Here is a 1,112,890-nt window from a genome sequence, read left to right on the forward strand (position 1 = left end):
AAACTCAAGAACTTTTAAGCAATTTAATAACGAAAATAGAAAAAAAATCCTTAAATTTTGTTGGTACGGCTTGGAAATGGGTAGCTGGTAACCCCGACCACGAAGATTTCCTAACCATTCAAGATAAAATGAACAGTGTCTTAAAAAACAACAACCAGTAGGTAATCATAAATAAATCTTTAACTGATCGATTGAACAACCTTACGTGAATATCAAACAAGATAGAAAAATTTGTACAAACAAACGAAAACTTTAAAAATGAACACTTGAGTAGTTTACAATATAAATTGAAGCTAATCAAAGAAGAACTTATAAATATTAAATACGCCATTAGTTTTGCAAAAATTGGAACTATAAATACGTTAATGCTTTCGCAAAAAGAAATTAAATTAGCTACTCAAATCCTGGATAAAGAAAAACTTCCATATGCTTCACCAGAAGAAGCATTAGAATTTTCAAATGTTAAAATTATAACTAATCACTCCTCACTTTTATATATTGTTAACATTCCAATAACGACGGAACAAACATATGAAAAATTTAGAATAAAGCCTGTCAAGAATAAAAATGTAATTGATGAGATACCGCAAGATTTTGTATTAAAGAATCAGAACCAAATTTATAGCATTTCAGAAAAATGTAAAACTTTTAATAATTTGGCAATTTGCAATCAAATATATGTAAATGACATAAGTAATTCATCTTGCATCTCTAAAATTTTGCAAAGTTTAAATTCACATTGTAACAAGATTAGTATTCAGCACATACCGACCATCGAGCAAATCGCACAAGATATGATTTTGGTAAATGATTTCAAAGGAACCTTAAATATTGATCAAACCAACCGGAAACTTAATGGGACATTTGTTATAAAATTTAGCAACGTTACTATAACAATTAATAATCGATCCTTTTCATCTCAAGAAGTAACAAGCATTGAAGCTCTCCCGGCCATCTTACAACCAACGCCACGAGAACAGCAATATCGGGAAATACTATCTCTCGAAATGATGAAGGAGCTGAGTATTCAGAATACAGATGAAGTAAGACTATTAGAAGCAGAAAACAAACGTGACAAATGGACTAATTACGGACTTATGGCCACAATTTTTTTTATATTTATCATAATATCTCTTAAAATCTATTCCAAAACAGTATTCAGAGATAAAGCACATCTAAAAATCGAAATTGAACCAAACGAACAACAACCACAGATAAACTTACCATCTCCAGATATGATCAACTTCTTAGTTCCAAGTATACTTCAATACCTGCTAAACCAACCTCCAATGGTCCAAAATCTCCACAACAACCATTTTTAACTGACGAGGACGTCAGCATCAAAGGAGGGAGGAGTTATCGCACACGATATCATTTCATACACGAGCGATCGAAGTTATTGAACTCAGGTCAAACATCAGCCGGAATAAGCTACACGCGCAACCGCACCTGTGTCAGCAGATATCTGGGTCATCGCCATCAATTAACATTAAAATGCACAATTGCATAGGTGAAATACAAATTGCATATTAGGCAATTTAAAACATATTGAAGCAGTTATTGTATTAGGAGTAGCTCAGTTCGCTCCGAGCTCTCGAAGCGAACGGTCATTGAGAGCAGAGCTGAACAAGAATCCTAAAGGAAGTATACGTTCTGGACAGTGGTGTCATTCACGTCCGAAAAAGGGTAACTATTATAAGAACATTAAATTAAAATAAAATATTGTTACATTCCAGAGCTGCTGCGCACAACAGCAAATACGGGCTTGGGGACAGGATGTCCGCCAAGAGGTGTATGATGATACACCCCGAGGATATGTCATCGGAAGAAGAAGGCAGCTCCGCAGAGCTGCAAGCAATGAACGCGACCCTCCTCGAAAAAATCGAGGGGCTAAAACAAGAAAAGGCTGCGATGGTCCAGCAGCTGGACTGTCAGCTAAAAATTATAAAGCGGCTAGAGGATCGCTTGGCATCCCTCGAAGGGAGGATGCCAATCGCAACGTCGGAGCAGCAGCAACGACAACATCATCGTGAACAACATCAACATGAACAACAACAACACGAGCAACAACTGAAGGAGCAACAACTGAAGGAGCAACAACAGAAGGATCAACAACATCATCAAGATGGAGAGATGTGCGTCGTCATCCAAGAAGAGGAAGGCGAAGAGTTCAACTTCGTCCAGCGGAGGAAAAAGAGAAACAAAGAAAAGGTGAGTGTAAGTAGAGTTAATGCCCCTCCGGCAAACCCTCAGGCGCCCTCCCCCCGGGCTACCCGCCCAAAAAAGACAAAAATTCCGCCCATCATATTATTAAAAGAGAAAGGGAAAGCAAGGAAAGGGTTAAAAGTAACCCTAAAAAATACGAGGGCCGATAGGACCCTCATTTTTGCTCAAAGTCTTGAGGATCATGCAGCGATCTTCAACCTTATTAAGGAAAAGGGACTGCATGCCACGACCAGTACCCCTCCGGCTTTAAGGACTCAGTCCTTGGTCATCCGTGGTCTTCATAGAGAGACTGAGCCGGCTGACATAATGCGCGAACTCAACGAAGAGTACCCGCACCTAAAGTTGAAAAGTGTTTCAAATCTAGTCACACGAGCCGACAAACTGGCCCACAGCCTGAACCCGGCGCTTCCATTGAAGTCGCAATCGGGGTTGTTCATGGCCACTTTCGAGCCAGAACAAGATCTAAACGAAGCATTTAAGGTGAAATATATCCTTCACCAGAAAATTCCGCTTGAGAAAGTCAAGCCGTTTCAAGAAGTACAGTGCTACAACTGCCAAAACTTCGGGCATATCGCCATCAATTGCTCCATCGTACACCGGTGCGTGAGGTGCACGAAAACCCATGTGCGAGGGGAATGCTCAAATCCCACCGCAAACAAACCAACTTGCTGCAATTGCGGCCAGGCCGGACACCCCGCCAACTACCGCGGATGCCCGGCATACAAGGACATGGTTGCCAGAAGGGAAGCTGGCAGTTCGAAAAAAAATGCCGAGACCATGAAAGCCAAACAGGCGGTGACTCAGATGTCACAAAGTTTGGCCAAACCGGGCGTTTCTTACGCTCAAGCAGCTAGGAATACTCTCCCTAGAGCTGCAGCCCCCCAAACCCCTCTTACCTAAACAACTAGGAACACTATTCCTAGAGCTACAGCCCCTCAAGTCCCTCAAGGCAACAAATTGGCGTTCCAAAACTTGGTCGAAACTATCGCTTCGGCCCAAACAAATGAACAGCGACAATTAGCCGCTATCCAACTTTTGATGAGTTTATGGAGTTAAAAGTCGTCACATTTAACTCCGCGTCCTTGGTCTCACACGCCCAATGTGCCACCGCACAAGAGTTGGTCGATCCCCTGAAAGCAGACTTCTTCTGTGTTTCAGAGACACATTTAAAAAGCAGGCACAACGTTAATTTTACCGGATATAACATTATCCGGGACGACACCAACAGCGGTTCCGCCCTTTTACTCAGAAAAGACTATGCATTTGAGGAAGTCTCCATCAAAAACCTGCAGACCTGTTCCGCGGCAGCGGCCTTAGTTAAAACTAACGACAATAGACGCATCTTAATAGCTGCAGTCTACATAAAATGTAACTCTCCCTCTGAACAACTGGGCCAAGACTTACAAATCTTGAGCGATCTCCAGTCAAAATCTAAATACCTAATTTTTGGTGGGGACTTTAACTCACGGCACACTTCCTGGGGCGAATTGGCAAAAAACCGAAATGGGGTTGCCCTCGAAAAATGGATCCATAATCAAAGTCCATTAAACCAGCTTGAGATGATCTTGCCAGACACACCCACAAGGCCTGCAAGTCAGTCAATACTTGACTATTTTCTAATATCCGCAGGCGCCACTTTCACACTGCAGGTGTTAACGTGCAAAACTTTACCAGGGATGTCCGATCACTTCGCAGTTGAACTTATACTTTCCCTAAACTCTCAACTGCAAAAGCGAGTACCCAGCGCAATAAGATCATTCGCCCATACTAACTGGGATAAATTCAGGGCAGAATTAGCACCACAGCTAAACCTGAAAAAAATCACTGTCTCGCAAAACCTAACGGACAAAGAAATCGATGAGGCCATCATCTTGGCTACTGATGCCATCAACTATGCTACACGCAGAAACACAAAGCTCCTCAAAATCGATGAGATTCAGTTCAATAAACTGCCGCACGAGATAATGAAACACCTGAAAGTCAGAAAAATCTGGCGCAGAAATCTCAAACGAAACTTCCACAAAAATGGCAACAGAACTAACACGGAATATAAAGTGTTAATTTCGCGGATTAACTGCCTTAGTACATTAATCCGTCAAATGGTGGAACAATTCCGTAGCAAGGAACTCACTCGCAAGCTAGCAGATGTGAAACCCGGATCTAATATGTTTGTACATATAAATAGGCTGACAGGCCGCAACAGATCCAAAAACTTCGTTCTTACCAAGAACAATGAAAACATCGGCAGTGACGCTAGGAAAGCTCAAATACTCGCGGAGTCTTTCCTAAATCAACTAAACTCTCCTTCACCTAGTAACAACCGAGCCGTCAGTTCGATTGTAGACACGACAATCAAAGACTTTCTTCATGAGCATTCACTCAAATTAACTACCTTCTCCACCTTTAACCCATCCTGCAAACCAAATGACCCAAAAACCTTTTTGAGCTTATCACAGCTCGCAGCCATCACTAAAAGCCTTAACGGCAAAAAATCAACTGGACCAGATGACATAGCTAATATTGTCATCAAAAACCTTCCTAGGGCATCAATGAAGTTCCTTCTTGCAGTCTTCAACAACTGCATCAATAAGGGTTACTTTCCCACTACTTGGAAAGTAGCAAAGATAATCGCCATTAAAAAAAAAGGCGGCTCCCACGAACCACAAAACTTCAGACCCGTCTCTCTCCTCTCCAACTTGGGCAAGCTCTTCGAAAAAGTATGGACAGTAGGATCAGTCCAACATTGCGATCGTAAAAACATTATTCCGAACCATCAATTCGGGTTCCGGACAAAGCACGGGACCCAACACGCACTAAGCTACCTTCACGATTCAGTGAGTAGCAGACTTAACGTCAATAACAAGCCCACAGTAGTGTGTGCATTAGACCTCGAAAAGGCATTTGATTCCGTGTGGGTCAACGGACTTATCTTCAAATTAATCAGCCTTGATTTCCCTATCCCGGTGATCAGACTTATAATAAGTTTCTTCGAAGATAGGCATTTTTACGTCAGCGTGAGAAATGATTATTCCGATCTCCTACCGGTCACTTCTGGAGTACCGCAGGGATCCATTTCAGGACCTACACTCTACAACATTTTCACGGCCGACGCTCCAATCCCAGAGAGCGGCACAGAACTATTACAGTTCGCTGACGACACGCTTATCTTCTCGTCGAGCCTCCGACCCGGTAAGGCAGCTAATGCTATAGAGAAATACTTAACAAATCTCTGCAAGTACTACCAGACCTGGGGGATAAAAATCAACGAGGCTAAAACACAGGTTATTACTCTTCGGAGAAAATCCAGATACTTGGGATCTAGATCTATCCACAGAAAAGCTAAACGCTTAAAGCTACGCATCGGGAATACCTTAGTAAACAGTTCACAACAAATGATCCCTGGTAAAGTTTTGCACGTTAACACCTGCAGTGTAAAAGTGGCGCCTGCGGACATTAGAAAATAGTCAAGTATTGACTGACTTGCAGGCCTTGTGGGTGTGTCTGGCAAGATCATCTCAAGCTGGTTTAATGGACTTTGATTATGGATCCATTTTTCGAGGGCAACCCCATTTCGGTTTTTTGCCAAATCGCCCCAGGAAGTGTGCCGTGAGTTAAAGTCCCCACCAAAAATTAGGTATTTAGATTTTGACTGGAGATCGCTCAAGATTTGTAAGTCTTGGTCCAGTTGTTCAGAGGGAGAGTTACATTTTATGTAGACTGCAGCTATTAAGATGCGTCTATTGTCGTTAGTTTTAACTAAGGCCGCTGCCGCGGAACAGGTCTGCAGGTTTTCGATGGAGACTTCCTCAAATGCATAGTCTTTTCTGAGTAAAAGGGCGGAACCGCTGTTGGTTTCGTCCCGGATAATGTTATATCCGGTAAAATTAACGTTGTGCCTGCTTTTTAAATGTGTCTCTGAAACACAGAAGAAGTCTGCTTTCAGGGAATCGACCAACTCTTGTGCGGTGGCACGTTGGGCGTGTGAGACCAAGGACGCGGAGTTAAATGTGACGACTTTTAACTCCATAAACTCATCAAAAGTTGGATAGCGGCTAATTGTCGCTGTTCATTTGTTTGGGCCGAAGCGATAGTTTCGACCAAGTTTTGGAACGCCAATTTGTTGCCTTGAGGGACTTGAGGGGCTGTAGCTCTAGGAATAGTGTTCCTAGTTGTTTAGGTAAGAGGGGTTTGGGGGGCTGCAGCTCTAGGGAGAGTATTCCTAGCTGCTTGAGCGTAAGAAACGCCCGGTTTGGTCAAACTTTGTGACATCTGAGTCACCGCCTGTTTGGCTTTCATGGGCTCGGCATTTTTTTTCGCCCTGCCAGCTTCCCTTCTGGCAACCATGTCCTTGTATGCCGGGCATCCGCGGTAGTTGGCGGGGTGTCCGGCCTGGCCGCAATTGCAGCAAGTTGGTTTGTTTGCGGTGGGATTTGAGCATTCCCCTCGCACATGGGTTTTCGTGCACCTCACGCACCGTTGTACGATGGAGCAATTGATGGCGATATGCCCGAAGTTTTGGCAGTTGTAGCACTGCACTTCTTGAAACGGCTTGACTTTCTCAAGCGGAATTTTCTGGTGAAGGATATATTTCACCTTAAATGCTTCGTTTAGATCTTGTTCTGGCTCGAAAGTGGCCATGAACAACCCCGATTGCGACTTCAATGGAAGCGCCGGGTTCAGGCTGTGGGCCAGTTTGTCGGCTCGTGTGACTAGATTTGAAACACTTTTCAACTTTAGGTGCGGGTACTCTTCGTTGAGTTCGCGCATTATGTCAGCCGGCTCAGTCTCTCTATGAAGACCACGGATGACCAAGGACTGAGTCCTTAAAGCCGGAGGGGTACTGGTCGTGGCATGCAGTCCCTTTTCCTTAATTAGGTTGAAGATCGCTGCATGATCCTCAAGACTTTGAGCAAAAATGAGGGTCCTATCGGCCCTCGTATTTTTTAGGGTTGCTTTTAACTCTTTCCTTGCTTTCCCTTTCTCTTTTAATAATATGATGGGCGGAATTTTTGTCTTTTTTGGGTGCCTGAGGGTTTGCCGGAGGGGCATTAACTCTACTTACACTCACCTTTTCTTTGTTTCTCTTTTTCCTCCGCTGGACGAAGTTGAGTTCTTCGTATTATTTATTAGATTAGATTAAGTTAGAATAAGTAAGTAAATAAGCCTTCTTGCGCTCTAGGTGCAGGCGCAGTTTTTTTCAAATATATGTCCAGTTTTTTGAATCATGAATTGTCATGATCTATGCGTAAAGTAAATACACCGAAAAAAGTAATGTCAGAGAAGGTCGGGCAGGCCAAACATTGTAATAGCCACCCGTTTTTAAGGTTTTGTGTAAAACAAAACCTTATTAAAATCTATTCAATGTCTGTCTGTCTGTCTGTCTGTCTGTCTGTCTGTCACACGCATTTTTCTCCAAAACGGCTAAGCCGATCCGAACGAAATTTGGTGAACAGATGGGAACTATGAAATCCCACGCATACAGCGAGTGGCATAAATTTAGGTGGAGTTTAAAGGGGGGCTCCCCATACATGCAAAGGGGGGATTCAAAAATTTTTTTTACCGGATATAGTTGTGTAGGGTATGAAATGAAAGTTCTTGATTTGTACTTTTCGAAACTAATATTAGTTTTGGCATAAATTGCAAAGTGCGTGAGTAAGGAGTCAAAATGTACGCATTTGAAGTGAGACAGGACTCATTTTCGGAAACTACCCAACCCAAAAATCCGAAAAAAGTCAGGGTGGTGCGCCTAGATGAAATCTAGGCGTCAAAATATGTCCTATTCCGATATCTGCTCAAATAAACTTGCTAATAGTATATTACTACTTTTTAGAAATTTACTGAAAAATACCCCTTAAATTCATCCTAGGACTTCCGGATTCTGTACCAGCATAGAGGACAATATTTCGTGTATATGTGCTAAATTTCATGGAAATCAGGCAATTAACGCCAAAGTTATAGCAGTTCAAACTTAGCAATTTCGCGCGAGTTTACTGCTTCCAAAGCCATGCAAATCAGATGCTGACGTCATAATTACCGGCAATAATTGACATTCGCGTGGAATATTAAAGTCACATTTATGAAGAATCTATTTATCTGCAGCCCTTTTTAAGGTTTTGTGTAAAACACTTATGTGAAATCTAATCTTCGAGAGACGTGCCTTTCCGGTATCTGCTCAAAAAAATTACTAATAGTATGTTACCAACTTTTAGAAATAGACTCCCCTTAAGTTCATCCTAAGTGTACTAAATTTTGACAGCCTCGTGCATACACATGCCCGGTTTCATGAAAATCCAACTATTAGTGGGAAAGTTATAGCAGTTCAAACTTATCAATTTCGTGCTAATTAACAGCATTCTAAACCATACAAATATATTCTAAGCCATATAAATGCTGACGTCATAATTAACGAGAATAATTGAAATTCCAGTGAAATATTAAAATTCCATTCAAGAAGAATCTAATTCTCCCTAGCCTTTTTTAAGGTTTTGTGTGAAACAAAACCTTATTAGAATCGATTCGATGTCTGTCTGTCCGTCTGTCTGTCTGTCTGTCTGTCTGTCTGTCTGTCTGTCTGTCTGTCTGTCTGTCTGTCTGTCTGTCACAGCCGATTTATTCGGAAACGGCTGCACCGATTATCACGAAAATTGGTAGGAGTATGTGATCTGCCGTTCCCTTTACATGCAACAACTGACGCCATTTTGTGTTAAGTTTAAGGGGGGGCTCCCCATACATGTGAAAGGAGGGTGCAAAATTTTTTTTCATAAAATGTGGCCATGTGGGGTATCAAATGAAAGGTCTCAATTAGTACTTTTCGAAACTAGTTCAATATTTGATATTGGGTGAAACATAGGGGAGTGAGGGCTCAAAATATGACCCCCAAAAAGTGTAACAGGTCTCGTTCTCAGAACCTATCCAACCGAAAAATCTGAAAAAAATCTCAGTAGTGCATCTCTACAAAATCTAGGCCTCAAAATATATCCGGTTCCGATATCTGCACAAATAAAGTTAATAATAGTATATTTCCACATTTTAGAAATTTAGCCGGCACCCCCCTCATGTTCATTCCAGAAGTACAAAATTTGGCATACGTATAATGAAGAACATAATCCACAATTTGGTCAAGTTTGAAGAAAATCCAACCATTATTAACAAAGTTATAGGGGGTGAAACTTTACAATTTTTTGTGAATTTCGTGCACTCTACAACCTGCATGACGTCATCATGACATATCAATTTGTCAATACCACAACGAAGTAGGTTCGTATGAATTGGGTGGAAAAGAATTATTTTGTTTTAGTTCTTTAATCATTTGTATATGAATATCAATTATTCCAACGAGACATGTGTGTATGTAGGTATATGGTATATGCGTGCTAATGAACTTTGCGGGTAGAGCCTAATTCAGATAGATATGAGAAGTAAATCGGAAATATGGGTGCGATCAATTTATGTACGTGCATATATGTGTACAGTATTCGAAAATAGGCAGTTTGTTTGTTTAGGGTGAGCGTAACATCTACGGCTGTAATATGTACGTATGTATGTCTCGTAATTTTGTAGCTTTATACGGGTAGAAAAATATGCGTTGAAATTTCTTAGATAAGATGAACACAAAACCTTTATACCCGAAGCACGAGCTTCCGGTATTCCGACTTGTTTATATTTGATGTTGGTTAAATTGTTTTCATTCGCTAATAATATTAAACTCAGAGCGTGAAGCGTATGAGGTTGACCATTATCAACACAGGGCTTTCCATCAGATGATTTATTTAAATCGCTTTGTAGAAAATAGAGGAATGGAATGGAATTTTTAGCTATATTACACGGAGCTGTCGGGCACTCCTCGCTCCTCAAATCTTTTTATTTTTCTTCAGCTTTCAGTTCACAAGCGGGGTCGGCTCGTGATGATCGGTTTCGTCATTTTATTTTATCAAATGCCTCATCAGGATGTAATCGCGAGACCTTTAAATCCCCATCCAGTGTATCAAGCCACCATTGTTTTGGCCGGCTTTTTGGTTGCTTACCACTGACCATACCATGGAAAACGCCTCTCTTGCAGTTTTTCCACGATCGGTGCAAACCCATGTCGATCGTGGATATTCTCATTTCAGACGTAATCAAAACGTGTCACGCCACCAATGCAATGCAACATCTTCGTCCTCATTACCGCAAGACGCCGTTCATTGTCCTTTATAGTCGGCCAACACTCAGAACTATAGAGAGTGGCAGACGGACGACATTGCAGTAAATTTTAGATTTGGGACGTGCGCTGACACGTTGATCACAAAGAACACCAGTTGGGGATTTTTTTTTTTTTTGGGGAGTAGGGTAGGTGAATGCGTTTACGCACAGAGTGTTGGACTCCCGTAACAGCACGCTGGCGGACTACCAACTAAACACCTCCCTGTCATCAGAGAACTAGCCTGGAACCGTTTGACACATTACTTCGGGCTAGCCCTCCCGCTCTCCCGGCTTTGGGAGCCTTCAAGTCAGGGAATTCCTTTCACCAACGGGAGGGGAGGGGAGGAAGGGAGTTGTTAGTTCAGGGAACCCCTTACCGTCCGATCCCTCTGCCGGTCGAGTTCAATCTTCTTCGTAGTAAGAAGAGCCCGAACATAATGCGCAATACGATTCCAGCTGCCAGCGCTTTTCAGCATCTCTCTGACAATGTTGTCTGGAGAGAGCTCCCCTGTGTCTGCATAAAGCTACTGGCGGAGGCCGTCCCACCTCTCGCAAGAGAAAAAGGTGTGTTCAGCGTCATCCGGCACTCTATTGCAGAACACACAGTCAGGAGATCGCGCCTTCCCAACCCTGTGCAGGTAAGACTGAAAACCTCCATACCCACTTAGAAGTTGGGTAAGGAAGTAATCAATCTCACCGTGCTTTCTGTTCAACCACGGGTCTAATTTGTCGATGAGCCGCGCAGTCCACTTGCCCCTTGGCTCATTTTGCCAAGAAAGTTGCCACTCGTTAAGGGTGCGTTGACGTTCTTCACGGGCAACCACTTCTCTTAAGTTTTCGCCCTTACGGCGATAGATAGCTTTGCGCTCCTTGGCAAGGAGGGCAACGGGGATCACTCCCGCAATCACCATCACAGCGGTTCGGAGACAGTGCGATAAGCAGACGACACTCGCAAAGCTCCCCGCCTCTGCACTTGAGCGAGGCGTTTACGATGCACCTCCTTGTCAAGGGCATCAGCCCATACCTCCGCACCATAGAGAAGGACGGATTGCGTTGCTCCCATGAGGAGACGTCTCCTAGTTGATATAGGGCCGCCGACATTCGCCATTAGCCGACTCAAGGCCGCGACTCCTGCTGCAGCCCTGTCCGCGGCTGCTTTGATTTGCTCGAAGAAGCTCATCTTCGAATCGAGCATTAAACCAAGGTATTTAACCGTTGGTTTTGACTCTATAGTCAACTCGCCGATCGATATGGGACGCAAGGTCGGGATTCTTCTTCTGGTCAGGATGACTACTTCGGTTTTTTCAAGCGCAAGGTTGAAACCGTGAGCAGTCATCCATCCGCTTACCCGTCGCATCAATATGCCAAGTCTGCTTTGCGCCTGTTCAACAGTGCGTCCGGCAACAAGTGCCGCAACGTCGTCTGCATAACCGACCAGGCGCGACTCTTCAGGCATATCGAGTCTCAGCAGACTATCGTAGGAAGCGTTCCAGAGGTCCGGCCCTAGGATGGATCCCTGCGCTACTCCCGACGTGATTTCCATCCTCCTCTGGCCCTCTACCGTCTCATAGAACAGGGAGCGGTCTTTCAGATAATCCCTCAATATCCGCAAGAGATAGCTTGGCACGTGAAAGGAGTTCTCTAGTGTGCCCAGCATATCTGTCCATCTTACGGAATTGAAGGCATTTCTGACATCAAGCGTTATGAGGAGCACTATCTGTCGAGATCGGCGGCTGTGTGCCTCGGCTCGATTAAACGCATCTACGACCTCCATAACAGCGTCTACTGTGTCCCTGTTCTAAACCCGAACTGCCTTGCGGATAAGTCCCCGGCAGCACGGATCGCTTCAGCGAGTCTACCTCTGATGAGCTTCTCGAGCACTTTTCCGGCCGTGTCAAGCATACACAGCGGTCGGTATGCAGACGGGAGTTCCGGGTCTCCTTTACCCTTACTGATCAGCGCGAGTCTGGCCACCTTCCAGCGACAAGGAAAAATGCCCTCCTTGAAGCACGCGTTGAACACTTCAAGCAGCAATTCTGACCATTGGCGGAACACCAGTTTGTAAACTTCCGCCGGGATGGCATCAGGACCTGGCGTCTTCCTGTTTTTCATAGTGAGAACCGCTTCTTCGAGCTCTCTCATGGTTAAAAGGCGGCAATCCACGACGCTTTCCGCGCTATTTACATTAACCCGTACAGGATGTCCAGGGAACAATGCCCGCACAATGCGGTCCATCTGGGGGGTGCTCATTATGCAGGGCTACCGCAGAGCCCCGATTTTGCGAGTGACAAGCTTATAGCCAAGTCCCTATGGGGCCTCATTCACCTCATTAACAAGATTCTGCCAGCCGCGAGTTTTGCTTTTATTTATAGCGCTGCGGAGTCTCCTTTTTGCTGATTTATATTGTGCCTTTATGGTTTATGTTCATCCTCGCGACATTCCACACGCAGGGGGAACGTCGTGTTGGTGCTCGCCGGCAAGTAGCGTCAAACACTTCGAACGCAATGTACTGATGATCACTTGCCGAGAAGTCTTCTAGGACTTGCCACCCGTCCACCGATGATGCCAGAGATTCCGACGCAAAAGTTATGTCGGGAATGCTTCCTTCACAACCTGAGCGCCGAAACGTTGGCGTGGATCCGGTGTTTAAAATTACGAGCCCGGTTCTCGCCGCCATTTCCAGAATCCGTTTCCCTCTGGAGTCTGATTGAGGCATGCCCCATTCAAGAGCCCTGGCATTAAAATCACCGCCAACCAGGATTCGTCCCTCCGTGCTCGAAACGGCGTCCTCCAAAGCATCAAGCCGGCGTTGAAAGTCCGGAATCGACTCATTCGGCGTCAGGTAAACGCTAAAAAATGTTATCCCTAAACACCGGATCCAGGCAAATCCGTCCCCCCGGCCTTCGGCAAGAACACGAAGTCGAACGTCGTCCCGAACCCAGATGGCAGCGGTGCCCGATAAGTCGAGATACCATGAGGACGGGTCCTTGTTTCGGTATTGCTCGCTAATCAGCACTAGATCAGCATTTACTTGCTCACCAGTCTGCGTTAGCAACTGGTGAGCGGTTGCACTCCGGTGCAGGTTAATTTGCAAAATGCGGATCATGGCGTTCGCACCCTAGCCTTCTCCAATTCCGCCCTGAAGATCGGACACCGTCCCGAGCCCGCAGTGTGTGCGACGCTTTCGCCAGATGCGCCACGATCCCTGCAGAGAACACAACTCTCGCTTTCCTTGCAAGTCTTCGCTTGATGACCCGCTTGGCCGCACCTCCGGCATGCTGCCCTCCTGTCCGGACCCTTGCAAGCTGCTGATGTGTGTCCATAGTCAACACACCTGTAGCACTTGGTGGGGACTATCCGCATTCGTACCCTGCATACTATCCATCCGATTTTGATTCTCCCGCTGTTAAGGAGTTTCCTCGCATATTGCTCGGGGACATCCACCACGGCAAGTTTTTGGCCTCGAGCATTTACAGAGGTAATACCTACCCGGGCATTGGTTACCTCTGGACATTCACGCTTTAGCGCCTCCTCTACTTCGACCTTTTCTGTGAGGCAGTCAAGATCCCGTATTGCCAGAGAGCACATGGGTTCTAGGCTGGAAACAAGGGCCTTCTCCCCCAATAGCCCCTTGACCGCTTCGCAGAACGTGCTCTTGTTGGTCGTCTTTGGGCCCAGTTCGACGAGAACTCCACCACTCCTCGTTTTCCGTATCGAAGACACCTCTGCTCCGTTCTCCTCGGGTTTCATCCTGTAGCGGATTTCACTAAGGACTTCCGCAAATGTCTTGCCTTCCGTCGGCTTAATGAGCAGAGCCGACGATCTAGTCCTTCTTCGTTTCCTCGTTTTTTCCGCTACTGGCTTTGGGTTGGCAGCCTCCTTGTTTTTGGACAGACGTGTCTCTGGCGCCGGAGTCCGTTGTTTCTTTTTATCCTTTTTCGCCTTCTTTTTTTGGGCCTTGGAGACTACTTCGATAAAGTCCCCTTCAGGCACGTCGCCCTCTTTCCGCTTTTTCCCCTCTTCACTTTGCAGAGGGCTATCTGCGGTCCGTTTGACGCAAGCAGCATTCTCAGCGGGGAGTGCAACTGTTTCTGCTCTACAATCGTCTTCCGCTGCTCTCCACGTGCGTCTATAAAAGGAAATGCGGTCCAGTAGTTCCTCCAGTTCCATCAGCCCGTTTTTGGCGCCTTTGCTGACGTTTCTCTGAAGGAACGTTGCCGACCGCATACGTTTCACCACTGCTGCGCACTTTCGGATGAGCCTTTCCTCTTCGGCCAGTTGGGGAATGCCACTTCATCCAGGTTGCATTAATGCTTGAAACAATTTCATTACGCAGTTCTCCATTGGCTGATAGCGTTGACGCTAGATATTTACATCGCTGAGTTCTGGCAATAGCAGTAACCTGCCCTTCGAGATACTTAAATCGCTGAGTTCTGGCAATGGCAGTAACCTGCTCAGAACTGAACGATGTCAATATCTCGGGTCAATGCTATAAGCCAATGGAGAACTACGTTATGCTCCTCACATAGGGAAACACAAAACCTTTTATACCTGAAGCGTCAAGCTTCCGGTTTCCCGACTTGTTTTTAAGGTTTTGTGTGAAACAAAACCTTATTAGAATCGAGACGGTGTCTGTCTGCCCGTCTGTCTGTCTGTCTGTCTGTCTGTCTGTCTGTCTGTCTTTTTTTTTTTTTTTCGGCGTTAGAAGGTGGAAAGGTTCAAAACCTACTGCTGGCTCCTGCCACGCAGTTATGTGAGACTTCTACTCACTAAAACCACCTCCTTCTCATTCCACTCTCCCCACGGAACTCCTATCAAGTATTGCATCGCGGGGCTGGATCAGCTTTTAACTGCGGCTCATTATGGTTCTCTCCCTTCCTTGTTTTCGTCGTAGTTCTTCCTGCCTAAGCTGTTGGTGAATAGCTTGCAGTTCCCTTACAACCTGGTTCCAGGCATCCGTTGACTCCAGCATAAACTCCACAATGTTTTCGGGTGTTAAACGCCTGTCTGCGACCGCTTCCATTCTTGCTCGGTGCGCGGTGAACCTGGGGCAATCAAATATGACATGCTCCGCATTCTCAGCCACGTTACCACATCTTGGGCAGCATGGTGATTCGTCGTGACCAAATCGATGTAAATAGGCACGATAACCTCCATGTCCACTCAAGAATTGTGTTAACTCGTGGCTTAGTTCCCCATGGTTTCGTTCAAACCATCTCCGAATATCCGGAATGATGCGGTATGTCCAACGACCAGTTTGGGACTCGTCCCATCGCTGTTGCCACCGTTCGATAGATTCCCACCGTGCCAGCTGCCGTCGAAATGCGCTAGACTCTCCAGCTGCATACGTTTTGTCGTAGAGTCGCCGACTTTCCTTCGCCAAGATGTCTATGGGGAGCATCCCTGCTAGTACATATGCCGCTTCTCCTGATGTTGTCCGATATGCACTGCATACCCGGAGTGCACTTAATCGATATGCCATTCCCAATTTTCGGCAGTTCACTTTGTTATTCAGAGCAGTTGCCCAAACTGGAGCTGCGTAGAGTAGCACGGAGCTGACTACCCTGGAGAGCAAAAGACGTCGACTTTGTCTTGGCCCACCAATGTTCGGTAGTATCCTCGAGATCGTTGTAGCGATGGAAGACGCTTTAGTTGCGGCGTACTCAATGTGTCTTTTGAAGTTGAGTCTTCTGTCAATAATTACTCCCAAGTATTTGAGCGATGGTTGGGAGTAAATTGTTTTTCCGCCAACTTTGATTTTCACAGTTGTGTTCTTTCTTCTCTTGCTAATGAGAACTACTTCTGTTTTATGCTCGGCAAGTGAAAGGCCAGAATTTCTCAACCAGGAATTGATCTCCCATATCGCTTCATTTGCATAGATCTCGATCTCGTCTTGGTGCTTTGCGACCACCGTTATTCCGATATCATCGGCGAAGCCAATAGTTGTCACGTTGTCCGGTAGGCGTAGCGTCAACACTCCATCGTACATAACTAGCCACAGCAAGGGACCCAGGACAGAACCCTGTGGCACTCCGCAAGTTGTCGGGAATATTTTTAGCCCATCGTCCGAGTCGCAGTAAAGTCTTCTCCCAAGGAGAAACTCGACCACAATGCGTACAATGTACTTCGGGGCTTGTATCTTTTCGAGTGCCTCGATGATTTTATTCCATTTTGCACTATTGAACGCATTTTTTACGTCGAGGGTTATTACTGCACAGCATTTTCCTTCTTCTATTGCAGCCTGAGCCAAGCCAGTCAGCATGCTGATTGCGTCGACAGTTGATTTTGCCTTACGAAATCCGAGTTGTTTGTCGGAAAGGCCTCCTTCCTTTTCCGCAACAGCGAGCAGTCTGTTATATATTACTCGTTCAAAAAGTTTGCCAATGGTATTGACCAGACATATCGGCCTATATGAGCAGGGGTCACCCAATGGTTTACCTGCCTTCGGAATGAGTATTAGCTTCTGTACCTTCCATTGCTCGGGGAATTCTCCTTCCCTAAGGCATGCCGTGAAAACTTGGGCAAACATACCTGGTGCTGTCCTGGCGGCTACCTTCAGGGCAATGTTAGGGATTCCATCTTCCAGCCAAACTTGTCTGTCTGTCTGTCTGTCTGTCTGTCACACCCGATTTATTCGGAAACGACTGGACCGATTGTCACGAAAATTAGTGAGAGTATGTAATCTGGTGATCCCTTTACATGTAGTAAGTGGCGCCATCTTGTGTTAAGTTTAAGGGGGGGCTCCCCATACATGTGAATGGAGGGTGCAAATTTTTTTTTCACAGAATGTAGCCATGTGGGGTATCAAATGAAAGGTCTCAATTAGTACTTTTCGAATCTGGTTCAATATTTGATATTAGATGAAACATAGGGGAGTGAGGGTTCTAAATATGACCCACAAAAAGTGTAACAGGTCTCGTTCTTAGAACCTATCCAACCGAAAAATCTGAAAAAAATCACAGTGGTGCATCTCTACGAAATCGAGGCCTCAAAATATATCCGGTTCCGATATCTGCACAAATAAAGTTAATAATAGTATATTTCCACATTTTAAAAATTTACCCGGCACCCCCCTTATGTTCATCCCAGGAGTACAAAATTTGGCATGCGTGTAACGAAGAACATAATGCACAGTTTGGTCAAGTTTGAAGAAAATCCAATTATCCAACTATTATTAACAAAGTTATAGAGGGTGAAACTTTACAATTTTTTGTGAATTTCGTGCACTCTACAACCTGCATGACGTCATCATCACATATCAATTCGTCAATACCATAACGAAATGAGTTCTTATGAATTGGGTCGCAGAGAATTATTTTGTTTTAGTTTTTTAGTTATTTGTCAGCCAGACATGTGTGTATGTAGGTATATAATACATGCGTGCTAACGAACTTTGCGGGTAGTGCCTAATTCAAATAGATATAAGAAGTAAATCGGAAATATGGGTACGATCAATTTATATACGTGCATATATGTGTACAGTATTCGGTAATAGGCAGTTTGTTTGTTTAGGGTGAGCGTGATATCTATGGCTGTAATATGTACGTACTTATGTCTCGTAGTTTGGAAAAATATGAAGGATTATGTTGGATTTGTAGCTATATACGGACAGAAAAATGTTTCTCACATAAGATGAACACAAAACCTTTATACCCGAAGCGCGAGCTTCCGGTATTCCGACTTGTTTTTAATTATGACACATAAGCTACATTTAGGCTAGTAATAAGAAACAAACGCTATGTATTTAATGTAAGTCACTGGTTTTTAAATAAATGATTTTAAAATGAAATGAAAAAATTTTGTACCAATCACGAAGGGAAGTGTAATAAAAATTGTATTTTTTTAATCATTCGACTTTCCGATTTATTAACTTGTACAGTATTCGGAAATAGGCAGTTTGTTTGTTTAGGTTGAGCGTAATATCTATGGCTGTAATATGTACGTATGTCTCGTAGTTTGGAAAAATATTGTATGAAGGATTATGTTGGATTTGTAGCTATATACGGATAGAAAAATGTGCGTTGAAATTTCTTAGATAAGATGAACACAAAACCTTTATACCCGAAGCGCGAGCTTCCGGTATTCCGACTTGTCTGTGCTGGGTTTGATTCCGTCCGGAATCAATATATGTCCTAGAAATTGAGTGGTTTTTGTAAAGAGTTTACATATTTCTACCTGTATTTTCAGGTTGTATTCTTGGAGTTTTGAAAATATTTTCTGGGTGTTTTGTTCCATTTCCTCCAGGGAAGTAGCGAAGATTAATATATCATCTAGGTATACTACACATATTTTGTTTATGTATTCGGCTAAAATTTTGTTTACCATGAGTTGGAAGGTTGCAGGTGCGTTTTTTTAGACCGAAGGGCATTCTATTGAATTCGAAGTGACCTTTAGGAGTTGAAAACGCCGTTTTATGTCGATCTTTTTCTTCTACCTCTATTTGATGGAACCCTTTTGCTAGGTCAATGGTCGTGAAATATTGTGCTTTACCAAGTTTGTCAAATAGTGATTCAATATTAGGGATTGGAAATTTGTCTTCTATTGTGATTTCATTCAATTTACTGTAGTCTATGACTATTCTCCATTTGGGTAAGTTGGAATTGTCTTGTTTTTTGGGTACTATCCAGATTGGGGAATTATAGGGTGAATTAGATTTGCGGATGATTTTTTGTTCTAACATCTCCGTTACTTGTCTATTTACTTTTTTTACGCGAATGGGTGCAAAAGGTAAATTTTGGTATAAACAGGTTTTTCGGAAGCTAGATCTAACTTATGCTTGGTTTGGCAGGTAGCTGTTAATAATTCTCCGTCCTTGTATAGGAGTTTGCTGATTTTTTTTAGGATTTTGGTGAGAGACTGTTGTTCCCCAAAAGATAAATTTTCTTTTAATTTTTCGTATTTTTGGTCTTTGATTGGTTCAATGGGTTGAACGTTTAATTCTTCCGGGGTTGCGTAATTGAATTTTAATTTCTTCCCATTTATGGCTATTGTGCCATTAGATCTATCGATGATTGCCCCTAATGGGTGAAGTAGATTTTGACCGATTATTCCCCTAAATGATTTTTCTGAGAAGTTCATTATATTCCATAGAGTTTTATGGTTAGATGGCATGTTGAATTCTTTGGGCATCTCCTTCTTTATTTTAAATTTTACATTGAAATTTTCTCCTAATCCGTTTATTATTATTGGGGTATCTAGTTTTATTCTTTCGAATTGTTGTAAGCAATATTGGTCTAGGCTGGATGTTGTAGCGCCTGTATCTATCAGTACTTCGTCGTTGATGGAAAGGTTTATTATTGATAATGGTATTGTTCCGAGGCTAAGTCCCGAAAATTTTGTTCTGATTGGATGGTTTGTGTATCCATTTTTGAAAAATGACTTCCATTTCTGGGGTCTGAATTTGGTCTAGGGCTATATTCTGATATGTATTTGGGATTAGTTATTTGAGTTCGCATACTTGCGTCGGGAGTTTCTGTTATATGGGTTTTGTGGAGTTATTATAGTTGTTCTTTGGTTTATATTTGTACGGTCTAAAGTCTTGTTTTATTGCCGTCGAGTTCTGCTGTTTCCTTCAAATAATTATCAGCTTCTGTAATATTATTTGGTTTTATTAAATTTACTGCCCATGGTTCTGCTCGGGGTATTACTGCTTGAAATTTACTAAGGATAATTTTGTCTACGTTTTTATGATTATAGGCAAGAGCTTCTAGTGTGTTGGGATCTTGTTCACATTTTAAATGAAATGTGTTTTTTCTATTTAATAGTCTGTTATAAGTTTCGTATATAGAGTGATTTCACTTTCGTTCTTCGTTATAAGTGGTAGTTTTTGCTAATTTTAGTAGTAAAGATTCGTATGAATCTGATACTCCAAATTCCTGTCTAAACCTATCTTTTACAGAATACCAATCTTTGTCAGGTAACCTTAAATATAGTTTTCGTGCTAGTCCTTTTATTCGCAGGATGAGGATTCCATATGCAAAGTTTCCTTCCTATTTCTGCCATGTGTAGAATTTTTTCCACATATGTAATCCACATGTGTAAGGCTTGTTTGTCTTCTTCGAATACTGGTGTATTTTCTGCTCTCCTTATGACTTCTAGTATTGGTAATGTGAAGGGTTGAGATTGAATGGTTGTCTCTGAACTTGATGTATTTGGTTGATATGCCATTTTGATTGTATAAGACTATCTGGTGTTGTTGTGTTTAATTAATTCTTCTTCGTTTCGGTGTTTTGGGTTGGTGATGGGTCTCGGTGAAGGTACTTTTGTGTAGATTTACGTCTTACCTTCGTTTTTCGTTGACTGGATCTACTAGGTCGAGATCCGCTGGTAACGGTAATGTTCTCGATGAACTGGGTTTATGATTGGATTTACTGCACTTCAGTGCTCGCGTAGGCGTACTCGCCCCACCAGGTGCTTTCTGAAGGTAGTAGCACTAATAATCACTGTTGGTGTTATTGTGTTTATTTTATTTTATTCCAACTCAGTTTTTTCAAACCTGGTTGGCAGGGAATATTGGGAATATTCTCCTGTGGCAATGCTAGCCCTATTTCTATTAACTGATTTGTAGTTATTTTTATTTTTGGGTAGGCTGCCCGATTATTACGGTTGTTTGTTTGTTAATTAGTTTTGCGCTCCTGTAGGCGTACCCGCCCCACCAGGTGCTGTACCAAAACTAATATCACTGCCCAATTTTATCACTGTTGGTTCGTTTCGCGTTGGCGTTTGTAACCTTGCTTTTCGCTTAGTGGTAACCGGAACCGAAAACCGCACGACTGCGCCACTTTTGTTACCTATTCCCGCGAGTGGGAAAAAAACAACAGAGTTAGAGAAGATAATCTTTATACGTTGGTTGCGTTGTCAAAGTTTCCTCCAGAACTGACTTATCTTTTGAACAATTCTTGCTTAAATAATATTTCTTAACAAAGAGTACAAACTGCTGATCTTGTGATCTTTCCTTATCTGATTTTTCGCAGTAACTCTATTCTTTCAATAACTCATAGCTGAATATGCATTTTATATTCCTTCGTCTCTGAAAGTGTTTATGTTATTTGATAACGACTTCTTGTTTATGCTTCAAGTGTTCGATACTCAGGCTTATCTTATTATGAGTTATTGATGTTTATTTTATAAGGTAAGCGTTACATGTAACTATACATATATATATCCCTGGCCTACCAGGTTTATCCTTACCTGAGTTGCAAACGCTGAGCTGCATGCGACCAGGCGCGTGTCATGCGTTGCGGATAATGACATGACCCACGGGGTCAGCTACGAATATCGCAAGTTAATCTTGTAAATATGTAGCTGCGGACAAGCAGAACGTTTCCCTTTGTGTTCGTCCTCCCTTACCGATTCGTCCCGTTCAGGGGGAGTAAACCTCCTTAACAAATTCGTAACCTGGGGTGAAGGGATCGACACGCCTATCGGATGAATTGCAGTGACGTTACACTGTATTTCAGATGCTGCCCTCCAAATACCTTCCCTACCTTTGGAGGTAACCATGGGGCATTGCAACATTGGGGCTCTGTTGCAGGGTTGACTGCTTCCCCAACGCTCGTGGGAACAAAATTGGGGAAAAAAATTTAAATTCTTTTGATGGGACCCCAGGGACACGAAGACAGTACCCAACACAGTTATGGGTCGTTCAACAACATCAGAGCGGCTCTTCGCCCTTGGATGTTTTGGCGGTTATGCCGTCAATCACCAATGACAGGAAACCTAGGCGTCGTATGGTTTGGACGAACCAACTCAACGAATTTATCTTCCGCGCCTATTACCGTGTCAGGGATTTGGAACGAAATCCATCAGGGTACAGACATCGACTACATGACGCGTTCATAACCCGATTTCCGGAGCTAAGTCATGTTCCGGAACAGAACGTCGTCAACCAGTACCGGGTGATAGTGAATAACAATCGAGTTGCCTTACCAACTAGGCAACAAATATTCCAAGAGGTTTCACTTGAGCTCGGTCTGGAGTCATCAAATTACCGGACTAGTCAAAGGAGTAACACGAGTACTCCGCCTGTAAGGCACTCCATGAATCCAGTAGTCAGGAGAAGCTTAGTAACTGGGGATGTCGACCCAATTTATAATGAGGCTTTGACCGCATTCCAGGTCGCATTCATAGAGTATGCTGAGATTCTCCCAGACGCTAGGCAAAAGATCCCAAAACTGAAGTTTACTTCGGCAACTACTAACATCATTGCTGCCGTTGACAGAATTTTGGCTGATCGTTTGGCTACTATAGAGGTTCACAGCCTGATCTACGTTGCAGCCGCCATGGTTATTCGTCTCCATAATCAACATCTTGGAGCGAATAGGTATGCGCAGAAGGACTTTACCGTTCTGGGTGTTTCGACTCAACAAAAGAGTCGAAAAGTTGAGAAAGGAGATTGGTCGTGTGACGCAAGCACTCCTTGGAAATCCATCACCAAGAGTGCACAGATGCGTTGCGAACATCATTGGAAACTACCATCTGTCCAATGATATGCCAATCGAAGAAATCCTCGAGGTGCTGAAGCAGAAACTTGCGGTATGCTCCAATCGCATTCGTAGGTATCAGAAAAGCTTTCAGCGAAGGACAGACAACACCTTGTTCTTCCCGAACCAACGGGGATTCTACTAAAATCTCACCAAATCAGATAGGGAGAGTAACCTCGATCTGGATCAGGCAGAAGACTTCTAGAGAAGTGTTTGGAGCGAATCCAGCCGTTGCAATTTAGAAGCTGCGTGGCTCCCACACCTTATGCGTTCATGCGAGGCCCTCCCCGAAATGACCCTGCCTGACGTAACTGAAGTCGACGTTGAAGCAACCCTTGATAAGGCAGATAACTGGAAGGCGCCAGGAGTTGACAAGATTCACAACTTCTGGCTGAAGCGGTTCAAGAGCACTTACAGGATATTGGCAAATCAATTTAATCAGATGATTGCCGATCCTGATTTAGTTCCACCATTTTTCTCCAAGGGGATAACTTTCCTCATCCCCAAGGAACAGGGTGCCTCTTGCCCTTCAAAATGTCGACCAATTACTTGTCTTCCTACCATTTACAAGGTCTTCACTTCAGTTCTGTGCACGAACATCTCAAAACATCTTGATGTTCATAAATTGATAGCTGAGGAGCAAAAAGGATGCGCAAAAGGCTCCGGAGGCTGCAAAGAACAGCTTACAATCGATACGGTCGCTGTAAAGCAGGCTGTCCACCAAAAACGAAACATCTCGACAGCCTACATAGATTATAAATCAGTCTTTGACTCCATATCACATTCGTGGTTACTAGAGGTGTTACGCTTGTATAAAATCAACCCGAATGTCGTTCTTCTTCTGAGAACAGTAATGAAGAATTGGAGCACGATGCTATCCGTATCCTCACAAACATCAGGAGAGATACCAATCAGGCGTGGCATTTTCCGAGGCGACTCTCTAAGCCCACTGCGGTTTTGTTTAGCTTTGAATCCGCTATCCCATCTTTTGCATGAAATCAAATACGGGTTCCAAGTCAAGCATAGCATATTGTCGAAACGCACATTAAGCCATTTAATGTACATTGACGACATCAAATTGTATGCCAAAGACGAGAACCAACTTCGGTCCTTGCTGGGCAACACCATCCAGTTCAGCAGGGATATCCGCATGCAAATGGGTTTGGAAAAATGTCGCATAAAAACAATTGTTCGGGGAAAACACACCGACAACGAAGGATACAGCCAAAATAACAGCCGAATTGAGGGTATGGATTAGGACGACGTGTACAAATATCTCGGCATATTGCAAGCAACAACACCTGCTGTGGCAGTAATCAAATCTAAGTTCCTGGGGGAATTTGAACGGCGTCTGGATCTTGTCCTTAAAACTGAGCTGTACGGGAAAAATGAAATCATGGCAATCAACACCTTCGCCATTCCCGTCCTTCTATACACTTTCGGTGTGATACAGTGGAGTAATACTGATTTAGAATCTGTCAATAGACGTGTAAAGGTAGTTCTTGCAAACAATAACGTGCATAATAGAGCTACCGAAAAATTGAGGGCCACTATCCCACGTCATCAGGGAGGAAGGGGGGTACTTTTAAAAACCTAGCACTACAATCAAGTGCTTTATCTCCTTTAAACTTGAGAAGCAGAGAATGGGATCCCATGTCGAATGTTACTTCAGTCCAACAGAAGATCGACATGTGGAAAGAGAAACCCATTCAAAGAGGTCATATCAAAAATTTGTTGTTGTCAGGCATTGATATCAAAGCCTCCAACAAATGGTTAACTAATGGTGTACTTTTCTATGAGACCGAAGCATTCCTAACTTCAATTCAGGATGCTTCGCTCCCAACAAAAAACTATATACCGTACATTATTCACGACTCCTCAAACACCAACTCCAGTTGTAGGTTATGCAACTGTGAAGAGGAGATCATCCAGCACATAACATCTGCGTGCAGGATGTTGAGCAGCACCGAGTACACCAATCGTCATAACTCCGCCTGCAAGATTCTCCACCAAAACCTTGCGTTGAAGTATAACTTAGTGGCAACCTACCATCCTTACTATAAGTATACTCCGCAGGGAATCTTGGAAAATGATCGGGTCAAACTACTGTGGGATCACACTATTGCCACCGACCACAGTGTTAATCATAACAGACCCGATCTAGTTTTGCTTTTGAAGGAGGGACGAGCGTGCTTTATAATCGATGTAGCCGTACCGTTGGACCGGAACACTGTTGAAAAACAGCACGAAAAAATCCGGAACTACGGCCCCTTGGCAGACGATATGAAGCAGACTTGGAGTCTGCGAAAGATCGAAGTAGTCCCAGAGGTAATTTCAGCGACGGGATTAGCCTCGCAGAACTTACACAAAGCACTGCAGACGTTCGATCATAGGGCTGGACTATACATGGAGATGCAAAAAGCGGTTATCCTTGCAACCTGTGCTATAGTCCGTAAGGTCCTGTCCGATAACAATTTGACCTAATGGGTTTCAATCTTGATCCGCACTGTCTTAGATTCAAGATCCATGTCTCTGTAGTGTAGAACAGTTAAGTAACTACACTTAGTGTGTATTTGTTACATATCACTGCACCCTCCCCTTCCGTGAACCAAGTTTCGATAACGAGGTAAACGGAAAAATATCCCAACTCCTAACCCACCCTTCCTACCTCATTCCCCAACCCGCATAAAATCATTTCACCCATGCCCTCGCCGACCCAAGTCAGCGAGAAAATATCCTCCCCATTCACTTTGTCAGCCCAGACTCCGTCAGCGCGGCCATCGCCGCCTCCAAAGACAAGAAATCGGTTGGGCTTGACAAAATCCCCTCCATCGTCCTTAAGAAATGCGCCCCAAGCATTGCAGCAGGCCTATCTCAATCCTCTCCTCCTCCGCCAAGATTTTCGAGCGGATCATCAAAATCACTATCGACGAGCACTGTGACTCCAATCATTCAATCCCACAATTCCAATTCGCCAACCGCCCCAAACACTCAGTCGAGCATGCACTACTCGTGCTCAAATCGGACGTCCTCCTCGGCCTCAACCGTAACGCTCCGACCATAGCCTGTCTCTTCGACATAAAGAAGGCTTTCGACTCCTTATGGCAATACGGAGTCGCATACAAGCTTTCTGAAGTCCTCCAGTTCCATCCGCACCTCTGCAAGCCAATTCTTAGCTTTCTTGATGGGCGGAAATCCCAAGTCCAACTCGGTGAACACCTCTCCTCCCCATATTCTAGCCCGGCTGGCATGCCTCAGGGGTCAGTCCTCTCCGCTACCCTCTTTACCCTGTTTACCGCAGACCTTCCTAAACCAACTCCACACCCAAATCCAATCCGAATTCTTTAATACGCGGATGATCTCATCCTCTACACCTCCACCAGAAACATCCCTGGCGATGAAGCCCGTCTGAATTCCTATTTGGACGTGCTCTACCGGTACTTCACCCGCTGGAAACTGTCCCTAAATCCACAAAAATGCGAAACCATCGTATTCCGTGGTACTGCCAAGATGACGCCGAAAATGAGGAACGACATTTCAACCTTATCCCTGAAGATCCACAACGACACCATCCCAACCGTCAAAGAAGTCACCTACCTTGGGGTGACAATCAATTCCCGCCTATCCCACGTCCCACATATCATGAAGGCACTGAACCGTGCAACAGGAGCCTTCAAATCCCTCTACCCAATCCTAAAATACACTAGTCCGACTCCTCAGAAAGTCAAGCTGTTTTGCTACAAACAGCTTATCCGTCCCCTCTTCGTTTTCGGCTTCATCTTCTGGTCCGATGCTTCCTCTCACCAAATCGAACAAATCCGCTGCAAAGAACGCAGAATGCTCCGCCACTGCACCAACATATACAAGAACGAAGACTGCTCCAAATACATCTCCAACCAGATCCTCTACGACTCCTCTCAAACGCCCCGCATTGACGCCGTCCTGGCCCGTCATGCCCTCAAATTCCTTGAAAAAGCCATATCCCACCCAAATCCACTTATCTCCCAGGCCATGCAGATCGAGACCGTCGAAGAGAAACTTCTACGAACTCATCTGTTCCCCCAAGTCCTCTTATCTCTCCAGTCCCGTAACCTCCTTTTCGACCCCGGCGGTAGATTAATCTTCTACAACGGTATCTACTCCTCATCCCAGTTTTCAAAACCTACCCATCCTTAGCGCCACTCCTAGCTTCCTTTCCCACACCCCTCCCGCATGCCCCCCATCCCAACCCACATCCTAGTTCCTTCCCCGCCCGCCCGCTTTTATAAAAAAATTTAACGAGTGGAGGTTTTTTTTCGACTTTTCCTCCAGATAAAAGTTCATGTATATTTCCATTTATTCTTTAGTGATAAGTTAGTTTAAGCCATAGATTATACCTTAGATTAAGCTAGGCTGTTAAGGTAGTACATAAGTTAGGTTAATTTAGAATTGTATGTTTTTAGGTGTAATAAAAATTGTTGTTTTCGCAAAATTGTTGCTTTCGTGTAGTACTTCCGTACTGTGATGTAGAAACAAGACTAATCGCGTATCGAAACAGCCTTGTTTATTTATATTTCCTTAAAATTGTTTACATAATATATCATACATATGTTCCTTATCTTCTATGAAACTATCTAATACATAACACATATATGGTTCTTATCCACGTAAGATCCTATAAATCCGTAGATTATATTATCTTTTATTAGGGTCATTCTGAGCAGCGAAGATTGCATCATCGTTTATTATTCAGCAACAGGACATGTTGTGAAGGAAAACCTTTGACCTGAGACGAGATATGGAAAATGATAAAGACCGAAATATTTATACGGAGGAAAGAAGATGCGCAGACGCATCTTCGTTTATTATTATTTAGAACCAGGATTTATGCTGGTCGTTAAAAGATGCCGACGGTGCGGACGGTTCCATAACTCGTCCCTCCTTAAGAGTGAAGTTGTCCTCAACTTTGTCTGTTACTGTCTTATTTTTTATGGTTTTTTTAGGGATTTTTTTCTTACAAACAGATTTTGCGAAAAATATTATCATAATGAAGGCGAATACGATTATGGGTGATGATATGGCTACTGATAAGTTATAATTATTTTCCTTAAGTGTTTCCAATTTAGTTATGTTTAACAAATTTAGTGTCTTATTTTCTAAGTTTTGGATATGATGCATGGAAATTGGTTCCATATAACTTATGTTCGTCATAGGATACAATTGAGTTCCAGAGCAGGTATATAATTGCTAATTGTTGTTCTCGAGATGGAGTACTTACTAATCGGGAAATTACAGTTATTTGATTGTAATAAGAAATTTTTAGACTCTATGTATACAAATTTTGATTCGTTACAAAATGTTTGTAAATACTTATCTTTAATATTCATTAACAAAAACATCGTATTTGAAATTTGGGTGATTGATTCTTGTGTGTTTTTAATCAAAGTACAATTGTTTGGTTTTCCAGTGACTATGCTAAGAATATATTTATCGTGACTAGGCAAACTTGATCCAACGGGATAAATAACGTTTGTTTTACTTATGAACTTCGAAAATGGAACATCCATTACTAATTGGAAATCTCCATTATTTGGTATCGGGAATATTTTATATATTGGAAGTTCTGCAAGTTCTAATGGAATTTCAACAAATATAAGTAATTTGCGAGGTTTAATCAAGATATCGGTTTTTAAGGTTTTGTGTGAAACAAAACCTTATTAGAATCGAGACGGTGTCTGTCTGTCCGTCTGTCCGTCTGTCTGTCTGTCTGTTTGTCTGTCTGTCACACCCGATTTATTCGGAAATGGCTAGACCGATTGTCACGAAAATTGGTGAGAGTATGTAATCTGGTGATCCCTTTACATGCAGTAAGTGGCGCCATCTTGTGTTAAGTTTAAGGGGGGGGCTCCCCGTACATGTCAAAGGAGGGTGCAAATTTTTTTTTACAGAATGTAGCCATGTAGGGTATCAAATGAAAGGTCTCAATTAGTACTTTTCGAATCTGGTTCAATATTTGATATTAGATGAAACATAGGGGAGTGAGGGTTTAAAATATGACCCACAAAAAGTGTAACAGGTCTCGTTCTCAGAACCTATCCAACCGAAAAATCTGAAAAAAATCACAGTGGTGCATCTCTACGAAATCTAGGCCTCAAAATATATCCGGTTCCGATATCTGCACAAATAAAGTTAATAATAGTATATTTCCACATTTTAGAAATTTACCCGACACCCCCCCTTATGTTCATCCCAGAAGTACAAAATTTGGCATGCATGTAACGAAGAATATAGTGCACAGTTTGGTCAAGTTTGATGAAAATCCAATTATTATTAAGAAAGTTATAGGGGGTGAAACTTTACAATTTTTTGTGAATTTCGTTGACTCTACAACCTGCATGACGTCATCATCACATATCAATTCGTCAATATCACAACGAAATGACTTCTTACGAATTGGGTCGCAGACAATTATTTTGTTTTAGTTTTTTAGTTATTTGTCAACCAGACATGTGTGTATGTAGGTATATAATATATGCGTGCTAATGAACTTTGCGGGTAGTGCCTAATTCAGTTAGATATAAGACGTAAATCGGAAATATGGGTACGATAAATTTAGATACGTGCATATATGTGTACAGTAGGTAATAGGCAGTTTGTTTGTTTAGGGTGAGCGTGATATCTATGGCTCTAATATGTACGTATGTCTCGTAGTTTGGAAAAATATGAAGGATTATGTTGGATTTGTAGCTATATACGGACAGAAAAATGTGCGTCTCTTACATAAGATGAACACAAAACCTTTATACCCGAAGCGCGAGCTTCCGGTATTCCGACTTGTTATATGTTTAAGCGGACGTATCCGGATATCTGAGTGGTTAGAGCACAAGGCTCAAATCTCGCTGGCGGCAGTGGGATTTGGATCGTGATTTGACGTTGGATACCAGTCGACTCAGCTGTGAATGAGTACCGGAGTCAAGTCAGGGTAATAATCTCGGGCGAGCGTAATACTGACCACATTGCCTCCTACAGTGTTCTGTAGTGTACCGTTACAGTCTTGAATGAAGTGCGCTAACACACTTCAAGGCCCTGATCCAATGTGGATTGTTGTGCCACCGATTTTTATTATTATTATTAATTTAAGCGGGGTTAATTCATACGCTAATAATTCTGGATCGGATAATATGTTTCTGTGGAGTGTGTGGGCTTGATTATTCAATACTAACTCGGAAAGTTTATCAATTTTCTCCTGAGCCATGGGTAAATATTGAGAAAATTGTAAAAAATTCCTTATATCTGCTATTAATTTTTTTTTCTTTCTTTCTTCTTTTATAATCTCCTTTCTTTCTTTTATAATCTTATTGATACTGACGTTGATGATACCATGATCTTCGTTAATAGAATTAGTTATTCTATTTATCTCAGATCGAAGAGTATTTGCTGGCATGAGAATTGTGTTTTCATTTACTCTAAGTTTTTCTTCATTGGACTCAATATTTCCGAAGTTTCTTTGAATCAGCTCTCTGTCTTCATTATCTAAGGTACCCTCTAGCCATTTTCTAATTCTCCCTACAAAATTTAAGATACCTCGTTTCTGCTTAATACTGGGAAATAGTGTTTTGACTTCTGCTTCCAAGTGCTCTAAACTTTGAAAGGAATATTTTGGAATGAAACTGGAGTCGTCTCCATCGATTTTGTATAACGTACCATATAAAGGTGGTACCATATTCGTTAAATCTGTTTCGTATATAGGATGCCCGACGATGAATATCTTTGTTGCCACAAACTGAGTTTCTGTTTTCATATAAATATACCTGTTTTGTTGAGGTAGTTGCGTAATTGTGATTTGTGTTCTACGCAGAACTGGGAATATTGTTAGCATCACCACCAGTATCCCTGTAAATATGGTGATGTTTTCTTAGCTTTTTCTGTCGTTGAGGGTGTGTCTTAGAATTATGTTTCTCAAATACATATCTCAAATCTAACTTATCTTTTGGAATATTCTTTTTATATTTGTCGTCAAGAGGAGCGTGTTTCCTGCTCTGATTGGACCTAGCAATCCATTTTTCCTTCTTGTTTTGGAGGTTTTTTAGTATCTCAGTTTTGCTTATCTCAGTTTTTCCAAAGAATACTTTGAAAGGTGTTTCGTTAGTTACAGAGTGCTTATTATTATTATAGTAATAAAAGCATTGCGCTCGGAGTTTCCTGTTTTCTAACCATTCTTTAGTTTTTATACTAGTGATAGCACCCTCGTTGTCAAAAACTAAGTATTTAGTAGAGCCTATTCTGTCAAATATTGACTGTAACGCGTTGATAATAGTGTCCCATTGTTTGTTTTCTAGTTGTTGTACTGTAAGAAACTTGTGGCGCGGCAGGATTCGCGGCATTCGAAATTTATTTCGAATGTTGCGAATACCAGCGGACAGATGACGTCACCGACGCTGTTCACTCAGTTCAGACCTCGCTACAAGAGTGAAGAGCGGAGTAGGTGACGAGAAATGTCAGATGTCATGGAGAAAAAAGTGAATACGGAAAGAGACAAGACGTGATTAGATTAATAAAAATAACGAGCACCAGTTGTGTCGTTGGATATAGTGAAAGGATTCTATAAAAAGTTTTTATGAAATTCACCCTTTGTTGAAGCATTGCAGTTCCATTGTTTTTAATAAAATAAAATGAAGTGTTGTAACAGTGAACATCGTTGTTGTTCTTAACTTCTAAATTGGTGACCCCGGAACCCGCACCAACAACATCAACAACTAAGGTCCCGAATTCTCAGAACCTGCAAAATAGAAAAGCTCAACAAAAAGGACAATGAACAGCAGACGAGCCACTTTCACTAGCCAGTCGCTTCCTAACGGATTCAATCAACAAGCTGCATTGCAGCTCGAATTTGTTTAAGCCAATGCCAACGACCGCTAAAATTCCAACCAACTGCACAAGCACATCATCATTCCCATCAACAAATCGCAGTCTGCGCAAGCACAATCGTCCGGCAGGCAACCGCAGCAACCACTTGGAGATAAGTAAGAGTTCCACAGCCGCAGCCACCATCGTTGCCGCAGCCACCATCGCTGCCGCACTCGTCTCCACCATCGCCGCAGAGGTCAAAGGCGCCGCAGTCACCGCAACCCCACTGTCGCCGTCGACGCCACTGCTGTCGCTACAGACGCCGCAGCCCCTGCCATCAACACTAGTCCAGCCGAACGCCACCATCGCCGCCTCCTCAGCAGTTATTGTATTTGGAAAGAATAAAAACTAAATCGCCGCAAGAGACGGCGTCGAGGTGTTTGCATCGGCGGATCTCTTTTCACTTGCTCTCCGCTCTTGGCGAGTTATCGTGGTTCTTGTTGGTCTGCGCATCAAGCGTTCACTTCGGGGTGCGTCGTTGGTGTTGTGTTTGGGAGTCTCCTAATAGAGCGCAGATCGCACCCAAGTCTAGCCAAGTATTTAACTTGGCGCGCTTATCCCTTGGGAGCGATGGAGTCCTGGCCCTTTATCCCTCGCTGTCGAGTAAAGCTGTGGAAAGGATAAAGTTACGGTCTTAACAATTGTTTTGGAAGTTCCAGCGGTGCCAATAAAGGTACAAACACTCTTCTCTGGTTTCACTAATGCTTTATTAAACTTTTAATAATATACTAATTTTGCTTATCCACCACTAACTTTCTACCAATCCTAGCTACCCGATCGCTCGTTTACTTTCGATTACCCCAAATTTAATATCCAAAAAGAACTCCGTATCCGATAAAAAAGACTCCGAACACGACTCCAAAAGAACTCCAAGACGACTCGACTCCAACACGACTCGACTCCGAACACGACTCCAAAAGAACTCCAACACGACTCGACTCTAACACGACTCGATTCCAAGACGTTCGACTCCAGGCCGTTTCCGCCTTGCTGCAGTTTAAATACGTAAAGTCCATTAGCAGCAACCCGGAACTTAAGTTTGTTTGAAAGGTCCAATCAAAACAAAAACTGTATACACAGCAGTCAACCGTTGGGCGATGTCGTCAGAATATTCCCATATGCTATGGTGCTGGTGACGACATCGCTCAGTAGCAAGCCGGAACACGGAATCGCTTGCATTTTGCGCATTAGCACATGTGCATGTTGTGCATTAGCACATGGGCAAGGTTGCTGTTGTTTATTGTGATACTTGATCAGTCAGCAACGTACGCTGACCTTGCAGCAGTCACTACCGATGATTGCTGACGTTGTTGATGCGGGCTTACGCGATCGATTGCTTGTGGGAAATCGCTTAAACATTCTCCCACCCGAGAAAGCTTCCTGCTGAGTCGGAGCATTTTGATGACGGTCATAATAACTTCGGTTGATCCTGATGATCTGCTTGTGCCAGATGAGTAATCCTGTGGTCGTTGAACTTATTACCTATTATTACAAAAGATTTTTTTTTTTTCAATTTCGCACTTATTTTCTAACGTTGCAAAGCTATTTCTTACGGAATATACATAATAGTTTTATCAAGCTTACAAAAATCTTTACATGATGCTTATCAGTTACGGTAATGATTGTTTTAAAATTTCCTGTTCATTAATAGCTTCCTTACAGTTTTTTCTTTTTAATGGAAGCTACTTTACAGCGTAACAACAGTTTCTATTTAACTTTCTGTTGATTAGTAACTTCCTTACAAGATTTAGATGGAAGTAACTTTACAAAGTAATAATATTAATTCAATTGAACTTACTAGTAACTGCCTTACAATTTTTTAGATGGAAGTTACTTTACAACTTTTTTTTTTTCTCAACATCGGTTTAATGGCGCTCCCCAAATAACGTTATTTCGTTCATCCACCACTTTTGTTAGTTTAGTAAACTATTACTATTGACTCAGGGGTCGTTAGCGATTTTTAAACGGGTCGCTTACGATACGGGGTGTGACGTCCCCGAGGTGCCCGAGTAAGTAGTTCTGCCCCCTAGCTGGCAGCATACCTGCGTCCTAGGTAGTAGCCTCGAGAAAGCTTCTCGGTGAAGAGCGAACCGCGAATGACCGGTACACGTCGGGACACACTGGGAGTCTCCGGAGCCGTCGACAACTCTCTGTCGGCGTCGACGGGGTGATGTGAGCGTAGCTCTGCCAAGGTGGTAGTTGCGACGTGTATCAGGAGCCAGCCCCTTCGGGACCCTGGTCGGGAAGTGTGCATTGAACCGGTGTTAGTAGACCGCGTTGCCCCGAGCGAGCGCTGATCCGTCCGTGAATTCCGGGATCAGCTAAGCGTAGGTCAGGCCTCAGGGAACTGGGGTAGGGGCTGTGTCCCCGAGGGTATACCCGTTCTTGACTATTGCGGCCCGCTCCCTTGCACACGATGCGCTGGTACCTTTTTCATGGAGAACATTCTGAAAACTATAAAAAAAAACGACGAAACAACAGACAAGGAGGAAGAGCTGGGTGCGTTTGGGCGGAGCACAAAGATGGGTCGTTCACCGCAGCGACCAGTGAAAGAGGCAACGAGGGCTGATATACCCGATGAGACACCGGGGCGCCCAAATAAAGAGGAAGCCTCATCAAGTGGTGCGACTGACCGTGCGGGGATGGCAACTCCATTACCTTGCAGTGACCCTGTCCTGGAAGTAAGCTCAGTGAGAAACGCTAGTCCTGAGCAGATGGATTTGGACACAAATCGAGTGGAAATGCATTCGACCGTCCTCGCTAGAGCCGAAGAGGAAAGGCTCATCCGAAAGTGCGCAGCAGTGGTGAAACGTATGCGGTCGGCAACGTTCCTTCAGAGAAACGTCAGCAAAGGCGTCAAAAACGGGCTGATGGAACTGGAGGAACTACTGGACCGCATTTCCTTTTATAGACGCGCGTGGAGAGCAGCGGAAGACGATTGTAGAGCAGAAACAGTCGCACTCCCCGCTGAGAATGCTGCTTGCGTCAAACGGACCGCAGATAGCCCTCTGCAAAGTGAACAGGGGAAAAAGCGGAAAGAGGACGACGTGCCTGAAGGAGACTTTATCGAAGTAGTCTCCAAGGCCCAAAAAAAGAAGGCGAAAAAGGATAAAAAGAAACAACGGACTCCGGCGCCAGAGACACGTCTGTCCAAAAACAAGGAGGCTGCCAACCCAAAGCCAGTAGCGGAAAAAACGAGGAAACGAAGAAGGACTAGACCGTCGGCTCTGCTCATTAAGCCGACGGAAGGCAAGACATTTGCGGAAGTCCTTAGTGAAATCCGCTACAGGATGAAACCCGAGGAGAACGGAGCAGAGGTGTCTTCGATACGGAAAACGAGGAGTGGTGGAGTTCTCGTCGAACTGGGCCCAAAGACGACCAACAAGAGCACGTTCTGCGAAGCGGTCAAGGGGCTATTGGGGGAGAAGGCCCTTGTTTCCAGCCTAGAACCCATGTGCTCTCTGGAAATACGGGATCTTGACTGCCTCACAGAAAAGGTCGAAGTAGAGGAGGCGCTAAAGCGTGAATGTCCAGAGGTAACCAATGCCCGGGTAGGTATTACCTCTGTAAATGCTCGAGGCCAGAAGCTTGCCGTGGTGGATGTCCCCGAGCAATATGCGAGGAAACTCCTTAACAGCGGGAGAATCAAAATCGGATGGGTAGTATGCAGGGTACGAATGCGGATAGTCCCCACCAAGTGCTACAGGTGTCTGGACTATGGACACACAGCAGCAGCTTGCAAGGGTCCGGACAGGAGGACAGCATGCCGGAGATGCGGCCAAGCGGGTCATCAAGCGAAGTCTTGCAAGGAAAGCGAGAGTTGTGTTCTCTGCAGGGATCGTGGCGCATCTGGCGAAAGCGTCGCACACACTGCGGGCTCGGGACGGTGTCCGATCTTCAGGGCGGAATTGGAGAGGGCTAGGGTGCGAACGCCATGATCCGCATTTTGCAAATTAACATGCACCGGAGTGCAACCGCTCACCAGTTGCTAGCGCAGTTCGCTGCGGAAGTAAATGCTGATCTAGTGCTGATTAGCGAGCAATATCGAAACAAGGACCCGTCCTCATGGTATCTCGACTTATCGGGCACCGCTGCCATCTGGGTTCGGGACGATGTTCGACTTCGTGTTCTTGCCGAAGGCCGGGGGGACGGATTTGCCTGGATCCGGTGTTTAGGGATAACGTTTTTTAGCGTTTACCTGACGCCGAATGAGTCGATTCCGGACTTTCAACGCCGGTTTGATGCTCTGGAGGACGCCGTTTCGAGCACGGAGGGACGAATCCTGGTTGGCGGTGATTTTAATGCCAGGGCTCTTGAATGGGGCATGCCTCAATCAGACTCCAGGGGGAAACGGATTCTGGAAATGGCGGCGAGAACCGGGCTCGTAATTTTAAACACCGGATCCACGCCAACGTTTCGGCGCTCAGGTTGTGAAGGAAGCATTCCCGACATAACTTTTGCGTCGGAATCTCTGGCATCATCGGTGGACGGGTGGCGAGTCCTAGAAGACTTCTCGGCAAGTGATCATCAGTACATTGCGTTCGAAGTGTTTGACGCTACTTGCCGGCGAGCACCAACACGACGTTCCCCCTGCGTGTGGAATGTCGCGAAGGTGAACATCGGAAGGTTCGTCGAAGCTCTTGGAGCAGGTAGGGCCGCACTGGGGGGCACTCCGGGGGGTGGTGGTGTCGCAGCTGACACCGCCGTAAATTCAGTGATGAATCTGATAACGACGGCGTGTGAGGCTTCCATGCCCCGGAGAGGCCCCAGGCGCGACAAGCCTTCTATGTACTGGTGGACGGCGGAAATTGCCGACCTACGGAAGGAGTGTCATAAGCTCCGCCGTTTGGCACAACGTTTGTACGCCAACGAGGAGGCATGTGCCATAAAGGCACAATATAGATCAGCAAAAAGGAGACTCCGCAGCGCTATAAATAAAAGCAAAGCTCGCGGCTGGCAAAATCTTATTAATGAGGTAAATGATGACCCGTGGGGACTTGGCTATAAGCTTGTCACTCGGAAAATCGGGGCTCTGCGGAAGCCCTGCATACTGAGCACCGACCAGATGGACCGCATTGTGCGGGCATTGTTCCCCAGACACCCTGTACGGCTTGATGTAAACAGCGCGGAAAGCGTCGTGGATTGCCCCCTTTTCACAATGGGAGAACTCGAAGAAGCGGTTCTCACTATGAAAAACAGGAAGGCGCCAGGTCCTGATGGCATCCCGGCGGAAGTTTACAAACTGGTGTTCCGCCAACGGCCAGAATTGCTGCTCGAAGCGTTCAACGCGTGCTTGAAGGAGGGCATTTTTCCTTCTCGCTGGAAAGTGGCCAGACTCGCGTTGATCCGTAAGGGTAAAGGAGATCCGGAGCTCCCGTCTGCATACCGACCGCTGTGTATGCTTGACACGGCCGGAAAAGTGCTCGAGAAGCTCATCAGGGGTAGACTCGCTGAAGCGATCCGTGCTGCCGGGGACTTATCCGCAAGGCAGTTCGGGTTTAGAACAGGGAAATCTACAGTGGATGCTGTTATGGAGGTCGTAGATGCGTTTAATCGAGCCGGGGCACACAGCCGCCGATCTCGACGGATAGTGCTCCTCATAACGCTTGATGTCAGAAATGCCTTCAATTCCGTAAGATGGACAGATATGCTGGGCACACTAGAGAACTCCTTTCACGTGCCAAGCTATCTCTTGCGGATATTGAGGGATTATCTGAAAGACCGCTCCCTGTTCTATGAGACGCTAGAGGGCCAGAGGAGGATGGAAATCACGTCGGGAGTAGCGCAGGGATCCATCCTAGGGCCGGACCTCTGGAACGCTTCCTACGATAGTCTGCTGAGACTCGATATGCCTGAAGAGTCGCGCCTGGTCGGTTATGCAGACGACGTTGCGGCACTTGTTGCCGGACGCACTGTTGAACAGGCGCAAAGCAGACTTGGCATATTGATGCGACGGGTAAGCGGATGGATGACTGCTCACGGTTTCAACCTTGCGCTGGAAAAAACCGAAGTAGTCATCCTGACCAGAAGAAGAATCCCGACCTTGCGTCCCATATCGATCGGCGAGTTGACTATAGAGTCAAAACCAACGGTTAAATACCTTGGTTTAATGCTCGACTCGAAGATGAGCTTCTTCGAGCAAATCAAAGCAGCAGCGGACAGGGCTGCAGCAGGAGTCGCGGCCTTGAGTCGGCTAATGGCGAATGTCGGCGGCCATAGGGCCGATATAGGGATATAGATCAACTAGGAGACGTCTCCTCATGGGAGCAACGCAGTCCGTCCTTCTCTATGGTGCGGAGGTATGGGCTGATGCCCTTGACAAGGAGGTGCATCGTAAACGCCTCGCTCAAGTGCAGAGGCGGGGAGCTTTGCGAGTGGCGTCTGCTTATCGCACTGTCTCCGAACCGGCTGTGATGGTGATTGCCGGAGTGATCCCCGTTGCCCTCCTTGCCAAGGAGCGCAAAGCTATCTATCGCCGTAAGGGCGAAAACTTAAGAGAAGTGGTTGCCCGTGAAGAACGTCAACGCACCCTTAACGAGTGGCAACTTTCTTGGCAAAATGAGCCAAGGGGCAAGTGGACTGCGCGGCTCATCGACAAATTAGACCCGTGGCTGAACAGAAAGCACGGTGAGATTGATTACTTCCTTACCCAACTTCTAAGTGGGCATGGAGGTTTTCAGTCTTACCTGCACAGGGTTGGGAAGGCGCGATCTCCTGACTGTGTGTTCTGCAATAGAGTGCCGGATGACGCTGAACACACCTTTTTCTCTTGCGAGAGGTGGGACGGCCTCCGCCAGCAGCTTTATGCAGACACAGGGGAGCTCTCTCCAGACAACATTGTCAGAGAGATGCTGAAGAGCGCTGGCAGCTGGAATCGTATTGCGCATTATGTTCGGGCTCTTCTTACTACGAAGAAGATTGAACTCGACCGGCGGAGGGATCGGACGGTAAGGCGTTCCCTGAACTAACAACTCCCTTCCTCCCCTCCCCTCCCGTTGGTGAAAGGAATTCCCTGACTTGATGGCTCCCAAAGCCGGGAGAGCGGGAGGGCTAGCCCGAAGTAATGTGCCAAACGGTTCCAGGCTAGTTCTCTGATGACAGGGAGGTGTTTAGTTGGTAGTCCGCCAGCGTGCTGTTGCGGGAGTCCAACACTCTGTGCGTAAACGCATTCACCTTCCCTACTCCCAAAAAAAAAAAAAAAAAAAAAAAAAAAAAAACTACTGTATTTTTATTAATCACCCAACAACAATACTAAAATCATACATGCATTAAATTAAACACAGTAAGGATCATGAATCTTAGGCTGCGGCATGGGTTTTATTTACATTGCCGTGAAAGCTAATTCATGAACCTTAATTCGTAACATGGAATATATTTATATTGCCGTGAAAAAACTAGATACTCATTTCAACTACTATATTTACAAATCCAATACATATATACAGTGCACCTTCTTAATAAATTTTCTTATACAATTGAAGTGGTGATTCCTTCACCCCTGGTTTGTTCCCCTGATTCTCGCCAACTCCCTGGCCTTCTATCTTTCAAGGATAGGTGACTCACGAAGCTAGGTTCTTCTTCCGGATTTCTACCTCGTCTTTTAATTACCCAAATTAAACCACCGATAATGATTGCGATTAACGACAAACCTCCCTCAATTAATCCGTGTGGGATGTATCGCCGAAAATTTGATTCCAGTCCAAGTGTTGCTTCTAATTCCTGCCGCAAAATACAAATATCCCTGTCTACAGAAATGTGTGGAGTGAGCCAAGTCTATCAAGGACACTGGAAACCGAAGCTCTAAAGAAGTTTCACTACAGATTATTGGAATTTCCTTCACCTGACCCTTAAACACTGTCCCAAGTTGTGGTTTTAAACGTGCCACAAAAGTGCCATTACTCCACCTCCTAAGAGAACACCACTCTCGCAGATTTTTTGTTCCTTTTGCAATTTCACGCGCGCAGGACGGTCCTGATCGAACAAGCTTAGTTTCAAAGAATCCGGGTAGAATCTCCACTGCATCTTTCTCAAAGAAAAATTTGTCATTTTTCCCAGGCCCCACGAATAAACCCCGAAACGGGACAGCCGTCCCCAAATCCCACGTAAGGGGGGCTTTCATGATCGGGGGTAGTAATTACTGCTACGTGGGCAAACCGTTCTTTGTAAGCCAGAGGGATTAAAAATTCGATAGTAACTAAATCGTCTTTTACCCATGCAGAAGGAGGATGAATGTCAAAGATGCTCTCCGGATGATCCAAATTTGGTAAGGTCATCCCTGGAACATCCTTATTTATTCGCTTTACATATTCTGTAAGCTCTCCTATTGGTCTCAGTTTACTCAACTGTTGATGCTTGGCCCATATCCCTGCTATTAGGGATTGTAGCTCCATTGAGTATTCTGATATTTCTTGTTGGAACATTGCTACTTCCTGTCGCTCCACAACAGCATTAATCTGCCCCTCAACCTGATGGTATTCGAGATCCGTGATATTAAGCATCAAGGATGCGATTTTAGCTTGCTGATTCTGCAAGCTCTGTATCTCATTACCGATCACGACATCTCGATAACCCATGTATACCATTGCCCCCGTGCCGAACACAGCTGGCAAGTACTTAACCCCTAGTTTCACAGCCTCTTTTACCATAAACGGAACCACGCTTGGGGCCCGCTTAGCTCGATTGGGTTTATAAGCGGCAATAAGGTTCTGGTTTACGTCCTTAACCTGTTGCTCGTTAGCGATTATCAGAGTCCTGCAATGTTTCTTGGTGTCCTGTTTGACTTGTCTGGCGCATATTTTTTAAAATTTTTCCATTTGATCTGCTATGAAATCTAAATCGGCGGTTAAATTTACTGAGGTTGCTACCATGTACTTTAACTCGAACACCTTAACTTGAACATCGCCTAAATGAATACTCCTTGATTCTAACACCGGCTCCACCGATGAGGAGGCCAAACTCCCGGGTAGAAAGAACAAACACAAAATCAAGGCAGCTCGAGCCAGAAAACCTCCCTTAACCTTTACGGCTCCACGGGTTCTAGACGCAGGACCATCGATTGCTGCTTCGCCTCCCGGATTAGGCCTGCTATCTGCCGATAAATCCGATTGCAGCTTACCATCCTCCGGTAGTAATGGGACAAGCTGATGCACTGCACGGTTCACGTTATCCCGTTCAGTTGTTTTTAATCTCACTTGCCTCACCACACCGTTGGGATCCGGAAACGTCTCAACGACCCGTGCCCCTGTTCTAGCTGGCGCACTGGATTTTACCATTTGTATCGTTTCTGTAAATGGCCCAAATAATCTTGTTCAAATTTTACCCAAAACTGATGCTGTAATTCCTGGACCTGCAGCCACCGCTTTGTTGCAGGAAGATATTCCCTGAGACCTTTCCCCATCGGAGGATTTAATAATCCCGGCTGGATTAAAAAATGTGCGGGTGTCAGCACCTGCAAATCGTGACTATTATCTGACAACAGGTGTAACGGTCTACTGTTAAGGATGGCTTCCCAAGTACATACAGCGGTATGGAAATCCTCATATGACAGATTAACAACCGCTGGCATCCTTCTCACAAAATGCTTGAAGCTTCCCACTGCAGCTTCAAACAACCCTCCGAAATGGCCTGCCCTTGGCGGATTGTGGTGCCAAACTATCTGCTTTTGTGCTAAACTTTTCCCGACTTCGGCAGACGCCTGCTGCCAAGCATTGGTCAATACCTTAGCTGCGCCGACCAAGTTCGTGTCATTATCTGACCAGACCGACCTCGGCTGCCCCCTTCGACTTACAAATCTACGGAAGGAGGCAAGGTAGGCATTGGTGCTGAGGTCGGAACAAATCTCAAGATGGAGAGCCTTGGTTGCCATACACACAAACTTTTGATTTGAAATGGGCCACAGAGATCAGTCCCAACGTTTTCAAACACAAATTCAGCTGCTGTCCGTTCTACTGGGAGATCTGCCATCCTGGGGGTAACTGTCAGACCTTTCATACGAATGCATTTGGTACACGTCCTTATCCATTTTTTAACGCTTTGCTGTAGGGCAGGTATATAATAGATTTCTCGAATTAAAGTCATGGTGACTCCAATCCCACAATGATCATTGCCCTCATGAACCTGTCTAATGAGGAGATCCACCAAATGACATTTTCCTAAAATGATGGGGTGCTACTGCTCAAATGGTAATGGAGCGTTGCACAACCGTTCTCCCACCATGAGAAGACCACTTCCTTCCTCCAAGAAGGGGTCGAGCGTACTTAGCCAATGATGTTTTTCCACGGGTAGCCCGTGTGCCAACCTCGCAATTTGCTTTCCAAATAGCTCAATTTGCTGCCATTTAGTCGCCGCGACTTCCGCTTGTTTTAACTCCATGGCCGAAAGGAAGCCCGATGACCTGTTTCTCCACCTCAAGCACCACGCAACGGTGTTGATCAGTCTAGTCAACGACGAGAACCGGGTACTAAAATCAGTAAAGCCCATCGACTCCCCATAATCTAAAGAGACGCAACTTATTATTGAATTTTTTATCACAAAGGGAGTGACAGGTAGATCCCCTTGCAAAAAAGGAGGACCCTCAAACCATAGCCTATGGTTTACAAATTTCCGGGGGAGCATTCCTCTTGATGCACAATCAGCCGGGTTTAACTTTGACTGTACATAATGAATTTCGGAAGGAGCGAGAACCTTCCGAATTGATGCGACCCTACGCTTTACAGCCTTATTTTCAATTTCCTTCTGACTTCGGATTCAAGCGAGGGCTACCTCAGAATCAGTGTAGGCTGAGCACTTTAGTAGAATTGCCCCTAAGCTTTTTTAGACATCCCTTAATAATTCGACTAATAATACCACGCTTTCCAATTCGAGCTTGGGAATGGTACAAAGCCCTTCGGCTTGACCAACCCGGGCCTTCAGAGGGGTAACTCGCTCTCTTGATGCAATAAGACGGACGACGTACCCCCGATGTGTCTTGACTCTGCTATAAATAACGGCAGCGTATCCATCCCCCGAAGCATCACTGAAACCAACTAACTCAGTTACGTGGCTCTCATTACCGTACCCAATCCACCTAGGGATTTGGACCTGATTCAAATCTCCTAATGAAGCAAACACTTTTTCTATTTGTTCTTGGGCAACTCCTGAAATCTCTTCATCCCAGCCATACCCTTCTTGCCACAACTTCTGAATTTCGATTCGTAGCTTCATAATGACGGGCAATAGCCAGCCAATGCGATCAAACAGAGATGCACTCACACTCAGGATGTTTCTTTTAGTGAACATAGTAATTTTTCTTATCTTGATACTACACTGAAAGCAATCCTTTTGAGGATTGTAGTGCAACCCCAGGATCTTTAAGTCACTCTCGGCCTTTTGCAATTCTACAAAGGAATCAATTTGCCGCGATCTATCTATGTTTTCCAATACTTCGCTATGGTTACTCGCCCATTTCGTTAGGGACATCTTCCCCTTCTCCAATGTTAATCATTTCCTTGGCAGCACCAATTAATCATTTCCTTGGCAGCACCAATGCTTGTTGCCCCATACAACAAGTCATCCATGTAGAAGGCGTTTTTTACTACCCATTTTGTCTCCTCATCGGGCGCGTTGTTCTCGGCTACCTGATGAAGTGTCCTAATCGCCTGCCAAGGAGCGCAATCAATCCCATAGGTCACTGTTTTCAGAAAATACTCCTGAATAGGTTCCTTCGGGTTAGATCTCCATAAGATTCTCAGTCTTAACTGGTCCTCTGGTTTCAGCAAAATCTGGCGATACATTTTAGTAACATCACTGGAGAATACAAACTCAAATTTCCGACTACGGATAACAATATCAAAGATGTGGGTTTGTAACTTTGGCCCAGGAAGAATTGCTTGATTGAGACTAACGCCATTCGACGTCGGACTGGAGGCGTTAAAAACATTCCTGAGCTTCGATGTGGTAGCATCCTTGCGAATCACACTCAGGTATGGTATGTAATAAACGTCTCCACTAGTATCACCTCGAAGTTCAGTAGGGACCTCTTCCATATGGCCCAAGTCCCGATATTCTGACATGAACTCGTCCGATTTCGTTTTGAGTTCGGCGTTCTTTAACCACCGTTTCTCCTGACCGAGAAAATACTGAACTGCCTTGCTAAACGAGTTTCCTAACTGAATATCCTCCTGATGCCACGGGGTTGGAACAACATACCGACCGTCTTCAGTTCGATAGTGCTGTGATTGGAATAGATGTTCACATCGCTCTTCATCCAATTCAACCCTCTCATTTTTGTCAATGGGCATGTCCCAGAAAGACCTTAGATTTTGCTCAAGTTCCTCCAAGGAAACATATGAGGCCGTAACTTTAGAAGCAGGCAATGCTGCAGAACCAGATACTACCCATCCAAATCGAGTATTTTGCGCTAAAAATCCTTCCACAACTTCCACTCCTTCCAAAAATAATTGAGGAAGGACATTGGAACCTAGAAGAACCGGAACATGCGAAGCGTGATCTGTAACCGGATCTGCCTTGCCTCTTGCCTGGGAACAATGAATTTATTCCCCTAGGTGGACGAGGAAGACCCCCTTTGGTAACTCGCTTGACTACTAGCGCCTTCGTTTCCACGTTTGAGCCATCCTCTAAACTAAGAGTCAACCCGACAATTGAAGACACTCTTCCTGCGGATACTCCTCCCACTCCGGATACTTCCACATTGGTTCTCTTCTTAGTTATTCGCAGCCTTTGAACTAACTCCTCAGTGATATAACTGCTCTGGCTACCCTGGTCGATCAAGCACCGAACTGAAATTACACTTCCATCCTTTGCCTTTATCTTTATTACAGCTGTGGGCAATATAGTTTCGGAATGGGCAAGTTTTGTAGAGTTTTCTGCGTGATGAGAAATACTCCCTTGCATGTATGACCCGCTCGACCGATCTTTGCCGGGATGCAATACTGTTTCATGCTGCCCATGACAAAGCTCGCATTTCAAAAACTTACGCCTTTGACATTCCGTACCTTTTTTGTACTTATGGGAGGCACAGAAGACACATATATCATAATGCCGGAGCAGATCCCCTTTGTCCTTGCTGTTTATTAACCGTGGACATTTTAATACCAGATGATCTTCCATACAAATGTAGCATGGAAAACGCTTTATTTTTCCCCCTTGTGCTTTTGCGGCAAGGGAAATTTCCCTATGCGGTTTTTTTCGACCACCTAAAGTCTCTGCCTTCTTAGCAACTGAATGTTCTTCTGCTTGAACCTTCGCGAGTCCGCCCAACCCCTCCCAATTGGGAGACATAACTATTAAGTATTTAACATTCTTTATTTTAATTATTTATTGAATACTTATTATTTTTTAATAACAAATGAATTATTGAATTCGTTCTATTTTAAACTTTTATTACAAATTAATTGGCATGAGGAATTATTGAATTCATTCTATTTTAAAACTCTAATAACAAATTAATTGGCATGAGGAATTATTGAATTCATTCTATTTTCAAACTCTCTAATTACAAAATTAAATTGGCATGAGGAATTATTGAATTCGTTCTCGAACTCATGGCACACTTTTCTCCGATCTTCCACTCCCGTGGCGTGCTACGCAAAGTGGATAGATCCGCGCCATCTATTCGCTCGCACTCGCAACATTCGAAATAAATTTCGAATGCTGCGAATCCTGCCGCGCCACATCACTCCGCCCCCAGATGAAACCTAGGGGTTTCGGCGACTGATCCCCGAACTTCGTTCGCCGTTAATCCACAAAGCGGACACGACGTTGCTTCGGGGCGCACGCGGGTTTCAGCCTGGACAAAGAGACCGCCTTTTTGTGACCACCGATCTCGAGCTGGAAGAAATGTTCTCCCCGCTCGAGAACGCGGTACGGGCCCTCATATGGAGGCTGCAGCGGCTTCCGGACGGCATCCGTCCTGATCAGCACGTGCGTGCAAGTGTCCAGCTCCTTGGGCGAACAGGCAGGTATGGACGAGTGTCGAGAGGGTGGTGGCGCTTTGATGCGTCGGAGATTGTCCCTCAGCAGACGCACCAACCCCGACTCCGTGAGACCCGATCTCTTGTCGAAGACCGGATCGCTTGGGAGTCTCGGGTTCTCCCCGTATACCAGCTCCGCGGGGCTGGCAGCAAATTCCTCTCGGCGGGTTGTTCGAAGGCCGAGTAGGACGAGAGGCAAGACTTGAGTCCAGGACGGGTCGTCGCGTGCCATAATGGCGGCTTTCAGCGTCCGGTGCCAACGTTCTAGCATTCCATTGGATTGCGGGTGGTATGCAGTAGTCCGCTGGCGTTTAAAACCAAGGAGTTTGCCTAACTCGGAGAAAAGGGTGGACTCAAATTGCATTCCCTGGTCAGTGATGATCACTGCAGGGACGCCAAAGCGAGGTATCCACTCTCGACAGAGGGCTTCAGCACATGAATGCGCCGTAATGTCTTTCAGAGGTATTGCCTCAGGCCACCGCGTGAACCTGTCGATGATTGTGAGGCAATACTTATAACCGTGCGAGTCTCGCAAAGGCCCTATTATGTCGAGGTGTATGGTGTGGAAACGCTTGGTAGTGCGGGGGAATGAGCCCACTTCTTTCCTTACATGCCTGGAGACTTTACACTTTTGGCATGCGATGCACTCTCTGGCCCAGGAATTGATATCCTTGTTCATGGAGGGCCAGAAGTATTTTCCGGTGACTAACCGGTTTGTTGTCCTGATGCCGGGGTGCGCCAAGTCGTGAACTGCGTGGAACACTTCCTTGCGAAATGTGGCCGGAATGTATGGCCGAGGTCCCTTTTCCGAGTCTTCGCAGCAGAGCGAGAGGTTTGAGCCGAAGATGGGCAACTCCCGAAATTTGTATTTGGGGTTGGACATGAGGCTCTGAAGTGCTGCGTCATCCACTTGCGCCTTGGCAATAGCCGAGAAATCGAGTGAGGCGGGGATGTTAACTTCGGAGACACGAGACAAAGCGTCAGCAACAATGTTGTCCTTCCCGGACACGTGCTGGATGTCTGACGTGAACTGGCTTATGAAGCTCAGGTGTCGAAGCTGACGAGGGGACGCTTTGTCGGGCTTCTGTTTCAAAGCGAACGTGAGAGGCTTATGGTCCGTGAACACTGTGAACGGCCTGCCTTCTAGGGAGAAACGGAAGTATTTGATGGACAGGTATGCGGCGAGCAGTTCGCGATCGTAGGTGCTGTAGTTCCGTTGAGCGGGATTCAACTGCTTCGAGAAGAAGCTCAACGGCTGCCAAACTTGGTCCACCTTTTGGTGAAGGGCAGCACCTACTGCGATGTCAGAGGCATCAACAAAAACGGCTAGGGGTGCATCTTGATGAGGAAATGCCAAAAGTGTAGCATCAGCCAGTTGCTGTCTGGATTTATTGAACGCGCAGACAGCCTCTTCAGACCACACAATCTCTCGTGTGTCTTTTGTTTTGGGGCCAGACAAGTACGCGTTCAAAACGGACTGGTGATGGGCGGCCTTGGGCAGGAAACGACGGTAGAAGTTTAGCATGCCCAAGAACCTCCTCAACTCCCTCACTGTTTTTGGACGCGGGAAGCTTGTGATTGCTTGCACCTTGTCTGGGTCGGGCTGTATTCCTTCAGAGGAAATGGAGTGGCCGAGGAATCTCACCTGTTTTTGAAGGAACTTGCACTTCTCAACGTTTAAGACTAAACCGGCCTCAAGGAGACGTTGAAAAATGCACTCGAGATGGGCTAAATGCTCAGACTCAGTAGAAGAAGCGACCAAAACATCATCCAAATAGACGAAACAGAAATCGAGGTTTCGCAGGACTGAGTGAATGAACCTTTGAAAGGTTTGCGCCGCATTGCACAATCCGAAAGTCATCCGGGTGAACTCGAAGAGTCCAAAGGGTGTGCATATTGCCGTCTTTGGAATGTCTTCAGGAGCTACTGGAATTTGGTGATAAGCCTTGGTTAAGTCCAAGGTTGAAAAGATGCGGCAATTCGCGAGGTGATGCGCAAAGTCGTGGATGAGTGGAATTGGATATCGGTCAGGAACAGTCTGTGCATTTAGCCTTCTGTAATCCCCACATGGGCGCCATTCGCCGTTTGGCTTAGGGACCATATGCAGTGGGGAAGACCAACAGCTGTTTGAGGGCCTGCAGATACCCTGTTGAACGAGTTGTTCAAACTCTTTCCGTGCAATTGCCAGTTTCTGAGATGGAAGAGGACGCACCTTCGAGAAGATCGGGGAACCAGTAGTGATAATGTGGTGCTGCACATTGTGCTTCACTGGTTTGGAGAGACTACAGTTGGTAGTAATCTGGCTGAACTTTTGGAGAAGTGCCCGAACACGAGAGTCGGTAATGTCTTCTAAAAGAACGGAAAGATTATTGCCTGGGTGAGATACCATATGTCCCGACGAATTAAGGTTGGTCGTGGAATCTATAAGAGACTTGTTTTGCAAGTCCACCAGCAATCCATAGTGACACAGGAAGTCTGCGCCTAGTATGGGGAAGCTGACATCCGCCAGGATGAAACGCCACGAAAACGTCCTACGCAAGCCAAGACTCACGTCCACTTGCCTATACCCGTACGTGTTTATGCGGGAGGAATTTGCTGCCGCAAGTTTGAGCGGTTGTGGGAAAAGTTGATGTTGCCGAGGTACGGGAAGAACCGAAACCTCCGCACCAGTATCGATGAGGTAGCTGCGCCCGCTGAGGGGGTCGAAAATAGTTAGGCGACGTGGCGCTGCGTTCTGGGTGGCCGCCGCCAAGACCCCCCGCGGACCTAGTTTTTTGCGGTAGGAGAGAATCTACACAGTAGCGTACATCTTGTCGCTTTATCCCCGAATCTGCGGTGGTACCAGCAAATCCCTTGGTCCGTGGACTGTCTTGATCGCCCTTTTCGGGTGCCAGACCGCGAGCGTGCTCGCGATCTGGCGCCCGAACGCTGAGCGTCCAACGTCGCCCGCATCTCGGCCATACTGGCTGTTAAAGCAGCAATCTCGCGCCTCAATTCACCCACCTCATCCGACGGTGGTTGAACGGCCGCCAAGGTTGGGCGTACGTACACCTCCTGGACCTGGTCGGCCGTCGCTGCCAGTTCCTCCAAGGAACCGGAGACGCAAGCGAGGATCGCCTGGGTGCCCTCCGGGAGCCGACGCAGCCAGAGCGACTTGATCAGGTCGTCGCCGATCTTGCTCCCACCCAATTGCCTCATTTCACGAAGCAATTGGCTGGGAGTTCGATCACCCAACGTTAAACCCGCCAGCAAGTGGTCTAATTTTGCCGACTCGCTTGCCGACAGGCGCCTGATCAACTCACTCTTGAGCTGCACGTACGATGTCGACTTCACCACGTCGGACACCAGAAGTATGGACTCTTCGTCCAGGCCGACCACCGCGTAGTTGAAACGGGTCGCGTCCGATGTGATGCCGGACATTTGGAACTGTGCTTCCAAATGCACGAACCACAGCTCGGGGTTCCGTCGCCAAAACGGAGGAACGCGTACGGCGAGGGCGGTCACTTGCGGGTCCGATGGGCCTGCCGCGTCTTTATTGTCAAAAGACATTTTCCTTACTGAGAAGTACGAGATTGAGATGTAAACGCGGTGAGTTTATACTGAAACGCGGTGAACTTTACACCGACACGGCAGGTCGCACCCACAAATGCACGCACGAAACGAGAAAAAACGACGAGCGAAGCGGACGCTCTCCAGCGCAGACCAAAAATACCACCAATGAAAAATGGAGAACTCGCGATGCTAAACACCTCCTCGCCGTCTCTTGCAGCGATTTCAATCTTTTATTACTATTTTTTTTTTAACTTTTAATGTATTGAACAATAATTTCACTTAAAATAAATTACAATAATGATTCGCTGCTGCGGCCTCTTTGGTGAAGACGGCGTCGATGTGAAGGCGGCGGCGGTGGCGGCGGCTTCTGCTGCAGCGATGGTGGCGGAGTCTTCGGTTTCTGCCTGATAGCGGTGGCTGTGGCAGTGATGCTGGTGTCGGTCAGCTGCGCTGATCTTGACGGCGAGGGCTGCAGTGACGGCGGCGGCTTCGACCTCTGCGGCGATGGTGGAGACGATTCCGGCGGCGGAAGTGGCTGCGGCAATGATGGTGGCTGGGGCTGCGTTGATGGCGTCTGTAGCGACAGCGGTGGCAGCTGCTGCGTCTGTGGCAGCACCGGTGTCCGCTGCTGCGTCTGTGATGGCAGCGGTGGTGGTTGCGGCGTCTGTGGCGACGGGGACAGCGGGGCTGCAGTGACGGGGGCGGCTTCGACCCCTGGAAACGACTGCGGCTGCGGTTGTTCACGCAATTATGGTGCGTGCTCCGGCGTCACCAATATGTGTTATTTGCGCTGCTGCTGTTCTTCGCCCGGGCCGTTGTGCCGGTTACAAAAAGACGACCCCTGACGCTGTCGGAATTGGATGGTGTCTGGGGCTGCGGTGCTCTTCGGGGTCACCAATTAAGTATTTAACATTCTTTATTTTAAATATTTATTGAATACTTATTATTTTTTAATAACAAATGAATTATTGAATTCGTTCTATTTTAAACTTTTATTACAAATTAATTGGCATGAGGAATTATTGAATTCATTCTATTTTAAAACTCTAATAACAAATTAATTGGCATGAGGAATTATTGAATTCATTCTATTTTCAAACTCTCTAATTACAAAATTAAATTGGCATGAGGAATTATTGAATTCGTTCTCGAACTCATGGCACACTTTTCTCCGATCTTCCACTCCCGTGGCGTGCTACGCAAAGTGGATAGATCCGCGCCATCTATTCGCTCGCACTCGCAACATTCGAAATAAATTTCGAATGCTGCGAATCCTGCCGCGCCACAACTACGTATCTATTTTGCAGGAATAGATCAACATCATCAATTGTTACGGGAAGTTTTTGGCTGTTTAAGCAATGAGTCAAATTCCCGTCGGGTGGAGACATCCATTTTACGGGTAAGGATAAAAGGTATGAAAGGTACACCTTGATCACAATTGAACCCAGCCTTCCTCAGGTTTTGAACCACTGAGCGCATTGTATCAAGTGCTCTTCCAATGGTACTGGGGTCTTGTAATATTATCCGGGGAAGACCTATGAAGGCCTGGATCTCCTTTTCAACCAGCGCCCGAGGATTACTGTGGCGTCGTTCCAGAAGTTCCTAGGCCTTATCGTAGTTTTCCCCATGCACTCCTGAGTGCTCTACGACTCTCCTCGCATCACCTTTTAATTTGCTCTGCAGCACCATTAGCCTTTCAGCTCGCCCAATATCAGATCCTTCATAAACTGATTGAAAAATACTACGGAAAGACTCAAAGTGACGAAGGTCAAACGGAATATCAGAGGCTGGTGGAACCCTGGGAAACCATTCTCTAGAGAACAAGTTTTCCGACTGTTTTGTCGCGCCCTCCGACTCCCCTTGAGCTTCATTAAGCTCGACTGAAGGTCCGGGGCGCGGACTTGATGTTACCCTTCCACCTGTGATTTCTACATCGACGGGAGAGCTTTCGGAAAGGAGATCGCGATGAACACGCCCAATCAGCTCCTTAGTAGCATTGTAAATACCGATCGTAACGAATAGTTTATTTTCTCGGAAATAAACAATGCCCTTAGACGCGTTTTGGTGAAGAAGTTGGCTGTGGCCGGCGAGGAAATCCCAATAAAGCTGTTGCACTTCATCCCATGCCGCAGCAAAACGCTCTCGCGTCCTTTTTTCTTGCCGGAGTTTGACTAGGGACTCCCGCACACTTTCAAGTTTTGCGATCCTTTCCTGCTGGGCATCAATAATTGCCTGAATCTCCATTCTTGGTAAATTTGAAGATCGCGATAATACCGAGCTCCGCGGCGATAGTATAACTTTGCGCCTTTAATTTGGGCGCCGCAACGGCAATAATTTTACGCTCTTGATTTGAGCGCCGTTACAACAATAATTTTGCGCCCTAAATTTGAGCGCTTCAACAATAAAAATTTTGCGCCCTTAATTTAGGCGCCGCAACAACAATAACTTTGCGCCCTTAATTTAGGCACCGCAACAACAATAATTTTGCGCTCTTAACTTGAGGGCCGCAACAACAATAATTCTGCGCCCTAAATTTGAGCGCCGCAACAACAATAATTTTGCGCGAGAAATTAAGGCGCCGCAGAAACAATAATTAGTGATTTCCACTCCGCAATGGCAATACTCTGAACGGGGCACTGAATACGTGGGAAGCGCAACACTGTAAGGATCTATCCTTTGGTCTGAACGCGCCCACGTAACAACAAAATGGTGCACTGAAAACGTAGGAGACGCAACACTACAAGGACCTTTCCTTTGGTCTGAACGTTCCTATGTTGTTCCAGCACAAACAAGGCACCGATAACTTTATCGATGTACTATATGAACCGTTCAGTATTGTCGCAGCGGAACACTAACACGTTTGTAAACTACGCACTCATTAACAACAATTTGCACAAAAAAATTTTATTAAAATTCACTATTTTATAAATTTTAATTTATAGATACTTACTTGAAGGATCCTAATTTGGTATCCTATCCGGCTCGACGGACCAATTGCTTGGGAGTCTCCTAATAGAGCGAAGATCGCACCCAAGTCCAGCCAAGTATTTAACTTGGCGCGCTTATCCCTTGGGAGCGATGGAGTCCTGGCCCTTTATCCCTCGCTGTCGAGTAAAGCTGTGGAAAGGACATAGTTAGGGTCTTACCAATTGTTTTGGAAGTTCCAGCGGTTCCAATAAAGGCACAAACACTTTTCTCTGGTTTCACTAATACTTTATTGAACTTTTAATAATATACTAATTTTGCTTATCTACCACTAACTTTCTACCTATCCTAGCTACTCGATCGCTCGTTTACTCTCGATTACTCCAAATTTAATATCCAAAAAGAACTCCGTATCCGATAAAAAAGACTCCGAACACGACTCCAAAAGAACTCCAAGACGACTCGACTCCAACACGACTCGACTCCAACACGACTCGACTCCAACACGACTCGATTCCAACACGTTCGACTCCAACACGTTCGACTCCAAGCCCTTTCCACCTTGCTGCAGTTTAAATACGTAAAGTTCATTAGCAGCAACCCCGAACTTAAGTTTGTTTGAAAGGTCCAATCAAAACCAAAACTGTACACAACAGTCAACCGTTGGGCGATGTCGTCAGAATATTCCCATATGCTATGGTGCTGGTGACGACATCGCTCAGTAGCAAGCCGGAACACGGAATCGCTTGCATTTTGCACATTAGCACATGTGCATGTTGTGCATTAGCACATGGGCAAGGTTGCTGTTGTTTATTGTGATGCTTGATCAGTCAGCAACGTACGCTGACCTTGCAGCAATCACTGCTGATGATTGCTGACGTTGTTGATGCGGACTTACGCGATCGATTGCTTGTGGGAAATCGCTTAAACATGTTGCTTTCTTTTTTTGCTCGTGCGGTCATTTGAAGGTGCGGCCTGCCGTGTCGCTTAGGGATTTGGCTAAAGTCGATGTTACCTTCCCACAAGTTCGCGTCATAGTTATTAGTCTTTTGAAATGTCGGTTGACGGCAAAGGCGCGGCAGGTCCATCGGACCCGCAAGTGACCGCCCTCGCCGTGCGCGTCCCTCCGTTTTGGCCGTGGAACCCCGAACTGTGGTTCGTGCATTTGGAAGCACAGTTCCAGATGTCCGGGATCACAGCGGACGCGACCCGTTTCAATCACGCGGTGGTTGGCCTGGACGAGGAGTCCATCGTGCTGGTGTCCGACGTAGTGAAATCGGCTTCGTACTCACTGCTCAACACCAAATTAATCAGGCGCCTGTCAGTAAGTGAGTCAGCAAAACTGGATCACTTGCTGGTAGGCCTAACGTTGAGAGATCGAACTCCCAGTCAATTGCTGCGCGAAATGAAGGGGGAGTAAAATCGACGACGAGTTTATGAACTCCCTTTGGCTGCATCGGATCCCCGAAGGCACCCAGGCGGTCCTCGCGTGTGTCTCAGGTTCCTTGGAGGCACTGGCAGCACGTACGCCCGACCATAGCGGCCGTTCAACAACCATCGGACGAGCTATGTGATTTAAGGCGTGAAATAGCCGCCTTAACAGCCAGTGTGCCTGACATGCGGGCCACGCTGGACGCTCAGCGTTCGGGCGCCAGATCACGAGCTCACTCGCGGTCTGCCACCTGAAAAGGGCGATCAGGTAGCAGGTCGTCAGGACAGTCCACGAACCGAGGGAATTGCTGGTACCACCGCATATTCGGCGATAAAGCCACCAAGTGTACAATCCCTTGTAAATTCGCGCCTACTGCAAAAAACTAGGTCCGCGACGGGTCCTGGCGACGGCCACCCAGAACGCAGCGCCACGTCGCCTAACAATTTACGTCCCTCTCAACATGCGCAACTACCTCGTGGATACTGGTGCGGAGGTTTCGGTTCTTCCCGTACCCCAGCACCATAAACTATTTCCAGAATCCCTGAAACTAGCAGCGGCAAATTCCTCCCCTATCAACACCTACGGGTATAGGCAAGTAGACGTGAGGCTTGGCTTGCGTAGGACATTTTCGTGGCGTTTCATCCTGGCGGATGTCAGCTTCCCCATACTAGGCGCAGACTTCCTGTGCACTATCGATTGCTGGTGTGTCCGGATAGCTCAGTGGTTAGAGCGCTAGGCTGTCATACGGAAGGTCACGGTTCAAATCTCACTGGTGGCAGTGGAATTTGCATCGTGATTTGACGTCGGATACCAGTCGACTCAGCTGTGAATGAGTACCTGAGTCAAATCAGGGTAATAATCTCGGGCGAGCGCAATGCTGACCACATTGCCTCCTAGTGTACCGTTACGGTCTTGAATGAAGTGCTCTAACACACTTCAAGGCCCTGATCCAATATGGATTGTTGCGCCAACGATTATTATTATTATTATCGATTGCTGGTAGACTTGCAAAACAAGTCTCTTATAGATTCGACGACCAACCTTAATTCGTCGGGACAAATGGTATCTCACCCAGGCAATAATCTTTCCGTTCTTTTAGAAGACATTACCGATTCTCGTGTTCGGGCACTTCTCCAAAAGTTCAACCAGATTACTACCGAGTGTAGTCTCTCCAAACGAGTAAAGCAAAATGTGCAGCACATTAACACTACTGGTTCCCCGATCTTCTCTAAGGTGCGTACTCTACCATCCCAGAAACTGGCTATTGCACGGGAAGAGTTTGAACAACTCGTTCGACGGGGTATCTGGAGGCCCTCAAACAGCTGTTGGTCTTTCCCACTGCATATGGGCCCTAAGCCAAACGGCGAATGGCGCCCATGTGGGGATTATAGAAAGCTAAATGCAAAGACTGTTCCTGACCGATATCCAATTCCACTCATCCACGACATTGCGCATCACCTCGCGAATTGCCGCATCTTTTCGACCTTGGACTTAACCAAGGCTTTTCGTCAAATCCCTGTAGCTCCAGAAGACATTCCAAAGACGACAATATGCACACCCTTTGGACTTTTCGAGTTCACACGGATGACTTTCGGATTGTGCAATGCGGCGCAAACCTTTCAAAGGTTCATCCACTCGGTCCTGCGCAACCTCGACTTCTGTTTCGTATATTTGGATGATGTTTTGGTCGTTTCTTCCTCAGAGTCTGAGCACTTAGCCCATTTCGAGTGCATTTTTCAACGTCTCCTTGAGGCCGGTTTAGTCCTAAACGTTGAGAGAAGCAGGTTCCTCCAGACACAGGTGAAATTCCTCGGCCACTTTATTTCCCCTGACGAATACAGCCCGACGCAGACAAGGTGCAAGCTTCGTGAACGATCTGCGGAGGTTCTTAAGCATGCTAAACTTCTAGCGTCGTTTCCTGCCCAGGGCCGCCCAGCATCAATCCGTTTTGAACGCGTACTTGTCTGGCCCCAAAACTAAGGACACACGAGAGACCGTGTGGTCTGAAGAGGCTGTCCTCGCGTTCAATAAATCCCGACAGCAACTGGATGGAGCTACACTCTTGGCATTTCCTCTGTAAGATGCACCTCTGTACGTTTTTGTTGCCTCTGACACCGCGGTAGGTGCCGCTCTTCACCTGAAGGTGAGCTTCTTCTCTTGGCAGTTGAACCCCGCTCAACGGAACTATAGTACACACGATCGCGAACTGCTCGCCGTGTACTTGAGCATCAAATACTTCCGCTTCTCCCTAGAAGGCAGGCCGTTCACAGTGTTCACGGACCATAAGCCTCTCACGTATGCTTTGAAACAAAAGCCCGACAAAGCGTCCCCTCGTCAACTTCGACACCTGAGCTTTATAAGCCAGTTTACGTCAGACATCCAGCACGTGTCCGGCAAGGACAACATTGTTGCTGACGCTTTTTCTCGTGTCTCCGAGGTTAGCAACCCCACCTCACTCGATTTGTCGGCTATTGCCAAGGCGCAGGAGGATGACGCAGCACTTCAGAGCCTCAAATCCAACCCCAAATACAAATTTCGGGAGTTGCCCATCTTCGGCTCGAATCTCTCTCTCTGCTGCGAAGATTCAGAAAAGGGACCTCGGCCAAACATTCCGGCCACCTTTCGCAAGGAAGTGTTCCACGCAGTTCACGACTTAGCTCATCCAGGCATCAGGACAACAAATCGGGTAGTCACCGAGAAATACTTGTGGCCCTCTATGAATAAGGATGTCAATTTCTGGGCCAGAGAGTGCATCGCATGCCAGAAGTGTAAAGTCTCCAGGCATGTAAGGAAAGAAGTGGGCTCATTCCCCCGCACTACCAAACGTTTTCTCACGATGCACCTCGACATAGTAGGGCCTTTGCGAGACTCGCACGGTTACAAGTATTGCCTCACAATCAACGACAGGTTCACGCGGTGGCCTGAGGCAATACCTGTGAAAGACATTAGGGCGTAATCTTGTGCCGAAGCCCTCTGTCGAGAGCGGATACCTCGCTTTGGCGTCCCCGCAGTGGTCATCACTGACCAGGGAATGCAATTTGAGTCCACCCTTTTCTCGGAGTTAGGCAAACTCCTTGGTTTTAAACGCCAGCGGACTACTGCATACCACCCGCAATCCAATGGGATGCTAGAACGTTGGCACCGGACGCTGAAAGCCGCGATTATGGTACGCGACGATCCGTCCTGGACCCAAGTCTTGCCTCTCGTCCTACTCGGCCTACGTACAACCCGCCGAGAGGAATTTGCTGCCAGCCCCGCGGAGCTGGTATACGGGGAGAACCCGAGACTTCCAAGAGATCGGGTCTCTCAGAGTCGGGGTTGGTGCGTCTGCTGAGACAATCTCCGACGCGTCAAGGGCACTCCTCCCACGCAACACTCGTCCACACCTGCCTGTGCGCCCAATTAACTGGACACATGTACATACGTCCTGGTCAGGACGTATGCCGTCCGGATGTCGCTGCAGCCTCCTTATGAAGGCCCGTACCACGTTCTCGAGCGGGGAGAACATTTCTTCCAGCTCGAGATCGGTGGACACAAAAAGGCGATCTCCCTGTCCAGGCTGAAGCCCGTGTGCACCCCTAAACAAAGGCGCGTTCGCCTCAAGGACTGATGGGGAACACAGTTCCGGTTTCGGTCGCTGAAACCCCTTTGTTTTATCTGGGGGCGGAGTGATGTGGCGCGGCAGGATTCGCGGCATTCGAAATTTATTTCAAATGATGCGAATACCAGCGGACAGATGACGTCACCCACTCAGTTCAGACCTCGCTACAAGAGTGAAGAGCGGAGTAGGTGACGAGAAATGTCAGATGTCATGGAGAAAAAAGTGAATACGGAAAGAGACAAGACGTGATTAGATTAATAAAAATAACGAGCACCAGTTGTGTCGTTGGATATAGTGAAAGGATTCTATAAAAAGTTTTTATGAAATTCACCCTTTGTTGAAGCATTGCAGTTCCATTATTTTTAATAAAATAAAATGAAGTGTTGTAACAGTGAACATTGTTGTTGTTCTTAACTTCTAAAAACTTACTAAATTTATCTATACACGTGAGATATGGGTGTTTATTGTCCCGAAACCAAATGTCTAGGTGATAGATTTCTCTAATATCTGATGGAGTTAAAGTCATCTTAAATGGTTCCTTTGGAGGATGTCTGTCGTATTTAGCAGTCGCACAGATAGTGCACTTATTAATATAATTGGAAATTCTTTGTTTCATTTTGGGATAAAAATACATTTTGCGTAGTTTATCGTATAGTTTGTTAATCCCTTAATGGTTTGTTTCTTGTTCTTTAGCAATGATCTCTAACATATCTGAGTGTGAACAATCTTTCAAAACGTAACTACAATTTTCAATAGTGAGTTGAGGATGATTTAGTTTCCATTTCTTATATTCATTCTGAAAAGTTGATAATATAGTTTTACTGGGAACTTGAAGTCCTACTCTTCCTACATCTGGAATGTGGTTTTCTAGTATGTGCTGAGCTTCTTTCGCAGTGAAACGTTTGTAGTAAAATACTATCCTTTCGCCACTTAATAAGGTTTTGGTACTGCTATGGATACGTTTTCCATTTTTTAAAATAATTTGTAATTTAAAACAGTTTAACAGTTTTTCTGAGCTGTATGTTGTGCAGCCATGGAATCTGATTTTTTATGTTCGACGTCTATTGCGTGTATTTGGATTCTTGACAGAGCATCAGCTACGAAATTAAATTTTCCTTTTATGTATTTGATTTCATAATCGTACTCAGCCAATTTCAATTTCCACCTGAAAAATTTAAGGGTGTCTTCCTTCATACTTTGTAGAAATGTAAGTGGTTTTTGATCTGTTTCGAGTACGAATCTTCGTCCATATAAATAAGGTCGGAAATATTTGACGGCCCAAACTATCGCTAAAAGTTCTTTCTCGGTAGTTGCAAGATGCATCTCAGTATCGTTAAGTGTTCGTGATGCTTAGCAGATGGCCTTATTTCCTTGTGATAAAATGGCTCCTAATGCAAAATTTGAAGCATCTGTTGTCACAGTGAACATTTTATTAAAATCAGGATGTGTTAAAATGGGTTCATTCAGAATGTAGTTCTTGAATTTTTCGAATGATTTGATATATTCTGGGTTTGTCAGATTCACTGAGTTTGTTTTCTGTGAGCGTCAAATGTTTAGCTATTAATGCGTAGTCTTTTACAAATTTTCGATAAAAACCAGTAAGTCCTAGAAATGACTTTACTTCTTTCGTGGTCCTTGGTATCGGAAAATTGCGAACCGCTTCAACTTTCTTAGGATTTGGTTTGATACCATCTTTAGTAATAATATGCCCCAAAAATTCGGTAGATTTTTTTAAAAATTGAGTTTTGGACATTTGAATCTTTAAATTAGCAGAACGCAGAATAGATATTACTTTGCGCAGAGCGGCTTCATGTTCTTGCAGTGAAGTGCTAAACACTAAAATATCGGCCATATACACAATACATGTTGAATTAACGTATTCCTGTAAGATTGTGTTCATCAATCTTTGGAAAGCTGCTGGCGAATTTTTTAATCTAAATGGCATTCGGGTGAATTCGAAATGCTCTTCATCAGTCAACAAGGCCGTCTTATGTCAATCCTTGGGGTCTATTTCAATCTGATGAAATCCCTGTATAATTCCTTGTGCCGAATCTTCTTGAATTTGTTTTTTAATAAAGTCTTTAGCATGGGAAGGCAATCTAGTTTCTCTGGTAAATTGGCTCACCAGTTTTCAATTTCAAAGTATGTTTTATTCCATGCGTGAATGTTAGCTTCTTATTTGAATCGTATTCCAAATCATGAAATTCATTTTTAATTCTCTCTATTAATTCTACCTCTTCAATAGAGTGAGTATTAGGATCTGGTTGTTGATCTATTTGGGTCTCAATGTTACCAATAGCGATTTGAGTTGGAATATCAGTCCCAAATGGTATTACATTACCATTAATTTTAAGTTCAGAACGAGATATATGAATACTGGCTCCTAATGCTACTAAAATATCCGTTTCGATTATAGCTTCAAAATTTTGAAAATAAATATTGGCTATTTTCCAATTCATAATAGCTTTAACACCAAACTCTTCTGGTGCAAATGTCCTAATTCAGTGCATTTAATTTTTCCATCAAGTGTTTGGAGGTAAGCTGGTTCTCTCAATTTTTCCCTACTAGAATATTGTACTTCTGCGACTGAATAATACTTGTTGATGATCCAGTATCAATCAAGCAACGAAATAAATGACCATTGATAGTTAATTTAAGAATGGGTAAAACTGTTTTTGACAATCTGAGGCAGGTAAATGAAAATCCTGATTAACATCATGTATATGCAGCGATGTGTTATTTGAATTAACCGTATTCATAGACCTCTCAGTTGGTAATGAATGGTCTACAGGTTGGTTATGATAGTTTCTCGAACTTGAACCTCTATTCCTTGAAGTTATTAGTTTGCGAATTTTTACTCAAACGCGAATTATTGTTTCCCATTTGGTACTGTGGTTGTTGGTTTAACCACTGGGGATTCATAGTATAATTAACAGGCGCACCTGAATTGTGATTTAAATTTCTATTGAAATTCTGGGAATTTGGCTTCCCTCTAAATTTATTCTGTCCAAAATGGAGATAGCCTGTTTCATGAAGGATTACTCTAATATCCTCCAAAGTAGCAGAATTTCTTGCTAAGAGAACACTTTTGAGTGGTTCTGGGCACTTATTTATATATATATATTTTTTGCCATGAGATATCTACTTTTAATTATTTCATCTTTTTGGCTTATAGCGTATGAATTCTCATTTAAAATTTTTTGGCTTATTAAGCAAAGGCACTTACAAAAGTAATCATATAGTCGGCTTGCTGTTGTGAACGTTGCACTACCTAGTCGTTCCTGTAGCTGCAATTCCGTCTCTGCTGTGTCAAAATGAGTGATGGGCGTCCTTTTCACGTCGTTCGACGAGCTCGGATTATACGTCAATATCGCCTCTCTTGCTCTTCCGGTGATTCGCAATAATATCTGCGGTGTCAGCTGCACTGAAATTCACAATGATTGAAATCACTTTTGATGGCATCTATGGCCCTGATAAATGGATACAAATCCGACTGATTTCCATCGAACGGAGGGATGGATGAAATAAACGATGATAACTTGTTGTAGTCCATCCTTTTTAAGGTTTTGTGTAAAACAAAACCTTATTAAAATCGATTCAATGTCTGTCTGTCAGTCTTCTTTTTTTTTCCGATGGAAGGTGGAAGGCTTCAAAAGCTACCGCAGACTCCTGCCACACGGTTATGTGGGACTCTTACCCACTAAAACCACCTCCTTCTCCTTCCGCTCTCCCCGCGGGACTCCCATTTGGTATTACGTCGCGGGGCTGGATCAGAATTTATTCTGCGCTCATGTCAACATTCGTGTTCCTCTCGCGTTCATTCTTTCGGATGACTTCCTCCTGCCTAAGCTTCTTTCCTATGGCTGTAATCACTTTTTCAACTTCAGTCCATATCCCCTTGGCTTTCACCATATGCTCCATGATATTTTCGGGTGTAAAGTGCTTCCCGGTTGTAGCTTCTAATGTAGCCCTTTAGGTTTCGAATCTGGGGCAGTGAAAGAAGACGTGTTCTGCTTCCTCTGGAATGTTAGCACACTGTGGGCAATATGACGAATCATCACGCCCAAATCGATACAGATATGCTCGATAGCCTCCGTGTCCGCTCAAGAATTGAGTTAGGTCGAAACCTACTTCGCCGTGAGGTCGCTCGATCCATTTCCGGATATCCCATATGATTTTGTGAGTCCAACGGCCTTTTTCTGACTCGTCCCACTTCTCTTGCCATTCCGCGACAGTTTCAGCTCGTGCGAACTGTCGCCGACGGGCAGGAGATTCTCCGGTGAGGTACGTTCAATCGTAAAGTCGTTGTATTTCTTTCGCCAGAATCTCAATCGGGATCATTCCTGCTATCACGCAAGCTGCTTCATTAGAAATTGTTCTGTAAACGCAACATGTTCGGAGTACACTTATGCGATACGCAGCTCCAATCTTTTTCTTATTTATCATATTATATTTTCCAGCGCATCTGCCCATACTGGGGCTGCATACAGTAGGATCGAACTGACCACCCTTGAAATAAGGAGTCGACGGTTCGGCCTTGGACCACCTATATTTGGTAGCATTCTCGCAACCAGCGCTCCGATGTTATATGCCTTGGTTGCTGCACCCTCCACATGCAATCTGAAATTCAACCTCTGGTCAATCATTACACCTAAGTACTTAAGTGCAGGCTTCGAATAAATTGTTTGCGTTCCAACTTTGATCTTCATGGAAGTGCACTTTCTCCGCTTGGTAATAAGTACTACTTCCGTCTTATGCTCTGCGAGCTGTAGACCAACATTCTCTAACAAGGATTTAATCTCATAGACTGCTTCATTTGCATAGAGCTCGGCTTCCTCGAGAAGGCGTGCAACAACCGTCACACCAACATGGTCCGCGAAACCAATGGAGGCCACACCAGTCAGTACCCCGTTATACATAATAATCCACAAGAGTGGCCCTAGGACAGACCCTTGTGGAACTCCGCATGTCGTTTGGTAGGATTTCATTCCTTCATCTGATTCGCAGCACAGAGTCCTATCGATTAGGAAGTCGGCAACAATACGCACCAGGTACTTCGCCACGCCCAAGTTAATTAGGGACTCAAGTATCTTGCTCCATCTAGCGGAATTGAAGGCATTCTTCACATTTTAGCTGATCTTCTGTGTGTCTTTGTTTTGTTTGTGTTACAGTTTTTAAATACAATTTAAATTCTGTTGTATTATTCCAATATCGATCGCCTATTTTTTACTTCACCTTTAACCACCTAGTCTTTGTCTTTAAAATAAATTATAAACCGTTTTCTTCTTATTTACAAAAGCATTTATCTAAAAACAATGCACCACACTTTGTTACTATTTCACACTACCTATTTCTCCTATGATATTTTTTTCTTTTAGCAATACAAGTAGTTTATTACTTTAGGTGTTTACGCCGCCGCGGTTGAAAAACGGAAGAGACCGGCTTATTTCAATGCGGTCCTTACTGTCCCAACCAACGGCATTTTTCCACCGCTAATTCTCCACTCCCCTGGTGCGTTCCGAAAATGATTGAGTGGAGAGTTCCGCGCCATCTACCCGTCCGCATCCGAAATAAATTTCGAATGCTGCAGATCCTGCCGTGCCACATCACTCCGCCCCCAGACGAAACCTAGGGGTTTTGGCGACGGATCGCGGAACTTCGTTCGCCGTTAATCCACAAAGCGGACACGACGCTGCTTCGGGGCGCACACGGGTTTCAGCCTGGACAAAGAGACCGCCTTTTTGTGTCCACCGATCTCGAGCTGGAAGAAATGCTCTCCCCTCTCGAGAACGCGGTACGGGCCCTCATATGGGGGTTGCAGTGGCTTCCGGACGGCATCCGTCCTGATCAGCACGTGCGTGCATGTGTACAGTTCCTTGGGCGAACAAGCAGGTATGGACGAGTGTCGAGTGGGTGGTGGCGCTTTGATGCGTCGGAGATTGTCCCTCAACAGACGCACCAACCCCGACTCCGTGAGACCGGATCTCTTGTCGAAGACCGGATCGCTTGGGAGTCTTGGGTTCTCCCCGTATACCAGCTCCGCGGGGCTGGCAGCAAATTCCTCTCGGCGGGTTGTACGAAGGCCGAGTAGGACGAGAGCCAAGACTTGAGTCCAGGACGGGTCGTCGCGTACCATAATGGCGGCTTTCAGCGTCCGGTGCCAACGTTCCAGCATCCCATTGGATTGCGGGTGGTATGCCGTAGTCCGCTGGCGTTTAAAACCCAGGAGTTTGCCTAACTCCGAGAAAAGGGTGGATTCAAATTGCATTCGCTGGTCAGTGATGACCACTGCAGGGACGCCAAAGCGTGGTATCCACTCTCGGCAGAGGGCTTCGGCACAAGATTGCGCCGTAATGTCTTTCACAGGTATTGCCTCAGGCCACCGCGTGAACCTGTCGATGATTGTGAGGCAATACTGGTAGCCGTGCGAGTCTCGTAAAGGCCCTATTATGTCGATGTGTATCGTGTGGAAACGCTTGGTAGTGCGGGGGAATGAGCCCACTTCTTTTCTTATATGCCTGGAGACTTTACACTTCTGGCATGCGATGCAGAGGTTTGAGCCGAAGATTGGCAACTCCCGAAATTTGTATTTGAGGTTGGACTTGAGGCTCTGAAGTGCTGCGTCATCCTCCTGCGCCTTGGCAATAGCCGAGAAATCGAGTGAGGCGGGGATGTTAACCTCGGAGATACGAGACAAAACGTCAGCAACTATGTTGTCCTTGCCGAACACGTGCTGGATGTCTGACGTAAACTGGCTTATGAAGCTCAGGTGTCGAAGCTGACGAGGGGACGCTTTGTCGAGCTTTTGTTTCAAAGCATACGTGAGAGGCTTATGGTCCGTGAACACTGTGAACGGCCTGCCTTCTAGGGAGAAACGGAAGTATTTGATGGACAAGTACGCGGCGAGCAGTTCGCGATCGTAGGTACTGTAGTTCCGTTGAGCGGGATTCAACTGTTTCGAGAAGAAGCTCAACGGCTGCCAAACTTGATCCACCTTTCAGTGAAGGGCGGCACCTACTGCGATGTCAGAGGCATCAACAAAAACGGCTAGGGGTGCATTTTGTAGAGGAAATGCCAAAAGTGTAGCATCGGCCAGTTGCTGTCGGGATTTATTGAACGCGCGGACAGCCTCTTCGGACCACACAATCTCTCGTGTGTCTTTTGTTTTGGGGCCAGACAAGTACGCGTTCAAAACGGACTGGTGATGGGCGGCCTTGGGCAGGAAACGACGGTAGAAGTTTAGCATGCCCAAGAACCTCCTCAACTCCCTCACTGTTTTTGGACGCGGGAAGCTTGTGATTGCTTGCACCTTGTCTGGGTCGGGCTGTATTCCTTCAGAGGAAATGGAGTGGCCAAGGAATCTCAGCTGTTGTTGAAGGAATTAGCATTTCTTAACGTTTAGGACTAAACCGGCCTCAAGGAGACGTTGAAAAATGCACTCGAGATGGGCTAAGTGCTGAGACTCAGTGGAAGAAGCGACCAAAACATCATCCAAATAGACGAAACAGAAATCGAGGTTTCGCAGGACTGAGTGAATGAATCTTTGAAAGGTTTGCGCCGCATTGCACAATCCGAAATTCATTCGGGTGAACTCGAAGAGTCCAAAGGGTGTGCATATTGCCGTCTTTGGAATGTCTTCAGGAGCTACTGGGATTTGGTGGTATGCCTTGGCTAAGTCCAAGGTCGAAAAGATGCGGCAATTCGCGAGGTGATGCGCAAAGTCGTGGATGAGTGGAATTGGATATCGGTCAGGAACAGTCTGTGCATTTAGCCTTCTGTAATCCCCACATGGGCGCCATTCGCCGTTTGGCTTAGGGCCCATATGCAGTGGGGAAGACCAACAGCTGTTTGAGGGCCTGCAGATACCCTGTTGAACAAGTTGTTCAAATTCTTTCCGCGCGATGGCCAGTTTCTGGGGTGGTAGAGGACGTACCTTCAAGAAAATCGGGGAACCAGTAGTATTTATGTGGTGCTGCACATTGTGCTTCACTGGTTTCGAGAGACTACACTCGGTAGTAATCTGGCTGAACTTTTGGAGAAGTGTCCGAACACGAGGGTCGGTGATGTCTTCCAAAAGAACGGAAAGATTATTGTCAGCGTGAAATACCATTTGGCCCGACGAATTAAGGTTGGTTGTGGGGTCTATAAGGGACTTATTTTGCAAGTCCATCAGCAACCCATAGTGACACAAGAAGTCTGCGCCTAATATGGGGAAGCTGACATCCGCCAGGATGAAACGCCACGAAAACGTCCTACGCAAGCCAAGACTCACGTCCACTTGCCTGTACCCGTAAGTATTGATGCGGGAGGAATTTGCTGCCGCCAGTTTGAGGGGTTGTGGATAAAGTCGATGATGCCGGGGTACGGGAAGAACCGAAACCTCCGCACCCGTGTCGACGAGGTAGTTGCGCCTGCTGAGGGGGTCGAAAATAGTTAGGCGACGTGGCGCTGCGCTCTGGGTGGCCATCGCCAAGACCCCCCGCGGACCTAGCTTTTTGCGGTAGGCGCGAATTTACAAGGTAGCGTACATCTTGTCGCTTTATCACCGAATCTCAGATGGTACCAGCAAATACCTTTGTCCGCAGGCTGTCTTGACGACCTGCTACCCGAACGCCCTTTTCGTGTGGCAGACCGTGAGCGAGCTCGCGATCTGACACTCGAACGCTGAGCGTCTAACGTCGCCCGCATCTCGGCCACGCTGGCCGTTAAAGCCGCTATCTCGCGCCGTAAGTCGCTCACCTCATCCGACTGTGGTTGAACGGCCGCTATGGTTGGGCGAACGTATACCTCCTGTACCTGGTCGGCCGTCGCTGCCAGTTCCTCCTAGGAACCGGAAACGCAAGCTAGTATCGCCTGGGTGCCCTCCGGAAGCCGTCGCAGCCAGAGCGACTTGATCAGGTCGTGGCCAATCTTGCTCCCACCCAATTGCCTCATTTCGCGAAGCAATTGGCTGGGAGTTCGATCACCCAATGTTAAATCCGCCAGCAAGTGGTCTAATTTCGCCGACTCGCTTGTCGACAGGCACCTGATCAACTCACTCTTGAGCTGAGTGTATGATGCCGACTTCACTACGTCCGATACCATAAGAATAGACTCTTCGTCCAGGCCAACCACCGCGTAGTTGAAGCGGGTCGCGTCCGATGTGATGCCGGACATTTGGAACTGCGCTTCCAAATGCACGAACTACAGCTCCGGGTTCCGCCTCCAAAACGGAGGAACGCGCACGGCGAGGGCGGTCACTTGCGGGTCCGATGGGCCTGCCGCGTCTTTGCTGTCAAACGACATCTTGTTTAACGAACAGTACGAGTTGTAATGCAGACGCGGTGAATTTATAACGAAACGCGGTGAATTTTACTCCGACACGGCAGGCCGCACCCACAAATGCACGCACGAAACGAGAAAAAAACGACGACCGAAACGGACGCTCTCCAGCGCAGACCAAAAACACCACCAAGGAAATGGAGAACCCGCGATGTGAAACACCTAACGCCGTCTCTTGCAGCGATTTTCAATTATTATTATCACAATTTTAACTTTTACTAATATAATTAACAATTAGTGCGAATATTTCAAAACTAATGATAACAATTAAATTTGATGATTGCTATCTTCTTGGAATGAACGCTTAATTTCGGTGATCGGACGAGAACCGGTGGACCGTTGTGGTATGGCCGTTGACTTTCCTGCGAAACTCCTTGCGTGTGCTAATTTCAAGCCGAGCTGACTGGACCCGTAGACGGACGCAGATTTATGCGCCTTCGACGAAAATTGAAGCGAAGAAAGTTTATTCGAAGTGCCTGCCTGTGCCCGTTGTAGAGTGCTGATGGGTTGCGATGCGGCGTTGTTTACGTCGTCGGCTCGTAGCACTGATGTTTTCGTAGCACTTCGATGGGATTTTGTATGCTTCCGTATTCACAAAATTTTCCAACTTAATATCCACGAGGATGACGATGGCGGAATCACCAGACTTGAGGCCGTTGCTGCGGTGGCGATGTCTGTGGCGGTGGCGCTTGTGCGGGCTCTAGTGTCGGGGTCACCACTTTAGCTGATCTTCTGTGTGTCTTTGTTTTGTTTGTGTTACAGTTTTTAAATACAATTTAAATCCTGTTGTATTCTTCCAATATCGATCGCCTATTTTTTACTTTACCTTTTAACCACCTAGTCTTTGTCTTTAAAATAAATTATAAACCGTTTTCTTTTACAAAGCATTTATCTAAAAACAATGCACCACACTTTGTTACTATTTCACACTACCTATTTCTCCTATTTTTTTCTTCTAGCAATACAAGTAGTTTATTACTTTAGGTGTTTACGCCGCTGCGGTTGGAAAACGGAAGAGACCGGCTTATTTCCATGCGGTCCTTACTGTCCCAACCAACGGCATTTTTCCACCGCTAATTCTCCACTCCCCTGGTGCGTTCCGAAAATGAGTGAGTGGAGAGTGAGTCTACCCGTCCGCATCCGCAACATCCGAAATAAATTTCGAATGCTGCAGATCCTGCCGCGCCACAACATCAAGTGTAATCACTGCACAACATTTGCCCTCGTCAAGTGCGGTCTTAGCTGTGTTAGCTACTAGGACAAGTGCATCCGTTGTAGACCTCCCCTTTCGAAAACCGAACTGATTTTTGGAGAGACCGCCATCCTTTTCGGCAATTCAAATTAATCTCTTATAGATTACTCGTTCGAATAGTTTGCCAGTATTATTTAGAAGGCATATCGGCCTGTAGGACGAAGCTTCACCCAAAGGTTTGTTTGGCTTGGGGACTAGAATTAATTTCTGCTTCTTCCATTGTGTAGGAAATACTCCTTCTTTAAGGCATGTGGTGAACGCCTCGGCAAACATGTTTGGAGCTATTTTTACTGCTGCCTTCAGAGCTTTATTGGGGATGCTATCCAAGCCAGGTGCTTTGTTTCCAACAATTTTATCCGCAGCTTCGAGGACCTCCTTTTCGCTTACCATTGGAACTTCGGCGGTGTCAATCTCGACAGTGGGAAGGTCAGCGGTACTCACATTCTGTGGGAAAAGATCCGTTACTATTTCATCAAGCAGAGTAGGGGAAGAGATCGGTGGGGAGCGTTTGCCTTTAACTTTCGATATTACGGTTTTATAGGCGCCACCCCAGGGGTTCGTGTCAGCTTCATTACACAGTCGCTGCTTAAAGTGTTCGCTTTTACTTTTCATGATGGCCACATGTAGTTTCTTCCGAGCGTTTTTATATTCTTCATGTAATTGCTCGTATCCAGATCGGTTTCTATTTCTATTTCGCTGACTGCGCCTTCTGACCTTGAGGCAGGCCTTACGGCATTCTCCGATTTCAGAATTCCACCAAAAGTTCGAAACTCGCTTCTGTGATACAACATACCTTGGCATGGATGCGTCACATGCTCGTCGCAACTTCTCGCCAATCTGCAGAGCTTTATTTTCTGCGCTTCCTTCAAGCGCTGTATTTTGCTGCAGAACTTCTCCGAAAATTTCCTCGTCAAACCTATTAGCTCTTGTCCGAGACCGTTTCATTCCTTTTCCATGTCTGATTTCAAAAATGATGGCCTGGTGGTCGCTATGTGTATATTCGTCACTGACATACCACTGCAGATCCTTAGCTAAAACATCGCTAACAAAAGTTACATGTATCACGGACCCCATTTCTCTCTTACGAAAAGTGTTCACGCATCCAGTGTTAGCCACTACAAGATTCAGACGAGAAAGAGCTTCGAGTAATATTCGTCCTCTTGCGTTCGTTTCTCGGCTGCCCCATTCGTCAGCCCATGCGTTGAAATCTCCAGCCACTATCTTAGGACTATGGTCTTGTGCGTCTGTTGCTAACCTCTCCACCAAAGAATGGAACTCCTCTGTCGTAAGGCTTGGAGCCGCATAACAGCTGTAAATAGATATTCCGCCTATTTTTGCTCTAGTGAAGCCATTCTCGAGGATCTTCTATGGCCCGATTTCCGCATGTCCATATCGCTGCCTTTCCGCTCTTATCCGCGACCCATACTCCACTGTCTAGGTTTTTGTACTGCTCGCAGATAATAGCAACGTCGATTTTGTTTTCGAATATCGTCTGGGAGAGCAGGTCCAAAGCCACTTGGCAATGGTTCAGATTTAGCTGTAGGAACCTCATTTGCGCATAGTGTTGATCGCCTTCCTATACACCGGACATGTGCTGCTGCCTGTGACATGGGCGCTGTCAATGTCGTTTATTTGCCTGCAGAACAGACAATTGGGTTTTTCTTCGCAAGCTTTTGCAATGTGGCCTTTATTGCCGCATTTACGACACAGGTCGGACCTATCGTGAACGCTAGTACATTTCTTCGCCACGTGTCTGTCTGTCTGTCACGCGCATTTTTCTCCAAAACGGCTAAACCGATCCAAACGAAATTTGGTGGACAGATGGCAACTATGAAATCCCACGCATACAGCAAGTGGCATAAATTTAGGTGGAGTTTAAACGGGGGCTCCCCATACATGCAAAGGGGGGATTCAAAAATTTTTTTTACCGGATATAGTTCAAATGAAAGGTCTCGATTCGTACTTTCTGAAACTGCTATTAGTTTTGGCATAAATTGCAAAGTGCGTGAGTAAGGAGTCAAAATGTACGCATTTGAAGTGAGACAGGACTCCTTTTCGGAAACTACCCAACCCAAAAATCCGAAAAAAATCAGGGTGGTGCGCCTAGACGAAATCTAGGTCTTAAAATATGTCCCATTCCGATATCTGCTCAAATAAACGTGCTAACAGTATATTACTACTTTTTAGAAATTTACTGAAAAACCCCCCTTAAATTCATCCTAGGACTTCCGGATTCTGTACCAGCATAGAGGACAATATTTCGTGTATATGCGCTAAATTTCATAGAAATCAGGCAATTAACGCCAAAGTTATAGCAGTTCAAATTTAGCAATTTCGCACGTGTTTACTGCTTCCAAAGCCATGCAAATCTGCAGCCCTTTTTAAGGTTTTGTGTAAAAAAAATAAGATGCTGACGTCATAATTACCAGGAATAATTGACATTCCCGTGGAATATTAAAGTCACATTTATAAAGAATCTATTTATCTGCAGCCCTTTTTAAGGTTTTGTCTAAAAAAAATAAGATGCTGACGTCATAATTAACGAGAATAATTGAAATTCCAGTGAAATATTAAAATTTCATTCAAGAAGAATCTAATTCTAATTCTAATGGTGGCCATGTCAGCACCAAAAACGAAAGAACTAACCCTATTAAATCATCATCATCATCAACGGCGCAACAACCGGTATCCGGTTTAGGCTTGCCTTAGTAAGGAACTTCAGACATCCCGGTTTTGCGCCGGGCTGAGGTGGAAATCTTCAAAAAGACACTGGTCTGGACACACCAGCGTGTGGGATTTTTACCCACTAAAACCACCTCCGACTCCCTCCCTGCCCCGCGGAACTACCATAAGGTATTACATCACGGGGCGGAGTCAGCTCACTCTAGCTTTGTCCCCTTTCTTCTATACGCGGCGCACGTGACCGCGCTTTTCTCCTTTCCTCTGCCTTTCGCAATTTATCTTGAATAGATGCGATCATGGAGTTGACCGCATCCCAATTCTCTTGATGTGCTAGCATTTTCGGTACCAGATTTTCTGGTACCAGCACCTCTCCTCGAGTCTCCTCTAGGTTCCTCCTTTCTTCCACAAATCTCGGACAGTGGAAGAATACATGCTCTGGGTCCTCTGGGACTCCATCGCAATTTGGACAGTCGGGTGAGGTCTCCAATTTAAACCTGTGAAGGTATTGGAGATATCCTCCGTGTCCCGTGAGAAACTGGGTGAGATTATAATTAATCTCACCGTGTCGTCTCTCCAACCACTCCTTGATGGCAGGAATGAGCCTGTGCGTCCACCGGCCCTTTCCCGAGCGTTCCCACCGCTCTTGCCATCTATTTATGGATCTCTCCCTCTCAGCGTTCTTCGTCCGCGATGAGGAAGAGGTTGGCTTTGCATTGTATATATTCGTCATCTCATCTGCTAAGGTGTCAATTGGCATCATTCCAGAGATGACGAATGCTGCATCATCTGAGACAGTCCTGAAGGCAGAGCATACCCTCAGGGCTGTCCTCCTGTAGACTGAACTCAGTTTGGTAGCATTCCCTGACATCCACAACGCCTCCCTCCAAACTGGGGTCGCATAGAGCATGATCGAGGTCACCACCCTGGCTATAAGCAACCTAGAGGTATGCCGTGGCCCTCCCACGTTCGGCATCATCCTCGCCAGGGCCATACTAGCAGTGGATAATTTATCACAAACATACTGTAAGTGTTGCTTATAGCTGAGCTTCCTGTCTATCACCACCCCCAAGTATTTGATGGTCGGCTACCGTCTGTCTGTCTGTCCGTCTGTCTGTCTGTCTGTCTGTCTGTCCGTCACACGCATTTTTCTCGGAAACGGTTACAGCGATTGACACCAAATTTGGTAGAAAGGTGGGAACTGTGAACGCTCACGCATACAGTGAGTTACATCCTCTTACGTCGAATTTAAGGGGGGGGTCCCCATACATGAAAAAGGGGGGTGTAATTTTTTTTTTCATCAAATATAGTCATGTGGGGTATCAAATTAAAGGTCTTGGTTAGTACTTTCCGAAAACGGTCCTAGTTTTGACATTTGTTGGAAAGGAGGGGAGTGCGGGGGGTTGAAAGTGACCATTCCTTTACGGGGGCCATTCTCAGAAACTATTCAACCGAAAAATCTGAAAAAAATCAGGAGGCTGCCACTATATGGTGCCTGGGCTTCGAAATACCTTCCACACTGATATCTGTACAAATAAAGTTAATAATAGTATATTACTATAATTTTTAGTAATTCGCTGCAAAACCCCCCTTAAGTTCATGCTAGGACGACGAAATTTCGCAACAATATAGGGTGTAACATAGAGCATGACGTTACCAAGTTTGGTGGAAATCGCACTATTGCTAACAAAGTTATAATACGTCAAAGTTGTCGCTTCTTTGCAAATTCAAGGCTATAAATGTCAATACCTTCCGAAAGTGGATATTCTCACATAATATTGTATATGCATATATTACGTGCTACGTACTAAGAAATGCACAAAACCTTTCGTAACTGAAGCGTCCAGCTTCCGGTTTCCCGACTTGTTTATATTTGATGTTGGTTAAATTGTTGGCATTTGCTAATAATATTAAACTCTGAGTGTGAAGCGTATGAGGTTGACTATTTCAATACAGGGCTTTCCATCAAATGATTTATTTAAATTACTTTCTAAACAAGTCGGGAAACCGGAAGCTGGACGCTTCAGGTACGAATGGTTTTGTGTATTTCTTACGTAGCACGTAATGTATGCATATATTATATGAGAATATCCACTTTCGTATGATATTGACATTCATAGTCTTGAATTTGCAAGGAAGCGACAACTTTGACGTATGATAACTTTGTTAGTAATAGTGCTATTCTGACCAAACTTGGTGAAATCATGCTCAATGTTATACCTTATATTATTGTGAAATTTCATGGTGCCAACATGAACTTAAGGGGGGTTTTTCTGCCAATTACTAAAAATTATGGTAATATACTATTATTAACTTTATTTGTACAGATATCAGTATGGAAGGTATTTCGGAGCCTAGGCACCATATAGTGGTAGCCTCTTTTTCTTCAGCCTTCAGTTCACAAGCGGGGTCGGCTCGTCGTGATCGGTTTCGTCATTTTATTTTATCAAATGCCTGATCAGGATGTAATCGCGAGACCTTCAAATCCCCATCTAGTGTATCATGCGACCATTGTTTTGGCCGGCTTTTTGGTTGCTTACCATTGACTTCGATGTTCTCACCAATACTGGTTGTTGAATTCTTGTTAGCGTGAATTACGTGACCACATCATCGAAAACGCCTCTCTTGCAGTTTTTCCACGATCGGTGGAAACCCATGTCGATCGCGATCCGTTCATTGTCCTTTATAGTCAACACTCAAACTATAGAGAGCGACAGACGGAGGACATTGCAGTAAATTTTAGATTTGGGACGTGCGCTGATACGTCGATCACAAAGAACACCAGTTGCGGAATGTCACTTCATCCAGGTGGCGTTAATGCTTGAAACATTTCATTACGCAGTTCTCCATTGGCTGATAGCATTGACTCGAGATATTCAAATCGCTCAGTTCTTTCAATGGCAGTAATCTGCCCCTCCAGATATTTAAATCGCTGAATTCTGGCAATGGTGGTAACCTGCCCAGAACTGAGCGATTTAAATATCTCGGGTCAATGCTATAAGCCAATGGAGAACTACGTTATGCTCCTCACATAGGGAAACACAAAACCTTTTATACCTGAAGCGTCAAGCTTCCGGTTTCCCGACTTGTTTTTATTTGGACTGAATCGAATTTCTTAATTAATTCTTCCAGTTTCTCGATCTTCCCGGTCTCTCGTCGTCGCACAAAGACCAGAAAGGGTTTGGAGAAGACTTCCGAACGAGATTCTTTTTCGCGGCTTTACTGCGTGAAAATGAATTTTCACTTTATCTTTCTAAAACCGCGAACCGACTGCGCCAGTTAAGTAACAACACTTAGTGTGTATTTGTTACACAGTTCTTTATTTTAGTACTTCCGTACTGTGATGTAGAAACAAGACTGATCGCGTATCGAAACAGCCTTGTATATTTATATTTCCTTAAAATTGTTTAGATAATATACATATGTTCCTTATCTTCTATGAAACTATCTAATACATAACACATATTAACATATGGTTCTTATCTACGTAAAATCCTACAAATCCGTAGATTATATTATCTTTTATTAGGATCATTCTGAGCAGCGAAGATGCGGAAATGCATCATCGTTTATTATTCAGCAACAGGACATGTTGTGAAGGAAAACATTTGACCTGAGACGAGATATGGAAAATGATAAAGACCGAAATATTTATAAGGGTCATACGAAGGGAAGAAGATGCGCAGACGCATCTTCGTTTATTATTATTTAGAACCAGGATTTATGCTGGTCGTTAAAAGATGCCGACGGTGCGGACGATTCCATAACTGAACCACCGTGTCATTGGCTGAAGTGTTTGCGACAATCGCGATGTAGGAATACATTTTCGCATGGTCGCACACACTTTGCGTTAAAACGCATCATCGCTGTGATGCGGGCCTTTAGATGTTGCCTTCAGCCCATCCTTAGGTTGGCCGCCCCCGGTCGGGTTGGGCGGGAAGAGGGTCCGTGGGCTTTTTTAACTATATATATATAATTCATACAATTGCTATGCTCTGAGGCGATATTGGTATGGTTTATATGGATTATGGATACAATATTGAACGTAAAGTTCTGGGGTAATCATGTTGATTGAGTGCAAGTGTTTGTAATCTGGGAAAGAGTTTTTGACTTCTAGGCATTTATTCAATTCATTCATTACATTTCAGAAACGTGCTTTCATTTCTATGTTCGAATTCTTCTTCCTTTTCTTTATCTAGGATTTTGTTCCATTTGTCATAGCTGTGTTTTTCTGTTTTGTTATTTGTGATTATTTCAGAGGTTTTTATATTAATTTTTGGATGGATTAGTGTCAAATCTGAGTTTATTAAGTTAATTGTGTGTTTAAGGGGCTCATCCCGCGTATCGGATCGAATTTGGTTTTTGGCATATATTTAGTGGAGAATATATGGGCAAAGCGATTTTTTGATATTCGGAGTTGTTCGCAAATTATAATGTTAAACACGTAATAAGCCACATGCCAGATTTATGTCGATCGCCGTAATAAAGTCCGTATTTATCGGTCCGAATGACGTTCGAATGACTTCGCTAAAGGGACAAGAATTGAAGCCAAGGCTGTAGATGTGCTTTTTCAAGAAACCTAAGGTTTATGGACTAGGTATAACAGATTAATGCCCAGTTAAGGTTTTATGGTTAAAAATCTACTTTTTTAAATACGTTTTTCTCGAAACGGCATGTTGGAAAACGGTTGCCACTATAGCCCAAAATCTATCCAACAAAATTCTTTGAAATTTTCACAACTTATTCAGAACATATTTCTACGGTCCATAATTGCAATTCATTCAGCAGTTTTTGTTTAATCATTGAAGAAGCTGTGAAAAACACCAAAATCCACAAAAAACATATTTTTTAATAATCCTAGTTTACGGACTGTAGTCAAGTCCGTATGTTAAAATGCCGTTTACACTTTTGCTTTAAGATGATCGCAGCGCTCTCTAGCGTGCAGCAGAAAAACACCTTTTTTTTGTAGTATTAATTGTTCTGAATTTCAATAACCAACTATTGGATCGAGCTGGAAAAATTACTATGCACGCTTAGCAGATTGGTAAATCTATGGTGAAAAATTCATATTTGTATCTTTATCCAGTTCTTCACAAAAAATTTCTAAAAAAAGCCAAAACAGACGGCCTCCACACGGGATGACCCTAAATGAAATTATTATTGATTTTCGTAATTTGGATATTATTTATGGCTTTCACATAGGATTCTAGGTTAATAGTGTGGTAGGTTCTACATCAATCTTTAATTTCGCCATGCTATTAACATAGTATGCTGGTCCCAAGCCCTACTAAAGGAGGAGGGTTTGAGGCGACGTACTCTGTACTATCCTCAGTGAACCAAAAATAAAATGCTGAGATCAGGCAAAGAGATAAATAGAGTATAGTTGGAGTTATTCCACTATGCTAAATCCTACCTTGGTGATAGGTCCGGCGATAGGCCGACCAAGAAAATGCATACAATGTCGTTACAAATATGATGATCGGATTGAGTCACAAGCCTAGGAGAAATGCTAGGGCTTCGACCTCAGTTGACGCGCAGGACGGGCCCCGGTCCTGTCGAGAAATGGGCAAGGGTTCTTGAGGCATGGATGGCGTCAGGACGTAAGCAAGTTAGTCCGAACAAAACCAACAAAACAAATACTTTTCTGCACGCTAAATGTTGGTACCCTAACTGGAAAGACCGAGGAACTCGCAAGAGGCCTTCGGAAAAGGCGCATTGATATCTGCGCTATAAAAAAATGGCTATAAACTTCTCTATTTTCGTAACCCACATACTCAATATGGTGTTGGCATTGCCATGTCAGAGGGTTTCCGTGATGCCATTAAAGAAGTCGAACAATTTGATGAGCGACTGATGAAGCTCACTATTATATCAGCTGATCCCACTATTCACTTCTTCACCGCGTACGCACCACAGACAGGTCGACCTGATGTCGAGAAAGATGTCTTCTGGAAACTTCTCAATGAAAAGACTTGTCACGTGCCTACTGACGACTATATTATCATTGCCGGTGATGTTAATGGTCAGGTGGGTGAAAAGGCAGACGGTAACAGGTGTCATGGGGAAGGGGTTCGGAGCGCGCAGTGAGGGTGGCGAGCGTATAATCGATTTTGCGAACACCCATGACCTTGTTCATCAAACGATTGTCTCATCTTCCCACATTTTATAGTGGGAACAGTAAAACGCAAATCGACTATATTCTCATAAGACGCCAACATTTTACCACTGTCACTGATTGCAAAGTCGTTCCCGATGAGACCATCGCACCTCAACATCGGGCGTAGATTGCCGTCCTGCGAATTAAGCCACCGATAAAACAGCGTGAGGAACACACTGGTGCGGAGCGCATTAAATGGATGCGATTTCATGAGAACAAAGAAGAAATGATGTCACTCAGACGATTACCGACCATTACGATTTTGGAAGAATCGTGGAACCATATCAAAGACACGATCCACAAAGCGGCCTCTGCAACCCTCGGGGTCACCAAGCCGGGTAAGCGGTACATCAACCGAGATACTTGGCTTTGGAATGATGATGTTGAAATGAAGGTCCGTAAAAAGAAACGCCTCTACCACAAATTTCTCGACGATAAAACGCTGGCCAATTGGCAAATTTATAAGAATGCCAACCGGGAAGCAAAGAAAGTACTCGCTGTCACCCGAGGGGGCCATTACCAAAATCTCTACGATAAACTGGACAATTGCATAGCGAGAGAGATCTGTATCGACTTGCTAAAAGCCGTAACGAACGCACACAAGATATTGAAGACTTCTGTTGCGTTAATGACAAGAACGGTACTCTTCTTACCAACCCTCAAGCCGTAACGCATGACGAGAATACTTCGAGCAGATTTCAACTGAAAAATTTGCAGATCCTCCACTTCCACAATCATTGCCGACATTTGGACCAGCTCCACCTGTCAACGCAACTGTGATCGAGGAGGCAATAAAACGAATGAAATCGAGGAAAGCCGCAGGACCTGACAACATCGTGTCTGAGCTTTGGAAAGTGAAAAGCTGGGACCCAACACTGTGACTCAGTGAATTCTTTAATCGTGTTATTCAGGAAGGAAGAACACCATCTGACTGGCAAGAAAGCACTACTGTTCCAATATGGAAAAAAAATGTAGTGCAGCAGAATGTTCAAATTACCGTTCGATCCGGTTACTTTCCCATACCATGAAGACTTTTGAACGCATTCTTGACAACCGTATTCGCGAAATCGTTGAAATAACAGTAAATCAAGCCGGATTTGTCAAAAACTGCGGAACTACTGACGCAATACACACTGCGCGGTTACTCATGGAGAAAGACCGTGAGGAGCATCGCCCTCTTTACATTGCATTTCTGGATCTAGAGAAAGCGTTTGACAACACTTAGTACCAGAAGATCTTGTGCGCTGGGTTCAATTGCTCTACCACGATCCGAAAAGTAAAGTTCGAAGTATGGTGGGTGTATCAAAACCGCTTCGTGTCTCCGTTGGAATTCATCAAGGAAGCGCCCTCTCACGACTCCTTTTTGTTCTTTTTATGGACACCGTCACACAGGACATCCAACGTCCAGCGTCCTATACACTGCTTCATGCAGATGATGTTTTCCTAGCATATAATAGTAAAATGATCTCGAGCAACTTATCCAGAAATGGAATGATCGCCTCATGCAACACGGTCTCAGATTGAATCTAAACAAAATTGATTTTTTGACGGCCGATCCCCATGAAACAGGCACAATCATTGTCAGCGGCGAAGACGAAGATGTTACGTTGGACTAGTGGCATCACACGTTTCGCTCACATCCGAAATGAGGATATCCGCGATCGGTATGGAGCTGCACCGATCGTGGAAAAGTTGCGAGAGAGGCGTCTTCGATGGTATGGTCATGCGATTCGTGCTAACGAGAATTTTCCGGTGACTCGTTTTTGGGCTTATCTAGGGATTCCAAATTTAAATAATCCTGTAGTTTCTCTAATGTATAGTTGTTGTTATTTCCAGGAGAATCGTAGTTGGAAATTGTTTTGATTTTATTGTTAATGACGATTAATCTCCAATGGTTGCCTTTTATATGGGTTGCTATCAAGATTGTATCGTAGTTGAATATGTTGACTTTTTTGGTCCATCGTTTAACAGAGTCGTATCCTCGTTCCATATATTTGTTTATGATGAAAGTATTGAATGGATATACTTTATTATAATTTTCTGTTATGAGGTTTAGGTGAAAGTTGATTATACTTTCTTTTTTAAAATGCGCGCCACTCAGTTAGTTGATGTCATAGCGGAGCGCTAGTGGTCTCGTTCAAGAGGGGATACTATAAAGTTTTGTCCCGACACGGTTCAGTCGCCATCATGCGTTGGGATAGTGAGGAGCGTGCCTTTGCCGTTGAGGTTTACTTTTCAAGCGGATGTTCGATTATTGCAACACAGCGTGCATTTCGGAATCGCTTTAATTTAGCCCCATTGGCTCCCGTCCCAGACCGCAAATCAATTGTTACATGGGTCACTACATTCAGACAAACTGCAAGTGCGACAAAAGGGAGAACTGGAGCCCCTCGGCCCGTTAGATCACCTGAGAACATTGAAGCAGTGAGAGCGTCAATGTTGCGATCGCCACGGCGTTCTGCGCGCAAACACGCATCTGCCCTTGGACTATCCGATCGTTCTGTGAGAAGAATTCTTCGTGATGATCTTCATTTCCATCCCTATAAGATGGCGATAGTGCAGGAACTTTCAGAACGTGATTTCAATTCTCGGATGAACGCGTGTGAGCTTCTTCTTGATGTCGTTCCCGAGGGTGCCATTGTTTTTTTAGCGATGAAGCCCATTTTCATTTGTGTGGGTCGGTTAACAAACAAAACATGCGCTACTGGGCTGACACCAACTCCGAGAATTGCATCAAAAGCCTTTGCATTCACCCAAAGTCACAGTGTGGTGTGCAATTTCCTCAGCTGGAATTATTGGTCCCTGGTTTTTTGAGGAAAATGAGGTTACAGTGACAGTGAATTCGGAGCGGTATGTAAACATGCTACAGAATTTTTTTTCCCACGGCTAGAAAATTTGGATTTGGGGGACACTTGGTTCCAACAAGATGGTGCAACAGCACACACTTCAAGAGCATCGATGGCTGTTTTGAGGGAACACTTTCCAGAGCGCCTTATCTCAATTAGAGGCGATTTGGAATGGCCGGCACGCTCTCCCGATCTGTCCCCTTGTGATTTTTTTCTATGGGGTTTTTTGAAATCCCGTGTTTATGTGAACCGTCCAAGAACCCTACAAGATTTGAAGACCAACATCCAAGAAGAAATTGCCAACATAACACCTGCTATGCTAACAAGAGTCATGACAAACGCCAGAAATCGGTTTACGCAATGTATGGAAAATGGGGACGTCACCTAACAGATTTGATCTTCAAAACAATGTAAATAAAAACTTTAGATATGTACCTACATTATAAAAAATAAATAAATACCTTCCGATGCATACAATAGTTTTTATTGAGTTTTGAAAAAAGGAAGTTATGCTGCCGCACCCTGTATTATCATTTAGCCAGTTTTGAATATCGAGGGTTTTTAGGTCATTTTCATAAATGGACATACGGTATTTCTATATTTGGGTATTTTATATGGTCTTTATTTATCAATTCTTTTGTATTAGCTTCTTTATTTTTATAGTATTTGGGATTATTTTGGATTCTAAGAAGATTAATTTTTTTATTAAGGTTTTGTATAAAACAAAACTTTATTCAAATCGATGCAGTGTCTGTCTGTCTGTAACACACACTTTTCTGCAAAACGGCTAAACCAATCCGAACCAAATTTGGTGGGCAAATGGGAACTATGTAAACACAAAATCTTATTCAAATCGGTTTACTGTCTGCCTGTCTGTCTTTTTTTTTTTTTTTTGAGGAGGTGGAAATCTTCAAAAGACACTGGTCTAGACACATCAGCGTGTGGGATTTTTACCCACTAAAACCACCCCCGACTCCCTCCCTGCCCCGCGGAACCATCATAAGGTATTACATCACGGGGCGAAGTCAGCTCATTCTAGCTTAATCCCATTTCTTCTATACGCGGCGGATTTTCTGGTACCAGCACCTCTCCTAGAGTCTCCTCTAGGTTCCTCCTTTCTTCCATAAATCTCGGACAGTGGAAGAATACATGCTCTGGGTCCTCTGGGACTCCATCGCAATTTGGACAGTCGGGTGAGATCTCCAATTTAAACCTGTGAAGGTATTGGAGATATCCTCCATGTCCCGTGAGAAACTGGGTGAGATTATAATTAATCCCTTTCTCGAGCGTTCCCACCGCTCTTGCCATCTATTTATGAATCTCTCCCTCTCAGCCTTCTTCGTCTGCAATAAGGGAGAGATTCGCTTCGCATGGTATATATTCGCCATCTCATCTGCCAAGATGTCAATCGGCATCATTCCAGAGATGACGAATGCTGCATCATCTGAGACAGTCCTGAAGGCAGAGCATACTCTCAGAGCTGTCCTCCTGTAGACTGCATTCAGTTTGCTAGTGTTAACTGATATCCGCAACGCCTCGCTCCAAACTGGGGTCACATAGAGCATGATTGAGGTCACCACCCTGGCTATAAGCAACCTAGAGGTATGCCGTGGCCCTCCCACGTTCGTCATCATCCTCGCCAGGGCCATACTAGCTTTGGATGATTTATCACAAACATACTGGACGTATTGCTTATAGCTGAGCTTCCTGTCTATCACCACCCCCAAGTATTTGATGGCCGGCTTGGAAGTGATGATATGATTCCCGACTCTAACACAGGCGTAATTTAAATCCGCCATGCTATTAACATAGTATGCTGGTCCCAAGCCCAGGTAAAGGAGGAGGGTTTGAGGCAACGTACTCTGTACTATCCTCAGTAAAACAAAAATAAAAGGCTGAGATCAGGGAAAGAGATAAATAGAGTATAGTTGGAGTTATTCTACTATGCTAAATCCTACCTGATCTCTTTTGGTGACAGGCCCCGCGACAGGTCGACCAAGAAAATGCATAGAATGTCGTTACAAACATGATGATCGGATTAAGTCAGAGGCCTCGGAGAAATGCTAGGGCGTCTACCTCAGTCGACGCGGCAGGACGGGCCCCGGTCCTGTCGAGAAATGGGCAAGGGTTCTTGACGCATGGACGGCGTCAGGACGTAAGCAAGTTAGTCCGCGCACAACGAACAAAACAAATACGTGTCTGCACGCTAAATGTTGGTACCCTAACTGGAAAGACCGAGGAACTCGCAAGAGCCCTTCGGAAAAGGTGCATTGACATCTGCGCTCTGCAAGAAACCCGATGGTCTGGTTCCAAAAGCTGCGACATTGAACGCGAACGCGGTAAAAATGGCTACAAACTTCTCTATTTTGGTAACCCACACACTCAATATGGTGTTGGCATTGCCATCTCAGAGGGTTTCCGTGATGCCATTAAAGAAGTCGAACGATTTGATAATCGGCTGATAAAGCTCACCATTATATCAGCTGATCGCACTATTCACTTCTTCACCGCGTATGCACCACAGACAGGCCGACCTGATGCCGAGAAAGATGCCTTCTGGCAACTTCTCGATGAAAAGACTTGTCACGTGCCTGCTGACGATTACATAATCATTGCCGGCGACCTTAATGGTCATGTGGGTGAAAAGACAGACGGTAACAGGTGCCATGGGGGAAAGGGGTTCGGAGCGCGCAGCGAAGGTGGCGAGCGTATAATCGATTTTGCGGACACCCATGACCTTGTACTTATGAATACATGGTTCATCAAACGATTGTCTCATCTTCCCACATTTTATAGTGGGAACAATAAAACGCAAATCGACTATATTCTCATAAGACGTCAACATTTTACCACTGTTACTGATTGCAAAGTCGTTCCCTATGAGACCATCGCACCTCAACATCGGCCGTTGATTGCTGTCCTGCGAATTAAGCCACCGATAAAACGGCGTGAGGTACGCACTGGCCCGCCGCGCATTAAATGGTGGCGATTTGGTGAGAAGAACGAAGAAACGGTCTCACTCATACGATTGCCAACCATTACGAATGTGGAAGAATCATGGAACCAAATGAAAGACACGATCCACAAAGCGGCCTCTGCAACCCTCGGGGTCACCAAGCCGGGTAAGCGGTACATCAACCGAGATACTTGGCTTTGGAATGATGATGTTGAAATGAAGGTCCGTGAAAAGAAACGCCTCTACCACAAATTTCTCGACGATAAAACGCCTGCTAATTGGCAAATTTTTAAGAATGCCAACCGGGAAGCAAAGAAAGCGGTCGCTGTCACCCGACCGAACCCTTTCAAAAATCTTTACGATAAACTGGACACTCGGGATGGCGAGAGAGACCTGTATCGACTTGCTAAAAGTCGTGATGAACGCACACAGGATATCGAACACTTCTGTTGTGTTAATGACAAGAACGGTACTTTGCTTACCAACCGTCGAGCCGCAACGGATAGATGGCGAGAATACTTCGATTTCAACTGAAGAATTTGCTCATCCTCCACTTCCACAATCATTGCCGACATTTGGAGCAGTTCCACCAGTCAGCGCAACTGAAGTCGAGGAGGCAATAAAACAAATGAAATCGGGGAAAGCAACAGGACCTGACGACATCGCATCTGAGCTCTGGAAAGCGAAGAGTTAGGACCCAACACTGTGGCTCAGTGAATTCTTTAACCGGGTTATTCAGGAAGGAAGAACACCATCTGACTGGCAAGAAAGTACCACTGTTCCAATATGGAAAAAGAAACGTAGCCCAGCAGAATGTTCAAATTACCGTCCGATCCGGTTACTTTCCCATACCATGAAGATTTTTGAACCCATTCTTGACAACCGTATTCGCGAAATCGTTGAAATAACCGTGAATCAAGCCGGATTTGTCAAGAACTGCGGAACTACTGACGCAACACGCTGCGCGGTTACTCATGGAGAAACACCGTGAGAAGCATCGCCCTCTTTACATTGCCTTTCTGGATCTAGAGAAAGCGTTTGATCGTGTACCACACGAACTCATCTGGTATGCTTTACGACAACACTTCGTGCCAGAAGAACTCGTGCGCTGGGTTCAATTGCTCTACCACGATCCGAAAAGTAAAGTTCGAAGTATGGCGGGTGTATCAAAACCGCTTCGTGTCTCTGTTGGAGTTCATCAAGGAAGTGCCCTCTCACCACTCCTCTTTGTCCTTGTTATGGACACCGTCACACGGGATATCCAACGTCCAGCGCCCTACACACTGCTTTATGCAGATGATGTTTTCCTAGCATCTGATAGCAAAAATGATCTCGAGCAACTTGTTCAAAAATGGAACGATCGCCTCATGCAACACGGTCTCAGATTGAATTTAAACAAAACTGAATTTTTGACGACCGATCCCCATGAAACAGGCACAATCACTGTCAGCGGCAGTGATCTGCCCAGAACTGAACGATTTAAATACCTCGGGTCAATGCTATCAGCCAATGGAGAGCTGCGTTATGAAATTGCTTCACGCATTAACGCAACCTGGATGAAGTGGCGTCCCACAACTGGTGTCCTTTGCCATCGACGTATCAACGAACGTCTCAAATCTAAAATTTACCGCAATGTCGTCCGTCCAGTCGCTCTCTATGGTTCTGAGTGTTGGCCGACCATAAAAGACAATGAACGGCGTCTCGCGGTAATGGAGACGAAGATGCTACGTTGGAATAGTGGCGTGACACGTTTAGATCACATCCGAAATGAGGATATCCGCGATCGTTATGGGGTTGCACCGATCGTGGAAAAGTTGCGAGAGAGGCGTCTTCGATGGTATGGTCACGCAATTCGTGCAAACGAGAATTCACTTGCAAAGATTGGTCTGAACATCGAAGTCGATGGTAAACGACCAAAAGGCAGACCTAAGCAACGGTTGCTTGATACGCTGGATGGGGATTTGAAAGCCTCGAGATTGCACCCAGATCAGGCATTCGATAGAGCCAAATGGCGAAGCCGATCGCGACGAGCCGACCCCGCTTGTGAACAGGACAACGGCTGAAGAAAAAGAAGAAGAACACAGGCGTAATTTCTCTTCCGGCGCTTCGTAATGAGGACCGCTTCCGTTTTTTCCTCTGCAAGCGTCAGACCAGTGCTCTCCAACCAGCATTTGACAGCACTGATTGCATCGCTTGAGTATAACTCAGCATCTTCGAGATGCTTTGCGACAACAACCAGTGCAATGTCGTCAGCGTAACCCACCACTGTGGCTTCCTCCGGAAGGGGAAGATTAAGTACATCGTTGTAAATTATGTTCCACAGTAGTGGGCCCAATACGGAGCCCTGCGAGACACCCGCGGAAACGACGTACTCCTGCGGTCCGTCATCAGTGTCGTACCAGAGCCTCCTTTCAGTTAAGTAACTATCGATAATTGCGGCGATATAGGCGGGAATACCAACCTTCGCTAGGGATTTCCTGATTAGATTCCAATTGGCCGAATTGAATGCATTTTTCACGTCCAGGGTTACTACCACGCAATATTTGCTGGTACTACCCTTTCCGTGGATTGCATCTTCGGCCAAGCCAGTAACCAAATTGATGGCATCAATGGTTGATCTGGCTTTACGGAACCCATACTGCCGATCTGAAAGGCCGCCTTGGCTCTCAACTACCGGGGGTAATCTATAATAGATTACTCTAGCATTTGCCCCACCGTGTCCAAAAGACATATGGGTCGGTATGAGGATGGTTCACCTGGAGGTTTACCAGGCTTAGGCAGAAGCACCAACTTCTGCCGCTTCCATACCGCTGGAAATATTCCCTCGGACATGCACGCTTCGAACAACTCAGCGAACATGTGCGGCCTGGATTTCACGGCAAGCTTAAGGGCCTTATTCGGTACTCCGTCCAGACCCGGTGCTTTACTGTCTCGTATTCTGCCGCAGATCTCCAGCAGCTCGTCTCTGGTGACTGGCGGGATTGCCGTCACATTCAGAGGTGGTTGGAATGTGTTGGTGTTCTCCTCTTGCTGGGGGAATAACACCTGGATGATTTTCAACAAGAGGGTGGGGTACGTGATCTGCGGAGACGAACGGCCTCTAAATCGTCCCATCACGATTCCATAAGCTCTCCCCCACGGATTTACGTCCGCTTCTGAGCAGAGCTCCCTAAAGCATTTCCTCTTGCTTCGCTGGATGGCGAGCTTGAGGGTTTTGCGGGCTGCCTTGTAGGCGCACTCTTTCTGCCCTTGATCGACTCTACCTACCGCTCTCTGAGCCGCTCTTCTCGCTCGGTGGCAGGCTGATCGAAGGCCGGTCAGTTCATCATTCCACCAGTAGTTTGGTCTTCTACGGGGGAATGCGCACCTCCTAGGCATGGACGCGTCACATGCTTTGGCGATGCATTGAGCCAGATGGATGGCTCTTGCCGTAGAGGCGCCTGCTGTATCAGGTTGATCTAACCACACCTTTAAGAAGCTCTGCTCATCCAAAGATTTTGCAGACCAGCCTGAAATCTTTTTCGGTTTCGGGCATGATAGCTCTTTGCCCTGAGGTTCGACACATGTCTCAAAGAAAACTGCCTGGTGATCGCTGTGGGTGTAGCGTTCGTTGACGCACCAGGACATACCACGCGCCAGCGAAGGGCTGACAAAGGTCAGGTCTACAACTGAGCCTGACCCCCCTTTCTGGAAGGTGTTTACAGCACCTTCGTTAGCCAAAACTATGTCCATCTGCGCAAAAGCTTCTAATAAACTGCGCCCCCTAGCATTTGATTCCCTACTACCCCACTCTAGGGCCCAAGCATTGAAATCACCAGCAATCACCTTTGGACTTCGTCCCTTCGCGTCGAGAACAAGGTTATCAAGCATTTGCTCGAATTTAGACAGTGTCAAACTTGGCGGGGCGTAGCAGCTGTATACATATACACCACTTATTTTCGCCCACACGAAGCCACTGCCTGCCTGACTTGCAGTACATTGTATGGCCTGTCGACCGCAAGCCCATATCGCCGCTCCACCAGTCGAATCTTTAACCCATATGCCACCGTGACGGTGTCTATACGGTTCGCTTATGATGGCGATTTCCATCTCAGATTCGAACGTGGTCTGTTCAAGTAAATCCTGAGCGACCCTGCAATGATTCAGGTTTATCTGAATAAACCTCATTTTCTTATTGCAGTGAGCGCCTTCCTAAATTCAGGACATTTACTACTTCCGGCAATATGCCGGTTATCTTGCCCCTCTTTCACCTCGCACAATAGGCAATTGGGGTCCCTATTGCACTCCCTGGCAATATGGCCCTTCTCCCCACACCTTCTGCATCGATCGGATCGATCAATGCTGCTGGTGCATACTTTGAACATGAAGCATTTAAAGCACCTCTTTAGTGAAGTCTGTTCTCTTAAACGGCAGACAACCCATCCAATCCGAACTTTTCCGGCAGCCAAGAACATCTGCGCTGCCTCCGCTGGTACTCGTATTGTGGCCGTTTGAGTACCGCCATAGGCTTTTCGTAAACTTACAACAGACTCCTCTGTAAGTTCTTCCAACTTGAATTGCTCCTTCAGAGCTGTACAAATTTCTGCTTTTGATGTTATTTCATCGAGATCCTTACATTGTATGTAGATCTCATGTTTTTGGGCACGCACTGCGGCATTCTCCCCAAGTGAGTCCTTCACCCGAGTGCGAAAGTCATCAGCCTTGCCCACGCTGGATCTTTTCAGCTCGAACATGAGATCCCCTTTCTGGGTTCTTCGGATTCGATTCACATTTCCGCTCAGATCTTTTAGGTCGGGATCCGCTTTGACCTTTCTGAGTATCTCCGCGTAGGACAGATTTCCCTTACTGGAGATAACAATCGCATCTGGACGGGTTCGTAATTTTGCTTTTCCTTTCGCTTTTTTGCTCGTAACCTTAGTCCATCCATCGTTTCCGTTCGTCTTGGGCTTCGCAACGCTGGTCGACTTTTCTACATTCGCTGTACGCTTTCCTCCTTCAGAGCTATTAGTGCTGGTTTTCAGAGTTTCCTGCCCGCCTTTTTTTCTCTTAGGTGCCTGCTGATTATTTGAAGGATCCCCCTCTTTTTCCCGTACTCGTTTATTTCGCCGTGTTTCGATGGTAGTACAGCTAGGTGTCACTTGGGTCGCTTATGGCACTGTTGGTGCAGCGGGGTTCGGCGTATCCTTAGTATTCTTTTCCTCCATCTGCGATCTATTATAGAGGACTCTAATGGCCCTCACCATATTCTTTATAGCTTGGTGCACGTTGTGCTTGTCCTTGATGAACTCGGACAGCTCAACTATTTTTGCCCCAAGCTGGATAAATGGTAATTCCTCCAGATCGGGACTCCGCTCCTTATAAGCCCCGACAGGGTTACTCCTTTTATACGCTGTTTCACTTTTGCCAGTTATTGATCTTGCCTGTACTTTTTTCTTCATCGCCTTTAGCATTGGTGGAGATCTCAAAGTTGATGAGCTTCTTTTGAATGGATCCTTATCTTGTTCCTGGAGCACCTCTTGCTGTCGCGCGTCTTGAACATATGCTGTGGGTGTTGTTACAGTTTTTGTCGTCCAACGATCCATCTTCAGTTCATCCTTGGTTGTTCTTGCTACTGGTGTTCTCGGTAAGGTCGTACTTCGCTCTGTCTGTCTGTCTGTCCGTCTGTCTGTCTGTCTGTCTGTCTGTCCGTCACACGCATTTTTCTCGGAGACGGTTATAGCGATTGACACCAAATTTGGTAGAAAGGTGGGAACTGTGAACGCTCACGCATACAGTGAATTACATCCTTTTACGTCGAATTTAAGGGTGGGTCCCCATACATGCAAAAGGGGGGTGTACAATTTTTTTTCATCAAATATAGTCACGTGGGGTATGAAATTAAAGGTCTCGATTAGTACTTTTCAAAACCAATCTTAGTTTTGACATTCGTTGGAAGGGTGGGGAGCGCGGGGGGTTGAAAGTGATCACTTCTTTAAGGGGGCCATTCTCAGAAACTAGCAAACCGAATCTGAAAAAAATCAGGAGGCTGCCACTATATGGTGCCTGGGCTCCGAAATACCTTCCGTGCCGATATCTGTATAAATAAAGTTAATAATAGTATATTACTACAATTTTTTGTAATTGGTTAGAAACCCTCCTTAAGTTCATCCTAGTACCATGAAATTTTACAGTAATATAGGCTATAATATAGAGCATGATCTTACCAAGTTTGGTGGAAATCGCACTATTACTAACAAAGTTATAATACCTCAAATTTGTTGCTTCTTTGAAAATTGAAGACTATGAATGTCACTATCAACCGAAAGTGGATACTCTCACATAATATATGGATATATTACGTGCTACTTACTAAGAAATACACAAAACCTTTCGTACCTGAAGCGTCCAGCTTCCGGTTTCCCGGCTTGTTTATATTTGACGTTGGTTAAATTGTTTTCATTCGCTAATAATATTAAACTGAGAGCGTGAAGCGTATGAGGTTGACCATTATCAACACAGGGCTTTCCATCAAATGATTTATTTAAATCGCTTTCTAGAAAATAGAAGGCAATGGAATTTTTAGCTATATTACACGGAGCTGTCGGGCACTCGTCGCTCCTCACATCTTTTTCTTTTTTTTCAGCCTTCAGTTCACAAGCGGGGTCGGCTCGTGATGATCGGTTTCGACATTTTATTTTATCAAATGCCTGATCAGGATGTAATCACGATACCTTTAAATCCCCATCCAGCGTATCAAGCCACCATTGCTTTGGCCGGCTTTTTGGTTGCTTACCATAGCTTTCGATGTTCTGATCAATGCTGGTTGTTGAATTCTCGTTAGCGTGAATTACGTGACCACACCATCGAAAACGCCTCTCTTGCAGTTTTTCCACGATCGGTGCAAACCCATATCGATCGCGGATATTCTCATTTCGGATGTAATCGAAACGTGTCACGCCACCAGTGCAATGCAGCATCTTCGTCCCCATTACCGCAAGACGCCATTCATTGTCCTTTATAGTCGGCCAACACTCAGAACTATAGAGAGTGGCAGACGGACGACATTGCGGTAAATTTTAGATTTGGGATGTGCGCTGATACGTCGATCACAAAGAACACCAGTTGGGGAATGCCACTTCATCCAGGTTGCATTAATGCGTGAAACAATTTCATTACGCAGTTCTCCATTGGCTGATAGCGTTGACTCGAGATTTTTAAATCGCTGAGTTCTGGCAATGGCAGTAACCAATGGAGAACTACGTTATGCTCCTCACATAGGGAAACACAAAACCTTTCATACCTGAAGCGTCAAGCTTCCGGTTTCCCGACTTGTTTTTTCATGGATGGGGGTGGAAATCTTACAAAGACACTGCCGCGCCAGGTTGCAGCAGCGTGTGGGATTCTCACCCACTAAAACCACCCCCACTTTCTCCTTTTTCCTTCCCCGCGGGACTGCCGTAAAGCATTACTTCGCGGGGTGGACTGCGCTTTACGCGACCACGCCTTCCGTTCTTCGCGTCCACCTTGCGCGCTCCGCTCTTGCAAGTTCCTCTTGTATTCGTTTGATTGCGGTGTTCACCGCACACCAGTTTTCCTCCGATTTCAACATTTCCCCGACGATGTTCTGCGGGCTTAGGGTGGTTTTCGGGGAGTCCTCCAGACTCCTCTTTTCTGAGAGAAATCGTGAACAGTTGAACATAACATGCTCCGGGTCCTCAGGTGTGCAACCACATTCAGGACACAAGGGAGAATCATCCAGCCTGAATTGGTGCAGGTACTTCCTGTAACCGCCATGTCCTGACAGGAATTGCGTCAGATGGTAGTTAATCTCACCGTGTCGTCGCAGCATCCACTCCTCAATACGAGGAATCAAAGTATGGGTCCAGCGACCCTTCTGCGAGTCATCCCACCGTTTCTGCCACTTCTCCAGCGACTCTCGCCTTGCCGCCTTTCGGTATTCTGCATCCTTTTCAAGAGGATTCATTTTCCTTGTCTCGTACAGGCAGCGTGTCTCACTTGCCAGAATGTCTATCGGGATCATTTCCGCAATAACACACGCTGCCTCGCCTGATATTGTTCTGAAGGCGCTGCACACCCTTAGCGCCACTAAGCGGTAAGTCATATTCACTCTCCTACGATTACTGTCACACACTAGTGCTTTTTCCCAAACTGGTGCCGCGTATAATAGTGTGGAGTGAACCACTCCGGCTACAAGTAATCTGCGACTGTACCTTGGACCTCCAATGTTAGACATCATCCGCGCTAATGATACGCTGGTATTTGCCGCTTTCTCTCAGGCATAGTCCAGGTGTCCCTTGAAATTGATTTTAGCGTCAATCATCACCCCTAGGTATTTGATAACCGGTTTCGAAGTGATGACGTCACCACCAACGCGAATATGAACCGTATTCCTCTTCCTACGATTGGTAATCAAGACCGCCTCCGTCTGTCTGTCTGTCTGTCTGTCTGTCACAGATGATTTATTCGGAAACGACTGGACCGATTGATCTGTTGTTCCCTTTACATTTATACATACATACATACAAACATACATACATCTGAATGGGGGGTATAACATTTTTTTTATAAAATGTGACCATGCGGGGCATTAAATTAAAGGGCTCAATTAGTACTTTTCGAAACTCTTTCTATATTAGATATCGACTTAAAAATAGGAGAGTGAGGGATCAAAATATGACTATCAAGAAGTGTAACAGGTCTCGTTCTCAGAACCGATCCAACAGCAAAATCTGGAAAGAATCACAGTGGTGCATCTCTACGAAATCTAGGCCTCCAAAAAAGCACTACCAGTTGGCGCTGTTGGTGTCGGATAATGAAGTATAAATACTCTTACATTTAATCAAGGAGTCATTTCAGTTTTGACCATCGTTGTGATAACAGTAAATAAAAAGGAAAAAAAATATGGAAAAGAGCCAAGAAAGTATACTTTTTCTGTATGAGTTCAAACTCAGTCATAAAGCAGTGGAGGACATTAACAGCGCATTCGGAGCTGATACGGTAAGCGAACGAACCACACGGCGGTGGTTCGAAAAATTCCGGTCAGACGACGTAAACCTTCAAAGTGAGCCACGTGGACATCCAGGACCATCGATTGACAACGACGAGCTGCGTTTGCTAGACGAATCCGACACACGTCAGTTTGTGAGAGACATTGCAGAGAAACTGAGCGTACACTATTCGACAGTTTCCCGGCACTCGTATCAACTTGGAAAAGTGAAAAAGCTCGACAAATGGGTCCCACATACCTTTACGGAGCAAAACATGGCGCTTCGAATGAAAATTTGCGTTCGTTACTGACCGCAACAGAAGCGATCCGTTTTTGTACAGAATAGTGACATTTGATAAAAGGTGGATATTATGCGACAATCGTCGCCGATCAACACAATGGCTAGATGCTGATGAGCCACCGAAACATATGCCGAAACCGAGCCTCCATCCGAAGAAGGAATTGGTGACTGTTTGGTGGTCTACAGCTGGAGTTATCCACTATTCTTTTTTGCCGCCTGGAGAAACAATAAATGCACAAAGAGTTTGTGCCCAATTCGAGGAAATACAACAAAAATTGCGTATTCAACGGCCGAGATTGGTCAACAGAGATGGTGTGATACTCGTTCACGACAATGCACGACAACGGTTCAAAAGTTGAACGAATTGCATTATGAGATTCTGCCTCATCCATCATATTCACCGGACCTTTCGCCAACCGACTACCGCTTTTTTAAGCATTTGGATCATTTTTAGGAACGAAGAGGCTGTCAAAATTGCCTTCGACGAATTTATGAACACTCGACAGCTGGACTTCTACGAAACTAGTGTGCATGATCTTGAATCTCGCTAGGAGAACTGTTTTTAATCGACTGGCACCTATTTTGATTAAATAAATAAATTTTTGTAAACTTTACAGTCATTTGAAATTGTAGTACCAAAACGGCCATTTCATTTGCAACAACCTAATACATATGTATACTTTTGTGCATGAAGTAAACCAGGAATATAGGTAAGATCAATTTCTATACATGTATGGATATGTACAGTATTCGGTAATAGGCAGTTTGTTTATTTAGGGGGAGAATAATATGTAGCAATGTACGGATGGAGAAAGGTGCGCAGAAGTTTCTCACATATTGTAAGATGAACACAAAACCTTTATACCCGAAGCGCGAGCTCCCGGTATTCCGACTTGTTGAATGCTGCTGCAACAGAGTGCCATCCTTTGTCTGGGGGACTTAAATATGCTTGTAAAGCTCTGCCTTGAATTCGTTGAATTATTATGTCATAAACGAACATTCTTTCTTCACCAAAGGGTGCTAAAGCTAGGATCGTATTAACGTGCGATATCCATGTAGTTAACAAGTGTTTCGCCGTCAAATATTGGTACATTTTCCGCTCGTCGAAGGACTTCGTTATATGGAATTGAAAAGGGCTTGACTCTCTAATACTTGGTCCTTGTTACGTAGCCTTTTTATGGTTGGTTTAGTTCCTTAGTCCCTTTCTTTGCGGTGTTAGTACGAATGTCTCCAAATCTGGACGCTGCTGGATACTGGTAATGAACGACAGATGTTCTGGCTTTATAGGTGAACTGATTCTAGCGCTTCCGTGGCCGTACTCCCCCCGCCGGTAGCGTTCTATTGTCAGGATCTGGTGATGACTTTATAATATATCACTTTCACTATTAATCTTACTGGTTTTATATTAGCCATTGCAGTATATCCTTGTTGGAAGAGAATTCCTTTTTTTAAATTCGTCCTTTGAGGCGATGCTAGCCTTTTTAAAGTTTTGTGTGAAACAAAAGTTAATTAGAATCGAGACGATGTCTGTATATCCGTCTGTCTGTCTGCTTTATTCGGATTTATTCTGAAACGGCTAGACCGATTGTCACGAAAATTGGTGAGAGCGTGTGATCTGTTGTTCCCTTTACATATAACAAGTGGCGCCATTTTGTGTTAAGTTCTCCATACATGTGAATGGACGGTGCAAATTTTTATTTAATAAAATGTGGTCATGTGGGGTATCAAAGGGGCTCAATTAGTACTTTTCGAAACTGGTCCCATATTTGATATCAGGTAAAACATTACGGGGTGGCGGCTGAAAATATGACCCCCAGAAAGTGTAACAGGTCTCGTTATCAGAACCTATCCAACCGCAAAATCTGAAAAAAACACAGTGGCGCACCTCTACAAAATCTAGGCCTCAAAATACATCCGGTTCCGATATCTGCACAAATAAAGTTAATAATAGTATATTTCCACATTTTAAAAATTTACCGGCAACCCCTCTTATGTTCATTCCAGAAGTACATAATGTACAACTTGGTCAAGTTTCTACAACGCGCATGACGTCATTATCACATATCAATTCGTCAATACCACACCGAAGGGAGTTCGTACGAATGGGCTCGCAAAGAACTATTTTGTTTTAGTTTTTTAGTCATTTGTATATGAATATCAATTACTCCAAACAGACATGTGTGGATGCAGGTATATAGTATATGCGTGCTAATGAAGTTTGCGGGTAGTGTCTAATTCAGATAGATATGTTTGTACATTAAACCAGCCGTGTTTAATATGTGTGGTATATATGTACATATGTACGCTTTCCTCCACGAAGTATTGGTACGATCAATTCATATACGTGCATATATATGTACAGTATTCGGAAATAGGCAGTTTGTTTGTTTAGGGTGAGTATAATATCTTTTTTTTTTTTCTTTGTGCGTACACGGAGGTGGAAAATCTTAGAAAGACAAGTCCGCCGCAGCTCCGCCGCCCGAACGGTGGAACAACAGCGGGCGCGTGTGGGATTCACACCCACTAAAAACCACCCCCGGTCTCTCCAGCCCCAGCCCCGCGGGACCACCATTGAGGTATTACTTCGCGGGGTAGGTTTTCTCTTAGGCACTCATCCTTCTCCTTCTTTGTTCCTTCAGCAACTCCTCCTGCATTTGGATGATTGCGGAGCTAACCGCAAGCCACTTCTCCTCGGACTCCAGCATCTCAGTAACCAAGCTCTCCGGGGTCCCGCTCCTGCCCAGCACCTGGTTTAAGCTCCTTCTCTCCATCGCAAATCGTGGGCAGTGAAACATCACATGCTCTGGATCCTCCGGTATGCCATCGCATCTGGGACAGTTCGGAGAATCATCCAACCCAAAGCGGTGCAGATACTACCTGTAGCAACCACCGTGTCCCGTGAGGAACTGGATAATGTGGTAGTTGGTCTCCCAATGTTTTCGCTCAAGCCACACCCTAATGTTGGGAATGAGCCTGTGCGTCCACCGACCTTTCGCAGACTCGTCCCATCTGCGTTGCCAGAGATCAAGCGACTCTGATCTTGCCGCATTTCTATGCTGTGCATGCCCCTCCATATGTCTTGCATTGTACAGGACACTCATTTCTTTGGCCAGAATGTCAACCGGGATCATGCCTGCCACCACCAATACTGCCTCATCTGATGTGGTTCTAAAAGCACTGCAAACCCTCAAAGCCATCCGCCGGTAAACCGAGTTCAGCTGCTTCCGCCTCTGAGAGCTTGCAAGCGCCTCTGCCCACACAGGCGACGAGTAGAGCAGGATGGAGCGCACCACTCCGGCTAGCACCAACCTCCGGAAATGTTTCGGCCCACCAATATTTGGCAACATTTTTGCAAGTACCGTGGTGGCACTGGCTGCCTTTTGGCATGCATACTCTAGGTGCTCCCTAAAACTCAATTTGGTGTCAATTATTACCCCCAAGTATTTGATAGCCGGCTTTGATACGACCGTATGTCCACCGACCTCCACTTTTACAGTGTTAATTTTTCCTGCGTTTCGTTATCAAAGTCACTTCCGTTTTCGCGTCCGCCAAGGTCAGCCCGGCCTTTTCTAGCCAGGACTTTACCGCTCTCACTGTTTCCGTTGCGTAAACCTCCACATCTTCTGGGTGTTTTGCTGCAACAACCACAGCCAGGTCATCAGCAAAGCCGACAATCGCAGTCCCCTCTGGGACGGGAAGAGCAAGCACCCCATTATACATGATATTCCACAACAGGGGACCAAGTACCGATCCCTGTGGTACCCCGGCTGTGACAATGTACTCTTTGGGGCCCTCAAACGTCCCGTACCAGAGAGTCCTCTCTGAGAGGTGGTTCTCCAACAAATTCGCTAAGTATCCGGGGACACCTATGTCAGCCAACGCCCGTTTAATTCTATTCCAGTTGGCCGAGTTGAATGCGTTTTTGACATCCAACGCCACCACGGCACAGCAGCCGCCAGAAATTAGTGCACCTTTTGCCAGGTTTACCACCATGCCAATTGCGTCCACCGTAGAGTGTGCGCGTCGGAAACCAAACTGGCGTTCCGACAAACGATTGCTGGCTTCGACGATGGGCAGGAGTCTGTTGTAGATGACTCTCTCCATCATCTTCTCCATTGTATCCAACAGGCAGATAGGACGATACGACGCTGGGTTTCCAGGTTGCTTGCCAGGCTTCGGAAGCAACACCAACTTTTGCTTTTTCCACTGGGCAGGGAATATTCCTTCTTTTAGGTACGCCTCGAAGGCGTTGGCGAAAAGGTCGGGCCTAGTCTTCACTGCCAGTTTCAAAGCTCGGTTGGGGATGCCATCCAAACCTGGGGCCTTGTTGTCACCGAACCTACCACATATTTCCCGCAGCTCCTCCACATTTACAGGCGGTATTATGCCGTCATTTGGCTGGACAAAAATTTGCCTTCCCCTATTTTCGTGGTGAGGGAACAGAGTGGTAACAATCTGTTTCAGGAGGCGCGGACAGGTCACCTGGGGTGATTTCCGCAGCCTTTTCATCACCACTCTGTAAGCCTCGCCCCAAGGGTTTATGTCGGCATGGTCGCACAGCTGTTTGAAGCAGTTCTTTTTGCTCCTCCGAATGGCTTCTTTTAGGCGGCCACGCAATTGCTTGTGCGCCTCCTCTCAACCGTCGCCACCGGGTTTTCCCCTGAGCCTCTGGCAAAGCCTCCTTGCCCGAAAACATGCGGCTCGCAAACTTGCGATTCCGTTGTTCCACCAGTAGTTGGGTTGCCTACTGGGGAGCAATCGCCTTCTGGGCATAGTAGCATCGCATGCTTTCTCTCCAGCCGTACCATTCAGGGATATGTCGGATTTGAGCACCGCGGAAAACGTGTCCCCCTCGAACGCTTTCACTGTCCAGCCAAGCATACCACTCGGTATTTTGCGGAAACTCTTTTTCGAGCTCGATCTGCCCTTGATCTCTGTGCAGATTGCCTGGTGGTCGCTGTGAGTATAGTCTTCACTGACATGCCAAGCGATTCTACTGGCTAAAGTAGCACTCACGTATGTCAGGTCCACTATAGACCCCAGGCCCCTTCCCCGGAAAGTGTACGAAGACCCAACATTCGCCAGTACCACGTCCAGCTCCGCGAATGCTTCGAGGAGAACACGTCCTCTGACATTAGTTATCCGGCTGCCCCATTCAAGAGCCCACGCATTGAAAGCGCCTCCTATTATGATCGGCCAACGTCCTCTTGCATCCAAAACAAGAGCAGCAAGCATCCGCTCATACTCGACGAGTGTATCGCTGGGTGGAGCATAGCAGCTGTAGATGTGGATGCCCTTCACCTTCGCTCTGATGAAGCCCTCCTCCGGGTGCTCCATTATTTCCTGGAAGGCTTGTTCTCCACAAGTCCACAGCGCTGCTTGGCCCGTTTGGTCTTTGACCCAAACGCTACCACCGCGGTTTCGGTATGGTTCACATCGATGTTTTTCTCGCGGATAGTTTGCGCGAGTAGATCCTGAGCCGCCTCGCAGTGGTTGATGTTGATTTGTATCAACCTCATCTGTGATTTGTACTATGGGCTCTCCTGTATTCCGGGCACCTGCTGCTGCCTGCAATGTGCCGATGGTCTACACCCTCCTTTCCTTTGCACAGTAGACAATTTGGGTCAGCTCCGCAGTCCTTGCTGATATGGCCTTCCACTCCGCATCTCCTGCATTGCTTTGATCTGTCATTTGGGTTAGTGCATGACTTCGCAATGTGACCAAAGCCAAGGCATCTAAAGCACCGCTTTAACGCCACCTGTTCCCTAAGGCGACACATAACCCAGCCTGTTCTCACTCTCCCTGCTGCTAACAGTTTGAGTGCGCTCTCCACTGGTAGGCTGATGATGGCAGTTTGTGTTCCCCCATAGGCTTTCCTTAGCGTTTTCACCACTGACTCTTGTATTCCGGCAAGATCGAACTGTTTCTCCAACGCTTCGCGAACCTCCTCCTTCGTCGTGATTTCATCTATATCTTTGCAGATTATAGTGATCTCCGGCCTGCTAGCTCTTAGGTCGGCTTCCTGCCCTAAAGTCTTCCCGATTTGGCTTAAGAATTTGTCCGTGGTTACATCCTTGGATTTCTTAAGTTCCAACATAAGATCTCTCTTCTGCGACCGTCTAATATGGCTGACGTTGTCTCCCAAATTGGTGAGTTCGGGGTCTGCCTTCACTTTCCTGAGAATGTCGGCATATGACCCTTCGCCTCGTTTGGAAATGAAAATCACCTCCGGTCTAATCTTCCTCCGATAATTTCTTTTCCGCGGTTCTATCTTCCTCCAAGCTTCCGCATCCGCCTTTGAAGATTCGATTCCTTTTCTCGAGGTAGCCACTGCAGTATTTTCCCTGGTAGCTTCAGACATACTTTTCATGAACTCCGCCTTTTTGGGAGTTGAGTTCTTTTTTCTTTTCGGGGTTTGCTGGCCTGTTGAGTCATTCAGCTTCTCGCGCAGCCTCTTCCCCGGTTTCTCCCCTTTTGTGTTTTGAACCGGCGTTACTTGAGTTGCCTAGTTCACTTTTCCAATCGGCGACTTCCCTACTCGTTCATCCTGGGCCTTGCCGTACGTCAAACGGATGCCTCTTATCATGGCCCTTATATTTTGGTGAATGTTCCTGCGCTTCTTTATAAACTCACACAGCTCTATGATCTTTTTACCGAGGGCAGTAAAGGCAGCTCCAGACTGATCATTGCCCAAAACATCGCTCAGGTGAATCGGCGTCAGTGATTCTTCCTCATCGAAGACTCCCGCTATACGCTTCCCACTGGGGGCAGCGATCGTGGGGGCTTGTGCCCGTGTGGGAGGGGATCTGTGAAAAATCGAGCTCCTTCTGAACGGATCCATCACTGGAGCCAGTTCAAGTTCCTCCCGTACGCTTGTAATATTAGATGCCATAGTAGCCAAGGTTCCCACTACTGAGGCACTGCGGTCGTTGGATATCGACGGCCGGGAGCCCGCTTGCTCACTCCCAAAAACCGCCGGCACTGGGTTTCCGAAGCCCTGCACCGTAAGTTCATTCTTCTTCTGCTTCTCCATGTTTGGTTTTATTTCTGGGTATCCTTCCCATAGCCAATTTTTATCCACGGGTGGGCGTTTACTTCCCACCTACCCGGCCTGCGCATAAACATGCCCATACACGCACATCTCCGGATGCGTGCATGTGCATGGCCATGACACATTCGCCGAGCATTCCCTTATCCGCACGAAGGGACGCGCCTGATGGGAGATTTGGCAACTCCACACAGGGAGTAAAATATCTATGGCTGTAATATGTACGTATATCTTGTAGTTTGGAAAAATATGAAGGGTTATGTTGGATTTGTAGCTATATAGGGATAGAAAAAAGTGCGTTGAAGTTTCTTACATAAAATGAACACAAAACTTTTATACCCGAAGCGCAAGCATCCGGTATTCCGACCTGTTTATTAAGTTGATTTGACCCGAATTCTTTTAAAATTCTTGAGTATGAACGTATTAATCGCTATTCTTTTAAAATTCTGGAGTCTGAGCGTTGCAATACTCTTTTGTTATATTGGTAGGTTGACCGAAACCACTAACTGGTGTTACGGTCACCATTTGTTTGCAGGTGTCCGATCGGGATTGTTTTTTATATATGTTCCTTACCCTGTCCTCAGGATCGAGTTAGGCTTACCGCAATCTTTTAACTAAATAACGACCGAAACCGACTGCGCTAGTTCCAAGTTTGTTCACCACGAGTTTAGAATAAAAGAACCGGGCTTTAACTAGTAGTAATTAAGCTCTTAATTCGATATAAATGCAGCTACGACTAAAAACTTGGATCAATTCTATCATATATTTATAGTTGATTGAACAAAGGGTGCAAATTGCTGAGTTTGCAAACATGCATCTTCTGTAAGTTGATATCGCTCAATATTCATTTGAGTCATGTTTTGTTTACAGGAGGTGGAGGTGGAAATTTTAAAAAGACGCTGCTGCGCCAGGTTGCAGTAGTGTGTGGGATTCTCACTCACTAAAACCACCCTCACTTCTCCGCCCACCTGCGCAACTGACTCATTCCAGTTCCTGCAGCTTTACCTGTATCGCAGTTACTGACGCGTTTATCCCAACCCAATTTACTGCAGACTTCAGCATCTCCTCCACCAAATTATGGGGTCCGGTAAGTGCGTTGAGAGCGTCGTTTGACCTTCCCCTTTCATTCGCGAATCTCGGACAATAGAGCATAACATGTTCCGGGTCCTCGGGTGTAGCGCCGCGTTCGGGGCAATCTGAGGACTCATCCAATCCGAAGCGATGCAAGTACTTCCTATACCCGCCGTGTCCCGTAAGGAACTGCGTTAGGTGGTAATTTAATTCTCCATGATTGCGTTCGACTCATCTCTCAATACACGGGACCAATATATGGGTCCAGCGGCCTTTTTCGGAATTATCCCGGCGTTACAGCCATCTCCTATACATCTCCTCCTTAGTGGCCTTTCGGAAGCAGTCAGTTCAGCAGGATTCACTCTACTTGTCCGATAAAGGCAGTGGGCCTCATTCGCCAGAAGATTCAAGGGAATCATCCCCGCAATGACACACACTACCTCACCAGATACCGTCCTATATGCACTATACTGCACAGCACGATTGGCCGGTATGCCGAACTTACCCTTCCCTGGTTCACTGTATTATCTAGTGCGCACCTCCATAGAGGAGCCGCATATAGCAGGATGGATTTCATCACCCCTGCGATAAGCAGCTGGCGACTAGATTTTGGCCCTCCAATATTAGGCATCAACCTTTGCTAGAGATGAACTAGCCTTTGCTGCCTTTTCGCGCAAGCACAACCGTCTTATCATCCGCCATTTTCAGTTTCACCATTTGGAGCCATGTTTTGATGGTGTGAATGGTTTCGCCTGCATACGGTTCCACTACCTGGTAGTGTTTTGCAGTTACTACCACTGCCAGCCCGTCTGCGAAACCATTATCCCCAATTTGTTCACAGATATTTCGTAGTTCCTCCTCGGTAATCTTGGGGATTGTGAAGGCGTCCTATTGCACCATTGGTTGAGGTCCACTTTCTTCCTGTTATAGGAAAAGAACTCAGATTATTCTGAATAGGATTCGCGGGCACGTCACTTGGGGTGATTTTTGTCCACGAAACTTATTCATTACAACCTTGTAAGCAGCACCCCGCGGTTTCGTATTTGCCTCTAGGTACATCTACTTGTAGCAATTTCTCTTACTTTCCCGTATAGCCTTCTAAAGGCTACTTCGAAGATCGGGGTATTCTTTCTCTGATTGCCGATGCAATCAGACACGATGCTCTCAATAGCGAAATTTCCCGGTTCTACAAGTAGTTTGGTTTCCTACTGTGGTGAAACTTCCGTCGCGACGTTTTAGAGTCGGAGGACTCAGGTACCCGTTGGCGTAATTGGCTCTCTATTCCCAGCGCCGTTTCCTTCGGGTCGTAATGATAATAATATAATTGGCGAGTACGATGTCCAGCTTCGCGAAGGTTTCCAGCAAGATTTGGCCCCTGGTGTTTGCTACTCGACTTCCCCAGTTTAAGGCCCACGCGTTGAAATCGCCGGCAATGATTTTGGGGCTGTGGTTCCAAGCATCCAACACCAAGCTGGCTAGAATCTCTTCATATTGCGCTAATATTGCACTAGGAGGTGGATAACAGCTGTAGATATGCACGCCGTTGAGTTTTGCCCTTACAAAGCCCGTTCCTGGGAAAGCCATTTTTTCTTGGATGGTTTGCCGCCCGCATGCCCATATGACCGTATTTCACCCACGTAGCACCAACGTAATTTCGGTACGGTTCACATGTTGCCGCCACGTCCACATTCGACTCTCGAATGGTTTGCGAAAGCAAGTCTTGAGCTGCCTCGCAATGGTTGAAGTTGATTTGTATTAACCTCATTTGACGATTCAGCTCCCTTCTATATGCCGCGCACCCGGCACCACCTGCAACGTGGCAGTTGTCCACTCCTTTTTTCCCTTTACACGACATGGATCGTGGGTCTCCCATGCAGTTTTTGATAAAGTGGCCGTCTTCTCTACACTTCCTGCACCTTCTCAACCTATCATGCTCCCTAGGGCATGCTGTCGCAAAGTGACCGAAATCGAGGCATCTGAAGCATCTTTCAAAAGATACTTGCTCCCTAAGTCGGCACACGACCCAACCTATTCTTACCTTGCCCGCAGTAATCAGTTTAACCCCTGGTTCCACCACGCCTTCTTCATCCTTATGATGACACTTTCTTATATTTCGGTAAGGTTGAATTGTTTCCTTAGCACAGCACAGATATCCTCTCGTGATGTGACCTCGTCTAGGTCTTTGCACTCGATTACTATCTGTTGTTTACGAGCTTTCATGTCTGCTTGCTCAATTAGCACCTTTTCCACCTGACCGCGATAGTTTTATCCACCGTTTTCTCGCTAGATTTGGTTAGCTCCAGCATCAGATTCACCTTTTGCGTACGGTTGATACGACTCACACTGCCGCCTAAGTCTGTTCTATATCACCGGCTATGACTTTCCGAAGGATATCGACGTAGGACGTATCTCCTTTCTTGGAAATAATGATTATTTCCAGAAGAATTTTCTTTTTCTCCTTGTGCCGCTTTTTGCCGCCTAGGATCAGATGTAGATCTCATTTCCGCTCGACTAAGATCCCTTGTAGCATTAGATGCTAAAGTAGCCAAGTTTCCTACTAGGCAGTGCGGCCGCTGGATATCGACCTGCTTACTCACTGCCAAAAACCGCCGGAACAGGATTTCCGAAGCCCTGCACCGTAAAAAACTACCTTTCTCTTCTTCCATATTTGGTTTGATTTCTAGGTGTCCTTCACATAGCCAATTTTTATCCACGAGTGGGCGTTTAATTTTCACCTACCGGGCCTGCTCATAAGCATATGTTACGTGTCGCCGGAGCACCAAAATAAATAAGAAAGAAAAGATTAATTATTATTCCTTTCCAACAATCTGGCTACGACTAAGTAAAAGTAACAGAAGCAAGTCGGGAAACCGGAAGCTGGACGCTTCAGGTACGAAAGGTTTTGTGTATTTCTTAATACGTCGCACGTAATATATGCATATATTATGTGAGAATATCCACTCTCGGATGACATTGAATTTGCAAAGAAGCGGAAACTTTGATGTATTATACCTTTGTTAGTAATAGTGCGATTTCCACCAAACCTGGTGAGGTCATGCTCTATATTATACCCTATATTATTGCTGTATATTATGGTGCTAACATGAATTTAAGGGGACCAATTACTAAAAATTATAGTAATATGCTATTATTAACGTTATTTGTACAGATATCAGTATGGAAGGTGTTTCGGAGCCCAGGCCCCATATAGTGGCAGTCTCCTGATTTTTTCCCGATTTTTCGGTTTGCTGTTTTCTGAGAATGGCCCCCTTAAAGGAATGGTCACTTTGAACCCCCCGCACCCCCCCTTTTCTACAAATGTCGAAACTAAGACGGGCTTCGAAAAGTACTAACCGAGACTACCCCGCATGAGTATATTTGACAAAAAAAAATTTACAACCTCCTTTTGCATGTATGGGGACCCCTCTTAAATTCTTCGTAAAAGGATGTAACTCACTGTATGCGTGAGCGTTCACAGTTCCCACCTTTCTACCAAATTTGGTGTCAATCGCTGTAACCGTTTCCGAGAAAAATACGTGTGGCAGACAGCCAGACGGACGGACAGACAGACATGTGATATGAAATGAATTTGCGAATGAGTTGCCTCTGCGTTATGAGTCAGAAAACTATTGTATAATTATTTTAATTAGTTTGTTGCATTTTTCTAGAGAAGTTAGCTTGATAAGGATTTTCGTAATTCAAAGTAACTGTACTATTGTAATAATTGTATTCATGCTTAATCTTGATATGAACAAACAATTTTAAAAGAAAGAATTTGCCCAGAAAAAGACTTTTCCATTAAATTTACCCGGAAAAGGGATTCACTTTAAAAATTTAATGTGCACATAAAATTCGTGACCCCGAGGAACTCGCCCGAGCGGAGCGAGTAAAAGCTGCGCTACATCACGCCCTCATCTGACGAGAAGGAAGCTGCAGGCAGAGCCACGCAGCAGGGACAGAAGTAGCCGCGGCTGCAATAGCCCAAGGATATCAAGTTCCAGCCTTCGCCCCGGTGAATCGAATCACCGACGACTGCCGCCCGCATTCACGCCAGCCCGAACCGGAACACAACCGATCGCTAGAACTAGGGGTCGTCTTTGCACCCGTCACAATGGTCCGGTCGAAAAGTAGCAGCAGCAACAAGTGCAGCGCCAGCCAAGTCAACCGGCTGACTTCGACGACGTCACCGTACATATTTAGCAGTTTGTTTTAATTTATAATTGAATGGGAAATTATTGGAATAATATGAAAAGTTAAGCCGCCGCAAGAGACGGCGTCGATAGTGTTTGAAGAATTTTTCATCGCGGGATTTCCACTCTTTTTGCAAGCTATTTGTGTTCTTTTCGGTCTGCGCATCAAGCGTCCGCTTCGGGGGTGCGTCATTGGTTTCTCTTTTTCGCTCGTGCGGAAATTTGTGGTTGCGGCCTGCCGTGGTAAAATTAGGGCTTTGCACAATTCGGTATCGCCGCGTCTTCGACAGAAACTCGCGTCGTGACATTAGCTTTTGGGGATGTCAGTGGACAATAAAGACGCGACAGGCCCATCGCACCCTAAGGTGATCGCCCTCGCTGTGCGCGCCCCTCTATTTTGGCGGCGTATTACGGAGGTGTGGTTCGTGCATTTGGAAGCACAGTTCCAGATGTCTGCTATCACAGCGGACGCGACCCGCTTCAATCACGCGGTGGTCGGCCTGGACGAGGAGTCCATCTTTCTGGTAGACGACGTAGTAAAGTCGGCCTCAGTCATAAACCAGACCACTTCAGATAAGAAAAATGAAACGACAACGACAAATAGAGATAAATTTGAAACGCGAGAATCACTTTTCTGATTAGGCTTAAAATGCGTATGAGAAAGATGCATTTTAATGAGTCGACGCGATAATGTATTTCAGATAATTCTAATAAGCGTTTCATTTTTCTTATCTAGTCAATAGTTCAAAGGTTGATCTTACGATAATGTTGTCCACATATAAGGACACCAAAAAGACATGGAACGAGCAGTTGAGTTGTTAGAGTTGAGTGTTAGAGTTCAGTTTGTCGAAACAAATAAAATTATATCAATAAGTAAATCGTGCGTTTTCATTTTGAAGGAAACATATATCTGGCGCAGTCGGTAGGATGCGTCTCGTGTAAAGTAAATGAAAAAACGATATGTCTATATTCGGAGTGACAAATTTTGAATGAACATTTTAATTTATACGCGAGTTTTAACTCCTTAGACGCAGTGAAGACTTAATCGATAAGATTTCGCAAAGAAAGTGAATTAACGCATCAATTTTACGTGACACACCGTGAAAAAGTTGTGAAGATATTATAACAATACACGAAACGTGAAAGACCACAGCAATGAATTGTGTTGAAGAATCTCCAAGCGTTATAGAAATGACGGTAGAAAAAACCACAGGTATGAGCAAAGTAATTCTATCACCCTCAGTCTTCAACTCAAAATTGAGTATAACTTTGGATCCAATCAAACACGCTTCACATTTGCCTATATTTGACGGATGCCGGGACCAGCTTAAGAGTTTTACCGACATGGTGGACGTTATGGTACCCATACTTCAGGACTACGATACATCATTGCAAATTATAGTTTCTAATATAATTAAAAGTCGAATAGTTGGAAAGGCGAAACAAATTTTAGATTCCAATCCCCATATAACTAAATGGGAAGAAATAAAAAAAATTTTATATGCCAATTTTTCGGATCAAAGAAATAGTAGCCAACTTCTAAATGAACTTAGATCTACAGAGTTCAGAGATTCTATTATTGATTATATAAATTTAATTCAAAAAAGATTAACCAATTTAAACTTGAAGGTAGAACAGGAGCAAAAATTCAATTTTGTAGGAATCATTCAAGATAATCATACTATTGCTTTAGAAGTACTTAAAAACAATATGCCTGAGCCAGTCAGAACCATTTTGTTCTGTAGAAATCCAACTTCTATTGAAAATGTCATTTTCATATTATCTGAGACGGGACATCTTTACCAAAAGAAAGAAAGTAATATTCCTAAAAACAGAAGCACCAATAGAAATTTTAAACAGGGTTTTCAGAATCTTCCCAATCACACACACACTCAAAATAATTATCCATTTCACCAAAATCAATATGGTAGTCAACATTACCATAATCAAAGTTGGAAAAAACAAAACTTTAATCCATCTTTCCCAAATTATAATCAACATCGTTTTAATCAAAATTCAGTCCAAAGTCGAATTCGTAGATTTGGACCACCACAACCTATGGAAGTTGATGGATCGCGACAAGTGATTAACACTAACCAGCAGGGAAATTTTCGAAAACCTGCCTCGGAAAATCCACAAACTTCAATCTTCCATATATTAGAATAAATTCGAAAGGTATTCCTCTTAGATTTTTAATAGATACAGGTGCTGTAGTAAGCATTATCGACCCAAATATTTGTCACCCAAGTTTAAGAATATCACAAAGTAATTCTGTCATCCATACACTAAATTCAAATATTTTTTATTCACATACCGTCCAAATAAAACCCTTCGAAGAAATTGGAGGAGTAGAGAAAATTAATTTTATTGAATTTAAATTTAATGATTTTGGATTGGATTAATAGGGAATAACATTTTTCAAAATTATGAGGTAAAAATTGATTTATTTAACAGACTAATTAATTTCAATGACAAACAATTACCAACATATTTTTCTAAGGAAGAAGAAGAACTAGATGGATACATTAATCATATTTATATGACTGATATATACAGAGAAAATGATCCATTATCTTTATTAAGAATAGATCATTTAAATAATGAGGAAAATAAATCCTTAACAAACTTATTAAAGACTTATAGAAATCTTTTCTTTCAAGAAGGTGATAATATGACTTTTACCCATGAGATAAAACATGAGATAAAAACAACAAATAGTATGGCAGTCTACTCTAAATCATATAGATATCCTCAAATTCATCGAAAAGAGGTAGACAAACAAGTAATGGAAATGCTTGAACAAGGGATTATACGACCAAGTAAATCTCCATATTCTTCACCAATTTGGGTAGTTCCAAAGAAAGCTGATGCTTCAGGGAAAATGAAGTGCCGTATTGTAGTGGACTATAGGAAGTTAGATAGTATAACTATTGATGATAAGATATTCCAATACCAAATATTGATGATATTTTGGATAAATTGGCAAGATGCATGTATTTCACTACTTTAGATTTGGCTAAAGGATTTCACCAAATTGAAATTGATGAAAGAGATATTCAGAAAACTGCATTTTCAACTGATAAAGGTCATTATGAGTTCACCAGAATGCCTTTTGCTCTAAAGAACGCTCCCGCAACATTCCAAAGACTAATGAATGAAATTCTCCACGAACATATTGGAAAAATATGTTTTGTTTATATGGATGATATTATAGTTTTCAGTACATCTCTAGACGAACATATGCTTTCTCGTAGGAAAATCTTTAATGTCTTAAAAGAGGCAAATTTAAAAATACAAATTGATAAAAGTGAATTCTTGAAAAAGGAAACAGAATTCCTTGGTCACATTGTAACCACTGAAGGAATCAAACCTAACCCTAAGAAAGTAGAAGCAATTCGTAATTTTACAATTCCTGGAACAACTAAACAAATAAAATCGTTTTTAGGAATGGTTGGATATTATAGGAAATTTATTAAGGATTTTTCCAAAGTAGCTAAACCCTCAACTCTTCGACTAAAGAAGAATTATAAAATAAATCCTCAAGATATTGATTATGTTGATGCTTTGAAAAACTCAAGCAATTAGTAACAACAGAGCCTATTTTGAAATTTCCGGATTTCGATAAGAAATTTACACTTACTACGGATGCCTCAAATTATTCTGTAGGTGCTATACTTTCTCTGGATAGTCATGAAGGTAGATATTCCACAATAGAGAAAGAACTTTTAGCTATTGTGTGGGCTACTAAATATTTCAGGCCATATTTATACGGAAGGAAATTCATCATTAAGACTGATCATAAACCGTTAACATGGTTAGCAAGCTTAAAAGAACCAAATTTGAAATTGCAAAGATGGAAGCTTAAGTTGGAGGAATTCAATTATGACATAGAATATATTCAGGGTAAAGAAAATTATGTAGCAGATGCATTGTCTCGTCCTTCACAAGTTGTAAACTTAGTGAATGTAAATGAAGTGAACGAAGACAATAATATTGAAAATGCATCAAACGCAACATGTCATAGTGCAAATGAAGATAGTTTAGAGTATATACCTATTTCAGAAGCACCTCTAAACTTATATAAAACACAAATAATAATTAAAGAAGGGAAAGAAAACAGAATTAAAAAAAAAAAAGATTCTTTGGGAAACTCCGCATAACTTGTATATCTCGAGAAATAAATGGAAAATATTTCCAATATATTTTAAATAATCACACCCCTAGCAAAGGATTAGTTGTAGTCTATATTCCAAACCTAACAATTTACAGAAGGTTTCAAGATGAGTATTTAAAATGGAAAAGCCCTCATACTAGAATTAAATTTATAAAATGTAGTTATCTACTTTTTGACTGTACCGACAAAGGACAAATCCAAGAAGAAATATTAAGGGAACATAAAAGAAATAATCATAGAGGTATTGAGGAAGTTTTTAAAGAGATAAAAACTAAATACTATCACCCTAATTTGAAAACTGAAATTGCCAAAGTGATAAATAATTGCCATACATGTCAAATTGGTAAATACGAAAGAAGACCAGCAAAAATTCCTTTCAACAAACCTCCTATTCCAGAAAAACCTCATGAAACAGCTCACATGGACATATGGTTTCTAGACAAAAATCATTTCTTTTTAACTTTAATAGACAAATTTTCGAAATTTGCTCAAGCCATCGCTTTAAAGTCTAGAAATTGGGTAGATATTAAGTCAGCACTCAATCAGTATTTCGCAACTTCTGGTAAACCTAAACTTATAATAACAGACAATGAAAGTAGTTTCAAAAGTAATTTAGAAAATTTTTTACAAAATGAGAATGTTGCCTTGCACTTTACTACATCTGGATTGAAAACTGGTAATTATACTGGTATAATACATTAAATGAACATGTGCGTATTAAAATAATTGAAACTAAATTCGCACCATCAGCTATCGATGTTCAAGAGATTATGAAATTTTACAATACAACTATTCATTCTTCAACTAATCATAGACCAATCGAGATACATAATGGAATTATACAAGCTTCCGAATACAACCAAATAAGAAGTAGGCTGGTAAGGAAACAGGATAAAAGTATCGAAAATAAAAACAGGAATAGAAAGAATGAGGAAATAAATTCAAAACACATTAAAAATAAATTCAAACGCAAAAAACAGGATATGCCCTTTGTCACGAAACCCAATCATAACATAAAAAATAAGAGGCTCTTCATGAAATTAAAGAAATTTCAAAAATCTATCCCTCAGGTATCTTCATCGTAATATGCTTGCTCTATGTCACATTAGGGCAACACATAGAAATTACCGAGATCCCTCAAGGTAATGGATTCACCTTGATACGAGGAGACCAAGTTCCTATTATTCAGAATTTCTCCAAGGTGATACATGTAATAAATCTACAGAGGTGCGATGACATCATTGCCAGTATCGAAAACACTACTTCAGCACAAATCACCGAAAAGTTTTCAATTATACCATTGTTAATTGAAAAAATCAAAGCAAAACTTTTTACTTTAGAGCCCATAGAATCAAAAGAACAATATTTAGAACGTATGGTTCCTTTTTGAAATGGTTTGGTGGTGTTATGGATGATAATGATAGACAATTCATTGATGGAAATTTTGATAAAATTGAATTGAATATGAAATCTTTTGTAGCCAATAATGAAAAACAAATTGCAATAAATAGTCGGATTGATGAAAGCATGCAGAAATTAGCAAGCCATATAAACGAACAGCAAGAAATAGTAATCTCCAAATTCAATATTTTAAGTAACAGTTTAAACAAACGTTTAGTAGAACTAGAAACTTTTCGAGTCATAAAGGAAAACTTGCAGATGATTTCAGATTCAATAGAGGAAATTGAAAACATTGTTTTATTATCTAGATTGGAAATATTGGGTAGAAATGTTCTTACAATTGAAGAGATACAACAATACCAAATAGATGAACAAAAACTTACAAATATTCGAGCCTCAGTTGCACAAAAAGAAAAGACTATATTAATCGTATTACAAATCCCGAATTTTACAAGCAGAAAATATTTTCAGTTATGTATTGTACCGATACCGAACATGAAAAATCTTGAACTAGTAACACCGTTTAAAAAAGTTCTCTTTTATAAAGATAATGTGTTCGTATATAGTAATGAAAATGTAGAAAATAAATTAATACCTATTCAAGAGGAATGTATAACAGATATTTTAAACGAACCTCAAAATTGCACTATGAAAATGAATGATCGACCAGGCATAGAACAAATTACAGAAAACATAATAATAACGAAAAAATTAAATATTATACTACTAAAGTATATCAAAATTGTAATGATCAGAATATTGTAATTAAAAGGCATAATATAATAAAATTTTTAAATTGAAAAAAAACCTTAGGGGATAAAATATTCACTAATAAAGTAAATTTTGTTCAAAATAACATTATATTACCAAACATACTAAAAAATACATCGTACAACGAAATTCATAATTTGACCTTAAAATTTATTCATGTTCAAAATCTTGAGAATTTGAATCACATAAAACTGTTATCATTGGAACATAATAAAACTTCATGGACAAGCTTAATTACAGATGTCATAATAATCTTTATCATTCTTATAGTTGTTGTAATATTTATCTATTTTAAAGTTCATAAAAAGAAAACTAGCATCAAAGTAAATATAAATTCAATGTGCGAGGACACGCATCTTAGGGATGGAGGAGTCATAAACCAGACCACTCCAGATAAGAAAAATGAAACGACAACGACAAATAGAGATAAATTTGAGACGCGAGAATGAATTTTCTGATTAGGCTTAAAATGCATATGAGCAGAAAGATGCATTTTAATGAGTCGACGCGATAATGTATTTCAGATAATTCTAATAAGCGTTTCATTTTTCTTATCTAGTCAATAGTTCAAAGGTTGATCTTAAGATAATGTTGTCCACATATAAGGACACCAAAAAGACATGGAACGAGCAGTTGAGTTGTTAGAGTTGAGTGTTAGAGTTGAGTTTGTCGAAACAAATAAAATTATATTAATAAGTAAATCGTGCGTTTTCATTTTCAAGGAAACATATATCTCCTCTCACACTCTTGTGAAGATTGAGTTTGTCAAGCACCTGTCGGTAAGTGATTCAGCTAAACTGGATCACTTGCTGGTATTTTTAACATTTGGCGATCGAACTCCCAGCCAATTGCTTCGCGAAATGAGGCAGTTGGGTAGGAGCCAGATCGACGATGAGTTGATAAAGCCGCTCTGGCTGCGTCGACTCCCGGAGGGCACCCACGCGGTCCTCGCGTGCGTCTCTGATTCTTTGGAGGCACTGGAAGCTACGGCCGATAAGGTGCACGCACGGTCGACCATAGCGGCCGTTTAGCAGCTGTCGGACGAAGTTGGCGAACTGAAACGCGATATAGCCGCCTTGGCAGCCAGTATGGCTGAAATGCGGGCAACGCTGGACGCTCAGCGTTCGGGCGGCAGGTTTTTGTTGGCACCATCGCAGATTCGGCGAGAATGGCACCAAATGTACGATGCCGTGTAAATTCGCGCCTACCACAAAAACTAGGTCCGCGGGGGGTCCTGGTGACGGCCACCCAGAACGCAGCGCCACGTCGCCTAAGGATTTTTGATTCCCTCAGCAGGCACAACCACCTCGTAGATACTGGGGCGGAGGTTTCGATTCTTCCCGTATCCCGGCACCATTACCTATTTCCGCAATCATTGAAAATGGCGGCAGCAAATTCCTTTAGTATCAACACCTACGGGTATAGGCAAGTAGATGTGACTCTTGGCTTGCCTAGGATGTTTTCGTGGCGATTCATCTTGTGTCAATATGGGTTGCTGGTGACTTGCAAAACAAGTCTCTTATTAATCCCACGACCAACCTTAATTCGTCGGGGGAAATGGCATCTCACCCAAGTAACAATCTTTCTGTACTTTTAGAAGACATTACCGATTCTCGTGTTCGGGCACTTCTCTAAAAGCGCAGCCAGATTACTACCGAGTGTATTCTCTCTAAACCAGTGAAGCACAATGTGCAGCACCACATTAACACTACTGGTTCCCCGATCTTCTTCAAGGTGCATACTCTACCATCCCAGAAACTGGCTATTGCGCGGAAAGAGTGTGAACAACTCGTTCAACAGGGTATCTGCAGGCCCTCAAACAGCTGTTCTTCTTCCCCACTGCATATGGTACCTAAGCTAAACGGCAAATGGCGCCCATGTGGGGATTACAGAAGGCTAAACGCGCAGACTGTTCCAGACCGATATCCCATTCCACTCATCTGCGACTTTGCGCATCATCTCGCAAACTCCCGCATCTTTTCAACCTTGGACTTAGACAAGGCTTATCACCAAATCCCAGTAGCTCCTGAAGACATTCCAAAGACGACAATATGCACACCCTTTGGACTCTTCGAGTTCACACGGATGACTTTGGGGTTGTGCAATGCGGCGCAAACCTTTCAAAGATTCATTCACTCGGTCCTGCGAAACCTCGATTTCTGTTTCATGTACTTGGATGATATTTTAGTCGCTTCTTCCACTGAGTCTGAACACCTCTCCTTGAGGCCGGGCAAGTGCTAAACGTTGAGAAATGCAGGTTCTTCCAGACACAGTTGAGATTCCTTGGCCACTTTATTTCCCTGAAGGAATACAGCCCGACCCAGACAAGGTGCAAGCTTCGTGAAGGATCTGCGGAGGTTCTTAAGCATGTTAAACTTCTATTGTCATTTGCTGCCCAAGTCCGCCCAACACCAGTCCGTTTTGAACGCGTACTTGTCCGGCCCCAAAACAAAGGACACACAAGAGATTGTGTGGCCTGAGGAGACTCTCCGCGCGTTTGATAAATCCCGTCAACAACTGGCTGAAGCTACACTCTTGCCATTTCCGGCCTCTGACATCACAGTAGGTGCTACTCTTCACCAAAAGGTGAACCAAGTCTGTTGAGCTTTTTCTACAGACAGTTGAACCCCCAACAACGGAACTACAGCACTTACGATTGAGAACTGCTCTGTGCGGCGAGCATTAGGTACTTCCGCTTCTCCCTTGAAGGCAGGCCGTTCACAGTGTTCATGGACCATAAGCCTCTCACATATGCTTTGAAACAAAAGCCCGACAAAGCATCCCCTCGTGAGCTTCGACACCTGAGCCTTATAAGCCAGTTTACGTCAGACATCCAGCACGTGTCCGGCAAGGACAACTTGGTTCCTGACTCTGTGTCACGTGTCTACGAGGTTAATATTCCCGCCTCACTCGATTTCTCGGCTATTGCCAAGGCGCAGGACGCAGCACTTCAGAGCGTCAAATCCAACCCCAAATACAAATTTCGGGAGTTGCCCATCTCGAACCTCTCTCTCTGCTGCGAGGACTCGGAAAAGGGACCCCGGCCATACATTCCGGCCGCCTTTTTCCAACGAAGTGTTCCACGCGGTTCACGTGGCTCGGCTAGCCACCGAGAAATACTTCTGGCCCTCCATGAATAAGGACATCAACTCCTGGGCCAGAGACTTCATCGTATGCCAGAAGTGTAATGTCACCAGGCATGTAAGGAAAGAAGTGGGCTCATTCCCCCGCACTACCAAACGTTTCCACACGATGCACCTCGACATAGTAGGGCCTTTGCGAGACTCGCACGGTTAGAAGTACTTCCTTACAATCATCGACAAGTTTACGCGGTGGCTTGAGGCAATGCCTGTGAAGGATATTACGGCGCAATCTTGTGCCGAAGTTCCTGTCGAGAGTGGATACCTCGTTTTGGCGTCCCTGCAGTGACAAGAGATCGGTTCTCACATAGTCGGGATTGCTGAGTCTGCTGAGGGAAAATCTTCGACGCATCAAAGCCACACCTCCCACTCGACACTCGTCCGCACCTGTCTGTGCGCCCAAGAAACTGGACACATGCGCACACGTCCTGGTCAGGGCGGATTCCGCCCGGAAGCCGTACATTCGAAATAAATTTCGAACGGTGTTAATCCTGCTGCTGGTTTCAGTTTGAATGTTGAAAACTTTAATACCGCTAACATTTATCTTTTCACTTTCATCTGAGCCATTATACACTGTTATTATAATTTCATCGTTTTCGTTCACTTTTGCCAATGTATCAATGATAGCTACATTATCGACATTATTTCTTCCCCACTATTTTTATTAAAATCGGTTCATTGTCTGTCTGTCTGTCCGTCTGTCCGGCTGTCCGTCTGTCTGTCTGTCACAGGCACTTTTCTCAGAAACGGCTACACCGATTGACACGAAATTTGGCGCGAAAGTCGGACCTGTGGACCCCCAGACATGCAGTGAGTGATATCCTTTAACGTTGAGATTTAGGGGGGGTCCCCATAGATGTAAAAGGGGGGGTAAACACCGAATATAGTCATGTGGGGTATCAAATGAAAGGTCTTAATTAGTACGTTTCGAAGCCGGTCTTAGTTTTGAGATCTGAAAAAAAATCATAAAGCTGCCTTCATATAGTGCCCAGCCCTCAGAATACTCTCCATATCAATACCTCCTCAAATTAAGTTAATAATAGTATTACCATTTTTTGGGGGGAAATTGGGTGACTCTACCGACATGCATATACATAACGGGCTACGTGCAAATGGGATAGTCTACACTCAAAAATGCTCAGAAGAAGCAAACAAAACCTTTCATACCTGAAGTGCCTAGCTTCCGGTTTCCCGAATTGTTTGGACACTTCCCCTTATATGTATTTTTGGCAAAACGTTACGGTTTGTGAAGTCCCGATTTTTTATTGGTTTAAACACTTCCAGTCGCTGTTCCTCCTCCTGAGCTAAGCGACTGGCTTCCTCAACAGATTTAGGTTTTTGTGCAACCACATATTGCGTTGCGTTAAGTTGTGATCGTAACCCATTTATAAACACCATTAAAGCTTGCTCTGCAAGATAAGCGTTTTCACCAATTTGATGTTCTTTCCGAACAACGAATTCACTGTTAAAGAAGTCACCTACCTCGGGGTGACAATGAACTCCCGCCTCTCCCACGTACCTCATATAACGAAGGCACTAGGCCGTGCAACTGGTGCCTTCCGGTCCCTGTATCCTATACTTAAATACAACATCCCGACTCCAAAAAAGATTAAGCTGTTTTGTTATAAGCATCTATTTCGAACAAATTTAATACATATTTCAGAATCGACTTTTACACAAAATTTTTGACTCATTAGGTTCTTTTCGAAATTTCACGCTCACTTTTCTTCACTTTGCAGCTTGACGTCCACGATTTTAAATTGATAATATTGATGAATTGATGAATTTCATGAAATTCACTGTTCAACTCACGGTTACTTCGAAGAAATCGATGAATGTACCGGAATCCACGATGAGCTTGAAGAGTCCAACAGTGAATTCGATGATAAATTTAATGACGATTTGGAAGAATTCAAAGAATTAGATCGGATCCAATCGTCGTTGCTGGCCTTTTTCTTTCGTCGTGCCGTCATGTGTCCTTTTTTCGAAAGGAATAGTGCCTTCAATCCTTGGATTAGAGCCTTAGCTTCCGTTGCCACCAATGTTACGTGTCCTCGGAGCACCAAAATAAGAAAAGAAAGAAAACAGTCTGGCTACGACTAAGTCTAAGTAACAGAAACAAGTCTGGACGCTTCAGGACGAAAAGTTTTGTGTATTTCTTATTACGTAGCACGTAATATATCCACATATTATATGAGAGTATCTACTTTCGGGTGATATTGACATTCATAGTCTTCAAAGAACCAAAAACTTTGACGTATTATAACTTTGTTAGTAATAGTGCGTTTTCCACCAAACTTGGCAAGATCATGCTCTACATTATAGCCTACACTGCCTGTTAAACTTAACAGGGGGTTTCCAGCCAATTATAAAAAAAATATAGTAATATACTATTATTAACTTTATTTGAACAGATATCGGTATGGAAGGTATTTCGGAGCCCAGGCAAGATATAGTGAAGCTCATGGTGTTTTACGTGGGCACCTGTCGTGAGACTTAATCCTACGGTCCTCTTCAGACACGGTGTTCAAGAGATTTCACCGGATTTTCTCCAGCAGCCGCATCTTTGGAGCTAGCCCCATGAAACCCAGTCTGCCTGCGCATTTAACCTCTTCCGTCGTTACATCACATGCTATGCAAATGGCCTGATTGGACATCACGAGATTCTTTTCCGCCTTTGCATCAGCATGTTACATACCAAATGGTATATTTGGCCTCGACATGACTTTCTTCCCTGTCAGCAGTTCGCAGCGCAACAGCAGGTGTCGATTTGTCGCCGACAACCAAATTTACAATAATAAACAAGTGTTATTGTGTTGTGTACAAGAACACTTTCAAAGCAATGTGTAAACACGGAAGGGTCAAACACAGGTGATTTTAAGAATAACGTTACTTTTAATTTGGAGTTGTGAACAAGCCTCTGAACAGAGCTAAAGGGTTCTATCCAAGAATACTTTACGCGCGGGAATTACTTTAAATCGCTTTTGAGATTAATTAAGTAAAAATTATTAATAAGAGAGAAATAGAATATTGTGATTAGAAAATAAAGGTATGTCGAAGTGGAGTCGCGAGTGTTCTCATTTACTTAAGCCAAGCAAATCAAGTAAGTATTATTTCTAACCCCTTTAGTGTTTTCTGTTTCAGTGGTGTTTGATTACCCCATCGTTCCGAAGTTAGGTTTCGGCAACCCGGAACGAGAGCAACCACGGTCCTCTAGTAAAACATCCAGGAGCTAGTGCGCGAGCTTGGCCAACGCCAAGCAGGGTAGTTCACTGGAAGAGGCCGTTTAGGAGAATGCTGAAACAGCTGGTCCGTCGAGCCGGATAACGATCCAAAGTAAGTTTTTAAAGAAAATTACTATTATAAAAATAATTTCTCTTGTGAAAAAATATATATATAAAGTGCGGGAAATTATAGTGATTGTGTTTCGTTTACACAACATAAAACACTACTTGAACGTCAACGTTGGTGTGCATTGTTTTTTGTGTTGTTGATCCGTGGGCGCGTTCAAACCCAAAGCAAAGTTCCCTATAGCGTTGCGCCTCCCACGTTTCTCTAACGACATTCTAACATCGTTGGTGTGAATTTTTGTAGTGTTGTTTATTCGTGGGCGCGTTCAAACCCAAGGCAAAGTCCTTTTAGTGTTGCGCCTCCCACGTTTCTCTAACGACACTCTATCAACGTTGGTGTGATTTTTTGTAGTGTTGTTGATCCGTGGGCGCGTTCAGACCCAAGGCAAAGTCCTTATAGTGTTGCGCCTCCCACGTTTCTCGAACGACACTCTATCATCGTTGGTGTGAATTTTTGTGGTGTTGTTGATCCGTGGGCGCGTTCAAACCCAAGGCAAAGTCCTTTTAGTGTTGCGCCTCCCACGTTTCTCTAACGACACTCTATCATCGTTGGTGTGAATTTTTGTGGTGTTGTTGATCCGTGGGCGCGTTCAAACCCAAGGCAAAGTCCTTATAGTGTTGCGCCTCCCACGTTTCTCTAACGACACTCTAACATCGTTGGTGAGAATTTTTGTGGTGTTGTTGATCCGTGGGCGCGTTCAAACCCAAGGCAAAGTCCTTATCGTGTTGCGCCTCCCACGTTTCTCAAACGACACTCTAACATCGTTGGTGTGTATTTTTATTATTGTTGTTGTTACGTGGGCGCGTTCAGACCAAAGGAAAGATCCTTATAGTGTTGCGCCTCCCACGTATTTTGTGTGTCGTTCATATACACTGTCCGTACCAAACGGAAATATTTAATTCAATTAAGTGACAACCAGTTGAAATAGAACCAAAAATGGATATCCAGGAGATCATTGAAGCTCAGCAAAAGCGGGTTTTGAAAGTTGAAGAGGTTCGCGAGACGCTATGCAAACTGCGGCAGGAAAAGCGAACTAAGGAACGCTTTGAAACCGCGTGGAGTGAGGTCCGGCAGATCTATTTAGAGTTCATTGCAGAACATAAACGGCTTCTATTATTGAATCCCTCGGCAGATTTAATATATTTTCGAGAGAATAAGCTGGGACTCATGCAATTAGTTTATTTGAAAACAAAGGAGTTCGTTGAGAGAGTTCATCCCTCTCTTATCCCTGAGGAGAGACAAACAGAGGTCGACCCGTTATCTTTGGGGTCAGTTAGGGAACAAGTCCCTAAGCTCCCGCCAGTGCCTCAAAATTATATAGATCCCGGTGAAGGAAGTTCGAGTAGGGGGGCCGTCCCAAGACAAGTTGAAACAGAGTTATTAGAACGAGACTTGGGCATAGACGTCAACGACAGACTCCAAGGTGAAGCGACAGCTAGGGATCTGCCCAGGAGTTCAAGCAGGTGTGAAGTTGCATTTGGAGGGGCATGGGGGGCCTGTGATAAGGATAGACAAAATTATCCAACGTGGAGAGACGAACCGCGTACATCTAATCTTGGGCCCTTCCCCACCCATCTACGACCGGACTATTTATTAGATCCTAGTCAGCCCCGCCCAGAATATTTGCGGACTCCTGGACCAAACCGCTCAGAATTCTTCTTGGATCCCAGCCAGACCCGGCCAAACCATTTTGGTCCTTCGAGCCATTTTTCCCCTTGGAACTCAGGATATCGTTTTAGACCCGCCCCACCCATCCCAGATATTCCAATATTCAGTGGGTAGTCAATACGAACCATTCAAATGCCTCTTTAACTCTGTATACGATGGTTCTGAAATCGGTTTTGCGGAGCGCTTAATGATGCTTCAGAGCAAGTTAAGAGGCGATGCAAAACGTGTAATCGACCATTTAGGGATATACGGAGAGAATTACCAACAAGCATGGGTTCTTCTTGACCGAAGGTACAGTAATCGTCGGGCCTTAATAGAAAAGGAAATTCAGGCGTTAGTTGACTTACCTCAGATAAACCAAAGGGAGGCTAGAACGCTGGGAAGAGCATTGGATACCATGCGTTCCGCAGTTCAGAACCTACGGAAAGCAGGATTCAATGCAGATGAAGGTATTCCATTCATTCCGTTCGTCCTGACGAGGAAAATGGATATGACAACTCGGAGGGAGTTCGACTTAACGTTACGAGATCCAAAAATGCCCGTTACGATAAACGATATCGACCAATTTCTAGAAAATAGATATGTGGTCATGTCCCCCGGTTGGGATGGTCTAAGTGGGATATCCAAGGCGGAGGATCTTGGGAATAAGAGAAAAACCCAGAAGGAGATAGCCTTGGTCTCCAAGTCGGATGGTGAAAAGAGAAACTGGATTAAATGCTTCTTATGTATGGGGAAGCACTTCACAGCCCAGTGTCCTCAATTCATTGAAAGTACCGACAAGGAGAAACTGCTCCGCCGTTATCATGTTTGCATTTACTGTCTCTCCCACAAATATATCAGGGGGGAAGCGTGCAATAAACGCAAGAATCTCCAATGCGAAATATGCAAAGGGCAACATCTTACTGCCATGCATCCGTGCAAAGGGGATAACCCGTCTTCTGCTGTTCATCATGCCAAAAATTCGACAGCATTGTCATGGTCCGGAACCGTTCTTCCAACAGCTGTCGTTAAGCTAGAGGCAAGAGAAGGACATGCCGTTCCAGTTCGGTGTTTGATCGATCAAGGTAGTCAGAGCAGCTATATAACCGAAGATCTAGTACAGAAACTTCGGTTAAAAAAGAAAAAGACCAATATCGAAATTTCAGGGGTAGGTGGTGTGTCAGCAGGGAAAGTGTCAGCGGTTGTGTGTCTCACCCTTAAATTGGACGATGGTTCCGAGGTCAGCACTAAAGCGTTAGTAGTCAGACGGGTAACTAAAGGTTCCCTTCCACAGGTACCGCCGCAAGTAAAGGCATTGTTTCAAGGGAAGAAGTTGGCGAACCCGTAACGGAACATGCATCTCACGTTCCAGTTTTATTAGGGTCTAGTATCCTTCCACAACTTTTCGTGAATGGAGTAGAAACCGTAGATAGTTTCCTGCTCCAGAACACGAAATTGGGATGGATTGTGTCTGGTCCGGCGGAATCCTCGGTATCGAAGATCACCTCAACACATGTCACTATCAAGGAATGGGAACAGGACTTAAGGGCTTCTTGGGATATGCCCCTAAGTAGAGATGAATCTAGTCGCATAGATGACGAAATTTGTGAGGACCTATTCGTAAAGGGTCATTTCCGAAAGAACGATGGCCGATACGTGGTACCGACCCCGTGGCGACAAGATAATATTAAACTAGGAAACTCGTACCACAAGGCTGTGCAGCACTATCTCGGTCAGGAGAAAAGGTGGTTGAAAAACAAAGACCACAAGCTCAAATCGGATGAGTTTATGGAAGAATATTTTAATTTGGACCACATGGCTGAAGTTCCAAAGGGTCATCAATCTGACACTAGCGGCGAAGTATATTATATCCCGTATTTAAGCGTGGTTCGCCAAGAGGCCACGTCGACGAAATTGCGGAATGTCTTCAATGCTTCCAGTCCGACATCAAATGGTGTGAGCCTTAACGAGATGATCCATCCCGGTCCAAAGTTGCAAAACCATATTTTCGACATTGTCACTAGAATACGCAGGTTTGCGTATGTATACTCTAGTGACATTACTAAGATGTATCGGCAGATACTTTTGAGACCGGAGGATCAGATCAAACTTAGGATTCTCTGGCGGGCGAAGCCTCAAGAACCGATAAGAGAGTTTTACTTGAAAATGGTGACCTACGGGTTAGACTGTGCACCCTGGCAAGCAATTCGAACGCTTCACCAGGTGGCAGACGACAATGCTCCTGATGAGGAGATCAACTGGATCATCAAGAACGCGTTCTATATGGATGATCTGTTATACGGGGCGTCCAGTATAAAAAAAGCATCAAATTTACGGACCACAAAATCTATGAAGGTCTACATAGTGGTCTTCGTATGTATGTCTACTAAAGCGATACATTTAGAGCTCTGTACGGATCTTACCACAAATGCATTTTTGGCTGCGTTTCAAAGGTTCGTAAGCCGGCGAGGCCAGCCGAAAATGGTTCGCTCCGACAACGGCACAAACTTAGTAGGGGCTTCCAAAGTGCTCAGGGAAGCCTGGGGAAAGTTGACCAGTGAATGCGAGGAGAGGTTGGCTCAGCGTCAGATCGTATGGCATCATAATCCCCCAAGAGCCAGCCACTACGGAGGGTTGTTTGAGGCAGCAGTGGGGAGTCTAAAACGCTACATAAAGCGGATGCCTTCAATTTCCAACCTGACATATGAAAATTTTCAAACTGCCATCTGCACATGGGAAGCAATATTAAACAGCCGACCATTGTATCCGCTGGCTGATAATAGTCATGACCTACAGGTACTAACCCCTGCACATTTCATCATTCAAAGAAGCCTATTGTCATCTCCGGCTGGGGAAGGTCTAAATGAAAGTCTCCCAGCAACCAAAAAATGGCTTCAGATCCAGGAACTGCAGAAGCATTTCTGGGTCAAGTTCGAGACTGACTATTTGGGGTATCTACAAAAGCGGTATAAATGGAAGGCCCCCGGTAGGCAACTGAGGCCAGGTGAACTTGTTCTAATCAAAGAAAGTGGTCACAGGCCATTAGATTGGAAGACCGGGCGAGTGTTAGAAGTTTTTCCAGATATGCAGGGCACCATCCGTTAAGTAAAACTAAAAACTGCTGGTAGGGACAATATACATCGTGCCGTGCATCAGCTCGTTCCCCTTCTTCCAGAAGAGGAAGCTGAGCCCTCTCAAGCGCAGGAAGCAGATGATAATGCGTTAGAACCGGACAAGGTTCCACCTAACATTCCTTCCCGAACGCGAAGCGGAAAAGGATGGAAGCCGTGGTCTCTAGCGCAAGAGGCTACTCTGCTGTGTATATGCCTAATGCCCGCCACAGTGGTGTCCTGGGCAGTGGACCCGGTCTTGGAAACCAGAATTTTGGAATTGGGATTAGTACAGGTAAAGGCATTTGACCTAAAATATACTATTGCAACCTCAGTAAACCTCACGCGTGATCTCGACACAATGTCGCAACAGTTGGAAAAGTTCCATAGGATATGTGAGCGGCAGATGGTGGAGGAAGTCCAAGAACATAGCAACGAGCTGAAACTTACAAGCGAACTGCAAGTCGCTGATGTTAATCGACAGTTGACCGCTTCCTATAAGGTCAACCGAGTTAGGCGGGCCTTTGGTATAGTCCCCATTATATCAAGTAGTTTATTGAAAACAGGTGCTAAGTATATCCCAGGTCTCTTAGCGGCGGGGACAGTAGCTTACCTTAGTTACCGAGACATAGCTATTCGCGAGGAAGTGAAAGCTCTTAGACATCAACAGACAAAAATCGCAGCGTTAACGTTAAACATCACGGACCTAGAGTACCATCAGGTGGAGAACCAGATAAATCAGCTAATGGAGCAGCAGGGGAAAGAAATGTTAAGGCAGGAGCTGTCGGAGTTCTCCCTAGGAATTAAAACATTAATTAGCGAAATCGTTGCCAAACATGAGCAATTACGAAACATTCGACCTACCAAGGAACTGGCTGCTTTTATAAGCCAGGTTAATAGGGAGGTCCCTGGGGTAGTCCTGCCGAAACAAGATGAGCCAGAAAGAGTGTTCGAGGTTAATCCAGTGTCTGCATGGCTTCAGAATGATCTCGTTACGATCGAATATACAATTCCTCTTGCGTATAAAGAGGAATTTAGACAGGTAGCAGTTATCACCCCTCCAGATTCTAAAAATAACACATGGGACTTGGGGACAACGATACCATTCCGCATCCTATTCGCTGGGCCTAATGCGGACAAGTTTTTCTTCGAGGAAGAGTCTACAGAGATTCTCCCTCGTCTATATGAGACAAAATTGTTACGCTCTGGACCATCATGTATTAAGGAAATTATACAGGGAGGCCAACAATTAAAGGATTGGTATTCGACCACGCGGTGGAGCAATGAGACCTACATCGGTCGCATTAGCCCCCATGTTGGAGTGATATTCAAAGGGCAAGTTGATAAAATACCAATCACGTGTAATGACACTCAGTTAGAAATTCGGTTTCCTGTTTCTCTAGTAGAGCTCGACTATTGTACCATGGGCGAGGTCCCCTTCCAGATAAAAGAGATTCCACGAGCCATTACAGTAAACTGGACAAAGGTGTATGAAACAGTCACTCCTCGGTTTAATCTTCCATCAACCGAGATCAGTCTCGTCCGGGACAACAAGCACTTTATAGCCACATTAAAGAGAGAACTCGATGGAGTAATTAATGACGATAATGTGTTCAGACAATACATTCCCCACGGTTGTACTTTGGCAGGGTTATTAGTAGGGGCCGTTATCGTAGGAATTTGGGTACGGTTAGCCAGAAAGAAGCGAAAGGGGGATGACGATCACCCTACCTTTATAAGCCATCTAGCAACAGCGGATCGGCAGCATGGGAGATGGGGTCAAGAATCGACAAATCCTATAGGTATCATGTCACCCGCAAATTCCTCAGTCTAGAATTCCTATGTATACATTCCCATGTAAAAAAAAAAAAAACAACAAAACCGTAGTTGGATCCGAAATTGTAATGTAAATAAATGAAATTAAATAATAAACACTAACCTACGTAAAATTCTTGTGTATGAATGGATTGTAAATAAGTGACTAATACAAATTAACAACAGACCGGCGGCAAGAAAGTCACGGTCAAGAACAGTAGCATGGTGTCAAGGTATCAGATTTGTTTTGATTGTTTTTTTTTTTTTTGTTATGTTGGGTGACAGTCGCTGGATATGTGTTGTTGTTGGTAGCATGAGTGCAAGCAAAAATGAATGCAGACGCGTGCAAAAGTGATTCAATGTCTGGGGCAGCCGGCGCTCTGATTTCAAATGTGCAAAGTCAACGCTTGATGGATCACATTTCTTTACCGTGGTACGTCATCGTGAAACTGAGCTGATGAGGTATTCCCTAGGCATTGAATCGCTTTCGAGTAATTTTGATTACTACACGTGTAGTTTAATTACTACCAATAGGTAGCACACTTAAGTGCACAATGAAAAAAAAAACGAAATATAAGTAATCTGAGAACAATTAACTGAGAGTAAAAATATTGCAGAAATAGTAAGCAAAAAACGAAATGTGGTGATCTTGTGAAGTATGAATATTTTCTAAATCAACACTAGAATTAACTATAAACACAAAATGCATATGAACATAATGATAACTACATCATATACAAGCAAAATAGTATCCAATTAAACGATTCAAGTTTTCCAGGCGTTTATAAAAAACGACCAAGTATTTATATTTGTGTAATTATTACATTCTTCATTTTCATCCTCTTGTAACAAAGTCCTAGGGTTAAATAGCCTTTTTTATTATAATTTTTAAAGAGCAGATTCAATTATAAAAGAATAATGAACACAATGAAGAAAATAAGAACGATACATTTAAGAACAAACAAAATTGTGGACCCTTCCGCAAAAAGAAAATTAGGCATAAGCTTTGATATGTATAATACTAACAAGACAATCGACTTCATCGGAAAAAAACAACACATCAACACCCGGAAGACAATTCTGCATCAATCGGAGATCTACCAGGGGACTGGCTATTGATGGAAGGGGTTATTAAGGCGCTACGCACTACTTAGGGGTTTCCGTTTTGGGCGCCATCATTTCGATAGTTAGAGGTAGAAGGATGGCCTTACACCCTTAGAATGCAAGCTGGCAACGAGTGACACTAATACAAGAGTTTCCATATCCACAAACTTGGGACCGTTTGCCAATAGATAACAGTCCAGGTCCAGGCAATTGGACTTTCTTTGCGCGGGAGGATGTTCAAGAGATTTCACCGGATTTTCTCCAGCAGCCGCATCTTTGGAGCTAGCCCCATGAAACCCAGTCTGCCTGCGCATTTAACCTCTTCCGTCGTTACATCACATGCTATGCAAATGGCCTGTTTGGACATCACGAGATTCTTTTCCGCCTTTGCATCAGCATGTTACATACCAAATGGTATATTTGGCCTCGACATGACTTTCTTCCGTGTCAGCAGTTCGCAGCGCAACAGCAGGTGTCGATTTGTCGCCGACAACCAAATTTACAATAAACAAGTGTTATTGTGTTGTGTACAAGAACACTTTCAAAGCAATGTGTAAACACGGAAGGGTCAAACATAGGTGATTTTAAGAATAACGTTACTTTTAATTTGGAGTTGTGAACAAGCCTCTGAACAGAGCTAAAGGGTTCTATCCGAGAACACTTTACGCGCGGGAATTACTTTAAATCGCTTTTGAGATTAATTAAGTAAAAATTATTAATAAGAGAGAAATAGAATATTGTGATTAGAAAATAAAGGTATGTCGAAGTGGAGTCGCGAGTGTTCTCATTTACTTAAGCCAAGCAAATCAAGTAAGTATTATTTCTAACCCCTTTAGTGTTTTCTGTTTCAGTGGTGTTTGATTACCCCATCGTTCCGAAGTTAGGTTTCGGCAACCCGGAACGGTCTTCTAGTAAAACATCCAGGAGCTAGTGCGCGAACTTGGCCAACGCCAAGCAGGGTAGTTCACTGGAAGAGGCCGTTTAGGAGAATGCTGAAACACACGGATTGATTTAATGATCTCAATCAGAGCCCCGCTGAGACAAGCAACAACGATACCAGTCTATACCAAGTGCATGGCTTAGCATTCATACTGGTGGATGCAAGAATTACCTAAATCTCTACCGAACTATGGAGTACGGCACCCGTGTTGATACGCAACACTACGTCGAGGCACGAAGGTCTCTTCTCGCTTGAGCATAACCACAACCACCATGAAACTCCCACTAGGGGGGCCAACCGCAAATAACCGAGCTGTCCTCACATACAACAGGAGTTCACCCGAAGTATGTGAGTCCAGGGGCTTTCCCAGTTCCCATGGTACCAGTATACCCCTGGTAAGGTTTCGTGACCAATTTGCCACTTCAGATGAGTCCCCGTGCAGACTCGGATCTGATCGCCCTGATTAGGCCTTTGGAGCATTCGCCTACTGAATCACGGCCGGCAAACCAAAGTGATTACAGCGTCTCCCGGTGCCACCACTATGGAGGTTCTGAGCGCCAGGCAACATATAGTGGTCGCCTCCTGATTTTTTCTAGATTTTTCGGTGTGGTAGTTTCTGCGAATGCCCGCTTACAGAAATTATCACTTTCAACCTCCGGCGCTCTCCACCTTTTCAACAAATGTCAAAACTAAGACCGACAAAGTACTAACCGAGACCTTCAATTTGATATCCCACATGACTATGTTTGATGAAACAAAATGTTACACCCCCCTTTTGCATGTGTGGGGAGCCCCCCCCTCTTGAACTCAACGCAAAAGGATGTAACCGACTGCATGTGTGAGCGTTCGCAGTGCCCACCTTTCTACCAAATTTGGTGTTAATCGCTATAACCGTCTCCTGCGAAAAATGCGTGTGATGGACAAACACACAGCCAGACAGTAAATTGCTTTTAATAAGGTTTTGTCTTTACACAAAACCCTAAAAAGGCGTCCGCGAGCATTTACATTGTCTTTTTATACTAAGAAATGAAATTGCAATTTAATGCTAACTCATGAATTGCAACTTCATTCACCTGGTTTTCCATTCGCGAAATGCGTATCTATGTAAATGCATTTGGCGTACATAGATTTGATAGCATTTCGTCATTCAATATTTCCGTTCTAAATTTTGTGGGAAATGAATTGCTAACGTGTTACGTTTTTCATGTGGAAGGCAAATTGCAATCGACTTTGGGTGAATTAGATGTAACACATGCCCATACACGCACATCTACTAATGCGTGCATTTGCACGCTCATAACGCATCCACCGAGCGTTCCCTTACCGGCCGGAAGGGACGCGCCTAATCGGAGATTTGACAGCTCCACACAGGTTTATATATATATACCCCGCGAAGTAATGCCTTAATGGTGGTCGCGGGGAGATGGGAAAATGGGCAACTCCCGAAATTTGTATTTGGGGTTGGATTTGAGGCTCTGAAGTGCTGCGTCATCCTCCTGCGCCTTGGCAATAGCCGAGAAATCGAGTGAGGCGGGGATGTTAACCTCGGAGACACGAGACCAAGCGTCAGCAACTATGTTGTCCTTGCCGGACACGTGCTGGATGTCTGACGTAAACTGGCTTATAAAGCTCAGGCGTCGAACCTGACGAGGGAACGCTTTGTCGGGCTTCTGTTTCAAAGCATACGTGAGAGGCTTATGGTCCGTGGACACAGTGAATGGCCTGCCTTCTAGGGAGAAACGGAAGTATTTGACGCTCATGTACGCGGCGAGTAGTTCGCGATCGTAGGTACTGTAGTTCCGTTGAGCGGAATTCAACTGTTTCGAGAAGAAGCTCAACAGCTGCCAAACTTGATCCACCTTTTGGTGAAGGGCAGCAGCTACTGCGATGTCAGAGGCATCAACAAAAACGGCTAGGGGTGCATCTTGCAAAGGGAATGCCAAGAGTCTAGCTCCAGCCAGTTGCTGTCGGGATTTGTCAAACGCGCGGGTAGCCTCTTCAGACCACATGATCTCTCATGTTTCCTTAGTTTCGGGGCCAGACAAGTACGCGTTCAAAATGGACTGGTGATGGGCGGCCTTGGGCAGGAAACGACGGTAGAAGTTTAGCATGCCCAAGAACCTCCTCAACTCCCTCACTGTTTTTGGACGCGGGAAGCTTGTGATTGCTTGCACCTTGTCTGGGTCGGGCTGTATTCCTTCAGAGGAAATGGAGTGGCCAAGGAATCTCAGCTGTTGTTGAAGGAATTAGCATTTCTCAACGTTTAGGACTAAACCGGCCTCAAGGAGACGTTGAAAAATGCACTCGAGATGGGCTAAGTGCTGAGACTCAGTGAAAGAAGCGACCAAAACATCATCCAGGTATACGAAACAGAAATCCAGGTTTCGCAGGTCTGAGTGAATGAACCTTTGAAAGGTTTGCGCCGTATTGCACAATCCGAAAGTCATTCGGGAGAACTCGAAGAGTCCAAAAGGTGTACATATTGTCGTCTTTGGAATGTCTTCAGGAGCTACTGGGATTTGGTGATAAGCCTTGGTTAAGTCCAAGGTCGAAAAGATGCGGCAATTCGCGAGGTGATGCGCAAAGTCGTGAATGAATGGAATTGGATATCGGTCAGGAACAGTCTGTGCATTTAACCTTCTGTAGTCCCCACATGGGCGCCATTCGCCGTTTGGCTTAGGGCTCATATGCAGTGGGGAAGACCAACAGCTGTTTGAGGGTCTGCAGATACCCTGTTGAACGAGTTATTCGAATTCTTTCCGTGCAATAGCCAGTTTCTGGGATGGTAGAGGACGCACCTTCGAGAAGATCGGGGAACCAGTAGTGATAATGTGGTGCTGCCCATTGTGCTTCACTGGTTTGGAGAGACTACACTCGGTAGTAATCTGGCTGCACTTTTGGAGAAGTGCCCGAACACGAGAATCGGTAATGTCTTCTAAAAGAACGGAAAGATTATTGTCAGCGTGAAATACCATTTGGCCCGACGAATTAAGGTTGGTTGTGGGGTCTATAAGGGACTTATTTTGCAAGTCCATCAGCAACCCATAGTGACACAAGAAGTCTGCGCCTAATATGGGGAAGCTGACATCCGCCAGGATGAAACGCCACGAAAACGTCCTACGCAAGCCAAGACTCACGTCCACTTGCCTATACCCGTATGTGTTGATGCGGGAGGAATTTGCTGCCGCCAGTTTGAGAGGCTGTGGGTAAAGTCGATGATGCCGGGGTACGGGAAGAACCGAAACCTCCGCACCAGTATCGACGAGGTAGTTGCGCCTGCTGAGAGGGTCGTAAATTGTAAGGCAACGTGGCGCTGCGTTCTGGGTCGACGTCGTCAGGCCCCCTGCGGACCTAGTTTTTTGCGGCAGACGTGAATTTGCAAGGGATAGTACACTTGGTGGCTTTATCGCCGAATCTGCGGTGGTACCAGCAAATCCCTCGGTTCGTGGACTGTCCCGACGACCTGCTACCCGAACGCCCTTTTCGAGTGGCAGACCGTGAGCGAGCTCGCGATCTGGCGCCCTAACGCTGAGCGTCCAACGTCGCCCGCACCTCGGCCACACTGGCTGTTAAAGCGGCTATCTCGCGCCTCAAGTCGCTCATCTCATCCGAAGGTGGTTGAACGGCCGCTATGGTTGGGCGTACGTACACCTCCTGCACCTGGTCGGCCGTCGCTGCCACTTCCTCCAAGGAACCGGAGACACAAGCGAGGATCGCCTGGCTGACCTCCGGGAGCCGTCGCAGCCAGAGCGACTTGATCAGGTCATCAACGATCTTGCTCCCACCTAATTGCCTCATTTCGCGCAGCAATTGGCTGGGAGTTCGATCACCCAACGTTAAACCCGCCAGCAAGTGGTCTAATTTTGCCGACTCGCTTGCCAACAGGCGCCTGATCAACTCGTTCTTGAGCTGCGTGTATGATGTCGACTTCACTACATCGGACACCAGAAGAATCGACTCTTCATCCAGGCCGACCACCGCATAGTTGAAGCGGGTCGCGTCCGATGTGATTCCGGACATTTGGAACTGCGCTTCCAAATGTATGAACCACAGCTCCGGGTTCCGCCGCCAAAATGGAGGAACTCGCACGGCGAGGGCGGTCACTTGCGGGTCCGATGGGCCTGCCGCGTCTTTGTTGTCGATCGACATCTTGACTAATAAAAAGGAAACTTCTTTTCGACGCGAGTGTTAAAACGAAAACGCAGTGAAACTGTTCTTACTACACGGCAGGTCGAACCCACATATTCACGCACGTACAAAGGAATCACCACCGAAGCGGACGCTTTTAAGCGCAGACCGAAACCACTTCCCAGAACTTCGCCCAGAGAGCGGACAACCAACGATGATCCGCACCTAAAACGCCTGAACGCCGTCTCTTCCAGCGGGCATACTATTTATTGATCTTTTTTTTAAATAAATACATTCAACTAAAACAAATTAAAATTCAAACAACAAAATTCAACAAATTACAACAATGATTCGCTGCTGCGACGGTGAAGGTGACGACGGCTGCGGCGGCGCTGGCGGCAACGGCTGCGGTGTTGATGGTGAAGGCGTCTGCGACGTCGATGTTGGAGACGGCGAGCGTGGCTGCGGCGGCGACTCTGGTGGCTGCGGCGGCAGCGATAGTGGCTGCGGCAACGATGGTGGCTGCGGCAGCGATGGTGGCGGAGTCTTCGGCTTCTGCCTGATAGCGGTGGCTATTGAGATGAAGTCAATTGTGGCCTTATTTGAGTTTAAGGCCGCGGTTGCCAAATAATCGTTCGTTTTCTAGGTTGCTGCTGCCAATGTTGAAAGGTGGTCGCGTTCGTTGAACTTCTGATGTGTCGGCTCTCCGAGTGGTTCTGGATACGTGGCAAATGATGGGTTCGCTGCCGCGAGCCAGAATTGCAACAACGGTGACAGAGTCTCCTGACAGTGTGAATAGCCGACACTTTCAATTTTCGCATTCGCCACTTGTTGAGCGGCCTCAGTCGCTGCAAACGAATTGCTCTTAGTTACACAAGTAATGGGATATGAGAATTTTGTTTTCCTTCATGGACAAATTCTTGCATAGGAACTAACGTGAATTTCCTTTCCTGGATCAATCCAGAGAATGTCAACATGATCCAACTAGGAGTTACAAAACAGTCAAACAACATCGAATTCTCGGCAATGGTTTTTTTTAATTTTTAGATCCGTTACTCAAACTTTTTGTTACGGGGTCACCAATTTCACTAAAATAATCCATTTCTTGCAAACTACAATTTTTAGGTACGCCGGAGCATCGGCTAACAGTTTTTACAATTAATACTCGATAGATGTAATAATTAGGCTTTATTAATTTTAATGAATGAGTTTAAATTAATTAAAAACTGCACCGCGTGATAACCGACTATTTAAACGTTAGAGGCAGAAGAGAATGATCTGGCTTCATGTGTTTCTTTCTGCCCCTAACTCATGGCACACTTTCCTCGCTAGTCTTTCACTCCCGTGGCGAGCTCTACAAAGTGGAAACTTCCGCGCCATCTATTTGTTCGCATTCGCAACATTCGAAATAAATTTCGAATCCTGCCGCGCCACAGATATTATATCGAAGACAGTTTGTTACCGGACAGGACTTTTCGGACTATAGCACAGGTTGCAAGGATAACTGCTTTCTGCATCTCCATGTATAGTCCACCCCTAAGATCGAGCGTTTTCAGCGCTTTATGTAAGTTCTGCGGGACTAATCCCGTCACTGAAATTATCACTGGGACTACTTCGATCTTTTGTAGTCTCCAAGTCTGCTTCATATCGTCTGCCAAGAGGCCGTAGTTCCGGATTTTTTCGTGCTGTTTTTCAACAGTGTTCTGGTCCAAAGGTACGGCTACATCGATTATAAAGCACGCTCGTTCTTCCTTCAGAAGCAGAACTAGATCGGGTCTGTTATGATTAACACTGTAGTCGGTGGCAATAGTGTGATCCCACAGTAGTTTGACCCGATCATTTTCCAAGATTCTCTGCGGAGTATACTTATAGTAAGGATGGTAGGTTGCCACTAAGTTATACTTCAACGCAAGGTTTTGATGGAGAATCTTTCCGACGGAGTTATGACGATTGGTGTACTCGGTACTGCTCAACATCCTGCACGCAGATGTTATGTGCTCTTCACAGTTGCATAACCTACAACTGGAGTTGGTGATTGAGGAGTCGTGAAGAATGTACCGTTTATAATTTTTTGTTGGGAGCGAAGCATCCTGAATTGAAGTTAGGAATGCTTCGGTCTCATAGAAAACTACACCATTTGTCAACCATTTGTTGGAGGCTTCGATGTCAATGCCTGACAACAACAAATTTTTGATATGACCTCCGTGAATGGGTTTCTCTTTCCACATGTCGATCTTCTGTTGGACTGAAGTAACATTCGACATGGGATCATTCCCATTCCATTCTCTGCTTCTCAAGTTCAAAGGAGATAATTTATTATCTGCCATGACGGTAGCCTGATGTATTTGGCTAGAGGATTATTTCTCAAAGAAAAACTCTCGAAGAGAATGCACTTGATTGTAGTGCAATGTTTTCAAATCAAGTACCCCCCTTCCACCCTGGTGCCTTGGGATAATGATCCTCAATTTTCCGGCAGCTCTATTGTGCATGTTGTTGTTTGCAAGAACTACCCTTACCCGTCTATTGACAGCTTCTAAGTCAGTATTACTCCACTGTATCACACCGAAAGTGTATAGAAGGACGGAAATGACGAAGGTGTTGATTGCCATGATTTTATTTTTCCCATACAGCTCAGTTTTAAGGACAAGATCCAGACGCCGTTCAAATTCCCCCAGCAACTTAGATTTGATTATTGCCACAGCAGGTGTTGTTGCTTGCTTTGGACTTCGTCCAAATCCATGCCCTCAATTCAGATGTTATTGTGGCTGTATCCTTCGTTGTCGGTGTGTTTACCCCGAACAATTGTTTTTATCCGACATTTCTCCAAACCCAACTGCATGCCGATATCCCTGCTGAACTGGATGGTGATGTCCAGCAAGGAGCGAAGTTGGTTCTCATCTTTGGCATACAATTTGATGTCGTCAATGTACATTAAATGGCTTAATGTACATTTCGACAATATGCCATGCTTGACTTGGAACCCGTATTTGCTTTCATGCAAAAGATGGGATAGCGGATTCAAAGCCAAACAAAACCACAGTGGGCTTAGAGAGTCACCTTGGAAAATGCCACGCCTGATTGGTATCTCTCCAGATGTTTGCGAAGATACCGATAGCTTCGTGCTCCAATTCTTCATTACTGTTCTCAGTAGAAGAACGACATTCGCGTTGATTTTATACAAGCGTAACACTTGTAGTAACCACGAATGTGATATGGAGTCAAAGGCTGATTTATAATCGATGTAGGCTATCGAGATGTTTCGTTTTTGGTGGACAGCCTGCTTTACAGCGACCGTATCGATTGTAAGCTGTTCTTTGCAGCCTCGGGAGTCTTTTGCGCATCCTTTTTGCTCCTCAGCTATCAATTTATGAACATGAAGATGTTTTGAGCTGTTCGCGCACAGAACTGAAGTGAAGACCTTGTAGATGGTAGGAAGACAAGTAATTGGTCGACATTTTGAAGGGCAAGAGACACCCAGTTCCTTGGGGATGAGGAAAGTTATGCCCTTGGAGAAAAATGGTGGAACTAAATCAGGATTGGCAATCATCTGATTAAATTGATTTGCCAATATCCTGTGAGTGCTCTTGAACCGCTTCAGCCAGAAGTTGTGAATCTTGTCAACTCCTGGCGCCTTCCAGTTACCTGCCTTGTCAAGGGCTGCTTCACCGTCGACTTCAGTTACGTCAGGCATGGTCATTTTGGGGAGGGCCTCGCATGAACGCATGCTTCTAAATTGCAACGACTGGATTCGCTCCAAACACTTCTCCAGAAGTCTTCTGCCTGATCCAGATCGAGGTTACTTTCCCTGAGCTGGTGAGATTTTTGTAGAATCCTCGTTGGTTCTGGAAGAACAAGGTGTTGTCTGTCCTTCGCTGAAAGCTTTTCTGATACCTAAGGATGCGATTGGAGCATACCGCAAATTTCTGCTTCAGCACCTCGAGGATTTCTTCGATTGGCATATCATTGGACAGATGGTAGTTTCCAATGATGTTCGCAACGCATCTGTGCACTCTTGGTGATGGATTTCCAAGGAGTGCTTGCGTCACACGACCAATCCCCTTTCTCAACTTTTCGACTCTTTTGTTGAGACCACCCAGAACGGTAAAGTCCTTCTGCGCATACCACTGTTATTCGCTCTAAGATTTTGGTTATGGAGACGAATAACCGGCAGCTGCAACGTAGATCAGGCTGTGAACCTCTGTAGCAGTAATCTCGCTAGCCAAACGATCAGCCAAAATTCTGTCAACGGCAGCAATGATGTTAGTAGTTGCCGAAGTAAACTTCAGTTTTGGGATCTTTGGCCTAGCGTCTGGGAGAATCTCAACATACTCTGTGAATGCGACCTGGAATGCGGTCAAAGCCTCATTATAAATTGGGTCGACATCCCCAGTTACTAAGCTTCTCCTGACTACTGGATTCATGGAGTGCCTTACAGGTGGAGTACTTGTGTTACTCCTTTGGCTAGTCCGGTAATTAGATGACTCCAGCCCGAGCTCAAGTGAAACTCCTTGGAAGATTTGTTGCCTAGTTGGTAAGGCAACTCGGTTGTTATTCACGATCACCCGGTACTGGTTGACGACGTTCTGTTCCGGAACATGACTTAGCTCCGGAAATCGGGTTATGAACGCGTCATGTAGTCGATGTCTGTACCCTGATGGATTCCGTTCCAAATCCGTGACACGGTAATAGGCGCGGACGATAAATTCGTTGAGTTGGTTCGTCCAAACCATACGACGCCTAGGTCTCCCGTCCCTAGTGGTTAACGGCATAACCGCCAAAACATCCAACGGCGAAGCGCCGCTCTGATGTTGTTGAACGACCCTTAACCGTGTTGGGTACTGTCTTCGTGTCCCTGGGGTCCCATTAAAAAAATTTAAATTGTTTTCCCCAATTTTATATATATATATACCTGGCTATAATCCTCAAGCCAAATACATCAGGCTACCGTCATGGCAGATAATAAATTATCTCGTTTGAACTTGAGAAGCAGAGAATGGGATCCCATGTCGGATGTTACTTCAGTCCAACAGAAGATCGACATGTGGAAAGAGAAGCAAATTCACGGAGGCCACAAAAAAAATTTTTTGTATCCAAACGTTGATATCGAATCCCCCAGCAAATTGTTCACTAATGGTGTACTGTACTATGTGACCGACGCATTCCTAACTTCCAATCAGGATGCTTCGCTGCCAACAAAAATTATAAACGGTACATTCTTCACGACACCTCAATCACAAACTCCGGTTGCAGGTTATGCAACTTTGGAGAGGAGCCAACTCAGCACAGAACATCTGCGTGCAGGATGTTGAGCAGTACCGAGTACACCAACAGAGGATCTTCCAGACGGAGTTATGACGATTATAACTCCGTCTGGAAGATCCTCTATTAAAACCTTTCGAGCTCGGAGCACCATGCCAACGAGATAGTGATCGGAGTCTATATTGGCCCCCCTTTGTGTTCTGACATTCATCAAGGCTGAGAGGTGGCGGCGTTCGATCAACACGTGGTCAATTTGGTTGAAAGTGGTCCCATCTGGAGAGGGTCATGTATGTTTGTGGACCGCTTTCTGCGCAAATAAGGTACTTCCAACAACCGCTTCATGTGACGCTGCTAATTGAATAATCCGCAGTCCGTTATTATTTGTATTTTCGTGGAAGCTATGGGAGCCAACGTATCGCCTGAATACGGGCTCCTTCCCTACTTGACTGTTAAAATCCCCAAGTATGATTTTGATATCATATCTGGGACAGGCTTCGAGGGTTCGTTCTACTGCCTCGTAGAAGGTATCCTTCTCCGACACTGCAGTCTCCTTTGTAGGGGGATGAACGTTAATCAGGCTCATATTTCTAAACTTGCCTCGCAAGCGCAGAGTGCATAGCCGTTCGCTTATGTTTTCAAAGCCAATAACAGCAGGTTTCATTTTTTGGCTCGACTACTCCGAGCGCATGGTTTACTGGATGGCCGCTATAATATATGGTGTAGTGGCTCTTCTCCAGGAATCCGGTCCCTGTCCAACGCATCTCCTGTAACGCTGTTACATCAGCCCTATATTCTCTTTCACATGTTGATCCTCTGTTGGGCTGAAGTAACATTCGACATGGGACCCCATTCTTGGCTTCCCAAATTCAAAGGAGATAATTTATTATCTGCCATGACGGTAGCCTCGCGTATTTGGCTACAAGAACCTCACGAAGAGAATGCACTTGATTATAGTGCAATGTTTTCAAATCAAGTACCCCCTTCTTCCCTGGTGCCGTGAGATAGTGATCCTCAATTTTTCGCCAACTCTATTGTGCACGTTGTTCTTTACAAGAGCCACCGTTACCCGTCTATTGACAGATTTTAAATCCGTATTACTCCACTGTATCCAGACGCCGTTCAAATTCCCGCAGCAACTTAGATCTAATTATTGCTACTTCAGGTGCTGGTGCTTGCAATATGCCGAGGTACTTGTAGACATCGTCATGTGCCCTACATAACGACCAAATCTATGAGCGACAACATGACCGTCAAGTTGTGGATAAAATGCGGTTCAATAGGTTGCGGCGGACGGGTCACTTAATCGGTATGGATGAGGATGATCCGACCCGAAAAGTCTATAAGGGCAATATCTAGGGTAGAAAAAGAAGACGAGGCCGAACCTGCCTGAGATTAAATGATGGCGTAGGCCAAGACGCCAGGCAGCTTTTAGGGATATCGAATTGGTGAACCTCGCCGCAAAAGCGGAATGCCTGCAATTACTTATTAAAGCAGGCCTAGACTGGATACCGATTGTTACGCCCTTGATGATGATGATGAAGATGCTGGGAAATTTGAACCGCGTCTGGATCTTGTCCTCAAAATAGAGCTTTTCGGGAATCGGCAATCAACACCTTCGCCATTCCCCTCCGTCTATTATACTTTCGGTTTGATACAGAGGGGTAATAAGGATTTAGAATCTGTCAATAGACGGGTAAGGGTAGTTCTTGCAAAGAACAACATGCACAATAGAGCTGCCGAAAAATTGAGGATCACTATCCCACGTCATCAGAGAGGAAAGGGGGAACTTGATTTAAAAACGTTGCACTACAATCAAGTGCATTCTCTTCCCGAGTTTTTCTATGAAAAACAATCCTCTCACCAAATACATCAGGCGACCATCATAGCAGACAATATCTCCTTTGAACTTGAAAAGCAGAGGATGGGATCCCATGTGGACATGTGGAAAGAGAAATCCATTCACGGAGATCGTATTAAAAATTTGTTGTTGACATCGAAGCCTCCAACAAATGGTCGACTAACGGCGTACTATTCTATGAGATCGAAGTATTCCTAACGTCAATTCAGAATGCTTCGCTCCCAACAAATAATTCGAAACGGTACTTGCTTCATGACTCCTCAATCACCAACTCCAGTTGTAGCTTATGTTATGCAACTTTGAGAAGGAGCACATGACATCTGCGTGCAGGATGTTGAACAGTATATCGAGTATACCAATCGTGATAATTCCGTCTGCAAGATTCTCCATCGAAACCTTGCGTTGGAGTATAACTTAATGGCAACCTACCATCCTTATTATAAGTATACTGCGCAGAGAGTCTTGGAAAATGATCGGGTCAAACTACTGTGGGATCTCACTATTGCCTCTGACCACAATGTTAATTACAACAAACCCGATCTAGTTCTGCTTCTGAAGGAAGAACGAGCGTGCTTCATAATCGTGTTGCCGTACCGTTGGACAGGAACACGGTTAAAGAATAGCAAGAAGAAATCCGGAGCTATGGCCTCTTGGCGGACGATATGAAGCAGACTTGGAGATTACAAAAGATCGAAATAGTCCAAGTGGTAATTTCAGCGAGGGGATTAATATTGCAGAATTTACATAAAGCCTTGAAAACGCTCGATCTTGGGGTTGGACTATACATGGAGATGCAAACAGCGGTTATCCTTGCAACCTGTGCTATAGTTGGGTAACAATCTGAGGGCGTCAGTATTGATAAGTACCACCCCGGCACTGCTTGTCGGGTTTGTGACAATCGGGGATGTAGCAATGCATTTTCGCATGATTTCACACACTTTGCGTTGAAACGCAACATCGCTGCGATGCGTACCTTCGGATGTTGCCATCCTTAGGTTGGTCGCCCCTTGGTGGTTGGCGGAAAGCCTTGTTTTACTATATTTGTATATTAGCGACTTTTAACGGGTCACTTATGATACGGGGTGTGACGTTTCCGAGGTGCCCGAGTAAGTAGCTGACAGCATACCTGCGTCCTAGGTAGTAGCCTCGAGAAAGCTTTTCGGTGAAGAGCGAACCGCGAATGACCGGTACACGTCGGGACACACTGGGAGTCTCCGGAGCCGTCGATAACTCTCTGTCGGCGTCGACGGGGTGATGTGAGCGTAACTCTGCCAAGGTGGCAGTTGCGACGTGTATCAGGAGCCAGCCCCTTCGGGACCCTGGTCGGGAAGTGTGCATTGAACCGGTGTTAGTAGACCGCGTTGCCCCGAGTGAGCGCTGATATGACCGTGTGGAAATGGCAACTCCAATACCTAGTCCTAGTCCTGAGCAGATGGATTTGGACACAAATAGAGCGGAAGTACATTCGACCGTCCTCGCTAGAGCCGAAGAGGAAAGGCTCATCAGAAAGTGCGCAGCAGTGGTGAAACATATGCGGTCGGCAACGTTCCTTCAGAGGAACGTCAGCAAAGGCGTCAAAAACGGGCTGATGGAATTGGAGGAACCACTGGACCGCATTTCCTCTTATAGACGAACGTGGAGAGCAGCGGAAGACGATTGTTGAGCAGAAACAGTCGCACTCCCCGCTGAGAATGCTGCTTGCGTCAAACGGACCGCAGATAGCCCTCTGCAAAGTGAAGAGGGGAAAAAGCGGAAAGAGGGCGACGTGCCTGAAGGGGATTTTATCGAAGTAGTCTCCAGGGCCCAAAAAAAGAAGGCGACAAAGGAAAAAAAGAAACAACGGACTCCGTCGCCAGAGACACATCTGTCCAAAAACAAGCGGCTGCCAACCAAAAGCCAGGAGCGGAAAAAAACGAGGAAGCGAAGAACGACTAGACCGTCGGCTATGCTCATTAAGCCGACGGAAGGCAAGACATTTGCGGAAGTCCTTAGTGAAATCCACTACAGGATAAAACCCGAAGAGAACGGAGCAGAGATGTCTTCGATACGGAAAACAAGGAGTGGTGGAGTTCTCGTCGAACTGGGCCCAAAGACGACCAACACGAGCACGTTCTGCGAAGCGGTTAAGGGCTATTGGGGGAAAAGGCTCTTGTTTCCAGCCTAGAACCCATGTGCTCTCTAGAAATACGGGATCTTGACTGCCTTATAGAGAAGGTCGAAGTAGAGGAGGCCCTAAAGCGTGAATTTCTAGAGGTAAACCATGCCCGGTAGGTATTACCTCTGTAAATGCTCGAGGCCAAAAACTCGCCGTGGTGGAAGTCCCCGAGCAATAGGCGAGGAAACTCCTTAACAGCGGGAGAATCAAAATCGGATGGGTAGTATGCAGGGTACGAATAGTCCCCACGGATAGTCTCCACCAAGTGCTACAGGTGTGTCGACTATGGACACACGTCAGCAGCTTGCAAGGGTCCTGACAGGAGGACAACATGCCGGAGATGCGGCTAAGTGGGTCATCAAGCAAAAACTTGCAAGGAAAGCGAGAGTTGTTTTCTCTGCAGGGATCGTGGCGCGTCTGGTGAAAGCGTCGCACACACTGCGGGCTCGGGACGGTGTCCGATCTTCTGGGCAGAATTGGAGAGGGCTAGGGTGCGAATGCCATGATCCGCATTTTGCAAATTAACATGCACCGGAGTGCAACCGCTCACCAGTTGCTAGCACAGTTCGCTGCGGAAGTAAATGCTAATCTAGTGCTGATTAGCGAGCAATACCGAAACAAGGACCCGTCCTCATTGAATCTCGACTTATCGGACACCGCTGTCATCTGGGTTTGGGACAACGTTCGACTTCGTGTTCTTGTCCAAGGCCGGGGGGACGGGTTTGTCTGGATCCGGTATTAAGGAATACCGTTTTTGAGCGTTGTGAAGGAAGCATTCCTGACATCACTTTTGCGTCGGAATCTCTGGCATCATCAGTGGACGGGTGGCAAGTCCTAGAAGACTTCTCGGCAAGTGATCATCAGTGCATTGCGTTCGAAGTGTTTGACGCTACTTGCCGGCGAGCACCAACACGACGTTCCCCCTGCGTGTGGAATGTCGCGAGAATGAACATAAACCATAAAGGCACAATATAAATCAGCAAAAAGGAGACTCCGCAGCGCTATAAATAAAAGCAAAACTCGCGGCTGGCAGAATCTTGTTAATGAGGTGAATGAGGCCCCATGGGGACTTGGCTATAAGCTTGTCACTCGCAAAATCGGGGCTCTGCGGTAGCCCTGCATAATGAGCACCCTCCAGATGGACCGCATTGTGCGGGCATTGTTCCCCAGACATCCTGTACGGGTTAATGTAAATAGCGCGGAAAGCGTCGTGGATTGCCGCCTTTTAACCATGAGAGAGCTCGAAGAAGCGGTTCTCACTATGAAAAACAGGAAGGCGCCAGGTCCTGATGCCATCCCGACGGAAGTTTACAAACTGGTGTTCCGCCAATGGTCAGAATTGCTGCTTGAAGTGTTCAACGCGTGCTTCAAGGAGGGCATTTTTCCTTGTCGCTGGAAGGTGACCAGACTCGCGCTGATCAGTAAGGGTAAAGGAGACCCGGAACTCCCGTCTGCATACCGACCGCTGTGTATACTTGACACGGCCGGAAAAGTGCTCGAGAAGCTCATCAGAGGTAGACTCGCTGAAGCGATCCGTGCTGCCGGGGACTTATCCGCAAGGCAGTTCGGGTTTAGAACAGGGACACAGTGGACGCTGTTATGGAGGTCGTAGATGCGTTTAATCGAGCCGAGGCACACAGCCGCCGATCTCGACAGATAGTGCTCCTCATAACGCATGATGTCAGAAATGCCTTCAATTCCGTAAGATGGACAGATATGCTAGGCACACTAGAGAACACTAGGACCTCTGGAACGCTTCCTACGATAGTCTGCTGAGACTTAATATGCCCGAAGAGTCGCGCCTGGTCGGTTATACAGACGACGTTGCGGCACTTGTTGCCGGACGAACTCTTGAGCAGGCGCAAAGCAGACTTGGCATATTGATGCGACGGGTAAGCGGATGGATGACTGCTCACGGTTTCAACTTTGCGCTGGAAAAAACCGAAGTAGTCATCCTGACCAGAAGGAGAATCCCGACCCTGGGTCCCATATCGATCGGCGAGTTGACTATAGAGTCAAAACCAGCGATTAAATACCTTGGTTTAATGCTCAACTCGAAGATGAGCTTCTTCGAGCAAATTGAAGCAGCCGCGGACAGGGCTGCAGCTGGAGTCGCGGCCTTGAGTCGGCTAATGGCGAATGTTGGGGGACCTATATCAACTAGGAGACGTCTCCTCATGGGAGCAACGCAGTCCGTCCTTCTCTATGGTGCGGAGGTATGGGCTGATGACCTTGACAAGGAGGTGCATCGTAAACACCTCGCTCAAGTGCAGAGGCGGGGAGCTTTGCGAGTGGCGTCTGCTTATCGCACCGTCTCCGAACCGCTGTGATGGTGATTGCGGGAGTGATCCCCGTTGCCCTCCTTGCCAAGGAGCGCAAAGCTATCTATCGCCGTAAGGGCGAAAACTTAAGAGAGGTGGTTGCCCGTGAAGAACGTCAACGCATCCTAAGCGAGTGGCAGCTTTCTTGGCAAAATGAGCCAAGGGGCAAGTCGACTGCGCAACTCATCGACAAATTAGACCCAAGGTTGAACAGAAAGCACGGTAAGATTGATTACTTCCTTACCCAACTTCTAAGTGGGTATGGAGGTTTTCAGTCTTACCTGCACAGGATTGGGAAGGCGCGATCTCCTGATTGTGTGTTCTGCAATGGAGTGGCGGATGACGCTGAACACAGGGAGGTGTTTAGTTGCTAGTGCGCCAGCGTTGTTGCGCTGCATAGTTATCGTATTTACTTGTTTGATTGAAATGTCATTATTCTTTTAAAATTTCGGAAAATATAATTAACGGTAAATAATTAATAGGTAATAATATAGTGGTCAAAGGGGAGTATAGGTCCCAGGGCGAAACGTGGATTGGTACGCGAACGGCTATGCACTCTGCGCTTGCGAGGAAAACTTAGAAATATAAGCCTCATTAACGTTCATCCCCCTACAGAGGAGACTGCAGAGTCGGAGAACGATACCTTCTACGAGGAAGTAGAAGGAACCCTCGAAGCCTGTCCCAAGTATGATATCAAAATCATACTTGGGGATTTTAACAGCCAAGTAGGGAAGGAGCCCGTATTCAGGCGATACGTTGGCTTCCATAGCTTACACGAAAATACAAATGATAACTGACTGCGGATTATTCAGTTAGCAGGGTCACACGAAATGGTTGTTGGAAGTACCTGGTTTGCGCGGAAAGCGGTCCACAAATTTACATGGCCCTCTTCAGACGGGACCACTTTCAACCAAATTGACCACGTGTTGATCGAACGCCGCCACCTCTAAGCCTTGATAAATGTCAGAGCATATAGGTGGAGCAATATAAACTCGGATCACTATCTCGTTGGCATGGTCCTCCGAGCTCGAATAACAATACCACCGCGACACCTATAAGAGGGAAATGGATGCCGCAATAACCGCAGTCAACAGAGGACCTGGAGTAGAAGCATCAACAAACGATCTTCACAACCACTTGAAGAACGTTATAATGAATACGGCCACAAACATACTTGGCCCCAGCCACAAAAAGAGTCGGAACGGCTGGTTTGACGATCAATGTAAGCTAGCAACGGAACGGAAGAATGCCGCATACCGAGTAATGTTGCATTCTCATTCATTCTCAGGCACGCGCGAAGACTTATCACGAACTCCGTCGAGCTACACGAAGACAGCACTTAACACGGTTAAGGGTCGCTCAACAACACCAGAGCGGCTCTTCGCCCTTGGATGTTTTGGTGGTTATGCCATCAACCACCTGGACGGGAAATCTAGGCGTCGAATGGTTTGGATGAACCAACTCAATGAATTTATAGTTCGCGCCTATTACCGTGTCACGGATTTGGAACGGAATCCATCAGGGTACAGACACCGACTCCATGAATCGTTCATAACCCGCTTCCCGGAACTAAGTCATGTTCCGGAACCGCAACTCGTCAATCAATATCGGGTGATAGTGAAAAATAATCGATTTGCCCCACCGACCAAGCAACATATTTTCCACGAAATTTCACTTGGGCTCGGTCTGGAGTCACCAACTTACCGGACTGAACAAAGGAGTAACACGAATACTCCACCTACAAGAAACTCCATGAACCCAATAATCAGGAGAAGCTTAGTGACTGGGGATGTCGCCCCAATTTGTAATGAGGCTGTGACCGCATTCCAGGTCGCATTCACAGAGTATGCTGAGATTCTCCCAGACGCTAGGCAAAAGATCCCAAAACTGAAGTTTACTTCGGCAACTACTAACATCACTGCTGCCGTTGACAGAATTTTGGCTGATCGTTTGGCTAGCGAGTTTACTGCTACAGAGGTTGACAGCCTGATCTACGTTGCAGCTGCCACGGTTATTCGTCTCCATAATCAACATTTTAGAGCGAATAACAGAGGACTTTACCGTTCTGGGTGTTTCGACTCAATAAAAGTGTCGAATCGTTGAGAAAGGATATTGGTCGTGTGACGCAAGCACTTCTTGGAAATTCATCACCACAGCTGAATTGCGATCATCATTGGAAACTACCGTCTGTCCAGTGATATGCCAATCGAAAAAATCCTCGAGGTGCTGAAGCAGAAACTTACGGTATGCTCCAATCGTATCCGTAGATATCAAAAAAGCTTTCAGGGAAGGACAGACAACACCTTGTTCTTCCAAAACCAACGGGGATTCTATAAAAATCTCACCAACTCAAGCAGGGAAAGTAACTTCGATCTGGATTAGGCAGAAGACTTCGGGAGAAGTGTTTGGAACGAATCCAGTTGTTGCAACTTAGAAGTGGAGTAGCTCGCTCACCTTATGCGTTTATGTAAGGCCCTCCCCAAAATAAGCATGCCTGACATAACTGAAGCTGACGTAAAAGCAGCCCTTGAAAAAGCAGGTAATTGGAAGGCACCCGTAGTCGACAAGATTCACTACTTTTGGCAGAAGTTGTTCAAGAGCACTCACAGGGTATTGGCAAAACAATTTAATCAGATGATTGCCGATCCTGATTTAGTTCCACCATTTTTCACCAAAGGGGTAACTTTCCTCATCCCCAAGGAACAGGGTGCCTCTTTCTCTTCAAAATATAGACCAACTACTTGTCTTCCTACCATGTACAATTTCTTCACTTCAGTTCTGTACCCAAATACCTCAAAACATCTTGATGTTCATAAATTGATAGCTGAGGGGCAAAAAGGATGCGCAAAAGGCTCCCGAGGTTGTAAAGAACAGCTTAAAATCGATACGGTTGCTGTAAAGCAGGCTGTCTACCAAAAACGAAATATCTCGACAGCCTACATCGATCATAAATCAGTCTTTGACTCCATATTGCATTCGTGCTTACTACAATTATTATGCTTGCACAAAATCAACCCGAATGTGGTTTTTCTCCTGAGAACAATAATGAAGAATTGGAGCACGAGGCTATCGGTTTCTTCACAAACTTCAGGAGAGGTACCAATCAGGCGTGGCATTTTCCAAGGCTACTCTCTATGCCCGCTGTGGTTTTGGTTGGCTTTGAATCCACTATCCTATCTTTTCCATGAAATCAAATACGGGTTCCAAGTCAAACATAGCATATTGTCGAAATGTAGATTAAGTCGTTTGGTGTATATTGGCGACATCAAATTGTATGCCAAAGACGAAAACCAGAAGCGTTAAAAACGCTGAATCTAAGGGTCGGGCTATACATGGAAATGCAAAAAGCGGTTATCCTTGCAACCTGTGCTATAGTCCGAAGAGTCCTGCCCGGTAACAATCTGACCTAGTGGGTTTCAGTCTTGATCCGCACTGTCTTCGATTCAAAATCCATGTCTCTGTAGTGTAGAACCACCGCGTCATTGGCTGAAGTGTTTGCGGCAATCGGGATGTAGCCATACATTTTTGAATGGTCGCACACACCTTGCGTTAAAAGCCATCACTGTGATGCTGGCCTTTGGATGGTGCCTTCCAAGCCCATTATTATGGTGGTTGCCCCTCGGTCCGGTTGGGCGGGAAAGGGTCCGTGGGCTTTTTGAACTATATATTTTTTTTGTTGTGTTCGTACACGGAGGTGGAAAATCTTAGAATGACACGACCGCTTCAGCCCCGCCGCACAAAGTTCGGAGCTATTGCGGGGACATGTGGGATTCGCACCCACTAATAACCACCCCCGGCACCACACGTCTGTCGAATAGACCAGCACATCTTCTAAGTGTTTTGCTGTATCAACTGCAGTTAGGTCATCCGCAAAGCTGACAATCGTATTTCCCTCCGGGACGGGAAGAGGAAGCATCCCATTATATATGATATTCCATAACAGTAATTCAAGTACCTCCTTTCTGAGTATTTTTCTGCCAAATTCGCTAAATACCCAAGGACCCTTATGTCAGCCAACGCCCCTTTAATTCTGTTGCAGTTGGCCGAGTTGGATGCGGTTTTGACATCCAGTGCTAACACGGCACAGCAGCCGCCAGAAATCAGTGCGTCCTTGTACTGGTTCGCCACCGCACTAATTGCGTCCACCGTCGAGTGGGAACGATACAAACCGGCGTTCCGATAAACCATTGCTGGCTTCGACGATGGATAGGAGCCTATTGCAGATGACTCTCTCCATCATCTTCCCTATTGTGTCCTGCAGACGGATAGGACCATACAATACTGGATTTCTAGGTAGGTTGCCAAGTTTCAGAAGCAACACCAACTTTTGCTTTTTCCACTGGACAGGGTATATTCCTCCTTTTAGGCACACCTCGAAGTTGTTGGCGAAAAGGTCGAGTCTAGTCTTCACCACCAGTTTCAAAGCTCGGGTAAGGATACCATCCAAACCTGAGGCCTTATTGTCACCGGTCCTAGCACATATTTCTCGCAGCTCCTCTACAGTTACTGGAGGTATTACCTCCTCAATAATCTGGACAACCATTTGCCTTCCCATATTTTCGTGTTAAGGGAATGGAGCGGTAATAATCTGTTTCAAGAGGTGCGGACAGGTCACCTGGCGTGATCTCCGCAGCCTTTTCATTACCACTCTGTAAGCCTCGCCCCAAGGGTTTATGTCGGCATGGTCACACAGGGAGCAATTGCCGTCTGGACATAATGGCATCGCATGCTTCCGTCACCCATCGGGTGATTTGGTTTTTCTCTAGCCGTACCATTCAAACGTATCTCCCTCGAAAGCTTTCGCCGTTCAGCCGACCATACCACCCGACATTCTGTGAGAACTCTTTTCGAGCTCAATCCGTCCCCAATTTCCGGTCAGATTGTTTGGTTCTCGCTCTGAGTGTAGTCTTCACTGACATGCCAGGTGACTCTACTGGCTAAAGTGGCATTCACGTATATCAGGTCCACTATAGACCTCAGGACCCTTCGTCGGAAAGTATACGAGGCCCCAACGTTCGCTAGTACCACGTGTAGCTCCGCGAATGCTTCGAGGAGAAGACGTACTCTCACATTAGTTCTCCAGCTGTCCCACTAAAGAGCCCACGCATTAAAGTCTCCTGCAATTATTGTCTCTTACACCCAAAACAAGAGCGGCAAGCATCTGCTCATACTCGGCAAGTGTAGCGGTCGGTGGAGCACAGCAGCTGTAGATGTGGACGCCTTTCACTGTCGCTCTGTTGAAGCCTTCCTCCGGATGCTTCATTACTTCCTCGAAGGCTTGTTCTCCACAAGCCCATAGCGCTGCTTGGCCCGTTTGGTTTTCGATCCAAATACAATCACCGTGGTTTCGATATGGCTCACTAATTATTGTCACATCGATGTTTTTCTCACGGATGGTTTGCGAGAGTAGATCCTCCGCAGTGGCTGAGGTTAATCAGAACCAACCTCATCTGCAATTTGTATTAAGGGGTCTCCTGAATTCCGAGCATCTGCTGCTACCTGCAATGTGCCGGTGGTCCTCCCTGTCTTTCCCTTTGCTCCTCACTCCATGGTGATGTGGCCCTCCGCTCAACATCTCCGGCGTAGCTGCGACCTGCCATCGGCACTGAAACATGCCTTCGCGAAATGACCGAGACCAAGGCATCTAAAACACCGTTTGAGCGATATCTGCTCTCTCACATAAAACAGCCTACTTTAACTCTCCCTGGTGCCAACAGTTTGAGTGCTGGCTCCACTGGCAGACTGATGGCGGTTTGTGTCCCGCCGTAGGCTTTTCATAGTGTCTTTACTGCTGACCCTTCAAGTCCAATGAAGTCGAACTCTTTTTCCAAAGCCTCGCAAACCTCCACCTGCGTGGTGACCTCATTTATATTCTTGCTGGCTATAGATTTATCCGGCCTTCTTCTTTCTCTATTTCTTCAGCCTTTGTCCTGTTTACAACTGGGGTCAGCTCGTGGTAATCAGTTTCGCCATTTCTCTTCAGACACGGATTGATTTTGTAGCCACAATCAGAGCCCCGCTGAGATAAGCAACAACGGTACCAGTCTATACCAAGTGCATGGCTTAACATTCATACTGGTGGATGCAAGAATTACCTAACTCTACCGAACTAAGGAGTACGGCACCCGTGTTGAAACGCAACACCACGTCGAGGCCCGAAGGTCTCTTCTCGCTTGAGCACAACCACAACCACTATGGAACTCCCACTAGGGGGGCCAACCGCAAACAACCGAGCTGTACTCACACACAGCAGGAGTTCACCCGAAGTATGAGAGTCCAGGGGCTATCCCAGTTCCCATGGTACCAGTATACCCCTGGTAAGGTTTCGTGACCAATTTTCCACTTCAGATGAGTCCCCGTACAGACCCGGGTCTGATCGCCCAAATTATGCCTTTGGAGCATTCGCCTGTTGCATCACGGCCGGCAAACCAAAGTAAGTACAGCGTTTCCCGGTACAGCCACCATTATGGAGGTTCTCCTCGGCCACTTGGTATTGGTTTGACGGACAGCGTTGCCGCCCCGTCTTCCTCACCACCACTTCAGAGCACTAGTTGCGTTGACAGTTAAATCCTTGGGGCTTTAACGTAGGTACCTGTCGTGGAGACTTAATCCTACGGTCTTCTTAAGACAGGGACTGATTTTGGGACCACAATCAGAACCCCGCTGTGACAAGCAATAAAGGTACCAGTCTATACCAAGTGCATTGCTTAGCATTCATACTAGTGGATGCAAAAATTACCTAAATCTTTACCGAACTATGGAGTACGACACCCGTGTTGATACGTAACACCACTTCGAGGCCCGAAGGTCTCTCCTCGCTTGAGCATAACCACAACCACCATGAAACTCCCACAAGGGGGGCCAACCGCAAATAACCGAGCTGTCCTCACATACAACAGGAGTTCACCCGAAGTATGTGAGCCCAGGGGCTTTCCCAGTTCCCATGGTACCAGTGTACCCCTGGTAAGGTTTCGTGACCAATTTGCCACTTCAGATGAGTCGCTGTGCAGACTCGGATCTGATCGCCCTGATTAGGCCTTTGGAGCATTCGCCTACTGAATCATGGCCGGCAAACCAAAGTGATTACAGCGTCTCCCGGTGCCACCACTATGGAGGTTCTCCTCGGCCACTTGGTTTTGGTTTGGTCGATAGGGTTGCCGCCCCACCTTCCTCATCGCCTGCTCTGAACACCAAATTGCGTTGACAGGTGGAACTGTCAACGCAACTTGGTGCTCAGAGGTGGCGGCGAGGAAGATGAAGATGAGGTTGGGTTGACAGTGAAGCCCATAGTGGTTTACGTAGGCACCTGTCGTGAGACTTAATCCTACGGTCCTCTTCAGACACGGATTGAGTTTGTGACCACAATCAGAGCCCCGCTGAGACAAGTCACAACGCTACCAGTCTATACCAAGTGCATGGCTTAGCATTCATACTGGTGGATGCAAGAATTACCTAAATCTCTACCGAACTATGGAGTACGGCACCCGTGTTGATACGCAACACCACGTCGAGGCCCTAAGGTCTCTTCTCGCTTGAGCACAACCACAACCACCGTGAAACTCCCACTAGGGGGGCCAACCGCAAATAACCGAGCTGTCCTCACATACAACAGGAGTTCACCCGAAGTATGTGAGTCCAGGGGCTTTCCCGGTTCCCATGGTACCAGTATACCCCTGGTAAGGTTTCGTGACCAATTTGCCACTTCAGATGAGTCCCCGTGCAGACTCGGGTCTGATCGCCCTAATTAGGTCTTTGGAGCATTCGCCTACTGAATCACGGCCGGCAAACCAAAGTAATTACAGCGTCTCCCGGTGCCACCACTATGGAGGTTCTCCTCGAGGTTGGGTTGACAGGTGGAACTGCTCCAAATGTCGCCAATGATTGTGAAAGTGGAGGATCAGCAAGTTCTTCAGTTGAAACCTGCTCGAAGTATTCTCGCCATCTATCCGTTGCGGATTGACGGTTGGTAAGCAAAGTACCGTTCTTGTTATTAACGCAACAGAAGTGTTCGATGTCCTGTGTACGTTCGTTACGGCGTTTAGCAAGTCGATACAGATCTCTCTCGCCATCCTGAGTGTCTAGTTTATTGTAAAGGTGTTTGTAATTGTCCGCTCGGGTGACAGCGACCGCTTTCTTTGCTTCCCGGTTGGCATTCTTATAAATGTGCCTGTGGCGCGGCAGGATTCGCGCCATTCGAAATGTATTTCGAATGTCACGAATACCAGCGGACAGATGACGTCACCGGCGCTCTCCACTCAGTTCAGACCTCGCTGCAAGAGTGAAGAACAGAGTAGGTGACGAGAAACGTCAGATAAAAAAAATAATAATAAGAAGAAACACAATTCGCAGTCATTGTGAGAAGAATGAGTTTTGTGCAGAAAGAAAATATTTACAGACGGAAATCAGTTTAATTTCTAATATCTCGGAGTTATAATAAGAGTACTTTCTTGAAATTGTGTATTGAACATTGTAAAATACGAAAAACATGTCAGAAACCTATTTCCAAGAATCTTCTTCTTTTTCTTCAGCCTTTGTCCCGTTCACAAGCGGGGTCGGCTCGTCGTGATCGGCTTCGCCATTTGGCTCTATCGAATGCCTGATCTGGGTGCAATCTCGAGGCTTTCAAATCCCCATCCAGCGTATCAAGCCACCGTTGCTTAGGTCTGCCTTTTAGTCGTTTACCATCGACTTCGATGTTCAGACCAATCTTTGCAAGTGAATTCTCGTTTGCACGAATTGCGTGACCATACCATCGAAGACGCCTCTCTCGCAACTTTTCCACGATCGGTGCAACCCCATAACGATCGCGGATATCCTCATTTCGGATGTGATCTAAACGTGTCACGCCACTAGTCCAACGTAGCATCTTCGTCTCCATTACCGCGAGACGCCGTTCATTGTCTTTTATGGTCGGCCAACACTCAGAACCATAGAGAGCGACTGGACGGACAACATTGCGGTAAATTTTAGATTTGAGACGTTCGTTGATACGTCGATCACAAAGGACACCAGTTGTGGAACGCCACTTCATCCAGGTTGCGTTAATGCGTGAAGCAATTTCATAACGCAGCTCTCCATTGGCTGATAGCGTTGACCCGAGGTATTTAAATCGCTCAGTTCTGGGCAGATCACTGCCGCTGACAGTGATTGTGCCTGTTTCATGGGGATCGGTCGTTAAAAATTCAGTTTTGTTTAAATTCAATCTGAGACCGTGTTGCATGAGGCGATCATTCCATTTTTGAACAAGTTGCTCGAGATCATTTTTGCCATCAGATGCTAGGAAAACATCATCTGCATAAAGCAGTGTGTAGGGCGCTGGACGTTGGATATCCCGTGTGACGGTGTCCATAACAAGGACAAAGAGGAGTGGTGGGAGGGCACTTCCTTGATGAACTCCAACAGAGACACGAAGCGGTTTTGATACACCCGCCATACTTCGAACTTTACTTTTCGGATCGTGGTAGAGCAATTGAACCCAGCGCACAAGTTCTTCTGGCACGAAGTGTTGTCGTAAAGCATACCAGATGAGTTCGTGTGGTACACGGTCAAACGCTTTCTCTAGATCCAGAAAGGCAATGTAAAGAGGGCGATGCTTCTCACGGTGTTTCTCCATCAGTAACCGCGCAGCGTGTATTGCGTCAGTAGTTCCGCAGTTCTTGACAAATCCGGCTTGATTCACGGTTATTTCAACTATTTCGCGAATACGGTTGTCAAGAATGCGTTCAAAAATCTTCATGGTATGGGAAAGTAACCGGATCGGACGGTAATTTGAACATTCTGCTGGACTACCTTTCTTTTTCCATATTGGAACAGTGGTACTTTCTTGCCAGTCAGATGGTGTTCTTCCTTCCTGAATAACCCGGTTAAAGAATTCACTGAGCCACAGTGTTGGGTCCCAGCTCTTCGCTTTCCAGAGCTCAGATGCGATGTCGTCAGGTCCTGTTGCTTTCCCCGATTTCATTTGTTTTATTGCCTCCTCGACTTCAGTTGCGCTGACTGGTGGAACTGCTCCAAATGTCGGCAATGATTGTGGAAGTGGAGGATGAGCAAATTCTTCAGTTGAAATCTGCTCGAAGTATTCTCGCCATCTATCCGTCGCGGCTCGACGATCAGTAAGCAAAGTACCGTTCTTGTCATTAACACAACAGAAGTGTTCGATATCCTGTGTGCGTTCATCACGGCTTTTAGCAAGTCGATACAGATCTCTCTCGTCATTCCGAGTGTCCAGTTTATCGTAAAGATTTTTGAAATGGTTCGCTCGGGTGACAGCGACCGCTTTCTTTGCTTCCCGGTTGGCATTCTTATAAATTTGCCAATTAGCAGGCGTTTTATCGTCGAGAAATTTGTGGTAGAGGCGTTTCTTTTCACGGACCTTCATTTCAACATCATCATTCCAAAGCCAAGTATCTCGGTTGATGTACCGCTTACCCGGCTTGGTGACCCCGAGGGTTGCAGAGGCCGCTTTGTGGATCGTGTCTTTCATTTGGTTCCATGATTCTTCCACATTCGTAATGGTTGGCAATCGTATGAGTGAGACCGTTTCTTCTCACCAAATCGCCACCATTTAATGCGCGGCGGGCCAGTGCGTTCCTCACGCCGTTTTATCGGTGGCTTAATTCGCAGGACAGCAATCAACGGCCGATGTTGAGGTGCGATGGTCTCATAGGGAACGACTTTGCAATCAGTGACAGTGGTAAAATGTTGGCGTCTTATGAGAATACAGTCGATTTGATTTTTATTGTTCCCACTATAAAATGTGGGAAGATGAGACAATCGTTTGATGAACCATGTATTCATAAGTACAAGGTCATGGGTGTCCGCAAAATCGATTATACGCTCGCCACCTTCGTTGCGCGCTCCGAACCCCTTTCCCCCATGGCACCTGTTACCGTCTGTCTTTTCACCCACATGACCATTAAGGTCGCCGGCAATGATTATGTAATCGTCAGCAGGCACGTGACAAGTCTTTTCATCGAGAAGTTGCCAGAAGGCATCTTTCTCGGCATCAGGTCGGCCTGTCTGTGGTGCATACGCGGTGAAGAAGTGAATAGTGCGATCAGCTGATATAATGGTGAGCTTCATCAGCCGATCATCAAATCGTTCGACTTCTTTAATGGCATCACGGAAACCCTCTGAGATGGCAATGTCAACACCACATTGAGTGTGTGGGTTACCAAAATAGAGAAGTTTGTAGCCATTTTTACCGCGTTCGCGTTCAATGTCGCAGCTTTTGGAACCAGACCATCGGGTTTCTTGCAGAGCGCAGATGTCAATGCACCTTTTCCGAAGGGCTCTTGCGAGTTCCTCGGTCTTTCCAGTTAGGGTACCAACATTTAGCGTGCAGACGCGTATTTGTTTTGTTCGTTGTGTGCGGACTAACTTGCTTACGTCCTGACGCCGTCCATGCGTCAAGAACCCTTGCCCATTTCTCGACAGGACCGGGGCCCGTCCTGCCGCGTCGACTGAGGTGGACGCCCTAGCATTTCTCCGAGGCCTGTGACTTAATCCGATTATCATGTTTGTAACGACATTCTATGCATTTTCTTGGTCGACCTGTCGCGGGGCCTGTCACGAAGAGAGATCAGGTAGGATTTAGCATAGTAGAATAACGCCAACTATACTCTATTTATCTCTTTCCCTGATCTCAGCATTTTATTTTTGTTTTACTGAGGATAGTACAGAGTACGTTGCCTCAAACCCTCCTCCTTTACCTGGGCTTGGGACCAGCATACTATGTTAATAGTATGGCGGAGTTCTATTTCCAAGAATAGAAGCTCTTAAATTTGTCAGAAACCTATTTCGAAGAATAGAAGCTCTTAAATTTGTCAAAAGGAGAAGTATAGAAGCTCCTAAATTGGTGACGCCGAAAATCGCGCACAGTGATGATCGAATCATTGCAAACGTATTAAATGTGCACGTGCTCCATCTTGGAAGGAAACTCCGAAGTGGGAGAAGCATTTCCAACTTTCCCCCATTGTCATTGGATATAATTAACCGGATTTACTACGCGTCTTTCGAAAACGATCCATATTTCCGTTCTAACGTCAAAAAGCATGTACAGTCACTACATCAGAATGTAATTCAGTTCCAATCCCAAAACCTGTGGTGCTATCGGAAACAACCACCGCAGTCGTTTCCACCATCGCCGCAAGGTTCGAAGCCGCCGCCGTCACTGCAGCCTCCGCCGTCAAGACCAGCGTCACCGCCGTAGCCGCCGCCATAACAATCAACAAAACAGACACCGCCGCATTATTATTATTCATAATTTCATTAAATTTTTTTGTCTTAAAAAAAGGTGGTAACAATAAAAACATAATCGCCGCAAGAGACGGCGTGGAGGCGTTTACACCGGCATCTTTTCGCTTGCTCTCCGCTCTTTTAGCGAGCTTTTCACTTTGGGGTGCGTCGTTGGTGTCGCTTTCTTTTTTCGCTCGTGCGGTCATTTGAAGGTGCGGCCTGCCGTGTCGTTTAGGGATTTGGCTAAGTCGGTATTACCTTCCCACAAGTTCGCGTCATAGTTAGTCTTTTGAAATGTCGGTTGACGGCAAAGACGCGGCAGGTCCATCGGACCCGCAAGTGACCGCCCTCGCCGTGCGCGTCCCTCCGTTTTGGCCGTGGAACCCCGAACTGTGGTTCGTGCATTTGGAAGCACAGTTCCAGATGTCCGGGATCACAGCGGACGCGACCCGTTTTAATCACGCGGTGGTCGGCCTGTACGAGGAGTCCATCGTGCTCCTGTCTGACGTAGTGAAATCAGCTTCATATTCACTGCCCAAGATCGAATTAATCAGGCGCCTGTCAGTAAGTGAGTCAGCAAAACTGGATCACTTGCTGGCAGGCCCAACGTTGGAAGATCGGACTCCCAGTCAATTGCTGCGCGAAATGAAGCAATTGGGTGGGAATAAGATCGACGACGAGTTGATGAACTCCCTTGGGCTGCGTCGGCTCCCGGAGGGCACCCAGGCGGTCCTCGTGTGTATCTCAGGTTCCTTGGAGGCACTGGCAGCTGCGGCAGACAAAGTGCACGAGGTGCACGTACGCCTGACCATAGCGGCCGTCCAACAGCCATCGAACGAGGTGGGCGATTTAAGGCGCGAAATAGCCGCCTTAATAGTCAGAGTGGCCGAGATGCGGGCGACGCTGGACGCTCAGCGTTTGGGCGCTAGATCACGAGCTCACTCGCGGTCTGCCACCCGAAAAGGGCGATCAGGTAGCAGGTCGTCAGGACAGTTCACGGACCGAGGGAATTGCTGATACCACCGCAGATTCGGCGATAAAGCCACCAAGTGTACTATCCCTTGCAAATTCACGTCTGCCGCAAAAACTAGGTCCGCGGGAGGTCCTGACGACAGCCACCCAGAACGCAATGCCACGTTGCCTAACAATTTACGACCCTCTCAGCAGGCGCAACTACCTTATCGATACTGGTGCGGAGGTTTCGATTCTTCCCGTACCTCGGCAACATCAACTTTTTCCACAACCGCTCAAACTTGCGGCAGCAAATTCCTCCCGCATAAACACATACGGATATAGGCAAGTAGACGTGAGTCTTGGCTTGCGTAGGACATTTTCGTGGCGTTTCGTCCTGGCGGATGTCACCTTCCCCATATTAGGCGCAGACTTCTTGTGTCACTATGGGTTGCTGGTGGACTTGCAAAATAAGTCCCTTATAATCCCCACGACCAACCTTAATTCGTCGGGACAAATAGTATCTCACCCAGGCAATAATCTTTCCGTTCTTTCAGAAGACATTACCGACCCTCGTGTTCGGGCACTTCTCCAAAAGTGCAGCCAGATTACTACCGAGTGTAGTCTCTCCAAACCAGTGAAGCACAATGGGCAGCACCACATTATCATTACTTGTTCCTCGATCTTCTCTAAGGTGCGTCTTCTACCATCCCAGAAACTGGTTATTGCACGGAAAGAGTTTGAACAACTCGTTCAACAGGGTATCTGCAGGCCCTCAAACAGCTGTTGGTCTTCCCCACTGCATATGGTCCCTAAGCCAAACGGCGAATGGCGCCCATGTGGGGATTACAGAAGGTTAAATGCACAGACTGTTCCTGACCGATATCCAATTCCACTCATCCACGACTTTGCGCATCACCTCGCGAATTGCCGCATCTTTTCGACCTTGGACTTAACCAAGGCTTATCACCAAATCCCAGTAGCTCCTGAAGACATTCCAAAGACGACAATATGTACACCTTTTGGATTCTTCGAGTTCACCCGAATGACTTTCGGATTGTGCAATGCGGCGCAAACCTTTCAAAGGTTCATTCACTCAGACCTGCGAAACCTGGATTTCTGTTTCGTATACCTGGATGATATTTTGGTAGCTTCTTCCACTGAGTCTGAGCACTTAGCCCATCTCGAATGCATTTTTCAACGTCTCCTTCAGGCTGGTTTAGTCCTAAACGTTGAGAAATGCAAATTTCTCCAAAAACAGGTGAGATTCCTCGGCCAGTTCATTTCCCCTGAAGGAATACAGGCCGACCCAGACAAGGTGCAAGCGATAACAAGCTTCCCGCGTCCAAAGACAGTGAAGGAGTTGAGGAGGTTCTTGGGCATGCTAAACTTCCTGCCCACGGGCGCCCAACACCAGTCCGTTTTGAACGCGTACTTGTCTGGCCCCAAAACAAAAGACACACGAAAGATTGTGTGGTCTGAAGAGGCTATCGGCGCGTTTGACAAATCCCGTCAACAACTGGCCGACGCTACACTCTTGGCATTTCCTCTACAAGATGCACCCCTAGCCGTTTTTGTTAATGCCTCTGACATCGCAGTAAGGGCAGCTCTCCACCAAAAGGTGAATCAGGTCTGGCAGCTGTTGAGCTTCTCCTCGAAACAGTTGAATTCCGCTCAACGGAACTACAGTACCTACGATCGCGAACTGCTTGCCGGGTACTTGAGCATCAAATACTTCCGCTTCTTCCTTGAAGGCAGGCCGTTCACAGTATTCATGGACCATAAGCCTCTCACATATGCTTTGAAACAAAAGCTCGACAAAGCGTCCCTTCGTCAGCTTCATCATCTGAGCTTTATAAGCCAGTTTACGTCAGACATCCAGCACGTGTTCGGCAAGGACAACATAGTTGCTGACGCTTTGTCTCGTGTCTCCGAGGTTAACATCTCCACCTCACTCGATTTCTCGGCTATTGCCAAGGCGCAAGAGGATGACGCAGCACTTCAGAGCCTCTAATCCAACCCCAAATACAAATTTCTGGAGTTGCCCATCTTCGGCTCAAACCTCTCTCTCTGCTGCGCAGACTCGGAAAAGGGACCTCGGCCATACATTCCGGCCACCTTTTGCAAGGAAGTGTTCCACGCACTTCACGACTTAGCGCATCCAGGCATCAGGACAACAAATTGGCTAGTCACCGAGAAATACTTCTGGCCCTCTATGAATAAGGACGTCAATTCCTGGGCCAGAGAGCGCATCACATGCCAAAAGTGTAAAGCCTCCAGGCATGTAAGGAAAGAAGTGAGCTCATTCCCCCGCACTACCAAGCGGTTCCACACGATACACCTCGACATAGTAGGGTCTTGGCGAGACTCGCACGGTTACAAATATTGCCTCACAATCATCGACAGGTTCACGCGGTGGCCTGAGGCAATACCTGTGAAAGACATTACGGCGCAATCATGTGCCGAAGCCCTCTGTCGAGAGTGGATGCCTCGCTTTGGCCTCCCTGCAGTGGTCATCACTGACCAGGGAATGCAATTTGAGTCCACCCTTTTCTCGGAGTTAGGCAAACTCCTTGGTTTTAAACGCCAGCGGACTACTGCATACCACCCGAAATCCAATGGGATGCTAGAACGTTGGCACCGGACGCAGAAAGCCGCCATTATGGTACGCGACGATCCGTCCTGGACCCAAGTCTTGCCTCTCGTCCTACTCGGCCTACGTACAACCCGCCGAGAGGAATTTGCTGCCAGCCCCGCGGAACTGGTATACCGCGTTCTCGAGCGGGGAGAACATTTCTTCCAGCTCGAGATCGGTGGACACAAAAAGGCGGTCTCCCTGTCCAGGCGGAAGCCCGTGTGCATCCCTAAACAACGGCGCGTTGGCTTCAAGGACTGATGGGGAACACAGTTCGGGATTCGGTCGCTGAAATCCCTCGGTTTCATCTGTGGGCGGAGTAATGTGGCGCGGGAGGATTCGCGCCATTCGAAATTTATTTCGAATGTCGCGAATACCAGCGGACAGATGACGTCACCGGCGCGCTCCAGTCAGTTCAGACCTCGCTACAAGAGTGAAGAACAGAGTAGGTGACGAGAAACGTCAGATAAAAAAAAATAATAAGAAAAAACACAGTTCGCAGTCATTGTGAGAAGAATGAGTTTTGTGCAGAAAGAAAATATTTACAGACGGAAATCAGTTTAATTTCTAATATCTCGGAGTTATAATAAGAGTACTTTCTTGAAATTGTGTATTGAACTTTGTAAAATACGAAAAACATGTCAGAAACCTATTTCCAAGAATAGAAGCTCTTAAATTTGTCAGAAACCTATTTCGAAGAATAGAAGCTCTTAAATTTGTCAAAAGGAGAAGAATAGAAACTCCTAAATGCCAATTTTTCGTCAAGAAATTTGAGGTAGAGGCGATTCTTTTCACGGACATTCATTTCAGCATCATCATTCCAAAGCCAAGCTGATGTACCGCTTATCCGGCTTGGTAGCCCCGAGGGTTGGAGACGCCGGTTTGTGGATCGTGCTTTTCATTTGGTTCCAAAATTCGTCCACATTCGTGATGGTTTGTAATATCGTAAGTAGGATCATTTCTGCTTTCTTCTCACGAAATAACCATCATTTAATGCACGGCGGACCAATGCATTCCTCTCGCTGTTTTATCGGTGGCTTAATTCCCAGGACGGCAATCAACGGTCGAAGTTGAAGTGCGACGGTCTCATAAGGAACGGTTTTGCAATCAATGACAATGGTAAAATGTCGGCATCTTATGAGAATATAGTCGATCTGCGTTTTACTGTTCCCACTATAAAAGGTGGGAAGATGAGACAATCGTTTGATGAACCATGTATTCATAAGTACAAGGTCATGGGTGTCCACAAAATCGATTATATGCTCGCCACCCTCATTGCGCGTTCCAAACCCCTTTCCCCCGTGTTACCGCCTGCCTTTTCACCCACATGATCATTCAGGTGGCCGGCAATGATGATATAGTGGTCAGGAGGCACGTGACAAGTCTTTTCATCGAGAAGTTTCCAGAAGACGTCTTTCTCGGCATCAGGTCGACTTGTCTGTGGTGCGTACGCGGTGAAGAAGTGAATAGTGCGATCAACTGATATAATGGTGAACTTCATCAGCCGATCGTCAAATCATTCGACACCGTATTGCGTGTGTGGGCTACCAAAATAGAGAAGTGTAATGCTGCAACCTTATGTGATGTTGCCAGTCCACTTGATAATTCCTCTTTAACTTACTTTTCTTTTAAATGCAATGAGTTTATGGATAGTCGGAGCAGCTAAATGCCAAACTCCAGACTAACCGGCTTTGGGAGCAGCAATTGCCTGAACTCCACAATAATTTAACCACGTAGCGTGAATTTTGGGAGCAGCAATTGCCTGGACTCCACAGAATAAAACACGTTGTGATTATGTTTGATAGTTCTAACGAACTATATACATATTTTCAATTCATATTTCCTATTTTATACAAATTTTACCTATACTTAGCCTGTACATATGAATTTACAGTATATATATTACGTAGTAAGCAATGATAATGTTGATAAGTTTTACAGTATTTTACAGAAGTTTGTAGCCACGCTTACCGTGTTCGCGTTCAATGTCGCAGCTTTTGGCAGTAGACCATCGGGTTTCTTGCAGAACGCAAATATCAATGCGCCTTTTCCGAAAGGCTCTTACGAGTTCCTCGGGTTTTCCAGTTAGGGTACACGTGTTTGTTTTGTTCGGACTAACTTACTTTCGTCCTGACGCCGTGCATGTGTCAAGAATCCTTGTTCATTTCTCGACAGGACCGGGGGCCGTCCTGCCGCGTCGACTGAATTGGATGCTCTTGCATTTTTCCGAGGCTTGTAACTCAATCCGATTATATTGTTTCTAACGACATTGGACGCATTTTCTTGGTTGGCCTGTCGCGGGACCTGTCACCAAGAGAGATCAGGTAGGAATAAACATAGTGGAATAACTCCAACTATACTCTATTTATCTCTTTCCCTGATCTCAGCATTTTATTTTTGTTTTTTTCTGATGATAGTACGAAGTACGTTGCCTCCTCTACCTGGGCTTGGGACCAGCATACTGTGTTAATAGCATGGCGGAATTTATTGAGATCTCCGGTCTGCTTGCCCTGATTTCGGCTTCCTGTCCCAAGGACTTCCAATTTGGCTGAAGAATTTATCCGCCCTTATATCCTTCTTCTTGATCTCCAGCATGAGGTCTCCGTCCTGAGGCCGTCTAATGCGGCTAATATTATCACCTCTGTAGCATGTTTACATACCGGTCCGAATTCACTATCACTGTAACCTCATTTTCCTCAAAAAACCAGGGACCAATAATTCCAGCTGAGGAAATTGCACACCACACTGTGACTTTTGGAGAATGCAAAGGCTTTTGATGCAATTCTCGAGGGTTGGTGTCAGCCCAGTAGCGCATGTTTTGTTTATTAACCGACCCACACAAATGAAAATGGGCTTCATCGCTAAAAAAAAACAATAGCACCCTCGGGAACGACATCAAGAAGAAGCTCACACGCGTTCATCCGAGAATTGAAGTCACGTTCTGAAAGTTCCTGCACTATCGCCATCTTATAGGGATGAAAATGAAGATCATCACGAAGAATTCTTCTCACAGAACGATTGGATAATCCAAGGGCAGATGCGTGTTTGCGCGCAGAACGCCGTGGCGATCGCAACATTGACGCTCTCACTGCTTCAATGTTCTCAGGTGATCTAACGGGCCGAGGGGCTTCAGTTCTCCCTTTTGTCGCACTTGCAGTTTGTCTGAATGTAGTGACCCATGTAACAATTGATTTGCGGTCTGGGACGGGAGCCAACGGGGCTAAATTAAAGCGATTCCGAAATGCACGCTGTGTTGCAATAACCGAACATCCGCTTGAAAAGTAAACCTCAACGGCAAATGCACACTCCTCACTATTCCAACGCATGATGGCGACTGAACCATGTCGGGACAAAACTTTACAGTATCCCTTCTTGAACGAGACCACTGGCGCTCCGCTATGATATCAACTAACTGAGTGGTGTGCATTTTAAAAAAGAAAGTTATGCTGCCGCACCCTGTAGATGACGTTAGCCTTCCCATTACTTGAATACGCCTGCATTGTATCGAACCCAGCTTACGAGCTTCACAGTGTCATCGAATTTATCCGGAAACAATTCTTGCTTTTTGCATTGTGAGACCGTGATGACTCACGCGATTCTCAAAATCTCCCCCTTTTAAATACAAGCTCAATAAATTTAACGACTATTTCTTCCAGGGGAACACTAATTTCAGCCTGCTTTACCTTTAATATTGTACGTGGTGCAGCTAATGTTGGCGCTCATTCTACTAAAATTATCTTCAGCGACCAACCGAGATGCACTAGACTTACTTCTACTTAGAGAATATCACTGTTTATGGATTTAATGAATCCATATACAGACGCTGTCGTATATTCAAAACTGTCGGTGCGCACTACTCCACCAGCCTATCTAGCTCCCACTTCAAAACTATTCTTACTATGAACCTCTTATTCTTGAGATCTTTCCTGCAACCCCAACGTCTCTTCTTGCTTTTTGCTTTCTATTTTGTAATTCTATGGATTACTTGTAACCTGACGTGTGCTGTATTTTGTATGATTATATTTTCATCTGTCACAATCACGGTAGATGCCCGGTTTTACTTAATACTAGCATTAAGGTCCAAGCATTTAGGCTTGGACGATTCTACCTACTTAAAAGATAAAAGAGCGCTGGTGATGGTGGCTAGTGGAGAATCCGTTGACACCTCCCAGTAACATCGTACGTAACGTATTTCCGTTCAATGTTGCTATTATGGGGGATAGCAACATCAATAATATACCCGGAACGACCCTTCTTGTCAACTAACAATACATCAGGCTTAATGTGCGATATGTGGCGATCAGTTAGAACTTGCCGGTCCACATACATGTTTTAAGCAGAACTATAAGGTGCTGCTTGCGGCTCATATCGGTAAACCAGACATGTTCCCGTGATCAGCCCATGCTTGTATGCAAGGTTTTGATGAATCACCATACATACAGCATTGTGCCTGGTGGTGTATTGCACCTGTGCCACGACAGCCAGAAATTAGATGGTGCAACGTCTCTAACGCCGAACCACACATTCTGCACCGGTCGTCCTCCACCTTCTCTTTCATAGTGACCTTTTTATAAGCTCGGGTGCCGACCACGGCATCCTGAATGGCACACATGAATCTCCACCTCTCAGCAAATAGCTCCCCAGCACATAGCCATCTGTTCGACAAATGCAAATCGACAAAAGGCTGCCAAAGACAATTCACGTGTTTACCGCGCATTGCCTTCGACTTCCATTCATCGATCCGCTCTTGGTGCGACTTCACCCCAATCAGAGGATTAAAAGATCGATCCTTCAAATTTAGTGGAGTCAGTCCACAGTCTGCCTTACAAACAGCCGCGGTGATGTTGTGCCGCCACGTCAACCACGCCCCTACCTCCGATGTCAGGAGGCAGGTTTATCCGCTCCACGGCAGAGTTTGGATGGTGCTTTCGGAACTTGGATATATTAGTCGTAGTTGGACGTTTTCCATATCGGATTTTGTCCATGGCAATATTCCCAATGCATATCTTATTCTTCCTCGGAAGATGCGATTTCATCACCAGCTTTCGGAATTCTTAGGTATTTGTGGAAGTCTATCTCACTCATGGCTTCGATGTGGCGGTCACCAATGCTATGTCCAGCATGCGACTCGTGATGACCTTTGCAGATGGCTTGGATTCGACACTTGTCTAAGCCAAATTCCATCCGAAGATCACTGCTAAATATATTTACAGCAGCAGACTTCTAAGGTGATCATTAGTACCAGTATATAGTATATAGCATAGTATACAGTAACTTAATGTCGTCTAAGTACATCAAGTGTGCCAGCTCACATTTAGCACGTAGGCCATATTTGATTGCGAAACCATGCGCTCCAGCCTCATTCAGTAGCCATGGGGGTTCAGTGCCATGCAAAACCAAAGTGGACTTAACGAAATCCCCCCAGAAGATGCCTCTCCGTATATGAATAGGCTCTGAAGTACTGGTACTGGTGCGGAATCCCCCCAGAAGATGCCTCTCCGTATATGAATAGGCTCTGAGGTACTGGCACCCTCAGATGAACGCACTGATAATGTGGTATGCCACTTCTCCATGACTGTTGACGAAAACTTCATTAGTTTCGGCTGAATGCGGTACAGACGTAGAATGTCGATTAGCCAGGTATGCGGTACGCTGTCGACAACCTTGGCATAATCGATATAGCAACTAAAAACGTTTCTAAGGCCTCTAGCTGTTTGTCTCACAACTACCGAGTCGATAATGATCTGCTCTTTGCAAATCCTTGACCTAACACGGCAGCCCTTCTGCTCCTCGTACAGGATGTTGTTGGTCACGAGGTGCGCATTGACCCTTCCCCTAACGATATACGTTATGAATATGCAGAGGGTTGATAAGTAAGTAACCGGTCTTGTGTCTGTGTGATCCTGTACAGTATCTTTTTCTGAGACAGGTAGGTAATTCCTGCAGCGAGGAAGGGTGGAAATTCCTCCGGCCGACTAATGACCTGATTTGTGTTATGTGTGTACGGCGGTAAATTTCTTATACCACAAGTTTTGCACCCGATCCAAACCTGGACCTCTACAGATCTTGGAGCTGTTTATGGCTCGTCGAACTTCCTCGTCGGTAACATCCGCAAAAGGCATGCCAGGCGTAGTGGCATGGCGGGTGTCTTCGGCGGTTATCCAAAGCCCACCTCAAAATTCTTTCGCTTGCCTCACCAAAACCTATACGGTCTGGACACTCTGTTGGGATTCGTTGAGTGATCTGAAAAAACTCCGCTGGTTTCCCGCGTACGTTACATTCTGGATACGTCTGGTCACTCCGTCATAACCGACTGCATATGGCAGAAATTTTCTGCTTTAGTGTGTCCAGAATTTCAACTACGGGTGTCCCACTGGAGATAGCATAGTTCCTGTAAATCCTCTGCACTTTATTTCTCACCCGTCTGCTGGCATTGCCAGTACCGATTTGAATCAACCTAGCAATGTCCTTAGTGACTTCCGCCGACGTTCTCGACAAATTTTCCATGATGGATCTCTTTGGTCACTCAAACCAAAAATGCTGCAGCAGGCAGAGCAATGCTCCTGGTCATCATGGCGAACCGCCCCACGACTAGTGGTTTCAACGCCGTGCGGTCCATTACGAGAGTCCCAGTCACCCAGTGGACTCCCCTCGGTTATCCGTACAAGACCTCAAGTTTATCCTTCTTCTCATTAGATGGATTTGCATTTTATACCTAAATGCCAGGTGTGGGGATAGTTTCCTCAGTGAGTAATCTGCAAGACTGCTAATTTCCTGCACTTTCTTCACCTACCCCCTGAGGCACTGCGGTGGCATACAGCCACTCACACAGAAGCTATCCATCCCTTCTCCTTTCCCAATCGGTCTTGGGACCCGCCCCGGCAGAGTTTGGATTATTGCGTTTGTATTATATACATATGTATTGTATACCTTGTTTGGTAAAGAAATAAATTTTTTTTTTTTACATTTAAATATTCAGGTTTTCAGTCGCAACTTTTTGAATGTGAGCAGTGGTTTTGGGTGGATCTTCGTAGATAATTCGTACATACTAGAGTCGCCTAAGTCTTTCTTCTAATTTTAATGGCGTCCACTTCTTGGTGCTAGTACGGTTGAAAGAGAGACTAAAAAAAATTCCCCCACGTCTTTCAAATCTGCTCTTTAATTTTCTTCTACAATGAACATTACATTACAAACCTTTATTGATCTTCTTTGAAATACAAGTACATAGTTAGCAACATTCCAGAGTTCAGGTTGATTTATAACATGTTCAACTTTATTTCAAAATCTAATAGTTATACTGAAACAACGCCTTCTACAATGAGCATTTTTACATTACTTGACAACATGTCTGATGTCTGATAACCAAAGACGTCTAAGATAAACACAATGAATACTGATTGTTTATTCCTTTTTTTGACGGGCTAAATTTTTAACTAACTTAGGAAAGCAGTTGAAATTTTTTTTGTGTATGAATGAAAATGAAAAAATCTTCCGATCTTCAAATTGATAATTATTCTGTATATCAACAATAGAACGTAGCAAACTGAATAAAGAAATTAGGTAGTATTTTTTCATAAACATTTGATTTCATATCCGCGAGCAGTTTCCATTTTTAAGGTTTTGTATAAAACAAAACCTTATTAAAATCAGTTTTCTGTTTCTCCATCTGTCTGTCTGTCCGTCAAACACATTTTTCCTCGGAGACGGTTGTAACGGTTGACACCAAACTTGGCGGAAAAGTGGGAACTGGGAACGCTCGCGCACACAATGAGTTACATAGCTCTACGTATACATACATGCAAAAGGGTGGCGTAAGTTTTTTTTCAACACATATAGTCATTTGGGATATCAAATGAAAATTCTCAGTTAGTACTTTCCGGAGCCGGTCTTAGTTTTGACATTTGTTGGAAACGTGGCGAGTGCCGGGGTAGAAAGTGATCATTTCTTTAACCGGCCCATTCTCCCCCAGAAACCTTCCAACCGAAAAATCTTGAAAAAATCAAGAGGCTGCCACTATATTGTGCCAAGGCCAAATAAAGTTAATAATAGTATAACATAGAGCATAATTCTACCAAGTTTGGTGGAAATCACATTATTACTAACAAATTGAATGTCAATATCACCTGAAATTGGATATTCTCACATAATATGTGCATATATTAAGTGCTACGTAGTAATGAGACAAATGCACACTCAAATGTCTTTATAAAGGAAATACACAACCTGAAGGGTCCGCTTTCCGGTTTCCCAACTTATCTCCCTTACTGTAGTTTCGCATCGATTCATTGGGGTATTTGTTTGTCCCGTTCGATTTTGGTTCGGATCCTAATAGATTAGCGAGTTTTTTGGCGTAGACACGCCATTTTTGGTTTTCGCACTCTTCTGTGCTCTGGTTTTTTTTGCTAGTTGGACCAATATCGGTTCTCCCTCTTACGTTATTAGTAGTATTGTGTTGAGACTTAAGTATAATTTGCGTATACTGCTTTAATAATGACGTTTCCACTGTTTTACTCTGGCTTTTTATTCCTCACGTTTATCCTTTTCATGTAATTTTAGCGTATATACCCCTTTTCAAGAACATGATGTCTTCACTAAGTGTTACAATTTCCTTCTTCAGTCCAACTCTGCCTCTCTTTCCAAATCCAGAGACATTTGGCCAAGGTCCATAGATGACAGTGACTTTCATGATGACCGCTTTACTTTTTTATCCGCATTTTGGATGGTAGAGATGGTAATGCCGACACCATATTGAGGGCATATGCTACCATAGTAGAGGAATTTATAATCGTTTTTACCGTGTTCACGTTTTAAATTGCAGTTCCTCCGTTTTATCAGTTAGGGTGCGGACATATAATCTTAGATACTCCATGGAACATGAAAGGGTCATTTCGCTTTTTTTGAGGTTTTGTGTGAAACAAAACATGTCTTTTTGGCTGCCTGTCTGTCTATCACACCCAATTTACTGGTAAATGGCTGAACCAATTGTTTTGTGTGAAACAAAACATTTCTTTTTGGCTGCCTGTCTGTCTATCACACCCAATTTACTCGTAAATGGCTGAACCAATTGTCACGAAATTTGGTGAGAACATGTCGTCTGCGAACCCCTTTACACACAGCTAGTGGCGCTATTTACTGTACAGTTTAAGAGGGTTCCCTATAAACATGTCAAGGGGGTGTAATTTTTTTCACAGAATATGGTCATGCAGGGTATCAAACGAAAGAGATCAGTTAGTACTTTTCTCGTGATGATTTTGTTGATACCGGGTGAAACATAGGAGTGGGGACCGAAAAAGTGTAAGTGTGCATACAAAATGTAGGCCTCATTCCCATTCCCATTCCGATATATGCGTAAATAAAGTTAACAATAATATAGTACTATATTTTAGAAATTTAGCTGAAAATGCCCTTTAAGTTTATGCTAGAAGTACAAAATTTGGTATGGTGGTAATAATATAGTGCATAATCTTGGAAAGTGTGACAAAAATCCAACTATTATTAATAAAGTTACAGAAAGTCCAAATTGTGCATTTGAGGCGAATTAGTCGCACACTAAGCCATGTATGACGTCATCATCATATAAGCTGAACTCATATGAAAGGCGGAGTTGGAGTTGGGGAACACGTATGTATATCATGGAATATTTTGAATTGGAGGTATATACGATTGGGAACACATGAATAGGGTATTTTTCACACAAGATGAACACAACCTTTATACCTGAATGGCCCAGCTCTCGGTATTCTGACTTGTTATATTTGTTAATTAAGCTTGTTTGCCAGAAGGTTAGGGTTTTTCGATTCCATTGTGCGTTTTTCTTTTTCCATAACAGTTACCGAGCTGTATACCTCTCTACAATTAGATTGCTAGCCTCAGCAAGGCTGTCAGTATATTTTGTATTCAGTCCATAATGAGCAGGAGTATTTTCCAAGCCCCCTTTTGTATCTTCATCGTTAGAAGGTCGATCTCCTCCTTGAGTTCACAAGTAGTGTTGCTTTGGTCATTTAAACAAAGGTTTCCTTGGATGTGTGTTAGTCAGCCTGGGAGGATAGAATTTTCTCTCACTTTTTCGCTGATCAGCATCATAGCTGGTGACTGATCGAACATAATATTTTCATTATTGATAACATGGATGTATTTATCGGAGATTCCCTTAGTTACGAAGAAATCTTTGACATGGGGTGTTTTTGTTACGTCGGTCTAGTAGTATGTAGGCTTGCACCTGAAGTGAAAATTGCATTTTTGAGATTACAAATAATGTTCTGCCTCTGGATGTTGTTAACCTAGATCCCCAGAATCCATATTGTGAGTTAAAGTCACCTCCTAAAATGAGGAGCTTCCGATGAACTGTGAAGTGAACTCTTCTTTCTAAAGTTTTGTGTAAAGACAAAACCTTATTAAAATCGGTTTACTGTCTGTCCGTCTGTCTATCTGTCTGTCCGTCTATCCGTCACAGGCATTTTTCTCGGAGGCGGTTATAGCGATTGACACCAAATTTGGTAGAAATGTGGAAACTGTGAACGCTCACGCATACAGTGAGTTACATCCTCTTACGTCGAATTTAAGGGGGGTCCCCATACATGCAAAACGGGGTGTACATTTTTTTTTTCATTAAATATGTGGGGTTTCAAATTAAAGGTCTCGGTTAGTACTCTTCGAAGCTGGTATTAGTTTTGGCATTTACTGGAAAGGTGGGAAGTGCGGGGGGTTGAAAGCGATAATTTTTTTAAGGGGGCCATTCTCCGAAACTACCCAACCGAAAAATCTGAAAAAATCAGGAGGCTGCCACTATATGGTGCCTGGGCTCCGAAATACCTGAGCGCAGTTATGCGATGTTTCCAACGATTAATTATCTGAAATAATAAAAAACTTGTTTCTTTTTCGTTGCTGTAGATATTTATTCTTGCAAACACAGATATTCCGGGAACCATTTTTTCGCTTCATCAGTGCTAACAAAACAAGTTTTTTATTATTTCCGAAATATCTTCCATACCAACACTTGTTCAAATAAAGTTAATAATAGTATGTTACTGTAAAAATTATAGGACAAACGGTTTCGTCCAGGGCAGAGGCAACTCTTCAGACGCTGCCTCACCTCTGCCCTGGGAGTAGCGTGACCGTGAGTGGCATCAGGTGGAAAACGCTCCTTTATATTTTCAGGACGAAACCGTTTGTCCTATAATTTTTGTAATGCTTGGATGCCATGCCCCAAACGAGGGATCCGCGGACCAAAGAGACGTGGGAGTAAGTTGCTCTCCATTTGGTCCGGTCCAACAACAAGTGGTCGTGGACTTAGGATCCCTCACTTATCCTAAACAATTTATTTAGCTTTAGGCAGCTCAGGCTCAAACTATTGGTTTCGATTGGATATAATTCGCACCCTTGGCGTGTTTTCCTGAAAATATAAAGGAGCGTTTTCCACCACCCAGGGCAGAGGTGAGGCAGCGTCTGAAGAGTTGCCTCTGCCCTGGACGAAACCGTTTATCCTATAATTTTTGTAATGCTTGGATGCCATGCCCCAAACGAGGGATCCGCGGATCAAAGAAACGTGGGAGTAAGTTGCCCTGCATTTGGTCCGGACCAACAACAAGTGGTTGTGGACTTAGGATCCCTCACTTATCCTAAACAATTTATGTTACTGTAATTTTTAGTAAATGGCTGCAAAACCCCCCTTAAGTTCATCTTAACACAACGAAATTTTGCTGTAATGTAGAGCATGATCCTTCCAAGTTTGGTGGAAATCGCACTATTATTAACAAAGTTATTATAGGTCAAGTTTGTTGCTTCTTTGCAAATTCAAGACTATGAATGTCAATATCACCCAAAAGTGGATACTCTCACTTAATACAATGTATGCATATTTTACGTGCTAGATACTAAGAAATATACAAAACTTTCGTACCTGAAGCGTCCAGCTTCCGGTTTCCCGACTTGTTCAAGGTTTTGCGTGAAACAAAATCGCATTAAAATCAATTCGATTTCTTCCTGTCCGTTTGTGTGTCTATCTGTCTGCCACACTCAAGTTATTCGGAAACGGTTCGACCGATCGTCACGAAATTTGGTAAGAACTGTGAATCCCTTTACATATAGGGTATTTTGTGTTGGCTCCCCATACACGCGAAGCGGGAGCGCAACATTTTTTCGCAGAATATAGCGATGTGGGATATCAAATTAAAGGGCTCAATTAGTACTTTTCGCAACTGGTCCAATATTTGCTATTGAGTGAAACGTAGGGGAGTGAGGGCTCAGAATATGACCCTGAAAAGTGTAACAAGTCTCGTTCTGAGAATCTATGCAACCAAAAAATCACAGTGGTGTATTTAAATTAAATATGGGCCTCAAAATACATCCCATTCCGATATCTGCATAAAAAAGTTAATAATAGTATATCAGCATATTTTAGATATTTAGCCGGAAACTCCCTTAAGTTCGTGCAAGAAGTACACTTTCATAAGGAATAACATAAGGCATAACGGTAGTAAGTTTGAAGGAAATTGAACTACTATTAAATTTTGTGTGAATTTCGTGCATCCTAAAACGAATATGACGTCACCGGAACATATCAATTCGTTAATATTATTAAATTTTGTACGTCAATAGTAACAGGCTGCATTTTTCATCTTCAATTTTCTCTTCTTCGTGATGTCTGATATCCTCTTTAACGGAGTTGTATTTTCTCCTCTGGCTAGTTGATAGAGATATGTTGCATGGTATGAGCAAAATCTACGGATTTTAGCATGGACTCCGTGAGGTGGCTTTCTGATATATGACATATGAATGTATATATACTCTCAGTATTAAGAACGCCTTCCAAACCTTGTATGTGCTGTTGCAGTCCATTTGCATTCCACGTTATGATTTTCAACACATTTGTCATTGGATTTTCTAATTATATTTTTGTCTCCTTACGTTAACCTTCTTAAGATTGTCAAAAATTGGTTTGTTTCCTATTTGTTCCTCAAATCTTTTTTTCTTGGTTGCTAGACCTTACCTTACAACCTGTGAGTATTTTATTTTCTTGGATCTAATTATAGGCGTTGAGTTCGTTTTACGTTACTCAAGTTTTGGTTTTTCAGGAACAGTCAACTTTGGCCGGAGCGGTGTTTTACGTCTTAGCTTCTGTTATTATTTCGCTGCGCACAGGCTCTGCAATTGACTGGGTGTTAGCCCCTACAATTTACACATTTTGCTGGGGAAGCTCTCTTCTTTAGACATTTTGATAATTCATGGTCACTAGCACATTTCATATTAAGGATAACTCTTAACTCACGCGCTGATTATTGTTTTTCCATTTTCATTGGATTTTTTTTTTCAATGTATTCACACTAGGATCTTAAACCCTTGTGGTTTTCTACAATGTCGTCTTTTTAGCACATTGGAAAGTTCTTTATCGATTAAACTGAATCCCCACACACACTAAGAGTTAAGGTAACACAAACAAGTTGTAAACCGGAGGCTCCGCGCTTCCGTATGAAAGGTTTTGCTGAAACTTTAAGTAAGAATATTTGGGAACACGGTACAAGATTTTTATATTTCTATGTAGGTCGTAGTGTATATACGTTCAATATACCCGATATTCAATTCGATGTGGTGCAGGCACTCTACCTCTTAGGGAGTAGGAAGTGACACGAAAGAGGCAACTTTCAAACAACCAGTGTCAAAACTAATACTTGCCTCGGAAGTGCTCTTTAAAACATTTTATTTGATTCACATAGCTACGTCCGGTTAAAAAGTATTTGCATTCTTCTTTTAGGTGTACAGAGACCGGCTACGTGCAGGACGCCATTGCAAACTAGCTACGGATACATGAAGCTCGGAGAAACAGGAACATGTTGATTTCAGGCCCAGGATTGATACTGGAGGTTTTAATGGGATTTTAAATGAATGAGGTTAAGCAGCACACGAGTGCTTTAGTTGCTTCAATAAAATTTCCCCCATATATTGCCTTAGATGATGTGAATAGTTTGATGCACAACTTATAGCACGGCAATTTGGGTCCGGTTAGCTGAGTGGTTAGAGCGCAAGGCTGTCGTACGGAAGGTCGCGGTTCAAATCTCACTGGTGGCAGTGGAATTTGTATCGCTGCGAATGAGTACCTGAGTCAAATCAGGGCAATAATCTCGGGCGAGCGCAATGCTGACCACATTGCCTCCTAGTGTACCGTTACGGTCTTGAATGAAGTGCTCTAACACACTTCAAGGCCCTGATCCAACATGGATTGTTGCGCCAATGATCATTATTATTATTATTATTTGGGTTTTGTTAGTTTATGTATGAAATTCATCATCATCATCATCAACGGCGCAACAACTGGTATTCAGTCTAGGCCTTAATAAGAAACTCCAGACGTCCCGGCTTTGCGCCGAGGTCTACAAATTCGATATCCCTAAACGCTGTCTGGCATCCCGACATACGCCATCGTTCCATCTTAGGTAGGGTCTGCCTCGTCTTCTTTTTCTACCATAGATATTGCCCTTATAAACTTTCCGGGCTGGATCATCCTCATCCATACGGATTAAGAGAGCCGGATTTTATCCACAACCGGACGGTCATGGTATCGATCATAGATTTCGTCGTTATGTAGGCTACGGAATCGTCGAGCCTCATGTAGGGGGTCGAAAATTCTCCGGAGGATTCTTCTCTCGCACTAGGCTGTCATACGGAAGGTCGCGGTTCAAATCCCACTGGTGGCAGTGGAATTTGCATCGTGATTTGACGTCGGATACCAGTCGACTCAGCTGTGAATGAGTACCTGAGTCAAATCAGGGCAATAATCTCGGGCGAGCGGAATGCTGACCACATTGCCTCCTAGTGTACCGTTACGGTCTTGAATGAAGTGCTCTAACACACTTCAAGGCCCTGATCCAATATGGATTGTTGCGCCAACGATTATTATTATTATTATTATTCTCTCGAACGCCGCGATGATTTCGCAATTTTTCTTGCTAAGAACCCAAATTTCCGAGGAGTACATGAGAACTGGCAAGATCATAGTCTTGCACAGTTAGAGCTTTGACTCTATGGTGAGACGTTTCGAGCGGAACAGTTTTTGTAAGCTGAAATAGGCTCTGTTGGCTGACAACAACCGTGCGCGGTTTTCATCATCGTAGCTGTGATCGGTTGTGATTTTCGACCCTAAGTAGGAGCAATTATCAACGGTCTCAAAGTTGTATTCTCCTATCGTTATTCTTCCTGTTTGCCCAGTGCGGTTTGGTGTTGTTGGTTGGTTTTTGGTGCTGATGTTGCTACCATATACTTTGTCTTGCCTTCATTGATGTGCTGCCCAAGATCTCGCGCCGCCTGCTTGATCTGGATGAAAGCAGTTTGTACGTCTCGGGTCGTTCTTCCCATGATGTCAATATCGTCAGTATAGGCCAGTGGTTGGGTGGACTTGATGACGATCGTACCCCTTGCATTAACGTCAGCATCACGGGTCACGGGTTAAAGAGGACGCATGATATGGCATCCCTTTCATGCGTCGACCGTTGTTGATGTCGAATGGTCTTGAAAGTGATCCTGCTGAAAGTGATCCTGATAAAAATCAGGCCTCGCACATTGGTCAGGGTCAGCCTAGTCAGTCGTATCAATTTCGTCGGGGTACCGAATTCTCTCATGGCCGTGTACAGTTTTACCCTGGCTAGGCTATCATAGGCGGCTCTAAAGTCGATGAATAGATGCTATACCTGGTGTCCATATTCCAACAGTTTTTCCATCGCCTGCCGCAGAGAGAAAATCTAATCTGTTGCTTATTTGCCTGCAGTGAAGCCTCTTTGGTATGGGTCAATGATATTCTGAGTGTATGAGGCTATCAGCCCTAGCAAGATAGCGGAGAATATCTTATAGATGGTACTCAGCAACGTAATACCTCTGTAATTGCTGCAGTGCAAGATATCTCCCTTTTTATGTATGAGACAGATGATGCATTGTTGCCAATCGTCAGGCATTGATTCGCTGTCCCATACCTTGAGCACAAGTTGATGAACCACTTGGTGTAACTGGTGGCCTCCATATTTAACCAATTCGGCTGTAATTCCATCGGCTCTTGGCGACTTATGATTTTTAAGCCGACGAATTGCACACACTGTCCCTCCTAAACTTGGTGGTGGCAGTATTTGTCCGTCGTCTTCAGTTGGCGGGACCTACAACTCGCCGATGTTCTGGTTGTTCAGTAGTTCATCAAAGTACTCAACCCAACGCTCCAACATGTCCATTCTGTCGGAAATCAGATTTCCCTCTTTGTCTTGACAGGATGAGCATCGTGGTGTGTAGGCTTCATCCTGCTGACTTGTTGGTAAAACTTCCGCGCCTGGTGCGGTTGCTCCCTGTACTTTTCTAGTTCACAGACCTATTGGTTCTCCCAGGCTTCCTTTTTCCGTCTGTGAAGTCGCTATTCCGCTCGACGGAGTTCGTGATAACTCTCCGCGCGTGCCCGCGTTCTTTGAGAATGTAATATTACTCGGAACGCGGCATTCTTCCGTTCCGTTGCTAACTTCCATTTATCGTCAAACCAGCCGTTCCGGCTTTTTTTGTGGCTGGGGCCAAGTATGTTTGTGGCCGTACCAATGATAACGTTCTTCAGGTGGTTGTGAAGATCATTTGTTGATGCTGCATCTCCAGGACCTTTGTTGACTGCGGTTATTGCGGCATCCATTTCCCTCTTATAGGTGTCGCGGAGGGCTGTGTTGTGCATGGCTTCAGTATTCACTCTCATCTGATTGTCAGAGGGGATTCGAGGTGGTGTCGTAATCCGAGCTCCGGGCACAATGACAACGAGATAGTGGTCCGAGTTTATATTGGCCCCCTATATGCTCTGACATTCATCAAGGCTGAGAGGTGGCGGAGTTCAATTAACACGTGATCAATTTGGTTGAAAGTGGACCTGTCTGCAGAGGCCTACGTATGTTTGTGCACCGCTTTCTGCGCAAACCAGGTACTTCCAACAACCATTTCGTGTGATAGTGCTAACTGGATGATGCGCAATTCGTTATTATTGGTATCCCTACGTAAGCTATGGGAGCTGACGTATCGCCTGAATACGGGCTCCGTCCCTACTTAACTGTTAAAATCTCCAAGTATGATTTTGATATCATACTTGGGACAGGCTTCGAGGGTCCGCTCAACTGCCTCGTAGAAGGTATCCTTCTCCGACTCTGCAGTCTCCTCTGTAGGGGCGTGATCGTTTATGAGGCTTATATTTCTAAACTTGCCTCGGAAACGCAGAGTGCATAGCCTTTAGCTTATATTTTCAAAGCCGGTAAAAGCAGGTTTCATTTTTTGGCTGACTAACAACCATGTGCTCGGAGCATACCATCGCATCTCTTGTAACGCTGTTACATCAGCCCTATATTGGGACAGGGTATCGGCTAGCAGCTCAGCAGGGTTTGGTCTGTACAGGGAGCGCACGTTCCATGAGAAAATGCGCAAATCGTCAATCCGTTGTCGTTGCCGGGTTCGTCGTTGTAAGATCCATCCTGTCCGAAGCACCTTTCGTGGCTTCGTAACATCAGTTTTCCATGTAGGGTTGTCGGCTCTACCCAACCACCAACCTGGACGACCAGTCGGTAAATTTTGTCCCGTTTTTAGACGCGGGAGACTGGCTTTTATCCTTTTCCATCTGCAATTTTTCATAAAGAAAGAACTCCCAGCGATCATCACGTGGAGGAGGAGATAGGGTTTGGTAGTAGAGCTGTTGGTGCTGGTTCACCAGGTTTTAGGCTCCATGGTGGGTACCAATCCACATTTCGCCCTGTGACCTATACTACCCTTTGAGCGCTACATGCAAAACGCAGAAATTAGCAAAAATAGAAGAAATTTTCAAAAATATTTGTTTCCTAGTGCGATTTTGAGGGGAACTTCGGTAAGCTTATATTGAAGATGGGATTTTCAACACTTTCTCTTTCGCCAAAAAAGGAGAAATTGTTTAGTTGAATCAGCCAAAACCGTGTTTTTGTTCGTGAACAACAAGTCTGTTTGAAATAAAGCTAGTTTTAGTTATTTTGCGGGAAAATATATTCAGGCATTAATTAAACTAGATTGTTTTGGATCTCATCGAATAGAGTGCTAAGTAACTAGGGGGTGTTATCTGTTAGTTTACATAACGAATACTTTGATCGTAATCGTGATATTTTAAAATGTTTGATTGACACAGAAATTTAGTTAGCAAAACAATAGGTTCCTTTTCGTGGAAATAATGAAGACTCCTTATTTAATAATCGTGAAAATTTTATTGAAACGGTAAATTTGTAAAGTATGTACAATCCAATAATTGGGTCCCATATAGATTCTCTCAAATAACATTCTGCATTTTCGGGTTTATGGTATAGAATTCGAAACGATCCTATTTCGCTGCTGAAATAAAATCAATTCGGAAATAAACAAACCTCCATTCGTGGTTGGAATTTGGCAATGATTTGCAGATGGGATTGAAGGAAGATTCATCGGTTTCTTAGAGGTAATTGTCAATCGTACTGCTGCAGCAATAAGTTCTCATACTTTTGGCGCCGATTATAGCCTATCAGAAAAATCATCCTTAAATTTTTCAACAAACTAGATAATATCTTACGAAGTATGTCTTATTAAATGAAAAAAAAACAGTTTCTACGGAGTGAAAAAAATAACGTGAATGATAATACTGGTGGTTCATTCGCTAACGTTCCACTGATGACATGTCATTAAAATTCATCAGGCATAACCGGCTATCTGAAAAATGACAGAAAATTCCACTTCACTTTCACCCAGAAATTTCTTGCTGATTTCCGAACTAGAGCCTTAAAACTATAGGAAAATTTTAATATCAGTAATAAACTGAATGCACAATGTTACGATGGCGCAGCAGCAATGAGTTCTGTAGTTCATGGAGTTTAAACTATAATTCATGAAAAACAGCAATGTTCGTTCCATGTTATGCACATTCACCAACCCTACTTTTATCTATGGTGGTTGAGTTTATCCCAGAAATTAATTTTTCTTTTGCCCGCATCATCAAAATCGCATAATTCTTTAATACTACCACTAAAAGGTCGAAGGCTTTTCAACTATATTTAAGTGCCGTTTCCAACTCTACCATGCTATTAACATAGTATGCTCGTCCCAAGCCCAGGTAAAGGGGGAGGGTTTGAGGTAACGTACTTTGTACTATCCTCAGTGAAACAAAAATAGAATGCTGAAATCAGGGAAAGAGATAAATAGAGTATAGTTGGAGTTATTCCACTATGTTAAATCCTACCGGATCTCTCTTGGTGACAGGTTCCGCGGCAGGCCAATGAATCCAATGTGTTTTTTTTTCCCTGTGAACTTCGAGTCGAACGGACGTGCTACACGGACTTCTTATCGCGATTGCTCTGCAGTTTCCTTTTACCTTATTCTCTGAACCTTTCCCTGAGAAACCTGGTGCTGTGCGTTGTGTCAATACCTCGCGCAAGTGAAACGGCTAATTCTCGCGCTTCTTGTGTGCTCTCGAAGACTCAAAATTTTGTTCCGACAACAATATTTTGCATCCAATTTTGGAATTACTGTTCCCCGGTCAATTACCTTTTGTTTCAGGTGCAGTGATTTGCAAATAACTGTGACTTTTTTTGTATATCTTTAGGCGACCTTCCTTACTAATTCCTGTTTCTCTGTTGTCGAGGAGTCAGAAAGTGTTACGTGGTACTGTGACAACACGCTCGCCTATTGTGCGCTAGATACTGAGTTCTATCGGATGCAATTCAGCTGCTGCATCAACACACGGCGAATTTGGCGTCGATTCAACTTGCTGTTTCAAAATCGCCGACAATTCTGCCCCCGCAAGCTGCTGCTTTATCGAGGACCAGCGTAGTCTCAGTTCCTTAGATGCCGCTGACTGGCTCTGCTTATACCTCGCCGGCGTCTGCAGCCAACAAAACTGGCGCCATACCTAAGTCGCCCCGGTCGACTAATTCTAATTTTCTGCCTTTATCTGCCACGCACTATTCCAGTGTGTCCATAAAAGATGGTATCAACCCGATGACATCCGCTAGCCTACTGAAAAATCCTCCATCCGAGGGACAAATTCCCTACGCAACATCGGATGCGCTACGAAGTTCTGGGGTTTATCCTACAGTCGCTACATTAGCACCACCGCGCGCTTCCTCCTGTGTATCATCGACACCCGCCACCGCTGAACCGCAGGCTTTCCGACCTCATGTCGTCCGAGCGGCCCCCAATTGAACGTCGCCTCGCCACCGAGACAGCTGTTCGTGTCAAGCCTAGCGTACTCCACTACGCCCGATGAAACTCTGGCCTATATCAGAAGCAAAACCAACTCAACTTTGTCACCTCTTTCCTGTGTGAAGCTGACGAAGGATGGCTCTCCTAACCGAGTGGTAGCTTCCTTCGAAGTGACATATCCCCATGACTTCGATGCTATCGTCCAATCCTCCTTTTGGCCACAGGGGGTCTTCGTTAAGCCTTATCAGAGGTCTAAGCTTCGTGAAAATGTCCGGCCCGCCCGCCTGCCTTACCGAACTTGAATGATTCCAATAACTATACGCTATTTTATCAAAATGTAAGGGATCTAAGGACCAAGCTGTCGGATTTCAAACTGTCTGCCTTAGCATTCCAACATCATGTCATCTGCATTTCTGGTGGGAGGAAATCTTAGAAAGACGCTGCTGCGCCAGGTTGCAGCAGTGTTTGGGATTCACACCCACTAAAACCACCCCCACTCTTCCGCCCCTCTCCGCGAGACCACCGTGAAGTATTACTTCGCGGGGGAGGCTCTGGTTCGCTATTCCAGCTCGTCCATGTCACGTCTCCGTCGCGCCGCCTTCCGAGCTCCAACTCCAGGAGTTTTGTCTGCACCACGGCTACTGCCTCATTTACCGCCATCCAGTTTTCCTCCGACTTCAACATCTCTTCCACCAGGTTGGAGGGCTCGATGTCCGCCCCTAAGATGCTGTTCAACCTCCTCGAGTGTAGCACCGCATTCAGGACAGTTGGGAGACTCGTCCAACTCGAAGCGATACAAGTACTTTCTATAGCCACCGTGTCCCGTAAGGAACTGTGTCAGGTGGTAATTCAATTCTCCGTGCTTTCGGTTGACCCATTTCTCGATGCACGGGATCAATGTATGGGTCCACCTGCCCTTGTCGGAGTTATCCCATCGTTGTTGCCACTTGCCACACAACTCTCTCCTGATGGCTTTTCGGAAATCCGCATTCACCTCGGCTGGATTTGCCTTCCGTTTTTCCGTAGAGCCAGTGTGCCTCGCTCGCTAGAAGATCTATAGGGATCATTCCTGCGATAACACACACTGCCTCCGTCGACGCCGTCCTAAATGCGCTGCACACCCTTAGCGCAATTGGCCGGTATGCCGAACATATCTTCCTCCGGTTGACCACGTGGTTCAACGCTCCCGCCCAGACAGGGGCCGCGTTTAGCAGGATCGACCTCACCACTACCGCGATGAGTAGCCTGCGACTATACCTCGGTCCTCCCACGTTAGGCATCATCCTTGCAAGGGATGAGCTGGCATTTGCTGCCTTTTCTCGCGCATAATCCAAGTGTCCCTTGAAACTCAGCTTGGCATCGATCATCACCCCCAGGTATTTGACAACCAATTTTGAGACGACCTCACGATTACCAACCCGCATGGTAACCGTGTTGTTCTTCCTACGGTTGGTAATGAGGACCGCCTCCGTCTTTTCGTCCGCCAGGTCCAGCTTGGCCATTCGTAACCATGACTTGATGGTATGAATGGCTTCATTTGCATAAAGCTCCACGTCCTCGGGATGCTTTGCAATTGTAATTACCGCCAAGTCGTCCGTAAAACCAATCAGCGTTGTCTCCTCCGGCACGCGAAGGCCAAGCACTCCATCGTACATTATGTTCCACAGCAGCGGTCCCAATACAGAACCTTGAGGCACACCTGCTGTCACAATGAATTCCTTCGGCCCGTCGTCCGTCTCGTACCAGAGAAGTCTATCCGAAAAGTAACTCTCGATGAGCCGAGCCAAGTAGCTAGGAACACCCAGTTTGGCCAAAACGCCCTTAATCCAGCCCCCGTTGGCTGAGTTAAAAGCATTTTTGACGTCCAGCGTCACCAGAGCACAGCATTTGCCCATGGCCATCGCATTTCGAGCCAATTCCACGACCTTTGCTACTGCATCGACCGTAGAACGGGCTCGCCGAAACCCATATTGCCGCTCTGAAAGACCACCCGCAAGTTCGATGAACGGGAGCAGCCTGTTGTATATCACCCTCTCCAACATCTTCCCCATGGTATCTAAGAGACAAATAGGGCGATATGAAGAGGGCACGCCGGGTGGTTTTCGAGACTTCGGTAGCAAGACCAGTTTCTGCCTCTTCCGCTGGGCGGGAAACACTCCTTCCGCCATGCACGATTCGAATGTGCTTGCGAACCACCTTGGTCTGGCCTTGACCGCCACCTTCAGAGCCCTGTTCGAAATTCCGTCCAATCCCGGAGCCTTGCTGTCCCCAATACGTCTGCAGATTTCCCAAAGTTCCTCTTCGGTAACATCAAGGATCGAGAAGACGTCCTGCTGAGCTGCCAGTTGGGGTTCTCTTTCGTCCTGCTCCTGCTGCGGGAAAAGAGTTGCAGTTATTTGCAACAAGAGCCGTGGGCATGTCACCTGAGGTGATTTTCGCCCGCGGATCTTCTTCATTACAACTTGGTAGGCTGTACCCCACGGATTCGTATTAGCCTCCATGCAGAGCTTCTGGTAGCATTCCCGCTTGCTTCTCCGAATGGCCTTCTTAAGGTTGCTTCGCAGATCCCTGCATTATTCCTCACGCTCCTGGTGCTCCGGCCTTCCTCTTGTCCTGTGGGAAAGTCTCCTCGCTCGCAGACAAGAGGATCTCAAGGCAGCGATCTCCGTGTTCCACCAGTAGTTTGGCCTCTTGCCGTGGTGCAAACGTCGTCGTGGCATCGTAGCGTCGCATGCTTCGGTTACACGCTGAGACAGCTGTGTGACCCTTTCCACCGCTGTTCCATCCGGATCATGGGCTCCCTCCAATGCGGTCAGGAATGTCTCCTCGTCGAAAGCTCCGATAGACCAGCCAACCGCCTTAGCCTTTCCACCTCCAGAGCGTCGTTGACTGCTTCCCCGGTTCCCAATGTGGAGGAAGATGGCCTGGTGGTCACTGTGGGTGTAGTGCTCACTCACTTGCCAAGCCATCCCCCTCACCAGTGAAGTGCTAACAAATGTCAGGTCGACGATTGAACCCGACCCTCTTCCTCGAAAGGTGGGCACGCATCCAACGTTGGCCAGCACGATGTCCAGCTCCGCAAATGACTCCAACAGAATTTGACCTCTGGTGTTCGTCGATCGGCTTCCCCACTCCAGGGCCCACGCGTTGAAATCGCCCGCAATGATTTTAGGGCTGCGGTCTCTAGCATCCAACACCAGACTGTCTAACATCTCCTCATATCGTGCCAAGGTTGCACTAGGAGGAGCGTAGCAGCTGTAAATATGGACACCGTTGACCTTCGTCCTTATAAAACCGGCTGCCGGGGGGGCCATGACTTCCTGAATGGCCTGTCTTCCGCACGCCCAGATTGCGGCGTTGCCAGACGCATCCACCGCCCACGTCGCACCGCCGTAGTTTCTGTATGGCTCGCAAATAACCGCGACATCGACATTCGACTCTCGAATGGTTTGCGAGAGCAGGTCCTGAGCTGCCTCACGGTGATTGAGATTGATTTGTATCAATCTCATTTTCCTGTGCGGTTCAGCTCCCTCCTATATACCGGACATCTGCTGCTTCCCGCAATATGCCGGCCGTCCACGCCCTCTTTCCCGCTACATAACATACACCGTGGATCTCCGGTGCAATCTTTGATGAGGTGGCCCTCTTCCCCACACTTCCTGCAACTCCTCGACCTATCATGCTGGCTAGTGCATGCCGCCGCAAAATGGCCGAAATCGAGGCATCTGAAGCATCTCTTTAGAGAGATTTGTTCCCTGAGCCTGCACACGACCCAACCTACTCTTACCTTGCCCGCGGTAATTAACTTAATAGCTGATTCCGCCGGCAAACTAATAATAGCGGTCTGTGTGCCACCATATGCCTTCTTCATCCTTTTTATGGCACTCTGGTCTATATCGCCAAGGTTGAACTGTTGCTTTAGCGCAGCACAGATGTCCTCCCGTGAGGTGACTTCATCTAGGTCCTTGCACTCAACCACTATCTCCTGTTTCCGGGCTCTTACCTCAGCTTCCTCTCCAAGTACACTTTCCACCTTCCCGCGGAAGTTATCGGCCGACTTTTCGGCGGATTTACTTAACTCCAGCATCAGATCCCCTTTCTGTGTTTGCCTAATACGGCTCACATTATCCCCCAAATCCTTCAATTCCGGGTCTGACTTCACCTTTCGGAGGATGTCGGCATAGGACATATTTCCCTTCTTGGAAATAATTATTATTTCCGGGCGGAGCTTCTTTTTGTCCTTTTTCCTCTTGTTGCTCACCTTAGTCCATTGTTCGGGCCTTCGGGCGTTGGTTTCTTCCACTTTTGTAGGTGTTGTGGCTGCAATCGTGAGATTACCGACTTTCGCGGGTACTCTCGCCGACTCCGCCTTCTTTGGTGAAGAGGCTTTTTTCTTCTTCGGGGCTTGCTGTGGTCCAAGAGGCTCGCTGGTACCGTCTCTAGCCCGTTTTCCTGTCTTCCCGCCTGCTTTATCACGGGGAGGCGTCACCTGCGTTTCAATTGTGACCTTGCCAACTGACGCTTGGGAATTCTTTTCTTCGAGTGCCCTGATATAAGACATCACATCGCACGAAGGTACGCGCCTGATGGGAGATTTGGCAACTCCGCACAGGCTCCTCCTCCTCCTACGATTCTGTTATCATAGGTGTCCTTCCGCGAAACGTATGTCCCTTTATCATATCGTGTGTTACTCCTGGCCTTCCCTCCCTCCCTAATAACTCGACCCACCATTCCCTTCCTCTATCCACTTTCATGTACACCTGTGGCGCCCTCCAATTTAACCTTTCTAGAAACCACTTAGATCGCACTCTTGACCTTGTCCTCTCTAACCTTCCTACGTTATCTTTCCCTTCATCCCTTCATGCTCCGTCTTACGTTGCCTCTGACGCCCATCATCCTGCTCTCGAGTTCGATGTTCAGATATCCCGACTCCACTCTCCTGTCGCTCGCAAGCCTACCAAGTTCAACCTTTCGTATGGCGAACTTCGAAGGTCTGAACTCAGCCCTGACGTCAATCAACTGGGTCCCCCTGCTCTTTCCATTTGCATGTGACCAAGCACTCAACACATTCTATACCATTTTATCTGATCTTCTTCCTTGTTACGTTCCCTCCTCTCCTAAGTGCTTACGCTCTTACCCCGTCTGGTTCACCACCGAAATTCACAAAAAACTACGTCAAAAACAGACTGCGAGAAAGAAGTGCCTGTCTTCAAGAAACGTTGCTGACTTAGTTTTTTTCAAATCCCTTCGTTCCTCGGTCAAATCCTTAATACGTAAGTCCAGAAACGAATATTTGTCCAGCGTGGAAGACTCACTAAAGCGCGGAAATCTGAAACCTTTCTGGTCCCACATTCGCAGCTCCCGCTGCCCTGCCCAGTTATCCCCTCCGTCCATTAAATTCTCTGGCTTCTCAGCTAGTTCCCCCCAACTATCTTGTGGTTTACTCTGCCGCTACTTTCCGTTAGTCTATGTTCCTCCCCCTTCCTCCGAATCCCTCCCGATAGTAGAGGTTGCCTGCCCCGCATCGCCTACCATTCCCTTTCTTACCCCTATCCTTGTCGAATACCTCATTGGCGAACTTGATGCCAAGGTCGGACCTGGCTACGATGGTCTTCCAAACCTCTTTTTGCTCAAAACTGGTAAGTCCGTCTCCCTTCCCCTATCTGTTATTTTCAACAAAAGCCTTGAAGAGAATCATTTTCCCAGCTTGTGGAAAGCGGCTCTCATTATCCCCATTCACCAAAGTGGCGATCGTTCGCTTACCGAGAATTACCGTCCCATTTCCCTCCTCTCCTTCTGTTCCAATCCTGGAAAGATATGTCTGCGACTGGTTGTCCGCCCACTTTGGCCAACACATAGTGAAAGAGCAACATGGCTTCGTTAAACGTAGGTCCACTGCCTCCAACCTGCTTGACTTTACCAACATTGTCGCCAAATGTCTAAATTCACGGCAAGAAGTGCATACCATTTACACTGACTTCGCAAAAGCCTTCGACACTGCAAATCACAAGATACTTCTATCCAAACTCTCGTCCCTAAACGTTCCCATACCACTTGTTTTATGGCCTGCCTCTTACCTTTCCAACCGATCCTGCCGTCTCTTTTGACGGCTGTACTTCCGCTCCTTCTCCCCCTCTTCTGGCGTCCCACAGGGGTCTATTCTGGTTCCTTTGCTATTTTTATTATTTATTAACGACCCTCCTCCCCTCTTTCTTGTCACTGTTTGCTCTTGGCAGACGACCTTAAGCTGTTTTCCGCTATATCGTCGCCTATGGACTGTGTTTCCCTTCAGAATAACCTGGACACTCTGGTTCGTTGGTGCTCAACTAATGGTGTAGCGCTAAACGTCAGAAAGTGGCACTCTATGTGCTACTCCCTAAAATCCTCACCCACTTCTTTCTCCTACTTGCTTGACGGACATTAATTATCCTGCTTAAATTCCACTCAAGACTTCGGAGTCACTTTCGACAATAAGCTGCGTTTTGACACCCACTCCCTCGATGTCATCAATCGAGCAGCAAAATTGTCAGGCTTTATTCTTCGCTCCTCCTCTGATTTTGACTCCATCCAACCCTCCTTAGCTCTCTTCAATTCCCTCGTGAGGAATAGCCTCGAGTACTGTTCCGTGATCTGGTCACCCTCCCGTAACTGTGATTGTCTTGCCCTTGAAAATGTGCAACGTAAATTCACCCGCTCCCTCTTCTTTAAGAAAAGCTTCCCTCATGTGGATTACCCCTCCCGCCTCCGCTTTCTGAACCTTCCTTTCCTACAACAGCGTAGATCCTATCTGGATCTATGCACATTCTTTAAACTTTCCTCGGGTCTGATGGACTTCTCAGCCGCTGACGAGATCACCTTCCGTCCTGCGTCTTATAACACACGTAACGCAGACATTTTCAACGTCCCCTTCGCGGAGCTCAAAGTCTACTTTCATTCAACTATTCCCAGTCTTTGCTAAAATTATAATGCAAAACAGCTGGTCCTTTTAACTTCCCTACTTTAAGTAGTTTTAAACGTAGGATAAGTTTTTGCTTTCTCCTCCTCCTGAGGACAATAATTAATTGGAATTTTCTCTGTTTTTTGTCCGTAATTAAATAAATGTCATTAGAAACAAGATGATCGGATTGAGTAACAAGCCTCGGAAAAATGCTAGGACGTCCACCTCAGTCGACGCGGCAGGACGGACCCGGGTCCTGCCGAGAAATGGGTAAGGGTTCTTGACGCATGCACGGCGTCAGGACGCAAGTAGGTTAGTATGGACAAAACAAATATGTGTCTGCACGCAAACTGTTGGCTCCTAACTGGAAAGACGAGGAACTCGTAAAAGCCCTTCGGAAAAGGCGCATTGATCCGATGGTCTAGTGCCAAAAGCTGCGACAGTGAACACGAACGCGGTAAAAATGGCTATAAACTTCTCCATTTTGGTAGCCCAGACACTAAATACGGTGTTGGCATTGCTATATCAGAGGGTTTCTGTGATGCCATTAAAGAAGTCGAATGATTTGATGATCGGCTGATGAAGCTGATCACACTTTTCTCTTCTTCACCGCGTACGCACTACAGACAGGTCGACCTGATGCCGGGAAAGATGCCTGACAACTTTTCGCTGAACACAAATGTCACGGGTCTGCTGACGACTATATCACCATTGTCGGTGACCTTAATGGTCATGTGGGTGAAAACGGTAACACGGGCGAAAGGGGTTTGGAGCGCGCAATGAGACTGTCGCGCATATAATCGATTTTGCGGACACCCATGACCTTGTACTTATGAATATATGGTTTATCAAACGATTGTCTCATCTTCCTAGATTTTATAGTGGGAACAGTAAAACGGAGATCGGCTATATTCTCATAAGACGTCGACATTTTACCGTCCCTGATTGCAAAACCGTTCCCTATGAGACCATCGCCCCTCAACTTCGACCGTTGATTGCCGTCCTGGGAATTAGGCCACCGATAAAACAGCGAAAGGAACGGACTGGTCCGCCGCGCATTAAATGGTAGGGATTTCGTAAGAAGAAAGAAGAGATGATCCTGTCTACGGGATTACAAACCATTACGAACGTGGAAGAATCGTGGAACCAAATGAAAGCACGATCCACAAACCGGCCTCTTCAAACCTCACCAAGCGGTATATTAACCGAGATACTTGGCTTTGGAATGACGATCTTGAACTGAAGGTCCGTGAAAATAAACGAACCAACCGGGAAGCAAAGAAAGTTATCGCTGCCACCCGAGCGGACCATTACAAAAGTCTTTACGATAAACTGGACACTCGGGATGGCGAGAGAGATCTCTGCATCGACTTGCTAGAAGCCGTAACGAACGTACACAGGAACACTTTTGTCGTGTTAATGACAAGAATGGTACTTTGCTTACCAACCGTCGAGCCGCAACAGATAGATGACGAGAATACTTCGAGTAGAATTCAACTGAAAAATGTGCTCATCCTCCACTTCCACAATCATTGCAGACATTTGGAACAGTTCCACCTGTCGGCGCAACTTGTCGTTACCACACACTCGAGGAGGGCGATCTGAAGTGGCTCTTGCCACGAAGCCTCACCGGAGGTTATCTGGTACCATTGGAACCAGGATGGCCCTCTGAGAGCATATGCTCTAGGAGAATTCCTGGAGCGGTTGGCCCCCTTGTGGGAGTTTCATGGTGGTTGTGGTTATGCCTACATCGCGGACAGAGCTCCGCGGAGCTCAAGCGTGAAGTTGCGCTGTACAACTCGGATGCCGTACCCCTTAGTGGCGGCAGAGGTGTTAGATAGACCTTGCATCCACTGGTACGAATGCTGAGCCTGAGTATCAACCAGTACCGCTGTGCCAGTCATGGCGGGGCTCTGATTGTGATCTCCAAATCAATCCGTGTCCGAGGAGAACCATGGAATTATGCCCACACGAGAGGTACTCGCGTTGAATCTCCAGGACTTTCATGTCAACGCAACTGAAGTCGAGGAAGCGATAAAACCAATCAAATCGGGGTAAGCCACAGGAGCTGACGACATGGCATCTGAGCTCTGGAAATGGAAGAACTGGGACCCAACACTGTAACTCAGTGAATTCTTCAAACGGGTTATTCAGGCAGGTATAGAACACCATCTGGCTGGCAAGAAGGTACTACAGTTCCAACATGATAAAAGAAAGTTAGTCCAACAAAATATTCAAATTACCGTCCGATCCGGTTAGTATCCCATACCATGATGATTTTTGAACGCATTCTTAATAACCGTATTCCCGAAATCGTTGGAGTAACCGTGACTCAAGCCGGATTTGTCAATGTGGAACTACTGACGCTATACACACTGTGCGATGGCTCATGGAGAAATACCGTGAGAAGTGTGGATCTAGAGACACCGTTTGACCATGTACCACAAGAACTCATCTAGTATGCTCTACGACAACACCTGGTGCCACAAAAACTCATTCGCTAAGTTCAATTGCTCTACCACGAACCGGAAGTAAAGTTCGAAGTGTGATGGGTGTATCAAAACCGCTCGTGTCTCTGTTGGTACTCAACAAGGAAGCGCCCTCTCACCACTCCTCTTTGTCCTCCTAACATCCAATAGCAAAAATGATTTCGATCAACTTGTCCAAAAATGGAATGGTCGCCTTATGCAACACAGTGTCAGATTGAATTTAACAAAACTGACTTTTTGGCGACCAGGCACAATCGTTGTCAGCGGCAGTGACCTGCCCAGAGCTGAGCGATTTAAATATCTCGCGTCAATGCTATCAGTCAGTGGAAAATTGCGCTATGAAATTGCTTTACGTTTAATACAACCTGGATGAAGTGGCGTTCCACTCCATTTAACTTCTCCCGGCATTGGAAGGTCACTAAATTTATATAATATTGGCGGATAAGATTCCGCGCGATCTTAAGGAATGATTTGAACTAAACCAATATGCGATGATAGTCTCCATATCTCCAATAAATTTTGTTGACGCGAGTGAGCAGAAGACTTTTCACTTTTTTGGGCCATTTTATGGCTGCAGTTTCATATCCTTCCATATTATTGCGCTGATTAATGTTAGGGACGACTTCTCCAATTGTACCCAGCGTAAAGTTTTCCAGCTTGAAAAGATAGTGAAGTATTTCCTATTTGGGCAAATTCCTGTCACCTGGCGCAATTATACTATCAAAATCTCTTGGAATTTAAGCCTGTGGACGCCGCTGTCAATAGACAGAAGGGGAACTCTTCGTTCATCAGACAGAACCTCAATAAGGATAGCGTTGTGGTCGCCATCGTACGCTATGTAGTTTCCGTTGAGGATTCCTAAAATTAAAGTTCAGTCGCACGTCAGCCATGTGAAAATCCAGATAGGAATTTGCCCTGGACCAGGTTGGACTCTCTGACCAGTATTTTCTTTTTCTTCAGCCTTTGTCCCGTTCACAAGCGGGGCCGGCTTGTCGTGATCGGTTTCGCTATTTGGCTCTATCGAATGCCTGATCTGGGTGCAATCTCGAGGCTTTCAAAGCCCCATCCAGCATACAAGCCCCGAATGTTGTTAATGCGAGCGGATAGATGACGCCACCGGCGCTCTCCGCGGCTTTTTAGAACTCGCCACGAGGGTGGAGATCCAGCGGTGATTAACTAACTTTGTTGATTTTTGCACTAGACTGTACTTTCGTGAAGTGAAAATGTTCGAGAAGAAGAAAGTGTTATATGAGAAATTTGGATAAGTTTATTTTAAGGTGGAGAATTTACCCGAAGAAGGCATTTTTATGAAATTGGTGACCCCGAGGAACTCGCCCGAGCGGAACGAGTAAAAGCTGCGCCCACGGCCCGAGCTGTCTAAGTCCTTTCTCGCTGCTCGGCCGGTCAAGTGAATCAACTGTCAAATTGCGGATCTCACAAGACATTTGACGGGAAGGAAACGGCAGGCAGCAGGGGCAGGAGTAGCCGCGGCAACGATCAGCAGTAGCCGCAGATCTCAAGTGCAAGCCTCCGCCCCGGTGAATCGAATCGACCGCGACAGCCTCCCGCATTCACGCCATCTGGAACTGCGACATTTTACCAAACCTGGAGTGAAAAAAGAAAGGGAAGGTGAATTAGCATCTGCGAAGAAACCAATAACGGGCACAGCTGCAACTCGCTGAACACAATTACAACAACAGCAACAGCAAGTCATGTTCCTACGGTACAAACAGTTCAATCGTTACACACTCCGCGAACGGTCCATGCGAAAAAAGAACCGGATGGTATGGGATCGGCATCAGCAGCTGCAACACCATTGACTGTAACTGTTCAGCCGCCAGAGACTCAGCAAATTCAAGTACAATAGCAACAGCAACAAACACAACAGAAAGCGCAACAGCAACAAACCAAACAGCAACAATTGTTGCCGTTTAAACGGCGATAATTGACACAAACAGAATATACGAAGGGTACAACATCGCATTCTATAGCGCACGTACAAACTTTGCAAGGCCATCAGTTAACCCTGCAAGATTTTAATCAATTTTATCCGTAAACATTTTTTTTAAGTTCTTGGAATTATGGTTTTCCGTTGATATTTTTGGTAAAAAGTGTTTAGATTATGCATTTTTTTGACTTCACTATTAGTAAAGTAGAATAATGGCTTGAAATGGTTCTACATTGTTACGTAGTACTTTTTGAATGCATTTTATCAACACATCTACAGATAGAGAAGAAAGTTCTTTTTTGAATATTGAGGATTCAGGAAATGTAAATGTTGACTATCTTGAGGAAATGAATTGTAAGTTAGATAGTAGAGCTAGTTAGGTAGTCCTTAGAAATAGAACTGTATAAGATAAAAGTGGAGTAATATTAAAATTAAACCGCTGCAAGAGACGGCATCGACGTGTTTGTGGAGTTTTTCATCGCGGGATTTCCACTCTTTTGGCGAGTTATTTTTTCGGTCTGTCCATCAAGCGTTCGCTTCGGGGTGCGTCGTCGGTTTCTCTTTTTCGCTTTCACTCGGTCCTGCGGAACCTCGACTTCTGTTTCGTGTACTTGGATGATGTTTTGGTCGCTTCTTCCACTGAGTCTGGGCAGTTAGCCCATCTCGGGTGCATTTTTTAACGTCTCCTTAAGGCCGAGTTAGTCCTAAACGTTGAGAAATGCAAGTTCCTTCAAACACAGGTGAGATTCCTCGGCCACTCCACCAATTCGATATCCCTAAAAGCTGTCTGGCGTCCTGACTCTGCCTCGCCTTCTTTTTCTACCATAGATATGCCCTTATAGATTTTCCGGGCTGGATCATCCTCATCCATACCGATTAAGTCCACTCACCGCAACCTATTGACCTGGATTTTATCCACAACCTCACGGTCATAGTATCCCTCATCGATTTCGTCGCTATGTAGGCCCACTATCCATCGTCATGTAAGGGGCCAAAAATCCTTCGAGGATTTTTCTCTCGAGCGCAGCAAAGAGTCCTCAATTTTTCTTGCTAAAAACCCAAATTTCTGAGGAATACATGAGGACTTGCAAGATCATTGTCCTATACAGTAAGAGCTTTGACCCTATGGTGAAAAGTTTGTAAACTGAAGTAGGCTCTATTGGCTGTCAACAACCGTGTGCAGATTTAAGCGTCGAAACTGTTATTGTTGTTGTTGTGATTTCGACCCTAGACCCCCATTTAACCAATGCAGTTTGATGTACGTCTCGGATCGTTCTTCCCATGCTGTCGGTATCGTCATCATTGGCCAGTAGTTGGGTGGACTTGAAGAGGATCATACCCCTTGCATTTACCTTAGCATCAATGGCCATTTTCTCCAGGACCAGGTTAAAGAGGGCGCATGATAGGGCGTCCCGTTATCGTAGACCGTTGTTGATGTCGAATAGTCTTGAAAGTGATCCTGATAAAAATCAGGCTTCGCACATTGGTCAGGGTCAGCCTAGTCAGTCGTATCAATATCGTCGGGATACCGAATTCCTTCATGGCCGTGTACAGTTTTACCCTGGCTATGCTATCATGGGTCGCTTTGAAGTCGATGAAAAGATGTCCATATTCCAACAGTTTTCCATCGCTTGCCGCAGAGAGAAAATCTGATCTCCTGCTGATTTGCCTGGAGTGAAGCCTCTTTGGTATGGGCCAATGATGTTCTGAGCGTATGGGGCTATTCGGCTTAACAAGATAGTGGAGAATATTTTTTAGATGGTACTCAGCAACGTGATACCTCTATAATTGCTGCACTGTATGACATCTCCCTTTTTATGTATGAAACAGATAATGTTTTGTTGCCAATCGTCAGGCATTGATTCACTGTCCTACACCTTGAGCATAAATTGATGAGCCACTTGGTGTGATTGGTCGCCTCCATATTTAACCAATTCGTTTGCGACTTATAATTTTTAAGCCGATGAAATGCACGGACTGTTTCTTCCATACTTAGTGGTGGCAGTATTTGTCCGTTGTCTTCAGTTGGCAAGACCCCAACTCGCCGATGTTCTGGTTGTTCAGTAGTTCATCAAAGTACTCAACCCATCGCTCCAATATGCCAATTCTGTCGGAAATCAGATTTTCCTCTTTGTCTCGGCAGGATAAACATCGAGGTGTGTAAGGCTTCATCCTGTTGACTTGTTGGTAAAACTTGCGCGCCTGGTGCGGTTGCTTCCTGTACTTTTCTAGTTCACAGATCTGTTGGTTCTCCCAGGTTTCTTTTTTTCGTCTGTGAAGTTGCTTCTCGCTCGCGGAGGTCGTGATAAATCCCCGCGCGTGCCCGTGTCCTTTAAAAATGTAACATTACTCGGTGTGCGGCATTCTTCCATTCCGTTGCTAGCTTACATTCATCGTTAAACCAGCCGTTCCGACTGTTTTTGCGACTGGGACCAAGTATGTTTGTGGCCGTATAATTATGATAACGTTCTTCAGGTGATTGTGAAAATCGTTTGTTGATGCTTCATCTCCAGGATTACTGGATGGCCGCTATAATATATGGTGTAGCGACTCTTCTCCAGGAAACCCGTCCCTCTTCAACGCATCTCCTGTAACGCTGTGATACCAGCCTTATATTGGGACAGGGGCTAGTTGCGTGGCAGCTCCATTTCTGTACAGGGAGCGCACGTTCCATGAGAAAATGCGGAAATCGTTATTCCTTTGACGTTGCCGGGTTCGTCGTTACGTTATTCATCCAGTCCAAGACTCCTGTTGTGGCTTCGTAACATCGGTTTTCCGTGTAGAGTTGTCAGCCCTACCCAACCCTCAACCTGGAGGACCAGTTGGTACAATTTGTCCCGTTTTTAAGCGCAGTGTTAAATGTGGTTAATAAAATGTTGATATTAATACGGTTTTCGATACGATTTTGAATGATTCCGAACACTGGGATGCCAATTCCTTGACTTTTTCTAATGCATACTCGTGAAAATCTTCAGAGTGAAATTTAAAGTTTGATTTATTAATATTTTTTGATAAAGAGATCTCCTCGAAGACTCATATATAACTTGCGTCCATTTCCTGTTCGGCGCAGCGCAACGCGTCCGATTTGGACCTAGCTTTGCGCTTCGGCTTATTACATTTTCGACTTGTAACGCACTTTCATGAAACCAGGTAACGTGATAAGTCGAGGTATGCCTGTATACGTTAGTAATAGTTGTATTTGCTGTAAGTACATATATACGCTTTAGATCGATTTGGATGGTAATGTTTGTTTATTTAGGATGAGCACCATATTTAGGTCTTTGATATGTACATATTGTATATATATATCTGCAGTTTAGCAATTAATGAAGGAATATTTTGCATTTTTATGTACGAATGAAAAACCGTGTATAGAGAGTTCCTCACATAAGATGAACACGAAAGCGCCCCGGAAGCTTGTTTCCTTTTAGAATTGCTTGAACCGAATTGTTTTTCCAAATTTAAAGTAAATTTTCAGAAGAAAACCTTTGACTTGCTTATTAAATATGACAATGAATTTTTCAATAGAAGAAAGTTAAATTATGAACTAAATGAATTTATTCGTCAGATCACAAATCAAATTCAACAGTATTTACAAAATTGACCTTATATTTTCAGTTGCTAAAATCACTTCTTTTGGCGAAACTATTAACAACAATTCCAGTCATCGTGGATAATGGTAAAAGGTCCATACATTTTTGAGAAATGGACTTTCCGATTTTGTTTTAATTTGCATTAAAAAGGATATTCACATACAAATGCGAAGTGAGAATGATTTTTTGGTAAACTAATTTAGTGTCCGGATAGCTGAGTGGTTAGAGCACAAGGCTGTCGTACGGAAGGTCGCGGTTCAAATCTCGCTGGCGGCAGTGGGATTTGTATCGTGATTTGATGTCGGATACCAGTCGACTCAGCTGTGAATGAGTACCTGAGTCGAATCAGGGTAATAATCTCGGGCGAGCGCAATGCTGACCACATGGCCTCCTAGTGTACCGTTACGGTCTTGAATGAAGTGCTCTAACACACTTCAAGGCCCTGATCCAATATGGATTGTTGTGCCAACGATTATTATTATTATTATTAATTTAGAAACTTTTGCATAAAGAGCGGCGCCTAGGTTTAGAAAACGAACAAGCAATATTTATTCTAATAATTGATCGAAGAAACATTTTCACCGCACGTCACTTAAGTTCAACTTGCAGCAATCTAATTCAACACATGTGTGGGGTTCACAGTCTGAGAAAAATACGTGTGACAGACAGACGGACAGATAGGCAGACACATAGATAAACAGTAGTCCGATTTTAATAGATTTGAATAAGGTAAGAATTTAATAACTTTAATACTGATAGCCGGGCTGCCGGTAGTATTATACGCGATACTGTCCTTTATGCTGCAGCAACATTTGGTACTCCTAGGATGAAATTAAGAGGGGTTTTTCTGTCAATTTCAAAAAGTTACTAATATACAATAAGTAAGTTTATTTGAGCAGATATTGAGATCGGACATATTAAGAGGCCCAAATTTCATATAAGCGCATCGCTTTCAATTTTTCAAATTTTTGTGTTGGGTAGTTTTCGAAAATCAGTCCTGTTTCACTTTAAGTCTGCTCATTTTCGCCCCTTACTCACGCATTTTGCAAGTAACGTCAAAACTTGTGAAAGTACAAATTGAGACCTTTTATCTGATACCCCACTGGTACATTAGTTGACAAACAATTTTATATCCTCCCTTTCCTTGTATGGGAAGCCCCTTTAAACTACACGTAAATTTATGTTAATCTTTATTGCGTGGGATTCTGGGACCATTTTGTTTTTCAAAAAACCTCAAAAGTTATAATAATTCGCATCTAATAAAAACTACACTTCAAAACATATTTCATACGTACATTTCCCTATGTATATATGTTTCCTTTTCAGCCTTTTGTGAAGTATAGGACATCTACTCAGTTTTTTTCTTGTAATTGTTTTTCATTTTCAAATTTTTATTTGCAGTGAGTTCAATATGTATACGACTCCTAGCTTATATGCCAAGTAGTTCTTCGTTCGAGTTTTTATTGCGGCAGAGTATTTCGATGATAAGGCAAAGACAGTTATTAACGAAGACTTGGAGCTTTCTAGTAACGGTGGCGGTCACATTCCATGTTGTACTGCTCCCACATAGCGTAACAGAGAAAAAGGGGAGGAACAGCCTGTTCCATCGATTAATTTTTCTGTCCCGTGTTCGGAGTTTGAAAATTCAAATTAGAAACTCTGAATTTGAGCCTTTGAAATTCGACTGCGATAGAGGAATTTTATCGGTGTGGCAACGTTACACCGCCTTGCACTGTTTGAACCCCAACAATTAGCATGTGGTATTGTTACGGTCGTCTGCAGTTTCAATTGAAAAGTTTAAATATTTTGTGAGTGCGTAGATGAATAAAGTGATTGGATTTCGCTTGCAGCTCCTGTCGCGTTTTATGTTACGAGCAGGTTCTTTCGGACGTTGGAGCCAACACAATAGGATATCACTAAGCATTTTTAAGGTTTTGTTTGTAAAATAAACGCTTATTAAAATCGGTTCAATGTCTGTCTGCCTGTCTGTCTGTCCGTCTGTCTTTTTTTTTCTTTTTTTTTTTTGAGGAGGTGGAAATCTTCAAAAGACACTGGTCTAGACACACCAGCGTGTGGGATTTTTACCCACTAAAACCACCCCCGACTCCCTCCCTGCCCCGCGGAACCACCATAAGGTATTACATCACGGGGCGGAGTCAGCTCACTCTAGCTTAATCCCATTTCTTCTATACGCGGCGCACGTGACCGCGTTTTTCTCCTTTCCTCTGCCTTTCGCAATTTAACTTGAATTGATGCGATCATGGAGTTGACCGCATCCCAATTCTCTTGATGTGCTAGCATTTTCGGTACCACATTTTCTGGTACCAGCACCTCTCCTAGAGTCTCCTCTAGGTTCCTCCTTTCTTCCACAAATCTCGGACAGTGGAAGAATACATGCTCTGGGTCCTCTGGGACTCCATCGCAATTTGGACAGTCGGGTGAGGTCTCCAATTTAAACCTGTGAAGGTATTGGAGATATCCTCCATGTCCCGTGAGAAACTGGGTGAGATTATAATTAATCTCACCGTGTCGTCTCTCCAACCACTCCTTGATGGCAGGAATGAGCCTGTGAGTCGGCCGACCCTTTCCCGAGCGTTCCCACCGCTCTTGCCATCTATTTATGAATCTCTCCCTCTCAGCCTTCTTCGTCTGCAATAAGGGAGAGATTGGCTTCGCATGGTATATATTCGCCATCTCATCTGCCAAGATGTCAATCGGCATCATTCCAGAGATGACGAATGCTGCATCATCTGAGACAGTCCTGAAGGCAGAGCATACCCTCAGAGCTGCCCTCCTGTAGACTGCATTCAGTTTGCTAGTGTTAACTGACATCCGCAACGCCTCGCTCCAAACTGGGGTCGCATAGAGCATGATTGAGGTCACCACCCTGGCTATAAGCAACCTAGAGGTATGCCGTGGCCCTCCCACGTACGGCATCATCCTGGCCAGGGCCATACTGTCAGTGGATGATTTATCACAAACATACTGTACGTATTGCTTATAGCTGAGCTTCCTGTCTATTACCACCCCCAAGTATTTGATGGCCGGCTTGGAAGTGATGATATAATTCCCGACTCTAACACAGGCGTAATTTCTCTTCCGGCGCTTCGTGATGAGGACCGCTTCCGTTTTTTCCTCCGCAAGCGTCAGACCAGAGCTCTCCAACCAGCATTTGACAGTATTGATTGCCTCGCTTGAATATAACTCAGCATCTTCAAGATGCTTTGCGACAACAACTAGTGCAATGTCGTCAGCGTAACCCACCACTGTGGCTTCCTCCGGAAGGGGAAGATTAAGTACATCGTTGTACATGATGTTCCACAGTAGTGGGCCCAATACGGAGCCCTGCGGGACACCCGCGGAAACGACGTACTCCTGCGGTCCGTCATCAGTGTCATACCAGAGCCTCCTTTCAGTTAAATAACTATCGACAATTGCGGCGAGGTAGACGGGAATACCAACCTTCGCTAGGGATTTCCGGATTAGATTCCAATTGGGCGAATTGAATACATTTTTCACGTCCAGGGTTACTACCACGCAATATTTGCTGGTACTACCCTTTCCGTGGATTGCATCTTCGGCCAAGCCAGTAACCAATTTGATGGCATCAATGGTTGATCTGGCTTTACGGAACCCATACTGCCGATCTGAAAGGCCGCCTTGGCTCTCAACTACTGGGAGTAATCTATTATAGATTACCCGCTCTAGCATTTTCCCCACCGTGTCCAAAAGACATATGGGTCGGTATGAGGATGGTTCACCTGGTGGTTTACCAGGCTTAGGCAGAAGCACCAACTTCTGCCGCTTCCATACCGCTGGAAATATTCCCTCGGACATGCACGCTTCGAACAACTCAGCAAACATGTCCGGCCTGGATTTCACGGCAAGCTTAAGGGCCTTATTCGGCACTCCGTCCAGACCCGGTGCTTTATTGTCTCCTATTCTGCCGCAGATCTCCAGCAGCTCGTCTCTGGTGACTGGCGGGATTGCCATCACATTCATAGGTGGTTTGAATGTGTCGGTGTTCTCCTCTTGCTGGGGGAATAACACCTGGATGATTTTCAACAAGAGGGTGGGGTACGTGATCTGCGGAGACGAACGGCCTCTAAATCGTCCCATCACGATTCCATAAGCTCTCCCCCACGGATTTACGTCCGCTTCTGAGCAGAGCTCCTTAAAGCATTTCCTCTTGCTTCGCTGGATGGCGAGCTTGAGGGTTTTGCGGGCTGCCTTGTAGGCGCACTCTTTCTGCCCCTGATCGATTCTACCTACCGCCCTCTGAGCCGCTCTTCTCGCTCGGTGGCAGGCTGATCGAAGGCCGGTCAGTTCATCATTCCACCAGTAGTTTGGTCTTCTACGGGGGAATGCGCACCTCCTAGGCATGGACGCGTCACATGCTTTGGCGATGCATTGAGCCAGATGGACAGCTCTTTCCGTAGAGGTGCCTGCTATATCAGGGTGATCCAACCACACCTCTAAGAAGCTCTGCTCATCCAAAGATTTTGCACACCAGCCTGAAATCTTTTCCGGTTTCGGGCATGATAGCTCTTTGCCCTGAGGTTCGACACATGTCTCACAGAAGATTGCCTGGTGATTGCTGTGGGTGTAGCGTTCGCTGACGTACCAGGACATACCACGCGCCAGCGCAGGGCTGATAAAGGTCAGGTCTACAACCGAGCCTGATCCCCCTTTCTGGAAGGTGTTTACAGCACCTTCGTTAGCCAAAACTATGTCCATCTGCGCAAAAGCTTCTAATAAACTGCGCCCCCTAGCATTTGATTCCCTACTACCCCACTCTAGGGCCCAAGCATTGAAATCACCAGCAATCACCTTTGGACTTTGTCCCTTCGCGTCGAGAACAAGATTATCAAGCATTTGCTCGAATTCAGACAGTGTCAAACTTGGCGGGGCGTAGCAGCTGTATACATATACACCACTTATCTTCGCCCACACGAAGCCACTGCCTGCCTGACTTGCAGTACATTGTATGGCCTGTCGACCGCAAGCCCATATCGCCGCTCCACCAGTCGAATCTTTGACCCATATGCCACCGTGACGGTGTCTATACGGTTCGCTTATGATGGCGATTTCCATCTCAGATTCGAACGTGGCCTGCTCAAGTAAATCCTGAGCGACCCTGCAATGATTCAGGTTTATTTGAATAAACCTCATTTTCTCATTGCAGTGAGCGCCTTCCTAAATTCCGGACATTTACCACTCCAGGCAATATGCCGGTTATCCTAGGCAGGCACTTGGGGCCCCTATTGCACTCTCTGGCAATATGGCCTTTCTCCCTACACCTTCTGCATCGATCGGACCGGTCAATGCTGCTGGTGCATGCCTTCGCGAAGTGTCCAAACATGAGGCATTTAAAGCACCTCTTCAGTGAAATTTGTTCCCTTAGACGGCAGACAGCCCATCCAATCCAAACCCTTCCGGCAGCCAATAACATCTGTGCTACCTCCGCTGGTACTCGTATTGTGGCTGTTTGAGTACCACCATAGGCTTTTCGTAAGCCCACAATAGACTCCTCGGTGAGTTCTTTCAACTTGAATTGCTCCTTCAGAGCAATACAAATTTCTTCTTTCGATGTTACTTCATCGAGATCCTTACATTGAAGGTAGATCTCATGTTTTTGGGCACGCACTGCGGCATTCTCCCCAAGTGAGTTTTTCACTTGAGTGCGAAAGTCATCAGTTTTGCCACCGCTGGATCTTTTCAGCTCGAACATGAGATCCCCTTTCTGGGTTCTTCGGATTCGGTTTACATTTCCGCTCAGATCTTTTAGGTCGGGATCAGCTTTGACCATTTTGAGTATCTCCGCGTAGGACAGATTGCCCTTACTGGAGATAACAATTACATCTGGACGAGTTCGCACTTTTGCCTTTCGTTTCGCTTTTTTGTTGGTAACTTTAGTCCATCCATCGTTTTCGCTGGTCTTAGGCTTCGCAACGCTGGTCGAGTTTCCTAGATTCGCTGTACGGTTTCCTCCTTCTGACCTGTTGGTGTTGGTTTTCCGGATGTCCTGTCCGCCTTTTTTCTCTTAGGCGTCTGCTGATTACTTAAAGGATCCCCCTCTTTTTCACGTACTCGCTTATTTCGCTGGGATTCGATGGTAGTACGGTTAGGCGTCACTTGGGTCGCTCGTGATATTGTTGGCACAGCGGGGTTCGGCGTGTTCTTATTATTCTTTTCCTCCATCTGTGATCTATTATAGAGAACTCTAATAGCCCTCACCATATTCTTTATGGCTTGGTGCACGTTGTGCTTGTCCTTTATAAACTCGGACAGTTCAACTATCTTTGTCCCAAGCTGGGTGAAGGGTAATTCCACCGGATCGGGACTCTGCTCCGTATACGTCCCGGCAGGGTTACCCCTTTTACATGGTCTTTCACTTTTGGCCTGTACTTTATCCTTCATCGTCTTTGGTATTGGTGGAGATCTCAAAGTTGATGAGCTTCTTTTGAATAGATCTCTTCCTTGTTCCTGGAGCACCTCCTGCTGTCGAGCATCTTGAACATATGCGGTGGGTGTAGTCACGGTTTTTGTTGTCCAAAAAGCTGCTTTTAGTTCATCTTTGTTTGCTCTTGTTATTGGTGTTCTCGGTAAAGTCGTACTTCGCTTGAATACTTCCTTCTCCAGATCCAAATCACTTGTAGCATTATATGCCAAGGTGGCCAAGTTGTCCACCACCGAGGCACTGCGGTCGAGGGATATCGACGACCGGGAGCCCGCTTGCTCACTCCCAAAAGCCGCCGGTACTGGGGTTCCGAGCCCCTGCACCGTAAGTTTCCTCCTTCTCTCGTCTTCCATGGTGGTTTTATGTTCTGGGTATCCTTCCCATAGCCATTTTGGTCCGCGCACCAGAGATGAGCAAACACTAGCCCATGCACAATCAAAAAAGAAAAGTGCATGAACACATTTTTACACATCAATAGGTGTGCCCCTATCCGCCAGCTGGGGTCGCGCCTGATGGGAGATCTGGCCACTCCTCACAGGTCTGTCCGTCTGTCTGTCTGTCTGTTCGTCTGTCTGTCTGTTTGTCTGTCTGTCTGTCTGTCACAGGCATTTTTCTCAGAAACGGCTACACCGATTGACACGAAATTTGGTGAGAAGGTGGGAACTGTGGACCCCCAGACATGCAGTGAGTAATATCCTCCTACGTTGAGATTTAGCGGGGCACCCCATACATGTAAAAGGGGTGTGTAAAATTTTTTTTCACCAAATATAGTCATGTGGGGTATCAAATGAAAGGTCTCGGTTAGTCATTTTCGAAGTCGGTCTTAGTTTCGAGATTTGTTAAAAAGCCGGGGAGTGGGAGGGGTGCAAAGTGATGATTTCTTTAACGGAGCCATTCTCAGAAACTACTCAACCGAAAAATCTGAAAAAAATCATGAAGCTGCCTCTATACGGTACCCAGGCCCCAAAATACTCCCCATATCGACGTCTGTTCAAATTAAGTTAATAATAGTATATTACCGTATTTTTGGGAAAATTGAGTAAAACCCCCCTTAAGTTTATGTCAGAGTTAGTATTATATATAGTAGTATTATAAAATATAATATGAAGCATATTATCTCCAAGACTCATCAAAATCATACTATTAATAACAAAATTACAGTAGCTCAAAGTTGCCTTACCGTGTAAATTTACAACCCGAGGTACTCAATCTGATATGCTATATGCATATTCTTAACGGGCTACGTACAAATGGGATAGTTCTACACTCAAATATACTCACACAAGAAACAAACAAAACCTTTCATACCTGAAGCGCCCAGCTTCCGATTTCCCGACTTGTTTTATTTTAACTTTCGCTCACCTTGAACCTTGATTACATTGGAACTTGCATTGCACACAATTGTCGAAATTGTAGCATTTACCTTGTTGTAAACTACGCCGAAGAACAGAATAAAGATCTAAGAAATTATAACCAAATGAACATTATATGTATCTAGTTGAGAAATTTGAAACCAAGTAAATATAAAGAATATATTTGAAGACGAAGAAACAAATAATCAAAATTCAATCTACTCGTACCACAAATATGAAACCCACTAATCGAAAGATGTGTATTTTCGTGCGTCCTAATTTATCAGTCGGTTTTGATGTTCTAAGGTCTTCTAAAATGTTGAATGATTAAATACGGGGTTTATAAACAAAAGAAAAACTGTTTACTTATTGTTGAAGGAGGCCCGTTTACGCTAAACGGACTTGTTAGAACTCGTTTTATTGACACACGAATTAATTGATTTTTGCATAATGTATCTAACAAGCGCAAAAGAAAACAAGCAAATTTGCACGCAAAAACTATTATCACGTAACTAAACGTAAAAGAAAATAATTAATTAATTAATAATTAATTTACATGGAGAAAAGCATACTTATATGGCTTTAGCATTATGAATATAGTTTTTATATTTTCAAAATTATATGAAGAAAAAAATACTTATTTTGCTTTAGGATTATGAATATAGTTCTTATACTTTCGAACTTACATGTATTTGAAGCGACAGGGGGCAAATATTTAGGTTGGGGTGGAGTCACTATGTCGTGGGCCACCCAGCCAGGAAGACAGAGGCCACTTGTCACGTAAGCGCGAGATTCAACTCAGGGCTAATGCGTTGAATAACGTCGAGCTCATTGCCGTTGTCAGCAGAAGCAACGCTTGAAGGATATATGAGTTGAACGACGTTTTCGATGCTCTGCTCACTAACCAAGATAGGAAGAGTGCGATAATTCTTCAAAATGGTAACCTTGGTTTTATTCATATTTATCTTCAGTCAGACTCTGCTTGCTTCACTATCAAAAGCCGAGGTCCAAAACTCGAGCTAAGTGATCACTGTAGTCGAGGTATTTGAGAGAAGATATCATAGTCGATTGAACCTCTTCAAGTCCTCCGGACAGGGTGGCATGAAGCGTATCAAAGAAGATAACAATTCTTCTGAAATAAATCATTATTAGCTTCTTCAGAATGCCCCCGCCGCCCAAGGCACTTCAAATTCACTCCCTGTTTACCCTATCGAAAACTTTCTCGAAATCGATGAAGAAAAGATAAAGCAGAGATCTGAACTCCGCATAATACTCCAAAATGATCCGCAAGCAGTGCAATAATGCTTCCCTAATTATTGCGTTTAAGACAGGTCCTCTTTTTCGGAATCTTAACCATCACCCCCTTTTTCCAACAACTTGGAAAGATCTTATGTTCTCAGTTAAGTGAAAGTAGCAGCTCTGACAAAAATGTTGAGCACCTTCACATTCAAATAATCCATCATGATTGCAATGTTACCTAAAGGGAAGCTCTCCTGTATTTCACTTCTCACAAAAAGCCCCTTTTTCTTCTTCATCGGTTTCTTCGTTGGTGCCTAGCACTATACTATTGAGATTTCCTCATTTTGCGCCGGGATCACGCAGTTAATATTCCGCCTGATATTGATTCACAAGATATGAAGAGACGCTATGAGGAAGCAACACGTGCTAATGCAACATCAGGTCCACGCATACTTCCGGAATTTGAGAGAGTACAATAAATACAGTCCTACAAGAAGAAAACCAGTACTTCATTGACTTCCATCGACTTACGTTGCTTAATCTCAGAATCTCCAATCTGTATCACTGACGTTCTCTTTGAAGTTGGTCAAGGCACACATTCTGGGGGCATTCGTACGTTTTAGAATGCAGATATGATTGACTGACGGATGCAAAGGCCATAGCCGAAAAAATCTGTTCCAAAACATAAATAAGATTCAAGATTTGCAGGTTGCTAGTGTGCAACAAAGAGTGAATATATACTTTGAATTTCCAAGCGTTTCGTGGAGCAATCATTTTCCGGTCTAACAGCAAATACTATTAAATCGGGTAGGTATACCTCAAATATGTCCTGAAAGGATCTGACTGCAGTGACCCCCTTTCATCCTCCTCTCTAAAGTGGGCTTGAGACCGTTTAAGGCAGAGTTCAAATACGAATAATAGTAGCACATTATTAGTTTTTAGAAATTTACCTCAGAACTCAGAAGCTATAATTAGCCAAGTTATAGAGACGTGACAAATTCCCAAAACTTTTACATAAGGAAATTACAAAACCTTTCATACCCAAAGCGTTTCTGATCTGCTTTCAGATTCCCAGTTTGTAATTTTATAGTCCTCTCTAAAACGCGCTTGAGACCGTTGAAGGCGGAGTTTAAATAAGAATAATAATAGTATATTATTCATCATCATCAACGGCGCAACAACCGGTATCTGGTCTAGGCCTGCCTTAATAAGGAACTCCAGACTTCCCGGTTTTGCGGCGAGATCCACCAATTCGATATCCCTAAAAGTTGTCTGGCATCCTGACCTACGCCATCGCTCCGTCTCAGGCAGGGTCTGCCTCGTCTTTTTTTTCTACCATAGATATTATTAGCTTCTAGAAATTTAAGTGAGAACTCTGCTAAAATTAGCCAAGTTATAGAGGGGTCAGAAATTCTCAAAATTTTTACATAAAGAAATCACAAAACCTTTCATACTCAACGGGTTTGTGATCTGCTTCCAGATGCCCACTTTGTAATTTTATAGCCTCGAAAATTCCTGAGGAATTGAAATTTGAATGGAAAGCTCCCATTGCCATTATCATAGATTTTAATTACCTCCACTAATCCATCAAGGAGTTTATGGCAACAGATTCGAGCATGGCTGAGTAAATTACTTACGGCAGTGCGTCGGTTTTGATATCGTAGGAATACAAAGTAACTTTCCTTAATAAAACCAAATGAATATTCCTCGAATATCCTAGTTGGTTTAATTGAAAAAAATGTGCATTATCACACACTTTCCCTCGCCAAATGTAGCTGATATCATGCCTTTGGCTTATGCGCATGACCAAATCTATTTGAAGCTGTACGGACTACACCTTCTTTACGGTGTGGGGTGCAATAGACTGTGCGTGCTAGCTGTGGCTAGCTTTGCTCGAATCAAATTTCATTTTGCATAAGCCCAATGTCCACATATACATGTGAATGTATATTACCTATATGTGTAAATATAATGCATGGCTTAGTGTCCAGGATTCAGTCTCCCTATGAATAATTTCCGAGTGGCGTTGTATCTTACTTGCATATTTTCTATTCGCGATAATCGGCAATCAACTGATCTCCAGGCAGATCGCTCCTAGTACATTACATAGAAATAATCCGGTGGAAAGCCATCTTTTATAGCACATCATGTTGATACGAAATGCTCTTATTTTTCATCGTATGGCCACCGTTTTCTCTCGGAGCAAATAAGTTTAGTATCTATTTTAAGGCGGTTTCGGTCAGTTTGTTTATTTCGGTATTGTCGCGACAATTGTGTCTAAATTGATAGATTCGTTTGAGGAAAGCTATCGGAACAACTATCAGCTAGTTTCTGTAGTTCGGGTGTGGAAACCGAGGAAACTGTGACTGAAATCGAATAAATATGAAAACTAATTGATTCAATGAGTTCAGTGTTATGTAAATGAGTTTATATACATGCATATGTAGAACCAACGACATAACGTGTGACTAGCCTGCGAATACATATGTATGTATGTATATATATTTTTAATACTACAGGTAGTTATTAGGATTCTCAACAAAATTTCAACTTTCTATCATAAATCAAATATTCATTTTATTGGCGGTAATTGATTGTGTAGGTTTTGCGCACTCGGACACTTGCAATAGTTACCTCTTGAAACAATTTAGGGACATTCCAAAAATGGGCTGAATTACCTGTAGCGAAATTTGGAGACTGCCTTCTGTTTTCTTTTCGTGTTTTCTTCTTTTAGGTTCGAACTTGGAACTCTTATGAGAGGAAGCGGGCGGTCTGGTTTGTAAAGGTTGGAAGAACATTTTATAGAGAGTTTTGGCCATTTTCACTCCAAATTTTCTAGGTAGGAGCGGCAAAATAAAAGGTCCAGCTTACATTAAACATTTATCTGCTTTATTTCATCCCTTTATAAAGTGGTTTCCAGAAATTAGTCAAATTTTTCGTATTCATAATTAAGAAACAAAGTTTTTAATTATGAATACAAAGTTTAAAAAACAGATCGGGAAACCGGAAGTTGATGAAAGATTTTTGTTGAGCAGATTTCGTAACGGAGATTACTTTAAGGCCTAGATACCAATGCACAAACCACAATTTTTTTCAGATTTTCCGCTTCAGTATTTTCTGAGAACGGGTCCTTGTATTAATAGGGCTTCTATTTGAAACCTTAGATGACTATATTCGGTGAAAAAAATGTATACCCCTCTTTTGAATATACATTCACCCTCTCCTCTCTAAAACTCAACGTGCAACTATGTCACTCTCTGCCTGCAAGGGGATTCAGAGTTTTCATCTTTCCACCGAATTTCGTAACAATAGGAAGTGGATGTGACTGTTAGACAGACAGGCATGTGTAGTGGGGGAGAGGCTACAGCTTCGGAGCACTCAGGTCGTGTTGACCCATTGTACTCGCGACAGACAGGCAATAAACCGAATTTAATAAGGTTTCTTCTTCATCAAAATCTTAAAAATATGTCATATTATTAGATGTCTCATATTAGATATTCCTCTTGTGCCATTTGGGTTGGACAAAAGTGTGTGAGAACAGTGTCGGGGCGCGATGAATTGTTCCTAAATTTCATAAAGTAGGAAAATGTCTGGGTGAAATTGCTTTAATACTTGATCCATCCATAATCCAATTAAACCAAGTCGGGAAACCGGAAGCTGGACGCTTCAGGTATGAAAGGTTTTGTGTTTTTCTTTTACAAAGAGATTTGAGTATTCAATTTTGGGGTGATATTGACATTCAAAATCTTGAATATTCAAAGAAATGACAAATTTGACCTTGTTGCTAGGATGCACTTAAGGGGGGTCCTACAGCCAATTACTAAAAATTGTAGTAATATACTATTATTGGCTTTATTTGAAGGGATATTGGTATGGGAGGTATTTCCGCGCCTAGCCACCACATAGTGGCAGCCTCTTGATTTTTTTCAGATTTTACGGTTGGGAAGTTTCTAAGAATGTCCCCGTTAAATAAATAATCACCTTCGACCCCCCGCGCTCCCGGCCTTTCTCACAAGTGTCAAAACTAAGAAAAGCTTTGGAAAGTACTAATCGAGACCTTTCATTTGATATCCCACATGACTATATTTGTTAAAAAAAAATTACACCCCCCTTTTGCATGTATGGGGAACTTCCCTTAAATTTAACGTAAAAGGATGTAGCTCACTGTATGCGTGAGCCCTTACAGTTCCCACCTTTCCACCAAATTTGGTATCAATCGTTGCTATAGTCTCCGAGAAAAAATGCGTCTGACGGACAAACAGACAGACAGACAGACAGTAAACCGATTTTAATAAACTTTTGCTTTACACAAAACCTTAAAAGGGGCTGGGGAGAAGTGGATTCTTCATGAATGGAATTTTAATATTTCGCTCGAATATCAATTAGTCTCGTTAATTATGACGTCAGCATCTTATTTGTTTGGCTTAGGATGCTGTAAATTCGCACGAAATTGATAAGTTTAAACTGCTATAACTTTGACACAAATCCAACTATTTCATGAAACTTGGCATGGGTATACACGATACTGCCATCTATGCCGGTCCATTTAATTTAGTACTCCTAAAATGAAATTAAGGGAAGTTTTCAGTTAATTTCTAAAAGTTGGTAATATGCTATTAGTAAGTTTATTTGATTAGATCCAGGCTTAGATTTCACATAAGTGTTTTACATAAAACCTTAAAAAAGGCTGGGGAGAAGTAGAATCTCCATAAATGCGACTTTAATATTTCACGTTCATTATGACGTCAGTAACTTATTTGATGGCTTTGGAAGCAATAAATTCTGGCGAAATTGCTAAGTTTGAACTGCTATACCATTGGCCCTAACGGAAAGTACTAATTGAGACATTTTCCTACCCCCCATGACTATATTCGATGAAAAAAAATTGTACATCGCTCTTTTACATGTATGTGGAGCCGCCCTTCAAACTAGACGCAAATACATATATCATATATCACTCACTGTATGCGTGGTATTTGATAGTTTCCATGTGTCCACCAAATTAAGTTCGGATCGGTTTAGCCATTTCGGAGAAAAGTGTGTGTGACAGACAGACAGTGACTCGATTTTAATAAGGTTTTCTTTTACACAAAACCCTAAAAAGTATTATTGGCAAGCTTAAGCTTTCAACAAAAGTAGAAAATTGATCGGGTGCTGGCAGACTGAAGCGCCTTTATATGGCCTCATTGTGGAAATACGCTCTTTTAAAAAACGTTAGGCAAGATTCAGCTACCAATGAAGTAAGAAACTCACAAGAGCTCGCAATGATATCCGGCGTCGAAGTTAGCGAAGGGCTCTGAAGAAGAAGCTATTCATATCGAATATCAACCAACAAGGACGGCTAAACTTTTCAAAAAGTATCAAAGTCATAATTTTTACTTTCGGGAGAAGTGAAGTTTGGCGAAGAAATCAAATCTAAAGAATTTGTCAAAAAAACACCCCCAAGATAAGGTGTTTTCTGTTCACTCCTCAGTAGAGTATAAGGTATCCCTACAGTCTTTTTGCCATTATTCTTTTTTTTTTCCACCACTTCTTCAATGAGACTGCTTCAATTTCATTATCAGCTCAAAGCAGCGACACAAACACAAGGCGAACTCAGACATCCATGACGACTGGGGTTCAACTAGTAATGCGCGGAAGATCACCTTGGTGAGAAATAATATGTCTCGTCACTATTATTAAACTAATTTGAGTTAGTTTTGAGAATATTTGTATTTATAGTATTTGGAGTCCTAGACACCGTATAGAGCAAGCTTCTTGATTTTTTTCCAGATTTTTCGTTTGGGTTGTTTCTGAGAACGGATCCGTTAAAGAAATTATTACTTTCATATCAATGGGTATAGCCGCTTCTGACAAAAGTGCCTGTGACAGATAGACATTGAACCGATTTTTATAAGGTTTTGTTTGTAAAAGCCAGACGACATTAACTTATATTATTTATCGTAAAGCACTTTCTATTGCCTTGCTCTGTGTAGATAGAACCGCCATTAATTGTGAATATTGTAAGCGTGAGCCTTTCGGGGGTGCCAAGTAAAGGATAAGGTTGTTGCCGTTATTTCTTCAGTTATGTGTTTTTTTTGGCTTATTTTATAATGAAAAACAAACTCTCTCGGTATATGAGCAATAAAAACTGATTCGGCATTTAAAAAATACAAATTTCGTCCGCACCCCGTGTAGCAGAGTAATTCGTTTTCAGTAAAAAAGTATTTATTTCCTGAGAAAAAAGAAGAAATTATCTCGCTCACACGATTACCGACCATTACGAATGTGGAAGAATCGTGGAACCAAATGAAAGACACGATGCACAAAGCGGCCTCTGCAATCCTCGGCGTCACCAAGCCGGGTAAGCGGTACATCAACCGAGATACTTGGCTTCGGAATGATGATGTTGAAATGAAAGTCCGTGAAAAGAAACACTTCTACCACAAGTTTCTTCGCGATAAGACGCTGGCCAATTGGCAAATTTATAAGAATGCCAACCGGGAAGCAAAGAAAGTAGTCGCTGTCACCCGAGGGGACCATTACCAAAATCTTTACGATAAACTGGACAATCGCCATGGCGAGAGAGATCTGCATCGTCAACTTTCTTCCTCCACATCTGAAGTCAGCTTTCTACTTCCTTTAAATGTTATTCCAGTTGCCAAGAAGCCAGTTTTGGATCTGCGTGTGAGCTTAAGACTGCGGTACCGTCAGTATCGACCGTCGAGATAAGATACAGTACAAGACCGAGTACACTGTGTTGAAGGACTGCTGCTCTGATCTTATGTCCTTCACTGGAAAGATCCTTGAATTTTACTTGGAATTTCTGCTTCGTTAGATACGATATTATCAGATTACAATTATTATTATTATATTATGATTGATAATAAAACCTGCGTGCCAAACCTTGTCGGATTCTTGGATCACATCTAGAAATACTGCTGTATAATATCTTCTACCTTCGAGAGGTTATTTATTTCTGATATAATCCGGTGGACTTGTTCTAATGTAGTGTGCTGTTTTCCAAATCCGAATTGCTGATCAGGTATAACGTTGTGGTCTGCTAGGATTGGCAATTGCTTCTGGAGCACTAGTTTTTGGAATACTTTCGATATTGTCGGAGGAAGGCTTATCGCTCTATACGATTTGATTTGCGTGGCATCTTTTCCAGGTTTTGGAATCATTGTTGTGATTGCATTCTTTCAACAACTTGGGAAATGTCCAATTCTCAAGATTGCATTGAAGATATATCACAGGTCTTTTACTGGCAACTGTTTCAACATGAATAAAATAATTAAATCATACTCTGGAGCCCTGCTAGGGTTGACTTTTCTATTAGTGATGCCTTCAACATATTTCAGCGAAGTTTGCAGGTGGCTTAGCCTGGTGCTCACTTGAAAGCTCAATTGTCATTTGTAAATGGATTGTTTGAAATAATTATTCCAAGTGGGCTGCGAATGCCTTCGCCTTGTCCTCATTACTTCTAGTCAAATTTCCTGCGATTGTTCTTATCGGGGACTCTCCGAATGTTGGCCTATCAAATTTTTTAGTTGCTTTCCACAACGAATAATCACTGGATTCAGAAGCAGACAGCCCGCTCAGGAATGGTTAGACACCTGATCCTCCATAAGCGCCAATTTAAGCTGTTTTGTGGTTTCATTGGGTCTGCTTCTTGCGTAGGGAGACCCATGTAGTTGCCATTCTCTTTTTGCTCTTCTTTTATCCCGTAAAGTCTTTAAAATTGTCGACGAATAGAATTCTTTGAATTCGACTCTCCTCAAAATATTCAGTGTTGCTATAGAGGCAGCTTCCAGCAATATTTTGTTGAAACCCTCAAGCACTTCATAGATGTCGGATTTACTCCTTAATCGAACTTCCAACGAAACACTATTGTTGATATCCTTTCTGAATGTTCGCAAATTGGTGAATTTGTTCGTCAGTCCAGGCTGAGAGTTTTTGAGCGTTAGCTTATTTTGCACCGTGATAATTACGGGAGAGTGGTCTGACGATAGCTCGTAAATTGTTTGCGCTATTGTACATTGGCGTGGGATTCTTTTTTGAGACCTTAAAATCGATTAGGTCTTGAATTTTGTTCATATCAGTCGGCCAGGAAATAGGCTGACCTTCTGATATGCGATTAAGTTTGCCGTCTAGGACTGCCTCATACAGTTCTTTACTTTTAGGAGAGAGTAGAGATTTCATTGCGAAGCAGACTCACTGGGATCAGAGTCTGCTTCGCAATGAAATCTCCAGCGGTGATGAATTTGCTCCCTAAAGTCTTGAAAAATTGAGTAAGTCATTCCCGTGTTATTTTATGATGCCTGAGCAATAAACCGATGATATGACAAGTTCTCCTAACAACATCTGCAGGCATAGCGAGTTTGCTTGAATGAAACCCGTTTTGGTTACTTCCAGCTGGCGTTTAATCAAAAATTGTTGTGCTGGCTTTCGCTCCAGTGTGTTTAATAATAATAATAATAATAATCGTTGGCACAACAATCCATATTGGATCAGGGCCTTGAAGTGTGTTAGAGCACTTCATTCAAGACCGTAACGGTACACTACAGTAGACTGTAGGAGACAATGTGGTCAGCATTGCGCTCGCCCGAGATTATTACCCTGATTTGACTCAGGTACTCATTCACAGCTGAGTCGACTGGTATCCGACGTCAAATCACGATACAAATCCCTCTGCCACCAGCGAGATTTGAACCGCGACCTTCCGTACGACAGCCTTGCGCTCTAACCACTCAGCTATCCGGACACCTCCAGTGTGTTTAGCATCATAAAAAAAAAAAATATAGCCGGGAACATTGAACTTTTTTTTACTGTGAAGTGAATTTACGATTTTAGAAACAGATCAATGTCATAAGTTTTCACGAAGAGGATAACTTCAGCTCTGTGTTTGAAAAGAATCAAACAAAAGTATTTGAAAGAATCTGCAACATCATATTTTGTATTATTAGTTCCTGAATCATGGTGCTGATAGTGTTCATGAACTGTTCAGATCTTTAGGCAGTGCAGCAATAATCGAAGATAGTTCTTCATGTGAACTGTCAACGACTGTCTTAGCCTTGGTTTTTCAATACATCAGCAAATCGCAATCCAGGACGAATAGATGGGGCTGGTAAGTTAACGGAGCTAGCCAGAGTTTGTGTTTTGGGCACAGAGTTAATTTATTGTTGCTCCCGTCTTTGAATAGGCAGCGTGTTTTGCTTCAGGGCTTTATACAATTCACATCCTCTATATTTGACAGTTGCTGCATTTTCTGGCTGTAGCATCTGTTTTATTTTTGCTGCATAGAACTGTTTTATGGAATTCCCTGCATATTACACTCACTCTAGAAAGTGTACAATATCACTTGATGTGGCGGAATTCTTTGCAGTTCATGCACTGAACAGGACAATTGCTTTTACGTGGTTACAGTGACTCTCCTGTGCAAGAGGTAACGAAAATTGTATATCGGGTGAACTTCTCTTTTTCCCAATTTTTGTTTTTAAACTCAACTTTGAATAAGGGTTGCGGTATTCTGTTCCGATTCATTATCACGCTGACTTATTTCATTGCATATCCTATTTCAGGAAGTTTGTCTTTTAGTTCATTGGGTTCAATGCTCTGATCACAACGCAGGCGCCTTTGCAGCTCTTTAGCTGGTAAGTGTAGTACTGCCGTTTTCCAGCAGTGAAATGCTTAGTTATCTTTCAAAATTCTTCCTCAGAATAGATTTGTATTTTCGTCTCGTCTATCTTTCCCTTGTTGATGGGAACAAGGTGGAAATTGTTTTTCCCCAAGTGGCGACGCCTTTTGATAATGGTCACATAGCAATCAATCCCAGTTTGTTTCGCAGTAGCCTTAACTGACGAAGAAGTAGATGCAGCAGACGCTTCATTATTGCCATCAAACTCATTAAGTTTGCTTCTTGTTTGCCTTGGTATCAAGATTTTTCGAACTATTAGCCTTTTCGCACCATTACGTAGGCTGAATGTCCAATTGCTCTAGGTTGCTGTAGAAACGCGGTTGGGCAGAGGTTAAATGTTCTTTCTTTTTTTCAGTTGACCTTCTAGTTTATTTTTTTCATTGTTTTTTTTTTGTAATTTTGAACACAGTATTTATGGCCCTTAATAGCTGTCGTTTGTTGACAGAAAACACTGTCTTTTACTTCAAATAACTATGAAAACTGCAAAATTGCGATCTAATTTCTAATTTATTTTCGCTTTGAGTGGTATTCAAACGTTGGGTCGTAATCTGTACTCGAGAACGAGTGTCAGCGCAAGTTACACGCAGCACCATACGAACAAAACCTAGATTTAGGATGTTTATAAAAAAAAGTTTTGCTCAACTTCGGGCTCGAAACTGAGTTCTAGTTATTTGTGGGGAAATATGAGATACTGGTGGTACTGGTGGTAGAGGCGTTTGTTTTCACGGATCTTTATTCAAACAACATGCAATCAATGACAGTGGTAAAATGTCGACATCTTATCAGGATATAGTCGATTTGCGTTTTACCTTTCCCACTATAAAATGTAGGAAGATGGGACAATGGTTTAATATAGATATCCGCAAAATCGACTATATGCTCGCGACCCTCATTGCGCGCTCTAAATCCTTTCCCTCTATGATATCTGTTGCCTTCTGCCTTTTCACCCACAGGTCGCTTCCAATGATGATATAGTCGTCAGCGGGCACATTATAGGTCTTTTCATCCAGAAGTTGCCAGAAGGCAACCTTTTCGGGACCAGGTCTGTGGTGCGTACGCGGTGAAGAAGTGAATAGTGCGATTAGCCGATATAATAGTGAGTTTCATCAGTCGGTCACCAAATCGTTCGACTTCTTTAATGACGTCACGGAAACCTTCTGAGGTGCTACTTCCAACACCGTATTGAGTGTGTGGGCTTCCAAAACAGAGAAGTTCACGGCCATTTTTACCACGTTCACGTTCACTGTCGCAGCTTTTGGCACCAGACCATTGGGTTTCTTGTAGAACGAAGATATCAATGCGCCTCTTGCGAAGGGTTCTTGAGAGTTCCTCGGTCTTTCCAGTTGGGGTGTCAATATTTTGCGTGTAGGTGTGTATTTTTTTGGTCGGACTAATTACAAGAACACTAGCCGATTTCTCAACAGGACCCGGGCCCGTCCTGCCTCGTCGACTGAGGAAACGCCCTAGCATTTTTTCGCGTGACATGTCATCAAGAGAGATCAGGCAGGATTTAGCATAGTGGAGTAACTAACTATACTTTATTTATCTCCTTTCCTGATCTCAGCTCTTCATTTTTGTTTTACTGAGGATTGTACAAAGTACGTTACCTCAAACTCTCCTTCTTTGCCTGGGCTTGGCACCAGCATGCTGTGTGTATAGTATGACGGAGTTTCACTTAAAGGAAAACAAGTCGGGATGCTGGAAGCTCGGTGCTTCAGGTATAGAGGTTTTGTGTTCATTTTATTTGAGCAACATACATACACAGGCGTGTCTACAGTTATTGATATTCAAATAACTAAAAAAAGCTTAAAAGTAAAAGCAAAAGTGTCTTCAAGGACTCCGCCGTTCATACAAGTTCATTTTATACATATGATGACGTCATTTACGTCCTAAAATGCAATAAATTTACGTGAAATGCAATACTTTCACTTTCAATAACTTTGTTAATATTAGTTACATTGCGTTCAACCTTTAAAAGTTATGTCCTATATTATTGCCTAAATTAACGCCATTCGGTACTTCTAGTATAAACTTAAGGGGTTTCTGGGGAAATTTCCAAAATATGGTAATGTACTATTATTAGCTTTATTTGTGGGGATGTCGGAACGGGCTGTCTTTTGAGAGGTACATCACTGTATTTTCAGATTTTTCAGTTAGTTAGGTTCTAACAAAGAGACCTGTTTCTCTTTTTGGGGCACACATTTTGAGCCCTCATTCCACTATGTTTCACCTAATGTCAGAAATAACATCAGTTTTGAAAAGTACTAATCAAACCCTTCCATTTGATACTCCACGTCACCACATTTTGTGAAAAAATATTGCAACTACCGTTCGCATGTATTGGGGGCCCCCTTGAAACAACACAAAATATCACCACTGGTTGCATGTAAAGGGACACATAGACCACATGTTCAGACCAAATTTCGTAACAATCGGTTCAACCGTTTTGGACTAAATTGGATGTTAGGGACAGACAGATAGATGTACACCCGGCAGACATTGAATCGATTTTAATAAAGTTTTGTTTCACCCAAAACCTTAAAAACACGATTCGCAATTTACGATTATTTAAAAATATTACAAGATCAATTTTTGTTGCATTGCTATTAACATAGTATGCTTGTCCCAAGCAGGTAAAGGAGGAGGGTTTGAGACAACGTACTCTGTACTATCCTCAGTAAAACAGAAATAAAATGCTGAGATCAGGGAAAGATATAAATAGAGTATCATCATCATCAACGGCGCAATAACCGGTATCCGGTCTAGGCATGCCTTAATAAGGAACTCCAGACATCCCGGTTTTGCGCCGAGGTCCACCAATTCGATATCCCTAAAAGCTGTCTGACGTCCTGACCCACGCCATCGCTCCATCTTAGGCAGGGTCTGCCTCGTCTTCTTTTTCTACCATAGATATTGCCCTTATAGACTTTCCGAGCGGGATCATCCTCATCCATACGAATTCAGTGACCCGCCCACCGTAACCTACTGAGCCGGATTTTATCCACAACCGGACGGTCATGGTATCGCTCATAGATTTCGTCATTGTGTAGGCTACGGAATCGGAAATAGAGTATAGTTGGAGTTATTCTACTATGCTAAATCCTACCTGATCTCTCTTGGTGACAGGCCCCGCGACAGGTCGACCAAGAAAATGCATAGAATGTCGTTACAAACATGATGATCGGATTGAGTCACAAGCCAGGGCGTCCACCTCAGTCGACGCGGCAGGACGTCCTGTTGAGAAATGGGCAAGGGTTCTTGAGGCATGGACGGCGTCAGGACGTAAGCAAGTTAGTCCGCACACAACGAACAAAACAAATACGTGTCTGCACGCTAAATGTTGGTACCCTAATTAGAAAGACGGAGGAACTCGCAAGAGCCCTTCGGAAAAGGTGCATTGACATCTGCGCTCTGCAAGAAACCCGATGGTCTGGTTCCAAAAGCTGCGACATTGAACGCGAACGCGGTAAAAATGGCTACAAACTTCTCTATTTTGGTAACCCACACACTCAATATGGTGTTGGCATTGCCATCTCAGAGGGTTTCCGTGATGCCATTAAAGAAGTCGAACGATTTGATGATCGGCTGATGAAGCTCACCATTATATCAGCTGATCGCACTATTCACTTCTTTACCGCGTATGCACCACAGACAGGTCGACCTGATGCCGAGAAAGATGCCTTCTGGCAACTTCTCGATGAAAAGACTTGTCACGTGCCTGCTAACGATTACATAATCATTGCCGGCGACCTTAATGGTCATGTGGGTGAAAAGACAGACGGTAACAGGTGCCATGGGGGAAAGGGGTTCGGAGCGCGCAATGAAGGTGGCGAGCGTATAATCGATTTTGCGGACACCCATGACCTTGTACTTATGAATACATGGTTCATCAAACGATTGTCTCATCTTCCCACATTTTATAGTGGGAACAGTAAAATGCAAATCGACTATATTCTCATAAGACGTCAACATTTTACCACTGTTACTGATTGCAAAGTCGTTCCCTATGAGACCATCGCACCTCAACATCGGCCGTTGATTGCCGTCCTGCGAATTAAGCCACCGATAAAACAGCGTGAGGAACGCACTGGCCCGCCGCGCATTAAATGGTGGCGATTTGGTGAGAAGAAACGGTCTCACTCATACGATTGCCAACCATTACGAATGTGGAAGAATCATGGAACCAAATGAAAGACACGATCCATAAAGCGGCCTCGGGGTCACCAAGCCGGGTAAGCGGTACATCAACCGAGATACTTGGCTTTGGAATGATGATGTTGAAATGAAGGTCCGTGAGAAGAAACGCCTCTACCACAAATTTCTCGACGATAAAACGCCTGCTAATTGGCAAATTTATAAGAATGCCAACCGGGAAGCAAAAAAAGCGGTCGCTGTCACCCGAGCGAACCATTTCAAAAATCTTTACGATAAACTGGACACTCGGAATGACGAGAGAGATCTGTATCGACTTGCTAAAAGCCGTGATGAACGCACACAGGATATCGAACACTTCTGTTGTGTTAATGACAAGAACGGTACTTTGCTTACCAACCGTCGAGCCGCAACGGATAGATGGCGAGAATACTTCGAGCAGATTTCAACTGAAGCATTTGCTCATCCTCCACTTCCACAATCATTGCCGACATTTGGAGCAGTTCCACCAGTCAGCGCAACTGAAGTCGAGGAGGCAATAAAACAAATGAAATCGGGGAAAGCAACAGGACCTGACGACATCGCATCTGAGCTCTGGAATGCGAAGAGCTGGGACCCAACACCGTGGCTCAGTGAATTCTTTAACCGGGTTGTTCAGGAAGGAAGAACACCATCTGACTGGCAAGAAAGTACCACTGTTCCAATATGGAAAAAAAATGTAGTCCAGCAGAATGTTCAAATTACCGTCCGATCCGGTTACTTTCCCATACCATGAAGATTTTTGAACGCATTCTTGACAACCGTGTTCGCGAAATCGTTGAAATAACCGTGAATCAAGCCGGATTTGTCAAGAACTGCGGAACTACTGACGCAATACACGCTGCGCGGTTACTCATGGAGAAACACCGTGAGAAGCATCGCCCTCTTTACATTGCATTTCTGGATCTAGAGAAAGCGTTTGACCGTGTACCACACGAACCCATCTGGTATGCTTAACTACAACACTTCGTGCCAGAAGAACTCGTGCGCTGGGTTCAATTGCTCTACCACGATCCGAAAAGTAAAGTTCGAAGTATGGCGGGTGTATCAAAACCGCTTCGTGTCTCTGTTGGAGTTCATCAAGGAAGTGCCCTCCCACCACTCCTCTTTGTCCTTGTTATGGACACCGTCGCACAGGACATCCAACGTCCAGTGTCCTACACACTGCTTTATGCAGATGCTATTTTCCTAGCACCTAATAGCAAAAATGATCTCGAGCAACTTGTTCAAAAATTTAATGATCGCCTCATGCAACACGGTCTCAGATTGAATCTAAACGAAACTGAATTTTTGACGACCAATTCCCATGAAACAGGCACAATCACTGTCAGCGGCAGTGATCTGCCCAGAACTGAGCGATTTAAATACCTCGGGTCAACGCTATCAGCCAATGGAGAGCTGCGTTATGAAATTGCTTCACGCATTAACGCAACCTGGATGAAGTGGCGTTCCACAACTGGTGTCCTTTGTGATCGACGTATCAACGAACGTCTCAAATCTAAAATTTACCGCAATGTCGTCCGTCCAGTCGCTCTCTATGGTTCTGAGTGTTGGCCGACCATAAAAGACAATGAACGGCGTCTTGCGGTAATGGAGATGAAGATGCTACGTTGGACTAGTGGCGTGACACGTTTAGATCACATCCGAAATGAGGATATCCGCGATCGTTATGGGGTTGCACCAATCGTGGAAAAGTTGCGAGAGGGGCGTCTTCGATGGTATGGTCACGCAATTCGTGCAAACGAGAATTCACTTGCCAAGATTGGTCTGAACATCGAAGTCGACGGTAAACGACCAAAAGGCAAACCTAAGCAACGGTAGCTTGATACGCTGGACGGGGATTTAAAAGCCTCCAGATTGCACCCAGATCAGGCATTCGATAGAGCCAAATGGCGAAACCGATCACGACGAGCCGACCCCGTTTGCGAACGGGACAAAGGCTGAAGAAAAAGAAAAAGAATTTTTGTTGCATTGCTAAACTTTTTTTCTGCAAAATTTGGTGATTTTTTTCAACTTATTTAATGTATGAAAACTGGATGCTTCAGTTTTCGTTTTATGGGATCAAATCAAAATCAATCATATGACAGTAGTCATCCTAAATAAACAAACATTTCTTATTATCACATTTCCTCATTTCATTTATTTATTCAATAGGGGCTTCCAACTAGACAATCATTACTTATTGCTAGCTTAATAACGGCTAATTGATCTTAACGCTATCAAACGGGTGACTATTACATAGTTTGGCCAACCCGACATTCTCTGTAATCTACTTTACTGTGTATATTGTTAGTTATAATATATACGTTGATCTTGACAATTTTGTAATCGAACTTGGCATTTTTAAACTGCGCCCGCGCTAAAGGCGCGAGAAGGTATGAAATTTACTTACTTAACTTAGTTAAAAATAACTTAACCTAAGTTATTTTAACTTAACCTAGCTTAACCTAGCAAATAATTCTTAACTAATATATGCAATGAGCACATTACAGTTTCCTGTGCTTATCGTCTATCCACCCCTACCAGGCAAGGGGTTTCAAAAAGAGTTAGGATTTTGAGTCTGAGAGATGAACTCACGATTTGGCAGGGCCTTAAGAATGTGGCCAATGGGGAGGTTTTACCCTGTTGGTAGAGATGCATTTGGCCATGGCTTGGTTGGAGCATGAGATCCAAGTTGGTGCTCCGTAACAGATAACGGATCTAATCAGGGTCTTATACAGTGTCAGTTTGGTTTTGGTTCTGAGACCTACTGTCTTGCGAAGAAGAGAGTAGATGCCACTGACTGCACCGCGTGTCATGCTGATAGCGAGCTGGAGGTGGGGTTTGAACTTGAGGAGTTCATGCAGGGTAACTCCCAAGTATTTGATCGAACTAGATCTGCTCACTGTAGTGTTCTCGATTCTCATTTTCAAGCGTTAATCTTGATTCCCCAACTACGGTAGTACCTGCAGAGATTTACAATGTATTTCTCAACCGCTTTGGCTGTCCTGTTGGGGTGGAGGTTCGAAGCGAAGATAAGTGTGTCATCGGCGAATTGGATCAGTTCAACGCCGTTATCGGGGATCGGAACGTCAGCCGTGAAGATGTTGTAGAAAATAGGCCCAGAAATGGATCCTTGCGGTACACCCAACGTTACCGACAAGAGATCGGAGAATTTATTCCCCACGCTGACAAAAAGTGTCTATCTTCGAAGAAGCTTAACGCAATTCTAATTATCGGGACTGGGAACTCATTATCGATTAATTTATATATAAGTCCGTTTACCCACACGGAGTCGAAGGCCTTTTTCAAGTCTAACACACATGCTATTGTGGGTTTATTGTTGACGTTAAGTCTTGAGACGACCGTGTCGTGAAGGTAGCTCAGTGCACGTTGGGTTCCGTGTTTAGAGCGGAATTCGAACTGGTGGTCAGGGATAACTTTGTTGAGATTACAATGTTGGACTAGCCCAATTGTCCATGCTGTCTCAAACAGTTTGCCAAGGTTGGATCATAGGGAAATGGGCCTGAAATTGCTTGGCTCGTTGGAGGTTCCTTTTTTCCTAATCACAATAATTTTTGCAACTTTCCACGTGGATGGAAAGTAGTCGTTATTAATACAGTTGTTGAAAACTGCTAATAAAAACTTCAGTGAGGCTCTGGGGAGGTTCTTTATGACAAAGTTCGGGATTTCATCAAGCCCGGCTGACCTTTTACCGTTGAGATTTCTGGTTAAGTCGATGAGTTGAGGTAAACTCAGAAAATGTTGCGATTCCGATGTCGTGACTGAGGTGTTGGTTGAGGTGAATTTAATTAGCTTCTTGGAGTTCTCAGAGACGAAGGCCTTGCTTGTTGAATCAACAATCGACGATATAGCCAGGTTGTTGCAGATGTGCTCCCCGTCCTTGGAAAGAGCGATATTGCGGGACTTATGTTTGCCGGTTAGCCTGTTGTTATGCTGAAACATATCTGGGCCGGGCTTAATATCTGCTAGTTTCCTTGTCAGTTCTTTGTTGCGGAAATTCGCCACTCTTTGCTGAATTATTGTACTCAGACAATTAATCCGGGAAAGCAATGCTTTATACTCAGCATTAAGTTTATTTCCGTGTTTGTGGAAAATCCGTTTGAGTTTCCTACGCCATATTTGCCTGACTTTCATGTGGAGTATGATATTATGAGGGACTGAGTTATATTGTAACTCGTCGACTTTGATAAGCCTTGGGTTTCAGCGTGTAGCAGTATTAATGGTATCTGTGGCCAAGGTGATGGCTTCGTCGATCTCCATGTCTGATAGATTGCGGTCAGTTGCGAGTTTTTTTGGTGCAAGGTCTGCCTTGAATTTGTCCCAGTCAGTATGGGCGAAGGATCTTACGGTGGTCATCACTCGCTTTCGCAGTTGGGAGGACGAGGAAAGTTTAAGCTGTACTGCGAAGTGGTCAGACATGCCTGGTAGAGTAATGCAAGATATCACTTGAAAGTTCAGGGAAGTTTCCTCGGATAGAAGGAAGTAGTCAATGGTTGATTGGCTACTGGGTCTTGTCGGAGAATCTGGTAAGACCAAATCGCCATAGGCTGGCGAGTAAGGGTCTTTGATCTATTTAAGCAGGGTTTCTCCATTTCCTTTGACTGCCGTATCGCCCCAGGAGTTGAAGTCACTACCGAAAATGAGGTACTTGTACTTTAACTGGAGATTGCCCAAGATCTTAAGATCTTGTTCCAGTTGCTCATTTCGAGAGTTGTATTTGATGTATACGGAGACTACCAAAATCCCTCTACCATCAGTAGTTCTTACTATTGCCGCCGCAGCCGAAGAGGTAAGCAGGTTTCGTATAATGACTGCTATTGAGGTGAGTTTCTGAAACGCAATAGAAGTCCGCCTTCAGACTGTCGATCAACATTTGGGCAGTGGCACGTTGGGCGTGTGAGATCAGGGACGCGGAGTTAAACGTGACGATATTTAATTCCATAGGTTCATTATTGGTTTTATTGCAGCGGATTGCCGCTGCTCGTTGGAGGAGGCCGTCGCGAGGGATTGCACCAATTCGCGGAAGGCGTTTAGTGTGGGGGTGGGAGCAGGTTGTGCTGCCACTCTTGGTAAAGAGTTCTAGGCAGCTTGCGCGTACGATAGGCTGCGTCTGGCCAAGCTTTGTGACAGTTGTCTCACTGCGTGCTTGGCTCGGGAGCTTTCATTAGCTCTTCTTTGCTTGGCAACTTCCTTCCTGGCTACCATTTCCTTATAAGACGGGCACCCGCGATAACTCGCTGGGTGGCCTGCTTGACCGCAGTTGCAGCAGAGTACTCCCCCGGCCGTTGTCCTCGTGCATTCCCCACGTGTTTTCGAGCACTTGACACATCTGTGTACAATAGTGCAGTTCTGGGCAATGTGCCCGAAGTTTTGGCAGTTATAACACTGCACTTCTTCGAAGCTCATAACTTTCTGCCAGGAGATCTTTTAATGAAGGATGTATTTAACCTTCATCACTTCGGTGAGCTCTTGAGAGGGCTCGAATGTGGCGATAAATAGTCCCGATTGGGATTTCATCGGGAGGGTAGGGACTTCTCTATGCAGAGCTTTGTCTCTGCCGGTAACTAAGTTCGCCACCGTGTTGAATTTGAACTCGGGGTGATCGGCTTGTAGTTCCTGCAGGATGTCCGTGGGGTCCGTTTCTCTGTGGAACCCTCGGATTATTAAGGACTGATTTCGCAAAGAAGGGGAGGTCCTAGTTGTGGCCTAGAAGACCTGGACGTCTTCTTCCGCCGTCTCCGTAAAAATGAGGGTTCAATCCGCCCTCGTGTTTTTCAAGGATGCTTTCAATTCCCTGGCTTTAATCAATCGGAGGAAATGGGGCCCATTTAAATTGCAGCCGGTAATGACTGGAATTTTTACTTTTTTGGTTTTCGGGGACGGGGAAGGATTTTCGGATGGCTGTGGTGGGGCGGTCACAATTTTTGCACTAACCTTATTCTTTTTTAAGGTTTTGTGTAAACACAAAACCTTATTAAAATCGGTTTACTGTCTGTCTGTCTGTCCGTCTGTCTGTCTGTCTGTCCGTCACAAGCATTTTTCTCGGAGACGGTTATAGCGATTGACACCAAATTTGGTAGAAAGGTGTGAACTGTGAATGCTCACGCATACAGTGAATTACATCCTTTTACCTTGAATTTAAGGGGGGTCCCCATACATGCAAAGGGGGGGTGTACAATTTTTTTTCATCAAATATAGTCATGTGGGGTATCAAATTAAAGGTCTCGATTAGTACTTTCCGAAGCCGATCTTAGTTTTGACATTTGTTGGAAAGGTGGGGGGGTGCGGGGGGTTAAAAGTGGTCATTTTTTTAACGAACCCATTTTCAGAAACTACCCAACCGAAAAATCTGAAAAAAATCAGGGGGCTGTCACTATATGGTGCCTAGTCTCCGAAATACCTTCCATGCCGATATCTGTTTAAATAAAGTTAATAATAGTATATTACTACAATTTTTTGTAATTGGTTAGAAACCCCCTTAAGTTCATCCTAATACCATGAAATTTTGCAGTGATATAGGCTATAATATAGAGCATGATCCTACCAAGTTTGGTGGAAATCGTACTATTACTAACAAAGTTATAATACCTCAAATTTGTTGCTTCTTTGAAAATTGAAGACTATATCACCCGAAAGTGTATACTCTCACATAACATATGGATATATTGCCTGCTACGTACTAAGAAATACACAAAACCTTTCGTACCTGAAGCGTCCAGCTTCCGGTTTCCCGACTTGTTTGTAACTCTTGCGACTCCGGACGAAGTTGAAGGGGTCTTCATCGATGATGACCTCAGGGAAGGCTGCAGGGGATCCCACGCTGTCCATTTCGATAGTTTCATGGCGCTCTTGATGTTGTTGTTGATGATGTTGTTGATGTGGTTGCTGATGATGTTGTTGATACTGTTGTTGATGTAGTTGCTCCTGTTGATGTTGCGGATCCTGTTGTTGTTGCTGCACTGCTGCAGGCCCAGAGCGGACCGTCCCTTCAAGCGACGCCAACTGCTGTTGCAGTTGCTTGATGAGCAGCTGCTGGCACTCTAACTGCTGTGCCATGGCCGCTCTTTCGCTCTTCAGGTCTGCAATTTCCTTTTGCAGACCCAAGGTTACTTCATTGTCCTCTGGGCCCGTATTCCCCTCCTCCTCGGATAACATTTCCCCCGGGAGTATTACTTTGCTCCTCTTGGCGGACATCTTGTCCCCAAGCCTGTCCTTGGGACCTGACATACGTGAGTGCCACTTTAGCCAGTAGAATCGCTTGGCATGTCAGTGAGGATTATACTCACAGCGACCACCAGGCAATTTGCATAGAGATCAAGGGCAGATCGAGCTCGAAAAAGAGTTTTCGCAGAATGCCGGATGCTACGCTTGGCTGGACAGTGAAAGCTTTCGAGGAGAACACGTTTTCCGCGGTGCTCAAATCCGACATATCCCTGAATGGTACGGCTGGAGAGAAAGCCACCCAGATCACTCGATGGGTGACGGAAGCATGCGATGCTACTATGCCCAGAAGGCGATTGCTCCCCAGTAGGCAACCCATCTACTGGTGCAAGTTTGCGAGCTGCATGTTCTCGGGCAAGGAGGCTTTGCCAGAGGCTCATGGGAAAACCCGGTGGCGACGGTCGAGAGGAGGCACACAAGCAATTGCGTGGCCAGGAAGCCATTCGGAGGAGCAAAAAGAACGCAACAATTTCCCACTATCCTGTTAAAAACTGATTGATTATTTCAAAAGTAACAAGTAACAAACACTAATCCGAATACTTTCACATAGATAAAAATTGCTCGCTCCGTGATGGCCCAGTCAATCACCGTGTTTTCTTTTCCACCTTGTGGAAATTCAATTTTTAAACCATTAGCGTTGTGAATTGTTTTTCTTTAAAGGTTACGGCAATTGGGCAAGTGGAACTACTATTTCGGCTTAAAAACATATGGTCATTTTTTAATGCGGGGAGTCTATTAGAGACACATACCCTACACCACAAATCATTCTATTGCATTAACAACTTTTAAAATCATTTTATTATGTGCAAATTGGCTTTGTGGAGGATTTTAAAATTTAAATTAAATTTTAATTTAAATTAAATTTTAATTTAAATTAAATTTTATTTATAATTTAAATAAATGTTAAAATTAGCAACAATTTTACTTAATAACAACCCTTGAACCTTTGAATGTATGGAAGTCTATTTTATTCTGTTTCCACTGCCTAGAGGAGGAAATTTATACATTCTGTCAGTGTATGCAGTGCGAAACATTCGAGCCAAGTTCAAGGAGAAAATCCATTTCCTATTTACAATACTCGAACTGAACAGGCTGCATAATTACTATAATATAGCTGGCGCTTTCAGATCTTGGATAGAGCAATACCAAATAGAGTATAAATGCGAATTAACATAGTATGGTAGTCCCAAGCCCAGGTAAAGGAGGAGGGTTTGAGGCAACGTACTTTGTATATACTATTCTCAATAAAGCAAAAATAAAATGCTGAGATCAGGAGTTGGAGTTATTCCATTATGCTAAATCCTACCTGACCTCTATTGGTGACAGGTCCCGTGACAGGCCGACCAAGAAAATGCATAAAATGTCGTTACATGATGATCGGATTGAGTCACAAGCCTCGGAGAAATGCTAGGGCGTCCACCACAGTCGACGCGGCAGGACGGGCCTCGTCTTGTCGAAAAATGGGCAAAGGTTCTTCACGCATGGACGGCGTCAGGACATAAGCAAGTTAGTCTGAACAAAACGAACAAAACAAATACGTGTCTCGACGCTAAATGTTGGCAACCTAACTGGAAAGACCGAGGATCTTCCGAGGAGCCCTTCGGAAAAGGCGCATTGATATCAACGTTCCACAAGAAATCCGATGGTCTGGTGCCAAAAGCTCCGACAGTTAACACGAACCCGCTAAAAATGGCTTCAAACATCTCTATTTTGGTAGCCCAGACACTCAATATGTTGTTGGTATTGCCATCTCAGAGGGATTCCGTGATGCCATTAAAGAAGTCGAATGATTTGATAATCGGCTTATGAAGCTCATCATTATATCAGCTAATCGCTCTATTCACTTCTTTATCGCATATGCGCCACAGACTGGTCGACCTGATGCCGAGAAAGATGCCTTCTGGCAACTTCTAGATGAAAAGACTTGTGACCACGATATCATCATTGTCGGCAACCTTAATAGTCATGTGGGTGAAAAGGCAGACGGTACCATGGGGAAAAGGGTTTGGAGCGCGCAATGAGGGTGGCGAGCATATAATCGATTTTGCGGACACTCATGACCTTGTACTTATGAATACATGGTTCATTAAACGATTGTCTCATCTTCCTACATTTTATAGTGGGAACAGTGGAACTCAAATCGACTATATTCTCACAACATTTTACCACTGTCACTGATTGCAAAGCTTTTCCTTATGAGACCATCGCACTTCAACATCGGCCGTTGATTGCCGTCCTGTGAATTAAGCCACCAATAAAACAGCGTGAGGAACACACTGGTGCGGAGCGCATTAAATGGATGCGATTTCATGAGAACAAAGAAGAAATGATGTCACTCAGACGATTACCGACCATTTCGACTGTGGAAGAATCGTGGAACCATATGAAAGACACGATCCACAAAGCGGCCTCTGCAACCCTCGGGGTCACCAAGCCGGGTAAGCGGTACATCAACCGAGATACTTGGCTTTGGAATGATGATGTTGAAATGAAGGTCCGTAAAAAGAAACGCCTCTACCACAAATTTCTCGACGATAAAACGCTGGCCAATTGGCAAATTTATAAGAATGCCAACCGGGAAGCAAAGAAAGTATTCGCTGTCACCCGAGGGGACCATTACCAAAATCTTTACGATAAACTGGACAATTGCCATAGCGAGAGAGATCTGTATCGACTTGCTAAGAGCCGTAACGAACGCACACAAGATATTGAAGACTTCTGTTGCGTTGATGACAAGAACGGTACTCTTCTTACCAACCCTCAAGCCGTAACGCATGACGAGAATACTTCGAGCAGATTTCAACTGAAAAATTTGCAGATCCTCCACTTCCACAATCATTGCCGACATTGGGATCAGCTCCACCTGTCAACGCAACTGTGATCGAGGAGGCAATAAAACGAATGAAATCGAGGAAAGCCGCAGGACCTGACAACATCGTGTCTGAGCTTTGGAAAGTGAAAAGCTGGGACCCAACACTGTGACTCAGTGAATTCTTTAATCGTGTTATTCAGGAAGGAAGAACACCATCTGACTGGCAAAAAAGTACCACTGTTCCAATATGAAACAAGTCGGGAAACCGGAAGCTAGACGCTTCAGGTATGAAAGGTTTTGTGTATTTCGTTTATAAGGAGATTTGGACGTGCGTTTGTCCTATTAGCATGTAGCACGTAAAATATGCATATATTATGTATGTGAAAAAAGCCACTTTCAAGTGATATTGACATTCATAGTCTTGAATTTGCAGAGGAGCGCAGATTTGACCTAGTATAACTTTGTTAGTAATAGTGCGATTTTCACCAAATTTGGCAGGATCATGATCCATACTGTAGCCTACATTGCTGCAAAATTTTGTGATTCTAGGGTGAACTTAAGGGGGGTTTTCCTGTCAATTACTAAAAATTATAGTAATATACTATTATTAACTTTATTTGAACAGGTATCGATATGGAGGGTATTTCGGAGCCTAGGCACCATATAGTGGCAGCCCCCTGATTTTTTCCAGATTTTTCGGTTTGGTAGTTCCTGAGAATGGGTTCGTTAAAGAAATGATCACTTTCAACCCCCCGCACTCCCCACCTTTTCAGCAAAAGTCAAAATTAATACCGGCTTCGAAAAGTACTAACCGAGACCTTTAATTTGATACCCCACATGACTATATTTGATGAAAAAAAAATTTACACCCCCCTTTTGCATGTATGGGGACCCCCCCTTAAATTCATTGTAAGAGGATGTAACTTACTATATGCGTGAGCGTTCACAGTTCCCATCTTTCTACCAAATTTGGTGTCAATCGCTATAACCGTCTCCGAGAAAAAGGCGTGTGACGGACAGACAGACAGACAGAAAGACAGACAGACAGACAGACAGACAGACGGACAGACAGACAGACAGTAAACCGATTTTAATAAGGTTTTGTTTTACAAACAAAACCTTAAAAAGAAAAGTAGTCCAGCAGAATGTTCATATTACTCTCCGATCCGATTACTGTCTCATACCATGAAGATTTTTGAACGCTTTCTTGACACTGTATTCGCGAAATCGTTGAAATAACAGTAAATCAAGCCGGATTTGTCAAAAACTGCGGAACTACTGACGCAAAACACACTGCGCGGTTACTCATGGAGAAACACCGTGAGAAGTATCGATTTCTTTACATTGCATTTCTGAATCTAGAAAAGGCGTTTGACCGTGTGCCGCACGAACTCATCTGGTATGCTTTACGACAACACTTAGTACCAGAAGAACTCGTGCGCTGGGTTCAATTGCTCTACCACGATCCCAAAACTAAAGTTTGAAGTATGGTGAGTGTATCAATACCGTATCGTGTTTCTGTTGGTATTCATCATGGAAGCGCCCTCTCACCACTCGTCTTTGTTCTTATTATGGACACCGTCGCACAGGACATCCAACGTCCAGTGTCCTACACACTGCTTTATGCAGATGCTATTTTCCTAGCACCTAATAGCAAAAATGATCTCGAGCAACTTGTTCAAAAATTTAATGATCGCCTCATGCAACACGGTCTCAGATTGAATCTAAACGAAACTAAATTTTTGACGACCAATTCCCATGTCAGCGGCAGTGATCTGCCCAGAGCTGAGCGATTTAAATACCTCGGGTCAACGCTATCAGCCAATGGAGAGCTGCGTTATGAAATTGCTTCACGCATTAACGCAACCTGGATGAAGTGGCGTTCCACAACTGGTGTCCTTTGTGATCGACGTATCAACGAACGTCTCAAATCTAAAATTTCCCACAATGTTGTCCGTCCTGTCGCTCTCTATGGCTCCGGGCGTTGGCCAACTATAAAAGACAGTGAACGGAATGGAAATGACGATGTTACGTTGGACTAGTCGCGTGACACGTTTTGATCACATCCGAAATGAGGACATCCGCGATCGTTATGGGGTTGCAGCGTTCGTGGAAAAATTGCGAGAGAGGCGTCTTCGGTGGTATGGTGACGGAATTTGCGCTAACGAGAATTAACTTGCCAGGATTGGTCTGAATATCGAAGCCGATGATAAACGACCAAAAGACAGGCTGAAACAACGGTGACTTGATACCCCGGATGGGGAGAGATTGCACCCAGATCAGGCATTCGATAGAGCCAAATGGCGAAACCGATCACGACGAGCCGATCCCGCTTGTGAACGGGACAAAGGCTGAAGAAAACGAAGATACAGGTAAGAGAGTCCAACTTGGTCCAGGGCAAATTCCTATCTGGATTTGTACATGGCTGACGTGCGGCTGAAAGTACTTCTTTCGATAGCGACCATAACGCTATTCTTATTGAGGTTCTGTTTGATGGACGAAGAGTTTCCCTTCTGTCTATGGACAGCGGCGTCCACAGGCTTAACTTTAGATTGGAAGAAGTTCCAAAAGAAGTTTATTCGGAGATATCGAGAGGAACGCCTACCTTTTGATACTATAATTACGCCAGGTGACAGGAACTTGAACAACGACGAAAAACTTCACTACCTTTTCAAGCTGGAGAACTTGACGCTGGGTTCAATTGGAGAAGTCGTTCTTAAGATTAATCCGCGCAATAATATGGAAGGATATGAAACTGCAGCCATGAAATGGTCCAAAAAGGTGAAACGCCTTCTGCTTACTCGCGTTAATAAAATTTATTGGAGATATGGAGACTATCATCATCCTATATTGGTTGAGTTCAAATCACTCCTTAAAATCGCGCGGAATCTTATCTACCAATATTATATAAATTTAGTGAACTCCCAATGGTTGGTCTTGTTATTGGTGTTCTCGGTAAGGTCGTATTTCGCTGGAACGCCTCCTTCTCCAGATGCAAATCACTTGTAACATTATATGCCAAGATGGCCAAGTTGACCACCACCGACGCACTGCGGTCGAGGGATATCGACGACCGGGAGCCCGCTTGCTCACTCCCAAAATCCGCCGGTACTGAGGTTCCGAGCCTCTGGGCGGGGAGATCTGGCCTGTCCGCCTGTCCGTCTTTTTTCTTTTTGTTGAGGAGGTGGAAATCTTCAAAAAGACACTGGCCTGGACACACCAGCGTGTGGGATTTTTACCCACTAAAACCACCCCCGACTCCCTCCCTGCCCCGCGGAACCACCATAAGGTATTACATCACGGGGCGGAGTCAGCGCACTCTAGCTTTGTCACCTTTCATCTATACGCGGCGCACGTGACCGCGCTTTTCTCCTTTCCTCTGCCTTTCGCAATTTATCTTGAATAGATGCGATCATGGAGTTGACCGCATCCCAATTCTCTTGATGTGCTAGCATTTTCAGTACCAGATTTTCTGGTATCAGCACCTCTCCTAGAGTCTCTTCTAGATTCCTCCTTTCTTCCACAAATCTCGGACAGTGGAAGAATACATGCTCTGGGTCCTCTGGGACTCCATTGCAATTTGGACAATCGGGTGAGGTCTCCAATTTAAACCTGTGAACCTGTGATATCTCCAATACATATCCTCCAAGTCCCGTGAGAAACTGGGCGAAATTATAATTAATCTCACCGTGTCGTCTCTCCAACCACTCCTTGATGGCAGGAATGAGCCTGTGCGTCCACCGGCCCTTTCCCGAGCGTTCCCACCGCTCTTGCCATCTATTTATGGATCTCTCCCTCTCAGCGTTCTTCGTCCGCGATGAGGAAGAGGTTGGCTTTGCATTGTATATATTCGCCATCTCATCTGCCAAGATGTCAATGGGCATCATTCCAGAGATGACGAATGCTGCATCATCTGAGACAGTCCTGAAAGCAGAGGTATGCCGTGGCCCTCCCACGTTCGGCATCATCCTCGCCAGGGCCATACTAGCAGTGGATGATTTATCACAAACATACTGTAAGTGTTGCTTATAGCTGAGCTTCCTGTCTATCACCACCCCCAAGTATTTGATGGTCGGCTTGGAAGTGATGATATGATTCCCGATTCTAACACAGGCGTAATTTCTCTTCCGGCGCTTCGTGATGAGGACCGCTTCTGTTTTTTCCTCTGCAAGCGTCAAACCAGAGCTCTCCAACCAGCATTTGACAGCACTGATTGCCTCGCTTGAGTATAACTCAGCATCTTCAAGATGCTTTGCGACAACAACTAGTGCAATGTCGTCAGCGTAACCCACCACTGTGGCTTCCTCCGGAAGGGGAAGATTAAGTACATCGTTGTACATGATGTTCCACAGTAGTGGGCCCAATACGGAGCCCTGTGGGACACCGGCGGAAACAACGTACTCCTGCGGTCCGTCATCAGTGTCATACCATAGCCTCCTTTCAGTTAAGTAACTATCGACGATAGCAGCGAGATAGGCGGGAATACCAATCTTCGCTAGGGATTTCCGTATTAGATTCCAATTGACCGAATTGAATGCATTTTTCACGTCCAGGGTTACTACCACGCAATATTTGCTGGTACTACCCTTTCCGTGAATTGCATCTTCGGCCAAGCCAGTAACCAAGTTGATGGCATCAATGGTTGATGTGGCTTTTCGGAACCCATACTGCCGATCTGAAAGGCCGCCTTGCCCCTCAACAACCGGGAGTAATCTATTATAGATTACCCGGTCTAGCATTTTCCCCACCGTGTCCAAAAAACATATGGGTCGGTATGAGGATGGTTCACCTGGTGGTTTACCAGGCTTAGGCAGAAGTACCAACTTCTGTCGCTTCCAAGCCGCCGGAAAGATTCCTTCGGACATGCACGCTTCGAACAACTCAGCAAACATGTCCGGCCTGGATTTCACGGCAAGCTTAAGGGCCTTTTTCGGCACTCCGTTCAGGCCCGGCGCTTTATTGTCTCCTATTCTGCCGCAGATCTCCAGCAGCTCGTGTCTGGTGACTGGAGGTATTGCCGTCACATTCATAGGTGGTTGGAATATGTCGGTGCTCTCCTCTTGCTGGGGGAATAACCCCTGGATGATTTTCAGCAAGAGGTTGGGACACGTGATCTGCGGAGAGGAGCGGCCTCTGAATCGTCCCGTCACTATTCTATAAGCACTCCCCTACGGGTTGATGTCCGCTTCTGAGCAGAGCTCCTAAAAGCATTTTGTCTTGCTTCGCTGGATGGCGAGCTTGAGGGTTTTGCGGGCTGCCTTATAGGCGCACTCTTTCTGCCCCTGATCGACTCTACCTACCGCCCTCTGAGCCGCTCTTCTGGCTCGGTGGCAGGCTGACCGAAGACCGGTCAGTTCATCATTCCACCAGTAGTTTGGTCTTCTACTGAGAAATGAGCACCTTCTAGGCATAGACGCGTCATATGCTTTGGCGATGCATTGAGCCAGATGGACGGCCCTTTCCGTAGAGGCGCCTGCTTTATCAGGTTGATCTAACCACACCTCTATGAAGGTCTGCTCATGCAAAGATTTTGCAGACCAGCCTGAAACCTTTGTCTCAAAGAAGATTGCCTGGTGATCGCTGTGGGTGTAGCGTTCGCTGACGCGCCAGGACATACCAGGCGCCAGCGCAGGGCTGATAAAGGTCAGGTCTACAACCGAGCCTGACCCCCCTTTCTGAAAGGTGTTTATGGCACCTTCGTTAGCCAAAACCATGTCCATCTGCGCAAAAGCCTCTAATAGACTGCGCCCCTTAGCATTTGATTCTCTGCTACCCCACTCTAGAGCCCAAGCATTGAAATCACCAGCAATCACCTTTGGACTTCGTCCCCTTGCGTCGAGAACAAGGTTATCAAGCATTTGCTCGAATTCAGGCAGTGTCAAACTTGGTGGGGCGTAGCAGCTGTATACATATACACCACTTATTTTCGCCCACACAAAGCCACTGGCTGCCTGACTTGCAGTACATTGTATGGCTTGTCGACCACAAGCCCATATCGCCGCTCCACCAGTCGAATCTGTGTCCCATACGCCACCGTGACGGTTTCTGTACGGTTCACTTATGATGGCGACCTCCATCTTAGATTCGAACGTGGTCTGCTCAAGTAAATCCTGAGCGACCCTGCAATGATTGAGGTTTATTTGAATAAACCTCATTTTCTCATTGCAGTGAGCGCCTTCCTAAATTCCGGACATTTGGCACTTCCGCCAATGTGCCGGTTATCCTGTCCTTCTTTGGCTACGCAAAATAGGCATTTGGGGTCCCTATTGCACTCTCTGGCAATATGGCCTTTCTCCCCACACCTTCTGCATCGATCGGACCGGTCAATGCAGCTGGTGCATGCCTTCGCGAAGTGTCCAAACATGAGGCATTTAAAGCACCTCTTTAGTGAAGTTTGCTCCCTTAGACGGCAGACAACCCATCCAATCCGAACCCTTCCGGCAGCTAACAACATCTGCGCTGCCTCCGCTGGCACTCGTATGGTGGCCGTTTGAGTGCCACCATAGGCTTTCCGTAGATCGACAACAGACTCCTCGGTGAGTTCTTTCAACTTGAATTGCTCCTTCAGAGCAGTACACATTTCTCCTTTCGATGTAACTTCATCGAGATCCTTACATTGTATATAGATCTCATGTTTTTGGGCACGCACTGCGGCATTCGCCCCAAGTGAGTTTTTCACTTGAGTGCGAAAGTCATCAGTTTTGCCACCGCTGGATCTTTTCAGCTCGAACATGAGATCCCCTTTCTGGGTTCTTCGGATTCTGTTCACATTTCCGCTCAGATCTTTTAGGTCGGGATCAGCTTTGACCTTTTTGAGTATCTCCGCGTAGGACAGATTGCCATTACTGGAGATAACAATCGCATCTGGACGAGTTCGCACTTTTGCTTTTCGTTTCGCTTTTTTGTTGGTTACCTTAGTCTATCCATCGTTTTCGTTCATGTTGGGCTTCGGAACGCTGGTCGAGTTTCCTAGATTCGCTGTATGCTTTCCTCCTTCTGAGCTGTTGGTGTTGGTTTTGAGGATGTCCTGTCCGCCTTTTTTTCTCTTAGGCGTCTGCTGATTATTTAAAGGATCCCCCTCTTTTTCACGCACTCGCTTATTTCGCTGGGATTCGATGGTAGTACGGTTAGGCGTCACTTGGGTCGCTTATGATATTGTTGGCACAGCGGGGTTCGGCGTGTTGTTATTATTCTTCTCCTCCATCTGTGATCTATTATAGAGGACTCTAATGGCCCTCACCATATTCTTTATGGCTTGGTGCACGTTGTGCTTGTCCTTTATAAACTCGGATAGCTCAACTATCTTTGCCCCAAGCTGGGTGAAGGGTAATTCCACCGGATCGGGACTCTGCTCCGTATACGTCCCGGCAGGGTTACTCCCTTTACATAGTCCTTCACTTTTGGCCTGTACTTTATCCTGCATCGTCTTTGGTATTGGTGGAGATCTCAAAGTTGATGAGCTTCTTTTGAATAGATCTCTTCCTTGTTCCTGGAGCACCTCCTGCTGTCGAACATCTTGAACATATGCGGTGGGTGTAGTCACGGTTTTTGTTGTCCAAAAAGCTGCTTTTAGTTCATCTTTGTTTGCTCTTGTTATTGGTGTTCTCGGTAAAGTCGTACTTCGCTTGAATACTTCCTTCTCCAGATCCAAATCACTTGTAGCATTATATGCCACGGTGGCCAAGTTGTCCACCACCGAGGCAGTGCGGTCGAGGGATATCGACGACCGGGAGCCCGCTTGCTCACTCCCAAAAGCCGCCGGTACTGGGGTTCCGAGCCCCTGCACCGTAAGTTTCCTCCTTCTCTCGTCTTCCATGGTGGTTTTATGTTCTGGGTATCCTTCCCATAGCCATTTTGGTCCGCGCACCAGAGATGAGTTTTTTAGTTTTAAAAATCATTTTTTATTTTTAAGAAATAGGTAACAATAGTATATAGATTGGAAAAATGAACAATAAAAAACAATCTTTTAAAGTAACAAAAATAACTTAAATCTAATGGCCACTGTGGGCTCTCAAAATTTTTGAATAACGATTTACAGACAGAGAAGAGAAACAGTAAGAAATGAAAATCTAATTTTACAATAAGTTGTCGGGAAATGGTCAAAAACCCGACAGAATTCACTTGGCCTTAGTGGCAAATAAAGAAATATAAAAAGTAATAATAAATATTTGATCGCTTCAAAAGACACTTTTAACTTAAATTATTGTTCTTAAAACTATCATAATTATAGATTTTATATTACACATTTTTTCTTTTTTTTTTAAAATAACATCCATACAAAAAAACAAAGAATAATAACGTATGTATTTATAAGTTACAACTGGAGACAAAATCAGCACCCGTTCAATGTATACATATTTACAAAGCCCCACCAAGAAACAAATAGCAGGACTGAGCACGGCCACCGCTAACCGGCATCCCGCAGCCACCAATACCAAGATTTCTCTTTTTCATCCCGCTTAATGCCAATTGCTCTCGCTCTGGAGTATCTCCAGTCGAATCCCGGAGCCCCCACTGTCAAATTCGGGGGGTATTCTATCCTTTTGTCCGTGGCCCGCCTATGTATATGATACATAACCGGATCACCGGCAGAATCAAGAATTAGACCATTCCTGTCAAGATACACGAACGCTTCGGGAGGAATGAAGCCTGTCGTGAGAGTTTTCTCGAAATACCCATCATTTGGGTAGAACGGCTGCGAAACCCAAGGGTTCTCACCATGCGAAGCAGATCGCACTATATGATTCCGAATCAATCTGACGATAACTGTATCGATTCTTGGCACAGCAGCAGCTGCATACATCACTTCATTAGTTACATAGTGCTCATAGTTTGACGAAGCAGTCCTATTAAGCCCCGTGCAAGCACGCAGACATTTCCTTTCAAAGATCCTTATTTTCTCCATTTGGCTAGCACTCAAATTAAACCAGATAGCACACCCGTAGGTAAGCACCGGTCTAACCAAAGTAAGATAGCAAATAATCTTAACCTTCCGGCTAAGATGTGGAGCATAAAAGAGTCTTCGAAGAGACATGAATGCCTTGCGAGCGCTTTCTAGCGCGACTTTAACGTGCTCGTTAAATTGGAGACGCTCGTCAAGACGCACACCCAGGTATCTAACGCACTTCTTATGAGGAATGCGCTCTGAAATATCCTCGTTCGCGACAATGTGGAAATCTCTCCAATTCCTTTTCAAGTTCCTACTGGCATACGCCAAGGAATTTCGAAACAGAATCGTTTCACACTTTTGCGCATTGATTTTCATCCGCCAACTGTTCGTGAAGAACTTAATATCATTGAACATCTTCTGAAGTTCAACTTGCACCTCACACCAGAGATGAGCAAACACTAGCCCATGCACAGTCAGAAAAGAAAAGTGCATGAACACATATTTACACATCAATAGGTATGCTCCAATCCGCCAGCTGGGGTCGCGCCTGATGGGAGATCTGGCCACTCCTCACAGGTCCGCCTGTCCGTGTGTCCGTGTGTCCGGCTGTCCGTCTGCCCGTGTGCCCGTCTGCCCGTCTGTCCGTCTGTCCGTTTGTCCGTCTGTCCGTCTTTTTTTTTTGCCCGATGGAAGGTGGAAAGCTTCAAAAGCTACCGCAGTCTCCTGCCACACGGTTATGTGGGACTCTTACCCACTAAAACCTTCTCCTTCCACTCTCCCCGCGGGACTCCCATTTGGAATTACGTCACGGGGATGGATCAGAATTTATTCTGCGCTTCGAGTAATATTCGTCCTCTTGCGTTCGTTTCTCGGCTGCCCCATTCTTCAGGCCATGCGTCTGTTGCTAGCCTCTCCACCAAAGAATGGAACTCCTCTGTCGTAAGGCTTGGAGCCGCATAACAGCTGTAAATAGATATTCCGCCTATTTTTGCTCTAGTGAAGCCATTCTCGAGGATCTTGGTGGTTCCTTCTATGGTCCGATTTCCGCATGTCCATATCGCTGCCTTTCCGCTCTTATCCGCGACCCATACTCCACTGTCTAGATTTTTGTGCTCGCAGATAATAGCAACGTTGATTTTGTTTTCCACTATCGTCTGGGAGAGCAGGTCCTGAGCAGGCTTTTGCAATGTGGCCTTTATTTCTGCATTTACGACACAGGTCGGACCTATCCTGAACGCTAGTACATTTTTTCGCCACGTGCCCAAATTCCAAACATCTGAAGCATCTTTTCAGAGTTATCTCTCGTAGTCGGCAGACGACCCAGCCAATCCGAACTTTACTGGCTGTGATAGCCCTTTTGGCCGTGTTAGGCTTATGGACGCAGTTTGTGTGCCGCCATATGCCTTCCTCAGCCGTAGAATATCTCGCTCCTGCACCGACTGTATTCCCAACTGGGATCGTAGCGCTTGACAAATTTCTTCCTTTGTTGTGATCTCGTCCAAGTCTTTACACTCAATAACCACACAATTTTTACTGAGCTTCACTTCTGCTACCTCACCCAGTGACGACTCGATTTTTTTCTGCAAGTTTTCTGACTTGTTTTCGCCTGGTTTGAATTCCAGTAACAGCCCTTCTGTGTTCGCCTTATGCGGTTCACACTTTCGCCTAGCTCAATTAACGAGGTGTCTGTTTTGACCTTGCGCAGAATATCAGCGTACGTAAGCTCACTTGTTTTTGTTATTATTAGCGCATCGGGACTGCTTCTCTTCTGCAGCTTTTTCTTCTTTTCCACCTTAGTCCAAGTGGAACCTTGATTGCAGTTACCGTCTTTCACCGTAGGGTCTGGTAGTCTTTCGCGAATTTGCCGTGGAGGCGTTTTCTCCATTTTGCGTTTTTGGCTACGTCGAGGAGATTCCGGTTCCCCATTAGACTCTGTCCGTCTGTCCATCTGTCCGTCTGTCCATCTGTCCGTCGTTTTGTCTGTCCGTCGTTCCGTCTGTCCATCTGTCCGTCTGTCTGTTTTTTTTTTTTTTGAGGAGGTGGAGTCAGCTCATTTTAGCTTGGTTGTCTTCCATCTCTACGCGGCGTACGTAACCGCGCTTTTCTGGTCTCCTCTGTCTTCCGCAGTTTGCTATGGATAGATACGACCATGGAGTTGATCGCATCCCAGTCTTCCTGACATGCTAGCATTCTTCGCACCGGATTCTTTGGTACGAACACCTCTCCTAGAGTCTCCTCTAGGTTCTTCCTTTCCTCCACAAACCTTGGGCAGTGGAAGAATACATGCTCTGGGTCCTCTGGGACTCCATCGCAGTTTGGACAATCGGGTGAGGTGTCTAGTTTAAACCTGAACAGCTCCTGGTGATATCCTCCATACCCCGTGAGAAACTGAGTAAGATTATAATTATTCTCCGTCTCTCTAACCACTCCTTGATGGCAGGAATGAGCCTGTGTGACCACCGACCTTTTCTCGAGTGTTCCCAACGCTCTTGCCATCTATTTAGAGATCCCTCCCTTTCGGCGTTCTTCGCCTGCGATAAACGAGAAATAGACTTCGCGCTATATATATTCGTCATCTCATCTGCCAGGATGTCAATTGGCATCATTCCAGAGACGACGAATGCTGCATCATCTGAGACAGTTCTGAATGCCGAGCACACGCTTAGGGCTATTCTTCTGTAGATTGAACTCAATTTGTTAGTGTTAGATGTGACCTGCAATGCCTTTCCCCAAACTGGAGCTGCATAGAGCAGGATCGAATTCACTACCGTAGCTATAAGCAACCTGGAAGCATGCCATGGCCCTCCCACGTTCGGCATTATTCTTGCCAGGGGCACACTCGCAGTGGATGCTTTGTAGTAGACACACTGCACGTGTGGTTTATAGCTAAGCTTCCAATCTATCACCACTCCGAAGTATTTGATCGCAGGCTTAGAAGTGATGATATTATTCCCAATTTGAGTATGGTACAACCAGTGTTATATCATCGGCGTAGCCCACCACCGTGAAGGGGAAGATTAAGAACATCGTTGTGCATGATGTTCCACAGTAGTGGGCCCAATACGGAGCCTCCGTTCTTGTAAATAGCTGTTGGCAATAGCTGCAAGATAAGCGGGAATACCAATCTTCGCAGAGATTAGGTATTAGGTATTAGGTTCCAATTGGCCGAATTGAATGCATTTCTTACATTCAGGGTCACTACTATGCAATATTTGCTGGTACTGCCCTTTCCGTGGATTGCATTTGCGGCCAAGCCAGTAACCACTTTGATGGCATCAATGGTTGATCTGGCTTTACGGAACCCATACTGCCAATCTGAGAGACCTCCCTGGCTTTGAACAACCAGGAGTAATCTATTATAGATTACTCGCTCTAGAATTTTGCCCACAGTGTCCAAAAGACAAATAGGTTTGTAGGAGGTTGGCTCACCTGGAGGTTTGCCAGCCTTTGGCAGTAGCATCAATTTCTGTCGTTTCCATGATGCAGGAAATATCTCCTCGGGCATGCACGCTTCGAACAACTCAGCGGTCTGGATTTCACGGCAAGCTTAAGGGCCTTATTCGGCACGCCATCTAGACCTGGAGCTTTGTTATCTCCTATCCTAGTGCAGATCTCCAGCAGCTCGTCACTGGTGACTGGCGGTATTGCCGTGTCTTTCAGAAGTCGCTGGAAGCTGTCTATGCCCTCCTCTTGCTGGGGGAATAACCCCTGGGTAATTTTTAGCAAGAATGAAGGGCACGGCATCACAATTCTATAGGCGCTCCCCCACGAATTTACGTCCGCTTCTAAACAAAGTCCCATAAAGCATTCCCTCTTGCTCCGTTGGATGGCGAGCTTGAGGGTTTTGCGGCCTTCATTATAGGCGCGCTCTTTTTGCCCTTGGTCGATTCTGCCCACCACTCTTCTGGCTCGGTGATAGGATGATCGAAGGCTGGCCAGTTCAGCATTCCACCAGTAGTTTAGTTTTCTACTGGGGAATGAGCACCTCCTCGGCATGGTCGCGTCACACGCTTTGGCAATGCATTGGGCCACATGGGCAGGTCTTTCCGTAGAGGCGTCTGCTTTATTAGGCTGGTCTAACCACACCTCCATGAAGGTCTACTCATCCAGAGCTTTGGCGGACCAGCCTGACATCTTTCTCGGTTTCGAGCATGATTGTCTTATGCCCGGTGACTCCATCCATAGCCCAAAGAACATTGGCTGGTGATCGCTGTGGGTATAGTGCTCGCTGACGCACCAAGACATACTACGTGCCAGTGCAGGGCTGACAAAAGTTTGGTCTACGATTGAGGTAAACCCCCCTTTCTGAAAGATGTTTACATATCTTTCGTTGGCCAAAACGACATCCAACTGTGCGAAAGCGTCTAATAGACTGCGGCCCCTTGCATTTGTCTCTCTGCTACTCCACTCACGGGCCCAAGCATTGAAGTCACCAGCAATCTCGCTTGGACTACGACCCCTTGCGTCGAGAACAAGACTGTCAAGCATTTGCTCGAATCCGGGCAGTGTTAGGCTTGGTGCGGTGTAACAGCTGTATTTGTTTGTCTGTCTCTCTGTCTGTCACACCCGATTTATTCGGAAGCCGCTAGACCGATTGTCACGAAAATTCGTGAGAGTATGTAATCTGCTGTTCCCTTTACATGCAGCAAGTCGCGCCATTTTGTGATAAGTTTCAGGGGGGGCTCCCCATACATTTGAATGGAGGATATAAATTTTTCTTCGCAGTGTGTAGCGATGAGGGGTATCAAATGAAGGGTATCAACTAGTACTTTTCGAAACTGGTTCAATATTTCATATTGGGTCAAACATAGGGGAGTGAGGGCTCAAAATATGACCCCCAAAAAGTGTAACAGGTCTCGTTCTCTGAACCTACCTAACCGAAAAATCTGAAAAAAATCGCAGGGGTGCATGTCTACGAAATCTAGGCCTCAAAATATATCCGGTTCCGATATCTGCACAAATAAAGTTTATAATAGTATATTTCCACATTTTAGAAATTTACGCAGCACCCCCCATGCATGCATGTAACGAAGAATATAATGCACAATTTGGTCAAGTTTGAAGAAAATCCAACTATTACTAACAAAGTTATAGGGGGTAAAACTTTGCCATTTTTGTGGATTTCGTGCACGTCATCTTCACATATCAATTCGTCAATTCCACAACGATATAAGTTCTTATGAATGGGGTCGCAAAGAATTATTTTGTTTTAGTTTTTTAGTCATTTGTATATGAATATGAATTGCTTCGACCAGACATGTGTATATATAGGTATATAGTATATGCGTGCTAATGAAGTTTTTAGGTAGTGTCTAATTCAGATAGATACATTTGTACATTAAACCAGCCTTATTTAATATGCGTACTATATATGTACACATGTATGCTTTTGTGCACAGTCAATCGGAAATATGGGTACGAGTTTGAATACGTGCATATAAATGTACAGTATTCGGAAATAGGCAGTTTGTTTGTTTAGGGTGAGTATAATATCTATGGCGGTAATACGTATGTATGTCTCGTAGTTTGGAAAAATAGGAATAGGTTGGATTTGTAGCTATGTACGGATAGGAAAATGTTTGTTGAAGTTTCTTACATAAGACGAACACAAAACCTTTATTTTTCCGACTTGTTGCTATTAGATGCTAGGATAACATCATCTGCATAAAGCAGTGTATAGGGCGTTTTGAGGTTACTCATTGGGCGCGACCGGGAAGTGTGTAACCGATATTGTGATAGTGCGGAAGCTTTGTATTACAGTATGCGAAACATACTTGTCGGCCAGTGTTGTGTTGTGAAATGCTGAGTGTTTGCATAATAGCACTGACCTCTTAAACATGTTTTGAGGTAACCGTGGGTTGGCAAGTATTATAAGAATAGGAAACTAGGTTAACGTGGGTCTAGAATAAGCATAAAGAAATGTTAGAGTTAGTGGATGTTAAAAAGCGAACCCACGACGTAATTAAAGGAGTTTTAAGTGACATAGTGTAATAAAGCGAATTAAGAAAAGCAAATAAAGAGTTCTGGTGATTTACAAGAAGTGAATAGTGAAAGTGGAGGTCACGATATTTGGCGCAGCCGGTATTGGGTAAGTGGTTTCATATTACTTATTTTAAATAAATTTTATGTTAAGTAAATCCTGCGTGGGAAAGTTAGTGTCCCGTTAAATTTAATGTGGTGTAAAATTTATTGTGGCTTTGAATTGTGGGACACAGGCTATTGTACCGTTGTGAAGTCCTGAGGGTGGAACTAAATGACCAGTGTATTGACAAAAGAGGAACTTGCTCTTTTTTAATCGCTAGTTGAGAAAGATTTGTGGGCGGACACTAATGCTCAGCTGAAAAAGGATCAGGCTGATGATCCTTTTTGCGGAGCAAATAGAAACCGAATTAAGGGCTCGGGGGTAGCAAGTTAATATAAAGAGTGATATTCTTAGTGCAGTGGAGGTTGTGGATACTCTACTATCTAGCCTCCTAGAAATAGGGAAGAAGGATTGGGGGGGGGAAATTAGCACGAAGCGATATAGATGTCGAACAGTTAAGCAAGATAGTGAGTGAACTAAAGCGGCATTTAAGGGAAGCAGAAGAGTGCAACGTGGAGTTGGAAAAGCAGCTAAACAGAAAAAGCGTAAATATTGAACAAGGTGTTCGCGGAAGTAAGGAATTGAATAAACAGGAAAGGCGGAGAAGTGTGAGTGGCGTGAGTGGGACAGGAAGTGCTACTTTATCGAAAACGCCCGGAAGTGAAGTACAGGCTAGGTCCAGAAGCGAAATTACCAAAATGGCTCCTGTAGGGAATGATATCTATGATAGGGTCATGGATATGGTGATCAAGTTTGTTCCTTCTTTTTCGGGGGAAAACCACCCTTCCTGGTTACGAAGCTATCTAAATTTTTGGACTACGTGACGGAGCTTAATGAGCGATTACCAGAGGAGCAAAAGGTTGTTTTGTTTAGTTGCATCAAATACAGGTTGACAGGGGATATCCCAGGGGATATCCTACTGTTTGATATCCACCGCGGACTGTAGAACAATCAGAGATTTGGAATTGACTCTGAGCAATGCGTACGTTCCAAAGAGATCATTAGATGAGCTTCGAGATGAACCTAGAATGTGCAGACAGCAGCCCGGATAGCAACTGGAGGAATATGCGCAGCGGGTTTGCTTATTGCTAAAACGTGGACAGGATGCCATTAGCGTGAAGTATCCTGGCGGTGACGAAAGTCTTAAAAAAGAATTTGAGCGCCGTTGCATCGGCGCTTGTAAAGTAGGTGTATTGAATGATGTTACAAGAGAGCATCTGGTGGGTAGAAGTTTCACAACATTGGAACAAGCTAAAGCAGATGCCATTTGTTATGAGGACGACTGCGGAAGGCTTTTAGGTTATTCACGTTTTAGTGATCGCCCCTTGGGACAGTTTCCGGGAAGTAGCTTTGAGGCTACCAACAGGGTTCCTTCCGGGAGTATGTCATATACGACCGGTGGGAACTACAAGCCACATTTTGAATCTGCACAGTACCCGCCGGTTTCTAATAATGTCAGCAGTCACAATAACAATTCAGCGTAGCGTCGGAGTTAAAAACTTGGAAGGTTCCACACGAGGGGAAGCAGAGCTATGGAATATTAGGGTAGGTCTTAAGGAGGAAAGGATCGTTGAGTTACCCGTAGAGTTTGAAGAGACCCGAATTTGTCTGCGTCAGGATGTAGTGCCGGGTGTATCTATAAGTAATGCCGTAGTGAAACGTCGAAATGGGACGGTTTTCGTTGGGCTTATCAACGTGAATGAGAAGGAAGTGAAGCTTAGGAACCTTGGACCTGAGTTTGGGTATTTGTCTGACTATAAACTCTGGCGGTCGGCGGAAGAACGGAGTCGACATCTGAACACCGATAGCAGTCAAAGGAGATACTGGAGTTATCGGATAATCTTAATCAGGAAGAGAGGGATAGCACTACTCAGTTGTGCCTGGAGTATGGGGATATATTCCTACTCCCTGGGGATAAGTTGCCGTACACGGAAGTAAAGCACTTTTCAATACCCCTATTGCCGGGCGCTGCGCCTGCAAATAAGCCACAGTATCGGATACCGCAGGCTCATCGGGATGAATGTAATCGGCAGATAAATAAACTTTTGGAGGACGATATAATTGAGCCAAATGATAGTCCGTATAACTCCCCATTCATTCTGGTACCGAATAAGCAGTTAAAGGGCGGGAAAAGACTTTTCGCCTATGTGTAGATATTCGTCACCTTAACACTAAAGTGGTACTTATGTCATATCCATTGCCACGGATTGAGGATATCTTGGATGAACTTGGGAAGTCAAGATACTTCTCTACACTTGATTTGGTGCAAGTGCTTATCGACCAGGAGGATAGGTCTGAAACTGCATTCAGTTTCTTGTACCAGCACTTTAAGAGGTTACCTTTTGGTATTAAAACTGCTCTTGCATTTTTCCAGTCTTCGTTGAATCAGGTTTTGTCAGGCTTGCAGGGTATAAAATGCATTGTGCATCTGGAGGATGTAGTCATGTTTGCCGGAAACCTGGACGAGCACAACCGAAAATTGAGGGAGATATTTCAACGATTCCGTGAAGCCAAGCTGAGGATGCAGCCAGCGAAGTGTCAGTTCCTTCGAAAGGAGGTAACTTACTTGGGGCATGTTTGCTCAGAAGATAGAATTAGACTCGATCTCAAACTAACAGAGAAAGTCAGGGATTTCCCGCGGCCGAAAATCCCCAAGCAGATAAAGTTATTCCTTGGGTTGGCCAATTAGTATAGAAGATTTGTACCCGGTTTTGTGAATATTGCGGCCCCTATTAATCGCCTGGTGAGGAAAAATGTGAAGTTCGAATGGGATGAAGGCTGCGAGAAGGCTTTTGAGAGGTTGAAGAAAGAACTAGTTTCGCCGCCCGTCTTGGCGTATCCGCAATTCGATAAGGAGAAGCGCTGTTTGCGGTATTTGAATAGGAGGGACGGCCAGTGGGGTATGCGGGTCATACACTGAATCCGACGGAGAGGAATTACTCAGAGAACTCTTGGCACTGACATGGGCGACAAAAAATTACCGCTGTTACCTCCTGGGGAGGCCATTTAAAATATTCACGGATCACAAGCCGTTGAAGGGAATGGTAAAGGCTAGGGACAGCACTAGTCGGATGCTTCGGCTTCAACAGAAGTTGTCGGAGTATGATTACGAATTGCTATAGGCCGGGTTGTAAGATAGGGAATGCAGATTCTTTGAGTAGGGTGGTACAGCGAGAAGCCTCAGCAGAGCCGGGGTCTGATTGTTTAGTGATAACGTGATCAAGAGGACAGGTGCAACTAGAAGGTGAAAGGCTCACTGATAAGGAGGAGTTGGGGCTGCCTGAGGTCCGAGAGAGGCAAGACATGCAAGAAATAAGGAGCCCAGAGGAAGTACGGCTAGTCCTTAGAGACTATCATGACTCACGGTTCGGAGGCCACTTTGGGGCCAGCAAAACTTTCGCTACAGTCAGAAGCTTTTTCAGGTGGAAGGGGATGAAAAAAGACGTCCAGCGACATGTGGCCAAGTGTCTCAAATGCCAGAAGAATAAGAATCATCGTCAAACGAGGATGCCGTTGGTGGTTACTTCGGTGTCGAACAGGCCATTCGATAAGATATATATCGATTTGGTGGGACTGTTGCCTCAGCCCCCAGGGGTCACAAGTACATTCTGTCGATGGTGGACGACTTGACAAGGTTTGCGGATTTCGTTGCACTGCCTGACCAGCAAACTAATAAAGTAGCGAAGGTGTGGTTTAATGAAATAATGAGTCACTATTCGTTACCACGTCCATTGTGACGGATCAAGGAACAAATTTCACAGGCGAGGTTTTCGTCTTTATGTAAACTTTTAAATGTGAAGAAGTTGCAAACGGTGGCATATCATCCGCATTCGAATGCTGTAGAAAGACCGCATTCGACTGCGGATGATAGGCGGATGCTGTAGAAAGACCGCATTAGACCTTGGGGAACTATTTGAGATGTTTCGTGGATGATGCACCTGTTGATTGGGACGAATACCTCAAGACGGCGGCTCACGCCTACAATAACACGCCCCCCTTTGGAACGGGGCTGTGTCCGATGGAAACTCTTTTCGCGCTTGTGTCAGATATACCGAGTAGTCTAAAGAGAACCCCCAAGCCAGCCGGTTTACAATGACCAACTGTACCATAAGCAGCTGCGTAGGAAACTGCAAGTTGCTTTCAAGCATGCCAAAGAAAATTTGATGAACGCTATGGGGGTATCTAAGAGGGGGTACGATAGAAAAATGAATTCAATTCAGGTACACATTGGTGATAGTGTCCTACTGATTGATACGCGAAAATCTAGTAAACTGGATTCTATCTTCCGAGGCCCGTACAAGGTTGTCAATGTCCATTCTCCTGAAAATATATTCATTCTAGAGAATGGGAAGTTGCGAAGAGTTCACGTGAACAGAGTGAGAATTTTTAATGCCTAGAATGTCAAATGAATAATGTGGTTTTCTTAGCTAGCTGAACGGGCAGTCTTCTCACCTAGCTGAACGGGCAGTCTTCTCACCTAGCAGCAAGCGTGCTGTAATTGCGGTGAATAAGTATAATTGTCTCCCAATTGTATTAATCTCCTCTCCAGGCGACCGTGATTTTTCTGAAGGTGTCATAAGCCTTGTAGATCTGCGTGAAAAATCCAAACACGATAGCAGCTGCTAGTAAAATTTTTACCGCACCGTATGAGCAATTTATGGATCTGGATTTTGCCATTTGCACAGAAATGCGATCACGCGGACCGCAATCATCTCGTCCATTACCGAAAAGACAGGTCTAAGAAAGCCGTAGATGCTTCGCTTCGACATCTCTAGGTGTGTTGAGGGCGTTTATTTCCAATGAACAAAAGTAACACTTAACATAGTCCTTCAAATTAGTATAGAAACAAGTCGGAATACCGGAAGCTCGTGCTTCAGGTATAAAGGTTTTGTGTTCATCTTATGTAGGAAATTTCAACGCACATTTTTCTATCCGTATATAACTACAAATTCAACATAATCTTTCATATTTTTCCAAACTACGAAACATACGTACATATTACAGCCATAGATATTCCGCTCACCCTAAACAAACAGTCAATTTCCGAATACTGTACACATATATGCACGTATATAAATGGATCGTACCCATATTTCCGATTTACTTCGTATATCTATTTAAATTAGGCACTACCCGCAAAGTTCATTAGCAAGCATGCATCATATACTTACATACACACATGTCTGGTTGACAAATGACTAAAAAACTAAAACAAAATATTTCTCTGCGACCCAATTCAAAAGAAGTCATTTCGTTGTGGTATTGACGAATTGATATGTTATGATGACGTCATGCAGGTTGTAGAGTGCACGAAATTCACAAAAAAATGTGAAGTTTCACACCCTATAACTTTGTTAATAATGGTTGCATTTTCTTTAAACTTGACCATTGTGCATTATGCATTATGTGCATTATGTTCTTCATTACACGCATGCCAAATTTTGTACTTCAGGGATGAACATAAGGGGGGTGCCGGGTAAATTTCTAAAATGTGGAAATATGCTATTATTAACTTTATTTGTGCAGATATCGGAACCGGATATATTTTGAGGCCTAGATTTAGTAGAGATGCACCATCGTAATTTTTTTCAGATTTTTCGGTTGGATAGGTTCTGAGAACGAGACCTGTTACACTTTTTGGGGGTCATATTTTGAGCCCTCACTCCCCTATGTTTCACCCAACATCAAATATTGAACCAATTTCGGAAAGTACTAATTGAGACCTTTCATTTGATACCCCACACCGCTACATTCTGTGAAAAAAAAAATTTGCACCCTCCATTCACATGTATGGGGAGCCCCCCCTTAAACTTAACACAAAATGGCGACACTTACTGCATGCAAAGGGAACACCAGATTACATACTCTCATAAATTTTCGTGACAATCGGTCCAGCCGTTTCCGAATAAATCGGGTGTGACAGACAGACAGACAGGCGGACAGACAGACACCTGTGAGGAGTGGCCAGATCTCCCATCAGGCGCGACCCCAGCTGGCGGATAGGGGCATACCTATTGATGTGTAAATATGTGTTCATGCACTTTTCTTTTTTGATTGTGCATGGGCTAGTGTTTGCTCATCTCTGGTGCGCGGACCAAAATGGCTATGGGAAGGATACCTAGAACATAAAACCACCATGGAAGACGAGAGAAGGAGGAAACTTACGGTGCAGGGGCTCGGAACCCCAGTACCGGCGGCTTTTGGGAGTGAGCAAGCGGGCTCCCGGTCGTCGATATCCCTCGACCGCACTGCCTCGGTGGTGGACAACTTGGCCACCGTGGCATATAATGCTACAAGTGATTTGGATCTGGAGAAGGAAGTATTCAAGCGAAGTACGACTTTACCGAGAACACCAATAACAAGACCAAACAAAGATGAACTAAAAGCAGCTTTTTGGACAACAAAAACCGTGACAATACCCACCGCACATGTTCAAGATGTTCGACAGCAGGAGGTGCTCCAGGAACAAGGAAGAGATCCATTCAAAAGAAGCTCATCAACTTTGAGATCTCCACCAATGCCAAAGACGATGAAGGACAAAGTACAGGCAAGGTCAACAAACGCCACAAGTGAAGGACCGTGTAAAAGGGGTAACCCTGCCGGGACTTATAGGGAACAGAGTCCTGATCTGGAGGAATTACCCTTCACCCAGCTTGGGGCAAAAATAGTTGAGCTGTCCGAGTTTATCAAGGACAAGCACAACGTGCACCAAGCCATAAAGAATATGGTGAGGGCTATTAGAGTTCTCTATAATAGATCACAGATGGACGAAAAGAACGATAAGAACACGCCGAACCACGCTGTGCCAACAGTATCACAAGCGACCCAAGTGACGCCTAACCGTACTACCATTGAATCCCAGCGAAATAAGCGAGTACGTGAAAAAGAGGGGGATCCTTTAAGTAATCAGCAGGCGCCTAAGAGAAAAAAAGGCGGACAGGACATCCGGAAAACCAACACCAACAGGTCAGAAGGAGGAAACCGTACAGCGAATCTAGGAAACTCGACCAGCGTTGCGAAGCCTAAGACCAGCGAAAACGATGGATGGACTAAAGTAACCAACAAAAAAGCGGAACGAAAGGCAAAAGTGCGAACTCATCCAGATGTAATTGTTATCTCCAGTAAGGGCAATCTGTCCTACGCGGAGATACTCAAAAAGGTCAAAGCGGATCCCGGCCTAAAAGATCTGAGCGGAAATGTGAACAGAATCCGAAGAACCCAGAAAGGGGATCTCATGTTCGAGCTGAAAAGATCCAGCGTGGGCAAAACTGATGACTTTCGCACTCAAGTGAAAAACTCACTTGGGGAGAATGCCGCAGTGCGTGCCCAAAAACATGAGATCTACCTTCAATGTAAGGATCTCGATGAAGTAACATCGAAAGAAGAAATTTGTATTGCTCTGAAGGAGCAATTCGAGTTGAAAGAACTCACCGAGGAGTTTATTGTGGGCTTACGAAAAGCCTATGGTGGTACTCAAACAGCCACAATACGAGTACCAGCGGAGGCAGCACAGATGTTATTGGCTGCCGGAAGGGTTCGGATTGGATGGGTTGTCTGCCGTTTAAGGGAACAAATTTCACTGAAGAGGTGCTTTAAATGCCTCATGTTTGGACACTTCGCGAAGGCATGCACCAGCAGCATTGATCGATCCGATCGATGCAGAAGGTGTGGGGAGAAAGGCCATATTGCCAGAGAGTGCAATAGGGACCCCAAGTGCCTATTGTGCGAAGTAAAAGAGGGACAGGATAACCGGCATATTGCCGGGAGTGGTAAATGTCCAGAATTTAGGAAGGCGCTCACTGCAATGAGAAAATGAGGTTTATTCAAATAAACCTGAATCATTGCAGGGTCGCTCAGGATTTACTTGAGCAGGCCACGTTCGAATCTGAGATGGAAATCGCCATCATAAGCGAACCGTATAGACACCGTCACGGTGGCATATGGGTCAAAGATTCGACTGGTGGAGCGGCGATATGGGCTTGCGGTCGACAGGCCATACAATGTACTGCAAGTCAGGCAGGCAGTGGCTTCGTGTGGGCGAAAATAAGTGGTGTATATGTTTACAGCTGCTACGCCCCGCCAAGTTTGACACTGTCTGAATTCGAGCAAATGCTTGATAATCTTGTTCTCGACGCGAAGGGACGAAGTCCAAAGGTGATTGCTGGTGATTTCAATGCTTGGGCCCTAGAGTGGGGTAGTAGGGAATCAAATGCTAGGGGGCGCAGTTTATTAGAAGCTTTTGCGCAGATGGACATAGTTTTGGCTAACGAAGGTGCTGTAAACACCTTCCAGAAAGGGGGATCAGGCTCGGTTGTAGACCTGACCTTTGTCAGCCCTTCGCTGGCGCGTGGTATGTCCTGGTGCGTCAGTGAACGCTACACCCACAGCGATCACCAGGCAGTTTTCTTTGAGACATGTGTCGAACCTCAGGGCAAAGAGCTATCATGCCCGAAACCGAAAAAGATTTCAGGCTGGTCTGCAAAATCTTTGGATGAGCAGAGCTTCTTAGAGGTGTGGTTGGATCAACCTGATATAGCAGGCGCCTCTACGGAAAGAGCCGTCCATCTGGCTCAATGCATCGCCAAAGCATGTGATGCGTCCATGCCTAGGAGGTGCGCATTCCCCCGTAGAAGACCAAACTACTGGTGGAATGATGAACTGACCGGCCTTCGATCAGCCTGCCACCGAGCGAGAAGAGCGGCTCAGAGGGTGGTAGGTAGAGTAGATCAAGGGCAGAAAGAGTGCGCCTACAAGGCAGCCCGCAAAACCCTCAAGTTCGCCATCCAGCGAAGCAAGAGGAAATGCTTTAGGGAGCTCTGCTTAGAAGCGGACGTAAATCCGTGGGGAAGAGCTTATGGAATCGTGATGGGACGATTTAGAGGCCGTTCGTCTCCGCAGATCACGTGCCCCGCCCTCTTGTTGAAAATCATCCAGGGGTTATTCCCCCAGCAAGAGGAGAACACCGACACATTCCAACCACCTCTGAATGTGACGGCAATCCCGCCAGTCACCAGAGACGAGCTCCTCCGTGAAATCCAGGCCGGACATGTTTGCTGAGTTGTTCGAAGCGTGCATGTCCGAGGGAATATTTCCAGTGGTATGGAAGCGGCAGAAGTTGGTGCTTCTGCCTAAGCCTGGTAAACCACCAGGTGAACCATCCTCATACCGACCCATCTGTCTTTTGGACACGGTGGGGCAAATGCTAGAGCGGGTAATCTATAATAGATTACTCCCAGTAGTTGAGAGCCAAGGCGGCCTTTCACATCGGCAGTATGGATTCCGTAAAGCCAGATCAACCATTGATGCCATCAAATTGGTTACTGGCTTGGCCGAAGATGCAATCCACGGAAAGGGTAGTACCAGCAAATATTGCGTGGTAGTAACCCTGGACGTGAAAAATGCATTCAATTCGGCCAATTGGAATCTAATCCGGAAATCCCTAGCGAAGGTTGGTATTCCCGCCTACCTCGCCGCAATTGTCGATAGTTATTTAACTGAAAGGAGACTCTGGTACGACACTGATGACGGACCGCAGGAGTACGTCGTTTCCGCGGGTGTCCCGCAGGGCTCCGTATTGGGCCCACTACTGTGGAACATCATGTACAACGATGTACTTAATCTTCCCCTTCCGGAGGAAGCCACAGTGGTGGGTTACGCTGACGACATTGCACTAGTTGTTGTCGCAAAGCATCTCGAAGATGCTGAGTTATACTCAAACGAGGCAATCAGTGCTGTCAAATGCTGGTTAGAGAGCTCTGGTCTGACGCTTGCGGAGGAAAAAAACGGAAGCGGTCCTCATCACGAAGCGCCGGAAGAGAAATTACGCCTGTGTTAGAGTCGGGAATCATATCATCACTTCCAAGCCGGCCATCAAATACTTGGGGGTGGTGATAGACAGGAAGCTCAGCTATAAGCAACACGTACAGTATGTTTGTGATAAATCATCCACTGCCAGTATGGCCCTGGCCAGGATGATGCCGAACGTGGGAGGGCCACGGCATACCTCTAGATTGCTTATAGCCAGGGTGGTGACCTCAATTATGCTCTATGCGACCCCAGTTTGGAGCGAGGCGTTGTGGATGTCAGTTAACACTAGCAAACTGAATGCAGTCTACAGGAGGACAGCCCTGAGGGTATGCTCTGCCTTCAGGACTGTCTCAGATGATGCAGCATTCGTCATCTCTGGAATGATGCCGATTGACATCTTGGCAGATGAGATGGCGAATATATACCATGCGAAGCCAATCTCTCCCTTATTGCAGACGAAGAAGGCTGAGATGGAGAGATCCATAAATAGATGGCAAGAGCGGTGGGAATGCTCGGGAAAGGGTCGGTGGACTCACAGGCTCATTCCTGCCATCAGGGAGTGGTTGGAGAGACGACACGGTGAGGCTAATTATAATCTCACCCAGTTTCTCACGGGACATGGAGGATATCTCCAATACCTTCACAGGTTTAAATTGGAGACCTCACCCGACTGTCCAAATTGCGATGGAGTCCCAGAGGACCCAGAGCATGTATTCTTCCACTGTCCGAGATTTGTGGAAGAAAGGAGGAACCTAGAGGAGACTCTAGGAGAGGTGCTGGTACCAGAAAATCTGGTACCGAAAATGCTAGCACATCAAGAGAATTGGGATGCGGTCAACTCCATGATCGCATCGATTCAAGATAAGTTGCGAAAGGCAGAGGAAGGCAGAAAAGCGCGGTCACGTGCGCCACGTATAGAAGAAATGGGATTAAGCTAGAGTGAGCTGACTCCGCCCCGTGATGTAATACCTTATGGTGGTGCCGCGGGGCAGGGAGGGAGTCGGGGGTGGTTTTAGTGGGTAAAAATCCCACACGCTGGTGTGTCCAGACCAGTGTCTTTTGAAGATTTCCACCTCCTCAAAAAAAAAAAAAAAAAAAAAAGACAGACACCGTCTCGATTCTAATAAGGTTTTGTTTCACACAAAACCTTAAAAACCGCTTTTTGCTAACTTGTGAGCCTTCCGCTCGTCAATATTTAAATGATTGAAAGTCTCCAAACGATCGTATTCACTTTTAAGGTTTAACATTTTGACTGAGATAGATAACCTTATACAACGTCTTTTATATTAATCCAGGAGTTGTGGACTGCTGGGAAGCCCAACCATTTAATGAGAACTTTATCCCCTCGTCTTTTTAAAATTTTTTCTACAAGTTATACATTGGGGTACTTGGACGGTGACAATTCTAATTTATTAAACCCGCCTCGAATTAAGTTTCCTTGATAATCCTCGAGAATGTAAGTTCGAGGTTCTGTGTCTTTTACCTCACGCACTTTAAATACCTCTGTGGACCGGTTTGGAGTATAACCCTTCTCAAAGACTTGTTTATGCTTGCTTATTCGAACAAAAGTTCCTACTTTGTATTTTGGTTTAGACGAGACTCTCTCTTTCTTATACACACTGCATATCAGATCTATCTCGTTGGAAGTATTAACGTCTACAGGTTTCATCTTGACAGTTCGATGTTGCGTTGTGTTATATTTTCGTACTATGTTTTTTAATGAATTGATCCATTTGTAGTTTCCCTTCATACTAAATTCTTTCCACATGACACTTTTAAGAGTTCTATTGAATCGCTCAACAATTGAGGCTTTTAAAGAGCTAAACGTTGACTAATGATTTATTTGATATTTTTCATTAGCTGCATAAATTTCGTGTTGAAGAATTCTTTTCCGTCGTCTGTCTGTAAATTTCTAGGAACACGTTTCTGATTTAAAATTACTTGCATAACTTTAGTAACTTTTTAACGGGTACTGCCCAAGCGTATTTGCAAAAAGTATCAATTACTGTAAGTAGAAAACTGAATCCCTGGTTTTCAGATGTATAGGCACTCATGTCAACTAAATCAGCCTGCCATAGATCACCAATCCCCCTTATACTAACACGGCGACGTTTAAAGTTTCTGCGAGCGGGCCTGTGGAGCTCATTAATAATCTGTCTTCTGCTCGTTTTCCTGAACGTATAAATACCGATTGCTTTTTTACCGTTATATATTGATATCTACTGTTAGAGACATTATAAATGGTATCACCATGTTAAAATTTAATCATCCATTTAAAATGATGGTTGCAGGACCATCTGGATGTGGAAAGACGACCTTTATAGAAAATCTTCTGAATAACATGTGGCTTATACAGCCTTAGGTTGGGAAGATAGTTTGGTGTAATGGAGAACAAGGAGAACTGTCGTCACGTATATCATTTAAGAACATTGAATATTTGGAATATATCCCAGATGAGTTCACAAACAAAAATAAGGATCCTACTTTAATCGCGCTGGATGATATGATGTTAAATGCATTTTAAAAGCAGGTGTGTGAACTTTTCACTAAGGGCTCACATCATCGCAACTTCTCTGTGATCTTAGTGACCCAGAATGTATTTCATCAAGGTAAGTTATATATATATATATCGCTTAATTGTAAATATCTAGTTGTATTCAAAAACCCACGAGACAAAAGTCAATTCCTCCATTTAGCTAAACAGATTTATCCAGAGAATAGTGGCGGGCTTGTGAAAATATCATATATAAAGACATCACACAGAGACCACACAATTATTTGCTAGTAGATTTAATCCAGGATATAAACGATATTCTTAGGTTTCGAACCGGTATATTTAATAAGAGATCTCTTACATGTTATTGTTCGTCAAAATGAGACGATTAAAGGCCAACAGGCATATATTATATATTCTAAAGAACGCTAAATCATGCTTAAGAAACGCTATATTCAAGAATGCCGATGCTGAGGTAATTAAAACTATTTGTGAAATAACACTAAACACTTTGAAAGGTAACCATATACCATGCAGGAAAGCACTAAGCAGACTTTGCAGGTATAAAAATAATATGCGTAAGTTGGTTGAGGCAAAACGATCTGTCCCCAGACAGAAGAAAATCCTGATACAGCAAGGTGGATTTGTTCCTGTATTGTTAGGAAGTCTTCTTTCGGGTGCTAGAGGATCTGCTATACAGTGAACATGGAGAAAAATAATACCCTTAATAAAATGCTTTTGAGAGTTGTTTGGGTCTGTCGACGTATTCTGAAGTGTTTAAAGTTTTCAAGGTTTTAGACGAATTTTTCAACTTTATAAATTTTATAACTAGTATTGGTTTTGCTAATATACCTAATTAGTTTTGTGCTCAAATAGTTAAGTTGTCTGAAAGTGGCAGAAAGCGAACAAGGGGGAATGAATCCCCGGATGAAAATCTTCGAAGTAAACTGAGAGTTCTGCGAAGACCACCACCATTACCATCTGAAATGGCGGGCGCATCCAACCGGTTTAGCATTTTACAAGTAGATGAAAATGAAATGGCAGTCGATAGCGATACAGTTAATGTGGTCACCGCCACTCAAAAGAAGGTAAAAATTCCACCTATTGTCTTTCCGAAACTACAGAAAGCTGAAATTGACGAGGCGATGGAAAAACTCAATGTTACTGTATACTATGTCAAGTATTCAGGCATCGGACGGAAACTTTTCTCTGACACTATCGAAGACTTTGACCGAGTTATTAACCACTTCAAAGTAAATAAGACTGAATTCTTTACTTATCGTCGACCAGATAAAAGGCCGATCAAAATTTTATTATCGGGCCTGCACAGCATGGATAATAACAAACTGGCTGAGCTGCTTAAAACCGAACATGGCATTACCTGTCTAGATGTAAAAAAGTTCGAACCATCGAAATCCCGCTACACCGAGCAAACGTTTTACATTTTATATTTTGAAAAAGCTACGATCAAGCTAGCGGATCTCCGTCGAATAAAATCAATTCAGCGTACAATTATCACTTGGAGTTATTATAGTAATGCACGAAGAGGCCCCACTCAATGTCACAACTGCCAGCTGTACGGCCACGGTAGCTCTAACTGTAATCTGCCTACTAAATGCCAAATTTGCAGCATTTCGCACAAAACAACTGATTGCCAGTATGCAAAAATCCAACCTGATCTAATTAGATCATTTCTAAAGTGTGCTAACTGTAATCTTCAGCATTTAGCAAGTGATCCTACTTGCCCAAAGCGTCAAGAGTATTTAAATGCTGTCAGGGGAGCCGCAAGACGAAATCATTCAAGTTACCGTCAGCCGACCAAAACCGCAGCCGTCAATCATTTTAACAATGAAAGCTTTCCTCCTTTAAAGTTACATGGTAATTCGAATTTGCAGCAGAGTGCTTCGAAGTCGAACTTTGAACCCTCACGAATATCGTTTAGTCATGCAGTCAGGAACGGACTGCCTGCGACCAATAGTAGAAATACAATTAATAATGCGAGTAACCTGTTTTCTCCAGAGCAAATGATAGAACTGTCAGCCGAGCTTATCACAAATCTTTCAGACTGCAAGTCTAGAACAGACCAATTTAATGTCATTGTAAACTTAGCTGTTAAGTTCCTTTACGGTCCATAAACTTAAAGTAGTTCTATGGAACGCACAAAGCGTTAAAAATAAGTCCGATAAGCTTTTTGACTTTGCAATAAGTGATCATATTGATATTTTGTTATTAACAGAAACTTGGCTTAAGAGTAAAGATAAGTTCTTTCATCCTAGTTTTAAGACTTATTGGAATGATAGGCAAGATGTAGTAGGCGGGGAGGTTGCCATAAGTTTAAGAAATAACATCAAGCATAAAATATTATACTACCCGCGTTCAAAACTGAAATTCTTGAGACTATTGCTGTAAGACTAGGGGAGTTGGATTTGAATATTGTCGTTGCTTACTTTCCAGGCACGAAGCTTAATGTGCAGAAACTAAAAGCGTTTGAAACGACCTTAAATTACTGATTAGTAAAAATGAAAAATTACTCCTTTGTGGTGATTTAAATGCACGACACCGTCATTGGAACTGTGTAAAAGCGAATAAGGCTGGCAAAATACTTTTTGATCTTGTTTGTGAAAGAAATCTTTTTATTCACACTCCCACAAGATCCACCTTTTTGAACCCTAGGGGATACGACTCTACATTATATATTGTAATTTCAAACGGCCGAATCAGCATCGACCAACGTGTAACAGGGGACAAACTATCTTCGCCTCGTTTACCAGTAGCTTTCCAACTAACTTCTGAGACTTCACTATCAAATTCAGACGAATCAGTGGATAGAATTAGAATAAACTGGTTGAAATTTAAGAAATACTTGAATGATATTATACAGCTTAAAAATTTAAATTTAGCAAAGATCAGCTCTACCGACCAAATTGACTCCCTAATTAGTACCTTTTATTGCCATATTAATAGTGCCATAAAATTCGCATCCTATCCTGAGCAAGCCGATTTATTTCCAAACCAAGTCATTGATGAGGGAACCAAATTCCTAATTTCTTCAAGAAACTACCTACGGCGTCAATGGCAGAAAACTCGAAGCAGAAGCACAAAAACCGTGGTTAATAAGCTTACTAAAGCCATTCAAAGTCGAATCTTCGGTGCTAAAAACAAGTGATGGGGTAGAATGCTTCAAGAAATTCCTAAAAACGGTGATAAATTATGGAAATTAAATAAATTATTAAAGAAGAAGAAAATTATTCCGCCCATGCGGAACGCCGGTGATATTATTTACGATGATGAGTCTAAAGCGGAACTTCTAGCAAATCAGTTCCAAAAAGCCCATTTTGCGTCAGGCCACTTAGGATCGGTTTTGTTCAACAAAATCGTTTAGGAGAGGGTGGAAAAACTGCGTACTTCTCTCTGTGATTTCGATGCTCGTGATCTTTGTTTCCCTAGAGAAATCAAGGAAATCATAAAGCACTTAAAGGTAAAAAAGGCTCCAGGTCCAGATCGGGTAACGAACTCAATGGTTAAGAACTTTCCTAGAAAGGCGATTGTATACTATAATTTCATCGTGAACAGCGGCTTAAAGCTCTCTTATTTTCCAAAAGTTTGGAAGGAGGCTACGGTAGTACCCATCGTTAAACCAGGTAAAGACCCAAAACTGACTGACAGTTACAGGCCTGTTAGTTTAATTTCTAGTCTCAGCAAAATTTTTGAGAGAGTTATTCTAGCTCGTGTTAATAAGATTCTAAATCAAACGAATTTATTACCTGATTTTCAGTTTGGCTTCAGACCTAAACATTCAACTTCGCATCAAGTGTTCACCCTCTCACCAGCATCTAAACGACGATTATCAGCAAGCAGTATGACTAAAAACCTTCAACCAATGAAAGTACAAGAAACTGTCCTAGATAAATCTAACAGGGCGGTTTTAGAATAATTACTGCCGATGACGGATTAACTCAGTATACCGTTCCGACGGAAATGAGTCCGGATGAAGTAGTCAGTGCTATGGAGAGGCTGGAGGAAGGCGACCGGGGAGAATATAAAAGCGATCCGAAGGGAGCTATCAGAAAGACTAACTTAAAACCTTCACGGTTAAATCCTGGTCAATATGAGCTAACTTTCCCAGCGAAAAAATCTGCTCGTCAAAGTGAACGTTTAAAAAGTCGAAGAGAACGACGTTCTAGTGTTCCGGATTTTGAGTGGGAAAGAATATAAAATACAAGAGATGCTCGTCAATGTAGATAATAGTGAGTTTTACTTCTCACTCCTAAACAATAGATCTCTATCTTTCTACCCCGATAATGCACAAGGACGTTTTCGCAATATATTACCTAAACTCTGTAATCTTACCGATACCTGGTGTGTTGGGATTTCCGAATTGGCATTGCCTGCACAAAAAATACGGAAAGAAAGACTTATCCGTGAAACAAATAAAGTGACTAATAAGAAAAGAGTCAAACGCGCTTACCCTAAAGAAGGAATAGCCGGAGGTGAGCCCCTGGCATTGAGAATTGTGTTAAATTTTGAGGATTTTCATGGTTCGCTTAACCAATTAAGCGCAAAAGCAGCTTAGTGAAATAAGCAATGGGGATGGAACAGTTGATTTTACTATGTTCCTTTCATCTTTTTTTAGCAGAATTGAACCTCCGAGTTAAAGAGCTTGGGTGTAGGAAGAGCTAAGGAGAAAATGTGGGAGTGTGTAGAAACCGATCTAGTACATGGAGTCATAGTTGGCGCTTTTTATGAGAAACTTCCGAACGAGTTTATACTGAACATAAAACAAAGCGATGCTATTGTAGAGAAAGTTGTTTTGAAAAATTACACCTACCCCTCTATTGAAAGCTTCACTGATGTGATTACCGGTCAAATTCCAAAGGAGCGGAGAAATCGCGATAGTTTGCAGTCTTAAATCATTTTGGGAAGTTCTTTTCCTGCACCCCCTGAATTTCCTGATCAAACGAAATCTGTTGATACTTTGGGACTTCAATGGCCAGGACTAGGTATTCAGGTGAAAATTAAAAAACCATTGCCTTTACGAAGTAAATTTAGGGATTTTATGAAACTTTTGCTAACGTGCATACAATTTAACGATGAGAAGCTTAGCGATGAGGAAAGGAAAAAGAAAATCCACCTGTTTCAGATCTTATTATTAGCACACATGGAAAAGTTGAAACAAAAATCACTTGATGCAGAGCCTGTAAAATGGCGAAAATCTGAGGTAGACAGTACTATTGTAGAAGCTCCGTATGAGAAGGAGAGCGGTGGTGATTATAAAACCATTTTAAATAGCAATAGATACTGAAACAGACAGCCTTAGAGATTTCTTCACAGACTTCTTTTTACTGATACCTAAAGATAAACGTAATGCGGTTGCTATAATATCGGAAATAAAAGAGAGTTTCGATAGTATGGGGTCTAAAAAAGATGATGAAGATAATGCAGCAATATTGAAGAAGTTCAAAATATTGGAAAAAAATATTATACGTATGATAGAAAAACTAGCACATGAAACATCACCATTATCTGAAAAGATTCATGAAGCATACACCATGATAATAAATAGTAACAACAGTTTGTCGAAAACTATTAGTGAACTTACTGGAAATATTGATAAAAAGTCCTCTGATCATGCTAAAGACTTTAGAAAGAAATTTGGAAGAAGAAGAAGTTAGTGGAGCATCAAAGGATACTTCATCAGAGTCAATTACTAGATCTAGTACATATGATGATGGGGGCTGGTCTTTATCTCCAGTGATATTATAAGACCACGAATAATTGGTAATCGATTAGAGCGATACCTACGTGTAATACCATCGAAAGAGTGTGGTAGAATGCTAAGATTTGAGCATATAGAATATCATCCGATCGAAAATACCTTTATTGAAAGCATTGCTATAGAAGTAACTAAGCAACAAGGTGAAATAGTCGCATTCCATTCAAGCGATGTTCCAATATATCTCACTCTCCACTTTAAACGGCAATAAAGTATAAATATACTGCTTGTTTTTGAGTTTAGCATATAGTAGTTTAAAGGAGCCAGAGGGTTTAATTATTTAGTCATAAAATGAACTCTTTTTACTCACGCTACTATCTAATTCAGAGTGGCGGTAATTTACATCTACATCGAACACCTAATATTAGACAGGACGGTAGAGGGGTTGGTAGCTTCTTTAGAGATTTAGCGAGATATGCAAACCCCGTAGTTTCCGCGGGTACAACAACCTTGAAAAGGCGAGCAGTAAAAGCTGATAAGGCAATACTATCTGAGATAGGTAAGAACCCAATAAGATCAATTCTAAGCAAACAGGGTCAAACTGCTGTACGAGATCTAACCCAAAAAGGTATAAATAAACTCCGGAGAGATTTAGATACTGTTGTTATTATTAATCGGTCAGCATTAAAAAGAACTAACCATTTCAAGGTTAAAAAATCTAAAACAAAATCTAAACGTAGGAAACATTCAAAACGTAAAAGAGTAATTAGAAAATCTCAGTCAATTAAAGGAGTGAAAAAACGCAGAAAAAGTGTGCGAGAGCGTGTGACAGACATTTTCGATAAGTAAAAAATGTCTTACAAAGAATGCATGAAATCTGAATATCTTTTTTCTAATTCTCTCATACAAAGCAATATTTTAAAAACCGAGGAAGTAGCATACAAACCCATAGCATCGCTAGATAGTTCAACTGTTTTAGAATGTATCTTACTTGGTCATGGCGATACATATCGAGATCTGTCCAGTATATATCTTCGACTAAAAGTGCAACTAATTAAGCTAAAAGAAGGAAAGGAAGAATTGTACGAGAAAGGGGCCACTCCAGTTGTTCTTGTCAATAATGTCATGCATTCGCTGTTCAGACAGTGTACAATACAATTAAACGGTAAGCCAATCGCACAAACCGATCATAATTATCAATACCGAGCCTACATTGCAAATTTATTGAATTACGGTAGAGCTAAAACCCATCTCGAATCTGTTGGGTGGTACCTTGACAAGAATGAAATGGATATCATTGAAAATGGAAAACCAGAGGATTCAAACAGTGGTTACATTAAAAGATCCAAATTGCTTGCAAGCAGCAACGTCGTAGAATTTATGGGAAAAGTTCACGGTGATATTTTCAATCAGGATAAATTGTTAATTAACGGAGTAGATCTCCGGGTAATTTTCTCATTAGAAAAACCCGAATTTTACTTGTATTCCAGAGAGGACGCTAATTCACCACGGATCAAAATTATAGAGGCAACAATGTACATGAATCATGTAACTATTAGTCCAAGCATCTTTCTTGGGCATGAAAACGTTCTCCAACGATCCAATGCGATATACCCTTACAAACGCGTAGAGGTAAAAACATATACTTTACCTGCGAATACATTCTCGCTCTCCCTTGACAACGTGGTGATCGGGCAGTTACTCAACTTGATAGTTTTCGGTATGGTAGACAATGATGCTTATACAGGGAAACGCACGAAAAACTCATACAATTTCAAGCATAATAATCTGGTGAGATTCAATCTATCTGTTAACGGGGTGCAAATACCAAACCAACCTTCGATTTTTCAGGTGAAAAACCTATTATTACACGCGGGTATCTGACATTATTCAAGGGCACTGGGAAACATTATTCCGATAGAGGACACCAGATTTCAAAACAGTTTTTCGATAATGGAGCGTTCTTGTTAGCATTCGATCTGATCCCCGACAACTCATACAATACAACATGTGGAAGTCTTTTGAATCAGGGCACAATAAGGATCGAGGGACGATTCAGAGACTCTCTAAAGAAAAGCGTGACATGTATTATATATACAGAATATGATGGTAGCATCGAGGTGGACAAAGCTCGCAATGTGCATTCAGATAAGGTGGAAATGTTCAGTTAATGCTGAATATTTCCCTGGGGGGGATTTGACCTTCATCAAGAAAGTATTATTCTCGAAAGAAGTCATCTTCAGATACCCGAATATAACCGGCAATGCTGCAGGTATAGAGCTGATAGGAAGATGTGGAAACTTGGAATTGAGACGATTGGATGAAGATGTTATAAAAACCCTTGCAAAGTTTTCTACGATTTTTGTTCGAGATGCATACACAAAGGATTTCTTAAAAAACTATGTAACGGCTCACTCAAAGATTACTAACAGTCCATCTTAGATAGATAGATAGATAGCTTTATTAGTGTAAATCAATTCATGTTCAGATACAATCATTATTTAAGTGATACAGACTAAGTCTTTTCAACTATGGTAAGTTGTGCAGTATAAACAACTTAATAAGTGCAATCGCTTCAATTCTCAAAATTCCCTAGGAAAATTTAAAAAAACCTAGCCTGCAAACAGTCAATCTTGCAATCAATCTAAACAGGAATGCGTTACAAAGAAGCAAGGTGACGAAAAAATTCTTTAGAGGCGTATTTCCATTCAATCATCTTCCAGATCAAGTGAAAAAACCAGCCTGTATTATAGCCAATACTGATCCATCATACAAACCTGGCAGCCATTGGGTAGCATTCTTTTTTCCGGCAGAGGGACCCGCAGAATATTTTTGACTTATTCGGAAATTACCCCACACAAAAATTCTTCCGCGATTTTCAACTTCACTAATAGTTTTCGACAAACTGTTGATACTATTTATTATCATGGTGTATTCTTCATGAATCTTTTCAGATAATGGTGATGTTTCATATGCTAGTTTTTCTATCATACGACTAATATTTTTTTCCAATATTTTGAACTACTCCAACATTGCTGCATTATCTTCATTATCTTTTTTAGACCCCATACTATCGAAACTCTCTTTTATTTCCGATATTATAGCAACCGCATTACGTTTATCTTTAGGTATCAGTAAAAAGAAGTCTGTGAAGAAATCTCTAAGGCTGTCTGTTTCAGTATCTATTGCTATTTCAATGGTTTTTTAATCACCACCGCTCTCCTTCTCATACGGAGCTTCTACAATAGTACTGTCTACCTCAGATTTTCGCCATTTTACAAGCTCTGCATCAAGTGATTTTTGTTTCAACTTTTCCATGTGTGCTAATAATAAGATCTGAAACAGGTGGATTTTCTTTTTCCTTTCCTCATCGCTAAGCTTCTCATCGTTAAATTGTATGCACGTTAGCAAAATGATTTAAGACTGCAAACTATCGCGATTTCTCCGCTCCTTTGGAATTTGACCGATAATCACATCAGTGAAGCTTTCAATAGAGGGGTAGGTGTAATTTTTCAAAACAACTTTCTCTACAACAGCATCGCTTTTTAAGGTTTTGTTTGTAAAACAAAACCTTATTAAAATCGGTTTACTGTCTGTCTGTCTGTCCGTCTGTCTGTCTGTCTGTCTGTCTGTCTGTCTGTCTGTCTGTCTGTCTGTCTGTCTGTCTGTCCGTCACACGCATTTTTCTCGGAGACGGTTGTAGCGATTGGCACTAAATTTGGTAGAAAGGTGGGAACTGTGAACGCTCACGCATATAGTGAGCTACATCCTTTTACAACGAATTTAAGGGGGGGTCCCCATACATGCAAAGGGAGGGTGTAAATTTTTTTTTCATCAAATATAGTCATGTGGGGTATCAAATTAAAGGTCTCGATTAGTACTTTTCGAAGCCAGTCTTAGTTTTGACATTTGTTGAAAAGGTGGGGGGTGCGGAGGGTTGAAAGTGGTCATTTTTTTAACGAACCCATTCTCAGAAACAACCAAACCGAAAAATCTGAAAAAAATCAGGGGGCTGTCACTGTATGGTGCCTAGGCTCCGAAATACCCTTCACGCCGATACCTGTTCAAATAAAGTTAATAATAGTACATTACTATAATTTTTAGTAATTGACAGGAAAATCCCCCTTAAGTTCACCCTAGAATCACAAAATTTTGCAACAATATAGGCTACAGCATAGAGCATGACCCTGCCAAATTTGGTGAAAATTACACGATTCCTAACAAAGTAATACTAGGTCAAAGCTGTCGCTTCTCTGCAAATTCGAGACTATGAATGTCAATATCACTTGAAAGTGGCTATTTTCACATAATATATGCATATTTTACGTGCTACATGCTAATGGGACAAATGCACACCCAAATCTCTTTATAAAAGAAATACACAAAACCTTTCATACCTGAAGCGTCCAGCTTCCGGTTTCCCGACTTGTTTTATGTTGAGTATAAACTCGTTTGGAAGTTTCTCATAAGAAGCGCCAACTATGACTCCATGTACTAGATCGGTTTCTACACACCCCCACATTTTCTCCTTAGCTCTTCCTACACCCAAGCTCTTTAACTCGGTAGGTTCAATTCTGCTAAAAAAAGATGAAAGGAACATAGTAAAATCAATTGTTCCATCCCCATTGCTTATTTCACTAAGCTGCTTTTGTATCCAGTTAAGCGAATCATGAAAATCCTCAAAATTTAACACAATTCTCAATGTCAGGGGCTCACCTCCGGCTATCCCTTCTTTAGGGTAAGTGCGTTTGACTCTTTTCTTATCAGTCACTTTATTTGTTTCACGGATAAGTCTTTTTTTCCGTATTTTTTGTGCAGGCAATGCCAATTCGGAAATCCCAACACACCAGGTATCGGTAAGATTACAGAGTTTAGGTAATATATTGCGAAAACGTCCTTGTGCATTATCGGGGTAGAAAGATAGAGATCTATTGTTATCTACATTGACGAGCATCTCTTGTATTTTATATTCTTTCCCACTCAAAATCTGGAACACTAGAACCGACTTTTTAAAAGTTCACTTTGACGAGCAGATTTTTTCGCTGGGAAAGTTAGCTCATATTGACCAGGATATAACCGTGAAGGTTTTAAGTTAGTCTTTCTGATAGCTCCCTTCGGATTGCTTTTATATTCTCCCCGGTCGCCTTCCTCCAGCCTCTCCATAGCACTGACTACTTCATCCGGACTCATTTCCGTCGGAACGGTATACTGAGTTAATCCGTCATCGGCAGTAATTATTCTAAAACCGCCCTGTTAGATTTATCTAGGATAGTTTCTTGTACTTTCATTGGTTGAAGGTTTTTAGCCATACTGCTTGCTGATAATCGTCGTTTAGATGCTGGTGAGAGGGATCTTCTTGGTGGTGTTATTTCTTCTGGTTCAAAGTAACTCTCCTCGGCCAAGAATGGTACCTCTCTGGGGTTGTCTGTGCTGCTAAATCTTTTCGAAAAATCAGTCTTGTCTGAGTCTGGCTATCTCGTAGACTTTTCTGTTGCCTCAATCCTTGACTAGCCGATGATAAATTTGACTTTACGGCTAAAACATATTTCCCTTTTCGCTTCGTATTTAGAAATTTTATTAACTCATTTCTATAGCTGTATCATTTATCCTTATCTGGAAGACTTTTGTCCCTCAGAATTTTACCCATTGCCTTATCAAACAAGGTCTGATTATTTGACTCTTCAATAATTTCACACACCTCGGGTGATAATAAAAGCATTTTATTAAGGGTATTATTTTTCTCCATGTTCACTGTATAGCAGATCCTCTAGAACCCGAAAGAAGACTTCCTAACAATACAGGAACAAATCCACCTTGCTGTATCAGGGTTTTCCTCTGTCTGGGGACAGATCGTTTTGCCTCAGCCTACTTTCGCATATTGTTTTTATACCTGCAAAGTCTGCTTAGTGCTTTCCTGCATGGTATATGGTTACCTTTCAAAGTGTTTAGTGTTATTTCACAAATAGTTTTAATTACCTCAGCATCGGCATTCTTGAACATAGCGTTTCTTAAGCATGATTTAGCGTTCTTTAGAATATATAATATATGCCTGTTGGCCTTTAATCGTCTCATTTTCGATATCATTATTATTTTTCAGATCACTTGACGAACAATAACATGTAAGATCTCTTATTAAATATACCGGTTCGAAACCTAGGAATATCGTTTATATCCTGGGTTAAATCTACTAGCAAATAATTGTGTGGTCTCTGTGTGATATCTTTATATATTTTCACAAGCTCGCCACTATTCTCTGGATAAATCTGTTTAGCTAAATGGAGGAATTGACTTTTGTCTCGTGGGTTTTTGAATACAACTAGATATTTACAATTAAGCGATATATATATATAACTTACTTACTTACTTATACTTACCTATACATTCTGGGTCACTAAGATCACAGAGAAGTTGCGATGATGTGAGCCCTTAGTGAAAAGTTCACACACCTGCTTTTGAAATGCATTTAACATCATATCATCCAGCGCGATTAAAGTAAGATCCTTATTTTTGTTTGTGAACTAACTATACGTGACGGCAGTCCACCCTGTTCTGCATTACACCAAAATATCTTCCCAACCTGAGGCTGTATAAGCCACATGTTATTCAGAAGATTTTCTATAAAGGTCGTCTTTCCACATCCAGATGGTCCTGCAACCATCATTGTAAATGGATGATTAAATTTTAACATGGTGATACCATTTATAATGTCTCTAACAGTAGAGATCAATATATAACGGTAAAAAAGCAATCGGTATTTATACGTTCAGGAAAACGAGCAAAAGACATTATTAATGAGCTCCACAGGCCCGCTCGCAGAAACTTTAAACGTCGCCGTGTTAGTATAAGGGGGATTGATGATCTATGGCAGGCTGATTTAGTTGACATGAGTGCCTATACATCTGAAAACCAGGGATTCAGTTTTCTACTTACAGTAATTGATACATTTTACAAATACGCTTGGGCAGTATCCGTTAAAAAGTTACTAAAGTTATGCAAGTAATTTTAAATCAAAAACGTGTTCCTAGAAATTTACAGACAGACGACGTTAAAGAATTCTTCAACAAGAAATTTATGCAGCTAATGAAAAATATCAAATAAATCATTAGTCAACGTTTAGCTCTTTAAAAGCCTCAATTGTTGAGCGATTCAATGGAGCTCTTAAAAGTGTCATGTGGAAAGAATTTAGTATGAAGGGAAACTACAAATGGATCAATTCATTAAAAAACATAGTACGAAAATATAACACAACGCAACATCGAACTATCAAGATGAAACCTGTAGACGTTAATACTTCCAACGAGATAGATCTGATATGCAGTGTGTATAAGAAAGAGAGAGTCTCGTCTAAACCAAGATACAAAGTAGCATAGGGGACCCATACGTACAACATGCAAGGAAGAGCCCCACTTAAATGGATCTATCAGCTCTCCTGCTTAGACCTCATTGAGATGTTATCACAATGCCGGTATTTCTATGAAACCCGATTGAGTTTAACCTAGGGCGGACGACGTAGGAAGCCTTTCACCATCACCAAGACGTCGTCGGCGGACCTACTAGTACGGAAGCCATACTGTCGGTAAGACACCATATGAGATATTTTCACCTCCAGTCGCTGAACCATAATCATTTCCAGGACCTTGCCAAGAGCTGGGAGAAGAGATATCGCGTTGTTAGGCCAGCAATGTTTCCGTCGCGGCTCGACGTTTGATAAGCAAAGTACCGTTCTTGTCATTTACGCAACAGAAGTGTTCGATATCCTGTACGCGTTCATTTCGGTTTCTGGCAAGTCGATATGGATCTCTCTCGCTATTCTGAGTGAAATTATGCGGTGTTTCCAACGATTAATTAATTAGCGCTCCAGAGGTCCGGCCCTAGGGTGGATCCCTGTGCTACCCCCGACGTGACCTCCATCCACCTTTGACCCACTAGTGTTTCAAAGCGGTTCCTCAGATAGTCCCTCAAAATCCGTTAGAGATAGTTCGGCACGTTGAAGATATTGTCTAGTGTGCCTAGAATGTCTTTCCATCTTACGAATTGAAGGCGTTTCTGACGTCAAGCGTTACGAGGAGCACCACCCGTCGAGTTCGGCGGCTATGTGCCTCTGCTCGTCGAACGACGTCCACGACCTGCATGATAGCATCAATTGTCGATCTCCCTGCCGTAAAACCAAATTGCCGGGGAGATAGATCTCCGGCAGTGCGTATCGCTTCAGCGAGCCTACTTCTGATGAGCTTTTCGAGCACTTTCCCAGCAGTATCAAGCATACATAGTGGGCGGTATGAAGACGGCAATTCGGGATCGCCTTTCCCTTTAGGGATCAGCGCAAGCCTCGCAGCTTTCCAACGAGCAGGGAAAATGCCCTCTTTGAGGCAAGCGTTGAATGCGCCGAGCAGTAGGTCTGGCCGGTGTTGGAATACCAGTTTGTATACCTCTGCTGGAATACCATCGGGTCCTGGCGCCTTCTTGTTTTTCATAGAGCCGGAGCTCTGCGATTTCCACTGTCCACCAATGCATGGAAGGTTTGCCGCGCCTCGATGTTTTCCTGGGCATGGAGGCTCCGCAGACCGTCGTTATCAGGTTCATAACTGAGTTTACGACAGTGTCAGCTGCGGCGCCACCGCCCCCAGGAGTACCCTTCAGCGTGGCCCCACCTGTTCCCAGAGTTTCGACAAATTTCCCGGTGTTCACTTTCGCGACGTTCCATACACAGAAAGATCGCTTGGGTGGCGCACACTGAGAGTTTATGTCCACCACTTCGAAAGCAATGTATTGGTGGTCACTTGCCGAAAAGTCTTCCGGAACTCGCCACCCGTCCACCAGCGGCACCAGTGATTCCGATGCGAAGGTTACGTCTGGAATGCTTCCTTCGCAGCCCGGGCGCCGGAACGTTGGGGTGGATCCGGTGTTTAGAACTACCAGTCCCGTTCTCGCCGCCATTTCCAGAATTCGTTTCCCTCTGGAATCTGTGTGCGGCATGCCCCATTCAAGTGCCCTAGCATTGAAGTCACCCCCGACCAGGATCCGCCCATCCGTGCTTAAGATAGCGTTCTCCAAAGCATCAAGCCTCCGACGAAAGTCCGGCGTCGTCTCATTCGGCGTAAGATAGACACTAAAAAACGTTATCCCTGAACACCGAATCCAGACAAAGCCGTCCCCTCGGCCTTGGGCAAAAACCTCCAGGAGGGTGCCGTCCCGAACCCACATGGCAGCGGTACCTGATATGTCTGGGTGCCATGAAACTGGGCTCTTGTTTCGGTACTGCTCACTGATGAGTACTAAATCAGCTTTGGTCTCCGCAGCGCACTGCGCTAGCTACTCGTGAGCGGTTGCACTCCAGTGCATATTGATTTGTAGGATGCGAATCATGTTGACCGTATCCTAACTCTTTCTAATTCTGCTCTGAAAACTGGACACCGCCCTGATCTCGCAGTGTGCGAAATGCTCTCATCAGTCACGCCACGGTCCCTGCATAGGACGCAGCTTTCCTTTTCATTGCAGCTGTTCGCTTTATGGCCTGCCTGACCGCAGATTGCAGATGTGTACCCATAATCCAAACATCTGTAACATTTGGTTGGGGCGGCCCGAATTCGTATCCTACACACTACCCAACCAATTCTTATTTTCCCCCTCTTTAGAAGCTTCCTCGCGTATTGCTCGGCAACCTCTACCACAGCGAGTTTTTGGCCTCGGGAGTTCGCGGAGGTGATACCAATCCGGACATTGGTTACCTCCGGGCATTCGCGTTTGATGGCCTCTTCTATCTCGTTCTTTTCCGTGAGACAGTCAAGGTCACGGATTTCTAAAGCACACAAGAAATCAAAGTTTTTTCTCCTAGAAGCCCCTTGACTGCTTCACGGAACGTGACTTCATTTATAGTCTTCGGGCCTAATTCGACTAAGACTCCACCACCCTTCGTTTTACGTATGGAAGACACTTCCGCTCCGTTGTCTTCGGGTTTGATTTTGTAACGGATTTCGCTGAGGACTTCCGCAAAAGTCTTGCCTTCCGTCGGCTTAATAAGCACAGCTGGCGGTCTAGTCCTCCTTCGTCTCCCCACCTTTTCTTTTAGCACTCCGTCCTTCGTGTCCGCCTTAGTTTTAGGCAGAGGTTTTTCTGATGGCGCGACGTGTTGTTGTCTTTTGATCCTCTTCGCCTTCTTCTTTTCAGCCCTGGAGAGTACCTGAGTGAAGTCTCCTTCTGATGTCCCTTCCTCCTTTCGTTTTTTACCAAGTTCGCTCTGCAATGGGCTGTCAGCGATCCGTTTGGTACTCGTGGTGTTCTCCTCGGGAAGCGCGGTTGTTTCTGCTTCCTGCGGATTTTGTCTTACTTTCCATGTTCGCTTATAGTATGAAATCCTGTCCAGGAGCTCTTTCAGTTCCATTAGCCCGTTTTTCACCCCCTTACCGACGGTTTTCTGGAGGAACGTCAAAGATCACATGTGCTTCACAACTGCCGTGCATTTCTTAATAAGTCTTTCCTCTTCAACTTGCGCCAGAGTAATCGACAGTCCTCCCACTCGACTAATATTCGAAACCATTTTATTAGTTTCGGGAGTTTCCACTGTGCCTCTTTCCCCAATTATAGCACTGTGCGGTATGGTCTGGGTTCCTATCTGTGTTGCAGGTGCCGCATCACTTTCCGAGTCTTTCTCTCCGTCTGCGCGTCCCGATGTCTCGTCGGGTATTTCAGCCCTTGTTGCGTCCGTCGCTGGGCGCTGGGGCGAACGGCGCATTTTCGTGCTGCGAATAAACGCAGCCAGCTGTCTCTCCATTTCCACTATCACCTCGTTTCGTTCGTTTTTATTCTCCATTTGAGTTGTTTGCTTAATTTGCAAATTTAGATAATGGGAATAAATTTCAAATTCCTAATGCTGGAATCTCGAGAAACAATTTTATGCAACCTTGCATTTTTGCGCCACGGTACAATACAATTTTGTAATCATGTTTAAGTTAGTCTTAGTGCCGGTTGGAAACCTTTTGAGCGTTATTAGTTTTGATGCGATCAGCGAGGTCAATTAACAACCGACAACAACCGATCCATAAATCAACCTATCCAATATAATGGCGAACCCAGAAATAGAAATTGTAGCGCTTCGACAGGCACTGCAGGATTCACACGCCCAATACCAGCACGACATCGAAAGTCTGCGGCAACTACAACAATATCAGCAACAACCACAGCGGTTGCAACAGGGAGAGATAAGGGAATTGGAGTTATCAACGGACCAAATTCTGAACAGATTTAGCCATATTAAAACATTTACTGGCGAAGGAAATTATATGTCGACGGAGTTTATCAACGGTGTGCAAAACATAATTTCTCTATGTAGTAACAACGAGCATTTGATTAGACATGGATTGATAATCATTATCAAAGAAAAAGTACAAGGAGAAGCCAAGCGGTGTATTCAGCGATTAGGCGATTAGGCGATTACGGATGAATGCCGATCTCTTAAAATGAGTACTCCTCGTGAATTATTTGATAACTTTAGAATAATTTGCAATAGTTTAAATGAGTTATATGAGTTCGACGACAATAAACCCACAAATTATTCACCTGAAAATAATAATAAAAATTTAGTAGATGTCGTTAAGGATATGCTTACTGGTAGTAACCGTATTAGCATTCCTCAAAATATGTCCTTAATTGAGGTCTTCAATAAATTTGATGATTTAGGTTTGTTAGACGAGACGGAAGTAATTCATTGTAGTTATCGCAAAAATAGAAATCGTGACGTGAATAGAAAAAAATTCAGAAATGGAAACTTTAAAAATTCTGGAAATAAAAATTTCCAATCGCATTACCGTAGTAACGATCCACAACCAAACAGTGATTATAATAATTTCAAACCAAATCGCTGCAATAACAATTTCAACCATGATAATAATAATAACAAAAATAACTCCCAACGAAACCAATACAACCATTCCAGTCGTACTAAAAATTATAATTCCAAGCCAACCGACGACTATAATCAAAAATATTCAAATTATAATACAGACAACTCAGGACAGTTTCTACGAAACACAAACTCAGAACAGTGCAGAAAGTTCGATAACAATAGCTCTGAAAATAGTAAAGAATCTAACAACAAAAACTCTAGACAATTTAAAACATGACAATACAATTTTGACAATTCAGAACTTATGGAAGTTGGAAATATCCAGGGAGATATAAATTTTCAGGAAGGGCCTCAGGAAAAACCTTACCCTTAGTGTCTTTAACTATAGATAATACCAAACTAAGGTTTCTGATTGATACAGGAGCAGCAGTAAGTATTGGCAAACCAAACATTTTAAAAAAGTACCCACTAGAAAAACTTCCATAATCACTTTGCTGCACAACATTAAATGGTATCAGTGAAGTTCGCAACAAAATAGTAACCCGTATACCCGACGAATTCAATATTCGTTACACTATTTCATGGAAAGTGATGGAGTTAGTAGGCCGCAAATTCGACGGTATCATTGGAACAAATTTTCTTATCCCTCTAAAGGCAAAAATCAATTTAGCCAAGGGTTAAATAGAAATCAGCAACAATAAACTTTATTTCGAGTATAAGGACGACCCTTACATCATAAACGAAATTTGCAACCTAGAATCCGGTACAATCGATAAACTTAATCTCGATCATTTAAATTATGTCGAAAAACGAGCCATATTAAAAACTTTAAAGTAATTTCAAAGCCTTTCTTATAGAGAAGGTGACAAATTAACTTGCACTCATGAAACACAACATAAAATTGTGACAAATGTTAATAACCCTATATATTCTAAAATATATAGATACCCTCAAATCCATGAGGAAGAATTTGGCAAGCAAATTAAAGAAATGCTTGACCAGGATGTTATTACGCACGGCAATTCTCCTTATAACAGTCCACTATGGATCGTTCCAAAAAAATTGAATAATTCCGGGACCCAAAAATGGCGCATTGTTATAGACTATAGACGCCTAAACGAAGTCACAATCAGCGACCGCTTCCTTATACCAAACATTGAGGGCATCCTCGATAAACTAGGGAGAACATAATATTTTACAAGCATTGACTTAGCGAAGGGATTTTACCAAATCCTGGTGAACCTCGAGGACAGAAAAAAACGGCATTCTCCACTCCATTTGGTCATTATGAATATATCAGAATGCCATTTTGATTGAAGATTGCACCATAAACCTATCAACGGTTGATGAATACCGTTCTGAAAGGTCTAATTAATAAAATTTGTGTGGTCTACCTCGACGACATTTTAATCTTCAGTACGTCGCTTGAGGAGCACGTAAATAGTATAAGGAAAGTATTTGATAGGTCGAAGGAGTCCAACTTAAAAATTCAAATAGATAAATGCAGTTCCCTGAAAAAAGAAACTGGATATCTTGGTCATATTTTAACCCCTGAAGGAACCCAAACAAAATCAAAGTAATTCGTGACTTAAAATTACCTACCACCACCAAACAAATTAAGCAGTTCCTGGGAGTAACTGGGTATTATCGTAAATTTATTAAGGATTACCCAAAAGTTGCATACTCTCTAACTAGATACCTCAAAAGGGGAATGACGATAAACAGAAATGATTTCTGTTATGTAAGCAGCCTTCGATAAATTGAAGGAAATCATTACTAATCACCCCATTCATAAATATCCACACTTTACAAAAAAATTTAAATTAGTTACAGATGCTAGCAACTTCGCCGTGGGAGCATCTTATATGTTACGCATCTCGATCTCTTAACAACCATGAGAAAAATTACTCAACGATCGAGAAAGAGTTACTTGCCATAGTTTGGGGAACACGATATTTTCGACCCTATTTGTTTGGTAAGGAATTCGACCTCCAAACAGACCAGCAGCCAATTAAATGGCTCCAAACAAAGTACACTGGCAAGGATATTAACCCAAGCTTACAGAGGTGGTTAATTTCACTGGGAGGGTATAATATGAAAATTGATTACACAAAAGGGAAAGACAACCGCATAGCGGACTTTCTAATCAGAATCTACTGTAACACACAAGAAATCAATTTACTTCAGGAACCAGCTCTCGAAATAAACGACATATTCGGAGATAAGTGGAACAATCCATCTGAAGATGAGGTGAATGCCATGATGAATCAATAGAAGTCCAAACTCACAAAAGGAAAATTTTGATAATCATATACCTATTTTGGAAACAGTAATAAATCGCTTTAGAACCCAAATTATACTAAAACCAAAAAAGTTCATGGTCCTTTCAAAAATCTTCGTGGATACAGAAGATTTCGAAAATGAAAATCTTAGTGATATTCCACGTAGATATATTACCAAAGGAAAAGTAGGTATTTATTCGTATCTTAACGATCACGAATATAATAAACTGCAACAAATCATAATCAATTTATACAGAGGTGCTGACGCAACTAAATTAGTCAAACGTAAAGGACTCCGTAAACAGATATCTCTGTACCACAAAAATGAGTCAGGACATTCTGGGATAATACCAACATACGAGGGAATCAAAACCAAAATGTACAACCCAAAATTGCAGTCCAGCAAATAATCAGTAATTGCGATACTTGCAGCGGAGCAAAATATGATAGGAACCCGATCAAGAAAAAATTTCATCCAACTGAAACCGCCTCAACAATTAATGAAATCAGTCATGCTGATATTTATTCAATCTTCAAACATCCGTTTATAAATTTCATCGATAAATTTTCCAAACATGCAGTCTATTTTGAAGATAAAAATAGCCACACTTTTCTTGAAAAAATAATACGATTTCTATCAATCAGAGGAAATGAAAACAAGTTTATACCTGACAATGGGTTCAATACAATTTATATAAAAGAATATTTTAAAGAACAGAAAATACAATATCATTTAACAAAGCCCAACAGCCATACTGGGAACTCTGATACCTTAAGATTTCACAACACAATCACCGAAAGGTTTTGAGCACTAAATTTCGAGGAAAAACGCCCTATACGGATACAAATGCTACTAGCAATAAAATATTATAACACAAGTTATCATTCCGCAATTAAACTCACTCTTCTGGATGTCATGGAACATAAAGTAAACCATGATACTATCAAAGAAAGAAAATTATACTAAAGAGAAATGAACACCGACAGGTGTACACAGAAACCAGAAAAGAATGATTTAGTAAAAACTATAAATACGTTAGGCACAAAGAGCAGCCTAAATTTGGGAAATATAAACTTAAAAACTTTTATGAGGGTCAATCAAAAGACTGTTCAAATTCAGTAACCATTCAGAAAATGAAAAGAATGGAAATATAAATGAATTTCCAGAATTCACCAATGAGCAAATAGCCGTGATCAATGAGGCAACATCTCAAGGTTCAGACAAGGATGTACTAATATCAAAGTTTGGCATAAATATTACTAGAAGCGACATAAAAACATTAATGGAAAACAATTGGCTAAATGATAATATCATCAATTTTTACTTGAATCTTATTATGGAGCGGAGTGAACAACAAACTCGAGGAGGATTAAAGGTATATGCCATGAGTACATTTTTCGTACCGCAACTTCTACGATTCGACTATAGTGCGATTAAAAGATGGACCAGAAAAGTGGATATCTTTTCGAACGATGTGACTTTAATCCCAGTTCACGTTAATCAGCTACATTGGTACCTGGCAACCATTGACATAAAAATAAGGTAATCAAGTACTACATCTCATTAGGTACGCCGAATTGAGCATTACTCGATACTTTGAAAAATTATTTGCAACCCGAGTCATTGGATAAACGGAAGGAACCATTTGACACATCCGATTTTGTAAAGGAAAACATCAAAGAAATCCCGCACCAAGAAAATGGAAATGACTGCGGCGTACGTAGCTGCATCGTTGCCGAATATATTTCACATAATAGCGAAATAACGTTGTCACAAACACATATCCCATACTTTGCTGTTTTATAAATAAAATTTCTAATGAAATTAAAACGGGAGTTAGATTATACTTTTTTTTGATAATTAAATCACAATCATTTAACTTACGCGATGAAGAAGTGAATAGTGCGATCAGCTGATATAATGGTGAGCTTCATCAGCCGATCATCCAATCATTCGACTTCCTTAATGGTATCACGGAAACCCTCTAAGATGGCAATGCCAACACCATATTGAGTGTGTGGGTTACCAATATTGAGAAGCTTATAACCATTTTCGCCGCGTTCACGTTCTATGTCGCAGCTTTTGGCACCAGACCATGGGGTTCCCTGCAATGCGCAGATATCAATGCGAGTTCCTCGGTCTTTCCATTTAGGGTACCAACATTTAGCGTGCAGACTTGTTTGTTCGGACTAACTTACTTACGTCCTTACGCCGTGCATGCGTCAAGAGCCTTTGCCCACTTCTCAACACAACTGGGGCCGGTCCTGCCGCGTCGACTGAGGTCCTAGCATTTTTCCGAGGCTTGTTACTCGATACGATCATGTTGTTTCCAACAACATTGGATGTATTTTCTTGGTCGGCCTGCCGCGGGACCTGTCACCCAGAGAGATCAGGTAGGATTTAACATAGTGGAATAACTCTAACTATACTTTATTTATCTCGTTCGCTGATCTCAGCATTTTATTTTTGTTTTACTGAGGATGGTATTAAGTACATTGCCTCAAAGCCTCTTCATTTTCCTGGGCTTTAGACCAGCATACCATGTTAATAGCATGGCGGAGTTTGTAGTATGCTGTATCATCAGCAACCGCGCCATAACAGATATCCAGTCTAGGCCTGCCTTATTAAGGAACTGCAGACATCCCGATTTTGCGCCGAGTTCCACGAATTCGATATCCCTAAAAGCTGCTTGACATCCTGGCCTACGCCATCGTTCCATCTCAGGCAGGGCCTGCCTCGTCTACTTTTTCTACCATTGATATTGCCGTTATAGAATTTTCGGGCTGGATCATTCTCATCGATACGGATTAAGTGACCCGCCCACGGCAACCTGTTGAGCCGAATTTTATCCACAACCTGACGGTCATGGTATCGCTCATAGATTTCGTCGTTACGTAGGCTACGGAATCATCCATCCTAATGTAGGGGGCCCAAAATTCTTCAGAGGATTCTTATTTCTCACGCGGCGAGGGTTCACAATTTCTCTTGCTAAGAACCCTAGTCTCCGAGGAATAGATGAGGGCTCGTAAGATCATTGTCTTGTACAGTAAGAGCTTTGATCCTATGGTGAGACGTTTCGAGCGGAACAGGTTTTGTGAGCTGAAATAGGCTCTATTGGCAGCCAAGAACTTTGTGCGGATTTTATCGTCATAGATGTTATCGGTTGTGATTTTCGATCCCAGATAGGAGAAGTTATTAACGGTTTTAAAGTTGTAGTCTCCTATATTTATTCTTCCCGTTTGACCAGTGCGGTTTGATGTTGTTGATTGGCTGGTTTTTGGTGCTGACATGGCTACCATATACTTTGTCTTGCCTTGCCTTGCCTTGATGTGCTGCCCAAGATCTTGTGCGGTCTGCTTGATCTGGATGAAAGCAGTTTGTACGTCTCCCCCTCTTGTCGTAGACCGTTGTTGATGTCGCATGGTCTTGAGAGTGATCCTGCTGCTTTTATCTGGCCTCGCACATTGGTCGGGATCAGCGTAGTCAGTTTTGTTAATTTCGTCGGGATACCGACTTCTATCCCTGGCTATGCTACCATAGGCGACTTTAAAGTCGATGAATAGATGGCGCAACTATTGTCCTTATTCCAACAGTTTTTCCATCGCCTGCCGCAGAGAGAAAATCTGATCTGTTCCTGATTTGCCTGGAGTGAAGCCTCTTTGGTATGGGCCAATGATGTTCTGGGCGTATGGGGCTATCCGGCCTAGCAAGATAGTGGAGAATATCTTATAGATGGTGGTCAAAGGGTAGCATAGGTCCCGGGGCGAAACGTGGATTGGTACCCACGATGGAGCATAAAACCTGGGAAATGCCTGCTGAACCAACACCAACAGCTCTACTACCAAACCCTATCTCCACCTCCACGTGGTGACCGCTGGGAGCTCTTTCTTGACGAAAAGCTGCAGAAGGAGAAGGATGAAGGCGAGTCTCCCGCGCCTAAAAACGAGACAAATTGTAGCAACTGGTCCTCCAGGTTGGGGGTTGGGTAGGGCTGACAACCCTACACGGAAAACAACTTGTTACGAAGCCACAACAGGAGCCTCGGATAGGACGGATTTTAAAACGACGGACCCGGCAACGACAAAGGAACAACGATTTGCGCATTTTCTCATGGAACGTGCACTTCCTGTACAGAGATGAAGCTGATAAGCAGTTAGCCGATACCCTGTCCCAATATAGGGCTGATGTAACAGCGTTGCAAGAGATGCGATGGACAGGGACCGGTTTCCTGGAGAAGAGCCACTACACCATATATTATAGCGGTCATCCAGTAAACCATGTGCTCGGAGTAGGTTTCATAGTCAGCCAAAAAATGAGACCTGCTGTTATCGGCTTTGAAAGTATAAGCGAACGGCTATGCACTCTGCGCTTGCGAGGCAAGTTTAGAAATATAAGCCTCATTAACGTTCACGCCCCGATAGAGGAGACTGCAGACTCGGAGAAGGATACCTTCTACAAGGCAGTAGAACGAACCCTCGAAGCCTGTCCCAGATATGATATCAAAATCATACTTGGGGATTTTGACAGCCAAGTAGGGAAGGAGCCCGTATTCAGGCGGTACGTTCGCTTGCATAGCTTACACGGAAAACGAAAGATAAAGGACTGCGGATTATTCAATTAGCAGGGTCATACGAAATGGTTGTTGGAAGTACCTGGTCTGCACGGAAAGCGGTCCACAGGCATACATGGGCCTCTCCAGACGGGACCACTTTCAACCAAATTGACCACGTGTTGATCGAACGCCGCCACCTCTCAGTCTTGATGAATGTAAGAACATGTAGGGGGGCCAATTTGGACTCGGATCACTATTTCGTTGGCATAGTGCTCCGAGCTCGAATAGCAACACCACCTAGAATCCCCTCTGACAATAAGGTGAGAGTGAACACTGAAGCCATTCACAACACAACCCTCCGCGACAACTATAAGAGGGAACTGGATACCGCAATAACTGCAGTCAACAGAGGAACTGGAGATGAAGCATCAACAAATGATCTTCACAATCACCTGAAGAACGTTATCATGGATACGGCCACAAATATACTTGGCCCCAGCCGCAAAAGGAGTCGGAACGGCTGGTTTGACGATGAATGTAAGCTAGCAACGGAACGGAAGAATGCCGCATACCGAGTAATGTTGCATTCTCAAAGAACGCGGGCACGCGCAGAGACTTATCACGAACTCCGTCAAGCGGAGAAGCTACTTCACAGACGGAAAAGGGAAGCCTGGGAGAACCAACAAGTCTGTGATTTAGAAAAGTACAGGGAGCAACCGCACCAGGCGCGGAAGTTTTACCAACAAGTCAGCAGGATGAAGCCTTATACACCTCAATGCTCATCCTGCCGAGACAAAGAGGGAAATCTGATTTCCGACAGAATGGGCATATTGGAGCGATGGGTTGAGTACTTTGATGAGCTACTGAACAACCAGAACATCGGCGAGTTGGAGGTCCCGCCAACTGAAGACGACGGACAAATACTGCCACCACCAAGTTTAGGAGAAACAGTCCGTGCAATTCATCGGCTAAAAAATCGTAAGTCGCCAGGAGCCGATGGAACTACAGCCGAATTGGTTAAACATGGAGACGACCAGTTACACCAAGTGGTTCATCAACTTGTGCTCAAGGTATGGGACAGCGAATCAATGCCTGACGATTGGCAACGAGGCATAATCTGTCTCATACATAAAAAGGGAGATATCACACAGTGCAGCAATTATAGAGGTATCACGTTGCTGAGTACCATCTATAAGATATTCTCCACTATCTTGCTAGGCCGGATAGCCCCATACGCCCAGAACATCATTGGCCCATACCACAGAGGCTTCACTCCGGGCAAATCAGCAACAGATCAGATTTTCTCTCTGCGGCAGGCGATGGAAAAACTGTTGGAATATCGACAACAGTTGCACCATCTGTTCATCGACTTTAAAGTCGCTTATGATAGCATAGCTAGGGTAAAACTGTACACGGCCATGAGAGAATTCGGTATCCCGACGAAATTAATAAGACTGACTAGGCTGACCCTGACCAATGTGCGAGGCCAGATAAAAGCAGCAGGATCACTCTGAAGACCTTTCGACATCAACAACGGTCTACGACAAGGGGATGCGCTATCATGCGTCCTCTTTAACCTGGCCCTTGAGAAAGTGATCCGTGATGCTGAGGTGAATGCAAGAGGTACGATCCTCTTCAATTCCACCCAACTACTGGCCTATGCTGACGATATCGACATCATGGGAAGAACGACCCGAGACGTACAAACTGCCTTCATCCAGATCGAGCAGGCGGCGCGAGATCTTGGGCTGCACATCAATGAAGGCAAGACAAAATATATGGTGGCAACGTCAGCACCGAAGACGAATCAACCAACAACATCAAACCGCACTGATCAAACACAAACACGAACAAGAATAAGGATAGGAGAATACAACTTTGAGACCGTTGACAATTTCTCCTATCTAGGGTCGAAAATCACAACCGATGAAATCCGCGCACGGTTGTTGTCAGCCAACAGAGCCTATTTCAGCTTACAAAGACTGTTCCGCTCGAAACGTCTCACCATAGGGTCAAAGCTCTTACTGTACAAGACTATGATCTTGCCAGTCCTCATGTATTCCTCGGAAACTTGGGTTCTTAGCAAGAAAAATTGCGAACTCTTGGCCGCGTTCGAGAGAAGAATCCTCCGAAGAATTTTTGGCCCCCTACATGAGAATGGACGATTCCGTAGCCTACACAATGACGAAATCTGTGAGTGATACCATGACCGTCCGGTTGTGGATAAAATCCGGCTCAATAGGTTACGGTGGGCGGGTCACTTAATCCGTATGGATGAGGATGATCCCACCCGGAAAGTATAAGGGCAATATCTATGGTAGGAAAAGAAGACGAGGCAGACCCTGCCTAAGATGGAGCGATGGCGTGAGCCAGGACGCCAGACTGCTGTTAGGGATATCGAATTGGTGGACCTCGGCGCAAAACCGAGATGTCTGGAGTTCCTTATTAAGGCAGGCCTAGACCGGATACCGGTTGTTGCGCCGTTGATGATGATGATGATCTTATAGATGGTACTCAGCAACGTGATACCTCTATAATTGCTGCACTGCATGATATTTCCCTTTTTATGTATGAGACAGATAATGCCTCGTTGCCAATCGTCAGGCATTGATTCGCTGCCCCATACCTTGAGCATAAGTTGATGAACCACTTGGTGTAACTGGTGGCCTCCATATTTAATCAATTCGGCTGTAATTCCATCGGCTGTACTTTTCTAGTTCACAGACCTGTTGGTTCTCCCAGGCTTCCCTTTGCCGTCTGTGAAATCGCTACCCCGCTCGACGGAGTTCGCGATAAGTCTCTGCGCGTGCCCGCGTTCTTTGGGAATGTAACATTACTCGTTATACAGCATTCTTCCGTTCCGTTGCTAGCTTACATTCGTCGTCGAACCAGCCGTTCCGACTTCTTTTGCAGCTGGGGGCAAGTATGTTTGTGGTTGTATTTATGATAACGTTCTTCAGGCGATTGTGAAGATCATTTGTTGATGGTCCATCTTGAGAATTTCTGTTCACTGCGATTATTGCGGGAACCATTTCCCCCTTGTAGGTGTTGCGGAGGGTTGTGGTGTGGATGGCTTCAGTGTTAACTCTCACCGGATTGTCAGAGGGGATTCTGGGTGGTGTTGTTATTCGAGCTCAGAGCACCATGCCAACGAGATACTGATCTGAGTCTGTATTGGCCCCCCTATATGTTCTCACTAGTAGTAGTAGTAGTACTTTTTGTAGTTGAAGTTCAGAAGATGTTCAATGATATAAAGTTCTTTACGAACAGCTGGCGGATGAAAATCAACGTGCAAAAGTGTGAAACGATTCTGTTTCCAAATTCCTTGGCGTACGCCACTAGGAACTTAAAAAGGATTTAGAGCGATTTCCACATTGTCTCGAACTAGCATAGATGTGAGCGGATTCGTCATGAGAAGTGCGTTAGATACCTGGGTGTGCGTCTTGACGAGCGTCTCCAATTTAAGGAGCACGCAAAAGTCGCGCTATCAAGCGATCGCAAGGCATTCATGTCATTTCGAAGATTCTTTTATGCTCCACATCTTAGGTGGACCGGTGCTCACCTAGGGGTGTCGTATCTAGTTTAATTAGAGTGCTAGCCAAATGGAGAAAATAAGGATCATTGAAAGGAAATACCTGCGTGCTTGCACGGAGCTTAATTGGACTGCTTTGTCAAATTATGGACATTATGTAACTAATGAGGTGATGTATCATATACAGCTCCTGTTGTGCCGAGAATCGACACAGTTATCGTCAGATTGATTCGGAGTCATATAGTGCGATTCGTTTCCCATGCCGAGAACTCTTGGGTTTCGAAGCCGTTCTACACAAATGATGTATATTTCGAGAAAACTCTCACAACAGTCTGAGTGTAATTATGCGGTGTTGTTTGTAACTTGTTGTTTCTTTTTCGTTGGTGTAGATATTTATTCTTGCAAATGCCGGTATTTCGGGAACCACTTCATCAGTGCGAACAATTCTGCTGCTGCAGACTCAGATTTCACAACAGACTTCATTCCTGCCGAAGCGTTCATATATCTTGACAGGAATGGTCTTTATTCTTTGTCTCTTTCTTAATATTACAACTGTTGAATTACTTCTTCATTCTATGGATATTATTATTGTAAAAAAAAATGAAAAAGAAATATATAAATCGAAAAGAAAAATAAGAAAACAAAAAATTTGAAAAATAAATGCGAAGTTTTGACTAAAAAAGTACTACATAGAAAAGACATCGAAAGAAAAGCGAAGGTCAACATTTTTTTTCTTTTCAATTTAAATTGCCGGTTGTTTTATTACCCTTAAGAGCGAATATAGTAGTTATAATTGCTTTAAGTTTAAATTAGTCCTTTTCAGCTTACTTTAAAGAAATATTTGTAGTAGTTTTGAATAAATTATTGATTAGATAATGCAAATAGCTTTAATTTTGATAGTTTTAAGAACAATAATTTAAGTTGAAAGTATCTTTCCTAATGATTAAACATTTATTAAGTACCGTTACGGTCTTGAATGAAGTGCTCTAATATACTTCAAGGCCCTGATCCAATATGGATTGTTGCGCCAGGGGTTTTGTTTGTTACATATGTCTTCCGTAACAAAACTGGCTTAAGTGCCACGAAGACCTGATAAGTTGCTAAATGTAGCCTCTTGATCGTTAAACTGAACTGTGGCCTTTATTTAATATCATATATGCTTATATCGAATTCTACACCATCAATGCTGAAATATTTCTGACCTGGCACAATTATGTACAGTTGAGTACGCACATTCCTAAACAATATACAAGTTAAATATGCAATAAGCGACCATATTGTTACACATCTTATATGTAACAAGTCGGGAAACCGGAAGCTAGATGCTTCAGGTATGAAAGGTTTTGTGTATTTCTTTTATAAAGAGATTTGGGTGTTAGCATGTAGCACGCAAAATATGCATATATTATGTGAAAATAGCCACTTTCAAGTGATATTGACATACATAGTCTCGAATTTGCAGAGAAGCGACAGCTTTGACCTAGTATTACTTTCGTAGTAATAGTGCGATTTTCACCAAATTTGGCAGCATCATGCCCTATGCTGTAGCCTATATTGTTGCAAAATTTTGTGATTCTAGGGTGAACTTAAGGGGGGTTTTCCTGTCAATTACTAAAAATTATAGTAATGTACTATTATTAACTTTATTTGAACAGGTATCGGTATGGAGGGTATTTCGGAGACTAGGCACCATATAGTGACAGCCCCCTGCTTTTTTTTCAGATTTTTCGGTTGGGTAGTTTCTGAAAATGGGTTCGTTAAAAAAATGACCACTTTTAACCCCCCGCACCCCCCCACCTTTCCAACAAATGTCAAAACTAAGATCGGCTTCGGAAAGTACTAATCGAGACCTTTAATTTGATACCCCACATGACTATATTTGATGAAAAAAAATTACACCCCCTTTGCATGTATGGGGAACCCCCCTTAAATTCGTCGTAAAAGGATGTAGCTCACTATATGCGTGAGCGTTCACAGTTCCCACCTTTCTACCAAATTTGGTGCCAATCGCTATAACCGTCTCTGAGAAAAATGCGTGTGACGGACAGACAGACAGACAAAAAGACACACAGCCAGTTTTACAAACAAAACCTTAAAAATCAATTGCTGTTCGATTTATCTTATCTTGGTTTTGAAATGTCCGTGGATTTCTAGGGAAGGTTTAAAAGGTGAGAAAAATTCGAATAATTGCCGGTAAAACCCTAAAAACAGCATTACACCCAGCATTCTTCCCATATAAACGTTTTTTTTTCTAAATAAAATTTAGAGTCAATTTGAACTTTATTGATATTCAATAAAGTTCAATCACCCACTATGTTCATCGGACCTCATATTACAACCAAGTGACAATCTTTTATTTCTAAAAAGACAGAAGACATCAAATGTTTCACAGCTCAGAACATGTTGTATTGGAAAATAGAATTTCTGTTTTTAGTATTTTTGTTTCTCACCGTTTAAACCTTCTCTGAATTTCCATAAATATTTCAAGACCAAACTAGACTACCTAGACCTAGACTAGATATTAAGTTTTGTTACAAATTAAATTTCTGAATGCAACGATAATATTTGACATTAGATTTGACAACCAACTAATATGTCAATCCATCCTCTTGCACTTTAGAACACGGAAAGAAGTATTACGATATTCCGTTACGATATCTATGAGTGCGCGAGAACTTTCTTTACTTTGGCGATCCTTTGCGATAGTGACATTCCAGGTAATGTGCTTTTTTTCTGATATTTTGTGATTGTAACACTTTACTGCTAAGTGAGCGAAAAATTTTCTCACTTTGATTATTTACAATTTACGATGCCAAAGAGAAGACCTGACTTAGGTCGTCGCAGTCAATCAAATGTGCGAAGAGTTATCTCACGTGCTAACCGCACTAATGACCAGAGAGAGACAGAACAAGAAAATAGTCGTATTGCTATGTCAGAATTGCGTTATTTAGTGAGTGATAATGAAGTAGATAGGCTTACAATGCAACGAGTTCGTGCACAACAACAGCAATCACGACATAATGAAATTGATCGAATCCGCAGACGGAATGCTCCTGTGATTCTTGAACGAGCTGCATTGCACTATGATCCGGCAATTGATTATAGTGCTGAAAAATCGGTAACAATTGGGGAAATGAAAATAATTTGTAAATATTGTAAGGCGTTAAAATACACTCATGAATCTACTGGATTATGTTGTGCTGGAGGCAAAGTAAAATTGTCACAATTGCTCCCACCACCAGATCCTTTACGATCTTTAGTTTCTGGGATTGAAAATGATTCTAAGCACTTCTTGGCAAACATTCAGAAATATGTCAGCTGTTTCCTGATGATATCATTTGGCGCTACACATATTATACAGGACAATTTCATGCCCACTTTCAAGGTATTATATACCAGAATATTTTTTTATAATATTCAATATGTACTAAAATGTATGTATCGGAAATAATTAATCGACAAATTTTTAAAAATTACAGATACAAGGATAAATTTATAACTTATTGGGGACACTGTTACCAGTACCTGATGCAGATTATCAATTTTTACAAATTTATTTTATGGGGAATTCAGATGCGGAAGTTGATAATCGTTGTGCTCACAATCCAACAGTGAAGAGAACCATTGTCTATGAATTACAAATGTTTCTGCATCAGAATAACAATGCCATCTGATAGCCATAATATTATCGTTCGAGCTGACAAATCGATTGAGGCAGTTCGAAGTCTGCCGGGTCAGCTAGTTGGTTATAGAAATATTTAATTAAATCATCATGTAATCGTACAAACAAATAATATGCAAATTAAGTGTATCGACAAAAAGTACATTACACATCAAGTATTACGTAATCGTACATTCTATCCGCCAAGAACTGCTGTTTCTTCTACTGCTGTAATGGCGGGTTGCACTTATTGGTACCATTTCGTGCTTGGAGTTTGAACTGTGCCAGGTTGTGAGGTACGACCGGCACGCATCTTTACTATCGCGCCAATCAAGATTGTACCGATGATCAGAAAACCTAATCCAGCGCTGGTTCCAAGAAGTATTTTGTGTTTTCTTAGCTGTCGGGGATGCATCTGCGACTGCCACATTGCTTGCCGACTCATCAAGCTTCAGAATCGGCTCCGGGATGAGGTGGACTTTTGCAATGTCTTGTGTGGTATTGAGTAACAGTTGGGTGGGTTTAGCGTATGCTGCCTGAATATGTTGTTGGTGATTAGGGCACTTGCCGTGAGAATAGTGAACTCCCTCCGGGTATTTAACGGTGTAATTGGCTTTTGATGGGATCGAACAGGCGAGCACGGTTACCAACGTGAACATAACCTTTGATATTTTAAAGATACTACCTCTGGGCTGCATCCTTCGTTTTCACTCTTGGCGATGCCTTCGCAGTCGATGGCTCCTGATTGATGTGGCGTCCTTTACTCTGTTGTAGCGTCCAATTGGTGACTTGTTCGTCCTTCGATAGCGGGCACATTTTGGTGATGGGGCGTTTATTAAATTGTGAGTCGTCTTGATGGTTACGACTCTAACTAAGCCATCGCTTCTAGGATGCAACGCTATGATTCTGCCCAGTGGTCAATGCATTTTTAGTTCTGATGAGAACCATTTTGCCCTCTGCTGCAGTTGCGTCAAGTACTCTTGATTTCATCGCTGGCCAAATTGCTTTAATTTCTGCACCAACTGCCACTTATGCGTGATACGACCTTTGGTATTACCATCTGGTACCTCAAACAAACATTGTCCGGTTAAGAAATGTAATGATATTTAGTGGAGATAAGAGATCCAGTCGATCCCTTGAGTGGCCGATAACGACCTAGAGGGCAGAGCTATCCCAAAAAAACTAAACAATTTGGCAAAATTTGACCGTGAAGGTCCGCCCACGAAGATTGCAGCTCTATCAAAGCTCTCGGTCGACACGTTCTTGCACGCCTCTGTGCTAGCCAGGCTCGGGAATGTGGGGGGGTCCTTTGAGCGCTTTGATCCCTCACGCTTCATTACTAAAAATAACGTGTCTTTACCGGTGCGTGGGTCCGCACCGGATTTTAAAATCGAATTTCACGTAAGAATTCGCGACGGCCTATCGAATAAAACCAGAACGCGAGCTAAATTGGAAAATAAAAAAAAAACGGCTCGACCGCGCGCGTGGAGCCGTTTGTCTCCGGACCCGAGTGCCGCGATCAAGTATTGGAAAATCTACGACGGATCACCTTCCCGATTGCCGTCCCCTCCGCCTCAGATCTTGGACGAGGCGCGGCCGGTGAGGTTCCCACCCTTCCTCGACATCCTCCGGCCAGTTATTCTTTTAGAGGATGTCCCTTCTGTAAGAATTCCGCGGGAAAAAAGGAGGAACTAAGGAGAGGGAGTCCTCAAACTACTTCCGATTACGAAAAATTCATTATTTATAAAAAAATTCTAGGATATTATCTATTAACACAAAGTTGACAATAAAATATACAATTATACCAATTCAAAAAAAAGAAATAATAAGGCAAATGAAAAATTTAAAAATAAAAAAAAATAAAAAAAAAGAAAATAAAATAAAATAAAAGAAAAATCCAACCAATTACTTACTCTAGTCGTCACGCCGAGCTCGGTTAACGGCTGGTATAACAGGTTCTAAAAGAAAAAAACAACAAATTATGTCACGTATTCAAAGATACTATGTTAATTACAGCTTTTCTGTTTCACTTTCTTTTTTTTAGTTCCGAATATAGGTACAACTTTTTCAAAGATTTCTTAGATAAATGTATTTATATTGTTCGTCTGATCACACCATTAGCGAAACACTTCACCGATTTCTTAAATAGAGGCACTTATATTGCTCGTCTGATCACATCGTTAGCGAAACGCTTCACCGATCTCTTCCTTAAGTCAATTATGTTTTATTACCTTTCCAATTTTTGCTTTCGGGTGAAAAGTTATCCAGTTGCCTTTGCTTCTTACTTGTGAATCAATTGCCATTACTTCACCTTCCTTCGCTAAGTTCACTAGAACTTCTCCATCTCCAAGAACTTCCTCCTCCACCAAGACGTTCTTCAAACCGCTCCTACAGCTCTTCAACCAAAACTCCTCTTTTCTCAAAATTCACCTTCTCCTCCTAAATTCTCTCGCCCAAGGAAAAAAACTCGCTGCTGCCTTTTACTTCTTCTTCCACTCAACTTCTCCAAAATCCAATCCAAAAATCTCCTCCAACCACTCGCCTCTCGATCTCAAACCAAAACTCTCCCGTTTTTTTCTTCCCGCCAAAAACCTCCTCCCAGCAACATTCTCGCTGCCTTTTCGTGCACCGCTTCTATTCCCGCTACATAGCCTTTCTCACTCGCTAGGCAATGTTGCGGCAACATACGCATGCGCCTGCGGATGCGGCAAATCATTCTCCTCCTGTCAAGATCAATTCGCTTGAATACATTGAATAATGTGCAATCTGCGGCGAACTTTAAGGCAATTGCACACTATTAAATGCATTGTTTAAGCAAATTGATTAAGAAAGAGCCGAATGAAATTCCGCTCCCGTCGCGCAGCCGCGGTCACTACAGGGCAGCTGGGTTTTCGAGACCCGCTCGAGGAAAGAAAGCTGAAGACCAGTGAGGGCCTCACTGCTGATAGCGGCTGGGTGTTGGCGGTTACAGGGAAAGGTAGACCGAGATCCAAACCCACATTAGGCCTTGAGGTCCTTCGCGTGAGCGATGCCCAGGTTACGACCCTCCATGTCCTCCAGCTCGTATTGAACCGTTCCGACTCGACCGATGACCTTCGCCTTCACGAACTTCCGATCCAATTTGGCATTATATCGCTTTGCTGCACTGCTTAAGTTGAAGAGCCGCTTATACACGATATCTCCGACTTGAAATTCACGAGCTCGGGATCGTAAGTTGTAACCCCTTTCCTGTGTCTCTCTTGCCCGAAGGATTCGCCCTTGAACCTCTGCTCTCAGAATAGCAAGTCTATCCTGAGAACAGATCTCCAAGGTCGCATCAGGCAAGGCGTTCAGGCGTCGTAAGAGGGCGTAGGTACTCCCATGGGTGACCATGCTTTGCCCAAAAACGACGTGATAGGGTGATGTCCCTATCGAGACGTGTTTCGCTGAACGCAAGGCACAGTTGATGGATGACAACTTGTTATCCCAATCTCTTTGATCAGGACCGATATAAGCGCGTATAGCAGCCAACAGTGAGCGATTTACTCGCTCCGAGGCGTTTGCCTGCGGGGAGTATAAAGCGGTGTAAATGTGTTGAATGCCATACTGGTTCAGAAGATCGTTGAAAGCCACGGATTTGAACTGTACCCCATTATCAGATGTGATCGACTCAGGGATTCCAAACACATGAAAGATTCTCTTCTCCAAGTATTCTGTCAGCACGTTTGCGGTAAACCGTTTAATCGGCTCCACAAATGAAAACTTTGAGAGAGAATCGAGAACGACTATTGCTCCGATATTTCCGGCGCGAGATCTGGGGTATGGGCCGATCAAATCGATATACAAACGTTGAAATACCCGATCGGAGATGAGCGCTTTTCCCATTAGAGGTTGGAGCGTTTGGTTGGGAGCTTTTGACGTCTTGCACGATTCACAATTGCGGATATAGTCCTTGACCTGTGAAACCATTTTAGGCCAATAAAACCACAACCGCAGTCTACCCAAGGTTTTACCAACCCCCCCATGTGCACTCAAAGGATGATCATGGGCACGGGTGATCACCTCCATCGTCAGCTCCTCCGGAATCCAAAGCTTCCAAGCCTGTTGTTCCTGCATCTCATCTCCTGAAGCATGATTGGTTCGTTTGTATACCAACCCATCGCATACCTGCAGATCAGGGAGTTTGTTGGAATTCTCCCTAATACGCTCTATTAACTGCAAATAGTTCGCAGACCGAAAATGTGGTGAATTAAAATCCACGTCTGCGTTGTTCCCATTTCTCTCCAAAGCATCCACCTCCGCTGGTGAATACATGCGAGATAGAGAATCCGGGACCAGATGTTGTGATCCCTTTCTGTGTTTAATGATGAACGAGAATCCTTGAAGCTTCAGTGCCCATCTGGCCAGTCTGCCGTGAAGGTCTGACTGGTTCATCAGCCATTTGAGCGAAGCGTGGTCAGTTACCACTTCGAATGTTGTGCCTTCAACATACGCTCGGAATTTGCGCACTGCCTCCACCGCTGCCAGACATTCTTGCTCAGTGACAGTGTAGTTTCGCTGAGGCTGTGTAAGCTTCTTCGACATATACGCTATAGGAACTTCATGTCCCTCCTCTGTCTTCTGCATCAGCACCGCTCCTATGCCATGTTGACTTGCGTCACAATGTATGGCGAAAGGCTTGGAGAAGTCGGGGTTGTGCAGAACTGGAGCCGAGGAGAGACTCGTTTTCAGAGCGTCGAAGGCCGAGATAGCTTCCTCAGACCAGCAAAACTGACGCTTCTTCTGCAGCATGTCTGTCAACGGTGCAGTCAGCGAAGCGTAATTTGGCACAAATCGCTGATACCACCCACACATCCCAAGAAACCGCCGCAGTTGCCTGACGGTCTTCGGCCGCGGAAAATCTTTAATGGCGTGTACCTTGTCGGGATCGGTACAAATCGTCCCGTTACCGATGATGTGCCCCAAGTATCGAACTTCCTTCATGACAAACTTGCTCTTCCGGATGTTCAACGTCAAGCCAGCGCGTCTCATACAGAGAGCCACTTCGCTTAAGAGCAGCAGGTGCTGATCGAAGGTCTCTGTAATAAGTAGCAAGTCATCTAAATATACAAAGACTTGATGACGTAAGTGAGCAGGGATGACCTTATCCATCAGTCGCTGCATGGTTTGAGGTGCATTGCAGAGCCCAAACGGCATGGTCACAAACTGATAGAGTGGCCGACCTGGGACGGTGAAGGCAGTCTTATCCTTGGACGCCTCATCCAGAGGAATTTGCCAGAACGCATCCTTCAGATCTAAACTCGTAATGAATCTAGCCTTCGAGAGACGACTGAAAATCCCCTCGATGAGAGGTAAAGGATAAGCGTCCTTCACTGTTACACTATTCACTTTACGTGCATCAAGGCAAAGTCGCACTTTACCAGGTTTCACCACAAGGGTAACTGGCGAAGACCAGGCGCTTTGCGATTCTTCGATGACTCCCAAAGCCAGCATCCTATCAATCTCTTCGTAGAGGAGCTTTTCGATGGCGGGAGAGACTGAGAAGTGTCTCTGTTTAATCGGTTTGTTACCGCCGACATCGATGACGTGTGTCGTGAGACTTGTACGTCCTAAGCCCTCCGACTCGAAAGATGGAAAACTGCCAATGACAGCATCGAGCCTTGCTCGCTGGTGTGTCGTCAACTGATGTTGATTGACGTTCTCAACATTTTCGATTGAACAAATGGAAGGTACAAATAAGTCCTGTGCGAGATCGAACTTGCGCACAAAATCAGCTCCAAGGTAAAGATTTTGCGTTAACGACGGGATAAGGAGGAACGACATCGATTCCGTCCGATCACGAAACGTGATGTCAGCTGACACTCTGCCTACTGTCGAGTGGCTAGTCCCGTCAGCTGTCCTGAGATCGATGCGTAATTTCTCCCACTTGTACCGACCGTCGTTAATAATTTTCCGGGCGAAATCCGAAGCTAAGCAACTTACAGTGGCTCCGGTATCAATCAGTCCTGAAACACGCTCACCCAAGACTGTGACATCCGCATACGGGCGAATATCATTAATGGGCCGACTCGTGAGAATGGCAGAGTAGTAAAGACGACGGTTGCGCATTATTCGCATCCAATAGTGGCGTAAGCGAAGAGTTGAACGCTTCGGTTTTTTCGTCGCCATCTCTGCTACTCCGAAGATCCGTTCTCTGGCCGCTTGATATTGTTGCAGTCTTACGTGCAACGGCCTCAGAACCGAAAGCATCGGTTTCCTTGAAATAATTGGTGGTGGGGTCAAATCCGGGTAGGTCATGTTTGAGTTATCGGACCGCTTCAACACGGTAACTTTCGGAGTTACTATGAAAGACGTTGTCGCAATGCCTACGCAGTCACGTGCGTCCAATGCAGGAACGCCCTGATGACTGGGGCTGGGCTCTGGAACTCGACAATTTGGACATACGGGCTTACGAGTGTTGGGGCGCCCGCAACCGAAACAAAAGACTTTGGGATCCTCCCAACAGTCTTCAAACAAATGTCCAATCTGCCGACAATTCCAGCAGACCAAGTCCAAATCTCGATCATGAATCTCAGACTGAGGATTTCCTGAGATGTCCTTTATGTCAACACCCTCTTCAGATTCAGCAGAATAGCTGTGTAATTGGTGAGAGAGCCTGCTTGAGAGACGCTCCTCTAAAATTTCGCTCTGCTGCACTAACTTACGCAGCTCGCGAACCGTACTAGCCGGAAAATAGAGAAGTTGCCTCTGAACGTCAGGTCTCAGCCCACGACGTAGCAACTCTACCAATTTATCTTCCGTTAAGGAGTTTTCTAGCCTATTGGCTAGCGAACGCACAGCTTTGTAATAACTGTCGAAATCTTCGGATGGGCCTTGCATGCGCTCCCTCATCAGTTCAAGGATATCCCAGTCATCTAGAGAATCCTTAAACTCATGGCGAAGAGCCTCACGAAAAGAGGTCCACTCGATTCGTCCGACAGACTGGTGATAGTCCCAGTACCAATCTGCTGCTCTGCCTCTGAAAAGGGTGTGTACATAAGTACACAGCAGGCCAAAATCCCCCTGTAAGGTTGTGTTGGTCAAAGCCTCCACGCGGAACAGGAATTGGTTGATGAGCAAAGTTTTCGATGTGCCATCAAAAACCAAGTTCCAGGATGCCAAAATTGAATAAACACGATCCGCTGATTTTGTATTAAGCGGTCGTGACTGGCATCCATACGGCGAATCGTCATCGTCAGAAACAGTAAAATCGTACATATAGTCGAGTCCGGATCTGTCGTCATGTCGTTGAAAGTTCTCGGATCCGGACCTATCGTCAAGTCCGTAAAAATCAACGTTACGTCTATGGTCAGGTGTGTAAAAATTATCTTTATTATGTCCATGGTCACGTCTGTCCTCAAAATCTACTGCACGAGTTGAAGCAGGCTGATGTTGAGCTGCCTGATGCACTGAGTGCGTGTTCTGGTTCGAGTCTCGAAGCGGAACACAGTGCTCTCGAACCAATCCTTCAACTCGTGAAGCGTCCGTCGCCCTAACATCCCGCATGGAAGGATCAACCCAACCCACAGGATCTCTCCTCGCCGCCTCATGCCACCGTCAGTCGTCACGGCGTGCTGGCAGGTCAAGCTCAGCTGAGCTCCATTGACCTGGAGGTAACGTGGAAGGAAGGCGATAAAGGTCGCGAGACCCGTGATCTCTTTGATGTGACATATCGTAAAAAAAAAATAACTAAATAAAATCGGAAACTACCAAAAGGAAGTCCAAGAAAAAAGAAAAAGAAGCGAAATTACAAGTTGCAAAAGCAGAAAGAAAAAAAAACAAAAACGAAGTATATAAAAGAAAGCAAAAAAAAAAAATGAAACTTGTCGAATCAATCAAAAAGAAAAAGAAGCGAAAAAAAAACAAGGCAAAAGAAAGAAAACAATGAAAAAGAAGAAAGAAAAAATGTATTACGAGGACTCCTCTCTCTTCAAATGTTCACTCCATAGTCAACTCCCGCAAAACTCTCGGATGACCAAAAAGCCATCCCAACCTCATAAATTTTTTCCATCTGTGTGTTGAACTTCCACACACAGTGTTTTCCAAGAAGAGACAACAATCGAGTTGCTCCCCGTCGCAGAATATTAGATAAAAAGAACAAGCAAAAAAGGAACACGAGAATTCAATCTTCCTCGTCTGGAGTCAGAGAACAAAGTGAAGATGAATCATTGAGGACGGAACGGTACAGCATATAGCCGACTACCTCCGTATTCCATCAAGGATCCATCTCACCCGTCACTTCATCCCTACGAAGAAGAAAGAATATTTAATTTTCTTCAAAATTCCGAAACGAAGAGATAGCCGTTTCACATTAAGGTAGGGAAGGACACTCCTCAGAAGCTCGGACGGCAATACCTTTCAGCTTATAGCCGCAAAGGCCCGTAGATCCAGAGACTTCTGGGAGGCAATCACCTACGAGACGTTAAGTCTCAAGACAAACACAACAAACGACTAGCTCTTTTGGTATTCTACCAAGGATAGGGCAGGAAACTCTACGTTACAAGGTGGGAGAGGAAATTGAGGCTTAGGAACACTTGCTTCCGGGGAAAAAGGCGTGAAACCTAAAACTAGAAATCTGAAGACAAGTGTACGTGGAGCCTAGCCGGGAACAATATTGAGAATCTATTGATTCTCTATCCGACACCACCAAACGAAGTTGTGAGCCGGAATAGGCTATCTTCCACATGATTCAGGAAACCTGTAAATAATAAATTATGCCTGAATCCAGGAAATGTTGGGCCCCACGTTGGGCGCCATTTGTAATGATAAGAGTGGAGATACGAGATCCAGTCGATCCCTTGAGTGGCCGATAACGACCTAGAGGGCAGAGCTATCCCAAAAAAACTAAACAATTTGGCAAAATTTGACCGTGAAGGTCCGCCCACGAAGATTGCAGCTCTATCAAAGCTCTCGGTCGACACGTTCTTGCACGCCTCTGTGCTAGCCAGGCTCGGGAATGTGGGGGGGGTCCTTTGAGCGCTTTGATCCCTCACGCTTCATTACTAAAAATAACGTGTCTTTACCGGTGCGTGGGTCCGCACCGGATTTTAAAATCGAATTTCACGTAAGAATTCGCGACGGCCTATCGAATAAAACCAGAACGCGAGCTAAATTGGAAAATAAAAAAAAAACGGCTCGACCGCGCGCGTGGAGCCGTTTGTCTCCGGACCCGAGTGCCGCGATCAAGTATTGGAAAATCTACGACGGATCACCTTCCCGATTGCCGTCCCTTCCGCCTCAGATCTTGGACGAGGCGCGGCCGGTGAGGTTCCCACCCTTCCTCGACATCCTCCGGCCAGTTATTCTTTTAGAGGATGTCCCTTCTGTAAGAATTCCGCGGGAGTAAGGAGATCTAAGGAGAGGGGTTGGAGGAGATTTTTGGATTGGATTTTGGAGAAGTTGAGTGGAAGAAGAAGTAAAAGGCAGCAGCGAGTTTTTTTCCTTGGGCGAGAGAATTTAGGAGGAGAAGGTGAATTTTGAAAAAAAAGAGGAGTTTTGGTTGAAGAGCTGTAGGAGCGGTTTGAAGAACGTCTTGGTGGAGGAGGAAGTTCTTGGAGATGGAGAAGTTCTAGTGAACTTAGCGAAGGAAGGTGAAGTAATGGCAATTGATTCACAAGTAAGAAGCAAAGGCAACTGGATAACTTTTCACCCGAAAGCAAAAATTGGAAAGGTAATAAAACATAATTGACTTAAGGAAGAGATCGGTGAAGCGTTTCGCTAACGATGTGATCAGACGAGCAATATAAGTGCCTCTATTTAAGAAATCGGTGAAGTGTTTCGCTAATGGTGTGATCAGACGAACAATATAAATACATTTATCTAAGAAATCTTTGAAAAAGTTGTACCTATATTCGGAACTAAAAAAAAGAAAGTGAAACAGAAAAGCTGTAATTAACATAGTATCTTTGAATACGTGACATAATTTGTTGTTTTTTTCTTTTAGAACCTGTTATACCAGCCGTTAACCGAGCTCGGCGTGACGACTAGAGTAAGTAATTGGTTGGATTTTTCTTTTATTTTATTTTATTTTCTTTTTTTTTATTTTTTTTTATTTTTAAATTTTTTATTTGCCTTATTATTTCTTTTTTTTGAATTGGTATAATTGTATATTTTATTGTCAACTTTGTGTTAATAGATAATATCCTAGAATTTTTTTATAAATAATGAATTTTTCGTAATCGGAAGTAGTTTGAGGACTCCCTCTCCTTAGTTCCTCCTTTTTTCCCGCGGAATTCTTACAGAAGGGACATCCTCTAAAAGAATAACTGGCCGGAGGATGTCGAGGAAGGGTGGGAACCTCACCGGCCGCGCCTCGTCCAAGATCTGAGGCGGAAGGGACGGCAATCGGGAAGGTGATCCGTCGTAGATTTTCCAATACTTGATCGCGGCACTCGGGTCCGGAGACAAACGGCTCCACGCGCGCGGTCGAGCCGTTTTTTTTTTATTTTCCAATTTAGCTCGCGTTCTGGTTTTATTCGATAGGCCGTCGCGAATTCTTACGTGAAATTCGATTTTAAAATCCGGTGCGGACCCACGCACCGGTAAAGACACGTTATTTTTAGTAATGAAGCGTGAGGGATCAAAGCGCTCAAAGGACCCCCCCACATTCCCGAGCCTGGCTAGCACAGAGGCGTGCAAGAACGTGTCGACCGAGAGCTTTGATAGAGCTGCAATCTTCGTGGGCGGACCTTCACGGTCAAATTTTGCCAAATTGTTTAGTTTTTTTGGGATAGCTCTGCCCTCTAGGTCGTTATCGGCCACTCAAGGGATCGACTGGATCTCGTATCTCCACTCTTATCATTACAGAAATTACCTATAGTTAACGCTGGCTAGGCTCGCTGCTGGCCGGTCTTAAAGGTCTTGAATTCATGCAGGCTTCAATTTACGCTACCACCGTGCACATTTCGTGTACGTTTAGTATGTGGCTACCGATTGTTTTAGATAAGTGCCACTTCATAGATTTCCAATTTATATTGCTTCCCACCAATGTTATCTGCGCTGCAGCAACCATATTCTTGAAATTCTTCAGCAATATTTTACTTGCTCCAATGAAATTAGTTCCATTGTCACTGAGCAGGGTATGAACCATTCCTATGCGTGCCAGGAAGCGTTTAATGGTCGCGAGGCATGTAGTTGCTGTCAAATCGCTTGTTAATTCGAGATGTACCGCTTTCGCAGCCAAACAGACGAAGACGACGATGTTTCCTTTCAGCGTTTTAGTTCCCCTTACACTGCTCCATTTGATGGATATACGACTAGCATAGTCAATACCGCTTCGAGCAAAAGGTTTCCCTGGGCGAACCTGCTCGACAGGCAATTTCTCCATCAATTGATGGGTCGCTCTCGCATTTCCTTATTAAAGATTTTACCGCAATCAAGCCGTTTATGATCCAATATTTTTCTTGTATTGTACTAAGGACCAACTGCGCTCCTCCATGAAGCGTTAGGTGGTGATGATGTTTAATTACCAGCGAAATGTCCTCTTGGGAGTATAATGGGATGCCTTTTGTTCTCGCAAACTGAACTCTGTTATAAGTTAACACCTGTACTCGCATTTCACCTGGTCAACTTCCGTTCACACGATGTGCGACTAGATGCAAGTTGCAGAGTCAGCTGCAGTAATTAAATATCTATAGAATTAACATTAAATATTGTTTTCAATTAGAAAGTCAGTTGTAATCCAAATTTGAAAAGAGGCACACATGCCCAAAGGAAAAATATATTTTTTTTAAAACATAAATAAATAGTGTTGTTAATTGGCGCCCGAGCAGGGACGCGTCATTCGCTGCACCGCGCATAATACACGAAAAGTACGACGCGACAAAAAGGATACTGGCTGAGCACAAGTCTCCAATTGCTCACTAAGTCGCTTCTTGAGACTGAGAAGTCGAACCAGTTTTACTTCGGGCACGGAAAATTAACGTCAATTAAGTACCGACGCGATTCGTATCTTCCGTAACCGCGCGATAACCAAGTCGGTAATAGTGTAGGGAACGAGGCCCCTCAGTAATCCTTCACCCGCAAGGACAAACCGGAGTCAGTGATATCTGGCAGCCACCTTGGATAGCGAAGCGGTCCCATCAAACAAGGAGAATCAGGAGAATGGCTGTGTTAACCATAATACTATTGTAAGTCGAATCTCTGTATGATTTTTTGTAAAAATTCTGCGAATATTGAATTCATTGTGGATCGATTAAGTCGACCGAAATATAACTAAAGATAAATAACCGTTCAGAATTCGCAGAATTTCCATTAATGTTAAAAATACATTGTGTACACAGAGTTAAGGAAGTGAAGATATTTTGAATTTTTCTCTCAAATAAGTGCATAAAATTTACTGAGTGTTTTGTCTAGTGGTGAATAACGAGTGTCATTAACTCTTTACTGGCATATTCTGAATTTGGTCGTGTCATTTTTTTAGTAAAACCCGGTCGCTACTACGAATTTTGAAAATTCTTCGTATTCTGTTTCTAATCTTTTGCTTCTCAGTACATTCCTTTTTTTAATATTTCAAACCCAAATAACCTACTGAGGCCACCTAGACTTAGGTTAGATAATGCGGGCCCTGCCGAAGAAAATCCACCGCCAAATGAAGGTGGAAACCCGCAAGTATTAGACCATGCGGGGTTAATAAATCTAATAACCGGTATAGTGACTGAAACGATCGAGAATTCAGGGAAGACACATTTTCCATTCCATCATGAATCCCGCGTCGGAGATCAACAACGACGTTGATGTCCAAATTAACGCGGGGGACAATCAGGATCTGTCCGATATGGGCAGAATCCCTGACGTAGTTTACGTGTCTTTTCTGGCGAAGCTGGTGAATTCTCCTCGTGGCAAAAAAGTTTGGACCGAATCCTTAAGATCTACGGACACTTACGAGGTACTCCTAAGTATTATGGAATACTCTCGGTAATAAGAAACAAGATAGTAGGTCACGCTGATGTGGCATTAGAATCCTACAACACTCCCTTAAATTGGGAGAAGATATCTAAATGCCTAACATTGCATTATGCTGACAAGCGTGACCTATTAACTCTAGAGTACCAAATGACAACTTTGGTACAAGGAAACAATACCATCCCAGAGTTCTATCAGGTTGTTTACCATCATCTGTCCCTAATACTAAATAAATTAGGATGTACGGATTTGAGCCAAGAGTCTCTTAACATTATGACTCAATCCTATAGGGATAAGGCATTGGATACCTTCGTGAAAGGTCTCAAAGGTGAATTGCCCAGATTGTTGAGCATACGCGAACCGGCTGATTTGCCGCAGGCACTACACTTGTGCCTGAAGTTACAGAACATGGATTATCGCGCACATCATGCGAACAGCTCACAAACCGTACCTCCCAGGAGAACTAATATGCCTTTACCAGCTCCTATTCCTGCTCCAAGAAAACAATTCTACCCCGAATTACTACACAACCCTCAAAGAACTCAACCTTATAGATGGACAAACAACAATCAACGTCCACCACCAAACTACAATTCCTATCCTGCTCCACCAAGACCCGCACCTAAACCCGTACCGATGGACGTCGATCGCTCAATCCGATCAATGGCCGTAAACTACCAGAATCGACCGAGAGATATGCAACCCATCGACCATAAACGCCAACTATCTCATAGAGTACACCTTCCGAATAAACTACAACGCACCTATCATACTGAGCTAGTTGAACAAAACGAAGACATTCAGGAAAGCAATAACGACATAAGTACCGAAGAATATAATAACACCATCGACAAGGAGGACGAAAATTACGACCAGAACCTAGCGGAATACGCTGACGAACATGACAGCCACAACACCGACAACAACGAATACCTTGACGACGTTTATTTTTTAGGCTAAAACGCTCTTCGCTTCCTTATTTCGAATGTATTACAAGGTGCGGAGAGACTTTAAAATTCCTGATTGATACCGGTTCCAATAAGAATTACGTCCAGCCCAAACATATCCGAAACCCTATTCCCAATGACAATATTTTTTTTGCAAATTCAGTCGGCGGTAATGTAAAGATTACACATCACGCTAATATTCAACCATTCGGCCCATCCACAAAATTACAAAAATTCTTTATACTACCAACCCTCATAACATTTGATGGAATCGTCGGAAATGATACACTGCAGGAAATGCACGCAGTAATCCATACCAAGGCAAGTTATATGACTATCTACCCAAATATCCACATCCCTCTTAAACAACACAATTCCCCAGCTGTGAGTAACATTGAATTACGAACTTCCCACATGACGACCGAACAATCTGAGCAGTTACTCAAAATTATTAATAAGTGCCATCTATTCTCCGATCCCGACGAGAAACTCACTTTCACTACTAGAGTTAAAGGAGAAATTAGGACCACGACCAATGATCCTATTTACTCCAAATCATATCCATACCCGATGGCATTGAAGGAAGAAGTAGAAAAACAATTGAATCAGCTGCTCAAGGATGGAATTATTAGGCCGTCTAGATCCCCATATAACTCCCCTGTATGGGTTGTCCCAAAGACGTTGGATGCTTTAGGAGAAAAGAAGTACCGTCTCGTGATTGACTACCGTAAGTTAAATACCGTAACCATTCTGGACAGGTATCCAATACCCGAGATTAACGAAGTTCTTGCCAACCTTGGCAGAAACGAGTGGTTTTCAATCATCGATCTCAAAAGTGGATTTCATCAGATTCCTTTAAAGGAACCTGACATAGAAAAGACCGCGTTTTCGGTGAACAATGGAAAATTTGAGTTCACTCGCTTACCCTTTGGACTAAAAATGTTCCATCAATTTTCCAGAGGGCATTGGACGACATCCTTCGCGAGCACATTGGCAAACGCTTTTACGTCTACATAGATGACATTGTCATCTTCGGGAAGGACGAAAAGAGCATTTTGAAAACCTCGCTCATGTGTTCAAAACCCTAGATGCCGCCAACATGAAAATACAACTGGACAAATCCGAATTCCTGAAAAGGGAAATTGAATTTTTGGGTTACGTAGTGAGTAGAGAGGGAATTGGGACGAATCCGAAGAAAGTGCAAGCCATAATTGACCTTCCACCACCCAGAAACCTCAAAGAACTCCGTTCATTCTTGGGTATCACAGGGTATTATCGGCGTTTTATATGCGATTACGCGAAAATCGCAAAACCCCTGACATCCCTTTTACGAGGGGAAGATGGACATGTGTCCAAACACCACTCCAAAAATAAGCTTATCGAGCTCGATGAGGAATGTGTGAATGCATTCAATAAAATCAAAAACTCGTTTGTATCAAAAGAGGTGATATTAGCACATCCGAACTTCAAAAACGAATTCGAGCTAACAACAGATGCGTCAGGGTACGCCATCGGCGCTGTGCTAAGCCAGGGGAATAAACCTATTGCCTTTCTTTCACGGACCCTCACAAAAACCGAGGAAAACTATGCAGCCAACGAGAAGGAGATGTTGGCCATCATTTGGTCTTTGAATGCATTGCGCAGCTATCTCTATGGATCTCGAAAAGTGAAAATATTCACCGACCATCAGCCTTTAACATACGCCCTGAGCAACAAAAACACCAACACCAAAATGAAAAGATGGAAATCAATCTTAGAGGAGTACAATTATGAGCTCAAATACAAACCAGGCAAGGCAAACGTCGTCGCGGATTCACTTTCCAGACCACCTCAACCCACCGAGGTAAATTCTATGACCCCTACAGAACATAGTGACGATAGCTCACTTCAAAATCTTATTCCATGCGTAGAGACTCCCGTAAATGCCTTTCGGAATCAACTACTACTAAAAGTTGGAAATGAAGATAGTTACCAAATTTTACACCCTTTTGATAAATACATCAGGCATGTGGTAACTAAACCTGAGTATACCGAAACGGATCTCATAAATATCTTTAAGAGATATTTAAACCCTCATACCATCAATGGATTACTAACATCTGAAGAGATCATGGGAAAAATACAAGAATTCTACCCAAATCACTTCCGCGACTACCGAATAAGGTTCACACAAACATTGGTAGAAAACATACCCGGCGATGTCGAACAAGAGGAGAAAATTCTCCAGGTCCACCGGAGAGCTCATCGGAATGCCGACGAGAACAGAAAACAACTACTACGCAACTTCTATTTTCCTAAGATGTCTGCAAAAATTAAGCGGATAGTTCAGAGATGCGTCACCTGCAAAGAGAGTAAATATGACCGGCACCCCAATAAACCTTTCATAAATGCTACACCTATTCCTACCTATCCTGGACACACTATTCACCTGGATCTATTCTCAACCGAGAAACATAGAGTACTCACCGCCGTAGACAAGTTCACCAAGTACGCAGTCGCTAAACCCGTCAGCTCAAAATCCGTCGAAGACCTCAAGAACCCTCTATTGGACGTACTATTCTTCTTCTGCGTTCCCGAGAACGTTGTGATCGACAACGAAGGAGCACTAAGGCCGGGCTCCCTGACAGCCTTGATGGAAGAAGAACTCCATATAAAAATTTACAAGACACCACCTTACCAAAGTGAGGTCAATGAGCAAGTAGAACGCTTCCATTCGACTCCCACCGAAATAATGAGGTGTCTGAAAAGAGACGGAGTATCGACAGCTCCTCTCATTGGAAATGATTAACGAATTACATATAAACAATACACACAAAATCAGTCTCATCCAAGCAGAACAATTTAAATACAGGATAGCTACTTTTGGAACTTTTTCAATTTTTATCCTAATCTTCAGCATCTTCATAATTCGCAACACATGCAAAAACAACAAGCAAATACAGATAACTACAGAACCATCAAATTTTCCACAACCAACCATTCCATCTAACCTAGTGAAAATAGTGCAACACGAAACCCTACAATCAACATTACCGGAAGCACCACAATTCAACAACATTCCGTATTTTTAACGATCGTGGACAATCGGATTATCGAGGGGAAGAGTTAACACCTGTACTCGCATTTCACCCGGTCAACTTCCGTTCACACGATGTGCGACTAGATGCAAGTTGCAGAGTCAGCTGCAGTAATCAAATATCTATAGAATTAACATTAAATATTGTTTTCAATTAGAAAGTCAGTTGTAATCCAAATTCGAAAAGAGGCACACATGCCCAAAGGAAAAATATATTTTTTTTAAAACATAAATAAATAGTGTTGTTAATTTATATCCTTTCCCCGACTCTAAGCAAATGCTCTGAATCTACAATCTACGGGTTTATTCTTATCACTGGGATGGATTTTGGAAATGGTTTCTTGTCTTGGAGCAGCTTAATTTCCTCGAGAAACGCGTCACGTTGCACTGCTCGTACACATACCTTTTCGGCTTTCCGCAATTCATCTGTACTTAAAAACGTGTTCTCGCCTCTTCTAACCCACCGTCTGCACCCAAAAATTACTCTGACGAGTTTGGTGAGAGATGAAAACTTCCATGTGAAATCGAGTTCTCGATTAATGTTCGTATTCACCAAACACGACAATGAGCTCATCCCAGCCCGTTTTGTTGATATATAACTGTTACATTATCATCTTTTCTATGATGACGCATGGTTGTAGCCAACCGATGGGGTCAAACAGTATCGAAATGCAGCGATTGTCGCTTCGTCATTTTCCCTTCGAGTTCTGGGTTCAAGTTTACTTTGAAAGTGAATGCGTTCTTAACGGGTTGCTATCCTAGACCTAGGGTTTTGATATCTTCCGTAGTATTGATATCTAGAGGCAATGGAACTTCCCGGTGGCACTACTGGATAGAACATCATCATCATCAACGGCGCAACAACCGGTATCCGGTCTAGGCCTGCCTTAATAAGGAACTCCAGACAACCCGGTTTTGCGCCGAGGTCCACCAATTCGATATTCCTAAAAGCTGTCTGGCGTCCTGGCCCACGCCATCGCTCCATCTTAGGCAGGGTCTGCCTCGTATTCTTTTCCTACCATAGATATTGCCCTTATAGACTTTCCGGGTGGGATCATCCTCATCCATACGGATTAAGTGACCCGCCCACCGTAACCTATTGAGCCGGATTTTATCCAAAACCGGTTATGGTGAGACGTTTCGAGCGGAACAGTCTTTGTAAGTTGAAGTAGGCTCTGTTGGCTGACAACAACCGTGCGCGGATTTCATCATCGTAGTTGTTATCGGTTGTGATTTTCGACCCTAGATAGGAGAAATTGTCAACGGTCTCAAAGTTGTATTCCCCTATCCTTATTCTTGTTCGTGCTTGTGTTTGACCAGTGCGGTTTGATGTTGTTGGTTGATTCGTCTTCGGTGCTGACGTTGCCGCCATGTATTTTGTCTTGCCTTCATTGATGTGCAGCCCAAGATCTCGCGCCGCCTGCTCGATCTGGATGAAGGCAGTTTGAACGTCTCGGATGGTTCTTCCCATGATGTCGATATCGTCAGCATAGGCCAGTAGTTGGGTGGACTTGAAGAGGATCGTACCTTTTGCATTCACCTCAGCATCACGGATCACCTTCTCGAGGGCCAGGTTAAAGAGGACGCATGATAGCGCATCCCCTTGTCGTAGACCGTTGTTGATGTCGAATGGTCTTGAGAGTGATCCTGCTGCTTTTATCTGGCCTCGCACATTGGTAAGGGTCAGCCTAGTCAGTCTTATTAATTTCGTCGGGATACCGAATTCCCTCATGGCCGTGTACAGTTTTACCCTGGCTATGCTATCATAGGCGGCTTTAAAGTCGATGAACAGATGGTGCAACTGTTGTCCATATTCCAACAGTTTTTCCATCGCTTGCCGCAGAGAGAAAATCTGATCTGTTGCTGATTTGCCTGGAGTGAAGCCTCTTTGGTATGGGCCAATGATGTTCTGGGCGTATGGGGCTATCCGGCCTAGCAAGATAGTGGAGAATATCTTATAGATGGTACTCAGCAACGTGATACCTCTATAATTGCTGCACTGTGTGATATCTCCCTTTTTATGTATGAGACAGATTATGCCTCGCTGCCAATCGTCAGGCATTGATTCGCTGTCCCATACCTTGAGCACAAGTTGATGAACCACTTGGTGTAACTGGTCGCCTCCATATTTAACCAATTCGGCTGTAATTCCATCGGCTCCTGGCGACTTATGATTTTTTAGCCGATGAATTGCACGGACTGTTTCTCCTAAACTTGGTGGTGGCAGTATTTGTCCGTCGTCTTCAGTTGGCGGGACCTCCAACTCGCCGATGTTCTGGTTGTTCAGTAGCTCATCAAAGTACTCAACCCATCGCTCCAATATGCCCATTCTGTCGGAAATCAGATTTCCCTCTTTGTCTCGGCACGATGAGCATCGAGGTGTATAAGGCTTCATCCTGCTGACTTGTTGGTAAAACTTCCGCGCCTGGTGCGGTTGCTCCCTGTACTTTTCTAGTTCACAGACTTGTTGGTTCTCCCAGGCTTCCTTTTTCCGTCTGAGAAGTCGCTTCTCCGCTCGACGGAGTTCGTGATAAGTCTCTGCGCGTGCCCGCGTTCTTTGAGAATGCAACATTACTCGGTGTGCGACATTCTTCCGTTCCGTTGCTAGCTTACATTCATCGTCAAACCAGCCGTTCCGACTCCTTTTGCGGCTGGGGCCAAGTATATCTGTGGCCGTATCCATGATAACGTTCTTCAGGTGGTTGTGAAGATCATTAGTTGATGCTTCATCTCCAGGTCCTCTATTGACTGCGGTTATTGCGGCATCCATTTCCCTCTTATAGTTGTCGCGGAGGGTTGTGTTGTGGATGGCTTCAGTGTTCACTCTCACCTGATTGTCAGAAGGGATTCTAGGTGGTGTTGTTATTCGAGCTCGGAGCACCATGCCAACGAGATAGTGATCCGAGTCTATATTGGCCCCCCTATATGTTCTGACATTCATCAAGGCTGAGAGGTGGCGGCGTTCGATCAACACGTGGTCAATTTGGTTGAAAGTGGTCCCGTCTGGAGAGGCCCACGTATGTTTGTGGACCGCTTTCCGTGCAAACCAGGTACTTCCAACAACCATTTCGTATGACCCTGCTAATTGAATAATCCGCAGTCCGTTATCATTTGTTTTTTCGTGTAAGCTATGGGAGCCAACGTATCGCCTGAATACGGGCTCCTTCCCTACTTGGCTGTTAAAATCCCCAAGTATGATTTTGATATCATATCTGGGACAGGCTTCGAGGGTTCTTTCTACTGCCTCGTAGAAGGTATCCTTCTCCGACTCTGCAGTCTCCTCTGTCGGGGCGTGAACGTTTATGAGGCTTATATTTCTAAACTTGCCTCGCAAGCGCAGAGTGCATAGCCGTTCGCTTATACTTTCAAAGCCGATAACAGCAGGTTGCATTTTTTGGCTGACTAAGAAACCTACTCCGAGCACATGGTTTACTGGATGGCCGCTATAATATATGGTGTAGTGGCTCTTCTCCAGGAAACCGGTCCCTGTCCATCGCATCTCTTGCAACGCTGTTACATCAGCCCTATATTGGGACAGGGTATCGGCTAGCTGCTTATCAGCTTCAGCTCTGTACAGGGAGCGCACGTTCCATGAGAAAATGCGCAAATCGTTTTTCCTTTGTCGTTGCCGGGTCCGTCGTTTTAACATCCGTCCTATCCGAGGCTCCTGTTGTGGCTTCGTAACAGGTTGTTTTCCGTGTAGGGTTGTCAGCCCTACCCAACCCCCAACCTGGAGGACCAGTTGGTACAATTTGTCCCGTTTTTAGGCGCGGGAGACTCGCCTTCATCCTTCTCCTTCTGCAGCTTTTCGTCAAGAAAGAGCTCCCAGCGGTCACCACGTGGAGGTGGAGATAGGGTTTGGTAGTAGAGCTGTTGGTGTTGGTTCAGCAGGCATTTCCCAGGTTTTATGCTCCATCGTGGGTACCAATCCACGTTTCGCCCCGGGATCTATACTACCCTTTGACCATAGAACATCCTCAACATAAAAGTCTTCTTCCAAGACTTGACATGTTTTAGGAAAATTCAAACGTTCGTCATTCGCTAGCTGTTGCAGGGTTCGAATAACTCGGTAATGGGCGCTGGCTGTTCCATAAGTGACAGTCGCCAATTTGTAATGTTTCAGTGTTTCGGACGGATGTTTCCACCATAAAATGCGTTGAAAATCTTGATCCCTTTCGTGGATACCGATTTGTCGATACATCTTCTCGATATCTACGGCAATCACATATGTACTTAGACGTTCGTCATTTCACTAGAACGTGAGTAATTTTCTTCTGCAACATGGGTTCAACTATCAAGAGGTCGTTTGTAATGCGTTGAACACCGCTCTAAGCTTTGTTGTTCTGCTTTCTGATGCGGCAAGTAATAGTTGCGCATCGAATGGACTTCCTCTCTCATATGACCGTAACTCGTCATTAGCAGTTAAATGCTTTTCTAGTTGCGAAATTTCCGTGAATCGCGTAGCTCGTCGTCTGGTTGAGCTTCCTCTTTGAATGGGTATCGCACAACATACCTTTCCATTGAATCACAATTAAACAGTGTTCGTATATCAAGTAGCAGCGGCTTGCTCGTCTTGAGTCCAGAGTGCTTTTGGCGATTGCTCCTCAATCTCCCAGAATTTCCTCAGCAGCTGCTCCGTGCTTTCTTCGGTACCAACCATGGATATTATGCCTGCGCTTGTGTTGGCCCAAGCAGTAAGCATCCAATTTTGATGTTAATGGCGCATGAAGATCCTTTCTTACGGAGGTCATTTAGTGTATCTAGATATAGTGTAGAATATATGGGCAAAGAGATTTTTTGATATTCGGAGTCGCGGTAATATAGCGCGTATTTATCGGTCCAAATGACGTTCGAATGACTTCGCTAAAATCATAAGAATTGAAGCCAAGGCTTTACATGTGTTTCTTCAAGAAACCTAAGGGTTATGGACTAGGTATAGCAGATGAACTGTCAGTTAAGATTTTATAGTTGAAAATTGCTTTCTACTTTTTAAATGCGTTTTCCTCGAAATTGCACGTTGAAAATCTGCTGCTACCATAGCCCAAAATCTATCCAACGAAATTCTTTGAAATTTTCAGGACTTATTCAGAACATATTTCTATGGTCCGCAAACTAGGATAATTGCGATTCATTCAATAGTTTTTTTTTATTCTTTAAAGAAGCCTTAAAAAAGCACCAAATTTCGCAAAAAAAAGTGTTAAGTCTGTACTTTACATTTTTACATTTTTTCTTTAAGATGGTCACAGCGCCCTCTAGCGTGGCAGCAGAAACACACCTTTTTAGAGATGTGTGTATATGTTGCTCTGTATTTCAATAACGGACGGATGTTATCGTGTTAGAAAAATTACTACGTATGCTCAAGACATTGATAATATATGATGAAAAATTCGTATTTCTACCTTTATCCAGTTCTTCACAAAAAGTTTCTAAAGGAAGCGAAAAAAAACGGCCTTCGCACCGGATGACCCCCTTAAATCCATGTAGCAGTAACGAATTGTACATATCTGCCACTAGCAGCACGTCGATGTTGCCAGGGGTGCCGTAAGCAAGAGTAGCCAGATCTTCCAAGTTCAATCCGCTGGGCTTTAATCTCAACAGCAGGGCAGACATTGGTGATGCTCGGTATGATGAGGGTGGATACATTGAGGATCAAATCACCCTTCCTTGCTTTGATGCACAAGGAAACTCGACCTCTCGTTTGTATTGACGATTTAGCACCCAAACCAAATTTGCTGACCTTAGCGCTATGCCGTTTGACGTTAAGCAATTGCGCAGCTGCCTTCGTGATGAAGCTTCGATGGGACCCGGAATCAATCAATCCTCTGAGGAAGATAAATTGCCCGGTTCTGTCTCGTACTTGAATTCTTACTGTAGTCAGCAGAAGGGTTGGCTCGACGTCCTTCTTGGCTATCAAGGAGTTTGTATCGGGAGCAAACGGCTTCGCCTCGACCGAAAACTCTGATGCCTTTATCGCGTCGACATGTAGCAGGGTATGGTGGTTCCTAGAGCACAGCCGACATCGAGTTTTGGATGGCCATTTATTTATAATACACTATGTCAATTCTTAAGACAGTTGTAACACAAACTCCTTTTCCGTAGGGTGTCCCTTCGCTGCTGGAGGGTTGTGGACTTGACCTTGCTGCATTGATGTATCTGGTGATCCTTTTGACACATGTCGCATTCGGTAGCGTCGTTGGCCACGAGCGCTTCGATCCTCTTGTTCTTCTTCGGAGAACCAAAAACTTTCAATGTTCTGAAGCGACCAGTCAAAAATCCATAAATACTGACAGCTTCGGAATATCGGGTGATGCCCCTTGCAATGTTTCCCATAGACGTTTCGACTCTTGATCTAGATTCTGAAGAATCGTATAAATTATCAGTAGATCCCAGCTTGATAGTTACAGCCTCCCCCTGTAGATGAGTTTTTAGGTACTGCATCTTCTCTATAGGAGAGAGTCCTTCGCTGTTATCCACCATAGACTTGAAAAGGTCGTTGAAAGTCCTCCATTGACTATAGTCCCAGTTGAATAGGAATAGCAATTCGCTCCAGCCGTATCCGCCCTGGGCCAGCGGATGGTTGCTCAACCTTGCGACGTTCGTAGCCGTGAATTGTTGATCCCTGTCTGGAAGCAGGTGGGAAGGTCCATGTAGATGTCCTCCGTCAGTCCATACTCCTTCGTATATTCTTCACATTGATCCGAAGTAAGTTTGGTCTCGGATATTACCACCAAGTGTAATTCCGTGCATGAAGTCCACAATTGCTTAAGGCTTTCCATCCTTGCTTGGAAGTGTGGCGCAGCAGGGTTAACAACAGTCAATCCTGGCTGTCCTTCCCAAAATTGCGACTCAGTTTGGCGATGCTCGCAAAATTGTTCCGTTGGAGATTCCTATTGCAGGTTTCTGCCATTTTCGCTTGCACTTGCACTACAGATAACATATAATCAGTAATTTAATTTAGTAAGTTACAAATTCGTCTGCACCAAATTATTCAGATAATAATTTAACGGTGGAGATTGTGAATCGTACCTTGCACTAAAGAATCCTATTACTTTCTCTGATATCCAAGCTCCACGGACGAAAAATATTTGTTACATATATCTTCCATAACAAAACTGGCTTCAGTGCCACGAAGACCTGATGAGGTGCTAAATGAAACCTAATGATTGTTAAACTGAACTGGGTCCTTTATTTAACATCACATATGATTATATAGAATTCTACACCATTCTAGTTGATCCCGGAACTTATAAGTGTAACGTAAACAAATCAATACGGAAATATTTCTGACCTGGCACAATTATGTACAATTGAGTACCCATATTCCTAAACAATATACAAGTTAAATATGCAATATGCGGTCGTATTATTACATTATGGGCTTTTAAATTTAATTTTTTGAATTTTGGTGTTTTTTTGCGGCTTTTTTTATGGATAAACAAACAAAAAACGTCCCGTCCGATTGCTAAAGAAGTCGTGAACATTTCAAAGAATTTAGTTGCATAGACTTTCAAGATGCAGTTTCGAGAAAAACGCATTTGAAAATTTAAATGTGATTATCAACAGCAAAATTTTAACTCACCATTAATCTGCTATACCTGGTCTATAGAGAGCACCTTCCGTTTCTTCAAAAAAGTAATAGGTAAAAAAAATTGATGCTCTCTCTCATCGAGTACTCGAGCCGCGGCTGTAAACTCCTTATCTGTTTAACACTGTAATTTCTGAACGAGCCGGAATATCGGAAAATCCCACTATATCTAGATACAATTCATGCAAAAAAAATCGATTTCTCCAACCCGACACACGGCATGACCCCCTTAAGTGTACCGACAACAAATACATTAAACATTACAGGTTTTGTATTTTATATAAATTGACTCCAGTCTAAGATGTATACCGCGTCATGATGTCATCATCATATAAAGTGAACTTATCTGAACGGCGGAGCACATGGGGCCTTTTTCGTTTTTCTTTTTTGGTGATAGGTGATAGGAATGTGTATGAATATGTATGTTGCTAATGGAGTTTGCGGGTGGTGTTCAATAAGTTGGACATGTGTGTACGAATGTAGCATATGCTTTCGTGCATAGAGCAAATTTTTCATTGCGCCAACATACTTTAGATCCATTAGATGGAATGTGTGTTTATTTGGGATGAACACCAAAAGCGCCACAAATCAACTGGCAACCCCAGCAAGAGAGAAGTGACGCACCCCGAAAACGCTCCAGAGGATGACATAGTGAAAGAGTTAATTAGGTCATCCGAGAAGACGAACAACGTAGACGGAAAAGCAAACAGATCAACTCAGAGTTTAAATACCAGCGAGAGCAAATCTCAATGTGGACAGAATCGGCTAAAACGCTGGAATTCAAGTTAAGATTAGCGCTGCCATCCTTAAGGGTCGAAGAGCCTGCAGTGGAACTGATCACAGCAAGATCATCTGTGTGAATAGCATCTAGTGACACCATGTGGTCGAAGACTTCGCAAGGCAGGAAGAATCAGGTTAATGGAAAAATTGTGAGTGCCCTACAGGCAGTATCGAGCCGTCCTTGTCAACCTAGTCCAATTAAGCCTAAACAGGTGAAAATTCCTTTATGTTATTTAAATAACATTATCGGAAATAACTTCGACACCGGTGCTACCCTATTAGTTAGAAAAGATTTTGAATTTGAAGAAGTCATCATCGACAGCCTGTTAACCTCGCTGCAGCAGGCAAATAATCGAGATGGGGTAACCCTGTTTAAATGGATGCACAACCAGCTTCCATTAAACCAGCTTAAGATGATCCTAACAGATACACCCACATGACTCACCAGTCAGTCCTTCCTTGACTATTTCCAGCTGTCTGAGAAAACCAGACACTTTTTCAAGGTGCAGTTATGTAAAACAATGTCAGGCATGTGTGACCACTTTCCAGTTCAACTCAAATTGCCTTTCTCCTCACAACTACAAACACGATTGCTCAAAACAATTAGATCCTTCGTCCATACCAACTGGAACAAATTCAAATTTGACTTAGCATCAATGCTAAGCTTGAAAAAAACTGCTTACAACCTTACGGAGTGAGAAATGGACGAGGCTACCATTTTGGCTACTGATATCATCAACATTGCTACACGCAAAAATACTAAACTGATTAAAAAAGCTCATGAAATTATGATGCACCTGAAAGTCAGAGAGCTTTGCCGCAGAAATCTTAAACTTCCATAAATATGGAAATAAAGTAAATCCTGAATACAAAGCAGGGTAGCACAACTTCTTCGGCCACATTCTGCCCTGCCACATTGTGGGTACCAACATAAAACCCGCCATCCTCTCCCTTTTTGATACTCTCTGCTTGGTAGGGGTACATAGAGGTTAAGCACAATAAATTGTAAAGTGCTATTGTAAATAAACACAAAGGTTAAGATGTAACTTAGTTCTAGGTAGTTTTAAGTAAATAATATAAAATCTTCTAGTGCTTATAGTGCGAGCACAGCTCGCTAAAATTTTAAAATTTTGAAGCTGAAATTGTTATGATTGATGTGTAGTGTAAAATATACACAAGTAAAGTAAATTACAGAGACGGACGGGTAGACGAAACAGTTGTAATAGCCACCCATTGCAATAAAGTTAAGCTAAATTTAGCTAAAATGAAATCATATAGTAGAATATGTCTGTTTCCTTAAGATGAGCTATAGTTATGACATATATTTTGCAGTTGGAAAATATATGAGGACTGTTTTGAATTTTTAGCTATGTACGAATAGAAAAACGTACCATAGAAAGTTTCTCACGTAAGATGAACAAAAAAACCTTTATACCGGAAGCGTCCAGCTTAAATTGATACCCGTGATTCCGTGTCTCGGATCTGAAGAATCGTTTGTTTTGCCATCAAATGTATCCAGTATAGTGTAGAATAGTTAGGCAAAGTGATTTTCCGACATTCCAAGTCATTCTGAAATTACCGTGTTAAACAGGTAAAGTGCCATATGTCAGTTAAAATTTTATTGTTAATTTAATTTTATTTTTTAAATGCGTTTTACTGTAAACTGCATATTGAAAATCGGATACCACCATACCTCAAAATCTATCCAAGCAAATTCTTTGAAATGTTCACTACTTATTCAGAACACATTTCTACGATTCGCAATTCATGGGAGTATTAAAAAATATGGCACATGTCATCCCAAGTCCAGCCGAGTATTCTACTAGGTACGCTTATTCCTTTGGGAGTGACGATCTCCTGTCCCTCGCTGCTGAGTATCTGTGGAAATAATTCTTGACTCTAACACCGGGGAGTGCTTCGTTTTCAAAGAAGGAAACAACACTCTTTTACACATTTAATACTTTTTATCAACTTTTTTATTTATGCTAAAAAAGTCCGATAATTAACTTAACCTACTCCTCTACTACTCACTCTTCTGCAAACGATCACAAAACTCCTTCCATGCAAACGATCAATAACTCCGACTTCCTCTGCAAACTATCACAAAACTCCTTCTATGCAAACGATCAATAACCCTGCACTCCTCTGCAAACGATCACAAAACTCCGCACTCCTCTGCAAACGATCACTTAACTTCTTCCATGCAAACAATCAATAATTCCAAACTCCTCTGCAAACTATCACAAAACTCCTTCCATGCAAACGATCAATAACTCCGCACTTCTCTGCAAAGTATTACAAAACTCCGATGATTTCCGCCTCGCTGCAATTTAAGTAGCCTCAGTCGCGAAAACAACTTGCAGCAATCCGGAACTTAAACAAATGTCCAGGTGAAGTTTTGTTGCTTCTTAATACTGCAACAGTCAGCCGACGGGCGATGTCGTCAGAATATGCTCATGTGTGTTCATCACCGGTACTATGGTGCTGGTGACGACATAGCTTGAAAGCAAGCCGGAACACGGAATCGCTTGCAAAGTGAGACATTAACACATGGACAAGGTTACTAATGTTTGTTTTGAAGCATCTGCGACGCTGACCTTGTACAACGATGTTGATACGGACTTACGCGGTCGATTACTTGTGGGAAATCGCTCAAACAGGGTCATTTTTAAGGTTTTGAGTAAAACAAAACTTTACTAAAATCGGTTTACTGTCGTCTGTCTGTCTGTTTGCCCGTCTGTCGCATTTTTCTCGGAGACGGTTGTAGCGATGGACACCAAACTTGTTGGCAAGGTGCGAACTGTGAACGCACACGCATACAGTGAGATAGATAGTTCTAAGGCAAATTTAAAGAAGTACATGTAATTATTAATAAATATAATTTAAAATTTAAATTAAATTAACTTTTATCAAGAATATAAAAAGATATTTATATTACTTAATTAATAATATATAATTTAAAACTTAATTGAAACTAATTTACTTTTGATTTGTTATCTAAGTTACTTTTTCCTTAAAAAGTTTTGAGAAAAAATTGGTTTTTTTGGCTTGGCGGGAATGAGCGGCAAGCCGCCGGCGGGTGGCGGACCAGACCGGCCCCCCACCATAAGGCCAAGGGGCACTCGGATCGGTCGTGGGGTCCGCAAATAGGAGGATCCAGACTTGAAAATAACCAAAGCGAGGATAGCCAATCTTGAAAGAAGAAATGGCGAGCTGGCGAAGACACTCGAAAATTTGAAAAATCAAATGATGATATTGATCAAAAAAATGGAAAGCTTGTGGAGCAGCTACTGGCTGGGGAGGCGGGCCCGCCGTCTCCAAAGGTAGCCAGAAAAAAAGTGAAGCTTTCTTCGACTACTTTTGCAGTCATGTAGGAACCGGACTGCCTTGAGGGCGAACAAGTTTTCGGCAGCGAATCTATCCGTATGGAGGACATAGAGAACAGTAAAGCTGACGATACGAGAGTCAGCGGCAACGGTGGCGATGGAAATGTCCCAGAAGAGGGTGCTAACCAGGCAATTTGTAGTACTGAAGATGGAAAATTGGGTGAGTTTTTGCTCTATGTTTCCAGAAATTTAAAGAAAAAGAAACAAAATTCAAGAAAAAACGTTAAATAATGTAAAAATAATGCAAGTACGAGTGAAAATTTAAAAAATGGTCCGACTGGGGATACAATTAGCACCCGAAATAAAGAAAAGGGGAAAAGGGTGCCCCCCATTAATGTTTATAAATTAGGTGGTAGACATTTAGTCACTCTACTTAATGGGAGCGCGGGGTTCTCGAATTTTCTTATTAAAAAGACGGGGGCCGAGAGAGCCCAAGTCAAATGTAACAAAATTGCAGATTACAAAAAAGCACGGGAGGTCCTCGAGCGAGTGAAGGCTCCTCACTTCACCTATACTCCAAAGGAAGAGAAGGTGCAAACCTTCCTTCTGAAAGGCTTGGATGCGGAGGAAGAGCCCGATGAGGTGGTCAAAATGCTCCGGGAGACGGGAACTGAGGTCAAGTTCCTCTCAATATCACGGTTTAGTACGAGGAGATCCGTTTTGGGAAAACGAATCCTGCCAAACTTCCTCGTGCAGATAAGCCCGGAGAGCCGGGGAAGCGATCTGATCGACATCAGGTCGCTTAATGACCAAGCCATTCGTTTTAAGCGCCTGCTAAGGGGCGAAATAGTCCAGTGTCGAAGATGCCAGCGCTATGGTCACTCGGCAGTGAACTGTCAAATGATCTTACGATGTGTAAAGTGCGGGAAAGGCCATACCGCAGCCGAATGTTCGCTGACTGAAGCAGATGGCAAGGAAAAAACTTTCTGTGTCAATTGCGGAAGCGGGTGGCATCCGGCTTCGTACCGTGGATGCCCTGCATACCGCAATGTTAACGTCACAAGGCAGCAGGCACCGAGATCGGCCCAAAGAACGAAGGTGTCAGCGCCGTTGAACGGTACCGTCCCTTCGGCACCAATCGTCTCGGGGATCCCATATGCAGAAGTAATTCGACAAGGGGGAGCTAAGAAGCCCCAACAAGATGCAAGTGGCGGGATGAACACCATCCTCAATAAAATACTAACCAGGTGTGAAAACATGCAGCATACGCTACACGTACACAATACAAAAATAAATAGCATAACAGAATATTTACACAAACAGCATGTCCGCTGCTAGATCTGCAGTCACAGCGGTACCACTGGATGGTCTCCGGATCTTCGCGATTAATGTGAATTCCATCGTAGGAATCCATCGAAGAGCGGAGCTCCTTGATTTCGCTGCCAGACAACAGCCTGACATAGTCTTGATTTCAGAAACCCACCTCAATCCGAGGCATTCGATAACATTCAAGGATTTTGAATTCGTGAGGAACGATAGACGAAATTGTGATAGGGAGGTGGTACCGGAATACTTGTGGGTCGCCATTATCGTTTCAGGCATATTAATAGGCCTGAATTTGAAACCTTTGACTGTATCGAAATCTCATGTACTCTGTTTTCACTGCCTAGAGGAGGGATTTTATACATTCTGTCAGTCTATGCAGTGGGAAACAACCAAGCCAAGTTCAAGGAGGAATTACATTCTCTGTTTACGATACTCGAACTGAATAGGCTGCATAATTATTATATTATAGCTGGCGACTTGAATGCTAAGCATACCTCGTGGCTAAACGCCACAAACAATCCCAGAGGGGTATTCCTCAAATCTTGGATCGAGCAATACCAGATAGAGTATAAATACGAATTATATTGGTCAGAGAGTCCAACCTGGCCCAGGAAAAATTCCTATCTGGATTTGTGCATTGCTGACGCGCGCTTGAACTTTAATTTTAGGAATCCTCAACGGAAACTGCAGACTCTTCCTTACGATAGCGACCATAATGCTATTCTTATTGAAGTTCTGTTTGATGGACAAAGAGTTCGCCTTCTGCCGATGATCAGTGGTGTCCACAGGCTGAACTTTAAACAAACTATTATAATTGGAAGAAATTCCAAGAGAGGTTTATTTGGGGATATTGAAAGGAATGCCCACCTCTTGATGGGGAAAACGATAGTACAATTGCACCAGGTGACAGGAAGTTGAGCAACGAGGAAATACTTCAGTATCTTCTCAAGCTGGAGAACTTGACGCTGGAAGCAATTGAACAAGTCGTCCCTAAGATTAAACCTCGGAATAATATGGAAGGATATGAAACTGAAACCATAAAACGGTTGAAAAAAGTGAAAAGCCTTCTGCTCACTCGCGTTAACAAAATTTATCGGAGGTATGGGGACTATCATCATCCCATATTGGTTGAGTTCAAATCACTTCTAAAGATCGCGCGGGATCTTATCCGTCAACATTACGTAAATGAAGTGAACTTCCAATGGCGGGAGAAGTTAAAGGATATTTCACCAAGCGATCCAGATTCCATGTTAACTAAAATAAATACGTTATTCCGGAAGAAGTCACGAATAACTGTACCGAGAATTAAAGTCGGTGGCAGCGAGATACAACACCTTATTGACTCAGGTATAGACACGAATAGTGTAACTGCTGATGCGCAAGGCAATTACATCGTGACGGATGATGCTCTTTTAGTCTTAGTACGACTTAATTAAACATACATATTTTACAGAACGAGTATGCTGAAAGTTTAGTAATACATTATAAAATAAACATAGAAAACCCCGCTAAAATAATTTTATTGATATAAAGGAATAATTGGCTCAGTCGAATAATTTCACAAACTTCAATAATTAGTTTAGTTTGTTTGAAAATTACATGTCAAAACTCTTTTTTCTTAACTTCAATTATTATCTTTCTTATCTCACGTTTCTCATCACCTACTCTGTTCTTCACTCTTGTAGCGAGGTAAATTAATAAATTTCGAATAAGAAATAAATTTCGAATGCCGTGAATCCTGCCGCGTCACACTCTGAAACTCGAACTTATAGGGGAGCACTTTGAATTGGTGCATGGCCCAGAACGGACTTAGAGGCAACGCGACTTCCGGAAATTGTAGAACGAGATGTCCACAATTTCAAATATAGCCTGAACGCCACCACAGTTCTCCAGTTTAGCTCTGCGTTGCAGGTTGATCTCATACTGAGTGATAATCTGCTTGATTACTTTGTCCCATGTGTGGAGTTAACTTCCATATTTAGAAGGGTAAACAATACGAGATCATCCGGTATAGATGGCATTCCCAACGTGGTCCTCAGGCATTTACCAGACATTGCCATTCGTAATTATTGCATTTTGTTCAATAATTTATTGAACAATTCCTTCTTTCCAGGACAATGGAAGAAAACCCGAGTGTTCCCGATTTTAAAGAGAGGGAAGGATTCATCCAGCCCTCAAAGCTACCGCCCAATCAGTTTGCTGCCTAACATCAGCAAGGTGTTTGAGATTTTGGTATTGAAAGCCTTGAACGGGCATATCAAGAAGAAGGAATTATTGCCGAATGCGCAATTCGGATTTCGACCTGGACATTCTACAATACATGCAATAACGAAGGTAACGTCTGATATTTGCTGACGGATTAACAATCCGCATGCCTTATAGACATGGAGCAGGCTTTTGTTACCGTCTGGTTGGATGGACTGATTTTCAGGCTCCTGAAGAATGATTTTGCCAGCCACCTCGTAGCGGTGATGTGTAGTATGCTGTATGGCAAGTGCTTTGTCATTACAGACGGAAATCTCACTACCAGCAGAGAATTTCATGTTCTGAATGGATTACAGCAAGGGATAGTGACTGCGCCTACACTTTTTGCGGTATTTGCCGGCGAATTAATCAACTCTTTCGATTTTAATAAATCTTCTAAAAGGTCGTTGGTTGCCTTTGCTGATGATCTGATAGCCTACACGGCGCACAAGAAGGTAACTGAGGTGCAAGTTGAACTTCAGAAGATGTTTAATGATATTAAGTTCTTCACGAACATGAACGATGAAAATCAATGCGCAAAAGTGTGAAACGATTGTTTCGAAATTCCTTGGCGTATGCCAGTAGGGACTTGAAAAGGAATTGGAGAGATTTCCACATTGTCGCGAACGAGGATAGTTCTGAGCGCATTCCTCATAAGAAGTGCGTTAGATACCTGGTTGTGCGTCTTGACGAGCGTCTCCAATTTAACGAGCACGTTAAAGTCGCGCTAGAAAGCGTTCGCAAGGCATTCATGTCTCTTCGAAGACTCTTTTATGCTCCACATCTTAGCCGGAAGGTTAAGATTATTTGCTATCTTACTTTGGTTAGACCGGTACTCACCTACGGGTGTGCTATCTGGTTTAAATTGAGTGTTAGCCAAATGGAGAAAATAAGGATCTTTGAAAGGAAATGTCTGCGTGCTTGCACGGGGCTTAATAGGACTGCTTCGTCAAACTATGAGCACTACGTAATTAATGAAGTGATGTATGCAGCTGCTGCTGTGCCAAGAATCGACACAGTTGTCGTCAGATTGATTCGGAATCATATAGTGCAACCTGCTTCGCATGGTGAGAACCCTTGGATTTCGCAGCCGTTCTACCCAAATGATGGGTATTTCGAGAAAACTCTCACGACAGGCTTCATTCCTCCCGAAGCGTTCGTGTATCTTGACAGGAATGGTCTAATTCTTGATACTGCCGGTGATCCGGTTATGTATCATAGACGCGTGATCCCGCTAATGATAATGGGCGAACCTAACGCTACGCAGGCGCTTTTTCGGAGCAGTCGCCGGTCCGACGAAAGCCTTCAGCCTTGACAGGTAGACTCACTTGAGTAAATGAGTGCTCGCTTCGATCAAGCACCTTAAAGGGGCCCTCGTATTGTGCTTGCAGCGGCTTCCAAGGGGCGTCCACCCTGATGGGGACCTGCTCACATGTCTCGAGATCCCTGGGAGTGTTGATCTCTAATGTTGCGTGTCGGGATGGTGGAGTCGGCCGAATCTTCAAAATCGCGTCCCTAAGCAGATGCAGCATTCCCGAGTCGTTTAACTTTGCTCTGATATCCAGAACAGGATTGGCGGGGAGGCGTAGATTCTCCCCTTAAAACATCGCTGGGAAGGCCGCGAATTCCTCTCGTTGGGCTGTACAGATGCCAAGGAGGATGAAAGGCAAGGACCGCGACCACGACGGATCGTGGCGAGCCATTAGAGCGGCCTTCAGCGTCCGGTGCCAACGTTCCAGCATACCATTGGACTGTGGATGGTATGCAGTAGTCCTATGCCGTTTAAAGCCAAGGAACTTTCCCAACTCCGCGAAAAGAATAGATTCGAATTGCATTCCCTGGTCCGTGATGATGACAGCTGCAACACCAAAGCGCGGAACCATCCGCGACAGAGAGCCTCGGCACATGATTGTGCCGTAATGTCAGACCGAGGTATTGCTGCAGGCCATCGCGTAAACTTGTCTATGATTGTGAGGTACTACTTGAATCAGTGTGGGGGGAACACACCGACATGAACACCCGCGTCTGGCCCAAGAATCTACGTCCTTGTTCATGGACGGCAAGAAATATTTTTCAGTGACTAACCGGTTTGTCGTCCTGATGCCTGGGTGCGCAAGATACTTTCCAAAGCGTCTGCGACAACATTATCTTTACTAGACTCGTGTTAAATATCAGAAGTAAACTGGCTGGTATAACTCAAGTGCCTAAGTTGGCGAGGAGACGTTCTGTCGAGGTACGCGTAGTCTGCGCAGCGTTGCACAAGCCAAAAGTTATCCTAGTGAACTCGAAGAGTCCGGAAGGCGTGCAAATAGCCGTCTTCGGAATGTCTTCGGGAGGTATAGGGATTTGGTGGTACGCCTTGGCTAGATTCAAGGTCGGGAAAACACGACAGTTCGTTAGTGAGCGCGCGAAATCATGGATGAGTGGTATGGGATATCGGTCTAGAACTGTCTGATCGTTCAGACGCCCATAATCTCCGCATGGCCGCCATTCGGCGTTTGGCTTAGGGGCCATATAAAGCGTAGAGGACCAACAACCTAGTAACGTTCCGAAACTTTCGGAGCAGTACGTGAATGCGATTACTGACAACGTACTCCAAAATTATCGAGGGAGTGTCATCTCGGCAGGTAGAAATCTTCCCTGAAGTTTGTAACGAGGTTGCAGGATCTATTAAGGTCTTGTTATGCAAGTCAAACAGCCCCCCATAGTGACACAGGAAGTCTGCACCTAATATGGGGCTGCAGATATCCGCTAAAATGAAACGCCATGAAAACGTTCAGTGCAGTCCGAGACTTATGTCCACCAGACTAGAGCCATTGGTGCCGATAGGAGATGAGTTCGCGGTCGCTAAATGCTGGTTTTGCGGTATAAGGATGTTCGGACGGGGTACAAGGAGAACCGGCACTTCAGCGCCCATGTCGACCAGGAAGCAGCTTCTGCTTAGGGGGTCGAAGATTGTAAGACAATGTGGTACTGCGCTTCGGATAGCCGTCGCCGGGGCACCCAGCGAGCCTAGCTTTTTGATGCGCTAAACGTGCAGCCGGTGTTACATTTAGTCGCTTGAGATCTGTATTTCCAGGTATCAACAAGCCGTCGAGGCCGATGAGGGTCCCGGCGTACGACTACCCGAACGCCATTTTCGGGAAGCAGACCTGGACCGTCATTGCGATCGAGATCTTGATAGGTAGTACCTACCGTCGCAACGAGCTTAGTGACTGCGTCGCTCAATGTGGTCACCATCGATTTGAGCTTGTCGACTTCTCAAGTTATGTCTCGGGAAATTTCCGCGACCACGGAGCGCGTGAACACCTCGTGTAATTTGTCGGCCGTGGCGGACCACACCTCTAGCCATCCCGAGTCCGCGCAGGCTAAGATGGCGCGGGTACTCTCCGGGAGTCGTTGCAGCCAGAGAGACTTTAGCAGCTCCGGGGCGAACTTATCCCCACCCACCTGCTTCATTTCTCGTAGCAGCTGGCTGGGGTATGGTCGCCTAGCATCAGTTCATTCAACAAGGCATTGAGCTTTCCTTCCTCACTCACTGAAAGGCGCTGAATCAGGTGCTCTTTCATGCGGACGTACGAGGACTCCTTTAACACGTCCGTGACAGGTCCAATGGTATCCTCGTCGATACCGTGGTAGTTGAACCTTGTGGTGTCCGCCATAACGCCCGTCAGCGCAAATTACGCCTCCAACTGGCGAAACCACGCAGCCGGATTGTGTCGCCAAAAGGGACCGCGACTGCCGCTAGTGGCGACAAGGCGTCTTGCGCGGATATTCCTCCGAGATTCAAGGAGAGGGGAGAAAAGGGGCGACCTACCGGAGCGGAAAACGTCAGTGACTGAACTGAATTTGTGTCCACCGACCCAATAATTTCCGCAGTCACTCGGAAAGCAGTTTGGCAGAGGCTGGAGGGAGCAAACGACCAGAAAAACTGAAAAACCTCGCCGTCCGTAGCGAAATTAAAAAAATATATAAATGTTAGTACAAAAATAAGAAAATGAAAATAGGAAAAAATAAAAATAAATGAAATTGAATAATATATATAAACAAGTCGGGAAACCGGAAGCTTGACGCTTCAGGTACGAAAGGTTTTGTGTATTTCTTAGTAGGTAGGTCCATATATTATGTGGGAGTATCCACTTTCGGGCGATATTGACATTCATAGTCTTCAATTTTCAAAAAAAGCAACAAACTTGACTTATTATAACTTTGTTAGTAATAGTGCGATTTCCACCAAACTTGGTAAGAACATGCTCCACATTATAGCCTATATGACAGCATGCGTGGTGCTAGGATGTATTTAAGGGGGGTTTCCAGGTAATTACAAAAAATTATAGTAATATACTATTATTATCTTTATTTGAGCAGATATCGGTATGGAAGGTATTTTGCAGCCCAGGCACCATATAGTGGCGGCCTCCTGATCTTTTTCAGATTTTTCGGTCTGGTAGTTTCTAAGAATGGCCCTCTTAAAGGAATGATCACTTTCAACCCCGCGCACTCCCCACCTTTCCAACAATTGTCAAAACTAAGGCCGCCTTCGAAAAGTACTAACCGAGACCTTTAATATGATACCCCACATGACTATATTTGATGAAAAAAAATTTACACCCCCCTTTTTCATGTATACGCACCCCCCTTAAATTCAACGTAAAAGGATCTAATTCATTGTATGCACGAGCGTTCACAGTTCGCACCTTTCTACCAAATTTGGTGTCCATCGCTATAACCGTCTCCGAGAAAAATTCGTGTGACGGACAGACAGAACGGCAGATAGTAAACCGATTTTAATAAGGTTTTGTGTTTACGCAAAACCTTAAAAGAGGGTAAAAAAATAGATGAAGGAATAAAAATAAACAAGTCGGAACACCGGAAGCTCGCGCTTCGTGTATAAAGGTTTTGTGTTCATCTTATGTAAGAAACTTCAACGCACATTTTTCTATCCGTATATAGCTGCAAAGCCAACATATTAATTCATACTTCTTCAAACTACGAGACATACGTACATATTGCAGCCATTATCTACGGTCACCCTAAACAAACAAACTGCCTATTTCCGAATACTGTACACATATTATATATGCACGTATTTAAATTGATCCTACCCATATTTCCGATTTACTTCTTATATATATATGTATATATATATATAGTTAAAAAAAGCCCACGGACTCTCTCCCGTCCAACCGGGCCAAGGGCCGACCAGTCTAAGGATGGGCTGAAGGCAACATCTAAAGGCCCGCATCACAGCGATGATGCCTTTTAACGCAAAGTGTGTGCGACTATGCGAAAATGTATTCCTACATCCCGATTATCGCAAACACTTCAGCCAATGACGCCGTGGTTCTACACTACAGAGACATGGATCTTATATCGAAGACAGTGCGGATCAAGACTGAAACCCATTAGGTCAGATTGTTACCGGACAGGACTCTTCGGACTATAGCACAGGTTGCAAGGATAACCACTTTTTGCATCTCCATGTATAGTCCACCCCTAAGATCGAGCGTTTTCTGCGCTTAATGTAAGTTCTGCGAGACTAATCCCGTCGCTGAAATTATTACTGGGACTACTTGGATCTTTTGTAGTCTCCAAGTCTGCTTCATATCGTCTGCCAAGGGGCCGTAGTTCCGGATTTTCCGTGCTGTTTTTAAACAGTGTTCCGGTGCAACGGTACGGCTACATCGATTATGAAGCACGCTCGTTCTTCCTTCAGAAGCAGAACTAGATCGGGTCTGTTATGATTAACACTGTGGTCGGGGGGAATAGTGTGATCCCACAGTAGTTTGACCCGATCATTTTCCAAGGTTCTCTGCGGAGTATACTTATAGTAAGGATGGTAGGTTGCCACTAAGTTTAATTTCAACGCAAGGTTTTGATGGAGAATCTTGCAGACGGAGTTATGACGATTGGTGTACTCGGTACTGCTAAACATCCTGCACGCACATGTTATGTGCTGGATGGTCTCCTCTTCACAATTGCATAACCTACAACTGGAGTTGGTGATTGAGGAGTCGTGAAGAATGTACCGTTTATAATTTTTTGTTGGGAGCGAAGCATCCTGAATTGAAGTTAGGCATGCTTCGGTCTCATAGAAAAGTACACCATTTGTCAACCATTTGTTGGAGGCTTCGATGTCAATGCCTGACAACAACAAATTTTTGATATGACCTCCGTGAATCGGTTTCTCTTTCCACACGTGGATCTTCTGTTGGACTGAAGTAACATTCTAAATGGCTTAATGTACATTTCGACAATATGCCATGCTTGACTTGGAACCCGTATTTGCTTTCATGCAAAAGATGGAATAGCGGATTCAAAGCCAAATAAAACCACCGTGGGCTTAGAGAGCCGCCTTGGAAAATACCACGTATGATTGGTATCTCTCCTGATGTTTGTGAGGATACCGATAGCTTCGTTACTTCATTACTTTCTTTTTCTTCAGCCTTTGTCCCATTCACAAGCGGGGTCATTACTTCATTACTGTTCTCTACATGTATATATTCTCAATATATATATATACATATATATATCCCTGGCGTACCAGGTTTATCCTCACCTGAGTTGCAAACGCAGAGCTGCATGCGACCAGGCGCGTGTCATGCGTTGCGGATAATGACATGACCCACCGGGTCAGCTACGAATATCGCAAGTTAATCTTGTGAATAAGTAGCCGCGGACAAGCAGAACGTTTCCCTTTCAGTTCGTCCTTCCTTGCCGATTCTTCCCGTTTAGGGGGAGTAAACCTCTTTAACAAAGCTGCAATCCGAGGTGAAGGAGTCGACGCGCCTATCTGTACTGTATTTCAGCGGCTTCCCTCCAAATACCTTCCCTACTTTTGGAGGCAACCATGGGGCATTGCAACATTGAGGCTCTGTTGCAGGGTTGACTGCCTCCCCAACACTCGTGGGAACAAAATTTTCAAATATTTCAAACTCTTTTGATGGGACCCCAGGGATGCGCAAACAGTATCCAACACGATTACGAGTCGCTCAACAACATCAGAGCGGCTCTTCGCCCTTGGATATTTTGGCGGTTATGCCGTCAATCACTAGGGACGGGAGACGTATTCGTCGTATGGTTTGGACGAACCAACTTAACGAATTTATCGTCCGCGTCTATTACCGTGTCACGGATTTGGAACGGAATCCATCAGAGTACAGGCATCGGCTACATAACATAACCCGATTTCCGCAGCTAAATCATGGTCCGGAACAGAACGTCGTCAACCAGTACCGGGTGATAGTGAAAAATAATCGAGTTGCCCTTCCAACTAGGCAACAAATATTCCGAGAAGTTTCACTCGAGCTCGGTCTGGAGTCATCAACTTACCGGGGATGTCGACCCAATTTATAACGGCATTTCAGGTCGCATTCACAGAATTTGCGGAGATTCTCCCAGACGCTAGACCAAAGATTCCAAAACTGAAGTTTACTTCGGCAACTAATAAAATCATTGCTGCTGTTGATAGAATTTCGGCTGATCGTTTGGCTAGCGATGTTATTGCCACAGAGGTTCACAGCCTGATCTACGTTGTAGTTGCCACGGTTATTCGTCTCCATAATCAACATATCGGAGCGAATAACAGAGGTATGCGTAGGAGGACTTTACCGTTCTGGGTATTTCGGCTCAATAAAAGAGATGAAAAGTTGAGAAAGGAGATTGGTCGTGTGACGCAAGCACTTCTTGGAAATCCATCACCAAGGGTGCACAGGTGCGTTGCGAACATCATTGGAAACTACCATCTGTCAAATGCCAATCGAAGAAATCCTCGATGTGGTGAAGCAGAAGCTTGCGGTATGCTCCAATCGCAGCCGTATGTATCAAAAGAACTTTCAGCGAAGGACAGACAACACCTTGTTCTTCCAGAACCAATGGGGATTTTATAAAAATCTCACCAACTCAAGACGGGAAAGTAACCTCAACTGGATCAGGCAGAAGACTTCTGGAGAAGTGTTTGGAGCGAACCTGGCCGTTGCAATTTAGAAGCAACGTGGCTTCCAAACCTTATCCGTTCATGGGAAGCCCCCCCCCCCCCCAAAATGACCATGCCTAACATTACCGAAGCTGTCGTAGAAGCAGCCCTTGAAAAGACAGGTAATTGGAAAGCGCCAGGAGTAGTTTCTGTTAAAATTTGGGGCCACTAAGCCGGAAGCAGGAGAGCAAAATAATGTAGATTGAGGTGAAAGTGATGAAGAAACAGATACTTGGGTGCCGGTTGACGATGTTGTGTTGAAATGTGCTGTCCATACCCTCTCACTTTGCGCCAGCTTTGATATATTTAAAATAATAACAAGTCGGGAAACGGGAAGCTCGGCGCGTTTGTTTGCTTCTTCTGTAAGTATATTTGAGTGTAGAACTATCCCAGTTGTACGTAGCCCGTTATGTATATGCATTTAACATAGCATGTTAGACTACTCACTTTAGTGTGATATTGATAATTGCAGTAAATTTACAGGATAATGTCAATTTTGAGCTACTGTAACTTTGTTAGTAACAGTATGATTTTGATCAAACTTGGAGATAATATGTTTCATATTCCGGATAGCTGAGTGGCTGTCGTACGGAAGGTCGCGGTTCAAATTTCACTGGTGGCAGTGCAATATGTATCGTGATCTGACGTCGGATACCAGTCGACTCAGCTGTGAAAGAGTACCTGGGTCAAATCAGGGTAATAATTTCGGGCGAGCGCAATGCTGACCATATTGCCTCCTACAGTACACTGTAGTGTACCGTTACGGTCTTGAAGGAAGTGCAGTGATCCAATCAAGGCCCTGATCCAATATGGATTGTTGTGCCAACGATTATTATTATTCCGAGTTATCACAATCTCGGCAGATGCTGGATTTTACCTCCTACTTCCCGCGTTTCTAACAAACAACGAAACTAAGACCGGCATCGAATAGCACTAATCAAAAACTGCCTGAAGGTAGTTCTCTCTGCATCGTGCGATCAGCTGATATAGTAGTCAGCTTCATCAGCCGGTCATCAAACCGCTTGACTTCTTTAATGACGTCACGGAAACCCTCTGAAATGGCAACCCCGACACTATAATAAGTGCGTGAGCTACTAAAATAGAGAATTTTATAATCATTTTTATTACTTTCACGTTCTATTATTATTCTGTTAAGGGAAAGTCGCACCGCGTCCTTGAAGAACTATTGTGCCCCTTTTACTGGTTATAGTGTACCTATTGATCATAGTATCTCAAGCAGGCCTGTAACCGTTAGGAACTTTAGTACGTTCCCCATTTCCAGATGTTTCAGCTTATTATTAAGTGGTATTAAGTGTTCTCCCAGATGTCTCGACCTACTTTGCACAAGTGCCGGACACTGTCTCAGGACGTGTATAGAGGTTTCGTCCTCCTCCTCACAAAACCTGCAGGCAGTGTCCGTAGATATCCCTAGCTTTCCTAGGTGATAGTTCAGCCGACAATGACCAGTGAGAATTCCCACTATGATTCGGAGGTTGTTTTTGGTGAGGTTTAAGCAATCCTTTGTGCGCATGGGTTCGTATCCCCCAATAAGCACCCTGGACTGCTCCATCCCTGGTAGGCCCGCCCAATATAGTTCCCTCAACCGTTTCTCTTCATTTAGATTAGATTAGATTCATAGCCATGAAACCGTTTCCGATTCCACAGAAGCGTTCTGGCCCGTGTAAAGGCGTCCCTGCTCCTTTCTTGGTTAATTCGTCCGCTGCCTCATTGCATTCCAACCCAGCATGGCCTGGAACCCAAAGTATCCAGACCTTGTTGGACGAGCCGAGTGTATTCAGTCTCTCAAGGCATTCCCATACCAGTTTAGAGTTCACCTGGTTGGGCCTAAGTGCCTTGATCGCTGCTTAGCTATCGGTGAGAATTGCTATGTTCTGCCCCCTGTAGTTCCTTTGCAGATTAAAGGAGGCACATTTGTCTATGGCATATATTTCCGCCTGGAATATGCTACTGTACCTGCCCATTGGCTCAAAGTACTTTTTCCTTGGACCAATGACACCGGCACCCGCTCCCTCTGCTGTGAGGGATCCGTCCGTATACCAAGTAATCAGCTACTGGTTTAAGCCGTATGTCGCCGCCACGCTCTCCCAGTTTGCTTTGTTACTCCAAAGTGTTTCAAACTTCTTATCGAAGTGGAACCTCGTTGTCATGTTATCCCTCTGTATCAGTAATTCGGGATACCGCCCAGAAAGAATACCAATCTTCCCTCGATTTAGGCAGCTCCCCGCCTCACTGATACTACCGGCCATCCTGAATATTGATCTCCTTGCTTGCATCTGCATGTGCAGATGGAGAGGGGTTAATCCCAGAAGGACCTCCAGGGATGCCGTTGGGCATGTTCTCATTGCCCCACTGATACACACGCAAGCCAGCCTTTGGAGCTTATGTAATTCCCTGGTTTGTGTGCTGAGTTGCGTTCTTTCTGCCCAGATTATCGCTCCATAGGTAATCATTGGCCTTACTATTGCAGTATATATCCAAAGTAGTATCCATTTTTTTCCTGCTATGGATGTGCAAGTCATCAGAGCCCTCGTGGCTTTCCGGCAAGTGTTTCCGACATGTGTCTTCCAGAGTAATTTTTAGTCTAGCGTAATTCCCAAATATTTGACCTCTGTTTCTCGTTTCACCTCCATATCATGTAATGTTATGGTTCTCAGGTGATCTAGCTTACGCCTTCTAGTGAATGGTACTATGGTGGTTTTGGTTGGGTTAATCCGCAGTCCCACCTTCCTGCACCAGGCACTAGTAACCCTTAATCCAGTTTGGATTCTATCACATAGGATATCTTCATATTTGCCCCTACAGATTAAAACAATGTCGTCCGCGTAGCCCTGGACTTGTATTCCAGTATTTGTTAACACGTTCAGGAGTTCATCCACTACCATACTCCACATCAGCGGCGATAGTACGCCACCCTGTGGACAGCCTTGAGTGGTGTTCATGATAACAGAATTTGTACCTGCTTGTACCTCTATTTGTCTGCTTTCTAGCATTTTGCCCATGCAGAGTGCCAGGGTGTTTCCCACTCCTTTGCGGCTCAGGGCATCCTGTATCTCTGTGTGCGATGTGTTGTCGAATGCTCCTTCGATATCCAAAAACGCAGCTGATACAGAGCGGTTTCAGTTGACCGTCCTGCCCGGTAAGCGTGTTGACAATAATGTAGAGGATTACGCTTTAGAATGTTAGTTGTAATATAGTTGTCTATGACCTTCTCCACCGTTTTGAGTACGAACGATGTTAGGCAGATCGGTCTGAAAGATCCTTTTTACCCGCTTTCGGAATAAAGACCACTTTTGCCCGTCTCCATGCCCTTGATATGCAACCCAGTGCTATGCTCCCCCTTACCACCCTCAGAAGAGACTCTAAGATAATTCCTAGGCCTCTCTGGATAAGTGCTGGGAAAATGCCATCTACTCCGGGAGATTTCATTGGTTTAAAAGTTCCCACTGCCCATCTTAGCCTAGCTTCTGAGCATACCTCTTTTGCTAGTTTCCAGCTCTCTTTCCTTCCCCTTTTATTCGTTGTTGGGGTGTCAAGCAGATTGTTGTCGCCTGCCACCGAGGGGTAGGACCCCGGGAAATGAATTCTGAAAAGCAGTTGTACCATGTCCTCCGCATTCTCGGTAAATGTCCCATCTTCCTTTTTCAAGCAGACAGAGGATATTCCCCCGTCTTTGGCTACAGCCTTGTACAGCCTGGTTGCTTCTGTGATCTCTTCAATCCCTTCACAGAATTCCCTAAAGCTGTTCCGTTTCGCTTCCCTGATCGCGTTGCTATATGCAGTCAGTGCATTTTTATACTTCCGCCAGTCCCCGGTTTGTTTTGCTCGGTTAAAGAGTTTTCGTGCCTCTGTTCTCATTCTGGCTAGGTGCTTGTTCCACCATGGTTCTCTTGATGACTTGACTGTCTTGGCCGGACAGCTGGTCTCATATGCGTCAATGACGATTGTGTTGAGGTTTTCCACCACCGTTTCTAATTCCAGTTCGCTCCTGATGTCACCGCCCCCTTGAAGGTGGGCAATGTTGTTGCTCAAGTGCGTTGCGTAGGATTCCCAATCCATTTTCTTGGGATTCCTTATTATTCTTTGTATTTCGGAGTTACCCTCAATGTCGGATCTGATTATCCTGTGATCAGACATAGAGGTTTCATCCGACACCCACCAATTCCTGACCATTCCGTTCATTAGGGTATTTCCTAGAGTTATATCTAGTACCTCCTGTCTGGTGCTGGTCACAAATGTTGGAGTGTTCCCTACGTTGTATATTTCTAACTTATTGCTAAGAATAAATTCGAGAAGGTACTCACCTCTACGATTGGTGCCCTTGCTTCCCCAAACTTCGTGGTGGACGTTGGCATCGCAGCCGAGAAGAAGTGGTAACGCCCTCTCCTCGCAATACTTCGTCAGTTTTGCGACTTTTTCCGGTGGAGCCCGGCTCTCGTCTCCTGGGAAGTATCCCGACGCTACAAATGCTTCTCGAGTGCTCCTTTCGGCTTCCAATGAGACTTGGATAGCCACAAGGTCCCCGGTTAAGAACTCTATTTTAAATTACGTTTGAGAATTATGCAAGCTCTTGGTTTTTCACAAGAGGAGTCCCAAATTACCTGCATGTCTCCTCCTTACGACCCCGGTACACTCAGGGCTCCTGAGCCTGCACTATTCCAATGTTCTCCTTGGAATTTGCCCTTGCAATCACTGCAGATGCAGCTCTCGCATGGTGGAGGTTTATCTGGGCTATTTTAGTGCTGGCCATTGGCTCCGTTATTGTTTGGAGCTCTTCTCCACTGTCGGAGTGTCACCCTCCTCCTCCGACATGGCGCTTTCCTGCGCGTTGCTGTCCACCCTAAGCCCTAGGAGTCCTAAGTCTAGGTCGCTCAGCTTCTGCTCTTCACTGAGCCGCAGGTCTATTTCCCTGGTTGATCCAGTCCTTTCCGCCTCTATGGCTTCCGAGACTTCATAAGGGACCTTGGTAAGTTTTCCACCCAATGCCTCCTCCGAGGTCTCTTTCCTCGGCTTTTCCCTGTGCACATGCACGGGTATGTTTCCAAATCGGTGCTTGATATGACAACTCCGACGTTTAATTGCCTCCAGGGATCGGTCATCTATCCCGATCGTGAGGAGTTTACCCTTCCCTCCACCTTCTGAAGACTCTTCACAGTCGAGTATGGAGATCTTCATTCTGAGCAAGTAGGAGTCTCATAAGGTCTTCTGTTTCTATTGCCGCGGCCTTTGGCAGAAAAACTGTCACCATGTGGGCGCCTGGTATATCATCCCCAGCACAAGTTGACAGTTCCACCCCTTCCCAGTCTTTCAACCTAGGAACTATGATTCTAACCCATTCTGAAGTGTCTTCCGTCGCGCAGTCCACCAGTATAAGGCCTGGTCGAAAGCGTATCCCGGTGAACACCAGTTTCGACGTCCAACCCATGATCATCTGCTTGACGAGAAGGTCCTCAATGATTTCCTGCTCCTCCCGAGTGAGTATTTGCTCGGGAAACCTTTTTGGCAGTATGGCCAGTCGAATTCCCTTGACCGCACAAGTATAGCTAATGGCGGGCTTCCTGGGTCCTGCCTTCACTCCTGACCTGTCCGGGTTTTCTCCCCCGTTGGGTTCAGGTTTGGATTTGTTGGGAGCATTCCCTTCATGCGGGCTGATCTCTGCTGCTCCCCGCTTTCTCGGCTCCGGTAGAGATGGCTTAGGTCTGTCCTGAGCCTTCTTAAGGGCCTCTTCTGGTTTCAGGCCTTCCTTCAGATAGCGCAGGTACCATTTAACCCCGGCGCCACTGAGACCTGTCTCCTCCCTGGCGTCTGTTATATTTATCTCAGACGTGCTTTTGCTGGTCCCGGCTCTTTGAGCAGTGGTGTTCGTTGGCTGTAGTCCACGCAGTATACCAATGCTCACCTTGGATCCACTGCTTGACGTCCCAACTTCTCCCTTCTTGGGTGTAGTCACCTGGTTTTCAGTAATTCGGAGACGTGCCTCCGCCTGATTAGCCAGTTTTGGTGCGGTACGGGGCCCCGCTCTTTTGGTTTTTGTTTTCTTTTCTAGCTTTGTACTCATTTGATTCCCACGAATATGGGGGTTAAGAGGTCCGCCGTGACATAGCCCCCCGTAGCACGGTAAGGTCTAACTTACTCACTGAGGCGACCAGGTATAAGTGAGGCTCCGTTCGAATACAGTCAGTTACCCCCGACTGCAAATTATCCAATGGGCGCGGTTCGCATAACACCCTGGATTGGGGGAGGTGTTTTTCGACTCGCCGTTATGTTAATAGTAGGGTCACCTCGTACAGGGTGTGGCTAGCCCCACTCACTAACGGTCTTGATAGACGAGAGGCTTGGCCCCTGAAAAGGCACACACCGCTCCAGAGGAGAGACAGCTCATCCTCAGAGAGAGATATTTTGGCTTCAGGGAGCTATGTTCCGCATCAGTCTATCCTGCAGTGCACTGCTTGACCCCTTTCACGTTCAATGTCGCAATAATGATTTTGGCAACGGCGCTTAATGCGTTTTCTTGGTGCGGCTATTGCAGGAAATGTCATCAAAGTATCTACAACCACTGAGTTGATATCCCGAAAGAGGCGAATGTGCTAAAAGTCGTCCCTATTTTGACAGTTAAAAATAGCTACACGTTAAGAAAAAGAAGCAAGCAGAAACCAAAAGTTGGATGCTTCAGGTGTCAAAGATTTTATGTTTTCTTGTATGGGAAATGTTTAGCACTAAGTAATTTCTGCATTAGCGTAGCATAAATTTACTTATGTAAAGTATCATCGACCCCACGCTCTCTGGAGGCATCGCAGAGTTTTTGGAAAGCCGCAGAGTCAGTGGATAATAAAGCAGCCCTCACTTTTTCACTGGTCACCAGCACGCTGGCAATATTCCAGTTTGTTTTGCAATACTTTCTTGTTGAAAAGTGTGCACAAACAACTCCGCTCCCGGCTGATGTACTTCGAAGAGAGTCTGTACAGACTTAACTCTGGAATCCATGAGTGTTTCCTACCTCTCGAATAAAAACGAGAAGTAGGGCTTTTCCTTTGGGACAATACACAACGGTCTTCCAAGCTGAAGTGTATGAGATCCTAAGGGCGGCAACCTGGATGATTGACGGGCAGTTGAAGGGCAGGCGCCTCGCAATCTGTAGCGATAGTCAAGCTGCATTGGGGACATTGAGTAGTACTTTGATCACTTCAAAAATCAGGAATGTAGAAACCGATTGAATTCTGTTTCTAGATTCAATACGGTGAATTTACTCTAGGTACCTGGTGATGAAATCTCGGATGCCTTAGCAAAAGAGGCTTCAGTTTTCTCCATGCCCGGACCGGAACCAACAATTGGGGTGCCGGTGGCATTGGCTGATGCTGCTATCAAAAACTGCGAACAAGCTTCCCATAATGACAGGTGGCGAAGTCTCAATGCTACTAGACAAACCAAACTTTTCCTGTCAGAACCAAACAAACTGCAAAGTTTATCCTGTTGAAAAGCAGAAGGGCTTGCAGAAGTATTGTGGGCATTCTGGATGGCCATAATTCACTAGCTGGGCATATGTTCAGAATGGGAATTATTCAAGATGATACGTGTCCATCTTGTAATGAGGAAGGAATCCACGGAACACTTTCTAGGTGAGTGCCCGCCTATAGACGCATCAGACATCGGATTTTTGATCCTGATGTGCACCAACTGCAGCGGGTAGCATCACATCCAGAGGCTTTGTCTTTGCTCAGAGGCTTTGCCTCTCCCCCATCTCAAACACATACAAACATACCATGAGTATCATGAGTGTTCCATCCCGCTATCTAAGAGTGCAACTTGGCCGTCTCAGCCCCTTTAAGCGCTGGCCCTCCGCTCCACATCTCCGGCATAGCTTCGACCTCATCATCGGCACTGGAACATGCCTTGGCGATATGACTGAAGCCAAGGCATCTAAAACAAACGCTTCAGCGACAGCTGCTCTCTGAGGCGACACATAACCCAGCCTGCTTTAACCCTCCCTGCTGCCAACACTTTGAATGCTGCCCCCACTGGCAAACTGATGACGGCGGTTTGCGTTCCACCGTAGTTCTTTACCGCTGACTCTTGAAATCCAATGAGGTCGAACTCTTTCGCCGAAGCCTCATGAACCGCCTCTTTCGTGGCGACCTCATATATATCCTTGCAGACTATAGAGATCTCCGGTCTGCTAGCCGTAATTCCGGTTTTCTGTCCCAAGGCTTCCAATTTGGCTGAAGAATATATCCGCCGTTATATCCTTGGATTTCTTGAGCTCTAGTAGAAGGTCTACATTATGAGACCGTCTAATGTGGATAACATTATCTCCCAGAGTGATTAACATTATCTCCCAATTCGCGGTCTGCTTTCACTCTGTTGAGAATGTCAGCGTATGACCCTTCGCCACGCTTGGAGATGATGATAACCTCTAGTCGTATCCTCTTCCTATCTCTCTTTTTCCGCGGAGCTACCCTTCTTCAGGCTTCCACATTCTCTTTGGGAGGTTCATACCCTCTCCCCGAAATTACGACTACATGAGATTCCCCTGCAGCTTGTGTAGTCCTCCTTACTTGCTCCACTATTTGGGAGTTTAGCCCTTTTTTCTCTTACAGATTGCTGGCCAGTTGGTTTGTTCAACCGTTCTTTTACTGGTGTGTTGGGAAACAATGCCTTTACATCAAACGACACCATCACCTCGTCATCACCCATCCTCTCAATGCGTTGCAGCTTCTCTATTAATTCATGGGAGTTAGCAACTGAGTACTTGCTATTCGTCGTCCCCAGGTTCTGGCACTCATTAATCAACCACTTGGCTATGTTGTACGTCGGTGAGTTCGAGTCAGCAATAATTTCTCGCATCTCATCTCCTTCCTTGTGGATCTTCGGCTGACATCTGATTCTTGGAAGCACAGGATTAGGCATTCGGAGTCGTCCAATATTCGGGAACACCACACTAGCTTCCTTCAATGCTCGATCAACCCTTTTGATGGATTCGGGCAGTGGATTGTTCCTCAGTTCGAAGAAATTTCCACTCTCCAATTTTCGAAAAACAGCCTGGTCATACTTCGTTTTTTCCATGACAACGACGTTGTTCCCCTTGTCCGCCTTGAGAAAGTATAGCGGCTTCTCACGAAGTTCACGTATTATTTTTAATTCGCGTTGGCTTAGAGAGTCGCCTTGGAAAATACCACGCCTGATTGCAGGAACAATTTATGAAAGAGATAACAGCACGACATGACAAAAGGCTAGCAAAAATTACGGAAGCAGTAAAAGAACAGAACGAAGGCATGAAGCAAATCGTGGGAGCTCTCCAGACATGTGTTGAACAGTTGGGAAAGAGTTTAAAAAACAATTAAAGGAAAACATGAAGGAATTTTCGAGAACCCAAGAGGAAGCTAGGCTGCTTTAATGGTCAAAATTTGCATAGCCAAAGTTAATGCGGCACAACAACAGAATCTTCTAGGGTCCTACAAATGTTGATGGTTGTGCTACGGCATAATTTTGGAGCATCATGGAGAAGAAAGCAGTGACAATGTCTCCGAAATTATAACTTAAAGTCAATGTCGGTTTTATTGGACTAAATGCTTAGGAGCAAATTACGTGAGATTATGTGGAATGCATGACTTTGCAAAAGGGCCGGTGAAACCAAGACGGAAGTACATAATTCTATGTGGGATTGGAACTACATTCAGATCGAGTTTTATTGTTAAGGTAAAGCCGTTATCAGAGAGCGGTAAGGAAAAAATGCACTTCAAGTAAGAGAAGGATCAGTTGGTATTGTTCCAAAGTTTACAGCACAAGAAGGGGAAAACACTAAAGTTGCAATCGAAATCGAAAGTACCTCGTTAGGAAATTACGGAATTTAATAATGACGTTAACAAAATTAAACGGACGATTCGGAATACCAGGCAGATAGACGGTGGGCAGTGTGACGAAAATCACTATGGCAAAATTATGTATAACATCAATGTAAATCGCAGTAATGACAATTAGCTAGGACACCAAAATTATATACCAGTAGGACAAATATTTAGTTAGGATAATTGTCAACAGATGACTCTGATACCAGTAAGGGGATATTGTCAAAGGCACAAAGTAGTTTTCTAATAAAGTGTGCATGCCTTTCTGAAATCTTCCGAGGGGTATAAAAGAGCGGGAGGTCCACCCCCGGAGTCAGTCTAGTTCTAGTCTAGACGCGTCGGTTGTAAATACGTCTCGAATTGTACTAGTTAATGGAATTGTTCTATAATTAATTAATGGTTGTACAATTTAGTGTAAAATAAACACTTATACTAAGGTTATAGGATGGGTTTTTGTCTAGTCAACTGAACGAATTTATCGCCGCGCCTGTTGCCGTGTCAAGGATTTGGAACGGAATCCATTAGGGTACAGACATCGACTCCATGACGCGTTCATAACCTGACTTCTGGAACTAAGCCATGTTCCGAATCAAAACGTCTTGAACCAGAACTGGGTGATAGAGAATATCATATAATACCAACTAGGCAACAACTTTTCCAAGAAGTTTCACTTGAGCTCGGTCTGGAGACAGACTAATCAAAGGAGCAACACAAGTACTTAACCTGTAAGGCATTCCATGAAACTTGTAGTTAGGAGAAGCTTAGTGGCTGAGAATTTCTACCTAATTTATAATGAGGCTTTGACCAAATTCCAGATCGCATTCACAGAATATATTGAAATTCTCCCAGACGATAGCTGCTAGTAAAGTTCAGTCTTGTCACCACATGATGCATGCGTACATTATTATAGATATATAGATCTGGTGAGCACCAGAACGATCTGCAGGATTTCTGGTATTGTTGCTGGATATGGTGCTTCCAGGTCAACTTTTAAGTCGGAATGTGCTCCTAAATATTTGACTGCTTGTTCCAGCTGGATTTCCGCCCCTGCAAAGTTGGGTAGCGTGTAACTGCCCTACCTGAAGTTTCTAGTGAACATAACTAGTCCAGCCTTCCTAGCATTCATTGTATTTTCATTACAGAGGTACCAACTGTGGGTTACATACAGTGTTAAATTTAAGCGATCGCATAATGTGTCTGCAAACATGTCGGTAATTAGTACGGCTAGATCGTCCGCAAATGCTTGTGCGCAGACCCCTATCTCCTCCAGGAATCATAGCAAAGTGTCCGTAACTAGGAGCCACAACAGAAGTGAGAAAACCATCCTTGTTATCAACCCTTAAGAGAATGGGCCTTTCTCCACTCTATCGTGTGAAGGATCTAACTGATTAACATCGGATCGATTCCATGTCTTGCCGCGTTACAAACCGCCGTGGATTTGTGTTTCTGTTAGGAATGTTGCTTACAGGGGAGTGGGCATCTAGAGATGAATGTATCTCTCTTGAACCGATCTGCCAGTATTTATTTTAGCAGAAAGGAAACTAGACTGGTCAGTCGAAAGTTTTTTGGGACTGTGTAAGTGGGTTTCTCTGGTTTGGGAGTGAATATTACCTTCACATCACGCCAGCTAATTGTAATATAAAAGTGTGCTTGGCAAGTAGGTATATATTCCGAATATCTAAGGCCTGGGCATTCATTCCTTCTAATACTAGAGTAGGAATGATGCCATCCGGACTCGCAAACTTGTTTCTATGGAACGACTTATATGCTCATTTCACTCATTCCAGTGATATTAATTTTCATGCCTGAGTCCAATCTCTCAGTTGACGGCATACCTGTCGGCACCGAGATAAAATTTTGATGCAACCTGGGAAGTGCACTTCAAGCAAATGATTTGCCGTTTCTTCATCGCTTTCTGTATACCTCCTGATCAGTAAACGTGTGGTAGATAACCCAACTGCCGGCTGAGTTCTTTGACAAGGATCCGCTTCAGCTTTGAGGCTGCCTCCAGAAAGTTACTCTCCTCGCAAACTCGTCTGCATGATGATCGTTTAGCCTCTTTGCATCGATTCCAGCCAGCTCATACTGTAATAAAATCACAATCTAGCGGGATTTAATTCAAAATGTCAACCTTATCTCACTCATTAAAACTGGTGACTATTTATACCTAAGATATCGAGTCTCAGCAGACTATCGTGGGAAGCGTTCCAGAGGTCCGGCCCTAGGATTCGTCCCTCGAAACGGCGTCCTCCAGAGCATCAAGCCGGCGCCGAAAGTCCGGCATCGTCTCATTCGGCGTCAGGTAAGCGCTAAAAAACCTTATATCTAAACACAGGATCCAAACAAACTCGTTCCCCCGGCCTTCAGCAAGAACACGAAGTGGAATGTTGTCCCGAACCCAGATGGCAGCGGTGCTATTGTTATTGGGCCTTATACGTGAGCACAAATAGACTTTATTAAACTTGTTATAAATAATATAAGTTAATAAACCTATTTGATAAAGGCATGAAATAAAATCGTACTAATGGTTGCTAACAAGTTATCCATCTAATAATACAATATAATTCGTCAAAAGGCAAACAAATTGGTTAAAAATTGATTGTCTTCATATAACCGGAAAGTAGGGACGAAACTGTATCAAACCTCCATGTATTCTATCTCCACTCACTATCGCTACTAACACGCGTAACTGGTAAATTCAAAAGGAAGTGTTAAGCTGTGTCGAAATAATCATAGTTGGAGGTAAGTAACTAACGTTCTTAATTAAGTGGCGGTAATGGGCCTCCACAAAAATTATAAGCAGAAATTTACGTCTAAAATTTGAATCTGATAAAAATTCCACCAATCTCTCAATACACGATGGTATTTATTCAAATAACGAAACAAGTCGCAATATCAGAAGCGCGCGCTTCGGGTGTAAAGGTTTTGTGTTCATTCTATGTAAAAAATTTCAACGCACATTTTTCTATCCGTATATAGTTAGAAATCCAACGTAATCCTTCATATTTTTCCAAACTACAAGACATACGTACATATTACAGCCATAGATATTATCCCCACCCCAAAATAATCAAACTGCCTATTTCCAAATACTGTACATATATATGCACGTGTATAAATTGATCGTAGCCATATTCCTGATTTATTTCGTGCACAAAAGCATAGCTTACATACACACACGTCTGCTTGGAGTAATTGATATTCATATACAAATGACTAAAAGTTTAAAACAAAATAATTCTTTCCGACCCCACTCATAAGAATTCCCTTCTTTGTGGTATTGACAAATTAATATGCGATGATGACGTCATACACGTTGTAGAATACACGAAGTTCACGAAAAATGGCATCACCCCCTATAACTTTGTTAATAATATTTGGATTTTCTTCAAACTTGACCAAATTGTGCATTATGTTATCTCTTATCCCCATATCCCCATAATTTTGTGCTTCTGGGATGGACATAAGGGGGGCTGGTTGGCGGGTAAATTTCTAAAATGTGGAAATATGCTATTATTAACTTTAATTGTACAGATATCGGTACCGGATGTATTTTGAGGCCTAGATTTCGTAGGGATGAACCACTGTGATTTTTTTCAGATTTTTCGGTTGGAGAGGTTCTGAGAATGTGACCTGTTACACTTTTCTGGGGTCATATTTTGAGCCCTACTCCCCTACGTTTCACCCGATGTCAAATATGGAACTAGCTTCGAAAGGTACTAATTAAGCCCTTTCATTTCATACCCCACATGGCCACATTCTGTGAAAACAGTGTTGCACCCTCCATTCACATGTATGGGGAGCCCCCCTTAAACTTAACATAGAATGGCAGACAGAGGGACAGACACACATCGACTCGATTCCAATAAGGGTTTGTTTCACACAAAACCTTGAAAAGGGAATATTATAGTATGGAATGATCCGGCCCCCTCTTTTAAAGGGTTCCGTTGGCCATATTCCTCGTGAAGTTGTTATACATATTGAGCATTTGAAGAAAGATTTCAATGCACTAATGCACCCATTTCATATAATCTGAAAAACATTCGAATCCAGGTTTATGATTGATTTAAATACTTTTCATCTTTCCCCGAAAGCTGATATCTTTCTGCACCTTCAAGACCTTTAAGTGTGAATGAAGTTCTGTTTCATGTCAAAGATGTGATATCGTCATCCATTCTTTAATTGGCTAATTATTTGAAGATACTCAAGCGCCCCAAAAAGATAATAGATACTATCAGAAATTTTCGACGAAAAAAATCCCACAAGCTGATACCAAGACAGGTCTCCTAAATAGACTTTTAACATCAACGCGTCCCTACTTACAAAGCTTAAGATGTATTCCGAGAAGAAATAAAGCTAAATTTAGTCAAAATATATAATGCTGCCCTTGCCCACAACGAATGAATAATATACTTACATATGTATGTATTTTCTCTGCAATAAGTAACTTACAATGCATTTGTTACCCTTTATTTCAAACAAACTTATTGGTTTCATGCCGGAAAAAATAAAATCCTGCTAGATTGTTATATTCTTACAGTGTGCAGTGATCGTATCACACTTTAGAGCTCGGTTGAGTTACCCTTCTTTCGCGCCTTGAGTGAAAAACTTCGAAAGCTTCTCTTATGCTAGATGTGATCATCTGCGGTGTTTACTCAATTCCAGGAATAGATTTGAAACGTTTCCCAGGGATCGTAACTCAGGCGCTCAGTGCTGCTTTGTACATTGTCCAATCTCTTCCGCGCATTCCGAAATGGAGTAGCAGGAGGTGGGTCCATGCCCAATATAAAATCAATGCCCATGTGATCCGAGAGTGTGATATGGTTTGATACTTTCCACTCTCCGACCAGAGCCCCAATGTCAGGGGATGGCACCGTGATGTCGATGACCTCCACAAGGCGGCTTTTGCAAGCCCCGAAGTCTCCAAGCCCGGTAAGCTATTAATCAACGTGAGATTTAGGTTTTGGAACAACAATGTCCAAATGAAAACGGTGAATTGCCACTTTGATATTAATCATCAGTATGTCATAGTCATTATTTCCAGGAAGAACGTTATCGTGTTTACTGAAACCCTTTCACACTGCATACTTTTCTATTACGGCCACAAAAGAAACATGTCCCTTCCTGTATACTTTGCGTTTCATAGGCCTCAAGGGCTGTCTAGTTTTGCAATTGTTTCAAAAGTGTAAAAACATTAACGAAGAAATTCAGCTCTCGGAACAACGATACTTAACCGGGAGCTGACCGCTTACGGTATGAAAGATTTTGCGTATCTCTTATATATGTCTTGCAATGAATTTGTGGTGTTTCCAGCAAACCTGGAAGTATTATGCTCTATAATATAACCTATAGTAGTGCACAATTTGATGATCCTTTATCCTAGATACTTAAGGGGGATTTGTAGTCAATTTCTGGAAAATATATCAATAATAAATTATAAATATGCCATCACCAATTTTATTTAAGCAAATATTATTATGCCTAGATATTATATACATGGACCACCATGATTCTTTTCAATTTTTCGGATTGGATAGTTTCTGAGAACAGGTGCTTAAAGGAATTCTGCCCCCTGCATTCACTGCATGCGACGGGATTCAGAGCTCCCACCTTTCCCCCGAATTCGGTATCAATAGTAGTAACCTTTTCTAAGGAAATTGGTGCGAGAAACAAGCAGAAAGAAGGACGGACAAACAGACAGTAAGCCGATTGTAATAAGGGTTTGTTTTAAGCAAAACCTTAAAAATTATCTCTTATTTCCAAAATTAAGATTTGACAGTTCGAAGTTCACCTAGGGATCAAAAATACACCTAGGTGAGTCGACTTTAGTATGTGCTTCCTCTCTATAAACTTTTGATAATATTCGAATTAAGTAGAAAAGCTTTTAGCGTAGTGGTGTTTTCTTTTATTTGGAAGAAATATTTGCTGGCAATTTGTGTCTCTCACAAAACAAAAAAGATTTACACGAGTACAAAACTTCAATAGTATATTTATTTCTTTTTAGAAAAAAAATCCAAACTTACAGAAAAGTAATACAAAATTAAAACATCATCATCAAGAAAAAATCTTTTATGGAATTATTCCGGGAGCTCTATTCTATCTAAAAGGACTTTCTGTTAAATTGACGGGTGATATTCACGTTTAAAAGCATATTGTATTTACAGTTTCTCTTAGGTAGCCAGGAACCGTGACGTCTATAATGGCTAATCACAAAATATTTAAGTGATTTGCGGCTCAAATCCGATGTATCTATGGATAGTTTACTTGTTGATAACACATATGTATCTAGCAAGCGAAAGAGTCTAATTTTTCTTAGAAATAGAGAATATTAGCAGGTTACTTTACACTTTGGAAATATAAATGCCAAATACACTACACCTACTTTCAATAAAATCGTACTGTTAAAAAATCGAACTGAAATAAAATATTTCAAGTTTCCTTCGAATATATTATATTTATTACTTACTTAGTTACTATCTGCAGGCAGAATTTTATTAATTTAACTAATTTTAACTAACTTTAACTAATTTAACAGTTTTTGATAAATCTTTACATTTTCCAATAAACATTCAAAATTAGAACGCAAAAAATCTACGTACCCTCCAGCTTCAGTCAGTAGTTCATTGCCATACAAAACAAAGGAGACTCAACGAATCCCTCTCTAGATGCCCCTCCGTGTACGGATGGGCTCTGAGGTATTAGCACCCTCAGATATACGCACTGATAAGGTGGCATGCCATTCTTCCATGACTGTCGCGAAAAACTTTATTAGTTTCGGATTAATGCGATACAGATGTTGTATATCGATTAGCCAAGTATGCGGAACGCTATCGAAAGTCTTGGCATAATCGATATAGCAACTAAAGAGGTTTCTTTGGCCTCTAGTTGCTACCGAGTCGGTAATGAGTTCCTCTTGACCCCTTGACCCATCTCGGCAGCCCTTCTACTCCTCGGACAGAATGTTGTTGGTCTCGAGGTGGACTTTATCAATTTGTAGAGGGTTGGTAAGCAAATAATCGGTCTTGTGTCTGCGGGGTCCTGCATCGTGTCCTTCTTAGGGATAAGGTAGATAATTTCCGCAATGAGGAAGGGAGGAAATTCCTCCGGCCGACTCATGACCTCATTTATACTGCGTGCCAACCGACTGTGTACGCTGGTGAATTTCTTATACTAGAAATTCTGCACCCGATGCACCTTGGCCTCTCCAGTTCTTCGAGCTGTTTATGGCTCGTCGAACTTCTTCTTCGGTAACATCCTCAAAATGCATGCCAGGCGTATTGCGATGGTGGGTGCCTTCGACGGTGATCCACTCTGCAAGCTGGGAAAATAACTTCCAAAGTCCACCCCAGTATTCTTCCGGTTCCATTACCGAAAACTGCACCGTCTGGACGCTCTGTTGGGGTTCGTTGAAAGATCTGAAAAAACTCCGCTGGTTCCTGGCGTATGTTGCATTCTGGACCAGTCTGGAGTGACTTTCACCATACCATCGTAACCGACTTTCGGCCACCAGTTTCCCCGGTGACCTCAAGTGGAACACGCTCGCCGATGATGGCCGAGATTGTGTCGGTGTGAGTTATAGAGCGGTATTGGTGTGCGACTCGCTGCGCAGTCACGTGCGGCAATTGCAGGAAATGCTCGACGAATCTCTGGTGCAACAAGGAGCGGTAAGATGTTGTACTCGCTCCCGTCGTTATTTCGCAGTAGGGGCGAATGATGAAGAGGTTCATTTCCTCAGTGTACTTCATCCGCTGCCTACGCGAACCTGCTGAAATATTCGCCACAGATTGTGGTGAAACAGCTGCAGCAGGCGGAGCAATGCTCCTGGTCGTCGTGGCGCCTAAATGTTGAACCGCCCCACAACTAGCGGTTTTGACGCCGTGCTATCCATTACGAGAGCCCCACTCTGGCCGGTTATCCGTACCGGACCTCAAACTTCTCCTTCTTCTCATTAGATGGATTTGCATTTTATATCTAACTAGCCACTAGCCAGGTGTGGGGATAGCTTCCTCAGTGAATATTTTGCAAGACTGCAAAGTTCCTGCGCTTCCCTCACCTACTCCCTGAGACGCCGCGGTGGCGTATAGCCATTCAGACTGAAGCTATCCATCCCTCCCCCTTAAATGACTATTGTGCCATTTTAGCTGGTTATAGTGTACGTATTACTCATAGTATTTCCAGCAAGGCTACAACCGTTAGGAATTTTAGTATAATCCCCTACTTCCAGACATTTCAACTTTGCAGCTGGTATTTAGTATTCTCCCACATGCCTCGACCTACTTTGCACAAGTGTTCAAGATCGTGTATCATCACACTCCGCGCAAAACCTGCAGGTAGTCCGTAGATATCCCTAGCTTCCCTAGGTAATAGTTTAGCCGACAGTGACCAGTGACAGTTTCCACTAAGACTCGGAGGTTGTTTTCAGTGAAGTTTACGCAATACTTTGTAGGCTTGGGTTCGTATCCCCCAATATGCACCCTGGACTCCTCCATTCCTGGTAGGCCCGTCCAGTATAGTTATAGTTTTAACCGTGTCTCTTCATTTTTTAATGTCATAGCCATAAAACCGTTTCCAATTTCACAGAAGGATTTTGGCCCGTGTAAAGGCGTCCATGCTCCCTTCTTGGCTATTTCGTCCGCCGCATGCACAGATGAAGAGAAGTTAATCCCAGAAGGATCTCCCGGATGCGGTTGGGCATGTCCTTATTTCCTAACCGATACATACGCAAGCCAGCCTTTTAAGTTTGTGTAACACCCTGGCTTGTATGCTAAGTTCAGTTCTTTCGGTCCAGAATCCCGCATACAGGTAATCATTGGCTTTACTATTGCAGTGCATATCCAAAGCAGTATCTAGGACCTACAAGTTATCAGGGCTCTCGTGGCTTCTTGACAAGTGTTTCCGACATGTGACTTCCAGGGTAAATTTTGCTCTAATGTAATTTCCAAATATTTGACCTCTGTCTCTCGGTTCACCCCCATGTGTTGTAACCTTATGGCTCTCAGGTGATCAAGCTTACGTCTCCTAGTGCAGTCCCACCTTCCTGCACCAGGCACTAGTAACCCTTAGTCCAGTTTGGATTCTATCACATAGAGTATCCTAATATTTGCCCTTACAGAATGAAGCAATGTCGTCCGCGTAACCCTGCACCTGTATTCCAATATTTGTTAGCAGACCAGGAGTTCGTCCACTACCATACTCCACATAAGCGGCGATAGTACCCCGCCGAGTAGACAATCTTGAGTAATATGTTCCCATGGCATCCCATAGTATATCCGTCAGGTGATGCAGAGTAGTTTCAAGTGACACTGATGTAGGGGATTACGATTTAGAACGTTAATTCTAATATAGTTGTCTGTCAGATTTAGGGTGAAAAGGATCCTTTTTACCCGCTTTCGGAATAAAGACCACTTTTGCAGTCTCCATGCCCTTTGCATATATTCCAGGGCTATGCTACCACCCTCATAAGAGACTCTAAGATGATTCCTAGGTGTCTCTGGATTAGTGCTGGGAAAAAGCCATCTACTCCGGGTGATTTCAGTGGATTAAAAGTTCCCACTGCCCACCCTAGCTTCTAAGCATTCCTCTTGTGCGAGTTTCCAGTTCTCCTTTCTTACTCTTTTATTCGTTTTTGGGTTATCAGGCAGAATGTTGCCGCCTGCCGCCGTGGGGTGAGTTCTGAGGAACAGGTGTACTCTGTCCTCCTCATTCTCGGTAAATGTCCCATCTTCCTTCTTCAAACAGACAGAGGATATTGCCCCGTCTTTCCTACAGCCTTGTAGAGCCTGGTTGCTTCCGTGTTCTTTTCGATCCCTTGACAGAATTCCCTGAAGCTGTTCCGTTTTGCTTCCCCGATCGCGTTACTATACGCTTGTTTTTGTTTTTAAAAATCATTTTTATTTTTAAGAAATAGGTAACAATAGTATATGGATTGGAAAAATGAACAATAAAAAACAATCTTTTAAAATAACAAAAATAACTTAAATCTAATGGCCACTGTGGGCTCTCAAAATTTTTGAATAACGATTTACAGACAGAGAAGAGAAACAGTAAGAAATGAAAATCTAATTTTACAATAAGTTGTCGGGAAATGGTCAAAAACCCGACAGAATTCACTTGGCCTTAGTGGCAAATAAAGAAATATAAAAAAAGTAATAATAAATATTTGATCGCTTCAAAAGACACTTTTAACTTAAATTATTGTTCTTAAAACTATCATAATTATAGATTTTATATTACACATTTTTTCTTTTTTTTTTAAAATAACATCCATACAAAAAAAAACAAACAAAAAACAAAACAAAGAATAATAACGTATGTATTTATAAGTTACAACTGGAGACAAAATCAGCACCCGTTCAATGTATACATATTTACAAAGCCCCACCAAGAAACAAATGGCAGGACTGAGCACGGCCACCGTTAACCGCCATCCCGCAGCCACCAGTACCAAGATTTCTCTTTTTCATCCCGCTTAATGTCAATTGCTCTCGCTCTGGAGTATCTCCAGTCGAATCCCGGAGCCCCCACTGTCAAATTCGGGGGGTATTCTATCCTTTTGTCCGTGGCCCGCCTATGTATATGATACATAACCGGATCACCGGCAGAATCAAGAATTAGACCATTCCTGTCAAGATACACGAACGCTTCGGGAGGAATGAAACCTGCCGTGAGAGTTTTCTCGAAATACCCATCATTTGGGTAGAACGGCTGCGAAACCCAAGGGTTTTCACCATGCGAAGCAGATCGCACTATATGATTCCGAATCAATCTGACGATAACTGTATCGATTCTTGGCACAGCAGCAGCTGCATACATCACTTCATTAGTTACATAGTGCTCATAGTTTGACGAAGCAGTCCTATTAAGCCCCGTGCAAGCACGCAGACATTTCCGTTCAAAGATCCTTATTTTCTCCATTTGGCTAGCACTCAAATTAAACCAGATAGCACACCCGTAGGTAAGCACCGGTCTAACCAAAGTAAGATAGCAAATAATCTTAACCTTCCGGCTAAGATGTGGAGCATAAAAGAGTCTTCGAAGAGACATGAATGCCTTGCGAGCGCTTTCTAGCGCGACTTTGACGTGCTCGTTAAATTGGAGACGCTCGTCAAGACGCACACCCAGGTATCTAACGCACTTCTTATGAGGAATGCGCTCTGAACTATCCTCGTTCGCGACAATGTGGAAATCTCTCCAATTCCTTTTCAAGTTCCTACTGGCATACGCCAAGGAATTTCGAAACAGAATCGTTTCACACTTTTGCGCATTGATTTTCATCCGCCAACTGTTCGTGAAGAACTTAATATCATTGAACATCTTCTGAAGTTCAACTTGCACCTCAGTTACCTTCTTGTGCGCCGTGTAGGCTATCAGATCGTCAGCAAAGGCAACCAACGACCTTTTAGGAGATTTATTAAAATCGAAAGAATTGAGCAATTCGCCGGCAAATACCGCAAAAAGTGTAGGCGCAGTCACTGTCCCTTGCTGTAATCCATTCAGAACATGAAATTCTCTGTTAGTAGTGAGATTTCCGTCCGTAATAACAAAGCACTTGCCATACAGCATACTACACATCATCGCTACGAGGTGACTGGGAAACTCATTCTTCAGGAGCCTGAAAATCAGTCCATCCAACCAGACGGTATCAAAGGCTTTCTCCATGTCTATAAGGCAAGCGCCTATGCACTCACCATTGTTAATCCGCCAGCAAATATCAGACGTTACCTTCGTTATTGCATGTATTGTCGAATGTCCAGATCGAAATCCGAATTGCGCGTTCGGCAATAATTCCTTCTTCTTGATATGCCCGTTCAAGGCTTTCAATACCAAAACCTCAAACACCTTGCTGATGTTAGGCAGCAAACTGATTGGGCGGTAGCTTTGAGGGCTGGATGAATCCTTCCCTCTCTTTAAAATCGGGAATACTCGGGCTTTCTTCCATTGTCCTGGAAAGAAGGAATTGTTCAATAAATTATTGAACAAAATGCAATAATTACGAATGGCAATGTCTGGTAAATGCCTGAGGACCACGTTGGGAATGCCATCCATACCGGATGATCTCTTATTGTTCACTCTTCTGAATATGGAAGTTAACTCAACACATGAGACAAAGTAATCAAGCAGATTATCACTCGGTATGAGATCAGCCTGCAACGCAGAGCTAAATTGGAGAACTGTGGTGCCGTTCAGGCTATATTTGAAATTGTGGACATCTCGTTCTACAATTTCCGAAAGTTGCGTTGGCTCTAAGTCCGTTCTGGGCCGATGCACCGATTCAAAGTGCTCCCCTATAAGTTCGAGTTTCAGAGCATCATCCATCACGATGTAATTGCCTTGCCCATCAGCAGTTACACTATTCGTGTCTATACCTGAGTCAATGAGGTGTTGTATCTCGCTGCCACCGACTTTAATTCTCGGCACAGTTATTGGTGACTTCTTCCGGAATAACGTATTTATCTTAGTAAACATGGAATCTGGATCGCTTGGTGAAATACCCTTTAACTTCTCCCGCCACTGGGAGTTCACTTCATTTACGTAATGTTGACGGATAAGATCCCGCGCGATCTTTAGAAGTGATTTGAACTCAACCAATATGGGATGATGATAGTCCCCATATCTCCGATAGATTTTGTTGACGCGAGTGAGCAGAAGGCTTTTCACTTTTTTCAACCGTTTTATGGCTGCAGTTTCATATCCTTCCATATTATTTCGAGGTTTAATTTTAGGGACGACTTGTTCAATTGTTTCCAGCGTTAAGTTCTCCAGCTTGAGAAGATACTGAAGTATTTCCTCGTTGCTCAAGTTCCTGTCACCTGGTGCAATTGTACTATCGTTTTCCCCATCAAGAGGTGGGCATTCCTCTCGATATCCCCGAATAAACCTCTCTTGGAATTTCTTCCAATTTGTTTGTTTAAAGTTCAGCCTGTGGACACCACTGTCCATCGGCAGAAGGCGAACTCTTCGTCCATCAAACAGAACTTCAATAAGAATAGCGTTATGATCGCTATCGTAAGGAAGAGTCTGTAGTTTCCGTTGAGGATTCCTAAAATTAAAGTTCAAGCGCGCGTCAGCAATGCACAAATCCAGATAGGAATTTGCCCTGGGCCAGGTTGGACTCTCTGACCCATATAATTCGCATTTATACTCTATCTGGTATTGCTCTATCCAAGAATACCCCTCTGGGATTGTTTGTGGCGTTTAGCCACGAGGTATGCTTAGCATTCAAGTCGCCAGCTATAATATAGTAATTATGCAGCCTATTCAGTTCGAGTATCATAAACAGAGAATGGAATTCCTCCCTGAACTTGGCTCGGTTGTTTCCCACTGCATAGACTGACAGAATGTATAAATTCCCTCCTCTAGGCAGTGAAAAAAGAATACATGAGACTTCGATACACTCAAAGGTTTCAAATTCAGGCCTATTAATATGCCTGAAACGATAATGGCGACCCACAAGTATTCCGGTACCACCTCCCCCATCACAATTTCGTCTATCGTTCCTCACGAATTCAAAATCCTTGAATGTTATCGAATGCCTCGGATTGAGGTGGGTTTCTGAAATCAAGACTATGTCAGGCTGTTGTCTGGCAGCGAAATCAAGGAGCTCCGCTCTTCGATGGATTCCTACGATGGAATTCACATTAATCGCGATGATCCGGAGACCATCCAGTGGTACCGCTGTGACTGCAGACCTAGCAGCGGGCATGCTGTTTGTGTAAATATTCTGTTATGCTATTTATTTTTGTATTGTGTACGTGTAGCGTATGCTGCATGTTTTCACACATGGTTAGTATTTTATTGAGGATAGTGTTCATCCCGCCACTTGCATCTTGTTGGGGCTTCTTAGCTCCCCCTTGTCGAACTACTTCTGCAAATGGGATCCCCGAGACGATTGGTGCCGAAGGGACGGTACCATCCAATGCCGCTGACACCTTCGTTTTTTGGGCCGATCTCGGTGCTTGCTGCCTTGTGACCTTAACATTGCGGTATACAGGACATCCACGGTACGAAGCCGGATGCCCTCCGCTTCCGCAGTTAACACAGAAAGTTTTTTCCTTGCCATCTGCTTCAGTCAGCGAACATTCAGCTGCGGTATGGTCTTTCCCGCACTTTACACATCGTAAGGTCATTTGACAGTTCACTGCCGAGTGACCATAGCGCTGGCATCTTCGACACTGGACTATTTCGCCCCTCAGCAGGCGCTCAAAACGAATGGCCTGGTAATTAAGCGACCTGATGCCGATCAGATCGCTTCCCCGGCTCTCCGGGCTTATCTGCACGAGGAAGTGCGGCAGGATTTGTTTTTCCAAAACGGACCTCCTCGTACTAAACCGTGACACTGAGAGGAACCTAACCTCAGTTCCCGTCTCCCGGAGCATTTTGAGCACCTCGTCGGGCTCTTCCTCCGCATCCAAGCCTTTCAGAAGGAAGGTTTGCACCTTCTCTTCCTTTGGAGTGTAGGTGAAGTGAGGAGCCTTCACTCGCTCGAGGATCTCCCGTGCTTTTTTATAATCTGCAATTTTATTGCATTTGACTTGGGTTCTCTCGGCCCCCGTCTTTTTAATAACAAAATTTGAGAGCCCCGCGCTCCTATTAAGTAGAGTGGCTAAATCTCTACCACCTAATTTATAAACATTAATGGGGGGCACCCTTTCCCCCTTTTCTATATTTCGGGTGCTAATTGTATCCCCAGTCGGACCATTTTTTAAATTTTCACTCGTACTTGCATTATTTTTTAAATTTTCACTGGTACTTGCATTATTTTTAACATTATTTAACATTTTTTCTTGAGTTTTGTTTTTTTTCTTTAATTTTTTGGAAACATAGACCAAAAACTCACCCAATTTTCCATCTTCACTATTGCAACTTGCCTGGTTAGCATCCTCTTCTGGGACATTTCCCTCGCCACCGTTGTCGCCGACTCTCGTATCGTCTGCTTTACTGCTTTCTATGTCCTCCATACGGACAGATTCGCCGTCGAGAACTTGTTCGCCCTCAAGGCAGCCCGGTTCTTCCATGATTGGAAAAGTAGTCGAAGATAGCTTAACCTTTTTTCTGGCTACCTTTGGAGACGGCGGGCCCGCCTCCCCAGCCATTAGCTGCTCTGTCAGCTTTTCATTTTCTTTTATCAATGTTGTCATTTGCTTTTTGAAATCTTCGAGCGTCTTCGCCAGCTCGCCATTTCTCCTTTCAAGATTGGCTATCCTCACTTTGGCTATTTTCAAGTCTGGATCCTCCTCGTTGCGGACTCCACGACCGATCCGAGTGCCCCTAGACCTTATGGTGGGGGGCCGGTCTGGTCCGCCACCCGCCGGCGGCTCACCGCTCATTCCCGCCAAGCCAAAAAAAACGAATGTTTTCTCAAAACTTTTTAAGGAAAAGTAACTTAGATAATAACTCAAAAGTAAATTAGTTTCGATTAAGTTTTAAATTATGTATTATTAATTAAGTATTATAAATATCTTTTTATATTCTTGATAAAAGTTAATTTAATTTCAATTTTAAATTATTTTTATTAATAATATCAATTTGTAGACACGTCCGTTCTCTACAAATGTCAGCCTACTCCGTTACTGTACGCAGTCAGTGCTATTTTGTACCTCTACCATTTTCCGGTTACAGGGTTCATCCGACACCGGCCAGTTCCTGGCCAGTTCGTTCATTAGAGTATTTCCTAGAGTTATGTTTAGTACCTCCTGTCTAGTGCTGGTCACAAATGTTGGAGTGTTCCCTAAGTTATATATTTCTAACTTATCGCTAAGAATAAATTCAAGAAGGTACTCACTTCTTCGATTGGTGTCGCTGCTTCCCCAGACTTCATGATAAGCGTTGGAATCGCAGCCGAGGAGAAGTGGTAACCCCGTCTTCTCACAATACTTCGCCAGTTTAGTGACTTGTTCCCGTGGAACCCGGATGTCGTCTCCTGGGAAGTATCCCGATGCCACGTCTACCCATCGAGTGCTCCTCCCGGCTTTCAATGAGACTTGGATAGCCACAAGGTCCCGGGGCAAGAACTCAAAAAGACATCTATCGTTTAAATCACGTTTAAGAATTATGCAAGCTCTTGGTTTTTCACAAGAGGAGTCCCAAATTACCTGCTTGCTTCCTCCTTTGAGACCGCGAATCTGCCCCCGGTATAGCCAGGGCTCTTGAGCCAGCACTATTCTAATGTTCTCCTTGTTACTTGCCCTTGCAATTACCACGGATGCAACTTTCGCATGGTGAATGGTTTATCTGGGCTGACTTAGTGCTGGCCATTGACTCCATTATTATTTTGAGCTCTTCTCCACTGTCGGAGTATCGCTCCTCCTCCGCTTTCCTGCGCGTCACTTTCCACCCTGAGCTCTAGAAGTCCTAAATCTAGGTCGTTCAGCTTCTGGTCTTCACCGGGCAACAGATCTACTTCCCTGGTTGATCCAGCCCATTCCGCTTCTATGGCTTTCCGGGCTTTTTCTTCTTTCCACCCGGTGTCTGCTCCGAGGTGTCTTTTCTCGGCTTTTCCCTGTGCACGTGCACAGGTATGTTGTCAAATCGATAGTTAATACAGCAACTCGGATGTATGATTGCCTCCAGCCCTCCACCTTCCTTCTAAAGACTCTCCATAATGAGCGATTAGGAGGGCCATGAGACCTTGCGTCTCTATTGTTGCGGTTTTCGGGAGAAAAACTGTCACCATGTATGCTCCTGGTATATAATCCCCAGAATATGTTGACAGTTCTGCTCCTTCCCAGCCTAGCAATTATGGTCCTAAACAACCCTGCAGTGTTTTCCTTCGTGCAGTCCACCAGTATATGACCTGCTCGAAAGCGTATCCCGGTGAATACAAGTTTCGCAGTCCATCCCTTGCACATCTGTTTGACGACAAGGTTTTCGATGGTTTCCTGCTCCTCACGAGTGAGTATTTGCTCGGGAAACATTTTAGCAGTATGGCCAGTCGAATGCCCTTGACACTAGCATTAGCATAGCTAATGGCGGACTTCCTGATACCTGCCTTCACCCCTGACCTGTCTGGGTTTTTTCCGCCTTGGGTTCAGGTTTGGTTTGGATCTTGCGGGCTAATTTTTGCCGCTCGCCGCTTTCTTGGCTCCGATAAAGGTGGCTCAGGTCTACCCTGAGCCTTCTTAAAGCCCCCTTCTGATTTCAGGCCTTCCTTCAGCTAGCGCAGGTACCATTTAGCAACTGCGCCACTGACACCTGTTTCCTTCCTGACATCTGATATATTTATCTCAGAAGTGCTTGTGCTAGTTCCTGCTTTTCTAGCAGTGGTGTTTGTTGGTTGTTGTCCTCGCAGTATAATAATGTTGACCTTGGATCCACTGCTTGACGTCCCAACTTCTGCCTTCTTGGGTGTTATCCGTCTGGTTAACCAGTTTGTGTGCAGCGCCGGGTCCCGTTTCTTTTTTGCAGTCTCCATGCCCTTTGCATATATTCCAGGGCTATGCTACCACCCTCATAAGAGACTCTAAGATGATTCCTAGGTCTCTCTGGATTAGTGCTGGGAAAAAGCCATCTACTCCGGGTGATTTCAGTGGATTAAAAGTTCCCACTGCCCACCCTAGCTTCTAAGCATTCCTCTTGTGCGAGTTTCCAGTTCTCCTTTCTTACTCTTTTATTCGTTTTTGGGATATCAGGCAGAATGTTGCCGCCTGCCGCCGTGGGGTGAGTTCTGAGGAACAAGTGTACTCTGTCCTCCTCATTCTCGGTAAATGTCCCATCTTCCTTCTTCAAACAGACAGGGGATATTGCCCCGTCTTTCCTACAGCCTTGTAGAGCCTGGTTGCTTCCGTGTTCTTTTCGATCCCTTGACAGAATTCCCTGAAGCTGTTCCGTTTTGCTTCCCCGATCGCGTTACTATACGCAGTCAGTGCTATTTTGTACCTCTACCATTTTCCGGTTACAGGGTTCATCCGACACCGGCCAGTTCCTGGCCAGTTCGTTCATTAGAGTATTTCCTAGAGTTATGTTTAGTACCTCCTGTCTAGTGCTGGTCACAAATGTTGGAGTATTCCCTAAGTTATATATTTCTAACTTATCGCTAAGAATAAATTCAAGAAGGTACTCACTTCTTCGATTGGTGTCGCTGCTTCCCCAGACTTCATGATAAGCGTTGGAATCGCAGCCGAGGAGAAGTGGTAACCCCGTCTTCTCACAATACTTCGCCAGTTTAGTGACTTGTTCCCGTGGAACCCGGATGTCGTCTCCTGGGAAGTATCCCGATGCCACGTCTACCCCTCGAGTGCTCCTCCCGGCTTTCAATGAGACTTGGATAGCCACAAGGTCCCGGGGCAAGAACTCAAAAAGGCATCTATCGTTTAAATCACGTTTAAGGATTATGGAAGCTCTTGGTTTTTCACAAGAGGAGTCCCAAATTACCTGCTTGCTTCCTCCTTTGAGACCGCGAATTTGCCCCCGGTATAGCCAGGGCTCTTGAGCCAGCACTATTCTAATGTTCTCCTTGTTACTTGCCCTTGCAATTACCACGGATGCAACTTTCGCATGGTGAATGGTTTATCTGGGCTGACTTAGTGCTGGCCATTGACTCCATTATTATTTTGAGCTCTTCTCCACTGTCGGAGTATCGCTCCTCCTCCGCTTTCCTGCGCGTCACTTTCCACCCTGAGCTCTAGAAGTCCTAAATCTAGGTCGTTCAGCTTCTGCTCTTCACCGGGCAACAGATCTACTTCCCTGGTTGATCCAGCCCATTCCGCTTCTATGGCTTTCCGGGTTTCTTCTTCTTTCCACCCGGTGTCTGCTCCGAGGTGTCTTTTCTCGGCTTTTCCCTGTGCACGTGCACAGGTATGTTGTCAAATCGATAGTTAATACAGCAACTCGGATGTATGATTGCCTCCAGCCCTCCACCGTCCTTCTAAAGACTCTCCATAATGAGCGGTTAGGAGGGCCATGAGACCTTGCGTCTCTATTGTTGCGGTTTTCGGGAGAAAAACTGTCACCATGTATGCTCCTGGTATATAATCCCCAGAATATGTTGACAGTTCTGCTCCTTCCCAGCCTAGCAATTATGGTCCTAAACAACTCTGCAGTGTTTTCCTCCGCGCAGTCCACCAGTATATGACCTGCTCGAAAGCGTATCCCGGTGAATACAAGTTTCGCAGTCCATCCCTTGCACATCTGTTTGACGACAAGGTTTTCGATGGTTTCCTGCTCCTCACGAGTGAGTATTTGCTCGGGAAACATTTTAGCAGTATGGCCAGTCGAATACCCTTGACACTAGCATTAGCATAGCTAATGGCGGACTTCCTGATTCCTGCCTTCACCCCTGACCTGTCTGGATTTTTTCCGCCTTGGGTTCAGGTTTGGATTGGATCTTGCGGGCTAATTTTTGCCGCTCGCCGCTTTCTTGGCTCCGATAAAGGTGGCTCAGGTCTACCCTGAGCCTTCTTAAAGCCCCCTTCTGATTTCAGGCCTTCCTTCAGCTAGCGCAGGTACCATTTAGCAACTGCGCCACTGACACCTGTTTCCTTCCTGACATCTGATATATTTATCTCAGAAGTGCTTTTGCTAGTTCCTGCTTTTCTAGCAGTGGTGTTTGTTGGTTGTTGTCCTCGCAGTATAATAATGTTGACCTTGGATCCACTGCTTGACGTCCCAACTTCTGCCTTCTTGGGTGTTATCCGTCTGGTTAACCAGTTTGTGTGCAGCGCCGGGTCCCGTTTCTTTTTTGCAGTCTCCATGCCCTTTGCATATATTCCAGGGCTATGCTACCACCCTCATAAGAGACTCTAAGATGATTCCTAGGTGTCTCTGGATTAGTGCTGGGAAAAAGCCATCTACTCCGGGTGATTTCAGTGGATTAAAAGTTCCCACTGCCCACCCTAGCTTCTAAGCATTCCTCTTGTGCGAGTTTCCAGTTCTCCTTTCTTACTCTTTTATTCGTTTTTGGGTTATCAGGCAGAATGTTGCCGCCTGCCGCCGTGGGGTGAGTTCTGAGGAACAGGTGTACTCTGTCCTCCTCATTCTCGGTAAATGTCCCATCTTCCTTCTTCAAACAGACAGGGGATATTGCCCCGTCTTTCCTACAGCCTTGTAGAGCCTGGTTGCTTCCGTGTTCTTTTCGATCCCTTGACAGAATTCCCTGAAGCTGTTCCGTTTTGCTTCCCCGATCGCGTTACTATACGCAGTCAGTGCTATTTTGTACCTCTACCATTTTCCGGTTACAGGGTTCATCCGACACCGGCCAGTTCCTGGCCAGTTCGTTCATTAGAGTATTTCCTAGAGTTATGTTTAGTACCTCCTGTCTAGTGCTGGTCACAAATGTTGGAGTGTTCCCTAAGTTATATATTTCTAACTTATCGCTAAGAATAAATTCAAGAAGGTACTCACTTCTTCGATTGGTGTCGCTGCTTCCGCAGACTTCATGATAAGCGTTGGAATCGCAGCCGAGGAGAAGTGGTAACCCCGTCTTCTCACAATACTTCGCCAGTTTAGTGACTTGTTCCCGTGGAACCCGGATGTCGTCTCCTGGGAAGTATCCCGATGCCACGTCTACCCCTCGAGTGCTCCTCCCGGCTTTCAATGAGACTTGGATAGCCACAAGGTCCCGGGGCAAGAACTCAAAAAGACATCTATCGTTTAAATCACGTTTAAGAATTATGCAAGCTCTTGGTTTTTCACAAGAGGAGTCCCAAATTACCTGCTTGCTTCCTCCTTTGAGACCGCGAATCTGCCCCCGGTATAGCCAGGGCTCTTGAGCCAGCACTATTCTAATGTTCTCCTTGTTACTTGCCCTTGCAATTACCACGGATGCAACTTTCGCATGGTGAATGGTTTATCTGGGCTGTCTTAGTGCTGGCCATTGACTCCATTATTATTTTGAGCTCTTCTCCACTGTCGGAGTATCGCTCCTCCTCCGCTTTCCTGCGCGTCACTTTCCACCCTGAGCTCTAGAAGTCCTAAATCTAGGTCGTTCAGCTTCTGGTCTTCACCGGGCAACAGATCTACTTCCCTGGTTGATCCAGCCCATTCCGCTTCTATGGCTTTCCGGGCTTCTTCTTCTTTCCACCCGGTGTCTGCTCCGAGGTGTCTTTTCTCGGCTTTTCCCTGTGCACGTGCACAGGTATGTTGTCAAATCGATAGTTAATACAGCAACTCGGATGTATGATTGCCTCCAGCCCTCCACCGTCCTTCTAAAGACTCTCCATAATGAGCGATTAGGAGGGCCATGAGACCTTGCGTCTCTATTGTTGCGGTTTTCGGGAGAAAAACTGTCACCATGTATGCTCCTGGTATATAATCCCCAGAATATGTTGACAGTTCTGCTCCTTCCCAGCCTAGCAATTATGGTCCTAAACAACTCTGCAGTGTTTTCCTTCGCGCAGTCCACCAGTATATGACCTGATCGAAAGCGTATCCCGGTGAATACAAGTTTCGCAGTCCATCCCTTGCACATCTGTTTGACGACAAGGTTTTCGATGGTTTCCTGCTCCTCACGAGTGAGTATTTGCTCGGGAAACATTTTAGCAGTATGGCCAGTCGAATACCCTTGACACTAGCATTAGCATAGCTAATGGCGGACTTCCTGATTCCTGCCTTCACCCCTGACCTGTCTGGATTTTTTCCGCCTTGGGTTCAGGTTTGGATTGGATCTTGCGGGCTAATTTTTGCCGCTCGCCGCTTTCTTGGCTCTGATAAAGGTGGCTCAGGTCTACCCTGAGCCTTCTTAAAGCCCCCTTCTGATTTCAGGCCTTCCTTCAGCTAGCGCAGGTACCATTTAGCAACTGCGCCACTGACACCTGTTTCCTTCCTGACATCTGATATATTTATCTCAGAAGTGCTTTTGCTAGTTCCTGCTTTTCTAGCAGTGGTGTTTGTTGGTTGTTGTCCTCGCAGTATAATAATGTTGACCTTGGATCCACTGCTTGACGTCCCAACTTCTGCCTTCTTGGGTGTTATCCGTCTGGTTAACCAGTTTGTGTGCAGCGCCGGGTCCCGTTTCTTTTTTGCAGTCTCCATGCCCTTTGCATATATTCCAGGGCTATGCTACCACCCTCATAAGAGACTCTAAGATGATTCCTAGGTGTCTCTGGATTAGTGCTGGGAAAAAGCCATCTACTCCGGGTGATTTCAGTGGATTAAAAGTTCCCACTGCCCACCCTAGCTTCTAAGCATTCCTCTTGTGCGAGTTTCCAGTTCTCCTTTCTTACTCTTTTATTCGTTTTTGGGTTATCAGGCAGAATGTTGCCGCCTGCCGCCGTGGGGTGAGTTCTGAGGAACAGGTGTACTCTGTCCTCCTCATTCTCGGTAAATGTCCCATCTTCCTTCTTCAAACAGACAGGGGATATTGCCCCGTCTTTCCTACAGCCTTGTAGAGCCTGGTTGCTTCCGTGTTCTTTTCGATCCCTTGACAGAATTCCCTGAAGCTGTTCCGTTTTGCTTCCCCGATCGCGTTACTATACGCAGTCAGTGCTATTTTGTACCTCTACCATTTTCCGGTTACAGGGTTCATCCGACACCGGCCAGTTCCTGGCCAGTTCGTTCATTAGAGTATTTCCTAGAGTTATGTTTAGTACCTCCTGTCTAGTGCTGGTCACAAATGTTGGAGTGTTCCCTAAGTTATATATTTCTAACTTATCGCTAAGAATAAATTCAAGAAGGTACTCACTTCTTCGATTGGTGTCGCTGCTTCCCCAGACTTCATGATAAGCATTGGAATCGCAGCCGAGGAGAAGTGGTAACCCCGTCTTCTCACAATACTTCGCCAGTTTAGTGACTTGTTCCCGTGGAACCCGGATGTCGTCTCCTGGGAAGTATCCCGATGCCACGTCTACCCCTCGAGTGCTCCTCCCGGCTTTCAATGAGACTTGGATAGCCACAAGGTCCCGGGGCAAGAACTCAAAAAGACATCTATCGTTTAAATCACGTTTAAGAATTATGCAAGCTCTTGGTTTTTCACAAGAGGAGTCCCAAATTACCTGCTTGCTTCCTCCTTTGAGACCGCGAATCTGCCCCCGGTATAGCCAGGGCTCTTGAGCCAGCACTATTCTAATGTTCTCCTTGCTACTTGCCCTTGCAATTACCACGGATGCAACTTTCGCATGGTGAATGGTTTATCTGGGCTGTCTTAGTGCTGGCCGTTGACTCCATTATTATTTTGAGCTCTTCTCCACTGTCGGAGTATCGCTCCTCCTCCGCTTTCCTGCGCGTCACTTTCCACCCTGAGCTCTAGAAGTCCTAAATCTAGGTCGTTCAGCTTCTGGTCTTCACCGGGCAACAGATCTACTTCCCTGGTTGATCCAGCCCATTCCGCTTCTATGGCTTTCCGGGCTTCTTCTTCTTTCCACCCGGTGTCTGCTCCGAGGTGTCTTTTCTCGGCTTTTCCCTGTGCACGTGCACAGGTATGTTGTCAAATCGATAGTTAATACAGCAACTCGGATGTATGATTGCCTCCAGCCCTCCACCGTCCTTCTAAAGACTCTCCATAATGAGCGATTAGGAGGGCCATGAGACCTTGCGTCTCTATTGTTGCGGTTTTCGGGAGAAAAACTGTCACCATGTATGCTCCTGGTATATAATCCCCAGAATATGTTGACAGTTCTGCTCCTTCCCAGCCTAGCAATTATGGTCCTAAACAACTCTGCAGTGTTTTCCTTCGCGCAGTCCACCAGTATATGACCTGATCGAAAGCGTATCCCGGTGAATACAAGTTTCGCAGTCCATCCCTTGCACATCTGTTTGACGACAAGGTTTTCGATGGTTTCCTGCTCCTCACGAGTGAGTATTTGCTCGGGAAACATTTTAGCAGTATGGCCAGTCGAATGCCCTTGACACTAGCATTAGCATAGCTAATGGCGGACTTCCTGATTCCTGCCTTCACCCCTGACCTGTCTGGATTTTTTCCGCCTTGGGTTCAGGTTTGGATTGGATCTTGCGGGCTAATTTTTGCCGCTCGCCGCTTTCTTGGCTCCGATAAAGGTGGCTCAGGTCTACCCTGAGCCTTCTTAAAGCCCCCTTCTGATTTCAGGCCTTCCTTCAGCTAGCGCAGGTACCATTTAGCAACTGCGCCACTGACACCTGTTTCCTTCCTGACATCTGATATATTTATCTCAGAAGTGCTTTTGCTAGTTCCTGCTTTTCTAGAAGTGGTGTTTGTTGGTTGTTGTCCTCGCAATATAATAATGTTGACCTTGGATCCACTGCTTGACGTCCCAACTTCTGTCTTCTTGGGTGTTATCCGTCTGGTTAACCAGTTTGTGTGCAGCGCCGGGTCCCGTTTCTTTTTTGCAGTCTCCATGCCCTTTGCATATATTCCAGGGCTATGCTACCACCCTCATAAGAGACTCTAAGATGATTCCTAGGTGTCTCTGGATTAGTGCTGGGAAAAAGCCATCTACTCCGGGTGATTTCAGTGGATTAAAAGTTCCCACTGCCCACCCTAGCTTCTAAGCATTCCTCTTGTGCGAGTTTCCAGTTCTCCTTTCTTACTCTTTTATTCGTTTTTGGGTTATCAGGCAGAATGTTGCCGCCTGCCGCCGTGGGGTGAGTTCTGAGGAACAGGTGTACTCTGTCCTCCTCATTCTCGGTAAATGTCCCATCTTCCTTCTTCAAACAGACAGGGGATATTGCCCCGTCTTTCCTACAGCCTTGTAGAGCCTGGTTGCTTCCGTGTTCTTTTCGATCCCTTGACAGAATTCCCTGAAGCTGTTCCGTTTTGCTTCCCCGATCGCGTTACTATACGCAGTCAGTGCTATTTTGTACCTCTACCATTTTCCGGTTACAGGGTTCATCCGACACCGGCCAGTTCCTGGCCAGTTCGTTCATTAGAGTATTTCCTAGAGTTATGTTTCCTGTCCTGTCTAGTGCTGGTCACAAATGTTGGAGTGTTCCCTAAGTTATATATTTCTAACTTATCGCTAAGAATAAATTCAAGAAGGTACTCACTTCTTCGATTAGTGCCGCTGCTTCCCCAGACTTCATGATAAGCGTTGGAATCGCAGCCGAGGAGAAGTGGTAACCCCGTCTTCTCACAATACTTCGCCAGTTTAGTGACTTGTTCCCGTGGAACCCGGATGTCGTCTCCTGGGAAGTATCCCGATGCCACGTCTACCCCTCGAGTGCTCCTCCCGGCTTTCAATGAGACTTGGATAGCCACAAGGTCCCGGGGCAAGAACTCAAAAAGACATCTATCGTTTAAATCACGTTTAAGAATTATGCAAGCTCTTGGTTTTTCACAAGAGGAGTCCCAAATTACCTGCTTGCTTCCTCCTTTGAGACCGCGAATCTGCCCCCGGTATAGCCAGGGCTCTTGAGCCAGCACTATTCTAATGTTCTCCTTGCTACTTGCCCTTGCAATTACCACGGATGCAACTTTCGCATGGTGAATGGTTTATCTGGGCTGTCTTAGTGCTGGCCATTGACTCCATTATTATTTTGAGCTCTTCTCCACTGTCGGAGTATCGCTCCTCCTCCGCTTTCCTGCGCGTCACTTTCCACCCTGAGCTCTAGAAGTCCTAAATCTAGGTCGTTCAGCTTCTGCTCTTCACCGGGCAACAGATCTACTTCCCTGGTTGATCCAGCCCATTCCGCTTCTATGGCTTTCCGGGCTTCTTCTTCTTTCCACCCGGTGTCTGCTCCGAGGTGTCTTTTCTCGGCTTTTCCCTGTGCACGTGCACAGGTATGTTGTCAAATCGATAGTTAATACAGCAACTCGGATGTATGATTGCCTCCAGCCCTCCACCTTCCTTCTAAAGACTCTCCATAATGATCGATTAGGAGGGCCATGAGACCTTGGGTCTCTATCGTTGCGGTTTTCGGGAGAAAAACTGTCACCATGTATGCTCCTGGTATATAATCCCCAGAATATGTTGACAGTTCTGCTCCTTCCCAGCCTAGCAATTATGGTCCTAAACAACTCTGCAGTGTTTTCCTTCGCGCAGTCCACCAGTATATGACCTGCTCGAAAGCGTATCCCGGTGAATACAAGTTTCGCAGTCCATCCCTTGCACATCTGTTTGACGATAAGGTTTTCGATGGTTTCCTGCTCCTCACGAGTGAGTATTTGCTCGGGAAACATTTTAGCAGTATGGCCAGTCGAATGCCCTTGACACTAGCATTAGCATAGCTAATGGCGGACTTCCTGATTCCTGCCTTCACCCCTGACCTGTCTGGGTTTTTTCCGCCTTGGGTTCAGGTTTGGATTGGATCTTGCGGGCTAATTTTTGCCGCTCGCCGCTTTCTTGGCTCCGATAAAGGTGGCTCAGGTCTACCCTGAGCCTTCTTAAAGCCCCCTTCTGATTTCAGGCCTTCCTTCAGCTAGCGCAGGTACCATTTAGTAACTGCGCCACTGACACCTGTTTCCTTCCTGACATCTGATATATTTATCTCAGAAGTGCTTTTGCTAGTTCCTGCTTTTCTAGCAGTGGTGTTTGTTGGTTGTTGTCCTCGCAGTATAATAATGTTGACCTTGGATCCACTGCTTGACGTCCCAACTTCTGCCTTCTTGGGTGTTATCCGTCTGGTTAACCAGTTTGTGTGCAGCGCCGGGTCCCGTTTCTTTTTTGCAGTCTCCATGCCCTTTGCATATATTCCAGGGCTATGCTACCACCCTCATAAGAGACTCTAAGATGATTCCTAGGTCTCTCTGGATTAGTGCTGGGAAAAAGCCATCTACTCCGGGTGATTTCAGTGGATTAAAAGTTCCCACTGCCCACCCTAGCTTCTAAGCATTCCTCTTGTGCGAGTTTCCAGTTCTCCTTTCTTACTCTTTTATTCGTTTTTGGGATATCAGGCAGAATGTTGCCGCCTGCCGCCGTGGGGTGAGTTCTGAGGAACAGGTGTACTCTGTCCTCCTCATTCTCGGTAAATGTCCCATCTTCCTTCTTCAAACAGACAGGGGATATTGCCCGTCTTTCCTACAGCTTTGTAGAGCCTGGTTGCTTCCGTGTTCTTTTTGATCCCTTGACAGAATTCCCTGAAGCTGTTCCATTTTGCTTCCCCGATCGCGTTACTATACGCAGTCAGTGCTATTTTGTACCTCTACCATTTTCCGGTTACAGGGTTCATCCGACACCGGCCAGTTCCTGGCCAGTTCGTTCATTAGAGTATTTCCTAGAGTTATGTTTAGTACCTCCTGTCTAGTGCTGGTCACAAATGTTGGAGTGTTCCCTAAGTTATATATTTCTAACTTATCGCTAAGAATAAATTCAAGAAGGTACTCACTTCTTCGATTAGTGTCGCTGCTTCCCCAGACTTCATGATAAGCGTTGGAATCGCAGCCGAGGAGAAGTGGTAACCCCGTCTTCTCACAATACTTCGCCAGTTTAGTGACTTGTTCCCGTGGAACCTGGATGTCGTCTCCTGGGAAGTATCCCGATGCCACGTCTACCCCTCGAGTGCTCCTCCCGGCTTTCAATGAGACTTGGATAGCCACAAGGTCCCGGGGCAAGAACTCAAAAAGACATCTATCGTTTAAATCACGTTTAAGAATTATGCAAGCTCTTGGTTTTTCACAAGAGGAGTCCCAAATTACCTGCTTGCTTCCTCCTTTGAGACCGCGAATCTGCCCCCGGTATAGCCAGGGCTCTTGAGCCAGCACTATTCTAATGTTCTCCTTGTTACTTGCCCTTGCAATTACCACGGATGCAACTTTCGCATGGTGAATGGTTTATCTGGGCTGTCTTAGTGCTGGCCATTGACTCCATTATTATTTTGAGCTCTTCTCCACTGTCGGAGTATCGCTCCTCCTCCGCTTTCCTGCGCGTCACTTTCCACCCTGAGCTCTAGAAGTCCTAAATCTAGGTCGTTCAGCTTTTGCTCTTCACCGGGCAACAGATCTACCTCCCTGGTTGATCCAGCCCATTCCGCTTCTATGGCTTTCCGGGCTTCTTCTTCTTTCCACCCGGTGTCTGCTCCGAGGTGTCTTTTCTCGGCTTTTCCCTGTGCACGTGCACAGGTATGTTGTCAAATCGATAGTTAATACAGCAACTCGGATGTATGATTGCCTCCAGCCCTCCACCTTCCTTCTAAAGACTCTCCATAATGATCGATTAGGAGGGCCATGAGACCTTGGGTCTCTATTGTTGCGGTTTTCGGGAGAAAAACTGTCACCATGTATGCTCCTGGTATATAATCCCCAGAATATGTTGACAGTTCTGCTCCTTCCCAGCCTAGCAATTATGGTCCTAAACAACTCTGCAGTGTTTTCCTTCGCGCAGTCCACCAGTATATGACCTGCTCGAAAGCGTATCCCGGTGAATACAAGTTTCGCAGTCCATCCCTTGCACATCTGTTTGACGACAAGGTTTTCGATGGTTTCCTGCTCCTCACGAGTGAGTATTTGCTCGGGAAACATTTTAGCAGTATGGCCAGTCGAATGCCCTTGACACTAGCATTAGCATAGCTAATGGCGGACTTCCTGATTCCTGCCTTCACCCCTGACCTGTCTGGGTTTTTTCCGCCTTGGGTTCAGGTTTGGATTGGATCTTGCGGGCTAATTTTTGCCGCTCGCCGCTTTCTTGGCTCCGATAAAGGTGGCTCAGGTCTACCCTGAGCCTTCTTAAAGCCCCCTTCTGATTTCAGGCCTTCCTTCAGCTAGCGCAGGTACCATTTAGTAACTGCGCCACTGACACCTGTTTCCTTCCTGACATCTGATATATTTATCTCAGAAGTGCTTTTGCTAGTTCCTGCTTTTCTAGCAGTGGTGTTTGTTGGTTGTTGTCCTCGCAGTATAATAATGTTGACCTTGGATCCACTGCTTGACGTCCCAACTTCTGCCTTTTTGGGTGTTATCCGTCTGGTTAATCAGTTTGTGTGCAGCGCCGGGTCCCGTTTCTTTTTATTTTAATCATTTGAATCCCAGGGGGTTAGGAGGTCCGCCGTGCCATAGCCCCCTGCAGCACGGTAAGGTCTAACTTACTCACTAAGGCGACCAGGTATCAGTGAGGGTGGGCACGGTTCGCATGACACCCCAGATTGGGGGTGGTGTTTTTCGACTCCCCAGTCTAAATCCGTAGCGTTTTGGTAAAAGTAGGGTCACTTGGTACAGAGTGTGGTGAGGGGGTTCGCCCCTGAAAAGCCGCGCGACGCCCTAGAGGAGTGACAGCTCACCCTCCAAGAAAGATAGGTTGTCCTCTGGGAACTATATTCCGTATATTCCGCAGTCACGTGCATAAGTGAAAAGCAACTAACAACAGATTTAGGACAATTTCATGAAAGTGCATTTGAGACACCGTACTTCGAGGATTCCCCAACTGGATGAGTGTACAAAGACTTTTTACGCTTTGATTTGGTATGTTTACTAGAAAAATTACAGTTATCTCAGAAAAATTAACAAAATTAATAAAATCAGTGTGCCTAGTGATTAACAATTACTTAATCGATAGCCCAAGCAAAATCTGGAAAATGTTTGTTTATTTTGGATTTTTAAATATTGAAAACTAAATGACGTGAGGAGTACGCAATGTTCTGCTAAGTGTCTTCATATAATACGCATTTAATTCACATGTTTCTATACAAATAAACAGAGTTTAAAATTAATAATGTATGAATATAGTGTAACCTTGTCAAAACCGAATTCTTATCTGGAATTCTTGCATTGTTGAGCTTGGCAAGTCCACAAGAAATCAGATTTTCTTTTCGCATATTCAGGAAGGCAAGACGAAATACATAGTAGCAACGTCAACACGAAAAACGTCAAATAGCACTGGTCAACTGAAAACAGTAAAGATAGGTGAATATAATTTTGAACCCGCTGTAGCCTATCTATTATATTTATGACGACGAAATCCGCGTACAGTAGCTGGCAGCGAACAAAACCTATTTCAGCTTACGAAAACTGTTCTGCGTGCTTTTCAAAGTTGCCACCAAGCTTGAAAATAAAGTTTCTCTTGGTGGAATTCCGCCGTGGAAATATTGCTTTGTTTTCATGGAACTAATCCTGTCCCCTTAATGACGAATGGGGCTACCTGGACCTTCCAGCCTAGCCTAGCCTCCGTGTCTTCATATTGTTTGCCAATAAATCATAGCCCGCGATTTTTCGATATTTTATCGGACTAACGGTGCGATTAAAGGGTTAAACCCACTTGTAATTTTGAAAAAAGTAAGTTTCTAAGGTTTCATGGGAAACGAAACCTTACTAAAATCCGTTCAATGTCCGCGTCTATCACTCGAGATTTACTTCGAAACAGCCGGAACATGGTCATATGGACCATCAAATTAAACGGCGGTACTTTACTTTTAGAGAATGACCTTGTTTGGGATATTGGGTGAAACGCAGGGGAGTGAGGACTCAACATGTATACCCCAAGAAGTGAAACAAGTGTCGTTCTCAGGATCTGTTCGACCGAAATATCTTAAAAAAATCACAGTGATGCACCTATACAAAATCCTAAAACATGAAGAAATATCAGCTCCACATTGAAGCAAATAGTTTTAAATACCATACCAGAGCCATATACGTATGTAAGCTGAACGTGTTTTTGCAACATTTCTTTCAAATACTTTCAGCTGAAAATCATTTGCTAACTGTATTCAGGTGTTTGCTCTTTTTTTTGTTTGTTTGATTTTTGATTAAGGTTTTGTATGAAACAGAGCAAAATGCAAAGTTTGAAGGAAATTGAACTATTATTAACAAAGTCATAGAGGGTGGAAAGTTTGTATTTTATATGAATTGATTGCACTCTAAGACGAGTATGACGTCATCTTCATACAAACAGCGCTCATCATCGGCAGGAAGCATGTGAATATCGTATTTTTATTTATTTACCGAATAACGTGCAGCGACTGCAATAAAATATACATAAGACAAAAGAAACACCTGATAACGACGAGATTTGACGAGCATATTAGGGAAGCGGTAAATTGTGTTCGGAAACAAAAATCGTCCATAAGGTCATCAGTGGCAGCGTATATAGTCGAATAAGCCCATATCATTCAACGCGATAACCTTGAGCTCTTGAGGCATACAAACCGAACGACAGTAAAGATAGGTGAATATAATTTTGAACCCGCTGTAGCCTATCTATTATATTTATGACGACGAAATCCGCGTACAGTAGCTGGCAGCGAACAAAACCTATTTCAGCTTACGAAAACTGTTCTGCGTGCTTTTCAAAGTTGCCACCAAGCTTGAAAATAAAGTTTCTCTTGGTGGAATTCCGCCGTGGAAATATTGCTTTGTTTTCATGGAACTAATCCTGTCCCCTTAATGACGAATGGGGCTACCTGGACCTTCCAGCCTAGCCTAGCCTCCGTGTCTTCATATTGTTTGCCAATAAATCATAGCCCGCGATTTTTCGATATTTTATCGGACTAACGGTGCGATTAAAGGGTTAAACCCACTTGTAATTTTGAAAAAAGTAAGTTTCTAAGGTTTCATGGGAAACGAAACCTTACTAAAATCCGTTCAATGTCCGCGTCTATCACTCGAGATTTACTTCGAAACAGCCGGAACATGGTCATATGGACCATCAAATTAAACGGCGGTACTTTACTTTTAGAGAATGACCTTGTTTGGGATATTGGGTGAAACGCAGGGGAGTGAGGACTCAACATGTATACCCCAAGAAGTGAAACAAGTGTCGTTCTCAGGATCTGTTCGACCGAAATATCTTAAAAAAATCACAGTGATGCACCTATACAAAATCCTAAAACATGAAGAAATATCAGCTCCACATTGAAGCAAATAGTTTTAAATACCATACCAGAGCCATATACGTATGTAAGCTGAACGTGTTTTTGCAACATTTCTTTCAAATACTTTCAGCTGAAAATCATTTGCTAACTGTATTCAGGTGTTTGCTCTTTTTTTTGTTTGTTTGATTTTTGATTAAGGTTTTGTATGAAACAGAGCAAAATGCAAAGTTTGAAGGAAATTGAACTATTATTAACAAAGTCATAGAGGGTGGAAAGTTTGTATTTTATATGAATTGATTGCACTCTAAGACGAGTATGACGTCATCTTCATACAAACAGCGCTCATCATCGGCAGGAAGCATGTGAATATCGTATTTTTATTTATTTACCGAATAACGTGCAGCGACTGCAATAAAATATACATAAGACAAAAGAAACACCTGATAACGACGAGATTTGACGAGCATATTAGGGAAGCGGTAAATTGTGTTCGGAAACAAAAATCGTCCATAAGGTCATCAGTGGCAGCGTATATAGTCGAATAAGCCCATATCATTCAACGCGATAACCTTGAGCTCTTGAGGCATACAAACCGAACGACAACCTTGGACCCTTGGGAAAGTCTGGAAATTTTGAGAGAAGACGCGACGCGGTTATTAAATACAGAATCCGGTAATTGCCCCTTAAAACTAATAAGACTTGCCGCGGTAATTAATAGATAATTAAGTTAATAATTTAATGTTTTTTCTTTTTTCTTTCTTGGTAAAAGTAATTTAGGTAATTAGTGTTTTTAGTATAAATAGAACCATAGAATCGTAATTGTTTTCATTAGCTTTGTACTGATGAAGGGAGTAAGTTGCTCCCGAAATATATATATACATAATAAAATAAAATTGTAGTTGGGATTAAGCTAATGGTCTATTAATTTTAGACTTAACTACAACCAGAAGGCGATATCTAAGATTTTACCTTTTTTAACTTTTTTAGTTGTTTGTATGTTAGCATCAATTAGTCCAGGCAGGTGTGCATATCCTATCGGAGTTCCGGGTAGTGTGCGAATCAAATAGATATACCTATATATAGCATCAGCGGTATTAAATTCAATTTGGGCGCTGTAGCCGAATATACGTTTATTTACGGTAAGCTATATTTATGATATATATGGGTACATTTTGCAGTCCTCAAAGTTTCAAGTCGATCAGGAAAAAAATGATTGACAGAGAAGAATCGGTACCGTAACAACCTGAATAATTAATAAATTCTTGTTGTTGTTCAATACATGCACTTTAGGATGGTATAATGATCTTTCAAAAAGTTTCGTAGTTTTCTTCACGAAAATTCGTGAAAACGACCTACTTTTCGTGAAACGAGTGGGATTAATCCCTTAAGTCAGTTCTAAAGCATGCTCGCCCTTCCTTGAAAAGCACAATTATAAGTCTTTCGCCATCAATAGTCTCATTCGGTCATTCTCTACAATTCTCGGCGAAGTAAATTTATAATATGAACTGTTGCTTACCGTTTACCAGTTATATGTCCATCAAAACTCTGCTATGCTATTAACATAGTATGCTGGTCCCAACCCCAGGTAAAGGAGGAGGGTTTGAGGCAACGTACAAACAAGAATAAAATGCTGAAATCAGGGAAAGAGGTAAATAAAGTATAGTTGGAGTTATTCCACTATGCTAAATCCTACCTGATCTCTCTTAATGACAGGTCCCGCGAACCCTTTGGAAAAGGCACATTGATATCTACGCTCTACCAGAAACCCGAAGGTCTGGTACCAAAAGCTGCGACATTCAACGGGGACGCGGTAAAAATGGCTATAAACTTCTCACCATTACATCAGCTGATCGCACTATTCACTTCTTCACCGCGTACGCACCACAGAGAGGTCGTCCTGATGCCGAGCAAGATGTGTTCTGACAACTTACCACCGTCACTGATTGCAAAGCTGTTTGCTATTAAACTTTAGGTATTTACCTGTTTATTTGATTGACACAATTCAAATGCTACTTTATTATTTCATACATTTAGTGGTAATATGAAATTATTAAAAATTATGTAAAAGGGACTTCGAGCGTATTTCTGGTGTTCGCGGTCACAGCTGGAGGCAGAAGAGACCGGTTCGTCTCCATGCGGTCCTTCTGCCCCCAACCAACGGCACATTCTCACCGCTAGCTCTCCACTCCCGTGGAAACATTCTAGCATCCTATTGGATTGTGCGTGGTATGCAGTAGTCCGCTGGCGTTTAAAACCCAGGAGTTTGCCTAACTCCGAGAAAACTTCATCCCCTGGTCAGTGATGACCACTGCAGGAACCCCAAAGTGAGGTATCTACTTTCGACGCTTCGGCACAAGATTGCGCCGTAATGTCTTTCAGAGGTATTGCCTCAGGCCACCGCGTGAGCCTGTCGATGATTGTGAGGCAATAATTGTGCTGACACATGTTGGATGTCGGACGTAAATTAGCTTATAAGGCTCAGGTCTCGAAGCTGACGAGGGGACGCTTTGTCGGGCTTTTGTTTCAAAGCATACGTGAGAGGCTTATGGTCCGTGAACACTGTGCACGACCTGCCTTTTAGGGAGAATCGGAAGTACTTGATGCTCAAGTACGCGGCGAGCTGTTCGCCATCGTAGGTACTGTAGTTCCGTTGAGCGGGTTTCAACTGCTTAGAGAAGAAGCTCAGCGACTGCCAGACGTGATTCACCATTTGGTGAAGAGCATCACCTATGTCAGAGGCATCAACAAAAACGGCTAGGGGTGCATCTTGCAGAGGAAATGCTAAGAGTGTAGCGTCGGCCAGTTGTTGACGGGATTTGTCAAATGAGCGGATAGCCTCTTCAGACCACACGATCTCTCGTGTGTCCTTAGTTTTTGAGGCCAGACAAGTACGCGTTCAAAACGGACTGGTGATGGGCGGCCTTGGGCAGGAAACGACGGTAGAAGTTTAGAACCTCCTCAACTCCTTCACTGTCTTCGGACGCGGAGAGCTTGTAATCGCTTGCACCTTGCCTGTGTCGGGCTGTATTCCTTCAGGGGAAATGGAGTGGTCGAGGAATCTCACCTGTTTTTGAAGGAACTTGCATTTCTCAGCGTTTAGGACTGAACCGGCCTCAAGGAGACGTTGAAAAATGCACTCGAGATGGGCTAAGTGCTCAGACTCAGTGGAAGAAGCGACCAAAACATCATGCAAGTATACGAAACAGAAATCAAGTTTTCGCAGGACTGAGTGAATGAACCTTTGAAAGGTTTTCGCCGCATTGCACAATCCGAAAGTCATCCGGGTGAACTCGAAGAGTCCAAAGGGTGTGCATATTGCCGTCTTTGGTATGTCTTCAGGAGCTACTGGGATTTGGTGATAAGCCTTGGCTAAGTCCAAGGTCGAAAAGATGCGGCAATTCGCGAGGTGATGCGCAAAGTTGTGGACGAGTGGAATTGGATATCGGTCAAGAACAGTCTGTGCATTTAGTCTTCTGTAATCCCCACATGGGCGCCATTTGCCGTTTGGCTTAGGGACCATATGCAGTGGGGAAGACCAGCAGCTGTTTGAGGGCCTGCAGATACCCTGTTGAACAAGTTACAGTAGTGTTAATGTGGTGCTGCACATTATGCTTTACTGATTTTGGGAGACTACACTCGGTAGTAATCTGGCTGAACTTTCGGAGAAGTGTCCGAACACGAGAGTGGGTAATGTCTTCTAAAAGAACAGAAAGGTTAGTCTGGGTGAGATGCCATTAGGCCCGACGAATTAAGGTTGGTCGTGGGATCTATAAGGGACCTATTTTGCAAGTTCGCCAGCAACCCATAGTGACACAAGAAGCCTGCGCCTAGTATGGGGAAGCTGACATCCGCCAGGATGAAACGCCACGGAAACTTCCTACGCAAGACTCACGTCCACTTCCCTATACCCGTATGTGTTGATGCGGGAGGAATTTGCTGATGCCAGTTTGAGCGGTTGTGGAAAAGTCGATGGTGGACCTAGTTTTTTGCGGTAGGCGCGAAATTTACACGGAAGCGTACATCTGGTCGCTTTATCACCGAATCTAAAATGGTACCAGCAAATGCCTCGGTCCGTAGGCTGTCCTGACGACCTGCTATTCGAACGCCCTTTTCGAGTGGCAGACCGTGAGCGAGCTCACGATCTGGCGCCCGAACGCTGAGCGTTCAGCGTCGCCCGCATCTCGCGCCTCAAGTCGCCCACCTCGTCCGACGGCGGTTGAACGGCCGCTATGGTCCGGCGCACGTGCACCTCGTGCACTTTGTCGGCCGCAGCTGCCAGATCCGGAGACGCAAGCGGGGACCGCCTGGGTGCCCTCCGGGAGCCGACGCAGCCAGAGCGACTTGATCAGGTCGTCGCCGATCTTGCTCCCACCCAATTGCCTCATTTCGCGCAGCAATTGGCTGGGAGTTCGATCTCCCAACGTTAAACCCACCAGCAAGTGGTCTAGTTTAGCCAACTCGCTTACCGACAGGCGCCTGATCAACTCGGTCTTCAGCTGCGAGTACGATGCCGACTTCACCACGTCGGACACCAGAAGGATGGACTCCTCGTCCAGGCCGATCACCGCGTAATTGAAGCGGGTCGCGTCCACTGTGATACCGGACATCTGCAACTGTGCTTCCAAGTGAACGAACCATAGCTCCGGGTTCCGCCGCCAAAATGGAGGAACGCGCACGGCAAGGGCGGTCACTTGCGGGTCTGATGGGCCTGCCGCGTCTTTGTTGTCGACCGACATTCTGAAAAAAAAAAAACTACTGTTGCGACGCGAGTTTGTAACGAAGACGCGGGGAAACAGAGAAAAAGACGCAGAGAAAAGAGAAGCAGACGCCTTTAAGCACAGACCGAAACTATTTAGAGAACCTCGCCAAGAGAGTGGAGAACCCGCGATGATGAGTACCTCAAACACTTCGACGCCGTCTCCTGTAGCGAGTATACCTTTTATTGATTTTCTTTTCGTCTCAAATATTTAAATTAACTTCATTGATTTCATCAAAAATCTTAAACGTAAACTTAATTGAAATACTAAATAATCGTTGATTTGTGAAACACCAAAGGGTGCCGATGTTGGCAGTAAGTAATCTTATATATAAAAATCAATTGCTGTTCGTTAGTCTCGCTAAAACTCGAGAACGGCTGAACGGATTTATCTTATCTTGGTTTTGAAATGTCCGTGGAGGTCTAGGGAAGGTTTAAAAGGTGAGAAAAATTCGAATAATTGCCGGTAAAACCCTAAAAACGCCACTTTTCTTCTTCCCATATAAACGTTTTTTTCTAAATAAAATTTAGAATCAATTTGAACTTTATTGATATTCAATAAAGTTCGATCACTCATATTACATATGAAACGGACAAATTTTTTTAAGGCAACTAGAAATATTTGACAACCAAGTGACAATCTTTTATTTCTAAAAGACAAAAGACATCAAATGTTTCACAGCTCAGAACATGTTGTATTGGAAAATAGAATTTCTGTTTTTAGTATTTTTGTTTCTCACCGTTTAAACCTTCTCTGATTTTCCATAAATATTTCAAGACCAAACTAGACTGCCTAGACCTAGACTAGATATTAAGTTTTGTTACAAATTAAATTTCTGAACGCAATGATAATATTTGACGTTAGATTTGACAATCAACTAATATGTCAATCCATCCTGTTGCACTTTAGAACACGGAAAGAAGTATTACGATATTCCGTTACGATATCTATGAGTGCGCGAGAACTTTCTTTACTTTGGCGATCCTTTGCGATAGTGACATTCCAGGTAATGTGCTTTTTTTCTGATATTTTGTGATTGTAACACTTTACTGCTAAGTGAGCGAAAAATTTTCTCACTTTGATTATTTACAATTTACGATGCCAAAGAGAAGACCTGACTTAGGTCGTCGCAGTCAATTAAATGTGCGAAGAGTTATCTCACGTGCTAACCGCACTAATGACCAGAGAGAGACAGAACAAGAAAATAGTCGTATTGCTATGTCAGAATTGCGTTATTTAGTGAGTGATAATGAAGTAGATAGGCTTAGAATGCAATGAGTTCGTGCAAATCAAATACAACAACAGCAATCACAACATAATGAAAGTAATCGAATCCGCAAGCAAAATGCTTCACAATATGATTTTTTATTAAATACGGATTCGTTTTGTTTGTTTTAAAATTATTTTATACAAAAGTTTAGGTCTTTTATTTATCGATTGAGGCAGTACCAAGTCTATCGGGTCAATACAGGGTGCGACAGCATAACTTCCTTTTTCCAAAACTCAATAAAAACTATTGTATGCATCGGAAACTATTTATTTATTTTTCATAATGTAGGTACATGTCTAAAGTTTTCATTTACATTGTTTTGAAGATCAAATTTGTTAGGTGACGTCCCCCATTCTCCATACATTGCGGAAACCTATTTTTGGCGTTTGTCATGACTCTTGTTAGCATAGCAGGTGTTATGTTGGCAATTTCTTCTTGGATGTTGATCTTCAAATCTTGTAGGGTTCTTAGACGGTTCACATAAACACGGGATTTCAAAAAACCCCATAGAAAAAAATCACAAGGGGACAGATCGGGAGAGCGTGCCGGCCATTCCAAATCGCCTCTAATTGAGATAAGGCGCTCTGGAAAGTGTTCCCTCAAAACAGCCATCGATGCTCTTGAAGTGTGTGCTGTTGTACTGTCTTGTTGGAACCAAGTGTCCCCCAAATCCAAAATTTCTAGCCATGCGAAAAAAAAATTCTGTTGCATGTTTATATACCGGTCCGAATTCACTGTCACTGTAACCTCATTTTCCTCAAAAAACCAGGGACCAATAATTCCAGCTGAGGAAATTGCACACCACACTGTGACTTTGGGTGAATGCAAAGGTTTTTGATGCAATTCTCGAGGGTTGGTGTCAGCCCAGTAGCGCATGTTTTGTTTGTTAACCGACCCACACAAATGAAAATGGGCTTTATCGCTAAAAAAAACAATGGCACCCTCGGGAACGACATCAAGAAGAAGCTCACACGCGTTCATCCGAGAATTGAAGTCACGTTCTGAAAGTTCCTGCACTATCGCCATCTTATAAGGATGAAAGTGAAGATCATCACGAAGAATTCTTCTCACAGAACGATCGGATAGTCCAAGGGCAGATGCGTGTTTGCGTGCAGAACGCCGTGGCAATCGCAACATTGACGCTCTCACTGCTTCAATGTTCTCAGGTGATCTAACGGGCCGAGGGACTCCAGTTCTTCCTTTTGTCGCACTTGCAGTTTGTCTGAATGTAGTGACCCATGTAACAATTGATTTGCGGTCTGGGACGGGAGCCAACGGGGCTAAATTAAAGCGATTCCGAAATGCACGCTGTGTTGCAATAACCGAACATCCGCTTGAAAAGTAAACCTCAACGGCAAATGCACGCTCATCACTATTCCAACGCATGATGGCGACTGAACCATGTCGGGACAAAACTTTACAGTATTCCCTCTTGAACGAGACCACTAGCGCTCCGCTATGACATCAACTAACTGAGTGGCGCGCATTTTAAAAAAGGAGTTATGATGCCGCACCCTGTATAATGCTCTCGCTGCTGCTGCTGTGTTAACTTCTGTAGTTGCTGTTGGAAATGACGTTGAATGACTTGCTGCTATGTCGCCGGGGATTGTGGAGTCACTCCTGTGGTCCCCGCGCACCTCCAGGCAGATGCGTAACCAAAAACACGTTGCGAGGGAAGCTCTGCGCTAAACTTGTTCCATGCTCTCTGGTTATCCACATACTTGTTCATGTTGGGAGCGGCGTCGATTCTGGTCTGAGTTGCACCGCGGAGGTTGCTCGTAAGTCAGTGAAATGCGAAACCGCAGATGAACACTAAAAATGTGGAAAACTCGTGGTCGCGCTTATGGTTTACGCTTGCCATTTCGCACTATGCTCTTTCGGTCGGCGCTGATACGTGACGTCTTCGGCAGAATCCAACTACGTGGTTGCCACCTCCACGAAATTAGCACTGCGTCTGGTTCTTTTTGGGGCACGATTTAGCCGACATACGCAATGAGCCGCCCACAATAAACAGGCTGGACTGACCCTGCTGCGATGATGTCGTCTGTCGCTTAAGTCTTGGCTGCGCGGCCTCGATTTATTTGAGGGCACTGGCGGAGGTGCTATCGGCGTAAACGCGCAGCGAAATGGATGTACGATAACGATGAAGATTCAAATCGGCATCAAGTGTGGATACACGGCGAACGTAATGCTTCGGAAAAGTGCCAACTGACTAATTATTCGGGGGATTGAAAAACAGACCGGCGAATATCCACTGGGCCAATTATCCGCGCAATTTTCTAGTTGATTTTTCTTTGTGTACCAAACGTTTTAGCTGGCTCCGATTTTCACTTGGTTTTGAACTGGGCGCGTTGTTTTTTTTCTCTATTTATTTGATCCGGGTCACCACTTTAGGTATCTACCTATTTATTTGATTGGCTACTTTATTATTTAATATATTTAGTGGTAATATGAAATTATTAAAAATTATGTAAAAGGGACTTCGAGCGTATTTCTGGTGTTCGCGGTCACAGCTGGAGGCAGAAGAGACCGGGTCGTCTCCATGCGGTCCTTCTGCCCCCAACCAACGGCACATTCTCACCGCTAGCTCTCTACTCCCGTGGCGAGTTCCAAAAAGAAAACGTTTAAAGTTCCGTGCGCCATCTATCCGGTCGTATTCGCAACATTCGAAATAAATTTCGAATGCCGCGAATCCCGCTACGCCACAAAACCATCGTACCTCAAGATCGGCCGTTGATTGTCGTCCTGCGAATTAAGCCAAGGATAAAACAGCATCAGGAACACACTGGTCCGCCGCGCATTAAATGGTGGCGATTTGGTGAGAAGAAAGAAAAAATGACCTCACTTATGCGGTTACTAATCATTATGAATGTGTAAGAATCATGGAACCAAATGAAAGACACGATCCACAAATCGGCCTCTGCAACCCTCGGGGTCAACAAGTCGGGTAAGCGACTGTTGACATGAAGGTCCATGAAGAGAAACGCCTCTACCACAAATTTCTCGACGATAAAACGCTTGCAAATTGGCAAATTTATAAGAATACCAACCGGGAAGTAAAAGGAAGCAGTCGCTGTCACCCGAGCTTACCATTTCAAAAATCTTTACGATAAACTGGACACTCGGGATAGCGAGAGAGATCTGTGTCGACTTGCCAAAAGCCGATACGAACGCACTCTTCTGTTGCGTTAATGACAAAGACGGTACTTTGCTTACCAACCGTCGAGCCGCAACGGATAGGTGGCGAGAATACTGCGAGTATATTTCAACTGAGGATTTTGCTCATTTTCCACTTCCACAATCAATGCCGGCTCCACCTGGCAGCACAACTGCTGCTCAGAGGTGGCGGGGAGGAAGTTGGGATGGCAACCCTGTCGGCTGAACTAAAACCAAGTGATGGAAGAGAACCTCCATAATGGTGGCATTAGCATTAGCATGCCGGCCGGGATGCAGAAGGCGAATGCTTCAAAGATCTAATTAGAGCCATCAGACCCGAGTCTGCACGGGGACTCATCTGAAGTGGCAATAGTCACGAAACCTTGCATGGGGTGCACTGGTACCATGGGAACCGGGATAACCCCTGAATTCACATACTTCAGGTGAACTCCTGTTGTATGTGCGTTCAGCTCAGTTGTTTGTGTGGGGCCCCCTAGTGGGAGCTCCAAGGAGTTGTGGTTGGGTTCAAGTGAACAGAGACCTCTGCGTCTCAGCGTGGTGTTGCGTTTCAGCACGGTAAAGATTTTGGTAGGTCATCCACCAGTATGAACGCTGAGCCATGCACTCGGTATAGACTGGTATCGTCGTAGTCTGCTATGGCGGGGCACTGATTGTGGTCACAAAATCAAGTCGTGTCTTAACAAGATCGTGGGGTTAAGCCCACGAAACAGGCACCCATGTTAAGCCCAGGTACGTTACTGTCAGCGCAACTGAAGTCGAGGAGGCAATAAAACGAATAAAATCGGGGAAAGCCACAGGACCTGGCGACTTCGTATCTGAGTTCAGGAAAAAAATAAACTGGGACCCAACACTGTAGCTCAGTGAATTATTTTATTGTGTTATTCTGGAAGATAGAACACCATCTGACTAGCAAGACAGTACTCCAGTTCCAATATGGAAAAGAAAGGTAGTCCAGCAGAATGTTCAAATTACTCTCCGATCCGGTTACTTTCCCATACCATGAAGATTTCTGGACGCATTCTTGACAATCGTATTCGCGAAATCGTTGAAATAACGGTCAATCAAGTCGAAATTGTCAAAAACTGCTTAAATACTGACCCAATACACGCTGCGTAGTTACTCATGGAGAAACACCGTGAGAAGCATCGCCCTCTTTCCATTGCCTTTCTGGATCTAGAGAAAGTGTTTGACTGTGTGCCACACGAACTCATCTGGTATGCTTTACGACAAGACTCGTGTGCTTGATTCAATCGCTCTACCACGATCCGAAAAGTAAAGTTCGAAGTATGGCGGGTGTATCAAATCCGCTTTGTATCTCTATTGGTGTTCATCAAGGAAGCGCCTTCTCACCATTCCTCTTTACTCTTATTATGGACACTGTCACACGGGACATCCAACATCCAGTGCCCTATACACTGTTTTATGTAGATGGGGTTTTTCTAGCATCTAATAGGAAAAAATGATCATCAGGAACTTGTTGAAATGATCGCCTCATGCAACACGGTCTCAGATTGAATCTAAATAAAACTGAGTTTTTGACGACCGATCGCCATGAAACAGACACTATCAGCGCATGTAACCTGCACAGAACTGAGCGATTTAAATACCCCGAGTCAATGCTATCAACCAATGGAGAACTGGGTTATGAAATCACTTCACGCATTAACGCAACCTGGATGAAGTGGCGTTCCACAACTAGTTTTCTTTGTGATCGGCGTATCAAAGAACGTCTCAAATCTAAAATTAACCGGAATGTCGTTCGTCCTGTTGCCCTTTATGGTTCTGAGTGTTGGCCGACTTTAAAGGAGAATGAACGGCGTCTTAGGGTAATGGAGACGAAGATGTTGCGTTGAATATTGGCATGACACGTTTTGATCGCATCCAAAATGAGGATATCGTGGAAAAATTGCGTGAGAGGCGTCTTCGATAAAATTGTTACGTAATTTGTGCTAACGAGAATTCACTTACCAAGATTGGTCTGAACATCGAAGTCGATGGTAAACGACTAAAAGGCAGGCCGAAGCAACGGTGGCTTGATACGTTGGATGGGGATCTAAAAGCCTCGAGATTGCATCCAGATCAGGCATTCGGTACAGCCAAATGAAGAAACTGATCACGACCAACCGACCCCGCTTGTGGACGGAACAAAAGCTGAAGAAAAAGAATGAAGTTATATATAGATCAATGCAAGGATTGAATAAACTTGAAGATGTAGTTATGACTGCTGGTGTATTCGGTACTTCTTAACATCCTGTTATGTGCTGAGATCGTGAAGTAAGTTTTTTTTTGCTCGTAAAACAGTATACCATTAGTCAACCATTTATTGGAGTCTTCGATGCCAATGCCCCGCATTAAATCCAGTTCACTGTGGTGTGGAACGCTGATGTGCGTATCTCACGGTGGAGCCAGGGTAGAAAATTTTATATTCGAAATAGCCATGAATTGTTTTTTTTTAAATTAACAGTGTAATTATCTGAATTTTTGACATTCCTTGAGAATCTACTATATTTAAGTCCTCGCAATAAGTTCTGAAAATTTGGTGCATTTAAAGTGCGTATTTTCGTAAAAAAATATGGTTCACCCAAAATTTTTTTTTATTTTTTCAAACCCTTTTTTTTTCTTTAAATATCTTAAAAAAAAAACAAAAAAAACGACAGTAAAAATGTTGCATCACCGAGAATAGCTTTTACTCCCAGCGCTCATCGTAGCTACATAACTACGAAACGATTGAAGGAATCCTTTATAAAAACCTTTCCAAGAGAAATTATCTAAAGGTAAATTCGTGGTGAAGGACGAAGTTTTATATAAAACCTTAAAAAGGTAACAAGAGGGCACCTTCTTGATAAATATCACCAGAGAACACCTTTGATATGCCAGCCACATTTCGAATTTTGCTGTTAGAGTAGCGGTATATCACCTCAACTTTGATACCATTCACAGGGTGTTTCATTGCAATCCTTAGCAAGGTACAGTTTTTTACCATGTGCACAAACTCTGGAAACGTAAATCATTTTTTCAGTGAAATCTGCTCTCGTAGACGGCAGACGACCCAACCGACTCGGACTTTGCTGGTAGTTATAGCTCTTTTCGCCGTTTCAAGAGATAGACTGGAGCCGTTGAATATGTCTCCTGACTGGGTACCTACCTGAGGCAGAAAAACATGGCAAATATCCTCCTTCGCAGTAATCTCGTCTTACATTCAATGACTACCTGATTTCTACTCAGTTTTACTTCTACCCAGTGACGACTCGATTTTCTTCTTCAAGTTTCCTGATTTTTCACTTGGTTTAAATTCAAGCAGGAAGCCCCTCTTTTGTGTTCGCCTTATACCGCTCAGACTTTTACTTAGAATCGTCAACAAGTCATCCGCCTTAACTTTTCACAAAATGTCGCCGTATGATAGATCGCTATTTTCGTTATGATAAGCGCTTCGGATCAGCTTCTCATTTGCAGCTTTTTTTCCACTTTAGTCCAAGTGAAACCTTCAATGTCCTCACCGTCTTGAAATCGATCCAATATCTGTCTGTCCTTCGATCCGTCTATGCGTGTCTCGTTAAGGTTCTGTGTAAAACAAATGCAAATAAGATGCTGACGTTACAATTAGCGAAAATAATTGACATTCGCGTGAAATATTAAAGTCCAATTTCTGAAAAATCTTCTTCTCTCCAACCCTTTTCAAGGTTTCGAGTCAACACAATCAAAGCCTCCGATATCTGCTCAAATAAACTTATTAACTTTAGGAAGTTGACTGAAAAACCCCTTAAACTTATCCTAGGAGTAATTTGCACCAAGAGAGAGGACAGTATCGCATATACTCATGCCATGTCAAAGTTATAGCAGTTCAAACCTAACTTCGTGCGAATTTACTGCATCCTAAGCCATGCAAATAAGATACTAACGTCATAATTAACGAGAATAATTGACATTCGAGTGAAATATTAAAATTCCATTCATTTAAGGTTTTGTGTAAAACAAAACCTTAAAATCGGTTTACTGTCTGTCTGTCTTTCTGTCTGTCCATCTGTCCATCTGTCTGTGTGTCCGTCACACACCTTATTCTCGGAGGCTGTAGCAGCGATTGGCACCAAATTTGGTGGCAAGGTGGGAACTGGGAACGCTCACGCATACAGTAAGTTACATCCTGTTACGTTAAATTTAAGGGCAGGTCTCGGTTAGTACTTTTCGAAGCTGGGCTTAGTTTTGACATTCATTGGAAAGGCGGGAAGTTTGGGGGGTCGACAGTGACCTTTTATTTAACAGGGCCATTCACCGAAACTGCCCAAACGAAAAATTGGAAACTTGGTCTAGGCTCCGAAATACCTTTCATACTGATATCCCTTCAAATAAAGTAATAATAGTATATTACTATAAATTTCAGTAATTGGGTGCACAGCCCCCCTTAAGTTCATCATCAGCATACTAATGGGAAAAATTCACACTCAAATGTCTTTACAAAGGAAATAAACAAAACCTTTCATACTTGAAGCGTCCAGCTTCCGGTTTCCAGACTTGTTTGCATCTGTTGTAGGTTGCCTTCTTCACATTTGTTAATAACATTGATCTGGTAGTGTGAAGCGTATGACGTTGACTGTTGTCAATACAGTGTTTTGAAATCAGATCAAATTATTTGTGTAAAAAAATTGAGAGCAACTAAATTTTTGACTATTTACCGTACACACGGAACTCTCAGGAACTCAACATTCTTCATATAGGGAAACACTTAACCTTTTATAGCTTGGTTTCGCGATTTGTTTTTTAATCAACGTGGAAATCTTCAAAACAGTGAGTGCAAGATTTTTACCCACTAAAAGCACTCCCGACTCTCCCGCTACCGCATCATCTGTGTCCGCTAGGCACACACCATGAAGGCTGTTTTTCTGTTGTCCGCATTCAGTTTATGAATATTGCCGGAAACATGCACCGCTTTTCCCCAAACTGGGACTACAGTAAGGTAAAACTTTATAAGCAGCCTACAAATATGCCGCGGCCCTCCTACGTTCGGTATCATTCTTACCAGAACCATAATCTTCCTGTATGCTTTTTCGCAAGTATGCTCTATGCGCTGTTTAAAATTGAGTTTTCCGTCTATCATCACTCCCAAGTGTTGGAAGCAATGATATGAATCCCAAGTCTAATACAAGCGTAAATTCTCTTGCGGCACTTAATGATGAGGACCGCTTCTGTATTTTTCTCTGCGGGTGCTAGTTCAGCGCTCTCTTGAATACAACTCAGCATCTTCGAGATGCTTTGCGACCAAAACCAGTGCCATATCCTCGGCGTAACCGATAACCTCCGGTACATACTGTCGCAAATAGTTGTCGACAATAGCTGCGAGATAGGTGAAACACCAGTTGCCGCCACAAATTTTCGTATAAGGTTCCAATTGGCTGAGTTGAATGCATTCCTCACGTACAAGGCCACCACCGTGCAATATTTGCTAGTACAATCCCTTCCATGAATTGTATTTTCGGCTAAGCCAGTTGGTTACTGGTCATGAGTGGTTGATTTGGCTTTACAGAACCCATACTGCCCATCTGAAAAGCCTCCCTGACTCTCGACGACCGGAAATAATCTATTATAAATTATCCGCCCCAACACTTTTCCCATAGTATCTAGAAGACATATCGGCCTTTAGGAGGACGGTTTCCCTGGGGGTTTACCAGCCTTAGGCAGAAGCACCAACTCCTGCCGCTTCCATGATGCAGAAAAGATATCTTCTGACATTCAAGCTTTGAAAAACTCCGCCACAATAGCCCAAAAAATATCCAACGAAATTCTTTGAAATTTTCCGAACTTATTTAGAACATATTTCTACGGCCCGCAAACTTGGATAATTGCGATTCGTTCAGTAGTTTTTTTGTTATTCATAGAAGAAGCCGTGAAAAAACGTCAAAATTCATAAAAAAAAGGTTTAACACTGCACCAAAAATTTAGCTTTTAACACTTTTTAATAATCCTAGTTTGCGGACTGTAGTTAAGTCTCTTCGTTAAAATGCCGTTTACTTTTTTTCTTTAGGATTTTCACAGCGCCCTCTAGCGGGGCAGCAGAAAAACACCTTTTTTGGAGATGGTTGTATAAGTTGCTCTGTATTTCAATAACGAATTATACGATCGGGCTGGAAAAATTACTATGCACGCTCAAGATATTAATAAATTTATGGCCAAAAATTTGTATTTGTATCTTTATCCAATTCTTCACAGCAAATTTCTAAAGAAACCCAAAAAAAAACGGTCTTCGCACGGGATGACCCCCTTAAAACATTCCCTCTTGCCCTGCTGGATGGCGGGCTTTAGGTTCCTGTGGGCTTTCTTATAGGTATGCTGCTTTTGACCTAGCGCGGTTCTACCTATTGCCCTCTGACTCGCTCGTCTGGTTCGGTGGCAAATCGATCGAAAGCTAGCGCCTGTGCGTCTGTCCATCCGTCTGTCTGTCTATCCGTCTGTCACTTGGAAACGCTGAAGCTATCCTCATGAAATCTCATGAGACTATGTGGTCTCTGAACCACTACACAAGCAAAGAGTTGCATGATTTTGTGTTGGATTTAAGTGGAGGCTCCCCATATATGCGAAAATATTATCATAAGCAGCAGGTTTGTATGTAATTTAATATCAATTTAAAGTTTAAATACATCTTAGTGCCGTTTTCAAACAAGTACTTTGTTATTCTTGATGAAATATCTACTTAAAGTACTTACCGAAACATTTAAATCCGATCTAGTACACAACATTATATACATTAAACATCCGATAAGATTTCGACAAGGCACCTTCTTATAAAGACATTTCATTGTTATTTCTTTCAACTTTTGCACCGAGGAATAGTCTTATATTTTTTAAATCTGTTATTCGAAATTTACTAGTCAAATAACTTTCTTGATTCTTACTTGTTTCGTTACTTCTACAAACAAACACAAATCTACATAAAGGAAAGCATAAATTTCCTTTGTTAAGGATATGCATACAAGCGAATTTGTGGATCCTTTTTCTATAAAGGCATTTTCAAATATTTCGAACCAGTATCGTGTTGCCTGCTTTGAGCCATATACGTATAGCTTTATTTAATTTGCTAACTAAATTTTCCTTCTTAGGAATTTCCACAGGTATTATCATCAGCATTCCATTTTGAATGGCAGTTTGTGCATCTAAATGATGTACTAATGGAGTAAATTGAAGTGAAAACTAGAAATTGTAGCGACAAGAGCAAGTGTTTCATCATGATCAATTAGATATTTTTTTTTGAACAGAAACGCCAGCAACACGCCCATTATTCCCCGCAGGCTGGTTTCGACTGGTTTCGACCCCCCAAGCCCCTCCATATGATATCGCATATCTACTGGGTGCCTGTGGAAGGTCCCTAGTTACTGAGATGCCTTGGTTATATTCGTTTGGAGCTTCAGGTGGATTCCAGTCACTCGATCTGTCCTGGTCGTTGCTGAGCAATCCTAGACTCAATCTTTTTGCTTTTTCCAATGTTTTCACATTGACCGGAGTCCGACCTTCCTTCGGAATGAGTGTTCCGTGAACTTTGTGTATGAAGTCTTTTGCCCTGGTATACACACTTTGTTATCTCGGAAGTATAGTAAATCTTCCGGTGGATTTTCTAGTAGTAGGTGTTTATGATCGATCATAAAATCTGAATAAGCTTTCAGGATGTCCAGCCAGGCCGCTTCGAACCTTTCCCTGGTATGCTTATCTTGTCGCAATTTACATAGAGATTCCCGGATTTCCTCGATTTTGAAAACCCGCGCTTACTGGGTATCAATGACCTTTTGTATCTCAATTGGGGTGTGGTGTATGTGCGTGACCTGACTATAATTGCCTAATTATTCAAACTCCTTTTCTCCTTTATTTATATATTATATGAAAAGTGTTGGAATTTGCGATACCTAAATCAACAGGCCACTGATGAAATTAACTCTAACCTGTGTTAGCTGTCGAGAGTGCCTTGCAGAAGGAGCTTCCTTCTATGATCACTCAAGCAAAACACAAGAAATTGAATTAGTGATGAGGGCGCACTGTTGAAGGTGCTTCCTTCTGCGACCACTTAAGCAAAGGATATTAATTTCTCTGATGAGGGCGCACTTCTGAAGGTGTTTCTTTCTGCGATCACTCAATCAAAGAAGATTAAGTTTTTTGATGAGGGCGCACTGCTGAAAGAGCTTCCTTCTGTGACCACTCAAGCAAAACACGAGAAATTTAGTTATTGATGAAGGCGAACTGCTGAAGGAGTTTCCTTCTGCGACCACTCAAGCAAGATTCAGAAAATTCGCGGATGATAACGAAAGCCCAAACTATAACAAGGTCCAACAATAGCGTAAAGGCCTGAACCACAAGTACTTGAAGGCCCAAAATCAACGTACAGGGCTGAACCACAAACACAGCCCAAACTATAACCAGGCCTTGAACCACAAGCGCTTGAAGGCCCAAAAATAGTGGTTTTTGTGCACCGCCTTGGTTGATGTGTATTGACCTGATGACCTGATGTGCATTGGTTTCCAGGTGGACAGCAAACAGTAGCACACACGGTCCAATCTTTATATTTGCTTGATTTTATTTCTTTCATCTTGTTGAATGAAATTTTGACGATTGATTTAATCTTCATTATCATCATCATCATCAACGGCACAACAACCAGTATCCGGTCTAGGCCTGCCTTAATAAGGAACTCCAGATATCCCGATTTTGCGCCGTGGTCCACCAATTCGATACCCCTAAAAGTTGCCTGGGTCTGCCTCGCCTTTTTTTCTACCATACATGTTGCCCTTATAGACTTTCCGGGCTGGATCATCATTGCCCACGGCAACCTGTTGAGCCGGATTTTATCCACAACCTGACGGTCATGGTATCGCTCATAGATTTCGTCGTTATGTACACTACGGAATCGTCCATCTTCATATAAGGGGCCAAATGTAAATAGGAGAAATTATCATCAGTCTCATAGTTGTAGTCTCCTATCTTTATTCTTCCCGTTTGACCAGTGCGGTTTGATGTTGTTGATTGGTGGGTTTCCGGTGCTGACATTGCCAACATATATTTTGTCTGATGATATTTTGATTTGAAGGCGCCGCCTGCTCAATCTGGATGAAGGCAGTTTGTATGTCTCGGGTCGTTCTTCCCATGATGTCGATATCGTCATCATAGACCAATAGTTGTGTGGACTTAAAGAGGATCGAACCTCTTGCATTTACCTCAGCATCACGGATTACTTTCTCGAGAGCTATGTTAAAGAGGATGCATGATAGGGCATCCCCTTGTCTTAGGCCGATGTTGATGTCGAATGTTCTCGAGAGCGATCCTACTGCTTTTATCTTGCCTCGCACATTGGTTAGGGTCAGCCTAGTCAGCCTTATCAATTTCGTCGGGATACCGAATTTTCTCTTGGCCGTGTACATTTTTACCCTGGCTATGCTATCATCGGCGGCTTTAAAGTCGATGAAAAGATGGTGCAACTGATGTCTACATTCCAACAGTTTTTCCATCGCTTGCCGCAGAGAGAAAATCTGATCTGTTGCTGATTTGCCTGGAGTGAAGCCTCTTTGGTATTGGCCAATCTTCATTATGCCGTAAACAAACAGGTCAATGTAAATGGGTTCCGAAATGCAGTAAAATTCATCCCTGGACAGGGCCTCCAAGGAGATTTTCCTCCCGGGGGTTGGGGAGACCGTCCTCGACCCAGTCCACCTATCCCGGAAATCCTTGCATTTAGTGACAATATCAGCCAATGTGAACCATTCCGAAGTCTGTTCAATTCAGTCTATAATGGATCTGACATCGGCTACGCGGAGCGTCTGATGATGCTCCAAAGTAAGCTGAGAGTTGAGGCGAAGCGAGTAGTCGACCATTTGGTGGTATGTGGAGAAAATTATCCAGAAGCTTGGCACCTTTTGGATCGAAGGTACAGCGACCGCCGGTCCCAAGTTGAGAAGGAGATCCTAGCATGAATGGATCTTTCGCAAATAACGCAAAAGGACGTAAGAATTCTAGCAAAGCCTTGGATACGGTGCGCTCTGTGATTCAGAACCTGAAAAAAACTAGGTTCCGAGCAAACAACGGGATTCCTTTCATTCCGTTTATCATAACAAAGAAAATTGACGGAGAGAATTTGACTTATCTTTGCAGGAACCGAAATAGCTTGTCACCATCAATGAAATTGATCGATTCTTGGAGAATAGATATGTGGTGTTAGCTCCTTGCTGGGATGGGGTGATTGGTGGATCCAATGCCGAAGAATCTTGCCACAAAAAGGAAGTCCAAAAAGAGGTTAAACTACTCGAGAATGCGAATGGGGAAAAAATGGACAAAGTGCTCTCTGTCCATGGGAAAGCATAACACTGTCCAATGTTCTAAACTTGTTGAGAACGAAAACAAGGAAAATCTGCTCCGTCAGCACTATTTATCCATTTATTGTTCTTCTCATAACCACAAGAGAGGGGAAACTCGCAATAAGCGCAAGCATCTCAAATGTAAGATACGTAAAGAGCAGCATTTAACAGTGATGCTTCCAACTAAGACTGAATTGGAGAAGCGCAGCACCACCCACTATGCCGAAAACTCAACGGCTCTATCATACTCGGGTACCATCCTTCCCACTAGTTAAAATAGGAAATAAGGATGGTGTCACTTTTCACGTACGTCATCTTACCGACCAGGGTATCCAGAGCAGCTACATAACCGAACTTCGCTTAAACAAGAAGCAAACTAATGTCGAGGTTCCCGGGGTTGGCGGAATTTCAGCCGGAAAGTTATCGTCGGTGGTCTATATCACCCTTCAGTTGGATGACGACTCCGAGGTCAGTACAAAGGCCTTGGTAGTCAAAAGGGTGACTAAAGGTTGTCTCCATCAAGTGGCACATCGAGTAAAAGCCTTGCTACAGGGAAAGAAGTTGGCGAATATTGTAACTGAATATGCATCGCATGTTCCCGTGCTACTAGGATCTAGGATCTGTGGAAACAGTGGATAGTTTTCTTCTCCAAAATACGAGACTGGGCTGGATAGTGTCCGGTCCATCCGAAAATCCATTGCCACAGTATACGTCAACATATGTGTCGATGGAGGAATGGGAACAAAAATTGAATACAATTTGAGATATACCGTTAAGAAAAGACGACTCGAATCTCATAGATGATCAGGGCTGTGAGGACCTTTACTCGAAAAACCATTATCGGATGGAAGACAGGTGATACATGGTACCAATTCCATGGCGGCAAAATTACGTAAGGTTGGGAAATTCCTACCATAGGACAGTTAAATATTATCTCTCTCAGGGAAAAGGTGGTTAAAGAATGAAGCTCTTAAGTTCAAATCAGACGAATTCATGACGGAATATTTGAATTTGGAACAAATGGAAGAGGTCCCAAGGGAACTCCAGGGGGACACCAGTGGAGAAGCATACTACATTCCGTACTTAGGTATGATTTGGCAGGAGGCCACCTCAATGAAAATATGAAATGTGCCTAGTCCCACATGAAAGGGGGTCCGTTTAAAGCAGTTGTTCCACCCGGGGCTGAAGTTGCAAAACCACATCTTTGACATCCTCACCAGAATCCGCCGGTTATGTGTTTTCTAGCGATATCACTAAAATGTATGTACAGACACTATTGAAACCGGACGAGAAGATAAAACTCAGAATCATCTGGAGAAAAACTCCTGAAGAACCACTTAAGGAATATTTCTTGAAGACGCGAGAATTGGTAAAGCGGAGGGTTTCGATTATCTATAAATACTTTTAGCCAGGAGACATACACCATGAGAAGTCGAAGAATAGTCCTGCGGATTGTGTTTCTAAAGGCCTGTGTCTGCTGAAGCTTAAGGTTCACAAATTGTGGTTCAATGGACCACAGTTCCAGTTGGACGAATTTCCATTTCCGGTATTCGTTAATTCTGAGACCGGGAAATTGGTTCATGTATCAGATTTGAATACCGGGGGAGTATCTACCGCGAATTTCATCCTCAGGTTTTCCAGTGTAACTCGCCTGGTGAACACAGTCGCAAGATGTCTTCGATGGAGGATGAAGAATTGCAAGAATTACAGCACGCTGAGTCTGCAGTGGTTAAGCTTCAGCAGAAGCAGCTTTTCGAAAAGCGGATGTAGAGGAGTCTTCTGGAATTCTCCGCACGGGAGGAAGGTTTAAACAAAAACACCCCATAATATTAGGCAAGTCATATTTGGCCGACCTAATCATTGAGCTGATTCACAGACCAAATCAACATTGCGGAATTGGCCTAACGATGGCTATTGTTCGGGACAGGTATTATACTCCCGCCCTTCAGCAACAGGTCAAGAAATTTGTCAGGATGTCGGTTTTTTGTGTTAGAACGCGTGGAAAGACCGCGATTCTGAAAATGGCCGACCTCCCTCCTGAACGAATTCGGCAGCGGTTTTCAAGAATATTGGAACGGATTTATTTAGGCCATTTAAAAAAAAAGCCTCTAACTTGCGAGCATCAAAATCTATGAAGTTTACATAGTTGTGTTCGGTTGTATGGCTACCAAGATTTAGCGATATGTATGTATCTGAGCACGAACACCTTCCTCGCTGCTTTTCAGACGTTTATCAGCCAAAGAGGGCACCCGGGTACGGTTCGCTGCGATAACGGGACGTATTTAGTGGGAGCGTCGAAGGTGTTGAAAGAGGCTTGGCATGAATTGACATCCGAGATTGAGGAAGATATTCTCCCAAAACAGATTGTGTGACACCACATCATTATCTGATAATTGCCAGGACTTACAGGTGTTGACGCCAGCCCATTTCCTTATTCAGAGAATCCTCTTGTCACTCGCATGGGGTGATGGGTTGCGAGAAGACCTCCCGGCAACCAAAAGACGGTTACAGATTCAGATGTGACAAAGACGTTTTTTGACAAAGTTTGAAGAAGACTACTTGGGCTATCTTCAACAGCGATACAGGTGGAAGAATCTTGGAAGGCAGTTGAATGAGGGAGAGTTGCTGCTGATCAAAAATCACCGCGCACTAGACTGGAGATCGGGACGGATACTGGAGATCTATCCCAATTCAAAAGGGATCGTGCGGCAAGTTAGGCTTAAAACTGCTGGTAAGAACAGCATTCAACGAGCCGTTTATCAGCTCGTTCCTCTCCTACCAGAAGAGGAATTTAAGGTAAACCACATCGCACTGAGCCCGGGTCCAATACCAACGGGACCCGCGCCGAACAACGGTATAAGTGGCGATTCTGTTAGGTCTGTGTCTTTTGCCAGACGGGGTGACCCCCTGGTCGGTGAGTCCAGTACTGGAGGCTAGAGTAGTTGACCTCGGCACTGTCTAGGAAAAAGCCTTCGATCTGAAATATTCCATTGCCACCTCGGTAAACCTCACTCGGGACCTGAAACTCATTCCGAAGAATATGTGAGCGGTAAGCAAAAGGTGAAATTCGAGATCATTGTGACAAACTCAAGACAGCAAACGAGTTGCAAGCTGCTAATGTCAGTCAGGATTTAACAGGGACATACAATATCAAACGCATAAAGAGGGCTCTGGGTTTTGGTTCTTTTCTGGGTAGCAGCATTGTGAAGTTGAGCGCAAACTATATATCTAGTCTGCCGGAAATTTCAGCTATCGAGATGTAGCTAGGTACAGGTAGAGCCTCTAGGTAGAGACTATGAAGTATTAGCAAGCCAAAATCGCGTCCTTGACGCTCAATATCGAGATCCTAGAATACCATCAGGTTGAGGAACAGATCAACAAGTTGATCGAAGAGCAAGGGAAATCCATGCTCAAGCAGGAAATCTCGGAATTTTCTATGGGAATTAGAACCCTAATAGGAGAGATTTCAGCTAAGCGCCATCAACTCCTTAAGATTTAGCCTATAAAGGAAATAACTGAGTACGTCTTCCGTATCAACAAAGATCTTTGAGGTACATGGCTTCAAAATGAGCTCATCTCCATACCTAATTTCTCTCCCCTATAAGGAAAAATTCAAACATGTGCCGGTTATCGCGACTCCTGATACGAGGAACTATACATGGGATCTTGGGGGAGCAGTACCCTTTCGAGTGTTGTTTGCAGGGCCTGCGAACGAAAAGTTCTTTTTTGAGGAGGATACTACGGAAATTCTCCCGCGCCTTTATGAAAGTAGGCTGATTCGATCTGGGGCCGCGTGCATTAAAGACATTTTACAGGAAATAGCAAATTACGCGACTGGTGTGAGTTGAAGCTTAGAGTCAATGGGACGTATATCGGCCATGTGAAACCGGATATTGGAGTTACATTCAAGGGATAGTCCTATCGGATCCCGATCAATTGCAATGGCACTGATCTGGAAATAAGGTTTCCCTTCACGCTAGTGGAACTAAATTACTGCACTCCGGATACGGCTTTATTTAAAGTTCAAGAGATTCCACGAACCATCACCGTTAATTGGACAAAAGAGTGTAACATTATAACCGCAGGGTTTGCGTCATCATAAACCGGGGTATTGGAACATTGTACATACCTACCCGATCTAATGTCAGCCTTTTTATTACGTAACTAACCGCATAGAATATGGAAAAACCATTATGTATGTACATATGTCTAACTCTAAATATATGTGTTTTTGGAAACAATGGGTTATTCGCGGACAAGTTATAAATATAACCTGGAAGCGGCTGTTCATGGTCGGGGAAACCCCCCGGAGGTGGAATTATGTAATTTGGGCTTGAATAGACACCAAGGAGCGTGGGATATGTAAACGGTTTACTGAAATTTCGAGCGTATTAAGGTGAGCATTGACGTCCGAGAACGAGTGAGCCGGGTAAGCAAACGGCATTTATAATCAACAGTGTTTGTACTTTTAGATTTTGGTAATAAAATCCAAGTATTTCTTTCTAATAATGAATTTATTTCATCATTAGCAGCTTGCTGGCATTTGTTTTTATTTGGTTTTATCTTTTCTATTCTTTATTTCTGAAAAAGAATTTGGAATTTCGCAATATATTGATTGTACACACCTCCTTTTTAGTTCATATTCATTTTGTTTCTTTATCGATAACACCAGACAAATCATTCAAATTTGTAAACATTTTTTTTCGATTTCAGAGTTTGTCAGATGCAGTTTCCTGATACAGTTTCCTCTTACTCTCTTCAAGCGTTATACTAAAGCTTATGTAAATAACTTCATCTACAATTACATCTCTAGCCACAATAAGGCTTTCTTTTTCCACATCCTGCACTTTATAACCCATACCCAACCCATATACCTTTCCAGGATTTATTGTCAAATTTTTATTTCCTAGTTTTATCATGTATATAAACAGTAGAACTAAATACTTTCAATGTTTTATAACTTTGCGCAGTTCTTGTGCGAGTTAAATTTATGAAGTATGAAACAGTTAACACTGCTTGAAAATATCTTCAAAACATACTGAACCGGACACGTCAGTGTGTGGGGTTTTTGCCCACTAAAACCAACCCGACTCCAGCATCTCTCCTAGCGTCTTCCTTTCTTTCACAAATTTTGGACAGTGAAAGAATATATGCTTTGCGTCCTCTAGGGCTTGGTCGTAGTTTGAAAAATCCAGGGAGATGTCCATTTTAAATCTGTGCAGGTACTGGTGATATCCTCCGTGAGAATGGGGTAAGATTGTAATTAATCTCACCGTGTCGTCTGTCCAACTATTTCTTGATGATAGTTGGGCCTGTTCTAACGTTCTAGCCATCCATTTACAGATCTTTCCCGTTCGGCGTTGTTTATCTGCGTCATAGGAGACATGGACCGGTATATGTTCGTTATCTGATTCACCAGTTTAATAATCAGGATCGTTCCTGAGGTAACGAACGCTTTATTATCTAGGACGGTGCTGAAGTTCCTTCGGGCTGTCCTTTTGTAGACTGTACTCTGCTTACTAGCGTTAAATGGCATCTGCAACGCCTCTCCCCAAACGGTTGGGATCATATAGCAACCTATCAGTTCTTTGCCTCTGACGTAACCCACCACCGTGGCTCTCTCTGGAAAGGCAAGATTAAGTACGTTGTTGTAGACGAGGTTTCACAGTAGTGGGCCCAATGTGGAGTCCTGTGGGGTCCCCATACAAGCAAAGGGAGTGTACATTTTTTCCTCCGAATTTAGCCATGTGAGGTATCAAGTGATCGGTCTCGAATAGTACGTTTAAAAACGGAAGGGGTGGGGGTGCGAAAGGGGTCAATTATTTCGCCGACCCGTCCTTAGAGACTAATCAACCGAAAAATCTGAAAAAAATCATGGTAGATACGGAGACTGGTGCCTAGGCTCCAAAATACTCCTCGTTACGATACCTGCTTAAATAAAGTTAATAAAAGTATATTATTTTATTTTGAATATTTGCTGCAAAACTTGATAGTCTTTAATAGGAGACGCCATACTGCAAATTTTAGTCGAAATCCTACTATTATTAAGAAAGCCAGCCAAGCCAGGTCAATTTTTTCCTTTCAAGCCAAATAACTACTCCCCACAAGATAAGATGTCACTACCACATCGAATTGAATCTCGGATATGTTTGTGAGAAGCTATATACAGAGTGTCCCGTTTATGATGATAGAAATTTTAGTGGTAGGTAGTACCACTTGTTTGAGGAAAATTGGCTCTTGGAATGGACACTTTATCTTTTACCGTTACAGAGGTATGGCGTTTATCGTAAATAGTACCAAAAAGCTTGACCTTCCCGAAAAAAAAATCATAATTTAATCCTAGATTTGATACCATTTTCGAAAACTACATAAAGTTTCTTATAAACGGATATTTTCTTATTTGCAAAGATCATCATCGCCTCGCAGATATAACTGTTGAAATTTTAAAATAATTTCAAAATCGATTTTTTATCTAAATTCCAATAAGCATTATTGTAACGGTACCTTAAATTTAAAAACCCGCAAAATTGATAAAAGTTGTTTCATTATGTTAGTTTTCAAATGACTATTTGGGAAGGGGGAAGGAATATTTGGGATTAAATAGGAAAAAACTTAGTCTTGATATGGAGCAAATTCACTTTTTAAGACCATAAACCGGACACCCTGTATAAGTGAATTATCGCGGGTGGTCAAAGGATAGTATAGGTCCCAGGGCGAAACGTGGATTGATACCCACGATGGAGCATAAGACCTAGGAAATGCCTGCTGAACCAACACCAAAACCTATCTCCACCTTCACGTTTGTGACCGCTGGGAAATCTTTCTTAACGAAAAGTTGCAGACGGGGAAGGATGAAGGCGAGTCTTTCGCGCCTAAAAACGTGGCAAATTATACCAACGGGTCATCCACGTTGGGGGTTGGGTACGGCTGACAAACCTTCATGGAAAACTAATTGTTACGAAGCCGCAAACGGAGCCTCGGATTGAACGGGCAACACAACAACGAACCCAGAAACGTAAACGGAATGACGATTTTCGTTTTTTCTCATTGAACATGCACTCCCTGTACAGAGAAAGAGCTGCCAAGTAGCTAGCCGATACCCTGTCCCAATACAGGGCTGAGGTAACTGTGTTGCAGGAGATGCGTACACCATATATTAGAATGGCTATCCAGTAAATCATGTGGTCGGAGTAGGTTTCTTAGTCAGCCAAAAAGTGAAACCTGCTGTTATTGGTTTTGAAAATATAAGCGAACGGCTATGCAAGCCTCATTAACGTTCATGCCCCTACAGAAAAGACTGTAGAGTCGCAGAAGGATACCTTCTACGAGGCAGTAGAACGAAACCTTGAAGCCTGCCACAGGCATGATATCAAAATCATACTTGGGGATTTTAACAGACAATTAGGGCCGGAGCCCGTATTCAGATGATATGGTGGTTCTCATAACTTACATAAAAATACAAATGATAACGCGCTGCGCATTATTCAATTAGCAGTATCGCACGAAATGGTTGTTGAAAGCGGACCACAAGCATACATGGGCCTCTCCAGACGGGACCATTTTCAACCAAATTGAGCAAGTGTTGATCGAACGCCGCCACCTCTCAGCCTTGATGAATGTCAGAACATATAGGGGGGCCAATATAGACTCGGATCACTATCTCGTTGGCATAGTGCTCCGAGCTCGAATAACAACACCACCTAGAATCCCCTCTGACAATAAGGTGAGAGTCAACACTGAAGCCATTCACAACACAACCCTCCGCGACACCTATAAGAGGGAACTGGATACCGCAATAACTGCAGTCAACAGAGGAACTGGAGATGAAGCATCAACAAATGATCTTCACAATCACCTGAAGAACGTTATCATGGATACGGCCACAAATATACTTGGCCCCAGCCGCAAAAGGAGTCGGAACGGCTGGTTTGACGATGAATGTAAGCTAGCAACGGAACGGAAGAATGCTGGATACCGAGTAATGTTGCATTCTCAAAGAACGCGGGCACGCGCAGAGTCACCGGAAAATTTTGTCCGAAGAATGGTAGCCTGTCAGGAAGACTGGGATGCGATCAATTCCATGATCGCTGTAATCCAGGAAAAACTGCGAAAAACAGAAGAAGTGGTGAAGACGCGGTTACGAACCCCGCGAGTAGTCGGAAGGAGACCTAGCTAAAGTAAGCTAACTCCGCCCCGTGATGTAATACCTAAAGGTGGTCCCTAAAGGGGTAGGGGGGGAGTCGGGGGTGGTTTTAGTGGGTAAAAATCCCACACTCTGGCGTGCCCAGGCCAGAGTCTTTTGAAGATTTCCACCTCCTCAAAAAAAAAAAAACAGGCAGACATCGAATCGATTCTAATAAGGTTTTGTTTCACACAAAACCTTAAAAATCAATTGCTGTTCGTTAGTCTCGCTGAAACCCCAGAACGGCTGAACGGGTTTACCTTATCTTGGTTTTGAAATGTCCGTGGAGGTCTAAGGAAGGTTTAAAAGGTGAGAAAAATTCGAATAATTGCCGGTAAAACCCTAAAAACGCCACTTTTCTTCTTCCCATATAAACGTTTTTTTCTAAATAAAATTTAGAGTCAATTTGAACTTTATTGATATTCAATAAAGTTCAATCACTCACTGTGTTCATCGGACCTCATATTACAGTTATGAAACGGACAAATTTTTTAAGGCAACTAGAAATATTTGACAACCAAGTGACAATCTTTTATTTCTAAAAAGACAAAAGACATCAAATGTTTCACAGCTCAGAACATGTTGTATTGGAAAATAGAATTTTTAGTATTTTTGTTTTTCACCGTTTAAATCTTCTATGAATTTCCATAAATATTTCAAGACTAAACTAGACTACCTAGACCTAGACTAGATATTAAGTTTTGTTATAAATTAAATTTCTGAACGCAACGATAATATTTGACATTATATTTGACAACCAATTAATATGTCAATCCATCCTGTTGCATTTTAGAGCACGGAAAGAAGTATTACGATATTGCGTTACGATATCTATAAGTGCGTGAGAACTTTCTTTACTTTGGCGATCCTTTGTGATAGTGACATTCCAGGTAATGTGCTCTTTTTAAGTTTTTGTGTAAACACAAAGCCTTATTGAAATCGGTTTGCTGTCTGCCTGTCTGTCTGTCTGTCTGTCTGTCTGTCTGTCTGTATGTCTGTCTGTCCGTCATACGCATTTTTCTCGGAGACGGTTGTAGCGATTGGCATCAAATTTGGTAGAAAGGTGGGAACTATGAACGCTCACGCATATAGTGAGTTACATCCTTTTACGTCGAATTGAAGGGGGGTCCCTATACATGCAAAAGGGGGGTGTAAATTTTTTTTCCATCAAATATAGTCATGTGGGGTATCAAATTAAAGGTCTCGGTTAATACTTTTCGAAGCCGTTTTCAGTTTCGACATTTGTTGAAAAGGTGGGAGTGCGAGGGGTTGAAAGTGACCATTTTTTTTAACGAACCCATTCTCAGAAACTACCCAACCGAAAAATTTTAAAAAAATCAGGGGGCTGCCACTATATAGTGCTTAGGCTCCGAAATACCCTCCATACCGATATCTGTTCAAATAAAGTTAATAATAGTACATTACTGTAATTTTTAGTAATTGGCAGGAAAACCCCCTTAAGTTCACCCTAGAATCACAAAATTTTGCAGCAATATAGACTACAGCATAGAGCATAACCCTGCCAAAATTGCACTATCACTAACAAAGTTATACTAGGTCAAAACTGTCGCTCCTCTGCAAATTTAAGACTATGAATGTCAATATCACTTGAAAGTGGCTATTTTCACATTATATTTGAACGTGCTACATGCTAATGGGACAAATGCACACCCAAATTCCTTTACAAAAGAAACACAAAAAACCTTTCATACCTGAAGCGTCTAGCTTCCGGTTTCCCGACTTATTTTTTGATATTTTGTGATTGTGACACTTTATTGCTAAGTGAGCGAAAAATTTTTTCACTTTGATTATTTACAATTTATTATGCCGGAAAACGACCTGACTTAGGTCGTCGCAGTCAATCAAATGTGCGAAGAGCTACCTCACGTGCTAACCGCACTGATGACCAGAGAGAGACAGATCAAGAAAATAGTCGTATTGCTATGTCAGAATTGCGTTATTTAGTGAGTGATAATGAAGTAGATAGGCTTAGAATGCAATGAGTTCGTGCACATCAAACACAACAACAGCAATCACGACATAATGAAATTAATCAAATCCGCAGACGGAATGCTTCACAATATGCTTTTTTATTAAATACGGATTCGTTTTGTTTGTTTTAAAATTATTTTATACAAAAGTGTAGGTTTTTTATTTATCGATTGAGGCAGTACGAAGTCTGTCGGGTCAGCTAGCATATATAGATTTTTTGTGCGTACACGGAGGTGGAAAATCTTAGAAAGACACGTCCGCCCCAGCTCCGTCGCCCGAACGCCGGAGCTATAGCGGACGCGTGTGGGATTCGTACCCACTAAAAGCCACCCCCGGTCTTTCCAGTCCCACCCCCGGGGACCACCATTGAGGCATTACTTCGCGGGGTAGGTTTGCCTTTAGGCACTCGTCCTTCTCTTATTTGCGGCTTCATCCAACCCAAAGCGGTGCAGATACTGCCTGTAGCAACCAACGGTCCCGTGAGAAACTAGGTAATGTGGTAGTTAGTCTCCCCATGTTTTCGCTCAAGCACACCTTAATGTTTGGAATGAGCCTGTGCGTCCACCGACCTTTCGTAGACTCGTCCCATCTACGTTGCCAGAGATCATGCGACTCTGACCTTGCCGCATTTCTACGCTGTGCATGCCCCTCCATACGTCTTGCATGGTACAGGATACATATTTCTTTAGTCAAAATGTCAACAGGGATCATGCCTGCCACCACCAATACTGCCTCACCTGATGTGGTTCTAAAAGCACTGCAAACCCTCAAAGCCATCAGTCGATAAACCGAGATCATCTGCTTCCGTCTCTGAGAGTTTCCAAGTGCCTATACTCACACAGGTGACGACTAGAGCAGGATGGAGCGCACCACTCCGGCTAGCATCAACCTCCGGCAATGCTTCGGTCCACCAATATTTGGCAACATTTTCGCAAGTGCCGTGCTGGCACTGGCTGCCTTTTGGCATGCATACTCTAGGTGTTCCCTAAAACTCAATTTGGTGTCAATTATTACCCCCAGATATTTGATAGCCGGCTTTGATACGACTGTATGTCCACCGACCTCCATTTTCGCAGTGTTATTTTTCTTGCGGTTCGTTATTAAGACCGCTTCCGCTTTCGCGTCCGCCAAGGTCAGCCCGCCTTTTCTAGCCAGGATTTTACCGCTCTCACTGCTTCCGTAGCGTAAGCCTCCACATCTTCTGGGTGTTTTCCTACAACAACCACAGCTAGGTCATAAGCAAAGCCGACAATCGTAGTCCCCTCTGGGACGGGAGGATCAAGCACCCCATTATACATGATATTCCACAACAGGGGACCAAGTACCGATCCTTGTGGTACCCCGGCTGTGACAATGTATTCTTTGGGGCCCTCATCCGTCCCGCACCAGAGAGTCCTCTCTAAGAGGTAGTTTTCCACCAAATTCGCTAAATATCTGGAGACACCTATGTCAGCCAACGCCCCTTTAATTCTATTCCAGTTGGCCGAGCTGAATGCGTTTTTGACATCCAACGCCACCACGGCACAGCAGCCGCCAGAAATCAGTGCACCTGTTGCCAGGTTTACCACAATGTTAATTGCGTCCACCGTAGAGTGGCGGAATTGGCGTTCCGACAAACCATTGTTGGCTTCGACGATGGGCAGGAGTTTGTTGTAGATGACTCTCTCCATCATTTTCCCCATTGTATCCAACAGACAGATAGGACGATACGATGCTGGGTTTCCAGGTGGCTTGCCAGGCTTCGGAGGGCAACACCAACTTTTGCTTTTTCCACTGGGTAGGGAATATTCCTTCTTTTAGGCACGCCTCAAAGGTGTTGGCGAAAAGTTCGGGCCTAGTTTTCACTGGCAGTTTCAAAGCTTGATTGGGAATGCCATCCAAACCTGGGGCCTCGTTGTCACCGAACCTACCACATATTTCCCGCAGCTTCCCTCCTATTATGCCGTCATTTAGCTGGACAAAAAATTGCCTTCCCCAATTTTCGTGGTGCACCCTGCACCCTACCAGGGCCAACGCATTGAAATCGCCTCCTATTATGATCGGCCAACGTCCTCGTGCATCCAAAACAAGAGCAGCAAGCATCCGCTCATACTCGACGAGTGTAGCGCTGGGTGGAGCATAGCAGCTATAGATGTGCACGCCCTTCACCTTCGCTCTGATGAAGTCCTCCTTCGGATGCTCCATTACTTCCTCCAAGGCTTGTCCTCCACTAGTCCATAGCGCTGCTTGGCCCGTTTGGTCTTTGAACCAAACGCTACCAACGTGGTTTCGATATGGTTCACTTATTATGGTCACATCGATGTTTTTCTCGCGGATGGTTTGCGAGAATAGATCCTCCGCCGCCTCGTAGTGGTTGAGGTTGATTTGTATCAACCTCATCTGCGATTTGTGGTAAGGGCTCTCCTGTATTCCGAGCATCTGCTGCTGCCTGCAATTTGCCGATGGTTCACTTCCTCCTTTCCTTTGCAGAGTCGATAATTTGGGTCAGCTCCGCAGTCCTTGCTGATATGGCTTTCCAGTCCACATCTCCCGCATTGCTTTGAGTTGCCATTTGGCCGTTTTAACGCCACCTGTTCCCTAAGGCGACACATAACCCAGCCTGTTCTCACTCTCCCTGCCGCTAACAGTTTGAGTGCGCTCTCCACTGGTAGGCTGATGATGGCAGTTTGTGTTCCCCCATAGGCTTTCCTTAGCGTTTCCACCACTGACTCTTGGTCCGGCAAGATCGAACTGTTTCTCCAACGCTTCGCGAACCTCCTCCTTCGTCGTGATTTTATCTATATGTTTGCAGATTATAGTGATCTCCGGCCTGCTAGCTCTTATGTCGGCTTCCTGCCCTAAAGTCTTCCCGATTTGGCTTAAGAATTTGTCCGCGGTTACATCCTTGGATTTCTTAAGCTCCAACTCCCTTCTGTTGAGTCATTTAGCTTTTCGCGCATCCTCTTCCTCGGTTTCTCCCTTTTTGTTTTTTGAGCCGGCGTTACTTGAGTTGCCTGGTTCACTTTTCCAATCGACGACTTCCCTACTCGTTAGCCCTGGGCCTTGCCGTACGCCAAACGGATACCTCTTATCATGGCCCTTATATTTTGATGAATGTTTCTGCGCTCCTTGATAAACTCACACAGCTCCATGATCTCCTTTCCGAGGCCAGTAAAGGCAGCTCCAGACTGATTATTGCCTAAAACATCGCTCGGATGATTTGGCGTCAGCGATTTTTCCTCATCGAACACCCCCGCTATGCGCTTCCCACTGGGGGTAGCGATCGTGGGGGCCTGTGCCCGTGTGGGAGGGATCTACGAAGAATCGAGCTCCTTCTGAACGGGTCCATCAATGGAGCTAGTTCCAGTCCCTCCCGTGCGGTTGTAATATTAGATGTCACAGTAGCCAAGATTCCCACTACTGAGGCACTGCGGTCGTTGGATATCGACGACCGGGAGCCCGCTTGCCCACTCCCAAAACCCGCCGGTACTGGGTTTCCGAAGCCCTGCACCGTAACTTCATTCTCCTTCTGCTCCTCCATGTTTGGTTTTATTTCTGGGTATCCTTCCCATAGCCAATTTTTATCCACGGTTGGGCGTTTACTTTCCACCTACTCGGCCTGCGCATAAGCATGCCCATATACGCACATCTCCGGTTGCGTGTGCATGTGTGGCCATGACACATTCGCCGAGCATTCCTTTATCCTCACGAAGGGACGCGCGTAATGGGAGATTTGACAACTCCACACAGGTGTATATATATATATATAGTTAAAAAAGCCCACGGACCCTCTTCCCGCCCAACCGGACCGAGAGGCGAACAACCTAAGGATGGGCTGAAGGCAACATCCAAAGGCCCGCATCACAGCGATGATGCGTTTTAAAGCAAAGTGTGTACGACCATGCGAAAATGTATTACTACATCCCGATTGTCGCAAACACTTCAGCCAATGACGCGGAGGCTCTACACTACAGAGACATGGATCTTATATCGAAGACAGTGCGGATCAAGACTGAAACCCATTAGGTCAGACTGTTACCGAACAGGACTCTTCGGACTATGGCACAGGTTGCAAGGATAACCGCTTTTTGCATCTCCATGTATAGTCCAGCCCTAAGATCGAGCGTTTTAAGCGCTTTATGTAAGTTCTGCGCGACTAATCCCGTCGCTGAAATTACTACTGGGACTACTTCGATCTTTTGTAGTCTTAAAGTCTGCTTCATATCGTCTGCCAAGGGGCCGTAGTTCCGCATTTTCCGTGCTGTTTTTACACGGTGTTCCGGTCCAACGGTACGGCTACATCGATTACAAAGCACGCTGGTTCTTCCTTCAGAAGATTAACTTGATCGGGTCTGTTATGATTAACACTGTGGTCAGTGGCAATAGTGTGATCCCACAGTAGTTTGACCCGATCATTTTCCAAGATTCTCTGCGGAGTATACTTATAGTAAGGATGGTAGGTTGCCACTAAGTTATACTTCAACGCAAGGTTTTGATGGAGAATCTTGCAGACGGAGTTATGACGATTGGTGTACTCGGTACTGCTCAACATCCTGCACGCAGATGTTATGTGCTGGATGGTCTTCTCTTCACAGTTGCATAACCTACAACTGGAGTTGGTGATTGAGGAGTCGTGAAGAATGTACCGTTTATGATTTTTTATTGGGAGCGAAGCATCCTAAATTCAAGTTAGGAATGCTTCGGTCTCATAGAAAAGTACACCATTAGTCAACCATTTGTTGGAGGCTTCGATATCAATGCCTGACATCAACAAATTTTTGATATGACCTCCGTGAATGGGTTTCTTTTTTCACATGTCGATCTTCTGTTGGACTGAAGTAACATTCGACATGGAATCCCATTCTCTGCTTCTCAAGTTCAAAGGAGATAATTTATTATCTGCCATGACGGTAGCCTGGTGTATTTGGCGAGAAGATTGTTTCTCAAAGAAAAACTCTCGAAGAGAATGCACTTGATTGTAGTGCAACGTTTTTGAATCAAGTACCCCTCGTCCTCCCTGGTGCCTTGGGATAGTGATCCTCAATTTTTCGACAGCTCTATTGTGTCTGTTGTTGTTTGCAAGAACTACCCTTACCCTTCTATTGACAGATTCTAAATCAGTATTACTCCACTGTATCACACCCAAAGTGTATAGAAGGACGGGAATCGTGAAGGTGTTGATTGCCATGATTTTATTTTTCCAGTACAGCTCAGTTTTAAGGACAAGATCCAGACGCCGTTCAAATTCCCCCAGCAACTTAGATTTGACTATTGCCACAGCAGGTGTTGTTGCTTGCAATATGACGAGGTATTGGTAGACGTCGTCCGAATCCATGCCCTCAATACAGATGTTATTTTGGCTGTATCCTTCGTTGTCGGTGTGTTTTCCCCGAACAATTGTTTTTATACGACATTTCTCCAAACCCAACTGCATGCCGATATCCCTGCTGAACTGGATGGTGATGTCCAGCAAGGAGCGAAGTTGGTTCTCGTCTTTGGCATACAATTTGATGTCGTCAATATACAATAAATAGCTTAATGTACATTTCGACAATATGCCATGCTTGACTTGGAACCCGTATTAGCTTTCATGCAAAAGATGGGATAGTGGATTCAAAGCCAAACAAAACCACAGTGGGCTTAGGGAGTCGTCTTGGAAAATGCCACGTCTGATTGGTATCTCTCCTGATGATTGTGAGGATACCGATACCTTCGTGCTCCAATTCTTCATTACTGTTCTCAAAAGAAGAACGACATTCGGGTTGATTTTATACAAGCGTAACACTTGTAGTAACCACGAATGTGATATGGAGTCAAAGGCCGATTTATGATCGATGTAGGCTGTCGAGGTATTTCGTTTCAGATGGACAGCCTGCTTTCCAGCGACCGTATCGATTATGAGCTGTTCTTTGCAGCCTCGGGAGCCTTTTGCGCATCCTTTTTGCTCCTCAGCTATCAATTTATGAACATCAAGATGTTTTGAGATGTTCGCGCACAGAACTGAAGTGAAGACCTTATAGATGGTAGGAAGACAAGTAATTGGTCGAAATTTTGGAGGGCAACAGGCACCCTGTTCCTTGGGGATGAGGAAAGTTATCCCCTTGATAAAGTGGAACGCTTTCCTTTGTGTTCGTCCTCCCTTACCGATTCTTCCCGTTCAGGGTGAGTAAACCTCCTTAACAAAGCCGTATTCCGGGGTGAAGGAATCGACGCGCCTATCGGATGACCGAAGTGAGGTTACACAATATTTCAGCGGCTCCCCTCTAAATGCCTTCCCTACCTTTGGAGGTAACCGTGGGACATGGCAGCATTGGAGCTCTGCTGCAGGGTTGACTGCAAAAATATTTCGAATTCTTTTGATGGGACCCCAGGGAAACGAAGGCAGCGCCCAACACGGTTAAGGGTTGTTCAACAACACCAGAGCGGCTCTTTGCCCTTGGATGTTTTGGCGGTTATGCCGTCAACCACCAGGAACGGGAGACATAGCGTCGTATGGTTTGGACGAAAAAACTTAACGAATTTATCGTCGGCGCCTATTACCGTGTTACGGATTTGGAACGGAATCGATCAGGGTACAAACATCGACTACCTGATGCGTTCATAACCCGATTTCCATAACTAAGCCATGTTCCGGACCAGAAAGTCGTCAACCAGTACCGGGTGATAGTGAATAACAACCAACCTGCCTTACCAACTAGGCAACAAATCTTTCAAGAGGTTTTACTTGAGCTCGATCTGGAGTCATCAAATTACCAGACTAGTCAAAGGAGTAACACAAGTACTCCACCTGTAAGGCACTCCATGAATCCAGTAGTCAGAAGAAGCTTAGTAACTGGGGATGTCGACCCAATTTATAATGAGGCTTTGACCGCATTTCAGGTCGCATTTACAGAGTATGCTGAGATTCTCCCAGACGCTAGGCCAAAGATCCCAAAACTGAAGTTTACTTCGGCAACTACTAACATCATTGCTGCCGTTGACAGAATTTTGGCTGTTCACCTTGTTCTTCTAAAACCAACGGGGATTCTACAAAAATCTCACCAACTCAGATCGGGAAAGTAACCTCGATCTGGATCAGGCAGAAGACTTCTGGAGAAGTGTTTGGACCGAATCCAGCAGTTGCAATTTAGAAGCAGCAACTCAATTTAATCAGATTATTGCCGATCCTGATTTAGTTCCACCATTTTTCTCCAAGGGCATAACTTTCCTCATCCCCAAGGAACAGGGTGCCTCCTGCCCTTCAAAATTTCGACCAATTACTTGTCTTCCTAGCATCTATAAGGTCTTCACTTCAGTTCTGTGCGCGAACATCTCAAAACATCTTGATGTTCATAAATTGATAGCTGAGGAGCAAAAAGGATGCGCAAAAGGCTCCCGAGGCTGCAAAGAACAGCTCATAATCGATACGGTCGCTGGAAAGCAGGCTGTCCATCTGAAACGAAATACCTCGACAGCCTACATCGATCATAAATCGGCCTTTGACTCCATATCACATTCCTGGTTACTACAAGTGTTACGCTTGTATAAAATCAACCCGAATGTCGTTCTTGTTTTGAGAACAGTAATGAAGAATTGGAGCACGAAGGTATCGGTATCCTCACAATCATCAGGAGAGATACCAATCAGACGTGGCATTTTCCAAGACGACTCCCTAAGTCCACTGTGGTTTTGTTTGGCTTTGAATCCACTATCCCATCTTTTGCATGAAAGCTAATACGGGTTCCAAGTCAAGCATGGCATATTGTCGAAATGTACATTAAGCTATTTATTGTATATTGACGACATCAAATTGTATGCCAAAGACGAGAACCAACTTCGCTCCTTGCTGGACATCACCATCCAGTTCAGCAGGGATATCGGCATGCAGTTGGGTTTGGAGAAATGTCGTATAAAAACAATTGTTCGGGGAAAACACACCGACAACGAAGGATACAGCCAAAATAACATCTGTATTGAGGGCATGGATTCGGACGACGTCTACTAATACCTCGTCATATTGCAAGCAACAACACCTGCTGTGGCAATAGTCAAATCTAAGTTGCTGGGGGAATTTGAACGGCGTCTGGATCTTGTCCTTAAAACTGAGCTGTACTGGAAAAAAAAAATCATGGCAATCAACACCTTCACGATTCCCGTCCTTCTATACACTTTGGGTGTGATACAGTGGAGTAATACTGATTTAGAATCTGTCAATAGAAGGGTAAGGGTAGTTCTTGCAAACAACAACATACACAATAGAGCTCCCGAAAAATTGACGATCACTATCCCAAGGCACCAGGGAGGACGAGGGGTACTTGATTTAAAAACGTTGCACTACAATCAAGTGCATTCTCTTCGAGAGTTTTTCTTTGAGAAACAATCCTCTCGCCAAATACACCAGGCTACCGTCATGGCAGATAATAAATTATCTCCTTTGAACTTGAGAAGCAGAGAATGGGATTCCATGTCGAATGTTACTTCAGTCCAACAGAAGATCGACATGTGGAAAGAGAAACCCATTGACGGAGGTCACATCAAAAATTTGTTGTTGTCAGGCATTGACATCGAAGCCTCCAACAAATGGTTGACTAATGGTGTACTTTTCTATGAGACCGAAGCATTCCTAACTTGAATTTAGGATGCTTCGCTCCCAACAAAAAATTATAAACGGTACATTCTTCACGACTCCTCAATCACTAACTCCAGTTGTAGGTTATGCAACTGTGAAGAGAAGACCATCCAGCACATAACATCTGCGTGCAGGATGTTGAGCAGTACCGAGTACACCAATCGTCATAACTCCGTCTGAAAGATTCTCCATCAAAACCTTGCGTTGAAGTATAACTTGGTGGCAACTTACTATCCTTACTATAAGTATACTCCGCAGAGAATCTTGGAAAATGATCGGGTCAAACTACTGGGGGATCACATTATTGCCACTGACCACAGTGCTAATCATAACAGACCCGATCTAGTTCATCTTCTGAAGGAATAACGAGCGTGCTTTATAATCGATGTAGCCGTACCGTTGGACCGGAACACCGTGTAAAAACAGCACGGAAAATGCGGAACTACGGCCCCTTGGCAGACGATATGAAGCAGACTTTAAGACTACAAAAGATCGAAGTAGTCCCAGTAGTAATTTCAGCGACGGGATTAGTCGCGCAGAACTTACATAAAGCGCTTAAAACGCTCGATCTTAGGGCTGGACTATACATGGAGATGCAAAAAGCGGTTATCCTTGCAACCTGTGCCATAGTCCGAAGAGTCCTGTTCGGTAACAGTCTGACCTAATGGGTTTCAGTCTTGATCCGCACTGTCTTCGATATAAGATCCATGTCTCTGTAGTGTAGAGCCTCCGCGTCATTGGCTGAAGTGTTTGCGACAATCGGGATGTAGTAATACATTTTCGCATGGTCGTACACACTTTGCTTTAAAACGCATCATCGCTGTGATGCGGGCCTTTGGATGTTGCCTTCAGCCCATCCTTAGGTTGTTCGCCCCTCGGTCCGGTTGGGCGGGAAGAGGGTCCGAGGGCTTTTTTAACTATATATATATTTGGTATATATTTGGTTTGTTTTGTGCGTACACGGAGGTGGAAAATCTTAGAAAGACACGTCCGCGGCCCCAACGCCTGATCGACCGGTCTCCCCGCGGGGCCACCATTAAGGCATTATTTCGCGGGTTAGGTTTGCCCTTAGCACTTGTTCTTTTCCTATTTGCGGCTTTCCTCCTTCTTTGTTCCTTGACCAACTCCTCCTGCATTTGGATGATTGCGGAGCCATCCGTAAGCCACTTCTCTTCGGACTACAGCATCTCCGCAACCAAACTTTGCGGGGTCACGCTACTGCTCAGCACGTTGTTTAAACTCCTTCTGTCCATCGCAAATCGTTGGCAGTGGAATATGCTCTGGATGCTCAGGTAAGCCATCGCATCCGGGACAATTCGGAGAATCAACCAACCCAAAGCGGTGCAGATACTGCCTGTAGCAACTACCGTGAGAAACTGGGTAATGTGCAGTTGGTCTCCCCGTGTTTTGGCTCAAGCCACACCCTAATGTTCGCAATGAACCTGTGCGTCCACCGACCTTTCGTAGGCTCGTCCCCTCTGCGTTGGCATGAGATGATGCGACTCTGACCTTGCCGCATTCCTACGCTGTGCATGCCCCTCCATACGTCTTGCATGGTACAGGACACTTTTTTCTTTAGCCAGAATGTCAACAGGGATGATGCCTGCCACCACCAATGCTACGTGATCTGATGTGGTTCTAAAAGCACTCCGAACCCTCAAAGCCATCAACGGGTAAACCGAGTTCAGCTGCTGAGAGTCTGCAAGCGCCTCTGCCCACAGAAGTGACGATTAGAACAAGATTTAGCGCACACACTCCGGTAATGTTTCGGCCCACCAATTTTTGGGAACATTTTTGCAAGTGCCGCGGTGGCACTGGCTACCTTTTGGCATACATATTCTAGGTGTTCCCTAAAACTCAATTTGGTGTCAATTTTTACCCCCAGGTATTTGATAGCGGGCTTTGATACGACCGTATGTCCACCGAACTCCACTTTCACAATGTTGTTTTTCTTACGGTTCGTTGTTAAGGCCGCTTCCGTTTTCGCGTCCGCCAAGGTCAGCCCCGCCTTTTCTAGCCAGGACTTTACCGCTCTCAGTGTTCCCGTTGCGTAAATCTCCACATCTTCTGGGTGTTTTGCTGCAACAATCACAGTTAGGTCATCAGCAACGCCTACAATCGTAGTCCTCTCTGGGACGGAAAGAGCAAGCACCCCATTATACATGATATTCCACAATGGGGGACCACGTACCGATCCCTGTGGTACCCCAGCATGTCAATGTACTCTTTGGGGCCCTCCTCCTCTCTGAGAGGTAGTTTACCACCAAATTCGCTGAATATCCGGAGGCACCTATGTTAGCCAACGCCACTTTAATTCTATTCCAGTTGGCCGAGTTGAATGTGTTTTTGACATCCATCGCCATGCACAGCAGCCGCCAGAAATCAGTGCGCGCAGTGCGCAGTGGGCACGTCGGAAACGAAACTGGCGTTCCGACAAACTATTGCTGGCTTCGATAATTCGCAGGAATCTGTTGTAGATGACTCTCTCCATCATCTTCTCCATTGTATCCAACAGACAGATAGGACGATACGACGCTGGGTTTCCAGGTGGCTTGCCAGGCTTCGGAAGCAACACCAACTTTTGCTTTTTCCACTGGGCAGGGAATATTCCTTCTTTTAGGCACGCCTCGAAGGTGTTAGCGAAAAGGTCGGGCCTAGTCTTCACTGCCACTTTCAAAGCTCGATTAGGGATCCATCCAAACCTGGGGCCTTGTTGTCACCGAACCTACCACACATTACGTGTAAAGCAGAATAGATCGTTGCACTCAGGCAGGAAGCAACCTGTAACAACGTTTCGACCCGCCGATATTCTGCATCATTTTTACTTTTGCCGCGGTGGTACTGGCTGCCTTTTGATGTGTATGCGCTAGGTATTCCTTGAAGCTGAGTTTGTTGGGTCGCCAGAGCCCAGCGCGGTTTTTGCCAGATTGATCACCATACTTTTTGCATCTGCCGCAGAGTAGGCGCCCCTAAAACTGTGCTAGCGCTCCGACGAACTATCGCAGTTTTCAACGATATATGTATATTTATATTTGTAGTTTAGATCGGCGTGCTCGAATAACTGTTTGAAGCAGTGCTTTTACTCCTTGGACTGGTCTTTCTTAGGCGGGCAAACAGTGTTTTAATGAATCCACCCCTCGGATTCTTCATTGTTTCCGGGAAGGCTTGTTCTCTGCAAACCCAAAGCGTTGTCTGGTCCGTTTGGTTTTTGACCCAAATGGAACCACTATGATTTCGATATGACTAACTAGTTTGCGCGAGTCGGCCTTGCACCGCCCGGCAATGGTTAAAATATGTACATATATGAATTTGGAAATATGGGAAAGAGCTATTTTTAAATGGATACATTCCATGTTCCTTCCGTTATGAGAAAACACAAAACCTTGAAAACCTGCAGCGTCTAACTTCTAGTTTCCCGACTTATTGTTTATTTAGAACGAACGTAAGAGTCATATAAGATGTGCATAAAATCTTTACACCCGAAGCACCCAGGCACCAGTATTCCGACTTGTTATCTGTGTTAGGTTCATTTTTTCACTAATATGTCGTCTTTCTCACTACCATAATTTCAATTTTAGTGCCAAGGAAAAAGGAAATAGTCGATCAAATATACGTATTTACTGTACAAATCAACTTAATCAAGTTTAAAAAGAGAACTTAAAGGGGTCATCCCGTGCAAAATCCGTTTTTTCACTTTTCACTTTTTCAAATTTTTTATGAAGAACTGGATACCATAAAATTATTATTATTATATATATCACCATATATTTATTAATATCTTGAGCATGCGTAATAGTTAGTTCATTATTGAAATCCAGACCAATTTATACACCCATCTCCAAAACAAGTGTTTTCCTGCTACCATGCTAGAGGGCGCTGCGATTATATTTTAAAAAAAAGGACACGGCATTTTAACGTGCAGACTTAACTACAGTCCGCAAACTAGGATTATTAAAAAAATATTAAAAGCTAAATTTTTGGTGCCTTGTTAAACTTTTTTTGTGAATGGCTTCGTTAATGAATAACAAGAACTACTGAATGAATCGCAATTATCCTAATTTGCGGACCGTAGAGATGTGTTCTGAATAAGTCGTAAACATTTCAAAGAATTTGGTTGGATAGATTTTAGGCTATGGTGGCAGCAGATTTTCAATATGCAGTTTCAAGAAAAACGTATTTAAAAAGCAGAATCTGATCTTTAGCCATAAAATCTTAACTGATCATTAATCTGCTATATCTAGTCCATAAACCTTAGGTTTCTTCTAGAAACACATGTACAGCCTTGGCTTCAATTCTTGTCCTTTTAGCGTCATTCCAATGTCATTTGGACCGATAAATACGAACTTTATTACGCCGATCGACACAAATCTGGCTTGTGACTTATTACATGTTTAACACTATAATTTCTGAACGACTCCGAATATCAAAAAATAATTTTGCCCATATATTCTAGACTATATCTAGATACAAGATTCGATTCCGCGGATCCGACACACGGGATGACCCCCCTAAGTTTAATTTAGATCAATTTACTTGAACCTTTATTATAGGTTTTATGAAATTGATTTTAGTCACTAATCATTTCTTGAAGCCTGTTTTGAGTTTTTGTCATAATTTGAACCATACAATCCTTTGAGGCTATTACATATAATTACTTCAATATTTTGGATTTACTGATTCGGCTTGACTCGGTAAATTTTGGTTCATTTTCAATGCAGACGCGTATTATATACAGTAGAGATGCGCGAACATGTGTAATGTGCCATTACAATATAATATCACAAATATCACCTTTCATTATAAAAAAAAACATTACAATATAATATCACAAATATCACCTTTCATTATAAAAAAAAACAGGTGCCGCGACAGGCCCACCAAGAAAATGCATCCAATATCATTAGAAACAAGATGATCGGATCGAGTAACAAACCTCGGAAAATGCTGGGGTTTCCACCTAAGTCTACGCGGCAGGACGGGCCCCGGTCCTGTTGAAAAATAGGCAAGGGTTCTTGATGCATGTACGCGTCATGACGTAAGTAAGTTAGTCCGAACAAAACAAATACGTGTCGGCCCCAGTCCTGTTGAGAAATAGGCAAGTGCTCTTGATGTATGTACGGCGTCATGACGTAAGTAAGTTAGTCTGAACAAAACAAATGCGTGTCTGCACGCTAAATGTTGGCACCCTACCGGGAAAGACCGAAGAACTTGCAAGAGCCTTTCGGAAAAACCGCGTTGATGTCTGCGCCCTGCAAGAAAACCGATGGTCTGGTGCAAAAAACTGCGACATTGAATGCGAGCGCGGTAAAAATGGCTATAAACTTCTGTATTTTGGTAGCCCACATACTCAATACGGTATTGGCAGAGGGTTTCCGTGATGCCATTAAAGAAGTCGAACGATCACCATTATATCAGCTGATCGCATTACTCACTTCTTCACCGCGTACGCACCACAGACAGGTCGACCTAATACCGAGAAAGATGCCTTCTGGCAACTCTACGACGAAAAGACTTGTCACGTGCCTGCTGACGACTATATCATCTTGCCGGCGACCTTAATGGTCATATTGATGAAAAGGCAGATGGTAACATGTGCCAGGGGAGAAAGGGGGTGGCGAGCGTATAATCGATTTTGCGGACACCTATGACATTGTACTTATGAATACATGGTTCATCAAACGATTGTCTCGTCTTCCTACATTTTACGTTGAGAACAGTAAAACGCAAATCGACAATATTCTCATAAGACGCCGACATTTTACCACCGTCACTGATTGCAAAGCTGTTCCCTACGAGACCTTCGCACCTTAACATCGGCCGTTGATTGCCGTCTGCAAATTAAACAGCATGAGGAACGCACTGGTCCGCCGCGATTTCATGAGAAGAAAGAAGAAACCATCCACCAGTATGAATGCTAAACCATGCACTTGGTATAGACTGGTACCGTTGTTGCTTGTCTCAGTGGGGCTCTGATTGTCAAAATCAATCCCTGTCAGAAGAGGACCGTAGGATTAAGTCTCAGGACAGGTGCCTACGTAAAACACTATGGGCTTCACTGTCAGGATAACTGAAGTCGAGGAGGCAATAAAATGAATGAAACCGAGGAAAGCCACAGGACCTGACGACGTGGCATCTGAGTTCTGGAAAGCAAAGCGCTGGGACCCAACACTGTGGCTCAGTGAATTCTTTAATCAGGTTATTTAGGAAGGTAGAACACCACATGACTGGTAAGAAAGTGCTACAGTTCCAATATGGAAAAAGCACGGTAGTCCATTCTCAAATTACCATCTGATCCGGTTACTTTGAAGCGTGTTTGAAGTGTGGCGAGTGTATCAAAATCGCGGATCAAGAAAACGCTATCTGACCACTTCTCTTTGTTCTTGTTATGGACACCGTTACACGGGACATTCAATATCCAGGGCCCCACACACCGCTTTATACAGATGATGTTTCCCTAGCATCTGATAGCAAAAATGGGATCGAGCGACTTGTCCGAAAATGGAATGATCTTCTCATGCAACACGGTCTCAGAATGAATCTGAATAAAACTAAATTTTTAACGACCGATCTACATGAAACAGGCACAATCACTGTCAGTGACAGTGACCTACCCAGAGCTGAGCTATTTAAATAAATCGGCTCAACGCTATCAGCCAATGGAGAACTGCGTAATGAAATCGCTTCACGCATTAACGCAACCGGATGAATTGGCGTTCCACAACCGGGTTAAATAGGACGCATGAGAGGGCCACCCCCTATCATGCGTCCTTAAACCGTTGTTGATCTTAAAAAGTCTCAAGATTGATCCTGCTGCTTTCATCTGGCCTGGCACATTGGTCAGGGTCAGCCTAGTCACTCTCTCTCTCTCGTTATACTCTCTGGTTATACTGTCATAGTCGGCTTGAAATTCGATGAAAAGATGGTGCAACTGATGGCCATATTCCAAAAGTTTTTCCATTGCTTGCTGCAGATCTGATCTGTTGCTGATTTCCCTGGAGTGAAGCCACTTTTGTATGAGCCAATGATGTTCTGAGCGTATGGGGATAGCTGAGAATATCTTATAGATGTTACTCAGTAACGTGATGCCTCTATAACTGCTGAACTGCGTGATATCCCCCTTTCTATGTATGGGACAGATAATGCCCTGTTGCCAGTCGCCAGGCGTTGGTTTGCTGTCCCATACTTTGAACATCAGTTGATGGACCGCTTGGTGTAATTGGTGGCCTCTATATTTAATCAATTCGGCTGTAATTCCATGGGCTTCTGATGTCTCATGGTTTTTGAATCGATGAATTGCACGTACTGCTTCTGCTACACTGGGGGGACAGCACTTGTCCGTCGTCTTCAGTTGTCGGGATCTCCAACTCCCCGATATTTTCGTTATTGAGCAATTCATCAAAATACTACTTGACTATTGAAATCACTAAGTATGATTTTGCTATCATACTTGGGTGCACAGTCGAGACCAATCTCATCATTGATTTGAGATAGAATTCTCGGAGCTGTGTAGAGCTTGGGAATACCTGGTCTATACAGAGGATCCATTTTCGAGAATTCTATACACGCTCGTTGAAATTCGTTCTGAGCCTCAGCGGATTCTTTAGCTGGACGGTGAAGAAGAGTGCTTCGGCGAGTACTGAAACCGTTGCCTATAGTGCGGCGTGGTGTTGTTGATGGCACCGCACCTGCCCCCATCGACTCTCGGTCACCAGTTTCCGCGATGACTACAAGTCGAACGCGCTCCCTAATGGTGGCTGGGATTGTGTCGCTGCGAGTAATAAAGCGGTACTGGTCTGCGTTTCACTGCATAGTAACGTGCGCGAATTGCGGGAAACGCTCGACGAATCTCTGGTGCAACAAGGGCGGTAAGATGTTGCACCCGCCACCGCCGTTATTTCGCAGTAGGGGCGGATGATGAAGAGGTACATTTCCTCAGTGTGCTTCATCCGCTGCCTACACGAACCGGCTGAAATGTTCGCCACAGATTGTGATGAAACAGTTGCAGCAAGCGGAGGAACCCTCCAGGCCATCATGGCGCCTAGACGTCGAACCGCTCCATGACTAGCGGTTTCGACGCCGTGCTGTCCATTATGGAAGCGCGACCCAGTCACCAAGTCAGACGACTCCGGCGGGTTACCTGGATTTGCATTTTATACCTAACTACCAGTGAGTAATCAGCAGGATTGCAAAGTTCCTGCACTTTCCTCACCTACCACCTGAGACCCTGTGGTGGCGTAAAGCCATTCAGACTGAAGCTATCCATCACTCTTCCTTGCACAATCGGGCTTGTGACCCGGTTGTGGCGCAGTTATATTTATTTATTTATTAGAAACACACTCAAAAGGCCCTTAAGTTTATCCTGAAGTTCTGCTGTAATATAGTCTATAATATTGAGCATGATATTAAACTGCGCCATGCTATTAACATAGTATGCTGGTCCCAAGCCCAGATAAAGGAGGAGGGTTTGAGGCAACGTACTCTGTACTATCCTCAATAAAACAAAAATAAAATGCTGAGATCAGGGAAAGAGATAAATAGAGTATAGTTGGAGTTATTCTACTATGCTAAATCCTACCTGATCTCTCTTGGTGACAGGCGCCGCGACAGGTCGACCAAGAAAATGCATAGAATGTCGTTACAAACATGATGATCGGATTGAGTCACAAGCCTCGGAGAAATGCTAGAGCGTCCACCTCAGTCGACGCGCAGGACGGGCCCCGGTCCTGTAGAGAAATGGTCAAGGGTTCTTGAAGCATGGACGGCGTCAGGACGTAAGCAAGTTAGTCCACACACAACGAACAAAACAAATACGTGTCTGCACGCTAAATGTTGGTACCCTAACTGGAAAGACCGAGGAACTCGCAAGAGCCCTTCGGAAAAGGTGCATTGACATCTGCGCTCTGCAAGAAACCCGATGGTCTGGTTCCAAAAGCTGCGACATTGAACGCGAACGCGGTAAAAATGGCTACAAACTTCTCTATTTTGGTAACCCACACACTCAATATGTTGTTGGTATTGCCATCTCAGAGGGTTTTCGTGATGTCATTAAAGAAGTCGAACGATTTGATGATCGGCTGATGAAGCTCACCATTATATCAGCTGATCGCACTATTCACTTCTTCACCGCGTATGCACCACAGACAGGCCGACCTGGTGCCGAGAAAGATGCCTTCTGGCAAGTTCTCGATGAAAAGACTGACGATTACATAATCATTGCCGGCGACCTTAATGGTCATGTGGGTGAAAAGGCAGACGGTAACAGGTGCCATGGGGGAAAGGGGTTCGGAGCGCGCAATGAAGGTGGCGAGCGTATAATCGATTTTGCGGACACCCATGACCTTGTACTTATGAATAAATGGTTCATAAAACGATTGTCTCATCTTCCCACATTTTATAGTGGGAACAATGAAACGCAAATCGACTATATTTTCGTAAGATGCCAACATTTTACCACTGTCACTGATTGCAAAGTCGTTCCCTATGAGACCATCGCACCTCAACATCGGCCGTTGATTGCCGTCCTGCGAATTAAGCCACCGATAAAACAGCGTGAGGTACGCACTGGCCCGTCGCGCATTAAATGGTGGCGATTTGGTGAAAAGAAAGAAGAAACGGTCTCACTCATACGATTGCCAACCATTACGAATGTGGAAGTATCATGGAACCAAATGAAAGACACGATCCACAAAGCGGCCTCTGCAACATCAACATTAATGGTACATCAACCGAGATGCTTGGCTTTGGAATGATGATGTTGAAATGAAGGTCCGTGAAAAGAAACGCCTCTACCACAAATTTCTCGACGATAAAACGCCTGCTAATTGGCAAATTTATAAGAATGCCAACCGGGAAGCAAAGAAAGCGGTCGTTGTCACCCGAGCGAACCATTTCGAAAATCTTTACGATAAACTGGACACTCGGGAAGAACGAACAACATCGAATCGCACTGGTCAAACGAAAACAATGAATATAGAAGACTACAACTTTAATACCGTTGCAAATTTTTCCTGTCTGGCATCAAAAATCACAGCCGACAACAGCTATGACGATGAAATCCGCACACGGTTCTTCACTGCCAACAGAGCCTATTCCAGCTTTCAAACTCGAAACGTCTCATCACAGGGTCAAAACTTGGTTTCTTAGCGGCGTTCGAGAGAAGAATCCCCCGAAGAATTTTTGGCCCCATACATGAGGATGGACGATTCGACGCCGAAATCTATGAGTGATCCCACGACCGTCTGGTTGTGGAAAAAATCTGGCTAAACAGGCTGCGGTAGGCAAGGCAGTTAATCCGCATGGATGATCCAGCCCGGAAAGTCTATAAGGGCAATATCTATTGTAGAAAAAGAAGACGAGGCAGACCCTGCCTGACATGGAGCGATAAAAGCTTTTAGGGATATCGAATTGGTGGACCTCGGGGGGTGTTTGGAGTCACTTATTATGGCAGGTCTAGACCGGATACCGGCTGTTGCGCCGTTGATGATGATGATAGTGTATAATCTAGAGCACGGCATTAATAAGTTTGGCGGAAATCACTTTATTACTGATAAAGTTATGTTAGGTCAAAAATGTCTCCTTTGTGGAATGCAATCGAAGACTTGGAATGTCAATATAAAGAACTAAATATAAAAACAAATGGTTACAAATGCACAAATGCCCACCCAAATATTCTTAACTTGTCTTAAACTTGTCTGGCCTGTCTCCATGTAATAGGCACTTTCCTCAAAAACGGATACACATTGAGATGAAAATCCCACTCAGTACGAAGTGTAAAGGGGTCTTAATCACAAGTGAACAAAGGGTGTCTTTTTAAGGTTTTGTGTAAAACAAAACCTTATTAAAATCGATTCAATGTCTGTCTGTCTGTCTGTCACGCGCACTTTTCTCCAAAACGGCTAAACCGATCCGAACGAAATTTGCTGGACAGTTCTGATTTTTCAATTTTTAAATTTACTTCCATTGGTGTATTATACAATCTACTGTTTTTCATATTATACTTATTTGCCAATGAGATTATATATTCTGATTGATTTATTTTCATAATTTTACGAGACCTTTGGTAATTTATATTTATACCAAGATATTAGTGAATTTTTCCAAGATCTTTCTTTTTAAATCTTTTACTTAATAAGTTTTTAATTTTTATAATCAATTTTGCATTTTTGCCGCATCCTATTAAGACATCAACATAAATTAATATGTAAATAATATCATTTTTCCCTTTTAATTTAAATAAACAAAAATCTAAATTATTTCTTTCAAAGTTTAAACCAATCAAAAATTTATCGAGACATTCATACCATGCTCGAGGACTTTCTTTTAAACCATAAAGGGCTTTCTTCAATTTGCATTCTCTGTTTGTACCGCCTTCATAACCTTTTGGTTGATGAACATATACTTCAGACGTAACCTCACCATTCAAAAACGCTGTTTCGACCCCCATTTGTGCGACCGTTAGGCCCATTCTACAGCAATATGACAGAAGAATCTCTAAAGTTTGCATTTTTGCCACTGGTGCATATATATCATCAATCAACTAGTCTCGCTTTAAAAATATCATTAAATTTTATATTATAAATCCATTTAACGTCTATAATCCGTTTACCGTTATTATTTTGCATTAATTCGTATGTATTATTTAATTTTAAACTTTCCCTTTCTTTATTCATCGCGGTTTTTCATCTTTAAGGTTTTGTGTGAAACAAAACCTTATTAGAATCGAGACGGTGTCTGTCTGTCTGTCCGTCACACCCGATTTATTCGAAAAAGGCTGGACCGATTATCACGAAAATTGGTGAGAGTATGTAATCTGGTGTTACCTTTATATGCAGTAAGTGGCGCCATCTTGTGTTACGTTTAAGGGGGGCTCCCCATACATGCGAATGGAGGGTGCAAATTTTTTTTTTACAGAATTTAGCCATGTGGGTTATCAAATGAAAGATCTCAATTAGTACTTTTCGAAACTGGTTCAATATTTGATATTGGGTGAAACATAGGGAAGTGAGGGCTCAAAATATCACTCCCAAAAAGTGTAACAGGTCTTGTTCCCAGAATCTATCTAACCGAAAAATCTGAAAAAAATCACAGAGGTGCATCTCTATGAAATCTAGTCCTCAAAATATATCCGGTGTCGATATCTGCACAAATAAAGTTAATAATAGCATATTTCCACATTTTAGAAATTTACCCGGCACCCCCCTTATCTTCATTCCCGGAGTACAAAATTTTGCATGCGTGTAATGAAGAACATAATGCAGTTTGGTCAAGTTTGAAGAAAATCCAACTATTATTAACAAAGTTACAGGGGGTGAAACTTTACAATTTTTTGTGAATTTCGTGCACTCTACAACCTGCATGACGTCATTATCACATATCAATTCGTCAATACCACAACGAAATGGGTTCTTATGAATTGGGTCCCAGAGAATTATTTTGTTTTAGTTTTTTAGTTATTTGTCAACCAGACATGTGTATATCTAGGTATATAATATATGCGTGCTAATGAACTTTGTGGGTAGTGCCTAATTCAAATAGATATAAGAAGTAAATCCGAAATATGGGTACGATAAATTTAGATACGTGCATATATGTGTACAGTAGGTAATAGGCAGTTTGTTTGTTTAGGGTGAGCGTGATATCTATGGCTCTAATATGTACGTATGTCTCGTAGTTTGGAAAAATATGAAGGATTATGTTGGATTTGTAGCTATATATGGATAGAAAAATGTGCATTGAAAATTCAAACATAAGATGAACACACCTTTATACCCGAAGCGCGAGCTTCCGGTATTCCGACTTGTTTATATTTGATGTAGCTTACATTCTTGGCATTTGCTAATAATATTAAATTCAGAGTATGAAGTGTATGAGGTTGACTATTATCAATGCAGGGGTTTCCTTCTTTTTCTTCAGCCTTTGTGAGAGGTGTGGTGATAGGGCGCTTCCTTTGTGAACAACAACAGAGTCATGAAGCGGTTTTGATACACCCGCGATACTTCAAACTTTACTTTTTTTATCGTGGTAGAACAAGTGAACTTAGCGCACGACTTCTTCTGATACTAAGTGTTCTCGTAAATCATACCAGATGAGTTCGTATGGCACAAAGTCAAACGCTTTCTCTAGATCCAGAATGGCAACGTAAAGAGTAACTGCGCAGCATGTATTGCGTCAGTAGTTCCACACTTCTTGACAAATCCGGTTTGATTCACGGTTATTTCAACGATTTCGCGAATACGGTAGTCAAGAATCCGTTCAAAAATCTTCATGGTATGGGATAGTAATCGAGTCGGACTGTAATTTTAACATTCTGCTGGACTTTCTTTTTCCATATTGGAACAGTGGTACTTTCTTGCCAGTCAGATGGTGTTCTTCCTTCTTGAATAACCCGATTAAAGAATTGAGCCACAGTGTCGGGTCCCAGCTCTTCGCTTTCCAGAGCTCAGATCAGATGTCGTCAGGTCCTGTTGCTTCCGCCGATTTCATTTGTTTTATTGCCTCCAAGATTTCAGTTGCGCTGACTGGTGGAACTGCTCCAAATGTCGGCAATGATTGTGGAGGTGGAGGATCAGCAAATTCTTCAGTTGAAATCTGTTCAAAGTATTCTCGCCATCTATCCGTTGCGGCTCGACGGTTGGTAAGCAAAGAACCGTTCTTGTCATTAACACAACAGAAGTGTTCGATATCCTGTGTGCGTTCATTACGGCTTTTAGCAAGTCGGTACAGATTTCTCTCGCCATCCCGAGTGTCCAGTTTATCGTAAAGATTTTTGTAATGGTTTGCTCGGGTGACACGGGTGACAGCGACCGCTTTGTTTGCTTCCCGGTTGTCAAATGATTTATTTAAATCGCTGTCTAAAAAGTAGAGGGCAATGAAATTTTTAGCTATGTGACATGGAGCTGTCGTGCACTCGTCGCTTCTCTCATCTCATTTTTTTTATAGCTTTTTTCCCGTTCACAAGCGGGTTTGGCTCGTCGTGATCGGTTTCGTCTTTTTATTTTATCAAATGCCTGATCAGGATTCAATCGCAAGACTTTTAAATCCCCATCCAGCGTATCAAGCCACCGTTGTTTAGGCTGGCTTTTTGGTTGCTTATAATTGACTTCGATGTTCAGACCACACTATCGAAAACGCCACTCTTGCAGTTTCTCCACGATCGGTGCGAACCCTTATCGATCGCGGGTATTCTCATTTCAGTCGTAATCAAAACGTGTCACGCCACCAGTGCAATGTCGCATCCTCGTCCCCATTACCACAAGACACCGTTCATTGTCTTTTATAGTCGGTCAACACTCAGAACTATAGAGAGCGGCAGACGGACGACATTGCGGTAAATTTTAGATTTGGGACGTGCGCTGATACGTCGATCACAAAGAACACCAGTTGTGGAATGCCACCTCATTCAGGTTGCGCAAATGCGTGCAGCAATTTCATCACGCAGTTCTCCAATGGCTGATAGCATTGTCTTGAGATATTTTGATCACTGAGTTTTGTCAATGGCAGTAACCTGCCCCTCGAGATATTTAAATCGCTCAGTTCTGGCAATGGCAGTAACCTGCCCAGAACTGAGCGATTTACATATCTGGGGTCAATGCTATCAGCCAATGGAGAACTACGTTATGCTCCTCACATAGGGAAACGCAAAACCTTTTATACCTAAAGCGTCAAGCTTCCGGTTTCCAGACTTGTTTCGAAATAAAACTACATGTTATACCAAATGGATTAATTTTGCCAATCGTTTCCCAGATTTAATATCGGCTGAAAGTAGCGTAATAGGGGTTTAAAAAGTATGAAGTTGAAGTAGGGAAGGGCTCTTTCTTAGTAACTACCCAACCTAAAAATTACTATAAAAGCTCCAGGCGATCTGCGTTGAAATAAAGTTAATTACTACTACATTACTACACTGCAAGATTACAATATTTTGCGTAAGCACAAATGATACCTTGCACCTACCTTATAGACTGTCTTATAATGCAAATACCATATCAAAATGAATAATCTGACGTATTAGATTCATATACGCTATAACCTACTAGGTACGTAAAATTGGGATCCCTGCGTAACGAAGTATTCTCGTATGTGAAATATATAAAACCTCAAATGCTTCGATCGTCCAACTTCCGTTTTCCAACTTATTTCCCAGGAGTAAGTAGGTTCATCATTGCAATTTGACACGCACTATGGAATTGATGCACTTAGCTGAAAAAGGAATGAATTCCAATGTAATGGATCGGTAATAACAAAAGTTCTGTCAGCATTATCAAGCATGTAATGCGCTGTAAGCATGCTTAAACTTGGAATATTTCAGGAATTTGCGTAATTTGGAAGTTTTTGAAAATATTTATGCACCGTTGAATTTTTTCAGGCTCAGTTTTTCTATGCAAGTCATCATCATCATCAACAGCACAGCAACCTTAATAAGGAATTGCAGACGTCCCGGTTTTAAGCTGAGGTCCAAGAATTCCCCATCGTCCTGACATACGCCATCGCTTCATCTTAGGCAGGGTCTGCCTCGTCTTCTTTTTCTACCATAGATATTGCCCCTATAGATTTTCCAGGCTGGATCATCCTCATCCATACGAATTAAGTGACCCGTCCACCGGAACCTATTGAGCCGGATTTTATCCACAACCTGACGGCCATGGTATCGCTCATAGATGTTGGCGTTATGTGGGCTACGGAATTGTCCATCCTCATTGAAGGGACTAAAAATTCCTCTCAGGATTCTTCTCTCGAACGCGGCCGAGAGTTCGCAATTCTTCTTGCTAAGAAACCAAGTTTCCGAGGAATACATGAGGACTGTCAAGATCATTGTCTTTTACAGTAAGAGCTTTGACCGTATGGTGAGACGTTTCGAGCGGAACAGTTTTTGTAAGCTGAAATAAGCTCTGTTGGCAACAACCGTGTGCGGGTTTCATCATCATACCTGGCATCGGTTGTGATTTTTGAACCTATATAGGAGAAATTTTCAACGGTCTCGAAAGTTGTAGTCTCCTCTCCTCATGGTTTTCGTTTGACCAGTGCGGTTTGACGTTGTTCGTTCTTTCGTTTTTGGCGCTGACGTTGCCGCCATGAATTTCGTCTTGCCTTAATTAATGTGTAGCCCAAAATCTCGCGCCGCTTGCTCGATCTGGATGAAGGTAGACGGTTCATCTCAGGTTGTTCTTCCCATGATGTAAATATCTCCAATATCAGATAACCCTCTTTGTCTCGGGAGGATGAAAATCGAGGTGTGTAAGGCTTCGTCCTTCTGACTTGTTGGTAAAACTTCCGCGCCTGGTGCGGTTGCTCCCTGTACTTTTCGAGTTTACAGACCTGTTGGTTTTCCTAGGCTTCCCTTTTCCGTCTGTGAAGCCGCTTGTCCGTTCGACGAAGTTCGGGATAAGTCCCCGCGCGTGCTCGCATCCTTTGAAAATGTAACATTATCCGGTATGCAGCATTCTTCTCTACAATTGCTAGCTTACACTCATCGCCAAACCAGCCGTTCCAACTCTTTTCGGGGCTGGGACCAAGTATGTTTGTGGCCGTATTTATGATAACGTTCTTCAGGTGGTTGTGAAGATCATTTGTTGATGCTTCATCTCTAGAAGCTCTGTTGACTGCAGTTATTGCGGTATCCATTTCCCTCTTTTAGGAGTTGCGTAGGGCTGTCTTGTAGATGGCTTCACTGTTAACTCTCACCAGATTATCAGGGGGTGGTGTTATTCATGCTCGGAGCACCATGCCAATTAGATAGTGATCCTAGTCTATATTGGCCCCCCTATATGTTTTGACATTCATCAAGGCAAGGAAGTGGCGGCGTTCGATCAACACTTGGTCAATTTGAAAGTAGTCCCATCTGGCGGGTACCTCGTATGCATGTGGACCGCTTTCCACGCAAACCAGGTACTTTCAACAACCATTTCGTGTGATACTGCTAATTGAATAATGCGCAGTCCGTTGTCATTTGTATTTGGATGTAAGCTATGAGGGCCAACGTATCGCCTGAATACGGGTTCCGTCCCTACTTGGCTGTTAAAACCCCAAGAATGATTTGGATATAATATCCAGGGGAGGCTTCGATGGTTTGTTCTACTGCCTCGTAGAAGGTATCCTTCTCCGAATCTGCAGTCTCTTCTGTAGGGGCATCAATGTTAATGAGACTTATATTTCTAAATTTGCCTCGCAAACGCAGAGTGCATAGCCGTTCGCTTATGTTTCCAATGCCGATAACAGCAGGTCTCATTTTTTGGCTGACTAAGAAACCAACTTCGAGCACATGGTTTACTGGATGACCGCTATAATATATGGTATAGCGACTCTTCTCTAGGACACCGGTCCCTGTCCAGTGCATCTCCTGTAACGCTCTTACATCTGCCCTATATTGGACCAGGGTATCTCTGTACAGGCCAAATTGTTATTCTTTTGTCAGCTTTGCTTATTAAGCCGACGGAAGGCAAGACTTTTGCGGAAGTCCTCAGTGAAATCTGTTACACGATCAAATCTGAAGACAACGGAGTAGAAGTGTCTTCCATTCGTAAAACGAAGGGTGGTGGAGTCTCAGTCGAATTAGGCCCGAAGACTATAAATAAAGTCACGTTCGTCAAGCAGTCGAGGGGCTTCTGGGAGAAAAAGCTTTGTTTTCCAGCCTGGAACCCCCGTGTTCCTTGGAAATCCGAGACCTTGACTGTGTCACAGAAAAGAACGAGGTAGAAGAAGCCATCAAACGCGAATGTCTGCAGGTAACCAATGTTGGGATTGGTATCTGCGAACTCCCGAGGCCAAAAACTCGCTGTGGTGGAAGTTGCCGAGCCATCCGCGAGGAAAGTTCTAAACTTCGGGAAAATAAGAATTGGTTGAGTAACATAGGATACGAATCCGGGCCGCTCCAACCAAATGTTACAAATGTTTGGATTATGGGCACACATCTGCAAGCTGTCGGGCACCTGACTGAAGGGCAACATGCCGTAAATGCGGCCAGGCAGGCCATAAAGCGAACACCTGCAATGAAAAGGAAAGCTGCGTCCTATGCAAGGACCGTGGCACGACTGATGAGAGCATTGCGCACACTGCGGAATCGGCGCGGTGTCCAGTTTTCAGAGCAGAACTGGAAAGAGCTAGGACATGGTCAACATGATTCGCATCCTACAAATCAATATACACGGGAGTGCAATCGCTCACAAGTTGCTTGCGCAGTTCGCTGCGGAGACCAAAGCTGATTTAATACTCATCAGTGAGCAGTACCAAAACAAGAGCCCAGTTTCATGGCACCCTGACATAGGGTCAGGTACCGCTGCCATCTGGGTTCGGGGCGGCACCCTCCTTAGGGTTCTTGCCCAAGGACGAGGGGACGGCTTTGTCTGGATTCGGTGTTCAGGGATAACGTTTTTTAGTGGCTAGCTTATGCCGAATGAGACGATGCCGGATTTTTGTCGGAGGCCTGATGCTTTGGAGGACGCTATCTTAAGCACGGACGGACGGATCCTGATCGGAGGTAACTTCAATGCTAGGGCACTGGAATGAGGCATGCCTGACACAGATTCCAGAGGAAAACGAATTCTGGAAATGGCGGCGAGAATGTCGCGAAAGTGAACACTGGGAAGTTTGTCGAAACTCTGGGAACAGGTGGGGCCACACTGGAGGATACTCCTGGGGGCGGTGGCGCCACAGCTGACCCTGTCGTAAATTGAGTTATAAACCTGATAACGACGTTCTGCGGAGCCTTCATGCCAAGGAAGGCATCGAGGCGCGGCAAACCTTCCATTTATTGGTGGACAGTGGAAATCGCAGAGCTCCGGAAGGAGTGTTACAAACTCCGCCGCTTAACACAACGTCTAGGCGACTGGGAGGAGTCATATACCATAATGACGGAATACAAATCAACCAAAATTACGCTCGCTCCGCAGCGCAATAAACAAGAGCAAAGCTCGCTGCTGGTAAGATCTGGAAGAAGAGGAGAATTGGGATCCGTGGAGACTCGGTTACAAACTGGTAACCCGGAAAATCGGGGCTCTGCGGAAACCCTGTTCACTTAAGGCCGCGCAGATGGACCGCATTGTAAGGGAACTCTTCCCTGCGCACCTCGTATGGGATGATGACGTCGGCGCGGAAAGTGCAGAGGACTGTTCACTTTTCTCTATAAAAGAGTTGGAACAGGCAGTCCTCTCTCTGAAAAGCAACAAGGCGCCAGGACCCGATGGTATACCAGCAGAGGTATACAAACTGGTATTCCAACCGCGGCGAAACCTTCTGTTCGGCGCATTCAACGCTTGCCTGAAAGAGGGCACTTTCCCTACTCGTTGGGAGGTGGCGAGGCTTGCGTTGATCGAAGGAGGATGGAGGCCACGTCGGGGGTAGCACAAGGATCCATCCTAGGGCCGGACCTCTGGAGCGATACCTATAACAGTCTACTTAAACTCGACATGCCAGTAGAGTCGCCCCTGGTCTGCTATGCAGATGATGTCGCATCGCTTGTTGCTGGACGCACTGTGGAACAGGCGTAAAGCAGACTCAGCATATTGATGTGACGGGTAGGCGGATGGATGACTACTCATAGTTTCAACCTTGCAATGGAAAAAACCGAAGTAGTCATCCAGACTAAAAAGGAAATTCCGACCCTGCGTCCCATATCGTTCGGCGAGTCGATAATCCAGTCAAAATCAGCGGTAAAGTACCTCGGGTTGATTCTTCACTCAAAATTGAGCTTTTTTGAGCAAATCAAAGCAGCAGCGAACAAGGCTGCAGCTGGAGTTTCGACGTTAAGTAGGCTAATGACAAACATTGGGGTTCCAACATCTAGCAGGCGACGTCTCCTGATGAGTTCAACGCAGTCTCTCCTGCTCTACGGCGCAGAGGTATGGGATGACGCTCTTAACAAGGAGGTATATCGTAAACGTCTCGCGCAAATACAGAGACGGGGAGCTTTGCGGGTAGCGTCTGCGTACCGCACTGTCACTGAATCGGCCGTGATGGTGATCGCGGGAGTGATCCCCGTTGCCCTTCTTGCTAAGGAGCGTCAAGCCATATACAAGCGCAAGGGAGATGAGCCAATGGAGGTGGTTGCTCGCGAAGAATGGCAACGCAGTCTAGACTAGAGGCAAATGGACTGCGCGGCTCATCGGCAACTTAGGTGCGTGGCTGAATTAGAAGCATGGTGAGACTGACTATTTCCTTACCCAATTTTGAAGTGGGCATGGAAGTTTTCAGTCTTACCTGCACAAGATTGGAAAGACGCGATCTTCGGATTATGTGTTTTGCAATGGAGTTGTGGACGACGCCTACCACACTTTTCTTTCTTGTGGAAGGTGGGATGGGGTTCGTCAGCAGCTCTATTTAAACACAGGGGATCTCTCTCCAAACAACATTGTCGAAGAGATGCTGAGGAGTGCTGACAGGTGGAGCCGTGTTGCCCATTAAGTTCGGGACCCTCCCGTTGCTAAGAATATAGAGCCCGACCGGTGGCTGAGCCGGATGCCAGGGGGTTCCTCGAACTGATAGTTCCCTTCCTTCTCTCCGCTCCCGTGGGTGAAAGGAATTCCATGATTTGAACGCGCCGCAAAGCGGGAGAGTTCGGGGACTAGCCCGAAGTAATATGAGAAACGATTTCAGTCTACCTCTCTGACGATGGGGAGGTGTTTAGTTGGTAGTCCGACGACGTACCGAACGGGAAGTCCAACACTATGTGCGTAAATGCATTCACCTACCCTACCCCCCAAAAAAAATGGCAATTGCGGGGTGTACTAAAAAGTGAACAGAAGAGACTATTACGGATGTTAAAAGGCAGGGGGAAATGCAGATATTGGAGAATGATTCCAAATGGACGATTTCGATGGCTATTCATCACCTAAAGAAAGAAGTACATTAAGAGCGACGAAATTAGAAGTTTGCAATTTAACGCAAAAGCTCTGGGGCTGACATTATCGGTACAATCTAGCCAGGGAAATTTTCGAAAACTTTCAACGAATATTAACACTAGAAAACTTAGGTACAGCTGCTAGCATTAGAAAGGTCATAAAAATTCTAATATTGATTAAAAAGCTGATAATTTGTCCATAAAAGTAAAGCATTTTAATAAACCAACGGTTTATTTTGTGCTTGCTGGAGGTCAGGATACCAGAAGTTGGGCGCTTTATGTAGTAGGTTTTGTATTCGTTTTATGTGAGGAATTTACTAGGCGTGATTTTCCATTCGTACATAGTTGAAAATATTCATGCATTAATTGCTAAAGTCCAGTTATATAAAAGCACACACATAACCAAGGCATACCCATCCAAATTGACCTAACTCATCTCCATGCATTTCCACTTTACCCCGTGCAGAAAAGTATGCATATATCCAGTTAAAGTAAATACAACTGGTACTAACGTACACACCTGTCTATCTTATTGAACACAACCCGCAAACTTAATAAGCAAATACATATACATGCCAACTAAAAAAACCTAAAAGCAAAACAATAAATTTTCGTAAAATGGAAAAGTTTCAACTATCATAACTTTGTTAATAAAAGTTGGATTTCATTCAAAATTCCTAAAGTTATGCCTTATACCAGTGCCAATTCTTGTACTTCCAGGATGAAACTAAAGGTTTTTTCGGGTAAAGTTCTAAAATATAGTAATATACTATTAACTTTATTTGAGTTGATATCGAACTGAGATGTATTTTGAGGCCTTGATTTCGTATAGATCCACCTGAAATGGTGGTGGTGGCTTTTCGCCTCAATAGGTTCTGAGAACTAGACCTACTTCACTTTTTGGTGCACACATTGTGAGCCCTCGTTGTCCTATGTTTCAACTAATATCAGAAATAAGATCATTTTCAAAAATTCGAACCCCTTCATTTGATATTTGATAAAAAAAAATGTTATACCTCCCTATCGCATATATGGACAGCCTCCCTTCAAACTAAACAGAAATACGTGCTCCTGGTGTACGCGACTGATCGTTTTGTTGCTGCTTAAAATTATACTTGTTTAGAATTCGCATCCGTTACGTATTCAGTTTATTTGCACTCTCCGTTTATACTATGCCCACGTAGCTGTTTTATTATCCTTCTGTTGGTAGTATAGATCCCAGGGCGAAACGAGGCTTGGTACCAACGATGAAGCCTAAAACCTGAGAAACGCCTGCTGAACCAACACCAACAACTCTGCTACCAAACCCTATCTCCACCTCCACGTGGTGATCGCTGGGAGTTCTTTCTTAATAAAAAACTCCAGACGGAGAAGGATGAAGGCCTCCAAGTTGGGGGTTGGGTAGGGCTGACAACCCTACACGGAAAACCAAAGCTGCGAACCCACGGACGGAACTGCGTACAGGATGGATTTCGAAACGACGAACCCGACAACGACAACGGAATAACGATTTGCGCATTTTCTCGTGGAACGTGCGCTCCTTGTACAGACCGAATGCCTTGATTTCGTATAGATGCACCATTTCAGATTTTTCGGCTCGGTAGGTTCTGAGAACGAGAGCTGTCTCACGTTTTGGTTTACACACTTTAAGCCCTCGCTGCCCTATGTTTCAACTAATATTAGAAGTAATATCATTTTCGAAAATTTAAACCGCTTCATTTGATACGTCACATGACCATGCTCGGTGGAAAAAAAAATTTTACACCCCCCTTTCGCATGTATGGGCAGCGCCTTCAAACTTAACAGAAAATGGTGCTATATGTAAAATGGATTCACATACCACCTCTTCTCACGAAATTTCATTACAATTGGTTGGACTGTTTCCGAGTAAATCGCGTGTTACAGACTGACAGACACATACAGAAATAGAATCGATTTTAATAAGGGTTTGTTTCACACAAAACCTTAAATAGAAATAGCTTTGGCTAAAGGTTAGCTTACAATTTTGAAGATTATTATGAAGCAGAATTTTTCTGCCTTTGGCAAAAATTAAAGAAATGTCCAGAAAAAATCTAATACCAGACGAATGCTTTAGAAGATTTCCTATTGCAAGCAAAGAAAACCTTTGGCAATTAGAGACGGATACAGGAGAAAATAAAGATTCCTTTGTATATAACGACATATGTTTTCTGTTCGGAAAAAGTTCACTAAAAATAATTTCGTAGGTGTGTACCATCAAGCAAATCATGTATTGTCGGCCGATTCCATTAACCAGTAATTGTGTCAACATTGATCGTTAACTTTTGCAGAGAGTGTCATTCATAGGTAGCATGAAGCAATGTTGTTAACTTTTATAACAGGAATATTGAATGCTTTACGTGCCAATCACTTTGCCTACCTTTAAGTCAGCTTGTCTTGATTGGTTACGCCATTTAACGCCATTTAACGCTTGATTTGTGCCCGGATAGCTGAGTGGTTAAAGCACACGGTGGAAGGTCGCGGTTCAAATCTCACTGATGGCAGTGCGATTTGTATCGTGATTTGACGCCGGAATCCAGTCCACTTAACTGTGAATGAGTACCTGAGTCGAATCAGATAGCTACACGAACATTTTTAACTTGATTACAAAACCATGTCACTGCACCACAGAAGGCATACCGTTTCATAAAAAGAGTTTCAACTTTCTTCAAATAAATTGTATATCAAAAATTAATAGTGATTCAATGTCCAGCCTCCAAAAGTTTTTTTGAAAAAATAAAGGCAAGTTTCATTCTCAAAGTTTTTTTTTCAATAAGCTCGGAACTAGAAGCCGCAAGCATTTTTCATACTTTCCAGTCAATATTTAAATTAAAATCTTTCAACCAAAAGTTGAACAAATTTTCATTGGATATTCAATTTAAGAATAATGAAAATTAATTGGAAAGAACATTGAAGTTCTACTTTTCAGTGGATTGCATTAAGGAAGTACGCCCCAAGAGAAATTGCGAGTTGTACTGAAACGGGCAGGAATCGATTTAACCTTTAAAATAGCACTCCCATGATAAACAACGCCACAAACATCCAATATATTCAGTTTAATTAATTAAGTGAGGAAGCTGAACATACATTTATGTGTACAAACAGTGCGGGTAAGAAATACAGCACAAACACAGTGACTCATTAAGGACAATAAAGCCCTATCTTCGATTTTTTTTTTATTTTGCTAGGTGTGCAATCTTTATCACGTACCTAAAAATTATAAAATTTACCCTTAAAATTCAATCATTGCCGTCTACCTGCTCAATTTGAAGATCACCTTACTGACCTATCTGAAATAGTTTAAGAAATAACAAGGTTCAAGCGTGCTACTTTTCTTATACGCACTGTATATGCAAAGCATGCATTAATCTCAAGAGAATATTTACTTTTGGATAGCTTATATAAGTGCAATAGAATAGGCTTGAAAGCACGAGAATTTAAGAGGCACTTCCTAGAAGCTAATTACAATCTGTCACTTTTATGAAAACAGAACCCAGGTCCCAGGAATTATCGTATAATTAATAGTAGAGTTTTCTATTTGACCATGTTTTCATGAAAGAACTTGCAAACCTGGAATACTTCTTTAATTTACAGAGTACTACTTTAGTAAAACCCTGTAACAAAGCCGAATAAACATTCACATGTATCGGTCGCGTACACCAGGAATTCGTATTATGGGAGTACTGTTCTACCTTAATATATATAATATGATACATGTATAATGTCTGAGGATGTAGTAAGTTCAAAAAAAAAAGGTTTCAGTTGCACCAAAAGATTAACAATGGACTGGAAAATACATTTTAAATAGAAAATAACTATCTTTTACGCCGAAATAAGGATTTCATGTGACTAGTTAAAATAATAATAATAAAATAGAGTATTGGGGTGGACTTTGGGGGTTACCTGCCAAGCATGCTGAGCATGCTGAGTGGATCACCGCCGAAGGAACCCGCCATGCCAATACACCTGGCATGAATTTTACGGATGTTACCGAAGAGGAAGTTCGACGAGCCATAAACAACTCGAAGAAATGGAGGGGCGCAGGTCTGGATCGGGTGCAGAATTTCTGGTATAAGAAATTTACCAGCGTACACAGTCGGTTGGCAGTATAAATGAGGTCATGATTCCCTAAGAAGGACACGGTGCAGGACCCCGGAGATACACGACCGATTACCAACCCTCTACAAATTCATCACGTCCATTATTAGTGGATGCGGGGTCAATGCGCACCTCGAGATCAACAACATTCTGTCCGAAGAGTAAAAGGGCTGCCAAGTTGGCTCAAGTGTTTGCAAAGAGCAATACATTATCGACTTGGTAGTTGTAGGACAAGCAACTAGACGCCAAAGAAATCTGCTTAGTTACTACATCGATTATGCCAAGGCTTTTGACAGCGTTCCGCATACCTGGCTAATCAACATCCTATATCTGTATCGCATTGATCCGAAACTAATAAAGTTTTTGGCGACAGTCATGGAAGGGTGGCATACCACCTTATCGGTGCGTACATCTGAGGGTGCTAATACCTCAGAGCCCATCCGTATACGGAGGGGCATCTTCCAGGGGAATTCGTGGAGCCCCCTTTAGTTTTGTATGCCACTGAACTGCTTTTAATGGCTACTGAATGATGCTAGAGGGCACGGTTTCGCAATAAAGAATGGCCTACGTGCTAAGTGCGAACTGACACACTTGATGTGCTCAGATGACATCAACTTGTATGATGGTACTAATGACCATCTTAGAAGTCTGTTGTGAATAATAGACATGTTCAGCCATGATATTCAGATGGAGTTTGGATTAGACAAGTGTCGAAGTGTTAGAGCACTTCATTCAAGACCGTAACGGTACACTACAGTACACTGTAGGACGCAGTGGTCAGCATTGCACTCGCCCGAGATTATTACCCTGATTTGACTCAGGTACCCATTCACAGTTGAGTCGACTGGTGTCCGACGTCAAATCACGATACAAATCCCACTGCCACCAGTGAGATTTGAATCGCGACCTCCCGTGTGACAGCCTTGTGCTCTAACCACTCGGCTATCCGGCCTAGTTAATATATCCGTTGATAAAAGCTGATTCGGGACGCCCAATTATTATTAATTTAATCATAATTAATTATAATGGTTTAAAAATCAAATTCTCAGAAAAGCACGGACGTACTAGTAGTAGGCGTAGCAGTCTGCAGTCTGCACACCCGCCTCTGTTGTTGGGGACCTGGTCGGCGGGGAATCGTAGGTTCTCCTCCTCGTAGCGCGGATTAGCCGGACTGGCAGCAAATTAATCGCAGGAGGATCATCGCGTTAGTTAACGACTTATAAAGAACCACAAATAAAGATATCAACAAATGGCATACGGACCACACTCAAGACCCAAGAGTCATCTCTTTGTTCTTATGACCGGGAACCCGGAGGAGAGTGACCTTGAGTGTACCACCTAGACAATGCAGCGCGTTTCTGAACTGCCAATTTGGAGGGTATCGCCGCTGAGTACAAGGCCTTAGAATTAGAATAATCGTCTTACGCTTGGTGCTCAGGTCATGTTCTAGCTATGAACATGCTTCCAGTATCGACAACACTTTCGCTTAGAATACATTGGCGCATTCTAAAAGACCGCACGACTCGGATTCACTATTTTTATCCCAGAAAACTCCCGCACAGACTCCACAGACAATCTTTGATACGCCAGTGAAGAATACTGCATCATGGCCTAGTAATACGCCGTCGATCTTGCACTCTGCTCTGGTTCGAATGTTCTCAACAAAGTTTCTGCCCTTGGGGGAATGCCCAGAATTCACGAGGTATTTCGTGTAGAATATTACTGTTGCCATAGAACTACGCTTTTCAGCATCCCGACTTACAGCACGGTGTGCTGCATCATAATATGGATGTTTAGGGGGAGGAAGTGCAGGAATCGTGAAAATCCTGCTGTTATTAACAAAGTTGTAGTATGTCTAATTTGTCGCTTTTGTGTCCCTCCCTAAGAGATAAAATATCAGTACCACATCGAACTAAATATCATACACAAATATCCTATATACGCTACGAGCCAGTAATAGATGAAACCATCGTGTACCCAAATATTCTTACATAATAAAGCAACAAAACCTTTCATACTTGAAGCGGCGAGCTCCTGGTTTCCGACTTTTTAATTGAAAATACTTTGAATTTTGATTTGGTTGACTAGCGTACCTTTCAAGTATGAGGAAACTAGGGGTCGAAACGTATCCACCATAAAGTGTAATAGGAAAAATTAACAAAAAAAATATAATAATGCTCTTATACAAAATCTTCTCGAATAAAGTTAATAATTGCGTATTTGCAATTTATTACAAAGCCTACTACAATCAATAAAGTTATAGTAATTCAAATAGTGCTTTTCTTTTGAACTTACTACATCCTGAGACATTACACTGCGTCAGTATTATATATATTAAGGTGGAGTAGTATTGCCATAATACGTGCTCTTGGCGTACGCGACTGATCGTTTTGTTGCTGCTTGAAATTATTTTTGTCTAGAAGAACTACGTCTGATGACAGAACTAGCATCCGTAACGTATTCAGTTTATTTGCACTCTCCGTTTATACTATGCTTACGTAACTGACATCTTATATTGTTTTATTGTTCTTTTGGTTTAGGATTCTTCTTATCTCGATTTTCATTTATGACCAATATGATGTGTGCGGTCTTGGGTGTGGTCCGTATGCCATTTTATCATATTTTTCATTGCTGTTCTTTAGGAGTCCTTAGCTAGCGCGGTTAAAGGGTAGTATATGGTAGGTCCCAGGGCGAAACGTGGATTGGTGCCCACGATGGAGTAGAAAACCTGGAAAACGCCTGCTGAACTAACGCAAACAGCTCTGCTACCAATCCCTATCTCCGCCTCCACGTGGTGATCGCTGGGACTTCTTTCTTAATGAAAAACTGCAGACGGAGAAGGATGAGGGCGAGTCTCCCGCGCCTAAAAACTGGACAAAGTGTACCAATTGATCCTCCAGGCTGGTGGTTGGGTAGGGCTGACAACCCTACATGGAAAACCAAAATTACGAAACCACAACCGGAGCCTCGGACAGAATAGATTTCAAAACGACGAACACGGCAATTACAACGGAATAACGATTTGCGCATTTTCTCATGGAACGTGAGCTTCCTGTACAGATATGGAGCTGCCGGGCCGCTAGCTGATACCCTGTCTCAATATAAGGCTGAAGCAACAGCGTTGTAAGATATGCGCTGGACAGGGACCGGTTTCCTGGGAAGAGCTACTACACCATATATCATAACGACCATCCAGTAAACCATTTGCTCGGAGTAGGTTTCTTAATAATAATAATAATCGTTGGCGCAACAATCCATGTTGGATCAGGGCCTTGAAGTGTGTTAGAGCACTTCATTCAAGACCGTAACGGTACACTAGGAGGCAATGTGGTCAGCATTGCGCTCGCCCGAGATTATTACCCTGATTTGACTCAGGTACTCATTCACAGCTGAGTCGACTGGTATCCGACGTCAAATCACGATACAAATTCCACTGCCGCCAGTGAGATTTGAACCGCGACCTTCCGTACGACAGCCTTGCGCTCTAACCACTCAGCTATCCGGACACCGGTTGCGCTCTAACCACTCAGCTATCCGGACACAGGTTTCTTAGTCAGCTAAAAAATGAAACGTGCTGTTATCGGCTTTGAAAATATAAGCGAAGGGCTATGCACTCTGCGTTTGCGAGGCAAATTTAGAAATATAAGCTTCATAAATGTTCACGCCCCTACAGAGTCGGAGAAGGATACCTTCTACGAGGAGAAGGCGCAAACGAGTTGCCATATTTTTTTTTTTTTGAGATAATCCTGTAAAGAAGATTAAACTTTTTTAATTTGTACTATCTTTTTTAACTTTCAATCGTCTACGTCAACGACCTATTTAGTTAACTTACGTACAATTATGATTATTGAGTTCATGAAGCATCTTATTCTATATGTAAAAATTAAATATCAATATTAATAATGGGGGTTTTGGGGTTACCCGCCCAGCATGCTGAGTGGATCACCGCTGAAGGCACCCGCCATGCCAATACACCTGGCATGAATTTTGCGGATGTTACCGAAGAGGAAGTTCGACGGGCCATAAACAGCTCGAAGAACTGGAGGGGTCCAGGTCTGGATCGGGTGCAGAATTTTTGGTATAAGAAATTTACCAGCGTACATAGTCGCTTGGCACGCAGTATAAATGAGGTCATGATTCCCTAAGAAGGACACGGTGCAGGACCCCGGAGATGCACGACCGATTACTTGTTAACCAACCCTCTACAAATTCATCACGTCCATTATTAGTGGAAGGGTCAATGCGCACCTCGAGATCAACAACATTCTGTCCGAAGAGTAAAAGGGCTGCCAAGTTGGCTCAAGTGTTTGCAAAGAGCAATACATTATCGACTTGGTAGTTGTAGGACAAGCAACTAGACGCCAAGAAACCTCTTTAGTTACTACATCGATTATGCCAAGGCTTTTGACAGCGTTCCGCATACCTGGCTGATCGATATCCTACATATGTATCGCATTGATCCGAAACTAATAAAGTTTTTGGCGACAGTCATGGAAGGGTGGCATACCACCCTATCAGTGCGTACATCTGAGGGTGCTAATACCTCAGAGCCCATCCGTATACGGAGGGGCATCTTCCAGGGGAATTCGTGGAGCCCCCTTTAGTTTTGTATGCCACTGAACCGCTTTTAATGGCTACTGAATGATGCTAGAGGGCACGGTTTCGCAATAAAGAATGGCCTACGTGCTAAGTGCGAACTGACACACTTGATGTGCTCAGATGACATCAACTTGTATGATGGTACTAATGACCATCTTAGAAGTCTGTTGTGAATAATAGACATGTTCAGCCATGATATTCGGATGGAGTTTGGATTAGACAAGTGTCGAATTCAAGCCATCCGCAAAGGTTATCACGAGCCGCATGCCGGACATAGCATTGGTGACTTCCACATCGAAACTAAGACCGAGACAGACTTCTACAAGTACCTAGGAATTCTGCAAGGAACCCATGCTCGAGTTGTTGATCTGAAGGATGCTCTGCTGTCCGAATTCCTGCGACGTGTAAAGCTGGTGCTGAAATCGCATCTCTCGGGGAAGAATAAAATAAGCGCTTTGAACGAATTCGCTATCCCTTCACTGGCTTATCCATTCGGAATATTGCGGTGGACGAAGACCGACCTGGAAAACGTCCAGCGGCGTATGTCCAAATTCCGAATGCATCATCCAAAGTCTGCCGTGGAGCTGATGAACCCGCCTCGTGACATCGGAGGTAGGGGCGTGGTTGACGTGGCGGCACAACATCATTGCCAAGTCGACTCGCTGCACGCTTATTTTTACAGCAAAGAGCAGGCGAGTCCCTTGCATGCGGCTGTTTGTAAGGCAGACTGTGGACTGACTCCACTTAACTTGAAGGATCGATCTTTCAATCCTCTGAGTGGGGTGAAGTCGGACCAGGAGCGGATCGAGGAATGGAAGTCGAAGGCAATGCACGGTAAACACGTGAATTGTCTTTGGCAGCCATTTGTCGATTTGCATTTGTCGAACAAACGATTGTGTGCTGGGGAGCTGTTTGCTGAGACGGAGGGGTTCATGTGTGCCATTCAGGATGGCGTGGTTGCCACCCGAGCTTATAAAAATCTCATCATGAAAGAACGGGTGGAGAATGACCAGTGTAGAATGTGTGGTTGGGCGTTAGAGACGTTGGACCATCTCATTTCCGGCTGTACTGTTATGACACCGGTGCAATACATCACCAGGCATAATGCTGTATGTAAGGTTGTCCATCAAAACCTTCATATAAGCATGGGCTGATCACGGGAACATGTCCGGTTTACCGATATGAGCCGCAAGCAGTACTTGATAGTTCTGCTTACAGCATGTATTGGGACCGGCAAGTTCTGACTGATCGCCATACCGCACACAACAAGCCTGACGTACTGTTACGGGTCGCTCCGCGTATATTATTGATGTTGCTATCCCCCATAATAGCAACATTGAACGGAAATACGTGGAGAAGAAGGTGAACTATGAGCCATTGGCTCGTGAAATCAAAGAAATTTGGCGTCTCGAGCAGGTGGTTGTAGTTCCCATAATATTGTCAGCTATAGGTATTGTGCCTAAATCCCTGACGGCTTCCCTTGATGTCCTGGGACTTTCGCACAGTCTGGTTCAAAGCATGCAGAAGTACACCATTCTGCATACGTGCTCGATGTTGCGGGGAGTACTCCACGGATTCTCCCACTGACCTACCACCGGCCGCCACCACCAATGCCCCTTTGGTTTTTAAGTAGGTAGGATCGTCCGAGCCTAAATGCTTGGCATTTAGTGCCAGTATTAGGTAAAATTCGGCATCTGCCGAGATTGTGATAACTCGGAATAATAATAATAAAAGTCACTTATTGCAAAATATCCAATTCAATAGTCGAAAAATCGGGCAGTTTTATAAAAAAAATTAAAACTCTTGTATCTCGAAAACGGTTAAGTTTGGGGTAGGGTGCTTCATAGTGAAATCGGTCAGGAATGATGGATACTACACGCCGACTATCTAAGTTCACTTATCCTGTACCCCTGTATATCTAAGTGTCTTCCGATTCTCGGCTTCCCATGCATCTTCTGTGGAAGATATGCAGTTATTCTGAATTACTGCTTGTACTGCAGTGGCGGCTCAACCGTGCCAATTACCTCGTGGATAGTGGTTTCAGTGGATTTGCCTTTATACCTACCTATGCTCAGACTTAGAGAAAGGCATTCTTGACATAATCGCCCTTGTCCAGGACGCCGTCTAGGTCCTTCAGCGCGAATGACGGTGGTGGTACATATCCTAAGGAGTTACAGCTCCGGTAAATCTAGACAAGCCACGGCGCAACCCTTTCCTGCTGCTTCTGTAGCATGACTGGTATTATGCCATCTGGGCCCGGAGATTTATGTACGTAGAAGTTGTTTATAGCTTGGCCGAGCTTATCCTCGGTAATTACCGGCTGGGGTGGCTGCAAACCCTTAAAACAAGGCTCTGGCTCACAGTTTCCCTCGCTTCCGGGAAAGTGCATCTGAATCAGCAGCTCTAGAATTTTCTCTGAAGATTCCGTCCGAGAGCCTTCCGACTTTTCAAGAAAGGATGGGGTCCTATATTCTTTGCACAGCATTTTACTGAGCCTTGTGGGTTTGCTGGAGCTTTCGATGTTCTGACAACAGTGTAACCAAGGCTGCCCCTTGGCGGTCTTGATGGCCGATTTGTACTTCTTCAAGCAGTTCTTGCATGGCTGCCAATATTTATGCCTGTAGCAGATGTGGCAGATTTCCCTGGTCAACTTCCTGAGACTGCGGAAATCTACATTCCACTACGGTGGAAGTTTTTTCTTACTGTATTTAGTAGGGCAGGAAACTTTAAAGGCAGTATCAAATGCGATTTCCAGAGCCCCGACCTTTGACTCCGGTTCGTCTATCGTGCCACACTTGCCAATTGCGCACCGGAGAGTTCAATCTTGACTACTTGATGAAATTTGCACCAGCCGATCCTTTTGGAGGGTCGAAGGGTTTGGAGACTTCTGCGGCGTGATCTAGACTGAAAAGTATCCAGTTATGATCTGAGAACTATCAAATTGTTGGTTTGTAGGGTGACACAAAGGACCTCTCTGGTTACACACCGTTAGATTTGTAATAATAATAAAATCAAATAATCACTCACCTCCTTCGTTCATTTTCCAGTTGCACAAAGCGTACTCCTTGCATTAACGTCGCAGCCTATCAACAGGTTGGCCTTCTTTGTTGCTATGGTGCCTGCCAAATGTTATAGTTCTTTTAGCAGAGCTAATCGGTCGTGACACCTTCAACCCGATGAAATATACACGTTCTCTGCCCCCATTTGCCACAGTTTGACCACGACAAGATCGTTGGAACTCATGTCCGGACATAGAAAAGTATGCAGACCCTTCCTCGTGACGATAAATGCTGCTATTCGCTTTGGAGTCCTTTGATGAGGATTCCTGTATTAGTGCGATGTCGATGTCCTCCTGAAGGAGGATGGCAATCAGATTAGCCAAAGCGTACTTCGACTGCTGCAGATTTATTTGCGTTACCTACCCGCACGGTCTGCTTACTTGGGGGGTTCGTCAGTCCCCGTCGGACCGTCGATCCTCATCTCAACCAACAGCTCATTGGCGACGTCGATTCGATGCAAGTCGTCGTCCGATTTTGTTGAGCGGAACACTTTCACGATTGGGTTCCTGACTCCGAACCGCACTTTATGGTCTATCTTTTCCAGTATCTCCAGGTCCTCCTTGATAACTACTGAGTCGTCCATAGGAATTTTGGGGTTTTGAAGATCCAGTGATTGGACGAACTTGTCCTTATCGATGCGGATCTTCGACAATCAGATGCGAGTGACCCGTCTCCTGGGAATCTCGTCTAGGGGATGAGTTGGAGCATTACCCTCTCCCAGGCGTCACTGATCTTAGCGATGCACGAACCAGGGAAGTCCCTGGAGAATTGGTCCTCTAAAGCTATAACGTGAAACCCCTTTGGCGTCCAGGAGATGCACAATAAACACCTTTGGCCTAGTTTGCCGCTAGCCGAATTGCCATCTGCCAGCCCCATACGTAAGTCGCCACATCACAGTTCGTGGCTCGTCGGCTGGGTGTTGCTGCTTAATGATCTTCAGAGGTTGCTTAGCATCCGAGCTCTTACCTACTCTGCTCCTCTTCTGTTTTTGTTCAACCTCGTCTTGAGATCAATTGCATTTGAGAGCGGTGGGCTTCGCCTTCTAATCGTCTGCCAGGCGGTTGCGGTTATATTCCTGAACAAGCGCGTGATATTTAGCGGGGCCTTATTCTTAGCAATCCTGCTGAGAATATACATGGCCTACTGGACTGGCTCTTAATCAAGACACCAGCGGACCTTCGCTTCTTAGCTGGTTTCCGGTGGCCGACGTTCTTGTCGATCTTTATGTTTGACAGATACCCCGACCTCGGCGGCTTCGGAATAGGCGCACTGTGTCTGGTATTCCCTATACACAGCTTGACGAACTAGATTCCAGGCTAGAAACCGCTAGTTCGTCGACCGCCTCGCTCCGCGAGATCGCTGCGGTTGGTTTCAGCACAGCGGTGCTACGGCCGGCACCGATTGTACTGTTCTCGACGGCTGCTGCCTCCTGGCTCGCTACCAGCAGCACGTCCTTCGATGATGCGCCTGGCATCACCGCCTCTTCTATCGTCGGTTTAATTTGGTTTATTGATATTTGACTTCATGTCTAGGTTGCACGAGTAGCCCGGGAAGAATATCTGCCCTGGAAAGCTTCTCTTATTTCAAACTTAAGGTACCCAAGGTATTCAGAATTTGCATACTAAAAACGGAGCCCCCCATTGACCACGCAGCTCTCGGCGTATGCTGTTCCACCTTAGCTTGGGGTCCCATTAGCACCTCTTTCAATGCAGGGAGGACGATCCCCGAGGTGATACACTTCTAACACATGACCAGCAGACAACCAGATCCTCGTCAGTTGGATGAATCTACTCCCAGGTCGGTCCTACACACCAGCACCTAACTGCCTATGGTTATAACAAACCCATAAATAAGTACTGTTGAATATTCAATTCTGTGAATGTTCACTATTCTGCAGGCCTTTCTAATTTATCCTTCAAGCAAAACTTAATAAAGGCCCTCCTGACATCTTAGCCTACTCAATCTAACCTACCCAATTTGCCTTAGCATATATAACTATATAACAAGTCGGGTTTTGTGTACTTCTTAGTACGTAGCATGTAATATATCCATATATTATCTGAGAGTATCCACTTTCGGGTGATATTGACATTCATAGTCTTCAATTTTTAAAGAAGCATAGACTATGACCTATTATAACTTTGTTAGTAATAGTGGTAGGATCATGCTCTACATTCTAGCTTACGTCACTGCAAAATTTCGTGGTGCTAGGATGACCTTAAGGGGGGTTTCCGGCCAATTACAAAAAATTATAGTAATATACGATATCTGCTCAAATAAAGTTAATTATTTGAGCAGATATCGGTATGAAAGTTATTTTGGAGCCCAGGCACCATATAATGGCAGCTTCCTGATTTTTTCAGATTTTCGGTTTGGTAGTTTCTGAGAATAGCTCCCTTAAAGAAATGATCACTTTCAACCCCCCGCACTTCCCACCTTTCCAACAAATATCAAAACTAAGACCGGCTTCAGAAAGTACTAACCGAGACCTTTAATTTGATACCCCACATGACTATATGTCATGAAAAAAAATTTTAAATCCCCCTTTTGTATGTATGGAAATCCCCTCTTAATTTCAACGTAAAAGGATGTAACTCACTGTATGAGTGAGCGTTCACAGTTCCCATCGGTGTCCCAAACTTGGTGTCAATCGCTATAACCGTCTCCGAGAAAAATGCGTGTGACGGATAGACAGACAGAAGGATAGTAAACCGGTTTTATTAACTACAAAACCTTGAAAACAAGTAGGGAGAGTGGAAACTAGACGCTTCAGGTATGAAAGGTTTTGTGTATTTCTTATATAAAGAAATTTTAGTATGCATTTGCCCCATTAACACCTAACACATAATATACGCATGTATTATATGAGAGAATCCACTTTCGCGTGATATTGACTTTTATAGTCTTGAATTTACAAGAAAACGACAATTTTGACCTATCATAATTTTGTCAATATATATATTTTTTTTTTTTGGTTGTGCGTACACGGAGGTGGAAAATCTTAGAAAGACACGTCCGCCGCAGCTCCGCCGCCCGAACGGTGGAACAACAGCGGGCGCGTGTGGGATTCACACCCACTAAAAACCACCCCCGGTCTCTCCAGCCCCAGCCCCGCGGGACCATCATTGAGGTATTACTTCGCGGGGTAGGTTTTGTCTTAGGCACTCATCCTTCTCCTCTTTGCAGCTTTCCTCCTTCTTTGTTCCTTCTGCAACTCCTCCTCCATTTGGATGATTGCGGAGCTAACCGCAAGCCACTTCTCCTCGGACTCCAGCATCTCAGTAACCAAGCTCTCCGGGGTCCCGCTCCTGCCCAGCACCTGGTTTAAGCTCCTTCTCTCCATCGCAAATCGTGGGCAGTGAAACATCACATGCTCTGGATCCTCCGGTATGCCATCGCATCTGGGACAGTTCGGAGAATCATCCAACCCAAAGCGGTGCAGATACTACCTGTAGCAACTACCGTGTCCCGTGAGGAACTGGGTAATGTGGTAGTTGGTCTCCCCATGTTTTCGCTCAAGCCACACCCTAATGTTGGGAATGAGCCTGTGCGTCCACCGACCTTTCGTAGACTCGTCCCATCTGCGTTGCCAGAGATCAAGCGACTCTGACCTTGCCGCATTTCTACGCTGTGCATGCCCCTCCATATGTCTTGCATTGTATAGGACACTCATTTCTTTGGCCAGAATGTCAACCGGGATCATGCCTGCCACCACCAATACTGCCTCATCTGATGTGGTTCCAAAAGCACTGCAAACCCTCAAAGCCATCCGCCGGTAAACCAAGTTCACTTGCTTCCGTCTCTGAGAGCTTGCAAGCGCCTCTGCCCACACAGGCGACGAGTAGAGCAGGATGGAGCGCACCACTCCGGCTAGCACCAACCTCCGGCAATGTTTCGGTCCACCAATATTTGGCAACATTTTTGCAAGTGCCGTGGTGGCACTGGCTGCCTTTTGGCATGCATACTCTAGGTGTTCCCTAAAACTCAATTTGGTGTCAATTATTACCCCCAGATATTTGATAGCCTGCTTTGATACGACCATATGTCCACCGACCTCCACTTTTACAGTGTTATTTTTCCTGCGTTTCGTTATCAAGACCGCTTCCGTTTTCGCATCCGCCAAGGTCAGCACGGCTTTTTCTAGCCAGGACTTTACCGCTCTCACTGTTTCCGTTGCGTAAACCTCCACATCTTTTGGGTGTTTTGCTGCAAAAACCACAGCTAGGTCATCAGCAAAGCCGACAATCGTAGTTCCCTCTGGGACGGGAAGAGCAACCCATTATACATGATATTCCACAACAGGGGACCAAGTACCGATCCCTGTGGTACCCCGGCTGTGACAATGTACTCTTTGAGGTCCTCATCCGTCCCGTACCAGAGAGTCCTCTCTGAGAGGTAGTTTTCCACCAAATTCGCTAAGTATCCGGGGACACCTATGTCAGCCAACGCCCCTTTAATTCTATTCCAGTTGGCCGAGTTGAATGCGTTTTTGACATCCAACGCCACCACGGCACAGCGGCCGCCGGGAATCAGTGCACCTTTTGCCAGGTTTACCACCATGCCAATTGCGTCCACCGTAGAGTACCGGTGGTTCCGCGGGGCAGGGAGGGAGTCGGGGGTGGTTTTAGTGGATAAAAATCCCACATGCTGGTGTGTCCAGACCAGTGTCTTCTGAAGATTTCCACCTCCTCAAAAAAAAAAAAAAACCAACAGACAGACGGGCAGACGGTAAAACGATTTGAATAAGGTTTTGTTTTACACAAAACCTTAAAAATACTGAAATATATGTTATAGCGGGAATCATTAATGTGAACATTTTGCAAGACTGCCTTTCCTTTTCCCATATTGCAACAGTTGTGCCAGTCGAACCATGTCGTGTGTGCGTTTAAGGTGGGGAAGAGGCAACGCCTAGTGGTGCATTGTATTCAGTGTCTTATTTCTCCCTGTAACGCGGTTGGAGGCCTCACCGGGCCAGGGAACTGGAGGTCAGTGCTTTTCAGAGGTCGGCTACCTTTCCGTCAAGTTCTGTTGCCTTTCCCGACTCCATTCACTTGATTGGCTCTTCAACTTCTGTGGTGCTGACAGTTGTTTCTCCAAATGTCGAAAGTACTTGTGGAAATGGTGGTTGAACAAATTCTTCTGTTGAAATCTAGTCGAAGCGTTTTCTACTTCTGTCAGCTGCAGTTCATCCATCGTCATTAACAAAATTGAAGTTTTAGATATCCTGTGCTTTTTATAAGTCTGTACAGATCTCTTCCACTATCTCATGTTTAGTTTACCATAAAATTTGTAGCGAGCTGCCAAGGATACAGTAATCACTTTCCTCGCTTCACAGTTGCTATTCTTATGAATTTGTAAATAAGAGACTTACTACGATGATTGCCAGAAACCCGTAGGTGGGGTTAATACCGCACGTCATAATTGACGCTCGGTTATTTTTGCAGTTTTTCAACTTCTGTCCCGATGATTTTCAAACTTCGCTACCCCCAATACTCTGCGTCTGCTCAAAAAGTGAATCTGCGTGCAAGTTATGATATCTTATGACCTACTTTGCGGTATAAGTACTTTCGACATTTGGAGAAGCAACTGTCAGCATCACAGAAGTTGAAGAGACAAAGTCCATGTCACGTCTCCGTCGCGCCGGCTTCCGAGCTCGATCCAATTCCAGGAGTTTTGTCTGCACCACGGCTACTGCCTCATTTACCGCCATCCAGTTTTCCTCCGACTTCAACACCTCTTTCACCAGGTTGGAGGGCTCGATGTCCACCCCCTAGATGCTATTCAACCTCCTTTTCTGCTGCAGAAATCTGTGACAATGGAACATAACGTGCTCCGGGTCCTCGAGTGTAGCACCGCATTCAGGACAGTTGGGAGACTCGTCCAACTCGAAGCAATGCAAGTACTTCCTATAGCCACCGTGTCCCGTAAGGAACTGTGTCAGGTGGTAATTCAATTCTTCGTGCTTTCGGTTGACCCATTTCTCGATACACGGGATCAATATATGGGTCCACCTGCCCTTGTCGGAGTTATCCCATCGTTGTTGCCACTTGCCACACAACTCTCTCCTGATGGCTTTTCAGAAATCCGCATTCGCCTCGGCTGGATTTGCCTTCCGTTTTTCGTAGAGCCAGTGTGCCTCGCTCGCTAGAAGATCTATAGGGATCATTCCTGCGATAACACACACTGCCTCCGTCGACGCCGTCCTAAATGCGCTGCACACCCTTAGCGCAATTGGCCGGTATGTCGAACATATCTTCCTCCGGTTGACAGCGTGGTTAAACGCTCCCGCCCAGACAGGGGCCGCGTATAGCAGGATCGACCTCACCACTCCCGCGATGAGGAGCCTGCGACTATACTTCGGCCCTCCCACGTTAGGCATCATCCTTGCAAGGGATGAGCTGGCATTTGCTGCCTTCTCTCGCGCATAATCCAAGTGTCCCTTGAAACTCAGCTTGGCATCGATCATCACCCCCAGGTATTTGACAACCGATTTTGAGACGACCTCACGATTACCAACCCGCATGGTAACCGTGTTGTTCTTCCTACGGTTGGTAATGAGGACCGCCTCCGTCTTTTCGTCCGCCAGGTCCAGCTTGGCCATTCGTAACCATGACTTTATGGTATGAATGGCTTCATTTGCATAAAGCTCCACGTCCTCGGGACGCTTTGCAATTGCAACTACCGCCAAGTCGTCCGCAAAACCAATCAGCGTTGTCTCCTCCGGCACGCGAAGGCCAAGCACTCCGTCGTACATTATGTTCCACAACAGCGGTTCCAATAAAGAACCTTGAGGCACACCTGCTGTCACAATGTACTCCTTCGGCCCGTCGTCCGTCTCGTACCAGAGAAGTCTGTCCGAAAAGTAACTCTCGATGAGCCGAGCCAAGTAGCTAGGAACACCCAGTTTGGCCAAAGCGCCCTTAATCCAGCCCCAGTTGACTGAGTTAAAAGCATTTTTGACGTCCAGCGTCACCAGAGCACAGCATGAACGGGAGCAGCCTGTTGTATATCACCCTTTCCAACATCTTCTCCATGGTGTCTAAGAGACATATAGGGCGATATGAAGAGGGCAGGCCGGGTGGTTTTCGAGGCTTCGGTAGCAAGACCAGCTTCTGCCTCATCCACTGGGCGGGAAACACTCCTTCCGCCATGCACGATTCGAATGTGCTTGCGAACCACCTTGGTCTGGCCTTGACCGCCACCTTCAGAGCCCTGTTCGGAATTCCGTCCAATCCCGGAGCCTTGCTGTCCCCAATATGTCTGCAGATTTCCCAAAGTTCCTCTTCGGTAACATCAGGGATCGAGAAGACGTCCTGCTGAGCTGCCAGTTGGGGTTCTCTTTCGTCCTGCTCCTGCTGCGGGAAAAGAGTTGCAATTATTTGCAACAAGAGCCGTGGGCATGTCACTTGAGGTGATTTTCGCCCGCGGATCTTCTTCATTACAACTTGGTAGGCTGTACCCCACGGATTCGTATTAGCCTCCATGCAAAGCTTCTGGTAGCATTCCCGCTTGCTTCTCCGAATGGCCTTCTTAAGGTTGTTTCGCATATCCCTGTTCTCCTCACGTTCCTGGTGCTTCGGCCTTCCCCTTGTCCTGTGGGAAAGTCTCCTCGCTCGTAGACAAGAGGATCTCAAGGCAGCGATCTCCGTGTTCCACTAGTAGTTTGGTTTCTTGCCGTGGTGCAAACGTCGTCGTGGCATCGTAGCGTCGCATGCTTCGGTTACACGCTGAGACAGCTGTGTGACCCTTTCCACCGCTGTTCCATCCGGATCATTGGCTCCCTCCAATGCAGCCAGGAATGTCTCCTCGTCGAAAGCTCCGGTAGACCAGCCAACCGCCTTAGCCTTTCAACCTCCAGAGCGTCGTTGACTGCTTCCCCGGTTCCCAATGTGGAGGAAGATGGCCTGGTGGTCACTGTGGGTGTAGTGCTCACTCACTTGCCAAGCCATCCCCCTCACCAGTGAAGTGCTAACAAATGTCAGGTCGACGATTGAACCCGACCCTCTTCCTCGAAAGGTGGGCACGCATCCAACGTTGGCCAGCACGATGTCCAGCTCCGCAAATGACTCCAACAGAATTTGACCTCTGGTGTTCGTCGATCGGCTTCCCCACTCCAGGGCCCACGCGTTGAAATCGCCCGCAATGATTTTAGGGCTGCGGTCTCTAGCATCCAACACCAGACTGTCTAACATCTCCTCATATTGTGCTAAGGTTGCACTAGGAGGAGCGTAGCAGCTGTAAATATGGACACCGTTGACCTTCGTCCTTATAAAACCGGCTGCCGGGGGGGCCATGACTTCCTGAATGGCCTGTCTTCCGCACGCCCAGATTGCCGCGTTCCCAGACGCATCCACCGCCCAAGTCGCACCGCCGTGGTTTCTGTACGGCTCGCAAATAACCGCGACATCGACATTCGACTCTCGAATGGTTTGCGAGAGCAGGTCCTGAGCTGCCTCACAGTGATTGAGATTGATTTGTATCAATCTCATTTGCCTGTGCGGTTCAGCTCCCTCCTATATACCGGACATCTGCTGCTTCCCGCAATATGCCGGCCGTCCACGCCCTCTTTCCCACTACATAACATACACCGTGGGTCTCCGGTGCAATCTTTGATGAGGTGGCCCTCTTCCCCACACTTCCTGCAACTCCTCGACCTATCATGCTGGCTAGTGCATGCCGCCGCAAAATGGCCGAAATCGAGGCATCTGAAGCATCTCTTTAGAGAGATTTGCTCCTTGAGCCTGCACACGACCCAACCTACTCTTACCTTGCCCGCGGTAATTAACTTAATAGCTGATTCCGCCGGCAAACTAATAATAGCGGTCTGTGTGCCACCATATGCCTTCTTCATCCTTTTTTTGGCACTCTGGTCTATATCGCCAAGGTTGAACTGCTGCTTTAGCGCAGCACAGATGTCCTCCCGTGAGGTGACTTCATCTAGGTCTTGCATTCAACCACTATCTCCTGTTTCCGAGCTCTTACCTCAGCTTCCTCTCCAAGTACACTTTCCACCTTCCCGCGGAAATTATCGGCCGACTTGTCGGCAGATTTACTTAACTCCAGCATCAGATCCCCTCTCTGTGTTCGTCTGATACGGCTCACACTATCCCCCAAATCCTTCAATTTCGGGTCTGACTTCACCTTTCAGAGGATGTCGGCATAAAACATATTTCCCTTCTTGGAAATAATTATTATTTCCGGGCGGAGCTTCTTTTTGTCCTTTCTCCTCTTGTTGCTCACCTTAGTCCATTGTTCGGGCCTCCGGGCGTTGGTTTTTTCCACTTTTGTAGGTGTTGTGGCTGCAATCGTGAGATAACCGACTTTCGCGGGTACTCTCGCCGGCTCCGCCTTCTTTGGTGAAGAGGCTTTTTTCTTCTTCGAGACTTGCTGTGGTCCAAGAGGCTCGCTGGTACCGTCTCTAGCCCGTTTTCCTGTCTTCCCGCCTGCTTTATCACGAGGAGGCGTCACCTGCGTTTCCCTTGTGACCTTGCCAACTGACGCTTGGGAATTCTTTTCTTCGAGTGCCCTGTATAAGACAATTTAATGCCTCTTATCAAGGCTCGAATATTTTGGTGGATATTCCGCCTCTCCTTGATGAACTCGCACAGTTCATTTATTCGTTCCCCGAGTGTAACGAACGCCATTCCGATATATTCCCGTTTGCTTTCGCGCCTTGCGCCACAAGGAATGATCTCGATTAAGGGACTATTCTTCTTTCAGAGTCACGCGACGAATCTCGACTACCAAAAAGAACCATTGTTCTCGGTGGTGATCTCCCAAGCTTCGAACTGCTCCTAAAGGGATCCGGTGTGGACCTAATTTCCACTCCACCATTATCTCTTGTTGCATTAGATGCCACTGTAGCCAAGTTTCCCACTACTGAGGCACTGCGGTCGTTGGATATCGACGGCCGGGAGCCCGCTTGCTCACTCCCAAAAACCGCCGGCACTGGGTTTCCGAAGCCCTGCACCGTAAAAAAAACTACTTTTCTCCTCTTCCATATTTGGTTTAATTTCTGGGTGTCCTTCCCATAGCCAATTTTTATCCACGGGTGGGCGTTTACTTCCCACCTACCCGGCCTGCGCATAAGCATGCCCATACACGCACATCTCCGGATGCGTGCATGTGCATGCCCATGACACATTCGCCGAGCATTCCCTTATCCGCACGAAGGGACGCACCTGATGGGAGATTTGGCAACTCCGCACAGGTATTAAACATATATTTCAGTATTTTTAAGGTTTTGTGTAAAACAAAACCTTATTCAAATCGGTTTACCGTCTGTCTGTCCGTCTGTCCGTCTGTCTGTCTATCTATTTGTCTATCTGTCTGTCTGTCCGTCACAGCATTTTTCTCGGAGATGGTTATTGCGATTGATACCAAATTTGCTGAAATTATGGGAACTGTGAACGCTCACGCATGCAGTGAGTTAAATCTTTTTACGTGGAATTTAAGGGGGGTGACAATACATGCACAAGGGGGTACACATTTTTTTTACCAAATATAGCCATGTGGGGTATCAAATGAAAGGTTAATACTTTCCCAAGCCGGTGTTAGTTTTGACATTTATTAGATAGGTGGAGGGTGCGGAGGGTTGAAAGTGATCATTTCTTTAACGGGCCCATTCTCAGAAACTATCGAACCGAAAAATTTGAAAAAAGGAGGCTGCCACTAGATGCAAGCCTAGGCTTCGAAATACCTTCCATGCAGATATCCTTTTCAATATAGTTAATAATAGTATGTTACTATAATTATATATATTATGTTAATATATATATATATGGTTACATGTCCTGTAACATGCGTCACTCCACCTTACACAAATACCACATGCCCATAATACGTATGAGCCATGAACACCTTATCTTCATAAAATTTATCTTACTAAACTCGAGCGAAATAATATAAACATTGTCGTTCTAACAGAAGCTAGAATCTATCCACAAGAGATAAGCGACATTCGAACATAAACAAAAACATGACTCAAACGAACATTGAGCGATATCGAGTTACAAAAGATGCAACTTTGCAAACTCAGCAATTTGCGCCCTTTGTTCAACTCAACTATAAATAAGGTAGAATTGATCTAAGTTTTTAGTCTTAGGCAAAAATTCATCGAGAAAATAAAGCTTACTACTCCGAGTAACCGCCGTGTTTTTTTATTTTGATTAACAGACGGTACAAGCTCGTAACTGGCGCAGTCGGTTTCGGTCGTCACTTAGTTATTTTGTAAAAAAATTCCGCTAAGCCAAACTCGATCCAGAGGACACGGCAAGGAAAACACACAAAAAAAAAACAAACGCGATCGGGAACCTGCAACAATAAACGGTCACCGTAACACAAGTTGTGATTCCGGTCAACCTAACAAATATAAAAAGGGTATTGCAACGCCCAGACTCCAGAATTTTAAGAGAATTCGGGTCGAAAAACAAATATAAAAAAGGCTTGCATCGCCTCATAGGACGAATTTTAAAAGAATTCTCCTCCAACCAGGACAAACTGAGTTGGCTAATATATAAACACCAAGTAACATTATTAGTGAAAGTTATATAAAAAAAAAAGTCATCACCAGATCCTGAAAACAAAAAAACTGAAAATAGCACGCTACCGGTGGGGCGAGTACGCCTACGGAAGCCCTTAAATCAGTTCAACTTTAAATCCTGAACAACTATAGTTCATCACCAGTATCCAGCAGTGTCTCAACCTTGTAGACATTCATACTGTGATCGCAAAGTAAGTATCTAAGGAACTAGAGGCCTTAGATAAAACCTTTAAACCAACCAACCAATCAACAACCAACAAAATGGCTACACAACAAGGACCAAGTGTCAGTAGACCAGAAGTCCAACCCTTCACAATCCCATACAATGAAGTCCTTCGACGAGCGGAAAACATACCGATATTCGATGGCGACAAACATATGTTAACTACGTGGATATCACATGTCAACAAAATATTAGCATTAGCACCATTTGGCGACGAAAGAATGTTCGTCTACGATATTATAATACAACGAATAAAAGGCAGAGCTTTACAAGCCTATTTAAATCTCCCAGACAAAGGCTGGCACTCCATTGCATCAGCATTCAAAAACGAATTTGGCGTATCAGAATCATACGACTCAATCATCACGAGACTACATAGAATAACGAACTTTAACCATAAATTAAACAAAAATTATACAATATATGAACTGTACCACAAATTATTAGAAATCAAAAATCTGCTTTCGCTTAAATATGAGCAGGATCCTAACCAACTCGACTCTATCATCTACAATCATAAAAATTCCGACAAAATTGTCTTAAGTAAATTTCTAGCGCTTCTTCCTAGAGCAGAATTTTGGGCTCTAGACGCGAAAAAACCAACCAATTTAACTGAAGCTTACAACTACCTCAAAGAAACCATTGACAGAGTGGATGCTACGGCAATGAAAGACGAATTTCAACCCACTAAATATCAAAAAACCTTCAATTATAATAAAAATAATTTCAAATACAACAAATTTAATAGTCAAAACACTGAACATCCTCAAAACAGAGACAACAGTAATTACAACAAACAAACAAACTAACCAAAGTTTTAATAAACCCCAAAGGAACTACAATTCCGAATATAAATATAACAAATTCAACAACCATTCTCAAAAAAGGAATGAAACTAATAGGTCAGAAATTCCAGACGCATCCATGCGAACACAAATTACCAATCCTAAATATAATTCAGGATATACTCCCAGACCAAACCTAGACCCCAAGGACATGAGTTATATTTCCAAAATGTCCACACAAACCATTCAACCTGAGCAAAATTTTCAAATATTTGCCTCGGAAACCCTTTACCAATAACAAATTTATCAATCGATGGTGAAACAATTCCAATCCTGATAGACACAGGAGCAACAACATCTAGTCTTGATCAAAATTGTCTTCAAAACCTACCAAACATTAAACTCGACATTCCGATCCCAATAGCAGGATTAGGCGGTAACTACAATGTTACACACAAAATTAAAACAAACATGCCAAAAGAATTGCAAATGCCAGAAGATCACAAAATCTTATGGAACATCATGGATTTTTCAAACAAATCTTTCAAAGGTATAATAGGACAAAACCTTCTATATCCACTGAACGCAGCAATATTCTCTGGATTTGGATACCTACAAATAGGAACAAACAGAATCCCTTTCAATTATGCTCCACCACAGGAGATCAATAATGCTGAAGTCATAGAACCCGTTATTGAACAAAAATACCAAAATTTAACCAAAAATTTAAACTTAGAGGAACAACAGTCTCTCACCAAAATCCTAAAAAAATTCAACAACTTAATGTATTATATAAAGATGGAGATTTACTTACAGCAACCTGTCAAACCCGTCACAAATTAGACTTAACCTCAGACAAACCCATCTATACAAAAATTTACAGATTTCCACCTGTCCATGAGCAGGAAGTGAACAGACAAATAACCGAAATGCTAGAGCAAGGCATTATCAGAAAAAGTCAATCACCCTACAAAAGTCCAATTTGGGTAGTCCCCAAAAAACTTGATAATTCAGGCAAGCAAAAATGGCGAATCGTAATCGATTATCGTAAATTAAACGAAATAACTGTCGAAGACAAATTCCCAATACCAAACATAGACAACCTATTCGATAAACTCGGAAAGGCACAATACTTCACTACATTGGACCTTGCAAAAGGATTCCACCAAATTGAAATACAAGAAAAAGACAAGTTCAAAACAGCCTTCAGTACACCTCAGGGACATTTCGAATTTAATCGTATGCCCTTCGGTTTAAAAAATGCACCTGCTACTTTTCAGCGCATGGTAAATGAAGTACTAGCGGACCATATCAATAAAATCTGCATTGTCTATCTAGACGACATTTTAATCTTTGGCACCTCGATACAGGAGATGGAAAATAATACCAAATTAATCTTCCAAAAATTACAGGAACACAACCTGAAAATACAAGTTGATAAATGCAAATTTTTCGCAAATGAAACCGAATTTCTAGGTCACATATTAACTTCAGATGGTATAAAACCCAACCCAAATAAAATTAAAGTCATAAAAAAACTTAAAATCCCCAAAACTTTGAAACAAATTCGCAGTTTCCTAGGTATCACTGGATACTATAGAAAATTCATCCAAAACTACGCAAAAATAGCGACACCATTAACAGACTCACTCAAAAATGAGAATCAGATCGATTATAGCGATCCCAAATATATAAACTCCTTCGAAAAACTCAAACAAATGTTAATCAACTATCCAATCCTGAAGTATCCAAACTTCAAGGAAAAATTCACTCTAACCACAGACGCTAGCAATAAAGCCATAGGAGCCATTCTATCGCAGAAAGGACATCCAATCTCTTATGCTTCGAGAACCCTCAATGTACATGAACGGAATTACTCTACCATAGAGAAAGAGCTTTTAGCAATTGTTTGGGCTACAAAATATTTCAGACAATACCTTTACGGTATAAAATTCGAAATCAAAACTGATCATAGACCATTAGTATGGTTACAAAGTCTCAAAGACCCCGATTCAAAAACCCTTCGTTGGCGCATAAAACTCAACGAATATAATTTCAACATAAGTTACGTAAAAGGTAAAGAAAATCAAGTTGCTGATTTCTTAAGCCGCATTAATACGGACCAAAACGAAATTAACTACCAAAATAAAATACCATCAGATATAGCAACAAATCACTCAGGAAAAGAGGAATTGAACGACCACATACACATTCGAGAAGGAATAGTAAACACTTGCAAACATCAAATAATATTAGTAAAGGAAAAACAAAAAGAACTCAAAACAGTTCATAAAAGTGGACATATCTACATCGATGAAATAGATCTTAACAGTGAAAATTTGACAACTGAAATCTTAAAACGCAATCTACCAGAAAAAGGAAAAATATTTAGTAACAATTTAAAACTGCACTTTATAAAGTATAGCAAACGAGCAATCGATCTATTAGATCAAGAACAAACACTCAAAATAATAAAAAAAGAGCATGAGGAAAACAAACACCTCGGCGTTAATAAAACTTATGATAACCTAAAAGGAAAATATTATTTCCATAAACTAGAAAAACTAATCAATGAATACATCGATAATTGCGAAACATGCGGTAAAACCAAATACGACAGAAAGCCGTATAAAATCAAATTTGAAATTTCAGAAACCCCTAATGACATTAACGAAATAGTCATAATGGACATTTACATGACTAAAAACAAAAATTATTTCACAACTTTCGACAAATTTTCCAAATAATTTCATATAAAATATACTCTCGATAAAAACCCTATAACCCTAATAAAACTAATACAAGAATATATAACGACATTCGGCAAACCCAAAAAGGTTATATTCGACAACGCTTTCGACGTAATATCAATAACACAATTTCTAAAGTTAAGAGACATAGAATACCACACAACAGCCCCAGGATCCCATACAGGAACGGCAGACATTAACAGATGTCACAATACACTCACCGAACGAATCAGAACTATCCAAGAAATAGACAAACAAAAGGATTTAGACTTCGTCATATTAGAAGCTGTAGAATCATACAACAACACAGTACATTCCACAACAGGCTATACCCCATTCGAAATTCAATTCGGAAAAATCAACAAAAACAAATTAACAGAAAGAATGCAAAACAGAAAAAACATATGGATTTCAAAAATTAACCAAAAACGCGAACAAAAACCCGATATAGAAAACAAACAAGTCTACGTAAAGAAAACTTTTAGAAGAAAAAACGAACCTCTATTCGAAAGAAGAGAAATAGAGAAAGACAGCAATCAAAATATAATACAGAAAAAGAATAATAAAAAAATTAACCTTGATAGAATCAAACGTCAACCCAAATACTATAAAAATAAAGAAACTAATGCAAAAGAACTAATAAAGAAAGACCCTATCAAATACCCAATAGAGAAATACGGTATTTCCATTTACGAAAATGATCTAAAAACACTCGATAATCAAAACTGGCTCAATGATAATATAATAACCTTTTATCTAAACCTCATAACAGAAAATAACAATAAAGTATATGTATTCAATAAACAAATATTTAGAACAAGGATACGACTCTGTTAAAAGATGGACCAAAAAAGTCAACACATTTAACTACGACACAATCTTGATACCAACCCACATAAGAGGTAATCATTGGACATTAATCGTCATTAACAACAAAACCAAAACAATTTCCAACTATGATTCCCTTGGAAATAACAACAACTACATGTTAGAAAAACTACAGAATTATTTAAATCTTGAATCCCTAGACAAACTCAAGAAAGAGTTACCCGAAAAATATATAACCATTAACGAAATAGACATCCCTCATCAGCACAATAGTTACGATTGCGGAGTCTACACTCTTAAATTCGCAGAACTAATAACTCAAAATAAACCCCCCCTAATATTCACTCAATCAAACATACCTTTGTATAGACATCAAATCAAAGAAAATATCCTTAACGGAAGAATAATTTGAAAAACTTTCTTTTTCAGATGATAACAATCATCTTTATCATGTTACTATCCATGGTAACTAGTGAACCCCAGTACATTAAAAACGAGAAAATTAAATCAAACTCAGGAATAATCTTAATCCCCAAGAACGAACCGGCAACTTTAATAAAATATTGGTACAGAATCTACCACACCATTAACCTAAAATCCTATGTAAAAGCCATAAATAATATCCAAAATACAAAAATCAATAACAGTTTCATTAAACACACAATTAACTTAATAAAATCAGAATTAACACTAATTAATCCAAAAATTAATATAAAAATATCTCAAATAATCACAAATAACAAAACCCTTGATCAACAACAGAAAGAAGAATTCGAACATTGGAACGAATGCACCTTCCTGAAATATAACGAAACATTAGATAAAATGAGCAAATGCCTAGAAGTCAAAAACTCTTTCCCAGATTACAAACACTTACACTCAGTCAACATGACTACCCTGGAACTTTATGTTCAATATTGTAATGATAATCCCAAAAACGAAAAATGCATACCCCTATTTAATAACGCCTCAGAGCATAGCAACTTCTTCAATTGCATGAAAAAAGACACAGTCAAAAATTGTCACACCCACCATGTCATACACAAAAGAGGACTTTTCAATTTCATCGGAACAGGATATAATCGGTTATTCGGACTAGTTGATAGAGACGAATACAACCAGATTCTAGAGCACATGCAGATCATTGATTCCAACAATTACGAAATTATAAAAAAAATTAAATAATCAAATTAAAATAAACTCAATATTGCAAGAAAATATGAACCAAATCAATAAAAATATAAATAATATTCAAAAGCAAGTTAGCACAGAATTTGTAAAAAAGTTAAATGAATTTCAAAAGTTAATAAACGAAGAAATAATTGAAATTAAAATCACTCAAGCCTTAAGTCATATTCAAGACGAATTGGAAAAAATTATTGACAATATTAACTCTGCAAAAATAGGAATAATGACAAGATCACTATTAACAAAAGACGAAATAAATACCCAAAACGTTAGTCTTAACCAATTAAAATTAACAACACTTGTTGTACTACAAAAAGAGAATAAACTAACCTTTGTAATATCAATACCAAACATTATTGAGTACCCACAATTCTTTGTAAGAAAAATTGTAAATCAAAATTTTGAATATCTAAACATAACCAATTCCATTGCTATAAAAACATCAGATAATAAATATTGTAAATTAGAAAAATACATTAAGAATTTATGTAAACCAATAAACTGTAAATCTTGTAAAGTAAGAGATGAAAACTTCTCATACATAGAAGAAATCGAAAACGGAAAAATACTCGTTGTAAACGCAGAAAAATTAAATTGTGTACAAAAATGTAAACAAACAAATGTAATAACACTCCAAGGAAATTATGTAATAACCTTTGTAAACTGTGAAGTTACTATTAACAATAATACTTACGTAAATAAAGTAATAAACCATATTGACAACCTTGTAACAAGTCCAATTACAAACATATCAGACATACAATTTGAATTCAATTTCACAGAAATTAAAATGAAAACCTTTCAAAACAATGAAGAAATTAGAGAATTGCATTACATAAACAAGAAGACCTGGATATCAACTTCTACTATTCTCCTAATAATCTCAATAATTCTAGCATTAATTCTTTTCACTTATTGTAAACTGAAAAATAAAACAATAAAAATTAAAAATTTTATCCCAACGGTAAATAAAATTAGAGAAAACCAGGCAAAATTCAATAAGGAGGACGAATCTGTTTCCTTTGAGGACAAAGTAAAATCAAAGGAGGGGGAGGTTACATGTCCTGTAACATGCATCACTCCACCTTACACAAACACCACATGCCCATAATACGTATGAGTCATGAACACCTTATCTTCATAAAATTTATCTTACTAAACTCGAGCGAAATAATATAAACATTGTCGTTCTAACAGAAGCTAGAATCTATCCACAAGAGATAAGCGACATTCGAACATAAACAAAAACATGACTCAAACGAACATTGAGCGATATCGAGTTACAAAAGATGCAACTTTGCAAACTCAGCAATTTGCGCCCTTTGTTCAACTCAACTATAAATAAGGTAGAATTGATCTAAGTTTTTAGTCTTAGGCAAAAATTCATCGAGAAAATAAAGCTTACTACTCCGAGTAACCGCCGTGTTTTTTTATTTTGATTAACAGACGGTACAAGCTCGTAACTATATATATTAACAAAGTTATGATAGGTCAAAATTGTCGTTTCCTTGTAAATTCAAGACTATAAAAGTCAATATCACGCGAAAGTGGATATAACATATGCATATATTATGTGTTACGTGTTAATGGGGCAAATGCATACTAAAATTTCTTTACATAAGAAATACACAAGACCTTTCATACCTGAAGCGTCTAGTTTCTACTCTCCCGACTTGTTTTCAAGGTTTTGTATTTAATAAAACCGGTTTACTGTCTGTCTGTCTGTCAGTCCGTCACACGCTTCTTTCTCGGAGACGGTTATAGCGATTGACACCAAGTTTGGGAGAAGGATGGGAACTATGAACGCTCACACATACAGTGAGTTACATCCTTTTGCGTTGAAATTAAGAGGGGATCTCCATACACACAAAAGAGGGATTTAAAATTGTTTTTCATGACATATAGTCATGTGGGGTATCAAATTAAAAGTCTCGGTTAAAATAAAAAAAAGTAAGTCTGCGGACCAGAGCGCCGCAATCGAGAGGGAAGATCCACGACAGATCACAATCCTGATCATGGTTTCTTCTGCTTCAGATCGTTATTGAGGCGCGGCCCCAGAGGTTCCCTCACTTCGTTGACATCTTCCGGCCATTATTTAGAGGATGTCCCTAATAAAGTTTTGCAGAGTCAAGGAGGAAGAGCGAGGGAGGGAGTCCTCAAATAAAAAAAAAATATTTTTAGTTCATGCTATATTCATATATCCAAAAAAATATATAATATATATAAAAGGAAAAGGGCAATGAGAAATGAAAAATATATAAAGGAAAAAAACCATGCAAATAAATCAAAGTAAAAAGAAAAAAAAATATAAAAGAAAAGAAAAAAAGACAAGAAATCAATTCAAAATAAAACTCACAGGATGCTCCACTCCGAGCTCGGCGTGGCATGTAATTGCAGCTAACTCGTTTAATTCTGTACATAAAATATTTAGCTATCTAACGTACTATTTCCTTAATTAAATTCTGTATTAATTTCAGATATTCTTAAATTTTCTCATTCAAAATATAAAATGCATTTAATCTATTTTAAACGGTACAGAAGTTTTTCTTGCAACAGCCACCCTGTTGCGATTACTCACAACAAGAAATCTAACATTTTATCGTACTACTCCAACGATATTGCAACGAAAAGGATATGAACGATTCAAATGAGCATTGTTTGTGATGATCTGCAGCAAAATAAATGAGATAAACAGAAACTCGTCGCTTGACATGAACTCGACACGTAAAGTGCGTTAACAAAACGTTACCCCAATATTCAACAAGTCGGGAAACCGGAAGCTGGACGCTTCAGGTACGAAAGGTTTTGTGTATTTCTTAGTACGTAGCACGTAATATACGCATATGTCCACTTTCGGGTGATATTGACATTGATAGTCTTCAATTTTCAAAGAAGCAACAACTTCGACGTATTATAAATTTGTTAGTAATAATGCGATTTCCATCAAACTTCGTATGATCATTCTCTACATTATATGATAGCCTACATCACTGCAGAATTTCGTGCCGCTAGGATGAATCTAAGGGGGGTTTCCAGCCAATTACAAAAAAATATAGTAATATACTATTATGATATTAACTTTTTCTGAACAGATATCGGTGTGAAAGGTATTTCGGAGCCAAGGCACCATATACTGGCAGCCTCCAGATTTTTTTCAGATTCTTCGATTTGGTAGTTTCTGAGAATGACCCCCTTAAATAAATGATCACTTTCAACCCCCCGCACTCCCCACGTTTCCAAGAAATGTCAAAACTAAGACCGGATTCGAAAAGTACTAATCGAGACCTTTAATTTGATATCCCACATGACTATATTGGATGAAAAAAAATTTTACACCCCCCTTTTGCATGTATGGGGACTCCCCTTAAATTCTACGTAAAAGGATGTAACTCACTGTATGTGCGAGCGTTCACACTTCCCACCTTTCCACCAAATTTGGTGTCAATCGCTATAACCGTCTACGAGAAAAATGCGTGTGACGGACAGACACACAGACAGACAGACAGACAGACAGACAGACAGACGGTAAACCGATTTTAATAACGTTTTGTGTTTACACAAAACCTTAAAAATTAGTAAATGTTTTCTCAAATTTTATAACGCAGTAATCTAATCTATCATTGCGCGTTTTTTTCCACAGATTTTCTTTTAGGATAAAAACAAGTCGGGAAACCGGAAGCTGGACGCTTCAGGTACGAAAGGTTTTGTGTATTTCTTAGTACGCAGCACGTAATATATGCATATATTATGTGGGAATATCCACTTTCGGATGATATTAACATTTATAGTCTTGAATTTGCGAAGAAGCGACAACTTTGACGTATTATAACTTTGTTAGTAATAGTGCGATTTCCACCAAACTTGGTAAGATCATGCTCTATATTATACCCTATATTGTTGCGAAATTTCGTGGTCCTAGCATGAATTTAAGGGGGGTTCTGCAGCGAATTACTGAAAATTATAGTAATATACTATTATTAACTTTATTTATGCAGATATCAGTGTGGAAGGTATTTCGGAGCCCAAGCACTATATAGTGGCAGCCTCTCAATTTTTTCAGATTTTTCGGTTTGGTAGTTTCTGAGAATGCCCCCGTAAAGGAATGGTCACTTTCAACCACCCGCACTCCCCACTTTTCCAACAAATGTAAAAACTAAGACCAGTTTCGAAAAGTACTGGCCGAGACCTTTAATTTGATACCCCACATGACTATATTTGATGAAAAAAAAATTTACACCCTCCTTTTGCATGTATGGGACCCCCCTTAAATTCGTTGTAAAAGGATGTAATTGCAAACTCAGCAATTTGCGCCCTTTGTTCAACTCAACTATAAATAAGGTAGAATTGATCTAAGTTTTTAGTCTTAGGCAAAAATTCATCGAGAAAATAAAGCTTACTACTCCGAGTAACCGCCGTGTTTTTTTATTTTGATTAACAGACGGTACAAGCTCGTAACTATATATATTAACAAAGTTATGATAGGTCAAAATTGTCGTTTCCTTGTAAATTCAAGACTATAAAAGTCAATATCACGCGAAAGTGGATATAACATATGCATATATTATGTGTTACGTGTTAATGGGGCAAATGCATACTAAAATTTCTTTACATAAGAAATACACAAGACCTTTCATACCTGAAGCGTCTAGTTTCTACTCTCCCGACTTGTTTTCAAGGTTTTGTATTTAATAAAACCGGTTTACTGTCTGTCTGTCTGTCAGTCCGTCACACGCTTCTTTCTCGGAGACGGTTATAGCGATTGACACCAAGTTTGGGAGAAGGATGGGAACTATGAACGCTCACACATACAGTGAGTTACATCCTTTTGCGTTGAAATTAAGAGGGGATCTCCATACACACAAAAGAGGGATTTAAAATTGTTTTTCATGACATATAGTCATGTGGGGTATCAAATTAAAAGTCTCGGTTAAAATAAAAAAAAGTAAGTCTGCGGACCAGAGCGCCGCAATCGAGAGGGAAGATCCACGACAGATCACAATCCTGATCATGGTTTCTTCTGCTTCAGATCGTTATTGAGGCGCGGCCCCAGAGGTTCCCTCACTTCGTTGACATCTTCCGGCCATTATTTAGAGGATGTCCCTAATAAAGTTTTGCAGAGTCAAGGAGGAAGAGCGAGGGAGGGAGTCCTCAAATAAAAAAAAAATATTTTTAGTTCATGCTATATTCATATATCCAAAAAAATATATAATATATATAAAAGGAAAAGGGCAATGAGAAATGAAAAATATATAAAGGAAAAAAACCATGCAAATAAATCAAAGTAAAAAGAAAAAAAAATATAAAAGAAAAGAAAAAAAGACAAGAAATCAATTCAAAATAAAACTCACAGGATGCTCCACTCCGAGCTCGGCGTGGCATGTAATTGCAGCTAATTCGTTTAATTCTGTACATAAAATATTTAGCTATCTAACGTACTATTTCCTTAATTAAATTCTGTATTAATTTCAGATATTCTTAAATTTTCTCATTCAAAATATAAAATGCATTTAATCTATTTTAAACGGTACAGAAGTTTTTCTTGCAACAGCCACCCTGTTGCGATTACTCACAACAAGAAATCTAACATTTTATCGTACTACTCCAACGATATTGCAACGAAAAGGATATGAACGATTCAAATGAGCATTGTTTGTGATGATCTGCAGCAAAATAAATGAGATAAACAGAAACTCGTCGCTTGACATGAACTCGACACGTAAAGTGCGTTAACAAAACGTTACCCCAATATTCAACAAGTCGGGAAACCGGAAGCTGGACGCTTCAGGTACGAAAGGTTTTGTGTATTTCTTAGTACGTAGCACGTAATATACGCATATGTCCACTTTCGGGTGATATTGACATTGATAGTCTTCAATTTTCAAAGAAGCAACAACTTCGACGTATTATAAATTTGTTAGTAATAATGCGATTTCCATCAAACTTCGTATGATCATTCTCTACATTATATGATAGCCTACATCACTGCAGAATTTCGTGCCGCTAGGATGAATCTAAGGGGGGTTTCCAGCCAATTACAAAAAAATATAGTAATATACTATTATGATATTAACTTTTTCTGAACAGATATCGGTGTGAAAGGTATTTCGGAGCCAAGGCACCATATACTGGCAGCCTCCAGATTTTTTTCAGATTCTTCGATTTGGTAGTTTCTGAGAATGACCCCCTTAAATAAATGATCACTTTCAACCCCCCGCACTCCCCACGTTTCCAAGAAATGTCAAAACTAAGACCGGATTCGAAAAGTACTAATCGAGACCTTTAATTTGATATCCCACATGACTATATTGGATGAAAAAAAATTTTACACCCCCCTTTTGCATGTATGGGGACTCCCCTTAAATTCTACGTAAAAGGATGTAACTCACTGTATGTGCGAGCGTTCACACTTCCCACCTTTCCACCAAATTTGGTGTCAATCGCTATAACCGTCTACGAGAAAAATGCGTGTGACGGACAGACACACAGACAGACAGACAGACAGACAGACAGACAGACAGACAGACAGACGGTAAACCGATTTTAATAACGTTTTGTGTTTACACAAAACCTTAAAAATTAGTAAATGTTTTCTCAAATTTTATAACGCAGTAATCTAATCTATCATTGCGCGTTTTTTCCACAGATTTTCTTTTAGGATAAAAACAAGTCGGGAAACCGGAAGCTGGACGCTTCAGGTACGAAAGGTTTTGTGTATTTCTTAGTACGCAGCACGTAATATATGCATATATTATGTGGGAATATCCACTTTCGGATGATATTAACATTTATAGTCTTGAATTTGCGAAGAAGCGACAACTTTGACGTATTATAACTTTGTTAGTAATAGTGCGATTTCCACCAAACTTGGTAAGATCATGCTCTATATTATACCCTATATTGTTGCGAAATTTCGTGGTCCTAGCGTGAATTTAAGGGGGGTTCTGCAGCGAATTACTGAAAATTATAGTAATATACTATTATTAACTTTATTTATGCAGATATCAGTGTGGAAGGTATTTCGGAGCCCAAGCACTATATAGTGGCAGCCTCTCAATTTTTTCAGATTTTTCGGTTTGGTATTTTCTGAGAATGCCCCCGTAAAGGAATGGTCACTTTCAACCACCCGCACTCCCCACTTTTCCAACAAATGTAAAAACTAAGACCAGTTTCGAAAAGTACTGGCCGAGACCTTTAATTTGATACCTGACTATATTTGATGAAAAAAAAATTTACACCCTCCTTTTGCATGTATGGGACCCCCCTTAAATTCGTTGTAAAAGGATGTAATTCACTGTATGCGTGAGCGTTCACAGTTCCCAGCTTTCCACCAAATTTGGTGTCAATCGCTGCAACCGTCTCCGAGAAAAATGCGTGTGACGGACAGACAGACAGACAGACAGACAGTAAACCGATTTTAATAAGGTTTTGTGTTTACACAAAACCTTAGAAACGAAGAGATTTCTTCGAACACACAATCATTGATTAAGAAATGAAATTAACCATTGGTAAAGTATTAAACCCATCGAATTCACCGACAAAGCATTTGGGTCAATAAAATTCCATTCCGTGATTGAAACCATGGGTTTCTTGTTTTCCAATCGTACATTTTTGTTAATCATTGTTAACTAAAGTTGTCTTCGACTGTTGTAGCAATAATTTTAAGAAACATAGTCAATTTTAATTAATGTAAACTCATTTTCATAATTAAATCTTCTATGAGATTATTAGAACCGTCGACGCAAATAACGAAAATACACCTTCAAACTTGTAACCGCCTCGAGTGAATTTTTCTCCTCGTCATTTTTCGCAATTAATTTTCCTTCTTTAGAAACTTTTCGATATATTTTTATTGGCTTTCGGCAAACGCACAACACGACCAGAACCTTGTGAATTGAAAAGGCGGACGAAATTCACTAATAATAATTCACTTAATCGACTCTTGGGAAACGTCTCAAAAAGAACGCGATGCTTAACATTCTTCCTCAAAGGAAACTCCGAAAATTGTTCCCCACAGTGTCAATTCACGGCTGTTCCTGGTGCCAATCAAAACCTTTGTTGTTAACTGTTGTTAAATGTTAACTTCGTTAAAGTATTTATTTAGCTAAAAAAGTGTTGAGAAATAAGAAAAAGTACTCAGCAAGTGGTTGGTCGCCAACAAAAACAACACTGCGTTCTTGCCTCCTCAAAAATCCACTGAACCGCAGGTTGGGCCCTAGTTCCGTGCACTTCGTAGCTCAGTTGCAATGGCGTCAAGTTCTGTTGCTTTCCCCGATTTCATTCGTTTTATTGCTCCTTCGACTTTGGTGACGTTGACAGGTGGACTTCTTCAATTGTTGGCAATATTTTTAGAAGTGGAAATTGTTGAAATCTGCTCGAAATATCCCCGTCATCAATTCATCGCAGCCATCAAAATGGTGCACCACAGCGCCAATTGGGCTCCACGGAGCGACCTCGTCAATCGATAAGCAAAGTACCGTTTTTATCATAAATGGAACAGAAACGTTCGATGCTTTGCGTGGGTTGGTGTCAGTCTTTGACAAATTAATACATATGTCCAGTTTATCGCAAAGATCTCCAACTGCCTAGTATTTCATCAACGAGAAATCTATGGTAAACTCATTTCTTCTCACGGCCCTTCATTTAAGCATCGTCATTTCAACGCCTAATAACACGGCTGATGAACCCCTTACTAGGCCCGGTAACCCGGACGGTTGCGTAGGCCGTTTTGTGGACCATGTTTTTAGCTTCATTCCACGATTTTCTGACTTTGTAGTGGCTGACCATGGCGTGGGTGAAAGCATTTCTTATCTTTTCTTACGAAATCGTCAGAATTTACTTCGCAGCGAGCGGGTGCGTTGCTCATGCTGTTTTCCTCGTGATTCGCAGAGCAATAATCAACGGCCGATGTCGAGGTGCGATAGTCTCATAGGCAACGGCTATGCAGTCAGTGACGGTAATAAAATGTCGACCTCTTATGAAAATTTACTACTCGATTTGCGTTTTACTGTTGCCACTATGAAATTTAGCAAGATAAGACATGTTGCCAATACAAGGTCGTGAATGTCGGCAACGTTGACGCTCGCCACCCCCTTGCGCGCTTCAAATCCTTTTCCCCCCTATTTTTCTCGGCATCACGGCGACCTGTCTGCGGTGAGGAAATTAATCGATATAACAGTGAGCTTCATCGACCGGTCATCAAATCATTCGTCTTCTTTAATGGCACCACCGAAACAGCCTAAGAGAGTAGTGCCAACACCATATTGAGTGTGGGCTACACAAGAGAAGTGTACAGCCATTTATAGTACCATCGAGTTTCTTTTAGAGTGCAAATGCCAATCCGCCTCTTTCCGCAGGGTTCTTACGAGTTCCTTCGTATTTCATACTTCATATTTGTTTGATATTTGTTTGGTATTGTTTTATCTAATTTACTTATGTCCTGACGTTGTTCATGCGTCAAAAATCCATTGTAATTTCTCGACAGGACTGGAGACCGGCCTGCTGCGTCGACCGAGGTGAACGCCCTCGAATTTATCCAGGGCTTTGACTTCAATGGGACAACTTTTTTTTAAACAACATTGAATGCGTTTTCCTGGTCGGCCTGTCGCAGAGCTCGTCACCAAGAGACATCAGGCAGGGTTTTGCATAGGGAAGTAATTCCAACTATACTTTATTTATGTATGTCTGATCGCTTCAATTGATTTCTGTTTTATGAATGATAGTCCAGAGTATGTGGCCTCAAACCTTTCTCCTTTATCTTCTCTCAGGATCAACATGCTATGTAAATACATGCCAGAGTTGAGCATTTACCAATGAAAGGAAGTATCAACTTTGCAGGAGCTGCACGAAGTTCTGCAGCAAAATCCTCAAGGCAGACCGCTTTACTCATTTTGAGTGCGTTGATGGCAAAGATAATTTCACTTCTGTTCGGAGGAGCAGCCTGTATCCGTTGGCTGTGCGGTCTTTCCATATGATCTACAAGAGCTGCATTATCTGGTTTCACTTAAGAAAGAAAGAAATTCAGTTAAAAGTCTGATGATTGGCCCGAAAGATCTTAGTTCGGCAATAAGTTTTATATTGAATATCGCGCGGACTTCCAAACTCACCACAAATCAAAATCAACTCCACCGCCACCGCCCGGTTGCCATCGTCCCATCTGGACGCTAGGATGCCGGTAAATTGAGGATGTTATGCCAAATGCGAATTAAAAGTCGCCCGTCTGCAAGTGCCATCAACTAAAAATCATATTAAATAATCGTTGGCGCAACAATGCAATTGGATCAGGGCCTTGAAATTTGTTAGGGACTTCATTGAAGACCATAACGGTAAAATATAGTACACTTCTAGAAAACCGATACTTTCGGTTCTGAGGGCATTGCACGTAGGACTGCAACAATCTCAAGCGGCCACAGAACAGATTTTCGGAGACGGTGACGAGAAAGTATAAGTACTGAACACTTCGCTTACGCCAATAGTAATAATAAGCCGGTCCCAAGCCCGGTTGTAAAAGGAGGAGGGATGGATAGCTTCAGTCTGAATGGCTGTACGCCACCGCAGCGTCTCAGTCTTGCAGATTACTCACTAAGGAAGCTATCTCAACTCCTGGCAACTAGGGATAAAGTGACTGGGTCGGGCTCTCGTAATGGACAGCACGGCGTCGAAACCGGTAGTCGTGGGGCGGTTCGACGTCTAGGGGCCACGACGACCAGGAGCAGAGCTCCGCCTGCTGCAGCTGTTTCGCCACAATCTGTGGCGACCACTTCAGCAGGTTCGCGTAGGAAGCGGATGAAATGGACTGAAGAAATGAACCTCTTCATCATTCGCTCCTACTACGAAATAACGGCGGGGACGGGTACAACATCTTACCGCCCCTTGTTGCACCAGAGATGCGTCGAGCGTTTCCCGCAACTCGCGCACGTGACTGTGCAGCGAGTCGCAGACCAGTACCGCTTTATCACTCCACACAATCCCGGCCACCATCAGGGTGCGTGTTCGACTTGAGGTCATCGGGGAAACTGGTGACCGAGAGTCGATGGGGGCAGTGGCGGCGACATCAACAACACCTCGCAGCACTGCAGGCAACAGGTTCAGTACTCGCCGAAGCACTCTTCTCCACCGTCCAGCTGAGGTTTCCGCTGATGTTCGGGACGAATTCCAAAGAGCGTGTATAGAATTCTCGGATATGGATCCTTTGCATAGACCAGGTATTCCCAGGCTCTATGCATCTCCAGCAACTCCGGGAATTCTATCTCAAATCAATGATGGGATTGCATCTCGACTGTGTGGTCGCTGCTGCAACTACAATCACTTGTGTATTGTGGTGCAGTTGCGGCTATCAGTTTGGACGGTCAGAAGATTCGTTTTCGCGTAATTGGTTTGAGTGACAAAAGAGATCCACCATGGAAAATTCGTCTGGAACGTCGGCGGGACCCACTAAGGCAGGACATTGCTAGAATGATTCAGATCAGCACTGGCAATGCCAGCGCAGAGGGTTTACAGGAACTATGCCATCCCCTGTGAGACACCCGTTGTTGAAATTCTGGACATACTAAAACAGAAACTTTCTGTCATATGCAGTCGGTTACGATGGTATGGCGAAAGTTATTCCAGACGTGTCCAGAATGCAACATACGCGAGGAACCAGCGGAGCTTTTTCAGCTCTCAACGAATCCCAACAGAGCGCCCAGACAATACAGTTCTCGGTGACGGAAGCGAAAGAGTATTGGGGTGGACTTTGGGGCTTACCTGCCCAGCATGCTGAGCATGCTGAGTGGATCACCGCCGAAGAAACCCGCCATGCCAATACACCTGGCATGAATTTTGCGGATGTTACCGAAGAGGAAGCTCGACGGGCCATTAACAGCTCGAAGAACTGGAGGGGCCCAGGTCTGGATTGGGTGCAGAATTTCTGGTATAAGAAACTTAGCAGCGCACACAGTCGGTTGCCACACAGTATAAATAAGGTCATGAGTCGACCGGAGGACTTTCCACCCTTCCCCACTGCGGAGATTACCGATCTTATCCCTAAGAAGGACACAGTGCAGGACTTCGCAGATACAAGACCGATTACTTGCTAACCAGCCCTCTACAAATTCATCACGTCCATTATTAGTGGAAAAATCAATGCGCACCTCGAGACCAACAAATTTCCGTCCGAGGAATAGAAGGGCTTCCAAGCTGGGTCAAGGGGTTGCAAAGAGCAACTAATTATCGACTGTGTAGTTGTAGGACAAGCAACCAGAGGCCAAAGAAACCTCTTTAGTTACTATATCGATTATGCCAAGACCTTCGATAGCGTTCCGCATACCTAGCTAATCGATATCCTAAATCTGTGTCGCATTGATCCGAAACTAATAAAGTTTTTGGCGACAGTCAAGGAAGGGTGGTATACCACCTTATCAGTGCGTACATCTGAGGGTGCTAATACCTCAGAGCCCATCCGTATACGGAGGGGCATCTTCCGGGGGGATTCGTTAGGCTCCCTTTGGTTTTGTTTGTCACTGAACCCCTTTTAATGGCTACCGAATGATGCTAGAGGGCACGGTTTCGCAATAAAGAATGGCCTACGTGCTAAGTGCGAACTGACATACTTGATGTACTCAGATGACATCAACTTGTATGATGGTACTAATGACGATCTTAGAAGTCTGTTGCGAAAAATAGACATGTTCAGCCGTGATATTCGGATGGAGTTTGGTTTAGACAAGTGTCGAATCCAAGCCATCCGAGCCGCATGCCGGACTGGTGGTGACTTCCACATCGAAACTAAGACCGAGACAGACTTCTACAAGTACCTAGGAATTCTGGAAGGAACTCATGCCCGAGTTGGTGATCTGGAGGATGCTCTGCTGTCCGAATTCCTGCGATGTATAAAGCTGTTGCTGTGAAGAATAAAATAAGCGCGTTGAATGTATTCGCTATTCCTTCACTGGCTTATGAATTCGGAATATTGCGGTGGGCGAAGACCGACCTGGAAAACGTCCAGGGGCGGATACGGACAAGTATGTCCAAATTCCGAATGCTTCATCCAAAGTCTGCCGTGAAGCCGATGAACCTGCCTCGTGACATCAGAGGTAGGGGGGGTGGTTGACGTGGCGGCACAACATCATCGCCAAGTCGACTCGCTGCGCGCTTACTTTTACAACAAAGAGCAGGCGAGTCCCTTGCATGCGGCTGTCTGTAAGAAAGATTGTGGGCTGACTCCACTTAACTTATAAAAAACTCATCATGAAAGAACGGGTGGAGAACGACCAGTGCAGAATGTGTGGTTGGGCGTTAGAGGCGTTGGACCATCTCATTTCTGGCTGTACTGTTATGGCACCGGTACAATACATCACCAGGCATAATGCTGTAGATAAGGTTATCCATCAAAACCTTGCATAGAAATATGGGCTGTATTGGGCATGTATTGGGACCGGCAAGTTCTGACTGATCGCCATACTGCACATAACAAGCCTGACGTACTGTTAGTTGACAAGACGGGTCGCTCCGCGAATATTATTGATGCTACAACATTGAACGGAAATATGTGCAGAAGAAAGTGAACTATGAAACCATTGGCTCGGGAAATCAAAGAAATTTGGCGTCTCGAGCGGGTGGTTGTAGTTCCCATAATATTGTCAGCTATAGGTATTGTACCTACATTACTCACAACTTCCCTTGATGTCCCGGGATTTTCGCACAATCTGGTTCAAACCATGCAGAAGTACACCATTCTGCATGCGTGCTCGATGTTGTAGGGAGTATTTGACGGATTCTCCCATTGACCTACCACCAGTCACTACCACCAGCGCCCTTTTAGTTTTTAAGTAGGTAGGATCGTCCGGGCCTAAATGCTTGGCACTTAGTGCTAGTATTAGGTAAAATCGGGCATCTACCGAGATTGTGATAACTCGGAGATAATAATAATAATCGTTGGCGCAACTATGCATATTGGATCAGGGCCTTCAAGGGTGTTAGAGCACTTCATTCAAGACCGTAACGGTACACTACAGGAATACAATACCCTGTGTGAGGCAATGTGGTCAGCATTGTACTCGCCCGAAATTATTACCCAGATTTGACTCAGGTACTCATTCACAGCTGAGTCGACTGGTATCTGACGTTAAATCACGATACAAATTCCACTGCCATCAAACTTCTGTACGACAGCTTTGTGCTCTAACCACTCAGCTATCCGGACACTGCAACTAAAAATCATAGCATATTTAACACCTGAAGTATGCAACTTCCAATTCCGCGCTTCGTTGTTGTATATTTATGCTAGGTTGTAACAATGAATCCAAACCTCATTCTGTTTTTTCCCATATCAGACTATTCACTTTAGTGTGATACTTACATTGAAAGTCTTAAGTGACGCTAAATTTACATAGGAGCGACCACTTTGACCTATTATAACTTTGTTAGCGATAGCGTCATTTCCACCAGACTTGGTAGTATCATGCTCTATATTATAGTCTATATTACTGCAAGTGGAATGTTCTATTTCAGGCCTTTAATTTGGCACCCCACTTTACTGTTTTGTGAAAAAAAAATTAACATTCCCCTTTTGTACGTATGGGGACCCCCTTAAAACCTGACGTATGTAGACCAATGTTCGTGCCTGCATACGTAGGGTTCCCCCCTTCACACAAAATTTCGTAGAAATAAATGTCACGTTTTCTGAGGAAAGTTCATGTGATGGAGAGACAGGCAGACAGACTGACTTTAATAAGGTTTTGTTTTACACAAAATGTTAAAAACATTATCGGATTTCTCTCCTCTAGGTTCCTCCTTTCTTCCACAAATCTCGGACAGTGGAAGAATACATGCTCTGGGTCCTCTGGGACTCCATCGCAATTTGGACAGTCGGGTGAGGTCTCCAATTTAAACCTGTGAAGGTATTGGAGATATCCTCCATGTCCCGTGAGAAACTGGGTGAGATTATAATTAACCTCACCGTGTCGTCTCTCCAACCACTCCTTGATGGCAGGAATGAGCCTGTCAGTCCACCGACCCTTTCCCGAGCGTTCCCACCGCTCTTGCCATCTATTTATGGATCTCTCCCTCTCAGCCTTCTTCGTCTGCAATAAGGGAGAGATTGGCTTCGCTTGGTATATATTCGCCATCTCATCTGCCAAGATGTCAATCGGCATCATTCCAGAGATGACGAATGCTGCATCATCTGAGACAGTCCTGAAGGCAGAGCATACCCTCAGAGCTGTCCTCCTGTAGACTGCATTTAGTTTGCTATTGTTAACTGACATCCGCAACGCCTCGCTCCAAACTGGGGTCGCATAGAGCATGATTGAGGTCACCACCCTGGCTATAAGCAACCTAGAGATATGCCGTGGCCCTCCCACGTTCGGCATCATCCTGGCCAGGGCCATACTGGCAGTGGATGATTTATCACAAACATACTGTACGTGTTGCTTATAGCTGAGCTTCCTGTCTATCACCACCCCCAAGTATTTGATGGCCGGCTTGGAAGTGATGATATGATTCCCGACTCTAACACAGGCGTAATTTCTCTTCCGGCGCTTCGTGATGAGGACCGCTTCCGCTTTTTCCTCGGCAAGCGTCAGACCAGAGCTCTCCAACCAGCATTTGACAGCACTGATTGCCTCGCTTGAGTATAACTCAGCATCTTCGAGATGCTTTGCGACAACAACCAGTGCAATGTCATCAGCGTAACCCACCACTGTGGCTTCCTCCGGAAGGGGAAGATTAAGTACATCGTTGTACATGATGTTCCACAGTAGTGGGCCCAATACGGAGCCCTGCGGGACACCCGCAGAAACGACGTACTCCTGCGGTCCGTCATCAGTGTCGTACCAGAGCCTCCTTTCAGTTAAATAACTATCGACAATTGCGGCGAGGTAGGCGGGAATACCAACCTTCGCTAGGGATTTCTGGATTAGATTCCAATTGGCCGAATTGAATGCATTTTTCACGTCCAGGGTTACTACCACGCAATATTTGCTGGTACTACCCTTTCCGTGGATTGCATCTTCGGCCAAGCCAGTAACCAATTTGATGGCATCAATGGTTGATCTGGCTTTACGGAATCCATACTGCCGATCTGAAAGGCCGCCTTGGCTCTCAACTACTGGGAGTAATCTATTATAGATTACCCGCTCTAGCATTTTGCCCATCGTGTCCAAAAGACATATGGGTCGGTATGAGGATGGTTCACCTGGTGGTTTACCAGGCTTAGGCAGAAGCACAAACTTCTGCCGCTTCCATATCGCTGGAAATATTCCCTCGGACATGCACGCTTCGAACAACTCAGCAAACATGTCCGGCCTGGATTTCACGGCAAGCTTAAGGGCCTTATTCGGTACTCCGTCCAGACCCGGTGCTTTATTGTCTCCTATTCTGCCGCAGATCTCCAGGAGCTCGTCTCTGGTGACTGGCGGGATTGCCGTCACATTCAGAGGTGGTTGGAATGTGTCGGTGTTCTCCTCTTGCTGGGGGAATAACCCCTGGATGATTTTCAACAAGAGGGTGGGGCACGTAATCTGCGGAGACGAACGGCCTCTAAATCGTCCCATCACGATTCCATAAGCTCTCCCCCACGGATTTACGTCCGCTTCTGAGCAGAGCTCCCTAAAGCATTTCCTCTTGCTTCGCTGGATGGCGAGCTTCAGGGTTTTGCGGGCTGCCTTGTAGGCGCACTCTTTCTGCCCCTGATCGACTCTACCTACCGCCCTCTGAGCCGCTCTTCTGGCTCGGTGGCAGGCTGATCGAAGGCCGGTCAGTTCATCATTCCACCAGTAGTTTGGTCTTCTACGGGGGAATGCGCACCTCCTAGGCATGGACGCGTCACATGCTTTGGCGATGCATTGAGCCAGATGGACAGCTCTTTCCGTAGAGGCGCCTGCTATATCAGGTTGATCCAACCACACCTCTAAGAAGCTCTGCTCATCCAAAGATTTTGCAGACCAGCCTGAAATCTTTTTCGGTTTGAGGCATGATAGCTCTTTGCCCTGAGGTTCGACACATGTCTCAAAGAAAACTGCCTGGTGATCGCTGTGGGTATAGCGTTCGCTGACGTACCAGGACATACCACGCGCCAGCGAAGGGCTGACAAAGGTCAGGTCTACAACCGAGCCGGATCCCCCTTTCTGGAAGGTGTTTATAGCACCTTCGTTAGCCAAAACTATGTCCATCTGCGCAAAAGCTTCTAATAAACTGCGCCCCCTAGCATTTGATTCCCTACTACCCCACTCTAGGGCCCAAGCATTGAAATCACCAGCAATCACCTGTGGACTTCGTCCCTTCGCGTCGAGAACAAGATTATCAAGCATTTGCTCGAATTCAGGCAGTGTCAAACTTGGCGGGGCGTAGCAGCTGTATACATATACACCACTTATTTTCGCCCACACGAAGCCACTGCCTGCCTGGCTTGCAGTACATTGTATGGCCTGTCGACCGCAGGCCCATATCGCCGCTCCACCAGTCGAATCTTTGACCCATATGCCACCGTGACGGTGTCTATACGGTTCGCTTATGATGGCGATTTCCATCTCAGATTCGAACGTGGCCTGCTCAAGTAAATCCTGAGCGACCCTGCAATGATTCAGGTTTATTTGAATAAACCTCATTTTCTCATTGCAGTGAGCGCCTTCCTAAATTCTGGACATTTACCACTCCCGGCAATATGCCGGTTATCCTGTCCCTCTTTTACTTCGCACAGTAGGCACTTGGGGTCCCTATTGCACTCTCTGGCAATATGGCCTTTCTCCCCACACCTTCTGCATCGATCGGATCGATCAATGCTGCTGGTGCAAGCCTTCGCGAAGTGTCCAAACATGAGGCATTTAAAGCACCTCTTCAGTGAAATTCCCTTAAACGGCAGACAACCCATCCAATCCGAACCCTTCCGGCAGCCAATAACATCTGTGCTGCCTCCGCTGGTACTCGTATTGTGGCTGTTTGAGTACCACCATAGGCTTTTCGTAAGCCCACAATAGACTCCTCGGTGAGTTCTTTCAACTTGAATTGCTCCTTCAGAGCAATACAAATTTCTTCTTTCGATGTTACTTCATCGAGATCCTTACATTGAAGGTAGATCTCATGTTTTTGGGCACGCACTGCGGCATTCTCCCCAAGTGAGTTTTTCACTTGAGTGCGAAAGTCATCAGTTTTGCCCACGCTGGATCTTTTCAGCTCGAACATGAGATCCCCTTTCTGGGTTCTTCGAATTTGGTTTACATTTCCGCTCAGATCTTTTAGGTCGGGATCCGCTTTGACCTTTTTGAGTATCTCCGCGTAAGACAGATTGCCCTTACTGGAGATAACAATTACATATGGACGAGTTCGCACTTTTGCCTTTCGTTCCGCTTTTTTGTTGGTAACTTTAGTCCATCCATCGTTTTCGCTGGTCTCAGGCTTCGCAACGTTGGTCGAGTTTCCTAGATTCGCTGTACGGTTTCCTCCTTCTGACCTGTTGGTGTTGGTTTTCCGGATGTCCTGTCCGCCTTTTTTTCTCTTAGGCGCCTGCTGATTACTTAAAGGATCCCCCTCTTTTTCACGTACTCGCTTATTTCGCTGGGATTCGATGGTAGTACGGTTAGGCGTCACTAGGGTCGCTTGTGATACTGTTGGCACAGCGGGGTTCGGCGTGTTCTTATTATTCTTTTCCTCCATCTGTGATCTATTATAGAGAACTCTAATAGCCCTCACCATATTCTTTATGGCTTGGTGCACGTTGTGCTTGTCCTTGATAAACTCGGACAGCTCAACTATTTTTGCCCCAAGCTGGGTGAAGGGTAATTCCTCCGGATCGGGACTCTGCTCCCTATAAGTCCCGGCAGGGTTACTCCTTTTACATGGTCCTTCACTTTTGGCCTGTACTTTATCCTTCATCGTCTTTGGCATTGGTGGAGATCTCAAAGTTGATGAGCTTCTTTTGAATGGATCTCTTCCTTGTTCCTGGAGCACCTCCTGCTGTCGAGCATCTTGAACATGTGCGGTGGGTGTTGTCACGGTTTTTGTTGTCCAAAAAGCTGCTTTTAGTTCATCTTTGTTTGGTCTTGTTATTGGTGTTCTCGGTAAAGTCGTACTTCGCTTGAATACTTCCTTCTCCAGATCCAAATCACTTGTAGCATTATATGCCAAGGTGGCCAAGTTGTCCACCACCAAGGCACTGCGGTCGAGGGATATCGACGACCGGGAGCCCGCTTGCTCACTCCCAAAAGCCGCCGGTACTGGGGTTCCGAGCCCCTGCACCGTAAGTTTCCTCCTTCTCTCGTCTTCCATGGTGGTTTTATGTTCTGGGTATCCTTCCCATAGCCATTTTGGTCCGCGCACCAGAGATGAGCAAACACTAGCCCATGCACAGTCAGAAAAGAAAAGTGCATGAACACATATTTACACATCAATAGGTATGCCCCTATCCGCCAGCTAGGGTCGCGCCTGATGGGAGATCTGGCCACTCCTCACAGGGTTTACTGTCTGTCTGTCTGTCTGTCTGTCCGTCTGTCTGTCTGTCTGTCCGTCACACGCATTTTTCTCGGAGACGGTTATAGCGATTGAGACCAAATTTGGTAGAAAGGTGGGAACTGTGAACGCTCATGCATACAATGAATTACATCCTTTTACGTCGAATTTAAGGGGGGGTCCCCATACATGCAAAAGGGGGGTGTAAAATTTTTTTTCATCAAATATAGTCATGTGGGATATCAAATTAAAGGTCTCGATTAGTACTTTTCAAAGCCGATCTTAGTTTTCAAATTCATTGGAATGGTGGGGAGCGCGGGGGGTTGAAAGTGATCACTTCTTTAAGGGGGCCATTCTCAGAAACTACCAAGCCGAAAAATCTGAAAAAAATCAGGGGGCTGCCACTATATGGTGCCTGGGCTCCGAAATACCTTCCATGCCGATATCTGTTTAAATAAAGTTAATAATAGTATGTTACTACATTTTTTTGTAATTGGTTAGAAACCCCCCTTAAGTTCATCCTAGTGCCATGCAGTGATATAGGCTATAATATAAAGCATAATGTTACCAAGTTTGGTGGAAATCGCACTATTATTAACAAAGTTATAATACCTCAAATTTGTTGCTTCTTTGAAAATTGAAGACTATGAATGTCAATATCACCTGAAAGTGGATACTCTCACATAATATATGGATATATTACGTGCTACGTACTAAGAAATACACAAAACCTTTCGTACCTGAAGCGTCCAGCTTCCGGTTTCCCGACTTGTTTAAGGTTTTGTGTCAAAAAAAAACCGTACTAAAATCGGTTCAATGTCTCTCTATCCATCTGCCCGTCTGTTACACGAGAGTTACTCCGAAACAGCTGTAGCTATCTTTATGAAATTTGGTGAGAATATGTGATCTGTGAACCGTTACATGTTGACATCATTGTGTGTTAGCTTTGAGAGAGGCTGCGAAAGGGGGGGCGCAACTTTTTTTCCCTAGAATATGGTCGTGTTGGGTGTTAAATGAGAGGGCTCAATTAGTGCTTTTCCTAATTACCTAATTTCAGATATAAAGTTAAGCGCAGCGGAGTAGTAGTACTTTTCGAAACAGGTCCCATATTTGTTCCCAGGTGAAATTTAGAGGAGTGAGAGCCAAAATATGACCCCCAAAAAGTTTAACAGGTCCCATTGTCAAAACCTCTCCAACCCAAAAGTCAGAAAAATTACATCCCGTTCTGAAATCTCCACAAATAAAATTAATAACAGTTTATTAGCATATTTTAGAAATTTAGCCGGAAGTTCATACTTAAAGTACGAAATTTGCCAACCGAAAAATCAGAAAAAAAAATCACAGTGGTGTATCCAGGCGAAATCCGTTCCGATATCTGCACAAATAAAGTTAAGTAGACCATGTTTGTTTATTTAGCGTGAGCTGGAATTTCTAGTTATCTACGAATGACTAACAAACTACCACAATTGCTATTCATCGGGCCAATTTTTAAAGTTTCGTGTGAAAAAAAACAACGACCCACTGTCTGTATGTCACACCCGATTTACTCGCAAACGGCTTAACCGATTGTAACGAAATTTGGTTAGAACAGGTGGTCTGTGAACTGCCATACGCGCAACGAGTTGTATCACTTTGTTCTGGCTTAAATGGAGGCCTCCATATATCCGAAATGGGGTTTGTTGTGTGTGCCCAAAAGTGAAAGAGGTCTCGTTTTCAGAACCTATCCACTCGCAAAATCTGAGTTTGAAAACTCCTCAACACGAGGAGATGAATTATAATTCCACCGAGTTTCTCACTGGCCATGGGAGATACTGCCTAAGGTCCTCGAGGACTCCATCGGAGTTCGGACAATCAGGTAATATTTCCAATTTAATCCTATCCAGCAATTTGCCGTATCGGACATGGCCGGTGAGAAACTGGCTAAGATTATAATTGATCTTTCCATGTTTTCTCTTCATATACCAATCAGTCTACCTATGTTTTCTACGACCCTTGTTTGAGTGGTCATTTCGCTGTTACCATCTAATTATAAATCACTCCTTTCGGTTTGTTTCGCTTCCGATAAAGAACAGAGGGACTTCATGTTATACACGGTGCGGCAGCATAACTTCCTTTTTTCAAAACTCAATAAAAACAATTGTATGCATCGGAAAATATTTATTTATTTTTTATAATGTAGGTACATGTCTAAAGTTTTTATTTACATTGTTTTGAAGATCAAATCTGTTAGGTGACGTCCCCCATTCTCCATACATTGCGTAAACCGATTTCTGGCGTTTGTCATGACTCTTGTTAGCATAGCAGGTGTTATGTTGGCAATTTCTTCTTGGATGTTGGTCTTTAAATATTGTAGGGTTCTTGGACGGTTCACATAAACACGGGATTTAAAAAAAACCCCATAGAAAAAAATCACAAGGGGACAGATCGGGAGACCGTGCCGGCCATTCCAAATCGCCTCTAATTGAGATAAGGCGCTCTGGAAAGTGTTCCCTCAAAACAGCCATCGATGCTCTTGAAGTGTGTGCTGTTGCACCGTCTTGTTGGAACCAAGTGCCCCCCAAATCCAAATTTTCTAGCCATGGGAAAAAAAATTCTGTAGCATGTTTACATACCGGTCCGAATTCACTGTCACTGTAACCTCATTTTCCTCAAAAAACCAGGGACCAATAATTCCAGCTGAGAAAATTGCACACCACACTGTGACTTTGGGTGAATGCAAAGGTTTTTGATGCAATTCTCGAGGGTTGGTGTCAGCCCAGTAGCGCATGTTTTGTTTGTTAACCGACCCACACAAATGAAAATGGGCTTCATCGCTAAAAAAAACAATAGCACCCTCGGGAACGACATCAAGAAGAAGTTCACACGCGTTCATCCGAGAATTGAAGTCATGTTCTGAAAGTTCCTGCACTATCGCCATCTTATAGGGATGAAAGTGAAGATCATCACGAATAATTCTTCTCACAGAACGATCGGATAGTCCAAGGGCAGATGCGTGTTTGCGCGCAGAACGCCGTGGCGATCACAACATTGACGCTCTCACTGCTTCAATGTTCTCAGGTGATCTAACGGGCCGAGGGACTCCAGTTCTTCCTTTTGTCGCACTTGCAGTTTGTCTGAATGTAGTGACCCATGTAACAATTGATTTGCGGTCTGGGACGGGAGCCAACGGGGCTAAATTAAAGCGATTCCGAAATGCACGCTGTGTTGCAATAACCGAACATCCGCTTGAAAAGTAAACCTCAACGGCAAAGGCACGCTCCTCACTATTCCAACGCATGATGGCGACTGAACCGTGTCGGGACAAAACTTTACAGTATCCCCTCTTGAACGAGACCACTAGCGCTCCGCTATGACATCAACTAACTGAGTGGCGCGCATTTTAAAAAAGGAAGTTATGCTGCCGCACCCTGTATATGTTCGTCATCACATGCGGAATAATGTCAATAAGAACCATTCCTCTGATGACGAAAGCCGACGGTGAGGAATTCAGAACACACCTCTGCGTCGACCGCATCTAGTTTACGTTGCAAAACAAAACCTTATTAAAACCGGTTCAATGTCTGTCTGCCTATCCGTTTGTCTGTCTGCCTGTCTGTCTATCACACCCACTTTTCTCAGAAGCGGTCATACCGATTGACACGAAATTTGGTGAGAACGTGGAAACTATGAATGCCCAGACATGCAGTGAGTGATATCCTTCTACGTTGAAATTTTGGAGGGGTCCCCATACATGTAAAAAGGTTGTGTAAAAATTCTTTTCACCGAATATCGTCATGTTGGGTATCAAATGAGAGATCTTGATCAGTACTTTTCGAAACCAGTCATAGTTTTGAAATTTGTTAGAAAGGCGGGGAGTGGGAGGGGTGGAAAGTGATGACTTCTTTAATGGACCCATTCTCAGAAACTACTCAACCGAAAAATCTTAAAAAATTCATGAAGCTGCATCTATATAGTGCCCAGGCTTCAAAATACTCTCCATATCGATATCCGTTCAAATTAAGTTAATAATTGCATATTTCCATATTTTTGGGGAAATTGAGTAAAACCCCTTAAGTTTATCTCAGAGTTATAAAAGTTGGTAGTAGTATAAAATATAACTACGTAAATAGGGCTACGTACAAATGGGATAGTTCTACACTCAAATATATTCACTGAAGAAGCAAACAAAACCTTTCATTCCTGAAGCGTCCAGCTTGCGGTTTCCCGACTTGTTAAAAACTATTTGCATATTCCGACAAGTCTACAGAATAGAAAGGAATTTATTTGTTTTTTCAATTCGTGGGAGCACAGAAGGCTGTTCACTTTCTAGTGTGACAGAATCTTTTTTTTTTGAGGAGTCTACTTTGTTCATAAAAAACAAACATTGATCAATGCAGAATTAAGTAATAAAAAATAAAAGCAAAATTAAGTAATGAAAAGCTTCCATCCAAACCATATTAAAATCAGCTGACCCGGTAGACGCTGTCTTGTCTAACAGACCTGCAATTCATCATCATCATCATCATCATCATCAATGGCGCAACAACCGCTATCCGGTCTAGGCCTGCCTTAATAAGTAACTCCAGACATCCCGGTTTTGCGCCGAGGTCCACCAATTCGATATCCCTAAAAGCTGTCTGGCGTCCTGGCCTACGCTATCGCTCCATCTTAGGCAGGGTCTGCCTCGTCTTCTTTTTCTACCGTAGACATTGCCCTTATAGACTTTCCGGGGGGGATCATCTTCATCCATACGGATTAAGTGACCCGCCCACCGTAACCTATTGAGCCGGATTTTATCCACAACCGGACGGTCATGGTATTGCTCATAGATTTCGTCCTTGTGTAGGCTACGGAATCGTCCATCCTCATATAGGGGGCCAAAAATTCTTCGGAGGATTCTTCTCTCGAACGCGGCCAAAAGTTTGCAATTTTTCTTGCTAAGAAACCAAGTTTCCGAGGAATACATGAGGACTGGCAAGATCATTGTCTTCTACAGTTAGAGCTTTGACTCTATGGTGAGACGTTTCGAGCGGAACAGTTTTTGTAAGCTGAAATAGGCTCTGTTGGCTGGCAAGAACCGTGCGCGGATTTCACCATCGTAGCTGTTATCGGTTGTGATTTTCGACCCTAGATAGGAGAAATTATTAACGGTCTCAAAGTTGTATTCTCCTGTCTTTATTCTTCCGGTTTTGTTGTTGTTAGTTGGTTGGTTTTCGGTGCTGACGTTGCCACCATATATTTTGTCTTGCTTTCATTGATGTACAGCCCAAGATCTCACAGCGCCTGCTCGATCTGGATGAAAGCAGTTTGCACGTCTCGGGTGGTTCTTCCCATGATGTCGATATCATCAGCATAGGCCAGTAGTTGGGTGGACCTAAAGAGGATCGTACCTCTTGCATTTACTTCAGCATCACGGATCACTTTCTCGAGGGTCAGGTTAAAGAAGACGCATGATAGGGCATCCCCTTCTCGTCGACCGTTGTTGATGTCGAATGGTCTTGAGAGTGATCCTGCCGCTTTTATCTGGCCTCGCACATTGGTCAGGGTCAGCCTAGTCAGTTTTATTAATTTCGTCGGGATACCGAATTCTCTCATGGCATGTACAGTTTTACCCTGGCTATGCTATCATAGGCGGCTTTAAAGTCGATGAATAGATGGCGCAACAGTTTTTCCATTGCTTGCCGCAGAGAGAAAATCTGATCTGTTGCTGATTTGCCTGGAGTGAAGCCTCTTTGGTATGGGCCAATGATGTTCTGGGCGTATGGGGCTATCCGACCTAGCAAGATAGTGGAGAATATCTTATAAATGGTACTCAGCAACGTGATACCTCTATAATTGCTGCACTGTGTGATGTCACCTTTTTATGTATGAGACAGATAATGTCTCGTTGCCAATTATCAGACATTGATTCGATGTCCCATACCTTGAGCACAAGTTGATGAACCACTTGGTGTAACTGGTCGCCTCCATATTTAACCGATTCGGCTGTAATTCCATTGGCTCCTGGCGACTTAAGATTTTTTAGCCGATGAATTGCACGGACTGTTTCTCCTAAACTTGGTGGTGGCAGTATTTGTCCATCGTCTTCTGGTTGTTCAGTAGCTCATCAAAGTACTCAACCCATCGCTCCAATATGCCCATTCTGTCGGAAATCAGATTTCCCTCTTTGTCTCGGCAGGATGAGCATCGAGATGTATAAGGCTTCATCCTGCTGACTTGTTGGTAAAACTTCCGCGCCTGGTGCGGTTGCTCCCTGTACTTTTCTAGTTCACAGACTTGTTGGTTCTCTCAGGCTTCCTTTTTCCGTCTGTGAAGTGGCTTCTCCGCTCGACGGAGTTCGTGATAAGACTGCGCGCGTGCCCGCGTTCTTTGAGGATGCAGGTTTTCCCAGGCTTCCTTTTTCCGCCTGTGAAGTGGCTTCTCTGCTCGACGGAGTTCGTGATAAGATACGTGCGTACCCGCGTTCTTTGAGAATGCAACATTACTCGGTATGCAGCATTCTTCCGTTCCATTGCTAGCTTACACTCATCGTCAAACCAGCCGTTCCGACTCTTTTTGCGACTGGAGCCAAGTATGTTTGTGGCCGTATCAATGATAACGTTCTTCAGGTGGTTGTGAAGATCATTTATTGATGCTTCTTCTCCAGGTCCTCTGTTGACTGCGGTTATTACGACATATATTTCCCTCTTATAGGTGTCGCGGAGGGTTGTGTTATGAATGGCTTCAGTGCTAACTCTCACCTGATTGTCAAAGGGGATTCTAGATGGTGTTGTTATTCGAGCTGGGAGCACCATGCCAACGAGATAGTAATCCAAGTCTATGTTGTCCCCCCTATATGTCTTGACATTCATGAAGACTGAGAGGTGGCGGGGTTCGATCAACACGTGGTCAATTTGGTTGAAAGTGGTCCGGTCTGAATACAATTAATAATTGTATTCCAAGGTGAGAGTGAAAAAATGTATAGAATCTGGCCTATTTTTGGAAACCAACGAATGTAGTGGCTCTAGTGGGGGGTACCAACATCGTCAATTTGACTTGACCATTGGAGCAACACAATCCAAAGCTTTTAGTTTTATCGTTAATCTATAAAAGAAAATCTTATTAATAAGTTTACTATCTGCTTGTCACACGCACTTTCTCAGAAACGGTTGTATCGATTGACACCAAATTTGGTGAGAAGGCGGGGACAGCGAACGCACATGCTTGCAGCGAGCTACGCCACTATATGGGTAACTTGGGGGTCTATACATGGTCTCTATACAAAGGGGGGTCTCTATGCAAAGGGGGATGTAGAGTTTTTTTCGCCGAATGTGGTCATGTTCACCACATCAAATGAAAGGCCTCGATTTTCAATGCTGGCCTCAGTTTCGACGTCTAGTACAAAAGGGCGAATGACGGGGGCTGGAAATTAGTAATTTTTTTCCACGGGCCCATTCTCAGACCCCACCCATCCGAGAAATTTGAAAAGAATTGCCAAACTGCCACTATATGGTACCTACATAAGCTCCGAACACCCTCCATACCGATATTTGCTTTAATAAAGCTTTATGATAGTATGTTACTATATTTAGTACTTGGCTGTAACCCCCCCCCCCCCCACCATTTTATACTACTACCAACTTTTATAACTCTGGGATAAACTTAAGGGGGTTTTACTCAATTTCCCCAAAAATATGGTAATATACTATTATTAACTTAATTTGAACAGATATCGATATGAAGAGTGTTTTGAGGCCTGGGCATCATATAGCGGCAGCATCATGAATTTTTTCAGATTTTTTGGTTCGATAGTTTCTGAGGATGGGTCCCCGCTGTCCTAACAAATCTCAAAAATCGAGACTTTTCATTTGATACCCCACATGACTACATTCAGTGAAAAAAATGTTTACACCCCCCTTTTTATATGTACGGGGACCCTCCCCTAAATTCAACCTAGAAGGATATCAGTCACTGCATGCCTGGAGGTCCACAGTTCCCACCTTCTCACCAAATTTCGTGTCAATCGGTATAGTCGTTTCTGGCAAAAGTGCTTGTGACAGACAGAGAGACAGACGGACAGACAGACAGACATTGAACCAATTTTAATAAGGTTTTGTTTTACAAAAATAGAAAAAGTGGCAAACGGTTTCGTCCAGGGCAGAGAAACCCTGCCTCACCTCAGCCCTGGATGACAGCGTGACCGAAAGTTGTAACAGGTGGAAAACGGTCTTTTTTATACAATCGCAAAACACGACAAGGGTGCGAATTATATCCAAGTTCAAACCGCCAGTAGTTCGAGCCTTAGCAAGGCCAAAGTTAGATTTTGATTTGGGATATGAGGGATCGTAAGTCGACATCTACTTGATGTTGGACCGAACCAAATGGAGAGAACATCAACTAGATGTGGATTAAGGATCCTTCACATCCAAAACCAAAATTCCTCTGCGCTGGACGAAACCGCTAGTCTTATTATTAAAGTAGAAGTATTTTTTGCTTCGGTTTCCATTGCAGGCCAAAAGCGATCTCATGGGACGCTGCCTCGCACCTCTGCCCTGCGGAACAGCGTGACCATAAGTGGTTGCGGGTTCTGTTTGCTTCTGCATATTTTGCCAGCTCCGCACGTTTGGCATTTGTTGCAAACTTCAAAACTCTACAAACGTTTGGCAGCTGGCACATACACTTTTTGTTTTGGGTGGTATTTAATGGTGCCCGCCCTGGCATAAGGAGTAGCTTATTCCTCAGTATAGTGTACTAACCACTCACTTTCTTGACCCAGCGTTTTTGGTTGATCGATTTCAATCCCAGAGAAGATTCGATCTTATCAAACACTGCCTCGCGCCTCCTCCCTCCAAAGCAGCGTGACCGAAACCTATATTAAATTTAAAAAGTGATTAATTCAAGTTTATATACAGAAAAACAAATTAGTCAGTACTACTGCTTAATGATATTTATTCAATGATAATCAAAAGAGTATTTAACAAAATTACCAGGTTTGCACCTTGAGTGGTTTGCCATTTTAACCCGCGGTTTCAAAACAAAAGTACTCGTATAAGTGCTAAACGTCAAATGTAATTGTCTTATTTTTTCTTTCCGTAAGTGCCTTCCACAAAAGTATTAGAAAACAGTAAAACCTCATTGTAAATTGGCTAAAGAAAGATGAGTTAGGAACGCGAGTGCGGATTTACTCAAAACTAGGACAAAAGTTTCATTGCGATGATATGGTCCGAACCTGGCCGTAATTTAATGATGCCTACCATGGTATAATGCAAGTTATGAATCAACATTTAATTTTGCTTAGAAGCTGGCGCCACGCGTATAGCGCAGTCTGATCGTTTCCTCACTGAAGCAGCTAGAGAAAGCCGTAGAGCATATTTTTCGCCAAGGAAAGATTGGGGTAGAAAAATATTTCTCTTCAAGATCTATTACATGGCCCAAGCATCGTATATTAGAGGTACCATATGAATTTCCTTAAAATTTTAACACTCGCAGTTTAAGCGCGTTTTTCGAATTGGGCGAAAATCTAGCGTTAGTAACATTTTCTAGTCAGGTACGTAGAACTTTTTCGATTGACTAAAATTTAACTATTTTATAAAAAACCGAATTTTTATTTGAAATTGGCGGCAACTTTTATTTGAAATTGATGAAAACACAACGTACTTTACTCGATTTTTGTGTTTACTGGAGGAAGTCCTCTGTTTCTTTGCTCTAGTTAAACAATTACGTCCTGCAGACTTTCGCCCATAGAGGTGATTATAATCTCATGCCCTTGCTTTGTTCATACGGATGATTGTGTTATATGTACGTTATATATGTAGATGACAATGTATAGCCATAAGATATATCGTAAATCATCATGTTTGCCATTATATATTACTGATTTTAAGTATGTATTCAATGACAGTTTTATGTTGTTTTTCAGGCTTGCGACTATTGATTGCTGAACTTCGAGACAATTTGACGATCCAACATCAAACAGCCTCTGGACAACTATTGAAACGAGAAAAACGAAATTACGAATTACGAAATTAAAACCATGAATAAAGAAACTCTTATATCATTTCGATATTGTTTTCAAGCAATTTTAGTCCCATGTGCTGTGTTCATTGGAGTTCTTGGAAATTCTATCAGTGTTCTGGTTCTGACACGGTAAGCATTCTGTATAGGCATTCTTTTATAGCATTTCTAAAATTTATACTATGATCAATATATGTAATAAACACCCATACGCACCCGTACGCTGTTCCTGCTTTCATAAAGAAACATGTGAGAAATTTCTGGTCCACACCTTGCCCATTAGAAAATTACAAAATTTCGTACAATTTCGCCTCAAAAATCAAAAGAATCAAGCAAACCATGGTTTTGTTTCCTTACCTATATGGAAGTAGTTCTATTTCAGAATAATCTGAATGAAAAGAATGGTTTTGCAAGATTAGTTCTAGGTTTTGTATAAGTAAAACATTTTTACGGTTCATTGTCTATCTATGTATCTGACTGTCTCTTTTACTTTCTATCTGTTAATTATGGCACGAAATTTGATGAAAACTTTGGAACTGCGAACTGGGTGAAACAAAACCTTGGAATCGAGTCGATGTGTGTCGATCTGTTTGTTTGTCTGCCTGTCCGTCTGTCACACTCGATTTATTCGGAAGCGCCTAGACTTATTGTCATAAAAATTGGTGAAAGCGTGCGGTCTGTTGTTCCCTTTGCATACAGCAAGCGGCGCCATGTTGTGTTAAGTTTAACGTGGCACTCCATACATATGAATGGAGGGCGCACATTTTTTTTCACCGAATATGGTCATGTGCGAATTATAACGAAAGGGGTCAATTAGTGCTTTTCGAAACTAGCCCCATATTTGAACCGGTGAAAGGTAGGAGAGTAAGAGCACAAAATACGACCCTCAAAAAGTGTAATAGGTCTCGTTCTCAGAACTTATCCAAGGGGAAAATCTGAAAAAAATCATAGTGGTGTATTCAAACGAAATAAACGAATAGAATAAAATTTACAATACTATATTTATAATAGTATATTATTTCTAAAATATAGAAATTTAGCAGAAAACTCCCCTTAATTTCATGCTATAACTACAAAATTTAGCACTTGCATAAGGGATAACATAAGGCATAACTTTGGGAAGCTTAAACGAAATCCAATTATTAATACAGTTATAGTAGGTGAATCTTTTACACTTTGTGTGAATTTCGTGCATTCTAAAATGTGTATGACTTCATAATAACATATCAATCCGTCAATACCACAATAAAGTGACCTCACGTGAATGAGAGGTCGCGGGCAAACATTTCGTTTTAGTTTTTTAATCTTTTATATATCAACATCACTTACTCGAGGCAGACATATTTATGTATATGCGTATAAAGCTTTGGGGTAGTGTCTAATTCAGATAGATATAATTGTACATTGAACAAGCGATATTCAATATACATACTTTATATGTACATATGTATACTTTTACGGACGAAGTGAACCGAAAATAGGTGTCAATCAAGAGCGCGAGATAGCGTCTGGTGAATTATGCCTCCATCTTGGATGAAAACGTCTAGCCTTTTTCTATTTCTTAAATTGCATCTTCAAATTGAATAACATCTTACCTCTCAAAAGATGATTCAGTATTTTGTAGCGCCCTTCTCTCTCATGAGTTTTACTCTTATGGATCTATCGATTTTTTTATCCTGCTGCCGTAAATACGGACTTGGAACAGCGTCGTCTTTTAACGGCCTTTTGCTTTCCAGTCTCCAGAAATATGTCTTGAAACTTATAATGCATCTTGCACAAAATCTTTTGAACGCACATGAGCGTTTTTGAAATCGATCTTCCTACACTTTTCTCCACTGATCGCAAATACTCTCATTCTTCGAAAAACGGAAGAACCTCAAGGTGCTTCCTCTTTTGTCTTCATAACTATCGCCACCATTTATCGCGCACCTAACGATTTTTAATTTTTCAATAAAATTTGTCTCAAACATGATCGATAGAAAAATTAAAACCACAAATTTTAACACTTAACTCAATAAAATATCCGCAATGATTTTCAAGCGGGAACGGACTACTCCATAATTACGACCCAAGTGACGTCACCAAATTGAAATATGCAGGGCATGATGTTCGGATGATATTACCCTATCTAGTCTGTGTACACTGGTTTTACAGTAACTATCAGATTCTTCTATGTTCGCGTCATACTTGCCCCCATCAAAACTGTTATCCTCTAAGAGGTTAGATATTGTCTTCTATTTGTGGTTAAGTCTAAAATTGATAACTGATGAAGGGAGTAAGTTGCTTCCGAAATATATACAGGGTGCGGCAGCATAACTTCCTTTTTTAAAATGCGCGCCACTCAGTTAGTTGATGTCATAGCGGAGCGCTAGTGGTCTCGTTCAAGAGGGGATACTGTAAAGTTTTGTCCCGACACGGTTCAGTCGCCATCATGCGTTGGAATAGTGAGGAGCGTGCCTTTGCCGTTGAGGTTTACTTTTCAAGCGGATGTTCGGTTATTGCAACACAGCGTGCATTTCGGAATCGCTTTAATTTAGCCCCGTTGGCTCCCGTCCCAGACCGCAAATCAATTGTTACATGGGTCACTACATTCAGACAAACTGCAAGTGCGACAAAAGGAAGAACTGGAGTCCCTCGGCCCGTTAGATCACCTGAGAACATTGAAGCAGTGAGAGCGTCAATGTTGCGATCGCCACGGCGTTCTGCGCGCAAACACGCATCTGCCCTTGGACCATCCGATCGTTCTGTGAGAAGAATTCTTCGTGATGATCTTCACTTTCATCCCTATAAGATGGCGATAGTGCAGGAACTTTCAGAACGTGACTTCAATTCTCGGATGAACGCGTGTGAGCTTCTTCTTGATGTCGTTCCCGAGGGTGCTATTGTTTTTTTTTAGCGATAAAGCCCATTTTCATTTGTGTGGGTCGGTTAACAAACAAAACATGCGCTACTGGGCTGAGACCAACCCTCGAGAATTGCATCAAAAACCTTTGCATTCACCCAAAGTCACTGTGTGATGTGCAATTTCCTCAGCTGGAACTATTGGTCCCTGGTTTTTTGAGGAAAATGAGGTTACAGTGACAGTGAATTCGGACCGGTATGTAAACATGCTATAGAATTTTTTTCCCACGGCTAGAAAATTTAGATTTGGGGGACACTTGGTTCCAACAAGACGGTGCAGCAGCACATACTCCAAGAGCATCGATGGCTGTTTTGAGGGAACACTTTCCAGAGCGCCTTATCTCAATTAGAGGCGATTTGGAATGGCCGGCACGCTCTCCCGATCTGTCCCCTTGTGATTTTTTTCTATGGGGTTTTTTGAAATCCCATGTTTATGTGAACCGTCCAAGAAGCCTACAAGATTTGAAGACCAACATCCAAGAAGAAATTGCCAACATAACACCTGCTATGCTAACAAGAGTCATGACAAACGCCAGAAATCGGTTTACGCAATGTATGGAGAATGGGGGACGTCACCTAACAAATTTGATCTTCAAAACAATGTAAATAAAAACTTTAGACATTATAAAAAATAAATAAATATTTTCCGATGCATACAATAGTTTTTATTGAGTTTTGGAAAAAGGAAGTTATGCTGCCGCACCCTGCATATACATAATAAAATAAAATTGTAGTTTGGAGTAAGCTACTGGTCTATCGATGTTCTCCTCTACTTGCGCATTTTCCCACCGGTACACTTTTCTCCTCCTTTTATTTCTTTCTTTTCTTTCCTCCACCTTAAAATGTGAAGGTTTAGTCAGGCGTCATCTTGAAAAATATCCCTGTCTCGAGTCAATGCTATAAAATTGGTGAATAATTTTCTCGGAACTCTGTTTGCAGCCAGTCGCCTACTGTGATTAACGAAACGCCAGCATTTTCCAATACATTTTCCTGGAACGATTCCGCAATGTACGCGAAAAAGTTGAATCCATCCCAGTCTTCTTCTTCTTCTGTTTCTTCAGACTTTGTCCCGCTCACAAGCAAGGTCGGCTCGTCGTGCTCGGTTTCGCCATTTGGCTCTATCGAATGCCTGATCTGGATGCAATCTCGAGGCTTTTAAATCCCCATCCAGCATGTCAAGCCACCATTGCTTAGGCCTCCCTTTTGGTCGTTTACTATCAATCTTGGCAAGTGAATCCTCGTTAGCACGAATTGCGTGACCATACCACCGAAGACGTCTCTCTCGCAACCTTTCCACGATTGGTGCAACCCCAAAACGAGCACGGATATCCTCATTTCGGATGTGACCAAAACGTGTCACGCCATTAATCCAACGTAACATCTTCGTCTCCATTACCACAAGACGCCGTTCATTGTCTTTTATAGTTGACCAACACTCAGAACTATAGAGAGCGACAGCACGGACAACATTGCGGTAAATTGTAGATTTCAGACGTTCTGTGACACGTCGATCACAAAGGACACCTGTCGTAGAACGCCATTTCATCCAGGTTGCGTTAATGCGTGACGCAGTTCTCCATTGGCTGATAGCGTTGACTCGAAACATTTAAATCGCTCAATTCTGGGCAGATTAATGCCGCTAACAGTGATTGCCCCTGTTTCATGGGGATCGGTAGTCAAAAAATCAATTTTGTCTAGATTCAATCTGAGACCGTGTTGCATGAGGCGATCATTCCATTTTTGGACAAGTTGCTCAAGATCACTTTTGCTATCAGATGCTGGGAAAAAATCATCTGCATAAAGCAGTGTGTAGGGCGCTGGACGTTGGATATCCCGTATGGCGGTGTCCATAACAAGGACAAAGAAGAGTGGTGAGAGGGCACTTCCATGATGAACTCCAACAGATACACGAAGCGGTTTTGATACACCCGCCATACTTCAAACTTTACTTTTCGGACCGTGTGAGAGCAATTGAACCAAGCGCATGAGTTCCTCCGGCATCAAGTGTTGTCGTAGAACACACCAGATGAGTTTGTGTGGTACACGGTCAAACGCTTTTTCTAGATCCAGAAAGGCAGTGTAAATAGGGCGATGCTTCTCATGGTGTTTCTCCATGAGTAACCACGAAGCGTGTAACGATTTCGCGAATACGGTTGTCAAGAATGCGTTCAAAAATTTTCATAGTATGGGAAAGTAATTGGATCGGAGAGTAATTTGAACATTCCGCTGGACTACCTTTCTTTCTCCATATTGGAACAGTGGTACTTTCTTGCCAGTCAGATAGTGTTCTTCCTTCCTGAATAACCCGATTAAAGAATTCACTGAGCCACATTGTTGGGTCCCACCTCTTTGCTTTCCAGAACTCAGATGCGATGTCATCAGGTCCTATGGCTTTCCTCGGTTTCATTCATTTGATTGCCTCCTCGACTTTAGTTGCCCTGGCAGTTACGCCCTTGGGTGTTTAACGTAGGTACCTGTCGTGGAGACTTAATCCTACGGTCCTCTTCAGAAGCGGATTGATTTTGTGACCACAATCAGAGCCTCGCTGAGACAAGCAACAACGGTACCAGTCTATACCAAGTTCATGGCTTAGCATTCATACTGGTTAATGCAAGAATTACCTAAATCTCTACGGAACTAGGGAGTACGGCACCCGTGTTGAAACGCAACACCACGCCGAGGCCCGAAGATCTCTTCTCGCTTGAGCATAACCACAACCACTATGAAACTCCCACTAGGGGGCCTACCGCAAATAACCCAGCTGTACCCACATACAACGGGAGTTCACCCGAACTATGAGAGTCCAGGGGCTATCCCGGTCCCTATGGTACCAGTATACCCCTGGTAAGATTTCGTGACCAATTTGCAACTTCAGATGAGTCCCCGTGCAGACTCGGGTCTGATCGTCCTAATTACGCCTTTGGAGCATTCGCCTACTGCATCACGGCCATGAAACCAAAGTGAGTACAGCGTCTCCCGGTGCCACCACTCTGGAGGTTCTCCTCGGCCACTTGGTTTTGGTTTGGCCGACAGGGTTGCCGCCCTGTCCTCCTCACTGCCACATCTGAGCACCTGTTGCCCTGACAGGTGGAACTGCTCCAAATGTCGGCAGCGATTGTGGAAGTGGGGGATGAGCAAATTCTTCAGTTGAAATCTGCGCGAAGTTTTCTCACCATCTATCCGTTGCGGTTTGCCGGTTGGTAAGCAAAGTACCATTCTTGTCATTAACGCAATAAAAGTGATCGATATCCTGTGTACGTTCGATACGGCTTTTGGCAAGTCGAAACAGATCCCCCTCACCATCCCGAGTGTCCAGTTTATTTATTTATTTAAGATTTTTGTAATGGTTTGCTCGGGTAACAGCGACCGCTTTCTTTGCTTCACGGTTCGAATTCTTATAAATTTGCCAATTAGCAGGCGTTTTATCGTCGAGGATAGTGTCCGGATAGCTGAGTGGTTAGAGCACAAGGCTATCGTACGGAAGGTCGCGGTTCAAATCTCCCTGGTGGCAGTGGAATTTATATCATGATTTGCCGTCGGATACCAGTCGACTCAGCTGTAAATGAGTACCTGAGTCAAATCTGGGTAATAATCTCGGGCGAGCGCAATGCTGACCGCATTGCCTCCTATAGGGTACTGTAATCCTATAGTGTACCGTTACGGTCTTCAATGAAGTGCTCTAACAGACTTCAAGGCCTTGATCCAATATGGATTGTTGTGCCAACGATCATTATTATCATTATTATCGTCGAGAAATTTGTGGTAGAGGCGTTTCTTTTCACGGACTTCATTTCAACATCATCATTCCAAAGTCAAGTATCTCGCTTGATGTACCGCTTACCTGGCTTGGTGACCCCAAGGGTGGCAGAGGCGGCTTTGTGGGTCGTGTCTTTCATTTGGCTCCATGATTCTACCACATTCGTAATGGTCGGCAACCGTATGATTGAGATCGTTTCTTCTGTATTTCGAATGTTGCGAATGCGAACAAATAGATGGCGCCGAACTCTCCACTTTCTAGAGTTCGCCACGGGATGTCATACCCGATTTATTCAGAAACGGTTGGAGCGATTGTCACGAAAATTGGTGAGAGTATGTAATCTGGTATTCCCTTTACATGCAGTAAGTGGCGCTATCTTGTGTTGAGTTTAAGGGGGGGCACCCCTTACATGTGAATGGAGGGTGCACATTTTTTTTTTTACAGAATGTAGCCATGTGGGTTATCAAATGAAAGGTCTCAATTAGTACTTTTCGAAACTGGTTCAATATTTGATATTTGGTGAAACGTAGGGGAGTGTTTCTGTTTCGCTTCTGTTTTTTCCTCCGCAAGCGTCAGACCAGAGCTCTCCAACCAGCGTTTGACAGCACTGATTGCCTCGCTTGAGTATAATTCAGCATCTTCGAGATGCTTTGCGACAACAACCAGTGCTATGTCGTCAGCGTAACCCACCACTGTGACTTCCTCCGGAAGGGGAAGATTAAGTACATCGTTGTACATGATGTTCCACAGTAGTGGGCCCAATACGGAGCCCTGTGGGACACCAGCGGAAACAACGTACTCCTGCGGTCCGTCATCAGTGTCATACCAGAGTCTCCTTTCAGTTAAGTAACTATCGGCGATAGCAGCGAGATAGGCGGGAATACCAACCTTCGCTGGAGATTTGCGTATCAGATTCCAATTGGCCGAATTGAATGTATTTTTCACGTCCAGGGTTACTTCCACGCAATATTTGCTGGTACTACCCTTTCCGTGAATTGCATCTTCGGCCAAACCAGTAACAAATTTGATGGCATCAATGGTTGATCTGGCTTTTCGGAATCCATACTGCCGATCTGAAAGGCCGCCCTGGTTCTCAACAACCGGGAGTAATCTATTATAGATTCCCCGCTCTAACATTTTCCCCACCGTGTCCAAAAGACATATGGGTCGATGTGAGGATGGTTCACCTAGAGGTTTACCAGGCTTAGGCAGAAGTACCAACTTCTGTCGCTTCCAAGCCGCCGGAAAGATTCCTTCGGACATGCACGCTTCGAACAACTCAGCAAACATGTCCGGCCTGGATTTCACGGCAAGCTTAAGGGCCTTATTCGGTACTCCGTCCAGGCCCGGCGCGTTATTATCTCCTATTCTGCCGCAGATCTCCAGCAGTTCGTCTCTGGTGACTGGAAGAATTGCCGTCACATTCAGAGGTGGTTGGAATATGTCGGTGCTCTCCTCTTGCTGGGGGAATAACCCCTGGATGATTTTCAGCAAGAGGGTGGGACACGGGATCTGCAGAGAGGAGCGGCCTCTGAATCGTCCCATCACTATTCGATAAGCACTCCACCACGGGTTTATGTCCGCTTCTGAGCAGAGCTCCTTAAAGCATTTCCTCTTGCTTCGCTGGATGGAGAGCTTGAGGGTTTTGCGGGCTGCCTTATAGGCGCACTCTTTCTGCTCCTGATCGACTCTACCTACCGCCCTCTGAGCCGTTCTTCTGGCTCGGTGGCAGGCTGATCGAAGCCCGGTCAGTTCATCATTCCACCAGTAATTTGGTCTTCTACTGGGGAATGAGCACCTCCTAGGCATAGACGCGTCACATGCTTTGGCGATGCATTGAGCCAGATGGACGGCCCTTTTCCGTAGAGGCGCCTGCTTTATCAGGTTGATCTAACCACACCTGTATGAAGGTTTGCTCATCCAAAGATTTTGCAGACCAGCCTGAAACCTTTTTCGGTTTCGGGCATGATAGCTCTTTGCCCTGTGGCTCGACACATGTCTCAAAGAAGATTGCCTGGTGATTGTTGTGGGTGTAGCGTTCGCTGACGCACCAGAACATACCACGCGTCAGCGCAGGGCTGATAAAGGTCAGGTCTACAACCGAGCCTGATCCCCCTTTCTGGAAGGTGTTAACAGCACCTTCGTTAGCCAAAACCATGTCCATCTGCGCAAAAGCCTCTAATAGACTGCGCCCCTTAGCATTTGATTCTCTGCTACCCCACTCTAGGGCCAAAGCATTGAAATCACCAGCAATCACCTTTGGACTTCGTCCTCTTGCGTCGAGAACAAGATTATCAAGCATTTGCTCGAATTCAGGCAGTGTCAAACTTGATGGGGCGTAGCAGCTGTATAGATATACACCACTTATTTTCGCCCACACAAAGCCACTGGCTGTCTGACTTGCAGTACATTGTATGGCCTGTCGACCCCAAGCCCATATCGCCGCTCCACCAGTCGAATCTGTGACCCATACGCCACCATGACGGTTTCTGTATGGTTCACTTATGATGGCAACTTCCATCTTATATTCGAACGTGGTCTGCTCAAGTAAATGCTGAGCGACCCTGCAATGATTCAGGTTTATTTGAATAAACCTCATTTTGTCATTGTAGTGAGCGCCTTCCTAAATTCCGGACATTTGGCACTTCCGGCAATGTGCCGGTTATCCTGTCCCTCTTTTGCTTCGCACAATAGGCATTTGGGGTCCCTATTGCACTCTCTGGCAATATGGCCTTTCTCCCCACACCTTCTGCATCGATGGGACCGGTCAATGCTGCTGGTGCATGCCTTCGCGAAGTGCCCAAACATGAGACATTTGCTCCCTTAAACGGCAGACAACCCATCCAATCCGAACCCTCCCGGCAGTTAACAACATCTGCGCTGCCTCCGCTGGCACTCGTATGGTGGCCGTTTGAGCGCCACCATAGGCTTTCCGTAGACCGACAACAGACTCCTCTGTAAGTTCTTTCAACGTGAATTGCTCCTTCAGAGCAGTACAAATTTCTCCTTTCGATGTAACTTCATCGAGATCCTTACATTGTATATAGATCTCATGTTTTTGGGCACGGACTGCGGCATTCTCCCCAAGTGAGTTTTTCACTTGAGTGCGAAAGTCATCAGTTTTGCCACCGCTGGATCTTTTCAGCTCGAACATAAGATCCCCTTTCTGGGTTCTTCGGATTCTGTTCACATTTCCGCTCAGATCTTTTAGGTCGGGATCAGCTTTGACCTTTTTGAGTATCTCCGCGTACGACAGATTGTCCTTACTGGAGATAACAATCGCATCTGGACGAGTTCGCACTTTTGCTTTTTTGTTGGTTACTTTAGTCCATCCATCGTTTTCGTTTGGCTTGGGCTTCGCAACGCTGGCCGAGTTGCCTAGATTCGCTGTATGCTTTCCTCCTTCTGAACTGTTGGTGTTGATTTTCAGGATGTCCTGTCCGCCTTTTTTTCTCTTAGGCGCCTGTTGATTATTTAAAGGATCCCCCTCTTTTTCACGTACTCGCTTATTTCGCTGGGATTCGATGGTAGTACGGTTAGGCGTCACTTGGGTCGCTTGTGGTACTGTTGGCACAGCGGGGTTCGGCGTGTTCTTATTATTCTTTTCCTCCATCTGTGATCTATTATAGAGGGCTCTAATAGCCTTCACCATATTCTTTATGGCTTGGTGTACGTTGTGCGTGTCCTTGATAAACTCGGCCAGCTCAACTATTTTTGCCCCAAGCTGGGTGAAAGGTAATTCCTCCGGATCGGGACTCTGCTCCCTATAAGTCCCGGCAGGGTTACTCCTTTTACATGATCCTTCACTTTTGGCCTGCACTTTATCCTTCATCGTCTTTGGTATTGGTGGAGATCTCAAAGTTGATGAGCTTCTTTTGAATGGATCTCTTCCTTGTTCCTGGAGCACCTCCTGCTGTCGAGCATCTTGAACATATGCGGTGGGTGTTGTCATGGTTTTTGTTGTCCAAAAAGCTGCTTTTAGTTCATGTTTGTTTGCTCTTGTTATTGGTGTTCTCGGTAAAGTCGTACTTCGCTTGAATACCTCCTTCTCCAGATCCAAATCACGTGTAGCATTATATGCCAAAGTGGGCAAGTTGTCCACCACCGAGGCACTGCGGTCGAGGGATATCGACGACCGGGAGCCCGCTTGCTCACTCCCAAAAGTGCATGAACACATATTTACACATCAATAGGTATGCCCCAATCCGCCAGCTGGGTTCGCGCCTGATGGGAGATCTGGCCACTCCTCGCAGGTCCGTCTGTCCGTCTGTCCGTCTGTCCGTCTGTCTGTCTGTCCGTCTGTCCGTCTGTCCGTCTGTCCGTCTGTCCGTCTGTCCGTCTGTCCGTCTGTCCGTCTGTCCGTCTGTCCGTCTGTCCGTCTGTCCGTCTGTCCGTCTGTCCGTCTGTCCGTCTGTCCGTCTGTCCGTCTGTCCGTCTGTCCGTCTGTCCGTCTGTCCGTCTGTCCGTCTGTCCGTCTGTCCGTCTGTCGTCTGTCCGTCTGTCCGTCTGTCGTCTGTCCGTCTGTCCGTCTGTCCGTCTGTCCGTCTGTCCGTCTGTCCGTCTGTCCGTCTGTCCGTCTGTCCGTCTCGCGCACTCATAGATATCGTAACACAATATCGTAATACTTCTTTCCGTGTTCTAAAGTGCAAGAGGATGCATTGACATATTAGTTGGTTGTCAAATCTAATGTTAGATATTATCGTTGCATTCAGAAATTTAATTTGTAACAAAACTTAATATCTAGTCTAGGTCTAGGCAGTCTAGTTTGGTCTTGAAATATTTATGGAAATTCAGAGGTTTAAACGGTGAGAAACAAAAATACTAAAAACAGAAATTCTATTTTCTAATAAACATGTTCTGAGCTGTGAAACATTTGATGTCTTTTTAGAAATAAAAGATTGTCACTTGGTTGTAATATGAGTTCCGATGAACATAGTGAGTGATTGAACTTTATTGAATATCAATAAAGTTCAAATTGACTCTAAATTTTATTTAGAAAAAGCGTTTATATGGGAAGAAGAAAAGTGCTGTTTTTAGGGTTTTACCGGCAATTATTCAAATTTTTCCTTTTAAACCTTCCCTAGACCTCCACGGACATTTCAAAACCAAGATAACATAAATCCGTTCAGCCGTTCTCGAGTTTTAGCGAGACTAACGAACAGCAATCGATTTTTAAGGTTTTGTGTAAACACAAAACCTTATTAAAATCGGTTTACCGTCTGTCTGTCTGCCTGTCTGTCTGTCCGTCACACGCATTTTTCTCGGAGACGGTTATAGCGATTGACACCAAATTTGGTAGAAAGGTGGGAACTGTGAACCCTCACGCATACAGTGAATTACATCCTTTTACGTCGAATTTAAGGGGGGGTCCCCATACATGCAAAAGGGGGGTGTAAAATTTTTTTCATCAAATATAGTCATGTGGGGTATCAAATTAAAGGTCTCGATTAGTACTTTTCAAAGCCGATCTTAGTTTTGACATTCGTTGGAAGGGTGGGGACCGCGGGGGGTTGAAAGTGATCACTTCTTTAAGGGGGCCATTCTCAGAAACTACCAAACCGAAATATCTAAAAAAATCAGGAGGCTGCCACTATATCGTGCCTGGGCTCAGAAATACCTTCCATGCCGATATCTGTTTAAATAAAGTTAATAATGGTATATTCCTACAATTTTTTGTAATTGGTTAGAAACCCCCCTTAAGTTCATCTTAGTACCATGAAAGTGCAGTGATATAGGCTATAATATAGAGCATGATCTTACCAAGTTTGGTGGAAATTGCACTATTACTAACAAAGTTATAATACCTCAAATTTGTTGCTTCTTTGAAAATTGAAGACTATGAATGTCAATATCATCCGAAAGTGGATGCTCTCACATAATATATGGATATATTACGTGCTACGTACTAAGAAATACACAAAACCTTTCGTACCTGAAGCATGAAGCTTCCGGTTTCCCGACTTGTTATATATAAGATAAGCAATATTGTTATGTCCGGTATATGATGCACGAAGGAATTATATGGCTCTTGGTTGGGACTTGGAAGATTGACCGTAATGAGCCCCCAGCTTCCGGTTGCTCGATTTGTTATATCCTGGAAGTGTCCTCGAGCCACGTTTAAATTTTTGATTTGACCAAAAATGGAGATACACTTCCAATCAGCCGCTCACCTTCTTGAGGTTTTGTGTAAACACAAAACCCTATTAAAATCGGTTCATTATCTATCTGCTCGTCTGTCTGCATGTCTGCCTGTCACATGCGTTTTACACAGAAACGGCTAAAGCGAAATTTAGTGGGAACGTATGGCCTGTATATCCCTTTACATGCAGCGAGTGGCGCAACTTTGTGTTGAATTTTAAGCGGGGTTCCCCATATATGGGTAAATGTAAATTTTTTTCGTAGAACATACTCATATGGCGTATCAAATGAAAGGGTTCAATTAGTGCTTTTCGAAACTGTTCTTTTTCCGGATATTGGGTGAAACATAGGGGAGATAGGGCACAATATATGTGCCACAAAAAAATGAAATAGGTCTCGCTGTCAGAAGGTACCCAATCGAAAAATCTGAAAAAAAATCACAGTGATATATGAAATCTAAGGCTCAGAATACATTTCAGTCCATTATTTCCACAGATAAAGTTATTAATAGTATATTACTATGTTTTGGAAATTTACATGAAAGCCCCGTTAAATTCATCCCAGAAGTACAAAACATCAACATAGACGGTAATATAGGACATAATCCTGAAAAATGTGAAGGCAATCCGATTACTATTCACAAAGTTATAGCAGCTCAAAGTTTCGCATTGCAGGTAAATTTCTGGCACCAAAGACATTTACGACGTCATCATCATATAAAGTAAACTTATATGAAGGGCGAGGTTGATGGAAACGACTTTTTTTAGTTATTTGGTCAATTACTCCAGGTAGACATGTGTATGCTAATTTATATGCTAATACAGCTTGTCGGCAGTAACCAACATAGTAGACATGTGTGTTCTGGTTACCAGCGGTTTTTAATTTATATACCTAACATATTTATGTATGTGTGCTTTTGTGCACGGAGTAAAGTGGAAATGCGTGCAAATGCGTTACATCAATATTTGTTTATTTAGAGTGAACACAGTATTTATGTCGTTGATTTGTATGTACATATCTGTATCTTGAGGTTTGGCAAAATATGACGGAATATTTTGTATTCTTAGCTATGTACGAATGGAAAATCGTGGAGGCAAAGTGTCTCACATAATATGGTCACAAAAGCGCCCGGCTTGCGGTATTCCGACTTGTTTATGGTTTTTTTTTTGCACAAACCGGTTTTATGCCTCCCTACCTATTCATCTGTCTGTCATAAGCACTTTTCTCAGAAACAGCTATACCGATTGACACAAAATTTGGTGGGAAGGTGAGAACTCTAAGTGCCCACACATGCAGTAAGTCCTCATAATTTGAAGAGGAGAGTGTAAACTTTTTTCACCAAATAAAACCGGTTTTATGCCTCCCTACCTGTTCATCTGTCTGCCACAAGCACTTTTCCCAGAAACGGCTATACCGATTGACCCAAAATTTGGTGGGAAGGTGGAAACTCTAGATGCCCACACATGCAGTAAGTCCTCATACATGGAAGAGGAGAGTGTAAACTTTTTTCACCAAATATAGTCAGGTTGGGTATTGAATGAATGATCTTGATTGATACTTTTCGAAGCCAGTTTTAGTTTTGATATTTGTTGGAAGCGCGGGGAGTATGGCGGGTCGAAAGTCATGATTATTTTAACGACCCATACTCAGAAACTATTCAACCGAAAAAATCTGAAAAAATCATCAAGCTGCCTTTGAATGGTGTCGAGGCCGCAAAATAATCTCCATATTAATATCTACTCAAATTAAGTCAACAATAGTATATTACTCTTTTTTTTTAAATTCATTACAAAACCCCCTAAAATTTGTCCTGGTATCCCTTGAATTTGTCCTGGGATTATAAAAATGTGCAACAGCACGACTTCCCCAAGTTTGATCAAAACCATGCAACTCAAAATTGCCTTTTCTTCTTCTTTTTCCTTCTGCCTTTGTCCCGTTTACAAACGGTATTGCCTCGCCGTGATCGGTTTCGCCATTTTATCTTATCAAATGCCTGATCTGGATGCAATCTCGAGGCTTTCCAATCCCTATCAAGCGTGTCAAGTCACCGTTGTTTCGGCCTGCCTTTTCGTCGTTAACCATCGACTTGAATTTTCAGACCGATCCTGGCATAGTGAATTCTCGTTAGCGCGAATTACGTGACCATAGCATCGAAGATGCCTCTCTCGCAGTTTTTCCACGATCGGTGCAACTCCATACCGATTGCGAATATCCTCATTAGTCCATTAGTTCAACGCAACATCTTCGTCTTCATTACCGCAAGACACCGGACAATGTCTTTTATAGTCGGCCAACACTCAGAAACATAGAAAGCGACAGGATGGACGACATTCCGGAAAATTTTAGATTTGAGACGTTCTTTGATACGTCGATCACAAAGAATACTAATTGTGAAACCCCACTTCATCCAGGTTACGTTATTGCGGGAAGCAATTTCATAATGCAGTTCTCCATTGGCTGATATCGTTGACCCGAGATATTTAAACCGCCTAGTTCTGGGCCGGTGACATCCGCTGACAATAATTGTGCCTGCTTCATGGAGATCGGACGTCAAAAATTGAGTTTTATTCAGATTCAATCTGAGACCGTGTTTCATGAGGCGATCATTCAATTTTTAGACAAGTTGCTCGCGATCATTACATAAGACAGTGTGTAGGGCGCTGGACGTTGCGCCTAACAAGAACAAAGAGGAGTGGTGAGAGGGGGCTTCCTTGATGAACACCAACAAAGACAGCAAAAAGTTTTGATACCACATTTCGAACTTTACTTTTCTGATCGTGGTAGAGCAATTGAACCCAGCGCACGAGTTTTTCTGGCACTAAATGTTGCCGTAGAACATACCAGGTGAATTCGTGTGGTAAACAGTCAAACGCTTTCTCTAGATCCAGAAAGGCAATGTAAATAGGCCGATGTTTCTCACGGGGTCTCTCCATGAGTAACCGCGCAGCGTGTATTGCGTCAGTAGTTCCACATTTCTAGACAAATCCTACTTGATTCGCGGCTATTTCAACGATTTCGCGAATACGGTTGTCAAGAATGCGTTCAAAATTCTTCATGGAATGGGAAAGTAACCGGATCGGAAGGTAATTTGAACATTCTGCTGGACTACTTTTCCTTTTCCATATTGCCAGTCAGATAGTGTTCTACCTTCCTGCATAACCCGATTAAAGAATTCACTGAGCCACAGTGTTGGGTCCCAGCACTTCGCTTTCCTGAACTCAGATGCGATGTCGTCAGTTCCTGTGGCTTTCCCCGATTTCATTCGTTTTATTACCTCTTCGACTTCAGTTGTGCTCATAGGTGGAACTGCTCTAAATGCCGGGAATGATTGTGAAAGTGGAGGGTGAGCAAATTCTTCAGTTGAAATCTCCTCGAAGTATTCTCACCATCTATCCGTCGCGGTTTGCCGGTTGGTAAGCAAAGTAGGGTTCTTGTCATTAACGTAACAGAAGTGTTCCATATTTTCTGTGCGTTAGTTTCGGCTTTTGGCAAGTTGATAAAAATCTCTTTCGCCATCCCGAGTGTCCAGTTTATCGTAAAGATTTTTGTAATGGTCCGATCGGTTGACAGCGAACGCTTTTTTTGCTTCCCGGTTGGCATTCTTATCAATTTTCACGGAACTTCTTTTCGCATCGTCACTCCAAAGCCAAGTATCTCGGTTGATGAACCGTTTACTTGGCTTGGTGACCCCGAGGGTTGCGGAGGCAATTTTGTGGATCGTGTCTTTTATTTGGTTCCATGATTCTTCCACATTCGTATTGGTTGGTAATCGCGTGAGTGAGATCACTTCTTCTTTCTTCTCACAAAATCGTCATCGTCATCGTCATCGCGGCGGGCTAGTGCTAGGGTCGCCGGCAATAATGATATAGTCGTCAGGAAGCACATGACAATTCTTTTCATCAAGGATTTGCCAGAAGGCATCTTTCTCGGCATCAAGTCGACCTGTCTGTGGAGTGAATAGTGCGATCAGCTGATATAATGGTGAGCTCCATCAGCCGATCATCAAACCGTTCGACTTTTTACTGGCATCGCGGAAACCCCTATGATATGGCAATGCCAACACCCTTTTTAATGTGTGGACTACCAAGATAGAGAGTTTATAGCCATTTTTACCGCGTTCGCGTTCAATGTCGCAGCTTTTGGCACCAGACCATCGGGTTTCTTGCAGATATCAATGCGCGTTTTCTGAAGGGCTCTTGCGAATTCCTCGGTGTTTCCAGTTAGGGTGTCAACATTTAGCGCGGAGACACGTATTTGTTTTGTTCGAACTAACTTACTTACGTCATGACACCGTCTATCCGTTAAGAACCCTTGCCCATTTTTCACCGGGGTCCCGTCCTGCCGGGTTGACTGAGACGACAACCTAACATTTTTCCGAGGCTTGTTACTCGATCCGGTAGTGTTGTTTCTAACGACATTGGATGCATTTTCTTGGTCGGCCTATCGCGGAACTTGTCACCAAGAGAGAACTATACTTAATTTACTTCTTTCCCTGATTTCAGCATTTGATTTTTCTTTTACTGAAGATAGTACAAAGTACGTTACCTCAAACCCTTCTCCTTTACCTGGGCTTGGGACCAACACACTACATTAATAGCATGGCGGAGTTTTCATGTAAATTTACTGGAACCCAAAATACTAAACATCACACTTAAGTGAGTAGTTTGACATCCTAAATATTACAGCCAATTCGACAAAAAGAATTACAAATCATTATCCGTTAATTAAATTTTTTTTATCATAATTCATGACCCCCGTAATAATATATAAAAACATTTTTTTATTGTGTCAAAAAAATTCTAAGAATTAATCTTTGTCGAACGTCACATAGAAAAATCCACTTAATATCTACATATCTACTTTTTAGCGATCTATAGTAATCTATATACAGTGTCCTAATGGCTCAGTGGTTAAAGTGCTAAGTTGTCGTAGCGGAAGGTCGAGGTTCACTGATGGCAAATTGATTTGTATCCTGACGAGGAGTCGGATACCAGTTAACCCACCTGAGTAAGTATCTGAGTCAAAGAAGGATAATGAATGAAATCTTCCAACGATAATTATTGTAGTTACTGAACAAATTTCAACGACAATATGTTGCTGGAGTTTCGTGGAATGAGACGGTAGTTAGAACATACTCTTGTATTGGCATACCTTTGGCTGGCCTATATATGATACGTTGGAAATCCCTACGGCTTGGTTGAATCTGCATCATTCCAAATATTTTCTCTATATCTGTTGAGACTGCAAATTCATATTTTTTCCATTTGAGCAGAATCTGAGCCAAATCGTCTTGTAGTTTGGGTTGTGCATGAATTTTGTCATTCTGACTTACCACGACCATTGAAAACATGCCGCACTTTAGTTGTAGAGCTTTCCAGCTTAATTACTGAATACAACGAAAGGGACTGCTCGTTCCATATGTCCCAACTCTATCCACTCTTGCACTGCCTTGGCTCTATATACTCTTGGCTTAGTTTGGGATCCTATTCCAACCGTTTCTCCAGCTGTTTAAAGCAGACAAATTCTCTGCTCCCAGTGATGCTATAGTTTTTTTTTCCTTGGAGGGGGAATGACTCCCCCTCGCGTATTTATATTATACAACACGGAATGAAACGGCAATCCTAAGCTCATCGATGAAGAACCTGAGTCTAGACTCAAATTCACCACTAACTCAAGTGGGATCCAATGTAATTTGGACCTAGTCCTTAACGAACAAGCCGCATCATCTATCAGCAGTCCTGGCCCCGGCTCCAATTGGCGCCAACTGCTGAGATTAAAGTCTTGCCCATGGGTAAACATCTGGCCTCGGACAGAGAACAGCCTTCAGGCAAACCGCCTTTGAGCAATCCGCCTCCGGGCAAATCACAACCCACGGGCTATACCAGGTTCAGGAGAAAGGAGCATCCGGGGCACCTGCGGCTAAGGAAAAACCGAAGTGGCAGCAATCCTCGGACGATCGCAACTCTTCGACATAAAAGACAGGCTTAACCTTCATTGACAGCCAAGGCTATTGAAGTCGATGGATGGGTCTTGTACGACCATGCTAATCCATCTGGTTACGATACTCAGCAGTGCGGACAGCTTAGGAGGAAACTCCTCCTAGCTATAAGGACTGTATTGTCTCCTAAAACCATTGAAGAAGACGCGCAGCCCTTGGCATCTTCATCTGAAGCGTAGATAAGGTGCCATCCTTCCCAAATAAATTTGCGGCAGCTGCACCTAGTAATCGTCGGATTAATAGCTGCAAGACACTTACATATTTCCTACAAAAACTATGGGCTGTTGGTGTAGTAGTTAGGGGTCTAAATTTCCAACATGTTGAGCTTTTGTGTGTCAGTGGAACTGATCGACCCCTGCATGGTTGTCTCAAAAGACCTCTAGGCTAATTTAGTTAACGACCTAGATGGTGGCGAAATCGCAACGGTGAGCTATCCAATATGCCAAAAATAAAGGGATGGGGTTAATAGCAGGATGCGATGTCAATGTCCATCATATATACTGGGGAAGTTCCAATATGAATGCAAGACGATCGAGGCTATTAGAGTATCTATTAGGAACTGATCTGTAGATCCTCAATTTGGGTAATAGAACCCACTGTCCTCCTCCAATGTGCTCAGGCCAGAGGTCATCGACATGACGATGGCATCACTGACATTGCGGCTTTGTTTGGTGATGGGCATTTAACTCGTTCCATAGATACAAGTCTGTAGGTCCGGATGGCATCATTTCTGCGCTAGTTATAGAGGGAATGGATTCCCTGGGTATACATATTCGGAATGTATACCGTACATGCCTAGCACATGCTTATATTCAAAAACAAGGGAACCCACCTACACAGACACAAAAAGCTTCCAACCGATGACTCCTTTTCTACAAAAAGGAGTAGAAAGAATAGTAGATCGATTCATAAGGGATACATGCATTCTTAAGTGCCCAATTCACCATAGGTTACACGGCTATTAGAAAGGGAAATCCACGGAGACAGCACTCCATGAACCCACGGCAAAAATTGAAAAGGCGATGTCCGAAAATTATGCCTAAATCGCGGAAATTTGTCACGCAGCATACAGCATGAAATCGAACCAATGTTAACCAGTTGGATCTTTCACACGTTGGAGTGGAGAAAAATCTACATATTAGTCGACCAGAAGTCTATTGAGGCTTAGTATTTTAAGCGGCTGGCACAGGGAAGGATTCTCTTCCCTGGTAATGGATACCTTGCTATGGCTCCTGGAGGACAAAAAGTATTCGGGCAAGCATATGCGGACGATCTTGCCGTAGTAATTACCAGCAAATTTGCTGGCACAGTAAGTGGCCGCTTGAATGCAACGCTGCATGAAGTCACAATTGGTGTCTCCGCAATGGACTCGCAATGAATGCTACGAACACTGGACTAGTTATGTCCACTAGACACGTCAGGTGGGGCAGCTATACACTATCCACCTTAGCATTGGTGAAAACCCAGCCGGTACAAACAGTCAAATATTTGACGTGGAAGCATCATACTAAGGACCAATATCAGAAATTCTCCAGACTGCTCTGGTGTTGTAGGACTGCGATAGGTAAGACCAGGGGACTTGCACCACAACGAATTCATTGGAGGTATACATCCATAATAAAACCCATTTGGATGTATGCGTGCATCGTCTGGTGGCCAAGGCATAACTTTCATGCCTTTCATGCCTCATAGTCATGCGACTATCTGGAAATTCCTGGATAAACATCCAGTAGCTCTGATGCCGGCCGATCATATGGTTTCCAGATTCCTCCTTGAAAACAAATCACTGTCGTAATCACCAAAAGAGAAGAATTTCCGATAATGAGCCATGAGTTTTTTTTTCAGATTGCTGACTTAATAATCTTCGCCAACGGAAAAATTACTCCAGACGGAAATATATGCCATTTCATTGGCAGTAAAAGAATGTCTGCAACAAAAATGAAGGGTTCGCACCATTAGAATCTATTCCCATTGTCGGGTAGCATTATCAGCACTAAATGGCAACGACATATCAAGCCACTTGGTGTAGAGTTGTCATCAGGTGGTGCTGAAACTTGGCTGACTGAACGAAACATTCCTGATCTAGGTATCAGGGCACTCAAACATCGCTGATAGTGAGGAGGCTGACAGACTCCACAATGATGTGGCCAGAGCCTGCTTTTGGCAACCGGCAGAAAAGAGATAAGATCGCTTCGAAATGCGCATGTGTCTCTGGCTCCTTGCCTTCAAAATAAAGTGCCCAAAACGTGTCCCTCATAATGACTCTGGCTCAAATGAAAAACCACCCTGCATGCCAGCAAGGTGGACCTTTGCAATGTCAATATACCCAATCTAGTTGAAAATATGTCTGAGGTAGCCAAGGTTGCCTTTCTTGGTTGAAACTCGGCTAAAGCAATGAATCTTTACGACAAAAACACCGAATACAGGCAGCATTCGCTTTGAGTTGGCCCCATCCAGATAAATCAGAACAAAAGGGATAGCTTGGATCCGTTAAACCTATACATGCACACAGAAACCCTCCACTCCACACACTCTACAGCAAAGATATTGTCAACATCAAACGTAAGAGTTTCGTCAGAGAGTCGGTATTTTTCAAAACGGTGCCACCAGCTAACCGTAATGAATCCACATGTCAAAGAACTCGTTCTTAAACCCTTCATACCGTTTAGTGCAAGGTACCGCTATGGCATCATTAAGGGTGTGTAACTTAATTAGGCCTGAGAGAAAATCACTCAAGCCTCCGAGTTCAACGACATACAAAGTAAGGAGAACCACGAGGCTCAAGGCCTGGTGGAAAAGGTACCTAGGATCTCATCTAAGGGAAAAAATGGAAGCAGCGAGAGCTTTCAGACAAACTCCAAACTACGAGAATTTCCTCAAGATCAAATGGGCAACTAAACGATGGAAGGAGGAAATCAGGAGGGGAAAAAGAAACTTCTGAGATAACTTATAGGAAGAAATGTCGAACCAGACCGACACCAAACAGTTCTAACTAAAGATCAGGCGGTTTAAAAACTTTCAGGAAGAGTCCAGACAACTTACATCATGGGACAAAGACAAGAAACTCAAATTTCTCACAGAAAAAGGAGGCAAAAGATCTGTACCTCTAGATACAACACCATATGCAACTTATTGCCATATGGACTTCAACATGGCTGATCTCAACAAAGTTATTGCTAAGCGCAAGAGACAATCTGCTCCAGGGAATGATGAGATATTTTACTCTTATGTAAACTGGCTGAATGAAGAAATCAAATTACACTTTCTGAGCCACCACAATAATGGAGGACAGTTGAGATTATTCCAATACCCAAAGACCACATTGACCTGGACAACACCATGAACTTTAGACCTATCTCTTTAATAGACGGCAAAAAAAATTCTTCAAGGAAAGACTTTCCTTCATAAAAACAAAAAATGTGTTTGAGTACCATTGCTATGCGTACAGAAAATGTAAATCGAACGCGACGTGCTTAAGCGACCTGTTGCTGGGAATAGCCAAGAGCCAAGAGTAAGGGAGAGTGGTGAAAGCGGTGTCTTTTGACATCAGCAAAGCGTACGAAAAAGTGGACATACTCCTTCGTAACGAAAATATGAGAGAGTAAAACCTGCCAACTGACGCATACTCCTGGACCCGCACTTTCCGGAATACAGGAAGCTGAAGCTAAATATGTGGTCGTGCTCGGTAAACAGCCTACCTCAAGCAAGTGTTTTAAGCCTAGTGGTTTTTCACTTCCCTTGATTCCAAACTCAATGACTCAACTCACATCTATCAATACGCAGATGACTTTATCATCCCTGCTATGGGTACTGGAGATGATCAGGTTGATAGGTACAAAAGCAAGTTGACCTTTTTGTGAACAAATGTAATACCCTGAAACCCAGTGAACAGAAATAAGTCTAGCGTCAATACATTTAGGAGAAATAATTGCAAACAAGGGTAGTAAATTTTGGCATATGAGGATTAAAGGCTGAGGGAACCCTACAACTTTTCAGAACCGCTGTGAAACCAGTGGTTGATTATACTGCTACCCGCTCAAATACCGGGACGCAGAATAGCCACGATTGTGGCGCCTCAGTTGAAAAGATGCTTAGGTTTAACTAAGTCTTCACCGCATCACGCGGCCCATGCACTGGCGGGCCAACCTCCACATACATTCAGAAAGGCGTCATTGTCCTCTCTATAGTTTGATCATAGATCATCATGGCTCAGGGCAGGGAAGCAATGGACACAGAAATTGCTGGGTAGTTAAAACCCATAATGGAACAACCGAACTCAGAAATAGGGGTTTTGCCATATATGGAGCGGATGCGACAACATCGGCTGTGGCCTATAACTGTGCGGTAATCTCTGACTACCCTCGAATCAATGCTGACTACAGGATGCAGCAATGACGGTCCTCTCTGCTGAACTGAATGGGATAAAGATAGCCACGCAAATGGCAAAAGAAAAATAAAAAAAAGCCGGGAAACTGGAAGCTGGACGCTTCAGGTATAAAAGGTTTTGTATATTTCTTTTATAAAGCCATTTGTTGTGTGCATTTATCCCATTAGTACCTAGCACGTAATATATGCATATATTATATAATAATATCCGCTTTTGCATGATATTGACATTCAAAATCTTAAATTTGCACAGAAACGGCAACTTTGACCTGTTATAACTTTGTTAGTAATAGTGCGATTTTCACCAAACATAGTAGGATCATGTAACATGCTATAGCCTACATTTCGCGATTCTAGAATAAAATTAAGGAGGGTTTTGCAGCCAATTAATAAAAATTATAAAAATATACTAATATGAACTTTATTTGAACAGATATCGGCAGATAGTGGCAGCCTCTTGATTTTTTCGGTTTCTGAGAATGGGTTTGCTAAAGAAATGATCACTATCGACCCCCGCACTCCTACCTTTCCAGCAAATGTCAAAACTAGGCTATGGAAAGTACTAACCAAGATCTTTCATTTGATACCCCACATGACTATATTTGGTGAAAAAAAATGTACACCTACCTTTTGCATGTACAACGACTCTGGCAACACAGGCCCCAGTGCCCAAAAACCGAGTGACAGCTGGCATACATATGCCGAAGGCCTGGCCGATTCTCGTTCCCACGTGCGATCATCGTGGCCCTGACCAGAGAACTTAGAGAACTCTGTTAGCTTGCCACAATCCACCGTCACTTCAACTCTGAAGGGTGAAATTGCTAGGATTCACGCAACCGAGTGGAGAAATTTGAACCCTTGCCGGCAGATGAAAACCCTTGTGAAGGACCCTGCGGCGTCTAAGGCGGTATTTTTATTGTTCCACAAGAAGTGTGACATGAAAACCCTAGTAGGGCTTTTAAAGAGGTACTGTTCCTTAAACTACCATATGAAAAAGATTGGGTGGTTGCGGCTATATGCAACCAACGGGAGGAGGAGGGAGAGACGGCACTTGATATGCAGCTGCTCGGCCTCCTCAGATCTCAGACGAAAATACCTTGGTAAGACTTTCTTCAAAGAAGAATCTCAACACTCTCTGCCACTGGAAAATGTTCTCAAATTCGCTAAAGCCTACGGACGACATAGGCGAGCAGCCATTGAATAGGCGATTTACAGGGATAGTACATTGGCCCAACAAAAGCCTGAGTGCACAGAGCTGCGGTTTCCTCCAGTATACTAGACTAAACTAAAACTACTTCCATTGTTGCCATTGTTGAAAACTCGTACCGCTCCGGTATCTCATGTGAGTTTGTTCGGTGGTGGTAGATAATATCTTCTCAACTATTGTAGAGAACTATATTATTTGGGTATCAGAGTTAAACACCTTTCTTGTTTTAGTGTTTGCTTGCTAATACTAATTTATTCTATTTAAATACATAATTTTTTATTTCTATTTCAGCAATTTTTTCTCATGCCACTGTACATGAATCAATAATTTTCCCTTCCAATTTCATTAAGCATAATTTTCCTCATGACCCAAGCCGTATACATGAATCATTTTGGAAATAGGTTGTATGCAACTTGCAATGATATTTAGGTTGGCCGATTGAACTTACAAATATGATTTATTGTTCACTAAGTCAATCTAACTGTATAATTGCATTTTCCTATGCAGTAATTTCATAGATGGCAAAGAAATGTATGGAACTATACTAACTGTATCATATTACATAGAATCAAATTATATAGAAAGAAATGCAATGAATCATGTTTTTCGTTGAAGCTATTTAATTACATTCGATATGTAACTCTATTGAAAGAAACGATGCTGTTTACTATGGTATGTTTAATAAGATTATTATTATCCTATGATGCCATCTATGTCGAAGAAGATTCAACAGACTGGGGGCTGCGCGATCGTCTTGTAACCGTTGGTACAGAATAGCTTCATCAGCCAGTGCAGGATCATTTTGTATTTCCGTTGCGTGGGTCGCTTTACACATCGTGCCAAGATTCCTTGCCTCCAATTGTGTATTAGGATCGCCAAACTTAATCCCGCAAGGAGTATTGTCACCGCTTCGGAAATCAGTGTGATGTGGCCGTGAAACTGGCCATATTCTTTGTTCAGTTGAATGATTTGGTATCTCGGTGGTTAGTTTGATGAACACCTGCTGCCCAATTCTTGCGATTGAGAGAATATGCGGTAATGAACTGTTCAGGTTGGTGAAATTACCAGGTATTATTTTCTTTGTGCTAATCTCCACAAATGATACCTCCGCCAGGGTTAATCGAAGCAACATACGATTCACTCGTATCAGACAAGTGCCATGAACGTGGATTATTCGGATACCTTGCTGTGATATCCCGTCTCGTCCCCCATCACAAATTACTGAAGCAGTGGCGGATTTATTGCTCACATATAACCAGCTACTTGGTACCATTAAGCGAGAAACACAATTACGATGCGAGCGGAATGCGGGGGAGAGAAGAAATCTCACTAGTGGCAATGGGATTTCTATTGTGATTTGACGTCGGATACCAGCCGACTCAGCTATGAATGTGTAGTTGAGGCAAATCAGGATAATAATCTCGGGCGAGCGAAATGCTGACCACATTGCCTCCTACCGTGTACTGTAGTGTACCGTTACGGTCTTAAATGAAGTGCTCTAACACACTTTAAGGCCTTGATCCAATATAGATTGCATAACATCGCGGCATTACACATAATATTCAAGTTTTTACAATTAGCATATGCATCTTCCTATATTTTCATCATCATCAACGGCGCAACAACCGGTATCCGGTCTAGACCTGCCTTAATAAGGAACTCCAGACATCCCGGTTTTGCGCCGAGGTCCACCAATTCGATATCCCTAAAAGCTGTCTGGCATCCTGACCTACGCCATCGCTTCATCTTAGGGTCTACCTCGTCTTCTTTTTCTACCGTAGACATTGCCCTTATAGACTTTCCGGGTGAGATCATCCTCATCCATACGGATTAAGTGACCCGTCCACCGTAACCTTTTGAGTCGAATTTTATCCACAACCGGACGGTCATGATATCGCTCATAGATTTCGTCATTGTGTAGGCTAGGGAATCGTCCATCCTCATGTAGGGGGCCAAAAATTTTTCGGAGGATTCTTCTCTCGAACACGGCCAAGAGTTCGCAATTTTTCTTGCTAAGAACCCAAGTTTCCGAGGAATACATGAGGACTGGCAAGATCCTTGTCTTGTACAGTAAGAGCTTTAACCCTATGGTGAGACATTTTGAGCGGAACAGTTTTTGTAAGTCGAAATAGGCTCTGTTGGCTGACAACAACCGTGCGCGGATTTCATCATCGTAGTTGTTATCGGTTGTGATTTTCAACCCTAGATAGGAGAAATTATCAACGGTCTCAAAGTTGTATTCTGCTATCTTTATTCTTCCCGTTTGACCAGTGCGGTTTGATGTTGTTGGTTGGTTGGTTTTGGTGCTGACGTTGCTACCATGTGCTTTGTCTTGCCTTCATTGATGTGCTGCTCAAGATCTCGCGCCGCCTCCTCGATCTGGATGAAAGCAGTTTGTATGTCTCGGGTGGTTCTTCCCATGATGTCGATATCGTCAGGATAGGCCAGTAGTTCGGTGGACTTAAAGAGTACCGTACCTCTTGCAGTTACTTCAGCATCACGGATCACTCTCTCGAGGGCCAGGTTAAAGAGGGCGCATGATAGCGCATCCCCTTGTCGTAGACCGTTGTTTATATCGAATAGTCTTGAGAGTAATCCTGTTGACTTTATCTAGCCTCGCACATTGCGTTCCTATATTTTATGTTATGAAATTTAGACAACGAAGTGCCAGTAAGAGTACAAATACCTCTGGCTTTAATTTTTTTTTATGAATGGAAGCTACTTAACTAATGCACGTGACATTAATAATTAGCACGTGCAACGCAAATAGTGCCTTTCGTAGTTCTCAAAACGAATTCATTCAAATTAATTACATTCAACGATAACTGTCGAAAACGAAAAGCGCCGCTATATTGCAAATGACGCAACAAACTATTATCTATCATCGGACTTGTTGAATATTGCCTCATACAAGTCCGTGTACTGAATTTCATTTGACAGTTCTCTCACTCCGCACACACGCAGTCACTCCGCTGTTGTGTTTGGGCCTTTAGTTAATTCCACGACGTCTCGTTTTTAAGGTTTTGTGTGAAACAAAACCTTATTAGAATCGAGACGGTGTCAGTCTGTCCGTCTGTCCGTCTGTCTGTCACACCCGATTTATTCGGAAACCGCTAGACGGATTGTCACGAAAATTGGTGAGAGTATGTAATCTGGCGTTCCCTTTACATGCAATAAGTGGCGCCATCTTGTGTTAAATTTAAGGGGGGCTCCCCATACAAGTGAAAGGAGGGTCCAAATTTTTTTTTCACAGAATGTAGCCACGTGGGGTATCAAACGAAGGGCCTCAATTAGTACTTTTCGAAACTGGTTTAGTATTTGATATTGGGTGAAACATAGAGGAGTGAGGGCTCAAAATATGACCCCCAAAAAGTGTAACAGGTCTCGTTCTCAGAACCTATCCAGCCGAAAAATCTGAAAAAAATCACAGTGGTGCATCTCTATAAAATCTAGGCCTCAAAATATGTCCGGTTCCGATATCTGTACAAATAAAGTTAATAATAGTATATTTCCATATTTTAGAAATTTACCCGGCACCCCCCTTATATTCATCCCAGAAGTACAAAATTTGGCATGCGTGTAATCAAGAATATAATGCACGGTTCCGTCAAGTTTGAAGAAAATGCAACTATTATTAGCAAAGTTATAGGAAATGAAACTTCACATTGTTTTGTGAATTTCGTGCACTCTACAACCTGCATGACGTCATCATCACATATCAATTCGTCAATACCAGAACGAAATGAGTTCTGATGAATTGGGTCGCAGAGAATTATTTTGTTTTAGTTTTTTCGTTATTTGTCAGCCAGACATGTGTGTATGTAGGTATATAATATATGCGTGCTAATGAACTTTGCGGGTAGTGCCTAATTCAGATAGATATAAGAAGTAAATCGGAAATATGGGTACGATCAATTTATATACGTGCATATATGTGTACAGTATTCGGAAATAGGCAGTTTATTTGTTTAGGGTGAGCGTAATATCTATTGCTGTAATATGTAATATGTAATGTCTCGTAGTTTGGAAAAATATGAAGGATTATGTTGGATTTGTAGCTATATACGGACAGAAAAATGTTCGTTGAAGTTTCTTACATAAGATGAACACAAAACCTTTATACACGAAGCGCGAGCTTCCTATATTCCGACTTGTTTATTATCTTGTCCATCGAACAACTCGGTTTGTTCGGTCTCTAGTAGATCATACCTATCATGCAGTTAGGTGTGAAATCAATGTCCGTGATGAATTTTCACGCACAGATGTTGTCCTGCGTTTGGCAGCCTGTAGACTCAGACACATTGAGTTCGAAATAATTCACCTGACTGAGGTTTACGGCAACATGAGGGACCAGGAAGTGCGCTCGATCGCTTAGGCTATCACGGTTGCATGGAACATGTCATACTCATGCTTTCCGTTGATGTAAAAGTACGCGAACACCATGATCTATTCGTTATCCTTCTACGCTGACATTCGCATTTCCAAAACTCGTCGTATCTCGTAGAATGGAACGTGCAATTCGTAGTTTCTGAGGTTATTTTGTCACCTTCGCATCTACCGTAGCGGTTAAGAAAATTGCACTGCCTTTTGTCCTTATATACTTCGACGTTGGCTTCTGTTTGATTCACTTCGATCTTCCCACCAACTGAGGTCATTTGGCTTCTTCTTCTCGATTATGCCTCTCCTCATTCGGGATTTCTATTTGTGAGGAACATAAATTGATGATGCCATGAAATCGTACTGTGACTGTACCAATTTTAGCGTCACTTCCAAGGTGGACTTCATGAATCCGGGCTAAACGCTATTTTGCAGGGGGTGTCGCGTTCCCGGATCAGCACCAGCTGTCCAGGCTTCACTTGAGGGATTTCCTTAGTCTATTTTACACTGGATTGTAGGTGATGCAAATATTTCTGAGACCACGCCCTCCAGAATATCTGATGAAACGTTTTTAACCGCTGCCACAATTCGTGCAGGTCTTGCTGAGATCTATCTAATCCTCCGCTTTTTAACAGGTCTTCAGGATTACTTGGTAGTGGAACTAGCGGCCCTGAATTAAAGATTTGATATAACACCGTCGTAAATTCCTCAAACGTTGGAATTATTTTGCCTCATCAAACACACATTTTAAGTGTCGCTTAGCTGATTTTACCGCAGCTTCCCATAACTTTCCAAAATGCAGTGTTGCTATGGGAATAAATCACCGGGTAATCGCATCTTTTGCGGAAATCGAGACTACCTTTCCGATGGCGAAAATGTTGCCTTCTGCATTTCGTGATCGATCTAGCTCTTCGCCCCCACAAAGTTCGATTCGTGATCACTATATCTCCGAACGCAATTCTCTTCTTGCGCGAATCATTTGAATGTGACCAAAAATGCTTCCGTTGATAGGTCACTAACTAATTCGAGATATACGGCATTTGTCCTTTGACTTTTACCGTTGAGTGCTTCGATCCCTCTTGTGTAATTTTTACAAAATCGTCGCGTCTATTCTGATGCGTGAGTCCGCACTAGTTCTGAAAATAACCAAAACCTCGATCATTGATTCTCTAGCCTCAGATTTTCATGGAGGCGCGGCCCCTGAGGTTCCATCAGTGACAGGCAGTGACCTGCCCGGAACTGAGCGATTTAATACCTCCGGTTAACTCTACCAGTCAATGGTGAACTGCGTTATGAAGTTGTTTTACGCATTATCGCAACCTGAAAGAAGTGGCGATCCACAACTGGTGTTCTTTGTGATCGACGTATCAACGACCGTCTCAAATCTAATATCTACCGCAATGTCGTCCGTCCTATCGCTCTCTATGGCTATGAGTCTTGGCCAACTATAAAAGACAATGAACGGCGTCTTGCAGTAATGGAGATGAAGATGTTGCATTGGACTAGTGGCGTGACATAATTTGATCACATCTGAAATGAGGATATCCGCGATCGATATGGGGTTGCACTGATCGTGGAAAAATTGCGTGAGAGGCGTCTTCGATGTTATGATCACGGAATTCACTCTGATGAGAATTCACTCGCTAAGATTGGTCTGAACATCGAAGTCGATGGTGATGGCGTGGTACGCTGGATAGGTGATGTAAAAGCCACGATATCGCAGACCAAGCATTTGACAGAACCAAATGGCGAAACTGATCACGGCGAGCCGACCCCGCTTGTGAACGGGACAGGCTGAAGAAGAAAAAGTAAGTCAGGAAACCGGAAGCTGGAGGCTTCAGGTATGAAAAGTTTTGTGCTTTTCTTTTATGAAAATATAGGGTTTATGGGTCCAGGAGATAGTATTAAAAGAATGATAGTTTGGTTAAACTAAAAGTATTTTATTGATTTCACGCGCTTAAAGTATTACGTATGTACAGGATGACGGTGTGAATAGCCACTGATGTTTTAATTACAATGCATTCTATTTATATCCTAAATCTAATTACCCCCACGCGCTCGCATCTATTGCTAGGTACATGCTGTACTTGCGTGACCTACTTACTCATGGCATTCCCCCCGGGGGCTGCCCCGCTATGACCAGATGTGATTGTCTGGGGATTCCCCATACTTAATGAGCGTCGCTCTAATTATACTCTACGTACCACACGGCCATTCCTGACATATCGCCAGTCCCTGGTGATGTAATACAATAAACATTCATATCATACGACAGACACATATTACAACGATTACATACGTATACACATAATTCTGTGAATCCATCCAGATTAATAAGATGTTAATTAGAGATTAAAATACATGATATGCAAAACATGAATACATCTCATAAATACAGTAATCAAAACAAGAATTATAGTATCAAAGGAAGTTACATATCATAAACATAGTAGTAGAACTAAGTGCAAAAATAGAAGTTACAGTAAATAATTAAGAGTTACATATTATAAACATGTCGTATAATAGGGATATTATAAAGACATTTTAATTATGTCACGCGATTTCTTGATCTACTGAGATACTGTGTTCGCCTTCATTTTCTTCGTCGTCATCGGGTTGGAGGTCATCAGCAAACCCACGCCACGGCTTCATGTAGTCTGCTCCGGTTGTTGTTAATATTGGTCCTTCGACTTCACCGATCCTTTCAACTTCATACCTATCGCTGTCCTTTACTCTTACCACTTTGTATGGTCCTAAGAACTTGATGGCTATTTTTAAACTTGGTCCTCGTTGGGTTCTTCTGATGGCTACGATGTCTCCGACTGAATACTTGGTAGGTGGTCGGCGGTTTTTGTTGAAGTTTTTGCTATTTTCAGCCTGTGTTTTCTTAATTTGCTCTACTGCCCTTTTTCTGAGTTCTGATCTTGTATCTATGAACCTTTATTGTTTGGCAACTTCTATATACTTTATGATCTCCATATCTTCGGGTATTCTTAATTTGGCACCAAACATAAGCTCAAATGGGGTGGCGTTTATTGAACGATGATGTGTCCCATTTATGGTGTGTTGAACTCTCCTTATGAACTTGTACCATTTGTTAGGTTGGCCGAGAGAAACTTTGGAGAATACGGCGTTTGCTACCTGAATAACGCGTTCAACTTGGCTATTTCCTCGAGACATTCCGGTTGTAATAAGATGTAGATCAATCTTGTTTTCTTTGCAAAACCCGTCGAAATCCTTGGAGTCGAAACCTTTTGCTCTGTCGGCGATGATGCGTGTCGGAGTGCAGAAATGTTGTTGCAATATGGAAAGTTTTCCAAGGGCTTCTTTGGTTCCTTTGGTTTTTGTGGCAAAAATCCATGTATATTTTGTGAACGCATCCACAATCACAAATAGGTATTTGTAGTTCTTGTTCGTGGATGGTAGTGGACCTACATGATCTATGTGCCAAGTGTGAAAGGGAGCCTCTTCCTTAGGGATTGGTTTGAGTAGCTCCTCTTGTTTGCCTTTCTTTCTTCAAGCTAAAATGCAGGTGACACAGTTGTTAATATAATGATCTACATGCTTTTTCATATTTTCAAATGCAAATTCTTCTTGCAATTTTTCCATTGTTTTTTTTGTGCCAAAATGACCGATGTCGTGAGCTTGCCGAATGATGTCATATCGCATTCCTTTTGGCACAACTAACAGCAATTTTTCGCTTTTCTTTTCGTAGAGCAGGTCGTTGTCCAGGGTATAATTTTTGTATGGCCCTACGTTAAGAAGTTTGCGAATTAATTGCAATTTTTCGTCGTGTTGCTGTGCTCGTTTGATCCTATCCAACAGGGGATCATGTATGAGAAGTATTGAATCCTGTCTGCTCAGAGCGTCGACGTGTTGCATCCTTTGAGCTGATCGATGTTCTATCTTAAAATCAAATAGCTCAAGGAACATGATCCACCTTGCGAATTTCGTTTTCAGCTCCTTGTTGTTCAGTGTCATTTGTAGAGCGGAACAGTCCGTTACTATCTTGAATTTAATTCCTTGCAGGTTTATGCGGAACTTTTCCAATGCTCTCACTATTGCTAAGGTTTCTAGGTCGTAACTATGGTAATTGCGTTCCGTCGGGGTAGTTTTTCTACTCATGTAGTAGACTGGATGGAAAGCATTGTCCTCAGGACACTTCTGGAGTAGAATCGCACCATAGCCATCCTTTGAAGCGTCGGTATGCAGCTCCGTTTCACGATTTGGCCTGTATAGTTGGAGGAGGGGTTCGCTCGTCAGAACGTGCTTCAATTGCAAGAAGGCTTTCTCCTGTTCTGGTCCCCATTTGAAGGTGGCATCCTTGCGTAACAAATTGCTAAGAGGTTTTGCGATGGTTGCATACCCCTTAACAAATTTTCTAAAATATCCCGTAAGCCCGAGCAGGCGTTGTAACTGTTTGGTTGTTCTTGGCTGAGGATAGTTTAGCAAGGCTTCCATTTTAGCTGGTCCTGGCGTGATCGTTCCTTTCTTTACTATGTATCCGAGAAACTCTACTTTCCGCTGTAGAAGCTGAGATTTTTTCCAATTGAATTGAATTCCATTCTTTTGCGCTACCTCTAACACAGGGGCCAATCTTTCCACTGCTTGATCCTCGTCTTCAGCTTTCACAAAGGCGTCATCCACGTAGATTTCCATTATGCCTTCATTGATGAGTTCTTGAAAAACATTCAGTAGGAACCTTTGGAATGCAGCTGGTGAATTGCAGAAGCCGAAAGGAGCTCTTTTCGGGATGTATTGTCCCCATGGAGTGACGAAGGACAAGTACTTCTGACTCTCCTCAGATACTTCTACATGAAAGAAGCCATCTTGGAGGTCCAGCGTGGAGTGCACCACGGAGTTCGCAACTGAGTCTATGGCATCTTCTATAAGTCGCATTGGTTGTTGTTCACGTTCGACGACTTTGTTGAGAGGCTTATAATCGATGCATATCCTAGCGCGTCCGTCTTTTCGACGAGCAACGACAATAGCACTCGCATATTCGGAAATTCCAGGAATTACTACGCCTTTTTTTGTCCATTCCTCAAGTTGTTTTTTGACATCGACTTCATCGGCTGGAGATAGGCGCCTCGGTCGACATGCAATAGGCTGGGTGTTCTTTAGCCTAATTGACATTTTAACCGAGGTTTGAGGAGGCATATTTGCAGAATAATTTTCTAATAACTGCCTAATTTGCTCCCTCCTTACCTCTGGTACCTTGATAATTGCTTGACGGATCCCATCTTTAGCTTCGCTTAACTCTTCCTCAATAAGTTGTACGAAGTCGTTGCCGATGATTGGTTCTATTTGTGGTCCTTCCTTACTGAGAAAAACCGTGGCAACGTCGAGTATAGGATCACCTAAGAGGATTCTTGATGGTAAATTTTCTTCTGGCACTACGGTATATTTTAGTATGTACTCTATGCCATTGATCACCGTTGGTATCCTTACCCTTCCCAATGTCCGAATAAGGCCACCAGCTCCGCTGAGTGTTCCTTGTTCGCCGTTCAACGGGAAACGATCTTCGATGCGTTTGTAAAAATCCTCTCTCATTACATTGCGATCTGCGCCACTGTTGACTTGGCAATTGTCGATAATTCCTCCAATGTATGCTGTAATCCGACTGCGATTACCACTTTTGTATTGCACGTGGTTGATTTTAGGTGCAGAATTGTTTTGTGTTTTTCCTTTGTACTGGACGAAGTTTCGAGAATTGGCCTTTAGGCCCTCCTTGAAATTAGAAGGTCGTTCCTGGACTCCTGATTGTCCTAGACCTGGTCGGGTTGCTTCTAAGGTTGCCTCGGTACAGTCTTTTCGGAGGTGCCCGTACTTGTTGCAGTTATAACAACGCTTTGTACCTTGTCTATGGTGGTGCCGACGTTGATTATGCTCCTCCGACTCCCGAGCTTTCATTTTTTCATGAGACTCAAGTAGTTCCATGAATCGCAGGCGAGATGAGGCACCAATAAGTGTCAATTTAATAGATTGGTCATCCGTTACACCATTAACGATGTATTGCCTTATCTCGTCTTCGTCCAAATTAGCCTGAGATGCTAGTAGTTCCATCTCTTGAACGTAAGCCAAAATAGTCTCATCTCTTCTTCTCTTCCGCTTGCTTAGAGCTTCATGTATGTCTAAAGATTTGACACGTTTTCCAAAGGATTCTATCATACGTGTTTTCAACTCTTCCCATGATATTATGCCTTTTTGACCACCGAGCCATTTCCGAGCGGTACCTATTAGTGATCTTTTTGCCGCTATGAACTTCTCTACGGGAGACCAAGCATGAATTGTAGCATCTTCGTCGACTCTAACGATCCACGCCCGAACTGACTGGGTTGGAGAATCAGCACTGTATTTCTGCAGTTGTTCCATAGAGACTGACAGTGGTACGCGCCTAAGGACTTGCTGCAAATCGGATAATATTGTTCCTTCGTCAGACATGCTGCCTGTTGGTGTTCGATTAAGCTGCGAATACATCGCCCGGTTATCTGCGACCGGTGAAAATCCAGAACCGTTGGCATCATGGCGATTTTCCTGATTGTTGTTCGCCGTGAGGATGCCAATAGAATTTCTATGAGTAGCTAATTATGATCACGAGTTTCCGACCGTGATCCGCTTTTACCAAACAAATTATTTCAACTGAGACTCTTCACTTTAATATCTTGGATAAGAGTGCACCCTTTGCTTGCAGTTACATGTCCTTTTAAAGGGTCACAATGCAAGCAATAAAATACACATCTTCTCCTTATTCTTACTTCCTAACAATTATGTATTTACTTAGGTCTAGTGCAATAAAACTAACTTACTTGCTAGCGAGTATTTATTTAGGCATCGTTCTTTGATGATGCCGACATGTGTAGGCGGATGGATGAGGATGACGTAACTAGCTTCAGCTGTGACCATAGAATTCGATTGATCCTGTGTTGGAGTTGAGGCTGCGCCCGTCCCTTGCTCTGTCCCGGCCGTCGCTGCTGCTGCTGCCGCCGCCTGCTCTGTCACAGCTGACGCTGCTGCTGGCGCTGTAGCCTGCTCTGCCGCGAGTTTATCCAACAGCAGACGCCGCTCGTTTATCCATGATTCGCGTTCATACTGCACTCGAGCCAAAAATTCTCGATTGCTTTGAGCCACGTTGCTGCGTTCTGCCTGCATCGCTTGAAATTGCTGTCTAAGTTCGGCTAAGGCGGATGAGAGCTAGTTAGCTTGTAGCTCGGCTTCTTCACGACGCTGTTGTTCCTGCTGAAGAAGCTGTTGATGTGTCATTGTTGTTGTCTTGGTGCTTCTTGGAGGCTGGAAGCGCGACGGGGCGATTATTGATTTCTTTTGATTTTCAATCGTGATTTTTAATTTTTTCGCACTCACAGAAACCACTTTTAGCACGATAATCACATCTATTTTCACGTATATTGGCTATTAAACAAACACTATTATTTAACTTTTATACAACTCGCGAGTATTCACTTGCTGCTCCACGAAGGAGGTCTCCACGTGAAGGAGATTTATTGCTCCACTAAGGAGATATGACGGCTCCACTTAGGAGAAATGCTCCACCAAGGAGACATTACGGTATTCGCGAAGATTTGTGCACCAATCAACGCGAATATTAATCAAACTTCTAATTTACTACCTTAGGACGAGCCCCCATATAGGGTTTATGGGTCCAGGAGATAGTATTAAAAGAATGATAGTTTGGTTAAACTAAAAGTATTTTATTGATTTCACGCGCTTAAAGTATTACGTATGTACAGGATGACGGTGTGAATAGCCACTGATGTTTTAATTACAATGCATTCTATTTATATCCTAAATCTAATTACCCCCACGCGCTCGCATCTATTGCTAGGTACATGCTGTACTTGCGTGACCTACTTACTCATGGTTTTCCCCCCGGGGGCTGCCCCGCAATGACCAGATGTGATTGTCTGGGGGTTCCCCATACTTAATGAGCGTCGATCTAATTATACTCTACGTACCACAAAAATATTTGGGTGAACATTTGTCAAATTAGAACCTAGCACGTAATATACGCATATATTATGTGAGAATATCCACTTTTGGGTGATACTGACATTCACTTGCCAGGATTGATCTGAACATCGAAGTCGATGGTAAACGAGAAAAAAGGCAGGCCGAAATACCAGTGGCTTGATACGCTGGATGGGGATTTAAAAGCCTCGAGATTGCACCCAGATCAGCCATTCGATTGAACTAAATGGAGAAACCAATCACGACGAGCCGACCCCGCTTGTGAACGGGACAAAGGCTGAAGAAAAAGAAGACTGACATTCAAAGTCTTGAATTTAAACAGAAGCGTCCAATTTGACCTACTATAACTTTGTTAATAACAGTGCGATTTCTACCTAACCTGGTAGGATCATGCTCTTACTTTACACAAAAGGATCATGCTCTTATTTTACACAACAGGATCATGCTCTTGTTTTACACAAAACTTTATAAAAGGAGGAGGAGGAAATAGGGAAGTCCTTAAATTGCAAGAGAATTACTTCATAACAATTTTTGTATTCAAGCAAAAGAAGAAATCAATCAAATGACCAGTCATGCATATTCATTAGAAATACAATAAGAAAGAAAATAAAAACATAAACACTTTAGAAGAAAAAAGAAAGAAACTAAGTAGTAATAAATTACAAAAAAAAACTATTCTCCCAGAGCTCTAGTGATCACAATCTTAGATCACAACAGGTGTCTTCCAATATTTTGACACCTGACGAGTGGAATTGGCATCGTTCATATTTTCTGTCATCATATCGAATATTAATAAGATAAACACCCATGTATAGACGATACATGGTTTATTTCCGACGTTGATTCATTTGCTACTTATAATTTCGCATTTCGGTATTAAATTATACACAGTTCGGGAATTCTGGCGTTTCACTTCTGCCGATACATTTTATTTGCATCCGTTTCCCTACAAGGGCAGAAAATCATTCCTCACCAGTAGTTCGCACTAACTCCAAGTATGGGCATACAAACTCTACAGGACTAATGGGACATTCTAAATTTGCACAGCTTGAGGTATTTACCGGTGCGATCCAACAGCTTGTAAGTAGTAAGATGCCGAGCGACTCCATAAGAAACTTCAAGAAAAAAAAGAAGCCCACCTGGGTTCACTTCCGGCAGCGAGCCGTTGTCTCCGCCAGCCTGTCCACTCGGGACTGTGGCGCAGCTGGGTCAACAGCATTCGAAATTTATTTCGAATGTTGTTAATTCGACTGACAGATACCACCACCGGTGTTCACCGTGGCGGAGTTGGCTTTGAAATCAAAAAAATAGGAATTGAAGAATTAAAGAAAAAAAAGAATTGTATTTTGTGACAGTCTGCAGCCAGTTGTTGCATAGGCAGAACAATTGATAATTGAATTGATTTACCAGATTAATTAATTTTTATTATTAAGTACTAATGTGTATTATTGTAATTTAATTAATTATTATAACATATTTTAAGCAAATTGGTTAAAGTTTAAATTGGTGAAGTTAAGAAGTTTCAGTGCAACAAAGCAAGAATCTTAAAATTGGAAACAAGCCGGCGGAAAACGGAATTCTCGGATTGATCGCTCATGCTGTGAAGTGGAGGAAGAAACAGGTATATTTCCGCGGGTGCTGCATTTCCCGAGTATTTTCTGGATTCCAAAGTCCAGTACAAATTCAAGAACATCCCGAAGTTATAATATAAGAAGAAGCCGAACTGCGCTTGCGTGATTCCAGCTACGAGCTCAGGTTCAACAACACAGTGTACCGCTCGTTGCGAAAACAGCGATATGTGATCCAACACTCGAACCAGACGCAACATCTTGTACAGCAGCAGCAACTTCAGCAGTAATCGATGCTACCGAATGCAGTACAAGCTGTTCAACACCAAGAGATATCAGTTCTGCAACAATAGGACGTCCACAATACCCAGCATCCGACATCGCTCAACCACATGAAATTTAGCATCACCATAATCAACAACAAATCATCAAAAATGCAGTGCAGAGGCCAACGTTGGTAAATCAACAGCTCCAGCAAAAGCCACCTCTACTACAACAGCAGCAGCCATCTCAGCCCAATCAAACCCGAGTTAACTTACAAAAACCTCAAGTGCAGCCGCAACCTACGGGGCAACAACCGGCGATCCACACGCAAATTCAAAAACAAGCGCCTCATCATCATCAATAAATATGATTAAATAGGTTAAGTCTTTATTCATTTTGTTAATCTTAATAATCATCATAAAACCGCCGCAGGAGACGGCATCGATACTCTTTTGGAAATTCATCGTTAAAGTTCCGTTCTTTTGACGAGTGTTTATTTTCGTTTGCGCTTCAAGCGTCCGCTCCGGGGTGCGTCGGTGGCTCCTTCTTTTCTCTGTCGTAGGGGCATTTGGGGGTGCGGTCTGCCCTCGTCATAGTAGGGTCTTTTGAAATTCGTTACAGCCGCGTCCTTTTGGCGAAGGAATCCGGAGCTGTGGTTCGTCCATCTGGAGGCGAAATTCCAGATGTCCGGAATCACAGCGGATGCGGCTAAATTTAATTATGCAATTGTGGGCCAAGAAGTCCATTTTCCTGGTGGCCGACATTGTCAAGTCGGTCTCCTACACCGTATTGAAAACGGAGTTGATCGAACGCCTGTCGGGAAGTGAGTCAGCCAAACTGGATGACTTGCTGGCAGGTTTGACGTTGGGAGATCGAACTCCCAGCCAATTACTTCGCGAAATGGGGCAATTGGGTGGGAGCCAGATCGACGACGATCGGTTGAAGTCGCTCTGGCTGCGACGACGTCGGAGGGCACTCAGGCGGTCCTCGCATGCGTCTCCGGTTCTTTGGAGGCGCTAGCAGCTGCGGCCGATAAGGTGCATGAGGCGCACGTGCGTCCAGCGATAGCGGCCGTTCGGTAGCCTTCTGACGAAGTTGGCGAACTGAAGCGTGAGATAGCCGCTCTTGTGGCCAGCATGGTAGAGATGAGCGTGTCGCGGGATGCTCAGCGTCCGGGTGGCAGGTCGCAAGCTCATTCGCGGTTTACTGCTCGAAAAGGGCGATCAGGTAGCAGATCGTCAGGGCAATTTACGGACCGAAGCATTTGTTGCTACCATCCCAGATTCGGCGAAAATGCTATCGGATGTACGCTCCCGTGTAAATTCGCGCCTACCTCAAAAAACTAGATCGGCGGGGGGTCCTGGCGACGGCCACCCAGAACTCAGCGCCACGTCGCCTAACAATTTATCACCCTCTCAGCAGGCGCAGTTATCTTGTAGATACGGGTGCGGAGATTTCGGTTCTTCCCGTTCCCTGGCACCATCGGCTATCCCCTCAATCTTTGAAACTTACGGGGGCAAATTCCTCCCTCATCAATACATACGGGTACAGGCAAGTGGATGTGAGTCTTGGCTTGCGTAGGACGTTTTCGTGGCGTTTCATCCTGGCGGATGTCAGCTTCCCCATATTAGGCGCAGACTTCTTGTGTCACTATGGGTTGCTGGTGGACTTGCAAAATAAGTCCCTTATAGACTCCAGAACCAACCTTAATTCGTCAGGCCGAATCTTATCTCACCCCAAAACAACAATCTTTCCGTACTTTTGGAGCACATTACTGACTCTCGTGTTCGGGCACTCCTCCAAAAATTCAGCCAGTTTACTATCAAATGTAGTCTCTCTAAACCAGTGAAGCACACTACTGGTTCCCCGATCTTCTCGAAGCTGCGTCCCCTACCACCCCAGAAGCTGGCTATTGCACGGAAAAAAATCGAACAACTTATCCAACAGTTGTTGGTCTTCCTCACTACATATGGTCCCTAAGCCAAATGGCGAATGACGCCCCTGTGAGGATTACAGAAGGCCAAACGCACAGACTGTTCCTGACCGATATCCGATTACACTCATCCACGACTTTGTGCATCATCTCGCAAACTGCCGCATGTTTTCGACCTTGGATTTAACCAAGGCCTATCACCAAATCCCGGTAGCTCCAGAAGATATTCCCAAGACGGGAATATGCACACCCTTTGGACTCTTCGAGTTCACACGGATGACTTTCGGGTAGTGTAATGCGCCGCAAACCTTTCAAATGTTCACTAACTCGATCCTGGGAAACCTCGTTTTCTGTTTCTTATGTTTGGATGATGTTTTTGTCGCTTCTTTCTCAGAGTCTGAGCACTTAGCCTACCTTGAGTACATTTTTCAACGTCTCCTTGAGCCCGGTTCGGTCCCAAACGATGATAAATGCCAGTTTCTCCAGACACAGGTGAGATTGCTCGGCAACTTCATTTCCACTGGTAGAATACAGCCCGACTCAGACAAGGTGCAAGCAATTACAAGCTTTCCGCGTCCGAAAACTGTGAAAGATTTGTGGAGGTTCTGGGCATGCTAAACTTCTATTGTCGTTTCCTGCCTAAGGCTGCCCAACACCAGTCCGTTTTGTACACGTTCTTATCTGGCCCCAAAACAAAAGACACACGAGAGATTGTGTGGTCTGAAGAGGCTGTCCTCGCGTTTCCCAAATCCCGACAACAACTGGCTGATGCTATGGTCTTGAAATCTCCTCGACAAGATGCACCCCTAGCCGCTTTTGTTGATGCCTCTGACATCGCAGTAGGTGCCGCTCTTCATCAATAGGTGAATCAAGTGCCGTTGAGCTCTTCCTCCAAACAGTTGAACCCCGCTCAACGGAGCTGAGCACCTACGATCGAGAACTACTCGCCCCGTACTTGAGCACTAAGTACTTCCGCTTCTCCCTAGAAGGCAGGCCGTTCACAGTGTTCACGGTCCATAAGCTTCTAATGTATGCTTTGGAACAGAAGTCCGACAAAAAGTCCCCTCGTCAGCTTCGACACCTGAGCTTCATAAGCCTGTTCACGTCCGACATATAACACGTGTCCGGGAAGGACAACATAGTTGTTGACGCTTTGTCACGTGTCTCCGAGGTGAACATCCCCGCCTCACTCGATTTCTCGGGTATCACCAAGGCGCCAGTAGATGACGCAGCACTTCAGAGCCTCAAACCCAACCCCAAATGCAAATTTCGGGAGTTGCCCATCTTCGGCTCGAACCTCTCTCTCTACTGCGAATGCTGGGAAAAGGGACCCCGGCCATACATTCCGGCCACCTTTCACAAGGAAGTGTTCCACGTGGTTCACGACTTAGCGCATCCAGACATCAGGGCGGCAAACCGGTTAGTCACCGAGAAATACTTCTGGCCCTCTATGAAAAAGGACACCAACTTCTGGGCTAGAGATTGTATCGCATGCCAAAAGTGTAAAGTCATCAGGCATGTAAGCAAAAAAAGTGGGCTCATTCCCACGCACTACCAAGCGGTTCCACACCTTGCACCTCGACATCGTAGGCCCTTTGCGAGACTCGCACGGTTTCAGGTATTGCCTCACAATCATCGACAGGTTTACGCGGTGGCATCTGAAGGACATTACGGCCCAATCTTGTGCCGAAGCCTTCTGTCGAGAGTAGATCCCTCGCTTTGGTGTCCCTGTAGTGATCATCACTGACCAAGGAATGAAATTTCAGTCCACGTTTTTCTCGGAGTTAGGCAAAGTCGTGGGATTCAAACGCCAGCGCACTACGGCTTACCACCCGCAATCCAGTGGGACCCTAGAGTGTTGGCATCGGACGCTGAAAGCCGCGATGACCCGTCCTGGTCTTTAGCCTTGCCTCTCGGCCTACTTGGCCTCCGAACAACCCGCCGAGAGGAATTTTCTGCCAGCCCCGAGGAACTGAAATATGTGGAGAACCCGAGGCTCCCAAGTGATCCGGTCTTCGACTAGAGATCGGGTCTCACAGACTCGGGATTGCTGCGCCTGCTGAAAGACAATCTCCTCCGCCTTAAAACTACACCACCCACCCGACACACATCCGTACCTGTCTGCGCTCCCAAAGAGCTGGACACGTGCACGCACGTCCTGGTCAAGACGGATGCTATCCGGAAGCCGCTGCAGCCTCCATATGAAGCTCCGTACCGTGTTCTCGAGCGGGGAGAGCATTTCTTCCAGCTCGAGATGGGGGGTCACAAAAATACTGTCTCCTTATCCAGGCTGAAGCCCGTTTGCACCCCAAATCAACGTCGCGTTCGCTTCACCGAATGATGAAAAATGCAGTTCCGGATTCAGTCGTTGATACCCCAGGTTTCATTTGGGTGCAGAGTGATGTGGCCCAAACCGGGTTAACGACAGATGCCACCACTGGTGTTCTCCGTAGCGAAATAGGCTTGGAAATCAAATGTAAAAAAATAATAATTGAAGTTAGAGAAAAATGAATTGAATTTTGTGACAGTCTGGAGCCAGCCGTTGGATGGACAGAGCAATTGATAACTGAATTGATTTACAAGATTAATGAATTTTTATTAGTAAGTATTAATGTATATTATTGTAATTTAACTAATTAATATAACATATTTTAACCAAATTGGTTAAATGTTTAAAGGATGGTGTTCTTACACCAATTCTCCGTATACCCTCACGACTCACCTCAAATCCCTCCATTTACTCCCCCGCTCATCAAGCTAACATTTCGCCGACAGCTAGGCAGCTGTCTCTATGAACTGGTCCGGTTGCCGCTGGCATCGCCTTGAACTTCTAGAGTTCATGTTGCCAGCAACATACGCAGTACGTTGACGTATGCGGCAGATCATTTCCCACTGTCTCGATCAATACGACCCAGTATATTCAATAACGTATGCGGCGAAGTTTTAAAGCAATTGCACCTTATAGAAGATATTATTTGCTCAAAGTGATTCCGAAAAAGGTGAATGAAATCCCGCCTCCGTTGCTGAGTCGCGGACAGTATAGTGCGGCTGGGTTTTCGAGACCGGCTCACGGAAAGACAGCTGAAGACAAGTGAAGCAATTACTGCTGGTGAGCGGCTAGGAAAATGAGTTTCATTCGAGGAAAGGCAGCGAAGGATTCAGATAGTGCTAAACTTTAAGGTCGTTCGCGTGAGCGACGCTCAAGTTACGATCATCCATGTTTTCTAACTCATATTGGTTTGGGCCGATCAGATCGATATACAAGTGTTGAAGCACTCAGTCGCGAATAGTCCACAGACCGAAAATATGGTTAACCAAAATTCACGTCTGTGTTGTTCCCATTTCTCCCCAAAGCATCCACCCCGCTGGTGAATACATTCGAGATGGAGAATCCGGAACCAGATGTTGTGATCCCTTTCTGTGCTCGATGATGAACGAGAATCCTGGAAGTTTCAGTGCCCATCTGGCGAGTCTACCGTGAAGGTCTGACTGGTTCATCAGCTATTTGAGCGAAGCGTGGTCAGTTACCACTTCAAATGTTGTGCCTTCAATCTTCTTCTTTTTTTCAGCTTTTGTTCCGTTCACAAGCATTGTTCCTTCAATGTACGTTCTAAATTTTCGCACTGCCTCCACGGCTCCTAGATATTTCTGCTCAGTGACAGTGTAGTTGCGCTAAAGTTGAGTCAACTTCTTCGACATATACGCTATAGGAACTTCATCTCCCTCCCCTGTCTTCCGCATTCGCACCGCTCCCACCAGGTTTCACCACAAGGATGACTGGCGAAGACCAGGCGCTTTGTGATTCCTCAATGACTCCCAAACCAGCATCCAGTCAATCTCTTCATAGACGAGCTTTTCGATGGCGGAAGAGACTGAGTACTGTATCTGTTTGATCAGTTTATTATTCCCGATATCAATGATGTGTGTCGTTGGACTTGTAAGCCCTCCGACTCGAAAGACGGAAAACTGCAATGACAGCATCAAGCCTCGCTCGTTGGTGTGTCGTCAACTGGTGTTGGTTGACATTCTCGACATTTTCTAGTCAACATGTGGAAGGTGTAAATAGCTCCTCTACGAGTCCGGGCTTCCGCACAAAATCAGCACCAAGGTATTGATTTTGTGTTAACGACGGGATTAGGAGGAAAGACATCGATTCCGTCCGATCATGAAACATGATGTCGGCCAAAACTCTGTCTGTTGTCGAGCGGCTAGTCCCGTCGGTTGTCCTAACATGAATACGTAGTCCCTCCCACTTATACCGACCTTTGTTAATAATTTTCCAGGCGAAATCGGAAGCCAACCAGCTTACGGTGTCTCCGGTATGAAAGACGTTCACCCAAGACTGTGACATCCGTATACGGGCGACTATCGTTGCTGGGCCGACTTGTGAGAACGGCAGAGCAGTAGAGACGACGGTTTCGCATTATTCGCCGCCAATATTGACTGAGTGATTAGAGCACAAGGCTGTTGTACGGAAGGTCGCGGTTCAAATCTCACTGGTGGCAGTGAAATTTGTATTGTGATTTAACGACGGATACCAGTCGTCTTAACTGTGAATGGGTACCTGAGTCAAATCAGGGTAATAATCTCGGGCGAGCGCAATGCTGACCATATTGCCTCGTACAGTATACTACAGTGCACCGTTACGGTCTTGAATGAAGTGCTCGAACACACTTCGAGGCCCTGATCCCATATGGATTATTGCGCCAACGATTATTATTATTAATACTGACGTAAGCGAAGGGGCGAGCACTTAGACTTTCTCGTCACAATCTCTGCTACTCCGAAAATCCGTTCTCTGGCTCTGATATTGTTGCGTGCAATGGCCTCTGAACCGAAAGCATAGGTTTTCAAGAAATTATTGATGGTAGCGTCAGATCCAGGTAGGTCATAGCTAAGTTGTTGGACCGCTTCAATACAGTTACTATTGAGGACTTTGTTGCAATGCCTGCGCAGTCACGTGCGTCCGATGCAGGAACGCCCTGGGGTTGGGCTCTTGAACTCGACATTTTGGAGTATTTGGGAGCCCACAACCATAGCAGAAGACTTTGAGATCCTCTCAGTAGTCCTCGAACAAATGTCCAATCTGCCGACAATTCCAGCAGACCAATTTAGAACCACTATCTTGAATCTCAGACTGAGGATTTTCTGAGATACACTTCATTGCAGAACACCCTCTTCAGATTCAGCAACTTAGTTGCATAATTGGTTAAAGACTCTACTTGAGAGACATTCTTCTAAAATTTCGTTCTGCTGCACTAACTTAAACAGAGTAGAGAAGTTGTTTCTGAAAGTCGGGTCTTAACCCACGGCGTAGCAACTCTACCAATTTATCTTCAGTTAAGGAATCTAGCAAACGCACTGCTTTATAATAGCTGTCGAAGTCTTCGGATGGACCTTGCGTACGGTCTCGCATCAGTTCAAGGATATCCCAGTCATCTAGAGAATCCTTAAAATACTGGCGAGGAACTTCATGAAAATAGGTCCACTCGTTTCGTTCGACAGACTGATGGTAGTCCCAGTACCTGCTGCTCTGTCTCTGAAAAGAGTGTGTATATAAGTACACAGCAGCCCAAAATCCCCCTGTAGGGTTGAGCGAGTGAGCGCCTCGACGCAGAAAATGAACTAGTTGATTGGCAAATATGTTCATGTGTCATCAAAAAGCAGGTCCCAGGATGTCAAAATTGTGTAGTGGGGCGAGTCGTCATCGTCGTCATGCATATAGTCGAGTCCGGATGCAAGTCTCGGATCCGGACCCGTCGTCAAGTCCGTAAAAATTAACGTTACATCTATGTTGTTTTCTCTTCTGTCCATCGTCACGTCTGTCTCCTATATGCGCGACACGAATTGAAGCATTTTGATGTGGTGGTGCTTGATGCTCTGAGCGCGTATTTGTGTTCGAGGCTCGAACCCCAGACGATCGCTCTTGAAGTTCTTCAAATCGTGAAGCGACATAGTCGTCCGTTATCCTAGCATCCTGCGTGGAAAGATCAACCCAACGCACAGGATTGGTCGTGTAAAAAATTACCTCGATGATGCGATATATCGGTAATTAAATATAATTGAAAACGACCAAAAGAAAGTCCGAGAAAATGAAGTGAAATAAAAGAAAAGGTGAAAGTGATCTACTCAGGCGAAAAGAAAAGGAAAATCAGACATTCTAGAAAAGAAAGAAAACAAAATAATGATTTATGAGAACTCCTTCCTACCTAAACGTTCAACTCCTTTAATCAAATCCGCAAAATTCTCGGATGGCCAAAAAGCCATCCCAACCAACAATTTATTTCGCCTGTGTACAGAAAAATTTCTGTCCACAGTGCTCAGGTACAAAGAAACAACAATCGAGTTGCTCCCCGTCGCAGAGAATTAAATAATAAAAGTTTGGAGTGAGAGAAAAAAGTGAGGATGAATCATTGAGGACGGAACGGCACAGTATGTAGCCGATTACTTTCTTATTCCATCACGGATTCATCTCACCTGTCGCTTCATCCCTACGAATATAAAGTTTTCGAAAATCTGAAACGAAAAGATAGCCGTTTGCCATAAAAATAGTGAAGGACACTCCACAGAAGCTCGGATGGCAAAACCTTTCAGCTTATAGCGGTGACTTCTGGAAGGCAATCACCTACAAGATATTAACTCTCAAAGAAAACACAACAAACGGCTAGCTCTTGGTATATTACCAAGGTTAGGATAGGAAACTGTACAAGGTGGGAAAGGAAATTGAGGCTTAGGAACACTTGCTTCCGGGGAGAAAAAGCATGAAACCTAAAACTAGTAATGTGAAGGCAAGAGTACGTGGAGCCTGGCCGGAAACAGTGTTGAGAATCTATTAATTCTCTATCTGAAACAACAAAACGAAATTGTATGCTGAAATAGGCTATCTTCCACGGATTCAAGGGAATGAGAAATATTAGGCCTGAATCCTGGATTCCCACCTTGCCGCCATTTCTAATGAAGCATAGAAAATTCAGGTGGTCAAACGACCATCCTGAGTGGCCGGAGACGACCTAGAGAGAAGAGCTACTCCAAAAACCTAAAAAAAAAAAATTGACGAAATTGGCGTTGAAGGTCTGCCCGTAAATACTGAAGCTCCATGAAAACACTCGGTTGTTAGGTTCTTGCATACCTCGGTGATAGCCAGGCTCGGGAAAGTGTCCGGGGGGGTTCTTTGAATGCTTCGATCTTCATGTGCCATTTCTACAAAATCAACGTGTTTATTTCCATGCGTTAGTCCGCACCGGTTCTGAAAATAACCAAACAGGGGGTTCGCGTTCGTCTTCCGAGATAAACAGAGACGCGAGTTGAAACCCAAAAAGAGAAAAAAACAATTAGACTGCACGACTGGAGCCGCAGAATTCCAGACCTGAGTACCGCGATCGAAAGGAAGGATGGATCACGATGGATCACATCCTCGACCATTGATTCTCTACCCTCAGATTTTCATGGAGGCGCGGCCCTTGCGGTTTCCTCCCTTTCTCGACATCCTCAGGCCAATTTTTGGAGGACGTCCTTAATTAATTGAGTTTTACGGGGTTAAGGAGGAGGAGAAAAAAATTCATAACAATTTCTGTATTGATGCAAAGAAAGAAATTGCACATTCATTAGAAAAGAAAAGAAGAATAGTAAATAAAAAGAAAGAAAATAAGTAGTAATAGAAAAAAATAAAATTTTCTATCAGAACTCTGGTGATCGCAGTTTTATACCACAACAGGTATCTTTCAGTGTTTTGAAACCTAACGAATGGAATTTGGTATCGTTCATATTTTCTGTCATCGTATCGAATACTATAATAGTAAGATAAAAACCTTCTAAACATGGTATATTTCCTTTCTATTATAAAATCAAACAAGTCGGGAAACCGGCAGCTGGGCGCTTCAGATATGGAAGGTTTTGTTTGCTTCTCCTGTGAGTATATTTGAGAGTAGAACTATCCCATTTGTTCGTAGCCCGTTAAGAATATGCATTTAGCATATCAGATTTAATACTTCGGGTTGTAAATTTACACGGTAAAGACAACTTTGAGCTACTGTAACTTTGTTACTAATAGTACGATTTTGATTTGATTTTGGAGATAATGTACTTCATATTATATTTTATACTATTACCAACTTTTATAACTCTGGGATAAACCTAAGGGAGGTTTTACTCAATTTTCCCAAATATATAGTAATATACTATTATAGGAACGGCTGGTTTGACGATGAATGTAAGCTAGCAGCAGAACGGAAGAATGCCGCATACCGAGTAATGTTGCATTCTCAAAGAACGCGGGCACGCGCAGAGACTTATCACGAACTCCGTCGAGAGGAGAAGCGACTTCACAGACGGAAAAAGGAAGCCTGGGAGAACCAACAAGTCTGTGAACTAGAAAAGTACAGGGAGCAATCGCACCAGACGCGGAAGTTTTACCAACAAGTCAGCAGGATGAAGCCTTATACATCTCGATGCTCATCCTGCCGAGACAAAGAGGGAAATCTGATTTCCGACAGAATGGGCATATTAGAGCGATGGGTTGAGTACTTTGATGAGCTACTGAATAACCAGAACATCGGCGAGTTGGAGGTCCCGCCAACTGAAGACGACGGACAAATACTGCCACCACCAAGTTTAGGAGAAACAGTCCGTGCAATTCATCGGCTAAAAAATCATAAGTCGCCAGGAGCCGATGGAAATACAGCCGAATTCATTAAATATGGAGGCGACCAGTTACACCAAGTGGTTCATCAACTTGTGCTCAAAGTATGGGACAGCGAATCAACACCTGACGATTGGCAACGAAGCATTATCTGTCTCATATATAAAAAGGGAGATATCACACAGTGCAGCAATTATAGAGGTATCACGTTGCTGAGTACCATCTATAAGATATTCTCCACTATCTTGCTAGGCCGGATAGCCCCATACGCCCAGAACATCATTGGCCCATACCAAAGAGGCTTCACTCCAGGCAAATCAGCAACAGATCAGATTTTCTCTCTGCGGCAAGCGATGGAAAAACTGTTGGAATATGGACAACAGTTGCACCACCTGTTCATCGACTTTAAAGCCGCCTATGAGAGCATAGCCAGGGTAAAACTGTACACGGCCATGAGAGAATTCGGTATCCCGACGAAATTAATAAGACTGACTAGGCTGACCCTGACCAATGTGCGAGGCCAGATAAAACCAGCAGGATCACTCTCAAGACCATTCGACATCAACAACGGTCTACGACAAGGGGATGCGCTATCATGCGTCCTCTTTAACCTGGCCCTCGAGAAAGTGATCCGTGATGCTGAGGTGAATGCAAGAAGTACGATCCTCTTCAAGTCCACCCAACTACTGGCCTATGCTGACGATATCGACATCATGGGAAGAACCACCCGAGACGTACAAACTGCCTTCATCCAGATCGAGCAGGCGGCGCGAGATCTTGGGCTGCACATCAAGGCAAGACAAAATATATGGTGGCAACGTCAGCACCGAAGACGAATCAACCAACAACATCAAACCGCACTGGTCAAACACAAACACGAACAAGAATAAGGATAGGAGAATACAACTTTGAGACCGTTGACAATTTCTCCTATCTAGGGTCGAAAGTCACAACCGATAACAACTACGATGATGAAATCCGCGCACGGTTGTTGTCAGCCAACAGAGCCTATTTCAGCTTACAAAGACTGTTCCGCTCGAAACGTCTCACCATAGGGTCAAAGCTCTTACTGTACAAGACTTTGATCTTGCCAGTCCTCATGTATTCCTCGGAAGCTTGGGTTCTTAGCAAGAAAAATTGCGAACTCTTCGCCGCGTTCGAGAGAAGAATCCACCGAAGAATTTTTGGCCCCCTACATGAGGATGGACGATTCCGTAGCCTACACAATGATGAAATCTATGAGCGATACCATGACCGTCCGGTTGTGGATAAAATTCGGCTCAATAAGTTACGGTGGGCGGGTCACTTAATCTGTATGGATGAGGATGATCCCCCCCGGAAAGTCTATAAGGGCAATGTCTACGGTAGAAAAAGAAGACGAGGCAGACCCTGCTTAAGATGGAGCGATGGCGTGGGCCAGGACGCCAGACTGCTGTTAGGGATATCGAATTGGTGGACCTCGGCGCAAAATCGGGATGTCTGGAGTTCCTCATTAAAACAGGCCTAGACCGGATACCGGTTGTTGCGCCGTTGATGATGATGATGATGATGACTATTATTAACTTAATTTGGATAGGTATCGATATGGAGAGGATTTTGAGGCCTGGGTACCAGGAGCAGCTTCATGATTTTTTTCCAGATTTTTCGGTTTGGTAGTTTCTGAGGATGGGTCCTTTAAAGAAATCATCACTTTGCACCCCTCCCACTCCCCGCCTTTTTAACAAATCTCAAAACTAAGATCGGCTTCGAAAAGTACTTATGGAGACCTTTCATTTGATATCGCACATGACTATATTTGGTGAAAAAAAAATTTAGACCCCCGTTTAACATGTATGGGGACCCCCCCTAAATGTCAACGTAGGAGGATATCAGTCACTGCATGTCTGGGGGTCCATAGGTCCCACCTTCTCACCAAATTTCGTGTCAATCGGTGCAGCCGTTTCTGAGAAAAGTGCCTGCGACAGACAGACAGACAGACAGGACGATTTTGATAAGGGTTTGTTTTACAAACAAAACCTTAAAAAAGTGGGCATCAAAGAAAAATATTTAGTCCTTAGAACCAAAAAAAAACCCCGATATTAAGCTATTTGCTTCTTATAATTTCGCATTTCAGGAGTTCGGTGTTCAATTATACACAGTTCGGGACGCTTGCGACGCTTCGCTTCTGCCGATACATTTTACTTGCTCTCATTTCCTCCAAAGACGGAAAATTATTCCTCAACAGTAGTTCACACTAACTCCCACAAAAGCTACCAGCATTCTGGGGGCACAAAAAACTACCAGACTAATGGGAAATTCTAAATTTGCACAGCTAAGTATTAAGATGTCGAGGGACTCCATAAGAAATTTCAACGAGATGGTTCACTTCTGGTAACGAGTCGTTGTCTCCGCCGGCCTGTCCACCCTTTTTTAGGTTTTGTGCAAAACAAACCTGTCTCACGCACTTTTCTCCAAAACGACTGAACCGATCCGAACGAAATTTGCTGGACAGATGGGAACTATGAAATCCCACGCATACAGCGAGTGGCATAAATTTAGGTGGAGTTTAAAGGAGGGCTCCCCTTACATGCAAAGGAGGGATTCAAAAAATTTGTTCACCGGATATACTCATGTAGGGTATCAAATAAAAGGGCCTGATTTGTACTTTCCGAAACTGACGTACGTTTTAGCGAGTTGCAAAGTGCGTGAGCAAGGAGTAAAAAAGTATGCACTTAAAGTGAGACAGGACTCATTTTCGGAAACTACTAAACTTTAAAAATCGGAAAAAATCAGGGTGGTGCGCTTACGTGAAATCTAGGCCTCAAAATACGTCCCATTCCGATATCTTCTCAAATAAACTTACTAATAGTATATTACTAACGCTTGTGAACGGGACAAAGGCTGAAGAAAAAGAAGAAGACTAACTTTTAGAAATTTACTGAAAACCCCCCCTTAGATTCATCCTAGGACTTCCACATTTTGTACCAGCATGGAGGACAATATTTTGTATATACGTACTTTGTGGAAATCTGGCCATTAACGCCAAAGTTATAGCAGTTCAAACTTATCAATTTCGCGCGAATTAACTGCTGCAAAGCCATGCAGATACTGACGTCGTAATTAACGGGAATAATTGACATTCGCGTGAAATATTAAAATTCCATTCAAGAAGAAACTAATTCTCCCCAGCCTTTTTAAGGTTTTGTTTGCAAAACTATCTGTCCGTCTGTCTGTGTTTTTTTTTTTCTGAACGTGTGGGATTTTTACCAACTAAAACCACCCGCGACTTCCTCCCTGCCCCGCGGAACCACCATAAGGTGTTACATCACGGGGCGGAGTCAACTCACTCTAGCTTAATCCCATTTCTTCTATACGAGGCGCACGCGACCGCGCTTTTCTCCTCTCCTCTGCTTTTCGCAATTTATCTTGAATAGATGCGATCATAGATTTGACCGCATCCCAATTCTCTTGACGTGCTAGCATTTTCGGCATCAGATTTTCTGGTACCAGCACCTCTCCTAGAGTCTCTTCTAGATTCCTCCTTTCTTCCACAAATCTCGGACAGTGGAAGAATACATGCTCTGGGTCCTCTGGGACTCCATCACAATTTGGACAGTCGAGTGAGGTCTCCAATTTAAGCCTGTGCCGGTATTGCCGATACCTTCCATGCCCTTCGAGAAACTGGGTGAGATTATAATTAATCTCTCCGTGTCGTCTCTCCAACCACTCCTTGATGGCGGGAATGAGCCTGTGAGTCCACCGACCCTTTCCCGAGCGTTCCCACCGTTCTAGATCTATTTACGGATCTCTCCCTCTCAGCGTTCTTCGTCTACAATTGAGATTGGCTTCGCATTGTATATATTCGCCATCTCATCTGCCAAGATGTCAATCGACATTATTCCAGAGATGATATCATCTGAGACAGTGCTGAAGGCAGAGCATACCCTCAGAGCTGTCCTTCTGAGGGTCGCATACAGCATGATTAAGGTCACCACCCTGGCTATAAGCAACCTAGAGGTATGTCGTGGCCCTCCCACGTTTGACATCATCCTCGCCAGGGCCATACTAGCAATGGATGATTTATCACAAACATACTGTACGTGTTACTTATAGCTGAGCTTCCTGTCTATCACCATCCCCAAGTATTTGATGGTCGGCTTAGAAGTGATGATATGATTCCCGATTCTAACACAGGGGTAATTTCTCGGAGGATTGGTGAGAAGGTTGGAACAAGTGAACCCCCAGATATGCAGTGAGTGATATCCTTCTAGGTTGAATTTGGGGGGGGGGGGGGGGGGGCTCCCCATACATGTAAAAGGGGGGTGTACAAATTTTTTTCACCGAATGTAGTCATGTGGAGTATCAAATGAAAGGTTTCGATTAGTACTTTTCAAACCCCGTCTTAGTTTTGAGATTTGTTTGAAAAGCGGGGAGTGGGAATTGTGGAAAGGGATGATTTCTTTAACGGACCCATTTTCAGAAGCTACCCAACCGAAAAATCTGGAAAAAATTATATGGTGCCCAGGCCTCGAAATACTCTCCATATCGATATCTGTTCAAATTAAGTTAATAATAGTATATTACAACATTTTTGGGAAAATTGATATTATCCCCAAGTTTCATCAAAATCGTACTATTAGTAACAAAGTTACAGTAGCCCAAAGTTGCTTTATCGTAAATTAGTAAATTTACAACCCGAAGTACAAATTCGGATATGCTAAATGCATATACATAATGGGCTACGTACAAATGGGATAGTCCTATACTCAAATATACTTACAGAAGAAGCAAACAAAACATTTCATATTTCAAGCGCCCAGCTTCCGGTTTCCCGGCTTGTTTATACTCTTGTTTTGCGATTTTCGATGGTGGGATGATTTTGATTATTCTTCTTCTTACTGCTTTGCTGTTTGTTGAGATCTCTTCTTCGGAGGAGGATGCGCTGGATTTGGTCGTTTGGTTAAATGCGGTTTTCTCCTGTTTCGTTCCCAGTGATTTTTTGAGCCCTTTGATGAATTCCGTCAGGTTTTCGCTCAGTTTCAGCTGCTCTCGGAGGTCTTCTTGGGTTGCCCCCAGCTGCTTGGTTATTTTGTCCAAGCTTTATGTAATCTAGGTCGATGGATTCTTGCATCGCTTTTTGATATCTTATACGCAAATTATCATCCTTTTCGAGTATTTTTCGAGTTGCCTCATCAATGCCCTGTTTTTTTAGTTACCCAGCAGCATTACTTTGAGGTCGACTTTGAGTGGTCCCTTAGTTTGTTTGCCGCATCCAATACGGTGAATGATGACTGGAATCCATCATAAAACTCTTGGCGGTTGGACCTTCTGGCCTTACTAGAGTGATTGGTAGTAATATGGATGTCGTTCCTGGTATGCCCTTAGCAGACTTTATTTTTTTTGCAGGTAATCCATCGTTTTTCGAGCGGCTTCATCCTTCCTGTAAATCTACTCGAGGACCTTCAGCTCCTTCCAAAGATTCCTTTGCTGCTTCAGGATTGTTTTGGCTATGTTTGTCGATAGTTTGTTCACTTGGAGACTGAGAGTTGCATTTTTAAGATAGGAATTTTAGGAATTTGACTTACGGTTCGATGGATCAAAATTGTCCAGAGGATTTCTTTTAGTAAAGGTTCGGCGGACCAATTTTTGAAAACTCCCTCCTACCACTCCGGTATCTCAGGGTGTTGTTGAGGGATGGTAGATAATATCGTCTCAATTGTTGTAGAGAGCAATATTATTTGGGGTTGAGATTTAAATAACTTTCTTGTTTTAATGTTTATTTTATTCTGCTTCTTAGTACGTACTAACTTACTCTATTTAAGTACACAATTTTTTATTCCTAATTCAGCAACGTTTCCTCATCCCATTGTGCATGAATCAATAATGTTTGCTTCCAGTTTCATTTATATTCAATAATTTTCCTCATGACCCATGCCGTGTACATGAATCACTTTGGAAATGGGTTGTATGCAACTATTAATAATATTTAACAATAAATGTAATTTATTGTTCACTAAGTTAATCTGCATAATTGCATTTTCCTTTTACTACGCTGCAAACAATCTATATTCGTATAATAATTCAATGGCAAAGAAATGTTGTGAACTATACGAATGAAGTGTTTCATATTACATTAAAGGTAATTTATTATATAGAAAGAAATGCAATGAATCATACAAACTATTCCACATGTATTTCAATTGAAAGGGATGATGCTATGTTTGTTATGCTATGCTATGCTAAGATTATAATTATCCTATGATGCTATCTATAGTAAAGCAAATTCAATATCCATTTTCGTTAATCTTTTTTTGGGCGGAAAAAATGTGCTCAAAATATTTTTTTTCAATTTATGGTTCATTTATTGATTGCAAATGGCAATAATGAAAACTATTACTTTACGACAACTTTTTTCAAAAATTGAAATTCTATATAAGATATCCTACGTTTTTAAACTTTTTTGCTTTTTTTATTTGATTTTGGGATGAAAAATGTGAAAATTTGAGATGAATCGAAGCAAAGCTAGGTAAGATAAAGCGGTTTGAGAAACCACGCCTCATGTATTACTCAACGCAGACTAATTCGAATGACAAATGTAGCTGGTAATGCATCGGATACACACACACATCGAGTGCTCTTCATAAGGCTGTTTTGGATGCCATCAAGTCAGATCTGAGCAAAGATGCTCTCCTGGAGCGATGTGTCAGGTGTTTTACGCAGAAAAACAATGAGAGTTCAAACCAACTTATTTGGAAAATCTCCCTAAAGAACCTTGCAACTTATGTAACAGCCTGTGTCTTCAATGAAGTAGACCAAGCGTGCGTGTAAGCTAAGCCGATAAAACTCACTTATAGACGTTTCATAAGCATGTCCAGATAGCTGAGTGGTTAGAGCAATGGCAGTGGGATTTGTATTTTGATTTGACGTCGGATACCAGTTGACTCAGCTGTGATTGAGTACCTGGGTCAAATCAGCGAATCTCATGCGAGCGCAATGCTGACCACATTGCCTCCTACAGTGTACTGTAGTGTACTGTTACGGTCTTGAATGAAGTGCTGTAACAAACGCCAAGGCCTGATTCAATATGGATTGCTGCGCTAACGATAATTATTATTATTATGAACGTTTCATTCTAAATTTTTTACTAATAAAAAAACTTCAAACCGTTTCACATCTCACGTTTTCAAAGTCGGTGCCCTTTATAACTCCAAAATTACACCACCGATCCTTTTGAAATTGTGGACACTATTTCTGAACTAATTAAGATTTTGTTTGCAAAACAAAACCTTATTAAAATCGGTTGAATGTCTGTCTGTCTTCTTTTTTTTACGGAGGTGTAAATCTTCAAAAGACTCTGGCCTGGGCCCGCCAGAGTTTGGATTTTTACCACCCCTGACTTCCCCGCTACCCCGTGGAACTACCTTTAGGTATTACATCACGGGGCGGAGTTACCTTGCTAAAGCTAAAGCTAAAGCTAAAGCTAAAGCTAAAGCTAAAGCTAAAGCTAGGTCTCCTTCCGTTTTCTTGCGGGGTTCGTAACCCCGCCCTCCTCACTTCTTCTGCTTTTCTCAGTTTCTCCTGGATTACTGCGATCATGGAATTGATCGCATCCCAGTCTTCCAGACAAGCTACCATTCTCCAGATAAAATTTTCCGGTGACAGCACTTCACCTAGAGTTTTCTCTAGGTTCCTCCTTTCTCCCACGAACCTTCCAGCGCTCCTGAATGTGACGCCGATTCCACCAGTCACCAGGGACGAGCTGCTGGAGATCTGCAGTCGGATAGGCGACAGCAAAGCTCCGGGTTTTGAGGGGATACCCAATAAGGCCCTCAGACTTCTCGTCAAATGTAGAGCGGATATGTTCGCCGAGCTGTTCGAAACGTGCATGTCCGAGGGTATCTTTTCAGCACCATGGAAGCAGCAGAAGCTGGTGCTGTTGCCTAAGGCGGGCAAACTTCCAGGGAAACCGTCCTCCTATAGAGCCATATGTCTTCTAGACACTATGAGGAAAATGTTGGAGCTGGTCATTTGTAAAAGACTACTTCCAGTCGCCGAGAGCAAAGGGGGCCTTTCAGATAGACAGTATGGGTTCTGTAAAGCCAGATCAACCATTGATGCCATCAAAATGGTTACTGGCTTGGCCGAAAATGCATTTAATTCGGCCAATTGGAGCCTTATACGAAAGTCTTTGGCGACGATTGGTGTTCCCACCTACTTCGCCGCTATTATCGATAGCTGCTTGAAAGAGCGGACACAATGGTATGATACCGATGGTGGACCCAAGGGTAATATTGTCTTCGCGGGTGTCCCAAAGGGCTCTGTATTGGGTCCACTACTGTGGAACATAATGTATAATGATGTACTCAACTTTTCGGGTCCGGAGGAGGCTACGGTGGTGGGTTACGCCGATGATATAGAACTGGTTGTGGTCGCAAAGCATCTCGAGGATGCTGAGTTGTACTCAAGCGAAGCAATCGGTGTTATGAAGGCTTGGTTAGGGAGTGCTGAACTGGCACTCGCGGAGGAAAAGACGGAAGCGGTCCTCATCACTGAGCGCCGCAAATGAAATTAGGCCTGCATTAGAATCGGGAATCGTATCATCACTTCCAAGCCAAGGACTTAATTTTAAGCAGCACATAGAGCATACTTGTAAAAGAGCATCCACCACGAGTATTGCTCTGGCAAGGATGATGCCGAACGTAGGAGGACCGCGGCATACTTGCAGGCTGCTCGTAGCCAAGGTGGTGAGTTCTATCATGCTGTATGCAGTCCCAATTTGGGGAAAAGCACTGCAGGTTTTAGTTCTGTGTTCTGTGTGTTCTGCCTTCGGAACCGTCTCAGACGATGCAGCGTTCGTCATTTGGGGAATGATTGCCGATCCTGGCAACCGAAATGATGAACATTTATAACACCAGGTCCATCTCAGAAGACGAGGCTTGCCTGATCGGCAAAGAGAAAGGCAACTTTGGGTCGCCGTCTTCATAGCAGCCACTGTGTATGGTGAACACTGCTGGGAAAGCTGCTGTAACGATATGTGTTGCCGGAGACTTATTCACACGGCAGTTCAGTTTTTGAGCAGGGAGATCCACAGTTGATGCTGTCATGCAAGTCGTGGGTACCGTTCATCAAGCGCAAGGATCCATCCTAGGGCCGGACGTCCGGAAGTCAGCTTAGACTCGACATGCAAGAACAGTCGCGTGTGGTCGGTTATGCAGATGATGCCGTGGCGCTTGTTGGTGGACGCTCCTTCGAACAGGCGCAAAGCAAACTTGTCATATTAATGCGACTGGTAATGTATGGTATGGTGTATGATTGCCCATGATTTCAACTTTGCTTTGGAAAAATCCGAAGTCTTCATCCGGACTAGGAAGAGAATTCCTACCCTGCATCGGCGAATCGATAATCGAGTCAAAACCAACAGTAAAGCACTTTGGACTGACTTTTGACTTAAAGACGAGCTTTTTCAATCAAACCGAAGTAGTAGTGAACAATCCTGCAAGTGGATTTTTGGCCTTAAGTCGGTTAATGGCAAATATTTTTGGCCCAACGGGAGGCGGCATGCCCGAGCCAGAAGTAATGTAACAGACGGTTTCAGCCTAGCTTTCTGACGACGGGAAAGTGTTTAGTTGGTAGTCCAACGTCATTCAATTGCGAGAGTTTAACACTGTGTGCGTAAATGCATTCACTTACCCTACCCCGAAACAAATGGCTCAAAGTATTAATCTGAGTAGAGTGAATTTTAGTACGGCTTTCTTATCAAAGACTCATGTATGCGGTCTTAAGGGCGGCAACCTGGATGTTTCACCAGCGAATAAAGGGCAGGCGCATTGCAATCTGTAGCGATAGTCAAGCTGCATTGAGGGCGCTGAGTAGTACTTTGATCACTTCAAAAATCGCCCAGGAATGTAGAAACCGATTGAATTCTCTTTCTAGATTCAATACGGTGGATTTACTCTGGGTACCTGGTCATTGTGGTGTAGAGGGAAATAAAATCTCGGATGCCTAAGCGAAAGAGATTTGAACTTTCTCCATACCCGAACCGGAACCAATAATAGGAGTGTCAATAGCATTAGCTGATGCTGGTATCAAAAACTGGGAACAAGCTTCCCATAATGAGAAGTGGTGAAGCCTTAATGCTGCTAAACAGATCAAACTCTATCTGTCAGAATCAAACAAACATACCGCAAAGTTTACCTTGTGGGAACGCAGGAAAACTTTTAGAAATATTGTGGGCATTCTGACTGGCCATAATTCAAAATAGGAATTATCCAAGGTGATACGTGTCCTTCCTGTAATGAGGAAGCGGAATCCACTGAACCTTTTCTATGTGAGTGCCCCGTCTACTGATTTGCTCCAACTGCAGCGAGTAGCATCACATTTTAGATGCTGTTAGGTTCTGAAAACGAGACCTGCTTCACTTTTTGGTGCACACATTTTGAGCCCTCACTGCCCTATGTTTCATCCAATATCAGAAATGAGATCAGTATCAGAATGTACTAATGAAACTCTTTCATTTGATACCCCACATGAACATATGTGTGAAAAAAAAATTACATCCCACTTTCGCTTCCCTTCAAACTCAACATAAAATGCGCTACTCGCTGCATATAAAGGGAAACACAGACCACATGTTATCAACAAATTTTATGACAGTCGGTTCAGCAGTTTCCAAGTATATCGGGTGTGACAGATAGACGGACAGGCAGATATTAAATCAATTTTAATGTTTCACACAAAAGCCGTTTTTACGGCCAAATAACTTTTCCTCCGGAATCTTCATCTCGCCGGTCTCACGTTTAACCATTGTGATCTCACGAAATCTACCCACCCACCATCTACTATCAACCAAGCTAATCCTCAGTGGTTTGAGTATTTAACAATCTTAATAGGAGTAGCTTGTAAGTAATACATTTAGTAAATTATTTTCAGCTGGAAGTGTTTTAAAAAAAATGTTCTAATAGTTTACAGATAAAAAGAACACGTTGGGCTTATATAGGTATAAGAACTTGGTATAATGCGTTCCACACTTGTGGTGCTGATATTTCCTGATGTTCTATAATGCAGTAAATTCGCTGCAATTTTGCTAGTAGTAATAGAATTCATATCAAACTTGATGCTACTATATTGTAATTGGTAAACTTTGTTGACCCAACAGTATTATATATCATGCGATATATAATCAGCTATGCTGCTGCAAAATTGTAGGTATCAACAATAAAGTTGAGGAAGTTTCTTAAGTAAATTCCTGGAATATAGTAATATGCAAATGTTAACTTTATTTGACCAGATACCGGGATGTGACGTATTTTGAGGTCTAGATTTTCTATAGATACCTCACTGCGATTTTTTTAGAGACCTCGCTTGGATAGGTTCTGAGAGCAAGACTCGCTTCACTTTTTGGGGCGCACATTTTGGGTCCTCACTCTGCTGCGGTTCAACCAATGTCAGAAATTAGGTTTTCGAAAAATACTAATTGAACCCTTTCATTTGATACGCTACACGACCATATTCTGTAAAAAAAAAATTTGAATTTGAAATTTAATGCACTAGTGGTCATGTCTTTCGCAACCCTATTCTCAAAAGCTACTCAAGCGAACAATTTGAAATAAATCATGAAGCTGCCACTGTATGGTGCCTAGGCTCCGAAATACTCCCGTATCGATTTCTGTTCAAATAAAGTTAATAATAGTATATAACTATAATTTTTAGTTATTGACTGCAAATCCCCCTTAAGTTCAGGTTATAATATAAAACATGATTCAACCAAGTTTGGTGGAAATCGTGCCATTACTGATTAAGTTATAATAGGGCAAAGTTGTTGCTTCAGTTAGAATTGTTTTTATGTAAGAAATAGACAAAACTTCTCATACCTGAAACGTTCCGTTCTGATTTGTGAACTCGTTTGAACCTGTTGTAGGCAAACTTCTTCGCATTTGCTAATAACGTTGAACTCCTAGTGTGAAACGTATGAAGTTGACTGTCAGCAATACAGTGCTATCCAGATAAAATTAGTTGCGTAAATGACTATACGCGGCTATACACAAGCAACTCTCCCACACTCAAAGTTCTTCACATAGGGCACCGGAAACCCTTTTCGGTTTCCCGACTTGTTATACATATATGTATAAAGATTATTTTTATGTTCATTTATCCTTTATTTCTTTTTCCTGCTTTTGTTTGGAATATACTTCAATATGAATTTTAGTTGTGGGTTCCCTCTTCCCCTCCTCCTCTGGAAACCCCTCACTCCCCCCCCCCCCCCCCCCCTACACGACTATCACATTAATTAAGAGCATCCGACGGTGTGATGGCCGTCGCAATACATCCGAGGCAGGAGAAGCGTCAATTGCGGATACGATGCGTCGTAGGTCTTCCGTTTCAATCGCGGCGCTTGGATCCCGAATTTTCGGCTCCTCGGAAGAATTATATACATGTACGTCCAACAACGTCAGTCTATAACTATGAATTGTGTACTCTTAAGATAACGATGTAATTAGCTTTTGATAACGATGTAACTAATTGCATTCTCGTAACTTAACCAAAACTGCATTCGGAATGAGTATAAATATCATGCACTTCCAGTAGAAGACGAGATTTTAAAAGAACTCCTGTCACGTGCAAGAACGCTAACATAAAATTCGTATAAAATAAAATAAATAGACTCATGGAAATTAAAATCGTTTCTAAGATTTGATGTGAAGCAAAACTTTATTAAAATCGAATCAATGACGGTCTACCCGTCTATCTGACTGTCACACCCGATTTACTCGGAAACGACTGAACCGATTATCACCACTTTTGATGAGAACACGCAGCGAGTGGCGTCATTTTGTCTGAGTTTGAAGAGGGGCATACATGAGAAAAGGGCTTCTACATTTTTTCCACAGAATATTATACTTTTTGAGACCGATCTTATTTTTGCAATTGGGTGAAAGGGTGAGGGCTCTAAATGTGTGCCCCGAAAACAGGAGCAGGTCTCGTTCTTAGAACCTGACCAACTGAAGCATCTGACAAAAATTACAAAACATACATCCCGTTCCGATATCTGGTAATATAAAGTTAATAATAGTATAATACCATATTTTGGAAATTTGTCCGGAAAACCTCTTTATGTTCATCGTAGAAGTACAAAATTGCGATAAGGTTGGGAGATGATATAATTCTGGAAAGTTCGAAGGCAATCCAACTATTATAAGCATAGCTATTGTGGGTCAACGTAAATTTATTTCACGCTAGGGTGGATATGACATCATCATTACATGTATAAAGTGAACTTATACGACCGGCGCGCTCCATGAAAACATTTTCGCTTTTCCTTTTTAGCTTTTTTTGTTATTTAAATATTAGCATCAATAACTGGAGGCAGGCTGGTATGTGCCAATGAAATTTGTGAGTAGTGTTATCTTATTGAACACTGTATACGTATGTATACTTTCATGACAGAGTAAGGTGGAAATGCGTCAAGATGGGTAAGATCAGTTTATATGCGTACATTTATGTATATACGCGTATCTGCGTATGTTAATTTTGTTTGTCAATATATGAAAGAATATTTTGCATTCTTAACTAGTTACGAATGGAAAAACTTAAGACAAACACAAACCTTGTCCAAATCGGGACGGACCAACGCATTGGCTAAAAGGATATGTGAATTTTTGTATCATAACAAGGACGCCCTCCCTCGCACATTTCTGAGCCGGGCAAGCTATTTGGGGCAGCTCTTCCCTCTTAGTAGTTTTCGGGCACCCAGGAGGGTCTCTTGATCATCGCCATTCCTATATTTGTTATTATAAATTGAACAAATAATAATTTTTATATTCCTTTTTGTTTTTTTAACTTATTATGCATTTATTTAAAGAAAAAGAATATTGTGCCAAAACGTCAAGTCAGTCGGAGTCAAGTTGACAAAATTATGAGCATTTAAACGAGTCCTTTAGTGTGCAATCACTTTTTTAAAACTTGCTGCTTTGAACTCCGTGTACGCCATAACGCAAAATCTACTGTACCAATCGTATTGGAATTTCGCGCAATGCTTCTTTATATAAGTCTCTAAGTATTCTGGGAGCTTTTCTATTTTTTTTTTAATTTATTTACTAATTTTAAACTTGTTCAGATTAGTCAATTTTTTAGCAAAAATTGAGGTTTTCGTTTTCAAGTGCTACGATAAATTAAAAAATCGACCAAAAAAAATCCTTTCAGAGTTACCTCGAGAAACGTCTCCTTTAACGAGTGCATTTTGATTTTTATGTTTCAGATGATGATATCGCGAGATGTCGTGAATAGTGTCCCTCCTCCAATTTAAAATTTGTTGCAATAGAAATTTCGGGAAAAATTGCTTAATTATTTCATTATATGGAAATTGACCAAATAAGTTACCACTATCTGTATCCGCAAAAAATCTTTAAAACCTCACATTTTTTCTGCGAATTAACACTACCCTCTTTAAGACTAAGTTTTGAAATTTTTTGGAAGGGTGGAGAGTGCGGGTTGCTGAAAATAATGATTTCTTTGACGCACCCGTCCTTAGAAACTAACCAACCGACAATGTTGAAAAAATCGTAAAGCATACGGTGTCAATAACGCAAAGTAATCTCCATATGGATATCTACTTAAATGAACTTAATAATATTATACGCTCCTAGGAAACCCTTCTTATCAAAGAGTTATAAAAATTTCCGGTAATATAGTATGAAGCATGATAGTATCAAGTTTGATCAAAATTGTAAAAGCTCAAAGCTGCTTTTTCCGTGTAAATTTACTACAAACCAATATACTAAATCACACATCACACTAAAGTCAGTAGTTTGACATGCTAAATATGCAGGGTGTGGCAGCATAACTTCCTTTTTTCAAAACTCAATAAAAACTATTTTATGCATCGGAAAATATTTATTTATTTTTTATAATGTAGGTACATGTCTAAAGTTTTTATTTACATTATTTTGAAGATCAAATCTGTTAGGTGACGTCCCCCATTCTCCATTCTTGTTAGCATAGCAGGTGTTATGTTGGCAATTTCTTCTTGGATGTTGGTCTTCAAATCTTGTAGGGTTCTTGGACGGTTCACATAACACGGCATTTCAAAAAACCCCATAGAAAAAAATCACAAGGGGACAGATCGGGAGAGCGTGCCGGCCATTCCAAATCGCCTCTAATTGAGATGAGGCACTCTGGAAAGTGTTCCCTCAAAACAGCCATCGATGCTCTTGAAGTGTGTGCTGTTGCACCGTCTTGTTGGAACCAAGTGTCCCCTAAATCCAAATTTTCTAGCCATGGGAAAAAAAAATTCTATAGCATGTTTACATACCAGTCCAAATTCACTGTCACTGTAACCTCATTTTCCTCAAAAAACCATGGACCAATAATTCCAGCTGAGGAAATTGCACACCGCATTGGTGAATGCAAAGGCTTTTGATGCAATTCACGAGGGTTGGTATCAGCCTAGTAGCGCATATTTTGTTTGTTAACCGACCCACACAAATGAAAATGGGCTTCATCGCTAAAAAAAACAATAGCACCCCAATGAAAGTTCCTGCACTATCGCCATCTTATAGGGATGAAAATGAAGATTATCACGAAGAATTCTTCTCACAGAACGATCGGATAGTCCAAGGGCAGATGCGTGTTTGCGCGCAGAACGCCGTGGCCACAGTAGATCTACTGTAGGCAGTACCCTTACAAAAATGACCCCACTTGCAAATGTGCTTGCAGAAGCTTATCTGTACACATCAGAGACGCTAAACAAGGAAAAGGCATAATCTTCGTCAAATCGTATTGGTAAGAGAGAGATCGGTGAACTTTTGCTATTCTGGTACTACGGCGTGCTCACCCATATAGCAAAAAGTTGTTTCACGTATTCACTTATACATAAGCAAAAACTTGCCAATCTCACCAATACATTGGCAAGTCCGGCATGTCAAATACAGCTGATCGGGTTTTCGGTACATCTCGCTCATGCTCAAGGGCAAAACAATTTGAAATCGTGTGTACTCGCACTGATTTCTCCCCTTGAGGGGCAAGGGGGAGTGAGGTAGCTGTCTAGTATCTAACTGTGGCCGTGGCGATCGCAACATTGACGCTCTCACTGCTTCAATGTTCTCAGGTGATCTAACGGGCCGAGGGACTCCAGTTTATCCTTTTGTCGCACTTGCAGTTTGTCTGAATGTAGTGACCCAGGTAACAATTGATTTGCGGTCTGGGACGGGAGCCAACGGGGCTAAATTAAAGCGATTCCGAAATGCACGCTGCGTTGCAATAACCGAACATCCGCTTGAAAAGTAAACCTCAACGGCAACGGCACGCTCCTCACTATTCCAACGTATGATGGCGACTGAACCGTATCGGGACAAAACTTTACAGTATCCCCTCTTGAACGAGACCACTAACGCTCCGCTATGACATCAACTAACTCAGTGGTGCGCATTTTAAAAAAGGAAGTTATGCTGCCGCACCCTGTACATATACATTACGGACTACGTACAAATGTGAGTTCTGCACACAAATATACTTGCATAAAAAATAAACAGAATATTTCATAACCGAAGTGCCGAGCTTCTGGTTTCCAACTTGCTTACTATTTTATCCACAAGGCCTCTTCACCTTTTAATTTTACCAAAAATGCTAAAACCCTAAACTTTAACTTGCCCAAACCCTGACCTCCATATTTTCAATATTAATATAGAAATTCTCTAATATTTCAAAATGATAATTAACGTTTTTGTTTGTTGTTGCTTCCCCACGTATTGCATGGCTCGGTCATAAACTTGATTATCTTAGTCCGCCGTACATGTAAATCATGCTGTGAATCGCCGATGTTACGGAATTGCTATTGCAGGTGAAGACTTGTTTGAGAAACTGATGAGTATGAACTTTTCGGTGATTTGTTGTTGTATCAGGACTGGCTCCTTGTTCGCTGTGAAAAGAAGATATTCGCTATAAATAGTCTTGGAAACGGAAGTAAGTCGGGAAGCTCGACGCTTCAGGTATAAAAGGTTTTGTGTATTTCTTTTATAAAGACATTTAAGTGTGCATTCGTGCCATTAGTACGTAGCCCGTAATATGTGCATATATTATGTGAAAATATCCACATTCAGTCAACTTTGACCTATTATAAATTTGTTAGATATAGTGTAATTCCCACCAAACTTGGTACGATCTTAATCTATGTTATACCCTACATCGTTGCAGTTAGTAGTGCTAAAATTAACTTAAGGGGGATTTTGCAGTCAATTAGTAAAAATTATAGTAATATACTATTATTAATTTTATTTGAACAGATATCGGTTTGAAGGATATTTCGGAGCCTTGGCACCATATAGTAGCAGCCTCCTGATTTAGATTCTTCCAGCTGGGCAGATTCTGAGAATGGGTCCCTTAGAGAAATGATCACTTTGCACCCCCGCACTCCCCACGTTTTCAACAAATGTCAAAACTAAGACCGGCTTCGGAAAGTACTAACTGAAGCCTTTCATTTGATACCCCAAATGATTATATTTGATAAAAAAAAATGTTCACCCCGCTTTTGCATGTATTAAATTCGGTGTAGGATTATGCAATTCACTGTATGCGTTAACGTTCACAGTCCGGAGTGAGGGAGTGAGCAAGCGGGCTCTCGTCCGTCGATATCCCTCGACTGCAGTGCCTCGGTGATGGACAACTTGGCCACCGTTGCATTTAATTCTACAAGTGTTGAAGATTTGGAGAAGGAGGTGTTCAAACGAAGCACAACTCTGCCAAGAACACCAATTGCAAAGGTAAAGAATGATGCGCTAAAAGCAGATAGTTCAAGCAGATCTAATCAAGAGGTACTCCAGCAGCAGCAAAATAGATCCATTCAGGAAAATCTCAACAATTTTACGATCTCCTCCAAAACCAAAGCCAGCAAAAGGGAAAGCTCATGGGAACTTAGGAAGTGAAAAAGGTGGAGGAATAACCTGGCCAAGACTCACCGAGAACAGAGCCATGACCCAGAGGCACTACCCTTTATGCCGCTTGGGACCAAAATACTTGAGCTGTCCGAATTTATCAAGGACAAGCACAACGTGCACCAAGCCATTAAGGACATGGTGAGAGCCATCAGGGTGCTTACGTTTGAAGACCTGTTAGACGATTTTGTTTACTACGCAAGGGAGCGAGGTCCAAAGATGATAGCCAGGGGCAGCAAAGAGACTAACGCAAGGGCGCGATGGTTATTAGAAGCATTTGCCCAGTTAGATGTAGTTCACCCCGGAAGCCGAAATCCAAAAGAACACCGGGATGAGCTGCAAAGCGATGGATGAGTAGACGTTAATAGAGGTACTGCTAGATTTGCCTAGCAAAGCAGGCATCTCCACGGATAGGCATCTCCATGTCACACAGAGCATCTCTAAAGCATGTGATGCGTCGATGCCTAGGAGATGGTCATTCCCCACTCGAAAACCTAATAATTAGTGGAATAGTGAACTTGCCAGCTTTCGATTGATTTACCACCAAGAAAGGCGAACGGCTCAGAGGGCAATAGGTAGGATCGATCAAGGGCAAAAGGAGCATACCTATAGGGAAGCTCGCAAGAACCTCAAGCTCGCCATCCAGCGGAGTAAGAGGGAATGTTTTACGGAGCTTTGTTTGGAAGCAGATATAAATCCATGGGGTAGAGCCTTTAAAATCGTGACAGGACGAATCAGAGGCCGATCATCTCCGCAGATCACGTGCCCTACACTCTTGTTGAAAATAATCCAGGGATTATTTTCCCAGCAAGAGGGGGGGTACTGACACCTTCCGCGTTCCCAGAATATGATGCTGATTCCACCTGCTGGAGATCTGCAGTCGAATAAGCAACAGCAAAGCCCCGGATCTCGACAGCATACCGAATAAGGCCCTCACACTTGCCGTCAAATCTAGACTGGATATTTTCGCCGAGCTGTTCGAAGCGTGCATATCCGAGTCTGTTGCCTAAGGTGGGCAAACCTCGAGGGGAACCGTCCTCCCATAGGCCCATATGTCTTCTAGACACTATGGGGAAAATGTTGGAGCCGGTTAATTATAATAGACTACTTCCAGTCGCCGAGAGCCAAGGGGGCCTTTCAGATAGGCAATATGGGTTCAGTAAAGCCAGATCAACCATTGATGTCATCAAGATGGTTACTGGCTTGGCCGAAAATGCAATTCACCGAAGCGGTTGTACCACCAAATATTGTGTGGTGGTGACCCTGGATACGAAAATCTCTGACGACGATTGGTGTTCCCACCTACTTTTCCGCTATTATCGATAGCTACTTGCTCGAGCTAACACTCTGGTACAATATCGATGATGGACCCAAGGAGCACGTTGTCTCCGCGAGTTCATCATGTATAATGATTAACATAGTATGCTGATCCCAAGCCCAGGTAAAGTACTCTGTACTATCCTCAGTAAAACAAAAATAAAATGCTGAGATCAGGTAAAGAGATATATAGAGTATAGTTGGAGTTATTCTACTATGCTAAATCCTACTTGGGTCCTACGGGCCCGGGTCCTGTTGAGAAATGGGCAAGGGTTCTTGACGCATGGACGGCGTCAGGACATAAGCATAGTCCGAACACAACGAACAAAACAAATACGTGTCTGCACGCTAAATGTTGGTGGAAAGACCGAGGAACTCGCAAAAGCCCTTCGGAAAAGGCGCATTGATATCTGCGCTCTGCAAGAAACCCGATGGTCTGGTGCCAAAAGCTGCGATATTGAACGCGAACGCGGTAAAAATGGCTACAAACTTCTCTATTTTGGTAACCCACATACTCACTATGGTGTTGGCATTGCCATCTCAGAGGGTTTCCGTGATGTTATTAAAGAAGTCGAACGATTTGATGATCGGCCGATGAACCGATGACGACCATTATATCAGCTGATCGCACTATTCACTTCTTCACCGCGTATGTACCACAGACAGGCCGATCTGATGCCGAGAAAGATGCCTTCTGGCAACTTCTCGATGAAAAGACTTGTCACGTGCCTGCTGACGATTATATAATCATTGCCGGCGACCTTAAAGGCCATGTGGGTGAAAAGGCAGACGGTAACAGATGCCATGGAGGAAAGGGGTTCGGAGCGCGCAATGAGGGTGGCGAGCGTATAATCGATTTTGCGGACACCCATGACTTCCTACATTTTATAGTGGGAACAGTAAAACGCAAATCGACTATATTCTCATAAGACGTCAACATTTTACCACTGTCACTGATTGCAAAGTCGTTCCCTATGAGACCATCGCACCTCAACATCGGCCGTTGATTGCTGTCCTGCGAATTAAGCCACCGATAAAACAGCGTGAGGAACGCACTGGCCGACGCATACCATTTAATGCGATTTGGTGAGAAGAAAAAATAAATGGTCTCACTCATACCATTGCCGACTATTACGAATATGGAAGAATCATGGAACCAAATTAAAGACACGATCCACAAAGCGGCCTCTGCAACCCTCGGGGTAACCAAGCCGGGTAAACGGTACATCAACCCAGATACTTGGCTTTGGAATGATGGTATTGAAATGATGGTCCGTGAAAAGAAACGCCTCTACCACAAACTTCTCGACGATAAAACGCCTGCCAATTGGCAAATTTATAAGAATGTCATCCGGGAAGCAAAGAAAGCGGTCGCTGTCACCCGAGCGAACCATTTCAAAAATCTTTACGATAAAATAGACACTCGGGATGGCGAGAGAGATCTGTATCGACTTGCTAAAAGCCGTAATGAACGCACACAGGATATCGACCACTTCTGTTGCGTTAATGATAAAAACGGTTCTGTGCTTACCAACCGTCGAGCCGCAACGGATAGATGGCGAGAATACTATGAACAGATTGCAACTGAAGAATTTGCTGATCCTCCACTTCCACAATCATTGCCGACATTTGGAGCAGTTCCACCAGTCAGCGCAACTGAAATCTTGGGGGCAATAAAACAAATGAAATCGGGAAAGCAACAGGACCTGACGACATCGCATCTGAGCTCTGGAAAGCGCAGAACTGGGACCCAACAATGTGGCTCAGTGAATTCGTTAGTCGGGTTATTCAGGAAGGAAGAACACCATCTGACTGGCAAGAAAGTACCACTGTTATATGGAAAAAGAAAGGTAGTCCAGCAGAATGTTCAAATTACCTTCCGATCCGGTTACTTTCCCATACCATGAAAATTTTTGAACGTATTCTTGACAACGGTATTCGCGAAATCATTGAAATAACCGTGAATCAAGCCGGATTTGTCCAGAACTGCGGAACTACTGACGCAATACACGCTGCGCGGTTACTCATGGAGAAACACCGTGAGAAGCATCGCCCTATTTACATTGCCTTTCTGGATCTAGAAAAAGCGTTTGACCGTGTACCACACGAACCCATCTGGTATGCTTTACGACAAGACGTAGTGCCGGAAGAACTCGTGCGCTGGGTTCAGTTGCTCTACCACGATCCGAAAAGTGAAGTTCGAAGTATGGCGGGTGTATCAAATCCGCTTCGTGTCTCTATTGGTGTTCATCAAGGAAGCGTCCTCTCACCACTCCTCTTTGTTCTTGTTATGGACACTGTCACACGGGATATCCAACGTCCAGCGCGCTACACACTGCTTTATGCAGATGATGTTTTCCTAGCATCTGATAGCAAAAATGATCTCGAGCAACTTGTTCAAAAATGGAATGATCGCCTCATTCAACACGGTCTCAGATTGAATTTAAATAAAACTGAATTTTTGACGACCGATCCCCATGAAACAGGCACAATCACTGTCAGCGGCAGTGATCTGCCCAGAACTGAGCGATTCAAATATTTCGGGTCAACACTATCAGCCAATGAAGAACTGCGTTATGAAATTGCTTCACGCATTAACGCAACCTGGATGAAGTGGTGTTCCACAACTGGTGTTCTTTTGTGATCGACGTATCAACGAACATCTCAAATCTAAAATTTACCGCAATGTCTCTCTCTATGGTTCTGAGTGTTGCCCGACCATAAAAGACACTGAACGGCGTCTTGCGGTAATGGAGACGAAGATGCTACGTCGGACCAGTGGCGTCACATGTTTAGATCACATCCGAAATAAGGATATCCGCGATCGTTATGGATTTGCCCCGATCGGGGAAAAGTTGCGTGAGAGCCGTCTTCGATGAGAGATTGCACCCAGATCAGGCATTCGATAGAGCCAAATGGCGAAACCGATCACGACGAGCCGACCCCGCTTGTGAACGGGACAAAGGTTGGAGAAAAAGAAGAACGGTGAACTTAACCTTCCTGTTCCGGAGGAGGCCACGGTGGTGGGTTAAGCCGATGATATAGCACTGATTGTGGTCCCAAAGCAACTTGAGGATGCCGAGGATGGCACTCGCTGAGGAAAAGACGGAAGCGGTCCTCATCACTAAGCGCCGTAAAAGAAATTACGCCTGCATTAGAATCGGGAATCGTATCATCATTTCCAAACCGGTCATCAAATACTTGGGCGTGATGATAGACAGAAAACTCAATTTTAAACAGCACGTAGAGCATAATCGCAAAAGAGCATCCACCACGAGTATGGCTCTCGCAAGGATGATGCCGAACATAGGAGGATCGCGGTATACTTGCAGGCTGCTCGTAGCCAGGGTAGTAAGCTCTATCATGGTGTATGCAGTCCGAGATTGGGGAAACGCGCTGCAGGTTTTAGGCAATGCATATAAACTGAGTACAGTTTACAGAGGAACAACCTAAAGGGTGTGTTCTGCCTTCAGAACCACCTCAGACGATGCTGCATTCATCATCTCGGAAATGATCCCGATTGACATCCTGGCAACCGATATGATGAACATTTATAACATCAGGTCTATCTTTCCCTTATCTCAGCTGAAAAAAGCCGCAAGGGAGAGATCCCTACGCAAATGGCAACAGCGATGGGACCAGTAAGAAAAGAGTCGTTGGGCTTACAGGTTGATCCCTTCCATCGGGGAGTGGTTGCAGGGAGGCCAGTTTCTCACCGGCCATGGAGGATACCGTCAATACCTGTACAGGTTTAAATTGGACACCTCATATAATTTTCCAAACTGCGACGGGGTCCCGGAGGACCCAGCGCACGTATTCTTCCAACGTCCTAGGTTCGTGGAAGAAAGGAGGAACCTAGAAGAAACTCTAGGTGAAGTGCTATCACCGGAAAGTTTTATCCAGGGAATGGTAGTTTGCCAGGAAGACTGGGAAGCGAACAATTCTATGATCGCAGTAATCCAGGATAAACTGTGAAAAGCAATAGAAGTGAGGTAGGCGCGGTTACGAACCCCACGGGAAGACGGAAGGAGGCCTAGCTAAGGTAAGCTAACTCCACCCCGTGGTGTAATACCTAAAGGTGGTTTAACAGTGTGGGGGGGTAGTTGGGGGTGGTTTTAGTGGGTAAAAATCCCACAGTCTGGCGTGCCCAGACCAGAGACTTTTGAAGATTTCCACCTCCTTAAGAAAAAAAGACAGACAGACGGGCAGACAGAAAGTAAACCGATTTTAATAAAGTTTTTGTTTTACACAAAATCCTGAAAATGAAGGGGAGTTTTGGTTCGCGTCTGCTGCTAGCGTAGTATCTTTTCTCTTAGGGTGCAATGAATCCACGTGAAATACACAGTTTTGGCAGTAATATGCTCACTCATATTCAATGGAAAACATTTTGCACGATCCTTTCGCATATATGGGGTGGATGTGGCTTCCTGAGGCTTTTGCATATCATATATAGGGAAATATACATATGTAAATATATGCAAACATTTCCAAACTTTGTAGTGCTGGTGTCTATATTTTGGAAAATATTACTACAATTTTTCCACAATCTCATAATTCTTAGATAAACTTAAAATTTCTCAAAAACTTCCAGAATATATTAATATATATTAATATATTCTAATTAATATATTAAACTGGATGTGCGTAAGTTGATAGTTGCAAAAGTCATCTTCAAAAAACAGTAGACCAATTTGAGTTTTGTTGCTTTTTCTTTTCTTTTACACAAAGGCTTAAAAATTGTGAACAATCAGAGAACATCCTTTTTGAAATCTTTACCAAAAGTTACTGTGATAAAAGACAGAGCATTAACACGTATTCACAATTTTAATAGATATTACTCAGCATCATCAAAAATTCATATTTACATTTCTCATATTCAATATTAAATTTCTCGTATGTTCTTTATCCTGGATTTGTTATTTCCACATTTAATACTTTGTTTGTTATCTTGAATTTGTCTCAGAACAGTTATTATCACTAAATCCACATTTATTGTATGCAGATTGTTATATTTCCATTGTCATAAATTGACATATCGTTCTTAAGGAGTTGCAGTGGATGATATCATATTTTCGCGATTTTTGTTCAACACCTTAGTAAACGTTTATTAAAAAGCTGTTAGCAACATCAATTAATACCAATTCTGAGGTACTTGTAAAAAATTGTATGTAAAAATGACGGATCTATACATGTTTTCCACGAGTTCTTTTTTAGGGGAATGGTTTGCGGTGGACACCATAACTCCATAACGATTCAGCCAGAATCAGAATTATCTAATAGCTGAACGAAGGATTTGTCAAAATATGAACTAATAAAAAATGGCGGCAATTTTACCAAAAGATATAGAAATTTGGATTTTTTTACTTAAATAAGTCGGAATGCCAGAGTTTCGTGCTTCGGGTATAAAAGTTTTGTGTTCATCCTATGTGAGAAACTGCGCACATTTTTCCATTCGTATCTGACTAAAAATCCAAAATATTCCTTCGTATTTTTTTCAAACTAGAAGATATAAGTACATATTACAAACGTATATATTATGCTTACTTTAAACAAACAAACATTGTCTAGCACATTTGGTAATAATTATATATGCATTTATAAATAAATTGATCGTACAGATATTTCAAATTTACTTCCTCCATAAAAGTATACATATGTATACATTAGGTATGTATATTGAATACCGCTTGTTCAATGTACAAAAACATCTATCTGAATTAAGTTATGATGACATCATACACGTTTTAGAATGCATGAAATTCACATAGAATGCAAAAGTTTCACTTTCTATAACTTTACTAATAATAGTTGGATTTCCTACAAACTTCCCAAAGTTATGCCTTATCCCCTATGCCACTGCTATTTTGTACTTCTAGCATGAACTTAATGGGGGTTGCCAGCTAAATCTTCAAAATATGCTAAAATACTATTATTAACTTTATTTGTACAGATATCGGAACGGAATATATTTTGAGGGCTAGACTTCTTTTAGATACACCACTGTAACTTTTTTCCGAACTTTTGGTTGGAAAGGTACTGAGAACGAGGCCTGTTACACTTTTTGAGGGTCATATTTTGAGCCCATACTCCCATACGTTTCACCCGAGATCAAATATGGGACAAGTTTCGAAAAGTACTAATTGCAATCATTTGATACCCCACACGGCCACATTCTGTGAAAAGAAATATTGCACCCTCCTTTCGCAAATATGGGAAGCCTCCCCTTAAACTCAACACAAAATGGAACCACTTGCTGTATGTAAAGCGATCGTCTGGTGATCACCAGACAACACGTTCTTACCAACTCTTGTGGCAATCGGTCCAACCGTTTTCGAATAAATTAGGTGTAACAGACAGACAGACATCGACTGAAGTTTTTGTTTCACACAAAATCTTAAAACGTATTTTTTTTAAAGAATTGAAAATCCTTCATTCGGCGACTAACTATTATTATGATAAATAAGTGGTAAAAATGTGGCGTTGATTGGACTAACATTTTTTAGTAGTCGTGTCCACCGCAAATGCACTTTTACAAAAAAATAATTCGAAGATAATCGTAGCTTATTTATTTGTATGGAGTTGTGGATCGATTTGATGCAAGCAAGCAGTATATATGGCGATGGCGATGGTTCGAAAGTCTACGCACAACACTTGTGGAGCAGCGATAACTTTGCACCTAATGCTCCGATCGTTATGATATGAGATAATGTATTTCAAAAATCTATACATATATAAAACATTATTGCTAGTGCATTGTAATTTTATAACTTAAGAACGGGCAAACTGATAGTCACCAAAAGTTAAGAGTATGTTCCTATGGAAATGGTTTATGTGAAGTTTGCGCGAAATTGATCCACGCGTTCGTGAGGTATGATTTTTTATGTCAACATCGGATTTCTCCATATAATACGTACATGGAAAACAAAAACAACAACAAATATGAAGGCGTCTATGAGTATCTGCTGTATGTATACTATTATATATCCTGGTGTCATTACACGGCAGATATACGCTGTATCACATGTCGCATACACATTGTCAAATAAACATTGGGTGAGTGATCATATTAAAGTTCTCCTTCATCGAATTTGCATTGTGAACGGATGTAATCGATAAGACACGCATTTGATTTTTTTATTCTTTATTGAACAAAAAGACTTTTGTCCTGTAATATAATTTTTTCTCTCATTTTTTGCTTGAACACAAATGTACAGCGTTGTTGTTTTGATTTTTTTTTTGTGCGTACGAATCTTTGATTGATTGAGGTAAGGAGTGAACATGGAATGAAATTTGGCGCAAATGTGCAACACTTATAATACAGCTGGCAATCGCTTCGTTAGCTGGTAACTGCCCATTAGGCGCTGCGATCGCCGTTGTCCAATATGTTCACTCTATGAATTGAGGCAATGCAGTTCGTATCATTCTTTTGAATAGGGTGGAGAAGGAGCAAATCCAGCCAAGGGGCACGGAATGTCATGAGGTAGTTAACTGGTCTATGTGAACGATGGCGATGGCGTTTGGATGGTTTTCTTGGCAGTTGTATGATATCCGTTCAATAGATAGCCATGAAAATTGTTACATGTATGTATTTTTAAATGGAGAAAGTTTATACGCTATAGGCGTTGCTGTCATTCGCTACTAGATGGATTTGTAGAAACATGAAAAAGTATGTTTTTAAGGTTCTACCCATTTATTCAACAAGTACCGAGAAGGTCGAGAGAAAGAGTGTGTAAAAGAGTCGAATGGCGTCGAATTTATATCCTTGCCGATCCATATAGTGACGTTACTTTGTTGAGCATATCAGCTGTTGAAAGGCGTTGCCATGTTGGTGCTGTCATGTCATTACCATGTCGCTACAAATTTTTCACTTTTCACCGAGCGAAAAATTTGTAGTTATATATTTTTTCATGGAAAATATTTTCGGTATGGTGCAGTGACAGATCAGCTTCAACGCCATTCACATGATCGGTATACATATGTGGTTGCTAATGGCAAATATTTTGGTATACACGTTTTTGGGTCCCTTGATGACGCTACAATGGATCAACTTACAACTTTCAGTCAGTCGTCATAATAAATATTTGATGATAATTGGTGAGATATTAAATTTTGAAAATTATTGAAAACTCCACCCAAAAAATCGGGGATAGGAAGATCAAGCAAGCAAATATAATCGGGTCAGAGCTTCTACTTCAAGGGCTGCCGAAACATCTCAACAACATGGTGTATATACGACGTCAAGGTGAACGCCCACGACGGGCTTGAACAAGATTGAGAATCGAACCCAAGAAAGCAGTATTCAATTACAATGTAGACTACGAGCACAAAATGCATCGAAAGTCCGCATTCATCTGATGGCTATATTGTGGTTACGTCCTCGCGCTTCTAAGTGTCAGTAAGAAATGCCTGGCATGTATTGTGCTTGCCACATCCACTTCTAACTCATATTGCTGGATTTGTTCAGGATACAAAACTCTATTTACAGCACATTCGGTAACACAATGGCATCGTTTGGAGCGGCGAAGTTTGTAAAATGTGATAATTTTACACCCACATTCGAGTTGGAAGGACATGAAGGCCCAGGGAGTTTAACGTGAATATATTTAGGATCGTGTAGGTCTACGGTCGTCTTCAGACACGGATTGATTCGGAGACTACAATCGATATCGACACAACTACCTTGAACCGCAAATAATGGGGCCGGGAGCACATCCCCCAAGAATTCTTCTGTAGCATATGCGGCGGATAGCCATCTCGGTTCTGATGGTACCAGATAACCTCTGGTAAGCTTCGTGGCAAGAGCCACTTTAGATGAACCCCATTACAGATTTGAATCTGATCGTCCTTGTCGAATACGTGGGGGCGAAGTCCAAGTGTGAGTGTATCATCTGGCTTGTTTGCTTCATCTAGTACACGAAGAACATTCGCCCTTTTTTCGAATATACTTAGGAAAAACAATATCTGCCGGGTTCCGCTAGTATGCATTAATGCTTTTTTCGATTTCCACCATCAGAACTTTATACAAACTCTTTAGCCAGACAGCATCGTCATCAAATATCTTAGGTGGAATACGATACTGCTTGGGTTCAAGCGATAACTATGTAAAATTTTCAGTAACATTCTGTGGTCTTGAAAATTATGAGTGAATTGGTGTGAATAAAGCTCGGTAGTTTCTCTCGGTTATTTCTGTCCTTTTAGAAGGTTAAAAGCTTGATGATCTTATGTAGTGTAGTATGCTATAATATAGTGAAAAATTTCTCGATGGTCCAGTCAAAGACGTTAATGGCAGGCTCTTCGTTTTTGATAACTCCAGTTTAAGAATTGCAGCAAGCACTTTACCACGATTCACAATCGATGAATTCGCATCCGATGAAGGTTCACAGCTAGTGAATGAAATTTCCCATGGAATTAAGTAGAGAAGGAAAGCCCCGTAGAACTCTTTCAATCAACAATGTAATTTCTGCATAGCTACTACTTCTATTTTTCTGTGAAGCCTGTGAAGCTGAAATTTTTCTCAGGGGTTTATAGAAGTCGATGATCATGAAGATTCCGAATAAGCACCCAGGGATATTTGCGAGCTCCCTGCTGCCGCAGAGATAATATTTGCAATAATCTTGCAATGCATAAGAAAACACCTAGAAGGCTTGAACGACTAACAACGGGCTGGTTTCCACAATATATTCTCCTACAATAGTTCCATTAACAACTTGCATATCATGGTGAAACAGTATGCAGAGTTCAGCTCCACGTTTCACAAGCTCTCTTCGAGTAACCTTCAAAGGTGAGGCATACTGGAGAAACTAGTAGTAATTATTAAAGCGATATATGATGATGCAAAATGTCATTCGGAGAAATTGCAATTCGAAGCGGAGTTCGCAATAGATCAATTCAATGATATTTTCCCCCAGAGATCTCGGCCGCGCCGTTCTTGAACTTTGTAGTATCCTTGTTTTCGCGACATGCGCTAGCGAGTATCTTAAGGCTGCAACTACTAACGGACTGATATGGCAGATGATTCAAGAAAGAAGAGCTGACTTGTTGCTCTTCAGCAAGCCACCATCATAGTATGCCGATATATCTGCCATCGCTGCCATCTGGACAAGAGATAGGTCAACTTGCCAGTGTGAGGCCCTGGGGGAGGAGATGATTTAGTTTGGGTTGGTTCCACGGACGTTACTTTTTTCAGCATTTACCTCACACCGAACGAATCTATGTCTGCTTTTCGGAATAGATTCGGCGCTTTAGAGGTCGAGGTTCGAAACATGGAGGAGAGAGTTCTAATTTGAGAAAATTTTAATGCCAGAGCCCTCGAATGGGATCATGCTTCAGCCAGAATTATGGGGTTGTGCTCCTTAACTGAATATGCGCTAGCCTGAGTGTATAAAACCGTTCTGGGTTAGCGTCCTAGACACAACAGAAGGTTATCTTAGCCGGTAGTCTGTCTGAGACAGGAGTCGGGGAATTCGTGTGTAAATGCATTTCACCTTCATACCCAAAAAATTTAATATTTCGCCTTTACTTCACATGGAAGAGCGGACATACATACATATGTAGATAAATTGAATTATTCTAATACTAAAAGCTTACATGTACATATGTTCATCTGATGTAGTCAATAACTTGAAACTAAAAGGAAGTCCGGAAACGAGAAATTCAATGTTTAAGGTATGGCCGTTTTACCAGGGATGGAGCAGTCCAGGGTGCTTATTGGGGGATACGAACCCATGCGCACAAAGGATTGCTTAAACCTCACCAAAAAGAACCTCCGAATCATAGTGGGAATTCTCACTGGTCATTGTCGGTTGAACTATCACCTAGGGAAGCTAGGGATATCTACGGACACTGCCTGCAGGTTCTGTGAGGAGGAAGACGAAACCTCTATGCACGTCCTGGGACAGTGTCCGGCACTTGTGCAAAGTAGGTCGATACATCTGTGAGAACACTTAATATAAGATGCAAAGCTGAAACTTCTGGAAGTGAGGAACATACTAAAGTTCCTAACGGTTACAGGCCTGCTTGAGATACTATGATCAACAGGTACATGATAACCAGTAAAAGGGGCACAATAGTTCTTCAAGGACGCGGTGCGACTTTCCCTTAACAGAATAATAATAAATGGCCGTTTTTTAAGGTTTTGTTTGCAAAACAAAATTATTAAAATCGGTTCACTGTCTGTCTGTCCGTCTGTTTGTCTGTCTGTCTTGTTTTTCCCCCCGATGAAAGGTGGAAAGCTTCTAAAGCGACCGCAGGCTCCTGCCAGACGGTTATGTGGGACTCTTACCCCCTAAAACCACCTCCTTCTCCTTCCACTCTCCCCGCGGGACTCCCATGTGGTATTACGTCGCGAGGCTGGATCAGAATTTATTCTGCACTCATGTTAATATTCGTGTTACTCTGGCGTTCATCCTTTCGGATGACTTCTTCCTGCCTAAGCTTCTTTCCGATGGCTGCAATCACTTTTTCGAATTCGGTCCATATCCCCTTTGCTTTCACCATAAGTTCCATTATATTTTCAGGTGTAAAGTGCTCCCTGGTTGTAGCTTCTAATGTAGCCCTTTGGGCTTCGAATCTGTCTGTCTGTCACAGGCACTTTTCTCAGAAATGGCTGTACCGATTGACATGAAGTTTGGTGAGCAGGTGGGAACCGTGAACCCCCAGACATGCAGTGAGTGATATCCTTCTAGGTGGAGACTTAGGGGATCCCCATACATGTAAAAGGAGGGTGTAAAATTTTGTTCACCGAATATAGTCACCTGGGGTATCAAATGAAAAGTCTCGATTAGTATTTGTCGAAGCAGGTCTTAGTTTTGAGATTTGTTAGAAAAGCGAGGAGTGGGAGGGGTGGAAATTGATGATTTCTTTAACGGAACCATTCTCAGAAAGTACCCAACCGAAATATCTGAAAATCATGAAGATGCCCCTATATGGTGCCCAGGCCTCAAAATACTCTCAATGTCGATATCTATTCAAATTAAGTTTATAATAATATATTACCATATTTTTGGCAAAATTGAGCAAAACCCCGCTTAAGTTTATCTCAGAGTTATAAAAGTTGGTAGTGGTATAAAATATAATATGAAGCATATTATCCCCAAGTTTGATCAAAATCATACTATTGGTAACAAAGTTACAGTAGCTCAAAGTTGACTTTACCGTGTAAATTTACTGCAACTAAATATCGATATCACACTAAAGTGGGTAGTCAGACATGCTAAAAGCATATACATAACGGGCTACGTACAAATGGGATAGTTCTACACTCAAATATACTCACAGAAGAAGCAAACAAAGCCTTTCGTACCTGAAGCGCCTAGCTTCCGGTTTCCCGACTTGTTTTTAATTGTTTTGTAAAAATATTTGGTTACACGATGATTTTATTTATATATATGTATAGCTCGTAGTGTCTATGGCACGTTGAATATACCTTCTAACATTTTATCTCTCATCAGTTTGTGGCCGTATCAATGACAATATTCTTCAGGTCATTGTAAAGATCATTTGTTGATGCTTCATCTCCAGGACATCTGTTAGCTTCGATTATTGCGGCATTCATTTCCCCCTTATAAGTGCTACGGAAGGCTGCGTTGTGAATGGCTTCAGTATTCACTCTCACCTGATTGTCAGAGATGATTGTCGGTGGTGTCCTAATTCGAGCTCAGAGCACTATGCCAACGAGATAGTGATTCGAATCTATATTGGCCCCCTACATGTTCTTACATTCATCAAGGCTGTCAAGTCGTCCCGTCTGGAGAAGCGCTAGTATGTTTGTGGACCGTTTTCCGCGTAAACCGGGCACTTCCAACAACCATTTCGCGCGACACTGCTAACTGAATAACCCGCAGTCCTTTATAATTCGTTTCCCTATGTAAGCTATGGGAGCCGAGATATCGTCTGAATACGGGCTCCGTTCCTACTTGACTGCTGAAATCTCCAAGTATGATTTTGATATCATACTTGGGTAAAGCGGCGAGGGTCCGCTCAATTGCCTCGTAAAAAGTATCCCTCTCCGACTCTGCAATCTTCTCTGTAAGGGCATGAACGTTTATCGGGCTTATATTTCTCCAGGAAACCGATCCCTGTCCAGCGCATCTCTTGCATCGCTGTTATATCAACCTTACATTGGGACTCGGTATCGGCTAGCTGCTCAGCAGCATTCGCTCTGTACAGGGAGCGCACGTTTCTTGAGAAAATCCGCAAGGAATTATTCCGTTGTCGTTGCCGGGTTTGTCGTTTTGAAATTTATCCTATCCGATGATCCTTCCATGGCTTTGTAACTTTGGTTTTCCGTGTAGGGCTGTCAGCCTTACCCAACCCTCAACGTGGAGACCAGTTGGTACATTCTAACCGTTTTTAAACGCAGAAATCTTCCGAGCAATGAAGCTCCCATTGCTAATGTTCATTCCGAAGTCGGAGAAACCTTTCGATGAGCTCTCTTCATATAGACCGACATGTCTGGCCAATACCATTGGCCAATTATTTAAACGAGTAATATTCAACAGACTGCTCGCTATTGGGGAAAAAGAAGGTGGCCTTTCTGACCAGTAATTCGGAATTATAAGGCAAAATCAACTGCTGACACAATCAGCATGGAAACTTACTCAAGCTGTAATACACGAAGGCAAATGCTAGTGTGGAGGCTCAGGCTGATTAATACGGATTCGTTGTGAATCCAATATTAGCAGTAACCGCTGACGTAAAAAATGCATTCAACATCACAAAACGGAAAAAAATTATTTGAGCGCTCGTCAAACAACAGGCTCCCAAATACATTGTATGCATTGTTGTTGAATTTCACCTTGGGCGAAGACTGTACTGCTATTCAGACAATGGACTGCAAATATTCCCGTAGCTTGCGGAGTTCAACAGGGTTCTGTGTTAGGTCCCTTATTGTGACTAGTTACATATGATGGTGTCTTAATACTACGCCTACCTGACAACGTGACAACTATTGACTTCGCCGATGATATCGAAACAACAGTAGTTGTAAAACGGATAGACGAGATCAAGACCTACTCAAATGATTTGATGTTGGAGATCAACTATTGGTTGGAAAATTCCGACGTATCACACCAACATAAAAAATAAGTAGTTCTCATCAGCAAGAGAAAACAAGTCGGGAAACCGGAAGCTGGACGCTTCAGGTACGAAAGGTTTTGTGTATTTCTTAGTATGTAGCACGTAATATATCCATATATTATGTGAGAGTATCCACTTGCGGGTGATATTGACATTCATAGTCTTCAACTTTCAAAGAAGCAACAGGAGGTATTATAACTTTGTTAGTAATAGTGCAATTTCCACCAAACTTGGTAAGATCATGCTCTATATAATAGCCTATATCGCTGCAAAATTTCATGGTACTAGGATGAACTTAAGGGGGGTTTCTAATAAATTACAAAAAATTGTAGTAATATACTATTATTAACTTTATTTAAACAGATATCAGCATGAAAGGTATTTCGGAGCCCAGGCACCATATAGTGGCAGCCTCCTGATTTTTTTCAGATTTTTCGGTTTGGTAGTTTCTGAGAATGGCTTCCTTAAAGAGGTAATCACTTTCAACCCCCCGCGCTCCCCACCCTTCCAACGAATGTAAAAACTAAGATCGGCTTTGAAAAGTACTAATTGAGACCTTTAATTTGGTACCCCACATGACTATATTTGATGAAAAAAAATGTTACACCCCCCTTTTGCATGTACGGGGACATCCCCCCCCCTTTAAATTCAACATAAAAAATGTAACCCACTGTATGTGTGAGCGTAAACAATTCGCACCTTTCTACCAAATTTGGTGTCAATCGCTATAACCGTCTCCGAGAAAAATGCGTGTGACGGACAGACAGACAGACAGACGGACAGACAGACGGACAAACAGACGGACAGACAGACAGTAAACCGATTTTAATAAGGTTTTGTGTTTACACAAAACCTTAAAAAGAACACAACCGTGAAAATGAAAGCTGACGAACAACCAATTTACTCCTAATCATCACTTACATACGTTGGGGTAATGATTGACAGGCTCAACTGTAAACAATTCGGGAAAACCGGAAATTAAACGCATATTTGGGTAGGCATTTGTCCCATCTGTACCTAATTCGTAATGTTTGTACATCTAGTTTGTCAGACCATTCACTTTAATATGACATTGATATTCAAAGTCTTAGAATGCAATGAATTTACACAAAAATGAGAACTTTGACCTGTTATAATTCTGTTAGTAACCATTAATTTTTAAAATATATATTCCTAATGACTATGGTACTATACTATTATCAACTTTATTTAAGCAAATATCGATATGCAGAGTATTTTGAGACCTATGTAGATATCATGTGCATGGACCGCCATATGTTTTCAGATATTGGTTTGGGTAGTTTCTGATGACGAATCCCTGAAATCACTTACCCATTTCGGACCGCCGCACTCCTGCCCTATGCAACCAGTGTTAAAATGAATGCCGACCTCGAAAAGTATTAATCGAGACCTTTGATTTGATATGCCTATTGGATCAGGGCCTTGGAATGTGTTAGAGCACTTCATTCAAGACCGTTACGGTACACTAAAATATACTGTAGGAGGCAATGTGGTCAGCATTGCGCTCGCCCGAGATTATTACCCTGATTTCACTCAGGTACTCATTCACAGCTGAGTCGATTGGTATCCGACGTCAAATCACGATACAAATTCCACTGCCACCAGTGATATTTGAACCGCGACCTTCCGTACGACAGCCTTGTGATCTAACCACTCAGCCATCCGGATACAAATAAAGTTATAAAAGGTCAAAATGCTGTATTTCACGTGAATTTATCGCAATTTAAAATGTATATGACGTGATCAATGTTTTTGCGTGTACCGATGCAATGCCTCCTGTGAAACACTGAAGCACTAAGAAAAAATAGACGGCGTCACCTTCACGGGAGTTGGCCTTCGGTGAAACACCAAGGATTTGATGGTTGTACTTGCAGTGAAACACTGAAGCACTAGGACAAAATATATATATAATATAGTCTTCTTCACTTGAATTTATTTTTTGTTCTAATACGATTTTCAATTTAGAATTTATATACGCGCGTCTTCAGGTACTCGCGAGAAAAACTGCTGATGGCCGCGTTATTTTTTTCCCATGGCTAAAGCGCAACAACATTCATTTGACCCTCTACCAAATTATGTTCAGTTGCACTTGGTGCCGAGAAAAAGATGAGTGATTATATTTCACTCAGGTGTCATTGCATTCGAGCATTAAGGGGGTCATCCCGTGTAAAGGCCGTTTTTTTGCCTTTTTTTAAAAAATTATTTTGAAAGACTGGATAAAGATAGAAACGTGATTTTTTCACCATATGTTTATTGATCTCTAGTATATGTGATAAATTTGCTTGATATCGTAGCTAGTTTTCGGAATACGTGTCAATTTATGCACCCATCTCCAAAAAAGGGTGTTTTTCTGCTGTCACGCTGGAGGGCGCTGTGTTCATCTGAGGAAAAAAAACGAAACGGCATTTTAATTTTCTCCAACCCGACACACGGGATGACCCCCTTAAGAATGCAGAGAATGCTTGCCAATACGCCTCGCATTTCATTCGGACACTAGTGGATAATGGCTGACACACACATTCCAAAAGTGTGCGAAAATGACTGGGAGAGCATCAAACTTTCGCACTCGTTTGCAATGTGTGATTTTGGACATAAGCGATTTGATTTGGAACAATCACCATGGAGTTGGATATATAATATTAAGGAATATTTTAAATTTTTAACTATTTACGAATGGAAAAGCGTGCATAGGAAATTTCTTACACAATGAATACAAAATCTTAATTATAGCGTCCAGCTTCTGGTATTCCGACTTGCTTAGACGATATGGTAATAATCTAGGACTGAAATGTTGTTGGTGGACATCAACGTGTTTATTCGTTATTGTCGACTGCATTTGTTGAATGTTAGCTGTAGTCATCACCACAAAATTTCAATTCGTGCAGCTACGCTGTTTCTGAACAAGCCCAGCGGTGTTTCCAGGTTGATTTGACTTTGCTTTGGTCTCGATGAATGAATAAAATTGGTTATTTTTCCAGGGCCACTCGCAGTATGCTTGAGTTGTGTAAGTAATGCATGTAGTGTTGGTCTTGCACGTAGCACGGATAATTCTCGAGTCTCGATATTCCTCTCCGTGTCCGAATACCTCAGTGGTTAGAGCACAAGGCAATCGTATGAAAGGTCTGGGTTCAAATCTCAATGATGGCAGGACTTGTATCCAGATTTGACGTAGGATACCAGTCGACTCAACCATGAATAAGTACCTGAGTCAAATCAGGGTAAGAATCACGGATTTTAATCCTGTAGTGTATCGTTGTGTGTGTGTGTGGTGGGGGAGAAGCTAAAACTTCTGAGCACTTAGGCCATGTTGGTCCATTGTACTCGCCATCCCCGTCTAACGGAATATTCCGAATTGGTTAATGTATCGCAGGATTTTCGTTAGAACATCAGAAACAAAGATCTGATGCATGATGCGTCCATAGACGGGGCATCCCGCTTCCTCATTACAGGAGGGACACGTATCATCTTGAGTAATTCTTATTTTGAGCATATGCCCAGCTAGTGAATTATGGTCTGTCAGAATGCTCACAATACACCTATATGCCCAGCTAGTGAATTATGGCTAGTCAGAATGCTCACAATACACCTACAAGTCCTCCTGCTTTTCGACAGGATAAACTTTGCGGTACGCATGCTCGGTTCTGGCAGAAAAAGTTTGGTGTGTCGAGCAGCATTTAGGCTCTGCCACCTGTCATTGTGGGAAGCTTGTTCCCAGTTTTTGAAAACAGCCTGTTTGAGCGATTCCCAAAAGCCATGGACCGCCTAAGTCCGCGTAAACATCGTCAACAATCACCGGCAGTCATTTCTGGTACCAAATCGTCTACGTACGCTGTACGTCGCAAAACACTCCAATTACATAACAAACATTAGCAAGCTTGTCCATGTGCTGATGTATAACTTTGTAAGGAATTCCGTGTTCCGGCTTGCTATCGAGCTATGTCATCACCAGCACCCTAGATCCAGTGATGTATGCATATGAGTATATTCTGACGACATCCCCCATCGGCTGACTGTTGTATTTACTGCTGCGTTAAGAAGCTACAAACAAAACTTCTTGACCTTGGCAATTGTGTAAGTTGCGGGTTGCTGCAAGTGGTCTTGGCGACTGAAGCTATTTAAGTTGCAGCGAGGCGGAAACCAATGGAGTAGTTTAATTAAATTAACAGGCTTTTTAGCACGTGTATTTTGACGAATACCCGAGCGGCTGAGTAAATTAGTGTAGATTAGGGTAGTAGCGTGGAGAAGTAAATAACAAGTCGGAATACCGGAAGCTCGCGCTTCGGGTATAAAGGTTTTGCGTTCATCTTATCTAAGCAATTTCAACGCACATTTTTCTATCCGTATATATTATAGCTACAAATCCAACATACTCCTTCATATTTTTCCAAACTACGAGACATACGTCCATATTACAGTCGTAGATATTACGCTCACCCTAAACAAATAAACTGCCTATTTCCGAATACTACACACATGTTGGCACGTAAATTGATCGTACCCATATTTCCGATTTAATTCTTAATCTATCTGAATTAGGCACTACCCGCAAAGTCCATGTCACATATCTCGTTGGAATAATTGATATTCACATACAAATGAATAAAAAACTAACACAAAATAATCCTTTTCCACCCAATTCATACGAACTTACTTCGTTGTGGTATTGACGAATTGATACGTGATGATGACGTCATGCAGGTTGTTGAATGCACGAAATTCACAAAAAATTGTAAAGTTTTACCCCCTATAACTTTGTTAAGAATAGTTGGATCTTTTTCAAACTTGATCGAATTGTGCACCATGTTCTTCGTTACACCTATGCTACTTCCGGGATGAACATAAGGGGGGTGCCGGGTAAATTTCTAAAATGTGGAAATATACTATTATTAACTTTATTTGTGCAGATATTGGAACGGGATATATTTTGAGACTTAGATTTCATAGAGATGCACCACTGTGATTTTTTTCAGATTTTTCGGTTGGATAGGTTCTAAGAACGAGACCTGTTACACTATTTGATGGTCATATTTTGAGCTCTCACTCCCCTATGTTTAACCCAGTTTCAAATATTGAACCAGTTTCGAAAAATACTAATTGAGACCTTTCAGCCGTCTCTGAATAAATTGGCTGTGACAGACAGACAGACAGACAGACGGACAGACAGACAGACAGACAGACAAACAGACAGACAGACGTACAGACAGACATCAAATCGATTAAAAAAAGCGTTACGCGTGTACAAAAGTGTGGTTTCCTTCATTGACGACAAAGAACTCCCTGGTTTAGAAATGAATTTTGGTAAGACAATAAATAAAACGGATTATTCCACAGCTATCATCTATACTCAGCAGCGAGGGACAAAAGGACAGAAGACCGTCACTCCCAAGAAATAAGCGCGCCTAGTAAAATACTAGGCTGGACTTGGGACGACCTGTTCCATATTTTAAGACTCGCAAACACAGACTTAGTCAATGCTACTGATACTCCAATTGCTGGTTCCGATCCCGGCATAGGTGAGATTGACCCCTCTTTCGCTAAAGCATCCGAGATTTCATTTCGCTCTACTCCACAGTGACCAGGAACCCAGAGTAGTTCCATCGTATTGAATCTTGAGATACAGTTCAAACGGTTTCTGTATTCCTGAACGATTTTCGAGGTGATCAAAGGACTACTCAACGCCCTCAATGCAGCTTGGCTATCACTGCAGATTGCGATGCGCCTGCCCTCCAACCGCTCGTCAATCACCCAGTTTGCCACCCTTAAAATCACATAAACTTCGGCTTGAAAAACCGTTGCATATTGTCCCATAGGAAAAGCCCGCTTTTCGTTTTTATTCGAGAGCTTGACTCCGGCTTCAGACCCGTGTTCTGTTTTCGAGCCGTCGGTGTAGAAGACTTCCGTATATCTGTACGACTTATGCTCTAACCGCTCAGCTATCCGGACACCTGACTGTTGCAGTGGTTTTAAGGTACCATAAATTTTGATAGTCGGGTATAGGTTGCTTGGGTGTGGCAACTGCATTAATAAATAGTTGAAGTGTGGCTTTTTGTGATGTTACCAGTCCAATGATGGTTCCCAAGGGTCGTATTTGCGCCCCCTCCGATCCTAGCCTCTTTATCTTGCCTTCTCTCTATACGGGTTTACGGAAAATCGGAGCAGCTAAAGTGCCGAAGTCCAGGCCAACCAATTTTGGGAGCAGCAACTGCCTAAACTTCACAAGATTCAAACACGTCCTGTTCAGCTTTAATAATTCTCACGAACTATATATTTCTAAATAAATGTTTCCTAATTTATACAAAATTTATATATGCTTAGTAGGCTTGTACTTTTAGGTACATATGAATGTACAGTGTAGGGCAGAAAATATTATGCAATTGAAAATGACAATAAGTAGCAAACAATGATAATGTGGGTAAGTTTTACAGTATTTTACACCTTACCCCTTTAGAAAAAAATGAATTGTCTTTAGGAACCGTAGGCAATTCGTTTTTTTTTGTGTTTATATTGTCTACAGTTTGGAGGTTATTTTAAACAAAAAGGAGTAATATTTTTAAAATAAACTTGTTGTAATATGTTGTATTGGTATTGATTAATTCTGTTTTTAATTAAGTGGTATATTCATATTTCTTACAATATTTTTAGCAGTATAGGCTATTCTATCTATTTCAAAACAATTTTGTTTATTTGTTATAAGTCTAGTGAAATTTTATTTATTTATTTATTCATAATAACCTATTTTTGTGAATTTTAGTTATTTTATTGTCCTGGTCTTTTATCAGCCAATTTACATTGTCAGGTGCTACTATGCTATAAGGACCTTCATGCAATGGGTCTAGTTTTCATCTGTTTTCGACGGATAACAAAATTTGATCTCCTATTTTCAATGATAATGGGTAACATTTTGAGTCATTTTAGTCTTTTGTCTTTTTCTTTGCTTTTTTAACGTTTTGTTTGCACAACAAAACCTTATTAAGTCTGTCCGTCTGCTTTTTTTTCAGGAGGTGGGAATTTTCAAAAGACACTGGTCTGGACACACCAGCGTGTGGGATTTTTACCCACTAAAACCACCCCCAACTCCCTCCCTGCCCCGCGGAACCACCATAACGTATTAGATCAAGGGGCGGAGTCAGCTCACTCCACCATAATCACCTTTGTTCTATACGCGGCGCACGTGACCGGCTTTTCTTCTCTCCTCTGCTTTTCGCAGTTTATTTTGGATAGATGCGATCATGGAGTTGACCGCATCCCAATTCTCTTGACGTGCTAGCATTTTCCGCTCCAGATTTTCTGGTACCAGCACCTCTCCTAAAGTCCCCTCTAGATTCCTCCTTTCTTCCACAAATCTCGGACAGTGAAAGAATACATGCTCTGGATCCTTTGGGACTCCATCACAATTTGGACAGTCGGGTGCCGGTATTGCCGATATCCTCGATGCTCCTTGAGAAACTGGGTGAGATTATAAATAACCTCACTGTGTCGTCTCTACAACCATTCCTTGATGGCAGGAATGAGCCTGTGAGACCACCGACCCTTTCCCGAGCGTTCCCACCGCTCTTGCCATCTATTTATGGATCTCTCCCTCTCAGCGTTCTTCGTATGCGATAAAGGAGAAATTGGCTTCGCATTGTACATATTCGACATCTCATCTGCCAAGATGTCAATCGACATCATTCCAGAGATGACGAATGCTGCATCATCTGAGACAGTCCTGAAGGCAGAGCATACCTATCCTCTTGTAGACTGCACTCAGTTTGTTGGTGTTAACTGACATCTGCCACGCCTCTCTCCAAACTGGGGTCGCATAGAGCATGATTGAGGTCACCACCCTGGCTATAAGCAACCTAGAGGTATGCCGTCGCCCTCCCACTTTCAGCATCATCCTCGCCAGGACCATACTATCAGTGGAAGATTTGTCACGAGCATACTGTATGTGTTGCTTATAGCTGAGCTTCCTGTCTATCACCACCCCCAAGTATTTGATGGCCGGCTTAGAAGTGATGATATGATTCCCTATTCTACTCTATCCAATGTGTTCTGTCTGTCTATCTTTCACACGCACTTTTCTCAGAAACGGCTATACCGATTGATACGAAATTTGGTAAGAAGGTGGCAACTGTGGACGCCCAGACATGCAATGGCTGATATCCTTCTACGTTGTGGTTTCAAGGGGGTCCCCATATATGTAAAAGGGGCGTGTAAAAATTTTTTTCACCGAATATAGTCATGAAAGGTATCGTACTTTTCGACGGCGGCCGGGAGTGAGAGAGGTGGAAAGTGACGATTTCTTTAACTTCTTCAGAAACTACCCAACCGAAAAATCTGAAAAAGTTCATGAAGTTGCTTCTATATGGCGCACAGGCCTCAAAATACTCTCCATATCAATATCTGTTAAAATTGAGTTAATTATCATATAGTATATTACCATATTTTTGGGGACATTGAGTCAAACCCCGCTTAAGTTTATCCCAGAGTTATCAAAGTTAGTAGTAGTATTATATAAAACATAATAAATCATACTTCTTTTTCTTCAGCCTTTGTCCCGTTCACAAGCGGGGTCGGCTCGTCGTGATCGGCTTCGCCATTTGGCTCTATCGAATGCCTGATCTGGGTGCAATCTGGAGGCTTTTAAATCCCCGTCCAGCGTATCAAGCTACCGTTGCTTAGGTTTGCCTTTTGGTCGTTTACCATCGACTTCGATGTTCAGACCAATCTTTGCAAGTGAATTATCGTTTGCACGAATTGCGTGACCATACCATCGAAGACGCCTCTCTTGCAACTTTTCCACGATCGGTGCAACCCCATAACGATCGCGGATATCCTCATTTCGGATGTGATCTAAACGTGTCACGCCACTAGTCCAACGTAGCATCTTCGTCTCCATTACCGCGAGACGCCGTTCATTGTCTTTTATGGTCGGCCAACACTCAGAATCATAGAGAGCGACTGGACGGACGACATTGCGGTAAATTTTAGATTTGAGACGTTCGTTGATACGTCGATCACAAAGGACACCAGTTGTGGAACGCCACTTCATGCAGGTTGCGTTAATGCGTGAAGCAATTTCAAAACGCAGCTCTTCATTGGCTGATAGCGTTGACCCGAGGTATTTAAATCGCTCAGTTCTGGGCAGATCACTGCCGCTGACAGTGATTGTGCCTGTTTCATGGGGATCGGTCGTCAAAAATTCAGTTTTGTTTAAATTCAGTCTGAGACCATGTTGCATGAGGCGATCATTCCATTTTTGAACAAGTTGCTCGAGATCATTTTTGCTATCAGATGCTAGGAAAACATCATCTGCATAAAGCAGTGTGTAGGGTGCTGGACGTTGGATATCCCGTGTGACGGTGTCCATAACAAGGACAAAGAGGAGTGGTGAGAGGGCACTTCCTTGATGAACTCCAACAGAGACACGAAGCGGTTTTGATACACCCGCCATACTTCGAACTTTACTTTTCGGATCGTGGTAGAGCAATTGAACCCAGCGCACGAGTTCTTCTGGCACGAAGTGTTGTCGTAAAGCATACCAGATGAGTTCGTGTGGTACACGGTCAAACGCTTTCTCTAGATCCAGAAAGGCAATGTAAAGAGGGCGATGCTTCTCACGGTGTTTCTCCATGAGTAACCGCGCAGCGTGTATTGCGTCAGTAGTTCCGCAGTTCTTGACAAATCCGGCTTGATTCACGGTTATTTCAACGATTTCGCGAATACGGTTGTCAAGAATGCGTTCAAAAATATTCATGGTATGGGAAAGTAACCGGATCGGACGGTAATTTGAACATTCTGCTGGGCTACCTTTCTTTTTCCATATTGGAACAGTGGTACTTTCTTGCCAGTCAGATGGTGTTCTTCCTTCCTGAATAACCCGGTTAAAGAATTCACAGAGCCACAGTGTTGGGTCCCAGCTCTTCGCTTTCCAGAGCTCAGATGCGATGTCGTCAGGTCCTGTTGCTTTCCCCGATTTCATTTGTTTTATTGCCTCCTCGACTTCAGTTGCGCTGACTGGTGGAACTGCTCCAAATGTCGGCAATGATTGTGGAAGTGGAGGATCAGCAAATTCTTCAGTTGAAATCTGCTCGAAGTATTCTCGCCATCTATCCGTTGCGGCTCGACGGTTGGTAAGCAAAGTACCGTTCTTGTCATTAACACAACAGAAGTGTTCGATATCCTGTGTGCGTTCATCACGGCTTTTAGCAAGTCGATGCAGATCTCTCTCGCCATCCCGAGTGTCCAGTTTATCGTAAAGATTTTTGAAATGGTTCGCTCGGGTGACAGCGACCGCTTTTTCTGCTTCCCGGTTGGCATTCTTATAAATTTGCCAATTAGCAGGCGTTTTATCGTGGAGAAATTTGTGGTAGAGGCGTTTCTTTTTACGGACCTTCATTTCAACATCATCATTCCAAAGCCAAGTATCTCGGTTGATGTACCGCTTACCCGGCTTGGTGACCCCGAGGGTTGCAGAGGTCGCTTTGTGGATCGTGTCTTTCATTTGGTTCCATGATTCTTCCACATTCGTAATGGTTGGCAATCGTATGAGTGAGACCGTTTCTTCCTTCTTCTCACCAAATCGCCACCATTTAATGCGCGGCGGGCCAGTGCGTTCCTCACGCTGTTTTATCGGTGGCTTAATTCGCAGGACAGCAATCAACGGCCGATGCTGAGGTGCGATGGTCTCATAGGGAACGACTTTACAATCAGTGACAGTGGTAAAATGTTGATGTCTTATGAGAATATAGTCGATTTGCGTTTCATTGTTCCCACTATAAAATGTGGGAAGATGAGACAATCGTTTGATGAACCATGTATTCATAAGTACAAGGTCATGGGTGTCCGCAAAATCGATTATACGCTCGCCAGCTTCATTGCGCGCTCCGAACCCCTTTCCCCCATGGCATCTGTTACCGTCTGCCTTTTCACCCACATGACCATTAAGGTCGCCGGCAATGATTATGTAATCGTCAGCAGGCACGTGACAAGTCTTTTCATCGAGAAGTTGCCAGACGGCATCTTTCCCGGCATCTGGTCGGCCTGTCTGTGGTGCATACGCGGTGAAGAAGTGAATAGTGCGATCAGCTGATATAATGGTGAGCTTCATCAGCCGATCATCAAATCGTTCGACTTCTTTAATGGCATCACGGAAACCCTCTGAAGAGAAGTTTGTAGCCATTTTTACCGCGTTCGCGTTCAATGTCGCAGCTTTTGGAACCAAACCATCGGGTTTCTTGCAGAGCGCAGATGTCAATGCACCTTTTCCGAAGGGCTCTTGCGAGTTCCTCGGTCTTTCCAGTTAGGGTACCAACATTTAGCGTGCAGACACGTATTTGTTTTGTTCGTTGTGTTCGAACTAACTTGCTTACGTCCTGACGCCGTCCATGCGTCAAGAACCCTTGCCCATGTCTCGACAGGACCGGGGCCCGTCCTGCCGCGTCGACTGAGGTGGACGCCCTAGCATTTCTCCGAGGCCTGTGACTTAATCCGATCATCATGTTTGTAACGACATTCTATGCATTTTCTTGGTCGACCTGTCGCGGGGCCTGTCACCAAGAGGGATCAGGTAGGATTTAGCATGGTGGAATAACTCCAACTATACTCTATTGATCTCTTTCCCTGATCTCAGCATTTTATTTTTGTTTTACTGAGGATAGTACAGGGTACGTTGCCTCAAACCCTCCTCCTTTACCTGGGCTTGGGACCAGCATACTATGTTAATAGCATGGCGGAGTTATAGTAGCTCAAATTTGACTTTGGCTTGTAAATTTACTGGGACTAAATGTCAATATCACACTAAAGTGGGTAGTCAGGCATACTCAAAGCATATACATAACGGGCTACGTACAAATGCGATAGTTCTACACTCAAATATACTTACAGAAGAAGCAAACAAAACCTTTCATACGTGAAGCGCCAAGCTTCCGTTTTCCCGACTTGTAATTTTGTAATCTGTATTTGAGCTCATTATTGTACAAGTCGTAATTATATATTGGGTCTAGTTTCGTTTTCGAGAGTTCTGGTATATTTACTTTTTTCCAAACACTAACTCGAATGGTTTGTAACCATGTATGGAATTGGGTGACGTGTTGTAACAGAAAGAGTAGTATTGTACCCAATCATCCCAATCGTCTTTAACGAAATTTCGTAGGTATTCGTTTAGGCACTTATGGTTACGTTCTAGAGCTCCTATGGTTTCAGGATGAGCTGGTGTTGCAAATATTTGTTCTATTTTTAGCAATTTACATATCTTTGAGAATACTTTTGTACTCAGTATCGAGATCTGTTTTTATTTTGTTCATGGCTCCCTAGTTTAACATGAATCCACGGACAATTGCTCTTCCAACAGTGTTCGCTTCCTTCTTTGGAATAGTTATTATTATTACATATTTGCTCATATCACACTACATAGTTACAGTATATTTATTACCTTGGTTGGTGTTGGTAAACGGTCCAACTGTGTCTATTGACATGGTATCGAATAATTTGGTTGGTGTTGTTGTTATTTCCAGTAATTCCCTATGTTGTTTTTGATGTTTACTTTTTGCACATGAACTACAGTTTTGAATATAATTAGCGATTGTTTTTTCATGTTTTTCATTTGTATATTTCACGAAGTTTTTTTGTACATTCTACTCTGTCCAATGTGTCCTGTCGTTGGAGTAGAGTGTTATGCAATACTTCTATTATTTTCGATTTGTCCGTATCGTAATTAGTGGTTTGTATATTTGGATATCTATGTTTTTGAAAGTATGGTTCGCTAGCGTTTTAAATGCGGTTGTATTTAACATAGTGAATAACTCAGATTCGGCCGATAGTTTCAGAGTCTTGATCTGAAACCTATTGTTTAGATATTTTTCCAACTATGTGAGTTCCTGCACTAATGCCGGTTCAATTGGCTGGTTATTATTTAGATTTATCTAGCGCTTTATTTGAACTTTATTCTTATGTATTACGTCTATTTGTATATCATTATTTTTAATTTTATATTGTGCAATATTAAATTTCAATAAGGGTAAATGCATTACCTTATTAGGTGATAGAACCTCGAAAACGTGCAGTTGATCAGGCTGCATGTTTTTCTTAGTAATGTGGTTTTCTGAAGTATTGTTAATGAGTTTTGATTGCTTTGTGTTTTTGGTCATTGCTCTTGCTTGTACTTGCAAGACATTTTTCAGGTTTGCCAGGTCTGTTATATCTAGCTCTATTCTAGATAATGTATCTGGGCCAATGTTCTCTTTACCTTTAACGTACTGTATGTCAAATTGATATTCTTCTAGATCAAGCCTCATCCGTGTTAGTCTGCATGATGGGTTTTTCATCCCAAATAAGCAAATAAGTGGCCTATGATTTGTTCTTACTATAAAATATCTTCCATAGACATATTGTTTGAAATACATTATTGCCCAATGAATTGCTATTAGTTCTTTTTCTATGGTAGATTTATTTTTTCACCTTTAGTGAATGTTTTGCTAGCGAAAACTATTGGCAATTCAGTCCAATCTATTGTCTGTGATAGTATTACTCCCCATGCATTTTCGGATGCATCTGTGGATATTGTAAACTGTTGTTTAAAATCAGGGTACTGAAGTATGGGCGGGGACATTAATATTGCTTCAAGGTTGTCGGATGCAGTGCTACACAGTTGTGTCCATTCGAATTTAACATTTTTACGCAACAATTGATTTAAAGGTACAGCTATTTCAGCGAAATTTGGGACAAAACGTCTGTAATAATTGCAGAACGCGACAAATAGTCTTACTTCGTTTGGGTTTTTTGGTACTGGAAATTGTTTAATGACTTCGAATTTTGAAAGATCAGGTTGTATTCCTTCGGCAGAGGTCTGATGTCCGAGATATGTTACTTCTGATTGAAAGAATTTACACTTATCAGGGTTTAATTTTAAGTTTTTGGCCCGTAAGCACTGAAATACTGAAGCTGGATTTTTTAAGTGATGGTTTTTCAAAGCTGTATCGGATGATGATGCTAAGGTCATTATTCTCTGAAAGCTATTGGGACTAATATTTATTCCGAAAAGTAGGCGGGTAATTTGGTAATGTCCCCGCTTTGTAGAAAAAGCTGTGTATTTTCCCGATGACTCTTTCAGAGGTATTTGATGAAATCCAGATAGTAAATCTAAAGTGGAAAAGTCGAAAAGTGGCTTGACCTATTTGGTCAGGAATTTCATCTATTCTGGGAAGTGGGAATTTGTCTGCTACTTTTTTCTAAGGTTTTGTGTAAACACAAAACCTTATTAAAATCAATTTATTGTCTGTCTGTGTTTTTTTTTTTGAGGAGGCGGAAATCTTCAAAAGACACTGGCCTAGACACGCCAGCGTGTGGGATTTTTACCCACTAAAACCACCCCCGACTCCCCCCAAGCCCCGTGGAACCACCGTACGGTATTACATCATGGGGCGGAGTCAGCTCATTTTAGCTTGGTCTCCTTTCGTCTCTACGTGGCGTACGTAACCGCGCTTTTCTGGTCTCCTCTGCCTCGCAGTTTGCTCTGGATAGCAGCAGCACCTTTCCTAGAGTCACCTGTAGGTTCTTCTTTTCCTGCTCTAACCTTGAATAGTGGAAGAATACATGCTTTGGGTCCTCCGGGACTCCATCGCAGTTTGGACAATCGAGTGAGGTATCTAGTTTAAACCTGAACAGGTACTGGCTGCACAGAGCAGGATCGAACACACTACCCTAGCTCTAAGCAACCTAGAAGCATGCCATGGCCCACCACGTTCGGCATCATCCTCGCCAGGGCCATACTTGCAGTGGACGATCTATCGCAAACATACTCTACGTGTTGCTTATAGCTGAGCCTATTACCACCCCCAAGTATTTGATGGTCGGCTTGGAAGTGATGATATGATTCCCAATTTGAATACAGGTAAAATTTCTTTTATGGTGCTTGGTGATGAGGACCGCTTCCGTTTTTTCCTCCGGAAGTGCCAGACCAGAACTCTCTACCCAAACCTTACTAGCACTGCTCGCTTCGCATGAGTATAACTCAGCATCTTCGAGATGCTTTGCGACAACAACCAGTGCTATGTCGTCAGCGTAGCCCACCACTGTGGCTTCCTCCGGAAGGGAAAGATTAAGTACAGGGTGCGGCAGCATAACTTCCTTTTTTCAAAACTCAATAAAAACTATTGTATGCATCGGAAAATATTTATTTATTTTTTATAATGTAGCTACATGTCTAAAGTTTTTATTCACATTGTTTTGAAGATCAAATCTGTTAGGTGACGTCCCCCATTCTCCATACATTGCGTAAACCGATTTCTGGCGTTTGTCTTGACTCTTGTTAGCATAGGAGGTGTTATGTTGGCAATTTCTTCTTGGATGTTGGTCTTCAAATCTTGTAGGCTTCCTGGATGGTTCACATAAACACGGGATTTCGAAAAACCCCATAGAAAAAAATCACAAGGGGACAGATCGGGAGAGCGTGCCGGCCATTCCAAATCGCCTCTAATTGAGATAAGGCGCTCTGGAAAGTGTTCCCTCAAAACAGCCATCGATGCTCTTGAAGTGTGTGCTGTTGCACCGTCTTGTTGGAACCAAGTGCCCCCCAAATCCAAATTTTCTAGCCATGGGAAAAAAAATTCTATAGCATGTTTACATACCGGTCCGAATTCACTGTCACTGTAACCTCATTTTCCTCAAAAAACCAGGGACCAATAATTCCAGCTGAGGAAATTGGACACCACACTGTGACTTTGGGTGAATGCAAAGGCTTTTGATGCAATTCTCGAGGGTTGGTGTCAGCCCAGTAGTGCATGTTTTGTTTGTTAACCGACCCACACAAATGAAAATGGGCTTCATCGCTAAAAAAAAACAATAGCACCCTCGGGAACGACATCAAGAAGAAGCTCACACGCGTTCATCCGAGAATTGAAGTTACGTTCTGAAAGTTCCTGCACTATCGCCATCTTATAGGGATGAAAATGAAGATCATTACGAAGAATTTTTCTCACAGAACGATCGGATAGTCCAAGGGCAAATGCGTGTTTGCGCGCAGAACGCCGTGGCGATCGCAACATTGACGCTCTCACTGCTTCAATATTCTCAGGTGATCTAACGGGCCGAGGGACTCCAGTTCTTCCTTTTGTCGCACTTGCAGTTTGTCTGAATGTAGTGACCCATGTAACAATTGATTTGCGGTTTGGGACGGGAGCAAACGGGGCTAAATTAAAGCGATTCCGAAATGCACGCTGTGTTGCAATAACCGAACATCCGCTTGAAAAGTAAACCCCAACGGCAAAGGCACGCTCCTCACTATTCCAACGCATGATGGCAACTGAACCATGTCGGGACAAAACTTTACAGTATCCCCTCTTGAACGAGACCACTAGCGCTCCGCTATGACATCAACTAACTGAGTAGCGCGCATTTTAAAAAGGAAGTTATGCTGCCGCACGCTGTATATCGTTGTCCATTGTGTTCCCCATTAGTGGGGCCGATACGGAGCGCTGTGGGACACCCGCGGAAACAACATACTCTCGCGATCCGTCATTAGTGTCGTACCAGAGCCTCCTTTCAGTGAAATAACTATGAAAAATTGCGGCTAGATAGGCGGGAATACCAACCTTCACTATCGATTTGCGTATTAGATTCCAATTGGCTGAATTGAATGCATTTTTCACATCCAGGGTTACTACCACGCAATATTTGCTGGTACTGCCCTTTCCGTGGATTGCATCTTCGGCCAAGCCAGTAACCAATTTGATGTCATCAATGGTTAATCTGGCTTTACGGAACCTATACTGCCGATCTGAAAGGCCGCCTTGCCTCTCAACAACCGGGAGTAATCTATTATAGATTAGCCGCTCTAATATTTTCCCCACCGTGTCCAAAAGACATATGGGTTTGTATGAGCATGGTTCACCTGGAGGTTTACCAGACTTAGGCAGAAGTACCAACTTCTGCCACTTCCATACCGCTGGAAATATTCCCTCGGACATGCACGCTTCGAACAACTCAGCGAACATGTAAGGTCTGGATTTCACGGCAAGTTTAAGGGCCTTATTCGGCACGCCATCCAGACCCGGAGCTTTGTCATCTCCTATCCAAGCGCAGATCTCCAGGAGCCCGTCACTGGTGACTGGCGGTATTGTCGCCGCTGGAAGCTGTCTATGCCCTCCTCTTGCTGGGGGAATAACCCCTGGGTAATTTTTAACAAGAGTGAAGGGCACATGATCTGCGGAGATGATTGGCGCTGCCCCCCGGGTTTACGTCCGCTTCTAAACAGAGCTCCTTAAAGCATTCCCTCTTGCTCCGTTGGAGGGTTTTGCAGGCTTCCTTATACGCGCTCTTTTTGCCTTTGGTCGATTCTGCCTCCCGCTCTCTGAGCCGCTTTTCTGGCTCGGTGACAGGCTGATCGAAGGCTGGCCAGTTCAGCATTCCACCAGTAGTTTGGTCTTCTACTGGGGAATGAACACCTCCTCGCCATGGACGCGTTACACACTTTGGGGATGTATTGGGCCACATTGGCAGCTCTTTCCGTAGAGACGCCTGCTTTATTAGGTTGGCCTAACCACACCTCCATGAAGGTCTGCTCATCCAGAGCTTTAGCGGACCAGCCTGATATCTTTGTCGGTTTCGGGCATGATTGTCTTATGCACGGTGACTCCACCCATAGGCTAAAGAAGATTGCCTGGTGATCGGTGTAGGTGTAGTGCTTGCTGACGCACCAAGAAATACCACGTGCCAGTGCAGGGCTGACAGAAGTTATGTCTACAATTGAGGTAGACTCTGAAAGGTGTCTACATATCCTTCGTTGGCCAAAACGACATCCAACTGTGCGAAAGCGTCTAATAGGCTGCGGTCCCTTGCATTTGTCTCTCTGCTACCCCACTCACGGGCCCAAGCATTGAAGTCACCAGCAATCACCGTTGGACTACGACCCCTTGCGTCGAGAACAAGACTGTCAAGCATTTCCTCGAATTCGGGCAGTGTCAGACTTGGGAGCAGCTGTACACATATGCCCCGTTTATTTTCGCCCACACAAAGCCGCTGTATTTCTGATTCGCTAGGGTTCGCTAATGATAGCAATTTCCACCTCGGGTTCGTAGATGGTCTGCTCGAATAAATCTTGAGTGAACCTACAATGATTGAGGTTTATTTGAATAAACCTCATTTTTTCATTGAAGAAACCGCCTTCCTAAATTCCGGGCATTTAGCACTTCCGGCAATATGCCAGTAATACTGTCCCTCACTTCTTTCGCACAATAAGCATTTGGGGTCCCTTTTGCACACTGTGACAATATGGCCTTTCGCCCCACACCTTCTGCATCCTTGAAGCACCCCTTTAGAGAAATCTACTCTCTCAGACGGCAAACAACGCATTCGATTCGAATCTTCCCGGCCGCCAATAACTTCTGCGCGGCGTCGACTGGCAATCGCAATGTGGCCGTTTGAGTGTTGTCATAGGTTTTCCGCAAACTCACAATGGACTCTTCGGCAAGTTCCTCCAACTTCAACTGTTCCATCAAGGCAGTGCAAATTTCTCCTTTGGATGTCACTTCATCGAGATCCTTCCACTGTATATAGACCTAATGTTTTTGGGTCCGTACTGTGACATACTCCCCAAGTGAGTTCTTAACCTGTGTATCTGTGGGTGTGTGTATGGTGGGGGAGAAGCTGCAGCTTCTGAGCACTCAGACCGTGTTGGCCCATTGTACTCACCATCCCCGTCTAACGGAATATTCCGGATTCGTTAACGTATCGCAGGATTTTCGGTAGTGGATGTGATGCTGTCCGTCGCAATTGGAGAACATCGGCACAAAAGATCTGATGCGTCCATAGGCGGGGCATTCACATAGAAAATGCTCCGTGGATCCCGCTTCCTCAGTACAGAAGGGACACGTATTATCTTGAGTAATTCCTATTCTGACCATATGCGCAGCTAGTGAATTATGGCCTGTCACTCCAATTGCTGGCTCCAGTCCCGGCATAGGGGAGATTGAACCCTCTTTCGTTAAAGCGTCCGAGATTTCATTTCCCTCTACGCCACAGTGACCAGGTACCCAGAGTAGTTCCACCGTATTGAATCTAGCCATAGAGTTCAAACGGTTTCAGCATTCCTGCATGATTTTCGAGGTGATCAACGGACTGCTCAATGCCTTGAATGCAGCTTGACTGTCATTGCTGATTGCGATGCGCCTGCCCTTCAACCGCTCGTCAGTCACCCAGTTTGAAGGCCTTAGGATCACATAAACTTCGGCTTGAAAAACCGTTGCATATTATCCCAAAGGAAAAGCGCACTTCTCGTTTTTATTCGAGAGGTAGACTCCGGCTCCAGAACCCTCTTCTGTTTTTGAGCCATCGGTGTAGAAGACTTCCGTATATCCTGCCACGCATTCCTCTGGGTCTTCCCAGTCCAGTTGTAAGAACTGGATTCAATCCTCCCAGTACTTCTTGCAATGCTCTGTGCCCCCCACCTCCGTTGTTTCCCCATAGGTCTAATCGAAATAGTCTATGAACTGCTCTCATTACAGTGCTTTGAATAAATATATCCAGGGGCTGCAAATTGAGTAGTGTATTCAGAGCTGCGCCGGATGTCGTGCTCATGACACCAGTGATACCCAGACACACAGTTGTCCATGGATTCATATTAAACTACGGACCCATGAACAAATTAAAAACAGATCTCGGTACTGAGTATAAAAGTCAAGTATTCTCAAAGATATGTAAATTGCTAAAAATAGAACAAATATTTGCAACACCAGCTCATCCTGAAACCATAGGAGCTCTAGAACGTAACCATAAGTGCCTAAACGAATACCTACGAAGTTTCGTTAAAGACGATTGGGATGATTGGGTACAATACTACTCTTTCTGTTATAACACGTCACCCAATTCCACACACGGTTACACACCATTTGAGTTAGTGTTTGGAAAAAGAGTAAATATACCCTTGTGTCCGGATAACTGAGTGGTTGGAGTACAAGGCTGTCGTACGGAAGGTCGCGGTTCAAATCTCGCTGGCGGCAGTGGGATTTGTATCGTGATTTGACGTCGGATACCAGTCGACTCTAGCTATGAATGAGTACCTGAGCCAAATCAGGGTAATAATCTCGGGCGAGCGCAATGCTGACCACATTGCCTTCTACAGTCTACTGTGGTGTACACTTCAAGGCCCTGATCCAATATGGATTGTTGTGCCAACGATTATTATTATACCCTCAGAACTCTCTAAAACAAAACCAGAACTAATATATAATTACGACTTGTACAATAATGAACTAAAATACAGATTACAAAATTCCATTAGCAAAGCCAAACGACTTCTAGAAAAAGACAAAAAACCAAAACGAAAACAGACGATAACTAGACCCATTGTATGAAGTTCCTTATAGCATAATATCAATTGACAATGTAAATTGCCTGATAAAAGACCAGGACAATAAAATGACTAAAATTCAAAAACGAATAAATTAATAAATAAAATTTCACTAGACTTATAACCAATAAACAAAATTGTTTTGAAATATTATAGATAGAATTGCCTATACTGTTAAAAATACTGTTAGAAATATAAATATACCACCTAATTAAAAACAGAATTAATCAATACCAATACAATATATTACAATAAGTATATTTTAAAAATATTACTCATTATTGTTTAAACTAACCTCTTAACTCACCTAACCTAACATCACAATAAAAACGCAAAAAAGTAAGTCGGAATACCGGAAGCTCGCGCTTCGGGTATAAAGGTTTTGTGTTCATCTTATATAAGAAACTTCAACGCACATTTTTAAGGTTTTGTGTAAACACAAAACCTTACTAAAATCGGTTTACTGTCTGTTCGTCTGTCTGTCCGTCACACGCATTTTTCTCGGAGACGGTTATAGCAATTGGCACCAAATTTGGTAGAAAGGTGGGAACTGTGAACGCTCACGGATATAGTGAGTTACATCCTTTTACGTGGAATTTAAGGGGGGGGAGGTCCCAATACATGCAAAAGGGGGTGTAAATGTTTTTTTCATCAAATATAGCCATGTGGGGTATCAAATTAAAGGTTTCGGTTAGTACTTTCTGAAGCCTGTCTTAGTTTTGACATTTGTTGGAAAAGTGGGGAGTGCGGGGGTTTGGAAGTGATCACTTTTTAACGCACCCATTCTCAGAAACTACTCAACCGAAAAATCTGGAAAAAATCAGGGGGCTGCCACTATATGATGCCTATGCCCCGAAATACCATCCATACCGATACCTATTCCAGCAAAGTTAATAATAGTACATTACTATAATTTAAAGTAATTGACAGGAAAACCCCCCTTAAATTCACCCTAGTATCACGAAATTTTGCACCAATATAGGCTACGGCATAGACCAAGATTCTGCCAAATTTGGTGAGAATCGCACTATCAGCAACAAAATTATACTAAGCTGTCGCTTCTGTGCAAATTCAAGACTATGAATGTCAATATCACTTGAATATGTGCATATATTACGTGCTACATGCTAATGGGACAAATGCACACCCAAATCTCTTTATAAAAGAAATACACAAAACCTTTCATGCCTGAAGCGTCTAGCTTCCGGTTTCCCGACTTGTTTTATCCCTATATAGCTACAAATCCAACATATTCCTTCATCATTCATTCATTCGTTCTGCTCCAAACTACAATATATACGTACATATCACAGCTATAGATATTATCCTTGCCCTAAACAAAGAAACTGCCTATTTTCGAATACTGTACATATATATGCACCTATATAAAGTGATCGTATCCATACTTCCGATTTACTTCGTGCACAAAAGCTTACGTATGTACACATACAGTACGTATATTAGATACGGCGGGTTTAATGCTCAAATCTATCTGAATTAGACACTACCCCCAAACTTCAAATGACTAGAAAACTAAAACAAAATAATTCTTTGCGACCCCATTCATAGGAACTCATTTCGTTATGCTATTGATGAATTGAAATGTGATGATGTCATACAGGTTTTAGAATGTACGAAGTTCGCAAAAAATGGTAAAGTTTCACCCCCTGTAACTATGTTAATAATAGTTGAATTTTCTTCAAACATGACCAACTTGTGCACTATGTTCTTCATTACACCAATGCCAAATTTTATACTTCTGGGACGAACATAAGGGGGGTTGCCGGGTAAATTCCTAAAATATGCAAATATACTATCATTAAGTTTATTTGTGCAGATATCGGGACTGGATGTATTTTGAGGCCTAGATTTATTAGAGATGCACCAAATGATGCACAAAATTTTGCAACCTTCTTTCACATATGTGGGGAACCCCCCTTAAACTTAACACAAAATGGCGCCAGTTGCTATATATAAAGGGAACAGCAGATTACATACTCTTACCAAGTTTCGTGATAATCGGTCAAGTCGTTTCCGAATAAATCGGCTGTGGCAGACAGACGGACAAACCGACCGACAGACAGACAGACAGACAAACGGACAGGCAGACATCGACTCGATTCTAATAAGGTTTTGCTTCACACAAAACCTTAAAAACGAATTGCCTACCGTTCCTAAAGACAATACTGTAAAACTTACCCACGTTATCATTGCTTATTACGTACTAATTTCTCCCATATACTGTACATTCACATGTACCTAAAAGTACAGGCCTACTAAGCATATGTAAATTTTGTATAAATTATAATAGGAAACATGAATTTAGAAATATATAGTTCGTCACAATTATCAAAGCTGACCAGGACGTGTTTAAATCTTGTGGAGTTTAAGCAATTGCTGCTCCCAAAATCGGTTGGCCTGGAGTTCGGCACTTTAGCTGCTCCGACTTTCCATAAACTCGTATAGAGAGAAGGCAAGATAAAGAGGCTAGTATCGGAGGGAACTATCATTGGACAATTTAATTATCACAAAAAAATAAAGTTAAACTCCCCGAGTATATACAGGGTGCGGCAGCATAACTTCCTTTTTTAAAATGCGCGCCACTCAGTTAGTTGATGTCATAGCGGAGCGCTAGTGGTCTCGTTCAAGAGGGGATACTGTAAAGTTTTGTCCCGACACGGTTCAGTCGCCATCATGCGTTGGAATAGTGAGGAGCGTGCCTTTGCCGTTGAGGTTTACTTTTCAAGCGGATGTTCGGTTATTGCAACACAGCGTGCATTTCGGAATCGCAAATCAATTGTTACATGGGTCACTACATTCAGACAAATTGCAAGTGCGACAAAAGGAAGAACTGGAGTCCCTCGGCCCGTTAGATCACCTGAGAACATTGAAGCAGTGAGAGCGTCAATGTTGCTAACAAAAGTCATGACAAACGCCAGAAATCGGTTTACGCAATGTATGGAGAATGGGGGACGTCACCTAACAGATTTGATCTTCAAAATAATGTAAATAAAAACTTTAGACATGTACCTACATTATAAAAAATAAATAAATATTTTCCGATGCATACAATAGTTTTTATTGAGTTTTGAAAAAAGGAAGTTATGCTGCCGCACCCTGTATAAAAAAACCCTTTTACTTTCTTCATGGCTAGAGAGCGGTTTTAAGACAAACTTAAACATAGTTACAAAATTGGATTGCACCGTTGCGCAAAAATGCAAGGTTGCATAAAATTGTTTCTGGAGATTCCAGAATTAGGAATTTGAAATTTATTCTCATGATATAAATTTGTAAGTTAAGCAAAGAGCAGTCTGCTCTAGTAAAACTGGACTCCCTAGTCACGTTGCTGGAACGGATGTCGTTCATATTTTGCGTGGAATGTGGGGTTTGGATAATGTAACTCGCGTGGTTATCTATTTATCTCGAAAACATATGGTACATAATTAAGGCTTGTAGTTTCAATTTGACCATGGACCCAGATTGCTTGTTCAATTTCAAATAATCATTCCGTTTTTCCTTTCAGAAAGAGAATGAGGTCTTCCACAAACATATACCTCACAGCATTAGCGATTGCTGACATTATATACCTGATGATGGTTTTTTCATTATCTTTTCAACACTACAAGAACATCCATCATCCGAAATATGAATTATATTGGCGAACGTATGGACTACAATGTTGGTTCTGTGACGCCGCATGTAAGTACTACTGTAATTGAAGAATAATATGAAGACAAATGTAATATTTTCTAAAAAATGCTGAAAATATTTAAAACATTTTAATTATCAATTCTTTTTATACATTTTCCAAGCTATACAAGCCACTAGTCGAAATTGTGGAAGATGCCAAATTATATATTTAATTTTTAATGTAGGTAATGTCGAGTTTTATCAAATTTGAAATGGAATTATTAACGTTTGAAGTGCTCAACGATATAGTGATGTGATTGACATTTTCCATAGAAAGGTGTCTTAATGCAATGTATGTGGTATAATGACACATCTCAAGTCTTCTTATGGACTTCCTATTGAAAATATGTTCAGTAACACTTGGACATAAGATAAATTTGCCCTAGTAGCAACGAATGCCATTATTCACTTGCCCGGTTTTCTATAAAGATTTCTTTGTCCTCACGTGCTATTTCCTTTTTTTCCCGGCTCTTGGTCTCTTTTAGAGATCTTCACGTGATAAACAGAGGGAACGGGTCTCCTATCGTGAATGTGAATACCTTTATCGGGATATTCACATGTCTCTTGCTGTTCAGATGAGCCCAGTTTGTGTGATGATGATGTCATACACGTATTGAAGTGCAATCAATTCATATAAAATACATCTAAAATACAAAACGTTTACGGCCTATAACTTTGGTAATAGCAGTTGAATTTCCTTCAAACTTCCCAATTTGTTTTGTTTCATACAAAACCCAACAAATCAAAAAAGTAAAAACGGCTAAACATCTCTTACCTTGGAATTCTCGTCTTCCTGGTCTAACATTTAACCATTGTGATCTAACGAAGTCCACCCGTCTACCATCCACTATCAACCAAGCTAATCATCAGTGGTTGGAGTATTTAATAATTTCATTTTGACTAGCTCATAATTGGTAATTAAAACATATAGCAAATGGTTTTCAGCTGAAATATTTTTAAAGAAATTTTCTAATAATTTACAGGTAGAAATAACCCGTTCAGCTTTGCTAGTAGTAATAGAATTCATATCAAACTTGATGCTACTATATCAAAATCCCATATTGCTCCCATCCAAATCTCATATGGCCTCCATCAAAATACTCAACTCCCAGAAAATGGCTAACCCGCATCTTACACACCAAGCAAATTCGCACATAGGTAAATCGTTTCAGAAGTTGGTAATGTAAGGAAATGATTTGTAGAGTGTGTGTCTCCAATTGGTAATGAGTTCGTTTCACATGTAGCGACCACATATTTTCACCAAATTTTGCGACGATAACTACAACCGTTTCGGAGCAAATCTCGTCTGACAGACGGAACGACAGACAGACAGATAGACTGACGATTAACAGATGGACAGAATTACAATGAACCGATTTTAGTAAGGTTGTTTTACACAAAACCTTAAAAATGTCGGCTAAACCGCGCGCGTGGAGACGTAAAATCCCGAGCTCTGAATACTGCGATCGGGATTGGAGATCCCGTTCGCATTGCATTCTCAATCAATTTTTCTTCTGTTCTAGATCTTTAGGTGGCGCGGCCACCCTTGCTTGGCATTATCATCCCAAAACAATAGAGGATGCCTCTTAATTTTCACTGGAATTCTACGAAAGTTGGGGAGGTGTAGAAAGATTGACTTAAAAACACAGGACAGCGCGGCGTCGAAACAGCCTATTGTCGTGTGGTCCGGTTCGCTATGTTGTTCCTTCAACTACAGTCACTAATATAGTGTGATGCAGTTGCGCACCAGCTTAATCCCAACCTGAGTGGCAAACGCAGAGCTGCATGCGACCAGGCGCGTGTCATGGGTTGCGGGTAATGGCATGACCCACCGGGTAAGCTACGAATATCGCAAGTTAATCTTGTACATAAGTAGTCGCTGACAACCAGAACGTTTCCCTTGTTGTTCGTCCTTCCTTACGGATTCTTCCTTTTCAGGGGGAGTAAACCTCCTTATCAAATCCGTAATCCGGAGTGAAGGAATCGACGCGCCTATCGGATCAATTGCAGTGACGTTACACTGTATTTCAGCAGCTCCCCCGCCAAATACCTTCCCTACCTTTGGAGGTAACCATGGGGCATTGCAACATTGGGGCTCTGTTGTAGGGTTGATTGCCTCCCCAATACTCGTGGGAACAAAATTGGGAAAAATATTTCAAATTTTTTTGATGGGACCCCAGGGACACGAAGACAGTACCCAACACGGTTAAGAGTCGCTCAACAACATCAGAGCGGCTATTCGCGCTTGAATGTTTTTCGGTTATGCCGTCAACCACCAGGGACGGGAGACCTAGGCGTCGTATGATTTAGACGAACCAACTTAACGAATTTATCGTTCGCGCCTATTATCGTGCCACGGATTTGGAACGGAATCCATCAGGGTACAGACATCGACTACATGACGCGTTCATAACCCGATTTCCGGAGCTAAGTCACGTTCCGGAACAGAACGTCGTCAACCAGTACCGCTTTGACCGCATTTCAGGTCGCATTCACAGAATATGCTGAAATTCTCCCAGACGCTAGACCAAAGATTCCAAAACTGAAGTTTACTTCGACAACTACTAACATCATTGGTGCCGTTGATAGAATTTTGCCTGATCGTTTGGCTAGCGAGATTACTGCTACAGAGGTTCACAGTCTGATCTACGTTGCAGCTTCCACGGTTATTCGCCTCCATAATCAACATCTTGGAGCTAATAACAGGGGCATACATAGGAGGACTTTACCGTTCTGGGTATTTAGGCTCAATAAAAGAGTCGAAAAGTTGAGAAAGGAGATTGGTTGTGTGACGCAAGCACTCCTTGGAAATCCGTCACCAAGAGTGCACAGATGCGTTGCGAACATCATTGGAAACTACATCTCGCCAATGATTTGCCAATCGAAGAGATCCTAGAGGTGCTGAAGCAGAAACTTGCGGTATGCTCCAATCGCATCCGTAGGTATCAAAAGAACTTGCAGCGAAGGACAGACAACACCTTGTTCTTCCATAACCCACGAAGATTCTACAAAAGTCTCACCAACTCAAGTCGGGAAAGTAACCTCGATCTGAATCAGGCTGAAACTTCTAGAGAAGGGATTGGAGCGAATCCAGCCGTTGCAATTTAGAAGCAGCGTGGCTCTCACACCTTATGCGCTCGTGCGAATCCCTCCCCGAAATGACCATGCCTGACATTACTGAAGCTGACGTAGGAGCAGCCCTTGAAAAGGCAGGTGACTGCAAAGCGCCAGGAGTTGATAAGATTCAGAACTTCTGGCTCAAGTGGTTCAAGAGCATTCAACGGGTATTGGTAAATCATTTTAAGCAGGTGATTGTCGCTCCGAAATTAGTTCCACAATTTTTCACCAAGGGGATAACTTTTCTCATCCCCAAGGAATAGTACGCCTCTTGCCCTTCAGAATGTCGACCAATTACTTGTCTTCCTACGATCTACAAGGTCTTCACTTCATCATCGAACATCTCAAAACATCTTGATGTTCATAAATTGATAGCTGAGCAGCAAAAAAGATGCCCAAAAGGCTCCCGAGGCTGTAAAGAACAGCTTGTAGTCGATACGGTCGCTGTAAAGCAAAACTGAGCTGTGCGGGAAAAATAAAATCATGACAATCAACACCTTCGCCATTCCCGTCCTTCTATACACTTTCGGTACGATACAGTGAGTAATACGGATTTAGAATCTGTCAATAGACGGGTAAGGGTAGTTCTTGCAAACAACAACATGCACAATAGAACTGCCGAAAAATTGAGGATCACTATCCCACGTCATCAGGGAGGAAGGTGGTATCCCACATGGGGTATAGTTAAAAAACCCACGGACCCTCTTCCCGCCCAACCGGACCGAGGGGCGACCAACCTAAGGATGGGCTGAAGGCAACATCCAAAGGCCCGCATCATAGCGATGATGCGTTTTAACGCAAAGTGTGTGCGACCATGCGAAAATGTATTACTACATCCCGATTGTCGCAAACACTTCAGCCAATGACGCGGAGGTTCTACACTACAGAGACATGGATCTTATATCGAAGACAGTGCGGATCAAGACTGAAACCCATTAGGTCAGATTGTTACCGAACAGGACTCTTCGGACTATAGCACAGATTGCAAGGATAACTGCTTTTGCATCTCCATGTATAGTCCACCCCTAAGATCGAGCGTTTTCTGCGCTTTATGTAAGTTCTGCGGGACTAATCCCGTCGCTGAAATTATTACTGGGACTACTTCGATCTTTTGTAGTCTCCAAGTCTGCTTCATATCGTCTGCCAATGGGCCGTAGTTCCCGATTTTTTCGTGCTGTTTTTCAAAAGTGTTCCGGTCCAACGGTACGGCTACATCGATTATAAAGCACGCTCGTTCTTCCTTCAGAAGCAGAACTAGATCGGGTCTGTTATGATTAACACTGTGGTCGGTGGCAATAGTGTGATCCCACAGTAGTTTGACCCGATCATTTTCCAAGATTCTCTGCGGAGTATACTTATAGTAAGGATGGTAGGTTGCCACTAAGTTATACTTCAACGCACGGTTTTGATGGAGAATCTTGCAGACGGAGTTATGACGATTGGTGTACTCGGTACCGCTCAACATCCTGCACGCAGATGTTATGTGCTGGATGGTCTCCTCCTCACAGTTGCATAACCTACAACTGGAGTTGGTCATTGAGGAGTCGTGAAGAATGTACCGTTTATAATTTTTTGTTGGGAGCGAAGCATCCTGAATTGAAGTTAGGAATGCTTCGGTCTCATAGAAAAGTACACCATTTGTCAACCATTTGTTGGAGGCTTCGATGTCAATGCCTGACAACAACAATTTTTTTATATGACCTCCGTCAATGGGTTTCTCTTTCCACATGTCGATCTTCTGTTGGACTGAAGTAACATTCGACATGGGATCCCATTCTCTGCTTCTCAAGTTCAAAGGAGATAATTTATTATCTGCCATGACGGTAGCCTGATGTATTTGGCTAGAGGATTGTTTCTCATAGAAAAACTCACGAAGAGAATGCAATCAAGTACCCCCCTTCCTCCCTGATGACGTGGGATAGTGATCCTCAATTTTTCGGCAGCTCTATTATGCATGTTGTTGTTTGCCAGAACTACCCTTACCCGTCTATTGACAGATTCTAAATCAGTATTACTCCACTGTATCACACCGAAAGTGTATAGAAGGACGGGAATGGAGAAGGTGTTGATTGCCATGATTTTATTTTTCCAGTACAGCTCAGTTTTAAGTCCAAGATCCAGACGCCGTTCAAATTCCCCCAGCAACTTAGATTTGATTATTGCCACAGCAGGTGTTGTTGCTTGCAATATGCCGAGGTATTTGTAGACGTCGTCCGAATCCATGCCCTCAATTCGGATGTTATTTTGGCTGTATGCTTCGTTGTCGGTGTGTTTTCCCCGAACTATTGTTTTTATGCGACATTTCTCCAAACCCAACTGCATGCCGATATCCCTGCTGAACTGGATGGTGATGTCCAGCAAGGAGCGAAGTTGGTTCTCATCTTTGGCATACAATTTGATGTCGTCAATGTACATTAAATGGCTTAAAGTACAATACGACAATCACCCCGGATTACGGATTTGTTAAAGAGGTTTACTCTCCCTGAACGGGAAGAATCGGTAAGGGAGGACGAACACAAAGGGAAACGTTCTGCTTGTCCGCGGCTACTTATTTACAAGATTAACTTGCGATATTCGTAGCTGACCCGGTGGGTCATGCCATTATCCGCAACCCATGACACGCGCCTGGTCGCATGCAGCTCTGCGTTTGCAACTCAGGTGAGGATAAACCTGGTACGCCAGGTATATATATATATATATATTTTTTTTTTTTGTTGTTTTTTATGGATGGAGGTGGAAATCTTAGAAAGACGCTGCTGCGCCAGGTTGCAGCAGTGTGTGGGATTCACACCCACTAAAACCACCCCCACTCTTCCGCCCCTCCCCGCGGGACCACTGTGAAGTATTACGTCGCGGGGGAGGCTCTGGTTCGCTATACCAGCTCGTCCATGTCACGTCTCCGTCGCGCCGCCTTCCGAGCTCGATCCAACTCCAGGAGTTTTGTCTGCACCACGGCTACTGCCTCATTTACCGCCATCCAGTTTTCCTCCGACTTCAACATCTCTTCCACCAGGTTGGAGTTCAACCTCCTTTTCTGCTGCAGAAATCTGGGACAATAGAACATAACGTGCTCCGGGTCCTCGAGTGTAGCACCGCATTCAGGTCAGTTGGGAGACTCGTCCAACTCGAAGCAATGCAAGTACTTCCTATAGCCACCGTGTCCCGTAAGGAACTGTGTCAGGTGGTAATTCAATTCTCCGTGCTATCGGTTGACCCGTTTCTCGATGCACGGGATCAATGTATGGGTCCACCTGCCCTTGTCGGAGTTATCCCATCGTTGTTGCCACTTGCCACACAACTCTCTCCTGATGGCTTTTCGGAAATCCGCATTCACCTCGGCTGGATTTGCCTTCCGTTTTTCGTAGAGCCAGTGTGCCTCGCTCGCTAGAAGATCTATAGGGATCATTCCTGCGATAACACACACTGCCTCCGTCGACGCCGTCCTAAATGCGCTGCACACCCTTAGCGCAATTGGCCGATATGCCGAACATATCTTCCTCCGGTTGACAGCGTGGTTCAACGCTCCCGCCCAGACAGGGGCCGCGTATAGCAGGATCGACCTCACCACTCCCGCGATGAGTAGCCTGCGACTATACTTCGGCCCTCCCACGTTAGGCATCATCCTTGCAAGGGATGAGCTGGCATTTGCTGCCTTTTCTCGCGCATAATCCAAGTGTCCCTTGAAACTCAGCTTGGCATCGATCATCACCCCCAGGTATTTGACAACATATATATATATATGTATATTATAGTAATATATATATATAGTTCAAAAAGCCCACGGACCCTCTTCCCGCCCAACCGGACCGAGGGGCGACCAACTTAAGGATGGGCTGAAGGCAACATCCAAAGGCCCGCATCACAGCGATGATGCGTTTTAACGCAAAGTGTGTGCGACCATGCGAAAATGTATTGCTACATCCCGATTGCCGCAAACACTTCAGCCAATGACGCGGAGGTCCTACACTACAGAGACATGGATCTTATATTGAAGACAGTGCGGATCAAGACTGAAACCCATTAGGTCAGATTGTTACCGGACAGGACTCTTCGGACTATAGCACAGGTTGCAAGGATAACTGCTTTTTGCATCTCCATGTATAGTCCAGCCCTAAGATCGAGCGTTTTCAGCGCTTTATGTAAGTTCTGCGGGACTAATCCCGTCGCTGAAATTATTACTGGGACTACTTCGATCTTTTGTAGTCTCCAAGTCTGCTTCATATCGTCTGCCAAGGGGCCGTAGTTCCGGATTTTTTCGTGCTGTTTTTCAACAGTGTTCCGGTCCAACGGTACGGCTACATCGATTATAAAGCACGCTCGTTCTTCCTTCAGAAGCAGAACTAGATCGGGTCTGTTATGATTAACACTGTGGTCGGTGGCAATAGTGTGATCCCACAGTAGTTTGACCCGATCATTTTCCAAGATTCTCTGCGGAGTATACTTATAGTAAGGATGGTGGGTTGCCACTAAGTTATACTTCAACGCAAGGTTTTGATGGAGAATCTTGCAGACGGAGTTATGACGATTGGTGTACTCGGTACCGCTCAACATCCTGCACGCAGATGTTATGTGCTGGATGGTCTCCTCTTCACAGTTGCATAACCTACAACTGGAGTTGGTCATTGAGGAGTCGTGAAGAATGTACCGTTTATAATTTTTTGTTGGGAGCGAAGCATCCTGAATTGAAGTTAGGAATGCTTCGGTCTCATAGAAAAGTACACCATTTGTCAACCATTTGTTGGAGGCTTCGATGTCAATGCCTGACAACAACAAATTTTTTATATGGCCTCCGTCAATGGGTTTCTCTTTCCACATGTCGATCTTCTGTTGGACTGAAGTAACATTCGACATGGGATCCCATTCTCTGCTTCTCAAGTTCAAAGGAGATAATTTATTATCTGCCATGACGGTAGCCTGATGTATTTGGCTAGAGGATTGTTTCTCATAGAAAAACTCACGAAGAGAATGCACTTGATTGTAGTGCATCGTTTTTAAACCAGGTACCCCCCTTCCTCCCTGATGACGTGGGATAGTGATCCTCAATTTTTCGGCAGCTCTATTGTGCATGTTGTTGTTTGCAAGAACTACCCTTACCCGTCTATTGACAGATTCTAAATCAGTATTACTCCACTGTATCACACCGAAAGTGTATAGAAGGACGGGAATGGCAAAGGTGTTGATTGCCATGATTTTATTTTTCCCGTACAGCTCAGTTTTAAGGACAAGATCCAGACGCCGCTCAAATTCCCCCAGCAACTTAGATTTCATAATTGCCACAGCAGGTGTTGTTGCTTGCAATATGCCGAGGTATTTGTAGACGTCGTCCGAATCCATGCCCTCAATTCGGATGTTATTTTGGCTGTATCCTTCGTTGTCGGTGTGTTTTCCCCGAACAATTGTTTTTATACGACATTTCTCCAAACCCAACTGCATGCCGATATCCCTGCTGAACTGGATGGTGATGTCCAGCAAGGAGCGAAGTTGGTTCTCGTCTTTGGCATACAATTTGATGTCGTCAATGTACATCAAATGGCTTAATGTACATTTCGACAATATGCCATGCTTGACTTGGAACCCGTATTTGCTTTCATGCAAAAGATGGGATAGCGGATTCAAAGCCAAACAAAACCACAGTGGGCTTAGAGAGTCGCCTTGGAAAATGCCACGCCTGATTGGTATCTCTCCTGATGTTTGCGAAGATACCGATAGCTTCGTGCTCCAATTCTTCATTACTGTTCTCAGTAGAAGAACGACATTCGGGTTAATTTTATACAAGCGTAACACTTGTAGTAACCACGAATGTGATATGGAGTCAAAGGCTGATTTATAATCGATGTAGGCTGTCGAGTTGTTTCGTTTTTGGTGGACAGCCTGCTTTACAGCTACCGTATCGATTATAAGCTGTTCTTTGCAGCCTCGGGAGCCTTTTGCGCATCCTTTTTGCTCCTCAGCTATCAATTTATGAACATCAAGATGTTTTGAGATGTTCGCGCACAGAACTGAAGTGAAGACCTTGTAGATGGTAGGAAGACAAGTAATTGGTCGACATTTTGAAGGGCAAGAGGCACCCTGTTCCTTGGGGATGAGGAAAGTTATCCCCTTGGTGAAAAATGGTGGAACTAAATCAGGATCGGCAATCATCTGATTAAATTGATTTGCCAATATCCTGTGAGTGCTCTTGAACCGCTTCAGCCAGAAGTTGTGAATCTTGTCAACTCCTGGCGCCTTCCTTGTCAAGGACTGCTTTAACGTCGACTTCAGTTACGTCAGGCATGGTCATTTCGGGGAGGGCCTCGCATGAACGCATAAGGTGTGGGAGCCACGCTGCTTCTAAATTGCAACGACTGGATTCGCTCCAAACACTTCTCCAGAAGTCTTCTGCCTGATCCAGATTGAGGTTACTTTCCCTACCTGAGTTGATGAGATTTTTGTAGAATCCTCGTTGGTTCTGGAAGAACAAGGTGTTGTCTGTCCTTCGCTGAAAGCTTTTCTGATACCTACGGATGCGATTGGAGCATACCGCAAGTTTCTGCTTCAGCACCTCGAGGATTTCTTCGATTGGCATATCATTGGACAGATGGTAGTTTCCAATGATGTTCGCAACGCATCTGTGCACTCTTGGTGATGGATTTCCAAGGAGTGCTTGCGTCACACGACCAATCTCCTTTCTCAACTTTTCGACTCTTTTGTTGAGTCGAAACACCCAGAACGGCAAAGTCCTTCTGCGCATACCTCTGTTATTCGCTCTAAGATGTTGGTTATGGAGACGAATAACCGTGGCAGCTGCAACGTAGATCAGGCTGTGAACCTCTGTAGCAGTAATCTCGCTAGCCAAACGATCAGCCAAAATTCTGTCAACGGCAGCAATGATGTTAGTAGTTGCCGAAGTAAACTTCAGTTTTGGGATCCTTGGCCTAGCGTCTGGGAGAATCTCAGCATACTCTGTGAATTTTTTTTTTTTGGAGTAGGGTAGGTGAATGCGTTTACGCACAGAGTGTTGGACTCCCGCAAAAGCACGCTGGCGGACTACCAACTAAACACCTCCCTGTCATCAGAGAACTAGCCTGGAACCGTTTGACACATTACTTCGGGCTAGCCCTCCCGCTCTCCCGGCTTTGGGAGCCTTCAAGTCAGGGAATTCCTTTCACCAACGGGAGGGGAGGGGAGGAAGGGAGTTGTTAGTTCAGGGAACCCCTTACCGTCCGATCCCTCTGCCGGTCGAGTTCAATCTTCTTCGTAGTAAGAAGAGCCCGAACATAATGCGCAATACGATTCCAGCTGCCAGCGCTCTTCAGCATCTCTCTGACAATGTTGTCTGGAGAGAGCTCCCCTGTGTCTGCATAAAGCTGCTGGCGGAGGCCATCCCACCTCTCGCAAGAGAAAAAGGTGTGTTCAGCGTCATCCGGCACTCTATTGCAGAACACACAATCAGGAGATCGCGCCTTCCCAACCCTGTGCAGGTAAGACTGAAAACCTCCATGCCCACTTAGAAGTTGGGTAAGGAAGTAATCAATCTCACCGTGCTTTCTGTTCAACCATGGGTCTAATTTGTCGATGAGCCGCGCAGTCCACTTGCCCCTTGGCTCATTTTGCCAAGAAACTTGCCACTCGTTAAGGGTGCGTTGACGTTCTTCACGGGCAACCACTTCTCTTAAGTTTTCGCCCTTACGGCGATAGATAGCTTTGCGCTCCTTGGCAAGGAGGGCAACGGGGATCACTCCCGCAATCACCATCACAGCCGGTTCGGAGACAGTGCGATAAGCAGACGCCACTCGCAAAGCTCCCCGCCTCTGCACTTGAGCTAGGCGTTTACGATGCACCTCCTTGTCAAGGGCATCAGCCCATACCTCCGCACCATAGAGAAGGACGGACTGCGTTGCTCCCATGAGGAGACGTCTCCTAGTTGATATAGGGCCGCCCACATTCGCCATTAGCCGACTCAAGGCCGCGACTCCTGCTGCAGCCCTGTCCGCGGCTGCTTTGATTTGCTCGAAGAAGCTCATCTTCGAATCGAGCATTAAACCAAGGTATTTAACCGCTAGTTTTGACTCTATAGTCAACTCGCCGATCGATATGAGACGCAAGGTCGGGATTCTCCTTCTGGTCAGGATGACTACTTCGGTTTTCTCCAGCGTAAGCTTGAAACCGTGAGCAGTCATCCATCCGCTTACCCGTCGCATCAATATGCCAAGTCTGCTTTGCGCCTGTTCAACAGTGCGTCCGGCAACAAGTGCCGCAACGTCGTCTGCATAACCGACCAGGCGCGACTCTTCAGGCATATCGAGTCTCAGCAGACTATCGTAGGAAGCGTTCCAGAGGTCCGGCCCTAGGATGGATCCCTGCGCTACTCCCGACGTGATTTCCATCCTCCTCTGGCCCTCTAGCGTCTCATAGAACAGGGAGCGGTCTTTCAGATAATCCCTCAATATCCGCAAGAGATAGCTTGGCACGTGAAAGGAGTTCTCTAGTGTGCCCAGCATATCTGTCCATCTTACGGAATTGAAGGCATTTCTGACGTCAAGCGTTATGAGGAGCACTATCCGTCGAGATCGGCGGCTGTGCGCCCCGGCTCGATTAAACGCATCTACGACCTCCATAACAGCATCCACTGTAGATTTCCCTGTTCTAAACCCGAACTGCCTTGCGGATAAGTCCCCGGCAGCACGGATCGCTTCAGCGAGTCTACCCCTGATGAGCTTCTCGAGCACTTTTCCGGCCGTGTCAAGCATACACAGCGGTCGGTATGCAGACGGGAGCTCCGGATCTCCTTAACCCTTACGGATTAACGCGAGTCTGGCCACTTTCCAGCGAGAAGGAAAAATGCCCTCTTTCAAGCACGCGTTGAACGCTTCGAGCAGCAATTCTGGCCGTTGGCGGAACACCAGTTTGTAAACTTCCGCCGGGATGCCATCAGGGCCTGGCGCCTTCCTGTTTTTCATAGTGAGAACCGCTTCTTCGAGTTCTCCCATTGTGAAAAGAGGGCAATCCAATCCCAAAAAAAATTGGGGACTTTGGTTTAAATTCTTTAAATGGGACCCCAGGGACACGAAGACAGTACCCAACATGGTTAAGGTTCGTTCAACAACATCAGAGCGGCTCTTCGCCCTTGGATGTTTTGGCGGTTATGCCGTCAACCACCAGGGACGGGAGACCTAGGCGTCGTATGGTTTGGACGAACCAACTCAACGAATTTATCGTCCGCGCCTATTACCGTGTCACGGATTTGGAACGGAATCCATCAGGGTACAGACATCGACTACATGACGCGTTCATAACCCGAATTCCGGAGCTAAGTCATGTTCCGGAACAGAACGTCGTCAACCAGTACCGAGTGATCGTGAATAACAACCGAGTTGCCTTACCAACTAGGCAACAAATCTTCCAAGAGGTTTCACTTGAGCTCGGGCTGGAGTCATCAAATTACCGGACTAGTCAAAGGAGTAACACAAGTACTCCACCTGTAAGGCACTCCATGAATCCAGTAGTCAGGAGAAGCTTAGTAACTGGGGATGTCGACCCAATTTATAATGAGGCTTTGACCGCATTCCAGGTCGCATTCACAGAGTATGCTGAGATTCTCCCAGACGCTAGGCCAGGGATCCCAAAACTGAAGTTTACTTCCGCAACTACTAACATCATTGCTGCCGTTGACAGAATTTTGGCTGATCGTTTGGCTAGCGAGATTACTGCTACAGAGGTTCACAGCCTGATCTACGTTGCAGCTGCCACGGTTATTCGTCTCCATAACCAACATCTTAGAGCGAATAACAGAGGTATGCGCAGAAGGACTTTGCCGTTCTGGGTGTTTCGACTCAACAAAAGAGTCGAAAAGTTGAGAAAGGAGATTGGTCGTGTGACGCAAGCACTCCTTGGAAATCCATCACCAAGAGTGCACAGATGCGTTGCGAACATCATTGGAAACTACCATCTGTCCAATGATATGCCAATCGAAGAAATCCTCGAGGTGCTGAAGCAGAAACTTGCGGTATGCTCCAATCGCATCCGTAGGTATCAGAAAAGCTTTCAGCGAAGGACAGACAACACCTTGTTCTTCCAGAACCAACGAGGATTCTACAAAAATCTCATCAACTCAGGTAGGGAAAGTAACCTCAATCTGGATCAGGCAGAAGACTTCTGGAGAAGTGTTTGGAGCGAATCCAGTCGTTGCAATTTAGAAGCAGCGTGGCTCCCACACCTTATGCGTTCATGCGAGGCCCTCCCCGAAATGACCATGCCTGACGTAACTGAAGTCGACGTTAAAGCAGTCCTTGACAAGGAAGGCGCCAGGAGTTGACAAGATTCACAACTTCTGGCTGAAGCGGTTCAAGAGCACTCACAGGATATTGGCAAATCAATTTAATCAGATGATTGCCGATCCTGATTTAGTTCCACCATTTTTCACCAAGGGGATAACTTTCCTCATCCCCAAGGAACAGGGTGCCTCTTGCCCTTCAAAATGTCGACCAATTACTTGTCTTCCTACCATCTACAAGGTCTTCACTTCAGTTCTGTGCGCGAACATCTCAAAACATCTTGATGTTCATAAATTGATAGCTGAGGAGCAAAAAGGATGCGCAAAAGGCTCCCGAGGCTGCAAAGAACAGCTTATAATCGATACGGTAGCTGTAAAGCAGGCTGTCCACCAAAAGCGAAACATCTCGACAGCCTACATCGATTATAAATCAGCCTTTGACTCCATATCACATTCGTGGTTACTACAAGTGTTACGCTTGTATAAAATTAACCCGAATGTCGTTCTTCTACTGAGAACAGTAATGAAGAATTGGAGCACGAAGCTATCGGTATCTTCGCAAACATCAGGAGAGATACCAATCAGGCGTGGCATTTTCCAAGGCGACTCTCTAAGCCCACTGTGGTTTTGTTTGGCTTTGAATCCGCTATCCCATCTTTTGCATGAAAGCAAATACGGGTTCCAAGTCAAGCATGGCATATTGTCGAAATGTACATTAAGCCATTTGATGTACATTGACGACATCAAATTGTATGCCAAAGACGAGAACCAACTTCGCTCCTTGCTGGACATCACCATCCAGTTCAGCAGGGATATCGGCATGCAGTTGGGTTTGGAGAAATGTCGCATAAAAACAATTGTTCGGGGAAAACACACCGACAACGAAGGATACAGCCAAAATAACATCCGAATTGAGGGCATGGATTCGGACGACGTCTACAAATACCTCGGCATATTGCAAGCAACAACACCTGCTGTGGCAATTATGAAATCTAAGTTGCTGGGGGAATTTGAGCGGCGTCTGGATCTTGTCCTTAAAACTGAGCTGTACGGGAAAAATAAAATCATGGCAATCAACACCTTTGCCATTCCCGTCCTTCTATACACTTTCGGTGTGATACAGTGGAGTAATACTGATTTAGAATCTGTCAATAGACGGGTAAGGGTAGTTCTTGCAAACAACAACATGCACAATAGAGCTGCCGAAAAATTGAGGATCACTATCCCACGTCATCAGGGAGGAAGGGGGGTACCTGGTTTAAAAACGATGCACTACAATCAAGTGCATTCTCTTCGTGAGTTTTTCTATGAGAAACAATCCTCTAGCCAAATACATCAGGCTACCGTCATGGCAGATAATAAATTATCTCCTTTGAACTTGAGAAGCAGAGAATGGGATCCCATGTCGAATGTTACTTCAGTCCAACAGAAGATCGACATGTGGAAAGAGAAACCCATTGACGGAGGCCATATAAAAAATTTGTTGTTGTCAGGCATTGACATCGAAGCCTCCAACAAATGGTTGACAAATGGTGTACTTTTCTATGAGACCGAAGCATTCCTAACTTCAATTCAGGATGCTTCGCTCCCAACAAAAAATTATAAACGGTACATTCTTCACGACTCCTCAATGACCAACTCCAGTTGTAGGTTATGCAACTGTGAAGAGGAGACCATCCAGCACATAACATCTGCGTGCAGGATGTTGAGCGGTACCGAGTACACCAATCGTCATAACTCCGTCTGCAAGATTCTCCATCAAAACCTTGCGTTGAAGTATAACTTAGTGGCAACCCACCATCCTTACTATAAGTATACTCCGCAGAGAATCTTGGAAAATGATCGGGTCAAACTACTGTGGGATCACACTATTGCCACCGACCACAGTGTTAATCATAACAGACCCGATCTAGTTCTGCTTCTGAAGGAAGAACGAGCGTGCTTTATAATCGATGTAGCCGTACCGTTGGACCGGGACACTGTTGAAAAACAGCACGAAAAAATCCGGAACTACGGCCCCTTGGCAGATGATATGAAGCAGACTTGGAGACTACAAAAGATCCAAGTAGTCCCAGTAATAAAATCAGCGACGGGATTAGTCCCGCAGACTTACATAAAGCGCTGAAAACGCTCGATCTTAGGGCTGGACTATACATGGAGATGCAAAAAGCAGTTATCCTTGCAACCTGTGCTATAGTCCGAAGAGTCCTGTCCGGTAACAATCTGACCTAATGGGTTTCAGTCTTGATCCGCACTGTCTTCAATATAAGATCCATGTCTCTGTAGTGTAGGACCTCCGCGTCATTGGCTGAAGTGTTTGCGACAATCGGGATGTAGCAATACATTTTCGCATGGTCGCACACACTTTGCGTTAAAACGCATCATCGCTGTGATGCGGGCCTTTGGATGTTGCCTTCAGCCCATCCTTAGGTTGGTCGCCCCTCGGTCCGGTTGGGCGGGAAGAGGGTCCGTGGGCTTTTTTAACTATATTATAGTGAAAACCCTCGTCCCGCCCAACCACACCGCAGGGTACTCAACCTAAGAATGGGCTGAAAGCAACATCCAAAAGCCCGCACCACAACGATGATGCGTTGGAACGCAAAGTATGTGTGTCCAGGCGAAAATGTATTGCTGCATCCCCATTTATTGCAAACACTTGAAGCAATGACGGAGTGGTTCTATACTACAGAGACATGGATCTTAAATGGAAGACAGTACGAATCAAGACTGAAACCCATTAGGTCAGATTGTTACCGGACAAGACAGTTCGGACTCTAGCAGAGGTTGCAAGGATAGCTGCTTTCTGCATCTCCATGCACAGTACAGCCCTCAGATCAAGCGTTTTCAGCGCTTTATGTAAATTTTTCGGGACCAATCCTGTCGCTGGAAGTACCACTGGGACTATTTCGATTTTTTGTTGTCTCCAAGTCTGCTTCCTATTGTCCGCCAAAGGCCGTAGTTCCGGATTTTTTCATGCTATTTTTCGACAGTATTCGGGTCCGACGGTACGGCTATATCGATTATAAAGCACGCTCGTTCTTCCTTGAGAAGCAGAACTCGATAGTGTCTATTACGATTAACACTGTGGTCGATGGCAATAGTGTGATCCCACAGTAATTTGACCTAAATATAATATTTTCGGGGATTCTCTGCTCTCTTATAGTATAGATGGTAAGTTGCACTAACTTACACTTCAACGGAAGGTTTTGATGGAGAACCTTGCAGACGGAGTTATGACGATTGGTACAACTCAACATCCTGCCCCAGATGTTATGTGCTGGATTGTCTCCTCCTTCACAGTTGCATAACCTACAAATGGAGTTGGTGATTAAGGAGTCATGAAAGGTACATCGTGGTTTGTAATTTTTTGTTGGGGGCGAAGCATCCTGAATTGAAGTTAGGAATGCTTCGGTCTCATAGAAAAGTACACCATTAGTCAACAATTTGTTGGAACTTTTTGACATGACTTCCGTGTATGGGTTTCTCTTTCCGCATGTCGATCTGCTGTTGGATTGAAGTAACATTCGACATGGGATCCCAATTTGGATGATGACTATATCCTTCGTTGTCGGTGTGTGCCCCGAACAATTGTTTTTATGCGAAATTTCTCCAATGCCAATTGGATGGCAATATCCCTGCGAAACTGGATGGTGATGTCCATTACATAGGAAAGTTAAATTGTTGCAAACGTTGATACGACGCTAATGATTCAAAATTTAAATGCAACTAAATTAGAACCTAGATTTTGTAGTGCAGTTAGAAAACACAAAATTCATCCACCAAGATTTAAAAAAAAACGCAATGATAATTTGAATGATGGTTCTCGCAATGATTCAATCAGCATTTAACGTCATTATCCTACTGTTAATGCAATTCCATAATGAAAGAATGAAAGAATGAAAGAACTAGGTTTTTTCCTAATTCTCTATTTTTTTTTTATTTTCTGTAGCATACAATTGTTTCGGCGACCACGTGCCTCCTTCGTCAATACTAATACCGAATAATTTCTGAAATGATACAATACTGATAGAATGTACAAATTTTCACCAATAATTTTAATCATACTCTACATATTTATCATTTAAATTCATGAGTCCAACCTTATTAAAACCCGACAATTCACACGACTTTCTAATGTTCGAATTTTCTACAGTAACTCTTCCTGTTGCAACAATCTTAATTCTTGCGGCTTTAAAAATATTGTACTTCATAATTAATATTGATTAATCGGAGGACAGATTTGAAACAAGGAAGGGAGGAATTGTGCGCTCTACCATCCCAAACACTTGTTCAAACAAGAATTAGTAATTAAAAGATAAGGAATTCAAAGTGCATCCGAAAGATCATGAACCAATATATGTATAATAAAAATGTGCGAAATATCGGATGCACATCTGTTTAAACAGTCAAGGATTAGATAGATAGATCATAATAGTAGATGTACGGGCATTGAAGATAAAGTAAATGTATTTTGAGAATAGGATGTAAGTAAAACAACTAAGAAGAAAACTTGGCCAACTTCGCGCAACGGAGGAAAAAGTCGTCGAATATACCTAAGGTTAGTGTCACTCCAACCAATCCACAATCCTCAAACCAAGCAGCCACCCCCAAGAAATTGAAAATTCCCCCGATAACTGGGTACAAACTGAATATACCGCAATTTTTAAAACTACTTAAAGAGAAAGGGTTAAAAACAACCCTGAAAAACACGAGGGCTGATAGGACCCTCATCTTCGCCGAAACGGTTGAAGAGAAAAGACTGCACACCACCACCAGCACCCCACCGACCTTGAGGAGTAAGTCCCTGATCATTCGCGGTCTCCACAGGGGGACAGATCCCGCGGACATATTGCGGGAGCTCAACGAGGAGTACCCGCAATTCAAACTGAAAAGCGTGGCCAATCTAGTAACGCGAGCAGACAAGCTTTTGCATAGCTACATTCGAGCCCTGCCAAGAGCTCGGTGAAGTAGTTAACGTGAAATATATACTTCACCAAAAGATTTCGCTTGAGAAAGTCAAGCCAATCCAAAAAGTACAGTGCTACAACTGCCAGAATTTCAGGCACATCGCCCTCAATTGTTCACGCACAGGTGCGTGAAGTGCGCAAAAAAACATGCTCGCGAGGAATGCCCCATACTATCGACGAAGACGTCGCATTGTTGCAATTGCGGCCAGACCGGTCATCCCGCCAACTACCGCGGATGCCCGGCATACAAAGATATGGTTGCCAGAAGGGAAGCTGGCAGGGCAAAGAAGAACGAACGCCGAAATCGTAAGGAACAAGCAAACGGTGTCACAGATGCCACAAGGCTTGTCTCGGCCAGACGTATCGTACGGCTAAGCAGCTAAGAATACTCTTCCTAGAGCTGCAGAACTTCAAGCTCCACAAGGCAGCAAACTGGTCTTCAAGAACTTGGTCGAAAGTTTTGCTTCCGCCCAGACGAACGAACAGCGGCACTTTGCTGCAATCAAAGTAAGCAACTGGGCCATTCCTTAAAGGTCTTGGGCGATCTCTAGCTAAAATTCAAATATCTTGTCTTCGGTGGCGACTTTAACTCACGGCACAACTCCTGGGGCGATAAGGCAGAAAATGTAAATGGGAAAACCCTGTACAACTGGATCCATAACCCTTTCACGTCGGTCAAACTTGAGGTGGTCTCGCCGGATTCCCCGACAAGACCCGCTAGTCAATCCATCATTGACTTTTTCTGCTATCTGACGAAACCAAGCAAAGTTTTCAGTTAACTTCCTGTAAAACTTTGCCAGGCATGTCCGACCATTTTGCAGTTGAACTCAAAATGGCCTTAACTTCACAACTGCAGAAGCGAGTTAAGGTAAGGTAAGGTATTCAGATCATTCGCCCACACTGATTGGGACAAATTCAAGTCAGATTTAGCACCAATGCTGAACTTGAAAAAACTCGCTACAGACCGCAATACTGCTACAGGCAGAAATACCAGGCTGATCAAAGTCGATGAGTTTGTATACAACAAACTCCCGCATCATGCTGCACATGAAGGTCAGACAGATTTAGCGCAGGAACCTCAAGCGCAACTTCCATAAATATGAATGCAGAATACAAAGCATTGCTTTCCCGGATTAATTGACTGAGAACAATTATCCGGCAAATAGTAGCACAATTCCGCAATAAAGAATTAACCCGCAATCTCGCAGATATTAAGCCCGGGCCAGATATGTTTCAACATATAAATAGGCTAGCGGGGAAAAAAAAGTCCCGTAATTTCATTCTCACCAGGAACAGGGAACCAATCTACGGAGACGCCAGAAAGGCGCAAGTCATTGGGGTATCATTTGAGTCTCAGCTCAGCTCAGCTCTCCCTCCGCCGCAAAATTATCCGGCAATAGTGTCGATGGTTGAAACAACTATCGCCGACTTCGTCTCTAGACAATCAAATAAGCTAGTGGCATTCTCCCAAACGAACTTCTCGGTAAAACCAACGATTTGGCAACATTTTCAGTTTATGACAACTCACCGCCTTGACCTCAAACCTAAACGGTAAAAAGTCAGCCGGACCTAATGAAATTCCTAATTACGTCATTAGACAACTTCCTCGAGTCTCCATAAAATTTTTGCTGGCAGTGTTTAATAACTGCATAAATAATGGCTACTTTCCCACCGCCTGGAAAGCAGCTAAAATAATTGCGATCCGAAAAAAAGGCAGCTCTAGTGAGCCTAACAACTTTAGACCCGTATGATTATTGTCCAATCTAGGCAAACTCTTTGAGAGAACGTGGACAATCGGACTGGTCCAATATTGCAATCTTAAAGAGATTATACCCAACCAAACACGGAACACAACATGCACATAGCTACCTTCACGACACTGTCGTAGCAAGACTTAACGTCAATAATAAGCCGACCGTAGCATGTGCATTAGACTTAGAAAAGGCCTTCGACTCCGTATGGGTAAACGGACTAATCTATAAGCTAATAGATCGTGAGTTTCCAATTTCGATAATTAGAATTGTATTAAGCTTCTTCGAAGTAGGTATAGGGGAAATGAATTCTCCGATCTCTTGTCGGTAACATCGGGAGTACCGCAAGGATCCATTTCTGGACTCGCATTTTACTAGATCTTCACAGATGACGACCCAACTCCCGAGACCGGTACAGACCTTATTCAATATGTCGATGATACACTCACCTTCTCTTCGAGCCTCCACCCCAACAGGGCAGCGAAAGCGGTCGAGAAATATGTGAAAGACCTCTGCAAATATTACTTGCAATGGGGCATTAAAATTAATGAGGCCAAAACGCAATTTTGCACCTTTCGAAGGAAATCTAGGTACCTAGGTTCTAGAGGAATCCACAGAAAAGCTAAACGCTTAAAAATGAAGATCGGAAACACTATAGTGAGCAATTCCCAGACCGTGAAGTACTTAGAAGTTAAACTTCACGAACTCCTTAAGTTCAAGCCACACCTTGAGCATGCTATCGGTAAGGCACGCGGTGCACTCAGTAGGATCTACTTTCTTCCTCGAAAGAATGTAAGAATCAGCATCAAGGCCAAACTGACTCTCTACAAGGCCTTAATCAGACCCATTATCTGCTATGGAGCGCCCAGTTGGATCACTTGCTCAACCCGAACCATGTCCAAATGTGAGGCATTCGAACGCCGGATTTTAAGGCACTGCACTGGTCTTTCCTTTAACTTGAAGACCAAGAAAGTTGGAAGAAACCCCGAAGTTTATCGGGGCGCCAAATTACAACCTCTTCGAGAATTCGTTTTCAACTTGGTGGAACGGTTCTTCGAGAGAACGGAAACTCACCCAAATCCACTAATCTGACATCTCTACCAACATGGTAACGCCAACTTCCTAAGGCCCTGCCAAATAGTGAGTGAATCCCTTAAACTTACCATCCTTTCCCTCTTCGATTCTCCCTGCCTGGTAGGGGTACACCGAGGCTAAGCACAAAAGATGTAATGTGCTATTGTAAATAGTAGGTTTAAGTATTTATTGTTAGATTAAGTTTAGATCTAGTTAAGATTTAATTTAGTTTTTAAGTAAGTAAGTAATTCCTTCTGGCCCTTTTAGTGCAAGCGCAGTTTGGAAATAATTCAGTTCAGTTCAAAATAAATGTCAAGATTCATGTAATAAAATTAATACAATTAACGTAATAATTACACAGAAGGTTGGGTAGGCCAAATAATTGTAATAGCCACCCATTGAAATAAAGTTAAGTTAGTTAAGCAAAATATTTAAGTTAGAATGTAATTAATAATGTATTAGAGTAAGACACTATCGAAAATAAAAGAAAAAGTGGCAAGACCTAAACAAATCTAGTAATTCGTTCCACGATTTCCGAAAGTCGCGTTGCCCATAAGTCCGTTCTTGGCCGATGCACTGACTTAAAGGGCTCTCCTATAAGCTCGAATTTGAGAGCGTCATTCATCACAATGTAATTGCCTTGCGTATTAGCAGTGTCTATACTTAAGTCAATAAGGTGTTGTATTTTGCTATTACCGACTTTGATTCTGGACATAATTTTTCGTGACTGCTTCCGAAATAGCATATTTATATTTGAAAATATGACATCTGAAGCGCTTCATTTATGTAATATTAGCGGATAAGATTCCGCGCGATCATTAGAAGTGATTTGAACTTAACCAATATGGGATGAGGGTAGCCTCCATATCTCCGATAGATTTTGTTGACAAGAGTGAGTTTCATATCCTTTCATATTATTGCGCGGTTTAATCTTAGGGACGACCTCTTTAATTGTATCCAGCGTCAAGTTGTCCAGCTTGAGAAGATACTGAACTATTTCCTCGTTGCTCAAGTTCCTGTCACCGCGTGGCGCAATTGTACAATCCTTTTCCCCATCAAAAGGTGGGCATTCCTCTCGAAATCCTCAAATAAACTTCTCTTGGAATTTCTTCCAATCCGCTCAGCCTGTGGACGCCGCTATCTATCGACAGCAGGCGAACTCTTCGATCATCATACAAAACCTCAATAAGAATGACGTTATGGTCGCTATCGTAAGGAAGAATCTGTAGTTTCCATTCTCGATTCCTAAAGTTCCTAAAGTTCAGCCTGTGGACGCCACTGTCCATCGGCAGAAGGCGAACTCTTCGTCCATCAAACAGAACTTCAATAAGAATAGCGTTATGATCGCTATCGTAAGGAAAAGTCTGTAGTTTCCGTTGAGGATTCCTAAAATTAAAGTTCATGCGCGCGTCAGCAATGCGCAAATCTAGATAGGAATTTGCCCTGGGCCAGGTTGGACTATCTGACTTTCATAATTCGCATTTATATTCTGGTATTGATCTATCCAATATTTTACGAATACCCCTACGGGATTCTATCTGGCGTTCGGCCATGAGGTATGCTTAGCATTCAAATCGCCGGCTATACTATAATAATTATGCAGCCTGTTCAGTTCGAGTATCGTAAAGAAAATGGTATTCCTCCTTGAACTTGGCACGATTGTTTCCCACTGCATAAACTGACAGAATGTATAAATTCCTTCCTCTAGGCAGTGAAAATATTATAGAATACAAGACACTTCCATACATTCAAAGGATTCAAATTCGATCGTCGTGATCCGGAGACCATCCAGCGGTACCGCTGTGATTACAGACCATGCTGTTTGTGTGATACTGTTTATTTTTGTATTGTATACGTGTAGCACGTATGGTTTGAGAACTTGTTAATGTAATGGAATGATTTGTGGTGTGGGGTGTCTCCAATTGGTAATGAGTGTATAGTAATTGGTAATTCTCTAATGAAAAGTACTAATTTGATGTACTGTAACTTTGTTGATTTCAATACAATTACCGTGGAACCTGCCAGTATCATCATCATCATCAACGGCGCAACAACCAGTATCAGTCTAGACCTGCCTTAATAAGGAACTCCTGACACTCCGGTTTTGCGCTGAGGTCCACCAATTCGATATCCCTAAAAGTTGTCCGGCGTCCGGACTTACGCCATCGTTCCATCTCAGCCTCAGACATACGGATTCATCTTCATGTAGGGGGCCAAACATTCTTTGGAGGATATTTCTCTCGAATGCGGCCAAGAGTCCGTAGTTTTTTTTTGCTACGAACCCAGCTACCCGAGGAACACAGAAGGATTGGCAAGATTATAGTCTTGTACGGTAAAAGCTTTGTTTCGAGCGAAACAGTTTTTGTAAGCTGGAATAGGCTCCCAACAACCCTTCGTGGATTTCATCATCATAGCACGTATCGGTCGTAATTTTCGACGGACGGAGAAATTTTTCAACGATCTCAACGATCTGGATGAACGTAAACTGTACATCTCGGGTTGTTCTTTCCATAATATCAATATCGTCAGCGCAGGTCAGTACTTAGGTGGACTTGAAGAGGATAGTGCCTCTCGCATTTACATCGGCATCCCGAATGCCTTTCTCCATGGCCACGTTAAAAAGGACGCACGACAGGGCATCCTCTTGTCTAAGACCGTTTTTGCAGTTGAAAGGTATCGAAAGTGATCCTGCTGCTTTTATCTGGCGTCGCACATTGGTCAGGGTCAGCCTAGTCAGTCTTATCAATTTCGTTGGGATACCTGATTCTTTCATGGTCGTGTACAGTCTTACCCTGCCTGGCAGTTTTTCCATCGCTTGCCGCAGAGAGAAAATTTGACCTGTTTCTGATTTACCTGGGGTGAAGCCTCTTTGGTATGGGCTGATGATCTGAGCGTATGGGGCTATCCGGCCTAGCAAGATAGCTGAGAATATTTCATAGATGGTACTATAAATGCTCCACTGCGTGATATCCCCGTTTTTATGTATGGGATAAATAATGCCCCAAACATTGATTCACTGCACCGATACAGAGACCACACTTTGCACTTTACTTTTCGGATTTTGCTAGAGCAATTTAACCCAACACACGAGTTTTTCTGGTTTTTGTAAGAATCAAGCAAAGTGTAAAGTTCATTCTCTCGAAAATCATCATATTTCATAAATCATATTTCAAAATAGGAGAGCCGACCGCTCTTGTGAACGGAACAAAGGCTGAAGGAAAAGAAGAATAAGAATTCTACATGACGATATGCGTTCATCCTATAAGGAGGAAACAGAATCCGCGAAACATTTCCTATGGGGGTGGACACGTTAGACATAAAATTTTTGGTAATGATGTACTCCATCTGCAAGGATACATAAACGAATGTGAAATATTCTGTTAGACGAGTGCGTCTCTCACTTCGCGCAAACCCACAAAGGGGTGCACAAAAAGGCTAGAATGCAGTCGGTGAAAGTGCTTATTATAAAAACTAGAAGCAAGACTAGAATAAGTTTGGATTAAATATTTATGTATTAGGTTAATTTAAAATTAAGTAAACAATCTCGTCCTTGTAGTAGCATTGCAGTTTACATAACTGGTAGGTTTCTTAAGAATAATCATGTTATGATCGGTATATCAAACAATTATCCAAATATAAAGTAAAATACTGACAAGATCGGGTAGACGAAATAACTGTAACAGTCACTCATCGAAATAAAATTAAGTTTGATATAGCGACATATATGTTAAGTTAGTATAATAAGTGTCCGGATGGCTTAAGTGGTTAGAGCGCTAAGCTTTCGTAGCGGAAGGCCGCGGTTCAAATCTCACTGGTGGCGGAGGTATTTGTTATCGTGACTGGATGACGGATACCTGAGTCAAATCAGGATAACAATCTCGGTCGCGCGCAATGCTGACTATATTGCCTCCTACAGTGAACTGCAGTGTACCGTTACGGTCTTGAATGAAGTGGTCTAACATACTTCAAGGCCCTGATCCAATTGGATTATTGCGCCAACGATCATTATAATGATGATCACTCTCCATATGTAAGTCATTATTACAAAATAATATCAAATTAGAAAGCACAGAGGATGAATACACTAAAAAGTGAACAATATAATCTGATGTGGCCATATTCCTGACAATTCATGCAGTGGACAGGGCCACTACCTCCTAGCAGTTCTTCCACTGTGATCCTCTTGTGCAAAAGGTATTGAACATTGTATTTTGAATATGCGTCACTTTTCAAAGTTTTATGTAAAACAAAATCATATTAAAGACGGTACTTCCTTTTTTTTCGGGTCCCCATTATGCTAAAGAGGGATATACCATTTTTTTCACCGAACACGGTTGTATGAGGTATCAAATGGAACGTCTTGGATTGGCCGGAAAGCGATCGTTTCTTTCATGGAGCCATTCTCAGAAGCTATGATGGCCCTTAGATGGTTTCCTCGGTTATTATATAACAAGTCGGGAAACCGGAAGCTTGACGCTTCAGGTATAAAAGATTTTGTGTTTCCGTTTGTGAGAAGCATAACGCAGTTATCCATTGGCTGATAGCATTGACTGGAGATATTTGAATTGCTCAGTTCCGTCAACTAACCTGCCCAGAACTGAGCGATTTAAATATCTCGGGTCAATGCTATCAAGCATGCGTATGCACGATACTGCCTTCTATGCCGGTGTAAAATTTAGTACTCCTAGGATGAACTTAAGGGGAGTTTTTCAGCCAATAGCTAAAAGTTGATAATATACTATTAGTAGGTTTATTTAAACAGATATCGGAATGGGACATTTCTCGAGGTTTAGATTTCATATAAGTGTTTATTTTTTAGGGCTGGGTAGTAGTAGATTCTTCATAAATGCGACTTTAATATTTCACGTGAATGTCAATTATTCTCGCTAATTATGACGTCAGCATCTTACTTGCATGGCTTTGGAAGTGGTAAATTGGCATGAAATTGCTAAGTTTGAACTACAATAACTTTGACGTTAATGTCCAGATTTCCATGAAATTCGGCACGTTTTTACGAAATATTGTCCTCTATGCCAGTGCTAAAAGTGCTAGAATGAATTTAAGGGGTTTTTCTTAGTAAATTTCGAAAAATTGGTACTATATTATTAGTTTATTTGAGCAGATATCGGAATGAGACATATTTTGAGACTTAGATTTCATCTAAGCCCATTTTCCTGATTTTTTTCGAATTTTTGAGTTGGATAGTTTCCAAAAATGAGTCCTGTCTCAAACTGCGTACATTTTGACTCCTGACTCACGCAATTTGCAATTCACGCGAAAACTAATATCAGTTTCGAAAAGCGTCAATCGATACCTTTCATTTGATACCATGACATACATGACTATCTCCGGTGAACATTTTTTTTTAATGCCTCCTTTTGCATATATGTGGAGGCCCCCTTTAAACTCCACCTAAATTTATGTCACTCACTGTATGCCTAGGATTTCATAGTTGCCATCTGTCCACCAAATTTCGTTCAAATTGGTTTGGCCGTTTTGGAGAAAAGTGCGTATGACAGACATAAAGACAGACAGACAATGAATCGATTTTAATAAAGTTTTTTTTACACTAAACCTTAAAAATGGAAGTTGTTGTATAATATATATATTTATCCGTTGAACCGATCGTCATGAAAATTGATACATATAAGTATTTTTGAATGGAGAAGGTTTATACGCTATAACCGTTGCTGTAACTGGCTACTAGGTGGCGCTGCAAAGGATGAATTCCTAGACCGTTCACCGATCGTCATGAAAATTGGTATATATACGTATTTTCCCATGGAACATTTTGCGTATTCACACGATTGCATAAAAATCGGTATACATATGCGGTTGTTAATGATAAATATAGATGACGCTACAATGGATCAACCAACAACTTTCGAGGCTCATTGGTGAACTGAAAATTATTCAAAATTTCTCCCAAAAAATTGGACATTGGATTGTCAAGCACGCATGCTCGGCAGATACTGGCTGGGGTACGGCTGCTGAAATATCTGAAGAAGGAAACTCACGACTGGAAATAAAACGAAGCAGAGCCTTCACTTTAAAAGCTACTGAAACATGAGAAGAATAAAGACCGAAACAAAACAGCTTAATAACTGCGTGCGTTTAGAGTGGGAGAGCTGTCAAATGAAGTTCATTACACGGAAATTTAATGAAGCAATATACAACAAGTCCGATGCGCAATGCGGCACGCAAAAAAATTCGGAAAATTTGATCTTTTGCGATGTGTAACAGATAATGGTTTGTTGACACTGCACGTCATTTTCAATATGGCGGCGCTTCTCGTCTTCGACAGTTATTCATTTGATGAATTCGTTTTGAGAACTGCGGAAGGCACTATTTGCATGGCATGTGCTAATTATTAATATCACTTACATTAGTTCCATCAATTTTATTCATAAAAAAATAAATTTAAGCCGGTGGTATGTACACTCTTAGTGGCATTTAATTGTATGAATTTCATAACATAAAATATAGGAAGATGCTACGCTAATTTTAGAAACTTGCAGATTATTCGCAATGCCGCGATTTCGTTCGCGGACAATCGACCTGCATGCATACTTTATATTATGCAAATCATACAATTAAATGTCACTAAGCGTTCACATATCTCCGGCTTAAATTCGATTTTTATGAATAAAAGCGACGGGACTAATGTAAATGACATTAATAATTAGCACTTCCAGGGCAGATAGTACCTTAAGCAGTTGTCAAAACGAATTCATTCAAATTAATTACACTCAAAAGTAAGAGCCGAAAACGAAAAGTGCCGCCAAATTGCAAATGACGTAACCAATCTGTTATCACAACAAACCTCGCAGACGTGGAGCGAACTTTGCCAACCTTAAATCTGCATGCCGCACGCATCGTAATTGTATGATATTTCCCGCTTAAGATACAGGCCACAAATTTGACCAAGTCAGAGCTTCCACTTTAAGAGCTGCTGGAACATGGGAAAAGCTCACTTCAAGGGATGCCGAAACATTTCAACAACATGATGTACAGACGATGTCAAGCTGAACGTTCACGACAGGCTCGAACAAAATTGAGAATAATAATAATAATAATCGTTGGCGCAACAATCCATATTGGATCAGGGCCTTGAAGTGTGTTAGACCACTTCATTCAAGACCGTAACGGTACACTACAGTATACTGTAGGAGGCAATGTGATCAGCATTGCCCTGATTTTTCGATTTGACTCAGGTACTCATTCATATCTGAGTCGGCTGGTATCCGATGTCAAATCACGATATAAATCTCGCTGCCAGTGAGATTCAAACCGCGACCTTCCGTATGACAGCCTTGTGCTCTAACCACGTAGCTGTCCGGATACAAAATTAAGAATCGAACCCGATAAAGCAGTATTCGATTACAATGTAGACTACGAGTGCAAAGTGCATCGATAGTCCTCATTTATCTAATGGCTATATTGTGCTTACATAGTGCGCGCTTCTAAGTTTCAGTAAGAAATGTCTGGCATGTATTGCATCATTGGCAAGGTCAATTTGCCACCGCTAACTGACCCGCCACAGCTAACTCATATCGCTGGAGTTGCTCAGGGATCCAAACACTCTTTACGGCACATTGAGAAATAGGATACATGCTTTCAAACGGAATTGTTTGGAGCGGGATAGTTTGCAAAATATAGTCTGATAATTTCACACCCACATTCGAGTTGCAAGCACATTAAGGTCTAGGTAGTTTAACGTTAATTTTTGTTAATTTCTGTTCTGGCTACCGAGTTGGGTCAAGGGGTTGCAAAGAGCAACTCATTATCGACTTGGTAGTTGTAGGACAAGCAACTAGAGGCCAAAGAAACCTCTTCAGTTGCTATATCAGTTATGCCAAAGCTGGCTAATCGACATCCTAAATCTGTATCGCATTGATCCGAAACTAATAAAGTTTTTGGCGACAGTCATGGAAGGGTGGCATACCACCTTATCAGTGCGTACATCTGAGGGTGCTAATACCTCAGAGCCCATCCGTATACGGAGAGGCATCTTCCAGGGGGATTCGTTGAGTCCCCTTTGGTTTTGTATGGCACTGAACCCCCTCTCATGGCTACTGAATGATGCTAGAGGGCCTGGTTTTGCAATAAAATATGGCCTACGTGTTAAGCGCGAACTGACACACTTGATGTACCTAGATGAGCTGTATGCTGGTACTGACAACCATCTTAAAAGTCGGTTGCGAGTAATAGACATGTTCAGCCGTGATATTCGGATGGAGTCTGGATTAGACAAGTGTCGAATCCAAGCCATCCGCAAAGGTCATCATGTTCTACAAGTACCTAGGAATTCTGCAAGGAACCCATGCTCGAGTTGGTGATCTGAAGGATGCTTTCCTGTCCGAATTCTTGCGACGTGTAAAGCTGGTGTTGAAATCGCATCTCTCGGGGAAAAATAAAATAAGCGCTTTGAATGTATTCGCTATCCCTTCACCCTTCTATTCGGAATATTGCCGTGGATGAAGACCGATCTGGAAAAGTCCAGCGGCGGATACGGACAACTATGTCTAAATTCCGAATGCATCATCCAAAGTCTGCCGTGGCACGGATGAGCCTGCTTAGTGACATCGGAGTCAGGGGCGTGGTTGACGTGGCGGCACAACATAACTGCCAAGTCGACTCGCTGCGCGCTTATTTTTACAGCAAAGAGCAGGCGAGTCCCTTGCATGCGGCTGTCTGTAAAGCAGACTGTGGGCTAACTCCACTTAACTCTTTGGCAGCCATTTGTCGATTTGCATTTGTCGAACAGATGGCTGTGTGGTGTGGAGCTCTTTGCTGAGACGGAGGGGTTCATGTGTGCCATTCAGGACGGCGTGGTCGCCACCCGAGCTTATAAAAAGCTCACCATGAAAGAACGGGTGGAGAACGACCAGTGCAGAATGTGTGGTTGGGCGTTAGAGACGTTGGACCATCTCATTTCTGACTGTACTGTTATGGCACCGGTGCAATGCATCAACAGGCCCTGTGCGGAGTTGCCAAATCTCCCATCAGGCGCGTCCCTTCGTGCGGATAAGGGAATGCTCGGCGAATGTGTCATGGGCATGCACATGCACGCATCCGGAAATGTGCGTGTATGGGCATGCTTATGCGCTGGCCGGGTAGGTGGGAAGTAAACGCCCACCCGTGGATAAAAATTGGCTATGGGAAGGACACCCAGAAATTAAACCAAATATGGAAGAGAAGAAAAGTAATTTTTTTACGGTGGAGGGCTTCGGAAGCCCAGTGCCGGCGGTTTTTGGGAGTGAGCAAGCGGGCTCCCGGCCGTCGATATCCAACGACCGCAGTGCCTCAGTATTGGGAAACTTGGCTACTGTGGCATCTAATGCTACAAGAGATAATGGTGGAGTGGAAATTAGGTCCACACCGGATCCTTTTAGGACGAGTTCGAAACTTGGGAGATCACCACCGAGAACAATGGTTCTTTTTGGTAGTCAAGATTCGTCGCGGGACTCTGAAAGAAATACGAATAGTCCCTTAATCGAGATCATTCCTTGTGGCGCAAGGCGCGAAAGCAAACGGGAACATACCGCCATACATGGCGTTCGTTACACTCGGGGAACGAATAAATGAACTGTGCGAGTTCATCAAGGAGAGACGGAATATCCACCAAAATATTCGAGCCTTGATAAGAGGCATTAAATTGTCTTATATCAAGGCCCTCGAAGAAAAGAATTCCCAAGCATCAGTTGGAAAGGTCACAAGGGAAACGCAGGTGACGCCTCCTCGTGATAAAGCAGGCGGTACCAGCGAGCCTCTTGGACCACAGCAAGTCCCGAAGAAGAAAAAAGCCTCTTCACCAAAGAAGGCGAAGCCGGCGAGAGTACCCGCGAAAGTCGGTAATCTCACGATTGCAGCCACAACTCCTACACACCTACAAAAGTGGAAGAAACCAACGCCCGGAGGCCCGAACAATGGACTAAGGTGAGCAACAAGAGGAAAAAGGACAAAAAGAAGCTCCGCCCGGAAATAATAATTATTTCCAAGAAGGGAAATATGTCCTATGCTGACATCCTCCGAAAGGTGAAGTCAGACCCGGAATTGAAGAGTTTGAGGGATAGTGTGAGCCGTATCAGGCGAACACAGAGAGGGGATCTGATGCTGGAGTTAAGTAAATCCGCCGACAAGTCGGCCGATAATTTCCGCGGGAAGGTGGAAAGTGTACTTGGAGAGGAAGCTGAGGTAAGATCTCGGAAACAGGAGATAGTGGTTGAATGCAAGGACCTAGATGAAGTCACCTCATGGGAAGACATCTGTGCTGCGCTAAAGCAACAGTTCAACCTTAGCGACATAGACCAGAGTGCCATAAAAATTCGTATTAGCCTCCATGCAGAGCTTCTGGTAGCATTCCCGCTTGCTTCTCCGAATGGCCTTCTTAAGGTTGCTTCGCAGATCCCTGTATTGCTCCTCACGCTCCTGGTGCTCCAGCCTTCCCCTTATCCTGTGGGAAAGTGTCCTCGCGCGGAGACAAGAGGATCTCAAGGCAGCGATCTCCGTGTTCCACCAGTAGTTTGGCCTCTTGCTGTGGTGCAAACGTCGTCGTGGCATCGTAGCGTCGCATGCTTCGGCTACACGCTGAGACAGCTGTGTGACCCTTTTCACCGTTGTTCCATCCGGATCATGGGCTCCCTCCAATGCGGCCAGGAATGTCTCCTCGTCGAAAGCTTCGATGGACCAGCCAACAACTTTAGCCTTTCCATCTCCAGAGCGTCGTTGAATGCTTCCTCGGTTTTCAATGCTGAGGAAGATGGCCTGGTGGTTGCGCGGACGACTTGGCGGTAGTTGCAATTGCAAAGCATCCCGAGGATGTGGAGCTTTATGCAAATGAAGCCATTCATACCATCAAGTCATGGTTACGAATGGCCAAGCTCCCCAAGTGAGGTCGATCCTGCTATACGCGGCCCCGTCTGGGCGGAAGCATTGAACCACGCTGTTAACCGGAGGAAGATATGTTCGGCATACGGCCAATTGCGCTAAGGGTGTACAGCGCATTTAGGAAGGCGTCGACGGAGGCAGTGCGTGTTATCGTAGGAATGATCTCTACAGATCTTCTAGCGTGCGAGGCACACTGGCTCTACGAAAAACGGAAGGCAAATCCAGCCGAGGTGAATGTGGATTTCCGAAAGGCCATCAGGAGAGAGATGTGTGGCAAGTGGCAACAACGATGGGATAACTCCGACAAGGGCAGGTGGACCCATACATTGATCCCGTGTATCGAAAAATGGGTCAACCGAAAGCACGAAGAATTGAATTACCACCTGACACAGTTCCTTACGGGACACGGTGGCTATAGGAAGTACTTGCATCGCTTCGAGTTGGACGAGTCTCCGAACTGTCCTAAATGCGGTGCTACACTCGAGGACCCGGAGCACGTTATGTTCCATTGTCCCAGATTTCTGCAGCAGAAAAGGAGGTTAAATAGCATCTAGGGGGTGGACATCGAGCCCTCCAACCTGGTGAAAGAGATGTTGAAGTCGGAGGAAAACTGGATGGCGGTAAATGAGGCAGTAGCCGTGGTGCAAACAAAACTCCTGGAATTGGACCGAGCCCGGAAGGCGGCGCGACGGAGACGTGACATGGACGAGCTGATATAGCGAACCAGAGCCTCCCCCGCGAAGTAATACTTCACAGAGGTCCCGCGGGGAGGGGCGGAAGAGTGGGGGTGGTTCTAGTGGGTGTGAATCCCACACACTGCTGCAACCTGGCGCAGCAGCGTCTTTCTAAGATTTCCACCTCCATCCATAAAAAACAAAAAAAATACATCAACAGTCATAATGCTGTATTTAAGGTTATCCATCAAAACCTTGCATGCGGGCATGGGCTGATCACGGGAACATGTCCGGTTTACCGATATGAGCCGCAAGCAGTACTTGATAGTTCTGCTTGGAGCATGTATTGGGACCGGCACGTTCTGAGTCTGGCACCATTCTGCATACGTGCTCGATGTTGCGGGGAGTACTCGACGGATTCTCCCACTGACCTATTACCAGCCACCACCACCAGCGCCCCTTTAGTTTTTAAGTAGGTAGGATCGTCAGAGCCTAAATGCTTGGTACTTAGTGCTAGTATTAGGTAAAATCCGGCATCTGCCGAGATTGTGATAACTCGGGAAATAATAATAATCGTTGGCGCAACAGTCCATATTGGATCAGGGCCTTGAAGTGTGTTAGAGCACTTCATTCAAGACCTTAACCGTACACTACAGTAAACTGAAGGAGGCAATGTGGTCAGCATTGCGCTCGCCCGAGATTATTATCCTGATTTGACTCAGGTACTCATTCAGAGCTGAGTCGACTGGTATCCGACGTCATATCACGATACAAATTCCACTGCCACCAGTGAGATTTGAACCGCGACCTTCCGTATGGTAGCCTTGTGCTATAAGCAATTAGCTATCCGGACATTTCGGTAATCCCTCACAGCGGAGCCGGGTGGTATGCCATACGACTTCCAGTCACAATACAGATCCCTATACCACCAGAAAAATTTGAACCGCAACTTTCCATTGCGACAGTCTAGTGCTTTAACCACTAAACATCCGGACACTGATGGTGCACCACCTCAAAATATTCTTTATTTATGGCTATTTCTCCTATCATTGTGGACCAACGCAGCGGTAAACTCCATTTTTCCAGAAGATAGTTTGCTTTAAGCGTTCTCTATGGGGGGTCCGCCCGTGCATGTGAAAGGGAGTTATACATTTTTGTTACCCAAATACGGCCATGGAGGCTCTCCTACAACAAGACCCGATCACTTAACTCTAGCTAAGCCAAGGTTGTGGACACAAGGTAAACAATCTTTTGAGAACTTTAAAGAAATTTCTGCTATCCTTCGTTAGCGCTAGCGCCAGTTAGATTCTATTTTTCTTGCTTACCGCGACAACCACGATTTTATAGTTTGCGGTATGAACATGATACACCACGGCGCTAATTGGGTTCTTACCTAGCACAACCCAGCTCATGGCCACGCGCGGTTATTACTTTTTAAAATTGGCCTAACTATAAATACCAGCATCAGTTAAATGGAAGAGGCTAGCATGCAGAATGTAGGCACCATAAGCTCTCCCAGATCTCGTTCTCACAACCAATCCGTTGAAAAAAACATTGAAGTAGATCTAGGCCTCAAAATATGCATATTCCACTCCGAGATCTTTTTAAAGTTTTGTGTGAAACAAAACCTTACTAAAATCGATTCAATGTCTAACACACCCGATTTACCCAAAGACCACTGAACCGATTGTGACGAAATTTGGTGAGAAAGTGTGGTCTGTGAATCCGTTTGGCGGGGCACTGCTCATACATGCAAAAGGAGGGTGGAACATTGTTTTTCATAGAATATGGTCAAGTTGAGTATCAAATGAAAGGGTTCGATTAATACTTATTGAAAATGATCTTATTTCCGATATTGTGTGAAACACAGGCGATCCTATCCTAGCCGAAAAATCGAAAAAAAAACAAAATGATGCATCTATTTGAAATCCCGTTCCGATATTTGCACAAATAAAGTTAAGAATGGTACATTACTAAGTTTTAGAAGTTAAGTTCAGTATGCATCTCAGGTAAATTTATTGCACTCGAAGACGTCCTCATCATATATAGTGAACTTATATGAACGCCGGGTTCCATGAGGACATCTCGGTTTTCATTTTTTAGCTCTTTAAGGTTTTGTGTGAAACAAAATCAAATTAAAAGTCTCGGTTAGTAATAAACCGGTCTTAGTTTTGACATTTGTTGGAAAGAAGGGGACTGCGCGGGGTTGAAAGTGATCATTTCTTTAACGAACCCATTCCCAGAAACTACCCAACCGAAAAATTTGAAATAAATCAAGAGGCTGCCACTATATGGCGCCTCGGCTCCGAAATACCCTCCGTACCGAAAGCTGTTCAAATAAAATTAATAATAGTGCATTACTATAATTTTTAGTAATTGACAGGGAAACGCCCTTTCAGTTCACCCTACAATCACGAAATTGCAGCAATATAGATTACAGCATAGAGCATGATCCTGTCAAATTTGGCGAACATCGCACTATTACTGACAAAGTCATATTCGGTCAAAACTGTCGCTTCTGTGCAAATTCAAGGCTATGAATGTTAATATCACTTGAAAGTGGATATTCTCACATAATGTATGCATATATAACGTGCTACTAATACTACTAATGGGAGAAATATACATTATAAAAGAAATACACAAAACCTTTAATACCTGAAGCGTCAAGCTTCCGGTTTCCTGGCTTGTTTATATGTATGAAAACTCGCCCCTGAACTCAACGTAAAAGGCTGTAATTCACTGCATATGTGGGAGTTCACCGTTCCCACCTTTCATCAAATTTCGTGGCAATCGGTGTAACCGTTCCTAAGGAAAGTGCGAATGACATGCGGACATTGAACCGATTTTAATAATTTTATAAACAAAACCTGGAACAAGTCGAGAAACCGGAAGCTAAGCGCTTCACGTATGGAAGGTTTTGTGTATTTCTATATAAGCATATTTAAGTGGGCATTTGTCCCATTTGTACATTTGCATGCATTTCCTTGGTTAAATCATTCACTTAAGTATGATACTGACATTCAAAGAGGTATTGATAAATTTGTATACCTTGAAGGCGTTTTGTCATCCTGTATATGTTTTCAGAAGTTTTTCTTTTTAAGAGATTTTCTGATGATCCAAAAAAGCGAAAGTCAGATGACGTCCTACAACGGCAGAGTTGACAGAGCTGTCCATCATGCAATTGCAGAGTTTGAAAAGAGTGCACATATCAAGGAAGACGGCACAGAATCGGGCGTCTGGAGTTCCTTATTAAGGCAGGTCTACACCGTATACCGGATGTTGCGCCGGTGAAGCAGGGAGGGGAGATTGAGGATGCGGAGTCGTGACGGATAGTCAACCCGTGGAAGGTTCTTTTTAAGGTTTTGTGTGAAACAAAACCTTATTAGAATCGATTCGATGTCTGTCTGTCCGTCTGTCTGTCTGTCTGTCTGTCTGTCTGTCTGTCTGTCCGTCTGTCTGTCTGTCTGTCTGTCTGTCTGTCACACCCGATTTATTGGGAAACGGCTGAACCGATTGTCACGAAAATTGGTGAGAGTATGTGATCTGCTGTTCCCTTTACATGCGGCGACTGGCGCCATTTTGTGTTAAGTTTAAGGGGGGCTCTCCATACAGGTGAAAGGAGGCTGCAAATTTTTTTTTCACAGAATGTAGCCATGTGGGGTATCAAATGAAAGGTCTCAATTAGTACTTTTCGAAACTGGTTCAATATTTGATATTGGGTGAAACGTAGGGGAGTGAGGGCTCAAAATGTGACCCCCGGAAAGTGTAACAGGTCTCGTTCTCAGAACCTATCTAACCGAAAAATCCGAAAAAAATCATAGTAGTGCATCTCTATGAAATCTAGGCCTCAAAATATATCCGGTTCCGATATCTGCACAAATAAAGTTTATAATAGTATATTTCCATATTTTAGAAATTTACCCGGCACCCCCCTTATGTTCATCGCAGAAGTACAAAATTTAGCATAGGTGTAACGAAGAACATGGTGCACAATCTGGTTAAGTTTGAAAAAAATCCGACCATTATTAACAAAGTTATAGGGGGTGAAACTTTACAATTTTTCGTGAATTTCGTGCACTCTACAACCTGCATGACGTCATCATCACATGTCAATTCGTCAATACCACAACGAAATGAGTTCTTATGGAGGGGGGCGGAAAGAATTATTTTGTTTTAGTTTTGAGTCATTTGTATATGAATATCAATTACTCCAACCAGACATGTGTGTATATAGGTATATAGTATATGCGTGCTAATGAACTTTGCGGGTAGTACCTAATTCAGATAGATATAAGAAGTATATAAGAAGTATCGGAAATGTGGGTGCGATCAATTTATATACGTGCACATATGTGTACAGTATTCGGAAATAGGCAGTTTGTTTGTTTAGGGTGAGCGTAATATCTACGGCTGTAATATGGACGTATGTCTCGTAGTTTGGAAAAATATGAAGGAGTTTGTTGGATTTGTAACTATATACGGATAGAAAAATGTGCGTTGAAATTTCTTAGATAAGATGAACACAAAACCTTTATACCCGAAGCGCGAGCTTCCGGTATTCCGACTTGTTTTAAAATAGAGTCCGGATGAATTTGCGTTGTACAATTTCAAGAGCGCGACATTCACAGATGCGGAAGAAGATATTCAAGGATGTTGTTGACAATGGAGTTGAAGAGTGTTAAGGAGGGCTGAATTGAGGTAAAGTCGTAGGAGAAACGTAGGATAAAACAAGCCATTTTGAAAGCTCTGTTGATGATATCAACGAAGTGGGAATTCAAACGAAGTTTGTCTTAGAATATTACCCCAGGTCTTGGAAGGTGATCAGTAGTGAAAAAGCTTGTCCACTAAGAGAATAGGAAAAGGATGTTGGGCAGGGTTTAAGCGAATAACACATCCTGTGGCATTTACTGACATTCAGTTTAAGCTTGTTGAATGAACGCCAAAGGACCATATTATCAAAGTTGGACTGCAACAGAGCACAGTCCAGCGCAGACGAAATTTAAGGTCGTCTGCGTAAAGCAACGGGCAAGTGAGGATGAAGGTGAGGTCATTGATAAAAACCAGGAAGAGCAGAGGGCCAAGTATAAAGCCTTTCTAAGCGCCAGAGGAAGGAGAGATGGAACGAGATGAATCACTATGAAAAGGAGCTTTGCAGGAACGGTACCAGGAGGACAGCCATGAGATGATTGAGGGAGGGAAGTTGTGTAATGAGAGTTTAGAGAGAGGAATATGGTCAATGGTATCAAAGGCTTCGGAGAAATCAGTAAAAATAGCATGTACCTCCTGTCGCGAATTAAAGCATTTAGCAAAGAAATTGGTAAAGGCCAGAAGGTATAAAGAAGAAGGTATAAACCATACTGCTCTTTGACAACGCAGTGACCGAAGTGCGTGGTCAACCAGTCGTTGACGTATCTTTCCAGAATTTTGGAGCAAGAGGAGAGAAGAGAGATGGGGCGGTAGTTCACAGCAAGAGAAAGGTCCTCTTTCTCGAGATGGGGAAGGTTTCTTCTTTTGACTGACTTAGACTTTTGTCGTAGATTATACGCAGGGAGAGGAAAATGTGTTTTCTACAGTTAAGAAGGATGAGGTTCGGAAGCCCATCGGGTCCAGGTCCGACATTGATGTCAAGAACGGAATTCAACCAAGAAGGCGTAAGGAGAGGAATGGCCAGAAATTCGTAACAGTCTGCAGTTAGAGGAGGCGTACAGGGTGGAAGGGTCGAGGGAGAAAACACGGTAGATAAGTAGGTGCAGAGCAGGATTGTTGTGGGGAGTTGACAGTGGAGTCAGCAAAACTGATAGAAGAAGGGAGAGATTAAGTGGAATTACGAGAATTGCGAGTGTGAGATTAAAAGAGTTTCAATTTACCGCGGACAAGAGCGGCTTCGACGCTCAATAAGTAACTTTTATGCGCTTTTTTATTTATTGACTTCATAGTGGAACACATAGTCTTAAAGTGAGCAAGGTCGGCGTCACTCCTAGAAGCCCGAAATTTCTTCCGCAGCGCATGTTTCAGACGAATATTGTTAAAAATCTTCGTTGTGAATCAAGTTGGATACGAACATAGGCAAGCAGGGAAAGAAGGGACATAACAGGAGTGGAGATCGGACAAGATATTGTAAAAGGTGCTTAGAGCTTGATCACACGTTGAGTTACTTAATATATGTACCCAGTGGAAAGGCGCTAAAGCTGACTTCAGACCGTCGAAATTGGCTTTGCGGAAGTTGAACTTAGTAAATTTATGTTCGGTTTTGGAGTTTGAACGAGGGAGCTCCGCCTCAAATTCAAGCGCGGGGTGGTGAGCATCAGTTTTGACGTACGGGTATGTGCAAGGAAATAAAGAGAGGTGGCGGTCGGGGAGGGTGGAAAGAAAGAAATCGAGAGTGCGGCCAAGGAAATTTTGGTGGTATTGGAATTCAGGGCAGAGCAAGATTTCATAACGGAAGAAAGTAGAAGTGAAGAATGGGAGAGCATGCTGGAAGGAATTGAAAGGCTAGGACGATTAGGCCAGTGGCCATAGGAAAAAAAGGAAATAATTGCAGTTGTAATATTAACAAAGAAACAAAGAATAATAATATATGTATGTATAAGTCACAACTGGAGGCAAAAGCAGCAACCGTTCAATATGTAAATATTTACAATGAAAGGCAGATGCTCTCACACTGAGCTATAAAAAATCCGTCAAGTTCAAAGACTCTGCTGCATTATAAAGATATCTATACGTAAGACGAAAAATCCAAACAGTAAGGCTGGCGGAAACCGTAAAGTGGGTGAGACCATTATTGCCACTATTCCGGCTGTAACTTTCAAAATGAAATCACCGAAACAATCACTAAACAAGTCGGAATACCGGAAGCTCGCGCTTCGAGTATAAAGGTTTTGTGTTCATCTTATGTAAGAAATTTCAACGCACATTTTTCTATCCGTATATAGTTACAAACCCAACATATTCCTTCATATTTTTCCAAACTACGAGCCATACGTACATATTACAGCCATAGATATTACGCTCACCCTAAACAAACAAACTGCCTATTTCCGAATACTGTACACATATGTGCACGTATATAAATTGATCGTACCCATATTTCCGATTTATTTCTTATATCTATCTGAATAGCCAGGACCAGCAAAGTTCATTAACACGCGTATACTATATACCTACGTACACAATTGATATTCATATACAAATGACTAAAAAACTAAAACAAAATAATTCTCTGCGACCCCATTCATAAGAACTGATTTGGTTGTGGTATTGACGAATTGATATGTGAGGATGACGTCATGCAAATTGAAAAGTGCACGAAATTCACAAAAAATGGTAAAGTTTTACCCCCGATAACTTTATTAATAATAGTTGGATTTTCTTCAAACTTGATTAGTATGTGCACTATGTTCTTCATTATACGCATGCCAAATTTTGTACTTCTAGGATGAACATAAGGGGGGTTGCCGGGTAAATTTCTAAAATGTGGAAATATACTATTATTAAGTTTATTTGTGCAGATATCGGAACCGGATATATTTTGAGGCCTAGATTTCGTTTAGATACACTACTGTGATTTTTTTCAGATTTTTCGGTTGAATAGGTTCTGAGAACGAGACCTGTTACACTTTTTGGGGGTCATTTTTTGAGCCCTCACTCCTCTATGTTTCACCCAATATCAAAAATTGAATCAGTTTCGAAAAGTACTAATTGAGGCCTTTCATTTGATATCCCACATGCTAACATTCTATGAAAAAAAAATTTGCACCCTCCATTCACATGTATGGGGAGGCCCTCCCTTAAACGTAACAGAAGATGGCGCCACTTACTGCATGTAAAGGGAACACCAGATTACATACTCTCACCAATTTTCGTGATGATCGGTCCAGCCGTTTCCGAATAAATCGGGTGTGACAGACAGATAGACAGACAGACAGACAGACAGACAGACGGACAGACGGACAGACGGACAGACAGACACCGTCTCGATTCTAATAAGGTTTTGTTTCACACAAAACCTTAAAAAAACTCCACCGCTTTATTATTTTATAGGCCCGAAGTAATGTCAGGAGGAGTGTAATAAACATGGAAAGTAATCAAATGTAAATGATGATTTTAAAGGCAATCAGTAATAATTGGAAAAGTTATAGGAGAAAGCAAAACCACAAGCACTCAGTTCACAGTCGATCCTGGTGCTCCTGTACACAAATATCTCACCACATGTATAATACTATCTTCTTTTCATGAAGGAGACAAAGTGCTGTTCGGTTAACTGATGGGACCCATTTCTGTAAATTTAATGCCAATTCAGTATGTAATGATTGGATATGATTCCATCAAGTCTTCGTCTTCCTTCGCTTTAGGCAGCACTAATTTATCACATGCACGGGTGATTTCGTTTTGCACCCAACCTATACTATACTGATCGAGAATTGATACCCTGTGACAAAACCATGATGTTCAAGTGTCGGTCTTGGAACACCTATAAAAATAATAAAGTTTATTGAAATAAAAGACTCAGAACATAAATCATTATTTTTTATTCATTACAGCCTACACATCCATTTATATAACAGTAAGTTTCACGATAGAACGATATATTGCCGTCTGTCACCCGATCCGTGGACAAGTAATTTGCACAGAATCTAAAGCGAAAAAAGTAATCTCAGGTGAGTGTGATTTCAGCAATAAGTAAAATTTAAACTAGTTAAAACTCTCACAAAAGGCTAAATAGGCTGACCAGTGTAGAAGCTAAATTTAATATTATTGCGTTTCTAATGATTAAATTATTTCAAATAAGTTACAGAACTAAATCAATGATAATATGTAGTAATTTCATAAGAATGCGAATGTGTCCAGATAGCTGAGTGGTTAGAGCACAAGGCTGTCGCGGTTCAAATCTCATTGGTAGCAGGGGAATTTGCATCGCAATTTGACATCTGATACCAGCCAACTCAGCTGTGAATGAATACTTGAGTTAAATCAAGGTAATAATAATATCGGGCGGGCGCAATGTGACCACATTGCTTCCTGCATTTTGATCTTATGGATTGTTGCGCCAACGATTATTGTTATTTCACGAAAGGCGGCCCAATCTCTCTTACCAAAATATGCATTGTATTAAATATGTCTGAAGAACACAATATTTTCAAATAATTTTAACCGTTTTGATTAGTACTCTACCAAGTAGGTTTCAGTTTTGACATCGGTTATGAAATAAAGGAGTGATGGGTCAAAGAAAGTGATTTACAATGCTCGTTGTTGTATAACAATCATAAATAATAAGATGGGACATGACAATAGAAGCTTTGGAAATTAGTCAAAGGTTAATATAAACAACAAACGTCTCCTCACTAGGTGGAAATTGCTAGAAAATCATTGTGGGATCCATATCATATCTGCATGTAACAAAAGGTTACATTACATTAAAAATTACCTCTACTTATCTGAGACAGTGAATTTTTGTACACTACGTAAGGGCTATTTAAATGACCCTAGCTAGCTAGCGGACTTATATAATAATATTGTCAAGGGAGGTTAGTTCCACTACATTCTAAAAGAACTATTGTGCCTCTTTAATGGTTATATTGAGTGCACCTATAGTTAATATGTATGTTAATCAAGCCTACAACCGGCAGAAATTCTAACATGTACCCCATCTCCAGTCTTTCAGCCTGGCATCTGTATTACGTAGTCTCCCAGGTACTTGATCATTCTTTGCACAAGTGTCGGATATTGCCCTAGAACATGTATGGAGGTTTCATCACCCTCCTCTCCGTGGATCACCCTAGCCTCCCCAGGGGATAATTCAGCCTGCAGTGACCAGTGAGTGTTCCTACTGTGATCCTGAGGTTCTTCTTGATGAGGTTTAAAAAACCCTTTAGGCGCTCGGGTTCATATCCCTCATGAGCATCCTGAACTGTTCCATTCCTGGTAGGTTCGTTCAGTATTGTTCCGACACCCGCTCCTCTTAATATTTTAACTTCATAGCCATGAACCCCTTTCCGAATCCACAGAATGATACTGGTCCGTATAGCGACATTCCTTCTCCTTTCCTAGCCAGCTCATCCGCTACTTCATTGTCAGAGAATCCAGATCTAATTGTATAGGGTGGACGTATTCAATCTATTAAGACATTCGTATACCACTTAAGTTCACCTGATTGGAGCTAAGTACCTTGGTAGCTATCGGTTAGAATAGCAATGTTTTGCCCACTGTAGTTCCCTTCGAGGTTGAGGGAGGCACAACTATTCATGTCGTACATTTCTGTTGAAATATACTAATGTGCTTACCTATAGGTTCAAAGTATGCCACGTTCTCCCAGTTAGCGTGTTGCTCTATTGTGATTTAAATTTCGTGTCGAAATGAAACTTCATTTCTATGCTATCCCTTGGTGCAGTGATTTAGGGTACCATACATACGAAAGGGGTCCACATTTTTAAGGTTTTGTTTGTAAAACAAAACTTCTGGGGTCCGCCATCGGTGTCATACCAGAGCCTCCTTTCAGTTACGTAGCTTCAGACGATAGCAGCGCGATAGGCGGGAATACCAACCATCGCTAGAGATTTGCGTATGAGATTCCAATTGGCTGAACTGAACGCATTTTTCACGTCCAGAGTTACCACCACGCAATATTTGCTGGCACTACCCTTTCCGTGGCATCTTCGGTCAAGCCAGTAACCAATTTGATGACATCAATGGTTGATCTGGCTTTACGGAACCCATACTACCGATATGAAAGGCCACCTTGGCTCTCAGCAACCGGGAGTAATCTATTATAGATTACCCGCTCTAACATTTTCCCCACCGTGTCCAAAAGGCATATGGGTCGGTATGAGGATGGTTTACCTGGAGGTTTACCAGGCTTAGGCAGAAGTACCAACTTCTGTCGCTTCCATGCCGCTGGAAATATTCCCTCGGACATGCACGCTTCGAACAACTCAGCGCACATGTCCGGCCTGAATTTGACGGCAAGCTTAAGGGCCTCATTCGGTACTCCGTCCAGGCCCGGCGCTTTATTGTCTCCTATTCTAAAGCAGATTTCCAGCAGCTCGTGTCTGGTGGCAGGCGGGATTGCCGTCACATTCACCGCTTCCGTTTTCTTTCCTCCGCAAGTGTCAGACCAGAAAACTCTAACCAACCCTCAATAGCACTGATCGCTTCGCATGAGTATAACTCAGCACCTTTGTGATCCTTTGCTTCCACAACGAGCGGCATGTAGTCGGTCTAACCCACCACTGGAAGGGGAAGATTAAGTACATTGTTGCACATGATGTTCCACAGTAGTGGGCCTAGTACGGAGCCCTGTGGATTGCATGTTCGGCCAAGCCAATAACCATTTTAATGACATCATTGGTTGGTCTGGCTTTCTTGTCAACCGTATTCGGGAAATCGTTGAAATAACCGTGAATCAAGCCGGATTTGTCAAGAACTGTGGAACTACTGACGCAATACACGCTACGCGGTTACTCATGGAGAAACACCGTGAGAAGCATCGCCCTATTTACACTCCCTTTCTGGATCTAGAAAAAGCGTTTGACCGTGTGCTACACGAACTAATCTGGTATGCTTTACGACAAGATGTAGTGCCAGAAGAACTCGTGCGCTGGGTTCAATTGCTCTACCACGATCCGAAAAGTAAAGTTCGAAGTATGGTGGGTGTATCAAAACCGCTTCGTGACTCTGTTGGTGTTCATCAAGGAAGCGCCCTCTCACCACTCCTCTTTGTTCTTGTTATGGACACCGTCACACGGGATATCCAACGTCCAGCGCGCTACACACTGCTTTATGCAGATCATGTTTTCCTAGCATCTGATAGCAAAAATGATCTCGAGCAACTTGTTCAAAAATGGAATGATCGCCCCATGAAACACGTCTCAGATTGAATTTAAACAAAACTGAATTTTTGACGACCCACTCCATGAAACAGGCACAATCACTGTCAACGGCAGTGATCTGCCCAGAACTGAGCGATTTAAATACCTCGGGTCAACGCTATCAGCCAATGGAGAACTGCGTTATGAAATTGCTTCACGCATTAACGCAACCTGCATGAAGTGACGTTCCACATCTGGTGTTCTTTGTGATCGGCGTATCAACGAACGTCTCAAATCTAAAATTTACCGCAATGTCGTCCGCCCAGTCGCTCTCTATGGTTCTGAGTGTTGGTCGACTATAAAAGACAATGAACGGCGTCTTGCGGTAATGGAGACGAAGGTGCTACGTTGGACCAGTGGCGTCACACGTTTAGATCACATCCGAAATGAGGATATCGACGATCGTTATGGGGTTGCACTGATCGTGGAAAAGTTGCGAGAGGCGTCTTCGATGGTATGGTCACGCAATTCGTGCAAACGAGAATTTACTTGCCAAGATTGGTCTGAAGATCGAAGTCAATGGTAAACGACCAAAAGGCAGACCTAAACAACGGTGGCTTGATACGCATGATGGGGATTTGAAGGCCACGAGATTGCACCCAGATCATATCGCATTCGATAGAGCCAAATGGCGAAACCGATCACGACGAGCCGACCCGGCTTGTGAACGGGACAGAGGCTGAAGAAAAAGAACAGGAATGGTTGATCTGGGTTTATGGAAGCCATACTGTCGATCTGAGAAACCTCCCTGGCTCTCAACAACCGGGAGTAATCTATTGTAGATTACTCGCTCTAGTATTTCCCCACAATGTTCAAAAGACAAGACCCGGAGCGAGATTGTAGCGTAGATCTCCAGCGGATCGTCACTTGAATCGCCCCATCACGATTCTCATGATTCTACAGGCGCTCTGTCCGTTTGTCTATCTGTCCGTCACACGCATTTTTCTCGAAGACGGTTGTGGCGATTGACACTAAATTTGGTTGAAAGGTGAGAGCTGCAAACGCTCAAGCATGCAGTGAGTTATACCCATTTGCATGCATGTAAAATGGGGGTGCCTTGTGGGGTATAAAATAAAAAATCTCAATTAGTACTTAATGAAGCCGGTCTTAGTTTTGACATTTGTTGGAAAAGTGGGGAGTGCGAAGAAGCTACCACTACATGCTATATTAAGCTCCGAAATGCACAAAACCTTTCATACGTGAGGCATCCCGATTTTGTGTGAACTAAAATTTCGATGTCCGTCTGTACGTCTGTCTGTCTGTCTGTCACACCCGATATATTCGGAAACGGCTAAGCCGATTGTTCCGAAAATTGCTAAGAGCGTGTGGTCTGTTGTTCCCTTTATATAGAGCAAGTGGCGCCGTTTTATGTTAAGTTTACATACATGCAAAAGGAGGGTGCACGATTTTTTTTTACAGAATGTGGTCACGTGGGGTCTCAAATATCGGGTGAAACACAGGGGAGTGAGGGCTCAAAACATGTTCCTCAAAAAGTGTAACAGGTCTCGTTCTCAGAACCTATCCAGTCGAAAATTCTGAAAAAAATAACAGAGGTGTATCTAATCGAAATCTAGGTCTCAAAATACATTCGATTCCGATATCTGCACAAAGACAGTTAATAATAGTATATTTTCATATTTTAGAAACTTAGCGGGAAACCCCCTTAGGTACTTGCTATAATTACAGGCGGTGGTATAAGGGATAACATAAGACATAACTCTGGGAAGTTTGAAGGAACTCCAACTATTATTAACATTAAGATTATTGTGAGAATTTTGTGCATTCTAAAACGTGTCTGTCGTCATGATAACACATCAATTTTTCAACAAAGTGAGCTTATGTGAATGGGAGGTCGCAGGTAAACATTTCACTTTAGTTTTTTAATAATTTATATATCAATATAATTTATTCCAGACGAACATATGTATATGTAAATGAAGCCTAAGGGTAGTGCCTAATTCAGATAGATATGTTTGTACAATGAACAAGCGTTTTTCAAAATACGTACTTTATATGTACATATAAATACTTCTAGGCACCCAGTTAATCGGAAATATGTGTAATATCAATATTTGCTGGTGCCAACCTTTCCGTGAATTGCAGAATTGCATCTTCCGCCGAGCAAACAACTATAATAGTTTCATATTCACATTGCCTCCTTGACCGGCAAGAACGGGGAACAATCTATTATAGATTACCCGTACTAATATTTTGCGCTCTGCGTCCAGAAGACACATGGGTCTATAGGAAGATGATTCACCTGGGGATTTACTAGTCTTAGGTGGCTGCATCAACTTCTGTTGCTTCCATGTTGCAGGAAATATACCCCGGATATTAGTGTTTTCTATTTCCTCTTTAGTGCGGTATAGGACAAACACACAGTCTCTTTGTGGCTGTTGTTGTGTTTTCCCCACCTGTGTTTCAGTGAAATTTTAGTTTCATTATCATCATATTTAACGCTGCGCAATAGACAACCTCACAGAAGGTAGACCAACACAAAACGGGCCCGGACATCTATGACGACTAGGATTCGAACCCAAAGCAGCTAGATTGAGAGGCTGATGTTCACCACCCTTAATCATTGTGCCGTTAAAAGCTTCGAAAAACTCGGCAAATATGGCCGGTCTGGATTTAACTGCGAGCTTCATTCGGTCCTCTGTCCAGGCTCGGGGCTTTACTGTCACCTATTCTACTGAGGATCTATAGCAGCTCTTCAGTGGTGACTGGCGGAATTGCCGTCCCATTCAGAAATCGCCCTCTCTTGCTGGAGAAAGAACCCCGGAATAATTTTCAAGGGCATGTGATCTGCGGAGATGAACGGTATCTGAATCGACCTATCCCGATTCTATAGATGCTCGATTCTGCTCGTTCTCAGAACATATCCAACCGAAAAAGCTGAATCTTCACGAAGGTGCATCTATACGAAATCTCAGCACCAAATTACGTCCCATTCCAATATCTTTTTAAATAAAGTTCATAATAGCATATTATCACATTTTAGAAGTTTAGCCATCTTAAGTTCAACCTAGCAGTACAAAAATATGGTATAAGTCATAATATGATATACAATTTTGGAAAGTTTGGAAAAGATGCAAAAATTATTAGAGTTTTAGAAGGTGTGTACCTCATGTGTTTGCTTAATAACATTTAAAAAAAAGTTACTACTACTACTTTAGTACTTTACTTTAATACTTTATAAAAACAAATGCTCAAAAAAGCATAAAAACAAGTCAGGAAGCCAACGCTTCTGGTATGGAAGGCCTTGTGTATTTCTTACATAAAATCATTTGAATGGACATTTGTCCCATTAGTACCTAACACGTAATGTATGGGGGTATATTATGTCAGAATATTCACATGCTATTAACATTCAAAGTATTAGAATTTGCACTGAAGCGACAACTTCGACCTATTATAACTTCGTTAGTAATAGTGTCATTTCTACAAAACTGGTAGGTAGAAGGACCATTTTATATATGGCTAATATGTATAGCCTATATTGGTACAAAATTTCATTATTCATGATGAATTTGAGGGGGTTTTGCAAACAACTATTAAAAATTTTTCGGTTAGATAAGTTCTGAGAGCCTGTTACACTTTTTGTGACAAACATTTTGAGCCGTCGCCCCATGTCTTTCACCCAATGTCAGAAAAAAGATCAGTTTCGAAAAGTACTAATCGATCCCTTTCATTTGATACCCCACGTGGCCATATTCTGTGAAACAGAGTCCTCTCTTGAATTTACTGGCACCACTTGCTATATACAGGGTGCGGTAGCATAACTTCCTTTTTTCAAAACTCAATAAAAACTATTGTATGCATCGGAAAATATTTATTTATTTTTTATAATGTAGGTACATGTCTAAAGTTTTTATGTACATTGTTTTGAAGATCAAATCTGTTAGGTGACGTCCCCCATTCTCCATACATTGCGTAAACCGATTTCTGGCGTTTGTCATGACTCTTGTTAGCATAGCAGGTGTTATGTTGGCAATTTCTTCTTGGATGTTGGTCTTCAAATCTTGTAGGGTTCTTGGACGGTTCACATAAACACGGGATTTCAAAAAACCCCATAGAAAAAAATCACAAGGGGACAGATCGGGAGACCGTGCCGGCCATTCCAAATCGCCTCTAATTGAGATAAGGCGCTCTGGAAAGTGTTCCCTCAAAACAGCCATCGATGCTCTTGAAGTGTGTGCTGTTGCACCGTCTTGTTGGAACCAAGTGCCCCCCAAATCCAAATTTTCTAGCCATGGGAAAAAAAATTCTATAGCATGTTTACATACCGGTCCGAATTCACTGTCACTGTAACCTCATTTTCCTCAAAAAACCAGGGACCAATAATTCCAGCTGAGGAAATTGCACACCACACTGTGACTTTGGGTGAATGCAAAGGTTTTTGATGCAATTCTTGAGGGTTGGTGTCAGCCCAGTAGCGCATGTTTTGTTTGTTAACCGACCCACGCAAATGAAAATGGGCTTCATCGCTAAAAAAAACAATAGCACCCTCGGGAACGACATCAAGAAGAAGCTCACACGCGTTCATCCGAGAATTGTAGTCACATTCTGAAAGTTCCTGCACTATCGCCATCTTATAGGGATGAAAATGAAGATCATCACGAAGAATTCTTCTCACAGAACGATCGGATAGTTCAAGGGCAGATGCGTGTTTGCGCGCAGAACGCCGTGGCGATCGCAACATTGACGCTCTCACTGCTCCAACGTTCTCAGGTGATCTAACGGGCCGAGGGACTCCAGTTCTTCCTTTTGTTGCACTTGCAGTTTGTCTGAATGTAGTGACCCATGTAACAATTGATTTGCAGCCTGGGGCGGGAGCCAACGAGGCTAAATTAAAGCGATTCCGAAATGCACGCTGTGTTGCAATAACCGAACATCCGCTTGAAAAGTAAACCTCAACGGCAACGGCACGCTCCTCACTATTCCAACGTATGATGGCGACTGAACCGTGTCGGGACAAAACTTTGAAGTGTCCCCTCTTGAACGAGACCACTAGCGCTCCGCTATGACATCAACTAACTGAGTGGCACGCACTTTAAAAAAGGAAGTTATGCTGCCGCACCCTGTATTTAGACTTGACGCAAAATATAACGGCTTTCTAGAGCCCTTCTGCCTTTTTAAGAAATTTAGGAACATATTCAAGTCGCTTTTCAATATTTCTTTAGGAGAGTAATGGCTTCTACCTTCCTCTCTGTGGAGAAAATTTCGAACGGTCTGCGGATACTGCAATTGTATTAAAGTTGTTCATTATGTCCCGTAAAAACTGTCATGCTGCACTGTTATAAAATGTGACCATGTGGGATATCAAATGAAAGGGCTCAATTAATACTTTTCTCAACTGGTTCTATATTTGATATCGGGTGAAACGTAGGGGAGTGAGGGCTCAAAATATGACCACCAAAAAGTGTAGCAGGTCTCGTTCTCAGAACCGATCCAACTGAAAAATCTGAAAAAATCACAGTGGTGCGTCTCTACGAAATCTAGGCCTCAACATACATCCGATTCCGATATCTGTACAAATAAAGTTAATAATAGTATACTTCTACATTTTAGAAATTTACTCGGGAGCCCCCCTTATATTCATCCCAGAAGTATAAAATTCGATACGGGGAAAGGGATAACATAATCCACAAATTGGTCAAGTTTAAAGAAAATTCAACTATTATTAACAAAGTTATGGAGGGTAAAACTTTGTAATTTTTGGTGAATTTTGTGCATTCTGCAACCTGTATGACGTCATCATCACATGTCAATTCATCAATACCAGACCCAAGGGAGTTCGTATGAATGAGGTCTCAAAGACTATTTTGTTTTAGTTTTTTAGTCAGTTGTATATGAATATCAATTACCCCAAACAGACGTGTGTGTATGTAGGTATACACTATATATGCGTGCTTCAGATAGACATATTTGTACATTAAACCAGCGGTATTTAATATACGTGCTATATTTGTACATATGTACAATTTTGCGCACGAAGTAAATCGGAAATATGGGTACGATCAATTTATATACGTGCATATATATGTACAGTATTCGGAAATGGGCCGTTTGTGTAGAGTGAGGATAATAACTATGGCTGTAATATGTAGTTTGAAAAAATATGAAGGATTATGTTTTGGATGGATTTGAATTTGTAGCTATATAGGGATAGAAAAATGTGCGTTGAGGTTTCTTACATAAGATGAACACAAAACCTTTATAATCGAAGCGCCAGCTTACGGTATTCCGACTTGTTTATTATTGCAGCTATCTTCTGAATGCTTTTATTAGTATTATCACATAGTCGAACCTAGTTAATTCGAAATCGGAGTCACCAACGAAAAACTTGGAACTATCGGAAGTTCAAATCACGGAAGTTGGGAGTAGGAAATTTTAGGGACCAAGGAAAAGGTTTGAATTATCCACGATTTCTAATTACTCAAATTATTCAAGTTGGACTGTAGCAATTTCATAACGCAGTTCTCCATTGGTTGACAGCGTTTATTCGAGATATTCAAATCGTTCAGTTCTGAACAAATCACTGCCGCTAACAACGATTGTGCCTGTTTCATGGGGATCGGTAGTCAAAAATTCAGTTTTGTTTGGATTCAATCTGAGACGTGTTGCATGAGGCGATCATTCCAATTTTGGACAAGTGGCTCGAGATAACTTTTGCTATTAGATGCTAGGAAAGCATCATCTGCATAAAGCAGTGTGTAGAGCGCTGGACGTTGAATGTCCCGTGGGATGGTGTCTATAACAAGAACAAAGAGGAGTGGTGCGAGGACGCTTCCTTGATGAACACCAATAGAGACACGAAGCGGTTTCGATAAACCCGCCATACTTCGAACTTTACTTTTCGGATCGTGGTAAAGCAAATGAGCCCAGCGCACGAGCTCTTCTGGCACTAAGTGTTGTCGTAAAGCATACCAGATTAGTTCGTGTGGCACACGGTCAAACGCTTCCTCTAGATCCAGAAATGCCATGTAAAGAGGGCGCTGCTTCTCACGGTGCTTTTCCATGAGTAACCGCGCAGCGTGTATTGCGTCAGTAGGGTAGGTAGGTAGGTATCAGTGGCCGCTCCGAGGATGCCACAAACTCCGCCGTTTTGATGCCACAAACTCCTAAGACCGTGACTGTTGTTATAGGAACAGGGAAGCAGAGTCCAGCTGGCTCGGATCTTCAGAGCCGGCCCGTAGCATTCACGAAGGAAAGCAGCCCTCCGACCCTGCAGCTAGAAATCTCACTGAGGTCCCCAAAGAATGGTTTACCCAGTGTCCGCAGCCTGACTCGAGCCAGAGCTGGGCAATCACAGAGAAAGTGCATGAGGGTTTCCCTTCCTTCTCCGCAGCTTCGGCAATGCGAGTTGTAGGGTAAGCCGAGCCTAGCGGCATGGTCCCCTATGGGCCAGTGCCTCGTGCAGACCGCCGTAATTTTGAATATTGCGTCAGTAGTTCCGCAGTTTTTGACAAATCCGGTTTGATTCACGGTTATTTCAATGATTTCGCGAATATGGTTGTCAAGAATGCGTTCAAAAATTTTCATGGTATGGGAAAGTAAGAGGATCGGACGGTAATTTGAATATTCTGCTGGACTACCTTCCCTTTCCCATATTGGAACAGTGATACTTCGTTGCGTTCGTTACGGCTTTTAGCAAGTCCATGCAGATCTCTCTCGTCATTCCGAGTGTCCAGGCATTTTTATAAATTTGCCAATTGGCCAGCTTTTTATCGTCGAGAAATTTGTGGTAGAGGCATTTCTTTTCACGGACGTTCATTTCAACATCATCATTCCAAAGCCAAGTATCTCGGTTGATGTACCGCTTACCCGACTTGGTGACCCCAGTGGTTGCAGAGGCCGCTTAGTGGATCATGTATTTCATTTGGTTCCACGATTCTTCCCCATTCGTAATCGTCGATAATCGCATAAGTGAGATCATTTCTTCTTCTTGCGGTGGTCTCAAGGAACGGCTTTGAAATCAGTGACAGTGGTAAAATGTCGGCGTCTTATGAGAATATAATCGATTTGCGCTTTACTGTTCCCACTATGTAATGTAGGAACATGAGACAATAGTTTGATAAACCATGTATTCATAAGTACAAGGTCATGAGTGACTGCAAAATCGATTATACGCTCGCCACCCATATTGCGCGCTCCGAACCCCTTTCCCCCACTGCACCTGTTACCGTCTGCCTTTTCACCGACAACATCATTAAAGCTGTGGACAATGATGATTTAGTCGTCAGCAGGCACGTAGCAAGTCTTTCATTAAGAAGTTGTCAGAAGGCATCTTTCTTGGCATCACGTCGACCTGGTTGTTGTGCGTACACGGTGAAGAAGTGAATAGTGCGTTCAGCTGATATAATGGTGAACTTCATCAGCGGATCATTAAATCGTTCGGCTTCTTTAATGGCATCACGGAAACCCTCTGAGATGGCTATGCCAACACCATATTGAGTGTGGGCTACCAAAATCGAGAAGTTTGTAGCCACTTTTACCTCAGCTTTTGGCACCAGACCTCAAAAAATAGCAATTTTATTTGTCTGTTTTCGTAATGTTTTTAAACGTTCGGACGTGGAAAATACACCGCAATGGAAGGTGCAACAGTTTTTTTTCACAAAATGGGACCATGCGGAGTAACGATAATTTTGGCAACTTTGAAGGAAATCCAACTATTATAATATTAACAGAGTTATAGAAAGTGAAACTTTTACATTTTGGGTGAACTTCGTACATTCTGAAACGTGTTAAGGTCATCATAACCTCTAAATTCGTCAATACCAATTCGTTTTAGCTTTTTAATGATTTATATATCAATGTTAATTAATACAGACAGACATATATGTGTATTTATATCTGCATATATGTAAATGTTTTGGGGTAGTGCTTAATTCAGATAGATATATTTGTACATAGAACAAACGTATTCAATATAAGTACTTTCTATATACATATGTATATTTTTATCACCGAAGTAAATGTGAAATTTGTGTACGCTCAATTTATCTATTTGCATATATAATACAGTATTCGGTAATAAGCAATGTTCGTTTGTTTAAGGTGAGCATAATATCTACCTCTCTAATGTGTACGCACTTTTTTTCAGTTTAAAAAAAAACTATGAAGGGATATTTTGGGTTTTTAACCATATACAAATGAAAAAATGTGCGTTGAAAGTTTCTCACATCAGATGGACACTAAACCATTGTACTGGAAGTGCCAACTTCCGGTATTCCGACTTGTTTAAACTTGGTTGCATTCGAATGTTGTGTCACTATTACTCAAATTCAAATCAAGTCATAAGAGAAGAGATACCGTAAAATATTTAACGTGCCCAAAGTTGGAATCCCGCTCAGTGCAAATTCATTTTTTTGCGGCCTTTCAATCGGAACGGAAGAATGCCGCATACCGAGTAATGTTGCATTCTCAAAGGATGTGAGCACGCGCAGTGACTTATCACGAACCCCGTCGAGCCGAGAAGTGACTTCACAGACGGAAAAAGGAAGCCTGGGAGAACCAACAAGTCTGTGAACTAGAAGGCCAGGGAGCAACCGCACCAGGCGCGGAAGTTTTACCAACAAGTCAACAGGATGAAGCCTTATACACCTCGATGCTCATCCTGCCGAGACAAAGAGGGAAATCTGATTTCCGACAGAATGGGCATATTAGAGCAATGGGTTGAGTACTTTGATGAACTACTGAACAACCAGAACATCGGCGAGTTGGAGGTCCCGCCAACTGAAGACGACGGACAAATACTGTCACCACCAAGTTTAGGAGAAACAGTCCGTGCAATTCATCGGCTAAAAAATCATAAGTCGCCAGGAGCCGATGGAATTACAGCCGAATTGGTTAAATATGGAGGCGACCAGTTACACCAAGTGGTTCATCAACTTGTGCTCAAGGTATGGGACAGCGAATCAATGCCTGACGACTGGCAATGAAGCATTATCTGTCCCATACATAAAGAGGGAAATGCCACGCAATGCAGCAATTATAGAGGTATCACGGTGTTGGGTACCATCTATAAGATATTCTCCGCTATCGTGCTAGGCCGGATAGCCCCATACGCCCAGAACACCATTGGCCTAGAGGCTTCACTCCAGGCAAATCAGCACCAGATCAATTTTTCTCTCCGCGGCAAGCAATGGAAAAACTGTTGGAATATGGACATCAGTTGCAACATCTTTTCATAGACTTTAAAGCCGCCTATGATAGCATAGCCAGGGTAAAACTGTACACGGCCATGAGAGGATTCGGTATCCCGACGAAATTGATTAGACTGACTAGGCTGACCCTGACACTGCGAGGCCAGATAAAAGCAGCAGGATCAATCTCGAGACCATTCGATATCAACAATGGTCTAAGACAAGGAGATGACTTACCATGCGTCCTCTTTAACCTAGCCCGGTAAATGCAATGTACCATCCTTTTTAAGTCCACCCAACTACTGGCCTATGCTGACGATATCAACACCATGGGAAGAACCACCCGAGACATACAAACTTCCTTCATCCAGATCGAGCAGGCGGCGCGAGATCTTGGCCTACACATCAATGAAGGCAAGACAAAATATATGGTGGCAGCGTCAGCCCCAAAAACCAGCCAACCACCATCTAACCGCACTGGTCAAACGGGAAGAATAAACATAGGAGACTACAACTTTGAGATGGTTGATAATTTCTCTCTCATCTCACCGTAGGGTCAAAGCTCTTACTGTACTAGACAATGGTCTTGCCAGTCCTTATGTATGCTTCGAAGACGTGTTTTTAGTAACAAAAATTGCGAACTCTTGGCCGCGTTCGAAAGACGAATCCTCCGAAGAATTTTTGGCCCCCTACATGAAGATGGACGATTTCGTAGTCTACATAACGACGAAATCTGTGAGTGATACCATAACCGTGAGGTTGTTGATAAAATCCGGCTCAATATGTTATGGTAGGCGGATCACTTAATCCGTATCCAAAGTCCATAAGAGCAATATCTATGGTAGTAAAAGAAGATGAGGTAGACCCTGCTTCAGATAGATAGAACGATGGCGTAGGCCAGGACGCCAAACAGCAACTAGGATACCGAATTGGTGGACCTCGACGCAAAACCGGGATGTCTGGAGTGGCTTATTAAGGCAGGTCTAGACTGGATACTGATTATCGCGCCGTTGATGATGACGATGATGATTTAAATCTTTCAGAAACGTACGTTTTATTGCCGTTGTAATGTCAGAATCTGCTATATAGATTGTTACCATTACTGACGAAACGTAAAGTAACTTGAAGCATTGTCAATTCATGCATTAGGTTTTTATTTTCCTGTTAGAAATTGATTCCTTTTTTCTACGGCCTTTGTCCCGTTCACAAACGGGTTCGGCTCGCCATGATACGTTTCGCCGTGTTATTCTGTCAACTGTCTGATCTGCATGCAATCGCGAGACTTTCAAATCCCCATCTAGCGTATCAAGCCAATGATGTTTCGGCCGGTCTTTTGGTCGTGTACCATCGACTTCAATGTTCGGACCAATCTTGGCAAGTGAATTCTCGTTATCGCGAATCACTTGACCATACCATTGAAGACGCCTCTCTCGCAATTTTCCACGACGATGCAACCCCATATCGATCACGGATATCCTCATTTCGGATGTGATCAAAACGTGTCACGCAACTGGTCCAACGTAACATCTTCGTCTCCATTACCGCAAGACGCCGTTCATTGTCTTTTATAGTTGGCCTCAACACTCAGAACCATAGAGGGCGACAGGACGGACGACATTACGATACATTTTAGATTTGAGATGTTCTTTGATACGCCGAACACAAAGAACACCAATTGTGGAATGCCACTTCATCCAGGTTGCGTTAATGCGTGAAGCAATTTCATAACGCAGTTCTCCATTGGCTGATAGCATTGAGTCGATATATTTAAATCGCTCAGTTCTGGGCAGGTCATTGCCGCTGATAGTGATGGCGCCTGTTTCATGAGGATTGTTCGCCTTAAATTCAGTTTTATTCAGATTCACTCCAAGACCGTGTGGCATGAGGCGATCATTCCATTTTTGGACAAGTTGCTCGAGATCATTTTTGCTATTAGATGTTAGGAAAACATCGTCTGCATAAAACAGTGTTTAGAGCGCTGGGCGTTGCATGCTCCGTGTGACGGCGTCCACAACAAGAACAAAGAAGAGTGGTGAGAGTGCGCTGATGAAATCCGGCTTCATTCACGGTTTTTCCAACGATTTCGCGAATACGGTTCTGAAGAAAGCGTTCAAAACTCTTCATGGTATGGGAAAGTAATCGGATCGGACGGAAATTTGAACGGTTTGCAGGACAACCTTTTGTTTTATTGAAATGTTTTTGTTTTATTGTTTTGTTTTTTTGTTTTATTAAAATCGGTTCAATGTCTGTCTGCCCGTCTGTCTGTCCATCTGCTTTTTTTTAAGGAGGTGGAAATTTTCAAAAGACTCTGGCCTGGGCACGCCAGAGTGTGGGACTTTTACCCACTAAAACCACCCCCCCCCCCCACACACACACACACCATCAAAGCTGTTTTTCTGTAAACGGTACTCAGTTTGTATGCATTGCCTAAAACCTGCAGCGCGTTTCCCCAAACTGGCATGATAGAACTCACCACCCTGGCTATGAGCAGCCATCTGCCTGTCTGTTTGTCTGTCTGTCTGTCACACGCACTTTTCTCAGAAACGGCTATACCCATTGACACGAAATTTGGTGAGAAGATGGGAACTGTGGACGCCCAGACATGTAGTGAGTGAATTTAGGGGGGGGGGTGAACATTTTTTTCACCGAATATAGTCATGTGGGGTATGAAATGAAAGGTCTCGATTAGTACTTTTCGAAGCCGGTCTTAGTTTTGAGATTTTGGGGGGGGGGGGGGGGGGGGGTGATGGTTTCTTTAAAGGACCCATTCTCAGAAACTACTCAACCGAAAAATCTGGAAAAATTATGAAGCTGCCTCTATATCGTGTCCAGATCTCAAAATACTGTACATATCGATATCTATTCAAATTAAGTTAATAATGGTACATTACCATATTTTTGGGGAAATTGAGTAAAAACCCCCTTGAGTTTATCGCAGAGTTATAAAAGTTGGTAGTAGTATAAAATATAATATGAAGCATATAATCCCCGCGGCTTCTCCTGACGTTGTCCGATACGCACTGCATACCCGAAGTGAACTTAGCCGATACGCCATTCTAAATTTTCGGCAGTTCACTTTGTTATTCAGAACAGTTGCCCAAACTGGAACTTCGTTGAGTAGCACGGAGCTGACTACCCTAGAGAACAGAAGACTTCGAACTTGTATTGGCCTGCCAATGTTCAGTAGTACCTTCGAGATCGTTGCAGCGAGGAAAGACGCTTTAATTGCGCCATACTCAATGTGTCTCTTGAAGTTGAGTCTTCTATCAATAATTACTCCCAAGTATTTGAGCGATGGTTGGGAGTAAATTATTTTTTCGCCAACTTTGATTTTCACAGTTGTGTTCTTTCTCCTCTTGCTAATGAGAACTTCTGTTTTATGTTGAGCAAGTGAAAGGCCACAATCTCTCAACCAAGAATTGATCTCCCATATCGCTTCATTCGCATAGATCTCGATCTCGTTTTGATGCTTTGCAACCACTGTTATTCCGGTATCATCGGCGAAGCCAATAGTTGTCACGTTGTCCGGTAGGGGTAGCGTCAACACTCCATCATATATAATTAACCCCAGCAAGGGACCCAGGACAGAACCCTGTGGCACTCCGCAAGTTATCGGGGTCTGTCTGTCACACGCACTTTTCTCAGAAACGGCTATACCGATTAACACGAAATTTGGTGAGAAGGTGGGAACTGTGAACGCCCAGACATGCAGTGAGTGATATCTTTCTACCCTGAGATTTAGGGGGTCCCTATACATATAGAAAGGGGTTTAAAAATCTTTTTCACCGAATATAGTCATGTGAGGTATCAAATAAAAGGTATCGATTAGTACTTTTCGAAGCCGGTCTTAGTTTTGAGGTTTGTTAAAAATACGGGGAGTGGGAGGGGCAGAAATTGATGGTTTCTTTAAGCGAACCATTCTCAGATACTACCCACCCGAAAAATCTAAAAAAATTCATGAAGCTGGCTCTATATGGTGCACAGGCCTCAAAATACACTCAATATCGATATCTATTCAAATTAAGTTAATAATAGTATATTACCATATTTTGGGGAAATTGAGTAAAACCCGCCTCAAGTAGTAGTAGTATAAAATATATAATGGAGCATATTATCCCCAAGTTTGATCAAAATCATACTATTAGTAACAAAGTTACTGTAGCTCAAATTTCACTTTACCGTGTAAATTTACTGCAACTGAATATCAATATTACACTAAAGTGGGTAGTTAGACATGCTAAATGCATATACATAACGGGCTACGTACAAATGGGATAGTTCTACACTTAAATATACTCATAGAAGAAGAAAACAAAGCCCTTCATACCTGAAGCGCCCAGCTTCCGGTTTCCCGACTTGTTTTGCATTTATCTTTTGTTAATTGAATCCATGGGTAGTTTAGATGTTTGAAGCTGTGCGCTTCGGATATCTAGGCTTTGCGGTCATCTTATGTGAGGAACTCTCTATGGACGGTTTTCCATTGGCACATAGTTGACTTTTCACAGTTAGGATTTTTTTTTACTCATTCCGTAGAATATAATCTCAACAATCAGTACTCAAAATTTTTTTTTTTAATTTTTTTTGTGAAGACAAGCCAGTAAATTACATACAAGTCGCTACCAGAAGACGATCCAAACCAGCACATTTATCATATGAATTGAATATATGACATCAGGTTTTTCCGGATACTTTTTGAGATTGTTAGGCCATTGTTCCATGTTTTCTTCTTTTATTCTCCAAGACCAGCCTTTCTTACATTCGGAATGCTCGCAAACATCTTCTGAAACTTTGAAACCTGCTTCTCACTTTTCCTAGTAACTGTTGAATCTATTTCAATAATTATTTTATCAAAATAATTGCAACATGAATTATTACGGCCCGAACTAGTATTTCTGAAATGCGTTGGCGTTAAGTCCTTTCTTAAGATTTTGTTTAAAACGAAACCTTATTAAAATCGATTTTCTGTCTGTTCGCCACACGCATTTTGCTCGAAGACTGTAGCAGAAATTGACACCAAATTTGATGGAAAAGTGGGAACTGTGAACGCTCACGCATTCAGTGAGTTACATCTTTTTAGGTCGAATTTAAGGGCAGGTTCCCATACATGCGAAAGGGGGTGTACATTTTTTTTCATCAAATGTAGTCATGTTGGGTATCAAGTGAAAGGTCTCGGTTACTTTCCAAAGCAAGTTTTAGTTTTGATATTTGTTGGAAAAGTGGGGAGTTTGGGGGGTCGAAAGTGATCATTTATTTAACGGGCCCATTCTCATAAACTGCCCAAACGAAAAATCTGAAAAAAAGTAAAGCCCACTTCTTTGGAAACTCGAGATTTTGAATGTCGATATCACCCGAAAGGTAATATTCTCACATAATATCTGCATATATTACGTGTTACGTACTAATGGGACAAATTCAGACTCAAATGTCTTTATAAAACAACTCAACTCAACTCAACTCAAAACTTTTCATACCTGAAGCGTGCAGCTTCCTGATTTCTTTCCATGTTTTAGTTAAAGGAAAATGGGGACAATATTGAAATTCAATTTTTTGAAAGCTGCCAAAATTCTATTTCTTAACCTCTAGTTCTAGTTCGAATTAAATGTGTTCTCAATAACATTGCATTTACACTTTCTTCCTCGGAGTCAAAAATCCAGGAGAAGTTGGATCAAGTATCAAACAAATCATAATACCTGAAGCTCACACTTCGGGTATATATTCATCTTGTGGGAGAAACTTCTACGCACATTTTTCTATCCGTATAGGTATAGGTCCAACATATTCCTTCATTTTTTTCCAAGATATTATCCTCACACTAAGGAAACAAACTGCCTATTTCCGAATACTTTACATATATATGCACGTATATAAGTTGATCGTACTCATATTTCTAATTTACTTCAGGCATAAGAGTATACATAAAAGCGTGCATAAAAGCATACAATATACATACTATATATTAAATACGGCTGGTTTAATGTACAAATATGTCTATTTGAGTTAGACACTACCCGCAAACTTCATTAGCACGCATATAGTATATACCTACATACCCAAATGTCTGTTTGCAGTAATTGATAGTAAAACAAAATAGTTCTTTCCCTTTCCATTCATATGGGCTCACTTCGCAAAATTTCTAAAATGTGGAAATATACTATTATTAACTTTATTTGTATAGATATAGGAACTGGATGTATTTTGAGGCCTAGATTTCGTAGAGATGCACCACTGTGGATAGGTTCTCAGAACGAGATCTGTTACATTTTTTCATGGTTCATGGTCCCCTACCTTTCACTCGATATCAAATATATAGTACTAATTGAACAGTTTCATTTGATACCCCACATGGCCACATTCTGTGAAAAAAATTGGGTACCCTCTATTCACATGTATGGGGAGCCCTCTTAAACTAAACACAAAATGGCGCCACTTGCTGTATGTAAAAGAAAAAACAGGCCACAAGCTCTAAACAATTTTTGTGACAATCGGTCCAGCCGTTTCCGAATAAATAGCGTGTGATAGACACGCAGAGGGACAGACAGATATCGAATCGATTCTAATAAGGTTTGGTTTCACACAAAACCTGGAAAAGGCAATTTCAACTTCAAATAGAACCCTTTGTATAACAACAATAGCCGGATACATAATGCCTCGGCGTGAAGGAGATTGATTTGTGTCAATCTCATTTGCCTGTGCCGTTCAGCTCCCCTCTATATACCGGACATTTGCTGCTTCCCGCAACATGCCGGTCGTCCACGCCCTCTTTCCCACTACACAGCATACGCCATCGAACTCCGGTGCAATCTTTGATGAGGTGGCACTCTTCCTCGCACTCCCTGCAACTTCTCGACCTATCATGCAGGCTAGTGCATGCCGCCGCAAATATATATATATATAGTTAAAAAAGCCCACGGACTCTCTTCCTGCCCAACCGAACCGAGGGGTGACCAACCTAAGGATGGGGTGAAGGCAACACCCAAAGGCCCGCATCACAGCGATGATGCGTTTTAAGGCAAAGTGTTTGCGACCATACGAAAATGTATTCCTGCATTCCGATTATCGCAAACACTTCAGCCAATGACGCGGTGGTTCTACGCTACAGAGACATGGATCTTGAATCGAAGCCAGTGCGGGTCAAGACTGAAACCCATTAGGCCAGATTTGTACCGGACAGGCCTCTTCGGATTATAGGACAGGTTGCAAGGATAACCGCTTTTTGCATCTCCATGTATAGTCCAGCCTTAAGATCGAGCGTTTTCAGCGCTTTATGTAAGTTCGATCTTTTGTAGTCTCCAAGTCTGCTTCATATCGCCTGCCAAGGGGCCGTAGTTCCGGATTTTTTCGTGCTGTTTTTCAACAGTGTTCCGGTCCAACGGTACGGCTACATTGATTATGAAGCACGCTCGTTTTTCCTTCTGAAGCAGAACTAGATCGGGTCTGTTATGAGTAACACTGTGGTCGATGGCAATAGTTAGTTTATAATTTTTTGTTGGGAGCAAATAGTTCTGAATTCAAGTTAGGTATGCTTCGGTTTCACAGAAAAGTACACCATTAGTCAACCGTTTGTTGGAGGCTTCGATATCAATGCCTGACAGCAACAAATTTTTTATTTGACCTCCGTGAATTAGTTTCTCTTTCCACATGTCGATTTTCTGTTGGACTGAAGTAACATTCAACATGGGATCCCATTCTCTGCTTCGTTCAAAGGAGGTATTTGACTAAAGGATTGTTTGTAATGGAAAAACTCACGAAGAGAATGCACTTGATTGTAGTGCAATGTTTTTAAATCAAGTACCCCCTTGCTCCCTCATGACGTGGGATAGTGATCCTCAATTTTTCGACAGCTCTATTGTGCATGTTGTTGTTTGCAAGAACTACCCTTACCCGTCTATTGACAGATTCTAAATCCGTATTACTCACCGTATCGTACCGAAAGTGTATAGAAGGACGGGAATGGCGAAGGTGTTGATTGCCATGATTTTATTTTTCAAGGCCCTGATCCAACGTGGATTGTAGCGCCAACGATTATTATTATTAGTTTTCCCCAGCAACTTAGATTTGATTATTGCCACAGCAGGTGCTGTTGCTTGCAATATGCCGAGGTATTTGTACACGTCGTCCGAATCCATACTTTCAATTCGGATGTTATTTTGACTGTATCCTTTGTTGTCGGTGTGTTTTCCTCGAACAATTGGTTTTATGCGACATTTCTCCAAACCCAACTGCATACCGATATCCCATCTGAACTGGATAGTAATGTCCAGCAAGGAGCGAAGTTGGTTCTCGTCTTTGGCATACAATTTGATGTCGTCAATATTCATTAAATGGCTTAATGTACATTTCGACAATATGCCATGCTTGACTTGAAACCCGTATTTGCTTTCATGCAAAAGATGGGATAGTGGATTCAAAGTCAAACAAAACCACAGTGGGCTTACAGAGTCGCCTTGGAAAATGCCGCACCTGATTGGTATCTCTCCTGGTCTTTGTCAGGATACCGATGGCTACGTGCTCCAATTCTTCATCACTGTTCTCAGGAGAAGAACCACATTCGGGTTGATTTTGTACAAGCGTAACACTTGTAGCGCCTGACGTAACTGAAGTCGACGTAGAAGCAGCCCTTGACAAGGAAGGTAACTGGAAGGCGCCAGGAGTTGACAAGATTCACAACTTCTGGCTGAAGCGGTTCAATAGCACTCACAGGATATTGGCAAATCAATTTAATCAGATGATTGCCGATCCTGAATTAGTTCCAAAATTGTTTACCAAGGGGAAGGAAGAGGGTGCTTCTTGCCCTTCAAAATGTCGACCAATTACTTGTCTTCCTACCATCTACAAGGTCTTCACTTCAGTTTTCTGCGCGAACATCTCAAAACATCCTGATGTTCATAAATTGATAGCTGCGGAGCAAAAAGGATGCGTAAAAGCTTCCCGAAGCTGTAAAGAACAGCTGGTAATCGATACGGTCGCTGTAAAGCAGGCTGTTCACCAAAAAAGAAATATCTCCACAGCCTACATCGATTATAAATCAACCTTTGACTCCATATCACATTCGTAGTTACTACAAGTGCTACTCTTGTACAAAATCAACCCGAATGTGGTTTTTCTCCTTGAGAACAGTGCTGAAGAATTGGAGCACGTAGCCATCGGTATCCTGACAAAGATCAGGAGAGATACCAATCAGGCGTGGCATTTTCCAAGACGACTCTCTAAGCCCATTGTGGTTTTGTTTGGCTTTGAATCCACTATCCCATCTTTTGCATGAAAGCAAATACGTACATTAAGTCATTTAATGTATTTTTTTTTTTTGGGAGTAGGGTAGGTGAAGCGTTTACGTAGAGTATTGGACTCCCGCAACAGCGCGCTGTCTGACTACCAGCTAAACACCTCCCTGTCATCAGAGAACTAGCCTGGAACTATTTGACACTTTACTTCGGGCTAGCTCTCCTGGCTTTGGGGGCCTTCAAGTCAGGGAATTCCTTTCGCCAATGAGAGGGGAGGGGAGGAAGTGAGTTGTTAGTTCAGGAAACCCCTTACAGTCTTTGCAATAAGAAGACCCCAAACTCAATGCGCAATACGGTTCCTTAGCATCTCCCTGACAATGCATCTTCCTTAGCATCTCTCTGACAATGCTGTCCGGAGAGAGCTCCTCTGTGTGTGCATAAAGCTGTGACGAAAGCCGTCCCGCCTCTCGCAAGAGAAAAAATTGTGTTCAGCGTCGTTCGCCCTTCCATTGCAGAACACAAAATCCTGTGCAGATAACACTGAAAACCTCCATGCCCACTTAGAAGTTCGGTAAGGAAGTAATTAATCCCACCGTGCGTTCGGTTCAACCACGGGTCTAATTTGTCGATGAGCCGTGCATTCCCATCTGCCCCACTCTTTACGGGCAACCACCTCTCTTAGGTCCTCGGCAAGGAGGGCAACGGGGATCACTCCCGCGATCACCATCACAGCCGGCTCGGAGACGGTGCGATAAACAGACGCCACTCGCAGAGCTCCTCGCCTCTACACTTGAGCAAGGCGTTTACGATGCACCTCCTTGTCAAGGGCATCAGCCCATACCTCCACACCATAGAGTAGAACCAACTGCGTTGCTCCCATAAGGAAACGTCTCCTAGTTGATATAGGGCCCCCGACATTCGCCATTAACCGACTCAAGGCCGCGACTCCAGCTGCAGTCCAGTCCGCTGCTGCTTTGATTTGCTCGAATCGAGCATCAATCCAAGGTATTTACCCGCTGGTTTTGACTCTATAGTCAACTAACCGATCGATATGGGACGCAGGATCGGGATTCTCCTTCTGGTCAAGACTACTTTGGTTTTTTTCCGGGGCAAGGTTGAAACGGTGAACAGTCATCCATTCGCTTACCCGTCCCATCAATATGCCAAGTCTGCTTTGCGCTTGTTCAACAGTGCGTCCGGCAACAATTGCCGCAACGTTGTCAGCATAACCGACCAGGCGCGACTTTTCGGGCATATCGAGTCTCAGCAGACTATCGTAGGAAGCGTTCCAGAAGTCCGGCCTTAGGATGGATCCCTATGCTACTCCTACTCCTTTGGCCCTTTAGCGTCTCATAGAGCAGGGAGTGGTCCTTCAGATAATCCCTCATTATCCGCGAGAGATAGCTTGGCACGTGAAATGAGTTTTCTAGTGTCTTCTAGTCCATTTTACGGAATTGAAGGCATTTCTGACATTAAGCGTTATGAGGAGCACTGTCCGTCGAGATAAGTGGCTATGTTCCTCGAGCCAATTACCCGCATCTACGACCTCCATAACAGCATCCAGCCGTGCTGTGCATACACAGCGGTCTGTATGCAGACGGGAGCTCCGGGTCTCCTTTACTCTTACTGATCAACTCGGGTGTGGCCACTTTCCAGGGACAAGGAAAATGCCCTCCTTCAAACAAGCGTTGAACAGTTCAAGCAGCAATTCCGGCCGTTGTCGAAACACCAGTTCGTAAACTTCCGCCGGGATACCATTAGGGCCTGACGCCTTCTTTTTTTCATAGTAAGAACCATTTCTTGGAGCTCTCTCATTGTGAAAAGGGGGCAATCCTCGACGCTTTCCGCGGTATTTACATCAACCCGTACAGGGTGTCTGGGGAACAATGCCCGCACAATGCGATCCATCTTACTTACTTACGGTACTTACTATGCAGGGCCTCCGCAGATCCCCGATTTTCCGGGTGACAAGCTTATAGCCAAGTCCCCACGGCTCCTTATTCATCTTGTTAACAAAGTTCTGCCAGCCGCGAGCTTTGCTCTTATTTATAGCGCTACGGAGTCTCCTTTTTGCTGATCTATACTCATACGCCGTCGCTATCAGCTTCATCACCGAATTTACCACGGTGTCAGCTGGGACACTACCACCCCCCTGAGCGTTCTTCAGCGCGGTCCTGCCTGCTCCAACAGCTTCGACGAACTTCCCGATCACCTTCGCGATATTCCACAGGCAGGGGAAGCGTCGCGTTGGTGCTCGTCGGCAAGTACATTGACGACATCAAATTGTATGCGAAAACCAATTTCGCTCCTTATTGGACATCACCATTCAGTTCAGTAGGGATATCGCCATGCAGTTGGGTTTGGATAAATGTCGAAGGATAATGCCACAATAACATCCAAATTGAGGATATGAATTCCGACGACGTCTACAAATACCTCGGCATATTGCAAGCAACAACACCTGCTGTGGCAGTAAATAAATTTAAGGTTATGGGGGAATTTGAACGGCGTCTGGATCTTGTCCTGAAAACTGAGCTGTTCGGCAACAATAAAATCATGAGAATCAACACCTTCACCATTACCGGCTTTCTTTATATTTTCGGTGTGATGCAGTGGAGTAATACGGATTTAGAATCTGTCAATATACGGGTAAGGGTAGTTCTTGCAAACAACAACATGCACACTAGAGCTGCCGAGAAATTGAGGATCACTATCCCACGCCATCAGGGAGGAAGCGGGGTACTTGCTTTGAAAACATTGCACTATAATTAAGTACATTCTCTTCGAGAGTTTTCTTTGAGAAACAATCCTCTAGCCAAATACACCAGGCTACCATCATGGCAGATAATAAATTATCTCCTTTGAACTGGAGAGGCTGGGAATGGGATCCTATGTCGAAACCCAAACCCCGAAACCGAAACCCATGCACGGAGGTCATATCAAAAATTTGTTGTTGCCAGGCATTGACATCGAAGCCTGCAACAAATGGTTGACTAATGGTGTACTTTTCTATGGGACCGAATTCCTAACTTCAATTCAGAATACTTCGCTCCCAGCAAAAAAATTATAAACGATACATTCTTCACGACTCCTCAATCACCAACTCCAGTTGTAGGTTATGCAACTGTGCAGAGAAGACCATCCAGCACATAACATCTGCGTGCAGGATATTGAGCAGTACCGAGTACACTAATCGTCATAACTCCGTCTGCAAGATTCTCCATCAAAACCTTGCGTTCGAGTATAACTTGGCAACTTACCATCCTTACTATAAATAGACTCCGCAGAGAATATTGGAAAATGATCGGGTCAAGCTACTGTGGGATCACACTATTGCCACCGACCACAGTGTTAATCACAACAGGCTCGATTGGTTCTAATTCTCAAGGAAGAATGAGCGTGCTTCATAATCGCTGTAGCCGTACCGTTGGACCGGAATACTGTTGAAAACAGCAATAAAAAATCCGGAACTAAGTTCCTTTGGCAGATGCTATGAAGCAGACTTGGAGATTACAAAAGATCGAAGTAGTTCCAGCGGTAATTTCAGCGCCGGGATTAGTCCCGCTGAATTTACATAAAGCGCTGAAAACGCTCGATCTTAGGGCTGGACTATACATGGAGATGCAAAAAAGCGATTATCCTTGCAAGGTGTGCTATGGTCCGAAGAGTCCTGTCCGGTAACAATCTGACCTAGTGGGCTTCAGTCTTGATTCGTACTGTCTTCCATTTAAGATCCATGCCTCTGTATTATAGAACGACCGCGTCATTGCTTGAAGTGACAATCGGGTTGTAGCAATATGCTATCGCATGGTCGCTCATACTTTGCGTTAAAGTGCATCATCGCTATGATGTCTTTGCATGTGGCCTTCAGCCCATCCTTAAGTTGATGCTCCATAGAATATCCGCTCTATCGTTCACAATTGCAGAGTTATTGCTTCTTTCGTTAATAGTGCCAAACACCTTGGCCTACTCAACAAAATCAGAGTTTTCCACTCGCACATCCTTTTGGTGCCAGATTTGAAATTATTTTCGGAAACTATAGTACATAAAAATTAATATTCCTTCAGTTGTAAATGTCACCGTCACTCCGAAGATGTAACTATTCAATCTTTAAAGAAAGTAAAAAATTGATTTTTCATTTCAGTTTCAAAATGGAAAAGCAAAAAAAAAATCATCTGTGAAACAAAAGGTTATTAAAATCCATTCATTGACACGAAAAAAATAGATTCATTGGCACGAAATTCAGTAGGAAGCTGAAACCTGAGGACGCCTGCACATGAAGTTAGATTGTTTTTCGTTGAGTTCAAAGGCTTTAAATTTTTTTGACCGGGTCTCGATTAGTACTTACCAATCCCTAATCGTAATTTTGGCATTTGCTGGAGAGGCGAGAAGTGCGGAAACCCGAAAATGATCATTTCTTTCACCGGCCCATTCTTAGAAAGTACCCAGCCGAAAAATTTAAAAAATATAATATAATACGATTCTAAATAGCCTCCATACAAGCTTCTACTCAAATAAATTTAAGTATAGTATTTACATTACTATATTTTTGGAAAATTGACTAAAAACCCCATTTAAGTTTATTCTAGAATCATGTATACAGACTATTCTTCACAGCACGATATTCGCAAGTTTGGTTAAAGAGAAAAGTTACAGTAGCTTAAAATTGTATCTTTCGTGTAAATTTAGTACAACCCTACTACAACACTGAATATCAGTATAAAACAAAGTGAGTAGTCTCTAGTATTAAACGCATATATATTACGAGATACGCACAAATAGAACAGTTCTGCACTTAAATAGACTTACACAAGAAATACGCAATCCGGTTCATACCTGAATGTCAAGCTTCGACTTGGTTTTCATTGCGATTTCTAAATCCCATATTATAATACTTCCTGAATATACTACGCCTACGTTCATGAATTGGAAAGATTTAGAATTTGCACCGTCGAATTATTTGTCCAAAGTTACGAAGTATACTTTCACTAGAAGGAATTTTCGACTCAAAGGGTTGCGTTAGAGTTAGAGTTCGGCTTAGGGGAATTCAATTTTGGCAGGTTTGGTTGTAAGTGAATCTGAAAAGTTCAACTTTATTTCGCACGCAAAATCGAATATCGCTCGAACTGAAACATACATAAATAATCACCATCTAAAAAATAAAAATATGATGTTCTCATGGGGTCTGCGGTCTTATAATCTGAGACGGTACACTTTATTGTGGTAGTGATATATGCAAGTATATCACTGCGAATATATTCTGTGCATGATACATAAGGGGCACTGCATTTGCGGAAAATAGGAAAATTTGACCTGTTGTGACTTTTTTAGTAAAAGTAGAATCTCATTTAAACTTTGAAGTATTATGCTTTTATCATTGTTTGCACTCATCCTACATTTTGTTTTCCGGGGATGGATTTTCATAAATTTCTAAAATGGAACAATATGCGGTTATTTACTTTATTTGAATAGATATCGGAATGGATTTTTTTTTTGGAAGATTTTAGATTTTATGGTGCATCATCGTAACTTTTCGTCCAATATTCAAACTAACGGCTATTTTGATCGTTATCCCATGTCGGCAAGGGAGTGGAGGTCCGCCTACATATGGAAAACTTGTAGTACAGTCATTGAGGCTTTCAACCTCCGAATTCTTTCAGTCAGCATCGATTGACATGAAATTTAGGGTAGGAGTGGAGGGTGGCATAAGCGACAAAAGCTAAATAAGTTATAAAAATATACATATATATCTCACTGGTGGCAGAAGGATTTGTTATCGTGCCTAGATATCGGATGCCAGTCGACTGAGCCGATGTGCGCTTATCCCCGGAAGGGGGGGGGGGGCAATATGGTACCCTCGGTTTACTGTCTGTCTGTCTTTAACACGCATTTATTTATAGCAATTGACACCCAATTTGGTGGAAAGGTGGGAACTATGAACGCTCACACATACAGTGAGTTGCATAATTCTACATTCTACAATTGCAAAAAGGAGGTGTATGTGGGGAGTATGGAGGATCGAAAATGATCGTTTCTTTAACGGTCAAATTCTCAGAAACTACCCAACCAAAATATCTGAAAAAATCGAAAGGTTGCCACTATATGTTGCCTAGGCTCAGAAATACCCTTCTTTCCGATATTTGTTCAAATAAAGTTAAATATAGTATATTACTATAATTTTTAGTAATTGACTGAAGGCCATTCTAGCACCACGAAGTTTGGTGGAAATCGCACTATTACTAACAAAGTTATAATAGGTCAAATTTGTCGCTTCTTTGCAAATTCAAGACTTTGAATGTCAATATAACCTGAATGTGGATATTCTCATAATAATATATACATATGCTACGTACTAATGGGACAAATGCACACTCAAATGTCTTCATAAAAGAAATACACAAAACCTTTTATACCTGAAACGTCCAGCTTCCGGTTTCCTGGCTTGTTTCGGAATAACCACAAAAATCAATTAAATGGTTATTTCAAGCAAAAAATGTTTTATATCAATTTTCCGTACAAGTAGCAATTATTCATGTCCAAACGTTCTCCTTTTCGATATTTAAACATTTTTTTTTTGTTTAACCATTACGAATTTATTAGTCGAACCATAACTCAATCTATATTGCACTTACAGTTTGTTTCCTCTTAGTATCATTTCTACATAGAATGCACGCTTTTCTAGGTATTTGCGAAATCCGTTTAAAAGCACGAATTTTTTCGAGGAAGAAACGACATATTTGAATATGATTAACTTGAAAACTATTACTTGCACGAAAAATTATCATAAGAAATTTTTTGCTTTTTCCATGGACCCTACCCTACCTTCGACTCAACAAAACAGTCAAAATCCACCACTAAGTGTAAACAGTTGTGTTGTGGATATCATTGAAAGCTTTCATCTTTTCAGTAATATGTCGATGACAGAAATCCTGGAGGGGCTGAGTGGAAACGTGCGGAATATTCCAATCGCATCCGGGAGTATCGAAGAAGTTTTCAGCGGTGAATAACTAGATTATACCTTGTCCATCCAAAACCAAAGAGGATTTTATAAAACTCTCAGCAACTCAGGTAAGGAAAGTAACCTCAATCTGAATCAGGTAGCAGGCATCTGGAGAGGTGTATAAAGCCAATCCGGCTGTTGTAGTTTAGAAGGAGTCTGTCGAGGTGCTCCCCGAAATGATCACGACTGATATCATAAAATTTAATAGTGAAGTAGCTCTTGAAAATTCAGGCAATTGGAAGGCAGCAGCAGTTGATAAGATTCATACAGATTCTGGTTAAAGTGGTTCAGGGGGTATTCGTAAATCATTTTGATCACATGATTGCCGATCCGAGCCTGATTCCACCATTTTTCACCAAAAGATAACTAATCGCATCACCTAGAAACATGGTGCCTCTTGCCCTACAAAACATTGACCAATTGCTTGTCACCTCAAGATTTACAAAGTATTCCTTACGTTCTCTGAGCGAACGTCACAGAACATCTTGATGTTCATAAATTGCATGCCGATATTCCTACTGAACTGGATGGTGTGTTTAGAAAAGGAGCCAGGTTGGTTCTTGTCTTTGGAATGCAATTTAATCTCGTCAATATACATCAAACCATTCAGTGTACATTTCGACAATATGCCGTGTTTAAAGTGTCACCATGGAAGATTCCACGCTTGATTGGTATCTTCTTTGATGTTTGACAGTATACCAACGAAGAACTACATTCGGGTTGATTATATACAAGTGTAACACTATAAGTAACCGTGAATGTGATATGGGGTCGAAGGCTAATTTATAATCGATGTAATACTAAGCGTTAGCGGATCACGGCCTTGAAGTGTGTTAGGGCACTTCATTCAAGGCCGTAGTGGTACACTACAGTACACTATAGGAGGCAATGTGGTCCACATTGCGCGTGTCCAAGATTATTACCCTGATTTGACTTAGGTAATGATTCACTGGTATCCGACTTGTATCCGACATCCAGTCATGATGACAAATCCCTCTATCATCAGCGAGATTTGAACCAGCACCTTCCCTTGCGACAACCCCTAACGACTTGAGCGACTATATTCGCTTCGGGATAGTATCAGAAATCACACTTTACATTACCAGATAGTTATCATAGTGGCAACCCCTCACCAGACACCCCCAAAGCCCAACAAAATGTAGATATAAGTTGCTGGGGAAATTTGAATGGCATCTGAATCTTGTCCTGAAAACTGAACTGTTCGGAAAAAATACAATCATGGCAATCAATATGCATAATAGATCCGATGTCCTTGATGTAAAAACCTTGCACTTCAGTCAAGTGCAATGTCTTCTTAAATTTTTCTATGAGAAACAATCCTCTAGTCAATTACATCCAACTACTGTCATGACAGATAATAAATCATCTCCTTTAAAACTGAAAACGAAGAATGAGACCCCATGTCGAATGTACATAACTTCATTCTAACAGAAAATCGACATCTGAAAAACAAAACCTATTTACGGAGGACACAAAGAATTTGTTTCCGTTAGGTATTTACATCGAAGCTTCCAACAAACAGTTAACTACCGGTATACTTACATACATTACATTTAAATTAACAACTCCAGATGTAGATTATGCCACTGTGAATAGGAAAAAGTGTCCGGGTAGCTGAGTGGTTAGAGCACTAGGCTACTGTACGGAAGGTCGCGGAAACCGGAAGCTGGACGTTTCAGGTACGAAAGGTTTTGTGTATTTCTTAGTTCGTAGCACGTAATATATGTATATATTATGTGAGAATATTCACTTTCGGATGATACTGACATATAATACATAGTCCTGAATTTGCAAAGAAGCTACAGCTTTCTACCAAATTTGATGTCAATCGCTGACGGTTAGTCTCAGAGAAAAATGCGTGTGGCGGACAGACAGAGAGACAGTAAATCTTAAAAAGAATCGTGATTATTGTGTTGCACCAATGTGGGAATACGCCGAAAAAGATTCATAGTTTGTTAACAAGCCGGGAAACTGGAAGCTGGACGCTTCAGGTATGAAAGTTTTCTGTATTTCTTAGAATGTAGCACGTAATATATGCATATATTATCTGAGAGTATCCACTTTCGGATGATATTGACATTCATAGTCTTGAATTTGCAAAGAAGCAACAACTTTGATGTATTATAACATTGTTAATAATAGTACGATTTCCACCAAACTTGGTAAGATCATGCTTTATATCATAGCCTACATCACTGCAATATCGTGGTGCTAGAATGGACTAAAGGGGGGCTTTGCTGCGAATTACTAAAAATTATAGTAATATACTATTATTAACTGTGTGTTTACACAAAATTTTAAAATAGCTGCCGGTAAACGAACGATTCGTTTTTAGGATGTTAGCCCGATACCGCGAATCAGCTGATGTGGTTGACAAGTCGCGGGAGGGGCGCCCACACTCCGTACGTTGCCCGAATATCGCGCATGCTGTGCGTGAGCGTGTCCGTCGCAATCCTCATCTCGAAGTATGAGTCGTATTTTACGAGAAAATCTCGGTCTCCGTGCGTACTGGCGCTGCGTTAGCTGTATGTTAACGCCAAAACTGAAGGAAATATGGCGAACTCGGTGTGCTGTTCTTTTGCAACGATTTCCCAGTAAAAAATATCGCAAAATTCTATTTTCTGATAAAAAAATGTTTACCATCGAGGAAAAATTTAACTAACAAAATGATCGAGCATATGCTCTTTCATACCATGCCTGAAACGACCGATGCATGGCCTCACAGACTTCGGGTCTGTATAACTGCTAGCGGCGGCCATTTCGGTTGAAAGAGAAACAGCTTTTTTCGAATGGTGTATTTTTCGATTGATTTAGTTTAAAATGTTTTAAATAATATTCTTTAGTATATCGCATTATCCAGAACTATGAACGAAGGATTTATTAAAATATGCACTATCAAATAAATGGTTGGATGTTAGCAAAATGTTTATTTTTTTAGATGACAATGTTTCTACTTTTCTACTTACAGAATTTTTTTTTAAAAGAATTAAAAATCCTTCGTTCAGTGACTATCTACTATCTTAATAAAAAAGTGGTCGAAATTTGATGCTGCAAAAGCATAATTCTGAGAGAATCGCGTTTAAAATTTCAAGTTTGAGTTTCTCATTTTGAAAATTCACTTATTTTTTTACACCGGGTTGTCGATTCCAGGGTCATACATTATTCCCTCTGTATATTGTAAAACGTCGATTTGATATTGGCTAGAAGCTATTTTCACTTTTTTGGGGCTGTAACTACAATCAGTATATAAGATGATGAAAGTCCAAAAGTCTATGCACAACTACGGTGGATCAGCGAGGTAACGCGTTATAAATAGCTGTAACGTCGGACCTAATTCTAGTTTCGATTTTGGCGGTCATCGCAACTTAAGCTTTTGCAGTGGTAACGGGTGCAGAAAAGATCGGGGAGCTAGTAGTGATGACGTAGCGGCGAACATCATGCTCAACGGGCTCAAAGAGACTACACGCGGTAGTGATGTTGCGGTATTTTTTAAAAAGTGCCCGAATACGTGAGTCGGCAGCGTCAGGACAGGGCAGACGAAAAGACGGAGAGACTGACAGGCGAACATGTAGTCCCTACTCGCCTAATTTCATGTCAATCGGTATACGTGGGCGCGTGTGACAAACAGACAGATGAACGGTCATTGAACCGATTTTAATAAGGCTTTGCTTATTTTGTTCATGAATGGAATTTTAATATTTCAGTGGGATGTCAATTATGAAGTCAGCATCTTGTTTACAGTTGAAATTGATGACTTTGAACTGCTATATCTTTGACACTAATAACCAGATCCTCACGAAATTTTGCGGTATTGTGAAAGATACTGTTCTCTATGCTGCTGAAATTGGGCAGGCCCGCCCAGGATAGTACCCTCACCCGTTCCTCTTCATTTCTTAGCCATAGCCATGAAACCGTTTCCGATTCCACAGAAGGGTTCTGGCCCGTGTAAAGGGGTGTGTCCCTGCGCCTTTCTTGGCTAATTCGTCCTCTGCCTCGCTGCCTTCCAACCCAGCATGGCCTGGAACCCAAAGTATCTAGACCTTGTTGGATGAGCCGAGCATCTTCAGTCTCTCAAGGCATTCCCACACCAGTTTAGAGTTCACCTGGTTGGACCTAAGTGCCTTGATCGTTGCTTGGCTATCGGTGAGAATAGCAATGTTCTGCCCCCTGTAGTTCCTTTGGAGATTAAAGGAGGCACATTTGTCTATGGCGTATATTTCCGCCTGGAATATGATAATATACCTACCCATTTGCTCCATGTATATTTTCCTTGGACTGTCGTGACCTCCCTTTCACTATCCACTTCTTTTTATCACTAAAACTATTTATTTCCGTTTTTTAATTAAATTTATTACACTTCCTACATTTTTCACTACATTACATTTTCTTCACTTGAACTTTTCCTACCTTGCGGGTTCGCTTCTAAATACCGACTAACTCTAACATTTCTTTATGCTAATTCTAAACCTACCTTAACCTACTTTCCTATTCTCATTTGCCGACCTACGATTTCCTCAAAACATGTTTAAGAGGTCAGTGCTGTTATGCAAACACTCAGTATTCTACAACACAATACTGACAGACAAGTATGCAGCAAGCATTTTGTAATACAAAACTTGCACTTTCCATCACAATATCGGTTACACACTTCCCGGTCGCGCCCAATGAGTCACCTCATCCTTCCCACCTTAGATGAGGCTATCCCTGAGAGCGAGCTGACAATTGCACCGAGTCAATCTTGACCTGCTAAATGATACTACTAATTTAATTTTACTGCAGTTACTATATATTATCATTATATATTACTATACATTATCGTTACAATGCCTTACAATGCCAACATATACGAAATAAATAGTTTTCCTATTAATGTAATTACAATTCACTTAACTTAGACAATGATCGACATGCCGATAATTTCTGTGGACAGTGTCCAATATCGCTGGGTGAAGCTATTTCTCGTCGAGATGGATGTTGCTGACATTCGGCAGTATTCTTCCCTGATAAAGCTTGGCTCGTAAATGATGCTAACATCTCTTGTTGTATGGTGCCTGTGCGTGTGTCCAACGGAAAAAGTGATGGAATCGGAATTTTTAATGGACGGCTTCTCGACAGGTTGTTGCTCGATAAGGGTGTTCCCTTTCTTAATATATCCGTATTTTCTGCTTGCTGATTGATCTCGCCCTGCTGTCCTCCTCCATCTGAGATATGCCATCAACGTCACTGCAACGATAATAACGAACATAATGCCTAATGTACCTGCTGATGTGTGCATATGCAGTCTCCCTGCTGCCTGATGCTGTCGAACGAATTCCTCCTCCTTAACTCGTCTTGCTAGCTGCTCCACCGCCCAACCTTCTCTGCGCCACCGCTCACCTAATACTTCAGCGCTCAGTACGTGCAAGGGCTTTGTTTGTTTAAGTCGCACGAGGTCACGAATCTCTGCGGCAACAGTTGAACCACGTCACAGCATTGACCCGTATGAATGAAGACCTCTTTCTTTACTATATCTTGCGACGTCAAGCGAACCCCGTCTGCCCGCAAAACGCACCGCTCTCCAAGTACCAACACTCCCATTCCGCTGAGGGTGCTATCCTCTCCTTAACCATCTGAGCAGAGGAGCGTAACTGTCACTACCTTCCTCAGGATAAAGAGCCATTAATTACGTGGGCTCATTTTAATTATTCCATCCCAAGGGCTAGCCCAACTGCCACAGCAGCCCTTACTACCAATTTGGGCAAAAATGCTGGTCACACACATCCTTTCAGTAGAGAACGGACGTGTCTACAAATTGATATTATTAATAAAAATAATTTAAAATTGAAATTAAATTAACTTTTATCAAGAATATAAAAAGATATTTATATTACTTAATTAATAATATATAATTTAAAACTTAATTTACTTTTGAGTTATTATCTAAGTTACTTTTCCTTAAAAAGTTTTGAGAAAAAATTCGTTTTTTTTTGGCTTGGCGGGAATGAGCGGCAAGCCGCCGGCGGGTGGCGGACCAGACCGGCCCCCCACCATAAGGCCTAGGGGCACTCGGATCGGTCGTGGAGTCCGCAACGAGGAGGATCCAGACTTGAAAATAGCCAAAGTGAGGATAGCCAATCTTGAAAGAAGAAATGGCGAGCTGGCGAAGACACTCGAAGATTTAAAAAAGCAAATGACAACATTGATAAAACAAGTCGGAATACCGGAAGCTCGCGCTTGTTTCACACAAAACCTTAAAAAAATGGAAAACTTACAGAGCAGCTAATGGCTGGGGAGGCGGGCCCGCCGTCCCCAAAGGTAGCCAGAAAAAAGGTTAAGCTATCTTCGACTACTTTTGCAATCATGGAGGAACCGGGCTGCCTTGAGGGCGAACAAGTTCTCGACAGCGAATCTGTCCGTATGGAGGACATAGAGAGCAGTAAAGCAGACGATACGAGAGTCAGCGACAACGGTGGCGATGGAAATGTCCCAGAAGAGGATGCTAACCAGGCAAGTTGCAATAGTGAAGATGGAAAATTGGGTGAGTTTTTGCTCTATGTTTCCAAAAAATTAAAGAAAAAAAACAAAACTCAAGAAAAAATGTTAAATAGTGTTAAAAATAATGCAAGTTCTAGTGAAAATTTAAAAAATAATGCAAGTACGAGTGAAAATTTAAAAAATGGTCCGACTGGGGATACAATTAGCACCCGAAATAAAGAAAAGGGGGAAAGGGTGCCCCCCATTAATGTTTATAAATTAGGTGGGAGAGATTTAGCCACTCTACTTAATGGGAGCGCGGGGCTCTCAAATTTTGTTATTAAAAAGATGGGGGCCAAGAGAGCCCAAGTCAAATGCAATAAAATTGCAGATTACAAAAAAGCACGGGAGGTCCTCGAGCGAGTGAAGGCTCCTCACTTCACCTACACTCCAAAGGAAAAGAAGGTGCAAACCTTCCTTGTGAAAGGCTTGGATGCGGAGGAAGAGCCCGATGAGGTGCTCAAAATGCTCCGGGAGACGGGAACTGAGGTTAAGTTCCTCTCAGTGTCACGGTTTAGTACAAGGAGGTCCGTTTTGGAAAAACGAATCCTGCCGCACTTCCTCGTACAGATAAGCCCGGAGAGCCGGGGAAGCGATCTGATCGGCATCAGGTTGCCTAATTACCAGGCCATTCGTTTTGAGCGCCTGCTAAGGGGCGAAATAGTCCAGTGTCGAAGATGCCAGCGCTATGGTCACTCGGCAGTGAACTGTCAAATGACCTTACGATGTGTAAAGTGCGGGAAAGACCATACCGCAGCTGAATGTTCGCTGACTGAAGCAGATAGCAAGGAAAAAACTTTCTGTGTTAACTGCGGAAGCGGAGGGCATCCGGCTTCGTACCGTGGATATCTTGCATACCGCAATGTTAAGGTCACAAGGCAGCAGGCACCGAGATCGGCCCAAAGAACGAAGGTGTCAGCGGCGTTGGACGGTACCGTCCCTTCGGCACCAATCGTCTCGGGGATCCCATTTGCAGAAGTAGTTCGACAAGGGGGAGCTAAGAAGCCCCAACAAGATGCAAGTGGCGGGATGAACACTATCCTCAATAAAATACTAACCATGTGTGAAAACATGCAGCATACGCTACACGTACACAATACAAAAATAAATAGCATAACAGAATATTTACACAAACAGCATGCCCGCTGCTAGGTCTGCAGTCACAGCGGTACCACTGGATGGTCTCCGGATCATCGCGATTAATGTGAATTCCATCGTAGGAATCCATCGAAGAGCGGAGCTCCTTGATTTCGCTGCCAGACAACAGCCTGACATAGTCTTGATTTCAGAAACCCACCTCAATCCGAGGCATTCGATAACATTCAAGGATTTTGAATTCGTGAGGAACGATAGACGAAATTGTGATGGGGGAGGTGGTACCGGAATACTTGTGGGTCGCCATTATCGTTTCAGGCATATTAATAGGCCTGAATTTGAAACCTTTGAGTGTATCGAAGTCTCATGTATACTTTTTTCACTGCCTAGAGTAGGGAATTTATATATTCTGTCAGTCTATGCAGTGGGAAACAACCGAGCCAAGTTCAAGGAGGAATTCCATTCTCTGTTTACGATACTGGAACTGAATAGGCTGCATAATTACTATATTATAGCTGGCGACTTGAATGCTAAGCATACCTCGTGGCTAAACGCCACAAACAATCCCAGAGGGGTATTCCTCAAATCTTGGATCGAGCAATACCAGATAGAGTATAAATGCGAATTATATGGGTCAGAGAGTCCAACCTGGCCCAGGGCAAATTCCTATCTGGATTTGTGCATTGTTGACGCGCGCTTGAACTTTAATTTTAGGAATCCTCAACGGAAACTACAGACTCTTCCTTACGATAGCGATCATAACGCTATTCTTATTGAAGTTCTGTTTGATGGACGAAGAGTTCGCCTTCTGCCGATGGACAGTGGCGTCCACAGGCTGAACTTTAAACAAACAAATTGGAAGAAATTCCAAGAGAGGTTTATTCGGGGATATCGAGAGGAATGCCCACCTCTTGATGGAGAAAACGATAGTACAATTGCACCAGGTGACAGGAACTTGAGCAACGAGGAAATACTTCAGTATCTTCTCAAGCTGGAGAACTTGACGCTGGAAACAATTGAACAAGTAGTCCCTAAAATTAAACCTCGCAATAATATGGAAGGATATGAAACTGCAGCCATAAAACGGTGGAAAAAAGTGAAAAGCCTTCTGCTCACTCGCGTCAATAAAATCTATCGGAGATATGGGGACTATCATCATCCCATATTGGTTGAGTTCAAATCACTTCTAAAGATCGCGCGGGATCTTATCCGTCAACATTACGTAAATGAAGTGAACTTCCAATGGCGGGAGAAGTTAAAGGGTATTTCACCAAGCGATCCAGATTCCATGTTTACTAAGATAAATACGTTATTCCGGAAGAAGTCACGAATAACTGTGCCGAGAATTAAAGTCGGTGGCAGCGAGATACAACACCTTATTGACTCAGGTATAGACCCGAATAGTGTAACTGCTGATGCGCAAGGCAATTACATCGTGATGGATGATGCTCTGAAATTCAAACTTATAGGGGAGCAGTTTGAATCGGTGCATCGGCCCAGAACGGACTTAGAGCCAACGCAACTTTCGGAAATTGTAGAACGAGATGTCCACAATTTCAAATATAGCCTGAACGGCACCACAGTTCTCCAATTTAGCTCTGCGTTGCAGGCTGATCTCATACCGAGTGATAATCTGCTTGATTACTTTGTCTCATGTGTTGAGTTAACTTCCATATTCAGAAGAGTGAACAATAAGAGATCATCCGGTATGGATGGCATTCCCAACGTGGTCCTCAGGCATTTACCAGACATTGCCATTCATAATTATTGCATTTTGTTCAATAATTTATTGAACAATTCCTTCTTTCCAGGACAAGGAAGAAAGCCCGAGTATTCCCGATTTTAAAGAGAGGGAAGGATTCATCCAGCCCTCAAAGCTACCGCCCAATCAGTTTGCTGCTTAACATCAGCAAGGTTTTTGAGGTTTTGGTGTTGAAAGCCTTGAACGGGCATATCAAGAAGAAGGAATTATTGCCGAACGCGCAATTCGGATTTCGATCTGGACATTCGACAATACATGCAATAACGAAGGTAACGTCTGATATTTGCTGGCGGATTAACAATGGTGAGTGCATAGGCGCTTGCCTTATAGACATGGAGAAAGCCTTTGATACCGTCTGGTTGGATGGACTGATTTTCAGGCTCCTGAAGAATGAGTTTCCCAGCCACCTCGTAGCGATGATGTGTAGTATGCTGTATGGCAAGTGCTTTGTCATTACGGACGGAAATCTCACTACTAACAGGGAATTTCATGTTGTGAATGGATTACAGCAAGGAACAGTGACTGCGCCTACACTTTTTGCAGGGTTTGCCGGCGAATTACTCAACTCTTTCGATTTTAATAAATGTCCTAAAAGGTCGTTGGTTGCCTTTGCTGACGATCTGATAGCCTACACGGCACACAAGAAGGTAACTGAGGTGCAAGTTGAACTTCAGAAGATGTTCAATGATATTAAGTTCTTCACGAACAGTTGGCGGATGAAAATCAATGCGCAAAAGTGTGAAACGATTCTGTTTCGGAACTCCTTGGCGTATGCCAGTAGGAACTTGAAAAGGAATTGGAGAGATTTCCACATTGTCGCGAACGGGGATAGTTCTGAGCGCATTCCTCATAAGAAGTGCGTTAGATACCTGGATGTGCGTCTTGACGAGCGTCTCCAATTTAACGAGCATGTTAAAGTCGCGCTAGAAAGCGCTCGCAAGGCATTCATGTCTCTTCGAAGACTCTTTTATGCTCCACATCTTAGCCGGAAGGTTAAGATTATTTGCTATCTTACTTTGGTTAGACCGGTACTCACCTACGGGTGTGCTATCTAGTTTAATTTGAGTGTTAGCCAAATGGAGAAAATAAGGATCTTTGAAAGGAAATGTCTGCGTGCTTGCACGGGGCTTAATAGGACTGCTTCGTCAAACTATGAGCACTACGTAATTAATGAAGTGATGTATGCAGCTGCTGCTGTGCCAAGAATCGACACAGTTGTCGTCAGATTGATTCGAAATCATATAGTACGATCTGCTTCGCATGCTGAGAACCCTTGGGTTTCGCAGCCGTTCTACCCAAATGATGGGTATTTCGAAAAAACTCTCACGACAGGCTTCATTCCTCCCGAAGCGTTCGTGTATCTTGACAGGAATGGTCTAATTCTTGATTCTGCCGGTGATCCGGTTATGTATCATATACATAGAGGGGCCACGGACAAAAGGATAGAATACCCCCCGAATTTGACAGTGGGGGCTCCGGGATTCGACTGGAGATACTCCAGAGCGAGAGCAATTGACATTAAGCGGGATGAAAAAGAGAAATCTTGGTACTGGTGGCTGCGGGATGCCGGTTAGCGGTGGCCGTGCTCAGTTCTGCCATTTGTTTCTTGGTGGGGTTTTGTAAATATGTACATATTGAACGGGTGCTGATTTTGTCTCCAGTTGTAACTTATCAATACATGTTATTATTCTTTGTTTTTTTTTGTATGGATGTTATTGTAAAAAAAAGAAAAAATGTATAATATAAAATATATAATGATGATAGTTTTAAGAACAATAATTTAAGTTAAAAGTATCTTTTGAAGCGATCAAATATTTATTATTACTTTTATATTTCTTTATTTGCCACTAAGGCCAAGTGAATTCTGTTGGGTTTTTGACCATTTCCCGACAACTTATTGTAAAATTAGATTTTCATTTCGTACTGTTTCTCTTCTCTGTCTGTAAATCGTTATTCAAAAATTTTGAAAGCCCATAGTGGCCATTAGATTTAAGTTATTTTTTGTTATTTTAAAAGATTGTTTTTTTTTATTGTTCATTTTTCCAATCTATATACTATTGTTACCTATTTCTTAAAAATAAAAATGATTTTAAAAACAAAAAACACATCCTTTCAGCCGACACAATGATAGGGAATTTCTTTTCACATGCGAAGCGTGGCTCATCAGCTGCCAACAACATCGAGGTACATTGGCTAATTCCCTTTTCACTCATCAGGGCGAAATGTTGGGCGGCACTAGTAACCGCCAAATAGTCGGTTTCCAAATGGTAGTAATGAAACCCTCCATCCAGGGCCGCCGGAATAGCATACGCTCGGAAGATTTGAAACAATGGCTTCCCTAGCAATGGTACATCAAGTTGAAACAGCAGCTCGCGACCACTTTGCACCATTCGAACCTTCATCAATTGATCCAGCAATTGATGATCCAGACTCAAAGTCTCCACATTCAGAGGATCCCGATTTAATAGCTGTTGCAATAGTGCTAGGAGGTCCTGATTATGAAGTAAACCTGGGTGTAGCCTTCCATATTTCGCGCTCTCAATGATCCCTCTTAGAGTTCGTTGACGGTCCAGCAAAATCTGAATTTCCAACTGTGCTAATTGAAAGAGCTCGATTACATCACTCCGTCGCTCCTCGAAGTTCACCGCACTCACTGTGGAATCCAAGCTGCTGCTAAAAATGCAGAGAGCAACACGATTCGCTTTCGTTCTTTCGCTTCCTGCCCCTCGTCACGTTGTATAATTCGTAATTGGACTTCATCACGCCCGCTTGTTCCTCCAGTAAATGGAAAGTCCGATTCTTCTTGGCATTCAACTCCGCCAGCCCGTCATTAATTCTCTTCCCATCTGTGGAATCCATAGTACCAAAGAGAGTCTTGCTAAGCCTCCCAATACCATCAAAAAAAGATCGCCTCCCACGCCGAGGGTTTCTGTTACCACGTAGAAAAACTGCCTCCTTTCGCTTTCCCTTCATCCAGCCAGCGATGTATGGTTGCTGCCAGAACTCCACATCTCGCGTCAATTCCATTCAGCTGTGCACATAGCCTGTCTACAATCTTAGAGATGTTTGCCACCATTTCCCACGATTGCAAAAATGCAAGCGCCCTAACTCCTCAAACAGGGTTCCTGTAGGCTCAACCTGCTTCACCAGTAGCATTCCGCCGCAAACCAATGTCCACCACCACGAAACTAGCAGCAATATGCATGTCGCCTTATTTATAACAGTTGTGATTCCTAATTTTACAAACCTCATGTTCTTTCTCACTAGCATCTACCACTAACTATTTTATTATACAATATTTTTTTTTTCTTTTTTTTTTCATTTCTTTTCCCTACTTATCTACTACTAACTAATGCAAATCTTACACTAATGGTGGGAGTAGCAGCAGCTGATGCCCGCAAAGAAAGAAAGAAACTCAATTCGGTCGCCTAAAGAGGGATTTATACAAATGGGAAACGATTATACTTATTCACCGCAATTACAGCACCCATCGCCAGCCCGCTCGCTTGCCTAGGTGAGAGGATTATTCATTATTCATTTGACCTTCTAGGCATTAAAAATTCTCACTCTGTTCACGTGAACTCTTCGCAACTTCCCTTTCACTAGAATGAATATATTTTCAGGAGAATGGACATTGACAACCTTTTACGGGCCTCGGAAGATAGAATCCAGTTTACTAGATCTTCGCGTATCCTCCTGTAGGACACTATCACCAATGTGTACCTGAATAGAATTCATCTTTCTGTCGTATCCCCTCTTAGATACCCCCTTAGTGTTCATCAAATTTTGTTTCGCATATTTGAAAGCAACTTGCAGTTTCCTACGCAACTGCTTATGGTACAGTTGGTCATTGTAAACCGGCTTACTCGGTATATCTGACACAAACGCGAAAAGAGTTTCCATCGGACACAGCCCCGTTCCAGAGTGGGGCGTGTTATTGTAGGCGCGAGCCGCCGTCCTGAGGTATTCGTCCCAATCTCCAGGTGTATCATCTACGAAACATCTCAAATAGTTCCCCAAGGTCGAATGCGGTCTTTCCACAGCATTCGACTGCGGATGATATGCCGTTGTTTGCAACTTCTTCACATTCAAAAGTTTACATGAAGACTTGAAAACCTCACCTGTGAAATTTGCTCCTTGATCCGTCACAATGGACCGTGTTAAAGCATTGCGACTAATTATTTCATTAAATAACACCATGGACACTGTATTAGCTTCCTGGTCAGGCAGTGCAGCGAAACCCACAAACCTTGTCAAGTCGTCCACCATTGACAGAATGTACTTGTGACCCCTCGGGGTCTCAGGCAACAGTCCCACCAAATCGATATATGTCTTACCGAATGGCCTGTCCGACACCGAAGTAACCACCATAGGCATCCTCGTTTGACGATGATTCTTGTTCTCCCATGTCGCCACATGTCGCTGGACCTCTTTTTTTCATCCCCTTCCACCTGAAAAACCTTCTAACTCTAGCGAACGTTTTGCTGGCCCCAAAGTGGCCTCCGAACCGTGAGTCATGATAGTCTCTAAGGACTAGCCGTACTTCCTCTGGACTCCTTATTTCTTGCACGTCTTGCCTCTCTCGGACCTCAGGCTGTCCCAACTCCTCCTTATCAGTGAGCCTTTCACCTTCTACTTGCGCGTGTCCTCTTGATCGGGTTACCACTAAGCAATCATACCCCGGCTCTGCTGGGGCTTCCCGCTGTACCACCCTACTCAAAGCATCTGCATTCCCCTTATTACGGCCCGGCCTATATAGCAATTCGTAATTATGCTCAGACAACTTCTGTTAAAGTCGAAACATCCGGCTAGTGGTGTCTCTAGCCCTTCAACGGCTTGTGATCCGTGAACATTTTAAATGACCTCCCCAGGAAGTAACACCGGTAATCTTTTGTCGCCCATGTCAGTGCCAAAAGTTCTAACTCATAAGTTGAGTAATTCCTCTCCGTTGGGTTTAGCATACGACTCGCATACTCCACTGGCCGTCCCTCCCGTTCCATTACCGCACCCAGAGCTTCTCCACTAGCATCTGTCACCAATGTAAATTCTTTATCGAATTGCGGATACGCCAAGACGGGCGGCGAGACTAGTTCTTTCTTCAACCTCTCAAAAGCCTTCGCGCACCCTTCATCCCATTCAAACTTCACATTTTTCCTTACCAGGCGATTAATAGGGGCCGCAATATTCGCAAAACCGGGTACAAATCTTCTATGGTAATTGGCCAACCCAATGAATGATTTTATCTGCTTGGGGGTTTTCGGCCGGGGAAATCCCTGACTTTCTCTGTTAGATTGGAATCGGGTCTAATTCCATCTTCTGAGCAAACATGCGCCAAGTAATTTGCCTCCTTTCGCAGGAGCTGACACTTGACCGGCTGCAGCCTGGCTTCACGGAATCGCTGAAATATCTTCCTCAATTTTCGGTTGTGCTCGTCCAGGTTTTTGACAAACACGACTACATCATCCAGATATACAAAGCATTTTATACCCTGTAAGCCTGACAAAACCAAGTTCAGCTAAGACTAATAAAATGCAGGAGCAGTTTTAATACCAAAAGGTACCCTCTTAAACTGCAGGTGCTGGTACAAGACACTGAATTCAGTTTTACACCTATCCTCCTTATCGATAAGCACTTGGTGGTACCCTTGCACCAAATCAAGTGTAGAGAAGTATCTTGAGTTCCCAAGTTAATCTAAGATATCCTCAATCCGTGGCAAGGGATATGACATAGGTACCACTTAAGTGTTAAGGTCACGGAAATCTACACATAGGCGAAAAGTTTTTTCCCCGCCCTTTAGTTGCTTCTTCGGTATCAGAATGAATGGGGAGTTGAACGGACTATCACTTGGCTCAATTATATCGTCCTCCAAAAGTTTATTTATCTGCCGATTTCATTCATCCCATGAGCCTACGGTATCCGATACTGCGGCTTATTTGCAGGCACCGCGCCCGGCAACAGGGGTATCGGACAAGTCTTTACTTCCGTGTACGGAAACTTATCCCCAGGGAGTAGGAATATATCCTCATACTCCAGGCACAACTGAGTAATGCTATCCCTCTCTTCCTGATTAAGATTCTCCGAAAACTCCAATATCTCCTTTAACTGCTTAAGTCTATCGGTGTTCCGATGTCGGCTCCGTCCTTCCTCCGACCGCCAGAGTTTATAGTCAGACAAATACCCAAACTCAGGCCTAAGGTTCCTAAGCTTCACTTCCTTCTCATTCACGTTGATGACCCCAACGAAAACCGTCCCATTTCGAGGTTTCACTACGGCATTACTTATAAATACACCCGGCACTACTTCCTGACGAAAACAAATTCGGGTCTCTTCAAATTCTACGGGTAACTCAACGATCCTTTCCTCCCTAGGACCTACCCTAATATTTTCTAGCTCTGCTTCCCCTCGTGTGGAGCCTTCCCAGTTTTCAAGCTCCGACGCTACGCTGTTGCTGCGCCCTCTGCAGCTCTTCCATTGTTATTCCTGTATCTTCCGTCACAACTTCCGCACTCTTACCATGCAGCTGCTTCGAACCTACTCGAACTTCCTCATTCCTTATTTCGCCACTTTGTACCGACGCAAAATTCCTTTCACGGTCTTCATCCAACAATGACCGAAATACTCTCCCCTCCAGTTCATCCTCGTCTGTTTCCTCAATATCTTTCTCCGACCTCGGAGAAGAATCACATCCTCCACGATGCTTATTAATCTGTCCGTAAGCCTTCTTGGATACCGCTAAAATTCCTGAAATACAGTCAATGATGGAGCGCCCCTGCAAGAAGTTCCTCCCCAAAATTCCATCATATAAGAGGGGCTCCTGGTTGTCAACCACATTAAAATCACAATTGTGCCATTCCGAACTCAGTTTCACCCGACCTTTACATCTGCCAAGTGTCTTCCTTTCTTCCCCAAACAGTCCACTAATCCTAATTAGTTAGGTTATATCTAAAACTACTCCTTTCCTCACTACTGAACTTTTTATTAAGTTACACGCCGCCCCTGTGTCTACAAGTTATTATAGTTTTGTTCTAATTCCTATATCAACGGAGACTTAAATCATTCCATCACAGTACACTTCAACTTCTGAAAATTCCCGCGTAGCGCAAAAGTCACAATACTGTGGCAAACCCCATTCGCTAATATGTGGCGCCCCCTCATCACCCTGTAATCCTACAAAGTTTATGCTACGTCGACCCTGCTGGGAAGACCGGGGAGATTTCTGTCGAGAGCATTGTACTGAGATATGTCCGTACTTCCGGCAGTGAACGCAAGAAGGCTCAACCTGTCTCATTCCACACTCCCTTGCCGGTGCCCGAATTTCCCACAATTGAAACAATCTACATTTTTCCCTTTCCTGCCAAGGGGCGATCCTGAATTCGACGAAGGATATTGTCGGGGATCCTGTCCAGCCGACCAGGAAGAATTGTTATTGTGACTGCTGACATTATTAAAGACCGGCAGGAACTGTGCAGATTCCAAAGGTGGCTTCTAGTTCCCCCCGGTCGTATATGATATACTCCCGAAAGGAACCCTGCTGGTAGCCTCAAAGCACCTTCCCGGAGACTGTCCGAAGGAGCGATCACTGAAACTCGAATAACTTCATAACAAATGGCATCTGCTTTAGCTTGTTCCAATGTTGTGAAACTTCTACTCACCAGATGACCTCTTGTACCATCATTCAATACACCTACATTAAAAGCACCGATACAATCGCGTTCAAATTCTTTTTTAAGACCTTCGTCACCGCCAGGATACTTCACGCTAATGGCATCTTTCGTCCGTTTTAGCAATAAGCTAACCCGTTGCGCATATTCGTCCAGTTCCTTTCCGGGCCATTGTCTGCACATTCTAAGTTCATCTCGAAGCTCATCTAATGATCTCTTTGAGACGTATGCATTGCTCAGAGTCAATTCCAAATTTCTGATTGTTCTACAGTCCGCCGTGGATATCAAATAGTAGGCATCCCCTGCCAGCCTGTATTTGGTGCAACTAAACAGAGCTACCTTTTGCTCCTCTGGTAATCGCTCATAAAGCTCCGTCACGCAGTCTAACAATTTAGATAGCTCCGAAACGAAGAAGGGTGATCTCTCCCACATCCATATCCTTATCATAGATATCATTCCCTACCGGAGCCATTTTGGTAATTTCGCCAGCCTATACCTCACTTGCGGGCGTTTTCGATTAAGTGACACCAGCACTTTCTGTTCCACTCACGCCACTGACACTTTTCTTCCTCTCGTATTTATTCAATTCCTTACTTCCGCGTACACCTTGTTCAATATTTACGCTTTTTCTGTCTAGCTGCTTTTCCAATTCCACGTCCTGCTTCCCTTAATTGCCGCTTTAGTTCACTCACTATCTTGCTTAACTGTTCCATGTCTTTAACCCTTTGCCCTAATTTCCCCTCCAATCCTTCCTCCCTATGCTGTACACTTTCTAGGAGACTAGATAGTAGAGTATCCACAACCTCCACCGCACTAAGAGCATCACTCTTTATATTTACTTTCTCCCCCCGAGACCTTAATTCGGTTTGTATTTGCTCCGCAAAAAGGAAAAGACTTTTGATTGTGTCTCCATGGTCCTTTTTCAGCTGAGCAATAGTGTCCGCTCACAAAGCTTTCTCAACTTACAGCGATTGAAAAAGAGCAAGCTCCTCTTTTGTCAATACGTTGGTTATTTAGTCCCACCCTCAGGGAATATGAAAACACCTAATACCGGCTGCGCTAAATGTCGTGACCTCCACTTTCACTATCCACTTCTTTTTATCACTAAAACTCTTTATTTCCGTTTCTTAATTAAATTTATTACACTTCCTACATTTACATTACATTACATTTTTCACTACATTACATTTTCTTCACTTGACTTTTCCTACCTTGCGGGTTCGCTTTTAAATATCGACTAACTCTAACATTTCTTTATGCTTACTCTAGACCTACCTTAACCTACTTTCCTGTTCTCATTTGTCGACACACGATTACCTCAAAACATGTTTCAGAGATCAGTGCTGTTATGTAAACACTCTACACATTCTACAACACAATACTGACCGACAAGTGTGTTCCGCATACTGTAATACAAAGCTTGCACTTTCCATCACAATATCGGTTACAGAGTTCCCAGTCGCGCCCAATGAGTCACGTCAAGACCAATGACACCGGCACTCGCTCCCTCTGCTGTGAGGGTTCCGTCAGTGTACCAAATATTCAGTTGCTGGTTTAATCCCCATGTCCCAGCCACATTCTCTCAGTTTGTCTTGTTACTCCAACGTGTTTCAAACTTCTTATTAAAGTGAAACCTCGTTGTCATGTTATCCTTTGGTATCAGTAATTCGGGATACCGCCTAGAAAGAATATCAATCTTCCTTCAGTTTAGGCAGCTGCCCGCCTCACTGATACTCCCGACCATTCTGAATATTGCCCTCCTCGCCTGCATCTGTATGTGCAGATGGAGAGGGGTTAATCTCAGAAGGACCTCCAGGGTTGCAGTTGGGCATGTCCTCATTGCCCCACTGATACACACGCAAGCCAGCTCAGTTCTTTCTGTCCAAATTACCGCTCCATAGGTAATCATTCACCTTACTATTGCAGTATATATCCAAAGTAGTATCTTCAGGCTGCAACCCCATTTTTTTCCTGCTATGGACCTACAAGTGATCAGACCCCTCGAGGCTTTCCGATATGTGTCTTCCAGAGTAGTTTTTGGTCTAAAATAATTCCCAAATATTTGACCTCTGTTTCTGGTTTCACCTCTATGTCATGTGACCTTATGGGTCTCAGGTGATGAAGCTTACATCTCCTAGTAAATGGTACTATGGTGGTTTTGGCTGGATTGATCCGCAGTCCCACCTTCCTGCACCAGGCACTAGTAACCCTTAGTCCAGTTTGGACTCTATCGCATAGGGTATCTTCATATTTGCCCCTACAGATTAAGACAATATCGTCCTCATAACCCTGGACTTGTATTCCAGTATTTGTTAGCACGTCCAGGAGTTCATCCACTACCATACTCAACATCAGCGGCAATAATACCTCGCCCTGTGGACAGCCTTGAGTAGTGTTCATGACAATAGAATTTGTACCTGTCGGTACATCTAATTGCTTGATCTCTAGCATTTTGCCCATCCAGAATGCCAGGGTGTTCCCCACTTCCTTGTGGCTCAGGGCATCTTGTATTGTGTGTGCAATGTGTAGTCGAATGCTCCTTCAATATCTAAAAACGCACACAGTGCAATTTCTACAAACGATGTTAGGCAAATTGGTCTGAAAGATTTAGGGTGAAAAGGATCCTTTTTACCCGCTTTCGGAATAAAGATCACTTTTGCCCGTCTCCATGGCCTTGGAATGTATCCCAGTGCTATGCTCCCCCCTCAGAGAGTCTCTAAGATAATTCTAGGCCGCTTTGGATTAGCGCTGGGAAAATGCCATCTACTCCGGGAGATTTCAGTGGTTTAAAAGTTCCCACTGCCCATCTTAGCCTAGCTTCTGAGCATACCTCCTTTTGCTAGTTTCCAGTTCTCCTTTATTCTCCTTTTATTCGTTGTTAGGGTGTCAGGCAGAATGTTGTTGCCTGCCACCATGGCGTAGGACCCCGGGAAATGAGTTCTGAGAAGCAGATGTGCCTTGTCCTCCTCATTCTCGGTAAATGTCCCATCTTCCTTCTTCAAGCAAACAGAGGATATTCCCCCGCACTAATAGGTGGCATCGCTTCTAAGGACGTTGACGGCAGGAGCTTGGTATGTTAAGGGTTAATATGTTGCGGGGGTTACTGATTTTTCCCCAATAACCAAAAATACGGCCAATAAAATAGTATTTGAAACTTCCGTCATTACTATTATTCGCACTTTATTTACTAATATTAGGATTGCACATGTTCACACTTTATTTTACGATTGTCTACGTTGATGTGCTGCCACATCACTCCGCCCCACGTGATCCCGCCAATGAGGGTCACTGGGCGAATCTGACGCTTCGCGGGCACCAGCTCGTCGAAGGCTTTCAGCCTCGACAAGGAGATCCACTTGAGCCAAGGAGATCCACGAGTGCTCGCCTTGTTCCAAAACACTAAATTGGCCGTCGTATGGTGGTTGCAGCGGCCTTCGAGGAGCGTCTTGACCTCCAATGGGGCGTGTCGGGACCGTGGAGTTGGCCAAGACCGCGTCCCTAAACAGGCACAGCATTCCTGATTCACTTAACCCTGCTCTTGTGTCCAGCACAGGATCGGCGCGGAGGCGCAAATTTTCTCCGTACACCATATCCGCGGGACTGGCCGTGAATTCTTTCCGTTCGGCCGTACGGAGGCCGAGGAGGACGAAAGGCAAGGATCGCGACCACGACGGAACATTGCGAGCCATTAATGCGGCCTTCAGCGTACGAATCCACTCTCGCCAGAGGGCGTCCGCACATAATTCTGAACTAATGTCAGACAAAGTTATTGCTTCAGGCCACCGTGTAAATCTGTCGACGATTGTGAGACAATACTTGAATCCATGCCAGTCTCGCAAAGTGCCGATGATGTCGAGGGAAATGGTGTGGAAGCGCTTGGTTGACCTAAGAAATTCACCTCCTTCTTTCCGTAATTGTTTGTTAACCTTGCACTCCTGGCACGCGATGCACTGTCTGACCCAATGTTTTACGTCCTTTTCATGGACGGCCAAAAGTATGTTTCAGTGACTAACCGGTTGGTCGTCTTGATGCCTGGGTGTGTAAAATCGTGTATTGCATGAAATACTTCCCTTGCGAAAATCGGCCAGAATGAATGGCCTGGATCCCTTATCTCAGGTCTCCCAGAGTAAATAAGAATGTCGTCCGTGAACGCGGTGAACGGCCTGCCCTCATGGGGGAAACGGAAGTATTTTATAGCAAAGTTCGCGACGAGTTGCGTTGAGCTGAGTTGAACGGTTTTAAAAAGAAACCCAACGGTTGCCAGATTTGATTCACCCGTTAAAGATGGGTGCATCTGGCTGAGGAAATACCAATGGTATTGCATCAACAAGCTGCTGTTTGACTGTCTCAAACGCATGGACGGTCTCAGCAGACCACGCAACCTCGCGGTAGTCTCTAGTTTTGGGCCCAGACTAGTATGAGTTCAGGATCGCTTGGTGATGAGCGGCCTTGAACAACAAACGACGGTAAAAGTTTGACATGCGCAAGAACCTTCGCAGATTCTTTACCGTGGTTAGTAGGGAAAAAATCTTTATCGCCTCAACCTTTATGGGTAAGGTTTAAAACCGTCTAGAGTTATCAAGTGACCGAGAAATGTAATCTGCCTCTGGGGGAATTGCAGTTTTGAACATTCAGGGCAAGTTCGGCCTCAGGGAGACGTTGAAAAATGTACGCGAAATGTTCCTATTGCCCAGATTCTGAAGACAAAGCGACCAAAACATCATCCATGTAGACGAAACAAAAGTTCAAGTTTCGCAGACCTCTGGAAAGTTTGCGCAGCACTGCACAAGCCGAAACTTATCGTGGTGAAGTCGATCTGGAACTGTCTGAACATTCAGACACCTATAATATCCACATGGTCGCCATTTACCGTTTTGCTTAAGGACTTAAGGTCAAAGGATAGTATAGGTCCCGGGGCGAAACGTGGATTGGTACCCGCGATGGAGCATAAAACCTGGGAAATGCCTGCTGAACCAACACCAACAGCTCTACTACCAAACCCTATCTCAACCTCCACGTGGTGACCGCTGGGAGCTCTTTCTTAACTAAAAGTTGCAGACGGAGAAGGATGAAGGCGAGTCTCCCGCGCCTAAAAACGGGACAAATGTACCAACTGGTCCTCCAGGTTGGGGGTTGGGTAGGGCTGACAACCCTACACGAAAAACAACTTGTTACGAAGCCACAACAGGAGCCTCGGATAGGACGGATTTTAAAACGACGGACCCGGCAACGACAAAGAAACAACGATTTGCGCATTTTCTCATGGAACGTGCGCTCCCTGTAAAGAGATGAAGCTGATAAGCAGCTAGCCGATACCCTGTCCGAATATAGGGCTGATGTAACAGCGTTGCAAGAGATGCGATGGACAGGGACCGGTTTCCTGGAGAAGAGCCACTACACCATATATTATAGCGGCCATCCAGTAAACCATGTGCTCGGAGTAGGTTTCTTAGTCAGCCAAAAAATGCAACCTGCTGTTATCGGCTTTGAAAGTATAAGCGAACGGCTATGCACTCTGCGCTTGCGATGCAAGTTTAGAAATATAAGCCTCATAAACGTTCACGCCCTACAGAGGAGACTGCAGAGTCGGAGAAGGATACCTTCTACGAGGCAGTAGAAGAAGGATTTTAACAGCCAAGTAAGGAAGGAGCCCGTATTCAGGCGATACGTTGGCTCCCATAGCTTACACGAAAAAACAAATGATAACGGACTGCGGACTATTCAATTAGCAGGGTCACATGAAATGCTTGTTGGAAGTACCTGGTTTGCGCGGAAAGCGGTCCACAAACATACGTGGGCCTCTCCAGACGGGAGCACTTTCAACCAAATTGACCACGTGTTGATCGAACGCCGCCACCTATCAGCCTTGATGAATGTCAGAACATATAGGGGGGCCAATATAGACTCGGATCACTATCTCGTTGGCATGGTGCTCCGAGCTCGAATAACAATACCACCTAGAATCCCCTCTGACAATCAGGTGAGAGTGAACACTGAAGCCATCCACAACACAACCCTCCGCGACACCTATAAGAGGGAAATGGATGCCGCAATAACCGCAGTCAACAGAGGACCTGGAGATGAAGCATCAACTAATGATCTTCACAACCACCTGAAGAACGTTATCATGGATACGGCCACAAATATACTTGGCCCCAGCCGCAAAAGGAGTCGGAACGGCTGGTTTGACGATGAATGTAAGCTAGCAACGGAACGGAAGAATGCCGCATACCGAGTAATATTGCATTCTCAAAGAACGCGGGCACGCGCAGAGACCTATCACGAACTCCGTCGAGCGGAGAAGCGACTTCACAGACGGAAAAAGGAAGCCTGGGAGAACCAACAAGTCTGTGAACTAGAAAAGTACAGGGAGCAATCGCACCAGGCGCGGAAGTTTTACCAACAAGTCAGCAGGATGAAGCCTTATACACCTCGATGCTCATCCTGCCGAGACAAAGAGGGAAATCTGATTTCCGACAGAATGGGCATATTAGAGCGATGGGTTGAGTACTTTGGTGAGCTACTGAACAACCAGAACATCGGCGAATTGGAGGTCCCGCCAACTGAAGACGACGGACAAATACTGCCACCACCAAGTTTAGGAGAAACAGTCCGTGCAATTCATCCGCTAAAAAATCATAAGTCGCCAGGAGCCGATGGAATTACAGCCGAATTGATTAAATATGGAGGCGACCAGTTACACCAAGTGGTTCATCAACTTGTGCTCAAGGTATGGGACAGCGAATCAATGCCTGACGATTGGGAACGAGGCATAATCTGTCTCATATATAAAAAGGGAGATATCACACAGTGCAGCAATTATAGAAGTATCACGTTGCTGAGTACCATCTATAAGATATTCTCCACTATCTTGCTAGGCCGGATAGCCCCATACGCCCAGAACATCATTGGCCCATATCAAAGAGGCTTCACTCCAGGCAAATCAGCAACAGATCAGATTTTCTCTCTGCGGCAAGCGATGGAAAAACTGTTGGAATATGGACAACAGTTGCGCCATCTAATCATCGACTTTAAAGCCGCCTATGATAGCATAGCCAGGGTAAAACTGTACACGACCATGAGAGAATTCGGTATCCCGACGAAATTAATAAGACTGACTAGGCTGACCCTGACCAATGTGCGAGGCCAGATAAAAGCAACAGGATCACTCTCAAGACCATTCGACATCAACAACGGTCTACGACAAGGGGATGCCCTATCATGCGTCCTCTTTAACCTGGCCCTCGAGAAAATGATCCGTGATGCTGAGGTGAATGCAAGAGGTAGGATCCTCCTCAAGTCCACCCAACTACTGGCCTATGCTGACGATATCGACATCATGGGAAGAACCACCCGAGACGTACAAACTGCCTTCATCCAGATCGAGCAGGCGGCGCGAAATCTTGGGCTGCACATCAATGAAGGCAAGACAAAATATATGGTGGCAACGTCAGCACCGAAGACGAATCAACCAACAACATCAAACCGCACTGGTCAAACACAAACACGAACAAGAATAAGGATAGGAGAATACAACTTTGAGACCGTTGACAATTTCTCCTATCTAGGGTCGAAAGTCACAACCGATAACAACTACGATGATGAAATCCGGGCACGGTTGTTGTCAGCCAACAGAGCCTATTTCAGCTTACAAAGACTGTTCCGCTCGAAACGTCTCACCATAGGGTCAAAGCTCTTACTGTACAAGACTATGATCTTGCCAGTCTTCATGTATTCCTCGGAAACTTGGGTTCTTAGCAAGAAAGATTGCGAACTCTTGGTCGCGTTCGAGAGAAGAATCCTCCGAAGAATTTTTGGCCCCCTACATGAGGATGGACGATTCCGTAGCCTACACAATGATGAAATCTATGAGCGATACCATGACCGTCCGGTTGTGGATAAAATCCGGGTTAATAGGTTACGGTGGGCGGGTCACTTAATCCGTATGAATGAAGATGATCCCACCCGGAAAGTCTATATGGTAGGAAAAGAAGACGAGGCAGACCCTGCCTAAGATGGAGCGATGGCGTGGGTCAGGACGCCAGACAGCTTTTAGGGATATCGAATTGGTGGACCTCGGTGCAAAACCGGGATGTCTGGAGTTCCTTATTAAGGCAGGCCTAGACCGGATACCGGTTGTTGCGCCGTTGATGATGATGATGACGAAATGAACTAGAGAGCAATCAGAAGTTTTCCCTGACGTGTTTCGGGAAACTTCCGTGCGTACAGCTCGTATACCTTGTCAGCCACGGCGAACAACACCTCCAGCGATCCCGAGTCCGCGCAGGCCAAGATGGCATAGGTGCCCTCCGGGAGTAGCTGCAGTCAGAGGGCCCTTAGTAGCTCAGAGCCGACCTTATCTCCACCCAGGTCCTTCATTTCTTGAAACGACTGGCTGGAGGTACGGTTGCCTAGTGTGAGCTCGTTCAGCAAGTAATTAAGCTTCGCTTCCTTACTTATTGAAAGGCGCCGAATCAGCTGCTCCTTCAAGTGGACGTACATATGGGCACTCCTCTAGCACGTCCGTGACGAGTCCCATGTTCACATCGTCGAGACTGATGAGGGCGTGGTTGAATCGGGTTGCGTCCGCCAGCGCAAACTGCGCCTCCAGTTATAGAAAAAGAAAGGTGGTCCACTAGAATATTCAAATCACCGTGCGATCCGATTACATTCCCATACCGTCAAGATTTTTGAACTCATTCTTGACAACCATATTCGCGAAATCGTTGAAATAACCGTGAATCAAGCCGGATTTATCAAGAACTGCGGAACTACTGACGCAATACACGCTGCGCGGTTACTCATGGAGAAACACCGTACATTGCATTTCTAGATCTAGAGAAAGCGTTTGACCGTGTGCCACACGAACTCATCTGGTATGCTCCACGTCGGCACTTAGTGCCAAAAGAACTTGTGCACTGGGTTCAATTACTCTACCAAGATCGCGAAAGTAAAGTTCAGAATGTGGCGGATGTATCCAAACCGCTTCGTGTCTCTGTTGGTGTTCATCAAGGAAGCGTCCTCTCACCACTCTTCTTTGTTCTTTTTATGAACACCATCCTACTGGACATCCAACGCCCAACGCCCTACACACTGCTTTATGCAGATGGTGTTTTCCTAGCATCTAATAGCAACAAGTCGGAATACCGGAAGCTGGCGCTTCGGGTATAAAGGTTTTGTGTTCATCTTATATAGCTACAAATCCAACATAATCCTTCATATTTTTCCAAATTACGAGACATATGTACATATTACAGCCATAGATATCACGCTCACCCTAAACAAACAAACTGCCTATTACCGAATACTGTACACATATATAATAATAATCGTTGGCGCAACAATCCATATTGGATCAGGGCCTTGAAGTGTGTTAGAGCACTTCATTCAAGACCGCAACGGTACACTAGGAGGCAATGTGGTCAGCATTGCGCTCGCCCGAGATTATTACCCTGATTTGACTCAGGTACTCATTCACAGCTGAGTCGACTGGTATCCGACATCAAGTCACGATACAAATCCCACTGCCACCAGCGAGATTTGAACCGCGGCCTTCCGTATGACAACCCAGTGCTCTAACCACTGAGCTATCCGGACACATATATGCACGTATATAAGTTGATCGTACCCATATTTCCGATTTACTGAATTAGGCACTACCCGCAAAGTTCATTAGCACGCATATATTATATACCTACATACACACACATGTCTGGTTGACAAATAACTAAAAAACTAAAACAAAATAATTCTCTGGCACCCAATGCATAAGAACTCATTTCGTTGTGGTATTGACGAATTGATAGGTGATAATGACGTCATGCAGGTTGTAGAGTGCACGAAATTCACAAAGTTTCACCCCCTATAACTTTGTTAATAATAGTCGGATTTCCTTCAGACTTGACCAAACTGTACATTATGTTCTTCATTACACGCATGCCAATTTTGTACTTCTGGGATGAACATAAGGGGGGTGCCGGGCAAATTTCTAAAATGTGGAAATATACTATTATTAACTTTATTTGTGCAGATATCGGAACCGGATATATTTTGAGGGTTAGATTTCGTAGAGATGCACCACTGTGATTTTCTTCAGATTTTTCGGTTGGCTAGGTTCTGAGAACGAGACCTGTTACACTTTTTGTGGGTCATATTTTCAACCCTCACTCCGCTATGTTTCATCTAATATCAAATATAGAACCAGATTCGGAAAGTACTAATTGAGACCTTTCATTTGATACCCTACATTCTGTGCAAAAAAAAATTGCACCCTCCATTCACATGTACGGGGAGCCCCCCCTTAAACTTAACACAAGATGGCGCCACTTACTGTATGTAAGGGGAACACCAGATCACATACTCTCACCAATTTTCGTGACAATCGGTCTAGCCGTTTCCGAATAAATCGGGTGTGACAGACAGACAGACGGACAGACAGACAGACGGACAGACGGACAGACGGACAGACGGACAGACAGACACCGTCTCGATTCTAATAAGGTTTTGTTTCACACAAAACCTTAAAAATGATCTCGAAAACTTGTCCAAAAATGGAATGATCGCCTCATGCGATACGGTCTCAGATTGAATCTGAATAAAACTGAATTTTTGACGACTGATCCCCATGAAATAGGCACACATCACTGTCAGCAGATGTGACCTGCTTAGAACTGAGCAATTTAAATACTTGGGGTCAATGCTATCAGCCAATGGAGAACTGCGCCTTGAATTTGCTTTACGCATTAACGCAACCTGGATGAAGTGACGTTCCACAATTAGTGTTCTTTGTGATCGACGTATCAAGGGACGTCTCAAATCTAAACTTTATCGCAATGTATTCCGTCCAGTGGCTTCCTATGGTTCTGAGTGTTGGACGGCTATAAAAGACAATGAACGGCGTCTTGAGGTAATGGAAACGAAGATGTTACGTTGGACTAGTAGCGTGACACGTTTTGATCACATCCGAAATGAGGATATCCGCGATCGTTATGGGGTTGCACCGATCATGGAAAAGTTGCGAGAGAGGCGTCTTCGGTGGTATGGTCACGCAATTCGTGCTAACGAGAATTCACTTGACAAGATTGGTCCGAACATTGAAATCGATGGTGAACGACCAAAAGGCAGATCTGAACAACGGTGGCTTGATACACTGGATGGGGATTTAAAAGCCTCTCGATTGCATCCAGGTAAGGCATTTGATAAAACAAGTCGGAATACCGAAAGCTCGCGCTTCGGGTATAAAGGTTTTGTGTTCATCTTATGTAAGAGCCGCACATTTTTCTGTCCGTATATAGCTACAAATCCAACATAATCCTTCATATTTTTCCAAACTACGAGACATACGTACATATTAGAGCCATAGATATCACGCTCACCCTAAACAAATAAACTGCCTATTACCTACTGTACACATATATGCACGTATCTAAATTTCCGATATTCCCATATTTCCGATTTACGTCTTATATCTATCTGTATTAGGCACTACCCGCAAAGTTCATTAGCACGGATATATTATATACCTACATACACACATGTCTAGTTGACAAATAACTAAAAAACTAAAACAAAATAATTGTCTGCGACCCAATTCATAAGAATTCATTTCGTTGTGGTATTGACGAATTGATATGTGATGATGACGTCATGCGGGTTGTAGAGTGCACGAAATTCACAAAAAATTGTAAAGTTTCACCCCCTATAACTTTGTTAATAATTGTTGGATTTTCTTCAAACTTGACCAAACTGTGCATTATATTCTTCATTATATGCGTGCCAAATTTTGTACTTCTGTGATGAACATAAGGGGGGGGGGGTGCCGGGTAAATTTCTAAAATGTGGAAATATACTATTTGTTTCAGCATTCTCCTAAACGGCCTCTTCCAGTGAACTACCCTGCTTGGCGTTGGCCAAGCTCGCGCACTAGCTCCTGGATGTTTTACTAGAGGACCGTGTTTGCTCTCGTTCCGGGTTGCCGAAACCTAACTTCGGAACGATGGGGTAATCAAACACCACTGAAACAGAAAACACTAAAGGGGTTAGAAATAATACTTACTTGATTTGCTTGGCTTAAGTAAATGAGAACACTCGCGACTCCACTTCAACATACCTTTATTTTCTAATCACAATATTCTATTTCTCTCTTATTAATAATTTTTACTTAATTAATCTCAAAAGCGATTTAAAGTAATTCCCGCGCGTAAAGTGTTCTCGGATAGAACCCTTTAGCTCTGTTCAGAGGCTTGTTCACAACTCAAAAGTAAAAGTAACGTTATTCTTAAAATCACCTATGTTTGACCCTTCCGTGTTTACACATTGCTTTGAAAGTGTTCTTGTACACAACACAATAACACTTGTTTGTTATTATAATTTTGGTTGTCGGCGACAAATCGACACCTGCTGTTGCGCTGCGAACTGCTGACACGGAAGAAAGTCATGTCGAGGCCAAATATACCATTTGGTATATAACATGCTGATGCAAAGGCGGAAAAGAATCTCGTGATGTCCAAACAGGCCATTTGCATAGCATGTGATGGAACGACGGAAGAGGTTAAATGCGCAGGCAGACTGGGTTTCATGGGGCTAGCTCCAAAGATGCGGCTGCTGGAGAAAATCCGGTGAAATCGCTTGAACATCCTCCCGCGCAAAGAAAGTCCAATTGCCTGGACCTGGACTGTTATCTATTGGCAAACGGTCCCAAGTTTCTGGATATGGAAACTCTTGTATTGGTGTCACTCGTTGCCAGCTTGCATTCTAAGGGTGTAAGGCCATCCTTCTACCTCTAACGATCGAAATGATGGCGCCCAAAACGGAAACCCCTAAGTAGTGCGTAGCGCCTTAATAACCCCTTCCATCAATAGCCTCCCCTGGTAGATCTCCGATTGATGCAGAATTGTCTTCCGGGTGTTGATGTGTTGTTTTTTTCCGATGAAGTCGATTGTCTTGTTAGTATTATACATATCAAAGCTTATGCCTAATTTTCTTTTTGCGGAAGGGTCCACAATTTTGTTTGTTCTTAAATGTATCGTTCTTATTTTCTTCATTGTGTTCATTATTCTTTTATAATTGAATCTGCTCTTTAAACATTATAATAAAAAAGGCTATTTAACCCTAGGACTTTGTTACAAGAGGATGAAAATGAAGAATGTAATAATTACACAAATATAAATACTTGGTCGTTTTTTATAAACGCCTGGAAAACTTGAATCGTTTAATTGGATGCTATTTTGCTTGTATATGATGTAGTTATCATTATGTTCATATGCATTTTGTGTTTATAGTTAATTCTAGTGTTGATTTAGAAAATATTCATACTTCACAAGATCACCACATTTCGTTTTTTGCTAACTATTTCTGCAATATTTTTACTCTCAGTTAATTGTTCTCAGATTACTTATATTTCGTTTTTTTTTTCATTGTGCACTTAAGTGTGCTACCTATTGGTAGTAATTAAACTACACGCGTAGTAATCAAAATTACTCGAAAGCGATTCAATGCCTAGGGAATACCTCATCAGCTCAGTTTCACGATGACGTACCACGGTAAAGAAATGTGATCCATCAGGCATTGACTTTGCACATTTGAAAACAGAGCGCCGGCTGCCCCAGACATTGAATCACTTTTGCACGCGTCTGCATTCATTTTTTGTTTGCACTCATGCTACCAACAACAACACATATCAAGCGACCGTCACCCAACATAACAAAAAACAAAAACAATCAAAACAAATCTGATACCTTGACACCATGCTACTGTTCTTGACCGTGACTTTTTTTGCCGCCGGTCTGTTGTTAATTTGTATTAGTTACTTATTTACAATCCATTCATACACAAGAATTTTACGTAGGTTAGTGATTATTATTTAATTTCATTTATTTACATTACAATTTCGGATCCAACTACGGGTTTGTTTTTTTTTTACATGGGAATGTATACACAGGAATTCTAGACTGAGGAATTTGCGGGTGACATGATACCTATAGGGTTTGTCGATTCTTGACCCCATCTCCCGTGCTGCCGATCCGCTGTTGCTAGATGGCTTATAAAGGTAGGGTGATCGTCATCCCCCTTTCGCTTCTTTCTGGCTAACCGTACCCAAATTCCTACGATAACGACCCCTACTAATAACCCTGCCAAAGTACAACCGTGGGGAATGTATTGTTTGAACACATTATCGTCATTAATTACTCCATCGAGTTCTCTCTTTAATGTGGCTATAAAGTGCTTGTTGTCCCGGACGAGACTGATCTCGGTTGATGGAAGATTAAACCGAGGAGTGACTGTTTCATACACCTTTGTCCAGTTTACTGTAATGGCTCGTGGAATCTCTTTTATCTGGAAGGGGACCTCGCCCATGGTACAATAGTCGAGCTCTACTAGAGAAACAGGAAACCGAATTTCTAACTGAGTGTCATTACACGTGATTGGTATTTTATCAACTTGCCCTTTGAATATCACTCCAATATGGGGGCTAATGCGACCGATGTAGGTCTCATTGCTCCACCGCGTGGTCGAACACCAATCCTTTAATTGTTGGCCTCCCCGTATAATTTCCTTAATACATGATGGTCCAGAGCGTAACAATTTTGTCTCATATAGGCGAGGGAGAATCTCTGTAGACTCTTCCTCGAAGAAAAACTTGTCCGCATTGGGCCCAACGAATAGGATGCGGAATGGTATCGTTGTCCCCAAGTCCCAAGTGTTATTTTTAGAATCTGGAGGGGTGATAACTGCTACCTGTCTAAATTCCTCTTTATACGCAAGAGGAATTGTATATTCGATCGTAACGAGATCATTCTGAAGCCATGCAGACACTGGATTAACCTCGAACACTCTTTCTGGCTCATCTTGTTTCGGCAGGACTACCCCAGGGACCTCCCTATTAACCTGGCTTATAAAAGCAGCCAGTTCCTTGGTAGGTCGAATGTTTCGTAATTGCTCATGTTTGGCAACGATTTCGCTAATTAATGTTTTAATTCCTAGGGAGAACTCCGACAGCTCCTGCCTTAACATTTCTTTCCCCTGCTGCTCCATTAGCTGATTTATCTGGTTCTCCACCTGATGGTACTCTAGGTCCGTGATGTTTAACGTTAACGCTGCGATTTTTGTCTGTTGATGTCTAAGAGCTTTCACTTCCTCGCGAATAGCTATGTCTCGGTAACTAAGGTAAGCTACTGTCCCCGCCGCTAAGAGACCTGGGATATACTTAGCCCCTGTTTTCAATAAACTACTTGATATAATGGGGACTATACCAAAGGCCCGCCTAACTCGGTTGACCTTATAGGAAGCGGTCAACTGTCGATTAACATCAGCGACTTGGAGTTCGCTTGCAAGTTTCAGCTCGTTGCAATGTTCTTGGACTTCCTCCACCATCTGCCGCTCACATATCCTATAGAACTTTTCCAACTGTTGCGACATTGTGTCGAGATCACGCGTGAGGTTTACTGAGGTTGCAATAGTATATTTTAGGTCAAATGCCTTTACCTGCACTAATCCCAATTCCAAAATTCTGGTTTCCAAGACCGGGTCCACTGCCCAGGACACCACTGTGGCGGGCATTAGGCATATACACAGCAGAGTAGCCACTTGCGCTAGAGACCACGGCTTCCATCCTTTTCCGCTTCGCGTTCGGGAGGGAATGTTAGGTGGAGCCTTGTCCGGTTCTAACGCATTATCATTTGCTTCCTGCGCTTGAGAGGGCTCAGCTTCCTCTTCTGGAAGAAGGGGAACGAGCTGATGCACAGCACGATGTATATTGTCCCTACCAGCAGTTTTTAATTTTACTTGACGGATGGTGCCCTGTAGATCTGGAAAAACTTCTAACACTCGCCCGGTCTTCCAATCTAATGGCCTGTGACCACTTTCTTTGATTAGAACAAGTTCACCTGGCCTCAGTTGCCTACCGGGGGCCTTCCATTTATACCGCTTCTGTAGATACCCCAAATAGTCAGTCTCGAATTTGACCCAGAAATGCTTCTGCAGTTCCTGGATCTGAAGCCATTTTTTGGTTGCTGGGAGACTTTCATTTAGACCTTCCCCAGCCGGAGGTGACAATAGGCTTCTTTGAATGATGAAATGTGCAGGAGTTAGTACCTGTAGGTCATGACTATTATCAGCCAGCGGATACAATGGTCGGCTGTTTAATATTGCTTCCCATGTGCAGACGGCAGTTTGAAAATTTTCATATGTCAGGTTGGAAATTGAAGGCATCCGCTTTATGTAGTGTTTTAGACTCCCCACTGTTGCCTCAAACAGCCCTCCGTAGTGGCTGGCTCTTGGGGGGTTATGATGCCATACGATCTGACGCTGAGCCAACCTCTCCTCGCATTCACTGGTCATCTTTCCCCAGGCTTCCCTGAGAACTTTGGAAGCCCCTACTAAGTTTGTGCCGTTGTCGGAGCGAACCATTTTCGGCTGGCCTCGCCGGCTTAAGAACCTTTGAAACGCAGCCAAAAATGCATTTGTGGTAAGATCCGTACAGAGCTCTAAATGTATCGCTTTAGTAGACATACATACGAAGACCGCTATGTAGACCTTCATAGATTTTGTGGTCCGTAAATTTGATGAAATTTGAAATGGTCCGCACAGATCGGTTCCCACATTTTCAAAAACAGCGGATGATCTGATTCGCTCGGGAGGAAGGTCTGACATTTTCGGGATTATAGTGGCTCCTCGCATTCGAACGCACCTAACGCATCCCCTAATCCACTTCTTCACTCTCTAATGCAACGCTGGAATGTAATATCCTTCTCGGATGATAGCCATTGTGAGTCCTGTTCCACAATGTTGGTGAAACTTATGAACATGTTGAATTATGAGGTCAGCTAGGTGACACTTCCCGAGAATTATAGGGTGTTTCTGCTCAAACGGGATGAGCGCCTGCTCTAATCTTCCTCCCACTCGGAGAACCCCAAATACCTGATCGACAAAGGGGTTTAGCGTGGACAGCCAATGGTTTTTCTCGATATTCAATCCCTTCTGAATTCTGAAAATTTGCCTCCCAAAGAGTAGTTTTTGTTGATACCTGACGATTGCCCACTCCGTTAGCGGAAGTTTGCCTTTCCCTAGAGTTTCTGTGATTTTTCGGATGACGTCTTGAGCTTCTTTTATACTGGACGCCCCGTATAACAGATCATCCATATAGAACGCGTTCTTGATGATCCAGTTGATCTCCTCATCAGGAGCATTGTCGTCTGCCACCTGGTGAAGCGTTCGAATTGCTTGCCAGGGTGCACAGTCTAACCCGTAGGTCACCGTTTTCAAGTAAAACTCTCTTATCGGTTCTTGAGGCTTCGCCCGCCAGAGAATCCTAAGCCTGATCTGATCCTCTGGTCTCAAAAGTATCTGCCGATACATCTTAGTAATGTCACTAGAGTATACATACGCAAACCTGCGTATTCTAGTGACAATGTCGAAAATATGGTTTTGCAACTTTGGACCGGGATGGATCATCTCGTTAAGGCTCACACCATTTGATGTCGGACTGGAAGCATTGAAGACATTCCGCAATTTCGTCGACGTGGCCTCTTGGCGAACCACGCTTAAATACGGGATATAATATACCTCGCCGCTAGTGTCAGATTGATGACCCTTTGGAACTTCAGCCATGTGGTCCAAATTAAAATATTCTTCCATAAACTCATCCGATTTGAGCTTGTGGTCTTTGTTTTTCAACCACCTTTTCTCCTGACCGAGATAGTGCTGCACAGCCTTGTGGTACGAGTTTCCTAGTTTAATATTATCTTGTCGCCACGGGGTCGGTACCACGTATCGGCCATCGCTCTCTCGGTAATGACCCTTTACGAATAGGTCCTCACAAATTTCGTCATCTATGCGACTAGATTCATCTCTACTTAGGGGCATATCCCAAAAAGCCCTTAAGTCCTGTTCCCATTCCTTGATTGTGACATGTGTTGAGGTGAATTTCGATACCGAGGATTCCGCCGGACCAGACACAATCCATCCCAATTTCGTGTTCTGGAGCAGGAAACTATCTACGGTTTCTACTCCATTCACGAAAAGTTGTGGAAGGATACTAGACCCTAATAAAACTGGAACGTGAGATGCATGTTCCGTTACGGGATCCGCCAACTTCTTCCCTTGAAACAATGCCTTTACTTGCGGCGGTACTTGTGGAAGGGAACCTTTAGTTACCCGTCTGACTACTAACGCTTTAGTGCTGACCTCGGAACCATCGTCCAATTTAAGGGTGAGACACACAACCGCTGACACTTTCCCTGCTGACACACCACCTACCCCTGAAATTTCGATGTTGGTCTTTTTCTTTTTTAACCGAAGTTTCTGTACTAGATCTTCGGTTATATAGCTGCTCTGACTGCCTTGATCGATCAAACACCGAACTGGAACGGCATGTCCTTCTCTTGCCTCTAGCTTAACGACAGCTGTTGGAAGAACGGTTCCGGACCATGACAATGCTGTCGAATTTTTGGCATGATGAACAGCAGAAGACGGGTTATCCCCTTTGCACGGATGCATGGCAGTAAGATGTTGCCCTTTGCATATTTCGCATTGGAGATTCTTGCGTTTATTGCACGCTTCCCCCCTGATATATTTGTGGGAGAGACAGTAAATGCAAACATGATAACGGCGGAGCAGTTTCTCCTTGTCGGTACTTTCAATGAATTGAGGACACTGGGCTGTGAAGTGCTTCCCCATACATAAGAAGCATTTAATCCAGTTTCTCTTTTCACCATCCGACTTGGAGACCAAGACTATCTCCTTCTGGGTTTTTCTCTTATTCCCAAGATCCTCCGCCTTGGATATCCCACTTAGACCATCCCAACCGGGGGACATGACCACATATCTATTTTCTAGAAATTGGTCGATGTCGTTTATCGTAACGGGCATTTTTGGATCTCGTAACGTTAAGTCGAACTCCCTCCGAGTTGTCATATCCATTTTCCTCGTCAGGACGAACGGAATGAATGGAATACCTTCATCTGCATTGAATCCTGCTTTCCGTAGGTTCTGAACTGCGGAACGCATGGTATCCAATGCTCTTCCCAGCGTTCTAGCCTCCCTTTGGTTTATCTGAGGTAAGTCAACTAACGCCTGAATTTCCTTTTCTATTAAGGCCCGACGATTACTGTACCTTCGGTCAAGAAGAACCCATGCTTGTTGGTAATTCTCTCCGTATATCCCTAAATGGTCGATTACACGTTTTGCATCGCCTCTTAACTTGCTCTGAAGCATCATTAAGCGCTCCGCAAAACCGATTTCAGAACCATCGTATACAGAGTTAAAGAGGCTTTTGAATGGTTCGTATTGACTAATGTCCCCACTGAATATTGGAATATCTGGGATGGGTGGGGCGGGTCTAAAACGATATCCTGAGTTCCAAGGGGAAAAATGGCTCGAAGGACCAAAATGGTTTGGCCGGGTCTGGCTGGGATCCAAGAAGAATTCTGAGCGGTTTGGTCCAGGAGTCCGCAAATATTCTGGGCGGGGCTGACTAGGATCTAATAAATAGTCCGGTCGTAGATGGGTGGGGAAGGGCCCAAGATTAGATGTACGCGGTTCGTCTCTCCACGTTGGATAATTTTGTCTATCCTTATCACAGGCCCCCCATGCCCCTCCAAATGCCACTTCACATCTGCTTGAACTCCTGGGCAGATCCCTAGCTGTCGCTTCACCTTGGAGTCTGTCGTTGACGTCTATGCCCAAGTCTCGTTCTAATAACCCTGTTTCAACTTGTCTTGGGACGGCCCCCCTACTCGAACTTCCTTCACCGGGATCTATATAATTTTGAGGCACTGGCGGGAGCTTAGGGACTTGTTCTCTAACTGACCCCAAAGATAACGGGTCGACCTCTGTTTGTCTCTCCTCAGGGATAAGAGAGGGATGAACTCTCTCAACGAACTCCTTTGTTTTCAAATAAACTGATTGCATGAGTCCCAGCTTATTCTCTCGAAAATATATTAAATCTGCCGAGGGATTCAATAATAGAAGCCGTTTATGTTCTGCAATGAACTCTAAATAGATCTGCCGGACCTCACTTCACACGGTTTCAAAGCGTTCCTTAGTTCGCTTTTCCTGCCGCAGTTTGCATAGCGTCTCGCGAACCTCTTCAACTTTCAAAACCCGCTTTTGCTGAGCTTCAATGATCTCCTGGATCTCCATTTTTGGTTCTATTTCAACTGGTTGTCACTTAATTGAATTAAATATTTCCGTTTGGTACGGACAGTGTATATGAACGACACACAGAATACGTGGGAGGCGCAACACTATAAGGACATTTCCTTTGGTCTGAACGCGCCCACGCAACAACAACAATAATAAAAATACACACCAACGATGTTAGAGTGTCGTTTGAGAAACGTGGGAGGCGCAACACGATAAGGACTTTGCCTTGGGTTTGAACGCGCCCACGGATCAACAACACCACAAAAATTCACACCAACGATGTTAGAGTGTCGTTAGGGAAACGTGGGAGGCGCAATACTAAAAGGACTTTGTCTTGGGTTTGAACGCGCCCACGGATCAACAACACCACAAAAATTCACACCAACGATGTTAGAGTGTCGTTAGGGAAACGTGGGAGGCGCAACACTATAAGGACTTTGCCTTGGGTTTGAACGCGCCCACGGATCAACAACACCACAAAAATTCACACCAACGATGTTAGAGTGTCGTTAGAGAAACGTGGGAGGCGCAACACTATAAGGACTTTGCCTTGGGTTTGAACGCGCCCACGGATCAACAACACCACAAAAATTCACACCAACGATGATAGAATGTCGTTAGAGAAACGTGGGAGGCGCAACACTATAAGGACTTTGCCTTGGGTTTGAACGCGCCCACGGATTAACAACACCACAAAAATTCACACCAACGATGATAGAGTGTCGTTAGAGAAACGTGGGAGGCGCAACACTAAAAGGACTTTGCCTTGGGTTTGAACGCGCCCACGGATCAACAACACCACAAAAAAATTCACACCAACGATGATAGAGTGTCGTTAGAGAAACGTGGGAGGCGCAACACTATAAGGACTTTGCCTTGGGTTTGAACGCGCCCACGGATCAACAACACCACAAAAAATCACACCAACGATGTCAGAGTGTCGTTAGAGAAACGTGGGAGGCGCAACACTATAAGGACTTTGCCTTGGGTTTGAACGCGCCCACGGATCAACAACACCACAAAAATTCACACCAACGATGATAGAATGTCGTTAGAGAAACGTGGGAGGCGCAACACTATAAGGACTTTGCCTTGGGTTTGAACGCGCCCACGGATCAACAACACCACAAAAATTCACACCAACGATGTCAGAGTGTCGTTAGAGAAACGTGGGAGGCGCAACACTATAAGGACTTTGCCTTGGGTTTGAACGCGTCCACGGATCAACAACACCACAAAAATTCACACCAACGATGATAGCATGTCGTTAGAGAAACGTGGGAGGCGCAACACTAAAAGGACTTTGCCTTGGGTTTGAACGCGCCCACGGATCAACAACACAAGAAACAATGCACACCAACTTTGACGTTCAAGTAGTGTTTTATGTTGTGTAAACGAAACACAATCACTATAATTTCCCGCACTTTATATATATTTCTTTTCACAAGAGAAATTATTTTTATAATAGTAATTTTATTTAAAAACTTACTTTGGATCGTTATCCGGCTCGAAGGACCAGCTGTTTCAGCGTTCTCCTAAACGGCCTCTTCCAGTGAACTACCCTGCTTGGCGTTGGCCAAGCTCGCGCACTAGCTCCTGGATGTTTTACTAGAGGACCGTGGTTGCTCTCGTTCCGGGTTGCCGAAACCTAACTTCGGAACGATGGGGTAATCAAACACCACTGAAACAGAAAACACTAAAGGGGTTAGAAATAATACTTACTTGATTTGCTTGGCTTAAGTAAATGAGAACACTCGCGACTCCACTTCAACATACCTTTATTTTCTAATCACAATATTCTATTTCTCTCTTATTAATAATTTTTACTTAATTAATCTCAAAAGCGATTTAAAGTAATTCCCGCGCGTAAAGTGTTCTCGGATAGAACCCTTTAGCTCTGTTCAGAGGCTTGTTCACAACTCAAAAGTAAAAGTAACGTTATTCTTAAAATCACCTATGTTTGACCCTTCCGTGTTTACACATTGCTTTGAAAGTGTTCTTGTACACAACACAATAACACTTTCAAAGCAATGTGTAAACACGGAAGGGTCAAACATAGGTGATTTTAAGAATAACGTTACTTTTACTTTTGAGTTGTGAACAAGCCTCTGAACAGAGCTAAAGGGTTCTATCCGAGAACACTTTACGCGCGGGAATTACTTTAAATCGCTTTTGAGATTAATTAAGTAAAAATTATTAATAAGAGAGAAATAGAATATTGTGATTAGAAAATAAAGGTATGTTGAAGTGGAGTCGCGAGTGTTCTCATTTACTTAAGCCAAGCAAATCAAGTAAGTATTATTTCTAACCCCTTTAGTGTTTTCTGTTTCAGTGGTGTTTGATTACCCCATCGTTCCGAAGTTAGGTTTCGGCAACCCGGAACGAGAGCAACCACGGTCCTCTAGTAAAACATCCAGGAGCTAGTGCGCGAGCTTGGCCAACGCCAAGCAGGGTAGTTCACTGGAAGAGGCCGTTTAGGAGAACGCTGAAACAGCTGGTCCTTCGAGCCGGATAACGATCCAAAGTAAGTTTTTAAATAAAATTACTATTATAAAAATAATTTCTCTTGTGAAAAGAAATATATATAAAGTGCGGGAAATTATAGTGATTGTGTTTCGTTTACACAACATAAAACACTACTTGAACGTCAAAGTTGGTGTGCATTGTTTCTTGTGTTGTTGATCCGTGGGCGCGTTCAAACCCAAGGCAAAGTCCTTTTAGTGTTGCGCCTCCCACGTTTCTCTAACGACATGCTATCATCGTTGGTGTGAATTTTTGTGGTGTTGTTGATCCGTGGACGCGTTCAAACCCAAGGCAAAGTCCTTATAGTGTTGCGCCTCCCACGTTTCTCTAACGACACTCTGACATCGTTGGTGTGAATTTTTGTGGTGTTGTTGATCCGTGGGCGCGTTCAAACCCAAGGCAAAGTCCTTATAGTGTTGCGCCTCCCACGTTTCTCTAACGACATTCTATCATCGTTGGTGTGAATTTTTGTGGTGTTGTTGATCCGTGGGCGCGTTCAAACCCAAGGCAAAGTCCTTATAGTGTTGCGCCTCCCACGTTTCTCTAACGACACTCTGACATCGTTGGTGTGATTTTTTGTGGTGTTGTTGATCCGTGGGCGCGTTCAAACCCAAGGCAAAGTCCTTATAGTGTTGCGCCTCCCACGTTTCTCTAACGACACTCTATCATCGTTGGTGTGAATTTTTTTGTGGTGTTGTTGATCCGTGGGCGCGTTCAAACCCAAGGCAAAGTCCTTTTAGTGTTGCGCCTCCCACGTTTCTCTAACGACACTCTATCATCGTTGGTGTGAATTTTTGTGGTGTTGTTAATCCGTGGGCGCGTTCAAACCCAAGGCAAAGTCCTTATAGTGTTGCGCCTCCCACGTTTCTCTAACGACATTCTATCATCGTTGGTGTGAATTTTTGTGGTGTTGTTGATCCGTGGGCGCGTTCAAACCCAAGGCAAAGTCCTTATAGTGTTGCGCCTCCCACGTTTCTCTAACGACACTCTAACATCGTTGGTGTGAATTTTTGTGGTGTTGTTGATCCGTGGGCGCGTTCAAACCCAAGGCAAAGTCCTTATAGTGTTGCGCCTCCCACGTTTCCCTAACGACACTCTAACATCGTTGGTGTGAATTTTTGTGGTGTTGTTGATCCGTGGGCGCGTTCAAACCCAAGACAAAGTCCTTTTAGTATTGCGCCTCCCACGTTTCCCTAACGACACTCTAACATCGTTGGTGTGAATTTTTGTGGTGTTGTTGATCCGTGGGCGCGTTCAAACCCAAGGCAAAGTCCTTATCGTGTTGCGCCTCCCACGTTTCTCAAACGACACTCTAACATCGTTGGTGTGTATTTTTATTATTGTTGTTGTTGCGTGGGCGCGTTCAGACCAAAGGAAATGTCCTTATAGTGTTGCGCCTCCCACGTATTCTGTGTGTCGTTCATATACACTGTCCGTACCAAACGGAAATATTTAATTCAATTAAGTGACAACCAGTTGAAATAGAACCAAAAATGGAGATCCAGGAGATCATTGAAGCTCAGCAAAAGCGGGTTTTGAAAGTTGAAGAGGTTCGCGAGACGCTATGCAAACTGCGGCAGGAAAAGCGAACTAAGGAACGCTTTGAAACCGTGTGAAGTGAGGTCCGGCAGATCTATTTAGAGTTCATTGCAGAACATAAACGGCTTCTATTATTGAATCCCTCGGCAGATTTAATATATTTTCGAGAGAATAAGCTGGGACTCATGCAATCAGTTTATTTGAAAACAAAGGAGTTCGTTGAGAGAGTTCATCCCTCTCTTATCCCTGAGGAGAGACAAACAGAGGTCGACCCGTTATCTTTGGGGTCAGTTAGAGAACAAGTCCCTAAGCTCCCGCCAGTGCCTCAAAATTATATAGATCCCGGTGAAGGAAGTTCGAGTAGGGGGGCCGTCCCAAGACAAGTTGAAACAGGGTTATTAGAACGAGACTTGGGCATAGACGTCAACGACAGACTCCAAGGTGAAGCGACAGCTAGGGATCTGCCCAGGAGTTCAAGCAGATGTGAAGTGGCATTTGGAGGGGCATGGGGGGCCTGTGATAAGGATAGACAAAATTATCCAACGTGGAGAGACGAACCGCGTACATCTAATCTTGGGCCCTTCCCCACCCATCTACGACCGGACTATTTATTAGATCCTAGTCAGCCCCGCCCAGAATATTTGCGGACTCCTGGACCAAACCGCTCAGAATTCTTCTTGGATCCCAGCCAGACCCGGCCAAACCATTTTGGTCCTTCGAGCCATTTTTCCCCTTGGAACTCAGGATATCGTTTTAGACCCGCCCCACCCATCCCAGATATTCCAATATTCAGTGGGGACATTAGTCAATACGAACCATTCAAAAGCCTCTTTAACTCTGTATACGATGGTTCTGAAATCGGTTTTGCGGAGCGCTTAATGATGCTTCAGAGCAAGTTAAGAGGCGATGCAAAACGTGTAATCGACCATTTAGGGATATACGGAGAGAATTACCAACAAGCATGGGTTCTTCTTGACCGAAGGTACAGTAATCGTCGGGCCTTAATAGAAAAGGAAATTCAGGCGTTAGTTGACTTACCTCAGATAAACCAAAGGGAGGCTAGAACGCTGGGAAGAGCATTGGATACCATGCGTTCCGCAGTTCAGAACCTACGGAAAGCAGGATTCAATGCAGATGAAGGTATTCCATTCATTCCGTTCGTCCTGACGAGGAAAATGGATATGACAACTCGGAGGGAGTTCGACTTAACGTTACGAGATCCAAAAATGCCCGTTACGATAAACGACATAGACCAATTTCTAGAAAATAGATATGTGGTCATGTCCCCCGGTTGGGATGGTCTAAGTGGGATATCCAAGGCGGAGGATCTTGGGAATAAGAGAAAAACCCAGAAGGAGATAGCCTTGGTCTCCAAGTCGGATGGTGAAAAGAGAAACTGGATTAAATGCTTCTTATGTATGGGGAAGCACTTCACAGCCCAGTGTCCTCAATTCATTGAAAGTACCGACAAGGAGAAACTGCTCCGCCGTTATCATGTTTGCATTTACTGTCTCTCCCACAAATATATCAGGGGGGAAGCGTGCAATAAACGCAAGAATCTCCAATGCGAAATATGCAAAGGGCAACATCTTACTGCCATGCATCCGTGCAAAGGGGATAACCCGTCTTCTGCTGTTCATCATGCCAAAAATTCGACAGCATTGTCATGGTCCGGAACCGTTCTTCCAACAGCTGTCGTTAAGCTAGAGGCAAGAGAAGGACATGCCGTTCCAGTTCGGTGTTTGATCGATCAAGGCAGTCAGAGCAGCTATATAACCGAAGATCTAGTACAGAAACTTCGGTTAAAAAAGAAAAAGACCAACATCGAAATTTCAGGGGTAGGTGGTGTGTCAGCAGGGAAAGTGTCAGCGGTTGTGTGTCTCACCCTTAAATTGGACGATGGTTCCGAGGTCAGCACTAAAGCGTTAGTAGTCAGACGGGTAACTAAAGGTTCCCTTCCACAAGTACCGCCGCAAGTAAAGGCATTGTTTCAAGGGAAGAAGTTGGCGGATCCCGTAACGGAACATGCATCTCACGTTCCAGTTTTATTAGGGTCTAGTATCCTTCCACAACTTTTCGTGAATGGAGTAGAAACCGTAGATAGTTTCCTGCTCCAGAACACGAAATTGGGATGGATTGTGTCTGGTCCGGCGGAATCCTCGGTATCGAAATTCACCTCAACACATGTCACAATCAAGGAATGGGAACAGGACTTAAGGGCTTTTTGGGATATGCCCCTAAGTAGAGATGAATCTAGTCGCATAGATGACGAAATTTGTGAGGACCTATTCGTAAAGGGTCATTACCGAGAGAGCGATGGCCGATACGTGGTACCGACCCCGTGGCGACAAGATAATATTAAACTAGGAAACTCGTACCACAAGGCTGTGCAGCACTATCTCGGTCAGGAGAAAAGGTGGTTGAAAAACAAAGACCACAAGCTCAAATCGGATGAGTTTATGGAAGAATATTTTAATTTGGACCACATGGCTGAAGTTCCAAAGGGTCATCAATCTGACACTAGCCCTATGTTTGACCCTTCCGTGTTTACACATTGCTTTGAAAGTGTTCTTGTACACAACACAATAACACTTGTTTGTTATTATAATTTTGGTTGTCGGCGACAAATCGACACCTGCTGTTGCGCTGCGAACTGCTGACACGGAAGAAAGTCATGTCGAGGCCAAATATACCATTTGGTATGTAACATGCTGATGCAAAGGCGGAAAAGAATCTCGTGATGTCCAAACAGGCCATTTGCATAGCATGTGATGGAACGACGGAAGAGGTTAAATGCGCAGGCAGACTGGGTTTCATGGGGCTAGCTCCAAAGATGCGGCTGCTGGAGAAAATCCGGTGAAATCGCTTGAACACTATTGTTAACTTTATTTGTGCAGATATCGGAACCGAATGTATTTTGAGGCCTAGATTTCGTAGAGATGCACCACTGTGATTTTTTTCAGATTTTTTGGTTGGATAGGTTCTGAGAACGAGACCTGTTACACTTTTTGTGGGTCATATTTTCAACCCTCACTCCCCTATGTTTCACCCAATATCAAATATTGAACCAGTTTCGACTACCTTTCATTTGACGCCCTACTTGGCTACATTCTGTGAAAAAAAAATTTGCACCCTCCATTCACATGTACGGGGAGCCCCCCCTTAAACTTAACGCAAGATGGCGCCACTTACTGCATGTAAAGGGATCACCAGATTACATACATACTCTCACCAATTTTCGTGACAATCGGTCTAGCCGTTTCCGAATAAATCGGGTGTGACTGACAGACAGACAGACAGACAGAGTGGGAGGGCCACGGCATACCTCTCGGTTGCTTATAGCCAGGGTGGTGACCTCAATCATGCTCTATGCGACCCCAGTTTGGAGCGAGGCGTTGCGGATGTCAGTTAACACTGGCAAACTGAATGCAGTCTACAGGAGGACAGCTCTGAAGGCATGCTCTGCCTTCAGGACTGTCTCAGATGACGCAGCATTCGTCATCTCTGGAATGATGCCGATTGACATCTTGGCAGATGAGATGGCGAATATATACAATGCGAAGCCAATCTCTCCCTTATTGCAGACGAAGAAGGCTGAGAGGGAGAGATCCATAAATAGATGGCAAGAGCGGTGGGAACGCTCGGGAAAGGGTCGGTGGACTCACAGGCTCATTCCTGCCATCAAGGAGTGGTTGGAGAGACGACACGGTAAGGTTAATTATAATCTCACCCAGTTTCTCACGGGACATGGAGGATATCTCCAATACCTTAACAGGTTTAAATTGGAGACCTCACCCGACTGTCTAAATTGCGATGGAGTCCCAGAGGACCCAGAGCATGTATTCTTCCACTGTCCGAGATTTGTGGAAGAAAGGAGGAACCTAGAGGAGACTCTAGGAGAGGTGCTGGTACCAGAAAATCTGGTGCGGAAAATGCTAGCACATCAAGAGAATTGGGATGCGGTCAACTCCATGATCGCATCAATTCAAGATAAATTGCGAAAGGCAGAGGAAAGGAGAAAAACGCGGTCACGTGCGCCGCGTATAGAAGAAATGGGATTAAGCTAGAGTGAGCTGACTCCGCCCCGTGATGTAATACCTTATGGTTGTTCCGCGGGGCAGGGAGGGAGTCGGGGGTGGTTTTAGTGGGTAAAAATCCCACACGCGCTTTTGAAGATTTCCACCTCCTCAAACAAAAAAAAAAAAGACAGACAGACAGACAGACAGACAGATAGATAGACAGACAGACAGACAGACAGACGGACAGACAGACACCGTCTCGATTCTAATAAGGTTTTGTTTCACACAAAACCTTGATAAAATGGTGAAACCGATCACGATGTGCCAACCCCGCTTGTGATTGGAACAAAAGCTTCAGTGCATCGCATTTTCAGCTAGGCTAGTGACCAATTTGATGGCGTCGACGACTGACCTGGCCTTACAGAAGCCGAGTTGTCGGTCAGAAAAGGCTCCCAGGTTCTTTATAGCCAGGAACAATCGCCCATAGATTATTCGCTCCAGCATTTTCCCCATAGTGTCCAAACGAGAGATTGGGACATGTCTTCTGCGGTACCGCTTGACCTTTGAGTTTCCCACTACAACCCCATTTTGCTTGTCCTGGGATTTATATCTGCCTCTAGGCAAAGTTGCTTGGAGTGGTCCCTCTAGTTTCGGTGTGTAGCTAGCTTCAGGTTTCATCGAGCTTCCTTGTTGACACGCTACTTCACCTTCTGGTCAATCCAACCTCTCTGGGCGCTCAACTGGCCCGATCCTACGCTGACCGAAAATCGGACAGTTTACTGTTCCACCAACCCTTTCGCTTTCTACATTATAATTTCATAATGTCTTGACATCGATGAGTCGTGACATCGTGTTGTCTGTGATATGGAAGGCTCTTTCTGAGGGTGTGCATGATATAGTGTCCTAATCCAACCAAAAATCTATAAATGTTTATTTGTCAATTACAAGCTCGAAGCATCTCTTTAAAGAAATTTGCAGTCTAATATGACAGATTCCCCATCCAATATGGACTTTACCGACATCCAGCAACTTGTACGCTGGCTCCGCTGATCCCTTTCTGGGACTTAAAATGGATGTCTCCTGTAAGTCGTGCAGCTTGAACTGCTCTGCTAAGGCAGTGACAATCTCTACCTTCAAAAGGGACCTCATCTAGGGTATTGCACTGTAAAGCAATCCCTTTACTTTGGTTGCGGAAGCCTTTGACTTTGCACTCTTCGAACCTTTTCAGCTACAGCGAAAATTCTTTCGGATGCTGTTTATATTTCTCCCAAATTTGTAACTATTATATTACAATTTTTAGTATGTCTCCTCATTCTCTCCTTCTTCTTTTTTAGCTCAACCTTATCGCAATCGGAACATGCTTTTTAACTGAACATCGGGTTTCCTGGCTGCGCTAGTATTTTAGACACTCTTTTCCCGTCTACCGAGGTTGTAAGCCCCTTCCTCAAATTGTGTGATACGTCTTTTTCTTTTTAGGGAACCTGCTAGTTTCCTGAATTTCACATTCTTTTCCCGAACTCTCTTGTTCGTCCGCCCACTCACAAGTGCTTTACAAAAAACCTTAACCTAAAAAAGTCAAAATAAGATATTCCCATGCCAACTTCGTATACATCGGCTCTTCGTATAGGCGATTGGTTTTACTCTGGCATTGATGGATATCGTAATAGAACATGTATATTGCTATAGGAGATATCTAATGATATTGATATGTATGTCTTCGGGGCAGCAAATTCACAGAAAGAAAACGTTGACCTAGTGTGACTTTGAGGGTAATTGTAGCATTTTCTTCAAACTTTCCATCCTGCATCAGTCTCTATGCTCATGCCTTTTCGTACTTGAAAAATCAATTTAAGGAAGCCGTCCTGTGTGTCGGGCCCAGGTGTCGATCACCTAAATGAAGTCCGAATTTATTGGTCTGATCGACGTTCGAATGACTTCGCTGAAAAAAGAGCGTTGATATCAAGCAGCAACAATCGACTTTTGAAAAAATTAGTGACTAGGTATAGCAGTAGTCGGTTAAAATTTTATTGTTAATGATATTGGGTGAAACATAGGGTTGTGATGGCACACAATGTGTGCATCGAAAAGGGAAACAACAATTTTTTCATTTTGGATAGTTTACTAGAATCCCTTTCTCTAAACCTTTAACTGGAGTCGTGGAGTCCAAATGGACCCCGCATTTTTGCTCTAATATTTATATTTTTTGCTTACAGGCACGGCCATCTAAGTAACGTCATTACTTCACCTGCTGCGATGGTTGCCGAACGTACGGTGGTTAGCCTTTGCTAGCAGCAGAAATGCAAATGACTTTGTGTCCAAATGGACCTGCGGCATCAGTTATGTAAATCGGCTCAATGTTTGTCTGACAGACAGACTGTTATACGTTACGTTGTGCAACTCGGGCCTTGTACCCCTTAATTGCGACAGAAGTATTAGATTCGCCTCTCATGCACTCAGTATAAACCTCGGCGGGACTCTAATTGTAGCCTGCAAATCAATCTGTGTCTGAAGAGGACCGTGGAATTATGCGTATAGGACAGGTATTTACGTTAAAATCCCTAGATCTTCATGTCCTTACAACTCGAAAGTGGATTTAAAATTACCACATTTTGGAAACCGCTCCAAACGATGCCATTTGAGAGCATATATCTCCGAATGTACTGTAAATAGTGTTTGGATTCCTGTGCAACTCCTGCAATATGAGTTAGAAGTGAATGTGGCGGGTCAGTTAGTTGTGGCAAATTGACCTTCTCATTGGCAAAATCCATGCCAGGCATTTCATACTGAAACTGAGACGCACCATGATGTAAACGCAATATTGCCATTAGATGAATGAAGACTTTCGTCGTCTATATTGTAATTGAATACTGCTTTATTGGGTTAGATTCTTAATCTTGCTCGAGTCTGTTGTTAACTTTATGTACTGCTATCATGCACCTTGGGACCTCTTTCCCAAAGTGCAGCACTGCTTTTATGGTTTCTTGCTAGCTACTCTAGCTTGTATAACATTCTCTATGGGTAGCTCCCAGTATCATTTGGGTTATACCGAGTACTGGCACTGCTCCCAGATCAAATTATCATAAAAGAAAACTATATTTACCATTCTTTATATCTTTCTTTATTATTTTTTAATTCAGCAAGGCTCGGATGGCTACATCTATTTCGCGTAGCGTCTCGGGACCCAGAGGCGCAGCAACTATTACTCGAAGCGCATAGTGAGAAATGGTGGCGTGGTCTAGGCGGGCGTGCAAGTACTCGGAGCGAAGCAACATAAGAGTTTCATTCGCCCTCTATGCTGGCTCGCTTCAGGATTGCATTATTGCTACGTACCAAAAGTGTCTGAAGCGTTTAGCATGGACATTTCATATCATAACACTGTTGTGAACGTTCAGCTTCACATCGTGTGTACACTATGTTGTTTAGATGTTTCGGCAGCCTTTGAAGTGCAAGCTCAAACTTGCATGTTATCAAACTATGCCCCTCTTTTCCGATGTTTCAACCACACTTGAAGCAGAAGCTCTGACCTGGTCATATTTTTAGTCAGGGTCCTATTCTTCTCATCTTTCAGCAGCTTTCAAAGTAGCGGCTATGATTGATTCTATTTCCAGTCTCCTTCTTCAGATATTTAAATAGTTATACTGACTGGTAGTTGCCGTGCATGCATGCTTGATTTTCCAATATCCGATTTTTATGGGTGGAATTTTCAATAATTTTCAGAATTTAATGTCTCGCCAGTCAGCAGGAATTATTCGCCATGACGACTGATTCAAAGTTGTAAGTTGATTCAATGTAACGTCATCTAGAGCCAATTTACAAAAACGTGGAAACCCAAATATTTGCCGTTAAAAACCACAAATGTATATCGATTTTGATGGCGATGACGGTGTGAAAGTTGATCTATCGCAGCACCATACCCAAAATATTTTCTATAGGAAAATACGTATATATACCGATTTTCATGACTCAACTCATCCTTTGCAGCGTCATCTAGTAGCGAATTACAGCAACGTATATAGCGTACAAATCTTGCCCACTCAAAAATACATACATGTGTCAATTTCATGACGATCGGTTGAACGGTTTCGGGGAATATCGATCACAAACAGATATATACATACATTATACAACTTCAATTTTTATATAATAGCCAAGAAAACCGAACATTAACCACATGGGTATTTATATATTTATTTTCCGAGTTATCACAATCTCGGCAGATGCCGGATTTTACCTAACACTAGCATTAAGTTAAAAGCATTTAGGCTCTGACGATCCTACCTAAAACTAAAGGGGCGCTGGTGGTAGTGGCCGGTGGTAGGTCAATCGGAGAATCCGTCGAGAACCTCCCGCAACATTGTATGTGAAATGGTGTACTTCTGCATGGTTTCAACCAGACTATGTGAGAGTCCGAGGACATCAAGGGAAGCCGTGAGGGATTTCCGAACAATACCTGTAATTAACAATATTACGAGAACAACAACCGAGACGACAAATCTCTTTGATTTCCCGAGCCAGTGGCTCATAGTTCACCTTCTTCTTCACGTATTTCCGTGTATTTCAATTATATACGCGGAGCCACCCGTCTTGTCAACTAACAGCACGTCAGGTTGTTGTGCGATATGTGGTGAGCAGTTAGAACTTGCCGATCCCAATACATGCTTTAAGCATAATTATCAAGTAATGCTTGCGGCACATATCGGTAAACCGGACATGTTCCCATGATAAGCCCATGCTTGTATGAAAGGTTTTGATGAATCACCTTACATACAGCATTATGCCTAGTGATGTATTCCACCGGTGCCATAACAGTACAGCCAGAAATGAGATGGTCCAACGTCTCTAATAGCGTCCGGATAGCTGAGTGGTTAGAGCGCAAGGCTGTCGTACGGATGGTAGCGGTTCAAATCTCACTGGTGGCAGTAGAATTTGTATCGTGATTTGACGTCGGACACCAGTCGACTCAGCTGTGAATGAGTACCTGAGTCAAATCAGGGTAATAATCTCGGGCGAGCGCAATGCTGACCACATTGCCTCCTAGTGTACCGTTACGGTCTTGAATGAAGTGCTCTAACACACTTCAAGGCCCTGATCCAACATGGATTGTTGCGCCAACGATTATTATTATTATTAATGTCTCTAGCGCTGAACCACACATTCTACACTGGTCGTTTTCCACCCGTTCTTTCATGATGAGCTTTTTATAAGCTCGGGTGGCAACCACGCCGTCCTGAATGCCACACATGAACCCCTCCGTCTCAGCAAAGAGCTCCCCAGCACAAAGCCATCTGTTCGACAAATGCAAATCGACAAATGGCTGCCAAAAACAATTCACATGTTTATTGTGCATTGCCTTCGACTTTCGCGCTTATCTTATTCTTCCCCGAGAGACACGATTTCAGCACAAGCTTTATACGTCGCAGGAGTTCGGACAGCAGAGCATCCTTTAGATCACCAACTCGGGCATGAGTTCCTTGCAGAATTCCCAGGTACTTGTAGAAGTCTGTCTCAATTATAGCTTCCATGTGGACGTCACCAATGCTATGTCCGGCATGCAGCTCGTGCGGATGGATCCAAACTCCATCCCAATATCAATATTCTATTATTCGCAACAGACTTCTAGGATGGTCGTCAATACCAGCATACAACTTGATGTCATCTAAGTATATCAAGTGTGTCAGTTCGCACTTCGCATTCAGTTGCCATGAAAGGGGGTTTAGTACCATACAAAACCAAAGAGGACTCAACCCCCTGGAAGATGCCCCTCTGTATACGGATGGGCTCTGAGGTATTAGCCCCTCAGGTGTACGCACTGATAAGGTGGTATGCCTCCCTTGCATGACTGTCGCTCAAAAACATACAGATGTAAGACATCGGTTAGCCAGATATGCGGGACGCTATCGAAAGCTTTGACATTATCGATGTAGCAACTAAAAAGGTTTCTTTGGCATCCAGTTGCTTGTCCTACAACTACCGAGTCGATAATGAGTTGCTCTTTGCAACCCCTTGATCCAACTCGGCAGCCTTTCTGCTCCTTGGGCAGAATGTTATTAGTCTCGAGGTGCGCATTGACCCTTCCATTAATTATGGGCGTTATGAATTTGTAGAGGGTTGGTAAGCAAGTAATCGGTCTTTAGCAAATGACTTTTTCCGCACTTGTAGGAGACTGACAGATGTAGCCCGAAACTCTTCAGACTTATTACCAAACAGAATTTTTCACACTTCACGAGGCGGAATCGAAAGCAAAGAAAAGGTTGGACTTGCAATGATTTGACTTGATTTACTTGAGTGTGTGAGTTTGATTATAATATTTTAAATTTAAGAGGAAAACGCTAAAACTTTGTTTAGTCACGAGCGATGTGATCAGCGCCGCGGTTGGATACAGAAGAGACCGACTTATTTCCATGCGGTCCTTACTGTTCCAACCAACGGCATTTTTTTACCGCTGGTTCTCCACTCCCCTGGTGCGTTCAGAAAACGATTGAGTGGAGAGTTTCGGAGTTCAGCGCCATCTACCCGTCCGCATCCGCAACATCCGAAATAAATTTCGAATGCTGCAGATCCTGCCGCGCCACATCACTCCGCCCCCAGACGAAACCTAGGGGGTTTCGGCGACGGATCCCCGAACTTCGTTCGCCGTTAATCCACAAAGCGGACACGACGTTGCTTCGGGGCGCACACGGGTTTCAGCCTGGACAAAGAGACCGCCTTTTTGTGACCACCGATCTCGAGCTGGAAGAAATGTTCTCCCCGCTCGAGAACGCGGTACGGGCCCTCATATGGAGGCTGCAGCGGCTTCCGGACGGCATCCGTCCTGATCAGCACGTGCGTGCACGTGTCCAGTTCCTTGGGCGAACAAGCAGGTATGGACGAGTGTCGAGTGGGTGGTGGCGCTTTGATGCGTCGGAGATTGTCCCTCAGCAGACGCACCAACCCCGACTCCGTGAGACCCGATCTCTTGTCGAAGACCGGATCGCTTGGGAGTCTTGGGTTCTCCCCGTACACCAGCTCCGCGGGGCTGGCAGCAAATTCCTCTCGGCGGGTTGTACGAAGGCCGAGTAGGACGAGAGGCAAGACTTGAGTCCAGGACGGGTCGTCGCGTGCCATAATGGCGGCTTTCAGCGACCGGTGCCAACGTTCTAGCATCCCATTGGACTGCGGGTGGTATGCAGTAGTCCGCTGGCGTTTAAAACCCAGGAGTTTGCCTAACTCGGAGAAAAGGGTGGACTCAAATTGCACTCCCTGGTCAGTGATGATCACTGCAGGGACGCCAAAGCGAGGTATCCACTCTCGGCAGAGGGCTTCGGCACAAGATTGCGCCGTCATGTCCTTCAGAGGTATTGCCTCAGGCCACCGCGTGAACCTGTCGATGATTGTGAGGCAATACTTGTAACCGTGCGAGTCTCGCAAAGGCCCTATTATGTCGAGGTGTATGGTGTGGAAACGCTTGGTAGTGCGGGGGAATGAGCCCACTTCTTTCCTTACATGCCTGGAGACTTTACACTTCTGGCATGCGATGCACTCTCTGGCCCAGGAATTGATATCCTTGTTCATGGAGGGCCAGAAGTATTTTCCGGTGACTAACCGGTTTGTTGTCCTGATGCCGGGGTGCGCCAAGTCGTGAACTGCGTGGAACACTTCCTTGCGAAATGTGGCCGGAATGTATGGCCGAGGTCCCTTTTCCGAGTCTTCGCAGCAGAGCGAGAGGTTTGAGCCGAAGATGGGCAACTCCCGAAATTTGTATTTGGGGTTGGACTTGAGGCTCTGAAGTGCTGCGTCATCCACTTGCGCCTTGGCAATAGCCGAGAAATCGAGTGAGGCGGGGATGTTAACTTCGGAGACACGAGACAAAGCGTCAGCAACAATGTTGTTCTTCCCGGACACGTGCTGGATGTCTGACGTGAACTGGCTTATGAAGCTCAGGTGTCGAAGCTGACGAGGGGACGCTTTGTCGGGCTTCTGTTTCAAAGCGAACGTGAGAGGCTTATGGTCCGTGAACACTGTGAACGGCCTGCCCTCTAGGGAGAAACGGAAGTATTTGATGGACAGGTATGCGGCGAGCAGTTCGCGATCGTAGGTGCTGTAGTTCCGTTGAGCGGGATTCAACTGCTTCGAGAAGAAGCTCAACGGCTGCCAAACTTGGTCCACCTTTTGGTGAAGGGCAGCACCTACTGCGATGTCAGAGGCATCAACAAAAACGGCTAGGGGTGCATCTTGTAGAGGAAATGCCAAGAGTGTAGCGTCAGCCAGTTGCTGTCTGGATTTATTGAACGCGCAGACAGCCTCTTCAGACCACACAATCTCTCGTGTGTCTTTTGTTTTGGGGCCAGACAAGTACGCGTTCAAAATGGACTGGTGATGGGCGGCCTTGGGCAGGAAACGACGATAAAAGTTTAGCATGCCCAAGAACCTCCTCAACTCCCTCACTGTTTTTGGACGCGGGAAGCTTGTGATTGCTTGCACCTTGTCTGGGTCGGGCTGTACTCCTTCAGAAGAAATGGAGTGGCCGAGGAATCTCACCTGTTGTTGAAGGAATTTGCATTTCTCAACGTTTAGGACTAAACCGGCCTCAAGGAGACGTTGAAAAATGCACTCGAGATGGGCTAAGTGCTCAGACTCAGTAGAAGAAGCGACCAAAACATCATCCAAATAGACGAAACAGAAATCGAGGTTTCGCAGGACTGAGTGAATGAACCTTTGAAAGGTTTGCGCCGCATTGCACAATCCGAAAGTCATTCGGGTGAACTCGAAGAGTCCAAAGGGTGTGCATATTGCCGTCTTTGGAATGTCTTCAGGAGCTACTGGGATTTGGTGGTATGCCTTGGCTAAGTCCAAGGTCGAAAAGATGCGGCAATTCGCGAGGTGATGCGCAAAGTCGTGGATGAGTGGAATCGGATATCGGTCAAGAACAGTCTGTGCGTTTAGCCTTCTGTAATCCCCACAGGGACGCCATTCGCCATTTGGCTTAGGGACCATATGTAAAGGGGAAGACCAACAGCTGTTTGAGGGCCTGCAGATACCCTGTTGAACAAGTTGTTCAAATTCTTTCCGCGCGATAGCCAGTTTCTGGGGTGGTAGAGGACGCACCTTTGAGAAAATCGGGGAACCAGTAGTATTTATGTGGTGCTGCACATTGTGCTTTACTGGTTTCGAGAGACTACACTCGGTAGTTATCTGGCTGAACTTTTGGAGGAGTGTCCGAACACGAGAGTCGGAGATGTCTTCCAAAAGAATGGAAAGGTTATTGTCAGCGTGGGATACCATTTGGCCCGACGAATTTAGTTTGGTTGTGGGGTCTATAAGGGACTTATTTTGCAAGTCCACCAGCAACCCATAGTGACACAAGAAGTCTGCGCCTAATATGGGGAAGCTGACATCCGCCAGGATGAAACGCCACGGAAACGTCCTACGCAAGCCAAGACTCACGTCCACTTCCCTGTACCCGTATGTATTGATGCGGGAGGAATTTGCTGCCGCCAGTTTGAGGGGTTGTGGAAATAGTCGATGATGCTGGGGTACGGGAAGAACCGAAACCTCCGCACCCGTGTCGACGAGGTAGTTGCGCCTGCTGAGGGGGTCGAAAATAGTTAGGCGACGTGGCGCTGCGCTCTGGGTGGCCATCGCCAAGACCCCCCGCGGACCTAGTTTTTTGCGGTAGGCGCGAATTTGCAAGGTAGCGTACATCTTGTCGCTTTATCTCCGAACTTACGATGATACCAGCAAATACCTTGGTCCGCAGGCTGTCTTGACGACCTGCTACCCGAACGCCCTTTTCGTGTGGCAGACCGTGAGCGAGCTCGCGACCTGGCACTCGAACGCTGAGCGTCCAACGTCGCCCGCATCTCGGCCACGCTGGCAGTTAAGGCCGCGATCTCGCGCCGTAAGTCGCTGACCTCATCCGACGGTGGTTGAACGGCCGCAATGGTTGGGCGAACGTACACCTCCTGTACCTGGTCGGCCGTCGCTGCTAGTTCCTCCAAGGAACCGGAGACGCAGGCTAGGATCGCCTGGGTGCCCTCCGGGAGCCGACGCAGCCAGAGCGACTTGATCAGATCGTCGCCGATCTTGCTCCCACCCAATTGCCTCATTTCACGAAGCAATTGGCTGGGAGTTCGATCACCCAACGTTAAACCCGCCAGCAAGTGGTCTAATTTAGCCGACTCGCTTGCCGACAGGCGCCTGATCAACTCGCTCTTGAGCTGCGAGTACGATGCCGACTTCACTACGTCGGACACCAGAAGTATGGACTCTTCGTCCAGGCCGACCACTGCGTAGTTGAAACGGGTCGCGTCCGATGTGATGCCGGACATTTGGAACTGTGCTTCCAAATGCACGAACCACAGCTCGGGGTTCCGCCGCCAAAACGGAGGAATGCGTACGGCGAGGGCGGTCACTTGTGGGTCCGATGGGCCTGCCGCGTCTTTATTGTCAAACGACATTTTTCTTACCGAAAAGTACGAGATTGAGATGCAGACGCGGTGAGTTTATACTGAAACGCGGTGAACTTTACACCGACACGGCAGGCCGCACCCACAAATGCACGCACGAAACGAGAAAAACAACGACCGAAGCGGACGCTCTCCAGCGCAGACCAAAAACACCAAGGAAATGTAGAACCCGCGATGCGAAACACTTCAACGCCGTCTCTTGCAGCGATTTTACTTTTATTATCACTTTTTTTTTTTTAAATAATATTTCAGCAAACAATTATTTTGACAGAGATGGATGAATTGAAAATGAACATTGTTGGAATATAAATTTAATTTGAGTTCCTAAAACACGTAGCTGCTGTTTGGCTTTGCTCTTTCACCAGAATTTTCAAATCGGCAAGCAACTGTTCATCGGGCGGGGTGGGCCACTGGCCGGGGCTCGGCGCAGCGTATCCGTAGGCGCTTCGTCGGCTGTAAGGAAGCAAGAGTTCCGGAATGCGTTGGCTCAGCTGCTGCTGCTGCTTTTCGGCCGGCCCGTTGCGACGGGTACAAAAAGACGATCCCTGCCGCTGCCTAAGTTGGGCGGATGTCGGCCGGACAGCTCCTCCGATCTGTTGATTCCCGGCTCGGGCTGGCGTGAATACGATCAGCAGTCGCGGGTGATTCCTTTCAACGGGGCGGAGGTTTGAACTTGAGATCCTTGGGCTGTTGCTGATCGTTGCCGCGACTACTCCTGTCCCTCTTCTTCTTTATCGGGGTCACCACTTTAGCAAATGACTTTTTCCGCACTTGTAGGAGACTGACCGATGGAGCCCGAAACTCTTCAGACTTATTACCAAACAGAATTTTTCACACTTCACGAGGCGGAATCGAAAGCAAAGAAAAGGTTGGACTTGCAATGATTTGACTTGATTTACTTGAGTGTGTGAGTTTGATTATAATATTTTAAATTTAAGAGGAAAACGCTAAAACTTTGTTTAGTCACGAGCGATGTGATCAGCGCCGCGGTTGGATACAGAAGAGACCGACTTATTTCCATGCGGTCCTTACTGTTCCAACCAACGGCATTTTTTTACCGCTGGTTCTCCACTCCCCTGGTGCGTTCAGAAAACGATTGAGTGGAGAGTTTCGGAGTTCAGCGCCATCTACCCGTCCGCATCCGCAACATCCGAAATAAATTTCGAATGCTGCAGATCCTGCCGCGCCACAGGTCTCTTCTTAGGGAGAAGGTAGGTAATCTCCGCAGTCAGGAAGGGTGGAAATTCCTCCGGCCGACTCATGACCTCATTTATACTGTGTGCCAACCGGCTGTGTACGCTGATGAATTTCTTATATCAGAAATTCTGCACCCGATCCAGACCTGGGACCCTTGAGTTTTTCAAGCTGTTTATGGGTCGTCGAACCTCCCCTCCGGTAACATTCGCAAAATTCATGCTAGGCGTATTGGAATGCGGGTGCCTTCCCGCTGGTCCACTCAGCATGCTCAGCTTGCTGGGCGGGTAACTCCCAAAATCCACCCCAGTATTCTTTCGCTTCCGCCACCGAAAACTGTACTGTCTGGACGCTCTGTTGGGATTCGTTGAGAGATCTGAAAAAACTCTACTGGTTCCTCGCGATGGTGTATTCTGGATACGTCTGGAATGACTTTCGCCAAACCGTCGTAACCGACTACATACAACAGAAAGTTTTTGCTTTAATGTGTCCAGAATTCAAACTACGGGTGTCCCACTGGGGATGACATAGTTTCTGCAAACCCTCTGCACTTTATTTCTCACCAGTCTGCTGGCATTTTCAGTACTGATTTGAATCAGCCTAGCAATGTCCTGCCTTAGTGAGTCCCACTGACGTTCCAGACGAATTTTCCATGGTGGATCTCTTTGGTCACTCAAACCAATTAAATGAATCTTCTGAGCGTGCAATTTGACAGCGGCATCTGCACCACAATACACAAGTGATTGTAGTTGCAACAGCGGCATATCGGCGCACAGTTGAGATGCAATCTCGTCATTGATTTGAGATAGAATTCTGGGAGTTGCCAGAGATGCATAGAGCCTGGGGATACCTGGTCTATGTAAAGGATCGATTTCCGAGAATTCTACACACGCTCTTTTGAATTCGTCTCGAACCTCACCGGAAACTTCAGCTGGACGATGGAGAAGAGTGCTTCGGCGAGTACTGAAACGGTTACCTACAGAGAGGCGTATTGTTGTTGACGCCGCCGCCTCTGCCCCATCGACTCTCAGTCACCAGTTTTCGCGATGACCTCAAGTCGAACACGCTCCCTGATGATGGCCGGAATTGTGTCACTGCGAGTAATAAAACGGTACTGGTCTGCAACTTCCTGCACAGTCACGTGCGTGAATTGCAGGAAACACTCGACCAATCCCTGGTATAACAAGGGGCGGTAAGATGTTGTACCCGCCTCGCCGTTATTTTGTAGTACCAGTGGATGTTGTAGAGGTTCATTTCCTCAGTCCACTTCATGCACTGCCTACACGAACCTGCTGAAGTGGTCGCCACAGATTTTGGCGAAACAGCTGCAGTAGGCAGAATTATACTCCTGGTCGTCGGACCGCTCCACGACCAGTGGTTTCAACGCCATGTTGTCCCTTACGGTAGTCCGACCCAGTCACCAGGTCAGACGACTCGCTCCGGTTATCCGTGCCGGACCTCAAATTTCTCCTTCTTGTCATTAGACGGATTTGCATTTTATGCCTAATTCCCAGGATAGCGTCCTCAGTGAGTAACCCTTAAAAGTGATTTATTCATTTATTTATTTATTTATTTATTTATTTATTTATCTATTTATTTATTTATTTAATAACTTTTTAGAACAGACGAAACATGTTGAAACCTTGACAGCAGTGTCAATCTAACTGTAGGGATCATGGGAAAGAAACAAAAACCTTCTGAACAGTGTTCAAAATATTGCAAATATATTTGTAAAAGTCATTTAGTAATTATGGTAATTTGTTCAAAATGTCAAATATAAGCAAATGTAAGAATATTCTAAGCAACTCGCTTTGTTTTCATCAAGATTTTGAAGATAGGTTTAGTTTGTCATGTTTGGAAAAAAAACCTTATTAGAATGGATTCGATGTCTATCTGTTCGTCTATCTGTCTGTCACACCCGATTTATTCGGAAACGGATGAAACGATTGGCACAAAATTTGGTTAGAATGTGTGCTCTGTGAATCCCTTTACATATAGCAAGTGACGCCATTTTGAATTGAGTTTAAGGGGGGTATACATGAGAAAGAAGAGTGCAAAATTTTGTTCACAGAATGTGGTCATGATGGATATCAAGTAAAAGACCTTAATTAGTACTTTTCGAAACTGGTCCCATATTTGATATCGGGTGAGTGAATGGGATTAAAGGTTCAAAATATGGCCCCCGAAAAATGTAACAGGACTCGTTCTCAGGCCTCAAAATACATTCCGTCCCGATATCGTACAAATAAAGTTAATAATACTATATTAGCGTATATTAGAAATTTAGCCGGAAACGGCCTTAAGTTCATGTTAGAAGTACAAAATGGCAGCGGTATAAAGGATAGCATAAGGCATAACTTTGGAAAATTTGTAGGAAATCTAACGTTCTAAAGTTATAGAAGGTGAAACTTTTACATTTTATGAGAATTTCGTGCATTCTAAAAGGTGTATGATGTCATTATCACACATCTTTTGTCAATACCACGGCAAAGTGAAACATTTCACTTTAGTTTTTTAATCGTTCATATATCAATTACTCGAGGACATATGTATGTACTTATATGTATATGTTAATGAAGCTTTCGGTTGGTCAACAATTCAAATTGATATATTTGTACATTAAACCAGCGGTATTCAATATACATACTTCTTTTTCTTCAGCCTTTGTTCCGTCGTAGTTGAGTTCGGCATTTGGTTCTATCAAATCCCGGATCTGAATGCAATCGTGAGGCTTTTAAATCCCTATTCAGCGTATCAAGCCACCGTTGTTTCGGTTGGCCTTGTGGAGACTCACCATTGACTTCGATGTTCAGACCAATCTTGGCAAGTGAATTTTCGTTATCACGAATTACGTGACCATACCATCAAAGTCACATCTCTCGCATAAAGAGTGCCAGGACGGACGACATTGCAGTAAATTTTAGACTTGAGACGTGCGTTGATATCACAATGAACCAGATATCACCATGAATCAGTTGTGGACCGCCAGTTCATTCCAGGTTGCGTTAATGCGTGAAGCAATTTCATAATGCAGTTCCCCATTGGCTGATAGCATTGCCCCGAGATATTTAAATCGCTCAGTTCTGGGAAGGCAACCCATCCAATCCGAACTTTTCCGGTCGCCAACAACTTCTGCGCTGTCTGCGCTGGTACTCGTACTGTGACCGTTTGAGTGCCGCGATAGACTTTTCCTAAAGTCACAACAGACTCCTCGGCAAGTTCTTCCAACTTGAACTGCTCTTTCAGAGCAGTACAAATTTCTCTTTTCGATATCACTGGATCCAGATCCTTACATTGTATGTACATCTCATGCTATTGGGCACGCACTGCGGCATTCTCCCCAAGTGAGTTTTCCAGTTTTGCCCGCCCTTGATCTTTTCAGCTCGAACATGAGATCCCCCTTCTGGGTTCTTCGGGTTCGGTTCACATTTCTGTTCAGATCTTTTAGATCGGGATCTGCTATGACCCGTCTGAATATCTCCGCGTAGGACAGATTGCCCTTACTGGAGAGAACAATCGCATCTGGACGGGTTCCCACTTTTGCTTTTTCTTTCGTTTTTTTTGCTGGTAACTTTAATCCATCCATCGTTTCCGTTCGTCTTGGGCTTTACAACGCTGGTCGACTTTGCTACATTCGCTGTACGCTTTCTTCCTTCAGAGCTATTGGTGCTGGTTTTCAGGGTTTCATGTCCGCGTTTTTTCTCTTAGGCGCCTGCTGATTATTTAAAGGATCCCCTCTTTTTCACGTACTAGTTTATTTCGTGATTCGATGGTAGTACGGTCAGGTGTCAATTGGGTCGCTTGTAACACTGTTCGTGCAGCGGGGTTCAGCGTATCTTTAGTATTCTTTTCCTCCATCTACGATCTAATATAAAGGACTCTAATAGCCCTCACCATATTCTTTATGGCTTGGTGTACGTTGTGTTTGTCCTTGATGAACTCGGACAGCTCAAATATTTTTGCCAGAAGCTGGATAAATGGTAATTCCTCCTGATCGGGACTCTGCTCCCTATAAACCCTGGCAGGGTTACTCCTTTTATACGCTCCTTCACTTTTGGTGTTTATTGATCTGGCCTGTGTTTTATCCTTCATCGTCTTTATAGCATTGGTGGAGATCTCAAAGTTGATGAGCTTCTTTTGAATGGATCTCTTTTTGTTCCTCGAGCAATTCCTGCTGTCGCGCATCTTGAACATATGCAGTGGGCGTTATCACGGTTTTGGTCGTCCAACGATCTGCCTTCAATTCATCTTTGTTTAGTCTTGCTACTTGCGTTCTCGGTAAGATTGTACTTCCCTTAAGCCAAGTTGTCCACCACCGAGGCACTGTGACCGAGGGATATCGCCGGTACTGGGGTTCCGAACCCCTGCACTGTAAGTTTCTTCCTTTTCTCATCTTCCTTGGTGGTTTCATGTTCTAAGTATCCTTCCCATAGCCATTGTGGTCCACGCACCAGAGATGAGCAAACATTAGCCCAGGCACAGTCAGAAAAGGAAAGCGCATGAACACATATTCACACATCAGTAGGTGGGCCCCAATCCGCCAGCTGGGGTCGCGCCTGATGGGTGATCTGGCCCCTCATCACAGGTCTGTCTGTCTGTCTGGCACACGGACTTTTTCTCAGAAACGGCTATTCCGATTGACACGAAATTTGGTGAGAAAGTGGGAACTCTGAACGCCCAAACATGCAGTGCGTGATATCCTTCTAAGTTGAAATGGCGGGGGGGGGGGGGGGTCCCCATACATGCAAAATGGGAGTGTAAAATTTTTTGTCACCAAATATATGTTGAATATCAAATGGAAGTAGTACTTTTCGAAGCAGGTCTTAGTTTTGGGATTTGTTAGAAAGCCGGGAAGTGGGAGGGGTCGAAACTGATGATTTCTTTAACGGACCCATTCTCAGAAACTACCCAACCGAAAAATCTAAAACAAAATCCTGAAGCTGCCTCTATACGGTATCTAGGCCTCAAAATACTCTCCACATCGATATCTGTTGGTGGTAGTATAAAACATAACTACGTAAATAGGGATACATACATATGGGATGTGTGTGTGTGTATGTATGGTGGGGGAGAAGCTACAGATTCTGAGCACTCAGGCCGTGTTGGCCCATTGTACTTGCCTCCCCCGTCTAACGGAATATTCCGGATTCGTTAACGTATCGCAGGATTTCCGTTAGTGGATGTGATGCTACCCGTCGCAATTGGAGAACATCGGCACCAAAGATCTGATGCCTGATGCGTCCATAGGCGGGGCATTCACATAGAAAATGCTCCGTGGGTTCCTCTTCCTCATTACAGGAGGGACACGTATCATCTTCGGTAATTCCTATTCTGAACATATGCCCAGCTAATGAATTATGGCCTGTCAGAGTGCCCACAATACACCTGCAAGTCCTCGTGCTTTTCGACAGGATAAACTTTGCGGTACGTATGTTGGGTTCCGGCAGGAAAAGTTTGGTGTGTCGAGCAGCATTTAGGCTCTGCCACCTGTCATTATGGAAAATTTGTTCCCAGTTTATGAAAACAGATTTAGCCAATGCTACTGATACTCCAATTGCTAGCTCCGGTTCCGGCATAGGGAAGATTGACCCTTCTTTCGCTAAAGCGTCCGAGATTTCATTTCCCTCTATGCCATAGTGACCAGGTACCCAGAGTAGTTCTACCGTATTGAATCTAGACATAGAATTCAAACGGTTTCTGCATTCCTGAACGATTTTCGAGGTAATGAAAGGACTGTTCGATGCCCTCAATGCAGCTTGACTGTCACTGCAGATTACGATGCGCCTGCCCTTCAACCGCTCATCAATCACCCAATTTGCCACCCTTAGGATCACATAAACTTCGGCTTGAAAAACCGTTGCATATTGTTCCAAAGGAAAAGCCCACTTCTCGTTTTTATTCGAGAGGTAGACTCGGGCTCCAGAACCCTCTTCTGTTTTTGAGCCATCGGTGTAGAAGACTTCCGTATATCCTGTCACACATTTCTCTGGGTGTTTCCAGTCCTCTCTACGCTCCAGAGTAACTTCATATCTTCTACCAAATAGATGTATGGGGACACGAGAATCGGAAGGCATTGTAAGAACTGGATTCAGTCTTCCCAGTAATGTTCCAATGCTCTGTGCCCCCCACATCCGTTGTTTTCCCATAGATCTAATCGAATTAGGCTATGGGCTGCCCTCATTCCAGTGCTTTGAATAAATATATCCAGAGGCTGCAAATTGAGTAGTGCTCATGGCACCGGTGATACCCAGACACACAGTTCTTTGCAGTGCGGCTAATTTAAGGTGAAAACCTTTTTGCCTCACTTTAACCCACCACACTTTTGCAAGGAAAGCGAGAGTTGTGTTCTCTGCAGGGATCGTGGCGCATCTGGCGAAAGCGTCGCACACACTGCGGGCTCGGGACGGTGTCCGATTTTCAGGGCGGAATTGGAGAGGGCTAGGGTGCGAACGCCATGATCCGCATTCTGCAAATTAACATGCACCGGAGTGCAACCGCTCACCAGTTGCTAGCGCAGTTCGCTGCGGAAGTAAATGCTGATCTAGTGCTGATTAGCGAGCAATACCGAAACAAGGACCCGTCCTCATGGTATCTCGACTTATCGGGCACCGCTGCCATCTGGGTTCGGGACGACGTTCGACTTCGTGTTCTTGCCGAAGGCCGGGGGGACGGATTTGCCTGGATCCGGTGTTTAGGGATAGCGTTTTTAGCGTTTACCTGACGCCGAATGAGTCGATTCCGGACTTTCAACGCCGGCTTGATGCTCTGGAGGACGCCGTTTCGAGCACGGAGGGACGAATCCTGGTTGGCGGTGATTTTAATGCCAGGGCTCTTGAATGGGGCATGCCTCAATCAGACTCCAGAGGGAAACGGATTCTGGAAATGGCGGCGAGAACCGGGCTCGTAATTTTAAACACCGGATCCACGCCAACGTTTCGGCGCCCAGGTTGTGAAGGAAACATTCCCGACATAACTTTTGCGTCGGAATCTCTGGCATCATCGGTGGACGGGTGGCGAGTCCTAGAAGACTTCTCGGCAAGTGATCATCAGTACATTGCGTTCGAGGTGTTTGACGCTACTTGCCGGCGAGCACCAACACGACGTTCCCCCTGCGAGTGGAATGTCGCGAAGGTGAACATCGGAAGGTTCGTCGAAGCTCTTGGAGCAGGTAGGGCCGCGCTGGGGGGCACTCCGGGGGGTGGTGGTGTCGCAGCTGACACCGTCGTAAATTCAGTGATGAATCTGATAACGACGGCGTGTGAGGCTTCCATGCCCCGGAGAGGCCCCAGGCGCGACAAGCCTTCTATGTACTGGTGGACGGCGGAAATGGCCGACCTACGGAAGGAGTGTCATAAGCTCCGCCGTTTGGCACAACGTTTGTACGCCAACGAGGAGGCATGTGCCATAAAGGCACAATATAGATCAGCAAAAAGGAGACTCCGCAGCGCTATAAATAAAAGCAAAGCTCGCGGCTGGCAAAATCTTATTAATGAGGTGAATGATGACCCGTGGGGACTTGGCTATAAGCTTATCACTCGGAAAATCGGGGCTCTGCGGAAGCCCTGCATACTGAGCACCGATCAGATGGACCGCATTGTGCGGGCATTGTTCCCCAGACACCCTGTACGGGTTGATGTAAACAGCGCGGAAAGCGTCGTGGATTGCCCCCTTTTCACAATGGGAGAACTCGAAAAAGCGGTTCTCACTATGAAAAACAAGAAGGCGCCAGGTCCTGATGGCATCCCGGCGGAAGTTTACAAACTGGTGTTCCGCCAACGGCCAGAATTGCTGCTCGAAGCGTTCAACGCGTGCTTGAAGGAGGGCATTTTTCCTTCTCGCTGGAAAGTGGCCAGACTCGCGTTGATCCGTAAGGGTAAAGGAGATCCGGAGCTCCCGTCTGCATACCGACCGCTGTGTATGCTTGACACGGCCGGAAAAGTGCTCGAGAAGCTCATCAGGGGTAGACTCGCTGAAGCGATCCGTGCTGCCGGGGACTTATCCGCAAGGCAGTTCGGGTTTAGAACAGGGAAATCTACAGTGGATGCTGTTATGGAGGTCGTAGATGCGTTTAATCGAGCCGGGGCACACAGCCGCCGATCTCGACGGATAGTGCTCCTCATAACGCTTGATGTCAGAAATGCCTTCAATTCCGTAAGATGGACAGATATGCTGGGCAAACTAGAGAACTCCTTTCACGTGCCAAGCTATCTCTTGCGGATATTGAGGGATTATCTGAAAGACCGCTCCCTGTTCTATGAGACGCTAGAGGGCCAGAGGAGGATGGAAATCACGTTGGGAGTAGCGCAGGGATCCATCCTAGGGCCGGACCTCTGGAACGCTTCCTACGATAGTCTGCTGAGACTCGATATGCCTGAAGAGTCGCGCCTGGTCGGTTATGCAGACGATGTTGCGGCACTTGTTGCCGGACGCACTGTTGAACAGGCGCAAAGCAGACTTGGCATATTGATGCGACAGGTAAGCGGATGGATGACTGTTCACGGTTTCAATCTTGCGCTGGAAAAAACCGAAGTAGTCATCCTGACCAGAGGAAGAATCCCGACCTTGCGTCCCATATCGATCGACGAGTTGACTATAGAGTCAAAACCAACGGTTAAATACCTTGGTTTAATGCTCGACTCGAAGATGAGCTTCTTCGAGCAAATCAAAGCAGCCGCGGACAGGGCTGCAGCAGGAGTCGCGGCCTTGAGTCCGCTAATGGCGAATGTCGGCGGCCCTACATCAACTAGGAGACGTCTCCTCATGGGAGCAACGCAGTCCGTCCTTCTCTAAGGGGCGGAGGTATGGGCTGATGCCCTTGACAAGGAGGTGCATCGTAAACGCCTCGTTCAAGTGCAGAGGCGGGGAGCTTTGCGAGTGGCGTCTGCTTATCGCACTGTCTCCGAACCGGCTGTGATGGTGATTGCGGGAGTGATCCCCGTTGCCCTCCTTGCCAAGGAGCGCAAAGCTATCTATCGCCGTAAGGGCGAAAACTTAAGAGAGGTGGTTGCCCGTGAAGAACGTCAACGCAACCTTAACGAGTGGCAGCTTTCTTGGCAAAATGAGCCAAGGGGCAGGTGGACTGCGCGGCTCATCGACAAATTAGACCCGTGGTTGAACAGAAAGCACGGTGAGATTGATTACTTCCTTACCCAACTTCTAAGTGGGCATGGAGGTTTTCAGTCTTACCTGCACAGGGTTGGGAAGGCGCGATCTCCTGACTGTGTGTTCTGCAATAGAGTGGCGGATGACGCTGAACACACCTTTTTCTCTTGCGAGAGGTGGGACGGCCTCCGTCAGCAGCTTTATGCAGACACAGGGGAGCTCTCTCCAGACAACATTGTCAGAGAGATGCTGAAGAGCGCTGGCAGCTGGAATCGTATTGCGCATTATGTTCGGGCTCTTCTTACTACGAAGAAGATTGAACTCGACCGGCAGAGGGATCGGACGGTAAGGGGTTCCCTGAACTAACAACTCCCTTCCTCCCCTCCCCTCCCGTTGGTGAAAGGAATTCCCTGACTTGAAGGCTCCCAAAGCCCGGAGAGCGGGAGGGCTAGCCCGAAGTAATGTGTCAAACGGTTCCAGGCTAGTTCTCTGATGACAGGGAGGTGTTTAGTTGGTAGTCCGCCAGCGTGCTGTTGCAACACTCTGTGCGTAAACGCATTCACCTACCCTACTCCCAAAAAAAAAAAAAAACCCACCACACTTTGGATGCATATACGAACATCGGCCTAATGATGGCAACGTATATCCACATGAGGCCTGAGTCCCCATGTTGAGGCAAAGGTCCGTCTGCACAGCCCATAAACTGTGAGAGCTCGTTTCATCTTTACCTCTACATGTTTGTTCCAAAGAAGTTTTTTATCTAGAGTGACCCCCAGATATTTCACTTCTTCGGAGAGTTGAAGGGTAGTACCTCTCATCTCAGGGAGACAAAGTCCATCCAGTTTTCTCCTTTTTGTGAATAAAACCATTGTGATTTTATTTGGATTAACTGACAGACCATGTCTGAGGCACCAGCTGTCTATCAAATCAACGGCACGTTGTATATTCCTACACACCGTTCCAAGATCCCGATCAACAGCAAGGACAGTCACGTCATCAGCATAAGCTTGAGCGTGTATCGGCAAATTTTGCAGTTCGCATAGTAGTGAGTCGATCAGCATACTTCACAGAAGTGGCGAAAGCACACCTCCTTGGGGGCAGCCCTTCGTTGATTCTGTATTCAGGTAGCGATCCACCCCTACCTTAGCACACAGCAATCTTTGCGTTAGCATAGCATGGATCAACTTAATTAAAGCATCATCAACACCATGCGCTCTGACGGCATCACAAAGTTTTTGAAAAGGCGCACACTCAAAAGCCCCTTCAATGTCCACGAACACCCGCATCGCGTACTCACCATTCAAAGTTGCATCCTCTGTCTTTGTAACCAAAGAATGAAGAGCAGGCTCACACGACTTTCCACGTTGGTTAGCATGTTGGTTTTCACTAAGTGGGTGTGACCTAAGTGCGTTTCCACGAATGTGACGCTCCACAAGTCTCTCGAAACCTTTCAGCAAGAATGAAGTCAAGCTGATCTGTCTGAAGTTCTTTGGATTAGAAGAGAAGCGAACAAGACATCCTCGAAAAATATTTCTTAGGGGTCGCTCTAAATGCTCCACACCCTCCTTTAGCATTGCCGGATAGATGCCATCCATGCCAGGTGCTTTGAAATGTTCAAAAGGCAGTATGGCAGCTCTCACCTTTTCATGTGTGACAACTGCTTTCGCAGTGTTCCAGTTCCCCTCGCAACGCTTGCGTGTTGAAGGGGTTGCAAGAACCGTCAACTCTCCCCCTACCACTTCTCTTACCCGTTCTCCCGGGTGGTGTACTTCGAGGAGGGTCTGTACTGAATCCAATCTGAAGCTCGTGAAAGTACCGTCGGGTTTTCTAAGAGAATCCAACTGGCTGACTCATCCCTTTTGAGGACTGCACAGCCTTGAAGTCTCTCTTTCGCCTTCCAGTTCCTCATAATACGCTCTAAAGGAGTCTCGTTTCGAACACCTAACGAGCCTCTTATATTCACGTTATGAGTTCCTGAAATTTAATCAGTTTTCGTTCTTATTACTTTCGCAAGCACGGTTTAGAAGTCGCCTGGTTGATTTCCTAAGTTTTTGCAGTTCTCGGTTCCACCAAGGAACCGTTTTACCGCTTTGGCCTCGGGAAATAGGACAAGCCTCTTCATAGCACTCTAAAAGTGTGCAGTTCAGAGTTTTCAATTCATCTTCCAGCACCAAAGGAGTCCTTAGTCGCCTAGGGAACTGTACATTATTGCCGAGAAATTCATTGAACTTTGCCCAATCCGTTTTCCTTGGGTTCCGTCTTTGTACTGCAGACTGTTCGCCCGCAATAGTCAGATTGAATTCTAGATATCGGTGATCTGACAGTGAGACCTCGTCTAGCACTCGCCAGTGTGTAATCAACTCTAACAATTTTGGGGTACAGATTGTTAGGTCAATTATTTCGCTTCTTCTCGGTCCCACGAACGTAGGGGCGCACCCTACGTTTGCAGTCATAAGACCAGCTGAAGTGATGAAATCTAATCGCTTCTCCCTCTAGAATTGCATTTGCTACTGCCCCAACAAATATGTTGAGCATTCGCATCGCAACCTATTAAGAGTTCGAGACCACTTGATTCAGCATACGCCACCAGATCCCTAAGCTCTTGCGTCGGTGAAGGATACAAAGAATCATAGGGTAAATAAGCGGAGGCAACTGTGATGTGCTTCCTCTCACCATTTATCTGGTATTGTATGATGACCGTATCTAAGTCCTGGGAACAATATTGTCTCAGCATAGTTGCCTCTAACCGTCTTGACATCAGGACGCAAGCTCTCGGTCTTATGGATCTTTCGTCGTAGAAGATCCTAGCCCCCTTTACTGATCCAATGCCACCGATTCTCTTAAATCAAACCCACGGTTCTTGCACCAAAAAGATATAGGGGAAATCCTGTAGCTTTGCCATTCTCGCTGCCAACAGGTACCAATCAACCAATCTTTATGTTTTTCGACATAAACTCAGTCTATTGTCTTATGGAAAACAGTTAGAAGCATATGCGGCAGTCCGCGTGCGACGAGGTTTCCCCAACACCGTACCGTCAGAGACTCGATCCCCTCGTGATTGATTTCTCTGAGAAAAGTCGCACTTGGAAGTACCGCAGTTCCCATGTTATCATCCACGAAAGATCTCATCTCATCCTGCAGAGCATTCGTATGTTTTCCACTTAGCACCTTAATTGGTTTGCGGTGTCCGGGTTGCATAGATTCGATCACTCGAACTGGCATCAAGTCAGTTCCGTTCACGTCTCTGGCTTCCCTTCCTTCCGCCTGCTCCTTGGAAGGTGTAGGAGAAGTTACTAGCAGGTAGGATTCACCCTGTAGTCCCTTCCCCAGTGCGAGCCCCATACGGGGGTTCCGCCCCTGTATGCACTATCCTCTGCGCGCGGCTCCATTGTGAGAGAGCGCACCGAAGGTGCTGCAATTTGCTCTATGTTGTGTGAGTCGAAGACCATTATTGTTCTTCGCTCTCAAAATGGAGATGATGCCCTACAGTTTCCTGATATGACTGAATTTCAGTCTATATAGGAAAAAGTGGAGCACTATATGGTGACTTCCCCTGAGCACATTCAGACTCTGTTGGTCCAGTTCGAATACCAAGTTGTCTCCCTTCATCTTCCCGCGGGGCTCGTAACAGCACCTTCCTCACTTCTTCTGCTATTCGCAGTTTCCCCTGGATTACTGCGATCATGGAATTGATCGCATTCCCGTCTTCCTGCAAGCTACCATTCTCCGGACAACATTTTCCGATGATAGCACTTCACCTAGAGTTTCCTTTGGGTTCCTCCCTTCTTCCACGAACCTAGGACATTGGAAGAATACGTGTGCTGGGTCCTCTGGGACCCCGTCGCAGGTTGGACAATTAGGTTAGGTCTCCAATTTAAACCTGTGCAGGTATTGACAGTATCCTCCATGGCCGATGAGAAACTGGATGAGATTATAATTGATCTCCCCATGCTTTCTCCTCAACCACTCCCTGATGGAAGAGATCAACGTGTAGGTCCAACGACCCTTTTCTGGCTGGTCCCATCGCTGATGCCATCTGCTTATGCGTCCCTTTCTTTCGGCTTTTTTCACATGCGATAAGGGAGAGATGGACCTGGTGCTATAAATGTTCATCGTATCGGTTGCCAGGATGTCAATCGGCATTATTCTCGAGATGGCGAACGCTGCATCATCTGAGACGGTCCTGAAGGCAGAACACACCCTTAACGATGTTCTTCTGTAAACCGTACTCAGTTTGTATGCATTGCCTAAAACCTGCAGCGCGTTTCCCTAAACTGGGACTGTATACAGCATGATAGAACTCACCAACCTGGCTATGAGCAGCCTGCAAGTATGCCGTGGTCCTCCTACGTTCGGCATCATCCTTGCAAGAGCCATACTCGTGGTGGATGCTCTATTACAAGTATGCTCGATGTGCTCCTTCAAATTATGTCCTTCGTCTATCATCAACCCCAAGTATTTGATGGCCGGCTTGAAAGTGATGATACGATTCCCGATTCTAATGTAGGCGTAATTTCTTTTGCGGCGCTTAGTGATGAGGACCGCTTCCGTCTTTTCCTCCGCGAGTGCCAGTCCAGCACTCTTTAACCAAGCCTTAACAACACTGATTGCTTCGCTTGAGTACAACAAAGCATCCTCGAGATGCTTTGCCACCACAGCCGGTGCTACATCATCGGCGTAACCCACCACCGTTGCCTTCTCAGGAACCGGAAGGTTAAGCACATCATTATACATGATGTTCCACAGTAGTGGGTACAGTACAGAGCCCTGTGGGACATCCACAGAGACAACGTACCCCTTGGGTCCATCATCTGTCCTCTACTACAGATTACAATTGCCTCCGGGCGAATTCGCAGAAACGGCTATTGGGGTGGGTATCAAATGAAAGGTCTCGATTAGCAGCTGGCCTTCGTTTTGAAATTTATTAAAAAGGCGTGGAGTGGGAGGGGTGGAAAGTGACGATTTCTTTAACGGACCTATCCTCAGAAACTACCCAACCGAAAGGTCTGAAAAAATTTATGAAGCCTCTATATAATGTCTAGGCCTCAAAATACTCTCCATATCGATACAAAGTCATTTCGAATGTTACTAGCCAAACTGCGCCGCATTAGTCTGCCCCCAAATGAAACCTAGGGGTTTCAGCGACCGAACTCGGAACTGCGTCCTCCATCATTCGGCGAAACGAACGCGACGTTGATTTGGGGTGCAAACGGGCTTCAGCCTGGACAAGGAGACAGCGTTTTTGTGACCCCCGATCTCGAGCTGGAAGAAATGCTCTCCCGCTCGAGAACACGATACGGGCCTTCGTATGGAGGCTGCAGCGACTTGGGTGGGGTGGAAGGTGTAGTTTTAAGGCAGTGGAGATTGTCTTTCAGCAGGCGTAGCAATCCCGAGTCTGTGAGACCCGATCTCTTGTCGAAGACCGGATCACTTGGGAGTCTCGGGTTCTCCTCGTATACCAGTTCCGCGGGGCTGGCTGCAAATTCCTCTCGGCAGATTGTTCGCAGGCCAAGTAGGACGAAAGGCAAGACTTGAGTCCAGGACCGATGGTCGCGGGCCATAATGGCGGATTTCAGCGTCCGGTGCCAAAGCTCTAGCATCCTATTGGATTGCGGGTGGTATTCCGTAGTCCGCTGGCATTTGAATCCCAGGAGATTGCCTAACTCCGGAAAAAAGGGTGCACTCAAATTGCATTTCCTGGTCAGTGATGATCACTGCAGGGACGCCAAAGCGAGAGACCCACTCTCGACAGAGGGCTTCAACACAAAATTGCGCCGTAATGTCCTTCAGAGGTATTGCCTGAGGCCACCGCGTAAACCTGTCGATAATTGTGAGGCAATACCTGAAACCGTGCGAGTCCCGCAAAGGGCCTAGGATGTCGAGGTGCAAGGTGGGGAACATGCGATGCACTCTCTGGCCCAGGAGTTGATGTACTTATTCATGGAGGGCCAGAAGTATTTCTCGGTGACTAACCGATTTCGTGAAAGACGTGGAACACTTCCTTGCGAAAGGTGGCCGGAATGTATGGCCGGGGTCCTTTTTCCGAGTATTCGCAGCAGAGAGAGATGGTCGAGCCGAAGATGGGCAACTCCCGAAATTTATAGTTGGGGTTGAATTTGAGGCTCTGAAGTACCGCGTCATCTACCTGCGCTTTGGTGATAGCCGAGAAGTCGAGTGAGGCGGGGATGTTAACCTCGAAGACACGTGACAAAGCGTCAGCAACTACGTTGTCCTTGTCGAACACGTGGTGTATGTCGGACGTGAACTGGCTTATAAAGCTCAAGTGTCGAAGCTGGCGAAGGGACGCTTTCTCGGGCTTCTGTTCCAAAACATACGTGAGAAGCTTATGGCCCGTGAACACTGTGAATGGCCTGCCTTCAAGGGAGAAACGGACGTATTTAATGTCCAAGTACGCGGCCAGCGGTTCTCGATCGTAGGTGCTGTAGTTCCGTTCAGCGGGGTTTAAATAACCTGGAGAAGAATGTCAGCGGGTGCCAGACTTGATTCACATCAACAAAAACGGCTAGGGATTCATCTTGTCGAGGAAATGCCAAAAGTGTAGCATTAGCCAGTTGTTATCGGGATTTGTCAAACGCGCGGACAGTCTCTTCAGACAACACAGTCTCTCGTGAGTCTTTTGTTTTTGGGCGGCCTGTTTGACAAAATTAAAGGACCTTTTCCTTCTTAACTTCAAAGTTTCAAAGGTTGTGGGAATAGTCGATGGTGCCGGGGTACGGGAAGAACCGAAACCTCCGCACCAGTATCAACAAGATAACTGTGCCTGCTGAGAGGGTCATAAATTATTAGGCGACGTGGCACTGCGTTTTGGGTGGCCATCGCTGGGAGCATACATCTGTTTGACAAAATTAAAGGTGATGATTTCCAACGACATTATCGATCCATGCCAGAATCCTTTTGGTACCGTTGATCTTATTGTGAACAGCTGCACTGCGGACACTTGGTCACTTAATGATGGCATGCTGTCAACTTTGATTCTAGTTCTTCGATTTCCCGCAGGATAAAGTCATCGGTATTGTTCTTTCCGGATAGTATAATCAACTCCGCATTATTGTAAGTAACCTAAACTGTGTTTTATACCAAACAAATGGGATAGAAAAGCCAGACCTATTTCACACAGGCAGTACAGCATCGTGTTGAATTTTTTAGCCGATTCCCCTACCGATCAGAACAAAAGCTAAAGAACAAGAAGTAAATTTAGTCAGAAATAAGGAATTTGTTGTGATACTTTATATCTCTATATCTTTTGTTATAAAAACAGTATTATTGGATATCATTTTAAAGCAGCTATTATTATCGTATCTATATTTTACAGTTGTCGTTATAATGTGCTTGCTATGCACATGCACTACACCATTTGAATATCTTCTCAATTATACGCCAGAATACGTTGACATAAAGACATACGAGCCCTGCACTCCTCCAGGTTCAAACTCAAGTACGGGAGCTCCAATTCCTGTGCCTAACTGCACCTTGCCGTGGATGACAACCAAACTTGCAGTCGAAGAACGTCACATAGAAACCTCTCAAATAACAGATTTTCCTCTAAATACAACACAAATTCTTCCGGAGCAACTTCCTGCTAACTCAAATGTCAACTTCAACAAAACTTTCAAGAAAGCCTCTGGTTATGATTACAAGGATGATTCTAGAGAAGATCCAACAGTACAGTTCTACAAGGGTGGGGATGCAATAAATAGTACAAATACAAAAGGAATTATATTGCCGCTCCATTCCTCTGGAAGACTAAATATTACCGAGAGCTCCTGGCTGATACCATCATCTTCACCCTCAATACTCAACGCACCGGAAAGTTGTCTTTGTGTAAGTATATATATAATATATTTTATTTATTTGTGATGAAAATATATTTGCCTTCCTTAGTTATACTATCTGGAAGCAAAAAATTCACCTTTGGGAGAGAATGGAACTTATATCTTAATTTTCATGTGGACCACTTCTGTTATGTTCACCTTCATTCCGCTTATTTTATTAATTACATTTAACTCTTTCCTCGTAATGTCTGTAAGGGAGTCAAACAGAACACGGAATAAAATGACGCACACCAGTTCAAGAAAAATAAAGGTAAGTTTTTTTTACCATTCCTTTCGTGAGCATTCAATAATATCAAAGTTGTATTCAACAAACCGAAAATATTCCAAGTATAGGCGAATATGGCAATCTAGATGAAAGCCACAATGAACATTTATGGAGGTGTACTATTTTTAAATTACATGATTATAATAATTCAAGACAGAAATTGCAAATTCTTTCGTGCTGTCGAAAGTAGTGTTCAGAAAAGAAGGAGAGGAATAGAATGTACTTGTATTTTGATTTTTTTACAAGAACGTAATGTACACCCTGTTGGATACAATGTGAAGGAAATTAATGAAGAAGGAAAAAATAAAATTAATGAAGGAGGAAAAAATAAATAACATCACCATTCCATGCCTGCTACCACATCAAACTCATAGTTTCTAAGAATAATTTTAGACCTTATTTATAAGGAGATAAAGATAAGATGAAGATAAATCAGAAAGTGTCAGTGATAGTGAGCGGAAAGTGTTCGCGGTAAAAGTGCTAATTAGGGATAAAATGAAAATGCTCAAAATTTACTAAAGGACTGGACGGACGCAAAACCAGACTACTTGGCTGACGAGTTTATTAGTGCTGCCATGGACCAAAACGAACAGGCGCCCAGCAAAATTAAGGTACCGCCCATAACCTTCCCTGAGTTAGAAAGAGAGACGATAATAGCGTTACTCAATAAATTGGAAATTGAAAACATTGCAATCAATATCATGTCAATCGGTTAGCGATTCTCACTTAAGGATATATCTGGTTACGAGAAAGTATTAGACTACATTTCGTCAAAAAATGTTAAATATTTTACTTATCAACGGCCGGAGTTGCGTCCGATTAAAGTAAAATTATCAGGATTGCGTGATATGCCTTGCGATCAATTGAAAAAACATTTGAAGGCGAAGCTTAACATCACCTGCTTAGAGGTTAAAAAAAGTATGATAATAGGGACGATAAGCCTCATAATAAAATTTATACCTTCTCTATCTTGACAGGGGAACTTAAATGAGTTCTCTTGGAGCTCATAAAACCACTATGCGCACGTTGGTCGAATGGAACTATTATTCCAATAAAAGGCGGGGCCCTGCCCGATGTAGTAGATGCTAAATGTAGGGACCTCCCATTTCTTCATCAAACACATTTAAAGTTGGGGAAACTTACTTTCCACATCTAGTGGGGACAAACACCACATCTAAATTTAGTGAATTCCACAAACCTAAATAAAGCTATGTAGCGCCAAACAGCTCCAAGCATAATGAAGTGCTGCAACGTAGCAGCCATTCAAACAACTTGGATTCGAATGCCGACCTGTTTCCTGAACAAGAACTCTTAGTTCTATCAAAGGAACTGCTACAATAGCTATCAAATTGTAGAAGTAAAAATGAACAATTTGATGTATTAGCCAGATTAACTATTAAGTTTCTTTTTAGTAGATAAATTTATTAATTGTGTTTTGGAACGCTAGAAGCCTAGCAAACAAAAACAAGTAGGAATACCGGAAACTGACGCTTCGGGTATAAAGGTTTTGTGTTCACCTTATGTAAGGAACTTCAACGCACATTTTTTATTTCTATATAGCTACAAATCCAACATAATCCTTCATATTTTTACAAACTACAAAATAACGTACATATTACAGCCATAGATATTATCCTCACCCTAAACAAACAAACTGCCTATTTCCGAAGACTACATATATATGCCCGTATATAAATTGATCTTACCCATATTTTCGATTTACTTCGTGCACAAAAGCATACATATGTCCATATATAGCACGTATATTAAATACGGTTGCTTTAATGTACAAATATATCTATCTGAATTAGACACTACCCACAAACTCATTTCAATTTCAATTCCAATAGTGACTTACAACTAGAAAATGGTTACTTGCTGCTAGCTTAAATAACGGCTAAATGACCTTAACTATATCAAACGGGTGATTACTATAAAGTTTGGCCAACCCAACCTTCTCTGTAATTTGCTTTACTTTTTATATTATATACATGAATCTTGACAATTTTTTTGGTACAATCATGACTTTTTCAAAAACTGCGCCTGCACTAGAGGCGCGAGAAGGTTGAAATCTACTTACTTAACCTAGTTAAATGTAACTTAACCTAACTTATTTTAACTTAACCTAGCTTAAGCTAACATAAATAATAAACACATGACATTTGCCTGTTCTTAGCCTCTATCCACCCCTACCAGGCAAGGAGTTTCAAAAAAGGTGAGGATTTTGGGTCGGAGGGATGAACTCACGATTTGGCAGGGCCTTAAGAATGTGCCCAATGGGGAGGTTTTACCCTGTTGGTAGAGATGCCGAATTAATGGGTTGGGGTGGTCCTCCGTTCTTTCGAACAACCTTTCCATTAGTGTGAAAACGTATTCTCGAAGTGGTTTCATATTGGCTCGCCAATATACTTCGGCGTTTTTACCGATCTTTTTGGTTTTCCAGCTGTATGACAAGCCTGTGCAATGTCTAAGGATTCGGCGTTCGAATGACTCGCATTTTGCCATGGCTTGGTTGGAGCATGAGGTCCAAGTTGGTGCTCCGTAACAGATAACGGGTTTTATCAGAGTCTTATACTGTCTTGCGAAGAAGATAGTATATGCCACTGACTGCACCGCGTGCCTTGCTGATAGCGAGCTGAAGGTGGGGTTTGAACTTGAGGAGTTCATTCAGAATTACTCCCAAGTATTTGATCGAGCTAGATCTGCTCACTGTGGTGTTCCCAATTCTCATTTTCAAGCGTTTAGCTTTCCTGTGGATGCCTCTAGAACCTAAGTATCTATATTTTCTCCTAAAAGTGCAGATTTGTGTTTTTCCCTCATTTATCTTGATTCCCCAACTACGGTAGTACCTGCAGAGATCTCAATGTAGTTCTCAACCGCTTTGGCTGCCCTGTTGGGATGGAGGTTCGAAGCGAAGATAAGCATATCATCGGCGAATTTGATCAGATCAACGCCATCATCGGCGATCGGAACGTCAGCCGTGAAGATATTATAGAAGGTTGGTCCAGAAATGGATCCTTGCGGTACTCCCGACGTTACCGCTACGCAATTCTAATTATCGGGACTGGGAACTCATTATCGATTAATTTATATATAAGTCCGTTTACCCACACGGAGTCGAAGGCCTTTTCCAAGTCTAACGCACATGCTACTGTAGGTTTATTATTGACGTTAAGTCTTGAGACGACAGTGTCGTGTAGGTAGCTCAGGCGTGCTGGGTTCCGTATTTAGAGCGGAATCCGAACTGGTGGTCAGGGATAATTTTGTTGAGATTACAATACTGGACTAGCCCAATTGTCCATGCTTTCTCAAACAGTTTACCAAAGTTGGATAAAAGGAAAATGGGCCTGAAATTGCTTGGCTCGCTGGAGGTGCTTTTTTCCCGATCGCAATAATTTTTGCAACTTTCCACGTGGATGGGAAGTATCCATTATTAATGTAGTTGTTGAAAACTGCTAATAAAAATTTCAATGAGGCTCTGGGAAGGTTCTTTATTACAAAGTTCGGGATTTCATCAGGACCGGGTGGCCTTTTACCGTTGAGGTTTTTTGGAAAGTCGGTGAGCTGAGGTAAACTCAGAAAATGTTGCGATTCCGATGGCTTGACTGAAGTATTGGTTGTGTTGAATTTTGTTAGCTTCTTGGAGTTCTTAGAGACGAAGGTCTTGATTGTTGAATCAACAATCGACGATATAGCCGGGTTGTTTTGAGGCGGAGGGGAATTGAGCTGAGTCTCAAAGGATTCCGCGAGAACTTGTGCTTTCCTAGCGTGACTGCAGATGTGCTCCCTGTTCTTGGAAAGAGCAATATTGCGGCCCGGGCTTAATATCTGCTAGTTTCCTTGTCAATTCTTTGTTGCGGAAAATCGCCACTCTTTGCCGTATTATTGTACTCAGACAATTAATCCGGGAAAGCAACGCTTTATACTCAGCATTAACTTTATTCTCGTTTTTGTGGAAAATTCGTTTGAGTTTTCTACGCCATATTTGGCTGACTTTCATGTGGAACATGATATCGTGAGGGACTGAGTTATATTGTAACTCGTCGACTTTGATAAGCCTTGTGTGTCTGCGTATTAATGGCATCTCTGGCTAAGGCGATGGCTTCGTTCTGATAGATTGCGGTCAGTTGCCAGTTTTTTCAAGTTCCGCCTTGGTGCAAGGTCTGACTTGAATTTGTCCCAGTCAGTGTGGGCGAAGGACCTTACGGTGGCCACCACTCGCTTTCGCAGTTGGGAGGACGAGGAAAGTTTAATTTGTACTGCGAAATGGTCAGACATGCCTGGTAGAGTATTGCAAGATATCATTTGAAAGTTCAGGGAAGATTCCTCCGGAAGGATGAAGTAGTCAATGGTTAATTCACTACTGGGTCTTGTCGGAGAATCTGGCAATGGGATTTTGTGTACTTAACACACCTGTGCACAATTGTACAATTTCGGGCAATATACCCAACATTTTGGCAGTTATAACACTGCACCTCTTCGAAGATTTTGACCTTTTACAAGGTTACCTTTTGGTGAAGGATGTATTTTACCTTGATTAATCCCGAATGCGATTTCATCGGCAGGGCGCAAACTCATTAGCACGCATATACTATATACCTACATACACACAGGTCTGTTTAGAGTAATTGATATTCATATACAAATGACTAAAAATAAAGAACTCCCTTCGGTGTGGTATTGACGAATTGATATGTGCTGATGACGTCATGCATGCTTTAGAATGCAATAGTTGGATTGTTGTTGTGCATTATGTTATCCCTGATCTCTATACTGAATTTTGTACTTCTGGGATGAACATAAGAGGGGTTACCGGGTGAATTTCTAAAATGTGGAAACGTGGAATTATTAACTTTACTTGTGTAGATATCGGAGCCGGACTAATATATAATATATGAGGCCTAGATTTCGTAGAGATGCACTACTGTGATTTTTTTCAGATTTTTCGGTTTAATATCAAATATGGGACCAGTTTAGAAAAGTACTAATTGAGCCCTTCCATTTGATACCTCACATGGCAACATTTTATGAAAAAAAGGTGTTTGCCCCCTCCATGCACATGTATGAGGAACCCCCCTTAAGCTTAACATAAACTGACGCCACTTAATATATGTAAAGGGAATAACAGATCAAATACTCTCACCAATTTTCGCGGAAATCGGTCCAGCCGTTTCCGAATAAATCAGGTTTGACAGACGGACAAACAGACAGACAGACGGACAGAGAGACATCAACTCGATTCTAATAAGGTTTTCTTTCACACAAAACCTTAACAAAAGAACAGAATTCTTCGGCTTCTTGTTTTGCGAATAAGATAGGCATAGTGTTAATTTTCGAAACTTGGGTAAAGAGTGGCAGTGCTTTTGTTAATCTGAATTTTTTCGTCTATAGAAATGATAGATTACAATAAACGATGGTGTAGCGATTATAATTCGTAAAAATATTAAGCATGAAATATTTGCAAGCTCAGGAACTACAAGCGTTGAAAGCATTGGAATCGAGATTAACCTTTGCTCTTGAGGGGATGCAAAAAGTATAGCGGCTTACTTTCCGGGCGGAAATACTTAGAACAAGAACGGCATTCGCGAAAGGTGGTTTTAGAAATTATGTGAACTAAACAGTAACGTCTTAATTGGGGGAGATCTCAACTGCAGCCACACAATTTGGGGCAGTAGGTAAAACAATATGCAGAGAATCATCTTAAATACTTTTCTCTACTCTCATCTTATCTAGCTTCTATTTGAAGATGATCCAAATTATGTTCCATTCAACAAAAAAAAGCATCACCATCAAATCTAGATATGGCAAATTGTAGCATTCCAAATATTTGCTCCCCTGTCGAAGTACTAAATGAACTCAATTTAGACCATCTCTTTGCAATCAACATACATATACTAATCTATAATTAAAATTCTCAAAAGGAAATTTGCGTTATATTCAAAAGAATTTGTTTTGTCACTTTGAATTCAATTCTAGCGATTGTGCAACATTATATGCCACATCGACCTCACATAAATTTTGCTGACATTGAACGATTGTAAACAATCGCATGGTCAAACTTCACTCATGTTACTATATATTATTTCATATTCACATTTTGTTGATGTTTACTTATGCGTCTTACATTTCTGCCGAGTTTCTTTTTCCACAGATTTTAATTTATTGTTCTATGATTGTATCAGTTGCTGATAACAGCATGAAAAATGTATGTATATCTGCCGTCTTACGATAATGAATAAATCACTTCTTCCAAAACCATTCAACATGGTCTCAGATTGAATTTAAACAAAACTGAATTTTTGACGACCGATCCCCATGAAACAGGCACAATCACTGTCAGCGGCAGTGATTTGCCCAGAACTGATCGATTTAAATACCTCGGGTCAACGCTATCAGCCAATGGAGAACTGCGTTATGAAATTGCTTCACGCATTAACGCAACCTGGATGAAGTAACGTTTCACAACTGGTGTTCTTTGTGATCGACGTATCAACGAACATCTCAAATCTAAAATTTACCGCAATATTGTCCGTCAAGTCGCTCTCTATGGTTCTGAGTGTTGGCCGACTATAAAAGACAATGAACGGCGTCTTGCGGTAACGGAAACGAAGATGCTACGTTGGACTAGTGGCGTGGGACGTTTAGATCCCATCCGAAATGAGGATATCCGCGATCGTTATTGGGTTGCACCGATCGTGGAAAAGTTGCGAGAGAGGCGTCTTCGATGGTATGGTCACGCAATTCGTGCCAACGTGAATTCACTTGCAAAGATTGGTCTGAACATTGAAGTCGATGGTAAACGACCAAAAGGCAGACCCAAACAACGGTGGCTTGATACGTATGATGGGGATTTGAAAGCCTCGAGATTGCACCCAGATCAGGCATTCGATAGAGCCAAATGGCAAAGCCGATCACGACGAGCTGACCCCGCTTGTGAAAGCAAAAAAAACCCGAAGGCGAATTGATGTATCACCAATTCGCAAATCAACAGGACTACAGGCGGCAAGAGCCTTACTCACATCAACCATTAGAGGCAAAATAGTCTCTAACATTTTGGTGACCCCGACGTGATTTCACGTCATTGGAAATTAACGCGATACATCAAGTCATTTATCCAAGACGAACTTGGACGTTGATTCCCCGCAACATGGAGGAATTAGCTGCAAAACAGATGTCAATCGAAGAAGACGTCCAACGCTTGATCGCAAACTACAAAAAGGACGACGAAGGAAGGAAAACTGCTGCTGCATATTATATCGGCGGGTTGCGTCAGTTATGCGGATTGTAGACAGATTTCGACGCTGGCAACTTCAAACTTCTTGCCGTAGATACCTAGCAACAACACACCTACTTCAAGCGCGACTATTTCAAGGAGATTAAGGAACTAAAAGAAAAATGCAGCAGAATTTTCGAGGAAGGAATGACGGCATTCGAACTCAATCCCAAGAAGCCATCAAAACTCAGTGCAGTTAGTGAATCAGTAGAACTGTCAAAAAGTGAAGCCCAGATACAAACCCAGAAGGCCATCAGGCGTCAGAGAGCGGTCATTCAATCAGTAAATCGGTTGCTCGCAGGTGTGTCGCGTACCACAGATCCATAATCAAGGGAATACTACGCCGTTACCATCTGATCAATTGAGAAGCTTTGGAAGCATGTGGAGGAACTGAACCTCTATATTTGGGAGGTGTCAGACGATCCACAACTGCAGGGATACGATACAAACAGCTATTTGGATTTGCTAGAAGCTGTGAGAAATGCCCTCATCAACCTTACATCGGGACGAGCAAGTACAATGACCGAAGGAAATACTGGTCATCACAGTACAGAATCCCCGGTACGCCTGCAAAAATTGAGTATACCCCGCTTTGATGGAGGTTACGGGAAATGGCGACAGTTCGCTGATTTATTCGATCAAGACATTGCAGATTATCAGAAAATACCTTAAGGCGAATCTTTCTGGTGAGGCAGAAAAATTGATAAGGTATTTTTCTGTAACCAACGAAAATTATCAAGCGGCATGGAAGACATTATATGACCGCTACGAAAACAAGAGGTTACTTGTGGCAACGTTAATAAAAAATTTCTTGGCACAACCCACAAGCAACTCTGAATCGACCGCTAACGTCCTCAAGGTCCTTTACGACACGACGAAAGAGTGCCTACTCGATTTGGAAACATTGGATGTGCCAACAAGAGACTGGGATCCGATTCTATTACACCTGCTGATCAAACGACTCGTCAAGACGACACACATGTTTTACGAGCAGTCTTTGAAAAATCCGAGAGAACTCCAAACCATCGACGGATTTTTGAGATTCCTCGAAAAACGATTCCAATCACTTGAAGCGTAAGGGGAAGCCATCTAGCGATAAACAGGCACTATTGAAGACAACCCGAGTACTCACATCAGTTGTATCATCGGCATGTATCATTTGCAAGGAGGATCATGCATTACATGCTTGCAAAAGTTTTAAGACACCCAATGAGAAGAAGCAAGCTGTCCGCAACAACCAGATGTTCATTAACTGTCTCAAACCCAATCATTATTCCAACGTCTTCGAGGCGGGTTCTTGCCGAAAATGCTCTCGCAAGCACAGCACTCTACTGCACAATGAGCGAGGGACACAGAATATGATACCGCAAGCTCCAAGTCAATCAGCATAAAACAAGCAAAATAGGGCACCGAGATCAGACAAGCCGGTCGTGCTGACGACCGACGACAATCGGCAAGGGCGAAAATACGTTCTGGTAAGCGCCACGAGAGTACGGTTAACAGCAATCAATGGACGATCACTTGAATGAGCCATACTGGATTCAAGCTTACAAATCAATTTGATTACAGAAAAATTAGTGAGTGTCAATTCAAGGCATCGGTAACGGTACACAACGCACACAAAAAGGGACCAACGTGCGACTAAGATCCAGGATGACAGGATTCGCGAAACCCTTTGAAGCTTACGTATTACAACAGATAGTACCTCCGCAACCAACCAAGACATTGGATATCAAAAAATGGCCTATTCCAAAAAACATCAGTTTGGCGGAACCTGATTTTAATATTTGGCAAGTTGTCGACGTATTAATTGGTGCAGAGTTTTACAGCTAAATCTTAGTCGTTGGGCAGATCATATCTGGTGGAATAAAAGACCATGCCACCCAAGAAGCAGTTTGCGGCGTGTTCAATGCGGACCAGTTGCTCAATCAGGCTGTTGAACGTTTCTGGCAAGTCGAAGAGATAAATGGAAGGACAACTTTACTAACGACCATGGAAAAGGCCTGCGAAAACCATTTCAATCAAACAGCCAACGATCACTAGATGAAAGATTCACAACGTCACTTTCTTTCTCAGGACGAGCTGACTTTTTAGGAGAATCCAAAGACATGGCGCAACAAAGGTTCTTGGCACTGGAAATAAGGTTGGAAGAAGGTTAGCATGGAGTGATTACACACGAAAACAATACGTTGAGCTTATGAACGAGTATTTAAGGCTGGGACACATGAAGGAAATCGAAACTAACTGACTTCCATCGCCAAATTATTTTCTACTACATCATTGCGTCATTAAGCATGAAAGCAGCACCACTAAACTTACACTCGCCTTTGACGCGCCTGCTAAAACTACTTCTAACATGGTACGCTAACGACCCGAGACTTTTAAAACATGTTCCTTCAGAAGATCAACAGCTTCAAGTAAACTTCGACAAGGATGAAATGGATTCCCTCAAAACGCTGGAAATGATCTGGCTAATAAAGACAGACCAATTCAAGATAAAGACGAACGTGATGCAATCACAGAAAATCACCAAATGGATAATTCCTTCAGAGATAGTCCGGTTGTTCGACCTATTGGGACTGAAAGCGCTCGTAGTAACAAGAGCAAAGATAATACTCCAACAACTGTGGAAACTAAAATTGGATTGGGATGCGGCCGTTCCTCAGAAAATATATACAGAGTGGACCTCGTTTTGAAATAAACTTGACACGCTTGACCACCTAGAGACCCTAAGACACGTTTGCTTATCCGATTACACTAAGATTCAACTATGCATCGGAAAATGATTTTGGAGCTGCAGCATACATTTGATCATCCGATGAAAATCGCGGAGTCATTGCGCAGAGAGGCCCTGCGCTAAATCTCGACTAGCGCCAGTTAAGAAACCAACGACTCCAAGGTTGGAGCATCAAGGATCAGAGTCGACCTCCAAATGGAAAATATGGTGACTTTTCTTTGGACCGATTCGGAGATTGTTTTATCTTGGATATACTCCAAGGCATCTTACTACCACACATTTGTCGCAAATAGGATTGGAGCAATACACGAAACAACTACTCCTACTCAATGGCGTCACGTTGGAAACAGCGAAAACCCAACAGATGTCTTGTCACGTAGGATAGTTACATCACACGTGTTGGATATCCCCCGGGAAACGTAACTGGATATCTCCAGACAAATCGGAGTAATGTTACCTATGGCTTTACGGCCCAAGATTTCTTCACTGAATGGAAAGCACAATGGTCCCATGCATTTCGAACAGAAACAGGTTGTTCACTCGAGCGAAATCAGACAGCACTCTCCGCTATAACATTGAGATCAGGCGAGAAAATCATATCTACACAGTAGAACAGTTGAATAAAGCACCGGAAATAATTATCATCGAAGTTCAAAGGGACGATTTCAAGGATGAGGTTCATCAAATACAGCACCATGGGAGAGTCGATCAGAAAAGTCGTTTAAATGACTTATCACCGTTTCTAGATACCAAAGAAATAGACGACGACGAATAGAAAATTCAATGTTAGCATATGATGTAACTATCACGAGGGGCAGAAGCCCTACTAGCCAGCACCAGGCAGAGGTTCTGGCCAATGAAAGGACGTACCATTGCTAAATCTGTAGTACATCATTGCGTACGATGTGCAAGGGTGAAAGCAAAGATGTTCCAACAAATAATGGGAAACCTACCATCCAATTCCGGAGGGCCACTATGGGTTCACTATAAAATCAGGGGCAAGAAACCTCAAAAATGCTACTTATCCGTATTCTCATGCTTTGCCACTAAAGCAGTACATCTTGAACTCGTCTCCGACTTGACCACAGACGTTCTTTGGAGCACTTAAGCGTTTCATGGCCAGAAGAAGAAGGTGTAAGGAGCTCTATTGCGACAACGCGACGAACTTTGTGGGAACCAAGAACAAGCTTCAAGAGCGGGCCCCGATAATTCACTCAAATGATGCGGTGGGGAAAATAAAGACTACCCGCAGTTCGAGAGGAATAAATTTTAATTTTATTCCTCCACGAGCACCACATTTCGGAGGGCTCTGTGAAGCAGCCGTAAAGTCTGCCAAGCACTTACTAGTGAAAAGCACTGCGTCAGCATTACTTACGTACGAAGAAACGGAAACAGTCATCGGAGAAGTCAAAGCGATTTTAAATTCACGACCGATAACTGCAATGTCTCCAAATCCCAACGATCTGACCGCATTGACCCCGATGCAAGCGAAAGAAATCAGATCAGCAGATGGAAACTGGTTTCTCATCTTAAACACGAGTTTTGGCGAGAATATCTAAGTGAACTCCAATACCGACGAAAATGGAAAACCCATTTTCAAATGCTAAACTAGGTCATTGTACAAGAGGAAAACGCGCCGTTTTGAAGTGGAAATTAAGAAGAATGGTGGAAGTACACACAGGACGCGATGGTTATGTACGAGTGGCGTATGTCAGGACATCGTCAGGTGTGCTTCGACGTCCAATCCACAACCTTTCTCCATTACCATGTGAGGTAGAAAGACTCGAGCAGGAGGACACAATCAGCAACGCTCAAAATTCTAATGATCAAACTGAGCCAATAGGCGACCGGAGTCCTGAGCCATCTACTAGTACGACCCAACAGCCAAGCAAAAAACGCAAAAGTTATGCACGGGTCAACCCTGCTATCATTTTTGTTGGTCCTCCTAGTTATGCCGACGTCGAAACCATCACCCATTTAATATATGATATGACATATGTGAGCCAATTATATCACAGCAACAACGCATCGCATGAGAGCTCAATAAGGACAATGATTTGTTGAGACCCGAAATCGGACGTTATAAACGTGGCGCACTTAACGCTGTTGGAAACGTAGCAAATGCTCTGTGTGGAATCCTCGCCCCAACTGCAACAAATACAAGCGTCGATTATTGATACAATGATCGACACTCATCATGGAAAATATCATCTCCCCCCGACTCTTCAATTACCAGTTACCTCCAAGGACATTCACCACTTATACAACCTGGTGGCAGTCAAGGGCTGTGTAACAAAAATTATGGGATCTTCCAATTCATCATGCCATTGGTCAATATTGAAACATTTGAATTACCACAAGTATTCACCGTTCCATGACCAATGACACAATCGCAGTGTTTGAAACCTCAACAAGCTTTCTCGCTGTCAGCCCACACCATGACAGATATTACAGAATAACCAATAAAGTATTAAAAGCATTTAAAAACATCAATGGTAGGAGATACATTTGCAAGTGTACACATCCCATCCTACAACGAGAAGTAAACAACAGTATCTGCGAGGTTGAATCCATGAATAATCTTCCTGTAACACCAATGTGCAAGTTAAAACAAGTGGGAAGTTACACTGTTTGGACAAAACTGCGTCAAACAAACCGATGGTTATTCGCATTGGTCAAAATGGATACTGTTAATGTAGCCTGCAGCAACGATTCGTACTCAACCACCTTAGTTGGATCCGGTCTGATAAAACTCCAACCCAAATGTGTTCTGAAGCAAGGTCGGAGAACGATTCATGGATTCCAGACCCATTCAAGCAACACAAAGACATCACACATTAAGATAAGCCACCTTTCGAATACCATATTGATGATAAAGGAGCGCTTAGACATCGACCCACCCGCTGAAAATCAATCTCAAGCCATCCAAGGGCAACTACAATCTCAAGGGATTCTCGAGCTGCCTCAAAGGGTCCGATTCAATGAAATTAATCATTTCACGATAACCTAGCTGTGTCTGGGAATAATCATCGAGCTGATTGGTGCAATCTACTGGATGAAAAGAGATTGTTACTTCAGGCGTAACAATTCCAAGCCTACACTGAACCCAAGACAGGGACGCACAGAGAACTTCACCATTACAGTAACATAAGCAGCCGTGCGTGCTGTAAGGCTCGATTATCGCAAGCCTACACCGCAACGTTATAATCACTTATGTTAGTTTTCAAAACGCGTGATGGAGGCTTTTGCATTGTTCGCAAACAATACCAACATCGATTTTCTCTTCATACACCTTCTGTGCTAGCAGGTCCTGGGCGGCTTGGCAGTGATTTAGATTCAGCTGGATGAATATCATTTACGTAGGGAACTTAAAGCGATCCTGTAGACTGGACACCTGGTTATGTGGTTCCAATCGCGATCTTTGATTTCCCTATATAGAAGCCAGTGAGGCACGCGTCGAACACCTCAACGAACATGTCCGGTCTGGATTTGACGGCAACCTTAAGAGCCTTATTCGGTACTCCGTCCAGGCCCGGCACTTTATTGTTGCCTATTCTACCGCAGATCTCCAGCAGCTGGTCTCTGGTGACTGGTGGAATTACCGTCACATTCAAAGGGGATTGGAATGTGACGATGCCCTTCTCTTCCTGGAGGAATATCCCCTGGATGATTTTCAGCAAGAGGGTAGAACACGTGATGTGCGGAGCTGAACGGCATCTGAATCGGCCCATCAAGATTCAATAAGCACTCCTCCACAGGTTTACGTCCACTTTTGAGCAATGCTCCTTAAATATTTCCTCTTGCTTCGTTGGATGGGGGGGATGGAATGGGATGGGATCTATGAAGGTCCGCTCATTCAAAGCTTTTACAAACCAGCCTGAAATCTTTTTCGGTTTCGGGCATGATAATTCTTTGGCTTGCGGCTCGACACATGTCTCAAAGAAGATTGCCTGGTGCTAGCTGTGGGTGTAGCGTTCGCTGGCATACCACGCGCCAGCGTAGGGCTGATAAAGGTCAGGTCTACAACTGACCCTGACCCCTCTTTCTGAAAGGTATTTACAGCACCTTCGTTAGCCAAAATTAGGTCCATCTGTGCAAAAGCTTCAATAAATTGCGCCCCCTAGCATTTGATTCTCTGCTACCCCACTCTAGGCCCCAAGCATTGAAATCACCAGCAATCACCTTTGGACTTGGCCCCCTTGTGTCGAGAACAAGATATCAAGCATTTCCTCGAATTCAGATAGTGTCAAACTTGGTAGGGCGTAGCAGCTGTATACATATACACCACCAATTTTCGCGCGACCCTGTAATCATTGAGGTTCATTTGAATAAACCTCATTTTCTTATTGAAACGAGCGTCTTCCTAAATTCGGGAGACTTACCACTTCCGCCAATGTGCCGGTTATCTTGTCCCTCTTTTACTTCGCACAATAGGTATTTGGGGTCCCTATTGCACTCTCTGGCAATATGGCCTTTCTCCCCACACCTTCTGCATCGGTCTGATCGACCAATGCCAATGGTGCATGCCTTCACAAAGTGCCCAAACGTGGGGCATGTAAAGAACCTGTTTGGTGCAGTCTCTTCACTTAGATGGCAGACTACCCATCCAATCTGCCCGCCAACAACTTCTGCTCTGCCTCCGCTGGTACTCGTATTGTGACCGTTTGAGTACCGCCATAGGTTTTTCGTAAACCAACAACAGACTCCTCAGTAAATTCTCCCTCCTTGTTCCTTCAGAGAAGTACAAATTTCTCCTTTCAATGTCACTTCATCGAGATCCTTACATTGTATATAGACCTCCTGATTATTTATAGGATCCCCCTCTTTTTCACGTACTTGTTTTTTCGCCGTGATTCGATGGTAGTACGGTTAGGCGTCACTTGGGTCGCTTGTGATACTGTTGGCACAACAGGGTTCGGCATATCCTTAGTATTCTTTTCCTCCATCTGCAATCTGTTATAAAGGACTCTAATAGCCCTCACTATATTTTTATGGCTTAAAACTCGGACAGCTCAATTGTTTTTACCACAAGCTGGGTGAAGGGTGATTCCTCCGGATAAGGACTCTGCTCTCTATAGCCCCGACAGGGTTACTCCTTTTGAATGCTCCTTCACTTTTGGTGTTTATTGACGTTGCCTGTACCTTATCCTTTACCGTCTTTGACATTGGTGGAAATCTCATAGTCCACAAGCTTCTTTTGAATGGATCCCCTTCTTGGTCTTGGAGTACCTCCTGCTGTTGCGCATCTTTAAGATATGCGGTGGGTGTTGTCACGTATTTTGTCGTCCAACGATCTATCTTCAGTTGTTCTTTATTTGGTCTTGTTACCGGTGTTCTCAGTAAGGTCCTACTTCGATTGAACACCTCTTTCTCCAGATCCAAATCACTTGTAGCATTATATGCCAAGGTTATCCACCACCGAGGTACTGCGGTCGAGGGATATCGACGACCGGGAGCCCGCTTGCTCACTCCTAAAAGCCGCCGATATTGAGATTCCGACTCCCTGCACCGTTACTTTCCACCTTCTTCGTCTTCCATGGTGGTTTTATGTTCTGGGTATCCTTCCCATAGCCCATGCACATTCCGAAAAGAAAGTGCAAGAACACATACTTGCACATCAATAGGTACGCCCCTATCCGGCGGAAATCTTCAAAAAACTCTGGGCTGGACACGCCAGAATGTGGGATTTTTACCCACTAACACCACCTCCAACTCCTTCCTACCCCGTGGAACTACCTTTAGGTATTACAACACGGGGCGGAAGTAAGCTTACTTTCGCTCGATCTCCTTCCGTATACCCGCGGGGTTCGTAACCGCGCCTTCCTCACATCTTCTGCTTTTCGCAGTTTATCTTGGATTGCTCCAATCGTTGAATTAACCGCATCCCAGCCTTAATGGCAAACTACCTTTCTTCGGACAAAATTTTCCGGTGATAGCACTTCACCTAGAGTTTCCTCTAGGTTCCTCCTTTCTTCCACGAACGTAGGACATTGGAAGAATACGTCGCAGTTTGGACAATTAGGTCCGATGTCCAATTTAAACCTGTATAGGTATTGACGGTATCCTCCATGGCCGGTGAGAAACTGGGTGAGATTATAATTGATCTCCCCATGCCCTCTCTCCAACCACTCCCCGATGGAAAGGATCAACCTGTAAGTCCAACGACCCTTTTCTGACTGGTCCCATCGCTGTTGCCATTTGCTTATCAATCTCTCCCTTTTGGCTTTTTTCACCAGCGATGTTCATCATTTCAGTTGCCAGGATGTCAATCGGCATCATTCCCGAAATGACGAACGCTGCATCGTCTGAGACGGTCCTGAAGGCAGAACACACCCTTAAGGCTGTTCTTCTGTAAACCGTACTCAGTTCAAAAGTGGGACTGCACACAGTATGATAGAACTAACCATCCTGGCTACGAGCAGCCTGCAAGTGTGCCGCGGTCCTCCTACGTTCGGCATCATCCTTGCGAGAGTCATACTCGTGGTGGATCCTTTTTTGCAAGTATGCTCTATGTGCTGCTTTAAATTATGTCCTCCGCCTATCGTCACCCCCAAGTATTTGATGCCCGGTTTGGAAGTGATGATACGATTCCCGATTCTAATGTAGGCGTAATTTCTTCTGCGGCGCTTAGTGATGAGAACCGCTTCCGTCTTTTCCTCCGCGAGTGCCAGTCCACCACTCTCTAACCAAACCTTAACAACACTGATTGCTCCGCTTGAGTACAACCCAGTATCCTCAAGATGCTTTGCAACCACAACCAGTGTTATATCATCACCGTAACCCACCACCGTGGCCTCCTCCGGAACCGGAAGGTTGAGCACATCATTATACATGATGTTCCACAGTAGTCGGGCCAGTACAGAGCCCTGTGGGACACCCGCGAAGATAACGTACTCTTTGGGTGCATCATCGGTATTATACCAGAGTGCCCGCTCTTTCAAGTAGCTATCTATAATAGCGGTGAGGTAGGTGGGAACACCAATCGTCGCGAGAGACTTTCGTATAAGGTTCCAATTGGCCGAATTGAATGCACTCCTCACATCCAGGGTCACCACACAATATTTGCTGGTACAACCCTTTTCGTGAATTGCATTTTCGGCCAAGCCAGTAACCATTTTGATGGCATCAATGGTTGATCTGGCTTTACTGAACCCATACTGCTTATCTGAAAGACCCCCTTGGCTCTCGACGACTGAGAGTAATCTATTATAAATAACCCGCTCCAAAATTTCCCCCATAGTGTCTAGAAGACATATGGGTCTATAGGAGGACGATTCCCCTGTCGGTTTGCCAGTCTTAGGCACCAGCACCAGTTTCTGCCGCTCCCCGGGTGCAAGAAAAACATTCTCAGGCATGCACGCTTCGAACATATCAGGTCTCCATTTGACGGCAAGTTTGAGAGCCTTATTCAATATGCTGTCCAGACGCGGGGCTTTGTTGTCGCCTATTCGACCGCAGATCTCCAGCACCTCGTCCCTCGTGACTGGTGGAATCAGCGTCACACCCAGGGGACGTTGGAAGGTGTTAGTACCCCCCTCTGGCTGCGGAAATAACCCCTGGATTATTTTCGACAAGAGCATAGGGCACGTGATCTGCGAAGATGCTCGACCCCTAAATCGTCCTGTCACGATTTTATAGGCGCTACCCCACGGATTTATGTCCGCTCCCAAACAGAGCTCCTTAAAACATTTCCTCTTACTCCGCTGGATGGCGAGCTTGAGGTTCTTACGACCTTCCCTTTAGGCATGCTCCGTTTGCCCTTGATCGATCCTACCTATTGCCCCCTGAGCCGTTCGTCTTTCTCTGTGGCAAATCGATCGAAGGCTGGCAAGTTCACTATTCCACCAATGCTTTAGTGATGCTCTGTGTAACATGGAGAGCTTTATTCGTGGAGATGCCTGTTTTGCTAGACAAGTCTAGCCACACCTCTATGAATATTTGCTCATCCACCGCTTTTGCAGCCCATTCTGGCGATCTTTTGGATTTCCGCTTCCGGGGTGCGGGGCTCCTGCCTTGTGGCTCCGTCCTTAGTTCAAAGGTGATTGCTTGGTGGTCGCTGTACGTGAAGTCCTCGCTAACTTGCAAGGACTTGTCACGTGCCAACCTAGGGCTGACAAAAGTCAGATCTACAATTGAACCAATTCCCCCTTTCCGGTAAGTGTTTATATCGCCTTCGTTGACCAGAACCACATCCAACTTGACGAATGCTTCTAATAAGCACCGCCCCCTTGCGCTAGTCTCCTTGCTGCCCCACTCGACAGCCCACGCATTAAAGTTACCGGCTATCATCTTTGGACCTCGTCCCTTTGCGTCGTGAACAAAATCGTCTAACAGTTCTTCAAACTCAGGCAGTGTGAGGCTCGGTGGAGCGTAACAGCTATATACGAATATACCGCTTATTTTTGCCCACATAAAACCACAACCGGCTGACCCATGCGATATTGTATGGCTTGAGGACCGCACGCCCATATTGCCGCTCCACCAGTCGAATCTGTGACCCATGCACCACCGTAGAGATTTCTGTACGGTTCACTAATGATAGCAACCTCTATCGCGGATTCGTAAGCGATCTGCGGAAGCAAATCTTGTGCGACCCTGCAATGATTGAAGTTTATTTATATTAACCCCATTTTTTCACAGCAGTTAACGCCTTCCTAAATTCCGGGCATTTATCACTTCCGGCAATATGTCGGTTATCCCGTCCCTCCTTTCCTTCGCAGAAAATGCATTTGGGATCTCTATTGCAGTTCTTCTTTCTCTTCAGACTTTTTCCCCGTTGAGAAGTGGGGTCGCCATTTGGCTCTATCGAATGCCTGATCTGGGTGCAATCTTGAGGCTTTTAAATCCCCATCCAGCGTATCAAGTCACCGTTGCTTAGGCCTGCCTTTTGGTCGTTTACCATCGACTTAGATGTTCAGATCAGATCCCATAACGCTCGCGGATATCCTCATTTCGAATGTGATCAAAACGTGTCACGCCACTAGTCCAACGTAACATCTTCATCTCCATTACGCGCTTACCGTTCATTGTCTATTATAGTGGGCCAACACTCAGAACCATAGAGAGCGAATGGACGGACGACATTGCGGTAAATTGTAGATTTAAAACGTTCGTCGATACGTCAATCACAAAAAACACCAATTGTGGAACGCCACTTCATCCAGGTTGCGTTAATGCGTGAAGCAATTTCATAACGCAGTTCTCCATTGGCTGATAGCGTTGACCCGAAATATTTAAATCGCTCAGTTCTGGGCAGATCACTGCCGCTGACAGTGATTGTGCCTGTTTCATGGGGATCGGTCGTCAAAAATTCAGTTTTGTTTAAATTCAATCTGAGACCGTGTTGCATGAGGCGACCATTCAATTTTTGGACAAGTTGCTCGAGATCATTTTTGCTATCAGATACTATGAAAACATCATCTGCATAAAGCAATGTGTAGGGCGCTGGACGTTGGATATGCCGTGTGACGGTGCCCATAACAAAAACAAAGAGGAGTGGTGAGACGGCGCTGCCCTGCTGAACACCAACAGAGACACGAAGTGGTTTTAATACACGATGCGATGCTTCTCACGGTGTTTCTCCATGAGTAACCGCGCAGCGTGTATTGCGTCAGTAGTTCCGCAGTTCTTGACAAATCCGGCTTGATTCACGGTTATTTCAACGATTTCGCGAGTACGGTTGTCAAGAATGCGTTCAAAAATCTTCATGGTATGGGAAAGTAACCGGATCGGAAGGTAATTTAAACATTCTGCTGGCCAACCTTTCTTTTTCCATATTGGAGCAGTAGTACTTTCTTGCCAGTCAGATGGTGTTCTTTCTTTCTGAATAACCCGGTTAAAGAATTCACTGAGCCACGGTGTTGGGTCCCAGCTCTTTGCTTTCCAGAGGTCAGGTCTTGTGGCTTTTCTCGACTTCATTCGTTTTATTGCCTCCTCAACTTCAGTTGCGCTGACAGTTAAGTCCTTGAGGGTTTTACGTGAGCCCGTATCTGGAAGACTTAATCCCACGGTCTTCTTAGGACACTGATTGATTTTGTGACCACAACGACCAACACGAGTGTACAGTTCATCGCAAAATTTTTTCTAATGGTTCGCTCGGGTGACAGCGACCGCTTTCTTTGCTTCCCGGTTGGCGTACTTATAAATTTGCCAATTAGCAGGCGTTTTATCGTCGAAAAATTTGTGGTGGAGACGTTTCTTTTCACGGACCTTCATTTCAACATCATTATTCCAAAGCCAAGTATCTCGGTTGATGTACCGCACTCCTTGACAATATGTCCTTTTTCCCCACACGTTCGACATCGATTAGACCGATCGATGAAGCTGGCGTTAAGTGTCCAAACATTAGGCATTTCGAGCACATTTTTAAAAAGTTCTATTCCCTTAGTCGGCAAAAAAACCCATCCAATCCGAAACTTCCCCACGGCCAACAACTTCCGCGCTGCCTCCACTAGCTAAGCTAAGCTTTTCTTAGCCTAACAATAGATTCTTCGCTGAATTCCTTCAACTTGAATTGTTGCTTCAGGGCAGTGCAGATCTCTTCTCTCTGGAGAATACAATTGCCTCCGGGGGAATTTGCACCTTTGGTTTCTTGTCTCTTTTTGTGTTCACGACCTTAGTCCAACCACCGTTTTGATTTTTCTTCGGTTTCGCTTCGCTAGCCGGCATTCCTACTTTGGGTGCTTTGGGCCCTTCTGAGCTTTTAGTTCCCTTTGTTGAACTGATCAAGACCCCTTTTTTCCTTTTTGGTGCCTGTTGAGTCCGCAAGGCTTCCCCTCTTTGTCTCGCACTCCTTTACTTGAGCGAAGGTCGATGACTTTAGGCTTTGGTGTCACTTGGGTCGCCTGTGATACTGTTGGGGCTTTCTATCTCTTTCTGCGACCTGTTGCAAAGCACCTTGAATGCTCTCACCATGTTCTTAATGGCTTGGTCTACGTTGTGCTTATCCTTGATGAATTCGGACAGCTCAACAATTTAATCCCAAGCGGCATTAAAGATAGTTCTTCTGGGTCAGGGCTATGTTCTCGGTGAGTTACCTTTTGTATTGCTGACTACTATGAGCTTTCTTTTTTGCGGGCTTTGGTATTGGAGGAGATCGCAAAATGACGAGCTTCTCCTGAATGGATCTATTTGCTGCTGCTGGAATATCTCGTGATAAATCCGATGGGTGTCGAAATCACCTTTTTTGGCCAGCTATCTCCTTTTAGCCCGTCATTCTTTGCCTTTGCAATTGGTGTTCTTGGCAGAGTTGTGCTTCGTTTGAACGCCTCCTTCTCCAAATCTAAAACACTTGTAGTATTAGATGCCACGGTGGACAAGTTGTCCACCACCGAGGCGCTGCGGTCGAGGGATATCGACGGCCAGGGGTCCGTTTGCCCACTACCAAAAGCCTCCGGTACCGGGGTTCCGAGCCCCTGCAACGTAACTTTACTCCTTCTCAATTCGCCCATGTTGGTTTTATTTTCCGGGTGTCCTTCCCATAGCCATTTTGGTCCACGCACCAGAGATGAGTCAACACTAGCCCATGCACAGTCAGAAAAGGAATGTGCATGAATCCACATTTACACATCAATGGGTACCCCCAATCCGCCAGCTGGGGTCGTGCCTGATGGGAGATCTGGCCACTCCTCGCAGGTCGTCTGTCTGACTGTCTGTCACACGCATTTTTCTCAGAAACGGTTGAAGCTATTAACACCAAATTTGTCGGAATGGTGTGAACAGCGAACGCCCATGCATACAGTAAGTTACATTATTTCACGTCAAATCAGCATAGGATATACCCCCTTTTGCTGTTATAACCACCGTTTCTTGGCGGTTTTATTTTGTAATCATTTTCCCTGCTTCACCCCGCTCCTTCTTTGATTTAACCAGATTCAACCCGTCTGTCAGTCTGTCTTCCACAAGCATTTTTCTCGGAGACGGGTGTAGCGATTGACACCAAATTTGGTTTTGGTGAACGCCCACAGATACAGTGAGTTACATTATTCAAGTCAAATTTAAAGGGGGTCCGCCATATATGCAAAAGGGCAGTGCAGATTTTTTTCACCAAATATAGTTAGGTGGTGTATCAAATGAAAGGTCTCGGTAGGTACTTTCCAAAGCCGGTCTTAGTTTCAACACTTGTGGCAAAGGTTGGGAATGGCGGGATCAAAGTGATCATTTCTTTAACGACCCCATTTTCAGAAACTACAGAAGCAAAAAAATGTGTATGAAAGAAAACCTTAGTAAAATCGGTTCAATGTCAGTCGTTTGCCGGTCTATCTCTCTGTCTGTCTGTCTGTCGGTCTATCACACGAGATTTACTCCGAAACGGCGTCACGAAATATGTGCTCTGTGTACCGCAACAGGAGCAACGAGTCGCAATATTTTCTGTTGGCTTTAAGGGGCCTCCCACATATGCGAAAGGAAAGGGATAGCAAAATTTTTTTCACAAAATATGCTCACACGGGGTATTAAATGAAAGGACTCCATTGGTATTTTTCGAAAATGATGAATGATTATATCTGACATTGGGTGAAGCTCAGGGGAGTGCGGATCCAAACTGTGTGCCCCGAAAAGTGACACAGGTCTGGTTTTCAGATACTATCCAACTGAAATATCTGAAAAAAAAATCTAGACCTCCAAATACATTCCATTCCGATATTTGGTCAAATAAATTTAATAGTAGCATATTACTATATTTTAGAAATTAACTTGAAAATTATCCTCAAGTTCAATTGTTGTCCGTTAAGGTCTCAATATCCTTTTTTGTTATGACCAGATTATACTTATTTGTTACGATTGAATTATCCGTATTTGTTCTTAAAATATTGTTGATTATTTACTGTTGTTCAATTGTTTGATTAGTGTTATCCTTTTCTATTACCGTTTTCGGTATTTGTTTATTATTATATTTCTTTTTTCTTTTTATTCGGCTCGGATGTGTTTTGGTTTGATATTTATTATATTGGGTTGGGGAAAAAGAAATGTAGTATTTTGGCAATAGATGGCGAGACTTAAACATATCTTGTGTTGTACTTATCTCATCGGGTAATACTATACGGGGATTTGAAGACGACGATCTGTGCTACAAGTGTCTCTTTGACAGTGTTGTAATCGTACGTTTCAGTCTCAAGTTATAGCGCGTCAAAGATGGAGTCCACCAAGCAAGAAATTTATCATATTTTACATTTTTACCAACTGATAGGTAAAAATGCAACGAAGGCGGCCGAAGAAATTTGTGAAGTTTATGGGCCCGATACTGTAACGATTCGCACAGCACAGCGTTGGTTCGATCGATTTCGTTTTGGTGTAGTCGATGTCGAAGATACACCCCGTACTGGTAGGCCAATCTCCGTAGAAATAGATAAAATCGTCGAAATCATCCAAGTAGACCGGCTTGTGAGCATTCGCTTGATTGGCCAGGAACTGGGTATAGGCCATAAAATCGTTTGTAACCATTTGCAGAAGACTCCACAAAAAGCTGGATGTTCGGGTACCACACGAGTTGACGCAAAAAAATCTCTTGGACCGAATCAATGCTTACGATGCATTCGACCCAATTCGACCCATTTTTGAAGCGGATGGAGACTGGTGATGAAAAGTGGATCACATACGACAACCTCAAGTGAAAAAGATCGTGGTCGAAGCGCGGTGAGCCGGCCCAAATCATCGCCAAGCCCGGATTGACGGCCAGGAAAGTTTTGCTGTGTGTTTGGTGGGATTGGAAGAGAATCATCCACTACGAGCTGCTCAACTATGGCCAGACCCTGAATCTGGTCCTCTACTGAGAGCAACTCGACCGTTTGATGCAGGCGATTGACCAGAAGCGGTCAACGTCAAGGATGTTGTGTTCCACCAGGACAACGCTCGGCCTCACTCACCTTTGATGAATCGCCAGAAGCTACGGGAGCTCGAATAGGATGTCCTACCGCACCCACCGTATAGTCCGGGCCTGGCACCAAGTGATTACTATCTCTTCCAGTCTATACAAAAAGCTCTTGGTGCTACTAAGTTGGCCTCAAAAGAGGCTTGCGAAACCTGGCTGTCTGAGTATTTTGCAAATAAGGAGGGGGGGGGTGTTATAAGGGGGAGATGATGAAGTTGAACAAAGCGGTGCATATTTCACTTAAATCGAATAGTTTTAAGTATGTTGGATAAAATGTCAAATTTTGATCATAAATACGACATTTCCTTTTTCCCAACCCAATATTTATTTTTATTTACAAATATGTTTCCGTTTTCATCGTGAGTTATTTCTACTTTTCTGAATTTAGCTTCTCCTTGTGTCTTTCATTTTCATAGTTTTTTATGTACACTTCTCCGTTTCCAATTTCTATTATGGATTCTCTAGTTGTATTTTGATATTCTATCCATTTTAATTTTTTATATAATTAGATTTTTCAATTTTTCGGTATTGTATGTTCATAGGCTTTCTTATTTTTTCTAAAAGGGTATTATGACACCTCTTCATGTCGAAATTTCCCGTGTGTGATTTCGGTGAAGTAAAATGTATTTCAATGTCTTCTAATTTGAAATATTCTTTAATGTTGATCATATTTTAATAAATTCGGTATCTGCAATTATTTTCTGTGATTTACCTAAATTTGCATTCCTTTCGCGTATTAGTAGAATAACAGTTATAGTATTTTTATGAGGGGTTTCTTTTACGTATAAGTGTTTGGAAAATGCATTTACGGTAGTAAAGAATTGTCTACCTTTAATTGTAAATACATCTATGCATATAATTTCATTCGATCATATTTGACTTTATTTCAAATGTCACAATTATTTATGTATTTACTTATCAATTTAAGGATTCCGTAATAGTAAAATTTATCTTTGATTTCGCATAATTTTCTATTATTTCTTTGTGATTTGTGTTTTCATGTATTTCTTTAATTCTGTTATAACCCTTCACTAGTTAGGTCTATTGCTGGTTTAGTACATTTTATAAACTTCAAATTTTTATTATTTGAATACTGACAATTTTAAGCTGAACTTTGTTCCATTGATGATCATTTCATTCACTATATATACCAATTGTTCCTCTTTCTGGTATATAACGTCGAAGTATATCTATTATAGCATTTTCTAAATTTATATCGCTCTGATCGATGAATATTCGTCTTTTTTTATTGACAATGTGACTTTATTTCTGTGTTCTTTCTACAATTATTATTTGTGTTTTATACGAAGTCGTTTTGATCTTCCTTCCCTAAGTGAATGGTGATGTGGTTACTTTCAATGTCCATATCACTATAATTCTCGATTTCTGCGTTTATATTTATTTGTTAATTATCTACTTCGTTTACATTTATTTCCTGATTATCAGTATTTATTCTGCTAAGAAAATCAGGAACTTTATTTTCTTTACCTTTTATGTATTCAATATTGAATTTGTATTCGTTCAATTTTTTTTACCACCTTTGTAATTTTAAATTGGGCTCCTTTAAATTATTTAACTATACAAGGGGTCGATGATCGGTTCTCATACTAAATTTTACTCCGTACAGGGTCTAAAGTACTGTGTTGACCATAAGATTGATAATAGCTCCCTTTCAATTGTACTGTAGTTACGCTCATGTTCGTTGAGAGTGCTACTTGCATATGATATGGGATGACCATTTTGTAAAAGGACGGCCCCCATTGTCTTATTTGAAGCGTCTTTTGTGAAGAGGAATTTTTGTTTAAAATCAGGGTATTTTAGAACGGGGTAATTTGTTAGTAGCTCCTTCAGTTTTTCGAAGGCTGCAACATATTTCGCGTCGTCGATATTTATTTAGTTTTCCTTTGTAAGGCGTCTGTAAGAGGGGATGCGAGTTTTGCATAATTATTTATGAATTTGCGATAATTACCTGTTGTACCTAAGAATGATTTAGTTTATTTGACTATAGCAGGAATTTTAAGAATTTTAATAGTATTAATTTTATTTAGAGTGAGTTCTATTCCCTCTGTTGTAGAACGAGCCCTAGATATTGTGTAGCTTTCGCCAAGAATTTACATTTGTCTATCTGTACTTTAAGCTTATATTTTTCCAATGTATTAAATATTTTTCGAATGTTGACTTCCATTTATTGAAGTGAAGTGGCAAAAATTAAAATATCGTCCAAATATGTGTAGTATATTTAGATCATATTTTGATTTTTTATTTACGGTTAATATTTTATTTATGTATTCTCTAAGGACTTCGTTGATCATACACTCAAAAGTTTCAGGTGCATTTTTCAGTCCGAAGGGCATACGATTAAACTTGTAGTGTCCTTGGGAAGTAGAAAAGGCTATTTTGTGACGATCATCATCGCTGATCTCAAATTGATGAAAACCTTTCGCTAGTTTGGGTGTAATTGCGCGGTGTTTCTAGCGATTATTTATTTGAAATAATGAAACTTGTTTTTTCTATTCGTTTGTGTAGAATTTTATTTTGCAAATACGATATTTCGGGAACCACGTGTTCCCTTCATCAGTTCTAACAAGTCGTTAGATCAAGAGCTGTAACATATTGGGCTTTTCCCAATTCGGAACTTTAAACTTGTCGTCAATTGCTTCCTCATTTAATTTCCGATAATCGATGACTATTAGGCATTTCTGTTTTCCAAAATTGTACATTTTTTTTGGAACTATATTGGTGGTTATAGGGAGAATGCCAGGGTTCTATTATTCCTTGTTTCAACATATCTAATGATATTTAATATTTAATATTCTAATTCCTTTTCGTGAGCAGGTTGAAAACGATAAATTTTGGAATAATGAGGTTTATTAGTTTTGGTAGTAATTTCATGTTTTGTTTGGGTTGTGCAACTAAGGTTTTCTCCCTTTTGGAGAAAAGTGCCTCATATTGGCTGAGAATTTGCTGAATTATTGCCTCTTCGTTGTTCAATCCGTCAAACAACTTTTCTCGAGATTGTTCAGTTCCTAAGTCGATTTGATAATTTATCTCATCAGGGATCGAATAATTGAACTTCAGTTTTTCACCATTAATTATCACATTTCCTTCCCCGATATTTATCTGGGCATTTAAAGGATGTAATATGTTTTGGCCAATGACAGCTCTAAGTTCTCCATTTTCAAAATTCATAACGTGCCACAATATTTTGTGAGATTCACGAAGTTTAAATTCGATTGGCATGTTAGACTTTACTTTTTGTACTACAGGGGTTTCTACAGGAATTTCGAGGTTGAATGGAAGACAATTTTTGTCGATACTTGAAATTGATGCGCCAGTGTCTGTTAATGTAGGGATTATTTGATTGTCGACGTGAAGGTTAATTATTGGTAAGTAGTTTTCGAGGTGATTACCTGAAAATTTGCATCCATTGGTTCAAGTGGTTCTACTATATATTTGGTGGATTTTGTCTATTATTTTGTTGTTATCTAGATTTTGCTCCATTTCACGTAGTAAATTGTATGCTTGACTCGGCGTCTCACAATTCCTCATTTCAATAAGGTATGCCTTATATGCGGGCAAAAGAGATTTAAATTTATTCAACAATAAGTTGTCATTTCTAATTGAATTGAACTCCACATGATCCTTGGTGATTAGTGATTAGTAGTTAGTAATTTATTTAAATTATTATAGGCATCTGCTATATTTCTAAAACTTACTTCATGTCTTCTATTCACTAATGTTCCATATATTTACTAGACTCCAAACCTTGTTACGAGGGTATATCTAATGGTGTTCCATGCCGGATCTGGTATTTTTTGTGGTACACTTCTAGTTTCGCCATGTAGTTTGTAAAGGATTAGTCTCAGGACGTACGATTGCTGTGCTCCAGGATGAACTAACTGTAATAGCGCTGATGCTTCCTCTAACCAAGTGGTTAAGGCGTATTCTGTATTGTCTCCATGGTATATTATTAGTTTCCTTACTTCTGTAGGGATTTACGCAAAATTGAGTGTTATTTGTTGATCTGACATTGTGTTATTATTTTATTTTATTTTGTTGTATTATTTTTAAGGTTACTTGGCAGTCTCACCAAGCAGTTTTAAGAGTGATTCAGGACCTTGACCACTCACTCCCGTAAATGATTGATTATTTACATATTTCACAATATCACTATTGTTGAAGGACGCCAGTTATATTATTTGGTGTAATATATCAAAAAAAAATTGGTTTTAAGTCTCTTCCGCGAGACTGGTCTTTTAGACACTTCAGTCCTTTTTATATTTATTATTATTACTACAATTGTGCATAACTCACTTAATAACTCTTTAACGAATAACTCGACTAATCGAATGACTTCGACCGATTTTAAGTAAGAATGATATATTCTAAGACTGTTTGTTAAAAAAGACTGTTCCGTAAGAAAGGTAAGCTAAAAAATACTATTCTATAAGAAGACAAGCTAAATAAGTTTAATATGAATTCTATGAATTCTGCTCAGCACCACATTGAAGCTAATGGTCTGAAATGCACTATACTAGGGTCCTATACGTATATAAGCCGAACATGTTCTTCGTACCTGTCAACTATTGGACAATTTTTTTAAAACGCATTTACCAAATGTATTAATTACCAATTACCAGCTAATCCTGTTTCAGAACCGGGCAACGTTACTTAAAATTATCAAATACTCAAACCATTGAGGATGGGTTTGGTGGATACTGGATGGGTGGATTTCGTGAGATCAACTTATCATTTCTTTGACGGATCCATTCTCAGAAACTACTCTACCGAAAAATCTGAAATAAATGACTGTCACTATGTGGTGCTTAAGCTCCGGAATACCATTTATACCGATATTTGTTTAAACAAAGTTAATAATAATAATGCTATAATTTTTAATAATTCGTTGCAAAATTCCTTAAGGTAATCTAACCATCACGACGCTTCCTTGATGAACACCAACAGAGACACAAAGCGGTTTTTATAAACCCGCGAAATTCGAACTTTACTTTTCGGATCGTCAGGTACTCATTCACAGCTGAGTCGACTGATATTCGACGGCAAATCACGATACAAATTCCACTCACACCAGTGAGATTTAAACCGCGACTCTCCGTACGATAGCCTTGTGCTCTAACCATTCAGCTATCTGGACAAGAAGTTATCAGGAAATCTTCATAATGTGGGAAAGTACCCGGACGATAATTTAAACATTCTGCTGGACTACCTTTCTTTTTCCATATTGGAACAGTGGTACTTTTTTGCCAGTCAGATGGTGTTCTTACTTCCTGAATAACCCGATTAAAGAATTCACTAAGCCACAGTGATGGGTCCCAGCCCTCCACTTTCCAGAGCTCAGAAACCATGTCGTCGGGTCCTTTTCCCGATTTCATAAGTTCTGTTGCCTCCTCGACTTCAGTTGCGCTGACAGATGGAACTGCTCCAAATGGCGATAATGATTATAAAAGCGGAGGATGAGCGAATTCTTCAGTTGAAATCTGGTGACAGCGAACGCTTTCTTTGCTTCCAGGTTGGCATTCTTATAAATTTTCCGATTGCCAACTGGCGAGCGTTTTATAGACGAGAAACTTGTGGTAGAAACGCTTCCTCCTTCATTTCAATATCGTCATTCCAAATCCAAGTATTACGGTAGATGACGCAGCTTTGTAGATCGTGCTTTTCATTTGGTTTCACAATTCTTCACATTCTTAATGGTCGGTAATCGCGTAAGTGAGATCATTTCTTCTTTCTTCTCACGAAATAGCCACCATCTAATGCGCGGCATGCCAATGCGTTCTTCACGCTGTTTTTTCGGTGGCTTAATTCGCAGGACGGGAATCAATAGCTGATGTTGAGGTACGATAGTCCCACAGGGAACGGCTTTGCAATCAGTGACGGTGATAAAATATCTGCGTCTTATGAGAATATAGTCGATTTGCGTTTTATTGTTCCCACTATAAAAGAGAAGACAATCGTTTGATGAACCATGTATTCATTAGTACATGGTCAAAGGTGCCCGCAAAATCGATTATACGTGCGCCACCCTCAACACGCGCTCCAAACCCCTTTCCCCCATGGCACCTTGTACCGTCTGCCTTTTCACCCATATAACCATTAAAGTCGCCAGCAATGATGGCACAGTAATCAGCAGGCACGTTACAAGTCTTTCGTCGAGCTTCATCAGTCGACCATCAAATTGTTCGACTTCTTTAATGGCATCTCGGAAATCATCTCAGACGGCAAAGGCAACCCCGTATTGAGTGTGTGGGCTACCAAAATCGAGAAGTTTAGAGCCACTTTTACCCCGTTCGCGTTCTATGTCGCAGCTTTTGACACCAGACCATCGGATTTCTTGCAGAGCGCAGATATCAATGCGCCTTTTCCGAAAGGCTCTTGCGAGTTCCTCGGTCTTTCCAGTTAGGGTGCCAACTTTTAGCGCCCAGGCACGTGTCCGTTTTGTTCGAACTAATTTACTTACGTCCTGACGCCATCCATGCGTCAAAAACCCTTGCCCATTTCTCGAAAGGGCCGGGCCCCGTGGACGCCCTAACATTTTTTCGAGGCTTATTGCTCGATCCGATCATGTTGTCTCTAACGACATTGGATGCATTTTCTTGGTCGGTCTGTCGCGGGACCTGGAAAGATTAGAACAGTGAACGCCCACGCATGCAGTGAGTTACACAATTCTGCATTGAATTTAAGGGGGGGTCCCCATACAGGGGGTGTACATTTTTTTTGCATCAAATATAGACATGTGGGGTATCAAATTAAAGGTCTCGATTGGTACTTTCCGAACCCGGTGTTAGTTTCGACATTTGTTGGAAAGGTGGGGCATACGGGGGGTTGAAAATGATTATTTCTTAATCGGACCCATTCTCAGAAATTACCTACACCAAAAATCTGAAAAAATCAAGAGGCTGTCACTATATAGTGCTTAGGCTCCAAAATGCGTTCCATGCCGATATCTGTTTAAATAAAGTTAATAATAGTAAATTACTACAATTTTTAGTAATTGGCTTCAAAACCCCCTTAAATTAATCCTAGTACCACGAACGTTGGCGGCAATGTAGGCTACAACATAGAGCACGATCCTACCAAGTTTGGTCAGAATCACACTAATATTAATAAGGTGATAATAGGTCATTTGGTTTATTAAAGAAATACTCAAAACCTTTCATATCTGAAGTTTTCAGCATCCGATCCGCGCCAAAAATAAAATGTTTTTCTATGTATAAAAACAACAAAAAGTAGAAACCGTATGCAGTAATTATTTAATTAAATAAATATATAGACATGTATAATATTTAGATAAATATTGTTTATTTGTGTTGTAAGTCTTCGCACCGGTCTTTATGCGAAAACTCCTCAATTACTTTATCAAAAAACTACCCAACTACCCCAAAGCTGCATTAGCATATACATATAAATACGCACATACCGAGCCGACCCCGCTTGTGAACTGGACAAAGGCTGAAGAAAAAGAAGATATAAATACGTACATATGTCCTTCTCGAAAAATTGACATTGATATACAAACGTTCAGAAAACTAAAGCTAAATATTTCCCTGAGACCCCCATTCACATGAGCTCACTTTGTTGTGGTCTTAACGAATTGATATGTTATTATGACTTCATAAACGTTTTAGAATGAACAAAATTCACAGCTTTGTTAATAATATGATAGTTGGATTTGCTTCAAACTTACCAAAGTTATGCAGACACCCCGATTTTGCGCCTAGGTCCACCAATTCGATATCCCTAAAAGCCGTCTGGCGTCCTGACCTACGCCATCGCTCATCTCAGGCAGGGTCTGACTTTCCTGGCTGGATTATCCTGATCCATACGGATTAAGTGACCCGCCCACCGTAACCTGTTGGGCCAGATTTTATCCACAACCAGACGGTCATGGTATCGTTCATAGGTTGCGTCGTTATGTAGGCTACGGAATCGTCCATCCTCATGTAGGGGCCAAAAATTCTTCGGAGGATTCCTCTGTCGAACGCGGCCAAGAGTTCGCAGTTTTTTTTTGCTAAGAACCCAAGTTTCCGAGGAATACATGAGGACTGGCAAGATCATAGTCGTGTACAGTAAGAGCTTTGACCCTATGGTGAGACGTTTCGAGCGGAACAGTCTTTGTAAGCTGAAATAGGCTCTGTTGGCAACCAACAACCGCGCGCGGATTTCATCGTCATAGCTGTTATCGATTGTAATTTTCGACCCTAGATAGGAGAAATTTTCAAAGGTCTCAAAGTTGTGGTCTCCTATCTTCTTTGTTTTCGTTTGCTAGGGCGATTCGATGTTGTTCGCTCTTTTGGTTTTGGCGCTGACGTTGCCCCCATGTACTTCGTCCTGCTTTCATTAATGTCCAGCCCAAGATCTCGCGCCGCCTGCTCGATCTGGATGAAGGTAGACTGTACATTTCGGTGGCTATGCTATCATAGGCGGCTTTAAAGTCGATGAAAGTACGGTGCAACTGATGTCCATATTCCAACAGTTTTCCCATCTGGAGCTATCCGGCCTATTTTGCTAGGCCGGAGAATATCTTATAGATGGTACTCAGCAACGTGATACCTCTATAATTGCTGCACGGTGTGATATCCCCCTTTTTATGTATGAGACAGATAATGTCTCGTTGCCAGTCGCCAGGCATTGATTCGCTGTCCCATACTTTGAGCATCAGTTGATGAACCACTTGGTTTAATTGATCGCTTCCATATTTAAGTAATTCGGTTGCAATTCCATCGGCTCCTGGTGACTTATGGTTTTTAAGCCGATGAATTGCACGGAGTGTTTCTTCTATGCTTGGTGATGGTAGCATTTGTTCGTCGTTTTCAATTGGCGGGAACTCCAATTCGCCGTTATTTTGGTTGTTGAGCAGTTCACCAAAATACTCAACTCATTGCTCCAATATGCCCATTCTGTCGGAAATCAGATTTCCCTCTCTGTCTCGGTCGTTTTGGCATCGAGGTGTATAAGGCTTCATCCTGCTGACTTGTTGGTAAAACTTCCGCGCCTAGTGCGGCTGCTCCCTGCACTTTTCGAGTTCACAGACTTGTTGGTTTTCCCAGGCTTCCCTTTTCCGTCTGCGAAGTCGGTTCTCCGCTCGACGGAGTACGTGATGAGTCTCTACGCGTGCCGTTTTCTTTGAGAATGCAATATTTCTCGGTATCCAGTATTCTTCCGTTCCGAAGCTAGCTGATCCCGTCTGGAGAGGCCAACGTATATTTCTGGACCACTATCCCCCCAAACCAGGTACTTTCAACAACAATTTCGTGTAATACTGCTAACTGAATAATTCGTAGTCCGTTAACATTGGTATCCCTATGTAACTATTGGAGCCAACGTATCCCCTGAATACGGGCTCCATCCCTACTTGACTGCTGAAATATCCAAGTACGATTTTGATATCATACTGGGGACAGGCTTCGAGAGTCCGCTCAACTGCCTTGTAGAAGGTGTCCTTCTCCGACTCTACAGTCTCCTCTGTAGGGCCATGAACGATTATGAGGCTTATATTTCTAAATTTGCCTCGCAAGCGCAGAGTGCATAGCCTTTTGCTTATATTTTCAAAGCCGATAACAGCAGGTTTCATTTTTTGGCTGACTAAGAAACCTACTCCGAGCACATGGTTTACTGGATTGCCGCTATAATATATGGTGTAGCGACTCTTCTCCAGGAAACCGGTCCCTATCCACCGCATCTCTTGGAACGCTGTTACATCAGCCCTATATTGGAATAGGGTGTCGGCTAGCTGCTCAACAGCATTCGGTCTGTACAAGGAGCGCACGTTCCAGGAGAAAATGCGCAAATAGTTAATTCGTTTTCGTTGCTGGGTTCATCGTTGTAAAATCACTCCTGGCCAAGGATCCTTCCTTGGCTTCGTAACATCGGTTTTCCGTGTAAGGTTGTCAGCCCTACCCAACCCCCAACCTGGAGGACCAGTTGGTACATTTTGTCCCGTTCTTAGGCGCTGGAGACTCACCTTTATCCTCCTCCGTCTGCAGTTTTTCATGAAGAAAGAACTCCCAGCGATCACCACGTGGAGGTGGAGATAGGGACTTTTGCACTTCTAGCATGCTCTTAAGAGAGGTGTCCGGGTAAATTTCTAAAATATGGATACATGCTATTATTGACTTTATTTGTCCAGATTTCGAATGTTTTAAATGGCAGGGGTGAACAATTAAAATGGGATGGGCTGCCGCAGGGCCACCATGTTATCTGGCCTCCAATAAAGAAGAAATGATGACGAAGACCACTGGGCGCGTAGAATCGGCCCGAGGCTAGTCCTGCTTCCGTCCATCCCGCGCGTATTAGTTTGTGGCGCAGCAGAATTCGCAGCATTCGAATGTTACGAATACGAGCGGTTAGATGATGCCACCGGCGCTCTCGACACATTTTAGAACTCGCCACAGGAGTGGAGAGCAGGCGGTGAAAAAGTGCCGTTGGTTTCTTCTGCCTCCAGCCTTGACCGGCCGCCGTTTGGCGGTTTAGATCCTTTTGTGAAGAAATTTTCGGTGGTATCAACCCGCCTCAAGGCTACACGTCTCTATTAGAATAGTTTACTCCGGGTGGGTTTAGTTTCTACAACTGTTGAGTGAGTAAAATCTCAGCGTCCTGACAGGGAGATAATATTTGAGAACCAATATCCCCGACCCTTATACCGCCGAACTGCTAGCATTCAGGTTAGCTCCAACACGTGCCGCCCAGTTTCCTATATTATCTCACGTCCTGTGTGGAGTTGCCAAATCTCCCATCAGGCGCGTCCCTTCGTGCGGATAAGGGAATGCTCGGCGAATGTGTCATGGCCATACACATGCACGCATCCGGAGATGTGCGTGTATGGGCATGTTTATGCGCAGGCCGGGTAGTTGGGAAGTAAACGCCCACCCGTGGATAAAAATTGGCTATGGGAAGGATACCCAGAAATAAAACCAAACATGGAGAAGCAGAAGAAGAATGAAGTTACGGTGCAGGGCTTCGGAAACCCAGTGCCGGCGGTTTTTGGGAGTGAGCAAGCGGGCTCCCGGCCGTCGATATCCAACGACCGCAGTGCCTCAGTAGTGGGAACCTTGGCTACTGTGGCATCTAATGTTACAAGCGTACGGGAGGAACTTGAACTGACTCCAGTGATGACCCCGTTCAGAAGGAGCTCGATTTTTCGCAGATCCCCTCCCACACGGGCACAAGCCCCCACGATCGCTACCCCAAGTGGGAAGCGTATAGCAGGAGTCTTCGATGAGGAAGAATCGCTGACGCCGATTCACCCGAGCGATGTTTTGGGCAATGATCAGTCTGGAGCTGCCTTTACTGCCCTCGGTAAAAAGATCATGGAGCTGTGTGAGTTTATAAAGGAGCGCAGGAACATTCACCAAAATATAAGGGCCATGATAAGAGGCATCCGTTTGACGTACGGCAAGGCCCAGGATGAACGAGTAGGGAAGTCGCCGATTGGAAAAGTGAACCAGGCAACTCAAGTAACGCCGGTTCAAAACACAAAAGGGGAGAAACCGGGGAAGAGGCTGCGCGAGAAGTTGAATGACTCAACAGGCCAGCAAACCCCGAAAAGAAAAAAGGACTCAACTCCCAAAAAGGCGGAGTTCATGAAAAGTACGTCTGAAGCTACCAGGGAAAATACTGCAGTGGCCATCTTGAGAAAAGGGATCGAACCTTCAAAGGCGGATGCGGAAGCTTGGAGGAAGGTAGAACCGCGGAAAAGAAATTATCGGAGGAAGATTAGACCGGAGGTGATTTTCATTTCCAAACGAGGCGAAGGGTCATACGCCGACATTCTCAGGAAAGTGAAGGCAGACCCCGAACTCACCAATTTGGGAGACAACGTCAGCCGTATTAGACGGTCGCAGAAGGGAGATCTTATGTTGGAACTTAAGAAATCCAAGGATGTAACCGCGGAAAAATTCTTAAGCCAAATCGGGAAGACTTTAGGGCAGGAAGCCGACATAAGAGCTAGCATCCCGGAGATCACTATAATCTGCAAAGATATAGATGAAATCACGACGAAGGAGGAGGTTCGCGAAGCGTTGGAGAAACAGTTCGATCTTGCCGAACTACAAGAGTCAGCGGTGAAAACGCTAAGGAAAGCCTATGGGGGAACACAAACCGCCATCATCAGCCTACCAGTGGAGAACGCACTCAAACTGTTAGCAGCAGGGAGAGTGAGAATAGGCTGGGTTATGTGTCGCCTTAGGGAACAGGTGGTGTTAAAACGGTGCTTTAGATGCCTTGGCTTTGGTCACATTGCGAAGTCATGCACTAACCCAAATGACAGGTCAAAGCAATGCAGGAGATGCGGAGTGGAAGGCCACATCAGCAAGGACTGCGGAGCTGACCCAAATTGTCTACTGTGCAAAGGAGGGGGGGTGTGGACCATCGGCACATTGCAGGCAGCAGCAGGTGCCCGGAATACAGGAGAGCCCATAGTACAAATCGCAGATGAGGTTGATACAAATCAACCTCAACCACTGCGAGGCGGCGCAGGATCTACTCGCGCAAACCATCCGCGAGAAAAACATCGATGTGGCCATACTAAGTGAACCATACCGAAACCGCGGTGGTAGCGTTTGGGTCAAAGACCAAACGGGCCAAGCAGCGCTGTGGACTTGTGGAGAACAAGCCTTCCAGGAAATAATGGAGCACCCGGAGGAGGGCTTCATCAGAACGAAGGTGAAGGGCATCCACATCTACAGCTGCTATGCTCCACCCAGCGCTACACTCGTCGAGTATGAGCGGATGCTTGCTGCTCTTGTTTTGGATGCAAGAGGACGTTGGCCGATCATAATAGGAGGCGATTTCAATGCGTGGTCTCTTGAATGGGGCAGCCGGATAACTAATGTCAGGGGACGTGTTGTCCTCGAAGCATTCGCGGAGCTGGACGTGGTACTGGCGAATGTTGGGTCTTCGTACACTTTCCGGGGAAGGGGCCTGGGGTCTATAGTGGACCTGACATACGTGAGTGCCACTTTAGTCAGTAGAATCGCTTGGCATGTCAGTGAGGACTATACCCACAGCGACCACCAGGCAATCTGCATAGAGATCAAGGGCGGATCGAGCTCGAAAAAGAGTTTTCGCAAAATGCCGGGTGGTATGCTTGGCTGGACAGTGAAAGCGTTCGAGGGGGAAACGTTTTCCGCGGTGCTCAAATCCGACATATCACTGAATGGTACGGCTGGAGAGAAAGCCACCCAGATCACTCGATGGGTGACGGAAGCATGCGATGCTACTATGCCCAGAAGGCGATTGCTCCCCAGTAGGCAACCCAACTACTGGTGGAACAATGAAATCGCAAGTTTGCGAGCCGCATGTTTTCGGGCAAGGAGGCTTTGCCAGAGACTCAGGGGAAAACCCGGTGGCGACGGTCGAGAGGAGGCACACAAGCAATTGCGTGGCCGCCTAAAGGAAGCCATTCGGAGGAGCAAAAGAACTGCTTCAAACAGCTGTGCGACCATGCCGACATAAACCCTTAGGGCGAGGCTTACAGAGTGGTGATGAAAAGGCTGCGGAAATCACTCCAGGTGACCTGTCCGCGCCTCTTGAAACAGATTGTTACCACTCTGTTCCCTCACCACGAAAATAGGGGAAGGCAAGTTTTTGTCCAGCCAAATGACGGCATAATACCGCCTGTAACTGTGGAGGAGCTGCGGGAAATATGTGGTAGGGTCGGTGACAACAAGGCCCCAGGTTTGGATGGCATCCCCAACCGAGCTTTGAAACTGGCAGTGAAGACTAGGCCCGACCTTTTCGCCAACACCTTCGAGGCGTGCCTAAAAGAAGGAATATTCCCTACCCAGTGGAAAAAGCAAAAGTTGGTGTTGCTTCCGAAGCCTGGCAAGCAACCTGGAAACCCAGCGTCGTATCGTCCTATCTGCCTGTTGGATACAATGGGGAAGATGATGGAGAGAGTCATCTACAACAGACTTCTGCCCATCGTCGAAGCCAGCAATGGTTTGTCGGAACGCCAGTTTGTTTTCCGACGCGCCCACTCTACGGTGGACGCAATTGGCATGGTGGTAAACCTGGCAAAAGGTGCACTGATTTCTGGCGGCTGCTGTGCCGTGGTGGCGTTGGATGTCAAAAACGCATTCAACTCGGCCAACTGGAATAGAATTAAACGGGCGTTGGCTGACATAGGTGTCCCCGGATACTTAGCGAATTTGTTGGAGAACTACCTCTCAGAGAGGACTCTCTGGTACGGGACGTTTGAGGGCCCCAAAGAGTACATTGTCACAGCCGGGGTACCACAGGGATCGGTACTTGGTCCCCTGTTGTGGAATATCATGTATAATGGGGTGCTTGCTCTTCCCGATTGTCGGCTTTGCTGATGACCTGGCTGTGGTTGTTGCAGCAAAACACCCAGAAGATGTGGAGGTTTACGCAACGGAAACAGTGAGAGCGGTAAAGTCCTGGCTAGAAAAGGCCGGGCTGACCTTGGCGGACGCGAAAACGGAAGCGGTTTTGATAACGAAACGCAGGAAAAATTAACACTGTAAAAGTGGAGGTCGGTGGACATACGGTCGTATCAAAGCCGGCTTTCAAATACCTGGGGGTAATAATTGACACCAAATTGAGTTTTAGGGAGCACCTAGAGTATGCATGCCAAAAGGCAGCCAGTGCCACCACGGCACTTGCAAAAATGTTGCCAAATATTGGTGGGCCGAAACATTGCCGGAGGTTGGTGCTAGCCGGAGTGGTGCGCTCCATCCTGCTCTACTCGTCGCCTGTGTGGGCAGAGGCACAGGCAAACTCTCCGAGACGGAAGCAGGTGAACTCGGTTTACCGGCGGATGGCTTTGAGGGTTTGCAGTGCTTTTAGAACCACATCAGATGAGGCAGTATTGGTGGTGGCAGGCATGATCCCGGATGACATTCTGGCCAAAGAAATGAGTGTCCTGTACAATGCAAGACATATGGAGGGGCATGCACAGCGTAGAAATGCGGCAAGGTCAGAGTCGCTTGATCTCTGGCAACGCAGATGGGACGAGTCTGCGAAAGGTCGGTGGACGCACAGGCTCATTCCCAACATTAGGGTGTGGCTTGAGCGAAAACATGGGGATACCAACTACCACATTACCCAGTTCCTCACGGGACACGGTGGTTGCTACAGGCAGTATCTGCACCGCTTTGGGTTGGATGACTTTCCGAACTGTCCCAGATGCGATGGCATACCGGAGGATCCAGAGCATGTGATGTTTCACTGCCCACGATTTGCGATGGAGAGAAGGAGCTTAAACCAGGTGCTGGGCAGGAGCGTGACCCCGGAGAGCTTGGTTACTGAGATGCTGGAGTCCGAGGAGAAGTGGCTTGCGGTTAGCTCCGCAATCATCCAAATGCAGGAGGAGTTGCTGAAAGAACAAAGAAGGAGGAAAGCTGCAAATAGGAGAAGGATGAGTGCCTAAGGGCAAACCTACCCCGCGAAGTAATACCTCAATGGTGGTCCCGCGGGGCTGGGGCTGGAGAGACCGGGGGTGGTTTTTAGTGGGTGTGAATCCCACACGCGCCCGCTGTTGTTCCGCCGTTCGGGCGGCGGAGCTGCGCGGACGTGTCTTTCTAAGATTTTCCACCACCGTGTACACACAAAAAAAAAAAATATTATCTCACGTAGCCGGTGTTCACAACTGACAAACCTGTTAGTTTAGTTTAGTTGGTTTACAGCCTTGGTGGTGGGCTTGGTGTCAGGTGATGCAACGGCCTACTCTCATCCGTACAGAGTTGTGCCCCCAACGTGGGCTCCGAAAGGTGACATTGCCGCTATCTTTAAGGATTTACACCCGCCGTGCTGGTTAACATCAGAATCAGAGCTCCCTTCGCTTGCGAACAATCGGATGCCTACACGAACTTAGGAGGCTTTTGTTGACATAAACATCCTCCTCTACATTGCCAGCTAAACTGTTGCCAAGATGCCTGAGGAGAGGATGTAGAAAGAAGTAGAGTGAACCTTGTCCAATCGAAGGTCAGGAACTCACTCTTTTAAATGTTTACCGATAAGTTAGCTCATATTATTGACACATTATATGTTATATTAAAATTACCATAAAGTTCAAGTTGAACGTCGCATTTTTATTGACTTTGGCGGTGTCTGGTTGGGATCTTCGCGTTGAATTTTGACCGGACTAGTCAAATTTGGGAGGGTGGCTAGTGAAGTGCTCTAACACATTTCAAGGCCCTGATTCAATATGGATTGTTGCACCAACGATTATTATTATTGTTATTAATGTTTTGAATTGATTGATCTACTTGGTCGGCGGGGGACTGTTGATTTTCTTCTACATGGGAGAATCTTTTTATGTGGACTGACGTTTTCTGGGAGTTGAGAAGAAGCATAAATACCGCGAATTTTCACAGTAATTTTTTTTTGTAGTATTTGCTGTCGTCAAATTGTGAATCAAATTTTACTATCTCGATATGGCTTCTAAAGAAGCCTCTGTATGCCTACCATTGGACGAGGATGAGGAGGTGGTACCAAAACCAGTCAGAGCTGGGCCCGAAATTCTAATAGTGCAAATAGCCGCTCTACATAAGACTGAAAAGAGAGCTAGAGTCGCCTTTTCAGAGGATCCACCATGAAGCGCTGTACTGAAAATGCTGCTCATCCCCTCTCGACAAGTACATATGCAGCACACGCAGGAAAGAACGTAGCATACGCAAGAACGAACAGGTCCTGAACTGTATTGTTATTGGCGATATCGGCGGAGGCTGGTCCACTAACCTGGAATCTACTGTGCGACGAACTACTATAGCGGTTCGGTTAGCCTGCTTCCGATGGAGATATCCGGAGGCTCATGAGCAGCCGGTTCCAGGGAGAAGGCGAGCCTTTCGAAAAGTATCTTCACATCATCCTACAGCTGAAGGACCGCCCCTTGCGAACGACGAACTGCACAATGTGCTCCGAGCAGAGAAGAGCATTCCACTAAGGATAACTCTGCTCAGATAACGCCTTAGCACCATAGCGCAGCTTCGTCAGGCAGCTGGAAAGCTGGGCAGCCCGCAAAACCCTCAAGCTCGCCATCCAGCGAAGCAAGTGGAAATGCTGTAAGGAGCTCTGCTCAGAAGCGGACGTCAACCCGTGGGGGAGAGCTTATAAAATCGTGATGGGACCACTCAGAGGCCGTTCCTCTTCGCAGATCACGTGTCCCACCCTCTTGCTGAAAATCATCCAGGGGTTATTCCCCAGCAAGAGGAGAGCAGCGATATATTCCAACCACCTCTGAATGTGACGGCAATCCCGCCAGTCACCAGAGACGAGCCGCTGGAGATCTGCGGTAAAATAGGAGACAAAAAAGCGCCAGGCCTGTACGGAGTACCGAATAAAGCCCCTAAGCTTCCCGTGAAATCCAGATCGGACATGTTCGCTGAGTTTTTCGAAGCGTTGAATTACAAATGTTAATAGTCTTTATACTTTATTTGGATCGCATCCTATATCAAACAAACGTTTCCTAAAATAGATTATGCCCACTAACCGCCTTTAATTATATTTGACTTGATATTCATCATCATTATCAACGGCGCAACAACCGATATCCGGTCTAGGCCTGCCTTAATAAGGAACTCCAGACATCCCGGTTTTGCGCCGAGTCCACCAATACGATATCCCTAAAAGCTGTCTGGCATCCTGACCTACGCCATCGCTCCATCTTAGGCAGGGTCTGCCTCGTTTTCTTTTTCTACCATTGATATTGCCCTTATAGACTTTCCGGGAGGGATCATTCTCATCCATACGGATTAAGTGACCCGCCCACCATAACCCATTGAGTCGGATTTTATCCACAACCGGACGGTCATGGTATCGCTCATAGATTTCGTCATTGTGTAGGGTACGGAATCGTCCATTCTCATGTAGGGGGCCAAAAATTCTTCGGGGGATTCTTCTCTCGAACGCGGCCCAGAGTTCGTAATTCTTCTTGCTAAGAACCCAAGTCTCAAAGGAATACATGAGGACTGGCAAGATCATTGTCTTGTACAGTAAGAGCTTTGACCCTATGGTGAGCCGTTTCGAGCGGAACAGTTTCTGTAAGCTGAAATAGGCCCTGTTGACTGACAACAACCGTGCGCGGATTTCATCATCGTAGTTGTTATCGGTTGTGATTTTCGACCCTAGATAGGAGAAATTATCAACGGTCTCAAAGTTGTATTCTCCTATCCTTATTCTTCCTGTTTGACCAGTGTGGTTTGATGTTGTTGGTTGGTTGGTTTTCGGTGCTGACGTTGCCACCATATACTTTGCCTTGCCTTCATTGATGTGCAGCCCAAGATCTCGCACCGCCTGCTCGAACTGGATGAAGGCAGTTTGAACGTCTCGGGTGGTTCTTCCCATGATGTCAATATCGTGAGCATAGGCCAGTAGTTGGGTGGACTCAAAGAGGATCGTACCTCTTGCATTTACCTCAGCATCACGGATCAGTTTCTCGAGAGCCAGGTTAAAGAGGACGCATAGTAGGGCATCCCCTTGTCGTAGACCGTTGTTGATGTCGCATGGTGTTGAGAGTGATCCGGTTGCTTTTATCTGGCCTCGCACATTGGTCGGGGTCAGCCTAGTCAGTCTTATTAGTTTCGTCGAGATACCGAATTCTCTCATAGCCGTGTACAGTTTTACCTTGGCTATGCTATCATAGGCGGTTTTAAAGTCGATGAATAGATGGTGCAACTGTTGTCCATATTCCAGCAGTTTTTTCATCGCTTGCCGCAGAGACAAAATCTGATCTGTTGCTGATTTGCCTGGAGTGAAGCCTCTTTGGTATGGGCCAATGATGTTCTGAGCGTATGGGGCTATCCGGCTCAGCAAGACGGTGGAGAATATCTTATAGAACATGATACTTCTATAATTGCAGCACTAATTCTCTCCTGGCGACTTATGATTTTTTAGCCGATGAATTGCACGGACTGTTTCTCCTAAACTTGGTGGTGGCAGTATTTGCCCATCGTATTCAGTTGGCGGGAACTCCAACTCGCCGATGTTGCCTCTTTGTCTCGGCAGGATGGCATCGAGGTGTATAAGGCTTCATCCTGCTGATGTGTTATTAAAACTTCCACCTGATTCTCACCTGATTGTCAGAGGGGAGTCTAGGTGGTGTTGTTATTCGAGCTCGGAGCACCATGCCAACGAGATAGTGATCCGAATCTATATTGGCCCCCCTATATGTTCTGACATTCATCAAGGCTGAGAGGTGGTGGCGTTCGATCAACACGTGGTCAATTTGATTGAAAATGGTCCCGCCTGGAGAGGCCCATATATGTTTGTGAACCGCTTTCCGCGCAAACCAGGTACTTCCAACAAGCATTTCATGTGACCCTGCTAATTGAATAATCCGCAGTCCGTTATCATTTGTATTTTCGTGTAAGCTATGGGAGCCAACGTGTCGCCTCAATATGGACTCCTTCCCTACTTGGCATTCCTTCACTACTTGGCTGTCTGGCTACCTGGGACAGGCTTCGAGGGTTCGTTCTACTGCCTCGTAGAAGGTATCCTTCTCCGACTCTGCAGTCTCCTCTGTAGGGGCGTGAACGTTAATGAGGCTTATATTTCTAAACTTGCCTCGCAAGCGCAGAGTTCATAGCCGTTCGCTTATGTTTTCAAAGCCGATAACAGCAGGTTTAATTTTTTGGCTCACTAAGAAAACTACTCCGAGCACATTGTTTACTGGATAGCCACAAAAATTATGGTGTAGCTGCTCTTCTCCAGCAAACCGGTCCCTATCCAACGCATCTCCTTTAACGCTGTTACATCAGCCCTATATTGGCACAGGGTATCGGCTAGCTGCTTGTCAGCTTCATCTCTGTACAGGGAGCGCACGTTCCATGAGAAAATGCGCAAATCGTTATTCCGTTGTCGTTGCCGGATTCGTCGTTGTAAAATCCGTCCAGTCCGAGGCTTCTGTTGTGGCTTCGACTTGATATTACATATATACATTCCCTATAGATAATAAATAATGTAACAGAACAAAGATGGAAACGAACAAAAGCAAATCGCAATACCGGAAAGTGGTGCTTCGGGTAGAAAGGTTTTGTATTAATTTTATGTGAGAAATAATTTTCTGAACATTCATGGCTAGAAACCCAAAATATTGCTTCATATTTTTTTCAAACTGTAAGATATAAGTGCATATTACAGTCATATATTTTATGCTCATCCTAAACAGACAAACGTTATCTATTTCCGAATGTTGTTCATATTTTTTTTTTTTTTTTTTTTTTTGTGCGTACACGGAGGTGGAGACACGTCCGCGCAACTCCGCCGCCCGAACGGCGGAACAACAGCGGGCGCGTGTGGGATTCACACCCACTAAAAACCACCCCCGGTCTCTCCAGCCCCAGCCCCGCGGGACCACCATTGAGGTATTACTTCGCGGGGTAGGTTTGCCCTTAGGCACTCATCCTTCTCCTATTTGCAGCTTTCCTCCTTCTTTGTTCTTTCAGCAACTCCTCCTGCACTTGGATGATTGCGGAGCTAACCGCAAGCCACTTCTCCTCGGACTCCAGCATCTCAGTAACCAAGCTCTCCGGGGTCACGCTCCTGCCCAGCACCTGGTTTAAGCTCCTTCTCCCCATCGCAAATCGTTTGAGAGTTTGCAAGAGTTTGCAAGCGCCTCTGCCCACACAGGCGACGAGTAGAGCAGGATGGAGCGCACCACTCCGGCTAGCACCAACCTCCGGCAATGTTTCGGCCCACCAATATTTGGCAACATTTTTGCAAGTGCCGTGGTGGCACTGGCTGCCTTTTGGCATGCATACTCTAGGTGCTCCCTAAAACTCAATTTGGTGTCAATTATTACCCCCAGGTATTTGAAAGCCGGCTTTGATACGACCGTATGTCCACCGACCTCCACTTTTACAGTGTTAATTTTTCCTGCGTTTCGTTATCAAAACCGTTTCCGTTTTCGCGTCCGCCAAGGTCAGCCCGGCCTTTTCTAGCCAGGACTTTACCGCTCTCACTGTTTCCGTTGCGTAAACCTCCACATCTTCTGGGTGTTTTGCTGCAACAACCACAGCCAGGTCATCAGCAAAGCCGACAATCGGGAAGAGCAAGCACCCCATTATACATGATATTCCACAACAGGGGACCAAGTACCGATCCCTGTGGTACCCCGGCTGTGACAATGTACTCTTTGGGGCCCTCAAACGTCCCGTACCAGAGAGTCCTCTCTGAGAGGTAGTTCTCCAACAAATTCGCTAAGTATCCGGGGACACCTATGTCAGCCAACGCCCGTTTAATTCTATTCCAGTTGGCCGAGTTGAATGCGTTTTTGACATCCAACGCAGCCGCCAGAAATCAGTGCACCTTTTGCCAGGTTTACCACCATGCCAATTGCGTCCACCGTAGAGTGGGCGCGTCGGAAAACAAACTGGCGTTCCGACAAACCATTGCTGGCTTCGACGATGGGCAGAAGTCTGTTGTAGATGACTCTCTCCATCATCTTCCCCATTGTATCCAACAGGCAGATAGGACGATACGACGCTGGGTTTCCAGGTTGCTTGCCAGGCTTCGGAAGCAACACCAACTTTTGCTTTTTCCACTGGGCAGGGAATATTCCTTCTTTTAGGCACGCCTCGAAGGTGTTGGCGAAAAGGTCGGGCCTAGTCTTCACTGCCAGTTTCAAAGCTCGGTTGGTGATGCCATCCAAACCTGGGGTCTTGTTGTCACCGACCCTTCCACATATTTCCCGCAGCTCCTCCACAGTTACAGGCGGTATTATGCCGTCATTTGGCTGGACAAAAACTTGCCTTCCCCTATTTTCGTGGTGAGGGAACAGAGTGGTAACAATCTGTTTCAGGAGGCGCGGACAGGTCACCTGGAGTGATTTCCGCAGCCTTTTCATCACCACTCTGTAAGCCTCGCCCTAAGGGTTTATGTCGGCATGGTCGCACAGCTGTTTGAAGCAGTTCTTTTGCTCCTCCGAATGGCTTCCTCTAGGCGGCCACGCGATTGCTTGTGTGCCTCCTCTCGACCGTCGCCACCGGGTTTTCCCTGAGTCTCTGGCAAAGCCTCCTTGCCCGAAAACATGCGGCTCACAAACTTGCGATTTCATTGTTCCACCAGTAGTTGGGTTGCCTACTGGGGAGCAATCGCCTTCTGGGCATAGTAGCATCGCATGCTTCCGTCACCCATCGAGTGATCTGGGTGGCTTTCTCTCCAGCCGTACCATTCAGGGATATGTCGGATTTGAGCACCGCGGAAAACGTTTCCCCCTCGAACGCTTTCACTGTCCAGCCAAGCATACCACCCGGCATTTTGCGAAAACTCTTTTTCGAGCTCGATCCGCCCTTGATCTCTATGCAGATTGCCTGGTGGTCGCTGTGAGTATAGTCTTCACTGACATGCCAAGCGATTCTACTGGCTAAAGTGGCACTCACGTATGTCAGGTCCACTATAGACCCCAGGCCCCTTCCCCGGAAAGTGTACGAAGACCCAACATTCGCCAGTACCACGTCCAGCTCCGCGAATGCTTCGAGGACAACACGTCCCCTGACATTAGTTATCCGGCTGCCCCATTCAAGAGCCCACGCATTGAAATCGCCTCCTATTATGATCGGCCAACGTCCTCTTGCATCCAAAACAAGAGCAGCAAGCATCCGCTCATACTCGACGAGTGTAGCGCTGGGTGAAGCATAGCAGCTGTAGATGTGGATGCCCTTCACCTTCGTTCTGATGAAGCCCTCCTCCGGGTGCTCCATTATTTCCTGGAAGGCTTGTTCTCCACAAGTCCACAGCGCTGCTTGGCCCGTTTGGTCTTTGACCCAAACGCTACCACCGTGGTTTCGGTATGGTTCACTTAGTATGGCCACATCGATATTTTTCTCGCGGATGGTTTGCGCGAGTAGATCCTGCGCCGCAACGCAGTGGTTGAGGTTGATTTGTATCAACCTCATCTGCGATTTGTACTATGGGCTCTCCTGTATTCCGGGCACCTGCTGCTGCCTGCAATGTGCCGATGGTCCACACCCCCCCTCCTTTGCACAGTAGACAATTTGGGTCAGCTCCGCAGTCCTTGCTGATGTGGCCTTCCACTCCGCATCTCCTGCATTGCTTTGACCTGTCATTTGGGTTAGTGCATGACTTCGCAATGTGACCAAAGCCAAGGCATCTAAAGCACCGTTTTAACACCACCTGTTCCCTAAGGCGACACATAACCCAGCCTATTCTCACTCTCCCTGCTGCTAACAGTTTGAGTGCGTTCTCCACTGGTAGGCTGATGATGTCGGTTTGTGTTCCCCCATAGGCTTTCCTTAGCGTTTTCACCGCTGACTCTTGTAGTCCGGCAAGATCGAACTGTTTCTCCAACGCTTCGCGAACCTCCTCCTTCGTCGTGATTTCATCTATATCTTTGCAGATTATAGTGATCTCCGGGATGCTAGCTCTTATGTCGGCTTCCTGCCCTAAAGTCTTCCCGATTTGGCTTAAGAATTTTTCCGCGGTTACATCCTTGGATTTCTTAAGTTCCAACATAAGATCTCCCTTCTGCGACCGTCTAATACGGCTGACGTTGTCTCCCAAATTGGTGAGTTCGGGGTCTGCCTTCACTTTCCTGAGAATGTCGGCGTATGACCCTTCGCCTCGTTTGGAAATGAAAATCACCTCCGGTCTAATCTTCCTCCGATAATTTCTTTTCCGCGGTTCTACCTTCCTCCAAGCTTCCGCATCCGCCTTTGAAGGTTCGATCCCTTTTCTCAAGATGGCCACTGCAGTATTTTCCCTGGTAGCTTCAGACGTACTTTTCATGAACTCCGCCTTTTTGGGAGTTGAGTCCTTTTTTCTTTTCGGGGTTTGCTGGCCTGTTGAGTCATTCAACTTCTCGCGCAGCCTCTTCCCCGGTTTCCCCCCTTTTGTGTTTTGAACCGGCGTTACTTGAGTTGCCTGGTTCACTTTTCCAATCGGCGACTTCCCTACTCGTTCATCCTGGGCCTTGCCGTACGTCAAACGGATGCCTCTTATCATGGCCCTTATATTTTGGTGAATGTTCCTGCGCTCCTTTATAAACTCACACAGCTCCATGATCTTTTTACCGAGGGCAGTAAAGGCAGCTCCAGACTGATCATTGCCCAAAACATCGCTCGGGTGAATCGGCGTCAGCGATTCTTCCTCATCGAAGACTCCCGCTATACGCTTCCCACTTGGGGTAGCGATCGTGGGGGCTTGTGCCCGTGTGGGAGGGGATCTGCGAAAAATCGAGCTCCTTCTGAACGGGGTCATCACTGGAGTCAGTTCAAGTTCCTCCCGTACGCTTGTAACATTAGATGCCACAGTAGCCAAGGTTCCCACTACTGAGGCACTGCGGTCGTTGGATATCGACGGCCGGGAGCCCGTTTGCTCACTCCCAAAAACCGCCGGCACTGAGTTTCCAAAGCCCTGCACCGTAACTTCATTCTTCTTCTGCTCCTCCATGTTTGGTTTTATTTCTGGGTATCCTTCCCATAGCCAATTTTTATCCACGGGTGGGCGTTTACTTCCCACATACCCGGCCTGCGCATAAACATGCCCATACACGCACATCTCCGGATGCGTGCATGTGCATGGCCATGACACATTCGCCGAGCATTCCCTTATCCGCACGAAGGGACGCGCCTGATAGGAGATTTGGCAACTCCACACAGGGAATGTTGTTCATATACATACATACATGCACCTATACAAATTAATCGTAGGCATATTTCCGATTTACTTGGTGCACAAATACCGCTAATTTAAGGTACCAATATATCTACCTAAATTGGGCACTACCCCAAAACTTCAGTAGCATATATATATAAATACACTAGAAAATTGCGCGGATAATTGGCCCACTGGATATTCGCCGGTGCGTTTTTCAATCCCCCGAATAATTAGTCAGTTGGCACTTTTCCGAAGCATTACGTTCGCCGTGTATCCACACTTGATGCCGATTTGAATCTTCATCGTTATCGTACATCCATGTCGCTGCGGGTTTACGCCGATAGCACCTTCGCCAGTGCCCTCAAATAAATCGAGGCAGCGCAGCCAAGACTTAAGCGACAGACAACATCATCGCAGCAGGGTCAGTCCAGCCTGTTTATTGTGGGCCGCTCATTGCGTATGGTGGCTAAACCGTGCCCCAAAAAGAACCAGACGCAGTGCTAATTTCGTGGAGGTGGCAACCACAGTTAGATACTACACAGCTACCACACTCCCCCTTGCCCCTCAAGGGGGGAAATCAGTGCGAGTACACACGATTTCAAATTGTTTTGCCCTTGAGCATGAGCGAGATGTACCGAAAACCCGATCAGTTTTGTTTGACATACCGCCCGGACTTGCCAATGTATTGGTGAGATTGGCAAGTTTTTGCTTATGTATAAGTGAATACGTGAAACAACTTTTTGCTATATGGGTGAGCACGTCGTAGTACCAGAATAGCAAAAGCTCACCGATCTCTCTCTTACCAATACGATTTGACGAAGATTATGCCTTTTCCTTGTTTAGTGTCTCTGATGTGTACAGATAAGCTTCTGCAAGCACATTTGCAAGTGGGGTAATTTTTGTAAGGGTACTGCCTACAGTAGATCTACTGTGGTGGCAACCACGTAGTTGGATTCTGCCGAAGACGTCACGTATCAGCGCCGACCGAAAGAGCATAGTGCGAAATGGCAAGCGTAAACCATAAGCGCGACCACGAGTTTTCCACATTTTTAGTGTTCATCTGCGGTTTCGCATTTCACTGACTTACGAGCAACCTCCGCGGTGCAACTCAGACCAGAATCGACGCCGCTCCCAACATGAACAAGTATGTGGATAACCAGAGAGCATGGAACAAGTTTCGCGCAGAGCTTCCCTCGCAACGTGTTTTTGGTTACGCATCTGCCTGGAGGTGCACGGGGACCACAGGAGTGACTCCACAATCCCCGGCGACATAGCAGCAAGTCATTCAACGTCATTTCCAACAGCAACAACAGAAGTTAACACAGCAGCAGCAGCGAGAGCATTATACAGGGTGCGGCATCATAACTCCTTTTTTAAAATGCGCGCCACTCAGTTAGTTGATGTCATAGCGGAGCGCTAGTGGTCTCGTTCAAGAGGGAATACTGTAAAGTTTTGTCCCGACATGGTTCAGTCGCCATCATGCGTTGGAATAGTGATGAGCGTGCATTTGTCGTTGAGGTTTACTTTTCAAGCGAATGTTCGGTTATTGCAACACAGCGTGCATTTCGGAATCGCTTTAATTTAGCCCCGTTGGCTCCCGTCCCAGACCGCAAATCAATTGTTACATGGGTCACTACATTCAGACAAACTGCAAGTGCAACAAAAGGAAGAACTGGAGTCCCTCGGCCCGTTAGATCACCTGAGAACATTGAAGCAGTGAGAGCGTCAATGTTGCGATCGCCACGGCGTTCTGCACGCAAACACGCATCTGCCCTTGGACTATCCGATCGTTCTGTGAGAAGAATTCTTCGTGATGATCTTCATTTTCATCCCTATAAGATGGCGATAGTGCAGGAACTTTAAGAACGTGACTTCGATTCTCGGATGAACGCGTGTGAGCTTCTTCTTGATGTCGTTCCCGAGGGTGCTATTGTTTTTTTTAGCGATGAAGCCCATTTTCATTTGCGTGGGTCGGTTAACAAACAAAACATGCGCTACTGGGCTGACACCAACCCTCGAGAATTGCATCAAAAGCCTTTGCATTCACCCAAAGTCACAGTGTGGTGTGCAATTTCCTCAGCTGGAATTATTGGTCCCTGATTTTTTGAGGAAAATGAGGTTACAGTGACAGTGAATTCGGACCGGTATATAAACATGCTATAGAATTTTTTTTCCCCATGGCTAGAAATTTTGGATTTGGGGGACACTTGGTTCCAACAAGACGGTACAACAGCACACACTTCAAGAGCATCGATGGCTGTTTTGAGGGAACACTTTCCAGAGCGCCTTATCTCAATTAGAGGCGATTTGGAATAGCCGGCACGCTCTCCCGATCTGTCCCCTTGTGATTTTTTGAAATCCCGTGTTTATGTGAACCGTCTAAGAACCCTACAAGATTTGAAGATCAACATCCAAGAAGAAATTGCCAACATAACACCTGCTATGCTAACAAGAGTCATGACAAACGCCAGAAATCGGTTTACGCAATGTATGGAGAATGGGGGACGTCACCTAACAGATTTGATCTTCAAAACAATGTAAATAAAAACTTTAGACATGTACCTACATTATGAAAAATAAATAAATATTTTCCGATGCATACAATAGTTTTTATTGAGTTTTGAAAAAAGGAAGTTATGCTGCCGCACCCTGTATTGACCCGACAGACTTGGTACTGCCTCAATCGATAAATAAAAGACCTAAACTTTTGTATAAAATAATTTTAAAACAAACAAAACGAATCCGTATTTAATAAAAAATCATATTATGAAGCATTTTGCCTGCGGATTCGATTAATTTCATTATGTTGTGATTGCTGTTGTTGTATTTGATTTGCACGAACTCATTGCATTCTAAGCCTATCTACTTCATTATCACTCACTAAATAACGCAATTCTGACATAGCAATACGACTATTTTCTTGATCTGTCTCTCTCTCTCTGGTCATCAGTGCGGTTAGCACGTGAGATAACTCTTCGCACATTTGATTGACTGCGTCGACCTAAGTCAGGTCTTCTCTTCGGCATCGTAAATTGTAAATAATCAAAGTGAGAAAATTTTTCGCTCACTTAGCAGTAAAGTGTTACAATCACAAAATATCAGAAAAAAAGCACATTACCTGGAATGTCACTATCACAAAGGGTCGCCAAAGTAAAGAAAGTTCTCGCGCACTCATAGATATCGTAACGGAATATCGTAATACTTCTTTCCGTGTTCTAAAGTGCAGCAGGATGGATTGACATATTAGTTGATTGTCAAATCTAACGTCAAATATTATCATTGCGTTCAGAAATGTAATTTGTAACAAAACTTAATATCTAGTCTAGGTCTAGGCAGTCTAGTTTGGTCTTGAAATATTTATGGAAAATCAGAGAAGGTTTAAACGGTGAGAAACAAAAATACTAAAAACAGAAATTCTATTTTCCAATACAACATGTTCTGAGCTGTGAAACATTTGATGTCTTTTGTTTTTAGAAATAAAAGATTGTCACTTGGTTGTCAAATATTTCTAGTTGCCTTACAAAATTTGTCCGTTTCATATGTAATATGAGTAATTGAACTTTATTGAATATCAATAAAGTTCAAATTGATTCTAAATTTTATTTAGAAAAAAACGTTTATATGGGAAGAAGAAAAGTGCTGTTTTTAGGGTTTTACCGGCAATTATTCGAATTTTTCTCACCTTTTAAACCTTCCCTAGACCTCCACGGACATTTCAAAACCAAGATAAGATAAATCCGTTCAGCCGTTCTCGAGTTTTAGCGAGACTAGCGAACAGCAATTGATTTTTATATATAAGATATGTCTGTCTCGAGTAATTGACATTGATATACAAAAGATTAGAAAACTAAAAAGAAACGTTTTCCTGAGACTCCCCATTCATATGAGCTCACTTTGTTGTTTTATTAACGAATTCATATGTTGTTATGACGTCATACACGTTTTAGAATGAACGGAATTCACATAATATGTAAAAGTTTCACCTTTGAAAACTTTGTTAACAATAGTTGGATTTCCTGCAAACTTACTAAAGTTATGCCTTATGCTATCCTTTTTGCTTGGATTTTTGTACTCCTAGCATGATCTAAAGGGGGGTTTCCAGCTAAATTTCTAAAATGGAAATATACTATCATTAACTCTATTTGTCCGGACTTCGGAACGAACTTGATTTTTTTCAGATTTTTCGGTTGGATAAGTTCTGAGAACGAGACCTGTTACACTTTTTGGGGAACATATTTTGAGCCCTCACTCCCTATGTTTCACTCGATATCGAATATGGGACCAGTTTCGAAAGTACTAATTGAGGCCTTTCCTTTGATACCCCACATGGTCATATTTTGTGGAAAAAAGTTTTGCATCCCACCTTCGCATATATGAGACGCCCCTCCTTAAACTAAAATGGCGCCGTTAGCTATATGTAAAGGTATTCGCGCATCTCACAATCTCAAAAAATTTCGTGACAATCGGTCTAGCTGTTTCCGAATAAATCCGGTGTGACTGACAAGCACACAGACACACACTTCCCAGGAAAGCGTCAGTCATCCCGTTTATTTAGGGTTCCCCCAATTATGTTTGAAGCAGCCGGGAGTGAACAATTAGGTTGGGGTGGGTTGCCGCGGGGCACCATATCATCTGGCCTCCATCCCGCGTGCATTAGTTCTCTTTGTGATTTTATCCCCTCCATTGTTAGACCGTTTGGCTCCCTTTGTGAAGAAATTGTTGGTGGTATCAACCCGCCTCAAGACTACACGTCTCTATTAGAGTAGTTTACTCAGGATGGGTTTAATTCTAGGCACGTGAGCAAAATCCTGTTAGTGGAGTTTGATGGGTTTACAGCCTTGTTGACCGTCTTGGTGTCAGAGTGATGCAACACCCTACTCTCATCGTAACACAATGTTTGTTTATTTATTATGGACTCAATATTTATGTTTTTGATATGTACAGTCTTTTCAACAAAAACGTGGCCCCATTATCCAGAAAAAATAAATCAGACAATTTTTTACCAAATATTTTATTGAAATACATAGTATTAGCTATTGCGCAGTCACTCAATAGTTTGTCCAATCGCCGTTATTATCGATTATAGCTTCACAACTTTTTCCCATACTTTCGATGAGATTTTCCTCGTACTCCGATGGTAAAGATTGCCATATCTGCCTAATTTGATAGCACAGTTCCTTCTCCATGAATAATGGCCTTTCCCTTAATTGCATTTTAATGTAGGACCACACATTTTCTATTGAGTTCGCATCTGGAGATATTGCCGGTCACGCCATGGAATTGATGTTATTTTGCCGTTTCCACTCATTGAACAATTTGCCCAGTTGAGTCGTTTTTCAGCGTGTTTTTCAGATAGCAAAGGTTTTTTTTTTAAAGTAGACCGAAAAGACATATCATTTTCATGCATGCGACTGTGGATTGTATTTAAAGATATATCTATTCCCTTCTTACGCAGTTTCAATTGAGCAGTATGCAGTGAAAAGCCTGGAGTATCTTGAAAGAGTCGACTGATCGCTTTATCCTGCTGTTCAGTTGTTATGCGCCCTGATCCCCTCTCCGGTGAGTCGTACACGTTCCCAACCTCTAAAAATCGTTTTACCCATTTCTTACTGAACCTTTTTATATATTTTGCCGCTGATTTATATTTAGCTTCGGTCCTTTAGAGTGGTGAACCAGAAACATTGCTTCGAATCGTTTTAAATATTTTTCACAAATTGTAAAAATAAACAAACCACTATTATCAACAATGCTGAACACCACTAGCATTAGGCAATGACGACAAAAAATAAATAGATGGCGCTGTGGCGCATTTTTAAGGTTTTGTGTGAAACAAAATCTTATTAGAATCGAATCGATGTCTGTCTGTCTGTCTTTTTAAGGTTTTGAGTGAAACAAAACCTTATTAGAATCGAGACGGTGTCTGTCTGTCCGTCTGTCCGTCTGTCTGTCTGTCTGTCTGTCACACCCGATTTATTCGGAAACGGCTAGACCGATTGTCACGAAAATTGGTGAGAGTATGTGATCTGGTGATCCCTTTACATGCAGTAAGTGGCGCCATCTTGTGTTAAGTTTAAGGGGGGGCTCCCCGTACATGTGAATGGAGGGTGAAAATTTTTTTTTCACAGAATGTAGCCAAGTAGGGTATCAAATAAAAGGTCTCAATTAGTACTTTTCGAATCTGGTTCAATATTTGATATTAGATGAAACATAGGGGGGTGAGGGTTGAAAATATGACCCACAAAAAGTGTAACAGGTCTCGTTCTCAGAACCTATCCAACCGAAAAATCTGAAAAAAATTACAGTGGTCCATCTCTACGAAATCTAGGCCTCAAAATATATCCGGTTCCGATATCTGCACAAATAAAGTTAATAATGGTATATTTCCACATTTTAAAAATTTACGCAGCACCCCCCTTATGTTCATCACAGAAGTACAAAATTTGACATGCGTATAATGAAGAACATAATGCACAGTTTGGTCAAGTTTGAAGAAAATCCAACTATTATTAACAAAGTTATAGGGTGTAAAACTTTACCAATTTTTGTGAATTTCGTGCACTCTTCAACCTGCATGACGTCATCACCACATATCAATTCCTCAATACCACAACGAAATGAGTTCTTATGAATGGGGTCGCAAAGGATTATTTTGTTTTAGTTTTTTAGTCATTTGTATATGAATATTAATTACAACAACCAGACATGTGTGTATGTAGGTATATAGTATATGCATGCTAATGAACTTTGCGGGTAGTGGCTAATTCAGATAGATATAAGAAGTAAATCGGAAATATGGGTACGATCAATTTATTATATATACGTGCCTATATGTGTACAGTATTCGAAAATAGACAGTTTGTTTGTTTAGGGTGAACGTAACATCTACGGCTGTAATATGTACGTATGTCTCGTAGTTTTGAAGCTCTATACGGATAGAAAAATGTTAGTTGAAATTTCTTAGATAAGATGAACACAAAACCTTTATACCCGAAGCGGGAGCTTCCGGTATTCCGACTTGTTTTTCTGTTTTTGAGGAGGTGGAAATCTTCAAAAGACACTGGTTCGTACACACCAGCATGTGGGAGTTTTACCCACTAAAACCACCCCCGACTTCCTCCCTTCCCCGCGGAGCCACCATAAGGTTTTACATCACGGGGCGGAGTCAGCTCACTCTAGCTTAGTCACCTTTCTTCTATACGCGGCGCACGTGACCGCGTTTTTCTTCTCTCCTCTGCTTTTCGCAGTTTATTTTGCATAGATGCCGTCATGGATCTGCATATATAGTTTATATTACATGTGAATGGAGGGTGCAACATCATCAAACGAAAGGCCTCAGTTAGTACTTTTCGAAACTCATATTTGATATTGGGCAAAAAATAGTGAGAGTTCAGAATATGACCCCCAAAATGTGTAACAGGTCTCGTTCCCAGAACCTATCCAACCGAAAAATCTGAAAAAAATCACAGTGGTGCATGTCTACGAAATCTCGGCCACAAATTCCATCCGGTTCCGATATCTGCACAAACATAGTTAATAATACTATATTTTCACATTTTAGACATTTACCCAGCAGCCCCCCTTATGTTCATTCCGGAAGAATAAAATTTGGCGTAGATGTAAGAACATAATGCATAAGTTGGTCAAGTTTGAAGAAAATCCAACTATTATTAACAAAGTTATAGGGGGTGAAATTTTGCCCTGTTTTGTGAATTTCGTACATTCTACAACCTGTATGATGTCATCATCACACTTCAATTCATCAATACCATAACGAAATGAGTTCTTTTGAATGGGGTCCCAAAGAATTATTTTGCTTTCGTTTTTTAGTCATCTGTGTATGCATATCAATTACTCCAAACAGACATGTGTATATGTAGGTATATAGTATATGCGTGCTAATGCAGTTTACGGGTTGTGTCTAATTCAGATATATTTGTACATTAAACCAGTCGTATCTAATATACATAATATGATATATGTGTAAATATGTATAGCTTTGTGCACGAAGTAAATCGGAAATATGGATACGATCAATTTATATAGGTGCATATAGATGTACAGTATTCGGAAATAGGCAGTTTGTTTGTTTAGGGTGAGGATAATATCTATGGCTGTAATATGTATGTATAGCTTGCAGTTTGGAAGAGAATGAATGAATGAATTATGAAGGAATATATAAACGAAGTTGACTGTATAGTACAAAATAATAAACACGACTTTAATCAGGGAAACAAAAATAAAATGTTTTCGCATATATATTATAAAAGCAACAAAAAGTATAAACTGTAAACAGCAATTAATTAATTGAATACATATAACGTCTATAAATTTAAATAAATATTGGTTATTTGTATTCTAAGTCTGCGCACCGTTCTTTATTCGAAGATTGCTCAATTACTTTATTAAACAGGTCGGGAAACCGGAAGCTGGGCGCTTCAGGTATGAAAGGTTTTGTTTGCTTCTTCTGTGAGTGTAGAACTATTCCATTTGTACGTAGCCCTTTATGTATTTGCATTTAGCATGTCTAACTACCCACTTCAATGTGATATTGATATTTAGTTGTAGTAAATTTACAGGGGAGAGTCAACTTTGAGCTAATGTAACTTTGTTAGTAATAGTATAATTTTGACCAAACTTGGGGGTAATATGCTTCATATTATATTTTATAATACTACCACACTGGTAATATACTATCATTAACTTAATTTGAATAGATATTGATATTGAGAGTATTTTGAGGCCTGGGCACCATATAGGGACAGCTTCATGATTTCTTAAGATTTTTCTGAGAATAGGTCCGTTAAAGAAATCAGCACTTTGCACCCCTCCTACTCCCCGCCTTTCTAACAAATCTCAAAACTAAGACCGGCTTCGAAAAGTACTAATTAAGACCTTTCATTTGATATCCCACATGACTATATTTGGTGAAAAAACTTGTACACCCCCCTTTTATATGTATGGGGGCTACCCCTAAATCTCAACGTAGAAGGATATCACTCACTACATGTCTGGGGGTCCATAGGTCCCGCCTTCTCACCAAATTTCGTGTCAATCGGTATAGCCGTTTCTGAGAAAAGTGCTTGTGGCAGGCAAACAGACAGATAGACAGACAGACAGATATTGAAACGATATTAAAAATCGTTCCCTCTTCGCATTTGTATGAGAACATTCTTTTCAATAGAAACTAAAGCGGAAGCCGTTCTTAGGATTGATGGTTTAGTGTTTAAAATGGCTGAACTGTTGTTGATAGTTTCCCCAGTTACTCATGGAGAAACATGGTGAGAAGCATCGCCCTGTTTACATCGCATATCCAGATCTAGGGAAAGCGTTTGACCGTGTGCCACATGAACTAATCTCGTAGACTCTACGACAGGATTTAGTGCCAGAAGAACTCATGCGCTGGGTCCAATTACTCTGCCGCGATCAGAAAAGTAAAGTCTGGCGAGTGTATCAACACCGCTTCGTGTCTCTGTTGGTGTTCATCGAGGAAGCACCCTCCCACCACTCTTATGTGTTCTTATTATGAACACCGTGACACGGGATATCCAACGTCCAGCATCCTATACACTGCTTTAGGCAAATGATCTTTTCCTAGCGTCTAATTGCAAAAATGATCTCAAGCAACTTGTCCAAAGATAGAATGATCGTCTCATGCAACACGGTCTCAGAATGAATCCCCATGAAACAGGTACAATTACTGTCAACGGCAATGACCTCCCCAGAATTGAGCAATTTAAATATTTCGGGTCAACGCTATCAGCCAGTGTAGAGCTGCGTTATGAAATTGCTTTACGCATTAACGCAACCTGGATGAAGCATCGTTGCACAATTGGTATTCTTTGTGATTAATGAACGCCTCAAATCTAAAATTTAACGCAATGTTGTCCATCCAGTCGCTCTCTATGGTTCTGAGTGTTGGCCAACTAGAAAAGACAATGAACGGCGTCTCGCGGTAATGGAGACGAAGATGTTGTGGTAGATTAGTAGCGCGACACGTTTTGATCCCATCAGAAATGAGGACATCCGCGAACGATATGGGATTGCCCCGATCATGGAAAAACTGCGAGAGAGGCGTCTTCGATCAGGCATTTGATAAAATAAAATGCCAAAACCGGCCCGCACGAGCCAACCCCGCTTGTAAACAGGACAGAAGCTGAAGAAAATGAAAAAGAACTAACAGATATTGCCCCCCGTTTATTTAACATCAACTCTATTCGCTGAGATCCAAACATTCTAGCTTGATTAATACATGAGATTTTTTTCGCGGAAAATTACTTAAATCACTAAATCAGTGGCGTTGCGTGAGCTGGGAATGAATCGAAGCAAAACCAATAAAATGTACATATAAATAAATATTAATATATGTATATTTACATGGTCAAAGGGTACTATAGGTCCCAGGGCGAAACGTGGATTGGTACCCATGATGGAGCGTAAAACCTGGGAAATGCCTGCTGAACCAACACTAACAGCTCTACTACCAAACCCTATCTCCACCTCCACGTGGTGACCGCTGGGAGCTCTTTCTTAACTAAAAGCTGCAGACGGAGAAGGATGAAGGCGAGTCTCCCGCGCCTAAAAACGATATAAATTCTACCAACTGGTCCTTCAGGTTGGGGGTTGGGTAGGGCTGACAACCCTACACGGAAAACAACTTGTTACGAAGCCAGAACAGGAGCCTAGGACTGGACGGATTATACAACGACGAACCAGGCAACGACAACGGAATAACGATTTGCGCATTTTCTCATGGAACGTGCGCTCCCTGTACAGACATGAAGCTGATAAGCAGCTAGCCGATACCCAGTGCCAATATAGGGCTGATGTAACAGCGTTACAGGAGATGCGTTAGACAGGGACCGGTTTGCTGGAGAAGAGCAGCTACACCATAATTTTTGTGGCTATCCAGTAAACAATGTGCTCGGAGTAGGTTTCTTAGTCAGCCAAAAAATGAAACCTGCTGTTATCGGCTTTGAAAACATAAGCGAACGGCTATGAACTCTGCGCTTGCGAGGCAAGTTTAGAAATACAAGCCTCATCAACGTTCACGCCCCTACAGAGGAGACTGCAGAGTCGGAGAAGGATACCTTCTACGAGGCAGTAGAACGAACCCTCGAAGCCTATCCCAGGTAGCCAGACAGCCAAGTAGTGAAGGAATGCCAAGTAGGGAAGGAGTCCGTATTGAGGCGACACGTTGGCTCCCATAGCTTACACGAAAATACAAATGATAACGGACTGCGGATTATTCAATTAGCAGGGTCACATGAAATGCTTGTTGGAAGTACCTGGTTTGCGCGGAAAGCGGTCCACAAACATATATGGGCCTCTCCAGGCGGGACCACTTTCAATCAAATTGACCACGTGTTGATCGAACGCCACCACCTCTCAGCCTTGATGAATGTCAGAACATATAGGGGGGCCAATATAGATTCGGATCACTATCTCGTTGGCATGGTGCTCCGAGCTCAAATAACAACACCAACTAGAATCCCCTCTGACAATCAGGTGAGAGTTAACACTGAAGCCATCCACAACACAGCCCTCCGCGACACCTATAAGAGGGAAATGGATGCCGCAATAACCGCAGTCAACAGAGGACCTGGAGATGAAGCATCAACAAATGATCTTCACAACCACCTGAAGAACGGTATCATGGATACGGCCACAAACATACTTGGCCCCAGCCGCAAAAGGAGTCGGAACGGCTGGTTTGACGATGAATGTAAGCTAGCAACGGAACGGAAGAATGCTGCATACCGAGTAATATTGCATTCTCAAGGAGCACGAGCACGCGCAGAGACTTATCACGAACTCCGTCGAGCGGAGAAGCGACTTCACAGACGGAAAAAGGAAGCCTGGGAGAACCAACAAGTCTGTGAACTAGAAAAGTACAGGGAGCAACCGCACCAGACGCGGAAGTTTTAATAACACATCAGCAGGATGAAGCCTTATACACCTCGATGCTCATCCTGCCGAGACAAAGAGGGAAATCTGATTTCCGACAGAATGGGCATATTGGAGCGATGGGTTGAGTACTTTGATGAGCTACTGAACAACCAGAACATCGGCGAGTTGGAGGTCCCGCCAACTGAAGACGACAGACAAATACTGCCACCACCAAGCTTAGGAGAAGCAGTCCGTGCAATTCATCGGCTGAAAAATCATAAGTCGCCTCGGGCGCCAGAAGCCGATGGAATTACAGCCGAATTGGTTAAATATGGAGGCGACCAGTTACACCAAGTGGTTCATCAACTTGTGCTCAAGGTATGGGACAGCGAACCAATACCTGACGATTGGCAACGAGGCATTATCTGTCTCATACATAAAAAGGGAGATGTCACACAGTGCAGAAATTATAGAGGTATCACATTGCTGAGTACCATCTATACGATATTCTCCGCCGTCTTGCTGAGCCGGCTAACCCCATACGCTCAGAATATCATTGGCCCATACCAAAGAGGCTTCACTCCAGACAAATCAGCAATAGATCAGATTTTGTCTCTGCGGCAACCGATAGAAAAACTGTGGACAACAGTTGCACCATCTGTTCATCGACTTTAAAGCCGCCTATGAGAGCATAGTCAAGGTAAAGCTGTACACGGCCATGAGCGAATTCGGTATTCCGACGAAATTAATAAAGCTGACTAGGCTGACCGTGGCCAATGTGCGAGGCCAGATAAAAGCAACAGGATCTCTCTCAAGACCATTCGACATCAACAACGGTCTACGACAAGGGGATGCCCTATCATGCGTCCTCTTTAACCTGGCTCTCGAGAAACTGCTCCGTGATGCTGAGGTAAATGCAAGAGGTACCTCCTCTTCAAGTCCCCCAACTACTGGCCTATGCTGACGATATTAACATCATGGGAAGAACCACCCGAGACATACAAACTGCCTTCATCCAGTTCGAGCAGGCGGTGCGAGATCTTGGGCTGCACATTAATGAAGACAAGACAAAATATATGGTGGCAACGTCAGCACAGAAAACCAACCAACAACATCAAACCGCACTGATCAAACAGGAAGAATAAGGATAGGAGAATACAACTTTGAGACCGTTGACAATTTCTCCTATCTAGGGTCGAAAATCACAACCGATAATAGCTACGATGATGAAATCCGCGCACGGTTGTTATCAGCCAACAGAGCCTATTTCAGCTTACAGAAACTGTTCCGCTCGAAACGTCTCACCATACGGTTAAAGCTCTTGCTATACAAGACAATGATCTTGCCAGTCCTCATGTATTCCACGGAGACTTGTGTTCTTAGCAAGAAAAATTACCAACTCTTGGCCGCGTTCGAGAGAAGAATCCCACGAAGAATTTTTGGCCCCCTACATGAGAATGGACGATTCCGTAGCCTACACAATGACGAAATCTATGAGCGATACCATGACCGTCCGGTTGTGGATAAAATCCGACTCAATGGGTTATGGTGGGCGGGTCACTTAATCCGTATGGATGAGAATGATCCCTCCCGAAAAGTCTATAAGGGCAATATCAATGGTAGAAAAAGAAAACGAGGCAGACCCTGCCTAAGATGGAGCGATGGTGTAGGCCAGGACGCCAGACAGCTTTTAGGGATATCGAATTGGTGGACCTCGGTGCAAAACCGCGATGTCTGGAGTTCCTTATTAAGGCAGGCCTAGACCGGATACCGGTTGTTGCGCCGTTGATGATGATGATATTTACATGTGAAAAATAAATAAACTCCTAAGTAAATAAAGAAACTTATTTTAATATGGTAATTGTTTTGTTTTAAAATTATTTGAAAGACAACAATCTAGCATGCAAAACGATGAAATATATATGTACTATAAAACAATGGGAATGTTCTCATGCCTTTTTAAGGTTTTGTGTGAAACAAAACCTTATTAGAATCGATTCGATGTCTGTCTGTCCGTCTGTCTGTCTGTCTGTCTGTCTGTCTGTCTGTCTGTCCGTCTGTCTGTCTGTCTGTCTGTCTGTCTGTCACAGCCGATTTATTCGGAAACGGCTGGACCAATCATCACGAAAATTGGTAAGAATATGTGATCTGCCGTTCCCTTTACATGTAGCGACTGACGCCATTTTGTGTTAAGTTTAAGGGGGGGCTCCCCATACATGTGAAAGGAGGGTGCAAAATTTTTTTTCACAGAATATAGCCACGTGGGGTATCAAATGAAAGGTCTCAATTAGTACTTTTCGAAACTGGTCCAATATTTGATATTGGGTGAAACATAGGGGAGTGAGGGCTCAAAATATGACCATCAAAAAGTGTAACAGGTCTCGTTCTCAGAACCTATCCAACCGAAAAATCTGAAAAAAATCGCAGTAGTGCATCTCTACGAAATCTAGGCCTCAAAATATATCCTGTTCCGATACCTGCACAAATAAAGTTAATAATAGTATATTTCCACATTTTGGAAATTTACCCGGCACCCCCCTTATGTTCATCCCAGAAGTACAAAATTTGGCACGCGTATAAAGAACAACATGGTGCATAATTTGGTGAAGTTTGAAGAAAATCAAACTATTAGTAACAAAGTTATAGGGGGTGAAACTTTACAATTTTTTGTGAATTTCGTGCACTCTACAACCTGCATGACGTCATCATCACATATCAATTCGTCAATACCACAACGAAGTAAGTTCGTATGAATTGGGTGGAAAAGAATTATTTTCTTTTAGTTTTTTAATCATTGGTATATGAATATCAATTATTCCAACGGGACATGTGTGTATGTAAGTATATAGTATATGCGTGCTAATGGACTTTGCGGGTAGTGCCTAATTCAGATAGATATAAGAAGTAAACCGGAAATATGGGTACGATCAATCTATGTACGTGCCTATATGTGTACAGTATTCGAAAATAGGCAGTTTGTGTTTCCTGTAATATGTACGTATGTCTCGTAGTTTTGTGGTTGTATACGGATAGAAAAATGTGCGTTGAAATTTCTTAGATAAGATGAACACAAAACCTTTATACCCGAAGCCCGAGCTTCCGGTATTCCGACTTGTTTAAGGTTTTGTGTGAAACAAAACCTTATTAGAATGGTGACGGTGTCTGTCTGTCCGTCTGTCCGTCTGTCTGTCTGTCTGTCTGTCTGTCTGTCTGTCTGTCTGTCTGTCTGTCTGTCACACCCGATTTATTCGGAAACGGCTAGACCGATTGTCACGAAAATTGGTGAGAGTATGTAATCTGGTGATCCCTTTACATGCAGTAAGTGGCGCCATCTTGCGTTAAGTTTAAGGGGGGGCTCTCCGTACATGTGAATGGAGGGTGCAAATTTTTTTTGCACAGAATGTAGCCAAGTAGGGTATCAAATGAAAGGTCTCAATTAGTACTTTTCGAAACTGGTTCAATATTTGATATTAGATGAAACATAGGGGAGTAAGGGTTGAAAATATGACCCACAAAAAGTGTAACAGGTCTCGTTCTCAGAACCTATCCAACCGAAAAATCTGGAAAAAATCACAGTGGTGCACCTCTACGAAATCTAGGCCTCAAAATATATCCGGTTCCGATATCTGCACAAATAAAGTTAATAATAGTATATTTCCACATTTTAGAAATTTACCCGGCACCCCCCCTTATGTTCATCCCAGAAATACAAAATTTGGCATGAGTGTAACGAAGAATATAATGCACAGTTTGGTCAAGTTTGAAGAAAATCCAACTATTATTAACAAAGTTATTGGGGGTGAAACTTTACAATTTTTTGTGAATTTCGTGCACTCTACAACCCGCATGACGTCATCATCACATATCAATTCGTCAATACCACAACGAAATGAATTCTTATGAATTGGGTCGCAGACAATTATTTTGTTTTAGTTTTTTAGTTATTTGTCAACCAGACATGTGTATCTGTAGGTATATAGTATATGCGTGCTAATGAACTTTGCGGCTAGTGCCTAATTCAGATAGATATAAGACGTAAATCGGAAATATGGGTACGATTAATTTAGATAAGTGCATATATGTGTACAGTAGGTAATAGGCAGTTTGTTTGTTTAGGGTGAGCGTGATATCTATGGCTCTAATATGTACGTATGTCTCGTAGTTTGGAAAAATATGAAGGATTATGTTGGATTTGTAGCTATATACGGACAGAGAAATGTGCGTCTCTTACATAAGATGAACACAAAACCTTTATACCCGAAGCGCGAGCTTCCGGTATTCCGACTTGTTTCATGTATTGAAAGGTGTTTATGAACATTATTTAAATCGTCAAATCTTCCTGTTCGCCACGCGCTATTTTCAGAAGTCTGTGAGTCAATCCACAACATTATGAAATTTATTAGCAAATCACCAATGCCAGACTTTTCCCGTTTTAATACCGGCATTTATCACTAATTTCTTCCTTACGAGTGAACAAACGCGATCCGAAAGATTTTGATAACAAATCATCAATCAAAGAAAAATGAATACATTCAGCTTGCATTGATTCCATAAAGACACCAGTGTCAAATAGAAAACTAGTCAACACTACTTTTAATATTTTCATTTCGATCTGAATCAAATTGGAAATAATAACTGGGCAAATGCTTCTAATAAGCACCGCCCCCTTGCGTTAGTCCCTTTGCTGCCCCACTCGATAGCCCACGCATTAAAGTCACCGGCTATCACCTTTGGTCCTCGTCCCTTTGCGTCGTGAATGAGATCTATGCTATATTGTATGGCTTGACGACCGCACGCCCATATCGCCGCTCCACCAGTCGAATCTGTGACCCATACACCACCGTAGAGATTTCTGTACAGTTCACGAATGATAGCACCCTCCATCGCGGATTCGTAAGTGGTCTGCGGAAGCAAATCTTGTGCGACCCTGCAATGATTAAGGTTTTTTTGTATTAACCTCATTTTGTCACTGCAGTTAACGCCTTCCTAAATTACGGGCATTTACCACTTCCGGCAATATGTCGGTTATCCCTTCCCTCGTTTCCTTCGCACAAAATCTGGGGGGATCTCTATTGCACTCCTTGGTAATATGTCCTTTCTCTCCACATGCAGTTGCATTGTGGCCGTTTGAGTACCACCATACGCTTTTCTTAGGCTCACGACAGATCCTTCGCTGAATTCCTCCAACTTGAATTGTTCGTTCAAGGCAGTGCTGAATCATCGAGATCCTTGCACCGGATATAGATCTCATGTTTTTGGGAACGAACTGCGACATTCTCCCCAAGTGGGTTTAAAACTTGGTTACGAAAGCCGACAGTTTTTCCCACGTTGGATTTTTTCAGCTGAAACATGAGATCCCCTTTCTGGGTCTTCCGGACATTTCCGCCTAGGTCTTTTAGGTCAAGGTCAGATTTCACCTTCTTCAGTATCTTCGCCTACGTTAGATGTCCTCTGCTGGAGATTACAATTGCCTCCGGGCGAATTCGCACCTTTGGTTTCTTGTTCACGACCTTAGTCCAACCACCGTTCTGATTTTCTCTCAGTTTCGCTTCGCTAGCGGACATGTGAATTGAGAGTGCCTAATTGTTTTTCACAGAATGTGGCCATGTGGGGTATCAAACGAAAGGGCTCAATTAATACTTTTCGAAACTTGTTCCATATTTGATATTGGGTGAAACATAGGGGAGTGAGGGCTCAAAAGATGATCCCCAAAAAGTGTAACAGGTCTCGTTCTCAGAACCTACCCAACAGAAAAATCTGAAAAAAATCACAGTGGATCTCTACGAAATCTAGACCTTAAAATACATCCGGTTCCGATATCTGCACAAATAAAGTTAATAATACTAATAATACTTTATACCCGAAGCGCGAGTATTCCGGTATTCCGACTTGTTGTCACTATACATGATAAACTCGGAATCTACTTGAACTATAATTTCGTGGGGACTGTACCTATCATGTTCCTCATGATTATAAACTAAGAAATTTCCCCGCACTGTGAGTTGGGGCTTAAGAATACACAAAGTCTTCCCTGTTTATCGTAATAGGCAACCGGCGAATATTGAAACTTTTTGCTACGGAAGCGTCAAAAATACCTCGGATACGGACTGACCGCACGGCTACGAACTTAGGCTATCGAAAACGGACTATGATTGATTTCCGGAATATACTCACAATCCTCCACAACAGTAGCAAAAGTCCTCAGAATATTCATTTTCTCCAACTCGATCGGGAATTCTAACGATATAAGCTGGACATTCTGAGCCTAAGCGAAAAAAGGTGGTGGGACTCTGGCCGGTACTCCTCTCCCTCTTCCAGCAACGTGTTTTTTTACTATAGAAAGTGTCTGCTACGTGAATCCGAGGTCGGCTTGTTTCTGGCGGCTAACGCAATTGATCAGCAGAAAATTTACAAATTGTCTTCTGGATGTGCGTAACTGTGATCATCAATCAATGTGCATTTCGGCGGAACTAATAGCTGTTATCGGAGTGATATATAATGGTGCATAATGTCAGGTGCTGCCAAGACGTAAAATCTCGGAGGATTTTGAGGTCCGAAACAGGGTCCGCCAGGGTTGAGTCTTCTTACCGATAGTAATTGTTCTTCCCTTCTTGAGCGATGACGTTCTTCATGCTGCCTTGCCCGGATGGCATGGGGGGATTCAATGGACCATGAAATTATTGTTCAAGCAATTCGACTACGCTGATGACATCTGTTTGGTTTCTCACCGGATCATAGGCACTGGCTAAATGAATCTGTATTTGGAAAGAGAGGCAAACAGAGTTGGACTGAAACAAGGTTCTCAGTTTGATTGGTCACCGCACTCTCCCCATCTACATGAATGAGCTGAGTATCGAAACGTGGATTAATTTGTATTTCTAGCGTGATTCCCGCTAGATTTTGAGGCACTGGAAATCGTTGCCACACTCCAGGCTACCAGGGACTATTTAATTGAGGGGACAATTTAAAGGTGAAGGTCACATCGAGAGCCGCTTAAGGATCTATCCTTGGCCCGGACCTTTGGAACACCTTATAGGATAGCCTTCTACGACTCGTATTGCCTGATGAATCGCATCTGGTCGGCCTGGTTACCATAGACACGGTTGAGCAAGTTCAGCGCATACTGGGAGCGCTGATGCAGCGAGTAAACAGATGGATGGCCGAACATAGATTCTTGCTAGCGATTATATTAAAGTTTTGCTACACTCTAAACCGTAAAAAAGGAGAGATGCCAGGGCAACTAAGGCTCCTAAACCACGGGGTTTTGATCCTATACTGAATAAGGCGGACTTGGGGTAATGGGTTGAACGGCCCTCGGTTAGAGCCATATACGCTCCACTGGGTGTTTTAGTCTGTCTGAGATAAGAACCCAGCACTTTGTGCATCAATCAATCAAAATATCTAAAATCTGGAATTGCAGTAATCTCAACCCCAAGATCAAATTGGAATTGTGGAATTGGAAATTGGAAAGTGGAATTCACATTCCCAAGATGGCCGCCAACGAGTAGTTCGTCCGAAGAACAGTGAAGAAGGAGCACAGGTGACTCAGGAAATCGTGAGGGAGCTGAAATGCATTCAGGTAACCACGAACAACGGCACTATACTAAACCAAGGGGTAAATGGTAATCTTATATGGGAATTTCCTAAATATTTAAATCAAAATTTGGTCGGGGAATATGTATGTTAAAAGTATGTTGTGCTGTTTCAATTTACAAAACCTCTAGTGGAGCCTGCCGGCTAATACAGTCCATCTTACAAAACTAATATAAAAAACTTCTATTTTCCAGACTAAAATTGCCTCGGTATCACAAGAGAATAAGATCACAATAACACTCATAGCGGTTGTAATTCTATTCATTATATGCCAGACACCAACAGCAGTTTATATCGTTATTAATACGTCGTTACCTCAAGATTTACCTGAAGAAACTAAAAACGTACATCGTGCCATGGGAAATATCTTCAATTTCTTGATTACAATAAACGCAGCTTCAAATTTTTTCCTTTATTGCGCTTTATCGGAAAAATATCGACAAACTGTGAAGGAATTGTTTACAGGACGGAAGCATATGCGGCAGGTGAGCAATCTTAATTGTAAATAAAATACCTCTTTGAAACGAAATTATCTCGCAAGAATATTTTTTACTTTGTTATCATATAATACTTTGCAATTCTAGGCTACATTGAAGTCAATCTACTTAAGTCGAACTGGAACAGTGAACGAATCCATGTATGGCAGTCACTCCGGCTCACAACGGTCCAAGCGTCAACCAATAGGAACCAATCGCTCCTCAATAACTGCCGATGCTGATATTATCGCTAAATTGGGTTACGAAGATAGCAGGCGGGTGTCTCGTCAGTCATCAACTCGTTCTGATAGATCAGTAGGTAGGCAATACCAAGGACGAAATTCATTTCATAACGAACCAATTCCGGAACATGGTGTATCAGAACCTTCAACTTCTGCCCTTGTTAGACAACACAGTGGCGACTCATTGGCACATGGAAATAACGAAGGGATTCCAGCGATTAATCGCCAATTAAGGTCAAGTGGAAGTACATCAAGCTTAACACGAAGTCAGTCACTGATCTTGGAGCCGAAAATACGACATTCGCCAGGTTGTAAGAAATACAATAACTTGTGATAAAATATGAAAGCTCATATAAATAGTTAAGTTAAAGATGTATAATAAAATAATTTGTTTTCTTCAGCATGTTATTGAAAATCTACCATTTGAAGAAGGTTGTTTGGAGTGCTCACAAACATGCCCCCATGATATCCTCTTGAGATGCAATTATTCCGATTTAGACCCAGTTTTCCCAAATTTTGTCTAGCTTTCTCAGATTTTGTGTATTATAAAGCAGAATCTTTTATAATTGTTACCCCTGTGTCCATGTGTAGTATCAAACGCAGAATCTCGATCAGTACTTTAGGTACATGGGCTTAGATTTGACATTTTTTGAAGGGCGACTTCGTAAAAAGGGTATCAATTTTCACAATTATCGATTTTATGATAGTCCCAAATCGTTCCGATGGTTAGAATTAAACATGTCGGAATACCGGAAGCTCGACACTTCAGGTATAAAGGTTTTGTGTTCATCTCGTAACAAACAGAGTAAATTCCAATTAATTATTGTCCTCAAGAGGAGGAGAAAGCAAAAAACTTATCATACGTTTAAAACTACTTAAAGTAGGGAAGTTAAAAGGACCAAGCTGTTTTCCATTATAATTTCGGCAAAGCCTGGGAATAGTTGAATGAAAGTAGACTTCGAGCTCTGCGAAGGGCACGTTGAAAATGTTTGCGCTACGTGTGTTATAAGACGCAGGACGGCAGGTGACCTCGTCAGCGGCGGAGCAGTCCATCAGACGCGAGGAAAGTTTAAAAAATGTACATAGATCCAGATAGGATCTACGCTGTTGTAGGAAGGGAAGGTTCAGAAAGCGGAGGCGGGAGGGGTAATCCACACGAGGGAAGCTTTTCTTAAAGAAGAGGGAACGGGTGGATTTACATTCCATATTTTCATGGGCAAGACAATCACAGTTACGGGAGGGTGACCAGATCACGGAGCAATACTCGAGGGTATTCCTCACGAGGGAATTGAAGAGAGCTAAGGAGGGTTGGATGGAGTCAAAATCAGAGGAGGAGCGAAATATAAAGCCGGACAATTTTGCTGCTCGATTGATGACATCGAGGCAATGGGTGTCAAAGCGGAGCTTATTGTCGAAAGTGACTCCGAGGCCTTGAGTGGAATTTAAGCAGAATAAGGAATGTCCGGATAGCTGAGTGGTTAGAGCGCAAGGCTGTCGTACGGAAGGTCGCAGTTCAAATCTCACTGGTGGAAGTGGAATTTGTATCGTGATTTGACGTCGGATACCAGTCGACTCAGCTGTGAATGAGTACCTGAGTCAAATCAGGGTAATAATCTCGGGCGAGCGCAATGCTGACCACATTGCCTCCTAGTGTACCGTTACGGTCTTGAATGAAGTGCTCTAACACACTTCAAGGCCCTGGTCCAACATGGATGTTGTGCCAACGATTATTATTATTATTAAGGAATGTCCATTAAGAGAGTAGGAGAAAGAAGTGGGTGAGGATTTTATGAAGTAGCACATAGAGTGGCACTTTCTGACGTTTAGCGCTAAACCATTAGTCGAGCACCAACAAACCAGAGTGTCCAGGTTAGACTGAAGGGAAACACAGTCCATAGGCGACGATATAGCGGAAAACAGCTTAAGGTCGTCTGCATAGAGCAAACAGGGACAAGTAAGGAGAGGAGGAGGGTCGTTAATAAAAAATAAAAATAACAAAGGACCCAGAATAGATCGCTGTGGAACGCCCGAAAAAGGGGAGAAGGAGCGGGAAGTACAGCCGTCAAAAGAGACGCGGTAGGATCGGTTGGAAGGGTAAGAGGCAAGCCATAAAACAAGTGGTATGGGAACGTTTAGGAACGAGAGTTTGGATAGAAGTATCTTGTGATTTACAGTGTCGAAGGCTTTCGCGAAGTCAGTGTAAATGGTATGCACTTCTTGCCGTGAATTTAGACATTTGGCGACAAAGTTGGTAAAGTCGAGCAGGTTGGAGGCAGTGGACCTACGTTTAACGAAGCCGTGTTGCCCTTTCACTATGTGTTGGCCAAAGTGGGCGGACAACCAGTCGCTGACATATCTTTCCAGGATTTAAACAGGAGGAGAGGAGGGAAATGGGACGGTAATTCTCGGCAAGCGAACGATCGCCACTTTTATGAATGGGGAAAATGAGCCTTTTTCCGCAAGCAGGGAAAATGATTTTCTTCGAGGCTTTTGTTGAAAATAAGACATAGGGGAAAGGAGATGGACTTACCAGTTTTGAGCAAAAAGAGGTTTGGAGCACCATCATAGCCAGATCCAACGTTGGCATCAAGTTTGCCAATGAGGTGTTCGACAAGGATAGCGGTAAGAAGGAGAATAGTAGGCGATGCGGGGCAGGCTACATCCAAAATCGGGAGGGATTCGGAGGAAGGAGGGGAACATAGACTGACGAAAAGTAGCGGCAGAGTAAATCACAAGATAGTTGGGGGGAGTTAGCTGAGAAGCCAGGGAATTTAATGGACGGAGGGGATAACTAGACAGGGCAGCGGGAGTTGCGAATGTGGGACTAGGAAGGTTTCAGGTTTCCGCGCTTTAGTGAGTCTTCCACGCTGGACAAATATTCGTTTCTAGACTTACGTATTAAGGATTTGACCGAGGAACGAAGGGATTTGAAAAAAAACTAAGTCAGCAACGTTGGCCATTGGTATAAGGTCACTTATATGATGATGACGTTATATCTGTATGTCTTAGGGTGCAATAAATTTACCTCAAATGCGAAATTTTGTGCAGAGGTTTGTATAAGATCATAGTGATGTACGTCGAATATTGGCGAATATCCTTGTATCGTGATTTTCTGCTGGTCGTAACTGGTCTGGATTGCTGCGTTGGGTTGATGCTAGGGATGGTGGTAGCAGCCTCATAGTGCGGTTCAATATTGTAACTACGTCAGTTATGTGTGAACATGCCCAAATGGACGCTTGGTTTGATACAATTCGCCACAAGCAATCGTATTTAGCCAGTGCTTCAATCAAAAACTTCAAAGCCTGTTGGTATGCATTCAAGAAATGAACATGGGTTTTATTCTTGTCGACCGCAACATACCATTTTTTGAACTCATTGATTCGCTGTATGCACTCACATTTGATCATTCACTCCAAAGACAGCTGTGAGTATTTTTCCCAGTATACCTCTCCTTTGTCGTGATTTCAGGAACTGAATTGATGTTGATCGATGCTGAATGTGATCATTCAGGGTCACTAAATGCTGGTTGAGTCTCTCTTTGAATTACATTTTGGATTTTTATGTTGTCTGTGTTGTCACTCCAGGGTACGTGGATGTTAAATTGGAATGTTCCCCTATTTATAACCGCATTTCCTAACTCATCTAGGTAGAAACCTCCACTCGAATTTTTCACGCTTACGATGGCCGTTACATGTGATACGCAGAGTGATATTATAGTTGCTAACATTAATGTCCACGAGGGCGTAATAGAATTGTTGGTTATGAACGTCTTCGCTTCAAAGGAGGTGGTTCGTGGTGCTCGTCATTATCTGCTTCTTGCACCGGTTTATTGGTTTCTCGTGGGGATTCGTCGTTTATTAGCAAAGGACACAGTTTCACTACTGGCCGATTTGTGATATGTCCATTCATTTTAATCGTTGCTACTCGGACCAATCCATCTTGTCCTAGATGTACGTCGATTATTCGTGCCAGCGGCCACTTTGTGGGAGGAGTTTTCTCATTTTTTACCAATACCAGCATGCCCGGTTGTAAATTGGTTTTGACCATTTTGGACGTTCCTGTAATCTTGACAGGTATTCTTGATGCCATCGGTTCCAGAATTCGGCTGACAATTTTTGAGTTAGCTGTCACCGTCATAGTTCCTTGACGTTGTCCGGTGTTTTATCTGGTAGTGCAAACATAGAACTTCCGATTAGAAAGTGTGCAGATGTGAGCGCATCTTCGTCGCTCGCATCACTACTTAATGGTGCTAAAGTCCTGCTGTTTAAGGATGCTTCGACTTGAGCGAGGGCGGTGTACATTTCTTCGATGTTTAGAAGGGATTCTCGGAAGGTTTTCAAGAGGTGTCATTTCACCGATTTAACTCCGGCCTCCCATAGTCCACCGAAATGGGGACTACTTGGTGGAATGTGATGCCACTCGATGTGGTCATTCGCCATCCACGCTTGCGTTTCTTGCGCCAAGCAACAGTCGTCTGCAATATGCAACTACACGGATTAGCCTCATATAGTTGGAGAATTTATCAATCACTAGATCCTGTTCTTCTGCCCGTAACACTTCATTGTTGGGAAGCTGACAGTAACGGATGTGAGAATCTTTGGGTCATTCCACCATAACACAAATTCGTTTAGCTGTGCTGGGGTCAATCCTCGTGTAGCGCAATCAACAGGGTTCTCGTGCGTTCCCACATGATGCCATCGTTCCGTGTGTGCTGCTTGCATGAATTTCACTCACTCGATTCAGATATAAGTTTTCCATCGAGCTGGATGGTCGGCTAACCAAGAGAGTACAATCGCTGAATCTGTCCAGTCCAACTAATAACTGAGGCCTTAACTTGATTCATCAGTTTGGTCAACAATACTGCGCTATTGAGCTCAAATCGTGGTATGGTTTGTACAGCAATCCGTGTTACCTTCGTTTTACCTGTTAGTAATCTAGCCTTGGGCTCCTCCGAGTGCTTGAGGATCCGAATATAGATCACAGCGCGATAGCCGTTCTCGATGCGTCACAAAATCTACGTAACTCGATTCGGTCCTTGGAGGTAGTCCCAATCGATCTTGACACTTCAATAACTCGGAGATTTGTAATTTCCGCTAGATATGTCTGCCATTCTTGTGCTAATTCCGGTGGTAGCTTGTCATCTCATTTCAACTTCTGAAGCCATAATTTTTGCATAAAGACCTTTCCTTTGATCATAATGGGCTACAACCATATAAGTGAATCAAATAAAGATGCGATCGTTGATGTCACTCTCCTTTTAGTTGGCCCGCCTGTGGATAGGGTCTTTGCATGAATGTTGAACATAAACATGTCTCGTTAAGGATGCCATTGCAATCCCAATGCCTTAACTCGATCTTCCTTGTTGAAATTAAGTGGGTGTGCTGATCCCCGGTGATGCTCTGGTATGGCTTCCAACACTTCGTCTAGCCTCGAGTTCCATTTGCGCAGTTCAACCCACCCATTCTAAGCAGATGGGTTAATTCCGTGTAGAGGCTTAGCGCCTCCTCGACAGTGTCTGTTCCGGTTATTAGGTGGTCAACATAAAAATATATTGCTGGATTTGGAAATCAATCTTGCTCGTTCATGGCCAAGTGGTACAGTGTTCTGGTGGCCTGGAACGGAGCGTTTGCGGTAACGAATGTAATTGTCTTTAACCGGTAATGACGAATTACATCTGCTTCGTTTGGGCGCCACACGATCCGTTGGAGATCTGCACTCTTGCTTCGGACTCGTATTTGTCGGTACATTTTTGCCACATCTGCTATTAGCACGACGGGATACAAACGCCATCGCAAAAGAAGTGTGATGATCAAACTTTGTATGGTTGGTCTTGTCATCAACAAGTCATTCAAAGATTTCCCAGATGCAGTTTTTGCTGATACATTGAAGACCACTCGTACCTTAGTCGTTCTGAGGGATTCCTTGATATGGTAATATGACGGTAAACTCATTTCATCCTTTGGTATTTTCTCCATGTGTCCGCAATCTAGGTAATCTTGCAAGCATTCATTGTACTCTCGAAGCAATTTTGGGTTTTTGAGCATCCTCTTCTCGTGCGCTTCGTACTTCAGATTCGCAGCCTTACTCGATGGTGCCCGATGTATCCTTGGGTCAGCTTTGAGTGGGAGCTGCACTTCGAATCGTCCATCTTCCAATCGTTTCGTGGTCGCTTGATAGTGCGCTTCACATTCCTTTTCTTCCTTACTAAGCATCCCTCTGGAAACTACCTCTTCCTGAATCCAGAATTTTTCAAGTCTTTTGTCCAAATCGTTGGTATTGACAAAACTGATGCTAATATTATCTGCTTGTGGGGTTGCTATCAGATCAGAGAGAATCCATCCGATCTTCTTTTTCTGTGTTGTTGGGGTTCCGTGAATAATTCCGTCCAATAGAATATCCCCGTATATATCTGCTCCAAGGAGAACATCGATTCTGCCCTTAATTCTATAATCTGGATCAGCTAGGACTGCGAGGGTCAACCCAATATCACCATCATTGCGAGTCGTCGCAGAAGGAAGAGGCTTCGTGATTGTATCAATGATTAATGCGATGGTACCTATTTCACCATTTGAGCATTTTTCCGTCGTGGTTATTGATACTTGTCCTCTACATTTCCTGGTTGCACTTCCAATTCCGGATATGATCACTGAGGCACGCTCTCGTTTCAGCCCCAATAAATTTGCAGCGTATTCTGTAATGAAGGAATTCTGGGAGCCTTGGTCTATTAGCGCGCGCAGTTTGCTGAAGTCGCTGTTGACATTGCGCAGCTCAATTATTGCGGTTGTCAATAGCACCGTCCACATGTTCTCCCGATTCACGAGATTGCTCTGGGACTGGTCAGAATGGTTCGGGTTTGACTTTTTCGGAGCATCAGACTTGTCCGTAGTCGTAGAATGCAGCATAGAATGGTATTTTTTTCCGCAAGTTTTACACGCTGCCTTTGATGTGCATTCGTACACTTGATGCGCACGCATGCAGTTGAAGCACAAGTTGCTTGCTTTAACGACTTCTCTCCGCTTGTCTATGGTGTAGCCTTGTAAAGAAAGTGCAGAAACACACTTGTCTTGCAGATTACTCACTAAGGAAGCTATCTCAACACCTGGTAGCTAGGGATAAAATGCACTACCAAAAATGAGAAGAAGGAGAAATTTAAGGTCCGGTACGGATAACCGGCGGGAGTCGTCTGACTTGTGACTGGGTCGGGCTCTCGTTATGGACAGCACGGCGTCGAAACCGCTAGTCGTGGGGCGGTTCGACGTCTAGGCGCCACGACGACCAGGAGCAGAGCTCTGCCTGCTGCAGCTGTTTCGCCACAATCTGTGGCGACCACATTAGCAGGTTCGCGTAGAAAGCGGATGAAATGGACTGAAGAAATGAACCTCGTCATCATCCGCTCCTACTACGAAATAACGGCGGGGGCGGGTACAACATCTCACCACCCCTTGTTGCACCAGAGATTCGTCGCGCGTTTTCCGCAATTCGCGCACGTGACTGTGCAGCGAGTCGCAGACCAGTACCGCTTTATTACTCGCAGTGACACAATCCCGGCCACCATCAGGGAGCGTATTCGACTTGAAGTCATCGGGGAAACTGGTGACCGAGAGTCGATGGGGGCAGAGGCGGCAGAATCAACAATACCACGCCGCACTGCAGACAACAGGTTCAGTACTCGCCGAAGCACTCTTCTCCACCGTCCACCTGAGGTTTCCGCTGAGGTTCGGGACGAATTCCAAAGAGCGTGTATAGAATTCTCGGATATGGATCCTTTGCATAGACCAGGTATTCCCAGGCTCTATGTATCTCCAGCAACTCCGGGAATTCTATCTCAAATCAATGATGAGATTGCATCTCGACTGTGTGCTGATATGTCGCTGCTGCAACTACAATCACTTGTGTATTGTGGTGCAGTTGCGGCTATCAGATTGCACGGTCAGAAGATTCGCTTTCGTGTTATTGGTTTGAGTGACAAAAGGGATCCACCATGGAAAATTCGTCTGGAACGTCGGCGGGACTCACTAAGGCAGACTGATTCAGATCAGCACTGGCAATGCCAGCCGACAGGTGAGAAATAAAGTGCAGAGGGTTTACTGGAACTATGCCATCCCCTGTGAGACACCCGTAGTTGAAATTCTGCACACTAAAACAGAAACTTTCTGTCATATGCAGTCGGTTAAGACGGTATGGCGAAAGTTATTCCAGACGTGTCCAGAATGCAACATACGCGAGGAACCAGCGGAGCTTTTTCCGATCTCTCAACGAATCCTAACTGAGACACACAGTTCCCGGTGACGGAAGCGAAAGAGTATTGGGGTGGACTTTGGGGGTTACCTGCCCAGCATGCTGAGCATGCTGAGTGGATCACCGCCGAAGGCACCCGCCATGCCAATACACCTGGCATGAATTTCGCGGATGTTACCGAAGAGGAAGTTCGACGAGCTATAAACATCTCGAAGAACTGGAGGGGCCCAGGTCTGGATCGGGTGCAGAATTTCTGGAAATTGACCAGCGTACACAGTCGGTTGGCACGCAGTATAAATGAGATCATGAGTCGAACGGAGGAATTTCCACCTTTCCTCACTGCGGGGATTACCTACCTTATCCCTAAGAAGGACACGGTGTAGGACCCCGCAGACATAAGACCGATCACTTGCTTACCAACCCTCTACAAATTCATCACGTCCATTATTAGTGGAAAGATCAATGCGCACCTCGAGACCAACAACATTCTGTCCGAGGAACAGAAGGGCTGCCGAGTTGGGTCAAGGGGTTGCAAAGAGCAACTCATTATCGACTCGGTAGTTGTAGGACAAGCAACTAGAGGCCAAAGTTGCTATATCGATTATGCCAAGGCTTTTGATAGCGCTCCGCATACCTGGCTAATCGACATCCTACATCTGTATCGCATTGATCCAAAACTAATAAAGTTTTTGGCGACAGTCATGGAAGGGTGCCATACCACCTTATCGGTGCGTACATCTGAGGGTGCTAATACCTCAGAGCCCATCCGTATACGGAGGGGTATCTTCCAGGGGGATTCGTTGAGTCCCCTTTGGTTTTTTATGACACTGAACCCCCTTTCATGGCTGCTGAATGATGCTAGAGGGCATGGTTTTGCAATAAAATATGGCCTACGTGCTAAGTGCGAACTGACACACTTGATGTACCTAGATGACATCAAGCTGTATGCTGGTATTGACAACCATCTTAGAAGTCTCTTGCGAAAAATAGACATGTGCAGCCGTGATATTCGGGTGGAGTTTGGATTAGACAAATGTCGATCTAAGCCATCCGCAAAGGACATCACGAGCCGCATGCCGGACATAGCATTGGTGACCTCCACATCGAAACTATGACCGAGACAGACTTCTACAAGTACCTAGGAATTCTACAAGGATGCCATGCTCGAGTTGGCGATCTGCAGGAAGCTCTGCTGTCCGAATTCCTGCGCCGTGTAAAGCTGGTGCTGAAATCACATCTCTCGGGGAAGAATAAAATAAGCGCGTTGAATGTATTCGCTATCCCTTCACTGGCTTATCCATTCGGAATATTGCCGCGGACGAACATTGACCTGGAAAACGTCCAGCGGCGGATACGGATGTCCAAATTCCGAATGCATCACCCAAAGTCTGCCGTGGAGCGGATGAACCTGCCTCGTGACATCGGAGGTAGGGGCGTGGTTGACGTGGCGACACAACATCATCGCCAAGTCGACTCGCTGCGCGCTTATTTTTACAGCAAAGAGCAGGCGAGTTCCTTGCATGCGGCTGTCTGTAAGGTAGATTGTGGACTGACTCCACTTAACTTGAAGGATCGATCCTTCAATCCTCTGAGTGGGGTGAAGGCGGACCAAGAGCGGATCGATGAATGGAAGTCGAAGGCAATGCCCGGTAAACACGTGAATTGTCTTTGGCAGCCATTTGTCGATTTGCATCTGTCGAATAGATGGCTGTGTGCTGGGGAGCTCTTTGCTGAGACGGAGGGGTTCATGTGTGCCATTCAGGATGGCGTAGTCGCCACCCGAGCTTATAAAAAGCTCATCATGAAAGAACGGGTGGAAAACGACCAGTGTAGAATGTGTGGTTGGGCGTTAGAGACGTTGGACCATCTCATTTCTGTACTGTTATGGCACCGGTGCAATACATCACCAGGCATAATGCTGTATGTAAGGTTATCCATCAAAACCTTGCATATAAGCATGGGCTGTTCACGGGAACATGTCCGGTTTACCAATATGAGCCGCAAGCAGTACTTGATAGGCAAGTTCTGACTGATCGCCATATCGCACACAACAAGCCTTACGTACTGTTAGTTGACAAGACGGGTCGCTCCGCGTATATTATGATGTTGCTATCCCCCATAATAGCAACATTGAACGGAAATACGTGGAGAAGAAGGTGAACTATGAGCCATTGGCTCGGAAATCAAAGAAATTTGGCGTCTCGAGCATGTGGTTGTAGTTCCTATAATACTGTCAGCTACAGGTATTGTACCTAAATCCCTGACGGCTTCCCTTGATGTCCTGGGACTTTCGCACAGTCTGGTTCAAACCATGCCGAAGTACACCATTCTGCATACGTGCTCGATGTTGCGGGGAGTACTCGACGGATTCTCCCACTGACCTACCATCGGCCACCACCACCAGTGCCCCTTTAGTTTTTAAGTAAGTAGGATCGTCCGAGCCTAAATGCTTGGCACTTAGTGCCAGTATTAGGTAAAATCCGGCATCTGAGATTGTGATAACTCGGAAATAATAATCGTTGGCACACCAATCCATATTGGACCAGGGCCTTCAAGTGTGTTAGAGCACTTCATTCAAGACCGTAACGGTACACTACATAACACTGTAAGAGGCAATGTGGTCAGCATTACGCTCGCCCGAGATTATTACCCTGATTTGACTCAGGTACTCATTCACAGCTGAGTCGACTGGTATCCAACGACAAATCACGATACAAATCCCACTGTCGCCAGCGAGATTTGAACCACGACCTTCCGTACGACAGGCTTGTGCTCTAACCACTCAGCTATCCGGATACTTCGGCGTTTACCACAATTTTAATGTTCCAAAACTGGGCCAAAAGTGACTGGGCAATAATGCGGTTGTTGTCGTATCTCTTCGTCAAGAGATCCCAAGCTGCGAAATAGTTGGAATCCGACATATTAATATGCCTAATTTGCTGAGACGCTTCTCCCTTTACTGATGCCCGAAGATACTGTAGCTTCTGCACCCCAGACAGTCTCCCGTTGTCTGGGACAAGAGATTTGAAGAGGTCTCTGAACGAAATCCAAGCTGAGCAAGTTCCATCGAACGTTGGAACCTTAATCCGCTCCAGTCTGACCACATCTAGTTCTACTGATTGTAAGGTTCCATCCACTGAGTCGTTTGTGTGTCCCGCTCGTTTCCTGAACTCTGACAGCCTTTCCGCAAATTCGATGCTGTACACTTCGTATTCGGCCTCGGCTTCGTCGTATTCGTCAGATACTTCTGCAAACGCTCCTTGGTTTGAGCCAAGTTCTGTTTGATTGAGAAATGGTTGCCTTCGCATGCCTTCCATTTTCGATGGAGTACTTCCAATTTCGTTTGGAAGTAAAGCTCGCTATGTCGAGTCTTAGCATCCTTCTTGAAGTTCCATATGACCTTGAGGAACTCCTCCAGATTCTGCTTCTGGAGGACGGTGATGGCCGAATCCGTTCCGCTGCTGGTTGGCATCATGCTGCTCTAACGGTCAAATAATAATTACAAAATGACGTGCCATGTTGAACCTTGCAGATGGTTCCAATTATCAACGAAGTAGTATGTTAGAAATCCTAAGTCGGTCTTAACTTCCTTCGCAGTTGCGATGATCCACTTAACTGCGTCGACTCTAATACAGATATTCGCAACGTAGCATAGGACGGGTAATGGGACTAGTAAAAACCACGAATTAATTATGAGTAGCCTGGTTTATTCATTTCTTTCTAATTTATATACAAAATTATTTCTTAGTTTAAATGCTTAATCAACAAATTATAATTCTTTGCAAAAAGCTAAATTGCATATTCAACAAGAATTCTTGGTTGTAATTCTGTCGCCTTGACCGTGATGAGCTTCCGTCAGCGTTTTGTTCCCTATATTATTGCAGGCACAGTTAATATGGGCTTTCAAATGCCTATCTAGCGTATCAAGCCACCGTTGTTTCGGTCGACCTTTTTGTCGCTTACCATTGACTTCGATCTTCAGAGCAATCTTAGTAAGTGAATTCTCATTAACGCGAATTACGTAACCATAACATCGAAGACGCCTTCCTTGGACTCGAGATATTTAAATTGGGGTCAATGCTATCAGCCAATGGAGAACTGCGCAATGAAATTGTTTCTGTGTTCTTTGTCATCGACGTATCAGCGAACGTCTCAAATCTAAAATTTACGGCAATGTGGTCCACCCGCCGTTCTCTATAGTCCTGAGTGTTGGCCGACTATAAAAGACAATGAACGGCATCTTGCGGTAATGGAGACGAAGATGGCGTAACACGTTTTGATTACATCCGAAATGAGGATATCGGTCATCGATATGGGGTTACTCCGATCGTGGATAAACTCCAAGGAAGGCGTCTTCGATGTTATGGTCACGTAATTCGCGTTAATGAGAATTCACTTACTAAGATTGCTCTGAAGATCGAAGTCAATGGTAAGCGACAAAAAGGTCGACCGAAACAACGGTGGCTTGATACGCTAGATAGGCATTTGAAAGCCTCCAAATTACATCCAGACCAGGCATTTGATAAAATAAAATGACGAAACCGATCAGAACGAAGCAACCCCGCTTTTGAACGGGACAAAGGCTAAAGAAAAAGAAGAAGATGTGAGGCGCCACGAGTGCATGACAGCTCCGTGTCACACAGTTAAAAATTCCATTGACCGTTGGTTTCTAGAAAGCGATTTAAATAAATCATTGAATGAAAAGCTCTGTATTGATAATAGTCAACCTCATACGCTTCACACTCTGAGTTTAATATTATTAGCAAATGCGAAGAATTTAACCTACAACAGATACGAAAAAGAACTCGGGAGAAGTAAATTCTTCAGGAATGGAATTGTAATATTTCATTCGAATGTCAATTATTTTCGTTCATTATGACGTCAGCATCTTACTTGTGTGGCTTAGGATGCGGTAAATTCGCAGGAAATTGATAAGTTTGAACTGCTATAACTTTGACACTAATAGTCGGATTTCCATAAGATAGCATGTGTATACACGAGACAGTCCTCTATGTCGGTGCAAAATTTAGTATTCCTAGGGTGAACTTGAGGGGTCTTTTTCAGTCAATTTCAAAGTTGGCAATATACTATTAGTAAATTTATTTGATTAATTGATTTTTTCCGGATTTTTGGATGAGTCCTGTCTCACTTCAAGTGCATACATTTTGACTCCTCACTCGCGCACTTTGCAATTCACGACAAAAAATATATCAGGTACGGAAAGTACTAATCGAGACCTTCCATTTAATACCCTGCACCACAGTATATCTAATAGGTAGTGCCCACACTAAAATGCTCCGACTTGCGAATGTGTTGCAGAAGCTTATCTGTACACATCAGAGACGCTAAACAAGGACAAGGCATAATTTTCGTCAAATCGTATTGGTAAGAGAGAGAGATCGGTGAGCTTTTGCTATTCTGGTACTACTGCCGTGCTCACACATATGGCAAAAAGTAGTTTCACGTATTCACTTATATATTGGCAAAAACTTGCCGATTTCACCAATACATTTGTTTTACACAAAACCTTAAAAGGCAATTCCTAAAGGAAATAAATAACTACAGCACGGCGTCGAAACCGCTACTCGTGGGGCGGTTCAGCATTGCTCCGCCTGCTGCACCAGAGATTCGTTGAGCTCTACCCGCAACACGCGTACGTGACTATGCACCAGTGGGGCACCAGGGAACGTGTTCGACTTGAGGTCATCATAGAATCTGGTGAACAAGAGTCGAGGGGGGCAGAGGCGCCGGCATCAACAACACCACGCTCCACTGTATGCAACAGTTTCAGTACTCGCCAAACCACTTCTCTTCACCATCCGGCTGAAGTCTCCGATGAGGCTCGGGACGAATTCCAAAAACCGTGTAGAATTCTCGGAAATAGATCCTTTGAATTTACCAGGTAATCCCGGGGTCTATGCATCTCCAGTAACTCCAAGAATTCTATCTCAAATCAATGATGAGATTGAATTTCAATTGTGCGCTGATATATCGCTGCTAGAACTACAATCACTTGTATATTGTGGTGCAGTTATGGCTGTCAGATTGCACAGTCAGAAGATTCGCTTTCGCGTTATTGGTTTGAGTGACCAAAGAGACCCACCATGTAAAATTCGTCTGGAACGAGCGCAGAGGGTTTATAGGAACTATGCCAGTGAGACACCCGTATTGAAGTTCTGGATACATTAAAGCAGAAACTTTCTGTCGTATGAAGTCGGTTACGGCAGTATGACGAAAGTCACTCCAGAAGTATCCAAAATGCAACGTACGCGAGAAACCAGTGGAGTTTTTTCAGATCACTCAACGAATTCCATCAAAGTGTGCAGGCAGCGCAGTTTTCGGTGGCGAAAGCGAAAGAGTGGTGTGGACTTTAGAGGTTAGCCACCCAGCATGTTGAACATGCTGAGTGGATCACCGCCGAAGGCACCCACCATGTCACTACGCCTGGCATGAATTTTGGGGATTTTACCGAAGAGGAAGTTCGACGAGCCATAATAGCTCGAAGCACTGGAGGGGCCCAGGTCAGGATCGGGTGCAGAACTTCTAGTACAAAAAGTTCACCAGTCGGTTGGCGCACGGCATAAATCAGGTCATCAGTCGGCGGAGGAATTTCTACCCTTCCTCACTGCGGGGATTACCTACCTTACACGGTATCCAAAACCGATTACTTCCCTACCAATCCTCTACAAATTCACAACGCCCATTATTAGTAGAAGGGTCAATGCGCCCATCAAGGCCATCAACATTCTGTCCGAAGAGCAGAAGGGCGGCTAAGTTGATTCGAGGGGCTGCAAAGAGCAACTCATTATCGACTCGGTAGTTGTAGGACAAGCAGCTAGAGGCCAAAGAAACCTCTTTAATTGCTACATCAATTATACCAAGGTTTTGACAGCGTCCCGCATACCTGGCTAATCCATGTCCTACGTCTGTATCGCATTGATCCCAAAGTAATAAAATCATGGAAGGGTGGCATCTGAGCGTGCCTCAAAGTCTGACTCTCTCATTTCTGGCTGTACTGTTATGGCACCGGTGCAATACATCATCAGGCTAAATGCTGCATTTGAGGTGATTCATCAAAACCTTGCATACAAGCATGGGCTGATTACGGGAACATGTCCGGTTTACCAATATGAGCCGCAAGCATTACTTGATAGTTCTGCTTAAATCCCTTGATTCCTGGGACTCGCACACAGTCTGGTTCATGTAGAAGTACACCATTCTGCATACGTAGACGATGTTGCGGAGAATTCTCAATGCAACCTTAGATTACGAACAAAGCAACCGTACGATCAATGTAGAATCCTTGTCAACGGCTCTGAAGTAAGCTGCTGCACCGTATGCTTTCTCTGAGGCATCTGCGAAGACATGCAGCTGTATGATATTTGGAATGCCTAGGGCGAAAAGGTGCCTACGAATTGAAATTTTAGCGAGTTGTTCAAAGTGCTGTTAAAACTGTAACCAATATGTACGATTTTGTTAGGGTAATGTTGCCTCCTTATGCCCCAAGCGCTGGTATTCGTTCATGAACTGTACTTGTTGCTTAAGCTCAATGTTAAGATCTAACTTATGTTCCAAGGCATAGCATGTGCTGTGGGCCGTATTCCTGGAGCCGCCCAATAACTCAGGTTGTTTAGAGAAAGGGAGTTTTGCGTTGAATTGACCTGTGTATTCCCTTCTGTGAGTTTGGCTCAATTGGAGCTCACACCTCCTCTCATCCAAAGTCATTCGAGTTACCAGAATCGTTAAATCCTTTGAGTGAGACGGTCTGGGTCACTGGCGACTTTTATTCCGCACAAATTGAATTGTAAGAAATTGTTTCAGTGCCGAAGGCAGCAGTAACTTTGCCTGCCACAGTCGGACTAGGCAGATTATCCTACGCGCGGAGCGATGCTCGCAAGTTAATTTGGCCCACTGCCAGATTAGAATAGAAAATTTCGGCGTCAAGCAATATCTCGCCGGGTGAATGGAAGTGTGCCTGGGTTAATTTAGGGTTGCGAGGTATACTCCATATTAGAATGGATGTACTCACTGGTCTGTCAAGTTATTATTTGTTCTATCATATGGGCTTCAATGGAGGGTCGGAAATCACTGGTGCACAATTGTATGGTAAATTGTACGGCGCGAATTTTCAAGAGCTGTAGACACTTAGCTACATCTTCCTTGATGAAGTTCATTTGAGAACCTGAATCAAGGATTTGCCGGCAGTTGAAAAAGTTGCCATGCTGATCACTAAAGGTGATAATCGCAATTTAAAGAAGAACTGTCCTTACGCGGAAGCGGCTGACATTATTGGATAGTACAAAGTTCGATTGAGTTACACTAACTGTATTTGCGACGTTGTCCCAAAGGTTCGAGATTTTTGACGATGATTCGGCTTGTGGCACCTTGTTGCACTGTGTGCTCAATGACTGTTTTTCTAAATGAAGGAGCATGTTGGACTTTGAGTTACACAACAATTCCTTGCCTTGCAAGTCTTAAGTGTGTGTCCATGTCTTAGACAGTTTATACACAATTTCTTCCTTCGAATAATGTTGAGCCTCTTGTTAGGCGGGAGTTGCAATCTTGTTCTTGTGTTTGAATTCGAGGAAATGGATTGTAGTCCTCTAAAGTCTTGACATAGCTTCCTTACTAATAAGAAGAGGAGAATCGGATCCTAGTTATTCACAGCAAATTGCTGTTTGATGGCTGTCTGCCAAGAATGCTTTTGAATTGCACTGTCAATGTGATGGTAGGGTCCTGAGCCTGCTCGACAATAATGAAGTAATTATCGGTATCATAAATACTCAATGCGGTCAAGTCATTTGTAGTGGACCAGATGCTCTACCGATCCGTAACTGATACTGTCGAGTTTAGCCCCACATAATGACAACGTAAGATCACAAACCTTTTAACCTTTTAACACTAGAGCAGCAACCGAGAGAAACTGCCAACTATCTGTAGCAAAGGGAAGTAAACCCTCTCCCCCTAATATCGTCTCCATAGCTTTTACGCTTCGACCTGCAAATCAATTATGTAGCATATGTCGAAGTTTACCTTCATTTTACTTCTTGCATTTGTCAAATAGAAAATACATTTTAAGCCATTGATGCAGGCAGATTTCGCATCAACCTTACATCGCTATTATTGTAATTATTATAATTAATATGTGTGTGTAGGCGTTTGTTTTGTCCCACGTTGTCCCGGCAGGCTAACAATGTATGACACCAGATACCACCTACGATGACTGCTTGACACGGTTGGCTAGACTGTTGTCTATGTTGCCAGCATGACTACGAAAAATATGGGCTACTGGGCCTTATATTGATTTGAAAATTTTCATTATGATAAAGTGTTTGAGTAATAAGAAGTAAAATTCCTTTTGCATATTATCTGTCTTGTAACCATAAAAAGGTAGGCTTTTACCTAGGCTTTATTTTAGTGCTAAAGTCTTATTTCTGCTTGTTCCAGAAAAGTAATAATTTCTAGTAGGTGTTTGTTGATGGGTCTATCCCAGTTAAAATTATTTCTGATTTAGATATACTTAGTACATTTGAAGAGGATGTGATCTAAGATTCCTGCGCGTTGCATGTATTGCGACTGTCATTTCTTATAATTTTCATTTTTTGAGGCATGTTTTATTATAGGAGTGACCTGACATGATTCTGTTGGCAGTTTTTATCCGCGACACATTTCATGTGGATAGGTCTTTCGAAAGTTTCTTAAGTACATGGGGAAAATTATTGCAAAGAATTTCCCTTTAGAGCGAATGTCATTTTGATAGTTTGAGTTCCACTCCTCTGTTATTTGGTTGTCCACCAGAAGGTTTATGTCGATAGGTGTTAAGCGACAGTTCATAAGTGGGGCGCTGTTCTGGCCTTCAGTAACTGCCAGATGTGCACTTTCATTTAATTTGATGCCACTCCTTGCAGGGCACACCATTATGACTACCTCTTCGCAGTTCAGGTATCTGATGTTGTTGTGGATTTCATTGACCATTGTAGTGAAAGGTAGATTCTTTGTCCAGGAGACGGTACACATGTAAGGAGTCCGTAATTATGACCACTTTCTTGTGACCGTTTTCCAACGTATGTTTAGTGGCTAGCCAAACCGCTTGAAGTTCTGCTGATAACATTGGAATTTGGTTTAGTTTGTGTTGCCCGAACAGTTACAGCATGATCATTGGCCACTGCAGTGCTTACCTCGCCTCCTCTGACAGAGGCATCTGTGGCATATATTTCAAAGTTTCTAGATTTGTAGTTGCATATGGTGGCATTGATCTCGTTTGCTAACGCTGTTTTTGGAATGTTTCTGCCTGTCGCCTGAGTTACAATTACTTGTAGGTTAGGTGGAGGATTAAATTTTCTGGCAGCCTTCAGGAGGTCAAAAAGGTGAGAGAAACGTTTGTAAGTTGCAGAGAGGCCATTTTTAGCATCTGCATTCTTTTGGACATTCCGAAAGACTTGAGGTCGATTTATATCAATCTTTAGTTGCTAAAATCGTTATTCTGAGATGAGGCGGTAGTCATTTGCCAGAGCAAAGGTGTAAGCCCTAGGTATCTTTTTATTATTGTGGCTGCTATTTAGGTGATTTTGTTGTTTAGGTATCTGGGTGCTATTACAGTTGTGGCGGCCGCGCAATCAAGGATAGGTCGTATTAGAACTCTGAACAATTTAATACTATTTTCAGGAGGAAGGCCCCAAGAATGCTGTAAAATACTGTAAAACTTATCCACATTATCATTGCTTACTACGTAATATTTTCTCCCATATACTGTACATTCATATGTATCTAAAAGTGCAGGCCTACTAAATATATGTAAATTTTGTATAAATTAGGAAACATGAATTGAGAAATATATAATAATAATCGTTGGCGCAACAATCCATGTTGGATCAGGGCCTTGAAGTGTGTTAGAGTACTTCATTCAAGACCGTAACGGTACACCACAGTAGACTGTAGGAGGCAATGTGGTCAGCATTGCGCATGCCCGAGATTATTAGCCTGATTTGACTCAGGTACTCATTCACAGTTGAGTCGACTGGTATCCGACGTCAAATCACGATACAAATTCCACTGCCACCAGTGAGATTTGAACCGCGACCTTCCGTACGACAGCCTTGCGCTCTAACCGCTCAGCTATCCGGACAAGAAGAGAAATATATAGTTCGTCAGAATTATCAAAGGTTAACACGACGTGTTTAATTCTTGTGGAGTTTAAGCAATTGCTGCTCCCAGAATCACACTACGTGTTTAATTCTTGTGGAGTTTAAGCAATTGCTGCTCCCGAAGTCGGTTAGCATAGAGTTTGGCACTTTACCTGCTCCGACTTTCCATAAACTCATTTAGAGAGAAGGTAAGGTAAAGAGGCTGGGATCAGAGGAATTATCAGTGGACTGGTAACATCACAATGCTCAGTAGAGAAATTGATAACTCTAACAGCTTTTTAAGGTTTTGTGTGAAACAAAACCTTATTAGAATCGATTCGATGCCTGTCTGTCCGTCTGTCTGTCTGTCTGTCTGTCTGTCTGTCTGTCTGTCTGTCCTTCTGTCTGTCTGTCTGTCTGTCTGTCTGTCACAGCCGATTTATTCGGAAACGGCTGAACCGATTGTCACGAAAATTAGTAGGACTATGTGATCTGCCGTTCCCTTTACATGCAGCAACTGACGCCATTTTGTGTTAAGTTTAAAGGGGGGCTCCCCATACATGTGAAAGGAGGGTGCAAAATTTTTTTTCATAAAATATAGCCACGTGGGGTATCAAATGAAAGGTCTCAATTAGTACTTTTCGAAACTGGTTCAATATTTGATATTGGGTAAAACATAGGGGAGTGAGGACTCAAAATATGACCCCCAAAAAGTGTAACAGGTCTCGTTCTCAGAACCTATCCAACCCAAAAATCTGAAAAAAATCTCAGTAGTGCATCTCTACGAAATCTAGGCTTCAAAATATATCCGGTGCCGATATCTGCACAAATAAAGTTAATAATAGTATATTTCCACATTTTAGAAATTTACCCGGCACCCCCCTTATGTTCATCCCAGAAGTACAAAATTTGGCATGCGTATAACGAAGAAAGTAATGCACAATTTGGCCTAAGAAAGGAGAAAATCCAATTATTATTAACAAAGTTATAGGGGGTAAAGCTTTACAATTTTTTGTGAATTTCGTGCACTCTACAACCTGCATTACGTCATCATCACATCAATTCGTTAATACCACAACGAAGTAAGTTCGTATGAATTGGGTGGAAAAGGATTATTTTGTTTTAGTTTTTAGTAATTTGTTTGTGAATATCAATTATTCCAACGAGACATGTGTGTATGTAGGTATATAGTATATGCGTGCTAATGAACTTTGCGGGTAGGGCTAATTCAGATAGATATAAGAAGTAAATCGGAAATATGGGTACGATCAATTTATATACGTGCCTATATGTGTACAGTATTCGAAAATAGGCAGTTTGTTTGTTTAGGGTGAACGTAACACCTACGGCTGTAATATGTACGTATGTCTCGTAGTTTTGTAGCTGTATACGGGGAGAAAAATGTGCGTTGAAATTTCTTAGATAAGATGAACACAAAACCTTTATACCCGAAGCACGAGCTTCCGGTATTCCGACTTGTTTAGCCTTAGTGATGGTGTCAATTGTTTGATCTTTTAGTATTAAGGATAAGTTCATTGCCTTGCCTAGAAAGGTTGTCTTTTTGACTTGCTGTATGCTGACATTGCCAAGGTTCAAGGGATGTAGTGTGCTGCTATTTCTTTTTAGAGTAATGAATTTTTATTTGTCCGAATTTATATTTAGATTTAGGTCTTTACATTCGTTGATGAGGGATATTGTTTGGGCTTGAATGGAGGCTTCAGTTACCGAATTTGTTTTGCCACTATTTTGATAACAGACCACAACTGTGGAGGATTGAGATTTAGCCAAGTTTCATTAATGAAGGTCAACAGACCAGATATGTCAGGCGGGTTTAGCCCACGGTGCGGAGTTCTTTTTCCGTTTGTTAAGGACCAGAACGAATTCCGCATGAGTAAAATTCTGTTGAAGTGATGGTGATAGTAACTGGGATGTGAAATTGTTAGGAGTTGGATTTTTGTAGCTTGAGCTTAGAAAGTCTAGCTATTTCTGGTCATTTCCAGAGTCCCAACTCCGGTTGTTAGTTTGTTCCTGTTGAAAATTTTTAAAATTTTTTGTGCTCTTGAAGAATACATTTTCATTTTCAAAATCATTTTTATTTAAACCAAATGTTGAACATTAATAATATAGATCGATAAAAATGAATGAAAAAACAATCTTATAATCTAACAAGGAAAAATGGAATAAACGTTATGGCCACTGTGCATTATGTATAACAAAATATATAATTCATAACGACCGGAGGTCAAAGTAACACAGATAGCACTCCCGTAGGTGAGCACCGGTCTAACCAAAGTAAAATAGCAAATAATCTTAACCTTCTGGCTAAGATGTGGAGCATAAAAGAACCTTTGAGGAGACATGAATGCCTTGCGAACGCTTTCTAGCGCGACTTTAACGTGGTATCCAGCGCACTTTTATAGGGAATGCGCTCAGAACTATCCTCATTCGCCACAATGTGGAAATCTCTCCAATTCCTTTTCAAGTTCCTACTGGCGTACGCCAAGGAATTTCGAAACAGAATCGCCGTGTAGACTATCAGATCGTCAGCAAAGGCAACCAACGGCCTTTTAGGAGATTTATTAAACTCGAAAGAGTTGAGTCATTCGCCGGTAAATACTGCAAAAAGTGTAGGCGCAGTCACTGTCCCTTGCTGTAATCCATTCAGAACATGAAATTCTCTGCTAGTAGTGAGATTTCCGTCCGTAATGACAAAGCACTTGCCATACAGTACACTACACATCATCGCTACGAGGTGGCTGGGAAACTTATTCTTCAGGAGCCTGAAAATCAGTCCACCCAACCAGACGGTATCAAAGGCCTTCTCCATGTCCTACGCACTCACCATTGTTAATCCGCCAGCAAATATCAGATGTTACCTTCGTTATTGCATGTATTGTCGGATGTCCAGATCGAAATCCCAATTGCGCATTCGATAATAATTCCCTCTTCTTGATATGCCCGTTCAAGGCTTTCAATACCAAAACCTCAAACACCTTGCTGACTTGCTCTTCGGACTTCTTGAAGAATACCTTAGTGTCTTTTTGAACACTGAGTTCTTCCCAGATCTCGTCCCAGGATTTTTTCTTAGCCGCCTTCACCACTTGTAACCATTTCTTGTTTGCAACAGAGAAGGACATGAAGTTGCTATGATTGGCATTGCTGTGGTAAGCTTTCAGAGCTTTTAGGTGCAGGAGGCCTATTTCGTATTTCTGTTGAATTACAGTGGTGTTACTGTGAATGATTATTGGTTTATGACTGCTCTTAGAAATCGGTTGAGCCAGTGCGGTCCAGGACCAGGATATTGTATTGGAGTTAGTGAGGGTGACATCTGGGGCAGTTGCTCTTGTTTTGCCATTTGTTAACTGGTCTGGAGGCAATGGTAACGTTTGGATTAAGGTTGAGAGTCTTAGCGATAATGATGTCCATCTCGGTATCATAAGTTATTGGCCTTCCATTTATGCCTTTGTGAAACGCAAGGGCAACTCCGCCATAGGCATCCTCTCTGAATTTGTACATAAGGTTGAAACCTTTTAGGTAACGAGAATGATGGGACGAGTTAAAAGTGAAAATTTCCTGTAGAGATAGTATGTCATAGCCATGAGTATTCGCAAAGTATTCTATTTCAGACTTATTGTTAGCTAAACTTTGAATATTATATGGTAGGATGTTGACCGTTTCCAATTTCTATGAATGTTAAGTCGTTCGTGATGTTAAGTTTGTCCATCTGTTTTTTTATTTTTTGTATGTCTTCTGCAAAGACGGATCTTATATTTTTGAGGAGATGTTGTTCATGAGATTGAGAATTTGCGACAGGACTTTCTGATACTGGGATACAACGATGTAGGTTAATTGTTCGAAAACAGAATGGTTTGGCATAGGTAGTTCTTGATGGTCAGTTCTGGGGTTCGGGCGTGGATTTGATTTGACTGCAGAACTAAATTTTGTACTTCCTCTGATGGTTCTGTTGTTCTCATCTTGAAGATTCTTCGTCCTGTTGTTCGGACTTACTCTTTTCTCCAGGGAAGGGAAAGCAACATCACAGTCAACACCATAGTCCAATGAACCATAATAATTTTTTACTTTTTTGATAGCTTTCCTCATGGAGATATTTTTTATTACTGCCGCCTAAATGATCTCCAAATGTTCCACCCAGATGGTGCAATTGTGTGTGTTTTGTCGCATAGAGCACATTTTGTTCGCAAGAGTTTCCATCACACTGATCTTTAAGTCCACTGCATTTTAAGCATCTACTCGATTTCGTTTTGCAGTTCGTGGCAGTGTGGCCCAATCTACCACAAGCGAAACATTGTCGTGGTCTGTTCAAATAATGGTGAACCTCTACCCTAACGCTACCAATTGAAATATGTTTGGGGATCTCAGGTCCTACGAAGGTTAGTTTGACTGTTCGAGATGAAAGGAAGACACCTTTGCTTTCCTTAGATCTGAAATTCAGCCTTTGTACTTTCGTTACTTTTATCGTAGAGTTTATATCCTGTAGTATTTCTTCTTCTGAGAAATCAGTGTGAGAATCTCTTAAGGATATATATGCTTGCCCAATGTATTCAAGCGATTGTCGGATGCCAGGTTGTTCGCACAGAACGCTAACTTACAATAAACTTTTATCCTTGTAGGCCCATCTTCCTTGACCATAGTTACCTAGTCATTGAGATTAAGACGCCTCGTAAGCTTGTGAAAATTGAGGGGTTTGAAAACCTCAATTTTTCCTAGACAATTAATTTTGTCTATGTATGTCGTGGGGTTGCTTCTCTTCACACATACTGTGAACGTTTTACATTGAGTGTTCTCATTGTATTTGTACACTGGGGTTTTTTGCTCCATGGAAATTATATTTTGCTTCTCCATGGGAGAAAAAGTTTTACTTAGGTCCTGAGACTGGGCAACCTCAGAGAAAGCTTTGAGTTGGGCCGTGACTTTTAAAATTCGAGAAACCTTTGGATGTTTGATTGTGGGAGATTGAATTCGGGGTCTTGACAAGCTCCTCGATGCCCTTCTCCCTTTCCTGGTTAGGACATAGCCACCAATTTCGGTTGGGCTTTTGAACTGTGATCGTACAGGTGCTTCAGGAGATGCTGAAATTTGGGAGATGGACCGGTCTAAGTTTATTTTCCCTTTGCCCGGGGGTTCACCTTCCCTAACCTCCATAAGCTATCTTAACTAAGGCAGAAATGCCTGTTTACAGGGGAAAACACACACTAAAAAATACAGAAACAGGTTTCTACTTCAAAGTTTGATTGGATGTAAGAGCAGAAATAATACTTAAGCACTCACTTTCTGTTGGCAGAAACAGATTCACAGCCAAACAAGAACAAACAAGGCGGGAAACCGGAAGCTCCGCGTTTCAGGAATGAAACTCACTCACTACATGTCCGGGCGTTCACAGTTTCCACCTTCTCACCAAATTTCGTGTAAATCGGTATAGCCGTTTCTAAGAAAAGTGCATGTGACAGACAGACTGGCAGACGGACAGATAGACAGACGGACCCTGGATGTGAGAAATGCATTTATCTCGGCCAATTGGAACTTTATACGAAAGTCTCTGGCGAAGATTGGTGTTCCCACCTACCTCGCCGCTATTATAGATAGCTATTTGAAAGAGCGAACACTCTGGTATAATACCGATGATGGACCCAAAGAGTACGTTGTCTCCGCGGGTGTCCCACAGGGATCTGTACTGTGCCCACTACTGTAGAACATCATGTATAATGATGTACTCAACCTTCCGGCTCCGGAGGAGGCCACGGTGCTGGGTTACGCCGATGTTATAGCACTGGTTGTGGTCGCAAAGCATCTCGAGGATGCTGAGTTGTACTCAAGCGAAGCAATCAGTGTTGTTGAGGCTTGGTTAGAGAGTGCTGGACTGGCACTCGCGGAGAAATAGACGGAAGCGGTTCTCATCACTAAGCGCCGCAAAAGAAATTACGCCTGTATTAGAATCGGGAATCGTATCATCACTTCCAAGCCAGCCATCAAATACTTGGGGGTGATGATAGATGGAGGACTTAATTTGCACATAGAGCATACTTCTAAAAGAGCATCCATCATGAGTATTGCTCTCGCAATGGGAGGACCGCGGCATACGTGCAGGCTGCTCAAAACCAGGCTGGTGAGCTCTATCATGCTGTATACAGTCCCAGTTTGGGGAGAAGCACTGCAGGTTTTAGGCCATACACATAAACTGAGTGCGGTTTACAAAAGAACATCCCTAAGGGTGTGCTCTGCCTTCAGGACCATCTCAGACGATGCAGCGTTCGTCATCTCGGCAATGATGCCGATTGACATTCTGGCAACCGAAATGATGAACATTTATAACATCAGGTCCATCTCTCCCTTATCGCAGGTGAAAAAAGCCAAAAGGGAGAGAACCACAAGCAGATGGCAACAGTGCTTGGACCAGTCATAAAAGAGTCGTTGGACTTACAAGTTGATCCCTTCCATCGGGGAGTGGTTGGAGGGAAAGCATGGGGAGATCAATTATAATCTCACCCAGTTTCTCACCGGCCATGGAGGATACCGTCAGTACCTGTATAGGTTTAAATTGGACACCTTGCCTAATTGTCCAAATTGCGACTGGGTCCCAGAGGACCCAGTGCACGTTTTCTTCGAATGTCCTAGGTTCGTGGAAGAAAGGAAGAACATGATCCAGGAAAAACTGCGGAAAGCAGAAAAAGTGAGGAAGGCGCGGTTACGAACCCCGCGGGTAGAAGGAAGGAGACCTAACTAAAGTAAGCTAACTCCGCCCCGTGGTGTAATACCTAAAGGTTGTTGCACGGGGTAGGGGGGGGGGGGGGGAGTCAGGGGTGGTTTTAGTGGGTAAAAATCCCACACCCTGGTGTGCCCAGGGCAGAGTTTTTTAAAGATTTCCACCTCCTTAAGAAAAAAAAAAGACGGACAGATAGACAGACAACCGTGATAACACCCACTATGTTCAAGATGCGCGACAGCAGGAGGTACTTCAGGAACAAGAAAGGGATCTCCACCAACGCTAAAGACGATGAAGGATAAAGTACAGACAAGATCAATAAACGCCAAAAGTGAAGGAGCGTATAAAAGGAGTAACCCTGCCGGGGTTTATAGGGAGCAGAGTCCCGATCAGGAGGAATTACCATTTATCCAGCTTGTGGCAAAAATATTTGAGCTGGCCGAGTTCATCATGGACAAGCAAAACGCGCACCAAGCCATAAAGAATATGGTGAGGGCTATTAGAGTCCTCTTTAATAGATCGCAGAAGGAGGAATACTAAAGATACGCCGAACCCCGCTGCACGAACAGTGTCACAAGCGACCCAATTGACACCTAACCGTACTACCATCGAATCACGACGAAATAAATGAATACGTGAAAAAGAGGGGGATCCTTTAAATAATCAGCAGGCGCTTAAGAGAAAAAAGGCGGACAGGAAACTCTGAAAACCAGCACTAATATATCTGAAGGAGGAAAGCGTACAGCGAATGCAGCAAAGTCGACCAGCGTTGCAAAGCCCAAGACGAACGGAAACGATGGATGGGCTAAGGTTACACGCAAACGAACCAAAGGAAAAGCAAAAAAAGAAAGAAAATGTGAACCGAATCCGAAGAACCCAGAAAGGAAATCTCATGTTGGAGCTGAAAAGGTCAACCGTGGGCAAAACTGATGACCTTCGCACTCAGGTGAAAAACTCAGTTGAGGAGAATGCCGCAGTGCATGCCCAAAAACATGAGATCTACATACAATGTAAGGATCTCGATGAAGTGACATCGAAATTTTTACTGCTCTGAAGGAGCAATTCAAGTTGGAAGAACTTACAGAGGGGTCTGTTGTGAGTTTACGGAAAGCATATGGCGGTACTCAAACGGCCACAATACGAGTACCAGCGGAGGCAGCGCAGATGTTGTTGGCAGCCGGAAAAGTTCGGATTGGATGAGTTGTCTGCCGTTTAAGAGAACAGACTTCACTAAAGAGGTGCTTTAAATAACTCATGTTTAGGCACTTCACCAAGGTATGCACCAGCAGCATTGATCGATCTGATTGATGCAGAAGGTGTGGAAAGTAGAGCCATATTGTCAGGGAGTGCAATAGGGATACCAAATGCCTATTATGTGAGGGGAAGGAGGGACAGGATAACCGGCACATTGCCGGAAGTGGCCAGTGTCCGGAAATGAGGTTTATTCAATTAAGCCTGAATCATTGCAGGGTCGCTCAGAATTTACTTGAGCAGACCACGTTCGAATCTGAGATGGAAGTTGCCATCATAAGTGAACTGTATAGAAACCGTCACGGTGGCATATGGGTCACAGATTCGACTGGTGGAGCGGCGATATGGGCTTCCGGTCGACAGGCCATACAATGTACTGCAAATCAGGCAGCCAGTGGCTTTGTGTGGGCAAAAATAAGTGGTGTAGATGTATACTGTTGCCACGCCCCACCAAGTCTGACACTGTCTGAATCCGAAGAAATGCTTGATAATCTTGTCCTCGACGCAAGGGGACGAAGTCCAAAGGTGATTGCTGGTAATTTCAAGGCTTAGGCCTATGGCGCGGCAGGATTCGCAGCATTCGAAATTTATTTCGAATGGTGCGCATTCGAAATTTATTTCGAATGCTGTGAATGCGAACAAATAAATGGCGCGGAACTTTCCACTTTGTAGAGCTCGCCAGGGGAGTGGAGGACCAGCGAGGAAAGCGTGCCATGAGTTGGGGGCAGAAAGAACCACATGGAGACGGTTCGTTCTCTTCTGCCTTCAGCCTTAAACGGCGACGGATCGCTCGCGTTGTTCAAAAAGTGTTTCCATTATTCTTTCCTTTAGTAAATTAGTTTCGATTGTTTGAATATATTCTTTCCTTTCTTAGATTATTTTCGTTTGTTTACACAAAAATTTCAATTCGTAACGACGCCATTTGAAATTTGTGATTACTCCGTGCTCTGGTCTCATCGTGTTTTTTTTTCAAATAAATTGGAATTACACTCGGAAATCGTTAAGCAGACTAGTGCAATTGCACAGGCCCTTGAGTGGGGTAGCAGCGAATCAAATGCCAGGGGGCGCAGTTTATTAGAAGCTTTTGCGCAGGTGGACCTAGTTTTGGCCATGATCTGGGTGCACTCTCGAGGCTTTTAAATCCCTACCCAGTGTATCAAGCCACCGTTGTTTCGACCTGCCTTTTGGTCGTTTACCATCGACTTCGTTGTTCAGACCAATCTTAGCAAGTGAATCCTCGATATCGCGAATTACGTGACCATACCATCGAAGACGCCTCTCTCGCAATTTTTCCACGATCGGTGCAACCCCATAACGGTCGCGGATACCTTCATTTCGAATGTGATCAAAACATGTGACGCTACTAGTTCAACGTAACATCGTCGTCTCCATTACTGCAAGACGCTGTTCATTGTCTTTTATAGTGGACCAACACTCAGAACCATAGAAGGCGACAGGACGGATGACATCGCGGTAAATTTTAAATTTGAGACGTACGTTGATACTTCGATCGCAAAGAACACCAGTTGTGGAAAGCCATTTCATCCGGGTTGCGTTAATGCGTGGAACAATTTCATAACGCAGTTCTCCATTGGCTGATAGCGTTGACCCGAGGTATTTAATTCGCTCAGTTCTGGGCAGATCACTGCCGCTGACAGTGATTGTGCCTGTTTCATGGGATCGGTCGTCAAAAATTCAGTTTTATTTAAATCCAATCTGAGACCGTGTTACTTGAGGCGATCATTCCATATTTGGACAAGTTGCTTTTGATACATCCGCCATACTTCGAACTTTACTTTTCGGATCATGGTGGAGCACAGCGCACGAGTTTTTCTGGCACTAAGTGTTGTCATAAAGCATACCAGATGAGTTCGTGTGGTACACGGTCAAACGCTTTCTCTAGATCCGGAAATGCAATGTCAGGAGGGCGATGCTTCTCACGTTGTTTCTCCATGAGTAACCGCGCAGCGTGTATTGCGTCAGTAGTTCCGCGGTTTTTGACAAATACGGCTTGATTCACGGTTATTTCAACGATTTCGCGAATACGGTTGTCAAGAGTGCGTTCAAAAATCTTGATGGTATGGGAAAGTAACCAGATCGGATGGTAATTTGAACATTCTGCAGGAGTACCTTTCTTCCTCCATATTGGAACAGTAGTACTTTTTTACCAGCCAGATGGTGTTCTTCCTTCCTGAATAACCCGATTAACGAATTCACTAAGCCTCAGTGTTGGGTCCCAGCTCTTTCCTTTCCAGAGCTCAGATGCGATGTCGTCAGGTCCTGTTGCTTTTCTCGATTTCATTCGTTTTATTGCATCCTCGACTTCAGTTGCGCTGACAGGTGGAACTGCTCCAAATGTCGGCAATAATTGTGGAAGTGGAGGATGAGCAAATTCTTCAGTTGAAATCTGTTCGAAGTATTCTCGCCATCTATTCGTCGCGGCTCGACGGTTGGTAAGCAAAGTACCGTTCTTATCATTAACGCAACAGAAGTGTTCGATATCCTGTGTACATTCCTTATGGCTTTTAGCTAGTCGATGCAGACCGCTGTCTTTGCTTTAACGTTGGCATGCTTATAAATTTACCAATTACCAAACATTTTATCGTCGAGAAATTTGTGGTAGAGGCGTTTCTTTTCAAGAAAGCCAAGTATCTCGGTTGATGTACCGCTTACCCGGGTTGGTGACACCGAGGGTTGAAGAGGCCGCTTTGTGTCTTTGATTTGGTTCCATGATTCTTCCACATTCGTAATGGTCGGCAATCGTATGAGTGAGATCGTTTCTCACAAAATCGCAGCGATTTGTTTTTGTTTTATCGGTGGCTTAATTTGCAGGACGGCAATCAACGGCCAGTATTGAGGTGCGATGGTCTCATAGGGAACAACTTTGCAATCAGTGACAGTGGTAAAATTTTGGGCGTAGAATATAGTCGATTTGCGTTTTACTGTTCCCACTATAAAATGTAGGAAGATGGGACAATTGTTTGATGAACCATGTATTCATAAGTACAAGGTCATGAGTGTCCGCAAAATCGATTATACGCTCGCCACCCTCATTGCGCGCTCCGAACCCCTTTCCTCCATGGCACCTGTTACCGTCTGCATTTTCACCCACATGACCATTAAGGTCGCCGGCAATGATTATATAATCGTCAGCAGGCACGTGACAAGTCTTTTCATCGAGAAGTTGCCAGAAGGCACCCTTCTCGGCATCAGGTCGACCTGTCTGTGGTGCATACGCGGTGAAGAAGTGAATAGTGCGATCAGCTGATATAATGGTGAGCTTCATCAGCCGATCATCAAATCGTTCGACTTCTTTAATGGCATCACGGAAACCCTCTGACATGGCAATGCCAACACCATATTGAGTATGTGGGTTACCAAAATAGAGAAGTTTATAGCCACTTTTAGCACGTTCGCGTTCAATGTCGCAGCTTTCGGCACCAGACCATCGGGTTTTTTGCAGAGCGCAGATATCAATGCGCCTTTTCCGAAGGGCTCTTGCGAGTTCCTCGGTCTTTCCAGTTAGGGTGCCAATACTTAGCGTGCAGATACGTATTTGTTTTTTCGTTTTGTTCGCACTAACTTGCTTATGTCCTGACGACGTCCATGCGTCAAGAACCCTTACCCATTTCTCGACTGGACCGGGGTCCGTCCTGCCGCGTCGACTGAGGTGGACGCCCCAGCACTACTCCGAGGCTTGTGACTCAATCATCATAATGTTTCTAACGAAATTGTATGCATTTTCTTGGTCGGCCTGTTGCGGGACCTGTCAGCAAGAGAGATCAGGTAGGATTTAGTATAGTGGAATAACTACAACTATACTCTATTTATCTCTTTCCCTGATCTCAGCATTTTATTTTTATTTTACTGAGGATAATACAGAGTACGTTGCTTCAAACCCTCCTCCTTTTCCCTCAGGGATCGTCAACGATCCTTCACGGGTCGCTTACGATACGGGGAGTGGCGTCCCCGAGGTGCCCGAGCAAGTAGTTCTGACCCCCTAGCTGGCATAATACCTGCGTCCTAGGTGGTAGCCTCGAGAAAGTTTCTCGGTGAAGAGCGAACTGCTAATGAACGATACACGCCGGACACCCTGGGGACAACTCCTTGTCAACGGCTGCGGGGTCGATGGGGTGATGTGAGCCTAGCTCTTCCAAGGTGGTAGTTGTGGCGTGTATCAGGAGCCAGCCCCTTCGGGACCCTGGTCCGGTAGTGTGCATTGAACCGGTATTAGTAGACCGCGTTGCCCCGAGCGAGCGCTGATCCGGCCATGAGTTCCGGGATCAGCCAATCGTAGGTTAGGCCTCAGGCAACTGGGGTAGGGGCTTTGTCCCCGAGGGTATACCCGTTCCTACCTATTGCGGCCCGCTCCCTTGCACACGATGCGCTGGTAAACAACTTAAATGGAGAATAAAAACAATCGAAACGAGGAGATAGTGGAAGTGGAGAGTGAGCTGGCTGCGTTTATTCGCAGCACGAAAATGCGACATTTGCCCCAGCGCCTAGCGAACGACGCAACAAGGACTGAAATACCGGAAGAGACATCGGGACGCGCAGACGGAGAGAAAGACTCGCAAAGTGATGCGGCACCTGCAACGCAGATAGGAACCCAGACCATACCACACAGTGCTATAATTGCGGAAAGAGGCACAGTGGAAACTGCCGAAACTAATCAAATGATTTCGAATATAAGCCAAGTGGGAGGACTGTGGATTACTCTGGCGCAAGCTGAAGAGGAAAGGCAGTTGTGAAGAACATGCGATCTGCGACATTCCTCCAGGAAAACGTCGGCAAGGGGGTGAAAAACGGGCTAATGGAACTGGAGGAGCTGCTGGACAGAATTTCATACTATAGGCAGACATGGAAAGTAAGAGAAAATCCGCAGGGAGTAGAAACAACCGCGCTTCCCGACGAGAACACCACGAGTACCAAACGGATCGCTGACAGCTCATTGCAGGGCGAAATTGGTAAAAAACGAAAGGTGGAAGGGACATCTGAAGGAGACTTCACTCAGGTACTCTTCAGGGCTCAAAAGAAGAAGACGAAGAGGAACGAAAGACAACAACACGTCGCGCCATCAGGAAAACCTCTGCCTAAAATTAGGGCGGACACGAAGGACGGAGCCCCAAAAGAAAAGGTGGAGAGACGAAGGAGGACTAGACCGCCAACTTTGCTTATTAAGCCGACGGAAAGCAAGACTTTGGCGGAAGTCCTCAGTGAAATCAGTTTCAAGATTAAACTGGGAGATAACGGAGCAGAAGTGTCTCCCATTCGTAAAACGAAGGGTGGCGGAGTATTAGTCGAACTAGGCCCGAAGACTATAAATAAAGTCACGTTCTGTGAAGCAGTCAAGCGGCTTCTGGGAGAAAAAGCTTTGGTTTCCAGCCTGGAATCCACGTGTTCTTTGGAGATCGGAGGTAGAAGAGGCCATCAAACGTGAATGTCCTCTGCGAACTCCCGAGGCCAAAAACTCGCTGTGGTGGAAGTTGCCGAGCAATCCGCGAGGAAGCTTCTAAGAAGCGGGAAAATAAGAATTGGTTGGGTAGTCTGTAGGATACGAATTCGGGCCGCCCCAACCAAATGTTACAGATGTTTGTATTATAGGCACACATCTGCACACTGTCGGGGACCTGACAGAAGGGCAACATATCGTAAATGCGGTCAGGCAGGCCATAAAGCGAACATCTGCAATGAAAAGGAAAGCTGTGTCCTATGCAGGAACCGTCCCACAACTGATGAGAACGTTGCGCACACTGCGGGATCGGGGCGGTGCCCAGTTTTCAGAGCAGAACTGGAAAGAGCTAGGAAACGGTCAACATGATTCGCATCCTACAAATCAATATGCACCGGAGTGCAATCGCTCACGCTGTGTAGGCCACAGCTGATTTAGTACTCATCAGTGAACAGTAGGAAAAAAAGGGTTCAATCTCATGGCACCCTGGCATATCTGGGTTCGGGACGGCATCCTCCTTAGGACTCTTGCTCAAGGCCGAGGGGACGGCTTTGTCTGGATTCGGTGTTCAGGGATAACGTTTTTTAGAGTCTACCTTACGCCGAATGAGCGGCTTGATGCTTTGGAGGACGCTATCTTAGGCACGGATGGGCGGATCCTGGTCGGAGGTGACTTCAATGCTAGGGCACTTAAATGGGGCATGCCTCACCCTGATTCCAGGGGGAAACGAATTCTGTAGATTGCGGCGAAAACAGGACTGGTAAACACCGCATCCACCCCAACGTTCCGGCGCCCGGGCTGCGAGGGAAGCATTCCAGACTTAACCTTCGCGTCGGAATGACTAGTGTCGCTGATAGACGGGTGGCAAGTTCTGGTGGGCTTCTCGGCGAGTGACCACCTATATATTGCTTTCGAAGTGGTGGACACAAACTCTCGGTGTGCGCCATCCCGGCGATCTTTATGTGCATGGAACCCCACAAAAGTGAACACTGGGAACAGGTGGGGCCACGCTGGAGGGTACTCCTGGGGGCGGTGACGCTGCAGCTGACACTGTCGTAAATTCACTTATGAACCTGATAACGACGGTCTGCGGAGCCTCCATGCCCAGGAAGGCATCGAGGCGCAGCAAACCTTCCATGTATTGGTGGACAGTGGAAATCGCAGAGCACCGGAAAGAGTGTCACAGGCTCCGCCGCTTAACACAACATCTAGGCGACCGGGAGGAGGCATGCACCATAATGATGGAGTACAAATCAGCCAAAACGAGACTCCGCAGCGCAATAAACAAGAGCATAGCTTGCTGCTGGCAAGATCTGGTCCGTGGGGACTCGGTTACAAACTGGTAACCCGAAAAATCGGGGCTCTGCGGAAACCTTGTTCACTTAAGGCCGAGCAGATGGACGGCATTGTAAGGGCACTCTTCCCTGTGCACCCCATATGGGATGATGACGTCGGCGCGGAGAGCGCAGAGGACTGTCCACTTTTCTCTATAAAAGAGTTGGAACTAGAGAGTCAAAGGAGGATGGAGGTCACGTCGGGGGTAGCACAGGGATCCATCCTAAAACACAACTGCCGCTTTCAAGCCCCTTGATAAAGACATAATAAAAAAATTTAAAATGCATTACCGAAAATGCATATTACAGCATCTCCTAGCCAATATTACAAGTGAGACATCAGTTAATGACCTCATAAAATCACAGTTTTATATGCTAATCAGTGGATGAATGCTGGTATAAACAAGTCGGGAAACCGGAAGCTGGGCGCTTCAGGTATGAAAGGTTTTGTTTGTTTCTTGTGTGAGTATATTTGAGTGTAGAACTATCCCATTTGTACGTAGCCCGTTAAGAATATGCATTTAGCATATCAGATTAGTACTTCTGGTTGTAAATTTGCACGGTAAGGAAAATTTGAGCTACTGTAACTTTGTTACTAATAGTATGATTTTGATCAAACTTGGAGATAAAATGCTTCATATTATATTTTATACTACTACCAACTTTTATAACTCTGAGATAAACTTAAGGGGGGTTTTACTCAATTTTCCCAAAAATACGGTAATATACTATTATTAACTTAATTTGAACACATATCGATATGGAGAGTATTTTGAGGCCTGGGTACCATATAGAGGCAGCTTCATAATTTTTTTCAGATTTTTGGGTCGTTTCTGACAATGGCTCCGTTACAGAAATCATCACTTTGCACCCCTCCCCCTCCCCGCCTTTTTAACAAATCTCGAAACTAAGACCGTTTTCGAAAAGTACTAACCAAGACCTTTCATTTGATACCCCACATGACTATATTTGGCGAAAAAAATTTGTACAACCCCCTTTTACATGTATGGGGACCCCCCCTTAATCTCAACGTAGGAGTATATTACTCACTGTATGCCGGGGGGTCCACAGTTCCCACCTTCTCACCAAATTTCGTGTCAATCGGTATAGCCGTTTCTGATAAAAGCGCCTGTGACAGACAGACAGACAGACAGACCTGTGCGTAGTTGCCAAATCTCCCATCAGGCGCGCCCCTTCGTGCGGATAACGGAATGATCGGCGGATGCGTAGGAGTATGCACATATACGCATTTGGAGGTGTGCGTGTATGGACATACTTATGCGCATGCCGGGTAGGTAAACGCGCGCCCGTGGATAAAAATTGGCTATGGGAAGGATACCCAGAAATAAAACCAAATATGAAGGAACAGAAGGAGAATGAAGTTACGGTGCAGGGCTTCGGAAACCCAGTACCGGCGGCTTTTGGGAGTGGGCAAGCAGGCTCCCGGCCGTCGACATCCCTCGACTGCAGTGCCTCGGTGGTGGATTACTTGGCCACCGTTGCATCAAATACTACAAGTAGCCTGGAGAAAAAGGCATTTAAAAGGAGTACATCACTCCCGAGAACGCCTGCTCAAAACACAAGAAAAGACGGGGCACAAACTGGTCATTTATTAGCCCATAGCGGGGTAACTACACCTGGTCGAAACATGCCGCAGGACTTAGTGTTTGATCCATTTAAAAGAAGCTCGACGATCGTGCCATCTTCTCCAAAATCAACTTTGATGAAGGAAGGAAATCAGGGAAGCTCCCGGAAGGCTAATAAATACGTAAGCGCCCAATGTGAAAACCAAGCGGAGGAGCTATATCAGAGTCCGGGCGAATCATCGTTTGCCCTACTCGGAAGCAAAATAGTAGAGTTGTCTGAATTTATTAAGGACAAACACAACGTGCACCAGGCCATCAAAAACATGGTCCGTACCATTCGGATACTATACAATGGTGCCAAGGAAGAACGCCTCGAAGAAATCAATCATCACCCAGGCAACACAAGTGACACCCCCTCAAAATCCATAGGGCGGTAAGCTTGAAAAGAGGAGTAGAGAGGGCGCGAACGATTCTTTCGGATCCTCACAGGACGCGAAAAGGCAAAAAGGCCTCTCACCGGCAAAAGGCAAGGCAAACAAAGTTGCCAACATCGTGGAAACTGCGGCGCCGGCTTCAATTGACCCAAGGGAGGCAAAGCCTAAAAAAGGGACCAAGGAAGCATGGACCAAGGTTGGCGGAAGGAAAAATACGACTCAGAAAAGAAGATTACGGCCCGAATTAATCATCATCTCCAAAAAAAGGGATATGACTTACGCCGATATCCTTAGGAAGGTCAAATTCGATCCTGAGCTGATGGACCTTGGAGAAAACGTCAGCCGAATCAGACGCTCCCAAAAAGGAGATTTGATGCTGGAGCTGAAAAAGTCCCCGGGCAAAACGGTGGAAAATTTCCTCGGCAAGGTGGAGAAGTCCTTAGGAGAAGAAGCTCAAGTACGGACCAGAAAGCAGGAGATTGTCACAGAATGTAAGGACATTGACGAAATCACGACCAAGGAGGATATCCGCGACGTCTTAGAAAAGCAGTTCGGACCACTTGGCTTGCAAGATTCTGCAATCAGGAGACTGAGGAAGGCATACGGAGGCACGCAAACGGCAACCATAAGCTTACCATCTGAAGAAGCATTCAAACTACTGGCGGCTGGGAAAGAAAAAATAGGTAGGGTCGTTTGCCGACTCAGGGAGCAGGTGTCCCTTAAGCGCTGCTTTAGATGCCTGGAATTCGGCCACATAGCGGCGAAATGCACCGGCGACTGTGACAGGTCAAAATGTTGCAGAAAATGTGGGGGAGAAGGCCATATGTTCAGGGAGTGCAAGGCTGAGCCTGAATGCATGCTCTGCAAGGAAAAAAAGGGCGTCAACTGTCGGCACGTTGCAGGCAGCAGCAGATGCCCAGTGTTTAGGCGAGCCTTAAATGCAGTAAAAAAATGAGGTTGATACAAATCAAGCGCAAGACCTTCTCTCGCAGACCATCTCTGAGAAGGGAATCGAAGCTCCCATAATCAGCGAGCCTTATCGCAACAATAAGAGCGGGGTCTGGACTGCAGATGAAACTGGCAAGGTGGCAATATAGGCATGTGGAAATCAGGCCATTCAAGAAGTGATGGAGTTTCCAGAAGTTAGATTCGTCAGGGCAAAAATAGCTGGTATCTATATATATAGTTGCTATGCTCCACCAAGCGCGACGATAACAGAATTCGAACGAATGCTCGGTATGCTAGTCTCGGATGCAAGAAGTCGAAACCCCAAGATCATAGCTGGTGATTTGAATGCGTGGGCCGTGGATTCGGGCAGTCGTACTACGAACACCAGGGGCCGTATCCTGCTCGAGGCTTTCGCGGAGCTAGATTTGGTGCTTGTCAACACGGGAAACTTTTCCACTTTTCGTGGGACAGGGTCGGGCTCAATAGTCGATCTGAAAAATGTGAGTACCACATTGGCGAGGAGAATGGCATGGCTTGTCAGTGAGCATTATACTCACAGCGACCACCAGTCCACCAGTTCCTCCAGATCGAATATGGGCCATGTGTCGATGCGTGTTCCCGTGAGGCTGGAAACCGGGGCTGGTCTATGAATGGCATTCATAGAGATGCTATTGGGAGGCCAAAGTCCCGGTGGTGCGCCTATGGAAAAGGTAGAGCAAATGATGGGATGCATAAGGAGAGCATGTGTAATGATAGGAGTGGAAATAGGAGATCAGGTCGATCATCCTTAGTGGCCGATAACGACCTAGAGGGCAGAGCTATCCCAAAAATCTAAACAATTTGGCTCAATTGACCGTGAAGGTCCGCCCACAAAGATTGAAGCTCCATCAAAGTGCTCGGTTGACACGTTCTTGCACGCCTCTGTGCTAGCCAGGCTGGGGAATGTGGGGGGGGGGTTCTTTAAGCGCTTTGATCCCTCACGCTTCATTACTCAAAACAACGTGCCTTTTCCGATGCGTGGGCCCGCACCCGATTTTAAATTCGACTTTACAACGAATTTCGCGACGGCCTATCGATGGACAAACAGAACGCGAGCTAACGTTGGAAAATAGAAAAGAGAAAACAAAACGGCTCGACCGCACGCGTGGAGCCGTAAGTCTCCGGACCCGAGTGCCGCGATCAAGGAGGGGAAGATCCACGACGGATCACCGTCTCAATTGCTGTCTCTTCCGCCTCAGATCTTGTATGAGGCGCGGCCTCTGAGGTTCCCACCCTTCCTCGACATCCTCCAGCCAGTTATTCATTTAGAGGATGTCCCTTAATAGAAATTCTGCGGGAGTAAGGAGGAACGAAAGGGAGGAAGTCCTCAAACTACGATAGGATTAAAAAAGTCAAGCGACGACAGCTTTACGGTTTCTTACCAGGGCAGAGGCAAATCGTCAGACGCTGCCTCACCTCTGCCCTGGGAGCAGCGTGACCGTAGCGGCTCGCAGATGTTGAATGCTCCTTTATATAATTCGTAGAATACGACATGCCTACGAATTATATTGAGCGCAAATCCGCCTTATTGACCAGAGCTTGGCCAGAGCTGAAATATTCGTTTTGAGAATGAATAAAGGAGCATTCAACATCTGCGAGCCGCTACGGTCACGCTGCTCCCAGGGCAGAGGTGAGGCAGCGTCTGACGATTTGCCTCTGCCCTGGTAAGAAACCGTAAAGCCGTCATCGCTTGGCTTTTTTTTTAAAGTTTGGGTGCAAGCCCTAAGCAAGGGGTCCATGGACCAGAAAAGAGGGAGTAAGTTGCTCCCCAATTGGTCCGGTCCTGCATCAAGTTGATGCGGACTTAGGACCCCCTTCATTCTCAAAACGAATACGATAGGATTATTCAGTCAACATTGTACTTGTTCAAGCATTCAATACTTATTACAAAAAAAAATTATTACAGAAAAAAAATGAAAATAAAGATAAACAAAAGGTAAATTTACAGAAACAAAATGAAAATAAAATAAAAAAAAACCAAAATGTAAAATTTACAGAAAAAAATGGAAATAAAAATAAACAAAAGTTTAAAGAAAAAAAAGAAAATAAAAACATAAAAAAAAGAAAAAAAGAAAAGAAAATAAACAAACAACTTACCCAGAGGTCACTCCGAGCTCGGATTGATGCTTCTGGTACTTATTTCCTTTTTACAATTCAATTTATTAATAATAAAAAAAATATATAGTCCTTAGAAAAAAATTAACGTTAATTCACTTTCTCTCTATAATTTCGTACTTCACGTTTTATGTGTTTGTTTTGGTTTATACACAGCGCGGGAATTCCGACACTTTACTTCTGCAGCTAAATATTAACTTCATTCATTTGATATTTCAATTATCTGTCTTTTCAATTGTTTTTCTCCTTTTTGCTTTAAATCACTGTGCATTTATCATTTGTTAACGATTGAACGATTTGTCAACGATTTGAACTTATTCTTGGAATCTTCGTTTAAAATACACTTGCGATAGGGTTTAGCACGATGTGGTGTTAGTTTTCTTGGTCGAATTCTTTTCTTTTGCTCGCGAAAATCTTCACACCTTCGGATTAATGATCCCCTTCTGTTCTCCAAGACTTTCTCTCCTCTTTCTTTATTTCTCCTTCTATAAAAATTGAATTCTGTTCCTCTTCCTCGATTCCAAACAACAACAGCTCCTTCTTTCCTCCTGTCCTCAACAAAGAACAAACACCACTCCCCGTTCTTTTCGTCGTGCACCCTTCTATTCCCGCTACGTAGTCTTTCTCACTCGCTAGGCAATGTTGCGGCAACATGCGCATGCGCCTGCGGATGCGGCAAATCATTCGCCTCTTGTCGAGATCAATTCGCTCGAATGCATTCAATAATGTGCAATCTGCGGCGAACATTAAGGCAATTGCACACTATTAAATGCATTGTTTCAGCAAATTAATTAAGACAGAGCCGAATGAGATTCCGCTCCTGTCACGCAGCCGCGGTCACTACACATGCGACGCTGCCATGCCGAGGCGACAAGTTCTCGCAAAAAGACGCTCAAACTATTGGTGGAATGAAGAGATCGCGGTGTTACGGAATGCATGTTTTCGTGCTAGAAGGATCTGCCAACGATCTAGAGCAAGACCAGACTTCGACGAGAAACGGCTAGCATATGTGAACCTCCGAGGTAGGCTTAAGCAGGCTATACGGACCAGGAAGCGAGAATGCTTCAAGGAACTTTGCACAGAAACAGACCAAAGCCCCTGAAGAACAGCGCGCAGGATAATTATAAAGAAGATGAGAGGGCGAACACCACAATTGAACTGCCCGCATCTTCTGCTCGATATCGTGACAGCGCTCTTCCCCTCGAATAAAGGCGAGCGCAAACAATACAAGCGAGCACTGGACGTCTACACCATACCTGCGGTAACTGAGGAGGATCTTACGCAAATTTGCCGGGGAATTCGTGATAACAAAGCACCCGGTCTGGATGCTGTTCCCAATAGAGCCCTTAAACTCGCAGTTAAGACCAGCCCCGACTGGTTCATCAGCGTGTTTGAAACATGCATGATAGAAGGAGTTTTCCCCGACCGGTGGAAGAGGCAAAAACTAGTTTTGCTTCCGAAGCTGAATAAACACCCAGGACACCCAAAATCATACCGACCAATTTGCCTTATCGACACAGCAGGAAAGATGCTCGAAAGGGTCATCTACAACAGACTGCTCCCTATCATCGAATATAAGGATGGACTATCGGAGCGACAATTTGGATTTCGTCAAGCCCACTCAACGATCGACGCCGTAGACGTTGTTTTGAAGCTGGCTCGAGACGCGATGTCGTGTAAAAAATGCTGTGCCGTAGTAACGTTGGACAGTGGATAAAAAATTCACTGGCTAAAACAGGTGTCCCTAGTTACTTGACTAAGCTCCTCAACAGTTACCTTTCGGAGAGGTCACTGTGGTACGACACGGATGAGAGACCCAAGCATTACACCGTCACCGCAGGAGTACCACAGGGCTCAGTGTTGGGTCCTCTCCTGTGGAACGTCATGTACAATGGGGTCCTTGTCCTTCCCGTGCCAAAGGAGGCCACGATAATCGGTTTCGCAGATGATCTAGCTTTGGTTGTCGTCGCAAAAGAACCTGAAGACGTGGAAATGTACGCTAATGAAACCATTAGCGCCATAAAAGCGTGGCTGGAGATGGTTCAGCTTGACCTTGCGGAACAAAAGACGGAGGCGGTCTTGATTACCAATCGGAGGAAGGGGAATACGGTTCATATTCGCGTTGGTGGTCACGTCATCACTTCGAAACCGGTTATCAAATACCTAGGGGTGATGATTGACGCTAAAATCAATTTCAAGGGACATCTGGACTATGCCTGTGAGAAAGCGGCAAACACCAGCGTATCATTAGCCCGGATGATGCCTAACATTGGAGGTCCAAGGTACAGTCGCAGATTACTTGTGGCCGGAGTGGTTCGCTCCACACTTTTATACGCGGCACCAGTTTGGGAGGAAGCACTAGTGTGTGAGAGTATTCGTACGAGAGTGAATATGACTTACCGCTTAGTGGCGCTAAGAGTGTGCAGCGCCTTCAGAACAATATCAGCCGAGGCAGCGTGTGTTATTGCGGGAATGATCCCGATAGACATTCTGGCAAGTGAGACACGCTGCCTGTACAAGGCAAGGAAAATGAATCCTCTTGAAAAGGATGCAGAAAACCGAAAGGCGGCAAGGCGAGAGTCGCTGGAGAAGTGGCAAAAACGGTGGGACGACTCACAGAGGGGTCGCTGGACCCACACTTTGATTCCCCGTATTGAGAAGTGGATCCAGTGACGACACGGTGAGATTAACTACCATCTGACGCAATTCCTGTCAGGACATGGCGGTTACAGGAAGTACCTGCACCAATTCAGGCTGGATGATTCTCCCTTGTGTCCTGAATGTGGTTGCACACCTGAGGACCCGGAGCATGTTATAATCCACTGTCGACGATTTCTCTCAGAAAGGAGGAGTCTGGAAGACTCCCTGAAAACCACCCTAAGCCCGCAGAACATCGTCGGGGAAATGTTGAAATCGGAGGGAAACTGTTGTGCGGTAAACACCGCAATCAAACGAATACAAGAGGAACTTGGAAGAGCGGAGCCCGCAAGGGGGACGCGAAGAACGGAAGGCATGGTCGCGTAAAGCGCAGTCCACCCCACGAAGTAACGCTTTACAAACAAAACCTTAAATATATAAAACAAGTCGGTACACCGAAAGCTGAGTGAGGAGATATACATATGTACATATCAAAGACATAAATATTGTGATAATCTTAAATAAACAAAATTTGCTCATCCAAATTAATCTAACGCATCTTTGCGCGTTTCTACTTTACTCCGTATACAAAAGCATAAATACAGTACTTAAAGTAAATACCATTGGTACTAACGTACACACATGTCTATCCTAACATATTGGACATTACCCACAAACTTTATTAGCACCTACACATACACACACATGTCTGTGTGTCTAATTAAAACAAGGCGGGAAATCGGAAGCTGGGCGCTTCAGGTATGAAAGGTTTTGTTTGTTTCTTGTGTGAGTATACTTGAGTGTAGAACTATCCCATTTGGACCCGTAGCCCGTTAAAAAATAGGAATTTAGCATGTCAAATTGAGTACTTCTGGTTGTAAATTTACACGGTAAGGCAAATTTGAGCTACTGTAACTTTGTTACTAATAGTATGATTTTGATCGAACTTGGAGATAAAATGCTTCATATTATATTTTATACTACTACCAACTTTTATAACTCTAAGATAAACTTATGGGGGGTTTTACTCAATTTTCCCAAAAATACGGTAATATACTATTATTAACTTAATTTGAACAGATATCGATATGGAGAGTATTTTGAGGCCTGGGTACCACATAGGGGCAGCTTCATGATTTTCTTAAGATTTTTCGGTTTGGTAGTTTCTGAGAATGGGTCCGTTAAACAAATCATCACTTTGCACCCCTCCCACTCCCCGCCTTTTTAACAAATCTCAAAACAAAGACCGCCTTCGAAAAGTACTAATTAAGACCTTTCATTTGATATCCGACATGACTATATTTGGTGCAAAAACTTTTACACCCACCTTTTACCTGTATGGGGACTCCCCCTAAATCTCTGGGGGTCCATAGGTCCCGCCTTCTCACCAAATTTTGTGTCAATCGGTATAGCCGTCTCTGAGAAAAGTGCCTGTGACAGACAGACAGATAGACAAACATTGAACCGATTTTAATAAGGTTTCGTTTTCCAAACAAAACCTTAAAAAGCTACAAAAAAAATCTGAAATCTCCCCATGGACCCCGCCCCGCAACTTTATTGATGATGGCGTCATAAACATCTTCGAGTGCAATACATGAAATGCAAAACTTTAACCTTCTATATGTTAACTTGGTTGATAGTAGAAAGTGAAAATATAAACAAAATTGGCGTCACTATGTATGGAGGAAAATTATTTTACATTTCGTGGAAAATTCTATAGAACCACAGCAGGAGTTTCCATGGGCAACTCAATATCACCACTGGTGACGGAAATCTTTATGGCATATGTCGAATCAATCATTGAAGAAAAAGGGATAATGCCGAGGATTGGGTTCAGATATGTCGATGATGTATTTGCCATAGTGGAAAAGGACAAGGTCGACAACACGTTAACAGAAATCAATAGGATACACCCGAAGATCCAATTCACAATGGAAAAGGAAGAACATGGATCTCTACAATTTTGGGCCTACAAATAACAAAGAACAGCGGAAAACTCGAATTCGAGATATACAGAAAACTAACGGCAACTCAAAGAACGATACCAGCAACTTCGGCTCATACCGTAACACAAAAAATGGCTATCTACAATTCAATGGTACACCGGCTCTGCACATACCCCTTAAACAAGAATGGCTTCCACAAAGAAAGAATGTTCATACGTGATACAGCAATCAAGAATGGTTACACGGCTGAAATAATCGAAAAACTAATTAGGAGAAAGCAAAACCAAGGCCTAATCTGGAGCTGGTACGACAAGTGAATAAGCCACACATCTTGGACGCATGGGAGAACTTGGAAATATTGCGAAAGGATGCGTCAAAATTGATGAACACAGATAGAGGGAATTGTGCATCGAGGTTAATTAAAAAACTCGCTCGCAAATATGGGAACCGCACCACCCACTAACTATTGATAATTGGTGGTCATTAACCTAAAAATTATAAGATTATTCCTACCTGCATGTGGATTTTTTTTCAGGTTTTTCTCTTTACCTTTTAGAATGTGTACCCACATATGGGTCTTTAACTTTTAAACAACTTCTTACAATTTGTTCCTACAGACGTTTAATTTGTTTTATTTAAAAACAGGAAAAACTTCCCAATGATTAGCTTAAGTACTGATTAAAATATATTGTAGTAGGAGAAAGCTACCTAGTTTTATTTTTGTTTTTATTTGTTAATAGTATTTGGATTTCATTCTCAAAGTTATCCCTTATATTATCTTTTATAAGAATACCAAATCTAGGTCTTCCAGGATGAAATTAAGGGGGGTTTTCGGACAAATTTCCAAAATATAGTAATGTGCTATTATTAACTTTATTTGTGCAGATATGGGAGTGGGATGTATTTCGAAGCCTAGATTTCATAGAGATGCACCATTGTAATTTTTTTCAGATTTTTCGACTGGATAGGTTCTGAGAACGAGACCTATTTCCCTTTTTGGGGTACATATTTTGAGCCCTCACCCCCTATGTTTCACACAATAAGAAACGACCGTTGATCCTCAAAACGATACCGACAATATCCACAATGAGGATCCCTTAAAGTCTATAAACCTGCATATGCAACAATTGGCCGTTGATCGAAACTGCAAACAAGACTATGTTGAAATTAACGACAACATGGTAACAGAGAATTCAACTCTGGAAATTGAGGATATGATTACTAAAATCACCTGCATAGCAGAAAACGCACGAATGCGAATTCCACCAAAGTTGGCCGTATCATGTTCTATAGCCTAGCCTATATTGCGTTAGTAAATCCAGGGTAAACTTAAGAGGTTCCCAGTCAATTTCTAACAATATATATATATAATAAATATGGCAATCTACTATTATTAACTTTATTTAAACCGATATTGGTATGTAGAGCATTTTGAAGCCTAGATACCACTTGCATAGACTACCATATTTTTTTAGATAATTGCGTTCGGTAGGGGTAGGGGTAGGTATCAGTGGCCGCTCCGAGGAGCCGAATTAGCGCATTGGTGCGCCGTTTTGATGCCACAAACTCCTAAGATCGTGACTGTTGTTATAGGAACAGGGAAACAGAATCCAGCTGGCTCGGATCTTCAGAGCCAGCCCGTAGCATTCACGAAGGAAAGCAGCTCTCCGACCCTGCAGCTAGAAATCTCACTGAGATCCCCAAAGAATGGTTTACCCAGTGTCCGCAGCCTGACTCGAGCCAGAGCTGGGCAATCACAGAGAAAGTGCATGAGGGTTTCCCTTCCTTCTCCGCAGCTTCGGCAATGCGAGTTGTAGGGTAAGCCGAGCCTAGCGGCATGGTCCCCTATGGGCCAGTGCCCCGTGCAGACCGCCGTAATCTTGAATGCATTTGCACGCGTCTGGCACAGGAGCTCTCGTGATCGGGCTATGTTATAAGCGGGCCAAATTCTCCTTGATTTGGCACAGCTTGTAAGCCTTCGCCATCTCTGGCCCGCGGCTGCTAGGTAGTGCGAGTAGACTCGGCCCCCGACAGCCGCCAGCGGAACACCGATTGTGTTCCCCGAGGGACTGCCAAGAGCAGAGCCTTGCCTGGCCCATCCCTCAGCCCGCTCATTCCCTTCTATGTTCCTATGCCCGGGAACCCAGAGGAGAGTGATCTTGAGCGTGCCGCCCAGATGGTTGAGCGTGTCTCTGCACTGTCCCACCAACCGGGAAGATGTCGTCGTTGAGTACAAGGCCTTGATGGCCGCTTGGCTGTCGGTCAGAATGGCTATGTTACGCTTGGGGCTCGAATCACGCTCCAGCTATCGACAGACTTCCAATATCGCCAGTACTTCCGCCTGGAATACACTGGTGAAACCTGGGAGACCATACGACTTGGATACACAGTGTGTATTCGAGAAAACCCCCACGCCGACTCCATAGGCCATCTTTGATCCGTCCGTAAAGAATACCGTGTCATAGTCTTGCAACACGCCGCCGGTTTTCCACTTTGCCCTAGTTGGAAGGTCCACAGGAAAGTTTATCGTGAAGTTCAGCTTGCGTGTGACATAGTCCGTGGGGGATGCCTAGATTTCTCGAGGTATTTCATCTAGAATGTTGCTGTGGCCGTAGGACTTCGCTGCCCAGCATCCGGACTCACGTAGTCTGACGGCACTGCACGCTGCAACATATTTGATGTGGAGGTCTAGGGGGAGGAGATGCAGGAGTACATTGAGAGCATCTGCCGGGCAGGACTGCAGAGCCCCCGTAGCACCTGCACACGCAGTTCTTTGAATCCTATTAAGCTTAGTTCTATTGTATTTCTTCTTCAAAGCCTGCCACCATACAATAGATCCGTACGTCAGGATCGGACGCACTACAGCGGTGTACATCCAGAGAACCATCCTCGGCCGGAGACCCCATTTCTTCGCAAAGGTTCTCTTACAGGCATAGAAGGCTATACAGGCCTTCTTAACCCTCAGTTCTCAGGCACACCTTTTGCAATGCTCCTTCCATGATGTCGCTCATAATGGACAGAAACATCCCTGATACTAATATCACCAAGTCGTCGGCATACGCCACCACCTTCACCCCGCTGCTGCCCAATGTACGTAAAATTTTGTCCATTACTATTAACCAGAGCACCGGTGAGATAGCACCACCCTGGGGCGTGCCTCTGTTCAAGTGGTTGCCTCCCAGATCGGACCGGATTATCCTGGTACTCAGCATGGATATCATCCAATGCGTGAGATACCCCTCCAATCCAATACCGGTCAAGGCTTCCTTGATGACGTTGGTACTGACGTTGTTGAAAGCTCCTTCTATATCTAAGAAGGCAGCAAGGGTATACTGCTTGTACTGCAGCGACCGCTCAACCGTACCAATTATCTCGTGGAGGGCGGTTTCTGTGGATTTTCCTTTTGAGGTAGTCATGCTGGGACTTAGAGAAAGGCGTTGTCTCCATAATCGTCCTTAAGTGAATGTCCAGGACGCGTTCTAGGGTCTTCAGCACGAAAGAAGTCAGGCTCATTGGCCGAAAGACCTTCGCGGACTCATGACCTCGCCTCCCGGCTTTCGGTATGAAAACCACCCGTGCGCGCCTCCAGGACTGCGGTACGTATCCTAAAGTGATGCAGCTCCGGTATATCTCAACAAGCCACGGCACAACCTTTTCCTGCTGCTTCTGTAGCATGACTGGCATTATGCCATCTGGGCCTGGAGATTTGTATGCGGAGAAGCTGTTTATAGGCCAGCCGATCCTATCCTCGGTAATTACCGATTTGATAGTCTCTCCAAGCGAGGTTCTGACTCACAGTCCTCCTCGCTGGAGGGAAAGTGCGTTTGCACCAGCAGCTCCAAGGTTTCGCTAGAAGATTCCGTCCAGGAGCCTTCCGACTTTTTAAGGAAGGATGGACTCTTATGTTCCTTGGACAGAATCTTATTGAGCCTCGCGGATTCACTAGTGCTTTCAATGTTCTGACAATAGTCTAGCCAAGACCGCCTCATGGCGGTCCTGATGGCCGACTTGTACTTCTTTAGGCAGTCCTTATATGGCTGCCAGTATTTTTACCTGTAGCAGATGTTGAAGATTTCTCTGGTCAGCTTCCTGAGACTAGAGAGATCTTCGTTCCACCACGGTGGCAGGGTCTTTTTGCTATACTTAGCAGGGCTTATGCAGGCGGTATCAAAAGCCTTCTCCAGAGCCCCAACCTTTGACTCCAGTTCGTCTGTCGTGCCAATCCTACCAATTTGCGCACCGGAGAGTTTGTTCTTAATTACCTGACCAAACTTTCTCCAGTCGATCCTCCGAGGGTCTCTAAAGGGCTTGGAAACCTCTGCGGCGAGATATAGACTGAAGAGTATCCAACTGTGGTCAGAGAAGGATCTCTGGTCAGACACTCTCCAGTCCTCCACCCTAAGAATCCCGTTGTCTGTTATTAGGGCGATATCAAGGACCTCCTCCCAACCGTCACAATTCTCCGAGCAGGGGAAATGAAAGGTTGGTGTACTGCCCCTGTTACACCCCGATAGATTTGAAGTAATAATAAAATCAAAGAATGGCTCACCTCTTTCGTTGATTTCGTAGCTGCCCCAAAGCATATGCCTTGCATTTGCGTCGCAGCCTATCAGCAGGTTGGCTTTCTTTGCCATAACGGTGTTCGTCAGATGTTGTAGTTCTTCTGGCGGAGCTGATCGATCATGAGCCATGTACGCCGCGGAAATATACACGTTCTCTGCCCCCACCTGCTCCAGCTTAACCAAAACTAGGTCACTGGAACTCAGGTCCGGGCACAGGAAAGCGTGCAGACTCTTCCTCGCAAGAATACATGCTCTAGGTCTATCCTGATCAGCGTCTCCTGTGCTGTGGAATAAATTAAAATATTTGCTTTGGAGCCCTTTGATGGTTCGTTCGCTTCCGACCCAGGGCTCCTGTACTAATGCGATGTTGATGTCTTCCTCTAAGAGGAAGACGAGCAGATTAGCCGAGGCGCACTTCGAGTGCTGCAGATTTATCTGCGTTACCCTCAGCATGATCTGCTTGCGTGGGGGGTTTGTCAGCCCCCATCGGACCGTCGATCGTCATCTCCTCCAACAGCTCGTTGGCGGCGTCGATTGGGTCAAGGTCGTCGTCCGGTTTCGCAGAACGGAACACTTTTACTTTGGCATTCCTGACTCCGAACCACACTTTATAATCAGCCTTTTTCAGTGCCTCCAGGCACTCCTCGTTTATGCGGAGTAGTACGGGCTGGCTGTTTATCTGAGGTTCCTCCTCCTTTATAACAACCCAGTCGTCCATGGGAATCCCGGGGCTGTGAAGGCGCAGGAAATGGACGAGCTTGTCCTTCTCCATGGGGATCTTCGGCAACCAGATCCGAGCGACCGGTCTCCTGGGAATCTCGTCGTAAGGGATAATCTTGAGCTTAACGCCCTCCCAGGCGTCGCTGATCTTAGCGACACACGAGCCGAGAAAGTCCTTAGAGAACTGGTCCATGCAAGCTATTACGTGGAACCCACGGACCACCTGAGATGAATCAAAGTGGGGAGTGAGTCCCGGGTGCTTGCCTCCGGTCTCCACGAGATGTTCATAGACCATGCCCCGCAGCCTAGCCTCCACACTGGTCCACACCTCCAGCGTTAGTTTGCCGCTAGCAGAATTGCCATCCGCCAGCGCCACACGTAAGTGACTCCTGGCCACGTCGCTGAAGGGCTTCGCAGTACGTGGCCCGCCGGCTGACGGTTGCTGTAAAATTTCTTCCGTATGTTGCTTGGCGTCTGCGCTCTTGCCCACTCTGCTCCGCTTCTTATCTTGTTCGACCTCGTCTTGAGATCGGTTGCGTTTTAGAGCGATGGGCTTCGCCTTCTGCTCGTCAGCCCGGCGTTTGCTGTTGTACTCATCAACAATCGCCTGGTATTTAGCGAGGTATTTTTCATCCCGCTCGTCGACAGTACCACCCTCCCTATTCTTGGCAATCTTGCCGAGAATATGCATGGCCTTCTGGTACTGGCTCTTGAGCAGGACACCCGTGGGCTTTCGCTTCTTAGCCGGTTTCCGGCGACCGACATTCTTGTCGGTTTTCGCTTTCGAGGGATCCCCCGACGCTGAGGGCTTCGGGTCAGGAGTACTATGACTGGTACTCGCTACACCCAACTTGACGGCAGTGGGTTCTAGGCTGGAAGCCACTAGTCCGTCTGACGCCTCGCTCCGGGAGGTCCCTGCGGTTGGTTTCAGCACAACGGTGCTACGGCTGGCTGGCGTCGTTTTAGTTTTTTGTTAATTGAGTCCATGTCTTGGTCCCACGAGTAGTCCGGGAAGAATGTCCACCCTGGCTGGCCCGGCCACCAGGGTAAGGGTCTTATTTGAAACTGAAGGTGCCCAAGGTATTCAGAGTTCGCATACTAAAAACCAAGCTCCCCATTGGCCACGCAGCTCTCGGCGTATGCTGTTCCACCTTGGCTTGGGGTCCTATTAGCACCTTCTCCGGTGCAGGGAGGACAATCCCCAGGCTGTTGCTACACACTCTTGGCCCGCCCGAAGACGGTTTCCAGCGGCCACCACGCGGAGGTCGTGTGAGGACTTGCCGAATTATGCAACTTTAACCTGAAGCATAATCAGACCAGGCCGCCGTGTTCGGTAGTTTCTGAGAACGGGTCGTTGAATAAATTGACCATTTTCGGTTCTCCGGACTCTTCCCGTTTACAACTAATGTTAAAACTAATACCGGTTTCGCAAAGTACTAATCCAAGCCTTTCATATAATACCCCAGACGACTATATTCGGTGAAAAAAAATGGAATGTAAGTTCTATTTGAAGGACAGAGAGTTGGTCTTCTGTCGATGAACAGTGATGTCCACAGACAAAATCTCAAGTAAACTTATTGGAACAAATTCCAGAGGAGATTTCCTTTTTAAGGTTTTGTGTGAAACAAAACCTTATTAGAATGGTGACGGTGTCTGTCTGTCCGTCTGTCCGTCTGTCTGTCTGTCTGTCTGTCTGTCTGTCTGTCTGTCTGTCTGTCTGTCACACCCGATTTATTCGGAAACGGCTAGACCGATTGTCACGAAAATTGGTGAGAGTATGTAATCTGGTGATCCCTTTACATGCAGTAAGTGGCGCCATCTTGCGTTAAGTTTAAGGGGGGGCTCTCCGTACATGTGAATGGAGGGTGCAAATTTTTTTTTTACAGAATGTAGCCAAGTAGGGTATAAAATGAAAGGTCTCAATTAGTACTTTTCGAATCTGGTTCAATATTTGATATTAGATGAAACATAGGGGAGTAAGGGTTGAAAATATGACCCACAAAAAGTGTAACAGGTCTCGTTCTCAGAACCTATCCAACCGAAAAATCTGGAAAAAATCACAGTGGTGCACCTCTACGAAATCTAGGCCTCAAAATATATCCGGTTCCGATATCTGCACAAATAAAGTTAATAATAGTATATTTCCACATTTTAGAAATTTACCCGGCACCCCCCCTTATGTTCATCCCAGAAATACAAAATTTGGCATGAGTGTAACGAAGAATATAATGCACAGTTTGCTCAAGTTTGAAGAAAATCCAACTATTATTAACAAAGTTATTGGGGGTGAAACTTTACAATTTTTTGTGAATTTCGTGCACTCTACAACCCGCATGACGTCATCATCACATATCAATTCGTCAATACCACTACGAAATGAGTTCTTATGAATTGGGTCGCAGACAATTATTTTGTTTTAGTTTTTTAGTTATTTGTCAACCAGACATGTGTATATGTAGGTATATAATATATGCGTGCTAATGAACTTTGCGGCTAGTGCCTAATTCAGATAGATATAAGACGTAAATCGGAAATATGGGTACTATAAATTTAGATACGTGCATATATGTGTACAGCAGGTAATAGGCAGTTTGTTTGTTTAGGGTGAGCGTGATATCTATGGCTCTAATATGTACGTATGTCTCGTAGTTTGGAAAAATATGAAGGATTATGTTGGATTTGTAGCTATATACGGACAGAGAAATGTGCGTCTCTTACATAAGATGAACACAAAACCTTTATACCCGAAGCGCGAGCTTCCGGTATTCCGACTTGTTTTTTTTTGGGTAGGGTAGGTGAATGCATTTACGCACACAGTGTTGGACTCCCGATTCGGTATTTCGTCGGACTACCAACTAAACACCTCCCCATCGTCAGAGAGCTAGCCTGGAACCGTTTGTCACATTACTTCGAGCCAGCCCCCGAACTCTCCCGCCTTGCGGAGCCTTCAAATCAGGGAATTCCTTTCACCAACGGGAGGGGAGAGGAGAAAGGGAACTGTCAGTTCAAGGAACCCCCTGCCATCCGGCTCCTCCACCGGTCGAGTTCTATCTTCTTAGCAACAAGAAGGGCCCGAACGTAACGGGCAGAGGAGATTTGCTCTGAGTCATCGGGGAGATGCTTTCCTTTTAGATATGAAAACGATGATACAATTGTGCCCGGTGACACGAACTTGAGCAAAAGGGGGGTAATTCAGCCGGTTGTTTAAGATTTCGGTGTTAAAGGTCTAGAACAGATATATCAGGAAAAAAGTGGTAGCGTTGAATTAGCAATTATGATTTCCTTTCCATTATCTTATAGACGTGGAGATGGCCTTTGAGATCGTCTGATTGAATAAGTTATTTCAAATACTTAAGACTTGTTTTAAGTTTCGCTTAATCTTACAAATACCGTTATTTCGGGAACCACTTGTTCCGATCATTAATGCTACAATCTCTTGCTACTAGACTACGTTCCCTACGCAGGGAAGTTATTATTGCGCGATCAAGGAAACAGAAGTTGCCACAAATACTAGTGGTTTCAGAACCTTGTAGCGCATCACGAAACAATTTACAGGTGGTCACAAGCCTTTGACGGTCGGTTTCTCGTGATAACCAGCTTACAAGGTGGGAAAAGCATTTCACCATGGTTTTCGACCGTATAACATCCTATTGTCGATGAAAAGGCTAGTCACCAAAACACGCAGATACGAACTGGTCCTTTAAAAAGAAGTGAATTAATCTCAATCATCAATGTACTCAAACGGGCAAAAAACGCTAGGTTTAATGGTTTGCAATGGCCATACCCACATCCTACAGCACAAGATCCACTTTCTCTATTTGCTTTAAATCTGAAAACACGAATATCAAGTTGGAACTACAATATTCTGCACTAATGTTCTTCTGTCTTATATGGGAGTAGCACATGTTAATTGAAAACACTCTCTCGTCAACACTTGTCTCTGCCGTTTCATCGGTGTATTCTGGCGCTATATAATCTCGAACGAAAAACTACTTTGTCGTTCGGCCATGAAGTGGTGTGTTCATTAGAACGAGGAAGTGACAATGATAAATTCATTATCCTTAAGTGACCTTTGAGCGCCCTGAGTCGCCCTAGAAATTCGTGCCTCGCAAAGTGGTGAAACTTAGTTAGAAACTAATAACGAAGGCGCGTGGGTATCGTTAGCGCGATATGCCCCATTTAGGGGATAACGGTATATTTCTAATATAGAATATTTACAAGTGCTTCACAATATAAAAAAATAAAATCAGCCCTTAAGGTCGCAATATATTGAGGGTCCCTAGCGTCTCAGAGGGAATCACACATCCAGATATGCTGAGAATATATCCTGATAACAATTCCCATCATCAATCCATCTCTCGATTTATTGCACAAATGCAAACAAATAATTATTTCCAAGGCATATATTGAAAATAACCCTTCGATTTATTTCCCAACTCTTTTAGCAATTATAATAATAATGTTAATGATTTGGTCATGTCATGTTTGTGTGTATGGTGGGGGATAAGCTACAGCTTCTGAGCACTCAGGCCGTGTTGGCCCATTGTACTCGCCACCCCCCGTCTAACGGAATATTCCGGATTCGTTAACGTATCGCAGGAGCAAGGCACCAAAGATCGAGGCATTCACATAGGAAACACTCCGTGGATTCCACTTCCTCATGACAGGAGGAACACGTATCATCTTGAGTAATCCCTATTCTGAACATATGCCCAGCTAGTGAATTATGGCCTATCAGAATGCCCACAATACACCTGCAAGTCCTCCTGCTTTTCGACAGAATAAAATCTGCGGTACGTATGTTGGGTTCTGGCAGGAAAAGTTTGGTGTGTCGAGCAGCATTTAGGCTCTGCCACCTGTCATTATGGGAAGCTTCTTTCCAGTTTTTGAAAACAGACTTAGCCAATGGTACTGGTACTCTAATTGCTGGCTCCGGTTCCGGCATAGGGGAGATTGACCCCTCTTTCGCTAAAGCGTCCGAGATTTCATTTCCCTCTACGCCACAGTGACTAGGTACCCAGAGTAGTTCCACCATATTGAATCTAGACATAGAGTTCAAACGATTTCTGCATTCCTGAATGATTTTCGAGGTGATGAAAGGACTGCTCAATGCCCTCAATGCAGCTTGACTGTCACTGCAGATTGCGATGCGCCTGCCCTTCAACCACTCGTCAATCTCCCAGCTTGCCACCCTTAGGATCGCATAGACTTCGGCTTGAAAAGCCCACTTCTCGTTTTTATTCAAGAGGTAGACTCCTCCCTCTTCTGTTTTTAAGTCATCAGTGTAGAAGACTTCCGTATATCCCGCCACGCATTCCTCTGGGTCTTCCCAGTCCTCTCTACGCTTCAAGGTAACTTCATATCTTCTACCAAACAGATGTATGGAGACACGCGAAGCGGAAGGCATTGTAAGAACTGGATTCAGACCTCCCAGTAACTCTTCGAATGCTCTGTGCCCCCCACATCCGTTATTTCTCCATAAATCTAATCGAATTAGTCTATGAGCTGCTCTCATTGCAGTGCTTTGAATAAATATATCCAGGGGCTTCAAATTGAGTAGTGCATTCAGAGCTGCGCCGGATGTCGTGCTCATGGCACCAGTGACACACAGACACATAGTTCTTTGCAGTGCGGCTAGTTTACGGTGAAAACCTTTTTGTCTCACTTTAATCCACCACACTACGGATGCATATACGAACATCGGCTGTTGGCAACCTATATCCATATTACCACGTGAGGCCTGAGTCCCCATGTTGAGCCAAAGGTCCGTCTGCAATAACGCATAAGCTGTGAGAGCTCGTTTCATCTTTACCTCTACATGTTTGTTCCCAGATATTTCACTTCTTCGGAGAGTTGAAGGGTAGTACCCCTCATCTCAGGGAGGCAAAGTCCATCCAGTTTTCTCCTTTTTGTGAATAAAACCATTGTGATTTTATTTGGATTAACTGACAGACCATGTCATGTACTAGGCGCATTAGCAATAAAACGATCATATCTAAGAACTGATAAACAACTACGAATAATTGAGTATACAAAGAAGTGGATTCAAAAGGTACAGATATAAAATGTAATAAATAGTTGTCAACTATACTCAGCATATACATCGAAGCATCTTACAACGGAAGAATATCCTCATCAACTGTTTTAATCGTTTCGAAGTTACTTCTCCTTCTCCATCCTTTCCGCCTCAAAACAAAATCACATTTTGCACCACATTTCGGAATATTATATTAATTCCCATTCCCACACCGGAAACACCCAGAAGAGAATCCACCGGAACTCGGCCACGGGCAGGGGCCACAGGCTCATTGGAAAAAGGCACGCTATTGGACGATGTTTTCTGTGCGGGTGGTTGAGCTGCTGTGTGCTTTTCCCCTTCCGCCTTCGCCGCCGCAGCAAAGCTGCTGTATAGATACATTGGGATTCATAATGTTCATGCATTGGTTCAAATTGGACAAATTTTGCTGGTGTAACTACAGGTAGATACTATACAGCTACCACAATCCCCCTTGCCGCTCAAAAGAGAGAAATCAGTGTGAGCACATACGACTTCAAATTGCGCTGCCGTTGAACATGAGCGAGATAAAACGAAGGTCAGATCAGCTGTGTTTGACATGCCCCTCGGGGTTGCCAATGTATTGGTGAGATTGACACGTTTTTAAGGTTTTGTGTAAACGCAAAACCTAATTAAAATCGGTTTACTGTCTATCTGTCTGTCTGTCTGTCTATCTGTCTGTCCGTCACACGTATTTTTCTCGGAGACGGTTGTAGCAATTGGCACCAAATTTGGTAGAAAGGTGGGAACTGCGAACGCTAACGCATATAGTGAGTTACACCCTTTTACATCGAATTTAAGAGGGAGTCCCCACACAGGCAAAAAGAGGACGTACATTTTTTTTCATCAAAATGTGGGGTATCAAATTAAAAGTCTCGGTTAGTAGCCGGTCTTAGTTTTGACATTTGTTGAAAAGGTGGGGAGTGCGGGGGGTTGAAAGTGATAATTCTTTTAACGCACCCGTTCTCAGAAACTACTCAACCGAAAAATGTGAAAAAAATCAGGGGCTGCCATTATGGTGCTTGCCACCAAATTTTGCAGCAATGTAGGCTACAGCATACCAAATTTGGTGAAAATCGCACTATTACTAACAAAGTTATACTAGGTCAAAACTGTCGCTCATCTGCAAATTCAAGACTATGATATCAATATCACTTGAAAGTGGATATTTTCACATAATGTATGCATACTTTACGTGCTACATGCTAATGGGACAATACACAAAACAATACAAATACAAAATACACAAAACCTTTTATACCTGAAGCGTCCCTCGGCGTGGTGTTGCGTTTCAACACGGGTGCTGTACTCCTTAGTTTTGTAGAGATTTAGGTATGTCTTGCATCCACCAGTATGAATTCTAAGCCATGCATTTGGTATAGACTGGTACCGTTGTTGCTTGTCACAGCGGGGCTCTGATTGTGGTCACAAACTCAATCCGTGTCTTAAGACCATAGGATTAAGTCTCCACGACAGGTACCTACTAAAACACTCAAGGACTTAACTGTACAAGCCAATACGTGAATCTAATTTTGGCCATATGGGAGAGCACGGCATCAGTTCCAAAATAGTAAAAGCTATTGTCAAAATGTTTGGCGCCAATCATCATCATCATCATTATCATCAACGGCGCAACAACCGGTATCCGGTCTAGGCCTGCCTTAATAAGGAATTCCAGACATCCCGATTTTGCGTCGAGGTCCACCAATTCGATATCCCTAAAAGCTGTCTGGCGTCCTGACCTACGCCATCGCTCTATCTTAGGCAGGGTCTGCCTCGTCTTCTTTTTCTACCATAGATATTGTCCTTATAGACTTTCCGGGTGGGCTCATTCTCATCCATACGGATTAAGTGACCCGCCCACCATAACCTATTGAGTCGGTTTTATCCAAAACCGGACGGTCATGGTATCACTCATAGATTTCGTCATTGTGAAGGGTACGGAATCGTCCATCCCCATGTAGGGGGCCAAAAATTCTTCGGACGATTCTTCTCTCGAACGCGGCCAAGAGTTCGTAATTTTTCTTGCTAAGAACCCAAGTCTCCGAGGAATACATGAGGACTGGCAAGATCATAGTATTGTACAGTAAGAGCTTTGACCCTATGGTGAGACGTTTCGAGCGGAACAGTTTTTGTAAGCTGAAATAGGCTCTGTTGGCCAACAACAACCATGCGCGGATTTCATCATCGTAGCTGTTATCGGTTGTGATTTTTTACCCTAGATAGGAGAAATTATCAACGGTCTCAAAGTTGTATTCTCCTATCTTTATTCTTCCCGTTTAACCAGTGCAGTTTGATGTTGTTCGTTGGTTGGTTTTCTGTGCTGACGTTGCCACCATATATTGCTGCCTGTCTTCATTAATGTGCAGCCCAAGATCTCGCGCCGCCTGCTAGATCTGGATGAAGACAGTTTGTATGTCTCGGGTGGCTCTTCCCATGATGTCAATATCGTCAGCATAGGCCAGTAGTTGGGGGACTTGAAGAGGATCGCACCTCTTGCATTTACCTCAGCATCACGGATCAGTTTCTCGAGAGCCAGGTTAAAGAGGACGCATGATAGGGCATCCCCTTGTCGTAGACCGTTGTTGATGTCGAACGGTCTTCAGAGTGATCCTGTTGCTTTTATCTGGCCTCGCACATTGGCCACGGTCAGCCTAGTCAGCTTTATTAATTTCGTCGGAATGCCGAATTCGCTCATGGCCGTGTACAGCTTTACCTTGGCTATGCTATCATAGGCGGCTTTAAAGTCGATGAATAGATGGTGCAACTGTTGTCCATATTCCAACAGTTTTTCCGTCGCTTGCCGCAGAGAGAAAATCTAATCTGTTGCTTATTTGCCTGGAGTGAAGCCTCTTTGGTGCGGGCCAATGATGTTCTGGGCGTACGGGGCTACCTACGGGCAGCAAGATAGTGGAGAATATCGTATAGATGGTACTGAGCAACGTGATACCTCTATAATTTCTGCACTGTGTGATATCTCCCTTTTTATGTATGAGACAGATAATGCCTCGTTGCCAATCGTTAGGCATTGATTCGCTGTCCCATACCTTGAGCACAAGTTGATGAACCACTTGGCGTAACTGGTCGCCTCCATATTTAACAAATTCGGCTGTAATTCCATCGGCTTCTGGCGACCCAGGCGACTCTTGATTTTGTAGCCGATGAATTGCACGGACTGTTTCTCCTAAACTTGGTGGTGGCAGTATTTGTCCGTCGTCTTCAGTTGGCGGACCTCCAACTCGCCGATGTTCTGGTTGTTCAGTAGCTCATCAAAGTACTCAACCCATCGCTCCAATATGCCCATTCTGTCGGAAATCAGATTTCCCTCTTTGTCTCGGCAGGATGAGCATCGAGGTGTATAAGGCTTCATCCTGCTGACTTGTTGGTAAAACTTCCGCGCCTGGTGCGGTTGCTCCCTATCCTTTTCTAGTTCACAGACTTGTTGGTTCTCCCAGGCTTCCTTTTTCCGTCCGTGAAGTCGCTTCTCCGCTCGAGGGAGTTCGTGATAAGTCTCTGCGCGTGCTCGTGTTCTTTGAGAATGCAATATTACTCGGTATGCAGCATTCTTCCGTTCCGTTGCTAGCTTACATTCATCGTTAAACCAGCCGTTCCGACTCCTTTTGCGGCTGGGGCCAAGTATGTTTGTGGCCGTATCCATGATAACGTTCTTCAGGTGATTGTGAAGATCATTTGTTGATGCTTCATCTCCAGGTTCTCTGTTGACCGCGGTTATTGCGGCATCCATTTCTCTCTTAAAGGTATCGCGGAGGGCTATGTTGTGGATGGCTTCAGTCGTAACTCTCACCTGATTGTCAGAGGGGATTCTAGGTGGTGCTGTTATTCGAACTCGGAGCACCATGCCAACGAGATAGTGATCCGAGTCTATGTTGGCCCCCCTATATGTTCTGACATTCATCAAGGCTGAGAGGTGGCGGCGTCCGATCAACACGTGGACAAATTGGTTGAAAGTGGTCCTGTCTGGAGAGGCCCATATATGTTTGTGGACCGCTTTCCGCGCAAACCAGGTACTTCCAACAACAATTTCGTCTGACTCTGCTAATTGAATAATCCGCAGTCCGTTATCATTTGTTTTTTTCGTGTAAGCTATGGGAGCCAACGTATCGCCTGAATACGGGCTCCTTCCCTACTTGGCTGTTAAAATCCCAAAGTATGATTTTGATATCATATCTGGGACAGGCTTCGAGGGTTCGTTCTACTGCCTCGTAGAAGGTATCCTTCTCCGAGTCTGCAGTCTCATCTGTAGGGGCGTGAACGTTGATGAGGCTTATATTTCTAAATTTGCCTCGCAAGCGCAAAGTGCATAGCCGTTTGCTTATGTTTTCAAAGCCGATTACAGCAGGTTTCATTTTTTGGCTGACTAAGAAACCTACTCCGAGCACATGGTTTACTGGATGGCTAATATATGGTGTAGCTGCTCTTCTCCAGCTAACCGGTCCCTGTCTAACGCATCTCCTGTAACGCTGTTACATCAGCCCAATATTGGCACAGGGTATCGGCTAGCTGCTCATCAGCTTCATGTCTGTACAGGGAGCGCACGTTCCATGAGAAAATGCGCAAATCGTTATTCCATTGTCGTTGCCGGGTTCGTCGTTGTGTAATCCATCCAGTGCGAGGCTCCTGTTGTGGCTTCGTAACAAGCTGTTTTCCGTGTAGGGTTGTCAGCGCTACCCAACCCCCAACCTGGAGGACCAGTTTGTACAGTTTGTCCTGTTTGGCGTCAATGCAGTATCAAACTGGAAGTAATTTGGACCGTTTGGCATTTTGGACGAAATGAAATGCACAGTAAATTAATTAAATAATCAATATTATAATAATTCTATAAACTGGAAACTATCAATCTTAAATTGTTACCCATTAATATTCTGCATATCGTTTATAAATCTAGTAAAAGTATAACTGACCTTTATTCAGCCTTCGATTGGCTTTATACCTCATTTCCGATAACAAACACTTTATTAGGGAGGTGAAGAATAGAGACGTTATATACGAAAGCTTGTTTTTAGTTTTACTGACCATGGTTATTGATTCTAGCACAATAAATTAACAATTACTCATTTTCAACTTGAAACATATTTCTTCTTTTAATTTGTTTTGTATAGTAATAACCTTTATTTAATACTCTCACTCTTATTGTTCTTACGAAGAGTTTTTTTTGTCACCGTATTGTTGGGTACTTTTTTTTTATTATCACCACCACTTTTAAGTAAAGAGGAAACTTTACACGGTGAACAGATATAAATGATGCATATCTGCTACAATTTACAACGTTCTTTATGCACAAACTGATCCAATTTCCATTAATTTTTCAATAAAAACGCAATTATTTCGAGATAAACTAAACCTTTTCAAATAAAATTCCCGCTTCCATTGACTCTCAAAACTCACGTTTCGTTGTATTACCTTTGTTTACTTTTTATTTTCACTGAAGCACTGAGCAATGAAACGTACACTTTAAATTTTCAACTTTTGGAATGAAATTCTCGCTGTGCACGCATTTCAATAGTGGAACTATCGCATCGGCAGTTTCCAAATAGAGTTTGCTTAAGGCTACGCAAAAGAGATGCTATTCAAATGCTTCTTTTCATTCAGAAATATCTCTTTTTTCCATTCAAAATACATATACAGTCGAACCTGGATATAAGGAATTGCAAGGGAAACTCACTTAAATTCCTTATAAACAAGTTTTCCATTTATCCAGTTTTCCTTATACAGAGGCTTTCAGCAAAAAATTCCTTTTATCCAGGTTTTTAAAATCACCTGGTGTATTTAGTATTACAGCAACTTTGAGTTTTCATTTAAATACAAATAAATAATCCGCATGATAAATAAAATTAAAAAGAGTATATCAATATCAAAGATTCTTTATTTCATAAGTCGTCACTGTAATCAGTCGAATACATAAATGGAATGAGTGTCTATCTCATAGATATTAAGTTTTGAAAAAATCAAATATTTTTGTTTGTTTATCAGTGACCACATTTTCAACGTTTCTTTCAAGAGCGATAATATTTTCGAATATCTTTGGTTCGGTTTCACGCTGTTCAAAAAATTTTGTTAAAGTATGCAGTGCCTCTAACGCTTCCCTCTTCTTTACAAGTTTTATTTCAAGAGTATCGCCGTGATCTTCATCACTATCGTTTTCATTGGTGTCACACATTTGGAGGGTGCTCACAATGTCGTCGACTGTTTGCTCTCCTGTAACCTCGATATTTTCATCGACGTTTACATAATCTTCGAAGCTAGGTACCCTCTCACCGGCATTGGAAGTTAATTCAGACCACTCTTGGAATGAAGGCCGTAACTCCTCATGTGAAGAGTCCCATTCGGAATATTGGGGCTCTTGTAAACCATTTATCCTGAACCCTGCTTTCCTAAAACAGTTAGCTATATATTCCGCGGATATTGCATTCCGAGTTTTTCCGTTTTCAAACTCCTTTATCAATTTCAATTTCTCACTTAAACTTAAATTTTTTCTCTTGTTTTCGGACATGACAGCCTTTTATTATTAAAAGAAACAAAAGTTATAGCGGCAAAGGAACAGTAAAAGGTTTAATTTGCAAGTGAAAGAATCGTCACCACTATCACCGAGTTTCAAATTAAACTTTGAATAAACAAAAAATTTCAAAACGTGTCACAATAGAAAATTGCACGATTCTAAGAAAAAAAAAAGACCTTCCCTTTTTGTCGTTCAGGGGAAAATTCCATATATAGAGGTCATGACAACTGAATAACATAAAAATTTCCATTTATAGAGGCTCCGGAAAAAAAATGAATTCCTTATAAAGAGGTTTTCTATTCCATATATAGAAGTTCGAAAAATTGAAAAATGTTATTTTTTCTTTGAAAATTGAAGGTGCACGAAAAAATGTTCCATTTAAAGAAGTTTTCCTTATATCCAAGTTCCTTATATCCAGGTTCGACTGTATATACATATATACATATCAGAGTGAAATTATGCGGTGTTTCCAACGATTAATTAATTGAAATAATAAAACTTGTTGTTTCTTTTTCGTTGGTGTGGGTATTTATTCTTGCAAATACCGATATTTCGGGAACCACTTGTTCCCTTCATCAGTGCAAACAAGTTGTTTCAATACACGGTTGGATGGACGAGAGTTTGGATTGATGCCTAATGATAGCTCAGTGGTAGTCATGTTGATATAATATCTTAATTTACGCTGATTTGTAGAAATTCGTAGAAGACAGGTAGAACACGCTGGTAAAACTTTTGGTTGATTCGAATAGCTATTACTACTTCAAACTTTAAAACTTGGAAGACGTTAAAATAATAATGATTCCTATCATCGAACTATTCGATCAGACGGTTATGTTATTGAAAGTTGTCGTTAGAGTTATTTCGAAGCGGGAAACAAAAATTAATCTGAACTCTTAAAGATGTTATACTCTAATTGGCGCAGACGTTACGCAACGCGGCACTATATTCAGCACAACTACCGCACTGTAGCATGCCCATATTTCACTAGGGCGTGAAGTGGATACAAACCAAAACTGCAAACTCGTAGCAGTCAGCTGAGTCCTTTATATGGAAATGACACGCGATACTCCAAAATATTTTCTGCCAGGCAACTCGGCCGCGTCGCGCGGATTGGCTGAATGTCGCGCAGCGTCGCTCTTAAGCATAGTACTAAGTTCACTTTGTCGCGTGAAATCTCATATAAAAACTGTCAAAAATTTCGCATTTGTGAAATAATTTCGCACCGTGGTACTAAGTTTTTCGCACGAAAAAATTTCGACCAAATTAGCTAAGACACAATTATCCACAGAAATCTACACACAGTTGTCAAATTTCCGTGCGAAAACAATGCACCTACACATTATTTCCGTGCGAAAACAATGCACCTACACATTATTTTCGCGCGAAAATATGACAGATAGGCAGATGGTAAACTGACTGACCGAGTTTTTTAATAAAACTTTTGAAAGGGTTATGGCCGATAAAAACAACGAAAATTTATAGAATCAACTAGAATATGTGTTTCATGATAAATAAATAAATTTGTGTAAAAATGTAATCTTTTATTGTACGATCAACTTTTTGATATAATTCTCACAAAAAATTTCCAAATTGTAATTCGTTTGATGTGTTATTTTTTTTTTGCCTAGGAACTGAACCCTCAGGCGAATTTACGAATTCCTTTAATGAATCTCTAGTAGTTTTTCCGATATCAGTTGGTCGTCCTTGTGTCGGATTTATTGTTGAAGTAAATAGCGAGTTCGCTGGAATATTATTCCTCCACTCGCCCTCAATGAGATTACCGCTCGAATCAATATAGTCTGCATAACGTGTGGGACAATAAACCCTTGGATTTAGACTAGTGAGAAAATTATGAAGATAACAGCAAGCAGCAACAATCTTCTGTGCACGATCCGGTGAACAAAACATTGTTCTAGCGAGGCAGTACCATCTGGAGCAAAGGATTCCAAATGCATTTTCAACGCAGCGTCTGGCACGGCTTACCCGATAATTAAAAATTGTTTTATCTGGTTCTAACATTTGATTGCGTTTCGGAACGTATGGTTTTATTAACCGCTTTCCAAGTGGGAATGCATCATCTCCGACGAAAAAGAACGGCAATCGTTTATCATGTATTTTAGCGTCTGGTGGAAATGGAAGTGATTCGTTTGCCATTGCTTTTCCCAATTTACTGCTCGAAAAAACACCTGCGTCTCCTTCGCTTCCATAAGCTCAGACATCAATGTACGAAAATTTATATTTGGCATCGGCGACAGCCAAAAGAACAATACTATGGTAACCCTACGAATAAAATTATAAATACAGTTTTTGATAATCTATAATTTATATCACTTTACCTTGTAATTGAAAAACATACTACCAGCTTTAGGAGGACATTTAATGGCAATATGTTTTCCATCAATTGATCCAACACAATTTGGAAAATTCCATTGGTAGTTGAAGTCATTTGCAGCATTAATCATGACGTTGGCATCATATGGTGGAATGTATTCATTTAATGCTGATATGAGGGCAATCGAAACCTCATCAATTATTTTACCAAAATGTTGCTTACTTATCCTATGCACAGAAGCGATGTGCCTTTGCAGACTTCCGCAAGCGAAGTACCTTAAAATACAATAGTTGTTTTCGAACTATGTAAATAAGAAGAAACTACATATATATTACTCTAACACTGCCGCCAACTTTTGATTCGGAGATATTCCATCTGTTGGCCGAGTCATTTTCTTGGGCTTCAAATAAGGTGTCACCATCGATAGGATCCGCTGAAAAGTTATCACGTCCATGTGAAAATTTTCACAGAATCTTATTGGATTTTTAATTAAATCCTGAAACTATATTAGACAAATTAAAAAATACTAATTGAACGAATTTGCAGAATACAACTCACATCTCTTGCAACCCTGCCACTTTTTTGTTGCTTCTTCAAATAAATGCTTTTATTTTGCCTTTTCTTTTTTGTTTTTTGATAGATTCGGCAAGCACTGCACTATATAACAAAATAGCATCTTCCAAATCAGAATCAGAGTCTAAATCGATAAACATTTTTTGTATTTTGTGGAACACTGCTATTTTCTTTAAAATTGAAAATCTCCACTGTCACTGTCACAAATCTCCACTGTCAATTTTCCACAGCGAAAAAATTTCGTTCGAAAATATTTTTTCGTGCGAAAAACTTAGTACTACGCTTTACCACGAAGCCTCTCCGAAGGCTATCTAGTACCATGGTACTGGTATATGCTTTAGGAGAATTCCTGAAGGATGTGCTCTCGGCGCGGTTACTTGTAGTTGGCCCCCTTGTGAGAAATTCATGGTGGTTGTGTCCATATTGCGGGCAGAGCTCTGCGTTGGTTCAAGGGTGGAGTTGCACTGTACTTGTATATATATATGTATATTTGCGGCCTGAGCCTAAGCCTGCGCTCAGTACAAACCAATATCGCTGTGCCAGTCACGGCGGTGCCCAAAGAAGACCGTGGGATCATGCCTACATGGCAGGCACTCACGTTACACCGTCTGGACTTTCATGTCCGCACGACTAAAGTAGAGGAAGCAATAAAGCGAATGGAATAGGAGAGAGGAATAGGGCCTGACGACTTATACTCTTAGAGATTATCAAGGAAATTTAATAAAAGTAAGGTTCTACGAACTGGAATTATTACAAACTAAGCAACCGGATGTATATCTCGCAGGAAAGATCTTAAAGGGGGTGATTGGGTTCTTGTCAAATGGATTGGTTTCACATCCGACCACAACTCCTGGATTAATATAAAAGACGTCATTTAAAATTGAAACTCGCAGTCAAAATGCTAAACTTAAACTTTCAGCAATGCAAAATGTGAATTTTTTACAAAAATTTAAAAAACTATGTTAAGCGCGCGTTAGAAATCAACGCATTCAACACTCCCTCAGAAATTGAAGCTGAACATCTGTGTCTATTTACGTTAACGGAGAAGATGTTTACGGACCTTATAATCTGCCGAGTATTAAATCACCGTCTTCGATGAGTATCAACCATATTTTCAACCTAATGAATTATATAACGGCAGTAGCAATCGCCCTGGATTTCGCCTTTTATATCCACCAAAATTCTAATGGCTTCATCAAACTTTGAGAATTCCACACAAGTGTACATATATTCTTAATTCTAAAGAATATTGGATGATGTATGTGCAAATAAGTCTAAAAAGTCGGGAAACCGGAAGCTTGACGCTTCAGGTATAAAAGATTTTGTGTTTCCTTATGTGAGGAGCATAACGCATCCATTGGCCGATAGCATTGACTCGAGATATTTAAATCGCTCAGTTGCTTCCTCCATTCACATGTATGGGGAGCCCAACTTAAACTTAACACAAAATGGCGCCATTTGCTGCATGTAAAGGGAACAACAGATCACACACTCTTACCAATTTTCGTGACAATCCGTCAAGCCGTTTCCAAATAAATCGGGTGTGACAGATAGACAGACGGGCAGACAGACACCGACTCGATTTTAATAAGGTTTTATTTCACACAAAACCTTAAAAAAGGCTGGGCTTTACGGTTTCTTACCAGGGCAGAGGCAAATCGTCAGACGCTGCCTCACCTCTGCCCTGGGAGCAGCGTGACCGCACTTCCGTCGTCGCTTGACTTTTTTTAAAAAAGTTTGGGTGCAAGCCCCAAGCGAGGGGTCCGTGGACCAGAAAAGAAGGAGTAAGTTGCTCCTCAATTGGTCCGGTCCTGCATTAAGTTGATGCGGACTTAGGACCCCCTTCATTCTCAAAACGAATATTTCAGCTCTGGCCAGCTTTGGTCAATAAGGCGGATTTGCGCTCAATATAATTCGTAGGCATGTCGTGTTTCACGAATTATATAAAGGAGCATTCAACATCTGCGAGCCGCTGCGGTCACGCTGCTCCCAGGGCAGAGGTGAGGCAGCGTCTGACGATTTGCCTCTGCCCTGGTAAGAAACCGTAAAGCCGTCGTCGCTTGACTTTTTTTTTCACATAAGTGTTTTACACAAAACCTTGAAAACGGCTGGGGAGAAGTAGATTTTTCATAAATGCGACTTTAATATTTCAGGCGAATGTCAATTATTCTCGCTAATTATGACGTCAGCATCTTATTTGCAAGGCTTTAGAAGCAGTAAATTCACGCGAAATTGCTAGGTTTGAACTGCTATAATTTTCGCAACAAGATTGCCATAAAATTTGCCATATCCTGTTGGTAGTCCTAGGATGAATTTTTAGAAAAGCATCATTTTCCAGAGAAATCGAATGACATCGTCAGCAAATCGAAAATGACGTTGTCCGTTGCCGAAATCGAGAGACAATACCCGCTGCATTGGCTGGTGTGGAACAATAAGCATGAACAACTGCAGAAACTGCTCAAAACAGACGAAACACTTTTTTATTAGTCAAGCAACCTTTCATCACTTAAAAATAACTGAACAATATTTTCTTATTTCACTGCACTCAAAAGTAATGCAAATATCTGAAATGTGCTCATCTCAAAGCACGCGCGTGTCCTTGGTTAAGGCTGGAGACAGAAGAGAGTAATTCCTCCGCCGCTAACCAACGGCACTTTTTTCACTGCCTGCTTCCCACTCCTGTGCGAGCTCTAAACTGAGCCCAGAGCGCCGATGGCGTCATTTGGCCGCGAATCCTGCTGCGCCACAAATTTAAGGGGTGAAATTTCTAAAAGTTGGTAATATACTATTAGTAAGTTTATATAAACAAATATCGGAATGGGATATATTTTGAGGCCTAGATTTCATCTAAGCGCACTTTCCTGATTTTTTTCAGATTTTTGGGATGGATAGTTCCTGCAAATGAGTCCTTTCTTACCTTAAGTGCGTACATTTTGACTCCTTACTCACGCACTTTGCAATTCACGGAAAGTACAAATCGAGACCTTTCATTTAATACCCTATACGACTACATCCGGTGAATTTTTTTTTTAAATCCCCCCTTTGCATGTATGGGGAGCTCCCCTTCAAACTCCACCTAAATTTATGTGTCTCACTGTATGCGTGGGATTTCATGGTTCCCATCTGTCCACCAAATTTCGTTCGGGTCGGTTTAGCCGTTTTGGAGAAAAGTGCTTGTGACAGATAGACAGACAGTGAATCGATTTTAATAAGCTTTTGTTTTAAGGGGGGTTTTACTCAATTTCCCCAAAAATATGGTAATATACTATTATTAACTTAATTTGAACGGATATCGATATGGAGAGTATTTTGAGGCCGGGGCACCATATAGACACAGCTTCATGATTTTTTTCAAATTTTTCGGTTGGGTAGTTTGTGAGAATGGGTCCATTAAAGAAATCATTACTTTCGACCCCTCCCACTCCCCGCTTTTCTAATAAATCTCAAAACTATGACTGGCTTCGAAAAGTACTAATTGATTCATTTGATACCCCACATGGCTATATTCGGTGAAAAAAATTTTGACACCCCCGTTTTGCATGTATGGGGTCCCCTCCTAAATCGCAACGTATGATAGAAGGATATCACTCACTGCATGTCTGGGCGTCCACAATGCCCCCCCCCCCCCCCTTCTCACCAAATTTCGTGCTAATCGGTATAGCCGTTTCTGAGAAAAGTGCGTGTGACGAACAGACAGACAGTGTCACAGGCGGCCCAAGTGACACCAAAGCACAAAGTCATCGACCTTCGCTCAAGTAAAAGTGTGCGAGACAAAGAGGGGGAAGCTTTGGGGAATCAACAGGCCCCAAAAAGGAAACAAGTCGGAATACCGGAAGCTCGCGCTTCGAGTATAAAGGTTTTGTGTTCATCTTATGTAAGAAACTTCATCGCACATTTTTCTGTCCGTATATAGCTACAAATCCAACATAATCCTTCATATATTTCCAAACTACGAGACATACGTACATATTACAGCCATAGATATCACGCTCACCCTAAACAAACAAACTGCCTATTACCGAATACTGTACACATATATGCACGTATATAAATGGATCGTACCCACATTTCCGATTTACTTCCTATATCTATTTGAATTAGGCACTACCCGCAAAGTGCATTAGCACGCATATATTATATACCTACATACACACATGTCTGGCTGACAAATAACTAAAAAACTAAAACAAAATAATTCTCTCCGGCCCAATTCATAAGAACTCATTTCGTTGTGGTATTGACGAATTGATATGTGATGATGACGTCATGCAGGTTGTAGAGCCCACGAAATTCACAAAAAATTGTAAAATTTCACCCCCTATAACTTTGTTAATAATAGTTGGATTTTCTTCAAACTTGACCAAACTGTGCATTATGTTCTTCATTACACGCGTGCCAAATTTTGTACTTCTGGGATGAACATAAGGGCGGTGCCGGGAAAATTTCTAAAATGTGGAAATATACTATTATTAACTTTATTTGTGCAGATATCGGAACCGGATATATTTTGAGGCCTAGATTTCGTAGAGATGCACCACTGTGATTTTTTCAGATTTTTCGGTTGGATATGTTCTGAGAACGAGACCTGTTACACTTTTTGTGGGTCATATTTTGAACCCTCACTCCCCTATGTTTCATCTAATATCAAATACTGAACCAGATTCGAAAAGTACCAATTGAGACCTTTCATTTGATACCCTACATGGCTACATTCTGTAAAAAAAAAATTTGCACCCTCCATTCACATGTATGGGGAGCCCCCCTTAAACTTAACACAAGATGGCGCCACTTACTGCATGTAAAGGGATCACCAGATTACATACTCTCACCAATTTTCGTGACAATCGGTCTAGTCGTTTCCGAATAAATCGGGTGTGACAGACAGACAGACAGACAGACAGACAGACGGAGGGGATCTCATGTTCGAGCTGAAAAGATCCAGCGTGGACAAAACTGATGACTTTCGCACTCAAGTGAAAAAATCACTTGGAGAGAATGCCGCAGTGCGTTCCCAAAAACATGAGATCTACCTTCAATGTAAGGATCTCGATGAAGTAACATCGAAAGAAGAAATTTGTATTGCTCTGAAGGAGCAATTCAAGTTGAAAGAACTCACCGAGGAGTCTATTGTGGGCTTACGAAAAGCCTATGGTGGTACTCAAACAGCCACAATACGAGTACCAGCGGAGGCAGCACAGATGTTATTGGCTGCCGGAAGGGTTCGGATTGGATGGGTTGTCTGCCGTTTAAGGGAACAAATTTCACTGAAGAGGTGCTTTAAATGCCTCATGTTTGGACACTTCGCGAAGGCATGCACCAGCAGCATTGATCGATCCGATCGATGCAGAAGGTGTGGGGAGAAAGGCCATATTTCCAGAGAGTGCAATAGTGACCCCAAGTGCCTATTGTGCGAAGTAAAAGAGGGACAGGATAACCGGCATATTGCCGGGAGTGGTAAATGTCCAGAATTTAGGAAGGCGCTCACTGCAATGAGAAAATGAGGTTTATTCAAATAAACCTGAATCATTGCAGGGTCGCTCAGGATTTACTTGAGCAGGCCACGTTCGAATGTGAGACGGAAATCGCCATCATAAGCGAACCGTATAGACACCGTCACGGTGGCATATGGGTCAAAGATTCGACTGGTGGAGCGGCGATATGGGCTTGTGGTCGACAGGCCATACAATGTACTGCAAGTCAGGCAGGCAGTGGCTTCGTGTGGGCGAAAATAAGTGGTGTATATGTATACAGCTGCTACGCCCCGCCAAGTTTGATACTGTTTGAATTCGAGCAAATGCTTCATAATCTTGTTCTCGACGCGAAGGGACGAAGTCCAAAGGTGATTGCTGGTGATTTCAATGCTTGGGCCCTAGAGTGGGGTAGTAGGAAATCAAATGCTAGGGGGCGCAGTTTATTAGAAGCTTTTGCGCTGATGGACATAGTTTTGGCTAACGAAGGTGCTGTAAACACCTTTCAGAAAGGGGGATCAGGCTCGGTTGTAGACCTGACCTTTGTTAGCCCTTCGCTGGCGCGTGGTATGTCCTGGTGTGTCAGCGAACGCTACACCCACAGCGATCACCATCTTTGAGACATGTGTCGAACCTCAGGGCAAAGAGCTATCATGCCCGAAACCGAAAAAGATTTCAGGCTGGTGTGCAAAATTTTTGGATGAGCAGAGCTTCTTAGAGGTGTGGTTGGATCAACCTGATATAGCAGGCGCCTCTACGGAAAGAGCTGTCCATCTGGCTCAATGCAACGCCAAAGCATGTGACGCGTCCATGCCTAGGAGGTGCGCATTCCCCCGTAGAAGACCAAACTACTGGTGGAATGATGAACTGACCGGCCTTCGATCAGCCTGCCACCGAGCGAGAAGAGCGGCTCAGAGGGCGGTAGGTAGAGTCGATCAAGGGCAGAAAGAGTGCGCCTATAAGGCAGCCCGCAAAACCCTGAAGCTCGCCATCCAGCGAAGCAAGAGGAAATGCTTTAGGGAGCTCTGCTCAGAAGCGGACGTAAATCCGTGGGGGAGAGCTTATGGAATCGTGATGGGACGATTTAGAGGCCGTTCGTCTCCGCAGATCACGTACCCCGCCCTCTTGTTGAAAATCATCCAGGGGTTATTCCCCCAGCAAGAGGAGAACACCGACACATTCCAACCACCTCTGAATGTGACGGCAATCCCGCCAGTCACCAGAGACGAGCTCCTGGAGATCTGCGGCAGAATAGGAGATAATAAAGCACCGGGTCTGGACGGAGTACCGAATAAGGCCCTTAAGCTTGCCGTGAAATCCAGGCCGGACATGTTTGCTGAGTTGTTCGAAGCGTGCATGTCCGAGGGAATATTTCCAGCGGTATGGAAGCGGCAGAAGTTGGTGCTTCTGCCTAAGCCTGGTAAACCACCAGGTGAACCATCCTCATACCGACCCATATGTCTTTTGGACACGGTGGGGAAAATGCTAGAGCGGGTAATCTATAATAGATTACTCCCAGTAGTTGAGAGCCAAGGCGGCCTTTCAGATCGGCAGTATGGATTCCGTAAAGCCAGATCAACCATTGATGCCATCAAATTGGTTACTGGCTTGGCCGAAGATGCAATCCACGGAAAGGGTAGTACCAGCAAATATTGCGTGGTAGTAACCCTAGACGTGAAAAATGCATTCAATTCGGCCAATTGGAATCTAATCCGGAAATCCCTAGCGAAGGTTGGTATTCCCGCCTACCTCGCCGCAATTGTCGATAGTTATTTAACTGAAAGGAGGCTCTGGTACGACACTGATGACGGCCCGCAGGAGTACGTCGTTTCCGCGGGTGTTCCGCAGGGCTCCGTATTTTTTTTTTTTTTTTTTTTTTTTTTTGGGAGTAGGGTAGGTGAATGCGTTTACGCACAGAGTGTTGGACTCCCGCAACAGCACGCTGGCGGACTACCAACTAAACACCTCCCTGTCATCAGAGAACTAGCCTGGAACCGTTTGACACATTACTTCGGGCTAGCCCTCCCGCTCTCCCGGCTTTGGGAGCCATCAAGTCAGGGAATTCCTTTCACCAACGGGAGGGGAGGGGAGGAAGGGAGTTGTTAGTTCAGGGAACCCCTTACCGTCCGATCCCTCCGCCGGTCGAGTTCAATCTTCTTCGTAGTAAGAAGAGCCCGAACATAATGCGCAATACGATTCCAGCTGCCAGCGCTCTTCAGCATCTCTCTGACAATGTTGTCTGGAGAGAGCTCCCCTGTGTCTGCATAAAGCTGCTGGCGGAGGCCGTCCCACCTCTCGCAAGAGAAAAAGGTGTGTTCAGCGTCATCCGCCACTCTATTGCAGAACACACAGTCAGGAGATCGCGCCTTCCCAACCCTGTGCAGGTAAGACTGAAAACCTCCATGCCCACTTAGAAGTTGGGTAAGGAAGTAATCAATCTCACCGTGCTTTCTGTTCAGCCACGGGTCTAATTTGTCGATGAGCCGCGCAGTCCACTTGCCCCTTGGCTCATTTTGCCAAGAAATTTGCCACTCGTTAAGGGTGCGTTGACGTTCTTCACGGGCAACCACTTCTCTTAAGTTTTCGCCCTTACGGCGATAGATAGCTTTGCGCTCCTTGGCAAGGAGGGCAACGGGGATCACTCCCGCAATCACCATCACAGCCGGTTCGGAGACAGTGCGATAAGCAGACGCCACTCGCAAAGCTCCCCGCCTCTGCACTTGAGCGAGGCGTTTACGATGCACCTCCTTGTCAAGGGCATCAGCCCATACCTCCGCACCATAGAGAAGGACGGACTGCGTTGCTCCCATGAGGAGACGTCTCCTAGTTGATATAGGGCCGCCGACATTCGCCATTAGCCGACTCAAGGCCGCGACTCCTGCTGCAGCCCTGTCCGCGGCTGCTTTGATTTGCTCGAAGAAGCTCATCTTCGAGTCGAGCATTAAACCAAGGTATTTAACCGTTGGTTTTGACTCTATAGTCAACTCGCCGATCGATATGGGACGCAAGGTCGGGATTCTTCTTCTGGTCAGGATGACTACTTCGGTTTTTTCCAGCGCAAGGTTGAAACCGTGAGCAGTCATCCATCCGCTTACCCGTCGCATCAATATGCCAAGTCTGCTTTGCGCCTGTTCAACAGTGCGTCCGGCAACAAGTGCCGCAACGTCGTCTGCATAACCGACCAGGCGCGACTCTTCAGGCATATCGAGTCTCAGCAGACTATCGTAGGAAGCGTTCCAGAGGTCCGGCCCTAGGATGGATCCCTGCGCTACTCCCGACGTGATTTCCATCCTCCTCTGGCCCTCTAGCGTCTCATAGAACAGGGAGCGGTCTTTCAGATAATCCCTCAATATCCGCAAGAGATAGCTTGGCACGTGAAAGGAGTTCTCTAGTGTGCCCAGCATATCTGTCCATCTTACGGAATTGAAGGCATTTCTGACATCAAGCGTTATGAGGAGCACTATCCGTCGAGATCGGCGGCTGTGTGCCCCGGCTCGATTAAACGCATCTACGACCTCCATAACAGCATCCACTGTAGATTTCCCTGTTCTAAACCCGAACTGCCTTGCGGATAAGTCCCCGGCAGCACAGATCGCTTCAGCGAGTCTACCCCTGATGAGCTTCTCGAGCACTTTTCCGGCCGTGTCAAGCATACACAGCGGTCGGTATGCAGACGGGAGCTCCGGATCTCCTTTACCCTTACGGATCAACGCGAGTCTGGCCACTTTCCAGCGAGAAGGAAAAATGCCCTCCTTCAAGCACGCGTTGAACGCTTCGAGCAGCAATTCTGGCCGTTGGCGGAACACCAGTTTGTAAACTTCCGCCGGGATGCCATCAGGACCTGGCGCCTTCCTGTTTTTCATAGTGAGAACCGCTTCTTCGAGTTCTCCCATTGTGAAAAGGGGGCAATCCACGACGCTTTCCGCGCTGTTTACATCAAGCCGTACAGGGTGTCTGGGGAACAATGCCCCCACAATGCGGTCCATCTGGTCGGTGCTCAGTATGCAGGGCTTCCGCATTGGGCCCACTACTGTGGAACATCATGTACAACGATGTACCTAATCTTCCCCTTCCGGAGGAAGCCACAGTGGTGGGTTACGCTGACGACATTGCACTGGTTGTTGTCGCAAAGCATCTCGAGATGCTGAGTTATACTCAAGCGAGGCAATCAGTGCTGTCAAATGCTGGTTGGAGAGCTCTGGTCTGACGCTTCCCGAGGAAAAAACGGAAGCGGTCCTCATCACGAAGCGCCGGAAGAGAAATTACGCCTGTGTTAGAGTCGGGAATCATATCATCACTTCCAAGCCGGCCATCAAATACTTGGGGGTGGTGATAGACAGGAAGCTCAGCTATAAGCAACACGTACAATATGTTTGTGATAAATCATCCACTGCCAGTATGGCCCTGGCCAGGATGATGCCGAACGTGGGAGGGCCACGGCATACCTCTAGGTTGCTTATAGCCAGGGTGGTGACCTCAATCATGCTCTATGCGACCCCAGTTTGGAGGGAGGCGTTGCGGATGTCAGTTAACACTAGCAAACTGAATGCAGTCTACAGGAGGACAGCTCTGAGGGTATGCTCTGCCTTCAGGACTGTCTCAGATGATGCAGCATTCGTCATCTCTGGAATGATGCCCATTGACATCTTGGCAGATGAGATGGCGAATATATACCATGCGAAGCCAATCTCTGCCTTATTGCAGACGAAGAAGGCTGAGAGGGAGAGATCCATAAATAGATGGCAAGAGCGGTGGGAACGCTCGGGAAAGGGTCGGTGGACTCACAGGCTCATTCCTGCCATCAAGGAGTGGTTGGAGAGACGACACGGTGAGGTTAATTATAATCTCACCCAGTTTCTCACGGGACATGGAGGATATCTCCAATACCTTCACAGGTTTAAATTTGAGACCTCACCCAACTGTCCAAATTGCGATGGAGTCCCAGAGGACCCAGAGCATGTATTCTTCCACTGTCCGAGATTTGTGGAAGAAAGGAGGAACCTAGAGGAGACTCTAGGAGAGGTGCTGGTACCAGAAAATCTGGTGCCGAAAATGCTAGCACATCAAGATAATTGGGATGCGGTCAACTCCATGATCGCATCAATTCAAGATAAACTGCGAAAGGCAGAGGAAAGGAGAAAAACGCGGTCACGTGCGCCGCGTATAGAAGAAATGGGATTAAGCTAGAGTGAGCTGACTCCGCCCCGTGATGTAATACCTTATGGTAGTTCCGCGGGGCAGGGAGGGAGTCGGGGGTGGTTTTAGTGGGTAAAAATCCCACACGCTGGTGTGTCCAGGCCAGTGTCTTTTGAAGATTTCCACCTCCTCAAAAAAAAAAAAAAAAAAAAAAAAAGACAGACAGACGGACAGACGGACAGACAGACACCGTCTCGATTCTAATAAGGTTTTGTTTCACACAAAACCTTAAAAAGGGACCTTGACCAGTCCAACAAACGGAACTAAAAGTTCAGAAGGTCCAAATACAAAAGTAGGAAAGTCGGCTAGCGAACCGAAACTGACAGAAAATAAGAACGATGGTTGGGCTAAGGTCGTGAATAAAAAAAGAAATAAAAAATCAAAGGTGCGAATTCGCCTGGAGACAATTGTAATCTCCAGCAGAGGACATCTTACATATGCGGATATACTGAAGAAGGTGAAATCTGACCCCGACCTAAAAGACCTAGGCGGAAATGTCAGCCAAATCCGGAGAACCCAGAAAGGGATCTCATATTTGAGCTGAGAAAATCCAACGTGGGAAAAACTGACGGCTTTCGTAGCCAAGTTATAAACTCACTTGGGGAGAATGTCGCGGTTCGTTCCCAAAAACATGAGGTCTATATACAGAGCAGGGATCTCAATGAGGTAACATCCAGAGACGAGGTGTGCACTGCCTTGAAGGAACAATTCAAGTTGGAGGAATTCAAGGAAGAATCTAACGTGAGCCTAAAAAAACTTATAGGGGTACTCAAACGGCCACAATGCGACTGCCAGTGGAGCCAGCGCAGAAGTTGTTGGCCATGGGGAAGGTTGGTATTGGATGGGTTGTTTGCCGACTAAGGGAATAGATCGCTTTAAAAAGGTGCTTCAAATGCCTAATGTTTGGACACTTCGCGAAGGCATGCACTAACGGCATCGAGCGGTCCGATCGATGTCGAAGGTGTGGGGAAAAAGGACATATTGCCAAGGGTTGCAATAGAGACCCCAAATGCATTTTGTGCGAAGAAAAGGAGGGAAACGATAACCGGCATATTACCGAAAGTGGAAAATGCCCAGAATTTAGGAAGACGTTAACTCCAGTGACAAAATGATATTAATACAAATAAACCTTAATCATTCCAGGGTCGCTCAAGATTTGCTTGCGCAGACCACTTACGAATCCGCGATGGAGATTGCTATCATTAGTGAACCGTATAGAAATCTTGACGGTGGTGTATGGGCCACAGATTCGACTGGTGGAGCAGCGATATGGGCGTGCGGTCGTTAAGCCACACAATATAGCATGAGTCAGGCGTCTAGAGGCTTTGTTTGGGCAAAAATAAGCGGTATATTCGTATATAGCTATTACGCTCCACCGAGCCTCACACTGCCTGAGTTTGAAGAACTGTTAAACGATCTTGTTCACGGCGCAAAGGGACGAGGTCCAAAGGTGATAGCCGGTGACTTTAATGCGTGGGCTATCGAGTGGAGCAGCAAAGAGACTAACGCAAGGGGGCGGTGCTTATTAGAAGCATTCGTCCAGTTGGATGTGGTTCTGGTCAACGAAGGCGATATAAACACTTATTGGAGAGGGGCAACTGGTTCAATTGTAGATCTGACTTTTGTCAGCCCTGTGTTGGCACCTAACATGTCCTGGCAAGTTAACGAAGACTTCACGTACAGCGACCAGGCAATCAATCACCTTTGAACTAAGGACGGAGCCACAAGGCAGGAGACCCGCACCCTGGAAGCCGAAATCCAGAAGAACACTGGGATGGTCTGCAAAAGCGATAGATGAGCAGACATTCATGGAGGTGTGGCTAAACTTGCCCAGCAAAGCAGGCACCTCCTGGGATAGAGCTCTCCATGTCACAAAGAGCATCTCTAAAGCATGTGACGCATCGATACCTAGGAGATGCTCATTCCCCACTAGAAGACCCAATTATTGGTGGAATAGTCAACTTCCCAGCCTTCAATCGATTTGCCACAGAGAAAGACAAACTGCTCAGAGGGCAATAGGTGCGATCGATCAGGGGCAAAAGGACCATGCTTATAGGGAAGCCCCGGGTCTTGACGGCATACCCAATAAGGCCCTCAAACTTGCCGTCAAATGTACACCGGACATGTTCGCTTAGCTGCTCGAAACATGCATGTCCGAGGATATCTTTCCTGCACCGTGGAAGCGGTAGAAGCTGGTGCTGCTGCCCAAGACTGGCAAACCGGCAGGGGAACCGTCCTTCTATGGACCCATATGTCTTCTAGAGACTATAGGGAAAATGTTGGAGCGGGTCATTTATAAAAGACTACTTCCAGTCGTTGAGAGCCAAGGGGGCCTTTCAGATAGGCAGTATGGGTTCCGTAAAGCCAGATCAACCATTGATCCCATCAAATGCCGAAAATGCAATTCACGGAAGGGGTTGCACCAGCAAATATTACGTGGTGGTGACCCTGGATGTGAGGAATGCATTTAACTCAGCCAATTGGAACTTTATACGAAAGTCTCTGGCGACGATTGGTGTTCCCACCTACCTCGCCGCTATTATCGCTAGCTACTTGAAAGAGCAGACAATCTGGTATGATGCCGATGATCAACCACTCGCAAAGCATCTCGAGGACGCTGAGTTGTACTCAAGCTAAGCAATCAGTATTGTTAAGGCTTGGTTAGGGAGTGCTGGACTGGCACTCGCGGAGGAAAGGCCGGAAGCGGTCCTTATCCCTAAGCGCCGCAAAAGAAATTACGCCTGCATTAGAATCGGGAATCGTATCATCACTTCCAAGCCAGCCATCAAATACTTGGGGGTGATGATAGATGGAGGACTTAATTTCCACATAGAGCATACTTGTAAAAGAGCATCCACCATGAGCATTGCTCTCGCAAGGATGATCCCGAACGTAGGAGGACCGCGGCATACTTGCAGGCTGCTCATAACCAGGCTGGTGAGCTCTATCATGCTGTATGCAGTCCCAATTTGGGGAGAAGCACTGCAGGTTTTAGGCAATACACATAAACTGAGTGCGGTTTACAAAAGAACATCCCTAAGGGTGTGTTCTGCCTTCAGGACCGTCTCAAACGATGCAGCGTTCGTCATCTCGTCGGGGGTTTTAGTGGGTAAAAATCCCACACTCTAGCGTGCCCAGGCCAAAGTCTTTTGAAGATTTCCACCTCAAAAAAAAAAAAGACAGATAGACGGACAGACTTACAGACTTATGAGCCTGTGAGGAGTGGCCAGATCTCCCATCAGGCGCGACCCTAGCTGGCGGATTGCGGCATACCTATTGATGTGATATGTGTTCATGCACTTTTCTTTTCTGACTGTGCATGGGCTAATGTTTCCTCATCTCTGGTGCGTGGACCAAAATGGCTATGGGAAGAATACCCAGAACATTAAACCACCATGGAAGACGTGAGAAGGAGAAAACTTACGGTGCCGGGGCTCGGAACCCCAGTACCGGCGGATTTTGGGAGTGAGGAAGCGGGCTCCCGGTCGTCGATATCCCTCGTGGGCAACTTGGCCATCGTGGCATCTAATGCTACAAGTGTTTTAGATTTGGAAAAGGAAGTGTTCAATCGAAGTACCACTGCACCAAGAATACCAGCAACAAAATCGAAGAAGGATGAATTGAAAGCAGATCGTTGGACGACAAAAACAGCAACTACATCGAACGTACTCCAGGACCAGGAAAAGAACCCATTCAGAAGAAGTTCGTCAACTTTGAGATCTCCTCCAGTGCCAAACATCAAAAAAGCTAAAACGGAGCGAAGGTCAACAAATGCCAAATGTGAAGGACTATTTAAAAGTAGTAATCTGGTTAGGAATCATGGAGAGCAGAGCCCTGAAGCAGAGGAATTACTCTTCACACAGCTTGGTGCAAAAATAGTGGAGCTGTCTGAGTTCATCAAGGACAAGCACAACGTCCACCAAGCCATAAAAAATATGGTGAGAGCAATTAGAGTGCTCTACAACAAATCGCAGCAGGAGGAACGATTCCAAGGACAAGTCGAAATCTGTTGCGGTGTCACAGGCGACTCAATTGACACCTAATCGTATTGCAATCAACCTGCCACCAAACAAAAGAATTCGGGAAAGAGATGTGGATCCTCTGGGAAATCAGCAGGCTCCTAACAACTAAAAGCACCGAAAAGAGAAAGCAGGTCCCCCAAGTGCGAGCTCCGACAATCGACTCGTCAAAATCCAAAGGGAATGAAAACGGTGGATGGACCAAGATAGTTAAGAAAAAGGCGAAGAAAAAGGCAAAAGTGAAAATTTGCCCAGAAGCTATTGTGATCTCCAGCAATGGAAGTTTGTCCTACGCGCAGATACTGAAAAAGGTGTATCCTGACCCCGACCTAAAAAAACTAGGCGGAAAAAAACCAACTTGGGGCTTCCGAACTCAGATTAAGAGCCGTCTGTCTGTTGTTTGCCGTCTGAGAAAGCAAATTTATCTAAAGAGGTGCTTCAATTGCCTCGTATTTGGTCATTTCACGAAGGCATGCACCAGTGGCATTGATCGGTCCGATCGATGCAGAAGGTGCGGGGAGAAAGGCCATATTGCCAAAGCGTGCAATAGAGACCCCAAATGCTTATTATGCGAATGAAGTGAGGGACGGGATTAGCGGCATATTGCCGGAAGTGGTAAATGTCCGGAATTTAAGAAGGTGAGGTGAGGTGAGGTTTATTCAAATAAACCTTAATCATTGTAGGGTCGCTCAAGATTTACTCCAGCAGACCATCTACGAATCCGAGGTGGAAATCGCCATCATTAGCGAACCCCATAGAAGCCGTCACGGTGGCGTATGGGTTACAGATTCAACTGGTGGAGCGGCGATATGGGCATGTGGTCGACAAGCCATACAATGTACTGCGGGCCAGACATACAGCAGCTTTGTGTGGGCGAAAATAAACGGGGTATATGTGTACAGCTGTTACGCCCCACCAAGCCTGACACTGCCCGAATTCGACGAAATGCTTGACAGTCTTGTTCTCGACGCAAGGAGTCGTAGTCCAAGGGTGATTGCTGGTGACTTCAATGCTTGGGCCCGTGAGTGGGGTAGCAGAGAGACATTTGCAAGGGGCCGCAGTCTATTAGACGCTTTCGCACAGTCGGATATCATTCTGGCCAACGAAGGATATGTAAACACCTTTCAGAAAGGGGTAGCGCCTATAGAATCGTGATGGGGCGATTCAGAGGTCGATCATCTCCGCAGATCACGTGCCCATCACTCTTGTTAAAAATTATCCAGGGGTTATTACCACAGGAAGAGGAAAGCATAGACAGCTTTCAGCGACCTCTGAACGACATGGCAATACCGCCAGTGACCAGTGACGAGCTGCTGCATATCTGCGCTAGGATAGGAGATAACAAAGCTCCAAGTCTAGATGGCGTTCCGAATAGAGCCCTTAAGCTTGCCGTGAAATCCAAACCGGACATGTCGAAGCGTGCATGTCCGAGGGGATATTTCCTACATCATGGAAACGACAGAAGTTGGTGCTACTGCCTAAGGCTGGCAAACCTCCAGGTGAGCCAACCTCCTACAGACCTATTTGTCTTTTGTACACTGTGGGTAAAATACCAAGATAGTAATAGATTACTCCCGGTTATTGAAAACCAGGGAAGTCTCTCAGATCTGCAGTATGGGTTCCGTAAAGCCAGATCAACCATTGATGCCATCAAAATAGTTACTGGCTTGGCCGAAGATGCAATCCACGGAAAGGGCAGTACCAGCAAATATTGTATAGTAGTGACCCTCGATGTGAGAAATTCGGCCAACTGAAACCTAATACGGGAATCTCTGGCGAAGATTGGTATTACCGCTTATCTTGCAGCTATTGTCAACAGCTATTTACAAGAACGGAGCCTTTGGTATGACACCGATGACGGACCCAAGGAGTACGTTGTTTCCGCGGGTGTCCCGCAGGGCTCCGTATTGGGTCCACTACTGTGGAACATCATGTACAACAATGTACTTAGTGTTCCCCTTCTGGAGGAAGCAACGGTTGTAGGCTACGCCGACAATATAGCGCTGGTTGTGGTCGCAAAGCACCTCGAAGGTGCTGAGTTATACTCATGCGAAGCAGTCAGTGCTGTTAAGGGTTGGCTAGAGAGTTCTGTTCTGACACTTGCGGAGGAAAGAACGGAAGCGGTCCTCATCACTAATCGTCGTAAAAGAAAGTTTGCCCGTATTCAAATTGGGAATCATATCATCACTTCTAAGCCTGCTATCAAATACTTGGGGGTAATGATAGATGGGAAACTTAGCTATAAGTAACATGTGCAGTATATTTATGATAAAGCATCCACTGCAAGTGTGGCCCTGGCAAGGATGATGCCGAACGTGGGAGGGCCACTGCACTGCATGCTTGCAGGTTACTTATAGCTAGGGTAGTGTGTTTGATCCTGCTCTATGTAGCTCCAGTTTGGAGAAAGGCATTGCAGGTTGTTAAATGCAACCTAACAAACAGAGTTCAGTCTACAGAAGAACAGCCCTAAGGGTGTGCTCGGCATTCAGGACTGTCTCAGATGATCCAGCATTCGTCGTCTTTGGAATGATGCCCAAGGGAGAGATTTCTAAATAGATGGAGATAGAGGAGTCGGGGATGGTTTTAGTGGGTAAGAATCCCATACACTGGTGTATCCAGACCAGTGTCTTTTGAAGATTTCCACCCCCTCAGAAAAAAAAAGACAGAACTATGAGGAGTGGCCAGATCTCCCATCAGGCGCGACCCCAGCTGGCGGATTGGGGCATACCTATTGATGTGTAAATATGCACTTTTCTTTTCTGAATGTGCATGGGCTAGTGTTTGCTCATCTCTTGTGCGTGGACCAAAATGACTATGGGAAGGATACCCTGAATATTAAATCACCATGGAAGACGAGAGAAGGAGTAAACTTACAGTGCAGGGGCTCGGAACCTCAGTACCGGCGGCTTTTGGGAGTGAGGAAGCGGGTTCCCGGTCGTCGATATCCCTTGACCGCAGTGCCTCGGTGATGGACAACTTGGCCACCTTGGCATATAATGTTACAGTGATTTGGATCTGAAGAAGGAAGTGTTCAAGTGAAGTACGACCTTACCGAGAACACCAGTAACAAGACCAAGCAAAGATGAAATGAAGGCAGATTGTTGGACGACAAAACACCCACCGCATATGTTCAAGATGCGCGACAGCAGGAGGTGCTCCAGGAACAAGGAAGAGATCCATTCAAAAGAAGCTCGTCAACTTTGAGATCTCCACCTATGCCAAAGACGATGATGGATAAAGTACAGGCAAGGGAGCAGAGTCCCGATCCGGAGGAATTACCCTTCACCCAGCTTGGGGCAAAATTAGTTGAGCTGCCCGAGGTTATCAAGGACAAGCAATGTGCACCAAGCCATAAAGAATATGGTTAGGGCTATTAGAGTCCTCTATAATAGATCGCAGATGGAGGAAAAGAAAAATAAGGATACGTCGGACCCCGCTGCCCCAACAGTATCACAAGCGACCCAAGCGACGCCTAACCGTACTATTATCGAATCACAGCGAAATAAAAGAGTATGTGAAAAAGAGGGGTATCCTATAGATAATCAGCAGGCGCCTAAGAGAAAAAAAGGTGAACAGGACATTCTGAAAACCAGCACCAACAGCTCAAAAGGAGGAAAGCGTACAGCGAATGTAGGAAACTCGACCAGCGTTGCGAAGCCGAAGACGAACGAAAACGATGGATGGATTAAAATTACCAACAAAAAAGCGAAACAAAAAGCAAAAGTGTGAACTCGTCCAGATGCGATTGTTATCTCCAGTAAGGGCAATCTGCCCTACGCGAAGACACTCAGATCCCGACCTAAAAGATCTGAGCGGAAATGTGAACAAAATCCGAAGAACCCAGAAAGGAGATCTCATGTTTGAGCTGAAAAGATCCAGCGTAGGCAAAGCTGATGACTTTCGTACTCAAGTGAAAAACTCACTTGGGGAGAATGCCGCAGTGCGTGCCCAAAAACATGAGATCTATATACAATGTAAGGATCTTGATGAAGTAACATCGGAAGGAGAAATTTATACCGCTCTGAAGGAACAATTCAAGTTGAAAGAACTTAAAGAGGAGTCTGTTATGGGCTTACGAAAAGCCTACGGTGGCACTCAAACGGTCACAATGCAAGTACCAGCGGAGGCAGCACAGACGTTGTTAGCTGCCGGAAGAGCTCGGATAGGATGAGGTGTCTGCCGTTTAGAGAAGAAATTTCACTAAAAAGTGGCTTTAAATGCCTCATGTTTGGGCACTTCGCGAAGGCATGCACTAGCAGCATTGATCGATCCGATCGATGCAAAAGATTTGGGGAGAAAGGCCATATTGCCAGAGTGTGCAATAGGGACCCGAAATACCTATTGTGCGAAGCGAAAGAGGGACAGGATAACCGGCACATTGCCCGAAGTGGCCAATGTCCGGAATTTAGGAAGGCGCTCCCTGCAATGAGAAAATGAGGTTTTTCAAATAAACCTGAATCATTGCAGGGTCGCTCAGGATTTACTTGAGCAGACCACGTTTGAATCTGAGATGAAAATTGCCATCATAAGTGAACCGTATAGAAACCGTCACGGTGGCATATGGGTCACAGATTTGACTGGTGGAGCGGCGATATGGGCTTGCGGTAGACAGGCCACACAATGTACTGCAAATAAGTGGTGTATATGTATACAGCTGCTACGCCCCACCAAGTTTGGCATTGTCTGAATTCGAGAAAAGGCTTGATAATCTTGTTCTCGACGCAAGGAGACGAAGTCCAAAGATGATTGCAGGTGATTTCAATGCTTGGGCCTTAGAGTGGAGTAGCAGGGAGTCAAATGCTAGGAGGCGCAGTTTAATAGAAGCTTTCGCGTAGGTGGACATTGCAGATGGACAAAGGGGGGTCAGGCTCAGTTGTAGACTTGACCTTTCTCAGCCCTTCGCTGGCGCGTGGTATGTCCTGGTGCGTCAGCGAACGCTACAACCACAGCGATCACCAGGCAATCTTCTTTGAGATATGTGTCGAGCCTCAGGGCAAAGAACTATCATGCCCGAAACCGAAAAGGATTTCAGGCTGGTCTGCAAAATCTTTGGATATGCAGACCTTCATAGAGGTGTGGTTAGATCAACCTGATAAAGCAGACGCCTCTACAGAAAGAGCCGTCCATCTGGCTCAATGCAGTAGAAGACCAAACTACTGGTGGAATGATGAACTGACTAGCCTTCGATCAGCTTGCCACCGAGCCAGAAGAGTGGCTCAGAGGGCGGTAGGTAGAGTCGATCAAGGACAAAAAGAGTGCGCTTATAAGGCCCGCAAAACCCTCAAGCTCGCCATCCAACGAAGCAAGCGGAAATGCTTTAATGAGCTCTGCTCAAATGCGGACGTAAACCCGTGGGGGAGTGTTTATAGAATTGTGATGGGACGATTCAGAGGCCGTGCTGAGGAGAGACACGTGTCCCTGGTTGCAGTGGGATTTGTATCGTGACTTGACGTCGGATATCAGTCGAGTCAGCTGTGAATGAGTACCTGAGTCAAATCAGGGTTAATAATCTCGGACGAGCGCAATACTGACCACATTGCCTCCTACAGCGTACTGTAGTGTACCGTTACGGTCTTGAATGAAGTGCTCTAACACACTTCAAGGCCCTGTTCCAATATGGACTGTTGCGCCAACGATTATTATTATTAACGAAAGTTAAATACCGCGCTTGGGTATTGTTCAAATAGGAGTTTCGTTTTTTTTAAATGGGTTTGCGATGTACCTGTACCCTGTAACTTTGCCTAGCATTTTCTGAAGATGAGAGATTATAGGGACACTTGTCTTTTGCTTTATCTTGAAATTAACTAGTTAATTAAGATGCAACACGTAATCAAAGGAAAATAATTTAAGATACAATAATCAGCAATTCGCTCAATATGCCGTTAATTTCTTTGTATTTATGAACATGAAATTAAATTAAATTATGCGCACTGAAAAATAAGAAGTTGATCCATCAAATTCTAATTAACCTATTGGTGAAAGATGACGCAGATATACATTTTGATATATTTATATTTGTACTTAATCTATAGGTAAAATGACCTATAAGCGGAATAGCTACTTCTATAGATATAATTTAATTGTTTGGAACCATTTATTAATTTTTCAGGAGAAATCTAAATGTATTTGACAAGAAAAACAAAGCATTAAATGCAATGTTCAAAGGTGGCACATACATTTTCTCACTTTGCTTTTGTAAATAAGCACATTATGTAACATAGTTTTCTCATTTTTTGCTGTTTAGCAATAACTTCCCTTGCAACAGATCGCCGGGTAACTTAATTTGTTTGCCTGCAAAATGGAAAGTAAGATCGACAATAGCAATCATAGTAATTAGGTTGGAGACAAAAATTCAAATGGCTGTAAAAAAGGAGAGGAATGCAATTAGTGAATGTTCACAGGTATTATATATCCATTTTCAGGTTTACCTCTTTATCATGTTTAATTTGTGTGATGTTTTGTAAAAGATTGTTGGTTGAGTGAGGTGGGAAATGCCGACAATGAAAATAATGATGGCCAATAAAAATTGAAGTCTAATAAATGTTACGATGAGACGCATATATTTTTTTAGGAACCTTTTTTGAATATGCCCGGCGCCCTTGAGAATTATTGCTTGCATTTCAGGAAGGACCGCTTCAATTGAGGAATAGGTAGTTTCCATTGTTTTATTGTTTTGCAAGCATTTGCCTTGTGCAGGATCAGTAGTCATATTTATGAATTAAGTATTTTCCGGCGGGGTGAGCTAACTAATCCCAAATATGAGGATTATGATAGGCAATAAAAGGTAAGTCTAGTTCAAAAATAAAAGGAAAATTTTTAATACATGTACAAAGGTGAAACATAGTTTTAACATATACTTCGCCCTTGGTAATGACGTGACGTCGCCATACCGAATTAGATATAGTTTTAATGGAATTTCCGATCGTCAGAGATTACTCCTGTAGCAAGGTGAAAAACGAGGTAAGATAATTTAGTATTGACGAAGAAATTAGGAAATTACCTGACACAGTATAAATAGGAACATTACATTCGTAGATAGTCAGTAAGTTATAAGCCGTTTACACCATACATTGTAATTTTTTACTAATAATTTTTTCAGCTAAATTTATAAAATTAATTAAGAAAAACCGGATAGTACTTAGATTTGCCATTGTTTGCTGTATATTTTAAATTATTATTGTAAGAAGTTATTTACATTGGAGTAGGGTTAGTTTGTGCGTTGAAGAAGCTTTTCTCCGTGCTACAAACCTTGCTGGAGCTTTGGAAGATCAAAGCGGATGTCTTTCAAGACAAACATAAGAAAAAAATTGCACTTTCAAAATTATTGGAAGTGTACAAGTCCATAGACGGCAACGCGAATGAAGACACCGTGAAAAAAAGACTTCAAAATATAAGAAGCTACTACCGCAGAGAGTGAAAAAAAGTCGAGAGGAGCCGAAAATCTGGAGCTGGCGTCGAGGAGGAGTATGTACCAACGTTACGGTACTTTGACCTAGTTGAGTTCTTGAGGGATCAAGAAATCCAGTTGAGTGGTCCGTCTACCGTCGACTTGGATGATGGAGATCTTGAGCTACCAACGGTAAGTAACTATTAATCTAAGATTCTATACTTACATTTAAAATTATTCGTTAATTTATGTTACAACTAACGTTATTTAATTATTTCAAGGAACTCATGAGCCGGGGCCCAGCGTCAAAAGAAGAAGAACGTATGATACGCAGCTAGAGGAGATGAATGACCTACTTAAAGACGCGCTGGCCCAGTTGTCGTCCTCAGAAAAGCCGAAAGACGATGCCAGCACACATTCTGAAAGTTGGGCAGTTTCACTTTGGGAGCTTGCGCCGCTCCAACAAATATATATGCCAAAAAAGTGATACAAGATATTTTTACTCTGGGGCAATTGGGAGCCCTACGTTTGACTGCAGTCAATATTGCTGAAGTCTTAGCAACTTCAAGTGAGCATAGCGGTGAATAACCTTCCCTCCTTCCTTTCTGTTATTATTTAATAATATAGTCACATATAAATACATACCTATAAGATGAAAAATCCTAATTGTTGTTTTTATTTATAAACAAACTTTGCCAAGGCACTGCTCCAACTCCATTAAAATACCTTGTGTATTTCATTCTTGTTTCTTTTGCTATTGAAGTTGCATTTCTCGATGCAGTTGGTTGAAGTTCAGAAAGCTGCTGGCTGTGTTGTCTCCAAGCACCCAATTGAATATCACCATTATTTATGTGTTCAACATCAACACTTCCTCTTAAGTAGACCGATGAGTTGGTTCTCCTTAAAACAATTGTGGAGATAACAACAAACTAGAACTATTATGCTAGCTTTTGTTCAAATTCATGCAGTTTATAAGTATGTGGAATCGCGTTGCCACAATTCCAAATGCATTTTCCACAATTCTTCTACCCCTTGACACCCTGTAATTGTATACCCTTTCCTCTATTGATAGATTATTGCGGCTGTACGGTTTCATCAAATTCTTCAATAATGGAAAGGCATCATCCCCCACAAAAACAAAGGGCATATCTACTTCTGAAAATTCAGGTATAGCTTGTGAGTGTGGAATGTTAAGTAATCCATCATTCAATTTTGCAAAAAATTTGCTATTCTGAAACACACCAGCATCAGAATCACACCCATTTGCGCCGGTTTGAACCATTAAAAATTCATAGTTCGCGCTAACTAACGCTAGTAATACTATGCTAAAAGTTTTTTTGTAATTGAAATAATACGACCCTGACCAATTAGGTTTTTTTATTTGCACATGTTTCCCGTCCAGAGCGCCAATGCAATTTGGGCAGTTCCACCTATCACCAAACTCGGTGGCAAAGGCTTTCCATTCGTCTTCGGTTGCCGGCAGCTGTAGATAAACAAATGGTATATTTACTTTTGCAACTTAGTGCAATGAAGGTGTTAAATTTTGTAAATTAGAAGAGGACTTACCTTAATATATGTCTTCAATACTTTAATTATTGCAGAACACGTCTCCATTATTAACACTCCTAAAGATTGTGGTGAAATTGCAGTAAGGAATTTCAAATCTTCAAAAGTCTGCCCACTAGCTAAAAACGGAAGAGTTGCGGAAAGACGTTCGTTAGGAGATATCGCATCACACATGATCGTGTCCTGTTTCTTAATTAATGAACTCACTTTTCGCAATAACTCATTATATGTTTCACTGTCCATTCTTAAAAAGTTCTTGAAGTCACTGGGTGCACTAGTTTCCAACTCTTTCAACAAGTTCGAATGAGATAATTCAGGCCGATTTAAATACCAACTTTCCGACCAAACCCTTCTCCTCTTTATTTGGGTTGGTTCTTGTATGTCATCATTACATAGTTCGTCTATTATGACATATAACAAGGCCCTTTTCAAATTCACACTCATGTTTATTTTATCAACTGCACAATTTATAAAATCCACTACAAATACGTCCAATTCACTCTAAAATCTCTATACCTACCCTTTTCTCACGCAATCCAATTCAACCACCCACTTCCAGTTCCCGACAATGTAAACAAAATTACTTTCAGGATGCGCGGATGTGCACTCCTCGAGATCTCGCAAGGAGATGAATTTGCAGGACCAATTACTGCCTGTGTGGCGAACAAACCGAAACTTCGTTACCAATTTGGTTCATTCGTTGAAATTAAGAAGTTAATTAAGATGCAACATGAAATCAAACAAACATCATTTAAGATAGGATAATTAGCAAGTGGATGATAGGCCGTTAATTCCTGTCTTCCTTTACATTGTATTAAATTAAATTATGGACACATAACAATAAGAAGTTGATAAGAAAATAATTCTCTGCGACTCAATTCATAAGAACTCATTTCGTTGTGGTATTGACGAATTGATATGTGATGATGACGTCATGCAGGTCGTAGAGTCCACGAAATTCACAAAAAATTGTAAAGTTTCACCCCCTATAAGTTTGTTAGTAATAGTTGGATTTTCTTCAAACTTGACCAAACTGTGCACTATGTTCTTCATTACACGCATGCCAAATTTTGTACTTCCGGGACGAACATAAGGCGGGGTGCCGGGTAAATTTCTAAAATGTGGAAATATACTATTATTAAATTTTTTTGTGCAGATATCGGAACCGGATATATTTTGAGGCCTAGATTTCGTAGAGATGCACCACTGTCATTTTTTTCAGATTTTTCGGTTGGATAGGTTCGGAGAACGAGACCTGTTACACTTTTTGCGGGTCATATTTTGAACCCTCACTCCCCTATGTTTCATCTAATATCAAATATTGAACCAGATTCGAAAAGTACTAATTGATACCTTTCATTTGATACCCTACACGGCTACATTCTGTGAAAAAAAAATTTGCACCCTCCATTCACATGTATGGGGAGCCCCCCCCTTAAACTTAACACAAGATGGCGCCACTTACTGCATGTAAAGGGATCACCAGATTACATACTCTCACCAATTTTCGTGACAATCGGTCTAGTCGTTTCCGAATAAATCGGGTGTGACAGACAGCCAGACAGACAGACGGACAGACAGACACCGTCTCGATTCTAATAAGGTTTTGTTTCACACAAAACCTTAAAAAAAATCGGCAGCGACGCTAGGAAAATTCGAGTACTCACGGAATCATTCTAAACCCAATTAACTTAACTCGCAGCCATAACTAAAAACCTTACCGGTAAAATATCGACCGAGCCAGATGACATAGCAAATATTGTTATCAAAAACCTTCCCAGGGCATCAATGAAGTTCCTTCTTGCAATCTTCTACAACTGCATTAAAAATGGGCAGCACTTGAACAGGAGCACAAATAATTGCCACCAAGAAACAAGTCGGAATACCGGAACCTTGCGCTTCAGGTATAAAAGTTTTGTGTTCATCTTCCGAATACCGGAACCTTGTGAAAAAAATCACAGTGGTGTATCTAAACGAAATCTAGTCCTCAAAATAAATTCCGTCTCGAAATCTGCACAAATAAAGATAATAATAATATATTAGCATATTTTAGATATATAGCCGAAAACTCCCCTTAAGTTCAGGCTAGAAGTACGGAATTTGGTAATGGTGTAAGGGATAAGCCATAACTCTGGGGAGTTTGAAGGAAATCCGCTGCCTAAGCAGAACATTTGCAGACCCTCAGACAGTTGTTGGTCGTCACTTAACATGGTCCCTAAATTCAAGGGCGAGTGGAGACTTTGTGCAATTACAGACGTCTAAATGCTCAAATGGTTCCATACCGGAACCCCTGCCCACCCATCGCGACCTTGGACTTAGACAAGGATCCCTATACCCCCCGAAGTCATTTCGAAAAGGGCAATATGAACACCTTTCGGAGTCTTCGAGTTCAGTAGGATGACTTTCAGACCGTGCAGCGCAAACGCAAACCTTTCAGAGATTTATCTGCTATGTGCTGCGAAACCTCCACTTCTGGTTCGTATGTTTAAATGACGTCGCGACTTCCTCTGAGTCCGAGCGTTTAGATCACCACGAGTACATTTTCCAACGTGTCTTTAAGTTTGTTCTAGTACTTAGCGTTGAAAAATACAAATTCCCACAATCGCAGGTGAGATTCCTGACCCACCTGATTACCTCTGAAGAAATCCAACCAGGCCCAGTCAAAGTGCCAGCGATCCCTGCCACCGTCTATTTTCCGGCAATTGCTGAGGTGCAGAAGGACGACACAAATACACAGCTCAACATCCAGTATTTACTGCGAAGCCTTAGAGAAGGGGCCAACGCCATATTTTTCAGCCGATTTCCGAAAGGAAGTATTCCGCGCCGTTCACGATCTGGCTCACCCAGGCATTCGGAAAACGAATCGGGTAGTTACCGCGAATTATTTGTAGCCTTCCATGAACAAGGACATTAATTTTTGGGCCAGACAGTGCATTGCGTGCCAGAAGTACGAGGCTACAAAGTATGAGAGGAAAGAGGTAGGAATGTTCCCTCAGTCTACCAAGCGTTTCCACACAATCCACCTCGGCATCGTTAGCCCTTTACGAGACTGCACAATTTTGTGCAGAGGCCCTCTGTCTCAGAGTTGGGCAAACTTCTCGGCCTTAAAAGCCACCGAACAACCGCGTACCACCCGCAGTCCAATGCGATGCACGAAAGGCGGCACAGGACGCTTAAGGCGGCTAGAATGGCCCAAGATAACCTTTCTTGGTCGCAGGCCCTGCCACTCGTTCTACTTGGTCTCCGAACAGCCAATCGAGAAGAATTTGCTATAAATCCCGCGGGGCTGGTATACGGAGAGAACCTGAGACTCCCCAGCGACCCTGTTCTCGATATCAGGTCGGGACTCAACGCTGTCGGTCTGTTGCGTCCGCTCAACGACACAATGCCAAAGCTGAAGCCTCCATCACCCACCAACCATGCGAAAACCGTGGTTGACGTACCCAGGATCTCAAATCCTTTACGCATGTCCTAATTAGGACGATTGCCCCTCGGAGGCCGCTCCAGCCGCCTAATGAGGAAAAAGTGTTATTTTTGGTTTTGATCATAGCTCCGTTATTATTTATTCCACTAACTTCTATCTTATCTTATTTTACAGGCCTTCTTAAACACGTTAAAAGAGCTTCAGATCAACCAAAAGTTACTAATTTTGTGTTATTTGACTTTGAAAATATTAATTTTTTTTATAGACATTACGAATTTACGTTTGATGAAACATAACTCCATATTGTACCTGAAAAAAATAAATAAAAAGATCCTTTCTCTTTTTTATCTAATATGCTTTGTTTCTGCTTCATATCAGTTGTACATAAAATATATAGTTTTCGAGTGATTTGCGAAAAACCATTGAAAAATATGCATTTTTTTCGATTAAAAAGCGACACGTGTGAACATGAACAACTCAAAAACTAAAACTTGTACAAATAATTTTCAATAAACATTTTTTTGCTAAGAATCGACTATTTAATCGATTTCTGTGATTATTTCCAAAAAAAAATTCACACCTATATAACTTTTGTCTCTTATACCACCCCCACTACAAATTTCTTGTCAATCGACTTTGACTGAAAGAGTTCGGAAGTTGAAAGTTTTAATGTTTCGCAGAATTTGCTCTATACCTGGATAGACGCCATCCATGTCAGGTGCTTTTGTTCAAAGGACAATATAACAGGTCTCACTTTTCATTGGTAGCCGCCGCCCTCACAGTGAACCAATACTCCTTGCAGTGAGACTTTGTCTAGCACCCAACCCTTTCTAATCAACTCTAACAACTTTGGAAGTGCAGATTGTTAGGTCAATTACTTCCCTAAGGACTGCACCTGTGGTAGTACAACTTATAAAATCTTTTTGGTGTATATCATCCGTAACATCTACATACAGCCTACATGATATGAGGGATCCTAAGTACACATCCATTTTATATTGGACCGGACCAAATAGAACGGAATTTACCCCCACCTTTTTTGGTCCACGGACTCCTGGACGAAACCGTTTTCATTTTCATTTTATTTATTTCTAATTAGTGTCTTACATCTGATACATTTTGCTTAAAAGTAGCTTCGAATTAGCTTAGCTAGCTTAGAATTATTACAATGGGTGGCTATACATTGTTTGGCCTACCCGACCTTCTCTGTAATTAACTTTATTGTGTAAAAACAAACTGTAATTTACAACGTTCATTGGCTTTGTATTTAATTAAAACATTACTTAACCTATTTTCAAAACTGCGTCCGCACTAATGACGCGAGAAGGTTTTGTTTTACTTACTTACATCTACCTTATTACTACTTACATTTACTTACATAAATGACGAAACCGTTAATCTTTCCTTTTGTATACCTGGGTGCTATGTCCCAAACGAAAGATCCGTGAACCAATAAACGTGGGAGTAAGTTACTCTCCTTTTGGTCCGGTCCAGCATCAAGTGGATGTGGTCTTAGGATCTCTCATATACCAAACAATAAAAAAAAATGGAAACGATGGCAACACTGCATGAAGCCCCAGCGACTTGTTCACAAACCTCAAGATGATGCTCGCTGAAAAGAAATTTAGCGCCGATGAAGAGATAATTGCCCCATTTTGAGATGAAAAGTGAAATTAACTTCCAAATAGGAAATACGAGTATATAATATTAAGTTTATTTATAATATTGGCATTTACATGCTCAGGACGCCAAAGTGTTACATCGGACTATACAAACCAACACAAACACTCAATAAGATTTAGTAAATAAGATGTTGGAATGCACAAATAATGTAACATATCAGTTCCAATAAACTAATGCCGAATTCCAATAAGAATGCATGGCTTATCGGAACTAAAGAACAACAAACAAGGATCGTTTTTGGTAAGATTTACGTACATTATATTAACCTGACTACATAATATTAGACTCAGGTCACATTAGATTTGTTACTTTTCCGTTGCAATTGAAACTAACTAGTCAATTAATGGCTTTCAAACTGAACATAAAGGTCATCATTTATGTTTAAATCCGGTTATTCCGAACCATTTCTACTTCCTAAAACCCTCCCGGAGGACTACGCACGTATATAATTTAACGCCACACTATAAGAGAGCGCGCAATATAACGAAGCTCACGACGCAACGATGTGCACTGTTCGACATCTCGCATCGTAATGACCCTTACCACAGTTAGATACTAGACAGCTACCACACTCCCCCTTGCCCCTCAAGGGGGGAAATCAGTGCAAGTACGCACGATTTCAAATTGTTTTGCCCTTGAGCATGAGCGAGATGTACCGAAAACCCGATCAGCTGTGTTTGACATACCGCCCGGACTTGTCAATGTATTGGTGCGATCGGCAAGTTTTTGCTTATGGGTAAGTGAATACGTGAAATAACTTTTTGCTATATAGGTGAGCACGGCAGTAGTACCAGAATAGCAAAAGCTCACCCATCTCTTTCTTACCAATACGATTTGACGAAGATTATGCCTTTTTAGCGTCTCTGATATGTACAGATAAGCTTCTGCAGCACAATCGCAAAACGGGTCATTTTAGGTGGGTGCCGCCTATAGTAGATCTACTGTGACCCTTATGGCGCGACGATGTGCACTCGTCGAAATCTCGCAACGAAATGAAGTTGCCGGTCGGTTGCTGCGTCTGTGGCAAACGAAAATAAACGTAAAATTTTACAGGTTGGATATACACATTTCAAAATTTAGCATTGACTATTTGAAATTCTCTCTCAGCTAAATCAACTTCAAGATTTCCCTCATCAACAGCCTCCAGACAACCATCCCTTATGCGAAACGTTTTCTCAGATCTTCCATTCTCCCCCTCCTTTTTTGCAATAATTTTATTCGACAAGGTTTTTTATTTTGTTTTCTTCGAATCAATCGGTCAAACTCCCGCTGAATTCGTATGGTATCATCTCCATCATAATCATGATGACTTCCATTTCGGCGAAGAACCTCTTTAATTCTTTCCTCCACGAGAGAGAGAATACAGCTTTGAGACTGTTGATAATTTCTCCTATCTAGGGTCGAAAATCATAACCGATAACAGCTACGATGATGAAATCCGCGCACGGTTGTTGTCAGCCAACAGAGCCTATTTCAGCTTATAAAAACTGTTCCGCCCGAAACGTCTCACCATAGGGTCAAAGCTCTTAATGTACAAGACTATGATCTTGTCAGTCCTTATGTATACCTCGGAGACTTGGGTTCTTAGCAAGAATAATTGCGAACTCTTGGCCGCGTTCGAGAGAAGAATCCTCACCAAACATTTCAACCTTAACATGTAGCCAGATTTGAAATGTAAATGTCGTATCGAAATTTCCAGGTTTGCAATCCTCTCCATTCCTTGAGCTTAGTACAAGCACCCTTGAACCATCCTCAGGTGCCATATAAACCTCCAGAGAACCCGAATCAATCTTCACGTTGATAATTTTAAAACTCTTCCATACGCTCAATCCAAAACATGGCTTATCGCTTAACACTTCTAATCTTCCTTCATAACTGGAAACTATCACTTTCAAACTTGCAATATATTCACCTGCGGTTTAATATTCACACGGTCCTTAATATATATCAACTTGATAAGCGATTTCCCGTCACCCAAGCAATTAGAACATTGCACTCAATCGATCACCAACCTCAATATCAGCAATCTCAAGAAAATCAGCCAAGTACATTTAAATCTAGATACAAAAACCATCATTTTCAAAGTTGCTATATATTCACCTGCGGTCTAAATTTCACACGCTCCCCAATATGCCAACCTGATAAGCAATTCCCATCACCCAAGCAATACGCACTTGGCATCCAACAACCAACACGCACACAGCCAGAGCCGATTGGAGCAAAACGTAGCCGAGTAGCATTCGTGTAACTCATCGTTCAGTTCACAGGCTGAATTATTCTGATAAAAGCTTCCACTACCCTCCTTGCTTTCGACACTGTTGATCGGAGGAACATACCATTCGCTTGGTTAATACAGCCGTCATTAGTATGTACTATCCCCACCTCCTACAAAACCACCTCGCAAACTGCTGGTAGATCGCCCATTAACTGCTGGTTCCGTTGATTTGCATACCTTACGCAGGTAAAACAGCCATGTATTTCGTCGCGAATCACTTTCTGATCATTCAGAGTCCAGTGACGCATCCTTAATAGATTGCGGACGGCAGTCCCGAATGGATTCAATTTCGTTAATTTTTCCGCAGTAGACCGTTTTTCTTAACTGCAATAATTTCTTTCTCCAAAGCTGATTGTTGGGGAAGCTATACAACTCTTCGCCGACTTTACTCGTACTCGGTGGCGGTAACCGGTCCTTTTATTCGAGAAGAGAATCGAGTGGCATATGCTACCACCCTTACGAATTTTGGAAAACTTGAATAGCGTTTCAATAGGTCGAATCCATCCGAAACTCCCGAAAAACAAGCAATTTCCCATTCCCCATTCCACAATAAAATATGTTTACATAATTCACTCGGGCTGATGCCTCGCGGAGCACAGTGTGCGGGGTTCTCTTTTGATCTGATATGTCCCCAGGTCCAGGTCCTTTGGCTAATATCCCGAATCTTAGCCACTCGATTTGCTACGTAACTAACCAGTATCTCCAATTCCTTCTTTATCCAAGCTAACACGATGGTAGAGTCACTCCAACAGTATACGGGTGCCTCTTGCAATTGCAAAGTGGATGTTGTTATCTCCTCTATTTCCGCCAACAACTATGCCCCATTGAGCTTCAGCCTCAGTAAAGTAATTTTTGTTTTCAAAATCTTCACACGGGTTTTAGCACAGAGCTAAGACACCACTACCTCACCATCCAGCTTGGTAACTTGACCATAAATGACGATTTCCGACGCGTCGCAGAACCCGTGTAGTGCACATCGTATCTTCTCTGAGTAACCAATCCAACGAGGTACGCGGCAACCCTCCAATTGCGGTAACTCTGCCTCGATACATTTCCAGGCAGTCAGAATTCCCTCTGAGGGGATGTTATCCCATCCAACTCCAGTTTGCCAAATGCTCTGTGCTAAAATTTTCGCAGCTACGGTAACTGGCGCCAGCCATTGCAGCCGGTCAAAAATGCCAGCAATTTGCGATAACACCTGGCGTTTTGTTAACTTCTTGTCTGGATCGTACTTTGTCAACCTCAGGCGAAAGTGGTCCTTGCCCGGGTCCCATATTAATTCTAGGGTGGTGATCGTGGACTCCTGCCTGATCTCGAACAGACCTGATTTTCTGGCGTCTTCTGAGATCCAACAGGCTCGGATCGTTGGAAGCCCACTTACGCAGATGGAAACCGCCTGACCTCAACATTTCTGTCATCTGCTTGATCAGCATTGTTGCTGCTATCCTTGATTCACCGATAAGCAAGTTGTCCACCGCAGATAGCTTGCCTTCTCATCATCCGCCAATTGAAGTAAGGTTTTAACGGATAAGTATGAAGCTAGAGTCTCCTCAAATGAGACGGTCGTGAGCACGTATTCTTGAATCGGTACGCTTCTGGCAGGTTTATATAAAACCCGCTGAAAATTACTGTGTCATATCTGTCGAAATGGCGAACTTCGATTTCCTCCATTTTAGTACGATCTGGGCCCAATCGTCTTGTAGCTTAGGTTCAGTATGCAGTTTGTCATTTAGACTTACTCCAGTCGTTATCTTTGCAGATGTATTAAAAACTGCGGGTACTTTTATTGCGCAGCTTTCTAGTTCGATAACCGGATGATGAGGAAGGTGTCCCTATCCTCTCCAATGAAACGGATTGCTTCATTGCTCCATATGCCCTAACTCAATATATTCCTTGACAGCCTTGTGATATACCTCGCGTAGCTGAAAATCCCTGTCGAGGCGTCTCTCCAGTTGTTTAAAGCAAGCAAGCGCCCTGTTTCTGGAGTTTTCTAGTGGGGCGGTGGTTCTATCTTCTTTGACGGGTAAAGTCGACGCGTATCTTCCGTCAGCCTGTGGGATCACTGAACTTTAATACATTATCTCGCACTCGTTGTTTGCTGATAGAGTCCTCATTTGGCAGAAGAGTTGCTAGGGAATCCATCACATATGATTCCAAGCTCAACCGAAACGTTGATTCGAAGTTATGGTCAATACTTAATCTGACTGCCTTCCGGATGTTTGCCGCATGTACATCACCGATTCCCGTTATCGACGCGAACGTTTTATATTTAAATAGTCTCTCACTACGATAAATCCTCCCTAATCTCTCTTGGTCCCGCCACAGGCAGACCAAAACAATGCATCCAATGTCGTTAGAAACAAGATGATCGGATCGAGTGACAAACCTCGGAAAAATGCTAAGGCGTCCACTCAGTCGACGCGGCAGGACGGGCTCCGGTCCTGTCAAGAAATGGGCAAGGGTTCTTGACGCATAGACGGCGTCAGAACGTAATTAAGTTAGTCCGAACAAAACAAATACGTGTCTGAACGGTAAATGTTGGCACCCTAACTAAAAAGACCAAGGAACTCGTAAGAGCCCTTCGGAAAAGGCTCACCATTATATCAGCTGATCACACTATTCACTTCTTCACCAGGTACGCACTACAGACAGGTCGACCTGATGCCGAGAAAGATGCCTTCTGGCAACTTCTTTATGAAAAGACTTGTCACGTGTCTGCTGACGACTATATCATCATTGCAGGCAACCTTGATGGTCACGTGGGTGAAAAGGCAGACGGTAACAGGTGCCATGAGGAAGAGCAGTTTTTTAGCGCGCAATGAGGGTGGCCAGAATATAATCGATTTTGAGGACACCCTTGACCTTGTACTTATGAATACATGGTTCATTAAACTATTATGTCATCTTCCTACATTTTATAGTGGGAACATTAAAATGGAAATTAACTATATTCGATTGCAAAGCCCTTAGGGAACGGCTTACCTATTACCAACCATTAGGAATGTGGAAGAATCGTGGAACCAAATGAAAGATGCGGGACACGGGGTCACCAAGCCAGGTAAGCGGTACATCAACCGAGGTACTTGGCTTTGGAATGACGATTTTGAAATTAAGGTCCGCGAAAAGAAACGTCTCTACCACAAGTTTCTCGACAATAAAACGCCTGCTAATTGGAAAATTTTTAAGAATGCCAATCAGGAAGCAAAGAAAGCGATCGCTGTCACCCGAGCGGATAATTTCAAAAATCTTTACGATAAACTGAACACTCGGGGTGACGGGGAGATCTATATCGACTCGCCAAGAACCGAAACGAACGCACACAAGATATCGAACACTTCTGTTGCGTTATTGACAAGAACGGTACTTTGCCTACCAAACTTCCAGCTGCGACGGATAGATGGCGAGAATATTTCGAGCAGATTTCAACGAAGAATTTGTTCATCCTCCACTTCCACAATCATTGCCGACATTTGGACCACTTCCACCTATCAGCGCAACTGAAGTCGAGGAGGCAATAAACCGAATGAAATCGGGCAAAGCAACAGGAGCTGACGACATCGCATCTGAGCACTGGAAAACGAAGAGCTGGAACCCAACACTGTGGTTCAGTGAATTCTTTAATCGGGTTATTCAGGAAGGAAAAACACCATCTGACTGGCAAGAAACTACCACTGTTCCAATATGGAAAAAGAAAGGTAGTCCAGCAGAATGTTCAAATTACCGTCCGATCCGATTACTTTCCAATACCAGGAAGATTTTCGAACGCATTCTTGACAACCGTATTCGCGAAATCGTTGAAATAACTGTGAATCAAGTCGGATTTGTCAAAAACTGCGGAACTACTGACGCAATACACGCTGCGCGGTTACTCATGGAGAAACACCGTGAGAAGCATCGCCCTCTTTACATTGCATTTCTGGATCTAGAGAAAGCGTTTGACCGTGTGCCACACGAACTCTTCTGGTATGCTCTACGACCACACCTAGTACCAGAAGAACTCGTGCACTGGGTTCAATTGCTCTACCAAGATCGAAAAAGTAAAGTTCGAAGTATGGCGGATGTATCAAAACCGCTTCGTGTCTCTATTGGTGTTCATCAAGGAAGCGCCCTCTCACCACTCCTCTTTGTTCTTGTTATGGACACCGTCTTTCGGGATATCCAACGTCCGCTCCTAGCATCTAACAGCAAAAATGATCTCGAGCAACTTGTCCGAAAAGGTGATCATTCGGCCTCATGCAGCACGCTCTCAGATTGAATTTGAATAAAACTAAATTTTTGACGAACGATCCCCATGAAACAGACACAACCACTGTCAGCGGCAGTGATCTGCCCAGAACTGAGCAATTTAAATACCTCGAGTCAACGTTATCAGCCAATGGAGAACTGCGCTATGAAATTGCTTTACGCATTAACGCAGCCTCGGGGGGGGTGGCGTTGTACAGCTGGTGTTCTTTCTGATCGACGCATCAGCGAACGTCTCAAATCTAAAATCTACCGCAATGTCGTCCTCTACCGCTGTCTATAGTTGTTAGTGCTGGCCGACTGTAAAAGACAATGAACAGCGTGTTGCAGTAATGGAGACGAAGATGTTGCTTTGGACTAATGGCGTGACACGTTTTGATCACATCCGAAATGAGGATATCCACGATCGATTTGGAGTTGCACCGATCATGGAAAAACTGCGAGAGAGGCGTCTTCGATGGTATGGTCATGTAATTCGCGCTAACGAAAATTCACTTGCCAGGATTGGTCTGAACATCGAAGTCGATGATAAACGACCAAAAGGCCGGCTGAAACAATGGTGGCGTGATACGCTGGATGGGGATTTACAAGCCCCGCAAAGATCAGGCATCACGACGAGTCGACGCTGATTGTGAACGGGACAAAGGCTAAAGAAAAGGAAGAGGTCTCAACTTGTTTACTGATTTTGATGATATGAAAGAGGCTTGTGATCCTGGATCGATCAAAGTCCAAAGTGTTACGCTTACTCAATCCGCCTATAACGCCGTAACGCCTGCAGTCGGTTGCTTGCTCGCCGTATTCGCCTGTACCTCCTTCTCATAGTGAAGCAAGGTATGGTTGCACTTGTTGCATTCCAAACACTTGGTTTTGCTGGTGCACTTTTTTGAAGCGTCAGTGGACACACTGTCACTGACACTTAACTCACTGAGTCTTATAACTATTTTACATTGTATTTATACATTGAGATTCAAACTCCAAAATTAATGCAAAGGAAATAAAGTGCATTGTTTACAATATTTCAATTGCATGAAAGTACTTTCTCATACAAACCCTATGCATATTAGGTTTCACTTGTACGTCCTAATTATAATTGTTAACGGGTAAATTATGATGTTTGACGTATCACATTTTTGTATATTGACCGGTTAATGGCACACCTGTGCCTATGATCAGTTATGGGAAAGCTTTTCCATGAGGAATTAAAATATGAGTCATTTAGTCTTATTATTTATATTCTAATAAAAATAAAGGTAATTCTGTTTTCTATCTTAGATTAAAGATTACTGTTTAGATAACTCCAGTAGGCCCAGCAGGGTGAACTTTGTACTGAGAACCAAGTTTGCGGCCACGCTAGACCAATGGTGATGATGTTCCGCTAGAGGTAATGATGATCTAACCTCGGGAGGAAGTTGATTAAATAACTGGTCGCCGATCTTCGAGATCGGTGCATAACGTAGCCGGGCAGCATTCGTCTGATTCAACGTTTAGTTCACAGGTTGAATTATCCTGGTAAAAGCTTCCACTACCCTCCTTGTTTCCGACACAGTTAATCGGAGGAACATGCTGACCTCTGGCAAGTAACAATTTGGTTTGTTCGGGCTTTCGTAGATCGCATACAGCATGCAGTTCGGCATGTCATCCATATTCTTTGTTACTTTCGGTACGCATCAGAAGATTTTGTCCTGTCGAAGACATGATGCCAGCAAGGACTGGTCAAGTCCGGAATAGTTTCCTTGATTGAAGTCGACTGTGAGTGTGCTGATGTTGAATTGAGGCACCAGATACCGGTCCCCTCCTATGGCCCGAGGGACGGCTGTTACATGTAGCAGATCGTATTCGTGTTCGCCGATTATGTAAAAATATCCGAACACTCGAATTTGTTCTTCTTCCTTTCGTAACGACATTCGTTCTTGTGGAATTCCCTGGATTTCATACAACGGGCCAATCTTGGTCAAGCCATCCTTGATTGCGGTAGTCAGGGCTTCTTTGTATACGAGACTAATAGATCACCGTGACCGCAGAATGCAAAAACTGTTCGACTATATTTCGAGTAGTCGAAGTACGACGACTGTCAAGTATGTAGATACAATCTGCCATTCAGATTGCCCTCCTCCGTTTTGGCAAACCAGTTGTTCATTTTGTTTGTTGATTCTATTACCATCTTCAATTTATGGGTGAACTCTCTCAATCGATGAGAGATTACGGTGTTGTAACCCGCGTATTTATCAGAACGCTCTACTGGGTCATCGGCTGCTACTTCGGGACGTAGTGATCAAAAAGTAAGGTGAATTTGTTTATAAAATGTAAATTCTTTATCTATTCTTTCAAATCAATAGCCAGAAGTCGCACGGAGCCAAATACGGTGATTATTTAATCTTTCATTTTTTGGACGTGGCCCTCGACGGTAGACGTTGATGATCGTCCAGAGCGCGGTGTGACTTCAACGCGTTCCCGGCCCGCTTTGAACTCGTTGTACCACTTATAAAAAATTTGTTATGCCATAGTTTGATCACCAAAGGTCTTCCGCACCACTCAACGTGTCCGCACAAGAATATTCGTTCCACAAACAAAATTATGCAAATTCTTTGCTCAACAAAATCACCCATTGTAAAAATCGAAAAATTCACTTTTGGTTGTTTACAAAAAAACGTGTAACTCGGAGATAATTAAACAGACGCCTGGCAAAGATTATAGAGAGTCCTAGCAACCTAGAAAAAATTACTTACCTCCTTATTCCCAGGGGTTTTATATGACATTTTCACCTTACTTTTTGTTGCAATTTTTTTACCTCACGGGGCTCGGGTCGGCGGCAACAATGGGTATCTTCTTTTAGTAGCTACTTGCTTTGCAGTTGAGGTCCTGTCATTACTCGTACTTGAATAGTTGGGACTCTCTACCTCGGGTTTGTGGGGTAGACAGAGCGGCAGTGGGCATAGATTCACGATGTCAATTTGTTTTTGCAGTGATCCACGGTAACGGACTGTGACGGCTGGTATGTTTCCATCGCGTCCAGGTGCCAAGGGCCATTTCGCCGGTGGCAATTCTCCTTCTTTAATGTGAACCAGCTGATGGTGCATCAAGTTGGGAGTCTTTTGGTCCCATTTTGCTTTAGGGGGAGGGTGGGGAGGTTGCAGTTGGAGCAGGTACTCCCGAGTCCATCTCTTTCAGAACACCTACTGCCATCGTTCATACAGATCGCGCTCGGTCCTGTCGACTTCGGGTATGACCTTTAATGAATGCTGTACCAAAAATTGACCAGGTATCAAAGCCTCCAAATCGTCGGAATTATTTGAGAGGGGCACTAACGGCCTTGAATTTAAACATGCTTCCACTTGACACAACACCGTTGCAAAAAATGTCAGGCGATGACGGCTTTACGGTTTCTTACCAGGGCAGAGGCAAATCGTCAGACGCTACCACCCTTACGAGTTTTGAAAAACTTAAATAGCGTTTCAACGAGTCGAATCCATCCGAAACAAAGAAACAAGCAATTTCCGTTCGCTCTCCTTTATCCAAAAGCCAACGAGCCCCATTCCACCATAAAGTACAGGGTGCGGCAGCATAACTTCTTTTTTTCAAAACTCAATAAAAACTATTGTATGCATCGGAAAATATTTATTTATTTTTTATAATGTAGGTACATGTCTAAAGTTTTTATTTACATTGTTTTGAAGATCAAATCTGTTAGGTGACGTCCCCCATTCTCCATACATTGCGTAAACCGATTTCTGGCGTTTGTCATGACTCTTGTTAGCATAGCAGGTGTTATGTTGGCAATTTCTTCTTGGATGTTGGTCTTCAAATCTTGTAAGGTTCTTGGACGGTTCACATAAACACGGGATTTCAAAAAACCCCATAGAAAAAAATCACAAGGGGACAGATCGGGAGAGCGTGCCGGCCATTCCAAATCGCCTCTAATTGAGATAAGGCACTCTGGAAAGTGTTCCCTCAAAACAGCCATCGATGCTCTTGAAGTGTGTGCTGTTGCACCGTCTTGTTGGAACCAAGTGTCCCCCAAATCCAAATTTTCTAGCCGTGGGAAGAAAATTCTGTAGCATGTTTACTTACCGGTCCGAATTCACTGTCACTGTAACCTCATTTTCCTCAAAAAAACAGGGACTAGTATAATAATTCCAGCTAAGGAAATTGCACACCACACAGTGACTTTGGGTGAATGCAAAGGCTTTTGATGCAATTCTCGAGGGTTGGTGTCAGCCCAGTAGTGCATGTTTTGTTTGTTAACCGACCCACACAAATGAAAATGGGCTTCATCGCTAAAAAAAACAATAGCACCCTCGGGAACGACATCAAGAAGAAGCTCACAAGCGTTCATCCGAGAATTGAAGTCGCCATCTTATAGGGATGAAAATGAAGATCATCACGAAGAATTCTTTTCACAGAACGATTGGATAGTCCAAGGGCAGATGCGTGTTTGCGCGCAGAACGCCGTGGCGATCGCAATATTGACGCTCTCACTGCTTCAATGTTCTCAGGTGATCTAACGGGCCGAGGGACTCCAGCTGTTCCTTCTGTCGCACTTGCAGTTTGTCTGAATGTAGTGACCCATGTAATAATTGATTTGCGGTCTGGGACGGGAGCCAACGGGGCTAAATTAAAGCGATTCCGAAATGCACGCTGTGTTGCAATAACCGAACATTCGCTTGAAAAGTAAACCTCAACGGCAAAGGCACGCTCCTCACTATTCCAACGCATGATGGCGACTGAACCGTGTCGGGACAAAACTTTACAGTATCCCCTCTTGAACGAGACCACTAGCGCTCCGCAATGACATCAACTAACTGGGTGGCGCGCATTTTAAAAAAGTTATGCTGCCGCACCCTGTATGTTTACGTAATTTACTCAGGCTGATGCCTCGCGAAGCGCAGTGTGCGGGGTTCTCTTTTGATCTGATATGTCCCCAGGTCCAAGTCCTCTGGCTAATATCCCCAATCTTAGTCACTCGATTTGCTACGTAACTATCCAATTTCCCCGGTTAATTTTTTATCCAAGCTAGCACGATGGTCGAGTCACTCCAATGGGTACGTCTTGCAATTGGAAAGTGGATATTGTTGTCTCCTTGACTTGAATTTTTGTTTTCAAAAGCTTCACACGGTTTTTACCACAGAGCTACGAAACCACTACCTCAGCATCTAGCTTGGTAATCTTACTATAGATGACGGATTCCGACGCATCGCAGAACGCGAGTAATGTATAATCAGACATCCGGTCCCATTAATTCCCATGAAATCAAAATCCTCTTAGATCAGGTAAAACTGCACATGCCGGAAATGCAATCGCAAGCATAATAAGCAGGTGTAAAGTGCAGACGCTAACATCAGCACTTTACACGAATAAATACGTCGGATTATACATAGCAAGGTGTAGTCCGATTAATTAGCCTAAGATCGTCAGTATGTCCGACGGGACATCGGTATTATAAAGTAAATAAAGTTTTGTTTATGAATTAGAAATTGGTGTACATTATTTCAGTAAAACGCGGAGTTTCTCTTTTTTTATTTTATCCGCTCGGCTACCTACCAACAAAACTGGCGCAGTCGGTAAACGCCACAATGGGGTAAATAAACCGCGAAAGAATAATTATTCGAACATTGTAAGTGAAAAAGTGTCGTTTAAAAGCCGCGACGGTATAAACGAATCACGAAACTAATAACAACCAAAAATCGCGACGCGAAACTAATTAATAACAAGTCGGAATACCGGAAGCTCGCGCTTCGGGTATAAAGGTTTTGTGTTCATCTTATGTGAGAAACTTCAACGCACATTTTTCTGTCCGTATATAGCTACAAACCCAACATATTGCTTCATATTTTTCCAAACTACGAGACATACGTACATATTACAGCCATAGATATTACGCTCACCCTAAACAAACAAACTGCCTATTTCCGAATACCGTACACATATATGCACTTATATAAATTGATCGTACCCATATTTCCGATTTACTTCTTATATCTATCTGAATAGACACTACCCATAAAGTTCATTAGCACGCATATACTATAGCCTACATACACAGTTGATATTCATATACAAATGAACACTAAAACAAAATAATTCTTTGGGACCCCATTCATAAGAACTCATTTGGTTGTGGTATTAACGAATTGATATGTGATGATGACGTCATGCAGTCATGCATGAAGAGTGCCCGAAATTCACAAAAAATGGTAAAGTTTTACCCCCTATAACTTTGTTAATAATAATTGGATTTTCTTCAAACTTGACTAGCTTGTGCATTATGTTGTTTATTATACGCATGCCAAATTTTGTACTTCTGGGATGAATATAAGGGGGGTTGCCGGGTAAATTTCTAAAATGTGGAAATATACTATTATTAACTTTATTTGTGCAGATATTGGAACCGGATATATTTTGAGGCCTAGATTTCGTAGAGATGCACTATTGAGATTTTTTTCAGATTTTTCCGTTGGATAGGTTCTGAGAACGAGACCTGTTACACTTTTTGGGGGTCATATTTTGAGCCCTCACTCCCCTATGTTTCACCCAATATAAAATATTGAACCAGTTTCGAAAAGTACTAATTGAGACCTTTCATTTGATACCCCACATGGCCACATTTTATGAAAAAAAATTTTCCACCCTCCTTTCACATGTATGGGGAGCCCCCCCTTAAACTTAACACAAAATGGCGTCAGTTGCTGCATGTAAAGGGAACGGCAGATTACATAGTCCTACCAATTTTCGTGACAATCGGTTCAGCCGTTTCCGAATAAATCGGGTGTGACAGACAGACAGACAGACAGACAGACAGACAGACAGACAGACAGACAGACGGACAGACAGACATCGAATCGATTCTAATAAGGTTTTGTTTCACACAAAACCTTAAAAATCGGTGACTAAATCCGAAAAGGATAAAAAGCCTTTACTCGTCTTTAACTCTTTGCTGATGCTGGCAAGAATATCTGGCATAACAAATAATTGTGAAGTTCGAACTTGAAGAACTGTGGACAGTGAAAAGGACTGTGAACTTTCAGAAACTGTGAACTTTTAGAAAGTGTGAACTGTGAAACTGAAGGCAGAATATTGCAGAAAGGACCGAGAATTAAGGTAGGATCCATCCAAATTAATTTTCTATAACTGTAAGAAGTAAAAGTGGAGGCTAAAGGTAGAAAACAGAAAAGGGAGAGTTTCTTCAATTCAGTTAGAAACTTAGAAACAGAGAAAATGGAGGAAGCTATTTTGAACTTGCAACAGCAATTGCAAGAAAAAGACCAGCAACTTCAGCAGTTAGCAGCGGCATTGCAACAACTAACACTAAACCAATCGAGTTCAGAGCAAAGAGAGAAAGTGTTAAAAGAAATAAGGTTCATGACAAATTTTACCGGAACTGGAGCCACATCGATAAACAGCTTCATTAACAATTACGAGTACTATTTAAACAGGGTCGTCAATGACGAATTAAGGAAAACAGCAGTCAGGACAATCTTTCACGAGAAGATCCAGGGAGAGGCAAAAAATGCGGTAATAAATCTACCCGAACCCGACAATTGGCAGCTCATCAAACAACAATTGAGATTAAGATATAGACCAGATATAGAACCTTCGGAAATTTATAGAAAAATTACAAATCTAAAAGTAAATAATGTGAGTTAGCTGAAGAAGTGCAAAAATTAAAGTACAAGGCAGATGAATTAATAATCTATTATAGAGATGAATCATACATTGATTTAGGGAATGTAAATTCTTTACGGGCCAACACAATAAAAGAAATGAGCCAAGACACCTATTAGAAAAAATTTACCAAGAAAAAGATATAGATAGGATAATTAGCATAATGAGATCAAGAAAATTTGAGGATGAATGTATTCGACCTCAGTTCCGAAAATTTAAAAATAACAACGAACAACAACCTTCAAATTACCATAATCAAAATTATAGCAAATCTAGGCAGGATAAATACGACAATGAATGTCACAAAAATTTTAATAATAATCACGACAGATCCAATAGGTCAAATTATAACCAAGACAGACATTATCATCCAAAATCGACTAGACAAGACAACCATTACCGACAAGGCCGTAATGACAGCGGACGGTACAAAAATTTTTCCAACAATTCAGGTCATTATAAAGGACAAGGTACTAATCAATCAGGTCAAAGTAGGTCTAGTAACGAATCTGCACAACGACAGAGTGGCAGATGGGAAAAACAGCAAGAAGTAGAGCCAATGGACATCGAAAATATAGAACAAAAACCGAATACCGAACAGGAAAATTATGAAAATAATAAAAGAAATAAATCAAGGAATCACGAAAACTTTAATCCGGAAGTAAATCACATAGATACCCAAGTTTTTTTTCTCAACTAGCCTCGGAGTTACCTTTAATAAACATAACAATAAACAATAAAAGATATGCAGCCCTCATCGATACAGGTGCATCATTTAGTATAGCCGACAATAGAATCGATAATTTCGATAAAATTAAAATTAAACTTTTTTATTTCTCTACTATCGCTGGTAAAAATATTATTGAGTATGAAATACATACTCCCGTCCCTGTAGAAATATGCCCACCGCCATCACAAGCTTTGATAAGATGGAAAGTTGGAGCATTACAGAACAGGAAATATCAATTCATAATCGGAATGGATTTACTCGATAATCTCGATGCACTTATTGATTTGGAAGACAAAACTATTACTCTCAAGAGGCAAACCATTAAATTCACAAATAACCCTTACTCTTTTAACCAAATAAGCCCTTTAGAAGAAATTAATAGCGACTATATTAATTGGTTAAAGTTGGATCACCTCAATGAGGAAGAACACAGAGAAATAACAAAATTAATAAAACGATTTGAAGGCGCTTTCTTTAAAGAAGGGGACAAGCTTACAAGCACCCCGAGCATCCAACATGAAATCAAAACTACAACGGAAAGTCAAACAAACTCAAAGTTATATAAATATCCTCCTAAGCATGAAGCCGAAGTGAGAAGACAAATAGCTGAGATGGAAGAACAAGGCATTATCCGTAAAAGTAATTCCAGATTCTCAAGTCCTCTCATTATCGTGCCTAAGAAATGCGACTAATTCTGGGGAGAAAAAATTTCGGTTAGTAATAGACTACCGAAAATTAAATGAGGTAACAGTGGTACGATAAATTCCCACTACCTAATATTGACTCTATTTTAGATAAACTGGGAAAAGCCCAATATTTTTCTACAATTGATCTGGCTAAAGGGTATCACCAGATTCTAGAGAAAGAAGAAGACCGACACAAAACAGCTTTCGTAATGCCACATGGGTTATAGGAGTTCGTAAGAATACCGTTCGGCCTGAAAAATGCCCCTGCGACATTTCAGAGGCTTATGAACGACATTCTTAGAGACCATATCAACCGAATTTGTGTCGTGTACTTAGATAATGTACTTATTTTCAGCACATCGTTACAGGAACATATGAAATCCTTAACAGCAGTGCTCAAGACACTACAAACCCATAAGCTAAAGATACAGATTGACAACTGTGACTTCATGCGAAAAGAAACAGCATTTTTGGGGCATATCATTATTAAGGACGGTCTAAAACCGAATCCTGAAAAAATTGAAGTCATCCAATCATTAGCACTAACAAAAACTGAGAAACTTCTCAGAAGTTTCCTGGGATTAACTGGCTATTATCGCAAGTTCATCAAAGACTATGCGAAAGTAGCCCAACCAATGATTAAATATCTAAAAAAAGAACAAAGTATAAATATACATGATCCGAATTATATTGAAGCGTTCGAGAAATTGAAAAAGCTCATTAGTTCTCACCCTGTACTAATATTTCCCGACTACGGTAAGCCTTTTCAATTGACAACGGATGCCTCTCAGTATGCAATAGGTGCCGTTTTATCACAAAACAGGACATCCTGTTAGCTTTATATCTAGAACCCTTAACTGTCATGAACGAAATTATTCGGCGACAAACAAGGAATTTTTAGCCATCATGTGGTCTGTGAATTACTACAGACCATATATGTATGGATAATCAATTTACAATTTTTACGGATAATCAGCCGAAATATCTTCAGGCAAAATATAATGGAAAAGATTTATCCTCCCGCCATCAAAGATGGTTGGTTACTCAAATTAAGATTTAATTAAGATCGAGTACCTAAAAGGGAAAGATAATAAAGTTGCGGATTTTTTAAGTAGAGTAAAACAAATTGAGGACAACAATACTAGAATTGAAAGAGATTAAAAGCTGAACAAACTCGTTCTCAGACCTGGGAATATTATTGAATGCCGAAGGCAGAGACGATGCTATGGCAACAGTACATTCCGCAGAGGAGGAACTTTTGGACCACATTCCAATCAAGGAAGACATCGTAAATAAGTACAAAATTCAATTCATTCTAACCAACAATAAAGTGAAGGAAATTGAAATAAGGACACAAAAGAAAAATCATATACATAGCTGAGCATGACTTCAACAATTTGGAAGACATTTGAAAAAGATATGTGAAAAAGGGAGTAATTGGCATCTACACTGAGCTAGATGACCACAAATACAATATTGTACAACAGAAAATAAGACAGTTATATTCGAATGACAATACAGTTAAATTTGTGAGGTGTTCATTTAGAGCACAGGATATAGAAACAGAAGTAGAAGCGGTAAAGCAAATAGCTCTCTACCATGTGAAAGAAAGCTTACATTCTGGTATACAAGAGACCTTTAATTCAATAAGGTACAAAATTTATTATCCAAAACTTATAGAACTCATACAATTAGTAATTAACCAGGGCGATGTTTGCCAGATGGTAAAGTATGATAGCAATTGTTAGATATCGCCTTCTGTTTGTAGTTAAGTCTAAAATTAATAGACCATTAGCTTAATCCCAACTACAATTTTATTTTATTATGTATATATATATTTCGGGAGCAACTTACTCCCTTCATCAGTACAAAGCTAATGAGTACTAATGACAATGATGATTACTAATCATTAGCTTTGTACTGATGAAGGGAGTAAGTTGCTCCCGAAATATATATATACATAATAAAATAAAATTGTAGTTGGAATTAAGCTAATGGTCTATTAATTTTATGATAGCAATCCCATTAAACCGAAATTTGAAAAGTCTGAAACTCCGGATGATATAAATCAAATTATTTATGTTGACATTTTTACTTTAGTGAAATATGATTTTCTCACCATCATTGATAGATTTTCAAAATTTGCATCCGCATATTCCCTACCAGACAAAACCCACTTGACTATAATAGAAACCCTAGAGGAACATTTCGCTAAGATGGGAAAACCAAACAAAATAATCGGTGGAAATGAAATTAATACGATCCATGTAAAAGAATTTTTAAGGACAAAGGAGTTACAATACACATAACAAAGCCAAATAGCCACACTGGCAATGCAGATATTGAACGTTTCCATAACACAATAGTAGAAAAATTTAGGACATTATGATTAAACAATTCTAACCTATCACCGAAACAAGTTATTCAAAAAGCAGTTGGAAATTATAACAACAGATATCATTCGACGATCAAATGTACCCCATATGAAGTACAGAATCGTAAAGTAGATTTTGCAAAAATTAAAGAAAATATTATGAAAGCAAAAGAAAAAATTTTCCAAAAATTAAATGTAAAACGAGAAGATTATGAAGAAAATAGGACAACGGGCTTCATAAAAAATTATAAAGCCGCTAGACACAAGGAACAACCTAAATTTAGAAAATCAAGACTAAGAAAATGTTCACCCCATAAATATGAAAAGAAAACCTAAACTAGCTGACGAGGAAGATAATAGCTCTGATAGTTCTATCTCAGAGGAGCAGATAGTAATCGCAGAGGAAACAGCGAAGTTTGAACCAAAAACGAAGATTCTTATATCAAAATTTAATTTAAATATAAGAAGGAGCGATGTTACTACCCTGTTAGGAACAGAGTGGTTAAATGACAATATAATAAACTTCTATATTAATCTTATCACTGATCTAAGCATACACAGCGAAGACTTGCCGAAAATATATGGAACGAACACATTCTTTTCAGTATGCTTACAAAAGACAGGTTATCAATCAGTAAGGAAATGGACTTGTAAAGTAGATCTGTTTTCTTATGAGATGGTAGTGATTCCCGTTCATGTGAATCAAAACCATTGGTGCCTGGTAATAATAAATATGAAAGATGAAATAATAAAATACTATGACCCACTGGGAAAACTCAACCCAGAAATCTTAAACTTATTAGAGGATTATCTTAAGGAAGAATCAATGGATAAGCTAAATAAACCTCAAGACACCTCGACATGGGTGAAAGAAAATATAACAAATGGCCCACAACAGAAAAATGGATATGATTGTGATGTGTTCACTTGCACATTCGCTGAATGTATTACTTGTAAGTAAGAAACCAATTTTTCTCAAGAAGATATTCTCAAAATCAGAAAAAACATGCTTGTAGAAATTCTGGAAGGAAAATTAGTTCGTTGACGAATGCACTAGCTCTACTAGCTCATCATTTTCCTCTACAATCACTCAGATTGTTATATATAATTTTTTTTACAGGGAACCACACTAATGTATCTAATACTAATATTGTCAGTTATGCAACCAATAAGGGCAGCTTTGACAATACAACCTATACTCACCGAAAACGGATACATAGTTATTAACATGGGTACAACCGAAATAATACAGGATACAAAGACAATATTGCATATAATCAACATACGGGAACTCAAACAGACAATTGACGCAATAGAAGAGAATATTAATAGACTGGAGATCAGAAACGATCCACTAATCGCAAAGGAATTGGAAGATATTCATGCAAAACTAAAAGCAATAGAACCGAATCCAAGACATAAAAGGGGATTAATTAATATCATTGGAACAGCTAACAAATCGCTTTTTGGAACAATGGACGATGACGAGAAAGAAATCTCAGGTCACATTGACATCTTAGAGAAAAATCAGGAAAAAGCGATCAATAATATGAACAAGCAAATAGAAATAAATTCCCACATTAACGAAACTATTAACAGTCCTAAAAATATAATAGAAGCCGATAGAAATCAAATTACCAGAACGTATGACGAAGTGACAGCCCATGAAAGAAAAATTATCTTGCAACAAATAAAGCTAGATCAGATCTTTAGACTACAAACACTGAAAGAGAAAGTAGACCAAATAATGGATAGCATAGCATTAGCTAGACACGGCATTATTCACCCTAGCCTACTTACAGTAACAGAAATAATGACAGTAAAATTGGACTTTTACAGACTAAAATACGTAAAGACAGGACTTTTAAGATACAGCAACGATTCATTAACTTTAGCAATTAAAATTCCAAACAGTTACAAACTTGTAAACGTTAAACTAATTACAGCTATTCCCAATAAAAATTACATGGAACTTAATTTAGAAGACCAATTTTTTGTAGAATTGAACAATATTAAATACCAATATAACGAAGAAACCCAAGCTGAAAAAGAACTTATATTATTCAAAAATTGTATTACTCAAAATAACTGCGAATTAAAAGTAAACAAAATGTCTAGAATAGAAAAGATAGATGAAAGTAAAATTCTATGTCAAAATATGAAAGATAAAAAAATCATTAACCATTGTGATGACAGAAATATCTCAATGAATGGAAATTATTTAATAACCATTAACAATTGTACAATTCAAATTATAAACGAAACTTTCAGTAACAGCAATATTAAATTCATTGACAGATTCTTTTACGTAGACCAAGCAAAATATAATGTAACTAAGAATATAAAATTTGGAAACATTACTTAAAAAATATAGAAAATCTGGAAAAAATTGAAATACTTAAATTTCACAAAGACGTAAACTCTACTGTTCTACCAATTATAATTACGATATTGATAATAATTATTATTGCCTATACTTGCATTATTTTATGAAAATAACAAGAATCGAAAAATTGGTAATTTTGGAAAAAAATGATAAAAACAATATTTCAAAAGATATTAGAATTCAGGAGAATTCTTCCTCTAAGGAGGGGAAAGTTATGTATAACCAGACATCCGGTCCCATTAATTCCCATGAAATCAAAATTCTCTTAGATCAGGTAAAACTGCACATGCCGAAAATGCAATCGCAAGCATAATAAGCAGGTGTAAAGTGCAGACGCTAACATCAGCACTTTACACGAATAAATACGTCTGATTATACATAGCAAGGTGTAGTCCGATTAATTAGCCTAAGATCGTGACTATGTATGACGGGACATCGGTATTATAAAGTAAATAAATTTTTGTCAATGAATTAGAAATTGGTTACATTATTTCAGTGAAACGCGGAGTTTCTTTTTTATCATATTTTATCCGCTCGGCTACCTACCAACAAAACTCGCGTGTAGTTCACATCGTATCTTCTCTGAGTAACCAATCCAACGAGATACGCGGCAATCCTCCAAATGCGGTAACTCTGCCTCGATACGTTTCTAGGCAGTCAGAATTCCCTCTGGGGGGGGGGAGGGTGTCATCCCATCCAACTCCCGTTTGCCAAATGATCTGTGTCAAAATTTTCGCAGCTACGGTCATTGGTGCCAGCCATTGCAGCGGGTCAAAAATGCCAGCAATATTCGATAACACCCGGCGTTTCGTTAACTTCTTGTCTGGGTCGTACTTTATCAACCTTAGGCGAAAGTGGTCCTTGGTCGGGTCCCACATTAATCCTAGGGTGGTAATTATGGACTCCTGCCTGATCTCGAAAATACCTGATTCTTTGGCGTCTTCTGAGATCCAACAGGCTCGGATCGTTGGAAGCCCACATACGTAGATTGAAACCACCTGACCTCAACATTTCTGTCATCACTGGATCAGGAATGTTGCTGCGATACTTGATTCATCGCTTAAAAAGTTGTCCATATAGAAGTCTTTAAATATTTTGCCACCACAAATAGCTTCTCATCATCCGCCAATTGAAGTAAGGTTTTAACGGATAAGTATGAAGCTGGAGTCTCCTCAAATGAGACGGTTGTGAGCACGTATTCTTGAATCGGTACGCTTCTGGCAGGTTTATATAAAATCCGCTGAAAATTCCTGTGTCAAGTCTGCACCATCACCACACGGAACATTTTTTCGATATCTGTCGAAATGGCGAACTTCGATTTCCTCCATTTTAGTACGATCTGGGCCAAATCGTCTTGTAGCTTAGCTTCACTGTGCAGTTTGTCGTTTAGACTTACTCCAGTCGTTATCTTCGCAGATGTATTAAAAACCGGGGATACTTTTATTGCGCAGCTTTCTAGTTTAACAACCGGATGAGGAAGGTAATAGACGTCCCTATCCTCTCCAATGAAACAGATTGCTCTATTGTTCCATATGCACTACCTCAATATATTCACTGATAGCCTTGTGATGTTCCTCGCATAGCTGAAAATCCCTGTCGAGGCGTCTCTCCAGTTGTTTAAAGCAAGCAAGCGCCTTGTTTCTGGAGTTTGAACTTTGGTACATTATCTCGCACTCGTTGTTTGCTGATATGTTCTCCGGGGGACTGTCTGATTCAAATAATTGTTACAGAGCGCGGTTGAAAACTATGGTCGATATGTTTAGTAACACTGTCCTCACTGGAATTTCTTTCGCGGGCACTTTGCCTGATAGTATTCAACCTATTTTCGTTTCTTGCGCTATTAGCGTATTCCCTTTCTTCATACGTCTTTCGATGCAAATGCATGGGCGCCTAGGATCAAGTAAGTCATAATTATTGCCGCATCAATTCAATTGGATCAGGGCCTTGATTTGTGTTAGAGCACTTCGTTCAAGACCGTAACGTTACACTCAAGGATTACAGTACCCTGTAGGAGGCAATGTGGTCAGCAATGCGTTCGCCCGAGATTATTATCCTAATTTGACTCAGGTAGTCATTCACAGCTAAGTTGACTGGTATCCGAACTCAAATCCCAAGTGGTGGTGGTTGGTTAGTCCCGAGGGTGTCGTACGGAAGGTCGCGGTTCAAATGTACGCAATTAGCCTCCTCCGTCCTTTCATAACATCATATGCGAAATTGCTTAGTTAGCCTCGTCACACTTCTCTTCCGTCGGTTCATCACATTAACAGACAACTCCGTATCTGTCTAAGCCGCGACTGTTTTAGGTTTGCTGAATATTTTGTTGGAATATTTTCACCTTGTTGTATAAACACGGAAGGGTCAACACGCAAGTGAATTGGAGAGTCCGATTACAATTCAAAGAGTAGTGTCCTGTAAGACTTCGCATGAATCGAAAGTGTTGCATCGCTCTCCACTTCACTTGTAATAAAAGGAAAAATAAATTTACGTAACTTAAGAAGTAGTAAGATTATTGGTTGAATAAGGGTAATTATGATAGTGAAAACGCGGGTGTTTGAATTGGTTTTCATTTTGGGAGTCCACTGAGGAGGCAGAAGCGAAGTAAATGTTTTTTAACCTTTGGAGGCGCAGGACCACCCCATGGTTCCCGAGCTAAGTTTCGCCCAGAACGAATGTAACCGCGGCCATCGACATGGAGCCTAGAGTCTAGTGCGCAAGCTTGACCAGTGCCCAAACAGAATAGCCCCTGGCCGTCCAGGACTTCGCCGAAACAATTATCGCTGCCAAGAATTTGGTATTGTTGGCTGCTTATGTTATTATTAATTCGAAGTATGATCAGAAGTTCTCTGATTACATCTTAGTTGTGCCTTGAAATTAGGGATAATTGAGTGACATTAATTAGTTCTCCTTCGCAGAGAGCATATAATTAAGGATTATCATTAATACATACAGATTTCTCCCATCATTGTTATCGTTCAATCATTGTAATTGTGTCCGGATAGCTGAGTGGTTAGAGCACAAAGCTGCCGTACGGAAGGTCGCGGTTCAAATCTCGCTGGCGGCAGTGGGATTTGTATCGTGATTTGACGTCGGATACCAGGCGACTCAGCTGTGAAAGAGTACATGAGTCAAATCAGGGTAATAATCTCGGGCGAGTATAATGCTGACCACATTGCCTCCTACAGTGTGCTGGAGTGTACCGTTACGGTCTTGAATGAAGTGCTCTAACACACTTCAAGGCCCTGATCCAATATGGATTGTTGTGCCAACGATTATTATTTATTATTATTATTGTAATTCCGTGTAGATGCCGAAAGGAATCTACCAAATGTAGAATAAAATGTATTTAAATAGTTAACTGTTTCTTTTCTAGCCATGTTCAGTTCAGTTTAGTGGAAAACTATATATTTGAAAAAATGATTCTTTTGTTAATCAGTTAATAATTGCATACATCACTATATTCCCGCTTCTCATTTACAAAAATATTAAATTTGTTGATTAACTCTCATTACAGAATTATTAAAGCCCTAAAAACTCATCTGGACTACATCTACTATATCTCATCATCATCAACGGCGCAACAACCGGTATCCGGTCTAGGCCTGCCTTAATAAGGAACTCCAAACATCCCGGTTTTGCACCGAGATCCACCAATTCGATATCCCTAAAAGCTGTCTGGCGTCCTGACCCACGCCATCACTCCATCTTAGGCAGGGTGCTGCCTCGTCTTCTTTTCCTACCATAGATATTGCCCTTAGAGACTTTCCGGGTGGGATCATCCTCATCCATACGGATTAAGTGACCCGCCCACCGTAACCTATTGAGCCGGATTTTATCCACAACCGGACGGTCATGGTATCGCTCATAGATTTCGTCATTGTGTAGGCTACGGAATCGTCCATCCTCATGTAGGGGGCCAAAAATTCTTCGGACGGATTCTTCTCTCGAACGCGGCCAAGAGTTCGTAATTTTTCTTGCTAAGAACCCAAGTTTCCGAGGAATACATGAGGACTGGCAAGATCATAGTCTTATACAGTAAGAGCTTTGACCCTATGGTGAGACGTTTCGAGCGGAACAGTCTTTGTAAGCTTAAATAGGCTCTGTTGGCTGACAGCAACCGTGCGCGGATTTCATCATCGTAGCTGTTATCGGTTATGATTTTCGACCCTAGATAGGAGAAATTGTCAACGATCTCAAAGTTGTATTCTCCTATCCTTATTCTTCTTCGTGTTTGACCAGTGCGGTTTGATGTTGTTGGTTGATTCGTCTTCGGTGCTGACGTTGCCACCATATATTTTGTCTTGCCTTCATTGATGTGCAGAATAAAATCTCGCGCCGCCTGCTCGATCTGGATGAAGGCAGTTTGTACATCTCGGGTGGTTCTTCCCATGATGTCCATACCGTCAGCATAGGACCAGTAATTGGGTGGACTTGAAGAGGATCGTACCCCTTGCATTTACCTCGGCATCATGGATCACTTTCTCGAGGGCCAGGTTAAAGAGGACGCATGATAGCGCATCCCCTTGTCGTAGACCGTTGTTGATGTTGAATGGTCGTGAGAGTGATCCAGCTGCTTTTTCTAGCCTCGCACATTGGTCAAGGTCGTCGGGATACCGAATTCTCTCATGGCCGTGTACAGTTTTACCCTGGCTATGCTATCATAGGCGGCTTTAAAGTCGATGAACAGATGGTGTAACTGTTGTCCATATTCCAACAGTTTTTCTATCGCTTGCCGCAGAGAGAAAATCTGATCTGTTGCTAATTTGCCTGGAGTAAAGCCTCTTTGGTATGGGCCAATGATGTTCTGAGCGTATGGGGCTATCCGACCTAGCAAAATAGTGAAGAATATCTTATAGATGGTACTCAGCAACGTGATACCTCTATAATTGCTGCACTGTGTGATATCTCCCTTTTTATGTATGAGACAGATAATGCCTCGTTGCCAATCGTCAGGCATTGATTCGATGTCCCATACCTTGAGCACAAGTTGATGAACCACTTGGTGTAACTGGTCGCCTCCATATTTAACCAATTCGGCTGTAATTCCATCGGCTCCTGGCGACTTATGATTTTTTAGCCGATGAATTGCACGGACTGTTTCTCCTAAACTTGGTGGTGACAGTATTTGTCCGTCGTCTTCAGTTGGCGGGACCTCCAACTCGCCGATGTTCTGGTTGTTCAGTAGCTCATCAAAGTACTCAACCCATCGCTCTAATATGCCCATTCTGTCGGAAATCAGATTTCCCTCTTTGTCTCGGCAGGATGAGCATCGAGGTGTATAAGGTTTCATCCTGCTGACTTGCTTGGTAAAACTTCCGCGCCTGGTGCGGTTGCTCCCTGTACTTTTCTAGTTCACAGACTTGTTGGTTCTCCCAGGCTTCCTTTTTCCGTCTGTGAAGTCGCTTCTCTGCTCGACGGAGTTCGTGATAAGTCTCTGCGCGTGCCCGCGTTCTTTGAGAATGCAACATTACTCGGTATGCAGCATTCTTCCGTTCCGTTGCTAGCTAACATTCATAGTCAAACCAGCCGTTCCGACTCCTTTTGCGGCTGGGGCCAAGTATGCTTGTGGCCGTATCCATGATAACGTATCCAGTCCGTTATCCTTTGTTCTTTCGTGTAAGCTATGGGAGCCAACGTATCGCCTGAATACGGGCTCCTTCCCTACTTAGCTGTTAAAATCCCCAAGTATGATTTTGATATCATATCTGGGACAGGCTTCGAGGGTTCGTTCTACTGCCTCGTAGAACATATCCTTCTCCGAGTCTGCAGTCTCCTCTGTAGGGGCGTGAACGTTGATGAGGCTTATATTTCTAAACTTGCCTCGCAAGCGCAGAGTGCATAGCCGTTCGCTTATGTTTTCAAAGCCGATAACAGCAGGTTTCATTTTTTGGCTGACTAAGAAACCTACTCCGAGCTCATGGTTTACTGATTGACCGCTATAATATATGGTGTAGTGACTCTTCTCCAGAAAACCGGTCCCTGTACATCGCATCTCTTGGAACGCTGTTATATCAGCCCTATATTGTGACAGGGTATCGGCAAGCTGCTCATCAGCTTCATCTCTGTACAGGGAGCGCACGTTCCATGAGAAAATGCGCAAATCGTTGATCCGTTGTCGTTGCCGGGTCCGTCGTTTTAAAGTCCGTCCTGTCCGAGGCTCCTGTTGTGGCTTCGTAACAAGCTGTTTTCCGTGTAGAGTTGTCAGCCCTACCCAACCCCCAACCTGGAGGACCAGTTGGTACAATTTTTCCGGTTTTTAGGCGCGGGAGACTCGCCTTCATCCTTCTCCGTCTGCAGCTTTTCGTTAAGAAAGAGCTCCCAGCGGTCACCACGTGGAGGTGGAGATAGGGTTTGGTAGTAGAGCTGTTGGTGTTGGTTCAGCAGGCATTTCCCAGGTTTTATGCTCCATCGTGGGTACCAATCCGCGTTTCGCCCTAGGACCTATACTACCCTTTGACCATCCTACTACTATATCTACCTTGCTAAAAAAAAATGGATAAGCCGGATCGAAAAAAAACAAGTCCTACGTTTAACTACCTTAAACAAATTGCCCATGAAAAAGCCAGTTGTGATTTGTTCCGTAATTCTTGCTGTAAGAGCTGGATAAATGGCACTTTGAAAGACGTATATTTTCATAATGATGATCAAAAATCACATAGCCGATTTGTCAAATAATGTTTATGTTCCAGAGATCCAAATTTTCCCAACAATTATGCGAACCGGATTGAAAAAATGTTTCCGCAATTTGGAATCTAACTCTTTATATCTGTAAGCTCTGTTTTTTTACTCGCGTTTTAAAAGAGAAGGCTTTACAAATGAGGATACATTTAAAAGCACATACAATTTAATTTCAAATAAAGCCAGTTCAGTGTTAACTGTCGGGAAAAGTGTTTAGCAAGCTCATGTGAACATTGAACCTTCTACCAGTAAGAAACAAGTCGGGAAACCGGAAGCTGAGCGCTTCAGGTATGAATGGTTTTGTTTGTTTCTTCTGTGAGTATAAATATATATAACTTTGAGCTATTGTAACTTTGTTACTAATAGTATGATTTTGATCAAACTAATAATATGCTTCATATTATATTTTATACTACTACCAACTTTTATAACTCTGAGATAATCTTAAGGGGGGTTTTACTCAATTTTCCCAAAAATATGGTAATATACTATCATTAACTTAATTTGAATAGATATCGATATGGAGAGTATTTTGAGGCCTGGGCACCATACACAGGCAGCTTCATGATTTTTTTCAGATTTTTCGGTTGGGTAGCTTCTGAGAATGGGTCCGTTAAAGCAATCATCACTTTCCACCCCTCCCACTCCCCGCTTTTTTAAGAAATCTCAAAACTAAGATCGGCTTCGAAAAATTCTAATCGAGATCTTTCATTTGATACCCCACATGACTACATTCAGTGAAAAAAAATTTTACACCCCCCTTTTACATGTATAGTTTTACAAACAAAACCTTAAAAACGCCTGTAGCCCAAATTTGATGTACGAATTGTGCCGGATACATACGTGTTGAAAAAAGGAAGGAGAAAATTCTGCCAAATCAAGATTATAAGCAATTATTATCCAATGGACTCGTTCAGTGTGATACACATAACAAGTAGACGAACCCATGAGAATAATATACGCTAAAAAGTGTACGCAATTCACAAGAGCTTTCAGCAATCTCATCTCTCCGCAAAGTTATTCAAGATTGTGATTTTTATTGCTATAATAAAATCACAACTTGAAGTGGATTCCATACTAGATACCCGGTAAATTGTTTTATGTTGACACTTTGAATTTAATGAAAACGAAACACCAGAATAACTTAAATAAAATTTTCGCTTTATTGTTCCACCTTGTGTTAGTTATAAAAGCTTTATATTTAGTCCCCATTAAACTTTTGATGATATTGAAAAGCATATAAAACTCGACAACCAGAATTTAATCCATGAACTTAGGTCCAGGCGTTCGCATGCTTTCCAATTGATCAGACAATCTTTTTTGTTCTTCAGTCAATCTGTAAATATCCTCCCGCTCTTGTGTCGACAACTGACGCCGTTTCTGCTTTGCAATTAACACTTTTTTATACATCTCAATTATCTGAAACAATAAACTATGTTTTTATTTTTGCTTAATCAGCTTTATAACGACGTACTTCTTGGTCTACGGTATCCAACTTCCTTTTCAATTCAAGTCTTTTCAATTCTTCCTTTCCAGCAATGCTCAGTTTTCGAATTTCTCCGCTATTGTATTCTGCAATCGCTGACAACTCTGCTAAAACACGCTTTATTTCCGACAAAACTTCATCTTCTTGATTCTATAAAATATTTTTAATAAAAATTAATTTTTTGGTCATCTAATTATGATAAGAATCCGCAGTTTCTTTTTAATTGAAACAAAATAGTTGTTAAAATAAGTAAAGTTGTATTCTAGAGCCCAATATCCTATTCTTCATTGCTTTTACAATTTACTTTGAAATGAGAAAACACTAAAGCAGTAAGCACCTGGAACCCAAAACATGAATGTAAAATCTCAATAAATAGGTGTTTGTCTCCACTTAGGCAAATAAAAAACCATAAACAATAAATCCAGTTTTATATATATCTAAACATCTATACTAACTTCATATTCCTGGGGATCTATAATTCCTTGCTCGGCCAATTCCTTTTTCAACCGTTTTTCTATGCTTATACCATTTCTCATCACAGACCTCACATTGAAAGCACTTATATTCTCAGAACTGCTATTACTATCGGCAGTTGAAAGACCATCTACAATGAGATTTTCTTCTAATAAAACGGACACAAGCCTTTGTGTAAAAGGTCCGGTAACGCCTTCGCCCCTGAAATTAATAAGAGTTAAGAATGCAAATCAGATGTATAACCCAAACAAAGTTAGTACGCTTAAGAATCTAGCTAAAAAAGATAAGTGAGTGCACTGCTCTATACAGATGATGTCTTCCTTAAAGGGGTCATCCCGTGTGAAGGCCGTTTTTTTTGCCTTTTTTTGAAAAATTATTTTGCAGGACTGGATAAAGATAGAAACGTGATTTCTTCACCATATGTTTATTGATATCTCTAGTATATGTGATAAATTTTTCAGCTTGATTTCGCAGCTAATTTTTGGAATAGGTGTTAATTTATGCACCCATCTCCAAAAAAAGGCGTTTTTCTGCTGCCACGCTGGAGGGCGCTGTGTTCATCTGAGGGAAAAAAACTAAACGGCATTTTAATGTGAACAATATTCTACGGTCCGCAAACTAGGATAATTAGAAAATGTTAAAAGGTAAATTTTCGGTGGGCTTTTAAACTTAATTTTTCGGATTTTGGTGTTTTTTTACGGCTTTTTTTATGAATAAAAAAAAACTACCCGTCCGATTGCAATTATCCTAGTTTGCGGACCGTAGAAATATGTACTAAAGAAGCCGTGAAAATTTCAAAGAATTTGGTTGGATAGATTTTGAGCTATGGTGGCAGCCGATTTTCAAGATGCAGTTTCGAGAAAAACGCATTTGAAAATTTAAATGTGATTATCAACAGTAAAATTTTAGCTCACCATTAATCAGCTATACCTGGTCCATAGAGAGCACCCTCCGTTTCTTCGAAAAAGTCTTATAAGGCCGATTGTTGCTCTCTGGTGTCAATTGTAGCTCTTTTAGCGAGGTCAGTCGATCATCGTTCGGACCGCCAAATTCGCGCTTCATTACGGCGGTCGGCATAAACCTGACATATGTGACCAACTTGACATCCCATTGTCACTAGGATTTTGAGAATGCCATTGCATCCTTCATTGAAAATAATTACAGCCAGAAAAGTGGCTATTTCTACGACCTTGGCCCCAGAATGAATCAATCAGATCAATGCATTTAACGACTCATTGTTATTCTGGGTCTCTGCTCCTAAACATCTGTTCAAGAGATCATCTCGTGACAAATCTTCGTAGATTGGTTTGATGACTGTTTGAACTTCTTCAGTCAAAGGTACCTTCTCATGGTGAAAACTATCCAGTTCTCCTTTAGCTTCCGCTTTGCGCCATTTGCACCAACTGTCCTCGCCTGCTGGACAATTTTGATGCTGAGGATTTTCGTCTGAAAAACATTTATGGAAGAAAGTTTCCCAAATTTCTTGCTTCACTCCTTCTATCGAATTTGCGTGTCGACGAATAGCTAGCCCAGAAAATGTAGTGAGGTCCTTATCAGTAAGTTTTCCAGCCCCTTTTCCACCAATGCCTTTGTGATTCTTCTTAGCATTTCTAAGCCGCGTTCCCATTCCTTTCTCGACATGTCCTACGTATTCCTTTTTTACTACTACGTATATTTTATTATTTGCAGAAATTTGCAGAAATACCGGAGAAAACTCCAGCAAAATCCAATATACAATATACAAAACTTGTCGCAATTGGAACATCCATGTTCATGCTTGCTAAAAGTTTCTTTGCTGATGTTAATGCGAAGTCCTTTTTCTTCTCTGATAACTATTGATTGCCATGAAATACTCGTTTTTTAGTGCGAGCATGACGTTGAACGGTAAAGCGGTCTCCCTTCGTACGATCCATTTAAAAAAATCACTGAACACACAAACAGCACAATACTTACAACAAAATATAAGTGAGTATAGCTTGAAATCCTTTCAATGCTCACTCTAGACTGGATTATCCTTTTTATTCCAAACAGCAAACAAGTTTAGACAATTGATTGGTTTTCCATCTTTTTATATTTATACCTGTGTTCGAATTTATAAGGCTCAGGTAAAAAACTAACAGATAAAAAAAGATTCGATGCTCTTTCTCATCGAGTACTCTAGCCGCGGCTGCAAACTCCTTACCTATTTAACCCTGTAATTTCTGAAGGACTCGGAATATCGGAAAATCCCTTTGCCCACATATTCTCCACTATATATAGATACAATTCATGCAAAAAAAAAGTCGATTTCTCCAACCCTACACACGGGATGACCCCCTTAACCACAAAGGTGACCCCGAACAACTTGTCCAAAGTACAAATAACTGTCGCATGCTAATCTGGATAAAACAATCTTTAATAGCCGACTCCAATGAAAAAGGCACTAGCACTGTCAGAACTGAACCACTTAAATACCTTGGATCGATACTTTCAGCCAATGGTAAACTGAAATTGCTTCACAAATCGACATAATCTGGATGAAGCGACGCCATGCACCTGGCGTCGTTTGCGATCGACGCATCAACGAACATCTCGAATCCAAAATCTACCTGTTGTTGTTCACCTCGCGGTAAAGGAGACGAAGATATTGTGTTGAGTCAGCCTCCTAGCACGCTATAATCGTGCCCGAAGTAAAGTTATTCGCGATCGAGGTGGGGTTGCATTTATAATAAAGAAGTTGCGAAAAGGGCGTTTTCGATAGTATGCATGGTCATGTAATCTGCCCTGAAGAGAACTCACTAACCAAGATGGGAAACGACTGCTGCTAATTTCATGACTTCTCGATTCCGTCTGGACGAAGGTTATGACCGAGAAAAGTGACGAACCCGACCTAAAAAAAAAACCGATTCTACTGCTAAATGAAATAAAGGCTGAAGAAAAAGAAAACAAGTCGGGAAACCGGAAACTGAACGTTTCAGGCATGAGAGGTCTTGAGCATTGCTTATATAAACATATTTGGATGGCCATTTGTCCCATTCGTAATTAGCTCGTAACGTTTTTGTATTTAGCTATCAGACCATTCACTTTAGTGTGCGACTGACATTAAGTCTTAGAATGCAAGAAATTTGAACAAAATTTTGACCTATTATAATTGTACTATTAATCGTGGTAGTATCATGCACTATAGTTTACCCTATACTTAAAGTAAAAGTTGATGATTCTAGGATAAACCTAAGGGGGTGCCCAGGCAATTTATGAACAAATCGGGAAACCGGACGCTGGACGTTTCAGATATGAACGGTTTTGTGTATTTCTTTCATAAAAACATTTCAGTGGACATTCGTCCCACTGGCACCTAACACATAATGTATGCATATATTGTGAGAATATCTAGTATACTTTTGCATGATCCTGACATTCAAAGTCTGGAATTTGCATAGAAGCGACAACTTCGATCTATTATAACTTTGTTAGTAATAGTGTGATCTCTACCAAACTTGATAGGATCATGCTCTATGTTATAGCCTACATGGGTCCATAACATAACCGGTGTTTTGCAGTCAATCATTAAAAATTATAGTAATATACTATTATTAACTTTATTAGAACAGAGATCGGTATGTAGGGTATTTTGGAACCTAGGCACCCTACAGTAGCGGCCTATTGATTTTTTTTCAGATTTTTCGATTGAGTAGTTTATAGACGGGCTTCGGAAAATACAAACCGAGATCTTCCGTTTAATACCCCACATGATTATACTTGGTGAAAAAACAACAATTTCACCCCCTTTTGTCTATGCATTGGGATCCCCCCTTCAGAGAAAAATGTGTAGGACAGACAGAGAGTACAATTTTACACAAAACCTTAAAAATATAATTATAATAAATATGGTAAAATAATATTATTAAATTTATTTTAAAAGATATCGGAATGGAGAGTATTTTGATGCCTAGATACCATGTGCATGCACCACAATATTTCTTTCCAGATATTTCGGTTAGGTAGTTTCTGAGAATGAGTCCTTGGCGTTTTTAAACTTTCTTTTTTAATTTTTTTGTATGAAAATTTGCAATGAATTGCAATTGTGCTCTTCCCGTGGATGTTTTGGATGCCATCAAGTCTATCTATCTGAAATCTGAGGAAAGATGCCCTCCTGGATTGGTGTGTCGGAGGTTTTAGCTAAAGCAACAATGAGAGTTCGAACCAACTTATTTGGAAAATCTCACCAAAGCACTTAAGTGGAACCTCTATCATCATTGAGATTGTAACTTATGTGGCAACCTGTCTTCAATGAAGCTCCTTGCTTTACTAACCTCCATGCGAGGCATGAGAATCAGTAGTCGATTAATCGCCCATGAATGGGCACAAAAAGTCGAGCGGAGGCGGGAGCTGGAAAACAGACTAAAGAAGCCATGATTGCTTGTAGACAGTAGCAATAATGTGCTTTAGACATCGTAAAGGATAGCAACGTCCTTTATGGACCTGGAATCGAACATTATTTCTGTGCATCATGGGAAGAACCACCTGAGATGTACAAACTGCCTGCATACAGATCGAGCAGGCGGTGCGTGTCAGCTTACAAAAACTGTTCCGCTCGAAACGTCTCACCATAGGATCAAAGCTCTTACTGTACAAGACAATGATCTTGCCAGTCCTCATGTACGCCTCGGAGGCCTGGGTTCTTAGCAAGAAGAATTGCGAACTCTTGGTTCTATTTCCAAGTCGTCAACGACGATGGGAGTTTAAGATATGATGGGATAATAAATAGGGAATTCTTAGACAAGAGGGCTGTAATAGAGAAGGAATCAAAAACCGAAGTGTGGAAATGGTAGAAAAAATTGATGATCTTGAAGAAATAGGGTTGAAAATATTTAAGTAGGATGTTTGATAAGATAAGAAATTGGTGAGTTTGATTGATGAAGTTGTCTCAGATTCAGTAGAAGATATTGATGCTTAGGAAAAACCGGTGCAGAAGTTGAAATGACTGGTGTAAACAGCGTTCTAGAAAGCAAATTTAGCGTAAAAAGTCCACTAGTTGGAGATGATCTTGCGGTAATAATAGACCCAACGGAAGAAAGAAATGTGGAATTAACCGTGTCGTTCAAGGACAGTAAAGTGTTTTTTTTTTGCAACAGCAGATGATGCCGGGGGTATTTTTAGGTAACGCTGTGCCGAAATCGCAGCAGCAAGACTGAAGAAGCTTGATACAGGGCTATCAACAGGTTTCGATAAATGAAGAGGATAGATAGAAAATATAATGAACTCAGATGACTGCTACGATTTTTCAGTTTTGGTTTGTATCCACCTGTTAAAATGTCAAAATATATAGATGTTTGTAGTTGGCTGCCACGCTAGTCAAATATAAGAATGCCGCGTCGTTGTGCTGAATGTGGTGCCGCGTCGCGTAGCATAAATGGGGTCGGACCTTCAGAGATTACCGTTTGGCACCAAAACATCACCTGCTTTCTTACAGTTACTGCTGAACCAGTTTCTAACGGGTCTTCAAGGCATAAAATATTTTTTATACCTTGATGATGTAGTCAGAAGTCTTTCAACGGTTTCGAGAAGCTAATCTTAAACTACAACCAGCCAAGTGTCAATTTTTAACAAAAGAAGTAACTTACCCAGGATATGTGTGCTCCGAGCAAGGAGTTATACCGGATCTCAGGTTCACCGAAAAGATGAGAAACTGCCCTAGACCGAAAACCGTTAGACAAATAAAGCCATTTTTGAGGTTAGCTAATTATTACCGCAAATTCGTACTAGATTACGTGAAAATTACAGCTCCCATCCACAAATTACAAAAGAAGGAAAAGAAATGAATGTGATGAGAGGACATTTATTGAACTGAAAGACCGGTGCTAGCATACTCCAATTTCCAAGCGGAATTCACGTTACGATTCTAGCGGTGAAGCCCTGGGGGTTATATTGGAGCAAGGGAAAAAACCGATTGCTTATGCTAGTAGGGCACTCATTGCGGCCGAGAAGAAATCCTGTACGACGAAGCGGGAGCTTCTGGCTATGCAATGGGCGATTAGCAACTAACGGTGTTACCTGCTGGGAAAGCAAGCCCTTCAAGGCTGTAACGGATCACAAACCGCTAAGCGGACAGTTAAAATGAAAGGAAAAAACCAGTAGAATATTAAATTTGCAACAAAAAGAATCGGAGTATGATTCAAGTTCATTTATAAGCCGAGATCTTCATTACACAATGCTATGAGGCTGGGTAGGGCGCTAGTTTGATGGTTACTCGCTCTCAAAGCAAAGAGGCATAGTCGTTTGGGAGATTAATAATAATAATCGTTGGCGCAATAAACCATGTTGGATCAGGGCCTTGAAGTGTGTTAGAGCACTTCATTCAAGACTGTAACGGTACACCACAGTAGACTGTAGGAGGCAATGTGGTCAGCATTGCGCTCGCCCGAGATTATTACCCTGATTTGACTCAGGTACTCATTCACAGCTGAGTCGACTGGTATCCGACGTCAAATCACGATACAAATCCCACTGCAACCAGTGAGATTTGAACCGCGACCTTCCATACGACAGCCTTGTGCTCCACTCAGCTATCCGGACACCTTTTCAAATAAACTTGCTATTATATTACCAACTTTTGGAAATTTAGTGAAAATTCATCCTAGGACTACCACTATAGAGGACCTCATTCCGCATATACATGCCAAATTTTATGGAAATCTGGCCATTAACGCCAGAGTTATAGCAGTTCAAACCTAGTAACTTCGCGCAAATTTACTGTTCCCAAGCCATGCAGATAAGATGCTGACGTCATAATTAGCGAGAATAATTGACATTCGCGTGAAATATTAGAGTCACATTTATGAAGAATCTACTTCTCTGCAGCCCTTTTTAAGGTTTTGTGTAAAACACTTATATGAGCCGCGAGAGATGTCCAATTCCGAAATCTGCTCAAGTAAACTTGCAGTGGATGCTTTGTTATAAACATACTGCACGTATTGCTTATAGCTAAGCTTCCCGTCTATCATCACTCCCAAGTATTTGATGGCAGGCTTAGAAGTGATGATATGATTCCCAATTTGAATTCCGGCCAAATTTCTTTCACGGCGCTTGGGGATGAGGACCGCTTATGTTTTTTCCTCCGCAAATGTCAGACCAGAACTCTCTAGCTAACCCTTAACACTGATCGCTTCGCATGAGTATAACTCAGCACCTTCGACACGTTTGGGAGATTGGTTGCTGCTAGGCTCTCGGATAAGGGCGTGTGGGAGATAGAAAACTCCAATAATGCTGAGTTGGTTCTACGGACTTTGGCCAGAATCAGAAGATTTTTCAGGGTGCGTGGAATGAAAAGAGGTATCTACAGGTACGTATTGAAGTGCAGGAGGTGTCAACGGAACAAGAATCATCGGCAAACCAAAATGCTACAAGTGCTGCCACCTGTGGCTAACAACCCTTTCGACAAGATATATGTAGACCCGGTGGGACCATTGCCTGAGTCGTCGAAGAGCAATAAACATTTTGTCTATACTAGATGATTTAACACCATTTGTAGATTTCGTGGCTATTCCGAAGCAGACCAACATCGTTGCAAAAGTGTGTGATGAAATAATCAGCTCATATTCATTGCCCAAGTAAATTGTGACTGATCAGGGTGCTAATTTTACAGTAGAGATATTTAAGCCAATCTGCAAGTTCCTAGATACAAGGAAAGTGCAGATAACCCCGTATCATCCACAGGCTAACGCTACGGAAAGGCAGCATTCCACGCTAGCAAATTATCTGCGCTGCCTTGTAGACGACACAAACACATATTATCTATTACTGCGTGACGTAACGCATCTTCACGCATTTCCACTGTACCCCGTACACAAGAGCATACATATATATGTTAGGTACGTAAATTAAAAACCACTGGTAACCAGAACACACATGTCTATTATATTGGTTACTACCTACAAGCTTTATTAGCATATACATACATACACATTTCTACCTCGAGTAATTGACACTGAAAAGCGAATAACTAAAAAGGAAAACTAAAACGTTCCCATCGATCCCGCCGTTCATATAAGTTCACAGCATATGATGATGACGTCATACACGTCTTGGATAGCATAAATTTGCCTGAAATGCGAAAGTTTCACCTTTTATGACTTTGTTAATAATATTTGGATTGCCTTCAAACTTGTCAGAATTACGTGCTATTATCGTCTATGCTGACGTCAAATTTTGTACTCCTGGGATGAACTTCAGGGGGACTTTCGGGTAAATTGCCAAAATATGGTAATATAATATTATTATTTACTTGTGCAGGTATCGGAATGGGTTTTATTTTGGGGCCTAGATTTCATATAGTTACATCATTGTGATTTTTTCAGGCTGGGTAGGTTCTGAGAACGAGACCTCTTTCACGTTTTGCCGCACAAATTTTGTGCCCTATCTCCCCTATGCTTCACCCAATATAAAAAAAAAAACAGTAGAAAAGTACTAATTAAGTCCTTTCATTTGATACCCCACACGACCATGTTCTGTGAAAAGAAAATTCACATCCTCCTTTCGCATGTATGAGGAGCCCCCCTTAAAATTCAACACAAAATGGCACTACTCGCTGCATGTAAAGGGACACACAGTCCACATGTTCTCCCCAAGTGTCGTAACAATCGATTCAGCCATTTGTGAGTAAATCGGAGTGTGACAGACAGACAGACAAACATTGAACCGATTTTAATAAGGTTTTGTGTTTACACAATTTGAGTATCTGAGTGTAATTATGCGGTGTTTCTAACGATTAATAATCTGAAATAATAAAAAACTTGTTGTTTCTTTTTCATTGGTGTGGATATTTATTGTTGCAAACACCGATTTCCCGAAATATCGGTAACAAGTCTTGTTAGCACTGATGAAGGGAACAAGTGGTTCCCAAAATATCGGTATTTGCAAGAATAAATATTCACACTAACGAAAAAGAAACAAGTTTTTTTTATTATTTCACACAATTTAAGTAATTTATCGCAATAATGTTTTTGGCTGTATTTCGTGTATCGTGTGTGATGAGTGTAGCAGCTTTTGCGGATAAACCGGATAGAAACAACTGGCGAGAATTTTCGAGGAGTTGGGACAGGTAAACTTTATGGAATAACTTTGGACTATCCTGACAATGATCAAGATTTTGGACAGTAGGAAAGAAGCGGAGTTCATAAATGGAATTATTACTCCGACGAAAAAAATGTGTAACCAGTTAGGTGAAGTCGACAACAACTGCAAATCAGTGACCATGATTGTTGTTGTGAATTCAATTTCACCTCGAGGCAGAATACTTGAGATGAAATTGGATCTATAACAACAATCATGCAGTGGCAATCAACCATTGACATTGTTGACAAATCCTCATCAAGAAATTACGGCACTCCATCATCACTACTTACGCTATTCTAATTAACTTAAGAAGTAGCATGTACATATGTAGATAATAAATCTTTCTGTGTTATGCTAGGTGATAGTAGCGCAGGGTTCGATGTTGTGTTATACACACGTTATGGTGTTCGTTCCACAATTGGTGTTACTGTAGTCTCGTCGAGAGTTTGCTGATCAGTTGGGTTTCAACTGAAAAGTTTAAAATATCAGTTTTGATCCTAATATAATTCTCATCTCATGTGTCCGGATAACTGAGTGGTTAGAGCACAGTGGGATTTTTATCATGATTTGACGGCGGATACCAGTCGACTGTGAATGAGTGCCTAAATCAAATCAGGACCGCAATGCTCACCACATCGCCTCCAATAGGATACTGTAATCCTCTAGTGTACCGTTACGATCTTGAAGGAAGTGTCTAACAGACTTCAAGGCCCTGCTCCAATATGGATTGTTGCGCCAACGATTATTATTATTAATTCTCATCTACCTGGCAGATTTAGGAATTATCTCCATCATCTCCTATAGACAGGGGATACCAAAATGGTGGATGTTTAACAAAAATTTTGGAAAAAAGGTTTTCTTTGGATAATTTGGCACCTAATGGTAATTTTGAAAACTCCAATATCATTGTCAAAAATACAGGAAAGATATTGTGCTGATTACAATGGAAAAGGGTATTAATGACAGGGCGAGCACCATTATGCCATTGTTCTAATTAAGGGAACACTAACAAGAGTAGTAGCCGTATAGAATATGTATGCATATTTAGAATATAGGGAAAATTATCGTCGTTATTACTCGAAAATTCTAGCTCCAATTAACCTTGCCTACAAAGTGCCACCAGAACACTTTAGCCTGGTATAACCTCGAACGAACAATTACGCCGATTCACGAAACAACAGCCGCGATTACATTAAAACCGGAGTTATAATAGATAGATTACATATTAAAAGCTAACGATAATCTCCTTGTAGCCTATGTTCCACAGTAGAACCCATCAACCCGGGATGGCAAACAGGTGGATCGCCTTAGAACTGCGTGCTGTATAACATGAGAAAACTTCAAGGTTTGGAACCATTCCCCTCAAACGCTTGAAATTACTTGGAAAATTTGAATATTATGAAAAATGTATATATGTGCGCGTGTGAGTAATATCTTTAATAATACGAACTTCTAGCCATATAATCCATACAGCAAGTTCAATAACTGACCCATCAACTAAGTTGAAGTTCAATACCTGTAGATGTTTTTTTAAAACCAATTTACTAATACACTAAAAAACAATTTTAGTCAGACTATTCGTAAAACAGAAACATAAATCATTAAAAATGCAGAAACCTTGGCTGACAAGATTGGCAATTATTCAAAAAGGAAAGGTCTACTTTTTCCATAGATTCGAAAAAAGAATAGAAAATAATCAAAGCTTCTTCTTCTATTCTTATGGTTGTTATTGATGATTAATTTTAAACAGAAACTTACATGATCTTTTCCCCCTTTTTTACGATTTCCGCAACCTCATCGCTTTGTACTAATTGCCTTGATTTCATCTTAGAATTTAGATTTGAATTAACCCGTTCTTCTCTTAAATCTTCCGTTGCCCATGTCGTTGAGTAATGAGGTCCTAATTCTGGAATGGGAGGAACTAATGGCCCGGAGTACTGCTCTAGCAAATCATCTAATAACTACAATATAAACAAAGTTCGGATAAAAAGCCACTAATTGATTATAGACTCGTAACCTTTAGGTCCTCATGCGTTATAGGCATACAATACGGTTCAACCGACAGCCAAAATTTGTTAGGAACATCATTCTTTGGAACCGATGATTTCAGCCGATCCTTTTGGCTGTGGTGTGTAGAATGCGGTAAAGCGTCCAAGCTAAGAAATACATGTAAATCTTTTTACTAATATTGAAATCTATCAACAATTGTACCTGTCGTCAGTTTGGAGAGATTGTGCTGGTGAATTAATCGACGTCACTCTTTGCTTAGCGATCTTCAATGAAGACAGAAACCGATCTTTGGTTTTTTTATCTTCGGTTCTTTTTCGCTTGCCTGGCGAAGTAGGGGGTTTCTCGACAAGTTTGTTCTTCCGATCTCGGCGGTCTTCCCGTTCAATTGCGTCGAATTCTGCTTTTAATATCCGATAGCGCTGAGCTACGCTGGATAAGAGTAGCTCCAACTCCAATTGAATAGCATCTAAATCTTCGGCAGGTAAGTATTCTTCTTTAGAGCGAGCAAGAGCTGATATTGTCATCAAATGAGAAAAAAAAGTTTGTGAAAATATGGAACTTTAATAGAACTATCTCATGTATTATAACGATATTGTTTCAGGAAGTAAAAATAGGAGATCGTTGTCTGGATGATCGTAACATATAAAAATAAGAAAAGTTCCGATGAGAGAGAATGGGCAGCCCTGGACAGGATTGACACCATGGAAACGTCCGCGAAAATTAATGACTACGCTTTTGGATCCTGGAATATCAGATCACTAGAACAAAACGGTGCTGTCAAAGATCCAGTCCAACAGGCCAGCAAATACAATACACAGTTTATATGATATACCAAATAGCAACGACCAAAGCTTTATTGACTTTGACTTTGCAAATAGCAGAAAACTAATTATAAAATCGGCATAATTTCCACAAAAATGCACACCAAAAGATGGCCATCCAGCATCCTGAACATAAGATCATATTGAGGAACAAATTGCGAATTGCACCATTACATGGTAAAAAGCGTTTACATAGTTGCCTTTCACCCCTTGATGGGTTATAGCGCGTCAACCACACCTACGTGCCATTGCGCGCGGTTACATGAAATGCGCTTCGGCTTCCCCACCACTTCCCGAGACGCTAGCACTTGTCCTCTACTGTTCTGCGCTTAGTGCCCTTGGGGCGACCCACTCGTCGGCCATCTTGGGAGAATGGATTCCACTGCATGGCCTGCAATGCAATTGTTGTCTCCTCTTTAATGTGTAACTACCCACTGTCGCTTCCGTCTTCCTATTACATTGCATACGAATGCCAAGCCTATGCGCTGACCAAATTTTTCATTTGAGACAGTGTGCGGCCAACGTACTCCGATGATACGACGCAGACAGGCACTGACGAATCATGGGGCTCAGCGTAGTCGAGGTGTTTGAGAAAAGATGTCACGGATAACAAGAAAAATAATATCGGTGGTAGGAAGCAACCGTGCCGAACTGTGCTTTGGATCTCAAAATCCTCCGAGATTTTACCTCAGTGCAGCACGTGAAATTTTGCGTCATCATGTGTCGCTCTGATAATAGCTATTAGTTTCTTCAGAATGGTCCTCCTATCGAGACCTTTCTCGAAATAGATGAAGAGCAAGTGCAGCGAAGATCTAAATACCGCGGACTTTTCCATTCCAATGATCCGTAGGGTGTTGATGTGGTCGATGCGGGAGGATACGGAACGAAACCCAGCCTGTTCTCTCTAGATCAAGCCTTTGGGATGTTCTTTGAGGCGTGTCGGGTTTATTTTAGCTATTATCTTTGCGACGGCAGAGAGCGCGCAGATAACTCTCAAAACGGATGAGCTTTCTTGGAATCTTAATGATAATCCCCTTCTTCCGTTCTGAAATAATTGTGCAACCCTACACCGGATTCGCGTCTGCTACCACTAAGCTTTCCAGAGTGCAAAAGCACATTTTTCCAAACTCAAACCATCTTATTTCGCGTCCAGTTTATATCACTTGAAATCCCGCTCAAGTTGGAGAAGAACCCAATCATACGCGTAGACGGTTTTCGATAGGCAAATGTGATTGCCGTGAAGTCAGTCCCTATTCGAGGCGTTGTTGACGTTTCGGTAGCGGTAGAGTTTCAAAATTTTCAAGTTGCTAGCCCACAAATTTCTACCCCTTTTAGTGGCATCTTACGACAAGCAGGGAACGCTTTGAGTGTATTCTTAAGCCCTAACTTACAGGGCAAACAAGCGTTTACAGATATTGAATCTCAAAGAACCGCGGAATATAAACCAACCCACTTCGAAAATGTGAGATGGAAAAACTAAAAAAATGGAAGGAAGAAAACTGAAGGAACAATTAGGTCCTATTTCCCAGAATTTCACGGCCGGCGCCCATAATATACATATTATCCAAAACGCGCTAGGAAAAAAACAGGATGAAATCGTTAGATGCGAATCCCTGCGCCAAAGAAATGATTAGTTTGATTATGAATGCAAGAAAGTACTTGACAAGAAAAACGAAGCATGCGGACAACATATAGAGCGAAACACAAGGATGAAGATAGAAAAATGTTAAACTTTTCGAAAATCGACGAAAAAATTGCAAGCAACAAGACAAGACAAGCCTGCAAAGTAGTGAAGCGCGTAAGTCACGCAAACAACTCAATCACCACAACTTGCAAGAATGATAGAGCATAATAAGAACATTGAACCGCCAACATTAGAAGAAACAGCCCGAATAGAATTCATTAAAATTAATTACATTCAAAAATAACTGCGGAAAAGTACCACCAAACTGCGAATAACGTGTAGTGTACAAACCGACATCTGCCTTACATCGCAATAGTTCACATTGCACATCGGACTTATTGTACAGGGTGCGGCAGCATAACTTCCTTTATTAAAATGCGCGTCACTCAGTTAGTTGATGTCATAGCGGAGCGCTAGTGGTCTCGTTCAAGAGGGGACACCGTAAAGTTTTGTCCCGACACGGTTCAGGCGCCATCATGCGTTAGAATAGTGAGGAACGTGCCTTTGCCGTTGAGGTTTACTTTTCAAGCGGATGTTCGGTTATTGCAACACAGCGTGCATTTCGGAATCGGTTTAATTTAGCCCCGTTGGCTCCCGTCCCAGACCGCAAATCAATTATTACATGGATCACTACATTCAGACAAACTGCAAGTGCGACAGAAGGAACAGCTGGAGTCCCTCGGCCCGTTAGATCACCTGAGAACATTGAAGCAGTGAGAGCGTCAATATTGCGATCGCCACGGCGTTCTGCGCGCAAACACGCATCTGCCCTTGGACTATCCAATCGTTCTGTGAAAAGAATTCTTCGTGATGATCTTCATTTTCATCCCTATAAGATGGCGACTTCAATTCTCGGATGAACGCTTGTGAGCTTCTTCTTGATGTCGTTCCCGAGGGTGCTATTGTTTTTTTAGCGATGAACCCCATTTTCATTTGTGTGGGTCGGTTAACAAACAAAACATGCGCTACTGGGCTGACACCAACCCTCGAGAATTGCATCAAAAGCCTTTGCATTCACCCAAAGTCACAGTGTGGTGTGCAATTTCCTCAGCTGGAATTATTGGTCCCTGTTTTTTTGAGGAAAATGAGGTTACAGTGACAGTGAATTCGGACCGGTATGTAAACATGCTACAGAATTTTTTTTTCCCACGGCTAGAAAATTTGGATTTGGGGGACACTTGGTTCCAACAAGACGGTGCAACAGCACACACTTCAAGAGCATCGATGGCTGTTTTGAGGGAATACTTTCCAGAGCGCCTTATCTCAATTAGAGGCGATTTGGAATGGCCGGCATGCTCTCCCGATCTGTCCCCTTGTGATTTTTTTCTATGAGGTTTTTTGAAATCCCGTGTTTATGTGAACCGTCCAAGAACCCTACAAGATTTGAAGACCAACATCCAAGAAGAAATTGCCAACATAATACCTGCTATGCTAACAAGAGTTATGACAGACGCCAGAAATTGGTTTACGCAATGTATGGAGAATGGGGGACGTCACCTAACAGATTTGATCTTCAAAACAATGTAAATAAAAACTTTAGACATGTACCTAAATTATAAAAAATAAATAAATATTTTCCGAATACATACAATAGTTTTTATTGAGTTTTGAAAAAAGGAAGTTATGCTGCCGCACCCTGTATATTGCTTCATAAAAGTTCGTGTATTGAACTGCATTTGGCAGCTCTTACCGCAAAGTCACGCATATTTACCTTGATTGTATTTAAGGACTTCTGCTTGGTCCTGCGACTTTAAAAGGCTTGACACATCCTTTAACATATGCAAGTGCCCGCAGGAAATATGGGGCGCGTTGCTAAAAATTTGCACCTTTGGCATTTCCTATGTGCGAGTACGTTTGCAGGAGCCCTCAATTAAAATATCAAATATTAATCTAGGAGTCTGGCAAAAATAAAGTCATTAATAGACAGTTACGGAAACCTCGAATTTAGCCCAAATGACAAACCTTAGAAAAGCAAGTATTTGTTTACTCAGAATTAACAGTTTTCGTTGCTTGGTATAGCTGCCGATCCAGAAACCACGTTCTAAAAACCAAATGGCCAAATCCCATTACGTTTAACATTCTAACGCCATTCCGTAACCAGCCAATTTACTTTTTATTGGTTGCCATACACACATAAAGGACATAATGACACGTTAAAACCAATGTCTTCACTACCGCGTAGCGTCAATTGATTTTCATTACTTATCTTTCGTTTTTCCCTAGAAATAATTACCTGCAGTATATTTCGGCAAAAGTTTACCATTATCTTGAGACTTTATATATGGAATAACAACGGCGTTATCCGGTGAACCCGGCGAAACAACACCCTTTGGTCCTTTCGATGGCATCCCCTGGTTGGAACTGTTTGCACGATTTTTGGAAGAAGATAATCCCGAAAGACGTTTGCTAAACATTCTTTTTTTTTATTGATCAAACAAGCACAGATTGAAGAAAAACAAGCTAAATTGAACCTTCAACCGGGTTTGACAGCTGTCAAAACAAAACTAGAATGATAGCAACATACACTACACACACTCGCGAGCCTCTCCGAGTCCGCCACACCAGCGGCTAATAACTCTCCAAAAATAAAATAAAGGTACACTGTTCAACCAGTACACACAGCCCAGTGTATGTACACTGCTATTCTGCTTCGCTGCATTAAGGGGTTTAGGCCCAAAACACAACAGCGTAGTGACTGCGTGCGCGCGGAGTGAGAAAGCTGTCGAATGAAGTTCATTACACGTACTTGCATGCACGCAAAAAAGTTCGACAAATTGAACTTCTCCGATGTGTGACAGATAATAGTTTGTCGTCAGTTCACGTCTTTTGCAATATCACGGCGCTTTTCGTTTTCGTTGTTGAATGCTATTTATTTAGAATGAATTCTTCTTGAGAACTGCGGAAGACACGATTTCCGTTGCAAATACTACTTATTAATGTCGCTTACATTAGTCCCGTCGTTTCCACTCATTAAAATTGAATTTACGCGCAAGGTATGGACACTCTTCGTGGCATTTAATTGTATGAATTTTATAACATCAAATATAGGAAGATACATACACTAGCCTGCCATTCAGATTGATGTCAGGCTGATGAATACTGATTGTGTAAGGTCAACCATAGAAAAAAAAATTGAATCAGCTGTATTTCACAAGCTGCACGGACTTGCGAATATATCGGATGAGATCGGCACGTTTTCGCTCACAAATGAGAGAATACGTGAACGCTGATTGACCACGTGACCACGGGAATTTATTTGTTGTGTTCGCCTCTCTCTTACTAATAGGATTTAACAACGACTATACCTGGGGATGCCTTATCATGCGTCCTCTTTAACCTCGCCCCCGAGGAAATGATCCGTGATGCTGATTTAATGCAAGAGGTACGATCCTCTTCAAGTCCACCCAACTACTGGCCTATGCTGACGATATCGACATCTTGGGAAGAACCACCTGAGACGTACAAACTGCCTTCATCCAGTTCGAGCAGGCGGCGCGAGATCTTGGGCTACACATCAATGAAGACAAGACAAAATATATGGTGGTAACGTCAGCACCGAAGACGAATCAACCAACAACATCAAACCGCACTGGTCAAACACGAAGAAGAATAAGGATAGGAGAATACAACTTTGAGATCGTTGACAATTTCTCCTATCTAGGGTCGAAAATCACAACCGATAACAGCTGCGGTGATGAAATCCGCGCACGGTTGTTGTCAGTCAACAGAGCCTATTTCAGCTTACAAAAACTGTTCCGCTCGAAACGTCTCACCACAGGGTCAAAGCTCTGACTGTACAAGACAATGATCTTGCCAGTCCTCATGTATTCCTCGCAGACTTGGGCTGTTAGCAAGAAGAATTGCGAACTCTTGGCCGCGTTCGAGAGAAGAATCCTCTGAAGAATTTTTGGCCCCATACATGAGGATGGACGATTCCGCAGCCTACACAATGACGAAATCTATGAGCAATACCATGACCGTCCAGTTGTGGATAAAATGCGGCTCAATAGTTTACGGTGGGCGGGCCACTTAATCCGTATGGATGAGAATGATCCCTCCCGGAAAGTCTATAAGGGCAATATCTATGGAAGAAAAAGAAGACGAGACAGACCCTGCCTAAGATGGAGCGATGGCGTAGGTCAGGATGCCAGACAGCTTTTAGGGATATCGAATTGGTGGACCTCGGCGCAAAACCGGGATGTCTGGAGTTCCTTATTAAGGCAGGTCTAGACCGGATACCGGTTGTTGCGCCGTTGATGATGATAATGATGATAAATCCGACTTCTCTTGGTGACAGGTTCCGCGAAAGGCCAACCAAGGAAATGCATTCAATATTCTTAAAAACAAAAATTGTCGTGTTGAGAAGGAATTCAAAGCTTCACAGAAATACCTGACTTTTCATCCAAGTCGCCACGACAAAGCCGACCCCTGTGGGGCCAACAAATGTGCAAAGGCTCTCGACGCATGGACGTAAGGGCGTAAGTAAATTAGTCTGAAACAAACAAATACATGTCTACACATGTAATATTGCTACTTTTACTAGAACGTCGCAGGAGTCGCAAGAGTTCTTCGGAAAAAGCGCATAATACATGCGCTCTACAAGAAATGGTGTTGACCTAAAAGTTGCGACATAGAACGTAAACGCGTTTTGCTGACCGGCTGATAAAGCTTACTATTATATCAACTGATCGCACTGTTCACTTCTTCATCGGATGCGCACCACAGACTGGTCGACCTGATGATGAGAAAGATACCTTCTGGCAATTTCTCAATACGAAGACCTATAATGTACCCGCTGATGGCTAAATCGTAATTGTAGGCACGCAGTCGATAGCAGGTATCATGGGGGAAAATACTTTGGAGCACGCAAAGAGGGTGGCGAGCGAATAATCGATTTTGCGAACGCTCACGACCTTCTTACTATCAATACATTTGTCTCATCTTCCTACCTTTTATAGGACGCAGGCATTTTATCGGAACCATTTACCGCAAAACTATTTCCTATAAAACCTTTGCATCTTAACATCCACATTGCACGGTTACTCATGGAGAAATACCGTGAGAAACCTGTATCTAGACAAGGGGTTTGACCGTATGCCACATGACCTCATCTGGTATGCTTTGTAACAACATCTAGTACCAAAAAAACTCGTATGCCGGGTTGAATTGTTTTACCACGATTCGAAAGGGCAGTTCGAAGTTTGGCGGGCTGGCAAAACCGCTTCGTATGTCTGTCGGTATTCATCAAGGAAGCACATTCTCACTACTCCTGTTTCATCTTGTTAAGGACACTGCAACACAGAACATTCAACTTCCAGCGCCCTATACATTGCATTATTGTAGACGGTGTTTTCCTAGCGCTCCTAAAAATTGTAAATGGTATGGTCATCTAATTCGCGCAAACGAGAATTCACTTGCAGACGGCGAAGAATGAAGACGAGCGTTCCGTGTCTAAAAATGAGACCAATTCTTCCATTCTACACTGGTTGGGGGTTGGAAAACACACAAGGAAAACACAAGTTACGAAGCCACAACATGAGCCACAGGGTGGATTTCAAAACAACGAACCCGGCAACGACAACGGAATATCGATTTGCGCATTTACTCACGGAACGAATGGTGCTGAGCAGCTAGCCGATACACTGTCCCAAAATAAGGTTAATGTAGCCACTACACTATATATTATATCGGACATCAGCCAAAAAATGTGACCTGTTGTTATCGGCTTTGAAAATATAAGCGAAAGGCTGTGCACTCTACGCTTGCGAGGCAAATTTAGAAATATAAGCTTCATTAACGTTCACGCCCCTGCGAAGGAGACTGCAGAGTCGGAGAAGGATACCTTCTACGAGGCAGTTGAGCGTACCCTCGAGGTCTTTCCGAAGTATAATATCAAAATCATACTTGGAGGTTTCAACAGTCAAGTAGGGACGGAGCCCATATTGAGACGATATGTCGGCTCTCATAGCGGAAAGCGATCCACAAACATACCAAATTGACCACGTGCTGATTGAATGCCGCCACCTCTCAGCCTTAGTGAACGTAAGAACATATAGGGAGGCCAATATAGACTCGGATCACTATTTCGTTGGCATAGTGCTCCCAGATCGAATTACAACACCACCTAAAATCCCCTCTGACAATCAGGTGAGAGTGAATACTGAAGCCATTCACAACACACCGTTCCGTAACACCTATGGCGCAGGAAAAATCGGAACGGCTGGCTGGACGATGAATGTAAGCTAGCAACGGAACGGAAAATACCGCATACCGAGTAATGTTGCATTGCTGTGAACTAGAAAAGTACAGCGAGCAGTCGCATCAGGTGCCCAAGTTTTACAAACAAATCAGCAAGATAAAGCGTTGAACACTTCGATGCTCATCCTTCCGAAACAAAGAGGGAACCCTGATTTCCAACAGAATGGCCATATTGAAGCGGTACTGGAGGCGACCAATTACACCAGGTGGTTCATCAACTGATGCCCAAGTATGGGACAGCGAATCAATGCCTGACGACTGGCAATGAGACATTATCTGTCCTATACATAAACAAGTCGGGAAACCGGAAGCTTAAACCTTCAGGTATAAAAGGTTTCGTGTTTCTCTATGCGAGGAGCATAACGCAGCTCCCATTGGCTGATAGCATTGACTCGAGATATTTAAATCGCTCAGCTCTGTCAATAGCAGTAACCTGTCCAGAGCAGAGCGATTTAAATAGCACGGGTCAATGCTGTCTACCAACGGAGAACTGCGTAATTAAATTGCTTCTTGCGTTAACGCAACCTGGATGAAATGACATTCCACAACTGGTGTCCTTTGTGATCGACGTATCAGCGAACGTCTCAAATCTAAAATTAACCGCAATGTTGTCCGTCCAGTCGCTCTCTATGGTTCTGAGTGTTGGCCGACTATAAAATACAATGAACGGCGTCTTGCGGTAATGGACTAGTGACGGGACATGTATTAATCACATCCGAAATGAAGATATCCGCGATTGATATGGGGTTGAACCAATCGTGGAAAAACTGCGAGTGAGGCGTTTTCGATGGTATGGTCACGTAATTCGCGCTAACGAGAATTCAAATGCCAATATTGATCTGAACATCGTAGTTGATGGCAAACGACCAAAAGGCAGGCCGAAACAACGGTGGCTTGATACGCTGGATGGAGAAACCCTTGCGATTACATCCAGATCAGGCATTCGATAGAGCCAAATACCGTAACCGATCACGACGAACCGACCCCGCTTGTGAACGGGACAAAAGCTGGAGAAAAAGAAGAAGATGTGAGGAGCGACGAGTGTATGACAGCTCCGTGTTACATAGTTAGAAATTCTATTGCTCTCAATTTTTTAGAAAGTGATTTAAATAAATCATTTGATGGAAAGCCCTGTATTGATAATAGTCAACCTCATACGCTTCATCTTCTTCTTTTTCTTCAGCCTTTGTCCCGTTCACAAGCGGGGTCGGCTCGTCGTGATCGGTTTCGCCATTTGGCTCTATCGAATGCCTGATCTGGGTGCAATCTCGAGGCTTTCAAATCCCCATCCAGCGTATCAAGCCACCGTTGTTTAGGTCTGCCTTTTGGTCGTTTACCATCGACCTCGATGTTCAGACCAATCTTGGCAAGTGAATTCTCGTTTGCACGAATTGCGTGATCATATACCATCGAAGACGTCTCTCTCGCAACTTTTCCACGATCGGTGCAACCCCATAACGATCGCGGATATCCTCATTTCGGATGTGATCAAAACGTCCCACGCCACTAGTCCAACGTAGCATCTTCGTTTCCGTTACCGCAAGACGCCGTTCATTGTCTTTTATAACTGGCCAACACTCAGAACCATAGAGAGCGACTGGACGGACAACATTGCGGTAAATTTTAGATTTGAGACGTTCGTTGATACGTCGATCACAAAGAACACCAGTTGCGGAACGCCACTTCATCCAGGTTGCGTTAATGCGTGAAGCAATTTCATAACGCAGTTCTCCATTGGCTGATATCGTTGACCCGAGGTATTTAAATCGCTCAGTTCTGGGCAGATCAGTGATTGTGCTTGTTTCATGGGATCGGTCGTCAAAAACTCAGTTTTGTTTAAATTCAATCTGAGATCGTGTTGCATGTTCATTCCATTTTTGAACAAGTTGCTCGAGATCATTTTTGCTATCAGATACAGAAAAGGGCTGGGGAGAAGTAGATTTTTCATGAATGGAATTTTAATATTTCATTCGAAACTCCACCATGCTATTAACTTAGTATTCTGGTCCCAAGCCCAAGTAAAAGAGGAGGGTTTGAGGCAACGTACTCTGTACTATCCTCAGTAAAACAAAAATAAAATGCTGACATCAGGGAAAGAGGAAAATAGAGTTAAATAGAGTTATTCTACCATGCTAAATCCTACCTGATCTCTCTTGGTGACAGGTCCCGCGACAGGCCGAGCAAGAAAATGCATACAATGTCATTACAAACATGATGATCGGATTGAGTCACAAGCCTCGGAGAAATGCTAGGGCGTCCACCTCAGTTGATACTGCAGAACGGGCCCCGGTCCTGTCGAGAAATGGGCAAGGGTTCTTGACGCGCATCAGGACGTAAGCAAGTAGTCCGAACACAACGAACAAAACAAATACGTGCCTGCACACTAAATGTTGGTACCCTAACTGGAAAGACCAAGGAACTCACAAGAGCCCTTCGGAAAAGGCGCATTTATATCTGCGCTCTGCAAGAAACTTGATGGTCTGGTGCCAAAAGCTGCGACATTGAACGCGAACGCGGTAAAAATGGCTATAAACTTCTCTATTTTGGTAACCCACACCCTCAATATGGTATTGGTATTGCCATCTCAGAGGGTTTCCATGACGTCATTAAAGAAGGCGAACGATTTGATGATCGGCTGATGAAGATCACCATTATATCAGCTGATCGCACTATTCACTTATTTACCGCGTAAGCACCACAGACAGGTTGACTTGATGCCGAGAAAGATGCCTTCTGGCGACTTCTCGATGAAAAGACTTGTCACGTGCCTGCTGACGATTATATAATCATTGCCGGCGACCTTAATGCTCATGTGGGTGAAAAGGCAGACGGTAACATGTGCGATGGGGGAAAGGGGTGCCGAGCGTATAATCTATTTTCCGGACACCCATGACCTTGTACTTATGAATACATGGTTCATCAAACGATTGTCTCATCTTCTTACATTTTATCCTGGGAATAGTAAAACGCAAATCGACTATATTCTCATAAGACGCCAACATTTTACCACTGTCACTGATTGCAAAGTCTTTCCCTATGAGGCCATCGCACTTCAACATCGGCTGTTGATTGCCGTCCTGCGAATTAAGCCACCGATAAAACAGCGTGAGGAACACACTGGCCCGCCGCGCATTAAATGGTGGCGATTTGGTTAGAAGAAAGGAGAAACGATCTTACTCATACAATTGCCAACCATTACGAATGTGGAAGAATCATGGAACCAAATGAAAGACACGATCCACAAAGCGGCCTCTGCAACCCTCGGGGTCACCAAGCCGGGTAAACGGTACATCAACCGATATACTTGGCTTTGGAATGATGATGTTGAAATGAAGGTCCGTGAAAAGAAACGCCTCTACCACAAATTTCTCGACAATAAAACGCCTGCTAATTGGCAAATTTACAAGAATGCCAACAGTGAAGCAAAGAAAGCGGTCGCTGTCACCCGAGCAAACCATTTCAGAAATCTTTCCGGTAAACTGGACACTCGGGATGGCGAGAGAGATTTGTATCGACTTGCTTAAAGCCGCAATGAAGGCACACCGGATATCGAACACTTCTGTTGCATTAATGACAAGAACAGTATTTTGCTTACGAACCGTCGAGCCGCAACGGATAGATGGCGAGAACACTTCGAGTAGATTTCAACTGAAGAATTTGCTCATCCTCCACTTCCACAATCATTGCCGACATTTGGACCAGTTCCACCACTCAGCACAACTGGTGCTCAGAGGTGGCGGCGAGGAAGATGGGGCGGCAACCCTATCGGCCAAACCAAAACCAAGTGGCCGAGGAGAGCCGCCATAATGGTGGCACCGGGAGACGCTGTAATCACTTTGGTTTGCCGGCCGTGATTCAGTAGGCGAATGCTCCAAAGGCCTAATCAGGGCGATCAGACCCGAGTCTGCACGGGGACTCATCAGAAGTGGCAAATTGGTCACGAAACCTTACCAGGGGTATACTGGTACCATGGGAACCGGGAAAGCCCCTGGACTCACATACTTCGGGTGAACTCCTGTTGTATGTGAAGACAGCTCGGTTATTTGCGGTTGGCTCCCCTAGTGGGAGTTTCATGGTGGTTGTGGTTGTGCTCAAGCGAGAAGAGACCTTCCGGCCTCGACGTGGTGTTGCGTATCAACACGGGTACCGTACTCCATAGTTCGGTAGAGATTTAGGTAATTCTTGCATCCACCAGTATGAATGCTAAGCCATGCACTTGGTACAGAGGTGGTACCGTTGTTGCTTGTCTCAGCGGGGCTCTGATTGTAGTCACAAAATCAATCCGTGTCTGAAGAGGATTGTAGGATTAAGTCTCACGACACTATGGGCTTCACTCAGCACAACCGAAGTCAAGGAGGCAATAAAACAAATGAAATCGAGGAAAGCAACAGGACCTGACGGCATACTGTTCCAAAATGGAAAAATAAAGGTAGTCCAGCAGAATGTTCAAATTACCGTTCGATACGATTACTTTCCCATACCATGGAGATTTTTGAACGTATTCTTAACAACCGTATTCGCGAAATCGTTGAAATAACCGTGAATCAAGCCGGATTTGTCAAGAACTGCGGAACTACTGACGCAATATACGCTGCGCGGTTACTCATGGAGAAACGCCGTGAGAAGCATAGCCCTCTTTACATTGCCTTTCTGGATCTAGAGAAAGCGTTTGACCGTGTGCCACACGAACTCATCTGGTATGCTTTACGACAACACTTGCGCTGGGTGCTCTACTACGATTCGAAAAGTAAAGTTCGAAGTATGGCGGGTGTATCAAAACCGCTTCGTGCTCTATTGGTGTTCATCAAGGAAGCGCCCTCTCACCAATCCTCTTTGTTCTTGTTATGGGCACTGTCAAACGGGATATCTAACGTCAGGTGCGCTACACACTGCTTTATGCAGATGATGTTTTCCTAGCATCTGATAGCAAAAATGATCTCGAGCAACTTGTTCAAAAATGGAACGATCGCCTCATGCAACACGGTCTCAGATTGAATTTAAACAAAACTGAATTTTTGACATCCGATCCCCATGATCCCCACAGGCACAATCATTGTCAGCGGCAGTGATCTGCCCAGAACTGAGCGATTTAGATACCTCGGGTCAACGCTACCAGCCAGCGGAGAACTGCGTTATGAAATTGCTGCACGCATTAACGCAACCTGGATGAAGTGGCGTTCCACAACTGGTGTTCTTTGTGATCGACGTATCAACGAACGTCTCAAATCTAAAATTTACCGCAATGTTGTCCGTCCAGTCGCTCTCTATGGTTCTGAGTGTTGACCAGTTATAAAAGACAATGAACGGCGTCTCGCGGTAATGGAAACGAAGATGTTACGTTGGACTAGTGGCGTGGGACGTTTTGATCACATCCGAAATGAGGATATCCGCGATCGTTATGGGGTTGCACCGAGTGTGGAAAAGTTGCGAGAGAGACGTCTTCGATGGTATGGTCACGCAATTCGTGCCAACGAGAAATCACTTGCCAAGATTGATCTAAACATCGAGGTCGATGGTAAACGACCAAAAGGCAGACCGAAACAACGGTAGCTTGATACGCTGGATGGGGATGGGTATTCGATAGAATTAAATGCCGAAATCGATCACGACGAGCCGACCCCGCTTGTGAACGGGACAAAGGCAGGAATGTCAGTTATTCTCGATAATTATGACGTCAGCATCTTATTTGTATGGCTTAGGATGCGATAATTTCTGACGAAATGGATAAGTTGGAACTTTTATAACTTTGACACTAATAGTCGGATTTCCATAAAACTTGGCATATGTATGCATGATACTGTTCTCTGCAGTACTCCTAGGATGAACTTAAGAAGTAGTAGAAGTAGATTTTACGCGAATGTCAATTATTATCGTTAATCATGACGTCAGCATCTTATTTGCCTGGCTTTAGAAGCAGTAAATTCGCCCGAAATTGCTAAGTTTGAACTGCTACAACCTCGGCGTTAATGCCCAGATTTCCATGAAACCCTGATTCTTTTCGGTCTCACTTTAAGTGTGTACATTTTGACTCCTTACTCGTGCACTTTGCAATTTACGTCAAAACCAATATCAGATTCGGAAAGTACAAATTGAGACCTTTCATTCGATACCCCACATTACTATATTCGATCAAAAACAATTTTACATCCCCTTTTACATGTATGGGGAACCCCTCTTTAAATTACATACATACTTTAAATTCATAGTTCCCATCTGTCCACCAAATTTCGTCCGGATCGGTTTAGCAGTTTTGGAGAAAAGTGCATGTGGCAGACAGACAGATAGTGAATCCATTTTAATAAGGTTTTGTTTTACATAAAATCTTAAAAAGGGGATATCACACAGTGCAGCAATTATAGAGGTATCACTTTACTGAGTACCATCTATACAATATTCTCCTCTATTTTGCTAGGTCGAATAGCCCCATACACTCAGAACATCACTGGCCCATACCAAAGAAGCTTCACTCCAGGCAAATCAGCAACAGATCAGATTTTCTCTCTGCGGCAAGCGATGGAAAAACTGTTTGAATATGGACATCAGTTGCATCATCTTTTCATCGAATTTAAAGCCGGCTATGACAGCATCGCCTAGGTAAACCTGAACACGGCCAAGAGAGAATTCGATATCCCGACGAAATTGATAAGATTGATTGTAATGATGTAAATGTGAGAGGCACCATCCTCTTCAAGTCCACCCAAATACCGGCCTACGCTGACGACATCGACTTCATAGGAAGAACAATCCAAGGTATGCAGTCTACCTTCATCCAGTTCGAGCAGGCGGCGTGAGATCTCGGTGTGCATATTAATGAAGACAAGACGAACGAACAACATCGAATCGTACTAGTCAAACGAAAACAATAAAGATAAGAGACTACAACGTTGAGACCATTGAAAATGTGTCCTACCTAGGGTCGAAAATCACAACCGATAACAGCTATGACGATAGAATCCAAAAACTGTTACGCTCGAAACGTCTCACCATTTTGTCAAAGCTCTTACTGCACAAGACAATGATCTTGCGTTACTCGGAGACCTGGATTCTTAGCAAACAAAAAAAATGCGAACCCTTCGTCGCGTTCAAAAAAAGAATCCTCCGAAGAATTTTTGGCCGCCTACGTGCGGATGGACCATTCCATAGCCTACCTAACGACGAAATCTTTGAGCGATACCACGACCGATAAAATCTGGCCTTACCGGTTGGGGTGGGCGAGTCACCTAATCGGTATGGATGAGGATGATCCAGTCGAAAAATCTATAAGGGCTCTATGGTAGAAGAAGCAGGCGAGGCTGGCCTAGATCGGATACCGGTTGTTGCGCCGTTGATGATGATGATGAACATTCACTTGCCAAGATTTGTTTAAACATCTGAGTCGATAGGGAACGACCAAAAAGCCAGCCGAAAAAACGGTGGCTTGATATGCTGGTTGGCCCTTTGCGCGACTCCATTCATATCAGCCGATTGACAGAACAAAATGGTGCAAAAGATCAAAATGAGCTAACCCCGCTTCTGAACGTAAGAAAGGCCGAAGAAGAAGAAGAATAACAAAGACTACAGCTTGTTCTCGTTTGAAGCACAGGTAGATACTATAGAACGCAACACACTCTCCCTTGTTCGTCAAAGCCGGTGGGCGGGTCACCTAATTCGTATGGATGAGGATGATCCAGCCCGGAAAGTCTATAAGGGCAATATCTATGGTAGAAAAAGAAGACGAGGCAGACCCTGCTTAAGATGGAGCGATGGCGTAGGTCAGGACGCCAGACAGCTTTTAGGGACATCGAATTGGTGGACCTCGGCGCAAAACCGGGATGTCTGGAGCCTAGACAGAGTTGCACCGTTAATGATGATGATGATGACTTGGAACTTCGGCTATGGCAAGGGAATTTTGTCGATCTGGCAACGTTATCCTGGTTTGCGACTCTAAATGGCGAGGGTTTTTGCTTTTTTTTCTTGACAGAAAGTTAGGAGGAGTGAAAGGAACAAAGAAACAAGTCGGAATACTGGAAGCTCGCACTTTTTCTTTTTCTATCCGTGTATAGCTACAAATTCAACATATTCCTTCATATTTTTCTAAATGGCAAGACATACGTACATATTACAGCCATAGATATTACACTCACCCAAAACAAACAAACTGCCTATTTCTGAATACTGTACATTTATATTTCCGATTTACTTCTTGCACAAAAGCATACATATATACATTATACAGGGTGCGGCAGCATAACTTCCTTTATTAAAATGCGCGCCACTCAGTTAGTTGATGTCATAGCGGAGCGCTAGTGGTCTCGTTCAAGAGGGGATATTGTAAAGTTTTGTCCCGACACGGTTCAGTCGCCATCATGCGTTGGAATAGTGAGGAGCGTGCCTTTGCCGTTGAGGTTTACTTTTCAAGCGGATGTTCGATTATTGCAACACAGCGTGCATTTCGGAATCGCTTTAATTTAGCCCCGTTGGCTCCCGTCCCAGACCGCAAATCAATTGTTATATGGGTCACTACATTCAGACAAACTGCAAGTGAGAACTTGAAGCAGTGAGAGCGTCAATGTTGCGATCGCCACGGCGTTCTGCGCGCAAACACGCATCTGCCCTTGGACTATCCAATCGTTCTGTGAAAAGAATTCTTCGTGATGATCTTCATTTTCATCCCTATAAGATGGCGACTTCAATTCTCGGATGAACGCTTGTGAGCTTCTTCTTGATGTCGTTCCCGAGGGTGCTATTGTTTTTTTAGCGACGAAGCCCATTTTCATTTGTGTGGGACGGTTAACAAACAAAACATGCACTACAGGGCTGACACCAACCCTCGAGAATTGCATCAAAAGCCTTTGCATTCACCCAAAGTCACAGTGTGGTGAGCAATTTCCTCAGCTGGAATTATTGGTCCCTGGTTTTTTGAGGAAAATGAGGTTACAGTGACAGTGAATTCGGACCGGTATGTAAACATGCTACAGAATTTTTTTTTCCCACGGCTAGAAAATTTGGATTTGGGGGACACTTGGTTCCAACAAGACGGTGCAACAGCACACACTTCAAGAGCATCGATGGCTGTTTTGAGGGAACACTTTCCAGAGCGCCTTATCTCAATTAGAGGCGATTTGGAATGGCCGGCACGCTCTCCCGATCTGTCCCCTTGTGATTTTTTTCTATGAGGTTTTTTGAAATCCCGTGTTTATGTGAACCGTCCAAGAACCCTACAAGATTTGAAGACCAACATCCAAGAAGAAATTGCCAACATAACACCTGCTATGCTAACAAGAGTCATGACAAACGCCAGAAATCGGTTTACGCAATGTATGGAGAATGGGGGACGTCACCTAACAGATTTGATCTTCAAAACAATGTAAATAAAAACTTTAGACATGTACCTACATTATAAAAAATAAATAAATATTTTCCGATGCATACAATAGTTTTTATTGAGTTTTGAAAAAAGGAAGTTATGCTGCCGCACCCTGTAGTACGTATATTAAATACGGCTGGTTTAATGTACAAATGTATCTGAGTTAGACATTACCCGCAAACTTCATTAGCACGCATATACGAAGTCTGTTTGGAATAATGGATATTACCAATGACTAAAAAACTAAAACAAAATAATTCTCTGGGACCCAATTCAGAAGAACTCATTTCGTTGTGGTATTGACGAATTGATATGTGAAGATGACGTCATACGGGTTGTAGAGTGCACAAAATTCACAAAAAATGGCAAAGTTTTATCCCCTATATCTTTGTTAATAGTAGTTGGATTTTCTTCAAACTTGACCAAATTGTGCATTATGTTCTTCTTTCCGCCCATGCCATGTACTTTTGGGATGAACATAAGGGGGATTGCTGGTTAATTTCTAAAATGTGGAAATATACTATTATTAACTTAATTTTTGCAGATATCGGAACCGGATGTTGAGCCCTAGACTTCGTAGAAATGCCTAACTGTGATTTTTTTTCAGAATTTTCGGTTAGGTAGGTTCTGAGAACGAGACCTGTTACACTTAATGGTCATATTTTGAGCCCTCACTCAAAATCAGTCAGGAAGACTGGGATGCGATCAACTCCATGATAGGATAGATCATATCTATCCAGAGTAAACTGCGAAAGGCAGAGGAGACTAGTACTAGTTACGTACGCCAGCTAAAATGAGCTGACTCCTTCCCGTGATGTAATACCTTAGGGTGGTTCCTCGGGGCTTGGCGTAATACCTTAGGGTGGGCCCACTGGTTTTAGTGGGTAAGAATCCCACACGCTGGTGTGTCCAGGCCAGTGTCTTTTGAAGATTTCCACCTCCTCAAAAAAAAAAAAAAACAGATAGACAGACGGACAGCCAGACAATCGATTCTAATAGGGTTTTGTTTCACACAAAACCTTAAAAAGAAGGCCCGCGTTTGATTCGTGTCCGCATCTCAGAGTGAATTTTAATTTCACGAGGAGAAAGTGAAGGAAAAAGGTGGGATAATGTGGTGAATATGTGGAGTGGCAGCAAGAAATGAGTAGGCAACCTTGCGAGGTTCACCCAAAATGCATTATTTCAAATCAACACGCGGTAATACAATAAAAATCAAAAGCTACTCATTGAACATTTTGAAGAATGCCCTCTAGTTAACAATGAAGCACCGATCACAAAAATTTACTAATTCCCACTGATTGTAATCTAAGCGGCTTAGTTTCTTTATTCTAAATAGTTGCTAGTAATTGGAACCTCACTAATTTAATTTAGTCGAGTTATATGTCCTCCAAAAATGTTTATTATCTACGTCTTGTGTGATACGAAATTATTATTATAATTCAAGTTTTTAAGAGAGATATGATATTGTTGGTTTAAACTGTTTGACAAATATTTAAAAGTTTGTGCTAATATTATAGATCGTAGAACTATCCTCTACTGGTTGATATAACTTTTCCATTGAAAAGAATTGCAACGCTACCCCGTGCTTCTCTATTTCCAATTTTTTTTTTTTTTAAGAAAAATACTCTCGTTTTTTCTCAGAACAATATAGCCCACTCATTAACCTAAGAACATAGAATGGCTTTGACAAAAAACAATTAGAAGGTATACTATACTTTATTGTTGATGGAAAACTAACAGTCATGATGGCATGAAGGTATGTACGCCGGACTCTCAGCATTCGGACTGGCTCCAGGACATTCGTCCGGTTCCACATTTTATCTCGTGCAACCGGTGTTCACGACTGGCAAACCTGTTAAGGGAGTTTGATTTATGATTTTATTCACCAGGTGAACATCTTCTTGTAAGTTCCCGCTTGATGCTCAAAACAGGACACTTTGGCGAATTCCTCTTCAAGGATTTACAAAGAAGTAGAATGGATTTTGTTCATCCAAAGCTCAAGAGCCCCACCGTGGAGTTAGCTCAAATGATAACATATGAAAATTCAATGTTGTGTTTATATTTTTTTTATCCGTTTGTATCGTAGCCTTTAGTTTTGATCGGATTATTTGAAGCTGGGAAGATTGCCGCGCCGTTACCTCATCCATAGTCTGAAAGGACTTTGGTCTGCGATTTCGATCAAATTCCTCACAAAACGTTGAGTTTCTCAATACTATCCTTTTTTCCTTAAATAGCTTTGAGCTGACTCGCCTACTTGATAGGCGGGTGGCCGTCGACTTTCTCCTTCATGGGAAACATTTCTTATATTGGCTCAGGTGCCTCGAAATTTTTGACCACACTTTAGCAATAAATATTCTGTATGAATTGCAAGAACAGGGTGTGTCGAAATTCCTGGCAAATGGCCGTTCAACATAAACATGAAAAGGAAGGCAGAGCTGCCTTTTCAGCGCCTTCAGCGGATCTTCCATCAAGCGCTGAAAGAAAAACACCCTTCATTCCCACTCGACAAGCAACTACCGGACGTACTATAAATACCATACCGACCATCTACTCTCATTCAGCAAACCGAAGGCTGCGGGAAGAGATCCGTGAACTCAAGGTTCCACCAGCGCGCTACACGCTCTTTGGCGACCGTATAAAATGAGGGCTCGCCGGGTCCACGGTCGTGCGGTAACTCATCCACTCCTAGAGCTGAAGCACTGCTTCTGCCACCTGCAAGCTCGGCCTAAACAGATTCTCCAGAAGAGCCAATTACCCGGACGACCGAAGAAGCAAAATAGTGTCTGGATGGGGCCTGAAATTCACGGGGGCCCCTAACTCGGGTGGCCATATTGGTGGAGGATACTCTCGGAGGGCAGTTTCACTCCCTAGGCCGGCATCTCCACCTGTTGCTAGCGGGACCGGCATTGGAGCGGTACTGGCGTTGTTGACGGAGGGATGGTCTTCTGCTCTGGGATCGGCATTGTGATGAATTACAGGAGAGATACGGGTAGCCTGCCTCGGATGGAGATATTCGAGGCTTATGAACAGTCGGTTTTAGGGAGAGGGCGAGCCTTTCGACGACTATCTGCAGGCCATCCTATAGTTTGAGGACCGCCGATCCACACCCATGACCGACCACGAACTGGTTGAGGTGCTTCGAGCCGGAATGACCATTCCGCTAAGGAGAGCTCTGTCACCGTAGTACAGCTTCGCCAGGCAGCCGAAGAATTTGACTTGGTTTGCAACTTCTCGGACACCAAATCCTACACTCCATTCTTCCTCCTCAAGCTCACAGAACCATTTTGAACGGGCACTCCAGTGGTTCCGAGTTTCCACCGTCGAGCGTCGAGGAGGGTGGCGGCCAGCTGGAGGCTATATTGCTTGCTCCGCTGTACTGGAACTACGTTACGATCTGTAGTATTTCTAGCGACAACCACCTCTTTCTCCTTCCTACTCTCGCCGCGGGACTCCCATTTGGTATGACGTCGCGGGGCTGGATCAGAATTTATTCTGCGCTCATGTTCTCGTTGCTCATGTTTCTCTTGCGTTCGTTCTTTCGGATGACTTCTTCCTGCCTAAGCTTCTTTCCGATGGCTGCAATCACTTTTTCGACTTCGGTCCATATCCCCTTGGCTTTCACCATAAGTTCCATGATATCTTCGACTGTAAAGTGTTCCCCGGTTGTAGCTTCTAATGTAGCCCTTTGGGCTTCCAATTTGGGGCAATAAAAAGAGACGTGTTCTGCGCCCTCTGCAATATTTGAGCACTTTGGGCAATATGGCGAATCATCTAGCCCAAATCGATACAGATATGCCCGATAGAGTCCGTGTCCGCTCAAGAATTGAGTTAGGTCGAAACCTACTTCACCGTGGGGTCGCTCGACCCATTTCCGGATATCCCATATGATCCCATCTGTCTGTCTGTCTATCTGCCTGTCACACCCGATTTATTCGGAAACGGCTAGACCCATTGTCACGAAAATTGGTGAGAGTAAGTGTAACAGGTCTCGTTCTCAGAACCTATCCACCCGAAAAATGTGAAAAAAATCACAGTGGTGCATCTCTACGAAATCTAGGCCTTAAAAATATATCCGGTTCCGATATCTGCAGAAATAAAGTTAATAATAGTATATTTCCACATTTCGGAAATTTACCCCGCACCCCCCTTATGTTCATCCCTGAAGTACAAAATTTGGCATGCGTGTAATGAATGCACAGTTTGGTCAAGTTTGAAGAAAATCCCACTATTATTAACAAAGTTATAGGAGGTGAAACTACAATTTTTTGTGAATTTCGTGCACTCTACAACCTGCATGACGTCATCATTACATATCAATTCGTCAATACCACATCGAAATGAGTTCTTATGAATTGGGTCGCAGGGAATTATTTTGTTTTAGTTTTTTAGTCATTTGTCAACCAGACATGTGTGTATGTATAATAGGTATATAATATATGCGTGCTAATGAACTTTGCGGGTAGTGCCTAATTCAAATAGATATAAGAAGTAAATCGGAAATATGGGTACGATCAATTTATGTACGTGCATATATGTGTACAGTATTCGGAAATAGGCAGTTTGTTTGTTTAGGTTGAGCGTAATATCTTTTTTTTTTTTTTTTGTGCCTACACGGAGGTGGAAAATCTTAGAGAGACACGTCCGCCGCAGCTCCGCCGCCCGAACGGCGAAACAACAGCGGGCGCGTGTGGGATTCACACCCACTAAAACCCACCCCCGGTCTCTCCAGCCCCAGCCCCGCGGGACCACCATTGAGGTATTACTTCGCCGGGTAGGTTTTTTTTTTTTTTTTTTTTTTTTTGGAGTAGGGTAGGTGAATGCTTTTACGCACAGAGTGTTGGACTCCCGCAAAAGCACGCTGGCGGACTACCAACTAAACACCTCCCTGTCATCAGAGAACTAGCCTGGAACCGTTTGACACATTACTTCGGGCTAGCCCTCCCGCTCTCCCGGCTTTGGGTGCCTTCAAGTCTGGGAATTCCTTTCACCAACGGGAGGGGAGGGGAGGAAGGGAGTTGTTAGTTCAGGGAACCCCTTACCGTCCGATCCCTCTGCCGGTCGAGTTCAATCTTCTTCGCAGTAAGAAGAGCCCGAACATAATGCGCAATACGATTCCAGCTGCCAGCGCTCTTCAGCATCTCTCTGACAATGTTGTCTGGAGAGAGCTCCCCTGTGTCTGCATAAAGCTGCTGGCGGAGGCCATCCCACCTCTCGCAAGAGAAAAAGGTGTGTTCAGCGTCATCCGGCACTCTATTGCAGAACACACAATCAGGAGATCGCGCCTTCCCAACCCTGTGCAGGTAAGACTGAAAACCTCCATGCCCACTTAGAAGTTGGGTAAGGAAGTAATCAATCTCACCGTGCTTTCTGTTCAACCATGGGTAGGTTTGCCCTTAGGCACTCATCCTTCTCCTATTTGCAGCTTTCCTCCTTCTTTGTTCTTTCAGCAACTCCTCCTGCATTTGGATGATTGCGGAGCTAACCGCAAGCCACTTCTCCTCGGACTCCAGCATCTCAGTAACCAAGCTCTCTGGGGTCACGCTCCTGCCCAGCACCTGGTTTAAGCTCCTTCTCTCCATCGCAAATCGTGGGCAGTGAAACATCACATGCTTTGGATCCTCCGGTATGCCATCGCATCTGGGACAGTTCGGAAAGTCATCCAACCCAAAGCGGTGCAGATACTGCCTGTAGCAACCACCGTGTCCCGTGAGGAACTGGGTAATGTGGTAGTTGGTATCCCCATGTTTTCGCTCAAGCCACACCCTAATGTTGGGAATGAGCCTCTGCGTCCACCGACCTTTCGCAGACTCGTCCCATCTGCGTTGCCAGAGATCAAGCGACTCTGACCTTGCCGCATTTCTACGCTGTGCATGCCCCTCCATATGTCTTGCATTGTACAGGACACTCATTTCTTTGGCCAGAATGTCAACCGGGATCATGCCTGCCACCACCAATACTGCCTCATCTGATGTGGTTCTAAAAGCACTGCAAACCCTCAAAGCCATCCGCCGGTAAACCGAGTTCACCTGCTTCCGTATCTGAGAGCTTGCAAGCGCCTCTGCCCACACAGGCGACGAGTAGAGCAGGATGGAGCGCACCACTCCGGCTAGCACATTTTTGCAAGTGCCGTGGTGGCACTGGCTGCCTTTTGGCATGCATACTCTAGGTTCTCCCTAAAACTCAATTTGGTGTCAATTATTACCCCCAGGTATTTGATAGCCGGCTTTGATACGACCGTATGTCCACCGACCTCCACTTTTACAGTATTATTTTTCCTGCGTTTCGTTATCAAGACCGCTTCCGTTTTCGCGTCCGCCAAGGTCAGCCCGGCCTTTTCTAGCCAGGACTTTACCGCTCTCACTGTTTCCGTTGCGTAAACCTCCACATCTTCTGGGTGTTTTGCTGCAACAACCACAGCTAGGTCATCAGCAAAGCCGACAATCGTAGTCCCCTCTGGGATGGGAAGAGCAAGCACCCCATTATACATGATATTCCACAACAGGGGACCAAGTACCGATCCCTGTGGTACCCCGGCTGTGACAATGTACTCTTTGGGGCCCTCATCCGTCCCGTACCAGAGAGTCCTCTCTGAGAGGTAGTTTTCCACCAAATTCGCTAAGTATCCGGGGACACCTATGTCAGCCAACGCCCCTTTAATTCTATTCCAGTTGGCCGAGTTGAATGCGTTTTTGACATCCAACGCCACCACGGCACAGCAGCCGCCAGAAATCAGTGCACCTTTTGCCAGGTTTACCACCATGCCAATTGCGTCCACCGTAGAGTGGGCGCGTCGGAAACCAAACTGGCGTTCCGACAAACCATTGCTGGCTTCGACGATGGGCAGAAGTCTGTTGTAGATGACTCTCTCCATCATCTTCCCCATTGTATCCAACAGGCAGATAGGACGATACGACGCTGGGTTTCCAGGTTGCTTGCCAGGCTTCGGAAGCAACACCAACTTTTGCTTTTTCCACTGGGCAGGGAATATTCCTTCTTTTAGGCACGCCTCGAAGGTGTTGGTGAAAAGGTCGGGCCTAGTCTTCACTGCCAGTTTCAAAGCTCGGTTGGGGATGCCATCCAAACCTGGGGCCTTGTTGTCACCGACCCTACCACATATTTCCCGCAGCTCCTCCACAGTTACAGGCGGTATTATGCCGTCATTTGGCTGGACAAAAACTTGCCTTCCCCTATTTTCGTGGTGAGGGAACAGAGTGGTAACAATCTGTTTCAGGAGGCGCGGACAGGTCACCTGGAGTGATTTCCGCAGCCTTTTCATCACCACTCTGTAAGCCTCGCCCCAAGGGTTTATGTCGGCATGGTCGCACAGCTGTTTGAAGCAGTTCTTTTTCCTCCTCCGAATGGCTTTCTTTAGGCGGCCACGCAATTGCTTGTGTACCTCCTCTCGACCGTCGCCACCGGGTTTTCCCCTGAGTCTCTGGCAAAGCCTCCTTGCCCGAAAACATGCGGCTCGCAAACTTGCGATTTCATTGTTCCACCAGTAGTTGGGTTGCCTACTGGGGAGCAATCGCCTTCTGGGCATAGTAGCATCGCATGCTTCCGTCACCCATCGAGTGATCTGGGTGGCTTTCTCTCCAGCCGTACCATTCAGGGATATGTCGGATTTGAGCACCGCGGAAAACGTGTCCCCCTCGAACGCTTTCACTGTCCAGCCAAGCATACCACCCGGCATTTTGCGAAAACTCTTTTTCGAGCTCGATCCGCCCTTGATCTCTATGCAGATTGCCTGGTGGTCGCTGTGAGTATAGTCCTCACTGACATGCCAAGCGATTCTACTGGCTAAAGTGGCACTCACGTATGTCAGGTCCACTATAGACCCCAGGCCCCTTCCCCGGAAAGTGTACGAAGACCCAACATTCGCCAGTACCACGTCCAGCTCTGCGAATGCTTCGAGGAGAACACGTCCCCTGACATTAGTTATCCGGCTGCCCCATTCAAGAGCCCACGCATTGAAATCGCCTCCTATTATGATCGGCCAACGTCCTCTTGTATCCAAAACAAGAGCAGCAAGCATCCGCTCATACTCGACGAGTGTAGCGCTGGGTGGAGTATAGCAGCTGTAGATGTGGATGCCCTTCACCTTCGCTCTGATGAAGCCCTCCTCCGGGTGCTCCATTATTTCCTGGAAGGCTTGTTCTCCACAAGTCCACAGCGCTGCTTGGCCCGTTTGGTCTTTGATCCAAACGCTACCACCGCGGTTTCGGTATGGTTCACTTAGTATGGCCACATCGATGTTTTTCTCGCGGATGGTTTGCGCGAGTAGATCCTGCGCCGCCTCGCAGTGGTTGAGGTTGATTTGTATCAACCTCATCTGCGATTTGTGCTAAGGGCTCTCCTGTATTCCGGGCACCTGCTGCTGCCTGCAATGTGCCGATGGTCCACACCCTCCTTTCCTTTCCACAGTAGACAATTTGGGTCAGCTCCGCAGTCCTTGCTGATGTGGCCTTCCACTCCGCATCTCCTGCATTGCTTTGACCTGTCATTTGGGTTAGTGCATGACTTCGCAATGTGACCAAAGCCAAGGCATCTAAAGCACCGTTTTAACGCCACCTGTTCCCTAAGGCGACACATAACCCAGCCTATTCTCACTCTCCTGCTGCTAACAGTTTGAGTGCGTTCTCCACTGGTAGGCTGATGATGGCGGTTTGTGTTCCCCCATAGGCTTTCCTTAGCGTTTTCACCGCTGACTCTTGTAGTCCGACAAGATCGAACTGTTTCTCCAACGCTTCGCGAACCTCCTCCTTCATCGTGATTTCATCTATATCTTTGCAGATTATAGTGATCTCCGGCCTGCTAGCTCTTATGTCGGCTTCCTGCCCTAAAGTCTTCCCGATTTGGCTTAAGAATTTTTCCGCGGTTACATCCTTGGATTTCTTAAGTTCCAACATAAGATCTCCCTTCTGCGACCGTCTAATACGGCTGACGTTGTCTCCCAAATTGGTGAGTTCGGGGTCTGCCTTCACTTTCCTGAGAATGTCGGCGTATGACCCTTCGCCTCGTTTGGAAATGAAAATCACCTCCGGTCTAATCTTCCTCCGATAATTTCTTTTCCGCGGTTCTACCTTCCTCCAAGCTTCCGCATCCGCCTTTGAAGGTTCAATCCCTTTTCTCGAGGTAGCCACTGCAGTATCTTCCCTGGTAGCTTCAGACGTACTTTTCATGAACTCCGCCTTTTTGGGAGTTGAGTCCTTTTTTCTTTTCGGGGTTTGCTGGCCTGTTGAGTCATTCAACTTCTCGCGCAGCCTCTTCCCCGGTTTCTCCCCTTTTGTGTTTTGAACCGGCGTTACTTGAGTTGCCTGGTTCACTTTTCCAATCGGCGACTTCCCTACTCGTTCATCCTGGGCCTTGCCGTACGTCAAACGGATGCCTCTTATCATGGCCCTTATATTTTGGTGAATGTTCCTGCGCTCCTTTATAAACTCACACAGCTCCATGATCTTTTTACCGAGGGCAGTAAAGGCAGCTCCAGACTGATCATTGCCCAAAACATCGCTCGGGTGAATCGGCGTCAGCGATTCTTCCTCATCGAAGACTCCCGCTATACGCTTCCCACTTGGGGTAGCGATCGTGGGGCTTGTGCCCGTGTGGGAGGGGATCTGCGAAAAATCGAGCTCCTTCTGAACGGGGTCATCACTGGAGTCAGTTCAAGTTCCTCCCGTACGCTTGTAACATTAGATGCCACAGTAGCCAAGGTTCCCACTACTGAGGCACTGCGGTCGTTGGATATCGACGGCCGGGAGCCCGCTTGCTCACTCCCAAAAACCGCCGGCACTGAGTTTCCGAAGCCCTGCACCGTAACTTCATTCTTCTTCTGCTCCTCCATGTTTGGTTTTATTTCTGGGTATCCTTCCCATAGCCAATTTTTATCCACGGGTGGGCGTTTACTTCCCACCTACCCGGCCTGCGCATAAACATGCCCATACACGCACATCTCCGGATGCGTGCATGTGCATGGCCATGACACATTCGCCGAGCATTCCCTTATCCGCACGAAGGGACGCGCCTGATGGGAGATTTGGCAACTCCACACAGGTGAGCGTAATATCTATGGCTGTAATATGTACGTATGTCTCGTAGTTTGGAAAAATATGAAGGATCATGTCGGATTTGTAGCTATATACGGATAGAAAAATGTGCCTTGAAATTTCTTACATAAAATGAACACAAAACCTTTATACCTGACGCGCGAGCTTCTGGTATTCCGACTTGTTTCTATTTGCTACTGCTATTTGGTCTTGCAAGTGCCGATATTCCGGGAACCACTTGTTCCCTTCATCATTCCTAATAAGTCCGGATGCGGCACGCCGAATATTTACAAACCTGATCACAATGCGTGTACATAAAAAAACCGGCCTGAGGAGGAACACCCTAAAACCATTGCCCTCACATCGTCAGGCTGGCGTCAGTCCCTGGACATAGAAGAGACTTCGTTGCCAAATTTGTCAAATCTGCAGTCCGTCGGTAACAGTAGGCATTGCTCCTTCGCAATGCGATGATTCCGGGGTTGTGTTTAACGTCTGTAGTCCATTTGAATCTGGCAAGTACTTAGTGTCTTCTAATGATAATCCGGTGATAATTTGGATAAAAATAACCGCAACACCCAACTCGGGCTCATCAGCAAGCATTGCAGCCAATACTAACATGTTAAGTAATCAGCCAATTTACATTACTTGATCAAATAAAACATCGATTCCTTCGCCGGATTTGTTTGGTGAGGGGACGTATCATCACGTACCTAGAGACTGGCTCCCGTATCATGTCCGACTACGGAGGTATCAGAAAGCTCGAGAGCAAATCATGGGGATCTCGGAGCTGCGCTCCTACTGGGTTGCACGACAGGGGACCCAACAATTCCTTTCATCGATATTATTAGCGGATAAGCCGAAGGGAGACTTATGACTATATGCGAACATCACACTTTGTGGTAAGGAGGTACTGGGCTTGATGGACCCCGGAATTTCGGTGAGTTGTATCTTCGCTGAACTGGCTGAGCAAGTCTTGCGTGAAAAATTAGTCCCCATCCGAAAATTACGTCTCACTTTAAGGGGTTATATACAGTTAGAATTTTTATAAAAACGATTTTTTTTTTAATTTATTTTCTTAATGTAAATATATTTAAGAATACACAGAAAATTTCATATCGTTTTTCGAAGTCATTTTCGAAGTTACATGCAAATTTTAAAAGGCGTTTCAGAGCGGTTGGAAGCATAGGCCGGAGCGGCAGCGCTTACCTGGAACGCTGTGTCCCTTTTGTGCACCTACCTATTCTTAATGTTCCCTTCTAATGTATTTAGATGGGTAAAACATCAGTGTGTTATTGTCGTTTTTATACCTGAAAGGTAAATTTTAATTTTGCTCTCCCCCAAACTAGAAAATATTTAAGAGTAGTAGTCAGTATAAGCAGCTAAGCGAAGCATTAAACTCGTGAGTTCGTTAAAATTCCATTTGTAATTTGAAAATGAAGGCTTCTAGAGAAATGAGAAAATCTCTTACCATACGTAAGTCGAGACCAAAAAGCGAAAAAATGTTTTTAATCCAAAAACAGCCGAAACGGATGAAAGTAGTTTCAGTGCCTCGGTTCGCTCCGCGTGATCCGTCTGTTGAGTATCGCATTTTAAATTTTATAACAGTGTTTGCAGCAATTTCTGAATATGTGAAATGTAAGACCTGTGACGGAAATGTGAAGTTTCAAACTGCTTCTGGACGAGGACTTGGTTTTAAAATTGTTTTGCTGTGTGATAAGTGTGCAGATCGTAACATAAATTCTAGTCCTTTTGTCGCGCACTCTTATGAAATAAATCGACGATTTATTTGCCATGAGAGTCCGCGGATTAGGGTTAAAAGGTGCGGCAAAATTTTGTGGATTAAGGAATGGCTTCACTATTATATTATATGAAGGCAATAGGAATCACACTTGGACCCAATGCGCATTCATAAAAGAAGAAAAAGAAGATGACCAGCGCGTGACCATTTCCGATATCAGAGCGCGTGAGAGCACCCGAGATGGAAGAATGGCTCGCAGACAACATCAGCTGGAGTTATTAGAAGCTGCCGAAGCGACGGAGGGTTTATTATATGGTCCTGGAATAGACGACACCATGTAAGTTGAAAAAAAAACATTTTCATCTCATGTAAAGTGCTTTTCAAACTTTAAACGCGTTTTTCTCAAAATGATGTTTTTAAAGTCCGTGACCAACATTACTCAAAAACGGCTAAACCGATTGATCTCAAATTTTGACACAAGCTTCTTAAATATATTTTTTAGTAATTGATCGAAGATTTAATCTTACCGATTAATACTTTTTTTTTATAAACAATTTAAGGCCAAAATTTTGGCCGAAAATCAATTTTTTTTTCTAGAAACCACCATTTTGTCAAAAAAAATTATTTTGCTTATTCCTTCGATTAATTACTAGATTTAACATTACTTTAACGAAATCTGTTTGGTTTTTTAATTTCAGAGGTCCCAGTTAAGTGATATAGTGGTCACCGCAAAACGTCTCTTCTTGAGAGGAGCTTCCGGAGATTAGCTGTAGCTCCTGTGCAAATAAATGTTTTTACTAGTTTTAAGTCTGAAAGTATTGTTAAAAGATACCATAATATATGTTCAAATATTTAGATCAATAACTTTAAAGGGTTTCTCAAAAAAAATTCTGGAAAATTCGCGTTTTTTCGGCTTTCTAACTGTATATAACCCCTTAAAGACCATCCTCATTCAGTGCTAGGAAATGTTTATGTTACGGTCACGTTTAGGGGATTTACAGTTGACCTGTAGTCCTGGAGATAGCCTTAGTCGAAACTTGTATTTAGCACCTGACCTCTTTCTAACGAATGGTTCGACACAGGGTTCGAGAACTTTGAAGAATGTCGATGACACCAGTGACCAGCGGCATGTTTAGTTTAGCTGCAAGCTGTGTTATTCATATTTCCCTCTTTTACGAAGCAAGAACTGGGACGAAAATTGTTGATATAGCATCACATTGAGGAAGGATGATGACAAACCGATAAAACAGTGTCATTACCCGGTATTGCCAGCCGTAGAGAAGCTTTTATACGCGGAGGTTGATTGGCTGTTGGAAATGGGGGTCATCGATAAGTTGCTAAGCGCTTGGGCTTTTCCGGTGGGGTTGCCGCACAATGATGGAATCTTGAGTCGGTTACCTAATGCTCAATTCCTTTCCGGTATTGACCTTAAGCACGCATTCTTACCGATATCGCTCGATGAGGTGTCAAAGGATAAGATGGCTTTCGTCATCCCGGATGGACCCCTGTACCAGTTCCGAACAATGCCTTTCGGATTGTGCAATGCAGAAACTTAAAGCAATTACACCCTTTCGTGCAGGTCATTGAGAAATTCTAGGCCTACGTGGAGGGACTAAATTTGAAGTGGCCACTCATCACTCAAATGGCTTATAAGCCAAAGCGATTTGGGTGGTCGTCCTGTGCGATGGGCGTTGAAGCTCTAAGGTTTCAAGTAACCTGTGCTAAGGGTACTGATGCTTTGAAGATGTCGATCCTCAGGGACGAATACACCACTTGAACACTTCCGCTTTTAAATTTGTGGAATAACACTTATTAATAGCCCGAATCGAGGACAATTCTGATCAATTTTCGTACTTACGTGTGGTCGACAGGTGTGTATACAAGAGAACAGAGCAAGCCTTGGGAGATGCTCTCCACTAGACTTCAAGTTGGGAAATTTGGTTTCAGTGGAGTTGGCAGAGGGTTTGATTGAGCGAGTTCATGACCACTCCCGGTGTGCTCATGGGGGTTTGCTGAGACTTTACATCGTCTAAAAAGCGTGTACTTTTGGCCCTGTCTGTCTCAACTATGTGATCACGAAGAGGCCCTTAATCAAATGCTTTGCCCTGCTATGGTTCTCACTTCACTCCCCGATAGGTCGTTTCAGAAGCGGTTCATTGATCTTATTATTTCGTATCCACGAACTAACTCGGGAAACGTCAGAGCAATCCTCGGGCTTACTTACTTCACAAAATTCGTTTTCGTGGAGCCGATCTGGTGCTTCGTGGCTGACGTTGTAAACCGATTTTTAGTGAATCGAATCTTTAATGTCTTTGGCACTCCTGAATAGCGTTGACGGGCAACGGGGTACAATTTGGGTCCGCTCACTTCGGTCGGGTGATGAAGCAAAGGGTCATTAAACACGTGTTCACCGCTCTGTATTATTCTCAGGCGAATGTTTTTGAAAGGGTTAACCGGACGCTATTAGTTGCCATCCGAGCTTACGTCTCTCCTGCTCAGCGCGACTGGGACCGAAAGATTCATGCGCGTTGAGATCGTCCGTACGCTCAGCCACCCGACACATACAATTTGCCTTTCGGTCAGAACAAGATCATTCATGGAGGGTCTTACTCTGTGTTGCGCCAGTTGAGCCTCCTTCAGGATCCTTCCTTGATTACCTCCACCTTGGACGGAGCTCTTAAATCAGTAGGTACAAGAGAAGTTGCGATTGGCCAAGCGGAGAGCAGCTGGCCACCACAACTTGAAGGCATGACCTTGAGGTGGGTGACAGGATGTTCTGACGTAACTTCCGGCAAAGCGTTTATAACAAACACTATAACGCTAAATAGGATTTGAGGTTTCTGCCCAGTGTGGTACAAGAGCGGTTGGACGCTCATCTTTATAGGCTGACGAATGTTGGAGTTTTCCATGGAAAGGGCATAAAGGCGGATCTCCCGAGTCCTTAGGACAATTCACGGTGCCTCTGGCAATCCCAACTGATTTCTCCAGGTGCACAGCAATTTTCTTGCCCATATTCAGGGTTTGAAAATTCAAATTTTGAAATTTCAAATCTGTGCCTCGGAACTTCGGCTACGCCAGGGGAATTCCGTCAATGTGGCAATGCTACACCCCTTTGCCGTGTTAAATGGTGTGGTTTTTTTGGCAGATGGTGAGGAAGAGGGGAGGAACAAAGAAAAAAAAACTACTTGCGTTTGATTTGTGTTCGTATCTCGGGGTAAATTTTAATTTGGAGAACAGAAAGTGAAAAGTGAAGGAAAGTCCATCAGTAGACATGGGCCATCGCGAGCGAATTCCGCTCGAAAACGTCGATGACGTCACGAATGACACCCGAGGTCGTTGCTGCCAAATGGAACGCTTTGGAGGCCTAGCGAACGTTGCGAGCGCTAATCGGCCCGCAGCTACTGAGGAGTAGCGAGCGCCGCGGACACTAAATGGTACGATTCTTAAATAATTAGATCGTACTTAACTCGCGCGACCCAACTAATTTTACCTCCTTCCTAAATATTTATGTATTTTGTACGACGGTGTCCGGATTTTCATTTTGCTCACTGTATGTATATGCGAATTTTTGGGTTGAAGGAAAACTGACTTCTCGGTTTCGCAAAAGAAATGCACTCTACTTCTTATGACAATTTTAGAATGTTTATTACAATTTAATTAATTAAATCTGTTTACAACTTCGCTTGACAAACAAGCGAATCCGCGAGCAAATTGACGGAAAATCACTTTAATACCTTCCGCCGGAAAGAATACAAAGCCAATCCAGTAAGTACAGGGCGATGCATTAGCGTTCCCTAAACTTTGATCTGTCGCATTTCTTGTCATTTTATGATGTCCTAATGCTATACCTCGAAGTTTGTCGCCGTTGACATGGGTATGCGCCAATTAAGTCTGCGGATGGTAATTGTTATTGCCCTTGGATTGCTGTATATTCCCAAGCTAACTATTCCCACTATAAACGAAGGTTCTTTATTGAGCCCCGGGTTTTAATAGAATCGTTTCAATGTCTGTATGTCAAACCCGATTTATGCGGAAATGCTGAAGCTAATGTCACAAAATCTAGTGAAAACATGTAGCCTGTAAATCCCTTTACATACGGCAAGTGGCGTCATTTTCTGTTGACTTTAAAGTGGGGTTTGTGTCCGAATAGGTCAGCGGTTAGAGCTCTGGGTTGTCATACGGAAGGTCGCGGTTCAAATCTCGCTGGTGGCAGTGGGATTTATATCGTGGCTTGACGTCGGATACCAGTCGACTCAGCTGTGAATGAGTACCTGAGTGAAATCAGGCAATAATCTCGGTCGAGCTCAATGCTGACCACATTGCCTCCTACAGTGTACTGTAGTGTACCCTTACGATCTTGAATGAAGTGCACTAACACACTTCAAGGCCCTGATCCAATATGGATTGTTGCGCCAACGATTATTATTATTATTATTATGGTCATGAGGGCCATCAAATGAAAGGGATTGACTAGCACTTTTCCAAACTGATCTTGTTTCTAATATTTCTAATATGAAGAGAAACATAGGGGAGTGAGGCTTCAAAATGTATGCCCCAAAAAATGTAATAGATCTTACTCTCAGAACCTATCCACCCCAAAAATCTGGAAAAATTCACAAGGGTGCAATTGCACAAAGTCAACGTTTCAAAATACATCCCATTCTGATACCTGCTCAAATAGAGTTAGTAATAGCATATTACCATGTTCCGGAAATTTATCCAAAATCTTCCCTTAAGTTCATCCTAGAGATATAAAATTTGATACCATTATTTTTTTTTGTTCAGATAGCTGCGTGCGGAAGGTCGCGGTTCAAATCTCACTGGTGACGGTTCGATTTATATCGTGATTTAATGCCGGATACCAGTCGACTCAGCTGTGAATGAGTACCAGAGTCAATTCAGGGTAATAATCCCTGGCGAGCGCTATGCTGACCACATTGCCTCCTATAGGGTATCCTGTAGTGTATATGTGGCGCCTCAGAGAGCAGCTGTCGCTGAAGCGTTTGTTTTAGATGCCTTGGCTTCAGTCATATCGCCAAGGCATGTTCCAGTGCCGATGATGAGGTCGAAGCTATGCCGGAGATGTGGAGCGGAGGGCCACATCAGCAAGGACTGGAAGGACTCAAATTGCCTACTGTGCATTGCCGGGAGCAGCAGATGCCCGGAATTCAGGAGAGCACTTAACACAAGTTGCAGACGAGGTTGATACAAATCAACCTCAACCACAGCGAGGCGGCGCAGTATCTACTCTCGCAAACCATCCGCGAGGAAAACATCTATATGGCCATAGTTAATGAGTCATATCCATATCCAAACCACAGTGCTAGCATTTGGGTTAAAGACCAAACTGGCCAAGCAACACTGTGGGCTTGTTGAAAACAAGCCTTCGAGGAAATAATGGAGCACCCCGAGAAGGGCTTCATCAGAGCGAAGGTGAAAGGCGTCCACATCTACAGCTGCTATGCTCCACCCAGCGCTACACTCGCCGTGTATGGGCAGATGCTTGTCACTCTGGTTTTGGATGCAAGAGGATGTTGGCCGACCATAATAGCCGACGATTTTAATGCGTGGCCCTTGCGTGAGGGAACGTGTTCTCCTCGAAGAATTCGCGGAACTAAACGTGATACTGGCAAATATTAGGGCCTCGTTCACTTTCCAGTGAAGTGGCCTGGGATCTATAATGGACCAAATACACGTGACTGCCACTTTAGCCAGTATACTATACTCACAGCGACCACCAGCCAGTGTGGATAGAAATCAAGGGCGGGTCGAGCTCCATGAAAAAGCTCCCACGGAATGCCGGTTCGGGAGAAATAAAGTTATAGCAATCCCCGTTCTTCTATGCAATTTCGGTGTGATTCAGTGGAGTAAAACGGATTTAGAATCTGTCAATATACGGGTAAGAGTAATTCTTGGAAACAATAACATGCACAATAGAGCTTCCGAAATATTAATGATCACTATCCCACGCCATCAGGGAGGAAGCAGGGCGCTTGTTTTAAAACATTGCACTATAATCAAGTGCATTCTTTTCGTGAGTTTTTATTATATGAGACCGAAGCATTCTTAACTTCAATTCAGGATGCTTCGCTCCCAACAAAATATTACAAATGGTACATTCATCATGACTCCTCAAACTGTGAAAAGGAGACCATCCAGCACATAACATCTGCGTACAGGATGTTAAGCGGTAGCAAGTATACCAGTCGTCATAACTCCGTCTGCAAGGTTCTCCATCAAAACCTTGCGTTAAAGTATAACTTAGTGGCAACTTACCATCCTTATTATAAGTATACTTCGCAGAGGATCTTGGAAAAGATCTGGCTGGACTATTGTGTGATCACACTCTAGCCACTGGCCACAGTGTAAATCTCAATAGACCCAATCTAGTTTTGCTTCTGAAGGAAGAACGAGCGTGCTTCATAATCGATGTAGCCAGAATACTGTTGAGAAAAATCACGAAAAAGTCCGGAACTGCGGCCACTTAGCGGACGATATGAAGCAGATTTCGAGACTACAAACGATCGAAATAATCCCAGTCGTGATTTCTGCGACGGGATTAATCCGGCAAAATTTACATAAAGCGCTGAAAAGGCTCGATCTTAGGGTTGGGCTATACATGGCGATGCAACAAGCAGTTATGCTTGCAACCCGAAGATCCCTGTCCGGTGACAGTTTGGCCTAGTGGGCTCCAGTCTTGATTCCTACTGTTTTCAATTAACATCAACATGTCTCTGCAATTAATAACCACCGCGTAACTGCTTGGAATGTTTGCGACAATTAGGATGTAGCAGTGTATTTTCGGATGGCCGCACACACTTTGCGTTGAAACACATCATCGCGGTGACGCGGGCCTTTGGATGTTCCCTTAATGCCATATTTAGGGTGGTCGCCCTTCGGTCCGGTTGGGTGAAGGGTTGGTGGGTTTTTTAAACTATATATATCTATAGTTATGTAAATTCAATACCGCTCGTAAAAACGTACATATTTATCTGTATTGTATATGGCTCGCGGACTTCATTTGCATATACATAAACATATGACCGCCGCGGTTATCGATATTGCTAGAAGCAACTTTAAAATGATAATTCCATTTGTAAAGAGCTCGTAGCGTATATGCATATAAGGAAACAGAAAACCTCTCATATCTGAAGTGTCCAGCTTCCGCTTTCGCGGATGAAACCTTAGAAGGCTGCAGTATATGTGTTTCTCACTCGTTAAGAGAACCTATTTTCCTTCTCTTCTCACCCCGGCAAAATTACTAGAAGGCATTACTTCAAACGACCATTCCTTCCACTCTTTGCACTTTTTTGGGCCTTTCACCCTACCATGTTCCACTTAAATCTTTGTTATTAAGGAGGTCGCTATGTGCCGGTTTTTATTTTCTCGCAAATTTGGCTGGATTGGAGGTTAGAAATTCTGAATAACGGACTTGTAGAGTGCTTTAAAAAGGCTTCCTTGGTGGGACCGAGAACTGTAAAATTTAGCAAATCTTGATCCTCCAGATGAGGAAGCAGTAAGAATGAAGACTGATTACAAATCAAGAATTGTCAGCGTGAATATGATAAACTCATAAAAAATTCGAAACGAGACTTCTTTAGAACATACTGCGGGGAACTAGAAGGCCAGAAAGAGACTTCAAGTTTACGCAAAGCGTTTAAAGGGGCTGAGACGGCCAAGTTGCACTCTTAGATAGCGGGATGGAACACTCATGATACTCATGGTATGTTTGTATGTGTTTGAGATGGGGGAGAGGCAAAGCCTCTGAGCAAAGACAAAGCCTCTGGATGTGATGCTACCCGCTGCAGTTGGTGCACATCAGGATCAAAAATCCGATGTCTGATGCGTCTATAGGCGGGCACTCACCTAGAAAGTGTTCCGTGGATTCCTTCCTCATTACAAGATGGACACGTATCATCTTGAATAATTCCCATTCTGAACATATGCCCAGCTAGTGAATTATGGCCAGCCAGAATGCCCACAATACTTCTGCAAGCCTTCCTGCTTTTCAACAGGATAAACTTTGCAGTTTGTTTGGTTCTGACAGGAAAAGTTTGGTTTGTCTAGCAGCATTGAGACTTCGCCACCTGTCATTATGGGAAGCTTGTTCGCAGTTTTTGATAGCAGCATCAGCCAATGCTACCGGCACCCCAATTGCTGGTTCCGGTCCGGGCATGGAGAAAGCTGAAGCCTCTTTTGCTAAGGCATCCGAGATTTCATCATCGGGTACCTAGAGTAAATTCACCGTATTGAATCTAGAAACAGAATTCAATCGGTTTCTACATTCCTGATTTTTGAAGTGATCAAAGTACTACTCAATGTCCTCAATGCAGCTTGACTATCGCTACAGATTGCGATGCGCCTGCCCTTCAACTGCCCGTCAATCATCCAGGTTGCCGCCCTTAGGATCGCATACACTTCAGCTTGGAAGACCGTTGTGTATTGTCCCAAAGGAAAAGCCCTACTTCTCGTTTTTATTCGAGAGGTAGGAAACACTCATGGATTCCAGAGTTAAGTCTGTACAGACTCTCTTCGAAGTACACCATCCGGGAGCGGAGTTGTTTGTGCACACTTTTCAACAAGAAAGTATTGCAAAACAAACTGGAATATTGCCAGCGTGCTGATGACCAGTGAAAAAGTGAGGGCTGCTTTATTATCCACTGACTCTGCGGCTTTCCAAAAACTCTGCGATGCCTCCAGAGAGCATGGGGTCGATGATACTTTACATAAGTAAATTTATGCTACGCTAATGCAGAAATTACTTAGTGCTAAACATTTCCCATACAAGAAAACATAAAATCTTTGACACCTGAAGCATCCAACTTTTGGTTTCTGCCTGCTTCTTTTTCTTAACGTGTAGCTATTTTTAACTGTCAAAATAGGGACGACTTTTAGCACATTCGCCTCTTTCGGGATATCAACTCAGTGGTTGTAGATACTTTGATGACATGTCCTGCAATAGCCGCACCAAGAAAACGCATTAAGCGCCGTTGCCAAAATCATTATTGCGACATTGAATGTGAAAGGGGTCAAGCAGTGCACTGCAGGATAGACTGATGCGGAACATAGCTCCCTGAAGCCAAAATATCTCTCTCTGAGGATGAGCTGTCTCTCCTCTGGGGCGGTGTGTGCCTTTTCAGGGGCCAAGCCCCTCGTCTACTTTTGACATCCCGGTTTTGCGCCGAGATCCACCAATTCGATATTCCTAAAAGTTGTCTGGCGTTCTGGCCTTTGCCATCGCTCTATCTCAGGCAGGCTCTGCCTCGTCCTCTTTTTCTACCGCAGATGTTGTCCTCATAGACTTTTAGGGTGGGATTATCCTCATCCATACGGATTAAGTGACCCGCACTACGTATCCCATTAGGGTCGTTCTTCTCATGATGTTGATATCGTTAGCATAGGCCAGTAGGTGGGTGGACTTAAAGAGGATCGTACCACTCGCATTAACCTCAGCATCACGGATCACTTTCTTCAGGGTCAGGTTGAAGAGGACGCATGATAGGACATCCCCTTGTCGTAGACCGTTGTTGATGTCGAATGGTCTTGAGAGTGATCCTACTGCTGTTATCTGGCCTCGCACATTGGTCAGTGTCAGCCTAAACAGTATTATCAATTTCGCCGGGATACCGAATTCTCAAATAGCCGTGTATAGTTTTACCCTGGCTATGCTATCATAGGCGGCTTTAAAGTCGATGAAAAATGGTGCAACTGATATCCATATTCCAACAGTTTTTCCATCGCTTGCCACAGAGAGAAATTCTGATTTGATGCTGATTTGCATGGAGTGAAGCCTCTTTAGTATTGGCCAATGATGCTCAGGGTGTATGGGGCTATCCGACCTAGGAAGATAGAAGAGAATATCTTATAGATAGTACTCAGCAACATGCTACCTCTATAATTGCTGCACTACATGATATCTTCCTTTTTATGTATGAGGCAGAGCAGACTTTGAAATCAAATGTAAAAAAATAATAAATGAAGAATAAGTGAAGAAAAAAGAGAGTTGACATAGAAATTTTAAATAAGCTAAACTATTTATTGAAGTTGTGACCTTTTTCTACTGAGAGAGTCTCGCCAATTATTACTAAACTTTCAATAAAATTATTTATGCTGTGTTTTCTACGTTTATTTTAAAATGTATTACTAAACTTTCAATATACTCGTTCTGTAAAATGTGCATATTTATATAAAGTAGTACAAAGACTAATGTGATGACCCCGAAGAACTCGCCCAATTGGAACGAGGAAAAAAGGCAGGTTTGTGCGGAAATTTGCAATTGCGACGATTGTGCGCAGGTAGAGTCAGGCAGCGCAGCCAGGACTTTAACAAGAGCCGACATCGTCACAGGGCCAGTTTCGGGATGTTTTTTGTGTGCCGCTCGTTGCGCAGACGGCATATGGTGGTTAAACCGTGCCCCAGACGGAACCAGGCAGAGTTGTAATTTCGGGGACGTGACTGTCCCGTAGTTGAATTCTGCCGAAGACGTTTCGTATCAGCGCCGACTGGAAGGTTCATGCGGTTTATTTCGCTCGGAGAGACGAGAAAAATTCTGTTGGTTTTTGTGTGCCCCGATGTCTCGTGCTGAAATCATTCATTAGAGGTTGAGCCGCCACTCTCTAAGAAACGGAAGCTGACTTCGACGGCCGACACCGCAGGGAGCCGGAGCCGTCGTGAAGGATCAATCGCACGCTCAGGAGCCCCAACCTCAAAAAAGAAAAAAAAACGCTTTCACTGCAAACCACCGCAAGAGAATGCGACGATATTCTTTTTAAAATTCATCGTTGGAGTTCCGCTCTCTTGGCGAATTTTTATTTACTTCGGTCTGCGCTTCAGGCGTCTGCTCCGGAGTGCGTCGGTGGTTTCTTCTTTTCTCTGACGTACGGGCATTTGAGAGTGTGGTCTGCCGTCGTCATTGTAGGGTCTTTTGAAATTCATTACAGCCGCGTCCTCGACTCAACTCAGAGCGTTAAACTTAGGTTTTGTCATGTCGCTAAGCAACAAAGACGCGGCACGCCCATCAGACCCTCAGGTGACCCTCTTCCTATTCCCCTCCTGTCCCTCCCTTTTGGCGAAGGAACCTGGAGCTGTGGTTCGTCCATGTAGAGACGCAATTCCAAATGTCCGGAATCGCAGCGGACGCGACTAAATTTAATTATGCAATTGTGGGCCCGGATGAGGAGTCCATCCTCCTGGTGGCCGACATTGTCAAGCCGGCCTCCTATATCGTATTGAAAACAGAGCTGGTCAAGCGCCTGTCAGTAAGTGAGTCAGATTGCTGGCAGGTTCCACGTTGGGCCATCGAACTCCCAGCCAATTGCTTCGTGAAATGAGGCAATTGGGTGGGAGCAAGATCGACGACGACCTGATGAAATCGCTCTGGCTGCGACGACTTCCGGAGAGCACCCACGCGGTCCTCGCGTGTGTCTCTGATTCTTTGAAGGCGCTGGCAGTTGCGGCTGACAAGGTGCATGAGGTATACGCGCGTCCCACGATAGTGGCCGTTCAGCAGCCTTCAGATGAATTAGGCGAGTTGAAGCGTGAGATGGCCGCTATTTTTGCCAGCATGGCGAAGATGAAGGCGGCGTAGGACGCTCAGCGTTCGGGCGGCAGATCGCGAGCTCGCTCGCGGTCTACTGTTCGAAAAGGGCGATCAGGTAGCAAGTGGTCAGAACAACCTACGGACAGACGCATTTGTTGGCACCATCGTAGGGGTGCATCGCATCGCTACCAGATGTACGCTTCCGTTTAAATTCGCGCCTACCTAAAACGACTAGGTCCGCGGGGAGCCCTGGCGAAGGCCACCCAGAACGCAGCACCACGTCGCCTAACAATTTATGACCCTCTCAGCAGGCGCAGTTATCTGTCACCAGTAGATACTGGTGCAGAGGTTTCGGTTCTTCCTGTACCCCGGTACCACCGCCTATTACCTCAACCTTTGAAACTTTTGGCAGCAAATTACCCGCGTATTAACACATGCGGGTACCGACAAGTGGACGTGAGTCTTGGCTTGCGTAGGAAGTTCCCGTGGCGATTCATCCAGGTGGATTTCAGCTTCCCCATTTTAGGTGCAGACTTCTTGTGTCACTATGCGATGTTAGTGGACTTGCAGAAGAGGTCCCTTATGAACCCCACGAGTAGTCTTAATTCATCAGGCCTAATTTCATCTCACCCCAACAACAATCTTTCCGTACTTTTGGAGGACATTACTGACTCTCTTGTTCGGACACACTTCTAAAAGTTCAGCCAGATTACTAACGAATGTAGTCTCTCAAAACCAGTGAAGCACAATGTGTAGCAACACATTAACACCACTGATTCCCCTATTTGAAGGCTAAACGCGCAGAATGTTCCTGACCGATATCCCATTCCACTCATCCACGACTTTTCGCATCATTTCGGTTCTGCGAAACCTCGACTTCTGTTTTGTTATTTGAATGATGTTTTGGTCACTTCTTCCTCAGAGTCTGAGCATTTAGCCCATCTCAAGTGCATTTTTCAACGTCTCGTTGAGACCGGTTTAGCCTTAACCGTTGATAAATGCAAGTTTCTCCAGACAGGTGAGATTCCTCGGCCACTTCATTTCTCTTGACGGAATGCAGCCCGACCCAGACAAGGAGTAAGCGATTACAAGCTTTCCGCGTTCGAAAACAGTGAAAGATTTGCGGAGGTTCTTGGGCATGCTAGAAGCCCGACAAAGCGTCTCCTCGTCAGCTTCGACATCTGAGCTTTACAAGCCAGTTTACGTCAGACATTCAGCACCTGTCCGGCAAGGAGAACATAGTTTCTGACGTGTCTCCGAGGTTAACATCCCCGCCTGTTTGGGAGTCATCTAATAGGGCGCAGATCGCACCCAAGTCCAGCCCAGTATTAAACTCGGCGCGCTTAATCCTTGGGAGCGATGGAGTCCTGGCCCTTTATCCCTCGCTGTCAAGTAAAGCTGTGGAAAAGACAAAGTTAAGGACTTACCAATTGTTTTGGAAGTTCCAGCGGTTCCAATAAAGACACAAACACTCTTCTCTGGTTTCACTAACACTTTATTCATCTTTTAATAATATACTAATTTTCCTTATCTTACACCAACTTTCTAACTATCCTAGCTACTCGACCGCTTCTTTAATCTCGATTACTCCATTACTCCGTAGCCTTCTAAAACTGCTAAAAACAACTCCAATAAACTCCGAACTCCGATAAAACTCAAAAAAACTTCAATCCATTTCCGCCTCGCTGCAGTTTAAATGCCCTCGGTCGCCAAGTCCATTCGCAGCAACCCGGAACTTACATTATCGCTCAGGTCAAGAAGCTTTGTTTGTAAGTTCCGATCAAACAAAAAACAGTATAGACAACAGTTAACCGATGGGCGATGTCGTCAGAATATACTCATGTGCTATGGTGCTGGTGACGACATAGCTCAGTAGCAAACCGGAACACGGAATCGCTTGCAAGTTCCACATTAGCACATGGGCATGTTGCACATTAGCACATGGGCAAGGTTGCTATTGTTTGTTGTGAAATTTGACCATTTAGCAACGCACGCTGACCTTGTAGCAATCACTGTCGGTGATTGCTGACGATGTTGATGTGGACTTAGGCGATCGATGGCTTGTGGGATATCGCTCAAACACCGCCTCAGTCGACTTCTCGGCTATCGCCAAGGCGCAGGAAGATGACGCAGTAATTTAGAGCCTCAAATCCAATCCCAACTACAAATTTTGGGAGTTGCCCATCTTCGGCTCGAATCTCTCTCTGTGCTGCGAAGACTCGGAAAAGGGACCCCGGCCATACATTCCGGCCACCTTTCGCAAGGAAGTGTTCACCGCGTTTCACTTAGCGCATCCAGACATCAGGACGACAAATCGGTTAGTCACCGAGAAATACTTCTGGCTCTCCGTGAATAAGGAATGAACATCCCGCCGAGAGGAATTTGCTGCCAGCCCCGCGGACCAGATATATGGGGGGAAACCAAGGCTCCCAAATGATCTGATCTTCGACAAGAGATCGGGTCTCACAGATTCGGGATTGGTGCGCCTGCTAAAAGACAAACTCAACCGCCTTAAAACTACACCTCCCACTCGACACACATCCGTATCTACCTGCGCTTCCAAGGAGCTAGGCACGTGCACGCATATCCTGGTTAGATCGGAAGCCGCTGCAGCCTCTATACGAAGGTTCGTACCGTGTTCTCGAGCGGAGAGAGCATTTCTTTCAGCTCGAGATCGGAGGACATAAAAAGGCTGTCTCCTTATCCAGGCTGAAAAGCCTGTGTGCGCCCGAAATCAACGTCGCGTTCGCTTCGCAGAATGATGGGGAACGCAGTTCCCGGTTCAGTCGCTGAAACCCCTAGGTTTCATTTGGGGGCCGAGTGATGTGGCGCAGCAGGGTTAACAGCATTCGAAATTTATTGTAGGCATTGAAATCAAATGTAAAAATAATAATAATTGAAGTGAAGAAAAAAGAGAGTTGACATGTAAATTTCAAACAAGCTAAACTATCTATTGAAGTTGTAAAATTTTTCTACTGAGAGAGTCTCGTCAATTATTACTAAACTTTCAATAAAATTATTTAAGCCATGTTTTGTACGTTTATTTTAAAATGTATTACTAAACTTTCAACATACTCGTTCTGTAAAATATGTATGTTTATATGAAGTCGTACAAAGACTAAACTTCTTTGCCAGTCGTCAGGCATTGATTCGCTGTCCCACACTGGAAGCACAAGTTGATGAACCACTTGGTGTAATTGTTTGCCTCCATATTTAACCAATTCGGGCGACTTATGTACTTCAAGTCGATGAATATCGGCAGTATTTGTCTGCCGTCTTCAGTTGGCGGAACCTCCAACTCGCCGATGTTCTGGTTGTTCAATAGTTCATCAAAGTACTCAACCCATCGCTCCAATATGCCCATTCTGTCGGAAATCAAATTTCCCTCTTTGTCTCGGCAGGATCAGCATCGTGGTGTATAAGGTTTCATCCTGCTGACTTGTTGGTAAAACTTGCGCGCCTGGTGCGGTTGCTCCCTGTACTTTTCTAGTTCACAGACTTGTTGGTTCTCCCAGGCTTCCTTTTTCCGTCTGTGAAGTGGCTTCTCCGCTCGACGGAGTTCGTGATAAGAATCCGTGTGTCCGCGTTCTTTGAGAATGCAATATTACTCGGTATGCAGCATTCTTCCGTTCTATTGCTAGCTTACATTCATCGTTAAACCAGCCGTTTCGATCCTTTTTGCGGCTGGGGCCAAGTATGTTTGTGACCGTGTTTATAATAACGTTCTTCAGCTGGTTGAGGAGATCATTTGTTGATGTTTAATCTACACTATCTCTGTTGACTGCGGTTATTGGGGCATCCATTTTGCTCTTGTAGGTGTTATGGAGGGCTGTGTTATGGATGGCTTCAGTGTTAACTCTTACCTGATTGGTAGAGGGGATTCTGGGTGGTGTTGTTATTCGAGCTCGGAGCACCATGCTAATGAGATAGTGATCCCTGTTTATATTGGCCCCCCTATATGTCCTGACATTCATCAAGGCTGAGAGGTGGCGGCATTTGATCGGCATATGGTCAATTTGGTTGAAAGTGGTCCCGTCTGGAGAGGCCGACGTTTGTTTGTGGACTGCTTTCGGCGCAACTCAAGTAGTTCCAACAACCATTTCGTGTGACACTGCGGACTGAATAATCCGCAGTTTGTTATCATTTGTATTTTGATGTAAGCTGAGGGAGCCAACCTATCGCCTGAATACGGGCTCCGTTCCGAATTGGCTGTTAAAGTCCCGAAGTGTGATTTTGGGATACGCTTCGATGGTTCGTTCTACTGTCTCGTAAAAGGTATCCTTCTTCAACTGTGCAATCTCCTCTGTAGGGGCGTGAACGTTAATTAGGCTTATATTTCCAAATTGACCTCGCAAGGGCAGTGCGCATTGCCGTTCGTGTATGTTTTCAAAGCCGATAACAGCAGGGTTCATTTTTTGGTTGACTAAGAAACCTACTCGGAACACATGGTTTACTGGATGGCCGCTATTATATATGGTATAGCGACTCTTCTCCAGGAAACCGGTCCCTGTGTGTGACACCATTGTTCAGGAGAGTAATTCTTCGTTGCAATCTTGAAACTGCAAGTCGGATTTCGCTCCATAGTGATGACTTCGTGTGGGCCTGGGAGGATTTTGTCGCCTCTTCTGGGTAAGATTATCTATATTCGGTATACTCATTATCATGCGACAGATGGGTTTGCCATTATCGAAAACTAATGCAGTGACATAGTTATCAGACGGTGATATTACAACCTGCTCTACGAATGGTTGCTTATGCGTTAATGGAGTCCTATAGTGAAGCGCAATTGAACCATTTACAATTTCCTTTTCTGCAGGACTGATTCGAAAGATCTGCTGGGGTTCATCAGTTTTTGGAAGAGTTACGTTTGGAATACTCGACGATATTGAAGTAAAATGCTGTTGCAGTTCCGCTATTGTGGTTAGCTGATTTAATTCATTGTACTTAGCAGAGATTTTATCGAATTCGTTGGTTCACCATTAGTTCTTGCTGTTGCTCATTCACAATGTCTATTCGTTTATCTATTTGATCGTATTCCAATTTTGTAATATTAAGTGTTAGTACTGGTATCTGCATTGTTTTTTCTCTCAATTGCTCTGCTTCTCTTGTCAAAGAGTAATCCCTGTTACCAAGGTAGGTGACGGTGAGGATTTGTGGCAGATACTTTCCTCCAATCTTTAGGAGGTTACCTCCGATAGACATTAGAGCGGGTGAAAACGGCGTCGTTTTGGGTCTATTATTTCCTTTGTAGATCTCGTTGAAACTAATCTTCAAACTATTGAATTCTGCGTTAATAGCGTTCTGCCTTTCGAGGCATTGTTCTCCGTTCTTCCTTTCTCAGATTGGCTTAGAGTTACAAAATGCCCTAAAGTCTTCAACTTCTCTACCAATCGATTCAAACCGTTTTGTCATATTAATTCTGGTCGCTATACTAAATCTTAAACTGAAGGCTTTCACTTGAACTTTTCTAATATTAATTGCGTGGGTTTTTGTAAGGGCATCGTAGTACATGCTTTCAGATTTTGAAAGGTGACTTCCCGTACTATAAGACAACATAGCAAGAGTGAAATCGTTTTCGTGAAGAATTCTCCGTGGCGTTAAGCTTCCTACTATTTTTTCCTTCCAAATGACCTCTTTTTAACGCTTAACCTTATTAAAATGGATCTGTCGTCTGTCTGTCTGTCTTTCTATCTGTCTGTCTGGCACACATATTTCTCTCCAAAACGGCAGAACCGATCCAGACGCCATTTGACGGACAGATGGGAACTACGAAATCCCATGCATACAGCGAGTGACATAAATTTAGGTGGAGTTTGAAGGGGGCTCTCCATACATGTAAAGGGGGGGTGTAAAATTTTTTTATAGAATATCGTCGTGTGGTATTGGTTTTGACGTAAATTGCAAAGTGCGCGAGTAAGGAGTCAAAATGTACACACTTAAAGTGAGACAGGACCCATTTTCGGAACCTGCCCAGCCCATAAAACCGAAAAAAGATCAGGGTGGTGCACGTAGGTGAAATCCAGACCTCAAAATATGTCCCATTCCGATATCTGCTCAAATAAATTTACTAATGGTATATTACCAAATTTTTGAAATTGACTAAAAAACCCCACTTAAATTCATCCTAGTACTTTCAAATTCGCCCCAGCATAGAGGCCAATATTTCGTATACACCTGCCAAATTTCATAGAAATCTGGCCATTAACGCCGAGGTTGTAGCAGTTCAAACTTAGCAATTTCGCGCAAATTTACTGCTTCTAAAGCCAAGCAAATAAGATGCTGACGCCATAATTAACTAGAATAATTGACATTCGCCTGAAATATTAGAGTCACATTTATGAAGAATCTACTTCTTAAGTTCATCCTACGAGTACTAAATTTTGCATCGACATAGAGGACAGTCTCGTGCATACATGTAAATCCGACCAGTAGTGTCAAAGTTATAGCAGTTCAAACTTATCAATTTCGTTCGAATTTATCGCATCCTAAGCCATACAAATAAAACGACGTCATAATTAACGAGAATAACTGACATTCGAATGAAATATTAAAATTTCATTCATGAAGAATCTTCTTCTCCCCAGCCCTTTTTAAGGTTTTGTGTAAAACAAAACCTTAAAAAGGGCTGGGGAATCGATCCATTGTCTGTTTGTCTGCCATACGCACTTTTCTCCAAAACGGCTAAACCGATCCGAACGAAATTTGGTAGACAGATGGGAACTTTGAAATTCCACGCATACAGCGAGTGCAGTTTAACGGGGGCCTCCCCATACATCCAAAGGGAGGATTAAAAAAATTTTTTCACCGGATCATGTAGGATATCAAATGAAAGGTCTCGATTTCTACTTTCCGAAACTGATATTAGTTTTGGCGTTCATTGCAAAGTGCGTGAGTAAGGAGTGAAAATGTACGCACTTAAAGTGATACAAGACTCGTAAACTACCCAACCTAAACATCCGAACAAAATCAGGGTGGTGCGCTTAGATGAAATCTGGGCCTCAAAATATGTCCCATTCCGATATCTGCTCAAATAAACTTACTAATAGTATATTACTAACTTTTAGAAATTTACTGAAAAACCCCCCTTAAATTCATCATAAGACTTCCGAATTTTGCACCAGCATACAGGATATACGTACTAACTTTCATGCAAATCTGGTTATTAACGCCAAAGTTATAGCAGTTCAAACTTAGCACTTTCGCGCGAATTAACTGCTTCCAAAGCCATGCAAATAAGATGCTGACGTCATAATTAACGGGAATAATTGACATTCGCGTCAAATATTAAAGTCGCATTTATGAAGAATCTACTTATCTGCGGCCCTTTTTAAGGTTCTGTGTAAAACACTTATGTGAAATCTAATCTTCGAGAGATGTCCCATTCCGGTATCTGCTCAAATAAATTTACTAATAGTATATTATCAATTTTTAGAAATTGACTAAAAAACTTCTTTAGGTTCATCCTAGGTGTATTAAATTTTGCACCGACATAGAGGACAGCCTTGTGTATACACATTCCATGAAAATCCAACTATTAGTGTCAAAGTTACAGCAGTTCAAATTTATCAATTTCGTGCTAATTACCAGCATCCTAAGCCATACAAATAAGATGCTGACGTCATAATTAACGAGAATAACTAACATTCGAGTGAAATATTAAAATTCCATTCAAGAAGAATCTAATTCTCCCTAGCCCTTTTTAAGGCTTTGTTTGTAAAACAAAACCTTATTAGAATCTGTTTAATGTCTCTCTGTCTGTCTGTCTGTCGTGTTGGGAGGTAAAAATGCAACGAAGGCGGCCAAAAAAATTTGTGAAGTTTATGGGCCCGATACTGTAGCGATTTGCACAGCCAGCGTTGGTTCGATCGATTTTGTTCTGGTGTAGTGGATGTTAAAGATACATCCCGTACTGGTAGCCCAAACCGATAAAATTGTCGAAATCATCCGAGTAGATCGGCATGTGAGCATTCGCTCGATTAGCCAGGAACTGGGTATAGTATATAGAACTGAGTATAAGACCGTTTGGAATATTTGCAGAAGATTGGATTCCAAAAACAGCTGGATGTTTGGGTGCCACACGAGTTGACGGAAAAAAATCTTTTGGACCGAATCAACGCTTGTGGTGCACTGGTGAAACGGAACGAATTCGACACATTTTTGCAGCGGATGGTGACGGGTGATGAAAAGTGGATCACGTACGACAACCTCAAGAGAAAAAGATCGTAGTCCAAGCGCGGCGAGCCGGCTCAAATCATTGCCAAGCCCGGATTGACGGCCAGGAAGATTTTGCTTTGTGTTTGGTGGGATTGGAAGGGAATCATTCACTATGAGCTGCTCAACTATGGCCAGACCCTCAATTCGGTCCTCTACTGTGAGCAACTCGACTGTTTGAAGCAGGCAATTGACCAGAAGCGGCCAGGATTGGTCAATAGGAATGGTGTTCTGTTCCAACGCTCGGCCTCACACATTTCTGATGACTCGCCAGAAACTACGGGAGCTCGGATGGGATGTCCTATCGCACCCACCGTTTAGTCCGGACCTGTGTGATTACTATCTCTTCCGGTCCATGCAAAATGCTCTTGGTAGTACAAAGTTGGCCTCAAAAGAGGCTGTCTGAGTTTTTTTGCAAATAAGGAGGGGGGGGGGGGATAATGAAGTTTCCTTCTAAATGGCAACAAAATGGCGCATATTTGACTTAAATCGGATAATTCTAAGCATGACATTTTTTTTCCCCCACCCCAATATTTGAAAAGTGATTCCAATAGAGTTTCACATGAGATGTCTTAATCTTTCCACATAATTGGAATGAAAACTTGGTCGCTCGCTTCATTAGGTTTAGTCTGTTTGAATAGGAGTGATTTAATTTAATAGTGTTGCGTGTTGCCTTGAGAGAATTCATGTCCGAACAAATAAACAAATCCTAATTTCCTGGCCGAAGGCAGCAAGTGGTTGCCGAAAGGCGTATACGAAAAATAAGCGAAAATCATTGACATAAAAGGAAATTAGAATTTGTTTACTTGTTCGGAAATGAATTAATTTAAGATGACCAGACAAGAAATGAGTTATTTCGATATTTCCATAAAATATATCGCTTCCGAATTTTATCTGTTGACCTTCGAAGTCCTTGTCGGTTTATGTGAAATCGAAGTTCAGATTCTGTACGAGTATGAAAATAAGGAAAGAGGACAGGTTTCAAAAATTGTTTATGTCCTTTCTTGAATTTCTTTTGATTTTGATTATGACGTTCTTATTATTGTCAAGATAGGGAACATACGTATACTTGAATTCAAGGATGCTTGTTATAGAAGATGGTAGAGTTGGTTTGCTATCAAAGACAAGTTCATACGGTGTGTAACGGGTGGTTGTATGAATAGAGGTATTATATGCAAAATAGATAATCATGCGGTCGATTATTTATATAATGTTTCGGATAATCTTTGAGTTTGATCTTTCTAAGGCTCCATTTGATTGAGGGTGATATATGGTACTCACTACATTTTTCATATGAAAGAGTTTAGAAACATATTTCATTAATTGCGATGTAAAATCAAATCCTTGATCAGTGAGAATACTTGGAAGTATTTCGAATTTCGGTATGAATTGGAGTAAAGAGTCTCATGGTTTGGAATAGGATATGCATCGGAATATTGGATTAGATCATCCTGGATAAACATATTACCATATTCTGTCATTGGTACTGGTCCGACCATGTCTAGACTTATTTTATCGAATGGGTTTTCAGTTGTAGAGGTTATTTTCATGGATGGCATGGTTAGTTTTCTAGAAATTTTTATTGAGTTGACAGGATTTGTAATCCTTGATAAAGGTTTGAATATCGCTTTTCATTTTGTATCGTTTGAAATACAGTTTAATTTTATTGTAGGTTTTATGGTATCCGTTGTGATCTGCATTGGTTGGGGGATGAAAATAATCAAAATCAAAAATTTTGAGGAAGGAATACCAATTTCGCTTTGATATTTGTAAGATATTCTGAGATAGTTAAGTTAACAATTTATGTAATAATAAAATATTGCATTCTGAAAACCTCCTAATGTGGTTTCCCCCCTTCAATGGAAATATTGAAAGATGTTTGTAAACTTGTTTTTAATAATGAATGAATGTGCATTGAACCGTTGTTAGTAGATCGTGTTGCCTTCCGTTCCGTTGCTAGTTAACATTCATCGTCAAACCAGCCGTTCCGACTCCTTTTACGGCTGGGGGCCAAGTATGTTTGTGGCCGTATCCATGATAACGTTCTTCAGGTGATTGTGAAGATCATTTGTTGATGCTTCATCTCCAGGCCTTCTATTGACTGCGGTTATTGCGGCATCCATTTTCCTCTTATAGGTGTCGCGGAGGGTTATGCTGTGGATGGCTTCAGTATTCACTCTCACCTGATTGTCGGAGTGGATTGTAGGTGGTGCCGTAATTCGAGCTCGGAGCACCATGCCAATGAGATAGTGGTCCGAGTCTATATTGGCCCCCCTATATATTCTGACATTCATCAAGGCTGAGAGGTGGCGACCTTCAATCAGCACGTGGTCAATTTGGTTGAAAGTGGGCCCATCTGGAGAGGCCTATATATGTTTGTGAACCGCTTTTCGCGCAAACTAGGTACTTACAACAACCATTTCGTGTGATGCTGCTAACTGGATAATGCGCAATCCGTTATCATTGGTATCCTTATGTAAGCTATGGGAACCAACGTATCGCCTGAATACTGGCTCTGTCGCTATTTGACTGTTGAAATCCCCTAGTATGATTTTGATATTATACTTGCTCAACTGCCTCGTATAAGGTATCCTTCTCCGACTCTGCAGTTTCCTCTGTAGGGGGGTGAACGTTTATGAGGCTTATATTTCTAAACTTGCTCGCAAACGCAGAGTGCATAGCCTTTCGCTTATATTTTCAAAGCCGAGCAGGTTCAATTTTTTGGCTGACTAAAAAACCTACTCCGAGCACATGGTTTACTGGATAACCGCTATAATATATGGTGTAGGGGCTCTTCTCCAGGAAACCGGTCCCTCTCCATCGCATCTCTTGTAACGTTGTTATATCAGTCCTATATTGGGACAAGGTATCGGCTAGCTGCTCATCAGCTTCATCTCTGTACAGGGAGCGCACGTTCCATGAGAAAATGGGCAAATCGTTAATCTGTTCATCATGTTCATCCTTCTCCGGCTGCAGCTTTTCGTTACGAAAGGGCTCCCAGCTGTCACCACGTGGAGGTCGAGATAGGGTTTAGTAGTAGAGCTGTTGGTGTTGGTTCAGCAGGCATTTCTCAGGTTTTATGCTCCATCGTGGGTACCAATCCACGTTTCGCCCTGGGACCTATACTACCCTTTGACCACCATATATATAAAAATAAAGAGAAAGATCCAGAAGACATTCTGAACGAAATTATCATAACGTATAATAACTCAATACATTCGGCTACCAAACTCGCACCGTTCGGAAGGACATATAAGTTTAGTAACACTATCGGGCACACAAATAACCACGAATATTTAGAAAAACTGAAAGATTTCCAATCCAAATTATACCCAGAGATAGAAGCACTACTCGAAAAAAATTCAAACAAAAGAATAGAAAATCCAAAAACATATAATGAAAATTCGACAGTATATAGAAAAGAGTGTAGGAGAAATAAGTTAAATTGTAGATTAAGTAAACTTAAAGTAAAACAAAATAACCTCATAACAATAATTACAGATAAAGGCCAAAAAATACATAAAGCTAAACTAAAAAGAAACGTTATTTCCAGACAAATAATACGGGCCAAGAATGGCCGTTCAGGACCTTGTTACTTATAAGATTTGAGACGCTAGACTTATAACATCTTATATCGAATTGGTACATGTCGTGGAACTTGACAAATACGCTGACAATATCCAGAAAATACAAAAGACACTTGACACACTCGGGTTGAATGAAGAAATTAGTACTTTGGAAATCACAAAAACCAAACTTAAAGAAACAAACAATAAACTAATATCGATAATGCCTAAAACTAGAAATAGGAGAGGGCTTATAAATGGATTAGGCACCATAATAAAAACAATAACCGGAAACTTACATGCAACTGATGCAATTAGAATAAATACAAATACTAAATAACGAAAATGTTAGGCTTATACAAATGGAACAAATATAATCTTTAATATCCAAATCCCGGTCTTTCATAATCTTCCATATTATGTCTTTACCGTTACCGTCCTATTGAACCACAAACATATCCAAAACACCGACAGCGGAAGCGAGAACATCGAGGGTACATATTATTGTCACCAAACAGCTGACCTCCACGACTCGACCGATTCGAGATGCAACGAAATAAATATATATCCCACCCCACAACTCTAAATAAAAAAAAAGCTGTTCTTTTTTAATACCCCGGTATTGTTAAATTAACTTGTTAGCACTGATGAAGGGAACAAGTGGTTCCCGAAATATCGGTATTTGCAAGAATAAATATCCACACCAACGAAAAAGAAACAAGTTTTTTATTATTTCAGATAATTAATCGTTGGAAACACCGCATAATTACACTCGGTTAAATATTTGTTTCTTTCTTTCTTTAAAAAAGGATAAGTGTGTGGCGCGGCAGGATTCGCAGCATTTGGAATTTATTTCGAATGTTGCGAATGCGGACAAATAGATGGCGCGGAACTCTCCTCGTGTTTTAGAACTCGCCACGGGAGTGGAGGATTAGTGGTGAGAAAGTACCGTTGGTTGGGACAGGAAAAGACCGCATGGAGATAAGCCGGTCTCTTCTGCTCCAACCGCCGGTGCGAATACACGAGTCTTTCGGTTCTCAAAGTAATGAAAGTCTGCAATGAAAAGTTTCTTTTAAAAGCGAGTGCATGTACGTAATGACCAACATTGTAATTAACTAAATTTATTGATTTCGGCACTAGACTATACTTTTGTGAAGTGGAAAATGTTCGAGAAGAAACAAGTTCTGTAAACACGTGTTATATGCAAAATTTGGATGAGTTTATTTTAAGGTGGAGGATTTACCCGTGAAGGTTTCAGCTTCAGCAGACCAAAAGTGCATAACCCATACATAACTCGGGCAAACGAATCGTGCAGTTCTAAAACCATGTCTAACTGTTCAATTAATTCAATGCGTTCATACGACTATTTGCCAGAAGCTAGGCATGGTAAATTTTTTCCTTATCTTCGTTGTGTTTTCGTTTCTTTTTGAATAGCCTGTATTGTTAAAGTATTAGGTTGTTACATATGAAATGGTCGATTTGGCAACCAAGTGAAGTTAGTTCCGGTTTTGGTGTATCAAACCACCACCAGTTGGCGCTGTTGGTGTCGGATAATGAAGCATAAATACCCCTACATTTAACCAAGGAGTCATTTCAGTTTTAAATATCGTTCTGATAACAGTGAATGAAAAGGAAAAAACGATGGAAAAGAACCAAGAATACTTTCTCTGTATGAGTTCAAACTCGATCATAAAGCAGCGGAGGCAACCAGGAACATTAACAGCGCATTTGGAGCTGATAGGGTAAGCGAACGAACCACACGGCCATGGTTCGAAAAATTCCGATCAGGTGACGTAAACCTTCAAAGTGAGCCACGTGGACATGCAGGACCATCGACGAGCTGCATTTGCTAGTCGAATTCCGCACACGTCAGTCTGTGAGAAAAATTGCAGGGAAACTGGGCGTACACTATTCGTCAGTTTCCCGGCACTTGCAGCAACTTGGAAAACTGAAAAAGCTCGACAAATGGGTTCCGCGAGCCCTTACGGAGCAAAACATGGCCCGTCGAATGCAAATTTGCAGTTCTTTACTCTGCGGTAACAGAAGCGATCCCTTTTTGCACAGAATAGTGACATGTGATGAAAACTAGATATACAACAATCGTCACCGATCAGCACAATGGCTAGGTGCTGATGAGCCACCGAAGCAACGGTTTAAAAGCTGAAGAAATTGCAGTATGAGAGTGCCTCATCCATCATATTCACCGGATCTTTCGCCAACCGACTACCACTTTTTTAAGCATTTGGATCATTTTTTGGCGGAATAATAATTGAGGAATGAAGAGGTCATCAAAATTGCTTTCGACGAATTTATCAACACCTGACAGTTGGACTTCTACGAAACTGGCATACATGTTTATAATGAATAGTGTTGTTTTGTTATGAACTTAAATAGTGAAAAGTGATAAATGAGTGTTTTTACGCATTTGAATAGCTCCTGTGAAGGCAAATTTTTGCTCTTTTATTATTATTTTATTAATTAATTACTAGTATTAGTAGTAGGTTGTGATGAAAGTGTCTTTTTAAAAAATAGTGTACACAGTGTTGTTTTTTCTCTTCACAGGGTGTGAATGAGAAGAACGTAACGGTCATTTCGTTTTACACGTGCGTATATATTTTTTGCAGGTACGTGGCTTTGTGCTATATTAAAAAGTAGAGTATACAGGGGTATATCTTTCGCGCAAGGATTTTCATCGAAAAACGCGGATTTTCCTATTTAAAAATAAGTCATTAGGATAGAACAAAAAGTTGATTTCTTTTTTCAGAAAATTATAAACAAGTCGGGAAACCGGAAGCTAGACGCTTCAGGTATGAAAGGTTTTGTGTATTTCCTTTATAAAGACTTTTGAGTGTGAATTAGTCCCATTAATACGTAGCACGTAATATACACATATATTATGTGAGAATATCCACTTTCGAGTGATACTGACATTCAAAATCTTGAATTTCCAAAGAAATGACAACTTTTTATACAAAACCTTAAAAATTAATCCAGGTGCAGGTTCGAAATTGTTCCTGCCGATCCTAGTTATTTTGGTTAGGTAGATGAAATCGGAGGAGATATTGGTTTCTCGGGAGGAACAATACTTTCCCCACAAAATTTTGATTAATTTTTCGATGAAGTATGATGTTTCCTTTTCAATTGACGCTTTAAAAGGTGCGTTTACGTTCCTTGCTAGTGCTAATACGGGGGGTGGAGAGTGTTCTACTCAAATTTCAGATCGTGGGAGTGACTCCGTTAACAAGATTGTGAGTCACTCGGGTACCTTTTTTAAAAGGCTTAATTTGGAGGGTGTGAAGTTAAGGCATCGCATAAAAGATTTCGGTAATGGCGGTGTGGAGACTACGGATGCTTTAGTAAAGGTTTTCGACAATATCATCAAAGATGTTATCTCAAAGTCGGTATCCGGTGATAAAGTCAGTTTCACGATAACGCTTCCAAACTCTCCGGAAATAAAGTCAGTTTGGTCTAGTTTAAGACCTGTCAGTGACTTAATATCGAACGTAAGTCAGTCAAACAGTGTTTTCTTATCGGATGAGGTTATGCAGACGAATGCAAATATTGTGAATTTCCCATTCGAAGGTGAAGCAGCAGAACCATTGATCCCCGAACAGTTGATGAAATCGAAGTTTTGAGAAGGAAGAAGAGTGTGATAGTTGTTGGCAAGGATAATGATCTTTATTGTCTTCCACGTAGCATATGTTATGCTATGAAGATGGTCCTGGAAGATTTTAATCACTCATCAGTTATGAAATTGCTGGATGGACTGGCAAAAAACTTGTGTAGGAAAGCTAAGGTTGTTGTTGACGAGGATGGATGTAGTTTAGTTGATACATATAAATTTCAACAGATCTTAGAAGATTTTCAGATAATTATGTTTGACGATCTTGAGAAATCAGATTCTATTATGTTCAGAATTCCAATATAAAACCAATCTGTTCGGAAGGTATGTCTTTATTACTCGAAATTATTAAAACATTCCTACGTAATTCGATAACCGGGTTTTTCAACAGAAAATATTTGGGAGCTTTTTTTTTGACAGAGTGATGTAACATAGATCTGTGAAATGAAGTGTCCTTATTGTCTATCCTTTCCGCCTTGTGCAATTGTTGACGAAATGGTAAATTGTGATGCTTGTAATTAATTTTTTAGAAGTCAAAACTGTTTCAACAGTCATTTTCAGAACAAGGTTACAACCAAAACAGTATGTGATACATTACAGATATGTACAGTGTGTACAAAATTCTTAAATCTCGAAAATAGAGAAAAAAACCAATCAGAAGTGCGATGAATTCTTCTGTCAAGCTTGTTCGAGAATTGTTACGTCAGATCATTTCTGTTATATAAAACGATACAGATCTATTATAGTACAGAAAAGAAATATCTAATTATTTTTAAGGTTTTGTTTGTAAAACAAAAACCTTATAAAAATCGATTCAATGTCTGCCTGTCTGTTTTTTTTTTCAGGAGGTGGAAATCTTCAAAAGACACTGGTCTGGACACACCAGCGTGTGGGATTTCTATCCACTAAAACCACCCCCGATTCCCTTCCTGCCCCGTGGAACCGCCATAAGGTATTACATCATGGAGGGTAGTCAGCTCATTCCAGCTTTGTCACCTTTCTTCTATACGCGGCGCACACGACCGCGCTTTTCTCCTCTCCTCTGCCTTTCGCAGTTTGGATTGGATAGATGTGATCATGGAGTTGACCGCATCTCAATTTTCTTGATGTGCTAGCATTTTCGGCATCAGATTTTCTGATACCAGTACCTCTCCTAGAGTCTCCTCTAGATTCCTCCGTTCTTCCACAAATCTCGGGCAGTGCAAGAATACATGCTCTGGGTCCTCTGGGAATCCATCGCAATTTGGACAGTTGGGTGAGGTCTCCAATTTAAACCTGTACAGGCATTGCAGATTGGCTTCCCATTGTATATGTTTGCCATCTCATCTGCCAAGATGTCAATCGGTATCATTCCAGAGATGACGAATGCTGCGTCATCTGAGACAGTCCTGAAGGCAAAGCATACTCTCAGAGCTGTCCTCCTGTAGACTGCATTCAGTTTGCTAGTATTAACTGACATCTGCAACGCCTCCCTCCAAACTGGGGTCGTATAGAGCATGATTGAGGTCACCACCCTTGCTATAAGGAACCTAGAGGTATGCCGTGGCCCTCCCACGTTCGGCATCATCCTCGCCAGGGCCATACTAGCAGTGGATGATTTATCACAAACATACTGTACGTGTTGCTTATAGCTGAGCTTCCTGTCTATCACCACCCCCAAGTATTTGATGGTCGGCTTGGAAGTGGTGATTTGATTCCCGATTCTAACACAGGCGTAATTTCTCTTCCGGCGCTTAGTGATGAGGATCGCTTCTGTTTTTTCCTCCGCAAACGTCAGACCAGAGCTCTCTAACCAGTATTTGACAGCACTGATTGCCTCGCTTGAGTATAACTCAGCATCTTCGAGATGCTTTACGATAACAACCAGCGCTATGTCATCAGCGTAACCCACCACTGTGGCTTCCTCCGGAAGGGGAAGATTAAGTACATCGTTGTACATGATGTTCCACAGTAGTGGGTCCAATACGGAGCCTTTTGGGACACCCGCGGAAACAACGTACTCCTGGGGTCCGCCATCGGTGTCATACCAGAGCCTCTTTTCAGTTAAGTAACTATCGACGATAGCAGCGAGATAGGGATTTGCGTATTAGATTCCAATTGGCCGAATTGAATGCATTTTTCACGTCCAGGGTGACTACCACGCAATATTTGCTGTTACTACCCTTTCCGTGGATTGCATCTTTGGGCAAGCCAGTAACCAATTTGATGGCATCAATGGTTGATGTGGCTTTTCGGAACCCATACTACCGATTTGAAAGGCCGCCTTGGCTCTCAACAACCGGGAGTAATCTATTATAGATTACCCGCTCTAACATTTTCCCCACCGTGTCCAAAAGACATATGGGTCGGTATAACGATGGTTCACCTGGAAGTTTACCAGGCTTAAGCAGAAGTACCAACTTCTGTCGCTTCCATGCCGCTGGAAATATTCCCTTGGACATGCACGCTTCGAACAACTCAGCGAACATGTCCGGTCTGGATTTCACGGCAAGCTTAAGGGCCTTATTCGATACTCCGTCCAGACGCGGCGCTTTATTGTCTCCTATTCTACCGCAGATTTCCAGCAGCTCGTATCTGGTGACTGAAGGAATTGCCGTCACATTCAGAGGTGGTTTGAATGTGTCGGTGCTCTCTCCTTGCTGGGGGAATAACCCCTGGATGAGCAAGAGGGTGGGACACGTGATCTGCGGAGATGAACGGCCTCTAAATCGTCCCACCACAATTCCATAAGCTCTCCCCCACGGGTTTACGTCCGCTTCTGAGCAGAGCGTCTTCAAACATTTTCTCTTGTTTCGCTGGATGGCGAGCTTGAGGGTTTTGCGGGCTGCCTTGTAGGCGCACTCTTTCTGCCCTTGATCGACTCTACCTACCGCTCTTCTGGCTCGGTGGCAGGCTGATCGAAGACCGGTCAGTTCATCATTCCACCAGCAGTTTGGTCTTCTACAGGGGAATGAGGACCTCCTTGGCATGGGCGCATCACATGCTTTGGCGATGCATTGAGCCAGATGGACGGCTCTTTCCGTAGAGGCGCCTACTTTATCAGGTTGATCTAACCACATCACATCCATCCATCCAAAGATTTTGTAGACCAGCCTGAAATCTTTTTCGGTTTCGGGCATGATAGCTCTTTGTCCTGTGGCTCTCAAAGAAGATTGCCTGGTGATCGTTGTGGGTGTAGCATTCGCTGATACACCAGGACATACCACGTGCCAGCGCAGGGCTCACAAAGGTCAGATCTACAACCGAGCCTGACCCCCCTTTTTGAAAGCTGTTCACAGCACCTTCGTTAGCCAAAACCATGTCCATCTGCGCAAAAGCTTCTAATAAACTGCGCCCCTAGCATTTGATTCTTTGCTACCCCATTCTAGGGCCCAAACATTGAAATCGCCAGCAATCACCTTTGCGCTTAGTCCCCTTGCGTGGAGAACAAGATTATTAAGCATTTGCTTCAATTCAGACAGTTTCAAACTTGTCTGTCTGTCTGTCTGTCACAGGCACTTTTCTCAGAAACGGCTACACCGGTTGACACGAAATTTGGTGAGAAGGTGGGACCTGTGGACCGCCAGACATGCAGTGAGTGATATCCTCCTACGTTGAGATTTAGGGGGACCCCATACATGTAAAAGCGGGGTGTAAATATTTTTTTCACCAAATATAGCCATGTGGGGTATCACACGAAAGGTCTTAATTAGTACTTTTCGAAGCCGGTTTTAGTTTTGAGATTTGCTAAAAAGGCGGGGAGTGGGACGGGTGGAAAGTGATTGGCCCATTCTCAGAAACTACCCAACCGAAAAATCTGAAAAAAGTCATGAAGCTGCCTCTATATGTTGCCCAGGCCTCAAAATACTCTCCATATCGATATCTGTTCAAATTAAGTTAATAATAGTATATTACCATATTTTTGGGAAAAAATTGAGTAAAACTACCCTTAAGTTTATTTCAGAATTATAAAAGTTGGTAGTAGTATAAAATATAACATGAAGCATATTATTCGCAAGTTTGATCAAAATCATACTATTAGTAACAAAGTTACAAAAGCGCATAGTTGCCTTTACTGTGTAAATTTACAGCCCGAAGTACTAAATCGGATATGCTAAATGCGTATTCTTAACGGGCTAGGTACAAATGGGATAGTTCTACACTCAAATATACTCACACAAGAAGTAAACAAAACCTTTCTTACCTGAAGCGCCCAGCTTCCGGTTTCCCGACTTGTTTATTTTTGATTGCGAAGCCACTCAGGATACTTCTCTTGATAGTAATGCAAATTCTTTCCTGCATGTTGTGAATTTGATTGTTGCTCAGCAAATTTGTTATTCTTGCTATGAAGATCATGAAATACAAGATCATTGCAATGTATGTGGAATCAGCGAACATGTGTTGGAACACAGTGATAATCAAACAAGTGTAACTGGGAGGTAGATTACTGTTTAATGCGTCGTCCATCGTCGATTTACAGAGTTATGATGACCGCTTTATAATTTCCGAACTATTAGCTAGAAAAAAAGGTATAAATCCCATAATGAATGGAACGAAGATAATGAGGTTAACATGTGGAGGGATCGCATTTATCGATTCTCTAAATATTAAGGAATATTCCAGGGGTTATTATCCGCACTTTTTTAACACCTTAGACAATATAATACCATGTAGGTAAATATTCTTCTCTGGAAATGTACGGACACCATGCTATGAAAGTTAAGGAAAGAGATGACTTCCTCCAGTGGTATAAGGCAGTATCACAAGATGTCTTTGAGAATAATAAGGAAATGCTTTTGTACTGTAAGAACGATGTCGATATTTTACGTCTAGGTTGTAGCAAGTTCATGCGGGAGTTAGCAGGTATCAATCTTTTAACTGAATCGCTAACAATTGCATCAGCATGTATGTTAGTATTCGAGCGAAACTGTTTCAAAGAAAATACCCTAGGTATAATGCCTAGGCAGGGGTATTACAAGTCTCAGAATCAGTCTGTCCTTGCTCGAAAACGGCGTTCGGGGTAGAGTTCGAAAATTAATGATGAAATTATCATACCTGCATGATCAACAGAGGCGAAGTGAGATTGGGGAAAAGTGGGCTGCTAGCATATAGTCTATGAACCAAAAAAGCAACCTTTTTACCATGGTTGTAGAAAATATTTCAAAATATTAGAAGCACCTTCAAGTATAACTAGAAAAGTTGATACTTTGTCACAGCGATACGAAAGTACAAAGAGAAGAGTTGATTTAATAAAGCGTTGTGGTTATAATCTGATATATACCTGAGAATGTCAATTCAAAGACTTTTTGAAAAAGGACGTGGGTATACGACAAGTGTTAGATGAAAATGTTGTTAATATTTTACCTCCACTCAATCCACGAGACGCAGTTTTCGAGGAGCGAACCGAAGTGCTTAAGTTATACCATAAATTTAAAACGATGAAGTGATACACTATTTAGACTTCACAAGTTTATATTCATATATAAATAAATACGCGCTGTATCCTATTGGCCATCCTGAAATTTCCCGTTTTGAGGCATGTTACTTAAGTGGAGGAAATTCTCTTAATGCATGGGTTTATTACATGTACTGTTCTTCCTCCTACTGACTTGTTTCTACCAGTGCTCTTTTTGGTTGTGAACACATTCAAGAACAGAGGCAGATAATCGGTATATCGATTATACCCGATGTTTCACTAGCCGTTAGAAACGGTTATAAAATTGAAAAAGTTCACGAGGTGTGGAGATATGACTTCATACAGTACGATCGCACTACAAAAAGTGGAGGACTATTCGCTGATTACGTCAATGTATTTCTGAAAATTGAACAGGAAGCGGGTGGTTGGGGGGACAAATATGACTCAGAAATAGAGAAAGAAAATTTCATACTATCTTATCAATCAAAGGAAGACATTCTTCTCGATAAAAATGAAATCCAAAAGAATCCGGATAGGCGGAATACCGCTAAAATTTGTTTAAACTCTTTTTGGGGGAAGTTTACACAGAGAGAGGATCGAACACAACCCAAAGTCTTTAATAACTTCGAGGCCTTTAGTAACTTTCATAGATTTTCATAGATAGCAAGACTGATCATACCACCTTCCCGATGTTTGACTTTTTAGGGGATCTTACAAACAAGATTGATTGCTTCGGAAATGATTAATAGCAATGAATAGATATTTTGTACATAATGTGTTAGCTAAATTTGTACTTGTAAGGAACGTGTAAATGTTGAAAAAAACAGCTAAAACATTTTATTTTACTTTACCCCCTTATATAATCAACATGTCCAGGTTTATTGTAGGTGTGCAATACATCTCCGCTAATAATTGGCATTATTTTATTAAACAGCTAGCCATCCTTCCCTTCGGATCAATCTGTCCTAAGTTTTATTTTTTTGCTCCACCATATCCGAGAAAGGAGCTATCATCAAGGGCTAATCAACAAAACCAATTGGAAGTAGCAAAAATAAATGATTTAGATTGGGATGAAGGAGAGACTAATTACAACGATCTACCAGGAATATTAGAGTATTTCGCGAATGCGTGAAAGACAAGATGAAGGAAAATTTGATTTGGAAATACTTACCAACCACAGAGATAGTGCAATCCCTAGCCTGAGTAAATTGGAGAATTATCAACAGTTCTGCAATGTCCACAGTACCAGATCTTCATCTAGGTGCGTGGTACAAAATTGTGTCAATATGTACTTTTATATTCTTTTAACAGAGTGATAGAATAAAAATCATTTTTATTCATAAACTTCTTTTATTTATTCTAAGCCAGCAACACTAAAAATAATGTTTGTACTACAAAATATTGGTATTTCGTAAAAAGGTCTCGAGTAATTTAAATGTACAAGTTTTGGAAGGTATGAAAAAATCCTCGTTAGTCAGCATGATTATGTTTTTATCTCGACATATGGCAGCGTATTGGTTTAAATATTCCTTCATACCTTCAGACGCGTTATTGTTGTGAAACATGACAATATTAAAGAAATCCATCATCTCGTACAAAGTAAGTAGCTCCAATAATCGTAGTTGAATTTTAAACTTCTTCGGTGGACCAAGTTGGTTTTCCGCTATGTTTTGTCCAGTCTCCTCTTTCAGCTTTTTTAGGTAGTCGTAAACAGGAATCCAGCCAATGTAATTAGTTGCTAGTGGAAATCGGCCGTGCAAGTGAAGAACAATTTTAGCCTCAAATATTGGCTGATCAAAACCCAGCATAACCTTCCGATTCTAACAGTCATCCAGGAAGTAGGTATAATTAATAGCACTTCTTCACCAAGGACTTCGGATTTTCGACCTTCGCCGGAACAAAGAATGCTACCTAATGGCTGCCAGGTTTGTATGATAGATCAGTTTTGGCTATAATACAAGCTGGTTTCTTCACTCGAACCGGAAGATGATTGGATGGAAATACACCTCTAAATAATTTTTTTTGTTACCTTGCTTCTTTGTAACGCTGATGTAAGCTCAATCGTGTTCATTCCCGTTCGGATTGCGTGCAAGATTCCGTGTTAATAACATTTGAGTGAGCCGTTACATAGTTTTTTAAGAAATCCTTTCTGTTTGCATCTCGAAAAAAAATCGTGGAAAACTTTTCAAGGGAAAATCCCTTGAAAACGTCTTCATCCAATCGTCTCAATTCCACGTTTCCACATCTTCCTATCAGCTCTACACCAGCAGCATTGCTGGTTATATTCGGGTATCTGAAAGCGACTTTTTTTGAGAATAATTTATCTTCTGTCGTTATACCAGCGAACGATACTTTCTTTATGAAGATCAAATCCCCCTCAGGGAAATATACAGCATTAACTAAACAGCTCATTTTCAGTTTATCTGAGTGTATGGTAAAACCAGTCGGCCATCGGGTCTATCTATAGATTTTAGAAACTCGTGTAAATATTGCGAGCTTTGTCCGCCTCGATGCTACCATCATATTCCGCATATACAATACATGTAACGCTTTTCTTTAAAGAGTCTCTGAATTATCCCTCGATTCTTATTGTGCCTTGATTGAAAAGACTTCAACATGTTGAATTGTATGAGTTGCCAGGGTTCAGATCAAATGCTTGAATGTTTTGAAATTTGGTGTCCTCTATCGGAATAATGTCAGATACTCGCGGGTGCTAATAGGTTTTTCACCTGAAAAGTCGAATTCTAAAGGTTGGTTTGGTATTTTTACACTCCGTTAACAGTTAGGTTGAATCTCACTGGATTATTATGCTTGAAATTATATGAGTTTTTCGTGCGTTTCTCTATATATGCATCATTGTCTACCATACCGAAAACTTTCACCACTTTATAAATGGAGAGTGACAACGTATTTGCAGGTAAAGTATATGTTTTTACCTCTACGCATTTGTAAGGGTATATTACATTGGATCGTTGGAGGACGTTTTTATGCGCAAGCAAGATGCTTGGACTAATCACGACCCATGTACATTGTTGCCTCTATAATTTTGATTCGTGGTGAATTAGTGTCCTCTTTGGAGTACAAATAAAGTTCGGGTTTTTCTAATGAGAAAATTTCACGCAGATCTACTGGCTTAATTAACAATTTATCCTGATTTAAAATATCACTGTGAACTTTTCCCATAAATTCCACCACGCCGCTGCTTGCAAGCAATTTGGATCTTTTAATGAAGCTATTGTTTGAATCCTCAGGTTTTCCACTTTCAATGGTATCCATTTCATTCTCGCCATGGTATCACCCAACAGACTCGAGATGGGTTTTAGCTGTATTATTACCATAATTCAACAAATTTTCAATGTAGGCTCGGTATTGATAATTATGATTAGTTTGTACGATTGGTTTGCCGTTTAACTGAAAGGGTTAGTTCTTTTTAATGCTGACCGATTATTAATAACTACAGTGTCCTTATCCCTGTAGAGTTTATTTATACCTTTTTCGGCTAGATCTCGTATAGTAGTTTGACCCTATTCACTTAGAATTGATCTTACAGGCTTCTTACCTATCTCGGATAGTATTGGCTTACCAGCTTTTACTGCATAGCTTTTCAAGGTTGTTGTACCTGCAGAATCTACGGAATTTCCATATCTAGCTAAAGCTCTAAAGAAGCTACCAACCCCTCTGTCATCCTATCTAGATGTTGGATGTAAGTATGAATTACCGCCAATCTGAATTAAACAGTAGTGTGTGTTCATTTTATGACTAAATAATTAAATCCGCTGGCGTCTTTAAACTACTATATGCTAAACTAAAACACAAACAGTATATTTATAGAGCAGAAGGTCTAAATGTGGGCCCCCCTTTTGTTTTTCGAGCATGAAAAGAAAAATGAAGATCGGCATGTCAAGTTTCATGTGCTATGCATTTCAATATTCTCCTGGTCATTGATTCGTAAGGAAAAAACATGATAAAATCCCATATATTTTTAACAAAATCGTATATTTCGACGTATCCAAAATTTTGGTTTTGATGTAAAGTGTGGGTAATATGGCACCCAGGGAGCCATATTGGAAGTATGAAAAATTCTTTAAAAAATATTCTCCAAAACAATTAAGTAAAAAATAAACAATAAATTACCTTCTTTTCTTAAAATTAAGTAAATCCATTAATAAAAAAATAATAATGAACATAATAAAAACGAAATCAAGATAAAATACATATAAAATAAAGTTATCGGCAAAAATCGCAAATATATTAATCTCCTTCGTTTCCCGCACAAACGCAATGAGCCCATAAATTGCATCCCTGACATTGAATCCACTCCTCCCCTTGTTGGTCATTTGAATACCTTGCATCACAAAATAAGCATTCTGCATCTAAGCTCGTTGGTATTTTATCATTTGAAGGTCCTTCGTCGAAGCTGTCGGATTGTGTGTCTAAATGATTTTCATCTGAGACAGTGGTTTTCCCTCCACGGCTACGACTTTGGATATTGTCAGGATTCTGATTTCCATCTGAAGCACTTGATGTACCTGCCAGGTGTGTTCTATATGCAGAAGAAGTGAGTACTTTTGGTGTGGTACGTTTTCGCCCTCGATTCGAAGTTTTATTTTTAGGTTTTGGTATTGGTTGAATAATTTCTGGTGAAACTATGATGTTTAAATGATGATGCAACAACTCATCTCTTTGCGATGCAGTCAAATTTTCCTGTGTGTTGCTCCCTGGGCGGTTTTCGGAAGTGTTTTCATCGTTATAAACTTGAGCTTCTGCTAAAAAATCTGCGTCAGAAAAAATCTGCGGATTAAAGGGGTAGATTCCGGTGACGCGAAATCCATTTGCAGCGATTTCTCCTGTTGAGCTTCGTAGATAGGCTCGACCAAACAATTCGGCGATATCGTAGGGTTTAAGCAACCGATCGGAATGCAACAAGAAATTTCGGATTTCTTCACTATAATAGGTTTTTAGTGCCCCCATAAAGGTTTTATCCAGGGGCTGCAATTTATGCGTGGTGTGAGGTGGAAGAGTAACTATTGTTACATAGTTCTCATGAGCTAACTCCAGAAGTTCAATGTTACGAGTGTGGCTGTAATGCCCGTCGAGTATTAACAGTACAGGCGACTCCTTAGTTGGATTTGTTTTAGAAAGAAAATGACGAAACCAATCGCAGAATAAATTCGTTTGAATCCAGCCGGATGGGTGGACTTTGCCGATAGCACCATGCGGAGCTCCTTTCATAAGTATATCGAAATAATTTTTTCTGGGGAAAATCATCATGGGTGGTATAAAAAACCCGGAAACATTCATACAGCGAACCACGGTCATCAATGATCCTCGTTCCGCAGCAGTTAAAGCACCTATTTGTTTTTTGCCTTTCTTCCCAATTATTTGAGGAACTTTAGATTGAACGATTGTCAGCCCGGTCTCGTCAACGTTGAAAATGCGATCAGGAAGGTATCGAATTTTTTCCATTTCCGCCTTCAAAATCTCAAAAAATTCCTTTACTGCCTCACGGTTAAAGCCTTGAACACGGGCAAAAGATGTTCCTAATGGTTTCCTTAACGAAAGTTCGTGTTTGTGTCTTCGTAGAAAAAGGTCTAACCACGAACGCCCTGCTATTTCCTTTGTAAAATTGTTGGGTATGTTATTTTTCAAAGCTAACTGATAGGCCATTCGCCGAACATCTATTCGTGTTAGACCATAGTATTTCGCTTCCATTAGAAGAATATACTCCACGAGTTTCTTTTCTATATTAGGTGGAAGTACAGTTTTCCTGCCTAGCGGTTTTTCAACAATTTTTTCAGACTCTCCTAGATCGTGCACCAACCTTCTTAATGTAGTCCTCGGTACGCCAAACATTTTTACGGCTTTTTTGTAACCCATCGTCTTACTCCTGACTGCATCTATAGCTTTTTTCATTTGTTCCGGATCCCATGTTTTCCTCTTTTTGGCTACGGTTAACATAATGCTGTTCCGGGGCATCTATAGGAAACAATACAGCAATCTTTAATACTTTTGTGTTTCAAACATCGATTATGGCCCCCGGAGGCCATAATCGAAACCGAACGGGGGGCCATATTAGACTTATGCAATCACAGAAAAAAAAAGCAAAAAATAAAACGAAAAGTAAGCCGTGCTTCAGCATTACCTTGATATGTAATACTGCTGAACCTGTAAAAACTTTTTAGCACAAAACACCATTTAAACATGCCACATTTACAGGAATACCGACAACAAATATCTTCTTGGAAGAAAGTTAGAAGAACACAAAGAACAGAAACTAGAATTTGTCTCTACCATTTGTCATTTAAATGACATATGGATACATGAAAAAACAGCTGTTAAGATTGTGGTTGTTGCACAGTGGCGTGTTTATCTGTGGCTGTTTTGTGTCGCGAAGAATCGTAGGGGCCAAAATACCAGCAGGGGCCAAATTTAGACCTTCTCCTCTACTTGTGTGTGTGTGTATGTATGGTGGGGGAGCACTCAGGGCGTGTTGGCCCATTGTACTCGCCCCCCGTCTAACGGAAAATTCGGGATTCGTTAACGTATCGCAGGATTTCCGTTAGTGGATGTGATGCTACCCGTCGCAATTGGAGAATATCGGCACCAAAGATCTGATGCCTGATGCGTCCATACGCGGAGCATTCACATAGGAAATGATCCGTGGATCCCGCTTCCTCATTACAGGAGGGCCACGTATCATCTTCGGTAATTCCTATTCTGAACATATGCCCAGCTAGTGAATTATGGCCTGTCAGAATGCCCACAATACACCTGCAAGTCCTCCTGCTTTTCGACAGGATAAACTTTGCGGTACGTATGTTCGGTTCTGGCAGGGAAAGTTTGGTGTGTCGAGCAGCATTTAGGCTCTGCCACCTGTCATTATGGGAAACTTGTTCCCAGTTTTTGAAAACAGATTTAGCCAATGCTACTGATACTCCAATTGCTGGCTCCGGTCCCGGTATAGGGGAGATTGACCCCTCTTTCGCTAAAGCGTCCGAGATTTCATTTCCCTCTATGCCATAGTGACCAGGTGCCCAGAGTAGTTCCACTGTATTGAATCTAGACATAGAGTTCAAACGGTTTCTGCATTCCTGAACGATTTTCGAGGTGATCAAAGCGTAGCTTGACTGTCACTGCAGATTGCGATGCAATCTTTATCGCCGTTCAAAGTGGAGCGTGAGATAAGTTTGAATATCGCTTCAGTGGAATCCGGTTATTTCACCTTGTTGCTTAGTTACTTCTGTAGCATTGCTTTCAATAAAGGCGTTTTCGATCGGATGATATTTTATTATACAGGGTGCAGCATAACTTCCTTTCTGCAAAACTCAATAAAAACTATTGTATGCATCGGAAAATATTTATTTATTTTTTATAATTTAGGTACATGTCTAAAGTTTTTATTTACATTGTTTTGAAGATCAAATCTGTTAGGTGACGTCCCCCATTCTCCATACATTGCGCAAACCGATTTCTGGCGTTTGTCATGACTCTTGTTAGCATAGCAGGTGTTATGTTGGCAATTTCTTCTTGGATGTTGGTCTTCAAATCTTGTAGGGTTCTTGGACGGTTCACATAAACACGGGATTTCAAAAAACCTCAGAAAAAAATCACAAGGGGACAGATTGGGAGAGCGTGCCGGCCATTCCAAATCGCCTCTAATTGAGATAAGACGCTCTGGAAAGTATTCCCTCAAAACAGCCATCGATGCTCTTGAAGTGTGTGCTGTTGCACCGTCTTGTTGGAACCAAGTGTCCCCCAAATCCAAATTTTCTAGCCGTGGGAAAAAAAAATTCTGTAGCATGTTTACATACCGGTCCGAATTCACTGTCACTGTAACCTCATTTTCCTCAAAAAACCAGGGACCAATAATTCCAGCTGAGGAAATTGCACACCACACTGTGACTTTGGGTGAATGCAAAGGCTTTTGATGCAATTCTCGAGGGTTGGTGTCAGCCCAGTAGCGCATGCTTTGTTTGTTAACCGACCCACACAAATGAAAATGGGCTTCATCGCTAAAAAAAACAATAGCACCCTCGGGAACGACATCAAGAAGAAGCTCACACGCGTTCATCCGAGAATTCTCACAGAACGATCGGATAGTCCAAGGGCAGATGCGTGTTTGCGCGCAGAACGCCGTGGCGATCGCAGCATTGACGCTCTCACTGCTTCAAGTTCTCAGGTGATCTAACGGGCCGAGGGACTCCAGTTCTTCCTTTTGACGCACTTGCAGTTTGTCTGAATGTAGTGACCCATGTAACAATTCATTTGCGGTCTGGGACGGGAGCCAACGGGCTAAATTAAAGCGATTCCGAAATGCACGCTGTGTTGCAATAACCGAACATCCGCTTGAAAAGTAAACCTCAACGGCAAAGGCACGCTCCTCACTATTCCAACGCATGATGGCGACTGAACCGTGTCGGGACAAAACTTTACAGTATCCCCTCTTGAACGAAACCACTAGCGCTCCGCTATGACATCAACTAACTGAGTGGCGCGCATTTTAAAAAAGGAAGTTATGCTGCCGCACCCGCTCAAATCTTAGCATACTAACACACACTTCTGATGGTATTGCACTTAGGCATCGTTCCAATCTATTAGCAATTATTCACGGTTTTATAACATCAATGGAGATGAAGATCAGCCCCCCATTATTTTCAATAGGTTTAGCAGTTGACTCTGATGAAGTGTCCTTCGATGCTCCACTAATTTCTTTTTCCAAATTTCGAATTTTATCTAGCGGTTTTTCAGATATTGGGGACGTTTCATGTCCTAGTTTTTCTATCACACGATGAATATTTTTTTTTCCAATATTTTGAACTTCCCTAACATTGCTGATGCAGCATCATTATCTTTTTTAGACTCCAAACTATCAAAACTCTCTTTCCTCATCGCTAAGCTTCTCATCGTTTCATAAAGTCTTTTAATTTTCACCTGAATGTCTAGTCCTGGCCATTGAAGTTCCAAAGTATCAACAGATTTCGTTTCATCAGGAAATTCAGAGGGTGCAGGTAAAGAACTTTCCAGAAGGATTAAAGACTGCAAGCTATCGCGGTTTCTCCGCTTTGACCGATAATCAATTCAGTGAAGCTTTCAATAGAGGAGTAGGTATAAATTTTCAAGACAGTTTTCTCTACAACAGCATCGCTCTGTTTTATATTGAATATAAACTCGTTCGGAAGTTTCTCATAAGAAGCTCCAACTATGACTCCATGTGCTAAATCGGCTTCTACATGCCCACACATTCTCTCTTTAGCTCTTTCTACACTCAAACCCCTTAACTCGGCAGGCTCAATTCTCCTAAAAAAGGGGAAAGGAACGTAGTGAAATCAATTGTTCCATCCCCATTGCTTATTTCACTGAGTTGCTTTTGTGTCCGGTTAAGCGATCCATGAAAATCCTTAAAATTTAACACAATTCTCAATGCCAGGAGCTTACTTACGGCTATTCCTTCTTTAGGGTAATCGCTTCTGGTTCTCTTCTTATCACTCACCATATTTGTTTCAGGAGTAAGTCTATTCTTCCGTACTTTTTGCGCAGGCAATGCTAATTCCGAAATCCGGTACCAGGAGTTGACAAGATTCACAACTTCTGGCTGAAACGGTTCAAGAGCACTCACAGAGTATTAGCAAATCATTTTAATCAGATGTTTGTCAGTCCTAAATTAATTCCAGAGTTTTCCCCAAGGGGATAACTTTCCTCATCCCCAAGGAACAGGGTGCCTCTTGCCCTTCAAAATGTCGACCAATTACTTGCCTTCCTACCATCTACAAGGTCTTCACTTCAGTTCTGTGTGCGAACATCTTAAAACATCTTGATGTTCATAAATTGATAACTGAGGAGCAAAAGGGATGCGCAAAAGGCTCCCGAGGCTGTAAAGAACAGCTTATTATCGATACGGTCGCTGTAAAGCAGGCTGTCCATCAGAAACGAATTATCTCAACATCCTACACCGATTATAAATCTGCCCTTGACTCCATATCACATTCGTGGTTACTACAAGTATTACCCTTGTACAAAATCAACCCGAATGTCGTTTTTCTCCTGAGAACAGTGATGAAAAATTGGAGCATGAAACTATCGGTATCCTCACAAACATCACGGGAGATACCAATCGGGGGTGGCAGTTTCAAAGGCGATTCTCTAAGCCCGCTGTGCTTTCGTTTGACTTTGAATCCACTGGCTGCTCGGGAAAAATAAAGTCATGGCAATCAACACCTTCGTCATTCCCGTCCTTCTTTATACTTTCGGTGAAGTAATACGGATTTAGAATCTGTCAATAGACAGGTAAGGGTAGTTCTTGCAAACAACAACATGCACAATAGAGCTGCCGAAAAATTGAGGAACACTATGCCACGTCACCAGGGAGGAAGGGGGTACTTGATTAGAAAACATTGCAACTATAATCAAGTGCATTATCTTCGAGAGTTTTTTTTTGAGAAACAATCTTCTAGCCAATTACACCAGATTACCGTCATGGCAGATAATAAATTATCTCCTTTGAATTAGAGAAGCAGGGAATGGGGTCCTATGTGGAAAGAGAAACCCATTCACGGAGGTCATATAAAAAAATTGTTGTTAATAGGCATTGACAGCGAAGCCTGTAATAAATGGTTGACTAATGGTGTACTGTTCTATGAGACCGAAGCATTTCTAACTTCAATTCAGGATGCTTCGCTCGCAACAAAAAATGATAAACGGTACATTCTTCATGACTCCTCAATCAACTCCAGTTGTAGGTAATGCAACTGTGAAGAGGAGACCATTCAGCATATAACACCTGTGTGCAGGATATTGAACGGCACCAAGTACAGCAATCGTCATAATTCCGTCTGGAAGATTCTCCATCAAAACCTTGCGTTGAAGTATAACTTAGTTGTAACTTATCATCCTTACAACAAATATACTCCGTAGAGAGGTCGGGCCAAATTACTGTGTAATCACACTATTGCCACCGACCAATGTTATTCACAACAGAGCCGATCTAGTTCTGCTTCTGAAGGAAGAACGAGCGTGCTTCATAATCGATATAGCCGTACCGTTGGACCGGAATACTGTTCACAAAGCACGAAAAATCCGGAACTACGGCCCCTTGGCGGATGATATGAAGCAGACTTGGAGACCATAAAAGATCAAAGTAGTCCCAGTGGTAATTTCAGCGACGGGATTAATCCCGCAGAACTTACATAAAGCGCTGAAAACGCTCGATCTTAGGGCTGGACTATACATAGAGATGCAAAAAGTAATTATCCTTGCAACCTATGCTATAGTCCGAAGAGTCCTGTCCGATAACAATCTGAGCTAGTGGGCTTCAGTCTCGATTCTTCTCTGTAGCAGTAATTTCGCTAACCAAATGATCAGCCAAAATTCTATCAACAACAGCAATGATTTTAGTAGTTGCCGAAATAATCTTTAGTTTTGGGATCTTAAGCCTAGGCTGGGAGAATCTGAGAATATTCTGTGAATGCGGCCCGAAATGGGGTCAAGTTACTAAGCTTCTCCGGACTACTGGCTTCATGGGATGCCTTACAGGTGGAGTGCTTGTGTTGCTCCTTTGACTAGCCCGCTAATTTGATGACTTCAGGTCGAGCTCTTGGAAGATTTGTTGCCTAATTGTAGGTCAACTCCTTTGTTATTCACTATCACCCGGTACTGGTTCACGACGTTCTGTTCCGCACAATGACTTAGTTCCGGAAATCGGGTTATGAACGCGTGATGTAGTCGGTGTCTGTACCCTGGCGAATTCCGTTCCAAATCCGAGACACAGTAATAGGCGCGGGCGATAATTTCATTAAGTTGCACCATAACCGTCAAAACATCCAAGGGCGAAGAGCCACTCTGATGTTGTTGAGTGACTCTTAACCGTGTTGGGTACTCTCTTTGTGTCCCTCGAGTCTCACTAAATTTGCTAAAAATGTCCCCAATTTTGTTGCCTCGAGTATTGGGGAGGCAGCCAACCCTGCAACAGAGCCCCATGGTTACCTCCAAAGTAGGGAAGGTATTTGGAGGGGAGCCGCTGAAATACAGTGTAATGTCACTACAATTCATCCGATAGGCGCGTCGATCCCTTCACCCCGGATTACGGATTTGTTAAGGAGGTTTACTCCCCCTGAACGGGAAGAACCGGTAAGGAAGGACGAACACAAAGGAAAACTTTCTGCTTGTCCGCGACTACTTATTTACAAGATTAATTTGCGATATTCGTAGCTGACCCGGTAGGCCATGTCATTATCCGCCACCCATGACACGCGCCTGGTCGCATGCAGCTCTGCGTGTGCCACTCAGGTCGGGATTAACCTTATTATATATATACATATATACCTGTGTGGAGTTGCCAAATCTTTCATCAGGCGCGTCCCTTCGTGCGGATAAGGGAATGCTCAGCGAATGTGTCATGGGCATGCACATGTACGCATCCGCAGATGAGCCTGTATGGGCATGCTTATGCGCAGGCCGGGTAGGTGGGAAGTAAACGCCCACCCGTGGATAAAAATTGGCTATGGGAAGGATACCCAGAAAATAAACCAAATATGGAGGAGGGGAAAAGCAGTTTCTTTACGGTGCAGGGCTTCGGAAACCCAGTGCCGGCGGTTTTTGGGAGTGTGCAAGCGGGCTCCTGGCCATCGATATCCAACGACCGCAGTGCCTCAGTAGTGGGAAACTTGGCTACTGTGGCATCTAATGCTACAAGAGATAATGGTGGAGTGGAAATTAGGTCCACACCGGATCCTTTTAGGAGGAGTTCGAAGCTTGGGAGATCCCCACCGACGAAAACGGTCCCATTTGGTAGTAGAGATTCGTCGCTGGACTCTGAAAGAAATATGAATATGAAATACCGGAATGGCGTTCGTTACACTCGGGGAACGAATAAATGAACTGTGCGAGTTCATTAAGGAGAGGCGGAAAATCCACCAAAATATTCGAGCCTTGATAAGAGGCATTCAATTGTGTTATATGAAGGCACTCGAAGAAAAGAATTCCCAAGCGTCAGGTGGCATGGTCACAAGGGAAACGCAGGTGACGCCTCCCCAAGATAAGGCAGATGGGAAAACGGACTAGAGACGGTACCAGTGAGCCTCTAGGACCGCAGCAAGTCCCGAAGAAGAAAAAAGCCTCTTCACCAAAGAAGGCGGAGCGGGCGAGAGTACCCGCGAAAGTCGGTAATCTCACGATTGCAGTCGCAACACCTACAAAAGTGGAAGAAACCAACGCTCGGAGGCCCGAACAATGGATTAAGGTGGGGAACAAGAGGAAAAACGACAAAAAGAAGCTCCGCCCGGAAATAATAATTATTTCCAAGAAGGGAAATATGTCCTATGCCGACATCTTCCGAAAAGTAAAATCAGACCCGTAACTGATGGATTTGGGGGATAGTGTAAGTCGTATCAGGCGAACGCAGAGAGGGGATCTGATGCTGGAATTAAGCAGATCCGCCGACAAGACGGCCGATAACTTCCGCGGTGGAAGGTGGAAAAGGTACTGGGAGAGGAAGCTGAGGTAAGAGCTCGGAAACAGGAGATAGTGGTTGAATTTAAGGACCTAGATGAGGTTACCTCACGGGAGGACATCTGTGCTGCGCTAAAGCAACAGTTCAGCCTTAGCGATATAGACCAGAGTGCCATAAAAAGGATGAAGAAAGCATATGGCGGCACACAGACCGCTATTATCAGTTTGCCGGTGGAATAAGCTATTAAGTTGATTATGTGGCGCGGCAGGATTCGCAGCATTCGAAATTTATTTCGAATGTTGCGAGTGCGAGCAAATAGATGGCGCGGATCTATCCACTTTGCGTGGCACGCCAAGGGAGTGGAAGATCTCAAAAAAGTGTGCGATGAATGATTTTGTTTTAGGAGACCTGTCACAAATTATTCAGTTGGACTTGAAAAAGATATCACGTCGGGGTCACCAATTAAGTAATCCAATTACTTTTTTATTTTAATAATCCGTTAAGTAATTAACACCACTTCTCATTTCAACAATCCTTATAAATATTTAAGATATTTTTAAGTTAACAATTCATATGTTGTTTTCATTAATGTACACCTAACATTCTTTTTAATTCAACGAACTCAAAAAGACTTTTCTGTTCAATTCCCAACTTGATATCTTTTTCAAGTCCAACTGAATAATTTGTGACAGGTCTCCTAAAACAAAATCATTCATCGCACACTTTTTTGAGATCTTCCACTCCCTTGGCGTGCCACGCAAAGTGGATAGATCCGCGCCATCTATTTGCTCGCACTCGCAACATGGCAGGATTCGCAGCATTCGAAATTTATTTCGAATGTTGCGAGTGCGAGCAAATAGATGGCGCGGATCTATCCACTTTGCGTGGCACGCCAAGGGAGTGGAAGATCTCAAAAAAGTGTGCGATGAATGATTTTGTTTTAGGAGACCTGTCACAAATTATTCAGTTGGACTTGAAAAAGATATCAAGTTGGGAATTGAACAGAAAAGTCTTTTTGAGTTCGTTGAATTAAAAAGAATGTTAGGTGTACATTAATGAAAACAACATATGAATTGTTAACTTAAAAATATCTTAAATATTTATAAGGATTGTTGAAATGAGAAGTGGTGTTAATTACTTAACGGATTATTAAAATAAAAAAGTAATTGGATTACTTAAATTACCGCGGGCAAGGTAAGAATAGGTTGGGTCGTGTGCAGGCTCAGGGAGCAAATATCTCTAAAGAGATGCATCAGATATCTCGATTTCGGCTATTTTGCGGCGGCATGCACTAGCCAGCATGATAGGTCGAGACGTTGCAGGAAGTGTGGAGAAGGGGGCCACCTCATCAAAGACTGCACCGGAGATCTACGGTGTATGCTGTGTAGTGGGAAAGAGGGCGTGGACGACCGACATGCTGCGGGAAGCAGCAGATTTCCGGTATATAGGAGGGAGCTGAACCGTACAGGCAAGTGAGATTGATACAAATCAATCTCAATCACTGTGAGGCAGCTCAGGACCTGCTCTCGCAAACCATTCGAGAGTCGAATGTGGATGTCGCGGTTATTTGCGAGCCGTACAGAAACCACGGCGGTGCGACTTGGACGGTGGATGCGTCTGGCAAGGCCGCAATATGGACGTCCGGAAGACAGGCCATCCAGGAAGTCATGGCCCCCCGGCAGCCGGTTTTATAAGGACGAAGGTCAACGGTGTCCATATTTACAGCTGCGACGCTCCTCCTAGTGCAACCTCAGCACAATATGAAAAGATGTTAGACAGTCTGGTATTGGACGCTAGAGACAGCAGCCCTAAAATCATTGCGGGCGATTTCAACGAGTGGCCCCTAGAGTGGGGAAGCCGATCGACGAACACCAGAGGCCAAATTCTGTTGGAATCTTTTGCCGAGCTGGACATCGTGCTGGCCAACGAAGGATGCGTGCCCACTTTTCGGGATAGAGGTTCGGGTTCGATCGTTGACCTGACATTTGTTAGCACTTCACTGGTGAGGGAGATGGCTTGGCAAATGAGTGAGCACTACATCCACAGTGACCACCAGGCCATCTTCCTCCGCATTGGGAACTGGGGAAGCAGTCAACGACGCGGTGGAAAGGGTCACACAGCTGTCTTAGCGTGTAACCGAAGCATGCGACGCTACGATGCCACGGCGACGTTTACACGACGGCAAGAGGCCAAATTACTGTGGCAGACGGAGATCGCTGCGAGCAAGGAGACTTTCCCACAGGACAAGGGGACGACCCGAGCACGAGGAGCGTGAAGAGGAATACAGGGATCTGCGAAGAGACCTTTTTTTTTTTGGGAGTAGGGTAGGTGAATGCGTTTACGCACAGAGTGTTGGACTGCCGCAACAGCACGCTGGCGGACTACCAACTAAACACCTCCCTGTCATCAGAGAACTAGCCTGGAACCGTTTGACACATTACTTCGGGCTAACCCTCCCGCTCTCCCGGCTTTGGGAGCCTTCAAGTCAGGGAATTCCTTTCACCAACGGGAGGGAAGGGGAGGAAGGGAGTTGTTGTTAGTTCAGGGAACCCCTTACCGTCCGATCCCTCTGCCGGTCGAGTTCAATCTTCTTCGTAGTAAGAAGAGCCCGAACATAATGCGCAATACGATTCCAGCTGCCAGCGCTCTTCAGCATCTCTCTGACAATGTTGTCTGGAGGGAGCTCCACTGTGTCTGCATAAAGCTGCTGGCGGAGGCCGTCCCACCTCTCGCAAGAAAAAAAGGTGTGTTCAGCGTCATCCGCCACTCTATTGCAGAACACACAATCAAGAGATCGCGCCTTCCCAACCCTGTGCAGGTAACATTGAAAACCTCCATGCCCACTTAGAAGTTGGGTAAGGAAGTAATCAATCTCACCGTGCTTTCTGTTCAACCATGGGTCTAATTTGTCGATGAGTCGTGCAGTCCACTTGCTCCTTGGCTCATTTTGCCAAGAAAGTTGCCACTCGTTAAGGGTGCGTTGACGTTCTTCACGGGCAATCACTTCTCGAAGAAGCTCATCTTCGAGTCGAGCATTAAACCAAGGTACTTAACCGCTGGTTTTGACTCTATAGTCAACTCGCCGATCGATATGGGACGCAAGGTCGGGATTCTCCTTCTGGTCAGGATGACTACTTCGGCTTTTTCCAGCGCAAGGTTGAAACCGTGAGCAGTCATCCATCGGCTTACCCGTCGCATCAATATGCCAAGTCTGCTTTGCGCCTTTTCAACAGTGCGTCCGGCAACAAGTGCCGCAACGTCGTCTGCATAACCGACCAGGCGCGACTCTTCGGGCATATCGAGTCTCAGCAGACTATCGTAGGAAGCGTTCCAGAGGTCCGGCCCTAGGATGGATCCCTGCGCTACTCCCGACGTGATTTCCATCCTCCTCTGGCCCTCTACCATCTCATAGAACAGGGAGCGGTCTTTCAGATAATCCCTCAATATCCGCAAGAGATAGCTTGGCACGTGAAAGGGATTCTCTAGTGTGCCTAGCATATCTGTCCATCTTACGGAATTGAAGGCATTTCTGACATCAAGCGCTATGAGGAGCACTATCCGTCGAGATCGGCGGCTGTGTGCCCGGCTCGATTAAACGCATCTACGACCTCCATAACAGCATCCACTGTAGATTTCCCTGTTCTAAACCCGAACTGCCTTGAGGATAAGTCCCCGGCAGCACGGATCGCTTCAGCGAGTCTACCCCTGATGAGCTTCTCGAGCACTTTTCCGGCCATGTCAAGCATACACAGCGGTCGGTATGCAGACGGGAGCTCCGGATCTCCTTACTGATCAACGCGAGTCTGGCCACTTTCCAGCGACAAGGAAAAATGCCCTCCTTCAAGCACGCGTTGAACACTTCCAGCAGCAATTCTGGCCTTTGGCGGAACACCAGTTTGTAAACTTCCGCCGGGATGCCATCAGGACCTGGCGCCTTCCTGTTTTCATAGTGAGAACCGCTTCTTCGAGTTCTCCCATTGCGAAAAGGGGGCAATCCACGACGCTTTCCACGCTATTTACATCAACCCGTACAGGGTGTCTGGGGAACAATGCCCGCACAATGCGGTCCATCTGGTCGGTGCTCAATATGCAGGGCTTCCGTAGAGCCCCAATTTTCCGAGTGACAAGCTTATAGCCAAGTCCCCACGGGTCGTCATTCACCTCATTAACAAGATTTTGCCAGCCGCGAGCTTTGCTTTTATTTATAGCGCTGCGGAGTATCCTTTTTGCTGATCTGTATTGTGCCTTTATGGCACATGCCTCCTAGTTAGCGTACAAACGTTGTGCCAAACGGCGGTGCTTATGACGCTCCTTCCGTAGGTCGGCAATTTCCGCCGTCCACCAATACATAGAAGGCTTGTCGCGCCTGGGGTCTCTCCAGGGCATGGAAGCCTCACACGCCGTCGTTATCAGATTCATCAATGAATTTACGACGGTGTCAACTGCGACACCACCACCCCCCGGAGTGCCCCCCAGGCGCGGCCCTACCTGCTCCAAGAGCTTCGACGAACCTTCCGATGTTCACCCTCGCGACATTCCACACGCAGGGGGAACGTCGTGTTGGTGCTCGCCGACAAGTAGCGTCAAACACTTCGAACGCAATGTACTGATGATCACTTGCCGAGAAGTCTTCTAGGACTCGCCACCCGTCCACCGATGATGCCAGAGATTCCGACGCAAAAGTGATGTCAGGAATGCTTCCTTCACAACTTGGGCGCCGAAACATTTTCGTGGATCCGGTGTTTAAAATTATGAGCCCGGTCCTCGCCGCCATTTCCAGAATCCGTTTCCCTCTGGAGTCTGACTGAGGCATACCCCATTCAAGAGCCCTGGCATTAAAATCACCGCCAACCAGGATTCGTCCCTCCGTGCTCGAAACGGCGTCCTCCAGAGCATCAATCCGGCGCCGAAAGTCCGGAATCGACTCATTCGGCGTCAGGTAAACGCTAAAAAACGTTATCCCTAAACACCGGATCCAGACAAACCCGTCGCCCCGGCCTTCGGCAAGAACACGAAGTTGAATGTCGTCCCGAACCCAGATGGCAGCGGTGCCCGATAAGTCGAGATACCATGAGGACGGGTCCTTGTTTCGGTATTGCTCGCTAATCAACACTAGATCAGTATTTACTTCCGCAGCGAACTGTGCTAGCAACTGGTGAGCGGTTACACTCCGGTGCATGTTAATTTGCAAAATGCGGATCATGGCGTTCGCACCCTAGCCCTCTCCAATTCCGCCCTGAAGATCGGACACCGTCCCGAGCCCGCAGTGTGTGCGACGCTTTCGCCAGACGCGCCACGATCCCTGCAGAGAACACAACTCTCGCTTTCCTTGCAAGTCTTCGCTTGATGACCCACTTGGCCGCATCTCCGGCATGCTGTCCTCCTGTCCGGACCCTTGCAACTGCTGACGTGTGTCCATAGTCCAGACACCTGTAGCACTTGGTGGGGACTATCCGCATTCGTACCCTGCATACTACCCATCCGATTTTGATTCTCCCGCTGCTAAGGAGTTTCCCCGCATATTGCTCGGGGACTTCCACCACGGCGAGTTTTTGGCCTCGAGCATTTACAGAGGTAATACCTACCCGGGCATTGGTCACCTCTGGACATTCACGCTTTAGCGCCTCCTCTACTTCGGCCTTTTCTGTGAGGCAGTCAAGATCCCGTATTTCTAGAGAGCACATGGGTTCTAGGCTGGAAACAAGAGCCTTCTCCCCCAATAGCCCCTTGACCGCTTCGCAGAACGTGCTCTTGTTGGTCGTCTTTGGGCCCAGTTCGACGAGAACTCCACCACTCCTCGTTTCCGTATCGAAGACACCTCTGCTCCGTTCTCCTCGGGTTTCATCCTGTAGCGGATTTCACTAAGGACTTCGGCAAATGTCTTGCCTTCCGTCGGCTTAATGAGCAGAGCCGACGGTCTAGTCCTTCTTCGTTTCTTCGTTTTTTCCGCTACTGGCTTTTGGTTGGCAGCCTCCTTGTTTTTGGACAGACGTGTCTCTGGCGACGGATTTGTGTCCAAATCCATCTGCTCAGGACTAGCGATTCTCACTGAGCTTACTTCCAGAACAGGGGCACCGCAAGGTATTGGAGTTGCCATCTCCGCACGGTCAGTCGCGCCACTTGATGAGGCTTCCTCTTAATTTGGGCGCCCCGATGTCACATCGGGTATGTCAGCCCTCGTTACCTCTTTCACTGATCGCTGTGATGAACGACGCATTTTTGTGCTCCGCCCAAACGCACCCAGCTCTTCCTCCTTGTCTGTTGTTTCGTGGTTTTTTTTTATAACTTTCTGAATATTCTCCATGGAATAGGTACCAGCGACAGAGAGTTGTCGACGGCTCCGGAGACTCCCAGTGTGTCGCGACGTGTACCGGTCATTCGCGGTTCGCTTTTCACCGAGAAGCTTTCTCGAGGCTACTACCTAGGACGAAGGTATGCTGCCAGCTAGGGGGCAGAACTACTTACCCGCGCACCTCGGGGACGTCACACCCCGTATCGTAAGCGACCCATTTAAAAATCGCTAACGAGCAACCTTAAGAAGGCCATACGAAGAAGCAAGCGGGAATGCTACCAGAAGCTCTGCATGGAGGCAGATTCGAATCCGTGGGGTACAGCCTACCAAGTTGTAATGGAAAAGGCAAAAATCGCCTCAAGTGACATGCCCACGGTTCTTGTTGCAAATAATTACAACTCTTCTCCCGCAGCAGGAGCAGGATAAAAGAGAACCCCAATTGGCAGCTCAGCAGGACGTCTTCTCGATCCCTGGTGTTACCGAAGAGGAACTTCGGGAAATCTGCAGTCGTACTGGGGAGAGGAAGGCTCCGGGATTGGACGGAATTCCGAACAAGGCTCTGAAGGTGGCGGTCAAGGCCAGACCAGTGTGGTTCGCGAGCACATTCGAATCGTGCATGGCGGAAGGAGTATTTCCCGCCCAGTGGAAGAGGCCGAACCTGGTGTTGCTACCAAAGCCCCAAAAACCACCCGGCGTGCCCTATTTGTCTCTTAGACACCATGGGGAAGATGTTGGAGAGGGTGATATACAGCAGGCTGCTCCCGTTCATCGAGCTTACGGGTGGTCTTTCAGAGCGGCAATATGGGTTTCGGCGAGCACGTTCTACGGTGGATGCAGTAGCGAAGGTCGTGAAATTGGTTCGAAATGCAATGGCCATGGGCAAATGCTGTGCTCTGATGACGCTGGACGTCAAAAATGCTTTTAACTCAGCCAACTGGGGCTAGATTAAAGGCGCTTTGGCCAAATTTCCTTATTCCTATGCAAATGAAAACATTCATACCATCACGCCATGGTCACGAATGACCAAGCTAGACCTGGCGGACGAAAAGACGGAGGCGGTCCTCATTACCAACCGGAAGAAACTAAGTTCGACATACCGGTCAATTGCGCAAAGGGTGTGCAGCACATTTAAGACGGCGTCGACAGAAGAAGTATGTGTGATCGCGGGAATGATCCCTATAGATCTTCTAGCGAGCGAGGCACACTGGCTCTACGAAAAACGGAAGGCAAATCCAGTCGAGGTGAATGCGGATTTGCGAAAGGCCATCAGGAGAGAGGTGTGTTGCAGGTGGCAACAACAGTGGGATAACTCTGACAAGGGCCGGTGGACCCATACATTAATCCCGTGTATCGAGAAATGGGTCGACCGAAAGCACGGAGAATTGAATTACCACCTGACACAGTTCCCTACGGGACACGGTGGCTATAGGAAGTACTTGCATCGCTTCCAGTTGGACGAGTCTCCCAACTGTCCTGAATTCGGTGCTGCACCCGAGGACCAGGAGCACGTTACGTTTCATTGTCCCAGATTTCTGCAGAAGAAAAGGAGGTTGAAGAGCATCTTGGGGGCGTACATCGAGCCCTCCAACCTGGTGGAAGAGATGCTGAAGTCGGAGGAAAACTGGATGGCGGTAAATGAGGCAGTAGTCGTGGTGCAGACAAAACTCCTGGAGTTGGATCGAGCTCGGAAGGAGGCGCGACGGAGACGCGGCATGGACGAACTGGTATAGCGAACCAGAGCCTCCCCCGCTAAGTAATACTTCACAGTGGTCCCGCGGGGAGGGCCGGAAGAGTGGGGGTGGCTTTAGTGGGTGCGGATCACACACTGCTTCAACCTGGCGCAGCAGCGCCTTTCTAAGATTTCCATCTCCACCCATAAAATATATATATAGTTAAGAAAAGCCCACGGACCCTCTTCCCGCCAACCGGAACGAGGGGCGACCAACCTAAGGATGGGCTGAAGGCAACATCCAAAGGCCCGCATCACAGCGATGATGCGTTTTAACGTAAAGTGTGTGCGATCATGGGAAAATGTATTGCTACATCCCGATTGTCGCAAACACTTCTGCCAATGACCCGGTGGTTCTACACTACAGAGACATGGATCTTATATCGAAGACAGTGCGGATCAAGACTGAAACCCATTAGGTCAGATTGTTACCGGACAGGACTCTTCGGACTATAGCACAGGTTGTAACGATAACTGCTTTTTGCATCTCCATGTATAGTCCAGCCCGAAGATCGAGCGTTTTCAGTAAGTTCTGCGGGACTAATCCCGTCGCTGAAATTATCACTGGGACTACTTCGATCTTTTGTAGTCTCCAAGTCTGCTTCATATCATCTGCCAAGGGGCCGTAGTTCCGAAGTTTTTCGTGCTGTTTTTCAACAGTGTTCCGGTCCAACGGTACGGCTACATCGATTCTAAAGCACGCTCGTTCTTCCTTCAGAAGCAGAACTAGATCGGGTCTGTTATGATTAACACTGCGGCCGGTGGCAACAGTGTGATCCCACAGTAGTTTGACCCGATCATTTTCCAAGATTCTCTGCGGAGTATACTTATAGTAAGGGTGGTAGGTTGTCACTAAATTATACTTCAGTTTAAGTTTTGATGGAGAATCTTGTAGACGGAGTTATAACGATTGGTGTACTCGGTACTGCTCAACATCCTGCACGCAGATGTTATGTGCTGGATGGTCTCCTCTTCATAGTTGCATAACCTACAACTGGAGTTGGTGATTGAGGAGTCGTGAAGAATGTACCGTTTATAATTTTTTGTTGGGAGCGAAGCAACCTGAATTGAAGTTAGGAATGCTTCGGTCTCATAGAACAGTACACCGTTTGTCAACCATTTGTTGGAGGCTTCGATGTCAATGCCTGACAACAACAAATTTTTTATATGACCTCCGTGAATGGGTTTCTCTTTCCACATGTCGATCTTCTGTTGGACTGAAGTAACATTCGACATGGGATCCCATTCTCTGCTTGACGGTAGCCTGATGTATTTGGCTAGAGGATTGTTTCTCATAGAAAAACTCACGAAGAGAATGCACTTGATTGTAGTGCAACGTTTTTAAATCAAGTACCCCCCTTCCTCCCTGATGACGTGGGATAGTGATCCTCAATTTTTCGGCAGCTCTATTGTGCATGTTGTTGTTTGCAAGAACTACCCTTACCCGTCTATTGACAGAATCTAAATCGGTATTACTCCACTATATCACACCGAAAGTGTATAGAAGGACGGGAATGGCGAAGGTATTGATTGCCATGATCTTATTTTTCCCGTACAGCTCAGTTTTAAGGACAAGATCCAGACGCCGTTCAAATTCCCCCAGCAACTTAGATTTAATTATTGCCACAGCAAGTGTTGTTGCTTGCAATATGCCGAGGTATTTGTAGACGTCGTCAGAATCCATGCCCTCAATTCGGATGTTATTTTGGCTGTATCCTTCGTTGTCGGTGTGTTTTCCCGGAACAATCGTTTTTATGCGACATTTTTCCAAACCCAACTGCATGCCGATATCCCTGCTGAACTGGATGGTGATATCCAACAAGGAGCGAAGTTGGTTCTCACCTTTGGCATACAATTTGATGTCGTCAATATACATTAAATGGCTTGATGTACATTTCGACAATATGCCATGCTTGACTTGGAACCCGTATTTGCTTTCATGCAAAAGATGGGATAGCGGATTCAAAGCCAAACAAAATCACAGTGGGCTTAGAGAGTCGCCTTGGAAAATGCCACGCCTGATTGGTATCTCTCCTGATGTTTGTGAGGATACCGATAGCTTCGTACTCCAATTCTTCATTAATGTCCTCAGAAGAAGAACGACATTCGGGTTGATTTTATACAAGCGTAACAGTTGTAGTAGCCACGAATGTGATATGGAGTCAAAGGCTGATTTATAATCGATGTAGGCTGTCGAGATATTTCGTTTCTGATGGACAGCCTGCTTTACAGCTACCGTATCGATTATAAGCTGTTCTTTACAGCCTCGGGAGCCTTTTGCGCATCCTTTTTGCTCCTCAGCTATCAATTTATGAACATCAAGATGTTTTGAGATGTTCGCACACAGAACTGAATTGAAAACCTTGTAGATGGTAGGAAGACAAGTAATTGGTCGACATTTTGAAGGGCAAGAGACACCCTGTTCCTTGGGGATGAGGAAAGTTATCCCCTTGGTGAAAAATGGTGGAACTAAATCAGGATCGGCAATCATCTGATTAAATTGATTTGCCAATATCCGGTGAGTGCTCTTGAACCGCTTCAGCCAGAAGTTGTGAATCTTGTCAACTCCTGGCGCCTTCCAGTTACCTTCCTTGTCAAGGGCTGCTTCAACGTCGACTTCAGTTACGTCAGGCACGGTCATTTCGGGGAGGGCCTCGCATGAACGCATAAGGTGTGGGAGCCACGCTGCTCCTAAATTGGAACAGCTGGATTCGCTCCAAATACTTCTCCAGAAGTCTTCTGCCTGATCCAGATCGAGGTTGCTTTCCCGACTTGAGTTATTGAGATTTTGTAGAATCCTCGTTAGTTCTGGAAGAACAAGGTGTTGTCTGGCCTTCGCTGAAAGCTTTTTTGATACCTACGGATGCGATTGGAGCATACCGCAAGTTTCTGCTTCAGCACCTCGAGGATTTCTTCGATTGGCATATCATTGGGCAGATGGTAGTTTCCGATGATGTTCGCAACGCATCTGTGCACTCTTGGTGATGGATTTCCAAGGAGTGCTTGCGCCACACGACCAATCTCCTTTCTCAATTTTTCGATTCTTTTGTTGAGTCGAAACACCCAGAACGGTAAAGTCCTTCTGCGCATACCTCTGTTATTCGCTATAAGATGCTGATTATGGAGACGAATAACCGTGGCAGCTGCAACGTAGATCAGGCTGTGAACCTCTGTAGCAGTAATCTCGCTAGCCAAACGATCAGTTTCGGGATCCTTGGCCTCTGGGAGAATCTCAGCATACTCTGTGATTGCGACCTGGAATGCGGTCAAAGCCTCATTATAAATTGGGTCGACATCTCCAGTTACTAAGCTTCTCCTGACTACTGGATTCATGGAGTGCCTTACAGGTGGAGTACTTGTGTCACTCCTTTGACTAGTCCGGTAATTTGATGACTCCAGCCCGAGCTCAAGTCAAACCTCTTGAAAGATTTGTTGCCTAGTTGGTAAGGCAACTCGGTTGTTATTCACTATCACCCGGTACTGGTTGACGACGTTCTGTTCTGGAACATGACTTAGCTCCGGAAATCGGGTTATGAATGCGTCATGTAGTCGATGTCTGTACCCTGATGGATTCCGTTCCAAATCCGTGACACGGTAATAGGCGCGGACGATAAATTCGTTAAGTTGGTTCGTCCAAACCATACAACGCCTAGGTCTCCCGTCCCTGGTGGTTGACGGCATAACCACCAAAACATCCAAGGGCGAAGAGCCGCTCTGATGTTGTTGAACGACCCTTAACCGTGTTGGGTACTGTCTTCGTGTCCCTGGGGCCCTATTTAAAGAATTTAAACAAAAGTCCCCAATTTTATTCCCACGAGTAATGGGGAACCAGTCAGCCCTGCAACAGAGCCCCAATGTTGCAATGCCCCATGGTTACCTCCAAAGGTAGGGAAGGTATTTGGAGGGTAGCCGCTGAAATACAGTGTAACGTCACTGCAATCCATCCAATAGGCGCGTCGATCCCTTCACCCCGGATTACGGATTTGTTAAGGAGGTTTACTCCCCCTGAACGGGAAGAATCGGTAAGGGAGGACGAACACAAAGGGAAACGTTCTGCTTGTCCGCGGCTACTTATTTACAAGATTAACTTGCGCTATTTGTAGCTGACCCGGTGGGTCATGTCATTATCCGCAACCCATGACACGCGCCTGGTCGCATGTAGCTCTGCGTTTGCAACTCAGGTGAGGATAAACCTGGTACGCCAGGTATATGTATATATATATATATATCTCAAAACATCTTGATGTTCATAAATTGGTAGCTGAGGAACAAAAAGGATGCGCAAAAGGCTCCCGAGGCTGCAAAGAACAGCTTATAATCGATACGGTAGCTGTAAAGCAGGCTGTCCATCAGAAACGAAATATCTCGACAGCCTACATCGATTATAAATCAGCCTTTGACTCCATATCACATTCGTGGCTACTACAACTGTTACGCTTGTATAAAATCAACCCGAATGTCGTTCTTCTTCTGAGGACATTAATGAAGAATTGGAGTACGAAGCTATCGGTATCCTCACAAACATCAGGAGAGATACCAATCAGGCGTGGCATTTTCCAAGGCGACTCTCTAAGCCCACTGTGGTTTTGTTTGGCTTTGAATCCGCTATCCCATCTTTTGCATGAAAGCAAATACGGGTTCCAAGTCAAGCATGGCATATTGTCGAAATGTACATTAAGCCATTTAATTATATTGACGACATCAAATTGTATGCCAAAGATGAGAACCAACTTCGTCCTTGCTGGACATCACCATCCAGTTCAGCAGGGATATCGGCATGCAGTTGGGTTTGGAAAAATGTCGCATAAAAACGATTGTTCCGAGAAAACACACCGACAACGAAGGATACAGCCAAAATAACATCCGAATTGAGGGCATGGATTCGGACGACGTCTACAAATACCTCGGCATATTGCAAGCAACAACACTTGCTGTGGCAATAATTAAATCTAAGTTGCTGGGGGAATTTGAACGGCATCTGGATCCTGTCCTTAAAACTGAGCTGTACGGGAAAAATAAAATCATGGCAATCAACACCTTCGCCATTCCCGTCCGTCTATAGGCTTTCGGTGTGATACAGTGGAGTAATACTGATTTAGAATTTGTCAATAGACGGGTAAGGGTAGTTCTTGCAAACAACAACATGCACAATAGAGCTGCCGAAAAATTGAGGATCACTATCCGACTTGATCAGGGAGGAAAGGGGGGTACTTGATTTAAAAACGTTGCACTACAATCAAGTGCATTCTCTTCGTGAGTTTTTCTATGAGAAACAATCCTCTAGCCAAATACATCAGGCTACCGTCATGGCAGATAATAAATTATCTCCTTTGAACTTAAGAAGCAGAGAATGGGATCCAATGTCGGATGTTACTTCAGTCCAACAGAAGATCGACATGTGGAAAGAGAAACCCATTCAAGGAGGTCATATAAAAAATTTGTTGTTGTCAGGCATTGACATCGAAGCCTCCAACAAATGACAAACGGTGTACTGTTCTATGAGACCGAAGCATTCCTAACTTCAATTCAGGATGCTTCGCTCCCAACAAAAAATTTAAACGGTACATTCTTCACGACTCCTCAATCACCAACTCCAGTTGTAGGTTATGCAACTATGAAGAGGAGACCATTCAGCACATAATATCTGCGTGCAGGATGTTGAGCAGTACCGAGTACACCAATCGTTATAACTCCGTCTGCAAGATTCTCCATCAAAACTTAAACTGAAGTATAACTTAGTGGCAACCTACCACCCTTACTATATGTATACTCCGCAGAGAATCTTGGAAAATGATCGGGTCAAACTGCTGCGGGATGCCACTGACCACAGTGTTAATCATAACAGACCCGATCTAGTTCTGCTTCTGAAGGAAGAACGAGCGTGCTTTATAATCGATGTAGTCGTACCGTTGGACCAGAACACTGTTGAAAAACAGGACGAAAAAATTCGGAACTACGGCCCCTTGGCAGACGATCTGAAGCAGACTTGGAGATTACAAAAGATCGAAGTAGTCCCAGTAGTAATTTCAGCGACGGGATTAGTCCCGCAGAACTTACATAAAGCGCTGAAAACGCTCGATCTTAGGGCTGGACTATACATGAAGATGCAAAAAGTGATTATCCTTGCCACCTGTGCTATAGTCCGAAGACACTGGGCCGGTAACAGTCTGACCTAATGGGTTTCAGTCTTGATCCGCACTGTCTTCAATATAAGATCCATGTCTCTGTAGTGTAGAACCTCCGCGTCATTGGCTAAAGTGTTTGCGACAATCGGGATGTAGTAATACATTTTCGCATGGTCGCACACACTTTGCGTTAAAACGCATCATCGCTGTGATGCGGGCCTTTGGATGTTGCCTTCAGCCCATCCTTAGGTTGGTCGCCCCTCGGTCCGGTTGGGCGGGAAGAGCGTCCGTGGGCTTTTCTAACTATATATATACCTGTGTGGAGTTGCACAATTTCCCATCAGGCGCGTCCCTTCATGCGAATAAGGGAATGCTTGACGAATGTGTCATGAGCATGCACGCATCCGGAGATGTGCGTGTGCAGGCCGAGTAGGTGTGAAATAAACGCCCACCCGTGGATAAAAAATGGCTATGGGAGGATACCCAGAAATAAAGCCAAACATGGAGGAGCAGAAGGAGGATGAAGTTACGTTGCAGGGCTTCGGAAACCCAGTACAGCGGTTTTTGGGAGTGAGCAAGCGGGCTCCTGGCCGTCGATATCCAACAACCGCATTGCCTCAGTAGTGGGAACCTTGGCTACTGTGGCATCTAATGTTACAAGCATACGCGACTGGATCTAGCTCCATTGACGGACCCGTTCAGAAGGAGCTCGATTCTACGTAGATCCCCTCCCACACGGGCACAAGCAACCGCGATCGCTACCCGCAGTTGGAAGCGTATAGCGGGAGTCTTCGATGAGGAAGAATCGCTGACGCCGAATCACCCGCCAGCTGCCTTTACTCCCCTCGGTATAAAGATCATGGAGCTGTGTGAGTTTATAAAAGAGCGCAGGAACCTTCATCAAAATATAATGATAATAATCGTTGGCACAACAATCCATATTGGATCAGGGCCTTGAAGTGTGTTAGAGCACTTCATTCAAGACCGTAACGGTACACTAAAGTACACTGTAGGAGGCAATGTGGTCAGCATTGCGCTCACCCGAGATTATTACCCTGATTTGACTCAGGTACTCATTCACAGCTGAGTTGACCGGTATCCGACGTCAAATCACGATACAAATCCCACTGCTACCAGCTAGATTTGAACCGCAAACTTCTGCGCGACAGCCTTGTGCTCTAACCACTCAGCTATCCGGATACTTCTTTAAAATAAAAGGGCCATGATAAGAGGCATCCGTTTGGCGTACGGCAAGGCGTAGGACAAACGAGTAGGGAAGCCGTTGATTGGAAAAGTGAACCAGGCAACTGAAGTTACGCCGGTTCAAAACACAAAAGGGGCGAAACCGGGGAAGAGGTTGCGCGAAAAGCTGAATGACTCAACAGGCCAGCAAACCCCGGAAAGGTAAAAGGACTCAACTCCTAAAAAGACGGAGTTCGTGAAAATTACTACTGCCAGTGATAATTTTGCATCGACTACCTCGAGCAAAGGGATCGGACCTTCAAAGGCGGATGCGGAAGCTTGGAGGAAGGTATAACCGCGGAAAAGAAATGATCGGGGGAAGATAAGACCGGAGGTGATTTTCATTTCCAAACGAGGCGAAGGCTCATACGCCGACATCCTCAGGCAATTGAAGGCAGACCCCGAACTCACCAGTTTGGGAGACAACGTCAGCCGCATTAGACGGTTCCAGAAGGGAGATCGTATGTTAGAGCTTAAGAAATCCAAGGATTTAACTGCGGACAAATTCTTAAGCCAAATCGGAAAAACTTTAGGGCAGGAAGCCGACATAAGAGCTAGCAGACCGGAGATCTCTATAATCTGCAAAGATATAGATGAAATCACGACGAAGGAGGAGGTTCGCTAAGCGTTGGAGAAGCAGTCCGATCTTGCCGGACTACAAGAGTCAGTGGCGAAAACGCTAGGGAAAACCTATGGGAGAACGCAAACCGTCATCATCAGCCTACCAGTGGAGAACGCACCCAAACTGTTAGCAGCAGGGAGAGTGAGAATAGACTGGGCTATGTGTCGCCTTAGGGAACAGGTGGCGTTAAAACGGTGCTTTAGATGCCTTGGCTTTGGTCACATGGCGAAGGCATGCACTAGTCCAAATGACAGGTCAAAGCAATGCAGGAGATGCGGAGTGGCCATATCAGCAAGGACTGCGGAGCTGATCCAAATTGTCTACTGTGCAAAGGAAAGGAGGGTGTGGATCATCGGCACATTGCAGGCAGCAGCAGGTGCCCGAAATACAGGAGAGCTCTTAGCACAAATCGCATATGAGGTTGATACAAATCAACCTCAACCACTGCGAGGCGGCGCAGGATCTACTCGCGCAAACCATCCGCGAGAAAAACATCGAAACATACTAAGTGACCCATACCGAAACCACGGTGGTAGCGTTTGGGTCAAAGACCAAACGGGCCAAGCAGCGCTATGGAGTTGTGGAGAACAGGCCTTCGAGGAAATAATGGAGCACCCGGAGGAGGGCTTCATCAGAGCGAAGGTGAAGGGCATCCACATCTACAGCTGCTATGCTCCACCCAGCGCTACACTCGTCGAGTATGAGCGGATACTTGCTGCTCTTGTTTTGGATGCAAGAGGACGTTGGCCGATCATAATAGGAGGCGATTTCAATGCGTGGGCTCTTGAATGGGGCAGCCAGATAACTAATGTGAGAGGACGTGTTGTCCTCGAAGCATTCGCGGAGCTAGACGTGGTACTGGCGAATGTTGGGTCTTCTTACAATTTCTGGGGAAGGGGTCTGGGGTTGATAGTGGACCTGACATACGTGAGTGCTACTTTAGCCAGTAGAATCGCTTGGCATGTCAGTGAGGACTATACTCACAGCGACCACCAGGCGATCCGCATAGAAATCAAGAGCGGATCGAGCTCGACAAAAAGTTCTCACAGAATGCCGGGTGGTATGCTTGGCTGGACAGTGAAAGCTTTCGAGGGGGACACGTTTTCCGCGGTGCTCAAATCCGACATATCCCTGAATGGTACGGCTGGAGAGAAAGCCACCCAGATTACTCGATGGGTGACGGAAGCATGCGATGCTACTATGCCCAGAAGGCGATTGCTCCCCAGTAGGCAACCCAACTACTGCTGGAACAACGAAAACGGAAATTTTCGAGCCGCGTGTTTTCGGGCAAGGAGGCTTTGCCAGAGGCTCAGGGAAAAATCCGGTGGCGACGGTCGAGAAATGGCACACAGGCAATTGCGTGCCCGCCTAAAGAAAGCCATTCGAAGGAGAAAAAAGAACTGCTTCAAACAGCTGTGTGACCATGCCGACATAAACCCTTGGGGCGGGGCTTACAGAGTGGTAATGAAAAGGTTGCGGAAATCACCCCAGGTGACCTGTCCGCGCCTCCTGAAACAGATTGTTACCACTCTGATCCCTCACCACGAAAATAGAGGAAGGCAAATGGTGGTCCAGCTAACTGACCACCTGTGGAGGAGCTGCGGGAAATATGTGGTAGGTTCGGTGACAACAAGGCCCCAGGGTTAGATGGCACCCCCAACCAAGCTTTGAAACTGGCAGTAAAGACTAGGCCCGACCTTTCCGCCAACACCTTCGAGGCGTGCCTAAAAGAAGGAATATTCCCTGCCCAGTGGGAAAGGCAAAAGTTGGTGTTGCTTCCGAAGCCTGGCAAGCAACCTGGAAACCCAGCATCGTATCGTCCTATCTGCCTGTTGGATACAATGGGCAAGATGATAGAGAGAGTCATCTACAACAGACTTCTGCCCATCGTCGAAGCCAATAATGGTTTGTCGGAACGCCAGTTTGGTTTCCGACGCGCTCACTCTACGGTGGACTCAATTGGCATGGTGGTAAACCTGGCAAAAGGTGCACTGATTTCTGGCGGCTGCTGTGCCGTGGGGGCGTTGGATGTGAAAAACGCATTCAACTTGGCCAACTGGAATAGAATTAAAGGGGGTTGGCTGACATAGGTGTCCCCGGATATTTAGCGAATTTGGTGGAAAACTACCTCTCAGTGAGGACTCTCTCTACGGGACGGACGAAGGCCGCAAGGAATACATTGTCACAGCCGGGGTACCACAGGGGTCGGTACTTGGTCCCCTGTTGTGGAATATCATGTATAATAGGGTGCTTGCTCTTCCCGTCCCAGAGGGGACTACGATTGTCGGCTTTGCTGATGACCTAGCTGTGGTTGTTGCAGCAAAACACCCAGAAGATGTGGAGGTTTACGCGACGGAAACAATGAGAGCGGTAAAGTCCTGGCTAGAAAAGGCCGGGCTGACCTTGGCGGACGCGAAAACGAAAGCGGTCTTAATGACGAACCGCAGGAAAAATAATACTGTGAAAGTGGAAGTCGGTGGACATACGGTCTTATCAAAGCCGGCTATCAAATACCTGGGGGTAATAATTGACACCAAATTGAGTTTTAGGGAACACCTAGAGTATGCATGCCAACAGGCAGCCAGTGCCATCGCGGCACTTGCAAAAATGTTTCCAAATATTGGTGGACCGAAACATTGCCGGAGGTTGGTGCTAGCCGGAGTGGTGCGCTCCATCCTGCTCTACTCATCACCTGTGTCTGCAGAGGCGCTTGCAAACTCTTAGAGACGGAAGCAGATGAACTCGGTTTATCGGCTGATGGCTTTGGAGGTTTACAGTGCTTTTAGAACCACATCAGATGAGGCAGTATTGGTGGTGGCAGGCATGATCCCGGTTGACATTCTCGCTAAAGAAATGAGTGTCCTGTACCTTGCGAGACGTATGGAGGGGCATGCACAGGGTAGAAAGGTCAGGTCAGAGTTGCATGATCTCTGGCAACGTAGATGGGACGAGTCTACGAAAGGTCGGTGGACGCACAGGCTCATTCCCAATATTAGGGTGTGGCTTGAGTGAAAACATGGGGAGACCAACTACCACATTGCCCAGTTTCTCACGGGACACGGTGGTTGCTACAGGCAGTATCTGCACCGCTTTGGGTTGGATGATTCTCCGAACTGTCCCAGATGCGATGGCATACCGGAGGATCCAGAGCATGTGATGTTTCACTGCCCACGATTTGCGATGGAGAGAAGGAGCTTAAACCAGGTGCTGGGCAGGAGCGGGACCTCGGAGAGCTTGGTTACTGAGATACTGGAGTCCGAGGAGAAGTGGTTTGCGGTTGGCTCCGCAATCATCCAAATGCAGGAGGAGTTGCTGAAGGAACAAAGAAGAGGATCGTAGGATTTAAGTCTCACGACAGGTGCCTACGTAAAACACCATGGGCTTCACTGTCAGCGCAACTGTTGCTCTGAGGTGGCGGGGAGGAAGACGTGGCGACAACCTTGTCGGCTGAACAAAAACCAAATGGCCGAGGAGAACCTCCACGTGGTGGCAGCGGGAACCGCTGTATCGCACTGGCTTGCCGGCCGTAATGCAGTAGACGAATGCTCCAAGGCCTAATTAAGGCGATCAGACCCGAGTCTGCACGGGGACTCATCTGAAGTGGCTTCGGTCACGAAACCAGGGGTATACTGGTACCATGGGAACCGGGGTAGCCCCTGGACTCATATACTTCGGGAGAATTCCTGTCGTATATGAGTACAGTCCGGTTGTTTGCGGTTGGTCCCCTAGTGGGAGCTTCATGGGAGTTGTTGGTGATGCTCAAGCGAGAAGAGACCGTCGGGCCTCGGCGTGGTGTTGCGTTTCAACACGAGTGCCGTACTCCTTAGTTCGGTTGAGATTTAGGAAGTTCTTGCATCCACCAGCATGAATGTTAAGCCATGTACTTACATAGATTGGTACCGTTGTTGCTTGTCACTGCGGGGCTTTGATTGTGGTCCCAAAATCAATCCGTGTCTTAAGGAGACCGTAGGATTAAGTCTCCACGGCAGGTACCTACGTTAAAACCCAAGGACTTAACTGTCAGCGCAACTGAAGTCGAGGAGGCAATAAAACGAATGAATTCGGGGAAAGCCACAGGAGCTGACGACATCGCATTTGAGCTCTGAAAAGCGAAGAGCTGGGACTCAACACTGTGACTCAGAGAATTCTTTAATCGGGCTATTCAGGAAGAAAGAACACCATCTGACTGGCAAGAAAGTACCACTGTTCCAATATGGAAAAAGAAAGGTAGTCCAGCAGAATGTTCGAATTACCGACCGATCCGATTGCTTTCCCATACCATGAAGATTTTTGAACGCATTCTTGACAACCGTCTTCGCGAAATCGTTGAAATAACCGTGAATCAAGCCGGATTTGTCAAAAACTGCGGAACTACTGACGCAATAGACGCTGCGCGGTTACTCATGGAGAAACACCGTGAGAAGCATCGCCCTCTTTACATTGCCTTTCTGGATCTAGAGGAAAGCGTATGACCGTGTACCACACGAGCTCATCTAGTTTGCTTTACGACAACACTTCGTGACAGAAGAACTCGTGCGCTGGGTTCATTTGCTCTACCACGATCCGAAAAGTAAAGTTCGCAGTAAGGCGGATGTATCAAAACCGCTTCGTGTCTCTGTTGGTGTTCATCAAGGAAGCGCCCTCTCACCACTCCTCTTTATTCTTGTTATGGACACCCTCACACAGGATAACCAACGTCCAGCGCCCTACACACTGCTTTATGCACATGATGTTTTCCTAGCATCTGATAGCAAAATGATCTAGAGCAACTTGTCCAAAAATGGAATGATCGCTAATGCAACACCGTCTGAGATTGAATCTAAACAAAACTGAATTTTTGACGACTGATCCCCATGAAACAGGCACAGTCAGTGACAGTGATCTGCCCAGAACTGAGCGATTTAACTATCTCGGGTCAACGCTATCAGCCAATGGAGAACTGCGTTATGAAATTGCTTCATGCATTCACGCAACCTAGATGAAGGGGCGTTCCACAACTGGTGTTCTTTATGATCGACGTATCAACGAACGCTTCAAATCAAAAATTTACCGCAATGTTATCCATCCTGTCGCTCTCTATGGTTCTGAGTGTTGGCCAACTATAAAAGACAATGAACGGCGTCTTGCAGTAATGGAAACGAAGATGTTACGTTGGACTAGTGGCGTGACACATTTTGATCACATATCCGCGATCATTATGGGGTTCCAGCGATCGTGGAAAAGTTGCGAGAGAGGCGTCTTCAATGGTATGGTCACGCAATTCGTGCTAACGGGAATTCACTTGCCAAGATTGGTCTGAACATCGAAGTCGATGGTAAACGACCAAAAGGCAGGTCTAAACAACTGTGGTTTGATACGCTAGATGGGGATTTAAAAGCCTAGAGATTGCAACCGATCACGACGAGTCGACGCCGCTTGTGAACGGGACAAAGGCTGAAGAAAAAGAAGAAAGAAGAGGAGGATCGGAAGCTCCTTCCTAGTGTAGTGAAGGCTGAGGAATGATACTGAGAGAGATTCAAGGCGGTTCCTGAACCAGTGGACAGGATATCTACCTAGATGAAATGCTTACTCAGAGTCTCCTCAAACTACACGATAGACGCGATTAACCAGAATAACATCAAAGCGCTCAAAAGGAAGCGTCAACAAGTAAATTTTGGTCTTGGAGCAAAAACCCCACTCAGACGCTCCTAAATATTACAGCTGATTCCTCCAGGTTCTTCTCCTCGCGATGGGGCCGGCCAAGCATCCGTGGTTTGTTACATCGATGCAATTTTCTTGCCTGCATTCTGAGTTTGAAAGTTCAATTTTGAGCCTTCAAACTACGGCCACGACAGAGGAAATTAATCGGTATGGCAGCACTACACCGCTTTGCCGCGCAACACGGCGGGAGATTTTTTGGATTGCGGGGGTGGGAAAGAGAGGGAAGAAAGAAAAAACACGCCAGAGTGCGAGGTGCCTGGAGACCCGGTCATCGATCCGCTGGAGTGGAGTCATGATATAACCGCAGACATCCACAAATCGAACAGTAAATATCAATTTGTCTACTATGCTTTCATCATCAGAAAACACTGGGGGTGACAACTGTCAATCAAATTAACAACATCCGAAACAAATTTTCGAATGTTAACCCTGCTGCGCCACATCGCTCGGCCCCCAAATGAAACCTAGGGGTTTCAGCGACTGAACTCGGAACTGCGTTCTCCATCATTCGGTGAAGCGAACGCGACGTTGATTTGGGGCGGAAACGGGCTTCAGCCTGCATAAGGATGCAGCCTTTTTATGTCCCCCGATCTCGAGCTGGAAGAAATGCTCTCCCCGCTCGATAACGCGGTACGGGCCTTCGTATGGAGGCTGCAGCGGCTTCCCGACAGCATCCGTCCTGACCAGGACGTGCGTGCACGTGTCCAGCTCCTTGGGTTCACAGGTAGGTAGGGAAGGTTGTCCCTCAGCAGGCGCAGCAATCCCGAGTCTGTGAGACCCGATCTCTTGTCGAAGACCGGATCACTTGGGAGTCTCGGGTTCTTCCCGTATACCAGCTTCGCAAGGCTGGCAGCAAATTCCTCTCGGCGTGTTATACGTAGGCCGAGTAGGACGAGAGGCATGACTTGGGACCAGGACGGATCGTCACGTGCCATAATGGCGGCTTTCAGCGTCCGGTGCCAACGTTCTAGCATTCCATTGGATTGCGGGTGGTATGCAGTAGTCCGCTGGCGTTTAAACCCCAAGAGTTTTCCTAACTCCGAGAAAAGGGTGGACTCAAATTGCATTGCCTGGTCAGTGATGACCACTGCAGGGACGCCAAAGCGAGGTATCCACTGTCGACAGAGGGCTTCGGCACAAGATTGCGCCGTAATGTCTTTCAGAGGTATTGCCTCAGGCCATTGGGTAAACCTGTCGATGATTGTGAGGCAATACTTATAACCGTGCGAGTCTCGCAAAGGCCCTAATATGTCGAGGTGTATCGTGCGGAACCGCTTGGTAGTGCGGGGGAATGAGTCCACTTCTTTCCTAACATGCCTGGTGACTTTACACTTTTGGCATGCGATGCACTCTCTAGCCCAGGAATTGGCATCCCTGCTCATGGAGGGCCAGAAGTATTTATCGGTGACTAACCGATGATCGCGTCGAACACTTCCTTGCGAAAGGTGGCCGGAATGTAAGGCCGAGGTCCCTTTTCCGAGTCTTCGCAGCACAGAGAGAGATTCGAGCCAAAGATGGACAACTCCCGAAATTTATATTTGAGGTTGGATTTGAGGCTCTGAAGTACGGCGTCATTTACCTGCGCTTTGGCCATAGCCGAGAAGTCGAGTGAAGCGAGGATGTTTAGCTCGGGACAAAGCGTCAGCAACTATGTTGTCCTTGCCGGACACGTGCTGTATGTCGGACGTGAACTGGCTTATAAAGCTCAGGTGCCGAAGCTGACGAGGGGACGCTTTGTTGGTCTTTTGTTTCGAAGCACATGTGAGAGGCTTATGGTCTGTGAACGGTCTGCCTTCTTGGGAGAAGCGGAAGTACTTAATGCTCAAATACGCGGCGAGCAGTTCTCGATCGTAGGTGCTGTAATTCCGTTGAACGGGGTTTAACTGTCTGGAGAAGAAGGTCAGCGGCTGCCAGCTTGATTCACCTTTTGGGGAAAAGCAGCACCTACTGCGATGTCAGAGGTATCAACAAAAACGGCTAGGGGTGCATCTTGTCGGGGAAATGCCAAGAGTGTAGCATCAGCCAGTTGCTGTCGCGATTTATCGAACACGCGGACAACCTCTTCAGACCGCACAATCTCTCGTGTGTCCTTTATTTTGAGGGCAGACAAGTATGCGTTCAAAACGGACTGGTGTTGGGCGCCCTTGGGCAGGAAACGACTATAGAAGTTTAACATGCCCAAGAACCTCCGCAAATCCTCCTTCGGCTTGAAGGAGACGTTGAAAAATGCACTCGAGATGGGCTAAGTGCTCAGACTGTGAGGAAGAAGCGACCAAAACATCATCCAAATATACGAAACAGAAGTCGAGGTTTCGCAGCACCGAGTGAACGAACCCTTAAAAGGTTTGCGCCGCATTACACAACCCGACAGTCATCCGTGTCAACTCGAAGAGTGTACATATTGCCGTCTTTGGAATGTCTTCTGCTACAGGGATTTGGTGATACGCCTTCGTTAAATCCAAGATCGAAAAGATGCGGTAGTTTGCGAGATGACGCCCAAAGTCATGGATGGAAGGAATAGGATATCGGTCTAGAATAGTCTGCGCGTTTAGCCTTCTGTAATCCTCACAGGGGCGCCATTCGCCATTTGGCTTAGGGACCATATAGATTGGGGAAGACCAACAGCTGTCCAAAGGTCTGCAGATATCCTGTTGCATAAGTTGTTCAAACTCTTTCCGACGCACCTTCGAAAAGATAGGGGAACCGGTAGTGTTAATGTGGCGCTGCACATTGTGCTTCACTCTTCGGTAGTAATCTGGCTGAAATTTTGGAAGAGTGCCCGAACGCGAGAGTCGGTAATGTCCTCCAAAAGTACGGAAAGATTGTTGTTGGGAAGAGATGAGATTTGGCCTGGCGAATTAAGGTTGGTTATGGAGTCTATAAGGGACCTGTTCTGCGAGTCCACGAGCAACCCATAGTGACACAAGAAGTCTGCCCCTAGTATGGGGAAGCTGACATCCACCAGGGTAAATCGCCACGGGAACGTCCACTTACCTGTACCCCTAGGTGTTAATACGCAAAGAATTCGCCGCCGCAAAGGTTGAGGGAATAGCCGATGGTGCCGGGGTGCAGGAAGAACCGAAACCTCCGCACCAGTATTTACAAAATAACTGCACCTGCTGAGAGGGTCATAAATTGTTAGGCGACGGGCGTTGCGTTCTAGGTGATCGTCGCAGGACCTCCGCGGACCTAATTTCCCAGCTTAGCTGACTCACTTACCGACAAGCGCTTGATCAACTCTGTTTTCAATACCATGTAGGAGGTCGATTTTACTATGTCTGCCACCAGGAGGATGAACTCCTCATCCAGGCCTACAATCGGGTAATTAAACTTTGTCGCATCCGCCGTGTTTTCGGACATCTGGAGCCTCTAGATGGATGAACCACAGCTCCGGATTCCGTCGCCAAAAGGGAGGAACGTGCACAGCGAGGGTCCGATGGACCTGCCACGTCGCTAAGTTTACCACGCGAGTTTTGACGAAGACTGAATTCTAAAAGACACTACTCTGACTACGGCAGACCGCACCCACAAATGCCCGCACGACCGAAAAAGAGACACTGACGCACCCCGAAGCGGACGCTTGACGCGCAGACCAAAATAAAGAGCTCGCCAAAAGAGCGGAAATCTAAAGAGTATCAATGCCGTTTCTTGCGGTGATTTTATGGTGATTATTAATTTTAACACTTATTGAATTTCATAATTAATATAAATTCTATAATTATTGTTCAACGCCTCCAATGAGAATTGTTGATGTTGTTGCTGTTGTCAGCTGAATCCGTCGTAACTTGCGATTGATTCTTGACGGCGGCTCCGGTTCCCTACAGCGACGTCGTCTTAGCCAGCTTCCGCTTGTTAGAGGCTTGTGGCTCAACGGTCTGATGACTGATTTCAGCACTTCCAGCCCGCGTTGGTAAGGGACGTCCTCGGTAGAACTCAACTACGGGGCGGTCACTTCCCCGAAATTAGCGCAGCGGAGCTGGAATTACGGAAGCGCAGTTCGGTATCTTCTTATATTATAACTTCGGGATGTTCTTGAATTTGCACTGGACTTTGGAATCCAGAAAATACCCCGGAAATACACAGAAACTTCTGAACAACAGTATACTTCATACGTGCCTTAAGTGGGGGGTCACCAGTTTTATCTTGATATGACTATCACTAGCATTTTCTTTCGATTTGAAGCATAACATGTTTCTATTCACTTATAATAATATTTTCACGATGGATGCGACTGAAAATAAAAATCTTTTTTCGATGTAAATTCTCACCCAAGCACCCTCTCTTGAATTTCATTTAAGTTGTATGTCTCCTGTTCACTCCTTCGAGGAAGAAAGTTGAATCAAATACAATGTTGTAATCAATTTCCAACTTTATTATCTAAAACGGAACGCAATAAACTATTCAAAACCGAAATTGAAAATATGAAACTGAAAAGTTCTTTATGGACTATCTCAAGTTCCCGCTCATTGAAAATCCAAACGTCAAAATACTGAAGAATATATGACCAATTGTTTTTGGAACTCCGCAGGGGTGACACGAGTCATGGCTTAGCTTACCAATTCTAAAGAGAAAAGGCTTGGAATATATATAACCCGAATAGAGTCTGTTGAGAGTCTTCATTGTGGGAGCTGTTTGAGAATCAATGAATTCTGGTGGTTTCACAGCATTGTGGGTACTCTAGCCGCCAGTCCTCGTTGATCCTGTTTTGAAGGTGCCATATTATATTATTCTTAGCAAGTGTGGTTGTTAGTTGGGACACACTATAGATGGCCCCTTTAGCCACGTATTTCGCCATTCTATTTAGGCGGATTCCACTTCTGACTCTCATCTCTTGGATGTTCAAACTCTCAATGTCGTTGACAATCTCCTATATGATTGGATGGTTGGTCTTTTGGTTTTACAGGCTTCTTGAGATTCCGTTATAATGGCTACTTTCTCCTCAGCTCTATCTTTGGCCAGCAGTGTAGCCTGCTTGATACCCATTAGTTCAGCAGAGAGGACCGTCATCGCCCTAATTTTATAGCCTACCTTTATACGGGGAGATGCTGCATTACACAACTCATGGCTTTTTCTGTTGTTGCTGCATCGGTGGCATAGACTGCGAAACCATTTCTTTTGGACTAATTTAGTTTGTTTTGGAATTTTTCCATCCATTCTTGTTTAGTTTCCCCAGCCGCCCTATTCGGCCCATTCCAGGCTTCCAACCTTCTAGTTGAGTAATGACTCTCGTGAGATGCCACGAGGTCAAAAACTTCCCTGAAACATTTATATACTTTCGAAAAGCAATTGCTGGCAGGGTTTTCACTATAATAAGACATAAGAGGATGGTGAAGTTCTTTTTAATCTTAATCAACTCTTTGGCAGCTAGAAGGTTTTTTCTAAATTTGAGTGTGGGTTCATTAACAGGGGCATGAGCAATGTGAAAAGGTGTTGATTTGGTTAGCTCCAGGCACCTTTTGAGCTCGGTGGCAACAACAGAATCTACTTTATTATCTGGATATTTGGGCGATCCAACCGTAGAAGTGGCAGCGTAATCGAAAACTGGTCTAACAAATCCTTGAAGCAGTTTAACCGCTTTTTTTGGTTTGAGGCCCCAGAAGAAGCCCGTAGAGAAGTTGATATTTCTTGCCGCTCTTATTGCATTTCCAATCAAAATGGTGGTTAGTTGCAGTTATCGTCCTACCCAGAAAAGTGATTTCCTTATTTTGGCTAAGCAGGGTTCGATTGACTAAAATGTGAGCATATTGGTAGATATGTATTGATTTATGTATTTTCTTAAGTAGAGTGGTTGTGTATAAATTGGAGAGTGTGTAGCTTAGAGCGCTTCCCTGGGGTAAGCAACGATTTCAGACCATTCATCCACCATTAGGTGCCTAACTTGAAGAAACCTGTAGATACCAGCTGGGATTTTATTCGTTTTCATAATATTCTGAGGTCAACTTTCTCATAGGCCTTGCTGATATCCGATCTAACAGTCTTCACTATTTTCCCTTGACTCTTAGTGAATATCATTAAGATTGTGCATTGTGAAATCTTCCTGTTGGTAAGCGGGCTCGGTATCCAACAGTGTGGGACATCCCTGGTATTTTGTTGTGATTTCCAATAAGAAATTCTGTTTCGTTTCCCTATCCCATGTTATTAGCTATTTGCTTTCTTTTTGTAAATTCCTAAAATGCTTTATTTTATACCAAAAGGCTTTAATGTCTGGTTTGTTAGTCATTTCTTCCCATAACTCATCCCCCAGAAAGCTCAGCTTAACCGTGTCCGTTGGGAAATGAAGATCTTTGCTTTGTTTGTCTGTTCTGATAAACCTCTGAGCTTTCAGAATTTTAACAGATGTCTCCGAACGACTTACTATCTTTTTCTCATCTCAGTTTAAAGAAACATGTTTAATAATTCCGTAGCGGCATGTTCCACTGAACGGTATAAATGGTTTGTAGCCCAGGGATTTTACACTTTTGTGCGTTACGAAGCACTTGCTTACTTACACAGTTTTGAAGACGGCCGGCGCTCTCGCATAGCCTTCACGCTTGATATTAATGATATCATTGTCGTACCTTAGATCTAATGGGTCCAGCCTAACTCTGTTTTCCGGATAATAATTCATATAATTTCTATTGGTGTCGCATAAGTTTATTTCGGAGGCTGATACCGTTATACAAGCATCAAGAGATTTTGGGGAAATATTAGTAAGGAGAATGCTCGGGGCTGCTGCAACAGGTGTTCAAAAAGCCGGATGGTTGGGTATTCTTTCCTTTGTGCCAATGTGGGGCACGTATTGGTTTTGGGTACTTTGTTTTGTGGTCATGGCAGAGGGTAGACTTGTTCGCTGCCAAGCAACCTTCTTTTCTTTTCAAAAAACTTGTTTCCCAAAGCCTGCTTTAGAATTGTCACCCACTTCCATACATGCCCTTTTCCAAGTTGTTGTCTACAATTTCGAAAATTATTGCCAGACCCTTGTCTGGGAGCTCTTTTTCTTCGCCCTCCATTCTAACAGAAGTTTAGATTCCGATTTCGCACCAGGGTACGAAAAGCACATGCCCCCAAAAAGCTAACCAATTATTCAGAGATTATCAGAAAAATAGACACAACGCTTAATGCGAAGCAAGAACCAAACAATATGTGCAAGAAAATGGCCACACTAAATCAGTAGAAGCCAAAAACTATTAAAAAAAACATTTCCAGAAACAGCCGCTGCAATGCACAAGAATCAAACTATACACACGCGTTGGAAAAAGGAACCGTTAGGAGTGAAGTTTCAAGTCCGAGCAGAGGTGAAAAGAATTAAAAGCGTATCGACACTTTATTCTTTTCACCTCTGCTCGGACTTGAAACTTCACTGGCGCAGTCTTGGTCTTTGGAAGGGAGGAAAAATACCTCAAAAACCTTCTCAGAACTACATATCAACCTAAATCCGCGTAGTGAAAACCACGGAAAAAAACAATCCACATAATATCTATAAATCAGTATTTGTGTGATAAATAAATCTTATCTAGTAGCAAGTCTTAATGCTGTAACCCTAAAAGAGGCCGGTTAGGGGCTAGATAATAATCAATTTAGTGAAAAGTGGTACGTGCTTTATTTTTTACAATATTAAACCAGTAGATCATCGGATCATCAGGTACTGTAAAACAATAAAATGGCAGTAGCGTTAACTTTTTCAGAAGTGATTAGAGAAGCTAGAGCTGTACAACCGTACACGGGAAAAGATGGATTCCAGTTATACGATTATATAAATGAAGTAGAAAACGTAGTGCGATTAGCAGTTGAAGGGCCGCAAAAAGAACATGTTGCTCAGATCCTGATGTCAAAAATTCAAGGGAAAGCAGCAGCCGTAGTGAGACGTTTAAATGACAGAAACTGGGAAAATATGAAGGTGCTGCTTACAAACACGTTTGGGGTGAAAGAAACATATCTACAAATCAAGGAGGATGCTGACAGGATTCAATCGAAAAGCGCGAAGGAAATATTCGAACATCTTCAGTCTAATTTAGATAAATTAAATTTGAAATATAAATTAGATAATAATCACCCTTTTGAATTTACCCCAACTAACAATGAGAGTAGTATATTAGAAAAAATTTTAAACAAAATTCATAGAAACGATACTATGTATCTTAGAACAATACCAGTAACTTCCTTAGAGCAGGCATACAGTGAGTTACTATTGACAGGTTACAAAGAACGTGAACATAGTGACAAGAGCCGTGATAAAAACAAAGATTATAAATATAGGGATCGATGCAATCGGGAAGACGGTCAAGATCGAACGAATAAAAGAAATTGTAAAGACAGTGGGAGGTATAATAGTAACAGGTGGAGAAGTCGACGAGATAGGAATCATTCTCATCGATATAGAAACGATAATTATCGGCATGTAAGTGGTAGAAATCGACAGCAACCACCGGAACCAATGGAAGAAAATAATACACAAAGTGTACAGGATTTTCGGTCAACAGCCTCGGAAATCTCAATCTTCCAATAGTGAAGATACACATAAATAACTTTGCGATCAGAGCATTGATCGATTCAGGCTCCACTACACCATTGTTAAATGAAAAGAAATTGGGAAATCACCCAAGAATAAAGGTGTACAATATAGGACCATATCCGGAATTCAACAGGTGCAGTTTGAGACCATTACTAAAACACCACCCGAAATTGGAATTCGAGAATTGACAAAGTGGAGACTGGCTGATCTTAGCAATAGAACATTTGAAGCTATCATTGGTGCTATTACCTTAAACCCAACAGGAGCTGAAATAGACTACAATTCCAAAACGGTCAAATTTGAAAACAACACCATACCCTTCCTAACCAATGAGGAAATAGAAATAAAATACAAAGATGTGAATTTAATGCAACCAGTGGAAAAGGTGGAAATAAAAAGTGAACATTTGAATTCGGAGGAAAAAGAGAGGTTAACGAAATTAATTCGGAAGAACGAGGATATCCTTTTCAAAGAAGGAGACTCTCTAACTGTAACAGGCATAGTGAGACATGAGATAAACACATATATTCCAAAATGTACCGCAATCCAAGGATACACGATCAGGAGATCGAAAAACAAATTAGAGAAATGCTTCGTCAAGGCATAATACGGGAAAGTAAATCGCCATACAATTCGCCCGTAATGATGGTTAAAAAGAAATTAGACAACTGTGGAATTGTAAAATGGCGTATGGCGATCGACTATCGACGACTGAATGCTGTCACAGTGGATGATAAACACCCACTACCCAATATAGAAGGCATTCTAGAAAAATTTGGTCGCGCCCAATATTTCACTACTTTGGACTTGGCCAAGGGATTCCATCAGATCATGATGAATCCAGCCGATATAGCGAAAACCGCGTTTTCGACAGCTCAGGAACATTATGAATATTTACGCATGCCATTCGGACTGAAGAATGCGCCTGCCACCTTCCAACGCCTAATGAATCAAATGTTAAAGGAAGAGATAAATAAAATATGTGTAGTGTATCTCGACGATATTCTAATCTTCGGAACATCGCTTGAAGAACACCTACAAAATATTAAAAATATATTCACCAAATTGCGAAGAGCTCACCTGAAAGTCCAAGTAGATAATTGTCATTTCTTAGCTAGAGAAACTCAATTTTTAGGACACCACAATTAATCAATATGGGATACAGCCCAACAGCGATAAAATTGAGAAAATTCAGACAATACCTATACCAACAACTGTCAAAGAAAAAAATCATTCCTAGGACTAACGGGATACTACAAAAAGTTCATAAAGAATTACGCTAAGATAGCGCAGTCAATCACACGATATTTGAAAAAGAATCAGAAAATAGATATTACAAATGCTGAATATTTGAATGCAATCGAGAAATTAAAAATTATCCTAACTACTTCTCCAGTACTCAGACACCCGGATTTCGAAAAGAAATTCGTAATCACTACAGACGCAAGTAACTATGCGATAGGGGCTGTACTTAGTCAAAATAAGTATCCTATATGCTACATCAGTAGAACCCTAAATGAACATGAACTGAAATACGCCACAATAGAGAAGGAAATGCTAGCTATTGTATGGGCCGTGAATTATTTGAGACCGTATGTATATGGAAGGGAATTTGACCTACAAACGGATCATCAACCCATCAAATGGCTCTATCAAAAATTCAAAGGTAAAGACATAACCCCACGTTTACAACGATGGATTCTCAAACTAGGAGAATACACCATTAATCTGAGTTATATAAAAGGGAAAGAAAATATTCCTGCAGATTTCTTATCTAGATTAAAGGAAGTGGATGAAGTAAACCCGATTACCATTCAAAGCATACAGGTGTTACCGAATAAAGTTCAGGGAGCCCCGTTGTCACCATTGAGTCAAAATCAAGATTTAATTTTAATACCCCAGTGTAAGGAGGAGAATCTACAAACAATTCATTCACAGGAAGAAAATTTTAATAATCATATACCTGTCAAAGAATATATAGTGAACAAGTACCAACAACAATTGTTCCTAGTAGAAAATGAAGAACCTCAACACCAAATGACCTCTACTAGTAGAAGAAGAACCGTGATAACTTCGAAACAGCTGGATACACCAGATAAAGTTATAAACTTTCTAAAAATACGACTACAACCTGGTACCGTAGCTATATATAGTGAAGTTGACGATCATCAGTATGTCAAACTGCAACAAATAATCCTTGAAGGATTCGACAATACCGTAACAAAGTTCATTAAATAGTAAAAGAAATTACTAATGAAGAGGATCTAATCGACCGTATTAAATACTATCATGAAAAAGAAAACGGTCATGCCGGAATACGCGAAAATTACTCAGGATTGAAAAACCAAATATACTATCCAAATCTTCATAAATATATTCACCGTTATATAAATGCATGTCAAGTATGTAATGAAAATAAAGTGGATAGAAAACCCATAAAACCTAAATTCCAGATCACAGAAACCCTAAAAAAATATTAGGATGATTGCTCATCTAGATCTATTATTATTCAAAAATCTGAATATCTTGGTCATGATTGACAAATTCTCTAAATTTGCATCTGGAATAGTAATTCCATCTCGACATAAAATTGACATTAGGTCAGGACTGTTAAGTATATTAGCGACACTAGGACGACCTAAACTTTTGATAGGAGATGCCGAGTTTGATAGCATGTTATTGCAAGAAGTTTGCCAGGACAAGGGTATAACTTTCCATACTACTAAACCATATTCACATACCGGAAATTCCGATATCGAGAGATTTAATGAAACCATCCAAGAAAAGATGAGATTAATACCAGTACGGAAGAATATGAAGACAACTAGTGAATGCTTCTACGAAGCTTTAGAATTCTATAATCGTCAAGTCCATACAACCACTCAGGAAAGACCCATAGATGTAGAACAGGGCTGAGTAGACAAACAGAAAGTACATAATAAGATTCTATCTAACAAGGAAAGAATAATAAAAAAAATGAATCTAGACAGAGAAAAATATGAGGAACTTCGTAGCCAGGTATTCATAAAAAACCCTAAGGCAGATGGAAATAAATTAGCCCCGAAATTGAGGAAAGCAAAATACAATTCAAATATTGCAAAAGTGAATATAAAACGACCTAAAAAGGATATTATTATTCCAGGTCAACACAAAAATATAACTAATGATCCTGTAACTAATAAACCTGCTATTTTGGATGCTAACGGAAGCCACTCTAATGGTTGAGGAGATTAAAACGGATATAGGATATACTGAAATCAAACTGGATGATATTCAATTGGTACAAACCCAACAAACAATATTGCATCGAATCAATCTAAAACACATACAAGAAGCCTTGATAGAAATTAAAAATTCACCTATCACTAATTACAGCATAGATCAACGTACTTACCTATCTCAAGAGATAGAAAACCTAGAACAGCAATACCTTACATTACTGCCAGGCCAGTATATACATCAACCTATATTTATTAACGATATAAGAGCAAAAGTACTGACACGTAGACGTAGAGGACTAATTAATCCAATGGGCAACATTTATAATTGGCTCTTTGGACTAATGAGCGACTCTGATAGACAAGACATTGAAGAACATTTAAATACCATTGATTCAAATATTCAAATAATCTATCGAATTAATAAACAAATACAAATTAATAACAAATTAGAACAGAATATTCAGAATATTACTCAATTGATAAAAGCTAATGCTGAAGTATTAGATACAAATATTGCCTATTTGAATCTTATTTTTAATATACATCTACTACAAGATCAAATTGAGATAATTCAAGATAATTTGATATCCGCTAGATTAGGAATAATGAATCGTAACATTTTGACAAAAGATGAAATTTTGCAAAACAAAATAAATATTCATCAATTGGAACACATTGAACTAGCAGTACTTACCAATACTAGAAATAATCAGGAAATTATATTTGTCATTAGATTACCAAAAGATTTGATCATTACACCAAAATACTATGTAATACCGATACCTGATAAAGATCAATATCAAATAAATTTTGAACCACAAACTATTGTAAAGATTAATGGAATAGCATATGACTATTATAAGGACAATCATGTAAAACATTTGAAGGCTAATCAATTATGTATATACGTAAACAGAGTCTGCAATAAAGAGAAAGTAACAACAAAAGTAATCAAAGAAATAGAAACAGGATTAGTAATCACCACCAATGCTGTAATAAATTGGAACAGCACCTGTGACGAAAGAAAATACACTACAAGTTTTGGAAACTTTTTATTCAATTTTAATAATTGTACAATCAACATTAATAATCACGCGACGACGGCTTTACGTAGCGGCTCGCAGATGTTGAATGCTCCCTTATATAATTCGTAGAACACGAGATGCCTACGAATTATATTGAGCGCAAATCCGCCTTATTAACCAGAGCTTGGCCAGAGCTGAAATATTCGTTTTGAGAATGATGCGAGGAATGATGAAGCGAGGGGTCCGTGAACCAGGAAAGAGGGAGTAAGTTGCTGCCCATTTGGTCCGGTCCAGCATTAAGTTGATGCGGACTTAGGACCCCGTCATTCTCAAAACGAATATTAATAATCACTCATTCCATAATAAGCAACAAACATTTCAAAGTAAATTTATTATACCTGGAAGCCCTCAGGAAACACAACAAATTAAGGAATTCAAAGTAGAAAATTATAATGAAATAAAAGAATTAAAGTATATAAAACGAAATCACGAAATAGGAGCCATCAGTTCAACTATTGTATTATTGGTTATCTGTTTAGCCATCTTTGCATATTTCTACTTGAAACGGAGAACCGTTAAAATAAAAGTTAAAAATCTTACCAATAAAATTGAGGACAATTTGGAACATAAGGAGGGAGGAGTACACATACCGTTCAATCGTGCTCGCAAGTCAGCGATATTAAATTTCCTAATCTTAAACAAGTAAATTAACGCTGACTTGGTTTTCCGTTTAATTACACAAAGCGATTTGGCTCTCCGGTACTTAACATAACAATAACAATCTTATCTTGCAGACGACTTATTTGAATTTTGAATCAAGAGATCTCATAACAATAACAATGTGATCTTGCAGACTAAACAAGAGATCTCATAATAATAACATTTTCAGTCTATAAAAGATTTCTGTTACCAACGATTGTTAGTTAGTAAGCTTGAGGTTTTAGAAATAAACTAATCTTTTTCACCCACGTCTTAGTAATTCATTGTAAGTAGAAAGCCCGGATAACGTGAAACAATTAAAAGCCTATCGACATTTTATTCTTTTCACCTCTGCTCAGACTTGAAACTTCACTTAGGAACTGCCTATCAACCCACAGGGAGAAAGAAAAGAGTGCATGGGGAATACTTAGTTGAAAACATAAGATGACCAAAGCATGTCCGATCTTCACGACTTTCGATTGAGAAGTGGCAACACAACTTGCTTACACCATTTCCCAAAAACGAATATCGAATAACATTTCCAATAACATCTGATTGACATTTCTTATTCTGAATTCAATTGTTACCAAATTTTCTGTGTTTAACGGAAGTTTAACGGAACTCTCGGAGGGGTCCATTTCACGACTTACGTCCAATATTGGCAGTCACATTCAATTCTCATGGAGAGATTTCAAGTAAGTTGCCGCATTCACTTATTATAGTTCTGGCCACAGTATATCTAATAGGCAGTACCCACACTAAAATGTCCCGACTTGTAAATGTATTGTAGAAGCTTATCCGTACACATGATACGCGTTAAAGAAGGACAAAGCATAATCTTCGTCAAATAGTATTGGTAAGAGGGAGATGAAAAGAACACGTCAGCCATATTTGATTTAATGAAAAATTTTGTGTCATGGCCTCTGTCAAATTTGTATATTGTTGTATTTTGAATCGAAACAGACAAATTTCTGAATGAAAAGAAAGCATTTGAATTGCATCTACTTTGTGTAGTCTCAAGCAAACTCTATATAAATGCGTGCACCGCGAGAATTTCATTCCAAAAATTGAAAGTGTACATTTCATTGTTTCCTTCAGTGCAAATAAAAAGTAAACAAAGGTAATTATTATTATTATTCTGTTAAGGGAAAGTCGCACCGCGTTATAGTGTTCCCATTGATCATAGTATCTCAAGCAGACCTATAACCGTTAAGAACTTTAGTATGTTCACTACTTCCAGATTTTTCAGCTTTGCATCTGGTATTAAGTGTTCTCCCAGATGCCTCGACCTACTTTGCACAAGTGCCGGACACTGTCCCAGGACATGTATAATGGTTTCGTCATCCTCCTCACAAAACCTGCAGGCTGTGTCCGTGGATATCCCTAGCTTCCCTAGGTGATAGTTCAGCCGACAATGACCAGTGAGAATTCCCACTATGATTCGGAGGTTCTTTTGGTGAGGTTTAAGCAATCCTTTGTACGCATGGGTTCGCATCCCCCAATAAGCACCCTGGACTGCTCCATCCCTCAACCATTTCTTTTCATTTCTTAGATTCATAGCCATGAAACCGTTTCCGATTCCACAGAAGGGTTCTGGCCCGTGTGAAGGCGTCCCTGCTCCCTTCTTGGCTAATTCGTCCGCTGCCTCGTTGCCTTCCAACCCAGCATGGCCTGGAACCCAAAGTATCCTGACCTTGTTGGATGAGCCGAGTGTATTCAGGCTCTCAAGGCATTCCCATACCAGTTTAGAGTTCACCTGGTTGGACCTAAGTGTCTTGATCGCTGCTTGGCTATCGGTGAGAATAGCTATGTTCTGCCCCCTGTATTTCCGCCTAGAATATGCTAGTGTACCTGCCCATTGGCGCAAAGTACATTTTCCTTTGACCAATGACACCGGCACCCGCTCCCTCTGCTGTGAAGGATCCGTCAGTGTACCAAGTAATCAGTTGCTGGTTTAAGCCGTATGTCGCAGCCACGCTCTCCCAGTTTGCCTTGTTACTCCAACGTGTTTCAAACTTCTTATCGAAGTGAAACCTCGTTGTCATGTTATCCCTCGGTATCAGTAATTCGGGATGCCGCCTAGAAAGAATATCAATCTTCCTTCGATTTAAGCAGCTCCCCGCCTCACTCATACTACCGGTCATCCTGAATATTGATCTCCTTGCCTGCATCTGTATGTGCAGATGGAGAGAGGTTAATCCCAGAAGGACCTCCAGGGAAACAAAGGTAATACAACCAAACGCGAATTTTGAGAGGCAATGGAAGAGGGAATTTTATTTGAAAAGGTTTAGTTTATCTGGAAGTAATTGCGCGAAATTGTTATTATTTTTTTTAGTACAATCATTTTAATTTCATACACCAAAACAAATTAAAACAAGAGATAAATACCAAGTTGAAAATTTGTAATTGTTAGCCTATTCTACTAGTATCAATAATCATGGTCAGTAAACTAAAACAAAAAAAAACTTTGATATATAACGTCTCCATTCATCAACTTCCCAATAAAGCTTCATTACCGGAAAGAGTTATAAAGCCAATCGAAGACTGAATGAAGGTCAGTTATGCTTTTACTAGATTTATTACCAATATGCAGATAAATAATAATAATTAAGTTTGGTCAAGCAAACTTGTTAGCACTGATGAAGGGAACAAGTGGTTTCCGAAATATCGGTGTTTGCAAGAATAAATATTCACACCAACGAAAAAGAAACAAGTTTTAATTATTAATTAATCGTTGGAAGCACCGCATAATTTCTCTTAAATATGCAGATATAAATTGATAACAATTTAAGGTAAATAGTTTGCAGTTTATAGTATTATTATACTATTAATTATTTAAATAATTTACAACGCACTTCATTTCATTCAAAATGCCAAATGGCCCAAATTACTTGCAATACCTACCCATCTGGTAATATATAATTCATTCGATGAGCTTTTGCTATTCCGTCCGAACGGCATGTAAAACACAGCTAATCTGATTTTCGTTACATCTCGCTTATGCTGAAGGGCAGAGCAAATTGAATTCGTGTGTACTCACATTGATTTCCCTTTTTTGAGGGGCAAAGGGGAGTGCGGTAACTGTATAGTATCTACCTGTGGTTCTGACCACAGTATATCTAATAGGCAGTACCCACACTGAATGGACCGGACTTGCGAATGAATTTGGGAAGCTTATCTGCACACATCATAGGCCCTCAATATCTGGCAGTATCTACATGTGGTTTAGTGTCTATGTTGTATACGGATAAGTTTCCCCAATACATTCGTAAGTCCGGTCCATTGAGTGTGTGTACTGCCTGCTAGATATACTGTGGTTCTGGCTTTAGTCTTCCAGCAGGTCTTCTGACTGCCAGGCTGTCGCTTCACCGGTAACAAGCTAAAGAAGAACACAGATTGGTAAGAATGCAAGTTATCTTTTCCTTCCGCGGGTATGATAAAAAAATAACGCACGTTCGATTTATAAACTTTATTTCTCTATAGTCACAACAAGAATGCTTACTCGTTAAGACTTACTTCTATTTATACATGAAAAATGCAATTACTGTAATTATAAAAGTGCCAAATGTGCAAATACAAACAAAACCCAGTTACCGAGTTCAATGTGCATCGGTTGATGAACTGAAATTTGCCCACCTATGGGAAGCGTGTGCATACAGATCACGTTGTGTGTATTCGCATGATTAAGAGTGTGATAACTTGCATATGCCTCGCTCTAGATCTTAAATAAGTCCGAATACTGGAAGCTGGCCGCTTAGTATATAAAAGTTTCGCATTCATCTTATGTGAGAAAGCTTCGATGCAAGTTTTTCAATTCATACATAGCTGCGAATACAAAATACTTCTGCATATACTGCCAAACTCCTAGATATATTTAAATATAAGTGATTAAATTTGAACACCGGTTGTGTTTTTTAAAAATACGATTTCAGGGCTGGTCCTGATATTTATTTTATCGAATCTAAACAAAGACTGAATAACTTCTAAAGACAATTATTGTTTAATACATATGGTAATAATTGATTCTGATTTGTTGAAATAAAGAAACTGCAATGCTGCATCAATGAATTGAAAATTAGCGCAGTCATGGCGTCAGCAATTATTGCGTGCGCGTGCAGGTTCTAACTCGCCCACGTTCAAATGCGATAGTCCTCGATCGTTAAAAAAATTGGATGCCGTTGAACATGACATTTTTCTCATTTCTGGTCATCGGTCTGGCATTGAAGATTTTTTTCCTGCCTGAGGTGTTGGTGATAATTTCAGAGCTTCTTACCTTTTAACTGTTCTTGTGATAGGCACCGGAGGTAGTAGTGGTAATTTCGACCACACTACTATAGGCAGTACCCACACTAAAGTGACCCCACTTGCGAATGTGCTTGCAAAAGCTTATCTGTACATATCAGAGACGCTAAACAAGGAAAAGGCATAATCTTCGTCAAATCGTATTGGTAAGAGAGAGTCGGTGAGCTTTTGCTATTCTGGTACTACGGCGTGCTCACCCATATAGCAAAAAGTTGTTTCACGTATTCACTTATACATAAGCAAAAACTTGCCGATCGCACCAATTTTGGCAAGTCCGGGCGGTATGTCAAACACAGTTGATCGGATTTTCGTTACATCTCGCTCATGCTCAAGGGCAAAACAATTTCAAATCGTGTGTACTCGCACTGATTTCCTCCCTTGAGGAGCAAGGGGGAGTGTGGTAGCTGTCTAGTATCTAACTGTGATTCCGACGTTTGCTTCATCTCAATTGCATATGGCTGCGAAGCTCCTCATTAGATTTGGTATGCAGAATGTGTTGGAAATGTTCATCATTTCGTCAGATTTACAAATGGTTCAATAATTTATGTTTTCATCATCGTTAACGGCGCAATAACCGGTATCCGGTCTAGGCCTACCGTAATAAGGAACTCCAAACATTCCGGTTTTGCGCCGAGGTCTAAAAGCTGTTTGGAGTCCTGACCTACGCCATGGTTCCATCTCAAGCAGGGTCTGCTTCACATTCTTTTTCTACAAGAGACCTTATAGACTTTTCGGGGTGGACCATCCTAATCCACACGGATTAAGCGACCGGCCCGCTCCAACCTGCTAAGCCGGATTTTATCCACAACGGTTGTGGTATCGCTCATAGATTTCGTCGTTATGTAGGCTACGGAATCGTCCATCCTCATGTAGGGGGCCAAAAATTCTTCTCTCGAACGCGGCCAAGAACGTGCAGTTTCTGTTTGCTAAAAATCCAGGTAAGTTCATAGTTTTGTACGGTAAGAGCTTTGACCCTATAGTGAGACATTTCGAGCGGAATAGTTTTTGCAAAGTGAAATAGTCTCTGCTGGTTGCCGACAACCGTGCGCGAATTTCATCGTCATAGCTGTTATCGGTTGCGATTTCCGATCCCAGATAGAAATTTTCAACGGTCTCAAAGTTGCGACTTTTTTCCAGGAAATCGGTCCCTGTCTAGCGCATTCTTGCAGCACTGTTACATCAGCCTTGTATTAGGACAGGGTAGCGGCTAGCTACTCAACAGTGGTATTGGTCTGTACAGGGAGCGCACATTCAATGAGAAAATGTGCAAATCGTTATTCCGTTGTCGTTACCGGGTTCGTCGTTTTAAAGTCCATCCAGTCCGAGGCTCCTTCTGTGGCTTCGTACCATCGGTTTTGCGTGAAAAGTTATCAGTCCTACCCAACCCCCAAACTGGAGGACCAGTTGGTACAATTTGTATCGTTTTTAGTCGCGGGACAGTTTTTCCGTCTACAGTTTTTCATTAAAAAAGAACTTCCAGCGATCACCACGTGGAAGTGGAGACAGGGTTTGGTAGTAGAGCTGTTGGTCTTGGTTCAGCAGGCATTTCGCAGGTTTTATGCTCCATCGTGGACCAATCCACGTTTTTCCCTGGGACGTATACTACCCTTTGACCGCCTTATATTTTTACAATTACCAATTACGCCAAATATTTCTTTATTTTTTTCAAAACTTTACTAAATTTAATGTCATTGATTACATGGTTTTTCAAATAGGGATTCTTAAGTAAAGCTGGTGGTCAATTGAATATTAACAATGTATAGTATAGATGACATGTATATTATTATCTTTACTTCTGAAAAGTTTGAATCCTCTTCAGTTGTGGAAAATGGGAGTAGATCTTTGTCGATAATATCGGTTGTGAATTTGATTTCTGTTTTTGATAGGATTATTGAATTTAGCCTAATCTTGCCCAGTGAATTACGAGGTTGATATTTTTGAGTTCTTCCTTTACCAGTGATAATCTAAATTGTAAATCTAATATCATATCGTGATTTATTTTACTATTTTCTTTGAACATTTTGTGAATTTCGTAAGTGATCCTTGTAATATTGTTAATTTTATCGTACAATTGAGTTATTATTAGTTATTTATTGCTATTTTCCAAAACATTGTTAATTTTAGCTTTTATAGTGAGAAAGTCCTCGTGATCTGAGTTACCTGCAATCCATTTTCACGCAGAGCCAATAAAGTCGAGTGATCGCTTAATTTTCCGGGGTCTTAGATTTCGAATGTGGTCGCGAGTTTGCTGAAGTCCGTCAGACAGGTAGGATGAGAAGCAGAATTGCCTGACTTCCGAAAGATTGAGAATAGGTTCGATGCCCGTTATGAAACGTTCATACTGGTCGATGTCGATAGTGTGGATCAGTTTAAAGTTTCTATCTTGATATTTTCGCTCTTCCCGTATGAAAAAACACAATTTGAGAGCTCATAAAGCCCAATATTTCAATGTTTGCGTTGATTATATAGGGCAGAAGCCCCAAAACAACAACTTTAGTTACGTATCTAGCTTTTGTGAATAAGCTTTCCGAATTCGGTTAAAATTGTAGAATTACTATTTTCTTTAACTATTTCTTGTTTGTATCGTGGTGTTAATTGTGATCCTACTTTTTTGTTTTGTCTTACATAAACTGTTTCAACTATTTCGTATTGTTTAGTCGGTTGTCTCGTCTTATTGTGATTTTTCATGTCCGTTTGTTGTTTTTGCTTTAGTCTTTCGATATATGATCTAATTTTCTCTAATTTTTATGAACCTATTCCTGGCGTTCGGTCAAATTGTGGTTTTTTCCAGTAGTTGAGTATATGGTGAAATTATGTTCGTTAACTGCACGTTGCTGAAGATTTTCAAAGGGACTGGATGGTCCATCCTGTCTAAGCATCTCATTATTTCGATTTCACTCTTGTCTGGATGTGTTTTATGGACTTTAATTTTGAGTTCATCTTCCATCAATGAAGTTATGGAAAGTGCTCTGAGCGAACTCCAAAACTTTTTCATCATGAGCTGAATTCGCCTGGTTCCCCACAAAACATTCTTAAGCTTTGAACGACGTCGGGGATTTTGTCCATATCTGACAAACTCCCGTTATCGTCAACGATAATCGGTACATCGACATCATTATTGATATCGCGTACCGGGTTTATCTGCCTTGAGTTTTGATGGTTTCTGTGACCACTCGCGTAATGAGCTACACAGTTTCGTTATCGGACACGTTATTGGATACAGTGCCACGTGTAGCCGGAGTTTCTAACATATCAATATTGTACTAATCCTAAATAAACAAACAAATTAATTTAACGCATTTTTACTTTACCCCGTCCACAAAAGCAGACAAATATGTACTTAAAGTAAATACCACTGGTATTAACGTACACACATATCTATACTATTGGATAGTACCCGCAAAGTTAAGTAGCACGTACATATACATACACATGTCTGTTTCAAGCAATTGATGCTGATATACAAATAACTAAATAAAACTTGCTAAAATATCCCCCTTGACCCCGCCGTTCATATAACTTCACTTTATATTATGATGACGTCATACACGTCCTAGAGTGCAATAAATTTTCGTGATATGCAAAAGCTTCAACGCCAATAACTTTGCTGATAATAGTTGGATTTCATTCGCTCTCAAAGTTATACATTTATCATCATCATCAACGGCGCAGCAACCGGTATCCGGTCTAGGCCTGCCTTAATAAGGAACTTCAGGCATCCCGATTTTTCGCCGAGGTCCACCAATTCAATATTTCTAAAAGCTGTCTGGGGTCCTGACCTACGCCATCGCTCCATCTCAGGCAGGGTCGGCCTCGTCTTCTTTTTCTACCATAGATATTGCCCTTATAGACTTTCCGGGTGGGATCATCTTCATCCATACGAATTACGTGACCTGCCCATCATAACATATTGAGTCGGATTTTATTCACAACCTGGCGGTCATGGTATCGCTCATAGATTTCGTCGTTATCTAGGCTACGGAATCGTCCATCCTCGTGTAAGGAGCCAAAAATTCTTTGGAGGATTCTTCTTTCGAACGCGGCCAAGAGTTCGCAATTCTTTTTGCTAAGAAATTAAGTCTCCGATAAATACATGAGGACTGGCAAGATCATTGTCTTGTACAGTAAGAGCTTTGACCCTATGGTGAGACGTTTCGAGCAGAACAGTTTTTGTAAGCTGAAATAGGCTTTGTTGGCTGCCAATGGATTGGCAGCGCGGATTTCAACATCGTAGCTGTTGTCGGTTGTGACTTCGACTCTAGATAGGAGAAATGATAAACGGTCTCAAAAGTGTAGTCTCCCATCTTTATTTTTCCCGTTTGACCAGTGCGGTTTGATGTTGTTGGTTGGTTAGTTTTCGCTGCTGACGTTACCACCATATATTTTGTTTTGCCTTCACTGATGTACAGCCCCAGATCTCGCCCCAATGGCCGCTTGCTCGATCTGGATGAAGGCAGTTTGTACGTCTCGGATATTATCACTTATACCTTAAGTTCATCCCAGAAGTACAAGGTTGGTATATCATCCCTTATACCAGTGTCAAGCCTTGTACTTCTAGGATGAACTTAAGGTAGGTTTTCGAGTAAATTTCTAAAATATAATAATATACTATTTTTAATTTTATCTGAACGGATATCGGAATAGTATATTGAGGCCTATATTTCGTATAGATGTACGATTGTGAATTTTTTTCAGATTTTTCGACTGTATGTATTTTGAGCCCTCACTCTCTGACATTTTACCTAGCATCAGAGATAAGATCAGTTTCGAAAAGTACTAATCAAGTCCTTTCATTTGATTCGCTACATGGCTATATTCTGTGAAAAAAGTTTTGCCCCACCATTTCGCATATATGGGGAGCCCCTCTTCAAAGTCAACACAAAATGGCGCCACTTGCCATCTGTAAAGGAGCTCACAGACCAGACCTCCTCACCAAATTTCGTGATAATTGGTTTAGTCGTTTCCGAGTAAGTCGGGTGTGACAGTCAGACATTGAATCGATTATAATAAGGTTGTGTTTCGCACAAAAGTTGTTTTTCCCATACTTAACAAAACATACGCTCAAGTATTAATAACAAACATTCTTTCCATTCATAAAATTCGTCTGCTCCTCATCTACTACAACGCGAACATGTGGACGAATAGCTTGGCTCATAAATTGTAATCAGAAACTACTTATGAGTAACCATATTCCCAATGTGTATGAACTCGGTGGGAATTAGTGACCAGAGAATGGAACGTGCGGTGATGCCCATGGAGCGATATCCCTGATAAGCGATATAGTAAATATGGTCAATTGACCTATTGGTAGAAAACTTAGGACTAAACAATATATAACGTAAATTTTTGTTTTTGAAATAGTATATAAGCAAGCAGAATCGTTTAATAACTGTTCACTAATTTGAAAACTATTGAGTTTGTTGTCTCGTCAGGCTATTGTGGCTAGTTCCTCCATCTAAGGACCTATTCCTGGAAACGAATAGTAGTAAATGTTTACGTGTAACAACATTAACATGGTGCCAACCTATCTCCGGCCTAACTACTGTGTTAGGTAAGTATTCTGTTCTGTCGGAACTATTCTTTATTTCTGATATCCTCTAAAAATTTACAGTTTATCGAAGAAAGACTACCACTCTGATCCAGTATCTCGAGATTTAATGCTATTACATTCTGATCCAAAATTATCACAAAACTTATTACATAGCTATCATTTCAATGTGAAATTATTACAAAGTGATCTTGCCGATCTAAACTTGTTACGAATAATAATAATAATCGTTGGCACAACAATCCATATTGGATCAGGGCCTTGAAGTGTGTTAGAGCACTTCATTCAAGACCGTAACGGTACACTACAGGATACCCTATTGAAGGCAATGTGGTCAGCATTGCGCTCGCCCGAGATTATTACCCTGATTTGACTCAGGTATTCATTCACAGCTGAGTCGACTGGTATCCGACGTCAAATCACTATACAAATCCCACTGCCACCAGCGAGATTTGAACCGCGACCTTCCGTACGACAAACCTGTGCTCTAACCCCTCAGCTACCCGGGCACAAATACATCTATCTTAATTAGACACTACCCACTATTTCATAAGCATATACCTATACACATCCTTGCCGCACATATACATATACACAAAGTTGCCGCCAATTTACAAACGACTAAACAAGTCAGGCAACCGAAAGCTGGACGCTTCAGGTATAAAAGGTTTCGTGTTTCCCTATGTGAGGAACTTGGAGTGCATCGCAGTTGCAATTGCATAATAATATAAAATTCAACTGCGTCAGCAGCTACTTAATCAAATAATGTGCTCTGCAAAGTACTCTATCGATTATAGCTCAACATTATTAGCAAATATAAAGAAGTCCACCAACAAACCGATAGAAACAAGTCGTCGAACCGAAACCTCGACGCTTCAGGTATAAAAGGTTTTGTGTATTTTTTTATGAAAACACGTATTATATGCAAGTTATCACCTTCCTATCTCTGCCCAATAAACACATTCCTCAAGTTGCGCTCACCAATTCCCAGATTCCTTACTTAATCTACAGTACATCAAATTCTATACCTTAAACAACAAATCCAAGTAAATTCTCCAAGCGCTCATTTCCGCGGATTGAATAACGTCTAGAGCATTAAATTTACTTCAGTTGCGGAATTTGTCATTTCATTTATTAAGGAACTAGCTATTTTTCTGCACACCTGTGCATTTCCGCTGCAAGGTAACTTTTGATTTTACCTATTGAATCGTAGTCAGTTGCATTCTAACAGCCAGTTTGATTCAAATCATTGTTATTTAATTTAAGACACCATAACTGGCGCCCGAGCAGTAGTTAAAGTTGTAAAGTGGAAATAATTAACATAATATAATCGTTATAACTGAGAAATTTTTCCGCGAATAGCCTAATATTATTAAACAATCAGAGGCACAAGCCACCAAACTGCCGAAAACTGCTCCTTGAGGCTGGGGACAGCCCTGATCAGTAATAAAAACCGTACAATCCTTAAAGTGCAAGAAAATTATACCAAAAGAAGTGAAGGCAAATGCCAACAATCTGCAATTTGAGGTGTTGAAGGACTTTTTGGACATCAACGTGATCCACACCGTCCCACAGTAGGCCCCGACCGACAAAACAAAATAAGAAACCATCGAAAGTTGAGGACCAAAAAGGATTACACGGAGGATCCGGAACGATGCTGAAATTAATCATTTATTGCAGCGATTAGGAATTTGATTTGAATTGAATTTTTATAAAGAAAGTGATTCATTGTGAACGTTATCCAATCTGTACAGCGGATGAAATTGTTTTTTTAAATTGTGCAACAATTTTTAAGAGTGTTTCATTTAAAATATAAACCCAAGCCAATTTCTCCAATTCGGTTGCTATAAGAATCGAGAAAATTGATTGATTCTTCTGATTTGCATTTTCCGCACCATCCCTTTTTTAAAAAAATAACAAAAATGATAGCGATCAGAATAACCATAGCGATGGTAGGAACAATTACTACAACAATGATTGCTACAGTAATAAGCACCGCAAAAATAGTAACATAGTAACAACAAATAGGCCTGCCCGCTCGACGAAATGCGAGCCAAGTACGATGATGCGACAAAATGGGGAGCAACGTACTCAAATCGAGCTGCTAACGAAAATGGTCACTCCAAGTGAAATCACTGCAATCTTGGCTGGCGACAGTTTTCCCTGCTATGGACATAAATCAACACGCTGCTACCCTGAAGTACCAGCTGACGATCCCTAACTGCGCGAGCCAGGTCATCCTGCCCAACGCGGGAGGAGCCCGCAACTGAGCCAAAAGAGGGACTCGAAGGAGAAAAGATGTGTTTTGAAGTCTTCGAAGAGGAGCAACAAAAGCCCCTTTTATTTTCGTTTGCCGGCAGAAAATGCCCAAAAAACAACAGGTCAGTGCTAAAATTGTAAGTACTCCTCGATGCCAAGTGCCAGTGCCTCTTTTACTAGTGTCTTAAAGCCCAAAATAGAGAAAATGCCTCCAATCAGGGCACATAATATTAATGTCCCACAGGTGCTAAAATCCGTAAACGGCAAAGACCTAAAGGCGACCCTAAAAAACACGACGACATTTTTGCAGATTACACAGGGGACCATGTCAAACATTTTTCGTTCATTAAAGAGCCACGACAAGAACCCTCCCCCCCATCCCTTAGAATTCAGTCCATAATCATTCGCGGTCTCCATAGGGAAACTGACCACGAAGAAATTATAGCCGACCTCACTTCAAAGGACCCACTTGGGAAAGTTCGCTCGGTTGCAAATTTTGTGGCCAAATAAGATAACGCTCCCCACAGGGAGAATTCCTCGGTCCCTATAAAATCTCAGTCTTTTTATAGCCAACTTTGAACCTTTCCGAGAACTAAGTGAAGTTTTCAAGGTGAAGTACATCCTTCATCAAAAGATTACCTTCGAAAAGGTCAGACCAGTGGAGGAAGTGAGGAAGTGCAGTGTTACAAGTGCAAAAACTTCGGGGATATCGCCCGAAATTGCTTGATAGTGCCCAGATGCGTTAAATACGCAAAGAGCCTTTGGCGTGGGGAATGCTCAAGACCCACGACAAGAGCTCCACACTGCTGTAACTGCGACCAAACTGGGCACCCTGCAAGCTATGGTGGATGTCCAGTTTATAAAGAGATGGTAGCCAGAGGGGAAGCTGCCAAAACCTGAAGGCAACGGAGAAATCTTCAGTCGAGCAAATAGTGACTTAACTTTCACAGAATCTGACCAGCCCAGGCATGTCATAGACGCAAGCTGCTAAGAAATCTCTTTTCAAAGCAGCGAATCCATCAAACACCAAGCAACCAAACAAAGGTTTCCGAGAATTGATTGAAGCTCTCGCTTCTGCGCCCAGTAATGAGCAGCATCAATACGCTGCGATAAAACTTATCCTTAACATATGGAATTAATTATTATCACATTCAACTCCGTGTCCCTGATCTCATACGCCCAACGTGCCTCCGTCCAATTGTTAATCGGCACTCTGAATGCAGACTTATACGGCATTTCGGAGACTCACCTTAAAACAAAGCATAATGAGAAGTTCACCGAATATAACATTATTCGGAAAGATGACAATTCAGCCCACGCCCTTTTAGTCCGAAAAGACTATTTTTTTCTTCCGCTGTGGCGGCAATAGTTAAGACTATCGGCGGTAAACGGATGCTGGTAGTCTCCGTCTACATCAAATGCAAGTCTAGAACTGAGCAACTGGGCCATGACTTACACGTCTGGGGCACTCTCCAATTAAAGTCAAAACACCTTCTTCTCGGGGGTGATTTCAATTCAATGCACACCTCTTGGGGCGAAAAGGCAGCCAATATAAATAGGGGACCCCAGCTAAAATGGATCCACAACCCTTTTTCGCTTACCAATATTGAGATGGTTTTGCCAGATATACCGACAAGACCGAGTAATTAATTTATCTTCGACTACTTCCTGCTGTCTGACGAAACCAAACAAAGTTTTCAGGTGAAATCCTGTAAAAAATCACTAGGCATGTCCATCCACTTTACAGCTGAGCTCAAACTTTCATCATCTTAATAATAATAATAATTACATATAAAGGTCAGATAAATATGGCGCAGGAACCTCAAGCCGACTTTTCATAAATATGGAAATAAAGTCAAAGCAGAATACAAAGTACTGCTTTCCCGGTGGTGGTGAATTTCCCCAATAAAGAATTAACCCGGAAATTAGCAGACATAAAACCCGGGCCTAATATGTTTTAGAATATAAACAGTTTGACGGACAGACACAAGTCCCGAAACTTCGTTCTTACTAAGAACAGGGAACCTGTGTGCAATGACGCTAGAAAAGGGCAAGTTTTTACGGAATCATTTGAGGCTCAGCTCATTACCTCTCCGCCTCGAAACAATCCGGCCTTAACTACGACTGTTGAAGCAATAATTAGAAATTTCCTTTCCAAACATTCCAATAAGCTGACCTTTTCGGCTACGAGCACCGCAGTCAAACCAGCGGATTTGCAACATTTTCAAAATCTTCCACAACTTACCACCTTGACCCACAAGCTAAACGGTAAAAGATCAGCCGAACCTGATCAGGTTTCCAATTTCTTCATTAAAAATTTACATATCGTCTCCTTCAAATTTCCTTTGGCAGTTTTTAATAACTGCATTAATAACGGCTATTTTCTACTATTTGGAAAGTAACAAAAATCGTAGCGATCCGAAAGAAGGGAATCCTCCGAGCCAAACAATTTCGGACCCATTTCTCTGCTTTCCAACCTAGGAAAACTTTTTGAGAAGCCCTGGACAACTGAACTTGTCCAGCATTGTAATCTCACAAATATCATACCCAACCGTCATAAACACAAAACGCAACATGCACTGAGCTACCTTCACGACACGGTCGCTTCTAGAATTAATGTCAACAATAAACTAACCGTAACCTGTGCATTAGATCAACGTGGGAAACGAATTTTCCAATCTCTTGTCAGTAACATCAGGAGCAAGGATCGTTTTCAGGGTCTACCTTATATAACATTTTTACGGCTGACGTTCCCATTCCTTAGACCGGCAATGCATTGTCGCATCAAACAAGACCCCAACGAGGCTACCAAAGCAATAGAGAAATATTTGGTATTTCTCTGCAAATACTTCCGCTATTGGGGCATTAAAATAAACGAGGCAAAAACGCAATTGTGTACACTTAGGGGACAATCTAGATACTCAGGATCTAGAAGTATCCATAAAAATGCTGAACGCTTGAAAATTAAAATCGAAAAGACAACAAGGAGCAACTCACAGACAATGAAATGCTTGAGAGTTAAGTTTCACGAATTTCTCAAATTTAATCCGCACCTGGAGTTCGCTATGAATAAGGCACGCAGCGCAGTTAGTGAGATGTACTACCTTCTTCGCAAGAAAATAGGTCTTAATGCCAAAGCCAAACTGATTCTCTACAAGACCTTGATAAAACTCATTATCTGTTACGGAGCACCTACGTGGATCAGCTGCTCCAACTCTGCCATGAATAAATGCAAAGCATTTGAACGCCGAATACTATTTTTTTTTAGAAAATATTGCAATGTGGGGTATCAAATCGAAGGTCTCAATTAGTACTTTTCGAAACTGGCCCCATATTTGATATCGGGTAAACTGGAGGCAGTGAGGGCTCAAAATATGACCCCCAAAAAGGGTAACAAGTCTCATTCTCAGAACCTATCTAACCGAATAATTATGAAAAAAATCATAGAGGTGTATCTACACAAAATCTAGACTTCGAAATATATCCCTTTCCGATATCTGCGCAAACAAAGTTAATAATACTATATTACCATATTTTAGAAATTTAGCCGCAAACAACCATTAAGTTCATGCTAAAGAACAAAATTTAGCAGTGATATAAATGGAAGCATCTTTAAGGTTTTATGTAAAGCAAAACCTTATTAAAGTCAGTTTACTGTCTGTCTATCTGTCTTTTTTTGGCTGGGGGAAATCCATCATGGAATCTAGGACATGCATGCTGGAATCTTACCGACTAAAACTTCCCATATTTTCTCCACACTCTCCCCGCGGGACCACCGTTCTGGTATTGCTTCACGGGGCTGTTCAGTTCTTAGCCGCTAAACGAGCTGCTACCGCTTTGCGAGGCGTTAATTGCAGTAGCTTCCCTTCTATGTCTCTGCTGCGCTTCTACTGCTTTTAGCTGCCCGTGGATCCGTTTCACCAATGCAACTACCGCGTCCCATGCTGTATTTGATTGCACCATGTACCTCATCAGGTTTTCCAAACGGGTATTTAGCTCTCTTTCAAGCTTTCTCCTGGGAAGTGAAGAAAAGGTGTTCTGCGTTTTCGGCTGCACCTTTACACGTAGGACAATCGGGCGATTCATCTAGACTGAACCTATAGAAATAAAACCTGTATCCACAGTGTCAAAGGGTAGTATAGGTCCCAGGGCGAAACGTGGATTGGTACCCACGATGGAGCATAAAACCTGGGAAATGCCTGCTGAACCAACACCAATAGCTCTACTACCAAACCCTATCTCCACCTCCACGTGGTGACCGCTGGGAGCTCTTTCTTAACGAAAAGCTGCAGACGGAGAAGGATGAAAGCGAGTCTCCCGCGCCTAAAACCGGGACAAACTGCACCAACTGGTCCTCCAGGTTGGGGGTTGGGTAGGGCTGACAACTCTATATGGAAAACAACTTGTTACGAAGCCACAACAGGAGCCTCGGACAGGACGGACTTTAAAACGACGGACCCGGCAACGACAACGGACAAACGATTTGCGCATTTTCTCATGGAACGTGCGCTCCCTGTTCAGAGATGAAGCTGATGAGCAGCTAGCCGATACCCTGTCCCAATATAGGGCTGATATAACAGCGTTACAAGAGATGCGATGGACAGGGACCGGTTTCCTGGAGAAGAGCCACTACACCATATATTATAGCGGTCATCCAGTAAACCATGTGCTTGGAGTAGGTTTCTTAGTCAGCCAAAAAATGAAACCTGCTGTTATCGGCTTTGAAAACATAAGCGAACGGCTATGCACTCTGCGCTTGCGAGGCAAGTTTAAAAATATAAGCCTCATTAACGTTCACGCCCCTACAGAGGAAACTGCAGAGTCGGAGAAGGATACCTTATACAAGGCAGTAGAACGAACCCTCGAAGCCTGTCCCAGATATGATATCAAAATCATACTTGGGGATTTTAACAGCCAAGTAGGGAAGCAGCCCGTATTCAGGCGATACGTTGGCTCCCATAGCTTACACGAAAAAACAAATGATAAAGGACTGCGGATTATTCAATTAGCAGGGTCACACGAAATGGTTGTTGGAAGTACCTGGTTTGCGCGGAAAGCGGTCCACAAACATACGTGGGCCTCTCCAGACGAGACCACTTTCAACCATATTGACCACGTGTTGATTGAAGGCCGCCACCTCTCAGCCTTGATGAATATCAGAACATATAGGCGGGCCAATATAGACTCGGATCACTATCTCGTTGGCATGGTGCTCCGAGTTTGAATAACAATACCACCTAGAATCCCCTCTGACAATCAGGTGAGAGTTAACACTGAAGCCATCCACAACGCAGCCTTCCGCAAGAGGGAAATGGATGCCGCAATAACCGCAGTCAACAGAGGACCTGGAGATGAAGCATCAACAAATGATCTTCACAATCACCTGAAGGACGTTATCATAAATACGGCCACAAGCATACTTGTCCCCAGCCGCAAAAGGAGTCGGAACGGCTGGTTTGACGATGAATGTAAGCTAGCAATGGAACGGAAGAATGCCGCATACCGAATAATGTTGCATTCTCAAAGAACGCGGGCACGGGCAGAGACTTATCACGAACTCCGTCGAGCGGAGAAGCCACTTCACAGACGGAAAAAGGAAGCCTGGGAGAACCAACAAGTCTGTGAACTTGAAAAGTACAGGGACCAACCACACCAGGCGCGCAAGTTTTACCAACAAGTCAGCAGGATGAAGCCTTACACACTCGATGCTCATCCTGCCGCGACAAAGAGGGAAATCTGATTTCCGACAGAATGGGCATATTGGAGCGATGAGTTGAGCACTTTGATGAGCTACTGAACAACCAGAACATCGGCGAGTTGGTGGTCCCGCCAACTGAAGACGACGGACAAATACTGCTACCACCAAGTTTAGGAGAAACAGTCCGTGCAATTCATCGGCTAAAAAATCATAAGTCGCCTGGGTCGCCAGGAGCCGATGGAATTACAGCCGAATTGGTTAAATATGGAAGCGACCAGTTACACCAAGTGGTTCCTCAACTTGTGCTCAAGGTATGGGACATCGAATCAATGCCTGACGATTGGCAACGAGGCATTATCTGTCTTATACATAAAAAGGGAGATATCACACAGTGCAGCAATTATAGAGATATCACGCTGAGTACCATCTATAAGATATTCTCCGCTATCTTGCTAGGCCGTATAGCCCCATACGCCCCGAACATCATTGGCCCATACCAAAGAGGCTTCACTCCAGGCAAATCAGCAACAGATCAGATTTTCCCTCTGTGGCAAACAATGGAAAACTGTTGGAATATGGACAACAGTTGCACCATCTATTCATCGACTTTAAAGCCGCCTATGATAGCATAGCCAGGGTAAAACTGTACACGGCCATGAGAGAATTCTCGAAACTAATAAGACTGATTAGGCTGACCCTGACCAATGTGCAAGGCCAGATAAAAGCAGCAGAATCACTCTCAAGACCATTCGACATCAACAACGGTCTACGACAAGAGCATGCCCTATCATGCATCCTCTTTAACCTGGCCCCCGAGAATGTGATCCGTGATGCTGATGTAAATGCAAGAGGTACGATCCTCTTTAAGTCCACCCAACTACTGGCCTATGCTGACGATATCGACATCATGGGAAGAACCACCCTAGAATTACAAACTGCCTTCATCCAGATCGAGCAGGCGTCCATTGGGGCGAGGTCTTGGGCTGCACATCAATGAAAGTAAGACAAAATATATGTTGCAACGTCAGCACCGAAGACGAACCAACCAACAACATCAAACCGCACTGGTCAAACAGGAAGAATAAGGATAGGAGAATAAAACTTTGAGACCGTTGACAATTTCTCCTATTTAGGGGCGAAAATCACAACCGATAATAGCTACGATAATGAAATCCGCACGCGGTTGTTGTCAGCCAATAGAGCCTATTTCAGTTTACAAAAACTGTTCCGCTCGAAACGTCTCACCATAGGGTCAAAACTCTTACTGTACAAGACAATGATCTTGCCAGTCCTCATGTATTCCTCGGAGACTTGGGTTCCTAGCAAGAAAAATTGCGAACTCTTGGCCGCGTTCGAAAGAAGAATCCTCCAAAGAATTTTTGGCCCCCTACATGAGGATGGACGATTCCGTAGCCTACACAATGACGAAATCTATGAGCGATACCATGACCGGCAGGTTGTGGATAAAATCCGACTCAATATGTTACGGTGGGCGGGTCACTTAATCTGTATGGATGAGAATGATCCCACCCGAAAATTCTATAAGGGCAATATCTATGGTAGAAAAAGAAGACGAGGCAGACCCTGCCTAAGATGGAGCGATGGCGTAGGCCAGGACGCCAGACAGCTTTTAGAGATATCGAATTGGTGGACCTCGGCGCAAAACCGGGATGTCTGGAATTCCTTATTAAGGCAGGCCTAGACCCGATACCGGTTGTTGCGCCGTTGATGATGATCTTCCACAATGTCCAATTAAGAACTGAGTCAAACCGTAACTCGTCTCACCGTGGTTCCACATAGTCTACATACTTATGTCTGGGATAAGCCTGTGTGTCCACCGGCCATTCTCTGCCTAGTCCCATGCTGTTTGCCATGCAGCCAATGACCGCATACGCTCACTTTGCTTGTTTAGGCTTGCTCTTGACTTGTCTCATCGGTTAGAATACCCACCGGGATTATCCCCGCAATCACGCATAATAAATAATAATCGTTGGCGCAACAAATTATATTAGATCAGGGCCTTGAACTGTATTGGAACACTTCATTCAAGACCGTAACGGCACACTATAGTACACTGTAGGAGGCAATGTGGTCAGCGCTGCGTTCGCCCGAGATTATTACTCTGATTTGACTCAGGTACTCATTCACAGCTGAGTCGACTGGTATCCGACATCCAATCGCGATAACAAATCTCTGCCACTAGCGAGATTTGAACCGCGACCTTCAGCTGCGACAGCTCAGCGCTCTAACCACTTGAGCCATTCGGACACGCCATCCGCAATCACGCATGCTGCGCCATAAGATGTTGTTCGGCAGGCGCAACATGTTCGGAAAGCGCTTAACTGATATGCTTGAAACTGTCTACGATTTTCTCCAATTTTTATCTCCGACGACCACAGTGATGCCGCATATAAAAGGACAGAGCTGACGACTCGCCATAAGAGTAATCGTCGACTGTGTTTCGGGCCGCCTACATTTGGAAGCATCCTTCCCAGTGTTGAGCTGATAGTCCCTGTTTTCTGCCCAGTAAGATTTAAGTGGGGTTTAAAGCTCAGCTTGGAGTCGAATGTTACTTCCAGGTATTTCAGCGATGGCCGACAGCTAGGAACATGCGCCCAGACGCAATTTTCAACAGTTTTCTATTTCTGCCGCATTGTAAAGAGCACCAACTCAGTCTTGTGTTCGACAAGCTCCAGCCCGTGGTCTTTAAGCCAAGACTTGATCGTCCGCATTCTTGATGTCAAGAGTCACCAATGCGCAATATTCCCCTTCCTCGTAGGTTTTCTGACTAGCTTAAAAACCAGTTTGGTAGCATCAACCGCTAACCGAGCCTTCCGGAAGCCAAACTGCCTATTCGATAAATAACCGACACTATCAATTAATGTATATAGCCTGTTATAGATTACCCGCTCATTCAGAAGACAGATAGGTCTATAGGATGTTGGTTCACCTATCGACTTACCTATCTTCGGGATCAATACAAGCTTTTGTATTTTCCACTCTGCGGGGAGAACCTGTGGCGCGGCTGGATTCGCGGCATTCGAAATTTATTTCGAATGTCGCGAATACCAGCGGACAGATGACGTCACCGATGCTCTCCACTCAGTTCAGACCTCGCTATAAGAGTGAAGAACGGAGGAGGTGACGAGAAACGTCAGATAAAAAAATAATAATAATAAGAAAAAAGACAGTTCGCAGTCATTGTGAGAAGAACGAGTTTCGTGCAGAAAGAAAACAGTTACGGAAATCTTGGAAGGAAACTCCGAAGTAGCAGAAGCATTTCCAACTTTCCCCCACTGTCATTGGATATAATTAACCGAATTTACTACGCGTCTTTCGAAAACGATCCATATTTCCGTTCTAACGTCAAAAAACATGTACAGTGGCAGCCGTTGCCACCATCAACACAACAGACACCGCGTTATTATTAGTCCTAAACGTTGAGAAATGCAACTTTCTTCAAAAACAGGTGAGATTCCTCGGCCATTTCATTTCCCCTGAAGGAACACAGCCTGACCCAGACAAGGTGCAAGCGATAACAAGCTTCCCGCGTCCAACGACAGTGAAGGAGTTGAGGAGGTTCTTGGGCATGCTAAACTTCTACCGTCATTTCCTGCCCAAGGCCGCCGATCACCAGTCCGTTTTGAACGCGTACTTGTCTGGCCCCAAAACTAAAGACACAAGAGAGATCGTGTGGTCTGAAGAGGCTATCCGCGCGTTTGACAAATCCCGTCAACAACTGGCCGACGCTACACTCTTGGCATTCCCTCTGCAAGATGCACGCCTAGCCGTTTTTGTTACTGCCTCTGACATCGCAGTAGGTGCTGCCCTTCACCAAAAGGTGGATCAAGTTTGGCAGCCTTTGAGCTTCTTCTCGAAGCAGTTGAACCCCGCTCAACGGAACTACAGTACCTACGATCGCGAACTGCTCGCCGCGTACTTGAGCATCAAATACTTCCGTTTCTCCCTAGAAGGCAGGCCGTTCACAGTGTTTACGGACCATAAGCCTCTCACGTATGCTTTGAAAGAGAAACCCGACAAAGCGTCCCCACGTCAGCTTCGACACCTGAGCTTTATAAGCCAGTTTACGTCAGACATCCAGCACGTGTCCGGCAAGAACAACATAGTTGCTGACGCTTTGTCTCGTGTCTCCGAGGTTAACATCCCCGCCTCACTCGATTTCTCGGCTATTGCCAAGGCGCAGGTAGATGACGCAGGACTTCAGAGCCTCAAATCCAACCCCAAATACAAATTTCGGGAGTTGCCCATCTTCGGCTCAAACCTCTCTCTCTGCTGCGAAGGCTCGGAAAAGGGACCTCGGCCATACATTCCGGCCACCTTTCGCAAGGAAGTGTTCTACGCAGTTCACGACTTAGCGCATCCAGGCATCAGGACAACAAGGCTAGTCACCGAGAAATACTTCTGGCCCTCTATGAATAAGGACGTCAATCCCTAGGCCAGAGAGTGCATCGCATGCCAGAAGTGTAAAGTCTCCAGGCATGTAAGGAAAGAAGTGGGCTCATTCCCCCGCACTACCAACCGGTTCCACACAATACACCTCGACGTAGTAGGGCCTTTGCGAGACTCGCACAATTATAGGTATTGTCTCACATTCATCGACAGGTTTACGCGGTGGCCTGAGGCAATACCTCTGAAAGACATTACGGCGCAATCTTGTGCAGAAGCCCTCTGTCGAGAGTGGATACCTCGCTTTGGCGTCCCTGTAGTGGTCATCACTGACCAGGGAATGCAATTTGAGTCCACCCTTTTCTCGGAGTTAGGCAAACTCCTAGGACGCTGAAAGCCGCCATTATGGCACGCGACGATCCGTCCTGGACCCAAGTCTTGCCTCTCGTCCTACTCGGCCTACGTACAACCCGCCGAAAGGAATTTGCTGCCAGCCACGCGGAGCTGGTATAAGGGGAGAACCCGAGACTTCCAAGTGATCCGGTCTTCGACAAGAGATCGGGTCTCACAGAATCGGTTGGTGCGTCTGCTGAGAGACAATCTCCGACGCATCAAGGCCACTCCTCCCACCCAACACTCGTCCGCCCCTGTCTGTGCGCCTAAGGAACTGGGCACGTGTACGTACCTCCTGGTCAGGACGGATGCCGTCCGAAAGCCGCTGCAGCCTCCTTACGAAGGCCCGTACCGCGTTCTCGAGCGGGGAGAATATTTCTTCCAGCTCGAGATCGGTGGATACAAAAAGGCGGTCTCCCTGTCCAGGCTGAAGCCCGTGTACAACCCTAAACAACGGCGCGTTCGCTTCAAGGACTGATGGGGAACACAGTTCCGGATTCGGTCGCTGAAACCCCTCCGTTTCATCTGGTGTCGCGAATACCAGCGGACAGATGACGTCACCGGCGCTCTACTCAGCTCAGAACTCGCTACAAGAGTGAAGAACTGAGTAGGTAACGAAAAACGTCAGATAGGAAAAATAATTAAGAGAAGTAAAAAAAAAACAGTTGGTTGGCTGTTACGGTGATTTTCGTGCAGAAAGAAAACAGTTACATACGGAAATCAATATTATTTCTAATATCTCGAAGTTATAATAAGAGTAATTTATAATAAAAGTAATTTCTTGAAATTGTGTATTGAATTTTGCAACATACGAAAAATATGTCAAAAACCTATTTCGAATAATAGAAGAATAAGAGGTTAAATACAAGCTAAATTTGACTGAGAACTCTTATAAGTAAATAAGGAAAATGGCAATGAGGGCAATATTCTACGAAAACATCCGAGGAGAAGCGAAGGATACAGTCATACCTGAACCCGACAACTGGCAGCTCATGAAACATCATGAACAAATGTAAAACCATCTGAAAATCACAGAAAAATTACTAATCTAAAAGTTAACACTGTAAGTGAACGAGCTGAGGAAATGCACTAAAATACAAGAAAGATGAATTGCAGAGATGAGTCATATATTCATCATCATCATCAACGGCGCAACAACCGGTATCCGGTCTAGGCCTGCCTTAATAAGGAACTCCAGACATCCCGGTTTTGCGCCGAGGTCCACCAATTCGATATCCCTAAAAGCTGTCTGGCGTCCTGGCCCACGCCATCGCTCCATCTTAGGCAGGGTCTGCCTCGTCTTCTTTTCCTACCATAGATATTGCCCTTATAGACTTTCCGGGTGGGATCATCCTCATCCATACGGATTAAGTGACCCGCCCACCGTAACCTATTGAGCCGGATTTTATCCACAACCGGACGGTCATGGTATCGCTCATAGATTTCGTCATTGTGTAGGCTACGGAATCGTCCATCCTCATGTAGGGGGCCAAAAATTCTTCGGAGGATTCTTCTCTCGAACGCGGCCAAGAGTTCGCAATTTTTCTTGCTAAGAACCCAAGTTTCCGAGGAATACATGAGGACTGGCAAGATCATAGTCTTGTACAGTAAGAGCTTTGACCCTATGGTGAGACGTTTCGAGCGGAACAGTCTTTGTAAACTGAAGTAGGCTCTGTTGGCTGACAACAACCGTGCGCGGATTTCATCATCGTAGTTGTTATCGGTTGTGATTTTCGACCCTAGATAGGAGAAATTGTCAACGGTCTCAAAGTTTTATTCCCCTATCCTTATTCTTGTTCGTGTTTGTGTTTGACCAGTGCGGTTTGATGTTGTTGGTTGATTCGTCTTCGGTGCTGACGTTGCCACCATGTATTTTGTCTTGCCTTCATTGATGTGCAGCCCAAGATCTCGAGCCCCCTGCTCGATCTGGATGAAGGCAGTTTGAACGTCTCGGGTGGTTCTTCCCATGATGTCGATATCGTCAGCATAGGCCAGTAGTTGGGTGGACTTGAAGAGGATCGTACCTCTTGCATTCACCTCAGCATCACGGATCACCTTCTCGAGGGCCAGGTTAAAGAGGACGCATGATAGCGCATCCCCTTCTCGTAGACCGTTGTTGATGTCGAATGGTCTTGAGAGTGATCCTGCTGCTTTTATCTGGCCTCGCACATTGGTCAGGGTCAGCCTAGTCAGTCTTATTAATTTCGTCGGGATACCGAATTCCCTCATGGCCGTGTACAGTTTTACCCTGGCTATGCTATCATAGGCGGCTTTAAAGTCGATGAACAGATGGTGCAACTGTTGTCCATATTCCAACAGTTTTTCCATCGCCTGCCGCAGAGAGAAAATCTGATCTGTTGCTGATTTGCCTGGAGTGAAGCCTCTTTGGTATGGGCCAATGATGTTCTGGGCGTATGGGGCTATCCGGCCTAGCAAGATAGTGGAGAATATCTTATAGATGGTACTCAGCAACGTGATACCTCTATAATTGCTGCACTGTGTGATATCTCCCTTTTTATGTATGAGACAGATTATGCCTCGTTGCCAATCGTCAGGCATTGATTCGCTGTCCCATACCTTGAGCACAAGTTGATGAACCACTTGGTGTAACTGGTCGCCTCCATATTTAACCAATTCGGCTGTAATTCCATCGGCTCCTGGCGACTTATGATTTTTTAGCCGATGAATTGCACGGACTGTTTCTCCTAAACTTGGTGGTGGCAGTATTTGTCCGTCGTCTTCAGTTGGCGGGACCTCCAACTCGCCGATGTTCTGGTTGTTCAGTAGCTCATCAAAGTACTCAACCCATCGCTCTAATATGCCCATTCTGTCGGAAATCAGATTTCCCTCTTTGTCTCGGCAGGATGAGAATCGAGGTGTATAAGGCTTCATCCTGCTGACTTGTTGGTAAAACTTCCGCGCCTGGTGCGGTTGCTCCCTGTACTTTTCTAGTTCACAGACTTGTTGGTTCTCCCAGGCTTCCTTTTTCCGTCTGTGAAGTGGCTTCTCCGCTCGACGGAGTTCGTGATAAGTCTCTGCGCGTGCCCGCGTTCTTTGAGAATGCAACATTACTCGGTATGCGGCATTCTTCCGTTCCGTTGTTAGCTTACATTCATCGTCAAACCAGCCGTTCCGACTCCTTTTGCGGCTGGGGCCAAGTATATTTGTGGCCGTATCCATGATAACGTTCTTCAGGTGGTTGTGAAGATCATTAGTTGATGCTTCATCTCCAGGTCCTCTATTGACTGCGGTTATTGCGGCATCCATTTCCCTCTTATAGGTGTCGCGGAGGGTTGTGTTGCGGATGGCTTCAGTGTTCACTCTCACCTGATTGTCAGAGGGGATTCTAGGTGGTATTGTTATTCGAGCTCGGAGCACCATGCCAACGAGATAGTGATCCGAGTCTATATTGGCCCCCCTATATGTTCTGATATTCATCAAGGCTGAGAGGTGGCGGCCTTCAATCAACACGTGGTCAATATGGTTGAAAGTGGTCTCGTCTGGAGAGGCCAACGTATGTTTGTGGACCGCTTTCCGCGCAAACCAGGTACTTCCAACAACCATTTCGTGTGACCCTGCTAATTGAATAGTCCGCAGTCCTTTATCATTTGTTTTTTCGTGTAAGCTATGGGAGCCAACGTATCGCCTGAATACGGGCTCCTTCCCTACTTGGCTGTTAAAATCCCCAAGTATGATTTTGATATCATATCTGGGACAGGCTTCGAGGGTTCTTTCTACTGCCTCGTAGAAGGTATCCTTCTCCGACTCTGCAGTCTCCTCTGTAGGGGCGTGAACGTTTATGAGGCTTATATTTCTAAACTTACCTCGCAAGCGCAGAGTGCATAGCCGTTCGCTTATACTTTCAAAGCCGATAACAGCAGGTTTCATTTTTTGGCTGACTAAGAAACCTACTCCGAGCACATGGTTTACTGGATGGCCGCTATAATATATGGTGTAGTGGCTCTTCTCCAGGAAACCGGTCCCTGTCCATCGCATCTCTTGCAACGCAGTTACATCAGCCCTATATTGGGACAGGGTATCGGCTAGCTGCTTATCAGCTTCATCTCTGTACAGGGAGCGCACGTTCCATGAGAAAATGCGCAAATCGTTGTTCCTTTGTCGTTGCCGGGTCCGTCGTTTTAATATCCGTCCTATCCGAGGCTCCTGTTGTGGCTTCGTAACGGTTGTTTTCCGTGTAGGGTTGTCAGCCCTACCCAACCCCCAATCTGGAGGACCAGTTGGTACAATTTGTCCCGTTTTTAGGCGCGGGAGACTCGCCTTCATCCTTCTCCGTCTGCAGCTTTTCGTCAAGAAAGAGCTCCCAGCGGTCACCACGTGGAGGTGGAGATAGGGTTTGGTAGTAGAGCTGTTGGTGTTGGTTCAGCAGGCATTTCCCAGGTTTTATGCTCCATCGTGGGTACCAATCCACGTTTCGCCCCGGGACCTATACTACCCTTTGACCCCATTGATATATATTGATATTGATATTGATTTAGGAAATGTAAATTCGTTATAAGCCAATACAGTGAGAGAGATGATTTAAGGCGTATTTTTAGATCACATTTATCAGGAAAGAGAAATAGAATAATTAGCATGATGAGATCAAGGGAATTTGAAGATATTTTCGACCACAGTTTAGGAAATCTAAAAATAATACAAGTAAACCGTCAAATTATAATGATAATAATCGTTGGCGCAACAATCCATATTGGATCAAGGCCTTGAAGTGTGTTAGAGCACTTCATTTGAGATCGTACCGGTACACTACAGTACACTGTAGGAGACAATGTGGTCAGCATTGCGTTCGCCCGAGATTATTACTCTGATTTAACTCAGGTACTCATTTACAGCTGAGTCGACTAGTATCCGACGCCAAATCACGATACAAATCCCACTGCCAAGAGCGAGATTTGAACCGCCACCTTCCGTACGACAGCCTTGTGCTCTAACCACGCAGCTATCCGGACACAAATTATAATAATCAAAATTATAACATACCTAGACAAGATGGATACGACAGTGAACGCTGCGAAAATTCTAATAAGAATCAAAACAAACCTAATAGTCCAACTTATATCCAAGGCAGACATTACTACTGAAAACAGACTAGACAAAACATTCAACACAAACAAGACCGTAACCACAGCGGAGAGTATAAAAAATATAATAATTCCGGTCATTATAAAAGATAAAGTTCAAATCAGTCAGGAGAATAATAATAATATCGCTAAGGGACGTTGCATTGGGCCCTGAAAGAACTATTGTGCCGCTTTACTACTTTATAATGTACCTATAAACTATAATATGTCTCGAAACGCGACTCCTTTAGAGCGTACTGTAAGGAACTGGAAGGTGGAAGAGAGACTTCAAGGCTGTGCAGAGTCCTCAAAAGGGATGAGTCGGCCAAGTTGGATTCTCTTAGAAAACCCGACGGTACTTTCACGAGCTCCAGACTGGATTCAGTACAGACCCTCCTGGAAGTACACCACCCAGGGGAACGGGTGGGAGAAGTGGTAGGGCGAGAGTTGACGGTTCATCAACACGCAAGTGCTGCAAGGGGAACTGGAATACTGCGAAAGCGGTTGTTACCTATGAAAAGGTGAGAGCTGCCATACTGTCCTTTGAACATTTCAAAGCACCTGGCATGGCATCTATCCGGCAATGCTAAAGGAGGATATGGAGAGAGCGACCTCTGAGAAATATTTTCAAGGATGTCTTGCTCTGGGCTACGTGCCTTCCTCTTGGCAAAAGGTTAAGGTAGTCTTCATACCGAAACTTGGGAAAAAAGACTATTTTAATCCAAAGAACTTCAGACAGATCAGCTTGCCTTCATTCTTGCTGAAAGGTTTGGAGAGACTGCTGGAGCGTCACAATCGTGGAAACGCACTCAGGTCACACCCACTTAGTGAACACCAACATGTTTACCAACGTGGAAAGTCCGGTGAGTCTGCTCTTCATTCTTTGGTCACAAAGATAGAGGATGCAACTTTGAATGGTGAGTACGCGATGGGGGTGTTCGTGGACATTGAAGGGGCATTTGACTGTGCGCCTTTTCAAAAATGTAATGCTTTAATTCAGTGGATCCATGCTATGCTAACGCAGAGATTGCTGTGCGCTGAGGTGGATGTCGATCGCTATCTGACTGCGGAAGCAACGAAGGGCTGCCCCCAAGGAGGTGTGCGTTCGCCACTTCTGTGGAGTATGCTGATCGACTCACTACTATGTGAACTGCAAAATTTGCCAATACACGCTCAAGCTTATGCTGATGATGTGGCTGTGCTTGCTGTTGATCGGGATCTTGGAACGGCGTGTAGGAATATACAGCGTGCCGTTGATTTGATAGACAGCTGGTGCCTCAGACATGGTCTGTCAGTTAATCCAAATAAAACCACAATGGTTTTATTCATAAAAAGGAGAAAACTGAACGAACTTTGCCTCCCTAAGATGAGGGGTATTACCCTTCAACTCTCCGAAGAAGTGAAATATCTGGGAGTCACTCTAGATAAAAAATTTCCTTAGAGCAAACATGTAGAGGTAAAGATGAAACGAGCTTTCACAGCTTATGGGCTGTGCAGACGGATCTTTGCCTCTACATGGGGACTCAGGCCTCATGTGGTAATGTGGATATACCTTCCCATCAGGCCGATGTTCGTATATGCATCCGTAGTCTGGTGGGTTAAAGTGAGACAAAAAGGTTTTCACCGTAAACTAGCCGCCTTGCAAAGAACTGTGTGTCTGGGTATCACTGGTGCCATGAGTACGACATCCGGCGCAGCGCTGATTGCACTGCTAAATATATTTATTCAAAGCACTGCAATGAGAGCTGCTCATAGACTAATTCGATTAGACCTATGGGGAAACAAAAGATGTGGGGACACAGAGCATTGGAAGAGTTACTGGGAGTACTCAATCTAGTTCTTACAATGCCTTCCGATTCTCGTGTCCCCTTATATATGTTTGGTAGGAGATATGAGGTTACCCTGAAGCGTAGAGAGGACTGGGAACACCCAGAGGAATGCTTGGCGGGATATACGGAAGTCTTCTACACCGATGGTTTAAGAACAGAAGAGGGCTCTGGAGCCGAGTCTACCTCTCGAATAAAAACCAGAAGTGGGCTTCTGCTCTGGGACAATTTGCAACGGTTTTTCAAGCCGAAGTTTATGCGATCCTAAGAGCGGCAAACTGGGTGTTTGACGAGCGGTTGAAGGGCAGGCGCATCGCAATCTGCAGTGACAGCCAAGCTGCATTGAGGGGCATTGAGTAATTCTTTGATCATCTTGAAAATCGTTCAGGAATGCAGAAACCGTTTGAACTCTATCTTTAGATTCAATGCGGTGTGGAACTACTCTAGGTACCTGGTCACTCTAGCGTAGAGGGAAATGAAATTTCGGATGCTTTAGCGAGAGAGGCGTCAATCGCCCCTATACCGGGACCGGAGCCAGCAATTGGAGTATCAGTACCATTGGCTAAGTCTGTTTTCAAAAACTGGGAACAATCTTCCCATAAAGACAGGTGGCAGAGCCTAAATGCTGTTCGACACACCAAACTTTTCCTGCCAGAACCGTACATGCGTACCGCAAATTTATCCTGTCGAAAAGCAGGAGGACTTGCAATGTAATGAGGAAGCGGAATCCGGGGAGCATTTCCTATGTGAATGCCCCGTCTATGGACGCATCAAGCATCAGATCTTTGGTGCCGATGTTCTCCAATTGCGACGGTTAACATCATATCCACTATCATATCCACACTAAATGCAGCTGTATATTTAAGATTTTGGTAGCTTCTCTAGCTTATAAACTCGTGCCATTAGCAAATAGTCTCATCTGGATTTTACCCTAAATTAAAAGAAATTAAGAAGAATTATGAATGTTTCTATTATGTACACCGATGGCCTTTGGTTACATATAGATTTGCACAATCTACAGTTGACCAAAATCTACCTATAAACGACTACTACGTACCAAAAGTGTCTGCGGTTTGTGGCGTGGATTTTTCATATCATAATACCTTCCTGGCAAGGTCCTCTGCTGCCTCATTACCTTCTAACTCAATGTGGCCTCGAAACCAGAGTAGAACCTATTGATTTTTGATTGATAATTTAAAGTTTACCCGGTAGGTAGTGCCTTAATAGCCGCTCGGCTGTCGGTTAGGATAGCAATATTTCGCCTCCTATAGTTACTTTCGAAATTAAAGGAGGCGCATCTGTCTATGTCGTATATTTCCGCCTGAAATATGCTGATGGTATTAATGATTCGAGATGCCGTCTAGAAAAAATATCAATTTTTCTTCGATTTAGGCAGCTTCTCGCCTCACTGGTACTCCCGGATATTCTGAAGATCGCCCTCTTTGCCTGCATCTGTATATTAAAATGAAAACGAGTCAATCCCAGAAGGGCCTCTGGGGAAGCCCGTTGGGCAAGCCCTGATTACCTCGCTGATACACACTCAAGTTAGTCTTTGAAGGTTGTGTAACTCCCTGGCTGCCGTGCTGAGTTCAGTTACCGCCCCATAGGTAATCATTTGCTTTACTATTGCAGTGTATAACCAGTGTTGCATTTTCGGGATGCATGCCCCATTTTTCCCTGCTACGGACCTGCATGTCATCAGAGCCCTTGTATCTTTTCGACATATGTTTTCAGCATGTGCCTTCCACAGTACGTTTTGGTCTAGTGTGATTTCCAAATACAGGGTGCTGCAGCATAACTGCCTTTTTTAAAATGCGCGCCACTCAGTTAGTTGATGTTATAGCGGAGCGCTAGTGGTCTCGTTCAAGAGGGGATACTGTAAAGTTTTGTCCCGACATGGTTCAGTCGCCATCATGCGTTGGAATAGTGAGGAGCGTGCCTTTGCCGTTGAGGTTTACTTTTCAAGCGGATGTTCGGTTATTGCAACACAGCGTGCATTTCTGAATCGCTTTAATTTAGCCCGTTGGCCCCCGTCCCAGACCGCAAATGAATTGTTACATGGGTCACTACATTCAGACAAACTGCAAGTGCGACAAAAGGAAGAACTGGAGTCCCTCGGCCCATTAGATCACCTGAGAACATTGAAGCAATGAGAGCGTCATTGTTGCGATCGCCACGGCGTTCTTCGCGCAAACACGCATCTGCCCTTGGACTATCCGATCGTTCTGTGAGAAGAATTCTTCGCGATGATCTTCATTTTCATCCCTATAAGATGGCGATAGTGCAGGAACTTTCAGAACGTGACTTCAATTCTCGGATGAACGCGTGTGAGCTTCTTCTTGATGTCGTTCCCGAGGGTGCTACTGTTTTTTTAGCAATGAACCCCATTTTCATTTGTGTGGGTCGGTTAACAAACAAAACATGCGCTACTGGGCTGACACCAACCCTCGAGAATTACATCAAAAGCCTTTGTATTCACCCAAAGTCACAGTGTGGTGTGCAATTTCCTCAGCTGGAATTATTGGTCCCTGATTTTTTGAGGAAGATGAGGTTACAGTGACAGTGAATTCGGACCGGTATGTAAACATGCTACAGAATTTTTTTTCCCACGGCTAGAAAATTTGGATTTGGGGGACACTTGGTTCCAACAAGACGGTGCAACAGCACACACTTCAAGAGCATCGATGGCTGTTTTGAGGGAACACTTTCCAGAACGCCTTATCTCAATTAGAGGCGATTTGGAATGGCCGGCACGCTCTCCCGATCTGTCCCCTTGTGATTTTTTTCTATGGGGTTTTTTGAAATCCCGTGTTTATGTGAACTGTCCAAGAACCCTACAAGATTTGAAGACCAACATCCAAGAAGAAATTGCCAACATAACACCTGCTATGCTAACAAGAGTCATGACAAACGCCAGAAATCGGTTTACGCAATGTATGGAGAATGGGGGACGTCACCTAACAGATTTGATCTTCAAAACAATGTAAATAAAAACTTTAGACATGTACCTGCATTATAAAAAATAAATAAATATTTTCCGATGCATGCAATAGTTTTTATTGAGTTTTGAAAAAAGGAAGTTATGCTGCCGCACCCTGTATTATACCTCTGTTACTCGTTTCACCTCCGTGCCATGTTATATAATGGCTCTTAGGTGATCAAGCTTGCGGTTCTGTGAACGGTACTATATTGACCTTGACTGAGGTACGCATAACCCCGCCTTCCTGCACCTAGTAATTCGCAGTCCAGTCCTCATATTTGCCCCTACATATTAAAGCAATGTCATTGACGTAACCCTGAACCTGTACTCCAGTGACTGGTAGCTCTCTTAGGAGTTCATCAACTTCCATACTCCACCTTAATCGTACCTTAAGGGGGTCATCCTGTGTGTCGCATCCGCGGAATTGATTTTTTTGGCATCAATTGTATCTAGATATAGTGTAGAAAATATGGGCAAAGTGATTTTTTGACATTCGGAGTTGTTCGGAAATTATAGTGTTAAACACGTGATAAGTCACATGCCAGATCTATGTCGATCGTCGTAATAAAGCTCGTATTTATCGGTCCGCTAAAACAACAAGAATTGAAGCCAAGGCTGAACATGTGTTTCTTCAAGAAGCCTAAAGTTTATGGGCTAGGTATAGCAGATTAATGATCAGTTAAGGTTGTATAGCTAAAAATCGCATTCTACTTTTTAAATGCGTTTATCTTGAAACTACATGTTGAAAATTGGCTGCCACCAAAGCCTAAAATCTATTCAACGAAATTCTTTGAAATTTTCACAACTTATTCAAAAAATATTTCTACGGTCCGCAAACTAGGATAATTGCGATTCATTTAGTAGTTTTTTTTATTCATTGAAGAAGCCGTGAAAAAGCATCAAAATTCACAAAAAAAAAGTTTAACACGGCACCAAAACTTTAGCTTACAATATTTTTTAATAATACTAGTTTGCGGCCTGTAGTTAAGTCTGTACGCTACCATGCCGTTTACTTACCGCAGCGCCATCTAGCGTGGCTGCAGAAAAAACCTTTTTTTAGAGATGAGTGTATAAATTGCTTGTATTTCAATAATGAACTATGCGATCCAGCTGGAAATTACTATGCACGCTCAAGATATTAATAAATCTATAGTGAAAAATTCGTATTTGTATCTTTATCCAGTTCTCCGCAAAAAAATTAATAGAAAAAGCCAAAAAAGGCCTTCACACGGGATGATCCCCTTAAATAGTGTTTTCATGACAATAGAGTATGTACCAGTCGATACTCCTATTTGCTCGATCTTTAAAAGAAGGCCAAGGTGTTTCCCACTCTCCTGCGGATTACGTTTTCTGAAGGAAGACTGCTTTTACGCCCCGTTATTTCCTTGATACATGTCCCTTACTACCCATAAAGGAACCCCTAAAATGATTTCTAGTCCTTTTTGGAGTAGTATTTCCTCTTCACTCCGTAGTGGAGTCTAGGGCATCCATACAGTCAGACTGTGCTTCAATTTCATTATCATCACACTTAACGCTGTGCAACTAATAACCTCATAGCAGCGAGACAGGCACAAAGCGAATACTCATGACGACCAGGTTTCGAACTCAAAGCAGTGAGATTGATTAGTTGACACTCCACCCCCTCAACCATCACGCCACATGCAAATGCCATCTACTTCGGGCGGTTTCAGTGATTAAGTGATTTCAGTAGTTTACTAATTTCCGCCATGCTATTAACATAGTATGCTGGTCCCAAGCCCAGGTAAAGGAGGAGGGTTTGAGGCAACGTACTCTGTACTATCCTCAGTAAAACAAAAATAAAATGCTGAGATCAGGGAAAGAGATAAATAGAGTATAGTTGGAGTTATTCTACTATGCTAAATCCTACCTGATCTCTCTTGGTGACAGACCCCGCGACAGGTCGACCAAGAAAATGCATAGAATGTCGTTACAAACATGATGATCGGATTAAGTCACAGCCCTCGGAGAAATGCTAGGGCGTCCACCTCAGTCGACGCGGCAGGACGGGCCCCGGTCCTGTCGAGAAATGGGCAAGGGTTCTTGACGCATGGACGGCGTCAGGACGTAAGCAAGTTAGTCCGCACACAACGAACAAAACAAATACGTGTCTGCACGCTAAATGTTGGTACCCTAACTGGAAAGACGGAGGAACTCGCAAGAGCCCTTCGGAAAAGGTGCATTGACATCTGCGCTCTGCAAGAAACCCGATGATCTGGTTCCAAAACTTGCGACATTGAACGCGAACGCGGTAAAAATGGCTACAAACTTCTCTATTTTGGTAACCCGCACACTCAATATGGTGTTGGCATTGCCATCTCAGAGGGTTTCCGTGATGCCATTAAAGAAGTCGAACGATTTGATGATCGGTTGATGAAGCTCACCATTATATCAGCTGATCGCACTATTCACTTCTTCACCGCGTATGCACCACAGACAGGCCGACCAGATGCCGAGAAAGATGCCTTCTGGCAACTTCTCGATGAAAAGACTTGTCACGTGCCTGCTGACGATTACATAATCATTGCCGGCGACCTTAATGGTCATGTGGGTGAAAAAGCAGACGGTAACAGGTGCCATGGGGGAAAGGGGTTTGGAGCGCGCAATGAAGGTGGCGAGCGTATAATCGATTTTGCGAACACCCATGACCTTGTACTTATGAATACATGGTTCATCAAACGATTGTCTCATCTTCCCACATTTTATAGTGGGAACAATAAAACCCAAATCGACTATATTCTCATAAGACGTCAACATTTTACCACTGTCACTGATTGCAAAGTCGTTCCCTATGAGACCATCGCACCTCAGCATCGGCCGTTAATTGCTGTCCTGCGAATTAAGCCACCGATAAAACGGCGTGAGGAACGCACTGGCCCACCGCGCATTAAATGGTGGCGATTTGGTGAGAAGAATGAAGAAACGGTCTCACTCATACGATTGCCAACCATTACGAATGTGGAAGAATCATGGAACCAAATGAAAGACACGATCCACAAAGCGGCCTCTGCAACCCTCGGGGCCACCAAGCCGGGTAAGCGGTACATCAACCGAGAAACTTGGCTTTGGAATGATGATGTTGAAATGAAGGTCCGTGAACACACAAATTTCTCGACGATAAAACGCCTGCTAATTGGCAGATTTATAAGAATGCCAACCGGGAAGCAAAGAAAGCGGTCGCTGTCACCCGAGCGAACCATTTCAAAAATCTTTACGATAAACTGGACACTCGGGATGGCGAGAGAGATCTGTATCGACTTGCTAAAAGCCGTGATGAACGCACACAGGATATCGAACACTTCTGTTGTGTTAATGACAAGGACGGTACTTTGCTTACCAACCGTCGAGCCGCAACGGATAGATGGCGAGAATACTTCGAGCAGATTTCAACTGAAGAATTTGCTCATCCTCCACTTCCACAATCATTGCCGACATTTGGAGCAGTTCCACCAGTCAGCGCAACTGAAGTCGAGGAGGCAATAAAACAAATGAAATCGGGGAAAGCAACAGGACCTGACGACATCGCAGCTCTGGAAAGCGATGAGCTGGGACCCAACACTGTGGCTCAGTGAATTCTTTAACCGGGTTATTCAGGAAGGAAGAACACCATCTGACTGGCAAGAAAGTACCACTGTTCCAATATGGAAAAAGAAAGGTAGCCCAGCAGAATGTTCAAATTACCGTCCGATCCGGTTACTTTCCCATATCATGAAGATTTTTGAACGCATTCTTGACAACCGTATTCGCGAAATCGTTGAAATAACCGTGAATCAAGCCGGATTTGTCAAGAACTGCGGAACTACTGACGCAATACACGCTGCGCGGTTACTCATGGAGAAACACCGTGAGAAGCATCGGCCTCTTTACATTGCCTTTCTGGATCTAGAGAAAGCGTTTGACCGTTTGTCATACGAACTCATCTGGTATGCTTTACGACAACACTTCGTGCCAGAAGAACTCGTGCGCTGGTTTCAATTGCTCTACCACGATCCGAAAAGTAAAGTTCGAAGTATGGCGGGTGTATCAAAACCGCTTCGTGTCTCTGTTGGAGTTCATCAAGGAAGTGCCCTCTCACCACTCCTCTTTGTCCTTGTTATGGACACCGTCACACGGGATATCCAACGTCCAGCGCCATACACACTGCTTTATGCAGATGATGTTTTCTTAGCATCTGATAGCAAAAATGATCTCGAGCAACTTGTTCAAAAATGGAATGATCGCCTCATGCAACACGGTCTCAGATTGAATTTAAACAAAACTGAATTTTTGACGACCGATCCCCATGAAACAGGCACAATCACTGTTAGCGGCAGTGATCTGCCCAGAACTGAGCGATTTAAATACCTCGGGTCAACGCTATCAGCCAATGGAGAGCTGCGTTATGAAATTGCTTCACGCATTAACGCAACCTGGATGAAGTGGCGTTCCACAATTGGTGTCCTTTGTGATCGACGTATCAGCGAACGTCTCAAATCTAAAATTTACCGCAATGTCGTCCGTCCAGTCGCTCTCTATGGTTCGGAGTGTTGGCCGACCATAAAAGACAATGAACGGCGTCTCGCGGTAATGGAGACGAAGATGCTACGTTGGACTAGTGGCGTCACACGTTTAGATCACATCCGAAATGAGGATATCCGCGATCGTTATGGGGTTGCACCGATCGTGGAAAAGTTGCGAGAGAGGCGTCTTCGATGGTATGGTCACGCAATTCGTGCAAACGAGAATTCACTTGCAAAGATTGGTCTGAACATCGAAGTCGATGGTAAACGACCAAAAGGCAGACCTAAACAACGGTGGCTTGATACGCTGGATGGGGATTTGAAAGCCTCGAGATTGCACCCAGATCAGGCATTCGATAGAGCCAAATGGCGAAACCGATCACGACGAGCCGACCCCGCTTGTGAACGGGACAAAGGCTGAAGAAAAAGAAGACTAATTTCCGCTGCCCCCAGTCTAGCTTCCGACCATACCCCTTTTCACTAGTTTCCAATTCATCCTTTTCGTCTTCTATCCGTTATTGCGGTATCAAACAGAATGCTATTATCTTCCACCCTGAGATAGGGACCCCGAAATATGAGTTATAAGAAGCATATGGACCCTGTCCTGCTGCTTACCAGAGTTTTCCCTAGTTTTTCTGCACTCAGATGAAACACTTTTGGGATGGCATTTTGCTCATCCGTGAGTTTTGCAGAACTGTGAATAAGCAGTCAGCAATTCCGGGAAGTAGTCCTCGTAATTCATTATAATTTTCTTTTCTTCTTTTCTCGAATGTCTGATTAGTTGGTCGTTAGTTTGGATCTTATTTGATTTTTTTTTAGTTATTTTCATTATTTTCTTTCCTTTGTTTTTTTTTTCCTTTTTTTAAGGTTTTGTGTGAAACAAAACCTTATTAGAATCGATTCGATGTCTGTCTGTCCGTCTGTCTGTCTGTCTGTCTGTCTGTCTGTCTGTCTGTCTGTCTGTCTGTCTGTCCGTCTGTCTGTCTGTCTGTCTGTCTGTCTGTCACACCCGATTTATTCGGAAACGGCTGAACCGATTGTCACGAAAATTGATAGGAGTATGTAATATGCCGTTCCCTTTACATGCAGAAACTGACGCCATTTTGTGTTAAGTTTAAGGGGGGGCTCCCCATACATGTGAAAGGAGGGTGCAAAATTTTTTTTCATAAAATGTGGCCATGTGGGGTATCAAATGAAAGGTCTCAATTAGTACTTTTCGAAACTGGTTCAATATTTGATATTGGGTGAAACATAGGGGAGTGAGGGCTCAAAATATGACCCCCAAAAAGTGTAACAGGTCTCGTTCTCAGAACCTATCCAACCGAAAAATCTGAAAAAAATCACAGTGGTGCATCTCTACGAAATCTAGGCCTCAAAATATGTCCGGTTCCGATCTCTGCACGAATAAAGTTAATAATAGTATAATTCCACATTTTAGAAACTTACCCGGCAGCCCCCCTTATGTTCATCCCAGAAGTACAAAATTTGGCATGCATATAATGAAGAACATAGTGCACAGCTTGGTCAAGTTTGAAGAAAATCCAACTATTATTGACAAAGTTATAGGGGGTAAAACTTTACCATTTTATGTGAATTTCGCACACTCTTCATGCATGACTGCATGACGTCATCATCACATATCAATTCGTCAATACCACAACGAAATGAGTTCTTATGAATGGGGTCCCAAAGAATTATTTTGTTTTAGTTTTTTAGTCATTTGTATATGAATATCAACTGTGTATGTAGGTACATGCGTGCTAATGAACTTTGTGGGTAGTGCCTATTCAGATAGACATAAGAAGTAAATCGGAAATATGAGTACGATCAATTTATATATGTGCATATATGTGTACGGTATTCGGAAATAGGCAGTTTGTTTGTTTAGGGTGAGCGTAATATCTATCGCTGTAATATGTACGTATGTCTCGTAGTTTGGAAAAATATGAAGGAATATGTTGGGTTTGTAGCTATATATACGGACAGAAAAATGTGCGTTAAAATTTCTTACATAAGATGAACACAAAACCTTTATACCCGAAGCGCGAGCTTCCGGTATTCCGACTTGTTATTTCACTTGATTCGATCATTTTAGCTTTTATTTTATATACTTCACTTCTTTTTTCTAATTTGATCCAATGTATTGCTTCTTTTTGCTTTAAGCATTACCTTGATTTTTATACCTTAGAATTTCGCTTCGTTTTCTCGAACTTCCTTTTGATCGTTTCCAATTTAATTTAATTAACGACATGTCACGTCATCGAGGTAACTTTCCATATGACCCGTATCGCCTTCCTTCTACGCTACCTTCAGGTCAATGGAGCTCTGCTGAGCTTGATCCTTCCACGTGGGATGTTAAGGCGACGAACGCATATACCGCTTCACGGGTTGAAGGATTGGTTCAAGAGTAATTTCCTGCGCTTCGAGACTCGGACCCGAACACGCACTCAGCGCATCACGCAGCTCAACATGAGTCTGCTTTAACTCGTGCAGTACATTTTGAGGCCACACTTGGCGATGGAATGAATAGAGACAATTTTTACAGACATTACGATAGACATAATGGAAGTTTTTACGAACGTGACGGCATGCCAAATCCGAGAACTTTCACGACAGATCCAGACTCGACTATATGTACGATTTTAACGACTCTGACGATGACGACTCGCCTTATGGATGACAGGCGCGACCAATTCTGGCATCCTGGGACTTGGTTCTTTATGGCACATCAATAACTTTTCCCAACAACCAGTTCCTCTTCGGTGTGGAGGCCTTGACCAACACAACCCTACGGGGGGAATTCGGCCTGCTGTGTACTTATTTATACACCCTATTCAGAGACAGAACAGAAGATTGGTACTGGAACTACCACCAGTCTGTCGGACGAATCGAGGCTCTTCACCAGCAATTTAACGATTCTCTAGATGACTGGGACATCCTTGAACTGATGCGAGATTACACACAAGGTCCATCCGAAGATTTCAACAGCTACTATAAAGCTGTGCGTTCGCTAGCCAATAGGCTATTAAATTCTTAACGGAAGACAAGTTGATAGAGTTGCTACGTCGTGGGGTGTGACCCCATGCTTAGAGGCAACTTCTCAATTTCCCGGATAGTACGGTTCGCGAGCTGCGTAAGTTATTGCAGCAAGGCGAAATTTTAGAGTAGCGTCTCTAAAACAAGCTCTCTAACCAATTGTCCAGCGATTCTGTTGAAAGAACATCTCAGGAAATCCTCAGTCTGAGATTCAAGATCGTGATTAGACTTGGTCTGCTGGGATTGTCGGCAGATTGGACATTTATTTGAAGATTGTAGGGAGTATCCCACAGTCTTTAGTTTCGGTTGCGGGGGCCCGAACACTCGTAGGCCCATATGTCCAAAATGTCAAGTTCCCGAGCCCAGCCCCAGTCATCTGGGAGTTGCTGCATCGGACGCACGTGACTGCGCAGGCGTTGAGACAACGTCTTCCACAGTAACTCCGAAAGTTTCCGGGTTGAAGTGGTCCGACAACTTAACTATGACTTACCCCTATTATTTCAAGAAAACCGATGCTTTCAGTTCCGAGGTCGTTGCACGTAATATACCAAACGGCCAGGGAACAGATCTTCGGAGTGACAGAGATGGCGGGTAAACCTAAGCGCTCAGCACTTCGCTTACGTCAATATTGGCGGCGAATAATGCGCAACCGACGTCTCTACTACTCTGCCGTTCTCACAAGACGGCCCAGCAATGATACTCGCCCGTGTGCCCAGTCTTGGGCGAACGTGTTTCAGGACTGATTTCCCCCGGAAAATCATTAACGACGTTCGATCTCAGGACAGTCAACGGGACCAGCCAATCAACATTACGCAAAGTGTCGGCTGACATCACGTTTCCTGATCAGACGGAATCGATGTCGTTTCTCCTTATCGCGTCGTTAACCCAATCTTTACTTCGGGGCTGATTTTATGCGCAAATTCGGACTCGCACAGGACGTATTTTCACCTTCCATATGTTCCATTGAAAATGTTGAGAACGTCAACCAACACCAGTTGACGGCACACCAGCGAGCAAGGTTCGAGGCTGCCGTTGGCAGTTTTACGTCTTTCGAGTCGGAGGGCTTAGGACGTACAAGTCTAACGACACACGTCATTGACGTGGGGAATAATAAACCGATCACACAGAGACACTTCTCAGTCTCTCCCGCCATCGAAACGATCCTCTGCGAACAGATTGATCGGATGCTGGCTTTGGGAGACATTGAAGAATCGCAAAGCGCCTTCGACTAGCACCTGCTGCTCTTAAGCGAAGTGGCTTTCTGTATGAGACGCGGTAGCTTGATGTTGAACATCTGGAAGAGCAAGTTTGTCATGAAGGTGGTTCGATATACTTGGGCACATCATCGGTAACGGGACAATTTGGACCGATCCGGGCAAGATGCACGCCATCAAAGATTTTCCGCGACCGAAATCCGTCAAACAACTACGGCGGTTTCTTGGAATGTGTGGGTGATATCAGCGATTTGTGCCATATTTCGCGTCGCTGACTGCGCCGTTGGCAGACATGCTTCATAAGAAGTGTCAGTTTTGCAGGTCTGAGGAAGCCATCTCGGTCTTCGACACTCTGAAAACGAATCTCTCTTCGGCTCCAGTTTTTTATAAGACTTTTCCTCCTTTCGCCATACATTGTGACGCAAGTCAACATGTCATAGGAGCGGTGCTAATGCAGAAGACAGAGGAGAAGATGAAGCTCCTACAGCGTATATTACGAAGTCACTGAGCAGGAATGTCTGGCAGCAGTGGAGATTGTGCGCAAATACCGAGTGTATATTGAAGGCACAACACTCAAATTGGTAACTGACCATGCTTCGCTCAACTGGTTGATGAACCAGTCCGACCTTCACGGTAGACTGGTCAGATGGGCATTGAAGCTTCAAGGATTCTCGTTCATCATCAAACACAGGAAGGGATCACAACATCTGGTTCCGGATTCTTTATTTCCAATGTTTTCCCAAGCGAAGGTGGGTGCTTTGGAGAGAAGTGGGAACAACGCAGACGTGGATTTTGATTCACCGCATTTTCGATATGCGGACGGTTTGCGACTGATCAAGCGTGTTAGGGACAATTTCAACAAACTCCCTGATCTGCAGGTATGCAATGGATTGGTATACAAGCGAACCAGTCATTATTCAGGAGATGAGCTGCAGGAACAACACGCTTGGAAGCTTTGGATTCCAGAGGAGCTGACGACTGAGGGCAATTACTCTAATTTTCGTTGCAGATTGCACATTATTGAATGCATTTGGGGGAATTAATCTTGACAGACGGAAATGATTTGCCACATCCATAGGGGCACGCGCATGTTACTGCAACATGAACTCAACAACAAACATGAGTTCAATCGAGTTCAAGGCGAGCGTAGCGGCATGGGGAGCGGTTCGTGGGTGGACACCTGACTTGTTTATGCTGGAGCCGTGTAGAGTTGAGTTGGAAGCGATTTATTGTCTCTCGAATTTTAGCTTTGGGCATTAGGTAAGGTAAGTTTCCTTTTCAAAATTCTAATAAGTAATATACCTGCTTGAGGAATGCATTCCATCCTCGTAATAGGTGGATGCCAGTGGAGTTTTTTATAAGACGAGTGTTGAAAAACGCTGTGATTCGGAAAGGAAGTTGGCGAGAAAAGGGATGGATGGCGGAAAGTCGGGGAATTAGTTTGATGAGATAGCGGTGCATAGCTTTGAAGTTGTAACGACGTTAATCAAATTGTGGTAAATTTGTGCATGGGCGTGAAGCGGCAGGATAAAAAGCCACAGAAAACATAGTCTGCCAAGAGAACGTAATTAACGAACGGCAAAACGTTTGCCAAAGAGGAGTTTGCTTTGCTGCCGCTAATATGATTTTCCTCAGGTTCTCCCGAGAACGATTGTGTAGTGATTTTGTGGTGAAGTTTTAGTTTCGAGCTGCGGGAGACCTCTCCCCTTGAGTGTGCGACATCCTAAGAAGATTGCATTTGTAACCTCTAAGAATTTTTGGCCGGAGTGTGTGAGAGATATTTTCCCCCTCGCGTGTGTGTCGCTGGAAGGACTCCGAAAAGAAAACCAAAAGACTTTCGTTATATTTTTTAAACAAAACAACAACAGATACACGCCACGCCGAGCTGGAAGTGTAAACAACGTGTAAGGTTTTTTCGCTGATTTCATTTTCCTTTTATAGTTTTTATTTGATTCCACTTTTCTATTTAGATTTTTTTCTTTGATTTCATTTTTTTTTTGTACTTTTCTTTGATTTCATTTATATATAATGAATTTGATTTAAAGACTTCCTCCCTTTCTGTTCCAGCTTGACTCCGCAAAACCTTACTAGGGACATCCTCTAAATAATGGCCTGAGGATGTCAAGGATGGGAGAGAACTTCACGGGCTGCACCTCAATAACTATGTGAGGCAGAAAACGCAATGATCCGGTCTGTGATCCGTCGTGGATCTTCCCTCTTGATCGCGGCACTCGGGTCCGGAAAGTTTTGGCTCCACGCGCGCGGTCGAATCGTTTCTGTTTTTTATTTTCCAGGTTTAACTGGCGTTCTGGTTTTTTCGTTAGGCGTTGTGAATTCCTTTGTTTGTTGTCAATTTTTAGATCCCGTGCGGACCCAAGCATTGGTCTAGACACGTTCATTTTGTACTAATGACATGTGAGGGATCAAAGCACTGAAAGGACCCCCACGTTCCCCAACCTGGCTAGCACAGAGGCGTGCAAGAAGGTGTACACCGAGCACTTTGATAGAGCTTCAGTCTTTGCGGGCGGATCTTCACGGTCAATTTCGTTAACTTTTTAGGTTTCTGGGATAGCTCTTCTCTCTAGGTCGTCAGCCACTCAGGAGGGTTATTTGATCATCCTATTTCCTTGAGGTTCATTACAAGTGCCAAGATGTCGCGTTAGAAACTCAGAAAAACAAATGTATTTTAAGTTTCTATTGAGAATGATGCAAACTCTCGTTTTTTTTACAAGAGGAATCACAAATTACCTGCATGCTACCTGTTTGCAGACCGCAAATTTGCCCCAGGTACACCCAGGGGTTTTGAGCTAGCACTGTCCCAATGTTATCCTTGGAACTTTCCCTTTCAACTTCCAAGTGTTTTAACCTGACATCTGGTAAAAGTGTTCTTCCAGATGCCTCAACCTACTTTGTATTAGCGCCACACACTCTTCCAGAATATGCGTGGAGATCTCATCATTCTCCTCAAGAATGTACAGACAGTATCCGTAGATAAACGTAACTTGCCCAAGTGATATTTTAGCTTGCAGTAACCAATGAGTATCCCGACTATAATCTGGGACTCTTTTTGGTGAGGTTTAATCACTCTTTCCAGCGCTTGAAGGGCCTGAGCATGAGCAGCCTACACTGTCCCAATCCTGGTAACTTCGCCCAGTAAAGTTCCCACACTCGTTCCTTTTCATTTTTCAATATCGTAGCCGTAAGCATATTTCCGACTCCAGCTGTGGCCCGTATAGCGGCGTCACTGCTCCCTTTGTTAATTAAATAGATTGCCATCTTGCGGTTTGGGACCTCTTTCCCAAAGTGCAGCTGTATATTTAAGATTTTGGTAGCTTTTCTAGATGATATACTCGTGCCACTAGCAAATAGTCTCATCTGGATTTTACCCCAAATTGAAAGAAGAACGTTATCTAGAAGATAGTTCCTCATGAATCTTTTCTATACCGCTGACCTTGGGTTACATATAGATTTGTACAATCTGCAGTGGGCCAAAATCTAGCTTCAAACTTGCTCCTGCAACTAATGCAAACGCAGCGTTTGCATACATGCAATTGATTACTTTTACTTGGGCTATTTTACTGTCGGGGTATTGCCCTCCTCCTCCGACCTGGGACTATCTTCCATTTCGCTCTCTGACTTGAGCCCTAGAAGATCTAGGTCAAGGTCGTCCAGTTTCACTTCTTCTGTAGTGCTCGATCCTACTCTTACAGTCTCTATGGCGTCCTCATAATTCCTTCGGAATCGGTCAACTACGTGAGGAATTTGCCTTTGCCCTCCTCCTTGCTTCTAAAAATTCTCCATAACCGTGTGTGGAAATCCATATTTTCAGTGGTGAGAAGCTTCCCGTCTCAATCGCTGAAGCTTTGGGAAAGTAAACCACCGTTAAGGGTGTCCCTTGCATACGATACCCAGTTAGTGTTTTGTGTTTTAGTATCTTTCAGTTCATCAGTACGTCAGTAATTCTCATTTTCAGTACTATTTAAGTTAATTGGGTATTTACCAGTACTTTTCAACGGAAATTGAAAAGAAGTTAATGTTTGATAAGTTTTATGAATGGAAAGTGACCGAGAAGTTGGACTGATAACATTATAAATGGTTTAAAATAATCCACTAAGTTGAACATAAAGAGAAATCGCTCCCTGCGGCAGCGGCCAGTTTGAAAATAACTTTCAAAAGCGCTACGACATTTCACTTTAGAGCAAAGTATTGTGGGTAGTGTATATAGCCTGGCTAGGATAAAACCGCGCACCTCTCGGAAAATAACCAAGAAAAAAAAATACCCTGCTTTATATTTTGGTATTCAATTTTGTTGTGTTTTAAAAATAAATACAACCTGTTTGGGTTTAATAGAAAGCAGGATGTCTATAGGTAAGGCAATTGTTGAATCATGTTCAACAGATCGGCATCACAATTGATGCTAAATTATATATTAAGACATCTCATTCTCTAAGAAACATTATATCCGAAAATTGTCAAGTAAGAAAGTATCTTTTCAATATAACAAACATAAACTCCTTCTATATGTATATGTTTAAGTCAAGAAAAATTACATCAACGAATTCATAACGTAATTATTAGTCATTGGAATATTTTACGGTCATATGTACAGCGAGCTGATTTCTTAGTGACTCAATTCGGAAAACAATAACATAGGGCAATAAACCGTAAATCAACACGATTAGCTACCTTGTAATAAAATATAATTTGATTATCAATGCTTTGCAGAATTTATGAATAATGTAAATATTGCAATGTAAGACTTTAGCGAAATGCAAGTCATTTATTAAGTATAAATAGCATTTAGTGAAGTAATATAATTCAGACGAACATTTTACTTTGTATTTTTATTTGCACTCTCCCTTACCCAACAATATTGCTTTCTACAACCATTGGGAGCAATATTATCCTACCCGAAAACTTATCTCAGATACCGGAGCGCTACAAAAGAAAAGTTTTCTCAACAGCAATGCAGCAGAGTGTAAAACTCGTGAGATGCATGCAATCGTTAAGCACTGTACCAAGAATCAGTTAAGTTGAGGATTCAAAGCGATTAAAAGGAAGTATGCTTTATGTACTGTGCTTTAGTTTATTACAAAACGCCACCTTAGTCATAGAACAACCATTTGTCTTCCAATAAGATAACAAACCCAAGTATACTTCCTTCTCGGCACCAGAATTATTATTGTATGGTATAATGTCCCAAGCCGACCCTATATGCCTTCCCAATCGGTAAACTTTTAACCGAGTTGAACAGGAGTCGCATTTGCTTGAACTACAAGCATATACTCGTAAGTGGCACATTTTCCGAAACAAGTCGAGATACCGAGAGCTGGGCGCTTCGGGTATAAAAGTTTTGTATTTGTGTGAGAAACTCTCCATTTACGATTTTCCATACATACATAAAATTTCAAAAATAAGGTAATATACTATTATTAACTTTATTTATGCAGATATCGAAATAGAATGTATTTTGAAACCCTGCATCACTGTGATTTTTTTCAGATTTTCGGTTGGGTAGGTTTTGAGAATGATATCTGTTTCACATGTTCGGGCGCACATTTTGAGCCCTATCTCTCCTATGTTTCACCCAATATCAGAAATGATATGAATTTCAAAAAGTACTAATGAAGCCCTTTCATATGATACCCCACATGACCATATTCGATGACAAAAATTTACACCCAATTTTCGTATGTATGGGGACCCTCTCTTCAAACTCAACACGAAATAGTGCCACTAACTGTATGTAAAGGGACACTTCGCGACAGTCGGTTCAGTCAATTCCGGATGTGATAGATAGACGGACAAACAGACATTGAACCGACTTTAATAAGGTTTTGTTTTACACAAAACCTTAAAAAGTGATATTCAAAAAACATTGTAGGTACCTGGGAACGGAATTCCCCGCGATGTGATTCAATATTTTTCCAATCCGTTCGTTGCTTTACAGTCATAATCGCACCCATGACATTTAAATTGTAAATGAAAGTTCGAATTTGGTTGATTTTCAATTAAAATCCGTTCATTCATATCAATACTTTTGTTGCACTCGGTTATGTTTATTTCTCTGGTTTCATTATGTAATCTGTACTATGTTATATAGGAATAAATGTTTTGGCTTTTTCATTGTATCGACTCATACGTGTATAAATATACGTTCTTCAACCTCCTTTCTCCTAGAACAATTTTTCGCAGTGTATCAATAACATTGGTTGTCAAAACAGCAGAAGTGAAAATCTTTTCTTTTTTCTTGAACCTAAGTACACTCATATAAAAGTACTACTTAGTACATTTTTTCCGCTTCTGGCAACACTGTCCCCAACAAATATCGACAGTTCCGTTTCCTTCAATCCTTGTATTATAGTTTAGGGTACAGTACATCGAATAAGTAGTATCCGGACCGGACTTGCGAATGTATTGGACACTAAACCACATGTAGATACTGCTAGATGTCGTGGGTTTATGATGTGTACGGATAAGCTTATCTAATACCTTCACAAGTCCGGTCCATTTAGGGTGGGTACTGCCTATTAGATATACTGTGGTTTAGGGAATATGGTCCTAACCCTAAGCCAGTCCGCGGTGTCCCCCTTCGCGCAATCTACCAGTATAGGACCTGGCCGAAAGCGTATGCGAACTGCGGATTCCATCCCTTGCAAATCTCCATGACAATGAGGCTCTCAATTATTTCCTCTTCCCCACGAGTGAGAATTTGCTCCGGAAATACTTTCGGCAGTGTGGCAATGGAATGCACTTTACCGCATTAGCATAGCTAACGGTGGGTCTCCTGGCTCCTGCCTTCACCAGTAACCGCCCCGAGATTTCCCCTTTCTTAAGCTCGGGTTTAGGTTCCTTGAGAACATTTCCCTCTTACGGGCTGATCTCCGCCACATTTTTGTCGTGTACCTAGACGATGTACTTATTTTCAGCACATCTTTACAAAAACATATAAGACCCCTAACAGTAGTATTCAAAACATTACAGAACCATAATCTAACGAGTCGGAATACCGAACGCTCGCGCTTCGGGTATAAAGGTTTTGTGTTCATCTTATGTAAGAAACTTCAACGCACATTTTTCTATTCGTATATAACTACAAATCCAACCTATTCTTTCATATTTTTCCAAACTACAAAACATACGTACATATTACAGCAATAGATATTATACTCACCCTATATATATAAATTAGACACTACCCGCAAACTTCATTAGCACGCATATACTATATACCTATATACACACATACCTGTTTGGAGTAATTGATATTCATATACAAATGACTAAAAAACTAAAACAAAATAATTCTTTGCGACCTCATTCATAAGAACTCATTTCGTTATGTTATTGATAAATTGGTATGTGATGATGACGTCATGCAGGCTGTAGAATGCACGAAATTCACAAAAAATGGCAAAGTTTCACCCGCTATAACTTTGTTAATAACAATTGGATTTTTTCAAACTTGTCCAAATTGTGCATTATGTTCTTGATTACACCCAATCTGAGATGAACATAAGAGGACTTGCCGGGTAAATTTCTAAAATGTGGAAATATACTATTATTAACTTTATTTGTGCAGATGTCGGAAGTGGATGTATTTCGTAGAGATGCAAGGCTGTGATTTTTTTCAGATTTTTCGGTTGGGTAGGATTTGAGAACGAAACCTGTTACACTTTTTGTGGGTCATATTTTGAGCCCTCATTCCCCTATGTTTCACCTAATATCAAATATGGAACTAGTTTTGAAAAGTACTAAAATTTTGCACTCTCCATTCACATGTGTGGGCAGAGCCCTGAAGCAGAGGAATTACCCTTCACACAGCTTGGTGCAAAAATAGTGGAGCTGTCTGAGTTCATCAAGGACAAGCACAACGTGCTCCAAGCTATAAAAAATATGGCGAGAGCTATTAGAGTGCTCTACAATAAATCGCAGCAGCAACGGTGTCACAGGCGACCCAAGTGACACCTAATCGTATTGCAATCAACCTGCCACCAAACAGGGGGAAATCAGCAGGTGCCTAAGAGGAAAAAGGCCATACAAATAGTTCCGAGAAACGGAACTAAAAGCACCGAAGAGAGAAAGCAGGTCCCCCAAGTGCGAGCTCCGGCAATCGACTCGACAAAATCCAAGGGGAATGAAAACGGTAGATGGACCAAAGTAGTTAAGAAAGAGGCGAAGAAAAAGGCAAAAGTGCGAATTCGCCCAAAAGCGATTGTAATCTCCAGCGGTGGCAGTTTGTCCTACGCGGAGATACTGAAAAAGGTCAAAGCTGATCCCGACCTAAAAGATCTAGGCGGAAATGTCAGCAAGATTCGAAGGACCCAAAAGGGTGACCTCATGTTTGAGCTGAAAAAACCAGCTTTGGGAAAACTATGGCTTCCGAACTCAGGTTAAGAACTCACTTGGGGAGAATGTCACAGAATGTACGGACCCAAAAACATGAGGTCTATATACAGTGCAAGGATCTCGATGAAGTGGCATCCAAAGGAGAAATTTGAACTGCCTTGATGGAACAGTTCAAGTTGGAGGAACTTGCCGAAGAGTCCATTGTGAGTTTGCGGAAAGCCTATGGCAAAACTCAAACGGCCACATTGCGATTACCAGTGGATGCAGCGCAGAAGTTATTGGCGGCTGAGAAGGTTCGAATCGGATGGTCTTGTTTGCCGTCTGAGAGAGTAGATTTCTCTAAAGGGGTGCTTCAAGTGCCTCGCGTTTGGTCATTTCGCGAAGGCATGCATCAGCGGCATTGACCGGTCCGATCGATGCAAAAGGTGTGGGGAGAAAGGCCACAGTGCCAAAGCGTGCACTCATCATCATCATCAACGGCGCAACAACCGGTATCCGGTCTAGGCCTGCCTTAATAAGGAACTCCAGACATCCCGGTTTTGCACCGAGGTCCATCAATTCGATATCCCTAAAAGCTATCTGGCCTCCTGACCTACGCCATCGCCAAAGTGTGCTATAGAGACCCCAAATGCTTATTGTGCGAAGGAAGTGGGGGACGAGATTACTCGCACATTGCCGGAAGTGGTAGATGCCCGGAATTTAGGAAGGCGCTGACTTCAATGAAAAAATGAGGTTTATTCAAATAAACCTCGATCATTGTACGGTCGCTCAAGATTTACTCAAGCAGACCATCTACGGATTCTAGGTCGAAATTGTCATCATTAGCGAACCCTATAGAAACCGTCACTGTGGCGTATGGGTTACAGATTCGACTGGTGAAGCGGCGATATGGGCATGCAGTCGACAAGCCATACAATGTACTGTGGATCAGAAATACAGCGGCTTTGTGTGGGCGAAAATAAACGGGGTATATGTGTACAACTGTTACGCCCCACCGAGCCTGACACTGCCCGAATTCGGGGAAATGTTTGACAGTTCTGTTCTCGATGCAAGGGGTCGTAGTCCAAAGGTGATTGCTGGTGACTTCAATGCTTGGGCTCGTGAGTGGGGTAGCAGAGAGACAAATGCAAGGGACCGCAGTCTATTAGACGCTTTCAACAGCTGGATATCATTCTGGCCAACGAAGGATATGTAAACACTTTTCAGAAAGGGGTGTCTGCCTCAATGGTAGACCTAACTTTTGTCAGGCCTGCACTGGAACATGATATGTCCTAATGCGTCACCAAGGACTACACCCACAGCGATGACCAGGCAATCTTCTTTGGGCTATGGGGGGATTCACCAGGCAGAAGACCATCATATCCGTGTGGCGCAGCAGGATTAACAGCATTCGAAATTTGATACGAGCGGATGGATGACGCCGCCGCCACTCTCCACGGCTTTTCTAGAACTCGCCACGAGAGTGGAGAGGGAGTCCCATTGTTTTGGGGGCAGAGGGATCACATCTCTCTTCTGCTCCAACCGCCGGCGTGATCACACACACTCTCGTGTAGTGAAGTTTATATGAAGTGAATTTGCGAATGTAGTCGCCTCTGCTTTTCTTTCTGCGTTTTTTACTTTTCTGATGTTGAAAAATATTTTAAGTAATAACGGATAAACAAACTGTATTTTGCACTTCTTGATAATTTTCGTTTTCTTTATAAATAAATATATAAAAATAAAGTGCACAGCTTTTCAAAAGGAAACTCTTCAAGCTATTCTGTGCATATTAAATTCGGCGTTTCTTACTTTTTAAAGGAATTTCATACATTTTGTTTCCATGCAAAGAAAAATAAGAATCGCTGACCCAAAAATATTGTACCGGTCCAGGGAAACTCTATGGAACTCAAAGTCCCAATTTACTTATTTATGCCGTTATCGGCCTATAGCAAAGGTAGGGAATTTACCCAGAAAAGAGTATTTACTCTAAACCCGAAACCGAGAAAGATGTCAGGCTGGTCTGCAAAGGCTCTGGATAGGCAGACCTTCATAGAGGTGAGGTTAGACCAACCTAATAAAGCAGGCGCCTCTACGGAAAGAGCAGTCCATGTGACCCAATGCATCGGCCAAGCGTGTGACGCGTCCATGCCTAGGAAGTGCTGATTCCCCAGTAGAAGACCAAACTACTGGTGGAATATTGAACAGCCTTCATCCAGCCTGTCACCGAGCCAGAAGAGCAGTTCAGAGAGCGACCGAGAGCAAAGATCGACCAAGAGCAAAAAGAGCGCGCCTATCCAAGGGAGCAAGAGAGAAAACTTTAAGGAACTCTGTTCGCAAGCGGACGTAAATCGTGGGGGAGCGCCTATAGAATCGTGATGGGGCGATTCAGAGGCCGATCATCTCCGCAGATCACGCACCCTTCACTCTTGTTAAAAATTATCCAGGGGTTATTCTCCCAGCAAGACATAGACAGCTTCCAGTGACCTCTGAATGTGACGGCAATACCGCCAGTCACCAATGACGAGCTGCTGCAGATCTGCGCTAATATTGGAGATAACAAAGCTCCGGATCTGGATGGCGTGCCGAATAGGGCCCTTAAGCTTGCCGTGAAATCCAGACCGGTCATGTCCGCTGAGCTGTTTGAAGCGTGCATGTCCAAAGGGATATTTCCTGCATCATGAAAACGACAGAAGTTGGTGCTACTGCCTAAGGCTGGCAAACCTGCAGGTGAGCCGACCTCCTACAGACCTATTTGTCTTTTAAACACTGTGGGCAAAATGCTAGAGCGGGTAATCTATAATAGATTACTCCCGGTTATTGAGAGACAGGGAAGTATCTCAGATCGGCAGTATGGGTTCCGTAAGGCCAGATCAGCCATTGATGCCATCAACATGGTTACTGGCTTGGCCGAAGATGCAACCCACGAAGAGAGCAGTACTAGCAAATATTGCGTGGTAGTAACCCTGCATATGAAAAATGCATTCAATTCGGCCAATTGGCACCTGATACGAGAATCTCTGGCGAAGATTGATATTCCCGCTTATCCGCTTATCTAGCAGCTATTTACAAGAACGGAGGCTTTGGTCCCACAGTGCTCCGTCCTGGGCCCACAGCTGTGGAACATCATGTATAACGATGTACTTAATCGTTCCCTTCCGGAGGAAGTCACGATATAGCGCTGGTTGTAGTCGCAAAGCACCTTGAAGGTGCTGAGTTATACTCATGCGAAGCGATCAGTGCTGTTAAGGGTTAGCTAGAGAGTTCTGGTCTGACATTTGCGGAGGAAAAAACGGAAGCGGTCCTCATCATCAAGCGCCGTAAAAGAAATTTGGCCGGAACTCAAATTGGAAATCATATCATCACTTCTAAACCTGCCATCAAATACTTAGGAGTGATGATAGACGGGAAGCTTAGCTCTAAGCAACACGTGCAGTATGTTTATAACAAAGCATCCACTGCAAGTTTATTTGAGCAGATTTCGGAATGGGACATCTCTCGAGGCTCACATAAGTGTTTTACACAAAACCTTAAAAAGGGCTGCAGAGAAGTAGATTCTTCATAAATGCGACTCTAACATTTCACGCGAATGTCAATTATTCTCGCTAATTATGACGTCATCATCTTATCTGCATGGCTTAGGAAGCAGTAAATTTGCGCGAAGTTACTAAGTTTGAACTGTTATAACTTTCGCGTTAATGGCCAGATTTCCATAAAATTTGGCACGTATATGCGGAATGAGGTCCTCTATAGTGGTAGTCCTAGGATGAATTTAAGGGGGGTTTTCAGTAAATTTCCAAAAGTTGGCAATATAATAGCAAGTTTATTTGAAAAGGTGTCCGGATAGCTGGGTGGTTAGAGCACAAGTTTGTCGTACGCAAGGTCGCGGTTCAAATCTTGCTGGTGGCAGTGGGATTTGTATAGTGATTTGACGTCGGATACCAGTCGACTCAGCTGTGAATGAATACCTGAGTCAAATCAGGGTAATAATCTCGGGCGAGCGCAATGCTGATCACATTGCCTCCTACAGTGTGCTGTAGTGTACCGTTACGGTCTTGAATGAAGTGCTCTAACCACTTCAAGGCCCTGATCCAATATGGGTTGTTATGCCAACGATTATTATTATTTTCCACTGCAAGTGTGGCCCTGGCAATGATGATGCCGAACGTGGGAGGGCCACGGCATGCTTCCAGGTTGCTAATAGCTAGGGTAGTGAGTTCAATCCTGCTCTATGCAGCTCCAGTTTGGGGAAAGGCATTGTAGGTTACATTTAACACTAGTATACTGAGTTCAGTCTACAGAAGAACAGCCCTAAGGGTGTGCTCGGCATTCAGGACTGTCTCAGGAAAGGGTCGGTGGACACACAAGTTCATCCCTGCTATCAAGGAGTGGTTGGAGAGACGGTGAGATTAATTATAATCTTACTCAGTTTCTCACGGGGCACGGTAGATATCGCCAATAGGACCCAGAGCATGTATTCTTTCACTGCCCAAGGTTCGTAGAGGAAAGGTAGAACCTAGAGGAGACTCTAGGAGAGGCGCTCGTACCAGAGAAGCTGGTGCGAAGAAGACTAGGATGCGATCAACTTCATGGTCATATCTATCCAGAGCACACTGCGAAAGGCAGAGGAGACTAGAAAAGCGCGGTTACGTACGCCGCGTAGAGACGAAAGAGGACCAAGCTGAAATGAGCTGACTTCGCCCCGTAACGTAATGCCGTACGGTGGTTCCACGGGGCTTGGGGGAAGTCGGGGGTGGTTTTAGTGGGTAAGGATCCCACATGCTGGCATGTCCAGGCCAGTGAAGTTTTCCACCTCCGCAAAACAAAAAAAAAGACACACCTACTCGATTCTAATAAGGTTTTGTTTCGCACAAAACCTTAAAACTGCAAACCGACAAATGTAACTTCATGCGGAGAGGAACATTTTTAGGGCATGTTATTACTAAGGATAGTTTAAAATCAAATTCGAAAAAAATAGAAGTCATTATCGGAGGCTGAAAAGTTTTCTTAGTTTAAATGGCTATTATCGTTTATTAAAGACTGCAAAAATAGCTAAATCGATGGTTAAATATCATAAAATGGAGCAAAAAAGAAATACACATGATTCGAACTCTATTTATCATTTGAGAAACTAAGAAAGCTCATCATTTCCCAACCTGCACCAAAATTTCTCCATTATAGTGAGCCTTTTCAATTGACAAAAGATGTCTCTCAGTACGCAATAGGTGCCGATTTGTCATAAAACAGACATCCTGTTAGCTTTACTATACAGATATGCAGAACCCTTAACTGTCACGAAAGAGATTATACGGCGACAGATAAGGAGAGTTTGGCCATCATGTGGTCTTTAAATTATTACAGACCATACTTGTATGATAACCAATTCACAACTTCCACGAATCAATAGCCAATTGTCCAGATTGCTGAGTGGTTGGAGCACAAAGCTGCCGTAGGGAAGGTCGGGCAAGCGCAATGCTGACCACATTGCCTCTTATAGGGTACTTTAATCCTGTAGTGTACCGATACATACACACTTCAAGGGGCTGATTCAATCGGTTTGTTGTACCAAATCTAAACTAGCAGATGAGGAATATATTAGTTGGGGAAGTTTCATTTGAGATAAAGAGATTATCAATCGAAGAGAAAACCGCGAAAATAGGAACAACAAGTCGAGAAACCGGAAGCTAGACGCTTCAGGTATGAAAGGTTTTGTGTATTTCTTTTATAAAACGATTTGAGTGTGCATTTGCCCCATTAGTATGTGGCACGAAATATACGCAAATATTATGTGAAAATATCCACTTTCAAGTGATATTGACATTCAAAGTTTTGAAATTACAGAGAAGCGACAGGTTTGACCTAGTGGAACTTTGTCAGTAATAGTGCGATTTTCACCAAATTTGGCGGGATCATGCTCTATGATGTAGCTTATATTGCTGCAAAATTTCGTGATCCTAGGGTGAACTTAAGAGGTGTTTTCCTGTCAAACTAAAAATTATAGTAATGTACTATTATTAACTTTATTTGAACAGGTATCGGTATGGAGGGTATTTCGGAGCCTAGGTACCATATAGTGGCAGCCTCTTGATTTTTTTCAAATTTTTTGGTTGGGTAGTTTGAGAGAAGGGGTTCGTCAAAGAAATGATCACTTTCAACCTCTCGTAAGTACTAACCGAGACCTTTAATTTGATAACCCACATGACTATATTTGATGAAAAAATTCACACCCCCCTTAAATTCGACGTAAAAGGATGTAACTCACTATATGCGTGAGCGTTCACAGTTTCCACCTTTTTACCAAATTTAGTGTCAATCGCTACAACCGTCTCCGAGGAAAATGCGTGTGACGGACAAACAGACAGTAAAACGATTTTAATAATTTTTTGTGTAAACACAAAGCCTTAGGAACAGGAATTCTTATATCAAAATTGAATTTGAACATTCGAAGAAACGTTATTAATACCTTATTAGGAACAAAATGTTTAAATGAGCAGATAGTGAACTTCAATATTAATCTTGTAGCAGAGCGAAATACGCAAAGTGAAGACTTACCGAAGATATATGCAATGAACACATTCTTTTTACAATGCCCACAGAAGACAGGTTCTCAAATGCAAGCTGGATCTGTCCTCTTACGAGATGATAGTGATCCCCCAAATCAAGAACTCTTAAATTTATTAGCGAAATATCTTAAGAAAAGATCAGTGGATAAATTAATTATTTCGACACAGAAGAATTTATTTGACTGTGGTGTGTTCATTGGCACATATGTATATGCATAACCAGGAAACCAATTTTTCTCGAGAAGATATCCCTAAAATCAGAAAGAAAATGCTTGTGAAAATTCTCGAAAGGAAGTTATTTCATAGACAATGAAACTAACATTATTAAATCAGTATTTTCGTTTCTACAATATTTTGGATTGTTATGCATACTTTCAATTTTACAGGTAGCTATAGCAAAGTATCTAATGCTACTATTCACATTCATGCAACTAGCATGAGGGACATTGATAGTACAACCTATGCTGAGAAAACAGATATGCAGTCATTAATTCGGGTACAACCGAAATAATATGAGATACAAAAATAATAGTACATATAATTAATAAACGCGAACTCAAATTACCAATTCCAAAAGAATTGGAAAATATTCACGCAAAATTACGGGCAATAGAAACGACCCCTAGACATAAAAGAGGACTATTTAAGGGCACTTTTCACACTCAGAGCGCAATTAGTAGCGTGTTTTTAAAATTGTGATTTCTCAGAAATTTTTTTATTTTGAAGATAACGAATGAAATCAAATTAAAAAATGTATCGGCGTGTTGTTAAACACAGGGTTGTATTTGATGTTGAAATTGCCTTTATTTTGAGTCTTGATCCAACTACTACTGCATTTTTGTCAAACCGTAAATCCAAAGAAGGAAACGTAAATGCAGTTTTGGTGACTATGGCCCAAATTAAAGCTAACGGGATCAGTTGAAAAGCGGAATTCCGGTAGCTTTTAAAAAATTAAATTTCAAAATCGCCCTCATATTTTTTTTATCTAAAACATTAAACAAGTCGGAATACCGGAAGCTCGCGCTTCGGGTATAAAGGTTTTGTGTTCATCTTATGTAAGAAACTTCAACGCACATTTTTCTAGTCCTATATAGCTACAAATCCAACATATTCCTTCGTCATTCATTCATTCTCTTCCAAACTACAAGATATACGTACATATTACAGCCATAGATATTATCCTCACCCTAAACAAACAAACTGCCTATTTTCGAATACTATACACATGCATGTATATAAATTGATCGTACCCATATTTCCGATTTACTTCTTATATCTATCAGAATTAGGCACTACCCGCAAAGTTCATTAGCACGCATATACTATATACCTACGTACACACATGCCTGTTGGAGTAATTGATATTCGTATACAAATGGCTAAAAAGCTAAACCAAAATAATTCTTTGCGACCCCATCCATAAGAACTCATTTCGTTGTGGTTATGACGAATTAATATGTGATGATGACGTCATGCAGGTTGTAGAGTGCACGTGCAAAAAATTTGTAAGTTTCACCCCCTATAACTTTGTTAATAATAGTTGGATTTTCTTCAAACTTGACCAAATTGTACATTTTCTTCATTACACCTATGCCTAATTTTATACTTCTGGGATGAACATAAGGGAGGTTGCCGGGTAAGTTTCTAAAATTTGAAAATATACTATTATTAACTTTATTTGTGCAGATACCTGAACCGGATGTATTTTGAGGCCTAGATTTAGTAGAGATGTACGACTATGATATTTTTTATTATTTTTTTATTTTGAGCCCTCACTCCCCTACGTTTCACCCGATATCAAATATAAAACCAGTTTCGAAAAGTACTAATCGAGCCCTTTCATTTGATACCACATGACTACATTCTGTGAAAAAAAATGTTGCAGCCTCCTTTCACATGTATGGGGAGCCCCCCCCTTAAACTTAACACAAAATGGCGCCAGTTGCTGCATGTAAAGGGAACAGCAGATCACATATTGTTACCAATTTTCGTGATAATCGGTCCAGCTGTTTCCGACAGACAGACAGACGGACGGCAGACAGACCTGTGAGGAGTGACCAGATCTCCCATCAGGCGCGACCCCAGCTGGGGGATTGGGGCATACTTACTGATGTGTAAATAAGTGTTCATGCACTTTTTTTTCTGACTGTGCATGGACTAGGGTTTGCTCATCTCTGGTGCGCGGACCAAAATGGCTATGGGAAAGATACCTAGAACATAAAACCACCATGGAAGACGAGAGGAGGAGTAAACTTACGGTGCAGGGGCTCGGAACCCCAGTACCGGCGGCTTTTGGGATGAGCAAGTGGGCTCCTGGCCGTCAATATCCCTCGACCACAGTGCCTCGGTGGTGGACAACATGGCCACTTTGGCATATAATGTTACAAGTGATTTGGACCTTACCAAGAACACCAGTAGCAAGAACAACCAAGGATGCACTGACGACAAAAACTGTGGCAATACCCACCGCATATGTACAAGATGCGCGACAGCAAGAGGTGCTCCAGGAACAAGAAAAGGATCCATTCAAAAGAAGCTCATCAATTTTGAGATCTCCACCAATGCCAAAGACGAGGATAAAGTACAGGCAAGGTCAATAAACGCCAAAAGTGAAGGACCATGTAAAAGGGGTAACCCTGTCGGGGCTTATAGGGAGCGGAGTCCCGATCCGGAGGAATTACCTTTTATCCAGCTTGGGGCAAAAATAGTTGAGCTGTGTGAGTTCATCAAGGACAAGCACAACGTGCACCAAGCCATAAAGAATATGATTAGGGCTATTAGAGTCCTCTATAATAGATCGCAGATGGAGGAAAAAAATACTAAGGATACGCCGAACTCCGCTGCACCAACAGTGTCACAAGCGACCCAAGTGACACCTAACCGTACTACCATCGAAACACGGCGAAATAAACGAATACGTGAAAAAGAGGGGGATCTTTAAATAATCAGCAGGCGCCTAAGAGAAAAAAAGGCGGACAGGAAACTCTGAAAACCAGCATGAATAGCTCAGAAGGAGGAAAGCGTACAGCGAAAGTAGAAAAGTCAACCAATGTTGCGAAGCCCAAGACGAACGGAAACGATGGATGGACTAAGGTTACGAGCAAAAAAGCGAAAGGAAAAGCAAAAGTGCGAACCCGTCCAGATGCGATTGTTATCTCAAGTAAGGGCAATCTGTCCTACGCGGAGATACTCAGAAAGGTCAAAGCTGATCCCGCCCTAAAAGATCTGAGCGGAAATGTGAATCGAATCCGACGAACCCAGAAAGGGGATCTCATGTTCGAGCTGAAAAGATCCAGCGTGGGGAAGGCTGATGAATTTCGCACTCGGGTGAAGGACTCACTTGGGGAGAATGCCGCAGGGCGTGCCCAAAAGTATGAGATCTACATATAATGTAAGGATCTCGATGAAATAACATCGAAAGGAGAAATTTGTACTGCTCTGAAGGAGCAATTCAAGTTGAAAGAACTTGCCGAGGAGTCCGTTCTGAGTTTACGAAAAGCCTATCGCGGTACTCAAATGGCCACAATACGAGTACCAGCGGAGACAGCGCGGAAGTTGTTGGAGGCCGGAACAGTTCCGATTGCATTTATTGTCTGCCGTTTAAGAGAACAGACTTCACTAAAGAGGTGCTTTAAATGCCTCATGTTTGGGCACTTCGGCCAACATTGCAGCATTGATGGGAGGGACAAGATAACCGGCATATTGCCGGAAGTAGTAACTGTCCCGAATTTAGGAAGGCGATCAGTGCAATAAGAAAATAAGTGCAATAAGAAAAATGCAATAAGAAATAAACCTCAATCATTGCAGGGTCGCTCAGGATTTGCTTGAGCAGACCACGTTCGAATCTGAGATGGAAATTGCTATCAAAAGTGAGCCGTACAGAAACCGTCACGGTGGCGTACGGGTCACAGATTCGACTGGTGGAGCGGCGATATGGGCTTGTGGTCGACAGGCCATACAATGTACTGCAGATCAGACAGCCAGTTCTTTGTTTCGGCGAAAATAAGTGGTGTATATGTGTACAGCTGTTACGCCCCACCAAGTTTGACACTGTCTGAATTCGAGCAAATACTTGATAATCTTGTTCTCGACGCAAGGGGACGAAGTCCAAAGGTGATTGCTGGTGATTTCAATGCTTGGGCCCTAGAGTGGAGTAGCAGAGAATTAAATGCTAGGGGGTGCAGTTTAATAGAAGCTTTCGCGCAGATGGACATTATTTTGGCTAACGAAGGTGCTGTAAACACCTTCCAGAAAGGGGGGTCAGGCTCAGTTGTAAACCTGACCTTTGCCAGCCCTTCGCTGGCGCGTGGTATATCCTGGTGCGTCAGCGAACGCTACACCCATAGCGATCACCAGGCAATCTTCCTTGAGACATGTGTCGAACCTCAGGGCAAAGAGCTACCATGCCCGAAACCGAAAAAGATTTCAGGCTGGTCTGCAAATTCTTTGGATGAGCAGACCTTCATAGAGGTGTGGTTAGATCAACCTGATAAAGCAGGCGCCTCTATGGAAAGAATCGTCCATCTGGCTCAATGCATCGCCAAAGCATGTGACGCGTCCATGCCTAGGAGGTGCTCATTCCCCCGTAGAAGACCAAGCTACTGGTGGAATGATGAACTGACCGGTCTTCGATCAGCCTGCCACCGAGCCAGAAGAGCGGCTCAGAGAGCGGTAGGTAGAGTCGATCAAGGGCAGATAGAGTGCGCCTACAAGGCAGCCCGCAAAACCCTCAAGCTCGCCATCCAGCGAAACAAGAGAAAATGTTTGAAAGCGCTCTGCTCAGAAGCGGACGTAAACCCGTGGGGCGAGCTTATGGAATCGTGATGGGACGATCTAGAGGCCGTTCATCTCCGCAGATCACGTGTCCCACCCTCTTGCTGAAAATCATCCAGGGGTTATTCCCCCAGCAAGGGGAGAGCACCGACACATTCTAACCATCTCTGAATGTGACGGCAATTCCTCCAGTCACCAGATACGAGCTGCTGGAAATCTGCGGTAGAATAGGAGACAATAAAGCGCCGGGTCTGGACGGAGTACCGAATAAGGCCCTTAAGCTTGCCGTGAAATCCAGACCGGACATGTTCGCTGAGTTGTTCGAAGCGTGCATGTCCAAGGGAATATTTCCAGCGGCATGGAAGCGACAAAAGTTGGTACTTCTGCTTAAGCCTGGTAAACCTCCAGGTGAACCATCCTCATACCGACCCATATGTCTTTTGGACACGGTGGGGAAAATGTTAGAGCGGGTAATCTATAATAGATTACTCCCGGTTGTTGAGAGCCAAGGCGGTCTTTCAAATCGGTAGTATGGGTTCCGAAAAGCCACATCAACAAGTGATGCCATCAAATTGGTTACTGGCTTGCCCAAAGATGCAATCCACGGAAAGGGTAGTACCAGCAAATATTGCGTGGTAGTCACCCTGGACGTGAAAAATGCATTCAATTCGGCCAATTGGAATCTAATACACAAATCCCTAGCGAAGGTCGATATTCCCGCCTATCTCGCTGCTATCGTCGATAGTTACTTAACTGAAAAGAGGCTCTGGTATGACACCGATGGCGGACTCCAGGAGTACGTTGTTTCCGCGGGTGCCCCACAGGGCTCCGTATTGGACCCACTACTGTGGAACATCATGTACAACGATGTACTTAATCTTCCCCTTCCGGAGGAAGCCACAGTGGTGGGTTACGCTGATGACATAGCGCTGGTTGTTATCGTAAAGCATCTCGAAGATGCTGAGTTATACTCAAGCGAGGCAATCAGTGCTGTCAAATACTGGTTAGAGAGCTCAGGTCTGACGCTTGCGGAGGAAAAAACAGAAGCAATCCTCATCACTAAGCGCCGGAAGAGAAATTACGCCTGTGCTAGAATCTTGAATCATATCATCACTTCCAAGCCGACCATCAAATACTTGGGGGTGGTGATAGACAGGAAGCTCAGCTATAAGCAACACGTACAGTATGTTTTTGATAAACCATCCACTGCTAGTATGGCCCTGGCGAGAATGATGCCGAACGTGGGAGGGCCACGGCCTACCTCTAGGTTGCTTATAGCAAGGGTGGTGACCTCAATCATGCTCTATGCGACCCCAGTTTGGAGGGAGGCGTTGCAAATGTCAGTTAATACTAGCAAACAGAATGCAGTCTACAGGAGGACAGCCCTGAGGGTATGCTCTGCCTTTAGGACTGTCTCAGATGATGCAGCATTCGACATTTCTGGAATGATGCCGATTGACATCTTGGCAGATGAGATTGGCATATTAGTGGGTGAAAATCCCACACTCTGGTGTGCCCAGGCCAGAGTCTTTTGAAGATGTCCACCTTCTCAAAAAAAAAAAAAAAGATGACGGACATCGTCAACGAATTTTCTAGTTCGGGCAATAATGACAAATGTTGTAATTGTTTTCATAAAACAATTATTAAAGCCGATCCAGCAGTTCCTGAGCGAAATGAGAGGTTTCGAAAAAACGTTTAAAGTTTCAGAAGATGTTCGCGATCATGCGGAATGTAAAAACTTATTAAGTTTAAATGCTATCTTTTAAAGACAACTCTAGAGAATAAAGCGAAAAAGAATCAAGCAAATCGATTTATAAATGGACGAACAATCTCTCGGAAAAATCGTGGTGTCACAAATACAATTCATATAAAAAATGTACTGTTTTGTTTTTTCTGATTTGTATGAAATTTCCTGACTTAGCTTCACAAAAAAAAATTATTGTGAGCTTCGACTTGAAACTTTGAAGGATGGTTCCTGTGTCTATATTCTATCAAATTGGTAAGTAAAAAAATGTGCAAGGTTTTATTAATATCATTGGTACAATATATGGTTTTTTGGTACGATGGATGATAACGATAGAAAAGAAATCTTAGAATACATTGTCATTTTAGAGAAAAAAAATCGTCAATAACATTAATAAACAAATAGAAATAAATTACTGACACTAGTGGTATATAAATATATATATATAAAAAATATGATAGAATCTTTGTTTAGGGATTGAGGAGTTCTGATTCCGCATCCACTTGTTGTCGAACTGGATCAAATGAAGAGCAACTTGCTCCCACTCGTTATGATAAACGGACTCCTCTATTTGAGTTTAACACCCAAAGTTCAAAAATTAAAAGAGGGTCGAAGACGGCTACGGTTTCTTACCAGGGCAGAGACAACTAATCAGACGCTGCTTCAATAGTATTCTAGAAGTTGTAAATATATAAATATAATAATTATTACTCAATAGTATCATCCACTCGACTTTACTTACTACAACTGAAATAATGACGGTCAAACTGGACGTTTTCAGATTAAAATACGTAAAAATAGGGAGTTTACGATACAGTAATGACTCATTAACTTTAGCAATTAACATTCCAAATAATTATAAACATGTAGATATTAAACTAGTTGCAACTATTCCCAATAAAAACTAGTTTGAAATCAATTTAGAAGACCAGTTCTTTGTAGAATTAAATATTACGAAATAACAAAGAAATCCAAACTGAAAAAGAACTAATGTTAGTTAAAAATTGTATCACATCCAAATTCTTTTGGATTGACAGATAGTGACCCAATTTTAATAAGGTTTTGTTTTCAACAAACCTTTAAAAAAAATTTTAGTTACTGCTAGGACAATGCAGATGGCATTGGTAGTAAGGAAATTATTAATAATTTGTTTTGTTACCATGTTTCCTATTTTTGGTTGCTAATTTACGGTGCAAAATTTTCCAATATTAGCGTTTTTGTCGATTTGCTTGAAGTGCAATGGTAAATTTTGAACATGTTATGCTAGTTAATGGTAATTATAATAAATTTTGTTCTCTGCACTTAAAATCCATTTTAGAGAACTCATAAAAAATAGAGAAGCTACAACAAATTTACTGAAGTAGCTCAATTATATCCAAAATACTTTATTAACCAAGAACATTGGTTTATTATGTCGTAAATGCTGATCCAAGTCTTTACTTTAAGAGGACAGCTGAAAAGCTATCACCGAAAGCGAGAGAAATTATATTAACCTTTAACTGGTGTCGATATTCTTAGCTACATATTTGGTGCCACGGGTCCAAAATGATTCCAATTAGGAAAAAATAAGTAAGCATCATTAATATATATAAATTGTGGAGAAAAGCTGCATATTTAAAAAAATAGCACTCTTTTCAATACAAATCAGTTTATCATAGATCTTTCATCACATATTAACTTATTACTTACAGTCTTAGATTTTGAGTATCTTTTTTAAATGTGTACTTCAGATAGGATGAAAAAATAACGAAAAAACAAAAGCAAACACTTTTTGGTTAAATTAAACTTAAACAAAACAGAATCCTTTTCTAAGATCAATGAAATATAAAAAAATGACAAACTAAAGGTAACTTCAAAATATTGGCGACTTCCTTAAAATATTCCTACAATTACTTATATTTGATATTTGGAACACATTACTGTCTTTACTAAATGATTTCTACAAATATATTTTCAACATTTCGAACATCTCTCTGCCACCAGTGAGATTTGAACTGCGACCTTCCTCTACGACAGCCCAGAGCTCTAATCATTTGAGCCCGACCAGAAACTTTTCTCTTGTCATTAACGCAACAGAAGTATTCGATATCATATTGCGTTAGTATCGACTATTGACAGATCTCGTATCGGGTAACAGCAATTGTTTTCTGTACTTCCCGATTGGCATTCTTGTAAATTGTTTTATCGATCGTTGTGGTTGGTAATTGCGTAAGTCAGATCATTTCTTGCCACCAAATCACCACGCACAGCGGCCCAGTGCGTTGCTCACCGTCTACCGATAAAAATCGGTGCCTTGATTCGCAAGGCGGCACTCAACAGCCGATGTTGACGTAGAATGGTGTCATAGGAAATGGTTTTGCAGTTATTGACCGCGGTAAAATGTTGGCGGGTTATGGAGATATATTCGATTTGCTTTTTACTACAATGCCCTCATAATAATCATAATCATAATCGTTTGAAAAACCATGTAAACAACGATCATTAGTACAAGGTCATGAAGGTCCGCTTGCGCG

The 1,112,890-nt window shown here is 43.7% G+C and overlaps 5 protein-coding genes and 1 pseudogene across 8 annotated transcripts; 3 read left to right on the forward strand and 3 right to left on the reverse strand.

Annotated features, from left to right (window-relative positions):
• The first annotated feature begins 186,142 nt into the window (after positions 1 to 186,142).
• Positions 186,143 to 188,584, forward strand: LOC119653969. Its single transcript, XM_038059130.1, has 2 exons — positions 186,143 to 186,234; positions 188,308 to 188,584. Exons 1-2 carry the CDS (start codon positions 186,143 to 186,145, stop codon positions 188,534 to 188,536), a joined length of 321 nt encoding a protein of 106 aa, XP_037915058.1. The 3' UTR covers positions 188,537 to 188,584.
• Positions 188,585 to 203,322: 14,738 nt separating this feature from the next.
• On the forward strand, positions 203,323 to 803,900 carry LOC119655342. Of its 4 annotated transcripts, XM_038061191.1 has the most exons (9): positions 203,323 to 203,748; positions 264,248 to 264,269; positions 483,142 to 483,368; positions 589,556 to 589,731; positions 630,991 to 631,107; positions 734,033 to 734,541; positions 734,602 to 734,802; positions 802,962 to 803,252; positions 803,352 to 803,900. In XM_038061191.1, the coding sequence occupies exons 3-9, from the start codon at positions 483,256 to 483,258 to the stop codon at positions 803,817 to 803,819; spliced, it is 1,875 nt and encodes a 624-aa protein (XP_037917119.1). In that variant the 5' UTR covers positions 203,323 to 203,748; positions 264,248 to 264,269; positions 483,142 to 483,255; the 3' UTR covers positions 803,820 to 803,900. The 4 variants fall into 4 exon arrangements, with proteins under 4 accessions (XP_037917119.1, XP_037917118.1, XP_037917116.1 ...); XM_038061190.1 differs by lacking the exon at positions 264,248 to 264,269 and having other exon boundaries at positions 203,323 to 203,780; XM_038061188.1 differs by lacking the exon at positions 264,248 to 264,269 and having other exon boundaries at positions 203,323 to 203,752.
• Positions 269,607 to 270,269, forward strand: LOC119653970 (homeobox protein 2-like). The gene has a single exon (XM_038059131.1). It carries the CDS (start codon positions 269,607 to 269,609, stop codon positions 270,267 to 270,269), a length of 663 nt encoding a protein of 220 aa, XP_037915059.1.
• Positions 803,901 to 809,052: 5,152 nt separating the features above from the next.
• LOC119653971 lies at positions 809,053 to 810,288 on the reverse strand. Its single transcript, XM_038059133.1, has one exon. It carries the CDS (start codon positions 810,286 to 810,288, stop codon positions 809,053 to 809,055), a length of 1,236 nt encoding a protein of 411 aa, XP_037915061.1.
• Positions 810,289 to 866,735: 56,447 nt separating this feature from the next.
• LOC119653972 lies at positions 866,736 to 892,148 on the reverse strand (annotated as a pseudogene).
• Positions 892,149 to 924,978: 32,830 nt separating this feature from the next.
• On the reverse strand, positions 924,979 to 941,981 carry LOC119655421 (transcriptional adapter 3). The gene is made up of 7 exons (XM_038061310.1): positions 941,640 to 941,981; positions 937,103 to 937,412; positions 936,909 to 937,047; positions 936,650 to 936,852; positions 925,780 to 925,999; positions 925,313 to 925,474; positions 924,979 to 925,257 (listed from the first exon to the last, which is right to left on the reverse strand). Exons 1-7 carry the CDS (start codon positions 941,818 to 941,820, stop codon positions 925,099 to 925,101), a joined length of 1,374 nt encoding a protein of 457 aa, XP_037917238.1. The 5' UTR covers positions 941,821 to 941,981; the 3' UTR covers positions 924,979 to 925,098.
• Positions 941,982 to 1,112,890: the final 170,909 nt, after the last annotated feature.

This window comes from Hermetia illucens, chromosome 4, assembly GCF_905115235.1.
Source record: "Hermetia illucens chromosome 4, iHerIll2.2.curated.20191125, whole genome shotgun sequence".
Classification (NCBI taxonomy): domain Eukaryota; kingdom Metazoa; phylum Arthropoda; class Insecta; order Diptera; family Stratiomyidae; genus Hermetia; species Hermetia illucens.

Coding starts and splice junctions, on each gene's coding strand:
- LOC119653969 (XM_038059130.1), top strand. CDS start 186,143: ATGCCCACACGAGAGGTACTCGCGTTGAATCTCCAGGACTTTCATGTC. Junction 186,235..188,307: donor ATAAAACCAATCAAATCGGG/GTAAGCCACAGG, acceptor AAGGTGAATTAG/CATCTGCGAAGAAACCAATA.
- LOC119653970 (XM_038059131.1), top strand. CDS start 269,607: ATGAGTACTCCTCGTGAATTATTTGATAACTTTAGAATAATTTGCAAT.
- LOC119655342 (XM_038061190.1), top strand. CDS start 483,256: ATGAATAAAGAAACTCTTATATCATTTCGATATTGTTTTCAAGCAATT. Junction 483,369..589,555: donor AGTGTTCTGGTTCTGACACG/GTAAGCATTCTG, acceptor TTTTCCTTTCAG/AAAGAGAATGAGGTCTTCCA. Junction 803,253..803,351: donor GACGGAAGCATATGCGGCAG/GTGAGCAATCTT, acceptor TTGCAATTCTAG/GCTACATTGAAGTCAATCTA.
- LOC119653971 (XM_038059133.1), bottom strand. CDS start 810,288: ATGTGGACGGTGCTATTGACAACCGCAATAATTGAGCTGCGCAATGTC.
- LOC119655421 (XM_038061310.1), bottom strand. CDS start 941,820: ATGTTTAGCAAACGTCTTTCGGGATTATCTTCTTCCAAAAATCGTGCA. Junction 937,048..937,102: donor TCTCTCCAAACTGACGACAG/GTACAATTGTTG, acceptor TGTATTTCTTAG/CTTGGACGCTTTACCGCATT. Junction 925,475..925,779: donor TAGATCCCCAGGAATATGAA/GTTAGTATAGAT, acceptor AATATTTTATAG/AATCAAGAAGATGAAGTTTT.